Source organism: Periplaneta americana, chromosome 12 (genome assembly GCF_040183065.1).
Source record: "Periplaneta americana isolate PAMFEO1 chromosome 12, P.americana_PAMFEO1_priV1, whole genome shotgun sequence".
Classification (NCBI taxonomy): Eukaryota; Metazoa; Arthropoda; class Insecta; order Blattodea; family Blattidae; genus Periplaneta; species Periplaneta americana.
In genome coordinates, this window is record NC_091128.1 from 85,071,636 (window position 1) to 86,221,560 (window position 1,149,925).

General features: G+C 35.8%; 9 protein-coding genes and 2 non-coding genes across 19 annotated transcripts; 5 read left to right on the forward strand and 6 right to left on the reverse strand.

Moving 5' to 3' along the window:
• Positions 1-49,560: 49,560 nt before the first annotated feature.
• LOC138710642 (sialin-like) lies at positions 49,561-132,880 on the reverse strand. 4 transcript variants are annotated; one of them, XM_069841679.1, is made up of 10 exons: positions 132,728-132,880; positions 101,429-101,574; positions 87,888-88,136; positions 85,594-85,681; positions 82,851-83,068; positions 73,450-73,599; positions 72,306-72,438; positions 65,172-65,327; positions 61,882-61,967; positions 49,561-60,085 (listed from the first exon to the last, which is right to left on the reverse strand). In XM_069841679.1, the coding sequence occupies exons 1-10, from the start codon at positions 132,750-132,752 to the stop codon at positions 59,864-59,866; spliced, it is 1,473 nt and encodes a 490-aa protein (XP_069697780.1). In that variant the 5' UTR covers positions 132,753-132,880; the 3' UTR covers positions 49,561-59,863. The 4 variants fall into 4 exon arrangements, with proteins under 4 accessions (XP_069697780.1, XP_069697779.1, XP_069697781.1 ...); XM_069841678.1 differs by having other exon boundaries at positions 132,653-132,783; XM_069841680.1 differs by lacking the exon at positions 73,450-73,599 and having other exon boundaries at positions 132,653-132,819.
• On the forward strand, positions 70,566-70,638 carry TRNAY-GUA (transfer RNA tyrosine (anticodon GUA)). Its single transcript has one exon. It is a non-coding gene; the product is annotated as a tRNA-Tyr (tRNA).
• A 26,340-nt stretch (positions 132,881-159,220) lies between the features above and the next one.
• Positions 159,221-162,531, reverse strand: LOC138710054 (exportin-T-like). Its single transcript, XM_069840703.1, has one exon. It carries the CDS (start codon positions 162,438-162,440, stop codon positions 159,498-159,500), a length of 2,943 nt encoding a protein of 980 aa, XP_069696804.1. The 5' UTR covers positions 162,441-162,531; the 3' UTR covers positions 159,221-159,497.
• A 12,443-nt stretch (positions 162,532-174,974) lies between these two features.
• Positions 174,975-220,774, forward strand: Agpat1 (1-Acylglycerol-3-phosphate O-acyltransferase 1). The gene is made up of 5 exons (XM_069841682.1): positions 174,975-175,216; positions 175,422-175,555; positions 181,212-181,393; positions 190,242-190,407; positions 199,023-220,774. The coding sequence occupies exons 1-5, from the start codon at positions 175,032-175,034 to the stop codon at positions 199,184-199,186; spliced, it is 831 nt and encodes a 276-aa protein (XP_069697783.1). The 5' UTR covers positions 174,975-175,031; the 3' UTR covers positions 199,187-220,774.
• Positions 220,775-226,874: 6,100 nt separating this feature from the next.
• LOC138710645 (calcyclin-binding protein) lies at positions 226,875-234,557 on the reverse strand. Its single transcript, XM_069841683.1, has 5 exons — positions 234,335-234,557; positions 233,085-233,295; positions 228,960-229,056; positions 228,760-228,869; positions 226,875-227,392 (listed from the first exon to the last, which is right to left on the reverse strand). Exons 1-5 carry the CDS (start codon positions 234,353-234,355, stop codon positions 227,160-227,162), a joined length of 672 nt encoding a protein of 223 aa, XP_069697784.1. The 5' UTR covers positions 234,356-234,557; the 3' UTR covers positions 226,875-227,159.
• A 128-nt stretch (positions 234,558-234,685) lies between these two features.
• On the forward strand, positions 234,686-413,253 carry Atf6 (bZIP_ATF6 domain-containing protein ATf6). 2 transcript variants are annotated; one of them, XM_069841685.1, is made up of 13 exons: positions 234,686-234,922; positions 338,836-338,897; positions 363,173-363,347; positions 366,114-366,241; positions 373,193-373,331; positions 375,482-375,622; positions 389,981-390,393; positions 394,181-394,321; positions 395,755-395,900; positions 396,284-396,508; positions 400,959-401,099; positions 401,306-401,523; positions 404,382-413,253. In XM_069841685.1, exons 1-13 carry the CDS (start codon positions 234,829-234,831, stop codon positions 404,804-404,806), a joined length of 2,448 nt encoding a protein of 815 aa, XP_069697786.1. In that variant the 5' UTR covers positions 234,686-234,828; the 3' UTR covers positions 404,807-413,253. The 2 variants fall into 2 exon arrangements, with proteins under 2 accessions (XP_069697786.1, XP_069697785.1); XM_069841684.1 differs by lacking the exon at positions 234,686-234,922 and adding an exon at positions 247,720-247,886.
• A 22,715-nt stretch (positions 413,254-435,968) lies between these two features.
• On the reverse strand, positions 435,969-454,256 carry Srx (Sulfiredoxin). 3 transcript variants are annotated; one of them, XM_069841692.1, is made up of 3 exons: positions 453,984-454,256; positions 445,264-445,430; positions 435,969-443,693 (listed from the first exon to the last, which is right to left on the reverse strand). In XM_069841692.1, the coding sequence occupies exons 1-3, from the start codon at positions 454,111-454,113 to the stop codon at positions 443,484-443,486; spliced, it is 507 nt and encodes a 168-aa protein (XP_069697793.1). In that variant the 5' UTR covers positions 454,114-454,256; the 3' UTR covers positions 435,969-443,483. The 3 variants fall into 3 exon arrangements, with proteins under 3 accessions (XP_069697793.1, XP_069697794.1, XP_069697792.1); XM_069841693.1 differs by lacking the exon at positions 453,984-454,256 and adding an exon at positions 450,258-450,411; XM_069841691.1 differs by lacking the exon at positions 453,984-454,256 and adding an exon at positions 449,865-450,017.
• On the forward strand, positions 449,181-878,572 carry LOC138710650 (cilia- and flagella-associated protein 298). 3 transcript variants are annotated; one of them, XM_069841690.1, is made up of 6 exons: positions 449,181-449,409; positions 454,751-454,986; positions 456,211-456,446; positions 457,346-457,516; positions 459,784-459,999; positions 878,240-878,572. In XM_069841690.1, exons 2-6 carry the CDS (start codon positions 454,848-454,850, stop codon positions 878,348-878,350), a joined length of 873 nt encoding a protein of 290 aa, XP_069697791.1. In that variant the 5' UTR covers positions 449,181-449,409; positions 454,751-454,847; the 3' UTR covers positions 878,351-878,572. The 3 variants fall into 3 exon arrangements, with proteins under 3 accessions (XP_069697791.1, XP_069697790.1, XP_069697789.1); XM_069841689.1 differs by lacking the exon at positions 449,181-449,409 and having other exon boundaries at positions 454,382-454,986; XM_069841688.1 differs by lacking the exons at positions 449,181-449,409; positions 454,751-454,986; positions 456,211-456,446; positions 457,346-457,516; positions 459,784-459,999 and adding exons at positions 718,752-718,929; positions 762,316-763,387.
• Positions 573,965-615,471, reverse strand: Teh4 (tipE homolog 4). The gene is made up of 5 exons (XM_069841686.1): positions 614,976-615,471; positions 593,024-593,481; positions 582,059-582,353; positions 578,785-579,045; positions 573,965-574,229 (listed from the first exon to the last, which is right to left on the reverse strand). The coding sequence occupies exons 1-5, from the start codon at positions 615,327-615,329 to the stop codon at positions 574,221-574,223; spliced, it is 1,377 nt and encodes a 458-aa protein (XP_069697787.1). The 5' UTR covers positions 615,330-615,471; the 3' UTR covers positions 573,965-574,220.
• Teh3 (tipE homolog 3) lies at positions 649,153-671,425 on the reverse strand. Its single transcript, XM_069841687.1, has 2 exons — positions 669,416-671,425; positions 649,153-650,734 (listed from the first exon to the last, which is right to left on the reverse strand). Exon 1 carries the CDS (start codon positions 670,791-670,793, stop codon positions 669,426-669,428), a length of 1,368 nt encoding a protein of 455 aa, XP_069697788.1. The 5' UTR covers positions 670,794-671,425; the 3' UTR covers positions 649,153-650,734; positions 669,416-669,425.
• A 26,592-nt stretch (positions 878,573-905,164) lies between the features above and the next one.
• On the forward strand, positions 905,165-905,236 carry TRNAH-GUG (transfer RNA histidin (anticodon GUG)). Its single transcript has one exon. It is a non-coding gene; the product is annotated as a tRNA-His (tRNA).
• The last annotated feature ends 244,689 nt before the right edge of the window (positions 905,237-1,149,925 follow it).

Here is a 1,149,925-nt window from a genome sequence, read left to right on the forward strand (position 1 = left end):
GAGCATTCGTGCGCTAAGCGAAGGGTCCCGGGATCGGTACCCGGCTCCGGAACATTTTTTTCCTTGAAATTATTCATAACCTTATACAATTTCGTATGTAATGCCAAGACTTGTCTCGCTCTTCCGTAACCCTACAAAGTTATCTGTCCTGTACGTGCCTAAGTATATAAACATTATATTATACTGAACATTATATTATACTGTAAAGATCGGAGTCTGTGCTGTAGCGTGGTGGACTGCACAGACGGCAGCACTAAGACGACTGCGTAATACAATTTTCATACAATTGTCAAATGTTTACTTCCCACATCGTTCTTGTGAGGAAAAATCGAACTAATCATCAACAGGCTTCGAGACTTTGGACCCGATACAATAAGTTTACTGTGCATGCACTATAGGTTGTTGACTCGCTGCAGGTAGATAGAGATGTGTTGAGGTAACAACGTTGCTATTTAGAGTAGAGTACGGTAGTATGGGGAAACACATATGTACATTCTGAAAGTAAATATACATTACACAATGATAATGTCAAAAGAATGTGAAAAGCATTTATTCTCCTGTCTTTTATAAGCATTTGTGTTTAATTATACACAGTATTAATGGTGGAAATAAGCATGTAGCAATTTTAATTTTTTCATTTATCCTATTGGTCGTCTTTAGGAAGTGCAGTTACAGTACCGAATTGCAATGTACTACAAGGTACATTCTCAGTGTTTCAAACGTAAATATTTTTCGGTTATCTGCCAAAGTTTGTACTGTAGAAAGCTGCACTCTACGTCGCATGACGTGATAGGAGCAAAACGAAAAAAACTAACATCATTGCAGTCTCTAAGAGACAGTCCTTTATTCTCGGGTGACTCTATGTCCACTAATTTGCTGTTTATGTTATACAATGTTCCATATCCGTTACTTTTACAAAAAATTGATTTCCACTTCTGTTTTACACGTTCAGTAACCGGTGTACTTGATGTCTCATTAATTCTCTGCATCATTTTCTAAATTAATTTGAGGGCTTCCGGCATCTCTTGCTCTGACTTTTATAACCGTGTAATAGTTTCAGACACAGTTTGTATGAAAACTAAATTATTCGTCAGAACCTTCAAATCCAGAGCGTTTTCCTTTGCGTATTTGTTAGCATCCATTCTACAGTACCGGTACCCCAACCCACTGTACGCTTTACCACTATACTCAGTACGCCGTTATGCGGATTTCCCACTGAACTGCTCTATTGGGTCCGAACTCTCGAAGCCTGATCATCAACAAGACATTATGAAAATGCATTACTTTGTAGAATTCAATGCCTGTCTTCATAGCAATGGAAACTAATTGCCTGATTTCCATATTAACAGACTATACCGAACGCACATATAGAGTTCACGCGCTGCAATTAGATGACAAATTACGTTATGTATCACAGCATCGTAATACATTTCGCATCAAATGGTTGTTTACCTCAATACTTTTATTATCTGAAAATCAGTATAGAGAGAAGTAGGCCTATATCGCAGCGAAACGTGAGGGATTGAGACAGGGTCCGTAGGAACAAAGTAATATGGTCGTCAGATCTTAAGTTAATGTAAAAAAAATAAATCCATGGCGCTACTGCCCTGAAGGGCCAGCCGGCTGCTGGCCTCACGCCCACATGCCGAAGCAGAGGTGGACGATCATCCAACTAGAATGAGATATCGTGTGGTTAGCACGATGTTCCCCCAGCCGTTATAGCTGGTTTGTGAAACCAGATTTTCGCTACCTATCGTACATGTAGCTACCCGAGTGCAACACGATGCTAGGTGGGCACCGGTCCCATACACTGGCCGACATATCATGAGATAATTTCTTCCCCCATGAGGACTCGAACTAGCGCGCATTCCGTAACGCGGGTCCTAGCCAGAATGCCTTACACCGCGACACCACGGCGCGGAACCTTAAGTTAATATGGCTGACATTTTAACATGGTAATAAAACTAATACATGTATATGATGCAAGGTTTGAATGCGCCGAAATATTCAGTACGAGAGCTAGAAATTTAGTGCAAAAGTAATGATGGCCCATTCTTATCCAGAAAATATAAATAAATGATTGTCATTCCATTGACTTAAATTGATCTACTTGTTTCTTTGTACAGTATATTCTTATTGTGGGTCATCCTTTATCCAGTCAAATTATTAATAAATCATTGTAGAGTAAGGTAAAGACGCAAAGGTTACTATTTTCGACTCTCACGTGCTATTGAATCTCTTCGGAAACGTCCTATAGCTAGGCTTGCCAACCGTCCCGTATTTTCCGGGACAGTCCCGATTTCGACGCAATGTCCTGTGTCCCGAAATAATTTGCACGACGCATCAAAATGTCCCGATTTCATGGCATATTAGACATTTACAGCTGATTTTTGTTCCTATCATATTATAGGATTTAGTCTAGATCGCACAGTCTCGTACAGGCATGCTTCCAATATGTGACGAAATGTAGAAATGATTTTAGTAGTAGTTCAAGGCAGAAATGTAGGCTAATTCTCGTTGATGTGTCAACAGAGTGACAGGTGCAATGCTCATAATACACAAGTTAGAGCAGATTTTATCACAGCCTATAGGGTACTACTGAATCATCTATCCTCATCTTATGTACTTTGACTTTAGTTTTCGCTATTCAGTATTATGTCCACTTTGTTCCACTTGGTGCGCCATTCATTGGTTTCGGCGGAAAAATGGAAAAAAAAAATTACGACCACTTCTACGACAGATATAGATATCAACGAACATAACAACAAAGACCTGTAAAATACTGTAGCCCCTCAAGTGTGATAAGATCTGATAGCTTTGGTGATAAATCACTTAAACTTCTTTGCGTTTTCCGAGTGGGTGAAATCTTTTGTGTAGGTATGTTAGGTTAGTTCGGATTAGTTCTGGTTACGATAAGTTAGGTTAGTTTATATTAGGTTATTAATTGCATCAAAATGATGGATTCCTAGTTTCCAACGAGATAACATTTTTTTCATCACAAATTTATACTATTTTTCAATTTATTTTGTGATCATTTTGGTAAGTTTTTGTAATTTTTTTTACATTTGAAATGAGGTGAGTATGTATATGTATAAGTACTACTGTTGAATATGTTGATTGATAGGTGAAAATAATTACTGCAATAAAATTGTTAATAATGTTTGTGTTCCTAATTTTTACTTACGAAAGTTGGCAAGCCTACCTATAGCATAAATAAATAAATTATTCTAAAGTATAATAATTGTACTTAACACTAATGTTTCTGAGTATAAATATCTGAAAAAAATTTAGAATTAGTGAGTTTAAAAAAAAATATAGTGAGATTAAATAAAATACAGTTAATTAAAGAACTCGGGTGAGTGATGTTAATGAATGGTACATGAAGTATGAAGCAGAATTCGAATAGCGTTATAGCTACTGTTCGATTTTTGGTTCTTGCTTTTGTTTATCATCTTCTAGCTCGTTGCTGTATACATGCGGTAACTGGCTAGAAACAGCTCGATCTTTCCGACTTCACTGCTTATTTGCGCATTTGCCATCTAGTGTTCAAATTCCGAACCAGCTATAAACAGAAGAATAGCTCTTGCTAGGTTAGTCTGTAATTCGTTTTTATACGAAAAGGTTGTGTTCTAGGTAGTGAGCAGTAATGTTAAATAAAATGTTGGTGTCCTGATTGAAAACCTGAAAATCGCACAATGTGAGGTAAGCAAGAAGACTTTATAAATACATTATTATCCTTTACTTTCGGATGGAACTTAGAAGTTCGATTTATTGGAGTTAAATTACATTGGTATATCTCAATGCTGCAGCTGTAAATACACAGAAGTTTTATAAGTGTAACAGTGGATGAAAGAACTTAACTCACTAATTTTCTTTTCTAAGGAATAGAAAGAAACAATCACTAGAGCATCGAAGATAGATGGAATAGGACACTAACACAAATACGATGCTTAAATAACGTTGTATGGGCAAAAACTAAGAACTAAAGTTTGTAGTCAAAATCTTTGTCATGTAAGCACTAAAAACAAGAACTAATACAACGAAAAATAAACATGTTCTAAAAACAATAGAAATAGTCTATAAAACTACAATTCACGAAAATATTTACAATACAGAAAATGAAGGCCGATCTTCGATATCTCCTCACACCAAACACGGAACGAACATCTGATTTGCGTTTCATCATGGGTTAGATGGGTTAAATGAGGGGATAGCTAAATGACATGGCCGAGTTATGTGATAAGGCTAGTGGGTTAGTTGAGGGGATGGCTAAATGATGTGAGGCCGAGGAATGTGTAGAGGTTTCAATGATTTAAGTACGTTTCTTCTCCCTTACTTAGATATCGGAGAGATATCGGAGAGATATCGGAGTTTCACCCCAAGAAACAAAATAAAATGCGGCACAGGTAAATGGGTTACAAAAGCAAGAAAAAGACTGCACATATTTTAGGGATAGGGGAAAACAAGACTTTTGAAAATTGAAAGAAATCCTGGAAGCTTTTCAAAAAGTTGAAGCGACTTACTCTGTCTAATACAGATGATACTTTTACAAAAAGATATTTATTCTTCTGTTTATAGAACAAGAGCGACAAAGTGCAGATTACTACTCAATACCAACGGTCCTCAGACCTGTATAATTATTAAACTTTAGATGACAATACTTAAGCAGAACAATATCCGATCCGGAACTTCTGTAAAGAGCAAGATGATAAACATTAGACTTTGCTATAGTTAGGCTATTTCTTAGAATTCAACTTCACATTAGGCGGAGACTTTCATGGGGTTACCATGACACCACGATATAAAATAACAAAGTACAGTAAAGCCTGTGTAAGTTGACCACTTTTCTTTCCGGTCAAACCTATTCAACATTACAGAATTTGTCATGTTCGCAATATTCGTATAACATTGTACCTGTGAGCCTCTTTATGTTAAGTTGGCTTAACCAGGAGGGTTTAACTCTTATGAAGGAAATTGTCCTCATAGAAGTTCCTTAGTTTGCCGCATTGGGTCAGACTGTGGTAACTGTTAGAGATGAACAAATCTAACTGCCGCTCTCGCTCGCTGTGTTCATTGCACTTGTCTTTCGAGTCTCGTCTCGTAACTCTCGTGCGTTTCGAGTCTTGCTATCAGTTATCATTCTCGAAATAGGATTTGGTCGGCGTGGAAAGATTTCGTAACTTTGAATAACATATATCATTGAAATAACATTAGAGATGTTTAATTGCTACAAAAAGACAACAAAACAGTATCATAGTTATCAAAATGTTCTGGTTCTATTATCAGATATTACTTATGGTGTCATAAATACAAAAAAAAAAATTCTCAAATAAATTTGCATTTATAACAAACATAAAATAACGTTAAATAAAGCGTTAATATTTTTTTTTTTACTTGAGTTTGTACACTTGATCACAAACATACGAAAAAAAATCTAACCCTTTAATAAATGCGTAGTAATTAAACGGATTGCTATACAATGAAAGGTAGAGATAATGTTTCAAATAGGCTACTTGATTGTTTATACGTATATAACAATTGCCAAAATAGATAAAAGTTCAGTCTGGTATAAACAACTGTGGCGATTCAAGGCTGCTTGACGTTCGAGAGTTGACCACTCCTGATGTCTTGAAAGTTCGCTTGAGCAGTCAACGACGTAAGCAATACTGTCGTGCGGGTGTTCGGTTTTGCGGGGCTGTTACTCTTGCTTTGTCGATCGTTGTTCAACTCTAGTAGCTGTGTTCTGATGGAAATGGTGGGAAGAAATTGCTTATAAGTGTTGCCAATCTGACAATTTTGAACAGATATTATGAATACCCATTATTTACAGGATTTCTCAGTTTTGTAACATTGATATTATTATTGAACTATAAAATCGTCTTTTTTATAACAGATTTATAACTTCAGTCTGAGACAAAGTAACTATATTAGCCACATTTGTTTAGTACTTCAGTAATTAGAGGTTGACAAACCTGTTACGTTTGAATATTAAAGACACAGTCTGTTGCTGTCAACAGATCGGATAGCAGTTGTCAATGGTTTTCAGTCTAATGTTCAACCTTTACATTCATATCCATATGACAAACCAAAAACCATATGTGGTATGCATATTGTGGTTAAATATTTCATTTAAACTGATGAACCATTACGCTTCTTCGGGGAGTAATATGAAAAATACTAGTAACAATATTGTTTGTATAACCTGTAATACCGATTGGGCTGTGTAACATGAGATGTACTTCCGATTTTTACCACTATTGGCTTGTGTTTAATATCGTTTCAATGGTCTCTCAAAAGTATATATTAAGTTATAGGACTTTCTAAGTTATTTGTGTATGGGCTTAACCCTGTTGTGTAGAATGCTTGCGGATATGAGATGGTCACAATTCAGTGTATTTCCGTATGCTGCCATCTGGTGCGTAAGAGTAGCTTCTGACATCTTACCTCCGGTGCTACGAGATTAGTATCGTGTGGGCCAAGTGCGCAGGACGATGATTATGCAACTCGCATGTCGCTCTGTGTTCGCTTTTTATGAACAATATTTTTTAAAGTCAAAGAAATATGAAATAACTTTACAAATGAAGATATATATGAAGCGAAGTTTGTTTTGAAGATCGTCATTTCAATTTTTGTAGGTAGCAATATAGACGGAAGGTTCACTTTGTACTCGGATGCTTTGACGATCTCTCTCTCGAAGGAACTGCGTTTCTTGTGCAAGTGAGTATAGTGCCCGCCGTCAAAATATTTCTGAGTGGACAAGTCGGTGAGGAATATCATAGACGTCCAAAATGGGAGCAAAGAAGAAACACTCAATAGTTGCCTTCGAAACGACCTGATTCTCTTATCTGGGTAGTAAGTTTCACTCATTGCTGTCAGTTTCTTTCTCCACTTGGAATTCGAACTCTCAATAACCCAAGTAATTAATTGATGGGATCTACTCGTTGTCATAGCCCTTAGTGTTACCCATGAAATCCTTAGCTCAAGTAAGAAAATTCTCTTTCGTTGGGAAGACTCTGTAATAATGATTCTATGTGACTTTCGTAGCGACAGCATTTGTTAATTAGGTCTTATCCGCAATGTAAACTTAAAGGTAAACATAACGAAGAACTAAGGTTGGCAATACTGGAATGTTATTTCTAAAGCTATAGCCTATATTTCGACGAAGAATCACCTTCGGCTACGTTGTATTCAACACTATATAATTCAGTACTACCAATTAGAAGTAAAAAGCATTCATCACCTTCCACAATGCCTCCTGATCCTCCAATCTTTCCTTGAGCTGTATACCGATCATCCAAACTCAGTATATATAGGTGTCCCGTTATTGTGTACCTTGGACATGTGCATCACGTTATACATTTGAAGACAAAAGGACGTTACATGAACTAATTATCTATATGGCATTTTTACAGAGATATGATGGAGAGAATGTATCAGTTAAATATGTCGTTCCTAACCAAGTAAATATTTATTGCCGCAGTTTTTTTTGTATCGCAGATGGTGTTCAAAATGTCCACCATATCGCAGCATAGGCATGGTCGTCTCTGCCATGAACTTTTCGGTTTTGGACGAAGAGAGGAGAATTTCGAATCCTAGCACATACCTCCAAAATGATTGCACAAGTAATTTCGGGTTTGTTGCCATCCAGCATATACCAGACTCTTTAGATGACCAAATAATAAAAACCACAAGGTGTGAGATTGGCTGATCTTACCGGCTACGAAACAGGTCCATTCCTCTCAATCCATAGTCCTGAAAATGTCATGTCCAAATGTTCGGGATAATGTGCAGCGTACATACGGGCAGCAGCACATGAATTCAGTCACATCGCCCCAAAATAAGACTCATATGCAGGCTTCGAGACTTGGGACCCGATACAGTAAGTTTACTGTGCATGAACTATAGGTCGTTAACTCGCTGCAGATAGTGAAAGGTAGAGATGTGTTGAGATAACAACGTTTCTATTTAGAGTAGAGTACGGTAGTATGGGGAAACACACGCATAAGTACATTCTGAAAGTAAATATACATTACACAATGACAATGTCAAAAGAATGTGAAAAACATTTATTCTCCTGTCTTTTATAAGCATTTGTGTTTAATTATACACAGTGTTAATGGTGGAAATAAACATGTAGCAATTTTAATTTTTATTTATCCTATTGGTCGTCTTTAGGAAGTGCAGTTACAGTACTGAATTGCAATGTACTACAAGATACATTTTCAGTGTCTCAAACGTAAATCTTTTTCGGTTATCTGCCAAACACAGTTTGTACTGTGAAAAGCTGCGCTCTACGTCTCATGGCGTGATAGGAGCAAAACGAAAAAAAAAAAACCTAACTTCATTGCAGTCTCTAAGAGGCAGTCCTTTATTCTCGTGTGACTCTATGTCCACTAATCTGCTATTTATATTACACAATGTTCCATATCCGTTATTTTTACATAAAATTGATTTCCACTTCTATTTTACACTGTCAGTAACCGGTGTACTTGGTGTTTCATTAATCCTCTGTGTCATTTCCTCAACTAATTTCAGGGCTTCTGGCATCTCTTGCTCTGACTTTTCTAATCGTGTAATAGTTTCAGACACAGTTTGTATGAAAACCAAATTATTCGTCAGAACCTTCAAATCCAGAGCGTTTTCCTTTGCGTATTTGTTGGCATTCATTCTACAGTACCCCCACCCACTGTACGCTTTACCACTATACTCGGTACTCCGTTATGCGGATTTCCCACTGAACTGCTCTATCGGGTCCGAAATCTCGAAGCCTGCTCATATAATTACGTTCCCCATTAGAATTCTCGTCGTCTCCCATTGTAAGAAACTCTGCCGTTTAGACAAGCAGTTTATACGACTTTTTGTCTTTGTTTACAGGTGTATAACACGATCCTCATGTTTAAGGTACGCAGTAAAGGGATACACTGTATACAGCGCTGAAATATTCTGTAATTGTGATGTGCTGATTCCTGTTAACACACTTCATTTAGTGTTCCTTGATAGGTTCTGTCAGTAGAAAAACATTAAATGAATGTCAATATATTTTTATTGGCAGTTTGTGCCGCAAAAAGGAAGTGTTTTTCGAAACCGAAGGATTCGTGGCGCCCTCCCACAGAAACCTGCAGAGTGAAACGAGAGAATGTATAAATTGCCAAAATTTTTACCTGAACAGATGTATAAACCTGTACATACGAACTTACATTAATGTCACCACTTCTTTACACTTCCCCTGCTCCTGCTCCTGCCCCTGCCCTGTGTTTTTATTGGCAGCACAGACATGACATTTAGCAGACGAAAAGCCGCCTCAAGTCGGTAGTTAATCTTCTAACCAATCGCAGACTTCCTTATTTCTTACGTACAGTATGCATTTCTCATTTTGAGTGCTCAAATTTTCTCTCTCATGTTACTTTTTACATCATACTACTATGTCCACCTTTAAGTTTACATTGTGAATGTAACCTCATAAACGTCATTGAGTTACCAGACATTGCCTGCATCATAATATTCTGGAAAAGTGTACTGCGTACATAAAGCGTAAAGCGTGCATCCAGTTGAAATAAGCGATCATGACTTTACGCTCTTAAAAATGACGACGATTCTTCGTTTTGGAACGCCCCTTAAACAAGTGCCTACATCATACATATATATTTGTACTCCATTAAAATCTGCCTTATTACTACATGTCTGATGACGGAAAAGACAACTTTATTTACAAATTTTGTAGACTTCATTTCTTGTTTAACCGTAGAATCGTTTACCCACCCCCATTCTTACACTCTCAACAGCTTTTTTGTAGTAATCGCCAGAAACGTTTAAATGTAATTTGTTCATATTCCTCGTTATCATACTGCAACAACAGGATATGTTGGCTATTTAAAATTAATAAATGGCACATTTCTGTCAAATGTGTTTATTTTGTTTTATAAAAGATGTTTGACAGCATACTCGATGTAGAAAAAGAACACAGTACCTACCATCACATTTCCGTAGTTAACGTTTTAAGGCTTCCAAACACGGCCAGTGGGATTTCATTTCGAGCGACTGCATCTAACAATGTTCAACAATAAATTTTGTATGCAGTGTCAACCTTCCACACTCAACAAATGTTGTGCAGATCAGTGCTTTGCTTTCTGGCGGAATGCGCCAAAACGATGTTCCAGTACCTTTCTGTTGTATTTTTCATCATGGAACAGAGAAATGTATTAATAATTATGTTTTCAACGTAAATTTTTCTTTGAACTCTGTCTAGTCCTTGAAAATCTTAAAGTTGGACGAAAAGGAAGTTAAAAACGATAAAATTCTCGTGCACTGGACAGTATCTCCTCGTCCGCTATGATATATTCTATACCAGGGATGCAAAACTGTGCTACAATTGAGGCAGACGTCATAAGCTGGATCACGTAACTCATCTCTTCCCTTCAACCCTCGCGTAGGGGGAGAAGAGATATGTATTCATTGTGCTTGCCAAACGTCACAAAAACGTCATTGAAGGCTCCGGCCTTGTGGACGGGGGAACAAACTCTTTCCCCATACTTTCGCCCCTCTCTTCCCCATTTCTGCAACCCTGTTCTACACAGAGATCCACCACCTTTTTCTCCAGAAGAAAAGCACTGAGTGAGCAGACATATATCTCACAGCAATCAATACCAAAAACACTCCTTCACTGAGACACTAGCCGATTCTTCCAATAAGTATTTAAAACGATTGCATCAAGACTTGTATGGTTTGCAATAACTTGCGATAAAAGTGCTGAAAAGCACTGGAATCAAAGTTCAGCTTCTGACAAGCGTTTTTTATCTGTTTTGATAGCAGGTGTTCCTTTCAGCATATTATATTTTCATAAAATTCACGGCCACGTTCACCAGCTATGATCCAGGCAACTTGACGACTAGCAATTAAATTTTCTAACGATTATCATAAGTAATGCCAGGAGATGTTTCGATTTTACCGATAAAATATTCACGAACATTTTTTATTAGTTAATATTTAATTTCCTACCTTAATGTAAAATTATAAAACTCAGAAGATTAGAGTGGCTGGGACAGGTAACCAGGATGGAGAACAATCGCACACCCAAAGCTCTACTACAGCCGTGGCGAAAATGCAATCGTGCGCCGAGCCACTGTGTAACCTGCAACGTGCATAGCACCTATGGAGGAAGACGGACACCCGAAGGGGAAGTGAAGCAACTGTCTTACTTATTAACGGATTTTCATTTTCCTTACGTCAAGCACTTAAATATAATTTTATACAGTACAAGGCTACAAACTGATGTTTAGTACTTGTAACGAAGAAAGAAATGAACAATGAAACATAGGACACATTTTCACAACCTAAATTAACTGTCTTCAGAATGTCTCTGCGACAGAGTTTCAAAATCAGGAATGATGTCACTTACTGGCAGTCGTAGTTGATCACGAAGGTATTTGTCTGTCAGTCGTGATCTAAATTTGGGTTTTATTATTTTCATTGTTGAAAATAATTTTTCACAAACTTAAGTTGTAGCGAACATGGCTTCAAAAGAGAAAGCGAAAGAACGAAGCTTCGGATATTTATTTTTTGGCAAAGATTTGAAAAGTTCAACATTTTTCAAGTCTAGCTTTCATTTAACATCACATTGTAAATCTGTGAGTTTAAATTGAAGATCTAACCGCATTATTAGTACATCTGCTGAAAAAGGATCGACGTACGAGATAATAGTAATAGTAGTAGTAGTAATAATAATAATAATAATAATAATAATAATAATACTTAACCTTTTAATGTTTCATGGGTAACATGAAGTATAATGCTGTTTTATGTTATACAACCGTTTTCCTCATAATACTTGTGAACAAATCATACATTTAATATTCTCATCATATTGGCAGCAAAAAAAAAAAAAAAAAAAAAAATTGCATCCTCCCATCCTACTTGAAACTTTCGTTTTTGTAGATATATGTGTATTCGAGAGAGACATTGCGACGTTATGCCACTCGCAGATCAGAGACAAATACAAATGGAACGGAGTTTGACTCCAGTGAGTGAGAGGGTGGGGATTGTGGGACGTAGAAAGCAAGAAAAATGCACAGCTATCGTTGCGAGCCACAATGTGCTCGCGAGTCACATTTTCGCCACGGCTGCTCTACTAGATGCATTGCCAGTAGGAAGAAGGAAAGTCGGACGACCTAAATTGAAATGGCTGGATGATGTTCAGGCTGACCTAACAAAAAGTTGGAATTAGAAGATGGAGAACACGAGCATTAGACAGGAGTGATTGGTCGGATGTTCTAAGGGAAGCGAAGGCTAAACTACAAGGGCCGTAATGCCGATGATGATGATGATGATGAATGTAACATTTTATTGGCTGCGGTGCCTGTTATATTCTAAAATAATTAAAAATTGATTTCACATAGTTGTTTGTCTATTGTTTGTGTTAATTGGAATTGCATTTTGAATTATTTTATCATTTCCTCGCTCGGAATCTTCGAAGAATCTTTTTGGACCTACCATCATTGTGAAAGTACAGGGACATCATTTTATTTTTACTAACATTTTTAATATTAACCTGTCTATACCTTTAGAGAACCGGAAACACCGCTTGCTCCCCCCTCCAAGACTGGAGTTCGATGATAACTGGCGTAAAACACAAATCACTCTACTAGGTATAGGAAGGAAGAAAAGTAGTTCATCCATTTACGTAAACTAGGAAATATCGCGATTTTGAGTTTGATCATTTTCATTAGGTTTTTCTTTAATGAAAGTACAGTACTGTATTAAGAATAAGTGTTTTTACTCACGAAGTGAGTTATCCATGCGAACGTATTCATTATGCGGTGTATATTATACTGTCTACAGCACATTAGCGTACAATATAGAGAAAGAAGTTAAATTGAAAAATAATCATAATATGAATATTTAAACACAATTTTGAAAATGGTGGCCGTTCATTTCGATACAGGCTTCAGTTCTTTTGTACATATTATCGCACGATAGACTATTGCATCTAATTCCAATTGCCAGTTTCGTCCTTCGTACTAGTAACTCATGTTGAAATAATTCTATACCTACTCTACGTACTGTTAATTCAATCTTCACTTCTGCCCGACCCGAAAATATAAAATTACTCAGACATGCTATCTGCTGTCCGTCCAAGTGGTTATGCCGCATGATTGTAGAAAGGGAGGAAATCACGTGACAGTTAATTATTTAACGAGGCCCTTTTATTTAAGTTAAATTAAGCAGCTGTATAATATTACGTAAACGCCCAATTCCTAAGAGAAATTAATGTTTTCAGAAAAGAGCTAAGACAGCCCAGCTTTTACAGAGGGGCGAGCAGAAGCAGGTGGGGGAAATCGGGATGCGACGTAGGCAAACGGACAGTACCTGTGCGAAAATATGATTCAATATTGAAAGCTCTTTCGTCACTGGAAAACGCGAACATATTTCTGGAACGTACTATACTCAGTAACTCAGTACTGCTTACTATCTGCTGTCTTGGCTCTGTGTGGAGTTGGAACTTCATTAGTAGAAGGGGTGGGAGTGAAGTACATTCAAAAACTCAGGTACAATAAAAATTGAAGTAAAAATAAAATGATGTCCCTGTATTAATTATTATTTACTCACAATCAGTCATGGCCTTCTAAATTGTCATCGTAGAGGAAACAATTGCCAAACTGTGGCGATAAAACAAAATGGATAATTTAATGCAGTGACAGATCGGTCTTATTGGTTGCAATTCAAGGGATTCTTATGTTCCATTTTTGAATACGAACAAGAATGAAATAGTCGAGTAATAGTTATTTATGTTATAAGTGACATAAATCGACTATTATTTGCGAGTGAGATTTCTCACGAACACATAATGGATCTTTAGCCACGTGTAATACACAAAGTTTTATCTTACCCTAGTAATTATTGTAATTATGTTCCTTCTTATATAAAAGTCATATACTCGTATATTTACATAGGCTAGCCATAATGAATTGTTTAAATTTCTAGCATGATGTAAAAGTTCCTTTGTAGCTAAGTTACTGCTCACAGATGTGTCAGATGTGAATGAAAAGTTTCTTTCTAATCAATAAATTTTTTAATTGAATGAAATAATGGTATCTAAGAAACCATTATTTCACATGTGAAATAATGAGGTATTTCCGACAGTTGCTAACAGTTTGATGAACATTAAACTATGTTACCAGGATAAAATAAATTGTTTTATTCAATTAATGTTTCTGATCTCTGACATTGATCGAATATATATGACCACAATTGAAAATAGGATTTCGGTCCGTGAAAACTATATTCACTATCGTAAAATCGTTTAAAGAAATATTACGAAATTCTTCATATTGAATAATAACCTACTAGATGGAAAATTGGGGTTTTAGTTTTTTTTTCAAATGTAGGCTACGTGAAATGTGCATTCCATTTTAAGACCTGTTTGTCCTTCGTCAATAAGAAAATAGTGGATATTATTTGCTGGATAATGATAACCCATCACTACGAAACCGTCTGACAAAACATCTGTAGTACCTATATTTTGTGGACAACATTTAATGAATATATAAATCACTTGTATCTCAATATTACTGACAAGAAGGGCTCACCAAGTGATAATGGATTTTCAAAACGATTTCTCCCCCATACGTTCCATTTCAGATAAGAAATCTCCTATAAATTTATACATCCGGAGAAGGCCTAGCGTCCACACCATGTGGAGTAACGGTTAGCGCGTCTGGCCACGAAACCAGGTGGCCCGGGTCCGATTCCCGGTCGGGGCAAGTTACCTGGTTGAGGTTTTTTCCCGAGGTTTTCCCTCAACCCAATATGAACAAATGTTGTAACTTTCGGTGCTGGACCCCGGTCTCATTTCACCGGCATTATCACCTTCGATTCATTCAGACGCTAAATAATCTAAGATGTTGATAAAGCGTCATAAAATAACCTAATTAAAATAAAAAAAAGAAGGTCTAGCCTTCAAGATATGATTTTTCAAAATCGCTTGACACTTCTCCACTGCCATTGTGAAAAAGAAAATGTTTAAGGCCCAAATGTTCATGCATTGCCCTCAAAATCAGGGAGGCTTATGAAAATTCACCTCTTCAAGTTGTTTAAATAAGTGTACTTTCCATTTGTCAGTGATCATAGCATTCCTTTTGTGGACTCGTGGACCAGTTACCGAGTAGACAGGCTATAGAAAGAATCTCCAGAAGGTAAAAAGGTCAAGTGTTAACAATTCCAAAGCACGCAACTCCGATTGTTCAGCGTCTTGACGTTTATGGCCTTAGGTCTTGGAAAAAAGTCATTCGGAAGTTCTCTGATAGTGTTTTGTTACTTGGCACGAATATTAGGCCTATGTTGCATCAGAGAGATAATGTGATAAAATTGGAGTCCTTCACAGATACTCAGTTTTCGTCTCCTAGATATATGAATGTTTAAACAACTTATGACTGGCATAAAGGCGGGTACCTTGACAACGAACCTGATAAATTCGTCACTCCTGTAGAATTCGGTTTTCATATTGATGTACAGAACTGCTTTAAAGCTGATTGTAAAAAACATATTTTTCTGAAATGTTCATGGTGCTAAGTTCCACTATGTTTTGAGTATTTTTACAACGATTTCCGCTACTGTGATGAGTGATTTCAGGTATGCTTACATTTCCTTATCATTTCTTCTTAGACTATTGTATAATAAATTTCATGGGTATTATATATCTGATATGTCATTTTCATAATATATTATTGAAGTAGATTTTGACAGTACAGTATGCAGCTAGACGAGATTTGTTGCCTGATAAGTTTAGTACTTATCACTGTTTGCATTAGCTGTTATAGCTCTGGGTTGAAGAATTTGAATAATCATATCTACAAAACTAGGGCCTTTCCGGATGTATAGGGAGGTTTCTTATTTCAAATGAAATGTATGGGGAAACAGTCGTTGTGAAAATCCATTATCACTTGGTGAGCCTTCCTTGTGAGTACTGCGTTTTTGAGATAGTAGGCAGTACGTTGGTTCATTTCACATGCCTTATTTTTTCTGACATTACTCCTTGCCATGAAGTTCTATTTGATATTTTATCCATCAGTAGTTTTATTTTAAATTATTTGTCTATACCTAACATATGTCCTCTTCAGTTAATTTCGTTAATGTCTTCTCGTCGGATTTCAGATTATAACACTTATTTTATTATGTACTTTTTTCGATATTTTCACAATAATTGTATTCTTATGAAACATTACGAAGTAGTTATGCAAACAATGGCTGATAAAATTAGGACACTTCTCTATCACAATCTTTACTCTTACTAAATATAATACATGGCCTTCTTAAATGTCCTATCCGTGAACTAACTGAAACTTACCGAACATTAGTTATTATTTCACGTTCATGAAACAAAATCTGATGGATATTGGTGAAACCGACTGCTGTTTTCTCAGTTAACGAGGAGGGCCCAAATAGACTGCTGTTCTCAGCGTTATTGAGACTAGCACTGCAGCATCTCGGGCTTATTGTGCCTTACCGCTTCAATAATAATAATGATTTTAAAGTTCGAACGGTCGCTCTTTTGTAGATATTATAGATGACTCATCTGTGTGGTGCTATCCACTGCAGTGTCCTCCACCCCTCGAGAGCGTACTACGTCCTCTTCAGGCTGATGCCAACTATGCGTCAGCCATAATACGCTACTACATTGCGCTGTCTCCGTATTGGATAAATGATATTTTAATGATGATTAACTGATCAGAAAGAGAAAAAGAAATTGGTTGGGTCACCGGCTGAGAAGAAACTGTCTACTGAAGGATGCCCTGGAAGGAATGGTGAACGGGAGAAGAGTTCGGGGCAGAAGAAGATATCAGATGATAGACGACATTAAGATATGTGGATCATATGCGGAGACTAAGAGGAAGACAAAAAATAGGAAAAATTGGAGAATGCTGAGTTTGCAGTGAAAGACCTGCCCATGGGCAGAACGTGTGTGTGTGTGTGTGTGTGTGTGTGTGTGTGTGTGTGTGTGTGTGTGTGTGTGCGCGCGCGCGTGCGTGCGTGTGTAGAAATTATACGGTAGGTTTCGATAAACGCAATTTCTCCTGAAATTTTGTCTCCTAATTCATCGTAAGAATTCTCTCTTTCTACTAAGAAAACTTCATGCTCACCGTCATCCCTACCCAAGTAATTCAAATACAAAAAAATTCCGAAATCATCAGCTCTGAATCTGTCATTTTACTTTATCAGGCCTACTAATCACTGGTTATCTCCTTTAGCTACTGGAATATGTCCAGTTAGAGATTACCTTGGTTAACCTCGTGTTTAAGTCCTAAACGGTGTCGATGCACTGTAAAAATGCTTAATCAGGAGTTAGGTGGCAATTTTAACCGGTAGTTACACTAACCCAGTGGTTTCCAAACTTTCTGTAGGCGCGGCCAAATTTTGGGCGAGACATGTTTTCAACCCCCCTCTACCGTACCCGTTCTCGACTTCATTCGAAAAAAAAAAAACAAACCCTTGTAAAATTGCAAACAATTATAATTTTACTCAAAACCTAATGGATACAACCTAAAGTACGATTTTAAACAACAGTTTTTTTTAGTATTCTGGAAGAAAATCAAAACAATTACGACAATCACAGGTGGATCCTGAATCTCTTTGTTCAACTGGATTAAATTCCAAAAGAAATATTGGGGAGAAACTCGTAAATATGTACTGTACCTGCTGATGGGATGTTGAAACTAGATTTTTTGCAGAGTATAGACCAGTTTTGTATCAAAAGAATATCTCGAGCTTGCAAAAGGAGCTCTTAAATTTTTGATAATTAACATTTGTCGTCTTGTATTTGAAATAAGTTTCTCCTGGAACTTGAAAATGATATCATTGTATGTGCATCGAGTCCAGATTTGAGGAGCTTCTTTCTGAAAATGAGACACATTTATCAACAATAATCTCACTAGAGGTTTTGATTTATCTAGGGAAAATCAAAACTCGAGTGGGATTTAATTGACTGTTACACGATTAGAAGAAAGTATATAAAGATTTAGAAGAAATAAATTACTCTAATACAATAAAATATTAATTGACTTACCGTACTGAAATTCTATTCCACTAATGTTAGTTAGCTTCACCAAAACGTTTGAACGGAGCCACCATTTTCAGTTGACTGGCTATGCTGTAAACAAATGACGACCGCAAAGCATGTTTTATAGTATCGTAAAGAATTTGCAGTTTGAAATGTTGGCAAACAAAGAAACAAATGCTAGGGTAGTAATAAAAACAAACAAATGCTAGGGAAGCGATAAAATTGTGCTATCAGCAGCCATGATTGGTTGAAAAACGTCCTTTCGTACCGTTTTATTAGTCAAAAGTAGTATGACGTAGTAAAAGTGTAATAGTCACATTAATTATTTTTTACTTTATAACTACTGAAACTTTTTTTTTTTTTTTAATATTTGTACTAAACATTGCTTATGTTTATAAATACAAAATAAATGTATGTTAATAAGGCTTTCATTTTATTTTGTAAATAATCTCATGAACCCCTTCAGCTCTTTACACGACTTCTCACGGGGCGCGACCCCCCCGCTTTGGGAACCACTGCACTAACCGACGTTGAGGCATGTGCATAATCTCACTGACCGACCGTTTGTGACAATCGCATAAAAAAAAGCTAACTTTCAGAAGGACGATATTAAGTCGAAGATGGGGGGAATTGATGGAATCACGAAATGAGGAAGAGTTATTCCGCAGTGTAGCTGCAATTGGTGTTTGCCAGCTACGGAATATGTGGAGGTTGCTGTGTTCTCACGATGGCTTGTTAACTGAAATGAGCTGTTCGATTTGCAATCTGCGTATCGGATAATGAGGCGAAAAAATCCCTTTTGAACCAATTAAATGTGATTTTTCTTTCTTCACGGCGGGCTACAACTGTCTCAAAGAGACTGAGAGGGAGGAAGGAAGAAAGAGAGAGAGAGATTTAGAGAGAGGGATGAGGGTAAAGTCGTCAGGTTTCAGAAGGTGCGAGTTACAAATTCACTAGTTAAATACTGAACTTTGTTACTTTGAACGTTTCAATATTAATATGACAATATCTGTTAATGCCAACTTCCAGGGGACAATATAATGAATATGTATGGAGTCTAAAGAAACCAACACCAAACACAAATAACGGTTTTGCAAAGTTGGGATCGTAAAAGTCCATATAACACGACACGGATCAGTGTTATATTATTTCGTATTATTTATAAATCATAGAAACTTCCAGATCAAATTGCATATTGCATTTCTATGTAGTGATAATGGTGCGTATTTTCTTCAAGTGATAATAAAACTTACTAAAGGTGAAGACAAAGTGACTGAAGGATCTGAAGAAAGAACTTTCACACACTAGTTGTTAAATGTTACAATTCTTCAAGCAAGAACAAAAGAATAATCAATTTTTGCCTCTTATTCTTACAGTTTTTCATGTTAAGAGATGTGTTTTTATTTGTGCTACTACAGAGACAGATTGCTATCTTTTTTTAAAAATGGTCTTCAAAGCGCAATGCAGTTACACAAGTGCTATCAGATAACAGGGTGGAGCAGAGGTTCATTCACAGTGAAGTGCATTTTACGATTTTCTTCTGTCTCTGCGACCAGTGTTGCCAGATGTACAATAATATTGTTGTTTCCTGCTGTCTTTAAAAGTAATATATCACTTTTTATGTAATAGTGGAGTGTTTGAGTGAGAATAAGCTAATTTAAAAGTGTTATCATTTTGTTAAAATGATCATGACTGATGTGTTTCATTATAAAGTTCAGAATAACTGAGTTATCATACAAAATATTGATATACAAGGTGAGCCGTAAGTATTTTTAAGTACTTGGTGACATGTTTTTGGATAAGAAATAAGAACACGTGATCATGTAAAAGTGGGTTACAAATGCAATCACGAGGAGTATGTTTCAAATGACTTTATTTCAAAGGAATCAGGTCATAGTTTGTCTCATAAAGATGCCCAAAGTATCCTCCTCTATTCTCCACATATTTCTGAGCATAACGCATACAAGACTTGCGAATTCGCAAGTAGGGCCTACACTTCTCGCGTCATCTCTCATTCATTCTGAAAACGTTCTTACAGGATTTCTGCAGTTTAGTAGTATTTCACACACCAGAGTTTTCAAACGATTCGAAAGATGAAAGTATAGTATAATGAAGTCTGGTGATCTAGATGGTCATGACAAATCTAATCCACCGATAACGAAATGAGAGAAGTATGATTGAGCTGAATTACTCATAAACAGTATTTGTCTCCTTGGCTGGTTTGTCTTGACTTACGAGGGTTTGGATTCATGTATTTAGTCTCACAAGTACCCACTGTGTCCCCTGTTTGTGCGGTGGTTTGCTATTGGGTAGCATTAGTGATAGACAGCCCATCCCGCCTCAGCTCTTTAGGACAATGACTCATACTCAGATGAGACCTCAGATCCCGAAGCCCTAATAACCTACATAAGTATCTGGAACTCGTATCCCTATGACTTCACCATATCCTATTTTTACTACTGCAGATGATAGATGAAATGAGGAGGGGAGATAGAGAGGGTATTGGTAGAATTAAACAGGGAAATGGGAGTACACCAGCAAGTGCCCTCTTCATCTTTAACAAATTTCATTACGGTCAGGCTGGGATTGGAACCTGGGTCACTCAGGTGGAAGACCGGGGTATTAACTCTAAAGCACAATACGAGTACTTTCTTGTCGAAACATTGATAGAACATCTACATACTGTATGTTAAAAATAAATTTGCGAATAACATGAAATTGATGGTTGCTTGTACAGAGTGGGAAGGTAACCACTGCACCAAAATGAAACTGATAATAGATCATGAGGAGATGTTCGAAAAATCTAAATAAGTTTTTTTTTACATTCACCGTTTTAGAGGAAATTGTTTTGTTTTTATTAAACATTTGGCAACATCACGGCTATTGCAATAACTCTAGCAAGCCCGGCCACCTATTCTCTTACCTTCTCCTCCTCTCTTCTAATTCAGTCGGTGACACGCGACATGGTGCTACGCTGCAAAATTTATTTCATCGTTTTTCGCATTTATTCAATTTAAATTCATGGCTAAACGGTCTAATTTGCAAAAAAAAAAAAAAAAAAAAAAAAAAATCAAGATATTAACTGTTCAGATTATTTTTACCTATCTGCTTGTATAGCAATCACCCATTTATCTCCCTCCAAACATATACTATTTTTTTCTGCTTAACAGTGCTTCATCGAAGGAAAAGTGTAATAAAGGTTTTGTTACATTTACCATGAAGAATCACCTCTTAAATTTTGATGCATCGGTTCCCTTCCACCCTGTATTGTATGTTCATTGTGAAAGTCACATTTATTTGCTCTCATAAATTATGATTCTACTATAGGATCTATATAGCGCATATGCGATGAAAGCAGGATATACTCCCAATATCGAGACAGTACGGACATAGCGTCGTAGAAAGGAAAGATCTGACCTGATACTTAATATGAAGGTGTAATTACAGTAAATTATCATTTGCAACCCAAACCTCACAGCAGCAATTTTTCATACTTTTCTTCATCCAGAAACATGCTGACGAAGTTTCATACCTTAATTTGTATTATGACTCTGCGAACTTTATGAAATGAATGAAATGGTGGAAATATCTTAAGTGGGCTTCGCTCAGTGATCCACTTGATTCTGTAAATCACCTAAAATATTTTTATATTTTGAAAACAAAAAAATAACATAATGAAAAAGTAAGATAATATTATATTATGTTTACATATGTTCAACGTATTTTAACATTGTAGTTATTACATATATATTTGACTATAAACAATTGCAATTCCTCATATACAGCAGAAACTGTGCACAGAATGCAGACCAGCCTTCAAAACCAAGACACGATGTAAAAGTTAATTGTGATTAAACAATTTTGGTGTTTTTATAGGATGTAATTCCCTTACAGATCTGGCAACACTACTAGGAATTCTCGAGATGTGTCGTTCACAACATGTCGTTTTTCTTGTATTGTAATGTACTGCAATATATGTGTTTATTGAAAGTGATTTCAATCACCAATAGAATCAAGGACTATTCCAGCGGTAAAAAGCTGCAGTGGGCAAGTGTCCAGTAAAAGTTGTTCCTTGCCCACTTTTCTACCGCTCTCATTCCAAACGATCGTTGAAAGTGCAACTGAAACTTGTTTTAGAATACTTTTTTCTGTTACGGAGGAGAATTTTGAAGACTAGCACTGCAGTCCATAGTGGGCTTATTGTGCCTTTCTTCTCCAATTGTAGGAATGACACTGAAATCCGAATGGTTGCACTCTTGTAGGTATCATGATTCTCAGATTCACACTAATTATAAAACTCTATCTTGAGTTTTCAAAATGGTGGATTTGTTAATTTTATACTTAGGGAAAGGAACTGGCCACCCTACCCCATTATCTGTTGGCTTAGTTGCCTCATGAGTTATAGTTATGAGGTTCAAATCTGTCTCCGGATAGTTGACTAAACAGCAACATATCCGTATCACTGCATCGAACTGGACACTGTACGGAGTGGAAGGGGACTAAATAGGGTCCTTTTAAGAAATTAATCAAGCAATGAGTTAAACGTAAAAATAACGGGAAAGGGAAATAAGCGGGATGAGTCCACTTGTACTCATTTTGAGGAGCGATTTCAAACATAAAATATCTAATAACATTGTGTATGTTTATATTGATTCTGATTGTTTTTAGTTAAAATTGTTAGAAATGCTTCTCAAACTGACGGTCTGAATGAACGAAAAATTTCTTTAGTGAAAAATGGACTTATCCCCTTTATTTCCCTTGTCCTTCAAATGTAATAGGTATTATTGTGGTCTTTTTTGAACGAGTTTTGAGAAAGTAACATTTCTACTTGAATTCTGGAATGCGTATTCAAAGAAAACGGGAGATGATGGGTGATTCTGTAGAGCAAAGTAATATAAAAAAATGTATCTTTTATTGGTTTGTCGCGTAACATTGTCGGTTTGGCCATGATTTTATTGAAGATCGGTAACAAAGTGTTTGATAGGGAGAAGGGCAACCTGCATTCAGTGACGTTAGAAGCAAGTCGGAACCAAGACTAAAAAGGATAAAATGCACAGCCACCAATGTCCCTCTGTGACTCGTTAGAGTACTAAATCTTTCGTGCAGTAACGTGAATAATTTTGCGACTCAACCGCTACTGTCACGTGAACACATGCCATCTGTTCATTTTATTTGTATGAGTATCTTAAAATACAGCGTGAGTATAATGACTTCCCTGATTATGAAAATTATTTGTGGACAAACGATTGAACGTAGAAAAATTTTATATATAGCAGTATATGGAGAAACTCTCAAAGTTTTTAAACATACCTTATAGGTGCTCAATATGGGCTTCCCTTGTGACCCTGCAGACATCAAGCCGATAGTTCAATTCGTCCCACACATGGCTAAGTGTATCCATATCGATTGCAGCGATAGCGTTGATGATGCGGGCGCGTAGCTCTGGCAGATTTTCCAGTAGTGGAGGTACAAAAACAGAGTCTTTAACATACCACCACAGGTAGAAGTCACACTGTGTTAAGTCAGGGGAACGTGGAGGCCATATTTGCTCATATTTCTGTAGTCTGGTTGTCGCGACCATATGCGTAAGGGTTATAAGTCCCTTTGAGCCAAGTGGTTGCCGGCGACTGGTCGACAGTGCGTAATAGGCCTTATTGTATTTTGCTCGTTGTCTAATGACCAAATTCCAAATAAGAGTATTTGCCGTAGTTGACAATCAGTATTGCCAAAATCAGCGAGTTAGAAGAGAGATTATAGAGTGACCAAGTTGGCTTGTGCAGCACTCTTAGCGGTGCCGCCGCGAAATACGGCAGTAATAAAATAAGCGCCCTCCGTTGTATAATTTCGTCTGTATACGGTGATACGAGCTATGAAAAAACAAAACAAAACAAAAAGCCTCCTGTGTGTTCTGCATGTAACTGCAATAGCAGAAGAAAAAAGACAAAGGATATATTTCGGGTAAATTTTATGAAGTTAAGTCCATAGTTTTGATATTTAGCAGCATTTTTTTTCATATGTAAATGTGTAACAAAGCCCGGTGTATCCTACAATGAGTATCCTACAGTATTTTTTTTTTCTTGCAGGTTCCCTTTGAAAAATAAGGAACTGTATTTACATACTTGGCTTCTATTCGAGTCATATGTACCGTAAACAAAAGAAAAATTGAGTGTCGACAATAATTTGGACAGAAATAAGGATGAAAATTTCCTGTAAATGTGGGATCCGGCAGAGAGGTGCGACAGGAGAGATTGCTCCATTGAGGTGGAATGAGTAGGTGGCGGGGAAGGGCAGTATATCTGCGTTTCCATACTGACCACAGAAAAGGCGGGTTTTCGTAAGGTCGAATCAGTGACAGGTTAGTTTAGACTTTCGGTATGCCTTGCACATAATTACAATTGTATAGGAGTGTCACTAACCCACCCAAACCTCCCTCTCTTCCACGCTATCCAGTAGTGTTTTTGGTGGGAATCCTTGCTATTTGCCTTGCTTTGGTAGCGCTATTGTAAAGAATATGCGGAGAAAGTGATTTTTATACTCAAAGTATTTGTTACTGTAAACAAACCACGTGTTAAACACTATATGCATACAAAGTGTTTATTACTCTATGTATCTCACAGAAGTCAGTAAAACTAAAGAAAATTGTGCCTTGTTTGGTGTAGCTTTCTGGAGAAACAGCTATGAGATTTAATAGAATTAATAGTAATCAAAACTATTGGATATACAGTATATTGGTTTTCACGAAAGAAAAATAAAAGCGTGTTGTGTCATGTTTTATTCAAGTTACAAGCTTAGAGGTAAGGATTGTTTACTACAGTTAGGGCCTACTTTCATTCTGAAATATCTTATGGCAGTGATGTCAAAGCAAGCGCATTTTTCTGACCTTGACGTCGTGCGCGGGCATTAAGCGCTAGGTATGCTAGGAGGAATAAGCAGCCTGTTGGGTTAAGAAAACAGTGGTGCACAAACTTCAAACGGAACGTGAAATTTTATGTCGTTATTTTTATATGATTTATTTCTGTTTGTTATTTTCTATATTGTCTGTAAAACAAAAGTACTAACACCTATTTCTTAGCCTAATATTGCAGTTGTGTTTTAAACGTTAATAACATAATAAAGAGTAAAGAAGGAATATTCACACAAATTCCATAATAACTACAACTATACTGTACTAAGTGAATTAAACACATCATTCATAAAGAAAGTGTTATCCCAAAGAAAGACACTGAATATAACATTATAAGTTGAAATTGATATTGATGGTATCTTTAGCCTTATAAAAGTAATCAAAACAATATTATAGTACAAAGCAAAGTTGCCTAGGTATATGTTTTAACTCTAACTAATATTACATAATAAAACTCTTATCGCATTATGCTTTTAGGTGATATTAGTGCGCAACTTTCTGTTATCAGAATATTAAATTATCTCGAAATCTGCTGAAGCTATAGAGCTGACGTTTTACCAACACATAGGCACATACCTTTTGTTTGTGAAGTAACAGTATTTGCTTTGTTAATTCATTTCCTTACAAACATTTTCCATGCGAATATTTTCAAACTTTTTAATACACTATCTTCCGTAATACGTATTTACGATATATTAGATTTACGAAAAACATTGTTTTAGTACCTGTAAGGCTACTAAACAAACATATCTGAAAATTTCACTTTTCTGTAAAAAAAAAGTTGAGAAAATATTCCCTTTGAATAAAAAAGCAAACTTGTGAAAAATGAACATGAAAATTAAAAGTTACATTCTTATAATGCACTTACAGTATACTTCTCAGACAAATCTAAAAATTAACATGGATACAGTTTTAATAGTCCCGCGCCGTGGCGTCGCGGTTTAAGGCATCCCGCCTAGGACTCACGTTCCGGAATGCGCGCTGGTTCGATTCCTCATGGGGGAAGAAATTTTCTCATGAAATTTCGGCCAGTGTATGGGACCGGTGCCCACCCAGCATCGTGATGCACTTGGGGAGCTACGATAGGTAGCGAAATCCGGTTGCGAATACCAGCTATAACGGCTGGGGGGGATCATCGTGCTAACCACACGATACCTCCATTCTGGTTGGATGATCGTCCACCTCTGCTTCGGCATGTGGGCGTGAGGCCAGCAGCCGGCTGGTCGGTCTAGGCCCTTCACGGGCTGCAGCGCCACGGAAAAAAACAGTTTTAATAAGTTCTCTTCCCTTTATCCATTGAATCAGTGCTGGCTATCCCTGTATATAGCTCGACCAAGCGGCATATACTACCTCTTTCGTCTGTCTCTTTCCTTTCCGCTGTAAAGCGCTCAGGCTCTCCTGGGCTCTAAAGCGCGCGCTTGCTCCTATGGGCATCAGTTGACATCACTGTTTTACGGTATAATAAAAAGTTTTGCAACGTGTAGAGACTGGGAAAAGAATTTAATGAAGTCATCCGAATCATACTCGTTTATTTTATAGGCAGTCTTGCAGGTCGCATTCAAAAAATCTTAAGAATATTATAATTTCCTTCAGTATATTTGCTGGAAATCTTGTCGTACGTTCATGACAATTTTGCTCTGTTAGGTTATTCTTTTAAGCTTTCCTTCTAGGAATAGCTCAATGTTTTGAATTTAGCGTACATAAGTTCTGTATTTTAGATTAAGTTACTAGCATGAAAGCCAAATTTTTGACGAAACACTAGGTTTTTCCTCTTCAGTTTATGCAAACGAAATTTTGAAACTGCTAGACTCCAACCTTACTCATCGTCACGCCCACTTTGTTTGGGCGCTTATTTTAATGATGGACGCACTTTACATTTTCTTCAAACATGGTGGCACAATGGCCACTCTATAATCTTTCTAACTCGTTGGTCATTTTTTTTTTTTTTTTTTGGCTCTTGTATAGAGTTAACGGTTCTTTGACGGAAAATACAGAGTGCGACAGAGGAACGGGTGGTTATAAATAGTTGGTTATTGACCCAAGAGTTTTTTTTATTTTTAAATGACGTATGTGAGATCATAAAGTACATAGTCTGCCATTTCTTTCTTGAAAAGAAAGTTCTTTAAGTAACTACCACTGAGATGGAAATGTGCTTCGTCAGACATGCATGAAGTGCCAATGAAATCTTCATCTTCATCCATGCCATTCATCTCCAACGCCCTTCGGTTGAGATTATCGCGATGTTTTAATTGATGTACGATCTGAATTTTGTATGGACGACAATGTAAGTCATATGAGTAGATGGGACGGGATCATGGTAACATAAATTAAGATGACAAAATTCACGCATAGTAGCCACAAAGCTATGGTTGTCTCTGTAAAGTGTAAACGGTTTTAATTTCAAAAATACATTGTGCACCGCTCCACCATCCCATGATGACTAAATGATATTGTATTGACAACAAAATGTGCACGCACTTGATCGCCCCTCAACTGTTCTGTGAAAGATACAAGCACCTTAAAATCTATCATTCCTCTACCGGACTATGTGTGCAATATATTTACACTTCACTTAAAAGATTACAGAATTATTGGTTGGCAGAAATGTTGAGAACATGATGAAGTGTTATCAGATGTGCAATAATTACTGTATTTGTATCGTCATTTCAAATAATTCTTATTAAGAAACTTTCAGTTAAATGTCTTAAATTATTTCGCTCTTTTTACCTTCAAGAGTGCCCATTAAAAACAAATTATTCCAGTCACTAATTTCATAGTTTACTTTTTTTAAAGGCGTACAATTGACATATGCGTTTAGAATATGGAAACTAAGCCGTGTTTTATAACATTATAGTCTTAGCAAATATTTTCATAATTGTCAAACCTAAGAAAACGACAGCTTGAAAGCACTTGTTTTATTCTGTTGTAGAAAGTGTTACAAAAATGAAATTCGATAATGTTAAAAAAATTGCTAGCACTCTGCGCTGTGAGTGGACCTCGCTGCTGGTGAAATAACTGTTGTTGTACCTACTGACATTTAAAATGTTAAGAAGTAACAGTTCCTTGGGACTGGATGTCACGAATGGGAAATTTTTCAGTTTTGTTCTGTACACTACCTGTCGTGTGTTCGACCTTCATATAATGAAACTCATACCTATGCTACTTGGAGATAAAACCATTTTACGATTTTCCTGACATACAAAAGAGCAATGGGAAGACAAACTTAAAATGGTGCAACAAATTTACATTGAACAAATATTCCTACAATAAATATTAGAACGAATTTTCCGAACGAGATTTAGCAATAGTGAATACCATGTCTTAAAAATAAACCATCAAATATACTCTTGTATTTATTGTGTTTGTTGTCATAGTTGTATATTTCTTGCATGAAAATCACTGAGGAGATTTAATCTCCAAGTTTTCTTTGAAGTTATTCAAATGTAAATGACAATCATTTACATAAACTTAACATGACTCTCATAAAAATGGAGTGTCATTATATGAGGGAAACACAGACCAAGTCTCTCACAAGGCGGAGTTGAGAATTCAGAGTTGCAAATTTACATTACTGCACGCTATTGCTGCAGGATACTCCCAACGACAATGCCTCGAGTAGATGCCAACAAATATATACAGTGTGTTCCTAATTTAATGCTCGGGATTTGAAGGACGTATTTCTCGGCTCTGCTCGGCTCGTTTTACATCGATGCAACCTAACATTCCTATTGTCAAAGTTGAATAGTAACAAATGTGATTGTGCGACGAACGGTAGAACTTCTTACGTACATATGATTAAGCTCCATAAATATATAATAAACTACAAACCAGAGCGTACTTTTGATCAATTTAGCCTATAGAACTGTATAAGAAAAAGTTGCCACCTCGATGACATTGGGCTACAAATCTTAAGAAACTCCTTAGCTATAGTACGAGTACATAACCATTTTATGTTCTTAAAAATTAAAATGGAATAACTTCTTGAAAGCGATAGTTGTCCATTCGAAAGTTACATAAACAAAACAAAAACAGTAATTTATACTAATGCATTAAAAATTATTTTATACATAAATTAAAATATGAGACGCGTCCAAAAAGTAAGTCTCCTTGGGGCCGTTTACAGAAAGAAAACACAATTTCATGGAAAGATTTAGGCCTATTGGAAGATACAACAATTATTGAGCTATTTTTAAAATATTCCTCACCGGAATTGAGACGTGATTCATACCGTTAGATTAACTTTATCAAATTTTGTTCCCTGTGTCATAGAAGCCTGCAGCCTGAGATCGATACCAGTGTGTGACAGTCGTCTGCAACCTCTATCACTATGAAAATCCTGACCGGACAGGAATTCCTCGAGCTGTAAGAAAGGATGGTAATCGCTGGTAGCGAGATCCGGACTGTAGATGGATGTTAAAATATCTCTGCTATCTGTTGGCCGATCTCGCTCCCAGCGATTACCATATTTTATTACACTTCAAGAAATTCCTGTCCTGTCAGCATTTTTACAGTGCACCTCTGTGCAGACGGCTGTCAAACGCTGGTTCCGATCCCAGGCGGCAGACTTCTACGACACAGGGATACAAAAGTTGATCTTACGGTATAACAAATGTCTCAGTTCCGGTGGGGTATATATTGAAAAATAGATCAACAATTGCTGTATCTGTTCCAATAAATCTTTCTATGAAATTGTGTTTTCTTTCTGTAAACGGCGTCAGGGAAACTTACTTTCTGGACGGCCTTCGTATTATCTTGTTTGGATTAATCTTGGCTGTTTCGTTATGGTAACCCTTAGAAAGGGCCAGCTATAACTTCTTGTTATCTCTCTCTTTCAATAATTGAAGAATTCAAAGCATTTTGTACTAGCAGCATTGCTTCAGCTGCTCAAGAACTGTTGCTAAGAGCTCATAGATGTAGCTATGTATGAAACATTTTATCTGTGCACGCATGTAAGCTACGTCATTACTTGAGCTGTTAATGAGTGATGACTGTGATGATATTCTCTATTCGAGATGCAACTCACAGAATCCTTATAAACCACATATCTATATCCCTGTTAATAAAATTTATATATTTACAGTTAGTTTTCAGTAATACGTAGGCGCAAAATGTCCGTCTCCATTCTTTATTATTCATCATCTTACTCTAACCGTCTCCATCGGCAGAATCACAGTGTGCAGAATGTACTGATATTCAAGATGAATATTTCTAATAACTAATAGGCTAAATTAACTGAATTTAACTTTGTTTACGAGCTGCTCACATATTTAATTTGTATAGTCTACTGTTTAATTTTGTTACGAAGAGAGTACACTCTTTGAAATACTTAACGAAGGTGCTGTTGCTTTTCATGGCATAATTTTATTGTACTTGGAAGTTTGTATGCGTAGCAATGTTTCTAAGTTGTAAATAAAGATCAAAATATTATTATGGCCTTTATGGTTTAGTTAATGACAAAATAACTTCAAACTTCTATAAATATGATCTTAACAGTTTAATTTCGGATATCGGTATTTTGGATTAATTCAAGGTGGAATGAGGAACACGCTCTTCAGTTCCTAAATATTAAACCCAAAACACTCTGTATATAGCTGTAAATTATAATGTCATAAAGAAGAGAGGGATGTCGATGAAAGTAATATCTCAGTAACACCTTAAAAAAAGTCTGTCACACGCTCCAAATGCGTTATTTACATATCTGTGCTTCTAATTTCCTATGTATGAAGCTCGGGATAATTTCATAGTTCAGTTTCTGTGACTTTCCCCAGAGTGAGCGGGAACTACCATTGGAACAGATATAAAATATTTCAATTTTCCTTTTGATCGTCTACTTGTCGTAATCGTAATACCAAAGTATTAAATAAAATCGTGTTCTGTAACGTTTGAAAATATTGTAATTGCGATGAAGTTTATAGCAGGCCTTGGAACTGAAAAAAAGTTAAAATTTAGTTTATTTTACGTAAGACGAAATTAGAAAAATGTTCATTTTCACGAACTATTTAGTCCAGAGTAATTTACTGATTAAAAAGAAAACAGGGTGGTTCACGAGGATTTATAGTCCTTTACGGAGCTTATTTCCGAAGACATTCTGAGCAAAAAAATCATATAAACATGAGTCCTATTCTCAATATTTACAGAGTTATGTTTCGTTATTGAAACGCATTGCTGTGAACGCGTGATCTTGGTCAGCGTGCAGTCAGCAGCCAGCGCGAGCGCTACGGAAATCAAAGATAGCCGTATGCAGTTACGTAGAGCGACGAGTGCGGTTCACAAGCGTGCGGCCAAGTGTACTCAAGCGGACGGCGACAGTTTTTTAAAATGTGTTGCAAACTCTCAAAGACTGTAAATTAGGATGCAAAATTGAACTGCAAAGTCGGTGGAAGTGGTGTGATTGGTAATAATTGTTGTGATACGTGCGTAAGAATAATGTAATTTTCTAGTTAAAAATAGAAAAAGATGTCTGTACAAAGCAACTAAGGAGTTCACAGCACATTTTTAGCTTCATAATACTTGCCAATTAAAGAAATGATACTTCTGAATGGTTCATTCTCTATTTGTATTATACTTTTACCTTCAAACTGAAGAAAAAACATATTTTACAAACAACTTTAAATTAGTGTAACTCTGAAAATATTGAGAATAAGAACTATGTTTATACTCAAAATGTCTTCAGAAATAAGCTCCGTAAAGGACGGTAAATCCTCGTGAATTACTCTGTATATTTTACGTATAAAAACTTCTTTATTCAAATGTTTTACGATCAATAAAGAGATCAACTTAAATTAGCAGGAATGAATTGATGTAAAGTTAGCTCCTTAAAAACAAATCGAAAATGACGTAAAGTGCGCTTCTCATGTGAGTTACCTCTAGTATAATTTTGCAGTCATCACTACTCGGATAGCAGAGATACTTGACGGAGACAATAGTTCATCAGTCATCCCTCCCTTCAAATATTTGTTCCGTGATTGTTGAATAAGTAAACAATAGAACAGAATTACGTAGAATCTTGTAGCTTAGGTACTTCGGCACTCCTCTAGCCTTTGTGTATTTCGTTCACATTATTTTGAAGGAGTCCCAGATGCAACTGGTGCCCTAGAAATCTCAGGGGAATTACTCGTATTATTTGCTCTGCTTTGGTGAAGACAATGAAATTGGCAGGACCCATCAAAGTACTTGCACAAACCTTCTCCACAACATCTTCACCTTTCACAGAGATTCGAACTCCAGTTCCTTAGATAAAGAGGCTGTCAACTAAGGGCTTGCCCCTATGAAGTGAAAATGAACTTACACGGCATGTATGATAACAACACAAATCCCTGGTCGGTGAATGTATAACAAGTAAACTGATTTGTATTCTATATAACATTTTGCAGCTCTCTATTCCTGGCCTTATGAAGACTTCTTAAACTATGAAGAATACTGTATAATTGCAATAAATTATATACATATATGTGTGATATGTAATATTGAATTAATTTAAAATAGCAGTGATGTATTTTGGAGAAGGCTTTGAGAATAAAATTACGGAGACTTGGTTCAATCAACATTTACGCTTAAACGGTAGAGACAATTTACTCAGTGTTGTGCACCTCGACTACAAACAGTCCCTTTAACTGTTGTTATAATTCCTTTTTCGGATACATAAACGAAGGATTTTAGAAGGACAATGGAGACGCCCTTAGCGGGCACCACTTTCAGTGGCAGCCATATTTGTTAGCACCAGCTATCAAATTTCGCGTGGTTGCCATGTTGTTATTTTTCTTTTCTCTAAAAAGTGGTTCCTGCAAAATTTGTTCATATTTTGAATGTCTTTGTCCTTTTAAAGCTCCTTGGTATAAACTTTCAAGCCTTTAACTCCAGTTATTACTAAAATAAACTGCAAATAAAGAAAGAGGAAGTATGAAAGTAAACAATTGTACATACATAAATTATATATATGTTATTGTATTGTTATATGACTAATTCAATCATGGTAATAGGCGAACTGACTTGATATTGCAATTATGGATCAGTATGTAAAACTATCGACATGTGCCAAAACCTCAATGAGATTCATATTTTTAGCTTCGCCGCAAGCAAAATTAAGTTGTCAACGGCGGACTTCACAAATGCCATATTCCGATACAGGCACAGAAAATTGAATGAGATCACTGTTGCAGCATTTCTAGCTTGTGCAAGTTTTTAGTAGGATGAAAGGCAGTTGAGTTCACGTTTCTTATCTTTACAGTTACATCTAACTGCTCATTTTTTTCATTAATTTTTACCCAGCAGTAAAATAATTACTCCAAATAAAATTTCTCTTCGAAGTTCTGGATACCTACACTAGACTCTTACGTCATTTCAACGTAAAGCACCACTTCATAATTAGTTGGATACACTTCTCCTCCTCCCCTGCTACTGGCAACACTGGTCGCTTCTGACTGACAACTCACCGTGAAATTGACTGAAAATATGAACCTCATGTGCCAAAAGTTTTCAAGTTGTGTGATTCAATTGATTGTATAATTTAAAAATTTGCGTTTTGTCGATCACAAAGATCTGTATCATGTATATTTAATGTCCTATTCTTTTCCTGATTATAACATCCGCAGTTATCGTTTTGTTAAAAGTTCAAAATCATAATTATTTCAGTCATGTTGATAAGCTCTCTCACATTCTACAATGTAAACTCGGTAATTATTTATAATACTAAAATAAAACACAATTAGCCTACTCTTGTTGTTTCCTTATGATTTTTTACAGTGTTAGAGCAATAAATGTACGGTACTGTTAAGGTAAGTATGTATTCCTTTTGTTTAGTCTTATTTATTGTGCAATTAATTTTGCAACCTTATCAGAGACGATACAATCTAGCACGGAATATATTCAAATAGTGAGTCCCTTCACATACCTAGGTGTCATAATTGATAGTTGTATGTTACTCAGACTCCACTTTTCAGATATTTTACGTGTGCGTATCATGGGGCATTTGAACATTTAATACTTTCATGTCTTCGGCTATCCAAAGAATCTTAGATAAAAATGTACTCAGAAGTAACTACTGTAGATTCCACGTGGATTCATTTTACGTATCACACGGACTAACTGCACCGTCTCAACGGATGTTGCTGTGATTCACTGAACAACAAGAATTTTGCTCTGACTTAAAACAATGTGTCCCTTATGGTTTGGTATGCGCTGAACAGAGTCGTGCACATTTGTCCAAATCCACGGGCTTCCCCTCCGCTGACCGCAACGGGCTGAGCAATGTCGCACGGAACTAGCCCGTGCCGTCACCCTGCACCACCGCACGGGTCGCGGCGGACTGCTTGTGGAGCGGTTTAGTGCGGTGGACTTGTTTGTATCAAAGCATGAGCCCAAGCTTCCGCTATCAGTTACTTATGAATTGAATTGGTGCGGGTTTGTGCTTGTATGTACGGTTCGATCAACGATCAGCTACTGTTTCAAACATTTGATTTCTGTTTTTCAAGATGAGTTCAAATAATGGTGCATCGCAAAGAAAATACAGTCTCTGTGAGGCTGCTATTACACTATCAAAATTCTTTGACAAAGAATATTATGCTAAAATATTACATCAAAGATCTTTGATAAAAGATAGGATTTGGGGTATATTACACTACATGAAATCTTTTCAGAAGATTTGATCAAACATGACCTAAAATTAGGAACAAATCTCTCTTAACACTTGTTCCACAACAATGAACACGCGTTCCGTGGATTTGTTGATACTAATATTTACGCGTTAAGTTTACGATTTGTTTACACTGTTATTTACGCGTTAAGTTTATAACACCATGAATAAATATCTGGTCAGGGGTTAAACCATGGATTGCAAGACGTGATAAGAGAGGTATACATCTAAACTTATTGAAAGAGCTACAATGAGAGGACTTGAAAAGTTAGACAAATTATTACAAAAATATTATTTACTTACAAATGGCTTTTAACGAACCCGCAGGTTCATTTCCGCCCTACATAACCCCGCCATCGGTCCCTATCCTGTGCAAGATTAATCCAGTCTCTATCATCATATCCCACTTTCCTCAAATCCATTTTAATATTATCCTCCCATCTACGTCTCGGTCTCCCCAAAGATCTTTTTCCCTCCGGCCTCCCAACTAACACTCTATATGCATTTCCGGATTCGCCCTAATAATATTAATATTATATTATAAAAATTATTTATTTACATTTCATTTGCTTCATACTCCGATATCAGAATTTTTGTGGTAGCAACAATCTAGTTATATTTGCGTTCCGCCATATTTGTTTCAAGGTATAGAAATCTTGTATCAAAGATAACAAGCTGCACTTACATTTAATAAAAGATCTTTTATCAAAGGGAATTTTACAAAAGAAAACCCATTACACTGTCATAGATTGTATAATATATATTTTATAAAAATATCTTTGCAAAAAACTTTGATAGTGTAATAGCAGCCCGGAATTCTTCATCACAGGCACCGGCCTGAAAGCATACTTTCTAAAATACAATCTCTCTATAGAAAAAGTAGTGAAGGAGAAAATCGCTGCTAGAAAGTTTAAAAATACAAAGTCGGATGAAAATTTCAAAAAGTACCATAGGGACAGTTTTTAAATCTGTGTTCGACAGCAGTGGAAAATATTTTAATTTTGTACTGTGTCCTGTATGCTTATGCCACACGCCAAGCGCAAGCAGGAAAGGAGTAGAATGCAATCAACTGGTGTGATGACGTCACCGCACTGAGGAGTGCGGTGGGCTAAGCTGGGCTGCGTAACCCAGAGTGATGGGCTACGAAGCGGCCGCGCCAAGCAGTGTTGGTCTTGGGTGGGCTGGGCTGCTTAAGCATTAGGACTGACAGTGCTGCGCGGAGGGCCAGTCTGCAGGACTCTGGCGCTGAATCTGAAAATGCATCTCATTTCTTCGTATCACGTAAGGTTTTTAAGACATATCGGGTATTTCAAAATACATATCGGGGTTTTAAGGCTTTGTAGTATTTATTACATTTAACGTACAATTATAAATAATACACCATATGAAAGAGCAACTCAAACAGTTTTGCTACAAGTGCTCAATATGAGCACCATTCGTCACACGGCACACATCGAGTCGATAAGCGAGTTCTTCCCTAATCTTGATCAGTGTGTCTGGAGTAATTGTTGCAACAATTGCTTCAATACTCTGTCTTAAGTCTGGTAGGTCAGCTGGTAGCGGAGGTACATACACACGATACTTTATGAATTCCCAGAGGTAAAGATCGCATGGCGTAAGATCTGGTGAACGTGGAGGCCATGCGAAAGAAGTTCTGTCATTCAATTTAGGGGAATCTCGTTGCAACTGTACCATCTCGTGGGGATTTGCTGACCTCAGATTCGAACATTATGAGTGTTCACACAGCCATTTAGGTGAAATGTCGATTCATCACTGAAGACGACAAGATCCAGAAAAATCTTCATCGTCATGATGCAACATTGCAGTTGCAAAGTTGGTACGTAAACCGTAGTCTGTAGGCTATAGAGCTTGTAGCAACTGCAAAGATAAGGACGTAGTTGTAAGCGTCTCCTTAAAATTCTCCACACAGATTTCGCTGGAATTGCTAATTCACGACTATCCTTCCGAACAGATTTCTTGGGGCTACGCGTGAAAGACTCACTCGTTCAACGCGCTTTCTAACGGCAGACAGAGGAAACAGTGCATGCGCATGCGTGCGAACAAACTTGTTTTAGTTGCTCTTTCATTTCATATACTATTTATAATTGTACGTTAAATGTAATAAATACTACAAAGCCTTAAAATTCCGATATTCATTTTGAAACACCCGGTACTAAGACTTCATTTTTCGATAAGCGCTCCCCCAGGAAACATCTGGCGTGGGTTGGGGATTGTAAACTAAAACAAAATCAATGCATTTTATGAGTTTATGACTTATTTCCGGTTTCTTATGGTTGTTGGCATTTTCTTTTGTACTTCTAATAAATAAACAGGTATTGGTCCCTTCCATTCAGTAAATTTCAGAACAGTTCAAAGTGAGGTCTACGCAATGAATAAAGAAAAGTTTACCTTTTGAGTGAAGGCAAATTAAAAGAGGGCATTTCATCGGTCCACACATTCACAAAGTTATGGCTGACTCTTTGTTTGAGGAAAAACTTTCCGTTACAGAAAAAATGGCATGGAGCACATTCAAAGATATTTGCTCACATTTCTTTGGAAATTATAGGGAGACAACTTCACATAACTTGTTGTGGAAAACATGTCAAGTGCATATGAGAAAATGGGGTGTAATATGTCTCTCAAAATACACTTCTTACATTCTCATTTGGATTTCTTTCCTCCTAACCTCGGAGCGGTAAGTGAAATATCATTAAGAAATATCTGAAATGGGAAGGCGATATAAAGGTAGATCATCATCCATCATGCTTGCAGACTATTGTTGGTTCCTTGTGAAAGACAATTTCTGTCAAGTTATAAACAGAAGTCATCCAGAAAATTCTTGTAAATGTAAGTTCAAATTCCGAGATTTTTCTCATTATACGCATGAAATATTTTTATTGTTGTTGTGTTTTAAACTATATAACATCATTTTTGTATCCAGTATACATTTTTCAAGTATTATGAGGCATTCTGAATCCCTAGTGTGTTGTAATTTTACCATTAGCAGTGGGGGAAAAAAAAAAAAATCATTAAAAATTCAATTCATTTTCTCCGGAAAATGGTACGTGATGGGGAAATTTGGATTTTAAATTCAGATTTAGGGTACATATATTAGTAATATTCAGCTATTTTTATTTCGGAGCAAGACAAAACGTAAAAATTTGTTGTTCAGTGAATTATTATAGGACGTATAGCACACTCTGTTTGACTGCCATTCCCAAAACTGAGTTCCTTAGTCATAAACAGACTTCACTATTTCTTTATCAAGACGTAACTGCGAAATTGAACAGAGTTAAATTTCTATTACAGGATCGTCCAGGGAATCATCTTCATCTTGCGGTTATTTCAAGATGCCTTTTCAAACGTGATGTTTACATATTTACAGACGGATCTCGAACACAGATATAGGATGCCAAGTCTTTTAGGTTGTGCTTTTGCAACTTTTAACAACGGTACATAAATATACTGTATAGGCCTATAATTCTAAACAAAGGCCGCAAGTTCAGACATTATAAATCTTTAAAATAGACAGGAAAATAGGCATTGTAAACAACTAAAATAGGCAAAAAAAGGCAACAAAGAAAAACAAGTATTAGGCTTACATATTTTATTATTTACCTGATTAACCAATTCGCATATTTATGTTGACATTGCGGTGGAAGTTTTGTTGTAATTTTTAAGTTTAAAAATATTTCTATCTGCACTTGACAACAAAGTTTTATGAAAGTATATTGGTTTATTGCTTATACATTACAACCAAATGTTTTTTTTTTTTTAAGCTTTCTGCTGTTATGTTCTGTCTCCTGTCAGATAACACAGTTTTCATACGACAAAATAACCTCTCAACATCCATAGAGATTATGGGGGCAATTCGGATGCACAATAACATAGAAGCGTCCATTTCAACCTCAATAGAACTGTCCCTCTGTAAAAATGTTCTTTTTTTTTTAAGTTTGTACAAATCATAATTTTGAGAAAACATCACCACCATTATATCATCACCATCTTCAAAATCGCCATCATATTCAACCTCCTCATGGATTATAATAAACTCTTGCAAGTAGGTTATGTAAGGTCTCCCGCTGTATAAAATGAACTCTCATATAACGTAACACATAAGTAACAAAGTCAAGTTCACACCTGTGGAGTAACGGTTAGCGCGTCTGGCCGCGAAACCAGGTGGCCCGGGTTCGATTCCCGGTCGGGGCAAGTTACCTGGTTGAGGGTTTTCCCTCAACCCAATATAAGCAAGTGCTGGGTAACTTTCGGTGCTGAACCTCGGACTCATTTCACCTGCATTATCACCTTCATCTCATTCAGACGTTAAATAACCTAAGATGTTGATAAAGCGTCATAAAATAACCTACTAAAAGAAACAAAGTCAAATAATTCATTGTAACAGAACGTTTCACCATTTTATACTAATGTAGGTCGAATATACTGTAGAAGTTACAAGTAAGAAAAAGAGGAAGAAACAAAAAAGACTAAGACGGTGACTCTGGTACACTGCTCCGTCGATATAGGAGAAGGTCGATGTTCATCTACTTAGACATAACACGCGGACCAAGTCCCCTGCAATCGACAAGCGGTAGAGCATGCAAGTCGGGAATATTAAGGACAGGGAAACATCGATCACACGGGAATAGGTTTTTAAGAGTTGTTAATTCATTATGAAAAGTGAATCTGATACAACGTTGAAACAAATTAATTTAATTTCCTAGATTATATCTATAACTTAAATAAATGAATAAATAAATGAATAAATAAATAAATCAGTGAGTGAAAAATAAACATAAATAAGTAATCATAGAAATAAATAAATAAATAAATAATGAGTGAATAAATAAACATAAATAAGTATTCAAATAAATAATTGAGTGAATAAATAAATGAGTAAATAACTAAGTAAATAAGTAAACGAACAAACAAATAAATAAATAAATAAATAAATAAATAAATAAACAAATAAAATAAATGAAAATTAATAAATATACATATATAAATAAATGAATAAATAAGTAAATAAATAAAGGAAGAAATAAATAAACTAAGTAAAGAAAGAAATAAGGAAATAAATGAAAAAAAAAAATAAATAAATATTACATTTAAAACTCTCCAGCAATATCTTTAATATTTATGGCGTTGAAAAATATTTATGTTATCAAAAATACTTAGGCGTGAAAGTTATGTGACACGATGCCTTACCGGTATGCGGGGGCTTGGAATCTCGTCACAACAGATCACGTTGTACTGTTTTCTGCTTTCTTTAGACTCAAACGCATTCACTAAGTCGTGGAGCAGTGTATAAGGCCTTGGAAGTCCGAGGGTCCGCCCAGCGAAGTATTAAAATAAATATTAAAAGCATTGTCTTTTGTCTCACTGTGAGACTCTTTCTCCATGCTATTTTCTGTATCCGGTACTTGGTATCCATATTTAGCTTTCAGAAAAAAGGCTAGGATGAATCTCATCTTAACTATTGTCTGCTGGGCCAAGGTTGTTATTCTTGTATGATGATTTCAGTATTTATGCAAACTCTTGTCGAGACCTGTGACCCTAATGATGTGAGACTTTTTTTATGTAATTCTGAAGTAAGAAATTAGCATGGTAAAAGTAAATAAACAAATTTGTATTGTGGAAATCAAATGCCATGCAGAAATTAGCCTTGAAATTTCAGCAAATGCTGAGTGTTGAATTCTGAAGCTTTGCCAACTATGCATTGGTTTTATTACCAGACAAAGGCCAGTAAAAGCGGAGTACTTAAATTGAGGGCAACACTTGGCATTGTTTACGAACTCAGACGGGAGAATATACAGTGTGGCTGTAAGGACAAACGAAGCACGAGGTAGAAAGTCGAATAAAAGTATGATTGGGAATCGAACTATTCAATGTATTGCCTGATCAGGTCGGAAATCTAGTTTTAAATAATTTATCTTCATGTTGTAATCCAGAATATCCTGCTGTCAGAAAATGCAAATTAAATTGTGGATCGAAAGGTTGCCTTACGGTTGCGTTTGATAGCAAGTTAAGTAACTAGTTAAAATCCTCGAAACATCTATAATTTCTTCTCGTAATCTCCAGTAGAACCATTCACGCATACTTCCGAGCTAAAATGTAACATAATTATGAGAACTGTGCTCGCATTGAATAAGTAAACATGCAGTGAATTGGTCGCTAAGGGCCATATTCATAGATATTCTCAGCGCGGGCTTCCGGTGGATGATCAGCGAACTGACGTTTTTCGTATTCATAAACCAGTGTTAGCGATATGATATGATATGATATGATATGATATGATATGATATGATATGATATGAATCCTGCACAAGTAATCAGTCGATAGCCGAGGCTAGTTTAGCACGCTCGTAGCGCGGGCTAGCGAAATGTCTATGCATAGCACCCTTAGATTTTTTAAACCTAATTTGTGCTAACCTAACTTCGTCTAGTAAAATTAATATGATTGCAGCAAAATAATGTTAATTGCGTCAATATCATATATGATTAACGTAACAATACGGTACATTTTCTCACAGTTATTGTGTAAAACCTTTAAGAACAGACTGCATGTGTATGTTCAAAGATTATTCCTTCATACAACATGAAGGCGCATAGTGTGGACAGAGGTAGAGCTCTATCTTTCATGATCAGAGCTAGGAAGCTGGTACCAAATCTGTTGTGTGAGCTTGGACTATATATCTACCGAATGAAAAATAGTAACGCAGCTATCATTGTTAGGGAACCAGAACGACAAACCTGTAGTGCAGCGGGGTGATAACACTGATAACCAACCATATGCTCCAATCGTCTTAAAACAAGAGAATAATAAACGAATAACATAAAAAAAACAATAATTTGCAATTATAAACTTCGTAACACCCAATCTAAAAAAATAATTTACCCATACATATAAAAATAACATACAAAGTATACAACTATTATGATTCTAGCATAATTGAGGCGGTAGCCGGAAAAAGGGCCCATAAGCAAGAGTCATGTTTTGAGAAAACAATGATTGAAATATTTATTTGTATGTCATTGCGATTTGGATGCACTTTTATCTAGATAACAATTTTCATACTGTTACAATAATATTTGTCTACAAGTTTTTGTTAAATAATACATTCCGACTTTAATAGTGTTAATAAAATAATATATTTTATTGAAGCATTTAATAGGCCCTTTTTCCAGAGAACAAGTTTATTTTATCAAAATACTTTCAATATGATTATATTTGAGCAAAAATTTAATATCATTATTGAACGGTGCACATTACAGAGGTTTACAATTTCATAATCATTTTAGTAAGAATCAAGAATATCAATTGAGTACAGAATACAGATTACAGGTTATTTAATATTAATCTAGAATGGATTCACACAGTGCAGTTTACACTTTAGTGTACATCCTGGATGGACTCACACTCACTTTGAGAATAATCTTCATTGATGTTTTCTCCCAATCCAACTTTACTCTCTTCGATGATGTTATCAAGCCAACTATTTGAAAAATTTGATATATGTTTTGTACTTCACATTCAGCTTTTAACCCGTCTTTTCTTTGTAATAATCACAGAATAGCCCAAAGAGAATCTTGATATTTAGGTTTGGGTTAGTGGACAATAGTGGCTCTTGCTATGTGGAATAGATTGTAGGTGTGACTGCAGTAAATCCCATCATATTGTTGTTCATTTTATATGGTCTGCTTTCATGAGAACCCCTTTTTTCCTCAAATGTTTCACCTTTTAATATTTTCGCTTGTATTACTCTGTCTTTTCGCAGAAATTTTGAAGATTCCCAAAATCATTTGACGACACACCTCTTGCAGAACACCACTTCGACGCAGAGAATATGTCCATGTATTTTCACGACTTACTTTTGGATTTTAAGTTACATTTACGACTAGTAGATTTTTTGATAAGAAGCCTGCCATGTAGCATCCTGCAGTAACTTTTTTGCCCCCTGTAAAATATTTCGAAGAGATCTTCCTGTTCATCAGCAGTGAACTTGGAGAAACATTCCTTCTGGCAGCAGAGGTAATGGGTGTAAGAACTTACCTACAACAATAGCACCTTTCGAAGTTACATACGCAATATCATGTTGCTTATTCATTTTTCGGTCTTCTCGTTTTGAGTTCATTTTCATGTCCTCTCTCCTCTTGTTTCGTTTATGTTCATTTCTTTCCATTTTGAAACAATTCAGATCGCACACAGATCACAACTGCTACACACAACACAATTATACTGCTTGCAGTGCCTGCCTCAAGCTGACTGTATTGATGTTTGCTGCATTCCACAACTACGCAAGAGTGCATGGGTTCATTCAATTAGCTACCCTGCCCTCTATTTACAAGATATTGAAACGAAACTATGTAAGCAAGTAGATTTTAACATGGAGAATCGAATTAAACATTCTCCCGAAAAAGGGCCTATAGACCTATGGGCCCATTTTCCGGCTTCCGCCTCAATTATAATAAAGTCAATGAACATGTTAATTTTATCAAAAGAAATACTCCTTTTATGTTCAGAAAAGAAAAACAGTATTTGTACCCAGAAAATATTCGTTCTACGTCACAAGACGTTACTGGAGCAAATCTGAAATATAATACAGTATTTCTTACTATCAGCAGGTGAACAACTACTTCGTAAATCTAATAGTGTATCTCGGATGTGGTACATAATATTAAACCTATAATTGTTTTGAAGAAAATTTTTCATTTCTATTGTAATGACAGCTATGAACTTCGTATTGTAATTCCGATGTTGAACTTGGGCTGTAACGCAACCGAATGTATAGCAGCACGAGACAACATTTAACGAAGAATAATCCGGGAAAGTCTGATTAGTGTAATATGTAGCTAGTTAATGGAGGGGGCAAAGAATCTCGCTACCCTACCCCATTATCTCTAATAAGCGGTGCCTTCCTGGTATCACTTGTGAGGTTCAGACCTGTCTTCGGGTAGTTTACTAAACAACAACAATCCGAGAAAAAAATAAACGTGTTAAAAATTCCTGTTTGCATAATTATTGAATAACAGATGAGTTTACTTTTTTTTGGAATCATGCATAATATTAACATTATGTAAATAATATAACAACAGAATAGCTCATATTGTTCAGAACGTAAATATATTAGCCTAATATAAATTAACAATATTCTTCAAACTATTCACGACTGTACACAGCTCCACAGAATGATACTATGCGTTGTTTATGTGAACATACTATGTATCGTCTGTAGCGAGCGAGAGCAGGGCGAGGCGCGGGTGACATCTATACTCCTCGATGTATTCAACTGGAATCTACTGTTTTGGTACGAACTTCCTAACTATGTTCATGACCTAGTCATTAGAATCGGAGTTGCCCAGTTCCCTCCTAAATACTTAGCCCTATTCCCTCCAAAAAGAAGGTACAGCTGTATTTCCTCCCATCTGAAATAAAATTCACGGATGTCATGCACCAATTCCCTCCGAATTGGAATTGTTGTAAAACAATGGCAATCGGTAGCCTTGTTTCCTCCGTGCATTGGATACAACTTTTCGATCTTACTTGCAGACTGCGGACTGACATAAATTCAAACTAATGTTACAAGATTTTATGGTACATGTTCATCTTTGTACAGACCCAGAAATAAAATTTGGGCCACCTGAATTATCCAAGTTCCTGTTATAGCATTTTGTTCCTTGTTCTGTACATTACCTTCAATGTCTTTTAAGAAGTGTATTTAAAACCGTTATTTGAAATTAAATCGTTGTCCTTCTCACTTAAAACAGTCTTGGTAGGAACTGATATAGTAGGATAAATAATTTTTTGCCCAATGTCGACCTGAAGCAGCCACCGGCATAGCTCAGTCTACTGAGGCGCTTGCCTGTTGATCTCGGGTTGCGGTTCGATTCCCGCTTGGGCTGATTACCTGGTTGGGATTTTCCCCAAACCGTAAGGAGAATATCAGGTAATCTATGGCGAATCCTCGGTCTCACCTAGCCAAATACCATCTCGCTATCAGCAATCCCATAGACGCTAAATAACCGAGTAGTTGAAACAGCGTCGTTAAATAACCAAGCAAAAGTCGATCTGAAGCTGTAGGTTATACAGAGATCGATAGTACTGCACTCTTGTGACAGTTTGTTGTTTTCGGGCGGTATACTTTACATCGTCTTCCATTTACAGAGTTAGGAGGGCAACAAGAATAAATCATGTGCTTTGTATGATACTGCTTCCTTACTTTTAGTGGATGAGTATTCCAAATTAAATTTGAATTAAGAACTAAAATTTTTGTGCACTTTTAAATTGCTTTATACAGTGTAATACGGTTAATATTTCCGAATGCTAATGTGATCTTACTTGCTTATTGGAAGTAGACGGCAGGGAACATGGATCTAGAGGAGAAGGAACAGAGCTGCTTATAATTTTTAAATAAATATTACAGTGAAGAAAATGAATTATTATATTTGGACCTTATTCGGCAGGGAGGCAATGTGCCTGTGAAACCTGAATACTGGATGCAATTGACCCTTAACCTTCAGAATGTGGTATAGTCAGCACCACCCTTCGACTGCCTTTTTATTCTGGGAAAGATCCGGTATTCAGTTTTACAGGAGTCTGATTGGGCCTCAGGGACATTCTGGAAGTTTCGATCACGAGAAAATTCCCGTCACTACTCGGGATTGAACTCGAGACCTTATCATATCACATACAATATGTTTTTGTTGAATAGTTTATTTTTATAAACTTTTTTTTTTAATTTTGCACACATTTTATATACAGGGACATCACTTTATTTTTACCAACATTTTTAACATTAACCTGGCTATACTCGGAAACACTGTTACCCTCTTCCATTACAGGAGTTTGGTGTTACTAGTGGAATATGTAAACAAATCATTTTACTAGCTATAGGAGGAGAGTAAAGTAGTGTATCCACTTATGTTACAGGGAAATGCGATATTACGATTTTCAGTTTGTTTATTACTTTTACGGTATTTTATCAAAATACAGTAGAGTAGTGACAGTTTTTTTCACAAACTCAACTCTTCAGGCGGTTGTATTCATTATATAATGGCTACTTTATTCAGCATATTACCGTACTTTCGATAACTCTAATTTCACTTCTGCTCAGTGCACACAAATAAAGTTATTCAGTCATGCTACACACCGTACCTGTGAGAAATAAGCAGGGCCAGGTGTTTATGGAGATCGCGAAAATCACGACATAATAGATATATAATATATTTTTACTAATCTTTACGAATTAAGTGATTCTGATTAATAATATGCGGATAAAATAATCACGACAAATCGCGAAATAGAGTTCTAATAGCGAAATATGAACACATTCGCGAATTTCATATTCTGAGTTCTTTTTTCGGACTATTTTTTCTTTTAAATTTGTTTAATATCGAAGTAGGCTACATTACATGGTATTCCAGGTGTTGTGATTACATTAGTGAACAAAAAAGACGGAGAATTCAACATTTTACTAATAATTTGAAAATGTTAATTTGAGGGCTGCAAGTTTTTTTCGTGTTTAATATATGTGTGTTAAATACAGTCTCAATCCAACAAATATTGTCTATTGGCCATACCGCACCTTTACCAGAATCCAACGAACCTTTAATATTAATTATTTGGAAAGTAATATTCATACTGAGTTAATACTCCAATTTCAAAATAATTGTATTTTTCAAAGTTTCCATTAATACCACCCAAGAATACAAATCAATCTCCAACAATCTCCGCCGACACCAGTATTAAAAAACACAAATGATAAAGTTAATCTCCATAAATACCTGCCCCTGGAAATAAGCTTCAATAATATAGGCTCTTTCTTCTATAGAAAACCAACCATATTTCTGAAACACACTATACTCTGGACTGTTTACTTCACTGCTAGCAGACTTCGAATGTAACAGCGGCCGTGTGTGGCTGACGGGAGCAGGAACATTAGTGAAAGGGGTGGGAGTCAAGTACATTCAGAAACGCAGGTACAATAAAAATGCAAGTAAAAATAAAGTGATGTCCCTGTATGTTTCTGCAGCATAGAAAGGCCAGTATTAAGTACTTACTACAGAATTTGCCATATCGAGATTTTAATTAAAATGTCTATGTATAGTACGTAATATAGCCTATGTAGGCCAATATAAAGAATATTATAGTAAAGTATTATGATTTTAAATATATCCATTTTTCGTTCTGTTTCCCAACATTTAATGTTGGGAACAGAAAGAAATAGTCACATTCCCTATCCTGGGAAAATAACAAATCGCACAGTGAGAAAGATAAAATAATAGTATATACATTCCGAAACGCTTACAAAGTTGGGAACATTGGTTATTGTCATCTCACTTGTACCTTGTAACTGTTTGATGTGCAAGACAGACGCTTGTAACATAGCATGTATTTGTCTTGGTCATGCAGGTTCCACACTACTTCAATATTTTTTGACATAGCTTACTTTCTTAATATTACATTTTTTTTTAAATTTTGCACTCCTTTTATGTGCTTCTGCAGCATAGACAGGACAGTATTAAGTAGGGTAAACATTGGTAATTTCGTGGCAGTGGTTATTTCGTAATACTTTTTCTTTGCTCTTTCGTGAACTAACCAATGGAGTTACGAGATTCAAATTTTCCGCCAAGGGATTGCATATGTTGTCCAGTTTCCAGAAACATACAACTACGCTTTGTGTGACTATTGTAGCTGCTTCAGTGAGCTTTTATGTTTGGAGAGAGCAAGTTAACGTCGACTTCTCAGGCGTAAAAATGTTGTGGATCTTTCTAATTACATTACAGGCTTATTACTAAAGGTAAGCATATGATATTTGGTACAAAAATTTATTATATCTTAATGAAATTTTAGGAAATATTTTTTGGAATTTTAGATACAGCTGTAGTCGCCATATAGGCTTAGCTTTACTGATAGAAATCTTAGCTGTTTGAGGCGAAATTTTGTTGAGTATTAAGTGCTACGAATTTCATGTTGAAGATATACCGATAAGCTGTCACAATTTGACTATAATTATGTGTATATATTCCGCCTATGCTTATCATACAATATGAATATTGTATGATAAGCATAGGCGGAATATATACACATAATTATAGTCAAATTAAGTGCTACATTTTATACTAAGCTTATTTTAAAAATTGTATTACAATACGAATTTTAGAACTCTGAAGATAAGATGTGATAACAAAAAAGAAAAGGGGGAGGCAATGGGTTCAATGTAGCTTCTGTTTGATTTGTTATCATGCTAAGTGTCAATGATAAGTGCTAGATGACTTACTTGCAAGAATTGTGACAGAAGATGAAACATGGCTCCACCATTTTAGACCGGAGACAGAGGCAGACAATGGAGTGGCATCATGCAAATTCACCAAAGAAATAGAAATTTAAAAGTGCACCTTCGGCAGGAAAAGTTATGGCTACTGTGATTCAGAAGCACTCTCGCTTGTGGACATCATGCCACACGGAACCACTATTAATTCTGACGCATATGTGGCAACTCTCAAGAAACTTCAAGCTCGACTGAGTAGTGTTCGACGACATCGGGAGAAGCAGGATGTTTTGCTATTGCACGACAACGCACAGCCATATGTCAGTCACAAGACCACAGACCAGATCAGAAAATTCGGATAGACAACACTGAAACACCCGCCTTACAGTCCTGAACTGGCACCGTGCGATTACCATCTCTTTGGTATACTGAAGGATCCCTTCGCGGAACGAGGTTAGAAGATGACTCCCTTGTGCATGCTGCTAAAGAGTGGCTCAGACGTGTTGGTCCAGACTTTTACCGTGCTGGTCTACAGGCCCTCGTTCCTAGGTTACTAAAGGCAGTTGAAAGGGACGGGGATGATGTGGAAAAGTGACATTTTGTTCCTGAAGGATGTATCTACATTCTGTGAAAATAGCAAAGCTGTAGGATAAAAATATAATTTTTAAACAAATGATATGCATTACTTTTGAAGTTACCCTAGTAATATAGGCTATAGTGAAGTCCGTAATAAAAGTGTTCACCCTTTCAGGGCAAAGAAGATCCCTTTTCAATTTCAATTTTTGAATTTAAATACTGTTATAGTCACAATCATGCCATAGTATGAAAGAAAAATTTCACAACCTGGAACGGGAATCGAACCTGCGACTTCCTGTTCTCTGGTCAGGCGCTCTACCACTGAGCTATCGAGTTCGTCTCACGCCAAAGGCTTGGAATTATCCTTTCATACTGGCGACTCTTTCATACTATGGCATGATTGTGACTATAATAGTATTTAAATTCATTAATATATCACATCAACGGACGTGTATACGTCACCAACCAACGTAATGATGAAGTTTTCAATTTTTACTTTGATTTCATTCTTATTATATGTTGATATGTATTTCTATGTTTTCTTGCTATGAATATTAGACGAAGTTACTATGTTTCAAGTCTTGTAACAACAAATGAGAATTTCATTTGACTTTAATGAATTTTTACACAATTCTTCTACCTCTCACGAAATTATCAATGTAATATCACGAAATTACCAAGGTTATCACGAAATAACCAACCTTTTAGCTTAAGTTGTAAAAGTGGTTTTTGGCACTTGTTCAAGAACGTGTCCAATCTTTTATGTCTCTAGATTTGTACAGCAAATTATCGTCTTTTAGATGAAAAAATCGGAATAAGAATATATTTTCACATTTGCATTTTAAATTAATTTTCATGAAATTATCACGAAATTACCAATGTTTACCCTACTTATTACAGAATTTGCAATCAAGATATTTTAATTAAATTTCTTGTTTGCATAATACATTATATATAACTTAGGCCTATATAAAGAGTGTTGTAGTAAAGTATTAGGATTTTAAAAATAATCATATTCCTTTCTGTTTTCCAACATTTAACAATAATTTAAGAATTTTAATTATCGACCTTCGATGTTGGGCACAGAACGAAATGGGTCATTCCATCTTCTAGGAAAATAACAAATCGCACACTGAGTAAGAAAATACTATACGCTTTTCTCGCGACTTAGTTTATATGTCTCATCTTCTTCGTGGCTACAATATTTTGTCTGGACACATGACTAACAGCGACTGAGCATTAACATTACGCTGCTTAAGCGCAAATTTCTCGTGTCGTTCTTGGCGGCTAAAAAGCCGCGAGAGCCATCAATGTAGCTCAGACGGTAGCGCATTTGCCTGCTGGTTCGGGGTTGCGCTCGGTCGTGGGTCCGTTTCCCGCTTGGGCTGATTACCTGTTTGGTTTTTTCCGAGGTTTTCCCCAACCGTAAGGCGAATGCCAGGTAATCTATGGCGAATCCTCGGCCTCATCTCGCTATCACCAATTTCATCGACGCTAAATAACCCAGTAATTGATACAGCGTCGTTAAATAAGCAAGTTAAAAAAATCCGCGATGTCCGTGAACTAAGTCGCATGAAAAGGGGTATACAATATATTTCTAAACGCTTACAAAATTGAGAACATTCATTATTGTCATCTCACTTGTACCTTCTGTTTAATGTGCAAGGCAGATTGTTCGTAGCATAGCATATATCAGGGGTTCACAACCTGAGTAGACCAAATCGTCCTAGAATAATTTTCAGATATTGAGTTTTAAAATTCCTGGCTCACGCTTAGCAACCTTTACCTTCCATAGGAAATGCTGCCCTCTGTGGAGTAACAAATGAGTTATGGACTTTGTTTGTTATGGCAATGAATAAATCTAAGTTTCCTTCATCCGAGATTGTATTAATCCACAAACTGACCACTGGTGGACTTGGTCCATTCTGATTGTGGGCCCCTCATATATTTGTCTTGGTCATGCAGATTTCACGCTACTTTAATAATTAACATTGTACTGCAATTTAGGCCTATTTGACTTTTATTTAAAGCCCTTGAATAAGCTGGTACCAATCAATCGTTAATTAGTAGTCCTATGCTTTAATTAAAAATGACAATGGGCAAATGCAGTAAATAATTAACAAAGTTGAATAACAGTTATATACAATTTACATCATCAACAGATTGATAGTGATTACTCAGTAACAGCTTTAAAGTTGGATATTATAATGCATAATACAAAGAGAGTTTTTATACGCGGTGTGCCGTCGTTGCTGGATGCCATCCGGCAAGCAAAGACGCATCACTGCTTGGAAGAATATCGAGTGAATTCACGGTACGCTTAGCTTATCCTTCACTTGACTTACAATTATTTGTCTACACTTGCAATGCAAATTTTAACGTAAATATAGCCTAATAATCTGACACAAACAGAAAGAAGATTTAAGTACACCAAATGTAAAACATGAACAGATCTTCGTAGTATCTAAGGAAAAACCATACTTACTGGTTCTAGAATGACATTGTCGATTGATGAAATCGACTGTGAAAGGAGTCGTTTCTGTGCAATTTCGAGGCAATACATTTTGTTTGTCACCGGCATAACTCAGGGATAAGGAGCTTGCCTTCGGATCACTCGAGGCTGCTCTCGGGCGTGGGTTCGATCTCTGTTAGGCTGATTACCAGATTAGGTGATTTTTCCAATTGCAAGGCGAATGTCAAGTAATCCATGGCGAATCCTTGGTCTCATCTCGCCAAAAATACTATCTCGATATCACCAATTTCACGGGCGTTGTACAGAGTGTTTCAGCGACTTTGTTACAAACTTTTAGGGGTGATAAAAGAAGAGATCAATACGAACAATTTTCATACAGAAACTCGGAAAGGTTCTGTTTGATATTTGTTATTAATGGAGAAAAATTCGCTCCGGCGCCGCGGATCGAACCGGGGATCCCCAGTTCTAAGCACTGAGTGTTCTAACCACTGCGCTACGCCGAAGTTCAACCCACCGCACTGGATCGAATATTTCTTCTTTGGTTCTTTTCCCTTAGTGGCCTTATTTCCATGTTTGATTTATATATTGGCATATAATATATTAAGTCATCTGTCATCACACAAGAAGCGCACTTATTTGTGTGACTTGGTGGCCGGGACTCCTACAGTATATGCACTGTTAGGCTAATAATCTATGTAGAGATTAATTTCTCCATTAATAACAAATGGTAACCATCACAGATAGTTCTGTAGGACCAAAAAATTAATCTTTACATAGGTTCTGTTTGATAGTTTACAAGCTTTACTGTATATGCTCACCGGTCTTAAAATTGGACGGTCATAGTAAAATAATTCAATTAGTTTTCCTTAATGCATATCACGATGTTTCTATGGTGATGTTTGTAAACATTACAAAGTTCATGGGAATAGATTGTACGGCCTACAGAACTTTGTTCACAGCGTTCATTAAAATAGCTATCTGACATCGAATCCATGGTCAGTCCACTGAAGCTTCATCTGAACTTAGATGTAGTTGTCTTCGTGTGTGATCCTTGGCTTATTTCGACTAAGCATTATGCACAGACAATAATTTTGGTTTCTTTAGTTTCTTGTTATAACGAAAAGACTCCCATTAAGAGAACATGCTGGTACGCATTTCATTTATCGTAGAGCAAATGGAAATGAAAGAAAAGCTACAAGGCCTTAGAAGTAAAAGTATCATTTACGACGCCAACTAGCTCATAGTATATTCATGAGACTTCACCAACGTTTACAAGAACAAAGAGTTGGTACTAAACTAACAAAGATAGCTACATTGACTGCATATATCAAGACTTGTAACTAACATGTGGATATGGTTTCCTATATGAAAAATAGGGACATTTATCACGTCAACTTTCCCTAAAATTTGTAACAGTCACTGAAAGACCTTGTACAACCTCGCAGTTTATACAGCTTTGTTAGGCTTACGTAATCGAATTAGGAACTTTTTGTTTACATTCTGTGTAATAGTACCACCAGGTAACTTACGACGCGCGACGGGACGCTGGGAAATTCGGAATAATTCCTTTGAACTGGATAAGGTTGCTACCATACTTTATATTCTTTGGAAAGTATTGTAAAAGAAAACTAAACAAAAACACTTCTGTAACCTGGAGCTGAGCTTCAATGCACAATTGACTAATTATACTTGAAAATATAGATTATTATTATTATTATTATTATTATTATTATTATTATTTCATGTAAGAACCGCAATTTTCACAGAGAAGAAATCTAGAACATTCACATTTTCTACAGCAAAAGAAATTATATCGTCATCACATCAGATGACTTAAGAAGCATTAATTCACAAAAGTATTACAATTCTTAACATTATCATTTTGGGACATCAGGAGTTTCCGTAAGAAGCTGAATGTGTATTATTAAAGCGATGCAAAATATGAAACTTTGGAATTGTAGTTCAGTCAGATATTGTAAAAAGAAAGTTTAACTAAGTACGACATGGAAACGAGTTTGTTAAATAATTCGTAATATTATATTTTAAGAAGTCGAAATCGATCCTAAAATATCACACACATATCTGACAGCACAATCGATTTTCATTTACTATCAGTGCTTGATGTCCTGGAACACTTACATAATATACATTATTATTTGGAATGTTTTAAATTTGTATGTTCCTAAGCATATCAAGTTGTAATTATTTTCAAACCTGTACGATTGCCTTGAACTGTTAAGAACTTATCATTTTGTAACGTGGAACGTTCAAGTGGGTAGTTATTCTGTAAAAATGTTTATCATTTCTGTATTACTCTGTGCACATCTTGTTCCTTAACGGGAGCTCGTCGATGCAACCCGCAACATATCTTTGCTCCTTAGCGACAGCGGGCCGATGCAACCCGCAACATACCATTATTTAAAAAATAAATGAAGTTTGAATGTCATCATATATATGTATTACATTCAATGCATTACTAGTGGCTTGAGTAGCGAATGCTGCATTTGCACTGGTTTCGATATTAATTAAAGTTAAAGTTATTTGTTTTACAATTATATTCCATCAAGCGGTGAACTACGATTATTTGAAACCACCAACCACTTAAACGTTCCACGCAATTATAGGGATTATACGAATCCCCTGCCATCTTTGATTACAAATGCGAGTTTTTCATTTTACAGTATTTAATACAAGTACTACAGATTTGAGCGCAATAAATTGAACATTAGGCCTATATCGGATCGGTGTTTACTGAAAAATAGACCAGTTTGAATATAACATTTATAAAATACCACAACACACAGTTTTTACCATAAAATTGTTGTAGTTTTAAGCTCTTTTTATACTGGCGACATATCTTAGTGATAGCACAGTCTGGACTCTACTGGGTGTTCAGTTCAAAGTGTGTCATGGCTCGATGTATGCCGTCATGTGGCTAGTCGATGAGCCTAGATAATTCAATCTTCCTACACTTCCGCAGAGGTGTATTACTTATTTGCCAGAGAAGTTGCCTAGTAAGTACGGCGTTCATTCAGAAGAGTACTTACCGCTACGTACGGTAACGCCGGTAGTGGCAGGAATGTGAACTGATTCGAAACATGTTCTGAGGTGAGTTTTTTCTTACTGTCGGGATATGTGGAGAGGGTTAAGACGATTACTTACGCATTTGTTGATATTAACTTCGACGGTCAAATGTACACGGAGCATCTGATTTGTATTGTGGAATGTTGCCGTACGCAACCGATGTACGTCTTGCCCGCGCAAAACACAGTTCGAAAGAGGTTATGGTAGCACACAGATCGTACAGACCGCCATCTGTTGCTACGACGTTCAAGTTATACCGTACAAGTTCTCAAGTTCAGATTGAACGCCTTGATTAATAGGCAACTTCTCTGACACAAAAGCTGAAACTCGCTTCAAATCGCTGACTCATCAACAGTGACGTCATGACACACTTTGAAATGAACACCCAGAAGTATATACAGTCACGAAGCTTGAGTTGTTGAGGGTACTAGGAACAATAGACTGTGCCGGTACTATTTCGCATTGTCTGTGATGAGGCGATAGTAGCGATTCTAGTACTATCTATGGATGCATATTCCCTATTTATTGAGCTTCGTGACTGTATATACTAGACTGTGGTGATAGCCTATACGTAACTTAGGGCCCTCCCGGATGTGTCGGTGCAGCAGCGGTGCAACATTTGTTTGAACGATGTTGTACCGCACTGGACTCCCTCACGGTACGACATATCTGCCACATTTAACAATATACTAACTCCACAACTACTTTCTCTAAATTTGTTACATCCGTTAGAAGAATTACTATTTTTGCAAGTTTTATTCGAAGACTTTGTATGTATATATCTTGTATTATAATGATCTAAGCTGTCCCATGCTAATCACACAATAGTGCATGACCAAGGTAGACACATAATCTTCGCAAAAGCAGATACGTAGGCTGTTCTGCAAGTTCTTTGTATTCATGATTTACTGCAGACATTAGAGAGATATACTGTAAAACACTATATGATTTGTAAATCCACGAACGTACTAAAAATGAAAAGGAATTGGTTGATTCAAACTTAACGAAAACTACAAATATTTTAAGGGTTATGGATATTTTTCAGCGCAAAGAAGGGTTTAGCTTTGGAGACGATTCGATGTTGCCAAACATACACTACTACTGCTAATTCATGGATGCATTTCATGTTTAGCGGGCCCTTGCAGCGCCAGGGTAATATTTTTCAAGACTATTACAGTAGGCCCTAAAGTTTTGTATTTATAAACGATTATGTTTTATTCATATTTAAACAATTTCATAGTGAGGCCAAAAGGGGCATCTTCTGCGGACCTCAGGAAAAGAAAAAACTAAGGAAGAGACTAGTGAAGTGCTTTGTGTAGAGTGTGGCATTGTATGGACCAGAAACATGGACGTTATGACGAAGTGAAGAGAAGCGACTAGAAGCATTTAAAATGTGGATATGGAGAAGGATGGAGCGTGTGAAATAGACAGACAGAATAACAAATGAAGCTGTGTTGGAAAGAGTGGACGGAGAAAGAATGATATTGAAACTGATTAGGAAGAGGAAAAGAAATTGGCTAAGTTACTGGTTGGGAAGAAACTGCTTACTGAAGGATGCATCGGAAGGAATGGTGAAGGGGAGAAGAGTTTGGAGCAGAAGAAGATATCAGGTGATAGACGATATTAAGATATATATGGATCCTATGCGGAGAGTAAGAGGAAGACAGAAAATAAGAAAGACTTTCGATTGCTGGGTTTCCAATGAAAGACCTAACATTTGCCAGAACATAGAGTGCGTGCGTACGTGCGTGCGTGTGTATGTGTGTGTTTTTGGGAACTTTATTATCCATTACAGTTTGTAATACTACATGTTCTGATTTACATCAATAGGTTATTGCATGGAATGCATATTACTTAAGTTGAATTCCAGTTTTGTTCAGTTTATGATTGATTAGCTATACCTGATTGTTGACTAATTACAATATAAGCTAGTATTATACCGCAATTTAAATTTGTTTGGAATCTCTGTCATCCAAAGTATCTATTGGTTGGTGGGTACTCTCACGAATTAATCTATAACAATCACTATCTTCACACTCCTTGTCTTCCAGTACAAAATGACCTAGCATGTACAGTAGTTTAGCGTTTCATTCATATCCGAAGTCGTGGAGCCACCACGTTTCTTTAGAGTTGTCAGCTGTGTTATCTTCTTTATTTTGCGTGTGTGGTTTTGCGAGTGTATGTGTTTTGCGAGTGTGTGTGTTTTGCGAGTGTGTGTGTATTTGCGAGTGTGTGTTTTTGCGAGTGTGTGTATTTTTGCGAGTGTGTGTTTTAGCGAGTGTATGTATTTTTGCGAGTGTGTGTGTCTTTGCGAGTGTGTGTGTCTTTGCCAGTGTGTGTGTTTCTGCGAGTGTGTGTGTTTTTGCCAGTGTGTGTGTTTTTGTGTGTGAGTGTTTTTGCGAGTGCGTTTTTGAGTGTGTGTGTGTGTGTTTTTGTGTGTGTGTGTGTGTGTGTGTGTGTGTGTTTGTGTCTTTCCTGAGTGTTTATGTTTGTGTGTATGCGCGTCTGTGTGGTTTGTGTACCCAACAACCTCTTTATTTAGTTTCGAACACATGTAGCCTACTTTCTTTTTACATTCCATAGGTATTCCTTTGGAAATGGTGGTGGTGGTGGTGGTGGTGGTGGTGGTGGAGGACACTACTGGCGGTTCTACCGAAATCCCAGAGCCAGGACATTTTTTAAACATACCACTGACTGCGATGCCGTCAAATTAATGTCTGTGCTTAAAAATCTTTCCCAACCTCTACTCTCGAAACTTTGTCCAGATGATGACGGAAATAGAAGTAAAACTTCCTACTATCGCCCAGTTTTATCATTGTGTGTGTTTAACATGACATGAGAGTCTATTGACATAATTGACATTTCATAGTTCAGTTAAAACTGTTTTTACTGTGTGAGGCCTGATGAATGTTTGCTACTGAACACTCGAACTTAAGTTCATGTTTTTACTAAGAAACTATTGAAACTTCGGACTATTGAAACACGTTGATCTACACGTTTCTGAAGCTGTCGCCACTGATAGAGGAGCCGTGTGTGATTATGATTCAAGGTCAAGCTGGATATCTTATATTACTATGAAAACATTAGTAGGATAAACTGCGATCACTGACTGACTTTTGAAGGGCCGGACAAGGGATGGATCGATGCACTTACGTTCACGCATAATAGCCTTTTTTATATATTTTAATGCATTCTATTGTCCCCTTCATTCCGCACAGTTATATCACTTCCACTCTGTATATATAGATTTAAAAAAAGAGTATGTATATTTATTATAACTAAAGTCCGAAGCTTTAGCCCCTGACCTAGCTCTCAACGTACTGGTGGGGACAGCATTACGTTTGTTTACTGCTGCGCCATGCATCAAGTAGGTACGAGTACAATCAACTCACATCCGCACTCCTCACGCAGTAGGACCCCAAAGTTCCAGGTAACCCGATCAGTCTCAGTTATTTCTGAAACTATCACCATTTTAAATCATCGCACTTGCCAGTGACTGAAGCCCTAAAAACAAGTGGGCAGTGACTCGCACGAACCAATTGTCACAAACTTAACCATAATTTTGTTGACATGCGTACTCAAGAACAATAAAATTGTGGGTATGCAGTAATGTTGGCTATACGCAAACCTGCAGAAATATAACTTATGTGAAAGTGGTATCCCTTACTTTAAATATGCTCATATTACGTCCCTATGTTGTGGATCGCTCCTTTTCACTATACAAACGCTGTCGGAGTAAGCATTGCAGAAAGTTTTCTTTCAAATCATTGAGAGTGTACATTGTAATTCACTGCAATGCTGATTATAGTGAAAAACAGGACATTGCTAAAGTCTCGCTATTGAAAGAGGCCATGGAATAAAAGATTTTGAAAAGAATCCAGTAATGTGAAGTGTATATAATGTAAATATGTAAATAATTTTGAAGATGTAGACATTTGTAAAATGTAAATAATGTAATTACCGTAGGCTACTATGTTTGTATTCCATTTATCTCCTGCACGTATGCCCTTTGAACAAAATAATGTTTTATTTCCAAAAAAATTGTGATAATGTACAGTCCAAAAAAAAATGACCGGCCTAATTTTGCTAAGTTCCAGATACAACGCATATATTCATGTGGAGTAAACTAGATCACCTGTATATATGCTAGGCCCTACTTGTGGACAGTCGTGCGAAACGTCTGGCCTACATTACATAAGATGGACTCCCTTCAAGACTCGGGCCATTTTCTTTTTGTAGAATTGTACACATTGCTGTTCCCCTATAAATAATTTAAATATTTCACCTGTGCAACTGCCTACAGTATGAACGTTCTCTGAACGACAATATTATGTCCAATAACTTCATTACCAGTAATCATATTATTATGCACGGACAAATCCTATGAGACTGACCGGGTTGCCTGGAGCTATAGGTCCTACTACAAGAGTGTTGTGAGTTCACTGCACTTACCTGATGCGTGGCGTAGTAATAAACAAACATTTCCTCCAACACGTTGCGGACTTGTTCAGGGTTGAATCTTTGGATTTCACTGATAAGTCCCAAGGCCCGGTACCCCACGGCTATACAGGGTGGAAGTGAAATAATCCTGCGGATTGAAAGGGACGATAGGGTACACTGAAATTAATAGAAAACGTATATTACGTTTTGTGATTAAATGCACGGTTAATTATAAAATTAAGTTTGAAGTTTCAGTAGTCTGGGAACATCGCCGCTAACACACGCTTCTCGTGATACAGATGTAAGAGGTTAACGAACTCGATAACTAAGTGTGTCTTGCTAGATGGGCTTATTCTCTGGCACTGTGTTGCAACCAATTTACACCGTTCAATGGCTTGAATTTACAGGTTTATAAAATTAAATTTACACGAAAACCGTCCACAATATTGAAAACGCCAGAGGGATAAATTATTCTTTATTAGTTTTCCTGTCGATATGGTCAAAAACCACGATCTTACAGTTACCGAATAAGAGGTTGTTAAATATTTGAGGAAAACACTTTCTTCTGAAGAAAAAAATCTGTTAACTTTCCACCAATATGATGATATAGTTTTTCGTTACATACAACATGAGCTATTCGCTCTGAATATCTGCAAGGCTATTTCACTTCCACCCTGAATAACCTATGTTAGAATCGGAATCTCGTACTATTCCCAAGATTCACTCCGGTCCGTGTTTACTATTGGGGATGATAGATGAAATGAGGAGAAGGTGGAGTGTTGATGGAATGAAAGAGAGAAAACAAGTACAGCCCGAGAAAACCCACAGACTAGTAGACAGTCACGAAGCTTGAATTGTTGAGGGTACTAGTAACAATAGACTGTGCCGGTACTTGTCTGTGATGAGGCGATAGTAGCGTTCCTAATGTTTAGCAACTATCTATGGATGCATATTCCCTACGTATTGAGCTTCGTGACTGTATATACGCGACTGTGGAAAAACCTTCTGCAGTATCTACTATGTTCAACACAGATTCCATCACTAAATTAACAGCTATAGTAGTGTAACGTGTACCTTACGGCTCATCCAACAAAAGTACGTACAATAATAATTAAGAATATAAATACCCACGACGACAAGTTATCCGGAGGCAATTACTTTCTTTTTTTAAATATTGCATTTCATAAAAACAAATAAACGTTCTTTAGCACATGTCTGCAGTCCTGCGACAGGTATCCGCACAGTCATATGCTACAGAACAGTCCAAGACTAAACTGTGTTGAACTTTATGCTTCGTTCCGATCTGAAGAATCATTCTTTCTGAATGATCTCAATGCCTTCTCCCAATATACAAAATAACATACTTTTTAACACTAACAATTTGAGTTCTGGAATCTTTGGTAGAGTTATATTTGAGTTATCTAGAATTACATGTTCGTTAACCTTGCTCGGCCTTAGTTAGACCTTGAGTCACATCTCCGTCTTCAGCTTCTGATGAGACAACATTGGACATGACCAACACTGGAGCTGTCTTTGTGTCCTCGTCCACGTCATTCCAGGGCTGAACTTCAGCTTTAAAGCATATTATGTACGGAAGACTGCAGACTGTGTACATTGTAGCAGATATCCAAAATATGATGCTCCATCCGTCTGTTGTGTTCTGTAAAGCAAAATATAATTTTATTATTGGTTGTGCAAATTATCTTCTGGTCGGAAGAAGCCAACACTACCAACCCGCACGAGGGATTACGTAGCGTATGTGGAAGTCTAGGCTGAGGTCACGACTCATGTCAGTCCGACTGGAAGACAGGACAAGAAGAAAAATTCAGTATCTCCCTTTTTTAGTCTGTTAGCAAATTATATTTCAACCACTTACAATTAATATTATTTTGCATTAATAGTTTGTAGCAAATTACGTTTCAACTGCTTACAATTAATATTATTTTGCATTAATAGTTTGTAGCAAATTACGTTTCAACTGCTTACGATTAATATTATTTTGCATTAATAGTTTGTAGCAAATTACGTTTCAGCTGCTTACAATTAATATTATTTTGCATTAATAATTTGTAGCAAATTATGTTTCAACTGCTTACTTACTTACTTACAAATGGTTTTTAAGGAACCCACAGGTTCATTGCCGCCCTCACATAAGCCTGCCATCGGTCCCTATCCTTGCAAGCTTAATCCAGTCTCTATCATCATATCCCACTTCCCTAAAATCCATTTTAATATTATACTCCCATCTACGTCTCTGCATTCAACTGATTAAATTAAAATTATAATGCATTAATAGTTTGTAGCAAATTACGTTTCAACTGCTTAAAATTAATATTATTTTGCATTAATAGTTTGTAGCAAATTATGTTTCAATTGCTTACAATTAATAATGTTTTACATTAATAGTTTGTATTTATCGAATCATCGATACTGCGCTGTCTCTGTAACCAGTGCCTGAGAGCACAGCTACCAATAGCCAAAATTACCGTTTTCTGGTTGGAAGATAAATGGTTTTCCTAGTACTTACGACATATAAAAATAACTAATTAACAATACCACTCCGCAATATCTGTCTAAAACAATATGCAAGTGAAGCTTCCAAAATATTAGGTCCATATGTAATGCTCTTGTGTATGTTGAATTAAATGAGACTTTTTATCACTCTAAATCCAAAAAAAGAGGATCCTATATAGAGTGCAGATAGCAAACTATTTGATAATTAATTCAGATAATTTGCAATTATTAATCATCTCCTCGATATTTTCTTATTTTAATATTAATATTATATATAGGAGCATCTTCTGCGGATCTCTGGAGAAAGAAATAAGGAAGAGACTAGTGAAGTGCTTTGTGTGGAGTGTAGTATTGTATGGGACAGAAACACAGACTGCCTTCTGAAGGATTCACTGGAAGGAATGTGAACAGGAGAAGGGTTCGGGGCAGAAGAAGATATCAGATGGTAGACGACATTAAGATATATGGATCATATGCGGCGACTAAGAGAAAGGCAGAAAATAGGAAAAACTGGAGAATCGAACTCTGATATAAAGTCAAGAAATAACAGTTTGGACACTGAAGTAGGCCTACTATTTCCTATCGTTTACAATTACATGTATAGGTCTAATGTTGATTTCTTTGCTTTTATCAATAAATTTGCTAATTTGTTAACATTGTACTAACTTTTTATGTCTATAGTGTTTCCCTAGCCTATATTTTTAGAGGCTATTTTATGTGTTATAAAGCCTAAATGAGGCACTGAAAGAGCTTATTTCAGACACCTAAATATATTTTAGGACCTAAAAGTCCTCGGTATAATGATCAATATATCTTAATGTTGTCTATCATCTGCTCTCTTCTTCTGCTCCGAACTTTCCTACCGTTCACCATTCCTTCCAGTGCATCCTAACGTAGGTATATAAAAATCTTCAATGTACAATGCTATATATTGATACTTACATCCTTTTGTAATATCGCCCCGGCTATAGGAGTCGAGATGACACCAGTGACCGATCCCATGGCGTTCATTAGGCCAGTCAGGGAACCTGCAAGAAAAGCAAGTTATGTATATAGTTAATCCGTTTCTTCTTCCTATCCCTGTCTAGTTACATATCATTTTTAATTATGTACAGAGTGCATACAATTCTGAGCAACAACCATTGTAACTGAGTCTTAAAATGTTCTGATTTACGTTTTGTAAGTTTGAATTATTCAAGCTCCTTTTATTGGTCTACGAACAATGATAACTCTGCAACCGTTGAAACTCGTACCTATATTTAAGAAATATTCTTACATAGTGACCTGAAGCTAAGTATTGCACTTAGTCATGAATTAATCCTGTATATTCTACAGAGTTTAAATGATGTATTTGTGGAATAGTATACATAAAAATAGATAAAAAACTATTAGACCTATGGGTTTTATAACTGAGTGTTGGTTATTAGTAGGCCTGAGAAATATATGCCGTTATACTACCAGTGCGCTTCGTGCGCCTCTAACTTTGAGTACGTCTCAGAGTTGGGTGAGTTAACGCAGTGTCTTTCGTTCGTTTGAACTCATGCTTATCATCACGGTAAGTTAGTCCTCAGCATTTGAGTGGTTGAAAGCCACTTCTTTGACTTCGAAACACAACTATCTGCTAAAGAAAAAGTTAAAGACATAATTTTCTTTGTTAAAGAAAAATTGCACTATTTTAAAGACATTTTAATTTCTGTCTGTAGAAGATACACCTAATATAATATTGACAAGTATCAGCCTTATTATTTCACTATGTTAATATGATGGTGTTTTACATAATTTTTCATTTCATATATTTCTGCAGTGAACAACAAACCACATTTTCACATTTTTAAAGGAGAATGATTATCTGTTGCTAGAAAACACAGTCTTATTATATAGAAAAACTTCGTTCTACTTCTGCAGAAACAATGAGAACATATTTGAAGTATTTTACACAAGCATTATCTATCTCAAAATCTGTATCATTATTACAAATTTCCTCATTTGAAATTAAGTCACAAATTTCGTCTTCGGCATCTTGTTATTATTCTTCTTTACAAGACGTTGAATGTTGCCTGTTACGAATAGCAGTGTTCGGTCGTAATGTAACCGATCAACTGAAGTTCAGTGCTGAACGAAACACACTGAAATCCCCCACCCCAATGTAATTAGTAATTACGTACTGGTACCTGAAGTCAGAGGCGCATGAAGCGCAATGTAACGGTATACAATTCTTAGCCCTAGCCGAAAGTCTGTGCAATGTGGCAACAGCGTATCGTCGGCTCACCTACGAATATACACACGCACTCGATCTGATTAGCAGCGTCTCCACAGCATGATTGTCAGACTTTCTAATGGCAGAAAATAACGATCCGTGTTAATCTTTTTAATTAATTCGCAAGAAAACAGTCCATTTTATTGAAAAACTGTAAAGGGATTAACCTTCCCGTATCATTTTCTGTAATAAAAAGAATGAAATCAGAATCGTACGGCTAGTACTTATCGAGTAAAACAGTGTTAACATTTAGAGCAGTGGTTCCCAATCTTTTCGAAGGCGTTACCCACTTTTGGGAGAGACTTTTATTTGCGACCCCCACTACCGCACCGGTACTTAACCCCTTTCGAAAAATATGAATTCCTCCAAAATCGAAAAGTACAATTTCACTAAGAACCAATGGATACCACTCAAAGAGCGAAAAAATACAAGTATATAGTGCGACAATGATACGAAATATTACGTAAAAATCAATTCTAGTGGTAATAGTTCAATACAAATCGAAAATGATGCTTGCCCTATTACTCAACGAATTTATAAGGCCTATAGAAGCTTGACAGAAAAGAAATGATTTTGTCCAATGTATTAAAGAACAAATGCACAATTTAGCAACGTATTTTAGTTTACGACAAGTATTGATTTATTTTGCGGACATGCATTAAGTTTGCGCAATCTGAAACAAGAACTTTTTAAATATTATCACGCATCTACGTCTCGGCCTCTCCAAAGATCTTATTCCCTCCGGCCTTTCAACTAACTCTCCATATGCATTTCTGGATTCGCCTATACGTGCTATATGCCCTGCCCATCTCAAACGTCTGGATTTAATGTTCCTAATTATGTCAGGTGAAGAATAAAATACATGGAGTTCTGTGTTGTGTAACTTTCTCCAGTCTCCTGTAACTTCATCCCTCTTAGCCCCAAATATTTTCCTTAGCACCTTATTCTCAAACAACCTTAACCTATGTTCCTCTCTCAGAGTGAGAGTCCAAGTTTCACAACCAAACAGAACAATCGGTAATATAACTGTGTTATAAATTCTAACGTTAAGATTTTTTAACAGCAGACTAGATAAAAGCTTCTCAACCGAATAATGGCACGTATTTCCCATATTTATTCTGCGTTTAATTTCCTCCCGAGTGTGATTTATATTTGCTACTGTTGCTCCAAGATATTTGAATTTTTTCCACCTCTTCAAAGAATAAATTTCCAATTTTTATACTTCCATTTCGTACAATATTCTGGTCACGAGACGTTAGCATATATTTTGTCTTTTCGGGATTTACTTCCAAATCCATCTCTCTACTTGTTTCAAGTAAAATTCCCGTGTTTTCCCTAATAGTTTGTGAATTTCCTCCTAACATATTCACGTCATCCGCATAGACAAGCAGCTGATGTAACCCATTCAATTCTAAACCTCTCTGTTATCCTGGACTTTCCTAATATTCTAGAACAAAGTTAAAAAGTAAATGTGATAGTGCATCTCCTTGCTTTAGCCCTCAGTGAATTGGAAAAGCATCTGACAGAAACTGGCCTACACGGACTATATTAAAATACATGGGGAAGAAAATTAGTAGCAGGCTGGGTGGTGAAAAAGAAAGAGAAAAATGTAGAAAGAAGATGAACGAAAAAGCAAAGGTAAAGATATCCCCTTTATACGCTATGCTTGAGAGACAGGCTTACATGATCTGGGCACTAGAATGAGGTGGTGAGGTCAGCACCAAGCTCCGATAGAGGCTATTCTAGACGTTTTGGCAACGAGAAAGATCCCGTCTTGCCTATGATTGTCACGGGCACTTTCCATTCCGTAGCCAATTGCTCTACCAACTGAATACCCGAAGGTTCATTAATATGAATTAAAATATTATATGATCAATTTAAAATGTTTGCTTTTATTTATGTCAATTTATAAAAAGTTTTTGCTTTTCATTGACTATTTACAGTGTTGTATAAAGCAATTTTATGAGCTGCTTACCTGCAAAATTTGGAGCGATGTCCATAGGATTCTGATAGTAACCGCTAGAGTAAGCTCCAAGCGTTGTTACAGCTATCGTCATTATCGCCACAGCCATTGTAGTATTGTCTCCAGCCAGTGACAGCGCAAGCAGACTCATAGCAGGGAATAGATGTGCTGCGGAAAGCAATTCGTATTACTTATAGTAAAATTATTATCATATACAGAATGGAACCCTGCAGATTTTCAGAACGAATAGTTCATATTGTATGTAACAAAAAAGTGTAATAACATATTGGTGAAAGTCCACAATTTTCTCAGCAAAAATGTTTTTCACACCCTTTTATTCGGTAACTATTGCGAGTAGGATCGTGATTTTTTTCCATATCGATAGAAAATCTAATAAAGAATCATTTATCCTTCTGGCGTATTTCAGTAGCGTGGACGGTTTTCGTGTAAATTTAATTTAAAATCCACTAATTTAAGTCACTGACCGATGCGACCAGTTTGCAACATCATAGCCAGAAAGGGAGATGGGAGATAGTTCACTAAGGTAGACATATCTGAGTTCGTTGACTTCTTACATCTATATTACGAGAAGAAAGAGCAGTGTATTAGCGACAATGTTGCCAGACAGCTGAAATTTTCAACTCAATTTTCTGATTAAACGTACATTTAATCACAAAGCGTAATATAGGTTTCCTATTCATTTAAGTGTACCCTATCGTCCCTTTCAATCTGCTGTATTATTTGATTTCCACTCAGTGGTAGATTTACAATTCTGCCGCCAGCAGACGCCCAAGAATTTCTCGCCCCCTTTTTCCTTAATATGTACCCCTCCACTTTCATTCTCGATAAAAATTGGAATAAAAAGATTCTGTGCTGTGTCAGAGATATATCGGTACCTAGAATACTTCACCCAGTGAAGTAATTAAGGATGTGCGTTATATTTTCTCTTCATATGAAGCGACAAACAACATTAAGGGGACACTATACTGAATTTTTTCCAAATTCCATAGTTTTAAGGGTTCACAATAGTGAACTCAATAACTACCATACTTATGAAGCTAGATTCACAAATTTTTATCACTGGTATATCTTGTTAATAATGACCAATGTACGAGCAAAAGTTCATACGCCAATGCTAAGTGGTTTGCATTTTATTAATATTTTATTAAAATATTGAATCGCTTTATATAAAAAGTCCCTTGCGCCACAATATTTACATTATTATTAACTGACATGAACTAGCATGGATCCTTATATACATGGGATCAAAACTTACTATAGGGTTTTTCTGTAAAGTTAATCAGCAAATTACTAGAATTTTTTACTATAAAATAATAAAAAAATAAAAAAATTAATAATCATCAAAACTTTCTAGTGATTTATCTATTCACTGTACAGAAAAACCCAACAGTAATGTTTGTTACAATTTATATAGAGAATTATATGCGCTAAGTGAATATCAGTTAAAAATAATGTAAACTGTGGTGTAAGAAACTTCTTATATAAAACGATACAATATTTTATTAACATATGAATAAAATACAAACTAGATATCATAGAGGCATGATATTTTGTACATGTGTTATTATTTACCAGATATACTAGTGGTAAATATTTTATGGATTTAGCTTTAAAAATATGGAAGTTAATAATTTCAGTATTGTGTCCCCTTAAGATACATGGATCCAAGAGGAAGGCGGAAGATAGGACAGGTTGTAGAATTCTGCGTTTGCAGTAAAGATCTACCTTTAGGCACAACCCCTGTGATTGGATGGATGGATAAATTGATTAATGAATGAAAAGAATGAATGAAAGGAATGAATGAATGAATTGAATGAAAATGAATGGATGAATGAAAAGAAAGAATGAATGGATGAATGGATAGACAAATGAATAAAATGAATGAATGAATGAATCAATGAAAAGAATGAATGAATGAAATGAATGAATTAATTGAATGAAAATGAATGGATGAATGGATGGACGAATGAATGAAATGAATGAATGAAAAGAATGAATGAATGAATGAAAAGAATGAATGAATGAATGAACGACACTCCGAAATTACTTTCAGCTCAAAATAAACTCACTACGGTTCACTCAAAGTATATCGTATGTGTATATTATCACTTTAATATTGCAGAACTCGAGATTACAAATCAAACGAGTGGTCGTAAAAGTCTGTAGCTGCTCTCGATATCGAGATATTACTGAGAGTGCGCGTGACACGGCATATTTTATGCGCAAATTTAATTCCCTCATGTCCGTAACGAGGAAAAGTGGCTTCATTTCGCGCAGTCATACATGTTACATTTGTTCATGGCCTAACTTCTAATTACATTAGCATTCGGCTGTGACTCATAGTGCTGTTGCAGTAGCCTAAGCTTTGAAAATTCTGCCAATTTTTTGTTTCACCACGGATCCCGGGAGGATGCCCATACTCGGTGCGGGGAAAGACGTTTTCCACGTCAAAATCAGGTTTATGAATTCTGTAGGCCTATTTATTTTAAGGAGATAATTGGAAGTTGAAAATACGTGATACAGTTTCAACTTCCTAACAAATTTCTCCTTGTCTTCTGTTGAGCAAATTGATAATTTACTTTTGCACAAGTCCATGTTCTCCAAAATGTTGCCTTGTATGGAAGCGATAGCTACAGTGAGTTGAGTCAATCTTCAGTCATGTTTGTGAACAGATGATTTTTATCTGCGTAAAGATTAATTTTTGGTCCTACAGAATATAGGCCTATGTCAGCGGTTCCCAAACTTTTTCAGCCACGGAGCCCTTTTTGAAGCAAAAGTTTCTCGTGGAACCCCAAGAAATGTTTACTTTTAGTTTTATCTGTCTACGTCACGAAGTTAATGTGAAGAATGTGCCTGTTTCTTGCGACAGAGTTTGTCAATGTCCGGTGTCATAGAAGTCAGTTGAAGACGCATATCGTCTTCTGTGTCCAAACAAGTTCGATATTTTATTTTCGTAGCCGTGTACCTCGAAAAGGTCGTTTCACTGAGGTACACAGTATCAGAAGGCAGTGAGAGAAATTTAGCTTTTGAACTTAATATCAAAAGATCCTCCCCTAACGCCCAAAATTCGGGAGATGGGTTTCTTTTAAATTATGCCTGACAGTGGCTGTTCGAAACCATATATCTGAACCTGATATCTGAAGCAGTGAGGACTGCTGGATTTGACATCACTGGAAATGTATCTACAATCCACTCATGTTTCTTTAGAATCGATTCCTGAGTGTCTCTTGGAAAGTATGAATTCATATTTTGAAGCAAATTGTCAAGGTGTTCTTTCATTATTGCTATGAATGAGGCACTCATTGTTATGTTATTTTCTTCTATAAAGTTTGAAGTCAATGAGAAACGTAAGATCCTTATTGTCGACGCTTTCTATGTAGAACGTTATCTTTTTCTTCAGTGCGACAATTTCGTCATCAGTATCGAATATAGTCTTCCGTTTACTTTGTATGTATGTGCTGAATTCATTTTTGAAAAATGTCTGCCAAGTAACATAATTTGTACAACCATTCCTGATCATTCAAATAATCTGCTAGCAAACTGTTCTGGTAATTCAAAAGTGAAGAAACTTCTGTTCGAAGTTCATGTAATTGTGACAACACTTTACCGCGCGACAACCATCGCACTTCTGTGTGTAATATTACTAACAATGACTTGTGTATACTACCCATATCTTCACACAGGATTTTAAGTAGCCTACACTTGCGAAGGTCGTGCCTTAACAAAGTTGATAATTTTGACGGCGTTGTCTAGTACCTGCTTTAATAACGCTGGCATTTTTTTGTTGCGAGGGCGTGTTGTTATAGTACACAGTGACTACTTGTTCAGTTTTTAAAACTTTCTTGATCCTTGTAACAGCGCCAGCAACAGGACCTACTATGGCCTTTGCGCCATCTGTGCACACATCAATGCAATTGTCCCACGATATCGAGTTTTCAATGAAGAAGAAAAAATTTCAGTACCGCTTGTAGAGGATGGTAATGGCTGCAGAACAAAATATTTCATGAAAGAACCTGAAATTTCATATCGCACAAACATCATTAACATAGCTAATCCGGCAAAGACCGTGAATTTGTCAAGTTGTAACGAAAATTTCGTTTAACTGATACGGGAAATCATGATATTTTTTACGTCTTTTCATACATTCTGGATTCGACTATGCAGTGTTATTTGATATGGACACACTGGAAATCAAGTTTGCAGTTTTCTCGTCCACCATGCACTTCACTACCTTCACTAATAGTGGTTTCATAAGAGTTTCAGCAAGGGTGAGGTTTACCACCAAGAGACTGGTCATTACTAACCAAGTACGACGTTTTCAGTGCTTTCTCGTTGTTTGTTTTTTACACGAGGTAAAATTTTGTCTGAACTGCACGGAGTTAGTCACTTTTTCTTTCGAAGTAGTCTGCAGTTTTATTTGTGAATTTTTTAATTGAGAAATGCCGTCTAAGCCTGGCAGGGAACATAGAACTATTGGGAAAAACTTTGTTACGTATCATATACTGTGGACGTTGATCAGCAAACTCAGTGAATCCCATGTACAAATATAAATCACAATGAAATACATTAAAGGTGATATGTTATAGTTGTATGAGTAGTGTATTTCATAAAATCAATGAACACTTTATTATTGACCTAACATGTGTGTTTTATCATTAAATATAAATCACAATATTTTCGTTTGTTACTTTCAATACCTCTACACTAGGCACCGTAGACACTGAGACAGGATCATGTTCAAATATTCCGAACTCAATTCCCAGGAATTCGCACTATCTTCTTTGAAGTAAGGTTATAGCTGTTGTTATCTCCCTTTGACTGAGCACTGGTTGATGGCTAATGACTCTTAGGTCTTAGGGAGCCCGTCTTAAGCCATAGTTCCGGTTCAATGAAAGTTTAGCTAATGCATCTGCTATCAAATTAACATGCAGGTATACAGTATATATATTTTTTGAGGTAACGTAACAGTCAATAGATTGTAGATTCCACGTACCACGAATAACAAACGCTGCCTGCCCAGTATATAAAAAATAAAATAAATTTCGAGAATCATTGAGTACTTGGCAAGCAAGAAAGATCGAATAGTTCCAGTGACGAGTAGATCTAATATTAATGCTTCCATGTAGCAAGAAGAATGCAAACTACTTTCTCAGAAAGTATTTTTCGCTTGATGGAAGTAGTTTCCGTTTTCCCCGCTAGAGACTAGATGGAATTAGCAATTTTTGTCATCTTCATAACTTCCGCGGACGGAGCCCCTGAGAATCATTCACGGAGCCCTAAGGGCTCCGCGGAGCACACTTTGGCCTATGTTATGGTAAGAATGGTTATTAGAGGAGAAAAATTCTAGTAGAGGAGAGGGACTCGATCCGGTGCTGTGGACTGAACTTCGGCGTAGCTCAGTGGTTAGAGCACTTGGTCCGTAGAACCAAGGGCCCGGGTTCGATCCCCGGCGTCGGAACGAATTTTTCTCCTCTAATAATAACCATTGTTAGATAACTTTTAGCTATTTTTCAGCCGTTCAGTTGGACGCCGGAACATCCGAAGTGCAATGTCAGCGTTTGTCGTTTGGGTAGCTTTGCTGTAGTCATGTAGTCAATATTATTTATAAGTAAAATTGTCCTCGAGTTACATTACCTTAAAATTACCTGTAAATTCCTACCTTTCCATTTCATTTTTTGTAAATGTTTAGATGATTGAATAAGTACACTCACGTTATGAGCAGTATGGGATGAAGTTGAATTTAAACAAAATGAAAACCATGTTATCGGAAGAAAAATAAAGAAGGTAAGCTTGCGAATTCTAAATGAGGCAGTAGAGCGAGTGGACAGCTTCAAATATTTGGAGTATAGTATAAGCAGTAACATGAGCTGCTGACAGGTAAAAGAAGCTTTTAGTAGAAAAAAGAGCATCTTCTTCGGACCTCTCCAAAAAGAACTAAGGAAGAGACTAGTGAAGTGCTTTGTATGGAGTGTGAGATTGTATGGGGCAGAAACATGAACATAACGACGAAGTGAAGAGAAACGACTAGAAGACTAGAAGAAGGATGAGAAGAATGGAGCGTGTGAAATGGACAGACAGAATAAGAAATAAAACTGTGTTGGAAAGAGTGGGTGAAGAGAGAATACTGTTGAAACTGATCAGAAAGAGAAAAAGGAATTTGTTGGGTCACTGGCTAAGAAGAAACTGCCTACTGAAGGGTGCATTGGAAGGAATGTGAACGGGAGAAAAGTTCGGGGCAGAAGAAGATAACAGATGATAGACAACATTACTGTCGGTAGGCCTATATGGATCATATGCGAAGGCTAAGAGAAAGACTGAAATTAAGGGGTTAGGTACAACTTACAGCAGTAAAATGTTTGGAAATATTCAACATTTTTTCCTCCATTACTGTATCTTGTACAATAATAATAATTGGTATGTGTAAAACACTGTCCTTCTGTTGTATAAAAAATATTTTTACGATTCATAATGGTGGTAGTTCACTGTGCAGTGATGAAGCGTTTCCCTCATAACTCATAAATTTGTTAACTTTTTCATGTTCTCTCTCTTTTAGTTTATTGCTGAAACGCATGTTTACAATATTATGCTCCGTAAACTACATTCCTTTATAAATAATATTTTTTATATTGTATTAGAAGAAAATACTGATATTTGATAATTTTTAAATCAATTTATTTTTTATCAGACAATCTATCAAAGGTAGAGAAGTGATCTTGCATCATAATGTAGATATGACATGCATAAATACACACAAAAAATTTTATCACATAATGTTGAATAGTTGTTGAGTTATGTGGGGAACTCTTCATCACTGCACAGTTAAATTAATTTTGAAAAAAAAAAAAATGTGAATAATTTTTTTTAATCGTAAAAATATTTTTTCTTATAGCAGAAGGACAGTGTTTTACACATACTAATTTTAATTATTGTACAAGATACAGTAGTGGAGGAAAAAAATGTTACTGCTGTAAGCTGTACCTAACCCCTTAAGAAAGGTTGAAGAATGCTAGGTTTGCATGAAAAACAGAACACTATGTATGGATGGATGGATGGATGAAGTTAAAGGAACTGAGAAACAACCTTACTGAAAAAAATTATTGACAATAAATATGTGGAGGTACTCACAAATGATTATGGACATTCTGCGCACGCCCAAGAGTGACATTTTATTCTTCTTCAGCAAAATGTCAACGACGGTGCCGTACAAGTTAGCAAATATCCATTGGCACAAATATGGCAAACTGGTGAGCCAACTACTCTGAAACAAAGTTAAAATTTATATAACTGTAAGTCGACCATTACCCGAGTGCCTCTAGAGTTTCTTATGTGTATTTCTCGTATTAATGCAAATGTTGAAAGACTGTTCTCTTGTGTGAACGCACTGTGGACTGGTGAGGAAGACAGAAAAATCAAAGCTTACAAGCAAACATTCTCATAGGGGCAGATAAAAAAAGTTAATTTTTTTCTTCCACAATGTTAATAATGTCAAAACAAGTGCTTGTACAAATTTCCGGCACTCGAACACAATTACGGGGCCCCCCCAGAAAGTAAGTTTCCCTGAGGCCGTTTACGGAAAGATAACACAGTTTCATGGAAAGATTTATTGGAACAGAAACAACAATTGTTGAGCTATTTTTCAACATATTCCCCACCCGAATTGAGTCATTTCTCATGTCGTGGGATCTACAGAAAGGCGCAGATGGCTTTCACACACTGGTTCCGATCTCAGACGGCAGGTTTCTACGAGACAGGGATACAAAATTTGATCCCACAGTATGACAAATGTCTCATTTCCGGAGAAGAATATGTTGAAAATAGTTCAACAATATCTGTAGGCTTTCTGTTGCAATAAATATTTCCATCAAATTATGTTTTCTTTCTGTAAACGGCTCCAGGGAAACTTAATTTCTGGGGTGCCCTCGTAATTGCGCTCGAGTGGTCGAAATTTGTACAAGCGCATTATTAACATGGTGGAAGAAAAAAATGACCTTTTTTTATCTGCACGAATGAGAATGTTTGCTTGTTAGTGTGAAATCAGTTTGAGTGAGGATTGTACTGAATTTCATGACAATGCTTCAAAAGAAAACAAAATATTACAAGATATTGATTCTTCAAAAGGGTACATAGCACGAATGACTCCGATTTATAACAGTATATTCTCAGGGGAACCTATTTTGTAAGGAGTGCATCTTCAATTCACTTTGTTCAATTTATTCTTTAGCACTTTATTCTCAGTGGTAGTATATCTCGGCCAGCTATGAAGACTTACCTGTTCGACGTCGAAACCGAGTGCCCCTTTGAGGTACTTGGGTCCGAGTGTCAGAAACGTGTGGAAGCCCCAGTCGTTGCCTATGGCCGCGATCCAGCCCACAGTGAACTGCCACGATGTCAACACTGACTTCCAGGGCATTGACGGTTTCTGACACATCAAGAATATTAGTGCTAAAATTAACGTGGCCCAACTTGAACATATTGTGATGGCTAAGAAGTGATACCTCGTATCTACAAAAATGGTCATTTAAGATTAACTACCTTATTATTTAGGAAGAATAACTACATTATTATTATTATTATTATTATTATTATTATTATTATTATTATTATTGTGGCACCCGTCCGGAACGTTCTGTTCGCGTCCGGTTACCTCGGAGCGTGCGCGCGCATCCAGCGAGAGGGAAGGCGCGGGGGAAAAGGAAACACGAACCCTTGACGCTAGCCGCGTTGCGGAGTGAGGGGGAAGAAAAGCGACTGTGACTGGGCGGAAGTAAGGAAGCATCTGGAGACCGATTGTTGTGGGTTCCAGAGACTTCGCGACGCAGAACATTGTAGATGTTCTTGGTAAATAAATAACACCATGAGTTGCCGACGAAGTCAGTCGCGAGCAATCAGTGAGTCCCGAGAAAGTTAGTTTCCAGTCAGCCTTCAAGTCTTGGAGAGCAGCGAGGTGGACCTGAGTACGAGTCAGTCTTCGGAAGTCAGTCCACACGTGAGTCTTCGATCGAGCAAGGAGCCAGCCTTCGAGACCGGGGTTCGACGTGAGGAAGACCGCGACTGGGAAGACCGGAGTTCGACATGCCGTGGACCGTAGCCGGAAGACCGAGGTTCGATGTGCATTCAACTTGAGTGAGTCTGTAAGTGGGGCAGTATCCAGGCGAGTGCGAGTTATCCGGAGGCTTGGGTTCGAAGTGCAGGGAACCACCTGTGGAAGGCTTGGGTTCTATGTGTAGTGAACTGTATCTGGAAGGCTTGGGTTCGACGTACAGTGAACTTCAGTGAGTGAGCTAGAAGAACTAGCCAAGGCGAACGAACTGTGAACTAAGAACTGAGAGTTTTATTCTGCACACAGTGCTTTGCGAACATTAGTTGAAATTAGGAGTACATTGTTGTTCTTCTCAATAATACACGTGTATTGTCATTGTCGCTTTGTGGAGTGAAATAACGAGTACTGTGTTGCTGTGTTGAGTGAAATACCCATTGTTAACGGGTGTGTGGTTAAAGGTATAAATAAAAATCACATTGTTGTATAAAAGTTATTATTATTATTATTATTATTATTATTATTATTATTATTATTATTATTATTATTATTATTATCTTCACAAAATTGGACAGTTAATTAATATTTTGCCCTTGAGTAGAACATCATGCAAAGCAGAAACGTATATACATTTTTGTATTTTCGAAAAATTAATTTAATTTTTTTATTCACCTACAAAATTACAGATACCAGATATGATTTCTTAGCCATATTTGACTTCCATACAGGTTCTATCTTCAGAGCAATAATAGTCAGATATGGTGGATTGCCTTTGGAGTCTCACTTTGAGAGAGGAATAGAGGTTAAGTGTGTTCGAGAATAAGGTGAATAGGAAAATATTTGGGGTTAAGACGCATGAAGTTACAGGAGAATGGAGGAAGTTATATAACGCAGAACTGCACGCATTGTATTCAGCACCCAACATAATTATAGTGAGGTTCGGATAAAGTAGCTATATCAGGATAGGCATCTTTGGTCCGTGCGTTTTATTTACAAACATTAACTAGTTGTCGTGTGTCAATCAGACGACAGTAGTGACGACGTATATTCAATTCCTGTCGGCTGTACTGTTCATTCACTGATGCTCTTCCCATCAGGTAGAATTTTAACTAGTGTAAGGGGGTAATGTTTATTTAGTCCGAAGCAAGTCAGAGTCCTATCCTATACACGTATACAGTCTATCCTGATAGCCTACAGCTACTTTATGCGAACCTTAATAATTAGGAACACTAAATCCAGACGTTTGAGATGGACAGGGCATGTAGCACGTATGGATGAATCTAGAAATGCATATAGTGTGTTAGTTCGGAGACCTGAGAGGAAAAAGACCTTTGGTGAGGCCGAGACGTAGATGGGAGGATAATATTAAAATGGATTTGAGAGAGAGAGAGAGAGAGAGAGAGAGAGAGAGAGAGAGAGAGAGGTGGGATATGATGGTAGGGACTGGAGTAATCTTGCACAGTTAGGGATCGATGGCAGGCTTAAGTGACGGTGAATTTCAAGTAATGTATGGTGAATCATTGGCTTCATCTCGCTTCGGCAATACAGTCAACTTATCAACTAACCCAGTAGTTGATAGATCGTCGTTAAAAAAACGAGTAAAAAGTCACTAAAAACACTGGTTTGTACATACTTGAATTTGTGTACATTAATAGATATTCACTTTGATTTGGTGTGATTTATTACTAGATTTTATCCTCTATTTTCATTTATTTTTATTTTACTGGGTTATTTTACGATGCTGTATCAACATCTCAGGTTATTTAGCGTCTGAATGAAGTGAAGGTGATAATGCCGGTGTAATGAGTCCAGGGTTCAGCACCGATAGTTACCCAGCATTTGATAATAATAACAATAATGATGAATTAATTAATTTATTTATTTATTTATTTATTTGTTTATTTATTTATTTTTTATTTTTTTATTTATTTATTTCTTTATTTATTTCTTTATTTATTTATTTCTTTATTTATTTCTTTATTTATTTCTTTATTTCTTTATTTATTTCTTTATTTATTATGGCGAAGTTAAGGTCATCAGGCCTTCTCTTCCACTTAGCCAGAAACAAAAGAAGCTCATACAATTTTACAGACTACAGATTTTGATGATATTGGGTTGAGGGAAAACTCCGGAAAAAAACTCAACCAGGTAACTTGCCCCAACTGGGGTTTGAACTCAGGCCACCTGGTTTCGCGGCCAGACGCTAGCCGTTACTCCACAGATGTGGACTGTTTTAACTGATTGCAGAAAGGAGCTGGATGCATAATTAAAATTACAATCGGTGTTTTAATTGAAGTAGCGTCTTGCCAACTTTAAATGTGTATCTTGAGGTATTCTTTCCAGAGAAATTAACTACATACTTACGAACTGGCTTTTAAGGAACCCGGACGTTCATTGCCGCCCTCACATAAGCCCGCAATCAATCCCTGTCCTGTACAAGATTAATCCAGTCCCTATCATCATATCCCACCTCCCTCAAATCCATTTTAATATTATCCTCCCATCTAAGTCTCGGCCTCCCCAAAGGTCTTTTTCCCTCCGGTCTCCCAACTAACACTCTATATGCATTCCTGGATTCGCCCATACGTGCTACATGCCCTGCCCATCGCAAACGTCTGGATTTAATGTTCCTAATTATGTCAGGTGAAGAATACAATGCGTGCAGTTCTGCGTTGTCTAACTTTCTCCATTCTCCTGTAACTTCATCCCTCTTAGCCCCAAATATTTTCCTTTATTCTCAAACACCCTTTACCTATGTTCCTATCTCAGAGTGAGAGTCCAAGTTTCACAACCATACAAAACAACCGGTAATATAACTGTTTTATAAATTCTAACTTTCAGATTTTTTGACAGGAGACTAGATGACAAAAACCTGCTCAACCGAATAATAACAGACATTTCCCATATTTATTCTGTGTTTAATTTCCTCCCGAGTGTCATTTATATTTGTTACTGTTGCTCCCAGGTATTTGAATTTTTCCACCCCTTCGAAGGATAAATCTCCAATTTTTATATTTCCATTTCATACAATATTCTGGTCACGAGACGTAATCATAAACTTCGTCTTTTCGGGATTTACTTCCAAACCGGTCGCTTTACTTGCTTCAAGTAACATTTGCGTGTTTTCCCTAATCGTTAGTGGATTTTCTCCTAACATATCCACGTCATCCGCATAGACAAGAAGCTGATGTAACCCGTTCAATTCCAAACCCTGCCTGTTATCCTCAACTTTCCTAATGGCAAATTCTAAAGCGAAGTTAAAAAGTAAAGGTAATAGTGCATCTCCTTGCTTTAGCCCACAGTGAATTGGAAACGCATCAGACAGAAACTGACCCATACGGACTCTGCTGTACGTTTCACTGAGACATTTTAATTAATCGAACTAGTTTCTTGTATCTGTCGAATACAAAATATCGGATCAATAGTTGATATATTACGCCTAAAACCAACTGCTGATCCCCAATAATTTCATCTACATAGGGAGTTAATCTTCTCAAAAGAATATTGGACAAAATTTTGTACGACGTCAACAAAGCGATATTCCTCGAAAGTTTCCACAGTTAATCTTGTCCCCTTCTTAAAGATAGGTACGATTATGGACTTCTTCCATTGTTCTGGTCCAATTTCCTTTTTCCAAATAGCACGTACAAGCTTATAAATTTCGTTAGATAATGCGCTTCCATCGTCTTGTATTAATTCTGCTGGAATTTGATCGATACCTGGAGACTTATAATTTTTCAGATTTTTTATCGCAATTTCGACTACAGAAAGTGTGGGTTCGAGTACAAATGGCTCAGCAGTTTGTATTTCAATTTCGTCCCTATCATATCTATTTGGCCTATGTATATTTAGTAGTTGCCCAAAATAGTTTTTCCGTCTGTTCAGGATTGAATGAGAGTCTGCAAGCAAGTCACCATTCTCATCCTTGATCACATTTACCTTTACCTGATATCCATTCTTAAATTCCTTTATGTTCTTACATAAATCTCTAATGTTTTTATTTTTACTGTTTGTTTCTACCTCAGTCAGTTTTTCCTTCAAGTAATCTCTCTTTTTATTTTATTAACTACATACGTATTAAAATGTCGTGAAAACATTGAAATTGTTTTTCTTTTATATCCTAAAAAATTTACTGAAGTAACTGAGATCCTTTCTGCAGCCATCGATTTATTTACTTTTAAGTCTTAATTAAATCTTATCCAGAATTAGCTTGAAATGTGTCATGAAAGAATGAAACAAATTAATAATCAAATCACGATTCTTGAAGCAATATAGTCAACTTATCATTCTTTTATCATACGAGTATCACCATAAATTATAAAAACCAGTGTCTTACACTGCTCACGGTAAAATGACTTTTGTGGCAACCAGTACACTTTGTGTACACTGTATAATTCTACTTTAAAATGTTTTTCACAGTAGTAAAATCGAAAGATATATTGAAAGAAATTGTAATACTTAAAACATCAAATAAACAGCAATTAAAAGTGATTTCGTAATAATATATACATAAAATAACGTTTATAAATTAATAAGTTTCAAAGTGCATCAAAATATTTTAATTTCTACCCATTTCTTCAATAACAGACTCCCCCTAAACAACGCTCTTTTGTCGTGAAAACGTCTTTGTAATATAATGTAGTACAACTAATGAAAAAATGTAACAACAATGGGATCAACAGAGAGGTGCAGACGGCTGTCACACACTGGCGGCTGACTTCTACGACATAGGGATACAAAAGTTGATCTCACGGTATGACAAAAAATGTTTCAGTTCTAGTAGGGAATATATTGAAATATAGCTCAACAATTACAGTATCTGTTTCAATAAATCTTTCCATGAAATTGTGCTTTCTTTCTGTGCCCCAGGGAAAATCACTTTCTGGACGGCCTCGTAATTGCGGTCGACTGGCCAAAATTTGTATAACCACTTGTTTTGACGTTATTAATATGGTGGAAGAAAAAAATGACTTTTTTTTATCTGCTCCCATCGGAATGTTAGCTTGTGAGTGAGACCGCGGGGTACTCTTAATTTTAGATGCAATTTCGGCGCTCTCATATCTGTAATAAGGGAAGTTAATGTCATTGGGCGTAGTCATACAAGTTACATTTGTTTGTGACCTTAATATAGCATTCGGCTGTGATTCATAATGCTGTTACAAATAGCATTTGAAATTCGACCATATTTTGTTTGACCACTGATCTCTGAACAGATGCTCATGTTCGGTGCGGGGAAAAAAGATAATGTATAAAATACAAAATCAAGAAACAAAAGTATTAACGTAGGCTAATCTTTGGGATTCTGTGAATGCTCTGCCACGTTTTAATTCCTGATAAGTATCCTCTAAAGAGAAGTTCCAGAATTTTTAATCTATATACTAAAAATTCAAAATTTAATTTGATACATTGGCCATTGAATCCATTTTCATTCTGCGCCTGCAGATTTTTTTCTATTTATGAACTGTTTTGCTGACTTAAAATATTTAATATGAATTCAATGAGTAAAAATAGCGATTCCAATGCAGATAACTTCTGGTTTGTATCCTGTCTTGCGAATGTGTATCTTGTAATGTTGTTTTCAACGTAACAGCGTATGCCTTAAGATAGTCTGAGCACTTGTTTATAACTTTATCGTTGTTCAATATTGTTGAAAAACAATGAGAGACTGAAAAATCATCTCTACATACAGAACAAGTTCAAATAAAGCAACATTACACTTGTAGCCACGTGAATGGGTTTGTTAAATACGAAACTTGACAACCACAATACAACTGATGAAGGATATGTCGACGAGTGTAGAATTTCTAATCGCGAGAATTGTTACATAGCAAATTACATTCATTGACAAAAATCATTAGCGTCAGCACTAGATGCCAGAGTTAGTTGAAGATACTAACAACCTTGACGAATCATTAGCCTGCTAAGGAGACTGGGCCGATAAGTCTGTCGAATATTGCCGAAGCAAACCTGATTTTCAGTTCCAGCATACCACGAGTAAAGCTACGTGCTGCATGAAATAACAGCAGAAGTCTACTGGTGTCATCCAATGATTCATTATAGTCTAATCCAACGTAAAACTCACTCTTAACATGTATTACTCCGCGCACGTGTTCGACTAATCCTACCCCAACCTGTTGTGCTACAGCTGATTTATTTAAAATGTGAATAATTTCGAGGGAAAAATTGTATCGAACCCGGGACCTTTGGTTAAACGTACCAACGCTCTACCAACTGATCTACCCGGGAACTCTACCAGACACCGATCCAATTTTTCCCTCTATATCCACAGACCTCGAAGTGGACTGACAACCGTCAAGCAACCAACGTTGAGTGCACACTAGCTCTGTGTGAATTAAATTGTGCTTTTCTGTTAACGAACAGTGACGTGTATTATGCAAATGAAGCTTTCAGGTATAATTCCCTGTAAAGTTGATTTGAATAATTTCGAGGGAAAAAATTGTTACCTTGCCGGGTATCGAACCCGGGACCTTTGTTTAAACGTACCAACGCTCTACCAACTGAACTACTCGGAAATTCTACCAGATACCGATCCAAATGTATTTCAAATGTATTTTTCGCATTTATACTTGTGTGTTCGCGATATGGAATACTACAGGTGGGCACAAAGTCCCGTTACCCCCCATAAATACTTCAAATATACACACTATTTATGTAATTACGGTCATAATGCAGATATACATCCACTTTACACTAACTGTGTGTCTAAGTGTCCAAAGGGTAAGCATCCCTCCCATCATTCTCCTCACACAAAATAATGCGTCGCCAGGTTCGGTTTGACATTCGCCTCAGCATTGCTGCTGTAATCTGTTGGAAAGCGCGTCGCACGACGTCCTTGAATTCATCAATGGTGTCGTACCGTTCCTATGCAACAATGCTCTTGATGAAACCCCACAGCGCATTGTCACAGGTTGTGAGGTCAGGACTGCGTGGTGGCCAGTCGAGAGGAGCTGATAAGATGGGTGACCCACGGCCAATCCAGCGTTGTGGAAACTTGTGACAGTGCGCTATGTGGTTTCATCAAGAGCCCTTCAATTATTGTACTGTTAGCTACTATGAATATATAAAAATACATGGGTAATTCAGATTAAATTGTTGCAACTTCAAATATTTGTATAACTGTGATGTTTTATTCTCTTTTTTTCTAGAGCTATTGTGAAATATTTACCCATGAACTTTGTACTAGACGAGACGAAAGTATTTGTTTATATTCTCTGCTTTCGAGGAAAACAATAAAACACAATAGGAAACTAGACACCGTATAACGGATCATGTTACTCGCGCTGGAATTATCTAGCCGAATTCCACTCGTGCTAATAATTTAATTTCGCTTTTAAACTCATGTTTCCTACCAGGAGATAATTATTTATCGACCGGCAGATTCGAAATAATTATGATGATTAGGTTTGTAATGTTGGGGACCGATAGGGTGTGTTACAGTGGTTTCAAGTTGACTATGCGTTCCCAGTCAATACTCTAGCATGCATAAACTGTGTACCTGCTGAATACTCCGTTAGCCAGTCACTACCGTATTATACGTAAACAGTGTATCTGCTGAATAATAATGCCGAAGGTTAGAAGTTCTCAGGCGCATATTTTTGCACCGGAATTTGGTGAGTGTTTTGAAGTGAATGACGGGAACACTACATGTAAATTATGTAATACAAATATACGAGATGACAAGCTATATTATATACAGAAACATTGTAGCACAAGAAAAGAAAGGAGGAAACTCAAACCCACGGATAATTATATGATAATTCTTCTACACATAACGAAAGGTACGTAAAATATATATTTTCATCATCATCATCATCATCATCATCATCATCGAATACGACAATTTTCAAGGACTGGACTTACTGCCCATTCTATCCTCATTCTGGTGAAGCTTTTGAACCGTTGATCATGTGATCAGAAAGACATAAGATCTTCGCTTATAACACCACAGGATAACCACAAAACATTGAATGTAGACCCAGTCCCTAATCTTCATTCCATATAAGGTGACTCAGCATATCAACAAACATAACGCAAAATCCTTCCGCGTCCCGACCGCTGATTGGTTCCTATATTCCCATCTCCTGTGTCTGGGCTATGTTGTGAGTAATGACGCAGCTGCAAGTCATCTTATCACGCCTCCTTTCCAACAACAGTCCGGCCTTGTCCGCCTACAAATTACAATCTCTCTTCACAAACTTAGTAATTAGTTTTCCCATTAGGCCTACTTCATATATAGTATTTTCTTTTCGTATTTAGAAAGATATCATGTTTCCTATTGTAAGTCTTCAAAAATCAGGTTCCATTTTCATACTAGAAACTAATTAGCTCAGAGTTCTAGGCACCATAAAGAGGTCCTTTGTTCTACAGCCAAAAGGATGGGGTTCAGACATTTGTATTTGTTTACATGCGTAGTCGCCTTGTATGGAATGAAGATTATGGTATCTCAATCCACACTTCACTAAGGGAAAGCAAATTTAATGCGTTGAATCTTCAGCTATTATTTACCAGTATATAATTAATATATTAATATATAATAATTATTATGTACCCTAAATTATTTTTTATGTAGAGAGTCGCTACTTTTCGATCCTTAAAGGATTAACTCGCTCTACCTTGTCACTGTGCTGTTCTTTGAGGTTCTCCTTGAGGTACTGCCTCTCTTCACGTGAAATCCTTGGGTGCAGGTCGGGGGTGTCGAACATGAGGACGCTCCAAGCTGCCGCCCATATGAGGGCAAGCACCCCGCTGACGTAGAACACAGACTCCCAGCCCCAGGTGTTGAGCACCAGACCACATAGCGGCATCGCCACTACCGTGCCTAGCGACGCGCCTGAAAAACCCAAATTTACTACTGTGTTGTGGTCCATACCTGTATGTTGTGTATTTGATCTTCGTCGAAAGCCAAAGAAAAAATTACATTACGAACGAAAGCACGTGGGTGGTGGAAAATGGATGTAACATACAGACGAAGAGGAAGGCGGTAAAGAGGGTAGAACAGAAGTGAGGTGCACTGTTAAGACTTGCAATCATAGGTGCCGACTACGTGGGTGCTCCGGGGCTCCAGCACCCAATCGATATATTTAATGCTTAGTGCTCGGTACCCATTGGATTTTTGTGCTGAAATTAATTTCGACTTCGATTTTCACTTTCGTGTCACAATGGGATGAAAAATTTTCATGAGTCAAGTAATGTGGACTTTACCAAAAATATGTCCAATTTACATAGGTTGGATAAAAAGTTATGGCAACACTGCTGTCACGTGACGATGGTGTGTTCGAGAGCTGCCAGCTGTGTGGACATGAACAAGGACTGTTAGATAAGTTAGTGTAGCCAGCGGCAGTGTGTAGAACGTTGACTTTCATAGGGATAGTGCAAGCGCCCTAAGACCATGTTTACAAAACTGGAGCAACGTTCCTGGATCAAAATTGAAGTGACACGAGGTGGTAGTGAAAAAGAATGTTTTCAGGGACTGCGATGCCATATCGCACAATGGCACGATGGATTAAAGCGTTCCGGGAAGGCAGGGATGCCGTTCAGGACAACCTCCGTACAGAACGACCCCGCGTGGAGGACAATACAGTTCAACTCCTTGCTTCCATGTTGGATGCTGATCGCCGATGGACTGCGCGTGAGTTAGCAGCGGAAGTCTGAGTATGTCACAAAACTGTGCTCCACGTTCTGCAAGACATTCTGGGTTACCGCAGAATTGCGGGGCGTTGGATACCCCATGAAATTTCCGAGGTTTAACAATGGCACCGCTAGGCAGTCGCACAGGCTTTGTTGGACCGGTATCAAAGGAAAGATGACGACTTTCTTGGACGAATCGTCGCTATGGACGAAACCTGGGCTCGCTCATACGAACCAACCAAACTTGAAATGTCAATCAAATGAATGGAAGCATCCAGGTTCTTCTCGTCCGAAGAAAGTGCGCCCTACACAAAGTGCTGTGAAGGTGATGTTCATTGTGGCGTATGACATTGATGGGGTAATACTGCATTACGCTGTATCTCCAAGGCAGACGGTAAACGCGGACTACTTCTGCAGGTTCCTGCAGCACCACCTTCGTCCAGCCTTCAGGAGAAAACGACGACACTTGGTGGTACAGAATCCCATCATTCTTCATGATAATGCAAGGAGTCACACCGCTGCTGCTGTCAAGGATCTCTTGCGCCGCTGGGAGATTCTGGAACATTCACTGTACTCATCCGATGAGTCCATGCGATTACGATCTTTTCACAAAGTGAAAGAACCACTGCGAGGGACCCGGTACAATAACAGAGATGAACTTATCCGTGCTATAGGGCGGTCAATACGGAACATCAACAAAGATGGACGCGCTGATGGTGTACGACGCCTTCCAAACATTTGGCAAAAGGTAATAAATAAGGGGGGCGACTATATAGAAGGTACGTAAATGTTGTACCCCTGTGAACAAAGCCATGTCAAAAATATCGAACTGTTGCCATTACTTTTTATCCAACCTTAGTATACGATACAGTTAAAAAATTTTGCTATGTCTATCGATCGAATTCTATTTCACTGCAGTGTACGGTAACAGTAATTGCTATTATTAAATTATTTCAGTGCATATTTTCTTTTATACATATAAACTACAAACAGAATCTAGAATAGAAGTACAGTAGAATCCCACTAATCCTAAATTCCGGATAATCCGAAAATGTCAAAACTAGAGGAGAGGAATAAAGGGAGTACAATATGTACTGTATATTGTTATGAAACACTGCAAGGCACGGATAAATCGTAGGACTACTCACATCTGAACTAATAGATGTGTATGACACCATTAATTTGTCATGTCTGTTTTAAGGTATCGATGGACATTTTACATTCAATCGGACATGTAATTATGATGATGCTAACTTTGGTGAAAGTCGTATGATTATAGCCGATGACATTAAATTTCTTGTAATGCAGCTTTAAATTGCTGATGGAACGGTATATAATTTAGCGATCCCCTAACTTTAAAGATCCATTACCTGACGCAAGAATAACATATTTATTGGTTAGTTTTCTTGAAACCCAGCACTAGTGTGTCTAAAATGCTACTTTGACTTTGACTATTTTGTAACAGGGTTTAAAAAATATAAATCTAAAAAATAATGAAACTATAGACGAGACAGGGAAAGGTAGTTATTGACAGAAAAACAGTTCTTTGCTCAAAAAAGGGCATTTTGTTACTATGAAATGGCATCAGTTAATCACAATGCTTAATATTCAGAGACTCGCTTATGTACTATATTCTTTCAGACTATCAAAACACTATAAAATAGACATTTACGAAAAGATCAGACGTTTATTCATAAACATATTATTAATATTATTTTGAACACTTACCTTGCACAGCAAATGACATGAACCTTGCCCTTTCTGAAAGCGGCACCCAGCGAATAACGGAGGCGCTGAGAGCTGGGAACATCACACCCTGCGCCAAGAAGCGCGTTGTTATAAATTGCACGTGAAGATATTCAGTACATTCATATGGACAATTTCGAGCCAACAGATTTAATAAGTTATGGGAAAAATGTACCTAAACGTGAAAGAAAAGTATATATAGTCTTCATGAGAAATACTTTTAAAATCGTCCAATTATAGTTTCTATGCAATTCTAGCATTAAAATACGTTTGTGCGAGATCGTGCGTATTTGCTTGGTTTCCGCACAAAACCAATCCGCGGAAAGTCTAAAATTCCACATTCAGTATTCCAAACCTAACACACATCCCTCTTCTTACCGCTTAAGTGACATATTGATTTTACTGCTTTAGGCTTTTAACATATTATTTTAGAGATGTTCAATATAGTAATACAGTAATTATAAATTGGAAACTTACCACTGCAATTTCACCTAAATTGCACTGTTAATTATTGTTTTTAAATATTTGCAAAAATTAAGTAAACTCTACAACTCCACTAAAGTTACTGCATTCGTGATGCAAGTAACATTAAGGAAGCCGTGAAAAAATCAACAAGTTTCCAGATGCCGATGTTATTACTGCAATATGTTATATAAATAATATTGTTAAAATATTAAAATGAAAAATAAATCCATTTTGAATCTTGCGTACACCACTTTTAACACTTGAATATAATTAATTGATGAACTAGTGGACTTACTCGTGTTAAATATGAAATATTTGTCCGGCTTACAGCTGTTTCAGTAAGTCCACTAGTTCATCAATTAATGAAAAATAAATCATTACATGACCTTACCGTTTGTTTTAAGTTCGCATTTATGGACTGGGGGAAAAAAAGACAGACGTATAGTAAACACAGAAAACATTTTAAAGCAATAATGTTGAAGATAGATATTTTGGTTTTGCAAATTTTCCGTCTTGAACAGAAACCAAGATGGAGATTTCATTGCAACTAATTAGTAATTCCTCTTTCAGGTATGTAATAAACGATCTTCGCACAAAATAATGTACGATAAACGAGCGGTGTGTTTTCTTTCAATTCTCGGAAATTAAAAAAGCTGAACTACGTTTCGCTTTTTCAAACTTTTCCTCGAACATGAAAACTTCAACATACCGCTCTTGTAACGCATATTACTATTGTTATGACGCTGTAACTCGTGCACAATTGGCTTAATTCTGGCACTGGTGCCAGAAAATGTTACCTAGCAACTAGTATTCCTTGATGTCATCACCGCCTTCACAACACATTTTTATTCAACGTACCTGTAAGAAAAAGCTTCAAGACAACAAAATAACATTGTTTTAGAAACGGTTACATAGCAACCAAGCAATGTATTACGTCATATCCAGTATTTATATCTCTACTACGTCATAACATTATATTTTGCACATTTATAATAGTTTTTTTTTATATTTTAATGCTAGAATAGCATAAAACGTATGTAACGCGTGTATGATCTTCATTATAAACACTCCTGCTAAACACTGACTTGTGCCATAATTACCAAGATTATATACTAGTTACACAAATTACTATTATATAACAGCCCATATAAAATTTAAAATCTCTGCGGAATACACACATTCTATATACCGTGTATTTTTCTGTAGGGGTTTGATATTGCCATAAGAATCCTGTGTCCCGTGCCGTAGCGTCGTGGTCTAAGGCATTATGTGTAAGAGTCCCATTACGAAATGCTCACTACATCGAGCTCTCATGGAGGAAGAAATTTTCTCATGAAATTATGGCCAGTGTATAGCATGGACTTTTTTTTGTCCTTTGAGAAAGCGAAAAAATTCAATTCTGGGTTTCGTCCTTTATTGTTGCTGCAATTTAAAGTCTGAACAATACGGTTCCTTCGAAACCCTCATTCTTCTAACAAATCTTTCGCTTGTGTGTCATCACTATAGTACGGATTTCCGATGCTGATCTAGGGGCTTCAATTTACACAACTTACATAGTACGTATTTTTTTCTCCGTTTACTGTGATGTGTTAACTTCCAAATTCCTATATAAGCACATTCAATTTGGAAATACGTGATGTTGCTCGTTTCATCAATAAGACTACACCGCACGTAAAGTACACAATCCACTCGATAACTGCCACACTGTTCACTTAAGATACTTCAATTCTGTTATTGAAACGAGACTGTAGATCCACTCTCGACCTGACGTCATGTATCTTAACTCGCATCATGGTTATGCTGTTACACACCTGGGATAAGCCTTGCAGGGCTCGGATGACGAGCAGGAGGATCCAGTGAATCCTGGTGAAGAATGGCAGCACGAGAGACAGGATCCCGTTGATGACCACCGCACCGCCGAACACTCTCTTGGCTCCCACCACCTCAGCCACCCGGCCCCCCGGTACTTGGAACAGGAGGTAACCCCAGAAGAAGGAGCTGAGGATCACGCTCTGCTCCACCTCGTCCCACGCGAACTCTCCCTGCACAGTCGGAACGGCCTGGACAGAGAGATTGCAATTAATTTAACACGGGAAACGGGGTTCTCGATGAAATCGTAGATAGCGATAAAACATTCTTCATATGCAGTTTAAAGTTTTTCCTTCGCTTATTTGAACGCTACATTACAATTATCAACCGCCCCTTTTCTTATTTATTCATAGCACCCAAACTCCGTCTCCTTATCCAATAATTTCTTCAGTAGCCCTCGTTTCTATGGCGTAATTATTTAACTATAGCCTGCTAGAAAGTAGCATGCTGACAGGTTCACCGCTGTGGAGTAAGTTACTTGGTGGGGGTTTTTCCCGGAGTTTTCTCTCAGTCAATTGAAGCAGAATTGCTGGATAACTTTTGGCGTTGGATCTCGGACGCATTTCTCCATCATTAATTCACATATCATCATTACGGCTCGGAAGTTGAAGACCTATAAATTTTCTAAAAAGACCTTTAAAAAGACCTAAAGATATCCTAAAAGGACCAAAAGACTGAAAAAAGGAAGTTAAAAAGGTGATCCAAATTAATTAATAATTTCAGTTTCAAATTACATATTTAATGAATATAATGTTTCAGAAATGCAAAATTCTGGTTGTAGGCCTATGCAACATACCATGAATGAAATACTTCTTCTTTCAGAAAATATTTTTTAGATTAACACAATTTGAAAAAGAAATTTCGTGTTTGTTAAAAAAAAAAAAAGATACTTGGAGAATTTAGAATGAACGATTTTTGCCACCTAGAATGAATTCAGCGAACCCGCAATGGACATCCTGGAGAAAGAAATCGAAATTAGTATAACTAAAATATCTGGCTTAACCACACTAGGGTTACAGAAATTGGACTTCGGAACTTCACCTCAGTTTTCTGACAGCACGTTTCGAAACATCGAGAAACTTCTCTCCACATCAACGGATGTCATTGGTGCATACTTGAAGACAGTGAGATCTCGTGGTGAATTGTAAAAATGTAGTCGAAAGGAGCTGAAGTTTCAAAAAAAAAAAAAAAAAAAAAAAGAAAAAAAAAAGCCATTAAGACCTAAAAAAAAAGAGGCTAAAAAGGACCAATAAGCCGAAAAATGCCGAAAAAAGGCAAAAAAGGACAAATAAAATCCACCATTTTGTGGCCTACAATGACCCAAAATGAACGTATATTATGTTGGGCCTCGTCTTCGGGCACTCGAAAAAAAAATATTTTTCCTCAACTTCCGAGCCCTAATCATCATCATAATCATCATCCATCATCATCATCATCATCATCATCCATACTTAACCCGGGTTAAGTTCACGGTGCGCGTGTTGTACTTGACAAGAGCGCTGCTATTCAGCTACAAGTATCATTCACAGAGCAGGAATGGTAAGCACAATAAGCCTCAGGCTGCAGTGTAAGCCTTCGGGTCCCTCTCCGTAAAAAAGATAGAGAGAAAGAGAGAGAGAGAGCGCGTCCCTGGCAATGAATGTATTATTCGTCTCGGGAAATTGTGACATAGGACTGGGCATTTTAACGATGTTTTGCGCCAGCGTGACTTATAAAGAGTCTTCCAATAAGAGAGTCATACTTTTAAATGAAATAAATTGTATAAACGAAAGAGGTTTATTCATTTAACTAGCCGTACCCGTGAGCTCCGCTGCACCCGTTAGAAATAAATATAAAGTAATTACATAATTAAAATAGGACATTTGATCCAGGGAACATTGGTGTTTGATAGAAGGATAAATCGTTTATTATATTACTTAATTTAAATTGCATTAAAAATTAAAATGCGATCATTTTGATCCAGCGACCACTCATTTGGTCATAAAAATTATTTTAGGAAATACAGGAAATGAATGTCTATCAAGTTTTCTATCCATAAGAAGTTATTTTAATCTTACCTGTCCTCGATTCACTCAGAAGTTACTGTAATAACATTATAGCATTATGTCCATCCAGAGAAACTACACTTTCCAATGGTGAATTAATAATTAATTATACAAATCGGTTAATTTAGCTTCCGATATTACTTCATACAAACACAGAAACATTCTCTGTAAGCTACCGTATGTTTCATAGCTTTCGATTGTTGTTGTCCAAGCCCCCTTATAGACGAAGTTATTTGTTTTTTATTTCATTACACCGCCTTAGATTGCGTTGTTATTGTAATTTTGAAACTCATTTATCTCATTAAATATCAGTCCTATCAAAATTTTGCATGGAATAAAACTTATCGGAAATTATTTTTAAAGAAACTTTTGTTATGTAATATTCTTCATGAAAATTAATAATAAGGGAGATATTTCGATTTATTTAATTCAAGCCCCCTTATAACCCCTCCTTTTAAATAAAATATTTTGAATGCCATATAACTCTAAATTCTAAGTTACAACAAACTTAATTTATATTCCAATTTTCATATAAATCGGTTCAGCCATTATCGCGTGAAAAGGTAACAAACATACATACAGACAGACAGACAGACAGACAGACAGACAGACATACATACAAACAAAAATTTCAAAAAAGCGATTTTCGGTTTCAGGGCGGTTAATTATATATGTTTGGACCAATTATTTTTGGAAAATCGGAAATTACCAGAAAAATTTCGGCTACAGATTTATTATTAGTATAGATTACTTTTATTTTTAAGCATACTTAATGTCATTATGTATGGAAGAGAACGTCTGTTAAATGGCTGCCGCGGCTTCGTTGGGTTGCGCGTATACGGGTCTTCCAATTTTCAATGACAAATATAAGTCAGACTCAATTTCACGAATAACGCACGTGATATTGTTCCTTAGGTCATTAACTGTTTCTGGCTTGTTAGCGTAAACCCGTTATTGAACATAATCCCATAAGAAGACAGAAGTAATCCAGCGGCGTTAAATCACATGATCTCGGGTGCCAGTTAACATCACCACCACGCGAAATGATGAAGTCTCTGAACTTCTCCCTCAAAAGGTCCACTGTTCCGTGAGCAGTATGACACATGGCGCCATCTTGCTCTAATGAGACGTTTCTGAGATCCATACCTTCAAATTGAGGCCAAAAATAATCCCTTATCATAGCCCGGTATCTTACACACACCGTACACTTCATGTAATGCACGGAATGCTTTGCAAACGGATGACTTTCTTTAATAATAAATTTTAATTATTTATACGCGTTGTGAAATGGTGTAACGGTCCATGATTATATTTGTCAACAACAACTGTAACCATTGGAAAAATATGACTCTATAGGGTCATAAATACGACACTTGTTACCTATATGTTAAAAGTAGGACAATCTTATTGGAATAATCTTTATTTGTGTCAGTGCAGGCTCGGAAGTAAACGTTACTCACCAGGAAGGGTTTTCAGTAGGGCACTATGGATTTTGCTGAAAGTGTCACTGTAGACTGATTTGAAGTCCCTGAAAACGATGGTGAAGGTCTCTCGGTTCGGAATTGCATGTTTATGAAAATACAGCAATTTTAAAAATCTGGATTGCATGTCGTTCTTGCGCGCAGCTTGCTCATAACATACTTCCAGAGAACAATAGAGGCGAGGAAACTACTTTCGTCCATCCCTGCTACAAATCTAGAAGTGGAATATGTTCACATTTGCATTTAAGACGAAATGGATAATATTTAGCTTAAACTCACCTGTTATGTTCACACATAGTAATGCGGGTTCACAATAAATGTTCAAGACAGCATCTTTTCACAATTCAGGTATCTTATAATGGCTGCTTATTCACACTCAGCGACACAACAACACTATTTCCCACACGGAACAGTGTTTCAAGTACATGTTTTAAGGAGTTTATTTTTCTTCCTGTATTGTATCCACATTTTTGCCAAGCATATATTAACATGTCTTGTACAGGGACATAATTTTATTTTTACTTCAATTTTTATTGTACCTGAGTTTTTTTAATGTACTTCACTCCCACCTCTTCTACTAGTAAACTTCCACACGTCCTCCACACAGAACCAAGACCCCATTTGCAGTCGAAGTCGCCTTGCGGTCGCAGTAAACAGTACTGAGTTAGTGAGTATATTACGTTTCAGAAATATGTTCGCGTTTTCCAGTGATGAAAGAGCTTTCAATATTAAATCATATTTTCGCACAGGTACTGTCGACTAGTTTGCCTACGTCGCTTCCCGGTTTCTCCCACCCGCTTCTGCTCGCCCCTCTGTGAAGGCTAGTGACTGGGCTGTCTTAGCTCTTTTCAGAAAATATTAATTTCTGTTAGGAATTGGACGTATTCGTAATATTATACAACTGTTTAAAATAACTTAAATAAAAGGGCTCGTTAAGTAATTAACTGTAACGTGATTTCCCCCCTTTCTACGACCCTGCGACAAAACCACTTGGACGGACAGTAGATAGTATTTTAGAGTAGGTACAGAATTATTTCAACATGAGTTAGTTACTAGTACGAAGGACGTAACTGGTAATTGAAATTAGGTACAATAGCCTATAGTGCGACAATATGCACAAAAGAACTGAAGCCTGTATCGAAATGAACGACCACCATTTTCAAAAATGTGTTTAAATATCCATATTATGATTATTTTTCAATTTAACTTCATTCTCTATATTGTACGCTAATGTGTTGTAGACAGTATAATGTAATATACACTGCTTAATGAATACGTCCGTATGGATAGCTCATTTCGTCAGTAAAAACACTTATTGTTAATACTGTACTGTATTTTGATTAAACAAAAACGTAATGGAAATTATCAAACTCAAAATTGCGATATTTCTTAATTTACGTAAATGTATGAACTACTTTTATTCCCTCCTATACCTAGTAAAGTGATTTGTTTATATTTTACGCAGTATCATCGAACTCCAGTCGTGGAAGGGGGTAGTAAACAGTGTTTCCGGTTCTCACCCATTAATCCAAAGGTATAGACAGGTTAATATTATAAATCTTTGTAAAAATAAAATGATGACCTTGTAGAAGAAAAGAGCAGAACTGATAGTAAACAACTGAATGTAACGTTAATATAAAAATTCTGTCGTGAAAGTTAGTAACGAAATGTTTCATAATACATTTATACCTGAAACAGTCCTCCAGCCATCGAACGACTAGCTTGTAGGCCTACTGTTGGAAGAAATAGACGTCTATAGGCTGAACAAATCGTGTAGTTTTTGGCGAGATAATTTCACTCTGAAGTGTCTTACCATGAAGAGCATTTTGTACGTGCTCATTAGAAAATATGTCACGAAAAACTAAAATAAACTCCTTCAAAAATGTGCTTCAAAAACTGTTGCGTGTGGGAAATATTGTCTGTTGTGTCGATGAGTGTGAAGAAGCAGCCATTATAAGATGCCTGTATTGTGAAAAGATGCTATGACCTGAACATTTCTAGGTGAACCCGCTACATAACAGGTGAGTTTAACCTAAATATTATCCATTTCGTCTTAAATGCAAATGTGAACATACTCCACTTCTAGAAGAAATGGAAGAAAGTAATTTTCTCGCCTCTAGTGGTCTCTGCAAGTAGGTTATGAGCAAGCTGCGCGCAAGAACGACATGCAGTCCAGATTATTAAAATTGCTGTTTTATTCACAAATATGCTATTCCCAACCGAGAGATCTTCACAATCGTTTTCAGGGACCCTAAATCAGTCTACATTGACATTTTCAGCCAACCTACTGAAAACCCTCCCTTGTCAGCGTTAAAATGTAATATTTTAACTTCTTTACAACACTATTCTTCATTATTATTATAACTTATTAGTGTTATATTCGAAAGATAGACATAAAATGCTCGCTTTTTACCGCAAGAATACTAGTAAATATATTCCTAATCTTTCATTGCGATAACTACTGTTTTCATTCGTTTATATCTTTTCCAGAATTTAATGGGAAAGATATCGCATATTTATTTTATGTAACTGATTCAATTACATTCACGTATTATACGTCATTTTATGTCATTTTTCAAGAGCTGACCTTCTGTGCTTTGTGATAAGAGACGCTTGAATAGCATAGGTGTAAAAACATCTCCAGTCACCTTGACAGCAGATAACGCAACACAGGACAGCTGAGGACAGCTAATGTGAGCGTCAACAAAATAATAGTACCAGATACGTATAAACAACTCAAACCTGGTCGGACGAAGGCTCAACGGACAATGCTGAAAAAAATAAGTACATCATTATTTTGATTTCCCCTGGTTGCAGTGGCTCGCTCGAAATCAGGCCTGTCTAAGGGAGCTGCCCCGAACTGGCTCTCGGGGCACGGGGGAAGAAAGCAAGTGGACGGGTGCACGAGGATGAGTGCAGTGGTGGACTCAAGCTCAAGTCGTGTTTTGTTCAGTGGAGAGGCTTTTATTTATATTTTCAAATAAATGCTTCTCAGGTTACGATTATTGTCAGTTTAAGTGTATGTACAAGAATTGATCTAAACATTTATTTAATAGGCCTATTAGTATTATGTTTTAATAATACGTGTCCTTGCATTTACAAAAATAAATAAAATAATAAGATTAATTTAATTCAGAGATTACAGTATACTTAACATATAAAGACTATTTCTCTTGACTATAAAAATTCCATGAGATTACACTGCGTATGTGTCTGTGCTATGAGACGTGAATATCTGGACATACAGACTTACATACATACATACATACATACATACACACATAGGCTACATACATACATACATACATACATACATACATACATACATACGATCGACCTGATTGGCGAGTTGGCATAGCGCTGGCCTTCTATGCCCAAGGTTGCAGGTCGATCCCGGGCCAGGTCGATGGCATTTAAGTGTGCTTAAATGCGACAGGCTTATGTCAGGAGATTTACTGGCATGTAAAAGAACTCCTGCGGGACAAAATTCCGGCACATCCAGCGACGCTGATAACCTCTGTAGTTGCGAGCGTCGTTAAATAAAACATAACATTTAACATTTTACATACGTAGGCCTACGTACATACATACATACGTACGTTCATATGTAGTCATACGTACGTACATACGTAGGCCTGCATACGTGCTTACGGACATGTGTTCTGCCCAACGGCAGATATTTCACTGCAAACCCAGCATTCTCCAATCATTCCTATTTTCTGCCTTCCTCTTAGTCTCGGGAGTACTCCGAGAAAAATCCTCTGCAACGTCTGTTTTGGCCACCCAATTTCATTTTCATCACGACCGGAGATTGAATCCTAGCCGCCTGGATGGAAGACCAGTGTGACTCATATTATCTGACACGGGTACCTTTATTGTCACAAATTGAGCTGAAGTGTCCCTCTGGGAGTTTCCTCCTAAAACCTGTACAAAACAACATCTTTGCCCATCTCAAATTTCACTTGGACTTTACGGGATTTAAACCTGAGTTGCCGGCGTGGAAAAATCGACTCTGTACTCGTTCGGGGAAGGCTAAAGGTGCATACAAATCTATTACATAATCATTACAAATCAATGAAGACACCTCTTAATTATATTTTTTAATCCTGTCGCATAGGCGTGCATGTGAATAGTCTTGATTGGTGATATGGCGTGAAGTGACTTTGACCGTAAAAAGAAATGGGAACGTATTGTAGAGTAAATGATAAGTACCGGTATCTCAAGATAATCTGGCACACACTCACACTTCAATATATTTCATAATATTATTCTGTACAGTATTAAGCTTTGCATGTTTTTCGTAATCGACTTTTGATTGTGTTGAGATCTGAAAGACAGATAACTAGCATTAACACTAGAAATTCAGGAGGGGAGCTATCACTTTTAGCCTCTGGATGAACATTTTCTGCAGTATGTTCTCTACAGATCGTAAAATGACAAAATTCATATAGATCTTCAGAATTCTGAAGACCTGATTTAGTGAAAAAATATTCTACAATAAAAGTATACAATAGACTACTTACTTCTTCCCAGTCTGCTGTATAGCAGTGAACCAAAAGTGGGCAGCCCGAAAGTATGTAGTTGAAATAAAATGTTAGATTGTTAGAAGGAAAAGGTACAACATTAATACAAGGAACTGCGTACTGAAGGATCAAGTGGAAGGAATGGTGAATGGGAGAAAAGTTCGGGGCAGAAAAAGATATCAGATGATAGACAACATTAAGATACCATATGCTTCGTGGCCACGTATTATACCACAGACTGCAGTTGAACAACACTAGCGACATCTCGGAATATAGATCGTTGTAAAAAACAAATATTCGTAAATGCTGACAGGGGCTGAACTGCAAGGAACTGAATGTTTTGACTTATAACTACGTCTTTCTTCTCACTAGATATGGGAGGAGGGTTACTTTGCAATTGAGTCACATAAAAATGCAACCAACTCTCGCTACTACAAGGAGAAAAATAGAAAGACAGGAAGAACAAGGGAAATACAGACGAAACGAAGGGAATACAGAAAGAACAAAGGAAAGATAAGGAGAACAAGGAGAGGACAAGGAGAACATGAGGAAGACAAGGAGAACACAGAAAGAACAAAGAAAAGATGAGAACATGAGGAAGACAAGAATAATAAGGGGAATACAGAAAGAACAAAGGAAAATAAGAAGAACAAGGGGAGGACAAGGAGAACATGAGGAAGACAAGGAGAATAGGTAGAATACAGAAAGAACAAAGGAAAGATAAGGAAAACAAGGGGAGGACAAGGAGAACATGAGGAAGACAAGGAGAACAAGGGGAATACATGCAGAATATAAGGAGAATAAGAGGAGGACAAGGAGAGGAATGAAAACAAGAGTGGGACAGGGAGAACATGTAGTTCTACGTAAAGATATGCAGTAGGGTAATTCCGGGGGAGATAGCCATGCGGGTGAGACAACCAACCGCTCTTATTTTTATTCTAATCATCTGTTTCGAATTAAAATCGGTTTGCCGCCAGATGTTAATTAAACGAAGTGATTGTTGCACCTGCGAAAACGTAAGGTTATTATCAGGGAAAGGATTTATATGTAAATACATATTTACTTATAAAGCTAATATAATTTATATTTTGCATTATCTTTATGTTTCACAATGTGTAGGGTTGAAAAATCCTACTTTTATTTTCCATATTTTTCCATATTTTAGAGTTTAGTACATATTTTCGTTAATTTCCATATATTTTCCATATTTCATATAAAACAGTCCATATTATATTAGGTTTAACAATAAAACAAAACAAAATTCCATTAACTTTTAAAAATACATTTCAACAATAGAGATTTAAACACATGTTCAGTAATCCCTTTAACATCAGAGTTATTTGAAAATTAGCAGTCCTATCAACAATGGGAAAGTAAGTTACAAAACTGTATTAATTTAATTTAAAATTTTTAACAGACTTCAGTTGTGCAGCTCAACAGTTAAATGCCAGTCAGAGTACACATAGGTTCAGTTTTGTAAATCATACTATAAAGACGGTAAATATGCCAAAAGTACGTCATTCAGTCAATTTAAAATCAAAACTAACAAGTTACATTTCAGAATTTAAAGAAGATGGTTTATCAACTGACAATAAAATATTATTTTGTAATTTGTGTCAGTGTGCAGTATCATCTACACAAAAATTCCTGGTGCAACAACACATTACAACTAGTAAACATCAGGCCAACAAACAACTAAATTCCAAGCAGAGACAATTGTTTTTAACACAACCAACAACATCGAATGTAAGATCTGAGTTTAACATCGACCTGTGCCGTTCTCTCATCTCTGCTGATATTCCTCTCTACAAACTAAAGAATAAGGTCTTCAGGGAATTCCTTGAAAAATATACTCAACATACAATCCCGGATGAGTCAACACTTAGGAAGACGTATGCTCCATCCATCTACGATGAGACAATACAGAAGATAAGAGATGAAATTAAAGATAGTTCAATTTGGGTTTCCATTGATGAGACTCCCGACAAAGAAGGTAGACTTGTTGGTAATGTAGTTATCGGTTTGTTAAGTGAACAATATTCTGAACGAATTCTTTTACATTGTGATGTTCTAGAAAAGTGCAATAACAAAACTATAGTTAAACTGTTCAACGAAGCTATGGGTATCCTGTGGCCAAAGGGTATTATGTAGGATAATGTGTTATTCTTTATTAGCGATGCTGCCCCTTATATGGTCAAAGCTGGACAAGCATTATCTGTTGTATATCCTAAATTGACTCATTTTACTTGTGTGGCGCATGCATTTCATCGTGTGGCAGAAGTGGTCAGAGACAATTTCCCTAAAGTAGATTTGTTGATTTCATCAGTGAAAAAAGTATTTCTCAAAGCTCCCAGTAGAGTTAACGTGTTGAAAGAAATGTACCCTGAAATTCCATTGCCACCAAAGCCAATTTTAACTAGATGGGGTACATGGCTAGAAGCAGTTGAATATTATGCCGAACATATAGACTCTATTAACAATGTTCTCCTTGCATTGGACTCTGAAGATGCAGTCTCAATTGATACTGCGAAAACAGTTACCTGTGACATAAGTGTGAAGAATGACTTAGCTCACATTCAGCATACATTTTCATGCATCATAAAAACGCTCAAAAGTCTCCAAAATAGGCACCTTTCACTATCTGAAAGTTTTGAAATTATAAATAGTACTGTGGAACAACTGAATCGTGGTAGAGGTAAAGTTGCAGATGCAGTAAGAGCTAAGGTGGACACTGTACTTTCAAAAAACCCTGGATATGAAGAACTACAAAAGGTTGTTGCTGTGATGAGTGGTGAATCAACAGTGAAGATTAACTTGGACTTATCCCCAGCAGACATTGTGAAATTGAATTATGTACCAGTTACTTCTTGTGACGTCGAACGCTCTTTTAGTCAGTATAAATCTATCCTCAGAGACAATAGAAGAAGATTCACTTTTCAGCACTTGAAAGAAATGTTTGTAACCTATTGTTATGGTAACAGACAATAAAAATTGTGTTTTGTTGAAACTACATTGGAAGATAAGGTACGTCCATTATATTTTTTGTTTAGTTTGATTAAAATGTACCAATATTTAACGTACATAGTCATTTTTTTATAATTTTAAGTCCATATTTAATTCCATATTTTGGTAAAAATCCATATTTAATTCCATATTTTGGTAAAAATAACTACATATATATTTACATATTTCATATATTTTTAGTCCATATAAATCCGTTCCCTGGTTATTATTTCCGAGTTTTGTAGCCGTTCGTTAGTCTGTGAGCAAGCAATAATTTTTCACCTTCTGAAATAACAATAGAGAAATACTGCATTTTGTGAGGAAATTTGCTGGAAACATTATTAAAGAGGTAAGGCATCTTTAAACATTCTATCTTAACTGTATTTCTTCTCTTCACTGTTGCCAGTTTTTATTGCGCGGTATGGTCATCTCTCCCGTAAAAAAGGAGAGATGGCCAGCATTTTTCCGGGATAGATGGCCTACAATTGAGGAATATTATTATGTTAAAAGTATCGTTATTCTAGATTCCGATAAAATATAAAGCAAAGCCCGGCAGCAACCGCGTCTTTGGAATGAAGATGACTTAACACCGTGCTTTTGAAGTCATTAAATATGGCACTTCTGTACGTCAAGCCTTCATTACATTTCATATTCCAATAAAGGCCCTGGAAAGTAAAGTTAAAACAGACAATTCTACAAAGGGTGCAATGGAACCAAGTGACACATAGGCAATGACAATGGATGTAGGTTTGTTCGCCATATTAAATATGCAGGAACATGGATTTTTCCTTACAGGGACCGATGTCTATAGTCTCGCTTACATTTTTGCTGAAGAACTTGTCAATATTCTCTGACTGGCTGACAAGCAAGCATTCTGATGGGAGCAGATAAAAAAGTTATATTTTTTCACCATGTTAATAACGTCAAAAGAAGTGCTTATACAAATTTTGGCCACTTGACCGCAATTACGAGGGCCGTAAAAAAAAGTTCGCCAGGGGTCGTTAACAGAAAGAAAACACAATTTAATTCATAAAATTTATTGGCACAGAAACAGCAATTGTTGAGCTATTTTTTTCAACACATTCCACACCGGAATGAGACATTGTCATATCATGGGATCTGTAGAGAGGTGCAGGCGGCTGTCCAACTCTGGTTTCGATCCCAGGAAGCTGACTTCTACGACACAATGGTACAAAAATTGATCCCATGGTATGACAAATGTCTCAATTCCAGTGGGAGATACGTTGACAATTAGCGCAACAATTGCTGTATCTGTTTCAATAAATATTTCCATGTAATTGTGTTTTTTTTCTGTAAACGGCCCCAGGGAAAATCACTTTCTGGATGGCCTGGTAATTACGGTCGAGTGGCCAAAATTTGTACAAGCACTTCTTTTGACATTATTAATATGGCGGAAGAAAAAAAATAACTTTTTTATCTGCTCCCATCAGAATGTTTGCTTGTGAGACAACACTTCCTATCCCGAAAACCAACTGGAAAAGATACTGTTACTTTGACCTTTCAGGATTTTGTGTCATTAACATGTTCATAAGGTCCCGCGTCGTGGCCTAAGACATCCTACCTAGGACTCGCGTTACGGAATTCGCGCTGGTTCGAGTGCTCATGGGGGAAGAAATAATCTCATGAAATTTGAGCCAGTGTATGGGACCGGTGCCCACCTAGCATCGTGATGCACTTGGATAACTACGATAGGTAGCGAAATCCGGTTAAGAAAGCCTGCTGTAACGGCTGGGGGGATCAACGGGCTAATCACACGATACCGCCATTTTGTTGGATGATCGTCCACCTCTGCTTCGACATGTGGACGTGAGGCCAGCAGCCGGCTGGTCGATCATGGTCCTTCATGGGCTGTTGTGCCTCGGATTATTATTATAATGTGTTCATAAGCGTTTCAATTTATTTCTGTGTTGTTTTAAGGAAAATTCACTAAAAGAGGAAAAAAACAAAAAATAAAGTTGTTGAAAAATTTCAAACAATCATAATTATGCACTTAGACACTATATTTATGTGTCTAGTGCATATAACCTAATTGTTTTACAGAAAATTGTTATGAATTTACTTAAAAATAATGGTGGCCATCTATCCCTATATCCTATGGCCGTCTCACCCATATATGTTGGGTGAGATGGCCAGTGGCCTATTATATTTCAAACGTATTTTTTTATTACATCAGTGAATTCTATGCGCCCTGAGGCACTGTAGTGGAGAAATATAACCCAGAAGGAACGTATTTGATTTGTTTCGTATTTCTTTTCCAATCGGTTACCTTGTTCTAAATGATTTAAAAAACTATGGCCATCTAACCCGGAATTACCCTATAGTAAAGATATGCACCTGTCAATTATATTATCGGAATCTCGAAAAATATATTTGGTGCAGGATGATCCATGATTCTCTGTTTGTAACAGACCTGCTGGGTGGAGACATTAGACTGCTCGAGGCTCGTCGTGTTGACCATGCCCACGATGGCCAAGTTGATGTTGACTCGCAGCAGGAACGTCACCATCAAGCCCAGGAAGAACATGAGGCACAGCACATACCTGGCAGGGACGCGCTCTGCGGACAAACCAAAGCATGCGTCTCTCACATTTCAATGCACAGAGTAAACATAACTCACTTCATTACTTGACCAACGTTCTACCACAGTCTAGTATTTACATTCACGAAGCTTGAGTTGTGAGGGTGCTAGGAACAATAGACAGTGCAGATACTATTTCGTATTGTCTGTGATGAGGCGATAGTAGCGATCCCAGTGGTTAGCAACTATCTATGGATGCATATTTACTATGTATTGAGCTTCGTGACTGTATATACTAGACTGTGGTTCTAGTTTCGTCCCACGACTCAAATTGACAACTAGTTACAAAAGTGAAGCTTCAGTAACGAGAGCGTCAAGTTAGAACACGACCGGAGTTACTAAAGCTAGTTTTGTAACGTGTTGACTACAATATTTTATCTACATTTAACTATTTAACGAAAATTATTTTTAAATTGTATAAAATAAATTTATAATAATTTGTAGTTCATTTGAGTTTATTTTTTATTTTATTTTATTTTAAACATTTCATTCCAAAGACTGTACAATGCAGCATAGGAAAATGTCATGATTTACAAGTAAGCAATAAGTTCATAAGTTACATACAATGAAATAATTACATTATATAATATCATATGGACAATTCTCCCTAAAAGTTATACAACTATATAGAGTTAAAATACTCACCAATATTATATAATGACAAGTCTATTAATTTATTTTTAATTTCTTTCTTAAAAAGCCTCAAGCTTAAATGTCTAATATTGCCGGGTAAAACATTATATAACTTTTTCAAATCTCTACAAAGCTGCTATTAGTAGTAGTGTAGTTACATTGTCCTTTTCTTAAATCATTTTTGTGCCTTGTAGAATAGCTATGTACTGAGCTATTTGTAGTAAAATTATTAATATTTGTTTGTACATACATTAAACAACTTAAAATATACAAAGACGGTACAGTTAAAATTTCAAGTCTCCGAAATAAAGGTTTACAATGTGTACGGTTATCAACATTACAAATTATTCTTACTACCCTCTTTTGTAGTTTCAATAACTTTATTATTTTAGGATCATTACCCCAAACTATTATTCCATACGTCAGATGGCTATGGATATAAGCATAGTATACGGATTTTAGCACTTCAACACTAACATGCGTTTTTAATTTCCTTAACATAAAAATACCTTTGTTGAGTTTCTTAGATAGTATGTCAATATGACAGTCCCATTTAAAGCCTACTTGGTTGTATCCTATACAGAATCGTTTCCAAGGAACAAGATTGTGTACGTAGAGATTAGTAAATTTTGTTGGTGAAGTCGCCATTTTCAACGTGATAATTGCAATTACATATTGAAAATATGGAAGAAGAGATTGAAATAGAATAATTTGCATAGTTACATTTCAGTAACATTTCGTTAATGTTTTGTTCTTAAAAAGCTACATTTGTTTTATTGTGGTAAATACTCGCATAAAAGTGTGTTATAGAAGTATGGTATAAAATACTTTATAATACGTTGCTATGGAATCTTATATATAGAACAATAAAGTCAAAGTTTTGCAATGTAAAAGTGTCAACTGAAGTTCTTCTTTGGAACATTAGTAGATAAATGTTATTCAGTTGTGCTTTGACATGGACGCGAAACAGACGCTTGCACAATGCATGCGTAACTATAAGCAGTTAATACAGACTTGACATTATTCATATACAGATGGGTAAATAACAGTACCGGGTGTTTCAAAATGAATATCGGGGTTTTAAGGCTTTGTAGTATTTATTACATTTAACATACAATTATAAATAATACATGAAATGAAAGAACAACTCAAACAGTTTTGTACGCGCATGCACTGTTTCCTCTGTCTGTCATTAGAAAGCGCGTTGAACGAGAGAGTCTTTCACGCGCAGCCCCAAGAAATCTGTTCGGAAGGTTAGTCGTGAATTAGCAATTCCAGCGACGTCTGTGCGGAGAATTTTAAGGAGACGCATATGGAAGTACGCGATTGGTTAAACGACGTTGTACCCGACCGCTGGATTGGCCGAAAGGGGCCGAATGACAGAGCTTGTTTCGCATGGCCTCCACGTTCACCAGATCTTACGCCATGTGATTTTTACCTTTGGGGATTCATAAGGGATCGTGTGTATGTACCTCCGCTACCAGCTCACCTACCAGACTTAAGACAGAGGATTGAAGCAGTTGTTGCAACAATTACTCCAGACACACTGATCAAGGTTAGGGAAGAACTCGCTTATCGTCTCGATGTGTGCCGTGTGACGAATGGTGCTCACATTGAGCACTTGTAGCAAAACTGTTTGAGTTGCTCTTTCATATGGTGTATTATTTATAATTGTACGTTAATGTAATAAATACTACAAAGCCTTAAAACCCCGATATTCATTGTGAAATACCCGGTATTTACTGAATATTCTCATGTGTGCTTCTAAACAGTATAGGCGTACGAATTAATTGTTAATTGTCTGTGGCTAAAAACAATTCTTTACTTGTACTTTTACTTTTAATAGTAAATTGTCTTAAAGCATTATTATTATTATTATTATTATTATTATTATTATTATTATTATTATTATTATTATTATTGGAAAATTGACTGTTACCCACAGCTTATTTCATTACGTTCACTAGGGACACTTAAGTCTTACAACAAATTGTATTTATTTATCCTAATTTCATTAACCTAATTCATTTCCTAAAATTCCCTGTTTTTTTTTTCGGCGTTTCAACGTACGCCTCACGGTTACCCACACTTAACTCTCTCACACTAACGCAGATGGAAGTATCTTTGGACAGGTAGCACAAAGTACCGAATACATGACTCGTCTGTTGCGAAGATGGTTGATTACATGAGAGGTGTGGTATTAATTTTAGAATAGGGTGAACAGAAGACCCGTTTTTAACGGGATTGTCCCTTTTTTCAGCCTCTTGTCTCCTGTCCAGAGAAAAGTATGCTCGGGACGCCAAATGTCCCGTTTTTTTTTTAAATGGCGTCTCGTTTCCCTAAATTATTGTTAAAATATTTATATTTCTTTTATTTTGTTATGAAAGATAAATACATTAGTTTTACAACATAATCCAGATTGTAAGTTTTGTGTTAGGAATACCTGACACCAATGCATCATCAGAAAGTGTTTTCATTGTTGAATTCAATTTGATCTGAAGAAAGGAATCAATTTTCAGTTAAAACCATAAAGGCCATATTAATCACAAAATGTAATTTTCAAAAATGTGTCTTGCATGGACTTCTGTAGTTTCCTGAAGGAAAGGTCAACACTTCTACAGCAAATTCACTCATCAAACAAATATGATGCAAATCAGCGGTGACCAAAGCGGGTGTCGTGATTACATCGTGCAATCACAGACATTCAAACGGGTACGAGGAGTTTCCTGTACATTGCTGTGTGTTTCATTCACGTACTAAGGCAAGTAGTGGCGGTATCATGTCGCTCTACAAACTCTGTCTCTACAAGCAGTAAGAGGTGGTTTCGTAAAGAATGAGAAGGAGAACTTTTTTGTTGTTCTGTCGGACAAAATATAATATGTTTACTTTGCTCAACGGTTCAGTTAGGAGTATATAGAAACATTAATTGCCACGCTGAATAATGTATTAATAATAATAATAATATTGTTATTATTATTATTATTATTATTATTATTATTATTATTATTATTATTATTATTATTACTGACTACTAAGTATGTGTCTCTATAATTCTTCTGTACGTGCATTAATATTGATATTTTTTAGATCTTCTCCCTAGAAGGATAAAATTATTAGGTTTTATCTCAATTTTAACCTTCGTGATCTTTAGATGAGAGTAACTATTTATTAGTTATTAATTCAATAATAATATTGTAGAAAAACTGATTCAGTATTATGTGCCAACGAACTGTTAAATTCCAGGAATTGACATGTCTTAAATCATAACCAGGAAGTGAAAAATGACATAAATAAATGTAAGGAAGTCAGCTACCTAATGGAGTTTGAAATATCTCGTGCTCTAAAGCCTTTTAATAGAACAGAATTTTTGAAAAGAGTAATGATTAAAATAGCTTCAGTAACTTGTCCATAAGAAGTTTTTAATTTTGAAAAATTACAAATTTCTCGACCAAGTATCCAGAGGAGAATTTAGAAAATTCCTGATTATATTCAAGAGGAAGGTTAAAAAAGAAGCAAGCAAAATCGTATATTATTCATTGGCTCTTGACGACAACAGTGACATTACTGATACAGCAAAGCGTCTACACCTGTGGAGTAGCGGTTAGCGCGTCTGGCCGCGAAACCAGGTGGTCCGGGTTCGATTCCCGGTTGGGGCAAGTTACCTGGCTGAGGTTTTTTCCGGGGTTTTCCCTCAACCCAATATGAGCAAATGCTGGGTAACTTTCGGTGCTGGATCCCGGACTCATTTCACCGGCATTATCACCTTCATCTCATTCAGATGCTAAATAACTTAAGATGTTGATAAAGCGTCGTAAAATAACCTACTAAAATAAATTTAAAAAGATACAGCAAAGCTTGAGATTTTTATCCGCGGGATTGATCAAGATGTAAGTACAGGAACCACCACTGGTTGTAGTTTTCATGCCAAGTGCCTTTCCTCCGTCTCCTTACTTTATAGGCTGTCTGTCGCATGTTTTGGTCACCGTTGATGTAGATTGTACAGTTTATCTTCATGGAGAATGTTAAAATAGTTAAAAGTTAATATGAGGCAAAATATTTTGTTACGAAACAAGTTCAGAGTACAATGACATGACTGTGATGTAAGATCCAATTAATCTGAAGTATTTATAAGTAGATAAGTTAACCTGTTTAATCCAAACTAGTTGTAATATAAAAAAAAATCAACTATGACTCGAGCCAAGTATCCATGCTACTGTATTATGTACTTGCATAATTGTTATAGCCTAGTTATTGTAAACAGTGTAGTATTAATTACTTTAAAATAATAAAACTGGACCTTATTGCTCACTGATATTATATAAACACAAGTAGTAATGAATGTTTAGATAAAATGTTGATTCATGTCAACTTTAATAGGTGTCAACTTTAATAGGTGTGCTATTTTAGAATTGGCTACGAAGAGGATCGTGACGATTAATAATTGATACTATCCCTGCGTTTGCATGGAGAAACTTAGGGATCCATTAAAAATCGAAGTAGAGAGAGTCGGCCCTCAGGACCGAACAAAGAACCTCAAGAATACAAGGCAGGCGTGCTAACCACGACAGCGCCGTGCCCACTTCATTTTTCATTTAAAGAAATTGTGGCTGCTTGGGAATATTGACAAAGATTTTTGTAGTTAAAATAATGAACGTTAAAACTCTAAATTTACTCGTAACTTTTTCGACAAAGTATTTAAGCCTTAAACAAATACCTTACTATAAAATTACCGGACAGCTAGCAATTTTACGTGCGAACGACGCTGGTGCTGCTACCTAGGCGGCCGGTGTGATGATACTCGTGAAACAAGCTGTAATCAACTGCAATGTATATTGTTGCTGGGCTAGTTAATAGTTTCATTAATTAGTGCTGTGTTAAAATGTCAGAGTGTATATTATGTGCTGTTTATAATTGCTACAAAATTACATCATTACAAATTGCTCCAAATCGTACTTTCGATTTCCGAGGGATCATAAAACTTGAGTCAACAACATTCTTTAGTAGAATTCCTTCGTCTTTGTGTTGATAGAAAAATACAAATTAACTTTTTTATCTAGACCTAATAAATCAATAGAGTTAAAATGTATCGGAGATTTTAAGTTTTTTTTGTTGTCCACATGCCTTTACTAATTAATACAAGCATCAAATTACTATCAATTTTATCTTTGCAGTTGTCAGCAATGCGTATATAAAGCATTATTTTAAATTCATTCCTAATAATCAGAATTGACTTTGTCTCACTAAACCAATTAATTCTGTCTCTACAAGCAGTAATTAATTACGGAAAGTAATATGAAGTATGCAATATTTCTCCTAATATGCAGCTTTGATATAAGATTAGTAATATACGTTACAAGAGCGGTATGTTGACGTTTTCATGGTCGAGGAAAAGATTGAAAAAGCGAAACGTAGTTGAGCTTTTTTAATTTCCGAGAACATGAAAACAAACATACCGCTCGTGTATTGTACAGTTACCCTTAAAAGGAATGAGACGACTCTTGGTCGTCGGAAGTTAGTTCTACAGCGCGGTTCACTCGATATCGACGTAACGATACATAACATGAGAAATACAGCAAGAATTGTTACGAGGACCACAACAAGGACAAGGACCAAAATAAGAATCACAAAGAAGACAGCCATTTAAGGCCACGATTTCACAACATAGCTAGTGTCACAAACTATCATTGCTTCTCTGTACCGAATGGCAAATGCCTGCTATGGGATCTACATTCTAGACTGCTGTTGTCACTGTCTTGTCTCGGTAGCTCATATAGTAGCCGTGTCGGTTCCACTGCTTAACCGAAACGTCTCGTGTTCGATCCCAGGTGAAACTTTTTTTTATTGAGGTGTAATTAATTTCTTCAGAGTTCCTAGACTATCTAATTTGTCGAAAAATATGAATAATTTATGCCCAATTTCTGGGTCTTACAGGTGGGCTGAACCTCGTCAAAAAATAAATCTTACTTGGAAGTTAAGAGTATTCTTCCTCAAACAAAAATCACAAGAAACAAAAAGAGACCTGTCAACTTAAAATCTTGTCCACATGCCATCAGCTTCTATTAAAGCTCTAAGTCGGTCCGGCATGGATGTCACGAGATTGTGGAATTAATTCTAATCCCCGGCGAGATCTTCCCAGGTTTCAACAACTTGATCCCACAATTCGTCTCGATTTCGAGGGCGTCGGTGGGCATAGGTGGCTATCCTTCTCTTTTTCAATTTCGCCCATAAATGTTTGATGACATTCAAATCAGGTGACTTCGGAGGCCAATTAATGATTTCGATCTCGGGTCTACTTTGAAACCATCTCTGAATGCTTGCGGCATAGTGCACGGGATGGTTATCCTGTTGGAACAGCAATGTTCCTTCGGGAAAACGTTCTAGGGGCGGAAGGAAGGAATATATTTTCCAGAATGTGCTCGTAAGTTCCCGTATTAAACCGGCCATCGATGCATTCTATAACGCCAGGTCCATCGTAAGACATCCACCCCAACACGATATCACAGTCTACTATATACAGTCACGAAGCTTGAGTTTTGAGGGTGCTAGAAACAATAGACTGTGACGGTACTATTTTGCATTGCCTGTAATGAGGCGATATTAGCGATCCTAGTGGTGAGCAACAATCTAATGTTTGCATATTTACTACGTATTGAGCTTCGCGACTGTATATACTAGACTGTGACAATATGCTAAAGCGTCCCGATCTTTCACGTCGGTGCACATAGCGCTGATCATGTGGGAGACCATCCTCACGATAGACACGGACAGGACTTACGTAATCACTCGAGATGGTTGTTTCGTCGGAGAAAATTACATTTCTCCAATCGAAATCCACTCAATTGGTAACGAAGGCAAGACGGTCGACAGCTTGTGCTTCCCCCAATATTTCCATTTGCGCAGCCCTCCGGCTCCTAATACCGCGGTTCCTCAACCTGCTGATCACAGTCTGTGAAGAACCGGGAAAGTTAGATGCTGCTTTTATTTCGTTAGCAGTCCGAAAGGGGTCCTGTCGAACTTCCTCGAATAAGAGAGCATCCTCTTCCAATGAAGAAATCCGGGGACGCCCAGGAATAGGGCTATTTTCGACCTCCCCTGAATTTTGGTAACGATGAACCCACCTCTCGGCTGTACTTCCAGAAACACCGACTAAACGGCCAGCAGATCTAGCCCCATATCCAGTCTCAACTAGAGCTATAACTCGCTTTCTCATGTCACGTCGGTTCGCCATTAAGATGAGAAATGAGGGAGGATGATAATACTTTAGTGTAGACAGTGACTATTTAACGTGATATAGAATTATTGAAATAAGGGTCATCTTGCACAGTAAGAGTTAATAAATCAACTCTAACTTAAATATTTAAATAACAGGATATAACAGGAAGTCCAATTGTTGCGAAGCTAATCAAATTAAATCTAATTACATCAAGTAAACAAACCCCAAGTTATGACACCACATTGCTACAGCTAAATTGTAGGTTATTAACATAAACATTGAATAGGTCCGTGTTTATGTGTTGGACGACAAAACCAAACATCGAAAAGTTCGAATCTTGCCGAGGAATGTAACTTCTTGCTTTTTATAATGTAAATCAGACTTCTAACTACAATCATTCATATTTCTTAATATTTATTAATATTTATAGCCAACATTGAATTTGTAAAGAAAAGACTTTAGAAATCTCATACGGAATTTGTGATCTGTAGTGACATAGACATAGATTATCTTTCGGAACTTTTCCGCAAAAGTAAATTAAATTCACTCCTTGAAACTGGAAATCTTAGTCGTAGACTCATTTCCCCACCAGCATACAAGCTGAAGTAGCACAGCCATTGATAAAAGTTTTGTACACTGAATTAGACTGAATTCCTATTCGGCAGCACCTATAATATTATAATCAATGGCTTGTATGAACATGATAAACAAATCCTGTTTCCAATGTTACTGAACAATTTCAAAATATTAATTTAAAAACTAAAAAAGGGTCGTAAATGCTGTATCTAGTGATTATTTACATTTATGTCTACAAAATGAATCTTGGAAAAACGTATATGTTAATGGTACTACTGATATTAAGAGTAAATGTATTATATTTTTCACTTCATTTCAGAATCACTTTAGTGGATGTTCTCCACTCAATGTTGTGAAAAAATTCAAAAGTAAAATCATGTAGATAATGCAGGGACTTAAAAATCTCATGTATTAAAAAGAAGAATCTATATGTAATGAGCTGCAATGTAACTATCCTCATATTCTTAAATACTACAATAAGTACAGTTAATTTATCAAAATTTATGAAAGAGGGAAATAGAACACATTTGAATAGAAAAGCACAAAATCCAGATAATGCAATTAAAGCTATTCGAAATATTATTAAAGTTAAACTTGTAGATATCCTAAGAAAGAAAATATTTTTTCATTAAAATTAGTGATTATGAAGTAGAGGATCCCAAATCTATTGCAAATTCTTTTAACGTCTTATAGTATATAGTACATAAATATTATTGACAACTTAAACATTCAAGATTTTGCAAAAGGTACTGCAATTAGTTACTTAACACATGCATTTAATAGTTAGTACTAATATATGTAATTAATCAATAACTGCAACAGTGCTTATACATTCAATCATAACATGAATTAAATTGAATGCACATTAAATTAAACACGTAGATAAAATAGTTAAAATCAACTGAAGGGGTGAGAATGAAATAATCCAAAGCCACACTTTTAACAAAAATTGTTTTGTGCGAGTGCATATATTACACATATGGGAAAGCTACTAATAAAATATTGTAATAATTACTCAACAAATGACATGGCCTAAGGACTCTAAACCTTTGTAATCGTTTGTCTGTGTGGCTTAGGGATATATTTTTAATTTCATTTTAATTGTTAGTTTTTAATATAAATATATATATATATATATATATATATATATATATATATATATGCATATATGTATTTACATTGTATGTGTGTGTATAAATGCATTCATTAGATTAACGTTTATAATATTATAACTTGTAATTTTGTAATTTCTGTGATCATTAACACTTAATCTGAGGACTTTGTAAAACTCTATTTCAACGTTATTTAGAAAAAAAAAATCGTTGATATAGACTAAGAATCGAACTCGCTCTCTTCTACACAACACGCAGGGATCTTATCTTCTGAGCTATTGCAACGACACGAAAGCTTTACTCTCTGTGCGGAGTGTCGATCTAGTCATGAAGGTCCATTGTCGATTTAACTACACGATTTACGTATATATTTATCTCTTATTTACGTAATATTATCATATTTTTTGCAGTTTTTGAAGTGAATTCCGGAACGATGCTAGTAACAAACCAAATAGCTTGAATCTAAGTAACTCAATATTCGTTATCTTGTGTATCAGTGCTCTGGTCTCTGATCATGCGCAGTGTTTTACATCTGAGACTTAGGAATATTCAATCGTCTCATTCCTTTTCAGGGAAACTGTACATTATTTTGTGCGAAGATCGTTTATTACATACCTGAAAGACGAATTTCTAATTAGTTGCAATGAAATCTCCATGTTGGTTTCTGTTTAATGACGCCAACTTCGGAACACCAAAATATCTTTCTTCAACATTGTTGCTGTAAAATGTTTTCTGTGTTTACTATACTCCAGCAGGCCGTGATATAAGTCTGTCTTTTTTTTCCCCAGTCTATAAATGCGAACTTAAAACAAACGGTAAGGTTATGTAATGATTTATTTTTCATTTTAATATTTTAACAATATTATTTATATAACATAGTGCAGTAATAACACCGGCATCTGGAATCTCGTTGATTTTTTCACGGCTTCCTTAATGTTACTTGTATCAGGAATGCAATAAGTTTCGTGGAGTAGTAGACTTTACTTAATTTTTGCAAATATTTAAAAACAATAATTAACATTGCAATTTAGGTGAAATTGCAGTGGTAAGTTTCCAATTTATAATTATTACTATGTTAAACGTCTCTAAAAATATGTTAAAAGCCTAAAGCAGTAAAATTAATGTCGCGCTTAAGCGGTAAGAAGAGGGAAATTGTTATGTGTGTTACGCTGGGAATACTGAATGTGGTATTTCACACTTACCGCGTATTGGTTCTGTGCGGAAAACAAGCAAATACGCACGATCTCGCACAAAATAATTTTACATTAATCAACATTTCTTAAGTGTTTCATATATTACTCCACATTAGTAACTCACGTTTTAAACAATAGTCCGAATCCCGCTATGTTAATATTTGTATATGTAGACGTAATTCCATCCCGCTCCGCTAGATGTCAGGTCCGCGGTATTTCGCACTCACGCCAATGCTGCTAGTATACAGCTGTCCGGTATTATTATAGTAAGGTATTTGCCTTAAATTGGCAAAACTTTATTTCTCACACTAGTTTATTAAACCGTGTCGGACTGTAAAGAAAACAACTATCGCAATGTCCACGAGGATAATTAGTGAATTTAAGGGTTAAGCAACATAATTTTCACTCAGAATTTGAAGATATTTTCGCTGCTCCAAAAACTTTAGATCACCATCCAACTCTAAGATGCGTTTGTTATTAGCAGGGTTAGGATTTTTAGGTGCGCACTTTTTTTTAGGTTAAATTAGAGCAACTTGAAATAGACCAGTGTGTGAAATGTTGCCTCCAGATAAGAATGGAGGTAATAATTCTCCAGAATATTTTTCCCCCTTTTACGACCTTTATTCTTTTTCGCATCACTCCGACCATAACCCCATTTTCTCCCATTTTCCACTCTCTTTTACTGTTACTTCTTAATATTTATCACAGCATATTTTATTATTCAATTTACTTCAGAATTTCATTGTGTTGCAATTTATAACCATAAATTATGATGCGTTTCATGGTAGCCAACGCGGGACTGAAGGCAAAGCATATCTGCAACAATGGCAATTCCACTCGCTGTCAATTGTTAAGTAAGTTGCCGCCACTAGATCTATCTGTGAAGCAACAACGTGTTTGTGACGAACTCTATTTTTAATTTCACTGGAATATAGTAGCCTCCTATTTAGTGATTTGTTGCTTAAGGGGTTAGGTACAACTTACAACAGTAAAATTTTGGAAATATTAAACTTTTTTTCCTCCATTACTCTATCTTGTACAGTAATAAAAATTACTACACCATGTGTAAAACACTGTCCTTCTGCTATACGAAAAAAAATATATTTTTACGATTTAAAAAAATTATTTACGTTTTTTTTTTTTTTTTTTTTTTTTTTTTTTTTTTTTTTTTTTTTTTTTCAAAATTCAGTTCACTGTGCAGTGATGATGCGTGTCCCACGTAACTCAAAAACTATTCAACATTCTGTGATTAATTTTTTTGTGTGTAGTTATGGATGTCATATCTACAATATGATGCAAGATCACTTCTCTACCTTTGATAGATTGTCTGATAGAAAATAAATTTATTTTTAAAAATGGTCCAATATCAGTATTTTTTATTACACTAAATAAAACAAATATTTATTAAGGAATGTAGTTGAAAGAACATGATATTGTAAATAAGAGTTTCAGAAATAAAATAAAAAAGAGAGAACATGAAAAAGTTAACAAGTTTTTAAGTTATGAGGGAAATTCATCACTGCACAGTGAACTGCAAACATTTTGATAATTTTTTTTGTAAATCGTAAAAATATTTTTTTTCATATAGCAGAAGAACAGTGTTTTATACATACAAATGTCCATTATTATACAAGATACAGTAATGGAGAAAAAAAAGTTGAATATTTCCAAAAATTTTACTCTGTAAGCTGTACCTAACCCCTTAAGACAGTGGTTCTCGAACTTATTAGTAATGCGGACCCCCTTTCTATAGATCAGTATTTTCGCCGACTCTTTCAAAGTCGTCAGTGGAATGGGTAGGTTAGTTTTTGGGGTTAATATTAAGTGAATATCAGTAGTGATGTATATGAACATTTTCCAAAATTGAATCAATATTAACTATCTATTTGAATTAAACAAAACATTAATAAGATTATACTGTCCTGAAAGAAAGTAAATGGTCTTCATTAATTTGTTATAGCAGAGTTGATTCTTAAAATAGTAAAGTAAATCAGTACTCTTATTTCAACACAGTCTTTGTTTAATATTCGTATACTGAAAAAGAAGTAAAGTTCTCCTGCTTCAATGAGAATGATGGAACTCTTTTCTTTGTGCTTAAAGAATCTTTATATTTAGGATCAATGTTAATTATATTTAACCTCAAGTCTACCGCCGCATTTATTGTGTTTTTAACAGTTTTGATACAGAAAAAAGCAGAAAATGCCTGTTCACACGAGTAAGTCGTGGAAACGGAAATAAATGTTTCAAGGCTCGTTCTGAGAGTTCTTTATGTTCCGCTTAAACTTTCAGACAAAAATAAAAAAGCTGACAATATATATATATTCATATATGAGGCCTCGCCATCCTCATTGAATAATCAAGACTTCTTTCTGTAAGTAGTAAACATGTAGATACCTATTATTGGAGAAAAATTCGTTCCGGCACCTGGAATCGAACCCAGGACCTCTCAGCTATGCGCTGAAAGTTTTTTCAAACTGTGTTACACGATAACTCAACAAGCTGATCTTCCTCCTTTTCGGTGAGTTTGTAAGTATCCATGATGAAAGAGGGGACTTGAAGCCACATATTATTAGAATTAGGAGCCGGGAAATAATCTCTGAGTTCGTCTTCATCCATATTATGACGACGTTTAAGCCAACGATCCCTTACAGACAAAACTTATGAAACGTTTGTGGTTATTGCTTTTAACTTGTCTTACACTGTTCAATAACTTTAATAACACACGAAGGCTGTCAAAAACAACTGAACGAATATATAAATTGTACCAAAGGCCATACGCTTCTAACATTATTGTCTACTAAAAAAATAAAAATCCTTCATAATGAAGCAAACCATGTATTGTGGGTCCCTATCACCACGGCATGGCGCTTCCTCAGGTTGCGGATAGAGGAGACGGCCTCCAGATATGGAGGGTAGCTGCGAATATATTCAATAAGCAGTCGTGGACAGCCGATAAGGGGTGGTCCTCCAGCTTGGGGGTTGAGCGAAGGGCTAACAACCCTCACCGTAAAAACAGCTTGTTACGAATCCATACAATAAGCCTAGGAATGGGACTGATTCTCTGGTACGACCACAGCAAAGGAATAAGGTTATGAGATTTGGTATGTGGAACGTAACTAGTATTTATAGAACAGGAGGGGTAACATTAGTAGCAAAAGAATTAAATGCAGAATAAATATGGGAAATGCCTGTTATTATTCAGTTGAGAAGCTTTTGTCATTTAGTCTGCTGTTAAAAAATCTGAAAGTTACAATTTATAAAACAGTTATATTACCGGTTGTTCAGTATGGTTGTGAAACTTGGACTCTCACTTTGAGAGAGGAACAGAGATTAAGGGTGTTTGACAATAAGGTTCTTAGGAAAATATTTGGGTCTAAGAGGGATGAAGTTACACAACACAGAACTGCATGCATTGTATTCTTCACCTGACATAATTAGGAACATGAAATCCAGACGTTTGAGATGGGCAGGGCATGTAGCACGTATGGACGAATCCAGAAATGCATATAGAGTGTTAGTTGGGAGACCGGAGGGAAAAAGACTTTTGGGAAGGCCGAGACGTAGATGGGAGGATAATATTGAAATGGATTTGAGGGAGGTGGGATGTGATGATAGATATTGGATTAATCTTGCACAGGATAGAGACCGATGGCGGGCTTATGTGAGGGCGGCAATGAACCTCCGGGTTCCTTAAAAGCCATTTGTAAGTAAGTAATGAAGGAAAAAATGTCCTTTCGAGAAATTCGCGGGTTCCCAGAATAAGCTTCGGGGACCCCCGGTGATCCGTGGATCCCACTTTGAGAACCATTGGCTTAAGAAGTTTAATACAAGATTTCGTCTTGTCGAATATGTCCAAATCCCGATTTTTCACCCTGGCTCAGGAATTCAAGAGGATGTTTCCTCTGGTGAATGATACTGGTACGTAACATACTGAATATAGAATATAAGCCTATGTTATAGGCATGTATGAAGTTTTGAATAAATTCATTTCAATTAGATGAAATAGGAGAAAGAGCATTTGCCGAAATAGTTGAGTGAAACAACATCTTTTTGTCCCATTTTTATTCTTATTTTAATACATTTTCTCCTTGCTATTTCCTATGAAAATTCGATGGTGTTTGGGTAAGGGGGGTTAAGTAATGTTTTGTGCAAATGGAGTTTCAATTCCCCAGGTGAATACACAAGTTAAATTCTACAATTGGCTATGAAAAAAAAACAAGAAAAAAAATAATAATACGATCATTTTATGTGTTTTATTTGTGCACGAAATGATTTGCAATAAGGTACGAAGTTTAATTTTCACTTACCTCAAAACTCATTTTTATGACTTAGCTCTCTTTAGCCAAACTCCATCGAATTGCACTTAAAAATCGTAACTCTGATTATTACTATCAGGTATTTATTTTGGATAATTTGTATTGTGGAGCGAGAGACATCCCCATAAAATCTATTGTATACTGTACACATATACTTTCATATTTTTATTGCATATTGTGAATCAGATCCTCCTGATTTAAAGAAACTGCAATTGAGAAAACGATGACATAAGCAAAGAACTGTACTATTCCAGCTTTTGAGATAAGTCATGAACTGAGGGGGAAAATGTGAGACTAGGAAGGAATCCGTCGTTGCCTATCGTTAAACTACTGTTAATGATATTTCCCAGCAAATTTCTCTGGCAGCTGCTTGTGTGAGAAACGAATAATTTCTAATAGGAACTGATAGCCGGACACGACCTCTGCACCGCAGATAACAGTCAGGCGACCTCTACATGCTACGGGGTCGTTAATAAATCGTAAGAATTTGCTATCTCTGGTTGGAGATTTCAGGCTTACAAGGTGATTGCTTTGTAATGAATACAATTTTCAACCATGTGTTGAGACTTTATTTCTCAGATGTTTCAAAACTACTGTGCGAACAACCATTCAGCCCTATCGGAGAAATACTGAACTATGCGTCTTACATCATTCTTGACATTCACAGAGCGCATGTAACATCAGACCTGCCAGCCTACGAGGGATGAAATTCGGAAGATGGTACTTTAATACGGGATATAATAATAATAATAATAATAATAATAATAATAATAATAATAATAATAATAATAATAATATGAATGGGACGAAAACAACGTTAAATACGAAATTTATGCGATCACCTATAAATCCCGAAGATTAGCCTATCATATCAAAGCGGGAGATTGGAAGTCGTTGCGAATGACTCGCGCATAATGCATGAAAGTTGGTAGGTCTGTGATTGAAATCAGCGACCTGCTTCCAATACGGCTCGTCCCTTTGCCTACCTTTCATCTTCAGGATATTATACATTGTGATCAGTTACGCTTTCCCTCGCGGCGCGAGGTTTTTTCTATGAGCGAGCCCCCACTCGTTTGCCGCGCACTGGAGGAAGTAGCAAGCCTGCTTGCTTACAGTACTTGTTGATCTTGTTGAATTTCACAGCGCAGCTGTTCCCGGGTGAGTGTTGTGTATTTCGTTTCTTAATTCGACAGTATACATAAAGTGTATTATGCCTCGTGAGTTTACAATGGCACAGCGTGTCTTTATTTACGATTCATATGTGTTAACTCAGCTCATGAAGTTCGAAGACGGTTTCAAGAAAGATTTCCGGGTGTAGACGCTCCAGATAGTAAAACAGTCAAGGAGTCTTTGTGGATATGGAGAAGAATGGAGCGTGTGAAATGGACAGACAGAATAAGAAACGAAATTGTGTTGAAAAGAGTGAGTGAAGAAAGAATAATGCTGAAACTGATCAGAAAGAGGAAAAGGAATTGGCTGGATCACTGGTTGAGAAGAAACTGCCTACTGAAGGACGCGCTAGAAGGAATAGTGATTGGGAGAAGATTTTGGAGCAGAAGAAGATATCAAATGATAGGCGACATTAAGATGTATGCATCATATGTGGAGATTAAGAAGAAGGCAGAAAATAGGAAAGATTGGAGAAAACTGAGTTTGCAGTGAAAGACCTGGCCTTGATCAGAACACTATGAATGAATGAATGAATGAATGAATGAATGAATGAATGAATGAATGAGTTAATTAATTATTTGGCGTCTTAAAATATGCTGGGTTGCAAGAAGATAAACAATAAGTTATTGCATCGTTAGAAAGGAAATCTTTAAAGTTAATCAGCTACTGAATTATAAAGCATTGCTAAAGCAACAAGAAAATAAACCAATATATATTAAGTTTTACTATCGTTAGGTAACGAACTTTTTAAGTTGGTCGGGCATTAAGTTATAGAGCATTAATTAGTGACATAAGGATTGTTACTCCTAGTTTCACTTGTCATTTAACTAGGTGGCCCGGGTTCGATTCCCGGTCGGGACAAGTTACCTGGTTGAGGTTTTTTCCGGGGTTTTCCCTCAAACCAATAACAGCAAATGCTGGGTAACTTTCGGTGTTGGACCCCGGACTCATTTCACCGGCATTATCACCTTCATCTCATTCAGACGCTAAATAACCTAAGCTGTTGATAAAGCGTCGTAAAATAACCTACTAAAAAAACTCTTTTTCGAGGGAGTCAACGCACGGTCTCCTTTGTTACAGGGGGCCGTGGTCAACGTCAGCTGCTAAAGACACTTACATGACTCCCACGAGAGTTAGCACCATAAAATTCCTGTTGAATGGAAAATGTCCATAGACTTATTATTCAATAGTTTAAACCGCCTAAGCCAACGTAACAAATCTAAATAGTCGTACATTTCTATCAGGTTAGATGTGAGTAATTCTGCAGTTTAGTCGTCAAAAATGGCCGATAGCCTTAGACAATACATTTACCACTTTTGCAACTAAGGTCTGTACCGTCTATTGTTGATCACAGTATAGGTGTTCATACTTAAACTGAGTGTTATGGTCTGTAGTCTGTAGGGTCTAAACGATATAAACTGCCAAAAATTATATAGGCAGTAAATATCGGTCTACAGGATAAAATGTACAGTGAAATTTAATATCATCTTAAAATGTTATTTTTAATTTGTAAAATACCATGTTTTCGAAAAACGTTAAACTCACAAAACTCTTCTTTTTTCTGGCAAAACCATAACAGTTACATGAAACTAACATGTGACTTTTTTCTTTGGTTATCAACGCTCTACCACCAGCATTTTTGACAGTTTATATCCATTACATCCTCTATACTAATAAGCGAGTAAATAATCTCTATTTTTTCTGCATATAAGTATGAGAACATTTACTCTCAAGAAATCAGTTTTTTTCTTACCTAACCTTGAAACACAAGTAATCCAAACTTTACTTCTTACTTTCAGAAGCTGGTAGTTTATTTACTGTTTACTAATAAAACATTAAATTCTTAGACGGCCAAAATCTATAAGTAAAAAGGCTCCCAGACATTAACATTAGTGGATATTCTATCAACTCTGTTTTTAGTGTTTTATTTACTTGTAATGTATATTTTAGACCCACACTAATAGAAAAATTAAAGGATTCTGTAGAACGGAAATTGCACTTCAGCTGCCATGAAAATGCTCATGTGATTCCAATAAACTCAACATATGAACGAGTCCATTTCTATACAAAATGAGTGCGTATATATTGTACATAGCCTTTTTGGAAGAGTTTATTATAATCCATGGGAGGGGGGTTGCAATATATTTAAAAAATAATGATGTTCATTCGTGCTTTGACATGGAAGCGAAACATACGTAATTATAAAAAAATTAATACAAGCTTCATTCTGTTCATTAGATACAATAAATTGTATATATTTGTCCCAATTCCATTAATTTAACTCCTGTATAAACCTTGCACGCACATCATAGGAATTTCCTCAAAACCCATGCCACTTCTTAAATTTTACTAGCGTTATTTGATAATGCTATATCAATTATTAAGTTATTTAGAGTTAATATAATTGGATGATAGCGAAATAGTATTTGACGAAATGAGGCCGAGGCTTCGTCATGTGATCACCTAACATTCGCCTTACAGTTGGAAAAACCTATAAGAAAAACCCAATCGGGACCCGTTAAATGTTGAAGAAACAAATGTCCTTATAACCCTGCATTAGGATTAGAAAAATGTCTAGTGTATGAAAGGAAAACGGAAGAATAGCAAATGACTTCATTTTTGTATTTCTTTTGAATGACAGATCAAGAACATAAACAAAAATACATAAAGAGTGTTTCAGTAAAAGCGTGCAAAAATTAAAAAGGACATATTGAACATTCTGACATAGGTAACCTAGAGTCTAAGAAGCCAGGTTAAGGAGATATGGGCTTAATCATGTCTTTAACTATTACTGTTTTCCGGATTATTTACAGCTAATTTTTACAAGTACGTATTTATGTACATTTAGTTTTTACAGTATTTACAGTTATTACTGTACAGTACCATATCATTGACAAATCCAAGTTAACGTAACATTTTGTACGTCACAACAGTTGCTCAAAATTACGGCCACCAAGCTCAGGTGTGGACTGAGTGTAGAGATTTGATGCATGTAACTACATTATGGTACAAGATACACGTGACGTCATCAGTTTTTCAAATAACACTACATACTTTAATCATGTTACATTCATTACACACATTAAGACGAGTTCAAAAATGTATCACAATGTCACCTTCCCAATCAATAACAACAACAAAGTGCAAAATGAATGCCATCAGAATGTGTCGTTTGTTTTGGTGCCCCATTCATCTTGTGCATTAACTTACACAAAACGAAAGACGACTGACGTCCGTACACGTCGTGTGTTGTGTGTTTGGTGTCTTAACGTGTAAACAAACCACAACAACTGTCGACCCCACAATCCACGTATAGTGGCCTGCACGTTCTCCGAACCTGTCGGCACTCGACTTCTTCCTGTGAGGAACTGTAAAGGACAGTGTGTATCAGAACATTCTGACAACACCAGACGACATGCAGCAACGCATTCGACAGTCTTGTGTGTCCATTCAGCCAGCAACATGCCGGGCAGTCATCGGTCTTTCAGGAAACGCCTTCGAATGTGCATTAATGTGAATGATCACCATTTGGAACATCTTCTGTGACTCTCAAAGCATAACATTATCACATTGGAAGTACTTTTTGTTTCGTTTTGTTGTTATTGATTAGGAAGGTGACATTGTGATATATTTTTGAACTCGTCTTAATGTGTGTAATTAATGTAACATAATTAAAGTATGTAGTGCTATTTGAAAAATTGATGACGTCACGCGTATCTTGTACGATAATGTAGTTACATGCACCAAATCTCCACACTCATATTAGCCCCTCGTTCTAACATAACGCTCAAAAACAAAAATTCCAATAGCTATCCAAACAAATAAGTTATAATAGGTGCACAAGATAAATCGGACACCTGTATACGTCTTATCTCCATCATAGCCATTTTGAAGATCCTCGATATTTGATACGCTCAACGCACAAATGGCCCAACTGAAAAAATTATACTTCCACTTTACCTCTTTGTAACAGTGTCGAAATGCGATACACAAACAAAAATTGTGCTGAAATGTCATGGAAAAACTGAGAATTATGAATAGGCTGATTTATACTTTGAAGAGAACAATATGAGAAGCTCTTTAAAGTAATAAACTCAATATGCAAATTTTGTGGTTTGGGCCATTTGTGCGCTTAGCATCTCAAATATCGAGGATTGTTTCTAAGAAAAAAAAACATTGTGGAAATAATTTTAAGTTTGCCTCTACACGCTATTAACATTCGCGTCATGCATCTTAAAACCTGTTGTTTGTTATTTCAAATACAAATTGTATAGTGAATTCTGCAACCTCCTGTAGAAATATATTTTCAATCAGCACAAATCTGACTAACTTTTGAGAAATGTTGCGTCTTGCTTTAATAGAAAAGTGGACCTCGTTGAAGACATTCTTGAGATTATAGCATTGAATATTCTCACGTCTGTTTATCTTAGCGCTATCGAAAACACTTGGAGCAAGCTGATAGCCAGCTCTGTCTGTAAGGAAACTGCATTAATTTGTAAGATAAATAATTATGTAATAATCGTCTTTGGTTACTACACTTATGATTAGGTCCAAGGATCGTGAGATTATGAATATTTTAACGATTCAAATTTATTTAAATAGAGATATTAAAACTGTCCACCTAAACGCCATTCAAGTGCAACTCTCTTGCTCTCTTCACCTCGCCATTAGGAGGAGGTGGTCGCTCTGGTCTTCCATGATCTAGAACTCTAGAGATACTCTAGAGATAGAAGGTACTGTACCAATCATTGGATTCGAGGTCGGAGTTTCAATTCTGGCCGAGGGCCGTGGGTTTTATAAATTATAGGAGCATAACTTTATTATGCTTCATATCTTAATGTAGAAATACATGTGGGTGCCATCACACATGGGGAATATAAGGAGAATAAGGGGAATACAGGAAGAACAAGGAGATCAAGGGAATACAGGTTCAAAAAGGAAATACAAGGAGAACAAGAGGAATACAATGAGAATAAAGTAAATACCAGGCGAACAAGGTGAATACAAGGCGAACATGGGGAATACAAAGAGAGCAAGGGAAATATAAGGTGAATATGGACAATACAAGGAGAATATAAGGAGAACAAGAGAAATACAAGGAGCATAAGAGAACACAAGTACAACAATAGAACAAGGGGAACACAAGAAGAAGGGAATAGTAAGGGAACAAGGGGAATAAAAGATCAAATGGAATAGAAGGAGAACAAGGGGAATAGGAGAACAAAGGGGATAGAAGGAGAACAAGGGGAATAGGAGAACAAAGGGGATAGAAGGAGAATAAGAGGTATAGAAAGAAAACAAGGAGGATAGAAGGGGAACAAGGGGAATACTAGGAGAACAAGGTAAATATTAGGTGAACAAGGGAAATACAAGGAGGACAAGGAAAATAAGGGCAATACAGGGAAAAAGGGAGAAATAAGGAAAACAAGAGGAATATAAGGAGAACAAAAAGAAGACAGTGAGAACAATGAGATACAAGGAAAACAAAATGTATAGAAGACAATGGATAACAGACAACGGTGTCCTTTGTTACCGTCACTTTTTTTGTGTAACCACCAGAAGAAAGGGCTCTACAATTCTGAAAACTCTCCATTGTACTCTCTTGCTTTAAAAATGTAACCCGCCATTTGGCAAGCCCGCTTCAGAACTGAATTCTTCGCATTGCGAGACTTAAACAGCTGACACGACTGACCAACTAGCAAATTTTCGCACGTTTATCTTAATAGCTGTGGGTGTTATCAGCCTATAATAAGAAGCGAGACGACTGTTCGATAACCAAGTCGCAGCCGTCCGAATGCTTAAAGTGGATTTTAAATAAAGAACTGAATAACTACCATTGTTGTCATATTTTTTGAACCAAGATTCCCTCCCGAAGTGTGTAAGAAGTCCCGTCTGGCGTAAAAAAAATTTCGCTTTTCTACCATCTGTAATTAAAGGCCTTAGATTGTTTTGAATTGTCAAATCAATGCGTCTTTGAGAAACAATGCAACAATAAAACAAATAGTTATTCATATATAATTTTTCTCTTATAAAAATGGTAACAAAATAGATAACAGAAAGTATTCGTCTTTTTTACATTTTCTCGCTATTCGTTTTGAATGAAAAGTCTGCTCAAACATTGTAAGACCACCTTAAGAATTGTTATGATTTTGCAAAAAAAAGTTTACACAAAAGCTGTTGGAGATAAACTATGCAATAAGATGCCTGTGTTAAAAATAGTTACCAAGCATACAGGTTGTGACAGTGAATTTTATTTTTTTTATGGCACCCTATATTAAAATTTACATATTACGAATTTCCATAAAATTTTACGTATGAAAGTATAGAAATTTTACCCATTCACCCATTTCATGTATTTTAACTATTAAACTTGTTTCGTGAACTTCAAACTTGAACAAATAAGTATGTAAAATCATGTTGAGAAGCCATAAAACTAAACAACACACTATCACTAACCAAACTTGACAACAGGTGCTCAAAATGAGAACCGTTCCTAGCTGAACTGTGTCCCAGTCTGTCACGGAAACAGTCCATTGTCTTTCTCACAGTTACATGACTGATCTGTTCCATCTCATATCTACAAGGGATAGACTGGGACATTGTTTGGCTATGAATGATTCTCATTTTGAGCATCTGTGGTAAAGTTTCGTTAGTCATAGTGTTTTGTTTACTTTTATGGCCTACTCAACATGATTTTACATACGTATTTGTCTGAAGTTTGAAGTCCATGAAACAAGTTTAATAAACAGTTAAAATATATGAAACGGATAAATGGATAAAATTGCTACACATTCATGTACGTAAAATTTAATGGAGATTCGTAATATGTAAATTTTAATATAGAGTGCCATTAAAAAATATAAAGTTTATTGCCTGAATAACTTTTTCCGAACACTGGTATCATGTTGTATGGTTTGTATTTTTTGTTTTTTGTTTTGTAAAATCAAAATTTAAGAAGTTATTAGCAACATTCCATACTTATTGTTCACTCTGCATATACGGCCAATGGAGAAAAGTTATTGATATAAAAAGTATACTTAAATTTAAAAATCTAGAAATGAAAATTGATATTACAGTAACATTGTAACGGGCAAAATTTTAAGAAATAAATAATACATATTATAATACTGAAAATCCCGACTCGATCCTTTTTGTTGTGGGAGATTAAAATTTATTATTACATGGGATATGGCTCGTGTGTGCGTGTTGTTAATAGCGACGACATGCTGCAGACCCACATTTTGTCATAGATTCTTAACCACATAAACGTTAGTAACAATTTATTACCTTGAATTCTATTCGGTCTCAACTATAATATTCAATATACCGTACATAAAATTTTTAAAATCTAATATTGTTTGTTTATACATAATGAACAGTAAGTAATGTCATTAATATCAGGGGGGTTATTCTTTGAGACATTTCAAACAAAAATGTTAAATTCAATTTTGTTTCCTTTTCGAGATAAAAATTTGTCTTAGGGCCTATATAAAACATTTCATAACATGTTTTGGGAAAGCCATTGATTTAATTCCCAATATGCTCAGTTAATTTAAGAGAGCAGTGTATTATGGTAAAAGAATTTTGTGCGAGATCGTGCATATTTGCTTGTTTTCCGCACAGAACCAATACGCGGTAAGTGTGAAATACCACATTCAGTATTCCCAACGTAACACACATAACAATTTCCCTCTTCTTACCGCTTAAGCGCGACATTCATTTTACTGCTTTAGGCTTTTAACATATTATTTTTAGAGACGTTTAACATAGTAATAATTATGAATTGGAAACTACCACTGCAATTTCACCTACATTGCAATGTTAATTATTGTTTTTAAATATTTGCAAAAATTAAGTAAAGTCTACTACTCCACGAAACTTATTGCATTCCTGATACAAGTAACATTAAGGAAGCCGTGAAAAAATCAACGAGATTCCAGATGCCGATGTTATTACTGCAATATGTTATGTAAATAATATTGTTAAAATATTAAAATGAAAAATAAATCATTACATAACCTTACCGTTTGTTTTAAGTTCGCATTTATAGACTGGGGGGGGGGGGGAAGACAGACTTATATCACGGCCTGCTTGAGTATAGTAAACACAGAAAACATTTTACAGCAACAATGTTGAAGAAAGATATTTTGGTGTTCCGAAGTTGGCGTCATTAAACAGAAACCAACATGGAGATTTCATTGCAACTAACTAGAAATTCGTCTTTCAGGTATGTAATAAACGATCTTCGCACAAAATAATGTACGATACACGAGCGGTATGTTTGTTTTCATGTTCTCGGAAATTAAAAAAGCTCAACTACGTTTCGCTTTTTCAATTTTTTCCTCGAACATGAAAATGTCAACATATCGCTCTTGTAACGTATATTACTATTAGTTTTGTCTTTAAATGCGCAGAAATTTGATCCGAACAAATATAGCTTTCGTTCTGCAAAGGAATTTTCACATACATACATACATACATACATACATACATACATACATACATACATTTTCATTCATTCATTCATAGTGTTCTGCCCAAGGGGCAGGTCTTTCACTGCAAATCCAGCACTCTCCAGTCTTTCCTATTTTCTGCCTTCCTTTCAGCCTCCACATAGTCTCCATCTTAATGTCGTCTATTATTTGGCATCTTCTTCTCCCCCAAACTCTTCTCCCATTCACCATTACTTCCAGTGCATCCTTCAGTAGGCAGTTACTTCTCAGCCAGTAACACAACCAATTCCTTTTCCTCTTCCTGATCAGTTTCATCATCATTTTTTCTTCACCCACTCTTTCTAACACAGCTTCTTTTCTTATTCTGTCTGTCCATTTCACACGCTCCATTCTTCTCCATATTCACACCTTTTAAGTGCTTCTAGTCGCTTCTCTTCCCTTTTCGTAATGTCCATGCTTCTGCCCCATACATTGCTAACTCCACACAATATGTACATTCATACCATCTAAAATAATGTATAGCCTTAAGTGTCTAGAGATAAGCCAGGAAACAAGTGCCTAGACCTAGAGTTATGTAACATGGATAGATATTATGAAAGAGATTGTCTTACGCCTACAGTATTCCGAAATGCGAAGTCAGTTAATCACCTCTCGCATTGCTCGTGGAGCACGTGGGCGGATTGCGTATTGATTGCATCAGAGCAGTGCCAGTTATCTTTCAGGTCCGGTGTTCAATCTCCGACACCGGCTAGCTTGTGTAAGATTCTCGTGTTCCTTGTCTTGAACGACGTGAACTTTATTGTGGTCCTTGTTGTCTTGTCGTGGTCCTTATTGTTTTTTTTTTATCTTTGCCATGGTCCTTACCGTAGTTCTTGTCCAGACCAGGACAGGATAGAGCACTGTGACGTCACCTCACTCCGTTCTGCCTTCTCGCATTCGACGTCTCTGCAGGGATGTGAAATGTGGACAGCAGTTTGTTGGGAGGGAGGAGAGGGTATTAGGCGTGCAGGTAGCAGTGATGTAGGAGATAGATAAAAGTGATCTGGTGTTCATAACACAGTTTAATGCCTGGCTATTCGAATTGTAATGTTAACTATTTGAATTGCACATCTTGTGTACTGATTATAAACAATTCAATTTCTGATCTATTATGCGAAAATCCATCTATAACAAAGTCAGTCTCATATGATGGATACTTTTTTGTATCTAATAATTACGCAGTATTTCATATCAGTTAATTTGGCGAAACAAATATAGTGTAAAATAATAGAAGTTTTTATCATGCACGTTCATTTGTACGTCAAGATATCCTTTATTTATAACGACTGCAATCACACGTGTTTAAAAGATTAGAAATAATTCAACCTTTGCTGTATTTTATGATAAAATACGTACAAACTATATTTTCTTTTCACTGCAATTTGGAAGAAGGCACAGAATGAATATGTGGACATTTTCCTACATTTTCTGTTTCTTTTTTCTTTTTTCTAGTATTTCTCAATACTAGGACATGTTGACTGAGCATTATATAATCTAAGACTGCACGCTAAGGTGATAAGGTAGTTCTTGATTTAGGCTTAGCAAGTTTCATAACAGAAAAGAATTGTTCGCATACATATGTCGAACCAAACATACATAATAACTGTGCAGGAACTGCATACAATCTCGGGAATCTAGCTTGGGAGAAATCCCTGTAAAAGTCAGCCAAGTTCTTCTTGTGTTTATATTGTCCTTGACATCTACTGATTAAGGGATTGCAAAAAGTTGTAGTAGAAATTGTTTCTACATCTTGAAACCTAACTCAACTGGCGAAGAAGATCTTGTAGAATTTGCACATATTTTTTAGAGAGAGTAATGTCCGGATCTCGCACTTGAGATAACTTTGAAAAATGCACAGTGTTTCCAGCCAGCACTTGATTTACCCATAGAGCGAATGGAAATTTCAACGCTTTAATTTTGTAGTAAGTCATATATCTGTTACGATGAGATCCTTGCCATGAAGTGAGGTATTTATATCGTTTAAGTGGCCTGTTAAATCAGCATGGAAAGCCAAGTCACAAATTCAGGTTTTTTCTTGCAACTCAGGGACAGGCTGATTTAGACCAGTCATGAATAATGCTATTTCCTCTCTTAAATCAAAGAAACGCCGTTTATGTAGGCAACTTTGCATTACGATGCTCTCACCTGACGTCACACGAAATGAAGGATGTGCTCTTCCTCCACAAACGTCACACCGTCTGAAACTGTCTTCCGCTGTTCTAGTCATTGAACTTGTCATGGTCTTTATCGTGATCCTTGTCTTTGTCATGGTCCTTATCGTGGTCCTTGTCTTTGTCATGATCGTGGTCCATAGGCTGTGGTCCTTATTTCGGTCCTTGTTGTCTTTGTCGAGGTCCTTATCGTGATCCTTGTTGTCCTTGTCATGTTCCTTGTTATCGTTGGCATGGTCCTTATGTGGTTCTTGTCTTTGTGGTGATCATGGTCCATATCATGGTCCTTATCATGTTCCATATTGTGATCCTTTTCCTTATCATAATCCTTGTTGTCCTTGTCATGTTCCTTGTTATCGTTGGCATGGTCCTTATGTGGTTCTTGTCTTTGTGGATATCGTGGTCCATATCATGGTCCTTATCATGTTCCACATTGTGATCCTTTTCCTTATCATAATCCTTGTTGTCTTTGTCCTGGTCCTTATCGTGGTCCTTGTTGTCCTTATCATGATCCTTGTTGTCTCTGTCCTAATTCTTATCATGTTCTTATTGTCTTTGTTGTTACCTTTGTTGTTTTTGTTATGGTCCTTATCGTGGTTCTTGTCTTCCTCGTGATCATGGTCCATATCATAGTCCTTATCATTATCTCTGTTTTTATGGTGGTCCTTATCGTGACTCTTGGTGTCATTATCGTGGTCCTTTTTGTCTTTGTCATGGTCCTTAACGTGGCTCTTGTCTTTGTTATGATAGTTGTCCATATTATGGTCCTCATCATGATCCCTATCATAGTCCATGTTGTGATCCTTGTCCTTACCATGATTCTGGTTTTCTTTGTCATGTTCCTTATGTTGTCTTTGTCGAGGTCCTTATTGTGGTCCTTGTTATCTTTGTCATGGTCCTTATCGTAATCCTGGTTTTTTTGTCGTGGTCATTGTTGTCTTTGTTATGGTCCTTATAGTGGTTCTTATCTTTGATCGTGGTCCATATGATCTCTGTCATGGTCTATGTCGTGATCTTTGTCTTTGTTCTTATCGTATTCCTTATTGGTCCTTATTGCCGTTGTCATGGTTGTACAGGGTCATCATTTTATTTTTACTTCAATTTTTATTGTACCTGAGTTTTTGAATGTACTTCACTCCCACCCCTTCTACTAATGAAATTCAACCGTCCTCCTCAGAGATCCAAGCCTGCATATACAGTCATAGTAGCCTTACGGTCATAGTAAACTACGTTCCAAAAATATGTTCGCGTTTTGCAGTGACGAAAGAGCTTTCAATATTGCATCATTTTCCATTTGCCTACGTCGCATCCCGGTTTCCCCCACCTGCTTCTAGTCGCTTCTCTGTAAATGCTAGTGGCTGGGCTGTCTTAGTTCCCTTCTGGGAACATTAATTTCTGTTAGGAATTGGACGTCTATGTAATTTTATACCCATACAATTGTTTAAAATAACTTAAATAAAAGGGCCTCGTTAAGTAATTAACTGTCACGTGATTTCCTCCCTTTCTACGACGCTGAGACGTAACCACTTGGTCGGACAGTAGATAGCATGTCTGAGTAATTTTATCTTTTCGGATCGGGCAGAAGTGAAGATTGAATTTACAGTACGTAAGGTCTCTTTTATGGAGTAGGTACAGAATTATTTCAACATGAGTTACTGATACGAAGTATTAACCTGGTAATTGGAATTACGTACAATAATATATAGTGCGATAATATGTACATTAGAACTGAAGCCTGTATCGAAATGAACGGCCACCATTTTAAAAAATGTGTTTAAGTAAACATCCATATTATGATTATTTTTAAATTTAACTTCATTCTCTATAGTGTACGCTAATGTGCTCTAGACAGTATAGTATACACTGCATAATGAATACATCCGCATAGATAGCTCAGTTCGTGAGTAAAAACACTCACTGTTAATACTGTACTGTATTTTAATTAAACAAAAACCTAATGAAAATGATCAAACTCAAAATCGCGATATTTCCTAGTTTACGTAAATGGATGAACTACTTTTCTTCCCTCCTATACCTAGTAAAGTGATTTGTTTGTATATTACGCCAGTATCATCGAACTCCAGTCGTGGAAGGGGGTATTAAACGGTGTTTCCGCTTCTTAATCGTTGATCCAAAAGTATAGCCAGGTTAATATTAGAAATGTTAGTAAAAATAAAATGATGTCCCTGTACATTTGCCATTTCAAAATAATATTTTCCCTATTTGGCAAGTGACTTTTGTCTCACACGTTTTTCTGCTTGAGTTCACATTGCAGACCGAGATCGTTGCGCTGTTACGAATTAGCAAGCACGCCACCTGTAGTTACAAATTGGAATACGTATGGCAACATTCATAGATGATACAACTGCATTTGTCGTCATATTGACTTGTGCAATTAATAATATTCGCGCTGCGAGCATATTGATATTTTCAGCGATTTCTAATGGCAAATAAATGTTCCTTTAACCGACCGGCGTAACTGAGGCGATAGCGCGTTTGCATGCTGTTTCGGAGTTGCGTTCGGGCGTGGGTTCGATTCCCACCTGAGCTGATTATCTGGATGTTTTTTTTTTCTCGAGGTTTTCGAAAACTGTAAGGTGAATTTTAGGTAATCTACTGCGAATCATCAGCCTCATCTCGCCAAATACAATCTCACTGTCACCAATTCTATCAACACTAAAATTAGTAGTTAACACAGAGTCGTTAAATAACCAACTTAAAAAAATTTCATTATAAGGACCATATTACCGGAGACCTAAAGAAAAGTCACCACCACCTTTCCGTTATGTCTTCAATAAGAAAAAAAACTAGACAAGAACACAGCAGCAGTTTCTAAACGTCGGAAGTATTAAGGATCAATACAGGCACAATTACCATGTCATCTAAAGTCTCGAATAATAATAATAATAATAATAATAATAATAATAATAATAATAATAATAATAAGAGATGCATTGTCACCTCTACTTTTTAACTTTGCTCTAGAATATGCCATTAGGAAAGTTCAGGATAACACAGAGGGTTTGGAATTGAACGGGTTACATCAGCTTCTTGTCTATGCGGATGACGTGAATATGTTAGGAGAAAATCCACAAACGATTAGGGAAAACACGGAAATTCTACTTGAAGCAAGTAAAGCGATAGGGTTGGAAGTAAATCCCGAAAAGACGAAGTATATGATTATGTCTCGTGACCAGAATATTGTACGAAATGGAAATATAAAAATTGGAGATTTATCCTTCGAAGAGGTGGAAAAATTCAAATATCTTGGAGCAACAGTAACAAATATAAATGACACTCAGGAGGAAATTAAACGCAGAATAAATATGGGAAATGCGTGTTATTATTCGGTTGAGAAGCTTTTGTCATCTAGTCTGCTGTCAAAAAATCTGAAAGTTAGAATTTATAAAACAGTTATATTACCGGTAGTTCTATATGGTTGTGAAGCTTGGACTCTCACTTTGAGAGAGGAACAGAGATTAAGGGTGTTTGAGAATAAGGTTCTTAGGAAAATATTTGGGGCTAAGAGGGATGAAGTTACAGGAGAATGGAGAAAGTTACACAACGCAGAGCTGCACGCATTGTATTCTTCACCTGACATAATTAGGAACATTAAATCCAGACGCTTGAGATGGGCAGGGCATGTAGCACGTATGGGCGAATCCAGAAATGCATATAGAGTGTTAGTTGGGAGGCCGGCGGGAAAAAGAGCTTTGGGGAGGCCGAGACGTAGATGGGAAGATAATATTAAAATGGATTTGAGGGAGGTGGGCTATGATGGTACAGACTGGATTAATCTTGCTCAGGATAGGGATCAATGGCGGGCTTATGTGAGGGCGGCAATGAACCTCCGGGTTCCTTAAAAGCCAATAAGTAAGTAAGTAAGTAATAATAATAATAATAATAATAATAATAATAATAATAATAATAATAATAATAGCCCCATGTTCGGTTAGCTTATATTTACATTTTTTGGCACTTTCATTGAATAATTATGTAAATGCAGTAATATGAACGGCAATATTCTCACATTTACATTTCGGCGTCACACATCACTTACTTTGCGCATCGTAAGCATGCGTATTTAGTTAAGTTCAGGGATATAACTACAAGAAAATGTGTTACGTATTGTCCAATTTTTTCTAAAAAAAAGTCAGTTGTAGAAAATTCAATAACGTACGAAATACCGGATTTGAAGAATTTTTGTCAGTTGATAGCGTGCAGATCCCGTGTGAAGGCTGACACGTGAACTCACCCCTCAAGCTGCCGAGACAAGCCATGATGTCTTCCCGCCTCGCAATCACGGTGAATACTGACCGGGCGGTCCGTCGGTCACGTGCTTCTCCAGTCTAGTTCGATATGCGCCGGCCGTGGAAACCTTGCGATCGCGGACTGGCTCGTTGCCATGCCAACCTTTAAATAGAATAGATGTTCTACCGTACCGAAATATGTTATGACCACTGATTACTGGGCCGTGACACCTGACTGATAGATTCCGCTCTTTACCCACCGCTTTCATTCACAAAACGTCAGCGTCAGGAGTCACGGTTACTTTTGTAATAGTGTTATTGAGTTGCCAAATATGAGCGCTGGCTTACGACGAACGCGACCCGGGTTCAAATCCCGGCTTTAGCGGAGTTATATTTGTGGTAGACAAAGCAATGATTCTGAGGGTTTATCTGGAGGTTCTCCCGTTTCTTTCTCTTCATTCCACTAGTATTCTTCACAGTTCCCTTTTCATTAACATCTCCGTTTCGAAAAAAAAAAAAACAGTTCGTCTTTCAGTGATTGTTCGGCGTAGGACCTGCCATCCGCCGTGACAGGTGTTCCTCGTGGTTTGTCAAAAAGTTCTTAGATGGCAATTGTTGATTTTAGATAGGGTCCTTCTATAATATCTAGACAATGAAACCAAACATGGCCTACCTCAATGCATAACCCAGTAAACAATTACATTTAAAATGACTTTGCTTCTAGTAAATACAAGATAACAGGTTTTTCTTATTCTTCACTGATAAAGTAGTAGTAGTAGTAGTAGTAGTAGTTCAGTGGCGTATACTGGTTAAAGGGTTTGGGCTACCGCTGACCCTATTATTACACAAAATATATCTAACAATTACTTTAATTTTAATTACTATGGTAAAACTAATAATACAAAATTATTACATTATGTTATATTATAAACTTTTTCTTTTGTAATTTCCTTGGGCTACCGCCGGTAGCCCCGGTAGCCCGCAAAATACGCCCCTGCCTGTAGTAGTAGTAGTAGTAGTAGTAGTAATAATCCGTGGCACTACAGCCAGTGAAGGGCACAGATCGACCAGCTGGCTGCTGGGCTCACGTTCACATGCCTAAGCAGAGGTGGACGATCATCCAACCAGAATAGAGGTATCGTGTGATTAGCACGATGATCCCCTCAGCCGTTATAGCTGGCTTTCGCAAGCGGATTTTGCTACCTATCGTAGCTCCCCACGATCACGATGCTGGGTGAGCACTAGTTCCATACAATGGCCGAAATTTCATGAGAAAATGTCTTCCCTCATGAGGACTCGAACCAGCACGCATTCCGTAACGCGAGTCCTAGGCAGGATGCCTTAGACCACGACGCCACGGCGCGGGACTTACTGATAAAGTAGCTGTAAAAATAAAAATTAAATATATGTAATAAATTGCATTATACAATAATAGGTATTATAATTATATATAAAATTTGCTTAATATTTGTATTTAACGACGGCCCATTTCAGAAGGGAAACAACTCAAAATGCAAAACTTTGAGATAACTGCATTTTAAAGTTTAATGTTGCTGTGAAAATATTTAAAATTCTCTTAATGATGTTTCTTAAGTTCCAATTTAACCGAAATATGTAACAACAGACCAAGCGACATTTAAAAAAATGAGATATTCGCACAATTCTGTTGTTGGCTGGATAATTTAGCTCTGAAAAAATCAAGAATGCGATATCTGCACTCTGCTGCCATTTATAAGCAAAATTCGTTTATTGCATAAAATTAATTTCTCTATTTTACTTTGCAACATAAAATCAAACGCTTTTCTCTTACTAAAAAATCGGTTAGTCTTTTTTATTATTACTTGTGCTATTTTTTGTAATAGTATAAATGTTACAATACTCTTTGCATAAAATATTTAATAAATAGCCAAATTTTCTTCAATAGTGAATTATATCCGAACTCTTTTACAAACACAGGCGAAGTTACAGATTTTATTGGCTGCATTTTATTTAGTAATACATCTTCACAGTACCTTCACTAGATCACACTGGACTCCTGACGAAAGGTTTACTTTTTAAACAGAAAATAGGCGTGCTGTGTCGAAACAGCCTATTAGAATGCGATAAACAATACAAAACTCGCATCCATTAAACTTCGAATGAACAGAGACCTTCACACAACGTCCTTTATTTTACATACGAACCTGAATGTACATCAGTAAAGTAAATAGCTAAATGTCATCCTATAGTCAGTTTTCTTAAACCTGTGGCCGCCTTTAGGCAACGTTTTCGTGTCCCGACTTCGTTCCCTACTCCCTTTAACCGGCGCATTATTTTTACGGGGCTATCGATCTAAGTCACCACCATTCATTGCCAGTTCGTTTTCCTTCCATTCGGAGAGAACGGTCGGATTTCCCCACTAAACCCTCGCGCTACGGCCGGTCATAATGCCGGTAAGTTGTTATGCCGCGCACTGTATTTATGATATTCACTAAGGAATGCCTATTTAAAATATTGAAAGCTTAAGAGTGTACGTTTATATCTTGGAAAAAGGGTTGAGAAACAATGGTATAGAGGGAGAAAACGCTGTGGCACGCGTAAGTAAACGGCTATAACTCCGAGAACGACACATCGTTTGTTATTCCAAAACCTTGTAACGCCAGAAAATATTTTACAGTAACAACAAAAAATATTAATGAAGCGTAAGCAGGTACTTTCAGAAAATATAACTACCAAAACCTCGCTCTGACCATTTACCAGGTTCTGTGTTAAAATAAATCACCAAAAACTCGTATATTCCAACATTAACTACACGAGGTTTTATATTAACAGGTATGCTATCATTCCAATGTACTGTAAGCAGTTTTGTATTTTGTCATTTGCGGAAAATGTATTATTCATTATTCTATAAGCGTTTATAAGCCATTGAGGATCAATATTTTGCAGTCATTAAACACAAAAAGTCTGTTTCAGCGGTCATTGGACTTACGAGGTTTTGAAATAACAGTACATCGAGTAGCGTTCGTTTAGGTGCCATTCCATTCATAATTCAAGGGTTCAGAACTATAGTGGGCCAAGCGCCATTTATTAAAAAGGGAGAAAGCAAGGATTAAAGTTAAGTGAATACCATAGTTTAATGAAGATTGACATATCATTTATTTTTAATGTGTATATTTTATATTACTTGTTATTTGTTTCGATTGAATTATGGTAATAACTTCATTTTAACCCTTGTTTTCTACGGTTTTAGTAAATGGCGCTTGGCCCACTATGGCTCTGAACCCTTCGATTACATGTTCTGCTAGATTAATATCAATTTCTGAAGTTTAGAGAAACTTGAACAAAAATAATTTTGGAATAGTTGTGCTCAGGAGCTGTTTCTGTGAAATGTCGAAGCATATGCTCATGTCATTAATCTGTCTTAGCCAAAGTGAAGGCTGTCAATGATAAACAAAATCTTGTAAAAAAAAACGAACACTGTAATCTTATTCTACCTCAGCGAACCACACAGTCGCATTCTGCATGGAAACATTGCGTCAATGTACACAACCCATGAAGTTTTTGTTAACCATGAACAAATGCATCTTTTCTGCTTAAAAAGTTATTGCCATTGACACTGTCTGATCCGGCGGCATTGAGTCTGCAGGTAAGCAAGGAAACAAGTGAACCGTGAGTACGGCCTGTACTATTTGCCAGGAGTATCCCGAGTAAATGTGACAGTTTTTAGATCCCGGATCAATACGAGCAGCAATCTGTAAAGTCGACTTAAGCAACACGCGTCATAAAAGCTACATGAGGTTATCAGGATTGAACTGTTGGGCCCATTATGTCTCATCTTCATCATGTTTATAACAACATACAACACAGATTGCAGTGAACAGGGGCAAATCACATTTTAGCGCAATTTCTTGGAACATCTGTGACACTTCTGATATTTTCGAAGTGTAAATGACTTTTAACACGTTTTCAATTGATAATTGCCTTCTTGCTGTCTGTTACGTCATGGTTAAGTGTGATTTCACACAGTCTTTATTTTTCATTACATAAGAGTAACATCACATTTTAGCGATGAATCATCAATTGAGCCAGGAAGTTCATGCCCTAAAAACCTACTAAATATGCATGCAAGTATGTCTTTAAAACTCTTAAAATATGCCAATAAAATAATATGCACTAATAAGATTCTATATTTCTTCATATCACTAATAAATAATAATAATAATAATAATAATAATAATAATAATAATACTTACAAATGGCTTTTAAGGAACCCGCAGGTTCATTGCCGCCCGTTATCGGTCCCTATCCTGTGCAAGATGAATCCACTCTCTACCATCATATCCCACCTCCCTCAAATCCATTTTAATATTATCCTCCCATCTACGTCTCGGCCTCCCCAAAGATCTTTTTCCCCTTTGGTCTCCCAACTAACACTCTATATGCATTTCTGGATTCGCCCATACGTGCTATATGCCCTGCCCATCTCAAAAGTCTGGATTTAATGTTCCTAATTATGTCAGGTGACGAATAGAATGCGTGCAGTTCAGCGTTGTGTAACTTTTTCCATTCTCCTGTAACTTCATCCCTCTTAGCCCCAAATATTTTCCTAAGAAGAATCTTATAATAATAATAATAATAATAATAATAATAAGCAATAAATCAATAAATGAGATAACATTATAGGTCAAATTAGATGAGATTAAATTTACATTTTATTGTTGAGAGCGGCACACTATTGTGCCTTGAGATTCGCTAGGTGTGCAGCTATACTTTCAATACTTTTCTGGTAAAAATACGTAATTATAATAATTTCACTCAGTACCAGTTTTTAAAAATGGAATACGATGTTTTTATTTTTAAAAAAATCCAAACTATACATTTTATGCTACATAAAATCAACTTTAATGAGCTTAAACGCGAAAATAGGCCACAATAACATAAATATCATGAAATATATGAATTTGTATATAAAAATATGCAAATATATGCAACATTCCATTTTGGTTTGATAAGTTTAAATGTTGATAATGCGTGAAGATAATCAGCAATTAATTACAGCCAATGGAAATAGTAATATACGTTACAAGAGCGGTATGTTGACGTTTTCATGGTCGAGGAAAAGATTGAAAAAGCGAAACGTTGTTGAGCTTTTTTAGTTTCCGAGAACATGAAAACAAACATACCGCTCGTATATCGTACATTATTTTGTGCGAAGATCGTTTATTACATACCTGAAAGACGAATTTCTAATTAGTTGCAATGAAATCTCCATCTTGGTTTCTGTTTAATGACGGAAACTTCGGAAAACCAAAATATCTTTCTTCAACATTGTTGCTATAAAATGTTTCTGTGTTTACTATACTCCAGCAGGCCGTGATATACGTCTGTCTTTTTTTTCCCCCAGTCTATAAATGCGAACTTAAAATAAACGGTAAGGCTATGTAATGATTTATTTTTCATTTTAATATTTTAACAATATTATTTATATAACATATTGCAGTAATAACATCGGCATCTGGAATCTTGTTGATTTTTTCACGGCTTCCTTAATGTTACTTGTATCAGGAATGCAATAAGTTTCGTGGAGTAGTAGACTTTACTTAATTTTTGAAAATATTTAAAAACAATAATTAACATTGCAATTTAGGTGAAATTGCAGTGGTAAGTTTCCAATTTATAATTATTACTATGTTAAACGTCTCTAAAAATAATATGTTAAAAGCCTAAAGCAGTAAAATGAATGTCGCGCTTAAGCGGTAAGAAGAGGGAAATTGTTGTGTGTTACGTTGGGAATACTGAATGTGGTATTTCACACTTACCGCGTATTGGTTCTGTGCGGAAAACAAGCAAATACGCACGATCTCGCACAAAATATATGTAAATGAACTTCCTGGCCCTAATCATCAAGTTACCAGAATTCATGCAGGCCGTATTCACGTATATTATAGGCTACTTGTACTGCTTGTGAATCTAGCACAAATTCTCCTGCAGTAGGCTACAGAGAAACGGGCGATTTTAAGGAGCGTATATTTCTCACAGTATATGGGTAGTTGAGAGGTAATGAATTGTGTGCACATTCTGTTGCTAATATAATGTCATTTATTCATCATGGAAAGGTGGAGCGGTGCATAACGTGTCTTTGCAATTGAAAGCTTTTACAAGAACAGCAACAGTTTCGAGGCAACCAAGCGTGAATTTTCTCATTAATTTATAGCGCCATGATCCGTCCCATTTGCTCACGCGACTTACATTTTCATCCAAAGAGAATTCAGGTGGTACATCAATTAAAACATCGCGATATTCTCAAACGAAGAGCGTTTTGTGAGGAGATTTAAATCGCATGGATGAAGGTGAAGCAAATCTTCATCTTCATCCATGATACTAGTGGGCCTCTGAAGATTGAAATAATAATAAAATTGATAAATACAAAATCAACCGAAGCGAATATGAACAGGAAAACCACGTATTATGCCGAAACGATAGTAACAATCACAGTAGCCTAAATCGTTATGGCATTGGTCTATTGAATGAGTTGATAGTAGTAGCCTAAGTTTCGAATCTCCTACAACATTCTTTTTTTTAAGTTGCAAATTTGCCATCATATATGTCTCGCAAAGCTATAATTATGTGGCGATATCTCTTAGAATATACCCAAACTCTAATAAATAATAAACCTCCCTCTCTCTTCTAAGCAATACTTCTGTCTGTTAATAAAACGTTCTGTCTCGTCATTACGCTTGAAGATGGCAGAGAGACAACAACTCATTGCCCTGTTTCGCATAGGTTATTCTGCGGCCAGAGAGATTGGAGTTCCATTGTCAACTGCTAAGCGGTGGGCTAAATTGTTTATCGAGAATGGTGAAGTTGTGAATCGTCCCAATCCTGGTCGGCCGCGCATCTCTACAAGGGAAGAGGTCGTCATGTTATTGAGTGAAGTTGAAGTTTAGAACTGCCTCTCAACTCAAGATGGCGTCCAACTTTCCTAGTTTCCCACACACCGTGAGGAGACCTTTTAGAGAGCGTATATCTACTGACATGAGCCTGTCGCATTTAAGCACACTTAAATGCCATCGACCTGGCTCGGGGTCGAACCCGCAACCTTGGGCATAGAAGGCCAGCGCTATACCAACTCGCCAACCAGGTCGACTCCACGGTCAGTTTAGGGCAGAAGTCTACGAACACATTTAGGAAAATGTAATGATCCCATCCGCCCGAGAACGATATTCAGAAGGAACACTTTTCTTCCAGCAGGATAATCACCCGGTACACGCCGACAACCGGATTCAAAGATGGTTTACGAGGAGGAATGATGTCAACCCGGTCGACTGGCCTCCAGAAGCACCAGATATGAATCCGATTGACAATTTGTGGCCTAGAATCAAACGGATCCTACGCTCTAATTGGGCAGAACATCCACCCATTCGGACAGCTGACTAATTGTGGGACTGAGTTCTAGATGCATGGGAGGAGGTGACCATTAATTTAGACCTGTTCCATAATCTTGTGGACTCCATGCCGCGCAGAATGAGGGCAGTTGTTGACGCAGGTGGTTTGTGGGCGAGGTACTAGTCCCCACCACAGGCCTTTTTTGTTAATATATTAACAAGTTGTTTGTTTTGATTATTTAATTGTTTATTTATGTTTGATATGCGTCTGGTTTTCTAGGATGTGAAACAAGTATTTTTGTTTATACAGGCCAGGTCTCGCCTATTAATAGCCCAAGTGATGGGCAATAATATTTTTACAAGGCAGGCATAACGAAGTTTATTAACAAATGCCATTTTACATTTAAATTAATAAATTAATTAAAAACTAAAATTTAAAAAATAATAATAATTTTACCGTAACTGGAGGCGAACTCACAACCTCTGGAACGGATGTCAGACATCTTATCACTGGACCACACACAGCTCGGAATGTTGAGTACATTGTAGACGCTTGACTTTCAATGAAGAGAGACCACAGCAATGCCTTGATGCTCAGTACGTTTACACGAGTGAACCGCGCGATAGAACTTAGCATTTCTATCGACCAAGAGTCGGCCCATTCTTTTTGCCGTTAAGTGTACCTCGCAGTTATAGAAACCACTCACTAACTCTCGTGTAGTTCGGATTTGTGCGAGGCCAGTCCGGATTTGTGCGAGGCGGGCCTCGACCCCCGCACGTCGCATGCGTCGGTTCAGAAAAACCAAGGCTTTATTGTTATTTTAATAAGTTATACATCATTCCTGGATGAATTTACTCATGTCAGACACTGAATATATAATAAAAACGAAATCTTTTTAGTTTAGAAGAAATCTGTACACACAGACACGTGGCTTTCCGTAAACCACATTTTCGATGTCAGGGGTACTGACAGTAAATATGTTTGTGAGTTTACAGACATAGTTTTTCAGCTTTATAACAATTTTTATCTACGTCCTTCGTATAACGGGAGCAAAACATTGTAAACATTACCTGGAGAAAATCTCTCTTAGCCACTTTATTCAATATGGTATGTCTGAAGTCGTCGCATCTATGGCTACAACAAAATAAACATTGCAGAGGGATTTTCTCGGGATACTCCGTTTAACTCTTTCATTCCGTACACACTCCACTTCTCCTCATTTCATCTATAATCTGTAATAGTAAAAATAGGCTGGGATGATATCTGGACGTAGTACGGGTTTCCAAGGTTGATCTAGGTTCTAGGGGCTTCGGGCTCGTCAGTAGATGATGGGACATTTTCTTTTCAGAGGAGGTCCTTCAGCCTTAGGCTTATTGTGCATTCTCTTTATTAGAATGATTGTTGAAGTCCGTTAGGTTCGCTCTTCAAGCGCGTGATTCACCGCAGGGTGTCATCAAATCGATTCAGCCACAGCATCCAGGCCTGACTGGAGACCTGATCCTCCGCCTTCCTGTGATGTTGTTCTGTGTCTTGCTCAGATCGATGGCATCTGTTTGCAATTCATGTGCTTGAATCTGCTGAATCCTTAACCAGAAGAACATGTCGCCTCGATTCCACGACTCACCAAGGCGCTTACACTACCCCGGTCGCCAACAGTCCGCTGAAAAGCCCCTGCGACTTCGCTGGATGTGTGCAGCTCCCACAGACGATATCGCCTATAAGCAGATCCTGGAACCACATCCGCCATGTCCTCCTGGTAACCTGTAATCTATTAAGATGATTAACGAAATGATACTAATGAAGTCGAAATGAATCCGAGATCCAACGCCAAAAGTTACCCAGCAATTCTGCTTCGAGTGGTTGAGGAAAAACCTCAGGTAACTTGTTCCAATCAGGATTTGAACCCGGGCCCGCTCGTTTCACGGCTAAGAACGCTAACCGTTACTCCATAGCGGTGGAATTTGATGGGACCTTACCCCGAGGGCCGAGGAAAGATGGCCCGCCTGTCAGCGTCGGATTCAAGAATGCCACCCGAGCCATCCATCGGACTTAGACAATCATCGCATATAGGACCTAAACATGGTTTAAGTCCATGGACCCATCCCAGATCCAGCCCTCGTCGAATAAATCAACAAAGTCAATATCTGAAGTCAAATTCTGCATCCTTTGGCGTGTAGAGACGAGTAACCTGTCTTGCAATTTTATTTGTTTTGTAGGAATACTAGAGCCGCCAGTATAGTTCCATTTGACTCGCACGCTGAGAAATTAATTAACTTCATCGATCTGTTGACTGCGAGGAAATTAAAAGGGGAAACGTCTTCAAGGCGACAGAGAGAAAGCAGTCGCAACTGTGTTGCCAATTGGCGTTAAATACAGAGATGTGAAGTTGCACGAACTTCACTGTAACGCATTTCGTGCAAAAATAAATACTATAGCCCTACATAAAATTGTTGGAAATGAATTCCTCACTGTCAACTTCTCCCAAATCAGTGTTCTAAAGTTATCAACAATACTGTCCTTGCATTGTCTTCACAGCAGATGCGGATTACAACTTGCAAAGCACTTCAAAGTTTAGTCGTGATTCCGCAGAAGAAAAATGTTTGTTTCCGGCCGAGGTGTAGCTAAGCAACAGGTAAATAGTGCAGCTTTAAGACTGCAGTCGAGCCTTCGTTGGACATGACCATAGAGCTCCGTTATTCAACCTTTTTCATCATGTGGTACATTAAAGATGTAATTTAAAATCTCTAAAGCTGCAGTTCATAACCAGGGGGGAATTTTCAGGATTTTAGGAGGGAATGAGGACTATAAAAGTCAAATAAATGAGATATATATATATATATATGCATTAATATATAAAATAAAATATTTTCAATCTTATACAGTGTGTTAAAAAGTATCCAATATTTTAGGATGTGATAGTTTGCATCAAAACAAGGAAAAAAATCTAATAAACATGGGTATCTCTCGTGCTCTCTTGTATCAGAATTTCTGATTGTGTGTCGTTTTGTGACTTCTTGCAAGGATCTCAGAAATCTCATTTTTGCAAACTCCAGTCTATTGTTTTCAGAGTTCGTGTTTCACTAGAGTATATAAAGGCTGCTTTAGACACAATGTTATAGATATAAGCACTGTTTTATATCTTTACGCATAGGCTACTCTTATTAAAATTTCGTTTAATATAGACCTACTCATTTAGTTAGTTATATTTTATAATAATCAGAGCTAGAAAGTTGGTATCAAAACTGTTAAGTTGTGTGAACTTGGACTATATCTCTACCGAATGAAAAGTAATAGCGCATCTCTCAATGTCAGTGAACCAGAACGACAAACATGTACAGCCGAGTGGTAACAAAATAGGTGCTTCAATCGTCCACAACCTTTAAAAAAGAGAATAATATACGAATAATACAAAAAACAATCATTTATAATTATAAACTTCGTAAATCCTAAACTAAAATAATTTACCGATACATATAAAAATAACATACAAAGCATACTCTTATGATTCTAGCCTCATTGTAACAAATAACAATGAACATTTTCATTTTATCAAAATAAATACTCCTTTTATGTTCAGAAAAAAAAAAACAAATTTGTACTCTGAAAATATTCGTTCTACGTCAGAAGACGTTACTGGAGCAAATCTGAAATATGACATAGTATATCTTACTATCATCAGGTGAACAACTACTTTGTGAATCTAATAGTGTATCTCGTATGTGTCACATAATATTAAACCCATAATTGTTTTCAAGAAATTTTTTTCATTTCTATTGTAATGGCAGCTAGGAAGTTCGTATCGTAATTCCGACAGTTTCGATGTTGAACTTGGACTGTAACGCAACCGAATGCATAGCAGCACGAGATGTCAACATTTAACGAAGAATATTCCGGGAAGAAATAAACGTGTTACACACTCCTGTTTGCATAATTATTTAATAACAGATGAGTTTACTTTTTGGAATCATGCTTAATATTAACATTACGTAAATAATACAATAATACCGGTAACAGAAAGCTCACTTTGTTCAGAACCTAAATATTAATATAAATTAACAATATTCTTCAAACTATTCACGACTCTACATAGCTCCACAGAATGATACTATGCGTTATGTGAACATACGAGCGGGAGCAGGGCGAGGCGCGGGTGACATACATACTCTTCGCTGTACTCAACTGAAATCTACTGTCTTGGTACGAACTTCCTACCTTTTATAATATTTTTTTCTTTGTCGAAGTTATTGATATTTTTTTTTTATCCCAGATACTTAAATTCCAACATTTTTCTCAATCAGTAACTACGTATTTTAACTCTTTGCTGTTTCTTATCTCTCACTGCCATAGATTGATTTTTTACAGCAAATTTTCATATAATAATTCTTCTTAATATTATTGATGTTAGAAGCCGGTCCATGGTGGTTGAAGTATGACCACAGTCTAGTATATACAGGGATGATTTTTTGCATTTCTCGCGATAGTTGCTAGCCGCTTGGAGCGCTGTGCGTACTAGGAACAATAGACTGTTTGTGATCTGTGGTGCCACTGTCATCGTAATCTAACACAGGCCGTAAGGCAGACCATGTAACTCACTTAACCCGATCACGAAGGGCGGCGTTTCAATCATATAAATTAGTTGGAATGCATAATATTTCTCTAAAATGTAGTATAATTGCATTAATACAGTTTAAAACAATGATTATGAGATAATTCAGACATAATTCTCTTGCGAGTTAAGGTATAATATTATTTTTGGTGTAAAATTACGTTGTTCGTATGTGTAATACCTGCCTTTATTTCTATTAAATATTGCAAAATTCTTGAACATTCATTTATGCACGATTCAATAATTTTCAGTTGCACCGCACGGATATTAAGATATGTTGAAATTATAGGTTATGTTGACTGTCCCAGTTGCCCCTTTCTGTCTAATTTTAGTGGTCTCCAATGCCCTGCCATTCATATGGAAATTATAGGTTATGTTTACTATATTTAACTTATATTCCTAAATTCGCAATTATACATTATAATTAAGCATAATGTCATGTATGATACCCGCACATTCAATTTGTCTGTATTTTAATAATACAATTGAGTACTGAATTATTGTATTTATATACTACCTAAGAGACGAAGTAACACAATCGTACGTACACTAATTTCATAGAAGTGGTATGGTAAATTTTCTTCTACAATTAAGGAAGGTAGATGTGCTAAATTAAAATCACAATATAAATTATTTTTTATTAAACCTCAAAATAACTTCCATTCTAAACTTAAAATGTTGATGCGAACAGATTATGTTAACATGTAAAATTCTCTTCACATTAAAATGACACAATTTGTAATTATTTCTGCAACATATTATGCAACAAGAAGTAAACGGAACATATGGATACATTACACTAAATAAAACTTAGCAAATGATACGCAATAAAGTTACAATATAATAATTCACTGAGCTCCATACACTGAAAAAGAAAACCCGAACATACATTACGGCCTGGTCTAGATCGAAAAGGCATTGACTGTGCCATATTTCGCATTGTTGTGGAAAGTTGTGTAAACTGTGAAATGTTCGTTATCGGTTGTAATAACTGTAAATGGCTAAAATACAATCATTTGAATAATTATATGAGACAAGGAGACGTTTGTAGTACTATACAGTAGCGTGCAAATTAATCCGAACAACGTAATTACTTATGCAAAAACACTCAAACGGGATAAACAAAAAAAGGATCTAAGACATACCTCAGTAATCTATGTGGCCTCCCTTGTTCCTAATAACAGCTCTGAGACGATTTGGCATGGATTCCACTAATTTCCCACAAATATTCTTCATTTCTTCATCGCGAAACGATACGCCAATGAGGGCAGAAATCATCTTCTCCTTTGTAGAACAATCCATTTTTTGCATTCTTCTTTTGCAAATTGACCACAAGTTCTCAATGGGGTTGATGTCGGGTGAGTTGCCTGGCCAGGGGAGTACCAGAATATTCTTCTTGTTGAAGAATTCTGTAGTTTTTCGAGACGTATGGCATGGTGCCAGGTCTTGTTGGAACACACCTCTGCCATCCGGAAATGATTTTTGCAGCTGGGGTACGATTCTGGTTTCCAATAAGTGAATATATTTGTCAGAATTCATAATTCCCTTGATAGGTATTAATGTTCCAGCCCCTTCTTGTGTAAAACAACCCCAAAACTTTACTTTAGGGGGGTATTTGGATGCTTGTTGGAGATGAGCTGCTGTTACTTTTTCGGATCCTTTCCGTACGTAAGAAACACGGTGGCCGTGGACCTCGAAAGGAGACTCATCGGAAAAAGTACATTCTTCCAGTCATTCACTGTCCAGTGTTGATGTAATTTTGCCCACATTAAGCGTTTTTTGCACATAACAGGGGTTAGCAGTTGCTTCTTAATAGGCTTACGAGCCCTTCGTCCAGCTTCCAAAAGCCTACGCCGCACTGTTGTGACGTGAATATTCGCAGTGGTAGCCATTAACTCGCGGGTTAAGTCGACAGCAGTTAGTCTAGGATTTAATTTACTTTTCCTGACAATTAAACGATCATCTGCAGGTGAAGTCTTCCTTTTCCGGCCACAGTTTCCTTTTTTCTGGGGTGTGATGGATCCAGTCTCCCTGTATCGTTTTATGATCGAATTAACAGTAGCCAAACCGATGTGACATTCTGCAGCAATTTGCCTCTGTGTCATAGAAGAATGCTCTGCTAATGTTATAATTTTAGACCGTTTTTGTGGAGTTGTATCCATTTGTGAAGACGACAGAATGTACACAGGACTGCAGTATTAAGTCTTCAACACAACTGAAATGCTTATAAGTACAAAACGACAGGCAAAATGTCACATATTATAAAAAAAATAGTGACAGACCTTCAACAATGGAATTACACGTACTACAGATGTCAATTAAAGCGGTATGAGCAGCTGTGAGGCCAACAATGACAGAAAATGTAAAAATACTGTATGTCGTGTTCGGATTAATTTACACGCTACTGTAAATTGTAAGAAAAAGAGGTTAGAGTTATCCTTGTTCCAAAAGATCCAGGAAGGTGAGTTTATAAAATACAATATATACTTATGAAAATAATATATAAACCTTATATATTTCATATTTCAATAGTGGAAGGAAGGTGTTAATTTTTTCAAAAGAACACGATATCGAAAGTACGAGTATAATACATTTTATCATCTGCTAGAGAAGGGATCTGTGATTAGGCGATAGTAGCGATCCTGGTGGTTAGCAACTCTCTATGGATGCATATTTATTAAGTATTGAGTTTCGTGACTGTACTAGACTGTGGTATGACCTTGAATCCGCTGTAGAGTGTAGACCATGCGTATGCAATGCGCGGCCTGCGGGCCGCTTTCGGCCCTCGAAGTCGAAGTGATACCGTATTTGTAAGTTACACTATATTACCCTTTTTTGGAAATAAGTAGATAGATCTGTTTTGAGTAAGATGAACCGACAAAAGAACGACATTTTTTTTTTTAATATAGGTACAATAAATTGTTGCCAGCACATTAAGGCCTGTGTGCAACTTTCACCCTACTCATTCTACTGTATAAGAAAAGAAAGAAATCTCAACTGTTTTGGGAAATGCCAAGAACGTTATTTACGATACCTAATAACCGCGCATAGCTTTGAAGTCTCCTTGCATTGTTGATTGCGCCGTAATATTTCTACTTTTCAAAGGGGAGTGCGTGCCAGATGTTTTATGATTGTTAGGTTGGTAAAATGATCTGAAAGTTAGAATTTTTAAAACAGTTATATTACCGGTTGTTCTGTCTGGTTGTGAAACTTGGACTCTCACTCTGAGAGAGGAACATAGGTTAAGGGTGTTTGAGAATAAGGTGCTTAGGAAAATATTTGGGGCTAAGCGGGATGAAGTTACAGGAGAATGGAGAAAGTTACACAACGCAGAATTGCACGCATTGTATTCTTCACCTGACATAATTAGGAACATTAAATCCAGACGTTTGAGATGGGCAGGGCAAGTAGCACGTATGGGCGAATCCAGAAATGCATATAGAGTGTTAGTTGGGAGACCGGAGGGAAAAAGACCTTTGGGGAGGCCGAGACGTAGATGGGAGGATAATAACTTATTAAAATGGATTTGAGGGAGGTGGGATATGATGATGATAGAGACTGGATTAATCTTGCACAGGATAGGGACCGATGGCGGGCTTATGTGAGGGCGGCAATGAACCTTCGGGTTCCTTAAAAGCCATTTGTAAGTAAGTAAGTAAGGTTGGTAAAATGTGTAGCAATTGAAAATAACAGGTAGCTTTCAAATAACTACTGAAGCTTTCCTGGCGACGTGATCCTGAAATTTATCGTACGAAGACAGAACTATAATCTACGAACCTCACACTATGACAGCGAACAACTGCAAACTGAAAGCTACCTAATTCGAAATTTTCTAATTTCGAATTAGGTAGCTTTCAGTTTGCAGTTGTTCGCTGTCATAGTGTGAGGTTCGTAGATTATAGTTCTGTCTTCGTACGATAAATTTCAGGATCAATTTCGCAAAGACAACGTATCTGAACTTAAAAGTAAACTTTCTGGACAGCAGTTAATGTTTAAGAATATGTCCATTCAGTCCTAATCTTTGGTCAGAGCGATCTTCGCGGTATCAGTAATTATTGCAAAGAAATCTAAACCATTCTCACACGGCGAGACAAATTTTGTTAGAAACACTCTGGCGCGATGTTTGGTTGCAGATTTGATGAGTGCTTGACTTTTTTGTGTTCTGTATTATTATTTTCATGCAGTTTTGTGCAACTTTATTGTCTAAGTTGAATGAAATTCGTTGTACGTAGTTTCTAACGGTTAAGCCAGAATAATTAATAAACTTCAGAAAAAGTACTTGATTTGTTGCAGAAAAATACTGTACTTAAGGCAGAGATCGTTGCTTTGAACAATTTCTGTAACTTGTTTTTCAACTGACAGTGACAAGGGAAATAATAATTTGTTTTACTTTATTACTGTAGGCCCTATACGTAAGTACTGTACTGTACAGTAATTCCCTGAATGTTGCTTACTTCCTCCTCTAAGGAAGACGGAAAGGGAAATTTCTTTCTTTTCTCATTTATCCATTTTGTTAAGATATTTTCTATTAAACAAAATAATGGTATGCACAATTTGTATACCCTATAAGTAATGGATATGCAATAAACAAACTACATTTTTTCTTCACTCTTCTCAACAATTGCTGTCATTATTACATACATTACAAAATAACTTGAGCTGGCTTCTTAATTTTACAACACTAGTTTAAAGTTACATATCTTTAAGTTAAAAAAAAAAAAAAACTACCTAATGAATTTTGAACTTTCGACCTCATCCTCTGACAGAAACCATCTACAATGTTTACCGATTATGATACAGAGACATATCAATATTGTATGCGACACATTTCCAAATGTATCGTTATGCCACGTGCAGATTCTATCAATGGCGTGCTGACCCAAAAAATTTTTCACGCCATTACGTGCAAGTTTGAACCCGCAGACCCTTAGTTCCCCATCTTAAAATACTTATCTAGGACCCTCTACAACCCCTCAAATATCTTCGATTGAGTTCTGAAACACTCAGTATATGAAAGCTTCATTACTATTATTATTATTATTATTATTATTATTATTATTATTATTACTATTATTATTAGTAGTAGTAGTAGTAGTAGCAGCAGCAGCAGCCTAAGAACATAGTAAGTAAAATGAAATATGAATTAGAGGAGTGTAATAGGAAGTTAAATAAGATGATAGAGATAATGAAAGAGGTAAGGAGTATGGTGGGGGAGGCTAGCTGTGATAGTGAAGTATAATATGTAGAAAATTAGTGAGATCTGAAAATGAAATGTACACAAGAAACAGACATAATAACGAACATATTGGACAATGGTGTAGTATGTTTTAGTAACAAGTATTATTGAAACAATGTGTGTTCGATATAGACTAAGTGAATTGAAAATCGTGAATGGAGTGTTACAAGTGTCAATTTTGGATGAATTAGAGGAGTGCAATAGGAAGTTAAGTAAAACGATAGAGATCATGAAAATAGGTGATGAGTATGACGGGGGAGGCTAGCTAGGATAGCGAAGTATAATATGTAGAAAATTAGTGAGATCTGAAAATGAAATGTACACAAGAAACAGACATAATAACGAACATATTGGACAATGGTGTAGTATGTTTTAGTAACAAGTATTATTGAAACAATGTGTGTTCGATATAGACTAAGTGAATTGAAAATCGTGAATGGAGTGTTACAAGTGTCAATTTTGGATGAATTAGAGGAGTGCAATAGGAAGTTAAGTAAAACGATAGAGATCATGAAAATAGGTGATGAGTATGACGGGGGAGGCTAGCTAGGATAGCGAAGTATAATATGTAGAAAATTAGTGAGATCTGAAATGGAAATGTACACAAGGAACAGACATAATAACGAACATACTGGGCAATGGTGTAGTATGTTTTAGTAACAAGTATTATTAGAAACAATGTGTGTTCGATATAAGTGAACTGAAAATCAAGAACAGAGTCGTAAAAGAGTCAGTTTTGAATGATCTAAATTAAGATGTTAGTTTTTAAGGGTGGGAATACTGATCAATTTAAATGGGGTCGAAAGTTTAATAATAAGAGCGTCTACAAAAGGTATATCTGTAATGAATGTAATTGTGGAATCGGATACAAAATTGTGAGGTCCACATGGATGTAAATGTTGACATCAAATATATATCAAATATCAAATTATTATTATTATTATTATTATTATTATTATTATTATTATTATTATTATTATTATTATTATTATTATTATCGATTTCTCTGACCGGTTCCCTCTCCTAGGTTGGGGCACTAGGCAGAAGTTCGCCGCTGGTGGGAGGTTTTATAAATTCTTATGACAATAAATTATAATATTTCATTTTCGTGACAGATTTTGTAAATTCTTATGATAAGTTTGTGTTTGATTTTTCTGATAGATTTTTTAAAGTTATCATATTGTTTCTTCTCCGTTACATATTTTATAAGTTCTTATAACAGTTACGGGCCATGTATTGTGGGTCCCTATCACCACGGTATGGCCCGTCCTCAGGTTGCGGATCGAGGAGACGGCCTCCGGTTATGGAGGGTAGCTGTGAATATATTGAATAAGCAGTCGCGGACAGCCGATGAGGGGTGGTCCTCCAGCTTGAGGATTGGGCAAGGGCTAACAACCCATCACCGTAAAAAAACAGCTTGTTACGAAACCTTCAAATGAGCCAGATTATGTCTCGTGACGGGAATATTGTACGAAATGGAAATATAAAAATTGGAAATTTATCCTTTGAAGTGGTGGAAAAATTGAAATATCTGGGAGAAACAGAACAAATATAAATGACACTCGGGAGGAAATTAAACACAGAATAAATGAATCGCTTCATAAAGAAAGGGCTTCAGTCCAGTTTAGATTAGTTGTGGGAAATGAAGAAAAACTGTCCGGACCGATGCCCCTTCCTTTACAAAACGCTCACATTCCGAACACAATATCACGATGAAAGAAATGTTGGACTGGTTTCTTTTCTTGATAAAATGATGTGTTGAGCATTCAAGATGGGAAATTCAATGTTAACTCAATTTCGAAAAAAATGTGACTGATGCCCTTTCTTTATGAAGCGATTCAAATATGGGAAAAGCCTGTTATTATTCGATTGAGAAGCTTTTATCATCCAGTCTGTTGTCAAAAAATCTTAAAGTTAGAATTTATATAAAACAGTTATATTACCGGTTGTTCTATATAGTTGTGAAACTTGGACTCTCACTTTGAGAGAGGAACATAGGTTAAGGGTGTTTGAGAATAAGGTGCTTAGGAAAATATGTGGGGCTAAGAGGCATGAAGTTACAGGTGAATGGAGAAAGTTACACAACACAGAACTGCATGCATTGTATTCTTCACCTGACATAATTAGGAACATTAAATCCAGACGTTTGAGATGGGCAGGGCATGTAGCACGTATGAGCGAATCCAGAAATGCATATAGAGTGTTAGTTGGGAGGCCAGAGGGAAATAGACCTTTGGGGAGGCCGAGACGTAGATGGGAAGATAATATTAAAATGGATTTGAGGGATGTGGGATATGTTGATAGAGACTGGATTAATCTTGCACAGGATAGGGACCAATGGCGGGCTTATGTGAGGGCTGCAATGAACCTCCGGGTTCCTTAAAGGCCAGTAAGTAAGTTCTTATAACAGTTACGGTGTGTTTCATCTTCATGATAAATTTTATGTTTTTGTAATAAGTTAGTTGTGTTACATCTTCGTAACAGATTTTATAAGTTCATACGGTAATATTATATTTTAATTTTTCCGGCAAAATTTATAAGATTTATGATGATCCATCCGGCTTTAAAATGTAATTGTTGTAAGCACTTATTCATTCAAGCCCAGTAAACTGTAGGCCTATAACGTGCATTCAGCATCCGCTGCTGAGTGACACGTGCAGTAAAACATGAAGGTGACTGTGGCTTTTGAGGTAACTTGACCTTTAACAGTGCCTTTAAACCAGGATCGCGGCAGTTAATTTTGATGGTTGGTTCTACAGTCGTGGAAATTTTCCGCCAATGAAGTCGCAGTGAAATACCATTTGAGACATTAGACTTCAGTTAAAATTATGTTTGTGATCGCCTTGGTAAACTCGGCGACATTTCAACTTTTTAACAACTAATAACCGCAAATTCTAAAATTTCAATATCAAAAATATTAAGTAAGGTAGCCTAATAGGTATAAGCAGATACAAGTAAAGGAAAAGTACAGAGTAACAGAGTAATTGAAAAACTCGCAAATACTGAGTCGCGTTACAAAGAAGTGGAGAACAGAATATTCACAATACCAACTAACCAGCTTTAAATATCTGACCACACCTTGGACCACACCAACAAATTGTTTGGAACATCCGAAGATGTATCTGCGCATGCACTTACTCGTATATCCTTTATATCAAGCTAACTTAACATTAAATGGTCAGCACATCACAGTCACTTCGTAGCAACGCCATATTGTATTTCTTGGCTCAGGGGAAATATATTATGGCGTTTGCTACAAAGTGCCTGTAAAATACGAATATTTTCCTTTGACTAAAAATACAATTTGGCGGTGCTACAAAGTTGCGATGATATTCTGAACATTTACTTGAAAATGTATTATTGTACCAACTCATCATTACAAATAGTTCGCTAGATGGCAGTAGTGTGTTATGATCAGCTGTTCTCTTGTTACCAGTTGTGCTAACTATACAATGTTCATTGAACTATATGGACGATTACTAGTCAAGATGGCTTTGTTGATTCAGTTTCATTTTTATTAAAACAATTGCATTCACTTAAATTATTAATATACAGAGTGATTCACGAGGAAAGGTAAAAAATTTAGGATGTGAATTCTGAAGTCATTCTGAGTCAAAAAGTTTATATGAATATGGGTCCGTTTTCGAACGGTTACGGAGATATGGCTCTTTGATTTCACAAAAATTTCTGCGATTCCATTGCACTAACTCGCATTTAGAGACAGATAACGGACAAATTTAAAGTTTATATTCACGTATACATACATACCTAATATTCTAGACGTTGGGGTCGATGTTTTCGCACATTTTCAAAGGTATGCTTATGCTTTAATGCACTGTTGCGCTCGGGCGTGAATCGCGCTCGTCGCTCGGAAGAGTTGCTTGTGGCTATTCTTTATGCGGCGTGCAGCGTCCAAAATACGGTCGATTAGCGTCTCTCTCGTTTCCATCTTCCTTTGCTATACCAAGTCTTTCATCCAACTCCATAGACAGTAAATACTATTCAATATGGTACCCTTCTGTTCGGAAAGCGTCGTTCATATTCAGTGACGGCATGCAAGAAACTTCCATGGCACAAACCATAAACATACACAATATCGGCGTATTCCGTAGTCGAAAATTTATAAGGCATCTTGAAAAACACAACTTACACTTCCGATAACTGTAACTGTATAACTACTGTACTGTAAGTAGCTGACTGAACTGCTGTGAACTGATAAGTGATAGTGTATTTGTGTAACGCGCGGGATCTGTGTCATTACATCAGACAAGAGCAGGCGATTGGACATTTGTAATGCCCCACCACCCGGTCTGTGAGGTGAATGAACTTTTCTTATCTACATCGCTCACAATGCAGATTCCAATGTTATGTCAATCATTGCGATCGGTGACTTTGTCTCATGTCAACAGTATATGGTAACGTCTGATTCACATTGGGGCGAGACGTTTTACCAAAAAAAAAAAAAAAATGCAACTGCTCCGCCATCGTTCGAAAATGGACGTATGTTCATATGAACTTTTTTACTTAAAATGGCCTAAGTTATCGTATCCTAAATTTTTTACCTTTCCTCGTGAATCACCTTGTGCATTAAACATTCTGTAATACGTGACTATCCATAATCTCATACAGCAGAAATATACGAGTATAAACGAATTAATAAATGATAGAAAAGTTTTAATTAAGGATCATGAAATAAACATGAATCGTTTTAAAATGTACAATTATTGAAATTACAATGTTGGCAAACAAAGAAACAAATGCTAGGGAGGTGATAAAAATGGTAGGGTAAGCAGCCATGATTGGTTGAAACACGTCGTTTCGTACCGTTTTATTGGTCAAAATTAGAATGACGTAGTAAAATTGTAATAGTTTAACGTTCCGCTTTCCGAAACAACTACTACTATATAATCCCTTCTACTTTTGTTAGACGTGTCGCTACCATCACTACTGAAGAAACTTGATCGAGTGCTTCAATATTTCATTGCACTAGCCGTACCCTTGCGCTCCGCTGCACCCGTTAGAAATAAATATAAAGTAATTACATAATTAAAATAGGACATTTGATCCAGGGAACATTCGTGTTTGATAGAAGGATAAATAGTTTAATATGTTACTTAATTTAAATTGCATCCAAATAATTAAAATGCGATCATTTTGGTCCAGAGACCACTTATTGGTGCAATGACAATTCCTTTAACATGTTTCTAATTTTTATTACATGCAACCATAGTTTAATGAATATTGACATCATTTGGATTTAATGTGTACTTTATTTTACTTGTTGTAGGTTTCCATTGAATTATGGTAATAACTTAATTTTAACCCTTGTTTTCTACGTGTTCAGTAAATGGCGTTTGGCCCAGTATAGTTCTGAACCCTTCAAATAACTTAAATTATATTATATAATATTACATTACATATATTATATTATATTATAGTATATTATATTATATTATATTATATTATATTATATTATATTATATTATATTATATTATATTATATTATATCAGAAGTTACTGTAATAACATTATAGCATTATGACCATCTAGAGAAACTACACTTTCCAATAGTGAAATAATAATTAATTATACAAATCGGTTAATTTAGCTTCCGATATTACTTCATACAAACACAGAAACATCTCTGTAGGCTATCTTTCATAGCTTTCGATTGTTGCTGTCCAAGGCCCCTTATAGACGAAGTCATTTGTTTTTTAATTCATTATAGGGCCTTAAATGGCAGTTATTTTAATTTTTATAACTCATTTATCTCATTAAATATCAGTCCTATCAAAATTTTTCAAGGAATAAAACTTATCGCAAATTATTTTTAAAGAAACGTTTGTTATGTAACATTTTTCACAAAAGCAATAATAAGCGAGATATTTCGATTTATTTAATTCAGGCCCCCTTATAACCCCCCTTTTATATAATGCATTTTGAATGCCATATAGCCTAAAATCTAAGTTACAACGAACTTAATTTATATTCCAATTTTCATCGAAATCCGTTCATCCATTATCGCGTGAAAAGGTAACGAACATACAGACAGACAGACATACAAATAAAAATTTCAAAAAAGCGATTTTCGGTTTCAGGATGGTTAATTATATATGTTAGGACCAATTATTTTTGGAAAATCGAAAATTACCAGAAAAATTTCGGCTACAGATTTATTATTAGTATAGATTACACTGATTGCTCTCTGCGAATTAGAATCAAACTTTTTTTTAATATAATGGCGAGTACTGTACTTAAATTTTCGTCTTTCACCCATATGAAACTAGTTTACCGACAGAATCGTTGGGCAGAGTGCACCGTAGGAGGCTGGTCTTTGCTACACCCGCGTTGAGATGAGACGAGACGAGACGAGACGAGACGAGACGAGACGAGACGAGACGAGACGAGATGTCACAGGGGAACCGGAGCTCTCGGATAAAACCGCTATGTTAGCTGGACCACGAGCTTGCTCAACACAAGTTATAAATCGGGAGTTATCTGGAACTGAAACCGGGTCCAAAGGATCATATGTTCAGGGCTGTAGCCACTGGACCACCAGGGCGGCTATAGCGTAGTTCAAATGATACCGAATGCTACTGGCCCAGTATTCAGTATTGTCAAGACAATAATTTATTTCATTGAATTGAAATGAAAAATTATAGGAGAAATCCTTAAAATAGGAAATGGAAATATGTTGTTAATAAAGATAGGAATTTATCCACAGAGGCTACAAGGTTAAGTATGCTTAGAGTGTTCGTTGCTGAGAGAGTGGGCGTAGCTGCAATGGAGGTGCATGAGTACCCAGCGAATAAGGATTACAAAGAATGAACACTGAGCGAATTTTCCTGTGTTTTGTTTCTCTGTGCTCCGGCGTTTAGTTCCACTTTCAAGCGCTAGAGGTTAGATAAATAAATGAATATACAGTTGAGACACAGGATCCAAACATCGCCTACCTTACTGCATAATCCAATAACGCTTTGCTTCAAATAAATTCAAGTTAACAGCTTTTCCTTATTTCTCAGTGACAAACTAGTTGTAATATTTTTTTTTTATATTTTATATACAGTATAATAAATTACATTATAAAATAATATAATATAACATTATGTATCAAATTCGTTTAATATTTGTATACAATATAATATAGGTATTTGGTTTTACTTCTCATAGGAGTTTTGTTTTTCCATTTTCAGCGCTATCAAATCATTACATATTTTAATTGTTGTTAGGGTCAACGTCTCAACTCTCATTATAAAGGAACTCTAGAGTCTACACATTACAGTTAATGACAGATTTTTTATTTCATCGGTCCAATTTATTTTATTTGAGTAGGCTACATAATATACCTAGATGTATTAATTGTATGTGTTATATTTCCGCTGTGTCGACTGCTAGCTGGTGTGATGTCAGTGCCAGCTCCTGGGAGAAACTAGAATCTCACGCTCAAACTGGTTTGGAGGTCATTGAAATCAGTCCTGCTACATCAAAGGTACCGACGCGAAGTGTCTATACTGTATTATTATCTATACACTGGAGTACCTGTTAGAGAACTCTGCCGTGGTATATACAAGCAGAGTGAGGTTGCAGCTTTAGTTGGTTAGCCAATCAACGAATCGCAGTGAAATGTAAATAAACCAATTGCCGGGGCACAACGCTGAACCCTACGCACGACAAGCACATCCCCATTCAATTGCTGCGATACATAACACATTTCAGTTGTAACCTGGCCATACCTCAGGCGTCACGTTATTGATGACGTAACGACAGTCAATGCACAACTAACCTAATATCCTCATGTTGTGGTATAAATTCTTATCTTTAGCTATTAATGTGCTCAGTAGTATATTGTGTAGTTGAAAGTAGCTTACATATATTTTTGAAAATTATATTTTGAACACTACGTTTCATTGTTGTGTATGCGGTATTAGCATTGGAAGGGAAGCAATCGCAGGTTAGTTTCTAGGTTGCAGACATCACACTCCTGTACTGACTATCTGCACACTTGAGCGAGAAACAACAATGTAATAATAAATATATTTAATCAGAATCACTACTAGCAGTATTGTCCACCAGACCCCCACATACTTATTTCCTGGAATACTCCCGATGTTATGTGGGCTACACTTTCAATCTTTTTGGTAGCTTTCCATTGTTGTTCCTGCTTACCAAATCATAAATTACAGTTCAATTGTACTTCTCAGTAGTGATACGGTTCGTTTAGTGTATGGGGTGTCTGTAGACCCCATTACTATTTGTGTTTATATTGTGCTGATGTATAGTATTTGAATTTTGAATGTTTTATGAGAGATTATACAGATAATGTATTATATTATTCTCTAGTAATTGTTGTATAGTAGCGAACAATACTAGTTATTTTTTTTTCAGGCTTCTGGATATTGCAGATATAAACGGTTTGTTATCCATGCTACAAATAACTGTTTCGAAAATGGAGAGAAACGAGGACTTGGTTCAAACTGGATTCTTTCTTACAAATCTAGCTTTGAGGTAAAGCTCTCTGTGAAGCAGACTTGAATAATTTCAAGGGAAAAATTGTTCCAGGGACGGGTATCGGTCCCGGGACCTTTGGCTGAACGCACTAACGTTCTAACGACTGAGCTACCCAGGAACTTCACCCGACACCGTCTCAGTTTTTCACTTTATATCCACATAACTCGAGTGGACTGACAAGAGACACCAGAAACCCACATCGAATGCACACAAACTCTGTGTGGCTTTAAATTGAAGGGTCCAGGGAAAAAACCAGGTAAGTCACTTTTTCCATGAAACCTGTTTTCTTCGCTGAAACAGTTGACTTACCTACATCTTTTCCTGTACGCCAAAAATTTGAAGTCAAATAAACCCATGACTAATCTGTTTCTTTTCCTGTTTTATACCTCTAAACAATAGTCCTTTCCATAGATAATCTAATATCACCTCAAACTCCATCTCGACAAAAAAAGTGACTTACCTGGTTTTTTCCCTGGACCCTTCAATTGTGGTTTACCTGAAAGCTAGATTTGCATAATATAGTTATACGTTACTGTAAGTACGTTAACACAAAACCACAATTATTATGATTTTCAAAATTCTTAGCACAGCCACAAAAATACGATGTTAAAAACAATAATTACATGACGTCGGAATACAAACATATATACGCTGACTAAGCAGTAAGCCTAATCCTTTTATGAAAAACTTATTTTTAACAAAATTGCGGGACTTTATAATCTTTTATGACGTGAATAACTCTATCTACGGAGTATATTTAATACATTATCTTCAGTTATAAGATGTTATTTTTTATTCTGTTTTTTAATTTCTGAATTTCTCTATGTTATGAGACAAACCTTCACTAGCGACCACTAATATTTACTCTGAATGTCTCTGGCTTAAAATGTGTGAGAGAAGAAAAGCGTTATATTATAATATTTTGTTAACAAAGAAGTTTTTATAGCATTTAACTTAGCTCTTTACATATTTTTAAGGCCACATTTTATCTAGTAAACACAATTACAACACTTCATAAACAAATTACAATTTTTGTTAATGTTTTTTTTTAAGTCTTTGTTCAAGAATGAACTTCATTTTCATACAAAGCGGTTCTCCTTTCAATAATGAAATCTTTCATGTATACATTGAACATCCGCTCATTCTTCACCAGCAAATCAATGAATTCCTCAATTTTCTTATGACATAAATTTAAGTTAGGAAAAATTCGTGCCCTTAAGTACTTCATTAATTCATCCCCAAGCTTTGTGTATATCGCTTCTAACAATGTGATACACTGCATCAAAATTTTTTGATAATTTGGATCCCCCAACAGAAATGTCGGTTTCAGTGGCGCACTAAAACAAGCTGGAATAATTTGTTCATACAAGCAATCATAAAAACTCTTAGATTTATTAGGTTCCGTAGTAGTCCAGCCTTCTACGATCTTGGTGAGAATTAAGAAGCATTGTCGTTGCACAGATGGGTCTGGGTAATCCGTGCCACCGATCACGATGGTGCTCACCATCTGTTTGACGCACCACAAGTCTTGCACGCTCAGAACATCAATCAGCATCTCGTTGTTTATCAAAGCCATGACGAAAACTAGGTAACATCTCTGCAGCACTCGTTTATCGTATCCATCGTCAGAAGCAGATTCCCTGTATGCGTTGAAGATGCAGTTCACTATGTCGGAGAAGTCTTGCTGCAACAATGTTGTTAACTTCTTTCCGTACTTGTTCAAGATCTGTATCAGCAGAAAGGTGTTCTCTACTACGCATTCAATGCTCCGAGCTGTGCGAAGGCCTCTAGTGACGATGGGTAGATAAGGTACCAATTCTTCTTCGAGGCATACCACCAGGCGATGAATCAGCTGTCGCATGGCATTACTCACACTGGGTTCAGAGTCAGCGATGCGCAAAGAACACATGAAGACATCCAGTGCGTCCATATATATTTGGACGCAATCACATTGGCGTAACATTGCAAGATCTTTGAAAGCCTTGGCGGTACTGGAAGTTACAGTAAAGGCGTGACAAAGTCTCTGAGCAAGAGAACTTCGTATTTCTGCATCTGGTTCTGTAGCTATGAGTTCTACGATGTTGGAAAATGAATTCAGCGCTGAAGACAGAAGATCTGTTATCAGTACTCTCTTCTGGTGTGGCTCAAAGTATCCGTGGGCTATCAGGATGGCTGAAGACTCATAGAGGATGATCCGATTTGCTTGACTGAAGACGCAACAGTTTTGCTGTTGCGAAGTTTCGAGTATCGAAAAAGCATTCAATTCTTGTAGACGTTTTAATACTTCTGACGCATAGTCTGCTATATACGTCTTCAATGGTTTAATAAATTTCAAAAACAAGGCAGCACAACGATTTTTCAGTTTTGGGTTCCTGCATTTCATCCCTCTGTGATCTAAAAATGCAGCTAAAACCGGAGGGATCTTTTCCGGCTCTAGGGTAAAAAAATTTACGTATCTCACTACAGTTTCGAAGAACTGGACTGCGACTGCTGGATGAGGGTGAGCGTCCACCCTGCAGGTTACAAGAATGTGCATCATATCTCTGAAAACGGTGTATTCTGGGTTGGTGCCTGTGTTAACGAAGTGATTATCACTAGAGCTTATTGAAATCGAGTCCCCGAGGTCTCTCAGAAGCTTGATGGCACATTCCGGAACACTGAAACTTCCTACATTCCAGTTTTCGTTCATCAAAGTACGAGTAATGTACTCCCGTACGTAATGAATAAGAAACTCTTTGTCCACAGACGCAATGGCATTCAGCAATGTTCCCAGCTGTTGTCGGTAATCATTGAAGTTGATTTCTAATTCGCCTTCTTTATCAAAATTATACGTATCTTTCATTTTATATTTCTTAAATATAATTTTAAGAACTTCGCCCAAATTAGATGTAGCAATTTCACGAGTACAAGTCTTGTTTTTAAGTCTACGCAAAAAAAGTTTAATGAATTCTATTACAGTTGCAGATACATTACAGTTTTCGGATTTTAAGACATATAATGCTGGAGGAAGTTTATTTTCCAGAGCCATTTCTACAGTATGACGATCGATAGTGGGTTGCTTCTTGCATATATCTGTCTCTATTTGAATTAGATTGGCTCCAATTTTATTAACAAGCATACCAACATTAATGTTAAACGTTTCTTCGTCATCTTCGAGTATATTAAATACACCAGCCATCGATAACAGAGGTACTAAATTCTCTATTAGTTTGAACTTCTCAATAGGATCCAATCCTTTTTTGAGAAGACAGTAAAAGAAATTTATTGCCTGTAACCGAGTATGGATATTGGAACACTCTTTCAGAATTGATTGTAAAAATGAACCGTAGGTAACCAAACCCACGTCTATCCATTCTGTGTAGTCGCTGATAACTTCCAAGCATAAAGCGACAATACTCGGCTCCTGGCCTGCATACTGGTGTAAAATAAAATGCCACGAATCTGCAAGTATCCTAGTATCTGCCTCCCTCATTTTATCTTTGATGGCTTTGTTTCTTGTCAAGTCATCTTGCTGACGATGGAATCCTTGCTCCCCGATCTCCAGATTAATAGCTTTAAGCACTCGAAGATAATGATCTACTGCTCTCGAACCCATGGCCAGAGTTTTCAGAATATCGGAAAGAAAACTACTCCAACACCGTGCATATTCCCTGACAAACGCCATCGCGTATATTTGTGCTGCTTTATTTCTGATCGCAATGCAATCGGTCTTGCAAGTTGGATTATTATATCTCACTTCAATATATCGACCCAAGAAATCTTTTACAACATGAAATTCGTGATCTGACCTTAATTTAGAATATTTGCCCTCTATATAATGTTCTATCACTTTAAAGCAAAAAAATTTTACGCTGTCGTCACACTGACTTTCATTAGTTAATAAGTCCATACATACTAGATATCCTTTCTCTGAATTTTTCAAATCTTCGAAATAAGAAAGGGAACGAGCATGAGCTTCTGGGTCCCCTTGCGCTTCGATGCACTGGAACATTTCTGAATCCATTGCCGTCCTCTAAGTCACATTAACACTTTTAATTGCGTGGCGATGATTTCATTACATGTTGATTAAATAATTTCCATCTTATATAACTATGATGCTTATTGTTGACTTGACTCGTAGCCTTCTCCACAAAAGTTCTGATATTTGCTAGAAATGTTACAGAGAAAATGCAAGTAAAAAACCGAATAAACGACTTGGACTCCTATTGCACCATATGAGCATAGTCTAGTATATACAGTCACGAAGCTTGAGTTCATGAGGGTATTAGGCACAATAGACTGTGCCGGTACTGTTTTACATTGTATGTGATGAGGCGATAGTAGCGATCCTAGTGGTTAGCAACTATCTATGTATGCATATTCCCCAGCGAATAGGGATTAAAAAGAATGGACACTGAACAAATTTTCCTGTGTTTTGTTTCTCTGTGCGCCAGCGTTTAGCTCCACTTTCAAGCGCTAGAGGTTAATGTAATCGAGCATATGCTAAGATAATAATTGAGTATAGAGTTGAGACACAGGATCAAACATCGCCTACCGTATTGCATAATCCAGTAACGCTTTGCTTCAAATAAATTCAAGTTAACAGCTTTTCGTTATTTCTCAATGACAAACTAGTAGTAATAATAATTTTTTATATTTCAGATATAATAAATTATATTATAAAATTATGTATCAAATTTGTTTAATATTTGTATATAATATAATATAGGTATATGGTTTTACTTCTCATAAGAGTTTTGTTTTTCCATTTTCACTGCTATCAAATCATTACATATTTTAATTGTTGTTGGGGTCAACGCCTCAACTCTCATTATAAAGGAACTCTAGAGCCTAGACATTACAGTTAATGACGAATTTATTATTTTATGGATCCAATTTATTTTATTTGAGTACATAATGTACTTAGATGTATTAATTATGTGTTATATTTCCGCTGCTAGCTGGTGTGATGTCAGCGCCAACTCTAGGGAGAAAGGAGAATCTCACGCTCTAGCTGGCTTGAAGGTCATTGAAATCAGTCCGGCTACATCAAAGGTACCGACGCGAAGTGTCCATTCTTTATAATCCCTATTCGCTGTATTCCCTACGTATTGAGCTTCGTGACTATATACTAGACTATGATATGAAACCAATAAAACAATAAAAATACATATTTTTTTTGCAGATTAAATCGGCTGTTCATTGCTTTCATGTTATGGTATAATGCTACATTAATTGTATTTACCTAGCCGAAATGCAGTCATTGCAAGAAATCGTTTACTGGTATCATTATTTTTTGTTGCCAATACCTACTTATTCTTCATCCGTACATATTATTTCAAGAAATCTCACCATTTTTGTGAGCTGTCACTAAGGACAAAAATAACTTTTAGCACAGAAATATAATTACACGTTCATTGAACCATTAAATTTGATTTGAAAAATGAAACTGCCTCAAAATACAGAGCTCCAAATAGGCCTACATTTTAGGTCGGTAGATATATATATATATATATATATATATATATATATATATATATGTATTGTGGGTCCCTATCACCACGGAATGGTGCGTCCTCAGGCTGCGGATCGAGGAGACGGCCTCCAGATATGGAGGGTAGCTGTGAATATATTGAATAAGCAGTCGCGGACAGCCGATGAGGGGTGGTCCTCCAGCTTGGGGGTTGAGCGAAGGGCTAACAACCCATCACCGTAAAAAAACAGCTTGTTACGAAACGTCACAATAAGCCTCGGAATGGGACTGATTCTCTGGCATGACCATAGCAAAGGAATAAGGTTTTGAGATTTGGTACTTGGAATGTTACAAGTCTATATAGAACAGGAGGGGTAACATTAGTAGCAAAAGAACTAGCTAGATATAGAATAGACTTTGTGGGAGTACAGGAGGTTAGGTTAGGTGGGAACGGCATAACACTAATAAGAGATTACTTATATTATGGGGAAGGAAACGATAATCACCAATTAGGAACAGGATTCTTTATTCATAAAAGAATAAAACTAGCATAGTAGACATTCGAACCTTCTAACCATTATTTGGTAACTGAAGAATCAAGAGAAAGATTATCAGTAACCAAGCGAGTAGAGCAACAAGTTAATATTAGAAGATTCAATATTCCGAAACTAAAGGACGAGGAAACTAAGTAACATTATCAGGTCGAAATTTCAAATAGGTTTGCCGTATTAGCAAGTTCCGACGAAGTTGAGGAAGAGTTAGATGTTAATAGCGTGTGGGAAAATATCCGAGATAATATCAAAATTGCCGCTGAACAGAGCATAGGTTATTATGAAACTAAGAAAAAGAAATCGTAGTTTGATGAAGATTGTTGCATGGTAGTAGAAAGAAGGCAACAGGCAAAATTGAAATTCTTACAGGATCCAGTTGAGGCGAATAGAGATAAATATTTCAATAAAAGACGGGAAGCAAATCATACAGTTAGGAATAAAAAGAGAGATTACTTGAAGGAAAAACTGAATGAGGTAGAAACAAATAGTAAAAATAAAAACATTAGAGATTTATATAAGGGTATAAAGGAATTTAAGAATGGATATCAACCAAGGTTAAACGTGATCAAGGATGAGAATGGCGACTTGCTTGCAGACTCTCATTCAATCCTAAACAGATGGAAAAACTATTTTGGGCAACTACTAAATATACATAGGCCAAGTAGAAATGAACAGGACGAAATTGAAATACAAACTGCTGAGCCATTTATACCCGAACCCACATTTTCTGAAGTCGAAATTGCGATAGAAAATCTGAAAAATTATAAGTCTCCAGGTATCGATCAAATTCGAGCAGAATTAACACAAGAGGGTGGAAGCGCATTATCTAACGAAATTTATAAGCTTGTACTTGCTATTTGGGAAAAGGAAATTATACCAGAACAATGGAAGGAGTCCATAATCGTACCTATCTTTAAGAAGGGGGACAAGACTAACTGTAGTAACTTTCGAGGAATATCACTTTTGTTGACGTCGTACAAAATTTTGTCCAATTTTCTTTTGAGAAGATTAATTCCATATGTAGATGAAATTATTGGGGATCATCAGTGTGGTTTTAGGCGTAATAGATTAACTATTGATCAGATATGTTTTATTCGACAGAGAATGGAGAAAAAATGGGAGTATAAGGGTACAGTGCATCAGTTATTCATAGATTTCAAAAAGGCATATGACTCGGTTAAGAGAGAAGTTATATATGATATTCTTATTGAATTTGGTATTCCCAAGAAACTAGTTCCATTAATTAAAATGTGTCTCAGTGAAACATACAGCAGAGTCCGTATAGGTCAGTTTCTGTCAGATGCGTTTCCAATTCACTGTGGGCTAAAGCAAGGAGATGCACTATCATCTTTACTTTTTAACTTTGCTCTAGGGTATGCCATTAGGAAAGTTCAGGATAACAGAGAGGGTTTGGAATTGAACGGGTTACATCAGCTTCTTGTCTATGCGGATGACGTGAATATGTTAGGAGAAAATCTACAAACGATTAGGGAAAATACGGGAATTTTACTTGAAGCAAGTAAAGAAATAGGTTTGGAAGTAAATCCCGAAAAGACAAAGTATATGATTATGTCTCGTGACCAGAATATTGTATGAAATAGAAATATAAAAATTGGAAATTTAGGAAATTTATCCTTTGAAGAGGTGAAAAAATTCAAATACCTGGGAGCAACAGTAACAAATATAAATGATATTCGAGAGGAAATTAAACACAGAATTAATATGGGAAATGCCTCTTATTATTCGGTTGAGAAGCTTTTATCATCCAGTCTGTTGTCAAAAAATCTTAAAGTTAGAATTTATAAAACAGTTATATTACCGGTTGTTCTATATGGTTGTGAAACTTGGACTCTCACTTTGAGAGAGGAACATAGGTTAAGGGTGTTTGAGAACAAGGTGGTTAGGAAAATATTTGGGGCTAAGAGGGATGAAGTTACAGGAGAATGGAGAAAGTTACACAACACAGAACTGCACGCATTGTATTCTTCACCTGACATAATTACGAATATATTAAATCCAGACGTTTGAGATGGGCAGGGCATGTAGCACGTATGGACGAATCCAGAAATGCGTATAGAGTGTTAGTTGAGAGGCCGGCGGGAAAAAGACCTTTGGGGAGGCCGAGACGTAGATGGGAAGATAATATTAAAATGGATTTGAGGGAGGTGGGATATGATGATAGAGACTGAATTAATCTTGCTTAGGATAGGGACCAATGGCGGGCTTATGTGAGGGCGGCAATGAACCTCCGGATTCCTTAAAAGCCAGTAAGTAAGTAAGTAAGTAAGCAAGTAAGTAAGTAAGATATATTCAAGTGTTTTGCCGACGTATGTATAAAACCATGTAAATGTAGAAAACCATATAAAATTATTGAAAGAACCTCAAATTATATCGTGTGGTTCTTCCAACAAAATTGTGTTATATAATGCATAATATTTAGGCCTAATCATAATAGAAGGCTACGTAATAATCAATTCTTATGATTATACTATTTTCCCACTAGCCTATTTCAAATGGCTGACTAAACATAAAATTAATACTTCTGTCATTTTTTATTCTATAAAAGTTGCAGTAAAAATCAGTACCGGTACCGTAATACATACTATAATTTCAATATATCCACTTCTACCTAGCCCATCATCTGGAAGGATTTGAAAAGGATAACGAACTATATTTCCAGATCATGTGAATAGTGATTTTACGCGGATTGGCCATCAGAAAGATTAGCAACTCGGCACACAACTAGGCGAAGTTGAAATGACTAGCATCAGCAGAAATTATGAACCTAATTTTTTTAATAATTTAGGATTATTGAATTAAACATTAAGATAACCTATTGAATAATCGCTGAAAGTCATGTCTCAAATCGTGGACTCCTTTTCAGTCACGTCAATGAACAGACCGTATTAAATACATCTCCGGTCAGCGCCATCTTTGTGTTGCCGACCCAATGCTCTCTCTGCTCCGGTGAAAGTCCCGAGTACCGGCACAATCGAACGCAGCGAAGCAAAACTGAACAGATAATCAAGGTTGTCAGGTGATCTTAATGAAATTATGTTACCATGATATTGAAATTATCGTTTTCTACCGAAGATTATCATAAGACTTCACCTTAAAGAGAGTATTAAAACTAAAATAAGTCTATGGAACACAAAAGCATTATAAAATACTGTACATTAATAATAATTGACGCTAATAATATAATGGAGTACCATATATAATAAGAATAATATAATGGAACCTGAAATGTTTAAAAGTACGCCTACTCACTTGTAAATGCTCAATCTGCTGTGCCTAATGATTTGGTGCAATTGTTTTGCTGCAATCCCTAATGTTCTAGAAACTAAATGTCTCACTATATGCACTGTACACACTAGTATCCTGCAATGTTCGAATATGAGAGAGGCAACTAAGACATTGCAAACTTAGTCTTATTTCATATGAAAAACTAATCGCAAGCTCTGTGCTAAAATCCTTAGCAGTTAAGACATGAAGGAATGGGAGTGGAGGACAGCGAATATTTTTATAACAAGGTGGAACAAACACGACGGACCTCCTGCAGAGCGAAAATCGGCGATTACGGTATCGAACTTCGCCATACTCGACAACATCGCCTATAATGCACAACGCTAAATCACACACATTAGTATACAGTACAGCACCTCATCATCATCATCATCATCATCATCATCATCATCATCACACACACACGCACGCACGCACGCACACACACACACACACACACTTACTTTTCGATACATTATCAATTATGAACACACCATCAAGACAAAATGTTGTTACTTTATTAAAGCCCGGTTCAGACGGTGCAGGGTAGCCATCAACGCAGCCACCTTGGAATCCATCACGGAAACAAGCACCGTCTGAACCGGGCTTAACTGCGTTTTTCCCCTGATGACAGTGTGCCCAACTCCGCTACGGAGCTGCCAAAATTCCGCTACATTCCACTACGTTGTGGGTAAAGTAATGGGTATTAAATAAATATAGAGGAATAAAAAGTGAGTTAAGAGATTACAAATAGATTTTATTGTGTTTTCTGACAAACTGTGTATCGTTCGAAAATCTTAACTATGAAATATATCCATTTTATTTTAAATTTATTCATAAATGCTTAATCTTTAATAAAGATATATTTTGCAAGGAGAAATATAAGTAATGATATTATTTTATTAATACATATCGGTATTTATTTTATAAATACAAGTTTGAAAGAAAATTGTTTTACCTATCCTTCTCTGTAACAATAGTTTACACTATAATTTTTTTACTTACTTATTATAACATATTATAATATAATATTACTTAAAGTTTGAATATACGTAGTAAGTAATATAATGTAAATATTTCTTTACTTACAGACCCAAGAACATACAATGCAAATTAAATTCATATTTATGTTATTTGTTAGCATACGGCTTTATTGCTGAAAAATCGCTAGTGTGGTTCTGGATCTAAGTATATATATATATATATATATATATATATATATATATATTATACTTTTCATGTAGATAATATAAAAGTTAATCAGATTCCTCCCCAGGTGAATCCTGTGAAGTTGATGTGAAATTATACATTTATTGGTTGAAGTGTCTGATATATTATCACCTATTTTTTAGGTCACAGAGTGTACATTTTCATTTTGCAGATTTCATTTTATTCTCAGTAAAGCACTTAGGCCCGTTACACACTTGAAGTGATCTCGCTAGCGAGAAATGAGTTGTAAGAAAATTCAAAGATTGATAACATGGATTCAAATGGACATCCACACATTGGAAGAGATTCTCGTCCGAGGCGAAAACCTCGAGCGAGTTTCTCGCTGAAGTCGGTAGTTCAACGATTTTTCTTGACACATTTATCAAAGATGTTTGACATTTATGCTCTTTATGACGATTGAATGTAGGAAAAGGTGAAGAATTAATATCACAGGTAGCGATGAATTGTATTGGTTTTATTGACAATGAGGAAAGGTGGCTGATAATTGCAGTCAGAAACTTACCGAACTTATACGATGTCACCCGTAGACATATTTATATGATACACGAGATGAAAACTATAAAAACACGAAACTTAAAGAAGAAATCTGGAGACAAATGTCGGATGATCTGAAAATAAATAGGGCTATATTTTATTTTGATGAGATTTAATAGTATTAATTATAACATCTGAAATAATGTATCTATATGTCTTAACAGTTTACATAATTTTAATCAGAACATAGCAAAGAATCCTCTATCATATCACGAATGGCAAAAAACTGAGGTCTATTCAACCTGAAGTAACGCCTAAACGTATCAGCATCCAAATCGAAATCAGTGTTTCTAAACTCGCCCTTATCTTCGTGAGGTACAATGTGATTTCCAGATATTTCGGGCTTTAATTTTAGGCCTACTTTTTCATTAACAAAATACGTATGTTCATATAACTCCATTTCCTCATTATCTGAATATTCAGATTCAACATAGTAGCGTTCGTACATAATTTGTAAAGTACGATAATATACGTACTTACAGGTTAAATACACCGTGTTCCGCTTACTTATGTGATAATTTCAAGTGTAAATAGTGGTTTTATAACATAACTTGATATAAAAACTCTCCGAGTTTCGGAGAATGGTCAATGCAACTCGATGTGTGCGCCTCGAGTTACCCTGGAGACATCTAAACGGCATTCAACCTCCTGCCAAGTTGGCCAAGTGTTCTGTAGTATTGTGGAGCGACTAGCGCATCTGCATTTGTAATTCGTTGCCTCATTTCTTCCAAGTGTCAACTTATCACGTTGGTACACACCCTTTACAAAGCCCCAGAAAAATGTCAATGGGAGTTCAGGTCGGGTGACCAAAGCAGACACTTAACCAGGCAAGGAGAACTCATCTTCTGATGAACCTATCGGGAAAGTTTGCATCCAAGAAGTCACGCAGTGCTCCATAGTAATGGGGTGGAGCCCCATGTTGCTGAAAATCCGATCCTGGGGGGAGAGTTGGTCAACAACAAAAGTTCTGCAACATGTCCAGATACACATTCCTGTGACTGTCGTCTCGACGAAGAAGAATGGTCCAGTGATGAAATGCTCTACTCGTCTACTGAATGGCCTCAGGCTTGTTTCCGCGATAAACATTGGTGCGCATGCGCATGAACGTGTAGCTGTTTTTAAACCATTGTTGCATAATCTTGGACAGTTTCTGCATTTTCTCAGATGTAAATCGCAACAATATCTTTATCTGATTTTAAAAGATGAGCATTTATTTCTCGATCCCTCTAAGCGGGACACGGTGTATTTAAGTACGACAATATACGTAAATATATAACCTGTAATATTTCCCCCAACGAGTGATTACTATAATCAGAAAAATGCTCCCTGCATGAAGGAAGTGCATAGATCAGTGGTCATCAGAACACTACACCCTAGGGCTAGCGTCTCTTAACCGCGGACAAGACACTGCCCTAGCGTGCGTTCGTGGCTGCTGGCGGGTATGCTGTGTCTCTATCCCTTGTGCACGATGGAGCAAATTTCCTTACCCTCCATGCACTCTACCCATTTCAGCGAGTGCTGATGACCACTGGCATATATGATCATAGGGAGGTGTGACCTGAGATAGCAAGAACTCGCTAAGTGTGTAGAGGAAAGCTCTTCGCCTCTTTCTCGCAACACATTTCTCGCTAGCGAGATCTCAAGTGTGTAACGGGCCTTACAATGCAATGACGTTATAGTTACTTACCGCTACAATGGCAGATAACAGTTACGAAAGCAGTGACATTTTGATTTCTACCTGTAATTATAAGCATTAGCGCCATTTCTTGAAATATCATAATTATGCAAAAGTTACAGAAAAACGAATAACATTTATTTGGGAAATTTCTGAGATAATATACATATTTAAGTTTTCAACTTGAATTTTTTTTTTTTTTAATTCTGCTACATTTCGGGAGGATTTCGATTATCGCCGTTACGTCTCCCGAAGCCTCAAATTCCGCTGCAGTTGGGCACACTGCCTGGTGATAGGGGTTTCTCCGACGAGTTAGAAAGTTCTCTTTCTCTCGTTGGGTTTCTCGCACTACCATCGTGATCTACTGTCTTCGCGCTACGAGTTGGCGCAGGGAGTAGATAGGCGGGACGGGGGAACTTTACGCTACACTCTGACCTGAAAACTTCGTCCACTTACTTGGCTACACGGGAACGGAGTCAGACATAAAAGATTCCGCATCTTCGATGCTGTCGCTATGACTATCATTATCACATTTTTCAAAATTTCTGGAGTATGATCTGTCCATGATAATCGTCTGTTTATTTTCCAGCCGTGTATATTAATTCGAATCTCTCAACAAAGCCATTAGCCCCACCGCCCCCATCCTGATGAACAACAATGAGTTTTCTGGACACATTTACGGTAGTCAAAACTCCCGTAACATTTTTATCGTGTCAGAACTTGGGAAACGTTAAATTGGTAGGCCTATCTATCCGCATTTCGTCCAGATACAAAATCGGGTTTTCCACTTTCCTAAGCTTTCTTATTTGCTGTAGATATCTTCACGTATTCCAATTTACAGTGTTTTCCTCAATTTTTTTTTTTTTTTGCTGCACACTTCTTCCACCTGAAATCTTTTTTCTTCAGTATTCGTCTTAATGTTGTCTTTCATTTCAAATCAATTCTCTCTTGTAGCAGGGGTAAAAGCTTGTTACTACTTTTTTTTTTTAGTTGGTTATTTAACGACACTGTAATAACTATGTACTAGCTTCTTCAGTGTCGATTGAATTGATGATGGCGAGATGGTATTTGGCAAAATGAAACCAAGGATTCGCCCTAGATTACCTGACATTCGCCTTCCGCTTGGGAAAACCTCGGAAAAAACTCAACCAGGTAGTCAGCGCAAACGGGAATCGAACTCACTCCCGAGCACAACTGCAGATCAGCAGGCAAACGCGCTACCTCCTGAGCTACGCCGGTGGCCCTCTTTCTTTTTCAAATAAAAATTCTCAATTATATCTTTTTTGTCAATCTCCCGTCGAAGTCATCTACATTTGCGTTTCGGTAGTCTGGACGTTTACATTTTTTTTCTCCCTCAGGTGTCGACAGCGCACTTTCTTCTGTGCAGTCTTTCATTTCATTCCTTATTTATTTATTTTTTTATTTATTCATTTGTTGATGAACATAGCAGGCAAAGCCCAATTACAATGTTCACGACTAACAAATTAATTGATAAAACATAAACAAGGAAAAGGAAACATACACTGATTAAAAACTGAAACATAATAGAACAAAGGGAAAGAAAAAAAGAGAAATTGAAATAAGGTGTGAAAGTAGCTTCAAATTAACTAACAACAATATTCTGTAAAATATGATAACAAATAATTCTGTATCTAGATAAATTCATATTGAAAATATCAACATTCGGATGAGGATGTAATTTATTGTATAACTGTAACATTTGGAAAACTGGGGAATTTTTGTGGGATTCAGTATTTGTCCTTGGTATGTAAAACAAATTTCGAAATTTCGTTTTAAGCTTAGGTAGTAGACCAGGCCGTAATGCAGGATGTGTGACGTCACTCGATGGGGCGGGCTTTTCTATTTGAGTATACGGAGCTGAGTGAAATATATTACTTTAATGCGTGTCGGTGCTCAATTTTATTTAGTGTAATGTGTGTATAAGACACGTTCACTTCTTATTGCATAATATGTTGCAGAAATAGTTACAAAACTGTGTTATTTTAATGTGAACGGAGTTTTACATGTTAACATAACCTGTTTGCATCAACATTTTAAGTTTGGAATGGAAGATATTTTAAGATTTAATAAAGAAGAATTATTTATATTGTGATTTTAATTTAGCACATCTATCTTCCTTACTTGTAGGTAGAAAATTTACCACAGTCCCTCCTATGAAATAAGTGTAGGTACGTACGGTTGTGTGTTACTTCATCTGGTAGGTTATGTAAATAGAATTCAATACGACCCAGTATAGTAGGGAGCAAATGAATAATACAATTAAATTGTTATTCAATGCAATGTGTGCATAAGTTCCGGCTAGTTCCATTTATTTGTTGCATAATGTGGCAGGAATAATTATAAAACTGTGTTATTTTTATGTGAAGAGAATTCACCCTGTTAACATAATCTATTTGCGCCAACATTTTAAGTTGAGAACGGAAGCTATTTTGAGATTTAATAAAGAAGAATATACTTAGGATAAACTTCAGAACACGGTTATCTTCCTTACTTATAGGTAGAAAATTCACCACAGTCCCTCCTATGAAATGTACATACGGTTATATTACTTAACTAGGGTTAAACGAGCGCTGAGGTATAATTCCGGTAACTTCTGAACTGAAAACAGTTGAATTTATTTTTTGTGGAGATGCATTTCATCCTCTAAGCAAGGCATACTAAAAGCCTGAACTAACCGAACTAATTAGTATATGCAAGGTGTATGAATACGAAGGGAACTACCTCAGCGCTAGTTTAGCCTTGGTAACATATTAAACTAATCAGACTGGAGTACCGTATGAAACGAATAAATACAATTGAAGTGTAGACAAATTGCACTTACAAGTTATACGTAGCGTTATGCTTAATTATGATGCATAATTGCGAATATAGAAATAAGGCAAGTACTGATAGAGTAAACATAATCTATAATGTCAACACATCAAAATATGCGTGCGATGAAACTGAAAATTGTTGAAACGTGCTTAAATGAATGTGCAAGAATTTCGTAATGAAGCGAGCGTGCTTTATTTCAATTAATTATACAATACTAGATACTGTAACAGTAATGAAAACTATAAGGTAAGTATAATTTTTCATAATATACTATATGTATCTCGCTTTTAGTTCAAATTGTGTACATTATCAAACGTCGTATTATTTATAATGTAGATTATTCACACATAAGAAGGGCGCAATAATTTAAATTTAATAAAACAAATACGGTAAACTAACAGTAATGGATTAGACAAGAGTAACATCAGTAATGCTGCACTTAGGCCTAATCACAACTTACTTTACATGCCAGCCAATGTTTCACTTTCACGTGTTTATTATTTATTACAAATATTTACTGTTTATAACACCAAAAATTTACTTAACCACATAAGGGCGCAATATTTAATCGAAATAAAGGCAGGTATTACACATACGAACTTTGCCTGCAACAACGTAATTTTCACACCAAAAATAATATACCTTACGTTGCAAGTGAATTGTGTCTCAAGTGTCTCACAATCACTGTTTAAAATTTTACTGACGCGATTACACTGCATTTCAGAGAAATATATGTTATTTTTCATGTACTGCAACTAATTGATATGGTTGAAAGACCGCCCTTCGCGATCAGCTGTTAAGCGAGTCACGTGGTCTGCCTTACGGCCTGTGGTTTCTCGCAACGCTTTGGTTTCTCTTTCAACTGCAGTGCCATCTAGTGAATGGAAGTTCCAATCAATGGAATCAACATTTTTCGATAGTCGATACATAAAACAATACGCACAATATCGCATTTAATCGAATTACATTTATCGAACTGTCAAAGTTGAATCGTTGAGTCTTCTGGCATTGTCGTCTGCATTACAGTTTAAAATGACACCCAGTTCTTTGGAATTGGTTTTAGTTGCATTTATATTAATATTGCCATTCCTTTATGAAACTAGTAGAGCTTTTAGATACTATTTCAAGTTTTTTATTTATTATGGAATTGTAATGACAACAGCTGTGGTGGTAATTCCAATTATGATGTGCCGGCCGAAAGACGTGAAGAATCTACTGTACGTAATTGAAGTTCTGCATTTCTTGTCTTAAAATGTTTATTTGTAGCTATACTCTTTTTAATTTCATTTCGTTTTGTCACTTCATATTAAGACGTGATGAGTTTGTAGATAAACAAACATGAATGTTAATCTGTAGCTGGCTTTTACTTTAAAAAATTGCTTGGAGCTACTAATTTATAAACATGACCTGTTACGGTTACAGTCTAGCTTCAGCACTCTGCCGCCACATTTCAGGACTTGTTGGACTAAAGTGGGAGCTTCGAGGACAAGAGTACCTGGAGAAAGAACAAGCATGCATTATTGTGGCCAATCATCAGAGTTCACTGGATATTTTAGGTACTTAATCAATGGCACTAAGTTTGTATTCTAAGAAAATAAAGGTAATTCTCCAGAAAAGCTGCACCAAAGCAGACAGAATTTTCGAACTTTGCTTTACTGGCTTCTGTTAATGTTAAACACGTGGCTTCAGTTTGCAGCCACAAATATTTTCAACATAGGCTAACCGTTTGATAATTGTATATTTTAATGCACTGTTGTAACTGTAACGAGGTCCAGGACGAATTGCTGGGAAAATGAGTTTCCTTAGTATTGCTTCCTGGACCTTTCGAGTGTTATATTTGCATTAAGTATGAGCTCTACAGCAGTGCATTAGAATATACAGGTAAACATCAAACGATTTTTATGTTGAAAGTATTTATGGCCGCAAACATCTCATAGAAGTCAGTGAAACCAAAAAAGATTGTGTCTTCTTTTGTGAAGCTTTTATGGAGAATTAATGCATGTTGTTACCAAATATGTTCGAAGTTTTTGTAATTTGATTTAATCTTTAAATGTTGAGACTGGTGCAGTTAGAAGAACATTGATGTGAAATCGAGGTTATGGGCAATCTCTTAAAATGTCGGTAAACCAGAACGCGTGCAGTGTAATGACTACAATTTTCTTTTATGTTACGTCTTTCTATTTTCAGTTCAAGTAAGATGGAGGCACCATTGTGGCACTTACAACAGTAGACCTATACATAATAAGATTGCAATACAAATATTCAATTGGTGTTAATAATATTACATATCCTTAGAATAGGTCTGGAATTGAACTGGTTACATCAGGTTCTTGTCTATGCAGATGACGTGAATATGTTAGGAGAAAATCCACAAACGATTAGGGAAAACGCGGAAATTCAAGCGATAGGGTTGGAAGTAAATCCCGAAAAGACTAAGTTTATGATTGTCTCGTGACGAGAATATTGTATGAAATGGAACTATAAAAATTGGAGATTTATCCTTCGGAGAGGTGGAAAAATTCAAATATCTTGGAGCAACAGTAACAAATATAAATGACAGTCAGGAGGAAATTAAACGCAGAATAAATATGGGAAATACCTGTTATTATTCGGTTGAGAAGCTTTTGTCATCTAGTCTGCTGTCAAAAAGTCTGAAAGTTAGAATTTATAAAACAGTTATATTACCGGTTGTTCTGTATGGTTGTGAAACTTGGACTCTCACTTTGAGGGAGGAACAGAGATTAAGGGTGTTTGAGAATAAGGTTCTTAGGAAAATATTTGGGGCTAAGAGGGATGAAGTTACAGGAGAATGGAGAAAGTTACATAACGCAGAGCGGCACGCATTGTATACTTCACCTGACATAATTAGGAACATAAAATCCAGACGTTTGAGATGGGCAGTGCATGTAGTACGTATGGGCGAATCCAGAAATGCATATAGAGTGTTAGTTGAAGAGGCCGGAGGGGAAAAGACCTTTGGGGAGGCCGAAACATAGATGGTAAGATAATATTAAAATGGATTTGTGGGAGGTGACAGTCATGGACGTGTCAGGTGTTGCAGTCACCAAAGCGAAGTCTTTGATGAACATCCCTGAAATTAAACATCAGCAATACGTCACTTCGACGATTGTTTAAAGATTTAGGTGGATTCCCATACTGAATACAGGTTGGACAACGATTGACGGAGCAAGATAGGCATGTCAGAATTGAATATTGTGCAAGATTTTTGGCCATGGTGTACGAGGATCCAGATTTTGTGCTCAACGTGTGGTTCTCCGACGAAAGTCACATTCATTTGGACAGTTTTATAAGTCGCCAAACAACTAGCTTTCTTGGTTTCGAGAGGTCAGGCGTTATTGTTCAGAAACCACTACATAGTATGCATGTGATGGTTTGGTGTGCAGTGTCAGGAAACGGTGTGCTAGGTCCATTTTTCATTGAGGAACGTTATAGGAACATGGTAGTCAGGCCATCTATTCAGGATCTAAGAAAGTTTTGTTGTGCTGGAAACATTCAGATGAATAGACAGTGGTTCCAACAAGACAGGGTGACTTGCCACACCGCTCGACAGTCTCTGGCTATGCTGCAAGAAACCTTTCCAGGATGAATCATTTCCCGTGGGACTGAGTTCCCCTACCCATCACTTTCCCCCGATCTTACACCACCTGATGCTTACGTGTGGGGAATGTTAAAGGAGAACATTTTCAACTGTAATGATCCACTCACAACTGTGTCTGCATTACGTCGGAAGATCGTCTCGTTTTTCAGGACTCTGCAGCTACCTATGTTCCATAATATGTTTCAAAATCTGTGTGATCGTTATGAACACTGTCTACAGTGCAATGGAACACATTTTGAACATTTATATTATCATCCCGATAACTAACAACAAGAAATAGCAGTAACATAGTGTTCCAATACTGTGTATTTTGGCACGTAGTGTATTTAAAATGGAGCATGATTATGTCCAGATAAAGGTTTGTTTAATAATGTAATCGAGAGAAAAAGTAAAGAAACATTTGATATTATCAGAACTTCTTTATTTATGTCTGAGTTTATATTTCCTTAAATACAATTGCATAATTACCCTGGTCCAGTAAATCAGTCAGATCTGTTACACCATTCTGTTCCTATGGATACAGAGTTGAAAAAGAAATCCCACAGATGTCAGCACAAGCCAGGATGATGCACAAAGAGCCATCTTGATTGTACTGCTATGTTCACCCATTTTGATTTGTCGAGTTTGTGTGTCATACTCTTGCTTTGTGTTTTAGTCTAAGCGTGCATTTTTACTCTGTCAGATCAGTTTATGTTGTGTTTTCCACAAATAACAACATATAGAGTGTCAAGATAAAGAGGACATAATAGTACACATGTGCAGGAGTTAAGTTGCTATTTTGAAAATTTTTAAGCAAAAGAAGTTTTGGTTAGCACATGCTTATGTTTGTCATGTCTGTTACCTGTCAGATCTGTTACTCCGTGTCATGTCTGTTACATCATTCAAAACAGTGCCTTAATTTTTTCAAATTATCTATCATTAAAGAAACTAAGGCTCAAATATCTTAGGCTTAAGGGCAATCTACTAAGATAATTGTTACTGAAAGAATGGTTTTCTGTTAGTTACTGAAGAAGTTATTATCTTTGTATTAGATAACATATCTGATATTAAGATATTTAAAATATTTGTTCATTTTTGATCTGAAGTTAGTTATGTTACTATTCTAAGACCTATGCACTGTTTAAAGAATATCTGATATAAAAAATAAAGGAATTCTGTTTCTATAAAAGATCCATTGTCTTGTCCTGTAACACACCTGCCCTTTAGCTGTGCCGTCAGTGATACTTGTACAGAATGCTGTAAAGCAAGGTGAGTGTACAGTGGCTGATTACTATGGCAGAGACATTGTACTATAATAATACATGCAGAATATGCACTAAATAGTACTTTAATTTAGACGTTCTCAATCGTCCATTTGTTATGCAAATTTTGCAGATGACCCATATATAAATACATCTTTAAAGCAAAACTAGAAAGTAATATTCAATTTCAATATGAGTACTGAATTAGGCCTACATATGAATATTTTAGAGCAGTCCATAGGCATTTTACATAATCATTTATATAATATAATGTTTAATTTTTTTTTTTAACTTTCTAAATTGCATATTGTACTATGATTGCTACCTACTGTATTGATTTTTTTCTCTCTGTTCCATAATATGCATTTTTTTTAATTGTGTTCCGGACCTATATGGTCACTTGTTATGACAGGCAGATGTATAAATAAATAATATGCTCATATTCTTATAGAACCCAGGACCTCTAGATTCGTAAAAGTTAGAGAATAAAATTAAATTAGACTTAGTTTAACAGAGAAAAATAAAATAACGTACAGTTTCAGTATGATTACTGAATTATGAACACATATGTTTACATTACGTTGCAGCCAGATTCGTACCATAGAACCCTGGACTCCTAGGTAGGTGTAAGTTAGAGAATTAAATTAAATTATATAGGCTTCATTTACTAGAGGAAAAATAAAATACTTTTCAACTTCAATATCAATACTAAATTACGTTTCTACACATATGTTTACATTTTATTATCGCTAGGTTCATAGGCTGTCCCTACAAACAAATTTTACCTCATCTTTCCTCTGGAGAAATAAACAATAATAAATTCAGCATTGCTGTACAAGGAAGTCCTGAACATTTGGGTAAATTTTCTTGCCCTCAATTTTTTCTGGAGAGAATTTTCACATGTCAGATAGTGCAATACAATATGCAGCATTCTTTTTTAAAAATTAAGACATTCTTTGTCTGACATTAGCATAGTAAATTTCTTTATATGTCACTTTTTTTTCGTAAGTTAGTGACTCCAAGATCTACTGATCTGTGAAGCGAAGAAGTAATAAAATTTGGGATGAAAATTACTTCAGTAAGAGTAATTATATTTAAACATTACACACAAAGAAGGAACAGGTCTTGGTCCGCCGCTCACTGCAGCGATAGTTTCTGTCCTTATCTGTTATCTCTGTCTTCCACGTCTCGTGCACTGTGTGACAACATCGTACTGCTGCTAACATTCAATTTGCGTAGGCCATATGCCTTATTATTCTGAAACCATTATAGGATTTTTTGAAGTGATACCTAAGTTTGGACATTTGTTTCATGAACTGCATGTCATTTGCTGGCACATTCTTGCAGTGTGAATCCATGGCCTGGAATTGCAAATCAAAACTAATATTAACATTGATAGAAGCTTGAAATTAACAGTCTTCATAATATGGACAATAAGTTTTATCATAGCAACTGTTTGAAATACTGTCTGTTCTTGACATCATTTTAAGAAATTTCCATTGATCCTCCAAAACTCTTATATAGAAATCCTAGCAATTTGTGTCCATAAATTTAGTTTTTTCATACATACATGCATTCATACACATTTAATATACAAGGGTGCTTCAAAAAGTAAGGTAACAAGAGCTCTCATGGACAAACTTTATTTCACAGACAGATATACTCGTATATGGTAGGACACAGTACACATTACTTTTCAATGTAGTCACATGTGCTTGTCCAAACACTTGTCAAAACAAGGATCGATGCCAGCATAGAAGAAATATGCATAAATTTCCTGATGCCACATCATGACGGCTTAATGAACACTTACCAACCAGGTGCTTCTCCAAGATCCGAAGAGATGGAAATCACTGTATACCAAGTCAGGGCTGTAAGGAGTATCCAGTACCTCCCATTGGAAGCACTGTTTCGCATCATATACCTCAGAAAGTTGACAATGAATTTCTGCTGGTGAGGTGCCCTTCAGACGCAAAAACCACATTTGACCATGTTTCCGTGCAAGCAGCCCTCCTACAACTGATATTTCGAGGATCTGACGCAACATACGAGCCATCTCATGGCTGCCTGATAAAGCTGTGGTCTGCTGCTGCGACTCTGGCAGAAAATTCGAACAAGAGGGGGAATATGTCATCTGTGAGAGCTCTTATCAGACTCTTTTAATGACCCTTGTGTATAGGACTAGACTGTTGAAAAGTCACGAAAAATTTGTTTAGAAGTAAGTTTGTAGTAAAATAATAGTACAGTTTTGTTCAAGGAAATAATTGTTTTGTATATTGTGTAGTAGAATTGTCATAGTTGTAAATAATAAAGTTCTTAATTTTCATTTTTTTTTTTCTTTTTTTTTTTCAGGAATGTTTGACATTTGGCCTGTTATGGACAAGTGCACAGTGGTTGCAAAAAAGGAGTTGTTTTATGCATGGCCCTTCGGCTTGGCAGCTTGGCTGTGTGGACTCATATTTATAGATCGACTGAACTCTGATAAAGCCCGTGCCACTATTAACAAAGCAACAACCCTTATAAAAGAGAAGAAGGTACATGATTTTAACAAATACTTATGTGCTTGTTAATTTTAATTTGTTTTCAACATAGATAGCAGATGTCTTAAACTGTAAGTAGGTTATAATAATTAACTCTTAAAATTTATAATATGATCATGAAGATAAATAAGTTGTAGTCTGAAGAAGGAATTGCTAATTTTTCTATTCATTTCCTTAAACCAGATTAATATTTTTATCTTGTTATTGTTGATGGTGCTTTTACGTTTTTATAACCTATAAGATGAGGAAATAGACTGCATATATTTAATTTATTTGTAAAGAAAAATGACAGTTACATGTTCATTCGTTCATAGTTTTCTGCACAAGAGCAGGTCTTTCACTGCAAACCCAGCATTCTCCAATCTTTCTTATTTTCTGCCATCCTCTTTGTCTCCGCATATGATCCATATATCTTAATGTCGTCTATCAGCTGATATCTTCTTCTGCCTCGAACTCTTCTCCCGTTCACCAATCCTTCAGTATGCAATTTCTTTTCAGCCAGTGACCCAACCAATTCCTTTTTCTCTTCCTGATCAGTTTCAGCATCATTCTTTCTTCAGCCACTCTTTCCAACACAGCTTTTTTTTCTTAGTTACATGTTAACACACATTAATTTTGTTTTCCAGAGCCAAGCAGCAGAGTGAGCCATGTGTCATGGAACACTGCGGTAAATTATTTTATTATGCCTTTATTGCAGCAATGTTGGGGCTCTGGCTTACTTGATTATGTTAATTTTTTCCTCTCTGTTGGTGGTGGTCAGTTCTCATAACAAGAGGTGATGTGTCTGTGGCTTTAAGTGGGATTTGGTTACTGGTACTCCAATGCAACGCACTATTGGGACATAGGAGAAATGTGTTATATTACACAATGCTGTATACATTATCAAGTTTTGAATCTTTAAATTACATGAACACTCATTCTCGGTGATATAATAATTTCCTGATTTTCTCTGGACTCTATTAGAGTTTAAACTCTACTAGGTGGCCCTACACATAGGCAACCAGCAGTTGGTACAGTAATGCACAAACTAGAAGAACCGCCAATAATACATATCTTATTTATTGTTGATAATACGTAGAGGTGTGAAATTATAGATTTATTTTCTTTTGTATTTGTAGCAAAATGTTTTTAAAAATAGCATTTTATAGCACAGATTATTTATTATTTGAAGAAATAGCGTGTATTTGAGATGGAATAAACTGTTCTTTTTAAGAAACAGTTTCGACTGTAACTGCTTCATGAACGAAGCTGTTCCAAAATAACAGTTTCAAAGAAACTGTTTCATAAGAATATGTTTACAACGTCAGTGCCAAACTGTTCCAACTGTTTCAACTTCTCATCTGCTTCAGGAACATGTTTCAAAGCCCTTGAATCGTCTTTAAATCAGCTGTTCAGTGTGTTATGACGGCGAAAGTAATTTTTCGTAGGTTACTGTTAAAAGTACAGTAAATAATTGCAATTCAAAATGATTCAACGCATATAACCCTAAGAGAGTTTAATAACGGTAAGACGTTAGCCGATGATATTTTTCACTGTATATTAATAATTAACACTGTATTAGGGCACCATAAACATATTTTCCATCAATGGGCAGGTAATAATTAATATCTGATTTATTAGTGAATTTAATTCGTACAATTAAATTGCGCGGTCCTACATAGGCTACTATTGCACGGAGACCACGTGAAACATAGATATTATATCTACTTTCGATTGGAGGTCGATGATAGTGCTACACGTGGCCTTTGCAGACAGCAAAGAAGAGGAAAACTATTTAAAAATTGAACTGTTTATCTCTTGGAACCATGTGGAATGTTGAAGTGATCACTGGAGCAGTGTAACACTCTTTGGAACAGTTGAAACAGGTTATTTCACGAAACTGTTTCGATACTAAACAGTTTCAATTGTGAAACAGTTTGAAAAAAACTGTTCCAACTTTTTTTACTAGCGTGTATTAGCTAAAACCTGTTTCGTTATTTTATCTATTTGAAAAGGGCAAAGGAAAATAAGATGTAGATCTATAATATAAAATGGTAATGGACATAACCTGATCAAAATTTAAATAACTGCAGTTTGTTATGTAAAAAACTAAAATAAATAAATAAATAAATAAAAAACCGTGAAACTGTGGAAAAAAAAATTGCATAATTAATATTGAGGGCGACCCATTTTGCTGTAACAGTATAAACACAGAATGAACGTTCGTGTTTAAATTGAACTGCAATCGGTAATTATTGTAATTTAGAAATCAAATATCGAAATGTTACGAGCAGCTGGTGCCTCCCTTCGCACCTGCCCAGGAACAATATCTTGTCCATTTCAGAGAATATTAGAGTTATATGTTCTGGCCCATGTGCTCTCTAGCAGACGAAAGCAAAGATCAATATGATATATGCGCAGTTCACTGTGTGCCAGATTCCACAAAAAAAAAACGTAGTTCCCAGACATGTCCTGAAGAATGAAACAAAATCTGATAATTTATTCGAATTGAAATTAAAAAATGATTATACATTCTTCAAAATCGCTCGTATTTCACTGAAAATATAATTTATCACTGTAATATCCATTAAATCGCAATAATGAAACTGGCTTCAAAGGGTTGCAATTGTAATGAAATGTAAAGAAAACTTTAAAAGGAGCAAAAAGCATGCTTCTTATTTTTTATCCTGTTTATTGCAATTGCAATATGTTCGTGTCTCTAATAATATACATTAATGATTGCTTATACCGAAGAAACTCTTAAAAGGGGTTTTCATTCATTCATTCATTCATTCATTCATTCATTCATTCATTCATTCATTCATTCATTCATTCATTCATTCATTCGTCTTTGACACACCTCTGCGGACATTCTGCTTGATCATCCCAAGGCTAGTCCTGCTTGTGAAATATTTGTTGTGTAAAAATAAGACCCTGTGTTATAAATGTTATTGCCAGATTTTCTGTAACAGACCTTATTGACATACAGAAACTGTTTAAGCAAACACTTGAAATTTTCACTCCATTCCTCTAGTGCAGTGGTTCCCAAACTTTCTGAAGGCATGATCCTCTTTTGGGCGAGACTTTCTTTTGTGACCCTTCCACCCCACCTTACTGGTACTAAACTCTGTTCAGAAAATATAAATCCTTGTAAAACCGAAAATAATGATAATTTTACTCAAAATCAGTGGATATCACTCAAAGTATTACCAAACTAAATTATATATCGTGCAACAATTACACGAAATATTAGGTAAACATCATTTCTAGTACTTCAAACCATTACCACCGTGGCACTGTGGTAATAGTTCAATACAAAGTGGTAAATTCCATCAAAGAAAGGGCATTGGAAACTCGTATTTTCAGTAAGCTATGGGTTCGTTATATGAAAATACTCATCATATGGAAGATGGCTTTCTTGGGGTAACGTGTTGAAAAGAGTTTTACAGTTAAGAACAGAACTTTTAATCTACCACTTCTAATATACAAGCCGAGAAATCGGATTATATATAAACCTATTTTCCAATGAAGAATGTGATCCCAAAACTCATTCAGTCCATTTGGCCATTTTTATTATTTGTGCATAATATGATTTTTTTTTTTTTAGATTTCTATCATATTTTAAGCTTCTTTTAAGCTTCATTTCTTCCAAAACAACACCAGTCCTTGTCTAAAAGTTTGTCTTAGACCGATGAATAAAAAACTATTAGCCCAGTCCTTTCATAAAAATGGACTGAATACGTTTTGAATAATAGTTTGCAAGGCCAAGATGTTAACATTATACCAGCCAGAGATAAAATTAACGGGTTTAAACCAGAGATAAAATTAACAGGTTAAAACCAGAGATAAAATTAACGGGTTTAAAAAGAAACTTGATTTCTGGTCAATATCATTTGACAAAAATATATTTGATTCATTCCAGTGTATTAAAAAGGTCATAGAAAATTTCGCTACATATGATAGGGAAGTACTGTGTTTTTGCAAACATGCAACCAAGTTTCTACAATTTTATTCAACAACTTTTTGAGTACATTCTGGAAGAAAACTCAAAACAATTACGACTGTTACAAAGATGATGAATCTGCTTTTAGGCAGTTGCGTTCAACTGATTGAAATTCCAGAAACTATGAAGGAAAATCTCATTTAAACATATACCTAGAAATAGAATGTTTAAATTATACTTTTTTTCGCAAAGCATAAACCAATTTTGGATAAAAAAAATTCAAGAATATCTCAAGCTTGCAAAATTACGCAATTCTTAAATTTTTAAATATTTGTAACCTTGTATTTATGCAAAATGACGTGAGAATTTACCTTGAACTTTAAAATGATATTATGTATGTGTGTAAGGAATGCTGAGTCCAGATTTGAGAAGCTGCTTTCTGATTAACAGGCACATTAATCGCATTGATTATTTTTTACTTTATAACTACTGAAACATTTTTTTCTTATGTTTAATATTGTTTTATGTTTATGTTTCTAAATACAAAATAAATGTTAATAAGAAACTTTTTGACTTATTTTGTAAATCATCTCGCGACCCCTCTCATCCCTTACACAACCCATACTTTGGGAAATGCTGCTCTAGTGGTTGTACTTGAGTACAGTTTTCAAATTAGGCAAATTGATTTGTACCCCTGAAAGAAATGTAGCCTTCGAAAAGTTATAGTACTGCTTCTGGAATCTGTTGTCTATCAGATAGATGAACACTCAGGTAGCTGTTGGTCTAATTACTGTTAACTGTTTCACATGTTAACTGTGGTGGGTTCATGAATCAGACACATTTTTGTTACATTAGCCTTCTAATGTCCTTTGCACAGTAGATTTCAGTAGTCTAATCTGATACTTTTTTTATAATACATCTGATACTGGACAATTTGATGACCCTGTTTGACAGAGTGCAGTGGATAGTAATACACACTAGCACTTAAAGAACACATCCGTTTGGTAAACAATAGACAAATGGTAGTGTTAATTCTATTGTAAATAAACCTTTGCCTTTATTCACAGAAGAAATGTGATTTTGTGTGTTGTACGTGAAGTTTTTTTTTGTCACTACTAGGCTGGTTTCTGAAAAATAGACGAGCTTTCTGTGTGCATTAAACAATATGTTCAAAACCAAGCTCTCAGACTCATTACTGGTGGAATCAAAACAACGCCAATAGATTCTATGAGATTCCTCACTAATATTAACAGCATCAAAATGACAATAGAAGAAAAAGCACTGATTCAATATGAAAAACGTATCAGATTACCAGGAAACAATTGGTATTCATACAGTCCGCTCTGTAGATTGAAAACTCAAAAAAGTTTCATATCCATTGTTCAAGAATTAAAACAGAAAATCAATATCCCGAATTTAAAAGAAAACTTACAAATTAAATCAAACCCTTTAACTCTGTTAAATATAGAATATAATCTAAATTTAACAGAAGAAATACTGAAATCAGAAGTAAACACTGAAATACTGAAACAATTGTCTTTAGAGACAATTAATATTAGGTACCCTCCACAGAACTGGCTTCATTTATACACCGACGGATCCTTGATCTCCAGAGAACAAGGTGCCGGTGCAGGTGTTACGTGCTGTCTCTTCTCATTTTATAGATCTCTTGGATATGGAACAACAAGTTTTGATGGTGAAATCATTGCAATAAGTGAAAGTCTCAGGAATCTTCTATGCCACATCAATAAATTTAGGAATGCAGTTATATTGTCAGACTCCAAAGCAGCTATTCTATCAATCGTCTCTAAACACACACCTTCATCTCAAACAGCAGAAATAACTAAAATGCTCTCTCAATATCACTCAATAAAAGAATTGTATTCCAATTGATACCATCCCATTGTGGAATCCTGGGAAACGAGAATGCGGATACTTTAGCAAAGAAGGGCAGCACTGCTACTTACAGACCTGTTACTAAATCTACGTATTACTCTGTGAAGAGATTTATTAAATCTACATACTTAGACTTCAACAAACAAAATTTGATAACTCAATCCCAAGGGAAAAAATGGAACTCCCTGCATCAAAATCCACAGTTAATTCCCGATTTACCACGAAAATCGTCTGTAGCTGCATTTAGATTGGCAACAGGCCATGATTGTTTGGCCAAACACCTGCATAGAATTGGAATATATCAGTCCCCTAACTGTCCATTGTGCAACTCAAACCAAGAAATGGATTCGGAACACCTCAAAATCTGTGCTTCACTGGCTGGTCATGATAATATCTTTGAAAAATATTGGAGTGCAAGAGGTCAAATGACTTTATTGTCAAACGCTTGGCATTAGAAAACAACAACAACATTAAACAATTTTCATCAAACTTTGTGTACTGTCAAGAACTGCTAAATGCTACATGTTCAATATCTAAAAACTGAACCCAGAAAAAAATCATGAGAATAAACCCAAAACCCTTCTGTTACATTGCATGTTATTAACCAAAATTCGTATAATTTTGTATGAACGTTATTCCACAGCAGAGAAATGACATACACGAAAATGAACAGGTTTCAATCAGTTGTGAAAAAATAAAATATGTGAATTTTCTTGTGGAGGGGTACCCACTAGCGCCATTCAGTTATCAAAACCATGAATTTGCTATAATTATTTAATTTTCTTACCAGTGCACGAAATTTTTGGAAAGAGAAGGTGTCAAAAACTTTTTACATTTTAAGATAATCTGATTTTCTAAAATATGCGTTTTGTTGGTTAAATTATCGTTATAGTACATTTGTACCTCAAGGAAGAATGGCACTTAAACTTACAATATAGATAAGAGTTATTAGTGTAGTAAATCTAACCACTCCCCCCCCCCCCCCTGCAAGGTGTTTAATGCGTGCAACATGTAAAAATACGGTATTATAACATTATAATTTAAACTCTCCCAAATCTGATATTGTGTCATATTAGCGATGACCTCATCAATATGTGTTTTCACATAATCATAAACACACGGACATCACAAAACATACATAAATATTTACAATTAAAAAAGCTGCCTACTAAAATCTATTTTCACTTCATTCATAGAACTAATTAAAATCACAATTCTAATATTAGCAATTACTATACTAGTGGTGAAGATTACTATTACAAATCACATAAAAACTGTATTGAAGAACACATATGCTTTACACTACAGAATACTCGGAGTACTGCTGCATGACAAAAGACACGGAAACACATGTACTGCAGACCCATACAACACCTGTACAAGTTTCCCTAACCTTGTCCTTTCTCTTTTCAAGAAGTCTAAAGACTTCATTTGATGCTACTTCAGCCATACCCAGGTACGCGCATGCTAAGAACATTAATTCTGTACTATCTAATTTAAAAATATATTGCATTTTCATACATTTTTTGTAAAATGGTTTTAAAATTCATGAGATTAATATTAATTTGAATGCCTTAAATTTTCTATGGAGCTCGCAACTTCGCGCCATTATGACGAACCACTCCTGAAATTGATGTATGAATATATTAACATATTTGGAAACATACTTACAACTTAATTACAAATCCCTTTAAGGAACCCGCAGGTTCATTGCCGTCCTCATATAAGCCCGCCATCGGTCCCTATCCTGTGCAAGATTAATCCAGTCTCTATCATATCCCATCTCCCTCAAATCCATTTTAATATTATCCTCCTATCTACGTCTCGGTTTCCCCAAAGGTCTTTTTCCCTCCGGTCTCGCAACTAACACTCCATATACATTTCTGGATTCGCCCATACGTGCTACATGCCCTGCCCATCTCAAACATCTGGGTTTAATGTTCCTAATTATGTCAGATGAAGAATACAATGCATGCAGTTCTGTGTCGTGTAACTTTCTCCATTCTCCTGTAACTTCATTCCTCTTAGTCCCAAATATTTTCCTAAGAACCTTATTTTCAAACATCCTTAATCTGGGAGTCCAAGTTTCACAACCATTCAGAGCAACCGGTAATATAACTGTTTTACAAATTCTAACTTTCAGATTTTTTTGACATCAGATTAGATGACAAACTTCTAAACCGAATAATAACAGGCATTTCCCATACTTATTCTGCATTTAATTTCCTCCCGAGTGTCATTTATATTTGTTACTGTTGCTCTAAGATATCTTTCGTAAAAATAAATACCGGTATGTTACCCATTTTATGTCCACTGGCACATGTTTAATGCTTATTCAAAGAATATAATTACAATTCCTGTCCTCCAATGTTTGGGTACCAGTCTATGAGTCCAAATATAAACTGCTTATACTTATGTGTACAAGTTATGTGGCATTGGTGATTTCTTTAATGTGTATTTGTTATTAACTTAATATTTAATTTTCACTAATTTTCTTAGTGAACATTATAAAAACATAAAAAAAATATTGTATCATTTTTAATGAATTTAGTTGATGAACGTAAAGAAAGAGTCTGTTTATTTAATCATAGATTAAAGCATTCAGATCTATAAATTTTCAATAGTTAATATATTTTCTGTGCTATTGTATTATTTATAATAAAATTACAGTTCCTTGAAAAGTTTGTGGTTCTTCAATACATTTCCAGTGGCTCATATTTGGGACCATAAACCATTTTTTGTTGTAAAAACAAAATTGGACAGTCAATGTAATTAACGCAATTTAATGAGCTGCTTAAAGTAATTAAAAATTGTGTTTCTGAAATACATTTGCAGGAGTCTGTTTAGAATTAGTATTTAATCTAATTCTACTTGCTGTTAAAAGATTTAACTAAAAGAGACAATTTTTGATATCAGAAAGCTGTATAATTTATATTATGCATATAACAACATATGATCATAATAGTTATTCATTTTGTGTAGATATTCTTTGGTAATGTAATTTCATTTCGTGCTTGTCTATAGATAAAGATGTGGGTTTTCCCAGAAGGAACCAGGAATAACACTGGAAATATTCTACCTTTTAAGAAAGGGGCTTTCCACGTTGCTATAGCAGCTCAGGTTCCTGTCCTGCCAGTCGTGTTTTCCTCATATTACTTCCTGGATAATAACAAGAGAGAGTTCGAGTCAGGTCAGTCTACCATCTCAAGTTAATTTTTGTAATAACCAAGTAGAACAAAATAATGTAAATACATTACAAAATATACAGGGTGGAAGTGATATAACTCTACAGATTGAAAGAAGCAGTAGAATACATTAAAATAAATAAAAAGCCTACTATGCACTTTGTAATTAAGTGCATGGTTAATTAGAAAATTAGGCTGAAAGTCTGCATAGTTTGGCAACATTACCAACTCTCCTACGAATACACACGTGTCCACACCTGTGGAGTAACGGTCAGCGCGTCTGGCTGCGAAACCAGGTGGCCCGGGTTCGAATCCCGGTTGGGGCAAGTTACCTGGTTGAGGTTTTTTCCGGAGTTTTCCCTCAACCCGATACGAGCAAATGCTGGGTAACTTTCGGTGCTGGACCCCGGACTCATTTCACCGGCATTATCACCTTCATATCATTCAGACGCTAAATAACCTAGATGTTGATACAGCGTCGTAAAATAACCCAATAAAAAAAATGCACACGTGAATTCATGTCCAAATAGCCGCATTCTGTCCTTTAGTATTCAGCAGTAGGGATGCTAGACTTCCTAATGGCAGGAAATAACATTGTGTGTTAATCTTTAAATTTAGTTTGCAAGAAAACCGTTCATTTTATTGAAAAACTGCAGTGGCATAAATCATTCCTTATCAGTTTTTCTAATGATAAGACTGAAATTCAGAATTGTACGGATAGTACTTATTGAGTAAATCAGTGTTAACATTTAAGGGAAAATTGTTGTTTTCTGAGAAAAGTATTAATTTGGGACTAATATGATATTAGAATTTTTTGTTGTATTTTATCCAAGGAATAAGCTGTTAAAATCTGCACAGTTATATTACTTTCACCTTGTATGTTTTTTGTGTAAAATAAGAATGTATTTTGAATGACAGAGAAAACAAACTATGAATAAAAATATCGTTGATAACCAGTAAAGGAAGTGGGGAAAAAACCAGAGGCGGTATGCTACCCCAAGATTTTCTCCTGGTATACACCGATTAAAAAAAAGGCATACCCCTCCCTTACAACATACGTACACATACATTATGTAGCCTATACAATAAATTGTTTGGTACAGTCAGTAACGCGAATCTTTGAAGCTTACGCAACACATTAAATTTCTTAATAAAATAATTTCAAGTTATTTCAGTTATTTACTAGATTATTTTGCAATGTTCATTGAGACTTATTTAAAATAATGTTAAAGCTTCAAAGTGCCTTACTTAATTATTTACAAAAAGTGCAACAACATCAAAAATGACAGTCACTAAATTGGTAATAGTAGCCACCACAAGCTACAGACTACAGCCTTCTATGCTTGAAATACTACCATTGTAAGTCAGGGATTGACTTATCAAATAAGCATATCTAAACCAGTGACCTCAACATTATAGAACTCGATCTAAATACACGTTGAATACAGTTCCAGAAGGTTGTGGTTTAGATTTACGAAGCAAACAGATAGAGGCTAAAGGCTGGTTCACAATAAACCGGGAACAAAAACGACAACGAGAACGAGAACGAAATATTGTTAAAATAAATGCATTTAAATGTGAGTATTCACAATTAACTGTTGTGAATGCTCACATTTAAATACATTCATTTTAACATTATTTCCGTTCTCGTTTTTGTTGTCGTTTTCGTTTCCAGTTTATTGTGAACCAGCCTTTACTCTTTGCTGTGAAGAAATGTATAAACAAATTTTTACGGATCAGATATTTTTAGTGATGGTATGTCAGTTTTCACTAATGGTATGTTTTCTGGCCATAGAAACCAGTGACGGTATTCATACCAGCGCATACTGTCTCACTTCCCTCACTCGTAAAACTTACCTATTAACATAGAACATATAGGAATGTCGCTGAACGATGGAGCTCTGCTATCGTATTTACATCCATGTATACCAGCATAGGTAGTAGCAGGCAGTGAGGGGAGGAAAGAAGCATCTGTGTCAAAATGTTATGCTTTTCCCTTGTTTGAAGAAATTTCATATATTTTAAATTATTTTTCTGCTTTATGAATTTATAACTTCCACGATGAGATTTTAGGCAGAGTTTCCATGATTGAAACATCTAAGCGACATGATTTGGTTCAGAAGCAATTGATATTTCCTCCAGTGTGTACTGATGATAGCACTGTCGAAATAATAATTCGTAAACTCGACACTGGCAAAGATATATGTCCCATGTAGTGGAGAAAGTATGTGTCATCTTCATGACAGTGCAGTGGCTTCGTTTCTGTTTACTACTGTTCAGGAAATCCTCCTTCTAGAAACCTAATAGTAATTCATGAATGGAAGACCAACAACACTATAATTCATGTTTCAGAAGGAAGGAAAATAATTTCAGGGGTATATTTCATTAGCCTTGTATTTACTAGCAGAATCATTTGACTAATCAAGTATACAAGTTTATTCTTCCTGCTCATTTTACGATCAGACATGCTGTTACTCCACAGTGGTGGATCTGGCTCCCATGTTAATGAAGAATTTCCATTGTTGATCAGCAAAGAGTCTAAAGAAAAATACTCTATACTTCCTCATCTCAGCTGGCGTCGTAACTTAAACAATGTCTATCTAAACACCGCCTTAACATTGTTTAAGCAACGGAAATTCGTATGGAACTTAAACATTGTTTAGGTAAACAATGTGTAAGGCTTAAAATCGGTCATCATTTCTGGAATTGCCCCTCTGAGAAGGGACCTGATTTTATTCATTCATAGTGTTCTGCCCAAGGACAGATCTTTCACTGCAAACCCAGCATTCTCCAGTCTTTTCTATTTTCTGCCTTCCTCTTTATCTCCTCATATGATCCATATATCTTAATATCGTCTATCATCTGATATCTTCTTCTACCCCGAACTCTTCTTCTGTTCACCATTCCTTCCAGTGCATCCTTCAGAAGGCAGTTTCTTCTCAACCAGTGACCCAGCCAATTCCTTTTCTTCTTTCTGATCAGTTACAGCATCATTCTTTCACCCACTCTTTCCAACACAGCTTCGTTTCTTATTCTGTCTGTCCATTTCACACGTTCCATCCTTCTCCATATCCACATTTCAAATGCTTCTAGTCGTTTCTCTTCACTTTGTCGTAATGTCCATGTTTCTGCTCCAAACAATGCTACACTCCACACAAAGCACTTCGCTAGTCTCTTCCTTAGTTCTTTCTCCAGAGGTCCGCAGAAGATGCTCCTTTTCCTATTAAAAGCTTCCTTGGCCAGTGCTATTCTCCTTTTGACTTCTTGGCAGTAGCTCATATTACTACTTATAGTACACCCCAAATATTTGAAGCTGTCCACTTGCTCTACTGCCTCATTTAGAGATCGCAAGTTTACTTCCTTTACTTTTCTTCCTATGACCATGGTCTTCGTCTTGTTGGCATTTATCTTCATTCCATACTGCTCACAGCTGTCATTTAGCTCTAGTACCAGTAGCATATCCCTTGGTATCATCTCCTCTTCTGCTAACAACGCCTTATCATCAGAAAATCTTGTACGCTTTATTCTGCTTCCTCCTACTATCACTTCTCCCATGTTCTGAAAACAGTTCGCTAAATCCTCCAAGTAGATGTTGAACAGGGTAGGTGATGAAGGGCATCCTTGTCGAACTCCTCTCCCTATTTCACTTCTTCTGTCATTTCTTCTCCTATCCTGACTTTGACTCGTTGTTTCATATAAATGTTACTGAACAGCCTCCTCTCTTTCCAGTCCACGTCAATTTTCTTCAGGATCCCCATCAGTTTATTTCAATTGGGATTTCCCGGTCTTTGATTGGGTCAAAAACCTGATAGAACTGATATTTAATCCTTGCCTAATTAGTCAGATCCACTCTCCTTACCACCTGGGATCTTTTAAGATGCGAAAAAGAGAGTGGTGTGCGAAAAGCAACGGGAAGCTACCACATTTACCTTTCTCAAGAAAAACTACAAACATGAACCTGATTTATAGGTACTAATTATTAAAAATGACCTCAAGTGTAGCTAAGTGGATGTGATGTAGGTTATAACGTATTACCGTTTTGAGGCCTTGTTCACAACACTCAGGAATCTTAATAAAGGATAGCTGAGTCGGAGAGGATGGAGAATGAATCTGCTGAAGTGCTCTTACTAATTTGTAACTGATTGTTACATTTGCCTACATCAGCAGAAGCTGTAGACAGTTGTAATAAATGGTGCAGACTTTGTCAGATACACAGATAACATAATTCGCGCCTTTCACTACAGTTGGCTATTGCTTTCAAACCCAGTGGTATTATTTGTACCACAGTGGGAATATTGCTTGCTCGTTTGTAACTATAGCTAGTCCGAATATTAACTTTTAGTGTCTAAAAATTCAGTCCCTAATTATCACCTGAAATATAGTCATTCTGTGCAATACATCATTTGATAGTAATTACATCTATATGTATGTAGTATTTTCTTTGTACAGACTGATACAGTTACACTGTTGTGACTCAGTCACAAAATTCTCAACTGTTTCGGACTGGTCAGAATCCATGTAACGAAACAAGGCAGCTTGTTTGTTTTAAATCACTCGGACTGTACACTAGGGTGACCAACTTCTGATGAAATAAATATGGAAGACTTGGTTACAACAAATTTTAGCGAATTTTTTGAGGGTGTGAAGCCCAGGATTAATTGGTGGAATGGTTTATATTAAATAATATAAAATTATTTCATTATAATGCAAATATGAATTAATGACAATATTGAGTACAATATTATTTTAAAATATGCATCTTTCTTAGTTTTAACTTACTTATAATAATTTGTCAACAGGATGCCGTAGAAGATTGAATTTTTTATCTTGCTGAAAAAGAAAAACACTTCAGTCATATGTGCATACAGTTACACCAAAGATTACAGGATCACTGGAACAGAATTACTATATTGATTGGTACTTGCTAAATTATTGATATTAATATCAGTTTATATCTAATTATATTTAGCGATTATTATTATTATTATTATTATTATTATTATTATTATTATTATTATTATTATTATTATTATTATTATTATTATTACTGTTATTAATAGGTTATACAGAAAATTAGCAGACATTGATAAAGAAAAATACAGGATGACAGTATGGGAGCTGGGAGAATCCAAAATATAAGCTCAAATACTGAAGTTCCTGAAAAATACGGGAGAGTTGGTCACCCTATTGTGCGGAACATTAACTCACTAACCAACGTAAAATTGTATATTAATATAGTAATGAAAATAATAGTGTGTTTTAACACATTGTGCTTGAATTCATTTCAACAACTTACTCCTCCTCATTTTTCATACACTTCACTGTCTCATTTTCTTGAAACTTTTCTTCTGAACACTTGAACTAATTTATTTGGTGTTTTATTTTGAAGATTTATTATTATTTGGCTTTGTTGTGACTTTGCTTGTTTGTTCACCCTAGACTCAACCATCCTGTCTAGTACCGGTAGGAATAATATCCAGAAATTATAGACCATTTGCCACCACACATTGCCCATGATGCACCATGAAAAGTGGATATCTGTTCCACCTTGATGATAATGATTAATGGAGTAATGGTGGAATGCTGTTAGAGAAAATGGGAGTACTCTCCGAAAACCTACCACGAACATCATTTTTACTTAACACAAAGTCCATTTGTCCAGGATTTGGACCTAGGTCTCTGAGGTGATCAGTATTGAACTTATTTTGGAATGAATTTATGCGTAATTGTTACAAGTGATGTTGCAGAAGTTATCTTTCCAAAATGCACATTTAAGAGATATTTAATATTTATTTAGTCATTTTTTTTAGATTGTGTGTTAATTTCATATCCTGAATGAATACTTCAAACATAACGTTCAAGATGGAATTAATTTTGAAATGTCTTACGACACAATTCATAAATAAAAGAAGAACACATTGTAAAAATAAATTTTTTATCTGTAATACAGTAAAATGTTATGAAGAATGCTAGTATAACAAAATATTCAGTATTACGAAATTATTTTATGTCCTCTGATTTTCTCTTATAATTAAATGTTAAAATATTTCAATTTAACGAATCTTGTTTTACGAAAAAATCAGTATAACGAAATAGGGATTTTGCTCCCTTGCCAAAAAATCTACTTTTTGACTGAAAAATATTTTAAATATAATATATGGTACAATCTGTTAGCAAGTACCAAGTTGTATTAACTTATAATAATATTGCAATTGCGTAGTAGACACGTGGTCATTAAATATCTAGGTAATGTAGTAGGGCTACAGAGTGGCACAGGGAAACGGGAAATTTTGAATGCAGTATTGGCACCTCTTTAGCGCTGGCAGTTGTTCGGAACTGATGCAGTGTTATTGCGAAGGCTTTACCATTTACTAATCATGCAGCATTGGAGTGGTGTGGTATGTGCTGTTGCTGTGAGAGCTTTTTACAAGCAGGGTGATAATGTGACTGCTGCGCAAAGGGTATTTCGACAGCATTTCCAGCTAGGACGTCATGGATGTGTCCCATCGGCTCATGCGATTACAATGTGGGTGCGTCATTTTGAAGAAACTGGTTCAGCCTTGAAAAAGAAACCACCAGTTGACATTCGAATGGCACATACCCTAGAGAAGATTGAAGCTTTTCGGGTTGCCATCGAGAGGAACCCTTCCCGCTTCATTCGACAACATGCATTGACACTACAGGTTGGGCAAAGAAGTGCACAAAGAATACTGTATGAATTAAAGTTCTATCCTTACAAGTTACAGATTGTGCAGCAATTAAATCTACGAGATCCTGTGTCGCATAGAGAGTTTAGCGAACACGTGTTGGCTAAGTCACCGAGGACGCCAATTTCCTTACCAAAGTGTAGATGTAAGATGAAGTCCACTTCCAAATTAACGGATACATTAACAAATAGAATTTCCATTACTGGGCACAGGGAAATCCTTGTCAGCTTCACGAGCGTCCATTACACAGCACCAAGGTTACAGTATCGTGTGCTGTATCATGTCATCAGCCCCTACTTTTTTGAACATGAGGATGACATTGCAACAACAGTAACATCAGCTCGGTATGTTGCTATGCTTGAAACATTCCTTGTACTGAAACTGCACTGTCTTAACATCGAAAACATGTGGTTTCAGCAGGACGGAGCCACATCACATACTGCTCGATAATCGATGGAAGCCGTTCGCCAATTGTTTGGAAGGCACATCATGTCGCATAATGGTGACATTCCATGGCCTGCGAGATCCCCTGATCTCAGTATTTGCGATTTCTTCCTGTGGGGAAATCTTAAAAACAATGTGTATCACACACGTTCTGCAAACATTGCTGAACTAAAACAGAGGATTGAAGACGAAATCACTGGCATTCCTCGAGACATGATACACCAAGCATTCCAGAGTTTCCACACCAGGCTATCAGAATGTGTTCGTCGAAATGGAGCACATCTTTCCAATGTCATCTTCAAGAAGTATAAGACAAGTGACATTGTGTAATAAAGGCAACTTAAATGGCATATGATGTACATGCACTTCCATCAATAAATAATGTTTGTACTGTGTTTATTCGTGCCATTTACGTTAATTCAAAATTTCCCGTTTCCCTGTGCCATTCTGTATATCTACTATGATGAAGATGTTTCTGAATTTTGTTTTTTCTGTTCATGCAGTTGTTCCCTTGTTCTCCGCATTTAATTTCCTTCTATCAATCACAAGTCACTAGTCTCGTAACATGGTGCCTCCAATCACAGTTCACTGATCTTATAACATGGCTTTCCAAACAGCAAGGCACTTGTTGTCATAAAACTTGAATTATGTACGTTTCCTATGCCTTTCTTTAAAGATTTTCTTTCAAATGTAATGCAAGTTCAGCTTTTTATTTTATTTAAGGATATTTTCCAGACCCTTATACAAAATTGCGGACTTTACGGCATAAGTAAAGGTAAATGAACAAACATGCTTTTTTCCTTAGAAATATAATGTATTTCGATATAATGAAGTTTCACTAAAACAAAGTAATTTCAGAGGTTCCTAGAATTTTGTTATACTAATATTTTGTGTAACAGTAGATGCAGAATATTTCCGAGCCTACCCTACGTCACAGAGAAAGGCGGTTGAGATAAGGAGAGACAACTAAGTTATTCTTTAGTACAGATTGTTATGCGTGTATGTTAAAACTAAAAATATCGATTATTCGCTGTTCTATATGTTGTGTAGCTCTATTACAGTGCAGTAAATGAGTCTGACAGTGACAGTGAGCGGATGTTTTTAATTTCAGCAGTGTGAAGGATTTGTTTTCATACAGATAATGTTGCCATATCCGTCCCTTCCTCCTGCAAGTTCGCTTCCAGAAATCTAAATTAGTATTGTAACATTCATCGGAGATATTCTGTGACCACTGTACAGTGTAAACTCTTTAAATCCCAAATATACGGTATACAACAGTTCAAACTAATTTTTATTTATTTATCCATTCTTTTACTCATTCATTAATCCATTTATTCATTTATATTATTGTACTACCCAACAGCTATAAGTCAATAATGACTTAGCCCAACGATTATTATGATAATAAGGAGTCTATGATTTGGATAGTCAGGATATTTTAGTGGCAGTTGTGTTCTTCTGTCCTGCAGGAAATATAATCATCACGACATTGCCCCCAATCAAAACGGAAGGGCTCTGCAAAAGTGATGTGGAGGACCTCATGAACCGCACTAGGGCCATCATGCTGGAAGCATTCACAGCAACATCCAAGGAAGTCCAAGCAGCGGCGATATTGAAAACCCCGAGCTATTAAGTGAGAGTGTGACGTGCATTGCGACAGAGTGCAAGTAACTTGACAGTGGCAAGTTTGGCCTTTATGAAGTCAATGCTCCCACTTTATTCCTTATGGCATACTATTGGATTTTACTGTAGCAATGCAATTTTTAATAGTCATAAATTCTGGAGTAAAGTAAGGGTATAAATGCCATAGGACCCATCAGGAGAAACCTGTTGGTACACAGATAGTTAGATCTGGTGACCATTGGGGACTGTCTCAGTCTATGTCCGAGCTGCATATTCACTTCTCTCTCGCCATCTCAGTGAATTTTGTGCACAATACACACTCTTGATCGCACTGTGAAGGGACTTCCATCCTTTCTTCCATATAAAAATAGAAGAAAAGAGTATTAAAATAAGTATTGTGGTAATAAGAGAAATAGCTTTCAGGTTGTAAGAAAAACTCGTATTTATAGCATCCCTGATATGAAAAAAAAAAGAAAAAAAAAAGTCCTTTGGCAGTCCTTTGTCGTTTTCCAAGAAGGAGATTGCTCTCTCTCCTCTCGCTACTCACTCCATCCCACTCTCTTTTCTTCCTTTCTTTCCCCTCCCCCTTTTTCCTCTTCCTTCCCTTCCTCCTCAGCTCCTGCCTCTCTCTTTGCTGGCCTACCATCCAAAAACTGTATTTGAAATTCTTCAATAGAGGAGGGGAGAAAATAAACAGTTTGTCATGACTTCATACAATAGTAAACAAATGAAGGATATTTTAGAACACAGTTTCTCAAACTGGGGTTCGCAACTCCCAGGAGGACTCGTGGTGCTGTATCAAGTTGATCACGAAATAAGAACAACTTAATGTGTACTACACATTAAAAATACAATTACTAAAACACATTTATTATAGTTCAAAGTCCAATTTTTCTTTTACATAATGAATGCGTTTGTTTTTCGTTTTTCAGTACATAGATCCACATTAGAAACTTACAAAAGCAAATTGATTTCAAGTGATAACAGACAATTCATGTACTGTATTTAGTTTATAATGGTACCACAGATGAGAGGCCTTTTTCGATAGGTAAAGCGTGGTGTTAAGGGATCAGTAGGCTATTTTCAAAGCTTCTGTGAACAAATTTCTATATATTTACTTTACGTCAAGTTGAAACTATCATTCATCGATGTATATAAACATTACTATCAAGGTAGCTAAGCTTTTATTATTATTGTCATTGAGATTTTGCATATATGTTTCAAAGTAATAATTATCATCATCATAATCATACCAAAAAGCAAACACATTTAAATTTAATGGAATTATCATCCCTGTCTTACATAAGCTAACAAAGAATTTATTTTTATGCAAGAAAGTCGGTTATCCATGGAATTACGTGACCAGTTTAAAATGTATTTAAACAAAAATGTTAGTATTTACAGATATCGTGTACGAATTATATTGTAAAATTAATATAACCCTAGTCATTATAGAAATATGGCAAAATAAAGATATCATTCTCCTCTAAAAATTTACTCTCTTATAGAGGGAGTTCCACACACGCTATTATAGTCTGTGTTTACTTGTTACAAATAGTTTAAAAACCAGATATAATCATGCAGAATTGATCTTTAGTAGAGACCGTTGTGATGGCGCTTTTATATGTGCCAGTAAAGTCCATAATAATATTGTTTCACAACTTTTAAACAAGTTCACTTTCACGCTATTGTCGTTACTTGATAAGTAAGTAATTTTTACTTAGAATCCTATTTATACCACTATTACCTTTCTAATATTTCTATAAATTTTGAAACCGAGAGAATTGGTTCAGATGGTAATGTTTGAGATTAGCATCTGGGAGGTCCTGGATTCAAACCCTGTGACTGACCAATCTGACTAGGATTTTTCATTCTTTCCCTCGCTCACAAAGGCAAATACTGGATTGCAAATTTACATACGGTGATTCATCACCACCGCAATCACTAATTCATAATCATTAATCAAAATCTAAAGTCAGTTACATGAACACAAGCCATCGATAACACACAATAGAAACAGGAACTCAACAATAGTAAAAATGGCCTACTCATATACCCAAAGATCCTAACCACGCTGTATGATCACAGATGTTAAAGCGTGTATAAAATATAAATGTAACAAACATAAATTTTTAATATCTGTTACCCTAAATAGCAGTATTGTATTAGAAGCCATTATAATAATATTAATACCTATTTTATTTGAATTTCTAAAAATCGTATTATATCATTACATGCATAGACTTAAACCGTAAAATTTATAGATCAACTCAGATTGTTTTATTTTTCTGAGATTACAGTTAATATTGTTTGTGTTCAATGCAAAACAGCGAAAGTTTAACCTTTTTGTTTGGATCCCAGTAGATCATTTGAATAATACATTTAGAAAATGAATTACAAACAGAAATGCCATTTTAAATATTTTAACCAGAAGTCAAATATACCATAGCATGAAAAGACAGGATAATTCCATTCCTTTCTAGAGTTGTATTGCGGTATGTTTCTTTATAGAATTATATTGCGGTATGTTTCTTTCTAGAGTTATTTTTCTATATAACATAAGCGCAATACAGGGAACACCTTCCTTCCAAAATAATCGCACAATGGATATTGACGCACATAAATTAGTATTTCTTTGTGATACCCAGGTAGAGTTAAAAAATTGCTGAAAACATAAGCGATCCCATTTCTGTTAAAATCTGTATGAAAAGTCTGTGATAAGCAAAACATATTCCAACAATCTGAGAAGAATCAGAGACAATGATAAAGTTAAGCTTAAATAAAATACCGGTTGAAAACACCTTGGTTCCTTGGACCTATTTCAAATCACTCACGGATTCTCAGTAGTTTGCAGACCACAAGTTGGAAACTGCTGCTCTAAGTGGTGTCTGTTTGCATGCCGCTGAGCTTTTGGCAAAATTTCATGCAGGTTTTCTGATCAGTATTCTCAGTTATGATGACATGAAAAAAATGAGCTAACAAGCCTAAACTACGCAACCATAAACACTAGGTTTCTGCCAGTGACTGAGTTGGATGGTAGGTGTGCTTAGAATTCTGTTGTGCATAAAGAGGTCCAAGGTCAAGCGCCCTAAAACCTCACCTTCACATTACAAATAGTTTGGAAGTAATAAAATAAAGTCAAATACTTCTTAATCAGACTTTGTACTTGTCCATGCTCAATAATTAATTTCAGTAATCTCCTTTCTGCATACACTATCATTCAAAACATTTGGTGACTAATGCTATTTAGTAAACTGAACGGCGAATAAATTACATAATCTATGTACTCAGATACATCAAGTGCTGAAGCATTGTTTTCGGTTTCACTTAACTGTATTTTGTATTTGTATGTGTTTTTTATTATCAGGTTTTACAATGTCCTAGGACACCATCTTGTACCAATTTTCAGTATTCTATAGCCTTTCTCCATTCTCCTCTATTCTCCCATGTCCCACGGCCTTCTCTCTGCCAGCTAAAATAAATCATTATTATTATTATTATTATTATTATTATCTTCCAATTCCCTTTCTCTGATTGTTCTGATTATTGCTTATATCCATGTCAAATTTTGGTCTTCCCCCTCCTCCTTTTTCCTGTTGGAATTCGTTCATACACCTTCTTCGGCAATCTATCTTCTGTAATCTTCTTCATATGACCAAACCATCTTTATTGTTTTGTTTTGCCAGATTCTACAAGCGATTCTTGCACTTTCGTTTTTTCTCTTATAACATTATTTCTAATTTTGTCCTTCCTTGATACTCTTGCAGATCTCTGCGAGAAATCCATCTCTGTAGAATGTAGTTTCACTACTGTCCTTGACTTCAAATGCAATGCTCCTGAGGTGTATGATGTGATTTTAATAATAATAGCATTACCTGTTATTGGAGAAAAATTCGTTCTGACACCAGGAATCGAACCCAGGACCTCTCAGCTCTGCGTGCTGAGTGCTCTTTCCATCTGAGCTATACCGGGACCTGACTCATGGTGCCGGCTATACTCTCCTCCTCTGTATCTGCATTTAAGACATACAAGTCATGTATGCAGGAGTGCATATTTAAATGACTTTAGGCGATTTTCGACAACCGTTTATAAATCACTGTTAACATTGATATATATATATACTTATATTCATATATGAGGCCTCGCCGTCCTCATTGAATAATCAATGACTATGAATAGTCATACTATAGATACTGAGTTGGGTCCCGGTATAACTCAGATGGAAAGAGCGCTCAGCACACAGAGCTGAAAGGTCCTGGGTTCGATTCCCGATGTCGGAACGAATTTTTCTCCAATAATAGATATCTACAATATGACTACTTATAGTCACTGAGGATGGCGAGGCCTCATATATGAATATAAGTATATAATAGCATTATATTTGTTTTTGTTGCGATATCTTTATCCCATAGAATGCTATTTAATTTTGAAATTGCTGATCTCCCTTTGTTAATTGGTGTATTTTACGATTATTTATCAACTGCGATAGTTATCTAGCATCTGAGCAAAATGAAGGTGGTAATACAAGCAAAATGCATCCAGGGTCCAGCACCGAAAGTTACCCAGCATTTGCTCTTAATGAGTTGAGGGAAAACCCCGGAAAAACCTCAACCAGGTAACTTGTTCCAACCAGGATTTGAACCCTGGCCCGCTCGTGTCATGGTCAGGCATGCTAACCATTACTCCACAGTGGTGGGCACTTTGTATTCTTAAAAACATAGTACTTTGAATTATATTTGAAATTAATATAAAATACAAATGGGAGAAAAGAAAATTTTAGGTCAAAGTGATAAGACTGCTGGGTCATAAAACGAGACAGTCCCCTTTCAAAACTGGACATAGTCGCCCAAATTGTAACCCTTTCACTCTACTCCTAAGTTTTTACGGCAAGAGACTTTAAGACTGAACAGTCTTATGGATTTTCATTTCAATCTAAATTGGAATTTAAAATTAGGAGTAAATATTTTTGATTCCTTTAGTTATATTGGACAAATATCCATTTACAAGTTATTGGCACTCTGTAACATATGTTCAACCCATTCCATTTGAAGATGTATATTTTTAATATTACATTATGTAAAAGATGATATTTCTTAAGTTTATTGAAACAAAGTGTCGTACATTATTGCATATTATGATAAACTGGTATCTGCCATATCTTAGTTACCAGTGTATAGAGAGAAGACCCTGCAGTGTTTAGAGACAGAATATTTTCAAACTGTTAATGCCACAGTTTGAATTCTGATGATGAAAACTCATTATCGAATAAACTTTTATACTAAAAAATGGAAGATGTTTGAATATGCGAATGGGAGGAATAAGGTTATTTCCTCCTATACTCAGCTGTAAGATATTTCACACAACTTTCAAGAGAAATGATTCTTAATGGTTTCTTCTCAAACATTCTGTACAAGTAGATACTAGAATAATCCACATGTATATATATAATGTACCATAATGAATGTTGCTAAAGGGGGCAGTACCAGGACACTGGGAATTAGTCTTCTTTTATGTGTTACTTTGATTACTACCATTTTTTTTATAATACTGCCAAAATGCAGGAAAATTAATTTTACAATTGACTTACTCAGTTGGAAAATGCCATTTAAGGCAACCTTTTTCAGTTGTTTTCCTCGGTATGTTACTGGTATTTAAAAATAGTTGGTAATGCCAATTGTGGATGTTTTAAAAGGTTCTAATAGGTTATTAATCTTTAGTTACATTTAAAATAGCAAAAGAAAAACGCATTATGTTTTTCTTCTGTCACTTACGGTCGTACATTTTAAAGTGTATATTATTAGGAGATTTTCAGGAACTATAAAAACTCTATACGATTAAGTTCTATTATGATATTTTGGAAATTTTTGTCTTCATCATCATCAAGGATTAGCCACTTTCGAACTTTTGGCTTGTTCCATCTCAAAATTATTCATACCATCTTTTTAGAGGTCAACTGACACTTCTTTCACCCTGGAAGATGACCTTTCTTATTCTGGTATTGGCATTCGCTGGATATGATCTCTCCAATTAATTCTATATTTTTCAATTGTACATATTCACAATAGATTATTCTATATTTAATTGTTGTCTTATGTCATTATTTCTCTCCTGTGGTCTAATAATGTGCATCCCACTATGTATTGGAGAAATCTCATTTCTGATGATTCACTTCTTGGATATTGTTATCTAAATAATCTAAATTTATAGTATGAAATTTCCAAAGAAAAAAAAATATTTCGAAAGCGAACTTATGGACTATTGTGTATATATATATATATACATATACACACACCATACTTTGAATTAATTTCTGGCTGTAATTCGTTAAGTATTTACATTCTGTTTCATAACAGAAGTGTGTTGCAAAAGATTTATAAATTTTATTCATCATAAATTAATATCTTAAACGCTTTGCATATTGAAGATATTTATTATTTAAATTTCCGATTACAAAAAAGAAAAGAGAAATAAAGACCATTACCAGATCATCTCATGATATATGGTCGCCTTGCATCAACTATGTTCCGCTTGCATTTAAGCAATGAAAACATTTTTCTTTATTTATGTGTCATTATTTTTACATTTTCAGAATTTTTAAAACAACAAAATTTCTACCATGTTAGTTCTTACAGTAGAGTGTTACTGTTTTGCACTGTCATTTTTTTTTAAATATATTAGTTATTTTCTTGTAAAGTTGTTGATTTTCTCAAAACATTCAGGTTTTTTCGTTCAGAATACATAAAATGCAAACATTTACGCAATTTTATTTATAAAGAGTATAACAAATTTCGCGTGATTTATTGTTAATTGTGCTTCATAAAAAAGAAATTTTGTCATATATTGGGTTGAAAATCACTTTTATATTTCCTTTAAGAATTTGCACTGAACTTCATGGCTTGCTGTTATATTGTTAAGCAAGCATCCTCTCCACATTGTGAGATAGTACATTATTACAGTGTAATTTTCTTTTCTATAAAGATGTTTGAGATGGGCAAGGCATGTAGCACGTATGGGCGAATCCATAAATGGATATAGAATATTAGTTGGGAGGCCAGGGGGAAAAATACCTTTGGAGAGGCCGAGACGTAGATGGGAGGATAATATTAAAATGGATTTGAGAGAGGTGGGATATGATAATAGAGACTGGATTAATCTTGCATAGGATAGGAACTGATGGAGTGCTTATATGAAGGCAGTGAACCTCCAGGTTCCTTAAAAGCTATAAGTAAGTAATAAACATAATATTTAATTTACGGAAGAAAATCGAGAAAAAGTGAGAACATTGATGACCTGAAATGAATATGGGAAAATACAGTATTATTTATTTGGATTTGTTGTGGTTTTTAAATTACGTCCATACTGGTACATTTTAATCTTTCAGGCATGAGTGATATATTCTCAAAAAAAAAAAAAAATGGAGTCCAGACCTGTGGAGTAACGGTTAGCGTGTCTGGCCGTGAAACCAGGTGGCCTGGGTTCGAATCCTGGTTGAGGTTTTTTCCGGGGTTTTCCCTCAACCCAATACGAGCAAATGCTGGGTAACTTTCGGTGCTGGACCCTGGACTCGTTTCACTGGCATTATCACCTTCATTTCATTCAGACACTAAATAACCTGAGATGTTGATACAGCGTCGCAAAAAAAAAAAAAAAAAAAAAAGAGAAAGAATATGGAAATTTTCTCCTTTACTACCTTCTATTTCTGTTGCCAAGTTTATAAAACTTAACTCCCTTATTTTGTTAAATATAGTGCATATGTGTTTGAAAGTTTCTACATTGTTAAGATTTAGTTTCCTAAGAAACTATGAAGAAAGATGTTTATTTTTACTTCAATCACTGAGTGAAGTAAGAAAGAATATATTCTTCGTATCTTTGTACTGCCCTCTTAAAAATGAAATCGAAAAGAATGATACTTAAAATATAAGAATCATATGAATGTTTCAACTTTCATTTAAAATACTTACCGCATAATATGAAGCAGATGCTCGTTTATGCATTCTGTCATATAGGATATGATCAATGACCAGAATTTATTTACCTCTTTGCACAAGACTGCCATACGTTACAATTTTCGTGTTGATATTTATAACTGTCTTCTTATTTTAAAATCTCGAGTGAAATATAGTGCTATACCTTAAACTTAAGAAAAATAAGAATTTTCAACCAGTTACAAGTGTGAAGTATTACAGATTGCAACCAGTATTTCCCAACCTGTTAAGGAATAAAAGAGTGACAAGTGAAGGTTTGAATGACATATTTGCAAGTGTTTATTATTGACTGTGTTCCTTTTGTCATTTCCAAGATGAATGTAACATATAGTACTGGTACTTTAAAACAAAAATTATAGAGAACATTTTCAAATATACGTATAATACTTTTCTCTCACTTGTATTTATATGAATGTGTCATACATATAATGTGTTACTCGCACTGTCTTCAATTTTTGTAACTCAGAAATCTGCTCATTACATTAGAGAAAGGACAAATAATGAAACATTTTTTTTCTTCTGTATCAAGATTAGGTGGGTAATCTTTCGATACAAAGAAATTTTCCAACACATTATAGGACGTCCTATAAACGTCGCCTTAGTTCGTATTGTAGCAATTATTTTGTTGACCTAGTACAGGCATTTTCAATTGATGACTCTGTATCGTCACACATCTTTGCTCTGGTGCTCCTTGAGAGGGAAAATGTGAGTAGGAGCAAAGGGAGAGTGGCAGTGGAAGGGACGAGGATTTTTAAATAGCGGATTTAAGAACTGGTGTTCCTGATTTATTAAATTGATGGAATGGTTTTATCTTTCAAGTTATTTGCATTGATTCCAGATTAACTATATTTATTAAGGGCTGAAAATAAATCCTGCTTATCGATGTAATAAACTTCCCTTCATACTGTATGTTACATCCATTTAACAAACTGTCGGTTAACAACTTTCATTAAAATAGCATGTGAAGAATACTGTAATGTAGAAAGAATAAGGTACTTTGGTATGCAACTTGAGCAGGAATAATTGAATTGTGTCATGCCTTTTTGTTGTTGAACTGTAACAGGCACATTTAAACAAACACAGAACAAGCCTTGTCCTTATGAACGGTTGGGAATAACTGGAATGAACTGATACTTCTGATACAATATGAAGGTATAGAAGAATCGTCAACTTAATTATAAACTAATAGAGTAGTGAAATAGTATATACAATGCAAAGGTGCCAAAGCATTTGATTGGACTTTGTGATGGTTACTGACTATGCACAAGATGCAAGAGAACTAGCAGTATTTTAGCAAGTATTTCAACGCATGCAAATATGTGTAACTTGATCCAGGACTAGAATACTAGGCATTAGATGAGTTTGAAATGAAATGTGATATTCATTGTAATTTTGACACTGAATTGTAACTTTTTAATCCTGTCACTAAATAACTCAAATAAGGACAAGTTGAGAGAGATTCAGGGATGAACCCTTATACTTATTGCGTACTTAATTTTAAAAGGAGAATATTTTAATTATGTATTATATAATATAATTTCGTTTTAAAGATAATTTAGTCCAACATTGGCAGTTGTGTAAGAAGTAAGATTGATATGTTTTAATTAACCATTAGAAGAAAGTGAAAGAAAAGGGAAGGAAATAACAAACATTTTTGGCTTCCTCATAAACAGTGACAACAGATGATCAGACTGTTTCTGTGCAGCACAGCGAAGCTACTGTGATGTAGACCATGCATAGTTATTAGTTTAATACTTCAAGCTTTGCATCACAATTGGGGAAGCAACTTTACATTTTTTATTCTATTAACAAATACCGTTTATTTTATGCATTTAAATTATTAAAGTGAAAAATGTTTTGGAATATTTAAACAGTAATTTAAACTTTTTGAATGCCTTAGGTGCCCTAATTTTACTTTGGAATTCAGGAATTATGTCCCTCGCCATAGCATCGTGGCCTAAGGTGTTATGTCTGGACTCGTGTTACAGAATGACCAACTGGTTTGAGTCCTTGTGGGGAAAGAAGTTTTCTCATGAAATTCGGCCAGTGTTCACTCAACATCGTGATGAATTTGGGAGTCTACAGTAGGTAGCAAAATCTAGTTCTGCAATTCATATATAAAGACTGGAGGATCGTGCTAACCACACGATACCCTTGTACTGGTTGGATGATCATTCACCTCTGCTGAAGCATGTGGACGTGAAGTTAGCAGTTGGCTGGTCAGCTTTGACCCTTTATGGGCTGTCTCCCCCAGGATTGTTATTTATGTAATTATAGATATAATAAATTACGAAGTTCTTTCTGATGCAGATTACTTAAATATAGCTGCTTACATAATAATTTATAAACTTATCCAAGTGTTCTTTCCATTGTGCTAATGTGAATGAATCATGGTGCTTGTCTTGCAGCTGTTTTGAAATAATGCGAACTTCTGCCCCTGCAAGTAGATGGGCATTCTTGTTGCAGAAGAAACATAATTACATTGATCATTGTTGTCCTGTTCTAAGCTAACAAAGAACTGCTAATGAACTCGTGTGAAAATCTTCCCTTAAACTGCGCACATAGTTAGATTTTCACATTAGGTAGACAAAAAGAATCAGCTGTGCATACTAACTGTAGAGCTGTGAAAACTTACTGTACTTGGAATACTTGGAATGTTGCATTAAGAAACAACAGCATGTACTTCGAGAGGGTGAATCGCCACTCTCCTATTGTATGTATGTATGTATTTATTTACACTGCAAGTGGGCATGCACCCGGTGGCAGTGGTATACACAATATAAACAATACACAATAAAGAAATGATAAACAATATTTACAATACACAATACAATTATACAATACACAATAGGCCTACAATTTTATACACAATACAATAAGAATACACAATATAATTTAACACAATAATAATAAAAAATAAATAAAATACCTAATTTTACATTACAACCTACATTATTATGTACAGGCCCTACATAAGTTTCAATAGTCTTTCACTTTATTCTCATCTCACTCACTGTAGTGGCACTATGACGCATTTCACTGACACTTTAGCACACATTTCACTGACACTATAGAACACATTTCATTGACGCTATAAATTATCACTGATCGGAACTATTCACTGCACTGTAAAACCATAACTTCACTGACTCACCTCGCTTCACTGATACAACAGTTCAAATAAGTCAAATAATTACACCCTTATGCATACTGTACTTATAAACAGAACTACATTTAAACTAAACATTTCTAGTCTAAGACCCACTTACACGCTATTTTTAAATAATTTACAATTCAAACCAAGGAAGTAACTCGTCAGGCTAATTAAATACATGTCACCTTAAAAAATTAAATGTTAAATGTCGCCTTAATTTTAATTTGCACTTTATACACAACTTTTTAAATTATTCTTGAATCTCCTTAAGGAAGGACAGCCCTCAAAGACCGCTGCAGGTAGGTCATTCCAATCATTTATAGTTCTATTTAAAAATGAGAATTTACCTACATCCGTTTTCTGTTTCCTACATTTGATTTTAAAATCATGATCGTTCCTACCATAGTACGTTGGCTTTTCTAACCGAGCCGTTATGTCTACCCATGCTTTCTGACCTAGATGTGCTCTATACAATGATGTTATTCTAGTTTTCCTACGTCTGTTTTCCAAAGTTTCCCATTTAAGTTCTTTTATCGTATCGTTCCCATCTTCTCTTTTACCTTTAACAAATTCATGAGGTTCCCAACACATTGCACCAGCCGAGTACGCATTATACTACTTAATGCTGAGTTACTAAATTTTTCAATAATCTAAGGTAACTGGGGGTAATAAGGCCCACCTAAGAAATTAAATGTTCTTTCTTGAACTGGAGACGTTTAGCAATTTTTTAAATAATGGAATAGCATACTTTTATAGTTATAATATTTTATTTCAAAGAAATATTCAAACAGACACACAAATGCTGTGAGCAATGAAAATTAACATCATGTTACTGGGCCTTATATTCTGCTGTGACAGATAATAAGGCCCACAATAAAGAATATAAGTATTGAACACAACTTGGGCATACAAAGTCTCCAGTTTTTTTCTCAGTGAGACCTACACATTCATTGTGCATATCTACAACAATTCTCTTCGCAGACAGAACATATCTGCATCCCCTGGATGTTTACAAATCCTGAAGTTGATGGCTCATCCAAATCTCTTTCTGCCTTAGGAATTGTCATCTTCGTTTGCTTCATTTCTTGCAAAACAGATTTTGCTTCAGAGTTTGAATTTTATAATTCAGGGACCTCTATGAACTTGTGGGCGTTTCCACGTATTTTAGTCATGGGCCTTATTTCCTGCTCTGTTACTTCGCGCCAATGTTAAGTTATGGACTGCTCATATGCTCGTTAGCAAAAGTTTCACATTAGCTCCAATCTTCTTAATGTTTACACAATGATGTGCATTTAATATTATATTAACACACAGTAAAACGATTAAATATCAGCTTAAATTTTGCATAATGTTATAATGAAAGCAGAAATATTCACACATAATTTTTTTGCCACCAGTCAGCTACAAACAAGAACGAGAATCTAATTTCTTTATACCTTATTCGAATGCAAGAAGAAATAGGTCTTAAGAGCTGTTGCTCTCTTTTACAAAAGTGTATAACTAATGGCAAAACTAGATAGTGCGCCTTATAACATGCTGGGCCTTAATACTCCCAGGTACCTTATTTAAACTTTAATTTCAGATAATTACAGTTGGTATGGGTAGCTGATTTTGTTATATTTGTACATATACTATATATTTGCGTAGTTTGAGAGGAGGTTTCTACATGACCTCACTGAAAGTTCCCTTGTAAGATACATACTTTAGTTTCCTGTTCTCAGTTTTCACATGTTGGATTAAAGTAACGCAGTGACACAAACGTTAGCACATAGTTATTTTATTTGTGTTTATTTATATTTTTACAAACATTTTATAGACTTTTGTATTAGAATCATGAGTATATTTTTGTTTATGCTGTACGACTCATGAGATATGCCAGTATTAAAACTTCTTGATTGATAGTGGAGTGACAACCATAGAGGGTAGAGGTGTTATTCAGTTGTGACTGTGAGTAAAGCCATACCTACCAATTCGACGATCATCTAATGCTGACTGTAAAAATTCTTTATACTTTTTCTCGTACAAATTCCCTCCACGACATCATGTGATCAGCTACGTACATAACATTATTCTTCCTTCCATTACTGTCTCTCCAAAAACTGCTAGTTTCAAAGAAGTTTTATTCCTGTTGAGATTTTCTGTTGAGTTTGTTAAAGTATGTAAACGTTTACAGGGTTCAAGCATTCACTATTGTCAAAGAGAGGAGGAAATATGGACTATTTATTTATTTTATCTAACAAAGAAACTTTCGAAACACTTATTGGAGTTGCTCAATCTTAACACAGCCATTTGATAGAGGTGCAAAGATTTTATTGGCCATAGGTGACAAGTAGAGTGGAGAAAATTGGGAAAGAAAAACATAGCTAATTCCAGTTTAAAAAATCGGAAACATGGAATGTATATTTGTAGCAAACCTTATCTCAAATAAAATTAATGTTACTTCTGGATAAGTACCATTCAGATAAAACTGTATTTACTGTACAACTATCACAATATTACAAAGCTTTTATTTTTTTCAGTCTTCATGCCAGTCTGTCTGTTATTAAATTTACAAATTGCCTGTCGGAGAATAGACTGAAATAAACTTCCAACAAGAATATCGTGACTTGAACCAGGGATATTTGATTTAATTTAATTTTATTTATATAAGAGGATCATTTCAACCCAGCACTTAGACCATTCGCTGGTTCATTATTATATTACCCCAGCTAGGTGTATTTTCACACACACACCAGTCGACTGCAAAATCTCGCTGTGTATCCTTGCAAGCAGTCCTGCATATCCCTAGACCACTCCTCCTCACTTCGCCAGTGATTGGAGAATGTTATAAATATGGGAATGAAATTTAATGGAGACTGGTTTGATAGAATAAAGTGGAGAAAAGGGAAAACAATGAGAAAAACTTCAACTGGAAAATCCCAGACCTGACCAGGACTTGAACCCACACTGCCTTTTTGACAGACTGATGGTGTAGACTAGCGTTCCTCAACCAGTGATACATGTACTACAAGTGTACTTGGAGAAGGCTGAAGAGGTACATTTTTTTTTTTCCCCCGTGATATTACCAAACTAATATATAGTGTACATATTAGGGATTAAGACTTTTTTGTTGCCAGTGCATCGCTTTGACGGAACTTCTTCCCTTTGCATCTACACATTTTTTAGTCTAGTTTTTCACGTTTAACTAAGAAAAGTGAAGTGCGAAATATTTTAAAACCAGAAAATGATATTGAATTGTAAGTACAGTTAAGCCAAGAACGAATTACATTATTTCACGAATACATACTTAGGTTTCCCATTAAGTAAACTTTTTTTACCACCATGCTTGCATTTTATTAATGCCTTGATTAGTTTGTAACATTTGTAACATTGTACAGTATTTGAAGAAGGCTCTAAATTTAATTTTATAATTTTTTAATGACAGTACAATATATAATTATTGAAGCATTTTTGCTGTATTTTTTAATAAATAAAATAATTTTGTCAACTTCACATTTCACATGTTGGTATTCATTGCGTTGATATCTAAATTACTAGGAAAAGAACAAGAGTGCTTTAATTATTATATAATATCATATTGGTTACACATTAAAATTAGTTTATTATATTTATAATACAACAGGGCTACCGGTACTAAATATTAGAAGCCTAAGCAAACGAAATATCTACAAAATAGATTGAGAAACACTAGACCATGCAGTCTCTTATTATTCCTGTTTAGAGTTCTTTTTAATTTTGTTTGTTTTGGATCCATTTTAATTAAAATAACTAAATACGGTAAATAAAAATCAAATGCCATATAATTAATGATACTGAATCAATTAAAACATTGTGTGGGTAATGTCACTATTATATTCATTGTGACACTATTTTCTGTATTTTCAGTTGCTAGCATAGCTTTTGCGATTTTGCCAGAATGGTTTACTTATTCTGAAGTAACATAATATTGTAAATTGTACTTGTAATTGTACTGCAAATTGTAAATTAATTTATTCTGATACAAACATCAGTTTACAATAATTTAAATAACCACATGGATTCTGAATTTAAAAAATATATGAATATGTGGAGTTAGAACATTCCAGAGGAATATAGTAATAGGTAAAATAAAAATGTAACGAAGTGAATCAGAATAAAGTTACAACAATGCAATCAGTTAAAAAAAATATAAATGTAAGTATGTGAATTAAAATATAGAATAGCAATATAATTAATTGAAATATAGATGGTGCAGAATTTTTGGAGTCTTTTTAAAATGTTAACAGAAATATGCATTAAAATCTTTAATGTAATATTGAGCTCTCTAAGATGCCTCAAAGTTAATTTTGGCACAGCTCCTCAACTGTTTAATAGAAAACCAATGAATTATAGACCACTGTTTTAGAGGTATGGTATCATTTAGACAGGATACCGGTATATAAAGGCTCATAAATGGTCTTTTCAGCGTGAACTTCCTTTGCCTGATTTATGTCTTTCTCAAAATGAACTATAAGGTCGAGAATAAGACCTCTGAATTGTATGAAAATTCCTTTCACTTTATAGCTATGACATGCTTCTTTCATGAATTATAAATTAGTTGGTTCTTTCTCTTGTACCTGTCATTCATGACTAATCGGTCTTGCATCTCCTGTGTTCCTTTGTTGATTGAATTTTGTTTGGGCAACTCCATTGCGAGTTTGGAAAGTTCTTTTGTAGGTTATTTTGCAAATGAACAGTATTATAATATAAGTTTTATCAGTCTCAGGCACCTACATGTTTAATTTATGATTTAATTTATTGTAAAGCGTAAAAGTAAGCTGGTAATGTACTGTGTACAGCACAAAACTACAAACTTAATACATTAAATAATTTGATCACTGATAACTTGTACTGAACTTAATATGCGTATTATTGGTCACATTTCTATTTTGTTTTAAGATTTGACGGGTATAGAATAACCTATGTATGTTCATCTTACATTTGTAAATATATAAGAATTACTTATTTTTTCATATAAATACCTAATCACAGAACAGTTGTAATATTACACAAGGCTCTGTTTGCAACACAATTAGATATTAGTTTATTGCAGTACACTTGACAGGCCCACTGTGTATGTGCAGTATTTAGCTAACGGATGCAGTTTTGGAACTTGAAAAGTATTTTTTAACACAATATGATTCAGACTTCTACAGCGTTACCTTATGTTGTAAGACTTGAGAGTTTTGTGGTAGTTGGACTGAATTTAAACTGTGTGATGGAAGAACTGTCTTCAACATTTCAGAAGTCTTTACTACACGATCAGTGCTTAAATGTGTTTGACAGGAGTAGCCTACATCCACAAAATCTGGTTGATCACTGTGTTGTCAGACTTTACACAACTGGCTTCATATGGGTGAATGGCAAATAATCAAGTACCCACCATTAGTTAATAAATATATATATATATATATATATATATATATGTATATACAGCGCGTCTTTGCCATCATGCCCATGATGATTGACTGGCTGCATGCCTGGTAGGAGGCCGTGCTTCTGCCGCTGAGATGGCAAGTGCGCTTGGACAACTTAACTCGTTAAAACTTAAAGTGGCATAATATCTGGTTCACTGATTATCAATATCTGTCATTCTGTGATGCTGGGTGGCCATGTAGATGAAATCAAGTCTCATCGGGAAAAAATATGGATTGGGGATGAAGTTCATTATTTACTTTTCTAATACAATTACAAAAATTAAGTGTGCAATTATAATCTTGGGGCTGTAATTCATGACATGATGGAATTATGTATGGTTTTAGTTTTAATAATAATTAATAGTAATGGACCGTGACAGAATTTGCAAGGAGTTCTGAATAGTTGGAGACAGTTATCACAATGTGATTAAAATAAATAATAACAAAAAAGAAAACAAAATATTTTGTTCCGTGAAATGCAGGAATGAAGGCAGTTGACTGCAATGCGTCATGAAAGAAATGTGATTAGACACTTTATCTGATCTTGTAAAATATAAGCTTATTTCACATACTATTGTTCCGGGTGAGATGCAAGTTGCAATGACATTTTATAATTTTGTGCCTGATCATGCAAAATATTGTAACACATAGGAGTAGAAGAAAGATAAAAATTGTCTTGGTGTCAATGTAGAATGTCAATGAGATTTTCCTGATAAAAAAAGATTGAAATCTTCGAAGTCCTTGAAGTCTGACATGTTAAGAAATGTAATGTATGTAATGTTTGTCCTTGTAAAATTGTCCTTATGCTGCTGACTGCACCCATAACAGACATATTGACACATTGCAACTGTTCAGCTTCTCTCTGTATTTGGAAGAAACTTTCTCCACTTATCTTCATTCTTGCATTAACTCTACTGCTTGAGTTTGAACAATGAAACTGTTGACAAGAAAGTTAAAAATTCGGTATTTTATTATGCGAGTTCAGAAGTATTTACCTGGCTTCAACAAACTGAAATTTGCACTGAAATTTTGTTGTGCACATTACAGTATTGTGCTATGAACAATGCCAACGCACTTGCTTATGCACTAAAGGACTTTGGTTAATAGTTGGAAAAATTCTTACACAAAATCTCTTCTCGCAAAGTACCAATTTCTCAGTTAAATCATAATTTATCATTTTAACGAAAGTTAATCTACAGTTTTCCTTTATTTATTTGTTACAATTAAACTGCGTACCATTGTATTCATAGTACATTTATAATCCCAAGAGTTTCCTTTAACAATTTATGTAGAATTAAATTTCAAATTAATTTGAAATGAAAATTTATAATAGATTATATTAAGTGTACCATATGACAAGTGGAGAAAAATTTGTTCATGTAAAGAATTTTCAGTTCTGATCTTGAAATTCATAATGTGATATATGAGCTTGATTCATTGAGTTCATTATGATATGATTCTCTGGAATAGGTTATATTTACCTGAACCACGGTTTTCTTAACTGTGGACCTACTCATTTTCAGACACTTCAGTCATACACTTTCAATTGGTCAGCTGCATTTCACTTTTTTTTTTTTTTTTTTTCATTATACGAAGTAAAGAGTACTGAAATGCTATAAATGTCTTATGTCGAGATTTTCATGGAAATACACATTTTTTTCAAGAATTCTGAAGTTATTCCTGGTATATCACACTTATATAACTGCTTATCTTTGTATCTGTTCATATATAACCCTTTCTTTAAAAGATTAACGATTTCTGTTTCCATTAATTAAATCATTTATCAAAAATGCATGCAAAACAGAATTTTCAGGAAGAGGAGAAGGATTTGGTTGGGTCACTGGTTGAGAAGAAACTGGCACTGGAAGGAATGATGAACAGAAGAAAGAGTTCGTGGCAGAAGATATCAGATGATAAACGATGTTAAGATATATGGATCATATGTTGGAGACAGAGAGAAAGGCAGAAAATAGGAAAGACTGGAGAATGCTGGGTTTGCAGTGAAAGACCTGCCCTTGGGCAGAACACTGAATGAATACAGAATTTACTCGAAAATTATTAGTTTATATACAGTGCGAGTCTTATGCTTGTACACGCAGTTCTTGGACACCATATTCCAGCAAGTGACAGCACAAGACCCGAAACCACACCATCTCGCATGGAGAGAAAAAGCTTCATCTTCAGAAAGAGCATGCAAAAATGTGCAGCTGCAAATCCTAGTGGAATGTAGTTGTTTTGGATGCAGTTCTCTTGCCAGATGACTTATGCAATAATAGTAGGGAACTGATGGATTATTTTTGCGAGTGTTTATTATTTTGGTATAGCAAAAAGTATAACTCTTTTAACATAGGCATCATATTTTTATATTATGGGTTATGACGGTTTTATCACCTACACGTAACTCCCAAACTATTAGGAGGATCACAACTGTGATTGGTTAGCGTGTCCATATAACCCAGCTGGGAGGATTGCCATACAACTCCACAGACCATATCCCCTCTTCACCACATAGGAGACACTGATGCATGGCCGGTCAGCATGCTGAAATGACATTTTGTCCATTTTTTTATGGAACAGTTATACCACTGTGACTCAGTCCCCAGAGTCTCGTTTGTTAAAAGCAGGTTGCACCAGAGGAAGTTGAGGAGGGGATTTGAATAGGAGAGACTATGGAAAGCACTTCACTACTAGAAATAGATCAGAATCATCTTCAGTGATGTCCAGCCCGTTCTCCTCTAAACCCACTGCATGTAAGAAATATTGGAGAGGAAGAGAGTTAATGGCTATATTGCCAAGAACTCATAGTTAACAACAACATTAATTTTATATCTGAGCGAAATCTGCCTTCAGTCCTTGGCTCATGCATAGTGTTTTCGTCTAATTATTGAACAGTGTATTTTCGTGTGTTACAAGTTCTTTAAATGCGAATCTGCAAGAAGAGTTAGAAGAGTTTCGTGAACAGTTTTCCAGAGTGTGAGTTCCAACGACTTGCGGGACTCATAAACTAGTGAATAAATTAAAAATGATAGATTCGGTACTGAATAAAAACATCGAAAAAATCGTATAGTGTTAATGCGTGAAGAATTCAATTAGCAGAGAAATTGCAAGTCTTGAGGATGAATAGGAACGTCACTTCACACTACAGTGCTTGTGTCCACACTAATGGAGAACATTTCGAGCAACTGTTGTAATGTGGTAAGCCAGATCCATTTTTTTAAATACCATTTATTGATAAATAGCTGTTCTTTGTGTGCGCATTGTATAGTTAGGGCTCCACTTTGTGTGAGTGCATGGCACAGTTCTGGGTCCCATGCTATCGCTTTGTGGAAGATGTATTCATATAAAAATTGTGTTAAGATCTTGACTCTGGTTTCTAGCATATTATTAATAGTCGGTGTAATTATTGATTTAATTTTGACATTATTATTATTCAATGTGAATAACCCTATTTCACCACATTAGGTATGTTAGGGTTTTGGTTATTATACACAGAAATATTTTAATAGCACCATAATTATTATAAAATTTTAAATATTTTCGTTATGAAACTGTTGAATGACGACCTGGAACACTGTCTTTTGAATATCTCCGGAACTGGTTTGGAGAAGTTCAAATCACAAGACTTGTATTAATTACTTTTGTAAGCATACAAAAACATAATCCTCTTATTAACATTGTTTTTATGACGTTATCTTACATTATTTCAGGTCATACATTTCATAAATGGCAGATACTCGTAGATCATATTGGTCATAGGTAAATTTTATAAGGTGTTTGTATTGGAAACATTTAGGAATTTATACACTATCCAAGGGCATGGATATAAGTGTTCTGGTAGAGACAACAAAAAGAATTCTTGAAACACAGTGCATTAACATTTTCTTCCTGAATTATGTAAGAATCAATTGTCTTTTTTCCATTAACCATTCAAGAAAATTTATCTCCACTTGTGAATATGTGCAAGATATGTACGAAAAATTGCTTATGTTTTCATTGCTTTATATTTTCTACCATTTTATTCTTATGAAATGGATGCTCGTGAAGATTTTCAAATGGGCCAAATGCACAATGTTTAATGTTTACCATTTTCAAATGCTGAATGCTTTACTAAGATTTAGATAATGATTGTTCTTTAGAAAAAAATCTAGTTGAGAAAATTCAGTTTTTTTATATTTTTTATATCCATGGATGTAATATTTTTTCTTCTAAAGTCCATAGTTTTTTAAAAAGAAAATATGCATTTGATTATATTAATTTAATGAAATATATTAATGTGTTACGTTGTTTTATTTCTTTGGGTTTACTAACAGTGGGCGGCCGGGTAGCTCAGTTGGTAGAGCAGCTGGCTACGGACTGGAAGGTCCGGGGTTCGATCCCAGGTGGTGACAGGATTTTTTTCTCGTTACCAAACTTTCAGAACGGCCCCGAGGTTCACTCAGCCTCCTATAAAATTGAGTACCGGGTCTTCCCCGGGGGTAAAAGGCGGTCAGAGCGTGGTGCCGACCACACCACCTCATTATAGTGCCGAGGTCATGGAAAGCATGGGGCTCTACCTCCATGCCCCCCAAGTGCCTTCATGGCATGTTATGGGGATACCTTTACCTTTTTTACTAACAGTATCTTGAATGTCCTAACAATTTTAGTTACCGGTATAATTTTAATTGTATTACTGATTACTAATATGCATCAATAACTGAAGTTTTTTTTTTTTTTTTTTTTTTTAACCTATTGAAGAAAGAAAGCTGTACTTAATTTATAACTTTTATAACTCACAGCACGAATTAGCATAATTTTAAGCTTGTGTTTATAAATTAACTTACTGATTAATGTAGATAATTTTATTTTACACATCTGTAGTGTATTGTAATGATATTACCAGGCTGTATAGATAATTAACATTTTCTGTAGACTGTACAGATTTCATAAAAAAAAAGTGGTAATGTTTGAAATCGTCTTTTGAAAGTAAGCTATATTAAAATTGTGATATTGACATCACAAGGCAATAAAAGAAAATATGAAATGATTTTACTGACATTTGTTTCTCTTTTACATAAACTAAACTACTAAGAAATGAATATTGTTTATGTATATTGGTATATTATTTATTGATGTATTTTTTAAGAAGGACCCAGACTACAGGGCTATTTAAGCAGAAATTCTTCGCCATAACCAACATTTTCGAAATACACATAATCTTCAAGGATTAATCCTCTCATCCATTCTGCTCACAAGTAATAAAAGGCTCTTCATCGTCATTTTGGTCAACCCACATCTTTCTTCCCACCAGAGGCTTTTGAGGCTTAGCCTACCCTAAAAGTTTGAGTTATTACTAGAGCCCGGAATTTCAGGTCCTAAATATTAATATTATTCCTCACTATAGTTTATAAATATAGAAGCCATGCCCTGACTTCTTTGAGATGTTATTTTTGTCATTCAATATTTTTCCTCGGTACCATTAAAGGTCTTTAATCCTCTTAACTACCACTTACAGATTAGCACACCATTGCCCAGTCCTTGTGACTCTTTTGTTTATTATTACAATTCGGACTCTTGTGAACTAGGCTTAAAACCCTCACGGGCACTACATCTATTCATCTACTCAGTCTTGTTCTTAACTTTTAGCACCTAAAATTCTGGGCTTTAGTTATTACATCTAGTAACAGTATAAGTTCGTAATAACAATGTATCGTAATACTTGGTTTCACTCTGATCCTTCCATAGATGAAATTCACTGTTGTCATTCCAGCATGTTGAGTTCTGTGAGAAAGGCTTATCGCACCAGCCTTCTCATAGACAGTGGCACTCGCAAGCTTGTGGGAAAGCCAGGGTGGAGCTGTCAAATATATTCTGTATGTTAGTTTAATTTAAAATATGATCATTTTTATTTTTTTGTGTGTCTCTCTCTCTTTCTTCCATTTCTTTTTACTCTTTCTGTTTCTATTTGTAATTATTCTATTTTGTTTATAACATAACGCATGTAACTACTTAAATTGGAGCTTCTACTCTGCTGTTGTAGTCATATCTCTCCTTGCGTATTCCGCTGAAATTTTGTTGTATAGGCATGAATATTGTTCTACTAGTTAAACGAAAGTAATATTGTTCTTTTTTCTTCAGCCATCTCAAGCGACTGGTTGCGGCAAGGTAGTGAGGAGACTGACATTGCCGAGTCTTGCACAACTCATTGCCAGCAGGTGGCATCGTGATCTCGTATCCGTCACGCTAGTGGGAGAATGTCCATTTAAAACCACATGCAGCGACATAGCAATATCATTGTAGTAGCGTAGCATTGGTGGGAGAACAGCCTAAGCAAGACCTAATTTTCCAAGACCCTTATAGAATGGCCAGGAATGAGTCTTTGTGTCGTTTCCTGGGTATGTAAATATTATTTAAACCACTATAATCTGTATCATTCTACATAGATTTTTCACGAGAAAATAATAAACAAAGGCGCAAAAAAAGTTTACTCATTCCTACACATCTATAGCCAGTTTTATCTTCATTAACAACACAGAAGTTCCCAGTTTGGCAATCTTACCTGCAGATGTGATTCTTAAATCACTTACACTATTCTATTGCTTGAAAGTTGTGCAAAAATTACACGTTTAGGGCCTACAGTTATACAGAATGTTGTAGGTTAACTTAAAAAGCACTATAAATAAAGCTCAGCTCTTTCAAATATTTTTTGGAAGTATTACTATTAGTAGTAATAAAATATGTCATGCAGCAGAGTTATAAAACACCCAGAAAAATTGAATGTATGCACACGCGTGTCGTCAAATGCAGAACCTAAATCACATCCATTACACACGATATAAGTGATGTTCTTCCACTCAGCAGTTGCCGTTTTCATATGGCTCAACTGATACGAGATATACCATCACATTTTGCCACGCAGGTTATGTGTAATCGAAATCGCATCCCCTGCACTGGTATAAGTGACATTCTTCCACTCAGCAGCTGAACGTTGCCTCGCTCTCACATAGTCCTGCCAATGTGACATACACAGTCACATTTCTTGGGAGTAAGAACTTGCAATTTATAAATTGGCTTGGGCACGCAGCTTTGTCATGTTGTGTAATATATTTTCATTGTTGAAGCAGCGACATTTAAATTTGAATTTGATCTTCAAATAATAATAACTATTATGTGTAACAGGTATAACATGATATACACAAAATAAAGTACCGGTAAATAATGATAAAATATATTTTTTGTTCAGAAAAATTCAGGGGATGTGACGCATCACCCACATCCATGCACGCTATGCCCCTGGCCAACAGGTAATTACATTTCAAACAATCACAATTTTAACTGGATTTTGTGAGATTATGATAAGGCTGGCATCTGTTCTTTAAACTACAAAATCTTCACTTTAAAGTCTTTATTGAAAAAAAAAAAACACACATAAAAAGTTGCCAGTCTATGTAACATAAAGGCAAAATTATTTTAAAATATGTTACGATAACACATTGCATTAAATAAGACATGTTTTTAGGTTATTTTCATTTTTAATATATTATTTAATTTTCTATAAATGTTTGTTCCTTACAAGCAGTGTTTATGTTCATTAGACGACCAACATAGTTGTATAATATTAAAACTCAAAGATCCATGCCTGATTCTGAACTACAAGGTCAACACACATTCAGCAGTAAGCAATGCTCCTTTAGTTTTGATATTTCTGTCTATCTACTTCCATCTTCTGTCACAACTAAGCATAAGTGTATATTCCATGTTGCAATCAACTCATTGGTCTCCAAGATACTATGTCTGGTCATAAAATTGCATTTTGTAAATTTATAATAGTTCTTTTTACATATTTTAATGCTAGAATAGCATAAAATGTTATATGTAACACGTGCATAATCTTCATTATAAACACTCGCGAAAATTAGCACGTGAGTATAAAACATTCAGCTGTGCCATAATTATCAAGATTATACACTAGTTACATATTATCTTCGTTGTTCAAGTTCTGTGTGCTTTAAGGAAGGGGGGGGGGAAACAAACACACGTGGTGGCCCACTTAACTCTTTCACCTCTGAGGACATGTAAAATATTTCAGATATACAAAAAACGACAATTACAAGTTAAATTACATCGAAGGGGACATCTGATACATGTAGGCCCTAATGTATTTTTTGTACACCAAATAATTTGCAAGACATTAGAGTCAACTTTTGTTTTTTAAATGGGAATCAACTATGTTCTGTATTGTAAATGTTGCATTTGCTCTGTCGAATAACAACTGGTTATTTTACTGACTGTTTGAATGTTACCAGTAAGAGTAAACTTAAGCAATGTGTGACCAAGGATCGAACAGAGGGAGGACAATAATTGTGGTTACAGTTGTGAATCAATTAAGTCACAATCACAATGTACTCCACATTTTAATACTACGGAAATATTGCACATGGTGAAGTGAGACATAATAGTATTGTACAACAAAAAATACACAATTATTCTCAAAAACAAAATAGCTGGTGTGCAATCAGATTTCTCACAGCATAAAGTTTACAATTTAAGTTTGAAGAGATGGCCATTTGCATCGCAACACCTCTGTGCACGCTAAATCACTGATCAACTCACTTCTGTCAGTGTATCTGGTGTTATTACAGCACTGCAGTGTTAATACAGTCTTTCATGTTTTCCACTGTAGTTGGAACCTGCTGATACTTACCATTCTTCAAATATTCCCAGAGAAAAAATTTAACGGTCAGGCGATTGTGCTGAAAATCTCTGACCAGAACTACCTCATCCTATCAATTGATTGGAAAAGTGTTGGTTGAGTGCATTTCTTGCCAATATGGCATTCATCATGCTAATACCACATCATTTGACGCACATTCAGCAGTAGATCTCCCATCAGCACAGGTAAGGTACGTCTCAAGAACTGTATAATATACTAGTGAAATGTAGCTTAATGTACCACCACAGATGTAAACCTTCTAGAGAATCATTCTGAAACACTTTGCTGATGTCTTATCATTCAATTGTCTAGTAAAGAATTGAAGAATAGGGGTTGTATTGGGTAGCGTACAGTACTATGGGTGTGTTCGATCTTCAATTACAGGCCAGTTACTTTATGGTGACAGCTTTAGCCTGGCGACGCAGTGGTTTGGGTGAGTTCACTGTTTGTTCGAAGGGGTGTTCCTTTTAGTCTTCCCCTGGCTGTGCTAGCGTTCACATCTCAGAAGTGTTAGTGTGGGCATACAGTTGCGCTAAGGACGTACTACACCACCACTGTCTTGTATATTGCAATTTAGTGTGTTTGTTACGTACATTTCATTTAGTTACTTAAATAGTTGTAGTGCTTCTGTTTTGTATTGTTTAGTATGTAGTATTTATTGTCTAGATTCACTGCTATTTTCTGTTTGTGAAAATGCTGCCTGTTAGAAGTAAACTGAAAGGTCAGGTATTGCATTCGCAGTCGCGAGAAGTCGTGAGCAACGTGTAGCGCTTTATGAAGACAGCGTCGGAAGAAAAAACGTAACAAATGTTGGAAAACTTGTAGCAGAGTTTACCGCTGTGTCTGAGAGCTGTATTAGCCAAGTAATAAGGGTGACTAAAGACATTGATAATCGGCGCCAAAATCAACTGTGGACAACTTTAATGAAGCTGCCATAAGACGAACCAATGCACGAGTTCTATATTTCACAGAAATAGCGGCCCACACTTAAAAAAAATATATATTATTGAAATTGAAAGACTGTCGACTTTCAGGGAGGTATCTCGACTTTGAGGAAAGTTATTTTGAAATTAGGATTTCATTGAAAAAAAATAAATAAATAATCGCCAAGTTCTGGTCGAGCATCACAGCATTAGGGCCAAAAGTTTGCAGTATTTGAGGAAAATAAAGAAGTACAGAGAAGAAGGCCACTCCATCTTTTACATGGATGATGATGATGATAGGAAAGGTAACAGTGAAGCACTGATGAACATTAGCGGTATTTCCGCATGAGTATATTTCATTGTTAATTAGTGATTAACTGTTAAATATAGTGATTCGATTGCTGCTCAGTGTATTTCCACATTAGTGTTTATTAGTGATTATTGTTCCGAACTGCTGCTCATTGTATTTCCACATTGGTTTACTTCTTTATTGTTTATTATTGTTCCGAACTCCTGCTAATTGTATTTCCATTAGTTTACTACTTTAGTGTTTATTAGTGATTATTGTTCCAAACTGCTGCTCATTGTATATCCATATTAGTTTACTTCTTTAGTGTTTATTATTGTTCCGAACTCCTGCTCATTGTATTTCCATTAGTTTACTACTTTAGTGTTTATTAATGACTATTGTTCCGAACTGCTGCTCATTGTATATCCATATTAGTTTACTTCTTTAGTGTTTATTATTGTTCCGAACTCCTGCTCATTGTATTTCCATTAGTTTACTACTTTAGTGTTTATTAGTGACTATTGTTCCGAACTGCTGCTCATTGTATATCCACATTAGTTTACTTCTTTAGTGTTTATTATTGTTCCGAACTGCTGCTCATTGTATTTCCATGTTAGTTTACTTCTTTAGTGTTTATTAGTGACTATTGTTCCGGAGTATGAAGTGAACACAGTGACAGGAGCTCAAAATTATGCAGACGCTGCAATGTGAGACTTCATTTCTAATATGACTGTATTTCCCTCCCTCCATTCGCTCCGTCTCGGTTCGGTCTCCCTCTCACAGTTGAACCTTCTCCTCGTGTCGACGAGCTGTCACCATAAAGTAACTGGGCTGTACATCAACATTATGAATTAAACATAAGGAAGGGTGCATCAGACATTATTTATGTTTACTCTTACCAGTGACACTGAAACAGTCGATAAAGTAGTCAGTTGTTATTAGACACAGCTAACGCAACATTTGCAATACAAAATATAGTTCCCATATAAAAAAAAGAAAATTGACTGTAATATCTTGAAAATTATTTCATGTAGAAAAAATTCATTACATGTATCAGATGTTCCCTTCGATGTAATTTAACTTGTAATTGGCGGTTTTTGTATATCTGAAATATTTCACACACTTATTATAGGTGAAAAGAGTTAAGTGGGCCACCCTGTATATAAAAAATGCATAATCTGAATAGAATGTGATACCATGAACATAAGATCAAAAGATAATAGTCATATTCTCACACATTTTATTACAGTCATTACATGGTGACACTTCAGTTGAACTTCTTCACTCAAATTCAAATCAAAGAGCTTGAATGCAGAAATAAGATTCCACATTTAGGCAAAATCTTTTTGTTACATATGGACTTCATATGTAACAGCATGCTCTACATATGTAGAGTCATCAATATTAGTTACGGGAATGGTATGTTTACAATGATTGTTAATGATACAATTATGCAACTATTTTCGAGTCTTTTAAACTGTTCCTCACAACTGTCATCACAGCACATCTTAGAAGCTCATTTGCTTCTCACGACTTTCCGTCCATGCCTTGGCTATGGTCCTCTTCATATCATCATCCCCATCTTCGTATATTTGTCTCATCATATCCATGAGTCCCGCTGATGGATCATCACTCTGGTCAAGCTTTGGTATTCTTGGTTCATGGGCCTTCTTCTCAAACATAGTCATGTGAGACCACTTGGATCCAACTTTCTTCTTTGCCAGAAATATAACCACATTATCTGAAATGAATGAAGTACAGACATCAACATATCTTACCATAATATCTAATTAATACAGTTTGAGATTTTTTTAGAGCTTTTGCACTGTGTTGTAGGAGGTATTATCCAGATTTTCCCAGGCTGGTGCTGTCATCTGGACAGCTGCTGTTGTAGTAGCAAGGTGTAACTGTAGATGATAGTACTAGCATATCTTGGAGTCAGTGTACGAAATTTCACGCAAATGGATGTAATTGCTGATTTTTTATGTCCTTTTATTTGTAGCTGTGTGCGGCAATTTCATGATGGATTCGAGAAAGGAACAGCGAGGATGCATGAAATTTTGTACAAATTTCGGAAAAAGACCCTGGCAATAATTCGGAGAAGCACCAGATTTTGAATGGCATGTTCAGTTCAGGACCTCTCAGACATCCATTGAGGATGACAAACACACAGGGAAGCAGATCAACTGCACATTGCTCGACAATGTTGCCAAACTTCAACAGCTCGTTTGTGAGGATTGACGTCAAGCCATTCATGATCTTGCTGATGAGATCGGAATTGATTATGGAACATGCCAAAGGATCATGCCTGTTGAATTGGGCATGCACTGTGTTGTTACCGATTTGTGTTCAGGATCTTGAAATCTGATCAGAAGCAGCAGTGTGTCGACATGACTGTCATCCCCAATTCACACCTACTTACCTGAGTCGGTCTCTTGCGACTTTTCTGTGTTTCTCTGATTGAAGATGAAACTGAAAGGCCACCAGTCTAACACAATAGATGTGATAAGAGGCAGAAATGCAGGCAGTGTTCACCCTCACAGAACAAGACATCAAGGATGAATTTAAAAAAGGGCAGAAATGCTGAGGGGATTACTTCAAGGATGATGGCAGTCAGTAGTTAGTTTTTGACCAGATGGGATATTCTTGATACCACCTCGTATCTGTTGCTCTTGGTAATATATCCAACAGATAGATTACCCTTTTGTTCACTGATATTAATACAGCTCCAAAACAATGTATGTTTCTACATAGGGTTGCCAACTTTTGAAAACCCAGGAACACTTTTAGATATAACATTTTTGTCGATTCAATTTAATCTCAGACTTTGCAAAATTATATAGACAGATAGGAAATATTCATAAAATACACTCTTGAAAGGAAAAAGAGAATACAATTTTTTGATGTAAGGAGAAAATTACTTGAGGAAAATGAAATAGATATCCTAAACTTATTCTGGGATGGAGAAATTACATGAGTAAATACAGTAATCCCTTCAGAGCTGCAGTACAACATAAAAAAAAGCAGTCTGCTCGCCAATTAAAAAGCTGAAGTATCTCATTTCGGCAGGAGTCAGCTTACTCTGCAGACCATAACATGTAAGATTACCTGTTTTGACTTTCCAGTGACTCTTTTCAGCATCTATTTCCTCCAAGAGATTTTTAATGGGAAGAGAATAATTCCTGTTGTCTAAACCATTGACTTTCAGTTCAACTGACCTGGAAAGGATGAAGAATACAATCAGTATTATGCAATAAAGTTGAAAATAAAATGCACAAAATTAAATAGTATGATGATACTGTACTTACTTGGGAGCGAACACACAAAATACATCTGCAGGATCTACATTTTGTACGTTTTTTAAAGTGACGAATATTTTCACAAATTTATCAGACTGATCCCAAGCTGAAAAAGAGAAATGTGGGGAAATTAATATAATTACATTTCATGGATGTTAGTGAGAAATATTATTTTGTGAATAATGAAAATACATCTTGGAGGGTAAAGAACATGTAAATAAAAATTTCAGCATGTAAGATATTGGATCTGTGTGAAGTTTTTTACTGGCCGAAGTATGAAAGCCTTGTTTAAATTTTTCCTAGGTGCATATGTATTTTCACCATGTCAATTCATTACAGTGTTCACTGTATATATGAATTTTGATAATGGCCAAAATTTTGTTATGGGCAATTGAAACTTTACACAATTGTGTGTATTGGAGAATGAAAGCATCACATAGGCAATCATAATTGCCAAAATTTCATATTCACAAAATAAAGGATATGAAAAAATTACACACTTACATTGTTTTTTGTTAAACTCTATTCCTAATTTACAAGAGAGGGAGAAAGTTTAAATAATACACATTCCTTTGAAATTCTGTCAATCTGGCGATGGATCTTTTGTTGATTGTGCTCCAAATGTGAACTTTCTAAGAATTCACTTTTATGATCTAAATTTACCTACTATTAAAGATATAAAGTGAATGTACAATGTGACTTACAACTGTCTGTGCCAGCTGTCACCGAATTCCTGTGCTATGACTCGTGTGGCAGCAGTAAGCAAAATAATGAAATATGTATGCTTGCATCATACATCAAGAGAGTTTCGTGGGGTAATTCTAATGCATGCTGGAATTCGTAACTATTGAATAAATTAAAAACTGGATTGGACATTACAAATCTAAAACGAGTAATTTCTTGATTTGTAATATTTCCTTTTTGTAATAAGTTACAGTACAGGATTTCTTTGGCCAAGTGATTATGCTGGTAACAAAGTAATTTTAATGGTAACTGATGCAGATTCTTAGGCTGTATGTTGAAAGATGTCAAAGTGTTGCAGGCAATCTATCTTGAAATTATCCAGGCAATTGCTTAACACTTGGGTTACACCAAGTTGCTGAGGAAGATGGAAATCAGTTTTCTACTCTTAACATGCTAATTTTACAAAGCAATAAAGTGTTTATCAGAGCACTATCACGTTTTCATAAATATAAGGAGGTGTTTCCAGACACCCCTATCCTCCAACGTCAGTGATCACAAGATGGGCTTCTGGCTAATACTTTTAAGTCTGGAGGTATTTAAATATCCAGCATACACCTCTGCCTGGACTTTTAAATGCCTCTGCTAAGTCCACAGACATAGGGACATTTATTTTTTATTATTAATATTGATGAAATGAAATATAGAATGGTTAACAGTTTACATCAATGTTGCAGTTGGTTTTCTCGAAAAAAAAATCGCAAATTTGAACTTGCATGTGGGACATGGACATATTATTACTACCACCAGATTTAAAGTGTTAAATGCTACACTTTTCTATGCAAAACATCTCTAGAACATATCAAGCAATCTACTAGAAAATCTTTAAGAAAATTTGCACAGAAAACTACAATGTAGTCCTTACAAAATGACAGAAATACAAATTTTATGTCGTAAAAATTGCTGCCAGAACTGCTTATTCCGGTTGTTTCTTGAGGCAGTGCAGTGTTGACTTGAACCCCCATTTAGTATTGTTTCTGATGAGATGTGGTTTTATTTGTATGGACCAGTTAATTCACAAAATAATTTGTATTGGTCCAATGAAAACCCAGCTATTTCACTCCCTTCTAACTCTTCCCCTAGGTTCGTATTTTGTGAATATGCAGCACAAATCATCCAGCAAACATGTTAACAGAGTTATGGATCACACAGTACTTAGTATATACCCATTTCTCCAACAATCTTTTGCAATCATCCAGGTTTCTTTTTTATCCTTAGTCATGTTTACAAGGGACCGATCAATGAGCTCCTGTTGTAACCTCTCTGCAAACATTATTACATCTCCGTACGAGATACAAATACAAAAAATTAGCTGTATGTTAACTGTAAGATTGTAGAATAAAAGCTTAAAAAAAAAATAAATAAATAAGAAATAATTGAAAAATTCATGTATACCCTTACAGTTAATATGGGCAGCTGATTTTATATATATATATATTTGTGTTTGTGTTGTGGAGCTCAGTCTGTGTACGCAATTTTGAGGGAAGGTTTTGACATGAGCTCATTAACAGTTTCCAACATCATTAAAATAACTGTCTGTATAATACCTGAACTTCGAAAACATATAAAATATTACGATGAAAGAGTAATGGAACGGAGAAAAATTCTCTCCGGCGCCGGGATTTGAACCCGGGTTTTCAGCTCTACGTGCTAATGCTTTATCCACTAAGCCACATCGGATACAACCCCGACGTCAGACAGAATTGTCTCTGATTGAGTTCCAACTCTTGGGTTCCCTCTAGTGGCCGCCCTCTGCACTACGTCATAGATGTCTATGAACATAGGACCGAAGTCCACACATGTGCTGAGGTGCACTCATACAGAATATCTGCATGGAAATATCATATGTACTTCGGTACATTGAAATAATATATATAAAATATTGCTAAAAATACTGTTACATCACTGAACGAAATGTGTTGTACAGTACAACTCTGGCTCATTATTATTGGTAGGTTTACAAGCTCTGCAATCTTGTACAAGTTGGTTTGCACATGCAAATTCGCGCAAATCAATGTAACTTGGAAAATGCTCTGTTTAAGTCATGTCAATTTTCTGCTGGTAGCAAGCTAAGCAGTATTAACATTAGATATAAGACAATTAAGTAATAAAAAGATGGCCTGAATGTTGATTGTTAACAAGAGGAGAGTCGCACATAAAAGAACTGGATTGCGTTCCGATAATTTTCGCAATTAGGCCTACTTAAGTAGTTGCCAGATGTTACTCATATTCCAAAGGTTTTTGTAAGCCTTAAAATATTTCTGTGATTTGAGGGTTATCTACATTTCTTCCTCCGCAATATAATTACGTTCAACATTGTACTAGGGTCTACTAGACCTATATGCAGAGATTTATCTTTTTTAATGCTAGCTATGAAGTTTGGTCCTATTCATAGACATTGCGCTAACCTGTGTTATGAGTGTGCTAAAATAGCCCTGGCTATCGACTTGTTACTTGTACAGGATTCATATCATACTGCTAACACTGGTTTATGAATATGAAAAACGTTAGTTTGGTGATCATCCACCGGAAGCCCACACTAAGAATATCTGTGAATACGGCCCTAAGTGACCAGATGTAAGAAATACAGTAAATTAAGTTGATTTGATAAAGATAAATTACTGGTATAAGTATTTCTCAACTTCAATCAGTCATGCAGAAAATTTATCTTGGAGAATAAAAACACGAGTAATAAAACATTACCGGTACTTTAGGCTGCCAAATCATTTGTTAAATATGAGTGATGTCAGCAATGCTTCATGTTTCCCTAAGTATGGATGGCTTTATTATTACACTTATTCTGGAAATATACAGCTATATAGGCCTACCTAATCTAACATTTTATAGGTTGTATTTTATACTGTTGTGACTAAAACAGAATTAAGAACAGTAATGACCTTGCACCTTAAACAATAAACAATTAGCCTATGGTTATGATACTAAACCCCTGAGAGTTCCATACAGCTTTCTTATATTTTGTGAAAATCTTCCTTCCCCCCCCCCCCCTTCTGTAGAACAAATCTGGAAACTCTAGTGGTAGTATAAACGTCGAACATAATATTCATTGTGAATATACAGCAAGGACCAATGAAAACAAGAACGAACAACATTTTATACAATGTTCTAATGGATAGTGCGCTTCCAGGCACAATCTGAATTTGTTCAAGCCAAACTTATTTTTGCAACTCGAATCTTTCTCGGGCTTCCAGCCAGGTAAAAAGTTGGTGTATCACGTCGCTTCAGTAGTTATTTTTGCAAACTGAAATTTCACATTTACACGTGCAATTTAAGTTATTTGCACAAATTAACACGCACAAGCCAATTCCTGCAAATTGCATATGCTTATAAAATTCTTTACTCAATATCATAAAAACTAGCAAGTTCTCTTCTTACCGTAGTTGTTGAGCTTCACTTCATAACACTTTGGTTTTGATACAGGAGCCGAATTGACTGGAACATCAGAAACTGAATTTTTTTCCGACAGCTCTTTTAATGTTGTGATTTCAGTTTCAAGCTTGCGAATTTCAATTAAAAGCACATCTTTCACTCTCTGTCTCACAGCCGTATTGAGTAGCTTGTTTAATTCAGCTACATCAAGTCTAAGCTGTAAAGAAATCGAAAGTATGGTAGTAATAATTTTATTCTAATGTAACTGTAACCGATAAAGGATAAAATTCTTTATTTCTAGAGTAACTTGGAAAAAGGAATTTATGTGTACGGTTTCCTCAATGCCAACAATTTATCTTAGAAGAGCAGATGTGCCTGTGTTTGTCGAATGCATATCATCACGCTTATGAAAAGGCACTTTTCAATACTACCGATAATTTATTTTGTGTGCAAAAAAAAAAGGTAGAAGTGGAGGTAGAGGAAACAGAAGGAAATTTTAATCTTATATATAATTTATTGAAAACAGCACGTTTCCGTATTGTGCTTCATTAGTAAACGGGTCTATCAATTCAGAGGATCCGGGTTCTGTCTTCAGCGACAGAAGTCGAGATTATCTCTGTTAGAGACTGGATTGCGTTACCGAAGATAGGTGGAATGTATTTACCGTATTTACGTACTTGGCTTCTAGTCGAGTGGCGGTGATGTGGGATCGCATGTAAGCTATTTGGTAGGTACATAGGCCTAGATAGGGAGTTTGAAAAGTCAAGCGACAAGTAAGGTTTGTTAGTTCAGGCTTTTGGTATGCCTTGCATATACGCATTTTGGTCAGTAGAAGGGCGCCCTTCATTTTTTTCTTTTGTAAAATACATTTACGTGCAACAACGAAAGTACGTCACCGTGAAATTCCGGAGCTGTTCAAATGCGGAAGTATTGAAACAATAAAAAACGAATAAAAAAAAATTAAAAAAAAAAAAGAAATTGTACCGTACACAATAACTTCAAGATTACAAAAGTTTTGGCAAGAATTCCATTTAGACCTAATACATGTTTCATGTATTACAGAAGAGTTCTTTTGTGACGATATTTTGTAACTCCAAAAATAATATAAATTTAAAGATAAAGCCAAATGTCAATGCTTTGCGAGTTTCATAAACAATGTGTATAAACAGTATAAACATTGTTGGGTTAGGACAGAAAAAACATGCTTTTGCATGACAAAGATATAGCAAAATACGAGTATTATACCGATAACTTACGTCTTCCAGTTTTGTAGACATTCTCTCTCGCTTTCCTTTTGAGACACAAAAAATTATAAACTCTTTCTGTCCACGTTCTACCTTATTTTACCACCAAAACTACTGTGCTCATAAAGGTTAATACTGAATCCGCGCTCACTCTTCTCAATTTCTATTTCGCTTCTCGAATTTTCCCTATCATCTGGCCCACTATTTTGTATATTTACCACCAGGCAGGGTGTTTGTGCATCAATTATTGCTATAGTTTCTGCTAACTCTGCTAGATGGCAGAAGATTATACTTCGCGTCTTGGAACTTTTTTTATATTGACAATAATTGTATCGAGTAATCGATATCAAATAGTGACGGAAAACAAGATGGCATTTGTTATTCTGATGTAGAATATGTAAAACTCGTGTCGCCAGCGTAGAAAGTTGCCATTTCAATTCCACTTGACAGTAGTGTTGCCGACAGTTAATTTTAAAAGTGTTTTATTAACGTGATATTGAACGGAAATGCTAATAACAGAACACAATCAAGACTTGTCAATGGACATATCAGAGATGTTTCTTCCCGATTTTTCTCCTACTGATGGCACGTTTAATTTTGGTAAGTTTCCTGTATATCTACACATTTTAACATTTCGTAAAACCTTTTTCTTTCCTTATCGCTTTCGTGCAGTGTTCTTTCTTCGTGGTTTATTCAGAATTGTGAAGATTTATATTATTGTTTTAAGTATTCTTGTCTCCCCTATATAAAACAGTATAATCATGAATATTATATTAAAAGTGTAATAAAATTGAAGTTCAGTGTAACATTTTGTCGTCTTTTCTCCCAGCTCTGTATTTTTAAGTAAGATTTCGGTATCACTTAATCTAAATTATGAAGTTAAATATGCTAGATAGCTACATGTCAAGTGATTGGATTGATTGAAACACCATTATTTGTTGCCGGTGACGTATGTCAAATAATGTTTAATTTAAATAAACTAGCGCTGAGGCTGTTCCCTTCGTACTCCACTTATATACCTTGAATATATGAATATGTGACAAGTTAGGTTTGGTTAGTTTAGGTTTTTATTATGCCTTGTATATACGATCGACTGCATCTCTACAAAAAAAAAAAAGCCTTATAAATTCAACGATTTTCACATCCGATTTTCACCTATACGGCAACCAAATATACACTTTAAAGTATATTATGTGTCTTCACTGTAACAAACGTCTTAGACGAGTTTTGGCAGTGGAACTTGAAAGGTCTGTTTATGTTCATGTACTAGCTTTAATAATAAATTGGATAATTCGAATAGATGTTTTTTCCCTATTGAAATTTCTATTTAAACAAATATTAAAATTTAACACTTAATTCGATTTTTCGAAGCTTATCGTACATTTTGATATTTTCGAAGCCAAGACTTAATATTTTCAACGAAAATAGTGTCCAATCTGGAATTATAGAGAAAGTCCGATAGCTTATCGTGGTAACCCCAGTTATTAGGTAATGATTCCAAGAATACAAATTTTATTCTTAAAATTAATAGGCCTAGTGATCGAAATGTCGACAGAAATAGATCGGCTGAAACTTAGATATCCTTCCACACCACACACAGGAGAAAAATCGTGCTTAAAATAATTGAAAATAACTTCAAAATTGTAGGCCTAACACACCTCTTTATAGATCCGATGTGATCACTGCGAAAGCTATAGTAAGCACGACTTGTGGCTTATGAGCTGTTCCAAACCTAGACCTCTGCCCCTAAGAGACGGGGCCCTTATATATGCTAGCCTACTCGCTAATCGAGGACTAAATAAATACAAATAAGTTAATTATGAATAGGTATCTCAGTCAGAACAACCTCATGAAATACCAGATGAAACTATGAAATAGGTATATAGTTAAATAATTAAAATACGATCACATGGTCCAGGAAGCATTTGTCTTTGATGCAAGAATAGTTCGTTTAACATGTTTCTTGATTGCAATTGTGTTTAAATAATTAAAATACGATCATTTTGGTCCAGGGAGTATAAATTTTGGTGCAAAGATTAATCTTAATTGCTATTGCAACCAAAAAATTATAAGTTACCGGTACGATCATTTTGGTCCAGAGGGGGCATCCGTTTTTGGTGTAAGAATAATTTGTTTGTCAAGTTTCTAAATTGGAGGCCCAAATGCAAAAGTGCATAAGTTCACTGTCATAGTTTTGTGACTAAATGAGCTTTGAATATTTGCAGAGTTAACACTTTTCTTTCAAGTAAATTGAGTTTGGTTGCATGAAATACTATCCAACCAATGGCTTTGTTTGATAAATATTTTCTTAGAAATAATCTAATTTCCACCCAGATATTAAGACTTAAAGAAATGGACTTAAGTTAGGCATTTTTATTTACAATTAATGAAAACTGAAATTTTAGAGCATTTACATAATGTTTTATCGTGTTATTTCACTTTTACATAGTTTCTTATTGTAAATTACATATTTTTGCATCATAACTATATACTAACTATAAATTTAAAAGGCTATTTTGTTCAGTTTAATTTTTTGAATTTGTAATGCTCAACACTTATTGTTATTTTTTCTTAAAGGTAATATTTTTATTACGCTATAACTCGTATATTAGCATAAATTACATTGTAAGGTGTATCTACATGTTCTTTTTCTAACTATAGATATAATGTGTCACATTTTTTTTAATGATTTGATGTTTCGTTATCATGCACTCATCACGATCATTTTACTCTGTTATACATAAAGTTTGTTTAAATTCTGTAAACTTTGAACACTTGCTATGTTAAATAGGCCTATACCCGTATTTTTCATGCACTCTCAGCATCATGTTTTTTTCCTTTGTACAATTTACATATTTTAATATTCTGAACTCAAATTGGCTACATGCAATAGACTTACACCCTCTTTTTTCATTCCACATCATCTTGAATTTCCTCAGCTGGTTTTCCTGTGTTCGCCATTATAGTTTTGTAGAAATTTTCTTGTTCATATTTTGGCACGTATTGCAGGAGGTGCAATATATATCATCTACTTTTTTCGAATTTATTGGAATGTATTGCCCATCGAAATAAGGAGAGGTGTTGTTTTTCCTTTTCGGTGTCTTCCTACTTTGTATAAAGATCCAGTCATGGATTCTCCTGCTTCGGGTTTGTTTCCTTTGGAAAAGTTAACGTTTCTTCATTTGAATATTCCTGGAACATAAGCTTTTAATCCATTTTGAATCTTGCGTACACTACTTTTAACACTTGAATATGATGAAGCACCGAAACAGCTATAAGCCGAACAGACTTACATAATTAACACGAGTAAATCTGCTAGTTAATCAGTTACTTAAGTATAAGTTTTTAGATCGGCCTGAAGTTTTTATAATTAAGTACCTTTACAACTCGTTCATCAGCAGCATTTCCATCTGCCCAGTGGCTATGTTCCACGAAAACAGCTTTAAATGGATTTTTTTGTTCTGCATTTCTTCACCACATTTGTATATAGTATAGTCAGGACTGTGCACTTCGCCACTTTTTTTCCTACAGCATTCTGTGGATGCAAAATAACGATCGATGGGCATCATTGAGTGTCCAAGAATTGGGTAAGTTACTAAAATATCCTCGAAGATCCCCCTAATCAATGAGATTATCAAGATAGACAAAAAGATAGCGATTTTTATTTTGGTTGTAGCAGTTGTCCATGAATAATTTTAGCATTCTTAAATCTTTTTTTGTTGTGGTTGAGATAGTCATAGGCCTATTATCATGTAGGCATGAAATTACTTCATTTGGACCTTTATGAGCGAAGTTTTCTGAATATAAATACATACACGAAGTATCAGCATATGTATTAGGGATACCCAAATCGTGTATCCATATTTGTCGCCTGTAATATTCATCTTGAATATTAGTTACAGGAACTAGAAGATTTTTTGATAATCCATGCATAAAGTTGAGCTCTTTGGATCGTTTTTACTGTCTTTCATTTTGTTAAACAAAACCTCAGCTTGTTTGTGACGCCGCTCTTGCTTTCTTTGGTTATATTCTAAACATATCGACTTCTCTCCACTTCAGCAGCTCGTATATCAACTTTAAATTTCGTACAAACATAGCAGATATCTTTCCTAGGAATCCCAAATGAAATATTAAAGTCCTCGTTAAAATATTCTGAACATAACATAAAATATAGGATATTCTGCTCCCAAGTTTTGGAAGATCTCCTATGAACTATTTTCATTGCTGTAAATGCATATAAAACACACCCTACATTTATAAGGTTTTTACCTAATTTCGTCTTAAAACAAGGGAGAGAAAATTGTTGATTTAGAGGCATACTTCCTTGATCATTTGAATAACTATAGACAGGGCATTTCAGAATTCAACAGAAGAAATTTATCTGGTTATATAGGGGTAGTGGACAAACAATTTGAGATAGGGAACCTAGGGAGTCTGACGAAAAATATGAGTCATCAGTTGCTAAAGTTATTTATATTTTATACTCATAATCCAGTAGTATTCAAACGAAATAGGGATATGGAATGGAATGGCATGGGATGGTTTCGGACCTTATTAGGAATTGAATGAAGCTCAGCTGTTACGAACTAATCAACCGTATTTTCAAAATTTAGCTGTTACAGAATCTGTAAAATTGCCGGCAAATAATGAGACAGTACGCAACCGCCTTTTGTTTCTTCCTCATCCATTTTCGTTATTTTACCTATTTGAGAAGAGAATTATCAGTATGAAGCTGTGTTGTAGCGGATAACGCGTCAGACCTCAGGTCAAAAAATAGTATAATCCTGCTCTGAAATGGTGGCATTTACTCAGAAACCTAATTTCGTCTTCCTTAGGGACATTTCTATTTTTTTGGAGTAGAATGGGGGTTATGGGTTAGTATGAAGTTGGTTGTCATGCTGTGAGGTTGCTTCTAGTATTTTACACCCTGTCTCTAAAGTAAGTCCCACTTTCAGTAATTTATAGCTCATAGTCTGGCGGGCAATTTATGACGAATCAGGTGACATCTGCAAGAATAGTAGATCCGGTTTTGTCTCGTTTTAATTAGTTTCCCTGGTTGGTCACAAGCGGCGCTGTGTGCAACAATGTGTTTTATATCATGTCACATCGCAAACTATACGGCCCGTTTTTTTATTTTTTATTTTTTTCATGGAGGCCACAGTCACTGGCATAATCTACCTCGACATGCTCCAGTTGTGGTTAATGCCCCAATTGTATGATAATTCGAATGATTACCTGTACCAGCAGGATGACGCATCTCCCCACTATCACTGTGAAATTCGTGACTATCGCAATCTCACACTTCCCCAATGTTGGATAGGACGAATAGGATACATGGACAATGCTTACATGAAATGGTCGCCGCGATCACCTGATTTAATCCCTGATATTGTTTCTTGTGGGGTTACATAAAGGACAAAGACTACGTGTCATCTCTACCACGAGACCTGCAGGATCTACGAATCAGGATTGAAGAAGCCGCAGTGGTGACATCTGACATGTTATCCAGAGCCTGGCAGAAGTTCGAATATCGCGTCACACATGGCGCTCATATGGAATCGCTGTAATGAAACAAAAACCTGGAGATCTTGTGCATTGTATGAACCATCAAACATTGTTTAAGATTATGTAGTATTGTAATAAAGGGGGACTTACTTTAGGGGCACGGTATATTATACTACGATTTTGTAATTCTCAGTTATTTTCTTTAGCACTTATTTCATTTCATTGATGCCACACATGTGAAACGAAATAAATCTTACAATTTGAAATTATATGTCAGGTATAGAGAAGTACGTTTTCTGTCAAACTTTACAACACTCTCACCCCTTCCTGCTTCCTGATGACTGTCTTCTGCTAGGAAAAGAAGATTACCTACCCCCACCTCTAACCGTCCCTTCCTGTCAGTTTATTTGTTTCGCGAAAGCAAGTGACTTCAGTTTGGAACTGTTCTGTACGTTAGAGTCCCACTGTGGTAATTCCCAATACCTTTTATTTTAATGATGAAATCTCTGAATAAAATTCTTCTTCTCTGAACCACCGAAATACGTTTTGTATTATTTCTTTATTATCATGTATTGTGGGTCCTTATCACCACGGCATGGCGCGTCCTCAGGTTGCGGATAGAGGAGACGGCCTCCAGATATGGAGGGTAGCTGCGAATATATTGAATAAGCAGTCGTGGACAGCCGATAAGAGGTGGTCCTCCAGCTTGGGGGTTGGGCGAAGGGCTAACAACTCACCACCATAAAAAAAAAAAAAGCTTCTTACAAATCCATACAATAAGCCTGGGAATGGGACTGATTCTCTGGCACGACCACAGCAAAGGAATAAGGTTACGAGATTTGGTACTTGGAACGTAACTAGTCTTTATAGAACAGGAGCAGTAACATTAGTAGCAAAAGAACTAGCTAGATATAGAATAGAACTTGTGGGAGTACAAGAGGTTGTTAGATGGGAATGGTATATCACAAATAGATTACTTGTTGTATTATGGGGAAGGAAACAACAATCACCAATTAGGAACAGGATTCTTGGTTCATAAAAGTATAAAGTCAGCAGTAAAAAAGGTCGAATTTATCAGTGACAGGTTATCGTATTTAGTACTTAAGGGTAGATGGTGCGATATCATAGTTATAAATGCTCATGCCTCTACAGAAGAGAAAGACGACCATATAAAGGATAGCTTCTATGAGAAATTGGAACACACTTTTCATCAGTTCTCTAGATACCATATGAAAATTTTATTGGGGATTTCAACGCTAAAGTCGGACGGGAGGATATTTTTAAACCGATTATTGGTAAAGAGTTCCTACACGTAACTGGTAATGCCAGTGGAGTTAGGTTAGTCAACTTTGCGACATCAAAAAATTTAATTGTCAAAAATAAGGATATACATAAATATACTTGGACTTCTCAAGATGAATTGACACACAACCAAATAGATCACATCTTGATAGATAAACGGAGACATACTAGTATAGTAGACATTCGAACTTTCAGGGGGGCAGACTGTAATTCTGACCATTATTTGGTAATTGGAGAATTAAGAGAAAGATTATCAGTAGCCAAGCGAGTAGAGCAACAAGTTAATATTAGTAGATTCAATATTCTGAAATTAAAGGACGAGGAAACTCAGCAACATTATCAGGTCGAAATCTCAAATAGGTTTGCCACTTTAGGAAGTTCCGACGAAGTTGAGGAAGAGGTAGATGTTAATAGCGTGTGGGAAAATATCAGAGATAGTATCAAAATTGCAGTTGAGCAGAGCGTAGGTTATTATGAAACTAAGAAAAAGAAACCGTGGTTTGATGAAGATTGTTGCATGGTAGGTGAAAGAAGGGAACAGGCAAAATTGAAATTCTTACAGGATCCAGTTGAGGCGAATAGAGATAATTATTTCAATGAAAGACGGAAGCAAGTCGTACACTTAGGAACAAAAAAGAGAGATTACTTGAAGGAAAAACTGAATGAGGTAGAAACAAATAGTGAGAATAAAAACATTCGAAATTTATATAAGGGTATAAAGTAATTTAAGAACGGATATCAGGCAAGGTTAAACGTGATCCAGGATGAGAATGGTGACTTGCTTGCAGACTCTCATTCAATCCTGAACAGATGGAAGAACTATTTTGGGCAACTACTAAATGTACATAGGCCAAATAGAAATGATCGTGACGAAATTCAAATACAAACTGCCGAGCCATTTATATCCGAAACCACACTTTCTGAAGTCGAAATTGTGATAGAAAATATGAAAAAGTAAAAGTCTCTAGGTATCGATCAAATTCCACCAGAATTAATACAAGAGGATGGAAGCTCATTATCTAGCGAAATTTATAAACTTGTACTTGCTATTTGGGAAAAGAAAATTGTACCAGAACAATGGAAGGACTCCATAATTGCACCTGTTTTTAAGAAGGGGACAAGACTAACTGTAATAACTTTCGAGGAATATCACTTTTGTTGACGGCGTACAAAATTTTGAACAATAATCTTTTGAGAAGATTAAATCATAATATGTGTAGACGAAATTATTGGGGATCATCAGTGCGGTTTTAGGCGTAATAAAATCGACTATTGATCAGATTTTTTGTATTCGACAGATATTGGAGAAAAAAAATGGGAGTATAAGGGTACAGTATATCAGTTATTCATAGATTTCAAAAAGGCATGTGACTCGGTTAAGAGAGAAGTTTTATAACCTCAATATTCTTATTGAATTTTGTATTCCCAAGAAACTAGTTCGTTTAATTAAAATGTGTCTTACTGGAACTTACAGCAGAGTTCATATAGGCCAGTTCCTATCTGATACTTTTCCACTTCACTGGGGGCTAAAGCAAGGAGTTGCACTATCACTTTTACTTTTTAACTTCGCTCTAGAATATGCCATTAGGAAAGTTCAGGATAACACAGAGGGTTTGAAATTGAACGGGTTATATCAAGTTCTTGTCTCTGCGGATGACGTGAATATGTTAGGAGAAAATCCACAAACGATTAGGGAAAAAAACGGAAATTTTACTTGAAGCAAGTAAAGCGATCGGTTTGGAAGTAAATCCCGAAAAGACGAAGTATATGATTATGTCTCGTGGAAATTGCAAAATAATCTAGTAAATAACTGAAATAACTTGAAATTATTTTATTAAGAAATGTAATGTTTTGCGTAACCTTCAAAGATTTGCGTTACTGACTACACGAAACAATTTATTGTAGACATGTATGTGTTTGTTGTAAGGGAAGGGGTATGCATTTTTTTAAATCGAGGTATGCGAGGGAAAAATCTTGAAACAGCATACCGCCTCTGGTTTTTTCCCCACTTCCCTCACTGGGTATAACCCTAGATCATATATACCCAGATTGCTCTGCGTTATAGGCTTTGACGGTAACAACTTTTGTCAGGTTTACTATGCTGCCATTTAGTTGTTACATGAGTCACGTCGTAACTCCCATTTCAATTGTTTTGACAGCTGGACATGAACAATATTTGTGCATTATTATTTGAATTTACTCTAAAATACGAAAAGGCAGAAAACATATTTGTTTGGAACTTTATCAATGAATTGCTGAATGTAAAAAAAAAAAAAAAAAAACTCCCATTTCAATTGCATTAGCGACTGTACTGCCATCTCGTGTTCGTTTATGGGTGGCGATCCTGGCGGTTGTTTTCTTCAAAGTGCAACCGATTTTAACATAGGAACGAGCAATCTATATGTGATCTGGGGTATAACTGATCATGTACCGCGACCTAGGTCTGTTGTGCAACCTCTACCTTAGTTTTTTTTAACGAGCTAGCGACTAAGAGAAAGCAGTGACACGAGTATGTAAGACAAAGTCATGAAAAAATTATAGAAACCGATATTGTACAAATTAATTTTCAAAATAAAGAATCATCATTATTTTATTAAAAGTAATTGCATTTCATGTGTATCATTTGCAGGTGATTTGACTGTCGGATATTGAACAAAAAAATTGACAGCTATGCTGCATATCTTTACGTAGAAGGGTTGACGAATAGCGCGCAGAACAAGGACAGGGGGATTATGGGGAAAACAAGGGAAGTTCAAGGAGAAGATACGGAGAACAAGGAGAAGACTTGGAGAATAAGAAGAAGACGTGGAGAACAAGGGGAATGCAAAAATATATAGAGAACAAGGAAAACAAGGGGTAGACGTGAAAAACACAAGGAGAGATAAGGAAATCAAGACGTAGATAGGGAGAACAAGAGAGGACACAAGGGAAACAAGAGTGATTGCATATTTATGCGACAGTAAATTTCCAAGTTCCCCCCCCCCCCCCCTCCAATACCTAGTGGGTATAAAGGAAAGAAATTCTTTCAGTAGTTTAGGAGAAAAATTTCTGGTACACAGGCAAGCAGTCCGCTTCCCGAAGACTTCTTTTTCGGTATCAGAGATACTGGAAACCTGTATTTTCGTGAAAATTTCGAAATACATTTATTTTGAAGCGTCACAATACTGTAACTTTTTTACAAAACAGTAATAATGTAATTTTATTCTCAAAACGACAATAATCACTTCCTATAATTGAATGTAAACACTCCCGTCCACAATGGGATTTCCACTCTACACAGTAACACAGTATTCGTTATTGCACTCCACAGACGACAGTGACAATTTACTTGGATTATTGAGAACAACAATGAACTGTTAATCTGAACTAATGTTTGAGGAGGTGTACGATCATCCTCTCCTCCTCTACTTATAGTGGCTGTTATTCGCCAGATGTATGGTACATTGGATGATTGGATGTGCGCAGTGGAAGACTTTTAGAAATAAATAGTGTGAATTTGTATAACAGATATAATTAACAAATAATGGATAACAATATACATGAATGATGAAATAACATGCAGGTATGAAATTAAGTGAATGAAAATATTACAAGTTAATCTGAATAACCAGTGAACCAATGACTAAATCGTGGAGACTAACTACACTGGGCGAACATACTTACAAGTCGTAATACAATCTAATACACCGATTTCTCAATAATCGGTTGCTAACCTATTAAGCATTTAATCGTTGAAACATTGTCTCAATATATATATATATATATATATATATATATATATAGCCAACTAGATATAAACCTCAACATGAACGCCCAGTCAGTATGCCAGCTTATAACACATGCCCCATTCAATAACAGATAACACAAAATCTGATTAACCAAATTGAACGTACACATGGGCTCAGTATCACACAAAGAATTTACCCAATACAAACTGTCACACGACTGATCGCTATATAAATTACCAATTCAACATATGTCTCACATAAACTGTGCAAATAGCACTAACAATAATCTCTGTACTTTACAATCAAACAATGCCCGAGAGAGAGAGAGAGAGAGAGAGAGAGAGAGAGAGAGAGAGAGAGACGATGGATAATAAGTAACCGAAGATAATTTCAAATACAAATGATCGTTTGAATAGCAACTGAAACTCAATGCACTCGATTCCTGAATACCGGGGTGGAAACCAATAATAACCAAAATGGAGTAGCAAGTACTAGAATAGATAACGAGGCCCATACTATTCTAGTTCATTACACCGTCTAATACGATGTAAGCCAAGAGATCGTAATCACTACGCTATCACCCAAACCGTCTTGAAACTTCAATACTACCTCACATATCAAAGTTATATCTCTTCACGTAATCCCCCAATACAATACAACCTCACATATCAGAATTACATCACTTCACGTAATCGCAATTACTTAACCCAAGACGTATCAGCGAGCGATTTCCATACACGATCCACTACAATATCTCTAACACATACAACCAAAATGACAATAATATCACAACCCAATTTGCCTACTCCATTAATAACAAATCTGATACAACTTATTGCCGCACTAAATCCCAAGATATTTTTCAAACAAGGTTTCATATAATTCGTAAATTCTCAAGTGAAATATAATGATACACTATTCTCGAACAATCTAACACGATGAACTTAAGTTACAAGTGTAGAATACAATTCGAGCTCTATTTCCTGAGTGCACGTCGATTGCCTGAATGAAGTTGTCGGTACACGGCCTGGCTGCTGAGTAACGTTATCAGTACTAGCTCCGACTCCTGAGTAATGCTGTCGGTACGACCTCCGGCTCCTGAGTAATATAGCATATAACTGCGCGTAGCCAAGTAATCTCGCTTTCCCTCTCTCTTCGTCTGACGTAACCAACCGGCCAATAGGATAATTTGGATAAGAAAATGAAGGAAATCGTAGCGCTATCTATAACATCGTCTGAGCGCACTCTGTCGGGCGAAGTGACGTACTAGATGGACAACTACGATGTCGAACACGGCTCATGTTCACAAAGCACTATTTACAACACAAAACTGGCAGTTCTCAGTTCGTTTGCCTAGGCTAGTTCTTCTAGCTCAGTCACTCGAGTCCACAGTATCTCGAACCCCAGACCTTCAGAGACAGTCCACTGAACTTCGAACTCGGGTCCCCCAACTGCGGTCCACTGCACTCATAGCTGCGGACACACACAAATCGAACTCCGGTCTCGAAGCTGGCTTCACTGCTACACTGACTGGCTGACCAAAAACTGACGACTGCAACAACTGACTGACTAACTAAAGTTTACTCGCGTGTCGTATTTATAACTAAACCATAGTTTCTGGAGAGTACGATTTCGCGATCAATCGACAGATGTCCAGAAGATGGCACCTCTCGAATTCTCTGGATTTTTTCCCTCAGTCGCAGGCGCATTACTTCCCCTCTCTGCCGCTGTCGCCGTCTCTCCTCTCCTCTCCTCTCTACGCCACAGCATATGCCCCAGGAAGCAGATGCGCGCGCAACTTCATTTGCCGCGCCGAGCCACTGCCGACCTTGCCCTCCTTCTGCCGGTCGTGAGATCGTATCCCGGCTGTCACAATACTGTGTCCTTATACCTCGTGTAAAGAGGAGGTAAAAATCCCGTAATTCTTCCTACTGAATACCTAATTACTTCACTTTTAGGGTTCATAAGGAGGGTGTGAATTAAGATTTCTAATGAGGGGAGGATAGATTCCTAGATGGAGAATAACATACATAAAATCGTTATTACTCTCATTTGATACAGCTCAACGCTTGATCGCACTGAGTTGCTTGTCTTGCATCTTGATAATAATAATAATAATAATAATAATAATAATAATAATAATAATATCCATGAGCAGGCTGAAGATAAGAAGTGTAATTCCTCAGTTATTGATTGTTGTCAGTTTGCCAGTTATAATACATATTATTTTCTTTGATTAGTTTATACTTTACAAAGTACATATACTCGTATTAAAAAAATTATATTTTGTGAGAGGGGGATAGAAGTTATCCCTGGCAGGGATGTTAATATGAATTTATGAGAGGGGAATAACTTTTAAACAGGGGGGAAATCCCCCCATCCCCCCCGTTAATTCGCACTCTGTTCATAAGTAACATTCTGGGTGAAGAAAGAATGATGCTGAAACTGTTCAGAAAGAGGAAAAGGAATTGGTTGAGTAACTGGATGAGAAGAAACTGCCTACTGAAGGATGCACTAGAAGGAATGGTGAACGGGAGAAGAGTTCGGGCCAGAAGAAGATATCAGATGATAGACGACATTAAGATATAGCCTATGGATCATGTGCGAAGACTAAGAGGAAGACAGAAAATAGGAAAGATTGGAGAAAGCTGGGTTTGCAGTGAAAGACCTGCCCTTGGACAGAACACTAAATGAACGAAGTAACATTCGGTCCATCAGCTCTAGAATAGACGCAAGGTTGAATGATGTTTATAGTAGGAAGTAGTCGTGTCATATCTCGATCTTATCATCTTCGATTGGAGGAGATTTTAAAATTGCCTCGCGTTTTACTGCGTAATGTCAGGCGGTCCCGCACTGTGGCGCAGTGTTACCTGTCTGAGTGAGCGAGAAGCCACGAGCTGCGAGGAGGGTCAGTGCCATGCCGGTGACCGCACGGCGAGGCGGCCATGCCGCGCACCATTGCGTGCTCGATATCATGGACATCATGGAATCCTCCCCCTCGTCTCCAGACACCTTTTGGTCAGATATCGGTAAGTCGATTACACAGCACGACCGACAAATTTACGTGAATTTCACTTGCAGATTTATAACAGGTTTATGGAAAGCAAAGCGATTGTGGAGCAGATTTCTCCTGCCGTTACCCTCTTTTACCTCTGAAAAATAAGGTGTAATTAAATGGTGAATTATGTATAAAGTGAATGTGTTGTGCGGTGAATCGAAAAAACACAAATGTAAAGGAAAAGTGTCTGTATAGATATCGTTGAGTGCAGAAGGCATGGAGTAAAGCTTCCATGTTTTTTTTTTTTTTTGTTTTTGTTTGTTTGTTTTTTTTTTTTTAACACTATCTGGTGATGTAGTTACAGTGGCAACTCCGTTTTTAATGAGGTAGAATTCAGATTGACAGAACTGAAGGTGGACAAACTTTTTTTTGTTTATGCTCCACCAGAGACGTCATTTCAATTTTTACTTGCAGGGGGGAGGCAGGATATTTTTTTTGTAGGGAAAACCTAGGTACCGGTGAATCACGTGGCATACTCTCCCCCTGTATTTCATCTGAAATGAACTATTTTTCATTCCGTACACTGGGTAAACTTAACAATTAAAAAAACAAACCGTGAATATATTTTTGAAGTTCGTTTTTTTTTTTCAAAGCTATTATTTTTTATTAATATTATTTTGCGACGGCTGATATTAATGGACATAGTCCAGCTGTGACCGAACTGGTTATCGTGATTACATCGTGTAATACTGGTAAGGGGAGTTTCCTGTACATTGCTGTCTGTCTCGCTCACGCACTGATGGTAAGCAAAGTCGGTACCATGTCGCTTTATAAACCCTCTGTCTCTACGAGCAGGAACAGAAATAAGGTTTCGTACAGAATGGGAAAAGAAATTTATTCGCTGTTCTGTCGGAGAAAATGTAATATGTTGCTTTGCTCAGCGGTTCAATTAGTAGTAGTATATAGAAGCGACATTACAAGGTATTACGCTGAATACACAGGCATAACGGGCATTGTTGTTGTTGTTATTATTATTGTTATTATTATTATTATTATTATTATTATTATTATTATTATTATTATTTATCGCAAATGTTGCCACAGTCCTTATATACGTGCCTCAATATATAGGCCTACATCTTCCTTTGAATGATAAAATAATTACTACGCCATATCTCCATTTTAATTTCTTTTTTAATCTTTTGATGACTATTATCAGTTATTTACTAGTTATTACTTTAATAATAATAATAATAATAATAATAATAATAATAATAATAATAATATGGAGAAACTGATTGAATATTACATGATAATGTATTAATGAAACGAGCTATTAAACTCCAAGAACTGAAATCATCTTTCAATCATCGTCATGAAGAGAAAGATGATATAAATAAATGTAAGGAAGCCAGCTAACCAGTGGCGAACTAAATAGCACGTTCTCTTAAGCCTTCCAACGAAGGAGAATTTTATTAAAGCGTAATGATCAAGGTAGCTGAAGTAATTTGTCCAATGAAAGTTGTTAATTTTGAAAAACTGCGATTTTCTCGACTAAATATCCAGAAGAGAATTCAGGAAATTTCTGATTGTGTTCATGAGGATTATTTTTAAAAAGCAAGAAAATTTGTATATATTTTTTTATTGGTTCTTGATGACAATAATAACATTACTGATACAGCAAAGCTTGCGATTTTTATTCGCAGGGTTGATGAAGAACTCTGTTAGTGCACGAACCACCACTGGTTGTAGTTTTCACGCCAAGTACCTCTCCCCCGTCTCCTTACTTCTTAGACTCTCTCTCGCGTGTAATCACTGCCGTTCGAGGTTTGGTCACGCTGACATAGACCTAGTTTTAACTTATCGTACTTACACGATACATACTTTACACGTACTTGCTGTTAATGTGAAGTAGGTGCGAACAAATAAGCACACAGAATTTTATTGACAAAGAAATTTTAATTTCTAAACAAATTGTACTTTTATTTACAATGGACAACCACCTCTAATGTAGCAAAGGATAACGCCTTGATTTCATTGAGCGAGGTCGTTAACAAGCTCGTCTTTTATTTCTTAAACGTCTATAAAAGTGGAATATTTTAATATTTAAAGTACAGTTCTCATATTATTTCTTTAGTGATACTAAATTAACTTTTCTAATCTTAAACTCGGGAGGGGGAAGAAAATTGCTCCGCTGCCCCCCCCCCCCCAAATGACGCCTCTGTGCCTCACATCATTGAAATTTTTATACTCATGCTAAATAACACCAATCGTAGCTTTTTTGTTTGTTTTCACACAGTAGGAGCCTATGTCGTTAATATTACAATTGTTTTACATCACTTCACAGAATTCGTAATTGTCTAGTTTACGTTACACTTTAATTCAAATTTCTTTATAGGTACTTAACTGTATTTAGTGGTGGTCCCTTTTCCAGTTTGTTGCGGTGCTCGGAAGCCTGTACTTTTCTGGGGGTGGACATTTGAAGTTTCCTCTTCGTTTCTGATGGACGATAATGGTTGAAGTTCGGGTCTATAACCATACCACAAGCAATGTCGTAACACAGTCTCAATGCACAATATTCTTTTCCATAGTTATCCATCTTCTTTTGGATATAATCCCAAAGATAGCTTAATTGAGAGCCAATACCTTGAGAAATGTTCGGTCACATACTTCACACATCATTCTCGGCGACTGTAAATGATTTATCGGATTAACTGATATCCTTCAACCAATATTTCAAATGCACAGTATGTACACTATTACGCCACTTCCTGTGATTCTGCAAAAAAATATTCCTGTACCACCGTGCATTAGATAAGATGAATATCTGAAATTGGAGTACATGGAGCATACATTTACCGCAAAATTAACCTTACGAAAAAAAAAAATCTCTATCTAGAATACCTAAAGAAGGTAACATTTTTTGTCATTGCTTGAAAATTGTTCTCCACTTAGGTCTCCAATTAATAGAGTTTTATCAAATGTAAGAAGAAGCTGAAATTTTACTAAAGCTTAGACTAAAACATGGATATTGTAAGATAATGCACAGCGATATCTTGAAATAATTGCGAAGGAAAAGTAAGCTGTGTATAACAATCATTAAGAACGATGCACCAATTTGACTGAGACTTGTCTCTCTCTCTCTCTCTCTCTCTCGATATATATATATATATATATATATATATATATATATATATATATATATATATCTTGCGGAGGAGGGACCCGAAGGCTTGCACCTCTTATTGTGCTGTGAGTGATACTTGTAGCCGAACGGGCGCGCTCTTGTACAGATCCATGAACAAAATTTGGGCCAACTGAATTTTCCAAGTTCCAGTTATAACACAGGCTTACTGCGCATGTTCAGTGCGTTTCTGGGTCTGTACAAGTGGTCATCAGCACGCCGCACCGTGAACTACATCCGGGCTATGGTATGGATGATGATGATATGTGAATTAATGATGGCGAAATGAGTCCGGGATCCAACGCGGTTAAGGGAAAACCCCTGAAAGACTCCAACTATGATTTGAACCCGGGTCCGCTGACTCAAACTTGGTTTGAATGTCTGGTCCTTCTTTCCTAGAAGGTTTACAGTTTCGTTCCGTTTCAAGATAAAATAGGCATATCTTATAAAATTGAAATGGTGCGCGATTCTACTCGTAATAGTACAATAATTACCGGTATTGATTTAGTAGTATGTTGTACACTTTATTCTCATTCTCTTGAGTTTAACAAATCCCATTTAAACTTTATAATTACTGTAATTTGAAATCTCCATGTTTTTGCTTTTGTTGCTTTCATGGCTTGCCCGCACACAAGACTTCGTCCATTTAGATCAACGTTTTTCAACCTTTTTCAACATGTGGCACACTAAAGGTGTAATTTAAAATCTCTCGGCACACACACATGATCTAAACCAGTGGTTCACAACCATGATGGACTTTTGAAAGTTTTAGGAAGGAATGTTTTTACTGAATATTGACTTGTGCCCCGTTAGCTGAATGTTGACTCTTGTGGTCTAATTTTTTTTACTGCTTTTTTCACTTCTATTTTTCCAATTTCTGCAACGACAACCTTCACTATTTTCATTTTCTCGCGGCACACCAGCGAATCATTGTTGGTACACCGGTAGAAAATGGCTGTTTTAGAGTCTAGTTCGTTTATGATTGGCTTCCGTTACTCTGTTCCGCTGCTTAATGATGCATTTCGAGTATGATTGGCTTCCATTACTGTATTCCGCTGCATTTTATATCTTTGTAGTAAGATAGGTTTACAGCTGTACCAAGAAGCTTGTATTTTTTAAAGATAATTTTGATAGCTTTAACCTTGTAATTTCTCTGCATGGAAGTTACGTGCAGTCTTTTGAGTAATTTTGATTTGAACTTCAAATACGTGCATGATACACTTCGCGTCATTTTAAAATGTATTTCATCCGACTCCTCGATCGTTTCGCACCCACTGATTACGCCACTAAATCAAATTTTTCCTATCTGAGAAAGTTAACAGGCCTTATTTTACATAAACGGATACAAAATTTTATCTTGTTTGACGCGGCAGTGGCAACTGGCAAGAGTTGTACAGGATATAAAGACAGACGAGCAATAACATAAATCCACCACGTGAACATTTACTTCACGCTGCAAGCCTTCATCAAGTTAATGTGCGTGTGCTCACACGAAACTGTAGTTAAGTTTCCTGTAACTTTTTACGATGTATTATTTCAGGCTAACTTTTTCACGATCAAAAAGCAATCACAACTAAATTTACAACAGCAACGTCAGGAATATTGTCACACTTACCGGATTAGGCTAACCTGGATTGTTGCGGGTTCCAGACAAAATTACTTTGATCCGAAATTTGCTCAGAAGTAAGAAATTTCCTGTAGAAACTAAATTAACAACAGCAACATCAGGAATATTGTCACACTTCCGGATTAGGCTAACTTGGACTGTTTCGGGTTCCAGAAAAAAAGTTACTTTTATCCGAAATTTGCTCAGAGGTAAGAAATTTCCTGTAGAAACTAAATTTACAGCAGCAACATCAGGAATATTGTCACATTTACCGGATTAGGCTAACCTGGATTGTTTCGGGTTCCAGAAAAAAATTACTTTGATCCGAAATTTGCTCAAAAGTAAGAAATTTCCTGTAGAAACTAAATTTACAACAGTAACACCAGAAATATTGTCACACGTACCGGATTAGGCTAACGTGGATTATTTCGGGTCCAGACAAAAATTACTTTGATCCGAAATTTGTTTAGAAGTAAGAAATTCTCTGGAGAAACTCCTTATAGAACAGTAATACATATTTTGAAGTACGGAAATGATTGGCATTAATAATGTGATTGTTTCTTAGTCAGAATGACCGCTTATAACAGAGACGTATATAAAGGGGGGGGGGACCTCCCCCCGGAACATTCAACTGCTATTTGAATAGAGAATTGTGAGTAAAGTGACCACATTCTTAAATTTTTCTAAACAGAATTCTAATAAAAAGAAGATTAATATTACTGGTAGCTAGATTTGTGTTTGGTGTCTACCCATAGTGTGAGATGCTCTCTCTCTCTCTCTCTCTCAATAATGGGTATAACTTGTAAGTTGTCATAAAATTTTCACCATTATGGACTCAAAATGATGCAATAGAATAGACATTAAACATTGACATGAAGGGGCTATCTATTAGTAACAAATTCCTTTAATTGGTATCTATCTTAATCTTAAGTTAGCAATTTTATTACTTTATATTGTAGCTTGAATCGTTTTACCATTGTACTTCATAATGACGTAAGGAATTTTGTTGCTAAAGTTAGCACCCCTCCGAAAGAAAATTTTATAGACGCCCCTGGCATATAAAAACCCTTGCTTTGTAAGAATGAGTGTGTAAGTTCGAATATAGTTTGACTAAAGAAACAGTGTTCAGCTATTTCGTTTTCTTTTTGTCAGAATGACCAAGTGAGTGAAATTTAGCTGGATAACTGTTCAGCCAAATCCACCTATTTATAAAAATGACCGAATGTGTAAGGTGAATTTGGCTTGGCTAGTGAAACAGTGTTAAGTCAAATAGGCCTATATTTCTTAATGAGAATGACAGACTCTGTGAGGCGGAATTTAGCTTGATCGATCAAACAATTTTCAATCAAAAAGGGGAAGAAAGGGAGTTTTTTTTTCATATCACAGTAGAAGTTATTTAATACAGTATTTTAGTACAGTGGGTTATTTATTTTTCCAGAGAAAGTGATGACTTTCTTTTCATTTTTCCTGTCCAGTGTCAAAAAAATATTGTTACTATTCTTAAATATTGCATTATTAAATTTTCAAAATAAGAAACATATTTCCTTCGTCGTTAAATCCTGAGCGCTGGATACTCGTACATATAACTTATTCTTTATTATTTGTTTCTATTAGAAATCAATTCCTAATACTGATATTTCTATACTGGAAGTACGCATAACATGTGTGTAAACCATGTGAGAACCAGTCTGTTCTAAGTCCAACTTTTTATAAGAAAAAAAATCTGTGTTTCATTTTGTTTCAGTTCTTCTCTGCATATATAAATCGAACAAAATTGTAAATTTTTCTCTCCATAAGGTTGCTATGAAGCTATTCCAAATTGTTTCATGAAGCTTTGAATGTCAGGAGCTTAAAATAGTTCTCATGGAAAAAAAAAAGTAAAATAGACTTGGAACAGTCTGGTTCTGGGCCATCGAAATGCTAATAAATATACACGTTAAAAATCTTTTCCAAGACAATGAAGCTAGGGGATACGAAGGATGAAAGCCTCTTATATCTCCTATAAATAGCATCTTATTTTATTCTGCTATATGCGTTTTAGAAATAATGTTTCAGTTAATGGAAATGAATCCTGTCTTTACTTAGTTATTGAGCGACGTTTTATGAATTACTGTACTCTTCTTTATACAGATGAAAGCTTCCCGCCGTTAAATTTAGACGTTAGGACGAACCTTATCAATCAGACAGCAAGACACCTGACTGAATGCTCCTTGTACTCAAGAGACCGGCCTCGTGTTCTAACAACCCAAACGCTGCCTCAGATACTGAAGTTCCACATCAACACTGTCGCCGTCACAAACTTCATCAGCAACATCTTCCGCACACTTCAAGAATAGACGCTAAACAATCAAATTGTAGTCACCACTAATGTAAATATCTTGTGATATGCCTATGGCAAAACACAGGTTGTAAAATAGCATGTAAATAAAAAACGAGAGTTTGGGGATGTGCTACTTACAAGTTTCTTGTCGCGGTGCACAAACCAATATTGTTCATGTTTTGATTAATTAAATCTTCAAACATATCTTCATCTTGAATCATAGTGAATTAAAGCGTTTAAACGGTTTTCATCAAAGTCAGACGGTCTTTCGGAACGTAGAGAATCATTGATGTCAAAATGACTCTCTTTGAGACGATGAAATCATACTTTTCTCTAAGTGGCACAAATGGTTCTAGTGGTCTCCGATGCCTTTACTTCTCGGCTAAACTCAAAAGGTTATGTCGAAAGAGAATAAGTAATAGTTCATGTTATTTTCCAGAATTGGGTTGTTTCTTGAACTGTTCTTGAATAACCATTGTGGGTAGCCTACTAACGATGTATAACAAAATATGCCCTTCTGTATAAAATCTTTCTGAGTATGTGAATCGTATAACAATATCTTTGTGCACGATGGATAGGTTCACGTTTGTTAGAAGAAAGATTTTGCTATTTTGTAGCAAACAAAAACACGAATCTTAAAGTTATGACTCATCTGCATATTTATTTTATAAAAAACTTCTGAAATTCCACCTTTCAGGGTACTTTATGTGCGTGCACCTACAATTGAACGAATTTTTGGAATTACATAATTGCATCATCACTTGAACTACTAGTAACTGGGTTTCCGATCATTAAAGATTGTTTGTATATACTGTAGATATATCATAAGTTATTCCGGATGTTTCCAACATTATTACGACCTTCCCAGGTCTCGACGGCCTCTTGTTTGATTGAAAAATTACTAGTCCTAATTTACGTAATATTTGGAATGTGATTCTTTTTATTGAAGTTTCATTCCACGTGTACTACATCGTAATCAATACGGATCATAAAATTGCGAAAGTGTTGTGATTTATAAATCAGTGTTCCTCGTACTATGGTTCGCGTATCATCAGTATTCTTTAGTGAAAAGTAACTTCATTATTTAGGACAAATATAAAAGTAATATTTATGTGCTAATGAGTTGGACATAATTGTTATTTCGTTGAATAATATGGTAATTTTAAAGATATGATGGAAAGATATGATGTCATATCACTTAAATAAGCCCCTCAACTAACCCACTAACCTTGTCACATACGTTCTTTATGGGTTAGATGGGTTAAATGAGGGGATAGCTAAGTGACATTAAACCGAGGTATATGTGACGAGGTTAGTGGGTTAGTTGAGGGGATTATTTAAGTGATATGACATCATACCTTTCCCTCGTATCTTTAAAATTACCAATAAAACATTTCGTTACCTTGTTCGTTATTCTTTAATAAGTTCACTGAAGTGTGGAGATTAATATACTTAGCATTTGCCGATGCGCTAGAATGAGATAGCACCACAAAAATTGCCACCGAAAACACGTATTTTCTATAAATTCAAAATGTCTTAACCACTTGAGGTCATTTTGAGGTCATGCAACTTCACACCATTACACCACCTCCAAGTTCGACTGTGATTATCTTTTTCTGATTCCACTCAGTGTTGGACCTTCCCAAAATTAATATTCGGCCATAACTTAGACGTTAATCTTGTCTGACCACAGAATTTTGTCCTAAAAGTGGATAGTCTTGGATAACAATTTTCAATGTCAAAAGTTTTTTTACTGTATTTTCTTATTTATTTTGTTTACACTGGTTTTCTGTTTGTAACTATGGCATTATATGCAGCCATTTAGAATGCCTTCCGAACAATTCTAACGTAACTTTATCTTGCTCTTCTTGTAACTACTCTTATCTCTACTAGTCATCCTGGTATTTTTCTGCACAAGTCTCGCCACTTTCCTATTTTCTCTGTTGCCAAGTGTCTGTGTCGATGACCTTTCCAGGAACAGTTGAGCAGTGAGTTTGTCTTCTTAAATCTCTGAACAATACTGATTGTGAGCACATTTGGTACTTCATGTAGTTGCAGTCTCGATATACAGTAGGTCTTGCCTTAGCTACAAGATTTAAATAACGTTCATAAGGTCTCGCGTGATTTCTGCATTTCTATGCCCCATGTCGACTGCAATCGCCAGTAACTGAACAGTAGACAGGCATGTTTGTACGTATGTCAGAAGAAAGAAATGCTTACTTAACATCAGACCAAATTTTCATCTGGAAAATATATATTCCGGTTTGTCCTTTATGCAGGAGACTTGTCCAATTACTTTTTTCCTAGTAAAAGCAGATATAGTGAGGGTCACATGAGAACAGTTCCTAAACAGCAAATATTGCCGTCTTGTCAGTGTTGCCAACTGTTACCAGATATCACACGATCCTACGTACTAAATTACTTATTTACTTACCGTACTTTATGTTGGAAGGTTATTCTAAATAATTCAATAATTTGTAACATATTTTCGTAGGCAAACTATACGAGAAAGGGATCAACATGTAAAGTATTTTGTCTGGCAATACGAAATTCATTGGCTTGACAAAACAATTGACACACAAGATCTAACCTAAAAATGTATTTTGTTTGGCCACGTGAATTTATTAGTACTAACTCCGAAAACTTACCTGATTATAGTCTTGAATTATAACCACAGCGCAACACATAAAATAACTATTATGTGTTAATATTAATACTGATATTAATTAATTATTAGTATGTTCAAATTTTACTAGCTTCCAGTAACCGGCTGAGAAATCTAGTACAATTTCAATTTCATGGAACTCCAGTACCGACAAATATGGTCGATATTTGTCTCAGCTGCTAACATACCAGTTACAAAATCACTACTATTTGTAGTATTTATTAATATCGAAATTCGAAACGAAGTTGACAAAAGAAAATTCAATCTGCAAACTAGAAAACCACCACAATCCACTAGCATATGTAGTAATGGGGGAAAAATGGTTAGGTTTCACCCTTAGGGTGTGAAGTAAGCTGACCCGGACTATACATAAGGGATACTGGACTATAGTGTTGGTAAAATCAGGTTTTGCAGTATCCAGAAACTTGCAAGGCGTGAATGTAATTTGAATACAAAGGAATCAGAAATCTTTGTTTGTTAGATACACTGCTTTACTAAGTAACATCTGTCCGAAAATTGAAACCCGCTGCTGCTCACACGCACACAAAGGAAAATACAGATGCTATTCGATTTATGATGGATGGTTCGACTGAACGATATTTACACTTTTCGGTGCTCAAGTAATGCACTGTACTCCACCATGCAATTCTTTCTGTATATATACGTACAGGGACATCATTTTATTTTTACTAACATTTCTAATATTAACTTGGCTATACCTTTGGATTAACGGTTGAGAACCGGAAACACGGTTTGCTACCGCCTTCCACGACTGGAGTTCGATGATACTGGCGTAAAATACAAACAAATCACTTTACTAGGTATAGGAGCGAAGAAACGTAGTTCATCCATTTACATAAACTAGGAAATATCGCGATTTTGAGTTTGATAATTTTCATTAGGTTTTTGTTTAATCAAAATACAGTACTGTATTAACAATAAGTGTTTACTCACGAACTGAGCTATCCATTCGGACGTATTCATTATGCAGTGTATATTATACTGTCTACAGCACATTAGCGTACAATTTAGAGAATGAAGGTAAATTGAAAAATAATCACAGTATGGATATTTAAGCACATTTTTAAAAATGGTGGCCGTTCATTTCTTAACGAGGCCCTTTTATTTAAGTTATTTTGAACAATTGTGTAATATTACGTAGACTTCCAATTCCTAACAGAAATTAATGTTTTCAGAAAAGAGCTAAGACAGTCCAGTCACTAGCCTTTACAAGGGGGCGAGCAGAAGCGAGTGGGGGGAACCGGGATGCGACGTAGGAAAACGGACGATAGTACCTGTGCGAAAATATCATTCAGTATTGAAAGCTCTTTCGTCACTGGAGAACGCGAACATATTTCTGGAACGTACTATACTCACTAACTCAGTACTGTTTACTATGACCGTAAGGCGACTTTGACTGCATACGCGGCCATGGTTCTGTGTGGAGGACGATTAGAAGTTTACTGATAGAGGGAGTGGGAATGAAGCACATTAAAAAACTCAGGTACAATAAAAATTGAAGTAAAAATAAAATGATGTCCCTGTTCATTACATACCTATCTCGTCCTGCGTATTTCTTTTCAGACAAATGATTTAAATGTCGGACGATTTTGCAACACTGTAAATACACTCAGATGATGTCTATGCAATAGTAACAAGTAAAGTCCTGCGTTAGGTTACCTAAAGCCTCCAAGTGACCCGCAACAGTGTAGGTATGTATGGGGCTTAGATCGTCGGCACCCGACCCTACTGCACAGTTCGGGTCTGCTGTTCAGTGAAGATGCGAAAACAAAACAAAGCTGGGCACATGGAGATCAGTGCCCTAATAGAAGAATTTGGTAGCCAGCACTACATTAGGAAAGAATATGTATTTTATCAGAAAGAAGGATAATTTCTTTATTTTCTATTCATTCATCGTAATGTGTAGAGACTCGTAAAACACTCGTAATTTATTTTATGCTCGACCATGCCGAAATGTAGTAATTATGCACCTGGTAGCAGCCCTTTAATGGACCTCATTAAAGTACACCTATTCATTAAATTTCAGGTGTTCCACCAATCAGAAAATACCATTGTAGCAATATGAAAGCGCAAGTATCGATTATTCTCGGATATGCAATCAAAAGACAACTAGCGCGAGATTAGACATTATTAAACTCAGTCGAAAAAAACAACACACAAATTAACATCAATTCACCGTCATCTTCCAGCCTTTCACAAAGCACATTCCCGCAAATTCATAAAAAGTCGTATTAAACTTGACTATAATGGTAATTAAGATGCTGGTATGAAAATTATGAAACTCGCTTGCGCTCGTTTCATAAACATACTCGCGTCTTAATTACTACCATTATAGGCTCGTTGCATAATGTACTATTAAGTTTATGCTGGCATTTATGATTTTATTTGTTAATTGTAACCTTTAATTACTATCTTATTGCGTTTTATTTATTGCAAAAATCAAGGGTAGACCAATTCCGGGCAGCATGTAACCATAGCGACTAAAAATTTTTATGTGATGCCTGAATTGTTTATTGAGTTCAATTTTTTTAAGACTTTGATCTCTTTTATGTTACTACGACTAATACATAATGTTGTATCAAAAAACGGTTGTAAGAAGAAATTAGAATGTGCTGCTTAGATTAATATTGTTACATTTGTTGTGCATCTGAAGATATTGTCACTACATAGTTTCAATGGAAAGCGTAGAGCGTCTTTGAGAGCGTGCGTTTTCATTGCATAATGTTAATGTTATGTTTTATTTAACGACGCTCGCAACTGCAGAGGTTATATCAGCGTTGCCGGATATGCCGGAATTTTGTCCCGCAAGAGTTCTTTTACATGCCAGTAAATCTACTGACATGAGCCTGCCGCATTTAAGCACACATAAATGTCATCGACCTGGCCGGGATCGAACCCGCAACCTTGGGCATAGAAGGCCAGCGCTATACCAACTCGCCAACCAGGTCGACTTCATTGCATAGATATTTAATATTGTTTATTTGTTTAATATATTTCAGTAAATTTTAACTAGAATGGTGTTCTCATTGCATGTATGGGCAAAATGGGTGGATTCCGAAAATAAATGGGCTAGCACCTGAAAATTTTTAGTTTTGTCTGACCGTGATAAAAAAATAGTTATTTATGCAATAAGTGGATAATCTTGGTGATTGTGGCAGGAGTGAATTTTCACGAGTGTCATAATAAGATTATCCACGGGTTGGATACAACACTTTATGGCATCTTAGCATTACAAATTGTAGGAAATAAATTATGAAATAATTCGACTTCCATTAAATGACAGTCTTCGTATGTTCGTATCGATTAGTTGCGTCTGGCATTGGCATTGAATAAAGAAAAATGGATGACCTTGCAGGTATTACAAACTCTAGTTCCACCTTAGGTATCAAATTTTATGTTACAAATGTTCCTTCATTTTGTTAATATAGTTTCTCTGATCCATAGAACTGTTTTATGTGTTATTACAAAAGTGATACAAAATTGTTTAAAGATCGAAAATAAAAAATGATACGCTACCTTAAGCGTTTCGGTATTACGTCGTAGCAACGTAGCGAATACGTCATTTCTGTTATTGGTACGCGTGCCATCATAAGCCGATTACGCACGATATTGGTTGTAGTAACAACCTGTTTATAATGCTAGGATGGTATAAATAGTTTTTATTGTATATAAGCTGCCTTTATATAAATACTTCGTTATTATAGTTATTAAATCCAAGTGGTATTTTGTAAATGAGTACTATTCCTGTTGTGCACCGACTTAGACACACAAGTAACGAATCGGCGTAAACTCACAATACCAGAGCTTGCGGGGAGAGACCACAGCGTGAACTGTTGACTCGAATCTCCGTATCAAGAAAGCTGGTATGATCGACGTACACCTAACTTGTGTTCAAAGTAGCCAAACGCAGGACTGTAGTAATAAGTCTTAAATTCAGCTGCTTGGGCAAGAGGTTGTCATTTTGGCTTGTAAAGCAAGAGGTCGCGGGTTCAGTTGCACGTGAATACTTTTGCTAAACAGACACGAATGCAACAACAGATCTTTTCAATAATTTCATTTCATATTGTTGCAGTCATTGGATTGGTTCGACTTAAAACTAGATTTAAATTTCCTGCATTCATATCGGCATGGTTGAAATAAGACGATCTATATTTAGAAAATCGTCTCCGAGTTAGCTCTGTGATAATGTGTCTGCCTCAGACTAGCCGGCCCGGGTTCGATTCCCGGCGGGGTCAGAAATTGTCTTGTCCTCGGAACTGAGAGAGATGGTGGTGCAACAACTTTTAATCACTAAATTGTGCACCAATATGCCTGGGTTAAATCCGAAATCTCCCCGCAGTGATATATGGAGGGAAGGCATATGTCTCTATTGATAGTGATTCGTCCGTCGGATGGGGACGTTAAGCCTGGCGGCCCCCTTGGTGCTGTTCGACGGGAGTAGGCTACGTTAATGTTATGTTTTATTTAACGACGCTCGCAACTGCCGAGGTTATATCAGCGTCGCCGGTGTGTCGGAATTTTGTCCCGCAGGAGTTCTTTTACATGCCAGTAAATCTGCTGACATGAGCCTGTCGCATTTAAGCACACTTAATTGCCATCGACCTTGGTCGGGTTCGAACCCGCAATCTCGGGCACAATGGCTCCGCGATATTGACTGCGCCAACCAGGGCGACAGTAGTAGTAGGCTACGTGCCGGCATTGGATTCCCCCTTCCCCCTTCATCATCATAATCATCATCATCCTCATCCTCCTCCTCCTCCTCCTCACCCACTCCCTACACTACACTTACACGAACACTTAACATACACTTACCCTAGTACACGACTCTTCACAGATATACATCATGCATAATGTGGCCCGCCGAAGTGGTGTGCAATTTGAAAATGGACCACAGTCCTGTCATCTATCCTCAATATGCGGAATCCGAATCACGCAAAGTGATGTGGGTAGGCATTAGACACACACACATATTTACGAAATCAAATGATACGTAAAATATTGTTTTGTTATCATAATTATAATCATCATCATCATCATAAAACCAAGAAAAAGGTAATACAGTTTGCTTTAGTTCAGAATGTTGTTCAGTTTTAAATATAACGTGATCCATTTATTACCTGAAAACTTCACAAGCTGATAATAGAGACAAGTAGGCTAAGTAAAAAAAAGCCTTAGAGTTGTAATTAAAAACAAAAAATGCATTAAGTTAAGGGGATTAAAGTAGACATTTTGTTCTCTTAAACCAAAGCTCTTAACCATCCACCCAAATAGAATCTCTTGATTACCACACTCCTGGAAGGAGCATCAGAAAAGATGATTTCCGGTGTTGCCATATCCTTAGTTTTAATTCATATTTCTATGAAAAATACACGAGATTTGGAATTAGTATGAATGGAAAAGTATCTTGATTTGCCCTGAAGGACTGCGTACTCTCAATCTTTAATCACTCCGTACAATCATGTAGAATTATTGATACATTCAAAATTGCCAACATCGAAACCAGTTCTCTTTGCACCCCTTTAAACTCCTTGTATAAACTAGTACTTCCGGTTTGTTCCGATCGTACATTGCACTTCAGTACAGCTATGTCATGTAGCCAAGGGCGCCGTTAAAATTGCTCAGACAGTCTACCAGTTGGCTTGCTTTTGATCGCTTTCACTATGACAGTTACATTTATTCGGAAAATATAGTGGAAATTGTATTTTATTTATGTGATTATGTGTACTTGAACTGCACACATTGTGCTCTTCACCTAACATAATTAGGAACATTAAATCCAGACGTTTGAGATGGACAGGGCATGTAGCACATATAGGCGAATCCAGAAATGCATATAGAGTGTTAGTTGGGAGACTGGAGGAAAATAGACCTTTGGGGAGACCGAGACGTAGATGGGAGGATCATATTAAAATGGACTTGAGGGAGGTTGGATATGATGATAGAGAGTGGATTAATCTTGCACAGGCTAGGGACCAATGGCGGGCTAATGTGAGGGCGGTAATGAACCTTCGGCTTTCTTAAAAGCCATTTGTAAGTAAGTTTATGTGTAATTAGCATAAAATGACGCGTTACACGAAATCGACATAAGTGGCATTGCTTTTGTTACATTCCATTCACCAGAAGTAGAGCAACCATTGTGGGAGGTTTGGAAAGGAACCTGTAACATTCGGAAGGTGCGTGAGCACGTACGTATTTCAGGAAACCACTTGCACAGCTGTGTGCTACACGCATCGTTGTTGAAGGTCAATGCTCTGTGCGAGAAGGCGTGGCGTGTGGCGATTCCAATTCATTTAGCATTCATTTCGTAACAGTGCAGTTTCGTTTCGGTCTGTAGAACTGGAAAGACGTGTGTTCGATCCAGTGCTTGGTAGGGTTATCATGTTTTAGAATTCAAGAATTGGGGGAATTCAGAGCAAACTGCATTTATTACACCTATTTTACATAATTTCTCGCTGCCTCTAACTTTCTTCAAGAAATCCCTCTTACCTACAATGTAGTTCTGTTGGTCCATCAAAATATTTAATTAACTATTTGAATTTAATCGATTAATCGATAGATTAATCGACTTTTGATAGAGTTCAAAAAATGTTTTAATATATTGTAGTACACAATTGTTGTTAAATTTAACTTGTGTTCGGTGATAAACATGAGTATTAAATGTTGTATATCTGTATATATTACAACGTTATATTACAAAACAACTATTTTAATTACTTACTAACATATTTATTATGAGGCTTATTTTATTGTGTCAATTTCTCCGGGAATTTTTGAGACAAACATAAATAACAAAAAGTATGAAGACTCACCTAGTTAATACTGCTTCATCCATGATTTTAAACATGTGAGTGCATTCACATGCTTCGAATTAAGTGCAGCTCTACGTTTAGTAACAATGTTTCCTGCATCACTAAAAACGAAAAAAACTTTTTTTCTGTCAAGTACTTCTCCACGATCGTTCAATTTAAATCCAAACGTTTCACCGAGTTTACCTCTCAAATTATCATATGACATAATGGAGTTTACACTTTCACAAACCACAGAAAACTGATTTTTTTTCTTTATCAAACTAAACACACAACTTTCATATACAAACTCAGTAAAGAAACTGCAACTGCAAAACTATAGCGGTCGAAACAGAAGATTGGCCTCAATTGTAATCGAATTATCAGATTTTAGAAAAAGAAGGTAGTTACGCTCTCACTTGCACGCATTATAGACATGGCTATTTTAAAAGGGATTAGGGGGACGAATCCCAGAAAAGTATGTATTTCATATGCTAGGAAGATGAGCTGACAACAAGGTGGAAATTTTTCTTGGAAAACCATTAAACTTAATAAGGGTTTCGCATTGTATTTCAACTTTCAATAGAGGTGAAATAGGCCATTGTCCTCATATCTCCATCTCTTTTTGAAGTGTTTGTGCAAAGATTTTCCCTACGCTATCTGGTTTACAGTTAGAAAATAACAGTACTATTGTGCTTTTAAGTATGCAATTTCCGAGAGTGAAATATTGTCGAAATTTTTAGTACGAGTTTTCATTAACAAAATGATAATTAATATCAACTACAACCGATTAATTTTAATCGACTCGATTAATCGGTTAAATGTTCTTGGTCGATTAATCTTACAATAGAAATTAATCGATTAAATCCCACAATACTACTACAATGCCATGATAGTAGCATATTGTGGACATGTTCCATTTGTATAGATGAGAAGGCGAGACCTGGGGTGTGAGCTCTCTAAAGGGAAAGAATGAGCCGTCAGAAAGAGAGTTTCTTTCACGATTGTTAATATTAAACAAACCTACCGACACGGAAGTTCATCTCACAAGCAAACATTCTCATGGGGGGGAGGGGAGCTGATAAAAAAGTATAATTTTTTTTCTTCCACTGTGTACTGTGTTAGTAATGTCGAAACAATAATTGTACAAATTTTGGCCTCTCAACCGTAACTACGAGGGCCATAAAAATAAGTTTCCCTAGGGCCATTTCCAGAAAGAAAACACAATTGCATTGGAAAAATTTATTGGTTCAGATACAATAATTGTTGAGCTATTTTTCAATGTATTTCCTACTGGAATTGAAACATTGTCATACCACGGGATCGACAGAGAGGTGAAGACGGCTGTCACACACTGTTTCCCATCCCAGGCGGCTGACTTCTACGACACAGGGATACAAAATTTGAACCAACGGTATGCCAAATGTCTCAATTCCGATAGGAAATATGTTGAAAAAATAGCTCAACAAATGCTGTATCTATTCCAATAAATATTTCCATAAAATTGTATTTTCTTTCTGTAAACGGCCCCTGGAAAATTTATTTCTTTACTGCCCTCGTAATTTCGCTCGAGTGGCCAAAATTTGTATAAGCACTTGTTTAGACATTATTAACATGGTGGGAAGAAAAAAAAACTTTATCTGCCCCCATCAGAATGTTTGCTTCTCACACGAAAACATATCTTCCCTCTCCATACCCGTTGGTGATTATATTCACGGCAGATGATAAGGCCACAGGACAGGTCTTGCCTCTATTGTACAAAATTATTAACAAATTTACAGTTTCAACATTGAATTTATTTCGCTTATCCGTTCATGGAATATTAAATTTTACAATGAAAATATTTTCACAGCTGCATTATGTGCACGCACCCAGCAGAACAACTGCTCATACTGATACCATTCTTCTGCAACATTATGTCCTAACAAGTTGCACACTGCATCTTCATGCATGTTTCTAAGGAACTTACTTCATTACAGAGTCATCAACATAGCACACTTTTTTTTTTTTTTTTTTTTTTTTTTTTTTTTTTTTTTCCCCACTGCTTGCCATTCCGGTTCTTTTTCCAGAGTTAACCAGCGAAATAGCCAGATCACTGAATTGTGACATCCACTTGCTTACACGTATCAAAATTGTGAAAGAAACAGATGAAACTTTATTGAAAATTCTTTGTATACCTAAATAAGTCGTGTCATAAATATCTGGTATACATAAGTAAGTTACTCATTTGTCTGTTCACTAGAGACCATGTTAATCAGTGTTTTAGTTTATTGACATTGGAATTTCTTATTTTAGTGGCTGAGATAGGGTAATCAGTTTATTAGTAGTGGTAGCTTTAATAGTGTAAAACATAAAAGAACTGTTAATACAGTAGAAATGGATGTTGAACGTTGTCATTTAAGCCGCGATTAATGTTTAGGGCGATTAGTATAGCTAATATGGTAAAACACAAACTGATGCAGAGAGGGCTCTGAATACTGGAAGAGGCGTAATATCAAGAATGTGGAGTCAATATCGCGAATTTGGCAAGCCAGAAGAACGGCAGCTAGGTAAACCGAGAATTACAGTGCCACACAAGATAGATATCTGTGCCTGAGAGTCTTGAGAGAAAGGACTTCAACTGCTAACACGTTAAGAAATCTATTTCAGAACGTTGGGAATGTTGTTTTATCAACTCAGTTGTTAGGAACAGATTGTATGAAAAAGGCTTTAGTGCCTGTCGTCCATGGAGATGTCCAGCTCTTCAACATGGAAATCGAGAAGCTCGTATTTTGTGGTGTCAGCAACATGATGATTGGGCAGATGATCAATGGAATCTGGTTCTCTTTACCGATGAATCACACTTCGGTGTACAGTAGTGGCCAAAAAAAAAAAAAAAAAAAACGGACCGACGGAATAATCAAAGTCCCCGAAATGAACCACTGCACATGCCACGCCCGCATTCACAAAATAGCGAGTAATGTATTGAAATTGTTATAATTTCAATTGCTGACATCCCATTTCGAAAGCCAATAGAAAATTGGTGCAATTCATGTTCTTACTTACTTACTTACAAATGGCTTTTAAGGAACCCGAAGATTCTTTGCCGACCTCACACAAGCCCGCCATCGGTCCCTATCCTGTGAAAGATTAATCCAGTCTCTATCATCATATCCTACCTCCCTCAAATCCATTTTAATATTATCCTCCCATCTACGTCTCGGCCTCTCCAAAGGTCTTTTTCCCTCCAGTCTCCCAACTAACACTCTATATGCATTTCTGGATTCGCCCATACATGCTACATGCCCTGCCCATCTCAAACGTCTGGATTTAATGTTCCTAATTATGTCAGGTGAAGAATACAATGCGTGCAGTTCTGCGTTATGTAACTTTCTCCATTCTCCTGTAACTTCATCCCGCTTAGCCCCAAATATTTTCCTAAACACCTTGTTCTCGAACACCCTTAACCTATGTTCCTCTCTCAGAGTGAGAGTCCAAGTTTCACAACCATACAGAACAACCGGTAATATAACTGTTTTGTAAATTCTAACTTTCAGATTTTTTGACAGCAGACTAGATGATAAAAGCTTCTCAATCGAATAATAACACGCATTTCCCATATTTATTCTGCGTTTAATTTCCTCCCGAGTGTCATTTATATTTGTTACTGTTGCTCCAAGATATTTGAATTTTTCACCCCTTCGAAGGATAAATCTCCAATTTTTATGTTTCCATTTCGTACAATATTCTGGTCACGAGACATAATCATATACTTTGTCTATTCGGGATTTACTTCCAAACCGATCGCTTTACTTGCTTCAAGTAAAATTTCCGTGTTTTTCCTAATCGTTTGTAGATTTTCTCCTAACATATTCACGTCATCCGCATAGACAAGAAGCTGATGTAACCCGTTCAATTCCAAACCCTGCCTGTTATCCTGAACTTTCCTAATGGCATATTCTAAAGCGAAGTTAAAAAGTAAAGGTGATAGTGCATCTCCCTGCTTTAGCCCGCAGTGAATTGGAAAAGCATCAGATAGAAACTGACCTATACGGACTCTGCTGTATGTTTCACTGAGACACATTTTAATTAATCGAACTAGTTTCTTGGGAATACCAAATTCAATAAGAATATCATATAATACTTCCCTCTTAACCGAGTCATGTGCCTTTTTGAAATCTATGAATAACTGATGTACTGTACCCTTATACTCCCATTTTTTCTCCATTATCTGTCGAATACAAAAAAGCTGATCAATAGTCGATCTATTACGCCTAAAACCGCACTGATGACCCCCAATAATTTCATCTACGTACGGAGCCAATCTTCTCAAAAGAATATTGGACAAAATTTTGTACGACGTCAACAAAAGTGATATTCCTCGAAAGTTACCACAGTTGGTATTGTCCCCCTTCTTAAAAATAGGTACAATTATGGACTCCTTCCATTGTTCTGGTACAATTTCCTTTTCCCAAATAGCAAGTAGGGGAGACTGGGGCAAAGTGGTCACCTTAAGAGAAAATAAGCTACAGAACGTAAATTAGCTTTGTTTTCCTCTCACAATCTTTGCTACTAAAAAGACGTTTCCTTCCCCTTTTTAATACAATCATTACGAATTGTTTACTAATTCAATTTTTTATGCAATCAAGAATTTTTTGTTTGTCTGCACATTGACCACTTTACCCCAGTCCCTGGGTAATGTGGTCCCCCAAAAATAAAGATACTTCTAAATGAATGATGACAGTTATATTATGATTTTTTTCGACACAAAATGTATATTAAGCGTTTTTATCGAATAGTGCACCATTAATTCACATTGCAAAAAGACAAAAACAAAATATAGTAGTGAAAGTAGAACATAGCACAATGGAAAAAGGAACGCTGTCAACATTCATACACAAAACCTGTGTTAGTTTAAAAAAAATAACATAGCATTGAAAGTAGAATTAGGATAATAAAGAAATTATTGTAAACATTTCTAAACACAAGCTAGTCTTTGTGCGAGATAATATATTTTTTTATTTTTCAAGTTTATTTACACAAAAATCACATTTGAAATCGTCGCTGCCATCATCTTCAAACACAGCACATTCCTCGTGAGCCCATTCTAAGCATGATGAACAACGTATCCATCCTTCACCTCCGGTTGACCTGAGATAGCCTATGTGTCCTTACAGAAAATGCACTCCGCATCATCATTATCACTTCCTTCCTCGCTGCTTGTTTCTTCACGAAGAGCGACCTTCGTCGTTTTCTGTTGCTGTTTCTTAGTTTCAATGTGATTATTTTTCATAATATTTCTCCGCACTCCCTTTATTGTGGACTGTTTGTTGTTCTTAGTTTTATCTTTGGGTCCTTTGTCCTCTCTCTCTTCAGCCAATTGATTTTTATACGGACTACTGGTCAGGATTTCAGCTGAATCTGTTTTTCTCTTTTGGGAACGGGCAATAGTGGATTTGGGTGGAGAACTGATATCTTCCAGATTTGCTGTGAAGGATGAACTAGGTTGGGGAGAAATTGCTGCAGGAAGAATGATAATGGAACCATCATTAGGCATATCTGAGGATGTGGATGGAACTGGGTCAACAGGCAAGGTTTCTGAATCGTTAGAAGATTCTACATGATTGAGAGGCCTGTCAGTAGGCAACGATGGAGCGAAATCCGTATCATCAAAAACATCTTGATCAAGAGGATATAATCCACATTTTTTGAAGCCATTTATTGCATTTGTAGGTGTTGCTGCTCGTAGATAAGCCTCTCCAAAAGTTTACTGATCTAAAACTGTGTCTTGGTTCGAGTTCATTACTCTTCTCTTAAGAGTCATTCTTGGAATTCCGAATAATTTGCTGGCTTTTTTGCAGCCCATTTCACCCTTCCTAACACACCTGATAGCCTCGCGCATTTTTGTTGGACTCCAGCTCTATTGGGAAGTTTTGCGGGGTCGATTTCTAGACATTTTATCTGTATTCTGCAACAACAAAGAAATTTAACAATTTCTGGGGCAAAATGGTCCCCTAGAAAAAAATGGGGACCACGTTACCCCGACCGCTCTATTTTAAACAGTCATGGCTACGGACGGATACCATCTTGTATAGTTTCGATAAACATTGAAATATGTAGTATGGAACTGGGTCTTACTTGAGCAATAACTTTATATAGTAACTCTCCTAACTCCTAATGACAGAACGTACAGTGCTATGAAACAGGAAGCTTACCTTACATCAGATCTTCAAAAAATGGAATTTTCTCTATCTTATCATTTAACACGTCCAAACACTTCAACAGACACGTACGTAATGGCTGGATAGAGAAGGAAGTATACGGAACTCTAAACGGAGATGGCAGCTCCAACTGGAGAGATATGTAGAGGGTACCACTTTACCCCGGGGGACCACTATAGACAGGTCTCCCCTACAAGTTTATAAATTTCGCTATCCTCTTGCATTAATTCTGCTGGAATTTGATCGATACCTGGAGACTTGTACTTTTTCAGATTTTCTATCGCAATTTTGACTTCTGAAAGCGTGGGTTCGGGTATAAATGGCTCAGCAGTTTGTATTTGAATTTCGTCCCGATCATTTCTATTTGGCCTCTGTACATTTAGTTTTTGCGAAAAATAGTTTTTGCATCTCTTTAGGACTGATGGAGAGTCTGCAAGCAAGTCACCATTCTCATCCTTGATCACGTTTACCCTTGGCTGATATCCGTTCTTAAATTCCTTTTCTGGGAATAATTAAATAGTAAAATATCACTGCAATCGAAAAGTATTGGGAATACATTTGAATAAGGAACAAATATCAGTCCTATCAAAATTTTGCATAGAATAAAACTTATCGGAAATCATTTTTAAAGAAACTTTTGTCATGTAACATTTTTCACAAAAAGCAATAATAAGCGAGATATTTCGATTTATTTAATTCAGGCCCTTTTAAATAAAGTATTTTGAATGCCATATAGCCCAAAATCTAAGTTACAACGAACTTAATTTATATTTCAGTTTTCATCGAAATCCTTTCAGCCATTATCGCGTGAAAAGGTAACAAACGTTCAGATAGACAGGCATAAAAAAAAATTTCGGTCTCATGATGAATAATTATAAATATTAACACCAGTTCTTTTTGGAAAAGCGAAAATTACCAGAAAAATTTGGCTACAGATTTATTATTAGTATATAATATTATACTATATAAAAAGTGTGTTGATAACGGATGTACTCCGGTAAGTAAGTTTTTAATTTATTGGGGGGGAAGGGAACTTTTCAATCTCAGGAGGAACAAATTTAACAACAGCGCAACATAATCTGTTGGCTCATTACCCAATTTTTTTGCATTGCACTTATTGCATATATATTTTATGTATTTTAACAGGATTCAATTGGGCATAGTTAAAATTTGAATGATAAAATAATGGATTGCTAAGCTAACGTACTATTACTGCATACTAAATCAACACACTCTCGTTGTTCGTTAGTTATCTGAGATTAAAAATGAGTGTGTAGATCAACATTATTTTAAGAAATACAGGAAACGAATATACAGAATACCCTATCAAGTTTTCTGTGCATAAGAAACTATTTTAATCTTACCTGTCCTCGATTCACTCAGAGGTTACTGTAACACCATTATAGCATTATGTCCATCTAGAGAAACTACACTTTCAAATGGTGAAATAATAATTAATTATACAAATCGGTTAATTTAGCTTCCGATATTACTTCATACAAACACAGAAACATTCTCTGTAGGCTATGTTTTATAGCTTTCGATTGTTGTTGTCCAAGGCCCCTTATAGACGAAGTCATTTTGTTTTTAATTCAGTACACCGCCTTGTATTTTAATTTTAAAACTCATTTATCTCATTAAATATCAGTCTTATCAAAATTTTGCAAAGAATAAAACTTATCGGAAATCATTTTTGAAGAAATTTTTGTTATGTAACATATTTCACAAAAATCAATAATAAGCGAGATATTTCGATTTATTTAATTCAGGCCTCCTCACAACCACCCCTCTTTTAAATAAAGTATTTTGAATGTCATATAGCCTAAAATCTAAGTTACAACGAACTTAATTTATATTCCAGTTTTCATCGAAATCCGCTCAGCCATTATTGCATGAAAAGGTAACAAACATCCAGACAGACTGATAGACATACAAACAAAAATGTCAAAAAAGCGATTTTCGGTTTCAGGATGGTTAATTATACATGTTAACATCAATTATTTTTGGAAAATCGAAAATTACCAGAAAAATTTTGGCTACAGATTTATTATTAGTATAGATATAGTATCTAATCGATGTTTAGAAATAGCCTTAGAATCGTAATTTAAATGCTCTTTGACAAACTGCAGTGCTTCCATGAGTGTTAGAACCGGACGCAGAGATTATTGGGCGTCTGTATGTGGGGGAGTTCGCAAGGGCGATGGAATTCAGATTACTGCGCCGAGGAACACAGGAATGACAGCTCTGTAATCGAATACCACGTCAATAGCAGGGCGGCGTCATACCATTATCTTTGCTCGCTAGAACACTAACCTCATTCAGCTTTTGTTGTAGTTCTCTCACTGTGTAGCTAGCTATTCTTATAGAACAATGCATTACGTATAACGCATTAGCTGAATGGTTAGAGTTTGAGCGTGGGCTTTCCTGTCTGATGACTGGGTTCGTATCATGGTGAGTCCAAGTGGAGGAGTACAGTAGTCGCATTATATGGCTGCCGTCCCCTGCTGTTACTCTTCTGGAAATGTGTGGGAGTGGAGTATTGTTGACTCGTATGCACCGTTTGTAGATTCGACCCGCCAAATGGTAAAGCCCAGAAACAAAATTTGGGCCTCCTGAATTTTCCAAGTTCCAGTTATAACTAAAGTCCTGGGTTTTAATACAAGTAGGTGTACCTCGGTCATACTAGCTTCACGCTGCAATCTCTCCGCGCAAGTCCCTAGTTATTACATTCCTTAACTTAATGCATGTCTTGCTATGAGCGATACTGTGTCATCATTAGTCACATGTTAAAAATCCCCGAGCTTTCACTCTCTTAAGTAGTCACTGCTGTGTGAAAATGATGACATATCCAATTCGAAACTAGTCGCACTCTAACAGTGCGCACTGCACATACCTTTATGTACAGAGGAATTCCATGACTGTTGAGTCATTGAAGGTTCAAGTGTCATGTCCCTTGGAATAGAAACGTGCCTTTGAATGTGAATACGGAGTATAAATTAATATTATTCTTGAGGTAATATCGCTCACCGTAAGACACTATATTAAAAGAAGTTGCAGTATCTCTCGCCCTCTACCTATTATTTTAAGTAGCCTATACAAGTAAGACGTCTGTAATTAAATAAATAGATGAAACATTTTTAAAATTATAGTAAGATGACAAAAGGAAAAAAGGAATAACTAGACGAGTCTCAGAATAAAATTAGAAATCGCTATATTGCTGTTCGCCGTGGCGTCATGGTCCATCCTGCCTAGGACTTGCGTTACGGAATGCGCGCTGTTTCGAATCCTCATGGAATTCGGCCAGTGTATGGGACCAGTGACCACCCGGCTTCGTGATGTACTTAGGGAGCTACGATAGGTAGCGAAATCCTGTTACGAAAGCCAACTATAACGGCTGGGGGGGGTTCATCGTGCTAACCACACGGTTCTGGTTGGATGATCGTCCACCTCTGCATCGGCATGTGGACGTGGCCAGCAGCCGGCTGGTCGATCATGGTGCTTCATGGACTGTCGTGCCTCGGATTATTATACGAGTATTGCTGTTCTTGGCGTATACGCATTGAGCTACCACGTCTGTTTGACGGAAATGGGAGGAGGCGGTGAAGCTAGGTTCATTAACTAACTACCAATGGAAAAAAGTGTGATGTTTAACGAAGTACAGAGAAAATAAAATCTCACAACTTAAAAAGTTTGTTCTAAATCATTAACTACCTGCGGCTTTTCAAGGTAGCTATTCAGTTTAGAACATTTTTGCTGCACCTGTGATATATTTCGCAGCCAGTTCAACCTGCTGGAACCAGAAGGAAAATATGCGCTTTTGTCTGGTTTATAGTGCGCTTCTGATTTATTTAAATGTTCTCTTTTAAATCATAAAAAGGACGCGATGTATACGCTTATGATGATCACTGCATTGAAGATAATCAATAAAAAGATCAATTTTTTCTGCAAATTGTTATAGGTGTACGATACCTGTGATGTGATGTTTGATAATGGTTCTGTGTATTCTAATTCCCATTAAGAACACAGAGACAACCTTTAATAATTATAGGTACAACACAATCTTTGTCCCCCAAATTCCGTATTTGATCCCGTTATGATTTTAATCCGGGTTTTCAAGTGGCGTTGGACTAACGAGTGCAGTGGCAGTAACGTCGTGATACGGAGTCGTGGTGCCCACATCTATTATCACCGTGGCACAAACGTGACCCTAAAACAGAAATAGGTATCTTTCAACTTGTTCCGATTACGTTAAGCATTAAGCGAAACGACCCGCATTGTGGGAGAGAAGAAAATTGATTGGTGGCCTAGGGAAGTGGAAAGCACCGATTCTAAGTCAGACCAGTGTCTGATTGTCGAACAGATGTGGTGGGTTAGGTATGTCATTTAATTTATTCTCTTTATAATACGGAAACTTAGGTATATCACAGCCACAGGTGTGTACTCTATTTCTCTATCCAAAGCAAGATTTCAAATGTAACTTTTACTTGGCAAATTATAATTAGAAGTTTTTGCGGACATTATTTCGGTAACTTTTGAAAGACGCGATCGCAAGATTCTCCTTTTTAGAAAGGTTTGAGGCATCAAGCTATAACCCACGTATGAACAACCTAACTGGCATGTGTATTTTTCTTTCAGATTTGGCAAAAGTTGAATTTTATTCATATATAATTCTTCAAAATGAAATAGAAGCTAATACAGTATATTCCGCTAAATTTCAACAATAAAGTTGTATTACGTGTGGATAATATGTATTTTATTTAAGTACGAGGGCTATTCATAAAGTAACTTCCGTTTATTTTTTACAAACTTGTGAATGACGTTACAGAATTGGGTTACAATACGTTTGAAAGTATACACTCTAATTTATTTTTCCACATAGTTTCCAGTCACATTGAGACAGTTGTCGTAGCGTTTGACGAGCTTTGAAATTTCGCAATCGTAGAATTCGGCCGCCTGCGACTGAAGCCAACTTACGACGCTGGTTTTCAACTCTTCGTCATCGTCAAAGCGTTTCGAGCCAAGCCACGTCTTCAAGTGTATGAAGAGATGGTAATCGCTAGGCGCAAAATGTGATGCTTTTCTTGATCAGATTGTGACAGGAGATGAGACTTGCGTGCGGTATGTGAATGCAGAAACAAAGCTTCAATCAATGCAGTGGGGCCATACTCACTCGCCGAAAAAAAAACCCACAAAGTGTCGCCAAACACTTTCCACGACGAAACTCATGGCAACTGTCTTCTGGGACACAAAAGGAATTTTGCTAGTGGACTTCTTGGAGAGGAATGTCACAATTAACGCTGAGCGTTACTGTAACACATTAACAAACTTGAAAAGGGCCATTCAAAACAAACGTCGTGACATGTTGAACCCTGGGGTGATTTTCCTGCATGACAACGCCCGGCCGCATACAGCGCGTCGTACGGCGACCAGACTGAAAGAGTTCAACTGGAAAGTATTGGATCATCCTCCCTGTAGCCCAGATTTTGCGCCTAGCGATACCATCTCTTCATGCACATAAAGACGTGGCTTGGCTCGAAGCGCTTTGACGATGACGAAGAGTTGAAAACCAGCGTCGTAAGTTGGCTTCAGTCGCAGGCGGCCGAATTTTACGATTGCGGAATTTCAAAGCTCGTCAAACGCTACAAGTGTCTCAATGTGACTGGAAACTATGTAGAAAAATAAATTAGAGTGTATACTTTCAAACGTATTGTAACCCAATCCTGTAACGTCATTCACAGGTTTGTGAAAAATAAACGGAAGTTACTTTATGAATAGCCCTCGTATTAGTCAATAAATAACCCTATTCTATTTTCCTATTGTCTTTCATATTGTGCTCCTCTTCCAATTGCTGCAGTATGTTTGCTCCTTACGATCATGAAGAGAAGGATTGTTAATAGTAGCAATTTATGATAAATAAGCCATAATTTATCACATAATTTACGTATTATTTCTGCATTCTGCCTCTGGACACGTAATAGGGGTATTTATGCTGTTACCTAAAGTGTCAAGTAATGATTTGAATCAATTTAAGCACTTCACATTACCGCTAAATTTATAATTTTAATACTAGGCCTAACATGGTAACGTTGAGATAGTAAATCGCCCGGCACCATCCCGAACGAGTGGTAAGGTTATTCTCAGTGCTAACAATAAGAACCTCTGTGTATGATCATTATCAACAAATGTTATGTTTGTTATAACAGTTTTGAATGTTATTTATGATACAAGTTCCTAAAGGATCTCTTTTTGACACGATCATGTGTCATACAATGTTTTTCTACAATGGCACAAATTTACATTAAATAAATATTTCAGTTCAAATTGGAGAGATTATAAGATCACGATTTCACGGACGTCTAAACTTAGAACAATTAATAAGTACCACCACTTGCCATAACTATGGTCCTGGAACACAACTATGGTCCACGATAGAACCATTCAAAGAAAATTGTAGGAGTAACGTAGCCTGTTCGTAGATAGCTGCAGTGACATGCCTTCAAACTACAGTACAGCAAAAATATAGATAAACGAGGTACTAAGTCATGGAGTACAAAATTTGAATGGTTGTATCGTGGACTATAGTTGTTTCAGGACCATAGTTATGGGAAATGACGGTATCTATGGAATTACAGTCGTTTTATTCATAATCGCGATTTCATGGTCGTCTAAATCTGCCATAATCAATAAAGTGGTTAGGAAAAGTTGAATGCTGCATCATGTTGCAATTAGTACTACAGATGTAACTTAATGCCCTGTTTCATCAACGTATAATACGGGCTAAAATGTAAATATGAATGTTAAATTTGTTACTTATTTGTGATATGTATAACATTTACGTCATGAAAGATCGAGATAATGCATTAATTTCTTATTGAATGAAATTTGTGCATTGGATATTTCATTTTCTTTGGCAGTGCGTAAAGTGATTACTTACTTTTTTACGCATCACTGATAACACTTAGTACATTGCAACTTTACGCACTAGGTTGTGGTAGAAAAAACCTTTATGAACTTAAAGACTGTATTGAAATGTTCTTAGCTGAAAAAAAAATATATATATGAAAATCGAAGAGTTGTATCACAAGTCCGGGGTAACTGATTTACTTTTTGGTTGACTTCACACAGCAGCTCAATTAATTAAATTTGCTACTTCAGGGAAAGAACGAAATTATCATACAGATCTATGATCATATTCGAGCCTTTCAAACCAAGCTTAAACTGTTGGAAAATCAGATTCCTGATAATAACTTCATTCATTTCCCATCATTAAAGAGTACCGTTGAAAATTATTTATTATTTATTTAATCTGGTGGAGATAAGGCCATCAGGCCTTCTCTTCTACACCACCAGAATACAAATAGGAATACCGTCCTTGATTTTATGAAACCTCTCATGTGACAATACAGAAAATAATTTTTCAGGAGGAAGAAGAAATTAATGAAATACCAATAGGCCTACACTGATCCTCGATGTCATTTATGTTCACCATATTCACAAAAGTTTTCTATCAAATTACTTCATATTCTTATGTAGGGCCATTGATCTTTGATTAATTTTTTTCTTCCGCCTAAAAAATTATGTTATGTACTACAACATTATAAAATCAACGACGATATACAAAAAATAAATGCAGAGAGAAGAAGTAAATAAAAAAAGTAAATAAAATTACAAATTACTTATAGCTTTTAAGGGACCCCGAGGTTCATTGCCGCCCTCACATAAGCCCCGCCATCGGTCCCTATCTTGAGCAAGATTAATTCAGTCTTTACCATCATTTCCCAGCTCTCTCAAATCCACTTTAATATTATTTTTCCATCTACGTCTCGGCCTCCCCTAAGGTCTTTTTCCCTTCGGCCTTCCAACTAACACACTATACGCGTATGCATTTCTGGATTCGCCCATACGTGTTACATGTCCTGCACATCTCAAACGTCTGGATTTAATATTCCTAATTATGTTAGGTGAGGAATACAATGCGTGCATTTAATAAACTTACAAATGTAAATACAAAGAGCATAAATGCAAAAGTGTAAAAAGAGGGGAATTATGAGGATAAGTCCCATATCGGCTATTGTGTAACATTATATCAGGTCTCTGAAATTTATTTAATGAGAGATTTATGGATTTACAACATATGCCATTTATATTAAATATAACAAATTTTGTTACTGTTGTTCCAAGATATTTGAATTTCTCCACTTCTTCGGAGGATAAGTTTCCAATTTTTATACTTCCATTTCGTACTATGTTCTCGTCACGAGACATATTCAAATACTGTACTTTGTCTTTTCGGGATTTACTTCCAAACCTATCTCCTTTCTTGCTTCAAGTAAAATTCCCATGTTTTCCCTTATACTTTGTGGATTTTCTCCTAACATATTCACGTCATCCGTATAAACAAGCAGCTGATGTAACCCATTCAGTTCCAAACCCTCTCTGTTATCTTAGACTTTCCTAAAATCATATTCTAGAGCAAAGTTAAAGAGTAAAGGTGATAGTGCATCTCTTTGCTTTGGCCCGCAGTGGATTGGAAAAGCGTTAGACAGAAATTGGCCTATACGGACTCTGCTGTTTCACTGAGACACATTTTAATTAATCGAACTAGTTTCTTGGGAATACCAAATTCAATAAGAATGTTATATAAAAACCTCTCTTAACCGTGTCATATGTCTTTTTGAAATCTATGAATAACTGATCTACTGTACCCTTGTACTTCCATCTCTTTCTCTAATATCTGTTGAATACAAAAAGTCTGATCAGTAATCGATCTAGGCCTATTACACCTAAAACCACATTGATGATCCCCAATAATTTAATCTACATACGAAGTTAATCTTCTCTAAAGAATATTGGACAAATAATAATAATAATAATAATAATAATAATAATAATAATAATAATAATAATAATAATAATAAACTTTTTGTCTTTAATGTAGATTTCAACTACCATTTCGATCATCGATGGGTTCAGCTCAGCTGCGGGACACACTCGAGTATCAGTAGCCAGGCGATGATTTCTCAACCAAGATAACACGAACGGGACCGTGTCCCATTCTTTTATAAGTGTGTTAATCAGTGGCGTAGCATGAAATTTTGAGCAGAGGAAGCTAACTCAAGTTGTCTTTCATGCAATATGAGAAAACGTATTACAAAAATACAGTCTTAAAATAAATAGTAGTCAATTTCAAGTCAGCAGTCGAAGATTGATTGGAACATCGTAAGTAACACCAATAAGGCAAGACCTCAAATGGTACGTAGTAAAATATGATTTCACGGTTTACACATATCTCTTAACAAATAGACACATACGTATAACATTCGCTCACTCCCTGTCATACTTAGAGAAATCACAATATTAGTATCATTACGTAAGTATGCGTCTGTCTTTTGGTTGTGTCCTTCATTGACAGCAAGGGAGTCGGTCATTTGTTTTTTAAATCACACTTTTGTTCGTAAGTCAGTTTTGATAATACAATTGTCTTAAAAAAAATTCAAGTAAATTAGTGTCAGGAACTGTTATTTCGCTCATTATTTATTATATCGGCCACAATGCACACTAACACTTCAACTGAACACAACTGACGAAAAGGGATAACTCGGAAACTACTTATTTTAAATGTTAAAGCTAGCTTCTTTGCGTGCCTTGCGACTAGGTAGTTTAGTTAGAAAGGGATGGAAAAATCTGCGGGGTGGATTACACAGAAGAAACCGGTCTGCTTGGAAGCTGGTGTGTGCAGGCTTCTTGTTTACTGCTGCATCACAAATCATCCTGAGCTGCCGCATCACAATATTTAACGCGTAAATATAAATTCTATTAAAATTAATAAATAATTTTCTCCATAAACTGCAGGTTTATTATGAAATTATTATTAACTGGGGAAGCTAAGCTTTTTAGCTTACATTGACGCTACGCCACTGGTGTTAATAGTAATTAACTGGACAAGTGGAAGACTGTAATCTTACTTCTTTCACAAGTGGCAATGTCAATCATTACGCTAAAACCCCTTTCAGTTTTCGCCCTGCTAATGGCGATATAATTCACAATTTTTTCTTTTTTGACTTTGGTTGTAGGTAATGACAAAGGGGTGTTATTCTTTCCATGAAATCTCGGAAAAGACTGTCTCCAACAAGAAGCTCGCTAAATCCATATATTTTCAATCGATCGCTTTAGTAGAATGTAGAATAGGAGAGAGTTAAATTAGAAATATACTAAATTTATTTTATTGATTTTCCTCGCGATCTATTTCAACAAAGGGCTCGGAACAAATAAAATTACATAAGAAAAGGCTCGCGCGAGCACACCCCTGCTGGTATATAGATAATACCCATTTAGCATTCCGTGAAGGTATACCTTATTTTATTTCAATGAGTGCAGTTCGGTGTTCAAAGGAGCCACCGAACTGCACTCCATGAAATAAAATAAGGTATAAACGATTTACGTATTAAGGCTGGTTCACAATAAATTGGGAACAAAAACAACGAGAACGAGAATGGAAATATTGTTAAAATAAATGTATTTAAATGTGAGTATTCACAATTAACTATTGTGAGTGCTCACATTTAAATACATTCATTTTAACATTATTTCCATTCTAGTTTTTGTTGTCGTTTCCGTTTCCGGTTTATTGTGAACCAGCCTTTATGTGATCATGAGTCACATTATGTTCAGTGGACAAGGAAAAATATTAGCCTACTACAGAATCTGTTCTGTGTGAGAAGATCCCTGTACCTAATATAGAATCAACTGAAGCATTTGTAGTAGATAAATATTTTTGAAACACCGGTGTTCTGTTTCTAGTTTCGCGTCCCCGGTTCGGTCGCCACTATCCCATATGAAGTAGTACGTAAAAGTAAGTAGCCAGGGGAATTACTGGCGAAGTTTGTGATAGAGGTTTAATAAAGACATCATTTAAGAGGAGGACTAGGTGTTTAAAATTATGCATCTTTTTTTTTATTTTTTGTGTCGTACAGTAATCTCCGGATTATTCGGATTAATGAAGAAGCGAAGAGCACGGATATTCGAAGAACATGACATCTAATTAATATAAATTTACCCATATTCCTTAACCTGTTGCTAGTTAAACTACCGATTCTTCTGTCTCGAATTTCTCAGTCACTTCATAACTTTTTTAGCCAGGAAGAGTCGCATAAAACCGAGAAATATGTGTAGAATTGATAACTAGATTTATGGGTCTTACCCGTCACTCAGGATGACAGTTGAGTAATCGTAGGTGTCAATTTGAGAGCGGCGTAAATGGAGATAAGTACTTGTACAATACTTATAATTTTTAAACAAACATCCGGCTCAGACGGTTTCTATAACATAACTCATATCCTAATAGGTAATTAACACGTGTTTCCAAAAATGTTTCGTAAAAAACGCCGACACGCGATGACAACGCATAATAATAACTTGCTGTCATATTTCGTGTAACATCATCTGAATATTATTTTAAGTTCATTTTCAAGAGAAAAAGAAGTTTGTTAGATGGTTGACTATATGATCAAGATGTTGACATTCAGGCTACAGACGACGACATGCGGAAACAAAATATAGTGGATAGAGTCTAATTAGGCCTACATTTTCTGCATAATGAAAGGACCTATAATAATGGATTTAAAGAACAAAAGAAACGATTTAAATGAATAACTTTTAGTAGAAATGTTCATTCATCACAGTTTTGAGTGTGGTTACGAAGGAGAGGATTATCAGAATAGATAACGACTGGAGCTACGAAGTGAGAAGTAGAAGAAGAGTTTTAATCCCTTTTCTTAAAGGAGCACGAAAAAATGGACAATTCGCGAAACTTATCTAGGTCAAAATTAAGATAAACAATTTGGTTTTTAGTGTAGAGGAGTGCTTAGTAACGTTAAAGGAACCGATTGTAGGCTCAGAAGGAAAGGAAAGGAACAGAAAAATTTTGAAAGAAAAAATCAAGAATATCGTGTCTAAAGGCGATGTTAGTGACACAAGTGTGGTGAGTGTACGCGAGACAAATGCAAACGTGTCAAACTCAGCGAAAATTTCCGGAAAGCAGGCAGTGACATCAATTGAAGAAGTCGACCTGGTTGGCAAGTTTGTATAGCGCTGGCCTTCTATGCCCAAGGTTGCGGGTTTGATCCCGGGCCAAGCCGATGGCATTTAAGTGTGCTTAAATGCGACAGGCTCATGTCAGTAGATTTACTGGCATGTAAAAGAACTCCTGCGGGACAAAATTCCGCTATATCCGGCGACGCTGATATAACCTCTGCAGATGCGAGCGTCGTTAAATAAAACATAACATTTAACATTCAATTGAAGAAGAAACAGGAGTGACGCGAACTGGTATTCAGCAAGCACAGCAGACAAGACCTCAATGGAAGAGAATGGAAATAGTGGACATCAGATGGGTGCAATTCCGAAGCGGGTGAAGAAACTAAGATCTAAATCGAGGCTGACGAGAAATAGAGTAACGCAAGTAGAAGGTAGTTCAGGGAGCAGTGATGAAGGAAGAGGGAAAAGCAATACGACTTAAGGAAATGGTGTGGAGGGGAAATAAATCGTGAGAAAAGAAAACTAAGACCTAAAAAGTAGCAATGTGGAAAAGTGAGTAGTGAAAAGTGCAAATAATTAGAGATGTAGAGTGAGAGGAAATGTGTCATACAGGAGGGGGGGGGGTTATAGTATTTTTAGTATAATAATGGATTAGGAGTAAAGTAATGGAAGAAATGATGACAGACAAGAAAAGACTAGTGGAAGAATTGCAATAATAAATTAAAAATAAGTAATGTCCTAAATGACTTCTACGAGAGCCGTTGTAAAACGGTGAGATGGCGCTGTATATTAATAATGTGAAGTGCCGCCTCACCGAAAGGTATATTGCTTAAAGGCAAATATATACATTACATTACATTCATCACTGTTAATAATGGATCGATGATATTATATTAAAATAATTGAATATCTTACATTAAACATCTGAGTTTTATTTTTCCTACTTATGTTTTAGCACATTGAGATTTTTAAATGCATGATGTTTCATGTTCTACTATTGATTTCATTGCGAAAAATTTGGTACCTTAGCGAGTTAATCGCATTGTGTAACAGCTACTATAGTCTATTTATACATTTAAATGCATATATTTCCTGATTATATTATTATTGAGTCAGTCTCTCTCAAACCAATATTATCCTTCTTACTGATTGAGTTGTTGACATCAAAATAAATATGAAGAGTATCTTATCGAATTCACTGTTAATCAGGAGCATTGCATAAGAGTTTATTGAGTAATAAATCGATCTAGACGAAATGGATGAAATAATTTTCCAGAAACCACTGCACTGCTTGAAATTTGTTGAATTTGGTGTTGAACTCACGTTTTCAATACTGCACTGTGGATAGATGAAACTGACTGCAAGTTCAGGGCTGTGGAGAGAGAACTTCACGACGCATGATATTCATGGAGTTATCGGTTTAGGCCTATCTTCAACTAAACTAATTTTCTGGAGAAGCTACTAGTAACTGGAAGTATGACATTTAAAATACATCAACAGCCGCACTGACTACAGTCGGCCTACGTAATATTTATTACATGTACAGGGTGATTCAAAATCTCTGCGACAAACTGAGGAGTAATATATCTAACAATAAGGAACCCTTCTTTTTAAACAATCTATGTCTTTTGACGCGTCGTTTCGAAGTTACCATTGAAAATGTTTTTGCGCGGGCGTATGTCAATATATGCGAATGTGTGCACCCCTGTTTGTTTGTTGAGATGTTTGTAAGAGACGAGAAGGGTGGTTGTTGTTGTTGTTTGTTTACGTTTAATGTTCAATACCTTTTCCTTTGAGTTCAGTGTAATCATCAATTGAGAATGGATGTCTACACTTTTCCCGGTTAGCCTACATGGTAATGTGTTATGGGGAGGCTCGCGGAAACGGAAGAAAAGCGCTCCACATGTACGAGCAACAATTTCCAAACAGAAATCACCCTCACCACACAATGTTTGCTCGACTTTATCAGCGCCTTCGAGACGATGGGTCTCTTCGTTCGTCGAAGACTGCGTGAAACGAGGACACCTGTGTTTGAAGAAGAGATACTTGAGAGAGTCGTCAACGACCCCTCAACTAGCACAGGTGCCATTGCCCATGCCATAGGTTCAAATCAATCTTCAGTACTGCGAGTCTTGCAGGAACAAAATCTCCATGCGTACCACCTCCAGAAAGTATGACTGGGGCCCAACGACTTCGCACCTTGTGTTCGATTTGTCCAGTGTTCAGAGTATCGCGAATCCTGCCTTCCCTGCACACGTCTCGTTTGCTATGAGGCCTGCTTCACAAGAGATGGGTACTTTAACAGCAGAAACAGTCACATCTGGGACGACGAGAATCCTCATGCAATGTTCACCAGAGTTCATCAGACGAGATTTAACGGAAACATCTGGGGTGAAATTGTTGGCGATTATCTGCTGGGACCTGGCATCATTCCACCCCGTTTGAATGGGGCGGCTTATCTGGAATTCCTTCAGAACACGCTTCCGCTGCTCATGGAGGAGATATCCCTTGCGATACGGAGAAATGGATAGGGTCAGCGGGATCACCCGACCTAACACCCCAAGATTTTTTCCTTTGGGGGCATGTGAAGAGTGTCGTCTACATTACTCCAGTTAATACAAGACAAGAACTGATTGAGCGAATATTCACTGCGTTTGATCAAATTAGATACAGGCCTGACATGTTTGCCAGAGTCCGACAGGCAATGGTACGATTTAATGAGTATAATCAGGTACAGAACACACTTTGAACACTTCCTGTAATTTGTTCCAATGTATTTTTTCAGAGTGTATGCTGCTGAAATTATAATTAAAAAAATATCATGCCTTGACATGAGTTAGTTGCATTATAGTATATCTATGGCTTAAATATTAACTTTTCATACCACATTCTGGAACAACAGTAACACAACCTTAACTGTAACATGTTGTGCTGTTATGCGTACAGTTTTATTGATCATTGTTCTTAAAATATTCCTTACTGGCGAAGTCTATTTGTGCACATAGAAGTTAATATTTCACAGTCAAATGTCAACAGTGTTATTTTATATCAATGTGGAGCTTAATCCCATTGCCCAAAAAGAAAGCCTAAAGTTATCAATGAAATTGTATTCTTCCCAACAATGGATTGGACGTGTTGGATTTACTCAGATACACATTTGACACCAGTTGACGTATTGAACTTCATGAAATACAGTACGCGCGGTGTCTATGTATGTGTGTGTGTGTGTATGTGCGTGTGTGTGTGCGAAACGGCGGAACGAAATAGCTACTAAAAAGGAAAAAGAAAACTATTTGGACATAAAATAAAGTGAACAAATGAAAAATAGACGAAAATTCCACGGACATGAAAATGGAGGAAAATTAAAGGGATGAATTATACAGCAGGACAAAGTTGTAGTATTGCAGAAAATGCACATTGTATCGTCTGGGAGTTCGTCGTCCTCTGTCTCGAGCTCTCAAGTTGCCATATGGAGCCTCGTCCTACCATATGCTGCTTTGTTTACTACTAAGAAGCATTCGCAGAGTATTTCAAAGTGCGACACTATGTCTTGTTTATTTATTGCCAGCTGTTGTAATAGTATTACGGATAATTCCATCCATGTCACGTCATATATCGCTCTACATCAACAGTCGGTACTGCGACTAGCTTGGATTCTTACCTCTTAATTTGCGTGTGAGTTGACAAGCAAAATACTGTACTTTACCCTTCCCTATAGAAATGAGGTTAGCGTATGTTTTCTTTTCGCGCATGTCCTCTTTTTAAATTAGAAAAAAAAATGTTCTGGAAGATTTTTAAGAAAACTACGCAGTGTCCTCAATTTTGTGCTATGGAAAACATCCTAGTTCGTAATACAATTGCTAGTATTTTATAAAAAAAACATTTCGTTTTGTAACAGTCTCAAGTCTATTTTCATGCCGCGCTTCTGTAGTCACTGCCACGTAAGGCCCAATAATTTCAAAATCTTGCGATAACATCAACGATGTGTGCGATTGAGAGCACTAATTTTACACTATTGCAGAGGTTCTAAATTCTGAGTATTACGAATCCTTAAAGTTGTTGTTTTTTTTTTAGTGTTATCCCTCATAACACGTATTGACATTTACATAATATACAGAAATACATACAAAACTCGATAATACTACTGTCCGACCGAGTTGCTATGTCGCATCTCGGTTTCCCCCATCCGTTTCTGCTGGCCCTTCTGTAAAGGTTAGTAGCTGGGGTGTTAGGCTTTTTCCTGAAAATATTTGTTGTACGGAATTAGAATTCTACGTAATATTATAAAACTGTTTAAAATAATTTAAAGAAATGGTCCTATTGTAGTTGTCACGTGATTTTCCCCATTTCGACTACCCTGCGACATAACTACACATTGGGACAGTATAAAATGTAATACTTCATTTTGGCGGACTTCTATTAATTTTTGTATTAGCTCGGTAAACACATTCTACAACGTTGTTTAAAAAGTTCATAGCCTGACATAGAAATTAAAGTTGAATTATTTTGAAACAATCCTTATTTTTCAACATAATCCCCCCACGAGATTTCTACACTTGGTCCACCGGCGTTACAATGCTGGTATACTCTCCTTGTTCACAGATTCCTCGAGGTCTGCAAAAAAGCCTTCTGATGCTACGATAACCTCTTCATTTGACCAGGGGCGTATTTTGCGGGCTACCGGCGGTAGCCCAAGGAAATTACAAAAGAAAAAGTTTATAATATAACATAATGTAATAATTTTGTATTATTAGTTTTACCATAGTAATTAAAATTAAAGTAATTTTTAGATATATTTTGTGTAATAATAGGGTCAGCGGTAGCCCAGACCCTTTAACCAGTATACGCCACTGCATTTGACGAAAATTTTCCCAACCAAGTGAGTTTTGAACTTTGGGAAAAGAAAGAAATCTGAGGGTTCGAGATCTGGCGAGTAGGAGGAACGACAACAATTCATGTAGTTTAGCAACCAGGATTTCAGACTGTGAGCAGGTGCATTGTCGTGATGAAACAACACTTCCTTCTCGACTATACTCGGCCTCTTCTCGCGAATTTTCCCTTTAAGTTACTGTAGGGTATTTGAGTAATATTATCGAGTTTTTGTTCTCCCATTTGGTAGATAATCATGATTATCTTCTTCAAATCAATCCAAGAACACGGATGTTATGATTTTCCCAGTTGATTGGACAGCTTTTGCTTTCTTTGGAGGCGAACAACAGTGGTTTATAGGATCCAGATATCATCAGTGTTAACAAACTCTCCTAAAAGAATCGGGAGTATTTTTCTCATATCAAGCCAGACTATCCCTCGAAATTTTACATCGGACGTACTTTTGTTTCGGTGTTAACAAACTCAGAACCTACCTTGTGGAGACCATGGACATACCCAAGACGTTGACTAAAATGTGACGCACCCGTTCAATTGAGATACGCATAATCTCTATAATTTCTTGCACTGTCAGTCGACGGTCATTCAACATCATCGTGAATTGTTTCTACGATTTCTTCACTTGCTGCTGTTACTGGACATCCACTGCAGAGGTCGTCTTCCACACTCTCTCGACCATGTTTAAATAGTGCTGCTCGTTTTTTCAGTCGGAAATGCTGGTGCGGATTTCCCTAGTGTAGCATTCATGTCTACTTTAATTCCTATTGTATTCATTCCCTTTTTTACGAAATATTATGATAGCATGAAGTTCGATTGCTTAAACTATAGTAAATGGCCGCTAACAATGGCGGCATTGTTGACACGTTTTAAATTTCATCTACTATTGTGTCAAGCCAAGAACGTTATAAACGCACTTCTTATTTTTGAAATATTTGTTTAATATAAGTTGAAAAAACATATCGTCGTTGTTCCTACAATAACTCCTATATGTAAAATATAAAATTTTTCAATAGGAAGAAAAACACATGTATTCATCCTATGGCAGCCGTACATAGGAGACTGTGAATTCTTACATTTTCGAAAGAAAGAAATATAATTACATATAAGAGATTTTATTATTTGCTGTATCACTATTTAAGTTATTTAATAGAGCAAAAATCTGAAAATCGATAAATATGTCACATAGGAGTTATTGCAGGAACGACGACGATATAAGCAAAGTTATTAACTTATTACCGTATGTGTGGCTTAAGTGCTAGCGCTCTGATCTTCCATTCAGGCGGTTCGGGTTCGATTCCCGGCCAGATCGTGACGGACTTTGTGGTGGAGAAAGCAGACGTTGCAGAAGGTTTTTCTCGGGATACTCTCGTTTTTGTCTATCCTAAAAACACTATTTCGTCCTCATTTTATCATCTGCAATAGTGAAAATAGGCTGAGAGTAAAGTCTTGGGAGTAGTACGGGTTTTTTTTATGCTGATGCAAGGTTCTGGGCCCCTGGGCTTATCAAATTACTCGTCTGCGAATGAGACCTGCTCTACAAGGTTCTGTCAGCGTCGGATTCGCAAATGCTACCCAGGCCACCTGTCGGATTTGGACAGTCATATCATATATAGGATCGGATTTGGACAGAGATCTTGAAAGAACCAAGTCAAGAAGGAAAAGTTTTTTTTACGTTATATCACGTCTTTGCAGTAAAAAATAAGGCAATTTTTTTTATTTAACATAAGGTTTTTAAAGGGATGGTTGATATTGCCTTGCAGCTATTGGTTTTGCGAAATCTGCGTCACTTGTAAATCCTCTTAAGTCGCAAGTCTGGCTCAGCTGGTAATGTCAGCAGACCTAGACAAAGAATCTAAGACAGCACATCGTGTGTCTGCATTTGGAGTGGTTAAGAAAAAGGTACATCACTTATGAGATGACAACGCTCTTACGAACTTGTTTCGAGAGATAAATGCGTAGTGGAAAAACTTTTCTTTTGTTCTGTACTGGTTGGTACTACTGCAGTGCGTCAACGCAGCGAGGGTCGTGTCCATTAGTATAATTCTCCTCGTGCGATACATACAAATAAAATGTTGTGCTTTAATAGATAAAATTACACATATTAGGCTACATTTGTCTGCAAATATTATGACCATATTAAGCATGTATTTTTGTTTGATAGCTAGGATTGTCATACGTCCCCAAAAATAGGAGAATGTAGTGACTTAACAGCATAAAAAATTGTCCAGACTTCATAACCGGAAATTTAAAATTCTGGATTATTTGAAATATCGTACAAATACCTAAGAACGGTGAAATTTATGGAACAAACTGTGTGGGTTTGTTCTAGTTTCTGCTGAAGAATACCACAGTTTTATTTTATTTCAAAGATGAATTCCAAGATCTATGATTTAATAGAAAAACCCTAGACTGATTGCATGATAGACTCACAGGTACGAGAGTGTTTGCCGGAAACGCGTTCGCTGTGATAAACGCCGTCTACCACTTACTCTTATAGATCGAATGCACCTGTCGAGGAAATAGTGCGTATATTTTCCCTCGATAGCGCGTGGAAAGGTTTCGTGTTGCGTAGTAGCCTTCCTAATACAGGGTGTTAAGGAAAAAAGTATCCAATAATTTAGGAGGTGCTACTATGTATCAAAACAAGAAAAAAGTCTAATAAACATGGGTCCTACAACACTACCTACTTTCTGAGATTTGAACACTTGTTCATAGGAGATGCTCAATGTGACGTCCATTCATGGCAATGCATTCCTCTGCCCTTCGGCGTAAGAAATCACGTACTCTTTGAAATTGACCGGATTGTTCTTGATAACCAAAAGTTTAGGGAATTTAGATTTGATGAATGAGCAGACCAAGGTGTGGGGCCTCCCCAATCAATCCAGCGATCATGAATGTCAACATCAAGTGTTCACTTTCATTACGGAAAAAATGTGCTGGTGTACCATTCATCATGCATGAACCACATCTATAGTCTTTGCTGACATGGCACATACTCTAGCAAGGTAGTTAATACATTAATTAGAAAATCCTGATAACGAGCCCCAGTTAATCTCTGTGGTAGCACAAATGGCCCTTAATCTATCGCCAAGAACGCCTGCCCATACGTTGATTGACAATCGATGCTGATACCCTGTTTCTTCAAGTGCATGGGAATTTTCATCAGCCCACACGAAAATTCACAACACCATCTCTGCTTAACCCCGCTCGTATCCGCAACCAAACTTTTCTTTTCAGTATTCCTTGCCAGGGGTGTCAACTACGGTATGATTATCTGGTAGCCTGCTGTATTGTAGGGCAGAAAAATGCATTGCCATAAATGGACGTCACATTGAGCACTTCCTATGAACAAGTGTGCAGATCTCAGAAAGTATGTGTTGTAGGACCCATGTTTATTAGGCATTTTTTTTCTTGTTTTGATGCATACTATCACCTTCCAAAATATTGGATACTTTTTTTTTAACATTCTGTATGTATGAATTATTGATTACCGTATTAGCTCGTGCCATTTACGGTCCCCGCGTATTTGGCGCTCCTTAATTTTTTAACGGTTATTTAGGATTTTGTATTATATTCTCGTATTTTACTCACCAACATTAAGTAGCCGATGAGTTTTGCTTTCCATAGGTAGGTAATGACAGAGTAAAAGTTTAGCGTGCTCTTTGTACTTTGTATTCTATTTAATAATAACCGAAGTACCAAACATTGTTATAAGAGATGTATCATTTAATGTACTTAGATTTAGAAAATGTTCCTTTGAGAAGAATTTGTTTCGTGACTCAAAATAAGATGTAACATACATACATACATACATACATACATACATACATACATACATACATACATGTTCCGCCCATGGACAGATCTTTCACTGCAAACTCAGCATTCTCCAATCTTTCCTATTTTCTGCCTTTTAGTCTCCGCATAGTATGATCCACATATCTTAATGTCGTCTATCATCTGATATCTTCTTCTGCCCCGAACTCTTCTCCCGTTCACCATTCCTTCCAGTGCATCCTTCATGTTATGTATTGTCATATTTTGAGATTTTATCTAAGATAACCTATCCATTTCTTGTACGGCTGTAATTAAAATTGACGAGTGACATTTTAAAATCATATTGAAATTCCATTCAAAAACTGTGAACGGAAAAGTATATAAATTGAGGTTGTTGTAATATAAATTCTATGCAGTTTACGGTGTACTTTTGTCATTTTATGTACAGTTATATTAAATTGCATATGTTGCGAAGGTTAATATATTTATTAAAACACTGCTACAGGTACGAGCCAACGCGAACATATATAGACTTGCAACTTCGCATGTAGCCATAAGACATTTGTCATTTGTATGCCACAAAATAGAAATTTTAGTTCAACTAGAAATAAGTGAGGGCTACAGCATAGGGATCAACCCTTGTATAATAAGGTAGTTTCACATTTTTCATTCACTCTGCATTTATGAAATAGAATGGTATTTCGTGTATTTGTTATACACGTGTAATTAATAAAACATACTTAATTTAAATTCAATAAATATCGAGGGACACGTTTTCTCTTGTAATATATGAATGAGTAATTATGAAATATATGAATGATTATAAAATAAATAATGATGGAACTGTAACATTTTCTTACTACCGATTAAAGCACAGCCTGATAAACCACATGGGTAACCTGCGTCATTAAGTTGAAGATTCCGATTGTGATATCTGGAGTAATCTCTTCTTTAAACTAATCACTGTCTCTCTTCCTGAAGTGTTTTTTATTATCTGTATGAGCCAACAGGACTTTGAAAGTTACTGTCTTCTACGATGCAGTCATTTATTTTTTGAGTATACATTACAAAATAGAAAGTAGCTAATTACTAAAACCTAGCGACTGAAAAGACTTCATGTGATACGTGCGCAGAAACGTTTTAAAATGCTAAATAATGCTTTAATGTGGTCAATTGTCGTTAATTTGCTACATTTTTAATGATTTACTTAATCGAAAAACGCGTATCTGATAATTGTACAGAAAACATGAAGAGATTAAGATGAATTGTTCTTAGGATAGTAAATACACATGATCCTTACAGTAATTAATTCCTGAAAGTCCCGAAGGGAGCGGGACATTGGGATACGTGAACTGTCTTTCACGTACTCCCACAGGAAGAAATCACACGATGTTAGCGTCGGGGAACGTGATGGAGGCCACTGAACGAGAATGTTGTCTGCATTATTAGCATATCCAACCCTGCGTTGTAGAAAAACATGACCGAAGTGGGATTGTGTGTGTTAAATTCAGCGAACAATTAATTCAAGCCTTTAATATACAGGCTGTAAGTTGTGCTTATCGCAGTACGTTGTTTCGTTCGAGATAACACTGCTTTAATGTGTCTTATCTGTAAGTGCCAATTTATGTAGGAAACGAGGCGGCGTTGGACTTAAGTATGAATTGTGTCAACGCGCGTTTTTCGCATCGTAAGCAAATACAGTAAGTTATAAATTTTCAACCAGTATGCAACACCATGTTAATCCTTATTATAATTAGTCGGATTAATTGCAGATACGTTTTCTACAATTCGTCGATATTTATGTCATCATTACTGTGATCCTATGAAAAGTAGTTTTATGTTCAAAGAAATAGTTTTAAAAAATTGTGATGCAATAGAAACGTGAAATCTCTATTCTGTCACTCATGAAGCATTCTGTTTGCATTCGTGTATTCTGATAGAAATACAATAGATGTAGAGTGTACATGTTTCCAAATTTTATGCTGTTTGAAGAAAGAAATTTTGTATATCTAGATGAAGAAAGGCTATACATTTTTGGACATAGTTCTGATGCAGAGAAAGGAAAACAATTGAATCAGTCGGAGCTAAAAAGAACTAAGTCATTCTCACAACTTCTCGGGAGAGGCAAAAACATTCCACTAATAACACAAATATTATATTTTGTGTTATAGAAGACAAAAGAATATTCAAAAGTCTTAGTTCCTTCATCCACCATTCGATGCGCATGACATCCGTTGTTCAATTTGTTGCACAACCCAAAACTGCTTGTTTTGACTTAGTTCCTTTTAGCTCCGACCGATTCAATTGTATAATTTGATGGAAATATACTTTAAAGACATTTAAATGCTTTCAGCATAACCTGCCGTTTTTCGTTCGTGTAGAGCAAGCAGTCTTACTCAAACTTCTTTCACCGCGGACCCGCTTTTAGCCTATAATGTAAGCGAGGAGCCCTTCTAATCCGTTTTCTTTGTTTTGCTGCTGTTTTATTATTATTATTATTATTATTATTATTATTATTATTATTATTATTATTATTATTATTATTATTGTTGTTGTTGTTGTTGTTGTTGTTGTTGTTGTTGTGTAGTCAACAGTCCAAAGACAGATTTGAACCTAAGTGGCACCAATAAGGCATCACTCATGAGGCAGTAAGCCAGGAGATGGGATAGGGTGGGCAGTTCCTTTCCACCTCCATTTCAAACATCTCTGACCAGTACATATTACACTATAATAATGAGACTTCAGATGTATACGAACAGTTGTTCTTTCTCTGACACATCGCCGTATGAGATGTACTGCCTGATAAATGTAGCGTACATATCAGCGAGAACCTCAGTCAGAGATATATTACTATTTTTAAAATGTCACCTTATTGTACTGATGTAAACCATTAGGATGGGTTAGTGAGATACTGCGTACGCATAGTAACTGTACTATTACCCACCATCGGATTTTTCACTAGACATTGGACTTCACCTGAGTAAACGTGTTACGTTCAGTTGCGTTGTCGAGCTAATACAAAAACCCACTTCCGCAATGAATCATAATGAGTAGGACTAAGAATTGTATGCCGTTACATTGCGCTTCATGCGCCTCTGACTTTAGGTACCAGTACGTAATTTCGTTGGGGTGGAGGATTTCAGTGTGTTTCGTTCAGCATTGAACTTTAGTTGATCGGTTACATTACGACCAAATATTGCTATTCGTAACAGGCAACATTCAACGTCCTGTAAAGAAGAATAATAGCAAGATGCCGAAGACGAAATTTGTTACTTAATTTCAAATTAGGAAAATTGTAATAATGATACAGATTTTGAGATAAATAAAGCTTGTGTAAAATATTTCAAATATTCCCCCAATGTTTCTGCAGAAGTGGAAAGAAGTTTTTCTAGATATAAGGCTGTGTTTTCTAGCAACAGACAATCATTCTCCTTTGAAAATGCGATTTGTTATTCACTGCAACAATATATGAAATGAAAAATTATGTAAAATAAAAACGTAATACACTAAGGTATCATTAACATAGTGAAATAATAAGGCTGATACTAATCTTGTCAATGTCATATCAGGTGTATTTTTCTACAGATATAAAATAGCATGTAGACAATGATATTGTGACGAACCGTCTAGTTGGAACACGAAATAGGAAAAAATGTAGCAAACAAGATGAAAAAATATTGGATTAAACATTATGGATATTTTGTTCTGTGTAAAATTTGTGACTTAATTTCAAATTAGGAAATTCATAATAATGATACAGATTTGGAGATAGATAATGCTTGTATAATATATTTCAAATATATCCTCATTATTTCTGCAGAAGTGGAAAGAAGTTTTTCTAGATATAAGACTATGTTTTCTAGCAACAGACAATCATTCTCCTTTGAAAATTTGAAAATGTGGTTTGTTATTCACTGCAACAATTTATGAAATGAAAAATTATGTAAAACAAAAACGTAATACACCGTCATATTAACATAGTGAAATAATAAGGCTGATACTTGTCAGTGTTATATTAGGCTATTTTCTACAAACGGAAAATAAAATGTCTTTAAAATAGTGCAATTTTTCTTTCACAAAGAAAATCATGTCTTTAAATTTTTCTTTAGCAGATAGTTGTGTTTCGAAGTCAAAGGAGTGGCTTTCAACCACTCAAATGCTGAGGACTAACTTACCGTGATGATAAGCATGAGTTCAAACGAACGAAAGACACTGCGTTAACTCACCCCAACTCTGAGACGTACTCAAAGTTAGAGGCGTACGAAGCGCATTGGTAATATAACACCATATACTGTATTTCTCAGGCCTAATAATGAGTAAAGGACCGTAAAACGAAACAATACAATTTGTTAAACTCCACAGGAAACATGAATATTCGTTAAACATTAATAGGGTAGTGTTTTCAGGAGGAGTCATCAAGCTATCGAGCACTTCTGCTGTTTGGGACGTCTGAATTGGGGACACTAGACGCTAGAGAAGATAAGGTTAGAAAATAAATGGTACCAAGAGGGTGGAAAAGACTGTAACAGTCGGATCTGTAAGCCACAAGTGATTACTGATTAGATATGCCGATATGTTGTTTCACTCCATAGAAAAACATTTGATTTGAGAGTAGCTTTACCACCTCAGAACAATGTTAGGTGTCTGGTAAAACGCCGTTTTTAATTTTACAAGCAAACTGTTCCTTTTTGAATACTTATTTTCCACGACGATGTAAATTCTAGTCAGGTGTTAAAGCCAGCTGCTGTGAGAGTCGTTAAAGGTGATGAGCAGAGCTCGTATTTATATGTGGTACTGTACAATGAAATATGCACATAAACATGTTGGAAACGTCCTCGAAATGTCGCTATGTTGGCCTACATTTCTAATGGAAGTTACGGCTTTCCGGCATATGCATTACATTGACCGAATATGTTATTCTGAGGAAGGGGAGTTGAAAAGCGAACATAAAAAATCGGAATCTTTTTAATTTTCAGAATCAGTTATTACATATTTTTCGGTTTCGAATTAAACAATTAGAAATCTACTCAATTTGCAGTCTTTTATGTATCTACATATCGTCGCTGCGGCTCCACAATCCGTTATGTGTTATATTGCAGCAGAAATAAAAAAGCATTGTAACTTTAAAGTACCTTTATTTTAAAAGCTACTTTCCAATCATTGTATGTTAAATTATGAAATTATACCAAAAGTAGCTTTGAATATCAAGGGACTTAAAAGTGATAATGCTTCTTTCTTTCTCCTGCAAAATCTTGTTAAAAACACATAGCGGATTTTGGAGTCGCAGTGACGAAATGCAAGAATAGGTATTACCGGCACTGGTTTAACTGAAATGTAATTTTAAGTGTGATCGTCAGTAGCATTGTGGAAAAGTTAGCAGTGAAAAGTGCAAATAGTTAGGTGAAATGAGAAGAAATATGTCATATAGGAGGGGGGGGGATAAAAATTAGAAGTATAGTATTTTTGGTATAATAATGGGTTAGGAATAAAGTAGTGGAAGAATTGATGACAGACAAGTAAAGACTAGAGGAAGAATTGCAATAATAAATTAAAAATAAGTAATGTCCTAATGACTTGTACGAGAGGCGTTGTAAAACGGGGAGACGGCACTGTATACTAATAATGTGAAGTGCCGCCTCACCAAAAGGTATATTGCTTAAAGACAAATATATTCATTCGAAAGTGTGATTGTCAGCATTTATTTCTAAGTTATTTTATCCTAGGGATGCGCAACCGCAGTTGGAAGAGGAGAGGGTGGGTTTGCCTCTTTCCACCAGTTGCGACGTTTTGTTGTGATCGTGTGTTTACAAACATGGGCTATGTCTGCTGAGTTGCAGTAGTGACTTGAATGCACTATGATATTCTTTAACGAAATTTAATGCAGTTAACAAAATATGAACGCTGAACATAGTAGATTCCGTGCTGTTTGTACTTCACATTTCTCTTGGTGACTTTTCTGGCAACTCTTATTTTCAACAAGTTTATCTATATTTGGCACAAATGATGACGTACAAAGTCTTAGAAGATATATAAAGTGATCGTCGCGTATCCTGTTTCGATACTGGCTTTTAATGTAATTCATTTTAGAAAAGGTTTGCTCTCAAGTGTATGTCGTTTAATAATGCATTGAGACGTAAACTGCAAATATTTAGAACAAATGAGATACTTTACTTGATCGTTCTCTTTGACACAAAAATATTGCAATTTCCATGATTCGTGAAATAAATATCTGGATATTTTTGGTTAAGCCATTGCAAATTACAATAACTCACAAGATCGCCGCCACTGCGAATGAACTAATGTGTCATATTAAGGGACGGACAGCTGGCAAGTCCTTTCCCCTCAAGTCAAGGATGTGGGGGTGTTCAAAACTCAAATGCCACTAACATGTACGAGTTACGGTTGAACTTGGCTGTTTCGTCATATGTTTCTACTCTGTTTTCATGGAGCATTCTATATTTTTGTAATATTATTACCGAGAAACTTCACTGTCATTTGTCAAGAATGCTTCATTGCACTCACGATTTGGTGCTGCAGGTGGTTATGGGGTTAGTAGTAGAAATGGTGCCATCTGTCCATTCAGATATGTAGGCTCAAGGTCCGGTGAAGTCACGCTAGAGAGTCCTTTCAACCCCCCTTCCCAAAGCGTACTACGTCTCTTCAGACTGGTACCATCTGTAGCGTCAGAATACTACTTTCAATTGTACAATAAATTGTGGTAGACACGAAATGATGGTGAATGTTGCAATGAAGAGTGATGGTGGAACGATGGAGGGAATTGTGTTGTCAACTCGATTTTTAAGAATCCGCTATGAAATGGTGCAGAAGGCGCAAAATTGCTATACTGTCAAGTAAATTGATATTATTTTGCCGCTTTGAGTGCTTAAAATCCCAATTAAATTCCTACAGTAGTAAAATACAAATTTAATAAATTTTACCCGCTAAACTAACACTGGAAAAATGCCAGATCTATCGGGAAAACCTCTGAATTGACATCACTGGGAGGGAAACGGGAGAACTTCAAGAATATCCCTCTAGATCCTTGGCTTTGTCCATCACAAATACGACTAAACAAATATGCTGCAGGAGTCTGTCTACTGCTTATCCAATCCATCATTCATGTAATTTCATTTTTGCACAATAGTGTGTTTTCTCGTCGTTACAGTAAAGGGCCGCCACGATTGAAAGTTGATTTTACTGAATTCGGCGTTGCCAACCTAGATAAGTATGGTGAAATATTAGAAATAACTGTTGTAGAGTTGCAGTGAAAACCACTGCCTTCTATGTAACCTATGTTACAATTCTACAATGCATGTAAAATTCTTACACAAGAGGCAATTAATATACATTATACGAAACAAATCACTGCATTTGAAATGTACTGAACTTTGTTTAAACAATTCAAACTTCACTTAACAAAAAGGAATAAAAATTATTCCAATTGAACACGATATATTACAAGTAACTGAATCATTTTTACTCCTTTACATTGAAGTTGATGGTGCAATTTATACGTTGGCCAGACTGCTAGCCTTCAGTCAGCTGTTCATAATGTAAAATACGTACTGTATATCAAGATTTTTTTTAAATATAATTTTCAAAATATACTATCGTGCATGAAATACTGTACAATACACGTTTGCGAAGTGCATTACAAAATCCCGGAAATTGAAAAACTCGCTCTGCTCGTTTTTCAAACTTTTCCTCGGTTTTGTAAAAAGCACTTTCCCACCTTGTATCGTAATATACTATTGATTGGTTATTCTTCTAAAGCTTCATATTTCCTCCAGTACGACAGTGCTATAAGTTAAGTTCTGAAATATTTTTCGTAGGTAAATGAGATGGTTATTATTCGTTGTACTGAGTTCTGCAAAGTGGCTTCGATATGTCTCTACAAAATGAAAGGTTCACTGAAAAGCCCCCAGAATTTTTGACATTTCTGAATTTAATTAATTTTAATTTCTCGCACATTGTTAAAATTAATATTTGCATTCATTATGTCAGGAAGGTGCGACTTGGATATGTGGTATTGTTAACAGGGACACGGCAGGATGACTGCGCGGTTGCTTGAACTTTCCGATATGCGACTGGTTTTTCCTTATGTTGTTCACTATCTACTTTGTTAAAATTACGTCGCATGAACTGTTACTGTGTTGAAAATGGGGAAATAGGGTAGTAAGGCGAGTTAGGTTTTCTTTTCTTCTGTATTTTTATTTTGTTTTGTAAGTTCATTCGGAAAATGTACAGTAGTGGCAAAAAAACCGGACCGACCCTTGTAGCTGATTTCAGAGCCTTGTTCACTCCAGAGCACGATAGACTGGTAACTAAGACTTTCGTGGTTCGATTCCTGCCTGGGAAGGAAACTTTTTTTTTTGTTCCTTATTCAAACTTATTCCCAATACTTTTCGATAGTTGGTAAAATTCATGTTCTGAAAATAATATGTTAATAAAGTAGTAAAATATCGCTGTAATCGAAAAATATTGGGAATAAATTTGAATAACGAACAAAAAAAGTTTCCTTCCCAGGCAGGATTCCAACCACGAAAGTCTTGGTTACTAGTCTATCGTGCTCGGAGTGCACAAGGCTCTGAAATCGGCTACAAGGGTCGATCCGGTTTTTTTTGCCACTACTGTACATATGAAATAAGATTTTCACTCAAAATGGTACTTTATTCGAAGATTATCGCTAAAGCTAACACAATCACAATGTCTAATATATGATTTTCTTTTTCTTTTAATTCCAACAAGTAATGCAGAATAAACATTAATGGCCTTGTTTCGTAGTTTCGTTTTAGTTTAATTATTCTTGATCTGACAAACATTCTCATTCTCATGGATGCAGGTGAAAAAGTTATTTTTTTTTCTTCCACCGTGTTAATAATGTCATACAAAATAAGTGCATGTACAAATTTTGGCCACTCGAGTGCAATTACGAGGGCCGTAAAAATAAGTTTCCCTGGAGCCGTTTACAGAAAAAAACACAATTTCATTGGAAAAAAAATTATTGGAACAGATACCACTGTTGAGATAGTTTTCAACATATTCCCCATTGGAATTGAGACATTTGTCATACCGTGGGGTCGACAAAGAGGTATAGACGGCTGTCACACACTGGTTCCAATCCGAGCCTGCAGACTTCTACGACACAGGGATACAAAATGTTGATACCACGGTATGACACATGTCTCAATTTCGGTGGGGAGTATGTTGAAAAATAGCTCAAAAGTTGCTGTATCTATTCCAATAAATCTTTCCATGAAATTGTTTTTTCTTTCAGTAAACGACCACAGAGGAACTTATGTTTTACGGCCCTCGTAATTGCGTTCGAGTGGCCAAAATTTGTATAAGCACTTGTTTTGACATTATTAATAACGTGAAAAAAACTTTATCTGCCTCCATGTTTGCTTGTGAGCTCAGTCCTCCGGATTAGCCTGGCGTAACGATCTCAACAGAACAGGCGACCTCTCTGGTCTTACCATTTGCCCTGATGATGGAACCTGCATGTAGTTATGAAACGTTGCAAATGTCAAGTTCCAGGATACAGTGGAATACCCAAAAACCTAATTCAAATTTTTGATCTGACTTAGTTTAGTTAAAAAAAAAAAACTATTAGTAGAGGCCAAGTTTTCAGTGACAACCAGACAACTTACAGCAACAAATGAGCCACGTAACGTTACGAAAAATTAACGGAATAATTTTAAATTCCATTGATTATGTAATTACGTCTTCAATTTTTTTTTTTCAGTTTTTTTTTCTTACCTTTGTTTCTAACTCCACTACAAGTACCATTAGAAGCAGTCTGTCTATACCGACAATGTGTGAGTGGATAAACCAAGCATAAGTGAAGGAAGTTATTAAGAATAGCTTTAAAAAAATCGAAATTTCTTGTCCTGTTAATGGGGCCTAGGATGATGTATTGTGGAATAGTGAAATTGAACAAGATATGTTGTCTGAATCAGATGTGTGTGAAAAGAGTGATGATACCGATGAAAGTAGGGTAGGAAGGGGGGAGAAAACATGAAAGCTCATTGTGAGTCAGCAGTATTTTGTTCAACTGTTTTAACCCTGCATTACTCAGGTGGGGTGTGGTAAACCCCGGTGCGTATATTTCAACGAAAATCTAAGAGATGGAGCTAGTGTGTACTCTGTGCATCTGTATACTTTTCAATCACATCCAGAAGAGTTCACGTAAGAAATTGTTTAAGTGAACTAAGAATAGTATATTTAATTTGTTTTTATCTGATTTCTGAAACTTGCGGAAAAATATATTAGTTATTTAAAATGGGGTTTGTGAAACCCCACCTGAGCAATGGTGGGAGTATTTATAACATGAGTAACGCAGGGTTAAAGGACGTAGGTATGTAACATGTTTGTATTTGAAATAGGTATATATTTTAAGTTGCCGGTAGGTAATTTAATGTTTTTTTTTTTTGCCTCTACATTTATTTATGTCTTCATTATGTCTCTCTTTTCTCGCCAGATAAAAGAATCTGAGAGTTTGAGCCAACAGCCGTAATGAAATTGAATTAAATTATATTTACGTTTATGAACACATAGAGTACTTTATACACTCCTTCAGGAAACGTACTCTCATAATTTCCCTCCCCCATGTTTTTCGGTTAGAAATTTCGGGAAAAAAGAGAGGGAATTACGCGATAATATACGGTACCTATTCAACCATCCCTTGCCTGTCTGCACTCTGCAGGACCCATTCATGCACGAATTTTGTCTGGCGCATCTATCAGGGACAGGCTCTTTTACGTGCCCACAAACCTACGACATAGGACCCACAGCTTTACTTCCGTAGGAAGGCACGCTACGGATTTTCTCTCTCTTTAAAATGCTTTGCCCTCGAGTGGATTTGAACCAGATAACCTTGGAGACAAGGCCAACAGTAAAGCCACTAAGGACGACAGCTTTTACATATTGTAACCATCTGTAGCGTAATTTTATTATTTACGAAAATCGGAATTTAATATTGCCTTGTGAATGAAGGCACAGAACTATTAGGCTTCGTTCACATTGGAGAGACTCGCTTGTGCATGTAAAGTGGAAGCGCCCGCTTGCCCAAGTGTGCCTGAAGAAACAAAATTCGTGAATGTCCGTCTGAAACGACTGGTGGCGAGGTAATGTTGTTCACACTGACTGCCAATTAGAAGCGCAAACTTGTACACAGTGGTTCATTCACCACCCCTGAGCAAATAAATTTTTATTTTAGCACGCTTGCTCATTTGTATGTGCAGTGTGATTTGTTTGTAGCTTATGGAAAACGAAATTAATTTTTTTCATATTACAAATCTAGACTACATACTGTATATAGGAACTAATTTCAATTTATACATAAAATAAAAAGAAGCTTACCTCAAAGTAACCATAAGCTTCTCTTCTAGAGATACAGAAATTCGGAAGTTTGAGTGTGTTGATATTTTGGTGTTTTTTCTCAAGTATATAGTAAAATGTTTCTGGTATTATTCTAAAATAATCAACGAATAATTTTGGCTGCTTAAAAACATCGGGGAAATGCGTCTATATTCTCCATTTTTCTCTCTGTTTTTAAGATACTCGTTCACCCATTCGTCCCTTAATGGTTCCGCATCTAGCATTAAAACTTCACTACATCATCTTGTAACATAAAATGTTTTCCATTCGAAGAATTCATTTTGACAACTAGACTGGAAGTGTAAGTGGTTACTTGGCACCCAATTTGACCACACGTCAGTCAAGTTTCTTGAAGCACGCTTGGATATGTTATCGCTTCCACTTTATTTGCCCAAGCGTGCCTTCAATGTGAACAAAGCCTAAGAGCAAACTTAGAGAGAATACGAAGTGGCTATTAGGCGTACAACTTACTGTGGAAACGCCGGTATTATTCATCATATGAAGTGTATTTAGCCTAATCTGATAACAGTGCAGAATTTATCGTCTCTTAAATTTTGTATAGGGGAAGGAATTCTATTTATTTTCCAGGGGTAAAATTGTTACAGGAAAATAGTATTTTTTTTTTCCGCGTTATTTCAGCAATGGCTACTACTGTCATTTCCCATAACTATGGTTCTGGAACATAACTATAGTCCACGATACAACCATTCAAAGAACATTGTAGAAGTAACATAGACGGTTCGTAAATAGCTGCAGTGACTTGACGTCAAACTACAGTACAGCAAAAATATAGATAAACGAGGTACTACGTTATGGAGTATAAAATTTGAATGCTTGTATTGTGGAACATAGTTGCGTTCCAGGACCATAGTTATGAGAAATGACGGTACTACGTTAGTTTTACAAAGTAGGCTAATTCGCGTGGATGTCCTTCAGCTTTAAAATTGCATATAATGAAGTTTTTCAGTCGGACGTTTGGTTATTTATATGTATATTAATAATATCCCTTTTTACTATGTTTCTATAACGATTGGATTGCGTTATTTTTGCAGAGTAATTCTAGATATACCGTGTGACACACAAGTCACTTGTCACATGGAGAAAACAGTATTCTTTTGAAATACCAAATTTAGGACCATAGCAAATATAACGAGGACTACAAGCATCATGACAAGAATAAAGATAAGGATTACGACAAGGATCACGATTCATGATCCCTGTTGTCTTTGTCTTGGTCCCACATTTGTAATTTCAAAATAATGTTTTCCCCATTTAACAAGTGATTTTTATGTCATTCTTATTTAAGCACTAACTTAGTCTGGAAAAGTTTTGAGTCTGATTCATAATGGTGTAAGTAATGCTAATAATAACCAGACAGTGGATTTTAGGTCCGTACACAGCGACAAGACGTCACGTTTCCTTGGCGTACGAGGGAAGAGTAGTAATGAGTTCAATTACCTCTCTGCAACTGACGTACATCTAATGTTCAGTTCGGGACCAAAAATCCGCTGTCTGATAATAATAGTCTTGCAGGAATGTTTTTGGAGCATACTTTATATTCCGTTTCATTTAACATTTTATGTAAGAAAGATATAAATTAACTCGTTACAGCAGTTCTTGTTTTTATCGCCGTATTGTGTTTCTGTTCAAATGTAAACTCACTAATTTAATATTTTCAATAGTTTCATACACATCATTCCTAGTTTGAGTCGTAAACACAATATTAGCGAAATCTGTTCAGTAGTTTGCAAAAAAAAAAAAAAAAAACGCTACACAGACACAAGAAAATGCCGGAAACAACTGTTTGGATATAAGCATTATAAGTAAAGGTAGGAATTTACCCACAGAGACTACAAGGTTAGGTATGTATAGAGTGTTCGTTGTTGAAAAAGAGAGTGAGCGTAGCTAGCAATGCAGGTGCATGGGTACCTGTTAGGGACTCTGCCGTGGTATAAGGTGTGGTTGTAGCTTTGTGTGGTTAACCAATTAACGAATCGCAGTGCAATGTAAACAAACCAATTGCCGGAGTACAACGCTGAACTCTACGCACGAGCAACGTATCTCCATTCAATTGCTGCGATATACAACATATTTCAGTTGTAACTTGGCCATACCTCAGGCTTCACGTCATTTATGACGCAACGACAGTCTAACCTAATATCCTCATGTTGTGGTATAAATTCCTACTTTTAATATTATAAGGAATGCAGAATACGGTATATGTGTATTCCCGTGAAAACCTAGAAATCTGCTTTTTGCAGCGTCACGGTACTTACGTGTGATTTTTCTTTTTATTTCTATTATTGTATTTGTATTTCTGTTGGTGTGAAAGAGAAGGCCTGATGGCCTTAACTACACCAAAATAAATAAATAAATAAAATACGTTTTCTTGATCCTTCGTGTAATGAGAAATTAAGAAGGGAATATTTTAATACTTTGACAAAAAAAAACCCTATATCAAAGGGCCCCCCCCCCTCCAATCAAAGGAATAAAGAACATTTGGTCAACCTGCTGATTTAAAGATCGTGGCTCATTGAGGCTTTGGTTCCAGTGACTCTGCGTTGTCTAAGCTAGAATGTTAAGTGCTTGGCATTGACATTGACATTATGATTTGGTATCTCTAGGCTGTGCGACCTCGCCATTGACTCGTGTTGGGATAGCAACAGATTGTGTCATGTAGTCCAGTTTTTCCAGTTATATTTAATGTAATTCAATTACCCACTGTGAGTCGAGCAATAGCGTTTTAGCTACAAATCCAGCGAACTGTGGTTCAGTTCCTGGGAGAAAGGTAAATATTCACTTCTCATGTTCTGGGGTCAGACCCGGGTGGTGACAGGATTCTTTTCATTGCCAAACTTCCAGAACGGCCCCGAAATTCACTTAGCCTTCTATGAAATTGAGTACAGAGTCTTTCTTTCCCGGGGGTAAAAAGGCGGGCGGAGCGTGGTATATCGATCGCACCACTCATTATAGTGCCGAGATCAAGAAAGCATGGAACTCTACCTCTATATCCCCCAAGTGTCCAAGTGCCTTCATGGCGTAGTTTGTGCCATGTTTAAAAAGCCTTCGTTTACAATAAACAGCTCTATCTTTATTATATCATTATTGTTTAATTTCAAGGGAAAAACTGTTCCGGGGCTGGGTATCGATCCCGGCATCTCTGGCTGAACGCACCAGCGGTCTACGGACTGAGGTACCCAGGAATTCCACCCGATACCGTCTCAATTTTTATCCTCATCCACACACCTCGAGTGGGCTGACAAGACGCCAGAAACCCACATCGAGTGCACACAAACTCTGTGACTTGAAATTGTGGTTTTCTGTTAACGTACCTACAGTAACGTATATATTATGCAAATCTAGCTTTTAGGTAAAGCTCACTATGAAGCAGACTTGAATAATTTCAAGGGAAAAATTGTTCCAGAGCCGGTTATCGATCCCAGGACCTCTTGGCTGAACGCACCCGCGCTCTGCCGACTGAGCTACCCAGGAACTTCACCCGACACCGTCTCAGTTTTTTCACATATCCACACCTCGAGTGGGCTGTCGAGATTTGGGTAATATATACGTTAGTGTAGGTACGTTAACAGAAAACCACAATTTCAAGTCACACAGAGTTTGTGTGCACTCGATGTGGGTTTCTGGCGTCTCGTCAGCCCACTCGAGGTGTGTGGATTTAAGTGGAAAAATGGAGACGGTATCGGGTGGAGTTCCTGGGAGCTCAGTCGGTAGAGCACTGGTGCGTTCAGCCTTAGGTCCCGGGATTGATACCCGGCCCCGGAACAATGTTTCCCTTCAAATTATTCAAGTCTGCTTCACAGGGAGCTTTACCTGAAAGCTAGATATACATCATCATTGTTTGTTTGACAACGGGAGCAAAGCAGACATGTGCAATGATCTTACTCTCACATAGTTGCCACTTTTTTCTATCTTATCTTAGCCTTTGCAAAGAACATACAAGACTGACGTGAGAGTCATTCATAAGAAGTGACAACGTCTTATTACTTAAAAACGACTGATTTTAAAGACAAATCAACATTCTCATTAGGTTGGTTTCTAACAGAGTAGTTACTTCTTGCAGAAGATAGGAGCATCTTTTGGAGGTGCAAGGTTTGACTAAATCTAATGTCTTTCAATGTCAGATTTATTATTTACATCAGGCTCAGCATTTTCTCTTGTCTGAGAAGGTAAGATTTCGATTATTTCATTTCCTTCATGACTAGCATTGCATCTTCGTGTATAAGTTACTGAAAATGGTAGAAAATCTTCGTTGGTGAAGCCGTCAAGATTATATGGAAAAATTCCCGTGCTTTCAAATCCCTTAAAATAGCCTTTTCAACTGTTGTAATCCAAGAATAGGTAGCATTGATTAATAATATGTGATTCCAGCTCTTCTTTGACGTCTGGAAATAAGCTTAAAATGGCTCAGAGAAGTTTTTGCCAAAGCATGTCCAGATACGTATATGTAACGTCTATTTATGTGTGTGCTTAAGCATAATGTGTGCGTGATATATTATAAATTTAGACCACGGTTCACTGTGCGTTGCTTTTTCCTGCAAGTCCGTACTACGTGATGTTACATATTCATTTGTGTTCGGAAGGAGAACTCTGCTTAACCGGTAGCGTCCGTTTATATCTCTTTTGATGCGGCGTTCCTCCCTCTATCCAAAGGTTTTGCGTTATCTTTCTGTGTCTTTTCATTTGCGAGCAGTAGATACGAAATGGGCTTGCATTTTTATGTGACTATCAATTCCCGAGTCACTTCCATAGACCCTACTTATTGAGGAGAGAGACTTAGTTTCTACGTCAAAGCCAAACCAGGTAATCAGCTCATGCAGAATTCGAACCCACACCGGGTCAGAGATCAGCTCTTTAAATCTGAGCTAACAAGCAAACCTTCTGATGGGGGCAGATAAAAATGTTAGATTTTTTTCTTCCACCATGTTAATAATGTCAAAAGAAGAGCTTATACAAATTTTGGCCACTCGACTACAATTACGGGGGCACCCAGAAGGTAATTTTTCCGGAGGCCGTTTACAGAAAAGAAAGCACAATTGCATGGAAATATTTATTGAAACAGATACAGGAATTGTTGCGCTATTTGTCAACATATCTCCCACTGGAATTGAGACATTTGTCATACCATAGGATACATTTTTGTATCCTTGTGGCGTAGAAGTCCGCCGCCTGGGATCGGAACCAGCGTTTGACAGCCGTCTGTACCTCTCTGTCGATCCCATGATATGATAAATATCTCAATTCAATAGCTCAACAATTGTTATGTTTCTTCCAATACATTGTTCCAATTAAAATTGTGTTTTATTTCTGTTAACGGCCCATAGCAAACTTATTTTTTCCGGCCCTCGTAATTGCGGTCGAGTAACAAAAATTTGTATAAGCACTTCTTTTGACATTATTAACATGGTGAAAGAAAAAAAGAAAACTTCTTTATCTGCCCTCATCAGAATGTTTGCTTGTAAGCTAGTGGCCACTAAAGATTAATGTTGGAAATATTAACTTAGAAATACAGTATTATACTCTCGTACCATGACAATTTAAGTAGTCCGAGGCACAAATAAATAGAGCGCTTCCCACCTTGAATAAGTTCTGTTCACTCGAATGTGTCTCCAAATTAAAAATGATGGTGCCACAACTTTGTTCGGTCTTCCAAGGATTTTATTTTAATTCCTTTTTCATGAGATGTTATGCAAGGTATCGGTAAAAATCTCTGTACTCGTCGACGCACAGGAGCAGAGAGATGGAGATTTTATGCTTTCTACCGTGACATTAGGAGGAAGTGATGTGGCTGATATCACATTCATTCCGCCTTTTTCCTCCGAGAAAGACTCACTACTCAAATTTTAAAAAAGACTGATTGCATTTCGGAACTGTTTCGGAAATTACGACGAGTTGAAGTCGAATCTGGAATTCTTCAGTCTGTAGTTTGTTCGTCCTGCCGATGGAACATGCAGTGAAGTGTTTGAATAATAAACTGATTTTTCCGAACTCTTATTACTGTAATTTATAGATACAATGCTGGATATAGCAATCATGCAATGCATCTCATCACATCCTCACGTATAAGAAAAACACAACAAGCCAATTGAATATGCACGTTGGTTTGCATAGAGGCTGCTGCTTGAATTAATACTGCAGTAGTGGAAATCAGTATAAAGGTACTGCGTTTCCTACTGAAAGTAATAGGTACAATGTCTTACGCATACATGCATCTAATTTATTATGAAAGTAGTAGATATAAGACATACAAAAATCATGAGAGAATTAGTTTCTTTCATAACACGCTCTTTTTAGCTCACATGCGTCCTCAAATTGCCTTCCATTGCGATAAACAAGGTTTTCCACGGGGTTCGAATGTGGGCTACATGCAGGCCAGGGCAAGACATCGATACATCAGATAATTTTCTACTTTGCCCATATTTTCCGTTCTTTCCATATCGTGCGCCCAATCTAAAGAAATTATCAATCACTGAACTAGAACGGTTCAACTTCTTGGCGATTTGACGTTTAGAGAGTCCCATTTCCTTGTACGTACCGATTTTTGCTTTTTCATTACATAACTGTTTTCCGCGTAGCATTGTCACAATAGTGGGTTATGTACATAACAAGCACTGTTACTAATGGTGTCTGTTTACTAACTGCAGTGGAGGCAACTACGCACACCCTATAACACCACACAGAGCTGACTGCCTTTATACAGAGTTCCACCCCCTACCATCTAAATCGTCCATGTCTTGTCTGCTGGGTAACTTTCGGTGCTGGACCCCGGACTCATTTCACCGGCATTATCACCTTCATCTCATTCAGACGCTAAATAACCTAAGATGTTAATAAAGCGTCGTAAAATAACCTACTAAAAAAATGTCTTTGTCATATACTGTACTGCTGACATCAAATACGATACCATTTGAATGTATCTGTTAGTGTACTGGATCTCATACTACTGCAGATACACTTACTTACTTACTTACAGGCTTTAAACGAACCCGGAGGTTCATTGCCGCTCTCACATAAGCCCGCCATGGTCCCTATCCTGAGCAAGATTAATCCATTCCAGTGGCGGCTCGTGGGTATTGAATTCAGGGGGGCTGCATACAAAAATAAACCATGCAACTTAACTTATTTAAATATTAGTTCCATGCGCCTTGTCTTGTAGGTTGAAAACTTTTGAATCATCTTCTTATTAAAATCCGATATGTCGTTTAACAAAGTATTTACAATGGAAAACATAGCTAATGCGGTCAGTCTCTCTTCCCTCATCGTATTTCTAAGATAGGATTTTACTCTCTTCAAACACGAAAAGCAAAGTTCTGATTCGAAAATTGTCATTGGTATGGTGATAGCTATGCGTAGTAGTTTCACAACTTCTGAAAATGAGGCCTGCAAGTTCTCAGAAGAAACTGCAAGAGCTCGACTGCGTCACTGATATTTCTGAATTCTTGTCTCTGATACAACACAGCGAGTTCCGTTTTGAGATTGTCTTTATCGAACATTAGAAAAAGCTTCACACATACATTTAGGTCATTTTCAGGAAATGAGCCTTTGTAGCATTCAAATTTTTCTTGACACAGAAGAGAAGATAATATCAGATGATCTATGAACTGGAATCGGGTGTTGTTAGCCACTTCCTTGGCTGCCGCATCCCTTGTCTGAATCCCTTCGACCTTACGACGCTTTTTATGGCTTTCATTTTCACAGATCTCGCTGCTCAGCTGTGCACTGTTCCGTATTGTCTGTATGGCATTAACAAAGCTTGATATGCAGAGTCGGCTTCGGTAGCATAGTCGGTTGCGGGTTCGATCCCGGCCCAGCTCGATGGCATTTAAGTGTGTTTAAATGAAACAGGCTCATGTCAGTAGATTTACTGGCATTTAAAAGAATCCTGCGGGACAAAATTCCGGCACACCGGCGACGCTGATATAACCCCTGCAGTTGCGAGTGTCGTTAAATAAACCATTATTTAATTTTTTTTATATGCAGATTTGAACCTTAGAAATATCTAACTGGTGATGTTGTAGTTTGTTGTATAATATATATACATGATACATCAATAAATGAAAAATCTGAGCCAGACATTGAATTCAGTATCTTCAAGAGTACGCACCAGGGCGCTTGCCTCATTTATTGTGATGTTAGATGTTTCAGATTCCATTATGGTTTGAAAACATTCTAGCAATGGCTCCTTCTTCTCATGAACGACATTTACTGTTCTTGTTTTAAAACTCCATCTTGTTGCCCCAGCTGATGGAATTGTCTTTTAAACACATTAATCTAATACAGACTGTATGGAGATCGAGAGAAGAAAGCAGGGATACTGGATAAATCAGCAAAAAATATGCGAGGCTTTGTATTTTGTTTAGCGGCTCTTTCCATTATGAGATTCAACTGATGGGCACTTAATTTCACATTTCTCCTGATTTTGTTAAGGTACTGAACTGAATAGGCTGTAAATATTGTACAGAATTAAACATTGTTGCACTTGTTATACTCACAACATTAAAGAAAATGTATTTAAAACTGCGCGCTACTAGCAAGCTGCTGTAAATTTTGCAGCTCCTGGAAACACTGGATTCACGGCGAGGGGCAGCAGGGCAAAGCATCCGAGATGAGACTGGCAGCTCCAGGGGAGGAAGTGGCTTCACCCGTAGTCCTTGTCTCTGGCTTCGCTCTGGCAGCACCAGGGGAGGAAGTGACTTCACTAACGATTGCGTGCATGTCAATGAGAGCGAAATTTTAAAAAATTCGAGCCGCTAAATAGAGACTGTATAATAAATGTATTTCACAACATAAAACGAGACAAGAGCCACAAATGTCTGGGGGTGCTGCAGCTCCGCAGCCCTTCTTCGAAAGCCGCCCCTGATCCATTCTCTATCGTCATATCCCACCTCCCTCAAATCCATTTTAATATTATCTTCCCATCTACTTCTCGGCCTTCCCAAATGCCTTTTCCTCTCCGGCCTCCCACCTAACACTCTATATGCATTTCTGGATTCGCCCATACGTGCTACATGCCCTGCCCATCTCAAACGTCTGGATTTAATGTTCCTAATTATGTCAGGTGAAGAATACAATGCGTGCAGTTCTGTGTTGTGTAACTTTCGCCATTCTCCTGTAACTTCATCCCTCTTAGCCCCAAATATTTTCCTAAGCACCTTATTCTCAAACACCCTTAACCTATGTTCCTCTCTCAAAGTGAGAGTCCAGGTTTCACAACCATAAAAAAACAACCGGTAATATAACTGTTTTATAAATTCTAACTTTCAGATTTTTTGACAGCAGACTGGATGATAAAAGCTTCTCAACCGAATAATAACATGCATTTCCCATATTTATTCTGTGTTTAATTTCCTCCCGAATATCATTTATATTTGTTACTGTTGCTCCAAGATATTTGAACTTCTCCACCTCTTCAAAAGATAAATTTCCAATTTTTATATTTCCATTTCGTACAATATTCTGGTCACGAGACTTAATCATATACTTTGTCTTTTCGGGATTTACTTCCAAACCTATCTCTAAATTTGCTTCCAGTAAAATTCCCGTGTTTTCCCTAATCGTTTGTGTATTTTCTCCTAACATATTCACGTCATCCGCATAGACAAGAAGCTGATGTAACCCGTTCAATTCCAAACCCTCTCTGTTATCCTGGACTTTCCTAATGGCATATTCTAGAGCAAAGTTAAAATGTAAATGTGATAGTGCATCACCTTGCTTTAGCACACAGTGAATTGGAAACGCATCTGACAGAAACTGACCTATACGAACTCTGCTGTACGTTTCACTGAGACACATTTTAATTAATCGAACTAGTTTCTTGGGAATACCAAATTCAATAAGAATATCATATAAAACTTCTCTCTTAACCGAGTCATATGCCTTTTTGAAATCTATGAATAACTGATGCACTGTACCCTTATACTCCCATTTTTTCTCCATTATCTGTCGAATACAAAATATCTGATCAATAGTTGCTCTATTACGCCTAAAACCACACTGATGATCCCCAATAATTTCATCTACAACTGCAGATACACTGTGTAGAAATATTCCAACAGAACATGTTAATTTTCCTACAAATATCCATACCTTTATACTGACTTCCACGTCTGTATATGTATGTATCTAGTATAGTATACTTCATGTCAGCAATTAGATTCGTGTAATGTGGACTCACAATTTTTCATACGGTGCCACAGTTTTGCATACGGTGCCATAATTACATTCATTACACACTTACTTGCGGAACGCTCTATTACACCTTAATTTCATACCTACTACTTTATTCCCTCTTATTACCCTAACGTCAGATTATGTCTACCCTCCTGCCCTTGACGTATAGTTTTTATACCTAGTCACTGCTTTATACGAACCATGAACTCGCTATTCCTTCTGTCTTATTGTAATATACAAGGTGGCCCACATAAAGTGTTACAGGCTAATATGTCTTAAATAGATCAATATAACTAAACTAGTGGTCTGAAGCAACAATAGCTGCTTCAACGTCATCTCCAAAATGCTAAAATGCTGAATTTGATAAACATTTTTAAGAATTTGCCATTTTTAATGACTCATGCACTCTTGAATTATGAGTGTTTTACAGGATTATTGTCTAAAGGAAATATTGTCAAATACTTGCTGTGAGGTTTCTGTATAAAAATCAAGACAAACATGTCAACCAGAGCAAATCTAACTGGCAATTTCTCAATTAACGTCTTTGCAACAGGAAGTACGGACCAATAATACAGGGAGGAAGGAAAGTGAAAAGGAAAACGCTACTCATGGCTGATTAAGGAAGAAAAGGACAACATCCGACATGGAATTATAATTTTGCATTTCTTAACCGATTCTAATAATCTATCTTTGCCTATTGTTTTTGCTTCAAAATCTGCCTGGAAAATTTCGGTATATTGGTTGACAATGAGATTTCGATAGGTCTACCTAAAATTCGATAGGATTGGCAACACTTCCAAAGTGCTAGTGACAATTACCGTGTACTCTTGCTGCGCTTATAGCAAATTACATAAACAGCTTGAACCTTGACGGTTGCACTGCGTGAGCAACCGACTAAGCGTAGAATGACTCGCAATGAACCGTTAGGAAAGTTATAGCACCTGCCCTTTGTTGGTGCATTGTTGTTTAATCAACTGTCCGAAGACAGGTATGAACCTCACAAGTGATACCAACAAGGCACCACTTATGAGGCAACTAGGCCAGGAGATAATTGAGTAGGATGGTCAGTTCTTTTCCCCCTCCATTGCATACATCGCCGATCAGCTACATATTACACTAATCAGATTTGAGATTGTTGGTGCATGCATGAATTAAGTATATTTTGGGAACTGGCAAAGCACAAATAGTCCTATTTCTTTCTTTCTTTCTTTCTTTCTTTCTTTCTTTCTTTCTTTCTTTCTTTCTTTCTTTCTTTCTTTCTTTCTTTCTTTCTTTCTTTCTTTCTTTCTTTCTTCCAAGATGTTAACATAAGCCTACAGGATAAACCCAATTATAATGTTCACGTACACAACATTTTTTTTTTTTATTTATTCCACGATTGGGACATCCTGGCCAACATCTGTGGCTGACCACTAGGATTCAGAATACAAAGCAAAAGTTAACTTAAAAATAAAGTACAATTTGATTTGCGAAGAAACATAAAAGTACGATGAAATAATATACTTGAAACGAAGTAAATAATATTGTGTAGTTTTATACAAATAATTGTGTGAAATGGACAGATTTTTTTGTGTCCTCATTAGAAAATTTTGTACTACCCCAGTTACAAAATTAGATCACTGTTAATCTCCTGGTCTTTTAATCTCTCTATACAGGAAATAAATGCAGGAGAGCGCATGGTTTTTAAACAGACGTTATAACGATAATATTATCTATCTACTTCGCTCCAATAGATGACGCAGTAGTAAGCACATTCCTTTCACGGTTGATGTCCTGGTTGGAGAACAGTAATTTGTTACAGATATATAAGTATAACAATAGATATTCAATAAATACATTATATCAAATGGAGAATAGATGGAGACAAAGAAAAATCTAGTAGTATAAATATAAATATAAAAAAGTATAAAAAATATAGAGATCTAAATTTACCGAAGTTGAAACATCAAAATCAAGATATACTGAATATAAATTTTAATACAAAAGTTAATATTGATATAGTAATAGTGGCAGTGGTAGTCATTTTCAAAAATATATCAGAGGTACTTTTGAACTGTTCAACACTCATATTTCCTCTAAGTTATGCAATCTATTACGAAGGACTCTATAAATAGGACAATAGTAATGTGGATTTGTATTCACTTTCAGAATAAAAAATATAATGCGATTTCTAAGAAGCATTTTGTGGGACATAATAAGATATTTTATCATGCATGCTGGTATCATTTAGTTCATTATTTATTATAATAGTACATTATGCAACGAGCCTATAATGATAGTAATTAAGACGCGAGGATGTTTATAAAACGAGCGCAAGCGAGTTTCATAATTTTCATACGAGGGTCTTAATTATCATTATAGGCAAGTTTCATACGACTTTTTATGCTCGACCATATTTCTAACTTGAAATTATTCATAACTATTCACGTCATTCTTAAGTGAATGGGATGGGAACTGACCTTGTGCAATCTCGTAAATTGTGAGATGTGCGCAGACGCGAAAGTATTGATTTTTTTCCCCGAAACGAATGTCGACGACCTTGATATAATCTCGTTAAACTTGATATAACCTTGAAATTGAATTCGACATTGAAAAACGAGATGGCAAATTGAATTTATTTGAATATTATTTACAATTAACGCTAATTATTATAGTAACAGAACATAACCTTCTGCGACAGTATTGAATTTCCAGCCTGCGTGACGTTTTGCTAGTTGTCTTTCGATTGCATATCCGAGAATAATCGAAAACCTGAACTTTAATGAATAGGTGTACTTTAATGACATGCATTAAAGGACTGCTACCAGGTGTATAATTACTACATTTCGGCATGGTCGAGCATAAACTTTATTATGTGCTTATGTTCATAGTAATATTAATTACCTTCTCTAATTTTTATTTATCTGGTGGCAAAGTGTAAGCTCATTTCATTGTTTGTAACTTATGTGATAAATATTTAAGAATGCTAATTTTCCAGCCATGAGTCAGTACCGTAACAGTAAAAATATTAATAAAATATTGACATGATATACTTGTGTACATTCTCAACTAACTAATGAAAAGAGGAATTTTGTAAAACTACAGAATATAACTTCCCTATTTCAGATGCGAGCTGTCATTGGCATTTAAGACACAGAGTCGGTGTGATATACAGAACAGCGGAATCCTTTGAGTCGAAAGAAGGTCGCTGGACTCTTAACACAAGACAAGGCTTTGAGAGATTAATAAATTGTTACACAAATAAATTATATCGTAATAGATAAGATGTTATGTAATATGTTATGTTGGTCGTTGGATTTCCATTGCAGTTAGTAGTAGAAACAAACTGTTCTCCTACGTTAAGTTGAGATGGGTGAATACCAATGCGTCTTATAGACATATCAAAGCAGATCAGTGTTGGAGATATCCACTGTTAAAGTCAGACGTGCATTGTACATAAACACCGCGTCTGTGGCTCATGTGCAAGCGCGCTGGTCTTCGATCCAGGCAGCCCGAGTTTGATCCCCGCCAGGTTTGGTGGAATTTGTGGTGAATAAAACAAACGTTGCAGAGGGTTTTTTTCTCCGGTACTCCCATTTCCAGCTTTCATTTCACCAACATCCTCCACTTCCTGCTCATATTATATGTAATAATAAAAATATGCTGGGATGATATTTTGGAGTAATAGGGGTTGGATCACAGTGATTAGTAACATTTTTAAATAGTCGTTGAAATCTCTCTCCAGTGTCTTTTGGGTTATCCATTTGATTTGCCTGTATTTAATACTTGGTATTTGGTCACAGTGATCTACTAAAAGTTAATATTGTTATTCGGTATCATTTATAAACATCCAAGCCATGCCCCTTACTCCTTTCAGATTTTCTTGCTGTTAACGGTCTTCAATGCTCCTAACCGCCATTTACAAATCAGCACGCTGTTTACAAGATGCATTGTCTAGTCTTTGTGACTCATTTCTCCGTTACTGTATTTTTGCTGAGGGGACATTGAATGATGCAACTTACGCAAACTTCCTCGACAACATGTTGTACCAACCGCTCGGTAATGTTTCCCTCGTTGTAATGATAACATTATGGCTTCAAAAAGATGACTGTACAGCTCACTTTTCATTTATGGCTCGACAACCTGCTGACCAGTTATTCCCCGGATGATGGATTGGACGAGGAGAACCGATAGTTTGGCTGCTTCGATCTCCTGACATCTCCAAATGACTTCGTTTTGTGGGAGCAAATTAAAGAAATCGTCTACCAAATCTGTCCAACAACAAGAAGAAGAACCAGGACATAAGAAAGAGAGCACAGCCCTTTTTTTTAAGCACAGGTGGTGGACATTTTGAGCATTTATGAATGTATGTAAATTAGTGTTCCTAATGTCATAATAACTGCGATGCCGTATTTAGGCTACGATTTATTTTTCTGTTCTCTTTGATTTGAATAAAAAATGAATTTAGAAAAAATTAGCAAATGTACTTTCTCTTTAAAAGTCCTATCCGAAGATAACTTACACCAGTCATATCAGCATCAGCTCTTTATGAGTAAGTTGCCCGCCATGTGAATAGTGCAGCTCGCGGGCAACGATACTCTTCTTCTCTTACGCAGCAAGAGGGGTAAAATGGGTGAATAAGCATACTGTTACGAAAGGTAAGATTTCTTGCTTAACAGTACTTCTGAAAACAGTATGATGGCAAGCAAGTGGTAGTAAGAATCTGTACAGTTTTATGTGTGATTATGTTTGTTTATTTTATTTTAATAGGCCTGTGTATAGACCCCATAATAAATTTTATTGGGGTCATGAGAAGAATTAATGAGCTCTTTTTTATATTTATACATTTATTTATAGGATGCTAAGCCATATTTGTCGATTATAAGATTAAATTATCTTACGGATAACAGCGTAATTATTAATACTATAAATTGGTACAAAAATCGCACTACTAGTTCTAAAATCAGCAGTAACCATTATTCAATCTTGTCATGAAGATTAGTTATTCAAATTTTTAAGCCGCAATTACGATGAAGACGTACTCCCTACAGTATACATAATGTGTAAAAAAGAAAACATTATCTGTAAAAAATTTAATATACCCCTACAATATAGCTATGTAATTCCCAAGAATACAAGAACGTCGCACAAAATGATCTATGATTATAAAAAGCATTTGAAATGTAGGCCTAAGTAGTCCAAAATGTTACTGCGATATTGAAAATCTAACTAGAAGTTATAACGCTTTATTTTTTTTAACATTTTTAAATTAAAGTTTAACTGTAGCTATTATTTGAAGGGGTGAGAATGATGTAGTCCTAACCACACAGACAGAATTTTACAGGAGAGCGTATTGAAGGTTTAGAGTCCAATGCTAATAGGTGCAATATCATACTGACGTATACTTACCTCATTTGTTGAATAATTTTAATAATATTTTACTATTTAGTAGCTTCCTCATATGTGCAAGAAGTGAATTTGCACAAAAAAAAAACATTTGTGTTAAAAGTATGGCTTTGAACTATCTCATTCCCATCCCTTCATTTATTTGTTTAAATTCCATCTCGCTTCCCGAACTTTCTTAAGTTTGCAGCAGAACTAATGTCAATATTTGGGAGTACTTGAAGGTGCGAACAGTTTTTCACAAATGAATCTCAACAAAATTAGGCGAAGATTTCGTTTATTTAATGCATTATGATGATGCTTCCCAGCAAGACTGACATTGAAAGAATTATTTCTAGAGAACATCACAAACGTTTACAATATTGAAACTTTCACGAATAAGAGCAAACCCGGATGTTTGTATAGTCTGTGTATGTAAAAGCAAAAAAAGAGATTTGAATTAGACCCTATTTTAGTTTTATGATGAAAAAAAAAATATATATATATATATATATATATATATATATATATAAAACAATGTTTGCAAGGTGTCAGGATATACTGCGCATTTATCTATGAATGGGTAGTGCATTTAATATCTTTCAAATAATGTCAAATAATTTTGCTGTAAGAATTATTGTCAAGTATACTTACAAAGACATTTTATTTAACATGATTGTCAAAACATTAATTTTCTGAATATGTGATGCAATAAGGCTATGTATAGCCAAGTATTAACTTGTGGTAAATGTACATTACTTTACAGTGCACAACGTACACTCCTGTCCTGACTCTTACACGCCGCGACGTTCACCCACACCACAGCGCTCGCGAAGTCCAATCTGATGGACAGCAGTTCGTAATTCTGCCCTTGTCCTTGACATACCTGTCTTACACATTTCATTCTTATTTGAAAATTCAAAGTTTACTCCTGTTAGGCCTAATCCTATTTCCAGTTTATCCCGGAAAATGGGAGTACTACCAATCGATTCTTTGTATAGGTTTTGGTAATGAATTTTTTTTTCGCGAACACCCAGTGTCATATAGTTTTCGAGAAAAAAGGATGATGCTTGTGCTTTAAAGCACTATGTATAATATACAGAGTGTTAAAAAATACGGGGCATAATTTCAGGTATGTATTTCCCACATGTAGACAATCAAAATAGTTCACTACAACATGTGTCCGGAAATGCTTTATTTCCGAGTTATGGCCTTCACAACATTGAAATTCACCGGAACGTTTTTCTTTCCGCAGGTCGTTGCCGTCAAAGGAGACATTAAGAGGGCACTCTGACAGTTCATTCCGAGGCGAAGGTTACATTGAGTGTTGTGTAGGCGTTAGACTGTGCGACATGTATTCAAATCAAGAGCTGGCAGAGATACACTTCATGTACGGTAAGGCGGACGGAGGGCAATGCTGCGCTGGCTCGTCGTTTGTACCAGGAGAGGTACCCACAGCGACAATGTCCAGATCGGAAGACATTTGTACGTCTCCATTACCGTCTGTGCGAGTATGGAAAATTTAACTCTCCTGGTTTGGGAAGGGGACGACCAAGATCTACAACTCCAGAAGTACAGGAGGAGATTCTGGAAGCTGTGAACATGACTCCTTCTATCAGCACACGAAGGGTAGCGTTGCAAGTCAATGTTCCTCAAACGACTGTCTGGAGACTGTTGAAAGAGTATCAATTGTATCCTTACCCTTTGCAACGTGTACAGGCCCTGTCACCAGCAGATTACCCTGCACGAACGAGTTAGGTTCTGTCAGTGGTTCTTGCAGCAGTGTGGTGTAAATCCGAACTTTCCTGCCTTAGTATTATTTACAGATGGAGCACAGTTCACACGAGATGGCATAACAAATTTCCACAATTGGAATGTATGGGCGTATGAAAACCCACGTGCAACTGTTCCATCTCATCACCAGGTGCGGTTCTCCCTCAACATGTGGGCCGGTATCATTGGTGATCGATTAGTTGGACCCCATGTACTTGTAAACAGACTTACGGGGCAGGCGTACACAAACTTCCTGGAAAACACCATACAGTACCTCATGTTTTAGAAGACACTCCACTGATCAATCGTCAACACATTCACTTCTTGCATGATGGCGCTCCTGCACACTTCAGTCGTACGGCTCGCCGGTACTTGGATCGAAGGTTTCCTGATCGATGGATAGGTAGAGGTGGCCCAATTGCTTGGCCTCCACGCTCACCTGATCTGAACCCTCTCGATTTCTACTTGTGGGGCCATTTAAAATCATTGATTTATTCGTCTCCTGTGCCTGATTTGGAATCCCTTCGGAATCGAATTGTGGCATGTTCTGAGGACATACGCAATACTCCTGGAGTTTGAGATCGTGTTCGCAGGTCAATGAGACATCGATGTGAGGTCTGTATTCAAGCAGGAGGTGGACATTTTGAACATCTTCTGTAATGACAACGACCTGCGGAAAGAAAAACGTTCCAGTGAATTTCAATGTTGTGAAGGCCATAACTCGGAAATGAAGCATTTCCGGACACATGTTGTAATGAACTATTTTGATTGTCTACATGTGGGAAATACATACCTGAAATTATGCCCCGTATTTTTTAAACACCCTGTATATCACAGAATATGTATTAATACCTATACTGTGTGCGTACCCTCCCCTACACCGCATTGGATTTTAAGTCTGTATGGAAGAAGAAGGAGAAACAATGAATGAGAAGGGGGGAAGGAAGGAGAAAAGAAGGAAGAAAGGGAAAAAGTAGGAAGAAAGGAAGAATTTATCCATATCATTCAGATACGGATATTCTCTATAGATGGATTTTTTCTTATGCTTGGTAACAATGAAAACAGATTAAGTATTTATTAATATTATAATTCTACCTACTGGTATTCCAATACGTCGTGTCTCAGAAACCGACCTTAACTCAATCAACTTTTTTTTACGCTGATCATGTTGCGAGACATGTTCAGAACTAGATTTATAAACGACTAATTGGAACTGGGTCCCGCGCCGTAGCCACGTGGTCTAAGGCCTTGGACTAGCGCTTATTCGAGTCCTGATGGACGAAGAAATTTTCTCGTCGAATTTTCGGAGCTACAGTGAGTAACAAAATCCGTTTTCGTAAGCAAACTATAAAGGCTGATGAATTACCACGATGAACACAGTTTACCCTGTACTGATTCGTTGATCGTTCACTTCTGCAGTGGTTTGTGGATATGAGGCAGTTTGCTAGTCAGCCTTTTGTCTCCATGTGCTGTTACGTCACAGTACCAGACTTGACATAATTTTTAATAATTTATCCAATATTATCTGTGCCATAAAAATGTTATTGCATTCAAAGTTAATCAGTTGTAAATTAAATTTGTGGAATATTTGTTAAACTACATTGCGCGAAGTTTTTATGCAACGTAATTTTAGTTAAACGTTGTTTCGTATAAGTGTGATGTGATTGCATAAATAAATAAATATTTTTTGGCTGATCATATTGCTACGATAAAAAAATAATATGTTTCATTGTACAGGGTTGTTTCCGATTTCTGATAACGAATTTGAATGACATGTGCGTCAAGAGTCACATGACAGCTGAACTGTGGCGAGAGGTGACAGACCAGTAGTCAGTGATTTCGTAGTCAGAGTGCACTGCGACTCACAGCAGAAATTCCCAAGAAAATGGAGCCTTTTGGGAGGGGTACATTACGATCCTTTCCAATGCAAAATACAGTTAAGTGGAAATAAAAGAAGCCTGCAATAAACGAGGTTTCGTTATTTCCAAGAAAGACATCTTCTGTGTATTTAATAAGACTGGTAAAGCTCGAATCGAATTAATTTGTATCATCTCGTGGAGTGCGGCGACTTGTGACGGGAGGTGGATTTGCTTACTTTTTTCACTCTGGAATTAATCCCATCCGAGCTTTGCCATCTTATTAGGTACACACAAGATGCCTTTCTTGAAAATAACGAAACCACGTTTTTATTTTTTTTATTTATTTATTTTTTTATTTTTTTGCAGGTTCCTATGATTTTAACGGAACTGTACTTGGCATCGGAAAGGGTTGTTATGTACCCTTCCCAAAAAGGCTCGATTTTCTTGGGCATTGCTACTGTGATACACCGTGCACTCTGATTATGAAATCACTCACTACTGGTCTGTCACCTCTCGCCGCAATTCAGCTGTCGGTGTGATTCCTGACGCACATGATGTCATTCGAATTCGTTATCAGAGATCAGAAACAACCCTGTAATTCGCAGATGATTACATATAACAAACCTGAAATAAGGATAATACTACATCAGTCTTTTGAGATCGTCAGAATACAGTAGAACCCCCAGACTGGGACATGGAACACGAAAAAAGTTGGATAATACTCATAAGAGACACAAAGAAAACTAGACATAAAAAAGGTAAAAAAAAAAAAGTAAATATTATGGTTTAGTGCTTATCTTTTTCATACAGTTTATTGGTATTAAACTTTTTTCTCCTCGTATCCCTACAGACACTTTTCAAAGTTTGTTCCTCGAAAGTTGTTAATTCAGATTTATTATACATAACTATATCTAAACTTAATTAAACTCAACAATCTATAAATAAAATTGTTAAATCATTTAGTTTTAAACTATAAAAAAGAGAAGGAGGCTTATTAAATGAACATTTAAAGGAATAACGTCACAGATGTCATTGAAAAGAAAAATTATCTTATTAATTAAATTGGTTCTGAGCTGCTTATGAGTTGCCTGAGGTTTTCTGCACACGAGCTACACGATTGGCCGAATCTTCGTGAGTGCGAGTATTAGAGGTGATTTTGGATTCAAACGATTTCTGTATTTCGTTTTGACTGATGTCAATACAGAGAAACTCTGCTTATACAAATAAGTAGAGGGGAATGGCACAAGGTGTGAAATGACAGTCACTAAGTTCCATATACTCTTTGCGAGCATAACACCAAAAGTAGGAAATTAACAAGTTTTCGAATTTTATTTTCAACAGTAATCTCACTAGACGTTTTGATTTATCTAGAGAAAATCAAAACTCGAGTGGGATTTAATTGACTATTACACGATTAGAAGAAAGTATATAAAGATTAGAAGTAACGAAGTACTCCAATACAATAAAATATTAATTGACTTACGAAAATACAACTGTCTTCAAATGTATTATTGTACCATCTCAACATTACAAATATTACGCTAGATGCATGCTAGATGGCAGTAGTGTCTTTATACAGACACTGTAATGATTACTATTCAATAAATCTTAATATTAAACGTAGTGTCTTTATACAGACACTGTAATGATTACTATTCAATAAATCTTAATATTAAACAATCTCTGTTACGTGACTATCCATAATATCATATAGCAGAAGTTCTTTTTATCCTCTCAGAGCAGAAGCTATAACATAACCTAACTAATATACACAAGTGTTAGAAAAGTTTAATTAACAACGATGACATAAAAAATAAACATGAATAATTTTAAAAGGAATAATTATTGAATGTACAATTTTCAAGTTTGTATGTGGTTGGTGGTTCAATTGATGTCATATTGGACGTGTGCGTAATAGAAGTGGAACTCGTTGATTTAGGCCTACATAGTGTATTCAACTTATTCAGAATTTCCGAATGAATAATTTTAAAAGGAATAATTATTGAATGTATAATTTTCAAATTTGAATGTGGTTGGTGGTTCAATTGATGTTATATTGGACGTGTGCATAATAGAAGTGGAACTCGTTGATTTAGGGGCTACATGGTGTATTCAACTTATTCAGGATTTCCGAATGGTGCTCTTCATTTATTTGTAAATCGGATTTCAGAAGATGCATAGGTATGATCAGTGATTTTTATTAATTCTTGTTCTTGAATGCCAATGCGAGTCATATTTGAAACTGCTGTGCTTCGACTGGAGTGGTTTGTAATTTTATATATTTTTTTGACGTCCAGACCAGCGCAGTTTCAAATGTTGGCAAACAAAGAAACAAATGCTAGGGACGCGATAAAATTAAACAAATGCTAGGGACGCGATAAAATTGTGCGATAAGCAGCCATGATTGGTTGAAATACGTCCTTTCGTACCGCTTTATTGGTCAAAAGTAGTATGACGTAGTAAGAGTGTAATAGTCACTATAAACGAACATTTCTAGCAGACTTTCTTCCAATTTTAAGGGAAGTTCAGGGGAATTGACGGCTGTGGTGGAAAACGGATTTGTAATCCAATCATTAGCTCTGATCATTCACGAAATGTAGGCCTATATGCTCAATTTAAATTTTACGTACCCGAAAAGTTTTCGCGTATTCCCGGTTGAATACCACTGGTGTACTCTACACATTTACAATAAAAGTAAGGGACCACAAAACAATTACAGTAAAGTATTTGATCAGAAAACATCGATTTAATGCCAGTGGAAAAAGCCTGAAATATTTTTTCTGTTTTAAAAAACGAGATCCTTGTCTTCGCTGCTAATTTTCTTGACTTCTTTAGCCACAAAATATGTCCATAGGGGTTGACGTACGGCGGTAGGGATGGTCGGATATACAGAGGAGACGGATTTTCGGAGGTCGAATATGAGAGGGTCTACTATACTGTAGTTAAAAGTATTTGCAGGAAGTTTATCTCATAAATCTAGTGAAATGTAGCGACTCGGCCTGCATGGTGTGTGAGATTTTCCCTAGTTCTGTGTAGTGTATGTTTGAAGTAGTAAGGCAGTGCTGAATAGCGAATATAGAAAGATTTTGCAGGATGGAGGTCATGGCCTAATTTACGTGCATTTATTACGGATGATAAATGAAATCGAGAACAACCTGCCTGAATAGCCGGCATTGGTCATCGAACCATGCATATTCTAACTACGAGACCATTATTAACCTCGTTTGTAGTGTGCACATTACCGCTAAATGCGAGGGGATTGCACCCTACGAAATTTGTATATCATTCAGAATAATTTGTATTATTCACAACGGAATTGTAATTGCTCCTACTATGTTGAAGTATACCAAAGGAAGCGTATTTTACGTTCCCCTAACATGATAGATGAAGAGTAGTATTGGAGATGCTGCAAAATATCGAGTTCCAGGAATAGTTATTATATATAATAAGTTATATTATAAAATGGTGTATCAAATTTTATATCTCTATACAATATTATAGACCTTATGTTTTACTTCTCGTAGATTTGTTTTTACATTTTCAGTGCTATCAAATCATTACATATTTTAATTGTTGATGGGGTGAACATCTCAACTCTCATCATAAAGAAAACTCTTAGAGTCTGGACATTACAGATAATGAGGTATTTATTATTTCATCGACCCAACTTTTTTTTGAGTACATATGTGTACCTAGATTTATTAATTGTATGTTAATGGAAGTCCCGGTTAGATGCAACCAATCAGAAGGAGTATGCTCATTGTCCTCTTACATTGAATTACGAGTATTGTCGAAGGACTCTAGTCATCTACGTAACAGATACTGCTGCTGCTGCTGCTGCTAGCCAGAAAAATACAATACAAAGAAATTGTAACTGGTTTTGTACATTTTGGTTTTAAAGATATATCGAAGGCTAAAGTACTACGTTCACACATTATAATTGACTTCAGTTAATGTTCTTTGTTTAATATTTCTGCTACTTCAATATTTAGTACTTCTTGGCGTCTTCAATGCACATATTATAGTCTTAGCGTTTTTACCGTTGTAAGCCCATTTCCTTTGTGTTCCTGGTATGCATGGTTTTAACAGTGGACAGTTTTATCTTAAGCTATAAAATGTCAAAAAGAAGTGTACCTTCTGAAGTGAGCTACAAACAGAATATCCATTTCTGAAACGCTATTTATAAAGTGAAGTGTTGTAGATGTTATGTGCACTATTTGCACTGTACAGTTTTCAATTGCATTTGGGGTCTTACAGATAAAAAAATAAGCGTGTGGAAATTCTGAAACATCGCAGAGCTGCTAAAGCTTCTATTGTGAACAAAGCCGTGGATATGTTCTTTCAGAAAAAGTCTCCATAATCTGATTATTTACAGTGTGGTACTAACGAGGCAACTTAGGTTAACCATTCTATTCAGCATGTGTTTAGATTCAAATGTACTGATTGTTAATAAAAATTAATAAATGAATTGTATTATCGAAAATTTAGTTATGTAAAATAAAAAAAAAATGAGACAGTATCAGCGAATCTTAAATAGCCAGGCAACAATCAAAACATAGCGTTGTCGACACGCGCATGACTTCATTGTTCTACATGATTTAATCCCCACTCCGGTGTGACCGGTAGGAGCATTTGGTTACTGTGCACTTCGAAATGTATGTTGCCGGTCTATAGCTTCATTTGTAAATCGGAATGTTCAAATTGAACTTGAAGCTGATAACTGTGTTTTTGTAACTTTTGATACTTAGGTTACATATGAAGATAGTTCCTGTACTTTAAAGATTTTTCATCCCATCAATTAGAGTCAAAATTGGGCTTTCAGAATTTGATGAATGTTAGTCAAGAAACTGTACAAATCTTGTCGGAACATGTTATTAGAACTTTGTAAAATAATAAAATGATAGAGAAAATTGTTTCATACTATGCAGATAATACCAACACAAATTTTGGAGGCGTGGAAAGACAAGGCAAAATAAGTGTGCTCACTAAACTGCAGAACAAACTAGGAAGGAAAGCGCCAGACATAGGCTCACAATTGTGTGCAGAGTACAGTAACTCAACTACTCATCGATGTTGTAGTTATTGTCACCAAAATATACTAATTCTTCTTGTAAGGTAGCTCAGCTGAAGAACTTTTGGGAATTTACTGGAGTAGAATACAAAAAAAGTTCTCTCTTCTAGCAATACCAGAATTCTCAGCCTCCTACCAGTTGTCCACAGAATTCTGTTGATTTTGATTGTCTAAAATCCTTTCTCCTGTCCCAGTGCAGTAGTCAGTTCTGAGTTTTCATATTTGTATTGCTATTACCTCATGACAGAAAACATAAATATCTAAAGCAAGTACATTCTTCCCAGAAGTATGACATTGATTAGTGAATGACATAATTGATACTGTGTATGTTTAAATCACTTTATCAGACTAGCCTATCTGTTTATATCTATCAGAATATTAATATTATGTGACTATAATGACTTTATATTCTGTCCTCTGTGAATTTTTTATGTATTGGTACAATGTAGACGTTCTTTAATGCAAATAATATCCGTCTATACAATAGACCTATATTTGAAAACAAAAGCACACAGATTTAATTGAAATGAAATCAGATAATAAATGTACATATCAATCAGAACCTCAGAGTGTGGTGCTGGCTGATATATACATCTATTACCAGCCAGTACATGTCACTTGACGGTATGTGTCGGAGGAAAAGCAATGATTTTTGTATATGTACATCTGAAGTCTGATTAGTGTAATATGTATCTAGTCAGCGATGTATGCAATGAAGGGGAAAGGAACTGACCACCCTACTTCATTATCTCCTGTTCTGGTTGCCTCATGAGTAATGTCTTGTTGGGTCACTTGTGCGGACCAGATCTGTCTTCGGACAGTTGACTGAACAACAAATACAAATATAGTTACAAAATGCCAGCAAAATGACAGTACTCGAAGATAATGACTTAAGTAGGTAACTTAAGTACATTTATAATCTATAACTTAATAAAGGGCAAAAGACAAAGAGTACCTTCCGAATGAGCAAAGCTTGTGTTCCGGAGATATATTAGAAAGAAACATCTGTGGAACAGACGTGTAGTGTCAAAAAAGAAGGAGGAGGAAGAAGGAAGAAGAAGAGATTGTTGTATTATGTAAGAGTTTGAAAAGGCTTTATAAGCAAATTTGTTACATTGGTCCGAAAGATGAATTTTATTTTTCTCTTAAAATAATTCATATTTGCATTACTATGTAAAATGAGGGAATTTTATAGATTTTGTTACAATATTCATTGGTTTACGCTTCACATCTACGTTTCGCTGCTTGTAAACACACACAGGAAGAGTTTTGTCACAGTCTCGTTGCTGAAAGTCAAGAACCGAAATTAATTTTAACCTTGAAAGCGAACGTTGACATTGCAACAGCGTTCGACCATCTCGTGCAAAACGCTCTCACTTTTCTGACGTACGGTTTACAGAAAAACACTATTGACTTATTCTAGTCCGTGACTGGCTCCTTCGCTCACCTGTTAGCAGTTCAAGAAGTGGTCCGAGGTGGGAGGAATAGTTTTCCCTCCTCCTCAAAACTACGATTAAGTACCGGTATTTATTTTTCCTGCAGTTAGAGAAATATTACTTGTGGGAATCAAGAATGACTGTCGTTCATATTACAATAGCGAATTGGCTGAAATACAGGTACACTAACGAATTGTAAATAAAACAGCATGGGAATCTGTAAAAACGTTACGAGTCCTTCTTATTTATTCTTGCTTAGTGTTTTCCATTTAAAGCAGTCCGACTAATTTCATTTCGAACCTTCTGAGAAAATACAGTTTTTATTGAATGGTTTCCAGTCCATCGCATAACCTCCAACCTGAGGATCATGGTTTTCTGTCGGTATTGAAATCCGATTAGTATTAAAATATCCAGAAATAAAGTAATTTTCACTTTAATATACGCAGAAGGTCAAGTTATTTTAAGTGATTTTGAAGGTAACCCACACAGAGGAGCTCATAGTTTTTTTTCAAAACTAGTCAGCAGTATGACATGTTAATTTCAATAGAAAAGAACAAGATAATCGCAGTGGTATGCAAAGAGCTAGTAAAAGTTTATAAAGTCCACACCTGTGAAGTAACGGTTAGCGCGTGTGCCGCGAAACCAGGTGGCCCGGGTTCGAATGCGGGTCGGGGCAAGTTACTTGATTGAGGTTTTTTCCGGGGTTTTCCCTCAACCAAATTTGAGCAAATTGTTGGGTAACTATCTGTGTTGGACTCCGGACTCATTTCACCGGCATTATAACCTTCATTTCATTCAGACGCTAAATAACCTGAGATGTTGATACAGCGCCGTAAAATAACTCACTAAAAAAAAGAGTTAAAATTGTAATAGGAGATAAAATAATAGAATAGGTTGGACTTTTTAACTATTTGGGTAATGCCGGATCAATATTCAAGAATAATGGCATGGTAAATAAATGCAATAAAGCACATTCAGGCAATATTAAAAATATGTCTTTAAACTCCAATTTAAATTACATAATATTGAAATTTGGTTCAGAAACGTGGGTTCTAAAGAATCAGGAAGAGAAGAGACTTGAGGCTTAGTGAATTAGATTTCTAAGATCACTTATTGGTATTGCACGTAGAGATATTCCTAATGAGGTAATAAATGAGACAGGAGCTAAAAGCAAATAATATAGTGGAGGAAATGGAGTATAAACAAACATGGACGGATCATGTGCTACGAATGAGTGATCTCAGAATACGTAAGTGGGCATTACAATATACACTAGCCGGCTGTAGAGGTGTGGGAGGACCTGAAAAGCGCTGGACGGATGGAACCTGAGTCGGAACAGGTCCTGGAGACCTAATTCTTGTTAGCAAGAAGAAAAAGATGATTCCTCCTCATATGAATTCTTCTAAGAAAATTGTATATTGAAACTTTCGCTACCTTGTAAGGTGCCTGCATCCTCGCTTTATTAGACACAGTGACGTATTGAGCGACGTGATGTGAAAATAATCAGTGGCGGCTCCTGCATATTTCTTAAGAGGAGGAAAGAAGTTAACAGCATAAAATGGCACCTTCTTGAATGAAACATATTACAAATTAGCCTACATGCATGCTTGTAAGACCAGGTAGTGCTGGGGTTGGCCTTCCCTTTTGTATAACAATAATCTGTACTTGTAAACTGAGTTTCCTAAATTCTCCTAAACATAATATGTTTTCACTTCCATTCATTGTTGAATAATTGCACAAATTAACAATTACAAGGAAATTCACAGCCTCGCAGCATTTTTCGCGCACACTACAACATCACACGTGTTGGAAGAGACTAGCTACTATTATAACACGTAACCGGAATAATAGGATTCTACACAGTTCTGCATTGTAGTCAATAAATGGCAGGAGTGTTTACTTAGTCAAACAGGGAAAAGTGCATAACGTAGGGTATGTATTTGTCTAGCAACAGTAATACATGCATGCAGGTTTACATCATTGGAATTGTTAATAAACTTAACCTTCTTCATATGCAAATTTATAAGAGAATCTGGGTAAAATCAATTCTTACCTGATAAACCTTTATAATTCCATTTTCACACACTTTATACCATAGTCGCCGGCAATGTGCGCCTGGGTCAGGCGAGTCCATTAAGTTACGCCAAGGGATGTTCAGGTTAGTCTGTCGCCTGCAGTCAGAGCGATCGGATGTCACGCATGCGGTATAGCGTTGTGTTCCCAGTACAGTTAAGCTGTACTGCATTCCTTTACCGACCGCTCGCCCTTATCTCTACTCCGGAACTCTCCCCACTATTCCTATTACTTCCCCTCTTTCACGTCACAGAGCTGTCAGGACTAAATAATCGGTCTATACCTCACAAGCAACTTTTCTCGACGGAACGGCGGGAATCAACAATGCTGCCAACTATAAAAATATGACACTGCGCAGTCTTGGGTGCCTTTACCTTATCTTCCTTTTGAGACTATAGTGACTACCCTTTATGTTTAATATAGGAAACGGAAGTTCATATTTTTATGTAGGTCCACAGTAAATTGTGTATGTATTTTGAATAATAAGTCAAGCAAATAAACTAAAATCGGTAATATCATTCGCAACATGATAGGCTAAAGAAATTGAATTGTTGCGAAACATGTAAAATATGTAATGAGAAAGTATATATCATATTCGTGACACATTTATTTAAAAACACTACATGAAACGTGAATAAACGGGTATCATTAACCTTGTTCTATATCAGTATGATTAATGCTTTAACGAAACAGTTCATGGTTAGCACATACCTGAGTATTTAGTTACAAGAAAATGTTTATACCAAGCTATTGAAGTGCGAACGAGCGAGCAGTATTTGTTCTATCGTCGAATGCGTCGCTTGTTTCCGTGTTTGTGCGAGTATCGCAGATGTAACTATACATATGTAGTTCCCTTAACAATCTATGAAATAAAAACCGTTAAAAATGCACCTGCTACCAATTTTATGAAAGGTTCTGAAACCTTCCCCCTTCGTTGTCCATTTTTGACACCTCTTTAAGAAACTATTCACCACTCGCTGTATTTAAAAATGGTGGGCATCTTACTTACAAATGGCTTTTAAGGAACCCGCAGGTTCATTGCCGCCCTCACATAAGCCCGCCATCGGTCCCTATCCTGTGCAAGATTAATCCACCTTGTATCATCAAGTCCCATCTCCCTCAAATCCATTTTAATATTATCCTCCCATTTACGTCTCGGCCTCCCCAAAGGTCTTTTTTCCCTCCGATCTTCCAACTAACACTCTATATGCATTTCTGGATTCGCCTATACGTGCTACATGCCCTGCCCATCTCAAACGTTTGAATTTAATGTTCCTAATTATGTTAAGTGAAGAATACAATGCGTACAATTCTACGTTGTGTAACTTTCTCCATTCTCCTGTAACTTCATCCCTCTTAGCCCCAAATATTTTCCTAAGAACTTTATAATGGTGGACATCTGCTGATTAATATTTTCAGTTCTTTTAGGATAGGCCTATGTGGATTTGTCTTGTATGCGATGCCCTGTAATTTATCCCAGAGAGAAGTCTGAGAGGGTTAGATCCATGACCGAGGAGGTTACGAACTTCTATTAATAACACTGCGCTGTCCGATTGAACATTCTCCTTATTTCTGTCATCGAAACATTGCTGTAAAAGCTGTGGCAGAGTCCTATTTAAAAAAAATCCAAAATCATGTTCTCCGTCGGTTAACTGTCCAAAAAAGAGGGTGCAAAATCTTACTCATTTGTGTGGCAGCAGCTGATGTCTCTTAAAAAATTGGTTGTCTGCTTTCTTCACAGCTCATGGCGCACAATACATCAATTTCCTTATCGTGACATACTGTTCTCCAACCAGGAGATTAACCGTGAAAGGAATGTGCTTACTATTGCGTCATCTATTGGAGCGAAGTAGATAGATAATATTACCGTTATAACGTCAGTTTAAAAAACATGCTCTCTCCTGCATATTTTATTTCCTGTATGGAGGGATTAAAAGACCAGGAGATCAACCGTGATCTAATTTTGTAACTAGGGTAGTATAAATATGTGTGTATCAGTGTTATCGTTTATGCTTTGAGTGTTAGCCAATGGAGATGAATGTACCCACGTGTGTGACCTTATGACATCAACATTCATTCACAACATTAATCCCGCTGCGTCTCATTCCCCTGAGACTTTCTCCTGGTTGGAGTGCAGTAGGTTTTTCAGAGCACCAATAGCGATTATTTTGTGAGTTCATATATCCATTGGAAGTAAAAGCAAACCTCGTTCGAGAGAAGTATTAAATGTGAGTCCATTTCTCCGTTATGTACATTATTCAGGATCCACATTACAAAATGACAGGATCACCTGGTTGAAATTTATGTAGCACAGTTATTTTATACGGATTTAATTTTAATTATCCTGTAGCTCTTCACATAGTTCCATAAGGAAGTCCCGTTTAGTGTGAAAGGTGCCGAATGGAATTTAGGTGAATTTTCCAGAGAATGACCAGTGTCGTCTAATGTTTCTTCGGGGAGAATCCTACCCGTCTGTCTGGTTTTTTAGCCCCAAAATTTCCGTCGTTTGAAATTTACTATAAAGAGCATGGATTGTGTTATAACCTAGAACTTTTATACACGGAGTGTTTCTTCAAATCGTCTTTGAACTTGATGAGCCGATTCCGTTAACATACATGAATCATAAATAAATGCATACTGTCCATATAAAACGTATGCGCAGCATAATACACTGTAAGGTTACATACTCAACAAAAAACACTCAACGTTTAATAAATTAATCATCTCAATAGGCAGCCATTGGCTTCCTGATCCTACCTTGTTTGTACGTCCACAGGAGGGAACCAATTATTGTTCTCATAGCACAAACACCGCTCGCTGATTGTCACTTCAATAGCTCACCTTATAGAATCTGTTATTCAGAATTTATTGTATACTAGCGTGCCCGTGCGCTCCGCTGCACCCGTTAGAAATAAATATAAAGTAATTACATAATTAAAATAGAACATTTGATCCAGGGAACATTCGTGTTTGATAGAAGGATAAATCCTTTAATATGTTACTTAATTTAAATTGCATCCAAATAATTAAAATGCGACCATTTTTGTCCAGAGACGCTCATTTGGTGCAATGACAATTCCTTTAACATGTTTCTTAATTTTTATTACATGCAACCATAGTTTAATGAACATTGACATCATTTAGATTTAATGTGTATATTTTATTTTACTTGTTATAGGTTTCCATTGAATTATGGTAATAACTTAATTTTAACCCTTGTTTTCTACATATTCAGTAAATGGCGTTTGGCCCACTATAGTTCTGAACCCTTCAAATAACTTAAATTATATTATATAATATTACATTACATATATTATATTATATTATATTATATTATATTATATTATATTATATTATATTATATTATATTATATTATATTATATTATATTATATTATATCAGAAGTTACTGTAATAACATTATAGCATTATGTCCATCTAGAGAAACTACACTTTCCAATAGTGAAATAATAATTAATTATACAAATCGGTTAATTTAGCTTCCGATATTACTTCATACAAACACAGAAACATCTCTGTAGGCTATCTTTCATAGCTTTCGATTGTTGCTGTCCAAGGCCCCTTATAGACGAAGTCATTTGTTTTTTAATTCATTATAGGGCCTTAAATGGCAGTTATTTTAATTTTTATAAATTGTATATTGAAACTTTCGCTACCTTGTAAGGTGCCTGCATCCTCGCTTTATTAGGCACAGTGACGTATTGAGCGACGTGAATAAAACTTATCGCAAATTATTTTTAAAGAAACGTTTGTTATGTAACATTTTTCACAAAAGCAATAATAAGCGAGATATTTCGATTTATTTAATTCAGGCCCCCTTATAACCCCCCTTTTATATAATGCATTTTGAATACCATATAGCCTAAAATCTAAGTTACAACGAACTTAATTTATATTCCAATTTTCATCGAAATCCGTTCTGCCATTATCGCGTGAAAAGGTAACAAACATACAGACAGACAGACAGATAGACAGACAGACATAGAAACAAAAATTTCAAAAAAGCGATTTTCGGTTTCAGGGTTTATATATGTTAGGACCAATTATTTTTGGAAAATCGAAAATTACCAGAAAAATTTCGGCTACAGATTTATTATTAGTATAGATGAAATAACCATACAGTTAATTCATTCATGTAATAAATTACGCAAAATAATATATTGTTTTGTTTTATTGAGGAATTACTTGTCAATAAGTTTATCACGCACAATATATTTAACTTTATTTCAATCGGTAATTATGTATGGAATTATAGGATGGGGTAGCTTATTTAAATCCAACTTTAATCCACTTTATTTATTACAGAAGAAAATAATTAAAATATGTCTTCATAAACCTATTGATTTTCCATCTCAAAAATTGTTTTTAGAGTTTAATGTTCTTAAAATAAAACAAATTTATTATATTGTATTAATAAAATTCGTACATAAAAATCGAAATAATTTTGAATTGCATTCTCACAGTTATGAAACAAAAGGTATGAATTCCTTAAGATTGTTTGAACCAAAATGCAACACTGCTACGGTATTTAATCATAGTAGTAATTATTTAGGCCCTAGAATATACGTATAACAAATTTATATTTAAATGTCTTAATCTTGTCAATTCTAATAGTTCTGTTATTGAATTTAAAAAGTTATGTATGGATTTTATAAAAATTGAAAAATTGTAAATTTAAATGTATATATTCTTAGTAGATATAAGACAAATTGTATTATACACTTCTTAATTTCAATTCAAAATCCACCTCTGAGCACGAGCTCTACTCTTTCAGGAGCGAGCTAAAATTGTATCTGTTTATATTAAATTTTATGTTACAATTATTAGCAAAATAAATGAATAATTTTTCTGCTCAAGGGTAGGTCCTACACTGCAAATCCAGCACAATCCAATCTATTTCTCTTTTCCTCATTTCTATTTTATTTTAATTAGAGGCTCTATCACAAGCGAACCATGCAGCACTCTTTATTAATTTAGAGAAACTAAGTTTTTTAATACAGAATAGAAAAACTGTGTGCATTACATAAACTTCACACAACGTCAATTATTTTTACAGTCGTTATATACCATGCGGTGATACTTGGAATTGAAGTTGAATTACCAGACTGTAGTTCCAAGTAAAAGAGGTTGTAAATACGGAGAACAGATAAAAAATCTAATCTGTCTACGCTGCAACCATGATTCTGAGTATGCATGGAAATCGATGTTTCTAGTTTTTGAATGTTAACATAAGAGAAATGAGGGGTGCATAAGCCTCATTTATGTGCTATATCCACGAAGTAACAATTTCGAAAATCTTCAAGCTGGTATTTATTACTCTATATTTTATTAGCTTCACTTCCTTTATTAGTTGCTATATTTTATGTTTATAATTCATAGAGTACAAAGAACACGTTGAAATTACTTTCTAGTGTTACTTCACGAGAACCGGGATCTCACGAAAAAGAGGCAAAAAAGATTAAAGTAGCTCAGTTGGTAGAGCAGCTGGCTACGGACTGGAAGGTCCGGGGTTCGATCCCAGGTGGTGACAGGATTTTTTCTCGTTGCCAAACTTTCAGAACGGCCCCGAGGTTCACTCAGCCTCCTATAAAATTGAGTACCGGGTCTTTCCCGGGGGTAAAAGGCGGCCAGAGCGTGGTGCCGACCACACCACCTCATTCTAGTGTCGAGGTCATGGAAAGCATGGGGCTCTACCTCCATGCCCCCCAAGTGCCTTCATGGCATGTTACGGGGATACCTTTACCTTTACTTAGTTCTTCAAATGCTTGACTATAGAATGATTCGGTCATCCTTTATTAGTTGCTATATTTTATGTTTATAATTCATAGAGTACAAAGAACACGTTGAAATTACTTTCTAGTGTTACTTCACGAGAACCGGGATCTCACGAAAATGAGGCAAAAAAGATTAAAGTACAGTACTTAGTTCTTCAAATGCTTGACTATAGAATGATTCGGTCATTTTTATTAAAGATGGTCGAGGCAGAAGAAGATCTTAGATGATAGACTACTTTAAGATATATGGATCATATGCGGAGACAAAGAGGAAGGCAGAAAATAGGAAAGATTGGTGAATCCTGAGTTTGTAGTGAAATACTTGCCTTTGGGCAGAAAACTATGAATGAATTAAATCATGCCTCCTCACTTTTTAAAAAATGTTCAAATTTTATTCGTCTCTAGGATAGCAACTTAATCTTTTATATCCATATTTATATGGGCCTCGTGAATTGAACCTTAACGAAATTCACCTGACTTAGAATGTTTGTGCTGAAACATTTCTCTTGGCACGGACAATACAGCTCGACAAGTTAAGTCTGCGAGCCGAGCGGGGAAGTTGGAGGCAGTTCTGTAGTGAAAGAGGCGGTAACGAGAGGAGACCAGTACAGTCTCATATGACAGCAAAGTTTTCCTACTGCGCTTCAGTTCATAGAGCGGTAACAATTTAAGACGCTTTGAAATAGACTGTACTTCTATTATTTTCTGCTTGGCAGTGAGGTTTGGCGTTCTGATTGGCAAGCGTGGAGAAAGTTGCATGAGGGGGGAGGCTGGGAGACAGCGTAACTGTTGCCTTTATCTGAAGACAAGGACAACAAGTGCGTGCGCTCCGTAGTGTATTTTAAACGATGTGCACACGTTGAAATCTGAGCGTCAAGTGATCTATGTGGCAACTGTGTTTTGCCTCTACATTCCTCTACATTCCATCCCGATATCCCCACTCGCAGACTTGACTTGGGCAAGCTGTACAAGAAATGTGTTACAAACAGTGTGTGAGACATTCGTAGGACGAAGTATTATAACAATTCACTGTTCAAGAGGATTTTAGCCCCCGTCACAATTCGCCTCTATCTATCGTAACCTCAGAACAACAGTGGGATATCTTGCAAAAATCATATTTTAAATAAGGATAAAAATTGCTATTGAACATCGAGTGCAATATGTAAACAAACTTTTGATTTAATATGAAGCTAAACAACAAGAAACTGACAAGCACCACTGATCTACAAAATAAGCTAGCTTAAAACTTAGTTTATCTCGAAACCACAGTTTGTCAAGATAACCCACTGTAGTTCTGACGTAACGCAATGTCTATCTATCTGTCTGCCTGTCTGTCGGTAGATTTTTCCATTACCTGGTAATCTTCATCCTTTTTAGGTCTTCCTCCATTGTAACCACCCCTTCTTTGGCTTTCCTTATTTCCTCACTTCATTTCTTTTCAAGAATAACGTCATGACATTCTTTCTTTGGGTATTCTTTCCAGATCTTTCTTCACGGAACTTCTTCTTCCTTGACCTTCTTTGGACATGCTTTTCAGATCTTCATGTACGGATTGTAACCACCTCAATTTTGGCCTTCCGTATTTCCCCATTTCATTATTTTCATAAATACGTTAAGAACTTTATACGACATTCTTTCTTTGCCCAGCCGTGACAATCATCTGGATTTAATAAGCCTTACATTGTTACTTATTGTTGGGTTTCATAATAACTAATTGTGTAGTGCAAGATTATAGGTCTCATGCCAAACCACTAACCTGGAGGACCAACCCTCTGTACTTATATCCCACAGATGCAGAGTACCAAACTATACACCCAGACACTGGATGTCCCTTTGGTCGCCTCTTACGACCTGTAGTGCGGAAAGTGATACTATTCTACAGTGGTTAGTTGGGAACGCTCGTCCACAGCCGGCTCTGGACGAAAACTCGAGCGTCCCCAACTAACCAGAGCAGTGCAACTAACCTCACTGTACTGCCCTCTCTCCACACGGAGGGAATACCATCTCAGTGACTACTTCAAAGTTGCTAACTCGAATTTTGTAAAAATTTGTTATGGCACCGTATTTCCTCAAAGTCTTCAGTTTTATTTTATAATAGATAATATTATTTTAGTTACTCCATAAGGTGGATAATCAGTAGAGCCCGGAATTTTAGGTGCTAAAAGTTAATATTGTTACTCGGTATAGTTTATAAAATAGAAGCCATGCCCCCACTTCTTTGACACGTCATTCTGTCATTCAGGATTTTCCTTTTGGTACCGTTAAAGGTCTCTAATCCTCTTAACTACCTCTTACAAATTAGCGCACGGTTTACAAGATTCATTACCCAGTCCTTCTGACTCTGTTGTCTATTATTACATATCGGACTCCTGTGAACTAAGCTTAAAACCCTCCTCAGAGACACCGCATCTATTCATCTACACTCAGTGTCATTCTTAACTTTTAGCACTTAAAATTCCGGGCTCTAATAATCAGAAGTATTTCACATTTCCTTGTTTAATGATAATTGTGTAATATTTTAAAATATATGTAACATGTTCTACAGCATAGTTTTTATTCTTTCAGATATGGACTGTCCCTTACCTCCTGAAGATGACTTTTTACAACAGCTTTCAAACGATCTTGAGGTATTGTTCGACTTATGTAATAATCTAAGATTGCTATATGTTGCACTTCACCTGTCCGTTACGTATTTTATTTTCTTTATCAAATATTAATTTCATTTATTTTGAGGAGGTTGTTATAACCAAGCACGAAATTGTTGCTCCATTGTACAAACCCTGATCTGGACAAATCTTCACCCACACAGTCCGACTGTGCTGAGATGCATTTATGGTACATGCAGGCAATCCCACATGCCTTTAGAACAGCTTCTTCTACCTATGATCGAAGGAATGATTGTATTTATGATAATGGGATGAAGAGAGATTTACAGAATGGTGTCTGTATTAACGAAATAGGGAAACTCCGATAAAAATACCAGTTATCACATTTTCCGCTACAAGTGAATCGTAAATTGCAGAAATTCTACAAGTTACAGTTTTTCTCAAATTCAGTTTTTCATGTGTTTATAATATTTCATACATAGACCTTTTAAGTGATGCAGAAATCCCACATGTCCAGTGCTTAGTATACATTTCACAGCGGCCGTAAGTTAGTCAACTGCAGGAAATTGCAGGAACAGGACAAAATCCAGGGCATGTGAAATCAGTTTTTTTTTTTATCTTTTTATGGGATTAAAGGAATTTGAAGGATTAAATGTTATGCTGTTCACACAGTTTTGCAGTAATGTATGCTTTGTGTACTTTTTTCCAATTTCTTGGCTTAAATTTACATGTAGGCTATAGTTATTTATAAGGTAAAAAAAGTGTGTCGCCCTGGGTGGCAGAGTTGGTATAACGCTGGCCTTCTGTGCCCGAGGTTGCGGGTTCGATCCCGGCCCAGGTCGATGACATTTAAGTGTGTTTAAATGCGACAGGCTCATGTTACTAGATATAGTGGCATGTAAAAGAACTCCTGCGGGACAAAATACCGGCACACCGGCGACGCTGATATAACCTCTGCAGTTGCGAGCGTCGTTAAATAAATCATGTATTTTTTTAATTGTCCTTCTCACTCTTCTTCACATAAAAAATGTTTTAAAGAAATAAAATGATTGTTACTAGTCGTAAATTGCAGAAACCCCACATGTCCAAATAATTATTTTTTTTCAGAAACTACTACTACTACTACTACTACTACTACTACTACTACTACTACTACTACTACTACCACTGCCACCACCACCACTACTACTACTACCACCACCACTACCACTACCACCACTACTAGTGTCACAGATTTTTCAAGTTAAAAATTCCAGGCATTACTGGGACTCGAACTCGGGTCGCTGCGTGACAGGCTGATAGTCTAGACCACGCAGGGGTTTTGCCAAATATTACTTAGTAATGCGTTACCATTTTAAGCCAATACGAATGCGAATAGATATTCGAATTATAGCTCTCATTTCCACGTGGCCATAATGATTCAAATTCACACCTTGGTACAGCATGTTGTTCCATACGTCGTGCACAATATGTGGTCTACACTGAAAATGCGATTTTATAATGAAACCCATACCGGTCTTACTGGTTTTGAACAGTAAGTCTAGATATATTTTAGAACACTAATGTTGTAGGTGTGCACGCTGTCATTCTTCAAAAAGAAATATGACTTTTTAAAATGCTCCTACCATTAAGATACTTAATTAAACATTACTTACATTTTGTACAGCAATCACGTTAGTCGAGTGGTTTACATCATGGACTAATATTGATAAAATCCTAGGATCGAACCTTAATTTGAATTATTTACAGCTTTATACCATCTCAGTCGGCCTGGGTAGCGTAGTCGGTATAGCGCTGGTCTTCTATGCTCGAGGTTGCGGGTTTGATCCCGGCCCAGGTCGATGGCATTTAAGTGTGTTTAAATGCGACAGGCTCATGTCAGATTTACTGGCATGTAAAAGAACTCCTGCGGGACAAAATTCCGGCACACCGGCGACGCTGATATAACCTCTGCAGTTGCGAGCGTCGTTAAATAAACCATAATTTTTTATACCACCTTTTTATTTGTGTTCTTGGCGGCCGCATAGTTCAGTTGATAGTCCGACATTGAGGCAGCAGACCGAAGCTTTTGCTGCTAGCTTCGGTCATGATGTTGTTAAACAACACTTTTTAAGCAAAATATCTCAGTCATTTATACACGTTTACAATTACCAATTTATACGACAAACACAATTTTATTCGCCATCATATTTCTTATGCGTTGCCGTAATAAACTTTCGCCTGTCAATATTACAGATCACTTTATGGACAATTTCGCAATATGAAAGTCATTTTCGTGTATTATTTTAAGAAAACATAAGGGTATCTCACGTTTTTGCTGTAAATTGTAAATAATTCGTATGCTCAAGAAAACATTAAAAGTAAAGAACACTTTCTTCCTTTCCGTCCTGAGTACTTCGGTCAGTATTTACATCAAGAGCTGTTTTTATTTTGGATAAACTGTGATAACTTCTTTCCGAAACATAAATATTAAAATTTGTGATACCAAAAGCGTATTATTGCCTTCGTAGTCAAGAATGCTAATAATAACACCGTTTTATCATCCATTGTAGATAAGCATAGGCCTACTGTATTGAATACCCTGATCTGACATTCGGCGTAAGCTCATAACTAGATCCCTGATGTTAGACAAAATGCCTTTTTTTAAACTGAGTGTTTGTATGAAAGACCTATTAGAGATAAACACGTTTCGACGCATTTGGGAACGATAGGCCCAATTTTTATTTTGCCTTTTTTGCCTATTTTAGCTCCCGTTGCCTAATTTAAGGTTAAATGCCTTTTTTTTAGCCTTTTTACGTCGTTATTGTACATTTTCTATATTTTAATGCATTTAAAATAAACCGCACATAAATTATATAAAAAAAAATAACGGTTGTACAAATTAAAAATATATATTCACCTCACACAAATATTTGCTGAGAATCTTATTCTCCAGCAATACACGTTTCCAAGAAGTCGTAAACTTTTCTCCCCTACTGATTCCATCTTTTATGTCACTTAACAAAGATGTTTGAACAGTATAACCCTCAGTGCTCAGGTCACTTCGAGGTTTACCAGCGAGAAAAGGGGATGAGAGAAGTATTAAAAGCAAGTCTCTAGGTCCCGATACTGTTGTCGCTTGCATGCACAAGTCACGCATTCTTTGAAGTCTCTAATCCCTTCTCACACCCTTCTTTTTGAGACAATACACAGTTGGTTTTTTCTGACCTTGAAAGAAAGTAGAGACAGCCCTTCTGAAATAAGTTGTTTTAAGTTTTCTCCAATCATTTCAGTAGAAAGATCTTTTTGCACTATGAAAAATGTTCTCTATGACAAGCGGCTCACGATGACAGTTGACAACTTAAAAAAGCATCTTGCTGTGACATGTAATCAAGGAAAGTGAGTACCGTGTGGGATAGTTTATTAAGTATTTGTCTATTTTTTGTTTGTTTCCATGAATAAATGCCTATTTCACTGCCTATTTTTACTATTTTAGTGCCTATATGCCTGCCTAATTTAACCAAAATAAGTGTCTAAATATCCTGGCTCTACTCGTAACCATTTATCTGTGTTGATGTGTATTTGTTTCAGTGTTACTAATCTTCAGATTTTACTGTATTCCCTTGTTTCGTTAATGATTAAATAGTTTGTAGCCAGCCAGAGAACATAAAAGTTGCATTATTTCTTCTACTTTACTACAATCTTTCTCGTTTTGTTATTAGTGTCCCTGATTCGAATCCATACAGTAATATTGGAATGATCTTTATAAAACTCTGAAGTTGTGTCAGGTCTTATCTTTGTTATAGTTAGCTATCCCCATCATGCCTATAAGTCTTTGGCTTTTTTTACTTTATGTAACGACGCTGCATCAACAACGAGGTTGTATTTGGCGAGATGAAACCGAGAATTCGCCATTTGGTTACATGATACTGGTCTTACAAATTGAAGAGGTGGATTCCAAAGTATCCTAAATCATTTTGTTTTTAACTGAATGTAGCTTAATAATTATTGTTTCACCTTCTATCAAACATATATTCTGTATGCTAAAACTTATTCATTACATGCAGTGAAAAATATTAAATTTATTCCAAACTGTCCTAAGTATTCTGTCTGTTGCTTCCTAACTGATGTAAGTCGGCATGCGTGCGCTACATGCAGCATAGGAATAGACGCCATAGACTGTACACAAAACTAGTGCCGCTTGCACTGTTGGCTAGGACGCACATGATATTCGTAAAATATGAATTAAATTCAGTGCTTTTATTCTGGCGAAACGCGCTGAAACGGCGTTCCGGCACCATTATGTTGCATTTTTCATCACGGAACCGAAAAATATGTTAATAATTAACAAGAAGAAGTATGTTTTCAACATACAGTAATTTCCCTATGAATTTCGCTTAGGCCTTGAAATTAATATTGAAGAATGCAGTGCTGCTGTTTTGCAGTCTCGATGAAACGTGAGGGAACAAGAAATGTGCTTGACTGGTATACAAATCGCCGTAAGTATGCGAGAAATACTTCAGTTTCAGATGCAAGAGGGAAACAACATAACCTGTTCTCATAAAGAAACACATGGTTGTAATGCCAGTAATTTAACAACTGATGACGTAATTATTTTAAAAATAAATATACAGCTACAAAACAATGTTTGGAATGGCTTAGTTGTTACTGTTTGCATTAAAATATTCTTATCTATCTCCCAAGTCGGACGAAGAGACTGACTGATTTGTATAGGTATATTATGAATCAAGGTCACAGTAGAACAGAAAGAATAGGGGATAGTAGGCAAACGACAAAAGATGTGCACGTCTCAGATTTGATCATGCATTTATTTCGAAACTTAAAGGAGCAGTCCGCGATAAAATTAAGTTGGCTTTAATCAAACACGTTTTTAAATCTTAGTATAGTTCAGATCAGCTTACTTAATATCCGAAGGATGAAACCTAACCATTTTTCCCTCATTACTACATAAGCTAGTGGATTATGGTGATTTTCTAGTTTGCAGGTTAAATTTTCTTTTGCCAACTTCGTTTCGAATTTCGGTATTGAGAAATACAACTGGTAGTGATTTTATAACTGTTATGTTGGCAGCAGTGACACATGTCGGTAGTTTAAATATTCAGTTCAAATTGTTCTAGATTTCTGAATCCATTACTGGAAGCTAGTGAAATTTGAACATACTAATAATTAATATCAGTATTAATATTAATACATAATAGTTATTGTATGTGTTGCTTTGTGTTGTGATTACAATTTCAAGATTAAGAGTCAGGTAGGCTAAGTGTAAATAAATATAACATATTTCGTGTGATACATGCCCTTGGGTAATCGATAGAAATACCATTTCACATTTTAATTAATTTCTTCCGTGTTTAGACTTTAATACAATAATGGAGTAAATATTCTAAAGCATACATTTCAAAGAGGCATTCGTTTTCGAAATTCATACTAATCATTTCACGTGACAAACAAAATACATTTTTAGATTAGTCTCGTGAATCGTAAACTGTTTAATTAAAGCAATGAATTTCATGTTGTCAGACAAAATACATTTTAATATTGGATCACACACTAATCTACTAACTGCTAACATAATGTGAGAGAGGTCCAGAAAAAAAAAATACTGTTTCACAAATTATTGAATCTTTTAGAAAACACCTCCCCAACATAAAGATGAGATGTGATAAATAAGCAAGATATTGTTATTGTTAATACTATATTATTATTATTATTATTATTATTATTATTATTATTATTATTATTATTATAATAGTATATGGCCTTGTGTGATTTTATCCTCTTTTTGGTGATATCTAGTATTAGTTGGCAACACTGAAGAGACGGCCAAATTACTCTTTTAGGAATTACTCTTACGTGATCCTCAATATAGAATGTACAATAGTGGGGGGGGGGGGGAACGGACCTACCCTTGTAGCTGATTTCAGAGCCTGGTTCACTCCAGAGCACGATAGACTGATAACTAAGACTTTCGTGGTTCGAATCCTGCCTGGGATGGAAACTTTTTTTGTTCCTTATTCAAATTTATTCCCAATACTTTTCGATTGCAGCGATATTTTACTACTTAATTAACTTATTATTCCCAGAACATGAATTTTACCAGCTTATTTTCTAATGGCTTTCGAAATGAGCTACGTCAGCAGTCGAAACTACAATAATTTCAATAGATTACTCGCTATCTTGTGAATGCGAGCGTGGCCTGCACAGTGGCTCTGAAATCAGCTACAAGGGTCGGTCCGGTTTTTTTGCCACTACTGTACTTTACCGCATGTCAATGCGAGGCATGGTTCTTGAATTACTGACTACACAAATACTTGTGACGTCATAGCCACTGAACTGGCTGAGCAAAAACGGAGTGGAAGAGCCGAGCCCCTACAGGCCAGGCTGCGCAGAAGTTTAGAGTAGGGACAAATTGAAGCTTGCGTCCGCCGCCATGCTTTGGGAGAAGCACCGGCTAGCAGACGGCTGTACTATACAATGCTGAATGTTTAATATATGTTTGGTGTCTCTTATAAATCAATTTGAATGGATAAATGAAAAAAAATCTTATTAACATTTAAAGCGACCACGTTAAAGACATAATCAAGCTTAGTTACCGTTAGTTTGACATGAAACGAAAGAAAACCGTAACAATTTGATACCGTAGCTAAAGATGTTGTATAGTTATGTGACAACATATAGAGCGAACAAAAATACAAATACATATTGTAGTAATAGTTCAGATGAAAAAAAAATTATTAGTATTAACTATTATTAACAAAACACTGCCTGTGTAAGACGCTACATTAGGCCTACATTGTAAACACGTTTGATTTGATGTGGACGAGAAATGAACAATTATTATTTATTCGCTTCCATATCACATAATATAGGCCTACACCTGTAAAATAGAAACGCGTACCTAATGTTTGTTAGAAATATAAGTAGGCCTACCGTGCAATAGCTTATTATCACAGCTGTAGTATGAAATAAACGTCACATGCATGAATTAGTCATATAATAGAACTCAGGCCTAGTATACAGAACATCTTGCCTATTATTATTATTATTATTATTATTATTATTATTATTATTATTATTATTATTATTATTGTTATTGTTATTATTATTATTATTATTATTATTATTATTATTATTATTATTATTATTGACTCCGTTAAATATTGTCATACAACATTTTTATGTAAAGTCGTGTTGTACTGGTAACCTTAAGCTGTGTGTTAACATCTGCTCTTTATGTAGTACTTTCTTTTATTTGGTTATTTAATGACACTGTATCAACTACTAGACTATTTAGCATCGATGGTATTGATGATAGCGAGATGATATTTGGCGAGACGAGGCCAAGGATCCGCCATAGATTACCTGACATTCACTTTACTGTTGGGGATATAAGAAAAAACCCAACCAGGAAATCAGCGGGAATGGAACCCGCGAACGAGTGCGACTCCGGACCGACAGTCCTTAGCCCACTGAGCTACGTCAGTAGATCTTTATGTACTTTTATGGTCAGTTTAACAAATTTAAAATATGATTCTTGGGAGGAATCTGGGATCCATTTTCTAAAATATGTTCCTATAAGTGTAGAAAGATTGTACAAGTGTTATACTTGCTAGAGCACATTGTTTTCACACGTTGTAAGAGTGGGTGGTAATATGACATTGAACTGTCAACATCTGTATAATCGTTCTTTCACATAAACGGCATATTTCTATAATCTCAGATGATGGTATGACAAGACTCCCATTATTCTTTCGTTAAAAAAATAAAAGAGATTTTGTTTACTGCTGGTAGGCTACGTACCATAAATTGCGTCTTTAGATTTATTACACCATATTTTTCTTAATTATTTAACAACTAAGCCAACAATGAATACAATCACATTTTCACAATATTGTGTCATTGAGAATGATGTAAGAATGAGGGAATTGCAATCAATGTTAGCAGTAGAAGAGTCATATCGCCTCTCATTCTCAAAACACTGAGGATTATTATTACAGTGCGTTAGGTGTTTGGAAAATACCATTGGGTATATAGACTTTTTAGCGGACATCCCTCTCTTTGTAATATAATTTAAATAAATTATTTACGTATTTTGTAACGTATATAAAAACATAAATAAAAATATTCCATGTATTCTGTCATAGGAAATAGAAATAAACTAATAAGTCTATTTATGAGCAATATAAGGCGTTTATATTTAAAACAATACTTAGTTACAATATTTAGATTTACTTCTGTTATTTTATATTATACGTTAGAAAATACGTAAATAACTTTAGTTATATTATAGTGAAGGAGGAAATCCACTAAGACAACGCTTCTATACTCAATGGTATTTTCTTAACTCTGAATGCTTTATAGAAACAATCATTCGTGCTCCCAAAACATGGCGTCGCGCGAACCTGCGCGAGAGGTTTCAAATTTGTACATGACACCAGCGCCAATTGTGTGTCTAGATATAACTACAACGTCTTTGGGAAGAGCAGACGATTAGGGGAGAGCGAAGAGTGCAGTCGGCAGTGCTGTCTATTAAATAATCTTCTCGTGCCGTAGTAAACGTGAACAGAATTTCGGACTTAGTTGTGAATGTGTGGAGTCATGTTTTGGTTTTCATTTAATCGTAAAACAGCACATATCAATATTGTGGTTTTCTGTAGACTTATTTTCCTTTAGATGAACGATTTTAAACTGCACTAGACTAAACAGAAGAAATTGTATCGTAATACAGTTTAAAATGCCTTGGTGTTGTGTTTTTTCGTGTTCAGAAGGAACAGCGAAAGTAGAACATGGAGAAGGGGTATCGTTTCATATATTTCCGAACAGAGAAAAATCACCGCAAAGATTTAAAGCATGGGTGAAGAAAATCAACAGAAAAGGTTTTGTACCATCGAAAACTGCTGTTGTGTGTTCCAATCATTTTCATGAAACTGATTTCGAAGAATCGTCTCTACTAAAAAGACGTTTAATGAAAAACAATAGGACTCGTATGAAACTGAAGAAAACTGCTGTCCCTTCCCTATTTTTGAAAGGAGAATCTCCCCAAGACAGTTCTGAGACTACGCGCTCCTCTGCTTATAAACGAAAGAAGGTCGTCGAAGAAGCAATAGCAAGTTGCAGTGATGCACCTATAGCTGAAAATATTGACGTGTGTGTAGTTCTCGAAGAGGCTGAAAAAAAGTCGCATGACCTTAATATAAACAAAGCTGTGCAGTGTGAGATAGGGTGCGAGGCGCTAAGAAATGTGTGTGGTGGATCTGATGTGAGTGAGCCAGAAACTAACAGACACATCTTTTCAAATAAAAGAAGAAACTTCAAATCCTAATTCATCAGGTTCCGAGGATGCTGCACATGAAACAAAAAGTAATATAGGGATCCAAAAAGTGTTTTTTTTTTATTCTGGTTAGCGTTATAAATTTTGTTCCGCTTCTGTAATATTTGTCATTTCCCTGTTACAAAATATTTCGGTAAAAACAATGGGAACATTTCTGAAAATTAATACAGTGTGCCAGAATGCCCATAGTTTAGAGTGGGAGTCCGAACCGAGGTACAATGAAAACCTCATAGGAAGCATAGCAGTGAGTTCTGCGTTATACTTGTCCGGTATAGGGTACAAATTGTTTGAAATATTTTCAAAAACTTTACAACTATGTTTCATCGCAGCTTATTTTTACTATTTCAGATGATAGATTAGATAAGGGGGACGTGGAGAGTGTTGGTGCAATGAAAGAGAGAAACGGGAGTACCCCGAGAAAAAGTCTTATCATGTAATCTATTACGCAGAAGAGTTATATACTTTGAGGCAACTGACCAAGTACTTATAGTGTTTAGATTTTGTACTCGTACAACTTTTAGTTTGTGTTAATATCTGGATTCCCGAATTAATGTCCGCGCACTAATTTCATCTACCTGAATATAGTAGAACTACGTCCTCCGTTTGTTAAATCCTTTGTAAGCTAATTTATTGGTAAACAAAACTTTCGAGAACCCGAGAGTAAAATTACGGAACTAGTAACTTCAAGGATTGGTAACTAATTGAGTAAGGAGCCATTTGTTCCATCTTTCGAGAAACCGGCTATTAAACAGTCTATACCTGTCTACTTATTTGCCACAGAACTCTCTTCTCCCTCGTAAATAATAGTGTTGTGGGATTTAACCGATTAATCGATCAAAACTAATCGGTTGTAATTGATATTAATTATTATTTTGTTAACACAAACTCATACTAAAAATTCCGACAATATTTCTCTCTCGGAAATTGCTAACTTAAAAGCACAATAGTACTGTTATTTTTTAATTATAAACCAGGTAGCGTAGATAAATTCTTTGCACAAACACTTCAGAAAGAGATAGAGATATGAGGACAGTGACCTAGTCTACCTCCATTGAAAGTTGAAAAACAATGCGAAACTCTTAAGTTTTATGGTTTTCCAAGAAAACTTCCACCTTGTTGTCAGCTCTTCTTCCTAGCATATGAAATACATACTTTTCTGGGATTCGTCTCCCTCATCCCTTATAAAATAGCTATGTCTACACTGTGTGCAAGTGAAAGCGTAACTACCTTCTTCTGTTTCTAAAACCTGTAATTCGATTACAATAGGGGCCAGTCTTCTGTTTCGACCGCTATACAGTAGTTTTGCAGTTGCAGTTTCTGTACCGAGTTTGTATATGAAGGTTGTGTTTAGTTTGATAAAGGAAAAAAAAAAATCAGTTTTCTGTGGTTTGTGGAAAGTGTAAACTCCATTATGTCATTTATATCATATTAGAATTTGAGAGATAAACTCGGTGAAACATTTGGATTTAAATTGAACGATCGTGGAGAAATGCTTGACAAAAAAAGTTTTTTCGTGTTTAGTGATGCAGGAAACATTGTTACTAAACGTAGAGCTGCACTTAATTCGGAGCATGTGAATGCACTCACATGTTTAAAATCATGGATGAAGCAGTATTAACTAGGTGAGTCTTCATACTTTTTGTTATTTATGTTTGTCTCAAAAATTCCCGGAGAAATTGACACAATAAATTATAAGCCTCATAATAAATATGTTAGTAAGTAATTAAAATAGTTGTTTTGTAATATAATGATACAATCAATATATATATATATATATATATATATATATATATATATATATACAACATTAATTTAATACTTACGCTTATCACAGAACACAAGTTAAATTTAACAATAATTGTGTATTACAGTATATTAAAACATTTTTCATCTCGATCAGAACTCGATTAATCTATCGATTAATCAATTAAATTCAAATAGTTAATCGATTAAATATTTTGATCGATCAACAGCACTAGTTACTACATGAACACAGCTAGCTATCTACGAGTGTAACACGCTACAATAGAAACTGGAATTATTCAACAATGTAAACTGCTTACTGGTATATCGAAAGCTCCTACACACGCGATATGACCATAGATGTTAAAGCGTATGAAAATAAACTTGATGAAGAAACCTTTAACCATTGAGCGACAGGTAACTATGGTAACCGCAACTACTAAAGAGCGGAAACAGAAGAAGAAAAAAAACGGGGATTGTGTATTATGTTATGTAAAATATCGTCCTTTCGATTCTTTCATTTAGTGGCGATGTCACATTTTCATCGTATTTCAGTGCATTACATAATTATGACAGCACCATGACTTACTGACACAGTGTATATATGTAAAATAATAGTATGTACCAGTGTTGTAAATGTAAAAAAAAACATAACCTATAGTCTATAGCCTATATATTTATGAAATCTCTTGCATTGCGTGAAATGTCTTTTTTCTTAGTAATTATGTAATTTTATAGGTTAGGTAAAGATGGAAATAAATACTACTACAGGCAGGATGTGTACAGCCTATCAAAAATTAAGTAATGCAACGAAGCGAGACGGACCGCGTGGAAAGCCGCGAGGCACGAAGTTCTTCTTACACTTCTGTTCCCATGGTACCGTGAGCGACTTTAGAGTAAATATTTCATGTCAAAACGTTAGAATGTTTATCTCCATGTAGTCGAATGTAGGCGTTTTACGTCAAAAAGAAGAAAAGGAAAGGAAGTCTGTGTTGTTTTCGCAGTGGTAAATATCAAGTTTCAACATTTTGGGAGTATAAATAAGTAAAGCCCCAAAGTCGTGAAATAATAAAGGTATATTGCATTGTGAAGGGACAGCTCGAATTTTGCTGACTTGATGAGCTAGTCCAGTAATTCATTTGGTATAGGAAGGGTGTTCCGCATTTTACAAGGTGTAGAGCAGAGGTTCTCAACCTTTTTAAGATTGTGAGCACCGTCCACATATAATACTAAATGAGCGAGCACCATGAAGTCGAAGAGTTTAATATAATATGATTGCATAAATTAAATAACAAATAGTATATAAAATTTTAAAATCCTCATCAGGATGATGATGATGATGATAATAATAATAATAATAATAATAATAATAATAATAATAATTCTTTATTTATAGGCCTACTGGCAGAGTTAAGGCCATAGGGCCTTGAACATGTTTGTTATTCAAAATTTTAGTAGTCCAAAGAGAAGTCTCTTAGATGGGAATCAATTAATCATGATCGTGTTTCGTTCTTCAGGTATTTCATAAATGAGAAAGTCTTTTGTACAGCTAGGTCGTCCCGAACTAAGCTAGACATTTTGAGACAACCTGTAGAATTTGGAATCTTTTTTGTATCTTCTGCTTCCCAAAGGCTACGAATTTCTCCTTTTAAAACAAATATTTCAGCTGTAACGAGGACTGGAAATCTATCAATTCAGGTTCCTCACGAGTAGCCATATTATTATCTTGAATAATCTTGGTTTTTCTATGTCCACACTGAATTGAAAGGGGTTATGCACCATGAAATTTAAGTAGACCTATCAAGTCACTAAAATAGTCTAATGCAGTGGTCATCAGCATAGTTCACCCTCGGGCTAGCGTCTCTTACCCGCAGAAAAGACATTGCAGTAGCGTGCATTCGTGGCTGCTGGCGGGTATGCTTTCTGCCTCTCCCTTCTGCACGACGGTGCCTATTATGATACACTCCTTACCCTTTACCCATTTCAGCGAGTGCTGGCGACCACTGGTATAATGGATGGATATGAACACTATTTGTTCTGGCTTGTACAACAAAGTTTGTATTGAAAAAGGCACTCAGGAACGTTCGTGCTCGCGAGCACATTTTTACTCGCATAACGAGAGCACCAAATATAATTAAAAGAGCACCATGGTGCTCGCGAGCACCAGATTGAGAACGCCTGGTGTAGTGTAGATAAAGTTTTCTTTTGTCACTTCGCTCCATTAGATCGGATATGCATCATTTCTCGGCAAGCAAGTGCGCAGTTTCCGGTAAGGAGGTGAGTGTTCAAAGGCTAGGCTGAATTGTCAGCAAAACATCCTTTAGTACCTGATTTCATATGGATTACATTGCATGAATTGTGCCTAAGGGGAAAAAGCAGTAGACGCAACCGCTGAAGAGCGGAAACGGAAGAAGAAAAAAGGAGGGGATTGTGTATTATATGTAAAATATTGTCCTCTTTTGTTTAACGGTTATCACACTAGCCGTAACTTCAGAGATTGGGGCTGGGGCCGAGGTAAAGGGCTATAAAAGCATAGTTTCCTTCGGGAGGGAAGTAAACCCGCGAAGTCTATGTCGTAGATATACGACATATTAAAGAAACCTGTTCCTGATAGAGAACCCCAGAGGAATTTGTCAGCTACTTCTCGCCCACATAGTCGGCCTTAGTTGCGCAGTCGGTAGAGTGTGCTTAAATGCAACAGGCTCATGTCAGTAGATTCATCGGCGTGTAAAAGAATTCCTGCGGGACAAAATTCCGGCACACCGGCGACGCTGATATAACCTCGGCAGTTGCGAGCGTCGTTAAATAAAACATAATTTACAATTTTTCTCGCCCACATTGAATTTTGACGCTGAATAATCTCTGAATCAGAAGGCGTCGATAAATAAAGTAACACTACGACTGCCATTATGTATAGTAAAAGTAGGCCTAATCTTGTATTTCAGTATTTTCATGTTACTATAGGCATAGGCTATTCGAAATGATCATTCCCTTCATATTTCATGTCTAAACCTTCATGAACGTCGGATACCAGAATAGTAATGTCTTTTTTCGGTTTATTCCATTTTTTTTTTTACCTGCAATCATTGTTATCCACGTCATTATCTTGAAGTCTAACTTTTCATTCTTATACTTGGATTCTGCATTGTACTGTACGTCCATCCATCATAAGTTAAGCTAGTCTCGCCATATGCCTTCCTCATTTCCATTTCACCCGTTAAACACGTGCTTCTATATCCTTGATGTCGGTCTGTCTTCTTAAATTTGTTTTGCTAATCTTGTCACTTTACAACATCAATAAAGAAACAGGGAACTTGTCAGGAATTGTCTAAAAGGAAATAAAAGCTTTGTGGTATCAATCTCATCGAAATTAAGCATAACGCAGTACTGTCTTTTCTACGCATATATCAAAATATTTTTAATTAAGTCACAAACCTAATAATATAGTTATATGAAACTAATATAAGCAGTGTAACTTGTGTTTGTCTGGTATGGATTAGGAGTTGAGAGTGGAAAATTTAGCCACTGCTACGGGCCCATTATAATATATTCGGTTCAATGTAACATGAGATCCTAAGTTGCAAATTTAATATTTTCCCCCCTTTACTTGATTACCTGCTTAAATTTAATGATTTTGTAACTATTAGGTTCACTTCACTACCGGCACTACTTCCATAAAATGTAGCATGTTATAGATATCACAATAGTTATTTTGTAGCTGTTAGGTTGGCACATTTTGAGGTGCTTTTCAGGCACGTCAACCAAACAAATTAAATTCACCAATTCGATGTCATATTGTGTAGAAAGTGCAATGAAAAGTAAATTAATAATAATAATAATAATAATAATAATAATAATAATAATAATAATCCACATTTCGATGTGAGTGAGAAATAGCGACATAATATTTTACTGTACTTGGAGCCATTTATCAGGTACAAGGTTCTTTCACGATCCTTAAATCTACGACACAGGTCTCCCAGTTTTTTTGTCTCGGAGGAAGTTACGCTAAGGATTTTATCGGCTTTTCAAATCCATCGTCCTTGGCCAAGTTAAAATGATATACGAGTATAACACATTAGCAGTACCTACATTTCTGTATGGTTGCGAAATCTGGATTTTCAAACATCGAAAGAAATCAAGAATCACAGCAGCACAAATGAAATGTTTAAGGAAAATAGAAAAAGTACACATGGCAGGATCACAAACGTAATAAACACTTCACAATCAATTAAAAACTAAATCTATTTTGACGAAAAGAAACTAATAAATACAAAACTAACTGGATTACACAGCTCTGAAAAATAAGTAATGTGCAAATTTTGCCTATGGTGATATCGGAAACAGGTGTAATTCTACATAAAATACGTATTTGTTAATGTAGAATGCAGTGCTATTGATAGACCTACATGCAGCGGCGTCCGATTATTATTTAGCAAGACTTAATGTGTCATAATCAGAAATATATGATAAACATAGCTCACTGAAGTTCACCTTTGTCTATTGAAACGAGAGTTAGTGAAAAAACAAGTGCACCAACGGACATTTTTGTTGATTATTTGATGACGCTGTATAAACTATTAGATTATTTATCGTTGATGGAATTGGTGATAGCGAGATAGTATTTGGCAAAACGAAGCAGAGGATTCGCCATAGATTACCTGACATTCGCTTTACATTTGGAAAAACCTCGAAAAATTCAAACAGGTAATCAGCTCAAACGGGAATCGAACCCACTCCCGAGGGTACCTTCAGATTAAAAGCAAACGCGCCTGCTGATTGAGCTACGCCGGTGGCTGGAAATTATTATTATTATTATTATTATTATTATTATTATTATTATTATTATTATTGAATACGGCATATTGGTATATGATGAGTTATTAATTAGATCATCACTACCACCACCACCACCACCACCACAACAACCATCACCATCATCACCACCACAATTCTTTCATTTCTATGTGAAAAATAAGGCCGTTACAAAATTTCTCCAGTGTATGCTATTGTATTTTGAAATAAATGTTTAATCTGTCTCCATCTCCTAATTGTAATTTTCAATTCGTTTTCATTGTTCTTCTTCATGTGTTTTTTCGGACTTCCCATCTTCTGCTTCCCAGAGGATTCCATCTTCCCTATCTTCTGCTTCCCGGAGGATTCCATCTTCCCTGTCTTCTGCTTCCCGGAAGATTTATCTTCCCTGTCTTCTGCTTCCCGGAAGATTTATCTTCCCTGTCTTCTGCTTCAAGGAGGATTCCATATTCCCTGCCTTCTGTTTCCCAGAGGATTCCATCATTTTCCCCGTCTTCTGCTTTCCGGAGAATTCTGTATTCTCTGTCTTCTGCTTCCCAGAGGATTCCATCTTTTCCGCCTTCTGCTTCCCGGAGGATTCCATATTTCCTGTCTTCTACTTCCGAGAGGATTCCATCTTCCCCGTCTTCTGCTTCCCTGAGGATTCCACCATCCCCATCATCTGCTTCCTGGAGGATTCCATCTTTCTCGTCTTCTGCTTCTCTTAGGATTCCATCTTCCCCATCTTCTGCTTCCCGTAGGATCCCATCTTCCCCCATCTTCTGCTTCCCTGAGAATTCCATTCTTTGATAGAAATCTAAAATTGTTTATACATTTGAAGTAGAACCAATATTTTCAATATGATACATATATGGCCGTTGATTTACAGATATTGAGACATTAAAAAATCGAATGAAATATACTTTGTTTTGCCATTGATTAAAAGAATTAGCATTATAATGCATTCTGATTTTGTATTATTTTCATTTCCACTTTTTTTTATAATTCATCAGATAATGAATCCGTTTTTAAATTATAAAAGGAAAACATTAAAATTATAAGAGAGGATCATTTAATTGTCTCTACAGTATATTATGTTTATTAAAATTTAGTGTTTATACTAACAAATTTGAGTCAGTTTGCAACAAATTTAGACATTGGAAATATGACACAAATAAGAAGGAAAATCTTTTCGATATTAATTGTAGTTATAGTTTATATAAGGATCGTTTCAAGCATAGTAAGAATGTTTAATAATTTACTCGGCTAAAATAATGACTTTATTACGTAACAAGAAATTCTTTACGCAAATTTTTATTTAAAAATTGTTTTTATAGTGTATATGAGTTTTCGAAAACTGCTATATGTAACTCTTTGTCATTTAATTTGAGAATTTCTATTTGCTGTTATTATTCGGTTAATTTTAATGTTTATATATAATTTGATTTATGCCATATCATGTCATGAACAATGGATATAATAATAAATATTTTTTAATTATGGTAGTTGGTTATAAATGTCAAAAGAAATACGATTTTCCTTCTCAAATATATAACACAATTAGATAAATTGAAGGTTAGAAGATAACATTTTTAATTATAGCTGTTACGTCACTGAGTTTCCCTTTCCTGTATGTCATAAATACAAGCAAAGTCAGCTTTCAGTTGCATAATGATACTAAAAATTTTAAGAGCCTGCTTGTTTGATGTATGAATCATATCGGAATACTCATATATTGGCGCCAACTCCAGGTCATTTTGTGGTTGCTTGCGTTGTAGAATATTCGCCGTAGGGATCTTGGTTTGCTAGGGAAGATGATATATAGTGTAGACGTTTCTTGTTGCTACTGCCCTGATGATAAGTATGATTATGTATTATGGAGAAATGGTGGTATGTTGGCATACAACGCCTAGGAAGACCGTTTCATTACAGATTTTTCGTTCACCACAAATTCCAATCCGAATAAGTAACATGATTAATGTGCAATCATAATATCTAATGATAATTTCTCGGTTAATTGTGCCTACTACTCCCTCTCCTCTGAATGATAGTAAACAAAATAAGGAGTGTCACACACAGAGGTGATGCATACTTTCTCACGTGTTGACTGTTTCGCAACTATTCAGTTCCTTTATCATGTAATGATTGATAATGATAACACTATCTGTACCATGGTGGGAATACTACTTACATTTACTTTAATTAATTTTATTTTAAAATTCAAAACTCACGATTAACTAAAAAAAAATGGGAACATTTTGTAAATGGATTTGAAATCAGTGCGAAGATTTCTGTAAGAAGCCACAGCCACAGTTCCTTCTCTTTTATCAGATACCGTACTCCAACCACGAGAAAGTCTCTGGGGAGTGAGACGAAGCGGGGTAATGCTATGAATGAATGTTGATGTCATAACATAAGGTCACACACGTGAGTACACGTATCTGTATTGGCTAGCTCTCACAGCACAAACAATAACATTGGTACACACATGTTGATACTACCCTAGTTACAAAATTAGATCACTGTTAATCTCTTGGTCTTTTAATCTCTCCATACAGGAAATAACATATGCAGGAGAGCGCATGGTTTTTAAACTGACGTTATAACGGTAATATTATCTATCTACTTCGTTCCAATAGATGACGCAATAGTAAGCACATTCCTTTCACGGTTGATCTCCTGCTTGGTGAACAGTGAAAGGTTGAGCCTTGAGTTCTCCACCAAGCGAAAACTTTTGTTTTATTCCGTAACTCGGAAACCAGTAAAGATTTTGAATAGTGGCAGCTTTTAAAAATAATTTTCGTTCATTTTCAACATTTCTCTCACTTTGATCCCCTGTTTAAGGTTAAAAAAAATAATAAAAAGTTTGCGGGTAACCAACTTTTGAAGACGTAAATGTATATTTTGAACAGATCATTCCGAAGTTAGTATTTTTTGTAACTTTTTAAAAACGATTTTGATTTCGAATTTTTTCTATGCTTTTCTTAAACATTGACCTATCATTCATAAAAATGCCAGTGCCATTGATTCACTATCATAGGAGTTATGACAAGATGTTTAACGGAATCGTCTTGGTCGTGCTGGGATATCGCGTCTTGGATGAGAATGCAATCCAGATGACGTAAGAGAACGAGCTTTCGCATCGAAATGGATTCACCTGTAAGTCTTTCCGTCACAGTCTATACTGTGTTGCCAAGGGATGAGCCGTATCGGAAATAGCCACTAAAATTACGAAACTTCCAGCTATTTATCTTACATTTTTTATTCATACTCAATATATGTCAGTCGATTTCATTGCAATTAATGTTCGAAATACGATAATTTTACTAGAAATCAAAGAGTTACTACGATTTACTTGAAATTGGTTCTATCTGCAGTTTCAGACTTTCACGGTGATTGTGAACAGAAATAATAGACTTTTGGATATTTACCATGTCCTGGAACTTGACATTTCCAACATTTCGGAACTACATACAGGTTTTATTGTTAGAGGAAAAATGTATGACCAAAGGGTCGCCTATTCTGTTGGTCTTGTTATGTCTAACAACTCGAAACAATTACTACTTATAGGCCAGCGGTTCCCAAAGTGTGGAAGTTTTTGTGGGTTGCGAGACAACATCAGTCAGAAATCAAATAATATTAACCTACTGTGCTAAGTATGGAAACTAGCTGGTTAACAAATAATGTTCAGTCAGTTTAAACATCGATTGAAAGTAAATGTCTTACAGTATTTTTGAGAATTAACATTATAATAAAATAGTTCTTTCAACTCGTGAAGTGAAAAATATCAGCAGAAGGAAAGACGTGGTATTTGGCATTTTTGCGTTTCGGTAAGATTTCTTGAACTCATTTGGAATGACAGTTGATGCAGATGCCTCAAAATCTATCAGAGATCATCTTCAACCTTTAGTGTCCAGCCTTTGATAAACGAGACAAAACAATGAATAAAAGGTTATTTTATGAACATAACAAATTGAACCGAACATCAACAAAGGAAGATTTTCCTGCTAGAACTATCATGTCACTCCTGGCTAAAACCAGAGTTTAATGAGTCTCATTTTGATTAAAATGAAAAGTGTATATTCAGAAGCATCGAAAATTGCTTTAAGGCACTTCATGAGTTTTTTCAAGAAAATATTTTTGAGTTTGTCTTTTCAACTTTGGAGTACTTGCAAAATAAATCATTATCATCCTTATCTTCCTAACAGTCCTAAAAGGGCGACCCAGTGATCTTTTTCCTGTGGGTCTGTAATTCAAGATCTCTCGAGGTATCCTTGTTCTAGGCATATGCTTGACATGGTGAAGCCAGTTGCCTTGATATTGATGAATATACTGCAGTATAGGTTCCATTCCCAGTTCTTGTAGGATGTCTTCATTTCTTTTATGATCCTATTTAGTGTATCCTGCTGTTCGGAGCATAAACTTCACTTCACTGGCAGTAATTCTATTTTCATCGCTTTTTCGTAAGGCCCAAGCTTCGCTGCCATAACAAAGGACAGGTCTTGCTATGATCTTGTACAGACGAGTGCGAGTATATTTTTGGACTGAAGAAGGTTTCATTATACTGTTGATAATGCCTGCAGATTTATTGAATTTAAATTTTTTTGTGAGATATCTAGATGAGGTAGAAAGGAAACCTTGAAACCAAGATAATTAAATTCATTAACCCTTTCTAAAATGTTACCATTTATACAAATTTTGTTCCGTACAGATTCTTTGCCGCAGAATGCCATTATTTTGTTTTTCCGTGGATATAAACTATAGACTGATCGATGTAAATCATCTTCTGAAGTGGCTAGCAAAACCAAATCATCTATAAAAGTCAGTATGTCTGGACACAGAAACAAATTTTTATTTTTAGTAGAAAGTGATTTGAGATTGAAACTTACAGCCTTCAATCCTGATATAGACTTACTGATTGAAAGCAAAGTGTTGCAGATAACATTCATGTTAATTTCTTTTTAATATAGGGTAGACTGTGTAGTTATTGACACTGTTACAGTTATCGACACTTTTCAATTCTTGTGTACATAATAAGGTTCCTACTGCAAAGAGAAAGAAGGTACTTTCATTATCTGATGGTACATTTAAATCCTAAAACAACACTGGTGATTCGTTTTAAATAGTTGGTTGCATTGTGGAATAATTCTCAACTTTCATAGGGCGTGTAAAAATGAGTGCATATTTTAAATATTTTCTTAAGCATTTACAATTTTACATTTATTCTTTGTGTGTCTGCGTACATATTAGTATCAGGTAAGACATAATTTCAATTAGTATTATGATAATGAAACTACCTAATATATTAAAACTATTTCTACCACTTTTATTAACTATATTGTGACAATAGTGGCAATAACTGCAACCTTATATCTATTAAACTCAGTCACTGACACCCTATGTCAACAACTGTATTTTTGAGAAATGTATTTACAGCTAGAATTTTAACGGAATTTTATAGATATTGCCATAATGAAACCATAATACGGATTTTAGAAGTGCTAATTTCACTTCTTACAGTTATTGTCATTGGGTGTCAATAACTGTGTGTTATGTGTCAACAACTATCTTATTCTTATTCACGCCTAGGCAGGCCTAGGCCTAATATGAATAAACAGAAACATTGGTACTCTTCTGAAGCATTGAAGACTGCTGTAGACGCTGTAAAGAATGGGCATAAAACTCATCTCACATATCAGTTGAGTGAACTGATTGCCCTGTAACCAAATTCTACGAGAATCATACAGCCAGCAGATGTATCTGCTTTCTTTCCCCGTAAGTGTGGATGGAAGTCTGTTGTGTTAGAACGGCGAAGGGCACACCCATCACAAGCATTGACTAAGGAATTCTTTGCTGCAATCCTGGAGAAAGTGGTGAAGACACAAATAAAGGCTGAAACATTGCAGAAAGGTTTCAGAGCTTGTGGCCTATATCCTTGGGATAGCAATGCTATAGATTATTCAACATGTTTGGGTGACAGCAATAAAATAAAAGCCAATGGAAATGATTTACCTAGTAGAGATACCAATTAACAGAGAATATCCAACTCTGTTCTCACATACAACAGATTCAAGCAAATTATTGGTCAAGATTTGCTTTCAAAATTTGAGTCTGTAGACAGAAACAACAAGATCTGTACTTGGAAGAATGAAGAGTCTAAAATGTTGTTTACAATATGGATGGAGCTAGTATCTTCCCATGAAAGTCGGACTGAAATGTTGGAAACACAATTACCAGCAGAAAATGATGGAAACAAAGAAAGAAATTTGACTCAAGAGGAAGATAATGTTTCTGTACTCGAAGAGGAAAAGTACATCTCAGATGCAAATCAATCAATAGGTGAATCAAATCAATTCAGAGATGTGTAAATGATAACCCAGCTTTGGTTGATAATAATCTACCAACACAAAATAACCAGGGTAAATCACCACTGTAAGATATTCTTGTGTGACCAAATACCCCTAAGAGGAAGGGGAAAAGAAATATTGAAAGAATGCCTTTTGTACTGACTTCAGATAAATGGCAGGAGTTACACAATGAGGAAGAAAAGAAGAAGCTTACATTAGAAAAAGAGAAATTGGAAAGGAAGAGAAAAAGAGAAGAAAAGAAAGAAGAAAAAAACAAAAAGAAATAAGTAAAGCAGTCCGAAAAGAGAACAAAGGTTAACAGAAACAAAACGTAAAGAAGACTGTAACTAAAAATCGGGTGGAAGAAAGTAAAAATAATTAGCTAAAATAGAATGAAATTCTACAGAAAAAAATGAAACTGCGAATCAGATACAGGAAAAAACTAAGGTAGTCAGGAGACAACTTTTCTCTGATGAAGCTACAACGAAATTTCAGAATTTGACAAACCAAAATGATATTGTATTCAATATTTCAGAGAAAAAACAAAGACCCACTTTAGATGGACTATGTTTTAAATGTGCAGCAGATGTAAAGAATGATGGAAGAAAGTGTGACTTCTGTGAAAAATTGTTTCATGACAAATGTTTCTCAAATCTCCCTTCAACATCAAATTCCGACAGTAGTATTCACTTTTGTGACCATTGTAAAACATTTATGGATGATATTATACATGATCGTATGTAGGATTCTTTGTTCATTTCTCATAACCAGTTGTTGACCTTTATGTGGATAGACTACATAATTTATTATGTACTGTAAGTGTAATGTAGTATAAATATCCTTAATTTCATTTTGTGTAAAAGTGGACTTAAAAATAGCTAGGCTAGGTCTGGATGTAAATAAAATACTTCTGTGTCAACAACTGTATCAAAGGTGTTAATATCTATCTAATAAGTGTCAATAATTATACTTTCTTGTAATTTTTTATTTATTAATCAATTAATGACCATTAAAGTGTATTTGAAAATATCTGACTCACCCTAGATAACATAGGAGTTCTTTAGAACTAGTAACAAAATGTAAAACACCTTAGTTACTGAAAATAAAGAATTGCAGAAGAGAAATGTAAAGAAAAGTGCTTAATGTGTCAATAACTATACAGTCTATCCTATATCTTGATGTTTTATTGCGTTTTATGCAATATTCATAACACATCTCATTTGAATTCTCTGTCTTATCTTTATTATTAAAATATGAGTATTAATTTATTGATAGTGTGTTAAGGCAATAAGTAACTTCCTATTATATTAATCCTAATGTATAGGAGACAAAATAACATAAAAGAATGTTAAATTATAATAGCGAGTAATAAAGTAAAACTTATGGGTATAAAAACTTAATTATAAAGTGGGTCGCGAAAAAACTGTCGAAGATTTTGGTGGATCCCATATCATTGACGTTTGAGAACCGCTGCTCTAGACAAACAATGGCTCTGTTGTTACCCTCTTATGTTCACAATCCGTATTTACAGGAATCCTATGGATTTCTTGTCACTTTTGTTTTATTTTGGGGAGGCCTATAAATTATTTGATTTTTGTGTCTTGTAAATAAATAACAGTTCAAGGAAGTGAACTACAATTCGTAATATCGTTGACCACATCGAGGTCGTCATGCCGGAAGGGGGTATCAATAAAACTGCAAGTTTACATTAAATACCGGTACATATAAGTATGGAATTATATTTCCTAGCTTTGTCTACATAACAGGGTAGTTACTTCGATTCTTTCTCATGTCCATTAAAAATATCTCAATAACGCAAAATTTGTTGATACGCCCTTCTTCGACTTGATAAATAACTGACTAGTTGCAAATGTGTAATGAAAAAATATTTCTCATCTTCGAGACACTGATTTTTGTTATTTTTCCTGCTAAAAAGTAATAATACGTTCCTGGGAAAAATGTGGTCCACTTACATCTACTAACTTAGATTTTAATTTGGTCACTTGTCTAAAAAAAGTTTAACATTGCTCTTTGTGTTCAGGTGTTTGTTTCTTAAGAACAGTAAATTTATCCTGTTTCAGATCCCAATGTTATTGGACGATTCAAGCCAGAACATTTTAGATGATCCAACTGATGATCTCATGCATCAGGATCTGCTGGACCCTTACCCATGTCTGGATGAACTGGGAGACGTAGATCCCATGCAGTGGGGACCCGAGGCGTTTCCAAATCTTGCTCCTCTGCCAGATGAACCAGGTAAATTGTGTGTGTTATCAACTCAAAACGAATAGATATCGATAGTGAACAGTGCATCATTCTGTGTTAGTATTGATTTATTGACTGAGTGGCTAAGTGGTCAGACCTTCAGTCTGTAACGCAAGTGTTCTGGGTTTGTGTCCCGGTCTGATCTGGAATTTTTCATTGTAAAATCCATAGTGACACTTGTGGTGAACGAGGTCGCAGTTGGAGTTTTTCTCGGGATTCTCCTGTTTCCCCATATTAGGTATCTACATCATTCTTTCAACATCTTCATTTCGTCATCGTTCCATAGCGTTCCATGAATGCCGGCTGGCGACGTATGGAGAGGGCTGGCCTAGGGACGAGGGGGTTGTCTGCTTGAAACATGAGTATGCAGCGAACCTTAGTGTAGTCGGATGGTGTGGGTTTGGGAATACATTTAGCAACAGATCTTGAAAGGTCGCAGTGCTTGGTCATAGTACCCTCTCCCGAAATTCCATTCCATTTCATTGGTTTACTGGACTGAAGGTTGTAGTAACATTTAACATTAATTTACTTTTAATCTATCATTTCGCTTATTTTGTATATATTTACTTTTGTGAGCAATAACATTAAGCCTATATATAATATACATATTCAACATGATGCAAGAACACCGCTTAAAACAACAGAACAAACACTTGATCTCTATGAGAGGAAGGTGAATTTTCTTTCCGTGTCGGGAATTTAACCCAGCTCCAGTAATTTGCAGCTAATAATGTTATCTTTTGAGCCAAAACAGAGGACAATAGTTTTTTAGTTGGTTATTTAACGACGCTGTATCATTTAGCGTCGATGGAAGTGGTGATAGCGAAGTTGTATTTGGCAAGGTGAGGCTAAGGATTACCTGACATTCGCCTTACGATTGGAGTATACATCATAAGAAAAACCCTGCCAGATAATCAGCCCAAGCGGGAATCGAACCCACGCCCGAGCGCAACTACGGATCAGCAGGCAAACGCGCTACCTCCTGAGCTATGCTGGTAGATAAGACAATATTATGATGATGATGATTATTATTATTATTATTATTATTATTATTATTATTATTATTATTATTATTATTATTATTATTATTATTATTATACATCCTTATCTGTAAGTTACATAAACTAATTAAGAACTATCTCAGTGACAGACAATCCTGTGTACGACTGTTGACGAACTTCACGATTCATTTAATTTATGCTGTGTAGTGTCACAGGGCTTGACATTACGACTTTTATTTATAATTTTCACATATATCTGTACAGAGTAAGTTCTGACAGTTTATTATTCGTGCAGAAGTTAGAATAATATTTTTTGTGCAATCAATAATACTGTATTGCTGACTGCCAAATTTATTCAAAGTGACACTGACCCTATCGCAAAGTGGTCTGAATGGAATGGCTTGAAAATTAATGTTTCCTAAACTAATGTTATACCCCTTAAGAGGAAAATTACTTCTTGTAAATTCATCTATAGTTTAAATCGACACCAAATCAACTCAACAGATACGATAGTGTCAAAGTTCTTGGTGTATTCCTTGACAGTAAACTTTATTTTCATAAACATGTAAAGTGGGTTAGAATGTTTGTTGTAATAGGTCAGTAACGCTTCTCTACGCTTAATTCAATTTTGATGCTTTACTCGCATTAGTGAGATCGAAACTTGAATATGTGTCTATACTCTGGAATTCTGTTTATAGGTTTATAATAACTGACTCGGCCACATAAGAAAATCCATATCCGTAAGTTCGTACAGATTTCTGTCCGGTGACTCCAACGAGAAGTGTCACACGTTATATTCCCGACGTTTTAGTCAAGAGTTTTTAAGGTCATATACTAATTCGTGATTCTTTCATGTACAGTGTTTACTTACGTGCTTGTGTGAAAGGCGTGAAAAGTCACAATATTTTCTGCAACAGAATCCTAAATCATTTTCCCTTCCTCTCCAAATGCAATAAAACTGCCAACTTGAATTTTTTACAGTTCATAGAGTGTGATCCTGTTTGTAGGCTATTATTATTATTATTATTATTATTATTATTATTATTATTATTATGAAAGTGCAAAGTTCCGCCTTGGTAACTCAGTTGCAGAGCACTAGCTTACATGACTCCAGATCTAAGGGTACATATCACATCAATGACAGGATCATATATATGGTGCGGAAAGTCAAGATTCATGAAGGTTTTTCTCGGGTTGCTTCTGTTTCCCTCCATCATTACACCATCCCTCTCCATTTCAAAATTCATCATCATCATCATCATCATCATCATCATCATCATCATCATCATCATCATCATCATCGCAATAGTATCTACCCAAATTGGTGCAGCTAGATGTAGTATTATGACTGGGATACAGATGGCATCAGTACGAGATGGTGTAGTACACTATCGGAGGATAAAAGAGTGCTCAGCAGGACCTGGAACTTTGTGGCGCTCACCTTTGGTTCCTTAAAAATGCAGCAAAATAATGCATTCATTAGTTATTGTTACAGAGAGAAATAATTAATTTTCTTAGTAGGTGATACCCACACAAACCACAAACCAAAACATGACTGTTCTTTAATGTAAAGTTATGAAGTCCTTTTAAATATTACAAGAAAGAAGTTTCTTGGAGCATTTGTGAGTTGCAAAGTACTTCTGAGAGACTTCATTGCGTTTTCGCATTCATTCTGCAGTTTGTAAAAGACCTTATCAGAACATCATAATTTGTCAGCGGATGCCACAGAAGTTTAAATAATTTTGCTCTGTTTCAGATTGCCAAATCAAGGAAGAGATAAAGATCGAGCCAGTATCCCCGATGACTCTCTTGCCTCCCTCACCATCACCTTCAAGTTCCTCCAGTTCGGACACGTGGATAGGAGAATCGATCTCAGAAGTAAAGGTAAGGTACAAGTACTTGTTATGCTGACCATTGTCCCTTATTATTTGATCTTTCTTCCTTGAACTCAAACTCGACTATTATATGAATCATACTTACGGTCTTAGCTCTCTTAACAGCAGTATGTTTGTGTATAAACTAGTAAGGGTTGCCTGACATCTCGAATTTCAGGGACAGTTTTGTATTTAAGATAAATGTCATGTCTCTTGTAGTTCGTTTATGTGACTAATGTTGCCCCGTATTCTGAAACTTTAATTTTCCAAAATGACAACAACAATGGTAAACTGTAGAATTAAAGACAATATTACTAAATTTCTTGAAACTACTATAGAGGATGTTGAGAAATGGTTTCATTTTCTGATTAAAATCTTAAAAATGAGAATACAGTAGACATTAACCTAAGTCACAAATGTCAACATGCTTTCATAACGGTATTGTAAACAATTGAGAAGCAAACTTTCAAAACCTGACATATCCATTTTCAGAAAATATTACAAATACTGTGTGTGTCTCTGTAATAAACGAAGATTTTTCTATGGTGAAATTTTATATGAATCTACAGCAGTTTCACCACAGAAAATATTTTGTTCATTGCAGAGATGTAAGTAATTGGCATCTGAAGTGTGTTTTATGAAAATAGACTCGTCAGATTTTGAGAGTTCGCTGCTCAATTGACATTGGCACTCGAATCTAAATTGTGAATAAACTTAGGTGGTCTCTTTGACGAGTAGGCCTATATCATTGTCAAATATTATTGATAATTTTGTTAGTAATAAATGAGTTGCATTGCCAAACTGTGCAAAATTAGGAAGTTGCAGTGTAATTATATCAGTTTCAAATATTTTTCATAAAGAGTATTTACTAAAATAACATTAAATGGATAGACAATAGAGGTGTCCGCCTAAAATAATTAAGACGAAATTGTTGATTTCAATTAAATTTTATAGTTTCTTAATGTTTCCAACATCATCATCATCATCATCATCATCATCATCATCATCATCATCATCATCATCGTCACAGTCAGAACAAGTATCGGATTCTCACATCCTTGGGGCAAAGATTATGTCTGGCAGTAAAAGACAAGGTAAAATTATATTCTTTAAATGATTGTGTAAAATGGAATTACGTTCGTTAAAACATTACAAATAATATTAATTTATGCATATAACATTAAGAGATCTTTGTATTTCTGTCCCTTGTAGATACAGAAACTCTGATTTGTAGCAGAATGAAACTGACTGAAATCAAGAAGTCTTACGTAATGTGTATTTGTGTGAACTAAATACTTACTAGTAAATGATTTTCCCTCGGAAGAATGCTAATAATATTTAAGTGATTTAACTAATTTTTCACTTAAATTCCACATTTTCCAGATATATATTTCATTATATTAAATTACAGTAAAACCTTGGATTACGAGTAACTTGATTTGCGAGTGTTTTGCAAAACGAGCAAACAATGAGGAAATATTTTTGTTTTGATAAACAAGCGATGTCTTGCAATATGAGCAGCACGATTTGTACGTAACGACCGAAGAGCTGATGGATCTGCATTGCTGCAACAGCAAGAGGCAGTGGAGCAGGTCTCATCTAAGGAGGAAGAGGAGAGAAGAGCGGACGAATTCCTCGCTTCAAATTGGAATAAAGAAGTGTGTAAAAAGTTGGAAGTAGTACAGAATTTTGTTCAAATTCATCACCCTGATAAAGTTGTAGCAGTGCATGCGATCAATCTATTTAACGACAACGCAATGTCACATTTCCGCAAAATCCTCAAAACGAGGCAAAAGCAGGTGTCATTGGATAGGTTCTTAGTCAAAGCAAAATATTCCAGTCAGTCAAGCAGTCCAAAGTGATTCCGTTAGTGACAGTGAAAATATTTTCTTTAATTGTTCAAGAAATTTACTAAGCCGTAAAACAGATGAAAGGCACTCAAAAACAAAATACAGTAAAGTAATTTGTGTTGCACTATTGCATTGAATTTTACCTAAATTACACTGTATTTTATATGAATAAAAGGTTGTGAGACGAATTAATCACAGTTTGCATTGTTTTTATGGAGAAAGTCACTTTGATATGTGAGTGTTTTGGATTAAGAGCACGTTTTCGAAACGAATTAAGCTCGTAATCCAAGATTTCACTATATTCATGTCATAGGATGTTTGTGAGGTTTTTGTCTTTAGCTTAGAAATACTTTTAATCCAGTTTTATTTTGTCACATGTGAAGAGTATCATATGTTTGTTATTGCGTTCGTTTTTCTTTCTTCCTATTGATTACTAATAAACTTTTGTCATGTTGATGTCTGTGGTAACACACATAAATGTGTACCAGTATCCAATTTCTTTAAAAGCATGGATCAATAAGTCCTAATCCCAACTGGGGAGCTCTGGGTCTACATTACTGTAGTAAAAGTATATTGTCGCATGTTGTTTTTAGTGTGAAAATATAAAAGTTCAGGGTCTAACATTAACCTTTACTTATTTAGAGAATATTTTATGTGACCTGGTGAGAATTTCATAAGAGAACTCTTTCTTATCCCTGTGTAAAATTGGTGTGAGGAGTTCGTTAGAAAAAGGATGATGTGAAGAAGTTCATTAATATGGTGAAGTGCTTGAAGATTGGCAATATGCAAAAGAGTTGAGTCCATAGTAGAGTCATACTGTATACAGTATAGTCAATTTTAGTGGATGTTTTGAACATGAGAAAATTGTGGGCCTTATGTGTTCCCTGAAAGTTGACTTCAGACTAGGAGATATAGCGAAGGTGAGTTCACAATAACTTTTGACAAGAACTGAAAGACATTTTTACAATTTAGATCCTAGGCAATTTTCCACTAGGGATGAGTCGAAAATACACCACTTCGATTCTGATTGTGAGACGAGTACAATACAAGCAGTGGAAGCACCATGACTGTCCAATCTGAAATTCCGTGTTCTACGAAGGGTTGTTGAGGTTATGGCTGTTATATTTAGAAATGCAGACCAAATTTTGATTGTCTTCTTAGGCTAGCAAGCAACTACTAAATTAACTTTCTGGGATGGGCTGGAACAAATCTTGTGGTTATCGTGGATTTCTGACCATCACTTTCCTGTTGCCTGGTCTTTGATGACATTTTCATAGTCTTCTTTGAATTTCTGCGATGATATTAATTTCTCAGTCGCATCTTTTAGACTTCTTAATGGCCATGCGTAAGTGGAGAGAGAACAATTTCCTTGGGCGGGGGGGGGGGCAAAGCAAAACCATAGAATCCCGAGGTTATGGAGGACATCATTTATCTCCTCCCACCGTTATAGCTTGACCTTGGTACAGTATATCGGATTATGATCATTTAATAAAGGTCTCGTAAAATAAAGCTTTTTTTTTGTATTTTAGTAGGTTATTTTACGACGCTTTATCAACATCTTAGGTTATTTAGCATCTGAATGAGATGAAGGTGATAATGCAGGTGAAATGAGTCCAGGGTCCAGCACCGAAAGTTACCCAGCATTTGCTCATATTGAGTTGAGGGAAAACCCCGGAAAAAACCTCAACCAGGTAACTTATCCCGACCGGGGATCGAACCCGGGCCACCTGGTGTCGCTGCCAGAAGCGCTAACCGTTACTCCACAGGTGTGGACTAAAATAAAGTAAAATTGTAACAATTATACAGATAATTTTGCTTCTTTTTTTTCCTCTTGCACAGAGGAGGGACCTGAAGACTTACACTGCAGTCTGAGGCTTATTGTGCTTACCATTCCTATTCTGTGAAAGATTGGGTAGCCAAACTGACATGCTCTTGTGCAAGTACAGGACATTGTACCGTGAACTTAACCCGGGCTATTGTATGGATGATATGTGATTTAATGATGGCGAAATGAGTTAGAGATCCAACCCCGAAAATTACCCAGCAGTTCTGCTTTAATTGGTTGAGAAAAAACTCCAACCAAGTAACTTGTCCCAACCAGGATTTGAACCTGGGCTTGCTCGTTTCATGGCCAGACGTGCTAACCATTACTCCACAGCGGTGAACCAATTTTACATTTTACTTTACCTGTTTATTTAAAAAAGCAAGATGTCATATGAAATGTAAATTCTAATAATTTTATTTAATCTCGTCTTTAAGTTTACACTTTTTTTCTGCATTGTTATGCAGTATGTTATTCATATTTCTCCAAGTTGCTGCTTGAATACCTGCAGAGTTTTAACACATGAGTACAGGCTGTTACAAAAACACATTACAGTGTTTCAATTTCTCAAATGGTGTAGAAATTCTTATACATTCAGAAATTTAAAATAAATATTATAGTTCAGACACATGGTCTGAAGACATTAATTCGTCAGTTTAAGCACAGAAACTTAATCATAAGCAAGAGCAAGAAAAATCTTTTGAATTCAATATTTTCTAATTGTATTAGAAAAAAAAAAGCATTCCGCCAAGTTTGGGGGAGCACTGCCCCCATGCCCCCCCCAATCACTCCGCCTATGTGGCCAAGATTGCTTCACTGTACACCTCCATAAACTAAACCTCTTACAATCTCCATACTGGATGCTGTGTCGAGGTTACAACCCGTACATAAATGTAGACATTATTCAATTCTGCTCAGCATTAAAGGGATCAGATATATATGTGAAAAATATTAGGTGAATGGCATCATAGTCAAGTGCCAAAGCACTAGAAACCAACCAACCAAAATTAACTTTATTGAAAAATTACGTGAAACAGATAAGTAGAATAGAAATGACAATTTGTCAGAAAGTACTGTTACATCAAAACAAGGCCTTCATGTACAAGCTCCTCATGGCTGCCATTACTGAAACTGGATTAGAATTGTTGGGTCATCTCCCCATAATCATCCGACCTTGCCCATAGCAACTATTACATGTTCTCCCATTTGACAGATCATTGTAAGGAACAAGTTTTTAGAATGATAATGAAGTGATTGTAGTTGCTAGTTCGACAGTCAAGAAAAAAAAAAAAACTTATTTTTTTGTAAGGTATAGAAACGTTTCAACACTATTTGTGGAAGTGTGTACAGCTGAAGGGACATTCCATTAAAATTAATATACAGTAGAACATGGGTTACGAACTCAGTTGTACATAGTTATGGTTTGTACGTAATTATTGTGCACAGATCCTGACAAAATTATTTTAATTACATATAAATTAATTCAGAATTGTACATAATTTGCTTTTGTAGTATTTTTTTAAAATCGAGTTTGAATTGTGCGTATTTTTCTTTGCTTTGATAGAGACGAATGGTCAAGTACCCACCATTAGTTAAAAAAAAAAAAAAAAGTTGTTGTTTTCTAATGCCAGGCATTTGACAATAAAGTCATTGTATTTTCCAGTATTTTTCAAAGATATTGTCATGGTCAGTCACTGAAGCACAGATTTTGAGGTGTTCCGAGTCCATTTCTTGGTTTGAGTTGCACAATGGGCAGTTAGGGGACTGATATATTCCTATTCTATGCCAAAAAAATGTAAAGTTTCTTTTTAACTTCACATGATTTGCCTTATGACTTTGATTTCATTTTAATAATTTTTCACAATCCTCAAAGTCATACAGTGATACAGGGAACATATTATAAGCTATGTGACAGTGAAGACCACTGCTTCTTTACATCAGTGATATCAAGGTTAAAAAAAAAAAGGTATCCCCGTAACATGCCATGAAGGCACTTGGGGGGCATGGAGGTAGAGCCCCATGCTTTCCGTGACCTCGGCACTAGAATGAAGTGGTGTGGTTGGCACCACGCTCTGACCGCCTTTTACCCCCGGGAAAGACCCGGTACTCAATTTTATAGAAAGACCCGGTACTCAATTTTATAGGAGGCTGAGTGAACCTCGGGGCCGTTCTGAAAGTTTGGCAACGAGAAAAAATCCTGTCACCACCTGGGATCGAACCCCAGACCTCCCAGTCCGTAGCCAGCTACAGGACTTAAACTCAGAAAGACAGCAAACTTACACAGCCCAGGCAAATACAGAGCTGGCATCCTCCATTTTTACATGCTAGCATATCTTCTTTCTTGCAAGACGTGTTCCAAATATTTGAAAACAATTTTATTGCAGGTCACTCAATATCTGTCTAACAATATGTGACAGTAAAAGTAGAGTTACCTGCTAGAAGACAGATTTACCTATAGAAGAAGTAGAGACAAATTTCAACAAAACAAAAACTGAAATTGTTAGGGTTTGTAATAAACCTGTATAATATAAATAATAATTATTAAAATATCTTGTGAGTTCATGGTCCCATGCCATAGCGTCGTGGTCTAAGGCATCCTGCTTAGGACTTGCATCACAGAATGCGCGCAAATTTGGGTCCTCATGGGGAAGAAATTTTCTCATGAAATTTCGGTCAGTGTATGGGACCGGTGCCCACCCAGCATCGTGATGCACTTGGGGACTATGATGGGTAGCGAAATCTGGTTATGAAAGCCAGTTATAACAGCTTGGGGGATGATCATGTTAACCACATGATATATCTCCGTTCTGGTTGGATAATTGTTCACCTCTTCTTCAGCATGTGGACGTGAGACCAGCAGCTGGCAGGTTGATCTGGGCTCTTTAAGGGCTGTAGCACCATGGTTTCAACTGAGTTCATGATTTAAGAAAAAAAATGTCATAGTATGTAAATGTCTGTATGTAGTGCATTATATTGAACATTAAAATTCTAGTCACTTTATATTGATTAAAACACATTTGGACAGGTTAAAATAAAAGAATCATTAAGAGCTCTCAGCTCTCTGTGTTGTTAAACTTATTCCTAGTCATTCGAAAATTATCTTATATTCAAACCTTCTGAGTTGTGCGTGATTAAAATCATTCCACTTCAGTTACGTACAACCCAGGTTTTACTTTATTTCAGGGACCTGAGTACATCCTTTCTGTGAGATAATTAGAACTTATTGATCCATTCTCGTATTGTACCAGTGAAAATGTATAGTGTAGAACCATAATTTTATGTGTTTCAGTTCATACTGGAAACTCCTCCTATATCTCCACCACAAGTAAGTGACAGTAGTCCACCAGACTCCCCGCAGCCGAACAACAAAAATCAGGACTCAGTTGTAATGATGTCCCCAATCAAAATTGTACCTGTATCCAAAAATGGTAAGTACAGATAGAAACTTTAACTGTTGAAAAAACAGTAGCTTGTGAAGTCAACTGTGAAAATATAAGATTTTGTGAAGAGCAAGCTGGTGCTGAAATGACTGGTAGACTATATTCGGCTTTCCTGTAGGAAACCGATATCTAAATCTGTGACTTCAGATCAGAGTTTGTGGCATCTGGCATCACTCCATTTATTCATTATCACTAGAGGGCGGATTCATGTGCAACTAAAGTATCAGAATCTGCACAAACAGCATATACAGTAGTATTTTCGTGTTGTTTATACTAAACTTCATTCAAGATTATATGCATATTCAAAGATAAGCATAACAGTGCATTACTTTTTTTCAGTAACTACTCAAGTAGTGCGCATTCAGCATTTCCCATTACTACTTCAAATCAAAACATTTATTCACTACTAGTTCAGTGTCTTTTTTTTTTTTTTAAATTGATTATTTTGCGACACTTTATCAATAATTACTGTGGTTATCTAGTGTCTGATTGAGATAGGTGATAATGCCACCAAAATGAGTCCAGGATCCAATGCCGAAAGTTACCCAGCATTTGCTCTTGATGGGGTGAAGGAAAAAACCGGAAAAAACCTCAACTGGGTAACTTATCCGAACCAGGATTTGAACCCGGGCCTGCTCATTTCACAGTCAGACATGCTAACCATTACTCCACAGCGGTGGACTTCAGTGTTATTCACAAGCTATATGGGACCATATCAGCTGTCCAGTGTTCGAGAAATCTAATCGCGAAGCTCAATACGTAGTAAATGTGCAACCACTAGAATCGCTAATATCGCCTCATTACAGGCAATGCAAAATAGTACCGTCACAGTCTATTGTTTCTAGCACCCTCAAAACTCAAGCTTCGTGACTGTATATAGTAGACTGTGATAACAGCCAGAGATATAATCAATGGATTTATAAGGAAACTTGATTTTTGGTAGACATTACTGGACAAAAAGAAAATTTATTGATTTCATTGCATTAAAGAACTCGCGGAAAATTTAGTCACGTATCGTATGACATGATAAATTCTTAGTTTGTTTTTGCGGACATACCAGTTACTTTGCACAATTTTAAACAACAGCTTTCTGAATATCTTCCAGAAGAAATTCAAAATAGATACTGAATTCGTTTCTAACAGTTGCATAAGTTTGTGCACCATTAATGATGAACTGTAGGCCTACAACATATCTACTTCAACTAGTAGTCGTCAGCACTTGCTGAAATGGGTAGAGTGCATGGAGGGTAAGGAACTCTGCTCCGTCGTGCACAAGGGATAGAGGGACAGCATACCTGCCAGCAGCGACGATTGCACGCTAGGGCTGTGTCTTGTCCGCAAGTAAGAGACGCTAGCCCAATCGTGCAGTGTTTTGATGGCTGCCGACTTGAACCATACATTAGGCCTACATAAATTCACAATTTCTTACTTTTTGTGATTATAAAAAACTCATTTTGTATACAATGTAGTAAAGAAACAATCTTATTTGGGTATGCTGTAAAAGATTCAATTTACGTGTTTTTTTTTTTAATTTGCATCGTGCTCCATAGCAACCCACAACATATCATTATTATTGTTCTGTGATATCACTAATGGCATTAGCAGCAAATGCTGTATTTATTTCCAGTGTTTACGATATTCATTAAAAGTTAAAGTTTTTGTTTTATGCTTATGTCAAGATGATTCTCATCAAGCAGTGGCCTACGATTATTTCAAACTAATAAAACAAAGGTTCAGCTTTCAACGATTATTTCATCGATTATTTCATACACATCATAACCTGCAAACATCCAAACCTATACATGTACAGTCATACAACCACCAATTACTTAAAAGTTCCATACAGTTATGCGGATCTGGCATCTTTTTTTTTATACTGTACTTAATAATTCAAGAAAACATAATGTAAATTGGGATATAATTGGCAAATTCGTAACATGATAGAAGGGCTGAACTTTTGCAAAACGCATAAGATGTATTGTACGTAAGATGTGGTGGTGGTGGTGTTGGTGTTGCTGTTGGTATTGTTCCATGGATCATTCAAATATAAATATTTGAATTATGGTACTGGAAATGTAAAGTAAATCTTGTCATTATTTTATTATTTTTTCGATTTAACAAATACATCTCTTTTACAGGTATTAAAATAGGAGGAGGAACAAAAATTGTGATAGCACAACAGGCTGGGAATTCAGCAAAAAGTGTAAAGATTCAACCAAAACCTGAACCAGGACTTGGTTCAACTTTGCCTGTTGTTACAGTCCCTAAAATAAATAAAGGTGAGTTGGTCCCTAAATAAACATTACGCCTTTTGCATAAATGAATGTTGTTTGAAATGAGATACCTGCTTACTGTATTGTACATCTTAGTTATACGAGGTATTATTAAGCACTAGGATATTTGGTGTGACGCCACATAACTATAAAAAACTAATGAAATCCTTAATCTGTCGCGACTCTGATTTGCGTCCCTCATGCATAGTCGAGAACATCGAAACAAGGACCGGGGTTAGTCTAAGGAGTGGAAGTAGCGTAGTAGGAATGTTTAAATTAGGTGACAAATTGTAGGATTTCGAATTAATACCCGAGAAGATTGAAGTGGAGTTATTGGTTGGAAGTGCCAGGGTACTCTCGAAGGTTCAAGTAGACCAAAGGCTTGGTTAGGGACCGAGAGTGATGGCCCCATTGGAGAAGGGCGAGCTTATCTTCTCTTTCGAAATGTTTATTTTCTCTGGCCACAAGATGGGTCAGAGACAGAGAGAAGAACACTCCAAACTGATGGCTGGGCACTGAAACAATGAGAAGTATAGGCAAAATGGCAGCTTTTATACTCCTCCGAAGGTAGTATGAAAACTTCAAGAAGAGAGAAAAATAAAATGTGAAGATGTCGGTACATGGGGGGGGGGGGGGTAAAAAACAGATGGCGGTTAGTGTTCACGAGAGAAAAGCGAATGTGCCAAGAGGGCAGACTCGGAGTAAGAGAGTTCTTAAACGTTCATCCCTTGTCATGCGAGATGGAGGGGAAATTCTGTAATGAGCAGTTCAGTGAATCCCTAAAGCCTAAGACATAGCACAATATTACTTTTCACTTTCAGCACACAAAGCCAATATAGAGATAGTCTTACGTCTTCACAGTGAATGGACAAGAGAAATAGGTTTAGTAACAACGATTCGAACCTAATACTGTGGTTTATATTCAGAGATAAAACTGCGCTTCTGTCTTCGTGACACTACAGCCGGCAACAATTTATTATGTTACAACTCGGAATTCCAGATAAGAAAAATAACCTAATAGTTACGAGTACGTCACATTTTTATTCTTGTTCTTCTCCGTCAGTGTTACTATGTTTCACAAAATTTATTATCTCTAGCATAGTTGGATTATTGACCTAACATCTTGGCAGTCTCGACACTATGTAAAATATATCAGGCGTCGCAATTTTTTTTACTTGGTTATTTAAGGACACAGTATCAACTACTCGTTTATTTAGCGTCGATGGAATTGGTGATAACGAGATTATATTTGGCCATAGATTACCTGACTTTCGACTTACGGTTGGGAAAACCTCGGAAAAACCCAATCAGGTAATCGGCACAAATGGGGATCGAACCCAGCCCCGAGCGCAACTCCGGATCAGCAGGCAAACGCGCTTCCATCTGAGTTGCGCCGGTGGCTAAGGTTAAATTGTCAAGAAATGTAATACCGAAGAAAAAAACGATAATGATATGTGAACGTCCGTGGCTCAAGTGCTAGCGCTATATAACGTCATTGCACTTGACAGTTATTACTTGAATTGACAACCCTTCTCATGAAAAATCTGAAGAAAATTGTGCAGTAGTTTTCTGAACATCAGAACGTAGAATTTTCTATCAGCTGCTATGCGGAGCGTTGCTGTGTTGTCAGTTTGCTACATGCTGTTACTACAACGTGCGTAATTTGCAGGGGCGGCTCGCCCAAAGAGCTGCGGAGCTGCAGCACTCCCTGCTTTGACAAGAAAATGAAAATAATATTTATTTTAATTTGTAGAAGAATTTTTTCAGCTTTTGTTCCGTAAATTGCTTTATATTTCATCTGGCCGGGAATATGTACTATTATCTGATGCATAATCTTTTTGCGTATCGACTGTATTGGAATTGACATTGCGTTCAAAGTCGTCCTAGGATCTGCAGGGCGGGACAGCTCATAGAGAGTGTCTCTTGCATTGTCAGGGGCTAGAGAGGTGAAGGGAAGCAGAGGGAAACTGCCTCTGTATTTCGCTGCAGTGGTTTGCAGAGTCAAGCCACAAGGGAAGATCTTTCCTCCCCTCTCACACCGCTATTGTAATGCTACATCAAATGGATTCTTTATTCCCTTGAAACTTAATGACAAAATTTTTATTTTCTCTTCACATACTTATTGTTGTAGAATCTTATCGAGTTAATACAACGAAATTAATATCCTCTTTTGCCTCATTATTATGTATCCAGCCTCCGGCAGAACCTAGTATTTGCCTTAAGTCAAAATGATTGTGCGAGTAGAATCCTTTTGATATAGCATGTTTTTTTTTTTTTTTTTTTATCCAATGCCACCAGGTTGTCTTTCGACATTTCTGGTCTTCTCTCCTGGCCGTGGCTTAGTTGTAACCCACTTCTGAGATTGGGGTGCCTGGAAGGCGGAGTTACATTACCCCGATGATGTGATAGGATGATTATGATAATGTGATGCCAGGAGAGGTCTTAAATCTAAACTTAACCTAAATTCCAGACCATGGACGAACACAGGAATAATCCCCTTTAAGGAAAAATTCCTGTGCTCTAACCGGGAATCGAACCCGGGACCTCATGAACTATAGCCAGAAGCTCTGACCACTATACAATAATGTAAGAGTCAATTAAATATAAAATAGATTTAAAAATGCCTGTTAATAAAGTTATTACAAAATAGAAAGTTACTGTTCATACATACTGATATTAGATATGATGAAAAACAATAGTGTAATTAATATCAAATAGAAACTATTTTTCCTGAAGCATTTGAATATAAAATATTATTTCTGTTCTCTGGCTCATTTCTGAATTCTAAAATTTCTATGCGTCCCTTGACCACTGGTATTAGACACTAGAAGCCCATGTCCCCTCCACCCTGCAAACTAGGCTACCCGTTTTTCAAATGTAAATGCTGTATCGAGAATTGGTTGTACAATCATTGTTGCTACAAATCTTCCTGAACCTTTTTCTTTATTGAACTTACAAGGAATATATTGTTTATCGAACGATGACAGAAGTTATTCCAGGAACTTACATTGTAGGAAGTTTTCGATTACCTGTGAATAGCTGCTCACTTTCTTTCTCAAATTCATTGACCCACGTTCTCCTATCACACAGTTTTCACATAAGCTGGGCTATACTTGCCTTGTTATAGCTACATACATAAATATTTATGAATTCTATTCAATATATAAGCTGCGTGACATAATGGAGAGCATTGCTGATGAATTCGGTGCTGCAAATGAGTGTTAGTGGCACTGCTTAATACATTAAATTTTTGTAGAGAATTTTTTCAGTCTTCCAGTGAACATGAACATAAAAGGAGATACACTTTTGGAAACTCTGCTCATACAGAGAAAGAAGAGATTTAAAAATAGAAGACGCGTCTGGGTCCATTGATTGGTTTTGAAAGGACAGAATCGAGGACTATTTCATACTTTGATGATTTGCATCAGGATGATTAAATTTTTTAATTTTTTTTCTTCGTATTTTCGCATGTTTAATAAATCATTTCAACAGCTTCTAGCAGGAATTACCAATGAAATTCGGGGGATGGGGGGGAAGCTGTTATACTGTTTTTTTTTTTTTTGTGATCACGTGCCTGTGCTAGTCTGTGATTACATCATGGACAGAGAGGTGGAACAACGAGCCATCCTGAAATTTTACGTTAAACTTGGGAAATCGGCCACAGAGGCATTGAACATGCTTTGGCAAGCTTATTGCAATAAGTTGTATGCCGTGTTTCGAGTCGCACAGGCACTTCATCTTTTTTCAACACCTGTAGCATTGTTCATCGCGAATTTATCTCCCAGGGCCAGACTATCAACAGAGAGTTTAAGGGAGAATATTTGGCGAAAGCATGTAAAATACGAAAGAGACCTCTTTCCAGTTTTAGAAAATTGTTGACCATCAGTATATCGGAGTGTTGCTTTGGTGTGACATCTTAGTATCGTAACTTAACCAGTGCAAATGTGCAAGCATGAGTGTGTGTGAAGATTGAAGTGAAATTAAAGGGTCGTCCGTTACCCGATTTAAATCTTACTCAAGCTTCGCCTAGCCGAAATAGCACATATGTAAGAAAGTTTAACAATGAAATTTACGCTAAGCATTTGTGGTTGTGTGGATGTGAACAAAAAAATGCTGTATTTTGTTTTCCTTGCCTCCTCTTCGGTGGTGATGCTGCATGGACTAGGAGTGGTGTGACAGATTTAGGACATTTGCCCCTAAAAATTAAAAGACACGAATCTTCGCAGTCTCACCTGAAAAATGTTGTTTCATTGGCTATGTTAGGCAAAACTAATATTGCTGCGCAACTAAGTGAAGTGTACAGAACAAACATTCTCAAGCATAACGAAGAAGTGAGAAAAAATCGTGAAATTCTTTCAAACATTATTGACTGTATAAAATTCTGTGGCCAATATGAACTTCCCCTTAGGGGATATGATGAAGAAAACGATTCGAAGAACCTTGGTGTATTTCGTGGGTTGCTACAGTTCGCGAATAATCTAAATGAGCCTCTCAAAAACCATTTGGAACATGCCACTGTCTTTAAAGGTAATTCTAAAACAATTCAAAATGAACTGTTAGTTTGCATGTTGAGTGTCTGCCGATTTGAAATTCAGACTGAAATCGATGGTGCTAGTTTTTTAGCGATCATGGCAGATGATACCACAGACGTCTCCGAACAGACTCAGGAAGTTTTGGTTTTTCGGTATGAACATAACGGTATGGTGAAAGAAAGGTTTTGAGGGTTTACAAATCCGTCATCTCAACACGCTAACAGTTTATCTTCTTTCCTATTAGAACAGTTAAGACAGGTGCTTAACGGAAACAACGAGAAACTAATAGCCCAAGCATATGACGGAGCAGCCGTAATGGGTGGAGGTAAAAACGGGGTCCAAGCAATTGTAAAAGAAAATTATCCAAATTCTCACTTCGTTCATTGCTATGCCCATCAGCTCAATTTAATACTGCAGCAGGCAGCATCCCAAAACTCCCAGGTTCGGATATTTTTCAGTGATCTTTCTGGAATTTCTGCCTTTCTTTCGAGATCATCACAGCGCACTGCTGTATTTGATAAAATATGTTCTCAGAAACTTCCACAAGCCTCTACAACTAGGTGGAATTTCAACAGTAGAATTGTGAACACGGCTCCAAGTTTTCATACTTGGAGCCGCTTAAAGAATGTTTTCAAGAATTACAGAAAGTAAAAAATCGCGCAACCTATTAACCAGCAACAGGTCATTTACGGGCACTAGAAGACGAAAATTTTTTGTTTTGGCTGTCGTTTTTTCATCAAGTGATGCCTCATGTAGATGTTCTTCACGATCAGCTTCAAAATCGAAATGCTACTTCAGCCGATATCAATAGAGCTTTGCAATTTTTTTATGAGGTCATATCCAAAATCAGGAGCGATGAATCTTGTGATGAAGAACATACTTCTGCCAAAAGAAGGAAAACCGATGCTAAGACTATGGCCACAGCTGCAAAAGAAATTTGCGATAAGATTTGTGTCCAAGCCAGAGAAAGATTTTATTTCACCGCACACCCTGCAGCTGCTAAACTCTTGCAAACAAACCGTTTCGCTCTTTACTGCAAAGAATTTCCAGAGAAGAAGTTATAAAACACAGCAGCAGCATATCCATTGTTAAAGGAACGTTTGCGAACAGAATTAGTCGTATTGTATGACAGGAGAGAGTTTCATGAAGAATCTGGTGTGCTGAATCTGTATCAGATCCTCGAAAACTCCCTAAGTGAAGTGTTTTCTCTCTTCAAAATTGTACTAACAACCCCTATGACTACGGCGGAAGCTGAGAGATGCTTTTCCACACTGAAAAGAATTAAGATATTTTTACGTAGCACAATGTCCGAGGAATGTCTGTCAGCACTTGCTATGTTGACAATTGAAAGGAAACTTGTTGAGATGACAAAAGACTTCAATGAAAAAGTAATGGAGGAGTTCATAAAGCGCAAGAACAGAAGAATGGACTTCACTTACAAGAAATGAATTTTCACAGGTAATTTTTCAATTTTTTTACTGCTAATACTGCATGGAGTAAAAGTTATGCATGTAGGCTACATGTACTGCATTTATTTTTGTCCTATACTTATTATTAATGATATATCGAGGTGAAGTTTGTATATACCAAAATCTACTGCAGTTCCCCCAATCCACAAGTTCACGAGCCGCCACTGGTAATTTGTCAGTGTTATGAGGATCTCATTTTCAAAAGTCTCTTGTCCGCCTGATAACGAAAATGAGCTTCCAGTGTCCATACATTCTTCAATTATAACACTACATACAACTGTCATGATTTGGCTTCAGAACGCCATCTAAATCACAAAAATCTTGTTTTAAAAATGGCTATTGGAATCAAACTAACTCTTGTTAACAGCAGAATTTGCGACTATATTAGTTCCCGCTTTGGAATCGAAGACTCTCATGCTCCCATTTGATTCTGAATGCACCTAACCTCTTTAGTTTCATAATGTCTCTTGCCTAGCTGGTAAGAAATTTTTAAACCTAAAACCGTTTTTCGTGATTTCCCACAAAGTTATGGGAATGGACAAGGGTCGTTTTGAAAATAAGCTCCTCAATTACAAAGTTATATTTGTAGCACTGATGTGAAATGCAAAAAAGAAATCATTCTGAGAAAGACAACTCACGTAGTGGGATTCCTTTTGTGTAAAGGCGTAACGTTAAATAGTCAATGTCAGAATTGGTGTGAAGGACTCTTCAATTTTACGAGCAAGAGAAGGAATCTGTCCGTACATAGGCCTAATATAGATGGCCCTCCATTATATTTTCATTACAATGCTTATAATATGCTTGGTGATTACTGATTAGTATTAGTAATGTTAAGAAAAATGTTATAAAACTAAAGTTCATATAATTATAAAGTTCTGTAATGGTTATAATCAAAAGTTATACGATGAACATAATATAATATTATACTTACCGGTATTTACTTACAAATAGCCTTTAGAGAACCTGAAGGTTCATTGCCACCCTCACATAAGCCCGCCATTGGTCCCTATCTTGAGCGAGATTAATCCTGCCCCTAACATCTTATTATTTCAACTCTCTCAAATCCATTTTAATATTATCCTCTCAACTACGTCTCGGCCTCCCCAAAAGTCTTTTTCCCTTAGGGCTTAGGTCTTCCAACTAGCACTCTATATGCATTTCTGGATTCACCCATACGTGCCTTGCCCATCTGAAACCTCTGGATTTAATGTTCTTAATTATGTTAGGTAAAGAGTACAATGCGAGCAGTTCTGCTTTGTGTGACTTTCTCCATTCTCTTGTAACTTCATCCCTCTTAATCCCGTCCACACCTGTGGAGTAACGGTTAGCGCGTCTGGCTGCGAAACCAGGTGTCCCGGGTTCGATTCCCCGTCGGGACAAGTTACCTGGTTGAGGTTTTTCCGGGGTTTTCCCTCAACCCAATATGAGCAAATGCTGGGTAACTTTTGGTGCTGGATCCCAGACTCATTTCACCGGTATTATCACCATCTCATTCAGACGCTAAATAACCTAAGATGTTGATAAAGCGTCGTAAAATAACCTACTAAAATAAAAAAAATACTCTTGGCCCCAAATATTTTCCTAAGCACCCAAGTTACTCTCAAACACCCTTAACCTCTGTTCCTCTCTCAAAGTGAGAGTCCAAGTTTATAATCATACAGAACAACCGGTAATAAGTCTTATTCTTTTTGAAAACAGACTAGATGACAAGAGCTTCTCAACCTAATAATAGTAGGCATTTCCCATATTTATTCTGCGTTTAATTACCTCTGGAGTAATATAATATTGTCTATAATGTAAATGTAATATTTCAGTTACATAATTAATTACTACCTATTAATTATAATTAAAAGTTGCATAATAATTACAATTTAAAAAATTTTGTTGAGTAGAATCAAGGCTATCTCTAGTAGAGATAGCCTTGGTAGAATAGCAGTTAACGTAAGTCAGATATCGGTATATGGTTTGTAGTGATCATTGTGGCAGCGTCGCATCTCTCGCTGCCGATATTGCGCAAAGTTGTCAAGTTCAAGGTTACATGTAATACTCTATAGATGCCTGATAAATGGATAATGCAGGAACTTGTATAACGCTTTGCTCTGACCGTGTGACGTTCGCGTTGGGCTCCGTTTCTCTGCGACCATACCACGCGTGGTTGCCATGGCAACGATAGAGGCACTTCCCACTGTGTTCCGCGCAAAGCTGCGATGCATCGACAGGTCTGGCCTGGCATCTGACTGGGCTGACGCTAGTCTGAGCTCCGTGCTAATTCTTGAAACTAGCATCCATTTTTGTAAAGTGCGGGTGTTGAGCATTACTGCAATAGTTATTATGTAAACATATTAGATTTTTAAATGAATATTAACTTGATTATTTTGCTATATAAATCCGGAATACCTTTGTTACTAAAGCCTGTGTGATGAATCTTGTCTCACTGTGAAAAGAGAGAGAAAGATATGTCTTACCTCTTCTGTGTTGTTATTGTGATGGGGGGAGTGAAGCGATGCCAGTGGCGGAAGGGACTAGTTGATACATTCTGTAGCGCAAAATAAAGTAACAACATATCTCTCTTCGTACTGTGTAGTTCCGTCACTGAGCTTGTCTTTCAAGAAACGGAGTTACGGCAGCCTGTACAATAACAAAGTTTTGAAAGGAATCCTGAAAATTTACAACCCTCCTATAATCTCCACCGTCATTTGAAGGGACTTGGTTTTATTGCTACTGAGACAAGATAAACATTACCAGGTATATCAAATACCGGTACTGCGTTATTAACCAGGACTTTTTCAATATTGATAGACACAGTAGCCATGTTCGTTGACAGAAGTGTCGTTCATCCTGAAATAAAGTGAGCTCCGTGTTCGTGGGTAATTTGTGAGTGCTAAAGTGAATCAAAACAAGTTGTGTTATGTACGTGCTGTTAATGTGGTAAATTACGGACGAGCTGCTGACACTACCGAAATGAAAGTAATTGAATTACGACAAGTTGTGTTTAGCTCTTTGACCTTGCCACAACAAATTGAAATAAAATACAGTGGTCGCCCAGTGCCCGAACTAGATATTGTGCAAATACAACCCGCTTGCAAGAGTCGAGCTGCCTATACACGCAAATTTGATACTGCTATGTATGACAGGGTTTCTTGGTTGTGTGGCTGCGACGAGAAACGCCGTCTGTTCTGTTTCGTATGTTTACTATATGGAGGCGATGACTGCTGGACAAGGGAAGGGGTATGTGATTTGAAACACCTAAAGGAAAGAATAAGAAAGCATGAAAAATCAACATTTCATCTACACAATGTTGTCAGTTTTCAACTGCTCGGGACATGTAACATTGCCGAAGGTTTGAGTGGTGTTTATGAAGAATCTTTTCGTGTTCATAACGATTTAGTAACAAAAAATCGTTATGTTTTGTCCAGAATAATTGATGTATTGAAATTGTGTGGAGCATGCAATCTGCCTCGTCGCGGTCATGATGAATCGACTACCTCAAGTAACGAAGGCGTAGTTTTAGAGCTGATAGAATATAGCAAGAATCTCGATCCATTATTACACAGCCACTTTGAAAATGCGAAAGTTTTCAAAGACACTTCAAAAACTATACAAAATGAACTGTTGGACTGTATGTTTCAAGTTTGTCGAGAGTTTATAACAACAGAAATAAGGCAGTCTTCTTTCGTAGCCTGTATGATTGATGATATTACAGACGTGTCGACGCGCCCCCAGATAGTGATAGTGTTTCGATATGAATTGAAAGGAACAATTTCCGAGCGGTTTTGGGGATTTTTTAATGCGGAAAACCATAATGCACAAGAATTATCAGAATGCATTTTGAAAGAACTCCAAACTTTGTTACATGATGTTCCTGAGAAGTTAATCGCACAAACTTATGATGGAGCCTCAGTATTCGGAGGACATTTAGGTGTCAATGCTATAGTTCAAGATGTGTATAAAAATGCGCATTATATTTATTGCTACGCACACGAACTAAACGAAGTATTGGAAAAGGTTACTTCTCACATTTCCTCTGTAAAATGTTTTTTTGCAAACCTTAAGGGGATTTCACAATTTTTTGCAAATTCCTCTGATAGGACAGCTGCATTAGAAGAAATATGCAGCGTAAGAATGCCAAGGCCGTGCGAGACCAGATTGGATTTTTTTTCGAGATTGATACAAATGATTTTCCAAAATAAAGATTCAATTTTGGATTGTTTTCAAAATATTCAATCTGGAGTGCAAAAATCCTACAACGCGGAAACAGTGTGCCAAGCTGCTGGGTTTATAAAGTGGCTGAATGATGATATCTTCCTATTTTGGCTGAATTTCTTCAATAATGTTATGCCTCACGTAAACATACTACATGCTCAATTACAAAAGATCGAAACAGATGTTGTAAAACTACAACAAGCATTAGATTATTTTGAGGCAGCATTATTGAATGTCAAGTGCGTTTTGCCTTCGTCGTTAGAGGTAAAACGAGAACAAGAAGAAGAACCAGCTGCAAAAATATGATGTGAAAGCTCTTCACGAGATTTAAATGCTGCCGCGAGGGAGATCTGTGACACCATTCTCACCCAAGTAAAAGATCGTTTTGAATTCAAAAGTCACTTTTCTGGAGCAAAATTGTTTTTGATTGAAAACTATCAACATTATAAAAAAAGACTACCTATTGAAGAAATAGATATTTTTTGTGATGATTTTACAATGATTGATAGAGATACACTGAAGACTGAATTAGGCATTTTCTACTCTCGGCCCGAATTCTCTCGAAATGGCAACATATCTGGCTGTCTAAAGACACTTAATTTTCTTCTTTCGGTTGGACTCGACACAACTGTTTTTATAGAAACAACAAAAGCACTGAAAATATTAGTGACGATGCCGATGACTACCTGTGAAACTGAGAGATGTTTTTCAACTTCAGAAGTGATAAAATCACATATAAGAAATTCTGTGGGGGAGGATAGGCTAACAACTTTAGGGATGCTATCTATTGAGAAGAACATGGTAAAAGATATTCCAGATTTCAACAGAAAAGTGGTGGAGAAGTTTATTAGTGAAAAGCACCGGAGAATGGAGTTCCACTATAAATAATAATAATTCTAGTGCCGAGGTCATGGAAAGCATGGGGCTCTACCTCCATGCCCCCCAAGTGCCTTCATGGCATGTTACGGGGATACCTTTACCTTTACCTTTTAAGGTTAGTGACCTATTTTGTTATACAAAAATTTATAATTGTTCTTAGTATGTTTTCATTCCCGTATTTGAGTCCTCCAAAAATCAAATACTCGAGTTGCCACTGGTAGTGGTACATCAGGGCATAAACATCTTAATACTGCCGAGTTAGCTTCCTGTTATCATAGTATGATTCGTCTGTTGCACAAAATTAACATGTTAAATATATTTCAACGACAGCATCGAAATTACGTTGTGAGAAAACCAAGAAACAAAATATTAAGTTAATATTCATAATGCATTTTGGATAATGTTTGAATACACGGCACTTTATCCTCCTTGTGCATTTTAACATTTCAATGTAGTAGATTATACATTATACAATAATAATAATAATAATAATAATAATAATAATAATAATAATAATAATAATAATCAATGTACTTTTATCAAAATGTATACTTTTCACTAGAAATCGGTAATTTTATTGAATAACATAGTCTACAACCTTTTCATTTGTAACTCCTACTTAAATCTGAATTTCGAGTAATGAATAGCTACTAAATCTTGACTATAAAAACAGCGCTGAAACTTTAATATTCTCACACACCAGACACAGGAAAAAAACATATTTAAATCGTTGAAAATAAACTTAGAATTGTAACACGTCACTTTAGAGACAGAATGTGATGACTGCGAAAAGCATTAGCCCACCCAAGCCACCCCAAATACCTTCGCCTCTTATACACCCGACTGACGATTTTCTTCATGTACACAGTCACAATTATGACATAATTCATTGGCACCATCATGATATTGTATTATGCTTACGAGGGCACCCCTTTCTTCGCTATTCCTTTCTTTGCTATCGTTGATGATTAAGTCTATCTGCCTGCCTGCCCCATTCATTCGATAATGAAATAATGCAACACAAATAAAAATGTATAGGTGCTTTTCACTAGAAACCGGAAATTTTATTGAATAACATAGCCTACAAATTTTTCATTTGTAACTTACTACTTAAATCTGAATTTCGAGTAATGAATAACTACTAAATCTTGATTATAAAAACAGCGCTGAAACTTTAATATTCTCCCACACCAGACACAGGAAAAAAACATATTTAAATCGTTGAAAATAAACTTAGAATTGTAACACATCACTTTAGAGACAGAATGTGATGACTGCAAAATCCATTAGCCTACCCAACCCACCCCAAATACCTTCGTCTCTTATACACCCGACTGACGATTTTCTCCATTTACAAGCCACAATTATGACGTAATTCATTGGCACCATCATGATATTGTACTATGCTTATGAAGGCACACCTTTCTTTGCTATTGTCGAGTAAATTTTCCTTTCTTTACTATCGTTGATGTTTAAGTCTGTCTGTCTATCTGAATTTATTCCATCTCTCTCATTCATTTGATAATGAAATAATGCAACACAAATCAGACATCAGTCCTGTGTGTGGTGTGCATGTGCATGGGGTTCTTTAAAAATTTAGCGCATTTTTTTTTCTTGAGATAAATGTCACACCTTATCCTGTTTCTTATTGGTAATCTAAAACTCTGGTAATCCTACTTGTTGATATGGCTGAAACAAGAGATTGATGAACAGATTTTAAGTTTTGCACTTTTCAGTAAATATCAAATTGTTCTGTATCACTGAATCAAACAGCAATAAACTCTCAGAAGACATTCTCCATATGTTATTTAATTGATTGTAGTAGCTGTATTGAGCTAGGGGAAGCTCTATAAAATGCTCTTTACAGATTTTCTGATTATGTTGTTAAATAGGAAGGAAAAATGATATGAAATGGATAATAAATTACCTAAAATTAAATTTTTGTCCTAAATATTGTTACAAAACATTACCGGAAATAAATAATCTATAAAGTATATTTTAAGCCTCGTCTCCACTATTGAACATTTAACAACATGTTAAATATAACATATTGAATTTGACATGTATATGGAAGTCTCATTTGACTTAACATGTTGACTGAGTTTGTTGAAATTAACACTTTCAACATGTTGGCGTGTTTTCCAGCAGCAATGGAAAACATGTCGAGTCAATTCACTTGCTCGTGCAGCGTCGTTACAGTTCGGCAAAGTTCGTACAGTTTCTATAGCAACAACTAACTTCCGATTTTGTGGCGCATATTTTGATCATTTTGATACGATCCTTGTGTTGGCTGTAAGTTGTTCGGAGTAATGAAGTGGACGAAAGGAAATACGTTAGAATAAAATTGATTAATGCACTGATGGAAAGGCCTTGTGTACATAAGAATAGAGAGACAAAACAACGAAGGCCGACTGTTTTAGAGAACTAGAATTTATTATTTAACTGTTCTCGAGAATACAAAAGAGAATTTTCGCACTCTCGTCGTACGCTAAACGTTAATGCTATGTTGACATTAGTAATTGTCATATTTGGTGATGTACGAGAATGTTAACGTTCGTAACACTTAAGAAAGAATAATTATACGTGCGATATTACCCTCCTTTAACATTTATCATGTTTTAGGTCCTGTGATAATCAATCGCACTGTATTTTTTTTAATTGAGATAAAGTGGTTGTTCTTAATTGTGTGTCTTTCTTTGATGTAACAAGAAGTATTTTTTGCAGCACTATATTAAAATCTTATTCTGACATTCTCAGAAAGGTTTTGAATCCAAATCGATCTTCAACTTTAAGCTCGTTTAGAATGTCTTGTGCATTGTATCTTTTACTAAGCTATTGCCACACCCACATTCTCATTTTCTTCCTTTTCAAGGCCTTATAACAATCAAAAGAGGCAATTACAAATGCCAAATCATCATCTGAGTCCATTGTCCAAGGTTTGAAAATAAGACACTATAGTACCTACATTAAAATCTCGTGGACTGTTTATGGTGGACTACACAAAGAAAGTCAAGTTTAACCTGTTTAACAGTCTGGACCAAGTGTTAAATGAAGTTACCATTAACATGTTCAATCAACATGTTGGGATGTTAACAGTAAACAGTTTAACATTTAACATGTTGTTGTTAAATATTTGTCAGTGGAGACAAGACTTTTAGATATACAAGTAATCTAAAACAAAGGTTTGTTGAACTTCAGAATTCGAACCCTTTTATAAACTTTTTCTCTTTTGCACTTAGTAACCTTATTAATCAGGACTCAATGTGTTTCATATTTTTCAGACTCGAGAACAATAGTATTAACAGCAGAAGACTTTGCAGCTTTAACAAGACAAGTAAACACTCAGTCAAATGGCACAAACAAAACTCCAGCAACTGTGCGGATACAAGCCTTGACGACAAAACAGTCTCACCCTCAGACACCCCAAGTGCAACAACAACAACAACAACAACAACAACAACAACAACAACAGCAGCAGCAGCAGCCGCCACCGTCTCCACAGACCCAGCCAACAACTACTACTTCTGTTACTATCCCAGTACAACAGCAGGCAGTGAACAATAAAGTTCCAATATTGAAGAAGCCAATTGTCACGCCTGTAGTAAGCAGTATTCCTACAACACCAGCTGCAACTGTAACACAGTCAACTGTGAAGTGTTTGCCACAGCCGGTGCCTGCAAGACAAGAGCTGGAGGTTAGTTACATCATCAATGTTGCCAATTTAGCTGTTTTTCTTGAGGTTCAGTATAGTATGGGTAGAAGAAAATTATTCTTTTTTAGTTCATAGTTTTATTTACGTCGTTTTGCTATATATAATGTAGATAGACATAGTCAGTTGATACAGTATTCGTAAGTATGATTAAATACAATAAATACAGTCATAAAAATTCATTAAAAGTGTAATATGTCCTTTCACATAAATGAAGTTTCAGTCTCCTTTTGAACAAATTTAAATCTTTTAGATTGGCTAAATCAGAAGGAAGCTTATTAATAACAAGAATAGTTGTATACATAAGAGATTTTAAGCATTTAAGCATCTATGTTTATAAGTTTGAATATTTTTATTACCTCTTGTATCATCATTGTGAATTTCATTATTAGTGCTAAACAGATTTTTATTATTTTTGTGGAACATAAGTGCTTTATATATCAACATTCAAGTCATTGTTAAAGCCTCAAAATCCTTTTTTGTATCACAAAAACACTGGTAATGTCAAATGCTCTACCCAAAAATAGAATATTATATGAGAGAATACTATGTCAAAGGACAACATAATACTTTAATTCTGTAGTTGGTGATATGTGCGTAGTTTTTGGAGGTGACTATTCACAGATACTCGGGCCTGTTTACTCTTACGAACTGCTGCTGCAGCCTGTGACAGAGATATCAACTGACCTTGCACCAGTGAGTAACTCGTTCTGAAGTTAAAATTAACAAATCCATATGCCAAATTCGGTGGCACTCACTGTATCACCATACATTACATAGGAGGTCAAATTAAAATTGTTCCCATTACATCATATGATGTAGATGTCGCAATCCTTTTCCTCATACAGAACAATATTAACCGACATAAGGCATATTATTTTTCCAGAAAATATAGAAAAGTTTTATTGTGTTGTATTGTAACCAGTGTTGAGTCCAGCCATTGTTGTTGTTGTTGTTGTTGTTGTTATCAAATGCTTGGCTCTGGCAAGAAGCCATTAGCTCTCTCGCTCTCCAGTATCTCTCTGTGATGGATCTAGCAGGTAGTGCTTCACAGGTTTGAAGATGTTCTTCAGCCATTTCCTCTTCTTTGTTGAACAGGGGACAATTGAAGTGTTCACAACCATAGTGGGCCAAGCGCCATTTACTAAAACCGTAGAAAACAAGGCTTAAAATGAAGTTATCACCATAATTCAGTGGAAACATAGCAAGTAATATAAAGTATACACATTCAAACTAAATGATATGTCAATCTTCATTAAACTATGGTATTCACTTAACTTTAACCCTTGCTTTGTCCGGTTTTAATAAATGGTGCTTCACCCACTATGGCTCTGAACCCTTCAATTAGTCCAGCTAATGTAAGAAATTAATTTTTATTTTCTTCATTGAAAAAAGAATTGAATTATTTAGTAGTCATATAAGGGTTTGATGATGCTGAAAAACTATTTAATACTAGCCGTACCTGTGCGCTCCGCTGCACCTGTTAGAAATAAATATAAAGTAATTACGTAATTAAAATAGGACGTTTGATCCAGGGAACATTCGTGTTTGTTAGAAGGATAAATCGTTTAATATGTTACTTAATTGAAATTATATTTAAATAATTAAATTGCGATCATTTTGGTCCAGAGAGCACTCATTTGGTGCAATGACAATTCCTTTAACATGTTTCTTATTTGTTATTACACGCAACCATAGTTTAATGAAGATTGATATATCATTTAGTTTTAATGTGTAAACTTTATATTACTTGCTATATGGTTCCATTGAATTATGGTAATAACTTAATTTTAATCCTTGTTTTCTACGTCTTCAGTAAATGGCGCTTGGCCCACTATGGTTCTGAAACCTTCAAATAACTTAAATAGTGATACAGCATAAACAGTGATATGTAATTATATTTCTTTCTTTCGAAAATGTAAGAATTCACGATCTCCTATGTACCATTGCCATGGAATGAATAAATGTGTTTCTTCTTCCTACTCAAAAATTTTATATTTTGCACATGGGAATTACTGCAGGAACAACAACGCTACAGTCTGAGGCGGCGGTGAAAACGTATTGTATTATTATTTTAAAAGTCTATCAGACCTACCAAATTTTGCATAGAATAAAACTTATCGGAAATCATTTTTAAAGAAACTTTTGTTGTGTAACATTTTTCACAAAAAAACAATAATAAGCGAGATATTTCGATTTAATTCAGGCTCCGTTAAATGAAGTATTTTGAATGCCATATAGCCTAAAATCTAAATTACAACGAACTTAACTTATATTTCAATTTTCATCAAAATCCGTTCAGCCATTATCTTGTGAAAAGGTAACAAGCATCCAGACAGACAGACATACAAACAAAAATTTAAAAAAAGCGACTTTCGGTCTCAGGATGAATAATTATACATGTTAACACCAATTATTTTTGGAAAAGGGAAAATTACCAGAAAATTTTCGGCTACATATTTATTATTATATTATATTATATTTTATTATATTATATTTTATTATATTATATTTTATTATATTATATTATATTATATTATATTATATAAAAAGTGCGTTGATAACGGATGTACTCCGATAAGAAAGTTTTTAATTTGTTGTGGGGGCTCTTGAATCTCAGAAGCAACAACCTTTACAAAGCGCAACATAATCTGCTTGGCTCATTACCCAATTTTTTTTTGCATTGCATTTATTGCATATATAGTCTATTTTATGTATTTTAACACGATTCGATTGAGCATAGTTAAAATTTGAATGATAAAATAATGGATTGCTAAGCTAACGTACTATTACTGCATACTAAATCAATACACTCTCGTTGTTCATTAATTCTCTGAGATTAAAATGAGTGTGTACATAAATATTATTTTAAGAAATACAGAAAACGAATGTACAAAAAAGCCTATCAAATTTTCTGTGCATAGGAATAGTTTAATAGCTTTCGATTGTTGCTGTCCAAGGCCCCTTTTTCGATTGTTGTTGCCCAAGGCCCCTTATAGACGAAGTCATTTGTTATTTCATTGCACCGTCTTAGATGGCGTTATTTTAATTTTAAAACTCATTTATCTCATTAAATATCAGTCCTATCAAAATTTTGTAAAGAATAAAACTTATCGGAAATCATTTTTAAAGAAACTTTTGTTATGTAACATTTTTCACAAAAATCAATAATAAGCGAGATATTTCGATTTATTTAATTCAGGCCCCCTATAACCCCCCTTTTAAATAAAGTATTTTGAATGCCATATAGGCTAAAATCTAAGTTACAACGAACTTAATTTATATTCCAATTTTCATATAAATCGGTTCAGCCATTATCGCATGAAAAGGTAACAAACATACAGACAGACATACAAACAAAAATGTCAAAAATGCGATTTTCGGTTTCAGGGTGGTTAATTATATATGTTAGGACCAATTATTTTTGGAAAATCGAAAATTACCAGAAAAATTTCGGCTACAGATTTATTATTAGTATAGATACAGAGTTATTGTACTTTATTTGATAGCATATTAAACATAGACAAAATTATTAATCTCTAAAGGCTTATTTTGTAAATAATTATGTAAACCTGCTGCAAATAGTTCAGGAATGAAAGTGTTTTAGCACTGAAATATTTATTTCGTATTTTCATATTTTGGCAAAATTTTCGTCATTTTGTGCTGGTCTCTAGTGATTAGGATGCACTTAATTCTGATTCACACTTGAAAAGAATATTGTGAAGATGGATATGAATTATGATTGTATTGTTTATATTAATCTGTGTTTTAGATTAAAGCAATTAAAAGACAGCAGCGAATGATTAAAAATCGTGAATCAGCTTGCTTGTCAAGAAAGAAGAAGAAAGAGTATGTAACATCTCTTGAAACACAAATCTCCGAGCTACAACAAGAAAATGTACAGCTCAAATTGGTGAGTAGTCTCATTGCTTTTGTACCTGTAACACTTGAACAGTAGCTATAAATTTTAACTTAACATATTGTATTAAAATTAGTGTTACAAATTCAATCGTCGATATTTTCCTCATAGTAATATCGTGAGATAAAACAAAATGACTAGATTTCACAGTTTGTCAACAAGCAGAATCTTCTTACATATAAAAGTCAATGGCTATGTATGTATGTATGTATGTATGTATGTATGTATGTATGTATGTATGTATGTATGTATGTATGTATGTATGTATGTATGTATGTACTTTATACAAATCTACAGAGTTTGACTGATATTTGCCAAAGTTTGCATATTTAACCTTCATACCCAGGAGAACAACATAGGCTACATTAAAATTGGACAGATAGACGATAAATTATTGAAATCAATAAAAATTAGAAAGAAATACGAGTTGTATGGTATTAAAGTGGCCTATTCTACAATCGTCTTTTATTGACGTCATCCAATCACCTCTTCTTCTGTTGTAAAAGCGGCCATATTGTTACTGAAATATCAAATAAAATAACATTAAATTAAAATTATGTAAATGAGAGACGATCTCTTGATTGAATGTGCCATGTGTCATGAATATACAATATAGTATGGTATAAAATTCATTTTTGTTTAATATTTAAGAATTCAAAACCAAACATAATAGGCAGCAAACATGACAGCATTCATAACACGTAAATTCAAGTGCTTTACTACATAGCTCTCTGTAGCATGGTGGTAAGGTATGGGATCGACAGGGAGGTGCAGACGGCTGTCAAAAGCTGATTCCGATCCCAGGCGGCTGACTTCTACGACACAAGGATACAAAAACTGATCCCATGGTATGACAAATGTCTCAGTTCCAGTGGGGGATATGTTGACAAATAGCGCAACAATTGCTGTATCTGTTTCAATAAATCTTTCCACGCAATTGTGCCTTTTTTTCTGTAAACAGCCCGAGGGAAAATCACTGTCTGGACGGCCTCGTAACTGCGGTCAAATGGCCAAAATTTGTATAAGCACTTTTGACATTATTAACATGGTGAAAGAAAAAACATTTAACTTTTTTATCTGCCCCCATCAGAATGTTTGCATGTCAGCTAATAGGGTCAACTCTCTTCAGAACGAGGACATAGATCTCCTTGTTGAAATATTCAGATTGAAGCTTTTTACAATGAGGAACAATTGATAAATAGGTTGATTTTAAAATATTGTTGAAATACACTACTTTTATTATAATAGTTTGCATGGTATGTTTGATTTTTTTATTGCCTCTTATATTCAGTAGAATATTTTTATGTGATATCAAAAGCATGTTAAGTTTTTTTTTTTTATTAAATCTAGACATGTAGCTCCATAATTTCTATGCTGTTTGATTCGCCTTGAACTTATCTGATCAGCTTTTCTTCTTTCTCTTTCAGGAAAACATAGCACTGAAAGAAAGACTGAAACTGTATGAAGAGAACTCTACATGGAAAAGACCTGGAATCCTAACAGGGAATGTCAGGAAGACGACAGCTGTGCTAGCTGTTTTGTTAATGGTCTCACTCAATATTGGCTCCTTTGGGTAAGATAAGATAAAGTCTAGCAACAACTTTACTATTTTTGTATGAAAAATAAATAGCAATACAGTAGAAATTGCATGCATACCAGCTTTAATGTACGTATACAAAGCCATGAAGCTGTTACTTTACGACATACTGCTTTTTGGGCCAGTTATGGTAATTCTGATTGAGTTTATATCTCACAGTAGGCTTCCTAATAACAAATGGCTTCTTATTTTTATTGGAGCTGTGAAAAGTTAGAATACACTTCGTGAAACCTTGTAGACTTTCAGCACCTTGTTTTGCCAGTCTACATCAAATATCAAATCAAATATGTTTCGACTTACGAACGTGCAAATGACGAATTGATACAGACCACTTATCATATATATTTTCTTTATTTTAGGGGTCTTTTTCATCCGGGATCAGATGCATTTGGAGAATTACAGGGATCCCTTCCATCGCAAAAGTTACCTAGTTCTAGACACGGACGCACACTTTTATGGGCAGATATGGATAGGAAAGACCTGCCTTCTATAAATGATCCCTTCAGCGATATGGGCTCAATCTCAAACACGTCCAATATGCATCCAACATGCCCAATGTTCATTAATCAGACTGAATCGATAAGGTAAGCAAAGTAACTTTCTTCTCGTAGCTGTCTGAAACACATCTCGTGGCAGATAGGCATGTGGTGAACATGAACAGATATGCTGAAATGAGGGAGAAGATTATAATGCATTAAATATTGAGACTTTTGCATGAGTTGTTATACAGGGTGTAAACAATATGAACTAAACATGATGTGTAGTGAAATTTCGTTTTTTTTTTTTTTTTTTATTTTTGTTTTCAATTCTTAAAATATCATGTTTTTAGGATTGGTGGTAATCTAATATTTACTGTTCGAGTAAGTGTAAACATCATTGTCAATGACCTTCCATCCAATATACGCTAATACCACTACAATAGAGAGACCACTACAAATTTATCACCACAGTTGCAATGTACATGGTGAACCGAAGTAAATAATGATGGTCTGCTATCATTTCCAAAAACATTAGACTCTCAGATAACATTTTTTTCTAGGGAAACTACTAAATTTACTGAAAAATGTTATTCCACTTTCTTTGTTCAGTAATTTATGATGTACCACTAGTATTCTTTTGGCAGTTTATATCGTTTACACACCAGTGGCGTATACTGGTTAAAGGGTTTGGGCTACCACTGACCCTATTATTACACAAAATATATTTTTAAATCCCTATAATAAAATTCCTTACATATTTATGTGAATTCCAGACGTCTTGATTGGGACGAAAATACGTTGATGACTTCGTCATTGAAATTACAGTTGGGCCACTTGCAAAGTTTCTGTAGAAATGACTTTTCAATGGACATCAGTGCCAAGCCGGATAAACGTTCTTGTGTATGAGTTGATCTACAGTAGGATTTTATTCTCTTCAACGCAGAAAATGTTCTTTCTACCGATGGTGACGTAGCTGGTATTGTCACAATTAATGTTGCCAATTTAAGGACTTCAGGAATAACTTGGTTCAGCTGGTTTTCATATATGGCAGATAACATTTCATTGATAAGTTTATTCGAAAAATCAAAGACTTCTGCTGAATATATTACACTTAATTCATTTTTCAAACGTATTTGATCAAAGTGACTGTTATAGGACTGAAATAATTTGTTTAGTGCCTCATTCGGGAAGTTTTCTCTATAAACAGAAAATTTTTGAGAATCTAGAAGATGTGTGGACTGAAGCTTTCCATAATCAGAAAATCTGTCAGTAATTTCCATGTGCATACAATCTAGTATGCTGTAGTACAGCTGCCTGTATTTCAATTCATCATCTCATTTTCTTCGCTTTAATGGTGGTTCCATTGTATTGGCTGAAGAATTTTCATTTTTCATATTACTCCATATGGACAGAAACCCACTACGTCTGAACTCGGATATAGTATTTTTTTAACTTTGATACCTCTTGCAAGTATTGCAAGTAGTATGCTATGACTAGACTTTTTGTCTGAAGAATGTTGTAGAGCACATCTGTATGTGCGAACACTCTAGCATAGACTTCAAGAAGAAATATATTCTGAAACTGTGTGAAAAAATTCTAATATCCTTGAGCCTGCACAATTACAGCATCATCCTAGTTTTCTTCAGTCTCATTACAAATTATATTTTTAAAGAAAGCAGTCCGTTTTTCTCTGTATTCCTTTACTGTATTTACAAGCCGAGATGTAAAATTCAATCTAGTTGGTGCTACTTTTGGGAGTTTCTTGTTCATAAATTCCTTGAGTTTTCTGATCTTTTAGGAGATGATGAGAAAAATGCAGCTAAACCCGACAGTGTTTTGAAAAAAATGCGGCATTCTGGAATGGATGAAGTAGTTTGTTGCAAAACTAAATTGAGAACATGGCTGTAACAATGGACAAATAGTGCTTGAGGATATTTTTCTTGAACTTTTGTTTTCAAGCCATTAATATTTCCCGCCATAACTGAAGCACCATCGTATGTCTGTGCAATTAACTTATTGCCGACATTGTATTCTGCTGTAACACCTTCCACATGCTGAAACAAAGCAGCAGCAGTTTTGTCCGAACTGACATTTGTGAATCCTATAAACCGTTCTTGAACATTGGCAGTACTGTCGACATATCTTAAAACAGTGGACAATTGACTCTGATTAGAGCAGTAACTTGTTTCATCAACAACAATGGCCACAAAAGGTTTTATTTTCTTTAACATAACCCCACTTATAGCAAATATTAAGTCATTCTGAATTGCGGGAGAAGTACCACGAAATACTGTTGAACTCTCAAGATGATTGGCCAGTAAATGGTCAAATTCACTTAAGGAACTTAAATATTCAATATAATTTCCTCTATTGTCTGATTCCACACTCTCATTATGACTCCGAAAAGCCAATTCTTGTTTTCCTAGAAAGCAGACTGCGTTAATAAGACGCAGCAAAATCTCCCGATTTTTTTTCACAAGAGCATTGTGTTGGTTGATGTGAGAGCTTTTTGCTTATCTAGCTGTAAATCAATTCTTGTCTTTCCAAAGTTTGCAAAGTTCATGCTACTACAAATATGAGCTTTTGATTTGTCGTATTCTAGGACTGCCGTTCGAAGGGAGTTCATATTAGAAAACCCCTCTTTTGACCACACATTAGTTTCGCGGCTAAATAACAAACATGGCCAGCAAAATAGTTTAGAAGTACCACACAACCAATTCCACTTACCATATGATGTTGAAGTGAAATGGCGTGTGTACTCAAGCTGTTTTTCTTTTACGTCCATGGACAAATTTAACTCAGGAGTTGGTCTTTCCATTTTCACAATTTCAACTTTCTCGTTGTTATGTACGACGGTTAAAAGGCACTTTTAATAAACCTTTTATTACACAGTCATTTTCAACACAAACCTCTCCAGAAACTTGTTCTGCCATATTTTTCACAATATCACTTAATTGGGAAATTAAAAACTTAATAATTCACAATTAATATAACTCTTAGACACTCGAACAAATCACAGATTTAAAATAATGCACTGCAAGAACACAATCACATTCAGAGCTAGTGTACTAAGCGTATTGTTGTTTCGCGCCTGCGAAGAAACCGATCACGAGAGCGGCAACTCACGGCCTACACTGCACGATAGAAACAGTAGGGAGCAGGGGGGCCGGGCAGTTGTGCGAAGGACAGCGTGCGCGAAACTGTCACAGGCTACCTCACGTAGCAAGCGATTTCTCCAGCGATGCCGCCTTGACAACTTGTTTCTTTTCGAGAGCAGAGAGCGCATATAAATCTAACAATTACGTTAATTTTAATTACTATGGTAAAACTAATAATACAAAATGATTACATTATGTTATATTATAAACTTTTTCTTTTGTAATTTCCTTGGGCTACTGCCGGTAGCCCCGGTAGTCCGCAAAATACGCCCCTGTTACACACTGTATACAGCTGAGAACTGTGCTGTCTACAAGAAGTGATCATATAAACAGATTCAGTTTTCATTTTTATATATCTTTCAGTACCCAAATGTCAGTGTCATGTTTAAGACTCTGAAGACTTCGGATAATATTGCAACAAAAGATACTGAGGAGATCACTTCAAATATATGATTTTCAAAAAATTTTGACATGCCAATAAATTACATTGTCTAAGTTATATCCTGTATTATTTTGATATATCTAAACATTATAGTCACTTTAGAACAGCATGCTGAAATTCGTCAGAACCAATTGCTGGATTCTGTATAAGTGGTTAACTGGTACATTTATATGGATCGATGTTATCCAGGCTAAAGGGCCATGGTCTGTTGTCGCTGTTGCTACCATACGTTTCATCTGCTGTTCCGGCAGACATCGTCAGTGGTATGGCACACGGGAGTGCAAAGATCTCCTTAGCTTACTGGGAACGCCTGGGACTGTGGCTGGTTGCCTTGCAGTATGTAAGGTCATTGTCGCCGCAGTCTGCATCTGAGCGTCGTGTTGTGATGAGCTATCGTCGTGTTCGGCTGTTATATGAATGGTTTAATGCTTGTGTTTCTCAAGGCTGGGTACATGCTTGTTTGACTTTAAGGCCTTCTTCCTTCCGATTGAAGTTGTTCTTGTGTTTGTAGATTTCAATGGCCTCTCAATGTAATCTGACATAGAAGTGTGGCATCCCACTTAGGATGTCAGTGTCCTCGAACTTGATGTTGTGCTCCCCCTTTTTATATGCGTGTTTGGCTACTGCTGACTTATCTAGGTGGCCTAGACAGCAGTTTCTTCTGTGTTCAGTAAGCCAGGTCTTGAAAATACGTTGAGTCATCCCCTATGTCGCCAACAGACCACGGCCCTTTAGCCCAGATAACATCGATCCATACAACACCGGTTGTGAAAGCCTACATTCCAAGATTAACTGGTACATTGTTTGTAACTCTTTACTTTTTGAAATTCTATACATTCAAATGAATGAATGAATCATGCTTCCTCAACATTGTCTTGTGACTCATTGCATACGTAGTAGAATGGGATGCCTGCAAGAAGTTGAATGAAGCATGATAAATAATGTCTGCTCACAGATTAGACAGTGAGTTGCGCCGGTGGATTGGTGTGGATCGTGAGTTGGACAACTTGACACAGCCAGCAAATGGTGAACTGCTGCTGCCTCCTCCTGCTACGAAATCACCACCCCACAAGCTCAAGCCGAAGAGAAAACGAGTGTAAGTAACAGAACATAGCATTTATTATAAACCAGTTGGCAGAAGCGATCTTGGCAGACCATGGAAATCATGGTCAGAAACTCTGTAAGTTGGAACAGGCTTAACCATGAAGTGAACAAGATGAGGACTTTCCAAATACGTTAATTCTTCCACATGTAGAAATCTGAAGTTATTATACAAAGCACGAATTTTGTTTTAATTTGCAGTACACGCAAGCAGTCGCCTGTCAGTAATGAAGTGGAGGTGTATGGCTTGAGACCTCGGCACTATAATTATGCTGCCTTCTTTGAAGCAATTCATCGGCGGGATGACACATTCTATGTGGTGTCTTTCTCTGGAGACCATTTGTTGGTGCCGGCACTTGCTCACAACAAGACAGTTCGTCCAAAAATGTCACTAGTGCTGCCTGCATTGCCTTTTAATGGTATGATGAAGTAAACCCATGTAACAACTCTATTTTCTTGTCATTGAATACATTTAAAATGTAAGTCACTTTGTGTAGACAATATGTGTACAAAGTGTCTTAACTGTTACTCGAAAAATAGCAGTATTTGAAGCCCCTAGGAAAATGTTACGACAACATAGAGATTTATTTTTAAAAAAATCTAATTATCTGCTTATTTTTACATAGAAAATGCTGATGAATAAGTCGTTATGTTCTGTAGTATTTTTTTTTTACTCTTTGTTATAGGTATGAAGTAAAGAGAGGAAGTATTGTAATGCTTAAAAAAATCTTAAACAACGTGTTCAGTATCCCTAATTTAAAAAAACTGGTTTTTGGCATGCCATCTGTCCGTCTGTTTGTTTATAAAAAGTTCTTCCAAACTAATACATGGGTTGTATTCATATTTAGTATCTATGTGTCAGTTCAACTAGGAATGATGCACATGAAATACCTTTTACTAGAAATTGGCTCGAACGATTTTATTTATTTATTTATTTATTTACTTATTTGTTTATTTATTTATTGTTGTTTACATACTTTATTTATATTTATTTATTTAGTTTACTTATTTTATTTATATTTATTTATTTTGAAAGATGAGTGTAGCAGAGAAAAATTCTCTCCGGCACCGGGACTCGAACCTGGGTTTTGAGCTCTACGTGCTGATGCTTTATCCGTTAAGCCGCACCAGATTTCAGCTCTGATGCTGAATTGAATCCTCTCAGTTTAAGTTCCACCTCTTAGTTTCCCTTTAGTGGCCAACCCTCGTGCACTGTCAAAGATGTGTGACAGCGGCACAATGTCCAACACACTATGTGCAGAAGTGCACTCATTACGAGTGACAAAGTGGCTGGGATCCGATGGAATGAGCTCCATCTTAAATCACTAAGTGATTATTTATGCATATCATATTATTGTGATGTACTGAAGTACTATGATATTTCCGTGCAAGAATTCTGTATTACCATATGATGAAGGATGGGTGGAGCGGAGAAAAATTCTCTCCGGCACCAGGACTCGAACCTGGGTTTTCAGCTCTATGTGCTGACACTTGTCCACTAAGCCACACCAGATTCCAGTTCCGATGCCGGATTGAATCCTCTCAGTTTTAGCCCCACCTCTTAGTTTCCCTTTAGTGGCCAACCCTCATGCACTGTGTCACAGATGTTGACAGTGGCACAATGTCCAACACACTATGTGCAAGGTGTACTCATTACGACTGACTAAGTGGCTGGGATCCTACGGAATGAGCTCAGTCTTAAATCACTAAGTGATTATTTACACATATCATACATACTTCGGTACATCACAATAATAAGCAGGTTAATGTTTTCGTAGTGTGACCTGTTCCTGACTTGTATCAGTTGTATTCATTCTTTTATACAGTTGCTCATGTTACATTTATTGTTTATCAGAACTGCTAAATACTTAAATTGTGTAACATCCTCGAATTTTATGCCTCTTATACAGAAGTCAAGCAGTGCTTTTTAGTTTTTAGGATGTATTTACGAAAATGAAGTGGTAAGGAAATAATATAGACATTTTACTTCCAAACTTTTTTTGTGTAATATCTCAACTGTGAATTTTCTCAGACAAAAGCAAATGTGGTTTAAAAATATCTGTAGAGACTGCTTTGCAGTTCTATGATTCAGTGGAGATGAATTACATTTATTTTTATTATTGGATTATTTATTGAAATGTTAATATGAAATTTGATTTAGTTGTAATTTTTTTTTAAGATTGTAAAGATGATTTTGGCTCCAAAATACATACACATCACCCATTGCTTGTAATTCTAGTTTTTATGGAAATGCACGAAATTAGACTTCTGCAAAAAATAATTTACATAATTTCATCATCAATTGAAAACTCCAACAGAACAAAATTTTAGATCTGTAATACTCTACACGTATTACTTTGTGAATAAGTCTGGCCCATGGTGGAGTTGTTAGCCTGTCTGCCTTCCACTGTGATGACCTGGGTTCAGTCCCCATTTAAGTCATGAACGAATTTGTGGTGGACAAAGCGAGTGCAAGGGTTTTCTCTTGGAGTTCTCCTGTTTCTCCTCAAAAGTTATACAAATTCGTGTTTAATAGAGTTATTATTATTATTATTACTATTATTATTATTATTATTATTATTATTATTATTATTATTATTATTATTATTATTATTAATTACTTTCTGAATATGATCACTTTCAGAAATACATGGTCAGTCGATCAGTCAGACAAGCTAGGTGTTTATAACGATCCCCACAGTAGGTTTTCACCTGACGACGAAGAGAGATTCACTCTTCGAAACGTTGTGCTACAGTTTTGAAAATTAGCAATGGAAAAAGTTCAAACAGCTCAACCATTGAACAATTCACCATTGCTCTCTCCACCCCTTCATTGAGATCAATGAAAAAAAAAAAAAAAACAAACCTTTATTTTTCGGGAGACTAAGTTACTGTGGACCCATCTCCAAGAGTATTTTTGCTGCTATTGCTGCTGTTGTTGGCACCACTGCTGCTGCAAAAGTTCAGTTGCAGATATTTAAGTTGTTGAGCAAACAGATTGTTCTACATTTCAAACCTATATATGAATGTGTAATGAATCAATGGGTGAACTCTTTCATTTATTTGATGATTGTAGTGTTGATGATGTTGTGCAAATAGATCATCTTCATGTTCAAAATTAAATATAGGTGCATAATGAAGTAAACTTTCTTATTAGTCTTACGATTAGGTACAGATTTTAAGGTTGTAGTGTAAATGGATATTCAGTTTAATGTTTTATGTGAATAAATCTGTCTGTATAATGAGGTGAACGTTTTTATTGATTTGATGATTACAGAGTCGATGGCAGCTCCTCCAAATCACATCACAATGATGCAGATCGACTGTGAAGTTACAAATACACAATTGCTTCACGTAAAGAAAGGAGATATTCCAGCACACCTGAGACAGAATGATACATACTCCAACACAACTGATTCGAGAAAATCTAGCTCAAAGGATCAAACCACTGACCACTTCACAGCGAAGTCTCATCGTCCAGTTATGTCCAGATCTCAACCTTATCGGCCATATTTCGTGAATCCAAGACAGAAAAAATTTATAAACAGTGGGGAATTTGCAAGTGATTCAAAGCTCGACGTTGATTTTGCCAATTCCGACCCATACAACATTACCAATCGGAGACTAAACCTAAATAATGTGCTTTATTCTAAGGAAACGAGAAATTATATAAAACCAAAACAAGATCCTAACTTTACGTAATCTTTTGTAGTGCTCAGAAGTTAGATGTAAATAATTCTATCTTGATGGTTTAAAATAGAATTGACCTCAATTTTCCACTGTTGTTGCATTTAAAATGTTATGTGGACATTTTCATTCAAACAGAATGAACTGGTGATACACAATTAGTCAGTGTATCATGGAATAGAGAATGTGCGAGGTGTGCATAGTTACTAGGGTTGCCAACTTTTTTTTTAATAAAGGGGATTAAAGAATTGACAAACTTCCACGTAGACAGTCAGTATACTTGACATGATTTTATGTTATAGCTGTAACTACACAGTATATCATAATTTACAATATAAGGAAAACTTTCGATTGAGCATATATGTGAAAGAGTTCAAAATATAAAGTACTGGCAGTGCCTGTATTTAGATATATAAATAAAAATTGGGCCTTAAATAGAACAGAAGAAAGAAAAATAGATGGCAGAAATGCTATTCTTGAGTTATGTATCAGGCTGTATCTTGAGAGACTGCGACTGCAATGCAACTAATACGTGAAGGATTACAGGTTTTTAATTTAGAACAAAGAATTCTTGACTGTAAATTGAATTTCACAGAACATGGCCTATATGACATATGAATCCAACTACACCAATACAAGAATTTTAAAATATAAACTGTATGGTCGTTGATATGTGAAACACCCAAGAACTAAAGGAAAGAATGATATCTGAGAATGAAACAGGCTACCTTGGAGTTAAAAATATAATAGAAATTTTAATGTCTGACACAGTCTGCAATTGTGTAAACATTCGTGTCCATGATGTATAATCTGAAAGGTTTTGCATTATAATATGTCTGATTTTTCAGTCAATCAGTTTTTATCACTCTTGTTTAATAAATATATATATTTTTTAAGTCATGATTATAGAACCGGTATTCTAATAACATTATAGTTTGCAATAATATTTAATACCGAACTTCCAATAGAAAAAAATAACAGATAATATATATAATACTAATGTCTTGTAGGCTGATTACTTCCCACTATTTCAGATGGTGCAAGAACATGGAAGAGTTGGCAATTCTGATATTAGTTTATTGTATCATGGCATCAGATACAGATAGTTGTACAGTTTACAAAGTACAGTTAACACTTTATTACAAAATTAACCTTCCTTTGCATTTGATAATAATTGTGGATGATATCGCTGCTCTTAATTGTCATATTTTCTTGAATACTCTGCATTCTAAAAAACCACAACTTCATAAATAAATCAATTATTACTAAACATGAAGCGTTGAAAAGATATTGAAGAAAGTGCTACTATGTTATTACTTTTTCAGAAGGCAGTAATACTGTGTAGACTCTATAATCACTTCAATAAATTTATATTACTTGACAAATAATTGTAGCCATGTGGACACACTAGAGTGTAAAGTATTGAGGTTAGTTTTAATGCGTGCTTTCATAAGCTGTATGTTGTACTTTCTGCCATGAGCTTCTTAATTTTAAGTGTGCCTGGTATTCCTGAAAATTCTACAGAGCAATGTTGGTTTCATTCATATCAAGCAATAGATTTGAAGGTGAATTCCATAATCAGGAAAAATCGAAGGATATAGCTGAAGTTTTACGATTAATAAAATTATTTTTCTTGTGCGATCTCTTTGTTACATCACATTAGTATTTTTTGTATAATTATTTTGTTTCATGTGTGATATGGCCAAACCATTAACATAGGCAATTAATATTGTTTAAAGTAATTGCAAAGTTAGGGAAACTTGTATATTCTAAAGTAAAGTTATGCCTCAGTTTTAGTATAATACACAAGAACTGAAGGTTCCTGATGTAGTTAGTGTTTTGACATGGTAAAACATAATATTCTTACTATTTTGCGTTTAAAATCTAAATCAATTATTTCTTAATACTGAATTTTAATTTTCTCTTCTGTAATATTTCCGGTATTGGCTCGAAACCTAGTACGATGTTTTTTTTATTATATATATATATATATATTTTTTTTTATTTTTTGCATAAAAACATCCTTGTGAAAACCATGCTCGCATTATAATTGCAGCTGTAAAAGAAGTCTACTTGAAGAGTTTATTAACAACAACCTTAAGCCAATCATTCAGCCTTTGTTATGTGCTCAAAATATAACATCAGAGACAAAAAATAAAATTACATTAGAATGTTTGGTGCCTAAAATTGATGATTTTGCTTATTCGCATATCCACACAAATGAAAGTGTGCTTCATCTGACATGATCGACATGTTCTTTATGTTGTTATTGTCATTTGTCTGTTACAATACTGAAGCAAGCTTACTTTGTCTTGCTCCATAAGTGTCTGTATCATTTGAATCTTGTATGGGAAAAACTTCAAATCTTGATCCAGTACTCAACAAACACATGTCACTGAGCTGATCTTTTTGGACTTTTAAGCACAGCTTTATGTACCTGTTCCACATTTTCTGGTGTACGAGCCGAAAGTGGATGTCCTGAAGTTTGTGGTCTTTAGAGATCCTTCTTCACGACATTCTGTTACCCATAATAGCAGAGTATTGCAACTAGGTGCATTCCGTGTATGAAATTTCAATTGATAACCATGCTGGATAGCAGTAATTGACTATGTTTTAATTAACATTTCTACTGCAGGAATGCGATGTTGAATCAACAAACATTCCATTAAAAAAAAACGTTTTGGTCATGAACACTTTCAACAATCTATACAAATCTTGCAATGCTCAAAACAAAAAAAAAATGGATTGCGAGCACTGCATTGCAATTGCTGACAAAAAAAAAATTCTCCAAATGTTACAGAACACTGTGACAGTCACTCTGCCAGTATCATCTAGCAGGATGCTGGGTAACTTTCGGTGCTGGACCCCAGATTCATATAACCTGCATTATCACCTTCATCTCATTCAGATGCTAAATAACCTAAGATGTTGATAAAGCATCGTAAAATAACGTACTAAAAATCGCCTAGCAGGTGTGATATTTATTGAAGTTAAAAAATGTCTGGTGTTTTTGACGCACCCAGTACTTGTATAGAATGTCGAGCTGTTCGTTATAAACTGGAGACTAAAATAATTTCCAAACCCTCTTTTTCATAGTTTTTGTAGGAGTCATTATCGCAATAATAATAATAATAATAATAATAATAATAATAATAATAATAATAATAATAATAAATAATCATTGTATAGTGATTTGTTCCGTGATAGTGATGCATGTTAGAATTGAACCTTTATTATAATAAATTATGAAGTCATTGTAGAATAAGATATTTGTATGTGTTAAGAGTCTTAACATATGAATTTCATTTCAGAATTATAGTTACACAGTTATAATTTCGTGAGGTATTTAATTGAATCTTTCTTGAGCTTTAAATATTAAAATAGATTCGTGATTAACATTATGTGAATCGTATCTATTGACGAAATGGATATTGGTAACTTACTTTATTTGAATCTGTTAGAAATTGTGCTTTTGGTTAGTTATCAGGCATTCATATTTTTTAAAGTCTTGTAATATGGAACGAAGTTGATAAATTTCCCGAGATACTAAATTGTTTCTGTATCATTTTGAGTTGGACACTTATTTTAATGAAAATATTTGAATTTCAAAATAAAATGTTCAAAAATTGCTCTCCTGAGTTTCTTACATTGTCATTTTTATCTGTAGTGATAGATGCTGTTGTTTTCTCACATTTGATCAAATTTACCAAATACAGATTATTGTAGTGATCTCTATATTCATTTAATTCTTTTACTGTTTTATGTTATGTTGAAATATAAAATATCTTCTAACTTTACATATGAATCACAAAGAATTTCCAGTACAAATTAAATTTGAAAGGAAATTTGTTTCACTTGTCCAGTATACGTTAATTATTATCAGTGGTGATATATAAAATGTTGTACCTAATACAATCTTCCTCTTGTAATTGCTAAACAATACATTTTTATCCACTGTACAAGATTCAAGATTTTAAAAATAATCTCCACTTTTATAAATGAATTTTACAGTAAGTTGCATGTCTAAGAGTTTTATTTGAACTGTAAGGATGTACTTTGTAGTTGATATGAAAGTGAATATTTTTTAAAATTTTTATCTTAAATTGTAATGACAATTAATAATAATAAAAATTACAATACACAAATTTCTCCTTTAGGAACACAGGTTGACTCACTTTCTCTGCAGAACCCTTCAGTCTTCCAGAATTGTACAAATGTATTCGTGCAGACATCTTGTAGTTTTAAAGAAACTTCTCCCCCTCCTCGCCAACTGTTTGGATGTGGTCTGGTGCATTAATATAGTATCTGTGGAATTCTACAGGTATCATATGTACCTGGACTTATCCCACAAAAGAAAGACTTTGTCCAGAACAACAAAAATTAAATTTTAACACACTATTATTAATTACCTTATTTGAAGGAATGTAAACATAATTGTCAAAAACATGTCTTCACATGTTGTAATTAAATTTTAACTAATTACAATAAAAAAAAGTCAAATTTAAAGAAATGAACGTTAAGTCCTTTTACCTAAACACCATCGATAAGTAACGAATGTGAGTTGTATATATTTCTATCGAAAATCTTACGAAACTTGATCGATAAATAATCCTTTCTCAGCTTTATTTTATTTTTTCAAACTGGTGTCAATACTTCCTGCAATCAATTGGAAATTGCAACATGCCTCTTATATATATATATACATATATAATTTTTTTTTTTGCGACCCGAAGTAATGCAAATTGCCACAGTTTTTTCTTTATACAGTATACGTTAATTCTTTGATTTCATGCTTCACATTCCAAATTACGTTTTATTTATTTTGTTTCTTATTTAATGAATATTCTGTTACTATACCTGACTGCAAGCTAACATTAAGCACATTGTAACTTCCATTATCATGGCTGTTTTATTTTTATTGCATCTTGCTTTTTCAAAGCATTAGCTAACAAAACTTTGCAATGCCTAGATATTATATCATCTGTTCTGACTTTCTTGAATTTTGTAATTACGATGTCAAGTTTCAGTGATCTCCTTGAGTCTCAATTTGTTGATTACCAGTATCTTTTGTTTTATTCTGTCATTAATGTCTAATCATCTTCTGATTGAGGTTCTGGCTGATATGTAGATTTATTATCAGGCAGTACACTTGACGATATGTGTCAGAGGAAGAACAATTGTTTGTATGCATCTGAAGTCTGATTACTGTAATATGTAGTTAGTTGGTTTATATGCAATGGAGGGAGAAAGGAACTGGCCACCCTACCCCATTATCTCCTGGCCTAGTCGCCTCATAAGTGGTGCCTTCTTGGTATCACTTGTAAGGTTCAGATCTTGTCTTTGGACAGTTAACTAAACAACAACAATATCTACTCCATTTTTGGGAGGAGCAGGAGAAAGGAAGGGTAGGGCGATTTTAATAAAATTGCCCTTGGACTAAATTATGAGAAGTATATGCATAGTTTTTTAGTATGGTTACTCACAACTGAGACGAATTACTTTGATAGCTCCATTAAACATGGGTTCTGTGATGTCAGTTCACTTAGAGCTTTTAAATCCAGGTCACAATTTAAAAAAATAAACCTATACAAAATTCTTCAGTTACTGTATTATGCAACTAATAATAACAAATTCTATGGTAAAAATGCATAGATTTTCACAATTGTGCAACTGAAAATTTCGAAACCACCTTCATAGAGTAATGCAGCAGAAGATTCTTGTGTTAAGCGTTTTTTTTCTTTTTCTTCTTTTGAAATGAGTATAAACCAGCGTTTTTCAACCTTTTTCAATATGTGAAACACTAAAGGTTTAATTTAAAATCCTGCAGCATAGTCATATAATCTACAGCTGTGGTTTCCAAACAGAGGGGAATTTTGAGGGTTTTAGGAGGAAATCCAAATGGATGGAGTGTCATCATCATCATCATCATCATCATGTCCTTCACCTGTTGGACCCTAGTGAATCCGTTAGTCTTATGCCAGCATTTTTGTGGTGTTCCCAAATTTCTCCTGCCTCCTTTTTTTCTTTTCTTTTTTTTTTTTTTTTACGAAGACAGAAGTGAAATACGACATTTTTTAAGGCTGTACGATATTCTAACTTTACTGATCTGGCAACCCTGGCTGTGTGTCAGTCATTTTATTCTCTGCCGCTCGCACATCTAAACTGTGTTTACTGAATGTTGACTTGTGCCACGTTTGCTGAAAGTTGATCTTGTGGACTCACTTTTTTTACTATATTTTCGTTATTTTTCCAATTTTTGCTACAGTTATCTTTACTGTTTTCATTTTTTTCGCTGCACACTGGTGAAAATGGTTGCTATAAACATTCGAACATAAAAGATGATAAATTCTGTCTAGCCGAAAGTCTTCTGCTCTCTTCTCTTATTTATTTGCTGTGCTATGAGTTCATTTTCTAAATTGAAAGGTTGTAGACTTTGTTTTAGAACCACGCTCAGACTGTTAGCCATGCGATGTTTACCTCTTTGAAAGAAAGAAATCTTTCCAGAGGTTTACAACTTTCTATGTACCTCAAAATAATAACAAATTGGCTTTTGCAGGTTATGTCTGTTATTTCGTCAGCCTGCACAGCAACAAAATCTGTAGAATTAATGTCTGTCTTCAGATCTTCGATGTGTTCCTCATACATGGTACTGTCATTTTGTATAGTGTATGAAGTATATTTAAAAACAGAAGTACTGTTTAAGTGTTTATCCAATACATTATCAAGGCTAGCAAATTTCCCAATTGCCAACCCCTGATTTTCATTATGACCCTTCAGTGATACTTTGTGAGTTCCGTAAAATACTAAAGAATCAATTATTCTCCCTAGTATATACCTGTTTTTTTGTGACCTGTTCGTTGTGTTTTTGGATTCAAATTTTGACCGCAGAATCAATTTGTGCTGCGATATTTGTTGTCCCAAATATTTTAAACTTAGTCATTTTCTAGAATTAACTCACTGTGACTCACAGTACAACAAATATCTGCGACAGTTGCTTCCGTCCGTCAGGCGGGCCAGTTTGGACGGGCCCCAAACGAAGCATATACTCGTAACGGTAACTTCATAACACTTCGTGAATTTTTGTCAGTAGCAAATGCGACATTGCATACCGCGCACCATGGCAGTTGAGCGCTAAAGTGATTCAAGTTGTGGGACCTTTGACGCGAGCCCAACCTCTTAATATTTAGTGTCATACAATCTTTGACGTTTTACTGACATACATCGCGTAATGTGACGAAATTTATGGGAACAATTATGAATCCAGTACAATGTCCTTAAAAAAAAAATTACGTATTTTAAATGCGAAAAACATTTATGGGAGGCGAAATATTGGTGGGGCACGACCCCAGTGGCCCCTAAGGACCGGCCGTCCCTGGTAATCACATGGTAGATTCTTAAAATTCTTGAAGCAGCGTGGTTTGTGGGATTTACCTATTACCAATAACAATGGCAATTTCTGATAACCATCCGAATTTGCAGCAACACGTACTGTCTAGTGTCTTCACTGATACTGGAATGTGAAAGTAAAACTGGCAACCAAACAACCAGATCTCTGTACAGAGCCTTGCAGGTATAAGGACAAAATTCCATTCTATTCATTATATTAATCGATCACAAACTCCAACATGTCCTTAACATGAGAATTCCAAGCGCATTTTCTCAATACTCTTTCAAATACGATATTTTAAGAATTTTCAGATGATAAACAAAAGCATCTTAAATGGAATGTCGAGTATATTAAGTGGGGAGTTTCATATGATTTTACGTAGGGAATATCCAAGAACTGGGAGAAAAGAGCATGTAATACAGTATAGCATAATAAATGGGTGCGTATTATTAGAGTTTCACTATATTATATGAACATGGCCAGCCATGTTACCCAATGTTATAAAGCAGTTCGACTTTGGCAAGTTCCTTTTGTAAAGTAGTAATGCTGAAACAATGGAATGATTTCAGATATTTATCTTGTTAACTGATTCTCTGATTTCAAATATTGCAGGCCTAATTTCTTAATTGACTGTACAGAATCAAATGCATTTACTGTTGGAAGATAAGTTAGACATTGTAAAAATTGTTACCGGAACTAACATTCAGTGATATACTTATTGGATGTGCTTTGTGGGTAATTTCTTTGGTCCAGGATCAGTGCTATAGTTGGGCCAGTACCTGGCTGTACTGAATACAGGTAGTTTGTGAAATTTGTTGAAAGTATTGGAAGTTCCTAGCTTTGCTAAAATGTTACGATTTATTAAGCTATAAAAATAGTTTGGCCAATTAAGTAAAACAAGAAAAGGAACACAATTGAAATTTTATAAAATATTGGTGGTTCTGATATTCCTGTATGGTTCTCAATGTTGGACATTACTAAGGAAATAAGAATCAAGAATTGAAGCTGCATAAATTAAATTCCTAAGATGTGTAGCAGGCTACACAAAATTGGACAAAAAAAAAAAAAAGAGAAACGAGAACATTAGACAGGAAGGAACTAAAAATATTCAACTTACAGCACAAAATAGCAACACAGAACCAATTGGCTGGAATATATCAATAGAATGGGTGACTCCACAGAAAATCCTAACTTTTATGCTAAGAGGAAGAAGGACTATTGGTAGACCTAGAAAATGTTGCATTGAACAGTTTAACCCTTCATGAGACAGGAACAAGTCTATTGGGCTTAATCCATGTTTGGCTGATGATGAAATATTTTGGGCAATTATATGTAAGAAATACATTTTCTCTTGCCTTTTGTGCACTGGGCCAGAAAATTCTAATAGTACACTGGAAATATGATAGCACAGTGGCTAAATATGTTGAAAATAAAGTAAAAGATTTTTTCCTCTTTTATGTGCCTTTAACATGAAAGAGGATTCAGATGAAGGAGTAAAATTGTGACCCTTATTAGATGTGTTTTTTGATAGAACATATTTTGGAATTCATGTTTATTAACTTGACTGGAATGTCGCTGCATCAGCTAGATTGAATGCTGTACGTGAAATCCTGGTTATGCTCTGTAGATGATCAGCGGAGTACCAATTCCCATAAAAACAAAATAACAACAGAACTTCACCCCTCTTATGGAAAATTTTTAAAGATGAGTAACTGTTATTACAGTAGAATTCCTCTTAACCAGCACCAAAGGGACCAGACGAGTTCTGGATACGAGATTTTAGCACATAATTGAATAAATACCCTTACATACAAATTGCATCCATGTGAAGCTTATTTCTCTATCACTTGGTCATAACTGAATAAACATAAAATCTGTATGGATTTTCCTTATTAAATCACATCACACAACACAAATAATACACTAACTGTGGGTTAACTGAAAATTAAAGTTCATGCGAACTTCCTAATGTGGCAACACTGACGGCTGGAACATAACTAAACATAAAAACTGTGTGGATATTCCTTATTAAAACACATCACACAATGCAAATAATACACGAATGTTAGATTCGAATATTCACTGAAAATGGAAGTTTGTGCGAACTTCTAATGTGGCAACACTAACAGTCCGAATATAACTAAATAAATATAAGAACTGTGTGGATTTTTTTATTAAAACACATTACACAACACAAATAATACACTAATTTTAGGTTCGAATATTCACTGAAAACGAAAGTCCGTGCGAACTCTGAATGTGGCAAAACTGACGACCCAGACTGTGGCAATGTGGCAGATTTAGACATTCTTTTTTTTTTTTTTGGGCTGGCAAAAGTGCCATTGTTTTGGTATTGCTGGTTATTTGGAAGCCGATTACGAGGGATTTTACTGTTAACAAGTTGAATGACAGCTTCACAGAATGAAGCTTGTGTGCATTTATATTCAATTGAGGAATCGTCCACTAGCATATTCCTGCGCGTTTATTCTTCTTGCATTCACTTTAACACTTATTATTAAAATATAAAACTTTATAAAAACTTGAAAAGTGTTAAAATTGTTTAAAAAGGTAATAAACCTTATACAACGGACTGTATGTTTATTTTATTTGTCAAAACACGAAAAGTATGAGACAGCATTAATTGAAAGTTTGAAAAGATTTGGTATACCTTTTTGGTTTCTTTGTTTAATTTCTCTTGATCTCAGAAAGAATATACTTGAGATATACTTGCTGAAAAAATAACAGTTTTGTGAATGAGAAAATGGTGGAACGAGACTTCTATATCACATACATACCTGAGAAGACCACACGTGGTTTTCTTTATTAAATAGAGCAGGTGCAGTACTTTCGTACTTCATATCTAAAGTTTAGAAAAGAAAACCAGGTTAGAAGTTCTGAAATGTGTGTAATTTGCTTGTGTTAAGAAATGTTGAATTTATTTCGATTTACACTCTCCTCATTTATCCCACCAAAGAAACAAATTTTATAGAAAGGAGAGCTTCGAACTTGAAAATTATAGTGTATTAAGGAAAGAACGATTGTTTGTATGCATTTGAAGTCTGACTAGTGTATAATAGCTAATCGGCGATGTATGCAATGGCGAGGGAAAGGAACTGGCAATCCTACCCCATTATCTCCTGGCCTAGTTGCCTTATAAGTGGTGGCTTCTTGATATCACTTGTGAGGTTCAGATCTGTCTTCGGACAGTTGACTAAACAACAACAACAAGGAAAGAAGTTTTGGTAGGAATGCTGACTTTTTCTTTCTTGGAGATGGTGAAGAAGTTCAGTGGAATTTAGTCTTGATGATTACATTCTCAACTAATATGATTTTGTAAATGGGCACAGTTTTGAATCTACTGTACTTAGTACGATTTAACATTTAATATATTTAAATAGAGTTTTATACTTGTGTGTTACTGTTAATTCATTGAAAAAAGAAAGCATTTATTTGATTTAATATAGCCTGTGTTAGTATTATTTTAGCGTTAATTTGTTCATTTTGTAATGTTTGTATGACTATTATCAATTTTTGTTTTCATTATTATGCAAAATTGTAGAAAGTAAATTTAGTTGTAATCATCTATTGTAACTGGTAGTGTAACATTTAAATCTTGTAAATATGAAATGTACAAAGTGTTCAGGTATTTTATAAATAAAATAACAATAAAATATACAAATAGTAGAAGCCTGGTACCGGTACAATACGATCTCTTCATATGTGTGATTGTCTATTCTATCATTTGTGGTAGATTCATTTTGTCTGTTTGAAAATTTGAATATAGTATTTTCATAGCTTTCCTCTCTCTTTCTCTCTGAGGTGTAATTTGCAATATTCAAGTCTTGTATATAGGCCTTTTGAACTTGATAGATGCTGAGAGATGAGATATTTGCGATTTATTAAAACCTAAATATTGAACTTATGGTAAAAGAAAATGTTGATGTGTCACTGAATATATTAATGAATGAAGTTGTTTGTGTGCTTTATTTATTTATTTAAAGCCATACTAACACAATTTGTGATTTTAAATGTAATTTTATCCAATTTTCATATAATATGGTACTGGTATATATTTTCTCATACTTTCTCGATCTAAATTTATAACTGAAGATTTTTGTTGTGTATTATGTTTGAATTTGCATCTTGCTACAATGTTGTTCACGCAATTCATTTCATGTGAATTTTTCACATTCTGTGTAACAGACTCCTGCCTATTTCTTATCTGCTGGTGTCTTCATATTTTCTATTCAGATAATATATTTTTATTTCACAAACACATCACTCGCAGGTAAACGGAGGGGAAAAAGTATTATTGTTGTACTCTTCGTTTAATTCCTGTATTTTTTAATGATCCTGTGCCAGGCTTCCATTGTATTTATTTACTTTTTTGAATAGGAAAGATATCATTGTTTTATCTTTGCATCCATATTTACATTAGTTTCAGGTGCAGTTTGTATATTTATGTATCTTTTATATACAGTATAACAAGCTGGTTAGTTTATTATATTCGATTTAAATTTTAATTACTGTTACAAATGAAGAATCATACATGACATCCTTAAAGGTAACAGTTGTAACGATAGATGAATTACATACAAAAATCTTGCCATAGCCAATAATATAATGAGTAAAATGTGGATAATACACATTGTGCTGTCCACTCTCGTTTGATAACACTGCACATTCTTTAACCAAATTTAATTTTATTTGCTGGATTTATGATTTACAATAGCCATTTACTAGTCCTGCTTAAATGTTACATTAACAGAATATTATGTAAACATTTTTACAGTTACTAACTTAATACTTTTAAGGGAAGTTGTAAAATACTTTCGCCATTGATCAAGTCTCTTTAGGGAAAATTAAAAAAAAAAAAAATACAGGGGATTTGTTTCAGCGATGAAATAATTAATTTTTATTTTCTACAAAATCAGAGAGAGAAGAGCGTATTTCTTTCTTTCTTTTGCACAAATAAATGGGAAGAGTAAGTGATGAACAACAATAATTTTTACTACCCTTTCTTTTCAAACCGAGATGTTTTCGTTGTGTATTTTTAATCTGCCTTTAGTTCTCACTAATTTTACTGGCCTGTATAATATAGTTGTGACATTTCTCTTGGCAAGATTACTGTATATAATTCTCGTGAATTTATTAAAAAGTTGCGTTCAAAGGAGTTTGCTACATACATAAGTAAAATACGAATTTAAATATTGTAATAAATTGTGATTTAGTATGTTGTAGACGTAATACATTAGTTACTATTAATACCATTTGCAATAAGAAACATGCGGGAAGAATACATATAGATTAACCCTGCAAATCCTCTGTACTGACTTTTTGCAAAAAGTAAGTTCTTGGAATAACAGAACTGTAGTTACAAATTTGTGCTTGTCAATTTCATAGGCGTGCACAGAACATTTTGTTAGGGAATACCATCTGATGGTTATTCTTACATGATGAAAGTACAATAATTAAAAACAACTTATGTTCAACATTGTATACCAGTACTTTGAACTACAATATACATATAATTTAAGGAATGTAATGAATGATTAAATAATAATAATAATAATAATAATAATAATAATAATAATAATAATAATAATAATAATAATAATAATAGTAATGATCAATAGAATTTAATGACCATTCAATTAAAATTTATTTTCCCATCTTGAGCTTTAATTGAATTTTTAAAACCTTGAAAATCTGGAATATACCGGTACCGGTACCTAATTAAATTGCTTTGAATTCCTGATATGTATCAATAATCAAAATAGTAACATCAATAAGATGAAGTTATCAATTGTAAATTATGCTATTCCATTTGTGTCCTTAAATGAGCCGTCTTTCACTTAGTATACACTTTATCTGAAATGTCCTTCTTTTTGTAGTTTAGTATGTGCTGCAAGTTCATAATTAAGTCCTCTTTTGTGCAGAGAACACATTTGATGATGTATAAATTCCAATTGTGCTGCCAGACAGTCATGTCATGTCCAGTTACTAGTCTGAAGATAGCCACTGGTGTTCTTCTTGGAGAATAAAGGAATCAAATGTTTATTATTTATTATTTAGACTTTTGCACCTACATTTATTTTCATTAACAATTTTACTAATATTTGACATTGTCCGTTTATAATCTTTCTTTATTAATAACTTTGCTCAATAATACGAAATTTCAGACTTTGTTAGATTGTGGTTCCTTTCTTTGCGTTTTCATTTCCCTCCAGTGCACAATGAGAAGGCATCCATTGTAAAGCAACAATTTCTGTCTGTTATTGTAGAAACTTTATTTTGGTATAGATTTCTCTCACTCTCTTGTATAGAATATAAAAGAATGTTTTCGAACATTACTTTCTAAGGCATATTCAAAATTGCGCAGTTATATTCCTGAAGCAGTCTTATTTTAGCTTCTCTCTTATCATTGGAGATTGCGAACTTATTAGCAGTAGTTATAACCTCCATTTCAGTTTACAAAAGCAGTCCTGTCTAAAAGTGTCATTGACAGTAACAGTGTCATTTAAACTGAAGATATTTTGTACTTCATGTGTTAAATTATCATCTTCGATAAACAGTAGCAAAAATGGACGTTAAATAGAACATTTCAGTAAATAAGGTACTGATGAGATGCCACATAGTCAACAAAATCTTGGCTTTCAATCCAGTATAATACAGTACCAGTTTTAACCTCGGAAGCATACATTTGGATAGAATTTTCACAATCAGTTAATAGAATCGCAGTGATTTGAACTTTTCCTTCAACATTATTCATGTTTCAATTTCGTCACTCCCATGTAAAAAAAAACTCATATACACGCTTATGGCAAGTCTAGCTAAATTGATTGGACTTGTTAATTGAATTTTAACCAAAATGTTACATGCAACATCAAAGAAAGTTAGGACGATTTCCATACATAGGTAGCACCTGATGAAAACAGTCATTGACATTACAGAAGAAGTGCTGTAAGATGGAAATAATTTGCCATTTATGAAGAGTGGTTATTCCAAGAATTTACTCGACAATACTGGTTTAATAAATTAATTACCTGTACATGTGTGTTTGTTCAGACACTTGTAATGGAAGTAAATTACCGTAACCATTGAAATTATTTAAACTGACAGTCACAATACTTACTTTTCTTCTGTTTTCAGATGATTTCAAAGAGGCAAAAGAAAAACTAGAAATACAGTAGTGATTATTGCTTGGGAACTTAATGGATGTGATAGAAATTCAGTACAGTGGTGTGGGCAGTTTGAAGTGGCATTGAAATGAAAGTGAAGTTGGTATGTAAGTAATTAGCTTTCTGCTAGTCTGTCTGAAAGTCTGCAATTACTGTTGATAACAATGCATTTAATGTGTAAGATAATATTGTAGATACATAGATGGTTGTGTCTGTCACGTGTTGATAGTATTCATTTGTTGAGTGAAGCACAAGTGCAATTTTTATTATAGATGTGGCATTGGGTTTTGCCCATTCCTTAATTTTTACAATAAAACTTTCAGAAGTGAGGGTTCAGTAGAAATGTGGGATTGTTGTGGAGTATACTAACTCTTGACTGTAATTCTCAGTGTACTAAACTGGATCCTGTTCCAGATGAGTGTGATGTCATACTGAAATCAAGTAATGTAATGAGTAGAAATAACACCTTAATTTGGATATTTGAATAAAAGTGTGGTTACAGTCATTCTGTGTTTGTTTTGGGAATCGAAACATCTCGCTTATTATTGATTTTTATGAAAAACATTACATAACAAAAGTTTCTTTAAATGATTTCCGATAAGTTTTATTCTATGCAAAATTTTGATAGGTCTGATATTTAACGAGATACACGAGCCTTCAGTTCTTACAAGTATATTTGATTTCAGACGCTGACCAATTGTCTATTAGTTCTAATGTAGTTATCAGTCTTAAAAGTAGAATTGACTGAACAACTCCAAAAAATATTGCATGATAACAGTTAATTCATAGTTTTAAATGCAACTTTCAAAATGATTCAGGAGCAAACGACTTACAACATCAAAAAGCCATTATTCACTAAGTAATTACAAAACTGTATTTAGATTTAAATCAATATTTATTTCTATCAAGTGCAGTGAAGCACATGGGTATGGCTAGTATTGAAATAAATATAATTAAACACAATAATGGAACATGGAAATCACCAAGGATGAAGAATGAAACTGGCATGATGAATTTATTGAAGGAGGACTATGCCTTATGTCGATGTAGATTTTGTTACCCTGACAGTAAAGATTAACTCAAATCTAAATATGTCATTTTTTTTTAATGGGGGGGAGGTTCTAACCCTGTAACCCCCCCTGAGCAAGTCTTTCACTGCAAACTCAGCTTTCTCCAGTCTTTCCTATTTTCTGCCTTCCTCTTTGTTTCCTCATATGATCCATATATCTTAATGTCGTCTATCATCTGTTATCTTTTTCTACTCTGAACTCTTCTCCTGTTCACCATTCCTTCCAGGCATCCTTCAGTAGGCAGTTTCTTCTCAGTCAGTGACCCAATCAATTCCTTTTCCTCTTCCTGATCAGTTTCAGCATCATTCTTTCTTCACCCACTCTTTCCAACACAGCTTCATTTCTTATTCTGTCTGTCCACTTCACACGTTCCATTCTTCTCCATATCCACATTTTAAATGCTTCTATTCACTTCTCTTCACTTCGTCATAATGTTCATGTTTCTGCCCCATACAGTGCCACACTCCATACAAAGCACTTCACTAGTCTCTTCCTTAGTTCTTTTTCCAGAGGACCGGAGAAGATGCTCCTTTTTCTATTAAAAGCTTCCTTGGCCATTGCTATCCTCCTTTTCTCATGTTACTGCTTATAGTACACCCCAAGTATTTGAAGCTGTCCACATGGTCTACTGCCTCATTTAGAATTTGCAAGTTTATCTTCTGTATTTTTCTTCCTATGACCATGGTCTTCGTCTTATTTGCATTTATCTTCATCCCATACTCTTCACAGCTGGCATTTAGCTCCAATAGCATATCCTTTAGTTTCATTAAATGCAATTGTAATAATGAAAATTGTACAAGATATTATGAAACTGCGACAAAAGTGGAATAAATATTTATGTAAGTAAATTAATTTAGTTTAGTTAGGAAGTTAATGCGAACTGGCAGAAGTACCATATGTATCTTTCATTTATTGACTTCAATTAGGTAAATTCAAGCATTGTATATATAACGCACATTAAGGGGCATGCCAATCAATAATGAAGATTTGCTTGATATTATGGGTAGTATGTCTCTGAACTGAAGCTTTTCTATGTCTGTTTTTTTTTTCTTTTTCTTTTTCATAAAATGATTTGAAGTATATGTTTTGTGCTATGTTACTTTATTACTTTTAAATATTATATGTTGAAGTCATAGTTGTGGTTATAGGAATAACATAGACCGTACAAAAGGCTAATAATTGAGTTTTCTCATATTAAGTTTATCATGATGTATTCGTATGTTCGTAGGCTTGGAGTCCGGACAGTAATTATAACTTAAAATTCTATTTTCTGTACTGGTTTGGAGTACAGAAAGAAGTAAAATTAGATATTATATTATGAAACAAAATAAATTATTGGCGCTGAAAAGTGCCTTTCTGTAAGCATGATGATGGGCATTCAACAAACACAGACAAATCTGCTCTTTTTAGTATTTTAAGGTATTTGTCTGCAGTCAGGTAACCGTATAGCCTACTGAAATTTTCCCCAATTGGTCATCAGTAATATATTAGGTTGGTGGATAATTCTGTAGCTGTTTTTCATAAGTTTATTCTACACATAAGAGAGAAGTTAATCATTAACAATATATTCTCCTTCACTATTTACAGCAGTCTGCCAAGGCTGGAGTAGTTTTTCGATTTCTCGCCTGTAGAAATCGCGTGGTTTTGAGTTGAAGAAGTTGTCAAGCCATGTTTGGAGTGCATTTTCATCCAGAAAGGAAGTTCCTTGAAGGTTGTTTGATAGAGAGCAGAAAAGGTGAAAATATGAGGGTGCAAGATCAAGTGATAAGGTGGGTGCGGAATGTCTTCCAAACCCAACTCCTGAATAGTGTTTTGTGTCAGGTTAGCAGAGTGCGGGATGGCGTTATCGTGGAGTAGCATCACTTCACGCAGTCTTGTTGGTCGTTTTTCTTGGATTGCGTGTGCAAGACGTCTCAGTTGGTGGCAATAAATGTCGCACGATGGTGGAATGGTCACAGTTCATCACATTTGCCAGTTCTCGGATGTGAACATTTGAATTGATGCTCCATATCAGTCGCAACTGTATGCCATAAGATTTCATCTGGGTCTATCTAGTTCCAGCAGTGGGGTGTAGTCATAGTGGAACAAGGAGCTTCACTCTCTTCGACTACAGCAGGAAAAATTAAAACTAGAAATTGAAAGAGTAAAACTTGGAAGAGAAAATGAACTACTCAAACACGAGAAAATAAAAACTGAAATATTATTAAACAACAATCAAAATTGTTACAATGCATTGTGCTGATAATTATTATTCAATTTCATTGTTTTCAGTATAAGAAAAAACAATTTAGCCATATTGGTACATCAAAATATATGAATAAGTAATATGTAAATAGTACATTTTGTTTACAGAATTGAACCATGAAAAAAGCAAATTATTTCTTCTGTTTTGTAATATATTGAACTGAATTGAATTTAACGGAGGGGAACACTATGACCCAGCACTGTGACCTTGTTCAGAGCTATTGTCCTAGCCCTCTGGTGACGCATTCCCAAACCCATACCGGCCGACCATACTAAGGTTATCTGGTCCAGGTTTCGAGCAGGCATCCCCACTCGTCCCTCGGCCAACCCCCTCCATGTGTTGCTGGCCGGTGTTCGGGGAACGCTATGGAATGATAATGAAATAAATAAATAGTGATGGAATGATATAAATGCCTAATCTGGGGGAAAATGGGAGAACCCCAGGAAAAATCTCAACTCCGATCTTGTCCGCCACAACTGTCACTATGCATTTTTTCAAGAAAAATTCCCAGACCTGACCGGGAATCGAACCCGGGCCGCCTGTATGACAGTCTGAATGTTTGACCATTCAGTCACCGCAAGTTTTGTAATATAACAACAATGTGTAAGAAAAAATAAACAACATTTATGTAAGACTTTTTATTAATGTAAAATGCTGTGCTGCTACTGCGGTAGGAGACTTCTAAAGTAGGTATCAATTATCGTTCGTTTCACTATATTATCGCGGCGATATATAGGTTTATTTTGTTCATACAGTCTTCCATCAATCTGCCTTCTCCTAAGAGTTCAGCCCATGTGCAGGGCATGTGTAGATGTGGCTCGTCTTGAGGTAATTCTTCTCCAGCTCGACGAATATTATGCAGTACCGCTGTAGCAGTTATCACGCCAAACATATGATCTAATGTCACATTCATCCCGAAAGCGAGAACCGGAAATCTTTGTTTCCATAAGCCAAACGTTCTATTACATTTCCTGATCTGATTTGCTATTCATTATAGAGATTTTCTGCCAGTGTATGAGCTGTATGCAGAAGAAGCATTAGGTAAGATCTACAGGGGAGTCTGCATCTACTAGTAACACTGAATTCCCGTAGATTCCCTGTTCGAAGCTGGCTCGTTGTACACAGTTATTGAAAATGGTACTATCATGACTACTGCCTGGCCATCCAGCCACTAACTATATAGCTAAATTTCATATTAGCATTACATATTGCTTGTACATTTAGCGAAAAGTAAGTCTTTCTGTTTCGGAAGAATTCCGCATTATTACTTCCAAGGGATCGTATCCTAATATGGATACAGTCCATTGCTCCCTGTTGCTTTTGGAAATCTGGCTATGTTGTAAAAAGACATCTGCGTTTGAAGTACAGATTGAGGTGTTTGCGGAAGATTAATATACTGGCATCGTAAAACAGCTATGGCACTGCTGACTCTATGTACAATTCGGGAAGTTGTAGACTGACACCAGCGTAACCTGCAACGCTGAGCTGGTCACCACCAGTAGCGTAAAATCTTAGTGCTAGTAGCAGCTGATTTATGGGCGATACAGCTTGATTCCTAAAATGAGAGAAAAATAACTCCTATGTAATTTTAATTTCCTTAATTAAAAAAAAAATGTAAAGATACAAAGCCAACAACAATGCCTGTCAATACGATCGTTAGTATGCATGTTTATGCGCGTGTGTGTATTTATAGCACTACTTATATGTTTATATAATAAATAGTACACACATAGTAACGGTTAGCGCGTCTGGCCGCGAAATCAGGTGGCCCGGTTTCGATTCCCGGTCGGGGAGGTTTTTCCCGGAGTTTTCCCTCAAGCCAATATGAGCAAATGCTGGGTAACTTTCGGTGCTGGACCCTGGACTCATTTCACCGGCATTATTACCTTTACCTCATTCAGATGCTAAATTACCTAAGATGTTGATAAAGCGGCGTAAAATAACCTACTGAAATAAATAGGTACAATAAATAAATTGTGTAGCTACAGTGAGAGGCAGCGAAAAGTTACCGCACTATGCAGGGGATATCGGGGAACAGATTGTCTGCAATCCATTGCTCGACTCACCTGTAAGCTGTAGCAACGCTGGCAGGCCAGGCGTTCAGTTTTATTACGGTAGGCCTAATATTCCAAGTGGTGGGGATTCAGTGCGTGGACAGCGGGAAGCGTAGGGAATGTTTAGTTGACGAGTGGAGTGTTTATTGAGCGTATGTTAATAAATAGTGTTGCATTACTACACATGTTATTGAACATTACTTGTGTTCGATGTCAGTATGGTGACACACAGTATTGTACAAGGAATATTTCTAGTTGAGACATTTTTCCTAAAAAGAAATCGTATGACTGTAGGCCTACTGTTCGCAAATTTCTACGTCAGTTTCGTGACGCTGCAATGCCTTTGAGACAATACATAACAAAGTTATTCAGAAAATGGCGAGAAACAGGGTCTGTTTCAAACAAACAAGAGAGAACCATAGAAGAGGGTTAACAGAGGAGAAGGTTGCAGATATTCAAGGAAGAATTGAAACCAGCCCGAGGAAATCTTCACGGTGATAGAATGAAATTAGACGAATGATATCTGAAATTTCAGAGGCGGAGATACAATAGTAATAGTAATTTATTCACCATAAAGATCTTTACAAATCATGGCTTCGTCACTCTTATTTCTAAGTCTTAATCTAGTTTCTGATTATACTATGGACATATTTATGAATTTGTAGCTTTGTTATTGCAGGACATCTGCTGACATGATACAATTACACATTAGTAGGCACTTTCTGCAAGGTCTAAAGACATAAATTCCTCTACAGTATATAGCATATGATGCAGCAGCAACCTGTTGACCATGCTTTTAAACTTCTTTTGTTTACTACTTATTATGGAGCTTGGAATTTTATTATACATATTTATGCCTCTATGTAAAATACTTTCAAGACTTGTGGTTATTCTATGGGTGGACAGATGGATATGACTTGATGTTCTTGTTTGATACATGTGGTAGTCTGAATTCAATTTGAATTTTGCTTTGTTTTTATGAATGAAAGACACTGTTTCTAGAATGTATATACAAGGTACTGGCAGAATTTTGAGTTCCCTAAAAATTTCTTTACTTTGCGACCTTATAGGTGCTTGTTTCATAATTTTTATAATTTTCTTCTGTAACTTAAAAATTTCCGTAATTTTGCTTGTTGCGCCCCATAATGGTATGCCATACTGAATCTGGGAATGTACATAGACAAAATATATAGATCTGAGAACTTCATTAGAGGTTGTTTTGTTTAATATTCTGGAAGCATATACATAGCGGTTCAATTTTTCTATAGTATTCTAAACATGATAGTTCCAGGTTAAAGCAGAGTCGATCCAGATGCCTAGAAATTTTGTATTTTTAACTTCCATTATGTCTTTATCATTTATTTTGATAGGAGTAGAATTTTGATCGCTGCTTTGATGAAAGGTAAGATTTACATCAGTTTTCAACTTCATTCCTTAGGTAACTCTTAACTAATAATTTAGGCCTACTATAATGAAACTGAACGCTCGGTCCACCCGCGATGCTACAGTAATGGATTGTGTGCAATCTGTTCCCAGACGTCCCCTGCATAGTGCGGTAACTTTTCGCTGCCTCTCTCTGGTATAAACAATAGGTATTGTAGTGTATTCATCTTACCTATTTGTTGTAAATTCCAGGTTATGTTCTATCGTTGATAAGACTGATAAAGCTGAAGTTTTAGATCATCGTTTTCCAACCAGTGGTTCGCGAATCCCAGGGGGTTCGCCAAAACTTTTCCGTAATGGTGGGTTTCGAGGTAAGGCCTATTATTGTTTCCTTCATTTCCGCGGCATTGTAATAATAATAATAATAATAATAATAATATCACATTATTTCCACAATAAATTAATATTTACCGCGAATGCCTGATTTACAGTTACCGTATGTAACAATGTCAGGAATTCATTTGATTTCGCTACAATGGAAATTTAGTCTGCCATCTTCTTTGTGTTCTAACACTACTAACAACAGTACCGCGACCCGACTAAGGAACGGTTATATGGCGGTGAGGCTTTTGATTTTAGATGTTAATGTGGAATTTCAAGAAACTTATATTTAATTTTGTATTTTCAACAATAGCCTACTTCTTTCCTTGTGGCAAATGCAGTAAGTTGTCAGTTGTGTATCAGAATCGTTTCCGTTCACATTAAAATGGATAACTGGTTGAAAAGTGTAAGTTTGAAAGGGAAATCGCAAGTTAATGTTGTGTCAACAGGTCATTCAGCTTCTAGTGATGTGTGTCAATCTGACAAAAGTGAACCGTATGTAAAGAAAAGAAAGTACGATGATAATTACATTAGGTTCGGATTTTCATATATAGGTGACAAGGACTGTCCAAGACTACAGTGTTTGTTTGTGGCGAACATTCTTGCTAACAGTAGTCTGAAACCTTCTCTACTTACATGCCATTTAGAAACTAAACACCCCACCCACGTAAACAAATCTGCTGATTTTTTTACACGAAAAGCTAATGAGTGGAAAAATGATTTAATTACTTTTGTATCCTCTGCAAACAGTGGCAATGAGGATGCTCTTGAAGCGTCTTATCGCGTTAGCTACAGAATTGCTAAAACTGCAAAACCTCATTCAATAGCTGAAGATTTAGTGCAGCCATGTACAAATGATGTAGTACAGTGCATGCTTGGAGAATCTTTCACAAAAAAGTCAATATGGTACCATTGTCTGACAATACGATCAACTGCTGGATTAAAGACATGGCAAATTATGTCGAAAATGAAATTTTGGAAAGAGTTTGTGCCAGTCCTTCTTTTGCGATTCAACTTGACAACTCGACTGATTTTGCAAATTTAGCCATTTTGTTACTTTGTCTGTTATATTAATGGGGAGTCTGTAAAGAGGAGCTACTATTCTGCAAACCCTTAAAAGAGAGAACTACGGGAGGAGATATATTTAAGTTAACCGACGAACACTTTCGTGAAAATTCAATAGACTGGACTCACTGTGTAGGCATTTGTTCAGATGGTGCGAAATCTATGACAGGGTGTTATGTTGGGTTTGTTGCCAAAGTGATATCGGTAGCACTTAACACTTCTTGGACACATTGTTGCATTCATAGACAGGCTCTTGTCCCTAAATGCATGCCCGAAGGATTGAAATGTGTGCTGGATGATGTAGTGAAAATAATTAATTTTATTAAGTCTCGCCCTACAAATTCCCACATCTTTGCAGTGCTTTGTGAGGAAATGGAGAAGCATTTATAAGTGTTTATTGTCTCACACTGAAGTTAGGTGGCTATCTCGAGGCAGAACTATTTCCGGACTGTATGAGCTTAAAGACGAAGTTTACGTTTTTCTCACTAGCCATGCCTTCACCAAGCAAAGTGCATGGAAGATGAAATCTGGCTTCAGACTTTAGCTTATTTGGCAGACATTTTCTAAAAAATTAACACTTTAAACTTATCTCTCCAGGGGTCAAATATAAACATTTAAATTGTGCAAGACTGTATCGAAGCATTCATTAAAAAAACTTAATTTTTGGGAAACTTGTTTCAGTAGCAATCAAACCGAGTGCTTTGATACCCTTCACGACTTCCTGGTGGAAAATCATCTTTCTTTGGACGAAAATGTCAAGAACATGGTTAAAGAACATTTGAAGGGACTTGGAAAAACCTTCAGAGAATACTTCCCAGCTATGTCCAATAATAACAATTGGATTTGCAATCCCTTCGAAGAGTCAACAATTTTAGAATCCACATTAAGCATAGATAAAAAAGAGCAGCTTCTTGAAATTTCCACTGATTTTTAGTTCCAGAAAAGTTATAAATCTTTGTTATTAATTGGTTTTTGGTTGAGTTTAAAGAAGTTTCCATTGTTAGTGAATAAAGCTGTAACAGCTTTATTACCCTTTTCATCCACATATTTGTGCGAAAAGTCGTTTTCTTCATATGCCTATTTAAAAAATAAATACAGAAACAGACTTTGTGCTGAAAGTGATTTGAGACTTTATTTAACTTCTGTGGTTCCTGACTTCAAAGCTCTGTGCCATGGAAACCAGGCGCAACCTTCTCACTGAATTCCAAGGAAGGGGTGAGTAATTACAATGAAAACTTGTATTTATTATTGGAACTAGGCCTACACATTGTGTAACTTTTAAGCCATACAGTAACTAGAGTAACTATAGGTTTTAACTGTTGAGGGTTAAGTTAATTTAAGGTTATTAAACATTTTGCTTGGAATTAAATTTTATGCATGTCTACTGTATGTATATTTAAAAGTCAGTGGTTCACCCAACTCAAATCGTTGTGGAAGGGGTTCGTGAGTCGAAAAAGGTTAGGAACCGCTGTTTTAGATAATCTAAAATGTGTTACAAAATCTGAGTCATCATAGTCCTGAAAGTATGTGGCGCGTTCTTTTAGCCATCTAGGATGTCGTCTTTTGTACAATTGGCCATATTCCTCATCACTGTCATTTTCCCTTTCATGAATTAAATATTCCAGTCATCTACGCGCATCTTGTTATTCTGATTATCCCAGTTTTCCTTATTTTATCGGCCAACATTTCTCTGGTAAAATTTTAAACCGAGATAATATTCTTGGTGAATACAAATGTAACTATTATCTAAGTTTTTGTAGCTAAAAACCGAGATAAAATTTTTACCGACGTTGGTGAATATGGCCCTAAGTAATAAAGTGAAGACTGCACATTAGCGACTAATGAACATGTGCTTAGGGTGACCAGATCCCCCAATTTAGAAAGAGGATAGTAGGGTGAAAAAAGAGGACATTTTTGAAAATGTGTTTGCAGACAGAACCGAGAAATAAAAATTAGAGTTTGTCCGTGAAAAAGAGTAAGCTGGTCACCCTTTGTATGCTGGCTTGACTGAAGCAGGCACTCTCCCCAGTTAAATTAATCTCATAACCATAGCAAGAAAAGAACAGACTTAGTTTATTTATTTCGTCATCATACATACTGGAGAAACCAGTTACAATAATTTACTCTTGAGCTGGATCATATTCACTTAATTTATGGGTCACTTGTTTTATATGAATGTATTGCTGCTATCAATTTGGATACCCTGGTTTCCTGAGCTAGCAGTTTTAAAGATTTTCACGGAGATTGTTCGAGCCTGGCACGTATTTCATCTAATTTATCTTCGGCGAGAATGTGTAGCCTATCATATTTTCTTTTATTCAGAACTAGCCGTACCCGTGCTCTCCGCTGCACCCGTTAGAAATAAATATAAAGTAATTACATAATTAAAATAGGACATTTGATCCAGGGAACATTCGTGTTTGATAGAAGGATAAATCGTTTAATATGTTACTTAATTTAAATTGTATTTAAAATATTAAAATGCGATCATTTTGATCCAGAGACCACTCATTGGTGCAATGACAATTCCTTTAACATGTTTCTTAATTGTGATTACCAATTATTTTTGGAAAAGCGAAAATTAACAGAAAAATTTTGGCTCCAGATTTATTATTATGTTTATATTATATTATGTAAAAAGTGTGTTGATAACGGATGTACTCGAATTAGAAAGTTTTTAATTTGTTGTGAGAGCTCTTGAATCTCAGGAGGAACAACTTTTACAACAGCGCAACATAATCTGCTTGGCTCATTACCCAATTTTTTTGCATTGCATTTATTGCATATATATTTTATGTATTTTAACACGATTCAATTGAGCATAGTTAAAATTTGAATTATACAATAATGGATTGCTAAGCTAACGTACTATTACTGCATACGAAATCAATACACTCTCATTCGTTAATTCTCTGAGATAAAAATGAATATATTCATAAACATTATTTTGAGAAATACAGGAAATGAATATACAGAATAACCTATCAAGTTTTCTGTGCATAAGAAGCTATTTTAATCTTACCTGTCCTCAATTCACTCACAAGTTACTGTAATAACATTATAGCATTATGTCCATCCAGAGAAACTACATTTTCCAATGATGAAATAATAATTGATTATACAAATCGGTTAATTTATCTTTCGATATTACTTCATACTCGTACAAACACAGAAACATTATCTGTAGGCTATGTTTCATAGCTTTCGATTGTTATGTCCAAGGCCCCTTATAGACGAAGTCTTTTGTTTTTTATTTCAATACACTGCCTTAGATGGCAGTTATTTTAACTTTAAAGCTCATTTATCTCATTAAATATCAGTCCTATCAAAATTTTTCAAAGAATAAAACTTATCAGAAATCATTTTTAAAGAAACTTTTGTTATGTAACATTTTTCACAAAAATCAATAGTAAGCAAGATATTTCGATTTATTTAATTCAGACCTCCTTATAACCCCCCTTTTAAATAATGTATTTTGAATGCCATATAGCCTCTAATCTAAGTTACAACGAACTTAATTTATATTCCAATTTTTATCGAAATCGGTTCAGCCATTATCACGTGAAAAGGTAACAAACATACAGACAGACATACAAACAAAAATTTCAAAAAAGCGATTTTCGGTTTCAGGGTGGTTAATTATATATGTTAGGACCAATTATTTTTGGAAAATCGAAAATTACCAGAAAAATTTCGGCTACAGATTTATTATTAGTATAGATGAAGTCTGTTTCTTGAAACTTTTTCACTAGTGTATAGTTTGTAATTGAGGACATCACCTGAATAAGGGCGTATACAGCAAAATGTAGTTCTGATATAAACTAATTTCAATGTTTGTAAGCTGTCAGGTTCACCCTAGTTGCGTCGAAAAGTTTTTCATTACTGTTAAAATAGTTTCGAGGATATTTAAAACAAAATTATTGAAACATAACAGCAAATAGTATGTTCTGCTATTAGTAAATAAATATGGAACTATGTATACGCCCTTTTTCTGCCGACAATATGTTTTAGTAGATACTGTTTTTAATTATTTTGATGTTCTAGGTGTCTAAATGTGCATGAAAATTAATTATATACCGTATGGGAACATCTCGTACTTTATTAATAATTTTGTCTTAAAAAGTAAAATAAAATACATTCAACAAAATAAAATATATTAAATAAAAATATTGAATAATTACACAAGTAGGCCTACAAAATAACATTACACTTTTAGTTTATGGTTTTCTTGTTCTTATATGTCTTTATGCATCATCACTATTGTTGCTAGAGTCATCTTCACCATTGTGTGATGATGTCCCGGCTTTATTCAGCATTGAGTTCAGCCAACTCTGGCAAACTTCATCTGAAAACTGTAAGAGGCTACTTAAGTCCTTCGTCTTGGAGGGTTTCAAAGGCACTGGGTTCATTTTTGTTGAACTTAAAAGTTTCACTTGCGACACTTCCATTCCTATCTTCCAAATGTTGAAGGAAACAAATGATGCAGATTATGAGGTTCAAGCTGAAAATACCCCTGATGTAGTGTATTGCACTTGTTTATACTTTTGCATCATGATTGAATGAGAACGATTTAAGTGTGTACCTCTTTTGTTATTGAGGATGTCACCTGAAACCAGTTTATTCTGAACTGTTGTTAATCATTGCTCTGAAATTTGCATTAGACCCAATAGAGAGTTTTGATAAGATCAATTTTTTTACCCCCATTACAGAAAATACTATATTTCCACATTATCCCTTTTCTTGAATGACTGAAGCTTCTTAGTTTTTTGATTCACTCTTTCAAGGCAAGAAGTAATAAAATTATATTGTTCTAATTTCGAACCCATGTCTCAAAAGCGTTTAAAAATAGAGTTGATTGTTCTTTGAAATTTCACATGTAGGCCTACACATTTTCATATATCATCTTCTTACTGGTGTAAATGACTTCTTTTTTATTTCCTTGCCTGTTCAAGTTATGTATGACTTTCCACTGTTTCTATTTATTTTCCTTTCTTCGGTTTTCCATTTAGTTTTGTTCACAAGCGTCTTTTATCCCATATTTTTGGTCATGGTTCACTGCTGCAACTGACAACGTGAAGTAGGCCTAAACATCGAATATTAGTCTATTACAGAACGGCTTGCAACAGCATGTGACTGCCGCTGTAGTAGGTGCGTCCACTTGTTCAACGTAAACATGTAACATTGTGTCCTGTGTTAAGTATTGAAGCTAGACTTACGAACATTTCCTACAGTGTACTACAGTATATGCATTCAACTATCTAATCCTTAATCGTCGGAAAACGGGTGTATAAGGACTTCACCCGAATAACGTCATATAGCCTTATACGCTGTTATTCAGGTGAAGTCCTCAATTCTGGTAGGAACGTTTTCACCTGGAAACTCCTTTTGAAATAAATTACACTTTCATAATATAGAGCAGTATCTGTAATACTTATTCATGCCCACTGCTGTGGAATAACGATTAGCCTTCTTGATCGAGAAATGAGCGAGCCAAGGTTCAAATCCTGGTTGGGCTTTTTCTGAGGTTTTTCCTCAACCACTCAAAGCAGAATTGCTGGGTAACTTTCGGCATTGGACTTTGGACTCATTTTGCCTTTATTAGTATAATTTCCATTAATCATCTCAATAGTTCACATGTCGACCAGGAGGACATGGCGGACTTGGTTCTGGGATCTGCCTATAGGCGGCATCTGTCTGCAGGAGCTGCACATATCCAGCGAAGTCGCAGGGGCTTTAATAAGCGGACTGCAGTGACCTGGGGAATATAACTCCCTTGAATAGATGGTGCCTTGGTGAATTGTGGAATCGATATGTTCTTCCGGTAGATTCAGGCATATTAATTGCGAACAGATGCCATCAATCTGAGGAGGCCGCAGAATAACACCACAGGCAGGTGAAGGATCAAGTCTCCAGTCAGAACTGGATGCTGTGGCTGAATAGATACGATGGCACCATGCAGTCAATCATGCGCTTGAAAGACGCAATCTTAAGGACTTCAACAATTGTTGCAACATAAGGAGGTTGCACAATAAACTTAAGGCTTCTATGCTTGCCTGCGGGCACTCCTCTGTAAAGGTAGGGAGAAAACTTCTTCATAAGAAACAGCCTTTGCTGTACTGTACATATTCATACTTTTACAGTGTGGCAGTACAATTACATCTTGTGTAACAACCGACTGACTGCCTGCCTGCCCACAATAGCAATGTGGACTTCAAGTGATGAGACACTTCAGAGATTCTCTGAATACATATTGCAACTCCAATAATGAGATTAAACTCGTCGGACAAGACGAAAAGGCCACTAGAATAGCTCAGGGATAAGGACTTAGTCTCCTGATACAAGGCTGTTGGGCATGAGTTCGAATCCCACTTAGGAAGATTACCTAGTTAGGTTTTTTCAGAGGTTTTCTCAACTACAAGGCGAATAATTCCATGGCAAATCCTTGGACTCGCTTCTCACAATACCATTTCATTATTCCCAGTCCCAATGACAGGTACAATAAGCCTTCAAGAAAAGCATTTAAAATTATTTTTACAATATTCATTCTTGATTATGCATTTTTTAACTTTGCTGTGCTATTATTGAAACTATGTTGGTGATTTTACCTTAATAGTTTCAATATGATGTATTGTAATCTTCAGATTTCCTAATGAGGTCTTGTGCTTTCTTCCAGCTTCATCTTGGTGGAGGTGTGTTTATGATTGATGAAGTTGTGTTGAATAGAGTGTGTTCTGAAATTCAGTCGAGTGTTAAGTATGTTTTTGTATGTCTATAAATTTCTTATTTTAGTGTTTTTGAACTAGAAAGGTGGCACACACTGGTCGCCGTATTTGTAGCTGAGCACTAGCATGCTGGTTTTGCATACATGTGATGCAGGTTCGATCCCCAGTTAGGTCGTGATGGAATTTGTAATGGACAAAGCAGACACTAGTTTTTCTCGGGATACTCCCATTTTCCTCTTTCATTCCACCAATACACTCCACCTCCCCTAATTTCACGGAACTTCTACAATAGTTAAAAATATGCTTTAGTGAAGTCTTGGGATAGTACAGGTTCCTGAAGCTTATATAGGAAAGACTTGAGGCTCAGACATACATCGGGAAATGGGACCTGGCTCTGTCAGGGCTGAGGCAAGAAGACAGACCTATTAGCATCGGATTCACGAATTTTACCCAGACCACCTGTGAAAGTGAAAGTGATGTAACTGTGCAAATTGAAAAGGACAATAGAATACATTAAAATGAATAAAAAAGCCTGTTGTGAGTTTTGTAATTAAGTGCATGGTTAATTAGAAAATTAGGCTGAAAGTCTGCATAGTCAGGCAACAGCACATCACTGGCTCATCTACGAATACATACAAACTCAGACCTGAATAGCAGAAATAAATCATTCCTCATCAGTTTCTCTAATCATAAGAGTAAAAAATAGAATCGTATGTAGGCCTATAGTACTTATTGAGCAAAACAGTGTCATTGATCTCATTGTTTATCCTGTCATAAGGATAAAGATCATGTATTAGAGAAGAATTAGGTATTCTTTAGAGATGAACAAAACTAACTGCTGCTCTCGCTCGTTGTGTTCGTTGCACTTGTCTTTCCAGTCTCATCTCGTAACTCTTGTGCACTTCGAGTCTCGCTCATCATTCTCGAAATAGCATTTGGTCGATGTGGAAAGATTTCGTAACTTTGAATAACATAATCATTGAAATAAATAACATTAGAGATGTTTAATTGACACAAAAAGACAAAAGAAAGCAGTATCACAGTTATCAAAATGTTCTGGTTCTATTATCAGATATTACCTATGGTTTTAATATATATATATATATATAAAACCTAAAATAAATTTTAATTTATAAGAAACATAAAACATAGCATTAAATAAAACGTTTTGTTTTACTTGAGACTGTATACTTGATTTCAAACATACGAAAAAGAATTTCCTAGTCTTTTAATAAGGGCCTAGTAATTAAATAATTGGGAAACTGATTACTACATTGGAAGGTAGAGATGATGTTTCAAATAGCTACTTGATTGTTTATATATTTATAACAGTTGCCAAAACAGATAAAAATTCAGTCTGGTATAAACAACTGTGACGATTCAAGGCTGCTTGACGTTCGAGAGTTGATCACTTCCAAAGTGCAGTCGACAGGAAATACTGTCGTGCGAGTTTTTGGCTTTTTGGGTGCTGTTAGTCTTGCATTCTCGCTCGTTGTTCATCTCTAGTATTCTTATTTTTAGGACAGCAAATGGTTGCAACCAACCATCAAATTAATATAATTGCTGTGAACAGAGTGAATGAAGAACATTCCAACTAACGTAAGATTATTATTATTATTATTCTTATTCTTGTAGTAGACCTATTAGGATGAGGAAGAAGGTATTTTATGTGATAAAATTAACATGAAAAAACATTTAAAAATTTAATAAGTAGTTTTTCTGCTTACATGTACAATATAATAAAACAATACCAGTCTGAGATTCAAGTTATACTTTATAAAACATACATTATCTGCTCGAAACTTTTCAACGATCTCTTGTGCATGCACGACTTGATAGAATTGCTGTAGAATTACTATGTTTTGATATTCTTCAGTAGACCAACTTACGATGAGCCATAAGAGACCAAGACCTCCTAAAATGTTAGCTCATTATGTGTCTCATTTACAGAGATCACACAAGCAGTCCAGACGCAAGTATGAACTTGCACTGACCAGTTGTTTAATTCCCTTTACGTCCTCAGGAACCAAGGAGCAGTTTCCAAGGTATTTATGTCTAGTTCCAATTTAGAATTTTCATTGCTCAGTGATAAAAGTTGCTATTCTGATGTAGTATATTTTCTTACTATTTTGAATCCTAAATATGCTACATAAAGAAGTACACATCAACTAGCTGACTAATAAGAATACTTATCAGATCCTAGAAATAACATCACACCAAGGTCAGTGCAAGCCAGGAGCACCTGCAGGAATGGAAATGCAGTAGAGGTAACTAGCCTTGCTGAGAAGTCAGACTTTCTTGTTCTTGAATATATTACATGACTGCTCCGTGGTATTGATGGTCAGCATATTGACTTCCAGATCTGGAGATCCTGGGTTTGGCTTTTGAGGAGTTTTCCTTGAAGAAGAAAAGTTTTCTGGATGTCTAGAGTCTCGAACTAGTATTCTGGGTTATTAAGTATTAATTAATCAGTCTTAACACAAAATAAAATATATCAGGACTGTTGCTGAACAGAAACCTGAACACATTTTTCAACATAATGTTGTTGACAACCCATCTACAAGCTCAACCAGACAGCACTAAGAGATGCTAGAGAATTAACATTGAATTAAAAAATATATATATGTGTACACCACTTGGAGTAGTGGTTAGTATGCTTAACTATGGAACTTGTGGACCCAGTATCCCATCTTGGTTCGTTACCTAGTTGAGATTTTTTTCTGGAGTTATTCCTTAACCCTTCAAATAAATGCTGGGTAACTTTCGGCATTTGGTCCTCGGAATCACTTCGCCAGCATTATCATCATCAGATATGGAAATCAATGGGAAACTACTGTGTCTATCATCCCTTTCCCTAGAACAGTACGCTGGCTGCCAGATTGCCAAATCACATGGATTGGAAATATCGTTCTGAATCCTACAAGAACACCACTCCCAAATCTTCACTAGTAAGTCGTCTTGTTTGATGGGATAATGAAGAATGCTGTTTCTGAAGTATTGCGAAAACAACTATTGCTACAATGTAAAAAAGCTCTCCAGTTTGCGAGTCTGTCATGCATGCATATAAGACTAGTGAGAAGTTTCGTGCGAACTATAAAGCAAAATATATATAGTATGTCCAACACCATAAATCTCAAAGTATACTAACAATCAAATCAATCAGTTTGAGTCTTGCTCAGGTGCAAATAATATGATAATGAGCAAAGAATTTTATAACACTTTGCAACACTATAAAGATAATATACAGTTTAAGTAGAAATGTTTAAGTTTGCATTAAAAAAAAGCATATTTTCTTGAGAACTGAATTGGAAATTAACAAGAAAAAAGAAAAAGTCATATTAAGTAACATAAATAATGTAATATAAATGAGAGAACTCAAAATTTAGAACCTAAGGCTTACTAGTATCTATTATTGATTACGTTATAACAAAAGGAGCATTGCCAATACATTTGAAATAGTAATGATTTTATAAAATGACTTGGAACAACTCTGCATATGCAATGAGTTCAATTTAAAAGAGGACAGCACATTGAAAAGCACATAATGTAACTATGTGTATATTTTGTTTGTAGTAGAAATATAATATATTCCTGCATCTACATATACTAGTAGCAGGGTGTGATTTGAAGACCTGTGATTTTGTCTCTGTGACAGATTTGTCACAGTGAGTTTCATCTGTGACTATAGTTAAAAAATCACAGCTTCAAGAATTCGCCATCTTCGACCAATATGTGACTCATAGCAATAACAACTGATGTACGTATATATGACAGCTCCAGAGACCAGACAACATTGAAAGCCAGAAGATTAACTTGAAGGACTACATAACTGGGATATAATTATTGTCCCACTTGAAAGGTTAATATCAGCAACTCTTTGGTACAGAAGCTGCAATTTACTCACTATATTCCACGATTGATTCACTTAATATTTATAAACATTCTTGGACGAATATATGCGCCCAGAAATCGCGATAACACAGCTCAGAGTGTGTTTCTTTAGTATACTCGCCATGCTAATCACTATGGTGGATATAAGACATGGCAACAATATAGCAATTCAATTCACAGAAGAGTGAGAAACAAACATCTGTGGGCTCGTGATAGAAACATTTATAATCGCCGAGAATTATCTGAGCACAAAATCACACTGTGATAAAATCGCTATTATCTGTGTCAGCAATTTTTTGGAGCTGTCACACTTCAGCTCTAATGTAGGCCTATACGTCATAATTAGTAACTAAGAGACAATTGTTTTCTTTTGTAAATATAGCGAGGAGGTTGCAGTAGAACATCACTGTATTGTTTGTCTCTGATTATTGTGTGATTTAACCATTTGGTCGAGTTTCCTCTGCATCCTCAGAAAATTGGTGTTTGGTGTGCCATATCAAGACACGAATAATCAGATCCCTGTTCTTTGAACACTGAAACCAAGATATTGTTGAGCAGTTCATGGCCTTACTGGAAGTGGATAAATGTGAGTCCTGGATACAGCAAAATGGTGCGACCATCATGACAGTCAGGACATTTTTTGGCGATAGAATATATTTATAGGGATATGGCCTCCAAGCTCTCCAGATCTCACCAGTATAGATTAGTTTTTGTGGGAACACTTTAAACAAATTGTGGACACACCTTGGAAGGGCTGTAGATAAACTTCAGTGCTGCCATCCAGAGTACATACATCAGAGTGTTTTATAAGGTTGCTAGTAAAATGGTGAAATGTGTGGACAGATGCATTGAAACGGAGGGACAACATTTCTAACTTATTGTCGTTGTTCCTGCAATAACTCCTATGTGCAAAATATAAAATTTTTCAGTAGGAAGAAAAAAACACATTTATTCATTCTATGGCAGTGGTACATAGGACACTGTGAATTCTTACATATTCCAAAGAAAGAAATATAATTACATAGAGGAGATTTTATTATTTGCTATATCACTATTTAAGTTATTTAATAGAGCAAAAATCTGAAAATCGATAAATGTGTCACATAGGAGTTATTGCAGGAATGACAACGATATGTTGCAGCTAACTATGGTAGGTCCTCTTTTGAAATTGAACACACTATATATTCAACAAATTAAATCTTTTCTTTATAGTTTTTAAAAGAAATAAAACTTAATGAAAATAATGTCATTAATAACAGAATTTTCACTCATTTTGTGTCAATAGCAGTATAACAGCAATTAAAATTAACAATTGGCATTTTAAAGTGGGAAAAATTCCTGAGGGACATTACAGTTATAATCTCACCAGTCATACTCCATCAATCTACTGACATCGATCTATGTGTATATCTACTCACCCACACATTCACAAGCAGACATAATTTCAGTATGTCAGTCTTAGTTCAAGTATAATGCAGAATAACATTTGTAATTATTATCAAATCATTCCTTCATGGAACATGGACAAAAGATTCCATGTACCCAATTGGGATTGTATATTTGAATTATACGAGAATTGCTGTAGGCCTATAATAGAATTTATATCCTCGAATAGAACTTTTAAGGAAGGAGACAGGTGAAAATTTGATAATTCTTGGTCAAAAATCAAATTTTTTTTTTTTTTTTTTGGTAGAAAATGAAGCTGTGATGCCTATTTTACACTTCGACATATAGAACTCTATGGTGGTTATCATTAATTACGCCATCTTTGAAAAGGCTGCAATCATTAAGTTTAAAATGCACGCAAACTTTTGAAATATTTTTTTCGTACATTTTTCTCCCCCATTTCTTTGCATTCACACTGTTAAAGATTCCACAAATTTTATGCTAGAAAGCTGAAATGTTTACTGAATGTTCTTTACAGTATATGTATGAATGTTATGTTGGCATCTTTTTTAAAAAAAGACAGTAATTTTAATAAAAAATAAAATGTGTGCTTGCACTGTTTAAATTTTATAAATTTGAATATATTTATATGAAAAGGTTTACAGATAATTTTTGCAAGCTAGAACTCAGAAGTGTAAGAACATAGAAACTTTCTAAAGAGATCATTTAGGTATTGGGGGGGGGGGGGGGGACAGACATGATAATTAAAATTTGGGGGAGATGAAAAATTTCGAAAATATACTTGTTTTCTATTTAAATAACTCTTATAAACTACTGAATCTATAAACATGAAACTTAAACACATCAAGTACAAAAAATCAAGTCTCTAGCTAAGAAAAAAAAATATATAAAATAAAAATTTCACCTATAACCCCCCTTATTTGAAAACTGATGTGGCCTCACCTTAGGGGTAAATGGGTAAATGGGCAGTGTTGTCAGCAGTATTTGCCTCTGGTCGCCACATGATTATCAGATGAATGACACAGAAAGAATAAAATTCTAATGCATAAGAGTAGCAACTACAGATTTGTATTGGAGAAGCATTCTACTGCTCAATGTAATCATTCATTCCCAGACCGACAGAGATATGAGCAAAAATACAATATAACAAGAACAGTACCACCAGCATAGTTGAGGTGGTAACTGTGTTTCTTTGCCTGCTGGGCACAAGCTGTGTTACAGCATGATTTGACTTCCACATATGCTGATTACCTATAAGGTGAAGAAGAGGAATTCGTGAAATTCTTTCAAGCCAAGAGCACTCGAGGATATAATTTCTACTGTAATAGATATCATGTTACGAATAATTGTCCATAAAAAACAATCACATTGACTAAATTCTCCACTGCAGAGTAATCACAATAGGTTTTATTTTTATTATCACATTTCAAAAATAAATAAACTCGCATAATGAATATTCTGTAAATGCAAAGAATGTTCTATCACCTTAGTTCCATTTTCTCAGTTAAAATCTCGCATTTTGGTTTTGTGTAGTGTTCCCATACATCCTGTAAAATATGGGAATGTCCTTTTTTCTCGTTAATGTGTCCCACTGTCCTGAAAGAGGTCTTCGGGACATGTTTTTGTCCAAGTATTTAAAAATTTGTGACAAAAAACAAAACTAAGAATATCAACTGCTATTTATTATCAGTCTTCATCACTATTAGTGACAATGAAATTCGCTATAATGGCAACAGTGGAGGTACATTGTTTTTAAAATAGTTGATTGTATGAAGCCAACTGCTACCAGATAAAATATTATTGAGTATCACTTATTTGATGAGATCATGATTGTGAAAACTTTCTGAATTCCAAAGAAGATAGTGAACTGAAGGAAATTCATTGCCTTAGAACTGCAGCAATAATCAACTTTTGTTAAAACTGATTTCACAGGGATACACGTACCATAAATGTAGACATGTAACCACCAAAAACTCAATTTTGAAAATTTTGAAGCTCAGCAACTTTTGAAAAAATGCTCCTCAATTATTGTTGCAAGAAATTAATTCGTCAGAAAAAAATTATTGTACAAGTGATTGCGATTTATAACAGTGTATTCTCAAGTGAACCTGTTTTAAAAGGAGTGTATTTTAAATTAATTTTGTTCAATTTATTCTTTAAATACTTTATTTTCAATAATGGTATTTAATTTGATTTAAGAGTATTACAGTGAAACCTCTCCTTACGGACATATTTTTATGTTCCAACTGAAATAATATAAAAATAATAATAACTTTAACTCTCGTTTATGGACACTTTCAGACACGGACACGGACAGCTGTTTCACAGTCCTAAAGCTTGCTTTACCTCCTGACTGCGGACAGAACTTGGATTTCAAGACCTAATGTGTTACAAAAATGGAAAATTTATAGTTTTGAGAACTGTAGGCCTACAGAAATTCCTCAACAAGACAATAAGGGTCTCGTAGGCTATCACTAGCCCAGGCGGCCACCCCTTGTTAGGTGGAAGCAGGTGGATAAACAAAGTCATAAAATTTAACCTGTCTGATGGATCCAAGGTATCCGCGATCATGAAACAATACATGATAGGGTTAGTAGGATTATTCTCTTCGCTTCCATCAGTTGTTCTGTTTCGAGAGACATGGCACCTGAACGTAAAGGTTAAGTTGAAAACTGTAAATTACAGTACTGCATAACTGTAGACCTAGAATAAAATTGCATGGCATAGGACTGTATTTTCCTTTTATGATCTTATCTACTGCAGTTCAAAGTTGCAAAGAATTTACTGTAGTACAGTAGACTGTATTTAGAATTAAACTACAGTAATACATTTCATTTAAAGCGTGAAGGGATACATAATGCATATTATAAATTTACTGTTAGACTGGGGAGCCTCCCTCCCAATAAAGGACATCTCCCAGATGTGGACAGATTGTTTTGTCCCTTCGATGTCCGTAAATGAGAGATTTCACTGTATTTTAATCTATTCAAAGACAACATGGATGAGAACAATGGAAAATATACACCAAAGCTCAATTTCTTAAATAGGTGCTGAGTGTCCCGTATTTTTTCTGATGTTCCTGGAAACCCTAGTTTTGTATGGTATAAAAAGTGGAATATAAGGCACTTTGATAAACTTTTCATGAAAATTATACTTGGCACTAGTACATGTTACCAGTCATATATCATATGCAATACATTCTTATTGAAATAAACTTATCATGTCATTATTCTAAAAACAAAACAGCCACAGGCTGCTGCAAGAAATGACAGGTTGGCATTTTAGAACTTTACTAAAGCTCTAAAGAGAAAGAAAGTTGCAAAATAATCACTGTCATCATCATTAACATCATAACATATTTCTACGTATGTTTTTTTTTTTAATCCTGCTTTGTGATTAACATTCAGATGAACACTTCAGTTAAGATAAAATTTCAGTATGCATAGCAAGTGGCAGTATTAAAAGTTTTTTAATACATTGTATTTATGGGTACTCAGTTTTATTTCTATATGGGGGGAGGGGGGGGGGAAGGAATGCTATACTGGCTTATTGCCTCTAAGGGCCGTATTCATAGACATTTTTAGCTCGGGCTTCCGGTGGATGATCAGCGTTTTCTGTATTCATAAACCAGTGTTAGCGATAGGATATGATTTGAATTTTGTACAAGTAACAGTGGATAGCCGGGGCTAGCTTAGTACGCTCATAGCGCGTGCTGTGAAATGTCTATGAATACGCCCTACGTTACTGTTTCCTTAATATATAATTATTATGAATGTTATAGAAACATAAGTATATAAATTGAATGATTCAGAAATACTTCCCATCTTTATAATATTCTTGTTTGTTTTCTTAGCATTCAATCATTCATAAAGTAAAGTTGTCTCTCAAATTGCACTTCATTTTAGATTATCTCAAATCAGGTGTAGAACCTCCAAGATAAACACTTAGGTCTGTGATTGTCGATTTCACTAGTTTTGCTTTTATTGTTGCTAAACCCAAACGTTTGTGAGCAGAATATCGATGGCAGCCACCAAAAGAGTAGTAATAATCCCCTCCTTCACGACCTTTGATCCACAGAACATCAATTGGTGGAACTTCAGAACTCTTTGTTGGGTCCTTAAAAAGAGAGAATAAAATTATTGCAGTTTGTTAGAAGTCTTTTGAGCAAGATTTAAGTGACTCCATAATGCAAAATACAAAATATTGTAATTATCAATGCACAGTTTTATAAATGTATATCATTCTATTTGTAAAAAATAAATAAGTTATAACTCGGGTAAACAGGAGAAAAGATAGAAGAAACTGAAAATTCCTCTTCATATTTCATGTGGTTTGATTTGTATCAGAGAACTTTAGAAGAACTTAACAATAAATATAAGGCGTGAAACTTTTCTCACAAATCCCCAAGAAATCGTTTCTGTAAATTTGAACATTTACAGAGGTAACTTAAGCCTATCTAGCAGGTAGGGAACATTTTCAGAAACTATATAATGGGCGAGTATTATTGTTAATGTAGGCCTATTAAGTAAAATCCAATTTTGCCTGCTTTCATACCAACTTATTATGCCATATTTCCTAAGCAAAGCGACTGTGGTTTCCTAAAAGCTCACAAGTTGTTACATGACAAATACGAAAAATATTTAGCTCAGAGAAATTTCCTACAAAATTACATTTAAAATTTTGAATCTCTTTAGTTATGACTACAGTAAAACTTAATTTATATGATTTTATGAGGATCTCACGAAAAAAACGCATAGGCCTAAGTGAAAAAACGTGTAACTGAAATGGCACTTAGTAACATCTGAAATAGCATTACTTAATAACACATGATTATTTTACAAGAAAGTCAGTTATGCTAGGTGCTTGCTTCTGTTTGCTCCTAAGAACGAAACAAGCCCTCAAATTGTGATAACTATTCCATATTTGTTCAGTTATTACACCAGTATATTTTCAGTATGGAGAGGTGTTAGGGTAGTTGTATTCAATACAGTCACAGCATTGGTACCGGATCCTCATTCTTTAAATGTTCCGTTTCTTCCCTCTGTGTGTCAAGCCGTAAGATGGAAGTTTGCTCACATACTTCTCTCTCCCTGCTGAATGGATTTTGCACTTGTACATGACTGGTTTACCGAAGCTAGCATGTGCTTGCACATGCATGGCCAAGTTCGAATTTCCAAGAATTTCAAAGCAGGTCGCATCTTAACAGTGAACACATAATGTACAGTACTCACGTTCTTATATTTTTACAGAAAACTCAATTTCGAACAAGGTATAAATGTATCCTTGGGGCTCAAAATACCGGTACTAATATATAAGTGGAAAAAAAAAAAAAAAACCCGGAAAATGTATATCCGAAATAAATTAACATGGAAAGTATAGGAATTTTGGCAGGACCTTGCGTGTGGGAGGAGAAGGGAGGGGAGAAGAAAAAAAAAAGAATGCGTAAAACGTAGAAAAGAAGTTTTACTGTACTTAAGTTTGAAGACATATGCAGTACATCAATTACCAGTATTCCTATGAAATTTTTTTACTGTTAAGACATACAGCAATAGTTGATGCATCGTATATAACCAAGTAGGCCCTACCAATCACTTAATCTAGATTTTCATTCTTCCAAAGAATGATACTGGTGGTCTATATAGATATTTAACATAGCCTAAAATGTGCTCAGCGAAATGAAACTTACCTGCAGACTTTTCATGATACTCTTCACCTTATCTTCATTTACGTCTAATGGAAAAGGGCGGATGAGTACTGACATTGGAATATCATGAACTTCTTCTATTAATCCAGCATGAATACTAGTCATATCATCAGCAGGAATTTCTAATACTTTGCTTGTTGATGCCATTGCTGCAAGGAAAAGGAAAAGTAAGACAGTGTACATTCTGCAGAACAGAACTTTCAAATTAATATTTGAGGAGAAAAATTCGCTCTGGCGCCAGGGATCGAACCCGGGTCTTTGGTTCTACATACCAAGCATTCTGACCACTGAGCTACGCCGAATTCAATCTACAGCATCGGATCGAACTCTCCTCCTTAAATGTTTCCCTTTCTGGCCTGACTCCAAGTTAGGCATACTTATATGTTAGGCCCTAACGTTTATGTCCCATGTCAACTGCCATTATACCAGGGGTACACTCAGCTGAGTGACTTGTTTGACCGGGATTCTGCAGTTAAGTGCACAATAATATGTACAGACATATGCACTGCTAGCTATGAGAATATTATAGATTTATTAATCTGTCCTACAGAATAAAATCGGTAATATTGACAATTTGAGGAGAAAAATTCGCTCCGGCGCCAGGGATCGAACCCGGGTTCTTGGTTCTATGTACCAAGCGCTCTGACCACTGAGCTATGCCGAATTCAATCCACAGCACCAGATCGAACTCTCCTCCTTCACAATGATTCCCTTTGTGGCCTGACTCCAAGTTAGGCATATATGTTGACGTGTATGTCCCATGTCAACTGCCATTATACTAGGGACACACTCAGCTGAGTGACTTGTTTGGCCGGGATTCCGCAATTAAGTGCACAGTAATCTGTACAGACATATGCACTGCTAGCTATGAGAATATTATAATTTACTAATTTGTCCTACAGAATAATATCTGTAATATTGAAAATTAATATTTGAGGAGAAAAATTCGCTCTGACGCCGGGGATCGAACCTGGGTCCTTGGTTCTACGTACCAAGCGCTCTGACCACTGAGCTACGCCAAATTCAATCCTCAAATATCAAATATTAATTGTCAATATTACAGATATTATTCTGTAGGACAAATTAATAAATCTATAATAGAACTTTAAAAGTTTTCATGTCGTTGTCTTCATCTTCATCATCATCATCATCATCATCATCATCATCATCATCATCATCATCAAATCACTGCAATACACTGCCCACCCTTTTTGAAATTTCAAATGGCACCACCGTGTTTTGATAAATACAGTTGAAAGAATATTCAATTATTTTATACATCTCATTTACTTGTTCTCACATCTTTTGTTTTCTGTTGTCGCCTGGCAATCTGGATTATTGTTATTGTTGATTAGAGCTGAAGACGATAAAATTACAAAGACTATTGTTGATTGCACATTATTTCAGGTAGTAACACAAACTCATATTAAGGAATATCATAATTTTGTATTATAAACCTATTCTTTAAACATTTAAAACAGGATGAAAGTTGATAAAAGCCGAAGTTTGGATTTCTTTACGTATGTAGCCTATGGCTTTGATACTGTAGCAATGCTATGTAGAGGAAACCCGAAATAGGCTGTATACTGTCTAGCCAACAATGGAGTACATTTTGAACATTTAATTTAGTAAATTTAATTAATTGCCCAAAGTGAACTGTGTTTTCATCCTACAACCAGATGACAGTAACAACAATTCAGGTTGCCAGACGACGAAAGAAAACGAAAGATGCGAGAACAAATGAATGAGATTATACATAGAATACTGGCATCCTTAGAAATTTAAGCAGGCCTATCAAAATACAGGTGTGCCATTTTAAATTTCAAAGGGGGATTGGAAAGGTCAGGGAGTGAAACCTAAAATGCTAGTTTTAAATTTCACCCTCAATATAAATTCACGTATTTTTTTGTTTAAATTAAATTTAATTGAAATAAATAGTTATTTAAATTGCGAACTTTTGAAATGAAAGCCCGGTATAATACGGTATTTTAAATTAGGAAGAAAATTCAGACTGTATAAAAATATACTGAAACTTCGATATCCTCCCACACCACACAAGGGACTATGTCTGATTAGCATTGCGTTATTTTATGATTAAATGAAAGTGAGAGATGGAATAACTTTACAAATATACAGGCAACACATATTAAATATTAATTATTATGTATTTCTTTGTTGTACGGAGGAGGAACCTGAAGGCTTACACTGCAGCCTGAAGCTTATTGTGTTTACCACTGCTATTATTGTGAATGATTGGGTAGCCAAATGGCCGCGCTTTTGTACAAGTACAGCACACCACATCGTGAACTTAACCCGGACTATTGTATGGATGATAATGTTATGTAAATTAATGATGGCAAAACGAGTCTGAGGTCCAACGCTGAAAATTACCCAGCAATTCTGCTTCAATTGGTTGAATGAAAACCCTGGAAAAATCCCAACCAGGATTTGAACCTGGCACCTTCATTTCATAGCCAGACATGCTGACCATTACTCCACAGTGGTGGACTTATCCGTAATTACGTGCATATTTAGTTTGTAGTCTGCCAAGTTAGCTCTGTGGTACGGTAGAGCATCTGCCTCTAAACTACCTGGCCCAAGTTCGATTCCTGGCGGGGTCAGAGATTTTCGTGTAAAATTTCTACCTCAAGACTAGGAGAGATGGTGGTACACAACTTCTAGTCACTAGATTGTGCACAAACATGCGTGGGTTAAATCTAAATCTTTCTGCAGTGAATATGAAGGGAAGGTATATGTCACTACTGATAGTGATTTGTCCGTCAGATGGGAACGTTAAGCCTGGTGGTCCCCTTGGTGCTATAAGACAAGAATAGGTACAAGCTGGCACGGGGTTTCCCCTTTTCCCTTCCTCACCTTCATCATCATCCTAACCCACTCTCTACACTACAATTACACGAACACTTACACATACATTCACCCTAGTACAGACTTACTCTCCACAGACACACATAATGCAAAGCATGGCCTGCCGAAGTGGTGTGCAACTTCAAAATGGGTCAAAGTTCTACCATCTATTCGCAATATCCGAAACCAGGATCACGCAAGTGAAGTAGGTAGGCATTGGATACACACACACACTTGCATATATGTTTCCTCTATTTGTTAAAATAACGTTTATATACTATGTCAATTTAAATTTGTTTTTATTTACGTACGTGAACAATGCACAATCCACACTATATTCACACTGGTTTGGAGTAATTTATTAAAGAATGTATTAAAGACTAATTTAAAAACATGTTTTAAAAAACGAATGTTCCCTGGACCAAATGGTCGTATTTTAATTATTTAATTACTAAATAGTTTCATCTGGTATTGTATGAAGTTGTTATAAGTGATATGCCGCATGTTAGTTGTTTTTATTTATAACAGTAGACCATGACTGACCAGAGCTATAAGGACTCGTGTTCAGAGAGCAAAACATGTCGAGTTTTTGATGGCCCACAAGCCACAAGTTGTGCTAAATAGCCATTCTTTTGTAACGAATGTTACATATAGCTACACAGTTTAGAAGTTAATTTTAAAAATGTAAATAGTTTTTTATGTTCCATTCTCATCTCATCGCCTTGAGTTCTTTCTTAGACTCATGTGGATTTTTATTATTATTGCTCTGAAAATGTTAATTTTACTGTCATTTTTTGCGCTGTAACGGGTGTGGCAAGAATGTCACCCACCTGAACACTTCAGTTTATATTACTAAAAAAATCTATTAATCCTTTTTAGTAATTATATTTGGCCAATCTTCGATATCGCCTCACACAACACACGGGACTGTCTGCTTTGCGTTTCGCTATGAGTTAAATTGGGGGACAGATAAGTGACATGAGGCCTAAGTATGTGACAAGGTTAATGGGTTAGTTGAAGGGTTATTTAAGTGACGTGTGGCCCTACAATGTGAAAAAGTTTCAATTATTTAAGTTTTATTTCCCGTGTGTAGTGTCGAGAGATATAGAAGTTTCACTATTATATTTTAAAAATTATTTACTGGTATCTAAAGAAAGACATTAACTAACTGTGTTGATAGGTTCCATGATTATTTTAATTTAAAGAAGTGTTATTGTCTGATATAACGAATGTGACATGGATTTGTAACGGCTGTGACAACACGTAACACATGTTATTTCATTTTACACGGAAAATTAATGCTTCACAAATATTCTTGCAAACACATTAAGTAATGAAATATGCATTAAGTAATGCATATTAGGTAATGAAATATGCATTATTATCTTATTTTCACGCCATAGTAAATAGCTAGGCTTAATTTCATTATTTTAGTATGAAGTGTCTGAAATAAAAGAATGGCAGCAAAGATGTTACTTCGCTAATTATTCAGTTTGGAGTATTATAAAATTTCCGTAAAAAGATATATATCGTTAAGCTGTTAGAAATGGCTATGAATTTACGCAATTCAAATATACATACGTATACATCACAGCATTCCTTCTAACCAAAGCAAACTCATATTAATTTATGATAGTAAATTATAGTTTATATCTTTCGTTTCCTATAATACAGTGCATACAGCATATTACGACGTTCACAAAAACAGATTTAGTTACCACAATGCGCTCCTTTAATTCGACTTCCGAATATTATTCTCTGTAAAACATTCATAACCTCACATTCGTAAGTAAATAGTAAAAGGAAAGTGCAAGTCAGCGAGCTTAATGGTACTTGGTGGTACAGTGAGGTCATAGACGAAGCAAATGTCAACAAACGGTGCCGTATCATATGATACGGGATCACATTCTAATACTGAAATCTCTCTCGATAACGGCGAAGCCAAAAATTCGTGAAGGAATTTTGGTATTGGCTAAGTATTTTTTTTTCACACATATACCATAACACATATATTATAGGCCCTACAGGGCTTTATTTATAAATCATGTCCGCTCACTACTTTTCCGTCAAACGATGAGGGAATGGCGTCAAAATGTTATTTCAATAGGTACCTCTCTGCATACACTGCTCGTAAAAAAATCGGACCTATTATTCGTCTTGCGCTAACAGCACAACAAACTCTTAACTTTCCTACATAATTGATTCCATAAACAATGTGAATTTTCAGATCAACGGCGACTCCTCTGAGAGTTCATACGATCATTTCGGTAGAACCACGACCAAGAGGACCATATACAGAATGAATCAAAAGTCTGGAACCATATACCAGTAAATATCTTCCATATGCTTGATTTTCGATTACTATAGATGTTACCAGTATTTGTAAGACCAAATGCTCTACTAGTGACACATTCGATTCTAGCCCTCTGCTATCTCAAAAGCCGCCATTTTGGATGCAACTTGGAAATTTTAATGGAAAGGGGGTCATGTAGGTACTCAAAATCGTGTGAAATTTTCTGAAAAAAAAAAAAAAAAAAAAAAAAAACAATGGTGCAACCTGTTTTGAGATATCTCTAATTGTTTTCAAGTTATTTAAAGATAACTTTAATAATGACACAAACATTATTAAGTTACTGCATCTACAGATATTTTGTAACATGGTACAGTACTAAGGAGACTTTGGAAAAGATATTTTTATGCATTTCTGGTAATTAACTTTTCCTTCTTTACTGATTGGTTAATCTGTGACAGTTTCAATGCATTGTTGTGATTATTTGAAGCTTTCCTATAACAAATTTCTTAATTTTCGTGATGGCATTATCGAAAGAGGAAAGAATTGATATCATTCTTCATTCTGGGGGTTAAATCACAGAAATGTTGCAGCAGATTTCAATCGCCGTCACCCTGAACGTGAACCTATCAGCCACTACTGTAACAAAACTTATTAATAAATTTAAAGTCACAGGAAATGTAACTGATAAAAGGAGAAGTGGACGTCCGAAAACAGCAACAGATGAATTATCGTCGATTACGATACTAGCTGCAATGGCAAAAAGCCCTAAGAAGAGTACACACGCCTATTAAGAGAATGTGGTTCAACAAATTGAACAGAATCCGACATTTGCATCCAGATAATTTTTAGTGATGAAGCAAACTTTTATGTAAATGGGGAAGTAAACAGACACAACACACGGTATTGGTGAGACACAAACCCAAATTGGATGTATCCTGTGAAAATGCAAGGTGCTGGTAAAATAATGGTTTGGTGTGGAATTTGAGGAAATCGTATTGTTAGACCGTATTTTATTGAGGAGAACCTGAGTGCCATTTCTTTAACATGTTGCAAGAAAACATCTTTCCTGATTTACTAAACGAAAGAGGCGAATTCCCAAGTTTTTCTCAACAAGATGACGCTCCACCCCACTATAGCCTTGCTATTCGAAACTATCTGGACGAACAGTTTCCTGGACATTGGATTGGTCGGCGTGGACTAGTAGAATGGCCGGCCAGATCTCCAGATTTAACACCCCTTGATTTTTTCTTTTGGGGTTACATAAAGAGCTTGGTATATGAAGAGAAAATTGAGAATGTGGAACATTTAAAGAACCGTATCATTTAAGCCTGTGGTAAAGTCACCCCGGAAATGCTACAAAATGTTCTCTTTGACTGCAAAATCCGTCTACAAACGTGCATCGTCGAAAGTGGACGACATATTGAGCACATTTTGTAGAATTTTCTTTTTGTGTCATTGTGACAATTATCATTTAATGAATTGAAAACAGTTAGAGATATCTCAAAACAAATTGCACCATTGTTAACGCACTGAAACTGTCACAGGTTAACCAAACAGTAAAGCAGGAAAAGTTAATTACCAGAATTGCATAAAAATACATTTTTCAAAGCCTCCTTAGTACTGTACCATTTTACAAAATATCTGTAGATGCAATAACTAATGTTTGTGTCATTATTAAAGTTATCTTTAAATAACTTGAAAACGATTAGAGATATCTCAAAACAGATTGCACCATTGTTTTTTTTTTTTCCATAAAATTTCACATGATTTTGAGTGCCTACATGACCCCCTTTCCATTTAAAATTTCAAAGTTGCATCCAAAATGGCGGCTTTTGAGATAGCTGAGGGCGAGAATCGAATGTGTCACTGATATAGAGCATTTGGTCTTACAAATACTGGTAACACCTACAGTAATAGAAAGTCAAGCATATGGAAGATATTTATGTGGTTCCAGACTTTTGATTCACTTTGTATATAGCCCTCTAGATCACGACTCTTCTGAAAATAACAGATGATGTGGGTTGATTAAATATTCATTCGTGATGCAAAAAAAAAAAAAAAAAAACACTAACAGTAACGTACTCGTGCTACTGGAACGCATGCTTGTAAACAACGGCCCTTGTAAATCTGTAAGGTTTGAGTTTTAATAAGTTTCTTGCTTTATGTGCAGAAAAAACTCAACCCCCAATTATTGTTTACTATATTTCGGGAGTGATTTTGGTGGCGTATGTTCAAGATTTGCGCTAATGTCGTCAACATTTACCTCTGTTAAAATTGTACGTTTTTGCTAATGTTCTTTTTTTGTTTTGGAGTGATGTAGTAGATTCATATTTTTGCATGATAACGTAAACTGCAGTTTTGGAAGGAGGCAGTTGATCAGGAAATGTCAATACGTATTTAAAATAACGTTTGCACAGAAAGATTCGTTACTCTAGAGTCAACTGTTTAACCACCTTCGCAAATGAAAGTACTATAACTGTCGAGATGACCGTCCAGGGAACAGGTTCACACATGAATTATTGGGCAACTAGGGATGAAGACGAGTTGAGCTAGGCTATGAGTACTATGACAATGGGATGAGCAGTAGCCGAGAGTAAAACAGTGCGTGAGCGGGCAAGACGTTCTTACGAGAAATAAGGGCAATTCTTCAGAAGAAGTGAACCAAAAGGTCACAATTTAATTATTGTCTTTTGCGAGATCTACAGTTTACACACTAGTAGACCCGTGGTTTTACTTTTCGCTTGCAAATACTTTTAACATAGGTAATCAATAAATAGCCATGTTTACTTATATAATATAATTATACTTATGTTATTATGCACGGCTATAACCTAGCTGCGCCTTATTGACTGCAGAACGTAATCTCACTTCTCCCATCTCTGAACTTCACATCACAAACGCAAACATTGCTAGGCCTATTCAAACTCAGCACACGATTGCCTTAAAAGTTGAAGTCCTGGACGAATTACGGAGAATCGAACAATTTCAGTTCATATACGCTGATTAAACAATCCTAGATGACACAGGTCGTACGGCATTATTCTCACGGGACTTTTATTTTTTATTTTAGTAGATTATTTTACGGCGCTTTATCAACATCTTAGGTTATTTAGCGTCTGAATGAGATGAAGGTGATAATGCCGGTGAAATGAGTCTGGAGTCCAGCACCGATAGTTACCCAGCATTTGCTCATATTGGGTTGAGGGAAAACCCCGCATAAAAAACCTCAACCAGATAACTTAACCCGACCGGGAATCGAACCCGGGCCATCTGGTTTCGTGGCCAGACGCGCTAACAGTTACTCCACAGGTATGGACTCTCACGGGACTTTACTGACTTTCTCTTACTACCTATAATAATTTTCTTTCATTACCGGTACGTCATTGATGACGTTACTTCTTCCATTGAATTTTCCCTGGACCTCTCGAGACAACATGAGCTCCCTTTGGCCTTTCCCATCACCTAAATACTTTTTGTGTTGGGGAACGTGAGGGGGGTGGTTCAGTTTTTCTGAAGAATTACCAACAAACATACACATACATACCATTATTTGAAGATTCATTATAGTGTTCTGAACGAAAGCGCTTGAGCAAACGTCCTTCTTCAAATGGTACTTCTTCACGATTTCTTCGTAATGCTGTCGGAAAGTTATCTATTATCATACTCGTGTCCATCTCAACTTAAATTAATAACTTTAAGTGTATTTCACTACTTGTAATTTTAAACACTATTGAAACAACAGTCTTTTTTAATTTACAGGTTTTTAAACTTAAAAACTAAATTATATTTGAACGGCATAACCCGCGAGAATTCAAGCCTTCTCCAGTGTCGCCAACTGAAATGTACCGAAAGTAGCCAAACAATAACTCAAAAGTCGCTACATTCCTTATTATAAATGGAAAAAATATAATTTTTGGCATTAGTGAATGCTCAAATACCTAAATCCCTATTTGAGCAATAGGTAAGTTAAAAGAAATTGTCGCAGAAAAACAGTTAAAATTCGTCAAATTTAGATCGCTATATTGGTGACACTGGCAATCTGTAGCCGATGGAGTTTCTTCCTCTTTATCTTCTCATGAGTTTCTGCTACGGCTTAGAACAGGGCTAGAACATATTAAATATCTTTATATTCGCCCGTATTTCAAGCGCTATGCCCCAGCTTGTATAATCTTGTAAGCAACGGTCTCGGCTGTCCCTCCGTTTTATGGCTAGCAATAGGATATCCATGAGCATTATCATAGTGGGCCATGTAGAACATGTTGCTATGACAACAGAATAACATTTGTGAACTGACTGCATTCTGACATTTAGGTTATAATACCTCGATGGTCGAAATATTTCAGTGTCGAACGTACGCCAAGTACTTACTTATTTCGTACTTTAACAGTAACTGTAAAAAAGCTATAATATGGTGAAACTAGTAATTAAAAAGGGAGATCAAAATCAGTTTCTATACGAAACTACTGTCAGTACTCCAGTGGATGAAATCATTAAAGAAGTGACAACAATTTATAATGGGAGGTTGAAGATCAGTCGAATATGTGATGGTAAGTAATTATGAAATATTGTCTTAATTTTAGTTAGTATAGGTGTTTTTTTTTCTACGTGTTCATAAATGTAGGCTATTATGGGACATAGAGGCAATGAGTTATGTCTGTTTTGGATGCAATTATTTATTAAGGCGCGTATTAGATAATCTATGAAAGAAAAATACATTTGTGTGCGTATAGATTCGATCATATTTTCTATAAATTTGCAATACCGGTATTTAGACAAAATGTCTTGAGTAGGCTTACAATTATAGTGTGTCACACTAATCTCCGCTGTATGCTCAAATACTGATGACAAACAGAGAGATTATTCGGCTAAACTAGCGCAGAGGTAGTTTCGCTTATATACCTTGCATATACGAATGTGTGACAGGTTAAGTTTGGTTAGTTTAGGTTTTTATTATGCCTTGCATATTCGTTTAACTGCATCTTCACAAAAAAAAAAATCCCATATAAATTCAACGATTTTCACTTCCGACATCACCACCTCAGCACTAGTTTTACCTTCGAAAAGCCTAGAACATGGAAGAGCAGCTCCAGTGAGTTCCATGGTAAATACTGTGAACGAAATTTTTGATAAATCGGTTTAAGTACGTATTCCCGTGGCTCATTGGTGCTGTTCTCTTTAATTTTCTCTGTTTAGTAGACATACTCTTTTCGTAACGTCCAGTTAATACTTTATTACATAACTGAATATATGTGATTTGATTATATCTGTGTTTTTATTAAGTCTTTTAATTTGTCTAAAAACAGCAGTGTAATCAGGTATGAAGATTTAATGTACAAAGATAAATAATTATCAGTTTTAAGAAATAACTTAAATTATTATCAGAGCAAGAGACAATTTTCATTTAAAAATTAAGATTTCTTCTACATAAGTTCCAAAAACACTGCTGTATCATCTTCGTCATAGATAGCACCACTACTGGTACCAATTTGAGTGCAGCCTATACACGCACGCGACCTATACCCGTGGAAATATGGTATTCCCTCATTTAACCTAACCTAACATAGCCTAACCTTTGTCTCATATTTACCAAAATAAACGCTGGCAGAAGGTAAACCACAGTTCAATATGATCCCTATGATCGAACGCCACCACTAATATGTGCCAAATTCGATAAACCCATAGTGCTATTAAAGTAACTATGTTAATCCTGGGTAATTTGTATTTTGAATGCAGTAACATTGCTGTACCAATTGCCTTATTAATTGTTATAGAAATGGAAGAACTTGCTAAGCACGGGACTCTGCTACCTCCTAACATTATGGGTCTTACGGACGAGCAAGTAGAAGAACTGAAGTTGGTGGACGAATGGGGTGAGAAATGTGTTCCTAGTGGTGGTTGGACCTTCAACAAAGATCCCATTGGAAGGCGAAATGGCAAGCAACCTAATGAGAATATGCAAGATGTTATTAAGAGAACGACCGAAGAAGCAAAGAAAATGGTCTCGAAGGTATATTACTTGCAGCATTTGTGTACATATGTAGAGGAAGTTAGCTTGTAATAGTATCATTTGATAGTAACTTACGTCTTTCTTCTGCAAACCGCAGATCTCAAAAGTCATAAGTGTTGCATATTATTGCACGTCTATAAGTTACTATATGATTTTTATTAGCAGCAGTGCCTTACCTTAGATTCAGGCATGAATCTAGAAATTACTGTAATGGGGAGGCTCATTAGGCTATATTATTATCATCTGTCAGCCAAGTATCATACCAGATGATCCATTACAGTCTTATGCCATCTCTTAACAGGATGTCAAGTTGTTTTCTTTCCTCTAGGATATTCTTGTCAAGACTACAGTGCTTGTCTAGGGATCGCGAGCACTGTGATGTTACTATATGTATCTGACCTGACGTAGGAGATGATTGTGTCCAGTGCGAAGGGAAGGGTTGCACAGATCTAGGGTGACCATACGTCCTCTTTTGTCCTGACATGCCCTCCTTTTCGTAACTTATTGCCTAATATTTTGAAATTATCTGATTTGACGCCTTTTGCAAATAATTTGCCTGTTGGTGGCAGCAACATTGACGGAATACACTCTTTACCAATTGCTTACAAAGTAATATTAAATTCACATTTTGTGTGGCCTTTTTATATATGTACAGTATTTTTATAATAATTATAGTTCCCTTGGATTTCATATGTAGTTACCTATAACATAATTTTTATTAACTTATTAAGTTTTATCATAAGTATGCTGTAACAATTTTAATCTTTAAGATAATATTCATTCAGGAATCCTGGTAATCCTAATTTAGTCAGTTATTTTAGAATTTATTTAGTAAAGATGCAAATTAAAATACAGTGTTAAATAACGTGGAATTATGTGTGTGTATGTATTGTTTACAGAAACAAGTCCAGAATAATGTCTGTGTAACTTTGAGAATGGTTCAAGATGCTCTGGATATTCTGAGGGGTGCAGTGACAATTGTGTATCCTATGAATCTCCCTCCACATGATGTTATACGTCAAGAATTTGAAAATACTGAAGATCTTTCCGGGTTGCAAGCTTCTTTGGAGGTTAGATATATTATTTTTAAGCAAGGATAATGTTATGCATGTTTATGCAAGCTGTTGTGACTTTTTTTTTTTGGTTGGTGGAAAAGTAGGTAATCACTTACTGCTGTTACAACTGTTTTTGCCATCTCCATGCTTTTATGTGGAGATTGTGAACAAATTTGGACTGTTTTTATATTGTTGTCCATGTTTGGTATTGAAACCTATGAGGAATACTTTAAGCACTCATGCCACATTCCAAAAGAGTATTCATTGCTATGAATGTTATTAAACAAAATCGCGGAGTTGGTTTGAACTTTGCACGCTAAATGCAATATTGATACAACATTGTTCTTTGTGGCTTTTAGAGAAACTTATAAAGATATTTCATCCAGAAAATCAAAATTTTTCCTACTCGGCATTTAAAAGTTTATAGAACTATCTAAATCAGGCTAGATTTTTAATAAACGTAGATAAGTATATTTTTGAATGGGGTAGGTAATGTAAAAAGGGACCTGAGTCACTAAACTCTAGTTTTCAGATAATTGAAGAAAATTGTTTTCTTTTCTTTGCTATTTAGAGAAGGTAATAATAATTATTATTGTGGTAATATAATATAACTTTGAAACAATTTGTTTGCATACAATATTTTTATGTTTTGCTTCTGATTAAACTGGAAAGTGTTCTTTGGAAAATATTTGACTTGGGTACCTTTTTGCATTCTGCTAACCTGGTGGCATTGGATTAAAAAAAAACATTCTGCTAATATTATTGGTACTAGTGGTAGTTATTTTCTGAATTTTTCAGTTAAATCAAAGATGGAGTAATTTATCTTGTGACTGTATTTATTTAATTACTCAAAACTATTTCGATTACAAGAATCTAAAACCACCTATATATGATATTTTATTTCACTCTATCTTGACAGAGTTTCTATTGCGTTTCAAATGAGACTGTCGATTTTTTGTACAATCTAGTCCACCAGCTTGAGCAGTCAAAGCTGTAATCACTGTCCACCATGATCATTTTCTTGGATTACTATCGCTAGATATATTTCTTAAATCGGAGACTAGATTAGCAGCATATGGACTGATCCACATAGGCAAGTGGAAAAAGGGTCTTTGTGGTTCAGACCACACCCTCTTCAGGATGCTTTGTTGAGATGGTACATAATTATTTATTTAGTCCAGTAGAAATGATGTAAATTCATTTGCGCCTTTGTGTGCCTGTCCATGATAAATGTAGTAATAAGCAAGACAGTTTTTAAATTAAAAATACAAAATATTTTCCTTGTGATTTGCTTGCAATAGAATGTCTTGAACAGGTATTTTGGGCAGATCAGTATTCTCCATAATCAAATACTGGACCCAGCATATTCCTGTTTTGTTTTGATTTTTTGTTCGTCTCTAAATTGTGAATAAAACTTTTTAGAATACCTTGGATGAATGCACAACTCTGTAGCAGCAGCCCTCTTGGATATATCATTCAGATGAGGACTAAGCGCCCTTATTTTCCTTCCTTCGTAAAAACATCAGGTGTCAAGGGATCTCCCAAATCATATACTGAAGTTTTCAGAACTGTTTCGCAGTGTAGACAACATGAAGTGTAAAAAGGTACCTAAGTCATAGATTCAGGTCCCTTCTTACATTCAACCTGGAAAGCCATATTATATATATTTCACTGTGATAGAAAGGCTGTCAGAGGCAACTTTTATCATTAGTATATGGAACTATCCTCAGTGGATATAAAAATGCATTTAATTCCAAATGACCAATTTGATGACTTACGTCTCTTTTTAAATCGCCAATTCGTTTTAAGAATGAAGTCTGTTTTTTAGTCAGAATTCATGAGGACATTCTTTTGAAATCTTTTCTTCAAAATTGTTCCACTCAGAACAACTGTCCAGGATCTTTTCTTCAAAATTTATCTCTCCAGGATGGTGTATTAGAATCTTATGGCCAGTCACCTTTTATGCAATATTTGTATTTGCGAACTCATAAAAAATATGCAGGGAAGATGCAGCACTATAGAAGACTGTAAAATTTGTGGATGTAGTAATTTCAATCCCAGGTTACCGTAGTTATTCAATTCAGTACTGGTAATCACTGTATATTTAAATTCTAAGAATAGTTTCGAAGTGACACCGTATTATTTTGTTGTCTTAGATGTTGAATATGGTACCAGTAATAATTAAATGACTAGGCCTACTGAAATACAATAATTTCGTACAACATATTGCTTGAAGTTTTAAAATTGAAAACAGGTTTTGTAAAATAATATTTTATTTTTAGGTCATTGAAATCACCCAAGCACAGCTGTGGTTTTCTGGACGCGAAATGCTGCGTGGAAAGAAGTTATCAGACTACATCGGTAACAATGAGAAGACTAAGCTGATAGTGAAGCTCCAGAAACAGGGACAAGGAGCTCCTGCGCGGGAACCAGTTGTTAGCGAAGAAGAGCGCAAGCAGATGATGTTGCATGCTCACAGGCGCCAGGAAGAGCTCAAGGTACCACAACATCTCTACCTGTAGTGGTGTAGTTGTATCAAGTTAATGTGACCAGAATTTCTGAAGTTGAAAACGAGATACGTACTGATACCTGTGCGTGAGTCTCCGCAACATCTCGAGTTCCATCTTCTCTTCGTCTTTCTTTTTGCGACACTAGTCGCAGATGTACGGGATGCTTTCTTGGAGCTGGGGCTCGTCCTCGAGTTCGAGACACACTGCGTGGAAGAAGGTGGGGCAGGTGCCGCAGTTCACGTATTTATTCCCCGCGTCCAGGGCAATCCTGTAGGCAGCATTGGTCTCTGGTGCATGTAAATATGGTTGGGTGCCACCGAGAAAATTACTTCTCTTGGAAGAGTGTGATTAGCAGTGGGTTGAGTGTGGATCCGTCGTCAGTACCAACTGAGAAATGGTATCCCACATTGGGCGCCAATTGTCGTGCGTCGGTTTCTGTTGACGTCCCTCTGGCGTGTCGTCGACGTCTAGAGAGGGGAAACAGGAGTGACGGGATAAGAAGGTAGAAGCCTATTTTGGGGGAGGCGATGTTGCAACGATGTTATGCCCCACGTTGGGCGCCAATTGTCGTGCACCAGTCTATTGACGTCCCTCTGACATGTCGTCGATGTGTAGTGAGGAGAAACCTGTAGCTTGTGGGTGGGGTGATGATACGGGATTATGATGAAGTTAAGGTAAGACTTTAAATAATAATATTGTTTATTGAGAAATAACAAGAAAGTATTAAAATGTTTTTCCCTAGTTCTGTGGTAGGAGAAAGGGGAGGGTCGTGATAGAAATGCGGGGAGAGTTATGATGGATGAAAGTAAAGTAAGAGTTTTGTGAGATGGAGGTAGGGTAACGGGAGTGCCTGGGGAAAATCGGCTTGCTCTGATGTACGTTGTGGGTGGAGGGTATGCAGGATAACGAGAGAGATGGAATCAGGTAGACGATTAGTTCTCGCGATCGAGAGATCTAACAAGCCGTAGCTCGCGACTTAAAACGCGTCCTCGCAAAGGGTTCGGGACTGAAAAAAACTGAATATGTGAGCTCCAAGCCTGTCGGCCACTTGTCTCACTCCTGGTTACACTGCTCCACTGAAGGAGCTCTAGAAAATTTTGAAGGGGATAAGCCGAAAATGGACGTAACTTCTTAGGTACCACATACGCGAGGAGAGGAAAATGTGATCAGATTGATCACAGGACAGGACGAAGAAGAAATGGCGAAAGGTGTAAGTCTGCACATTGAAAGGAACTTTGTCATTTCGCAGTGCAGGTGAAGTCGAGAAGACTCATTCGTCTGCTGTTCGATGACTAAGGCAAGTGAAGGCCGTCAGAAGAGATGCTGCAAATTCTAAATCTGCAAACTGAAAGGTTCTCTGTTCTTTCACAATGCGACTAGAGATAAGTAACCTCGTCCATGTAAAGGGTATTTTATAGAAGCTGAACCAGGGCATTTACGTCGTTTCATCAGACATTGGGGAACTTTATAGGGAAGGGCATGTAAGATTGTGGCCCATTTCTCTTAGAGCTTATCCCGACATTTGTCTTAGCACTTTAGGAAAACCACGGAAATACCTTAGGCAGGATGAGTTGTCTCTATGTAAAAGACTAGCCAATTGGCTTTTAGATAAGGGGTCGATTGAATTATGACTTGAGTCAGACTTGAGAAAGTACTTCATTACTTAAAGAGACATGAATCGATTGTTTATTGATAAATGAACTATACAGAAACTGAAAAAAAGTACTCCATTACTTAAAGAGGCACGAATCGATTGTTTATTGATAAATGAACCTACAGAAATGGGAAGAAAGTACTCCATTACTTCAAGAAGCACGAATCGATTGTTTATTGATAAATGAACCTACAGAAACAGGAAGAAAATACTCCATTACTTCAAGAAGCACGAATCGATTGTTTATTGATAAATGAACCTACAGAAACGGGAAGAAAGTACTCCATTACTTCAAGAAGCACGAATCGATTGTTTATTGATAAATGAACCTACAGAAACGGGAAGAAAATACTCCATTACTTCAAGAAGCACGAATCGATTGTTTATTGATAAATGAATCTACAGAAACGGGAAGAAAATACTCCATTACTTCAAGAAGCACGAATCGATTGTTTATTGATAAATGAACCATACACAAATGGGAAGAAAATGCTCCATTACTTCAAGAAGCACGAATCGATTGTTTATTGATAAATGAACCTACAGAAACGGGAAGAAAATACTCCATTACTTCAAGAAGCATGAATCGATTGTTTATTGATAAATGAACCTACAGAAACGGGAAGAAAATACTCAATTACTTCAAGAAGCACGAATCGATTGTTTATTGATAAATGAACCATACACAAATGGGAAGAAAATGCTCCATTACTTCAAGAAGCACGAATCGATTGTTTATTGATAAATGAACCTACAGAAACGGGAAGAAAATACTCCATTACTTCAAGAAGCACGAATCGATTGTTTATTGATAAATGAACCTACAGAAACGGGAAGAAAATACTCAATTACTTCAAGAAGCACGAATCGATTGTTTATTGATAAATGAACCATACACAAATGGGAAGAAAATGCTCCATTACTTCAAGAAGCACGAATCGATTGTTTATTGATAAATGAACCTACAGAAACGGGAAGAAAATACTCCATTACTTCAAGAAGCACGAATCGATTGTTTATTGATAAATGAACCTACAGAAACGGGAAGAAAATACTCCATTACTTCAAGAAGCACGAATCGATTGTTTATTGATAAATGAACCATACACAAATGGGAAGAAAGTGCTCCATTACTTCAAGAAGCACGAATCGATTGTTTATTGATAAATGAACCTACAGAAACGGGAAGAAAATACTCCATTACTTCAAGAAGCACGAATCGATTGTTTATTGATAAATGTACCATACACAAATGGGAAGAAAATGCTCCATTACTTCAAGAAGCACGAATCGATTGTTTATTGATAAATGAACCTACAGAAACGGGAAGAAAATACTCCATTACTTCAAGAAGCACGAATCGATTGTTTATTGATAAATGAACCTACAGAAACGGGAAGAAAATACTCCATTACTTCAAGAAGCACGAATCGATTGTTTATTGATAAATGAACCATACAGAAATGGGAAGAAAATACTCCATTACTTGAAGAGGCACGAATCGATTGTTTAACGTAAAGGCAACATAATAAAATTACAAAATTTGAGAAAAATTAGTGGATGCAGTAATGTTGCCTGTTAATGTGTACAATTTATTTCTGAAAAGAAAGATATGATTGAGAAAACAAGACTAAGCTCATCGCCATGTAGAATTGATGCAACTTTGTGACAGCAAAAATTTCAAATTTAATAAATCTTACACAAAGTACCGGTACCAACAGTAGTCAATTTATTTTTTCATTCAATGCTAGCGTACTAACGTACAGACAGTCCATACGGGCTGTGTTTGATGTACAATGGTGTATGGACTGTCTGTACGTTAGTATGCTGCCATTGACTCCACCGCAACTTCTCTTGAGTCTGGAACACGCTGCACAAGCAGCTGTGCTAGCAGACCCTGTTCTTCGCTGATGGTGACATGTTGAGCAAGTGTAGAGCCTTGGCTGGCAGTCTTGAAATACAGAACTGAAAAAGAATCATAATTTGAGCACACATACAGTAATTTCCTGTTTGAGGGAATTACATGTTGTTCAATTTGAATTTGAAAGAAGACGACTGGCAGGACAGAAGACTTTGGAGGATGGCAGTAGGAGGCAACCCTTGAAAAGAGGACACGCCTTTAAAAGTAAAAAGTAAGTACATGTTGTTCAAGTTTACTTGGATTTCTAGTAGTATTAATAGTCTGGGAACGGACCTTCCAGAAAGCACAGACTGTCACTACTGAGTGTAATGAAAAGTAGACTATTAATTTTTCACTTAATAAAACGTCAGTTATGTTTTATGACAGAGATCCCATGAAGTTATTTTAAGGTGCAGGTATAGTATAAACATTTTATATTATTAATATATGTGCCATCATTATGTTATTCAGTATAGAACTTTATTTAAATTAAACATTTTAACATTTTGTGTCTGGATGCTACCATTAACATTTCCTTGGAAACGTTTTACTGTATGATGTCACAATGAAATACATTTCTTTGGAAACATTATATAAAGTTACATTTTGGCACCGAAAATATAAAAATTCTGCAAGAAAAGTATTAAAAAATACGTGTTTTTTGTTGTTTGACAAGAGAAGTGAAGTAACAAATACCGGAGTCGAAAGGTAAAATAGAAACTGCTGAAGTACCTGCTAATAAAAGGTAAAATAATGTTAAAATCCATCATACCTTGTAAAATTGTTCTTAAAAATTTTCCTATCAGTCCTTTAGCCTACACTAAAAGAACAATAATTAATACATTTCAGATATGATAAATTTTGCTCATAATACTAACAGTAGTTTATTATTTATTTTTTCTAAGTCATGCATTTATTATTGATTCAACATATTCATATATCTGCTTTGATACTGCATATAATTAATGACAATAGCTTGGTAGTACTTACCAAACAAGCATCTAGCTTTAATTTAACGTTCTACCATCATATTGTAATAGTGTAGTATAGTATTGTAGTAAGTGTAGTTTTAGTTGTTATGGTGGGTCCTAGTAAATAGTCTATCAGCGATTTCTTTCATTTCACCTCTAGCAAAAAAAAAAGACAAAGTGTAGTGATGATGGTAATGACACTGACTGTGACGATGCAAAACTTTATCACGAACCATTCTTTTGGGAAGAGGGCGTGACTACTGTGCAAAAGGTGATAAAACTAATACAGTCGTTAAGTGAAAGTGTCAGTTCAGTTGTAGGGGATATTTTCATTTCAGTAAACGATGGTCTGCGACAGCCATTGCTAAAACTGTATCTTAGGACTCGTTGTGGTAAGAATTTTAGAAGTTTTGAATCTGAATTGTATATTTCCTTGACTGAAATACAGTACTGAGCATGATGCAGCATTCTGTTTTACTTGTGGATTCTTTTTGAAAGAAGGTAGATCAGGTAAAAATGCATTCGTTCGTGGTTATGAGAACTGGAAGCGAGCACTGGAAAAGGATGCCAGTTTAGGAAACATGCAAATCGGCCTAGTGTAGTACATAAGACATCTATAGTTTCTTCGGGTTTGTACAGGGAAATGAAAAGAAAAGGTAGTCAGGTTTCAGCTCTTACCCAAATCAATGAAGCGTATACTGCTGAAATGGTTACCTACATAAAAACAATGTTAGCAAAATGCAAGATTGACATATAGAAGTGTGTAGCACATATATACCATTGTGCTAGTGTATCCCTGCGGTGGCAGAGTGGTAAGGTTTCAGCCTGTCACGCAGACAGTCTGGATTCGATTCCTGGTCAGGTGTGGAATTTTTCATTGAAAAATCCATAGTAACACTTGTGGTGGGTAAGATTGCAGTTGGGGTTTTTCTGGAGGTTCTCCCATTTCCCCATATTAGGCATTTACATAATTCTGTCAACATTTCTCTATTCCGTCATCATTCCATAGCTTTCTCCGAATGCTGGCGAGTAGAGTTGTTTGCTCGAAATCTGGTATGCAGCAAATCTTAGTGTACCGGTAGTCAGCTGGTGTGAGTTTGGGAATGTGCCTAGGTTGAGGGTTAGCACAATAGGTCTTGGAAGGTCGCACTGCTGAAATTCCATTCCATGGTGTCAGTGTTATAAGCTGTGTCTTTATGATGTTCAAGCTCTCTTGCAAAGCAAAGTTCCACAAGCAACTTAGTAATTGTTGATGTTTGCAAAGCTGTAAAATCTGCAGCATATTTCTTTAATTTATTACAGATATTATGTGTATTCATATCTGGATTGAAAAGACATGAAATGTTTGTTGCCGTACAGAAAAGTATGGGGCTTGAGGTATATGAACTTAGCAATAAGTGAGACTCGTTGGGCAAGCCAAATTAAAGCATGTAACTGCTATAAAAAAATCCGCCATACTTTTTGTGCTTACAAATCATGTTGAAAATAGAGGAAACATCTGCAGAAGTGCAAGGAATACTGGAACAACTACATTTTTCATATTTGTTTCATCTTGGTTTGTTTTCTGTAATTCTGAAATACTTGAAAAGTTATTTCTAATGTCCTTCAAAATGAAGACTGTGACATAGGAAATGCTTGTATTATTGTTCAGGCTAATACTGAACGATTGAATGATATGAGAAATTCACTAAGAGAGTTTCAAGTTTTATTGTTAAAGAGCAAAAGGCTTGCTCCAGAAAAATAGTGTTAACGTTAATATAAGTACTCACAAAAGAGACGACTTCCACAACATTTATACAAATATATTGTGACAGAACAACTACCCAATAGACGAGAATATCTTTGTAATGAGGATGACTTGAGAAAGGATACCGATATTTATATCCTAATAATTGAAAGGACAGTTTCAGAACCGAACAGAAGATTTACGTACCGTAAATAGCTCTAGTCTTAGTGGAATAAGCGCTTTACATCCAGAAACTCCACCTTTCTTAACATGCATGAAGTTCTAAAGTCTTTTGCCGAACATTACCTCTGTGATACAGATAGTGTTCAAGAGAACTGAAAGTTTTTCGTAAGACAACAAGTTGCTACGAATATAAAAGTGAGTGAAAAGAAATTCTTTTAATAATTTCAGTTATCTTTTCATGAAATATGCAAACTAGGTGTAATTGCATTGACAATTCCATATTCTAGTACTTAGTGTGAACGTTTATTTTTTTGTATGTGGAATATAAGAACATACCTCCTTAACCGAATGGCAGATGAGCCCTTAGGCAGCCAAGTAATTCTTTGCACTGAAAGGGAATTAATCACCTCAACATGAACACCATCTTGGACAAATTTGATGTTCTCCACAATAGACGCATCAATCTACACTATCATTCCTACTGAGGCAAGCAAGTTATAATTTTTTCATTGCTGACCTAAAATTAATAAAAATGCTAAATTGTAATCCCTTTATTTCAGGGATGCGATACTGTCGCTCCACAGACTCACGCATACTTTTCCCTTTCTTATCTTTTCCATAATGTTCAAAGGCTGCCCGTCTCAATGTAATGCAAAGACATCACAGTACATATCTAACACCGTCAGTGGTGGAGGTAGTATTATGAGTTCTTCAAACCGACGTCGCAGGTTTCATAGTGATTGGGAGGACGACTATTTTTTGCTGTTGATAATGATAAAATCAGATGTTTGATCTGCTCGGTGCAATACAATTATATTTCTCACTTTAATATTGTGAATTTTATTAGTTACAACAATGTAATTTATTCCTCACAACAATAATTACTTTCTACAATTCGCCTTAAACGCTCTCGGCAACAATTGGATCTTCACTCAACACAGTATTCGTTATAGCACTCCACCGACGACAATGACAGTTTACTTGGATTATTACGCACAACAATGAACTGTTAATCTGAACTAATATTTACAAAGCACTATTTACAAATCAGAACTACCAGTTCTCAGTTCACAGTTCTTCTATCTCAGTCACTCGAGTTCACAGTATCTCGAACCACAGACCTTCAGAGACAGTTCACTGTACTCGAACTCGGGTCCCTCCAACTGCGGTCCACTGCACTCGAACTCAGGTCCCTCCAACTGCGGTCCACTGCACTCGAACTCAGGCCTTCGGATGCTGACGCAGATGCGGACGCACACTCGAGTCGAACTCTGGCTTGCTTGCTCTGGCTTACTCACTGACGGAGTAACTGAAAACTCTGAAGACTCTGTCTAGTTCGCTGGCGCCTGCTCTTTTATAGCAAAATCATAGTTGCGAGAACCTTCTACAGGTGTGTAGAGAATTATCTCAATATCTCTACATCGACAGACGTCTGGAATAATCGGGAAGGTCGTTCCACATCCACTGCGTAGCAGCTGCGCGCGCATACTCGTCGCGTGACGTAATACACCCTCTCTCTTCTCTCCACCGCGCGACGTCAATGTTCCGTGGAGCCTGTGCGATCTGCTTTCTTGCGGGACGCTGGTCGTGAGTTCGATTCTCACGTCGCTGTCACAATATTAAAAGACATTTTATCAAATCCCATCATATAAACTATGGGAAGCACGTATTTCCAGGTACCAGTATGTATAATTGTTGTTGTACAGTGTTTGTAGCCATTGCTAGCAGCAATTTATTCATTAATATTGAGCTATTAACTTCTTTATTTACAAGTTACAGAACGGTAGAAAAAACTGGAGGAAATGAAAAGCAGCTATAAACATAGACTAAATGAAATCCCATCTGAAAAATAAATTGAGAAAATAATAAGGCACTTTTACTATCTCGAAGCACATTTCTAAAATCATTTTCGGAGGTGCAACTGTTTACCTGCCCTCTCACATTTGCTCCTTTTAAACTCCTCCTGAATTGCCATTAGCATTAATTGACTTGTAGAATAATACAGCTATCCAAAGTTCAAGGATGTCTTGTCCTGAGATTTATAAAAATCTACCAGAAGAGAAGTTTCCAAATATATGATTGTTTGATGGATGATTAATGGCAATGTTCGGCTTGACTTATGCGGCAGATTAATTGATTTTCATTTATTGTGCCAATTGAGATTATGTTCAAATATTCTGCCTGATATTGATAAACTGGTGAAAACTAAAAGGTATCAGTGTTCCTTTTCAGAATATGTCCAACATGAATAATAATAATATACGACTCTGTATTATGTTATTATAGTATTCTGTATTTCATTGTGTTGCTTAAAAACTAGCTTTCAAATACGCCACTGACGACGACATAGCCAGCAGTTTGTTTTCATGCTAGATGTCAATATACTGACGTTCACTCTACCATAGAGAGTGGAGTGGTAAAAGTTTATCTCATCCCATCTTGCTAGTTTCGCATCCCTGCTCTATGTAATATATGTTATTTTCTAATGCCAGGCGTTTGACAATAAAGTCATTTGATCTCTTGCACTCCAATATTTTTTCAAAGATATTGTCATGGTCAGCCACTGAAGCACAGATTTTGAGGTGTTCCGAATCCATTTCTTGGTTTGAGTTGCACAATGGGCAGTTAGGGGACTGATATATTCCAATTCTATGCAGGTGTGTGGCCAAACACTCGTGGTCTGTTGCCAATCTAGATGCAGCTACAGACGATTTGCGTGGTAAATCGGGAATTAACTGTGGATTATGATGCAGAGAGTTCCATTTTTTTCCCTTAAGATTGTGTTATCAAATTTTGTTTGTTGAAGTCTAAGTATGTAGATTTAATAAATCTTTTCACAGAGTAATACGTAGATTTAGTAACAGGTCTGAAAGTAGCAGTGCTGTCCTTCTTTGCTAAAGCATCCGCATTCTCGTTTCTCAGGATTCCACAATGGGATGGTATCCATTGGAATACAATTCTTTTATTGAGTGTTATTAATTGAGAGAGCATTTTAGTTATTTCTGCTGTTTGAGATGAAGGTGTTTGTCTAGAGATTATTGATAGAATAGCTGCTTTGGAGTCTGACAATATAACTGCATTTTTAAATTTATTGATGTGACATAGATGATTCCTGAGACTTTCACTTACTGCAATGATTTCTCCATCAAAACTTGTTCCATATCCAAGAGATCTATAAAGTGAGAAGAAACAGCACATAACACCTGCACCTGCACCTTGTTCCCTGGAGATCAAGGATCCGTCGTGTATAAATGAAGCCAGTTTTGTGGAGGGTACCTAATATTAATTGTCTCTAAAGACAATTGTTTCATTATTTCAGTGTTTACTTCTGATTTCATTATTTCTTATGTTAAATTTAGATTATACTCTATATTTAATAAAGGTAAAGGGTTTGAGTTCTTAATCTACAGAAAGGACTGTATGAATGCCATTGTTTCCTGGTAATCTAATAAGTTTTTCATATTGGATCAGTGCTTTTTCTTCTATTGTCATTTTGATGCTGTTAATATTAGTGAGTAATCTCATAGAATTTATTGGAGTTGTTTTGATTCCACCAGTAATTATATTATATAGATGCTGCAAAACTGTATTTGTCGAATACAGGGGGGAGAGCCATTAATCCTTCCCATTGAAGGCTTTAAGGAACCAACCTGGACAAATACCCAATGTCCCATCCCTACCTTCCTGTGGTGCATCTGTTAGTAAGCATAATTCACAAGCTGAACGAAAGGGAGGGGCTACTCATCAATTAGCACTGGTCAGCTTGATGAGTTAATGACTGAATTTGGTATAATTTTTCTCTATTCAATACCTAATTCCCTCTTTACCCTTTCCTATCCAGTCGTCTGACTGAACTTTTCGATCCCGATGGTATTAGAGCATTCGAGGCCTAGGGGTTCATTTCACTTTCCTTCCTACCCTTTCTACTTTTTGTTAAAATATAATATATATTATGAGTAAAATGGCAGTTGACTTAATATACAAAATGTCAACATACATGCCCAACATGGAGTCAGGCCACAAAGGGAAAAACACTGGAGGAGGGGAGTTCGATCCAGCGCTGTAGATTGGACTTCGGCGTAGCTCAATGGTGAGAGCACTTGGTACGTAGAACCAAGGATCCAGGTTCGATCCCCGGCACCAGAGTGAATTTTTCTCTTCTAATATTAATTGTTACCATAACAGATATATTCTGTAGGACCAAAAAATAATAATCTTTATGTAATTAAAAATATTTAGTTGTATATTTTTGTTCTTTTGATGATCTAAAAGATAATAATAATAATAATAATAATAATAATAATAATTAATGACACAAACATGTTCAGCTGTGGCAGAACAGAGAAAATAAGGTGACCTTATACTTCTCGCCTTATTTTCCCTGCTGGCCTGGAGCCATGAGTGATGCGATGTAAGGTTCCGTGTGGTCATTTCCTGCTTGTGTAAACAGTTTGTCAGCACACGGGGCGTGGCGAAGTACACCCTTACGCCATATCGATGCCATTAAAGAAACACTCTTGCAGGAGTAGGAACGGAAATGCTTTAATCGTTTTAATGACATAGTTTTATGTGAAATACGTATTATGTCTAATAATGAATCCTTCGTATAGAGTTAAGGCTAGTTATTGAACTTAGATTAAAAAAAAATGCACAGGTACATTATTCTAACTACAAATTTTTGTATGACCCTTCGCGGAGAAAGTGTAATAATGATATAGATATACATTATATACTTAAATTAAATCATATTTGTATGTGATGAAATCATGCAGTTAGCATAACTGAATTAATTAGCTGATATTCCACTAACTGGGCATTTAATATATATTTTAATTATTAAACTATCTACATTTATTATGATTAGTTTCTTTTGAGCATAGATCCATTTTAAGGGCGTTTATGGAAGAGTTTGTAGTTTTCGAACGTAATAATTTTATTGCGAATTCACTGAAATTCTTATATTTCAGTATTTTAGAGTTCATTCATTCTTAGTTTTCTGGCCAAGGGCAGCTCCTTCACTGCAAACCCAGCATTCTCCAGTCATTCCTATTTTTCGAATTCCTCTTAGTCTCTGCATACGATCTATATATCTTGATGTTGTCTATTATCTGATATCTTATTCTGCTCCGAACTTTTCTCCCGTTCACCATTCCTTCCATTGCATCCTTCAGTAGGCAATTTCTTCTTAGCCAGTTACCCAACCAATTCATTTTTCTCTTCCTGATCAGTTTAAGCATTATTTCTTCAGCCATTATTTCCAGTACAGTTTCATTTCTTATTCTTTCTGTCCATTTCTCATGCCTTCCATTCTTCTCCATATCCACATTTCAAATGCTTTTAGTTGTTTCTCTTCACTTCGTTGTAATGTCCATGTTTCTCTCCGAGCGTAAGCTTTTTATACTTCGTTATTTAACGACGCTCTATTATTGAGCGTCGATGGAATTAGTGATAGCGAGATGGTATTTGGCGAGATAAGGCCAAGGGTTCATCATAGATTACCTGACATTCGCCTTACGTTTGTTGGGGAAAATCTCGAAAAAACCCAACCAGATCAGCCCAAGCGGGAATCGAACCCATGCCCGAGCGCAACTCCGGATCAGTAGGCAAACGTGCCTGCCATCTGAGCTAAAAGAAGTAATGTTCACCACAATTACGCGCTACCGCCTGAGCTACGCCGCTGACCGTCCCAGTATAAGTTAACAAGATGTAGTTTAAATTGTTCTTTAATCGAATTTTCATAGTGATGATGAAAATTATGCTGATAATAATAATAATAATAATAATAATAATAATAATAATAATAATAATAATAATAATCTGGGATTGTTTAAACAAACAAGTTTAAATAACGAGTGTATGCGTGGACAGAAGTTTCGCTTAGTACGATGCCGCGCCGTTCGTAAGTGACATGGGCAAGTAATGCCCCACTTAGCAGTGGTTCAGGGCGTCAGCTTTCAGTAATAAAATCTCGCGGTTATGCATTAAATTACAGATGTAATTATTGGCATACATTATAATAAAGTGCTGGAACTCTCGACCATTCCCTGTAACGCACATTTCACATCTGTTGAAAATATTTCTAGGCACGCTGGATTTCGTCTCTGTCGACAGAATTGAATCTTAGGTAGATGGTCCGTTTTATTCAACTTATAAACGACTGGGTATTTAGTTCTAATAATTTCGTCTCTTTCCAAGCTGATGTTTTGGATATACCTGTGCCTGTTGGAGCTAACTTTCTTAAAGATTTCGTGAGAGACTGTCATAGCATTTAACCTATGTTAGTCATCGAGTTTTCCTTAGATAAGAATGCGATTTATGGGCGTTCTTTTTTGTTTAAAATTATACCTGGTTTTTCGCATTTTTGTCATTAAATTCTAGATTGTTGAATCAGATAATTGTTCAACGACAGGATATTTCCATAGAAATATAGCCCGACACTTTTATACTTCTTTTTTCTCATAATATACGAATCATAAAAATGAAGATTAACTTTTATAATGTGTACTTGAGTGCCACGAACTAAACTGAACTTAATTGAATAGAAGCAAAGACTTATATTAAAGTTAGTATAAAGTCTTTGATAGAAATCGGCTATATACTAATGCTCTGATCTTGACGTCCCTTCAACCTGTGTTATCTGTTCATACTACGCAGCACAAGACCTTTCCACACTCGATCCAGTGGAAATGCACATATTATTTTCTCGGCAGTCGCGTTCGATCTGTAACAGTAAAAGCCGACGAAATTAAACCTTAACGAAATAGGTTCCTTCACGAACGCTGTGTTTAATACGCGAAATAGTTTTATGAACGTATTGACACTTGGAACCAGAGTCAATGCTTCTTCTTCGTATCCATTAATAATGTTTGCTACCACTTTTAGATTTCATGTCGATTCCTTACATCTTTATACAGAATGCACAATCTAGTCCATTGTCTCATATTACGGAGCCATGAAATCTTTTTTCGTCCTTTCTCTCTTTTCATCTTCGATTCTTCCTCAGTTATCAGTTGGAAGTAGTTGGTATACTTTGTGTTGCTCCTGATGAGTCTTGGTTATGCGACTTTTCTTTTTATCATAGTCAGTACCTTCTGGTCTCTATTCATTCATAGATTACTAGAAGACGCTATATCAACCAGTAGGTTATTTAGCGTTGATAGAATTGATGATAGCGAGATGATATTTGGTGAAATTCGCTTACCTGGCATTCGTCTTAGATTTTGGGGAGAATCTCGGAAAAGATCCAACCAGGTAATCAACCCAAGCGGGAATCGAACCCACGCCCAAGCGCAGCTCCGGGTCAGCAAGCAAACGCGCCTCCCATCTGAGCTATGCGGGTGGCCAATTTTGTATTGCTACAGAAGTAATGTTCATTACGAGTATAATTTTCTGTTACAAGGTGGTGAAATATACATATCTATGCTTTGACTTGAGTAAAGGCTCATTCGCAATGAAAATTAAACATAACGTAAGCGTTAACTTAAGAATATAAACGTTACGGTAAAATCAAGAAGTCATACCATCATTCACGATGGGAGCATAAACATAACCGCAAACATACTTGGTAACCATGGAAACATAACAACGACACCATTTCCTCATATTCTGTCGTATACTTCAGCGCTCCACGATTGTGTTCTGTTTGCAAATCACGTAAACATAAGCATGAAAGTTTGGAATTTGCAAACTTTCATGTTAACGTCTTACGGTAATGTTTATGTCAGTACTTATGTGAATCATTGTGAATGATTCCATTTAGTAGCCTGGGAGCAAACTTCTGTGTTTATGTTACGGTTATGTTTAATTTTCATTGTGAATGGGCCTTAAGTTTGTTCCTAATTTATTTTAAATTAAGTTTTCACGATTTAAGGCAAAACATTGTGGTTGAATTATAGAACGCGCTAACTTATTCGAAGTAGGAGAAAGTTATCACTTGATATTTTCAGTTGTCAGTTTGGTTGATCACTGATTTTCACCTCTCCGTCTTTCATGTTAAAAGGCCTAATAACAACCGACTAATGTATTTTTATGAATGCGGTAGGCCTATAGATATTTTCACTTATGACATTCGTAAAGTGTTTTTGAAACTAGTGGTATATTTTTTTATTAAAAGAAATAGTGGTTTCCTTGTAATTCTAACACATTATGAAGTCGAAATTTCTGTACAGTAGAATTTTTCATTGTATAGAAAATATTAGACCATAAGATATTTATGTAAATTTTTATAACAGTTAAATATTTATTGCCCGTGTAATATTACAATGTACACACACCCACACACACACACACACACACACACACACACACACACACACACACACACACACACACACACACACACACACACACACACGCACGCACGCACGTTGAATCGCATATAAATGCGTGCCATTAAACATTAGTGATGGATTTAGATATGTAGTGTACAAAATACCAGAGGTACTATGGCCTTTCAAACACGTAATTAGATTCTAGATTTGGCAAATAGTTTGGAAATTATAGACGTATAATTGTACAGATAGAAACGCTTGCAGTTTATTAACAATAACAGCTTGAGTGTTGCATCATACTGTGTAGAGATAGTATCATGGCTATCTTTGAACGAATTACCTATTTAAGTAACTTAAGAACAAGAACGTATTTACATCAATAGCCTATATAACTAAAAAAGGTACGAGACATGCAATTGGACTGCTACGAACAATCGGCAAGAGATACCTAGAGAAGAATAAAGATGTGTATGTAGTATTTTTGGACTTAGAAAAGGCTTTTGACAGAGTGTATTGGAATAAACTGATGGAGATCCTAAAGGAAATTGGTATGGATTGGAAAGAGAGAAGGCTGCTTAGTAACCTTTATATGAAACGAGTCAAAGTCAGGATAGAAGAAATGTCAGGAGGTGAAATAGGGAGAGGAGTACGTCAAGAATGTCCTTTATTACCTACTCTGTACAACATGTACTTGGAAGATTTAGTGAAAAACTGTTTTCAGAACATGGGAGGAGTGATAGTAGGAGGAAAAAATAAAGTGCGTGAGATTTACTGATGATACAACGTTATTATTCTAGCAGAAGAGGAGTTGATTCTAAGGGATATACAACTGGAACTAAATGACAGCTGTGAACAGTATGTGATGAAGATAAATGAAAATAAAACGAAGACCATGGTCATAGGAAGAAAAATAAAGAACCTAAACTTGCGAATTCTAAACGAGACAGTAGAGCAAGTGGATAGCTTCAATTACTTGGGGTGTACTACAAGCAGTAGCCCTAACATGAGTTGCTGCCAGGAACTCAAAAGGAGGATAGCAATGGCAAAGGAAACTTTTAATAGAAAAAGAAGCATCTTCTGCGGACTTCTGGAGAAAGAACTAAGGAAGAGATTAGTAAAGTGTTTTGTGTGGAGGTAGCATTGCATGGGACAGAAACATGGACATTACGACATAGTGAAGAAAAGCGACTAGAAGCATTTGAAATGTGCATATGGAGAAGAATGGAACGTGTGAAGTGAACAGACAGAATAAGAAATGGAGCTGTGTTGGAAAGAGTGGTTGAAGAAAGAATTATGCTGAAACTGATCAGGAAGAGGGAAAGAAATTGGTTGGGTCACTGGCTGAGAAGAAATTGCCTACTGAAGGATGCACTGGAAGGTATGGTGAACGGGAGAAGAGTTCGGGGCACAAGAAGATATCAGATGATAGACGACATAAAGATATATCGATAATATGCGGAGACAAAGAGAAATGCAGAAAATAAGAAAGACTGGAGAATATTGGGTTTGCAGTGAAAGACCTGCCTTTGGGCAGAACACTATGAATGAATGATATAGCGAAACATTTGATTCCACTGCTACTTTTTCTTTAACTCACTCACTCACTCACTCACTCACTCACTCACTCACTCACTCACTCACTCACTCACTCACTCACTCACTCACTCACTCACTCACTCACGACATTAAGATATATGGATCATATAAAGAGACAAAGAGGAATGCAGAAAATAGGAAAGATTGGAGAATGCTGGGTTTGCAGTGAAAGACATGTCCTTGGACAGAACACTGAATGAAATGAGCATCTTTTTCAGTAAGCTTTCTTCTAGTCATACCTCTTCTGACGCCATCCATTCATTTGTTTTCTTGTTTTTCATTTTCTTCTCTTATAATAATAATAATAATAATAATAATAATAATAATAATAATAATAATAATAATAATAATAATAATAATATGCCCCAGGGCTGAAGAACGCCCTGTAGCATGATTTCCTGTGGAATATTAAATTTGAAACAGGAACAGTGTCAGCGGAATACACGGTCTTGAGCTGCTTAGCCAGCGGTATAGACAGTCTTGTCGGGCGTGTGGTAAAATCACTGCCTACAACGAAAGTATTCTTACGCTTCAGATCGTTGCTGGCCCAATCCCATTGGTCCAGTAGGATAAAGCATGCATTTTAATTGGTCAAATTATATCACGCATTGTTCGGACTCTTTTCTTGCGCGTAATCTCATTATAGTGACTTGTCACTATAATACACTAAATCAAAATTAAATGTAAGACATGATTAAGACGATATTTGTAAGTACGTGAAATAAAAAGTGTTTTAAGACCATCTCACCTGGTGGATGGCGTGGTCGGTACCCCGGGCGTGAAACGGGTACCGAAACATAAAAAGTGTTGGAGAGGAGACGTGGCGGGCAGTTGGTTAGTTGGTGGAGATTGTCAGACAACCTAGCCTACGTCGAATCTATCCTCACAGAAGATGGCGTTGGTAGAGGAGAATGATATACCCTGTAAGTAACTTTGTATATTTTGTAAATATAGAATAAATCAAGTAGAGTTACAATACCGCAATCATTTCAGACTTAGTTTAGTAGTCATGTAGTTTCCTATAGTATCCTGAGAGCTCCAGTTTTCCAGCAAAGTAGTTTTCCATTGTTGTGTACAATGGTGGTGTCAGAAATCCTGATGAGAAAGAGCAGAAGTCGAACGCATTAGCCATCCGGCTAGCAAACAGTGCGACCTAAGTGACGGTCTCACAACAACAATAATAATAATAATAATAATAATAATAATAATAATAATAATAATAATAATACTAATAATAATAGTAATCCATGTAATCCATGTATCCATGTATTGTGGGTCCCTATCACCACGGCATGGCGCGTCCTCAGGTTGCGGATCGAGGAGACGGCCTCCAGATATGGAGGGTAGCTGTGAATATATTGAATAAGCAGTCGCGGACAGCCGATGAGGGGTGGTCCTCCAGCTTGGGGGTTGGGCGAAGGGCTAACAACCCTTCACCGTAAAAACAGCTTGTTACGAATCCTTCAAATAAGCCTCGGAATGGGACTGATTCTCTCTAGAGTATGCCATTAGGAAAGTCCAGGATAACAGAGAGGGTTTGGAATTGAACGGGTTACTGGTAGCAAGTAAAGAGATAGGGTTGGAAGTAAATCCCGAAAAGACAAAGTATATGATTATGTCTCGTGACCAGAATATTATGTGAAATGGAAATATAAAAATTGGAAATTTATCTTTTGAAGAGGTGGAGAAGTTCAAATATCTGGGAGCAACAGTAACAAATATAAATGACACTCGGGAGGAAATTAAACACAGAGTTAATATGGGAAATGCCTGTTATTATTCGGTTGAGAAACTTTTATCATCCAGTCTGCTGTCGCAAAATCTGAAAGTTAGAATTTATAAAACAGTTATATTACCGGTTGTTCTGTATGGTTGTGAAACTTGGACTCTCACTTTGAGAGAGGAACAGAGATTAAGGGTGTTTGAGAATAAGGTTCTTAGGAAAATATTTGGGGCTAAGAGGGATGAAGTTACAGGAGAATGGAGAAAGTTACACAACGCAGAGCTGCACGCATTGTTTACTTCACCTGACATAATTAGGAACATAAAATCCAGACGTTTGAGATGGGCAGGGCATGTAGCACGTATGGGCGAATCCAGAAATGCATATGGAGTGTTAGTTGGGAGGCCGGAGGGAAAAAGACCTTTGGGGAGGCCGAGACGTACATGGGAAGATAATATTAAAATTGATTTGAGGGAGGTGAGATATGATGATAGAGAATGGATTAATTTTGCTCAGGATAGGGACCAATGGCTGGCTTATGTGAGGGCGGCAATGAACCTCCGGGTTCCTTAAAAGCCAGTAAGTAAGTAATAATCCATGTATTGTGGGTCCCTATCACCACGGCATGGCGCGTCCTCAGGTTGCGGATAGAGGAGACAGCCTCCAGATATGGAGGGTAGCTGCGAATATATTGAATAAGCAGTCGTGGACAGCCGATAAGGGGTGGTCCTCCAGCTTGGGGGTTGGGTGAAGGGCTAACAACTCATCACCGTAAAAAAACAGCTTGTTACGAAACCTTACAATAAACCTCGGAATGGGACTGATTCTCTGGCAAAGGAATAAGGTTATAAAAGATTTGGTACTTGGAATGTAAACTTGTCTTTATAGAACAGGAGGGATAACATTAGTAGCAAAGGAACTAGCTAGATATAGAAAGGACTTCGTGGGGATACAAGAGGTTAGGTTAGATGGGAATGGCATATCACAAATAGGAGATTACTTGTTGTACTCGTATTATTGGTGTAGCACATACATACTATTGTGCTAGTGTATCTCTGCGGTGGCAGAGTGGTCAGGTTTCAGCCTGTCACGCAGACGGTCTGGATTCGATTCCTGGTCAGGTCTGGAATTTTTCATTGGAAAATCCATAGTAACAGTTGTGGTGGGTAAGATTGCAGTTGGGGTTTTCATGGAGGTTCTCCGATTTCCCCATATTAGGCATTTACATAATTCTGTCAACATTTCTCTATTACGTCATCATTCCATAGCATTCTCCGAACGCTGGCGAGTGGAGTTGTTTGCTCGAAATCTGGTATGCAGCAAATCTTAGTGTAGTCAGCTGGTGTGAGTTTGGGAATGTGCCTAGGTTGAGGGTTAGCACAATAGGTCTTGAAAGGTCGCACTGCTGAAATTCCATTCCATGGTGTCAGTGTTATAAGCTGTGTCTTTATGATGTTCAAGCTCTCTTGCAAAGCAAAGTACCACAAGCAACTTAGTAATTATTGATGTTTGCAAAGCTGTAAAATCTGCAGCACATTTCTTTAATTTATTACAGATATTATGTGTATTTATATCTGGATTGAAAAGACATGAAATGTTTGTTGCCGTACAGAATTGTTGCCTAGTTTCTGAAGTGTGCTACAGTTAAGTCTTATTTCGTGTTTAGGGTAAAAAGATAATTGATAGTAAAATATTTGCTTCTAGTAATAATTGTATGCTTCTTAGCTTTTCCGATCAATCTCACTTGTGAGGATCTAAGGTACTCTTATTTCATTTTTCTACGGAAAATCTTTCCATAAGTGGATTTCTTTTAATACAAAGACGTTGTTTAGTGTATCACCAATTGATCTTAAGCATCTCCCACTGGGAACAGTGCGCTGAAACTGTAGATCAATTAGCCGTCATATACTGGGTGAATCAACTGATCGTGCGGATTGTGAAATTACGTAATTGTTCCGTTTAACAGATAATTACATAAACACTGCTCCATTACATCGTTAGTAGTTCGACCGATCACTCCACTTTGTTTTCTGTACCAGCATAACGAGTAATACATATTATTGCTATGAAAGAAGAGGAAATGGGAGGAGAGAAGAATTAAAAGGTACGCGATCACGCATCATTGCAAAGGACTTTGAGACTGAGAGAAAGTGTTTATGTGAGCTCCTAGCCTGTTAGCCACTTGTCTCAATTTGTTTTACACCTTTTCGCTGAAGAAGAGAATTTAGAAGGAAAAAAGTCGAAAATGGACATAAACTAATACAGTAGCTAGATTCTGCTAGGGTCGAAATATAATTGAAAGTTGACTGAATGTTGTTATTTTTTATTTAACGACGCTCGCGCTGCCGGTGTGCCGGAATTTTGTCCCGCAGGAGTTCTTTTACATGCCAGTAAATCTACTGACATGAGTCTGTCACATTTAATCACACTTAAATGCCATCGACGTGGTCCGGGATCGAACTCGAAACCTCGGGCATAGAAGGCCAACGCTATACCAACTGCGCCAACCAAGTCGACGAAAGTTGACTGAAACTTAATTAAATATTCGTACGATCTATCGGGAAATGTCTTTAGCTGCTGACACAAGTGACACAATTCATCAAGTCTGGTGTGTTTCTTACAACCCATATATGAATGTTTATTACGTTGTGTTCACTGAAAGGAACTAACTGGCTGATTGCATTTTTCCCACCATATTAACCGGCGAGAAGCGTGGCGAGGTGAACTGCTTCACTATGTTCTATGTTCTGCTGAGGCGAGATGCACGGCGAGGTGCGCTGCTCGGAGAGGCGAGATGAATAACTCCAACATATTTTTATCCGAGTCGATGTGTAGGCCTATTTTAAGTGCAGATTTTTTTCTGGAGTGGCTCAGAAGGAATCGTATAATCTTTAAAACTAGTTTTCGAGGTAGCAGCATCATCAACTATAGCATTGGGGTTGTCTTCCATCAAATCCCGCGTTGTTCTTTCACTTCAGATACATTGTGTTGTTTACGACTTTTCTGGCATAACTAAGAGGCGCATCCAGAAAGTAAGTTTCCCGATTTTTTCCCCTTGAAAGTAAACGTAATTAGCCGTGTCAATTGCGCATGCGTAACAGATCTATGACGTATCAATCATATGCCAGCCGGACAGGTCCCGCCTGGTGCCAGTAGCGTGGCAGCAGTTGGCCGAAATGGAAACTCTTATTTCTTCTCCCGCCGCCTGCGAGGTTCGGTCGGTGATAAAGTTCTTTAATGCACAAAGCATTGCGCCAATTGAAAGTCATCGGCAGCTCTGTCAGGTCTATGGGCCGAACATCATGAGTAAGCAGATGGTGCGTCGCTGGTGTAGGCAGTTTTCCAAAGGTCGTCAAAGTGTCCATGATGAAGAGCGCAGTGGGCGACCGTCCCTCATCAATGATCGTGTTGAGCTGGTGCGGCAGTGCATCATGGAGAACCGTCCCTTCACGATTACGGAGCTGAGCAGCCATTTTCCGCAGATATCGCGATCCTTGTTGCATGAGATTGTCACTAAGCACCTGCTGTTCAAAAAAATGTGTGCCAGGTGGGTGCCGAAAAACCTGACACCCGAACACAAAATGCAACGTTTAGGAGCAGCACTGACATTTCTGCAACGGTATCACGATGACGGCGACGAGTTCCTCGACAGGATCGTCACGGACGATGAGACTTGGATTTCGCACTTCACCCCGGAAACCAAGCAGCAGTCAATGCATTGGCGGCATAATGGATCTCCGGTCAGGACGAAATTCAAACAGACGCTGTCGGTACGGAAAGTGATGTGCACGGAGTTCTGGGACAGGAAGGGCATTTTGCTCGTTGACTTCCTTCCAAGAGGTGAAACAGTGAACGCTGACCGTTACTGTGAAACACTTCGAAAATTGCGACGTACCAATCAAAACAAGAGGCGTGGAATGCTTACTGCAGGTGTTGTGCTCCTCCATGCCAATGCTCGTCCACATACGGCTCGGCGCACAGCAGCTGTTTTGACGGAATTTGGCTGGGAGTTGATTGATCATTCACCCTACAGTCCTGATCCTGCTTCCAGCGATTTTCACGTTTTCTTGCACCTCAAGAAATTCCTGTTCTCCGGTGAGCGTTTTGGCAACGACGAAGAGCTGAAGACGTCTGTCACACGCTGGTTCCATTCACAGGCGGTAGAGTTCTACGACAGAGGGATACAAAAGTTGATCCCACGATACGACAAGTGTCTCAATTCTGATGATGGCTATGTTGAAAAATAGCTGAAACATCGCTGTACCTGTTGCCAATAAATGTTTTCCTGAAAGTGTGTTCTTTTTTTTTTAATAGGGAAACTCATTTTCTGGATGATCTTGTACAATTTTTCTTGGAAAACTTCATAGCAATTTTAGATCTTTTGAGTACTAGGGCACGCCTCCGTCACTAAATGTATAGTTGTAATGAGTTCTTGGGGACCTTTGGATCTTACAATCGACTGCCGCAAACTAGCAGACGGGAAGTAAATCCAAGCCTGACTGGCACTGCTTGGGACTAGCGAAACGTTTTGTATTGATAGCTTGAGTTGACAGCTGAATAAAGCGAGCTTCAAAACAGTCTGCAGCGGAAGTTTTTTTTTTTATCGTAAGCTTTAGTGTATGAATTACTATCGGTTGAAGGAATGCGATGCTCGAATTTTCTTTTGTCACGAGAGACGTATTTTCTTGTACTTGTCGATAATGGAAAAAGACGAACATAATCCTTTTCTCGTAAGTCACCAATAAATGTTAGAATATAAAATTAATATTAAGTACCGGTACGATAAAATATAAAACGATTATACAGTCAAATTATCTCTGTTTTCAGAAGTCTATTTTATGTTTCCATTTCGTACAAAGTTTTAACTCTTTCTGTAACACGTACATTTTATTTTATGCCTTTGATCTGTGCTGCAGTATTGTTAAAGTCTTCGCTGCATACTGAAGCAATTTCGCCAAAATGAGCAAAGCTGCATGTGCGTTTCTGTGTAGAGAGTGATTCAAAACATTGTGCTGAAACCGGAAGGAACTTACGAGGGGGGGGGTTGAATATGACAATTTCACAAGAGGAGCTCTTGGTCTAGGCTAGGAGGAAATCATGGGTCAATATAGATCTGCGAATGTAAGAAACTGCATCATGTACAACATACCAATGAAGTAATAGTCATTTTTACAAAAATTTAAGTAGACAAAGATTACATGAACGTCTCCCCCTTGGTGCTATTCGACAGGAGTAGGCTACGTGCCGGCACCGGGTTTCCTCTTCTCCCTTCCTCACCTTCATCATCCTCACCCATTCCCTACACTACACTTACACATACACTCACCCTAGTACACGACATAACTCTTCACAGATACACACCATGCATAACGTAGCCCGCCGAAGTGGTGTGCAACTTGGATATGGGTCACAGTCCTGCCATCTATCCAGAGTATGCGGAACCCGAATCGCGCAAAGTGAAGTGGGTAGGCATTAGATACATATTTGATATTTATTTATACTGAGTTACATAAATGAATGAATGAATGAATGAACGAAAACGAACGAATGAACGAACGGGCGAACAACCGAGCAAGTGAACGAAATAAATAAATAAATAGTCTGAATAATATAAAATATTAATTATTCTAAAAATTTCAAAATTCAGTATTTATAAAAAAATTATCATATTAACAGATTCTGGTGTATTTTCTAGATATAATTTTTAAGATTGCATTGGAATAGGAATCATAAATATAAATTGAGAAAATTAGAAATGATGTAGTAAAAGCTTTCCCATTGCATTTCCCTTAGACGCCGTTTTGAATATTTAATTACTGCTAACTATAAATAATTTTTAACATCCGAATATTATTTCTTAGAGTAGAGGTAGTGAATATTTTCATACAAATTCTGAGTTTAATACATTATCTGGTTTTTGAGAATAAAATATTTAATTTTGTTCTTACTTATAGTGCCCAAAGGTACTCCCTTTCAGTGATCTTGAAGAGTTTTCTGACTTTCAGATATAGTGTTGGTGAGTTGATGGCATCAACTTGATGCATAGTTTCATAACCACTCTGTATATGTGACGAGCCATTGTGGCTGAATGTAAATTAAGAGAGGGAGTATGTGTTCCGAATAATTGGATGCAGTTCATTAAGTGTGTGTCGTTTGTAATTGGTTATGACAGGAATAAATTGAGGATTTAGTTTTGTGCAGTGCATTTAAGACGAAGTAAAGCGACGCCAGGCGTCCACTCGACGCCTCGACGGCTCCCACGCTGGAATAGCTTTCCACAACAAGTCATCCAACTCATCCGTCGCCAGGACACGCACTGAACCTCAGAAATAGGTCAGCTGGTCGCATCGTCTTTTGGTGCTATCGATCTGGTAAACTGTCTCTCGCGATTTGATTGATCTGGGGTCTATAGGTTAATAAACACAATTGGGCCTTTGTGTACATTAGATATAGTACCATCTACAACATTCCTTAAAATGGAATGGATATTGATCAATTCTGTAAACAACTTATTGTATGAGGAAGCCTACGTTTTGCTTACACATAATGTAATACACAGATTATTCTAAATGAAATACGTATAAGTTAAATTAACATTCCTAAGGTCTGTTTAAATCTTAGCGAACAATGCCCGATTTCAGAGCGTTTGACTAATTAAGTTTCATAGGCCAAGCACAGAATGTTCAAGAACACTCCGTATTCAGAAATTAAGAATTTATTTCGCGGTACTTATTCCAGGTTTGCATTTAGAAACAATGTGCGTACTTATACGTACTTGGGGCTGTTTCGTAAAAGTACAGCAACAAACTCTAGTAGCTTCCTATAGTAAATTTACATTTCTACCTAATTTTTACTACCTTAGTAAAATTTTTACTTTAGTAGACCATAGCCTATTTGACAATACTTATGAATAGACCATCTAATACAGTGGTCGCCAGCACTCCCTGAAATGGGTAAATGGTAAACGGAGCGACATGATTTGCCCCGTCGTGCAGCAGGAAGAAGTAGAGAGCATACCCGCCAGCAGCCACGAATGCATGCTGGTGCTGAAAGATATCTGCGGGTAAGAGACGCTAGCCCGAGAGTGCACTGAGTTGACGACCGTTGATCTAGTAGGATGACATGTAAATATAATAGGATGCCATGGTTATTGTTCACGCTGAAGATGGTTTCCAAAAGCATTAAACATCTAAAGCAGATAAGTTTTTGCAAACATTGTTGGAAAACAAAGATATATTAATGTCTTTGAAAAGTACTCTGCTTCACTAATCAGAATTACAAAAGATGAGAAGTGGGCAGAGATAAGAGATTTTTCTGTCTCAGCTGGAATTATAATAAATGATAAGCCATTTAGTTTCGTGAGAGATGTCACTTGCGAAAATAAAAGAAAAGGACAAACTTTAACCTGAAACGCTCATTGAATTCATAAGTATTTTCAAACATATTAAACTCTGTCCTGGGCCTATATCTTCTTTGTCTTGTATATTCTACAATAACTTCATCACTGTCACTTGATTCTGTAGACTTTTTTGATAATTTTGTTCTTTTCACTTGCTTATTGTGCACTAGTAACTAATTTTGTTCGGCTGTGGAGTTGAGTAAAAAGAAAAAAAACTTAGCATTTGACTAAAGTAAAATTACCATAGTAAAAAACTGAAGTAAAAGAGAGTTTCTCTTAGTAGTTGCTGTAGTAATTATTTTGCTTTCAGGAATGTTTGTCCAAACATTTCTGTCCAATACAGCATTTCGTCCATATTTCTATGACCAACATATTTGAGTCCAGTGGAATAAGTCCAAAGCATTTTCGTCCAAGAATAAATTTTGTCCAGAAATTTTTTAGTCCACAAATATTTAGTCCAATATACATATTGTCCAATCGTGATTGATTTTGGATATTCAGATACTAGAAGCACATTTTAAACGACAACAATAGAATACGAAATAATGGAGAACTCAAAAATGGACAGGTGTTGCTAGGGAAATGCATACATTAGTTTTACTTAAAATTATCAGGTATGGATCCCAAAGTAATTGCTTCAAAAAGGAACAAACCACTGCTCATACAAGACGGCTACTGTTATCAACACCACTCTTATAATAAGGATCGAACCAGGATATATTGGCGATGTGAGAATCGATCAACCTGTAATGAAATTATAAAGCAACCCGCAGAACCCCAAAGATCGAAATTAAAAAAGGAAATTACACTTTCTAAGAAACAGCTGCAATGAATGCATGCATGAATCTCGTGTTTTATTTCAGTGATTCTTTGTACGGAAATTTCAAGTAAATAAATTTGGACTAAATCAGGTAAGGACAAAATAATTTATATATAGGACGAAATTTCACATAATACTAAAATGACATGGACGAAAGATTTGTGGACAAAATTTCATGCAGGACAAACATAGAACTGGACAAACGTAAAATTAGGACCAAATTACGAATGGACGAAAACGTAAGGGACTAACATTCTGCTAACCATTATTTTTACCCTGGTAGTTACATGATACACAGTTTAGTTTTAGTAACTGCCATTAGTAGGATGAAATTTACTGTAATAATTATTTATCTAACACTAGTAGTTATATGAAACACAATCCAGAAAACTAGTCTAGTAATGACAAAGATTTACTAGTATATACTATAGTAAGCGTTTATAAGGCAGGCCCTTAGAAAGCAGATGCAAGTGACACATTACTGGAAATGGCTTTCATTCTCTTCCAAACACATATTTATACTCTTGCACATGTTTTGCGCCACCTTGTTCAGCATTCTGAAATGGGTTGTGTCTGCGTAACTGATTGCTTTGATTTGTCAATGCAAACAAAATCAATAGTTAAATCAGGGGATGGCTGCGGCCAAAGACTTTGGAGATGAAGCGATTTTCAAAATACCTTTCGAACTTGCGCATCGTTTCATTCAAAATGTGACACATTGCACCATTTTGCTGCAACCATCTGTCACGTTGGAGTTATAAAAAATGCCAAAAAACAGTTGAATAATATCTTTAGCCTACATCTGTAGCACCTTCTGCTGTAGTTTCGGAAAGTAGAGTTCTCACCATTCTTATACGTAATATAGCAGGCCGAAATCTCATCTTTGGTGGAATGAAGCGATAACTTGTTAAGGTTTTCTGCAGCCCAAATTAGTGTCTCTTGAGAGTTGATGTACGGCATCCACTTAAATGTATAACCATACCTCATCTGTGAAAACGTTTTGTACCAAGATGGTCACTTTGTTACGATCAGAATTGCGAAACAATTAACAGTAATTTACACGGATCCCAGCATTTAGCCACTTTAGTTCTTGAACAACCTTCTTTTGGTTAACACATAACTTAAAACATTTCACAACTTTATATAGGTCTACTGCTAATATTAATAAGTTACGATTAAATTTGCTTTGACATAGTATAGATTTCCATAAACATCTTGACATTTGCTATCGGACATTCTCATTGAAGTTTGGAATGAATAATTTGGACATATATTTCGCGGGCTATCTTCTACAGACCCGGTTTCACGATATCGACATACTAGATGGTGTAATACATCTTGGTGTGGTATCGGAATATCAGGGTAATTAAGCGATATCTCAACGTATCGGTACCTCTGATATGGTTTACATCAGAGATGGGCATTTCCTCCCTCGATGCGTGAATTCTACCCCTCATATTAATCTTTAACTAACTGAACACAGGTGCTTCTCCTTCAGTTGTTGGTAAGCAGTTGAATAGTGGAATGCAAGCCGCGCCGGTATGAGTTTGTAGTTACCAGTAGCGTTATAAGTGTTTAAAAATGTGCACAACGTTATTTCAATAGTTATGATAGAAATATTTTTTGTATTAAGTGAAGGGAAGCACAATGCTTAATATGTCTAACCCAGATTGGATTTACAGTATTCTAGGGCCTACATTTTGTATTAAGAAGACATTTTTAAAATGCATATCTAGAAGGTTATGGTGAACATAAACTTTTGAGAAAAATGCATTATGTATCCAATCTGGGTTAGGTATATTAAGCATTGTGCCTTCCATTCACTAATGCAAAAAGATTTGCGCATATTTTCAAATATATTGTACGCCACTGGTAACTACACACTAGGGAACGAAGTCGAGACACCAAAACATTGCCTAGGGGCGGCTGCAGATTTAAGGAACACTGGCTATAGAATGACGTTAGCTGTTTATTTCACTGATGTACCTTCAAGTTCGTATGCAAAAATGAAAGACACCGCATGATGGAAGCTCTGTTCATTCGAAGTTTAATTAGTGCGAGTTTTATATTGTTTACTGCATTCTAATAGGTTGTTTCAGCACAGCCAGCCTATTTTTTTGTTTAAAAAGTAAACCTTTCGTTAGAAGTTCAGTTGTGATCTCGTGAAGGCACTGCTAAGGTGTTTTAAAATGCCACCAATAAAATCTGTAACTTAGCTTGTGCTTATAAAAGAGTCCGTAGATGGCTAAATTTTCAGCCAAGGACGAGAATATATTATGGTGTGAAATGTGTAAGTTAGATATGAAAGTTAAAAAAAAATCCATGATTTACAAAAACATTGCGATGCTAAAAGACACATTGAACATCTGAAACCCACCGGCATAGCCCTGTCGCTAAGGCGCTTGCCTGCAATCCGGAGTTGCGTTCGGGCGCGGGTTCGATTCCCGCTTTGGCTGATTACCTGGTTGGATTTTCTCCGAGGTTTTCCCCAACCGTAAGGCAAAATCAGGTAATCTATGGCGAATCTTCGGCCTCATCTCGCCAAATACCATCTCGCGATCACCAATCCCTTCGACGCTAAATAACCTCGTAGTTGATACAGCGTCGTTAAATAGCCAAGTAAAAAAAATATCTGAAATTGTTTAGTGATTCGATTTCGGATCAGTCCACTTTTTATTATGACTTGTGTCTGATGCCGATATATGCGAATATCCGTTCTATAAAATTGAGAATGCACATTGTGAACACTTCATTGAAAATGAAGAGTCCACTGCAAGAATTATGGATATTACTTTCTTGTCGAAAATGAACCAAGACTGTCAATGCATAGCTTAAGATATATAGAATTTACATACAGAGTTATGTGGCATTAACACTGATAGTCATTGTCCAGTAATGATCGGAAAATCACAGTTAAGCTTTGAGCGCTAAGCATTTCAAAATTTTAATTGCTTCTCCTGAAAAATGTATTCCAAATGACATCCATCATTCTTGCAGTGGACTCTTCAAATAATACTTCTAGCAAGTTGCATACTCCAATAACTATGCGTAGACATTACTTACCCTCATGTTATGAAAGAACTTTAAATTCTATACGGTCACCTGTTGGTAACAATAAAAGGGTTAAACTAAAACTGAAGAGTGTTCTTGAAGAAAAAATTCTGCATATTCGAAACTTTGTAAAGTGCAATATGAATTAAATAGTGAATAGACACAAAATAATACACAACATTACAATGAACATAAACTTTTTCAAATTTGCACCAATAACATCGTGTGATGTCGAAAGAACATTATCTTAATACAAACATTGTTTGAGTGACAATCGAAACAGGTTTATATTTGACAATGTATATATTTGTTTAAAGTCTATCACCATTTTCTACAAAGAAGAGAATGAGGTACAGTAAGTCGCTTTGTTTCAGTCACCTGACTATACCCAACTATGTTTTGATTCAAGCATGGCAGTACTCTGTGCAAGTTCCTGTACTGTCCTGAGTTGATGTAAACAACACGACTTTTATAATACGCGACGTAGTTAACTTCAAAGATCCGGTGTCCGAACTTCCATCCCTACTACATACACACAGCGAAAATTCGTATTGGCGCGTCTTCCTGCCACCACTAAACTGCTCATCAGCAAGACTGAAGAAGCATCTATGTTCATTTAGTTAAGGGGTAGAGTTCTCACATCGAGAGAGGAAATGTCCATTCCTGGTTTGCACGCAAAGTACTGTTATCCTCTAGCAAAGAAAATCCTTCGAATATATGCGGAAAGCTCATTTTAACTGACGACTGTGCCACTAATATTCGTAATTTATTATTGGGTTATGTAGTTCTTCCACAGATACGATTATTGTTCACAGATCTTAACTGTCTAATCGTAATAGAATGTTAAAGTTGGAGTACAGAGATTTTTTGGACACACTGTATAATGAATGTTACAATGTTTGCATATCAGACGGAGTTAAGTAATTGAAGTTAAAGGATCGACGAACTCGGTTAATTTTACCCACAGGTTTCTAATGCGAAGTGATTGCTTTTTCTTCTCGACGTTCCGCGATTGTATTCGTACTTTGTCGACATCGATACTGTACCAGCCTTTAGTCTCCATTCAGTTAATTTGTTTAGAAATTTTTCTGCTTCATTTCGTTTGAAATTGTGTCTTCATGTCACAACTTTTACAAGAGATAGTTCAGCATTGGCTTAGAAATTGACCCTTGTCGTATGATTTATAGAGAACATGGAAAATAAATTGTACGAGTATGTACCTAAAATTATGTAGATGGAAGTTTCAATATTTGCTATTTCCTCGTTTGTGAAGTAGACCTATAAAGAACAAATTTTTGTTAGCTACTATAAAATGAAAGAAGAGATATTTACGGCAAAGTAGAAGGTTGGTTTTACAGTGATTATTTAATTCATGCCTCCTTATTCCTTATAGAGACAAATTAATAATATAGGTCAATATTTCTCTTTGCTATATTCTTATATATTGAGATCTTAAATTTCAGACAATTTTTACAAAATGATATTTTTATAAATGGTAGAAAATATGATTTGTACATTTTGAGACTCGAAAAACTTCCCAAAATGGAAGAATAAATAGATGATGGCATTAAAAGAATGGGACTTACCGGCACAAATTTTATAAATGGAAAACAATTTTTGAAAACATGTTCAAAATAAATTTTTTTGTTCCGATAAGTTTTGTTAATTTAATAATATTTTCTTTAAGTCAGTCACAAACTTATCTTATATTACAATGTGATGTTTTTATTTCATTTTAATAGATGGACGTTTTCGGTTTTATAAACAATCTTCGGATCACTGTTACCTCTATTGAACTCTTGTGTTGATATGCAATGGGTTACATTACCATATTGTATTAAAAAGTAAAATATAAATATGAGATAAAACATTAATGAATACACATAATTAAAATGATGACATATTAAATTAAATTAATCTAAGTTGAAGGTTTTGCACATATACAGTCCTTTCAGATGCGAAACAATTATATTCTTATGACCTTATACACAGTGACTATCATGAGACTGCATTTACAAGTAGTTGTTTCATAATTATAAATCATTGAATTCGTTGGACGGACTTAAAGAAAATATTGTTAAATGTTCAAAATATGCCTTTTTTCACTCTCTTTAGTTTTTGTTTATAGTGTTTCTTCATAAGATTAGGGAAGCTACAAGCCATGTTTCATACTACAGTATTTACTCACATCGTATAATGATTTTTAATAAAAGATCAATGTGCATTTATTTGAAAAAAAAAATAACGCAAATGGTAGTTTATTCAAAATTGGCTGTAATAATTTTATTCTTGAATATATTTCTTATTTCGAAAGAGAAACAAATGAAATGGCCTAAAATATTGTTTTAGAGAAAGTAATTAACTACAGTATTATATTATTTGGAATATTCTTTAGTTAAATATTTAGGGCCATATTCATAGACATTCTTAGCGCGGGCTTCCTGTGGATGATCAGCGAACTAACGTTTTTCGTATTCATAAACCAGTGTTAGCGATATGATATGATATGATATGATATGATATGATATGATATGATATGATATGATATGATATGATATGATATGATATGAATCCTGTACAAGTAATCAGTCGATAGCCGGGGCTAGTTTAGCACGCCCGTAGCGCGGGCAAGCGAAATGTCTATGCATAGTGCCCCTATAGACTGCCACGGTGGCTCAGTGCTATCACGCTGGGCTTATAAGCCAGAGTTCCGAGTTAAAATCCCGGTCGATCCACCCTGAATTTGTAACTTGTGTTGAGTAAGCCCTTGGTCCAGGCAACACAGGGATTTTCTCCGGGTACTCCGGTTCCCTGTAACATCCCAACAATGCATCATCATCATCATCATCATCATCATCATCATCATCAATTGCGAATGTAATGTAGATCCACCGTCTTTGCAACGATTGATTTGGTAATGGAAGAAGTGCAGGATTAGCTGCTCAGCCAACCAAAGATGTTTTTTCACGAAAGAATAAAGGCCTCTTGATGGTACAGAAGCTTATCGTTAAGTTGAGGGACATTTTAAAAAAGTAATCAGGGCTTGAATTTTTGTTCACAAATTTATAAGCCCGGATCAAACTATAATCCACTAAATAGTAGGAATACACATTTAAGTTTATGCTCTGAATTAGTTTACCATACATTCATTACAATCACTCCATTTTTTGTCAAACATTGAAAGTACTTCTATTTTATTTCAACATCCTAACTCATTACGTTCATACTCCGATCTTATCCACATGGACTATTATTTCACTCAACGTCGGGGGCTCGAACCCTGTTTCGCTCAACATTAGTCTAATCAGCGCGCTATAGCATTGAACTACCAGAGGATCTCGTAAGTTGTTACATTACCGCCGAAATGGGTTTTCCTGCATTAAAGTTATACTGAGTTTGTGTGAATGTTCCCTAAAATTGGACAGAAGTTGCGTAACGATCTGTCATTTAACGTTTTATACACTCGTAAATTTAAATTCCATCCTGTCTACGCAAATTATTTGTGGATTTTATTATTCGTTCCCTCCCGAGACATTACGACTTTTCGATAGAAAAACTTATAATATTTATCTCTTACACAGACATCGGAGTTAGCTGGCAGGTTTACACCAAGAGAATTGGGTCTCTATTTGTTAATAATCTCTGAGAATTGTAATGGAAAAAGAGATTGTGAATGAGCATTTTTCCAAGTTCTTGTTTGTCTCCTGTCATTCTTATTTACTTTCATATTATCTTGTCTGAAAAACATATTTAGATCTTACCCGCTGCATAAAAAATTGACAGTGCAAATATTTCGCGAGTTGCTATTACCAGTCTCGTATTTATTTTGTTTTACTTCCAACTGGCTTGCAGTGGGTTTGGTTCGTTTTTAATCGCACTCTGCTACAATTTTAACTGTTCATGTTACGTATTCATTGGGATAAGTATATCGTTATTCAGTGTGGAAGGTATTCAATGGCAGTCCTTTTAAGGGACGAATCTTGAGAATATGGAGCTTAGATTTCCCAGAAATAATTATTTTACGTAACAGTTTTTTATTTCCTTATCTTTTAAACACATTTAGAAATACACATTTTATAAACGAATTTACATTAGAGTACTCTGTTCCAGGAAATAATGTTGCGAAATATTTGTCACTTTTACGATTTAAGAGTATTTTAGTACTTTAATGATTAATAAATCACTTTAAATAATGGATCTTTGGCAACGCTGTTATCGAAATGCAGACGCGTGCTTCACTGTAAAGCCTGAGCACCACGGGGCGCAGTGTTTTGTAAAGCGAAGCGTGCAGCAAGCAATGTTTGTTTATATCTTTCATCCTCACTGTTGTGTAAACGGAATGTTTCCATGCGTTGCCAAGTGCTACTGAATTTACTGCGATGTTGCAATTATTTCTAGAAATCAAGTCGGTTTCCCACTAAATAAAAAGAAATAATGCAAAATGGCAAATGAAATTCTGTTCCTTTCATTTTAAGGATATACCGTAACATTACTGTAACGGAATATTTTGCACCCTGCATTATTATTATTATTATTATTGTTATTATTATTATTATTATTATTATTATTATTATTATTATTATTATTATTATTATTATTATTATTTTGTTCATCCCTCAAACATATACAATTGCATTTGGAATACTATTTAAACGGTACAATGTCTTAATGATAACAATAATAATAATACCTACCTATCTATGACTTTTAAGGAACCCGAAGGTTCATTGCCGCCCTCACATAAGCCCGCCATCAGTCCCTATCCTGTGCAAGATCAATCCACTCTCTATCATCATATCCCATCTCCCTCAAATGCATTTTAATATTATTCTCCAATCTACGTCTCGGACTCCCCAAAGGTCTTTTTCTCTCCGGCCTCCCAACTAACACACTATATGCATTTCTGGATTCGGCCATACGTGCTACATGCCCTGCCCATCTCAAACGTCTGGATTTAATGTTCCTAGGTATGTCAGGTGAAGAATGCAATGCGTGTAGTTCTGCGTTGTGTAACTTTCTCCATTCTCCTGTAACTTCATCCCTCTTAGCCTCAAATATTTTCCTAAGAACCTTATTCTCAAACACTCTTAATCTCTGTTCCTCTCTCAAAGTGAGAGTCCAAATTTCACAACCATATAGAATTACAGAACAACCGGTAATATAACTGTTTTATAAATTCTAACTTTCAGATTTTTTGAGAGCAAACTAGATGACAAAAGCTTCTCAACCGAATAATAACAGGCATTTCCCATATTTATTCTGTGTTTAATTCCCCCCCCCCCCGAGTATCATTTATATTTGTTACTGTTACTCCAAGATATTTTAATTTTTCCACCTCTTCGAAGGATAAATTTCCAATTTTCATAATTACATTTCGTACAATATTCGAGTCACGAAACATTTTTTTTCTCTCTATGATGTTGGGAGGGGAACATCCCTATGTACCGCGACCTGAGGTCTATCGTGCGCCCTTGGGATGAGTTGTAGCCCAACGACCGCACCCACGCCGAACCGACTTAGCCCCCAACACCCTAACGACCAGTCCCGTCATCCCTCTAAGTCCGTGTACCATTCCATCCCAACAGCTCCCCACATTCCCCCCTCAAACGGTCTGAGGTGTACGCCACCCCTCACGTCTGGCCAACGGTTTGAGGTGTAGGCCACCTTTCCCGTCGGGAAGGGAGTGGGTTCCTTTGCTGGGTCACCAACTACCATGCGGTCACGAGACATAATGATAGACTTTGTATTTTCGGGATTTACTTCCAAACCTATCCCTTTACTTGCTTCAAGCAAATGATAATAATAATAATAATAATAATAATAATAATAATAATAATAATAATAATAATAATAATAATAATAATAATAATAATAATAATAATAATAATGCGGAAATTCATGCAATTGCATACTTTTTCCTAGAGAGTATATTATGCTTGAGATATACATTATCTATACGAATTGTCAATTTTGGAGTTTATTGAACATGGTTTTATTTTGCATTATTTTCTTCATTTTTATAAAAGTATAATATTTTCAATACTTTAAGACTTATAAGGCATATTTATCAGATTTGTAAGAATTTTTCCTCGTGAATGCAGAAAGCAAGGAACTGCGTGGGAGATCTGCACCTCTCTGTCACTGTGAAATTAGTTGGTGATGTTTTGGATGTCGATGGAACATATATTGAAAATGAACTCATATGATTACCTTTTCACCAAGTCTAATGATCACAAACACAAGAAATATCATAGGTATGTACTTTTAAAATAAAACAATGAAAACTGAAGCATGTTTTGGAAATGGAGAAGAATGAAGTCAAAATTTCTACATTAGTTAAGCCGTAGCCAATTTAGAGTTTTGGAAGGATGGGATAATATGGTCAGCGCGACGGACATCGCGGGCGAAGCGAACACAAGAATATGAACACGTTGTACAGCTCATACATTTTGTCAAGACACTCGCGATGTGCAGTACGGGAACAACGGTTCTGTGAAGGGGGTAGGAGTAGAAGGGAAGGTCGGGCGTGTGTCTACAGAGTTCAAGGCAAAAGCTAACCCATTCCCCTATAATTCGTAAGTAGACTCATCCGATTTCGTGCGCAGCTCTGTAGGAAGAGTGGGGGAGTGTCTTGACAAAATGCATGCGCTGTAATCTTTGCGACTGGGCGACATTGAGGTCGGTCAGTAGAAAATCACAATACTAAAAATGGGGCATTACACTAGTAAATCGTAGTTTTAATTATGAAAGCCATTTGAATTGATTGCTATTTTTGTGCTACAAATAGTTAAAGATTTTCGGTGAAGTGAGACGAAACTTAAAACAAAAAAACAAAAAACCTAGTCTTTATTAGAAGTATATTTTGATAACGTATCTTTGGCGTTCAGAGGCTGGACAATCAGAAAGTATTAACTCCCTATGAAAATTCTTTGGTTAAATACGTGTTCATGTTTGATGTAGACAATTTAAGCGTTGAAGTAAGAACTAAAGCTACGTGACCGAACACAAAGAACTATGTAGTCTTGCCGAAATATACCTCTATTAAGAATGAATTCTTTACAAATTGAATTGTAAGTTGAAGATTACCAAATCTCATAACCTTATTCCTTTGGTGTGGTCGTGCCATAGAATCAGTCCCTGTCCGAGGCTTATTGTGTGGTTTCGTAACAAGCTGTTTTTTTTTTACGGTGATGGGTTGTTAGCCCTTGACCCAACCCCAAGCTGGAGGACTACCCCTTATCGGCTGTCCGTGATTGCTTATTCAATATATTCGCAGCTACTCTTCATATCTGGAGACCGTTCCTCTATCCGCAACCTGAGGACGCGCCATTTCGTTGTGATAGGGACCCACAATACATAGGCCTAGTTAATTTCTTCATAGCAATAAAAAAATATTCATGCATTAATCGATGGATAGATGGCACAGACGAGAGTTTGAGTGATGAAGTGGACCCACACTCGTGCCAGTAGAGCAGCAGTAATCAGCATACTGCACTCTCGGGCTAGCGTCTCTTACCCGCATGTCAGCACCAGCGTGCATCCTTGGCTGCTGGCGGGTATGCTTCTGCACGACGGAGCATATTTTGTTGCACTCCTTGCACTCCACCCATTTCAGCGAGTGCTGACGACCACTGCAGTAGAGTAATGTCGCCACGACCAATATTCTCCAGGTGCTCCTAAGATTAGTCATATACCAGGTGTCTAGTCCAACGGAAGAAGATCGATTCATGGCATGGCGTAAAGTGGGCCATATACGTATGGTCTGATGCATTAGCCGGAACAAGTGACATGCAGGTCATTCCCTGGCGTCATCTTCGTTCGTTCTTCTTTAAAGGGAATCTATTGAAGCACATTTTATTTAATAGTAATGGCAATAATAATAATAATAATAATAATAATAATAATAATAATAATAATAATAATAACAACAACATAATTTTGAATATTGTCCTTCAGTCTACTTGATAACAGAGAAATTTAGGTTTCAAAAGGTTAGTCCTCAGTAGTTGCACGTTATCTGTACTCGTTTAAAAAGTACAAATCTGACCTCTTATGTAAAACATAACTCTAAACTAGCGTTATTATGCCAACGTAAAATGGAATAAAACTATTACACATAACATTAAAAGACATGATCAAAAACGAAGAAATAATAAGTGGGTTAGATAATGTTGCAAAAGAGCTCAAAAAATCAAATTTAATGGTATTGGGGAAGAACCGGCGAAGATTCTCTTGCGAATAGAGAATCGACGTTTATATTCTAAGATGGAAGAACACTTAGAAGAAGAGCAGTTTGGCTTCAGGAAGAGAAAAGGTACGAGAGATGCATTTGGACTGCTACGAACAATCGGCGAAGGATAGCCTACCTAGAGAAGAATAAAGAAGTTTATGTAGTATTTGTGGACATAGAAAAAGCGTTTGACAGAGTGGATTGGAATAAACTGATGAGGATCCTAAAGGAAATAGGTGTGGATTGGAAAGAAAGAAGGCTGTTCAGTAATCTTTATATAAAACAACGAGTCAAAGTCAGATGGGAGAGGAAATGTCAAAAGGAAGTGAAATAGGAAGAAGAGTACGTCACTTACCCTGTTCAACATCTACTTGGCGGAATTAGTAAAGAACTATTTTCAGAACATGGGATCGTACATAGAGCTCTGTGTTTACAAAATGCTTGTGTGCACGCGCGAATAGTTACAGTGGTGACTGCTTGTACAGTCCGCTCCGTATGAATGAATGAATAATTGTTTATTGTTAGTAAAATAACATATTAAAAAATACAGACTTAATTCTTCCCTGAAGGAGTAAAAACTCAATTTACATTTACAGGATTACTCATGTTTCAAATTAATTAACTGGAACAAATATTAAATTTACAAAAAATATCATATTACGAATTAAGTCAAACACAATTTCCCCATGTTCTGAATCCAGTCCTCTTTATTATCTGTTCTTTGTTGGATTTTTGTTTCGGCATTCTGATACAACCTCACGTCACTCATGCAGGTCTACTATTGAGGAGAGTCGGATGGTCACTCTCTGCTCCATACAGAGAATAGAGACACCCGACAACGCGACGCATTTTGTAAACAATGTATATAAAAGGTGCGGCAAAATATCCTCCCTACTTTAAAGTTTAAATAAAAACAGATGGATCAAAATAAGGAAACTTTATTAATATGAATGCTATCTTAACAGTGGGAATTTTTCATTTTTTGAATAATGTGTCTCTCAAGTGGTGTCCTTTACTATCAATGCATTGTTGAATGCGAATTCGGAAATTCTGCATCACTCTAACTAGCATTTCTTGAGGAATAAGACCAATTTCTTCCTGCATTGCATTTCTTAGGTCTGGCAAAGCCCTCAGCCGATGTTTGAACACCTCAGCCTTAAGCTGCCCCCATTGAAAAAAATCGCAGGGTGTAAGGTCTGGTGATCGTGCTGGACAGGGGACGTCGCCACGTGAAGAAATTAAGCGTCCGGGAAACATCTGTCTCAGGACTTGTAGAGAAATCTGAGCTGTATGAGAGGTGGCTCCATCCTGCTGAAACCATAACTGGTCAATCTGCAGCGCATTGAGTCTTGGTGTCAAAAAATTGTTGATCATGTGTACCGCTGAGAGTTTACTGTCACAGTAGCACCATCCTCTTAAAAAAAGTAAGGACCAAGTATCCCGACTCTTGCAACCGCGCACCATACAGTAACACGGTCGTTATGTAGAGGTTTTTCATGAAGTTCTCCAGGGTTCTGTCCACTCCAATATCGGAAATTTTGATGATTCACGCATCCCGTTAAATGAAAATGTACTTCATCACTAAAAAGAACCACAGCATCTTCAGGCACATTTTGAAGGATGTTTGCACATGACCTCACACGATTTTCATAATCACGTTCAAATAATTCTTGAATAACGACCATTTTGTAGGGATTAAATCGCAAGTCATGGTGCAAAATTCGACGCACACTCCGCTCTGATAACTGAAGGGCTCTAGCGTGTTTTCGAGCAGATCTCTTTGGAGACTGCTGAAATGAACGCCTTACTGCATTAATGTTTTCTGGAGTTCGAAAGCTGCGTGGCCTTCCTCCTCCCTTTTTAATCGTGTCACCACTTGCTCTAAAGTTTGATACCCACAAGTTAATGCTTTTCCGATCTGGAACTGCCCCACGAGGAGGAATCTGGAAGCGTCTCCGAAAAGCACGCTGGGCAGCGACAACGGAATTACCACTTACCAGAAACGATACCACAGCGTAAGCACGTTCTTCACCCGTCCACAGCATAGTTGGAATTCGTTACAGATTACAATTTGCACTAATTGAATGTCAATTCCGTGCATTCAGTGTCCTATTCAATTCTTGTTGTTTTGCGCATGTCATTTGATATCGCTATGGCAACGCATGTAAACCTAAATTTCCCACTGTTTCGATACCTTTCATATTAATATAGTTTTCTTATTTTGAGCCATCTGTTTTTATTTAAACTTTAAATTAGGGAGGATGTTTTGCCTCATCCTTTAGAAATTATTTACTACCCTGATATCAATACTTATCTACAGCTCTGTCTCACTCCTTTATTGGTATAGATGCTATTTGAGATAATTAAGTAAGATTTTTAATTAGAAAAAGCGTAAATGACAGTTAAGTGAAACATAAATATGGTGCCATAATAACAATATTCTGGTAGGGTATTAGCAACGGTATAGTGGGAATTGTATAGGAAATGGGGATACTCTGTTAAAACTTGCTCCACAGTGGCTAGCCCACTACAAGTTTCATAGGACCCACCGGATAACCTCACAACTGGGCTTATTTTGAGGCAAAGTAGGTTGTGAATCGTACTCCAGGCTCGGATTGTGTTTGTAGGAAGAGAACTTGGTAGAAGACCGAATGTGCAACAGTGGAAGCTCAGCTTCATGTGTCTGTTGGGAGTTATAGTTTGCGAGTTGCGTGCGCGGAATTCCACGGTGCTTGGTACATATGGGCGTAGCTGGAAACAGCGTACTCCGTTTCATTATACAGAGTGCAGGGGGTAACCCCACCCTCCCTCGTCTCCTGATGAAATGGACGATTTGATTTGTCCATTTGAACGATGCGCAGATTGTCGCTTTGAAATGGAACCCGAGGCGCTGCAAGTAGCGAAATTGAAAGTCTCATACTTCATACTCAACAGAGTATCGTCGGTGCTATAAAAATATGCACACGACTTTCTATACTTAGTTTAACGTTGTTTGTTTCTACTTTGCTTTAAAGCAAATAGTACTCTATTAAATTCCTTAACTTGTGCATACAACCAAAAATAATGTTTGCAGAAAAACCTCATCTTCGACATAATACAAGAACATATTATCTAGTAATGTTACAAGACCTTTTGCGATATGTATCAGGATTATTTCGTGATTGAAATAAAAATGTAAATAATATATCCCTAAAATTCGCTTACAAACTATTAATAATAATCGAGGACGTAGCTGCAATAAGTGTCCATAGCCCCATGGGCCCTTTTTTCCGGAGAATGCATAAATCGATTCTCCATAGTTTGTTATACCCGCAAAGTTTCGTTGAGAAATTTTGTACAACAATGCTAGTAAAGCTGTTTACTTTAATATATGTTATAGGCTCTTTATCTGTAGAACATGTTCATACATGAAAAACTGCCCTCCAAGACTGGATCTTCAATCAGTTCCCCTGAAGAAAAGTAAAGTTAAGGGTGTCAGAGACTTATTTCCATATTATGTAAAAGAGGAAAGCCGCTCATTTTATGAGTCCCTTTTCCAATTTTCTGAGACTATGGAAGATGAAAAGGAGAGTGAAAGTAATGAGGGAAATCGTGTGGAAAATATGGATGTGGAACGAACAAAAATAGTTTGAAAAACATTTTTTACTATTCAACAAGTTAATGATGTGTTACCTTGTTTGATAAACTTCTATGTCGTATGGACTTTTGCCCATTGGGCGCTTTACATATTATTATTATTATTATTATTATTATTATTATTATTATTATTATTATTATTATTATTAAGTTCTATTCCTAATTTTGTTTAGAAAACATTTTTAACTTTTCAAGATGTTCGTGATTTGTTATTTTGTGTGGAAAAAATGTCATAAAGTCTAAATATTCATGATTCGTTATTTTGTTTTGAAAACATTTCTAACTTTTCGAAATATTCGTTATTAGCTATGTTATGTGAAAAGTATCTCAAGTTCTAAAGATGTTAATGAATATTATTAATAATATTGATGTATTTTATATAAAAATATAAATAATAATACATTTTTATAAAGACTACACACAGCTTATATTTATTTTTTTATTGAAAGTAGGCCTACGTTCTCCAGAAAAGGGCCCCATAACATGCATTACTTTTATACATTATTCTTTAAATATATACAACATTGGATTAAAATGCTTTTAGCATTTCTGTTATATTATGTAAAAAAACTTATCTAGCAGTTTCATACTCATTGGTTATTGCATTTAGTGTACTGCTTTAAAAATTTCAACTCAATATTATATATCTCAGAACAGCATTTTGGAGTATGGGCCCTTATTGCAGCTACGCCCTCAATATTGTATATTTGTGAATGCTTACCTATTCAAACATTGTGAAGTTGAAATAGATGAATATCGATTACTGCAATAAAGAAATTGGATGTTATTCAGTAATGCCAATTGAGAAAAGCGAAATACAAGTTAAACAATATTAATTACGTGTACTGCGCTTTTCTCTTGTTAGGCCTATTATAACAGAAATACATTTTCATTATCTACTGAAATCATAATTTAATTTAAACATTTCATAATATAATTAATTACAAATAACCTAATTAAGACATCAATTAAATGGACGTTGAAAACGCAGTTACAAAATTTGAATGAAGGAATGTAATTTCCTTTAGATACAATGGACATGGAATTAGAAGATGAAGATGTAGATGGGGAAGTACGACTTCGCACTTTATTTAGTACTTCATAGTTACATTAATGGATTCATGCTCATCGATTTACGGGGAAACAGCGACATTGACTAAACAAAAGAACGACTATGCGATAAATTGCTTATGATAAATCGAGTTGCAAAAATTATCGCCATGTGTGACTGTGATTGGTTGGAATTCAAAATTTAATTACATTTCATTGGTCGAAAATGGTATGACGTCTTATAAACGAAATAGTCTACTCAAAAAGTTTTACAGTTTCTTACTTTCTCATTTGAGAGAATATTGTGATTCGGCAAAAAAAAACGTATTTCGAGATTTTGTCAGAAATTCACGTTTTGAGCAGCCCTGGTGTAGGCCTATAATACATTTCAAAATTAAACCGACATAGTACTTATGCCACTTATGGGGTTAAAAGTAGTCGGGCGAAAAGAATCCCAACAACTGCTTCTGTTTGTTTTGTGTGAGAGTTCAGTCTGCGTGCATAAGGAAAATATAGGTTTCTAATTGGTTGAAGTACAAAATATACAGTATTCTGTAGGTTGAATAAGGAACGACTGCTTCACCCTCCTTAATCCATTAAAGCACAAATTATTTCTATTTTTTTAAATTAAAAAAAGTCCATTTTATAAATATAGTTCATAATATGCCAAATATATGTTTTGTTCCTTCCACCGTGCACTAAGTAGCTACAAATCAGTTGATCTGCAAGTAGACCGCTGGGCACTTAAGTTATCTGCGTATTAACAATAAAGTAAATATATATTATTTGCGTATTTAATTTATTATAATCAGAAACGTTTACACCAATGTCAGTAAATTTATTTGACAGTTTTAATCTTTAATGCAACAATACAATGCTACAATAATAATGAAACACATTGATTTTAGGAATGTCTGCCTTTTTCGAGTGTGGTAAAACTCAAAACATCTTTGACAGAGGGTTATATCACACTTCTAGCAGAATATTACTGGTCAGCCTTTACACTCTTCTATCTGGCAGTATCTCTGAGAGGGCCGTTTTGCCATGAATGCCTAGGTTGTGACGTATCATAAACCAAAAGAACAATCTACAAAATAAGGTAAATAAATTCTAACTTATATGCTACGACATAAGAGAACACTTACGAATAAAACAAGGAGAGATTTCCTAAAGTAATGCCAATGCCAATATTAACGTATGGGTGCGAAATCCGAGCCTGGAACAAAGGAAAAATTGAAACAGCGGAAACGAGATTTCTGAGGAGAAAAGGTGGGTATATGCTGCGGCTGCGAGATGATAAAAGAAATGAATATACCAGAAATGAACTGAAAATATTTGATATGAATGAAAGGATGTATAACAATGGAACACCTCTTACCAATGGACCTCGACGGCTGGCCCAAAAATCATGAACTACACTCCTAGAAGGCGCCCAAGAAGAAGATGGAAAGATGTATTGTAAATGTCTCCTAAATTCATATCGGCCTACCATGAAGATAATGATAATGAATTTTTGAAATAAGTTTGCTGAGAACAAGGTTAATCTATAGGTAAGTTGCTGATAAAACACTATGATATTAAAATTGGTAACATTAAGACAAATACTCCACAGAGACTTACTTTCTTCGGAAGGAAAATAAAGCTGGTAGATGCTAAATTAATCTGTACAATAGATTGCGCCATTAAATAAAATATTGATACTGTGCTACTGCTAGTGCTATTGCTGTGCTACTTTGACCAGAGATTCTCTAAAGAAATTAGGATATTACAATAAAGAGATATTATTAGTAGGTAAAGGCTAATTGAGATTTCTCGGTCTCTTGTAAATAAAAAACTCTGATAGAACTGATATTTAACCCTTGTGATAAATTTAGGTGAAGTCCGGAGGACCTAATTAGTGAAATCCACTCTCCTCACTTTCACGCTGGGGTTTCCTGGGAATGGTGTGTGAAAAGCAAAGAGAAGCTACCGCATTTATCCTTCATAATAAAAACTGCAAAAAAATGGCATGATGTGTCTTTCCCAAATTGTAATTGTTTAACTCTTAGAATTACTTGTAACTTAACACATTTACATTTTGCTGTAACTATTATTATTATTATTATTATTATTATTATTATTATTATTATTATTATTATTATTATTCTACTGTTTTCAGTTTTACTGTTATTTATATTTGCTATGTATTTTTATACTGGTTGAGTGGAAGAGAAGATCTTACGGCCTTAACTCTGCCAATAAAAATTTATTAATTTATTTTTGGATATACAGATGACGTATAAAATTAGTACACATCGAAGAAGCAAAAGCTCGTGCTCGGGTAAATTAATTGGAATAATAATAATAATAATAATAATAATAATAATAATAATAATAATAATAATAATAATAATAATCCGTGGCGTTACAGCCCATGAAGGGCCCAGACCGACCAGCCGGCTGCTGGCCTCACGTCCACATGCCGAAGCAGAGGTGGACGATCATCCAACCAGAATGGAGGTATCGTGTGGTTAGCATGGTGATCCCCCCAGCGGTTATAGCTGGCTTTCGCAACCGGATTTCGCTACCTATCGTAGCTCCCCAAGTGCATCACGATGCTGGGTGGGCACCGGTCCCATACACTGGCCGAAATTTCATGAGAAAATTTCTTCTCCCATGAGGACCCGAACCAGCGCGCATTCCGTAACGCAAGTCTTAGGCAGGATGCCTTAGACCACGACGCATCGGCACGGGACTTTATTGGAATAGTGTATATTTTATTTTTCATCCCATTTAACCATGGAGACTTGTCAATAATTACTTTTATATGAACACATTGATATACATGCTTTCCTATTTCATTATAGGTAAGTGTAGGAGAATGTGAATTCCGTAAATAATTTAAATTGTAGGAAAAGTTATCGTGGTACCAGTCTTTATCACTAATGCATTGTAAAGAATTTGCAAGGTATAGTTTTAAATCATGAATAGAACGTCAATTGAAGGGTTCAGAACCATAGTGGACCAAGCGCCATTTATTAAAACCGTAGAAAACAAGGGTTAAAATGAAGTTATTATCATAATTCAATGGAAACATATAGCAAGTAATATAAAGTATACACATTAAAACTACAGTAAATGATATGCCAATCTTCATCAAACTACGGTATTCATTTAACTTTAACCCTTGCTTTCTCCGTTTTTAATAAATGGCGCTTAGCCCACTATGGTTCTGAACCCTTCAATTGTAGTACAATATAGTCTATGAACAACTAACCTTATTGCCGTACGCCCTGGGCCAGAATACGGTTCCTAATTATGAGTAAGGGTATGGCCAGATCTCAGTGGCGGTTCGTGGTATAATTTATATTTTTTATTTTAGTAGGTTATTTTACGACGCTTTATCAACATCTTAGGTTATTTAGTATCTGAATGAGATGAAGATGATAATGCCGGTGAAATGAATCCGGGGTCCAGCACCGAAAGTTACTCAGCATTTGCTTATATTGGGTTGAGGGAAAACCCCGGAAAAAACCTCAACCAGGTAACTTGCCCCGATTGGGAATCGAACCCGGGCCACCTGGTTTCACGGCTAGACGCGCGCTAACCGTTACTCCACAGGTGTGGACTATAATTTATAGATGGTTGCAGTTAACATATCTACAAATTTTACTTACTTACTTACAAATTACTTTTAGAGAACCAGGAGATTCATTGCCGCCTCACATAAGCCCGCCATCGATCCCAATTCTGAGCAAGATTAATCCAATCCCTAGCATTATATCCCACCTTACTCAAGTCCATTTTAATATTATCTTCCCATCTACATCTCGGCCCCCCCCCCAAGGCCTTTTTCCCCTCAGGTCTTCCAACTAACACTATCTGTGGTCGCTTCAAAGAATCTGTCCCATTCCGAGGCTTAAGTTGGTGTTTCGTAACAAGCTCTTTTTGCGGTGACGGGGTGTTAGCCCTTAGCCCAACCCGCAAGCTGGAGGACCGCCCTTTATCCGCTGTCCGGACTGCTTCAATATATTCGCAGGTACACTCTATTACTGGAGGCCGTCTCCTCTACCCGCAACCTGAGGACGGCCCATTCCGTGGTGATAGGGACCCACAATACATGGCTACAAATTTTACTACCCTTCGCAATACACAACTCAACGGCTTATTTGTGAAATCGATACTATCTCGCTATCACCAATTCCATCGACATTAGATAGCTTCGTAATTCATTAAAAAGGTGACGGTATTAATCGAACCCCAATAATTGCGTGAAACGTTTATACTATTCGTGATTGTTGTGAGGGATTTTAAATAAAATTTTGATATTTCAGGGGTTCGGGAGTAAAACATGGTGTGACGTTTTAGTGTTTTGAAGTTAGTAGGTAGGTAAACATTTATACATGCATGAGTTTGTATAGTTACTAGGAAAGTAAAATCTGTATACTTATGCCATCTGTTGAGATATTGGAAAACTAGCTACTGCAATAGACGGAGAATGTAAGATACCATATTATACGCTACATATATCATTTTTGACGAAAATATCAGTTACTTAGTTTTACGCCCGAGCCCCTCATTTCTTTTCATTTTTATCTTTATATTCTTCTCATTTAAATGTAATAGATTGACACTTTGATGCCAGTGAATTGTTTGAAGTTATAATTAATAATAATAATAATAATAATAATAATAATAATAATAATACCATTAAGAAAGATTGGTTTCTTTGAAAATTAATGCCACAGTTAAGTACTTCAGAATTAGACCATGTTAAATGGACTATTTCTGTCTTTATACTCGATACATTTATTAATACTGCTATTTGGGTGAACGAGTAATAATGAATTCATTATGACGTCACATTCATTACTGTTTCCCTTGGCTGGTTTTGAAACTACTTTGTTTTAAACACGTAATAATTTCATTCTTCCGAGGTCTGCTATGTTAACTGAAAGTGTAACCAGATTTCTCTAATGTCAATAACTTAAATGTTTCATGTTAAAATAAAAAATAAAATAATTCAAAGACAAGACATGATCCTTCTAATACCAGGTAAATGTTATACAGAATACCCATTTAGAAACGGGCCTTCCGGCCTCGTAACTCAGTTTTCTTTCTAGTTTATCCTTCTATTATATATGGAAGTTGAATATTTTGTAACATTTTTGAGGGAATTAAATTCATTCTACTCAATTTCGCTGTATATCTTATAAGCATTCTTAACGAGAGTTCAAGTTGAAAGGCATCCATCTATTTTTTCTGCGGTTACTGAGTAAAATGTTTTGGTGCATTATGTTACAAATGATTGTGTAATTCCTACATCATTATTCATTACGGCCCACGTGAGGGTATATTTAGTCACTTTGACCGCTATGTAACATTTTCTGAAAATAAGTACAGTACATAGCAAGTTGACTGTATCACGAATACGCCTCTCTCTGAATGATAGATTGACGTGGCAAATGCGATTCCTTTTGACTGCCTTCGGCTGATCGATACCATCAGGGTTTCTATATCGGCTGCATGGAAAAACAACACATTACAGTAATGACACTACTTATAAAACAAGAGCAATTTCCTAGTGGGGTTCCCACTGGTAATCTGAAACGACCTGTTTCTTCGAACGCTCTTAATGCAGCTCTTGAGAACTTCTTTCGTTTTCTGTTGTGTTTTGTTTTATTGAAGAATTATTATGACTCACCACTGCAATCATTGCTAATTATTATGCTACCCTCACCCGGTGTTCTGAGAAAGCTCTAATTATACTCTTTTGAGGTTCCAGTAGTGCCAGATTTAATGTATCAAAAGCGCCATTTTAGATATATCAAAAGCTCCGGTGTTGAGAATTGCACAGTATTCCTTTCTCATCTTTTTCCAGACTAAGGATTGGCTGTACGTGAGCTATAGGTGCGGTTAAAAATATTGTGCATTAATTTTTATATATAGGAAAATGTCTTCTGTACACCAAATATCACTTTTAACAGGTTCACAGGTAAATATTGGGAGTGCCAAACACAAAAAACTTTTAAGAAGTCCCTGTCTTGGGCTCACTGTTCATTACTGGTACATATATATTCTTCTTGACCTACGAGGGTGCTTCAAAAAGTAAGGTAACAAGAGCTCTCTAGGACAAACTTTCACAGGCAGATATATTGATACACAGTAGTAGGAAACTGGTACCTAGGTACGCATTACTTTTCAACATAGTCACCATGCTTGTTCAAACACTTGTTGCAAGGTTAGACCAATACATCGATGCCGGCATAGAAAAAATCTGCGTCTAGTCCCCGAAGTCAAGTTATAACAGCCGTATCGGAGTTGAATCGCTTACATACAGGTGCTTCTTCAACTGTCCGAAGAGATTGAAATTACTGGGTGCCAAGTCGGGGCTGTAGGGATGATGGTCCAGTACTTGCCACCGGAAGCGCCGTAACAGTTCACGCGTGTGATCTGACGTCGTGCAACAATAGACGCTTGTTGAGACAAGTCCAAGTTGTTTTCTGAGAATTGCCTCCGCAAACTCCCCAGTGTGTGACAGTAACTTGCAGCATTCACTGTCGCTCCCATATGAGGAAATTAATCATAGGCACACCCTTTTGGTCCCTAAAGACCGTCGCCATAACTTACTTCGCGAATAGAGCTATTCGGATTTTTTTGTGAGATGAGGATGATGCGTGTTTCCATAACATGGATGCTTGCTTCGTCTCCGGTGTCGCATTATGCACCCACGTTTCATCCCTTGTAACGTTGCGGTGCAGGAAGGCCACTCCTTCCTCATGAAGCCACATCAAGTTCATGAGAGACAGTCCTATCCGAGTGGCTTTGTGATCTTCTGTGAAGACCACAGTGAACACGTCTTTCAGTATCCCAGTGCTCATGAACTATAGTGTGCACACTGCCCACTGAGATGTTAAGTTCCTTAGAAATGTCGCTAAGTTACGGCGCTTCCGATGGGAGGTACTGGACCAACTTATTTACAGCTCCGACCTGGAATCCAGTGATTTCCATCTCTTCGGACTGTTGAAGAAGCACCTGGGTGGCTAAGCGATTCAAAAACGATACGGCTGTTCAGCAAGCCGTCATGACATGACTTCAGGGACCTGACGCAGATTGTCCACACCTGTGGAGTAACGGTTAGCGCGTCTAGCCGCGAAACTAGGTGGCCCGGGTTCGATTCCCGGTCGGGGCAAGTTACTTGGTTGAGGTTTTTTCCGGAGTTTTCCCTCAACCCAATATGAGCAAATGTTGGGTAACTTTCGGTGGTGGACCCCGGACTCATTTCACCAGCATTATCACCTTCATCTCATCCAGACGCTAAATAACCTGAGATGCTGATAAAGCGTCGTAAAATAATCTACTAAAATAAAATAAATTGACGCAGATTTCTTCTATGCCGGCATCGGTGCGTTAGTCTACCGTTGGAACAGATGTTTGGACAAGCATGGTTACTATGTTGAAAAGTAATGCGTACCTAGGCGTAGCTCTGTCGGCTAAGGCGCTTGCCTGCCGATTCGGAGTTGCGCGGGTTCGATTTCCCGCTTGGGCTGATTACCTGGTTGGGTTTTTTCTGAGGTTTTTCCCAACCGTAACGCAAATGTCAGGTAATCTATGGCGAATCCTCGGCCTCATCTCGCCAAATACAATCTCGCTATCATCAATCCCATCAACGCTAAATAACCTCGTAGTTGATACAGCGTCGTTAAATAACCACGTAAAAAAGAAAACCTAGGTAACAGTGTCCTACTACTGTGTATCAATCTGTCTGTGAAATTTGTCGGCGATATGCATTATCAGTACCTGTGTGTATGTGTCTGTCTACTGGCGATTTCTCTTAAATTATTGGATATACTTCCTTCATAAGTAGTATAGAAGATGAGTAAAAATGGACCACTGATTGTAATTTTTTTTTGTTTTTAATTTTATGAAGAAGCTCTATAGTATTATAGTCCACAGAAATTATAGGAAGTGAAAAAATTCAATTTTGAACATGTTTTGGAAAACTATGTTTCTTATGTATATATAAGCTGTACCAAGAGACTGTTTTTTTTTTAATGGCACCATATACAGATACGGCATTAAAATTTGGAGCGAATCTTGATGGGAGTCCACCTGTATGTACGCAAAAATTTCACACGACTGTCCTCAAGTAGCATATATACAGGGGTTTTTGTTTACTGCACATACGCAGTGGGTTGTAAGCGAAATTTATACAATAAGACAGCTCCAAATTTTATTTCCTTTCTGTACTTATTTCTCCATTTTTGTATTCTTCAGGCCGCGGCGTAGCTCAGTCAGTAGCGCAATTACCTGCCAGGCTGCGCTCGGGCGTGGATTCAATTCCCATTTGATCTGATAACCTTGTTGGATTTTTCCCGAGGTTTTTCCAACAGTAAGGCAAGTGTTTGATAATACACGGCGAATCCTCGGCCTCATCTCACCAAATACCATTTCATTATCGCCGATTCCATCGACGCTAAATAGCTTAGAATTGCTACAGCGGCATTAAATAACAATAAAAAATTGCATTGGACACTTTCTAATTCAGCCGAATCGGCTGTAAGAAAATTATCTCACAGTACGGATGTACGTGTATATCACTAATAGTAATAATAATAATAATAATAATAATAATAATAATAATAATAATATATTAATAATAATAATATATTATTATTATTATTATTATTATTATTATAAAATTAATATCAGTATTCTGATTAGATCTAGGCCTACTTGAATTCCAGTTACAGTAGTTACAATAAAAATACATGTACAGGGACATCATTTTATTTTTACCAACATTTTTAATATTAACCTGGCTATACCTTTGGATCAACACCGTTTGCTATTCCCTTCCATGACCGGAGTTCGATGATACTGGCGTAATATACAAACAAATCACTTTGCTAGGTATAGGGGGGAAGAAAAGTAGTTCTCCATTTACGTAAACTAGGAAATATCGCGATTTGGAGTTTGATCATTTTCATCAGGTTTTTGTTTAATCAAAATACAATATAGTATTAACAATAAGTTTTACTCACGAACTGAGCTGTCCATGTGGACGTATTCATTATGCATTGTATATTATACTGTCTACAGCACATTAGCGTACAATATAGAGAATGAAGTTAAATTGAAAAATAATCATAATATGGGTATTTAAACACATTTTTGAAAATGGTGGCCGTTCATTTCGATACAGGATTCAGTTCTAATGTGCATATTATCGCACTATATACTATTGTACCTATCCCAATTACCAGTTTCGTCCTTGTAACTAGTAACTCATGTTGAAATAATTCTGTACCTATTCTATAAAAGAGTACCTTACGTACTGTAAATTCAATCTTCACTTCTGCCCGATCTGAAAAGATAAAATTACTCATACTACCTACTGTCCGTCAAAGTGGTTATGTCGTAGGGTCGTAGAAAGGGAGGAAATCACGTGACAGTTAATTACTTAACGAGGCCCTTTTATTTAAGTTATTTTAAACAGTTATATAATATCACGTAGACGTCCAATTCCTAACAGAAATTAATGTTCTCACAAAAGAGCTAAGACGACAGCCCAGCCACTAGCTGGCGAATAAAATCAGGTGGGGGAAACCGGGACACGACGTAGGCAAATGGACTACAGTATCTGTGCGAAAATGATTCAATATTGAAAGCTCTTTCATCACTGGAAAACGCGAACATATTTTTGGAACGTAGTGTTTACTACGACCGTAAGGCTACTATGACTGTCTTGGATCTGAGTGCAGGACGGTTGAACTTTATTAGTAGAAGGGGTGGGAGTGAAGTACATTCAAAAACTCAGGTACAATAAAATTTGAAGTAAAAATAAAATGATGTCCCTGTATTATGCTAGAAAGTTTTAAATATCTACCGTATAATTATGTTTTGGCCCAAATACAGTATAGAAATTAATGCATCCATATTCGAGAAACCGAAGTTTGAAGTACTCGTTCGATGTATCAGACTGTCATTTGTGAATAAAAATTAGATGTACGCTGTAATAGTTTTTTTGTTTTTGTTTTTTTTCCCCCGAGTTGCGTGCGTGCCAGCTACGTAGCACATAGAGTGTGAATTACTGTTGTTGGTAGAACAAAAAATTGATGTCGATGCGTCGATAGTTCGTTGGACAGCGCATTTATGTTGACATCCTTAAAAATATTCACTTCCACTTGCATAGTTTAACTACAAAATTAGCCTGCACAAACAAATACAGGCTTACATGCAAGCACGCACGCACGCTCACTCGTTCGCCCGCCCGCCTCACTCACAATACTGTTGGGAGGTTACGAGACAGTTTCTGCGTGGTGTATTTTAATTAGGTGCGGTGCAGGGAAGTATTGATGAATGGAGCACCGCTCTTCCTAGAATTGACCAGAGATAAGATAAGTTGTTAGGAGTATGACCCTTATGACCCTAAACAGATGACATCACTGTCAGCACATGATGTTTAATTATACTGTGGCTGAAAATATCAGATAGTTTGACTTTGAGACTAGCTCTGTGTGGGTGTGTTGTATAAGTTGAAACTGTCAGTTTATATTTTAAAAGTTGATCGAATATTTTCACATTGGTTAGTTACTGTAATGTAGTTATAGAGGATTTTATTTTAAGAAGATAGCATTGAACATATTATGGAGGCTATTCCATCAACTATTTATAAATATTTTTCTTGAGAACTGGAAATTAATTAGTTTCGTTTAATTCATAGAACATAATTTCATTGAGAACTAGAGCGATTACATGTGCTAAAATTGTGTTACACCTCTAAAATTACCATATATTTAATTTATGAATAACAGGGTAACAGCTAAATTGATGGAATATTCTTCCGCTCTCTTGCCGAACCTGTCCGCTGAAAAACTTAACAGACAAGTACGGATGGTACAGTTGAGGCTAAGATTTCATACTGTTAAAACACGTACATTGCGCTTATTTGAAGAAGTACACAAAATTTAACTGTCAGCAAAACAACAAAGACATTAGGTATGTATCTTAAGTTCTTGTTTGGTTATAGTGTAAAGTTAATAACGGAAAAAATTGTGTTGTACATAATCGTAAATTTTTATTATTGTAACATTTTTAACGGAGAACGAGTGCTGCACATAATCTTAATTTTGTATCATAAGCGCTCCGTAACATTTAATAACGGAAAACGTGTGCTGCAAATAATCTTAAATTTGTAATATAAGCGCTTCTTAACATTTAATAACGGTAAACATGTGCTACACATAATCTTAAGTCTGAATTATAAACGCTTCTTAACCCAATAAAATAACAATTTTATTATTATTATTATTATTATTATTATTATTATTATTATTATTATTATTATTATTATTATTCAAATACTTGGGGTGTACTAGAAGCAATAACATGAGCTGCTGTCAAGAAGTCAAAAGGAGAATAGCAATGACAAAGGAAGCTTTTAAAGAAAAAGGGACCTCTGGAAGAGAACTAAGGAAGAGACTAGTGAAGTGCTTTGTGTGGAGTGTAGCATTGTATGGGCAGAAACATGGACATTATGACGAAAGTGAAGAGAAGCGAATAGAAACATTTGAAATGTTGATACGGAGAAGAATGGAGCGGGTGAAATCGACAGAGTAAGAAGCTAAGGTGTGTTGGGAAAAGTGGATGAAGAAAAATTGATCCTCAAACTGGTCAGAAAGAGAAAAGAAATTGGCTGGGTCACTGGTTGAGAAGAAACTGCTTTCTGAAGGATGCACTGGAAGGAACGGGAGAAGAGTGCGGGGCAGAAGAAGATATCAGGTGATAGACGACATTAAGATAGGCCTATATGGATCTTATGCGGATACATAGAGGAAGGCAGAATATAGGAAAGACTGGAGAATGCTGGATTTGCAGTGAAATACTTGCCCTTGAGCAGAACACTATGAATGAATTATTATTATTATTATTATTATTATTATTATTATTATTATTAGTAGTAGTAGTAGTAGTAGTAGTAGTAGTAGTAGAAGTAGTGTCCCTAAAACTGTATTTTAATGTCTTCTTTCGATCATTATGGAGCCTAGTTGAGGTGTCTAAAAGTTGGTTAATGACCTACATATTCGAAGTCTAGTTAAAATATACTCGTAATGTTGTATGTTCTTGCAGGCATCATTATGCCATTAATAGGTTTTTCTATCAATTCAACGGACTCAATGTACCTATCTTGTGTGATAAACTTGCTAGAACGTTAAGAGACTGAGATAGAGATACTATACCTCACTCGTTCTATTAACGGAGGCATCTTGCGGCAACAGTGTACTAGCCAAGACTCCTAAGACCAATACTTCTTTCTTAAGGTGGAATACTCTATAGTAGGGTTCGTCAGCGCAGAACATCCTGGGGCTAGCATCTCTTACCCGCAGAGAACACAGTGTACCATGGTGCAGTCATAGTTGCTAGCGGGTGCACGACGGTGCACACAGGACGGCACCGCTTACGCACATTTCAGCGAGTGCTGACGACCACTGCTCTATAGTAATGTGTCATTATGTCCTTTTCTGCGAGCAAGAGTGGCGTTACGCTGGCTGTTGCCTGTAGAATTGGCATAACTCTACATTCCTACCAAGGCTGATCTCGTGAGCTCCCCATAGTACAAGAAAAGTAGGCCTATTCAGTGTGATATGTTTTAAAAATTTCACTATAGAACTAGGCCTATATACAGTGGAAATAACATTCAGGTACCAACACGTGACCATTCTTCAGAAAAATGCGATACCGGTATCTAATTTTATAAAGAAAATCTTTAAAATAGCCTATATAAGAAGAAGGTTGTTAAACTTTATGTTCTCGTTTAGTTTTGGAGGTTCTTGAACTTGACTCCTGCATTTTTAAAAGATCGTCACATTTGTTAAATGGATTCGTGACTTGAGGTGATCGAGGTTGTCATATTGATTTCTTCCGAGAGCTTGGAAACTCTCTCCTTGCTTAATATATTGTTTATTTGTGTGACAGTTTCTTTAGCTTGAGTTTCCTTGAACTTTGCTTTATTACACTACATCAGTAGGCAAGACAAGTATTGATCAGGTTTCTTTCATTGTAATTTCAACAGTTACGCATGCACTCAGTTATGTCAAAATGATATTCGTCATTCGCCAGTTCTGTACTGGATGGGACTCGTGTTTGTGACCACACTACACTCTGCCGAAAGACAATACATTACTATCACGCAAGAAGAAGAGATTTTACTTTATTAGGTAGGCCTGCATGTTAACAGATTTATGTTTGATATTTATAAAGTCGGTCGTATATATGTTTTCCATCTGTATCTCTTAATTTTGTTCATGTTTGATTTATATTGAGAGGTGCTTGGTGTCTTACGTGTTTGAAAATTACCATGGATTTTTTTTTACTTCTGATAGCTCTAATTGTAAACTTCCACGAACGTGCCTGCAGTCTTTGATATATTCGAAATACCATCTGAAACATAGAGGTGGAAATATAGAGGTGCTTATGGGGCGGGATATGAAGCACCCTTAAGCACTTCAGTCAAATGGGCTTTATGTACACCCGTGATGGAATGAGTTGCGTGCCGACTGTGCTACCCGGCTAAGCTGGTCCCACTGTCGGCCACATTACGCATTCCTCTCGAGCCATCAAATTCGTATACCATACCTCTGAAGGTATTTTAATTATCTTGGGACATCAATAATAACAGACAGGCCAATATAAGTAATTTAATTAAGAAAATACACTAATATGCAAATAGGTTTTATTATTTGAATAATTTCAAGAGAAAAATTGTTTCGGGTATCGATCCCGGGACCCTTCGCTTAGCGCACGAATGCTCTACCAACTGAGCTATCCCAGGAACCATACACGACACCGTCACAATTCCTCCCTTTATATCCACACAACTCAAATGGGCTAACAAGACGCCAAAACCGAACTCTGAGTGCACACAATTCTGTGTGACTTAAATTGTGGCTTTCTGTTAACGATTTAAGTCACACAGAAGTGTGCACTCAAAGTTGGGTTCTGGCGTCTTGTCAGCCCATTTGAATTGTGTGGATATAAAGGGAGGAATTGTGACGGTGTCGTGTATGGTTCCTGGGATAGCTCAGTCGGTAGAGCATTCGTGCGCTAAGCAAAGGGTCCCGGGATCGATACCCGGTCCCAACAATTTTTTCCCTTGAAATTATTCAAGTCTGCTTGACAGGGAGCTTCTACCTGAGAGCCACCAGATTTGCATAGGGTTTATTATTCTTTATTAAACATACTGAAAAGAACAAGGGTTTCAAGGAAATCCAAATTGCACATACACACAAGAGCATCATCTTTCCTTCCCTTACAGATACTGTACATCTGAGATTCGGGCTTCAACGAAACGTGAGAATCTAAATTGAAAATAATTGAAAAAAAATACGTAGAGGAAAATATTTGGACCAATCTAATATATATACGCGTATGTATCGGTTCATGCTCAATATAATAGTAGCTGGGTTCTTACCATATAGTTCGTTGCACAAAACAGTGGTGAGCATAGTATGTGTTCACTAAACTTGTAATTTAATGTGACCAAACACTGGGCTCTACTCGTAAGTAGTGCTGAAGATAAGTATTGGTATCAGGGTAGTAAATAATTTCTATATAGCCTACATTGTTTACAAAATGCGTCTCGTTGCAGGGTGTCTCTACTGTCTGTAAGGAGCAGCAGGTATATGCAGCCAAGATCAGGGTCATCACTAAGGGTGCCATGCATAGACATTTCGCTAGCCCGCGCTACGAGCGTGCTAAACTAGCCCCGGCTATCGACTGATTACTTGTACAGGATTCATATCATATATCATATCATATCATATCATATCATATCATATCATATCATATCATATCATATCATATCATATCATATCATATCATATCGCTAACACTGGTTTATGAATACGAAAAACGTTAGTTCGCTGATCATCCACCGGAAGCCCGCGCTAAGAAAGCCTATGAATATAGCCCTTAGATTCCTTCATTGGCTCAATGCAAAAACTCCTTACTCACCTAACTTCAAAGATTAGAGGCAAAGATTTCGGTCCCTGTTTATGAAACATTATTCTGCATTTGCTCTACAATAGGATATTCACTGATGATGCAATACAATAATGGTCAGTTGTTTTGGCACAGGTGAGGAGAATGATTGTTAGTTCTAGATAGGCTATATTGTGAAATGACGGCAGGGAAATGCGAAAATTTTACCTCCGTTCATCATAAATTCCACTTGAATTCGAACATTGTTCTCCAGAGTGGAAAGACAAGCTAATGCCTTTATAGGCCCTTCATATTGCGTCAATTGGATGGAAAATATATCAAGGATATGTGAAGTGCTGCTGATACATGTTTCAATTCTGGGCGTTGCGTGCAGGCGGTCAAAAGCCTTATGAAGGACAAAGAGCTTATCAATATATCCTTGCTTAAACCGGTTTTACCTTATAAATAATTTCTCATTGCTACGTGATGGGAAGAGCGGAGTATAACCAGTCTAGTATATACAGTCACGAAGCTTGAGTTGTGAGGGTGCTAGGAACAATAGACTGTGCCGGTACTATTTCACATTGTCTGTAATGAGGCGATATTAGCGATCCTAGTGGTCAGCAACTATCTATGGATGCATATTTATTACATATTGAGCTTCGTGACTGTACTAGACTGTGGTATAACCTACATTATAAAGGCTCCGATGTCTTTGTTCCTTGGTTAAACTCAAAAGGATATATAGGAAATATTTTTTTTTCTACTTTGACACTCCTTACTTTGTTAAAAAATAAAAAAATTGAAGACAGACATATTCAGTAACACAGTACTATGACATTGAATTAACAAATGACAGATCCCCAACAAATTCCTTACAAAGGCCCTATTGCCATGGGAAACAAAAAAGTTACGAACTTATGCATCAACCGGTTAGTGGTAGATATCGAAAAGCATACAATCATGTAATTATATTTAATTATTTCTGTGAAATTTCTAGCCCACATTTGCCCAGACAGAAGAACATTTTTATGAAGATAAAGTGACACGGTACGGATACTTTCAATGCTCACTGTAGCCTATATTCTCTAGGATGTGGCTAGCTGTTCCTCTCCAATGTTACGTTTCTTCATATCTTTCGAATAATGTGTGTTGGAATTTAATTAGCAAAAGTAGTTTCAATGTTTATAGGAATCTGTTTTGCACTTTCTTTAATTATAAATACGAAAAGCCTTATGAAGGATAGAGAGGCTAAAATTGCATCAATTGGCATTCATTTGCGACTCTTCAAATCGGGACGTCAGTGAAATGTCACTCGATTTTACCCTGATATTTTGATACAATGGAATCGCGCCACCATCACTTTCACATACATTTTCTTCTCGGTGTTTTGGAACAAAGGAGGCACGAATTAGTCTATTGTAGCGTGTCAGGATTTCAACCTTTATCTTATAATTTGTATAGCAGACTGAAGCTATACTCAGTGCCACGAATGTGCTGTTCGTATTATAGACTCGGGAAGACAGGCAGGCGCCTTTGAGTACAGATGAAAGAACAGTACCGTAATACAAATCAGAACGACTTGTATGCAAAGGCACTGTCGCTCAACCCACGTACGAATCTCGTAGGACTAATTTCTGAATGATAGTAATCGTCGCCGTTTCTCTAAATACAATAAAACCTGGATTGGACGTAATGAAGGGGACTTGTTTAAATTATGCACAACTTAGAACTATATATAAATAAGCTTTAAATATAACATAATTTTCGAATGACTAAGAATCAGTTTAATAGAACATGAACTGGGAGCACTAAAGATTGTTTTAACTTGTCCAAATGTGTTTTGCTCAATATAAAGCGACTAGCATTTCAGTGTTTAATATAAATGCAATATATACTGTACATTTACTATGAAATTATTTCTTCAATCAATACCTCAGATTGTAATATACGGTATCTCAATTATTATTTTTTTATATTATACATGTTTATTACAAACTTCTTGTAATTTCAGTTTTTGTTTTGTTGAGATGCGGGATGCAGGGAAAATTCCAATTTGGCTTCTGCAGTAATCCTATTTTCGAACTGGCCTTCATCTTCTTTCGTTAATGAAGCTGTGGAACCCATTTTTCTCTCCAATGGTATTTTTAAATGTAATTTATTTATTTAAGTAGCTTTTAGAATTGTTATATTCCTTGCTAGTCATATTAACACTCATTTGATTTCTACGTATTGCTTCTACAGCTGCATAGAGATTTCCTTTGCTATATTGAAAACGTCCGTATGTTTTCTTCTTTTTATTTCCTTCATGCGCCATTTTGACTGATTTGCAGAAGAATAATTTAAAGGATTTCAATTATTGTTAATTTCAACTCATTTGAATATGAACCAGTAAATGTCTCTAGCTTCCAGTGAATGACCACTCAACTTTGGACTATGGTCATTTACTGGTACAAGTTCGTTTTTCGGTCATTCACTGGTACATACATATGAAACAACAGCCACAGATTTTTAATTTCACGCTCAGAATTCAAAATAACGCATATGACGATATCACCAATAAATGACCAAAATAGTCATTCATTGGGGAAGCCCCTTTATTCATATCCAGTGAATAACCACCCATGTTATTTATGCAGCTTTGATGTTAGAATTAACTTTTGTTTACTGAAATCATGATTTAAATACCTATATATTTAATTCCTTGCTTAATATCTACAAGTAATTGCATTAGAAGGCTGCTATATGAATCATCATTAGTATTACCTTATTAGGAGTGCAAATAGGATTGCATATATGGTGCACACCTGAAGAAAACTGCCATATTTTATATACAGTTACGTGATTCTGAGTGACCACTGAGAGAGAATATTTCAAAACATAGTTGGTCTTCTGTAATTCGGAGTTTCAGATTTTGCAGCGCTGACTCCTATTTTAAACAGATATTTTACAAGACGGTCATTTACTGGATCCGGTCATTCACTGGTGCAACCACCCTATCTGCATTATTGTAGGAGTTATGTTAAAAATGTTCGGTCCATTCACTTAATGAAGTAGGCTACAATATTAGTTTCAGTCAGATGATTATGTTTCCGATAATATAGAGGGTGAAAGTAATATAACTGTGTAGATTGAAGGAGGAAGTAGAATACATTAAAATAAATAAAGTAACTATTATGCGTTTTGTAATTAAGTGCATGGTTAATTAGAAAATTAGGCTGAAAGCCTGCGTAGATTGGCAACAGCGCGTCGCCGGCTCACGTTCGAAAGCACATACGTACTCGATCTGAACTGCTGAGTTCCAGTCCTTAGTCACGCCAGTTGAGTTGGCAGACTTCATAATAGCAGGAAATAACGATACGTGTTAATGTTTGCATTTAATATGCAAGAAAACAGTCCATTTTATTGAAAAACTGTAAAGGCATTAATCATTTCTTATCACTTTCTCAGTTTAGAGTAAAAATCAGAATCGTACGGATAGTAATTATCGAGTAAAACAGCGTTAACATTTAGAGGAAAATTATTTTTTTTTTCTGAGAAAAGTATTCATTTGGGACTAATATGGAATTAGAATGTTTTATTGTACTTTATTCAAGGAATAAGCTGTTAAAATCTGCACACTTATATACCGTGTCCCGCTTAGAGGGATCGAGAAATAAGTGCCAATTTAAAGTAGAAATAATGGTTTTATAACATAACTTTTTGTATAACTTGATGTAAAAGCTCTCCGAGTTTCGGAGAATGGTCAGTGCAACTCGATGTGTGCGCCTCGAGCTACCCTGAAGACATCTAAAAGGTACTCAACCTTCTGGTAAGTATTCCATAACATTTGTGGGGTGACTAGCGCAGCTGCATTATTTATAATGCGTTGTCTCAGTTTTTCCATAGTGTCAACTGTATCACGTTGGTACACAATACTTGTCACAAAGCCCCGGTGGAAGGTCAATGGGCGTCAAGTCGGTTGACCTAGGTGGCCAAGCAAGGGTTCTCTTCTTCCGGTCAACCTATTGGGAAAGCTTGCATTCAAGAAGTCACCCACTGCTCCTTAGTAATGGGGTGGAGCCCCATGTTGCTGAAAAATCGATTCTGGGAGGAGTTGATCAACAAAGAAGTTCTACAACATGTCCAGATACACATTCCCTGTGACTGTCGCCTCGATGAAGGAGAATGGTCCAATGACGGAATGTTCTACTGAATGGCGCCAGGCTTGTTCCCACGATAAATGTTAGTGCGCATGCGCATAAATCATTGGTCCATAAACTTGGACAGGTTCTGCATCTTGTCAGATGTAAATCGCAACGATATCTTCATCTGATTTTAAATGGTGAGCATTTATTTCTCGATCCCTCTAAGCGGGACACGGTGTATTACTTCCACTCTATATACTACAGTATAATGAAAATGTGTTCATTATGTCTCCTCTATAGTTCTACAGAATACATAAAACTAATTTATTTACATGCTATAATAATAAAGGTTATGCCAGTCTTTCTGGTGTACTTTCTGTCCGCCTGAACACAAAATCGAGCCATTTCATTACGGGCGGTTTACCGCGTTACGCACCGATTGCTTCGCAAAGTAGTGTGACACTTTTTTTTCTTATTGTGGGGGTGAATCTGCTGCTCTCACATGGATGCCTGCTATGTTCGCATATTACGCTTACCCCAAGCTAGGCTTATCTCACACCGATCGACTTTCTCTGAAGGTCCTCGATGTACCATGCAGGCAACTCCACGGTCACTGGACCTGCATTCCCACATCGCAGACCGATGATAGGAGAAATGCTGATGAAATTGTTGTGGATGGAGAAATGTTGAGGGAATGATATTAGTGTATGTATTGCGAAAACGGTAAAAACTCTAGAAAAGCCTCAAGCTACAAGTGTCACTGTACTAAAAAATCCCGTGTCTGACCGTGATTCGAACCCGGATTACCAGCGCAGAGAAAGTACGACGCTTATGTACTTTAGGATTAAAATGAAGTGCACTTACCCTTATAAATAAATAGACAGGTGCATAGCTTTGTTACTCTGCATGTCTTTACCTAGAACTTTGTGTGGGTGCGATCACCTGTCGACACGTGCATAGAGATGGCATGCTATATATCTTTACGTAGAACTATGTATGTGTGCAATTAACTGACAAGTGCATAGCTTTACTATGTTGCATAGGCCTATATTTACGTAGAACTCCATGTAGGTGATATCATCTGTCGACAGGTGCACAGCTTTACTATGCTGAATATCTTTACTTGCAAGTACGTGTCGATGCGACCACCCGCTGACAGATACACAGCTTTAATTTCGCAGCACATCTATACGGAGAAGTCGGTCTGGGTAGCGCAGTCGGTAGAGTGCTGCTCTTCTGTGCCAGAGGTTGCAGGTTCGATCCCGGCCTAGATTGATGGCATTTAAGTGTGCTTAAATGCGACAGGCTCATGTCAGTAGATTTACTGGCACGTAAAAGAATTCCTGCGGGACAAAATTCCGGCACACCGGCGACGCTGATATAACCTCGGCAGTTGCGAACGTCGTTAAATAAAACATAATTTAAAATTCTATACGGAGAAGGCGTTGTTGACAAACGGCGTGCGAAATGTGTCGCCATCGCAGCTTGTAATACGAGTAAATACAAGGAGAGCAATGAGAAAAGAAAGAGAACAAGGGGAATACAAGCTGAACAAGGGAGGACAAGGGGAGTATAAAGAGAATAGGAAGAAAAATTGAAAGACGAGGAGAACAAGGGGAATGGAAGAAAAACAAGGGTAATACAAGGAGAACAAGAGAAAGGGAAGGAAATCAATGGAAATACAAGGAGAATAACGGAAATGCAAGGAGAAAAAGGGGAATATAAAGAGAACAAGAGGAAGGAAGAACAAGAAAAAGAGAAGGAAATTAACGGGAATACAAGGATAATAACGGAAATGCAAGGAGCACAAGGGGAATATAATGAGAACAAGAGAAAGGGAAGGAAATCAACGGGCATACAAGGATAATAACGGAAATGGAAGGAGAACAAGGGGAATATGATGAGAGCAAGAGGAAGGAAGAACAACAGGAAGATAATAGGAATAAGGATAAGGTAAAGAGAAAAAGGAAATAGAAGGAGAAGAAGGGATTACAAGGGGATACAAGGAGAACAAGAGAAATACAAGGTAAACAGGGGGAATACAGGAAGAACAAGGAAAAGACAAGGAGAACAAGGGGGGAGACGAGGAGAACAAGTGAAATACCAAATAATGTTCTGTTTATTAGAATGACCTACTGTGATACATTTTTGGGCAGGTCTTGACGAGTTTAATTGATTATTATTATTTTTAGGTTATTTTACGATGCTTTATCAAAATCTTAGGTTAATTAGCGTCTGAATGAGATGAAGCTGATAATGCCGGTGAAATGAGTCCGGGTCCAGCACCGAAAGTTACCAAGCATTTGCTCGTATTGGGTTGAGAGAAAACCCCGGAAAAAAACCTCATCCAGGTAACTTGCTCCGACCGGGAATCGAACCCGGGTCACCTGGTTTCGCAGCCAGACTTGCTAACCGTTACTCCACAGGTATGGACAGCTTAATTGAAATACCGAATAATAAATACTTAGTGCCATTTAAGAAAAACAATGTTAGTACTCGTAACCTCATTAATGTATAATGCTACAAGGTTGCCTCGCCATTGGTATTATTTACCCCATTCAGTTGTACACCTTTTATATGAAACAGTTTTTCATTTGTTTCTAGAGTACAAAAGTTATTTTGGGTGAGACACCCAGTATATTGACAAGAACATAATTGAACTTTTCTTAGTTTGAGTATTTTCACTGTCCGACTATCAGCACGCAAAACTTGCAATAGTGAAAGTGTTCCGCGACTTTTCCTCTTATTGCTTCCTCCTTCTACCTTCCCCGTTGCTGTGTTTTGCGGGCTATATTTCACATGGCATCATCTTTGTCCACACTGATATAAATCGATGTTTAAATTTAAAATAATGGAGATAATTATTTTAAATCTTAACTTAGAAACACTGTTGTATTTCGACCTTCTAAGTATTTAATAAATCGATGTGTTTTTTTGTTTAAATTAAATTAAATTAAAATAAATAGTTATTTGGACTGAAATGTTTTGAAATGAAAGCCTTGTATATGAGGATCGTTGGGACCTAGCACTTAGACTGTTGCTGATCCATTGTTCTGACTCTCGGCTATTGTCAGTGCATTTCGAATTGACGCATCAAGGTCACGTACAAACCACGCACGAGTCACTGAACTCGGCACTGGTAATCCCGGCTGTCCCAACTGACTTTAATTGAGGAGAATGGTCCAGGAATGGGGTAAGCACGCATGGCAAATGCAGTCCATTGCTTGACCTTGATCCGCTAGTTCGAAATGCACTGACTATAGTTGCATTCCTACCTATATTGGTAGATTCTGCTAAGGTTTGCTGTGTTTCCAGGGTGCATTTAGGCATTTGGATAAACCTCCGCTCGTTGCCAACTGGTGATTAAAGAAGTATGGATACTTAAGTGAAAACTTCCGTCGCCACAGGGACTCGAACACATCCCGCGCCTCCATTGAAGGCTGAAGGTATAGGTCGGTCACGCAACTACCACAAAGGCAACCTACAGTTTTAGTTCTATGTTGTAGAACTAATATTAAAACGTTTTCTCCACTTTTGCGTGTCTTTTACAATTCTGAAGAATCTGTTTGAATGAATGGAGGAAAAAGAATCGCTTCAAACTTATAACAATGTGGCAGTTGTCACAGAGTAGGCTAATCGAGCACAGCTACAAAATGTCTCTACTGTTTTGTTTCCGAATTGAACTTATTTAATGAAAGTAAATTGGAATTTGAAATACAGAGTGTCCACCATGAAACTTAAACATTTTAAACACAATATAGTTAAAGGAACAAATTGCATACAAATAATACTATGCATGGAAATCATTGTAAAACAGGAAAAGTACTTAAATACGGGCGCCTCTTGTAGCAGGAAGAATGTCCAGTCTGTACTCGACTTCACGCCATGTGGCTTGGATCATATTTACTGTGACAGAGTATATGGCAATTCTTACGCGCTCTTTCAAATCTTTTATGGTGTTTACTCTTGTAGCGTGCACTTTATCTTTGATGTATCCCCGCAAGAAGAAATCTAATGAGATAATATAGGGAGAACGCGGAGGCTAAGGATAGGAACATCACGCCCTATCCAACGATTTGGGAATGTCTCAGTTAGGTAATCTCGGAAGTCACAAATCCAGTGTGGCGAGGCACCATTTTGCTGGAAAATTATTTATTATGATGTACCGAAGTACATATGATATTTCCGTACAGATATTCTGCGTCATCATATGATGAAAGATGAGTGGAACGGAGAAAAATTCTCTCCGCACCGGGATTTCAACCCGGGTTTTCAGCTCTACGTGCTGATGCTCTATCCACTAAGCCACACCGGATTCCCATCTCGATGTCGGATCGAATCCTCTCAGTTTAAGTTCCACCTCTTGGGCTCCCTCTAGTGGCCTACCCTCATGCACTGCGTCATAGATGTATGCCAGTGGGACCATTTCCACGCATGTGCAGAGGTGCACTCGTTATGAGTGACTAAGTGGCCGGGATCCGACGGAATATGCGCCGTCTTAAGTCACTAAGTAAGAAATATGTTTAAAAATAGCTCAACAATTGCTGTGTCTGTGCCAATAAATTTTTCCAATGAAATTGAGTTTTCTTTCCGTTAACGGCTCTGGCAAACTTATTTTTTTACGGTCCTCGTAACTGCAGTCGAGTGGCCAAAATTTGTACTGTGCTCCAACCACGAGAAAGTCTCTGCCGGATGAGACGAAGGGGGATAATGCTGCGAATGAATATTGATGTCATAAGGTCACACATGTGGGTACTCTTATCTCTATTGGCTAGCTCTCACAGCACAAACCATAACATTGATACAGACATATTGATACTACACTAGTTACAAAATTAGATCACAGTTAATCTCCTGGTCTTTTAATCTCTTCATACAGGAAATAACATATGCAGGAGAGCGCATGGTTTTTAAACTGGCATTATAACGGTAATATTATTTATCTACTTCGTTCCAATAGACGAGGCAATAGTAAGCACATTCCTTCCACGGTTGATCTCCTGGTTGGAGAACAGTATAAGCACTTCTTTTGACTTTATTAACACGGTGAAAGAAAAAAAAAAAACATTTTTTATCTGCCCCCATCAGAATGTTTGCTTGTCAGCATACCACCAAACAATGGGCACGCACACTAGGATTCATTTTATAAATGATTAATTGTTACAGCGTTACTATGGCTCTGGCGTGTACTGCGAAATTGCTACATAAACTTTTAGAGTCTGCTATTATTTTCCGACGAGAATCACAGCTATACATCCTGATATTAAATTAAAAATAAACTTTAAAATGTTGGAGGTTCACGGTAGACACGCTGCATGTTGTGATAATCATATTTTTAGTCCATTATTTAACGACCATGAACTGCACGGTTACCTAGTGCAATTGGTGATAGCGAAATATTTGGAGAGATGAATCACAGAGTTCCTGCGTAGAAGACCAGCGCACTAGCTAAGCCACAGACACGTCAGATAGAGTCTGTAGGAAGTTCTTCACAAGTGTTCGAATAGTAGAGCCCGAACCCGTCGAAGTGTGACTTTGTTACAGCGTAAAGTGAAACTTAGCGGTAAGTAGGAAGGTTATTCAAGTGCTAGTAGAATGATACTCTACATTTTACGCTACCTTTCAAACCAATTTGTTCGTGTCGTACAGTCTGTATTGGTAGCTAGTTTTTTGTAGGTCACTTTTCGGTCCGCAGCACGAAGAGTCCATGAAAGACTAAGACCTACCTACCGGCTGTTGGTCTCACGTTTACATGCGTCGGCAGAGGTGAACGATCATATAATCAGAACGGAAGTATCATGTGATCAATACGATGATCCTCCTAGTCGTTATAGTTGTTTTCGAAACCGGATTTCGCTACCTATTGGAGCTCCCCAAATTCATCACGATGCTGGTTGGGCTCCGATTCCATGCACTGGGCGAAATTTCAGGAAGAAATTTCTTCCGAAGGCATAGCAATAACAATCGCACTTATCATGTGATACAATTTTTGCAATTTTGCATAATGAATTCAAACAACCGTATTTTTCTTGTATTACTGTGTGATGTAGAAAGGAAATTGATAATATGAAATATTTTAAATATGCGCCCTTGTTTCAGCCGATGTTGAACGCAGTTTTTAGGCATACAAAGTCATACTATCAGACACTCGGCGGTCATTTTCATTTGAAACTTTGAAAATGAATATTGTTATTTATTGCAACAGGAACCGAAACTAAGCGAACAACATGCAAGAAAAATAAGGTACGAAATTCATGCAATAAGTAAATTAATGTAACAGTTAAATATAGAAAAAGCAAAATTGTACGCCTTATAGGATACGTTTTCGACATTATAAAACTGTAATGCAGAACTTAAAAAAAAAAAAAAATCTTTTCAAACTTGTGTTTTACCACATTTGTGTTCACACCGGTGGAGTAACGGCTAGCGCGTCTGACCACGAAACCAGGTGGCTCGGGTTCGATTCCCGGTCGGGGAAAGTTACCTGGTTGAGGTTTTTCCGGGGGTTTCCCTCAACCTAATATAAGCAAATGCTGGTTAACTTTTGGTGCTGGACTCCGGACTCATTTCACCGGCATTATCACGTTCATCTCATTCAAACGCTAAATAACCAGAGATGTCGATAAAGCGTCGTAATATAACCTAATTAAAAACACATTTGTGACAATTTAAGTATAATTTCCAACAATTATTCTCAACCTCACCAGAATTTTAGACCCTTATTACACAATAATTGTATTTTCTTGATTTTATAATACGCAATAATCGAATACAAAACACGGAACGTGCTTGCTCCGGAGTGTGTCAAATTCGCTTCCGCTGCCTGCACTTGAAACACGTCGACTACATTCTGTACGGGGCGTCGTATGTTCCTTTCAGACTAATACAAATATACCGACGTCACGGCCCTATTAATAACATGCCAGCTTTATTAATACAACGTTCAAAAGACTTGCTTGTTCCTGGACGATCTTTCATTTTGTTAAATTTATTTATACACACTTTAACGTTTATGATCATTTCGCGTGAGTAGGATTTTTGGGTATATCAGTAGACCGTTTTTAATATTGTTTTTAATAACCACTGATCCTCCTGCCCATCCTGAATTTCGAAAACAGTGGGACGTTATCTTTTCCCAAAAAGTTTTAGATAAACTCCTTTCTTCTTTCAAATCCGAACAAGACATTGCACGTCTCCTAGCTCTTCAAGAGAGTGAGTCTGGAGCTTGGTTACACGTATTACCTTCTCCTCACATCGGCACCCTAATAGATAGTACATCCTTTAAAATCGCAGTGGCTTTACGCCTTGGTTGTAAACTCTGCCAGCCACACCAATGTATTTGCGGAGGAATTGCTGATATTTACGGCCATCATGCACTTAGCTGTGCGAGGAGCAAGGGTCGCATTCCCAGACATACATCACTCAATGATATCATTAAAAGATCTCTGACTTCTTGTGGCATCCCGTCTCTTTTGGAACCACCAGGTATTAGTCGCGCAGATGGTAAACGGCCCGATGATCTCACCTTAATTCCATGGTCTAGAGGAAAATCTTTAATTTGGGACTCCACTTGCGTTGACACTCTAGCTCCATCTCACTTACCGAATATCTCCAGACGCGCAGCATCTGCTGCTGAATTAGCCGTGAAGAAGAAAGTCAATAAATATGCTCATCTTTTAGACAATTATATCTTTGTCTCATTTGCTGTGGAGACCTTCGGTCCTTGGAGTCATGACGCTAAAGTTTTGGTATCTCAAATCGGCCAAATTTTGATCTCCATTACTGGTGATCGCCGTTGCACTACTTATTTGCGTCAACGCTTAAGTATTGCTATTCATCGCGAAAATGCAATGAGCGTTTTGGGTACTCTTCCAGAGTCCAGCCCTTTGGACGAACTTTTTCTCCTGTAAAATTTATTATCTCTATGTAAATGTTTATATTTAGTTTTTATATATGTTTTAATATTGCTGAGTTTCTGTTTCAATTGGCGTGTGTTATAGATGGCTTGTGTTCATCTGATTTTATATTTTGATTCATATTTACGAATGTTTATGATTGTGATTGAAGCGGCAATGAATCATGGTATGTAAATTTCGAATCCGACATTTGCCTTTGTGACTGAGGGAAACCATGAAAAATCTGTGAGATTGACCGGTTACGGGGTTTGAACCTGGGACCTCCAGAATGAGAGTCTCAAACGTTACAGTCTGATCCAGCTTGCTTGGTAAGATATATCTTTAACTTGCGAGGTTATTACAATATAAAAATCTATTTCATCTGTTACAAAGGATCTATTACTCTTCCTTTCTTTGAAACGGTCCCTCTTCTTGGGTGGCAGTAGTTTTAAAATTTTCCATATTAAAGATAAAAGCCAAATGATGCAGAAGGTGCATTTTAGAGTGAAGTTAAACAGCCCACTCCCATCGAACAATGGACTCGAACATGGCATTAGTCTCTGTCACATTCAACCTCGGAGAGAACTGCATGTAGCCTACCCAGTTAGGCTCCTCTTGGCTTGCCTATTTTAAAATGCTCGCATACTCGGTTTTGTGTACAGTAAGCCAAATCGGGTTGTAGTGCTAAGAATGTGCCTCTCCCACTCTATAGCTTCATAAGTCGTAAGGTCATACTGTGAAAGTAACCTAGAATAATCGAAGAAACGATTGAAATATTAGTGTGACTAAATACTTTGACCAATCTTATACTAGCAATACAAGGAAATTCTCTTGTTAATACATTACAGGCGTGACATTCAGTGAGGTGAAGGACGTCGAACTGTCGATAACCTGCATAATGTATAACTTAAGCCTATTAAGGAATAAAAATGGATGCCGGATCGATACTAGGTCAGTGTTAACACCAACTACTATGCATTTCTGGAGGTCTTGACAGCTTCCTTCCGTCAGGTTATGTTCCTGTGACCTGTACATGCTATTCTTTGTCTTCGTCGTCACCTTCGCTTATCTGAAAGACTGAGACCGGCTCGTTCAGTCCCCACGCTAACATAGATCATATGGTTGACATGACATAGAAAACAGAACAAATGTCGGGCAAGGAACTTTATCGATGTAGACCAGAAGTGAATCCATTTTAAAGTAGACTAATTATGAATTATATTATTTATTAAGTATTATATCAGATTCCTTTTTTCATCAGACTCTTATGGCTAGAGTATGAGATTCCTTTTTATTACAGTGTTATTATTGGAATATGTTATCCCTCTTTATCAGACTGTTATTACTGGAATATGGAATATACTTTTATCACAATATTATTACTGAAATATGTGTTCCCTTTTTATAAGAATAAAATTACGGAATATAAGATTACTTTTTATAAGAATGTTATTACTAGAGTGTGGGCGCGAAGTAACTAAGTATTATGAAATGGCTGTGGAATTTTTAATATCGATTGAATCATAATGGAAATATTATTCACATATATGTCAGTAAATATGATTTAAACTTTCGCGCGTAGATAGTGAGAGGAAGTACACGCAACAATAGCAAAGATGGCCGATCACCTGTCTGTCTGCGAACGAGCGCAAATTGCTGCACGTTATGAAGTGTATAATTCCATTCTTGTACAGAGACGGTGGCGTACGGTGAAGGGAAGGAATGCCACAATCCGTCCAGAGACGATAAAGAATTGTCAGAGGAAGCTAATGACCACAATTTCGGTGGAATTCTCGGAAATCATGGCAGCACACTGATATAAACATAACATACAAATACATTCAATGTTCAGTTCAGTTACTTTTTTTTACAATACCGTACGTTTGTAAATTCTACAGCAAATCGGCTTGATCCATGTTTTGCATTCTATCTTAGATTAGAAGAGGTCAGTCAGTGTAATTTTTAGTTTCTGAAAATTACCGTAAATGGCACTTATATTTTCGCGTAAGTATTGTAGAATCACTGTAGTTATTAGGTTCAATAAAATATTTTATTGTACAAGCTTTGGCATAATAATCAATTATATTATATTTAACTATTAGAAAATTGATAATTGAATAATTACATTATAATATCTCAAAAAGAATGGATCATCTTCCCATAAGTTAATGTAAAAATATGAAAAATAGTTAATCAATTCTTCCCATTTTCTGATCCTGAGGGTGACCGGTAACAAATAAAGCTTACAGAAATCGATATGGTTACTTAGCCCTACCATTTACAGTACTCGTACTTACCATAAATTCCTAATATTCAAGCATTTTGGAATTTATTTCCCTTGAAGTATAATTTTAATATTTTCTTTAACTACGTTTTTAACTGCAAAGGTTACTCAGCTTTCAAATTTAACGTTGCTAAGAGAGACAAATTTTTTCTACAGCTCTGTAGTAGAGACAAAGTTCTATTATGTGCCACAAATCTACGAGACAGACCTTCCACCTTTATTTCCCTCTCGAAGGAACTCGTGCGAAGAATTTTATCTCCCTTTAAAATGTATCATTCTAAGTCGGATTCGAACTCCGAACTTCGGATCAAATTGGTAATCGCAAAACCTTTGAGAGCGTTGTGTGAATTATAGTTAGTATGGACTTACTTTCTAGGCTGTGGAAAGATGTTATGAAAATGTACTTAAAAGTGGATTGCCAAGGACAATTCTAGATCAACAAAGCTTTCCATACTCTATTTAAGGGGTGGAGTCTATGATTGAATTCCAAGATTCAGTTACATTTAACCCATTTGATCCCAAGACACTTTCAATGATTGGAATATAAATATTTCAGAATTGCCCAAATTATTTATGCCCAAATTATTTTTTATTAAAAAGTTGGTGTTTCTTATATATTCCTACTTATTGACACATAAGAAACAAAATAAGATGATTATTGGTCCTCTCAAATCATTTACGCCGTAAATAATGCATGTTCCCATTTGGGAACAGTGGGAGTAAATGGGTTAAGTTAGTATAATATTTGAATCGTGAGTTGCAGAAACCCTACAAGTCACATTATTTCTCAAATTCAGTTTTAATATGGCTGTAATATTCATGTACTTAGGCCTTTCAAATGGTACAGAAACCCTACTCGTTCAGTGCTCAGTGTACATTTCACTGCGGTCATAAGTTACATCTAATTGCAGGAAAGCCACAAATCCAGGACAAATGGAATTTCATAGAAAGCAAAACATTTTTCTGTTTGTTTTCTTTTGTTTTTTTAATAGGTTTAAAAGAATTTTGGGGAGTTAAATATGCTATTCAGATAATTTTGCATTTTTGTTTTTCGTGATTTTTTTTTTCCAATTTCTTGACGTAAATACTTATACATTTAAAGTTATTTAGAATATAGATGCAAATGTCCCTTTCCATCGTCTTCGCCCTAAAATTGTTTTAAATAAAACGATTCTTACGAATCATGAATTGCAGAATCCCTACATGTCCAGGCAATTTTGATTTTTTTTTCTTTTCAGAAAATACTAAAGAAGTTCATGTTCATGTAAGTCAAACATTGGATCTTATTATATTATGGATTAATAAAAAATTAGTCATTTCAAAATTCCAAACGTTTTTGAAGATAATAATTAGTCTTTTTTGCCTCTTGAAAAGTTTAGTGAAATGAACATGTGACGTTTCTGCAATTCACGACTCATTATTGTTAGTTATAAAGGTTTAAAGACGTTCACAATAAATTAAAAACTGAACCCATTTTGCCAAAAAGTAAATAAATACAAAACTAACTAGATCCAACATACTCGGAGAATGAACAAGGACAGAATTCCACAATTCTCAAATACAGACCACAGAGCAGAAGGAATGAAGGGTGTTCTCTGGAGAGACATCTGAATGACCGAGACCGGAACGGGTCATACGGCCCAATTCCGTGATAGTTTGATAATGGTCATGAGTAAGGTTTATGCTAACCGCTTAATTTTATTTAAATTTGAAGTTGTGTATGTGCCTGCACCTTATATTAACTCATATGTGCCGGAATATTTTACTGATTGCAAATTTTATGCGCAGAGGGAAGAATAATGACATAACTCCGCAATGAATTGACTGATTATCATAAAACAAGTTCTGGGTATATTATCGTAATGTAAATTATAATAATAAATGCGTATAATTCATAATAAATGAGTATAATAATAATGTGTTTACAAAATTACCAAAACAGGTCCCACACTGCTGTGCATTTATCTGTCCCGTCAACATCCAGACTTGCCATATCATCGTTTATTTTACCTGGGCCCTCCCTGTCCAGACTCACGGGCGTAAGTGCACCGCATTGTATACGAATGTGGTTTCACTACTTAATAAAGTTTAATTGTTGTGTTATAACATGAAATCAAATGACTACATGTAAGAGATCTAGAATAATGAGTTGCAAAATATGTTGTCAGAGCGAGTAGTTAAATTCATCTCAGAGCAGAATGCGAAAGGTTTTAATTTTCATTTCGAGTAATATTAAATGATGAAATTTCAGCATTGGATCCGAATGTTAAAATATAAGTTAATTAATATCCTTGCGAACTGCAATTGAGTACGTTTCGTGTTGCTGAAATCTAATTTTCTTCACGGAGATGCCGTGTTGACGACAATTTAGACAGATGTCTATTTACGCTACGCTGCATTTCTGGGTTGTGAAAAAAATTACAGTGACGTATACAAGACGTATACTGCTTATTTGTATCGGATAATATTCTGCAAGAGATCTCAGTTATGAAATTTTATAACTCTTAGGTGTCTTGTAATATATAATCTGTATACCAACTTTGGTCAAAATAAGGTATTGCATAATGGAATTAAGGAAAAAATACGCATACAAATTGCCTTTCAAGTCTCATTTCGTTTTTTCGAAACCGGCTACGATATACGTACACATTCCATTATGCAAGAACTGTAGAAGTACCGGTACTCGTAAATTGGAATTTGTTTCATAAGTTATTTTCGCTAAACTGGAGAATTTGCTACGGTAGCTTTAAACCGTGCCGTTACGGTTACGACTGTCACTTATTGTATAATAGTGACTGTCATAACTATAACCTACTTCGACATGCTCCAATCGTGGTTAATGCCTCAACTGAATGAAGATTCGAATGGTTACCTGTACCAGCAGGATGACGCACCTCCCCACTATCACTGTGAAGTTCGTGACTATCTCAATATCACACTTCCCCAACGAGTAAAATACATGGACAACGGTTACATGAAATGACCGCCTCGATCTCCTGATTTAATCTCCTGCGATTATTTCTTGAGGGGTTACATAAAGAACAGTGTCTGTGTGTCACCACTACTACGAGACCGCAGCCACTGTGACACCTGTATTAATTATTGTCCTGAGTCTGGCAGGAGTTGGAATATCGCGTCGATATTTGTCGCGTTATACATGGCGCTCATATCACATCACTATAATGAAACAAAACATGAGAATCATGCGCACCCAATGAGCCATCAAACATTGCCTAAGATTAAGTAATGTTTGAATAAAAACAATGTTAAAGTGGGACTTATTTTAGAGACACGGTGTATAATAGTTACTATCAAGTAAATAGCGATTAAAGTTAATATAAAATGTTCAACTATAACAGTACATCAACATCGTGATGCTAGTACGAGTTTCTTCCGACGTTGTCTGGTATGCTTTAGGGGAGAGTTGGGTAGTAACGGACATCGGGTAATATCGGACAGTGCGTTTCTTTCATCTACCACCAGATGGCAGTACCTGAATAACATGTTTACGTTTATTTATACGACATCACAGAAACGTAACCATGTCATTCAGGTACTATCATCTAGTGGTAGATGAAAGAAACTCACTGTCCTATATTACCCCATGTCCGATACTACCCAACTATTCCCTAAATCTGTGTCGATTAGTAAGCCCCTACCATTTCTATAGTTTAACTATTTAATTATTTACTTACTTTCAGGTAAGAATTTTGAGATGACATCTTCAGGTTTCGTGCTCTTGTGGCAGTTGGGTGAGTACGGATTTTTATTTGTGTAATTTTACATACGCTTCATATATTGTCTTGGTAATCATTCGATTATTTCTGTTTATTTCGTCTTTAATTTCTGTAAATAACGATTCGTTCTAAAATAACATTGGAGACTTATGAAAAGAAGTCAGTTCATAATACGAACAGTCATATTTTGAATTATTTATAATAAAATTATAATAATTCGCTCGCAAACGATTGCGTACATAGCGCCTCTCATACTGACGGTATAAAATATTTAATATACCCTTTTGAATTATGCTGCCATTAATGAAGCTTTTACGGCGAATTATTTATGTAAAGAAAATATATGCAGAAGATATTGGCTAATTCGACTTTGGATAATTCGAGTAAATTGTTTTTTCCGTTTGAAATTTCTATTTAAACCAATGTTAAAAATTCATATTTAATTCGAATTCTCTAAGCTTGTATTTGGATAATACGAAGCCAGAATTTCATTGATTTCAACGAAAATATCGTCGAATCCGGAAGTCTGGAAAAAGTCCGAACACTTTTCATGAAGGCCTCAGTTATAAATTATTCAAAGAATTCAAATGGTATACTATAAAACTTCATAGTGATCGACAAATAGTGGAACAGAAGTTTTGTTGCTACTGTTACTACGTATATTTCGCATCGTTACCCAATGACTGACCGCAGGTAAGACTATTAACTTCGAAGAGGGTTAATTTATGAAAATCATCGTTACTGTAGGCCTACCTACAGAAGTTAGTGTGTTCTGCATTCATAGTGTCGAAACCTGAAGCATACACGAATTCAACGTTCGCAAAGAAATTTGAAGTGTTTTCTTCTAATGGAGTGGATATATTGTATAAAATACGCCAGCATTTACTTAAAGTGAAATAAACTTACTGATTTTCAGAGCGAATAGCTCATGTTGTTTGTAACAAAAAAGAGTAATACCATATTGGTGAGAAGTCCGTAGTTTTCTCCGAAAAAAAAAATGTTTTTTTCCCCCCAAATTTTAACATCCTCTCATTCGGTAACTATTGCGAGTAGGATCGCGATTTTTGTCCATATCGATAGAACATCTAATAAAGGAACATTTATCCCTCTGGCGTATTTCAGCGTGGACAGTTTTCTTGTAAATTTAATTTCAAAGGTACTAATTTAAAGCCACTGATCGATGCGACCATCTTGCAACATTGTAGCCAGAAAGGGAGATGAGTGGTAGTTCGCTAAGGCAAACAGACATGAGTTCGTTCACCTCTTTATCTGTATTACGAGAAGAAAGTGCAGTGTGTTAGCGGCGATGTTGCCAGACTGCTGAAACTTTGAACTCAATTTTCTAATTAACCGCGCATTTAATCATAAAACGTAATGGAGATTTCTATTCAGTTAAGTGTATCCTATCAGTCCCTTTTAATTTGAAAGATTATTTTACTTCCACTCTGCGAGCATGAATGAAGGGGTGGGGAATGCGATCATTGAATTAGTAAAGCAAACACAAGCATATGCATCAGTGACGGGCCCCAATTGATGCAGCTTCATTATTTGCAAAGAGAATTTTAAGAAGTGTATCGTCGTTGTTCCTGCAATAACCCCTATGTACAAAATATAAAATTGTTCAGTAGGAAGAAAAACATATTTATTCATTCTATGGCAGTAGTACATAGGAGACTGTGAATTCTTAAATTTTCGAAAGAAAGAAATATAATTACATATAAGAGATTTTATTATTTGCTGTATCACTATTTAAGTTATTTAATAGACCAAAAATCTGAAAATCGATAAATATGTCACATAGGAGTTATTGCAGGAGCAACGATGGTATGTCTCTCACTGCACAGTTGAAGGGCGATAAACTGCAAACACATAATGTTGCCAATGCAATGCCTGTCATCATGGAAAGGTAGAATGGCGTGTCCAGATAATTTATCCCACGTAATTCATATTACGACAACCCATGCCAAGATATAAATTTGTCTCGCTACAACTCGTTCCATAATTAAATCTGTCCCGCGACAACTCGTACCAGAATTAAATTGGTCCCGTGACAGTTTGTACCAGACAATAATTAAATTACTGCATTAACTTCTCTTATGTTATTATGTCAACAAAGGCGCTGTTGCCTGGTTACATCCCAGATTAATATACAAAGGCTTTCTGTACACTAGACATCGTGCTGGATACAGAAAACAGAATGGCAATGTGATCGAAAAAATGAATGTTCGGTGCAAGTCACTCTCACCTTTGACACGCAGGAGATGCTCATATTCAACAATCATACCATGGTCCCAATTAGGGTAAGTGTAATGCCACTGAGGTAATTGACATGGGCATTGTTGGCTTTATTTTAACATGTTCAGAATTATTTCATTTCGCAACTAATTTTGCGGAGGTTAAACTAAACCTAATCTCAAAATAGGAGTAGAACGATCCGGGGTGGAATGGACCAGGGTTCCGTTCTACCCCAGCATTACAATTGAAGGGCTTAGTGGAAGTATGTTTTTGAGATATTTAGCATTTTGTTAGATTCTCTGTAACTTAAGGAAAATAATAAGAATCACAAAGCCTTTGGGTAATGTGTTAGATAGGTATTGAACTAACTTTCTGCAAATGTAGAGCATAATATCTTGATTATTATTGTTATTGTAGGAAAATTTCACTTATGATATACTATATTTTACAACAAAGAAAGAAACAAACTTTGAAAGGTATTAATCAAAAGACACTTAAATAAGATTCATTTGTTTGTCTGTTGAATAAACTGTCCGAAGACAGGTCTGAACCTCATAAGTGATACCAACAAAGCACCACTTATGAGGCAACTAGACCAGGAGGTAATGGGTTATGATCATTGTTTTCTACTTCACATCCATTATCTGATTTCAAATTTAAATAAAAGTTGTGATGAATTGGAGGTATGAACTTTAATATGGACAGTACGTCAGGACGCTAAGCAGCTTTGATGAGCATTCTATCGGGGTTCTTTGGTTTCATAACTGTGCTTGCTATACAGGGTGTTAAAAATATCCAATATTTTAGGAGGTGCAAGTATGCATCAAAACAAGAAAATAATGTCTAATAAACATCGGTCCTATAACACATACTTTCTGAACACTTCTTCATAGGAGGTGCCTAATCTAATGTCTACTCATCGCAATGCATTTCTCTGCCCTTTGGAGTAAGGAATCACGCACTCTTTAAATTGACCTGATTCCTTTATGTGTCCCCATAACAAAAGTCTAGGAGATTTAGATTTGGGGAACGAGCAGGCCAAGGTGTGGGGCTTTCCCGACCATTGCAGTGGTGTGCGTCATCGTGTATGAACCACATCTGTGTCCCCGTAACCAAAAGTCTAGGCGATTTAGGTTTGGGGAACGAGCAGGCCAAGGTGTGGGGCTTCCCCGACCATTGCAGTGGTCTTGAAATGTCAACATCAGGTGTTCACGCACATTGTGGTGAAAATGTGCTGGTGCGCCATCGTGTATGAACCACATCTGTAGTCCTGCTGACATGACACATTCTCCAGCAAGGCGGGCAATACGTTAATAAGAAAGTCCTAAAAGTCTCTGTGGTAGCACATATGGCCCTATTAATCTTTCACAAAGAATGCCTGCCCATACGTTGATTGAGAATGGGTGCTGATGCCTCGTTTCTTCAACTGCATGGGAATTTTCATCAGCCCACACATGCTGATTACGAAAATTCACAACACCATCTCTGCTGAACCCTGCTCATATCTGCAACCAGACTTTTGTTTTCAGTATTCCTTGCGACGTATCATTATTACATGCCAAAGGTGTCAACTACGGTATGATTTTCTGGTAGTCTGCTGTATTGTAGGGCAGAGAAATGCATTGCCATGAATGGACGTCACATTGAGCACCTCTTATGAACAAGTGTGTGTTGTAGGACCCATGTTTATTAGACATTATTTTCTTATTTTGATGCATACTATCACCTCATAAAATAGTGGATACTTTTTAACATCCTGTATTTGGTGGCTTTTCTTTTCCTGTATGTTAGTGAACAGTTTAGCAGACATTACTTTGTCTGTGCGTGTAATATATTCTTGTCCACTGTTTCGTGCCTTCTGTCTGCTGTTGTCTTTCCATTTTATGGATTTCTTTTTCTCTTTTTGCTATTATTTGTCTTATTTTCACCATTTCGTCACTTACAAAAACATTAGTACGGTCAACATCCGCCATGTTGCTTGGAAACTTATTGTATCAAAGCAGTATTCTCCCAGTGATCAGTTAGGTAAACAGCTGGCCAATCAGAACCAAGGTTTCAAGGAACTGTGGGATACCTCCTTATTCCATTCAGAATTTTGGTACAACTTACAAAGCCTTTTCATATGTTCATATTTACTTTAAAATGGGACTATCCCTTACTTAAATAGCACATTAAACTAACAGTAGATGGACTCAGCTTTCATCATATGGACTTAGTTCATTTTTTACCAAAATGTGGGATACCCCCTTATTCCACTAACCCCTTCAATTGTTTGCTAGGTTTGTTATGCCTTAGGACTTAAGAACGCCCTGTAGCATGATTTCCTGTGGGATGTTAAATCTGAAACAGTCCAGGAACAGTGTCAGTGGAATACATGGTCTTTAGCAGAAATGTAATACAATTCCAATTTGTGAAGTAAATAGATGATTAGCCAGCGTTAAAGAGTTATGTCGCGCGTGCGGTAAATCACTGGCTACGATAAAAGTATTCTTACGCCACGAACCACTGCTGGACTAATCGCATTGGTCCAATGGAATAAAGCATGTATTTTAATTGGTTAAATTAAATCATGCATTGTTCGAACTCTTTTCTTACGCGTAGTCTCATTAAAGCTACTTATCATTGTATTGCACTGAATCGAATTAATTGTAACATGTTTGATTAAGACGACATCTTTAAGCACGTATAATTAAAATGGGTTTAAAGCCCATCTCACTTGGTGGATAGCGTGGGTGGTACCGGCCGGGAAACAGATGAGAGAATATAAAAAGTGATGGTGAGAAGATTGGCGGCAAACAGTGATACAGTGAGTCATAATCAAAGCTTTTGGTAAAGAATAAGTGGAAGACAGGACATTGGGATGGCGTCAGAGATACCATGTAAGTAACTCGTGTATATATTTTGTATATATTTAATAAATCAAGTATAGTTTTCATTCACAACTAATTCAGTCTAGAACCTAAGTACAGTAACCATGTAGTTTTCCTATATTATCCTGAGAGCCCCAGCTCCTTCAGTAAAATCGTTTCTTTTCCTTTATTAAATATAATGGTGGTGTCAGAAATCCTGATAAGTGTGAGGAGGAGTCGAACGCAGTAGTCATCCGTTCAGCAAGTCATCCGACCTAAGTTGACGGTCGCACAACAGGTTTAATACCTTCCTTCTTCTTGTATATATTATCTCCCGACTCTTTTATATTTATTTAATAATCTTATCTATTGAGATAGTAAATGAGAAAATAACAATTTTAAAAGGAATGTAGGCATAAATAAATAAATAATTAAACAAATAAATAAATAAGTAAATAAATAAATTTGATAATATTGTTAGTGTTGCCCGTTTTTGCCATCAGCACAACAGATAGTGCTCTTGAAAAAAATTCAACAAACACTGCAAGTTCGTCTGCACCAACTGATGATCCTGCCTTGACTACAGCCTCAGCTCAGAATACCCAAGAAGGTACGGTTGAGTTAATTTCTGTGAAAGATGTGGACCTATGTTCTCCATCAACTTCAACTAAATTTCCGCAGGTTTCTCCACAACAAGTCTCCGTCGTTCCAAAGGTCAACACACGAGCGATGACAAGAAAGAGAAAGAAAGATTGTGCTGTGATATTGACATCATCACCTTACAAAAATGAACTCGAAGAAGGTTTTGAAAGATCTGAAACAAGGAAGAACGAGCTAGAAAAAGGCCCAAATTCTTCCGTGGGATAATGAAAGTAAAGTACAATGCAAAACGTAATAAGGCAGAAGAATGCAATTTAAGAGGAAGATGACAGTGAAGATGATGAGAGTGATGCAGAATGCCTGTACTGCAATAACTTATATTCAGAAGGATGGGTAACTTGTATCTCCTGCCATAACTGGGCACATAATTCTTGTGCAGCAATCGGTAGCAAAGATGTTGAAGCGCAACACATCTGTGCAAAATGTGTTGATCATGATTGAATTCTTTTTTTTTTTAATTTTATAATATTTTGATGTACCCTTATTGCTATTGATTTGAATGGATTATATTTGTATTAGCCTGCTTTAATTAAGCTTTGGATACGCTGCCCAGAGGTGGGGCAGAACGGACCGCTTTCATATTATTTTTTTTTTTTGTTATTGGTTGCTCCTGTAGCTTTTTATGTGTAACCTTTGTGCTTCATAGTGAAGAGGACATATTAAAGAATGTGTGTACAAAATTTCTGCTTCTTATCGATAATACATAACATTTTATATCCATTTTCATATTAAAGGTTCCATTCTACCCCTGGTTCCCCTATATTATTACCAGGCTTCTGCCTAAGGACACAGATTAACCAGTATGAGATTTAGAGTACACGGAGTATAAATGACGTCATGACCCGTGTGCAGTCACCCGACTGCAACAGCACAGGTGTGTCCGTAATGTGCATTACCGTTGTGTGTAGGCCTATTGCTGCTTGGCTGCGGTACGTGTAACAGGCTTCGGCGTAGGGACACCTGATTGAAGGTTACAACTCACGTTAATACTTTAATGGTAGACATTTATTTTCCACACTAGGAATGTACTGTATATACTGCATCTGAACAGGGTGAACTATATTTTGTGCCATACTATGACGGAATGTTTACATGTTGAGAGACGAAGTAACGGGTGTGTAACCTGTGGAGTAACGGTCAGCGCGTCTGGCCGCGAAACCAGGTAGCCCGGGTTCGAATCCCGATCGGGGCAAGTTACCTGGTTGAGGTTTTTTCCGGGGTTTTCCCTCAACCCAATACGAACAAATGCTGGGTAACTTTCGATGCCGGACCCCGGACTCATTTCACTGGCTTTATCACCTTCATTTCATTCAGATCTAAATAACCTGAGTTGTTGATACAGCGTTGTAAAATAACCAAAAAAAAAACGAAGTAACGGCGCTCCATCTCCCACTCCACTCGACCAACACAACACTATCGACCGTGCGTTCTGAACTTCATGCGTTTCTGTGCCCAGGCCCGAAGCCTGATTATCACCAAACACTGCAATTCAGTTTAACTCAACTCTAGAAATTACGAAGACTAAACCTGGAGTACATATCCACTTCCAAAAATGAGCAAAATAATTTGTATACGCATACAAAACAAATCCACGTCGCATAACGACGGTCTCTACCGGTCTTAGGTAGTGTTTTACAATTTACACATCAAAATGGCTTGTAGATCTAGAAGGCTGTGGCTGGTTGATCCATAGAAATATCCCAAAACTATTGCGGAAATTGTAGAGTAAAGAGAAATTGAGGACTGTTTTTGCAAAACTTGCTAACTGCAAAATTTGCAAAATTGATATTTTGATGGATTCGTTAACATAAGGCAGGCCTGTACATTATGTTCAAAGCGTCTTAGTAAAATTGGCTTATTTCTCTTCAATGTAGTGTGTCAAAGTGTGATCGTTTTTTCAGAACTTGCTTTCTGCTATAAGTGAGACTTAAGCTTGCAGCAAAACTTGCTTACTATAGTGTTTTGTCGTCCTGTAAAATTTAGTTTTTTTAGTTAGCAAGTTTTGCAAAAACGGTCCTCATTTATTCCTTCCCTGCGAATATACTTAGACTATATAAGCCTACTGTACGTTTACATTCACGTAAACTGACAACATTTATATGAGTTTTAAATTACTTGTTCAGACAACTGCGTGATTTGGATGCGATGTCCTGTAATCGAAATCATGTTAACCCAGTTCACGAAATTTCGTGCAGCATGCAACTTACGTGCACGTTTTTATCTCGCGACTAAGAGATGCACATATTCAATTCCAGTAGACACGCGACGAAACTGGATTGTACAGGACTTTGCCGGAACGGGTTGGTTGTTGCGTTTCATTACCGTCTACTCTTAATTGGCTCTTTAAAAATTCTACTTTAAATGTAATCTGCATTGTGTCGAGGGTTTTCATACTTCTGTCACGGTATAACGCGACCTAATATTGGAGTTCTTTCGACCTGACGCTAATTCGCACACATGCTGTCTTCCGTGTATGGAACTAACATGATATGGGACTCTCACCTAACAAGAAGATTCGTTTTTGAGGTCACCAGTTTTAAGTACACTATGGAGAAAAGACAAATTACGCAAACTTAAAAGTTTCCTAGTTATTGACAATGGAAGTTGCTATTTTCCGTCATTTTAGTCAATGTTTGGAAGTGGAGAGTGTCGGTGGGATGAGAGAGGGAAACTGGAATACCTCCAGAAAACCCTCTGTAATGTCTGGTTTGTCCATCACAAATTCCACCCTGAGCCGCCTCAATAGAAGGCCAGCGCGCAGCACTATATCACAGACGCGGTACATAAGGGACGTTATGACAGATAAGAAAATATAGCTTTCACCATATGAAACAACAAATGTACAGCTTAATTCAGGGATTTTGGCCCCTGCAAAAAGTAAGTAGACTAAGAGCGAGGTACTCATCACTACTGATGGGTTGGGTCACACAGGTCAGACCGCGCAGTCATAACACCTAATACTTTCTTCTTCATGTCGCGGTACACTCCGTCTTAAAAACAAAATATTCTTGCATACGTCCCGTTACTATAGGCACCCAACAAGGAAAACTCAGTGCGCAGAAACCAACGGGCGTGACTGTCTCGCGCAGATGACGTATACTCCAGTTTCCAGCATGCTCTCACGCCTACTGCAGGGGAGTAAGAGGGGTATAGCATGCTCGCCGAGAGGAGTCCGAGCTGAGTTTTGCTTGTAGGATACCTATAAGCACTACGTCTGTTAACTAAACAATGTCATGATGACTTATATTTTCTTGACATGAGTGTCCTCAACTTCGAGCATAGATATTATTTTCATTCTTCCTCTTTCCTCTTCTCCTCTTATGCACATTTGTGATTGTTGCCACCTAATAGTATGACGATTTTGCTATCTAATATTCCAGATTTTCAGTTGTATAAACTATAAGGGTGCTATGCATAGGCATTTCGTTAGCCCGCGCTACGAGCGTGCTAAACTAGCCCCGGCTATCGACTGATTACTTGTAGAGGATTCATATTATATCATATCGCTAACACTGGTTTATGAATACGAAAAAGTTAGTTCGCTGATCATCCACCGGAAGCCCGCGTTAAGAATGTCTATGAATATGGCCCTTAAGTCTTTGCTTTGTACCAGTAATTTCTTGGAGGTTAAGAACTTAGTCCAGATATAAGCATTCCTTAATAAAGAGAAGGAGAAATATTTTATTTGAAGTACTAAGATTGTTCATAGTTATTCCTTTCAACATGATCGCAGAGTTTAATGTACTGTAACTTCATTTTTATGTTATTTAGAGTTATTATTCTGCATAGTTTTCCTGTTGTATAATTTTCTTGTAACTTTTTTGTTACAACAGTATCCTGTTGTATGTGTAGAATTATTTGGTGTATCAAACATTTACTGAAAACGTCGTTTATAATTGTACACAATTTATTGTGTCAACTGAATGTATTTTTTTTTGTATCTGCATATAATTATGATACGCAAGACAAACCAAAGTAGCTAGACGCATCGTTCCCTTTATTCCATAGAATTGAGCATATAGTCACTGCTTACCTAACTTGTGTTAAATGTGACCGAACACTGGACTTTACATACTGTTAACGAAACTTGGAGGAAACTTACAGTCAGCTACTTCCACTGTCAATAACTTGACAATCTTTGAGCGTCGTATAATTTGGTTTTGGTATACTAAGCTTGACATCCTTAGCTGCCATCCGAAATCGTTGAACCTTGAGGCGCTTGTTCTCCTTGTAAGACAACTCAGAACATTAATTGCCAAAATTTGACTTCTTTGGCAGATTTCATTACGTGGTGCATAGAGCAAGAATAATGTTTGAACTCTATGCTCTCCGTGCTTGCGTGATTCTTGATGTTCTTATCTTTCTTATCACATTTACACCGTCCGCGATAACTCACTGGACGCCAGTGTACATAAATCCCCTCTGGTGTATCTCGCCGTCGTCCATTTAGCTTTAGTTTTTTAGTGGATGATTTTTACAAAATATATCTTTAATCAATAAATGAATCACCGTCCTACTCTAGGCCTGGTTAACAATGGTTAGTAATCTGGAGTAGCCTACACCTTTGACTTTTCAGACAGGTCGTGACCCGTTCAGCTAACGTCTTATTTTAATGTCTGGTCTTGGGCGGTTCTTATCGCGTGTTGGCTGACTATCTCACTGAAGTCTTTTGAGGCTGTCATCAGTTCTCTAGAAATTTCGGAATAATGACACTTTCATAGTCAAGATGGACTCTATGCAGTTGTTTTTCCCTTTATTAGTGAATGAATAAGGAAATGTGTAATTTAATCAACACTGATTAATTGCAATCCAACAGTATACATTAGTCAAAGTATCGATTTTTTTTTTTTTGAAAAATGAAAGTGGCTAGTGCGGAAAAGTTGCGACTTGTGGCAGAAAGAACGTAGAAAAAAAGAAAAAGGTAATTCGACAATATCCTGTGTCTCCGCATCAGCTCTAAAGTTTCGCGGGCCTAATGCTCTATGTCTGTTTTCAGTTTTTTTTTTCTGTAGTGCAGCTCTTCGCTTATTTCTTTAAATTTACACTCAGAAATAACCCTGGACTCACTACGAGGAGGCGGTTACACTTCCAGCCCCATCCCTCCACCCATCCTTAGTAATATGCCCCCGGTGTCAAATGTTAGTTTACACTGCATAGTCATGGTATTTCTTAGCTATGCACACTGAATTATGTGAAGGATTTCTACAGCTCACATACAAGCGGAGAATCCTACAAGCAGTTGTAAGTCATCGAGATTGAACAACTGGCCCTGGTTTCTTCCTTTCAAGCTCTATCGGACAGTGACCAGAATGAACGGCTTGGGAGATCCCCAGAAGATACTCCTGATCAGTAGGCCTACTAAGATCGGAGATCTGTTCCTCGTTAATTTTGTTGATCCAGGGTACTTCAATGACTTTGAAATTCGCCACTGATTTTGCCTCACAATGGAGTAACTCTGTCAGAACTGTGCCTGGACCTTTAGTGATACCAGCGAAATGTTTCATGAGATAGTGGAGTGGAAGCTCATTTCCATGGAGAAGACAAATTAATCGTTTGAGTGATCTGCTAATTTCCTTTTCGATTTCCAATCTGGTCTCCATGTTCAGAGGAAGGGGAAGGGGAAGGGGAAGGGGAATATAGTTCTTCTAATAAAGTTATAATTATGCTTCTCTTCTTTCTCTCGGCGATATAATCGGCTGTCCTTTTTCTCCTGTGTTTGTGCCTTGTCCTTTCGACCAACAAAATGTACCGCTCGAATGAACTTATTATTAGGTGTTTCTTATTTCTGAATTTTATCTCCAATCTTCATTTCTCTCATGATCATCTATTATAAGACCCTTATTCCTAATAGATATTATTCTCGCGTCTTGTAACCGCTATCGCAATTAGAGCCACATCTCTCCTCGAGGCGCCAGTCCTGAAGGCTGCTGAAGATAATTTTGGTACAGACAAGCGAGCCTGAGCGGCAGAGGCTTAGATTCGAAGTCAGAATCCGCACTGCTTCATTGCTGTTCCAAGCGGTGCGAAGGCGAAGACTCAGAGCTTGTAACTGATGTCTGTTATCTCTTCCTTGGAATCCAAGTCTCACTTCTTCAGATCGATGTCGAATGGGCCTCTTCGCTTTTCTCTCTTCACTCTTAAATAGTTTCTTGGTCGTCACAATGTCGATATTATCAATAATCATATTTCGTTAATTCCTCTGGCTATTAGAAAGGATAGTTCTATCGATGCAACTTTTCTACTTAACTCACATTCACAGAGACTTTCCGGGTCCGGGCACTTACAAGTGCATATATCAAACAATTTTCAACCTTTATTAATAAAACCTGCTCATGCGCCCTTGAGATTGGCCCACTTCGTTAATGCGACTTCAGAATATTCTGATATTTACTATGATACAATTTCATCTTTTCCACTACTCTACGTTTCCTGATGGTAGGAAGGCTTGCTGTTTTTCAAACCTCGATAAGTTTTTCGATACTAACATGAGCGATATCTTATATTGAAAGGTGTTTTCCACCTAGTTCGCTTGTCTTTAACTCTCTGATCCAAAGAAAAAGTGTTATCACATCCTTATAGGTTGGAAGTCGCGACTCTCTTATCGGTCCTGGTGTACCGAACAAAGGACTGTCAGCAGTACGGCGAGTACTGAATTATTTTTTTCATCATGACAACACGATACATAAGAACTATTGCATGTACCACTAAACCACTGATATGGTACACTATTTCACCAGAAACAACAGCGTTACAAATATGGCCAGCGTAGCTTACCAAATACGACTGCTGGGCAGACGCTACCCTGACTGCCAGCATCCCTCTCTTCTCTCACCCCACAGAAGATACTGGTGCCAGATGCTTTTCTTCTTCTTGTACTATCTTCGCTAACTTTTAAAAGATCTGAATGATGGGGGGTTGCTGTATAGGTATGCAGACTGTCGTTATAATAATTTTTTACATGTATGCGTTATAAATTCGAATTTTCAGTATGGATGAGACACAAGATATTGATTAAATTTAATTTTCTTTCTCCTGCAGTCTTTCCGCCACTAGTCGCAACTTTTCCGCACTAGCCACCTTCATTTAAAAAAAAAAAAATTTCTATGCACCCTAGTAGTTATAATTTTCTTCCTGTAATGAGCATGTTATAGTCAGTCTCAGTGGTTGCCCACCACTATTGCATTCAAGTAAATATATCCTTCAAAATTAAACTGAGGTCTTCAGTTTCAAATAATTTTTGCAAGCATAAAAATAAGGAATACCTCTATCTGTTGTGACGTACTCTTCTAGCACACTAAAGACGTCATTGTTGAGCAATCCTATCATAAGTGCTATTCTAGATCTCTGTGGAGGCTAGGTGGTCAGACCTTCGTCCTGTCTTGTGGACGGTTCGGGTTCGTTTTAATCCTGAACTGGTCTGGGATTTTTCATGTGAAAAATTCTTTTGTTCTGGCTGAGTGGAAAAGAATGCTTGATGGTCTTAACTCCGCCAAGTAAATAAATATGTCATTAAATAAATAAATAAATAAATAAATAATACATAAATAAGTATACATTTTGATTATACAACTTTTAACATTGTATCACTTCGGAATATGTATTATATGACTTTCTTGTGTTAAATTCTATCGCGCCTCGTTTACATGTTTCGACCTATTATGGGTCTACATATGCAGAACAATCACAAATGCTAACCACGCCTACAGAGACACCAACACAGACATGGAAATACTACATATCCAACTAAAAAGCCAGAAACTAAACACACTAGAACAATATGAAATATACAGATACACGAAAACACTCTCCAATGAAATTCTCAACACACAATTCTATTTCAGAACACACACACTCTTTGACTCCACATTACATCGCACAAACACACCCTTACAGGAAACAAAACAAGAGGCGCTAAGACCAACAACGACCAGTTCTGAGGATAGGTCGAAACATGTAAACCAGGTTCGATAGAATTTAACACAAGGAAGTCATATAATACATATTCCGAAATAAATAACTAAATAGATAAATAAACGGACAGGCAGTGAGAGACGGAGAGACAGACTGACTGACAGACGGACAGGCGAGCGAGCAGACAGGGAGACAGATGGATGAGTAGCGACAGGTCGCTAGATCTGGCGGTTTTGAGGGGGCGTCTAACGACAAAAATTACGAAATAGCGGCCAACGACTTTTCTGGAGTCTTTGTTAATCATTTGGCAACAAATTTTGCGATTTTTACGTTTTATTATTTTAACTATTTTTAATAAGATGTATTTGGAAACATACGATTTCGTATTTAATTTGACTATTACACTTTTACTACGTCTTACTACTTTTGACTAATAAAACTGTACGAAAGGATGTCTTTCAATCAATCAGGGCTGCTTATCGCACAATTTTATCACTTCCCTAGCATTTATTTAATTTTATCGCTTCCATAGCATTTGTTTGTTTTTATCACTACCCTAGCATTTCAAACTGCAATTTTTTACGGTACTATAAAACATGCTTTGCGATCGAATTTGTTTCCCGCATAGATAGTCGACTGAAAATGGCGGCTCCGTTCAAACATTTTTGTAAAGGTATCATTAGTGAAATATAATTTAATAAGTAAATTAATATATATTTTATTGTATTAGAGTACTTTATTTTTTCTAATCTGTATATACTTTCTTCTGTTTTTATCACCTCCCTATCATTTATTTGCCAACATTTCAAACTGGAAATTCTTTATGGTACTATAAAACATGCTTTGCGATTGTCATTTGTTTACAGCATAGACAGTCAACTGAAAATGGCGGCTCCGTTCAAACGTTTTGGTGAAACATTAGTGAAATAGAATTTTAGCAAGTCAATTAATATTTTATTATATTAGAGTTCTTTATTTCTTCTAATCTTTATATACTTTCTCCTAATCGTGTAATTGTAATTGTATTCTTAATATAATAGTTGTAATCCCCTGATGGCCTTATCTCTACCAGGTTAAATAAATAAAATAATAGCCAATTAAATCCCACTCGAGTTTTGATTTTGTCTAGATAAATCAGAACCTCTAGTGTCATTACTGTTGACAGTATTTTGATATGTTTATATTATTATAGAGAAAATATTTTCCTTCGTACAATTTCAAACTTTACAAGAACAACACTGCACAACGTATTATGACATGTTGGGTAATCCCTGAATTATCTTTCTTTTGGCGAAATCTTGGCGCTGTTAAATGGTGCAATATACATTTTTGGTTTGAGGTGTATCAGTACAAATATTCTGTCGGGGCTATCTCTAATAATTTTCTGTTTGCTATAGTCGTGCTTCCTCTTTTCTATTCGAATGCTAAGGTAGAACACCTGTTCAGCCAGTCTGACTTAGCGAAACTAAAACTACGCAACATAATTCATATCAGAACAGCTATTGCTATACCTCACGCCAGGAACACCTTGAGGATTTCGAGAAAAACGGGTTACAAATACAAAATATCTTGAAAGTGTTCTGCGGAACATTGGAAATACTGATGCGTATTTACGTTCCACTTCCGGCCTTGTCTCCCACGTCAGCATCTAGCTTACAGTAAAAGAGGAGGAGGAGAATATGGATGATTTACAGTTACGATAAAAGTTGCGATACTGTTTTTCTATTGTTAATCTTACCCGTTTCTTTAGATACGCCTTTTTTTACTTGTAAATTTAATTTAGTGACGTTTTAGCGACATTGGACATCTTATTTGGCGACTTTGAGGTGACGATTTTTGTCAACACTGGATGAGTAGGCAGGCAGATGGATTGGTAGGCGGTCGAGTGGTGCATGGAGAAACTTGTGGCTTACGATGTAGCGGTTGGTGTTTTTCTCGGGGTTCTCACGTTGTTTCATATTAGGCATCTACATCATTCAGTCCGATCTCAATCGGTCATCATTCCATAACGTTTTTTCCTAAACGCCGATTGGCGTCTTACAGAGGGGACTGATCTGGGGACGAATGGAATTGCCTGCTGAAAACATGGATACGCAGCAAACCTTAGTGTAGTCAGCCGATGTGGATTGGAAATTCGCCTAGCTTGCGGCTTTTAACGCAATAGATCTTCTAGGTCGCAGTACTGAGTCGTAGTGCCCTCCCTCCGAAATTCAATTCAAGTAACTCTCACAGAAGTCCACCACTGTGGAGTAACGGTTAGCACGCCTGACCGTGAAACGAGCGAGTCCGGGTTCAAATCCTGATTGGGAAAAGTTACGTGATTAGGTTTTTCCGGGGTTTTTCCTGAACCATTTGAAGCAGAATTGATAGATATCATCATCCATACCATAGCCCGGGTTAAGTTCATGGTGCTGTGTGCTGTAGCCATGCACACTTTTTTCAGTTCACTTCAAATGTTTCAATTATTGCGTTCAAACAGAAATTATCCATAAATATTACCAAGCAGAAATTATTATACGAAATTAACAGTGTATTCGACTGTATTTTTACCTAGTATAAGTTAACAAATTATTAATGTTCAACATTTTTATAAACAATTAAATTTGTTTCGAAATTTAAAAGTAACCGTTATCAGCATGCAGTTTCAGTGATTGTTTTTTGTGATGATTGTCGTCGCGGGTCTGGGCTTGTTAAGCGGTCAGCGATTGCGATGTAACTATTATTATTGTTAATGGACAATTTCTTAGTAAAGAAAACTGTCCGAAATAAAACTGCAATGAACGAAAACAGAATAATAAACTTGGTTGTAGTAGTGACAGTAAAACTAATAGCTCATGTTTATCATTGCTATAAGGATTAACGAAGAATGAGTAAAGCAGTGAAAAGAAAAAGATAGTGCATAAGGGACGTAGTTTTCAACCATCTCGGGTTAAACAATTTGCAAAGATGTGTATGAAAAATGAGACGTTATTATTTTATGAAAAATACATAATTAAATTTTGGAGAAATAGCAATTTAAAGTTTTCTCAGACTGTTTTAAATTTATTTATTTTACGACGCTTTATCAACTGCAATGGTTATCTAGCGTCTGGATGAAATGAAGATGATAATGTCAGTGAAATGAGCCCAGGGTTCAACGCCGAAAAATTACCCAGCTCTTTATGGTCTGAGAAAAAACCCCGAAAAACCTCAGCCAGATAACTTGTCCCAACCAGGATTTGAACCCAGCCCGCTCGTTTCATGATCAGACTCCACAGCGGTGGACTCTCAGACTTTTGTGTATTTCAAAAAAGTCGGCGCCTATGGTGGGGTTGTCTGTATGGAAGGAGATTATACAGTTCATCCCAAATAAGGAGACTAGTGGAAACAGACAACACGGCATGCCACAAGGTTGTTAATGTTAACCTTTTCCGTGAACACGGTTCGTCCCGAAGTTGATAATGTTCAGCTTTTCCATGTTTTAATTGATGTGCGTCTCAAAGTATGGGTCATAGTTAGCCAGCGTGGCTGAATCGTTTTTTCTTCGTTTAAAAATTTTAAATTAAATGAATATCGCAATTTTTGAGTGGTCAAAGTGGCGGTATATGTGACAGGAAGTGTGGAATATGTATATTTAAAACACAATGGGTGAGTTTTCTTCTTGGATTATTTCTTGTGTTGAATTCTTGATATCAACTTGGTGTCTAAGACTCGTGCATTTGAAGGGTACAGGGGAAAAACCTATTGACACGTTTTATTGTTTTTACAGGAGGGGAAAGTTAAAAGTTTTAAGACCAATTATTTATATTCTATTGTCTTTGGGTTATCATTCTGCAAGTTTCTTTGGACTAATGAGGTTGTATTCTGTAGAGTTAAACTACACATATCTACACTAGTAGAGCCATTATATGGCATCTAAATAGAAAATCGATAATTTTGGACTTACAATTTTCCCCTGTGCTCTTCATTTGTTATGTTGTAGACGAGTTTGATGTTGCGATAAAACAGACAGCAACGACCGTCACAGTGACGAGGTTTGTAACGATCGAGAACGACAAAAAATAAATGCTGCTGCCATACGGAAAGCACAGAAAATATCAATTTACAGCCACTGACAATTATTTGGTTGTGTGTTGATGGAACTTCGGAACTCCGGAACTGCGTTTGAACAATGTAAAAAACTTCAGGAAATGTATGTATGACGTGAGTAGGAAGGTTATGTCAAAACTTCCGACAAGCTCAGTGTTGCCAACTCTTGTCAGATAGGGTCCGGCAAACTAGCTCCTACAATCTGGTAAATTAGTGAGAAAATTTGCCAGAAAAATATTTTATATATAATTTTGTATTTCTGTTTACTGTAAATAATTAATTTTTTGAATCAATATTATATACAGGATGAACCCTAAGTAATGCCATTAATTTCAGGAGTTGTTCTTTGAGATATTAAAAAAAAAGTTTAGTACAGTTTTGCTCGTTTTTGCTTCCTTTTCGAGATAAAAATTGTTTTATATGAAACATTTCATAACGTGTTTTGGGAAAACCATTGATTGAATTCGCAATATGCTTATCAATTTCAGAGGGTGGGCCATCCTGTCTCAGCCCCTTATAGAGCCCGGTCCCGCTTCGTGGACGAGTAGCCTGATGAGTCCCAGGGGCCCAGAGCCTCAGCCCTTCCTATATCAGCATCGGAAATCCGTACTATTCCAAGACTTCACCATAGCCTATTTTTACTATTGCGGATGATAGATGAAATGAGGGGAAGGTGAGAGTGTTGATGGAATAATGAAGGAAAACGGGAGTGCCCTGAGAAAATCTCTCTGCAAGTTCTGCCTTGTCCACCACAAATTTCATCACGATCCAGCCAGGGATCGAACCCGGGTCGCCTGGATGGAAGGCCAGCGCCTAGCACTGTAGCCACAGACGCGGCAATAGACCTCCCTACCGATCCAGCAAATATAATAAAGAAAGTGTTTTTCATGAAAATTGGTTGTCTTTATATAGGCCTACGAGTGCAAAATGTTCCCGCCTTCAATTTATCGAGACAATGTCAGGATACTTTCAAGATAAGAGAATGTGACATTTCCTTTAATTTTACATTGCCGACAAATTTGTCTGCTACTTTACACTTTCGTTAATAAATTCTGTGTTGTAGAGACCCAGAAACAAAATTTGGACTGAGTATGCGCAGTATGTTACAACTGGAACTTGAAAAATTCAGGTGGCCCAAATTTTATTTCTGAGTCTATACATACACTCGAGTGCAGCCCTGGACACAAAGGGGAAGTGAAAGGGGACAGAAACTCCCGCCAATGTCCTTTTCGCTTACACCGTCTTACAAACAAATGCATCGCAAGGAACTGTGTCTACATCAGTGATGGATTTCAGAGCCGAAATTTCGTAAGAGCTATGATAATATCATGCAGTCGCAATGATATACTTAATAATAAATATTTCCGTATCTGTTTTGTACTTTGTATCAGCAATAAAACATCAGTATAGCTTGAAAGATATTTCCTTCATCTTATTAATTTTTAGCATAGTCTCTCTCTTGAACAACAAGCCGAGAAGGGAAGTAAGTTTCTTCTTTTTTTTACGACGAAAAGTAACTTACTGTCACGTAATCGTAGTTGGATCAGTGGCGGAATTGATATCTTCAATAAATCACAATTTATGTTCATATTTCATGGAAGACAACAGTGACTACAAAATAAGAGGTTTTCAAGTTTTTTTAACAAGGAGAACTCCATTCTGTTTTAACAAAATAAAAAGTTGCTCTCTTAAACTAGAGATGACAACTTGGGGGAATTGAAACTGAAAATACTTACTTGTTCAGCACTATTTAGATTCAATACAAGCTCACAAGAAAATGGGCGGCATTTTTTGCTTGTTAATATAATTTTTGTGTTTGATTCACAAGATGTCAGTGAAAATCTGAGAAGACACAATAGATGAAAATCTGTCAGGCTTAAATGAATATCCTCCAATAAGTACGATTAATTGTGAAGTGTTGCTAACGTCAGTGCTTTCATCTAAGGCAAACAATAACCACAAATACTTACTTACTGGCTTTTAAGGAACCCGGAGGTTCATTGCCGCCCTCACATAACTCTGAATAACCACAAATATAATTATTATTTTAATTTCTGACTTTCAATATCAAAACCTATCTCTTCTATTCTTCTTGTCACTATTATGTCGAGAAATACTTAACATTTAAGTAGATTGAGTTTCTCAGGGCGTATTTCGTCGACTGCTACAATGGAGCACTTTTTAACATAATTAACTTGCATGTTGTTTAGTCCAGTGGTTCCCAACCTTTTTTGACTGACGACACACTTTACTGAACACCTATGATACCGCTACACACTTATTTGTTTTTATTAATAATAATAATAATAATAATAATAATAATAATAATAATAATAATAACCAATGCTTTTCTTCTCGAAAAGAAAATGGTGGAACTTAGTGTAGAATATTAAATAGCGGACGGGGGATTACTGTTCACTGCACGGGAATTTTGTCGTTTTTAATCTTCTCCTCGTCCAACTGAGTCTTTGAAAGTCTAAGCGGAATTCAAAGAAAAAGTAGGCTATATTAAAAACATAATTATTCACACATATTTCGGTTACATCACAAAAAATGCCACAAAAAGGTGCCGGAACGCCGTTCCAGCGCGTTCCGCCAGTAAAAAAAACACTGCTAATTTCTTTAAAATATCGGACATCTAGTGTTGTAGATAGGTCGATGTTAACACGCAATCGAAAATTCTAAGAAACAAGCAGAAACTTGAGTGGCATTAGGAAAAACAAAGGTATGTGTCAAAAATTCCAACCTACTATCTATATTAGATGTCCAATAAAAGATTTTATTGTCGTTTTTTAAAACTCGTCTATTTAAATTAATGTGAAATCTGAGCTTGGTGGGTTACACAAAGTTTCTCTGTACGTGGCGTGGCCTTATGGTTGACAGGTCAACACGTAAATAATCTTCAAGATGCAGCAGTCTATTCCTTTGTTTAGACTACTATTTTCATGGTAGAAAATGATGATTCACACAAGTATGACATTGAAAACGGCAGTTTTAAATGTCTTTTTAGTTTATTCGGCACCATCGACGGATTTGACAAAACGTTTCCGCATATAAGACACTTTTGTTTATATTCATCACCACGCCACAATAAACCATATTGCAAGTATTCATCACTATATTTACGAAACGCAGTACGTTTTTGTGAACCGTGAAGGGAATTTTCGCTCACGTTATTTGAATTAGCACTGCTGTCATCTAACCCAGAACTTGATTCTGATTGTCTTTTCGGTTTAAAAATTTGTCCACGATAAAATATAAATAAACCACTTTTGATAAAGATAGTCGCACTATCACCCGGTCATAAGTGTATAGGCCCTACTGAAACTGATCAATATATTCTGACGATTCTAATGTATGTTTATTACTAAAAGGGAGCAGTAAATGAATTACTAAGCATTGTTGCAGGTATTCACTTTCATTCGAATTATCACCACGAAGGAAAATTAAACTGATCATTGTTGCAGATGTTCACGTTTCATTGGTAAAGTTTGTCTCAAAATAAAATGTACCATATCAAAGACTTCTTGTGGATGAATGAATGAATGAATGAATGAATGAATGAATGAATGAATGAATGAATGAAGCCACTATGTCCCATGAAGAGCTAGGGCCTCCTACAGGAGGGGAAGCTCGGTTGGTGTGGTTCACATGATGAGCTATTTCACGTGAACAATATTTACATTCACATTCACTATGTGAGATACACTAGAGTTTGTCAAATTTTAGTTCTACATCTGCCTGCACTCGTTCCTGTTGCGGGCTATGGTTGACCAGTTCCCTCCCAGCTGCTGCTTGAATGTATCTGCCCATCTTCTTCTTGGCCTGCCTTGTGTTCTCCTTCCTATGTACGGGTTCCACATGGTGGTTTCTCGCGCCCATCTGCCTTGTTGCTGCCTTGCTACATGGCCACCCCACTTCCACTTCGTTATGAGGGCTTTTTGTGTGATGTTCTCAGAAGCTGTAATTTTCTGCAGTGCCGTGTTGGAGACCTTGTCTTTCAGTGAAACGCCAACTATCTTCCTCTCCATTTTCCTTTGCATATTTCGATGTTCGTCTTTTGCCTCTCTGTGAGGGCCCAGGTTTGGCAACCGTATGTTAGCACCGGGAATACACAGGAGTTAAGAGCCTCTAGTCTGAGTTTGCGGTTTATGAACCTGTCGAGGAGTATAAACTTTAGCGCCCAGAAGGCTTTCCATGATTGTGTTATTCTCCTTTGTATTTCTTTCTCCATCCCTTGGTTAAGTGAGGAAGTCTGCCCTAGGTAGATGTAATCGTCCACATGTTCTATCTCTGTTCCTAGTACTGAGATTGGTATTGGCGTTCTATTTGACATTATTTTTGTTTTACTGTAATTGATTGAGAGCCCAACACAGTTGCTGAGCTCGTTCAGTTCGATAATCATTTGCTGTAGTTCGTTTGGCGACCTGGCAAACAGTACAACATCATCCGCGAATCTTAGGTTGGTTAATCTTCTGCCAGACTTCTTGTAAATAAAAAAAATACGTCGCAAAGAGACTTTCTGGATAGCATAAAATTTATTTTTCAATTCCAAAATTTTGCGACACACACTGCGGGGCTGCGCGACACACTGGTTGTCAACCGCTGGTTTAGTCAACTGTCCGAAGACAGGTTGAACCTCACAAATGATACCAAGAAGGCACCACTTATGAAGCAACTAGGCCAGGTGATAATGGGGTAGGGTTGCCAGTTCCTTTCCCCCTCCAGGGCATACATCGCCGATTAGCTACATATTCCACTAATCAGACTTCAGATGCATACAATGTTCTTCCTCTGACACATATTGTCAAGTGAGCTATCATCATCATCATCATCATCCTCCTCCTCCTCCTCCTCCTCCTCCTCCTCCTCCTCCTATAGCTCTATGGCTTTTTGAGTTTAGCCTCGGCTTCCTTTGTGATAGATGTCCATATGTCTCGATCCAAAGCTTTGTTTCTCCACCTTCTTACTCCCAGCTGTCTCAAGCCTGATAATAATAGATGTACATTTCAGCCAGAACCTCAATCAGAGCATACATAACTACATTAGTTACTTATTGCTTTATGCAAAAGCAAATTATCGAACATAGTATTTTTAATCAAAATATGGATCCTTGGAATTATTTAATTATTGAGATAAATATAGTATTTTGTGGTTTAATTTCTTTCTGCAGAATGCAGTCCAATTATAATGATTTTCTTTAGGAAGACACAAATAACGAAGATAGAAGAGCCGAAAAAAGTAAATGATGATAAACTTTCCAACGTAAATATTGTAAACATTGTAAGAGTTAATTATCGAATTTCACAGCAAATTCTAACTAAGCTCTCATGTGAGCGATGATGCATCAACAGTTCAAACCTCTAGTATTATCCTGAAATACATAGGCTTATATAATGATATTTTAATTTCATTTATTTTTCCAATAATGATATATTGTGGGTTGCTTAGGCTCGCTGCGTCTAAGAAATAATGATATACGGGTTGTATCAGCGTGCTCCCGCTAAGAAGCAAGATGCGCGCAGAGTATTACAGAAATAAAAATAGTAGCGGACATTATTCCCCCCCCCCCCATTAGGTTCCTACTTAAACATTCCACGTTAAAATAATTCAACAGCAATAGTAACAACCGAGCGAGTTGGATGAGACGGTAGCATGTGAGAGTCATATTCGGGAGGTCCCGGGTTCAAACCCCATGACCGACCAAACTGATTGGTGTTTTTCATGGTTTCCCTCAATCACAAAGACAAATGACGGATTGGAAATTTACGTACCATGATTCATCACCGCCTCAATCAACAGTATCATAAATATTAATTAAAATCTGTAATCAGTCACTTGAACACAAAGTCATTTATAACACACAATAGAAACAGAAACTCAACAATAATGAAAATGCGTATGGTATACCCACAGATTCTAAACACGCGATATGACCACAGATGTTAAAGCGTGTATAAATAAATTTAACGAAAAAAACAATAGTAACAATAATAAATGAAACGTCACTTTCTACTTTTTATTTAATAAATTACCATCGTACGAGCGAAATAAATAAGATTCCCTAAAATATAATACAAATTATTTTTGAATATAAGTAATGATGTAATTTAACTAGGAATTTGAGTGGAAAATAAACAGCAGAGGATGCGGACTAAACATGTTTAATATAGGCATTTCTTTCGTTTCTTTACCGAAGTTCACATGGGACCATAAAGATTTACTGGAATTTCTAATGAACGTCAGTGTACACGGATTTTTTGCCTTAGGTATGTGAATTTTATCAGGCTAATACGCGAAATTCGTTGCTACTCCTTGGAATATATAAATGTGAAACCATCATTCGCTTTGGTAAGAGGGGAACAGTTAGGCTATTACAGCTCATGTTGCTGGGATATTGTCAGGATAACAGGAGAATTTTTCAGATAAATCTTTGCCAATGCTGCTATTACTGTCGAGTGTGTTAGTAATGTAGAAGAGGCAATCGATATTTCACAGAAATTTAGCAAATTCATTAGGATTATTCCATCGCCTCGTCTGGTATAGTCGTCGTCGTTGATCATTAGCGGATTGGCTGAAACACGCTTGGCACTTGCCTATTGAAATCTGCAACAACAGTCTTTGCCATCAGCTCTTGTAAAAGGAAAATTGGGTTGTATAAAGGGACATTGTCAGGTTATCAAATCCTGGATCTTCGTATTGGTCTTTGTATACGTTGTGAGGCGAACTCCTTATTGAGTTCAATAACAGCATAATTATGTAGGCCATACTTTCGTAAACGTAACATTGACGTGCAGGCGCCTAGACCAGCCTGATGGCAGGTGTGCAGGCCAAGTGGCCGAGTGATGGAGGCGTTAGATTGCCTCTTCTCACGCTATTTGTTGACATGACATGAAAACCGTATCGTAGCATCAGGCTTGTTAAATAAACTCGCATTCTACGTTGAATGTTAATAGTTGTGTGCACGTGAAATTGTGTAAAAGTGTCTATACGAATATTTTAATTACGGCAAATTGTAATCCAGTCTGATTTAGACTGATATTCCAACTTCAAATTGTATGAAGATAATTGTATTTACATTATTGCATTTTATGACTTGAAACAGAACAGATATTTATATGGATAATGTTGTTTTTATAGTCAACTGTCCGAAGACAGGTCTGAACCTCACAAGTGATAGGCTACCAAGAAGGTACCACTTATGAGGCAACTAGGCCAGGAAATAATGGGGTAGGTTGGCCAGTTCCTTTCCCTCCCCATTGCATATATCGCCAACTAGCTACTTATTACACTAGTCTCTTCCAGTGCTGTAGTTGGAAACAACTTTTAGAGGGTATGTTAAAATGTCCTTGATCAGACGAGACTGTATGGACTCGTACTGCACTTCTTTTCCAAAGTTACTTCTTCGTCATGCAGTCGGCTCTGCAGACTCCCTTCCAGATCGCAGCCACAATAATTGCACATAAGGCAGGAAATTAAACACGGACATTGATGACTCAATACTTTTCAGGAACAAAAGTCTAGGAACCCTTTTATACTGGAAAAGTAGGCCTATTCCTTTTCTTAGTGCAGATATCTTTCATTACATTAATGCTCATTCACATTCTTTAGTTGATATTGGAATAGAATCTATAACATGTAACTGGACTCAAGATTTATGAACGCACGAAAATTCCCTCCTCCAGCAATCTGCTAGCATTACGCCTGAGCGAGATTTAAAATTAGCGAATCAGTGCAGGAGAATTCTTGAGGCGCTACATTATAAAATTAGTGTTATGCGAAGGCATCTACGCAAGTTTTGAAATTAGCGAATCAGTGTAGCAGATTTCTTGAGGCGCCATGGCATAAAGTTAGTGTTAATTACTTATAGAAACACCACGGCGGTATGCAAGCTTGAAATTAACAATCACAACTACTCTTGAAGTGCCAGACCATGGTTTTCGATAAAACAATGAATGGACAAGCGTTTAAGCAAAAAATATGAGATGCCAGCCGCTAAATTTATGCCAGATTTCAAAATCAAAATGTTTTTCAAATAGCTAACATCCTCCATTTCAAAATATATTAAAGACTATTTATACATAATTAAATATTTTCGAGTACGGTAACAGCGAGTTTTTATTTTAGACGGTATGGCGTACCGTACCGGCCCAACTACAGCACTGAAATTACAGTTTACTGTACAAGCTGAAGCGAAGTATTAAACATGAATAAACTCTAAATTAAGTCTGAAACTTACTTGTGTACGTATGTACAAATAATCCCCCCCCCCCCAAAGGCAGGGTTTTCAACTTGCCGTTATTCCCCACGACTCTACGAGCAGGCTCATAGATATCGCTATTGTCGAGAAGCGTAGATTATTTAGTTCGTTAGAGACTATCCATAGTGTACCACAGCGGTTGATCTACATTATATTTACATTACACTCGTAATGAATGATGATGATGATAATGATGGAGAATTGTTGGGATGTCAACGGAAATCGGAGTACCCGGAGAAAACCTCTGTGTTTCCTGGACCACGGGCTTGCCCAACACAAGTTATAAATTCAAGGTGGAGCGGGATTTGAATTGGGGGCCCTTTGCTTGTAAGCCCACTGTGTCCTGTGGCGGTGTAGTGTAAAGCAGCCCTGCGTATGAAGGGGAAGAAACCTCTTTAGAAACGAACACATAGTAATACACTGTGCATCAGTGGTGGATTTTAGGCTACCAGCGAGAGCCGAAAGCTATGATGCATGCCTTATACGATACGTCATCCAGCAATGTTTGCCTACAGGTGTACTCGTATCGGTCCGATACATTACTGTCTCTGCCGGGAAATGTCGAGTGAGGAGTTGCGGGGTAGTCTGCAGTACCTCAATTATTGAGGTATTAACGCCCAAGCCTGGTGTAAAATATAATATAATAGATAGAATTTAAGTATATTTCGATGAATAAGTTCTTATAGTAAATAATCTGGTTATGAAGCGAAATTTGTGTTCATATGCATGTTAATTAGACATTACAAATTTGCCCAACACTTTATTTGTGAGCAAATTAGCCTACATAACGCTTAAAAATTCAACTCTTGATTATTTTCAAAATGGTATCACACAATATCAATACACTTCTGCCTTCGATAGGGGGCCTTTTTTTATCCCTCTTGAAAGAACATCTTTGGTTGGGTCGGACTGGGTGGCGCAGTCGGTAGAGTGCTGCTGACCTTCAGTTGAGTGTTACATCCCGGCCTAGCTCGATGGAATTTCGTCGCCCTTGGTAGCGTAGTTGGTATAGCGCTGACTTTCTATGCTCGAGGTTGCAGGTTCGATCCCGGCCGAGGTCGATGGCATTTAAGTGTCTTTAAATGCGACAGGCTTATGTCAGTAGATTTACTGGCATGTAAAAGAACTTCTGCGGGACAAAATTCCGGCGCACCGGCGACGCTGATATAACTTCTGCAATTGCGAGCGTCGTTAAGTAAACCATAATTAAAAAATTTTCGGTGGCGTTTATGTGTGCTTAAATGCTACAGGCTTATGTTAATGCATTTACTGGCGTGTAAAAGAACTCCAGCGGAACAAAATTCCGGCACACTGGTGACGCTTATATAACCTCGGTAGCTGCGAGCGTCGCTAAATAAAACATAATTTACAATTTTCTTTAGTTGGTTGTGCAGCTTTTTCCGTACTTCTTTCATTACCGGGTCATTTGTTGCAAATTCACTTCGTAAGATTTTCTTCAACAGTCCAAACAGATGACAGTATATCAACGAACACAATCCGGATTCTCGTTGACCTATTTTTCTCCATATATGTTTTGATTTTTTTAAGTTTGACTGGTGGCCTGGGTAGCATTCATGAATCCGATGTTGACAGACTGGCCATCCTGTCTTAGTCCTAATAGAGCAGAGCAGATACCATCCCCAGGCAAGTATTTAATGAACCCCAGGATCCGGAGCTCCAAGTTCTTAAGTCTTATACCATGTCGGACACCCGTATTAACCCCCTCCCTCAAGATTTTCACTTGAGCCTATTTCTAATTATTGCAGATGATAAATAAAATGAGAGCAGGGTGAAGACTGTTGGAGGAATGGAAGAAAGAAGAGGGAGTATCTCAGAGAAAAACCCTCTGTTCAACACAAATTGCATCACGGCCATAACGAGGGTGGAACCCTGACCGCCAGTGCTAGTAGTGGGCGAAGTTTCAGGGTTTATTTGAAGAAATTCGTGTAAAGCTTGTCGTTAAATTTTTTATTGTGTTATTTTACGACTCTGTATCAGCATCTAGGTTATTTAGCGTCTGAATGAACTGAAGGTGATAATGTCGGTGAAATGAGTCCGGGCTCCAGCACCGAAAGTTACCCAGTATTTGCTCGTATTGGGGAAAGCTCCGGAAAAAACCTCAACCAGGTAACTTGCCCCGACCGGGATTCGAACCCGGGCCACCTGGATTCGCGGCCAGATGCGCTGAGCGTTACTCCACAGGTGTGGACTTGTCGTTAAAGAGACAGAGGAAGAATAGAGTAAGTGCTGAAGTGTAGCTACTATCATTCCCACTTCACTAATATGAAACACAGTTTGAAACTATTTTCCATTCATTGTAGATTGTTAGCCACAAAGACTAATTTTATGGTAGGTAAATAATATTTGGTTGGTTCAAATGAATGTCAGCCGAATCTTACTCTGTGCAGCAGGAAAAATCGGCAGAATTCGCTTTAGGGATATTGTTAAGAACGGTTATAAGCCTTTTATTGGAAGGTGTGGTTGGCATACCAATCATTGTTTCTCCAAACTGAAAAAGAAAAGCGTATGATGCAAGTTGGAAGCGTCCAAAAGTGAACGGCATGCTGTAATTCGTTTTTTGACTGTGAAAGAGCGTACACCTGCTGCAGTCTATCGCAGAATAGTTGCAGTATAGGAAGAGACATGCTAGGAAAAGAAACTGTGAAGGATTGATGTGCATGGTTTCATTTCGACTGAACATCTCTAGAGGACACTCCAAAACCAAGGCAAGCGCTCAAGGTTATCATGCCAAATTCAGTTAAAAATGTTGATGCTCTTGTTGGAGAGAATTGGAGAATAACAATAAGTGAACTTAGTTTATTATTGATTCTCAGCGAGATAACTATCGATAATTTCGATTACCGAAGTCCATTGCTAGTGAAATTTCCATAAACACCTGCAGTATCGCTAAGTTTGCACGCAGTAAATGTCACACTCTTTAACTGCTGAGCAGAAAGTCGAAAGTGTGAAAATCTGCGAATAGAACCTCAGACAATATCAAAAAGAAGGTGATCAGTTCTTGCATTGAGGCAATTGACGAGTATGGTGTGGCACCAGACCATTTTGAGTCACACTCGCGTCGATCTAGCGTGCAATAGAAGCACACCGGATCTCCTTGGCCAAAGAAGCTCAAGTTTCAGAGAGAGTCATGTCATCGTTTTTTTTTTTTTTTTTCGATTACCGAGGTCCATTGCTAGTGAAATTTCTGGAACGTGGGCAAATGATCATTATTGAATAGTGTTACCTTTCGAAAAGGGATGTTTGTTGAGTCTTCGGATAGTATCTATGAAATCATTATGCTGCATTGGTACTGTCTGCTGGACTTCCTGTTCGTGTTCAAGGTTCGTAGCTGTGTGCAATTTGTGACCGTTGTCATAGGAAGAAAAGACGATGATATGACTTTCTCTGCAACTTGAGGTTCTTTGACCAAGGAGATCCAGTGAAACGTTTGCAGTTCGTCCCGTGTTGATCCAGCAATGTGAACTCAAGCATTGTAATGGAGTAAAATGACTCTTCTTGTCTAAGGGCCTGGATGTTTATTCTTGAACAAACAATGTATTGAAATTATAGATTTGTTTATTTAGCAACAGTATCGTATTATATTTATCTACAAATATGAAGTCAAGGCATTTATATTACACTTAATGCCGGTTGCACACGATTACACACAAAAGCTGTTTACACTTGAACTTCACGAAACGCTCACAAATGGGAGTGAGAAGGCACATTTAGAAATGAAAATCACATCGACTTCTGCGTACATTTACAGTGAAACTTTGTACATTTAAATGTAGGCCACATAATAGTAACTTCAATTAATAAAATGTTCACATTAACATACATAACTGGTGTTTACAAGGAGATTATTGATTCTTGTCAGGCATTTTTGTTTTATATCCATACATCATGCTATATAAGGTTAGTATTTTTATAAATTCAAGCGGCTCATAAAAACTTCATTATTTTTCGGTCCCGTTATATAACAACGTAGTCAATATTCATAGTGGAAAAATTTTCTGCAGTTGTCTAATCAACTCTGATTTGAATATGTCTATCGTACTAGCAGTTGCTGCTGTGAAAATACTGTCCATTTAGGTTGGAATATATAAATTTTCTGTGCTTTTATGACTACTTTTTACCACTTTCTTTATGTTTATCATTAGTTTTTGAACAAAATATCATTCTTACGATACCGTCTTTCGATTATCTTAAAGTTCTGCTAAGAAATGTAAGTTTACAAAATGTTTTCAAGCACCAAATTTGTTAAAATCGTAAATGGATCAATGGCTTGGATACATATCTGAGAACTTAGCATTTTTGTTTTATTTACTGTAGTTCTACACAATATGTTTGTATGTAGATATATTACTTATTTCTTTACTTTCTCTGTATTTTATTTATTGAAAATAATCTTTCTTAAACGCAGACAACTATAGTTTGCGGAATACTGATTCAAAAGAATGCGCTTATATCTTTAACCATGTAGAAAATATTGAAGGAGGTGGTGTCCCGAAGCCCTTCCCCACCATTCCTCGGACAGCAGGGACTGTTCTACAGATGGAGTACACAAGGATTACGATTGAGGGGCCCTCAGTCATGGTTTTATAAGGAATTTACATACTTTGGCTTACAAGACAAGTAAGATTTTTTTGCGTAGTAAGGGATACTGAAGGAAAACTTTACCTCCCTTAAATTTCGAGTACGTACAGTGTAATAGTAATATACGTTACAAGAGCGGTATGTTGACGTTTTCATGGTCGTGGAAAAAATTTAAAAAGCGAAACGTAGTTGAGCTTTTTTAATTTCCGAGAACATGAAAACAAACATACCGCTTGTGTATCGTACATTATTTTGTGCGAAGATCGTTTATTACATACCTGAAAGACCAATTTCTAATTAGTTGCAATGTTGGTTTCTGTTTAATGACGGCAACTTCGGAAAACCAAAATATCTTTCTTCAACATTGTTGCTATAAAATGTTTTCTGTGTTTACTATACTCCAGCAGGCCGTGATATACGTCTGTCTTTTTCCCCCCAGTCTATAAATGCGAACTTAAAACAAACGGTAAGGTTATGTAATGATTTATTTTTCATTTTAATATTTTAACAATATTATTTATATAACATATTGCAGTAATAACATCCGCATCTGGAATCTTGTTGATTTTTTCACGGCTTCCTTAATGTTACTTGTATCAGGAATGCAATAAGTTTCGTGGAGTAGTAGACTTTACTTAATTTTTGCAAATATTTAAAAACAATAATTAACATTGCAATTTAGGTGAAATTGCAGTGGTAAGTTTCGAATTTGTAATTATTACTATGTTAAACGTCTCTAAAAATAATATGTTAAAAGCCTAAAGCAGTAAAATGAATGTCGCGCTTAAGCGGTAAGAAGAGGGAAATTGTTATGTGTGTTACGTTGGGAATACTAAATGTGGTATTTCACACTTACCGCGTATTGGTTCTGTGCGGAAAACAAGCAAATACGCACGATCTCGCACAAATATTTTTACACATCGGTACGATTTTGTACTTTGTTTTCGTTCGTTAGTAATTAACAACATTTGATTGTTTACGATCTTATGTTGCACAAGAATTTTGTCTCGCTGGTTAAATTTTATAGCAAAGAAGTTATGTTTTATGCCTACTAAGAGAGAGAGAGAAATTATAATTAAGCAATTTATTGATTTCTGACCTCTATTGTAGAACTATTTTGAAAACACATAATCAGTTTAGTAAGTGTATTGAATTTTGTGAAATTTGCTTACTTCGTCATTAACACGATTATTTTTGTGTAATTTCTACTTCACCTGCAAAAATTTATTACGTTTCATGTTTTTTTTTTTCGGTTGTATAGGATATTAAAAAATCTACTCTTTATGTCTCGTATGAAACCAGCTGTTATTGGAAATATTATATGTATGGTCATTAGAACATGAATAAGACCATGTTGGGTCATGACATGGCATTCTATGTATAACCTTATCTGTTTAAACATATCTTACAAAAATAGCGAGGTAATACTTAAGATATATTTCATGTCAAACTTTACAAAATAAGAAAAATTGGCGATTGACATGATATACGCCGCATAAAAAATAAATATTTAAATTTCTGCATTTTTAACTTACGGAAAATTTCAGATAATTACCAAATTAATTGTAATTTTATGACTTCATATTATTAATATGTTATTCAAACGGAACTCATAATATTGAAATTAAGTTGCAGAATAATTTTTGTTATCAAATATAGTATAAATACATTTTGTACGTTATCTGTGGTCTATTATGTTCCTGATGTCTTAAATATTATGTAACCCATTTTACTTATTAATGCACCAGCTTATCACGAAGTATGCATTTGAAAGTATGTATCACATAGAAAAGGCTTTGTATGGGAATGTCATCCCCGTGAACTCGTCTGGTCTGATGATGGCTTTAAGACTGCAGTTTCTTGCGTACTCTACATTAGTGTTTCCCAAACATCTTTTTTATTATAAAATACCCTCTTTCAAAAATTTCTTTAAGTACATCTAATGTTACACGAATACTAAAATTAAAAAATTACCAAACTGTAAAAGTTGTGATAGAGAAATTTGTCAAATTGACCCACTTTAGATGTTAAAAGACTAATAAAATTAAAAATTTACGAAATACTGTAAAAGTTTTAATACAAAAATATGCCAAATAATTGGACAAATTATGAAAGTATCTATATTACAGTAATTAAACAATTTCTTTCTCATAAAAATTTGAGTTGATGTTCTCGTTACATTTTCTCGCATATCTGTAACGACTGACAGTTTGAGAAACACTATACCCAATTCTACCATTAGGCATATATTACTATTACACTTAACATAGAATATATATGTTACAATCTCAGATGTAATATATATGATATTATATCGTATCCATTGGAATCACAAGAATTTATAGAATTTCATAGTAACAGAAGTGTTACGTTTGTGACTGTTACCTTTGCAAGAACTGGGTTTTATTTCATGTAATCAAGAACTCAGGTGTTCAGAACTAATGAACATGACGTAACATCTCGATAAACTAATAGCAATGAATAACTGACGAAACATGTTTAATATTTCAGGTGTGTTAGCAATAATTGTCTATAACCATTCAAGATTCGAATGTGATTGGAATACTGGAATACAGTTTGGGAAACATAAAACCACAAAATTTGAAGTAGCGACCTACATTTTTTAGTGAGACGTCTGAAGCTACAGTATCACCGCTAGATGGCAGTATTATCCCATGTCAAGACGAAACAAAGAAGCAGCATTTGCAAAATGGCGGCACATCTGCACGAGTGTACCATTGTCGACCAGCGCTCCTTTATGCGATTTGCTGGGCAAAAGGTCTGGCAGCAAAAGATATTCATAAAGAAATGCTGCCCATATATATTGAGCAATTGTCTGTAGAGTCAAGCTGCCTGAAATTGGGTGCAGAAATTCTCTGAAAGGCGGACAAGTATCGAACACCGAGTCGGTCGGTCAGTAGAGATTGTTACGGAGGCAAATATGCAACTCTTGACGACTTGATTCGAGGAAATAGGATGAAGGGAACAATATTATAGTCCGGATAGTTACATGTGATGGGCCTTGAGCGTATCATTACCAGCCCGAGACAAGCGTGCATAAACGCTCGTCTCAAGTTGCCAGTGGTACGGTCGTGCAGAGGTACCGTCATCTTGCAATTGGTGCTTCTTTGTTTCTCTTGTTCGCATATTGATAAGCGGTGATACGCTTCATGCTCCTTATTAAAATTTTTGGTCGCTACTTCAATTTGTAACTTACTGATTCTGATTTGTTTTGTAATTCTTTTTTCTTATTAGCTATGTGATTATGAAAAATTACAATTTCTTGCATGACTGTTTCTCATGTTACAGAATTTTGACGAACACAGTGTTTTATATAGTAATGGAAGGAAGGCCTTCTTTCTTGGTTAGGATTTCTTCAGTTTGTGCTTAAATGTATTTCCTGAGAAGTTATGTGATTCCAAGTGGAAGGATTACAATGTATAATGAAAATGCATACACTCATAAAATTAGTGAATTTGATTTCATAAGCTGAAGCACACTTGAAACTTGCTTTTAAATATTCAACTTTTTTTCTTTATAAGCATTAAAAAAATCGAACGTCTCGGCATGACGTTTGGTGTAGAAGTATTTGCACTCTTGTTTTCTGCTCGCTAATATTGGATGCTCGACATTTCGTAATATCTGATAGTCACATTCAAAATCACCATAACATATCACGTCGATGTTTTCTTGATCATTCAGTTTTGAATTTTGTCACAGTACAACGTTGTTGATTTTCAGTGAATGTATAAATCGCACGAAAACTTGATCTAATATTGTATTTCATGTTTGCAACTATGAAAAATATCGCACTGTTGGTTATATGTATCACATTTCCTTTCTAATGAAGGGAGAATTTGAAATATTTTTTAAAGGTCACTCATCCGTTCTGGTTCAATTATCACTTAATTTAGCACACAATTCTGACCATCTCGGCTATGAGATTTTGTAACTTTCTTACTAGTAACATTCCTTGCTGCAAATTCAACGCCGAGTCTGAATAAGTACACTTGTTGTAACGTATGTTCTGTTCATACACCGCAAATTTCGTAGTACATTCGTGCACATAATCTTGCATACATAGCAGTTAAAGTAGTAATAGATTTGTATCACATTGCATATTTTTACCACATAAGCGTCGAATATAGTTTTCATAGATACCAAAGATTAAAGTGGACCATTGATATCAAGTAGCGATACATGACATACATTCAAGTTTTATACATTTGTAGAAAATGTAGGAAAAACATAAACATAATGAAAATAATTTAAAACAGAAGACAAAAAATGAATCTGATACAGAGTGTAACAAAATTGGTGTAATTTCTTTCATGCTCATATTTTGCGGCAAAGATGAACTAGAATGTTTTATGGTTTCTTATTACACATAAGCTTACGGAAATAAACACATTTTCAGTCATAAACAGCAGAAGCATTGACTTTTTTGTACACTGACCTTCAAAGTTACCTGACCTCACTAATCAATAGTATTTGATAATTTGCTCTTGTAAGTGTTGCTTCTTTAGTTATTCTGTGGATAGATAGCAAAGGTAACAGCCAGTGTCGCCAATAGCGTATAATGATTGTGAAAAAATACTAGACTTACAAGCAAACATTTTCATGAGGCCAGATACAAAAGTTATTTTTTTCTTCTTCCACTATGGTTAATAATGTCAAAACAAGTGCTTATACAAATTTTGGCCACTCGAGCGCCATTACGAGGGCCGTAAAAATAACTTTCCCTGAGGCCGTTTACAGAAAAAAACACAATTTAATGGAAAGATTTATTGGAAAAGATACAGCAATTGTTGAGCTATTTTCCAGCATAGTCCCCACCGGAATTTAGATCTTTGTCATACCGTGGTATCAACTTTTGTATCCCTGTGTTGTAGAAATCTGTCGCCTGGTATCGGAATCAGTGTGTGACGGACGTCTGCACCTCTCTGTCGATCCCATGATATGACAAATCTGTTCCAATAAATCTTTCCATGAAATTGTGTTTTTTCTGTAAACGGCTGCAGGGAAACTTGTTTTTTACGACCCTCGTAGTTGCTCTCGAGTGGCCAAAATTTGTATAAACACTTGTTTTGACATTATTAACATGGTGGAAGAAAAAAAAATAACTTTTTTAACTGCCCCCATGAGAATGTTTGCTTGTTAGCGGGAAACCGCTGATACTGTCAATTATGAGAATAATTTATACTTGATCTACATAAACATTTTCACAAATCCTTTTTTACTCGTCCCAATAATATGGTCACCTATTGAGAACTAGCGGAACTATTTCAGTCTTTGGTTCGGACTTTTCCCGTGGCTAGAAAGTTCGCTTACACGATCAGAAAATTTGAGGTCAGATATCTTTAAACGCCAATGTACCTGATAAGGGCGTAAGATTGTAAGAAATGTTTTCTGATCCGTTCAGAAATCTCTTTTCGCTTAGATTTTCGTATCCTAGCGTTGAACTTCTACTGTTAAAAAATCGGCGGTTTATTTTCATACCTTGGTGTGCAGTAGACCCTCACACAATAAGATCAAGTTGCCTTGTTCGAATATATTGCTATATTACAATAATATGCTTTTCTTGGCAGTCTGCATTTTCAAGATAATTTCTCATTCGTAAAAGATATTTACATAACTGTGGGATTCTCTGGAAAACGGATAAACATATTAGCTCCTAAAGAGAAATACACCAATTATCCTCCACTCTGTATATTTAGTAATTATTGACACCAATGCGGAAAATTTTCAGCGAGAATGACAACAGCGGCAGTGTCGGATGCTGCAGTCACATAAAATGATACAGACGGGACAAAACTCTTAATATCGATGACCTCGCTTAGTCCGCGTTACGTTTGAATACCTAAAATAAGCGAAAGGCACCAGAATGTGTCAGTTGTACACGGATAGTGTAAAAAGCCGGTAAATTTTGATAATATGAATGGTCCCAGCTATATTAAGGCATGGTACATACTGTGTGTTAAATGTATTAAACACATCGAGAGCGTATGTTGTTTACTAAAATAAGGAGATTCTCGAGTCAATGTTAGTCCAAAAATAAATATATATGTTATATGTGTTCAGATTTTTAACTTTCTGGTTTCTCTCGGAGCTGTCAACAATATTCGTCTCTAAATTATTCGAAGTCATGTTTTGGAGTTGAATACATCGACAACTAATTAGAAAAACACACACGCAGCAAATGTCTTAGATACATCTTGATTACACGATTTTAACACTTGTATCACTAATGGCTTGTTAAATTTGTTAAACAACTTTTCAACTTTTCTGTGCTAATATTGAAATTTTACCTTAATTAGTGACTAGTTTTGGTTTGTTTCCGTCATATTCAGGTTTCTATTGAGGTCTTTTGCTTGTTTCCGATTTCTTATTGTTGTGGGAGTATTTTTATAATTGGTAATGTTGTGTCAAGAAGAGTGTCTTGAGGATGTATTGTGCATATATTTTTGTACGTCTGTATATTTCGTATTGTTTTAGTGTGTTTAGTTTCAGGCTTTTCGGTTCAATGTGTATTATTTCAATATCTGTTTCTTATTTTGCTTTAGTTGTGGTTGGTCTTGATAGTATGATCTGAGTAAGTGGAAGTATTGTGTGATTTGATTGTTGCTGTAATGTATTACTTGTGTCGTGTTTGAAGAGATCTCCCAGTTTATCCAATTAATCAACATACTTATGAACCAATAAAACTACAATGAAGAAATACACATTATTATATACATAGTACAAGAGAATGGATACGTACCCAACACAACAGACAGGATGAAAAAGACAAAACGTAATCACAAGAAACAAAGAAACACAACCACAACCAGAAGAGCACAATAAAAATGCCACGCTAACATATGGAAATGAAAACGCTCTGGAAATTAAAATTCAGATACAGAACACAAAACACGCTACAAAAACATCTCAACACACAAACTGATACTTCCTAACAGGACTTTACAAATTAACATTTTTTTTATAACGACTCCTATATCGGACACACTGGGAGATCTTTTCAAACACGATACAAGGAACACATCATAGCAGTAATGAACTCACACAACATTTCCACCCACGCAGAACACATGACCAACTCCAACCAAGCAATTTAGAATCAGATATGGAAATTCTACATATTGAACAAAAAAAAAAAAAAAAAGAGAGAAACAAACACACTAGAACAATACGAAATATACAGGCACACAAGAACACATACACACCACATCCTCAATACTCGATTAAATTTCAGAACGCGCACCCTTCTTGACAAAACACTAACCATCATAAACACATACTCACCAAGATAACAGCAAGAACTCGCTAGAAATTTGAAGACGGCGGAACCAAGTCAATAATAATAAAATTAAGGTAACGTTTCAATATTAATACGGAAAAATAAGTTGTTTGCTTAACAAATTTAAGAAATCATTGAATGTTGTGGAGATAACAAAATTACTTTTTGAACTTGAATTGAAGAGGACTTCAATATTATCGATATTTTTCGCCCCTGAAAGTCTGTAGCCCACTGCATAACTGCAGGATGTAGTTTTCGCTATGTTTGTACTGTACTATTAACCACAACAAAGTTGTTCAGAATCGGAAGTTCATTGACCTACACTTGTACTGCGTGTAGTCTCAAGAATTCATTGTCGCATTTGTGCTGGAGCTACGTCACTTACAACACTTCAATAACACGCACATCGTGTCGCTGGGAAGTACTAGAAAAGTTTCATATTGTGACAAATTCATCAGAAAATCATTAACTGTCGGGTTTGCTGAACTAATCAGTTCAACACATTAATATGCGCACACGATTTCGGCTCCACCAGCTGACTCGATGTATTGCTGCCACAATATGTATATTATTTGCAACATCGGATTTTAATGTGTTCTAAATTGTTGTCAACCTGTTCTGCATTTCAACATAAAATTTATCGTTTCCAGTGGAAATTGATGACATCTCTGTAGTAACTTAGTGCATTAACGGCTAATTTAGAAACATCCATGCATAATGGAATGGATTAGGTACTATAAAAGGCTGAATTACATTATTAAATAGTCTGTCACAGATTGAGATATCATTAAAATACGGTAATATAAAATGTTAAATTCACCAAATATTGGAATGTCTTTGACCCTAATCACACAGAATACATTTTAATTGTGAACATATATATATATATATATATATATCATTTTATCGCGAGTTTTCGTTTAACTTAAAACAGAATCTTGTATAATTCTGTTGCTTGCAAAAACACCTTTCTTTCCGATATTGAAGCACTTTTTTCCGTTTTTTCAAAACCAAGAACGGGAGAGATACGATGTGTTCTTGAGACAGCAGTTGGTGGTGGTACGTTCTGTCGGTGAGCGATGTCTGCGTTAAGTTTCTGTTGTACTCCTTGTTTTTATCAGGTGGCCTAGAAAGAAAGAAATACGGAATTACAATACTTTCCCGAATTTATGCATTCTTGGTTGAGTTGTTGTGTCTTACAGTATAATTCCGAGGTATATTCAAACTCGTGAGGGTTAGTGTACATGGCAACATGTACAGGTATGCTATTTTTACCTTCAAGCAAGAACGCGGGAAAGTTTGACGAGGCGCATATACTGTACGAGTAAATTATTTCCGTCCCGGAAAGCGGAAACTTAGGTTATCAGCAGAGGCGCTCTCACACGCTGGTTACGGAGACAGCGCAGTATCGGTGATTCAACAAACCACAAACTATGTAAATGTTATTAAAATTTATTTATTATTTATTTAATCTGACAGGATTAAGGCCATAAGGCCTTCTCTTCCATCCTACCAGATAGCACATACAAATACAAAAAAGAAATACAAACACTGATGAAAATAATACAAATTAAGTTAAAGCCCTATAGAGGGTCAACAGAGTCAAAAAGAACACTATAGAGCTCTCATCGAGCTAATACAAGAAAAAAAGAAAGAAAACAGAGATAGCAATGATGATAGTAATAACTGATAACTGAAAATCAGCAGTTTAAACGCCTATTCGCCCGAATTAAAAAAGGAGGGTTCGAAACTTTTCTGTTCTAATTATTTATGGCACCTCAGAAATTGAGACGATGTTTTTTTCGGATCTTATTTTTCAGACTTTTCTAGTTATGTATGTTATTTTTATACAATTTACCTTTTAAAGTTTCCCGGAAGTAAAAGTCACTAATAGATTGGAGGATCGAATAGCCACACATTCCTACTAGTCTACTGATTCTATCCTGGAACACTATGAAGTTTGTCATTTTTTAAGAAGGTGCCAAAAATGTTTGGAACAAGGAAGCACATATTTCCAACATCTTCTTTAGTTATTATTTGTTTGTGAAATCACCGATATTGCACTGTCTCCGTAACCGGTGTGTTGGACTGCGCCCACCGGTACCAAAGTTTTTTACGAGCGGCAGATAAATTACCCAGTAGCTTAGAGTTGTATGTAACTACATAAGTACAAGTGCGGTAAAGAACGTAGGATGTTTTTATGTAATGTGCATAGAGGTAATGTTCAGTGTATGATGTGTGGAAGAACATTAGGTATTTTGAAGAAAGACAGTTTTGAACGACATTTTCATGTGTTGCACTAGGAAAACTATAAAAGTTATGAAGGTGCTAATTTGTTTAAACTTACGGCTCAGTTAACTGGAAACGTAAATTAAAAAATTTACTGAATTTATAAAAAAATGATAAAACAATTTAGTAAACAAAAATGGAAAACCAATTCTATAGTATTTCCACATTTGTCAATTTCAAGAAACGAAGATTTGTATTAAATTTTGTACTCACTTTAAGAATTTGTCAATAATATTATTAGTGATGATAATGATAATAATAACGATACTACTCGTACTACTACTACTACTACTACTACTACTACTACTACTACTACTACTACTAATAATAATAATAATAATACTAATAATAATAATAATAATAATAATAATAATCATCATCATCATCATTATCATCATTCTGGGTGAGACGATCAATGACCAAGGCCGACTAGCTGACTGCTGCCCTTACGTCCACTTGGCTCAGCGGAGGTGAACGATTATCCAACCAGTACGGGGTATCGTGTGGTTGGCATGATGATCCCCTCCCAGCCGTTATAGCTGATTTGCGGAACCGGATTTCGCTATCTATCGAAGCTCCCAAAATTCATCACTACTAATTTTATTTATCTAAACCATTTTAGCGTATCACAGCACGTCAATATGTCAACAGAGGTGTAACTTTATAGGATTGAAGGAAATTCACACCATCCTTTTCTAATTCGATTATTAATACCGTCAGTGATATTATAGTACATCTTTCATAACCAATTAAAGAATCAACACTTACACTCCAAAGAAAGGAATCTGATGTCTATATTTCTGATCGTAACAGAGATAGTTAATCCAAACAAGCACTTCATTTGTAATTATTTCTTAAATAAATTTTGAGCCTTTTTAGTCTAATTTAATTTCAAGATTCCAACTGAATTATTTATTTTCGTTAATGAAATTCAAAGGCTGAATGTGATACATAATAAGATAAACCTTACCAATGGGAAAAAATGTTGCACAATGCGCGGAATCATAGTTGCCGGAAGTGAAGAACTGACGAGAATAGAATGGAAGGCGATAACCATCTTGTTCTATGCAAATATGTGGCTTCCGGTCACTGTGATCGTGAAATTATTCGAAAAAAAAATACAAATTCTAACACATTCGAAGCTGGCAGAGCGTTGTAATGAGAAACCTACCTTTGTTATCTAATTGCTGGCATATTAATATTTAACCGTAATAGACTACCTTTGCTAGTTTTCATATCGTATGTATGTGGCATGTGATGCTTGGTAAATAAAATTTTGCTAAGTATAACCTTAAGAGTGCATTCTCGATTACTCTTCTTGAAGCTTATAGCGCGTGAAAATCCTACTACTACTACTACTACTACTACTACTACTACTACTACTACTACTACTACTACTACTACTACTGCTGCTACTACTGTTGATGTTGATACTGCTGCTACTACTACAAGTACTGCTGCTACTATTACAAGTACTACTGCTACTACTACTACTACTACTACTACTACTACTATTGTTGCTGTTACTATTACATGTGGGTCTGTGCAAAAAAGCTACTAAATTATTTCAAACAGTATAAAATAACTGTGACACATGCTCTTCAGCCAGCTGACCCCGTACGTGGGCGCACATTTTGTGAGTGAATTCTGGGAAATGTGTACAATGGACAAATAGATCCACATTTAATATTCTTCTCGGACGATGCCTGTTTCCATCTGCATGATTGTGTGTGTGTACTCAAAACAGTCGTTACTGGAGTACTGATAAACCTGACTTCGTACATGAAGTGCCCCTCCATTACGACAAAACCGGTGTATAGTGCGGCATCGTGGGTGAAAGAATCATAGTACCATTTTTTTTTTAGAATACAGTTGATTCTGTTACTTATGTGCATAGCATACTAACCTTTTTTTTTCAGAGAATTAACCGACAGGGAGCGTGATCATGCATTTTTTAAAAGGACTCTGCTACTGCTCACACTGCGAATATTTGCGTAAGAGAAATTCACAATGTGTTTCCACAAGAGAGAGTTATTAGTAGGAATTTGTGGTCTCCTCAGTCTCCTGATCTAACAGCCTGCGATTATTATCTCTGGGGTAAATTAAAAACTGCCGTGTACAAGATGAACCCGCACGTTTGGGTATTGTTGTATGGTTGGATTGTTTTATTGTTTAACCCCCCGGCTAATCACCGAGACCCAGCTTAGGCCCGTAACACACTTGCAGAGTTTTCGCCAGCGAGAAATGTATTGCGATAAAATTAAAAAATTGATAACATGGATTAAAATGGACGTCCACACACTGGAAGAGATTCTCGCTCAAGGCGAAAACCTCGCGCGAGTTTCTCGCTGGAATCGGTAGCTCAACGAATTTTCTTGACACATTTATCAAAGATATTTGACATTTATACTCTTTATGACGATTGAATGTAAAAAATATACCACAGATGGCGATGAATTGTATTGTTTTTATTTGAAAATGAGGAAAGATGGCTGATAATTGCAGTCAGAAACTTATCGAACTTGTACGATGTCACCCGTAGGCCTATTTATATGATACACGGGATGAAAACTATAAAAACACGAAACTTAAAGAAGAAATCTGGAGACAAATATCAGATTATCTGAAAATAAATAGGGTTATATTTTATTTTGATGAGATTTAATAGTATTGATTAAACATTTGAAATAATGTATCTATATGTCGTAACAGTTTACGTAATTTTAATCAGAATATAGCAAAGAATTCTCTATCATATCATGAATGACAAAAAAAAATTGTGGTCCATTGAACCTGAAATAACGCCTAAACGTAAAATCATTCAAATCGAGACCAGTGTCCAAAACTCGCCCTTATTTTCGTAAGATACAATGTGATTTTCAGATATTTCTGGTTTTAATTTTAGGCGTACTTCTTCTTTTCATGGACAAAATATGTTCATGTAACTCCATTTCCTCATCATCTGAATACTCAGATTCAACATAGCGTTCGTACGTAATTTGTAAAGTACGACAATGTACTTATAGGTAATATATTTCAGTACGACAATATACGTAAATACATAACCTATAATATTTCCCCCAACGAGTCATTACTAATAATCAGATAAATGCTTTCTGCATGAAGGCAGTGCATAGATGATCATAGCGAGGTGTGATATGTGATAGCGAGAACTCGCCAAGTATGTGGAGGAAGGCTCTTCGCCTCTTTCTCGCAAAACATTTCTCGCTAGCGAAAACTCTTCAAGTGTGTTACGGGCCTAAGGAGCGACGCGCTCGCACATAGGCAAAACACTCCGCCGGAAAGCAAAACTGATCGCATTGCATAAAGAAAAGCTAAATTATGAAAATCCTAGCCCTAGTAATGAGGGTTGAGCAAGAGTGCTTGCTTACACTGTCAGGCAGCAGGCACTCGTTGGTGTTGTTGCGTGTGGCACCGCGGCTGAGCGCCATGTCCTCTTCGTCGTCGCCGTTGCCGCTCCCGCAGTACTTGCAGCGCATCTTGGCGTCGTCTCCCACGTTGACGGAGCGCGTGATGATGCACAGCGTGGCCGACGAGATGAGGAACATGACGGTGGGCAGCACCACTGCTATCACCAGCTCCCGCCACGTCTTCTGCAGATCGAAGCGCGCCACCACAAACGCGCCATCGTTCTACAACATCAACCAGTTAGCTGACATCAGAGGTCTTATATTACGAATGTTAAATTAATGATCTTCAACTACCTTTATCGTCCACGCCTGTGGAGTAACGGTCAGCGCGTCTGGCTGCGAAACCAGGTGGCCCGGGTTCGAATCCCGGTCGGGACAAGTTACCTGGTTGAGGTTTTTTCCGGGGTTTTCCCTCAACCCAATACGAGCAAATGCTGGGTAACTTTCGGTGCTAGACCTCGGACTCATTTCACCAGCATTATCACCTTCATATCATTCAGACGCTAAATAACCTAGATGTTGATACAGCGTCGTAAAATAACCCAATTAAAAAACTACCTTTATTTGTTATCGTAACTGCGATGAGTTGTTGTTTAGAAGCTGTACTTTATGAAAATAATAAGTTGTGATTTCCTTTATAACCTACAATTTTTTAAGGAAAAAAAATTAAATTACAGTAATATTCATGCACAAAAAGTTTTTTTCACAAATGGCCTAAAACTATAGCTAAAGTATCAATTTAATAATATAGATAAACTGTAAACTTATCTTTTTTTTTAATTTGTTATTTTGCGGCATTGTATCAACTGTTATTGTTATCTAGCGTTTGAGTGAGATGATAGTGATAATTCTTGCTCTTAATGGGTTGAGAGAAAACCCCGGAAAAATCTCAACCCTGTAATTGTGCCAACCAGGATTTGAACCCGGGTACGCTCTTTCCACGGTCAGCCATGCTAATCGGTACTCCACAGCGGTGGACATATTTTCATTCTCATAGCTGTCTTAGTTTATGAGAAGAAGGTTAGATATATATTTTAATATGTTGAGAATTTTTAACTTCTGAGAAAATAAGCGACAATGGAAACATAAGCGAAATTTACATTTTCAAGAACATATAACGCTAAATTTGTTTTGAAAATTCACAAACAAAGTCTGCCATTAAATTCATAAACAAGACCATCAACTTATAGAAACAAACATTCAGCTACAAAACACGGTAAACCACAGCATTTTATACCATAGTTTCATAGATATTTATATTTTATGCAATAGTGCAAGATGAGGAGAAAAACAATTGATATATAAAACGTATTAAGTAATTAGAAACACTCTCAAATTAGAATTTTTGAATAAATTAGACTATATAACAAATTACGCAGAGATTTGAATTTTTCAAAATTTGACCTCTGATTTCACCTTAACACGTGTTCCACGTTTCTATTATGCGAGGTGCTAAGGAATATTTCATAATATCCTTTTTTAAACACGAATGTGTACCAATTTCAGTAATTTTTTATTTGTTTTGGAGGTGTAGCTCGAACCCCACAGAGTGATTGTAGAGTGTTGGTGGAATGATAATGATAATGGTGAGAGAAGACGGGAGAACCCCGAAGAAAACTCCTTACGTTCTACAACAAATTCCTTCATGATCCAGACGGGGATCGAGCCCGGGTCATCACATGGAAGGCAGAGAGAGTAATCACTCGACCACGGGCGAGTGATTGTACTAAGGGATATTGATAGGCCTGTGTAGTTAGCTGTGGACTTTCGTTGATATAAACAAAAACGAAAATGGTTAGTCTACCATGGAAAAGAGTATGTTGTTTGATAGCACGAGTAGTTACTCCATGCTTGGTTATAAGAAGTTTAGTCGGTTCTATATTGAAGATTTTAAAGAAATTAAAGTTAGATAAAGAATTCAGTTTAAATGAAATTGATTTATCGGTCGGTGTTAAAGTATCTCTTTTCCAAAGGATTGTACGACAGAGATAAAATATAAAAGTGTAGAAAAATAACTTTAAAATGTCAATTTTCCATCACGAAAACCTGTTTGTAATTGTGAAGTATAACTAGAGCATACATTTTGAGAACGATTATGTTGATACAATTTGGCACAAATATAAATGAAAACTCACTGTTTATCTTTATCTTTTTTCTCGAAGAATGGCCAAAGTTTTACCCACTTCCTCCCTTAAGGGGTTAGGTACAGCTTACATCAGTAAAATTTTTGGAAATATTAAACATTTTTTCCTCCATTACTGTATCTTATACAATAATGAAAATTGGTATGTGTAAAACACTGTCCTTCTCTATATGAAAAAAGAAATGATTTAAAGAAAATTATATATATACATTTTTTTTTCAAAATTAAAAATGGTGGCAGTTCACTGTGCAGTGATGAAATGTTTCCCTCATAATTCAAACGTGTTAATATTTCATTCTCTCTCTCTTTTATTTTATTGCTGGAACTCATTTTCACAATATCATGCTTTTTCAACTACATTCCTTAATAAATAATATTGTTTTTATTTTGTGTTAGAAGAAAATACAGATATTTTACCATTTTTTCAAATGAATTAATTTTTTTATAATCTATCAAAGGCAGAGAAGTGATCTTGCATCATATTGTAGATATGATATGCATACATACAACACATTTAATCAGAGCATGTTGGATAGTTTTTGAGTTATGTGGGAAACGCTTCATCACTGCACAGTGTAAATATTTTTTTTAAATAGTAAAATATTTTTTCGTATAGCAGAAGGAAGTTTTTACACATGCTAATTTTCATTATTGTACAATATACAGTAATGGAGGAAAAAAATGTTGAATATTTTCAAAATTTTACTGCTGTAAGCTGTACCTAACCCCTTACGTTAGGACAGTTAGGGTATAGTTAACGAAATGTGCATGTTGGCATTTTAAAACTGTTAAACATAATATCTGGCTGATTGGATTTTATATGAACATGTACCCGTCTTGAAGACACAGCTACGCAGCGCGTCTGACTAAGAAATTAGTTGCCTCTTTTCAAATGTAAAAAATAACGCAAGTTGTCTTCGTAAAGATTAATAACTATTGCAAGTTGTCTTGAAGTTTTAGGCGTTTTCCTCGACCAAAATGATCAAGGAAAATTGTCTGGAAACTATAGGAAATTATTTATTGCGTTCATTTCACCGTCATTGTGACCTTTTCATTCAGATCAAAGGAACATGTGGGTGGTTAGTACGCTACCTTGTCGTAGTAGCAGGGGAAGCGTGACTGCGCCGATTTGTTTCTGCCGTCTCTGCCGTGAGTCGCCTCGAACTCCTTGCATTCGCCTTTGAGCGTATTGACGCAGGCGTCCAGGTTGATGTAGAGGCGAGTCGAGTTATAAATGGTGAGCTCGGACTGCATGGGCAGGAAGCGCTTGGTGATGTCTACCAGCTCCGTCGTTTTGGCGTATAACTCCCAAAGCGTCGTAAAATTCATGGACGGCGTCGGAATTATCTCCTCGTCCATTAGCGTTCCATTCAGACAGTCCGTCGCCCTGTGCCGTAAACGAGAAGGCAATTATTAGTTAACAATACAGTGAGAAAATTACGGAGACTGGACTTGTTGAGTAAATAACACAAGAAAACTAATTATGTCACTGACAAAGACAAAAATGATGAGCGAGTAGCAAGAATTACGCTCTTGTTTCGCGTTGTTACTTACTTTAAACTAGTGCTGTTTCCTCGTATAACGGCGAACTACAAGACATTGATAGAATTTGGCCGGCGTTTGTTACTTTCAATTATTACTTTAAACTGGTAGTGTTCCCTCTCAACCTTTGGGGAGGCCGAGACGTAGGTGGGAAGATAATATTAAAATGGATTTGAGGGAGGTTGGGTATGATGGTATAAACTGGATTAATCTTGCTCAGGATAGGGACCAATGGCGGGCTTATGTGAGGGCGGCAATGAACCTCCGGGTTCCTTAAAAGCCAGTAAGTAAGTAAGTGTTCCCTCTTATGACAGAACTGGCAGGACGTGAAAGAATTTTGTTGGCGTTGTTTCTTCTGATACCGTTCACTATTTTGATGGCGAACTAACAGCACATGATAAGCACTTAGTTAATAATCAGCGTATTCCGAATCTCACCGGACCGGTGGACAACGATGACATCACGCTGCAGCGAAATAGGAACAAAACTGCTGGAAGGATCGATGGCTGTCATGGCGACTGTATAAGTTGTCTGTGCTACGCTAGCAAAATTTTGCGAAATTTCCGTACTGCCATCTCGTTCAAAGAAAAGCGAGCATAAACAATTTATTTCTTGAACCGGTAGTAATAACTGGTCCGTTGACATGTTCGCTCATAAACCATTAATATATTGTTTTTACGTTGTGCTCATTACAAACAATACAGCAGAACTAAAGCAGAACACACCGCCATGACACAACAGTGCACGATGTCATTCGTCTGCTAATTCCCGCCCTATACAAGAACCAATCAGATTCACTGATGGCGGCTGATGGAGATGCCACCACCTCTGCAAGCTGATGGCACCGGTGCGACACCGGTGGAGCATCAGTGACGCCATCGGTGAAATTCGGAGCACCGTGATGCCATCAGATTGCTCAGCACTGAGATTCGGAATGCGCTCAATGTTACTTTCTCCAAACTGGTGCCGTTCCGTACCATGATGGAGGCTTGAAAGGTTGTGATGATCATTTCCTTAGTTTTGTTACTTACTTCAAATTGGTACCGTTCCTTCTCATGATGGCGATCTGACGGCTTAATTAGCACTTTGTTAGGAGCCTGTTGTTACTTATTTAAACTGTGCCATTTCCTGTCATTGTGTGATCTGGGGCCCGTTTTACAATCCTAACAAATTTACAAATAACAAGTAAAAGATTACAAATGCTTGTAAACTGTGTTTCACAGTGCTAGCTTATTAATTTGTAAAGTTTGACGAACTTTACAAAATCAGCTAAAGAAATTTACAAATAAGCATTATTGGTTATACAATACCGCCAACTACAGTTTACAAAAATCGCTAAGGAGCAGAGCTAAAGTCGCTGTATTTTGTACTAAAATAGATAATTCTAAGCTTGCTGATTCATATTTCACCAACATAAAATATAAAGTATTGTTAAAAAAATAAAAATATTTAGATTTTTATATATTGGCGACAATGGAGTTTCATGTAATGTGATTAGTCGAATATACCAATACGTCTATTACTTAAATGACCAAAGTTAGCGCCAAATTCAGTAAAATAAGTAAATAACAGATTTGGTCCACGTACAAATATGCAATTGATAAAATAATTACAATGTCTGCCACAAAATCAGGTTCATTTCGTGTGTTGATCGATCACTATTTATTAATGTTGCATCCATAACCTCACAAACATTAGTAATCTCTGCAGCAGCATAAAAATTCTGTGCTATAGTAAATAACTTTTGGTGATCAAAAGCCTGCCTCGAATTTAACTCTTTTAACAACATCAACTACCCTGTGGGCACTTTTGCACACTGATATCTTAGAAATTCCGTGCTTATCTGCTAACGCACGGAATTGACAGCTAGTATACAACCAATGCAAAAAAATACATTTCTCGCTTTGAAGTTAGGGTACCACTTTTCCATTTTGAATGTGATGTCCCATATCTTGTAGGAGGGATTCCAGCGAAACGGGACTCGAAACGACTTCAGAATACCGCGCAAGTAGTGTCGTTATTGCATTATTGAATTATTTATTTTTGGTGCAGGGAACTTCTTTTTTAAGTGCGAGAATTTATTAAATACAGTCTTCATATATACTGTAAATACTTACGCAGTATTCTGAAATATAGCGCAGGACTCATTCGAAACCTTTCATTAAATTCATACAATGATAAGAACATATTATTAATTCTTGGCCGGAAAATTTTACGTATACGTTTTTGTTTGATTAGGCCTAAATTCAATACCTTCGTCTGAGTCATTAGAACTACTTAATGACAACAAAACTGCTTCAGTTTAATTCTTAATGTTACCCAGTTACTCAAAAATTAATTTAATAAATATATATTTATTGTATTTATTCAGAATTTGTTGAAATATCAAACTTTACACATCTAAGAGCTATTGTAGAAAATGTGCTAACTTCACAAGATAGTATATTTACACATGTGTAAAATTACCCGTCATTGTGAAATAGAATACTTGTAAAGTGCGCAAAATTTAATTTGTAAAGATTTGATTTCCTTTGTAAAGTTCAACATTACAAACAAAGATTGTAAACATTGTGAAACAGGTCCCTGGTAGGACGTGATAATCACTTTGTTAGTATTATTACTTCAGATTGTTGCCGTTCGTTCTCATGATGGCGACTAACACGACGTCATGAGCACTTTATTAGCATTGTTACTTATTCAAACTGATGCCATTCCCTGTCATTATAATGATCTGATAGCACTTGATGAGCAATTTTTTAGTATTGTTACTTTCAAAATGTTACAATTCCGTGTCATGGTAGAGGTCTGACAGAACGTAATTGAGCATTTGGTAGTATTGTTACTTATTATAACTGGTGCCTTTCCTTGCCATTATGATCAACTGATAGCACGTGATGAACACTGTGTTAGTATTTTTTTTTCAAAATGGCACAATTCTATGTCTTGATAGAGGTCTGACAGAACGTGATTGAGCAGTTAGTATTGTTACTTATTTCGAATTGATGCCATGAGCTCCTAGTCAGTATTATTTACTTCAACGTAGTACCATGAGTAGGTACTGTACCTTGTTAGTATTGTTACTTACACCAATTTGGTGCCATGAACACATTGTTAGAATTGTTACCTACTTCAAATTGGTGCCTTTCCTCTCATGATGTCTGACACTTATTCAAACTGGTGTCATTTCTCTGTCATTATGATAATCTGATGGAACGTGATGGTCACTTTATTAATATTGTTACATACTGGAACTGGTGCCTTTACCTGTCACGATACAAATTCGACAGGACGTGATTGGACTCTTTGTTAGTATTGGTGCCATTCCTCGTCATTATGATTTGGTAGAACGTGATGAGCATTTTGTTAGTGTTGTTACATACTTCAAACTGGTACCGTTCTCTGTCGTGACGGCGCACAGTGGTTCCAAACTCAAATCTGACTGGACAAAAGGTATAAATGTTTGAGCTTCAAATCAATATAAATACTGCAGTTCTATAATCCTAAGTAGTCGTGTATCTACGATTCGTATTCAGTTTTCCATAAAAATAATTGTGGTCTGCGCAGGAGCAGGTAGAAATCAAGTGTTCAGCACACACATACTCTTCTCGTTAGCATCGCCCGGCAAGTTTCCTTCGGAACATCGATGTGTGAAGATATAATATATTGCCAATCCCCTTCGAATTTCGATGAATAAAACTACAGGTATTTCCCTACATGTTTAGTGCATTTTCGAACTTTATCATTGTGTTATTTAGTTATAATACTCAATAATACACAGAGAAGTGTTTCATGAAAATTTTTAAAATTGTATTTGCTGTAGCAGGCCCGCAAAAGCAAAGGCCACAAAAGGCCATTGTCAAAGCAGGTTCAGCATTTACATTAGTCATTTAGGTATGTAATTATAAAGGTTTTATAACCAACTTCAACCACCTTCTCCTTTTATTTATATTTTAGTGATGGTGGACGGAATTCTAAGAAGAGAACTAGTTGACATTTCGTGAAAAGAAATTAATATTTTAAGAAGATTAGCCTGTGTGTTTGAGTATGTATTAATTAAAAATAATGGTTTAGGAGATTCTGAGGGACATGATCGTAAATTAGTGCAGAAAAAAGTGCTGAATTCTGAATGGAACTTAAAGAGCAATGAACTAATTGCCTCTATGTATTATAAAATTTTCTTAAGGAAATACAAGGATTAGTTAAGTGTTAAAATGACTTTTTTAAAAAATAGACTGTGTCTAGCAACGAAAAAACAAAGATCGTCCACAAAAGCCGTTTCATGAATGTGCTGAGAAAAGTCAGAAGAGGAAGCTGAAGCCTTTGGTGGAAACACACTTGGTTGATGAGATTGCTCTTGTCGCAGAAATGGATTTGAGATCAACATACAGGCCTGATGCAGCAGAAATGGTAAAGCAAGTGTTAAGTTTTCACTCAGAAAGGGCCACGAAAATGAATGAAAGAAAAGAAAACAAGATCGATTACGTAAAGAAATGGGACTTCTTGTCGACATTTCCAAAGCAGAATTTGGTACGACTAATGACGGGATTAGCGCGCGGAGGTTCTTCAGGTGTGGCATCAGAAACTACTGGCGTAGATGAAGGCTTAATTCGGTGATTTGGAACCATCTTTAAAACCAGTGGTCGTAATTTCGTAACTCGCGAATCAACCCCTTAATATACAAGCAGGGCGGAGGGGTAAGGCATGATTTCCCTCCCCTTAGCCAACACTTGTTCATTCAACGTTAAGCAATATGGATATCCTCTGTGTTTTGCGGGCTGCATTTTATATGACGTAATCTTTGCCGACCACTGCTTAAAACAATCACCAGTGAGTACAGCATTAATATTGGAGAGTTTGAAAAAATACTGTTTGGGCACTGTAGAATTATACATCCAGAAATATAAGTGGTATTATATGCCGCAAAGTGTGCATAAAATACTTATCCATGTTGCGCAGTTGATAAAGGAAGCCGTACTTCTGTTGGGATGATATCCGAGGAACCCCAAGAAGTCCGATATAAAGATTACAAGAATTTCAGGAAATAAGCTTATCACGCGCGCAAGTTTCGTAGAGCCGATACGACGATGGATTTGATGGAAGTTCCTCTGGCCCGATGGTAAGCAGTCTTCGTATCTAACGCCAAAAGAGTAGAAAAAGTATATCTTTTGTTGTAGACCTACTGAAAATGCTCCAGGATCACGATGGTGATGATGATGATTATGTTTGAAAATGAATAGAGTTACAACTCTCTAAAATATCTGTAAATATTTCAAATGTAGGTTTATTTAACCAGAGTTAGCGGTTTTGTTGAAATTGTATTAATATGTAGGCTATTTTATTAACAAATTAAATGATATTTGACTCAATATGCAAGATTGTTGTGTATTTTTTTAGCATCTTTCACACATTAAAATTAAATAGAAGTATATAATGTATTTATGCTTTCTTTCCAATCCCTGCGAAAATCAGTTTTGTAAAATTATTATAATTCTTTCAAATCCAACCCCTGTGAAAGGGTGGTTTATTTTATCCAATCGTAATCAGAGTTTACATGCAAATGCAAAATGCCATTTGTAACCTGTATACAAAATTTTATGAAAATCTGTTAGAAACGAGGAGAGTTATTAATTTTGTCCTGCTAGATTTGTATTTGGAACCACTGTGCGGCTGATTGACAGGACGTAATGACCATTTTGTTGGTACTTTTACCCCTACTTCCAACTTGTGCTGTTTCCTGTTCTTGACAGCGGATTGACAAGACGTAACGACCAATTTGTTGGTGTTGTTACCTACTGCAAAATGGTACCGTTGTCTGTCCTGATGGCGGATTGACAGGACGTAATGACCATTTCGTTGGTGTTTTTACCTACTTCAAACTTGTGCTGTTTCCTGTCTTGACAGCGGATTGACAAGATGTAACGACCAATTTGTTGGTTTTGTTACCTACTGCAAAATGGTACTGTTCTCTGTCTTGTCTGTGGACAGACAAGTCCCGATGAGCATTTTGCTAACATTGCTACTTATTTTAACCCTTAAATTCACAAAGTATCCTATAGGATACAACAGGTTAATATATGCTATAATTTTAATAGAACAAATTGGCAGGAAAATTAAATAACCAAAATTACACAATACTATAATACTACTAAGATTTATTTAAAATCATCCGTCCTCAAGTGAGGTTGACCACTGGGATCCGGAATTAACAAACATAAAAAGATAAAGGGAAATGAAACGAGTAAAATAATTATTCGATTTGTACATTGTATAACATATAAAATTTGGACATTGCGATAGTTTGACTATAATTATGTGTGTGTGTTCCGCCTTTGCTTATCACACAATTAAATGAAGAAACTAGTAACTAGAATATGACTTACTAGTTTCTTCATTTAATTGTATGATAAGCAAAGGCGGAACACACACACATAATTATAGTCAAATTGTGATAGCTTATCGGTATACCTTCAATATGAAATTCATTGCGATAGTTGTTTTCTTTACAGTCAGACACTGTTTAATAAACTAGTGTGAGAAATGAATTTTTGCCAATTTAAGGGTTTAATTCCAATTAAAGGTAGCCTATAATAATAATAATAATAATAATAATAATAATAATAATAATAATAATAATAATAATAATAATAATAAATTTAGCTTCCCTTATGAAAAGGTTGCCAGATTTGACAAAGCGTATTGTAAATTGGAAACACACCTAAAAGGTAAAATGATATACATTTGAAACGGTTAGGGAATCGAATATGCAAAATGTCAGAAAAATTTACACCTAAGTAGCGTTTGTGTTCATTTACAGTTAAGAAAGGGGGGGATATCATCAGATAGGTTAGAATGATTTGAATGCCATAAACAGCGAGAAAAATAATAGTACGGATTGATTGGCATTGATATCTAAACCAATCAACAGCCATCGGTTAAGATAACTTGAAATTTCCATTATCACTCCCATATAAATAATTTCTCAATATCTGAACCGATCCTTTGAGGGCACTATTTCCTTCACAATGCTGTGTGTTAAGATCTAAACCTAGCTCATCAGGTTGATCAGGAAAAGAGAGCCATTTATGAACCTTGTATTCCCTACCTTAGTGCCAAGTATAACATCCCTCTCTTAAATTGGTCAGTGACAGGTTTATTTTTTGGTGCTCAGAGTTCTTTACCAAAATTTACATATACTTTTTTAAAAAATTATCAATATCATCTTTTGAAATTCAAAAAATCATCTCGCAAATTCTTAAAGATTCCCTGCAGATTATACAGTTTCATTTATACCACTCAGAAGGCCTTAATTAAGGATATGCTAATTTTAAATAAAATCTTTTATTTTTAAGTATAATTTTATAGTCTCTCTTAAGATTTTATTTTATAATTGATAATAAATGGTGCTTAATTATTACATTTTATTTTTATAACAATATTCATATTTAAATTATATTTATTTGCTATTAATTTCCGGTTCCTCGTGGTCATCCTTAATTAAGGCCGGACGAGTTACTTCTGTCTCTCTCTCTCTCTCTCTCTCTCTCTCTCTATATATATATATATATATATATATATATTATGTACACATTTTACTAAGTACTCAATAAGTACTAATAATGGGACTTCAAGATATAGCGATTAATGTTTTAAGACATTCCTTGTTAATTGTAAGTAACCATGTGTACAGTTCTATATATGAAAAATACATTATTCATGTCGAGGAGAGCTGCCCCCAAAAAATAATTTAAATAAAATAAAATTTAAATTTAAAATAGAATATTGTTGATCTACAATGAATTTAGGTGCTGTTACCGCTCGGTACCCCTTTTTTCAAGGGCAGCTATCCTTTTTTGGATTCTTCTCTCAGTCAACATATTGCCTAATACTAGTATAAATCATATTAATTAACTGATTACATAAATTTTCAGGGTTAACCTGATGTCGTTCTCTGTATTGATGGCAGACTGAGAGGATTCGGTGAATATTTTGTTAAAATTTCTAATTAATCTTACCTGAAACTGCTGCTGTTACCTGTCTTGATGGCGCACTGACAGAATGCGCCGAGCATTTTGTTAACATTGCTACTTACTTTAAACTGTACGAATCCCTGTCTTGATGGCGGACTGACAGAATGCGCCGAACATTTTGTTAACATTGCTACTTTAAACTGGTACCGATCTCTGTGTTGATGATGGACTGACAGGACGCAATGGACATTTCGTTAACATTGCTACTTACTTTGAACTGGCGTCGTTCCCTGTCTTTATGAAGAACTGGTAGGATATGATGAGTTATTTGTTGGTGTTACGAGTATTATTACTTATAGGTAGTGCCGTTCCCTGCCTTGATAGCAAACTCAGGTCACGATGAGCATGACAATAGACTGACAGGTTGCTGTGAACATCTTGTTAACGTTTTTATTTTCAACAGATGTCGTTTCATGTCCTGACGGACTTGCACGAAATGATGTATATTTTGTTGGTGTTATTACCTACTTCAAAATAGTACCCTTCCCTGTCTTGGCGGCAATCTGACGTATTGCGATTAGCATTTTAACATTGTTACTTTAAATTGGCGTCGTTGCCTGTCTTTACGGAAAACTGACAGGATATGATGAATTGATGAGCACTTGTTGGTCTGCTTTTATTTGATTATTTAACGACGTTGTATCAACTACTAAGTTATTTAGCGTTGATAGCGAGATGGTATTTGTTGTGATGAGGCCGAGGATTCGCCATTGATTACCTGGCATTTGCCTTATGGTTGGGGAAAACATCGAAAAAACCCAACCAGGTAATCAGGCCAAGCGGGAACTGAGTGCAACTCGCGATCGGCAGGCAATCGCCTTAGCAGACTGATCTACGCCGGTGGCTTTCTTGGCCTTATTACTTACTTCAAAGTAGTAATGTTTCCTGTCTTGACGACAAAGTAATAGGTCGCGATGAGATTTTTGTTAAAATTTTTACTTGAAACTGATATCTTTTCCCTGTATTGACGGGTTGCTATGTGCATTTTAACATTGCTACTTAGCCTATTTTAAACAGATGTTTCATAAGAAAACGGAGGATTTGAGAGATATGAGTCGGTTAGAGTCATAAACCACGTGCAACAAAAAATAAACAATTGAGATATCATTATATTCCCATGCTGTTATCTGCGTAGAACATGATTCCGAGGTTAATTTTTCACATTTATTACATGTTGCTTGTGTAAATAGGCGACAAACTTCTCGGTTTCTGTCAAAAGTCTCATGATCCACTGGATCTTGTGAGTTCTGTTGCTTAGCGCTTCTCGACCAATCATCGATCAGTATTTTCCTCCCGCTTCTCCACTTCTTGTTGTGCAGAATAGGGTTGTGGATGAGTATCTTGCATGTGTCTTGTTATTTTTATAAATATCAGTGAATTTAGCGGCCGTAATTGAGCATTTTGTAAGCGTAATATTACGGAAGTGCACGTATTACCAGTTGGAGCGAGAAAGAGGACGAACACGGAAATGTATAACAGCTCCAGAAATAACGAAAAGAAACCAGGCCAAATTAGCAAGGTTAATATTCTTTTCTGATTCTGCTTGGCTCCTACTGATGTATTGGTAAATTAAGCAGGATCGAGTGTTTTATCACAATTATAATATATTCAAGTTCTCCATGTACATATGTCATTGACAGTGCCGTGAATAATAATCAATTGGACAATACTGAATATATGTGCGAATTGATGGAAGCAGATATTAATTTTGTGATATAAAGGAACGTAGTAACGAAAATTTCAGTTTTGATAAAATTTATAATCAGTATTTCTTTTGTAGGTTGTAAATTGAGGGTTCGACTCAAATAAGGGAAGAATCCGCTTTTCTAAGAAAATTTAGTTTTTTTTTTTCTCGTCTCTAGAATGTTGTGTCATAATTGAAATAACTTTGGCAATAGCTTAGCCCACTGGAATTTAAATTTCCACCATAAATTGTCAGACTGTTCTGAGAATACCTAATTTCCCTATTCCAAGATTTGTGACTTATTCTTCTCTCTGACTGGACCCCTCAATTTATACTGTACTATATTATTTTGTAAAATGTACTCATATGAAGAATTTAATAATTAGAAACCTATTCTTTTACATTGAATTTAAAAATATCCTTGAGGTAATGTTTTTGTGTAATATTTTAATTTGTTACTGTCAAATCCCACATGATCCCAACTGGTCACTTTCTAAACTGACATGTTTCAAACGGAGCACTGTCAGAACACTCATGATCCAAAGGTCATTGTCAAAACTCGTATGATCCATAATTTAAAGCTAAATAACTTTTACTCCTGTATAAATAAATACGGTTACAAATCTGAATAGCAGTTTTAAATCATTGCTCTTTCATTTAATTAACCTTTACTGTGAAGAAAATGGGCTCCAAGTATTACAAATATGTTTTCCCTCATTTGTGAAAATTTTCATTTTTGGAACAAGTGAGTTATGACTCTAACCGACTCATATTATGAACACTTTGTTGAGATTATTTACTTACTTCAGAGTGGTACCGTTCCCTGTTTTGACGGCGGACTGACAAGATGTGATGAGCACTTTATTGGTGTTGTTCCATATCTCGAAGGGCTCGATCGCGTATCCCGGATCGGTGCCGTTAGCACTGTTCAGGGCCACTACACTCCCACAGTCGCCACTGTACACGAAGTCATCGTAGAGGACGAATACGTTGGCGTTGGCCGTGGCGATGTTGCTGCAGAAGCGGTCGCAGCGCGGTTGTGTCTTGATGGCCGTGCAGCGCGACTTGTTGCATTCGAAGAAGCCCGTCATCTTCATGTTGTCTTTCTCGCTGTCCAGCGTGTTACCGTCGGCTTTGTACTCGCACTGGAAGGCGTCGCTCCAGTTGGCGCAGTGCCCTAGCGAGCAGTTGAACAGACCCGTCAGGGAGCCGCACTCGGAGCCGTTGTTGCAGTTGAACTTCTTTAGAGCTCCTGACTCCACCTGTCAGCAAAAAAAGGTCCAGATAATTCTTGCAACTGAGAGAGTGCAATATACAGGGTAATTCTAATTGATTGGTACAAAAAGAAGACATTAATATGACTGCTGTAATGAATTTATTTCATAAAATAAATATAACATGAAAGGTTAACTCTTCAAGTTCCGATTGACAACAGTGAAAACATTGAAAACTTGCCACTCGAGGCGCTGTTAATAAAATGGCGGCGTCAGCGATAGAAAAAGCTTATTGTGTCCTAGAATAAGCAAAAATGTCATGGATTAATCGTTGTTCAGAGACATTTCCGGACAAAGTTTGCTAAAGAAGCACCTCACCGCCATACCATCATAAGGTGGTAAAATAGTTTGAGGAGATGGACTGTTTATGCAGGAAGCCATCCGTCAACAACGAAGTGGTGCAAAACATTCGTGCGACCTACATACGAAGCCGCAGAAAATCAACGGTATCGTACCAATAGAGAACTTGGCATAACCTCGCACGCAATCACCTCGCCCAGCATCTTCCAGAACGTTGGATTGGATGATGTGTCATTGATGTTGTGGCTCCCTAACTCACCAGACCTAACGCTTTATGATTTTTTCTTTTGGGGGTTATGTGAAGAACAAGGTGTTCGTACTCCCATTTACATAGGACTTACAACAGTTAAGACAACGGACAGGCGACACGATTGACTCAATTGATCACTGCTGGCACGGGTGTGGCATGAAATGGAGTATTCTGCCGTGTCACAAATGGCGCCCGCATCGAAAATCTTTGAATATCAATGGAAACTTAGAGAAGTAACCTTTCATGTTGTATTTGTATTTGTGAAGTGAATTCATTACTGCAGTCATAGAAATATTTTATTTTTGCACCAATCATTTAGAAATTACCCCGTAAAGTTAAGTTGTGCTATATAAGTTTCCTCACAGTGTTAGCAATTTTGAGTCACCTTACAACGAACTCAACACAAAGAGCTACCCTTTCTGAATTGGCTTACAACAGTGAATGTTATGCACGTGTTGCACTTCACCTAACTATGATTCCAGTTATGAGAAGTTGCAGACAATTTCATTTAAATGTATGGTTTAAATTCCTCACAAGTAGCCTACATCACAGTACTTTACAAATTATTATATTGAACAATAATAATGATTTTTAACGCCGTTTTAGTTCTTAGTTCCTTGATAGATAATTAATATTAGATTATATTATATAATTTCATTGTATGTTATTTTAATTTTAGCTTCTATTTTATTTTATTTTCTATATTCCTCTTATATTAATAATATATTATATTATATAATTTCATTGTAGCTCTAATTTTAATTTTAGTTCCTATTTTATTTTATTTTCTATATTCCTCTTATGTTAATAATACATTATATAATTTAATTGTAGCTGTCATTTTAATTTCAGTTCCTATTTTATATCATTTTCTGTATTCCTCTTATTACTTACTTACAAATGGCTTTTAAGGAACCCGGAGGTTCATTGCCGCCCTCACATAAGTCCGCCATCGGTCCCTACCCTGTGCAAGATTAATCCAGTCTCTAGCATCATATTCCTCTTATACCTATTAATAATATATCTGAACTGCTACCAAACACGAGCGCTGCTCATTCGCTCCTCGAATTTTGTGAATATTATTGTATCCCCTTTTTATATAGATTGTATTATTATTTTATTTCTTTTTCTTTTGTTGTAATTTAGTCTGATGTATTATTCTGTATTATATATTCTGTTCTGAATTATTATATAAATTTGTATTTGACAATGTTATAGCATCTTCCAGTGCATTTGAAAATTGAAATAAACATTTGAATTCCAGATTAGCCAAGGGATTAGACTAACAGTATTAGAACTGGCACACACTGCTACAAACAAAAGCCGCAAAACTGTTCGTAATTAATGAAATTGTTTTTGCTGTTATTCAGTATTAAACATTAACTTGATTAATACATGAACTGTTTGACGTTATTTATGACCACTTTATCCCCGATAGTTTGTCATTTCTTATTTCGCCTACCTCGATATTTTGTCTCCGACTTTTGTGAAAAAAGTGAGAAAATTACGCGGGTAATTATAGTGTAAGTGTATCTGAAGTAGTCTGAGAATGATATTCTCCTTTTCTATCGTATCAGCTTTTAAATTCAAGGAAACTTGCCCACTCCGACTTTATATTTCCATGTAATTCGTTCGGAATCGTTCACTTTTACTTCTTTACAACTTATAGCGCATTGCTGCTTTAATGTCTGTATCTCCTTCAATTCTTGATAGACGAACAATTCATTCTTGTCAGTAATTCAATATGTTCTTGCTTAATGATTGTGTATTTAGTTCAGTCATAATCCTATCTATTCTTAGGAAACCTCCCATACTCCCAAAGAATTTTATTCGTACCGATTGTGTTCAACTCAATTTAGTGTGAGTATTCGACTCGGGAGGAAATTAAACGCAGAATAAATATGGGAAATACCTGTTATTATTCGGTTGAGAAGCTTTTATCATCCAGTCTGCCGTCAAAAAATCTGAAAGTTAGAATTTATAAAATAGTTATATTACCGGTTGTTCTGTATGGTTGTGGAACTTGGACTCTCACTTTGAGAGAGGAACAGATATTAAGGGTGTTTGAGAATAAGGTTCTTAGGAAAATATTTGGGGCTAAGAGGGATGAAGTTATAGGAGAATGGAGAAAGTTACACAACACAGAACTGCACGCATTGTATTCTTCACCTGACATAATTAGGAACATTAAATCCAGATGTTTGAGATGGGCAGGGCATGTAGCACGTATGGGCGAATCCAGAAATGCATATAGAGTGTTCGTTGGGAGGCCGGAGGGAACAAGACCTTTTGGGAGACCGAGACGTAGATGGGAAGATAATATTAAAATGGATTTGAGGAAGGTGGGATATAATGGTAAAGACTGGATTAATTTTGCTCAGGATAGGGACCAGTGGCGGGCTTATGTGAGGGCGGCAATGAACCTCCGGGTTTCTTAAAAGCCAGTAAGTAAGTAAGTAAGTAAGTAAGTAAGTAAGTAAGTAAGTAAGTAAGTAAGTAAGTAAGTATTCGTCTTTACTTCTCAAGTCTCCAAAGCATAAAATGAACGTGTTGTGAGGCTGCAAAATAATATCGATTTACACAATTTCGAATACATATTCTTTTTCAGCATCCATTGTATCAAGAAATTCATTTCCTTCAGTCAGTCTTATCCTCTGATTGAGGTTCTGGCTGATATGTACATCTATCAGACAGTACTGTACGTCTCACTTGACGACATGTATCAGAGGAAGAGAAGTCTAACTAGTGTAATATGAAGGTAATCGACGATGTATGCAGTGGAAGAGGAAAGGAACTGGCCACCCTACCCCATTATCTCCTGGCCTAGTTGCCTCATAAGTGATGCCTTCTTGATATCATTTTTGAGGTTCAGACCTGTCTTCGGACAGTTGACTAAACAACAACAACAACAAGCAGTCTGTTTTTCTGTAGCTACTGTGCTACACAATTTGCGTAAAATGCATGGAACACTGCTTGTAGTTCTCCTGTTTTTAATTTTATGAATGAAACCTTAAGTTACAGGAGGTTAAAGAAGGAATATTTTGAACATCTTAAAAAAACAAAACAAAAATAAAGTTTTTCATTGATAAAACTGTGACAGGGACTCTGTTTTTAAATGACACTGTGTGCTTATTTTTCCATTTTAGGTTTCTGCCGTTCTCAAAACGTTCAAAGTCATATAAGTATGTAAATATTACCTCAAATCTATGATTCAAAGGCATTCATAACAAAGAGAAATGCTTCAGTATATCAATTAATCACTATGGAGAATAAGGGAACCATGAATTAAATAAACATAGACAAAAGCTAATTAAAAACAATAATTTTCCAGGACGATGGATATGCAGAAGAGGAAGTATTGAATGTTCCTCAAGATCCCCTGATCCGAACCCATTACATTTTTTTTTCTTTCGGGGCTATTTGAAGTGGAGGGTCTTCCAGGAACGACCACGAGACCTCGAGGAGTTAAAACGATGAATTAGAGATGAGATACAACGTATCAATCGAACGGTGTTGCTGAAAACATTAAACAATTTCCAAGACAGACTTACGCATTCTTTGGCAATGAATGAGAACCATTTTGAACACTTTATATATACTGATGTCAACACTTGACACAATTAGGACACTATTAAATTGTTCTTAATTGTTCTTCTTTCTTTAAATTCCATGTCTTATATTACTATTATAGTTAAATATCCATTTTCTAAGTCGGCAATGCCTTTTTTTATATATATTTTTTGTATTTTGTACATTTTAAGTCCTGAAGAATTCAAACATGAAAAAAATAATGACCTGCACTATATACCAGATGTCTTTGGAGCAGACCATAACAAAGACCTCGATGCATCTCATGTTATCGCTGCGCTCCCATTGGTTGGGGAGTCATTACTTAGCTGAGAGCGTTGTAGACACTAGCGCGTGCATATTCTGGTTACGAGACGCGTCCACTACTATAGTTCTATTGCGTCTAGCATCTGTGCGGTGTATAAGCAGACGACAGCAGTACAGCTAGTGACTGATGCAAGAAGGTATGTTCAAAGACACATTACTTTAATTTTCACCTTTCGTTATATGAACGTAGATGGTCACTTAATTCATACACAGACATTTAGTATCGTGTGAACCGCGCTCTCGTGCATTCCGTTCCGTTGTTTATATTTGCTCCAAAGACATCTGGTATAGAGTGTAGTGTCTTTAAAAAAATAAAACCTCCTTGATACACCACTTATTGATGGAAAACATTTTTTGAAAGTGTGCTCAAAATATATTCATTTTTAACTTTTGCACATAGACTTTCTTCACAAAATTAAAAATAGAAATGCTACAAGCAGTCTTTCATACTTTTTACTCAACTTGTAGCCTGGTAGTACTTATTTTGTATTATTTAATGCAACAATGTGTATCCAGGGCAACTGAATTTGTAAGCAAATTTTAACGTTACAGTATCGGTATTTATTTTACGTCCTTGTAACAGCAGGAAGGCAATTAGGATAGCCATTCCAATTAACGACCCCCGACAGTGTTGAAAATATTACAGTGGAAAATTTCCGACTGCTATAAAGACGCTTAACGGCAGAAAGATAATTAATCAGCTGTCAAATGAAGGTCAAAGTATTAAGGGTGTTGCATATCATGTAGGAGTACTTACTTACTTACTGGCTTTTAAGGAACCCGGAGGTTCATTGCCGCCCTCACATAAGCCCGCCATTGGTCCCTATCCTGAACAAGATTAATCCATTCTCTATCATCATATCCCACCTTCCTCAAATCCATTTTAATATTATCCTCCCACCTACGTCTCGGTCTCCCTAAAGGTCTTTTTCCCTCCGGCCTCCCAACTAACACTCTATATGCATTTCTGGATTCGCCCATACGTGCTATCTTGTAGGAGTATCTAAACTTAAAGATCCTTTTGCTAAAAATTGAGATTTAGCCTTCTACACAATATATTATACTTGGAAGTACTTGTGCAGGTCTAATGCGAGTCTACATATACGAGTCTACGTGTTTAAGTAAAATATTTCATTCTTACATTGGCAAATTCATGACTATGTTTGGAGGACAACTGTCGCATACAGTTTTCGAAATTTCAAACCACAGCACCGGATCGAATCCCCCGGTGCTGTGGATTGAACTTCGGCGTAGCTCAGTGGTTAGAGCGCTTGGTACGTAGAAACAAAGACTCGGGTTCGATCTTCGGCGCCGGAGCGAATTTTTTTCTTCTAATCCATTGTTACCATAACAGATAAATTCTGTAGGACCAACAAAATTAATCTTTACGTAGTCACTTACCATGTTTTACTCCCGAACCCTCATTTGTATTTCATAGAAAAGTTAAAAAGATGCATGGGTACCGTAATAACAAAAATGAGCGTGAGAGCATTAGCATTTGAACTTGTTATTGGTGACGAAAAATGACGCCGTGCCTTTACATCAACATGAATAATAGAAAGGAATGTCCATTCACGTGAGCTAATTTTGTATATCTGGTGGATCAAAGAATGCTTAATCTACTATGAATTACTTACAAGGAATGTAACTATGAGTGCTGCGATTTATTGCCAACATTGAGACAGCAATATAAGAAAACCGACAGGGAACACTGTATCAAGTGATTTTTCAACATCATTATGTTCGTCCGCATACTGTTAACATTAGAGAAACTGTTATCCAACAGTTTAGTTGGGAGGTTATATCACATCCACCATATTCTCCTGATTGTGCTCCATCGGATTTTCATCGTTTTCACTTCCGTCCAGCAATCGCCGGGAAATTTTCAACAACGAGCTACTCTTTAAAATTGGGTTGACGATTTCTTCAACTCCATACCACCGAATATCTTCTGGCGTGGAATCGAAGAACTGCCAGAACATTGGGGTTCAGTAATAGACATTGCGGAAGAATAGATTATTGACTACACCTTTTCCAGTTGTATTTCAGAAAATATCAATTTAATTTCAGAACTTACCAAAGGTATTTCAGATTAGTTAATTTAATTTCAGATATTATCAATTTTATTTCATATTTGTCAATTCAATTTGAGATAGTATCAATTGCATTTAAGATTAGTCAATTGTATTTCAGACGATATCAAATGCATTTCAGATTTGTCAATTGTATTTCAGATGGTATCAAATGTATTTCAGATTTGTATCTTAAATTTTTTGTTTTATTTTTATTCTTATAAATTATATTGGGTTTCATATAAGGATTTTCACGTAAAAATGTACTGTACTGTAATGACTTCCAAAGTTATTTATCGAATTATTACATACATACATACGAACAGTATAATTTGACAGATGTATTTTGTACAGTACAGTACAGTACTGTACATAGTCAATTTAATTTAAAAAAATAAGCAATGCATTTAAGATTACATATAGGTAGTCACTTTTATTTCACAAAATACCAAATATAGGCCTACTTGAGATTTTAACATATATTTAAAAAAATGGAAAATGGGTTAAAAAATTCTCAACTTTATTGCATTTTAGCGTCCGACAGACATATTCTCCATAGCTATAAAGTTGCAGCATGATGAATTGTACTGTGTTGTACTGCACAAGCGCAATAATCGCCAACTTCCGAAATACAAATGATAGTTTCTGAATACAATTGACAAATCTGAAATACATTTGATGTTTTCTGAAATACAATTGATACTGTTTGAAATTGAATTGGCTAATCTGAAATATAAATGATACTATCTGAAATTAAATTGACAAATTGAAATACAATTGACTAATCTGAAATATAAATGATACTATCTGAAATTAAATTGACAAATCTGAAATACAATTCATAATTTCTGAAATTAAATTGCCATTTTCTGAAATACAACTGGAAAAGGTGCAGTTTATTTTTTATTTAAAATAAATAATAGTGGATATATTCTAAAAACGGTACTAATCTATGCAGCTACATAATATTTTAAGTATGCCTCTCTTGAAGTATTTTAATTATTATAACAGCGGTTCAGTGTCTTGCGTGATGAATTCTGTTGAAGTGTATCTGGATTCGATCGCAGATAAGTGCTGTACAATTTGTAGTGCTTAATAGGGCAGTAGGGCAGATTTCCATAACGATTCTTGCAAGTCTCCTGGTTTTTAAGTGTTTAAATAAGGAGTTACCTGCTGAATTTTGTACGTGTAGCAGCGAAATTAGTTGTGTAATCCGAGCTGAATAGTGTATGCTTGTGAGTGGCTATTGATTGCATTTGCAATGTAGTGGAGAAATGCGTAAGACCTCGACGTGAAGCGGCGAGCGCACACGCGACGTAGTACCGGGATCAATTATTCAGAGGTAAGGGAGCCAGAAAAGTAAACGAATTACCTCGTGTTTTGCGCTCCATAACGGTCAAAGGTTTCACGCTCAATTTTCCGTGAGGAAAATAAGCTTGCGAGTTTCTACTCTTATGCTCGTAATAGCGGTGCATCAGTTTGAGTAAACAACCATGGCATACAATGTCTAAATTGTGGTACTCACTATACACTGGTGGCCATAATTCTGGAAACTTTTTGTTTTTGTAATGAATTATTATAACATATCAAAGCAACGGAAATGAAATTTTTCAGGAGAACAGCAGGATATACTCTTTTAGACCGAAAAAGGAATGAAGAAATTTTAGAACAATTAGAAGTACAGTAGAGTCAGTAGAAGAAAAAATCACCAGATACAAATTCAATTGGCTAGATCATGTAAGAAGAATGGAAAATTCAAGAATCCCAAAAATTGTGATGCAATATAAACCTAGAGGACATCGTCGACCAGGAAGACCGTTAAGAAGACTGCTAGATGGGGCCGAAACAGGTCTACAGAGGCCTAATTCGTGAAGGATGATGATGATGATGATTATTATTATTATAACATCTGTATTTATTCTCAGATTTATACATTTTAAAATATTACTCATGACAGATTCGTCAATTATGTAGTTTTAATAAAGGTATTTTATTAAATTATTAATATTTTAACAATAAATAGTCATTTTGTGGGGAATTATGTTCTTATCGTAAATATTAATTTCAGATTTCATTATAATTTCTCATTATTTACTGTAATAAAAATTGGTCCACTGTTGATTTTAAGATTATTTTTGTTCATTAGGAGCATTGTTGAGCACTGTTAGCATAAAATATGGACATTATTAGTGTATTTCTATCATTAGTCTGACAAACGTTCGTGTGGATATCACCTGATTGCTTTACCACAAACTTTATTGATAATAATTTTATCACAATGGCTCCACGAAAGGATTGAACACCTTCTAATCGAAGTAGGGCAGTCACACTTCGAGAAGAAGGCTACACAATCAAGGAAATTGCAAGGAAGCTTGGTAATGGTGCTACAGTGTCTGGCGTCCAGAAAGTATGACAGAGGTTGAAATCCACAAAATCTTGTAAAACAGCACCTAGGACTGGTATAAAACCTAAAGTAAGTCCATGATATGTGAGGCAGATTTGTCGATTGGCATTGGAAGATGGAAATAAATATTCTAAATAGGTACAGGAAGTTCTACACAGCAGTGGATGTAATATTTCTTTGAGAATCCTTCGAAGGAAATTATTCCACAATGAACTGAAAGCAAGAGCACTCAGAAAAAAGCCATTTCTCAACAAAAGACAACGATAAAATCGTGTAAAATGGTGCAAAATCATCAATCATGGACCAGTGATGACTGTGCGAAAGTGATATGGAGCGATGAAACAAGGATTTCTATATTTGGAAGTGAAGGAACCAAATACATTCGTCGACGAAATGGAGAAGCTTTGAATCCTGAGTGCCTCATCGCAACCATGTAACATCCTGTTGCTGTCATGATCTGGGGATGCATGTCCAGGAATGGAGTAGGAAGACTTCAGATTTTTCAAGGGAACTTGAAACAGGAAAAATGCAGAAAAGATATGCTGGAAATGAAATTGATATTATCCATTGCTGTCCTACACCCAAATTGTGATGACTTTGTATTTCAACAAGATGGTGATCCATGTCATACTGCCAAGAGTGTTATGCAATGGTTTCAACAGAAAAACATCAAGGTGATAAAGTGGCCTGGGAATAGTCCTTACCTTAATCCAATTGAAAACTTGTGGTCAAGGTTAAAAAATTTGGTGTCTAAAAAATTCTAGCAGCAAAACTCAATTCATTGAAGCCACTATCCACAGCTGGTTTCGGATCATCAGCAAGGAAGAACTGAAACGTCTTGTGGACTCAATGTCCCGCAGAATTGTTGCTGTCACTAAAAATAAAGGTTATCCCACAAAGTACCAACTGTTTACAGATTGAATGAAAAAATAACACGAAAGTGTTTCTAAATGTTAATGTATAAATATATGTTTTCTCATACATATTATGATATAAAGTCACGTATTTTCTATAAAAATAGATTAGACAGTGTTTGTTTGATGCTTTCAGTCATGAGTAACATTTTAAATTATATTAATGTGTGAATAAAAACAGATGTAATAACAATTCAATACTAACACAAAAAGTTTCCAGAATTATGGCCACCAGTGTAAATGAAGGAGAGCCAAAAGTGAGAAATAGTAATTTGCCGAGAGCCACAATGCAATTCACAGTATTGAAGCTTAACAGAATGCATAGATTTTTAATATTGAATAATAATAATAATAATAATAATAATAATAATAATAATAATAATAATAATAATAATTACTTATATCAGAATATCAATAATATATTATAAATGTTAGTTCTATTACTTTATATTGAAATAATAGTAATAATAATAATAACTTATAATAATAATAATAATAATAATAATAATAATAATAATAATAATAATAATAATAATTATTATTATTATTATTATTATTATTATTATTATTATTATTATTTCAATATAAAGTAACAGAACTAACATTTATAATATATTACTGATATTCTGAAGTTTAAGGGCGGACTCCGCTATTCTTCTGTAAAATCATATTAACAAGAGAAGGTTGATTTGTTATTTTATTTCACCTACTCATGTATTACGTTTGGTTTATTTCCCTATAGTTGAATCTGTTATCCAATATAGTATAACTGGACGGGGAGGGATTACAAAAACTGCTCTTCTTCCTCTAATTATGTTACAAAAACGTATAATCAAAATTTGTTTGAAAAGGCGATTGGATTAACCAACAAATTTGATCCATTCCGAATTGAATGTTTTTAGAATTGACCAAATTTATAAATACCCTTTAATGAAATTTTATCATAAAAATAGAATGAAATGTGTAGCTCTGCTACATGATCATAATACAAGACGAAAATAAATTCTTAATTTAGTTGAACTTAAATGCTTGACATCTGCTGCTTTACTACATAGTACAAATTATGGTCCACGTCTGTATAATTCGATAATAAAATTTCATCCAGAATTAAACAATTTATATGACAGACTCTCCTGTTTTATATGTACCATGTATTCTAAACAAGTTTATTTCTATCCTAAGCATATTTTTTCTATCTTATCTTTTGTTACTATATCAACATGACCTGTACTAATTATACTACTAATATACTACTATACTACTATGTTAACCCATCACCAATCACATCATCGTCTCTTTTTCACTCATTTATTACTAGTATTATTATTGTTAACTTTATTATTATCATCTTTATAAGACCTTTTTCTTAAGTATTTTGTCTACAAAGTATGTGTATTTATGTATGTTTCTATCTACTCTTCTTAAGAATGTGATCTTAGTGCAAGAATTTTAAATTTTATTTTAGAAACAGTAGACATTTCTATTTTTGTGAATTACCGGTATGTATAATCAGAATCTTAAATTTTAATTCAGAAAAAAATAGGTATGTTTGGTGAACAATGTAAAATTGTATGTCTTTTTCAAGTCTTTCTATCAAAACGGAACTGTCCCCGAACACGAGCTTTGCTCTTTCGGGGTACTTTCATGTAGCGTTTTATATATATATATATATATATATATATATATATATATATATATATATATGTTATTATTAAATAAATCTAAATCTAAATCTATACTCTCTCTTGAATTCCGAAATTGATCAAATAAAGTGTCACACAGAGCTAGATGGCACTCCTTTACAATCTCCTCCTCTGTAAATGGCTCAATTTCTCCTACGTGGTACGATGCTTTGTTGTCAGTTCGTTTCTATGTCCAGTTGAACACATAACTTTCTACTCAGATATTACGGACATTTTTAACATTTTCAGTTTGTCTGTCCTTATTGAGAATGTTTTGGATACCTGTTATCGAAACTTGAATGCACAGTATTGTGATGTCTTACCTCTTTTTTTTTTTAAAGAAAACAAAGACGTGTCGTTGTTGAACACCTTCACTGCCAGTAATGATGCAGAGTAACCAAACTATTCTCCAGTTCCACATTATTACAGAAATTTAAAAAAAAAATATATATATATATATATATATATATATTTCGCAGAAAAAGAATAGTAATAACCGTAAGTTGAAGAGTCACAATAAATATCTTTGAGAGCAGCATGTGACCCGCGAGCTACGTAATGAATACCACTGGTCTAAATACTTAGACGCAGGCCTCGAAATTGACGTTTTCACGAACTGAAGCGCTCTATTATTTTCGTAGACACGGTGATGTTCATGACGAAGGATTTAATGACGTATGAAATGACGCCAAGTATTACCATGAAACATTTGGGCTAGAATAGGCATTAATTAACATAACAATTTCGGAGACACAGCTTTGGAAATTTTCATTCCTTTATCACATTAACACAGACGGAAACCATGAAGATAATCACTAGAGATGAACAACGATCGAGAAAGCAAGACTAAAAGCGCCCGCAAAGCCGAAAATCCGCACTACAATATTCTATACATCGCATCAATGACGTAAAGACTGCTTGTGAGTGTTTCGAGACGTCGAGATTGATCACTCCCGAAGTCCCGAACGTCAAGCAGCCATGAATCGCCACAATTGTTTAAACCTGACTGAACTTTTATCTACTTTGGCAACTGTTATATATATATACATACAATCACCCCTATCTTCCAATATTTATTTCATTACTAGGCCCTTATTAAAAGGGTAGAAAATTTCTTTTCTTATGTTTGAGATCAAGTGTGCAATCTCAAGTAAAGAGATATTAACGTTATGTTTTGTGTTTCTTAGAAATGCAAGTTTATTTGAGAATTTTTTTTTCTATTTATATAACCATACGTAATATCATATAATAGAGCCAGAACATTTTGATAACTAAGATACTGTTGTGTTTTGTCTTTTTGTCTCGTTTAAACAATTATAATGCTATTTGTTTCAATGATGTATGTTATTCAAAGCTATGAAATCTTTCCACGCCGACCAAATGCTATTTCGAGAACGATGAGCGAGACTCGAAGCGCACGAGAATGACGAGACGAGACTCTAGAGACAAATACAACGAACACAGCGAACGAGAGCGGCAGTTAGTTTTGTTCATCTCTAATAATCACTTTATTCAGCCGAAAAAATATATATTGAATAAAATGGACACATTCTTTAATAACAATTCACTTTGACGCGTAATTATTACTAGCGAAAGAGAATGATTTCCGGCCCTATATTTATGACTGGAAGTTTTATTTCTAAAGGTCTTTTAAAATGAGTACTCAAGTCGCAGTTTAAACAGTAAGAAATTCGACTCGCTGCCTAGAAGCGGCCTATGACATCTGATAATTAGCTCGATATGGAGTGATAAAGTGTTGCTGAATTTCGACCTTTTTAATTTCTTTAACTTCGAGTTATTATTCAGAACTTCGACAATACTCAATGCAGAATCAAACATATCAAAGGTATGCCGCAAGGGTATCAGTAATTTACCAATGTGGAACTTATGTAGCGCCTATACATATGTACTCGTAGATTATAATGGAAAATTAAGTTCACTTATTGATTAGGTTACTATTTTAAGTATTATTATTAATTTTAATTATTGTGTATTGTATGTGTATTAATTGTAATTATTGTGTGTAACTAAGTTACCACTGCCACCTGGTGTTTACCCACTTGCAGTGCAAATAAATACAAACATACAAACAACTGGAACAATACGTGGGAGAACAGCAACAACTTACTGTTAACTCACAAGAGAACTTTATTTATAAACAGTCCTTAACTGCATATTAAACATTTTATACTAACGCACTTTTCAACCGAGTATGGCAAATTAAAATGTTATTTTGAGAGATGTACAGATTCGCCCAACGGCTAATGCCGTGTGCGTGTGTGTGTATGTGTGTGTAAAAGAATCCAGAGAGACAGTGAAACATCTACTGTTAGAGTGTTCTTTATATTACCGGAAAAGATATGCTTTTACATCTCATCTCATTCACTGTAACATGAACTACATGCATTCAATGTAATGTCCAATAGACATTGATGCATAACAGAATTCCCGCGGTTCATGGACACCATATTTAAACTATTGTGAAGAACTACAGAGTGAGTCTGTCAGGGCTAGACCGGCGTCAGCGGAAAGTCGTATACGTAGTAATTACTGCGCCATCGCAGTGTTCAGACCTCTTGCTCGCGTACGTTTCGTGTTTAGTTACGTAAACACATTCACACAGTGAGGATGCAGCTGTATACCGTACATTTAGAGAGCAGTAGGCCTATAGTCTTGAACGAGTGTTTATTTACAACAATGTTGTGAAATACGAATCTTGGAGAACAGTTGTAACAAACTTTTGCCAGTCATTCCCTGATTCGCCAGAGTTTTCTGAAGCAAGATTTACAATTTAATGAAGAAATTTCGTACAACTGGATCAGTATTGGATAAGAAACGAACATGTGTAAAGCGTGTTCTCACTGAGGAGATGTTAGATGAAATTGGCCACTGACTAAAGAGAAGTGCTACCATATCATCCCACCGTGTACCTCAGCAGGTAGGAGTGTCAGAGCCTTCAGTGATAACAGATACGAAACAATTAAAATGAAAACCTTACAAAATTCGTGTAGCTCGGAGGTTAACGAAACCCGATTATCATCAGAGCAGACTTAGGTTTTGCATGTGGTTCCAACAGCCAGTGCATGATGGACTACTTGACCCCACCTTAATTTTTTTATAGTGACGAAGCATGGTTCCACCTCAGTGGTTACGTGAACACTCAAAACAATCATTACTGGGACAGTGAAAATCCACACCGTTTTCACGAAGAACCGCTGCATGACAAAAATAGGGGTATAGTGTGCCAGACATCACAAGGAGTCATTTCGAACAAGAATTGTGAATTCGGTAAGTACATCATTACGCACCACTAACCGCAAAAGCGCGGAACGAATCCTCCGCATTATGGTAGCGTCATTACGTATGAATAAGCCGCCGTGAGTGCGGTTAGGAGTCTAGCCCTGGCTGATTCAGTCTCTACTTATAGAACGGAACAATGAAGCGCACTTAATGTCATTATACGTACATTATTAAGAAATAACAATAGCACTCCGCCAACAATTGAAAAAAAACACACAATAAAGATGCGTATTCCATTGAAGAACATGTGCTTATTGCGCGTTTTTATTAGGCCATAGAGTCTTTCCTTAAAACCAAACGACAGTTCAGGACGAAACTTGGAGGGCGGCAATGTGAAATACACGAATCCCAATTAACATAGTGAAAGTGGGAGTATAGTGTGCCATATCTGGTTTAAGGATTGTCTGGCCAATTTTTCTCCGGGATATAGTTTACACTAATGCATATAAGAAGATATTCACCGAGTTTGTGGAGGAACTTGATGACGTGGAAGTAACGCAACGATATTTCCAGTAAGACCGGGCAACCTGCCATACATTAAAAACTCATTTTGATAACCGAATCATCTCTCCGCTGGTCTGTGACCACCACGTTCGCCGGATCTTACCAGCCCTGATTTTTTCTTATAGGGCTACAATACAGGTAGGGTTTTCCATAACAGACCCCAAACCCTAGAACAGCTGGAGGACAGCATCTCTAGAGAAATCAGAAACATTGATGGTGTGATGTTGCACGCGTAAAAGATAACATGAAGTGCTATGTCGAAATGTGCCTAGCGGTAGGGTGCGAATTAAGATTTCTGATGAGGGGGGGATAGAATCCTAGACAGAGAATACCATACGTAAAATGATTATTATCCTCATTCGATACGGCTCAACGCTTCGTCGCACAGAGTTGCTTGTCTTGCATCTTGATAATAATAATAATAATAATAATAATAATAATAATAATAATAATAATAATAATAATAATAATAATAATAATAATAATAATTATTATTATTATTATTATATCCATGAGCATGCTTAAGATAAGATGTGTAATTCCTAAGTTATTGATTGTTGTCAGCTTGCCGGTGATGATAATACATCAATATTATTTTTTTTGCTTACTTTATACTGTACTTTATAAAGTATACTTGTATTAAAACAGTTATACTTTGTGAGAGGGGATAGAAGTTATCCCTGGCAGGGATGTTAATATGAATTGATGAGAGGGGGATAACGTTCCAACAGGTGGGAAATTCCCCCCCCCCCTTTAATTCGCACCCTGCCTAGCGGAGAACGACGGTCACTTGCAGCTTCTGATCTAATGTGAATGTATTTAATTTGGACAAGGGAAGACTCCTGCGAATTTTACCATTTTGCCAAATTTTTTTTTGTGAATTGGAAGGAAGACATTGAATTTGGTTTGATAAAAATCATTCTATATGTTGTTAACACTGTGTGTCATGTTATAATCCTAGCATACTCTATGTAAAGTAGAATCAATAATAATCTGTTACAGCCACTCCACAAGGATGCGACTGACCCGTCGACCTACATTACAACATTCTCCTTCATGGTATATTAGGGGATTTGTTTGGCCAGCTACTTAAGCTAAATAGAGATCAAGAGAAAATGAAATACTTATGCTGGAAGGTGTTAAGTGACAGTAATTTTAAGGAATATCCTTAGATAGAGTGAATGAAAAAGTCCTGTACCATTTTGTTCCTTTGCGCTTAGATTTCCCAGAAATAATTACTTTATATGATAAACTATGGTCACATTATCTTCTAAACGCATTTAGAAATACTCATTTTATAAACGTCTGTACATTAGAGTTTTCAGTTTCAACATATATTTTGCATGATGTTTCTGTCATCTTTATGGTTTAAAAGTATTTTAATATTTTAATTATTAATGAATTACTGTACGTAATGGGTGTTTGGCAACGCTGTTATCGAAATGTAGACGCGTGCTTTATCAAGGTCTCAGTATCACAGGACGTAGGTCGTCAAGCGTCTTGCAGAGCGGAGCGTGCAGCGGACAGTGTTCGTTACGACTTTTTCCCTCATTTATGCGGAGATGGGGTGCAACTGATACTGAATTGACTGCCATATTGAATTTTTTTCTATAGAAAAATCGATTTCCCACTAAATGAAAAGAAATTACTCAATATGGCAAAGGAAAAATTATTGCGAACTTTCAGGGTTACTAGCGGGCCAAACGTTTTAGAAATGGCTAGTTATTAATTTACAGAGCCTTTAAATCACCGCGGTAATTTGATTGCATAAAAATAAGAGTAAATAAAGATACCAATTCGTCTAATGTTCTATGGGAAAGTCCGTACTCAAGGCCTTTTCTTCCTAACAAATAGGTTCGTAACGTTTACTGTTCCTTTAAAGTGGTGTCATTCATTGACTGAGCAGCGGATGAGGAAGTTTACAAAATAATTTTGTTTTTATTGTTTTGCTATGGAACAAAGAAGCTTGTCGTTCTTGTGTTTTATTGTGTTTTAATTTTTATGGACAATTTTATGTCAACATTGAAAATTCAGTCTGATAAGATTCAATTTCCACGCGCAACGTCAGTATTTAAATAAGCAGAAAATCATGTGTGTAGAACGTGGATAATAATATGGAATTATACTTCATGTAATCACAGCAGGTTGAGATGGGCAGGGCATGTAGCACGTATGGGCGAATCCAGAAATGCATATAGAGTGTTAGTTGGGAGGCCGGAGGGAAAAAGACCTTTAGGAAGGCCGAGACGTAGATGGGAAGATAATATTAAAATGGATTTGAGGGAGGTGGGATATGATGATAGAGAATGGATTAATCTTGCCCAGGATAGGGACCAATGGCGGGCTTATGTGAGGGCGGCAATGAACCTCCGGGTTCCTTAAAAGCCAGTAAGTAAGTAAATAAGTAAGTAAGTAAGTAATCACAGTAGGAGAGATGTAGGCTACTGCCCACGAATTTACCTTATCTGCTATCTGTAATGAAAATCGCTTTGAAACTTTGTGCGGCGAAACTTTTCCGTCTGTCATTAAGCTTTTTATATAGTATAATTAAGAAAAACGTAATTGTAGCACGCGTGTCAGAGCCTCTTGTATTGTCACTTTTTCATCGGACAGTCTTTTTTTACTTACGTCACAGTATCTTTTTTTAAACTAATGCCTTTGTAGCTTTATCGAACGCCATTTTAGCCGCACTAAGAGTTTCTATAGACAGTGACAGTGAGATAGTGACATATATTACGTAATATTGAGGTGAATGTTGCAAAGAATTATTTTGGGCTTCCAGTTTCATAATAATGAGATGTAGTTACAGATGTTTATGTTTAGTCTTGGAATGAAATATTTGGTAAAACGCATTTTGTAAAATATTTCAATGCATGCCGCATCTTTAGAGTTGAAGAGATCTATTTTCACTTCATTAAGATGCTTTGCGTAATATGACGCTGCTTGTAACTATGAATATCAACCGGTCGAAATTGGTTGAAGTAGAAGTGGCATATGTGAAGGTAATTTTCGAAATTTTAGATTTTGTAGCTGTCATTTCACAAAAGTTTTCTTCAGAGCCAATACATAGGGCAAACTCGGCTAATTTCGTGACACGGATAATTTCGTGATAATTCTTTTTAAATTTTCCATGAAATTATAGCAGCGACAAATGTAATTCTGATGGTATAAGGTACACGTACCAAATAACGCCACCTTAACATTTCAGTCACTTTTGCTCTGGAAATAAGTTATGTACAAACACGAAAATTATGGAATAGAAACTGTAATCTTATCTTTACAAAATAGCACAATGAAAATGGATATATTATATACCGAACAAGAATTAGAACTCAAATAGGAAAACTTTGTAAACTGGCGTTATTAGGAACAGGTTGTGCAATTAACGCCACCTATTTTCTAGTAACCTATACACTTATAATTGCTAATGAATTATTTTTCCTAAGCAACACAAATTGAACTAAGCGACTAAATTTGAGTTTCTGTTAATAAAAGATACAAAATCAGTCAATACTAATGAAAGATTCTTGATCTGAAACTGAAACATCAGATGGATTAGGAAAATATGTTTTCCAGTGACTCCTTACTTTAAAAAAAGAGACAATGTGACACAGTAGAAAGTTATTAAACACAAAAGCATTTACCTTAGTTTAATATGAATGTTTTCCAGTAAGTAAAACAAAAAAATTAAGTTACGTAAAATAAAAAAAAATAAGAGTTCGATAAGCAATTGAACCAATATCATCACTGCACATTCTGAACATTTGTAAGTTGAAAGCTTAGTGATTTTCCTGATGTTTTCACACTGATGCTGTACTGTCAGCCTTAGTACTAACATAACCTAAAATTTTGTCTGTAGACCTTTAACGCCACATGGCGTTAAAGCGCTACTGAGTACTTGATAACATGACATGCCTGTTTCTCTAACATTTTCAAATTTTATAGATAGCAAATACTTTCTATACATAGAAGAATGTTTAAGGATCACGAAAATATATAGTTTAATATAGTTATTATTTGCTCAACACACAAAATAAAATATTCCCTTTTACCTTGACATAAGAACAGCCATTCACTATCAACGCACAACAGGAAAATGATGGAATATAATGTCACTTGTAAATGTCAGCGGACAGCTAGTAACTCATTTCATCACTAGATTGCAAGCGAATGCAGGCTACAGTAGTGCACTACCGAAAACTTGTGTCGTTAACAAATTTTAATAGGATGGCGTTACAGGTATACATGGCGTTATTTGGCTCCTCAGGGATCTTAGTATAAATGGCAGAATATGTACTATAACATAGATTTTGTTCATTGCGCTCCTGCAATGACGCGAGCGGAATTTTTGGAAATAGCTTTGAATTTGTGAATGAATACACCATCCGATTTCCTTTGTTAAATGAAGAGTTTTTTGCTGTGTTTTGTGGTCCAAATTGTTTTCAATGTTCAGTACTGACATTGTATACTTCTTGGTGAAAAATATATGCTTAAGAATGCACTGATTATGCAGCACAGTCTTATCTTGAGTGGTTATTTTCTCAGCGTTTCCTCATTCCACGAGGCCATTTTTTCCCTTTTAATTTTCTGTGTGCTATAATAACACTCTATAGTGGAAGAAATAACAAATGCATGAAACGTACAATATATGTGTGTGTATTAATAGCATCTGTGATATATTGTGCATGTCGTGCATGTTGCAGATAATCAGGGTCAAATGTGGGAAGAAATAGAATATAAAATATAAATGGTATGAAAGAAACTTTGTGTCTTAAAGGAAAACTGCTGCAGAGAAACCTCGTCTTTTTCTTGGTAAGTTTGACGAGGACCTTACGGGACCAAAGCATCAGTCAAGGAGAATGATATTTCTAATCTTTCAAGTGAGTTAAAAAAGGTAGACAACGAAACAGCATCATCGTCAGGGCCCTAACAAAAACGATCTGTGCTTAAAGAAAAGCCAAATGACAAGCCTAATCATTTGTTGCGATCTTGCTCAGAAAATTTCGAGGACGACAATCATGATGAAAGTTGGATTTAGTGCGTCCTAGGTCTAGGTCCTATGAAAATATTTGAGAATAATTTTCATTTTTTAGAGTCCTGATGTGCTTGAAAAGTAAATTTGCTTTGAATACTGCTTTTATTCTTAATCTTAAACCTTCTTTATGTCGCGCTATATTTATGTTCTATGTTACTGTGAACTTTTTCTTAACGAGGTACTTATTCTTTTCATACGTCTTACAGAACAGTAAATTATCATTTTCAGAAAGCATCAATTCCTGACATATTTGAAATTTTTGTAAAAGTGTATAACTTAACGGTGAAGTTTGTAAGAGCATGTAAATGAACACTTTTACAAGTCCTTCAGAAAGTAATTTACGGGAAAGTGGCCAGTATTTTTGCCATAATATACTGTATTATTGAAATTTAAAATGACACCTTTATTGTCGTCAGCTAAAAAATTGCAAATCGTAATACGCTACCGGGTCCTTAGGGCATGTTGAGCTTTGTGTAATGTAATGCAATTTTTTATCATCATCATCATCATCATCATCATCGTCATCATCATCATCATCCTTAAGTATCCTAGACCAAGTGGTCCGTTTCCAAACCAAAATGAAAGAAATTGCCCGTCTGACTTTTTGAAGGTTTTCATAGTCTCATTTTTCCTCCGGGTCAGTAATTAAAAATTTATAAAGTGATTCTTTTGTGTCCAATTCCTATTATATGTTTTATATACTGTAGTTTTCCTTGTAATTTCTGATTCTCTCTAAAATATATACATATAATTTCTAATTCTTGTAAATTTCTTTATTTCATTTATGGCCTAATAAAGTATATCTAGCTGTTTTCCTTAAAAATTTCAAATCTGTAGTATTTAATCTAGTTAAATCTTCTCTCCTAAGTATTCGAATTTCACTATCGTACAGCAATGCTGTAACTACTGAGGTGGTTTATATATTAGGTCCTGTTCATTTTTTTAACTTAAGTATAAATTACAAAAATTATTACAATTTTTTTCTAATGGATCTATCATAAAACTAGCACTTTCCCGACATACATCAGGAACATTCATGAAGAGCTTACTTCACAGTAGTAAGATTTCATCTCATGCTCTAAGAATGACATGTGAATAGAGAAACTACAACTGAAATGATGCCTTACCAGTGGACAGGCGAAGCTCTGGAGCCTGGAGCAGTTTTCAACCTGTATGTCAGTCCCGTTGCGCCGCGCCGTCACCATGATCTGCGGACAGAATCCGGATGTCTTTGTGAGACACCACTCGCCGCACGACGCCCACTGACAGTTCTTGGGTTTGTCGTTCCTGACGGTCTGGCAGGTGATGGGCACCGGTTCTATGCCGGACTTGAAGGCCTTGTGCGACGGGATGTAGATGGCCACCGTCAAGTACACGAGGGCCACGCAGCTCGTAACCACTGTTAGCTGACAGAAACAGATACTGCCACAAATGCGGCGATCTTGCTCAGGGATGATTCGCGGCTTGTATTTCTGCCCCATTTTATATATACGTCATATCGCACCATACATGAAGTAGTTAGCTGTCATAAAATTGCGTAGGTTGCACTCAACAGTCTGCCGTTGTTCGTGAAGATTAATTTGAGTTTTAATAATGTGTAATCAGACGTTCCAGATATCGTAAAGAGGTTTGAAGTTTCATGCATTAATTTTAAATATGTAATCTTCTTAAATGGTCAATTCTATGATCAGAAAACTCATTGGGACGCTGATCAAAGCACGTACAAGTTTAACTGTGTAATTTTCCTTGAAGTTCAGGGTCTTGTTACTGCTGGTTTTAATGTTGAAACATCTGGAAGTGTTTGGCTTCATCAATGGAAGATAGTTACTTTTGAAGAACTAGTTATACTTTGTCATTTTGACAATTTTTAGTGTGTCCATACTTTGAGACAGATAAAAAAAAAACAGTTACTACTGAGTAAAGTATTCCGTCAACAATTATTTGAACTTGTACGATTTTAATATTTATCACTCTTTGAAAATAACCTCAATGCAGCGTTGATCGTTTCTTTGCCAGTGAAAGAAGTCTTAAGGCTCAGTTTCAGTTGCAGGGCAACATTTGTATTTTATAGTCGGTTTGGTAACAGATTTATAGACAGTTTTTATGTAAACTAGTGGAATAAAGATATAGTTACATGGTAAACTGTTCAGTAATTGTTGTTTTCTTGAGAAAGGGAAAGATCAATCCCTACTGATTAAATAATTTCGTCAACAATTTTATGAACTTGTACGCTGTTCAAATTTCTCACACTTTGAAAATAACCACAATGAGTCATTGATCGTTTCTGTGCCAGTGAATTTCAATGTTAAGGCTCAGTTTTCACTTACAGTACATTTATATTTTGTAGTCTGTTTGGTAACAGATTGATAGTTTTTATATGAACTAGTAGAACCCAGCGAAAGTTTTATATTACGAGGTAAACTATTCGTAGTTGTTTTTGACAGTTTCCATCCACTCCACTGAAGCGTGATGCCGTTTGCATGCGAAGCCGTATTGGAGCTATACTTGTTGCTCCACCAATTACTGTTCGCGCGAACACGAGGCACAGGTGTTTACTATACACTTAGAAAATTACATGTTACGATCAGCCCAGTATTTATGTTAGTATAGAAAATACACTGCTTACTATGCTGGGTATCATATTAGAAAACTTTTGAAAAAATATACTGAAGTTTTGACATATTCTTCAAGTGGTGTTAGAATTCTTGAGCGCAGATGTCTTCCAAGGCACGCCGTGGGTAGCAGGAACCACCTACGATTAAAGAAAGAAAATATGCTTCAGAATAATTTTAAATTTCCAGACTATTGCCTAAGTTATTCAGAATATGTAATATAATCGTGCAATAAATTAAACAATGAAATTACATAAATAAGAGTCTAATTCCAATTCTATTACCATCGTGTTTGAGGTGGAATTTTTAAGTAAAACTAAACACATTAGAGAACTAAACAAATTAACTTTCTAATAGAGAAGTGATGAAACAAAAGTGGAAGGAGTGCCTGTCAAGTTACAAATCTGACCCACATCGACTTTGATCATTATAAATTTCAGACGATTAGGTATGACTTGCCCGTTCACTTGGATGAGAAATCACTACTCGACAAAGTAGCGTGCGTACATTTAAGTATGCTTGCGTATCGTGACTATGCGATATATTAAGAGTAGTTTTTCATTTAATTCTGCACTGGAATTGCAGATAATAATAACTAATTAGTGATAAAGATTCAATTGAAAACTTTTTATAGTAATGATGGTGCGTAGGTTTGGATAAAAAAGAAAGAAAAAAAAAGAAACTGAACATTAAGTCGAAGAGAGAAATCGAGATGTGGGCTATATATTTTTTTCTCTGTTCTACTCATCCTTCATCATATGATAACGCTGAATTCCTGCACGGAAATATCATATGTACTTCGGTACATCATAATAATATATGATTTGCGAAAAATAATCACTTAGTGATTTAAGATGGCGCTTACTCCGTCGGATCCCGGCCACTTAGTCACTCATAACGAGTGCACCTCTGCACATGTATGGACATTGTGCCACTGTCATACATCTATGACACAGTGCATGAGGGTAGGCCACTAGAGGGAACCCAACTGAGAGGATTCAATCCGACATCGGGATAGGAATCCGGTGTGGCTTAGTGGATAGAGCGTCAGTACGTAGAGCTGAATACCCGGGTTGAAATCCCGGTGCCGGGGAGAATTTTTCTCTGTTCCACTCATCCTTCACTATATTTTTAGATTAAAATACGTTAAGATATGTGAATAGAATTAATTGGATATATCTTGGACAACTAAATATAGTACCAAAAGTAAAAACTCTTGGATTATATCCCTAGAAGCTAAAGGAGCAGAGAATTGAAAACGTTTAACATCCTCATTAGAAGCATTTTTCTAATATATAATCAAATATACATTAATGGGCGCACGAGCTAGAGACCTTCCAGCACTACCAAGAAACGTTTATAGTTAGTATGGAATGCCATCGTCGTCTATTATATACGCAGTATTGTATCGGTCAATTTTGACGTTTTATATGAAATTCATTCTCAGAAACTTGCGGACTTTCGTCTCTTATATGTATGCTTTATTACAATTCTTGATGTAACTGTTTCTTTAAATGTTAATGACAGCGACAAACAAAAATTTTGACAATCAATGAAGTGTTTGATCAAAGAAGAGCTTTACGAATTATTTTAATGTGATTATTTTTACTTCGACAGTGTTTCCGAAACGATTCTGCAAAAAAATTGTTTTGGACTTCATGTTGAAATTTATTTTCTTCACTTAAGTGTAAACAGTGTCCCCCAGAATTTGACCTGCATTTCATTACTGTCTGTATTAAACGTAATAGAAATAATAAAAATAAACTAAAAAAAAGATTAGTACGCACACATATTAGTATGCTAACAGACTTCCGACAATAATACTAAATTATGAACCCAAAAGATACCGAAATATCGGACGCATTGTGACATGAATTCTCTTGAAATTGAGACTAACAGGCCTAAACCTACGAAGTGGATGATGGTGGTGGTCGTCATGAAAATGTGACTAAGTAAGAAAACATGGTTCTTGCATACTATAAATTCATAGTTGTTATTTCTGGGATTTCAGTGAAGTGAGAAGAAAGTTCATAGTTAATTTGACCGACGAAGTAAATAAGGAATGTACGTAAAGATACTAAATGTTTGCCAATGGACAGTAGAGAAGATGACATAGCAATGATGGTGCAAGGGAAAAGAAATCTCAATAATAATAATAATAATAATAATAATAATAATAATAATAATGATGATGATGATGATGATAATGACAATGATAATGATAATGATAATGATAATGATAATGTTAATGATAATGATAATATTAAAGATGGAGGTTAATCCCTAGCTAAACATCCGTCATAGTAAACGATTACGCTAATCGCCAGATAGGCATATTCTCACTTACACCAGTGGACTGTGATAAAGTTCGCTTCGTATTAAAGTGTCATGCAGACATTCTCTCTGTACCTAGACAAGATCGTCCGCACGTCGTGGACCTGTGATAGGAGAATATAGTAATGGATTGGAGTTCGGTGGGAATTATGTTAAGCGGTTGTATACGCTTTCGAGAGTAATTTTTTAATATAGGCCCTAATTTTTCTTATATTAATTTGATGAGAAATCTTAGCTTTATATCTGCGAAGTAAAATTTAAAGATGTCCGTAAAATTGACCAAGTTATGCGTTAAAATATCCTGTCATGCAAACTGAATACCAGTGAACAATCTATATCGCTCATTTCTCAAACATACACCTTCGAGTGTAATTATTTTTTAAATTTTTCTTGAAGTAATTTAATGTGAACTTTAGCTTTATTTATATGAAATAAATTTCAACATTATCTTCAAAATTGTCCACGTTATGCATTAAAATGTCCTGCCATGCAAACACAATACCACTCAGCAATATATAATTAGTTCTATCGCTCATTTTCTCAGAAATAAATTTTTAAAAACTGTTTAAATCGTATTTTCTATAATTTTTCTTTTATATAATTGCATGAAATTTTGCATTACCTTTTTTCTTAGTAAGATCAACAGACTGTAGCTCAATCTTTAATAGAAATTTAAAAAAAAATCAATGAAAATGTAAAATTGTAAAAATATTAATAAAAATTTTGTCCTCTTTTGCAATGCAGTTGTTCTAATCACTGAGCTAGTGGTTTTAATATGCATGCTGCCTTTGAGGTGAAACAAATCAGTAAAAATATTGGAATTAATTTTATAAGTAACGGTTTGGAACAAATCGCAAAATCAAAATTTTGAAAATTTACAATTCCAAAAACTTTTTATGTAGACATTTTTTTATTTTAGGTCAAAGATAAATTTTGAGACAAAATTTCAACAAAATAATAGTAGGCCTAGTACTAGTAGCAGTAGCAGCAGCAACGTATTTTAGCTGGCATAGTTAAATCCGTAAGACCTTCTCTTCCACTCAATCAGCAAACGTATTCATATATGTAAATAAAGATTATAGGTATACAAGTTACATGGATTAGAGCAAATTGAGCTCGATAAAAGTTACGTGTAGAGCCTACACGAGTTATGAACTAAACAATAAAATATCATGAGTTATGAATTAAACAATGAAATTGTACAAACTGTGTAGCAAATTTGAACTAATATCCTACATAAAGTGTTAAAGTGGAGGAATGCCATTTTTGAAACATACAAATTGTTGAGGGTGGAAAGTGTGTGTAATCCCTTAAGCCTATCATGGGGAGATGTGAGAACCCCGAGAAAAACTCCCATTGCAACTTTGTCCGCCAAAAATGTCTCAATCCTAGGGACTCGAATTCGGTGGCAGGTTAATGTTCTAGACCACGCAGATAATCCAGGGTTTATCTCGGTAGTTAGGGAGATATTTTGCTGGATACCCAGCACCTAAATGACGTGTTGCAACATGTACTCGACCCTCGGACAAGTAGGAAATGTTATATTCTTCAGAATTCATGGCACCACCTGCCTGGGCTAGATTGTAGCGAGCGGGATTCAAATGTCGCTTAAGCTGATTTAGTGGTTGGTAGAGATGAACAATGATCGACAGCGCCCGCAAAGCCGAAAACCCGCACGACAATTTTCTATACGTTGCGTCGCGTTGTTGACGTAAAGACTGCTTGTGAGTGTTTCGAGACCCCGAGATTGATCACTCCCGAAATCCTGAACGTCAAGCAGCCTTGAATCGCCACAGTTGTTTGTACCTGACTGAACTTTTATCTACTTCGACAACTGTTATATATGTATAAACAATGAAATAGCCTATTTTAGTGTATAATAATCCGTTTCGCAATCTTTATTTAATTACTAAGCCCTTATTAAAAGGCTAGGAATTTTCTTTTCATATGTTTGAGATCAAGTGTGCAATCTCAAGTAAAAAGGTATTAACGTTATGTTTTATGTGTCTTAGAAATGCAAATTTATTTGAGAATTGTTTCTTTTTTCTATTTATATAACCATAGGTAATATACGAGTACAATAGAACCAGAACATTTTGATAACTAAGATAGTGTTCTGTTTTGTTTTTTTGTCTCATTTACATATTTATAATGCTATTTATTTCAATGATGTATGTTATTCAAAGTTACGAAATCTTTCCACGCCGATCAAATGCTATATCGAGAATGATGAGCGAGACTCGAAGCGCACGAGAATAACGAGACGAGACTCGAAAGACAAATGCAGCGAACACAGCGAGCGAGAGCGGCAGTTAGTTTTGTTCATCTCTAGTGGTTGGGGTTTTCCCCTATAATATGAATATCAGATAGTATCACAGCCAATCTTCTGATTATTTTCGCTATTACCAATTTCTCCGTTGCAGCTAGAAAACTGCCTAGTTGATACAGCGCCATTGAACCAATTAAAAAAATTAGGTAGTTAATGTAAACACTCTGTGGCAAATATCACACAGGACAAGCGATTCTGCGATGTGTGGCCATTTATTCGAAATGTTCAGAGTAACTGTCCTTCATTATCGGACACGCCGTAGTTCCATGAACGGTATTTCAGGGACGAAGAAGTAATTTTGGAGTGTGAAATGGTAAACGAGAATACTTGGGAAATGAGTGCCCGTGTTAGCGCAAATGCTTGTTTCATCACCTCCCGTTTCCTAAAGCTAATTTATTCTTTCTAATTTCTCCGGAAAGGTTGTCCTTGTTGAAACGGGTTACTCGCTTAAGTAGAAATTTACGCAATTGCTTGAGGGAAAATGTATAAGATTGAAAACAGGCGATCTATTTATGCTTTTGATGCGTATATTGACGTGTTCGCAGGCGACATTTAATATTCACCCTTTAATACATTTCTGCGCGTCTTACATTTGTAAAGTACCAAACATATTGTTTAAAGAATCATAGACTAAATAATAATTTTAGTTGTCGCTGCGTCCCAAAGTGAGTCGTTTACAATCGTTTCTTGAAGTTAGAGAGAAATACTTCTAGTATTTTTCATTGCGCTGTACGTATTCAGTGAGTATTTTTCTGTTATTTCAGATTTGATATTCCAAAGATACTTTAAAGGATAGTGAGGATTGTAACGGAGGTTGGGCTAGTACAAAGGAGACAGTTAAATCTTTCTTCTAATTTTCAGAGCATTATTTATGTATTAAAGTATATTTTTCAGTTGCTTCGTAAGTAACATTTTAAAATATATTTTAGAGGAAAATAAAAGATATAACGAGGTTTGATTTTAGTGTTATGTTGCGTTGTCTGTATTGAAACGTATTTTTTTTCTCAAAAACATTACTTTCTCAAACTTTTCCCACTCAGGAACATATCTACTTTTATGGCTGAAAATTGTAGCCTCATTTATGCTTCTGCATGGAGTTTGTTTCGGCATTTTATTTAATAATAATAATAATAATAATAATAATAATAATAATAATAATAATAATAATACTAATGATAGTAATAATAATAATAATAATGATAGTAATAATAATAATAATAATAATAATGACACAGGATCGCAGTATTAAACGTAAAATGCATTGAAAAAAATATTTTTCAATCTGGAGTGACAATAAAGTTAATGAACTTAAATTCAAAATTGCATAGGTAAAAAACTTCATTTCTTTTCATTTATTTCAGCATATAGGATTCTGATCAATATACTCTCAAAATAAATACAAAGAACATCAAATTAATTCTAACTCCATATGAAGAAGCTCTTTTTTCTGTGTATGTGTATATATTTTCAGTTGCCTGTAAACTCTCAACCCTTCTTTTACTTCATATTCCCTCTCACTCCTTTTCCGTACGTCGGCCGAGCGTTTTAAGCAATCTATTCCGCTCGCGAGTCTGCTCAGTGAGTACAAATCATGTACAGTCCTGCTGTAGAGGATACTGAAAAGTATAGTGAAAGTTGGGATAGCGCGAAGATCAATTATAATCAGCGGATGTTCCTTCTCCTAAGTTCAACACTTTTCTGTATATATCGTCTATTTTTCTTAAATCAACATTTTAAGTTCTTTTGAGGCCATAATTTGTAACAATGTCGATTTTGCCCATTCGCTGTTTTCTCTTTTGTGCTTATGACTTATCCGTTCTTATTGCGAAAATACAAAAAGAAAGTTATTTTTGGGGGGTTCTTTGTAAGATTTTTGGCATATTAATAATTGGAATATTCTACTAGTTACTTCATATTTCGGTATAACTTGACTTTTTTTAACGGATGTTATGAATTTTAAAAGTATTTTTGTTGCGCTAATTACATAATTAACGGTGTTACCGAGGTTTGCTTTTCTTGGGGAAATACTTTCAATTTTAATTTTGAACTTTCAGTTTTGGTATTGTTACCACATACAGGGAAATTCTGGCTTGACTCGTCTCTGATCGTATAATATTTGTGGTAAAATATTAGCAGTAATTTCGTCCATTTCGTATATCCAGTGCGTGAACTGTACTCACCTTGTTCGCTCCTTGCTCTCGTGAACTGCGACATCTCTCGCCCTAACACCTTGGCTCTCTTTTGTTGGCTGAGCAGCAAACTGAATAGAGCGGTGTCTCGTGGGTCGGGAAAATTGAAAGAAAATACTGCGCATGTCAACCCCTGAGTTAACACACCACCGGTAGAGTCCGCCACTTACTGACACGGGGGCTCCCTTAGCGCCACGTTGTGTAAGTTTTCTCTCCTAGGAAGTCATTCCCCGTTTTTACGATCAATACATCCCGAGGCAATAAATATACTACCGGGTTACAAGCTCTATTCAATATAAAACCACCCCTTTCATCTTAGAATTGCTGTCAGAGTTAGCTAAAACGACGACTAACCACTCCGAAGACTTTGGGTTAAAATCTGAGGAGTATCAACAGAATTTGTATTGGAAAAGGACTATATTTGAAGTAGGTTTTAGCGAGGCAATCCAGTTTCCCCTTCCAGAAATAAACCATTTATTTTTTAATTCTCATTTTTATGGAATAAAGGATTCAATTTCCCCGTCGCCTTAGTTAGTTTAAGTGTATTAGAGAGTTCCAGAACCGGGCTTAGAACCGGTTTATATTCGACCGGTCAAACAACATCCGTCAAGGTCGCTTAGGGCTTTGCAGGGTGGACAGAACACCATGCACACTTCGTAATACACGAACACTAACATTTTCTGAGTACACAACAGAGTAACAGTTCGAGAAAATTTACTTTGTCTAATGAAAAGTAATCTTTGAAATACGCATGTAATAAAATTATTGACTGAACAATTTAATACATTTATCTTTTTTATTATTTTAAACTTGTAGTAATTTCATAAATATTACATAAATGAATAATTTTAAAAATTCGTTGTTAACTGTTTAGCTTCTCTTAGTGCTTTCTGGTTGGGCTCACAGATGGGTTACTTTGTCAACAATGTGACATTAAAACATGTGTTTAGGTTTCTGCTCGGCGACATTCCTAATATTGTTTAGTCAGCTGTCCGAAGACAGGTCTGAACCTCACAAGTGATACAACATTGCACCACTTATGAGGCAACTGAACGAGGAGATAATGGGATAGGGTGGCTAGTTCCTTTCCCCCTCCTCTATTGCATACATCGCCGATTTGGTACATAATCAGACTTCAGATGTATACAAACAATAATCTCTGACACTTATCCTCAAGTGAGATGTACTGCCTGATAATAGATGTACACATCGGCCAGAACTTCAATCAGAGGCAAGTATAGGCACCGTGCATGTGTCACAAAATCGTACTGGTGGCGCCGCGCAGTGTCTCAATTCCTAATTAACTACAGGCTCGCAGTCATTCACTAGTCATGTGTGATATAGAAATTACATGCGGCTTTCTGCCGATAAAAAGTTGTAATATTAGTAAGAATGGGTTTATTGATTCATAGTGTTCTGCCCAATGGCAGATCTTTCACTGCAAACCCAGCAATCACCAATCTTTAATTATTTTATAGACTTAGTGGAAAGTTCAGTACTGCTAGAGGAGTGTAAAAATGTAACTACAAAATTCCTGAAATATCAGTGAAGTTGTTTGGCATTTAAATCAGATTTCAGACCATTGAATGAGGGCGAACAGTCATATTACGAAAACATTGATATACTTATATTTGATATCATGACGTACGTAATATTTGTGTGTATACTGTCTCTATAAATTACGTATTTTAATGTGATTTAATTCTAAAAGTAGTCTTAATTACACTTCCTGAATAATGGGCGACTGCAAATTCTCTAAAACACAACACATAATGAGCAATATCATCAACATACTACCTTTGATTGAGGTTCTGGCTGATATGTACATCTGTTATCAGGCTGTACATCTCACTTGACGATATGTGTCAGAGGAAGAACAATTGTTTGTATGCATATGAAGTCTGACTAGTGTAATTTGTAGCTAGTCGCGATATATGCAATGAAAAGGAAAAGGAACTGGCCACTCTACCCCATGATATTCTGGCCTAGTTGCCTCATAAGTGGTGCCTTGTTGGTATCACTTGTGAGGTTCAGACTTCTCTTTGGACAGTTGAATAAATAACAAGATCAACATGCGGAAGCAGTTCAATTGATAGTTTGTGTAAAATGTTATACTGTATATTTTAATTCGCTTGAATGCACCTTTCAACATGAATTCGAACACTGGCAACGCTGTAAGTAGTTTAGACTTCTTCAGCTGTTAATTTACCATCGTGCAGATACGGTGGAGTAACAACAATGATCCCTTTATCGGAGAGGTTTGTTATTATTCCGGGAAAACCTGACTTCATCACCACCTTCTAATAAAGTCAATAATCCGCAATCAGTTGTTATGAATGTGTAACTCGATTAGCCTCGGTAGCATTTAGATTTGAAGGCCACCATCTGATCCACATTGGGTGGCTGTTCCACTTCTGAACAATTAATTGTCACTCTACATTTTTCAATATTGCAGGCATTGTTTCCTGAATACTTTCTCTGCTAGGCCTAAACCCAAAATTACAGTAACCATTTTGGATGTCAACAACATTAAAGTGGCGATAAAATACATCATAATTATAATTGTACGATTAACTCCGAACATCACCCTCATAGCAGAATACGACAATCCAGTTTTCCTTTTAATTGCAAAATATGACTAGATGATTTTCTTTACTAATCTTACTCTTGGACACAATTTTTCGAAAGCTTTCGATGTGAAATTCACTAATAAAAATGGCAAAAATAATATGTGTGGTCTAGATGTTGGGGCGTTTCGACTATCTATGGAAGTCTATTTTTGGGTTTAATGATAGAATTGGAAATATTTCTTATTATGATTCTACGGGTATGATTCTGTTTCAATTGGCAGCAATTTTAACAATATATTCGAAACTACAAATGTCACTCCCATTAAGTCTGGTAGTTCTGTCTCATATTTTATTGCAGAATAATCTCGGAAACCTTGCATTTCATTAAACATATCATCTGTTCCTGAACGCTTGTCATAACATTTCTTATGTGACTTCAGTTCGGCATGTAATGGAATAGACACTTGAGTAGACAATTCACACAATTCAATTGTGAAAGAAAATACAAAATCACTAAGAATAGTTTCATTTACTTCTGCCTGTATGGCTACTTCATTTTTCGAAATAACACTTGTTGAGCATTCGCCTTCCATAAAACTTAAATTTTCATCTTTTCTTCTTCTTTATGCGTCTCTTTCGTACCTTTCCGGAACTAGTTGAGATGAGGCAGTCTTTTTCTAGTAATCTTTAATAAAAATACTGGGAACGGTATGCTAGTTTTGGGGGTGTTCTGATCTCGTTCCCAATAAAATGAATACCGCAAATTCTTGCTGCGGGTGTTGGTTTCCAAGGTGAACCATCAGCACTTGAAATCAAGAATTAAATATCGATACTAATACATTTAAAAATAAGTATATTATTTTTTATTGTTGCTAATATTATACATAATATATATGTAAAGAACTCAGTAATTATGTACTTTTTGAAATTTAAATGATAAATTCCTGTCGTTGTTAACTTAATGGTTATTTATAAACATAATACTATATATATATATATATATATATATATATATATATATATATATATATATTCTATTTTTTATATCAGGCCTAGTATGTAATAATGCTATGATTACAAGCAGTGTAGCCTTATTTACTTTCGTCTGCGTACTGCTTGGATCCACAATTAGCGTCGTTGCGCCTGAGTTTTCTGTTTTGGGAATGAATAAAAACAATACCGGTTGGTGTGTTCCTATAAGCATTACTACACTCAAGAACACAGCAATTTGCATTACCTTTCCGCTTTTTAGGATCATCCATATTTCTAATCATTTAACCTGAGATGTTAAGTATATTCATACGCTTCAAGCACAACTCTATCGCTGCTGTCCCGCAGTTTAATAACAACAATCGCCACCAGAGGAGCTTGCACGGTGCCTATATTGTATTTTATTTGAAGACTGGTTAATTAATAACCCCGCACACTCTCAATCACTCGAATTCATAGAAATTTACAGAATCTAGACACCAAGAAACGTTTCTTAAATGAACAAATGGACATCGATAATAACAAAGGACATAAGCATAATGCATAATGTGAAAATATATGTGAGAAAATGCAAAAACAGAATTAAAATTAATTACAAAACAAAAGAGCAAATAACATAAATTTATTGTAACGTTTATACTTTAAACTCAAAACGTAGCCTATAGCCTACCTCAAAAATTGCAGTTCATAATCCTTTAAATTCGTGAAATCCACTCTTCACGCCCTCAGCTTGACTTGTGAAGATGTAATAGTAATATACGTTACAAGAGCGGTATGTTGACGTTTTCATGTTCGAGGAAAAGATTGAAAAAGCGAAACGTAGTTGAGCTTTTTTAATTTCCGAGAACATGAAAACAAACATACCGCTCGTGTATCGTACATTATTTTGTGCGAAGATCGTTTATTACATACCTGAAAGACGAATTTCTAATTAGTTGCAATGAAATCTCCATGTTGGTTTCTGTTTAATGACGGCAACTTCGGAAAACCAAAATATCTTTCTTCAACATTGTTGCTATAAAATGTTTTCTGTGTTTACTATACTCCAGCAGGCCGTGATATACGTCTGTCTTTTTTTTCCCCAGTCTGTAAATGCGAACTTAAAACAAACGTTAAGGTTATGTAATGATTTATTTTTCATTTTAATATTTTAACAATATTATTTATATAACACATTGCAGTAATAACATCGGCATCTGGAATCTTGTTAATTTTTTCACGGCTTCCTTAATGTTACTTGTATCAGGAATGCAATAAGTTTCGTGGTGTAGTAGACTTTACTTAATTTTTGCAAATATTTAAAAACAATAATTAACATTGAAATTTAGGTGAAATTGTAGTGGTAAGTTTCCAATTTATAATTATTACTATGTTAAACGTCTCTAAAAATAATATGTTAAAAGCCTAAAGCAGTAAAATGAATATCGCGCTTAAGCGGTAAGAAGAGGGAAATTGTTATGTGTGTTACGTTGGGAATACTGAATGTGGTATTTCACACTTACCGCGTATTGGTTCTGTGCGGAAAACAAGCAAATACGCACGATCTCGCACAAAAATAATTTGTGTGATGATGCTGAAGGATTCGTTATCCATTTTGCCCAATCAATTATGTAGGACCTACATTACTTTCACATATTATAATTATCTAGGCAGTATATTGTTATTTCGTTTCCTGCAATAAATTGTTTATTGTAAACTTTTATGTGCTTATTACGTATCCTGGATCCTTGGGGTCAGCCGAAGGTATTTGTCAGATGTTCCTCGTTTTGGAAATTTGTTGTAATTATAATTATTTTTAATTATTCTAAGCAGATATCTAAGAAATTATTTTTACAAAGATGTAATGTTATTTTTCCACAAAAAAGTACTTTCAGGCTCCTGTTGGTTGTAGTTTTACGCTGCATGTTGTTGCTCTTGACGATACCCTATTGTAATATCTGGATGGTTGAATGTGATCTGCCTTTCATATCTCAGAGCCGTCCACTCACAAAGATAGCGAAAGAAATCGAACCTTCGTTGAAACGAATACTGAGACAAGAGCTTTGCATACTGTCTAATGCGCGATGCGTTCATTAGTCCATTAAATCGTTTCTATTTTCCCTAGAAGTCTCTAATATAGGCCTAGATGAGCAGAGAAGGCACTGGAGAGTCATAGTAGGTATTGGCAGTTTGAATTGTTCGCATACTTGGAAAATTGGTGCAACAATAATGTGCGTTTGGTTGATCAATAAAATTTTTGTTGGCAAAATATGTAGCAGTTGTAAATTACAGAGTAGAGGCAGTGGCGTAGCCAGCAGGTGGGCCAGGTGGGTCCAGGCCCATCCAAAAAAATATGCGAATTTTTGCGTTTTTTATGGAAAATACTAAACATTAAAAGTAAACCATTGTTTCAGAGCAATAGTTACAATCGGTAGCATTAAGGTAAGAAGTAAAAAATGCGTTCATTTCTTCAAGAGCCAATTTAACTGTGTTGGATTGGACTTAAAAAATTGTCTGGCAGCGATAAAAAGAAAGAAGCATTGGAGGCTACTGAATTGTTACATCAGCTAGAAAAAATTGACACCTTATTTTATTTGGTATGTTTAGACGATATTCTTGCTTTTGCAAATTCATTATCGAAAGCACCTCAGTCTCCAAAAATGGATATTAGTAAATGTTCGTCCTTCATTAAGGTAATGATATAAAACTTTTCAAAGGTCTGAAACGAAGAAAAATTCGACAATCACGTCAAGCACAAGGCTTTGTAAACTAGCAATTTATCCATCGAAAGGGAGAAAAGTTGGGATTTGTTGAAGGACCCATCATCAGCGATCGATAGATTCATTGCTAGGAAATCTCGAAAACTCCAGTTCACCTTATGAAGCGTTTGTATAGGTATGCCTTGCATGATTGTTTATTATAATTTTGCATGTTATTAAATAAGACTTCCGAGAATGAGTTTCAAGAGAGTTGACGGCAGCGGCATTGTCAGGAGATGGGTCAGGTACTTAATAAACCCTGCATATGTGGCCCACCCAAAACAATTAGTCTGGCTACGCCACTGAGTAGAGGTTAATGGCCTGGATATTGAGTGTTTGTAACATGTAGAACACCAACAATAACATATCAATACTCAAATTATATAGCATTTTCCATAGAACAAGGACCTCGCTCTGAGTAATTTCCATTGTTGCTCACTAAAGAAAATGCTGGTAGGAACACGATTTGTGTTGATTTGGAAACATTAACTTTGTGGCGCCATGTGCGTTATTATTGGAGCCAGATTTAGTACTATAACTGAACTGCATACGAGTACGAGCTTTGTTTCTTCGGGTGTACTAATTTCATACGTCATCTGTATCAAAACGAATTAAATTATTATTATTATTATTATTATTATTATTATTATTATTATTATTATTATTATTATTATTATATTTAGTAACGATATGAATAAATCATTAGGCCTACTACAATATACTAAAAGAAGTAGCCCTATGGATGATGTTATTTGTATCAGAAAGTTTTATTTTTGGCTTTATACGATCTTGATAATAATCGGAACGTTGTGAAATTATCTTGGAAATGGATTGAAATGCGAGCGTTTCTATCGTACGCCACTCAGGAGAGAAATTTGAGCAGGTTTACTGAAGCCAAGACTTCCAATCTCTTACACTTAGCGTCCTGTTTTTCACCTTATCTATAGCCAAATTGCGTCCAAGAATAGTACTTTCCTCTTTTGGAGCATTCCGGATTGTGTACAAGATATAATAGTCAGTCAGAATGTCTCTATCTTTATTAAATGTTATGTTTTTCGTTTATTAATTGTGTATGTTAAAATCGAAAGCTAGGTTGCAATAAATCACTTGCAGTGTTTGTGGACTTCGAAAATAACTACAGTAGAACTCCAATTATTCGGATTAATAGTGATCCGGATATTCAGGAATCCGGATAATTGGGTCGGAAATTAAAATAATCTAGAAACAACAGTAGTAAGCTACTGCATATATTAAAAGTGCAAAATGACTATTGGCCTACAGTTTATAATGAACAAAGTTACCCATATTCAAACAAAATAACTCAAAGGAGAGCCTTCGATAAGTTTTATGGCCGGAAATATTAACTGTAGACAATTCTTCAACCTATATTCACTTTGCTCTATATCTGCCGTTAGTTACGAAGGTGACTAGATTTAGACCGCTTTTCTGCATGCACAATCACGTGATGTCACAATCACATCTGCTTTGGTCAACTGCAAGACGGTGAAATATCTATGTCAATAGTAATTTGCGCTGTCACTCGGACTTGTGTGTGAAGAACGCCAGATTGGATTCACTTGAAAGAGGTAATTGTATTATATAATTAGAACTTCTGTTTACTTAACTAGTACTTAACTCAATAGCTAAACAGAATGCAGGAAATTTGACCATTGCTCTTGTCATCAACTGAATAAATATGATTGGTTTACGAAGTCACATGATTGTGTATGCGCAGAAGCGCCGCTTGTATATCTGACGGCTCTATAGTGTCAATTAGTCTTCCTAATATTGTGTGTTAATTTGGCGTTGCATGTCGTGCATAACATTGGCGGTGCCAACCAATGTTGATAAAATGCTTAGTGTGTAATTTCTTAAGGTAATTGGGTCAGAGGATCCTTCGCTGTAGCTTAGTGAATACTAATTCATTCGATCCGCAATTGATTCCTGACATGCAAAACTTACATTTCTTCCTAAATGCTGCGTATTCTAACGAGCTATCCAGAAATAGGCCTACAATGATAGGTACTCTAAAGGAAAGCTTAATTAGAGAATAATTATCTGCCGATACGAACAATACGACAGACAAAACACCTTAAAATAGGGTAAAACCTGCTTTTGAGTATAGCCCTTCTGCCAGGCTTCTGAAGCACGCATGCTTGATGTGGCTATTCATGGACCTTCCTTTCTCATCAGATACTGAAGAAAAACATCCCGTCTTCCACTTTCTTTATCGTACTGGATTACTATTGGCAGATAGTACACTCAGTTCATAGTAGACTTTGGTTTTGTCAAATGATGATTGATTGTCTTGCTTTCGAGGGCCGAACCAGTGACAAATGCATGGGCTTACATTGACCCATTGTGCGCCCTATACAGAGTAAATCGTAAGTAATGCAATTAATTTCAAGGGGTTATTCTTTGAGATATTTCAAACAAAAATTATAGGCCTAATACAATTTTGCACGTTTTTACTTCCTTTTCGAGAGAAAAAAATTATATGAAACATTTCATAGCATATTTTCGGAAAACTATTGAATTAATTCCCTATATGTTCAGTCAATTCAAGAGACCAGTTTATTATGATGATAAATTTTTGAAAGAATTTTAGTTTTGTCTTTCAAATGTGCAGAAATTTGATCCCAACAAATGTAACTTTTCGTTCTGCAAAGGAATTTCAAAACTTGATGCATTTTGACAAATTAATTGGATTTATGGGTCAAGTAAAGGACATATTTTTTCTTAGTTTTCTCAAAACTGGGTCCGATTGACTGAGACCCTTTTAGCATATGCTGATTCATATATCTTTGGTAGTTAATTATACTTACTAATGTTGGTAGGCCTATATTTTGGATAACATGCGTATCATGTCAGGTTGTAAAACTTGTTTTGTTGACGTATTAATCTTTACTGATTTCGCACTTTCATTCAAACATTGATAATGCTTTAAAATTGTAGAGCATTTAGTGTTGAAATTGTTTAATTATTTGTAACAATTTACCTTCAGTTTACTTTGATGTCTTACGAATCATCTATTGAACTGGTTAGTTTAGTAACATAATATTCTGTTAGTTAGTGTGTGAGATGATGAGTTTTGATCGTTGTAAAATTTGGCTTTACTCGATTTAGAAATAATTTTATTTGCTATTTAATATAGAAATACCTCCTTGACGAAGTCGTTGGCTTACCTGAGTATGAACCAGGAAGTTCCTGGTTTGATTCCCAGCTATATCCAAGGAGTGTTTGAAGTTTTTCTCTTGACCGAGATCCACCCAGTCTTGTGATCGACAAAAAATTGGAGAGCACGATAGTTGGCGAACTCCGCTTAAAGAAAAGTTGATTAGTAGTCTCACACTCGTATCTGTGGACAGTCGCAGCACTGACCATGCAGAATCTCTATCCGATCTAGTAGTTACGCATTTGGTAACTAGATGGCAGGTGCTCGACTCGGTTCTAACTCAGGGCCATGGAGAGGAGAATTTGATATAATGTCGAAAAGTTAAATTGTATTATGATGGTTAGACAATTTTGACCGATTTTAGCTAACACTAGATTTGAAAACATTACTAGACTTCACGGTTTTCAAATTTTCATTTCAACATTAATATATACTTTTGAAAGGGCATTAAGATTGGAAAATATTTAGTGCTGATAATGTTTCATTTTATGTACGAGTAAGAACTTACCTCCATTTTCCTTAGAGATCTCATGAACCGTGTATTGAACGAATTAGTTTTAGTGATTTTAAAAATAGACTGTTACAATTCAAATTGCTTTCATATGGTCGGTTTCTCGAAGCACGAGATAATGACTCATTAGAGTTCACCGTGATTTTACGTCTCGGTTTCTCAAAAGCTTTGTCGTTTTACTAATGGAGTGTTAACTGATAAAGGATTTAACCAATGAGGACGGAGCCTACTAGATTCACGTAGATGGAACTACTATTGCATGATATTACCACAGTCAAGTATATACAGTCACGAAGCTCAATACGTAGGGAATATGCATCCATAGATGCTAACCACTAGGATCGCTACTATCGCCTCATTACAGGCAAGGCGAAATAGTACCGGCACAGTCTATTGTTCCTAGTACCCTCACAACTCAAGCTTCGTGACTGTGATATTACTCGTAATTCAGGAATCTAGGTATTAACACAATCTTATTCGCGAAATAAATGATGAATAAAATCGAAAAACTGTTAGTATTTAGTGAGCTGTCCCAAATGATAACATTTTTTTTTTGTGTGTAATACATGATAAGCTAGTTATTGCATCTTTGTTACCAAATCAGTAACTGCTACTTTATTCAGGCGTAAATTAATGTTCCTAAAACTCTTCTTCACTATATTTGGTAAAGAAATGAGCCCGGTTTCTCTACACTTTTGATCTATTAATGTTGGATAAAATATCAAATATTTCATCATCTGAAGACGATAAACTTATTTTGAATACTTATAATTTTGATATGCTGCAATAATAATAATCATAGTCGCCGTCTCTAATAAAGTAAATATTTGCAATATGTTTGGTGGCTTTGTTATTTCAATTAAAACAGGTGGAAACTGAATATCAATGCGTTCTTTCGATAGATCAGCCCGTGTAAGAACAGTTACGGATTCCGTATTTCACCAACCTCGAGAAGTTAAGTTAGTGAGTTAACGTAAGAGGATGGTTAAATATGGTGAGAAATTAGTAAATGTTCAATTGTTTTCCTTTAAAATACTGTCGGCTGTTGTGACTCCATTTTTAAAGTTCTGATGCACAAGGTTTTAAATTACACTGGACTTTGATTGCAACTTACTGTAACTTAAAATTTTTTAAAATACCGGTAGTTTTCCTATAAAAAGCTCTTTGACGTGTAAAAAATACATTATATAAAAATTAATGCGCATTTATGGCCTTGTCAGATGCTTTGACGCCATTTTTTAAGTTCTGGCGCACATGCACTAAACTTTGAATGCAATTTCCCGCAACTTTATTTATTTATTTATTTATTTATTTATTTATTTTTGTGTTTTATTCCGTACAGGAAGTTATAAGATCTTCGAAACTATTAATGCTACATGCATAGTATTTGACACTCATATTCTTTAGGCTGTTAGAAAACTTTTCTCTGTAATAGAAATATATTATTTTGTTGTATTTGAAAAATATATCTCCATATTTCTATAAAAGTACTTTTAAAATTCATTCTTAAAATGTAATTGGTTATATTATAAATTTGAAAGGCAATACCTGTTTCGCAATATTGTGCTACAGCCATTTTAAAGAACGTGCTTTTAGGAGTAAAATGTTATTTTTTATCAGAAACTAATTTCATATTTTAGTTGTTGCAGCAGTGATATTTCTACATGAAAATGAAAATTTTGATTTAATTAGAAAAATAAATTCCAATTTAACCATCCCCTCCCCTTAACGAATAATTAGGCCTGCTCATCGTTCGACAGACTCATTAATAATACTTACATACTTACTTAGTTTCTTACTTACAAATTATTTTAGAGAATCCGGAGGTTCATTGCCGCCCTCACATAATCTCGCCATCGGTCCCTATCCTGAGCAAGATTAATGCAGTCCCTAGCATCATAACCCACCTCCCTCAAATCCATTTTAATATTATCCTACCATCTACGTTTCGGCCTCCCCAAAAGTCTTTTTCCTTCAGGTCTCCCAACTAACACTCTATACGCATTTCTAGATTCACCCATTCGTGCTACATGCCCTGCCCATCTGGATTTAATGTTCCTAATAATTATGTCAGGTGAAGAATACAATGCATGCAGTTCTGCGTTGTGTAACTTCATTCTCCTGTAACTTCATTCTTCCTAGCCCCAGATATTTTCCTAAGCACCTTATTCTCAAACACCCTTAGCCTCTGTTCCTCTTTCAAAGTGAGGGTCCAAGTTAATACTTACATACTCATTATTTTTAATGAATACCTGAATATTTTTCGAGAAACTGGCTTTAATGTTTCAAGTACGTATCCAATATCAGTCTACAATTCTTTCTTTATAATAAGAGGCTGATAATGAGAAAATTTGTCCACCAGCATGTACAAGAGACCGATCCCTAATTATTTTTTTTGTAAGAAACAGTCGGGTGGCTAAGCTACAATATCCGATAAAGATGATCTAGGCGAAGTAGTCAATTGGTGAAACAGCACTGTAATCAGAGGGAACAATGGAAACACATTGAATAAACGTTTTGTCTTTTAACAATTTTATTTGTAAAATATATGCCAAGTTTAATGCAGATCAGGACTGAATCAAGAAACAATGAGCAATATGTAATAACCTCACGCCATCTCAAGCAAGCTGTACCAGGTAATGTACTAAATAGAAAATAACCATGCTGCACAATGTATTGTCTTTACACACAATATTCAAGGTATTGCTGTTTGTTATAATAAAACAATGGTATATTATTAATACTGTGTCAACTGATACCGCTCTGAGTTCATGATGCAAATCCCAGTCCAGGATATTTGCTAGTATTATTCAGTAACAATTATTGAAGCAACTCCAAACTTCAAAAACGTGAGAGAAACGAATTTCAAACTCTGTATGCTTGTAGATTAACTGTAGATTTTAAATTCAGCCCCAAAAAGCTTTTGAATCTCTTATCGAATCTACATAAAGTCATTGCAGTTAAATTATTTACATAGTTGAAAGATATTAGTCTACAATTCTGAAAAATTTGAAAATGCACTATCAAAACAGATTTCTGAAATGCTTCATTTGATTCCAAGACACGTTGTCCACAGACACAACGTCCAGTCATATTTATATGTTCACACATTATTTTGGCCATTGTAGTTAATGTACACTTTTTTTTTAAAGTCCACTCACTTAAGTTAATTTCTGTTTTGGTCCACAGCTTTCATGTCCTTTAATGTGATGTCCACATTGTGCAATGTTCGCTTATATAATGTCTTGCTGAGTTCCCTACTGCATCAATGAAATGGCTTTTCTTCCATTTCTGCCAGTCTATCTTGTTTGTTTTTTTTTTTAGTCTAAAAACTGGTAATAGCAATCGGGAAGACCCATAGATGAAAAATGATGTTGGAAAACTAATGACCATCTCATTCGTGCCAGTGAATAATGTATTATTTGATACAATATTGAACTCATTGTAATCTGTTTTGCATAAATGATAAGAACCTATGTGAGGGGGAACACAATCCGGGGAAAAAGAAGAGCCACCTAGATTCGGACCTGAAATATGGATTGTTCATGATCAAATTTTGACAAGTCAACATCGTATTAGAAACATCGAAAGTTGGGATAATAGATTTCAGCGTCGAATTATCACATACCGAGAATATATTTCGAAATTTATTAAGTTCATTAGCAAATTTCAAAAGGATAACGAAATTACCATTACGCAGTTGGTCAGCTATCACTAAAATGTTAGACATTCCATTAAAACGTCAAACGTTCTGAATTTACGACAAGTAGGCTAGAGTTGAGTTCTATATTATTATGCAAAGAAAGGTGTACCGTAAAATGGGGAAAACTTTGGCAAGCAGTGGTAACATTGGCATACATCGAGGAAACTTTGGCAATAATGTTTCTGGGCTTATTACATTCAATGGTTTTAGATATAATCCCTGTTACCAAAAGATGAAGGAGAAATTAGGTGACTTGAAAGTGTGTTGTAGAGGAAAACGAGGGAAGAAAATGTAGGTAATTCAAAGACAGAATTTGAATGTTAATCATTCTGAAAGCGAAGATGAGCCTGAGAAACCTTCAGGTTTATTAGCGTGTGAATTTTATTTTTGGAACACTTTTATGTTTACAATAGACGTTTACAATATTTATATTGGTTATGTCGGCTATATGTATATTGCACCTCAATAATTATTGTGAAAAAAGACTTAAATAGTAGGTAGCGCAATGATTCATATTTTAAAAAGTGTTTATTCATATGCCAGAGTTCCTCCTACTGAGTACATGATTGATCAAACTTAAAAATGAAGCTGCTAAATGAAAAAAATGAAAAAGATATATAATAATAGAAATAGAAGAAAAATAATAATTAGTGATGAATAAGAAGTAAAGTTTAAATGTTACAAGCAATTTATTTCAAAACCAAATATTTTTGTGTGCACTTAACAAACTTGGAAAATAAGACAAAAAACTTGCCAAAGTTCCCCCATTTTCCTGTAACAAATTACCTGAAGAACAGTAGCTATCATCTCAAACTTTATGAAGGTATGGAAATGGAAGATGGTGAGCTTCAAAACTATTTTTTTTACTTGACGCAAAATTGCATTTATATATAATTTATTTTCGGCAAATCATCTGTCCAGACATTGTGGGTTGCCAGAAACAGAGAATAATAATACACATACAATAATAATAATAATAATAATAATAATAATAATAATAATAATAATAATAATAATAATAATAATAATGGATGGAAATTACAGTAAGTAACTGAGTCAGGTTTACACGAACAAGAATGTAGAGTTCAGACGAATTATAGACGTTTATATTATACAAACACAGACTAAAATAAGGAGGGAGGCTATACTGTTTATTATAAATGGTTTTTGAAAATTGCCACATATCTTCTAATGGTTGAAGTCACTATATTTGGGATGATGTCATGAATTCCAAAGTGTTTTAATATTGTAACAGTTAATTTGGGATGATACCCCTCGTTTCGATCATTGAACTATTCACTTCCCAGACGCCTTCCATCTGATGTTTCCTTGAAAGTATGGACTAGTGGATTCATAATTCTTTTGTTTTTCTTTGTTCACCTGGGATGTTTGGGTCTGGCTTATCTCAATGGTCTTACTAAAAATGGATATTATTCAGGGTGATTCACGAGAATCTACCATCCTTTACGGAGCTTATTTCTGAAGACATTTTGAACAAAAAAGTCATATAAACATAACTCCTATTCTCAATATTTTCAGAGTTACACTAATTTAAAGTTGTTTGTAAAATACGTTTCTTCTTTAGTTTGAAGGTAAAAGAATAATACCAATAGAGAATGAACCATTCAGAAGTATCATTTCCTTAATTGACAAGTATTATGAAGCTAAAAATGTGCTGTGAACTCCTTAGTTGCTTCGTACAGACATCTTTTTCTTTTATTCTTACGCACTTATTACAACAGTTATTACAAATTACAGCACTTCCACCGACTTAATTATTTGCAGTTCAATTTTGCATCCTAATTCACAGTCTTGGAGAGTTTACAACACATTTTTAAAAATGTCTCCGTCCGCTTGAGTACACATGGCCGCACGCTTGTGAACCGCACTCGTCGCACTACGTAACTGCATACGGCTATCTTTGATTTCCGCAGCGCTCGCGCTGGCTGTTGACTGCACGCTGACCAAGATCACGCGTTCACAGCAATGCGTTCCAATAAAGAAACGTAACTATGTAAATATTGAGAATAGGACCCATGTTTATATGACATTTTTTGCTCAGAATGTCTTCGGAAATAAGCTCCATAGAGGACTGTAAATCCTCGTGAATCAGCCTGTATTTACTGGACATTCTACAATTACAAATTTATTTTGTGGACTTGAGGAATTACGGAAATCCTATTATTTGGACTTCTTTGTCGTGAGCTTCATTTTGTGGACATTAAAGTAATGGACATAAAATACTGGACATAATAATTTATGAACGTTACGAAGTGGATATCGTGTCTGTGTTTCGCTTGATTTATGCCATTACGTGTTTTGAAATGAGTATTGAAAGAGCTCTATGGCGAGTAATGGTTTTTGCGAACTTTGTATACAGGCCATATTAGTGTGAGTTTATAAATGTCTCACATGGATACGAGAATCTAAGATTAATGTTCGATAGTTATGTGAAGACGTTCCATTTTTAACAATAATACTATTTAACTATAGTGGGAGGAAAGCTCCCACGTTTTCCGTTTCATTTTATGCATTTGATATGATCACGCATGTTATTTCTGATCACCTATAGAACTATTTTCATATCGTATAATATATATGTACATTCGTGAAAGCTGAATAGCATAAACATGAGTTTTATGTTATGGATCAGATTTCGAAAAAGTGCGGTTTGTTACATTGTGAGTGATGTAAGCGACGACAATCGTAAATTTACAAGTGTAATTATATGAAGAGAATTCTGCACCTGCCTTCATGCTTTCATACTCAAGACTTCCACATTTATGTCATGCACACTGAACCCTAATCAAATAGAGAACAATTATTATATAGTTAAAATCTTGTACTTCTATTACAAATTGATAAATATTCACAGTCTTTTCTTCTATGACAGTTTTAAACTGTTCAGTTTTTAAAGAATTGCGAGATGCGAGTATAATATCATATGGAAATCTGAAATAGTTATTGTTAATTTTGATTTTGGGTTTGAAAGTACATTAATATAATTACAGAAAACGGAAGCAGAACAAAACCTATGCTACTTGCTTTGTTTTAGCAGACTGGTAATCTATGCTCATCCGTGGTTGCATTTGTAAGTCGTTCTCATACTGGTTGTATGAGTCAAGCAAAAAATATATGTTTTATATATATAATCTCATTTATCTAGGCTATACGTCTCGACATGTAAAACTATGTGCATGAACTCCTGTCTGCTGAAAATGATCCCATCGTAAACTATATATATCTTATACATTTGCAAATATCATGTGAAGTAAGCCCGAAAAATATATGATGGAAGCAACATAATAATCTCTTTACAATCACAAGGCAGGAGTTACTTAAATTAAAAAAATCATGAATAAATGTAACTCCGATGCTAAAATGTTAACTACTTCATAGCTAATATTTTACAACAGATAAAATCATCTGTGGAATAGAGTATAAAGTTTTCTTGGCGTGGTATATTACTCCTTTATAAAAGGATCACATTAATATATACACTTTTGCCATATTTTCACAACCATTCTAGATGATAACTGTGAACATAGTAATTATGTTCCTTTTGTGAATGAAAACTAATAATATAATAACAAGGGTAGTGGAAGTTACGTACATTGTCTTATTTACATGGAAATGGAGCTATGTAGTCGTGGAAATAATGCTTCAAGGAGGGAGGGCCTACTATACATATGGTATAGTGTCACAAGCAGCGGGATTCCATACATTTGGTGTTGTGATAGGAGGGGCATAATTGTTAAGGATTCACATCCTAGTAATTTATTTTGGAATAACGATATCTTTCCTCTTAACTACTTTGAATTGGAGATTAAAATTGTGACGCATTTGTACATTAGTTTGTGGATGTAAGACAGTCCATATACTACTATACAATAAGGTTGGCACGGTAACACGCACTCTTTTCATTTTTTTTTTTTTTGAGCTCTTAGTTTCATATCTTCTATTCTCGAATCTAAAGCTGTGGCACGATGCCGAAGGCAGTTACATTCATGTCGAGTCTCTGGTAACACATCAGTGGACCCACCTTTCACTTTCTTATTATTCGGAAGGTGTTTTACATGTACTGTGTCCGTTGTGTAAATAAAACAAAAATTGTTGCCGTGACTGGAATCTGCGAACCTGAGGGTTGAAGAAAGTTCGGGATGGATACATACACTCTACTGGATGAGATACGCAAGTGTGAATTTTATGGTCTGCCACCCAGATTTGTACAGTACTACCGAAGGAATTTGTTGTAAGTGATTTTCTTCGTTATTTTACACTTACTAGCATCACTGGTGAGTGAAATGTTTTAATTATTAGTGATAGAGTAGCAAAAACTCCTCCTTTTACCTATAACAACAATGGTGTGGGTGAGTTTACAGCGTCACCATCCTAGATTCTTTTCAGGGTTCGCAGATATCAATCACAGAAAATATATAAATTTCTCGTCAGGCGATCAGACCTCTACTGACGTGTCGAAATTGTTAGTGTAAAATTAAGTAGTATATTTGTAATTGTACTAAACTAGCATTATTTAATAAAACTATCAAGCTAAATATGTTTAATGATTTGACATCACTGGAACACTTTATTATTCAGACAGATAACAATGAGGCACACGAGTAAACATAAATGACTGTGACCTAAGTCAGTTTATTTTGCCAATTTCTGTTCTTCACATATTCCATTGATGTTATTATTTTTAAAATCTCATATATAATTTTAAATTATTTGTATTCTATAAATGTAGCGTAAATAAATCTTTATTTTGTGTATGCTTCTAAACATGTTTAAGGTTAATGGAATTTTTTAGGGTGTGGAAAAAACGCGATCTTTCATGTCACAAGGGACTCCTTACAGAAAAGCTGCAAAGATATAGCAGAATGGTAATGTAATAAAAACAGTGCAAGTATCTCAGTAATAGTATGCTGAAGTGAATGAAGGCATTGATCAAGTTCAGAATGCTATACACAAAATACTGATGTCTACTAAAGTTTTGTAATTGTTATTTTTTTTTCAATGTGACATAAATATTTTACGCTAACAATTTGGGCACGTCTCTAAATATATCTTCAGGCATATTTACAGGAATGATAGTACTCTTAAGAAAATTCCTTCCGAATTATAAGTAACCACTACTCTTCCCATGAAATCTATTCCTTTCATACAATTTACGGGGCAACTTGCTAAAATCTTCAGTAATGTCCAACAAAGAAAACAAATTGTGATAAAGTTTACAGAATTGAAAAATATATTAAAATTAGTGCCTTTGCAAAACACAATTTCGTAATTGAATTAACTCGGTCTCTAATGTGTATTGTTATTGGAAATTACATAAAAAACTATCGGAATTATTATTGCGTTGCCCCGTAGAAAACTACAGTTTAAAACATGTACACAAAAATACACAGTCTATCGATATCCTTCCTGGAACCATCAACTGCTCTCGTTCCGACTTGAGATGACTATCAGGCACGGTTATTCTTCAGTGTTCAGTACTCTTCCTCTTCGTAATAATCATCATCGTCCTCATTTTCACTGTATAACAGAAGTTAATCCAACATATTAGTGACAACGGAATAGGCTGTGGGTGCATCTTAGAAAGAAGGAAGAATTTGTTTACCTGTTAGAAATGTCTTATGTTCATATTAGCATTGCAATTTATTGGACATATTAACTACCGTGAAAGCTAGCACTGAGCGACCGTGGTAGTCATTTATAAAGTAGGCGTTAAAAAAGGTAATTTTGTTTTTAGTTTTCTAACAGTCATTTTCTTACTGACAACGGAACCTTCTACATCACGTCGAAATATCCTTGGAATCTTTGGATTTGTAATAGCTATAGTGCAGAATGTTACCGTTGTATTAGTGCTTGAGCTTCGTCTTTAGTTATCGTTAACAAAGATGAGTCCCATATGCCATACGTCACACTACAGTGGAGACAGATTAATAACTTAGTAATTTAATTGCCAATGTGTGCTGTAAACTGTGTTAAACTGTCACCTGAATACTTGCGAGAGATTTCATACTCTTTCTTGCAGTAATAATCGAGTACTATAAAGAAGGATTATATTTAGTTTACAAATCTAGCTAATTAGTAAGACGACTATGTAGAATACAAAACGTTGGTAAACAAATTAAAGATCTTTCGTATTAAAGATGAGACGTTAGGTAGTTTACATATTACTTATCAAATAGAAAACAAAATATGGAAATAAATGTACGAAATAATCACAAACTTACTAAAAAATTTAGAGATTTTAAACATGAAGTTCATCAGAGATCAATTTTAGGTCCATTATTGTTTCTAGTTTATATTAATGAATTAGTCTCAATCATAAATAATTATCCCAGGTAATCTTATTTGCAGGTGATGCGTCTGAGTATCTCACGTAAACAATACGATCACTTTATAGGATGTTTCAGAAATACTTTCACAAACCTTGGGGGCATATTCCTCACACCAAAACAAGAAAAAAGTTCATATAAACATATGTCCGAAAATCCTTAGTTTTCTAGTTATTAATGAAAGAACATAATGAAACATGTGTTAGATATTGTCAGCTTGGCAGCAAGTATTGCAACTTTAATCAATTCAGAAACTCATAACAAATGTTCAAAATGTTCTCCTTTTGCTTTCACTTTCATTGTTATGAGTTTCTGAATTGATTAAAGTTGCAACACTTGCTACCAAGCTGACAATATCTAACAGATGTTTCCTTGTGCTCTTTCATTAATAACTAAAAAACTAAGGATTCTCGGACATAAATTTATATGACCTTTTTCTTGTTTTGGTGCGAGGAACATGCCCCCAAGGTTTGTCAAAGTATTTCTGAAACACCCTGCATATACACTTCTAATATTGTGTTATACTAAGAACTGAATGATTTAGAGCAAATATAGTAGCATTTAATGTTGATAAACCAGTGGAATCAAATCTGGTACCTACACGTAATAGTGATCAGTTTTCCTACAATTTGAGATTAAGTAGAAGTGACCTCAAATAATATATAAACACAAAGTTTCTTGGTTAGGAATTGGATAATCACTTGAGCTGGAACACATATATAGAATATATTTATTATTCCTAAATTGAGCTTTGTCTGTTATGCATTAAAATCTTTATCTTTTGTTGACGATATAAGCACGCTTAAAATGCCATACTTTGCATAATTTCATTATATAATGAAATATGGTTTGATATTCTGGGACAACTCTTCTGAAGTTGCATACAGTATTTTTGTTTTACAAAAGAAAGCTGTAAGGGTAATTATAGATGTGCATAAAAGGACATCATGTGAAATAATTGTGCATAAAACGACATTATGCAAAAACATTTTCCAAAATTTAGAAATGTTGATGTTATCTTTTGAGTACATTCTTTCCCTGATGACGTTTAGTATTAAAAAGATACTTTTACTACTAATGAAAACATTCTTGATTTTAATACAAGACATACATAAAATTTCCATCTACCCAGTGTAATTCTCAGCTGTTATAAAAGAATAGTCCACTATTAGTGTATTATCGTTTTGAATGCAATGCCTCATTATCTTAAATCTTTGAAGGGCCAAGAAGAAAAAAGTTCAGAACATGATTAAAACCTCTGCATCCTGATACCTACTACTGAACTGATGAATTGTCTATGTTTTCAAATTAAATTAATATATTTTTTCTATGTATTGTCTATTTTGAATAACTTTTGAGCTGTTCCACATCTCAAAACCAGAATGCTGGTGTGAGACGTTTGGAATATAATACATGAAGCGAAAATAAAAAAGAAGTGAAGTCACTGAGATCCGTATCAGGCCCATGTATTCCAACAGTCTGGGTAGAAGACTATCCCTGCTATTGTTGGAAGCTGGTTTCGGTACTTTACAATTCGTATTGGCAGATTTTTATCTTCTCCTAGTTATCTGGGACTTTTGAAGCGTTTTTGACCTTGATGATTTTGAAAGGTTCCCTTGTCAAGCAGCTGTTTTTGGGATTACCACAATTTATATAAATGCCGATAACTGCAAGAGGACGTTTCGTTTAACTGAAATTGGGATAAGCGGGGTTCTACTGTACTTGAACTGCATATCCTTCTTAAAAATGACCTTGGTTACAGTCTACGTTTTCACCCAACCGCCAGGTAAACAATTCTCCCAAAGAATCTCGAAATAAAAATATAGGACATTCTGCTAACAATTGGTTCATACATTTGATGACTAATTCTCTTGTCATTAGCCGACTGATAGTTTATCGGCAGATTATTACTATCCGGTAGCAGCGGAGCCAATTGTCAACGAAATCCTATGAAAGCAACTAAGTTCTGTTTGTATGCCACTTTTCATTCGAGGTGAGGTGTTTGTTAAACATTCTCAACAAATATTCAGTCTTTGTAAAATCTTATATTGAATTGCGTTATATTTGCAATGTTTCAATACACACAGTGGTGTTCAGAGGGCCACTGAAAGTTGATTATTTCCATAACAACTTGCCAGTCGGATCAGATAGTAGAATTTATATATTATACCTTTTTAATCTCAATTTATGGAAATGTTTAATTATATTCGGTAAAAGTGTATACAGCTTCGAAGAAAGTAATTTCAGTTACGGAAATAGTAAATATAAATTTTGGAAGCTGTAACTTAATTTCATAAAAAAGAAATTCAATTTCGGAAAAGATAAATCTAATTTGGAAAGCTTTACTATTGTTTGAATTATTTTTTATTTTGAATAATATTGTATTAAAGTACATGTATTTGCACTAAATTGATATAAATTATGGTGATAGCAACAATTCTTGTTGCATGTATACGAATAATGTCAATAAACTTTGTTGATTTCTGTTCTGATGAGAGATTATGAGAATAAATTTTGTTTTAACAAGTATATCATAAAATTATGATATCTAATATAGTGTTACTGCCTATATAGCTAAAAAATGAGAAAAATCTAAATTGGCTTCATTATTTTCTGAGTTTGGTATCATTTACAATGTTGAATTTACATTTTCCGAAATTCAGGTTAGCTTTTCGACAATTAAGTTTATTTTATAATATGAACTAACCATTTTCGAAATTGAGGTTAGCTTTTCCAAAATCAAAATTAGCTTTTTCGAAATTGAGATTAACTTTTCCGAAATTGATGTTGAAAATGTATAGTGGACGCACAGGGGATAATGCCATACATGACCTGTGCATTATTTAAACTCAGCGTTGCTATGGAAATAATCCATCTTCATGAAAGCAAGCTTTTATGATACACCAGTATTCGTTATAATAAAAAGAAATGCATAATTTTGAGTCAAATTATGAATAACAATAATATTTATTTCAGAAGTATTACAAGTTTGTGCTAATGCAAAATTGTCACAATGCAAATTATTAATATAAAATTGCGACGGTCAGTGGAGAGAAATATTACACATTCAGCAATTTATATAAAGTTATTCGTGACAATATCATGAATCGGCCATTTAAAGCACTCTGTACATATGGAAATTACTATAAAAACCTCTGAATGAATGAATAAATACAAATATTTCAATCTCATAACTGGAAGCAGGAAGTCAGGATTTAGTGCACTGCACTACTTAACATACTAGTAGTTGTGCACATGTGTTTTTCAAAACGGCTCTATGATGTGAGAAAGTGTATACACGAAATTTATGACGTTGTGTGGGGATACTCTGTTAAACGTTCCTTCCTTTGGGACATTCATGGTTTACCGGATGACACTTCTTATGAAAGACACACTTCTTATGAAAGAACATGTATGTACAATATAAATTTACACGTAATATGTAATCGAATTTAACTTGAAACTTACATGATAATTGCTATGCAATTTGAGCGGTATATTCTTTTGGTGTATAATAATAAATTGTGTGACGCTACGCTATATAAGCTCTACCAGGGCAGTGATTTGCAGCAAAACAATGCAAGTGAAGTGTATACCCTCCTTACTCATTATTATAAAGCAGAAGATAAAAGTGCTGTTGCTGTGTGAAATTCCCCCGTAATGAAGTATACGAGAATGTGAGATAGCAGACTAAATTACCAGTGACTATCTAATGAAATGAAAACAATCACACTGTACGGACCACGCTCGCTTTCTCCCCACTCACCATTATTTATCATCCTCATCGCTACATAACTTCAGAAGTTGAAACAGCGTCATTAAAGAACCTAAGAAACAAACAAACAGAATGCTACAAAGATGTCATGCAGCAGTGAATGGCCGCACACGAGTGTACCACGCACACATAAGAAAGGACTTAGTGTCATTGTTTTAACCATTAGGCTATTTGCTGACGTTTTACTTTAAACTGTACCTTTATTCATGCGTTAAGATTCTGATACAGTGCTTGGAATCATCTCGAATTGAGCATCTCAATTTTGTTTTTTATTTTTCATTCTTTTTTAACCGGTATGGGGTTGAAATACCTGTGGTCGGATATAATATCTTTCTATGTGCTCGGGGATATATCATACACACTGACCATGCTGACATTTCCTCGTGAAACAGTTATAATTATAATATACTGAAGAAATTGTGAAATGGCAGTGGGGAAAGCAGGAATATTCCGACAAAACACGTGTTTTACTACCATGAGTTCCAACTTAAACTCGCCTCATCCTCATCCTCATCCTCATGTACGATAGAATACCAGCACTGGTATCTTCATTGTTTCTAACAGGGCGATTAAAAATTTAATTCAGAATTAATTTACTTGACTGTCGTGTCTATAATTCAACATGCACAAAACTGGATCTATCTTCGTCATCAAACAAGAAGGAAGGGGAATTGGCCAGTCATTTATAACAGTTGTAAGCATCCTCATCTAATGAAAAAATGTATGTTCGTCTTTGGCGCTTTGACAGAAATATTTACTATAGTGAAATAGTCCGAAAGAACTCCTAGATGATTATCTAGAGTTACATTATTCCTTTTAAACTGTAGAGGATTTAAGACATGTGGAGGGAAGTCACTAAAATTTCGGAATTAGTTATAGGTTCCTTCTTCAGGGAAATATAGATAACTGGAATACATTACATAATTATTTGAAGTCTCGGTTGGAATTTTTATACCAAACAGGTCCTGACAGCTGGAAAATCGTAATAGCATGGCTTTACTTCACGACCGTACCATTGTATGTGGCGCAATATGAGTAGAGTGCATATTTTGTCATCCAATGGCGCATCGTAAAAGTGATTGTTTTTTCTAGAATTCAGAAAGTTTTGTTATTCAGAAACAGAGTATCTTAAACTTCCCAATTGCTAGTGAATTGTATGAAAACTCACAGTTTTTCTAAGGAAGGATTCACATTCATCTTCAGGTGAACAAAAAGTTGAGAAAGGTATCCTACTTGTAGGGGTTGTTACAAGTGGCTATATCGACGTGACCAGTCCTAAAGTACCAATTCAAACGTTTTACCAGATACTTCGTATATAATGATTCTAAATAAGACTGCTGTAGTATCCTAGGACCACCATGCAATGCTCTTATCAGAAAAATTTCAACAAGGGGGAAAGCAGTTCACATCAACTTCAACAGCTAACCTAGAATTGATCAGTCACGTTGATGAGTAGAATACTCTTTTTATCATTTTGTTGTCAATAAGATTAAGGTAGATGAAACCTTCGAAACGTTGATTTTTTCGTATACTTTACTGATAATAAAAAATAACAGGTTAAACTTTTTCTGAATAATCTACCATTGCTGTCTCTCAAAATTAGAATGGTTCCTAGTTAAATACAATCCATGCTAAATTATTAGGATGTTCTAATAATGTGAAGTGACATCAATAACGGCATTTATGTGTACACATTCTGTAGCTAAAAGGATATATTAAATATTTTCAATAGTAAAAATTGACAAAATATGGAAATATTGAAAATAAATGCACCATGTCATTGATTTTTTATTTCATATTGTATTTTCATTCATTGGTTGTTTCAAGAATTACTGCTAAACTTTTACATTAATTTTCATAATTACGAGTATTATGCCAGGACTATGGTCGTTCTTTCTAAAATCAGCAAGACGTAGTTTAAGTACATTTTTCCTAAGTTGCAACTTTTATGGAGTTTACACTAAAACTCATCCATTATGAAACTAAAATTTGTTAGGCGAGTTTGAGAGTAAAGGGGGTGTACATACTTACTCTTCCTTGGTGGGGTATTTGTCAACGTACGTCTTCTTGTTGCACGCTCGGTTGCAACTGGGACAGTACCAGTAGCTGAGAACTCCGATAGACACTCCGAAGAGCACATTGGGCACGATGAGAGAGAGCACCAGATGCTTGAGGTTGTCCTCCCAGCTGTACCTCGCCACCACCATCTCTGGGTATGTTCGACTGTAATAGCAGGGAAAGGGCTTCATCAAGTTCTTGAGGCCGTACTGCTTGGCAAACACGGAGCAGTTAACCCTAGGAGGATACCCGCAGCCCTCAGTGTTGATGAAGAACTTGGTATCTCCCACGTCCCAGACAACAGAGTCAATGGTACGGTTACCCCACTCGCTGAAGGGCACACGGGTGTAGTTGACGAGGATTAGGTGACATCGAAGAGCCGCCGTGGTGCAGCCCTCTCTACACGAAGACCAAGAGCAGTTACGGAGCCCTTCGGCATAAGTGTAGCTGACGGCAATGCAGGTGACAGGGTTGGGGTCATAGTCGGACATAATAGTCGAGATGGCGGGATCCACCACAAAGGGAATGAGAAACAGAAAAGCGAACACAGATATGATCGCCGTCGTTCCCAGGCACAGTGAGGTGTAGAATTTGGCCTTCTCCATGAGGGTGATCACCTCTACCGAGGTGATGCCCCCTCCGCCCCCCTCGGCACCCATGATGATGGTTGACTCGTCGGGATCAATGGTGGCGGCTTGGTTGAACTCCAGCCCAAGGTGGGACACACTGTGCCTCTCCGGTCAATTCGGATTTCCGGTCTCAGTTGTGATTGATCAAGTCCAGGATACACTGTGCGTTTCCTGACAACTTGTAACTTCAGTCTTGGCTGTATTTGGCCAAGCCCAGATGAACTGTTCTGGAGAACGTGGATTTCCAGTCTCGTTCTTGATCGGCCAAAGCCAGTCCGTGCCTCTTGAAACAATTTAGAATTTTTCGACTCTAAAACCAACTGTTGCAGTGAAGCGCTCTATGGTACTTGTGAAAGGTGTATGGACTGTCTTCAGGGTTATCTATAGTTGTTACGGAATCTATTATTAACAAGCGGTTATGCTGCAGATCTCGGCTAAAATTGATAACGGCGTAAAATTTATAATATATCTAACTTACATTTTCTCACTTATAACCTCTCGAAATTCAATATATATATTTTTTATTCAAGAACCCCCTTTTTGGTGCTTTGCTGCTGTTCCTTTGATCGTTGCTTTACAAATGTCTATACTATGTATTACCCCAAAAGTACTACTAATGTAATAGTTATTTAGAAAGTCTTTTGACACTTTAGTCGATTTTGAATTCTTTCTTTATTCCCGCGTTCCCCTCCTGGATGTGTGACAGATGGCTTCTGACGGCCTGGCTCCGTGTATTGTGTGGAAGTATCCGCCCCGCACCGCGTGTTAAGTGCCCATCATGCAGAAAACAGTTGTTGTGTGCAACAAGAGAATACAGAGTGGTGCGTTGTCGTGCGGAGTTGTTTGATGTCTTCTTATTCTTCAGTGATCCTGAAGCGGGAACACGTGCTGGTGATGGACCGGGCTCTCGAGCAGGAGGGGAATGCCTGTCAACACCAAAACACATTATTGTAGCGTCTGAAAGAACCAAGCATTGGGGCTAGAAACGTGATAAAGAACAGAATAGGTGCACCGTCCCATGAAACTCACAAAAGCTGAATGGAAGTTACTTTTGAAGAAGATTTTGGGTTTTACTCTGACTAAGATTTAAGTTTTTGACGTTCCACAATTTTCAGCAAGTTCCATTTTCAGGATTATTATTATTGTTATTGTTATTATTATTATTATTATTATTATTATTATTATTATTTTCAGCATCATCATTATCATCATCATCATCATCGATAAAGGAAGCCTATTCCGTCCTCTAAGTTTTCCTTGCCAAATTGCAAAATTCAATATTTTCACAACCAGATCGTCATTAAAGATTACAATATCATGTAATTAACTTCTTGGAGAAAATTCTTATTTACTATTGCCAGAGTGAAGACTTAGTGACTTTTTCGCGTAAAACGGTAAGTAATATCTAAATGAGATTAACTAGTATTTAGTGAGGATTATTATGAAACAATGAGTTTCAATAATTGCATAATGACCACTGACGTGTTCTGTAAGTTAGCAACAGGGGACTGATATGTAATGCACGTGACTTCGAATATACTGCTTGGGATAGTTTTCTGGTTGAGTTGTTTTCATCTTCACAGTTGTATTCCTACAAGAAATCAAATATATATATATATATATATATATATATATATATATATATATATATATATATATATATATATATATTTTCCCCAGTAAGTGCGTCCAGTGTGCAGACGATGCTTACTATTGTTGACCATTGAGGGCACTTGTGTATCATACCCATACTCTATGGTTTTACGAAAGACGGGTGTCCTTAAAATATTCCATCTATACATAGGTCCTAACTAGTTGTATTTCTACAAGAAAACAAATATGTTTGCAGACAATCCTTACTATGGTTCACCATTGAGGGCACTTGTTTATCATACTCTATGGTTTTACAAAAGACGCGTGTCCTTAAAATATTCCATCAATACATAGGTCCTAACTAGTTGTATTTCTACAAGAAAACAAATATGTTTCCAGACGATCCTTACTATGGTTGGCCATTGAGGGCGCTTGTGTGGTCATACTCTATGTTTTTACGAAAGACGCGTATCCTTAAAATATTCCATCAATACATTGGTCCTAACTATTTGTATTTCTACAAGAAAACAAATATGTTTGCAGACAATCCTTACTATGGTTCACCATTGAGGGCACTTGTTTATCATACTCTATGGTTTTACAAAAGACACGTGTCCTTAAAATATTCCATCAATACATAGGTCCTAACTAGTTGTATTTCTACAAGAAAACAAATATGTTTCCAGACGATCCTTACTATGGTTGGCCATTGAGGGCGCTTGTGTGGTCATACTCTATGTTTTTACGAAAGACGCGTATCCTTAAAATATTCCATCAATACATTGGTCCTAACTATTTGTATTTCTACAAGAAAACAAATATGTTTGCAGACAATCCTTACTATGTTGACCATTGAGGGCACTTATATATCATAATAATAATGATTTATTTTAGCTGGCAGAGTTAAGGCCGTAAGGCCTTCTCTTCCACTCAACCAGCAAAAAGTGTATATACATATGCATGAACTTACAAAGAATTCAACAATTTGATTTAGATGAGAGTTACATGTATACAAGAGTTATTTACGAATTAAACAACAAAATACTATGAACTATTAATTAAACACTGAAATAAACTGTGTAGCAGAATTAAACTAAAATACATAGAATGTTAATATATTTCAAATAATATTAGATAATAGAAAGAGATTATTATGAGACAATTTTGAAAATACAGCACAATCAGGATGATGTCTAAAGAAAAAAGTAACAATGTAGTCAGTGATAGTTTAAATCAGTATGATTGGAGTGAAATGCTAATAAAGTTATCTTTTAAGCTGTTCTTAAAGGTGTTTGTTGTCTTGCAGCCCCTAATACTTTGTGACAAGGAATTCCATTGACGCGAGGTGGATATTGTAAAAGATGATGAATAACAAGATGTTCTATGAAGAGGTATACTTAGCGTGCCACAGATAAGTGATCTGGTATTTATGTCGTGGTTAGAGTATAGATAAGAGAAACGAGACGAAAGGTAATTTGGTGTTAAGGTGTGCAGAATTCGAAAGAGTAAAGACAAAGAGTGTAAAGTTCTGCATTCTTTAAGTCGGAGCCACGAGAGACTTGCGAAGGACGGTGATATGTGATCATATCGTCGGATGTTGCACACGTATCTGACGCACATATTCTGAGCTCGCTGTAACTTGACTGACAGTTCAGAACTTAGGTCACTTAACAAAACATCACAATAATTACTAAGGTTTGTACTAGGTACGTTTTAGTTGCTGGGGCAAGAAGTTTCTCAAGCGACTCAAACAGTGAATGGAGGAACAGATTTTTTTTTTATCGTTTCTTTAACTTGAAAATTCCAACTTAGATTATTATCAAAAAAGAAGCCAAGATACGCTATGGTTTTACGAAAGACGGGTGTCCTTAAAATATTCCATCTATACATAGGTCCTAACTAGTTGTATTTCTACAAGAAAAGAAATATGCTTGCAAGCGATCCTTGCTATGGTTAACCATTGTTTATCATACTCTATGGTTTTACGAAAGATGAGTTCCATCTTAAAATATTCCATCTATACATAGGTACTAAGGTATCGTCAAACTGACGGATCGCTAATTGTTAGTTGACTGATATTGATGAAACGCTTCTTATCCTAACGAGAACTTAGAAAACTGAAAGTTTTTAATTTCACGTTTAGTAAAAAAATCTGACGAATGCTGGTGAAGCCGGTCATTTATATTTCATTATTAGAGAATCAAGTACATATATGTTTATATAGTTATGTCTAATGCTTATATAGGCTATCACGCAAGTGTGCATGTTAGGATATAGTAAAACCACACACACCCTAATGAGCGTTCTAGTTGCGACTTGCGACAACTAATAGACTGTAGTGCTCAGGACAAATGCGTAGTAACTACAAAGGGAGGGTAGAAGTATTCTGACGTGTATATGTGTCACACCCAGTTTTGTATGTCAGCATGGGCGTTAAATGTCATTTCGAATAATACAGTAGTATGCGGGGACAAATCGATATCAAGATAGTAAAGAACTTAATGTATTTTGAACTATGATTTTAGTGGACTTTTCTGTGAGTTTATGACCACGACGACTGTAGCAGTGATTTTAAAATATGCAGTAATCGGGATTTATATTAAACTAGAACACATTTAAAAACAGTATATCGTCCATCTGCCGTATCAATACACTGCCTTCCAATGTGCTGAGTTCGTTAAATTTGAAAGAGAACGTAATGCCGATTTTGATGTACTTATTATATAATATCAATAACACATTTTGTTGACATTGCTTTCCCACTCATTCTATTGAAATTATTGATGTTACCTTAACGTATTTCATTTTTGAAACTGCATTACCAGTGATTAAATTGGAGATATATCCTTCGAAGAGGTTGAAAAATTCGAATATCTTGGAGCAACAGTAACAAATATAAACGATACTCAGGAGTAAATTAAACACAGAATAAATATGGGAAATGCCTGTTATTATTCGGTTGAGAAGGTTTTGTCATCTAGTCTGCTCTCAAAATATCTGAAAGTTAGGATTTATAAAACAGTTATATTACCGGTTGTTCTGTATGGTTGTGAAACTTGGACTCTCACTTTGAGAGATGAACAGAGATTAGGGGTGTTTGAGGATAAGGTTCTTAGGAAAATATTTGGGGCTAAGAGGGATGAAGTTACAGGAGAATGGAGAAAGTTACACAACGCAGAACTACACGCATTGTTTTCTTCACCTGACATAATTACGAACATTAAATCCAAACGTTTGAGATGGGCAGGGCATATAGCACGTATGGGCGAATCCAGAAATGCATATAGAATGTTAGTTGGGAGACCGAAGGGAAAAAGACCTTTTGGGAGACCGAGACGTAGATGGGAGGATAATATTAAAATGGATTTGAAGGAGGTGGGATATGATGATAGAGACTGGATTAATCTTGCTTAAGATAGGGACCGATGGCGGGCTTATGTGAGGGCGGCAATGAACCTTCGGGTTCCTTAAAAGCCATTTGTAAGTAAGTAAGTATTACCAGTGATTAGATAAATACTATACAAAGTCCCAGTCCTGGATGGGACTCGAACCCAGACCAAATACATGACACATGACATGTCGATAGTCTAGACCACCCAATCACTGCAGGGATTGGAAATTGAATGGAATTTCTGGAGAGAGGGGCACTACGACCCAGCACTGCCACATTTTAAGGCCTATTGCTCTAACATTCAAGTTAGGCGCATTCCCAAACCCACACCGACTGACTAGACTAAGGTTCGTTGCGTACCCAGGTTTCTAGCAGGCAACCCCACTCGTCCCTAGACCAGTCCACTACGTGCGTCGCCAGCCGGCGTTTGAAAGGATGCTATGGAAGGATGACGAAATGGAGAAATGTTGACGAAATGATGTAGATGCCTAATATGGGAAACGGGAGAACACCGAGAAAAAACCCCAAAAAATGAAAAAAGTGTTTTTCATCGCTAGTTGGGCTCTTTTTTTTTTTTTGAGTAGCTAGCCGCTTCAATAAGAGATGCCATATCAAGAATCACACAAGGTATGCTTGAGAAAATTTCTGAATTAAATTCTCATCATATAATATGTTAATCTTACAAAACAAATAAAATAAAATAAAAATAATATATGTTCATTGTTTGAAAAGTTACTGCCTGTCAGAAAGACTGGCCGGTAGTGTAATAATTTGTAAATACATAGCAGTATAATGACAACGCTAAATAGTGGAAAAGGGAAAGGGCAGTAGACTGAAGCATAACGTGGTGTGATTTCGTCGATTCCCTGCAGTGGCCTGTTTGTATTTGTAAACAGTGTAGTTGCCAGGACACGCGGCGGCATGTGCAACGAGGGCGTCGCGACGCCTCACGCCACACTGCGGCAAACCGGGCCGTATCGATCAGCGGCTCCACATTCATATCCCACTGCGAACACAGTTTCTGTCTCTTTTCTTCGAGACTGGCAGACTCTACCGGTAGAGAAATGTGAAAAGTTCCCGAAAATAAGAATAATTGCCAGAAATATGGCATATAATAACAAACATAATTCAACAATTAGTACTTAATTATATTAATTTTTTTCTTTTGAAAATTATCAGTAATTTTAGTGTTACGAGCGCTACGCAGGGTAGGTTTGGTGGTGGGGCTGCTACTTCTCTGGTTCTAAATGTGAAGGAAATTTGTTTGGGTTATCTGCTCGAATACAATTTAAACTCTATCTTAATTGCAGGCGTCCAAGATATTTTTGTTTATATCAAAATCTCCAGATAACTGCTTATTACGAAGAAAAACTGTAAAAATAGTCTTAAAATATTGCATGACCTATAAAATAATAATGTGATTCCGAAGAAAGATTAATCTGATATCAGTTACAGAATTGTAAAAATAATAAACCAGTTGAGAAGGTCACAAATTTTAAAGACTATACGATAGAAACAAGACTTAATTAGTAGGCCTATTAAAAATGAATCCCAGAAAATATGTGTAACGATAAGAACGAGGCATTGAAAAGCACACATCTGAAATTATGTGGAGTAAGTAAGTGATCGATGTAAGACTGTGAAAATTAGACATAAAAGCAATGAAGCAGATTAAGATAGAAGCAACAGAGGTAAGATTTCTCCGATCATTATAATGGATGGAAAAAGAAATGCACAGATCAGGAATAAGCTACAAGTATTAAGTCTGAGGAAGGGGGGGATCCAGGAAGGACTGTCCAACATTTATATCTAATACTAGAAAGTTGGTTTCCAACAATAGTATTAAAGCATGGGTGTAAACGAAGAGGATTCAGATCTAGGGGTCGTCCCATAGCAATATCGCTAGATTAACTTCTGAATTCGAAACAGATCATATGGTCTAAGGCATAGATGTCCAATTGTAACTCGTACGAGGTACCCCTGGCGTAAGCAACCTGCAGCGAAAATACAAGGTGGCCATGAAATCTGGACATATGACGAAGATATGAGTGAAAGGAAGAGAAAATGAGAAGGAAGGGGAGCTAAGGGAGAAGAGATGAACAGAAAGAGGAAAATAGGAGCAAAACATGGAAATAGAAGAGATAAAAAGGAAAGATAGGAAAGGAAAGAGAAAAAGAGGAAGAAGATGAGGAAAATTAACAAAATGGGAGAGAGGAACATGAGGGAAAAAGAGAAGATGATATAAGGCGAAGAAGGATGAAAAGAGAAGAAAATGAGCAGAAGGATGGAAAAAGAGGGGAATAAGATGAGAAAAGGAAATGAAAGGAGAAGGAAATCTGTGGAATTAGTCAGTGTAAGAAAGTCAGGGGTGACAAAAGTGAGAGAATAAAAGTAGAGAAGAAAATGTCAAATGTCAGTAGAAAGTGTGAAGAGTGTAAGTGAAAGAGAGAGTAATGAGTAGTAAAATTAAATGAATGGGATAATTAATGTGAATCATTGTTGTGGGTTGTGTATAGTATCAGGGGTACTATATCTGTAGGAGTATTATACATATAAATATAAGGGAAGAGGCATTCAAGGAGGGAATTTGAGAGTAGGAGTGAAGAGAAAGGGATGAAGTACGTAAATAAATTGAGGAGAGAACAGTAGAGAAATAGTAAGTGATGTACGTGTTATTAAATAGAGAAAATGGAAAGGTAGACAAATAATTTGGGAGAAAATAGCTGGGAAAAAATAAATAAGAGTAAGTGGATGTGAAAAAATGAATAACAAATAATACAAATAATGAAGAAAAGGAATATAGGATAAAGGTTGGTAATATTGTGAAATGAGTAATATTGTGATAGTTCTTTTTGAGAATTGATTACAATTTTACTGAGCGAGAGGAAGATCGGGTTTTTTGCGTCAACGTATTAAGGGAATGTTCGTGGACAAGTTTCTGCACAAAACTGGCCCTTTTCTCGCTCAGTAAAATTGTAGTAAATTCTCCAAAAAAAAAAAAACTATCACAATATTACTCGTGTCACAATATTACCAACCTTTACCATACAATATCTAATAGGGAGGCGGAAAATCCAAAGGAGACAGTCTAGGTAAAGCAGAAAATAGAAGAGGATAAGAGAGAGAGAGAGAGAGAGAGAGAGAGAGACTGAGACTTAGGTAGCAATTAAGCTAAAACTAAAGAATAAGAAATAAACAGAAAATACATGGCAAAAGAATATCAACACAAAAGCGTGATATGTATATTGAAGTGATGGCGGGTCGAAAAGAAGAACTGTTAAGGTCCACCATAACTATGAATAATTGTATAGTTGGCTATCAAATAAATATCATATCAAAGGACAAGGAAATGAACAGCAACAAGGTGGAATAAGAAGAGAAAAAGAAGAAATGAAGGGTGAAAGAAGATGGAAATAAAAGGAAAAAGAAGAGAATGGGATAAGAAAAGCAAAGGTGAAAGGAGAAGAAAAAAGCAGAAAAGGATGAAAAAGAAGAGAAGAAGATGACAAGAAAGGTGAAAGGAGAAGAAAGTATAAGGAAAAGGATAAGAAAAGAAGGGACGTTGAGATAAAGGACGAAAGAGAAGAAAATAGCAGGAAAAGAATAGAAAAAGGAATAGAAGAAGATGAGGATAAAAAGAGGGAAAAAGAAAGTGGTAAAGAGGAAGAGAAGGGAAAATGAATGGATGCCTTTTCCTATGTTTTGTCCAGACTTTTTGTCCATTCTAGTCTGCAGAATAATTACTGAAAAGTCAGAACATTACGAGTATTTAAATCACTAGAACTTTGTCAAAAATAAAGTTCACGCCTACATTAAGATAGGTGATCCATTCTATTGACAGGATGATAGGTATAAGCATATACTGTTTTTATTTTTTTACATTAGGTGATTGGCAGCAGTTATCTCTTAAATTTCACAAATCAAAGCTATTAAAATTATTATTGCAGTGTATATTTCAATACGTTTCTGTGAAAGGCTAGTCTCATTTTTAAAGGGGTAGAAAGAGGAAAGAGAGTTAATAAGCAAGGAGAGACAAAGGAAAAAAGTAACCGCTTAACATTTATAATGTAAAACTTATAATTGTACAACAGTTTAGTTATGAAGATAATGAAGTTCAATATTTGACTAAAATAACTTTAGAGCTATTTTCTTCATTGCTGTTACTGGCAAAATAGAGGTATGAATTCGTTATGAAGGTAGAGTTTGGTAGTGAAAAAATGGATGGACTGCGTATTGATCGGTTCTACGAAAATACACGAAGTCATCTGAGTTCAATACGCATACAGTCACAGCACCGGCGTCGGGTCACGAAATCGAGCCGCCAGAGTATTAATCAGACACGTCACTTGAATGCTGCAAAGCAAGATGTTTGAAGTGTTCAGCTGCAGTTGTTACCTTTTGGAAAATACACTCAGGGACAAAAAAAAAAAACCGGACACTTTAATATTTGCTGGTATTTTGCAAAACATTATCTTCTCATACAATATTATGGTAGCCATCTGTTGTTCTGGAGACGTGTATACATTGTTGATTGTTTTTTGTTTTATAAACAAGCCATTGCAACCAAATATTCCAATTTTGCTTTCGGAGTCTCAGCTATAACAATTTTGTCTCAACCATTTTGTGCTTCATTATCGTTATCATTCGTTATTTCTTTATTTTTACATTTTCTGAGTTTAAGTGGGGTTGTAACATTTGTCTTAAAACAAGATGCGACCTGAAGATGCGGCTCGAGCTGTAGCCCTTTACGATGAAGGACGCTAGAAGCACAACCCATGATGCCATAAAACGGTATAGAGAGACCCTAGAATATATCAGAAGACCAGGTTCGGGTCGTCCAAGAGCTACAAATCCAAATGAAGACAGGTATATGGTGTTGAGAGTTCTTAGGGAGCGCTAGCTGCCAGTTACTAGTGTAGCCCAGCAATTTGTTAACATGCATGGACGCCCAATTTCGGCCAAAACAGTTAGAAGGAGGTTGAAAGCAAGTGGACTGATATCAAGTAGACCTGCAACTGGTCCCAGACTTCTCAGGATGCATCGAGTTGAACAACTGCGTTTTGCAAATGATCACAGGGATTGGAGAAATGGACAGTGGAGCTGTGTTCTGTTCACCGATGAGTCCCGTTTCAATCTGTGCTCACCTGATGGACGTGAAATAGTTTGGAGAAGGAGGGAAGAACGATTTTCACAGTGTTGCATTTCCGAAAATGTGCCGTATGGATGTGGTGGAGTCATGGTTTGGGCAGGAGTGTGTACGGATGCTCGTACAGAGTTGGTTTTTGTTGAAAATGGAAGACTAACAGCTGATAGGTATATAAATGAATGTTTGGATGATCATGTTGTGCCATTTGGCAAATTTGTAGGCGATAATTTTGTTTTAATGCATGATAATGCACGGCCGCATATTGCCCATGCGGTCGGAGATTATCTCCAAGAAGTGGGAATCCATGCTCTTCCATGGCCAGCAAGGAGTCCAGATATGAACCTAATTGAACACGTGTGGAATATGCTGGGACGGCGTGTTAAGAATAGACGACCGAGACCAGAATCGTTACAAGAGTTGAGGCGAGCACTTGGCGAAGAATGGGAACTTATTCCTCAAGAAGACATTGCTAACCAAATTGAGAGCATGCCAAGACGTATGGATGCAGTTATTCAAGCCAGAGAGGGTAATACCCGTTACTAAAAAGAGTTTTTAATGTTTAAGGCACCATAAAATGAAAAAACAGTTAGACCAAACGATGCCATAGTTATACGCCCTTTGTAAATTTTATCATCAGAGATTTTTTTTCAAATGTTGTCGTATATGGTGCTAAATGAAACATTATTTTGTTTAAATGGGTTTTGTTTCATTTCGAAATAATTGGCAACAAAATACAAGCAAATATAGAAGTGTCCGGTTTTTTTGTCCCTGAGTGTATATTTAATTCTTTATTGTTTCATATAGTCTATACTAATAATAAATCTGTACCCGAAATTTTTCTGGTAATTTTCGATTTTCCAAAAATAATTGGTCCTAACATATATAATTAACCACCCTGAAACCGAAAATCGCTTTTTTGAAAATTTTGTTTGTACTATGTCTGTCTGTATGTTTGTTACCTTTTCACGCGATAATGGCTGAACGGATTTCGATGAAAATTGGAGTATAAATTAAGTTCGTTGTAACTTAGATTTTAGGCTATATGGCATTCAAAATGCATTATTTAAAAGGGGGGTTATAAGGGAGCCTGAATTAAATAAATCGAAATATCTCGCTTATTATTGATTTTTGTAAAAAATGTTACATAACAAAAGTTTCTTTAAAAATCATTTTCGATAAGTTTTATTCCTTCAAAAATTTTGATAGGATTGATATTTAATGAGATAAATGAGTTTTAAAATTAAAATAACTGCCATCTAAGGCCGTGTAATGAATTAAAAAACAAATGACTTCGTCTATAAGGGGCCTTGGACAGCAACAATCGAAAGCTATGAAAGATAGCCTACAGAGGATGTTTCTGTGTTTGTATGAAGTAATATCTGAAGCTAAATTAACCGATTTGTATAATTAATTATTATTTCACCATTGGAAAGTGTAGTTTCTCTAGATGGACATAATGCTATAATGTTATTACAGTAACTTCTGATATAATATAATATAATATAATATAATATAATATAATATAATATAATATAATATAATATAATATAATATAATATAATATAATTATAATATATAATATAATATAATATAATATAATATAATATAATATAATATAATATAATATAATATAATATAATATAATATAATATAATATAATATAATATAATATAATATAATATAATATAATATATTATAATATAATATTATTTATTTGAAGGGTTCACAACCATAGTGGGCGAAGCGCCATTTACTGAATACATAGAAAACAAGGGTTAAAATTAAGTTATTACCATAATTCAATGGAAACCTATAACAAGTAAAATAAAATATATACATTAAATCTAAATGATGTCAATCTTCATTAAACTATGGTTGCATGTAATAAAAATTAAGAAACAGGTTAAAGGAATTGTCATTGCACCAGATGAGTGTCTCTGGACCAAAATGATCGCATTTTAATTATTTGGATGCAATTTAAATTAAGTAACATATGAAACGATTTATCCTTCTATCAAACACGAATGTTCCCTGGATCAAATGTCCTATTTTAATTATGTAATTACTTTATATTTATTTCTAACGGGTGCAGCGGAGCGCACGGGTACGGCTAGTTATTAATAAAATCGTTGTTGAAGCGATTTATTTCATTTGTGTACGTTTCTTAACCAAGAGCAGGCATTTCTAAAAGTAGACGTGATGGGAAATAATGACAATCGGCGCAGAAGGTTTAAAGTCATTGTTAAAAATATTTTTCGCACTAGTGTTAAAAGTAATTTTTGCACGCTTGCCTAGCGGTAAAATATTAGGAATGACTATCTAAAATTATATTTGTCATCTCTTATCACGCATTTTTTCTTTCATTAATTGTTTTCTGCCCAAGGGCAGATCTTTCACTGCAAACCAAGCATTCTTCAATCTTTCCTATTTTCTGCCTTGTTCTTAGTTTCCGCATATATATATACATGTGTCTTAATGTAGTCTATCATCTGATATATCTTCTTCTTCCCCGAACTTTTCTCCCGTTTACCATATCTTCCACTGCATCCTTCAGTAGGCAATTTCTTTTCAGCCAGTGACCCAACCAATTCCTTTTTCTCTTCCTGGTCAGTTTCAGCATTGTGGTTTATGTGGGTACGCAGACTTCACAATCATATGAACTTTCGTGAAAATATCAAATCACATGAGTGTAACCGCAGATGACAAAATGTTACCATGTGAACTATTCTTACAGAGTTAACAGAATCGGTGTGGTGCATAGGTAGCCTAATACAGTGTAAATATATTAAGGAGCTAAATTCTAGTTAGTAAGAAGATATCATTGACTTCATTAATACTTTGACTGTTCCTACTCGTTTATAATCACCATGAGCTGTTGCGGTTGTTTCTCATAATGGGGATGATTATGATAATAATGATGATGGAATACAGTGGTATCGTGTCACAAACGTCACTGGTTCAGTGGAAAAAAAAAGAATTATTTTGAAATGACAATTTTATTGTAGGACCGAACACAATAAGAACTTCGGTAAAAACCATGAAAAGGTAACAAACCCACGACAAAGACAACAAGGACTACCGTAAGGCTATGACAAAATCAACAAGGACCACGATAAGAACCATGATAAGGACACAATAAAGACCGCGTCAAGATCAGTAACATTGACCACGACAGCTATCACGACAAGGATCACGATGAGGACCAAAATAAGTATCACGACAAGGATTACGATAGGACCAAGACATGGACCATGACAAGGATCACGACGTAGACAATGGTGCTTGTCGTGGTCCTTGTCTTTGTCGTGATTCTCATCTTCTTTATCGTAGTCCTTATCGTGATTGTTGGTCGTGGTCCTTGTCTGGTACTTGTTGTCTTAGTTATAGTCCTACATGTGTTTCAAGATAATATTGTTTTCCCCAGTGTTGGTAGTGACTTTCGTGTCACACGATATTATGATGAGGTTACTGTCTTCTCCACACGTGATGATGATGATGATGATGACGACGATAATAATAATAATAATATAATAATAATAATAATAATAATAATAATAATAATGCTTTATTTTTTCTGGCGCAGTTAAGGCCGTAAAGCCTTTCCTTCCACTCAACCAGAGAATGAAAAGGAAATATGTAATGATATGTTAACACAAAAGAAAATTATATGCCTAAGAAAAAAAATCGAAGCTGGAAAGTATGCATAAGCTAGACGAATCGAATTTAAATACTTATATTAGGTGAGAAATTGATTTATATGATTACTTAATAAACTAGTTACAATTGTGAATTATAACCATGCAGCACATTTTCGTACCCAAACGTACACCGGATCGAGTAGTTCCTTCTGGTAGCTACATCTATTACGTCACGTGGATGCGTAAGCAAGGTCGAATTGCAAGCAGGTACGCATGAGTCATTAACTAATAATGATGTAATGTAATATAAATATTCCCCTGTAACATCATATGACGTAGAAAGAACAATCTCTTAGTTTAAACAAATTTTATGTGATGTTCATAAAAGATTTGGATTTCATAATTTCAGAATATATGTTTTCGTTCACTCAACGGGATAGGTTTTGATAAACGAATTATTTTTATATATTATTTAAAATTTAAATATTGATAATTTGTATGTTGATTTTTGTTATTATTATTTTATCTGTTTAACGTCACGTTACGTAGGAAGAACATTTTCTTAGCTTAAACAAATGTTTACTGGCAGCTATAGTAAAAGATATGAATTTCATAATCTCAGAGTATTATGTTTTTGTTCACCGTAACGGAGTTGAATTAATTGAAATATTATATATGGAGTATATACAGTTAATATGTATCATGTTTATTATTATATTCTATAATATTATATTGTATACTATTATATAGCCTACACTTTATACACACACACGCACACACACACACGCACACACGTCTTTAGTGCAATGTCTTGATAAAGAAATTTCTTGGTGACAAATGTGATTGTGAATAATAATTAATGAGACACCGGCGTAGCTGAGGCGGTGCAGCGTTTCTTGCTGATCCGGAACATCGGTCGGACGTGGGTTCGATTCCCGCTTTAGCTGATTACCTACTTTGGTTTATTCCATGGTTTTCTCCAATCTTAAAGGCGAATGTTACAAAATCTATTGCGAATCGTCGGCCTCATCTCGTGAAATTCGTATAGCTATCATAAATTTCTATCAACGCTAAATAACCTAGTAGTTGATACAGCAACTTTAAGTAACAGACTATAATTTAACTGTAGATGAAAAGATTAAAAATAATTGATTCATGTTAGATAAAAGTGATTAAAAGTATTTATTAACTTCTGAATTGGGACTAGAAAAATAAAACGATAAAATGTATCCTACTCTGAAGTTTCTCAATTCTACAAAGGAACTTACTACGTAAGATTGATACCAAATTTTGTCATCTTGTGCATTGTCCTGGTTTACCATCTTTTTTTTTTTTTACTTCTGCCAATACAAGATCTATCTATCCCTTTTTAGTTTCAATTTGGGAAAATGCTCAGTTATAATCGGAAAAAGTGTTTACAATTTCTAAGAAAGTAATTTGAGCTTCGGAAATAATAATATCAAGTTGGGAAGATGTAAAGTTAATTTCAGGAAAAGGAAATTCAGTTTCAGAAAAGATAAATCTAACTACGGAAAGCTTTAATATCATTTATATTATTCTATTTTATACTTATTTTGAGCAATATTTATATTAAATTAGATGTAGTTGAAGTAAAATAATAAAAATTATGATGATTACAACAATTCTTGTTGCGATGTAAATGACTATTGTTCACAAACTTTGTTCATTGAATGTCCGTGTAACTATAATATTTCTGTTCTCTTGAGAGAAAGTGAAGAATCAATTTTTTTTTACATTTATATAAAACAATTATACACAAACATATATAGTGTTAATATATCTATAGGAAGTGTTACTGTATATTATAAAAAAGAGAAAATCTTCAAATCCTAAATTTACTTTCTTTTCTGAGTTTGATATCATTACCGATATTGAATTTATATTTTGCGAAATTCAGATTAGCTTCTCCGAAATAAATACATCTTTTAATGTGAATAATTAACCATTTCTTAAATTGAGGTTAGCTTTCCCGAAATTAAAATGAGATTTTCAGAAATTGAAGTTGAAAAGGTACAGACTTCAAGCGTCTTTTTCTGTTACGCGAACGTAAGGATTTTTAGTTTAACGAACAGAGTTTTGAACTGTTTAATTAGTTAAACCTAAGAAAATAGAACAAAACACAAAGTGATTGATTGTATTGAAATCCACAGAAGACACACAAATTTACTTTAAACATTTGAAAAACTACTGAGACTCCGAAATCAATAATCAGCTGTTTCTTGTCCGCCATGTTTGAACTCGACATCTGCAGGCGGATAATGAAACTTAAGTTTTGTCGCTAGTGTAATAGTCCTGTTTATTCAGTCCCTTATTTGCTAGGAAGTAAAACGAGACCCATTTACAGTCTTTGTAAAAATTGACCGTACATAATATAAAATCATAATTTTGAATGAAACTTGTAATATAATGGCACTAGGAGAAGTAGGCCTATACGGCCGAAAGAGAAATCCTTATTACAATATTACAACTTCGAAATAAAATATTGTCAGGTAAGCCCCGATGTAACAAAGCAAGGCGTATGAGATTCATGCCTGTATTTTGATGTAGGCTGTATGAAGTTGAAGACGAATGTGCAAGTCGTTTTATTTATGACTATTAGCAGAGTCCGAAATTAAGTTACTAACATTTGCCGGAAACCATATGACCACAAGACTGGGGTGTGTAATTTTTTTGGTTACATTACGGTAATGTTGTAGCTTATTTACATGCATTGCTTAAATAATAACAGTATTTATTCTTCTCTAATTTATTGAAATGACTTTTGAAGCTGTTAAGTACATAAAAATCTCCTAAGTTAAAATATTTCATCAGATAACTTAACGAAAATGTATTTAAATATATTGTAATATTATCAATTTATTTATATGACTATTCTGATCCTTATAGCACAGAATGACATACCTTCTCCTCTTTATAAGAAACAAGGTGTTATACAGTGGATCAAATCTTAATTTTGTTATAGTACAAGACTGTATTATTTTTTATTTCAAAGATTTCCTGATTTGTAAACTAACTATGAATACATTTAAGAAAGGAGGAATAGATTTTATGGAATGTGCTTCTGAATTAGTTTTAATTTTTATTATTTATTAATTATAATAATAGTTAGGCCAACTAAATAGTTACACTTTTTTACTGCATTTTGTTTCTTTATTTTTTTAGGGAAATTAATTGATTCTTGTATCCTTAATAAATATTAGCATGTATTAAATTGAGCCCAGAACACGAGAAACACAATTTGGGAATCAATTACGTTTTGATGTCTGTATTTTCATTTGAATAAATTGTTATAATAATCATTATTTAAACACAGTTTTACACAAAATCAGTGTCTAGTCAGAAAATAAAAACCCTCTCCCCATTACGATCGGTAAGCTACTCGCTGTTTTCGTACTCTTCATATTGGAAATTAGAAAGTGTCTTTATGCGTTTATTTTTGTCAAATTAATCTACAATCCGTCATAATATTGCAGTTTCACCTGTATTAATTAGTACGAAGATTTGAATACATAAATTGTTCCTTGTTGCGTTTAGCAGAAGCATCATATATGATCAACTACTTGAGATAAATACGTGTTATCGAAGTTCCAAGTACAGACCTGGATTGTTTAGGCCAGTGCGAAGTATTTCCCTTGATGTCAGTGTGTTTTAAAGATACTAGAATGAGCGCATGGGAGATTCATTCATGCGACAGGAATCAATGAGAGCAAGACGATGGACATCACCGTGGCATTTTCAGGGAGGTCGTTATCGCCATGGGTAAGCGCATCTCTGACGTCATTCGGTTTCCATGACAACGGCAATGCTGTGGAACACTGCGGCAATTTGTTTCTCTGCGAATAAGATTCTAAAAATCAAATTGTAGTTTGCATTTAAAGGACTAAAATGACAAATTTGGCCATAGCATCTCCCCATAGTGATCTCCGATATATTATTCGAAGTTTTAGTAGAACAGAAGCGTTCGTAAGGCTGATTTATTTCGTTTGGGAGTCTCCTATTTCCTATATTCTGATAACGAAGATAGTGTTGTGTTTTTACACATTATGCCATTCACATACGAAAATAGAAACAAAATTGCTTTTTTCTTCAAAGTGTTCACGGTCACTAAATTTGATAGAGACGAGAAAGAATTCTCATTCTCTTTCTGATTTTAGCAATGATAACCTCTGACCTTAGACTGAAATTGTGTTTGCCACAAGCAAAAGCTTATCTTTCCCAAGGTTGTAGTATTTATAGAAGTGTTGTGTTTCCCAGGCTTCGTACAGGATGTTTATGTGAATGGAAATTTTTTCAGCGATGTGCATCCAATCATAACATCTGGTCAGCATCATTCCGTTCCAAAACTAAAAGCCTGTTTGTAATCCGTGCACTCTTATAATGCAATTGATCGTGTATTGCATAGTGTAAAATTATTTTATTAAACACATTTACGTAAAACTTGTTCAACTTTTCAGCAATTTTGTATATTTGTTTTGGAGGTCTTGCTCGAGACCTCGCACAGTGAATAGTTATTGTGGAGTATTGGTGAAATTATGGTAAGGGTGAAGGGAAACAGGAGAAACTTGAGAAACCTCTAATTACACGCTTTGTCCATTACAAGTTATGCCCTGATCCACATGGGGATTGAAACCGGATCGCCACTGTGGTAAGGTAAGAAACCAATCAGAATCGCTCGGTCACAAATATTTATGTAAAGACCTTTCTAAATTCCTACATCAATCGGACACAGAACAGAATAAGGTCTATAGACTTTTATTACAGAAATACCCCAAACGCCTATCTTTAGAACCACCAGAAATCTGCCGGGGATCGACTTTTACTCCCTCTGTAAAGGAAACATTAACTGACTCAGCTGCGACGGGGTCTAACAGCGATTATCTCAGTAAGTTGCTTCATTCTCAACTGCATTAATAAAACGCAAGTTGGAGAAATTATGTACGAAACGTACACGTATTTTCACTTCTCTGTGCCAGTGCCTTAGAAGTGAACTAATTGTGAGATGTTCGCCCACAAAATCTTGGAATTATGGGTATGTCATTAATGAATTGTAATTGAAATAACTTATGTTTATGCCAGAAAGTTGGGGTTGTTGAGATCTGTGAAAATATTGAGTTTTACCTTGCATTGAGGTTGAACTGTAAGTAATGTCATTAATTTGAGGGGGTTATTCTTTGCGATATTTGAGACAAAAATATCATACAGTTTTGCTCGTTTTTGCTTGCCTTTCGAGATAATAATTGTTTTACATGAAAAATTTCATAGCGTGTTTCGGGAAAACCATTGAATGAATTCCCAATGTGCTTAGTCAATTTAAGAGAGCAATGTATTATGATAATAAATGATTGAAAGAATTTTAGTTTTGTCCTTTAAATGTGCAGAAATTTGATCCGAACAAATGTCCCTTTTCATTCTGCAAAGAAATTTTACAATGTTACATTTATTCGGATCAAATGTTTGCACATTTAAAGAACAAAACTAAAATTCTTTCAACCATTTATTATTTTAATAAAGTGACTGAGCATATTGAGAATTCAATCAATGGATTTTCCAAAACACGCTATGAATTGTTCCATATAAAACAATTTTTATCTTGAAAAGGGAGCAAAACCGAACATTAAACTTTTCTGTTTGCAATATCTCAAAGAATAATTAATGTACTTACGGTTCATTCTGTATATTGTAATTAGTGAAGCAATGGATTGAGATGTTGAAGAGATTTGCAGTATCGGGTAGTAAAGTGAAGTCATATGACATTAATTCAGACTAATATAAAAGGATAAATAAAGTGGTAGTTTTGGGTTTGTTTGATGGTTCTTACGTGACGGATCTCAGAGCGCCATAACCGAGTCTCCCCCGCCACCGTCACCGAGGTTGTTGGCACAGACGCTATTGTCTCCAGGAGCGATGATGAGGTCGGAGTTTGCACAGCCCTTGAAGCGCATCTTGGCGTCGTCGCCCACCTCGACTGTCTTCTGACAGAACACGAGCATGAAGCACGATATCACGAACAGTGTGGAGGGCAGGATGCTTGCTACTAAGAATTGTTTGTAAGTCCCCTCTAGGTCAAAGTGTGCTACCACTTTGTTGGGGTCCGCCTCAGCATAGAAACAGGGGAATCTCGCCCTGGCATTGTGGTCGGAACCGTCTTTACCATATTCGCGGAAGAAATCCCTGCACTCGTCGCGGAGTGTGTTGACACAGCCCTCCATATTGATGTGCAAGCGACTCTCGTTGGCAATCAGCAGGTCCACTTCCGGGGGTGCCACGACTCGGGTGGGGTCCAAAAGTTCGGTGTTCGTAACGCTCAGGTAATTCAGATAGGTGAAGTTGGCCAGGTCGCTAAGAGTATCCTTCGACAGAAGAGACCCGTTGATGCAGTCATTAGCTATCACTCCTAGAGTTGTGTTCTCCACAGTGTAACAAGACGTTATCAGGATGTTTTCCTGATCCTCTGTCCATACTTCTTTCTGCGGTTCATCGTCCATAGTAGCTAGAGCTCTTTGACACAGAGATAAAAACACTTTATCACCACTGAGGACTATCACGTTTTTATTTCTAGTGGGAATATCGACGCAACGTCTATCACAGTTGTAAGGTGTCCGAATTTTCTCACAAGTCCCTCGCACACAACTCTGCAGACCATCTAAATCTATGCACGTTATCTTACCTCTCCGACCGGAGCACTTCAGGGGCGGGTCCGTATCTTTGAACACGCACTCAAAAGCATCTGTGATGTTGATGCAGTTACCGGCGGTACAGTTGAAAGTGCCCGTGAGGTTTTTGCACTCGTCGGCGATGCAACGGCTGGTCTTGGCGTTCTCTTGATCGATACCGTAACAAGTCTTATTGGCACTGTTGGTACAGTTCTCGAAAATGAGCTCCGAACCGTTGCGTCGCAGGTTGACATATATTTGCTCGCACGCTCCCGAGCTCTTACTCAGGCACCACTCACCGCATGTGCCCCACTCGCAGTCGTCCTTCTTCCACAGTCGCGTGGTTGTACACATCGCAGGCACCTCGGATATGCCTGACTGGAAAGCCCTCAAGGTGGGCATGTACACGGCCACCGTGAGGTACACCAGTGCCACGCTACTCAAGACCGCCGTCATCTGACACATGCAAATCGTGCCACAGATCCGGTTGTCTTGCGGCGGGATTATCAAGTCTTCAGGGGGGATCGGCTTTTGTTTGGGCATTTTGTGTAGTCGAACTTACATACACTTATTATAAATATAATCTGGCATCACAAGGGGACAGAAACCCGCAACCGATATAAATGGGTGACAGATGCAGTTTTATTCTATCCACGACGGAGGTTTTAAATCGACTATATTCTCATGTTGCAAGCACTGCAAGCGATGGTGTTACTATAGATGGCGTTGAGGTGCCGGCCGTATTTTCCACGATCTCACTGATTAGTGAAATAGTTCTGCGGCGACCCTTGCGTGCCTGGCTGCTTTTACGAGATCGACGAGTGTAGAATCTGCGTAAAGTTAATTGAAAAGGTGAAATCGGAACGAAATACACGCACTACCGCATTAAAATGATGCGAGATTCACATAGTAGCACACAAAAGTTGCGCAATATTTTTCGCGTACAAATCTGATCACAGTGTTTCTAAATCGATTTGCTAAGTAATCCCGACACTCTGGGCGTACAAACAAGCCACGAGAATACTGAACTTGTGTAAATGCAGAACGCAGTCCCGTCGTGCGGCAGACTGAATACACGCGCAGGCAGCCCTGTGCTGGTGCTGCCACCCGATCAATACTGACAAGTCGGCCTGGTGGCGGCGCGGCGTTCCAGTAGCGGTCCGTGTCGTCGAGTCCAGTTCCTCAGAAACTCGTCACAATTAGTACTCCGACAATGAGATCATCCTCCGTGAATATATTGTTTAGTTCGCGGCCCTTTCCAACTATGTAGCAACGTCCTCGTTAATATTCTAGGACACTTAATAACCTCCTGCTTGTGTTTTAACATTTTTTCCTCGTACCGTTTAAGTCAAATTAGTTCTAACTACGACGAGAAGTGATGTAAGGCAAATTTTGTTTTCTTTTGCTTTGTAATAACTGGATGTGTTATGTCTGCTGAATACATTACCCACACTCACACAAACTTATAGGAAGAAATATTTCAGGTTCCAAATTTGTTTGAGGGAGAAATAAGAGATATCAGAAACTTGTATAAATAATTTAAAACGCTATTTGGCTGTCTATCCATACGTACGGCGCTCCGCTAACCGAAAAGGTTAGCGTCGAAATGCTGGGTCCCTATTCTGGCCCATCCAAATGAATTTATTTTTTCTTTTTCGGTGGAAAATATCTGTTTGGGGCAGAATTTCTAGAGGTACTGCCTTTCTCCTAAGGAATTGCAGTTTCTCTATTAATAATCATCATAACACCAGGGCAATAACAGAAGCTATTAATAGGAGTTGGTTTTTAGACCATGAGAACGTTGTGAAAATATAACTACCGGTATATTTTATTGTGTCGTAGCTTACGTTCTAATACCCACAACTACATGATTTCTACTCTTTAAACATAACTAGAATTTCTAATACATCGCTTTACTTGTTGAAAAAATAGCATAAGTAAGTTTTCAGGAGAAACTTGAGAAACCTCTAAGTACACGCTTTGTCCATTACAAGTTATACCCTGACCCAGATGGGGATTGAACCCAGATTGCCACTGTAGTAGGGTAAGAAATCAATAAGAATCGCTCGGTCACAAATATTTATGTAAAGACCTTTCTAAATTCCTGCATCAATCGGGACAGAACAGAATAAGGTCTATAGACTTTTGTTACAGAAATACCCCAAACGCCTGTCTTCAGAGCCACCAGAAATCTGCCGGAGAACGACTTTTACTCTCTCTGTAAAGGAACATTAACTGATTCAGCTGCGACCGTCTAACAGCGATTATCTCAGTAAGTTCTCGCCAAGCTTAGACGACCTCACTCACACTACTCTGTTGACTCGTGCCTTACCAGAGCCTTTAGTTACAAGCCGGGGCATGGGTAGGTTTGGCAACGCAGAGTGGAGGCGGGAGATTTTAGAGTGATACTGTGTTTGCTCATTGCTTTCGTTATACGTAACGCGTATTTTTTCAATATTACTTCATGCACAAAGGTAAGATCAAGATTCAAAGTAGTGATGTAAATTATTACGGATTCGAAAATAGTGTTTTATTGTAATCAATTAGCTATACTTCAGAATACGGCGTAAGTAGGCTACTTACATACAAAGGCTGCCACTTAAAACAATTACAAAAAAAAACATGTTTTTATTGATAGTACGATGGTAAATAAATATATAAGATATTCCTTGCACAGAAAATAATAAAATCAATAATGCAATAAAGATGTAAGTTCCTACGCAGTATAGGTATTTGCAAAGAAACTCAGCTGAGCGACTTTATTGATACACAGCAGGCGAGATCCTACAACTCTCCCTTGAACAACATTTCTGCCGGACTACAAACCACAAGTAAGACTATAAAAATGCAGTTTATAAAATATTTAATGTCTACAGGAATGGTCAATCACTTTCTGTCATTATTAATAACAGTAAAAATTGTCAAAGATTGCACCCATATTATTTTCATTTACTGTCTTGTTTTTATCGCCAGCCACTTATAATTAAAAAAAATAAATACATAAAAACATACTTATTTTTTTATTGATGGTACAAGGGAAAATAAATAAATACTTAAAGAAATGTTACTTGTACCAAAAATAAATAAAATAATGACGTACTTTCGCAATACCCTATTCCAGTCAATTAACCACTATGTGGCTAGTAAATTGACAATGTTTTGCCGCTTAATGTTGTTTCACCTCTGACATGAAAGGTGCAGCATATCATATGCACTTTAATTTCATGTGATGTCGTGCTTTTCTATAAATATTTCAGATGTCCAGGAAGCCAGTTTTAGTTTGAACCTGGCCAGTCACCATAACAATACTGTTATCCTAAATTATTTGTTGTAAACTTTTAAAAATATAATTTTAAATAAATATAACTACAGAAAACAAGCTAAGAATGTGAATTATGCAAATAGGCCTAAAATAAAATGCAAACAGAAGAAACTATTGACATTCCTATTATAATAAAAGTATGAGGATGTAAATACAGTTAAGCCAAGTAAAACAATCTATGAAAAAATGAAAACACAACCCTTCAACATAATACGTAACAAAACTGCAACATTTATGGGATCACAAACAGCTGTTTACAATGACTTTGAAAACCAACGGCGTAACTTTATTGATATAGCTGGCGAGACTAGAATTCTGATACACACAAACCACAAATAAGAATATAAAAATGTGGTTATACAATATTTAATATTTAATAGAATAGTCAATTACTTTGTCATCCATAACCATAAAAATTCCCAAAGACTGCAACCATTTTATTTTCATTTATTGTCTTCTTTTTTATCACCAACACGCATTTAGTTTATAATACATCAACAATTAACGTTTGGTACGACCGTAAACCTAATTCCATCGACACACACTTATATTGTAACATTAATTTACATTGAAAATCGGCATTAGCACAAACGCGTGTACTGTATGGTCAGCCTCCGGGTGACAGTTAAATACAGTGTTGCCGACGTATGGCCCCGGCTTGTAACTAAAGAAGGCTCTGGCCTTACCCAAAACATAACAAATTCATACCGTGCATGCCTGTTAGTTATGCAGTGTTGTCACATTATGAGTCTGAATTAGCAAAGCCGCTGGGCTGAGGCAAGTATAATGTTTTTTTTTTTTTTTTTAACAGAGAAGTTAGTAGTTGTCTCTTGCGGCAAGATAAGCTGACCTCTCTACTCGGGCTGAGGCCGTCTATGTTTGGCAACGCTGTTATAAAGCAATTCTGTTATCGGACGGGCTAAATGCATAACATAAACATCGAGATCATGTTGACGTGTCTTCTTTGACTCCTTTCCTCTGAGCTGGGATCGTCTAAGTTTAGCGAGTACAATACATTTAAATACATTGGTATAATTTTCTCTTTTCCTACATTTCAGATTTCAAAGAAATTTTTATCACACACACTTAGAAGTGGTAGAAGGAGAAGGAATAGGGTTCCTTTAAATATTATGGCATTGGGGCATATTTGAATTCTTTAATAATTTCAAAATGTGTTTTTGTCATAAAATGAAATGTATGTCAGAATAAATTTAATATTTTTCAATGAATCTGACAGGATAGTAATATTATTCAACTGGTAAAATATTAAAATAGCCTGAAATTTCATAAGTCTATCTGAAACAGTTTCTCTACAAAGTGTAATTTATTTATACATCCGCCTGTCATAACAGATGACCATATAGGTCAGGAAAAAAATTAAAAAAATGCATATTTGGAATATAGAGAAAAATCAACTTGGAAAAATACGTGTTTCGAAAACAACGTTTGAAGTTAAATGAGTATGAGTCATTATGGCGCCACGATTTTAGTAAGCGCATTTATTGAATAAAATTTTCTCCGAATACATAATTTCTATATAAAATCCTTCAGAAAAAATACTCTTTAATAAAAGCAAATACAAAATAATGCAAGTTTCGATTTTGTTAACGACCAACTTCCCTTAAATAATCCACAAGTTTCGCGCCTTGTTCCCACACCGAACCTTGAGATTTATTGATGATAAACTACCTGCATACCATTACATTAAAATCCACATGAAATAAATGTTTAATATTTTTACGAGATAATTTAAACAGCTGAAAACATTACTTCCTATGATTAATTCAAAATGAACAAAGGATTAGTTTGAAAATTCAGAACGACGGAAACAAAACATAGGCCTATCCATACATAACCGAATATGGAGATTATGCATGTTACATAATATATGAAATTAATAGACTACTTACAACAAAATTTTGAATTACGGAAAAATAAGTAAGTCTCGCAGAACAGTGCATGTAACGAATGCAGGTACCACTATCAATGCCGTGTTCCACAGACGATGAGATAGAATCATAAGCATATGTATCATACTATAGTTAATCATAACCGTATTGTGTCTGGTTTACCGAAACTGAAAATGTTATGGAAACTGAAATCAATAAAATTTTTTTCGGAAAAAAATGCGAAATGCTTTACATAATTATGAAAGAAGATAGACATGCCCTTTATATCACCTGAAGAAGTACTTTTTATATTCACATGGAGACCATAACTCAAGAGCGTCAATTTCTGACTTGCGTCCTTTTTACCGCGCACCATAGATATATGAGATTAAATGATTGATCTAAAGATTGGTATCTTTTATTGCAGATATAATCTATGCAGATACAATTCTATCTGTAAATATCTCGTGCTGTCAAAATTCATATCTGGAATTTGATAACAGTAGCCTATATAGAATGTAATTCAAAAGCCACTTCAATTAGAACTTTAAAGCATCATAAATATGTAATATTTGAAGTAAAAATATCACTGTGTTGAATAAAGTATGGGGTTTTTCATTTTTGTTACTTTTTGCATTGTCATAGTTAACCATTTTGTTGATTAATACATGAATGATTTTATTAGTATTGCTACCAGCATTTCTGAATTTCAATCCATGGTTCTATCATTAAATTTACTGTTAGGATGCAGCCGGTTCAATACTATTATGAAAGCAATAGTAGTCTTTCTCAAGAGATGACAGAATGTACAACGCTTAACAGTTTAACAGAAAGCCCATGCGCCATTTGTAATTACGAGGATTTCAGGAAGCTAGTTCTGTTGCTGAGAAGGAAAAATTTGGAAGACCAAAGGTAATCAATGATGTCATTGCTGTTAAGGTGCTTGAGACAAGTATTGAAATAAACATAAATATTAATTATTATGGATTAGTAGAGATAGTCATGCGCCCATGCTTAGTTATAGCACACTTTGTGGAATTCTAACAAAACAGTTTAGATTATACCCATGTAAACTAAAACCAGTGTTCATACTCAAAGAAAATGTCAAGCAGAAAATATATGATTTTGATTTATTTATGCTAGCAGATTCAACTTAATAATCATTGACTGAATAAAGTTTTCTGGACAGACGAAGCACACTTCAGTGGAGTTAATACACGTAATTGCAGAATTTCATATAAAATGACAACCAGGATTTAATTCAACAATGTCCTCATGATTTGAAACTCATTGTATGGCGTGATTTCACTTCGCAATTCATCATTGGTCATATTTCTTGAAGGAAACAACAATGGAAAACTGGGAGCGCTCGTTCATTATGCTGTTGAACTTCCGAACGTGGACGGACGTACAGTAGAACCTGATTATGTTTGTTACTCAGTTACACGCAGTTCTAATTGGTAAATACTTTTGCAAAGGTTGTTGCAAAATTACATTTAATTGCATATAAATTAATTATGAATTGTATAATTGATTTGTATATAATTACCTCTTGTAAGCAATATATATATTTTTTAAATCGAGTTTGAATTAGTTTGAAATATACGTATTTTAGTTCCTTTCATACGTAATAATATTTCAACTTCACACTATTTGCCTTATGACTTTGAATACCTTCTAATCATTTCTCACAATCCTTAAGGTCATTTACGGAATACGGGGAACATGTGGGCTACGTGACAGTGTAGACAGTGTCTTTCTATATCAGTGATCAACTGATCACTGCTCTTCAAAATATATATTTATTCCTGAAAAAAAAAATTCGCGTTGAATAGATCTAAAGTAAATTGGCACAATAGTTAGATCCGTTCGAGCGCTTTACAAGGATATAGAACATGAATGTGTTACGTCAATCGGACGCCGAGTTAATTTCAGTGGAATGCTCCATTTTCGAGTGTCGCTCGGAGAAGAAAGGGCGACTGCTTTGCGTGTTGCCGCTACGGGATTCCTTTTTTTAAAATCCTATTGTAGTGTCATCGTTGTAAGTCCACTACTTTAAAAATTATAGCGGCTTTCACTATACTATTACTTACGTTTATCGCATAGCCCGAAGTGCACCCGAGTACATAGAAGTAGTTCTACGTCAAGAAGTTTGAATTCCATAGTAGATGATTACAAAATGAATATATATCTATAGTAAGTGTAAGTGTGAAGTGTGTTGCGTCAGTGAAGTGTGTTGTGTAAGTGAAGTGTGTTTCTGTCAATGAAGTTTTATAGTTAGCGGCAGTGCAAAGTATTTGAACAGTGAAATGTTTTTGAAGTGTTAGTGAAATCAGGATACAATCAATGAAATGTGTCGTAGTGCCAGTGCAGTGAGTGAGTTGTCAGCGAAATGAGTGTAGTGCTGAAAGTACTTGTGAATGTATGAACATATGATACTCGTGGGTTTTAGTTCGAACTTAGGGTTAAGACACAAATTAGATTTACGTTAAATGTTCTTTTAAATAGATAGATGGATTTATTGAGTAATATTATACATACAGATTTTATATTATCATAATTTTCTCTAAAATCCAATGCAAAAAATGTTCTTTTAAGTGATCGTGCTTCATTTAATGTATGATGCTCCCTGTTGTTGTTGTTGTTATTATTACTTACTTACTTACTGGCTTTTAAGGAACCCGGAGGTTCAGTACCGCCCTCACATAAGCCCGCCATTGGTCCCCATCCTGAGCAAGATTAATCCAGTCTCTATCATCATATCCCACCTCCCTCAAATACATTTTAATATTATCTTCCCATCTACGTTTCGGCCTTCCCTAAGGTCTTTTTCCCTCCGGTCTCCCAACTATGCTCCCATTTTTTCTCCATTATCTGTCGAATACAAAATATCTGATCTATAGTTGATCTATTACGCCTAAAATCACACTGATGATCCCCAATAATTTCATCTACATATAGAGTTAATCTTCTCAAATGATATTCGACAAAATTTTATACGACGTCAACAAAAGTGATATTCCTCGAAAGTTACTACTATTTGTCTTGTCCCCCTTCTTAAAGATAGGTACGATTATGGACTCCATCCATTTTTCTGGTACAATTTCCTTTTCCCAAATAGGAAGTACAAGCTTATAAATTTCGCTAGATAATGCGCTTCCACCCTCTTGTATTAATTCTGCTGGAATTTGATCGATACCTGGAGGCTTATAATTTTTCAGATTTTCTATCGCAATTTCGACTTCTGAAAGTGTGGGTTCGGGTATAAATGGCTCAGCAGTTTGTATTTGAATTTCGTCCCGATCATTTCTATTTGGCCTATGTATATTTAGTAGTTGCCCAAAGTAGTTTTTCAATCTGTTCAGGATTGAATGAGAGTCTGCAAGCAAGTCACCATTCTCATGCTTGATCACGTTTACCCGTACCTGATATCCATTCTTAAATTCCTTTATGCCCTTATGTAAATCTCTAATGTTTTCATTTTTACTATTTGTTTCTACCTCATTCAGTTTTTCCTTCAAGTAATCTCTCTTTTTATTCCTAAGTGTATGATTTGCTTCCCGTCTTTCTTTGAAATAAGTATCTTTATTCGCCTCAACTGGATCCTGTAAGAATTTCAATTTTGCCTGTTTCCTCCTTTCTAATACCATGCAGCAATCTTCATTGAACCACGGTTTCTTTTTATTAGTTTCACAATAACCTATGCTCTGTTCAGCTGCAATTTTGATATTATCTCGGATATTTTCCCACACGCTATTAACATCTAACTCTTCCTCAACTTCGGAACTTGCTAATATGGCAAACCTATTTGAAATTTCGACCTGATAATGTTACTTAGTTTTCTCGTCCTTTAATTTCGAAATATTGAATCTTCTAATATTAACTTGTTGCTCCATTCGCTTGGCTACTGATAGTCTTTCTCTTAGTTCTCCAATTACCAAATAATTGTCAGAATTACAGTCTGCCCCCCTGAAGGTTCGAATGTCTACTATACTAGTATGTCTTCTTTTATCTATCAAGATGTGATCTATCTGGTTATGTGTCAATCCATCTGGATATTATTATTATTATTATTATTATTATTATTATTATTATTATTATTGATTGTATTTTTTATTAAATGTGTTTATTATTGTCATTATTGAGTGCAATTAGTTACCATTGCCACCGGGTGTATACTCATTTGCAATGTTAATACATGCATAATATTTGTTTACATCCGTAAATTACTTATCTTTTATTATAAACCATCAAGCCATTAAATTATGACAAGGAAGCTTCCAAAGGAAGCTGTAACACAACACAGAACTCAAGCATGTCTCGGTAAGTCGTGTCAATCTCTTTAGGTTTGGCAAAGAAGAAGGGACCTATCACACGGTATTTCATTAAGCTACACCAGACATTAATTTTGGGCGAATCATGTTCGTGTTCAAACAAAACAGGCGGATTGTCGCTTTCCGAGAGACTGCTGTTGTGTCTGTTGACATTTCCTGATATGTGGGAAGTTGACTCGTCAGAGAAACACATATGATTTAAGTACAAATTGTGTTCGTCAGTTTTCTCCAAAACATAAGACAGACTTTTGTCTTTATCGTCGAGCATGGTCCGCTGTGTTATTTGAATTTTGTATGCTATTGTGCAAACATTGTGAACCGTACTGCCATGAAGCTGAAGTTAGAACCAGCTTTTCTGATCGATTTTCTTGCGCTTTTTGTAAAGCAGGTTCGAATACGTTCAATGTTATATTCAGAAATTTTGTTTCTTAGAATGCTTACCAGTTTTCGGCAACAAGCTTCCTGTTTGCTTGAACTTTGTATCCTAAGCTATTATTCTCATATAGTTAAGAATGAAATGTGTCTTTGAAGATAGTTTTTTTTTTTTTGACGAAATCGGCATTGTGTATGCTTCACAGTCTTTGTTTCTGCTAACCAAAGAACACGAAATTTTGTCCTCAAACGTCCACAGTTTGTTGTTATTTATTCATTTCTCAATCTGCTTGACAACCATTGTTAGAGTCACCTGCGTGTCTCAGTCGGTTAAGGCGCTTGCCTGCCGGCCTGAAGTTGCGCTCGGGCGCGTGTTCGATCCCAGCTTGGGCTGATTACATGGTTGGGTTTTTTCCTTCGTTTTTCCCAACCGTAAGATGAATGCCAGGTGATCTATGGCGAATTCTCGGCCTTATCTCGCTAAATACCATCTCACTATCACCAATCTCATTGACGCTAAATAACCTGATAGTTGATACAGCGTCATTGCATAACCAACTAAAAAAACATTGTTAGATAAATTGCAAGATCTGCACTAATAAACCTAGGTAGATTTATTTCTGTTTGGCGTAAATATTTTAAGTTATAGCCAATTATTTTATTGATGTTTCAAGCAGGTTTCGGTGCATATGTTGCAGGAGCGCATTGATGTTCTGAATTCCAGTTGTAGGATGCAGCAAGCCCACACGAACTCAATTACGTTACTTCAGAATTTTCATATAGGCGAGAAATGACCGAAGAATTTTGACTTGAGCGTCTCATTCATAAACAGTGTTGTTTTATGTGCCGCACATAGATGGTAGGTGCCTTTCAGGTTTACTTCCTTCCGAAGGAAGCCACGCTGAGGATTTTTATCACCTTTAAAATTCAATTTCCTACATCCGGGTCTGAACGTCTGAACCCATGAACCTGGGATATAATAGCGAACGTAATAACCGACAAGCATAGCAGTCAATAGACTATAGAGGACTGCGTTGCAAATGTGTACGACATACTTGAATCACTTAGTCTTAGACGTCACGTCGAAATATTCTGTGGATCTCGGGAATTTTGAAACTTAGCGAGGTGATATACAATTGATATGGCCCCTCAACTTGTGCCATTCGTCGTGTAATTTTGGTTTTCTGCAGAATGATGTCTTGTAGGGTATTTTTGAACGCATGTGAACTCGCCCTTCGCTTGACCCAGTGGCCCGCTGCACGTGTGATTTATATAGCCAGGCGTCCTGACGTCTGCTGGCGTGGATCGATTCTCTTGTGACGTCAGGCGCCAAGTCATTTCTTTGTCTGTTTTTATATTCATTGTTTCACGTAATGATTTTAGAACTGAAAGCCGATTCGAAATTCTTGAGGTGAAGTAAAGAATATGTAAAGCAACTATCGCAATATTTTTCACATAATACACCAGCCCTTTTGTGAAGGAATCTTTGAACTTGAACTGATTCCACAAGGATCAAAGAAAGTGTAACAGTTATATGAAGAAGACTGTGAGTTTTTCAATCGAGTTTTGAGATTTAATATCTTTGCATACTTACAGGTTCATTATCAGGTCGTATTATTCAAGATCTTGAAATGTTACCTACTCTCTTTGTGTCCTATTTTGCTGGCTAAATTCAGAAGCACATTCCTGATTATAGGTCCTATAATAGTTATGAAATGCTTGAGATATTAAGTCTGTATCTGTGTTGCTGACTTGCGACTTCCATACCTTGCCACCAAAGAAGTTAAAATCTGATTAGGGCTTGCATTATTTTCTACAATTATTGTACTCCATTAAAATAAAAAAGAAATCAACGTACATAACAGACTGTAATCGTTGTGAATGATATTACTGCTTATGTATGTATTTAATTCGTCTTGCCGATACCTCAAAATAGATGCCCCTGACGAAGGTTTCAGTGCCTTACAAGGAGATTAGTTACGCTTATAGTCTCATACATCACTTAATGTGCAAATAAGGTATTACTAGGAAGTGAGAGAGGAGAAATTTGGTCCAGGGGCTCTAATTTAGGCTTGGAGATCTTAAACGCGTCAGAAAACTCCGATACGACACGTAGGGCTTAAAGACTCTTCCATAGAACTAATTTTACGAATTTTTGCGTCCTGAAAAATCCATCGACCCAGGCGGATTTAAACCCGCAACCCTAGGGTCTAGAAGAGAGTTATTAATTTTTATAAACATACATAAATTAAATCATTTATTATGTACCAAATAAGAAGGTGAACTTTAGTTTTGTGGATTGAAGATAAAAAGGCTTTCTTTATAATCACCAGTGAGATATACAATTATCGTTTCATTTATATATATATATATATATATATATATATATATATATATATATATATACATATATTGTATGCTTTAAGTTTATATGTTTAATTTTTGCTAGTTGTACGTATATTGTAATAGATTATTATTATATTTTTTTTTACGGAAATTGATTCGAATAGATTGACTCGCAGATATAGAATATATATATAAAAAATGCTCAGTAATTTATAAGAAATTGCTGTACACTGGCAGACACGAATGCAGTACAATCAAAACCACTTTTTTGATGTCCGAACTTTCACGAAATTCATAAATTTGCATTGCTCAGTTCATATTTTTTGCAGTTCTTATTATTAGCTAGTTTTCGTTCCAGTTTTCGTTGGCTACAGTGTTCTCAATTGACGGATGAAAACCCAAATTATTCTTTAACACTGAATCTTAGTGAGAACTTATAAATCTCATATAAGGATGTTAATTATTCTGTAATGTGTTGAATTTTGATATATTTTGTATATTTTAGTGTATTATATGGGATTATCATTGCATTTATACCTATACTGTAATTTAGCCTATGTTTCTAATATTCCAATGATATAAAATAATGATGATGGTGATGATGATGATGATGATGATAATAATAATAATAGTAGTAGTAGTAGTAATAATAATAATAATAATAATAATAATAATAATAATAACAATAATCGTCTGTGGACTCATGTTGGCAGAAATTATGTGGTTACTCCAGGAAGCCTTCGCCATATGAATGAATCGTATAGTGTCTTTTCTGTTGTGGGAATGTGGCAATTACAGATGAACAAAACTAACTGCCGCTCTCGCTCGCTGTGTTCGTTGCATTTGTCTCTCGAGTCTCGTCATTCTCGTGCGCTTCGAGTTTCGCTCGTCATTTTCGAAATAGCACTTGGTCGGTGTGGAAAGATTTCATAACTTTGAATAACATACATCATTGAAATAAATACTCGTAACATTATAAATGTTTAAATAAGACAAAAAGACAAAACAAAACAGTATCTTAGTTATCAAAATGTTCTGATTCTATTATTTGATATGACCTATGTTTATGTAAATAGAAAAAAAAACAATTCTCAAATAAATTTGTATTTCTAAGAAACTTAAAATATAATGTTAATATGTTTTTACTTGAGGTTGCACACTTGATCTGAATAATATGAAAATAAAATTCCTAGCCTTTTAATAAGGGCCTAGTAATTAAATAAAGATTGAGGAGCGGCTTATTATACACTGAAAGGTAGAGATGTTTCAAATAGGCTGCTTGGTTGTTCATACAAATATAACAGTTGCCAAAGTAGATAGAAGTTCAGTCAGGTATAAACAACTGTGGCGATTCAAGGCTGCTTGACGTTCGAGACTTCGAGAGTGATCAATCTCGGCGTCTAGAAACACTCACAAGCAGTCTTTACGTCAACGACTCGACGTATAGAACATTGCCGTGCGGGTTTTCGGCTTTGCGGGCGCTGCTAGTCTTGCTTTCCCGATCGTTGTTCATCTCCAATGGCAATATACTCGTAGTAGTTTCCCATCACTTTATACACCGGCGATAGTATGTTTATGAACTATGGAGAGTGAGAACCAAAATTGATTCGTGTGTGAAAATTCACCTGCGTTGTCATCCTGCTGCATCTAAACATAAGCTCGACTAAAACAAGGTTGAACAGACTGTGAAGATTCTAAGCTGAAATGTTACATAAATAAAATGGAGTTGAAAAAGCTGTCTGCACAAACTTTCTAGGGTAATAGGAGGGATAAAATAAGCATTTTGTTACGTAAACATTGATCGGAATCGCTCACTTACTAAGTTGTGTATTTTACTCTGACTTTCAAGGTCACCGGGCCTGACACCGTTGGATTTCTTCTTACGAGTGTAGGGCTTACATATGAAACGTATTTAATGATATTTGTGTGGTGCAAGAGATGTATTTTATTGCGTCATTGCGTAAGCTGGAACAATCATCAGAAAATGTTAGCAATTCCGAATGCATTTATAAGGCAATTCCTGTCGCGTCGGTCACAGCATTTGTATTAAAGTTGTGACCATACTCTGGAATATCTCCTCCGGTATGCTATAAAAGAATAAGTGGTTATTGCATGGGTGTCCAAACGCCTATAGAACCAGGAGATATTACACGTCAAGCATGCTCTGCTAAGGTCAATAACTTTCCGTATAAAATAGGAAAAAAAGGACCTTAAAGAATATGCGCTGCGCGTTGCTTACGCCAGGGGTTACCTCGTACGAGTTACAATTGGACGTCTATGGGTTATTGGTACTGTTTCGGTTGTTATTCGTTATGATAAAATACAAAAGTACAATCGCTTTATCGATCTATAGGCCTATTATCATAAGGAAGTAGTTTTGAACCGAACTGTCACCTGAAATATTTATCCAAATATTTTTTTTCTTCTTACATAACCTCATTTTTTAGAAGATAACGAATGATATAAATGAAGATGTTCCTAGTACAAATTGCGAATATTGTGAAGGAGGCTGTTAAATCAATAACACATTCATATTTCTTTAGAGGCTGGCATAAGAATTCATTTCATAACTTTATGTTGTTCTAGATACAACTTTTATCGAGGAAGTTGGTGTAGATCATAATCCATATGTGTGGTATACAGAAATTGTTAGAAAAATTATACCTAACACATAATACCATTTTTGCTATTTGTTTCAGACAGCTGTTTAAAATTTAATTGTTGTAATGTTTGTAGAGTTCTGTTAACCTCTACTGTACGGTGGCTCAGTGCTAGCGAGCTGGGCTTATAAGCCAGGGGGCCCGGGCTCAAATCCCGCTTCACCTTGAATTTACAACTTGCGTTGGGCAAGCTCGGGGTTCGGGCAACACAGGGATTTTCTCCGGTTACTCCGTGGCATTCCAACAATTTCTACACTACCACCACCACCACCACCAACAACAACAACAACAACAACAACAACAACAACAACAACAACAACAACAACAACACCACCACCGCCACCATCACATCATGATTGGAGCGCAACGTTTGGTCGCCGACCCATTGGAAACAGATTAGCAATATGCAGAGTAATTATAGCTTAACAGCACGCTGCAGGTTTAATATATTCAGTTTCTCATTACTGCAGTGAAGTATGAGAGTATCTTGATAGCCGAGTGGACTCTCAGAGCATTTCGTTTATTATGCTAACGCTAAACTATTCTTAGGCTGATCGAAGCTGTCGACTTCTATAACAAATTTAATCGTACGATTACGTCATAAACAACTCTCCACCCATCCCACTTCACAATCAAATTCGGATTGCGTATCAGGGAATAACGTAGTGACTATTCAGAAAGAAAGGAATCCTAAGCATTTGAAAGTTAACTTTCTGGTGGGAGAATTTGAAGTGAATGCTTTAGTTCGAAAGGATTAATTAATTGTGCCATTTTCAAAACAGAACAGACAAAGAATGTTGCATACAGAAACACTGAAACAGCAAAATACACAGTAGAAATGTACTTCTCAAGAAAATGCAAAACAGATCTTCTTTCCTTAAAAAATATTGTTGGTACTGCTCGGTCACTGTTACGACTTGTACAACATCATGTTTTTAGTTAATATATTTTTTATGTCGAAAACTTCACTTTAAGGCAGTTGTCGTCAGCAATGGCTGAATTAGGTAAAGGATAAGCGGTGCCATCCCATGTTCCCCGTCGTGCAGCAGAAAGGGATAGAGAGCATACCTGCTAACAGCTACCAATGCACCATAGGGCAGTATGTTCTCCGCGGGCAAGAGACGCTAGCCCCAGGGTGCTTTGTGCTGATGACCGCTACTTTAAGGCATTCATAGAAAAAACCCCAAAAGAAAATTTTCTTGTACAATAACACTGTGTAAAATTATTTTTCGCCCTCCTGTGACAATGATTTAACTTATATAACGGATGCTTTGGCAGACATAAAAATATAGGTTTTGCTAGATGAGACAACAGATGTAATTGGGAGACTCATAAGTCATGTTACCGCGGTTACATTGCCATCTAATGTTATGACGATTTAGACATCTCTAGTATTCCGCATTTTCTGTTTGTACCAGTTACTTTTTGGAGGTTGAATGCAGTTTTTCTAGATATAAGCACTGTCTAGTAAAGAGAAGGAGAAATGTGTCATTTTAGATATTAAGATTATACATATGCCTAGTTATTTATTGCAATGCCTTTTAACATGATCGCTAAGTGTGATATATAATTTTGTTCTTTTTGCAATTTACAATTCTTCAGAGTTTCCTGTTTGATTTAAATTTACTTTTAAGTTTTAGATTTCTTATATTATTTTCTTGGAGCATTTTCCTTACAGTAATACCCCATTTTGTAGCCTATATGATTGTTTTACAGTCGTATATAACTTTTTGTGTCAACCGACTGTACCTGCATATATATGATAAACAAGAGAAAAGAAACTACTTACACGCACCTTCCGCTCCTTTTCACACCCTTCGGCATGTAGTCACTACTTACCTAACTTGTGTTAAATGTGATCAAATACCTGGCTTTAATCATGATCATTATTCATTACTGTGCGATGTAATCCACTGACTGTGGTGCACTCTGGATAGTCTCTGACGAACTACGTGCTCTAGCTTCTCGGCATTAGCGATATCTATGATCCCGCTTGTAAGGTGTGGATGAATAATGGCAAGTTAATAATCCTGCCATTGAACAAAAATCTTTTCTTTCTGTAGAAGTATAATTTATCACAGATGAATTGATTAGTAAGCATTGAATGTAGACAATATCCGTCCTATCAGGAAGAATATTGCAGACAGACAGACAGGCAGGCATACAGAAAATTATTTAAAACTATGAGATAGGCCTATTTCGATAAAAAAACATATTTATGTGGAAATTTCGGTCTAGTTTTCAACATTGTTTGCGTATACTAATCATAATGAACGAAATGAAACGAGGCTGTGGTAGTCGTGCTTGGTGATGAATCACATCGACAGCCAAGTGCTTATGAAGTGTAGGTGAGAACACAGACAAGGACTAAATATGTCACCTGTTCGTCGGCGATCTCAGCTGAACTTTTTGTACTTTGAAGTTGCACCCATTGTGACGGATGTCCCTGGAATAAAATCATTCTCTTATGATTCAGGAAGTTAACAGTCCTATTTCCAAACTTCGATGACGTCAGTATTTCCATCTTTGCTGCGTTAATGTTAACTAGCGCCTACTTTGTGCGAAAGGAGACTATATACCTGACTTTCGTTTTAAAACTTCCTACTCTAAATAACTACTCGTATTTATTTAAATTAAATTTAATTTAATTTAAACAAAAACACTTCAATTTAGATACTGAAAGGGAAGTTTAAAACTAGTGTTAATTGCATTTTAGGTTTCATCTCCTCACCATCCAACTCCCATTGAAATTTCAAATGACCTGTACATTATGATGCTTAAACCTGAAAGAGTATTCAAATTGTTTATACAGCTCATTCATTTGTTTTATATCTTTTTTTTTATATTGTAGCCTGGCAACCTGGATTGTATTTATTGTGGATAGTAACACAAATTAAAAAAATATAAATATTTAAAGAAAAAAATCTGCCCTCAATGAGGATGACCATAAAGATCCAGAATAAAAGCATTACAGAATAATTTAGAAAGACAGGAATTGTTTAGTAAAAAATTCAGAGAAATGCAAACCCAACAGAATCATCAATGGCCAAAATATAAATGGTAATGTAATATTTGGATTGAATCCGTAAGGATATTCAACAAAATGCTGGGTAACTTTCGGTGCTGGACCCCGGACTCATTTCACCGGCATTATCACATTCATCTCATTCAGACGCTAAATAATCTAAGCTGTTGATAAAGCGTCGTAAAATAACCTAAAAAAACAAATTAATATTAAAGAATATTATGGCCGTGTATTATAAACCTATTTCTTAAAAATTTAAAACAGGGTGGAGGATAATAAAAGCTGAAGTTTGGATTTACGTTATTTATTAATGATTTTGAATATGTAGTATTATTAATATTACAGTCTAGTACAGTCACGAAGCTTGAGGTGTTTTTTTTTTTTTTTTTTTTTTTTGTATTTTTCGCGATACAATGCTCCAAGCAGTTAGCAACTGAGAGTACTAGGAACAATAGACTGTGCGATAATAGCGATCCTAGTGGCTAGCAACTAAAATTCAACTGTCATTGGATGCATATTCCCTACGTATTGAGCTTCGTGACTGTATATACTAGACTGTGATATTACTGTCTAGCCAACAGTGGAGCACATTTTGAACATTTAATTTAGTAAATTTAATGTAGGCTAATTAATTAAATTTAGGAAATTGCCCAAAATAAACTGTGTTTTCATCCTACAACCAACTGACAATAACAACATTCCAGGTTGTCAGGCGCCGATAGAAAACAAAATATGTGAAACAAATGAGATGTATAAACAATAATTGAATACTCTTTCTAATTTAAGTATCATAATCATATGCGGAGACAAAGAAGGAGGCAGAAAATAGGAAGATTGGAGAATGCTAGGTTTGCAATGCTTGCCCTTGGACAGAAAACAATGAATGAATGAATGAATGAATGAATATAGGAGTGCCATTTGAAATGTCAAAAGGGGTTAGGGTGTGAGGCTGAACCTAAAATGCAATTACAGTAACATTGGTTTAAACTTTCACTTAATTTCTAAATTGATATGTTTTTTGTTTAAATTAAATTCAATTGAAATAAATAGATTGGAAGTTTCGAAATGAAAGCCCTGTATAATTGACGTGATTCAATCGTACCTTAGTCAGTCGATGGTTTATCATAGAGAATGATGGTTCGACTCCCTATAGGTTCTGTGATATTTGTGGGGGACAGAGTTTCACCGAATTCCTCGGTTTTCCCGTCTTACGATAGTTAGCCTATTCTGAAATGATTATAATATTATCTCATCGACTGTCAGTAGTTCGTCATTTTACAGTAACTTATTTATCTGTTATTGTTAGTATGTTGTTATAAAAATTAATTAAATAGAGTTCATATGGTTATATAGTAACAAGTGAACTATTAATAGCTATTCGCTTTCATTCTAATTTATATAAATGTGATATTTTTTGTTGCATTATAAATTGTACTCTTAATAATCTTTGATGCAATATGGTAAGAAATATAATAAGATTGCACATTGAAGAATGAACTCTCAAGAGTCGCTGACTTGTTTTTTTTTTTTTTTGTAATTCCAATAAATTTAAATTTTTTTTATTGGATTATAAATGTGTACACTTCACATTATATTTCGAAGTGTAAGAAATGTAACAAAACGAAAAGTGCAGTTGTATTCCTTGTATTACCTTACGGATATAACGTTCGTAATGGACTTGTAAAATCCTAAAAGTTGCGTGTGTGGGTTAAATCACTCTCAGAATTAGATTAATGTTACAATTAGTTGGCATGTTAATGGTGGTGTGGTGTTTGTTATCGTATCCCAGCACAAACACATTGTTTACATTAAGAGGCATGCTGGGTACTAGTATCGTAAATGCTTTTTTATAGTCCATTTTGCATGGAAAATCCTGACATTTTGTCAAATGTATTAGAGCAACTCTAAATGGTAAGAAGAAATGATACTGCAGTCGAAGTAAATAATACATTGCACGAATTAATCAGTATCAAAAGAATTATTGCAGGAATAAAAGATTAATGCTGCAAAACAATGTATCATATCTAATACTAAATTAATTATAAATCTTGTGGTTCATGAAGGGTCAGTTGAAGAAGGCCAATCTTAAATTGAAACGGGAGTTATTGCCAAAAAATTTGTATCATAAGAAAGACTTTTTATTTCATCTGTTTTCGTACAGAAACTTAAATTAAATTTCTGTCGCTTTTTCCCTTTAGATCTGGAAATCATTAAGAAAGTTCCTAAGGAGACATATCAAGCGTGATAGTTGATCTGCGATGTCAGTCAGATCTTAAATAAAGAGCTGATATTTGAAGAGCATGCATGCGCACAGTGATTCAGAACACGTTTAAGTATAAAGATTAACAATTGTGTTGAATTGCATGCATTAAATGAAACGGATAAAGGTAGTTAAGTCATTGGCTACATTAAAGTTTTTGCATTCCGTTATCATTAATCTGTCACTGGCTTCTTCCCATTTCGGAGCATTGCACCACTGATTCTGATTCTGCGAAACGCGACACTCATTTGTTTATATCCCGCTGCGCCGCGCTATATACTCTCAAGTTTGTACTTACGCCATGATGCTGAAGCGACGATCTTGTATGTCAATAAGAGAATTCATTCGGTGCGCTTACCTTGTGACAGAATGGTGCAAATTGTGGAAATATTCACATTTCAGTGGCCGTGAAACAAATGTCTGCAAAATACAACATGGCCACCTGGCGCGACTTGCCTACCATCTAGCGAGTGCTGACGTTCGTTTGGCCGCGGGATCAATAGTTGACTGCTGCAGCAACGCGGGGGCTGCGGAGCCCGGCTGTTGCGATTGGCTCACTGAGCTGCGGGCACGGATCTTCACTATTTTGTCTTGCAACTTCTGGAATGTTTCGCGAGACGAAACAACTGGAATCTTGCGCAGCTCAAGTGCAGTCCGTGGATCGCGAGCCATAGACAGTCGAACATTATCTTATTTTAGATTCGAAAGCTTTGATCTCCTCAGAATTTTTCATTTAATTCCTCAGTGATGCGATGGAGTCTTGTGGGTAAGGTAATTTGGACTAGAGAGCTGCAGAACAGGGCTTAGAACCGGTTTACATTCGACCGGTCATAGAACATCCGTCAAGGTCGAGCATCCGATCAAATGTTCGAACTTCAAGCGGTTAACCTTTATGTTTTGCAGGCTAGGCAGAACACCAGGCGCACGTCTTCATGCACGAACACTCACATTTTCAGAGTTCATAAACGGAGTAACAGTTAACAGAAATTTACTTTGTCTAATTAAAGAAGATGTGTTTGCTTAAAATAGGCCTATATTTGATTGGAAATTTTAATACATTATCTTATTTATTATTTTGAGCTTTCAGTAATTTCGTAACTATTTCATTTAATGAACATATGGGCACTCGTAATAGCAAATAAAATAATCATAATGCATAATGTGAAAATATATGTAAATAAAATGAAAAAAGAAAATAGAATTACAATTAATTACAAAACAGAATACCATGCATTCCATTGTAACGTTTATATTTTAAACTCAAAATGTATACCTCTAAAAATAGTTGTTCATATAATAATGCTTTTTAATTACTAAGGAGATCCATTATTATTGCATTAAATAATTTTTAAGAAGATATAAGCTTAATGTTATTTTTGACAAAAAAATACTTTATGCTCCTGTTGGTTGTAGTTTCATGCTGCATATTGTTGCTTTTGATGATAACCAATTGTAATACCTGGATGGCTTATTGTGACTTGCCTTTTATACGCCATAGGCGTCCACCTACAAAGAAAGGGAAACAAATCGAACATTCGTTGAACAGAATAATACTGAGGCAGTCCTCAAGACGGAAGAGCTTCGCATATTGCCTACTCGCCAGGCGTTCAGTAGCACTATATTACAGCATCTCTTTTGTTCCTAATCATTTGTGCGGGACTCTTAATTTGGACGATTATTAGCCGGAGTTCTTCTAATTTTAATTTCAGACGTCATCATCAGTTTTTGATAGCTCAGTTTGCATCGCGGTAGGTCTATAGTAACTTACTGTGCCAAAAATCTCCTTTACACACCATTTACAATAGCCTAGGCCATAATTTCCTAAAAGCATATCGCATTCTGCTTCAGCTTTCGTCAAATATTCTTACCTGTCTTCATCTGCACAGCCATTGAATGTTCTTTCTTGTTGAATATCCCCTTGTGGAACATCTTGAATTCGTGCGAATTTTATAATAGTTTTGGTATGTAAAATTGTTATATCATACTATAGCTCAGTTTTCGTGAATTGTTTCGTCTCTTTTCTTTTGCCTACAGTAATATTCTGTTTATAATATGCGTAGTTCTGGTCTGTACGAAATTATGTTTCACTCAGTATTTTTATGTGTAATGATATGCACGCTACACATTTTTCATATTCTGTTTCCTTGTGCTGTATATCTACGTCTAGAAAAAACGGAAACCCGTGCGAATTTGGTCACAGATTTTTGCTTGTAAAATTTGTTGTATAGTATCAGTTTTCGTCGAGTATTTTTGTTTCTCTTCTTCATTCTGCCTGCATTTAATATTTTCTGTTTCTCCGAATATCTCCGTTGCGAAACATGTTGAACTTAAGCGAATTTTAATTCAAATTTTAATTGATGTAAAATAGTTTTCTCATATTCAGTTCGTTTTTCGTCGAATACTCTTTGTATCATCTCCATGTCGAACTCTCGCGAATATAAACATAGATTTTGGTATCTTAATGTATGTAGTACTAGTGCGAACCGCAGTGTTTGTGATAATACTCTCGAATTGTGCTTCATTGCTATTTCAGCTGAGGAAATCCTATCTGTTTTTAAAACACACTAATTCCTACATTTATATCCATTAAAGCCAGAATTTCCACCAATTATCACGTTTTCGTTTTTTTTCTTTAGATATCTTGTTTCGGGACATACCGAACTCGTTCAGCTTACTGCAGTGAATGCGATAATAAATTGAAAGTAATGTGTGTCCGTTTGGTCATGCCGCATCCCATTTTCCTTCACTCGTTTCTGCTGGAAAAGGCTAGAGGCTGAACTCTTAGGTCAGTCTTTCTAAAGAATTTGCTGTTCGAAATTGGACGTCTACGTAATATTAGGAAATATGAAAAGTCTGAAATCCCATAAGGGCAACGGCCTCCTACAGGAGTGTAGGGTGAGCTGAAGGTCTGCTACACTTGGGGAGCCAGTCCAAGAGAGCTTACGCTATGCTCACAAACTACACACATATACAAACTAAACACGAAAGACTATAGAGACTAAACACATAAATTATACAAACTCAACACCCACAATAAACTATACAAACTGAACACATAAATTATACAGTCTGAACACACAACTATCCACACTAAACACAAAAAAATTATACAAACTGAACACATTAATTATACATTCTTAACAGACACACACAAATTAAACACAACAACTTATACAAATTGTACACATAGATTAAAGTCTTAACACACAAAATCTATACAAACTGCATACATAATTTATACAGTCTAAACACACAAGTAAACTATCCAAACTACAGTAAACACACAAAAACCATACAATTAAACACAAAAATTATACCAACTAAATACATGAACTGTATCAACTGAACACTAAATATTATACAATTTGTTTAAAATAATGTAAAGAAAAGAGCCCCGTTAAGTAACAGTCACGTGATTTCCCCCCTGCGACATAACTACTCGGACGGACAGTATCATTCATTTCGATTTCAGTAGCGTATATCCTATCTGCTTTCATAAATTAGTAGTATAACTTTATAGCCTATAGAGCTAAAAAAATTACAAAGCCAAAATTTTTACCAGTTAATATGTTGTTCTGCTTTAGATATCTTCTTTCGGGACATCTAGAACTCGTTCAATTTTGAACACACAACTTACCTTGCAAAATCGATTCTTTCAACCATTTACCGCAGTGTTTGCGTTGATAAACTCAAATTATGTTTCCTTGCCATTTCACCTACGGGAAACCTATCTTATTTCAAAACTTCAGAGTTGCTATATTTATTTCCAGTCAAAAACTATTACAGCTACAGTTTTCGCGATGTAACACGTTCCTTTTCTTTGAATATCTTCTTTCAGGACATCTCGAACTCTTTGAATTTACCGCAGTGTTTGCGTTGATAAACTCAAATTATATTTCATTATATTCAGCTGCTTGAATCCTATCAGCTTTCCCAACTCAGTAGTATCTACAGTTATCATCATTATTATCATTATCATCATGAACCAGATTAATAGGACCTTCGTCCGTCCTGTTTCTTATAAGTCACAAATAATGTGTTCTTGCCATATTTTTCTTGGTCTTCCCAAATCTCGCTTGCCTCTGGATCGAAACTGAAAAGCCAAGATGGGAGGCGATCTGGATCCATTCAGTTGATGTGTTCTCTCCAATACTTACTTACTTACTGGCTTTTAAGGAACTCAGAGATTCATTACCGCTCTCACATAAGCTCGTCATTGGTCCCTATCCTGAGGAAGATTAATCCAGTCTCTACCATCATATCCCACCTCCCTCAAATCCATTTTAATATTATCTTCCCATCTACGTCTCGACGTCCCCAAAGATCTTTCTCCCTCCAGCCTCGCAACTAACACTCTATATGCATTTCTGGATTCGCCCATACGTGCTACATGCCCTATCCATCTCAAACGTCTGGATTTAATGCTCCTAATTATATCAGGTGAAGAATACAATGAGTGCAGTTCTGTGTTGTGTAACTTTCTCCATTCTCCTTTAACTTCATCCCTCTTAGCCCCAAATATTTTCCTAAGCACCTTATTCTCAAACATCCTTAACCTATGTTGTTTTCTCTCCAATATAACAGAAAATTGCAGATGTTATCAACAATGTTTCTAATATCTAATTACTCCCTAGTAGTATGTTTCTCAGACTATCTAATCTTGTTAAACCCAATAAAGGTCTCAAGAATCTCATGTGAGCAGCTTCTAACTTACTTTTATCTTTCTTACTTAAGAACCAACTCTCACAGCCATATAAAACTTCTAATTTACTTTTATCTTTCTTACTTAAGACCAAACTCCCACAACCATATGAATCTTCTAATTTTCTTTTATGTTTCTTACTTAAGACCCAACTCTCACAGCCATATAAAGCTTCTAATTTACTTTTATGTTTCTTACTTAAGACCCAACTCTCACAGCCATATGAAGCTTCTAATTTACTTTAATGTTTCTTACTTAAGACCCAACTCTCACAGCCATATGAAGCTTCTAATTTACTTTTATGTTATGTTGGATAACGCCGACAAATTAATGAAAAGTGCACTGAAAGAGGTACTGAATCTGCCTACAGACATTCCTGATGCAATGGTCTATAGTCCTAGGAAGTACAAAGGACTAGGAATTTTTCGAACAAAATGGGAAGCACTATTGCAACAAATTAATGCCCTTCGATGTTTACACAAATCTCAAAACCCATACATCATACAAACACGCCAGGTTCATGAGGAGAGCATTAGATGTGCCCAATCTCTGAACATTGTTCCAGAAGATGCCTTATTTCATAAGAATGAACATTTCTTAAATGCTACAAAGATTCGTAACCTTCTGAGGAACAGAGAATTTGATATTTGGTGTCATCATCCACAGAAAGGGAAAGGCGTAGTTTTATTTAAACAATATCCTAGTGCCAACAAATGGATTTGTGAACACGAAGGAATCTCCAACAGCGAATGGCGCGATGGCATTAAAATGATTGGAAATGTTGCTGCAGTACGTGCTGTGCCGGGAAGATCTCAGGACAACCGTTGTAGGCATTGCCACAACGAGGTTGAAACTCTTGCAACGTCCTGGGATCCTATCCGCACGGGGAAGGTCTACGATCAATTATAGCCACGACCTTAAAGATGCCGATTACAAAACCTTTGAAAAAGTACATGGTCTCTCCGTCACTGGCAGTGCACGGCGCATAGATATAATACCTTTCAAGGAGGCTAGGAATACCTACATCTATTATTCCTATTGTAACTTTAGCTGCATTGAAAGGATCAATTGCTCTCCTGAAGCATCACCTATATTCGAAATGAAACCAAGTTCATTAGCATTCTTTACTTTTTTGTAACACTTGCCTCTCTAAAACTAGGTATATTTCCATCAATCACAAAACGTATTTGCAGCTATGTACTTGTATGAGTTTCATTGTCAAAACAAAATTAATGGTTCACTGAACTTGTAAACATTTATATGGTTAAGTACTTTTAGTCCCTTGTGGCAGCTCACGAATAGTGAGAAGATTTCTAAATTAATAATTTAATAAGACCCAACTCTCACAGCCATATAAAACTTATAATTTACTTTTATCTTTCTTACTTAAGACCAAACTCCCACAGCCATATAAAATTTCTAATTTACTTTTATGTTTCTTACTTAAGACCCATCTCACAGCCATATGAAGCTTCTAATTTACTTTTATCTTTTTTACTTAAGATCCAACTCCCACAGCCATATAAAACTTCTAATTTACTTTTATCTTTCTCACTTAAGACCCAACTCCCACAGCCATATAAAACTTCTAATTTACTTTTATCTTTCTTACTTAAGACCAAACTCCCACAGCCATATAAAACTTCTAATTCACTTTTATGTTTCTTACTTAAGATCCAACTCCCACAGCCATATAAAACTTCTAATTTACTTTTATGTTGTTACTTAAGACCCATCTCACAACCATATTGAAGCTTCTAATTTACTTTTATCTTTCTTAAGACCCAACTCCCACAGCCATATAAAACTTCTAATTTACTTTTATGTTTCTTACTTAAGATCCATTTCACAGCCATATGAAGCTTCTAATTTACTTTTGTCTTTCTTACTTAAGACCCAACTCCCACAGCCATATGAAGCTTCTAATTTACTTTTATCTTTCTTACTTAAGACCCAACTCCCACAGCCATATGAAGCTTCTAATTTACTTTTATCTTCTTACTTAAGACCCAGCTCTCACAGCCATATAAAACTTCTAATTTACTTTTATGTTTCTTATTTAAGATCCAACTCCCAGAGCCATATAAAACTTTTAATTTACTTTTATGTTTCTTACTTAAGACCCTTGTCACAACCATATGAAGCTTCTAATTTACTTTTATCTTTCTTACTTAAGACCCAACTCTCACAGTCATATAAAGGGGCAAGTTTTGATACTATGTTAAGCAATCTCAATTTCGTAGTCTCTGACATTTGTTTAACAAAATTTCTTTTAATGACAACATGTAACTGGTTGTACTTGTGATTCTTACAAGTAATACAAATTTCACTTGGACTGGTTACGAGCTAGTCGCAAGTATGCCAGTGGTGGGGCTGCCACCTTATATCCTATTGGTCAGGCTTTCATTTACATGGCACTTTTGCCATAAATGGTGAAATTGTTATATCACCGTAACTCGGTCCCCAGAGTCTGTTTATTCATAAACAACTTGCACCGCGGGAGGTAGGAATGGGATTGTTGGTAGGAGAAGTCATAGATGGAATGTACTTCACTACCCTTCTGCAACACACCTACTATCTAGATCAAAATCATTCAAGCCACAATTTTTATTAGTTAGGACGTCCTTTTTCTTCAAATATCTTCTTTCGAAACATTTCGAACTCGTTGATATTTTAACATACAATTTACCGTCCAAGTCGATGATGTCACCATGCTTCTTTAAATGCAGAAAACCTTTGTGCTCATAGAATTCATTAGTACCTACATGTGCTTGCAATTACTAACCAACTTCTGTTGTTCCAAAACAAAAGGTGATATGTAAATGTTTGACGAAAATGAGATTTTGCGATATGTTGTGCATCCTGATGTTATCTTTCTTATGGAAAAATATGACATACATGTCTATTTTATATTTCTCTCTAACCCGTTGTTATGAAACATGATTACTATGATTTATTATATACAGTCATTCAAACTTTAAATGATCGCTCCTGGAATGCTGTAAAAAATGACATCACATTTTGCTTTCTAGCTACAGAATTTTGACCTCTGAAGAGGTTCTGTCTTCCAATATCTCCCTTCAATAACAACTCGAACTCGTAAAGAATTTAACACTGACTTTGTCGTGTAAAGCCATTGTTATGCACCACACTGTTTATGATGCCAATCAAATTATCTTTCATTGCTACTTTAAATGCGCGAAACATTTCTGGTTTTAGAACTCATTAATACTTCATATATTTCCTGTTGGAAACCGTTAAAGTCACCGGTATAGATCAGAAGGTAGCGAGTTGAAACATGATCCGAATCTGCCCTCGGGCGTGTGTTCGAATCCCATTTGAGGCTGATTGTTTGGGATATTTCCTAAGTTTTCCTCACCTACATGGCTGATGCCGTCCAGATCTGTGGAGTAACGGTTAGCGCGTCTGGCCGCGAAACCAGGTGGCCCGGGTTCGAATCCCGGTAGGGGTAAGTTACCTGGTTGAAGTTTTTTCCGGAGTTTCCCTCAACCCAATTTCAGCAAATGCGGGGTAACTTTCGGTGCTGGACCCCGGACTTATTTCACCGGCATTATCACCTTCATCTCATTCAGACACTAAATAACCTAAGGTGTTGATAGAGCACCGTAAAATAACCTACTTAAAATGGCTGATGCATGGCGAATCTATGGACTCATCTGGCTACATCAGTTTCTCCTACGATACGTAAACCTTTTGATACTCGCTAAATAACTGATTAAATATAAAAAGAAATCGCTAGAACCTCCCGTTTCTCTCAGCTAACACATTTAGTTCCTTTAAATATCTTCTCCACACAACAACTTGAACTCATGCAAATTTAAACTGAAAACTTAGTGTTCACAATATTTTAGTCCTAGCTGGCTGACTGGCTTTACGAGGGCTGTAGCCGAGACGGGTCCGTAAACTTAGGCATGCTTCGACCCATTGTGCGCCCTGTGTACGATGATTGTCCAAGTACGACAGGTGGTCTGGGTGGCATTCTTGAATACGAGGCCTCCTGTCTCAGCCCCTGATAGGTCCCTTTTCGCGCACAGTTAGCTTGATAAGTCCCAGGAGCCCGGAACCTCAAGCCGTTCGTGATCATCCGACGCTGTCAAGTGGGCCATCGTGCCTTAGGCCGTTTCGCATACGTGTAACCTAATAAACTCCAGGGGCCCGGAGCCCCAAGCCTTTCCTATATCAGCATCGGAAACATCCCAGCCTATTTTTACTATTGCAGATGATTGATGAAATGATGGCGAGATGAAGAGTGTTGCTGGAATGATAGAGGGAAAATGGAGTACCCCGAGAAAACCCTCTGCAATGTCTGCTTTGTCAACCAAAAATTCCATAACGACCTGGCCGAGGATCGAACCCTCTAAACGGTTCATCTCGTTTCATTCTCTAATTATTTGATGTGGTGTATTTGCAGCATTGCAGTTCTATATATGACAGTTAAACATCAAAAAACATATCTGGGAATTTTTTTACTTAAATACTGCTATTTCTGTGGGTCATTATGCCTAAAAATAATAAAGTAATTTCAATAAAATGTAATGTCAGTGGAAGATGTATTTACGTCAAATTCTTCGGAAGCAAGGTTTCACTGTCAATTTCTTCTTCTTCTTCTTCTTCTTCTTCTTCTTCTTCTTCTTCTAATGAGCTGTCTTTGTCAGGAAGTTAGCTGTCATTATGACAATTCATATTTCAGAAGCTTCTGTCGTGAACAGTTGGATAGATATTTGACCTCACCTATCCTTTAAGTTTTCAGCCAAGTTATTCTTAGGTGTCTTCTTGTCCTTGCGCCGTGAAATTTTTCTTGCATAATTAATCGTAATATGGAGTATCGATCGCAGCGCATAATGAGTTCAAAATACTGCAGCTTTCTTTTTTTGGATGATATTTTTGTATTCACTACAGAACTTCATTTGTTATTCGGCACACCTAAGAAATTCGCAAAATATGATACTAAATTTGCATTTCAAAGGACTCGAGCTTTTTATGTTATGTTTATTTAAAGTCTGGTACAGGGTCGAAAACACAGGAGCACCATTCGAATCTTAAACTCCACGTCGAGTTTCGAATTTTTGAAAAAGGTTTTCCTATTTTCACAAGAAATAGCTTTGGCAATTTAAATTCTTTATTTATTTCTGTCATCCTGTCACTGTCACCTTCCTGGCATGCACCCAAATACTGATACTTTTTTCTCCTTTCGATCTTCATATATCCAATCATTGTACTCGTAGTTGGTATGTTGATGTCATAGGTCTTACTAATAACAATAACTATATGCTTTGTTTTATTCAAATTCATACTCAGACATATGCTTTACTAATTACAGTATATTAATATATTCAAGCATATTTAGAAGATCCTGTTGTAACTGTATTTTGAGCATATTAATGGTTCAGCTATTGATTCTTACACTACCTGTACTGTCATCAATGACTTCTTTGAAGATGCTTTCGCAATACATATTAAACATCATAGGTGAAAAGATGTACCCTTTTGTGACGCTTCTTTGTGAGTAAATAGTATTGATCACTGCTCTGTACCTTTCCTATTTTTAATATTATGAAAAAAACTCTAGGTACAAAAGTTATAAAAAAATGAACATGTTTCCAAAAACTGTTTTTTTTTTTCATATTTTATGAAGAGTGAAGTATTCTTTCTTTTAATGGCACCAAGTACTTATTTTTCCATTGTATATTTCTCCAATCTCCAAACGTATAAAACTATTCATAAATTATCATTTTGTAAAAATTATCTCGAAGTTTATGATCCTGATATATACACTATGTGTATCATCTTCGAGAAAAAAATGACCGGCTGCCATACGATAAATCCCCTTCGGAAGACTTCAGTTGTTTTCGTGAGAGGTTAGGTTTACACGTGAACGAATTTCTTATGCAGCGGTAGATTTCCAATAATTTGTTGTCAATGTTTCAAATGATACCGTTGCCTCGAACCCATGTGTAGGGGTAACGTGACTGCATAGTAAACGAGAGATTACGACTTCAAGACTCCGCTCTGTTTTTATTTTTTCTTTGTTTATTTTGTTTTCTGTTTGCTTATAGATCAAGTATTATAAATAATTTATTATTATTATTATTATTATTATTATTATTATTATTATTATTATTATTATTATTATTTATAAGCAGTGGTTTAGACTTTGTAGGCTATTCACCTTGTATATTTTTTTCACACAATGTCCATTTACTGAAAATAAATTTTATTTTTGACAAAATAACCTGCCCTCAATGAGGGTGACCGTAAAGATCCGGAATAAAAGCACTACAGAATAATTTAGAAAGACAAAAAGATTAAATACAGAAATTGTTTAGTAAAAAATTCAGGGAAATGCAAACCCAATAGAATCATCAGTGGCCAAAATATAAATGGTAATGTAATATTTGGATTGAATCCTTAAGAATATTCAATAAAATGATGATATGTAGTTGTTAATAAGCGAATGTTATCGTAAATAAGATTATTTTATTTCATAATTTTCAGTAAATATTTAGATTTATGCCTTCTTACAATCAGTCCGATTTTATCTGTCATACTTAAATGTATTTTCTGTTGAAAACCGATTAAGCTGATAATTTTCAGTAGGTAACATATTTTGGTTTTGTAATATCTCCATTGCATAACAAACTCAAACGTGTGCGAAATTGAACCTAGGTATTGGCATGTAACATTTATGCACTAGCATGCACCGCAGTGTTTGTAATTATGGAATCACACTATACGTCTTTGCTTCTTCAAATGCAGAAAACCTTTCTGGTTTTAGAGCTCATTAGAACCTACACGTATTACCAGTTGAAAACTGATTAAACTAGTTATTTCCATTGGTTAAACGTAATTGATTCTAAACCCTATTACAAGCACAGATATGTAGTAAATTTTGCAGAAATAGGTGAAGAGTGCGAACGGATGAAATAGAATGAATGTGGTGGCCGTGACCTATTTGTAGTGGGAATAACCGCGTGTCTGATCTAGATAAGAGAACACGAACCACAGGATGGAAGTCAATGCGATGCCAATGTCTGATAGTACAAGTCCTGACACATTATGAGGTCGCGACACAGACTGTGCTGAAAAATTAAACGGAATCTACTTAGCTCGCTACTGTGTGATATGGATACCTGCTCGTTGTTGCTATTGGAACGGTCATTCCGACTGATAGACTGTGTCATAAATATCCTCAAGTTTACCAACGGTGTATGATTATATATGCACAGCGATATTTGGAAAAGAGAGATTGCTGTGAGCATGTATTCGCGTGATGCTTCAATTTCTCTTGTTCTTTCTTTTATTCAACCTCACCTCCATTATTATCTCTTCTCAGAATAGCTACTCTACTTGAAGGAACACATGCGGTTATATTACACTACGTTTATGTTAAATATATCCAAGAACTGTGGAAACCCCTGTCTCACAAGGAGATCTTCAGCATCAGATGGTACTTTCCTTGAAAGTTTTCGTATCAGTAAATACTGCAAAAAATAATGTACAGAAATGTAGCTGCCGACACAAATTATAAGACACAGTTACTTGAAAATGATGTCCAAAAATATAGTGCCGATACAAATTCTAAGATAGGATTGTTTGAAAAGTGATGCACAAAAATGTATCTGCCGATACAAATTATAACACATAATTACTTCAAAAGTAATATAGAAAAATCTGCCTAGCTGTCGATACAAATAAAATTATAAGACGCAATTAAGTATTTGAAAAGTGATGTACAAAAATAGAGCTTCAGATATAAATTGTAAAACACAATAGTTTAAACTTTATATACAGAAATATAACCGCCAGTAAAATCAAATTGTAAAATACAGTCGCTTGAAAATTAAGTACAAAAAGGTATCTGTAGATACAGATTATGAGACAGTTGTTTGAAAAACGTTGTACGAGGTTTGTTAGAAAAGTTTATAACCTGACATAGAAATTAAACTAGAATTATTCTGAAACAATCTTTATTAATCAACATAATCCCCCTCTGAGATTCACACACTTGGTCGACTGGCGCTGCAATACTACTATATCCTCCTTGTACACAGATTCTTCAAGGTCTGCTAATAAGACTTCTGTTTCTGCGATACCCTCTTCATTTGACGAAAATTTCTTCCCAGCAAAGTGAGTTTTGAGCTTAGGGAAAAGAGAGAAATCTGAGGGTGCGACATCTGGTGAGTATGGGGATGCGGCAACAATTCGAACCCTAATTCGTGTAATTTACTAACCACGTTTGTAGACGTATGAGCAGGTGCACTGTCGTGATGAAACAACACTTTCTTCTTGGCCATACCGCCCTCTTCTCGCGAATATTCCCTTTCAGCTGTTGCAGGAAATTTGAATAATATTCTCCGGTTCCCTTTGCTAGACAGTCAATCAAATTTATCCCATTTGTCCTCTTATAATCCCATGCCATAACATTCCCAGCCGTTTGAACATTTTTTTTCTTTGGAAGCGGATAATCTCCCTGCTCCCATTGTTTCAACTGCTGTTTTGTCTCTGATGTAGTGGTGGATCCAGGTTTCAACAGTGTTCACAAACCACCTCAAAAATCGGACATTTGCTTGGAACACTGTGTGTTTTAACATTGTATTAAAATCCACTTCTGCGTGTTTGTTGTTATGATGATAATGATGATGATGATGATGATGATGATGATGATTATTATTATTATTATTATTATTATTATTATTATTATTATTATTATTATTATTATTATTTTATGACATGAAACAAGAATTCAACTAAAATAAGTGTGAAAGAATAGAGACTTCAGAAATACGTCTGTTAGGGCCTTTGACAGGCTACTCGTTAAGATTTCTTGACATAAATATACAAATTAGAATCTAGTTAACACATGTACAGGACATTTGCCGGAAAACAGGTTTCGTTTAGATAAATGCCATCGGACGTTTACTGTTACAGATCGAACGCAACTGCCGAGAAAATTGTATGTACATTTGCCCTCGAATAAGCATGGGAAAGCTTTGTATTGCTTAGTATGGACAAATAACACAGGTTCAAGGGTTAAATAGGTAAATTGCTATATTGTCTGTAGCAGTCTCCTACGAAATGGTTAAGGAAGCTAATTTAACAGGCAGACAATAACTGGGAAAGCTACGGAAATGTTAAAACTGAAACCTTATCAAGACAACAGTCTTTCATAGATTGAATGAAACGGACTATGTAGGCCTACCTAAAGTTTAATTCTATCAATATAGACGAAATCCAGCGTGTGTCTAGAAATCTTTTCAAAAGATGTGAAATATTCATCAGAGAGGGTGGTCAGTAGTTCCAGCACTTATTATAAGCTAAGTTCATTAAATTACATCTGTAATGTAATGTAATGTAATGTAATGTATAAGTTGCGAGATTTTATTGTCGAAAGCTGACGAACTGAGTTACTGCTAATCGGGCTGTTACTTGCCCATGTCACTTTTCTAACGGCGTGCCGCGGCATCCTATTAAGCGAAACCTGGTTTCCAGGCGTGTTATCGTTGTTACAGGAGTAATAAGGAAGTATGAAGAAGAGTGATACGATCAGCTAGTGAGATTTCATACTGATAGAATAGCAATGAAATTGTGGAACTACAGACCCGAGGGCTTAAAGAGACGTTGATCATTCTAAGGTTGGGCTTTAATATGTAGAACAACAAACTTATTTCCTAATTTGTGCTATTTTGATGATGATTATGATGTGATGATGGTTGGTTTAGAAGTAACAGATTTTCAAGAGCACAAGGGAAGTAGGCCTAATGATAACGCCAGAATTACACATTTCTTCCTTTAGTATTAATTCTGCTGACACCCAGAGCTAGTGACCCATCTTATTGAAATTAATTGGATCTAAATACCTTTGAGAATGTCCTTTTTTCTTCCTCTTCTTCCTAATCGAGGTACTGGTCAGAAAGTCGTTCAAAGAAATATCATGAATTTCATTTCTATAAAACTACTGCTGTTGAAATTGAAGAGCAAACATTCAAAACCTGACATGTCAATTTTCAAAAAATACACTTCAGATGCCAAAAACTTATATCTGAGCAATAAACAAAATATTTTCTGTGGTGAAATATTAAAGATTTTTTTGTTATGGATTCATATAAATTTTCACCATAGAAAGAAAATCTTCGTTTATTATAAAGATACATAAACTATTTGTAGCATTCTGTTAAAATGGACATGTCAGGTTTTGAGAGTTTGCTCTTCATGTGTACTATTATTGGTTATTCCGTCATTTCTGTTTTCGTTCCAAGTATTGTTTGGTAGTTGGGTTATAAAACAATGTCTGCCTTGGAAACATAGACAAGTAACGAAAGTAACTAAAAGAGAACTAATATAAGCAATTGGTAACGAAATGTAACGAGTTTAAAAGACTGTAACAATGGGTCGTTGTTGGTCTTGACGCCACTTCTTCTGTTTCCTGTGAGGGTGTGTTCCTGTGGTATAGTGGAGTCAGTGTGTGTGTGTTTTGAAGTTGAGTTGTGTGTTGAGAATTTCGTTGGGATGTGTTTTTGTGTGTCTGTATATTTCATATTGTTCTATTGTGGTTTAGTTTCTGGCTTTTTTTTACATTTGAAGGGTTCAAGAGAATAACGATCAAAGTCACACTTTCTTCAAAAAATGTTATTCAATGTTGAATCTTAAAAAATCCATTTACACAGTAGCTAAGAAACACTGAAATTTAGTATTGATTAAAAATACATTTAGGATATTATAATTCATATTATGAAACTGTTTGAATGTTAGCTATATACTGATTTTCACAGGAATGAACATTGAAAATATTGTAACTACACTGTCTGGTATGGAAAAACGATCAATGTTTGTAGTGATTTGATATAAATAAATGCGGTAAAAATTAAAGTTTTCAGAGTTTTCATCTTACATCTCAATTTGGTGGTGGTAATGCTTCATCATCATCATCATCATCATCATCATCATCATCATCATCATCATCATCATCATCATCATCATCATCATCATCATATCATCATCATCATCATCCACTGCAGAAGATTGTGGTAAAGCATTGTAGTACTCCTATGCAGCTTCACAGCAGAATCGTTTTAGTACTTGCAGGTCTTGAAAGTTGCCCTTTATTAAACACTAACAAGAATGGTAACAAAATTAATTGAACACCAGTACAGTCTTGTCAACCTATCAACATATTACCACAGTCTAGTATATACAGTCACGAAGCTCTATATGTAATAAATATGTATCCATAGATAGTTGCTAACCACTAGGATCACTACTATCGCCTCATTACAGACAATGCGAAATAGTACCTGCACAGTCTCTTGTTCCTAGCAACTTCACAACTCAAACTTCGTGATTGTATATACTAGACTGTGATATTACTAACAACATATTAGGTCCTTTCAGACATGCCAATGAACCATGTTCTTATTTTGTCTTACAAAAATTAAAGGACTCTAATCATTCTTGCATACAATTCAAGGACTTTGATCATTCTTCCATATGGATTTAAATTTCAACTCCTCATATTCAGGACTCTGATTACTTTTCTTCAATGAAATGACATTTAGAAGATAGTACTTGATTTCCTCTAACAGATGAAACCATTAGCTCATTAAAAAAATGAAACTATTAGCTCATTTAAAAAAATGGACTTAGATCGTTATTCACTTGGACCCGTCATTTTATGTAGAGATCCTGATAGGCCTACAACATACCATTCTTAAAATGTGGGTTCTCCACTGTTCTTGACACTTCGTTATTCCTTACACCAATTTTATTTTCGCCCAGTTGTTTTGTAATATCCTTATTTATAGCTGTAAATTTTATTTGTTGCACCTAGTGAAGATCTAAAATTGTTTATCATTCAGGCGTTTATTTACGACCACAGTATTGCAGACTTTATTTATATACTGTCAAATTATTGGTTTATATAAGAAGTATGCAGTATTTTCCTATTTACCTGGTCTCGTATTTATTTAAAAAATTACCATTAAGGACAGAGGGTTACGAATGCATACAAAAATTATGGCAAAACATGCAATAACACTTTTGAAAGTATCTACTACAAGATTTATGATAGCCATACATAAATTTTACCACCGAATCTTGAAAGAACGCTGAATTGAATGGCTTATTGTTCATTTTATTTAAATTATTAAGTTTTCCTTTACAATTTGTTTAATTGTTGCAACAAATCGGAAATATACTTAAACATAAGATCACATAGGTACATTTTCTAGGTAAACTAATTATGCCATTGATCCAAAACTTTTACCAGATCTTACATATTGCGTTGTGATAGCGGAACTCAGTTTTTATTTTTATACCGGTAACTTGAAAACTGAGTTCGTTTCATATTTTATACATGCTGTGAATATTTTCTTTTTTCAAATTGTGATGTTTTAAAATATCACAAAACCGAAAGATCTTTCTCAAATTAAGTAAAACGTGAGTTTCTTATAGCTGTATGTATACGTAATACCTGTTAAAAATTTAGGATCAATGGCGTCATTAGTTTACCAGGAATTTGTACTTACGTGGTCTTATGTTTCAGTGTATTTTCGATTTGTTGCAGCAATTAAACACATTGTAAAGGACAAATTAATAATATACATTAAGTGAACCATATGTCCTTCAAATCAACTTTCTTTCGAGATTTGGTGATGAAATTTATGTTTGACTATCTTAAATGTCGTGGTAGATATTGTCAAAAATATCAGTGCATGTTTTGCCATAGATTTTGTATGCGTTCATAGCCCGCTGCCCTTAAGAGCAAATGGTGGGTAACTTTCGGAGTTGGACTCTGGGCTCATTTCGCTTGCATTATCACCATCTCATTCAAACGCTAGATAACCACAACAGTTGATAAAGTGTCGTAAAATAACCAATTAAAATTTAAAAAAGTGATCACATTATAAACCATTATTATTATTATTATTATTATTATTATTATTATTATTATTATTATTATTATTATTATTATTACTACTACTACTACTACTACTACTACTACTACTACTACTACTACTACTAATGTTGGTATCCAGCTTTGTTTTCAAACAATTTCTCTCCGTTCACAGTAAATTATTTGGAAAGTAGGCTAACTAACTTACAAGATTGAAGATATACAGGGAAGGAAATTGTAAGTGAAAAGATGAAAACCAAACAGTAAAACATATCCTATTTGAGTTCATCTCATCGACTACCATTGTAATTATCACACAGTTTAATAATGAGATATTGTACACTGAACCTGAAGATGCCTGAATGGGCGAAAACGTTCGTAACTTATTTTGTACAAAACTCAATGACTACATGTTATGAAATATAAGTCATTGTTTTAATAATTGATTTGTCATAAGACTGAATAAAACAAATATTATATTGTATTATCTATTTGAATTTCCCTGGCGGCAAAGTTAAAGGCCAAATTGAAGTCATCTAAATTATCGTGATTACATATTCTCAATCCCCTTATAAAAATTATTTTACAATGAACAGTTATTTAATTACTTTCTTATTTTTATTATTAGGTTGGTGCATAATTCCGTAGCGATTTTTCATAAGTTTATTAAGCTTGGGTGCATATAATGTTATATAATAAAATAAACTAATACAGTCCAACTTATTGTTAATGATTTTATAAAGAAAGTTTAAAGTATGACAGTTGCGTCTAATTGCAAACTAGTAATGTAAATGTTGAAACGTTGTATCTTAACTCTCATAAGTAGAATAAATATTATAAAGTTTATGATATAACCATTAAAGAAATTTATTTTGAAAATTTTCTAGTCACAGAATATATTTGTTAGCAACTGGTTTCCATGTAACCGCAGCATACTCCAATTCAGATCGAACAATCGAATGATACAAAATTGTTATGGTTCTGACATTGAATTTACAAGAATTTCTCATAATAAAACCTCAACTTTTATAGGTCAAATTTACAATATTAATAATATGACTCTGAAATATAGAATTACTACTAAATAATATACTTAAATATTTATGTCCATTTTCTGCTGGAAAAACATTTGCCTCTATTTTATATGTAAATATAATTATATTTTTCAATCTAGAAAAGGTCATATGCATACTCTTATTAATATTAAATAATAATTTATTCTGATTACTTAAAATATGTAAGTTTGGAGTATCTTTTTGGGGTGGCTTACAATCTGATATAGTTTTAATTTCTTCCAACAATTTAACATCATCGGCAAATAATAAAATTTTAGAATGTTTTACACAGTTATTCGTAATATCATTAACAAACAATAAAAACAATAATGGGCCAAGATTAGAACTTTGTGACAAACCATAATTTATTGTAAAGTGTTTAGAAATATGCCCATGAAAATTCACAACTTTTACTCTTCCTATTAATAAGATTTCATTAATGATAATATCCTATACCTTTGTATCATGTCCTATAATGTGGTATTGTAACCTGTCCTGCCATATCATGTCCTATACTTCTGTTTTATCATGTCCTATCGTAACATTGTCCTATCATATTGTGTCCTATTCCATCTCATCGTATTCTATCCCATCGAATCATATTCTATTTTATTGTGCCTTGTTCTATCGCATCATACCCTATCATATTGTGTCCTGTCCAATCGTATCGTAATTTGTCCTACTATTTCATATCCAATCGTATTGTGCCTTATCCTATTGTACCAGCCTATCGTATTGTGCCTTGTCTTGTTGTGTCATATTCTGTCGTAATTTGCCTTGTCATATTGTATCATATCCTATCGTAGGATACATTGTTTCATTGTATCATATTCTATCATACTGTGCCTTATAATATTGTATCCAATTCTAACGTATTATGCCTCATGTCATTGTATGATACTCTGTCGTATTTAATCTTGTCCTGTTGTATCATATTTTATCTTAGAATGCTGTGTCTTATTGTATGATATCCTATCGTATTGTGCCTTGTCCTATTGTATCCTGCCCTATCGTATTGTGCTGTGTCCTACCGTATCATATATTAGCGTATAATATTTCCCATTGTATCGTTTTCTGTCCTATCTTATATCCCACCGTTTTGCCTTGTTCTATCGTATCATATTCTGTCGTATTGTGTCTTGTCCTTTAGTGTCCTATCATATCCCATCGTATCGTTTTCTACCCTTCGTATGGTGTCTTGTCTTTGTTATCGTATTGTGGTCTGTCCTATCATATCATATCATATCCTATCATATTGTGTATTGTCCTTTCGCATCATATTCTAGCATACTGTGTCCTGTTCTGTCGTGTCATATTTTATCGTATTGTGTTCTGTCGTGTCCTATCTTAATTCAACGTTATTCATATCCTATCTTTATATCTATTAGGGCCTATATCCTGCCCTAACCCTACTCCTTTCCCGATACCTATTTTACCCATATACTATCCATGTTCTACTCTACCCAAGTCTACTTACATTCTCTCCTATTTCCACTCTATACATATTCTACTTCCACAACAAATATAAATGACAATCGAGAGGAAATTAAACGCAGAATAAATATAGGAAATGCCCACTATTATTCGGCTGAGAAGCTTTTGTCATTCAGTTAAAAATACTGAAAGTTAGAATTTATAAATAGTTATATTACCGGTTGTTATGTTTGGTTGTGAAACTTGGATTCTCACTTTGAGAGAGAAATAGAGATTAAGGATGTTAGAGAATAAGGTGCTTAGGAAAATATTTGAGGCTAAGAGGAGAATGGAAGAAGTTACAGAACGCAGAACTGCACTCATCGCATTCTTCACCCAACATAATTATGAACATTTAATGCAGATGTTTGAGATGGACAGGGCATGTAGCACGTTTGGGCGAATATAATATTAAAATGGATTTGAGGGAGGTGGGATACGACGCTAGGGACTGGATTAATCTTGCTCAAGATAGGGACCGATGGTGGGTCTACATGATGGCGGCAGTGAACCTTCGGGTTTCTTAAAAGCCATTTGTAAGTAAGTAAGTATATCTTTTGTATTTAGATCCTTATCTCCATTCCATTTCCGTCCCTGTTTTATATTGCCCTTTCCATCCTACCCCTTTCTATCCAAATAATAACTGTTAGACGCTTTATTACTGTGACATCCACGTAGTCATCTTATCGAACCACTCACGTATATGTGTTATAGAATTAGCCCTGACAAGATTTGTGATCGCCATATTATATGTGGCATATATCAGTTAATTTATCTTGTAATGTAAATGCTGTAAATTTTCGCAGTGTTTCAAAATTTGATCATAATTGAACTGACTGTTTCAAACAAAAGAGTCCTGTGTTCGATTTCGGACGTATCCTGTAAGCAATACTTTTCTATATATACAAATTTCCTTTTGTCTTTTACATTCCACCATTATACCACGATATCCATATCACCAACTCTTCCACTCTAAACAGCTCCTATAAAATTACCGTGCTTTGAGACGAAACTCTGGGGTCAAGATCAGTTGAGACTGGGGTTACACATCCGATTAGAACTTCCATAGCAGATCTTGGATCCACTCAGCCTGCTATGAAATTGAGTAACGGCTAGAGATAACAGGTGGGGCGAGAAGCTGACCACAAACCGGAAGAATATGCCGATGTCAAGAGAGCGTCGAAGCTCTACTTTCCTGTCTCCATACATCCTCAGTGATGTGAAGGTAGCCATAGTTATCTTTTACATTGTAGAATTTATGTGCTGTATCTCACATCACATCCTTCTCGAAGCGAGTTCAAGGAAGCATTGTAGCTTTACTACATGCTTTTGTACTCCTCGAAGATCTGTACCTTATTATTCTTTCATTTTTTCTGTCCAAGTGCAGGTCACTCACTGTAAACCCAGCATTCTCCAATCCTTCCTATTTTTCGCCTTCCTCTTAGTCTTCGCCCGCGATCCATATAGTTATCTTAATGTTGTCCATAATTTGATATCTTCTTCTGTTCGGAACTTTTCTTCCGTTCACCATTCCTTCCAGTGCATCCTTTAGTAGGCAGTTTCTTCTTAGCCAGTTACCAGCCAATTTATTTTTATCTTCCTGATCCATTTCAGCATTATTCTCTCTTCATCCACTCTCTCTAGAACAGCTTAATTATCGGATTGGGTAGCGTAGTCGGTATAGCGCTGGCCTTCTGTGCTCGAGGTTGCGGGTTCGATCCTGGACCAGGTCGATGGCATTTAAGTGTGCTTAAATGCGATAGGCTCATGCCAGTAGATTTACTGGCATGTAGAAGAACTCCTGCGGGACAAAATTTCGGTACACCGGCGACGCTGATATAACCTCGGCAGTTGTCAGCGTCGTTAAATAAATAAAAAAGCAGCTTAATTTGTTATTCTGTCTGTTTCACACTCTCCATTATTCTCCATATCAACATTTTAAATGCTTGTAGTCGTTTCTCTTCGTTTCGTCGTAACGTCCATGTTTCTGCTCTGTACAGTGCCACATTCCATACAAAGCACTTCACTAGACTCTTCCTTAGTCCTTTTTTCAGAGGTCAGCAGAAAATGCTCTTTTATTCTATTAAAAGCTTTCTTTGCCATTAGGCCTACTATCCTCCTTTTGACTTCTTGGCAGCAGCTCATGTTACTATTTACCCTACATCCCAAGTATTTGAAGCTGTCCACTTGCTACCTTATTGTATTATTATTATTATTATTATTATTATTATTGTTATTATTATTATTATTATTATTATTATTATTATTATTATTATTATTATTACGGATAATTTGAATGCTGTCTCTCACATCAGGTCCTCCTAGTGTCGAGTTCTAGAAAGCAGTTTTACGTGCTTGCCTTCTGTATGGTATGTAAATGTACATCTTTAAGCTACCTATTACAAGTACATTCGGGTTCTTATTTAGGGGGTGGTAAATTGGGCACTTGCTCAGGGCGGCAGTTTTAGAAAGCGGAGAATATCCGGAAAATTGTACAAAACTAGGGTGAAATTGAGTGTATCTTTGGTGTAAAGTATACATTTTAAAATGTAAATGTCCCCTTGCGGATATTTTATGTCATTAACTTGTGTTGGAGCCACCGGTGTAGCTCGGTCGGTTAAGACGCTTGCCAGCCGATCCGGAGTTGCGCTCGGGCGCGGGTTCGATTCCCGCTTGGGCTGATTACCTAGTTGGGTTTTTTCCGATTTTTTCCCCAACCGTAAGGCAAATGTCAGGTAATCTATGGCGAATCCTCCGCCTCATCTCGCTATCACTAGTTCCATCGACGCTAAATAACCTCGTAGTTGATACAGCGTCGTTAAATAACGAAGTGAAAAAACTTGTGTTGTAACACTGGTCAAATTATTTTGTTTTGTAGGAAGTTTGTTTTGGTTCTGGTTTTATATTAATATTCTTTGTAGAATTAATAATTTTAAGTGGTGTTTCTTTGTCCGTATAAAGTAATTAAACTTATTTTTCGTGAAAAGTGACTTACTTATTGTAATTTTTTTAATTTGGTTATTTAACGACGCTGTATCAACTACTAGGTTATTTAGCGTCGATGAGATTGGTAATAGCGAGATGATATTTGGCGAGATGACGCCGAGGATTCGCCATAGATTACCTGGCATTCACCTTACGGTTGAGGAAAACCTCGGAAAAAACCCAACCAGCGGGGATCGAACCCGCGCCCGAGCGCAACTTCAGACCGGGAGGCAAGCGCCTTAACCGACTGAGCCGCGCTGGTGGCTGTTACTGTAATTCTGATCTCATTTATTTAATCTTTTTATTACCATAATTATTTTTGTATGACTTTGTTGCAATAACTTGGCCTAAGTTTGCACTTTGTTTTATTCCTTTAGTAGTTTTACACCTTGGTTCTTTTAACGTTAGGCCTATTGTGTCATTCCGTCTAGCGCAATAATTGCGAGAACATATTACAAGATTTTCCTTGTTTTTGTGAAAATACGTTAACAACATTAAATAATACTGGGCTTAATTATTTTATTTATAAGACTTTAAATTATGCAAAGATGAAATTGATTGGATAAATTGAAGATTTATTTAAATAAACTTTTATAATTCGTTTCTGAAAAAAATTTAATGGAATGGGAGTCCTACCTCCCTGTGTCTGTACTCCAAAGATCTGTACGCGAACACTTTTATCTTTTAAATTATACTAATTTTAGTGGTATGCCTTTCTTCACCTCCGGCTAGTGCCGAAGTACAGAAACTCCCATGTTCTACTTCCCTGCCTCTTGAACGATGTGTAAATGGCCACCTTTAGGCATCGTGTTATATGGGTACTTTGCATAATTTAAGTGTTGTGGCGAAGTCAAGAAGGCGTGGGTGTTCGACGTTCCTTTCTCTTCAGTGGTGTGTGAACGGACACCTTTACCTTTTGCATTATACTAATTTAACTACTGTCTCTCATCACTTTCCTTCTTATGCGAAGATAAAGCATGGAGGATCTACCTCCCTGCCTCCCGTGATTCTCAATTGTTTGCACAGGGCTCTTTTAATCCTCTTACATTATACTGGAGTTTTCAGTAGTTACGTATAATTGCAATTAAAATTGAATGAGTGAATTTGGGACAAATTGCTCAAATACATCAAAACTTGTATTTGGAAAGGAATATTTTTATGAGAACCAAATATTTTATCGACTATTGTTGTGCAAATTATGACTTCATTTAGAACATTTTAAAATGACATCCTAGAGTTTTTAATATCATCTGAGAGTGTCTCCACAGTCTAGTATATACAGTCACGAAGCTCGATACGTAGGGAATATGCATCCATAGATAGTTGCTAACCACTAGGATCGCTACTATCGCCTCATTTACAGACAATGCGAAATGGTACCGGCACAGTTGCTAACCACTAGGATCGCTACTATCGCCTCATTTACAGACAATGCGAAATGGTACCGGCACAGTCTATTGTTTCTAGCACCCTCAACAATTCAAGCTTCGTGACTGTATATACTAGGATGTAGTGTGTGTGTATTTTTTTGTATCGTTATGCAATACTTCATTAAACAAGTAGGCCTACTATGGTAAATATAAAATTTAATTGATACATTTTGTTAGTCCTTGTACAGAGTGATTTATATAGAACTGACACATTTCTTTCTTTCTTTATTTCAAAACGATTGATGCTAGCCACAATTTGTTATACCTCAAATGTAGAGTATCTTTGGGAGATTACTAACCTCTATAGCAAATGAAAATTCTTTGTTTATTCGGCTGGAAATTCACTTAATGGCCAGTTTTTAAGCAAATTAAGCAGGAGTTTTGATTCCCTGTCACGAGATGTGCAGATGTTTATTCTTTATTCTGTGTATTTATTGTCATTATTATTATTATTATTTTAGAGATCCAGTCGTTTCCAATTTGTTTACCAGTCCCAGTATTGTGTTTCTTTGGAGGGATTACGAACACCAAATTCTCTCTGGCTTGCCCTTAGAGTAGCTGTAATTGAATTCGTAATCCAGTATTGCTTCACAAGGAAGAGCCGTTGATTTAATGTGTACTGCATTTTCAGTGACTAAAACAAAATGTCGAAAACAGATGCCAACAATAAGGAATAAAGAATAAACATCTGCGCATCTCGTGACAGGGAATCAAAACTCCTGCTTAATTTGACGTTAAAAATGGTCATTAAGTGAATTTCCAGCCGAATAAATAAAGAATTTTCAACATTTGCTATAGAGGTTAGTAATCTCCCAAAGATACTCTACATTTGAGGTATAACAAATTGTGGCTAGCATCAATCGTTTTGAAATAAAGAAAGAAAGAAATATGTTAGTTCTATATAAATCACTCTGTATTATGGGAGCAGTTTTATTGATGGAATAAATATAAAAAGGGTCTTCTTAACAAAATATAATCTTATTATCTGTGACATGTAACGTTCTCTGAATTTCTCTTCTATTCTCTATCACAGTTGACTGAGAAATAGGTGGCCTATTTGGACGCGTTTCGTCTTCTGTCGCCAAATCCCATCATTATCAGAATCTCATTTCTCTCAAGAACATCTTGTTCTATGCTTTCATAACACAAGGACTAACAAAATGTATCAATAGTTAAATTTTGCCATAGTAACCATAACCACAGTGCTTTTGTGTAAAATAAATTAAGTATTGCATAGCGTTAAAAAAATTATATTATGCTCTTTTGTATGATATTTAAAGGCTGTATGATGTAGCCTATTTAAAAATGTTCTCGATGACGTCATAATTTGCACAATCAAGGGCGCCCGCCGGATCCAATCTCGGTAGTAGCAAGATGGTTAGAAAATTAGAGGAAACGGATGGACGAGAATAGAGAAAATTGAACATGAAAAATAGTCGGTTCTGAAATCTAAATTACCCTGCGCACGCATTCATATTTAAAGCACTCACTTTTGTTGAATTGTTTACTGAGGGTTTGAGAAAACATGTATCGAACTCATAAAGAAAAAAAAACTCGTGAAAAGTAAAAATCTCAGTGGTAATAATTGCTGCCATTGGCTACCCTCTGCGGGCGCCCTTGTGCACAATAGTCACAAAAAATTTAGTCTTCATAAAAATATTCCTTTCTGAATACAAGGCTTGTAATTGTGCGTTACTTTCGAAAAGAAAACTGTATAATTTAAGTACTGTGTCCCACATCACCTTCTTCTACAGTGGATTCGGAGTTTAGAAAATACCATTGGGTATGTAAGCGTCTTGTTAGCGGATATAGCGGACATCCCCTTTTTTGTAATATAATCAAAATAAGTTATTTAAGTATTTTCTAACGTATATAAAATAACCGAAGTAAATCTACGTAAATACTGTAACTAAACAATGCTTCAAATATAATCGCCTTGTAACTTACTGCTTATAAATATGGCCAGGAAGTTCATGCCCTAAAAACCTACTAAACATGCATGCAAGTATTCCTTAAAACATTCAAATATGCCAACAAATATGCACTGATAAAATTCTATATCATTTTATTGATATCACTAATAAATAAATAAGTAATAATAATAATAATAATCATAATAATAATAAACTAATAAATGAAACAACATTATAGGTCAAACTAGATGAGATTAAACTTACATTTTATTGTTGAGAGCGGCACATTACAGTGCCTTGAGAGTCGCTAGGTGTGCCGCAAAACTTTCAATACTTTTCTGGCAAAAATAATTATAATAATTTCACTCAGTACCAGTTCTTAAAACTAGAATATGATGATTTCATTTTAAAAATCCAAATACTCATTTTATGCAACATAAAATTAGCTTTAATGATCTTAAACGCTAAAATATGCCACAATAATACATCATTAAATATTATGCATTTATAAAATACGCCAAAATATGCAATATATGCAACATAAAATTTGGTTTCATAAGCTTAAATGTTGATGATTCATGAAAATGATTAATCAGCAATTAATTACAGCCAATGGAAAAATATATGCAAATGCATGAACTTCCTGGCCATACTGATAAACTCATTTATATAGTAGTTTATGTAGTATTTTCAATAACCGAATAAATTGAATAGATTTACTTCTAATATTATTATAATATAATAATATTACAAAGAGAGAGGATGTCCGGTAAGAAGACGTCCATATACCCAATGGTATTTTCTAAACTACGAACGCTCTTACAGTACCGAGGTCAAGAAAACACGGGAACTATACCTCTCTCCGTGCTCCGTGCTCCTTCTAATGTCGAGTCAAGAAACATAGGGGCTCTACCTCCCTGCCTTCGTTCTCCTCAGTAGTATGTACAGCTGGATTCAACGCTCTTGGCCCTTGTCCTTGCTTGTTTGGCTAGTGAGCGAGCTGTGTGTTGCGTCATAAGAAATAAATTTAATCGCAAACGTGCATAGGAGGGAAAGAGCGAAGAGGAAGAATGAGAGGGACACTCCATGTCAAGAAAATATGTCATCATGACATTGTTTAGTCAACAGACGTAGTGGTTAGTAACGGGATGTGTGAAAGAATATATATTGTGTTTTTAAGACGGAGTGTATCGCGACATGATAAGAAGAAAGTGTTAGGTGTTATGACTGTGCGTCCTTACCTGTGCGACCCTGGCCGCCAGGTGATAACTCGCTCTTAGTCTATCTACTTAATTTTTTGCAGGGGCCAAAATCCTTGAATCAAGCTGTACACGGATAGTTTTATCTTTTACATTATAAAATTTAAGTGTATGGCTCACATCACTTCCTTCTAGTGTCGAGGTCAAGAAAGCATTGGGACTCTACCTCCCTGTCCCCCGTGTCCTCAGTGGTGTGTACGCAACAATATTTTCTCTGTAAAATTGTAGAATTTAAGTTCTGTTTCTCATTTCTCTTAGTGCCGAGGTCAGGAAAGAACGGGAGCTCTACCTCTCTGCTTTCTGTGCCCCTCAATCCTTTACCTTCCACAGCAGAGTTCAACCACCTGGAATCCCCAGTGTCACAAGACATACGGTTGCTGGATGTGTTTCTGAAATCGATTTTTAGAATCGATTTGTTACTCGTACCGTAATAATACTGTAATTATGTTCAATTTAGCAGAGCTTGCGAGTTAGTCCGCACCGGCGTCGTGGCGCTGCTGCCGCTCGGCACAGCGACGCCTGGCGCTATCTCGCCGCGTCCGAGCGCCAGTGGTTCGAAGGGCTCAGTCATCATGGGGGCTGTAGTGACGTAGCGTTGAAACCGAACCCGTCCATCCCAAAGCACAACAGCAACATCTCACGGGTACATCGGCATTGCTGTGTGTTATGTGCGTGTGTCTCCGGTAGCTGGTAGTGATCTGTGAATATATGTTATCCAATCATTTGTTTATCCATAACTTTGAGGTAAGGGACGTCTGTAAGGAAGGTCATTGAAGAATTTTCGAATTCCCATTTACCAACTCTGGTTGGTCGTTCTTCATTCTTGATGTTCTCGTGGAAGTATTTTAGTAATTTGGTTTATTTTGTATTGTTTTCAATATTATTATCGCATATTACAAGTCCTACTGAAGAAGAGTTTTCGCATGCAATTTATTTTTATTAATTATTGATTATGGTACAAATAAATGTTGCTTTTAGTAATTAAACAAACCAAAATTTGCGCTAATAATAATATTAATGCTGATGTAATCTTACAATAAATATTTTAGGTATGAGATATTAGATTTTCACTATGAAGAATAATTTTAGATTGTTAACTGTTTCTTGAGATTTTCTATTGCCGACGTTTCGGAACCATTTAAAGGTACGCTCCTAATGAATGAACGTTAAATAGTTCCAAAGCTTCGGAAATTTGAAACTTGAAGATTTGAGTGACAATCACAAAATGGTTTAAATATTTGAAATGAAGACAAATGTATGCAAGATAAAGTCTCGGTAAATGGCACAAAAATAAATTGGATGGAGTTACGCAATAAGAAATCAACTAACAAAAACCTGCTGTCGAGGTGTTAACTATTGATGTAAATCTGTTTTTTTATTAAACATATCATTCAAGAAGTATTGTGACATACCATCACAAAAAAGTATAAATAATAAGAAAATGGTAACTGATTTTTAGTAACAACCAGCAGTTGATTTAACATTGAAAAAACAAAATTATTTTTATGCAATGAACAATTTTACTAGAAATGACAGCAGAGTGCAGATATCGCGTTATTAATTTTTTTCTGAGTTAAGTAATCCAGCCAACACATTTGTGTAAATATATCGACTTTTCTTAAATTGTCGCTTGATCGCTTGTTGTCTAATACTGTCCGATTAATCGATCGTTTTTATGTTTTCCCGCTTTAAAATAACATGCAACTCAAACAGATATAAAACGTTAGGTTTATTTACTGGTATGAAAGTGGGTTATGTATTTAATTAGCCTCGTTTTCAAATAAGGACTGCTGAATTACTCAATTGCATTGTTATGCACGAGAAGTACATGTGAAAATTAGTATATAATTACTTTTATGAGACTTCGACAACTTGTCTTGAAGCAGGAAAGAAATTCTCAAATTTAGGATTGGTTTGATAAATTTTTAACTTTCATTTTATGTTCTGTCAGTTGTGACGCGTAAAACTCCTAGCGCGCCGCTATGGGGAACGCATTGCAGATATGTCTGTCGGTCTGCTGTGCTCAGCACAGTCCTTGGCTCATGCATATATCACGATCTTCGTCCTCCATAAAGTCGTACATCAGCGCCTGGTGTAGCATCTTCGTCTTCTTTTTTTCTGTACGTCATTTTCGTCTTGTGCATGTATCTATTCTCTACTTACCCGCCCACGTTGTGTTACTTCCAACACGCTGCGTCTTTCATTCCGTTGTTTATTGATACAGCATTTATCATTGTGACATGTTCATTTGCAATGTTGGCGTTGCTTTCTTCTAAGCACATAGAGAAAACTGTTCCATATGTTTCCGACAGTCAAAAGGCAAACGACCAAATTGCTTCGATATGACTTTGATGTTACTTTCTCCCTCGCTTATGGAATTCTTGAGCTATGAACGCAGTGAAAGTAGTTACTGGAGATACTGCGTTCGTCTTTAAACAGATTCGTAGACTTTTAATACAATACTGTGACGTCAGTATTGTGTTAAGTTATTATATTTTTATATTGATTTCGAGTCCATGTTTTCCTTTATGGTTTTATGTTTAATACCACAGAAGATAGGTTGAATAAATTCTGTTAATCTAAAAATAGTTGAAATGGACAAAAAACAATAAAAACGAAGTATTCACTTGTACGTGAGGACTACTTTATAAAATTTAATGTAAATAATACAAAATGCATGTATATTTTCTTTCCATTTTTTTTATTAATATACACTAAGTAATTTCAGGAATGAAATCCTCTCCAGCGCCAAATATATATTTTAATATCTCGACGATCTTTTTTGGGGCCTTATCTAATTATGAACTTATCTGGGCATATTAAATCATGAAATGTATTTTATATTTCAATTAGTTTTACCATATTGCCACTGACGTTTCTTATTTATAAATTTCTCTTGGCATAATAAATCATGAAATGTATTTGGTATTTGAATACATTAGTTTAACCATATTGCCACTGATTTTTCTAATTTATAAATTCTCTGGGCATAGTAAATCATGAAATGTATTTTATATTTGAATTAGTTTGACCATATTGCCACTGACGTTTCTAATTTATAAACTTAATTGATGATAAATCATGAAATGTATTTTATATTTGAATTGGTTTAACCATATTGCCACTGACTTGATATAGAGTAACGTGGATATGCTCTCGCATGAGATGGAATGCCGTTAACCTCAAATGTATGGGAATGTCAGGTAATAGATGGCGACTATTTGGATTCGTCTCATCAAAATATGATTTGAATATCCCCATTTCCGTTGGCACTACATAACCGTGCAGTTTTTTTAAGTGTTGCTTAACGACGCTGTATGAACTACTAGGTTATATAGCGTCAATTAAATTTACAATAGCGAGATGATATTTGACGGGATAAGGCCAGAGATTACCTGATATTCGCCTTACAGTTGTGGTAAATCTCTGAGAAGACCCAATCAGGTAATCAGCCCAAAGAGGAATCGAACCCGTGCCAGAGCACAACTTGGAATCAGTAGCAAAACGCGCTACCGCTTGAGCTAGACCGGTGGCTCCCGTACAGTTTAGTGTCGTTAAGTAGACTATGTAAAAAAAAGTAATTTTGCACATAGTTTTGAGAAAATTTAATGTTACAACATTTTTACTAGGTTCTTATTAAACAGCAGGTACGTAGTGCCCTGTTAGCGAACTTTCCCCGCTTTCTAAAATGTTCTGAATTACAATTTATCCCTTTATCCTCAGAAAGGTAACAGATCTATCATATTATTTAGTCGAATAAAAATAATCAAATATCTTTTTAACATTAGGTATGTGTGGATATGGGTTACGCTTTTAATCAAAATACTATCTTAGATGTTATGTAACTGGACTCGTATTTTTTTTTATTTGGTGGGAAAAGGCGGGAATGATTGATAAATTATATTCCAATACTGTCATGTTATTTATTATTAAAAATGATATGGAGATTTTGGATGTTTGCACTACTTCGTAGACGTAGTAGAAACATCCAGAATCTGTGTTTTGGATACGTTGCCAAGAGCTACACTCCCAGAAAGATGGCATTTCCTTGCCTATCTGATGATGCAGACGAAATGTTAGTCCGAAACGTTGGATGTTTCTATATCTATGGTACATTACAAGAAGTGACGGTGAATCACTATGATTGCGTGAAACGTTTAAGTTGTTCCGAGACTGCTACTGTGAGATTTATTGATTCATTGATAAAACAGTCGTGGTATCGTAATTGATTTATAGACAATTACTCATTAATAGCCAATATACATGATCATGAAATTAGAAATAGTGAACAAATTAATATTCCATACTGTAGATTACATAAAACTAGTACAAATTTTTCTGTCATGGGGATGAAATTATATAATAAGCTTCCCAGTCAATATTACAAGTTACCAACCAATAGTTTCAAAACTAGATTTTATAATTGGCTTTCAATTAATCCTTTCTATTCGTAGATGAGTTTCTTAACATAAATTCATACGAAATTGTTTTTTAATAAATAAAGTTATTTACATTTAGTTACAAATATTTAAACTTTACTGTTTTCAATTATATGTGTATTTTCAAATATATGTTTTTTTTTTCCTCCCTTCTGTATTGTGACGAAGCCTATCACTGTATGTTTAATGGCTTAATAAATTGAATTGAATTGAATTGAAAATTGAATTGATTTGATAAAAACAGTCGTGGTATCGCAGATACATAGATGAAGTCAAAAGAAAAACAAAATAAACAAACTAAAATACTATATCAACAATAGTTTTCATAAATTGATTTATATCATAAAAAGGTTTTTGATTTGCCAATACGTGCGCTATAAGCAAGTTTATTAAACATAGACAATGCAATTGATGTAAACCATTGTTTAGACTTGGTTAATCTAACCCTAGGGGTCACAAGGTGGTAATTATGTCTTGTACCATAATGATGAATCTCGTTATGTGGATAATAGCTGCTTAAATTTGACTTAATTTTAATCACACAATGGAAAATATACAAATTCACAACAGTTAAAATTCTTTCAGAATAAACAAAAATCTGCAATGAGCATTAAAATCAGAATCAGTCAAAATGCGTATTGCCTTTTTTTTTTTTCAAAAGAAGTACTTGATCAATTTTCTGACAGTTTCCCCACAAATGAATTCCATAAGTAATAATACTATTTAAAAAAAAGCAAAATTTGACTGTGAGCATAGTTGGGATTAGAAGGATGTTTGGGGTTGGAAATAAAGTTAGATATACAGTATTTTTCTTTGTATTTAGGCCTACAGCATTTATATTTAAAAAAAAAGGAGCCCTCTCGTTAATTATTTCGTGATTGCTTCCTTATTCCATGAGGCCTAGCCTCGAGGCAACAATGCAATTATTGATAGTCGAAACGATTAACATATCACTATGACGCCAATGAGTTCTTTGACATTTTTAATAACTTGTCTAGGCTATACAGAGAATTGGATTAATTTGGAAATTAATACCACAGTTGAGTATTTAAAAAAAGACTATATTAAATTAACTATTTCTGTTGTCATATGAATACCCCGCATTTATTAATTATCCGTCGTTTATATACGAATAATTTGTTCTGAAATTAAAATTTAGTTAAATATTTTGTTAAGCTTTTATATTTACGTTAAAAATTAATACATTATGCTGTCTCATTTGTTTCCCTTCTATGTTTTACCGCGGCTGGCTGGATTCAAAGCTAGTTTGTTTTAAACACATAATTTTAGTCGTCCAAGGCCTACTGTAATTCATGAAATCACCGTTTTAATACAAGATAAGAGCAAACTTTCAAGACCTGACGTGTCCCTTTCAGAAAATTCTACAAAATTTGTCCTTGTATTCATCAAATTTTTTTCTATGGTAAATTTTTTTAAGAATTCATAGCAAAAAAAAATATCTTTAATATTTCACCTCAGAAAATATTTTGTTCATTGCAAGTTTTTGGCATCTGAAGTGTATTTTCTGAAAATTGGCATGTCAAGTTTTGTAACTTTGTTCCTCAAGTGTGACCAGAGTCCTCGTATGCGAAGCTCATATACGTTTTGCAGTAAAACACAAAACCTCAGCACCGTTGGAGTGAGCGTGAGTGTCGATCTTATCCGCAATATTCGTTTTATTTTTTCTTGAAGCTACATTTAAGATATCGTACGTTATTACTTTTTCTACAGTCTTTTTCTTTATTTTCTGTTCCTTTCATAAATTTAACAACCAATAATAAAATTCCTTAAAGAACAAAAACTTAAAGAAAGCTCTATTTCTACCCTTACGCTTGATTGGTTTGTAAGCCGACTCCCTTATGGGAAAAATCGATACATTTGCCATACATCTACGATTTGGAGGGAACTTCCTTTGGACTATTTACACTGCTGTAAATTAGTTATCAAGGCGCTTGAGTAGCATGGAAATAGAACGCCATGCTTTCTTGACTTTGGCGCTAAAATGAGGTAGTGTGGTCGAAACCATGCTCCGACAGCCTTTTACTCCCTGAAGAGCTCGGTGCTCAATTTGATACGAGGCTGACAGAACGTTGGGGCCCGCCACCATCCGAAATTAAACCCAGGACCTTTCAGTTCTTGGATAGTTGCTCTACTAATGAAGCTACTCTGCCGCCACACTGTTGCGCATGCCCGAAAAAAAAAAGTCACTTCCGACTGCTACAGTCCTTTCGGCAGTAGGTAGTATGCACAAGATTTTCAATTTTACGTTGTGACCACAACTCTTTGTTCTAGTGCGAGGTCATTAAAGAATTGGCTATAGCCAGGAACGTCATTTCGCTTTTTGCTTGGGGGCAAAATATTTTTGAGGAAAACCTTATAGGGTGTATATCGCTTGGCGTATTCTTATCACTGTTTCCTCTGAAATGAACTGTTTTCCATACTGTAAACATTGTTCAACCCCTGATCACATATAACTGATTGATCAGCCTAATGGGCTTTTAAGACAACCCCTTTTATCAACTTCACTATGCTGTCATGTAGCGACTGTAAAATTAACTCACGTTATAACCCTTACGGAATTGCTTGGAGTAATAGCACAGTCTAGTATATACAGTCAGGAAGCTTGAGTTGTTGAGGGTACTAGAAACAATAGACTGTCCCGGTACTATTTCGCATTGTGTGTGATGAGGCGATAGTAGCGATCCTAGTGGTTACCAACTATCTATGTATGCATATTCCCTACATATTGAACTTCGTGATTGTATATACTAGACTGTGGTAATAGCTTGCAACTGTACTTCCACCTAGCGGTCGTTACCAAAAATGTCTTTTCGACAGCGGAGGCTCTGGTGGTTGTTCTCTTTTTATGTTGCCATTTCATAACATGGAAATTATCAATCTGATATGTATGTGATCAGGGTTTGAACTTAACCGCTAGTGATGGGCGAAGTTGTTCTTTTCCCGGAACAGTTCCGACGGTTCCGGTTCCGAAAAAATACTATGTTCCAAATAACAGTTCCGAAATAACAGTCACCAGTGGTGATGAGTTGGAGTCGTTGAGTCGTTCAAACGAACGGTACAGTACCCTCCCTCTTCACCATAGACAAATAACACCATGCAGCTCACACTGGAGCACTCATAGGCATGACATAGTACACATTCTTATCTATAGATGGCACTGCAATGCACATTCGAATCGATTTTGGAAAATTGCTGTGCATGCGGACAGAACTCAAAAGCTTAATGTTAGTAATTACACAGCTGTTGACTACAAGGACAGAATACAACACTTTGTTTTCGTACATAAAGTTATAAAGACATGGTAGCCAACTAAAAAAATAACATAACATTTAAAACATATGGTATGTAATTTCTGTTCTCTCTCTTACATAATAAAAAAAAAAAAACAAATCATTAATTTTTATTTTTACTTTTCTTAATGCACAGTTATAATAATAATAATAATAATAATAATAATAATAATAATAATAATAATAATAATAATAATAATAAATATTACAATTTCATAAATAAAAAAGATATATATTGGCAGTACAGAAACCTGGAAACCCCGCAGTGGGTTAGTAAAATGTTGGAATCGCATCTTTACCAAAGTGTAATTTAAACTTCGCATTAAACATCGCTCTCCAAATCAGTACTTATATGGGTAGTTTCCAACAAATAATGCTACAACATTTTTGTCGTTCTTTGATAACAGAGAAGATAGCACAAAAACTTGTGCTTGTCAGACTTAACCTCAACAAACGACATACAGACATTGTAACTAAACCACTCATTACCATTTACGACTTTAACCTTTGTATAGAATCAGCTGATCAATGAATTAATAATAGTATGCGTACTTTATGACTTTGTAGAATGTTTATAAAACAGAATTAGTCAACTAATGGTGAAATAAACCATAAAGCGGGAATGAATATTGCAGATTATTAAATACTTACTATAACAAGACAGATGATTGGCCAGTCTTACAAATGTTGATATTAAAGTTCGCGCCACCGCAAGGATTTCAATTTCCATGCGCCCCCCTCCAACCACGTGAGAGTTTCAAATACCAACTTCATCCAACGAAGTTCCAAGTACAACATAAAGAACAACGAGAACAGTGTAACTGCTGCTGTCGTTGGTTCATCGGAACAAGCTCCGACGTTCCGACTGTTATCTCGGAGTCGGAACATACCTTGTGCAACGCGGTACTGCGAGCCCGCAACAGCTGGGCAAGTGAGCAGCTCGGAGTCGGAACACTGTTATTTCGGAACAGGAGGTTCCGACCTACTGTTCATTTTTGCAACAGTTCGAGGGAGTCGGAACATACCTTGTGCAACGCGGTACTGCGAGCTCGCAACAGCTGGGCAAGTGAGCAGCTCGGAGTCGGAACACTGTTATTTCGGAACAGGAGGTTCCGACCTACTGTCCATTTTTGCAACAGTTCCGAGACCGGAACAGTTCCAAAATAACTGTTGTGTTATTTTTTACCCATCTCTATTAACCGCTGAGGTTAATTTGATCATAAAGAAAAGGATTTAAACCTAATGGCATTGTTGCTTTAAGACATGAATCTTCGTTCTTGTGCTTAGCTATGTAACTAAATTATGACAAATTAATATGTTTAAATTTTATGATTTTACTCAAATTCTATTATAGACGGACCGTAAATATTTTTTTCTCACTTCTGACAATATGTAGAAAAATTTCAATTTCAGAAATTTAGAAATTGATGCAGGAACACCGCCTGTAAAATTCACTCTTAAATTAATTCAACACGTTCTGCACTTATACGTATATTCTTAAGTGTTTGCAGTAGTAGCTCAGACATACTGTGTCCAAAATCTTTAAACAGGTCGTCGGTTATTACGGTTGGCTAGGGGGAGCCAAGCCAGAGCTGAACACATGCTCTAACATCTGTAAGTGTAAAGGAGTAATGTATCGAATTCCACAAGTCGTGACACGGATTTGATTGCACATACAGTCTACTCCAAATAATATAAAAAAAAAGTCGATTCCCATCTAAGACTGACTAGGGTATAGTCGTCATAAATTTATTTTTATGCGCTGAAAACATCAACATTACATTAAATGCAGTGATTTGAACACCAGATTTTCTTGTGTATAGTGCATTTCTAACGGGACAAGGCATTGCCGGATGATATACCAATGTTACAAACCATTTCCTGAATTAGTGCCAACAAATCTTATCTTTTATTTCATAAGAGTTTATAGAAGTGAAATGTTTTATTATTAATGGTACAGTTCTAACATTTTTTTCTTTAGTAGTAGGCCCTAGTGCGTAAATATGTTAGGAAAAAAATCCACAAAATATTAGAGGGAACTTGGGAATTTCACTTGAAACAAATAAGGATATAGGTATGGAAATAAATCGCGAAAATACAAAGTATGTGATTATGTCTCGTGATCAGAACATAGTACGAAATGGAAATACAAGAATTGGAGAATTATCCTTTGAAGAGGTGGAAAAATTCAAATATCTTGGAGCAACAGTAACAAAATGGCACTCAAGAGGAAATTAAACGCAGAATAAATATTGGAAATGCCTGTTATTATGTTGAGAAACTTTTGTCATCTGGTCTGCTTTCTAAAAGTCTGAAAGTTAGAATTTATAAAACAGTTACATTACCGGTTCTGTATGGTTGTGAAACTTGGACTCTCACTTTGAGAGAGGAGCAAAGGCTAAGGGTGTTTGAGAATAAGGTAGTGAGAAAAGTATTTGGGGCTCAGGGGAATGAAGTTACAGGAGAATGGAGAAAGTTACAAAACACCGCAGAACTGCATGCATAGTATTCTTCACGTAAAATAATTAGAAACATTAAATCCAGACGGTTGAGATGGGCAGGGCATGTGGCACGTATGAGTGAATCCAAAAATGCGTATAGTGTGTTAGTTGGGAGACCTGAAGAAAAAAAACCTTTCCGGAGGCCGAGACGTAGATGGGACGATAATATGAAATGGATTTGAGGGGGTTGGGATATGATGGTAGGGACTGAATTAATCTTCGTCAGTTTAGGAATCTGTGGCGGGCTTATGTGAAGGCGGCAATGAGTCTCCGTATTATCTAAAAGACATTTGTAAGTAAGTAGTACTACTCAATTATTAATATTTTATCTTAGAAAGTGGGGGGAGGGGAACTAATGCTCCTAAATGACGTCTCTGACTCTACCTTTCTTATGGATCTATATGGATTTTGTTTACTTCCTAGATTTTACATAATTTAGATTCGTCATGATGTAGAATTCAGTAGGCTATTGACTGTGCGTGTAAACATGTAAACAGTGTCATGGTTTAAATCTCGCGTACCCTACAGTATAAGTACTTACATGTGAATATGATGATCTTTGTTGTATTCCAACATTTGTCAGATCCATGCTAGCTTAATTTCAGGTTAAAAACATTGAACCGAGCACGGTAGTGTAATAGTTATCATTCCCATGTTCATTCCAGAGATCTGGGGTTTGATTCTGAGGACACGCTAGCCTGACGTCGACTTTTTGTGGATTTTCCCAAGTCCCTCCAGGTGAATACTGGGATAGTACCAATTTAAAGGGCTATGACCCTACGCCTTCCCAATCATTACCCCCGTCACTTCTCATCTGTCATGCTATCTCCTATCCGCGATAGACCTGCCACCTTTCCGACAGAGTAGCGCACTCGACAAAGCTGTGTCCGTTGAATACAACGGTAGACCACAGCCATGTAGTAAATTGCCGAAAGAAATAATAAAAAAAGTAATCCGCATTATCAAAATTTTTCAGTTTATATTATTTTATTTGGTTTTGGATGTTCTTTGATAATTGGGGCGCTCTCTGGAACGAGAGTTCAACTACAAAATCTTAGATTTGAGATTCGGAGTATCAAATATTTTAGATCTGGAACAACGGCATTACCCAGGACGACACTGAAATGTTTCTAGAGGGTGTTGTGTCTGTTGGAGGGGAATTATATATTTTGTCAGGAGGGATATGATATATTGGTTAAGAATTCAATGTATGCTATAAACGAAGAAAAGGACTTAACGTACATTAAGTTATTATACCACGGAACGCCCCAATTTAATTATTTGTATCATTAAATTGTCAAATCCATAAAATGGTGTGGATTTATCTCCGGATACTTATTAGGACGTTTATAACAGTATTATTGTGTTTACTTTCTCACATGGCATTTGTTGCTTTGTAGCTGTAGTTATTTTCGTATTCTATGTTTATGAGCCTCATTATCTGAAATTACAATAAATACCCAAGTGCCGGTAATTAAAGTTTAAAACCCCTTTGTTGATCGTATGACGTCAAAGGAAACGGTGCCGTGTAAAAAACTGTACTTACGTTCGAACATAACTTTGAAAGATATTACGTTTTAACAGATCTGATATCAGAAGAAAGTATTCTTCTTTTTATAAGGCAATTACAGCTCCGAGTTAGCTCTAACCCCCCCCCCCCATAATTCTCCTTCTTTCGCTTTTACCTACCAACTGACAATCTTCATCCTTTTCAAGTTCACAGGCAGACATTATCTACATACAGTATTTGAAATGAATGATAACTGAACTACAGTTTCTCGGATGTTCCTCTCACTACAGGGTGTTAAAAAGTATCCAATATTTTAGGAGGCGCTAGTATCCATCAAAACAAGAAATTAATGTCTAATAAACATGGGTCCTATAACACATACTTTCTGAGATCTGAACACTTGTTCTTATTGAGGTCTTAATGTGACGTCCATTCATGGCAATGCATTCCTCTGCCCTTCAACGTGAAGAATCATGCACTCTTTGAAATTGACCTGGTTGTTCTTGTATGTGCTGACATGTTTTGAAGACGCGAACCTGGAGTGTCTGCACATTATTGGAGTGGCGTAGACCAATTTCTTCATGTGTCCCCATAATCAAAAATCTAGGGGATTTAGGTTTGGGGAACGAGCGGGCCAAGTGTGGGGCGTCCCCGACCAATCCAGCGGTAATACGTTAATAAGAAAATCCTGATAACGAGTCCCAATTAAACTCTGTGGTAGCACGTATGGTCCTATTCATTTATCACCAAAAACACCTGCCCATACGTTGATTGAGAATCGGTGCTAATGCCATGTTTCTTCAACTGCATGGGGATTTTCACCAGCCCACACATGTTGATTACGAAAATTCACAACACCATCTCTGCTGAACCCCGCTCATATCCCCAACCAGACTTTTGTTTTCAGTATTCCTTGCGACGTATCATTATTCCATGCCAGGGATGTCAACTACGGTATGGTTATCTGGTAGTCTGCTGTACTGTAGGGCAGAGAAATGCATTGCCATATGTGGACATCACATTGAGTACCTCCTATGAACAAGTATTTATATCTCAGAAAGTATGTGTTCTAGGACCCATGTTTATTAGACATTATTTTCTTGTTTTGTTGCATACTATCGCCTCCTAAAATATTGAAACTTTTTAACACCCTGTATAATGATAAATTTCACACACACACACACACACACACACACACACTGTACAAATCACCCATGGTCTGTGTTAATTGCCTATGTAACGAGAAAGTATGGGCGACGTAGTGGCGATGTTTCAGTGAAAGTTGTGTAGTAATACGAGCTATCGAATTTACATTATAAGCCTCAATGAGATGCTTAGCGGTGTCAATGGAAACAAAGGCCCTTCATTGTGACATTGATTATGCTTGTGGTCGTTGATTTACGCTTGTACGTACAGCTCATAACGCCGTAATATAAAATGAAAGCGGGAAATAATTATTATGAGGCGAAAAAGAAACAAAAATACATTTTTGGTGTAATGTATATACTGTATGATGTTAGCCACGTATGGAATATCACTCCTAACTTTTTATAGCTAGACCTACTAATATATTCATTTCACGAAGAAATGTTACGTATGGATATAAACGTTATTTCAAATAACCCGCTTAATGTTACGACAATATTCGTACAAAAATATTGATTCACATGTACAATATGTGACGAAAACACTTCACCTTTAATTTATATCCTATACTAGTTTTTAATATTTGGAATCCCCATTCAATATTACATACAGCTGCATTAAAATTTCACTCATATTATTGAAAGTGAAACTGTAGAAATCCTAATGCGTGATTATGGCAACAGAAAGAGAAATAAACAAGAGAGATGACAATGTATTTAATGAGATACATCCTTTCGCTTTCAGTAAGCATCGCCATGATGGACGATTTTCAGCTCTAGAATGAAAGAGACATTGTTGATTTGTCAGTGTTTTGTTAGTTTCATGACCACGCTTATACACAAACTTGTTTATATTACGCAATCAAGGCTTTCGAAAGTTAAATGATATTTACAAGAAAATAGTCAATGGAGTGAATGAAATTGTTATGCATGTATATGTAAAGTTCAATGGAGGTATTAAATATGTAAAAATTAATAGTCTATATGGCGCCAAGTAAGATTTTTTGCCACATTCTATATACCTGAAACAATATTTTTGTAAGAACATTATTGTAATATATACAGGGTGTTTCAGAAATACTTTGACAAACCTTGGGGGCATGTTCGTCACACCAATACAAAAAAAAAGAAGTACATATAAACATAAGTTCGAAAATCCTTAGTTTTTTAGTTATTAATGAAAGAACATAATGAAACATCTGTTAGATATTGTCAGCTTGGTAGCAAGTGTTGCAACGTTAATCAATTCAGAAACTCGTAACAAATGTTCAAAATGTTCTCTTGCTTTCACACACTCATGCACTCGTCGGATCATGGACTCCTTGGCAACACATAGCCATCTAGGATACAATGGGTGCATAAGCAGACTTGTATCGATAACGTCATTCGATTATCTAGCAAAATGAATATTATTATCGGTTACAAACTCTAGTTGTTGGATTGTACTTCGAAGCATGTTGAACGTAAACTTTCATTGTTATGAGTTTCTGAATTGATTAAAGTTGCAACACTTGCTACCAAGCTGACAGTATCTAACAGATATTTCATTATGTTCTTTCATTAAAAAAAAAAAAACCCTAAGGATTTTCAGACATATGTTTATATGAACTTTTTTTCTTGTTTTGGTGTGAGGAACATGGCCCTAAGATTTGTCAAATTATTTCTGAAACATCTTTATAAAAATTAGTTTCATTGGGGCACCTGTTGCAGACCCAGTGTGTTATCCCTGGTGTTGAATTTTGTTGAATTTTGACGATGAATGACCGAACCTATCATTTAATCGCCCTCGGCTGGGTTTGACGTTTTAACTCTATACCCTCCGCTGCAACGAGATACATTGTAGCAGCTAGATCGCCTTAGGACATCACCCACGGTTATTTTTATTCTTACTAATGTAACTTCAAACATCCCATTGTGATGGCAGCACACGGAAACTGAAGATCGCTTTACTCTCGTCGATATTACTCGTGATGCGCTGTGGGAGGCGAATTACGTTTCAGCAGTATTATTATGATTAATGGAGAAGTGGTGAATGGCGGCAGGGGAAACGGGAGTGACTTACCCCAAACAGTACGGACTATTTACGCATCATTATTCCGCTTGGAATTTGCCGGGCTTTGAACGTGTCTCTCCGGCGTGAAAAAATGATGTAATTCTTTATATTATTGTAATTTTATGTATTTATTAGACCTGCTTGACGTTCATGGAGTCAGTTGTTACAAATGAATATTAATTGTATCATTGTCAGTCTATCCTAGTGACTAGTGAACTATGTTACTAGTCAGAAATGTGTGCAATGTAGGAGGAGAAGAACTGGCCGCCATACACCATTATTTCCTGGCTTAATTGTCTCTTGAGGAATGTCTTATTGGTGTCAATTATGAGGATGCAGACAGTCTTCACAGTGCTGACTAACATACACGTACGTTGTCCATGTCTTCGTATTCATATACGAGTATGTCTTCAACAGTGAGTTCTTTGGCACTTCTTATTCCCTTGAGCATAATACACTGATGCAATTAACTATAACCCTAAGCATTCCTACATAGCAAGACGCCTTGGTCATGTGATTAGCATTGTACTGGATTAATCCCTGTTCGACAGCTTGGCGTAGGTATTGACACCTGTATCGATTGCTAATAATACGAGATAAAGCGTTGTTGCTCCCCATGTCAACAGCAAATCTGTAATTTTATGACGACATTTGTAACGCGATGTAATAATAAGGTATATCTTTTTAATACATTTTTAAAAGTTGGAGGAAATTTTGCTAAAATTTCAATGTAATACGATGTAAATGTATGTATTTATACCGGGTGGAAGGGGATTAAGTAGGGTTGTTTCGAGAGATGATTCAGGGAGGGGAGTTAAATATAAAAATCTATTACAAACCATTTTCTCAAAATATGATTTGAGATCGTGAACTTGAACATTTCTTACAATCACTGAATGAAATAAATTTAAATCCATTTCAGTGACAAACAGATTTTAGTGAAAATTGTGGCTTAGAGAGCTTTAGAACTCACTGTTTCATACGTACAGCTTGATTCAGGGATTTTGGCCTCTGCAAAAAGTAGATAGACTAAGATCGTGTTAATCACTACTGGTGGGCTGGGTCACACAGGTCAGGCCGCGCAGTCATAACACCTAACATTTCCTTCTTATCATGTCACGTTACACTCCGTCTTCAAACACAATATTTTCTACACGTCCCATTACTAACCACTACATCTGTTGACTAAACAATGTCATGATGACTTATAGCCTAGATCAGGCCTGCACAAACAGCGCTCAACGAGCGCGCGCGCTCCTTCGGAGCGGGAGAGCCGATTTTACCGCTCGCCGAAACGGAGAGGAAGATACGTCAGAATGACATAGACTTGCTATAGGTAGAGGAGAGGGAAACGACCACTCAGTTATCTAGTGGAGTTCAGTGTGTAGGCCTATTCTTAGTAACTGTTTCACGTTGCTTAGCTACTGCTACAGTACAATATGGAGGAATCTAAAAGACGGAATGTAACATTTAACATTTAACGATTTACAGCTCGAACTTATTGATCTTCAGTGTGACCTAAGGGCTAAAGACCGTTTGAATAATACTACTAGCCTGGTTTAGTTTTACAAGACTAAACATTAGCAATAATATCCACGACTACACAGGCTGACTGTGAAAGTGATTGCTATGTTTGGCTCAACATTTATGTTTGTGAGGAACTGTTTTCTATAATCAACTTTAATAAAGGCAGACATCGAACATCTGTAACTGATGTTTCATTACGATCGGTAGGCTACTGTTCCTTTCAGCTGCCAACAGCATAAAACCTCGTTTTGATGTACTGATAAATAAAAATATAACAAAATGATATTGTACATTTAAGTAGCTATAGAATTTCTATTATTTCTGTAAAATAAATATTTCTTTATTAATTAATAATAGTCCAAGATATTTTTGCAAACATTGAACTGTAATTCATTTTATAAGCACTCGTACTAGTACTTCCTTTTGCGTATATTTTGTACGAGATCCACCCCTTCTCCCAGTCCACCCTTATACAGAGCGCAGCTAATATCTGCATTCCGCTCATGCGATGTGAGCCGGCTCGGAGAGCGCAAACCTTGTGCAGGCCTGGCCTAGATCATATATGTAACAGGTTATCGCTATGTTAAAATCGTTTGCACTTTGAAGAGAACAACCGCCAGGATCGCCGTAAACGAACACGAGATGGCAGTACAGTCGCTAATGCAATTAAAATAGAAATTATGACGTGACTCCTTATGTAACAACTAAATGGCAGCGTAGTAAACCTGACAAAAGTTGTTAACTTCAAAACCTATAAGGCCTATCTATATATGATCTAGGCTTATAGCTACTGTTTTCCAACCAGGAGATTAACCGTGAAAGGAATGTGCCTACTATTGCGTCATCTATTGGAGCGAAGTAGATAATATTACCGTTATAACGTCAGTTTAAAAAACATGCGCTCTCCTGCATAAGTTACTTCCTGTATAGAGGGATTAAAAGACCAGGAAATTAACCGTGATCTAATTTTGTAACTAGGGTAGTATAAATATGTGTGTATTAGTGTTATCGTTTGTGCTTTGAGAGTTAGCCAATGGAGGTTTGTGTACCCACGTGTATGACCGTATGACATCAACATTCATTCATAGCATCACCCCTCTGCGTCTCATTCCCCTGAGACTTTCTCTTGGTTGGAGTACAGTATTTTCTTGACATGAGTGTCCCTCAGCTTCGAGCATAGATATTATTTTCATTCTTTCTCTTTTCTCTTCCCCTCCTATGCACATTTGTGATTAAATTTCTTTCTTATGACGCAACACACAGCTGCTCACTAGCCAAACAGCCAAGGACAGGGGCCTTTAACACTGAATCGAGCTTAATTTTTGCAGGAATTGAAATGGCCCATATTTGTGCGTTTATGACGAAAACTGCTTCAATACCTATCTAGAAATAACTCAGATTAATGAAAATTCACTTCAGAATGCGATTGTCCATATCGATGACTTACAATTTACATGGAATGTGCACATAGGCCCTACTTCCTGCTTTATTCGTAAATAACTTTCCGCTTTCATCATTAATAAAGAAACACCGTTCTATAAATAAGTGTGCATTTTTGTGAACTACTTGTTGTAAGAGGTCATTGGTGTAGTACCATCTTTACCTTAATTGCCCACGTTAACCATTGTAAGAACTTTGCCATGCTCATCAGATTTAAGCCCTTCAATTCTGAAATTTGCTCTCAGAAACCTGACAGTTGCCAGTCGTTTTGAAATTCCATTTTAAGCTGTCTCTGCGCATTAGCATTGATCGTCTCGCCCACGAACTTAAGGCTCTTCATACGCAGGTCGCATGCGTTTGCTAAATTCTGAGGAGTTATTCATGGTACATTACCGGATATTGAAAGTTTTCTCTTCGTAAGAAACCCATTTTTAACGGTAAGAGGCGAATGGAGGCGGGAGTTACTTTTCAGCATCACGTTCTTACTGCAAGGATTAGGCCCTATCTAGCATCGGTAGGCCTACTATCACTTAGTATATGAACTTTGGAAAATAGTAATATAATATAAACTTAACATTTCCTTTGAACATTTCAAATTAACAAGTTTCAAAAATGCACAATCTTAGAAACAAATATTTTGTCAGGAAATCAAATCTTACAAAAAAAAACTGTTAATCATCTCAAACTGTGCGCTTGATTCATTGTGAGCCCTATACAGGGTGATTCATGAGGATTTACTGTCCATTACGAAGCTTATTTCCGAAGAAATTCTGAGCAAAAAAATATACATATATGGGTCCTATTCACAATATTTACAGAGTTACGTTTCGTTATTGGAACGCATTGCTGTGAACGCGTGATCTTGGTCAGCGTGCAGTCAGCAGCCAGCGCGAACGCTACCGAAATCAAAGATAGCCGTATGCAGTTACGTAGAGCGACGAGTGCCGTTCACAAGCGTGCGGCCAAGTGTACTCAAGCGGACGCGACATTTTTAAAAATGTGTTGTAAACTCTCAAAGACTAAACTAGGATGCAAAATTGAAGTGCAAATTATTAAGTCGGTGGAAGTGGTGTGATTTGTAATAATTATGATACGTGCGTAAGAATAATGTAATTTTCTAGTAAAAATATAAAAAGACGTCTGTACGAAGCAAATAAGGACTTCACAGCACATTTTTAGCTTCATAATACTTGCCAATTAAAGAAATTCCATCCTTAAACGAATAACTCGATAAGCCCCAGGGCACGGAGCCTTAAACCCTCCCATCAGCATCAGGAGCTCGTACTGCCTCCAAGACTTCACACCAGCCTATTTTTAACGATTGCAGATGATAGATGAAATTAGGGAAAAGTGGAGTACCCCAAGGAAAACCTTCTGCAACATATGCTTTGTCCGCCATAAATTCTATCCTGACCTGGCTGGGGATCTGACGCTGGTCGCCTGGATGGAAGACCAGCGCGGTAGAACTTCAGCCATAGACGCTGCAACTGTGTGCTTAGTTAGATCTCTATAATGGATAAAATTATATCTAGCCATAATTAACTGTAAAGGTGTGGAAATTTAATTGGAATTTTGTATTAAGAAGCAACGGCGCACACTTGGAACAGAGCAGTAGAGTTGCCACCCTCCTTGATTCCTTACTCTGTAACGTGACTTGTAAAGCAATGGAATTCTCCCATTTCTCCACATTATGTATTAACTTAATGCCATCCGACTTCTATTTCATTGTCATTCCATAGCATGCCTTGGCTGGCGACGCACGGAGGGGGCTGGTCTAGGGATCAGTGGATTGCATGCCCGAAACCTGGATACTCAGTTAACCTTAACGAAGTCGGGTAGTTTGGGTTGGGAATGCGCCTAATTAGAGGGTACGCACAATATAGCTACAAGGTTGAAAGCTTGTAGTAGTGACTCCTCCCCTTTTAGTAAAGTATAAAACAAAGTAAAGTAAATGTAAAGTAAGATATAAATTAAAGTATGAAGTAAACCAAGTATAAAGTATAAAGCAAAGTAAAGTAAGTGTAAAGTAAAATATAAATTAAAGTGTACGGTAAAGTAACTGTGAAGTGTAGTATAAAGTAAAGCAAAGTATAAAGTAAAGTATACAGTAAAGTAAAGTAAAGCAAAGTATAAAGTAAAGTATACAGTAAAGCAAAGTATAAAGTAAAGTAAGTGTAAAGTAAAATGTAAATTAAAGTATAAAGTAAAGTAAAGTATAAAATAAAATATACAGTAAAGTAAGTGTAAAGTAAAACATAAATTAAACTATAAGGTGAAGTAAGTATAAAGTAAAATATAAGTTAAAGCGTAAAGTAAAGTATAAAGTAACGCAAAATATGAAGTAAATTAAAGTATAAAGTAAAGTAAAATATAAAGTAAATCATCTCTGTTAACGTTGTTCTCAGGATAGATTCACGTTCTGCACAATCAAATCACGTCTATAGAATTCTATGTAAGCTAACTTCAAAACTGAAACACTTATTCTGACATCAACAAATAATGAGGACTAGGAGTGGATCTATTTATTTCAGCTGAAGTTTTCAGTGTACGGAATATGCTAGCATGTGCTTTTGCTTTCTGACGTACAACCTCATTCCAAGAAGTATAAATGGAATGAATTTAGTTCTTTCTTAGAGCTTCGTCTCGAGAAACGCATCAGAGTACACTCAGGTAGTTTAACTCACGGATATTACAGGCATTCATATGTGTTGACGGATCTCGCCCCTAGGCGCCCCCTGATGGCACCCTAATCATACCTTGTATATAATATTAGCGATTCTCGATAACAGGGCGTCCATGGACAAGCACCAGGAACCCTTGTAAGCTGGTAAATCTGGGAACCTGAAAGTCTCCTAAAGGCTCACTTTCAGTAATCTCAAAAAAGTGTGTGTGTGTGTGTGTGTGTGTGTGTGTGTGTGTCTCTAATGCCTACCCACTTCACTTGCGTGATTCGGGTTCCGCATATTGCGGATAGATGGAGGACTGTGACCCATTTTCCAGTTGCACACTACTTCGGCGGGCCACGCTATGCATGATGTGTAACTGTGGATAGTTATGTCGTGTACTAGGCGAGTGTATGTGTAAATGTAGTGTAGGGAATGGGTGAGGATGATGAAGATGAAGGAAGAAGGGGAAATCCGGTGCCGGCACGTAGCCTACTCCTCCTGTCCACTAACACCAAGGGGTCCGCCAGGCTTAACGTCCCTGTCCGACGGACGAATCACTATCAACAGTTACATATGTCTTCTCTTCATATGCACTGAGGAGAGATTTGAGACTTAACGCAGGCATATTGATGCACAATTTAGTGATTAGAAGTTGTACACCACCATCTCTCTTAGTCTTGAGGTAGAAATTTACATGAAAATTTCTGACCCCGCCGGGAACCGAACCCGGCCGTGCCAGTCTGGCGGCGGACGCGTAATCCCAAAAAGTAAGATATTTGACTACAATTATAACTTTTCCGGTTTAAATGGATGAATATACTTCGTTGTGTGTAAGATTACATAATATACCCGTTCTGTGTTGCAATTACTTGTAATAGGTGTTTTATTTTGCTATTTGTTAAGATAGTATTAAAATTGATGCATAAATTCTTTCATAATGGCATTCTAAAACAACTTTTACTTGCTAAGTAACTCACACTTTCAAGAAAGTGAATCCTTGCAAAGGACGTTTGTGAAACAAATCCTATTCTGCAGATAACCCTTCACGTAGGCGTATGGTTTTTATACCTTAACCGTATTTTAGCAGTTGCCTGACGGACTCCGGGAAAGTTAACCTCTTGCAGTGACTAGCCCCTCAAGTACATACATGGTTTTTTAAATTATTTATAACTATAGGCCTAAATGATTCTGAGAGTACATTTTTTACTTCGTCTACAGAAATTCTTCATTATTTCAATAGCGACTGGAGGAGAGTTGATTTCATATGGTACTTCCTGTATGTATAGATATTTTAGAAAACTAATGCTAATAATTCAGTTTTTTAATAAAATTATGGAATTTAGTAAGGTTTACTGCAATTTAAAACACTGGGATATGTTCGGCATTCTTATCCTCTGTTATTGGTAGCCCCTTTTCTAGAGAATGAATAACATTCATGAAATAATCTGGAACATTCTCTCTTAATATAAACCTAACTATTCTTCATCATTCAATGACCTTTCAGAAAGAAATGCCAATTATCTCATCTGTAGAAGCAAAGCCATACTTTTCTGATATGAATTTCTGAAAACATATACACTAACTCAATCAAGTAAAGCTTGCAATGTTGTTTCTATACTACATTTGCCATAGCAAGAATAGTCAAACAATTTAATACAAGTTTGTGTGAAAATAGAATAATTTTTCTTGACTTTTGAATAGACGTAATATACTGAGTATTAAGTTGGTAAATTAAATATCTTGCATAATAATATTTATATGTGTTACCATCTTAATTTTATTAATTATTATTATACTCGCATAAGAGGCCTATCACACAAGGTTTTTTTTTAAGGACATGAAATTGTGTAACACGGAACGAAGATAAAAGTAAGGTGAAGTGGTTAATGTTGGTCAAATGAAATAAGTAGTATTAATGGAAACAGGAGAATCGCTGGAGAAATCCTCAACCTCAAAATGTCACTCTCTAGAATTCCAGGAATCGAACCCTTATACGTGAATTGATAAGCCCGAGATATGACATTCAACTATAATAAGGTCACACCTGTCGTTAGTAGTGAGATTCGTGGTCACATGACTGTGGCAGAGCGAACTGACCTGTCCATCGTGAACAGAAATCGATAGCATACGAAACAGAAGTACCCTCAAAGCACTAACATTGATCGTTACAAATTTGATTGGGTTTGAACTCAGTTCACCGTGGTGCTGGCTTAGGCAGCGGTATAGCACAGTCCTGCAAAAATACCGCAGTCACGATCGCATGACTGGCTCGGAAATCGATCCGCTGGCCTCAGAATGCCGGCGTCGGATGCACGCGATTCCATATATCACGCGCACTCTTTCAAAATTGAATAAAACATCGACAGTGCGTCCATCGCAAGACTTTATTCCACGCAACAGTTCAATCTCTTCTGTAATGGGTCCGTAAGTTGGGCTCTACTTAGCCTAACAAAATTAAGACATGTAGATATTGCATAAATTGATAAATTTAACTCCTACACTGATTTTGATGCTCTTCTGTATCATCATCCTTTCTTCTCCTCTTCTTCTTGAAGGTTTGGCCATTTGGACCGTTCCATTCTCACTCTTCTAAGCATTATAAATCAACTTTAAATATCCACAAGTACTGTAGTAGGACTCGGTCATCTTGTTTTCATGTCGACAAAACAAAGAAAAATCTTTCTCATTATACCGTATACACGTTTCCAACCATTTAGTTCTTTCAATTATCTTGCGAATGATTTACTGGCTTATAGTTTATTTTCTTTAACTAGAATATTCAAAATACAAACAAGGGGTAATCAGTATGTTTCCGGACTGGCCTGAATGTAGGCAACATACAGAATATAGAAAACGGGAAGTTATCTAGAACCGGAGGAACGCCTGGAATCTATACTAAATGCATCACTTAAAATATAGATAAGGAAACTACCTATAAGGCGTACATGAAGAAATTCCAGGAAAAATTGCAATAGGTCCTTGACATGTGCAGAAAATCACGTGTAGAAGCTGAGTTCTTAAAAACAATTTGACGCTGTTTGATAGATTGACTCAACAGGCTTGGAAGTAATATCTTCAGTGACATGCGCATGTATGTTTAATGGTACAATAAATACAAGTGCAGTTCGGAAATATATTAATTGCACATTATACGTATATGGGGAAGTTATAAATGAGGAGCAAACTTTCAAAACCTGACAAGTTTCTTTTCACAAAATGCTACAAATACGGGTATGTCTCTGTAATAATTTTTTTATGGTAAAATTTTATAAGACTTTATAGCAAAAAAATTCTTTAATATTTCACGTCAGAATATGTTTCGTTCATTGCAGAAATGCAACTTTTTGGCATCTGGAATGTGTCAAGTTTTGAAAGTTTTTTTCCTCAATTAAAGTTTGTCTACTTAACTAATTCTAGACAAAAACTCTTGACCGTAGGAGTACCAAATTTCGTATAAGAAAGGATCAGAATACGGGGTTCATAATTCTTGTGATTACATTGCGCAGAAGTTAAAACCACGTGAGACACAGCAACGTGTCGACTTCGTCTTTCTATTCTTTGCAAGAATAGAACTTGATACTCCCGTCCTTGGATTATCCTTGAGCCATTCGAAGCATCATGAATTCCTTAATTCGTTACCAGCAATCCGCTATTGATTAAGTTTTTCTAGACCAACACAGTACTATCTTTTCTATTTTGCATAACAAAAGGATATGGAGTTGGTCAATTTCAGGGCTCAGCTTGCCTTTATGAGGGCTGACTTGGAAAGGGTCCTTGCAATTAGGCTTACTTTGACTCGTGACCCCTAGAGTTAGATTAGCCAAGTCTAAACAATGGTTTACATCAATTGCATTGTCTATGTTTAATAAACTTGCTTATAGTACATATATTGTTAATTGTAATAGATTTAGGTGTGTTATTCGTGACTGGCCAATCAAAAATCCTCTTTATGATATAAATGAATTTATGGAAACTAGTGCTGATGTAGTATTTTAGTTTATGTTGTTTTTATTTTGACTTTGTCTATGTATCTGTGATACCACGACTGTTTTTATCAATAAATAAATAAATCATGATGCGATGATTGTCCAAATCCAACAGGTGGTCTGGGTGGCATTCGTGGATTCTATACTGACAGGTGGGCCATCCTGCCTCAGTCTTGATCATCTAGAAGTCGACTGATATAGGAAGGCCTTGGGGCTCCGGGCTTCTGGGTCTTATCAGGTTTCTCGTCTGAGAATGGTATCTGACTCTATTCTCTGAGAAAGGCGGTTTTGACGCTGCGAAGATGCGATGCTTCATTCTTCGGCATCGGAAATCCGTTCTGCCCTAGCCTATTTTTAACTAGATATTGAAGATGATAGATGAAATGAGGGTGAGGTGGAGGGTGTTTTTAGTTGATTATTTAACGACGCTGTATTAACTAGTAGGTACTTAGCGTCGATGGGATTGGTGATAGCGGGATATTTGGCGATATGTGGCGGAAGATTCGTCATAGATTACCTGACATTCGCCTTACGATTGGGGAAAACCTCTGAAAAACCCAATCGGGTAATCAACACAAGCAGGAATTGAACCTAACGCCCGAGCACAACTTCAGATCGGCAGGCAAGCGCCTCAACCGACTGAGCCACGCCGTTGGCTTGGAGCAGCGATGTCAGACAGGGACTAAACGGAGCGGAGCGCTCCACTAGACTGGTTGCGTGCTCCGGTGTTTCCACAGACATAAGCAAGTTCAAGCTCCGATCTAGCTCCACAACCGGTATTGGAGCTTACAACTCTGACACTACTGGCTTGGAGGGTGAATGATAGAAGCAAATGGGAGTACCCCGATAAAACCCTTTGAACTTTGAAACGTCCGTTTTGTCCACCACAAACTCCATCACGACTTGGCCAGATGTTGAACCCTGGCCGTCTGCATGGAAGATTAATGCCCTAGCTCTTAAGCCACAGACAGACGATGGTCATTTTCAGTGGGGGGGGGGGGAGAGGATAAATTTTCACTTCTTATCGAGGATTGAACTGAATCCGCTGAATTTTTGACGTGAAATTGCTACAGCTTGAGTTACAGACGAGAACAGAAGATCCGAGTACACGTATTCAGACAAAATCACATAGGGTATGTCCGCTTGCTGAAACTGACAGCAAATGAGTGAATCTTCTCATGGCAGCTCTCGACTTTGTGTTTTTAGTCCTTTGATGTTACCTGCTTGTTGTACACAGTGCCTCCTATGCTCAAGGGTTCTCAAGAGGTTCACTCGAGACACCCGATGCTTTTATCACGTCTCATCCTGGCATGTTTCCAAATTCATCCGAAATTAAAGCGCTGAATTGCCTCTGTTTATCACTTGCCCATTACCTGAGTTTAGTGGAACCTGTGGCCGTCTTGTTTATCTGAATTAATTCCATTTTTTCGAAAGTAAGAAAATAATATTAGAAGTACGGTAATTAAGAACAGGTAGATCAAATTCCCCTTATTCCAGTAAACTAAATTTTACAGGAGAGAGAAAAACTGATTATCTCTCCCATTTATTTTAAATATTATCCATTTATCTATTCATATTGTGTAAAATTACATTCTTCAAAACTTAAATATTTATATTATCTAATCGTAAGATTTAAATTAAACACCAATGGAGTTGGAAATTTGTTCCTTTCAAGCTGTACAAACCTAAATATACCGGGTTTTTATTTCAAAACTTCCCAGTCTAAATAACTGTTTATTTCAGTTGAATGCAATTTAATATGGTCTCCAGACACACACCTTCATCTGAAACAGCTGAAATAACTAAAATGCTCACTCAATAACACTCAATAAAATAATTATTGTATTCCAATGGCTACCATCCCACTGTGGAATCCTGGGAAACGAGAATGAGGATGCTTTAGAAAAGAACGGCAGCACTGCTACTTACAGACCTGTTACTAAATCTAGGTATTACTCTGTGAAAAGATTTATTAAATCTACATACTTAGACTTCAACAAACAAAATTTGATAACACAATCTCAAGGGAAAAAATGGAACTCTCTGCGTCATAATCCACAGTTAATTCCCGATTTACCACGAAAATCGTCTGTAGCTGCATTTAGATTGGCAACAGGCCATGACTGTTTGGCCAAACACTTGCATAGAATTGTAATATATCAGTCCCCTAACTGCCCATTGTGCAACTCAAACCAAGAAATGGATTCGGAACACCTCAAAATCTATGCTTCAGTGGCTGACCATGATAATATCTTTGAAAAATATTGGATTGCAAGAGGTCAAATGACTCTGTCAAACGCCTGACATTAGAAAATAACAATTTAAACAAGAAACACGTCAATTTAGATATTGAGAGATTACGTTTAAAACTATTTATTCATTTGTCTAATGGCTAGTACATGATATTTACAATCATTGACTGAGGGGAAACAAGAAAGTGATGAACAAAACTACGAATTAAGTAATCAAGAACATTTGGGCTCTGGCTTCCCGTAGCGGTCGACTTCCTGGAGGATTTCAGAGCAGGGCATGCGACATAGACCCACCTCCACGTGGTGCACCCTGGAAAACGCTTTGCGGCAGAATGGTCTATAATAAGACAAAGAAAATGAGTTTAAAACTATTGTTAATTGCATTTTAGGTTTCATCCCTTCACCTCCACCCCCTTTGAAATTTCAAATGACACCCCTATATTATGATACTGAAATTTAAAAAAGTATTCAATTGTTTACATTTCTAATTCACATGTTTTCACATCTATTGTGTTCTGTTCTCGGCTGGGAACCTGAATTTTTGTTATTGACGGTGTAGGATTAAAACAGTTGATTTTGGGTAATTTTCTAAATTTACTAAATTAAATGCCCAGAATGTGCTCCAATGTTGGCTAGTTAGTAATGCGACCTATTTCGGAATTCCTCTACATTGTAATGACATTGTATCAAAACGATACATGAATAATATAAATCCAAACTTCGGTTTTTATAATTTTCTATCATGTTTTAACTTTTTAGAGTAGTTTTATAATACACAACCATAACATTTCTTAATATTAGTTTGTGTTATTACCTGTAGTAACCTGTAATCAACAATAGTTTTTGTAGCTTTATTTTCTTCAGTTCTAATCAACAATAACAACAATCCAGGTTGCCAGGCGACGTCGTAGAAAATAAAATACGTGAGAACAAATGAATGAGATGTATAAACAATTGAATACTGTTTCAGATTTAAGTAACATAATATAGGTTTGTCGTTTGATACTTCAACGAGGGGTTGGGGTGATTGGATAAAACTTAAAATGCAATTAACACTAGTATTAAACTTTCCGCTCAGTATCTAAATTGACGTGTTTTTAGTTTTAATTTAATTTAATTCAGTTGAAATAAATAATTATACTAAAAACTTTTGAAATGAGACCCCTGTGTGTGGGCTATACAGGCTATGATTTTTTGTGCCCTTTGATGCTATATCCATTTTATGTTTTTTTGGTACGTTTAGATTTTTTTGTTGGCACATATTAATATCTACGTGTTCACGCTTTAAATAAACGAATAATAAGTAAATAAATAGTAATAAATGAATGAATGGTTAAATAAATGAATGAATGGTTAAATAAATGAATGAATGGTTAAATAAATGAATGAATGGTTAAATAAATGAATGAATGGTTAAATAAATGAATGAATGGTTAAATAAATGAATGAATGGTTAAATGAATGAATGGTTAAATGAATGAATGAATGGTTAAATGAATGAATGAATGGTTAAATGAATGAATGAATGGTTAAATGAATGAATGAATGGTTAAATGAATGAATGAATGGTTAAATGAATGAATGAATGGTTAAATGAATGAATGGTTAAATGAATGAATGAATGGTTAAATGAATGAATGAATGGTTAAATGAATGAATGAATGGTTAAATGAATGAATGAATGGTTGAATGAATTATTTAATGAATGAATGGTTGAATGAATTATTTAATGATTGAATGGTTGAATGAATGAATACATAAATAAAGGAAGAAATTAATGCATAAATAAACTAATTATACTAATTAATGAATAAATGAACTAATTATTGAATGAATTAATACACTAATTATGAATAAATGAATTAACGTACTAGCTGATGAATCGCTGAATAAAAGAATGAATGAATTGAGTGAAAGAAGAATTAATAATTAATAAATGATACGTAGTAAGTTAATATAAGATAATAAACAAATACAGATAAATGGCACAGTTCACATATTGCAACTACCGGTAATTCTCTGTGGTTGTTAGTTGGAGGGTGTGCCTTCCTTTTTCGCCTCTCTCTCGCGTATCGATCAGTCACTAACTGCCAACTTCCAGACCAGACGACCTGCACGGATATCTTAACATCGTTAAATTAGTCTATCGAAGTTTATGCGGCCGCATATTTACCTGATGCATCTAATAAAAAATAGGATGAAGCGAGGAAATTTCGACGATAAATGTTATTATCTAAAACATGAAAACCAGTATATAGGAAACTACCGGAATTGAACACTCATTCTTAACGTACGGATAAAATTTTCTCTGAAAATGCAAGAGGAAATACTGTAATGAGTCGTCATAAATTGAGCGATTCGGTCAGATGGGTAGCCAAGCGACATTGTCTGTGAAAAAGAGAAAAGTTGTAAATATGCTTTTACTTGATAAAATAGCCCATTAAATTTGTGGGTGCGCGGACAAAAGGGGATAAGTCACCAAACCTAAGTTCTGAGATAACATAATTTTTTAATTCCAAATGCACAATTCTCTTTCATCTTTAATTTCAAAGTTGTGAATTGGCGCATGCTATACAATGTTCTTCTCACATTTCTCTGTCGAAATGTTTCTCACATTTCTCTATCGGGATGTTGACTTAAGTCAATTTTGGCCGAAAGATGACTGACTCGCGTATCCACGAATTGTACCGGTCAGTAATTGATTATTCACTGAGACATTATAGTAAAATCATAAAGATTTTTCCTTTGTGATTGTTGCTTTACTAATAACAGAAATATACGTACCATATCCTTTCTGAAATTAAAATATATGGAAAATGCTCTCTTTACGGATGGAATTAAAATCTGCCTTGACGGAAGAATTTTTATCATATATTCCGCTGTTTTGGAAATAAAGTCTGTCATTTTGACGATGACTTTGTATGTAAAACACAGTTTTCATTTTTGATAAGTTTTATAAAAGTGAAAGAAAACTTTCAATGCGTGCTTTTCACAAAGAAGTGGTTTTTCTTTGTCACTGTATGAAATCAAATATCAATCACCTTTGGAAATCCCTAATTAGAGATTCCAATTCAACTTATTGTTAGTGTTGTATAAGTCCAGGAAATACATGTCGGTACATGTGAGAAATGTAGGGCATCATTTTCATGAAGTCACGAAGCTTCAGTTAGGTGATTTTTTTTTTTTTAGCTTCTTGGAAATATAGTGGAAGCAGATATTCCAGAATCGCGTTCTAAAAGTTAAGATAACTTGATTGGAATTTTTCTTCTTACGCGTTCTTTCACATATATTTTGTGAAATGCATGCCTTTCTTTATTCAGTCTTAGAGTGCAGTAAGGTACTGTACTTGAATTGTTTGTATTCCGAGTCGCTCGTTACTACCTTGAGAGCTGAGGGTCTTCGTAATTTGACTTTTATATTTGACATACTTCAATATTATTTTATAGGAGTATAAATTATGTCTATTTTTTTTTCTAATCCACTGTTTTTCTCTCTCTTTTTTTAAAATACACTTCGGTTATTCCTCGCTTACACAGTTTTATTTATTTTTTCTTTAATTTAACTTTCATATACAGATAACACGTCGTCAATGTTCGTTGCAGTAGTTGCTGTGTGTTGATCTGTCGTTACTAACCCGAACTACTGAATGAAGGAAAGTTATTCCTGTTTGGCCATAGCAGGCTTGCAGAACTGGGCGACAATTGTGGCGTTACGTCCTTCATAGGAATACGTCACTCACCCCTTCCTTCCACCCCCGTGTCATTGACTTGGTAGGGGAGGGATTTGTATTCATTGTCTGTCTTGTGTGATTGCGTACGAGCCACATATACGTCATTCAACGCCAGTGGACTGTGGACGGGAACCAACGCTTTCCCCATGCTTTCCACCTCTCTCTTGCCAGTTCTGTATTCCTGGGCTATAGTGAACAATTGGTATTCGTTCTTGGCTGTAGCGTGAATAAATTGTATTTATCTTTAGTTTTGGTGTTTAGAAATGATAATCTTTCTTCACTGATATACGAAGAAATAATATTCCTCTTTTGCTTCTGGCGTGAAGTAATGATGTTGCTCTTTAACTCTAGCAACAAGGAATGATCTTCTTTAGTTTGGAGTGAAGGAGTGATATTCTTCTTTAGCTGTGATATACTCGTAAGGAATGATATTATTTTATTGTGATTTTAGAAAAGGTATTCCTCTTTAGCTTGAAATAAATGAATGAATGATATTCTTCTTTGTTCCTTACGTAAAAATAATCTTGTTAATTTGTGGAGTGATATTCTTCTTTGGCTATTTCATGAAGAAAATTATATTACTCTTTAGCTGATGAGAGCAAAAAAAAAAATTCTCCTTTGTGATAGGAAGAAATGTTATTTTTCTTTATCTGTGCAAGTGTGAAGTGAAGGAATGATACTTTTGTTTGATTGTAATATAAAGTGAAAAAATGATATTCTTCCTAGACTGTGCCATGAAGGAATGACACATCTCTTTGGCTATAGTGTGAAGGAATGATATTCTCCTTTACCTGTAGCGTGAGGAAATGATTGCGATACGAAGAAATTATATTCCTTTTGACTTTGAAGGAATTAGCCTATATTTTTTATTGTGGCATAAAAATGATACGTTAGGTTGAATCTGCTATGAAGGAATAATATTCATTTTAGACTGCCAGGTCTGACTGTTCGGCTATAGTGTGAAGGTATATTTCTTTTTTTTTTTCTTTTTTTTTTGCTCTGGTATAAAAGAATGTCATTCTTCTTCGATTTTTAAATGACGAAATTATATATTTTTTGACTTTGATAATATCCTTCTTTGACTGTGGAATGAAGGAATGATATTCCTCTTTGGATATGGCGTTAAGAAACGATATCTGTTGTCTATGGTGTGAAGGAATGATATTCCTCTTTGGTTGTTGCTGAAGAAATTATATTTCTTTTGACTTTGATAATATCCTTATTGGCTGTGGAGTAACGTCTTAGATATGGCGTTAAGAAACGATAATATCTGTTGGCTATGGTGTGAAGGGATGATATTCCTCTTTGGTTGTTGCTGAAGAAATTATATTTCTTTTGACTTTGATAATATCCTTATTGGCTGTGGAGTAACGTCTTAGATATGACGTTAAGAAATGATAACGTCTGTTGGCTATGGTGTGAAGGAATGATATTCCTCTTTGGTTGTTGCTGAAGAAATTATATTTCTTTTGACTGATAATATTCGTTTTGGCTGTGGAGTAACGTCTTAGATATGACGTTAAGAAACGATAACACCTGTTGGCTATGGTGTGAAGGAATGATATTCCTCTTTAGTTGTTGCTGAAGAAATTATATTTATTTTGACTTTGATAATATTCGTTTTGGCTGTGGAGTAACGTCTTAGATATGACGTTAAGAAACGATAACGTCTTTTGGCTACGGTATGAAGGAATGATATTGCTCTTTGGTTGTTGCTGAAGAAATTATATTTCTTTTGACTTTGATAATATACTTTTTGGCTGTGGAGTAACGTCTTAGATATGACGTTAAGAAACGATAACGTCTGTTGGCTATGGTGTGAAGGAATGATATTCCTCTTTGGTTGTTGCGTGAAGAAATGTTATTTGCCGTGATCGTGACATGAAGAAAAAGACATTCTTCTTTGGCTATGACATGAAATTTATCCCTCTTTGCTTGTGACATGACGAAATTATTTTTTCTGTTTGGCAGTGAATTGACGCACTGTTTCACTGATACAATTAAACCACGTTGTTACCTCTATGTTATCGCTAGACGACAGACCAATCCTTATAAGCGAAAATACCTATATTCGTTTTTCATGTGGGTTAGTCCCGTCTCTCACTCACTGACTGCTTAAATTATTGTAAAATCTAAAAGAAGAGAGTAGCATATTCGAAGCAGCTCCACACATAGCACAGAAGAGGGTGCGCAGTCATTCGCATGGCTGCCCCTCATTCCCACGTACACAGATTTTCTGCTTTAATACTCTGACGCTGTGTGTGTCGTATAAGCAAGCTCAGAGGCATTGTTCATGCTGTGGGATCTTAAGAAATATCATCTGCCCTTGGATACCGCACGTATTGTCTCCTACGACGCAGAACATTTTTTTTACGTAACTCCATTTGTAAGATAACGTCATACAAGAAAGTTTGATGTATGGCGTATACTCGCCGGCGTTATTATGGACATTAAATTCTTTTCTTTGGCAGCTGACCATGTTTAATTAAGCGCTCTGACGCTCCGTGCGTACAACAGGAAGCGGTGAGCTCATCGCGTAAAACGTTTTAAGGATTTAATTACAGCGGTAGAGCCCAGTGGTCAACGAAACTATTTTTATTTAAAGAAAATATAAGCAATTCCACAGTGTAACCATTACAAGGCTCTTTCAATAAGATCTGATCACTGAGTCAACGTAGTTGTGGTCTTTAAAAATTCTGTTAGTGAACTGGACTGTGGTTCTCCGTTGTGACCGCTAGAGGGCATGTTTACCGAGAGCGATGCTTTCATGGATAGGTGGCAGGTATATCGCTGAAGATAGCGGAATGAGAAGTGTCAGTGAAAGGTTATTTAGGATTAGGAAGGAGGCGTTCCGTGGCGCCTGTAATTGGTACAATCTACTTCATTAATGCAGCCACGTTTTGAAGTTCAGTTTACTGTTCAGTACTTTATTCCTCTTCCCACTGATATGCTAGTAAGTATGTACACAGATACAGAGATAGCCATTCCTATTCCTATGAACAGTGACGTGCCGCTGTACCTCTTAAATGTTGGCATACATCTCAAACGAGTTCTAATTTGTGATTACTAGGCCTGAGAAATACTGGGTGTTCATTTCAAAGTGTGTCATGACGTCACTGTTGGTGAGTCAGCGATTTGAAGCGAGTTTCAGCTTTTATGTCAGAGAAATTGCCTATTAATCAAGGCGTTCAATCTGAACTTAAGAACGTGTACGGTATAACTTGAACGTCGTAGCAACAGATGGCGGTCTGTACGGTCTGTGTGCTACCATAACCTCTTTCGAACTGTGTTTTGCGCGGGCAAGTCGTACCCAGGGTATTTGTTATCATCGGTTGCGTACGGCAACATTCCACAATACAAATCAAATGCTCCATGTCCATGTTGACCGTCGAAGTTATGTCAACAAATGCTGTACGTAAGTAATCGTCTTAACCCTCTCCCCATATCCCGACAGTAAGAAAAAAACTCACCTCAGTACGTGTTTCCAAACAGTTCACATTCCTGCCACTACAGGCGTTACCGTACGTATCGGTAAGTACTCTTCAGAATGAAAGCCATACTTGGTAGGCAACTTCTCTTGCATATAGGTAATATGCCTTTGCGGAGATGTAGGAAGATTGAATTCTCTAGGCTCATCGGCTAGCTACATGACGACATACAGCGAGTCATGACATACTTTGAACTGAACACCGAGTATATGCCGTTATACTACCAGTGCTCTTCGTGCGCCTCTGACTTCGAGTATATCTCAGAGTTAGGGTGAGTTAACGCAGTGTCTTTTGTTCGTTTGAACTCATGCTTATCACGATAAGTTAGTCCTCAACATTTGGTTGGTTGAAAGTCATTCCTTTGACTTCGAAACACAACTGTCTGTTAAAGAAGAATTTAAAGACGTAATTTTCTTTGTTAAAGAACATTTGCATTATTTTAAAGACATTTTATTTTCTGTCTGTAGAAAATACACCTAATATAACATTGACAAGTATCAGCCTTTTTATTTCACTATGTTAAAATGATGACACGTATGGGCGAATCCAGAAATGCATATAGAGTGTTAGTTGGGAGACCGGAGGGAAAAAGACCTTTAGGGAGGCCGAGACGTAGATGGGAGGATAATATTAAAATGGATTTGAGGGAGGTGGGGTATGATGATAGAGGCTGGATTAATCTTGCACAGGATAGGAACCAATGGCGGGCTTATGTGAGGGCGGCAATGAACCTTCGGGTTCCCTAAAACCCATTTGTAAGTAAGTAAGTATGTTAAAATGATGGTGTATTACGTTTTTGTTTTACATAACTTTTCATTTCATATATTGTTGCAGTGAATAACAAACTACATTTTCAAATTTTCAAAGGAGAATGATTACCTGGTGCTAGAAAACAGTCTTATATCCAGAAAAACTTCGTTCCACTTCTGCAGAAACAATGGGGGCACATTTGAAATATTTTATACAAGCATTATCTACCTCAAAATCTGCACCATTATTAATAAATTTCTTCATTTGAAATTGTCACAAATTTTACATAGAGCTAAATATCCATAATGTTTATCCAGTATTTTTTTTTCATCTTGTTTGCTATATTTTTTCCTAGTTCATGTTCCAAGTATTCAGTTTCGTCACAATATCATTGACTACATGCTATTTTATGTCTGTAGAAAATACACCTAATATAACATTGACTAATATCAGCCTTATTATTTCACCATGTTAATCTGATAGTGTATTTACCTTTTTTGTTTTATATAATTTTTTATTTCATATATTGTTGCAGTGAATAACAAACCACATTTTCAAATTTTCAAAGGAAAATGATTACCTGTAGCTAGAAAACACAGCCTTATATCTAGAGAAACTTCGTTCTTCTTCTGCAGAAACAATGGGGGGAATATTTGAAATATTTTACATAAGCATTATTTATCTCAATGTGTATCATTATTACAAATTTCCTCATTTGAAATTAAGTCACAAATTTCGTTCTCGGCATCTTGCTGTTATTCTTCTTTACAGGACGTTGAATGTTGCCTGTTACGAATAGCAGTATTCGGTCGTAATGTAACCGATCAACTAAAGTTCACTGCTGAACGAAACACACTGAAATCCTCCACCCCAATGCAATTACGTACTGGTACCTAAAGTCAGAGGCGCATGAAGCGCAATGTAACGGCATACAATTCTTAGCCCTAGTGATGACGGAGTCTCTATTATTCTATCATGAACACCACTGCAAACCGCAATACACAATACAGGCGAGTCAAGCCTCACGTGCACGGCAGGGATGGGAGTAAAAGACATAGTTTTGTTGTCAACACGACTAAAGAACGAGACGGCATTAATGGAATCCATTGTACCATCGCAACATTTTGCCTTCTATTATTATTACTATATCCAGTAAGTAATGCCCCACATTTTCTCAGTAAATTTCTAATCCAGAAAAATGAAAATTAAACATATTATAAAATAATATTTTTTTCTAACCACCCGATTTTTTCACCTAATCTCCACCTTCCGTGGCCTTACGCCATCCAGAAAGAAGAACATGTATACCTCGTCTGTTCCAGTCCTTGCTTTGGTTACGCAGCCAAGTTCTCGTTTCCGACTCAAAGTTTTGGACCCTGGTTTCACCACCTGTTACGATTTGTGACAAAAAGACCTTCCATTCAGCTTTAAAACGTGCCAACAATTCAGAAGAAATTACTTTTCTTCGAGATTTTTGTTCGACTGTGAGACTTCGCGCAACCCATCTCCCACACACTTTTGAATGTCTGAGAGCTTAGATAATTATTGCATCCCTAGGTGTTTCCTGCTTCAAATTATTAAACGAATTGGAAATGAAATGCTTGTTCGAAGTAAGTTACTCTTATCGCGGATGACTGGCAGAAGAATTGATAATAGAAATCATTGGAAATGTTGATAGAAATGAGCTTTCAGCAGTCCTTATAACGAAAATTTTAACAGTAGCTCAACAATTCTAAGATATTAGTCAGGTTTTGTTGATATTTTACTTATATACGAGATGGTTTATTATTTCTTTCTCGGAAATTAAAATATTTCATTTTGTTCATTAGAAGTAGAACAAAATAATTTGTTTTCTAGAAATCGTCTGAAACGATTTTTGTCTGGATTGTTCCACGAGAAACAGTAGAGAACTAAAGCGTGGGTCGTACAGCTTCTAGAATTAGACAAAGAATACCGCATTTGTCTTCTCTACTTTGTTAGAGTAGCTTTCATAATTATATAAGATGAGAAAATGTTGTAAATAAAATTTATTTTTTTTTCTAAAACTAAATTCGATTTAATTGACACAGTTCTTGTAACTCTATAAATATGTTTGTGACATCATTTTTAAGTGGCGTAATTTTTATAGAATATTATATTTGATCTCTTCAAGAAATGTTAAAAATTGTCATAAGGTCTATTAATGTAATGATATTTATTTGAACCCTAAGAAACAAAGCTGTGCAAGCAAACTGCCTGTGGTACAGCAATGCACTACAAAATAATTAAGTACAATGAATAAATGATACATTGGCTTGAAATGGTGACCATTGGCAGATTGAACAAATCCAACTGCTGGGTGAATAAAAGCCTCTATTGTTCTAATGCTGCCTGCTGAATGGACGCAAACTCATCAATAATGCATGGCTGCATGTTTTCTAGTGTTGCCGGAATACCCTCATACATACGTAACATTCTTTACAATTCCCCATAGAAAATAGGTCTAATGGTCTCACTATACCGCAGTGATCAATCCACCGATTAGAGTATTCTCCATTCAGGACACCATGTGCACACATGCTATAATGTAGCTGATAATCATTGTGTCGGTTGCACTGTACATAAATATACCTTACTGAGAGAGCAGGGAAAATTTCTTTCCAAGAATCTTGCTTATTTATACTTTGCCATTGATGTTATCATTAATAAAGTTAGGTTCAAAATTATATTTGCAAGTCTCCCACAACAAACGTATTGGTTTTGAAGCTTCCTAATCGATTTATTAACGACGTTTTTGGCGATAAGAGTCAGAGTATTTGTCCCGGATAGAGCTCTGTTTTTCTTAATCCTACTTGCTACTGTTATAGGCCAGCCAAGTTCCGATTACCGACGGCAGGAGTCCGAACTACAGAGCTCGTTGCATGTTTCCTGTTTGTAGCGACAGCGGCTACCTCATCTCCAATCGGTAATAAGAAGTTGGTGGGGCTATAACTGTACAGCATATGTATTTGAACTTGAAAGAAATACAAACGGTGCACATTCGCAATCAGTTTCTGAGACACTGCTCTCTTCCCTACAGGTACAGTCAGGGGAAGAACCTTGTAAGGCAGTGAAACATTTTCCTTTTGTAATAAATTTAACTTTAGATTGCACATGTAGAACTTAACAGACAAAACTTAATGTATTAAAATGATAAATAAGTACATAAATTAAAACATTTCTATGTGAAACAAAACTAGTCATTTATTCATTTACTTAAAAATACAGCATTACAAAATAAATAAATTAGATACATTTCTTTATATAACAAAACTAGCCATTGGTTCAAATAGTTAAAACAATTACAAAATAAATGTATTAATTATATACTTGTGTATACAGGGCTGCCCACTTAACTCTTTCACCTCCGATAGCGTGTGAAATATTTCAGATATACACAAACCGACAATATGAAGTTAAATTACATCGAAGGGGACATCTGATACACGTATTGTTTTTTTTTTTTTGTACATGATATAATTTTCGAGATATTAGAGTCAACTTTATTTTTTTAAATGGGAACCAACTAAGTTTCGTATTGCAAATATTGCGTTAGCTCTGTCTAATAACAACTAACTACTTTATTCACTGTTTGAGTATCACCGGTAAGAGTAAACATAAACTATGTCTGACGTACCCTTCTTTATAATGTTGACTTAATTGAAGATCGAACACGCCTATAGTACTCTACACTACCCAATGCAACCCTTATGTCTTCAGTTCTATACTGGACAATTGAGCGATAAGACATACGCGAAAAATCTGATTGCACACAGGAGATTTTGTGTTCTGTTTTATGAGAATGTGTTTATTTTTTATTTTACACAGCTTTTATGTCTTACTTAACCATGAGCAACATTTCCACAGTATCAAAATGCACAACACATTGTGACTGTGATTTAATTGACGCATAACTCTAACCAGAATTTTCTCCTTCTGTTCGATCCTTGGTCAGACATTGCTTATGTTTACTCTTACCGGTGACATTCAGACAATTATTAAAGTAGCCAGTTGCTATTAGAGCTAACACATCATTTGCAGTACGAAACATAATTGGTTTCCATTTAAAAAAAGAAAGTGGACTATAATGTCTTTAAAATTATTTATTGTACAAAAAATGCATTACGTGTATCAGACGTCTCTTTCGATGTAATTTAACTTGTAATTGTCGTTTTGTTCACATCTGAAATATTTCACACGCTATTGGAGGCCCACTCTGTATATTTATTTCGCCCCTGAAAGAGTAGAACTCGTGCTCAAGGGCGGATTCCTGAATTGAAATTAAGATGTATATAATACAAATTGTCTTATGTCTACTACGCAATAAGAATATATAAATTTAAATTTACAGTTTTTCAATTTTTATAAAATCCATACATAACTTTTTAAATTGAATACTAGGACTATTAGAATTGACAAGATTAGGATATTTAAATATAAATTTGTTATGTATTCTTGGGCCTAAGTTACTACAATGATTAAATACTGTAGCAGTGTGGCATTTTGGTTCGAACAATCTTAAAGAATTCATACCTTTTGTTTCATAACTATGAGAGTACAATACAAAATTATTTCGATTTTTATGTATGAATTTTATTAATACAATATAATAAATTTGTCTTATTTTAAGAACATTAAAGTCTAAAAACAATTTTGAGATGGAAAATCATTAGGTTTATGAAGATATATTTTAATTATTTTCTTCTGTAATAAATAAAGTGGATTAAAATTGGTTTTAAATAAGCTACCCCCATCCTATAATTCCATACGTAATTACCGATTGAAATAAAGTTAAGTATATTGTATAAGTATATAGGGCTATATGTAAAAAAACTAGTAATTGGTTCACCGACTTTTAAAAAATACAAAAATTAAATACACATCTGTATTTAACAAAACTATTCACTGTTCACGTATCTCTGTTACAATAAATAACAGTATACATTGATTAAATCAAACGGGAAGCTCTTGCGACGCTCACTCAAACAAGCAGGACGACTGTTGCTTTGATATCCCAGTTGGGAGTGTCCGCTCAGAGCTCATTACATCAAACTTCAGCTATATTCTATATATTTCTAACCTCTTTCCAATATTTTGCTGAATGAAATCCGAGCTCTAGTAATGGGATTACCCGATTATTTTACAGTTGGAAATCTGACAAAATGCAACTCTGTAATTGACTCAAGTAGGATTGGAACCTGCGCCCCTAGCGTAGTCTCGCGTCATGAATCTTAATCCGCTACAGTCCAAGTGGTGATGTTCTACATGTCGATGCTGTCGAGTTGTTTAAGGACCTGTATTTAATATTCCGGTATTAAATTGTCCCTAGCTTTTGAATTAAGCGTCACTGGTTCAATGAAATTTGGGGAAATTAGGGCTTTAACTGAGTTTCTATATCCAGTGATAAAAGTCTGTAACATTGTGTAAATCAATACAAAATAGTTTTTGATGTATGCGCTTACGGAAAGGCTTAAACTTGTAAAGTGGAAGAATTTGTGTACTTCTTTGTTTATAAAACACATTGATATAGTAGGGAGACCAGCAACTTCAACTTATCTTTGCAAGTTTTACGGCGATTTATTGTCTGTATATCAAAACTTGGTTTTACGGGTATTACAAGCAGATGAGAAACGTTAATAAGAAATATGAAATCTTTGCATCCTGTACATTTTTCTACCTATACATGGTGAGAAACCTGCATATGACCTTCCATTGCTTCACGGCTCCTGCTAATCAGAGGAGTGCAGTCAAAGAGTATCGCTGCTCAGAGATAGTTTATTCTGAAGTCCATTAGATTGTCAGGTTTAAAGAGAATGCATTTGTAAGTACATCCGAAAAAAGAACGTAATTTTAGCTCATTGTTTCTTCTGTACACTTATTTAAACTCGCAGGTTGTAGAGCAGTGTTCGAGCGGCAACGCAACAGGGAACTGTTTTCCATCCCTCTCTTTGTCTAACTCTACCTCCATTTCTCCCTCGTATGGGACAGCGATATACGTTGTAGCGATCTTCTATTGGTTCTAACCATATGCAGGAAACTTGCATTTCAATATAGTAGTAGATCTGTCAACATTCTCTATAGTGGAGGACCATAAATTCTCTTAGATTAAATTTAAACTTTTAGAAAATGTGAGAGACAGTTAAATTTTTACTAAAATAAAAATTATTGAAATAGAAAATACATTTTTGGGCACATTTTTGAACATAAAAATTTGATAAGTTACGCACACGTAGATTATTTTAGCAATATCTACAGTATCTGATGTAAAATTCTGAAGAACATACAATGAAAACTGTAGTAGCGCGTCGACTTAATCCACACTTCAAGATGAGCTGTAATAACTGAATTATTTTGCTGCTTTTATTCTCGCCTACATATCCTTGACTTTTACGTGTAGGCTATTGAAATAGCTCATCAATGTTCTAAGTGAATACTTCATATCCTTCAGAAATAAACTTTTGGGATATTCCACATTGTCTTGGAATTGAACGTTTTCAGTGTTTCGGAGCTACATGTAGGTTCCATCATCAGGTCAGATAGGTATGGTCAGAGGGGCTGCCTGGGGTAGCCAGACGTAAGGATTCCTACAGAGTAGACGACCCTTCTGGTTATATTTACTTGTCCTAATGATGGAACTTGTATGCAATTCCGAAACGTTGGAAATGTAAAATTCCAAGACACTGAGGATTACCAAAAGTTTATTTCTGATAACTTTCACCGTGAAAGCGTAAAAATGCATTCGTCATACGCTACTCCTCAGTTTCCATTTTAACTTGTATTTCTTAATCTCTTATTGATAGAGATGTGATTTATTTTGTGTTAACGATGTACGCGAAATGTGTTAAAAACTTATTTTTTTTTTGCATGGAGAATGCAAATCACTTAATGAAAAGCAAAATTAAGCGAAATATATCCGCGAATTTTTGCGAAATTGATTGAAATCCACGAAATTACTTCATAATCACGACAATCAACAAAAAACAGAATTTACACGAAAAGTGACTTTCTTCTTCGAAATAAAAGTGAAAATTTTATTCGTTATAACATATACTAGAACATTTTTACTCATTTCATCGTTCAACGTTACATGCATGTGGCAACGATGTACACATAGTTTCAGGAACTACTTCCAAGGAGCATTGCAAGCAGACAATGGTTATTTCTCTTTCCCACAACAATGCCGTAAACCCCTCAGTTGAAATTGAATTATGAATTGAATTAATGACTGAAATCATTTTCTGTTAGTTTGAAAGGGATTGTTTCAATAAGAATTTAAAAATTTTATTTTTTAAGTTTTTTTTGGGATGCGAAATAAGTGCGAAATTACTGTTTTTTTTAAGAAATATTCACCGAAATTAAATCATTTTAATCACCGAAATCAGGATAAAGTAGTCACTATATTTATTTAGGCCTATAACCATGATAGTACCTTATGGAAATTTTCTGCACACACTTTGAAGTGCCGAATTGTAATATTCAATAAAGAAATGCGTAATACTTTGTAAGAAAACAATGACATTACGGATATACATTATTAATTAATAGTGTTACAAGATCTCTGTTTATGAAGCATATTTTTTCCTTCTAGGGAAGTAAACGTTTATTTGAAATATCTTTATTGCATATAAAATATGCTGGTTAATTAGCGACATTGTAGCTATGGAACGATTTAAGCATGCTATAAGAAAGAGGTCGATGAGAATAGGACCCGTGCATGAAACGTGTCACACAGTTTTATATAACTGCTTAAGAATATTTAGTGGCCAATTTTTATCAGAAATTATGTTGAAATTTTTATATTGAAGTCCATCTCAAAATGTGAATAATTTGCAAAATGTTATGCAGTATATTAAATTGAGTCAATGAACTTCAGTTTGTTGCTGACTAGAGGAAGCCGATGTCTGTCGGTACTGCAGTGACGAGTGGACGAATATGTGATTCATGGGGAGAAGTGGCAAACATGTGCGAGTGACAGCACCACAACTACACTTTCATTTCAGTTTTGAGTGACCACCATATTGGTTCGTGGATTAGTCGTTCACAATTTGAATATTTTTCACCACATAGAAATACGGATACTGTATTGGTTTGCATTGGCGCATCGTTTACCAGTTCGCTGGTTTAATTTTGCTAATGTACCGGTAAGCGTTGAAATAGTCTCCTGGGTACGGCGATGCTTTCCAATTTCGTTGTTAGTTACATGCAAGTTTCGGTCATAACATACGTTCCTCGATGGTGTAGCAATTGGTAGGTGAAAATCAGTGTGTTCCTTCATTGCGTGAGGAAGTAAAGTGTTGTCTACATGTGATATTCCTACTGCTTGAAGAAAATGTAACTTACTATTTGTTTCTGGGTAATGATAAATCCATGGCGCGACAGTCCGTGAAGGGCCAAGACTGACCAGTCTACTGCTGACTTCACATCCACATGTCTCAGCAGAGGTGAACGACCATTCAACCAGTACAGGGGTAACGTGTGTTCAGCGCGATGATCCTACAGCCGTTATAGCTAGTTTTCGTAACCGGATTTCATTGTCTATTGCAGCTCCCTCCGAATTCATCACGATGCTCACGGAGTATCTGTCTCATATACTGACCAAAATATCATAAGAAAGTTCATTCCCCATGAGGACTCGAACCAGCGTTCATTCCGTAACATGAGTTAAGGCATGTTGCCTTAATGGATGAGGCTACGGCGCAGATGGGTCAAAATTATGTGATAAGTCCCGTAATTGCTTTATATCAACTCTTGATAGAGCTCTGATTGAGAGAGTGGAAACTGTCGATTCATAATTATCTCACCCGTCCAGAATCATTTGACTCATTAGTTCGAAGTGCTGAGACTGAAAATTGAATATTCAAGATTAGTTTAGAAAAGCCAATGACATAGTCTTCGAGAATTCGGCATTAGCAAACTACCCAACCAACATAACATTGCAAGTGATAGCTGTCGGCTGAGGGTTCTTATTAAGACTCAAAAGTCGCCAAATTTTGTGAAACAGTGCGAAAGCCTGTCTCCATTGTATTTAAAACAATTAAGCCATATTAGCAGGACTGATTGTGAACATCTTGCCCTTGGAAGGACTCGTAGCGCCACATTTTAGTGCTACGAAGTAGCAATAGAAATTGACATAGAATCTTAATTTTCGTGTGGTGAAAACCTTAAATCTTTAAAGAGTTTCACAGGAATTACATATAAACGAAAATCACATGGCGGCCACTCGAAGCTTGCAGAACTGTAGTAGTATTATGGTAGTTGCCACTTTTCCCCATATCCTTGGTGTGTGTTGTGACGCGAAGACTTGGGTCTTGCAGGGTGCATTCAAAGCACGATGACTTATAGATGGAGGTAGGGTGCGATGCGGGCGGTCTAACGCGCGTGCGCCATGGATGAGCCGGAGATTGAGCAGACTTTGGCGCAGAAACTGTTGTTCTACACCACCGCTTTCTTCATCCTCCTTGGCACTTTCAGCCTCTTCGCCTTCCTCTTCCTGGTGCCTTTCGTCATCGATCCGGCCTTCACGACCATCTTCATGCAGTTCGACCCTGTGGCCGCCCTTTGCCAGACGGTACATACCGAAACGAGGCATGGCGCGTCCAATTGCACGTGGAGCTCCTGTAGAGAGGGCTGCACCAAGGAGGTGTACGAGTGCACGCAGATTCGGGTCAACTACAAAATTCTGCCGCCAGTTAAGCAGGAGGAAGGCGAGGAAGGGAATGCTGGGGAGGACGAGGGGACGGATGAGGACATCGTGGCGGAGCTCCACGAATATCTGCGGTCCAAGAGAGCTATCCGCGACTACGACTACTCGAGCGAGGACGAGGAGATCGCCCTGCAGGAGCCAGAGCCCACGGGACTCATGGGGAACGACTCGGAGTGGTATTATACCCAGGCGAAGCTGTTCCCCAACGTGAAGGGTTGCGGCTACCCGCCCATGCTCAACTGCAGCATCTTCGTCAAGATGTACAGTGAACCGGGGACCAACTTCTCGTGCTACTACAGCAAGGTGGATCCGGGGCTGGTGATGAGCGAGCTGGACATGTGGCAAGTGTATATGAATCTCGTATACGCGATGGCCATCCCCATCCCGTCCTTCATCATCTCCGTCATCTACCTGACCTTCGCCTACTTCAAGATCTACAACGACGACGACGAGGAGGCCCTCGTGAATGCGGCCGGGGAGACGGTGGAGGGAGACGCCGCCGAGAACGGCGTGACGCCGGTGCCGCCTCTCACGAGCGGCGCCATCACGCCGGGCAGCGAGATCTTCAGGGAGGATCTCGCGAGCTTCGGGCACCAGCTCAAAGTGGCGATGGCAGACGAGATGAGCAGAGAGAGTGTAGCGGATGCCGTCCCCGTCATCGCCAACTCAAACTCCATACCTGGGTGAGTGCAGGTCTCTTGTTCGCTCACTACTGCACGCAGATCTAAGTAAATGTCTCTATGGAATTATTAGTTGTAGACCATATTCAGAAAATAGAACTAGGGCTTCTTTGAATCCAGCACAGAAAGTTCCATTTGCCTTCATTTGAAACATTTGCCATTAAATTCAGTATTGTATCTCAAAACTTCTCACTGTTAAACGAGGTTGTGGGTTTTCTCCATAAAGTCCAATCAGTAACAGGGTTCCACTAATCAAACTGTATTGTCACATTGGATCACTTCAGTAGACTTTTCATTGTTGTTGTCTTTTCTCGTAAGAGTAATAAATTGAGGCACATTCTGTATTAGTATGTTACCGGTACATAGAACAATATTCCATTGATCTACTTCTGCTAGAAAACAATAGGTATGAATTGAACAGAGTTACATAATTTTTGTCGTGTCGACATATTCCAGTGATTTCCAACTGAATAATGTATGACATAAGTCGTTTCTCTCGTTGTCACTGACATACATTCTGATGGGGGGAGGCAGATAAAAAAGTTATCTTTTTTTCTTCCACCATGTTAATGTCAGAAGTGCTTATATAAATTTTGGCCGCTCGGCCGCAATTACGAGGCCGTCCAGAAAGTCATTTTCCCTGGAGCCGTTCACATAAAAATAGCACAATTGCATGGAAAGATTTATTGAAACAGATACAGCAATTATTCCGCTATTTGTCAACATATCCCCCACTGGAATTGCGACATTTTTGTCATGGGATCAATTTTTGTATCCTTGTACGAGGAAGGTAGCCGCCTGGGATTGGAACCACCGTTTGACAGCCGTCTGCACCTCTCTGTCGATCCCATGATATGACGAATATCTCAATTAAATAAAAGTCTAGAATCTAAGTTCATTTGCTTCAATATTTTAAATTTGTTTCTTCTACAGTAAATTATTTTTTATTTCTGTTATATTTAACATCGAATTTCATGGGGTCGTGGCAGAAATAACATAAAATTAAATGTAGTTCGAGAATATAATTTAATCATTAATATTCTGCAATGTTTTGTTTTTATTGGATATTCTTTTCCTTTAGTAATATTTTCATGAAATTTATGCGACGCATTTTTATTCGCTTATCTGATTTAAGTATCATTGTAACACAGTCCATGTAACAGTGTGAAAGTCGATGTTAAATACAACATAAAGAACAGTTGACTGTAGAAGAAACAAATGTAAAATTTTGCATATCGATGGTGTTGATCAGTAACCTCGTATGTCAAAATATTCAATTTTACAGGAGATCGAAAAAAAACATTTTAATATCTTGATAACGAACAAATATATGACATAAGAGAGTATTTAAATATCTTCTTGTAAAGTTTGTATCCATGTCTTGACGTAAGATATGTTTGCAGAAATTTCGGAAAGACTTTTTTATGAAGATAAAGTTAAATCTCATTTTGTTCATTCTTTTGACATACGAGGTTGCTGTTCAACACCATCGATATAGCAAATGAAGTAACATTTTAGAATTTCATTTAATTAATTGCTGTGAACCTACTGAGAAAATAAAATAGTAGCTGGTGCTTTTGATGAAATGTAATCCTTTAACGTTTTTCGTGCCTCTGATTGAGGTTCTCGATGATATATACAGTTCCCCAAGAAAGGAATGGGACGACTCTTGGTGATCCGAAAGTCTAAGTTCTATAGCGCGTTTCGCACGATATCGACGTAACCATGCAGGGAAACCTCTAGCAATGCATGCGTATTTTCACCATATTCCAAAATACACATCAGTCAAAATGTCTATTTCTGGTACAGGTCTCTGATTACGTCCCATGATCTTTTATCTCTTATGAAAATATGAAAGTAACCGTGTGGCAAAAAGTCACCTCATCGTAGGGAGAAAAATGTTTTTAATGAAATGATAAATGTAGAGCAGTGACAAATATCACAAAGATCTCGAGAAAGATAACAAGGACAAAGATAAGGACCACGATAAGTATTAACTAGGACCATGATATGGACTGTGAGAAAGAGAACAAGAACCACGATAAGGATAATGGCAAAGACAACAGCAACTACTATTATAAGGACTACGACAAGGAAAAAGACAGACAAGGACGACGACAAGAATCACGACATGGGCCACGACAAGCGCCACAATAAAGATCACAATAAGGACCACCATAAGGATCACGACATAGACTGTAAGGATCACTATAAGGACCATGATATGGATCACAAGGGCCACAAAAGAACCGCGATAAGAACCAAGACCCCACAATAAGGACTAAGACTATGATAAGGACCATGACAAAGACAAGAAAGACAGCGTTTCAAAAAGTACCATGATAAGGACCACAATATGGACAACAAAAATCGCGTTAAGAACCATGACAAAGACAAGGACAACGATTAAGATCATGACAAAGACATCAAGAATAAACGTAAGGACCACAACAGACAACAAGGACCACAGTAAGCACCACGATGAGCTGAACGAAAAAATCGATAAGGCTCAAACACGAATCACGACAATGACCAAGACATGACGTAAGACAGGGATCACGACATTGACCATGACAAGTACCTTGCGTTGTCCTGATCTTTATCGTGGTCCTTGTTGTACTTGTCGTGGTCACTTTCATGATTGCTGTCTTGGTCCTTGTCGTGATATAGTATTGTTTTTCAGTATTTTGGATCGGCACCTGCCGGCGGTGAGACCAAACGGCTGGATAAACATTTGTGTCGCCACTCGTCCCGGTGGCTCATACGGTTAGTATTCAAATAGAATTATTATTGATACTTCTTAATGCTTGTTAAAACATCCTAAATTTCATTGTTATTATTTAAAAAAATTATTCTATTTGTAATGACATCTAATAATTATGTTTTGTTAAAATATGTCGCAGTCACGCCTTTTTAATATATATTTTTAGAAATTAACGCATTCATTAATTTTTTAATATAATTTTTAATTTTGTATTATCTGTGACCATTAACACTTATCGAAGACCGCGATCAGCCGCTTAATCCCATTGTAAAACTCATTTTTAACGTTATTAAGGAAATTAAAAAAAGCGAACTCGCGTGTATAGGGTTCGAACCTGCTCCCTTCCGCATGACACGAAGCTTTAGGCGACTGAGCTATTGAATCGAGACGACAGGTCTCTCTTCTGTGAGGCATGTCAATCTCGCCATGATGGCCCAAATTTCAATGTTACTGCACGATTTTTATATATATATTTATCTATTTTTACAACACATATACATTTTGTGCAGTTTTGCATGCAAGTTTCGGAACACGTTCCAACAACAAACAAAACAGATTGAATTTAAATAACTGAATTACGCGTTATCTTGTGTATATGGGCTCCGAGCCTTCGATCATGCGCAGCGTCTTGTATCTGGGACTTGGAATATTCCGTTGCCTCATTCTTTTTTTTTGGGGGAACTGTACATCTATTATCAGGCAGTACATCTCACTTGACGATATGTGTCAGAGAAAGAACAATTGTTTGTATGCATTTGAAGTCTGATTAGTGTAATATGTAGCTAGACAGCGATGTATGTAATGGAGAAGGAAAGAAACTGGCCAGTCTACCCTATTATCTCCTGGCCTAGTAGCCCCATAAGTGGTGTCTTGTTGATATCACTTATGAGGTTCAGACCTGTCTTCGGACAGTTGACTAAACAACAACAACGTTTCCGTTATCGTATTAAACATATAAGGAAGATAGATTTACAAGTAATTGATTTACCATGCTAAGAGACGGAAATCTCTGAACATAAATCCGGGGAGAGGACTTTCGTAAGCAGAGGTGAAAGGAATCGTCGAAGGCAGTGTTGATTAAATCAGCTGCTCTTAGGAAGCACTGTGTTCACTCTCAAGCATTGAATGGCATTGCAAGCATTGGGATGATGTGCTCCCACATATTGCTCATGACCAGCGAAGATTGCTCTTGCAGAAAGAAAACGAGTGGGTCACCACTGATCTAAGGGAAGGAGGAAACTTCTGGTCTTTCAGGTTGAAGGTTGCTTGGAAGGCTGATAATGCACCAAAATAAAAGTATAATAATATATAAAATCTTCACACGACTGATAGTCCGATTTCAGTTGCAATAATTAATAATTTCTTATGTAAAATTATGGAAAATTAAGCCAGAATGTTAATGACGTTCATTACTGGCCTTATAATGAAAATGTTGCAAACTCCCTTGAAATTGAATACTAATACAGCTTTGTACGTTGTTGTTATTATTATTATTATTATTATTGTTGTTGTTGTTTTTATTATTATTATTATTATTATTATTATTATTATTATTATTATTATTATTATATGCAATAGTTTGCTTTATATTAATCTGACATTTCACGAACACTTTTTGTTCGATCTTGGAGAGCGACAGTGTTACTTTCCTTGATGCGCTCGGATTTTGTTTTGTGCCACAGTTTCTTGAAGGGAAAGTGCTCGAAAGTCACAAGTCAGCGAGTTGGAAATCACTGGTATAATCGCATCAAAAGGTTTTCAATCAGTTCACTAACGAACCGTTTTACCTTCATAACATTTTAATATCGTTCGTTCAGTGACGTGGGAAGTGTTTGAAAATGAAATCGTCCATAGTCCGTTCTTTCGTTGCGATGTTTTTCAAATATTCCTTTTCATAATTCTACATTTCATGTGAACGTGTAACATTCAAACCTCAGAAACCATATAATGGTCTGAGATCAGAATTTATAGTGACCGATTGTGCATACTGTGGTTTTTACATGCATTTTATTAAATTTGAATAAATATTATGTTATTTGACTACGTTGGTGATAATTGGAGAGGTTATTGAATGTATTTGAAACGATGCGTTGTCTATAAATTGACAGATAGGCTAAAAATGAATTTGAAAGGTGATGTCCAAGGCTCATTTTTAAGGCTGGTCCACAATAAACCGGGAACGGAAACGGTAACGAGAACGAGAACGGAAATATTGTTAAAGTAAATGTATTTAAATGTGAGCATTCACAATTGAGAAGCTTACCGGAGCCCGAAAAGGGGAACGTGAAAATTGTGAATGCTCACATTTAAATACATTTATTTTAAAAATATTTCCGTTCTCGTTTCCGTTCCCGATTTATTGTGGACCAGTCTTTACTAGAAAAACTACAGGAATTCGCAATAACAGTAACCACTGTCGAGAGTGGAATAGGAAGACTGCGACTAGCATGATTGGTATTTAATGTTGAAGACCCGATTATAAAGTGAAGTTTTATGTTATGAATGAAGGGAACTGTCTGTGCTGGTGCACGGCTGTGACGTCAATGTGTCTGTGTCGTGGGCATGTTTGTTGTTGTCTCTCGTAGTACAAACTCTGAAGGTGCCCTGAGTTACCTCCAGCCAGGCTATTTACCACCCCGCAGCGGGAGAGATCGCCTGCCTCCAATTGCCTGAACGATGACGCAGTGGTATGATCTCCAAATCAACGAATTTGCCTCGCCTCCGCAAATTATGACGCGCCTCCAATCATCAATGCAGAAGCGACTCTTATAATTGTAAATAGTGCGGCTTGTCACAGGAAGCTCATTCGTGATTGTGAGGTCATGCAAATTTATTTCATACGACTTGTTTAGATTTCTAATTTGCTGTTGGTATTATTCGCACGGCTTCGTGAATCCATATACAGTACACTGCGGTTCGCAGTAATGCGGCCGTGTAGAGAGATAGTTATATTTTTATGTGTGGCAAGAGGCTGAAGTGAGAGACTTTACATTGACCCAAATTACATAATGCCTGAAGTAAACAATCTCTCTACGCATAGTTTATTACTCAGAAGAGGTATTGCTTGGATTTATTCTATTGCTGATGACTAGGGAACGGTTGCTGATGACTATAACCTCTTTCACTGCACTCTCCGCCAATGTTTTTCGTTAACTTCCGTTAAAGACATTGAGTTCCTAAGTTGTTCACCACTTCTTGCTGTTACAATTGGAGGTTTTTTATTTCCAATAACACATGCAGTACGACTGACTTAGCTAGAGCTAGACCCATTAGAGTTGCTTTGTCCGATTGAGCGTCCTATATTATGTGACATTCCATTGAAATCGGACAGCAAAAAACCTTACAACAGTGTAATTCCTCGAAAAAATATGTATAGAGGGGTAGGAGATACTTTGTTGTGTGAAGTCTGTTCTCGTTCAAGTCTATTAGTTTTCTTGTTTTAATGCATTAAATTTATCGCAATTCCGTAAAAATCTGCAGTTTCAAAGAGCATGAACTTGAAACGACTTATGATAGGCATTCAAACAAAAGTTCATATTATAACTGAGAGTACGATTTTCATAACTATACATATAGCATATTTCATGTTAATATTTAACAGGGACATAAGTAGATATATTGATATTTGATAGATTTTCCCACGGAAAACAGTTACATAAAAATATCAACTGGTTCCTCTTTCTGAAGAAATTACATCAATTTTAATTTCGGTGTTGCATAAAGAAGTGCTCGGTTAAATTTTATTAGCTACGCCTAAGTCCCGAGTCGGGCGACATAGAGTTCTATTCTAACACACTCCTTACACACCCCTCAACAAAAGAATGAAGGAGGATAGACAGAACAACAGAAAATATTTTTAAGAGGACAATACCAAATGAAAAGTGAAATGTTGAACATGAAAACAAAGTAAATTTAAAGACGGTGCGTGCTCTGTTCGCTCTGTACGCATGACGTCATCAAGAATGTTCCTGTACTGCTGGCAGAACGGCAGATGAGTTTGTCAAGTGAGTGTGTGCTGTACTTAAGGGCTAGTCCATGTGAAATCGGACGGAAAATTAGGAAAATTTACCTAACAATTTGTAATTGTCATATTTGTTATACAATTAGAATAAAGAGAAATGAATATTTTTTGCGAAATATGACATCCCTAGGTGTAATAAAAAATTTGTCAAATGTATTGTAAATGATGAAAATTACGTTCTTTATGCAGTCATAGCTTCCGAAAGCTTTAAAATTGAAATTTCACCAAAATATATTTTAAAACATCTTAAAGGGACATAGAATCCTAGCTAAGCTTCCTCTGGGATGGAAATAAAACTGTGTGCCAATGTGCTAGATTTGCGGGATGTGAAATAAAACTGTCCGAGATAGAGCACAACTTATCGGCCATTCTCACCCATATTCAATTTCGACTCTACATAACCTTTACGGTTGAAAGCGTCGTTGAATGAAATATTAAGTACCCATTTACTAGCTACTTACTTCCGTGACGATAGCCCAAGAGGAATGTAGAGCCAAGCACGGGTATTTACGCAGGAGGGGAGAATAGTTTATTTTTTTGTTTAATTCTGGAGTGAATGGTATGGTACAGCTGAATAGTTAGATATGAGCCAAACATTGGTATGCGCAATAGATAATAATGCCATCTCTGTAGTGGCCGGTAGAAGGGAGAAAGTGACTTCCCCTTGTGCGTGTTTGGCTCAGGTGTAATCTTTCAAGCTGTACACATCTTTAAATAAAATAAATGCAAGCAAAGTAATAAAGTCAATATTTAAAAAATAACCCAAAATAAATAATCTAACACTGAGAAAATGATCGTGGTGCAGATTTCTCGCGTAATATTTCGAACTGTATTACGGATTATGTCACTCCGCAGGACTGATAGGCATGTGAGAATGATAAAACATGTAGTAGGCTGTTGGAAAAGAGGTGACATTGTTTCAGACTTAATGGCCAACATGAATTTTGATGATGTTAGCGGAGAGAGCTGAAGTTCTGAAACTTAGAACAATTTTAAATAAGTAAGGAGACATCTGTTTATAAAATTATTACTATCTCCAAGAAGGATACTGAGACAGTTGTACCGAAGTCTTCATCTTCTTCTCTATACTATACGAGCCAGAAACGCAGAACTAAGAACCAAGGAGCAGAACTTTCCTTTTAGACGTCAAATGCTGATATTGAAGTTCTTTTTGTGACAGTGTTATTCTAGAATCTGTGTTTGGTTCATGAAAATTTTGAGTATGATTTATGGTTTTCGCGGTATTCAGTGTGGTGAAAAAGCTTTTGTGTTCTCACTATGTGTAATTGATGTAACTATTTCCTAAGTTCATGAGCTGCATATCATTCCCATCATCACTGGAGGCAAAGGAGGGGAACCTCTGCTCGTCCGTTAACAAAAGCTGCTATCCCGGAGTGTAGCTTAGAGAAGCCAATAATGGGGGGGGGGGGGGTCGATCTGTTGAATCTGTTGCCAAAATCTGCAGTCTTGGAAAAATTTTACAGAAGGAAATGAAAGAGGACCTATCTGTGGATGCGTTATGGATCCTAATTTCATTCCTAGAGGCTAACTTAAATATAGTAAGAAGAGGGGATCCGTTACGAAGAGCTATTCTCCAAGACAGTATCTTTGATGTTTCTTCATGTATGACTCTGCGCAACCTCCGCAAAAATTCTTGCACAACAATAAAATTGAAATGTTTCGTGTGCATGCTTCCGCGATGAATTGTCTCATAAATATTGGATTTGAGAAAAGCCGTAAATAATTTAGCAGGAGAGGTTCTATAGTCCCTAGATGCGCAGACAAAGAGCATGCCACGAACAATTTGTTCAGTATCCGAAGTGATCAAAGATGCTACTCACAATACCTTCTATTCAAAGGTGAAAGCGAAACATTTCTTGTGAGACGAAGCCAAGAGAATTGTTATATTCTTCACAGAAGATTAGTTCTGTTTGTGGTATAATTTGATCCAGAACCGCTTGGTACTTCTGATAAGTAATCAGTTGATTAATGTAAAAAATACAAATCAGATTACTCACAATCAATATTAAATGTATCACCTTTAAGACTGGTTCTAAATTCTAAATCATTATCTGCCTATAAATGATACTGGTTAGCCGATATTAAGAAAAAAGGAATGTTGGTTTGGACAATTATTTTTCGTAGTAATGCAGTATTAGGTCCTCTCATCTCAATTTTTATGATTAGAAATTTAATAAAGCAATATCATTTTGCTTTATTTTAGGCAGTATTAGTTTCTATGGTTGTATATTTCGTCCACTTGCGTTGACACTCTAGCTCCATCTCACTTGCCGAATACCTCCAGACTCGCAGCATGTGCTGCTGAATTAGCGGTGAAGAAAACAGTCTATAAATATCCTCTTCTTTTAGACAATTATATCTTTGTCCCCTTTGCTGTGGAGACCTTCGGTCCTTAGAGTCATAACGCTAAAGTTTTGGTATCTTAAATCGGCCAAATTTTGATCTCCATTCCTGGTGATCGCCTTTGCACTACTTATTTGCGTGAATGCTGAAGTATTGTTATTCAACGCGGAAATGCAATGCGCGTTTTAGGTACTCTTCCCGAATCCAGCCATTTGGACGAACTCTTTCTTCTGTAAAATTAATTATGTATTCTGTGTGTAAATAATAATGAACGATTCGTGGATTTTACACTTCAAATAATAGAAGCAAAATTAGTGGTCTTAGAACTATACCCCATGAATTGACACCAGTGGCATCTGGCTGAAATATACCTAGACCTATGGATGATAGATTTATTAAGTGAAGTATTAAAATGTGATTAATATTGAGGATTTCTTAATTTTAACGTTTGATTAGATTCCGGACAGTCTGCTAAGACAATGCTAAAAATGAGTTTCATGGTGAAGTAAATGCTGTATGTGTAGTGGATTTCTAGGAACGAATACATTATGAACTGGATCCAAATTGGCGCTCTGTTAATGGTCAGCTTTATTGCAAACAACACGATCGAGCTTGTTCAGTATTGTCCAAAATATCTGGCAGTAGTTAATCGAAAGGGGAGTTTCTTCAACAGGACAATGCGCAACCTCATACTGCTCAAACTACAATTAATAAAATCCAATCATATTATAAACTTCTTCTATCCGTAGTCCATTTTGTTCGCAGACAAAATTTCCGAATTATTTTGCTACTCAAATCGTGGATCAGCGAAATCTTTTATCAGAGATGAGAATTATTAGCGAGGCGAAAGCAGGGCATTAGGTGAACTAGGGTTTAAAGAAAAGGATTATAATGGTATGATTTAATGTTTGTTAGGACATAAACATATTATAAAGTACAGCCTGTAGTAAAGCATTGAGATCACAACCCCGAATAGCTACTTACTAAATACTGAAATAATGGGATTCAATAAAAATGAAAGGTATTCTTCTACGATTGTGTAATGGTTACTATGCTAGCCGTTGTATAAGAGGTTTTAAAAGGCGATTAAATCTTTAGCATGACTTCCTTTGGGATGGAAATAACTCTGGGAGACTCGTCGTAGATTTTCGGCACGTTACAGAACCCTATCCTAATATAGGGCTTCAGGTAAAATTTGCTGACCATTTTTCGTCTACGCTGAATCTCTACGCTGAACCACCTCTGCAGTTGACTCACTAAAGGAAATATTACAAATTGCTCCATCCCTCTATCAGAAGATCAAGGCTCTGAAAATACTGTATAGAAAAGCATTTAATACAAGTTGTTCAAAAATTTCCTAAACAATAATGCAGAATCTAGTAACTGTTCTAACAGCTGCACACGGACAGGAGTGCCCTATGTCGTCTACCTTATATAATTTGTTCATTGATGATGTCATAAGATAATGGTAAACAAATCTTAAAACGAATTTTATTCAAGCAATAACCTTGAAATATTATGCTTTTGCGGACGATCAAGTCATTCTGCCCAACTCAGAAGATATCTTACAATACGCTATGTTTACTTTCAACATATTCAAAGATTATGCATTTAGAATATCAACAATAAAAACTAAAGTTTTAGAATTCAGAAGAAAAAGTTATATTAGGAAATAATATTTTAGAACAGGTACATAATTTTAATTACTTGAGATGAATTATTGCTTACGACAGATCTAATGATCAAGAAATAAAAAAATGGCTAAATTCTTACAGATGAATAAAGTAATGGAAGGTAATACCAATTTCAGTATTGCCTTATGGAGCAGAAAATTGGGTTCTATCCACCAGCTAACGGAAAGAAATCGATGCGGCTGAAGTGAAATTGTTGAGGCCACTCGGCGGAATACACTAGGTTAAATTATAAGAGACTCGAAGGTATACAAACAGAACTAAAATTTTCCAGTATACTATATATATATATATATATATATATATATATATATATATATATTAGTAGGGTACAAAGTTGACATGACCGTCTCTTGAGAACAGACTCCTCTCGTCGTATGGGTTTAAAGATTATATACAACTACAAAGGAGTCAGGGGAAGAAACATAGGAAGATCAAGAAAAAGATAGAGAGATCAGCTGTAAGAATAAATTGGAGACGGAACAGGCCAAACGGCCTAATTTTAATAATTATTTTACATCTAGGCCCTCTCGCCTATCTCGTCCTAATTGAGTCACCATTGAGCCAATTGACTGGTCTCTATATTGAGACGATTCAACAGACTCAAGTCATAATTCAATCGCCCCTTACCTAAGAGTCAATTGGCTAGTCTTTTATATTGAGATAACTCATCCTGCCTAAGATATTTCCGTGGCTTTCCTAAGGCGCTAAGAGAAATGTCGGGATGAGCCCTAAGAGAAATGGGTGACGGACCTATATGCCATTCCCTATAAAGTTCCCCAATTTCTGGTAAAACGACTTAAATGCCCTGGTTCAGCTTCTATAAAATACCAGTTACATGGGCGAGGTTACTCGTCTCCAATCGCATTGCGAAGGGACAGAGAATCTTTCAATTTGCAGATTAGAATTAGTGGCGTCTCTTCCGACGGCCTTCACTTGCCTTAGTCATCGAACAGCAGACGAATGAGTTTTCTCGACTCCACTTGCACTGCGAAATGACAGAGCTCCTTTAAATGTGCACGCTTACACCCCCAATTGAACAGCAAACAAATGAGTGTTCTCGACTCCACCTGCACTGCGAAATGACGAAGTTGCTTTCAATGTGGAGACTTACACCTTCCGCCATTTCTTCTTCTTCTTCTTCCTGTCCTGTGATCAATTTGATCACATTTCCCTCCCCTCGCGTATGTGGTACCTAAGAGGTTACGTCAATTTTCGGCTTTTCCCCCTTCAAAATTTTCTAAATCTCCTTCAGTGGAACAGCGTAACCAGGAGTGAGACAAATGGCCAACAGACTTGGAGCTCACATATTCAGTTTCTTTCAGCCACGAACCCTTTTCGAGGACACGTTTTGCGTACCTTCTAAATTTCTCCTTCCACCTCTCTTCTTTCAATTCAATTCAATTGGCCTAATCCTAGCAGAATATGATGATGATACGTAATAAAAAAATAATTAAGATTTTACACCGTGAATGATGTCAAAAATTCTCTGCGATAACTTCTGGTTTAAGAAACCATGAGAGTTTACATGGAATTTTTTAATGTTTCAGGATAGATGCCGAGATTAATTTAATTAATTTATTAGGAATTTAACAGTAACGACGAAACAGTATTCCAAGTGAAGTTTCTTCAAAACACAGCAAAAATATTCTGAATCTCTTGCAACATTATTGATGTGTTCGCATGAACTGAATCAGCTATTTTAGAAATTACTTTGCAAATGCAAACAGACCTGCCTTCTTTCAGTGGCATTTACCATTCATCTTGAACAATATTACATAATATATCTGTAGTAGTAATGAATTTCCTTCTATTTCATTTACAAGTAGTGAACATATAAAATATACTATTGAAAATTATAGTTACTCTTGTAATTAATTTCCTTGCCTTTATTAGGCACGGCTTTCGACTAAGTACGGGTCATGCAAATCTGGCTTTCAGGTAAAGCTCTCTGTGAAGCAGATTTGAATCATTTCGAGGGAAAAATTGTTCCGGGGCCGGGTATCGATCCCGAGACCCTTCGCTTACCGCACGAATGCTCTACCGACTGTACAGTGACGTATACATTATGCAAATCTGGCTTTCAGGTAAAGCTCCCTGTGAAGCAGACTTGAATATTTTCAAGGAAAAAATTTTTTCGGGGCTGGTATCGATCCCGAGATCCTTCGCTTAGCCTACGAATGCTCTACCGATTGAGCTACCTAGGAACTACACTCGACACCGTCCCAATTATTTAAGTACGAGTCATTTCGCGTTATGTCACGCCTCCTAACCACATTTGTCAATACCTGAGCAGCAAACTCTACAAATGCAATGTAGTATAGTGGTGTCGATGTAAGAATGACTATGATAAACTTTTTGAGAGAAATTGACTGACCTCTACCGTTACAAAGTTTCGATTCCCGTGGGATCATGGATTTTCTGCATTAATCTAATCCCTCCAGCTGCATTATAACCCTGGAGTTCATTCAGTCTCTAACACAGTGGTCGGCATTTCTTGACTCGCGAGTCAACCCCTCAATACACAAGCAGGGTAGAGGGTTAAGACATGATCTCCCTCCCCTTACCCATCACGTGTTCATTCAACGTTAAGCAGTTTGGATATCCTCCCTTTCCTGTCTTCCTTTTTGCTGTGTATTGCATTTTATGACGTAATCTTAGCCGACCACTGCTGTCTAACACACAGTACCGGGATGTTTTCTTTGAAGTAAAGGCTGCAAGCTGGTAGGACTGATATCCCTCCTTCTAATAATGCCGATTATCTTCAAAGGTGGGAGCCTTAACCTTCCTTTAACCCGTAGGCTTACGAGATTTGTAATGGGATAAATTTACCTTTTTCGCCTGTTGATCTTATTTTAACATAAAAAAGTTCAAGTTAAATGAAAATAACGTTACCGCGAAACTTTCACAGAACGTAACAGTATTTCCTTAGTCTTAATACAGTAGTTCATTACACATTTGTGGGTTTCAATACTCTGCGATTCCTGAGAGAAATTTAGTTTTTGGACGATTGTACATACCGATTATTTAGTCCTGACAGATCAGCGACAAGAAAGAGGGGGTAAGTAATAGGAGTAGAGATAAGGACGATCGGTTGGTAAAGGAATGAAGTACAGCTTAACTGTACTGGAAACACAACGCTATACCGCATGCGTGACATCCGATCGCTCTGACTGCAGGCGATAGACTAACCTGAACATCCATTGGCGTAACTTAATGGACTTGTCTGACCTAGGCGCACATTGCCGGCTACTTTCAGGACTAAATAATCGTACTGTACTTTTTACTGTACTTGCCGAAGTTGTTTACATACCTCGTAATTTCATAATGCCATACGCTGCCCGAGTGATATGGAAACAAAAGAAAAAAGTGTTGGATTGATTAGTTACCGCACAATTAAAATGATTACAAAGGGAATCTAGTCTCAGAATTTTTCGGTATTAAATCTGCATAACAGATTCTCCATGCCTTTTCAATCTATACATCCTCTGATGCGTCAACTAATACTTGTGCTATCATCAAATTATCTTAAAGCTATTCAATCAAATATACGTTATTTTCAAGCATCCAAATTTAACTGCCTGAATATTGAATCAACTATTTAAGCCGAAACAAAGGCGGCTACATAATGTCGTAGCAACGATATACAATAAGTTTATTATGTATTGCACGAGTCAATGTTTAGGAAACGAGTTTTCTAATTTTGACGAGTGCATTAACTGTATAACATTATAAACGTATTTCTTACGTTATTTTTTGTACGACAGCATTATAATAATAATAAAGAAATAACATCAGATTTTTAATGATGGGTAGTTTGATATCATGGTTTCTGAAGAAAGAGGTTGCTATGAAAACAGTGATGAATTTAATATTATTGTACAGCAAATCGTTTTATATTAACTTTGACACAAATTATGTCGTCGTAATAGAAGTCATGCCGTTTGAGTTGTCATGGTAATATTTTATGGTACTTGTACAATAATGTTGAATACTATGCACGATTTTCATTAACGATAAAGATTGTGTATAATGTTGGAGTAAAAAAATGGTTTCTTATATCAGTAACTTTGACTTGCGAAAAAAATTGACCTGTAATATTTTAATTAATTAAAATGACGGTAGTCCAGCAAATAGTATGGAATGGACATTAAGTGCACTAATGGAATCTTGGAAATAGAAAGAACTCGTTTTTTTCAAACTTTTCCTTCATTCTGTAGTAACACACTTACTAAACTTGTATCGCAATATACTATAGTATGTTTTTTATGCAGAGGGAATCGTCCCGCCAAGAGTTTTAAACCGCTCGGATTAGCAGGCCAATGACATTTAGGGGTTGCAGGTAGTAGGAGGAAGGACACAAGAAGCCCTTACAGTCATTGACTTGCTAATACAAACTGTTTGAAACTCTTAGCGGGACGATTCCTTCTGTTTAAAAAACATACTAGACTGCGTTATGACACATGTGACTAAATCTAATCCTGAACTACCGCCAACCCCTGAAATGGATCGAAACCCTTAGCTGAATAAATTGGCGAGCAGATTTGCACCAAAGAGCCCGGGATTTGATCTCTTTAGGATCTTTTTAAGTTTCCGTTGTACTTTTTTGAGCAGAAGTATTAAGTTAAATGCTTAATTCTCACCATTTTCATTTCAGTATCGCTGTATTTTCATCTGATCATGTCCATAAGAGATTTAGTGACTTTATCCTAGCTTCCTGTGTCGTGTCTGCATTGATGATTCGGACATACTTGATGGCTACATGGTTGTTCTGTTGGAATCTTTGGAACGGACGAATTGTTCTGCTTTCCACTACCAGGAGTGTTACGTGAATATGTTTGAGTTTCAGAATTTTGGTATAGATACCTGTTGTAAGTTTACTCGGCAAGACGATTCTGAAATGGATGGACCTCGGTTCCTGCTGCTGCAGGAACAGAGGATTCCAGGATCCATATTCAAAGCGTATTTGCTCTGTTCGCTTCTGATTTTATAAGAATGCATAAAAAATCGATTGATGTTTACCGCAATGATCTCAAGGTTACCACGGTAGCAGTTGGATTCGATGTTTCAAAATCAAACCCGGGCGAGAGTGTTGGCTTTTTTTAATAGGTGATAAAATCCTTATAATGGCTTCTTTCGCAAGGAAAGTAAAGCTATAGGTTCCGTGTCGTAGATTTATAGTACGTATAGTTCGTGGTGGAACACTCAAGACAAAATTTGTCGATAATTTTTCGCTCAATTGAATTTCGACGCTGAATAACTTGTACAGATGAAAGCGTTGTTAAATAAATACTGTTACTGTTCACTCATTGTCTTGTAGAATTCCCTTATAGTAATACGTCGTACAAAATTGTTGTTAGCCACCAGCGTGGCTCAGTCGGTTAAGGCGCTTGCCTGCCGGTCTGAAGTTGCGCTCGGGCGCGAGTTCGATCCCCGGTTGGGCTGATCACCTGGTTTGGTTTTTTCCGAGGTTTTCCTCAACCGTAAAGTGAATGCCAGGTAATCTGTGGCGAATCCTCGGCCTCATTTCGCCAAATACCATCTCGCTATCACCAATCTCATCGACTCTAAATAACCTAGTAGTTGATACAGGTCGTTAAATAACCAACTAAAAAAAAAAGTTATTCAACTGCGGCCTTTTTAAATGGGAGAGGTATTTTTTCTTGTTGCAGAAATTATTATATTTCTATCTTCATTTGTTACGAATGCAATGCCTTGAGACTCATTTCCACCAAGTTTGAACTTTTTTTCTTACGGTGTAAGTTGCGCAAATACTCTAAACAAAATCACAGTCAAAGAGAATGTAATAAATATCTGATGATGATGGTCATAAAAGACAAGATACTAGAGTAAACTGTTGCTGTCTCTCCATACACACAATATTTAGAGAGGACGAAAATAAAGCAAAGTAGACGATGTGCTTGTAGTCATGGAATTTTATGAACCTGTTTTGAATGGAAGTTAATGATGTGAATCGAAGTATAGCAAAGTCTAACGCAACAATTTTCAAAGGTTACAGTACCTCTTTGGTGGTATTGAAAGTTGACGTCTGGCACTTTTCTAGGCAATGTACTTATCTTCCTCCTTTAGTCAGATTTTCTGACTTTATATCTAAGGGTGAAACCTAACCATTTATTACATAGGCTAATGCTAATGAATTATAGTAATTTTCTAGTTGTCAGGTTGAATTTCCTTTTACCAACTTTTTACTAATTTCAGTACTGATAGATTCTTCAAAGGCAACCGGCACAGCTCAGGCCGTAGCGAGTTTGCCTGCTGATCCGGATTTGCGCTCGGGCGTGGGTTCTATTCCCGATTGGGCCGATTACCTGGTTGCCTTTTTTCCATGGTTTTTCCCAATTGTAATGCTAAGTCGGGTAATCTTTGGCGAATCCTCGGCCTCATCTCGCTAAATACTATCTCGCTATCACCAATTCCATACAGCGTCGTTAAATAACCAAGCAAAAACGTTTCTGCAACTGGCAGTGTTTTTCTAACTGTTATGTTGACAGCGTCATTTACCCATGAAGAAGCTGCCAACTTTCATCAAACGAAAGTTACTGGCGAGTGTTTTCTGAAATTTGAACGTAATTAAATTAATGATCATAATATTAATACATAATAATATAATAATTATTATTAATAAATGAACTTTATACATTTTAAAGTGGTTTTCGGAGTTCTTTCTAATCATTACATTGGTTAAACAAATTACATTTTAAGGTTAGGTCTCATTAATTGTAAACTGTTCAGTCAATGCATTTCATATTGCCGGACGAAGTATTTAGATATTAGATCAATCAGTCATAAATTAATAAATGAATAATATTGTTATTGTTTCAGTACACAGCATTGCGATTTTACCTGCTTTGGTGATGTATAGTAACCAGTGGCGTACACAGAATTTTGTCAAGAGAGGGTCATTATTAATTATTAATATTGTTTAGAATTTAAAGTATCGGTATTTTAAATTTTGTGTATAATTATAATTATAATTATAATTATAATAATAATAATAATAATTATTATTATTATTATTATTATTATTATTATTACTTACAAATGACTTTTAAGGAACCCTGATATTCATTGCCGCCCTTACATAAGCCCATCATCGGTCCCTATCCTGAGCAAGATCAATCCTATTATTATTATTATTATTATTATTATTATTATTATTATTATTATTATTATTATTATTATTATTATGTTACAGTATATTTACTAATATTATATCTTTGAAACGTAATTTTTCCACAGCCATCCAATTTTTAACAAACAACAAGTTAAGTTTAATATTGTGTCGGCTTCATTTTATTACAAGGTCGGTACTACGCGGTAGGTCTCTGTATAATAAAGGTAGCATTGTTATACAGTAATTCGAATGTGCCGCAGCACCAAGCAGAAGAATTATATTGAAGGACGGGTAGGAGGCTGTGCCTTATGTCGATGTGGATTTTGTTACTCTGACAGTGAAAAATTAGAGAAGGGAAAACCATTATTAATTAAATCTAAAATAATCTCAAATCTAAATATGTCATTTTTTAAGTTCAAGGGAGGGGGGGGGGTTGAAACTCAGTAACATCCCCTTTCCGTACTTCGCTGTTAGTAAGAGTTCGCAACATTGAAGAGACTGTCATATTAGCTTCTTAGGAAATAATCTTGCGTGAATCTCATACTTCAGGTTGCAGCGGTAGCTGAGACTATAGACGTGATATCCCCACTTGAGTGTCTTATTTTATCGTTTTCATTACTTGCTTGTTATGTTGCAACAACACCCATTGTCATCCGAGAATTATACACACGTGTCATTAACAAGAAACTTGGAACCTTATAACATTCCACAAGATTATAGCTATAGCAAGGATAAAATGGTTGCTACTTCCAATAACGTGATTATACAGTAGATACATTTTTAGACCTGGCATTCCATCGACGCGGAATAGCAAAACGGTATTGAAGGGTTAAATAGTAGTGTGAAATCCACACTGCAATACAGTGGACGAGAAGAGAGGACAATCTTATTCAAGAAATGTGAGCTATCCACTAAAATTCATAGTGTTAATAGCTAATTGTCTGTATAATGGCGATCAGTTACATCCTTTTTTTTTTTCTTTTTTACTCAAACACAGATAGAATATATGCAAACATGAACAGCTTATTAAAATAGAAAGTAAAGCTCTCAAAACATTTGAACTATATAGTACTGAGAACTGTGCAACTGCAATGCATGTGTGATGTCTAATTGTTCATAAGGCAAACACAAGACTAACCATAACGTCTCTAACGAATTGACTCAAGTCTACGGGGCATTTTGCGGAAAGTTGGATATAGAAATGTCACTTCTATAAGTTGGTTTATATTAACATCTTCATATGTAATATATCATGTAACCAGTTAATATGTAAATTGAACTAACATAATGTAACAAATATGACAAATTATAATAATGCATCCAGAACTAAATACAGGGTGAACAGTATAGAGCAGAACAGGTTTCACAGCTGGCCGGCCGGCTATGCGCGCGGAGGTGGGGACTCAAGGCCGCGCGTGGCGAATGGAGGCGAAACAAATATAGTGGATTGGAGAATAGAGAATAGCCTATTAGTGATAATGGCCAAAAATAGCAATCTCTAGGGGGGAAGGTATGGAAGCAGGATGGAATTGGAGATCTCTAAAGCGAGGAAAATAGATACATTGCATTGTTATTCTGCGTTTCTTATTACCGTTTAAGTTTACTTATGGACATATTTCTATTTGTTTAAATAATAGATTAAAATAATCTTGTAACTTTTCTTAATGTTCTTCCTTGCTACCACTGATGCTAATAAGACATTTAAAAGGAGAAGTTAAATGTGTCTCGAACTTGGAAATTCCATATTATATCTCTCACGTCTGCATACTAAGTTATCACTGCAACCTGATGAAAATAGGAGGAAGGTAATTACGTACATTAACCAAGAAGTCGAAGATTTCAACTTTTATTGACAGCAATCCGGATAATTTTTAGCTTTGTATAATTTTGCTTTGCTATAATTTCGTATTATGAATTTCCAATAAAAAATGCGATAAAAATCGGAGGTTGCAAAAGCATATCCTTTGCTTAGGAGCATTTTGCTTCAACCGCAGTTCACATTGTGGCGTTAATGTGTTAACATTTGTCACTGAGTCACACTGCACGGATAGACTAAATCGTAGAGATTACGTGCCAGAATTAGATGTAATAATTTTATGATAAGCAAGTTGATATATTAGTTTGGCGACCATTTGAAACCCAGATCGCTCATAAGAAAGCATCTTGAAGGTCCCTGTTTACTGTGAAACTTACAGCATCATGTGTACTGCGCTCTGCGTCTCTTAGCGATATGAAAGTGAGCATTTATATCCGATCGGCTGGAATTTATTTTAACTCGCTCTAAACATCCTTTGAATAAACTGTAAGATTCGTTGCAACAGCTGCAATTTGTTGCGCTTTCAATAGAACTGTAGCTTCCACTTCGAGCAGAGCCTCTAGGTACTTGATGTAAGGATGCTGAGAGTAGAATACAATGGGCTGAAAAAGTGCTCCAAGCGCAATGAAGAACGAGCATTTTTTTTTCGTTTTGTTTGTAATGTTGCCAACACTATTGAACGAAGACTACCAGAAACATTTTATAGCTAGTTTGTATTTCATGGAAACTCCATACTCCTCCATACGCGTTATTACGATATGCACTCAAATTTAATCTTGTAATGGGTGACAGGGTATTCGAAGACGAGTATTTGTAGCAATTTCTTTTAACAAATGTCTTTATATTTTAAAAGTAATTGAATGTATCGTTCTGTTTCTTCATTTTTTGAGTTCATCTGTTTCTTCATGTTTCAATAAAATTTGGATCTTTTCAAATGTAAATTTCTGCTAATTTTACATATGGAACAATTTATTGCGCCCAGTTTATGAGACGTCAGAATATGAACGCTTGGATTAAATGTAATACCAGTATTCTTATATAGCCCCATCGAAGTTCTATCTTGTATTGCTTTCTTTCGAAAGGTGTGCAATAAGGGTTTTCTTGTCGGGAGATTGTTATGTTTTTAAATTTAATTACCAGTCTGATTTCAAGTTGTTAGACATGAACATAAAATTTTTAATAACGAATTGAGAACAATAAACACATCATGCCTCAAAATAAGACATTATTTTCAATGATAGGCTTCAATATTTTTCCCAGCAATATAAATGACACTTGGGAGGAACGCAGAATGAATATGGGAAATACCTGTTACTATTCGGTTGAGAAGCTTTTTTGTCATCCAGTCTGCTTTCAAAAAAGCTAAAAGTTGTTATTTATAAAACAGTTATATTACCGGTTGTTATGTATGGTTGTGAAACTTGAGAGAGGAATAGAGGTTAAGGGTGTAGGCCTATATTAATATCAACATTTACAGTGCATTGAATTATCCATTACAAAATAAAATTCATTACTATATACATGTGGTTATATTGCATGGAGGGGACATTTCAACAGCAATATTAATTTATTTTTAAATATGTAAATTATTTAGTACCTATTCATGTATTCTAAAATCTGGCATGTTCTATGCACTATGTGTTTTCACTATAAAAATGGTCCTTATTTTTAATTATTAGGGAAAAAAAGTACTTGTTACTGAAAATGTACGTTTTTTTTTTATAATGACCCATATGTACACTCACAAGAGCTAAATTTACGTAAATAGTTCACCCTTGTCTCTTACGTGAGAAATAAATAGAGAACTACTTTCGTAATAATTTGTTGCATTTTTGTGTGGCATTAATTTTGCTGTTCCGCTCACCATAATATGTTTATCGAATTTGAAATTGTATTTAGATTTCCTATTAAGAATTAACTAGCTCTTAGACTATTCACCGAAAACGCTCTCATAACAAGATTATTTACATAACTTTTCACTTACCTGCTGTTGCGCTTAAAACAGATGAATTTCTCCTCCATTACTATTTATTTTCCTTTAAATCCGTATTGATCTCAAATTATTGGTCAGGTATGAAGTATCGGGAGAGGTCCTATTGAACTGGAAAATAGTGAAACTACCTCCCACAAAATATAGGCCAATACAGCATCGTATACCATAAATTCAGTTTTGCCGTTTTTAGCTTTATAAATCTGCGAGAGACATGCATTGTTCGGCCCATTTTTAAAACCATTCAACTATGCACGTAGTTCTCTGTGACAACTGCATGTGCAACGAGTGCACGCCTGTGTTCGCTTGTAATGCACAGAATGTGCACATAGATGCCTTGAAATAAACCTGCACTTCGCATGAAGGGCGATGTTTTCTAATACTCACTTTGTCAGCAGTTTTACGATCGGAAGCTCACACACAATAGAAGACATTGAAATGTAGCATTTCCTTCATTTAGATTGTCACTTCTGTATAACTTTGTCTCATCTCACGCGTTCTGTTTTCATCCGTTGAACAGATTAAAGCAATGAAATACAGACGAAAGTATTGCTGCTAAATGGCTTACATGATAATTATTATAGAGATATCCTAACTTCTCAGCACTAAAGATAAATAGAAATTTTAATCCTTATTTAGAATTTCAACTGTCATATGGAAATTAAATTTGGCATTTTGCTTCGTGTCTGTAGGATATCGGAGTTGGTTATTACTTGACCAAGGGACAGTGGGACTAGTGCGATAACAGCAAGGTGATGTCGCCACTGACAGCTGTCAGAAGTGTTGTTAGTAACTCTGTAGTTCATCCATTTTGTTATTACTATGCAAGGATCTGTTTTCCAGGTACTGCGGTGTGCAAAGGTCGTTTTATAAACATTGTCTTTAAAATCCGAATTTAGGAAGACACGGAGAATTTCCATGGCCACAAATTGCTACGTACCATCTGTCATGAATCTGAGAGTGCAACTCATAGGGTCAAGTAAAGCTAATGTGATACAGGGGAAAAAAAAAAAAAAAAAAAAAAAAAAAAAACAATCGGGCTAATTATTATTACAGACTTTAAAATGCTGTTATAGGAGTACATTTTATGCTTAAGAGCAATATTGAACAAAGTTTAAAAAAATCATTATCAGCTTCATAAATGTACAAGGTGCGATAGAGGAATCGGACGATTTTTAAATGGAAATAACTCAGTAGTTATGTCTATTAAAACAAATCTGTTACTGCCAAAAAGCTATGTATGCCATTTTGTTGACATGCGTTTAGATTGTCTTGAAAATTATGTCCTTCAAATGTCCGTCTTTCTCTATGCACTCTTCAAGTATTTCCCTGAAGTTGCATACGGTATCGCTCTTTCCAACATTTCGCCATTAATATTGGCGATTTCCTGAGCAGTGACAATCTTCAGGTTATCAGATGTTTGGGATCTGTTTATGTACACTTTGGACTTCAGATAACCGTAGTAGTCGTAGATGGTAAGGTCAGGCGAGCGGGGAGACCAGGGAATGTCGCCACACTGAGAAATGATGTGCCCTGGAAACATGTGGCGCAGAACTGTCATTGAATTTTCATCCATATGAGCCGTGGCACTATCTTGATGAAACCATACAATTTGTCTATCAATCCCACGTAGACGCCTAAGCACTTCTGGTTGAAGATGTCCTTAGCATTTCGACTTAGCGTTCACTATTCACTGTTACAGTGTTTCCGTTCTCAAAAAAAATACGGGCGTATGAAGCAGTATCTAGACACAGCACACCAAACTGTAACCTTTGCACCTTGAAGCGCACGCTCGTGTAGTTAGGATTTTCGTGGGCCCAGTATCGAAAGTTCTGCTTATTAACATAACCACTTAAATGGAAATGTGCCTCGTCACTCATGAACATAACTTCGTCAGCCAAAATTTACTCCATTCACTCGGCGAATGTCCCGCGTTGGACATAGTCTCCCCCATTCAATTGCTGAACAATCATAAGTTTATATGGATGAAACTTAAGATCTGAATGCAATATTCAGCGCACAGAACGTTCTGAAAGTCGCAGTGCTATAGCCTGTCGTCTAGCTGATCGATGTGGACTCCTCGTAACAGTCATTCTTACTCGCTCAATGTTGTCTGGCGTTCGTACACTTCAAACGTGTCCTGGGGGTTTCTTCTTGCAAGCTGATGCTGATAATCGAAAGTTTTGTACCCATGTCAATATGGTATCGCGAGCAGGAACGGTTCCATGGCGGCCAACATTAAATTGGAGACGATGAATCACAATTCTTGAAAAAATATCTCGATAGCGAAAGGACGATGGTATTAGCTCCATACTTCCACGATTACACAAAGTGGGATAAAAAATGCTAACAAACGACGGTCGATCGATATCCATAACCCCTCATGTTGTTCAGTAAACGTCCTTCTAAAACCGTCCGATTCCTTTGCCGCACCTTGTATTAAATGAAAAGGCAGTTCTGTTTCTTAAAAGACTTTGATGTGACACTCGGTTACTTTTGTTATTGCTCTTGAATGAATAAAAATAGGATAATTTTTAAATTTTCCTTTTAATCAAAATAGTAACAGCTTCATTTGTCTCTGACGAAAAGCTATGAATTTTGAGCAATCTAGCAGTAACTGGTATTTGAATAAGAAAGGCTATGATAATGCATGCTTTAGGACTTTTATGATATGCTAGAAGGGCTACTAAAATGTTATGTCTACAATTAAAGAAATTGGCCAAATTGATCAATTTTCTAACTTATTTATTACCTCTTGAGGGGTATTTTATAATTTCTCAGCTCTTCAGGGATGTTGAACAATTGAGATGTTGAAACCTAAACTACAGTAGAAGTTTAAAAAAAAAAATCACATATAGATTTATTTTTACTTGCCTATTTATCTAAACAATTTTACTTAACTGTCTTTCTTCTTACTGCTGAAATGTAACACAACTTTAGAAAAAATATTCATCGTTATTTAAAAACGTAATATTTATTTTAGCATCAAAAACTGCATAATAATCTTCTCATTCTATTACCTTACACAAAAATATATAGGTCTATATTTGGACATACAAGAATATTCTAACATTGACAGTAAGGTGTTAAAGTTTCCGTAAATTGTTTAACGGTTAATTTTTATGGGAAAATGACGTCATTATAAAAGTTGCCAAATCTTAGTCAACTTTGAAAGTGATTTCAACTAAACTTTTACAAGAGATACATTAAGCATCTGTGTGTATCACAATAGCCGTACTTCATTACTCTGTATAATATGGCCAGAATTATAGCAGTGTATCAAAATAGCCCTCTAGGTGTATCACAATAGACCAGAATGATACACTAGCTTTGTTGTAATTTTATCCATTATTACAAATACAAATACACATAACCCCAAATCCTTCATTTATGTCTAAAGTAGGACATATCTTAATTTTTTTTTCAAATTTATACAGTGTGTTAAAAAGTATTCAGTATTTTAGGAGGTGATAGTATGCATCAAAACAAAAAAAAAGGTCTAATAAACATTGGATCCTACAACATATACTTTCTGAGATCTGAACATTTGTTCATAGGAGGTGCTCAATGTGACGTCCATTTATGGGAATGCATTTTTCTGCCCTACAATACAGGAGACTACCAGATAATCATACCGTAGTTGACACCCCTGGCATGGAATAATGATACGTCGCAAAGAATACTGAAAACAAAAGTCTGGTTGTGGATATTAACAGCGTTCAGCAGAGATGTTGTGAATTTTCGTAAATAGCATGTGTAGGCTGATGAAAATTCCCATGAAATTGAAGAAACAAGGCATCGGCACCGATTCTCAATCAACTTATGGGCAGGCGTTCTTGGTGATAGATTAATAGGGCCATACGTGCTACCACAGAAATTAACTAGGGATCGTTATCAGGACTTTCTTATTAGTGTATTAAAACAAATTTCAAAGAGTGCGTGATTCCTTACGCCGCGGGGCAGAGGAATGCATTGCAATGAATGGACGTCACATTGAGCACCTCCTATGAACAAGTGTTCAGATCTCAGAAAGTATGTGTTGTAGGATCCATGTTTATTACACATTATTTTCTTGCTTTGACGCATACTAGCACAATCTTAAGTATTGGATACTTTTTTAACACTCTGTATATGGTTTGATAGAAAATTTACAGCAAAAGATTGATTTTTTGTATCATAATAGCCGTATTTGACCCTGCATGGAATAGCTGACAGTATGTATGATTGCATTGTCCGTTCAGATTAACTATTGAAATTTTCTTAAACTCTCGTTACTTAAACAATATCCTGAGATTGTTTGATAAGGGTTTCTGTCCTTATTTTTCATAGAAACATTGAACACACACTTCATTTAGTATTGCAAGAAACAGAATCAAATGGCGAAAGTTGGAAGAAGTTCTATGCTGTTCATATGAACCAATGTCTATGCAGCGCTAATATTGCACCGAATTTCATACTTCATTAGTAGGCCTATAGCAACTAGCAATAACTTGTGAATTAAACAAATGTTCTCTGTACTTTATCATCTGTTGCTTTGGGAGTTTATGTATTCGCTAAGGAGAAGACAAGCTTCTATGTTAAAAACGTAACAAAGTAAAAAAAAAAAAAACGAGTTGAAAACTACTTTTGTCTTCATTATCATTCTATTGTGGGAGAAATTTGGCTACCCTTCAGACTTCGGAACACCATCTTGCTATGTTAACAATGGTAAATATTTATGGTGTGGATTTTCGTGAGATGTTCCAGTATCATAAAATCTTTCTTCTGCTACAACACGAATATTTCTTGTCTTCATCTTGTTAAAGGGACTCTCCATTTATCACACTCTTGCGAGTTCTGAATTGTATTCCTGTGAAGCAAAGATACACTAGGGAAATTTCTTTTGATTGTAATCCCACACTTTATAAATTATTTCGTCTTTATGTATGCGTCATATCTAAAAAAAAAATACAGCTCTTCTTGAAAGGAGGAAGTGTTCATATACGACCCTGGTATTAACAATCTACCGTGGAGAATACTAGCGAAATAAACGTTAACCAATGATATTGCTAGGTTAGTCTGTTATTATATAATTGATTTAATTTCAAATATAAATATATTATTTAAATACAATTATCTTATTATTTATGTATTTAATTTTAACAATTCCATTATTCAGTTATTTAAACTTTCCTCATATTTCATGATTATAATGAAAATATTTTTCATGGTTATATCCTTTTTTTTTTAATACATTTTGTATTTTCTTGTATGTGAGCTGTCTAGTCTTTATCTACGCGTAATTCAATTTAAGTTTAGAAGATCAAAATCGTCTCACTCCGATCCCAGATATTCACAGTGCTGCCCTTAGCACATTCCCATAGTGTCCCTTATTAAGTAATGCTTTCCGAAGTAGAGGATCGGAAGGATGTATGTTTAAATGCAATATTTCAAATGAAAAACAAAATGCAGACCTTGTATCGTCATAGGTGCATCGTATTTGTTTTATTTTCAGCACACTAATATCAAATTTTCCGCCTGTTAAAAGCCAATATATACCAGCAATGTAAAATAATGTAAAAGAAAAAAGATTTTAAAATTACTTTTGTGAGGCCACGAATAGATGAATTAGGCCTACTACATGAATTTCGTTAGTCTTAAGATTTATTTATAAATCTGTGTAAAAATGAACGAAGTTAATGTGTGGTTACCTCACATCCTGAACGCCTATAACTCGTAAAACAACTGCGTATTGATTTTATGAGATACCGAGCGGACTCCTAATGTTGGAGATGTTGTAAAGAAATGAAAAATTCTCCATATTACAAATTCAGTATGCCACTTCTTAACAGTCTACATATTTGTGTTTGATGAATTGTGGTTAAATATGTAAGTTATTGATTAGTGGCCTTTAACTGTGTTGCATTAATTCCTACATAGATGACTGATAGTCCGAAGTTTTTATAACGGGAAGCATTTATATGGGTACCTGTTCCGAAAAAAAATGTTCGTTAGAGATGTCGCCATGTACGAGTAATTCGTCCGCGACGCAGAAACTAATTACTGGTCAGTCACTCCTCCTTAAGATCTCGTGACGGGAGTCTTCCCCTTTCTACATTTCTCTCCCGGATACTGCTCCCAGCCGCTCACATGCGGCTGGCGCTGTATCGGCACAATAGCCACCTCATACTGATCCCGTTCTTGTATTCTCGAGTGAATGTAAATAAATGAGAGGCGCTGTATTCTCGCAAACTGATCAGACTGTAAGCTCCACCCTCCCGTCGCCATCTGCGCACCTCGTGGACAATTTATATGGAGACATCTCTACCATCTCTGTAACATACTACGCGCACCTTACTCCACCGATGCAACACTCGACATATTTCCCATTTAACGATTGTGGGCCGATGCAACCCTCAACATAACATAAAGGATAAAAGTAAAGTACAGTAACTCTCAATAATCCAGTCTACATAATATTTGATTTATTTCATACATATCATAATCTATAAATATTAAACCCAACAATCACTAACCAATTAAACATTATTTCACGCAATTATAGGAATTTTACGAATAGCCAATACTGCTGTCTTTTTAGTAGGTTATTTAAAGACGCTGTATCAAATACTAGATTGTTTGGTGTCGACGGAATTGGAGATAGCGAGATGGTACTTGGCGAGAAGAGGTTGGGGATTCGCCTTAAGTTTAGAAAAACTCAACCAGGTTATCAAGCGGATATCGAACCCACGTCCGAGTGCAGCTGTTATCTGCAGGTAAACGCGCTGCCGTCCGAGCTACACTGATGGCCAGTCCGAAGTTAATAGATTGCAAGACAGATAGGAAGAAGTTTATTCACGAAAGAAACGCGTACATGTGTGAATTATCAATAAATCGTTATACTGACATTTTTTCCAACTTATACTTTTTGGTTTTCTTGTAACACTGGAATTCAGAATTCAAAATGTAGTAATCTACAAAATTACAAAGCGAAATATTCGTTTATAACGACTTCAAGACATCATTGGTCCGTTTTGGATTATGGTTCTGTGTGAACGAAGTATGAACATCCCATGTAGCCAGAAATAGTTTCTCGTGTCATCACCGGCTTGCTTATTTCACACTGATGGAATATTAAACATTTATTTATAAATAATCTATGTTTTTTAATATATACTTTTGTCTTAAATATATGAGCTGGCATTACCTACTGAATTGTAATTTTTCAGTTTATCATGGTCGATAAATGTATTTTAAAAGAAGATAATGAAAATATGATTTTTTGGGCCATACGTACATAATGCTAGACACCAGAACTCGCAGTTAGTTACGTCAATAATCGTAATTGCAATTGACTGAATGTATTAAGGACTTCTGTGCAGTGCATTGTATTACGAGCTGGTCGCTGGTTGTTTTCTTCGTTTACTGCATTTCTGATTTTGATGAAATTTGTACACATTTAGGTGTGTTTCATATTCTTATCTTACTACCCAAGTTTGATATAATACGATGCTGTACGTGAACTTTTGTAATTTTAAGTTGCGGTGATACTACAGCATTCCTTGAGCACTCTTCAATGGCTGAAACATGGTACTATCTGAAAATAATCTATCGTTAGTTTACAATCTGACATTCTGATCACTCATTAGTGTAGGAATTGACAACGTTGTTACTAAAAATTCTGATACAAACATTATTGTTTGACAGTTGACCCGTAAATGAACTCATCGTTTGGGTTAAGAGTTCACAACTACCGTATTGTGGTATGGTCTTATTTTTATTAACAAGAAAATTTGTTGAGATTCAAATTTAATAGTAGGCAGTTGTTAATATATCCAAATTCTTATGCGATAAAAAGTGTTAAAAGTGTGTAATCAAGATGTATAGTTTAAAATACTGCAATTGATACGCACATAAAGCATCTCTCTGACTACCCATTGTCTTTCACACAGGACTTTGAATGTTTTCATAAGAATTATTGATTGAATATCTTGGAATATTAACATTAAGTTACATATTCCTGCAATAATTTAAGTAGTTCACACAAGACCCGAATTAATGACGAGCGTCTTCTTTGTGAAAAAAACTCTTGTTCCAGTCGACAAATATGCCTATCTGTATTCGTCTTTGAAACTAATTATTCTGTTAGAATTTAAAGCAAATTCCCATAATATTCCTTACAGTTACAATATTCTGATCTTCAATTTCCAAAAAATACCAAATTTCACGATTAAATTCAATAGCTACGATGAAGTTTTTGGAAGTTTAATTTTAGTGCAAGACTTGAAAGTTACGAAAAAAGGATTCATTTCAAGAAACTGATTATTTCTGGACACGTATGTAATGCTGCAACAGATAATCAGAGAACCACTATTTCATATATTTGCACCTATATTTCATTTCATTTCATTTCATTTCATTTATTGTATTCCATAGATCTAACATTAACATTGAAGCTTTAAGTTGTGAAACAAGTCAAAATTTAACAAGATCACAATTACAATTTTTTGGCGTTTGTCGTTTAGTATTGACCAAAATGAATTCAGCATAATAGGCTTAATGCCAGCCTCATCTAAAACAAGCAGTGATGTGACATCACAGCAGGATTGTATTCCTCTTTTAAGTATTCAATTATTATTAAAAATAATTAAACATCTTAAATAGCAACCATGCACATTCTTCTAGACGTGGCTTCATTTTATGTTTCTTTGCTAAGTTTATAGTACATAATGCTTTAACTTGCACGCTACAGAATTTCGTGTGTGACACAATGGCACTTTGTGTTTAAATGAATTTCTAGATATAAGATGTTATTGACTTCTGTTAACATGTCAATGGAAGGGAAAGAAATACATTTTCATCATACTATGTAATTTATCACTGTAGCAAATTTTACTCAATGTAAATATTAGAAATAATGTTAGTGTGTCAATAGATTTGTATTCATTTGTCATGGCAATCATTTGTGAATGATCCTCCCGAAATATTACTTCCTTTTCAGACTGCGTTTTAAGAATAAGTAGAAGATTTTTTTTTTAACTTCGAATAGGAAAGCTTACGAAAAGTTTAGATCTAACAATTTTGAATAGTAATTATTCAGATCCCGTAAGAGTGTGACCAAACAGTCCCATGCAGAAATGAAAGGGTAAATAAAGATCTTTATGCTCGACCATTCTGAAATGTACTATTTATACATCAGGTAGCAGTCCTTTAATGCATGTCATTAAAGTACACCTACTCATTAAAGTACAGGTCTTCAGCCAATGATAACTCAGCTTACATGTGTTCAGCCAATGACAAGTCAGGTTTGTACCGTTATAAAACCGCAAGTATCGATTATTCTCGGATATGCAATCGAAAGAGAATTAGCGAAAAGTCACGGAGGCTGGAAATCCAATACTGTCGCAGAAGGTTATGTTCTGTTACTATAATAATTAGCGTTAATTGTAAATAATATTCAAATAAATTCAATTTGTGATCTCGTTTTTCAATGTCGAATTCAATAATCAAGGTTATAATATTATAATATTATCAAGTTTAACGGGACTACGTCAAGGTCAATGACATTATTGTTCCTCGGAAAAAATCAATACTTTCGCGTGTGCGCACATCTCACAATTCACGACCTAGAACAAGGTCACTTCCGATCTTGTCAGTTACAAATAAAATGTATACATATGAATACCGGTAATTTCAAGTTAGAAATATGGTCGAGCATAAAAAGTCGTATGAAACTCGCCTATAATGGTAATTAAGAAGCTCGTATGAAAATTATGAAACTCGCTTACGCTCGTTTCATAAATATCCATACTCGATTCTTAATTACTATCATTATAGGCTCGTTGCATAATGTACTATTCTATGTATGCTATTTGTTTTATTGTATCATAATCATTATTCTTAATATCTTCATTATATATTTACAAATATATGTAACAATTTTCAACACTTTCAACATCTTTAGGAGCCTGCTGTTTATAAACTATGAGAGATGGATCTACATATTGCAAGTAAAATGCGTAATAAAGCACGGACTTTAAGAATCTGCAATTATATTTCAGTTCCCTGTAATAGTTGTCGATCTTTCGGCCCTAGAATTTGTAACAACCTCGAAGCGGTATTAAATGTGGCGTCATATTCACATTCTTTTTCCATATTTTTTATTCTTACACTTAGTCATACGTATTACGGGTGAACACGTCAGTAACCTGTGTTCACATTTTAAGATCTTCCAAAAATTATAGTACAGAATAAAACATTTACTTCATTAACCCTTCAGTGCTCGCGCCATAATTTGTGACACAAGTACTCGCGCGGATTACATTTGTAATTCATCTCTTCTTTTTAATAATCAATTATTTTTCACATATGAATGTGTAATTTTACAACATATATATAATAGTAATAATATTTTATTGATTCTATTAAACTATTTATAATATGACAGTGTAACTATATTTGAAATTTGATATTTAAATCAGTGATGTCAATATAATATAATGAGCGGTATTATAATGCAAAAGAATGCAATTAAAATCTATGTTGTTATTATTATATATACTTAATTGTTAGTTGTAATAAACTACACTCTAGAGTTATCTCTTACTCCTAAAATTTAAGTCACTATTGGGTTCAAGTACATGTCTGTTTCATATGAGAAGTCATTGTTCTGTATTATCAAAATAAATATTTCCACACAATCATTTATATTGCAGGATAAAATGACCACTGCAACAATAAAAAATACGTGTAAAATGTCTTATGAACGGTTAATAGAAATATATCAAATTACAAACAAAGAAATTGAAAAATTCTCTTCTATCCTCTACTGTTAAAAACACTGGCGTTAACACTCGGGTGGATAACGTAATCCACTCTTAAAACATATACAATATATTGCGATATAGAAAAAAAAGTCACAATTACATCCATACACTTTAGACATCAGAGCTAAACTGTAACAGGAAGGTACAGAAAATTTCACGCTATCAGCATTGAAAACGGAGATGTGATGACGTAATGAACAGCAGTGGATTACAAATGTATGCTGCGCGACTACTGGAGGGTTAATATGTCCTTTACCTTAAAACTAATCTTCGATATTGGCAAATCATTTTTTGTTGGTATTACATAAACGAGGGTAGTTCCGAAAATAAGTTTCGCGTATTTATATCTTCGGAAGTAATGTACAGACCGATTATTTAGTTGTGACAGCTCGACGACGCGAAAGAGGGGAAGTAATAGGAGTAGGTAATGGGGAGAGCTCCGGAGTAGAGATAAGAGCGAGCGGTCAGTAAAGAAATGCAGTACAGCTTAACTGTACTGGAAACACAGTGCTCTGTAGCACACGTGACATCCGATCGCTCTGAATGCAAGCGACTGACTAACACTAACATCCCTTGGCGTAACTTAATGGACTCGCCTGACCCAGGCGCACATTGTTGGTGACTGTCAGGACTAAATAATCGTACTGTACGCAGGAGTAAATTGTACTGTCTACAGTTCAGGGACATTCGTGTGTGTCACTGAGTGTCATGTGGTCGCAAGCGTCCGTATCGCTCATGCACAGGAGGAGATTGAAGCAAGGAAGGGACTTCTGCGGAGTGTGTGCCCACACCATTAGAGCTTGCGTCACAATGGCTGAGAGACGTGCGTTACAGAACTGTTCGCCAGAGGAGGTTAGGGCGGTTGTCCGCTATGAATGGGCACGTGACAGGAGTGATACGGAAATCCATGTGCGACTTGTTGAGGTGTATGGTCCGGACGTGATGTCGGAGCAAATGGTTCGGCGATGGTGTCAGAAGTTCCGTGATGGACGTGAGAGTGTGACAGACGAACAGCGGCCTGGATGTCCAGGGACATCGACTACAGAGATGAACGTCGAACAGAAATGCGGTAACAACGCGTTCCACTTCGTTGTTGCTGCTGTAATGGTGTCCAGATAGCTCACCCTTCAAGGCTGGGAACAAGTGGAAGTCACTGGGTGCGATATCGGGTCTGTAGGAGGGATGATCCATGCTTTCCAAACCGAATCTCTCCAGAAGAGCTGCTGTTGCTTCCGCCGTGTGGGGTCTTGCGTTGTCATGAAGAAGCACAACACCCGACGACAGCATTTCCGGTCTCTTTCGTCGAATAGCAGCTTTCAACCTGCTCAGTGTATTCGCAATATCGTTGGACATTCATATTCTATGGAATGGAAGCATCCAAAATCCCTGTCAAGAAGAGGTTCAAAATGACCCCGTCTGCCGGCAAGGTCATGTTGACTGTCCTTTGGGACGCAGAGAGAGTTATTTTGTTTGACTTCCTTCGTGAAGAGACGGTGAATTCCAGTGGACTAACAACGTCGGTTATTGTAACCACCGGTAGAAATTGCCACCTAACCCCTGGTTAAGCATTTTTACGGTATATCGACATCGGTTAGGATAAAAAGAAGTTAACCACGATTATCTCTAACCAGTCATAATCGAGCGGTTAAAGGAAATACCCGATGATTAGTAGGCCTAGTAAAACAAAATGGTGGCCAGATCCACAGCTGATTATTTCGAAGACGATTATTATTGTACTTTGATAGGAATGATGGTGAGCATGAAGTGTAATTAGTGGGAAGAGAGAATTATTACGAGGAATTAGGTGACAGAAAATTTCAGGAAGGATTTAGTTTATCAAAATGTACCTTGTAATTTCTATTGCAATAAATGAATCACATGGAATGACCCAGAAATAGTAATTTTTCTCTTAAGAATCGGCTGGTTACATTAGGATTCTAACTGATATTTTCAATATTTTAAGATGAAAGATACGAGTATCCCTCTTCCTACGTCGCAGACTAAACGAAGAGAGGTTATGGATGGATATTAGTTCCATGGTGTTATTGGGGCTCTGGATTATACACTTATTCTTACTAATATTCTTTATCCTTTTCATTTATGGTTATTGCATCTTTTTTAATATAGCATATTTAAATCTAGTACTGTAATTGTCTATCCACACTTCAGATTGACATTTGGACATACAGGGTGATCCGTTTGGGTATGGATAAAATAAAAACACCGTAAAACATTTACTACTGAACTTTATTTGTTGAAACTTTGTGCATACAACACTGAAAGGTAGGATTTTCCTCAGAGCTCAACATGACCCCCATTGCGCACCCTGCACAACTTATAACGGTGATGCAATTCAGCCCATGTCCGTTGTAACATAAAAGGGGTGATTTGTTGAAAAGCTTGAGTAATTTTTACTCTCATATCATCAATGTTTCTGGCTTTCTGTGACTAGACAATGTCTTTAACAAAACCCTACACGAAGAAGTCAGGAGGGGTTAGATCTGGGGAGTTTGGGGACCAAGCCAAGAGATAGCTGCTTCTTGTACTGGGTTTCGCGTGCGACCTCCTGCATGTGTTTTTTTTAACACAACCTTTTCTACAAATGTTCGATACAACAACATTATGGAATCGTATTTATATACATTACGCACACCATACGTCATAATTCCCTTTGAACTCTTTTAACACACTCAAATTTAGCATACCGAAGAACACATTGTGTCCGCTGTTGATTTCTAGTGGCCATTTTAATCATCTACGATTTTCATTCGTCCTTTCATATTATGCACTATTGATTGTCATATGGAAGCTTCCATATTTTAATCATAATATAACCAGCAAGAAATTTTTCCTACTATCATAATATCTTTATAATAATAAACTAATGTTATCCATACCCAAACGGATCAGACTGTAATCATTTCCGCTTTTTATTTTCCATTTTGTAAGATTTTTACCTAACAGCACTCAAAAAAAAAAAAAAATGTGACCCGTAAACATAACACCGCCCAAAGGCAAACAAATGCAATGCGAAAATATAGGATAGATTTGTTTCGAGATAGAACGGAGTAAGCGCAGGCGCAATCGTATTTAGACGTTGACTATTATCTTTGCAGACGTATGGGTGCTTTTCTTTCGTCATTTTGTTGACACAGTGTACCATCAGAGACTTTACGCTGGATAAATGACTTGTTAGTAACCGGTGGTTATGAATGGTGCAAAGAAATTAAATTTTAACAACGATTACTTTTTAACCGTGGTTTCGTAACCCATGGTTACTACGTCATATTTAACAGAGGTTGATGCACTTCGCCACTAATGGATGATAATTGGAGGATTCTTGGAATTTCACAAGGCAACTGGAATACGGTACCCGGAGAAAACCCTTATGTTGCCTAGACCAGGGGGCTTGTCAAACATAAGTTAAAAATTCAGGATGGATCAACAAGGATTTGAAACCTAGTCTCCTTGTTTATAAGCCTAGCGCGTTAGGACTGATTCACCGTAGCGCTTGTATAACTGTTTGTTGAGATATGATTTCTTCAATGTTTGTAACTACTTAAGTATCCGTCACGAGGCATATGACAGGCGTAATATATGGTAACGAGTGGACCACTTTTGCGTTACCAACCTTTGTTCACTGCTACGTGCCTAATTCGACTAGGGTACTGAACAATGTACCGTTTCAAAAGTAAGAAATACGAGTAGGCTATACACTTAAAAAAATCTTCGAAAAATGTTGAAAACTGTTAAAATGAAGGTCATGACAAAATCGCCTATGAATTTCACATTCACACAATATAAAACATTTAATATCTCATGAACCACTCAAGGAATACGCTAACGAACAAATATTCTTTAGAATACCCTTTGCCTAACAACATTAAGAAATAAAATTGGAAAAACTTAATTAAAAATATATTTCTTAAAGTTATATCTTACAGCTTCACAATGTCGAGAGTAACTGCTGCACAAAAGCAAGAAAATTATCGAAAACTGAAGGAGGCGGAGGAGGGTTCACAGAGGCCGAAAACGAAAATCAACAGCATTCAGCTTGTCGGTGTGACATTTTATGAAAAATTTGCGGTTCTGTCCTAGTTTGAATTACGGAGATTTTTTATTGCAATTTCCCAACTGTATTGCGAATGTGAGGTGTGCCATGTTGAATACTTGGCCACATTTCGCCAAAATAATATTACACTATAACCAATCCCATCGACGTTATATAACCTCGTAGTTGATACAGCATCGTTAAATACCCTATTACAAATTCATCAGGGAAGGTCTTTGGTAATACGATCCTGATATTGGGCACTGAAGTAGTTCTGAAATGTATGAGAGATCCTATCTCAACACGTGGTTGAATAAACCAAAATGTTCCTAGACACTCATGCTCTTAATTTATTGGCCCAGCTGAAGAGACCCGGAAATGTAACCGTTCCAGTCCGGGCTGTGAGCTCGGACCCGGACTTGAAGCCGGTGTCTCTTGGCGTAGTCACTGCGCAGTTGTGTTAAGGCGGGTGGGCTGAATCGATATCCACAGTTGACCCTCACTGTTGAATGCATTTATATTTTTTTAATGTGTAAGGCAACAGTCAGCCGAGTGTCCTTGCTTATCGATCCTTCTCGTCCTCCAAGTCTGTCACCAGTGTTGCTGCAGACAGTTGTGGTGTTTTATAATGGATATTAAATTACATTTCTGTTTGTTATTAGGAACGCGTTCCATATGAAATCTGAATGTTATATTAAACCAAGAAAAATAACTCCCAACAAAATGTACTCTAGATAAAGTAGGGTGGGTTGGGCTAATTTGGGTCCAAAAAAACAGACTCTCTTAAACAAATCTGGCTTTCAGGTAGCAGCTCCCTGTAAAGCAGGTGTGAATAATTTCAAACCTGCTTTACAGGGAGCTACTACCTGAAAGTCAGATTTGTATAATACATTCGTTACTGGAGGTACGTTAACAGAAAGCCACAATTTAAGTCACGCAAGTATTTGTGTGCACTCATTGTTGAGTTCTGGCGTCTTGTCAGCTCATTTGAGTCGTGTGGATACAAAGGAAAAATTGTGACGGTGTCGTGTATAGTTCCCGGGGTAGCTCAGTCGGAAGAGCGTTCGCGCGCTAAGCGAAGGTTCCCGGGATCGATATCCGGCCCCGGAACAATTTTTCCTTGAAATTATTCAGACTCTCTTAAGTTTAGAGACCCGTAGCCTGTTACTATGATAGAACTTTCCAGTCAGTTTTTTACATGTTAGCACTCTGACCTTCTAGAATGATTCTATTGCATTTTTAGTATGTTGGCCTCTTCTTCTTCTTCTTCTTCTTCTTCTTCTTCTTCTTCTTCTTCTTCTTCTCATAATAACAATAATGATAATACTACTACTAATAATAATACATACCGGTACATACATAAATGTTCTGCCCATGGACTGATTTTTCACTGCAAACTCCTAGCGCAGGACTAATCGTGCGGGTATGTCGCTGAACTAGAGATGGTTTCATAATTCTATTTATGATGCCCATTGATTTATTATACTGTAAAATTTTGTTATGAATGTCTAAATCTGCTAATAAAGATAATTTGTAGTCAAGATATTTAAGTTCTTTAACTCTTTTTTTTTACTTGATTATTTAACGACGCTGTATCAACTACGAGGTTATATTTAGCGTCGATGGAATTGGTGATAGCGAGATGATATTTGACGAAATGAGGCCGAGGATTCGCTAGAGATTACCTGGTATTTGCCTTAGGGTTGGGGAAAACCTCGGAAAAACTCAACCAGGTAACCAGACCAAGAGGGAATCGAACCCGCGCCCGAGCGCAGCTCCGGATCGGCAGGTAAGCGCCTTAACCGACCGAGCTACGCCGTGGCTTTTTTTAACTGTTTCCAGAATACTTCCTTTAATATAAATCTTGCTAGGAACGGGGTCTTTGCCACAAAAAGCCCTAATTTTAGTTTTGTACGGTAGAAATTTCCATAGAATATTTATGTGCTATGAATTTCAAATTGTATATGGGCTTTTGTGATTCGTTCTCTGAGCAGGCTAGCAAAGCTAAATCATCTGCAAATACGAGTAACAATATGTCCAAATCTAAATTGCGATTTATTGGTATGTGACCATGTCTTGTTTTCCTAAATTCACGTATAATGGCATAAATAAGAAATGAAAACAGTAGTTGGGTGGGATATGAAAATAATAAACTATTTTACGCTCCTGTATGATTTTCTCCAACGCAGTTACGAAGTTTTAGAGTTTTAGAAATAAGTAAACGATAGTTCTTCATAGCGGAGCTCTCGTCATATGACCTATCCATCTAAACTGAGTTGCGTTTATTTTTTTTTTAATTAAATCTGGATGCTTACATAAATAAAATTGTAAATGTCTTCATTTTTCCTGATCTCCATTCTCGACTAATATAATCTTGAAGTGGTCCAAATAGGCCTAATATTAATCATAGCAACCGAAATGAAACTGTTGATAAAAACGAATATCGTGACGCTGAATCGATGATGATGATGATGATGATGATGATGATGATGATGATGATGATACAGTGCTAACATATGCACGATATATTATAAACTATGTTTTCTAAGGAATTTGTGAAATCCTAAACGAAATAAAAACATATATTATACCGCATCCTGAAAATTGACTAATTTCAGCCTGTTCTGTATATGATTCTATTGGCACAGGAGTCATCAACTTGTCATTATCGAGTTGTGCGGTGTTGAAGTTTGTGTGGGTCACTCGATCACAGTGCAGTTGGCTTAATTGATACACATCGTTTGCTGATGTTGCTAAGTTGTGGATATGACAATTATCCCGTGGATTTGCTCCCCTGTTAATGAGTTTGTTGTCGGTTCCGCACTACTAGCCTATTTTTTGTTATAAGAGGACAATACGGCTCAACACGATGAATCGTTTCGTTTTCTTGCTGCTTCTGAGTTCTTCTGTTGTATATTATGATTATTGTATGACAGTTAATTATAGAGCATTATAATTTTGGAAACTTAGATCCCTGCATATTCTTTCTAAATATTGTAACTGTTGATATAAAGAACGAACCGTAACTAATGTCATTAATTTCAAGGAGTTATTGAGAAATTTCAAGCAAAAGAGTTTTAATGCAATTGTCCTCCTTTTTGCTTCCTTTTCGAGATAAAAATTGTTTTATATGAAGCATTTCATAGCGTGGTTTGGGAAAGCCATTGATTTAATTTCGAATTTGCTCAGTCAGTGTAAGAGAGCACTGTATTATGAGAATAAATGGCCCACCGTTGTAGCTGAGGGGTTAGCGAGTCTCGGGTTCAATTCCCGGTCAGGGCAACTTGCTTGGGTGAGGTTCTATCAGGCGATTGGAACCCCACTCACCTTCGCCACTTCCTTTCCTCCCCCATCATCCTTTCCTCATCATCCCGTTTCTGGTTTTTCAGATCACTCTACCGGCGGCCTCCCGAAGCTGCTGACACACTCTCGACCGGTCTCCGTGGAATGTAGTTCAGCGATGTTGGATGACGTCTGCAATGGCACCCGAGGCGGACCTACTCGGGGGAGGAGTTTCGCCTCGGACCGACAGGGGGGCCTTGGGGGAATTTGCCGAAGCAGGAATGGTATATGGATTCTGTCGGCTGTAGGGACCGGTCGTTAAGGGAGTCATGTGGTTAGGGCGGTGCGCGTAGGGGATCTGTGGCATGCAACTCATTCCATATCGAGGGTTAGCGCAATAGATCTCAATAGATCGCAGTGCTGGGCCATTCGTGTCCCCTCCTCAGTTAAATTCCATTCCATTCCATGACAATGAATGAAAGAATTTTAGTTTTGTTCTTTAAATATACAGAAATTTCATCCGAACAAATGTAACTTTTCGTTCTGCAAAGCAATTTTATAAAGTTACATTGTTCGGGACAAATTTCTGCACATTTAAAGGACAAAACAATTTTTTAAAAATCATTTATCATAATACACTGCTCTCTTAAATTGACTGAGCATAGTGGGAATTAAATTGATGGCTTTCCTAAGACACGATAAGAAATGTTTCATATGAAACCCTTTTTATTCCGAAAAGGAAGCAAAAACGAGCAAAATTGCATTCAACCTTTTTTGTTTCAAATATCTCGGAGAATAATCCCCTGAAATGAATTACATTACTTTCGTTTCAATCTGTATTGTGTATACGAACTATCAATCTTTCAGCTTAGTTTTCAGAAGACGACGTCTGTATATTACTTCATTTTTTATTATATAAGAGCGCTGTATTAATCACTAGGTTATTTAATGTCGATAGAATTGGTGTTAGCGAGATATTTGGTGAGATGACGCCGAGGATTCGCTATGTGATTAATTTTCTGACATTCGCCTAACAGTTGGGGAAGACTTTATGAAAAAGTCGACAAGTGCGTAACTTTATTATGCTGCATATCCTTATGTAGAACTGCATGTGGGTGTTGTCATCTCTCTAGGCGTACATTGCTTTACTCTGTTGCATTGCTCTACGCAGAACCACGTGTGGAAGCAATCACCTATCGACAGATACATAATTTACTTTGCTGATATATTTATGTAGAATTACGTGTTGGTGATACGAAAAATGAAGCAAGGAGAATAAAAGGATAACATGACAAGGAGAACAAAGGGAAGACAAGAGGAAGACGAGGGGAACGGGAGGGAAGACGAGAACAGGGAGAGGGTTGCATTTGTACACTTCCCGCCTGGGATCTGCAAGCATGAGGGACGTCAAGCGGTGGGTAGAAGCAGTATTATAGTACGTATATGCTCGCGCATGCGCACTCTCTGTTTTACAGTCAATGTTAACGGTTGCTGTGCTTTCAGATTCCAGGCGACTAGTGTACGTGACTGTTATTTCCGGAGTTTCTTACATACAGCATACAGTTTTCAGCTTCGAAATAATATAGCAAGCCCGCAGGGTCATCTACTCTATTGGGGGTGTTACGCCTGGCTACTCCAAACAACACAATCATCGTGACATCTCACAGGAACCTATACTGTTTTCCGTGAAGTCTGGCGGGCGACGTGAACATTGCCGGCAGAGGAAAGGAGGATAACTGCTAATCAACGAGTGAGAGAGGCCACATTCCAGGCTTATCTTGAAGTTGGGCGGAGATAGAACGCTTCAGACCACCCAACTTCAAGATAAGCTTGGAATGCAACTTCTGCCATTAGTGGAATAACAGTTTTATTATCCTTCTCCCTTCCTCTGCCGGTAATGTCGCCTGTCAGACAATATGGAACGCAGTGTAGTTTAATATTCCATATTTTTGCGTTTGTCATAAGTGTACCACATTTTCATTGGTTTAATGTCTGTACTGTATATTAAAACTAGAAGATTTTTTACAACATAATTAATATTTATCTCCCTTCACCGTAACTTGAATACAACATGCAAGCAGCTGAATACGAGGATGGATCATGCGAGTCCCTTGATGATCATGAATCTGGAGCTCGAACATCATGCAATGTTGACGCGGGAATTCGTCATTATTTTCCTCGTTGACGTAATCGTTAATGTTCCCCGAAGTAACTGGTTGTTTTAAAGAAATCGACATACCAACAGATGTGAGGAATTTGAGACTCTTCGGGATGGACAATTTTGTTAATACGAGAAGAATTCTTTCTCTGTGGAAAGATTTATCACTTAGATACGATCGAGTGACAGTCTGTTGTGGACAAAAACTTTTAATGGTATTTAATTTACGTCATTCACTCAAGCGTGCCTTTCTATGAGCTATGCGCCGAAACTGTAGTTCTTTCTACCGTTGTAGATTTTGGCCTCGATACACCACGGGAGGCGAACTACATTGTACAGCATTATGTTGATTTATTGGGTAACAACTCGATCGGTCAATTGGTCTACATAAGTGTCTTCATATAGGTGAATGACGAACAGTCAAGTGCCCGTCATTAGACGAAAATAACAACAATAACGATGTCTTGCTTTTTACTTACTTACTACGTCTCATCTCTATGTTGGGAGGTGTTTTGTAAATGGTTCAATAATTTGTGAAATAATAGGTCTATATTTTCCTCCTGGACCTCTCGCACATCATGTTGGTAATTAGTAGATTAATATGATCTAATATTAAAATGTATTTTACCTGACAACATGAAATTCATTGCTTTGACTGAACAGTTTACGATTCACAACACTAAACCTAAAAATGTATTTTTTTTTTGATCGCTTGAAATGATTAGTACAAAGTCTGAAAAACGAATGGCACTTTGAAATGTTGCATAAGAATACTTACTTTCTCACTCCTAATAATTTTATTATTGCAGTTATAATAGCTGTCTCCGTGCGCATGTTCTATCGACCACCGAAGTGCATTTATCACACCATATGTTATATTTATTTGCACTTATGAGTACAATCTTGAATTGTAACTACAACGCAACACATAAAATAACTATTATGTATTAATATAATACTGATATTAATTAATTATTAGCATGTTCCATTTTGACTAGTTTCCAGTAATCAGCTCAGATAATCTAGAAGAAATTGAATTTTCACAATTTGCACTGGCGACAACAGCTGTTTCTGCTGCCAACATAAAAGTTAGAAAATCACTACCAGTTGTATTTCTCAGTATCGAAATTCGAAACGAAGTTGGCAAAAGAAAAGTCAACTTCAAACTAGAAAATCACCATAATCCACTAGCATATGTAGTAATGGGGGGGGGGGGGAATGGTTAGGTTTCACCCTTAGCGTATTAAGTAGAGATGGACAAAACTAACTGCCGCTCTCGCTCCTATGTTCATTGCATTTGTCTTTCGAGTCTCGTCTCATCATTCTCGTGCGCTTCGAGACTTGCTCATCATTCTCGAAATAGCATTTGGTCGGCGTGGAAAGATTTCGTAACTTTGAATAACATACATAATTGAAATAAGTAACATTATAAATGTTCAAATGAGACAAAGAGACAAAACAAATCAGTATCTTGGCTATCAAAATGTTCTGGTTCTATTATATATTACCTATGGTTATAAACATAGGAAAAAAACAATTCTCAAATAAATTTGCATTTCTAAGAAACATAAAACATAACGTTAATATCTTCTTACTTGAGATTGCACACTTGATCTCAAACATATGAAAAGAAAATTCCTAGACTTTTAATAAGGGCCTAGTAATTAAATAAAGATTGGGGAATGGATTATTACACACTGAAAAGTAGAGATGATGTTTCAAATAGGCTGCTTGATTGTTAATAAATATGTAATAGTTGCCAAAGTACATAAAAGTTCAATTGGGTATAAACAACTGTGGCGACTCAAGGCTGCTTGACGTTCGGGACTTTGGGAGTGATCAGTCTCACAAGCAGTCTTTATGTCAACGACGCGACGTATAGAACATTGTCGTGCGGGTTTTCGGCTTTACGGGCGCTGTTAGTTTTGGTTTCTCGATCGTTGCTCATCTCTAGTATTAAGTAAGCTGATCCGGACTATAGAATTGACCGCCTTCGGAACGTTGTTGCCAATACCCGGCGTACAGCAACTTTAAGCTTGACACGCTGACCGTGATTACGACCGTACATTCATAGTCTTCGCCCGCTCGCAACTATTCTGGATGCCCGCGTGCAGGAATGCCCGTTGTGTAGGAGACTGCTTTAATTAATTATAAGCATAAATTATTACTCGAAATATGTTTCGTGTATGTTACATAGAGAAGGCAGACTTGTTGGTATGACATTTGTACGAGAGAATACGACCCGAGTTGCAAATGATTCTCAGTCTGTGTAGGGGCGTCATTGTAGTAGAAAGGCCTCAACCACACCCACATATAATTACAAAATGGCAGTCTAAAAGAATCGATCCACATGGTGAGACTGCTGTGCAGAGGCGTCCACCTACGCACGAATTTAATTTGAGATCTAATATACAAATTGGTTTAACATATTATTTTCACCATGTGCGACATCTACAGAGAAGGATATTGGATGTCATGAAGATGGCACAAATTTTCATATAATTTTATGCGTTTTGTAACAGTTTTCTTTATCATGGTTTTGTATTTGATTTTCTTAATTTTTGGTTGGCTATGTAACGACGCCGTATTAACTACTAGGTTATTTACCGTCGATGGAGTTGGTGGTAGCGAAATGGTATTTGGCGAGATGAGGCCGAGGATTCACCAGAGATTGCCTGACATTCGTCTTACAGTTGGGGAAAGTCTCGTAAAAAACCCAATCAGGTAATCAGCCCAAACGGGAATCGAACCCGCGCCCGAACGCAACTCCGGTTCGGCAGGCAAGCTCCTTAGCCGGTGGCTCATTTATTATATAGCGAATGATATTCCCTATAATTATTATTTATTTTTCGAACAATCTTTCAAAATGAATTTGTAAATAAAATTATTCATGCTGTAGGCAAGTAAGATGTGAATATGTTACGAGAAAATCCACAAACTATTAGGGAAAACACGGAGATTCTACTTGAAGCAAGTAAAGCGATAGGTTTGGAAGTAAATCCCGAAAAGTTAAAGTATATGATTATGTTTCGTGACCAGAATATTGTACGAAATGTAACTATAAAAATTGGAGATTTATCCTTCGAAGAGATAGAAAAATTCAAATATCTTGGAACAACGTAACATATATAAATGACACTCGGGAGGAAATTAAACGCAGAATAAATATGGGAAATGCCTGTTATTATTCGGTTGAGAAGCTTCTGTCATCTAGTCTGCTGTCAAAAAATCTGAAAGTTAGAATTTATAAAACAGCTATATTACCGGTTGTTGTGTATGGTTGTGAAACTTGGACTCTCACTTTGAGAGAGAAACTGAGATTAAGGGTGTTTGAGAATAAGTTTCTTAGGAAAATATTTAGGGTTAAGAGCAATGAAGTTACAGAAGAATGAAGAAAGTTACATAACTTAGAACTGCACGCATTGTATTCTTCTCCCGACATAATTTTAGGAACAGTAAATCCAGACGTTTGAGATGGACAGGACATGTAGCACGTATGAGCGAATCCAGAAATGCATATAGAGTGTTAGTTGGGAGACCGGAGGGAATAAGAACTCTGGGGATGCAGAGACGTAGATGGGAGGATAATATTAAAATGGATTAGTGGGAGGTGGGATATGATGGTAGGGACTGGATTAAGCTTTCTCAGGGTAGGGACCGATGGCGGGCTTATTTGAGGACGGCATTGAACTTCCGGGTCCCTTAAAAGCCATAAGTAAATAAGTAGGAAAGTAAGATAAAGTTCTGTTACATGGATTGCACGTAAATGCTGGGTGATTCAAAGGGTTATGCTCAAGCTGAAGGAGCTTATAGAGGGATCGAAATATAACTTTTTTAAATAGGAACTTGTGGTCTTCGAAGTAATCCTTGGTCAGTACAAGGCAGTAATATTGCGGATATAATCATACTTTACACCTTAATCATACCTCCTACCATCACGTTTGAAAGATGTTACAGCGTTGTCAGAATAGTCTACATGTTACTTATCGTGTGTCAGCGGATATGGATGAAACAGTACTGAGCACGAACACAACTTATTCATGCTGTACGAGACTAAATCTCTCATATCCCGGGCGTTGGATCGACGGAGAAGTCCTGATTGAATAGCCAGTCCGCTTCCCCGATTTGATGTCTCTTGATTGCATATCAAAAGTCTTGTGTACGTGATACCAATGTAAGACTGAGAAATACTTTCAGTCGGGATACTTGCAGCATCTAATGTGTTTCTGGAGGTTCCTGGAATATTTGGAGGAGTGCGTCAGAATTTCCTTCGACGATGCAATGCATGCACTGTATGTGATGGTCGCCATTCGAACTATTTTTGGTGTAACACAGAATTAATTAAGTAACCTTTTCCTAATTAAATTAATGAAAAAATTACTATTACTTCATAGGCACGTTGTCGGTCATGTAGTTCCTGACATTGATATATGTATACTGACTAAAGATTACTTCCTACAGTATGAGTTCACGAATTTCTCCCCCGGTTTATAGAGGTGATTTCTGAGGTTATTTGGAACAAAAATTGTAAATAAATTAATGGAATCCTATTGATAATTATGGAGTTACAACACATTTTCGAAACGCGTCATAGTGAATGAAGCGGTAGGCATGTTTGTTGCCATAACACACTTAGATTTCTGTATTTGGGGGTGGGTGAAAGACATAGTGTATCAGGTTAAGGTACAAACACGCGAAAAGTTGTTTCAGCGCATTCTGGATGCCGCGGCGACAATAAGGAACGAACGTGAAGCTGAGAAATGCTACAAGTGCGGTTCACACCCATGCTGACCGTTGCCTTGAGATTCATGGAGGCATTTTCGAAAATGTGACTTAAATGCACTCTGAACGATTAAGACTGATGCATAAATAACCAATTGTTTGTACTTTAATTATTGTTTGCATTTTTGTTACTGAAATCCTGAAATATTTTTTTTCTACTATTTCAAATTACCGTAACTCCGTTATTATGAATGTGATCCTATTAATTTACATACATTTCTTGTTCCAAATAACCTCGGGAATCTCCTCCATAAACCGGGGGCAGAACTTCGTGAATCATCCTGTATTTGAACCCCTCTGTAAGCTCCTTCAGTTTGAACACAAACTTTTGAATCACCCAGTTTTTTTTTCAAAATGAAGGCATTTCACTTTATTAAAAAAATACAGTTAAAATAGATTTGTAATTTTGTACAAATTGACCTAATAATCATTCGTGGATTATGTTAGTCTTCTGTTGAATAAAATTGGATTTCTGTAATGGTATAATTTTATATAAAATTCCTTACATCCAACTTTGACAGAAGGGGGGTACTCGCACACGCACTATGAATTACAGTCAATTGAAAGGTTGGCAGCTTTGCATATTGGGCAAGCTAAAAATTAAATCCGTGTAAGACAAATTGGCGGCGTAAGGAAGAAATGGTTACAGCACCTGATAAGTATGGGCAGCATAAGAATTCCAAATCACATGCTAAATAAATCGTCGACCTCAAAGGAGAAGACGACGTGGAAGATCTCTCAAGAGAATTTTGGATAGGGCTAAGATGCCTTCGAGACTGAACTGACAAACGTCTGGCCTAGACTCGTGACTGGCTTACGAGGACGGATTTTTGACGGTTCTGAATAATAAAACAGCCATTACATTGTCACGGATGTTACATTTTTACTGTTTTCAAACTCCATATATTGAAAATGAAGTGATTTTTTATTAGCATCATATTTAAGAGATTAGTATCATTTTACAAACAAAAAGTTGTTCAATAAAATGGATAATTGTTTCAGAAAATAAAGAAAAAGTTCCGTCACGAATGTTACAAGATTTGTGAACTCACTTCACACTTCAAAGACTGTAAAACACAGGTCTATGCGACAAGCAAAAAGAGATTCATCCTCATTGTGTCCATATGAAAGCTATGCAAGCTCATGGCATCCAATTAGTTCACAAAAACATAATCAGTAAATATTTTCTAGCTGTTTCTTCAATGTTACTGATGTTACAGATGAGTTAATGTCCTTCATTTTCCAGTTTCAAAACAACTGTCAAGTTTCAAGTCAAAATGTTCACTTGAAGTGTAAGATTAATTGTTATGAATCAAAACTACTGAAAATAAATGGTAGCAAGAATATAGTGGAGTAAAACGTTCCTTGATCCTGGAGCTCTGGAATTAACAGTGCAGTTTCTCAAAATATTTCTTCAACAATAGCACCTTGAAAATATAATATATTAACAGCTGATCTATCTATGAGTAAGTAGGCCTACTGCAAACTTTAGGGTAACAAAAATACAAATACAGTACAGACAATGAGAATAAAAGCTATTACTAGCCAAGACCACTAAGATTCAATGCCCATAAAACTTGTAATTTTTTTTTTAATAAAACTTCATTTTTCTGTATAGACTTTTAACACTTAAATATCACTGATTAAATTTACAATTTCTTATTGCGTTAATATTTAGGATTTACCTTCGCTGACTAGTTTAGAAGTCTTGTTGTTCATTGTCCAAAGCCTAGTGGAGATCCCGCGCTATCTTTTGGTTTCCTGTTGTGGTGGGGTGTGTTCATGATTGTGTCGAAAACACTCAACTCAATTTCAAAACATACACAATTTTCGACACAATCATGAACACACCTCACCATAACGGGAAACCAGAAGATAGCGCGAGATTTCCACTAGGCTTTGGACAATGAAGCACATGACTTCGAAACTAGTCAGCCAAGGTAAATCCTAAATATTAACACAGTAAAGAAGTTGGAAATGTAATCAGTGAAAATAAAATATTCAATATTTAAATTAAAAGTCATAATCTATCTACGTCTTACACCAGGGGTCGTCAGCACAGAGCACGCTGGGGATGGCTTCTCTTACCCGCTGAAAACGCAGTGCACTATAGTGCTCTCGTAGCTGCTAGCGGGTATGCTCTCTATCTCTCCCTGTTGCACGACCGTGCGAGTGCTGACGACCACTGTCTTACACTAATAATAAACAAATATTTCTTGAAATAACTTTTTCATTGGAATTCCCAAGTTTCCCGGAATGGCTGAGCACTGAAATTCTTTATAGGCCTATTTGATGCGCAGAATTATGTTGCAAATATTTCCCAATTCCGTGAACGTAATGACAGCTAGGAAGTTCGTATCGTAATTCCGATGTTGAACTTGGACTGTAACGCAACCGAATGTATAGCAGCACGAGACGTCAACATTTAACGAAGAATAATCCGGGAAAAAAATTAACGTGTTACACACTTTTGTTTGCATAATTTTATTATTTAATAACAGAGCAATTTACTTTTTCGGAATCGTACATATTAACATTACGTAAATAATACAATAATAACAGAATAGCTCACTTTGTTCAGAACCTAAAATATTAGTATAAATCAACAATATTCTTCACGACTCTACACAGCTTCACAGAATGATACTATGCGTTGTTTTTGTGAACTGCGTAATCGTCTGTAGCGACGAGAGCAGGGGGAGGCGCGGGTGACATCTATACTCCTCGCTGTACTCAACTGAAATCTTCTGTTTTGGTACGAACTTCCTACCTATGTTTGTCAGTACACCAAATGGCTACTCGAAATATCTAAGCTGCCACAAACAAGTGACTTTCATATTTATAAATTTAGGTTCCTAGAGAAATAACTAAGCATTTCACACCCTTATTTTCTTATAATCCATCATTCCTCAAGGTTTTTAAACTCGTTTTTTTTTTCCGAACCTGGTGTATGGAAGATGATACGAAATCCTGCATTGTGACCAATCGATCAATTGTAAGATACGACCCATAAGAGAAAGGAAGACAATAATTAGTCCTAAAGGGTAACAACTTTTAACAGACAATATTCGCGACGGATATTAGTGATTCTTCCTCGAATCACTAGTGGCGATCAATGATCGTGAGTATTGCACACTGAAGTTGTTCACTCACAGACATGAAATATCTATGTCGACGTTATGACTCTAGTAACATGGCCTTCGATGTCTGTATGTCTGTTCTGTGACCTACTTACACAATGTCCATGCTGAAACAGAAAACACGCAACGGCTGTGTTACTTCATGTTTTATTTGCAATGATACCAGTAATTTAATATTTTTCTCTGCTAGCTGTAAACTGAAATTAGGTCTACTTGAAGTTATTTTATTTTTAGTGGGTTATTTTATTAGGCTTTATCAACATCTTAGGGTCCACACCTGTGGAGTAACGGCTAGCGCGTCTGGTCGCGAAACCAGGTGGCCCAGGTTCGATTCTCGGTCGGGGCAAGTACCTGGTTGAGGTTTTTTTTCCAGGATTTTCTCTCAACCCAATATGAGCAAATGCTGGGTAACTTTAGGTGCTGGATCCCGAACTCATTTCACTGGCATTATGACCTTATCTCATTCAGACGCTAAATAACCTAAGATGTTGATAAAGCGTCGTAAAATAACATACTAAAAATCAACATCTTAGGTTATTTAGCGTCTGAATGAGATGAAGGTGATAATCCCGGTGAAATGAGTCCGGGGTCCAGCACCGAAAGTTACCCCGCATTTGCTCATATTGGGTCGAGGAAAAACCTGGGAAAAAGAACTCAACCAGATAACTTGCCCCGACAGGGAATCGAACCCGGGTCACCTGGTTTCGCGGCCACACGCACTAACCGTTACTCCACAGGTGTAGACTTGAAGTTATTTTAACTCTTCCTAATGTTACTGTTGTGTTTATGCTTTTTCGACATGAATATTATATTATCTTTTCTACACAGTCCGGCAAATAAATAATGATACTGTATAGGTCTTCATTGTATGTGTGCTATTGGATCCTGAATTGGTGAATTCGGATCTGGCCGAGAGCACTTGTAAAGATTATATCGTACGGTATATATTCATATTAATTATCATACGGCTTTCAGGTAATGGTTTCCCTCACATTTCTTCATACGGTCCACCACTACACTTGATTACATCAATCACATATCCTATTATATTTCACCTATCATCTAAGGAAAGAAAAAGGAGAAAAGGAAGGGAAGATGAGGAAAAGGGAGGAAAGTAATTGAAGTAGAGTGAGAAGATCAGAAAGAAAATAATTGAAAAAAGGGAAAATGAGAAGATGATAGGAAAGAAGTGAAATAGATGGAGAAGAAGACTACAAGAAAAAGGAAACGATAAGGAAAGGATGAGAAGGAAACGAAGGAAAAAAGGAAGAGAAGAAGAAAAGAAACGGAAATAATTGAAATAGAGGGAGACGATCGAAAAGAAAATAAGTGAAAAGAAAGGGATGAGGACGAAATAAAGGAAAAAAAGAAAGCGAAGAAGAGGGAAGAAGAAATGAATGCATTTTTGTGTCTAAACTTTATGGCTACTCTTCATTGATCAATGTTGCTTTTATTCTTTATTATTGAACAACTAATATTAGCTATGTTAACTGTTATCCATAGAATAAACTTGGAGTAGAGAACAAACTCTAAATTCTACGGAAAGATAGGAACAAATACATCGGACTCAATGATATTGATGCAGCAAGTCCATGGTGACAAATGTTTATCTTATGCACAAATTTCCATTTTGAGTCTGAAACGAATTAATTAGAACACAGAGTGAAAGAATGCGATTGAACGTTGTGTGACTTAGAGAATGTGGCTAGATAGTTTCGATGTGGACAATGTTCTGTGCAGAGGAATAGAGAGAAAGTACATGTTCCGGGTTCGAGGTAGTGAAAGGTAAACAAAACGAGATGCTAGGTAAGAGGGTGTGGAGGTGTGAATGATTTTAAATAGTAATAAGAGGGAGTTGAAGGATCTTGTTTAAGTGGATTCCAAGACAACAATTCTAGTGACGGTGTTACATGATCGAATTTTCTAATTTACAAACGAAACGAACTCAGATATTGTGAACACGCTGTAGTCCCTGGACAAGATCAGTATTTAGATTCGTGAATAGAAAATCGCAATAATCGAAGTGGGGGATCACTGAAGTTTGGATCAGATTCTTTTTAAGGCTGAGAGATAAAACGTTAGTTAAGTATCTGAGGGAATTAATTATGGAAAAAGTTTTCTTACATATGTAGTTAACTTGACTTTGAAAATTTAAATTTGAATCTAAATATACTCCTAAATTTTTTACTGTCTTACTAAAAATAATTGTAGTATTTTTTATTTTTGTATTTAATACAGTGGCTAGATCTATTTTGTTTAATGCTCGTTGGAGGCTCATTACTATGGCTTGTGATTTGTCTGGATTTAGTCTGAGTCCAAATTTTTGCGCCCATTGAGCTACAGATGCTAGATCGTCATTAATTCTGATCACAGAGTCATTGATTGTACAAGTTCGGGAATGAGGCACTGAAACAAAAAGTAAAGAATTTTTTTGTCTTATTTATTGCATCTAGGAACATTATTCATAACAGTAACCAGTAATCAGAAATATAGTGAATTATCCATAAATAAATCACAAATAATTATATTCCCGATTACTAGTACTATCATGAAGAATGTTCCTAGATGCAAAAAATAAGCCGAAAAATCTTTCTTAATATTTTTGTTTTATTAGGAAGCAGGCTATTGTACTCATAAACGTGAGTTACTGTGGAATGCCCCGACAGTTCATAAGGCCAATGACTTGGCTGTTAAATGCTCGTCTCTAGAAATATATCAGTAATTATATACCTTAGACATTAAAATTCAGTGCTTGAGACCTGTACCTCAAAGTGACACTTAGTGCGGCGATTGTACCTGTGACGTTTGCTATTGATTGCGGAATGCATGAATAAATAACCGTGACGCGTCGCGGCAGTGTTTTGTTCGTCGCCTTGGCAACGCGCGCCGCATAACGCCGCGACGTTGTGGCGCGTGTTTTCGTGTGCGATAAGCGTTCAGTGACATGCTCCCTAAGTGGTCATAGAAAGGCACCGAGAATTTCCATAGTTCAACAAAAAAGATGACGCCCCTCACGTAATACCAACTCTCCCAGGGAGAAGAATCAGAATTTTTTATTTATTTATTTTTTCGTTGAAACTTGTATTTTATAAATTCATTATGGCTGAAAACTTGCGACTGCTTCTTCTTTGATTTTCCGCTCGTTTTGTTATTTTGATTTCTAAGTCAGAACAACTGTAGAGGTTATACCATTTTCCATTCAATCTACATGTTGCTATCATTTTCCCCTGTGGGCCTATATATTAATATCTTCATCAAGTTTTTTGATATTCACTTCTTTTCGTATTTCAATACTTCTTTTCTGCATTTTAAAGGTCTGCATTCCAATAAATTAATAAATCAATAAAATAAAATACAATTTTAACAAACTATGTTGTTTATAAGAATATAAATATATGCAGCACTAAAAAAACTATGTTAGTCTTTATCCTCTAGTTCAGTGGTTCCCAAACGTTTTGAAGGCGCGATCCATTTTTGGACGAGATTTCCGTTCGCACCATTGAATGTTCATTGATGATTTTATTTAGCTTCCACATTTTCGTTCTTTCGTATTCAAACATTGTTTATTGTCAAGTGTTGTGCATGTAGCCTGAGATTTAAGAAGTTTCGGTGACTTGTATTTTGGAAGTATGCCTTGGAATCTAAGAATAATGGATGTACTGAACTTCAGTATTGTTTCTTTTGTAGCTTACTTTCCTTTTTGACCATAAAAACCATGTTTTCTTTTTTTTTCGCTAATTTTTATCAACTATTGTATGTGTTATTATATTTTTATATTTGTTATTTTTATATAATCTTCTTAACTAGTTAAGGTTTAATCCAGTTTCTATCTGATGCTTTTTCAATTCACTGCGGGCTAAAGCAAGGAGATGCACTATCACCTGTGCTTTTTAACTTCGCTCTAGAATATGCCATTAAGAAAGTTCAGGATAACAGACAGGGTTTGGATTTGAACGGGTTAAATCAGCTTCTTGTCTATGCGGATGACGTGAATATATTAGGAGAAAATTCACAAACGATTAGGGAAAACACGGAAATTCTACTTGAAGCAAGTAAAGCGATAGGTTTAGAAGCAAATCCCGAAAAGACAAAGTATATGATTGTCTCGTGACCAGAATATTGTACGAAATAGAAATATAAAAATGGGAGATTTATCTTTCGAAGAGGTGGAAAAATTCAAATACCTTGGAGCAACAGTAACAAATATAAATGACACTCGGGAGGAAATTAAACGCAAAATAAATATGGGAAATGCCTGTTATTATTCGGTTGAGAAGCTTTTGTCATCTAGTCTGTTGTCAAAAAATCTGAAAGTTAGAATTTATAAAACAGTTATATTACCGGTTGGTGTGTATGGTTGTGAAACTTGGACTCTCACTTTGAGAGAGAAACAGAGATTAAGGGTGTTTGAGAAAAGATTCTTCGGAAAATATTTGGGGCTAAGAGGGATGAAGTTACAGGAGAATGGAGGAAGTTACACAACACAGAACTGCACGCATTGTATTTTCATCTGGCATAATTAGGAACATTAAATCCAGACTTTTGAGATGGGCAGGGCGTGTAGCACGTATTGGCGAATCCATAAATGCATAGAGTGTTAGTTGGGAGGCCACAGGGAGTAAGACCTTTGGGGAGGCCGAGACGTAGATGGGAGGATAATATTAAAATGGATTTGAGGGAGGTGGGATGTGATGGTAGGGACTAGATTAATCTTGCTCAGGATAGGGACCGATGGTGGCGGGCTTATGTGAGGGCGGCATTGAACCTACGGGTTATTTAAAAACCATAAGTTATTATTATTATTATTATTATTATTATTATTATTATTATTATTATTATTATTGGAACTAATAATAAATTACCGTTAAGTTTTAATCACGGTTCCTGTTGTGCACTTTAACGGTGCTACTGTAATTAACATTCTCGACTGTCGAAATATTAGCATGTTGGGTAACTAATTAGTAAAAACATAGTCTAAGGACAATAATTTCAACAATCATGTTCTGAAACTCCACAAGCTCTTTATTTTGGATGCAATAATGTGATGGATTCTTGATAAGAATCTGGTATAGGCATAATATCTAGTTTGCAGAGTGGCCTGAAGCTTGCTGGCATGTTAGTTAACCAAATTCAGTTTTAAGGTAGTTAATTAGCTGGTGTGGAGAAAGTTGCTGCTATTAGTGGTAACGAGCCAAGTGCCAGCTCGGGAGTCATAAAGGTTGAAGGTGTGTCATTACGGGCGGCGATTAAGGCGATCTGGTCTACAACATAACCATCCTCGTCAACTTCCTGTGTTTGGCCGAATCCACGAACGAGACAAAATGGAAATAAATTTACATGTCTCAATATTATTTTAAAAATAATTGTGTTAATCTCATTATATTTCTTCTTACACTTGTAGAATAATATTCACCCTATTAAGCTGATCAGTACAGTAACGATGCATTATCATTAAGTATTAATTTCTGCCCTCACAATTTGCAAGATACTCTGCAGTAAGTATTATTATTATTATTATTATTATTATTATTATTATTATTATTATTATAGGGTTGCAACAAAATAAATAAGCACTTTCAATGTTGTGAAAAAGAAACTAAAACTGTATGTGATATCGATATGCATTTTGCGCTGTTCCGTTGAGAAACTGTTGAATTTTCGATAAAAGGTACTGTTGGCACTACTGCTCTGATTGGTACGCTAGCGAAAGCATAATACCGTTAGCTAAGATATAACTATCTGTGATTTCGATATGCATTTTGAGTTGTTTGAGGAACTGCCTCAACTGCATGAGATCTACATGGGTTTACATTTCTACATATCGTTTACAGCAGGTGTTCGAAGTGTTCACTCTGAACCGCATTGCATTCATGACCCCATCACGAACTCTGTCTAACATTTAGGGTCTCTGGTGGAGTTGATCGAGGGTAGTGTGTATCTGCACAGTTAAAAGTAGTTGCTCTCTGGTGTCAACTGGGATGGTGTACAGCACACTCTTCATATATCTCCATAGAAAAAATCAAGGGATCGCGCTGACCTTGCAACAAGGTCCTCTCCTTAGCTACCGCTTTCCGTAGTTATTTGAACAGAGTAATTTATCTTCAGCTGCTTCAGAACACAATGTCACTGCTCTTGGAGAAGGTACCTCTCACGATGCGAAGGGACATGTACAGTAGTTCCAGCATGGTGAAGTCTAGCCGTACTTCACTGTTGCTTTGCGAGCACATTTCAACAACACCTGCGGGGAGCGGTGGATAAGTAGATGGGGACCCATTGCGTGGCCAGCGCGATCGCCCGACTTAACATCTCTTCAATTTGGGACATCTGAAGAATGTTGTGTCAACCAGTTGACATCATAGAAGAACTGCTTATGGGAGTACACGCTGCCTTAAACTTCACAAGAGACCTCACATGTTGAAGAGAGTTGACAGTCAATGTTACGGCGGTGTCATGAATGCAATGCGGTTCAAAGTGAACACTTCGAAAACCTGCTGTAAACTCTTTGTAGAATTGTAAATTGTACATTAACACCTGCTGTAAACTGTATGACATTAAACTGTATGAAAATAAATTAATTCATTGTGTCATAACCAGGGACGGGAACTTTGGCAGAATACTTTTTTAAATGTGTTAAATCTATCTTAACTTTGAAAGTAAATCTGTACGAATTGTACCTTTGTGATTGAAACGTCACAGTTTTATGTTGCCATTTTCTGCTTTTTTAAATATAAATGCCTAATTTACAAAATAAAAAAAAAATGTTTTTTTTGCCCTTTTTGATTATGTATCTATTATTTATTAATATATTAAAAATTTCCTACCTGTATATTTTAATTTATTTCTATAACCGCTACAATGAAAGTGATTTCACCGAATGTATATTATTGTCTTTCAGTCAGTTCATATTCTCTTTGCAACAATGAGTGCTGCCGTGCAAAAATGTATAACAATAAGCGTTTTAATTATCGCTTGTGTTTATTTGACAAGGCAACAACGTTATTTTTAACGGTTATTTTTCTTTCAGTTTTCATTGCGACATTGTTGTAGCTAGCAGCAAGATGCGGAAATTCAGTGTTCCTTTACGCAGTAAATTGCAAAGTTACGTTAATACTTGTGGATCCGACGTATTTTGTACTGACGGTAAAGTACTTACATGCAAAATATGTGAGCAGTCAGTGAACTACGAAAAGACATATTTCATATCGCAACATATCAGTACAACCAAACACAAAAATGCACTTCCAAGGCTACTGGGAAGAAGATTTCTTTGCTTCCAACAGTAATTGCAACATCGAGTCGAAAATCTCAATTTGCATTTGACTTATTAAAGCTTTTCTTGCTGCTGAAATCCCTTTGTGGAAATTACAGAATCCTACATTAAGACAATTTTTGGAGAAGTATACGAACGAATATATGCCCAGCGAGTCATGTTTGCGAAAATGTTACTTAGGCGAATGTTACGATGACACAATGAAAATCATTAAAGGTAAAATTAAAAATAAGAAGATCTGGATTTCTATCGACGAGTCACCTGATCCTACGGATCGTTTCATTGCCAGTGTCATTGTTGGGCCATTAGATCCTTCAGAAGATGAATCAGTCAAACCATTCCTGCTTACAACAGTGTGTCTGGAGAAAGTTAACAATTCAACTAGCGCGCAGTTATTCACCAATTCATTACAGTTACTGTGGCCTGAAGAAATTCAATACGACAACGTGTTACTTTTCATTAGTGACGCTGCACCATACATGAAAAAGGCTGGAATAATTTCAAAAGTGCTGTTTCCAAACATGCTTCACTTGATCTGCGTAGCACACGGCTTTCACAGAGTGTCAGAAGAGATACGATGCTTCTTTCCGGATGTCGATAATTTGATTTCCAGTATTAAGAAGATTTTTCTGAAAGCCCCATCAAGAATTCTGACATTTAAATCAATTGCACCAAATATACCTCTGCCCCCCAATCCTATCATAACGAGATGGGGGATATGGGTCCCAGCGGCACTTTACTACGCTTTAAATTTCCTGACTGTAACTGAGGTGATGAACGCTCTGGAGGATGAAGAATCTTCAATTGTAGCAGCCAAGAAACTTCTCAATTCTTCGAAAGTGAAAAATGATTTAATTTTCATTGCTTCCCTGCCACAAGAGATCTTCCAGCTTCAAGTAAGAGGACAGCCTTTGACGAAGTCAGTGAAAATTGTGGATGATGCAGTGCAAAGAATGGACAGTGTACCAGGGAAACGGGGTTCATTAGTTAGGGAAAAGTGTAAAAATGTGTTTTCTAATAGTACATTATGCAACGAGCCTATAATGATAGTAATTAAGACGCGAGTATGTTTGTTTATGAAACGAGCGCAAGCGAGTTTCATAATTTTCATACGAGCGTCCTAATTACCAATATAGGCAAATTTCATACTACTTTTTATGCTCGACCATATTTCTAACTTGAAATTATTCAGAAGTATTCATTTTATTTGTATCTAACTGAAGATCGGAAGTGACCTTGAGCATAGCTCGTAAATTGTGAGATGTGCGCAGACGCGAAAGTATTGGTTTTTTCCAAGGAACAATAATGTCATTGACCTTGAAATAATCTAGAGAATAACATGAACTAATTTTGATATAACCTGGAAATTAATTTAGAATTGAAAAACGAGATGATAAGTTGAATTTATTTGAATATTATTTACAATTAACGCTAATTTTATGGTAACAGAACATAACCTTCTGCAACAGTATTGGATTTCCAGCCTCCGTGACGTTTCCCTCGTTGTATTTCGATTGCATATCCGAGAATAATCGAAAACCTGAACTTTAATGAATAGGTACTTTAATGACATGCATTAAAGGACTGCTATCAGGTGTATAATTACTACATTTCGGTATGGTCGAGCATAAAAACATTAAAAACATTCTGCAAGATGACAATTCTATTGCAGCTGAAATGGATCCGACAATGATGCTATGATTTAAAATTTGTTCCAATAACCTCTGTCGAAGTTGAGAGGTCATTTTCTCATATGAAATATGTTATCTGACAGGAGACTCAACATGACCCCAGAGAACTTAAAAAAAAAAAAAAAAAAATTGGTTGTCGAGTGCAACGAATAAGGTATTGCAATACATAGGCCTTTTAAAAAACTTTCCTTTTTGGGTCAAATACAACTCTAGCATATTGTTTAAAACTTTAAAGTTCTTTAAAATATGACAATCGAGTTATTGAATAGTGTAATCTAGTAAATAAATGGGTCTAGTGTAAGGTTTTTGTAATTTCCTTTTATTGCGTATTTTAGCTATTTATAATGCCTTTTTGCCTGCCTATTTTAGCTATTTAAGATGTCTTTTTGCCTGTCTATTTTAATGATTCATAATGCCTAAACTTCCGGTATCTGGTCATAACCTAAGATCACCTAGTTCCTAAATGATGTGTTGGACAAAATAGGATGTCTGACAAAAAAATATTCCCCTATTCAAGACCTGTCATCCCTCAGAGTTTGGTGCAGAGGTACTGAATCACTCAGTAGTGAATTATAAATTTATATATTTTTATTGAGTTATAGTTCAATTAAAAAGTACAAATAAGATTGTCATAAGTAATACGATAAAGCACTGATTAATTGTGATATGCGTAAGACAAATGATACAACACTGCCTTTCACGTCTGTTTGTGAACCTATAAATTGGATGGAAATGAAACGTTAGCAGCATAACGTAAAAGTGGGATTCAACACGGGATAGCTCAGAAACCATGCAAGAGAGTCTTCGAGTTATGTACTTAACCCAACCCTTTAAGTACTCGCCTGGTAGAAAGTTACATAAACACTCGCGTCGGGTCAATTTGACCCATTGACACAAACTAAGATGTGGACGTGGACTTACGGCAAAATTATGGGGGTAAATAAAATGTTTAAACTGAAGTAAATGAAATATTTTTATTCTGAACTGAGCATTATTTATATTGAACATAAACAAATACAATGAAATTTGTAAATCTCAACTCTAAAAAAGTGAAAACTATCTAAATACAATGAAATTTGTAAATACATTCATATTCATTCATTTCTTTTATTCCATAAATCTTACATGAGCAATGAAGCTTTAAGATGTGGAACAAGTCAAAATTTTACAATATTACAATTACAATTTTTACAAATTTTTATAGTTTTACAATTTAGTAATTTTCTACAATTTTTACAATTTTGTGCAAATATCAACTAAAGAAAAGTGAAAACATGATTTTGAAATCTTATAACCATACTGTTTCTTTACGAGGTGTGATTGAAACATTTTAAGGTTAGGTTCATAATAATGGTACCTAAAGACTACTACAGTCCTCTTCTGGAGGAATACACAAACTCCTGCTATTATCCTAGATTTGAAACATTCTTGAAAAATGTTGACTGGGTTTGTAATAAAAAATCACTGTACCTAAAGGCTACTACAGTGAATGCCCTTCAAAGGGGTTCATTCTAAATTGTTAGATCGATTCCTAAGATGTCACCGCAAATCAATAAGCACTGCTGGCTTCAGTCTTAAAACTTTTCAATCAGACATTGTAAAACAAAACAGTGCTTCATTTCTTGGCTTATTATCCACATATTGTGCAAACAACGTTGCAGTGAATTTTGCATACGTGTCCCAAACAAGCAGCACATTGTGTTGAATGCTTATTATCATTTGTGCTAAGCAGATATGATATCTCTTCCTTTTCTGAGATGCTGGTCCACTTCTTGTTTCTTGATTTTGTTGTTCTTTCGGTGGCATTTCAACGTCTCTCTCCGTTAGGAATATTTTTATTCTTGCCCTGAGACTGCGTGATACGTGAGGATTACTCATTCTCCTGACGTTTTCCATAAGAAGTTCTTTAGCCAGGTTCTTCAGAAATATTCTTCTTTGTATCTTCTCTCTGGTATTCATCGTATAATAAACAACATATGAGTTGAGTGCTGAAACATTTATGAAATGGAAGAACACTGCCAGTGGCCACCTTCTTGTTCTACGTCCAACACTATAGTTGGTACACAATTGGTCGCATGAATCAACTTCACCCTTGGTACAGTTATAAAACGTCACAATTTCTGGCTTTTTGGAGCAACATGTCTTCATCTATGACATCGTCAAGCTCAGAAAGTTTCCCCACAGATTCACCATCGTCATTATCATTAGTGCATTACTGAGAATCGTATTCAACTCCCTTGCAATTTCTTCGTCTGTTACTAGTAATTCCCTCGATTTCGACTTCTCTGCAATTTCTTCGTCTGTTACTACTTTCTTTGACATCCTTTGAAATAATAATAAAAAGAGCTGCATTTACAGCTGAAATGAACGCGGAAAATGTGAAGAATATAATATAAAGCTTACATCAAATAATACTTACGCATAAATAAAGAAATCTCCTCAGTTATTCACAAAATCTTCCTGTCTTTTAGAAGAACGCACACACTCGCGTCGGGTCAAATCACATATAAACAGCTGTTGGGGCTAAATGATAAACTCAACAATGACTACAGCCAGACCTTTTCAAAGATTTCAACAATAGAAGAATTTACACACCACCGGCACTCTTCATATTACCTTCCAACAAAGAAAACAGAGGAAAGAAAAAAACACTCGGGTCATATAGACCCGACGCGAGTACTTAAGGGTTAAATTGGCAAAGCTTCATTTCTCTCACTAGTTTATTAAACCTTGTCGGACCGTAAAGAAAACAACTATCGCAATGTCCATGTTTTACATATTGTACAGTATTATAGTATTATGAATTCCTACCAATTTTTTTCTATTCTATTAAAATTATAGCATATAGCCTATTAACCTCTTATATACTATAGGAGACTTTGTCAATTTAAGGGTTAAGTAATAGAAAGAGTAAATATAGGACTTTAATTTAATATGTTTTATTGTAAATAAAATATTTTGGTACATTGTAACTTGCCAAACAGAAGCATGCAAAAATGTACTATTGTTTAAAATTTTAATCACTTGCCAAATCTAAATAGGAGACAGATCTGCTCTATGATGTAATAAAATGTTTTCATTAATGTTATAAATATTTTTACTTTGAGCCATACTTTAGATATTATTCGACATACATTAAGAAACCAAGATTACCCTGTCAGTTTCCTAACATGGAACGTTTATGTGGACACTTATTCAGGAAAAATGTCGATTACCACTTGTGTAATACGTACTTTACGCGCATCTTGTTCCTTAGCGGGAACGCGGCGATGCAACCGGCAACATATATTCCTCCTTAGCGGCAGCTGCCGATGGAACCCGCAACAAAATATAAAGGATGTAATTAAAATAATTCATAATTAGACAGTGGATGCGGGATGACTTATCGTTGATTGTAGGTGCACATTTACTATATGTTACATTTTTTCATTCAGACCATTGGGTGAACAGGTTTTAAACGTAAACAGACGACGTTAACATGCTACTGTATCTCCGTACAGTCAGAAGGAAAAGAAAAATAACGTACATACCTTGCAAGGTTCAGTCCTCGTCATCATTGATGCAATTACCAGCGTTGCAGTAAACCAAGATATAGGCTATTCTCGTAAGTTGTCGAAGCTGAATCGTCTTCGCCTATTGCTTAAACAGTTTTTGTATCGAGAGAATTTCTGAAGAAAACTTCTAAAATGGGGATCACTCAATTTCTTTAAAGGAATATTTGTACTCAGCATCATGTTGCACGTGTCGTTAGACCCGCACAACTAAATAATGATGATGATGATGATGATAATGATGTAGATAGTTCCTCAGATTTCATTTCAACGCATTTCCTGTGCGATGTACTGTTGCAGTGTTTCTCTATAGCCTGAGTTGTTCTGGTTTTTATTTCAATTTTACATACCGTATTTGCTCGCGTAATTTGCGCACTTTTTAATTAACTTTGGCCACTGAAAAATTGGGACGCGTAAAATATGGGGATTTTTCAAATAAGAGGTCCTGTTCTGAAATACAAGTATTTACGGTAGGGCTAAATTTCTATGCCGGTAACTTGTCTCTACCAAGGACAAGCATTGTTAAAGTAGCGGGACTTTGGGGTTTCTTTCTGAAGCAGGTACTTCAGTTGCTGGTGAATGACCTACGATGGACTGTAGGGAAGGAAAATCCCTACTACACTGAAAAAATATGTACGTAATCCCTACTACACTGAAAAAAATATGTACGTAAAATGTGTGCGCAAAATACACGGAGCAAAAATAAAGTTCAAAATAATCCCTTAAAAATTAGGGTGCGCAAAATACGCGGGGGCGCAAATTACGCGAGCAAATACGGTACATTACACACGATATTGTCTCCGATAATACATAAAATGTCACTCTCATACTTCTTAATTGCATTTCGTATCTCTGAGCGAATTTAACGTTTTGCCATTATGAATGGATCAGCACAACATATTCAACGCGTACTAAATACTTGAGTAGGATAACACAACTGCACACATTGCGTTGCAATGTTACTATGAACAGATCGGGGTTCATTCGTTTTGTACGCTGCTGTACTCGAAGGAACACAAAAGACGGACGGCGCGGCACGTGCCATATACTCTGATACGAAACAACTTCGCTTTTCCTCAAGTCATCCCGCATCCACTGTCTACTCATAATGATGGAACCTGCATAATTATCTTTAGTTGATTTCATACACCATAACCTACAAACATCCAAATCCATTCAATCACACAACCACCAACCACTTAAACCAGGGGTTCTTAACCTATGGGTCACGACCCAAACACGTGGCTTTCGGGATGGGTTACCATACCTTCCCGAAAAAATAGTCAGATACTTAAACGGATTCCTTATATCCTTCCAGTTACATCTAGAACAGGGCTGGACACCGGGAGCGAATCCAAACTCTAAACGGGACCGCTTAAAATTCATCCGGCACGGCATCAGCGCTACGCGGTGTTTGGCGGGGAAGAAAGGGTTGAAGACTAGTCATATGGCTCCCCATGGGCGAGTAGAATCTGTTGTTGGTGATCAGCCCCGATGTAGAAGAAAGTTATTTAATATCCCAAGATCGGGAAACATATTTCATATTATAAACTCAACATTAATTAAAATGTTGAGCAACGTCATTGAATTGATCTATTTTCCGGTACAGAAATATTATTTAGAAATCAAATTAATGAAAAATGAGCCTTGTCTTTCCTCTCGTAGCACATTCAGCTTTATTTATTTCTGAAATAACTCAGTTTTTCCGTTGATTTGGTTTTATAAAAAAATAAGTTATCCCACAATTGATTATAGATTTATTAAATTTCTAATTTTTTTATCAACTTTGATTCATTTATGAGCCACACTCTCTTTTATGTTTTCATGTTATCTTCATTGTTCATGCGTTGCATATTTTTAATTTATAACTGCACCTCATGTACATCATTATCAATAAGATAGTATAAGTAAAATTGTTCGTTTATATTTATGTGAAGAAGGTGCTTTGATGGGCTTCTAGCTGTCTACTTTCCTGTAGTCATAAATAAATGAATTCTACAAATCCCCTTTCATCTTTTCCCTAGTCAGATGTCTTGGAAATAGGCAGTGGTTAAATAAAGAGGGCAGGTGAAGGGAGACGAAGGTGTTATAGGAGGCTTTATAGAACCACATTATATACATCTATAACTATGCCGAACACGAACGCTAGGCCCTAGTCTTTCCTTTGGTCAGCGTTTGTTTTCGGTACCTTGTAGTGACTTGAATCCCCTCTTTGTAATTATTTTTGTAGCCTTTGTGAGACGGCAACTTCTCCGTCAGATCTGTGTGACGCGAAGCATAACCGTAATGCAGCAGGCGTTGACGTACTGCAGGTACGGCGCTGCCTAGCGTGAGTGCTCCAATTCGACGGGTCCATTAATAGAATCGTGTGCGGCAATTCCAAGAGCGTCACAGTGACTTCGTTAAGTCTGTGGACCGCGTACCCATTAGCCTTTCTAGTTTTTAAGTAGTAACTTTGATCGATAGAAGGCAGGCGCGAATTTAGACATTTCTGATGGATCAATTTCATAATAATTCTTCGGACAGTTGACTCAGTAATAATAATAATAATAATAATAATAATAATAATAATAATAATAATAATAATAATAATGATAATGATAATGATAATGATAATACAATTTTTCCAATGCTACCAAGTTGTCTTGCGACATTTCTGATCTTCTCTCGTGACAGTGGCTTATTTTGTGTACCCCATTTCTGAGATTGGGGCGCCTGGAAGGCGAAGGTATGTTGCCTCAATGATGTGATAGGATGACTGTATGAATTTGTGGCGCCAGGAGAGGTCTTAAATCTAAACGTAACCTGATTTCCAGACTATGGACGAACACGGAACAATTGAAGTGTGTGACCCCAAAATGTGTTAGTCCATTTTATGGAATGACTGGGCTAGTTTCTTTTTATCCAGCGGTCCTACTACAAAAAAGAGTAATTAGAATAATAGTAGGTGCCAAATCTAGGGAATCGTGTAGGACTATTTTCAAAAAACTACAAATAATGCCCGTGATTGTCAGTATATTTTTACATTAATAATCTTCCTCGTATGTAATCGTGAAAACTTTGTAACTAATTCAACAGTTCATAGCATAAATACAAGTCAAAAAATGACTTTCATACTCCATCGGAAAGCCTATCGTGCTATCAAAAAGGAGTGCGTTATATGGTAGTAAATTTTTTTAATAGCCTCCCTATCGATATAAAAAAATGAAAATCAAAACATAAGATTATTTAGGGCCAAATTAAAGAATTATCTAATTTCTCACGCCTTCTATTCTGTAGGTGAATTCATGACATTCAACATCGCTTCATGAAATTGATACTAAAACTTTGTATTGCACTAGTAGACTATATTGTAAACCTTGTCTGTATATATTTCATCCAGACTGTGACTATAAATTAAAACTTTATAATAGTATTAAGTTTTTGACTTGTTCCATATTCTAGCTGTGAAGCAATGTATGAATACCGTGGAATGTTAATAAATGAAGAGTCCACTGCAAGAATGATGGATGTCATTTGGAATACATTTTGCAGGAGAAGCAATTGAAAGTTTGAAATGCTTAGCGCTCAAAGCTTAACTGTGATTTTCCGATCATTACTGGACAATGACTATCAATGTCAATGCCATATAACTCTCTATGTACATTCTATATGTCTTGAGCTATGCATTGACAGTCTTGGTTCATTTTCGACAAGAAAGTGACATCCATCATTCTTGCAGTGGACTCTTCAAATACTTTACCGGTACTACTATACTGTACTACGGACTGAGAAGTTTTCAAGTGACCTGCACAATAAAACAAATTTTTAGACAAGGTGTGGTGTTGTTTTTGAAGAAAAGAACCTTAAGTATAAATCATAAAAATGGTCAAATGGGATGAGCGAGTTTTGGGATCACACTCTTCAATTCTCTTTGAAGAAAAATTTCTGTGCTCTAATCGAAAATCGAACATGAGACCTCATGACCTGTAGCCAGAAGCTCTGACCACTAGACCATAAGGCTGGTAATAATAATAATAATAATAATAATAATGACATAATTATTATAATTTTAATGTTATCACTGGAAAAAAAGATAACACCTGGATTAGCAAAGAAAGGTCTATCTTGTGGCCAATGGACCGAAGCCATTAAAATGAGCACCTTCCTCCCGGTAGAAGCTTTAGCCATATCCATTGCAGAAGATGCAGTGAGCATGAAACTTTACCCCACGTGCTAGGCTTCTGCCCTCAGGGTGAATTTCTGCGAATTGACAAACATAACACAGTCCGCTCAATAATTGCTAACAGATTAAGGGAACATGGTGAATACGAAGTACTATATGAGGAAGTTCAATGTCTTTCTACGGAAGGATCTACATGGCGTGCTGACATCATAATAATTTACCGAAATAAAAAAACTGGTCTCATTTTTGACCCAACAGTAAGGTTTGAAATTAATGAAGATCAACCAAAGAAAATGCATGAATAGAAGCGCGCTATTTACCTTCGATGCTGTGATGATCTCAGTCATAAATATAATATTGAAGATTGGAATGTCATTGGACTTACGTTCGGTGCGCGAGGAACAACTCCCAAATTTACATTGGAGATTCTCAGAAAATTAAAGGTTCCTGAAAAGACTCTTCAGACAATTGCTTCAACCATTTTAAAATCTTCATTGAACATCATCAATCACTATCTCTATTCACCTTTATAATGTATCACTGTATATTATTCATTTTTCAATAAATTCTTATCGTATCGATAGTTACCGTATCTTGTTGCAGATCATTCAATTTTGTTAAATTTTATGTTGCATATTTCTAACATTAATTTACATTTTCTTTCTTTTCTTCGTTTGAATTGATTAGGATGCCGATATTTTAAATCCAAGATTTGAACAGCTATCAATATGATGATACTTCTAACATTATTGTTATTAGTCTACATTATTATGTTATATGGTTATACTGTATATAATAATACTTATTATAGAATATATAATAATACTTATTATATAATAAAATTATATTAGGTTAACTTTCGAATTCTAAATGAGACAGTAGAGCAAGTGTACAGCGTCATATATTTAGGATGTATATAAGCAGTAACATGAGCTGCAACCAGGAAGTCAAAAGGAGGATAGCAATGGCAAAGGAAGCTTTTAATAGAAAAGTAGTATCTTCTGCGAACCTCTGGAAAAGTAACTAAGGAAGAGACTAGTGAATTGTGTGGAGTGTGGCATTGTATGGGGCAGAAACATGGACATTACGACGAAATGAAGAGAATCGAATAAAAGCATTTTAAATACAGATATAGAGAAGAATGGAGCGTGTGAAGTGGACAGACAATAAGAAATAAAGCTGTGTTGGAACTAGCGGGTGAAGAAAGGATGATGCTGAAACTGATCAGAAAGCGAAAAAGGAATCGGCTGGGTCACTGGCCGAGAAGAAACTGCCTACTGAAGGATGCACTGGAAGGAATGGTGAACGGGAGAAGAGTTCGGGGCAGAAGAAATCAGGTGATAGATGATATTAAGATATGTGGATCATATGCGGAATGCTGGCTTTGCAGTGAAAGAACTGCCCATAGACAGAACATTTATGTATGTATGTATGTATGTATGTATGTATGTGAAGAAATACATTGTAATATAATAAGCATAATTAATGTAATACAGAAAAATAGTATATCACATTAAGGCCACAAACTAATTATAAAATACATTTAGTATTAGAATATTGTCACTCTTTGAAGTCGTAATTATGAATAGTCTGAAATAAGTTTCTATTCTTTGTAGGAAAGAAGGGGCTGGAACTTAATTGCAAGTGAAAATCTATTAGGTATCTGTATTTTTAACCTCAGTTTAATTAAATTGAAGCTGCTTGCACTTGAGCTTGAATAAATTGAACCTACTCTTCATATGTGCTTGTTATGTTCGCTACAACCTAACGGATGTGCGTCTGGAAAGAGGTTTCGATTAGTACGACACCATTCGAAAAGTAACATGGGGAAAAACAGTCCGCGTTTCAGTAATTGTGCGTCAGCTGGCGACTCGTGCATTACATCACGGATGTAATTTATTGATTTATCTTATGAAAGTTGCTGGAACTGTCGACCGGTGGACATATAGCATGGCACTTTCTGTACAATTTCTTCTAATATAGTGTTATAAATGAAGATTCGCTCTTATAACGTGTACTACATTGCCACGAACTAAACTGAACTGCACTGAATGGAAGTCAGCTGTATACTAATTCTCTAACCTTGACATTCTTGCAGCCTGCGTTATCTCCCGAAACTACGCAACGCAAAATCTTCCCATGCTCGATGAAGTGCAAATGTACGAGTACACACTATTTCCTCAGCTATCGCTTTCGATGTATAACAGTTGGAGGCTGAATGAATTAATCTGAGCCTAACCTCTTTTCCTACTGCAGAAGCAAAGTTGGAAACGGCTCGTATGGAGAAGTGAGATACTCCTATAAAAGAGAAATAAGAAAAATTTCGGGCTGTCTACAACACCAAAAAGAAAGGAAAAAAGACAAAAATCCTTTGTCCCGTGACTAAATATTTTGTGTAAAATTTGCGTGAAATTGGGGGAGGGAATGGGACGATGGGGGATATACCATCCCCTATGTCTTTCCACTTACATCCGCGCTTGTCGTTATGAAACACCAATCGTAGAGGAACGAATCACTGGTTTCTAAAATTGTCCTTGATAGTGACAAATGTTTTGAAATATAATTTTCTTGTTAGCTCTCCTTCCATAGCAGAGACTGGTATTCGCTCTATAACTCTCACTGTAACGTTAGTTGTTTCATTTATCGACTCGTGTGGTGTTTAACGAACCATTTTAACTGCTTTTCTCGTAATGTATAGTAGTCTTTTGTCCGCTAACAAATTTATATTAGATTTTGATGATAAAAAGTATATGAACAAATTGGAACCCAAAAAAAGATTTTACAATTTAATGCCTTTTCTTTTTAGCATGTACTTTTACAACTTCAAAGAAAAAATAATTCAGCGGGATGAAAAGAAATTCTAAATTTACTCCTTAACATTTGTTATCAGGCAGTACATCTCACTTGACGATAAGTGTCGGAGGAAGAACAATTTGTTTGTATACATCTGAAGTCTGATTAGTGAAATTTGTTACTTGTCAGCGATGTGAATTTGAGGGGAAAGCAACTGGCCACTCTACCTCATTATCTCCTAGCTTAGTTGCCTCATGAGTGATGCCTTATTGGTGCCACGAGACTTCAATCTGCCTTCGGAAAATTCACTAAACTTCGGGAAGAACACAACGAGGTAATCAACCCAAGCGGATATCGAACCTACGCCCGAGCGCATCTCTGAATCAGCAGAAAAACGCTCCTACTGCCTGAGCTATGCCGATGGTTATTTAATAGAGCCCTGATTTGTATGTGCTACAAAGTTAACATTCTTATTCGGTAAATTTATGAACATACAAGTCATTCCCCCCCACTCCTTTTAGATGTAATTCCTGACATTCTGTATTTACCTGTGACACCCATGAAATTCTGTAATCTTACCAGCCGCCACTTACAGATGAGCGCGCGGTTTATAAGATGCAGTGCCCAATCCTTGTGACTAAGTTCTCTGTTGTTACTTTTCGAAGTCTTGTGAACGAGGCTCAAGAACCCTCTTATCCAACACTACATCCATGCAACTTTATTACTTAGATCCGGGATTTTTAGACTCGAATACGATAGGTTGCAACAATTTATTGTAAAAATCCATAAATGTATGCAAAACGAGAAACTCTCGAGCGATGATATTGCTTAAAACTAGGTGAATTGAGGAATGTATGTTTCAGCCTACGCTAAACGAAACTAAAAATCCTAGGTCTATAATTATTATTAGAGAGCAGAATTTAGGCAAAAACCTATTTTTTTCCTTGATACATACAGGCATGAGATTTAATATTTACATTTTTCATAGAAATATAGGTTTAAATAAAGGGGTTTTTATAGTGCCTAAAATACCTATTTCGACGTTAGTGCCTATTTTTAAGTTTTTTTTTTTAAATTTTTTGCATCATTTTTCGTATCTGTCTACTGTTTTCCTTAAGATTCTGTACCGTTTACATTCCAAGACGGATAACAACTCCTCCTTCCCAGCAGTGAACAACACAATAGAGAAGTACCTCCAGGCCACCCCTTCTCGTTCCTACAATCTTTCAATCCTAAAATTCCAACTTTCAGTCGGCCTGGGTAGCGTAGTCGGTATAGCGCTGTCCTTCTGTGCTCGAGGTTGCGGGTTCGATACCTGTCCAGATTAATGGTATTTAAGTGTGTTTAAATGCGACAGGCTTATGTCAGTAGATTTACTGGCTTGTAAAAGAACTCCTGAGGGACTAATAATAATAATAATAATAATAATAATAATAATAATAATAATAATAATAATAATACTTACTTACAAATGGCTTTTAAGGAACCCGAAGGTTCATTGCCGCCCTCACATAAGCCCGCCATCGGTCCCTATCCTGTGCAAGATTAAGCCAGTCTCTATCATCATATCCCACCTCCCTCAAATCCATTTTAATATTATCCTCCCATCTACGTCTCGGCCTCCCTAAAGGTCTTTTTCCCTCCGGTCTCCCAACTAACACTCTATATGCATTTCTGGATTCGCCCATACGTGCTACATGCCCTGCCCATCTCAAACGTCTGGATTTCAAGTTCCTAATTATGTCAGGTGAAGAATACAATGCGTGCAGTTCTGTGTTGTGTAACTTTCTCCATTCTCCTGTAACTTCATCCCGCTTAGCCCCAAATATTTTCCTAAGCAGCTTATTCTCAAACACCCTTAACCTATGTTCCTCTCTCAGAGTGAGAGTCCAAGTTTCACAGCCATATAGAAGAACCGGTAAATAATAATAATAATAATAATAATAATAATAATAATAATAATAATAATAATAATAATAATAATAATAATAATAATATCTTCCTCTGTCTGTCAGCAATTTAACACAAATTTGCTGGGTTATACCCGAATAAGCATTCTCTTACATTTCAAGACAGATAACAACCCCTTCCTTTTTTTTCTCACCATTTGAAAGTACAGCAGTGAGCGACACAATAGCCACAATAGATACCGATCATCTACTGTGGAGTAAACTATGGGAATGTGTTTGGTGAATGAAAAACACTAACTTAAAGACAGAATGTCTTTATTTTGTGTATGAATGTGTACCCTTATAAAATGTGAAATGTGTGGAAGTTTCTTTTAATCCTAGAATTTTGCGTTAAATAAATGTTGAATCTTATATTAGTGACATTCTTTAACAAAAAATACCTATTTTTTATTTTATAGAGCCTAAATCAAGGTTTGAGTCTATTTTAGGCGCCTAAAATGCCACTTTTTAGGGCATAAAATCCCGCTCTCTAATTATTATATATGTATCAACTTTTAGTACATATAAATCTGGGCCATACTAATTAACATTGGAAGTCATGCCATGTAATGGATTTAACTTGTATTAGTTGCATGCATAACAAGATAATTACGGATAAAGTACAATCATTACCAAGACCAGTGAACGAAAATATCACCGATAACACTGAACTCACTGCGGAAACGAGGCTTCTCCTTCGCGAAATTAAGGATGTGAGAAATTCTGTATACATCCTCAGATCAGAATTGAAACACCAGCATGCGGACCATCTGCTGAGGTTGGTTCCGGAGTTTTGGTTTTATCGACCCGTTGGAAAGAGAGTCTGACCAGAATAAACGAGCAGCTTGCTCCTTGAAGGACGAGGCGATGGCGCAAAAAGCAATGGCGATGTGCGACGATGAATTTCTTCAGGCTTTGTATTCTGCGATGAACCATATCTGGGCCGATATCTTGCAACTCCCGTTGAAAATTCAGGTTTAATTGAAAGTATGGAGGACCATATCATCATAGTCACCACCACCACCACCACCACCACCATCTTGATAAGTAACAACATTGCTTAAGCTTTTGTTCCGTTTTCAAGTTTGTTACTGTTGTATTATTTTAGCATCTTCGTTTTTCACACCTCATCAAATGTTAATGAATGTGGGATATATGACCAAAATTGCATGAAATAAACAACATTTTATTTAATGGTATAACTCGACACTTGCAATGGTCAAAAAGAGTCAGTTTTGTCATTATTTAAATTCGATATCATTTTGTACTCTAGTTCTTTAGGTTTAAGATGGCGTTTGTTCCATGTAAATATGATAAATATTTTTCGAGGAATAAACATTTTAGTGCAAGGCTGCAGGTTTAAAGAGCCCAGGTAGACACAAACTTCATCCCTTATTTACTGAGCATTGATTTTACAATACATTGCTATGTTAAACAGTTATAGCGTTAAAACTAAATTACTAAAAATGAATGGAGATATTGCATTAAAAAACAAATCATCATTTGTCATTTATTCTTAACTATAGTGATCCAATAGACTAAGTTGAATTTTTCTATAATATTTCGTAGGGTATTCTTAAGTAATGCCACCAGACAGGAAAAAAAGCGTTAGAGACGAGAATAAAAATTAATTTAATTACACAAAGAAGAAGATTGACAAGTTCTTTGATTTTTTTTTTTGTAACATTAGTGCTGAGTTCTCCTCAAACATTTACAACTGCTTGACACCTCTCTGGCAGGCTTTGGATGAAATTATCAATTTGTCTTGTGGTGTTTCTCTGTTTTTATACTATACTACATTGATTGATTACGTATTTTAGTTCACTCTTGCACTGCAATCGTTGTTTGTGGGTCACTGACTTTAGTGAAACAAAGTAAAGAGGGCGTAGATGTTAAACAATCTTCAGAACAAAATCTACACGTGGAAGCATTGAAGGCACACGTTGCAAATGAACAGGAACGCCCATCTCTGGGAGAACAGAGTGGTATTGTCGACATATTCTCAAAAGGCTTCTGAAGCAATATCTGTGGCGCGAAAGCCCATGAAAGGCCAAGGCCGCTCAGCCGACTGCTTGCCTCACGTCCACATACGTCAGTAGAGGTGAACAATCATTGAAGCAGTCGGGGGGGGGGGCCAACGTTTGGCCAGAACAATAGCACCATCCCGGCTGTTGTAGTTGGTTATCAAAACCGGATTTCGATATCTAGTGTAATTTCCCAAATTCATTACGATGCACTGGTGTCATACACTGGTCGAAATTTCATGAGAAATTACCTCGAGAAAACCTCTTATCGAATGAGAACGATACTTACATCTTCATCGTAAAATAAGTGTGCATGATAACTCTTAGTTGAGTGTTAGAGAAGGTCTTAACTCTGCTAGGTTAAATAAACCATTATTATTATTATTATTATTATTATTATTATTATTATTATTATTATTATTTTCATTGAACAGATATATGTTTACATTGAAATATTTTGATTATTATGCTATGAAGAAGAATTTTCAATTCCAGTAAAAACTTTGAACTAAAAAAATAAATACTGAAATGACTTTGATTTCACTGTTAAAATTTGTTCTATTTTCGCCAGCAGATTTATAATGATCAAAAAGTGATTAATATAGGCCTACTTCTGCACCTGCTCTTGTCTTCGTCACGGACCCATCTGTAAGTAAAGAGGTCTGCACGGACCGAAATTATTAGGCCCGCCCCGACCCGGTCCGAGCTTAACCAGACCCGAACCCGACCCGAAACCCGAGATAAGTTTATAATTATCTACCCGAGCCCGACTCGAAACCCGAAGACTAGCAGATAAAGCAGAGGCCAGAGGCCACAGAGATCAGGAACAGCTGCGAGAAAGATCACTTCAGTAGGAACATGAGAAAGAGTAATCTATTATACAAGTCTGCCAGGCAAAACAAATAAATAGTGCTCTGTGTTGAAGACAGAGTAGAGACGAAACGAATACCTGTTACGAAATACGAAGTCGAACTAAAAAAACTTACAATACTGGTAGTCTATAGTTCTGGATGGGTAGCAGGTGGACATCTAATCGTGCATGCATTGAAATCTTCGCATTAATTTGTAATCATTATATGTAATTCGCGAAAAAAAAGGATTTCGTTTCTTTAAGGCCCGAGTCTGGCCCGAACTCGCATAAGTGAATTTCAACCCGAACCCGGCCCTAGGCCCGCGGGCTTGACCCGAGCCCGTGCAGACATATATACACACCGTATATATAGTGCAGTAATCTTAGTTGAATCGATACTAGCAAGACAGGGAATAACCTAAAATTAAATGCCTACAAATACAGTAATATCGGTATTATGAAAACAAATTAAATAACTGAATAGTTTAGGAAAAGAAATAGTGTTTCAGTGAGTGTCTTTCCACATGGAAGTGGAAGGCAGATCTCTTAGACAAAAGTGGAACTAAACTTATCCAATGTAAAACCCTCATTAATACTGAATGAATCAAGAAGATAGTATAAATAAGTATAAAAGGAAACATTCCTTAAGGAATTCCTGTTTATAGTATTAAAAAACATGCAGACAACATGGGATGCTAATAAAAACAAACCAATAAAAGAGTCTACAGCTGTCTTGCAACCCATTTCTACAAATAACTAGACAGTGTGTCCCAAAACTCCGGTTTAATAGATGGAACGTATTTATTGTAATGTGAAGTCTCGTGCAAAGGGAGACCATGGGCCTTGATCATACGAATAAGCAAACGTATTGTACATTACGGTAACATTTCTAGTATGATAGCTCGGTATACAACACGAATGTTTTGTTTCAGAACAGCAATTGAACACAGACATATATTGTTCATTTCTCTCATCCACAATACAGTAGAATTTCGTCTATGTGAAACAGAGGATTATTTTATTACCTATGATACCGTACTTTTGAGGCACACAGTATATAACTCCAAACGATGCATTATTTGCAACGAAGAGAATTCGGTGATGAATAAGAATCACCTTATGAAATGCAGAAGCCTAAACCATGTGCAACGCCAAGTTTGTACACATTATACCGGGAAGCCAGAAGACTGATGATTATAAACCATTCAGCCTGCCTTTAGACAGCAACAAAATTTTGCAACTGATATCATCGGAAATTATTAGTTAGAAATATAATCCTTGATTGGTGCACAAACACATGTGAATCAAGACGTGCAGCACCTTAGAAAGACCAATGTTTAGTATTGCAGTGCAGCTAATCCATATGAAATTGGGGAAGAAAAAGTAATCATGGCTAGCGAAATGAAGTTTTAAGGAAAACTGGGTTAACGACTGTCGATAAAAATAAATAGTAATCTGTAGTTGCAACTTCTGGGTTTAAAGAGGAAGCGATAAAATCTCATTGCCTACCAGTGCTTCAACCTTGACTTATGTCAAACGTGATCGATGGACTTAAGCGTTATCGAACTTTAGAGAACTCTATAATTGACTAAGATGGATAGTGGTTGTTTAAAATCTCATAGACTAGATCTAGATGGTCTATTTATTGAGAATACAGTTTGGCACCGGCGACCCAACCATCTGGAACAAGTACCAAATGGAGCATATCTTAAAAATTTCAACATAATTTTGTAAAATCACGGAATGCTCTTGGTTACAATATTTAGTATGGTAGAGATTAGAGTGGAGAGTGGAACAAGCCCATGCCCATGTGTACCACTGACATCGATGCATACTCTTACCTCCAAATTTCAACATGAACAGAAATAATCGACAAATGTTTTGTGGAATCCTGCAGAAGGGGCAAGGATTTCTGCGTGCTGTAAATCTAGGACCTAATCTCCCAGGTTTACGTACTTTCCGAAGGAAGTCATACTTACAATCCTATTGTCCTTAAGACATCGTACTTGGCAGGCTCTGAACTCTCGAACTTCAATTCAGTGGCTAATATGACGATCACAAGACCGTCGGTGATGACTTGTTACTGTGCACCTACTGTTTTCTTTCGCAGTACACTCTCGTTTAACCGTGAGCAGTAGGGTGGAGTGAATTTATACATGAAATTGTTTTTATCTGTTTTCCAAATGTAATAGTTGCAAAAATTTGTCTTTTCACTTAACTTAGGAATGTAAAAAATATGGAGTTCTTGTATTTAATTTTTGAGGTGCCACAAGGCTTTCAAGTTTCTTAAAATTATATATTTTTGTTCTATTATTTTGTTTTTCATTATATAGCTAGTGAATTGCTGTAAAATCACATATTTAAACTTTATTTGAACAACTCTAAATTGGGGGTTGCAGTATACAGTATATTTCTGTATTGATCATGGTAAGCATGAATCAGTTGTAATATTCTTGTATGAGTGACTGTCGAAATAGATGCCTTTACCCAGATTTCCTTAGTTTTGATAGCATCTCTTTCTGAAATCTCTCCAACAGTAGGTTCTTTTGATTTGAAGTCAGGTTTTAATTCATTTTGACTTATAGATAATATTTCATTACGTCATGATAGGTAGGTAATTGTGATGGGTTCAGCCCCTCGGAATTCCGAATACAGGGCACAAGCTGAGATTTCTTATCTCAATTAGAGTCATTGTCCCGATTTAAATACCTCGCAACATAAGAAGAATAAATTTCCATTAATTATATCATACATAAGAGTTTTGTGATTATGCCCAATTTACTTATAAATTGAGGTTTCTGTGACACTTCAAGATGAAATAACAGGGGACCAAAAATATGCAGTGTCTTTTAACATGTGTATTTTAAACATTTTCCTGGTATCCTGTTCAGATTAAACCACTGGAGAATGATTTCTCGCTAAAAGATTAAACCCCCAGTTTAGCATTTGGTGCATATCTAAATATTAAGGTAGATAAAAAATATTTTGCATTGTTCTTTATGATATCACCCCACAACTTTTCCCTGGTATTACATTTTGATTCCATAAACTTCATATTTTCACTCCACCGTAGTGAGCCGGTTATCCGGTTTTCAAAATATCCGTGCATGGCTTACGATCGAAAATAATTTATTATTTATTTATATAAAGTGACAAGAAATCATGAAAAAATTATATTGGACTTCAAATTAAAACTGTACCTAGGTTGTGAAGGAGTAACAGATTATGAATGTATTCCTCATACTGAGGCTTTGCGATGTTTTGATACTTTGTTGGATTATTTGGGACAACGGGGTTGTTTCCGACAGCCTAACAGAGGTTTCTCGGCAAAATTTGTGGACAATTTCTAGTCATGTTTCATTTAAACGCTGAATAACCTGTGGAATTAAAGCGTTGTTAAATACAGTAAACTATGACTACTAACACTAACGGGTGTCCACCAGTGAGGTTGATCCGACAGTGATTTACTGCCGGCAAAGTTTTCGTCCCTCGGATATTAGCTATTGTTTTAATAACTTGCCTTACTAAATTTATATTATTTCGTCTAAATAATTATATTTAATTCTTACCATGTTACTCAGCTGCCAAGGGACGCACCATGTTGGAAGCAGGTCTCTGTTGTAGGTTTGTTGTCATCAGTTTGTGTTTAAATTACAGACTTACCAACTTCCATGCATCATGCGCGAGTCACTCGCTATTAGCTCACGAATTCAAATTTCCCGCAATGACATGATAATCTCCGGAATTTAGAGGTGATCACATCAGTTTCGTGTCTGTTATATTTTTGCCCTATTATTATTATTATTATTATTATTATTATTATTATTATTATTATTATTATTATTATTATATCCCATACTAAAATCCCATTTGTCGCATTTCATCTCTTGTAAGCTGCCAGTCTGATGTTACATGCTCTGTCCGATTGTCAAGAATGAAGTAAAGATACGGTCATACGTCGCCACTTTTGATGCGCAACTTTGTGCTGTAGCTGCAAAAGTTGCGTGCTGTGTTCACATGTAAGGCCAAAGTAGCGCGTTACACGCTATTTTTCGTGCTGCGCAGCCCAAGCGCTGCAAAAGTTGCGACTGGAGGTTAAGAGTTTTCATCAAGCGCTACTTTTGCAGCCGCAGTTTAGCTGCAGTTTTGCATCTCCGTGTTGATTCTTCAATACATTTTGTGATTATGTTCGCATTATCGATGAAAAAAAAAATGAATGAAATATAGAACAGTTTGAAGTTAGGATATCCGAGAATTGCAATGAAGGGGATGAATATGCCGTAATTTTACGCTATAGGCGTTTTTTTTTCGAGTAATAAGATTACTATTTTTTTTAATTCTGCTTTATTATATTGGCTCCAAATACAGTGCATTTTTTTTAACATCGTCTTCGGAAGACTAGCATTGCACTAGCAATTTCTGCTAAAGATTTTTACTTTTGATTGTGGGAATCCGCATTTTCATATTCCATAAGCACGCTCTTGGTTCAAAAATGTCTATTATTTATTTTTCCGTCCTAATTAGTATTCAGAAATTGACATTGTTTTTATTAAAAAGGTATAATTTAGAAAAACATCTATATACTTCTTAAACAATGTTGGCAACCCTTGTGTTTGAAACTATGCTACGGAAAAAGAATTATATCATCAACAAATAACTCTGACTGCGTTGTACATTTAGTAACAGTTACGAATAATTTATTTTAATCACATCAAATATTAAAATATATCCAAACAATACAAGGTGCCATTAGCACGTTTGGGTGGTAACACTGTTGGTACCACTGCAAAAGTTTAAATAAAACCAATATCAAAAATGCTGAGGCTGCAACCCTGAGAACCCTGTTCACACATCGCTACTTTTAAGCTGTGCGCAGTATGAAAAAGTAGCGAGCAGCTGGTTCGGCAGCCGCTACTTTTCGGGTTGCACCGTTATTCATATGTCGCAGTACGAGAGTTGCACAATATTTTGTACTGCAGCGCTACAAAAGTAGCGACGTGTGACCGTACCTCGAGACGTTTAGTTCAATATAGCGTTTGGTCGCACTATGCGTAGTATTATTCAATCGAACACACAGTATGCGTGTCAAACAGGCACGATATAACAACCCAACTACGCAAAAAACTGGTTATCAGCTAGCATGACTCGCGTCGACCAACCTTGAAGACACCGGGAACACAGTTCAATTTGATGGGGCTGTTTCCGATCGATCTAACCGTCTGACACCCGATATTACTGCTACTAGTACTTTTTATTCTACTACTAGTACTATTACTATTATTTCTTCTACTACTACTTCTAATACTACTACTCTTTTTACTATTATTACTGATACGACTACTACTACTACGCCTACTACTACTACTACTAATACTACTACTACTTCTACTACTATTACTGCTAGTACGTATGCTATTTCTACTACTACTACTACTACTACTACTACTACTACTACTACTACTTCTTCTAATACTTCTACTACTATTACTGCTAGTACGTATGCTATTTCTACTACTACTACTACTACTACTACTACTACTACTACTACTTCTACTACTATTACTGCTAGTACGTATGCTATTTCTACTACTACTACTGCTGCTGCTACTACTACTACTACTACTACTACTACTACTACTACTACTACTACTACTACTACTACTACTACGGCTCTGTTGTAGCAGCTACTACAACAGAGACTGTCGGAATTTAGCAGTGTTCAAAAACAAACTTACTAAGCATTTTCTTACTGCGTAGAGTAGGTTTCATTTTTACTTAATTAATAAAAAAATTTCTTTCTTCTGAACTTCTACAATAAACTGTCTACTCTTTATTAATCAGTTAATCTTTTAGTACTTTGATTTTCATTGTATTTGTAAATTTAATATTAATTGTAAATATAATTGTAAATGTATTCTTAATATTGTAGTTGTAATTCCCTAGTAGAGGGGAAGAGAAGGCCTGATGGCCTTATCTCTACCAGGTTAAATAAATAAATAAAATGTAAAAATAAAAAATAAATAAAATGCTATTACTAATACTAATACTTCTACTACTACTATTACTACAACTACTACTACTACTTCTAATACTTCCAGTACTATTATTACTGCTACTAGGACTAGCCTCCTACTACTACTACTACTACTACTACTACTACTACTACTACTACTACTACTACTACTACTACTACTACTACTACTACTACGACTACTACTATTATTGCTACTACTAAGATTACTACTATTTCTACACCACTACTATTACTATTTCTACTTCTACTACCACTACCACTGCCACCTTCTATTTCTACTACCAGTACTACTATTACTACTACTACTACTACTTCTGTACCACTACTATTACTATTTCTACTTCTGCTATTACAACCACTACCTACTACCACCTATTTCTACTACCAGTACTACTACTCCTACTACTATTACTACTACTTCTACACCACTATTACTATTTCTACTTCTGCTACCACTACCTACTACCACCTTCTATTTCTACTACCAGTACTACTACTCCTACTATTGTTATTACTACTACTTCTACACCACTACTATTACTATTTCTACTTCTACTACCACAACCACTACCTACTACCACCTTCTATTTCTACTACCAGTACTACTACCTACTACCACCTTCTATTTCTACTACCAGTACTACTACTCCTACTACTATTACTACTACTACTACGCCACTGCTATTACTATTTCTACTTCTACTACCACTACCACTACCTACTACCACCTTCTATTTCTACTACCAGTACTACTCCTACTACTACTATTACTACTACTACTTCTACACCACTAATATTTCTACTTCTGCTACCACAACCTTCTACGAGCACTACTACTAGTAGTACTACTACTTGTATTACTATTACTTCTACACCACTACTATTACTATTTCTAGTTCTACTACCACAATCTACTACCACCTTCTATTTCTACCACCAGGAATAATATTACTACTACACTACTACACTACCTACCTATTACCACCTTCTACTTCTACTTCTACTACTACTACTACTACTACTACTGTTTCTTTTACTTCTACTATTACTACTACCACTTCTAATACTTCTGCTACTACTACTACAACTAGTACTACTTCTAATACTTTTATTACTGCTACTACGAGTAGCCTACTACTTCTATTACTTACACTACTATTGCTGCTACTACGACTACTAGTACTACTTCTACACCACTACTATTATTACTTTCGCTTCTTTTACTACTAGTACTACTACTACTACTACTACTACTACTACTACTACTACTACCTCTACTATTACTACTACTACTGTTTCTTTTACTTCTACTATTACTACTACCACTTCTAATACTTCTGCTACTACTACTACAACTAGTACTACTTCTAATACTTCTAGTACTATTATTACTGCTACTACGAGTAGCCTACTACTTCTATTACTTATACTACTGTTATTGCTGCTACTACGACTACTATTACTACTACTTCTACACCACTACTATTATTACTTTCGCTTCTTTTACTACTAGTACTACTACTACTACTACTGCTACTAGTACTACTATTACTACTACTACTACTACTACTGTTTCCTTTACTTCTACTATTACTACTACCACTGCTAATACTTCTGCTACTACTACTACTACAACTAGTACTACTTCTAATACTTCTAGTACTATTATTACTGCTACTACGAGTAGCCTACTACTTCTATTACTTATACTACTATTATTGCTGCTACTACGACTACTATCACTACTACTTCTACACCACTACTATTATTACTTTCGCTTCTTTTACTACTACTACTACTACTACTACTACTACTACTACTACTACTGCTGCTGCTGCTACTAATCACAGACCGTGTTTTGATCTCCATGAAATCTTGTAAGACATAATGGTGAACAACACAGGTCTACGACAGGTTACCTAAAAGTACTTCTGATGTCCTTTACCAGTCTAATTTCACAGGGTTTTGTGTAGTTATTATTGATCATAATTTCTGTGGTTTCTGGTCGTCCTGGGTGATGCGCGCTGTAAATGGAACACTAATGTGACGTTCCTTTCGTGCAGGGCTTCTCGACTTGCGTCCCGAGGGAAACTCAGCACACGCAGAGGGCTCAAGGGATGCCCTAGAAAAAACGTTTACCACGTAAGCTTGAAGAGTTGGGCTAAGCACCAATCTCATTCTTTCACTTCTGTAGTCGACTCTTATATGTGAACGTAGGAGGCGTCTGTGTGTCTTGTGTGTCTGTGTGTCATCATACTTTCATGTGTAAGCGTGTACTTTTGAGCACGTTGAGAACTTTCCTGGCACTTTGCTTTCATTCTGTCTGTTACTACTGTACATAGCGTAATGCCGGAATAACAGAAGAAAATTATATCGTATAATATTGAAGTATTCCTTTAAGAGGTAGTAGATCAATTCAGGGGATCAATGTAAAAGTAATAGAGTTTAAATGTATTCTGTATTTTTTACTGTGGAAAAATTCTGAATTACAAAAATTCCGTCTCCTCCTGTGCAGCGTTTTCATGTAAAGAATTAGGCAGATTTATTTATTATCGGTGCCAAATGTTTTACATGTCAGTTTATATAGAAAACCTAGAAAACTAATTATTAAAACTGCCGGATAATAACATAATACTGCGGTGTACTTGAAGTCTGTTCTCTCCTGTCCTTTCCTGTCTCTTCAGTGGACGTTAATTTCCAACAAGTTAGAGCCGAGAAGTGTTTAATGTGTTTACTTCAAAATAAAAGATCACATCTACATTATCTAGTTACATTGTTTAGGTTTTTCCCTAATTTATATCAAAGTCTTCTTCTGAAAAATTATGCTTGAAATTATTTCTCAACGCAGAATTTTCATTGTCTGCCAGAAAGTGTATTTTTAAATTACTGGGCCAAGACGAAAGACAAAAGTAATGTAACTGTAAGTTGCTGACTGTGTTGACATAATAATCTTACTACCGAAAATGTTGGGCTAATAGAGACAGATTCGAATAAGATTGTTCAAAAGTAGTGACTCTTCATGGAGCTTAATAATAATGGGGCCAAAGTAGGTCTATGGTAAATCATTATTCCTTGTGAAAATTTCAGAATTTGTTTAATATTTTACCATACTTATACCAAAGTCGCCTTTGGAAATATAATGATACTTGAAATTATGTCGTGCATAGTTTTCACCGTCCGCTACAAAATTCTTTTTTCCCCACTGAAACAGTTGTGCTAGTTCAGAAGATACAGACATATCTGAAATAAGTGGCTGCTTATAAAGATTAGTAGAGCAGAGGTCCAATTATGATAAAGCAGTATGTCGTGTTGTGAAAACGTCTGAATTTGTTTCAGGTATTAACTTTTTTTTTTTTACCAAAGTTGCCTTTTAAAAAAATATTGTTTGAAATTATATCTCGCGCACAGTTTTCATCGTCAGTTTACAAATGGATTTTTGCTAGTGAAACTGTCGTGTAATTAGAGACTGTATTATTTGCTTTTGAAATATATAAATTACAATATATTTGAGTTTTGGTCTACCTTTATCTTCACATTAAATATTCAGGAAAGTTGGGTCCGTTGTACTTCATCCACTGACCGTTGATAACAGGAGGTGAAGTAACAAATGCATGTAAAAGAAAACTGAAAAGATTCTTGGTACCTATGAAAGAGAAGTATAATAGCACAGATATATATTAAAATAGAAGTGAATCAGACTACAGGAATATCAAAATACAAAGACATGATGAACTAATTGATGCGAAATGTCAAACAGCAAATTTTGTGGATAATTATTTATACTACCAGAAATTCGGGAAGATTTTGGAAAAGAAGAAGCCCAAAGAATTCACGAAAATTTAAACGGGATGGAATTATACCAAGTGTTAATGCTTTACAACTTACTTACAAATGGCTTTTAAGGAACCCGCAGGTTCATTGTCGCTCTCACATAAGTCCGCCAACGGTCCCTATCCTGTGCAAGATTAATCCAGTCTATATCGTCATATCCACCTCCCTCAGATCGATTTTAATATTACTCTCCCATTTACGTCTCGGCCTCCCCAAAGGTCTTTTTCCCTCTGGCCTCCTAACTAACACTCTATATGCATTTCTGGATTCACCCATACGTGCTACATGCCCTGCCCATCTCAAACGTCTGGATTTAATGTTCCTAATTATGTCAGATGCAGAATACAATGCATGCAGTTCTGCGTTGTGTAACTTCCTCCATTCTCCTGTAACTTCATCCCTTTTAGCCCCAAATATTTTCCTAAGAACCTTATTCTCAGACAGCCTTAATCTCTGTTCCTCTCTCTAAGTGAGAGTCCAAGCTTCACAACCATACAGAACAACCGGTAATATAACTGTTTTATAAATTCTAACTTTTAGATTTTTTGACTGCAGACTATCGCTTTACTTGCTTCAAGTAAAATTTCCGTGTTTTCCCTAATCGTTTATGGATTTTCTCGTAACGTATTCACGTCATCCGCATAGACAAGAAGCTGATGTAAGCCGTTCAATTCCAAACCCTCTGTGTTATCCTGAACTAGTAAAAGAAACCGTACAAATAACTGCAAGGAGTGTAGTTTCGAAATAAAATAGAGACATAAAGTATTTTGCAGGTATTCAGCAATAGAGAAAGAATTTGGCAATGGGTTACGGAGTTATTCAACCCCGTGACGTTTCGTCTGAAGCGTTTAGCAAATGGTAACTATCTTTTGGAAGAAAAAATAGATCATTAGGGCAGCTTACTTCTAGGCGAAAATAGGCTGAAACTTCAAATTGTGATATATTTATTTCATTAGAAGTAAAAAAGTTTTATCCAGGCTCTCCTTCAGTACTCTATAATATTCTCTATTTTAATCTATTTTAAGGACACTGTCTCAACTGCGAGGTCACCTTGTGTCGCTGAAATTGGTAATAATGGGATGGTATTTGATTAGATAAATCTGAGGATTTCACGTCGCATTCGCCTTTACTACACTTTAATTTTACTTTATTTTGTTTACTTCAGTTCAAACTACTTAACTTCACTGTACTTCATTTTAAGTCACTTTGCTTTGCGCTACTTTATTTCACTGTATTACACTACTTCGGTTCACTTGAATTATAGTTACTTCACTTGAGTTTTATTTACTTTCTTTTACTTTATATCACTCTACTTTAATGAACTGTATTTACTTCACCTTATTTTACTCCATTTCATTGTAAATTTACTTCACTTTATTTCGCTCTACTCCACTTCTCTGCACTTCACTATAATTCACATTATTTTTTTACTTCACTCCACTTTACTTCACTTTACTCCACTATATTTTACTTTAACTCCACTCCGATCCAATTCACTTCAATTTATGTACTTCCCTGTACTTAATTTTATCCTACTTCACTATATTTACTTCACAAGTCTTTAGATCTTTCTACTTTACTTCCGTCTACTTTTCCATTTTACTTTATTTGACTCCACTTTACTTCACTTACTTTATTTACTAAACTATAATTTACTTCACTGTATTCTACTTCACTCTACTTCACTTAACTTTATTTTAATCTACTTCATTTTACATGACTTCTTTGTAATTGGCTTCACTATAATTCACTCTCCTTTACTTCACTTTATTATACTTTACTTCCCTCTAATTTACTTCATTTCGCTTGATTCTAATTCATCATACTATACTTAACCCTACTTAACTACTTTACTCTGCTTCTGCCTACTTCACTCCACTTTACTGCACCCTGCTTTACTGCACTCCACTTCACTCTACTTCATTGTAATTTACTCCACTCTGTATACGTCATTATACTTTACTTCACTCCACTTCAATTCTCTATACTTTACTTCACTCCACTTCACTTTAATTTACTTTTCTTCACTTTACTTTACCTAACTGTACTTTCCCTAACTCTACTTTACTTAACTCTACCCTACTTTACCTAACTGTAACTCCATTTAACCTTGCTCTTCTTTACTTCACTCCATTCCACTTTACGTTACTATACTACTCTGCGTCACTGTTTTTTAATTGACTGTACTTCACTCTACTCTACTTCACTATACTCAACTCTACTTATTTCACTCTACCTCGGCCTTTGTGGCGCAGTCGATAAAGTTCTGGCCTTCTGTGCCCGAGGTTGTGGGTTCGATCCCGACCCAGGCCGATGTCATTTAAGTGTGCTTAAATGCGACAGGCTCATGTCGGTAGATTTACTGGCATGTAAAAGAAACTCCTGCGGGAAAAAAAAATTCCGGCACACCGACGACGCTAATACAACCTCGACAGTTGTGAGCGTCCTTAAATAAAACACAATTTACAAGTTTCACTCTACCTCACTTTGCTTTACTCAACTTCACTTTATTCTACTTCTAGTTAACCGTCCACACCTGTGGAGTAACGGTGAGCGCGTCTGGCCGAGAAACCAGGTGGCCCGGGTTCGATTCCCGGTCGGGGCAAGTTACCTGGTTGAGGTTTTTTCTGGGGTTTTCCCTCAACCCAACATGGGCAAATGCTGGGTAACTTTCGGTGTTGGATCCCGGATTCATTTCACCGGCATTATCACCTTCATCTCAGTCAGACGTTAAATAACCTAGATGTTGATAAACCGTGGTAAAATAACCTACTAAAATTAAAAAAAAATCTAGTTAACCCCTTACCGCATGGGACAGTTTTATATTCAAATAACTTAAGTAGTTCTTTCTTTCTCAACTGATGTCACATATGGTCAAATTCAATTCTTGGCAGTGTGCCATATCTGTCTCAGTATGCGGAAAGGGGTTAACTATACATTACTGTATAGTAAGAAAACTTCGGAAAGTAATTTGTCCAGGTGGGTTCGAACCCTCACCCGGCGAGTTCACTCGCTAGCCCCTAGCTATCCGGGTGACTTTCTCCATTTGAAAATGATGATTTGTATGTTATTCAGTTTGTGTGCCAGCCTATGTAATAATTTCTTTATGCTGAAATCTGTTTTCGTTACTGAAAAATGTGTGATTTTTTCCCGGGGTTTGCATTGCGTGGTGGAATTCGAGATAGAATTTGGTGATACGAATCCGAGAGTTCGTCATGGGATTACGTGACATTCGCCTTGAGGTAAAATGCCCAACCAGGTATTTAACCCATGTGGAGCACTATCAGATGGACAATTTAAATATGAGACGAGTCAAAAAGAGCCAGTGACTTAGTTCTGGCCATCATATCGGACTGCCAGTGTACCACCAGGGAAATGCAATAGGCTATCTGCAAATGAATTTCATTGAAATACGTCAAGAATTTTAATACGAATTGTTTTCATTCCTTACTAGTTCCATTACTACGCTCTCCTCTTCCTTTTCGAGAAGTTTCATATCCTCGCCAGAATTTACTCAGTGCCCACATTTTGCTCTATTCGACCTGACATCAGAGTAACATGCAGTGGGACTCCCATGGCGTGAGACAAATACGGCACCGGGTCTTTTCCTATGTTTGTGATGTTAAGCTCATCTACTAATGGCTCGTTTCCCCTCTCAAAGCTTTGGTACAGAGGCGAAGACGGAAGGAGGAGTGTCTACGGAATGTGAAATTAATGTAAATCAAATTAGAATATTCTGTACAATAACAATAATGACAGATTTGTGCTAATGTTCTACAGGGACATCATTTTATTTTTACTTGCATTTTTATTGTACCTGCGTTTCTGAATGTACTTGACTCCCACCCCTTTCACTAATGTTCTTGCTCCCGTCAGCCACACGAACTTACGGCCGCTGTTGCATTCGAAGTCTGCTAGCAATGAAGTAAACACTACAAAGTATAGTGTGTTTCAGAAATGTGTGCGTTTTCCTTAGAAGGAAGAGCCTATATTACTGAAGCTTATTTCCAGGGGAAGGTATTTATGGAGATTAATTTTATCATTTGTGTTTTTTAATATTAGTGTCGGCGGAGGTTGTTGGAGATTGATTTGTACTCTTGGCGGAGATTAATGGAAATTTTGGAAAATACAATTATTTTGAAATTGGAGTATTAACACGGTATGAATATTACTTTCCAAATAATTAACATTAAAGGTTCATTGGATTCTGGTAAAGGTGCGGTATGGCCGATAGACAATATTTGTTAGATTGAGACTGTATTTAACACACATTCATTAAAAACGAAAAAAAAAAAAAAAAAACTTGCAGCCCTCAAATTAATACTTTCAAATTATTAGTGAAATGTTGAATTCTCCGTCTTTTGAGTTCACTGATGTAATCAGAACACCTGGAATACCATGTAATATAGCCTACTTGAATGTGCAACAAATTCAAATGAAAAAAATGTCTGAAAAAAGAACTCAGAATATGAAATTCGCTATAAAACGACACAATAATAATAATTCGCGAATGTGTTCATATTTCGCTATTAGAACTTTATTTCGCGATTTGTTGTGATTGTTTTATACGCATATTATTAATCAGAATCACTTAATTAGTGAAGATTAGTAAAAATATATTGTCTATCTGTTATGTCGTAATTTTCGCGATCTCCGTAAATACCCGCCCCTGCTTATTTCGCACACGTACGGTGTGTAGCATGACTGAATAACTTTATCTGTGTGGATTGAGCAGAAGTGAAGATTAGAGTTACCCGAAAGTACGGTAATATTCTGAATAAAGTAGCCATTATATATTGATTAAAACCGCCTGAAGAGTTGAGTTTGTGAAAAAAAATGTTACTACTCTACTGTATTTTGATAAAATACCGTAAAAGTAGCCTAATGATCAAACTGAAAATCCTAATATCGTATTTCCCTGTAACATAAAAGGATATGCTACTTTTCTCTCCTCCTGTAGCTAGTAAAATAATTTGTTTACATGTTGCACTAGCAACACCAAACTCCTGTAATGGAAGTGGGATAACAGTGTTTCAGAGTATAGCCAGGTTAATGTCAAAAACGTTGGTAAAAATAAAGTGATGTCCCTGTATTTTGAGGAAGAGTGTAGTTTTGGACAGAATCGAATGTTTTCAAGAACCGAATACTCTGTAATCGAATACATTTATGAATCGACACTTTCACTCGAATACGAGAAATCCATTAATACTCGAGTAATGATCTCTTGTCTGTATTCGAATTATTGGTATTCAGTAACTGCATTCGGATCGATGTGCTTGTCTTATGTACTGAACGATGTTTTCTTTCACGTGATACACCAAATTAAGAAGGCTATTGTTTGATTGCACTAATTAAAATAAATCTTGTCAAACTTTCACCGTTATACAATTAACAAACAAGAACAAAGAACACGAATAAGATTAAATAATATCAAAGTTCAAAGTAAATTTTAAAACATTTTTTTTTCACATTTACTGTTTCTTTAACGGAATAAACATGTACACTTTAAAAACATTACATAAGATAAGCCTGTGTTTACAATCTGTTTACTACAGCATAGGTAGGCCTGTACATCATAAGCCTCATTGTTATGAATCACATTGGATTTAAGCATAAACTCTTGAGTATAGAAATAGTTACTGTGAAAATTTCTCTAATTATTTTGCATTAGAAAAGAGATCTATAAATTTTAATGCGGAACTTTTTGTAGCATAATTGGAATTAAGAAATAATGCGATATTCGATAAGAAAATTAGAATAAGCAATGAAGGAATAACATGATACTCGATAAGAAAATACTATGTAATTAAGAAATACTACGATAGGCCTATTCGATAAGAAAATTATAATATAAAATTGAAAAATAATACACTTAATATTTTATGTAATTACCAGAGCTTCCTCAAATCAAAGGCTGCCATTAGACAAAGCATACAAAACAAAAAAGAACAAACAAACAAACAATGAAAAATAACAGAGTAAGAAAAATTACAAACAATGGAAGTTAACACAATAGGAAACTGTAATATGGAATTAAGGAATAATAGATACTCAATAAGAAGATTAGATTAAGGAATTAAAAAATAATGCGATACTCAATAAGACGATTAGATTAAGGAATTAAGAAATAATGCGATACTCAATCAGAAGATTAGATTATGGAATTAAGGAATAATACGATACTCAATAAGAAGATTAGATTAAGGAATTAAGAAATAATGCGATACTCAATAAGAAGATTAGATTAAGGAATTAAGAAATAATGCGATACTCAATAAGAAGATTAGATTAAGGAATTAAGAAATAATGCGATACTCAATAAGAAGATTAGATTAAGGAATTAAGAAATAATGCGATACTCAATAAGAAGATTAGATTAAGGAATTAAGAAATAATGCGATACTTAATAAGAAGATTAGATTAAAGAATTAAGAAATAATGCGATACTCAATAAGAAGATTAGATTAAGGAATTAAGAAATAATGCGATACTCAATAAGAAGATTAGATTAAGGAATTAAGAAATAATGCGATACTCAATAAGAAGATTAGATTAAGGAATTAAGAAATAATGCGATACTCAATCAGAAGATTAGATTATGGAATTAAGGAATAATACGATACTCAATAAGAAGATTAGATTAAGGAATTAAGAAATAATGCGATACTCAATAAGAAGATTAGATTAAGGAATTAAAAAATAATGCGATACTCAATAAGAAGATTAGATTAAGGAATTAAGAAATAATGCGATACTCAATAAGAAGATTAGATTAAGGAATTAAGAAATAATGCGATACTCAATAAGAAGATTAGATTAAGGAATTAAGAAATAATGCGATACTCAATAAGAAGATTAGATTAAGGAATTAAGAAATAATGCGATACTCAATAAGAAGATTAGATTAAGGAATTAAGAAATAATGCGATACTCAATAAGAAGATTAGATTAAGGAATTAAGAAATAATGCGATACTCAATAAGAAGATTAGATTAAGGAATTAAGAAATAATGCGATACTCAATAAGAAGATTAGATTAAGGAATTAAGAAATAATGCGATACTCAATAAGATTAGATTAAGGAATTAAGGAATAATACGATACTCAATAAGAAGATTAGATTAAGGAATTAAGGAATAATACGATACTCAATAAGAAGATTAGATTAAGGAATTAAGAAATAATGCGATACTCAATAAGAAAATTAGAATAAGGAATTAAGAAATAATACGATACTCAATAAGAAAATTATGATAAGGAATTAAAAAATAATACGATACTCGATAAGAAATTTGTTAGCACAAAATTGAAAAATAATACGATTCTCAACAAGCAAATTGTAAGACGGAATTAAGAAATAATACGATACTCAATAAGAAAATTATAATATGAAATTGAAAACTAATACACTCAATAAGAAAATAGTGATACGGAATTAAGAAATAATACCCAATAAGAAGATTAGCCTCTAATACGGGATTAAGAAATATTGCGATACTGAATAAGATCAACTTATATAATATGATTAGCATCGATGATTGATCATATTTCACAGTATTTAAAAGTATTACCAACTATAACAATAGTTAATTAAATTTAAACTTAATCTTGTAGAATTCCATAATTAAATGTTGACTATAGTCACCGCATGCGCAATAACGTATGAAAACCGAGAGCATGGAACTCCGCTATGGTATTCTAATAGTTTTGACTGTCATTCGAGATCTCGAGAACTCATAACAATCGAATTGTTTGACTTTTGTACTCGAATACTCCCATCACTAGGTGCAAGTAATATTTTCATTTATAGACAAGCATTGAACTGCATTAATTTTTTGCCTTTATTTATTATGACAACTGGAAAAAAATTATTACTATCTGTAACTACATTATTATATGTTGAATGTGTCTCAGTGAATACTGAAGTTATTTAGATCTGATTTATATCTTACAGTCACATGATGTTGAAGTATATACAAGATATAGTTAAGTCAGAACGGAGTCGTTGTTCAGTCTAGTATCAGTAGGAACTTCAGTTTATATAACATCACACATTGACGACAAAAAATCAGTAATGTCCTATTCTGGAATTGAAACCACAACTGTGAAGCTACGTATGTCGTGTCTCACTTACTATCGATTCAATATTGTTTAGTGATGTGTTTCTGTAGTTATATTTGTTAATCAGTACAGAACGTCCTCTCACTCATGACAGTGACTTGAATACATTCGGAGAAATAGGTACCGTATACATATAGGTATTCAATTGGACCCAGATTTGGTTTGTTCATCTTCTCCATCACGGTACAATATAATGCACGGAAGTGGTCTGCTGACGTGAGATAGGACGCAGCTTGTGAGTTAACGGAAACCACGTCGCTTATATCCATTTTAGAGTCCAACTTCTGATGAGTTGTAACTGTATTGAATAGAACTCTGCAGCATTGGCCACCTTGTTCACCACACTTAATATAGTAAAAATGCTTTCAATGCGCCATCGCCGCATTCATTTTTATTTTACTCCATCTGGTTAATAATGCAGAGATAGTACTCGTAACTTCGTTCTAGAATGATGTGTGATTGTACGTTGTCATGGTTTCACGTCCCGTACATGTTATCTGAAAACTTACTAATAGCAAATTCACGACTGGACATAGCTGAAATGATACGATACAGCCTATCCTGGTTATTTTCGACTGTTGAAATCGTATTCAGCATATGTAACTTTATCATGAAAAGTTACTCCTGTGTTCAAAATGTGCACAATTATGTTAGAAATCCTTGCTGAAGGACGTGTAGGAAGTGTAACAATTGAATTTGTGAAATGAGAAATTCCATCAAACAGTTTGACATGCCAGTAGTATGACTGAATTGTATAATTCCCAGTTAAATATGGTATGGTATTAAATTAATCGTGGAGAGTTAGACAAACCCACTTGCGTTTAGGGAACTATTATGGACGTCATGTTATCTCCAAATTTCAATGAGGGCGAGATTATGGCCAACAAATTTTTTCGTAAAGCTCTCTGTCAGAGTCAAGGCTCTCATTGTCCTAATCATCATCACCATCATCATATTCTATTCAACTGTAAGTATTGTGGCTTATTATGGTCTCATTGCTGAATTTTCAGTATCTCTTCTTTGGACGGCCCGAAGATCTCAGCGATGATGAAGTATAGCTTTCGGAGTCCTACAGAGTAATTCTTATAGAACCGATCACAATGTCTTGCCTGCAATTCACAAACAAAGACAAAGTGGTAAAATTTGCAGGAGACTTACCTTGATCATATGAAACATGTGCAAGTCACATAAGGTGCTAGAAGTGACAACTAAGCCCATTTCGACGTGACGCTTCATGTTTTCTTTTACGTGTGCCAACATAACACCATCAAAGTTCCTGATTTTTCTAGTTGTTCTAAGATTTGAGCCTATCATTGAAAAAATAAGAGCTTGTAAGATCGGGCGAACGTGGTGGCCACATACCAGTAGATATAATTCAGTTTAACAAAATAACTTAATGTTGTTTTAATTGACTCTTCTGGATGTGTGACAGGTCGCCTCATCTTTTTGAAAATATCCTTGCGTTCCACTTCATCAAATTGTTCCACAAAGCCTGTGAATATCTGCTTCAGCCACCGGCGTAGCTCAGGTAGCAGGTGCGTTTGTCTGAGATTCGGGATGAATTGTTACAATTCCCGCTTGGACTTATACCTGGTTTTTTCCGAGGTTGTCCTCAATCATAAGGCAAATGTCAGGTAATCTATGGCAAATCCTCGGCCTCATGTCTCCAAGTATTATCTCGCTATCACAAATTCTATCAATGATATTATCTGTTGATAATGTAGGCATAATGACATTAAGTGCGCTTGATTTTAAAATTGGTTTGAAATTAATCCATTTTGTAACTGATTGGTCGAATTCCGTTCTATTTTAATTATCATGCATGAGTGGATGTATACGTTATTACATGCTTCTTAGACGATCTTTTTTTGTACTTTTTGCTGTTGTTGGATTTAGAACACCCGGTTTGGTTGCTAGGGACATGTCAGAACCATCGTTTTGAGTTATCTTAGCTGCTGTAATGTATCTGATGCATTTTACCAATCGCTTTAGCAAAATACATAATACTTCTTTAAACGTGTGACATAGGTACAGTACCTCCCTAACAGAGGTTTAAATATCTACAAGAAATTTAGTTATACTTATTTGCCGACAGGTGGCGGATGAACAAGTGGTAAGCTCGTCGCTTCAAAAGCCACCTAATATAAAACTAATGTACGAGAGAGGATAAATTTAGTCCAGAGCCCATAGTTTAGGATTTGAGGTTTTTAACATGTCGGGAATCACATGGCTTAAAGTCCGTCCCTGAGGACTTGCGCTCAGGATTTTTGCGTCCTGAAAAATCCATCGAACGTATCCGGGTTTGAACCCGCAACCCTTGAGTCTAGAGGAGAGCGTTTTAGCCCTAGAACACTGAGGATGACGTGTAATAGTTGCATTAACTAAAATCACAATGCTTTAACAAACTCTGTTCTTGGGTTTACATCCATTTCAACGGCTTCAAAGTTTTGGAAATCCTTTCCATGCAAGAAATGGGCCATGGATCGAAACAGATATTAATTTGAAGGTGCAAGATCAGCGCTATATTCCGGGTATGGTAACAGTTCGATTCTTCCCAATTCCTGAATTTTTTTATGATTGTTCCAGGGGTGTTGGGTCTTGCGTTGTCCTGTTACAAGATAATTCTATTTCAGTTACTAATGCCGGGTACTTATCTCTCGAAACTTCATGAAGTCGTTCTAGCTGTTGAGAATAAATATCAACATGGACTCCACGTCCATTCCTAATGAATCACTGCTTTAAAATTCCACCAGACACATAAAATTACTTTGGGACTCAAACCAATTCTGTTTAACAACGACTTCGGCACTATAACGGGGATCGAGCCACTGTTTTGAGATGTTAGGTTGCAATAATATACCCATTTTTCATCACATATGTCAATTCTCCTGATAAATCTATCATGCAATGGGATTAGCGATAAGCTGACGACAGATATCCATTCTGCGTTGAGCCTGGTCAGGTGTTAATTCATGATGTACAGATCTACAACTTCTGTAATTTTCAGTGCGTCTCACTGTAACGATGTATTGTATACTTTGAAGAAACAAGTTGTTCTGACAACCTACAAGTAGTATTTTTGTGGATTTCTTCTAAAATTCTGGGTGTATTTTCAATATGCCATATCTTAGGTCTTCCAGGACGTTGTAAACCTTTAATGCCTTCTTCTCCATTATTGAAAAGCTGGAAACATCGTTGTGTTACGCGCTCACTAACGACACCCTCGCCATCGACTACACATATTCTTCGATCCACATATTCTTCTTTCCAGTAGTGCTTTAGGGCTCTAATCTCAAACTTTATCACCTTCATTTTGTATTTTATATTAACAATTGACGACTGTTACATGCTCACAACATACAATAATAACATAGAATCTTGAAAATTGCATTGTCGTACTACAGAAAATCATTAAAATGTTACAAAACACCAAGCTTAAAAAAACCGACATTACTTTTGAGACGATTTAAGACTTGAGAGGCATTAATTTTGTGTCCAAAGTATGTTTTTCGTTCTCTTTTGTTGGTTTCTAATGCCGAGGAATAGACAGCTAGATCATAGACTGGTTGGCATGCATTTTCAATTTGTACACCTCGTACTCGTACGTGGGCGGGATCAATACACTGCTGGCTCTGTGAATCGACGTGTTCCTACCGTCTCTATCAAAGACCTCCCCAATCGTGTCAGAGTGACATCTGCTAAACACAGTGGAGATTGGAGTAATGGTGTGTCTGAACATAGTATTTTTCCTTTATTCATTCTTGTTCGCGAATAAAAGGGATCAGCCACCGATGTGGTTCAAAAACGAGGAGCTGGTCCTCTTACATAATGCTGCATTCGGGTGTAAGCGCTTAAGGGTTCTTGATGTGCAGGAGTTTTCAAAACTAACGCATAATTACAATTAAAATTGAATGACAGGATTTAGGACAAAAACTTCATTCACGTAAAACTTTGTGTTTAGGAAGGAATATTTTCACAGAAACGAAATATTTTGCGTCTAGTGTAGTGTGAGTTATGACTTGATCAAGAACATTTTTATATGGTACTCTATAGTTTTTTTAATCTTGGACTTCCTTTCTGTATACAAATGTATCACCTTCGGCCAGAATCTAACCTCGTAAGTACTTTGGCTTAAGAGGTAGAGACGGTAGCCACCACATGATCGAGAACAACTTGTCCTCCATTGTTATGGGCCGAGTCGATTGTAACTAGGTTTCGTATTCCAGCTACCTATAAACTGCACTGGAGTTGCCTGATTCGAAGTATATGTGGCCTCACAGTGCAGGTACATGTACGTTCGTATACAAAATAGTTACGCATCCTCTCCCTCTTCCTCTAGAAAATCAAAATCGGGACGCAATCATAGTGAGTAGTCTTATCGATTACTGCTCTTACTAGTCGTATTATTTAAATAACGACATCTTTGTGGCTGATTGAAAGTTCATTGCAGATGTAAAATCCCTTAGGTAAGACGCTCAAGTGTGTAATATTGCAGGGCATAATTGAGGATATTTGAACTAATATTTTCACTGCCAATATAAACAGTACATATAAATTGTGTAAAATAAGCGTAAAAATGACAAAAACAGTGTACTGAAAGACACTGCAATACCAAAAGGCACAGAAAATTTGTCGAACGTAATCCAATAGAACCAGTACCGTCGAAATCTGAAAATTATGAAGATACGAAGTCGACGTTTAGCATGGATTTGTGTAGCCTACCATGATGCTCAGTGCCAGTATACCAATTAATAAATTAAATAATCTACATTTTAGGAAATTTCTAGAAAAGTACAAACAAAATCAGAGGGTTTTTAGTGATGAGCGACATGCAATATCCTAATGAAACACGAACAAAAAATCAGACAATAGACATTATGCACCAATAACGTCATGTGCTATTGAAATAATTTCTTGCAATATAAAATAATTTCAAGCGATATCCGCCTATGTTCAAGTTCCGTTGTTTTCGAATGCACGTTAGGCCTATTATTCACTGCAAAGATCACGATGAAAATGAACGTCACAGCTCAAGCATGTGTTTACTAGTATAACTTCAGATTGTCGGGAGTTGACTGTACTCCACGAACACGCAGCGACGACGTGTTTATTTATATCCTTATCCGTTGCATTATGTGTGTTCGGCGTACTATATACCCAGTGTGTCTGTAACTTCAGTCTTTAGGTAGCTGGAATACGGAGCCTAATTATAACATTCTTCCATCCTGTGTTTCGTCCGTGTTTGTCCAAAAGTCAGAAAGAATACATATATTTTTTTACAATACCTTACGATACACCTATGTTGAAACAAACTTGGTTCTGTTTTCTGAATATGGTCTGAATCTGTTGCTCTTCCGTTGATATATGCCTATGCTGGCATATTACGCCAACTCTGAGCTAAGAGCATTCTTACCACCACAGGCCATCTGTGCTAAGGCATACTATGTATCGACCCCACATGTTTTTGGACCACCCCCCTTTGTCACGTCGCCGACCGATGATCGGAGAAAAGCTAATGAAATTCATAAATGTTCACGGAATGTTGTTGACTGGAGAAACAGGAGAACCCCGAGAAGAAAACAAACTGTAATCTTATACGCTACAAGTGCTAGAATGGATTTTTTAGAATCGACCGGGACTCGAATCCGGGTCGTTTGTATGAGAGGTTGATCTAGGCCACTTAGCCACCGCAGTGGTTGGCACTGCTTTAAATTAGAATTACAATGCATCGTCCTGCTTGTTATAATATATCGTGATTCTTCTTGCTTGTAAAAAGATTACAGTTTAAATTCCTTTATCCAAACTGGTATTGCGATGAAGAACTTCGTTGTGTTATACACTTTTTGGAATACATTCTTTTTAAATTCTACTGATTGAGGTTCTGGCTCGTATGTGCGTGTAGGTCTATTATCAGGCAGTACATCTCACTTGACGATATGTGTCAGAGGAAGAACAATTGTTTGTATGCATCTGAAGTCAGTTTAGTGTAATATGTTACTAGTCAGCGATGTATACAATGTAGGGAGAAAGGAACTGGCACCATACCCCATTATCTCCTGGCTTAGTTGCCTCATGAGTGATGCCTTATTAGTATCACTTGTGAGTTTCAGTTGGCAGTTGACTTGAGTAACAACAAACAGCTCTTCTTATAAAATTCTGTTAGCGCTCTAGTCTGATGAAATGATAATATTATGTCGGTTAATAATACAGTGTCCAGAAATATCCTACGTGAATATAAACAGACATGGCGTCACTCTTAGTGGTTATACATATATGACATAAAATTAGTGTCATCTGAAAGACAAAAACACACACACACACACACAAACTGAATGTGCGGCTCTCGTGTCACGCGACAGATATCAAGGCGATAGGCTATTTCCACTCATGTTACACGCGCTCCAGAATATCCACCCATATAGACTCGATGGCAGCAGTGATACATAATCGCAACAGTTGCGGATTCTGGGGAAATAAGTTTTACAAAAACGACATTTTTGGTTGGGTGGCCTCGGTGGTCACTGCAGAAAACGTTGTCGTCGGCTCCTGCAAGTCCAATCCATCTCCCTGGAAGTAATGCATTCAGATTTTTTCGAACGTAGCGATGCCAGTAGGACGGTGCTCCTTATTGCTTGAAGAGGAATTCGTTGCTCTCATCCTTTTCCAATTGTGGAAACAACCTCTGAGTCAGTTTATCCAGATCATTGAAAACAGTAACGGTGTTCTCCAAGAAATAGAATAGGACGTACATTTCCCACTTCAATGTGGCTCAAAACATATTGATCTTCGGGGAGTCGCCTTCAGTCTGCATAACGACTTTTGAATTTTCACGTTCCCTTATCTTCATAATGTGCTTGTTCACTTTTCCACTGATGCAGAAAGTTGCCTCGCCGCTAAATATGATTCGTGACAGAAGTTATTTTTCATTCTCCATTAATCCCAGTAAATGTTCGCAGAAAACGAGTCGTTTTGGAACGTCGTTTGAGTGGAATTTATGTACAATTTGTAAGGGTGAAGCTTCACTCCAGTGCGTAGGTACTTAGAGAAGGTGCATTTAGTACCTGTAGCCAGTTAACTTTGCACACGGACTTCTTAGAACTGCTTACAAAATGATTCTCGTACATTTTTACACAACTTCCCCATTAGCAGACTGTCTTCCCAAATGTCCTTTCCTATATGCACTTTATTCTTCTTCTTCTTCTTATTACCACTTCCACAATGTTCTGAAAACGGTTCTTCATTAAATCCTCCAGTTGACGTTGAACAGTGTAAGTGATAAAGGGCATCCTTGTCGTACTCCTCACCTGATTTCATTTCCCTGTGGCATTTCCCCTCCTATCTTCACTTTGACTCGTTGTTTCATATAAAGATTAACAGCCTCCTTTCTTTCCAACCCACACCAATATTCTTCAGAATCTTCAGAAGTTTCTTCCAATTTACTCTGTCAAATCCTTCTCCAGGTCCACAAATATTATATACACTTTTTCATTCTTCTCTAGATATCTTTCGCCAGTTGTTCGCAGCAGCCCAATTGCATCTCTCGTAACTTTTCCCTTTCTCAAGCCAAACTGTTCTTTTTCCAACTGTCCTTCCATCTTAGAATATAAACGGCGATGAAGTATTCCCATGAGAATTTTCGTCGAGTGTGATATCAGAAGCTTTTATTATTATCCCTTAAAATATACAATGATTTTAAAATAGAGCTCTACAATAATTGATAAGAATGAATTCAAAACTACTTATGATTTTTTTTATTTTACTAGGTTATTTTGCGACGCTTTATCAACAGCTTAGGTTATTTAGCGTCCGAATGAGATGAAGGTGATATTGCCTGTGAAATGATTCCGGGGTCCAGCACCGAAAATTACTCAGCATTTGCTCATATTGGGTTGAGGGAAAACCCCGGAAAAAACCTCAACCAGGTAACTTGCCCCGACCGGAAATCGAACCCGGGCCAGACGCGCTAACCGTTACTCCACAGGTGTGGACAACTACTTATGAATATTAGAGTGGACGAAATAATTATGAGCATTGAAGAAAATGGTCATATTTAAAAGAGGTATAAGAAAACATTACGATCATAGAAATTTGTTCGAAACATTTATGGACAAGTAAATAGTGGAAATAATATTACCATTGTCGAAGAAAATTGAAGTAAACGTTCTGGAAGATCGTATTGGATGGATATAAACTAATTTTCAAACCTTGTAGAAACGATAAATTTAAAAAATATCTTAAAGATCTGTGAAGAATAAATCAGTTCGAACCCAATGAAGCTCCTGTATTTATTGAAACCAGACTCACGATTCATCCTGTGGAAAAGTAATGTTGATATCAGATAAGAATACATAATAGAGGGATGGGATGAAATTAAATGTAGAATGATTGAGTAAAATGGATACGAAATATTCTAATATAGGCCCTATACACTTCTGCAGACATTAATTCAATAATAATTTATCCAAACATACAAAAAAATATTTGTGAGTAAGAGGAATCCTGATTGTAGAAGAAGACATGAACGGAAACTAGGGAAAGCTGGGGAATTTATCAGGGTGGGAATCTTGTACTTTAGATTCTTATTCAACATAACGTTCTTTAAAAGATTTATATATTGCCCATACTGTGCTTTATGAAAATATTACGAGAGTTTGTGATTTGTTCTGCATTACTAAAAAATGCACGGCAAGGTAAAATAGTGCTGACAAATGAAATTTTATTAGACTAACATCAACATTTTTTAGTTAAGTCCTCATCAACATTTAAACATTAGATATTGCATTCTTCTATTACTGTTAGACGATGCAATGACAATATTTTGACAATGATGCAATGTTTGATTCGAATGGTAGAAAAAAACAGAATTAATAAGTTGTGCTTGGCATATTCTCTTAGGTTTGTACAGAAACTGAAATAAAATTTGGAGCTTCCTTATTGTATAAGTTTCGCTTGCAACACACTGCGCATGTGCAGTAAACAGGAGCCCCTGTAGGAAGAGGTGGAAATATGGGCTACCATTTTGTTTTCCTCATAATAATGGAAAATGGTGTGACATATTTCTTGGAAATCTTTATTGACATACAAAGTAATTATTAATATACAATTTTGCCAGTCTTAAAGGTCAATAGTTGCGATAGATATTTACACATAATTATTTTTTGAAAGAAAGACGAACTAGTCCTCTACAGGTAGTGGGTTCTAAATATGGGGTACCACAAAAATTTGAAAATAAAAAAAATAAAAAAAAAGAAATTTAAGTAGGAAACTTGTGTAACATCAATGGCCATATTCTGTAACAAATAATGCAAATCACGGTAGTGAAAATACAGGAAGTGTTAACGTGCTGGTAATATGGGCTAGCTATCCCATATTTGACACATTGGGGTAGCCCATATTAGCAGCATCGACTCATGAAGGTTTCTAAGATTATGTATGGCAATTGTTGTTCTAAATAAATATTACTCTTATGCCATGTGATAGAGCTATTCTTAATCAGTGCAACACATCAAGCGTGATTTCTAAACACTAAATGTATTTATTTCAATAAAATTGAGACTACATACCTGCAAAAACTTTAAGATTGATGAACACAAAGAACACACCACATCCACACCACAAAGGCAACTGGTTTGTCTCTCTGTGCACGCAGGCTGATAGACACGAGATGTACTTTTAGAGCTTTTTCGCTAGTTAACAACACCATATATAATAAGAAACAAGGTAGCCCATTTTACCACTCTTAGCCCATATTTCCACCTTCTCTATATATGCTACTTGTGGACAGTTGTGTGAAATTGTTGCCGACTTATAGGTGTAGCCTACTCCCATCAAGACTCGCTCCAAATTTTAATTCCGTATCTGTACATAGGCACTCCTGATTCTCTTTGTAATATCATCTATCTTGACGCAATATCAGTAGTAAAGTAATGGATACAATAATTTTTAGTTTAGTCAGGAAGTTATGTAGTAACAGACGCAACAAATACACAGTAGTATAGTATTGTATGGATTGGCGGTGAAAGATGAAAGAGATTAAACTCACTTAGGTCATTATTGTGCTGCCTTCAAATTTCGACATGGTCAGAAACGAGAGACAAATATAGTTTGAAGCCCTATAACACTTATGGCCGGTTTCACCAACCTTCGTTATCATTATAACGTCTCGTTAAATAATTTAATGACACGTTAGTCAGTTTTTGCGTTTCACCAAGTACCATTATTGCTAACGCATCTTTAAATTCATCGTTAATTTATTAGGATCTATTCGTCGCGTTAAAACAGTAACGATGCGTTAAGAAGTCAACAACATGGCGGACGTAATTATTCGATGATGAAGTTCTTTATTTAGAACTTCAACATAACGACGAACTTATATGTTGTAATAACACTCGAAATAATCATTTTGAAGATTTAAGTGATAAAGAATTCCACGAAAGCTACACATTAAGGAAATAAGTAGTAAGAATGATTCTAGAAGAAACTGAATACCGGTATACTGTATAGGTTAGAATACGACAGATAGAAATCACCCACTTAACGCCTCTTCAACAGATTCTTCTCGTTTTAAAATAACGTTGTGGGAAGTTTTGAAATAGTAATTGATGATATGAACGGGGTATCAAAAGCTGTATTGTCTAGATATGTGAATAAATTATCAGACGTACTATCAACATTACAATAGTCATTATTTCTATAGGCCTAATAAGCTTATAGCTAAATTTTATGTTGCCATAGACAACATTGATTGTGTACATGTTCCAATCGTATATCCTGGCAGTAATATAGCCAAAAGATTCTGCAATAGAAGATCCTATTTTACCTTCAATATTCAAACAATTTCATAGGCCTATGTAAAGCTCCGCATAGAAAAATTGTGGCTAAACTAGCGCTGAGGTAGTTTCCTTCGTACTCTGCTTATACACCTTGCACATACGAATCTGTGACAGGTTACGTTTGATTAGTTTAGGCTTTTATTATGCCTTGCATATACGATCAACTGCATTACCACAAAAAAATCCCTTATAAGTTCAACGATTTTCACTTCTACCTCAGAACTACCTCAGCGCTAGTTTATTGAAATTGTAATAGGTTAGAATACGACAGATAGGAATCACCCACTTAACGCCTCTCCAACAGATTCTTCTCGGTTTAAGATAATGTTACGGTCTACACGGATAGCACAACTTTCCAAAGGAGGATGCCTTTTAAATGAAAAGGGTGCAAAGAGATTTTCTTTTAGGAGACAATGGATACCCCTTAAAATCCAATTTAATGACACCTCTCCTGAATCCTGCCACACAAGCATGGCAAAATTGTTACAGGGTACTAATAAATCTGCATGAAATACAGTGGAAAAGTAGTATGCAATTTATGGAAGAGGCGATTTCCCGTCCTAAATTTAGGCCTAATATAACTGCTTAGAATGCTTTGTATAGAATTAATGTTGCATCAATTTTGAAGCTGTCGACCTTGTAGTCCGCTAAATTTTCTCAGATTTCCTTTAGAAGCTACAATTTAACTGCTCTACATTCCTATTATTTACATTTGGAAGCAGCTGTCTTTTTTTTATTTTAATTGCGGTATGACAACATACTGTATTTAGGAAGATGTTCTTAAAATTACTACCTCTTACCCGTTTGCCTATGATTGTTTCCTCATGCCAAACAAAGTCAGCTATGATCATATGTAACCAATTAAATTCGCGATTTCGAAGCCATGGTCGTATGAAAAACAAAACATGCAAGATACAAGTACAAAATCCCCTCGTTAGTAAACGCCTGTTAATTTTAAAGATACGAGGCTTGGTGAAACAGTCAACTTTTAAAGATTCCGTTAAAATTAAACGATCCATTTGCTGACAAGTCGTTTGTGCTGATTTAAAGAAGCTTGGTGAAACCGGCCATTAGTATATAGTATACCAATACTTTCACGCAGTTCCGGTGTACAGGGCACTCTGTGTCGTAGGCCTATAACACGTGGTAAATTACTGCACTAAGTTCCTAATTACCAAGCAAGATGTAACACACAAGCTATAGTATTATTCGACCAAGGCGAGTGGAGCTGCGGGCGTAATGTGAACTATCGCGATGGGGTATTACGAACGTAGAAGCAGTAGCGCCACGGCTCCGGGCTGCAGGACTCCACTGGCCTTGGTCGAGTAATAATATAAAGTGACCAAAATTTCACTATTCGAGTATCACTACGTGACAATTCTTCTATTGGCATGCATTATTTTTTTTATTCAGCACACACTGTTGCCATGTGTATTAGTTGTAGCAGCGCCTACCTTTACGAGTGCGCCAGATACCGCATGACAGTATAACGAAGCTTTTCTCACTCTCTACCTACATTCAGGAAGTTTTAGTACAAGGCACCATGTAATTTGTACTTATTCATAGCAGTACTTTCGAAAAGTTTCTCACACTAGACACTTCGTAAGACACTATTCTTGGTAATGCTTCCATTCATTTAATTCTTCAAGGCCAAGGAATATAAAACACACAATCCACAGTATTAGCACAGTCTAGTATATACAGTCGCGAAGCTCAATACGTAGTAATATGCAAACATTAGATAGTTGCTCACCACTAGGATCGCTAATATCGCCTCATTACAGGCAATGCAAAATAGAACGGTCATATATAGTAGACTGTGGTATTAGTGCTTTAAAATTCCTCAGCACCACCCACAATGTAATGCAAAATTCCTTAGTATCAAGCTTTACGTGACGTAATATGTAACAAATAATTCATAGTAATGCTTTCACAAAGTTTCGTAGTACTAGGCACTATGTAACATATATGTAATACATAAATTATAGTAACACTTTTACAAAGTTCCATACTACCAACCAATTTGTAACACAAATATTCATAGTGATACATAGGCCTACTATTATAAAGTTTCGAAGTACCATGAACTGTGTCACGCATAATCCATAGTAATAATGTTATAAAATGCTTATGTAGAGATAGCTCTTTCGAACGGCTCCGACCCATTTCTACATCAGTACGTCTATTTTATATATATATATATATATATATATATATATATATATATATATATATATATATGTGTGTGTGTGGTAACTTAAATAATGTATCAAAAGAATGTTTCGAAATCGAAGCACAGACAAATCATATGAAACTGCCACTATCATTCCAACTTAGGCTCTATGAACTCTCAAAGAAGTTAAAGATGGCGGACGAGAAACACTGATACAGCTGTGCTAATAAGTATAGAAAATCATGCACATTGTGCGCAATTCATAATATTATAATGTTCTAAAGTTCCTCAGTACCAGGCACTATGTGACACTTCAAAGCAGTTATTCTTCTATAAAGTTTCGTGGCAGAAGGCACTAATTTATGTGATACAATCTTATCCATAATAATATTTTCACAAAGTTCATAGTACAGGATTATGTAACATATAATTCTTCGTAATACTTTCATAAAGTTTCATAGTAGACGCTCATACGTAAAGTGCCTTGATACCAATCCCGTGAAGTGTTTATATTTTCCGATCTATTATGATATTTAACAATTGAAGACTGTGGTTCCAAAACGCGTGTCCATTTTTATGAAAGGACTTGGCTGGGACTTTTTATCCACTGGTCTACGCATTGAGCAAGTATTCAAGTGAAATACACAATAACACAAACATTGTACAATTCCTTTGCAGAACGAAAAGTTACATTAAATTTCTTCGGATCAAATTTATGTAGATTTAAAGGACAAAACTGAAATTCTTTCAATAATTTGCTATCATAATACACTTCTCTCTTAAATTGACAGAGCATATTGGGAATTAAATCAATGGCTTTTCTCCAAAACACGCTATGAAATGTTTCATATGAAACAGTCCTTATCTCGAAAAGGAAGCAAAAAACGAGCAAAATTATATTACACATTTTTGTTTGAAATATCTCAAATCCCTGAAATTAATGACACCATTTACGGTTCACTCTGTATGTATAAATAATAATAATAATAATAATAATAATAATAATAATAATATAATAGTAATAATAATAATAATAATGGACTGAGCGAGTTTTGGGATTGCACTATTCAATTGAGCGGTTTATTTGTTTACATGAGGACGGTGTAAGATCGCTGAATTTTAGCTACGATTTATTTTTAAATAGTATTGCATTATGAGAAAATTTATGATAGACGTATTTCTGCATGAAACCTTGTGAACATTTAACTCAATACTCTCTCAGCCGGCTCTTAGTAACTGCATCTTAATTTTGTTGATGTACGACAGGAAAAGGTTCTCATAATTTGTACGGCCACGTCCTCAATTCAGCACAATTATTCACAAACTTGAGAGAGAACTGTTACAATAATTGTAGAAGGAAATTCAGCGTCCTGCAGATAACTGCTTGTCACAGTCGCCGTAACCCGCGGCGTTTTGCTTTAAACTCCAGAGTACGAACAGGCTTCACTTCGCTTCCCAAGCTGTGTTACTGATACAAATAGGTAAAAGCATAGTATATTTAAATATTGTTTATTATAAATGCAAAAAGTAAAATTTAACAAATCTGCAGTGAAATGATGTAAGATTTCAACTTTTACCACTACAATTAACTCGTGGTATTGTATAAGAGTTTAGTTCAAAGAGGAACTGGAAATAGATGAACATAGAGGGTGGAAAGTAAAGTAGTACATTAAATTGTAGGATGTTATTCCTTGAAATATAAAGAACAAAAATGTATAATACCATTTTGTTTGTTTTTGCGAAGTTTTTTAATAATTTTATGCCGACATTTTGATCGCGAATTTTACGAATACTGTTTAAAATACGGTTTAATTTCTTGTATAACAACGAAGAGAACGTTTATAATGTTCACGTTCCAGCAGTATTTTAATTAGAAAATTCACAGATTTCGAATTAATCGATTGAAGAAGCATTGGAAACATTGAGTGTCGGGTCACGTACACAATCTGGCATCGCTGTCCGGACGGCATACAGTTCGCCTAGTACTCGCAACTGATCAGCTGTTATGATATTTACATTCCATTGGTATGCAGTTGGACGTACAGCGATACAGTTTACTTTATTTCAAAACTATGAGATGCCAAAGTTCACAAATCGTGAGTACTTAGACATGATCCAGGCCGTGGAAGAAATTCGGACCAGTGAAGAACTACTGGCCAGAGTTCGTCATAATTGGGTTAGAAGATGTGAAAGCTGCACGCACGCTGATGGTGGACATTTTGAACAGTACCTGTAAGATGTGAATGGAATGTGGTTTATAGAGGTTATTACTCTTTATTTCATTATTAACTCCCGGAATTAGTGATTCGTAAAACAACAAACTGTGATGTTAATTACATCTTGCTCACAAAGTTACATCAGTTTTATTTTTTCATTAATTGTAACTGAAACTTCAATCTTAAGTGTTTTCACTAATTTGGACATAATTTCCTGATTTTCACGTTATTTCTTGTTATTGCTGTACGTATTCCTTGCTTACATTAAAATTATTACTCCATACTTAGTATTGAATTGTTAGTGTATTACATTGTAAGTTGATAATTCTGCAGTCATTGTTGAACTGCGTCCGAACACGAGCTATTTTATTCATTCGAGTTATTAATTTACATTTTCTGACATTAAATTACACAAACTAAACAAATAACATATACGTCCCTATCCGGAGTTTACGTAGATCATTTTTGTGCGAAGATTTATCCCCAGATTAGCTCGCGAAGTATTGCACCGAAGCTCAGTAAGAAGTGGTGTAAGTTAAGAATGGGTAATGAGGGTTGAAGTAAACATTCTGTAAAATACAGCGCAAAGTAGCAGTTAATATTCAATTTATTTAAACTGCTAATAGTCAGTGGATAGCACGAAGGACTTATTAATTGCTACTGTGCTCTATTTTACAGAATTTTTACTTTAAACCTCATTACCAAATTTTGACTTACACCACTTCTGCTCTGAACGGCTCATTTATTGCTGCCGTCCTCCCCTCACCTGCTGCAAGATACACGGTGAAAGGTAGTTGAACTTAACCCACCCCCTTCAAGTCGCTGACCGCTTGGGGTGTGGGGTGCTACTTATGCAGCGTTAGACATCTTGCAATTGTCGTCAGCGCTTTCGAAACACTTGTAATTATCTCACTATCCGTAACTCCTATAATTTTTTTATTTTACAAAACTTACTCTAAATAATGAGTTCTATGGCTCCTGTCAATTAATGTACTACCTTACCTTCCAGCCTGTATGTTCTTTAGCATATCCGCATATTTGGAGAAGAAAGTTAGCACGATACACTAAACCCGCAGAGACAATACAGGACAGTACACAACAAGGAATTATCATCCATTTTGTTGTGTATAGCTATTTCTGCTAAATTATTCACTCTGCGGATCGAACTACGGACCGCTTTGATGGGGAGTGCTTTATTTCTCAACTAAACCAAAGCGGCGAATAAATGGGTTATTAGATTCGACGGAAGAGCTCGGCTAAGATAAATTAATTATAATATGCAGATTTATTTTCACTTTTAACTACAAATTTTCCAAGTTTGTATAATGAGAAATTTAATTACTGTTGCCTCCACTGGAAAAATATTACATCCTTGTCTAATACTGTGATTGATATCATTTCATGTGAACATATTCATTGATTTTATAATACAAATTTAATCTCGTCTCTTTTGTGTTTCGGATTATGCAGGATTTCGCAAAATATTTTGCGCCGTGGTTTGTCATATTTCATGTTTTTAAGGAATATTTGAGCAATACTAACAGTCAAAATAAAACTTCCATTATTTTCTTTGTTTAAAATTGTATTCCTCTTTCAGCAGTCAATGAGGGAATTTGTAGGTCTTCTAGACCAAACAACACAATCAGGGGAGCTAATACGAAAGAAGACCCGTAATGCTAATATATCAGGATCGACGCACTTTTTATTATAAGCCTGTTTGCGGGTTAAACTGGAAGCCACTCAAACAATACCACCGTACTCTCTTTTCCTCTTGTACAAAAATCTACATAGAATCCTTTCGAAATTTGAACGAAAATAAACCTGTGTTATGATCCTTGACAATGGCGCAACGATGTGAGGATAAGGGGGTGAGACTTATCCCTCTAAAAATTTAGACATAACAGACAAGTAACATTTTGCAATATTTTTATGACAGTAAGGACCGATTTCACGAACATGTTACTAAGCCACAATTAACTAATTGTAATTTAACTTAAATACGGAAGCTAAATCGTATTTAATTCACTTGCATTTCACCAAACTAATACGGATTTAAAATAAAGTCAATTAATTTAATTCCCAATTAAGTCATCATGTCTTTGGAATCATACTAAAATCGTAATTTCGAAGGCTGTGTCCCTTGCTAATGTAAGCTGTGACCTGTATAGCGAGTTCCTTTGTTATATTACGACAATAAAATGTCGTCATAAACAGAGGTAACCTCAAAACATATCAAAATCATAGAAAGTAGACTTTACAAAGAAAGAAAAAAAAAAGAGATTTCAATGCCAGAAAACCTCATCCCAATGTCTTCAGAAATATTGAAAACGAAACGGAATAATATGAAAGCAGATACAAGGAAATATCATGCACCAAGCAAAATGGAAAGACTTTATGAATTTGCACTATTCCATTGCTTTCAAATGTAATATTAGGCCTATATGATAAATATGTTACTATATTCATATTACTTTTGTTGCCGTATTGTATTCAACCGAAGAGTGATTAGATGTTTCTTCAGTAAATGTATCATTTAAATAATATTATGAATTACTTAATTATCAATTATAAATTATAAATCAACTTCTGTACTGCTCAAAATATACAATGCTTATGTCTTGCTTAGCCTAAACCGTACTTTAAAATCTTTTTCGTGCATTGTATTAAAATAACTTTCTCTATCGGAAATTATACTCGTCCATCTTGGTAAGAAATCATTTCCAAATATCAAGTCCATCTTTGTCCTAACCATTATGAAAGTTATTGCCGTTAATGCAGAATTAATTATTTAAATTACTAAATATTGGCCAGTTAACTTAAATGTAGTTTAATGAGAACTTAAAATCCAATTTGTGTTGGTGAAATGCATAGTCCCTTTAAGTGTCAATTAAAAAGACTTTAAATGACAGGTAAGTTAAAGCTTGATGAAATAGGCCCTAAATGTACACTTCTGTCTGTTTTAAGGGATTTTATTTAAAATAATTCAGCAAATTCTGTTTCTGAACTCTTGTACAGAGGAGCGGACGAATTCCATGCACTAGTAGTCTGAGCATAAAGTTCATTAAGCGTACATTCCCGAGAGATAGAGATGGGATGAGTTATTGACCTTTCGGGCAGTTTTTTACCCCGAGATACCGCGAAGACGACAGCGGTCATCAGGCAATATAAACCGGTCCCTGAAATCAGCAGACTGCTCCGGCAGGCATGATTGTTCCAATGGTAATAGCGACTACAAGAATAACACATAACCTTCTTTTCTCGGAATTTCCCAATTAGCACGTCATATGTATGTTACAAACTTATTTACCTATTTTGGTTAATATTATTTACTATCGAAGTCTGCAACTCTTTTTTTTTTTTCATGTTCGAGGGTGAAATGGATAAAACGTTACGCAAATTTCAACATCTGACGTCAGTTCCTTAGCAATGGCAATGAGATACTTATGACTATTTTGACGTCACTTACTTAGCAACGGATCAGTTTTTTGCATTAATATTGTTTTCTAGAGGGATCACTTACACTCTTGCTTGAATTATTATATTTTCTATTTGTTTTATCATAGACCACATTAACGGATCTTCAACCAACCAATTCAGATGAAATGCAATAATTCCATTGTAAACACTTGTACAGGTATATGGTAGCCTATATATTCAATAAAGAAAGAAAAAATGATCGTCATTAATACAACACATTCATTCGTTTAGTGTTCTGTCCAAGGACAGGTCTTTCACTGCAAACCCAGCTTTCTCCAAACTTTCCTATTTTCTGCCTTCCTCTTCGTTTTCTCATGTGGGCCATATATCTTAATATCGTCTATCATCTGATATCTTCTTCTACCCCGAACTCTTTTCCCGTTCACCATTCCTTCCAGTGCATCCTTCAATAGGCAGTTTCTTAACCAGTGACCCAACCAATTCCTTTTCCTCTTCCTGATCAGTTTCAGCATCATTCTTTCTTTACCCACTCTTTCCAACACAGCTTCATTTCTTATTCTGTCTGTCCACTTCACACGTTCTATTCTTCTCCATATCCACATTTAAAATGCTTCTAGTCGTTTCTCTTCACTTCGTCGTAATGTCCATGTTTCTGCCTCACACAATTCCACACTCCATACAAAGCACTTCACTAATCTCTTCTTTAGTATATGTATTAAATTTATTTCACTCTCAATTATATTCACAGTCCTTATAAATCTAAATAATATCACAATAACACCCAACCGAAAGCACAAACACTTCTCGCAATTACAAAGATCCTACGGATCCCCTGTCACTTTTTTTTTTTTTAATATTCTGTATATATAAGTTGAAATGACAAGAAATTAGGAAATAGTGTAGGTAAAACGGTGTTAGAAATTGTGCAGGGTAAAGAGAATGGTAACTCCTGAGGAGAACTAATCTTTCGACCTCCTTCATCACTGACGTCAGGGACGGAATCCTTTGTCTGCGAAATGATAAACCGGCGGTTTAGCAATGAATTAACGAGTGAGACCAAATTTTGTTTGTCCGCCATAAATTTTACTCACACTTGCAAGGACTTTGAACCTTGATCTCCGGCGCTGAAAAAATACTTTCGAGTCATTCGATTAAAGCCTTGGTTTTTATAAACCGACGCATGCGAGATGCGAGGTGCGAGGCGGGCGTCGGTTCAGAAAAATCAAGGCTTAAGTGTGCGTCTTCGCAGGACGTAGGCCTATAGACTCTCGTTGAGCTTGCACTGTCGGACTGCTGACTTCGCCAACGGCTGCTCTAATCGCTCGTCTGTCAAGCCTGCCAGTGTTGGGATAGTAGAGCTAGAATTTGTATTTAATATCCATGTGTAAAATATGTGTGTTTTCTTCTGTGTACTTCTTCACCACGTCATAGTCTAGACTTGCAGCATGTTCCGTCTTATCCCAGCCATTTTTTCCTAGTACATCCTCTGATGTCTCATCTGCCATTTTTTGTTTTATATTTGAGGACTTATTTTACGATCGTTTCGTCTTCCATTCTTTCTGTATGATCAATCCATTTATCTTTGTCGTCTCGTCTTTAATCGTTATGTAAAATATATAATTATTTTCTTATGATTTCATTTGAAATTTAACCTTGTAAAGTGCAACTTCTACATGCAGTATATACATGTATTTATGTACTAATATTATAGTTGATGGAAAATATGTAAGTGTGCAATATCATGAAATATAAAACTTTCTGAAAATTAAAACGTTAAAAGTGTTCAAAAATTGTTAAAAAAAAAAAAAAAGAAAAAGCAATATACTTCAATGACAGACGGGCCCGTTTCGGCACCGGTTTAGTGTCATCATCAGTGTGTCCCGAACTGCTGCGGCTCCATCTCGTCTTGATTTTCGGCGATTGCTGTCGTCAGTGGTGGGTTGTGGTGCTTTTATGGCGGTGGGGATTTGTTTGTATGCTGTTTTTAACACTTTTGACGCTTAAATTTTAAAAAAGTTTTATATACCTTACCTAAAATCACATTTTTTATAACCTCAAATCCAAAAATCGTACATATTACACTAAACTCATTTTTGATAATATGTAATACAAATAGTGTACACTTTACCCTAAGACCATGTTTTTGTTAACATTAAATCCAAATAAAATACATTAAAATTGAACAAAATATATTACAGTTGTATGAACACTGTGTCTTTGGAGCTTCTTTGTTTATGATGGATGTTTCGGGGATTACATCCCCATCATCAGTGATGTCAAGACAGAGTTGTTGCGGATGTTTGGTCTGTACTTCCGCATGACAAGATGTGAATTGTGAAACATATTGTATGATAAATAAAGCAGCTCCGCAGACATAGTGCTCATACAACTGTAATGTATTTTTTTCAATTTTAATGAACACTGTTATAAAATTGACCAAAAACTTGTATTTCATCATTAAATCCAAAGTTCGTACAGTTGATCATAAAATCATAACTTAATTCTCTTGAAGACCGTATATTTTACCCCAAAAACATATCTTGTGGATAAGAAATTGAATGATCGTGTGTATTACCCTATCCATATTTTGCGATGACACAAAATCCAGTGATTGTACACCTTATCCTAAAAACATTTTTGTGGCATAACTTAAAATCCAGATATTTTACACCATGCATGAGACCATTTTAAGACACGAAATGATGAGAAGAACGGTATTTAATGGAATATATTGAAGTAATAAAATTTTCAATGCTCAGGAAAACAAGAGAACTCAGAGAAAATCATCATCCGATTTTGTCCACCACAGCTGCCAATCTAGTGCACGCAGAGAAATGAACACAAGTTTTCAGAATGATAAACTCACTTTCTAACATTGAGCTACCAGAGGATTTTATTAACATATATGCTCCAGGTTTAAAATGGATAACACAACTTAAAGACCGGAATATATCAATTTATATAGAACAGATTGATGATGTGTAGTGTAATATAAAGAAAATATATACATATATACAGGATGTTTAAATAATATTGTAAACAATTTCATGAGATGGTAGGGCAAAACATTTGGAACCGTTTGAGATGAAGAATGCATGTCCGAAGTCTCCTTCCAGAGTTACCTCAATGTAAAAATTCTAACCTATGCAGGTAGATAAGTTTGTATCTGTGCAGAAAACAAGAAGCAAGCACTACTGTAGGTGAAAATTAGATACATTTGGATTGTTGTTGTAGACAACTCCTCTACCCGTGCGTCTCTTACCATGAGTTGTAGACTGTATTGACAGTGCACATTAAACGCATCATCATTGCTAGTTCCTCCTTCAGGCTAATAAGTAGTGGAAGGGTGACAAGGGAAGAGCGCAACTCAATGAGTTGTTTACGTTTTATTTATTACGAACTGAGACACTTCAAGTGTGTTTCAAATTGGAAATATTGCTTTATAACACAAACACTGTACAGTATTTTATGCACAAAAATGTTCAGAGCGACCCTTTTGTTTGTTTTGAGGCTCACATTTTACGACCGTGCTATTCTACTCTCTTCTCACCATTCCACTGTGGTAATACCAAACTTAGACTGCGTCTCTGCTTGTTGGCAGTGCACAGTGAACGCATCCAACAACATTAAATGATACACGTGGCAGGAATTCATCGACATGCTTCGGAGTACATGCATTCCCTATCTGAAACGGTTCCAAATGTCCTGCCCAACAACCAGAAAAGGATTTATTTTTTTTAACACCCTGTATAGAATTAAATTTTTATATATGAATGTTAATGCTCTAGTTCACAAACATGTCTGGTTTGTAGGTCGGTGTGTATGCACAAAAGTAAATATGTATTTACTAAGAGTCAGGGCTGTAATGATATTTAGATCGTGTGTGAACAGTGTATAATTTATTGTTTTGTTCGACAGAAACTTGAGCAAGACGATGACGACCAGTATCTCAACGCCGCCTGGGCCGATAGCGGAAGTCTGAAGAAGTCCTTCCATGGCCTGTCCAACATCTCCTGGAGACCCAAGTAACCAGCTGTGAGTCTCGGATCGGACAATTTGAAACATAACATAGCAATACCAGGAACTTGTAGGTGTACATAATCGCTTGATTTCATTCACTATCGGATGTCAACATTTGTGTTTTGCTTTTTATTGCACATATGTACAGGAGAGAGAATGTGAGAGCTTGTGTATGCAGAAGAATTAGCCACTTGAATTTGTTCAAGAATGATATATACATATATATTTATAATACGCAATATTAATACCCTAAACTGTACTTGCAAACACACCACACTCTGAAAATATCTGCCACAGGCTTTAACCTTGTGTGGCATTGCGTTTGTTTTCTTCAACTTATATTTTTCAGGAAACTTTGAAGTAAACTTTTCTCTCTACACTAAGTTGTTTATTGTTAGGGAATTTGAATAAATCTGAAGACCATAAGAAATAAGTATTTTGTAAGTTTCGAAATTCGTGTGGCTTAATAATGACTCTATCTTGTTTAAAATTTTGAAAACAAATATAATCAAGAATGGAATTTTCATCTTCTGAAGTATTGTATGATAACAAAATATAAAGCTTAACGGCTTGTATTGCAGAAAAGACAATTGAGCTCTTTATCTTCGACGCTCTTGTCACTGTTTATGAACTTAATTTCATACAGAGACACGAATCTCTCAAAGTGAAAAACAAAAGAGAAATAAAGTGAAGCCCGTATTTGGATTGGACACACGCAAAGCGTTGAGCCAGCCAGCTAGCTAACACGCAGCTCTAATGGAGTCCATCGATTTTCGAGAATATAATAATGCACGAGAAACAAAAAAGTGATATAATTACGTCTTCACGTTTGGAAATTCAGGGATTCGTGTTTCATTGCTACAGTGCGTTCAGTCCAGAAGGAAGTCCTTCCAAATTTAGCAATATATAACGATATTGTGTCGAAGGCCTACCTCCTGGATTAAACGCATTCTATTTTCATACTCTAATGTCTATTTGCTGTACTAACTCGTTATGGTGTACGTCTTCACACGCTGTGTAATAATTGTACCTTCCAGTTTGTGCGTGGCTGAGCTGTTCTTTGGAACTAATTATTTTTTATAATTGGCAAGACTGATGTTAGGACTCATGTCCATTTAATGCTTTGAAGAAGCAAGCAAACCATTCCAGTGTCAACTTATATCAAGCCTATTTAATTGCAGTTGTAAGCCTAAATATATATTGAAAATTTACTGTAATGTGAATATTGATCAGTGATAACGCACAAACCAATTTCTTGGTTTAATTTTGTCCATGGTTCTGTCTTGATTGCTATAACATTGTGTGTCGATCTACGAAGTTCAAAATTAGACATGTGGAAGTGGCTGATGTAAAATTTGAAATATTGTAGAAGGCCGGGAGAAAGCGAGGTACTTATTTTAGAAGAAGAATAATTTCGCTTGAAACTGTACATTTTCTTCTAATTTAAGTCTAAATCCATTTAGAAAATTTGTACATAGGTAAATACTTCAGAGAAGAAGTATCAGGTAACCTACAAAAATGTAGCCGTCAATGCAAACTAAAGATAAAGTTTGCAATAGAGCATACAATATTCCGTTCTATTGGATCGCCAATAACCTACCTATTTGTCGTTAGCGAAGAGAAGCCAAATGTATCACACTTTGCACTGTCGCTTGGAGGTATACATTTTCTTCTGCATCGTGTCCAAACCTCTTTGGAAATAATTTGTACATGGATAAATATTTCAAAGAAGAACTAACTTACAATAATGCAACTGTCAGTACAAACTAAACACAAAGTTTGTAATAGCGCGTAAAATTTTCCGGTCTATTGGGTCTCCAATTACCTTCCTAATCGTCTTTAGCGAAAACAAATCAGAAGCATCACATATTGTACTAAACTATAGATAGATGGGTAGCTTACAAATCACAATTTTACTAGATCGGTATCCACTATAAACTATGTGTTGTGTTATTATTGCTTGAGGAAAGGGGTTAGGTCATGTGTCATGCATTTGTGCTTTAACAATCTGGCAAAAATGCGGGGTTTAAGGTCTTTCTGAAGATATACGTATTACATTATCTTACAGTCCAGATTGACAGCTTTTTTTTATTTAGACTTTTATTTACACTACTTATCCATGTACTATTTTACAATTGAAGTTTCCAACTGATGATTTCGCAAAGTTACCCTGTTAGACCTGTATGCAAGATGGTCATTTGCCTTTTACAGTGACTCTTTGCAACAACAGCCATTTTGTGCTAGTTTAGCGGTTATGGAAATGTGGTCTTCCTTTCATCTACAACTATATATAAATTGAATGTAATGAATAGAGAAGTTTTGAAACTGAAACGTGGGATTTGTCCACAACAATAGTACAATATATTTTATGGAAGCCATCTATTTGACAAAAGTACTACCGAAATCTCTAATATCTGTACTTAGAGTTAACCTTCTATCTGAGAGCAAGGTATATCTCCCGGCCTTCTATGATAAAGAACACAGTGCTTTCTACACAAACTCCAGTCTACATTGACTTATTACTACCAGCATTATCAAATTCAGTGCGTACTGTTTGTTACAGTCTTTGTCTTTTACATCACTATAAATAATGTGGTTATACCATTTTTTTTTTTGGAATGCTGTGTGTTTAAATGTTGGATTCTACTTGATTAATTTGTCACATCTTTATTTTACAGTTACAGAATCTGAAGATAATATATGGAATCAGAGAAATAATAATATTTATTCATACACTAAATGAATTAGAAATGGTTTGTAAGATAAGCTTTGAACTGTATAAATGTAAACTTGAGTAATAATCCCTGATATCGGTATAATGTATACAACCACTTTTTTGGATTGTTACAGAATTTTTGTGGCTTGCAGGTGTTGCTGTTGATCCTTTCTGAAGAAGAAATAATCTACTCAATTTAATTGTGGCCGTAGTGTTAGTATCGAGCTGCAGGAGGCATCCAATCCTAACAACACGCAATAATAACAGCCATCCAAGTTTATTGACGTGGAGCATAATGTCTTCTGTTCTTGCATTCCATTTCGGTATTTCCGTTTTTGAAAGTTAATCCAATGTCGTCTGAATTTCAATTGTCGGATGAGTAGAAATGAAAAAAAAAATCTTTTTTTTTTTTTTTGCAATCTTCATATTGAATTTCGTTTTACTTCCCTACTGTTAAACCTACAGCCATTTAGCAAGATCTACCGTGTATGTTTCTTGAAGCAGGATTTTCCCGAAAGCTACCGTATGCAGATTCCTTCCTGACTCTTGCAAAGAAGTATAATTCTCACGATATATATAGCCATTTGCATGTGTTTTTATTCAAGGAACCATTGATTGAAAGATCACAATAGAAAGTGAGAAGGTTCGACCCCGGGAAGAAAGGCACCGGATGTATAACACGGGTGAATATGCCAGAGCGTGATGTCACTTCTTCACTGCTTCAATTTGCCCATATTTGTTTCAAGATAATGAATTTGAAATGTCACTTTCATTTGACAGGTTTGTTATCTGATATGTGAATGTTTCTTTACAATTTAATTTATTTGTGGATAAAATTCTCTACTTACATGAGTTAAAATCCACTTTCTCCAGTTTCGGAAATACTGCACTGCAATTTGGAGATGAAAATAATGCTTCCAGTTACTTCAAAACGCATAACAATGACAGGGCAAAATGTAACGTCCGTCCGAAGCCCGAATGATTCGCACTGCGTGATGGACATTTTTCGAAGTTTAAGTGTAATTATTGTCATCTTGTGCGAGAGTTATGACGAGATCTGTGCCGAATATGGTCAGAAGAGACGAAGGTTGTGGCTCCAGCACAAATATCGATACAAAGTTCCGTGCTGTTTTTGTTGAAAAGTGTAGTGTGTTGCAAGCTTACTGCACAGTCTTAAAAAACGACACAACGTGGAACATTTAATTTTAAATTATTCTTATAGAATACAAACAATACAAAGTTTAAGAAGGCTTAAAAACCAGTTGCATTCTAAAATAAGGCATACCAACTTCCAGAATCATTGAGGGAGTAAAGAAACGAAAAACTGAAGAATATATGAGTGTAAGGGTTGTTGGGGCTCATATTAACATTTATATGAGCTCCTAGCTTAAATGTCATTTGTCTCAATTCGATCATACCGTCTCAGATAAGGGATTTGAGAGAATTTTTTCGGAAGAAATGGCCGAAATATAACTGTGAGAATAACAGATATTGAAAGGAGTGGGAGCCTAAGCAAGTCATTCCCAATAACACACACTGCGAACCACCAGAGCATTCGACTGATCAATGAGGGCAGAAAAGAAACACCGCCAAAGCAAAGTCTCCAGTGCCATCTTCAGCCTGGTATCATATGAAGGGACCTGGAAATTCGATATTTTAATGAAAGCAACCACTAATATAATAAGATCTGAAGTGTAGACTTCTACACACCTTAGTTACAAGCATAGAAAGGCAGCCATTTTAACTTACTTTTCGAAAATGGTGCTATTGCCGTATTCAACAGTAACCATATTAAATAATAAAGAGAAGATATACAATATATATAACTGCAAGTAAAGAGATTCTTACGTATAGAACGTTACCTACTCGGCTAAGATCGGGTGTTGGCACAGAAACTACGAACCGGTATGCGGCGAAGAAATGTAACAGCAGTAACGTTTTAAAAGTGTTTTTGTTTAAAGATATCTGCCCGTCTATGTCTGTAACCTAGGCGTGGTTTTCAGACTCTACGAAATTGGCACGGATTTAATTTAAATTTCACCCATCCATATCGCTAACTCCTCTTGTTGGTTCAAATCATTAGTTAGATATGATGCCTCCGTAATAGATTGCTGACTGGCAAGGTCTGATTGTGACGATAGGATAATAATAGGAAGGAATATGGCTGTACTCCCATCACGTTTATAGCGTCATAAATTCCATTCGGACATGATGAGCGCACCGCTGAATCGCGATCTGCCTCTCTTACGTAGAGATTCGTGATTGTGGGAGAGAGGAACGAACCAGTTGCCAATTTCCTTTGAACTCTTCCTGTTGATACATTTCGAAGATGGACCTATACTTCGTCTAAGCTCAGTTTAATCCCGTTGTAATCAAATGCACGCGATGATTGACACAGCGTCAGCGACTGTCGTTTCACTCCACTCGCGACGAATCCTTTCACTTTACTAAAGCTCGAAAGTGAGTGGATGAAACTACCAGTCACGTGGTATCGGTGATCACTTACACTTGTTTACGTCAAGAGTGAACTAAGCACGGACGAATGTTACGTTCTCTGTGTTCACTGATATTCTAATTAGTGTGAAGGGATAGTATATGTCCAGGTTGGAGTCAGTAAAGCGTATCGGTAGACGACAGGTAGGAGAAACCAAACGCTGTTGCAACACGTTAGGCCTACTGGAAGAGGCTATGTAGTATTTTTTGCTTACGAGCTAAAACTAATGATTTGTTTGTTGAAATTAGTTAAATTGTAGGTGAACTTTTTATCGTGTGACTTTTTGGAAGTCCGTCTCTCAAAATATTGATTTTGGTGATGAAAATAAACTTTGTGTGTAACGAATTGGACGCGGTAAACTCGTACATACACAGTCAACTAAAATCATTAAAAATGTATGTAAATATTTTAAAGAGGGAGGAGGATAATGCCATGACCCACTTGCAAAAACCATGCTGTAGCTGCGACAGGAGTACTCTTACCAATATGGGTTCAGTGGTTCTGTGGCATGGAAACTAGTACCGTACTCACAATCCATTGTTTTAATGCAGAGAGCGCTAAGAATTTAAGTCTAGAATCTGGGCAGTTTGATTTCCATAAAATTTACACTGTTGTTCGAATTCTGTCAAGACTGAATCCGTCGATTCTACACAACTCTGTTTACTTGTTTTGAGCACTTTTTTTTTTTTTTTTTGTTGAAATCGAGTATTTTGTCATGTAACGTTGAGTGCAATAAAAGTTAATTTACTGTACATAATCGCTCTCAGTATTTCGAGTCACAGATTCCCAAGAACGCCATGTCATAACAACTAATCTAACAGCACTTGCTTTCTTTCTTCTAACTGTCGTGTACGTTACTTACTGCAAGTCCGAAGTAAAATGACACTTTGTATCACTTTGGTACTCCTACTAAAAGAGAACATGTGCATGTCCTGCTCAAAACGGTGGAATTAATGCATGATTCCAATATTTGGATGAATGACGCTCTAGATCGTTCCTAGTGTTCCTAGTGTGGATGTACAAAATCAATAATATGTTACTGAATGTCCTCAAATGTGGTTGAACCATTTCGATAGACAGCGTCCTTGATCGCTGTAAAAAGAAAATAGTCTACTGCCGAAAGGTCAGGAGAACGAGCAGGCCAACTAACTTGCCCAACAGTCACCACTTTGAGCAGGACATGTAAATATTCTGTTTTAATATAGTAACAAAGTGCTATAAATAGCCATTTTACTTCAGACTTGCAGTAAGTATGCATACTATGAGTTTCATGATCTTTTTCACCTCTGTATGTTTTTTTTATTACAGCGGTACATTGTGATATATTTTTAACAAGTTTTGAAGAGGTTAAATGGTTCATTGAATAAAATTTACATGGTGCCATTTAAAGACAGAAGTAATTACTCGCATCTCCTTAATGAACAAGATTACATGAAAGATATACCCATAGTATTATTTTCCCATTGTATTTAAAACAGCTATTTTGGAATGGAATGGAATGGAATTTAAGTGAGAGGGGCACGGATGGCCCAACACTGCGACCTGTTAAGATCTATTGCGCTAACCCTCGATATGGAATGAGTTGCGTGCCATAGATCCTCTACGCGCACCAACCCAACCACATGACTCCCTGACGACCGGTCCCTACAGCGAACATAAATCCATATACCTACCATTCCTGCTTCGGCAACTTCCCCCAAGGCCTCCATGTCGGTCCGAGGCGAAATTCCTCCCCCGAGTAGATCCGCCTCGGGTGCTCGTTGCAGAAGCCATCCAACGTCGTTTAGCTACAATCCACGGAGGCCGGTCGGGAGAGCCAGTAGTTCCGGGAGGCCGCCTGTAGAGTGATCTGAAAGACCAGAAACGGGATGATGGGAGAGGAAAGGAAGTGGCGAAGATGAGTGGGTTCCAGTCGCCTGATCAAGTTACCTGATATTCATCCATAGGAGAGAGGGGAAAACCCCGAAAAAAACCTCACCCAGGCAACTCGTCCTGACTATTTTAAACAATTTTTTATTTGGCATTTAATAAAATAATTTTTGGGTGAGCAGGATAAATATGCACATAAATTAATTAGAATGAAACGTCATGTAAACGTCCGACGAAATTCTCTGACAAGGTAACTTGCAACTGCAGACATATGCTAACAGGTGTAGCAAGCTTCAGATATGTACAGCAGGCCCAAGCTTGATAACCAGGAAGGGAATTGAAAAATGTTCTGGTTGCGTGTTTGTCCTCTTTATATCAAGCGATATTTCTGCACCATGCTGACTATATGGCCATGTGTTAATCTAAAAGCCTCTACTGAGGTACCCACCGGCACGTGAAGAACTCTATTACCCGGTATCTAAAATGTAATGTGATGGAAAGGAGAAACGGACTTCAGATGCAAATGTATATAAAGAGGCAGCCTTGATAACGGCACTCGCTTCAGACGATAACATATGTTTTTCTGCTGCTCTCCGTTGTCTACTTGGAAACATTACATTTTTCCGTCCCTAACACGGAAAGTCCTTTTACTTTCTGATCAGTACCAACGATTCACTGCTAAAGGATGCTTTTTATAACTAAGTATAAGTTAAATCGAAGTATTTTTATTCATTTGTCATATTTTTGCACGACAAGACAATGTATTATTCACTGTTCGTAATTTAAGCTGTGTTTTAAATTGATATAGATTGTTACACACTATCAGATAAACGTGACACATGTCACGGTACAAGAATAACAAGGTATTTGAAATTAAGTTTGTATTTGATAAGTGTAACTCAAAAGAATTACAATGTGTGAATATAAAATTTAATAAATGTATGTTACTATCTGCTGTTTGTTGACGACTCATGTGTAACTGCATATGACAAATTTTGTTATTATTGTAAGGACTGAATTCTTGAGCTAAACAACACTTCAGACAACTACAGAGTGTCCATAAAGTCACTCTACATTTCACAGATGTAGATCCAGTGAAGACATGTCCAAATATTATCCACTGTTGAACGGTTCACAGTGGTGGAATGCCATGTAGGTGACTAAAGCTATGATGAGCTCCAAACCATGTCAGCATGCCTCTCTTACGTGACACGGCGACACTTGATAAAGCCCCATGCTAAAAAGTCAAGGAATACCAGATCAGGGGACCGGGAAGCTCATATGCGATTCGAACCTCTTCCGATCCACCAGCCAGGAAAGATCTGATCCAGGGTAGTCTCGCACAATAGTGGGGTGGTGCCCTATATTGTTGAAAGACCACCGAGTAGACGAAACCATCCTACTGCAACTGTGGCTCTAGGTAAGGCTGCCTTTGGACTTTGGTGATGATATTACTTACGCTGTGTATGTGTTGTGAACTAACCGGACGTCGTCCACGGCGGTGTTCATCGGCTGAAGATCCTGTACGTCTAATCTTGTTCATTAACTTGTAAACAGCAAGTCTCGTTTGTGTTAATGCCTCTGAAAGAGCCTCTGGAATTCAGTATAGCTTTTGCACGGTATTTTACCACTGCGATTCGTTCAGCATTGGTTAACATTTTGGGCATTTCTTCACTGGACTCACAAAAGAAATGAGCCACAGTTATGTTTCCCATGTAATGTATAATGACTTTATGGGTACACCACATATTCGACCATGTTCTAAATTTGTAATTCTGGTAAAATGAAGCTTTTCTAGGTGAGAAATATGAAAAGTATATTGGAATTTTTCCTGTGTAATACGCATGGCTGCTGTTTTTAAATACATTTTATCGAGTTTTCTAAACCGTGTTGGTCAGCTTTTTCTTCAAATATCAAGTTGTACATGAGGAAATTCGCACCACCGCTAATGGATTGTGAATCGGAGGATTCAGTTAAGGTAATAAATGTTTTAAACATAGTATTTACGTTTCAGGTACATCTCTCAATTGAATACGTTTTCTCAACGTTAATCGAAATGGAAGTTGTAATGTGAGATAATTGTGTAAATACATGTTACGTTCATGTTCTGAGTAGGCAGTGCAGCTGAAGTGGTCATCGGATTCAAAAACTGTGTGAATCCACAGCATATAATGTTATTACTAATTGTTGAAACCGGAGTGATAATTCTCTGATTTCAATGAATATGCAATTGAACAGTTTTCCAGTATATTGACCAGAGATCGCACACTTATGATTTAATTGTCGGCCAAATTTCCATTCGTCAGTATTGGTGCTCAAGGTCTGTTACTTCACAATCTACATTCGACTAATACGGAAGAACGCAACTTTGCAAAGCTATGCTATAAACTCATAAAGCAAAGAAAAGCAAAATACGACCTTTTTTTGTTTTGTAAGGAATTAAAGATTAAAAGCATTATTATTATTATTATTATTATTATTATTATTATTATTATTAATCTATAAAATTGAATTACTTTAACTACGCAATGAATACTATTAATAACATCTTCAAACCTTCTCTTGTCTAAAATCATAAAGAATTAAAGCCTATAAAAATTGGAGAGACCTGTTCTCATGTATGGAAGTGAAGCTTAGACCATACGTAAATGTGATGAACACCGAATCACTGCCAATGAAATGAAGTTTTTAAGAACCACTGGCTGTACTAGATTTGACAAGAAGAAAAATTCGGGTATTTTGAAAGAAATATTGACCCAATTTTATAGAAAATTCAAAATTATAAATGGAAAAGGAAATCTCGTATACTCAGGATGCCTAGAACAAGGATACCACGCCAAGCATTAAATTACTCTCTTTAGGAACAAGATCTTTGGGCCATCCGCTGAAACGATGGAGTAACACCGTAACTGGCCACCAGGCTTAATATGTGATAGGAAGATGATGATGATTATTATTATTATTATTATTATTATTATTATTATTATTATTATTATTATTATTATTATTATTGTTCAGTCAACTGTCCAAAGATAGCTTATGGAAAGATACTGTATTTTCTCAGCTGTGAGATCACGTTCGTTTGTGTTTTAAAAATTTAGCTGTAATGTTTCAGGGAGCCTGTATGTTAAAATTTACCAAAATATCGTTTTTCAGATTTTCATAAAATAAGATTTACCCATAAATTCTGAACGGTTTTGTAATATGTAGGTTATGTATGTTCTGAAGTTTTCAAATGTCATTGGTTGTCTTTAAATGGCAGCGTGCCAGAGAACTCTAAATTCCATGCCAGCTTATAAATAGCATGTTTTCTAAATTACATTTTTTTCGAATTTAGGTACATTTAAGTTAATTGAGAAAGTATTAAGTTTATCATTGTGAAATATATCACAGCGATTAACTAGTAATTGGAGAAGAATTTAATGCATGGTAATTATATTTGCATGGATAATTATGGTACTATGTTTTAATATTGAAACAAAATTTTATGCAAATTGGCCTATCTGAAAGAAAATTAATAACAATTAGATTTTTGTTGACTAGAAACTTTAAATTTTATTAAGATATGTGTTGTTTTATTTACGGATCCAGAAGTTTCAATCTCGTTGCTTTATTATTTTTAGAGACATTGGTTCCTAATATATTAATTGTGCATATGTAATTGATAATTTACTCGATTATTATTATGAAACAAATCAAGATATTCAAATATAACTTTAAACACAGCTGCTATTATCCTTGAGGACTTTTAATTTTCAATCTTGTAATTATGACAATATTTGGCTGAGATACATTCATATTTATCAATCCCGAATATTCAGTAATTTTAACAAACGTGCCCTTCAGATTTAGTGTGTAAATTTATTTCCAACAGTCTCTTATTAAACAATGAATTAAACGAGAAATTAACGTTTTTTTTTTTTTTTTTTTCCTCCGAGAAAGATCAGGGAGAATCACAAGCAATGGTGGACCAATCTGTTATTTTTCTGGAATATTTATGTATGTTACAGTTTTAGTAGTGGAACGATTCGAAAATGACTTCACTGTTGTAACGAAAGCCACATTATAATACATAAACATAATTAAGCATGTAACTATGTAATCAGAGTAGCGTCAGTCAATCCCATTGGAACTGCTGCATAATAAAAATAGAACAATGTAATTTACTATGCACTTTCTATTAGATTATTACTATTATCATTGGTGATATCACAAGAAGTTATCTTATCAATGACTCTAGTGGTTTTAATCAATGGAAATGAACATTTTTCCTGATAATTAAGAAGACTCTTTCGCAAATCGAAAAATAGGTAGATATTTATAGTTATTAATGACACTAGTGAATCAAAACATGTAAAAGTCTGGATTCACTTGCGCCATGTACAGTATTGTTTCCATTAATGATTAGAATAATAATTTTATTCCTCCTTATCGTTAAAACGTTGTTTTAATAACGAGATTTCAGGAATTAAATTATTATATTATTATTATTATTATTTATTTTTTATTTATTTATTTAATCTGACAGGATTAAGGCCATAAGGTCTTCTCTTCCTTCCTACCAAATAGCACATACAAATACAAAAAAAAATAAACACTGACAAGCAAGTGTTGGAAAAACAAAGTGAAAGTAATAACGTTACTATTATTGGGCAATATATTTTGATTTACGTACATCGTACTGTATCGTATTTAATTCGCTGCCACTCTCTAAATCTGCAAAAGATTTTAATTCTTCAAAATAACTTCGATGGCACCCCTCAGTAAAGGCCGCGACGTCCCAGGTAGACGGGATGCACAGTTTGAAAACCGCTGCTCTAAGGAATGATATATGCACCAGAAACGTATTTGTCAATGCTTGTATTTGTTGACCGTGTTCAGCTCAGATGTCTATTAGGTGAAACAAGTTATTCCACGGCTACCTAAATTACGTCTTTAACACAGCCAGGGGCCTGTTTCTCAAAAATACTAGTTTAGTAGTTCACCAGTTACTAGTTACCAGAGTATATTTCACCAGCTCTAGTAGATTCTGTTTCTCAAACTATTTTACCAGTCTAGTAACTTGTGACAATTTTTCACTAGTCACATGATCTCTTTCACTAGTCACATGTTCTCTTTCACTAGTCAGCTGATTGAGTTCATTTGTTTATAGTCATTGGCAGGTATTGTTGAGGTTAGACAGCTCAGTTTTTTGTGTTTTGGTTTTGCTTTCTCTTTTCGGTTAAAATTCCATCAATTGAAAGCAAATTAACTATACTCAATATGATTAATGAATCAAAGGATATAGGCTACTATTCGGTGCTTTTTCAAACACAATAAGAAAAAATTATAAAGTAAACGAATGGACAAAAAATATTGTAATGTGTGAGGCTGTGGAACTGATACCTCAGAACAAAGATTATGCATGCGTTAGGGACATTTACTGGCCCAACTTTAAGAAAGTAACTTTGATCAGTACCAATTCAAGTTCGCAGTATCATCACAGTCTAGTATATACAGTCACGAAGCTTGAGTTGTGAGGGTGCTATGAACAATAGACTGACCCGGTACTATTTCGCATTGTATGTAATGAGGCGATATTAGCGATCCTAGTGGTTAGCAACTATCTATGGATGCATATTTACTATGTATTGAGCTTCGTGACTGTATATACTAGACTGTGGTATCATAATATAAACATATTATGTAGTTACTGGGTTTACTGCCGACATGAATGCCCCTTATAACTTAATGAAAAATTCGCTAATATTTTTTTTTTTCAGTTTTACATTTGATCTATTCATAAATTAGTGTCGTTTTATATTTAATTTGTAGGCTAAAGTTGACAATGTGAGAAGAACTGGCAATGGAGGAGGGAAACCAGAAAAATTCAATGCAGTTGATGAATTGGTATTAGATTATTAGGAAAACATTCTGCATGTGTTGCTGGTCTAGGACAGAAAGACCTGATGACATTGGAAAATAATCAACATCCCAATTTTTAGAGTATTTGAAGCTTTACTGATAATGCACGACTTCTATTATATGCCTTGTTATGGCAGGTTCCACTATATTTAAAAACTCTCCAAGCTTTTCAAAACTCAAATTATGTTTATTTAACGATCCTCGCAACTGCAGAGGTTATATCAGTATCGCCGGTGTGCCGGAATTTTGTCCCGCAGAAGTTCTTTTACATGCCAGTAAATCTACTGACATGAGCCTGTCGCATTTAAACACACTTAAATGCCATCGACCTAGCTCGGGATCGAACCCACAACCTCGAGTATAGAAGGCCAGCCCTATACCAAGTATGCTACCGAGGTTGTCTCCAAGCTTTTCAGCACTTTACCTAAACTGTTCATTATATTTAAATAAATGCTCCCATAAAGGAATAATAATTGCTCTTTCTCGATATAGTTTTAGCTCTTCTCACAAAACTTCATCACTTCAGTCGGAACCACTAAACCACATGTATTAAAAAAATAAATACAATATTTTGTTTTGATTATCTGAAAAGGGTTGTCACTGGTAACTGATAATATAGAAATCATCAGTCTTTAGAGTCTTGTAGGAATATTCCTGTTGAATACTAGTATAATCAACTATATTAGCATTTTGAGAAACAGAATCACTTATGAACTGGTGAAATCTACCAATATTACTAGTCTATAAACTGGTAACTAGTACTTTACCCTTGTAGTTTCTAGAAACACAGACTTGTAAAATAAACTAATATTACTACTGTACAGACTAGTATTACTAGTTCATGAGTTTTGAGAAACAGGCCCCAGGAAGTCAAAATATGTTTTGCGCAGTATGACAGAGAAATATGTAGCAAGTGTCAAATATGAAAAATTTGTACTGTTAAATTGTGATGTATGCTTTTTAGATTCTGCAGATGAGAATGAGTAGGGCGTGTAATTACATACAAATCCAGGCTCTAGTAATTAGTAACGCACTCCACAGTGAAGCTATAATTTGTAATTAATTCCCTGTTACGAAATTACCTAGTCCGCATCACGAAGTTGTCTGTGCTACTGGTGCACTTGAAAGCGATGTGTGCTCTTGTGGTTGATATAGTGGTGTGCCGTTTTTTGTTGTACACATTTTTCTCCCCTGAAAGTTAAAGTGTACTGACATACGACGATTATCTTACTTAACGTTACTTTACGTAATATTTTGTTTACTGTGAATAAGTATAAATTAATAATAAAAGTTACTTGACGTTGTGCTTAGAATATGTATGACCACTTCACCTGCACTTGGTTTCTCAAGAAATTCAATACTGTGTACATTACAAATCTTAGGCTACGAGGAAACGATCTATGTACTAAGTAGAAATGCTTGATACATTGTAATTACCAGTTATGACTCCATTCTTCTGATTGATGAAGATCGATTCAATTTCTCACTCATCTTCACAGCAATGGAAATTATCCAAAGTAAGTCTTCTTCGAATGGAAAGACAGTATTGCATCCTCCCTTTAAATTTGAATTTAAACATGTATGTTTTATGTTCATTTTGAATTCTTGTTGGTTTTATTAAAACATATGACACCTTAGCCGACCAGAGTATGTCCCATGGCAGTTACCAGTGAAGCATCGGTTTGGCTGCACTGGCAAAAACACTTCATGGAAACTCGTGCAGTATTTTTGGAAATTTGACAAAATAAGTTCTCGTGGTAATCTAAATCAATACATTTCGGGGAATAGTTTCAGAAATGAGGCCAGTCCTCTTTCCCATTACTCCTGTTCAATTGGAGGAGGAGTTTTTGTTACGTGCTTGCCGGCATCATAAAACTGTCAAACGCATGCTCTGACCGGCTGGTCTTCATGGTTATCTGAATCGACATGCCGTCGCTTATACAACAAATCTAACCAAGTTTCATGTATTGGAGTGTAGATCATTACAATGTACAATGTAAGACATAGCCGAGAACAAGATGGAAAACGATCATTAAAAACTCTCGTTGATTTTTTTTTATTGTTCACGTTTGATATTAAACGAGTTGTGATTTCTACACATTACTGGTTTCACTTTTATAGTCGGAGAATGGATGCAAACAACTACTTGTGTTTAAACACCGAAGTAGAGAGAAATATGACATAAATCTGTACTAATTGAGTGTTTTGGAACAAATGATGGTAATTTATGTCTGATTATCGTTTGACAATCGCTAATTAATGCCCTCTTTTGAACTAAGCATACGAGAATATTTGATTCCAGGTGTTATGACGTTGTTTTACTTATTGAATTAAGCAAATTGTCTGTGATCTACAATAAACTACCTATTCATTGTTATTATAGTGTCAACAAGAGTGTCGGATGTGGCAACTGTCTCACACATGCCGCCCACCCGTCTACGCTGACTTGGGACTGAAGAGCTGCGACATGTGATGTGAGTCGGGGGTTCTCTTCCTGGCCGAAGCGTCTTTAATTTTTTGTTTTTACTTATTGTGCTGTTCTGTTCGACGACACTTTGAACAGGAGCGGTTATTTAGCGTCGGTGGGAATATAACATTTATGACGTGGCACTGTGGTGGTTCGTCTGTAAGGACTGCAGGGTCTTAGTCCTTAGGTTAACCTAAAAGGTTTTAAATAAGAAATATGCACATTCTGTAAATTTAAACTAAACGCGGATCTTATAAACAGTAACTCGAGTGGGTGTGTCCTACTTGAGTGTGGTGGGAGAGACTGCAGACAAAATAATGACCAACTGCAAGAGACTCTATACTTTAACAATAGCGAATTTTATGCGACCGCTTGCATTTCTTTAAAGTTGCTAATAGTAGCATTTTAACACCCTTCAAGGAAACCGTATCTAAATTGTTTTGATGTTTAATCTAAAATTGGTTAAAAGTAGATAACATAAAATAAAACAAAAAGCTCCATGAGCCTTCACTCATGTCTTAATTAGATAACGGTCATGACTCATTGTAAGATGTCTGAGAATTCTTCTAAACAAACTGAGCGAACCATTGAAAACAGCCAGCCATAAGTATACAGGGCGGAAAGTGTTCACTGAAAATAATATTACAAAGTAAATCCGTAAGATAAAAGGAACAGAATTTTCCTATGTCATTTTGTTATTTTTTTTATTTAGTAGGAAATCGACTTCTACTTCTCCTAGCAATGAGGGGAAAAGATATAAACAATCTCTGCCTGCTGCGCGCTCCGATCTGCATAATTATACGTACCGCGTTACTCAAGCTTTGGGATGAAACACACGTCTACAGTACGATTATTTAGTCCTGACAGTCGCCAGAGATGTGCGCCTGAGTCAGGCGAGTCCATTTAGTTACGCGAAGGGTTGTTTGGATTAGTCACTCGCTTGCCTTCAGAGCGATCGGATGTCATGCGTGCGGTAGAGCGATATGTTTCTAGTACAGTTAAGCTGTACTGCATTCCTTTACCGACCGCTCGCCCTTATCTCACTCCGGAGCTCTCTCCACTACTCCTATTACGTCCCCTCTTTCGCGTCGCTGAGCTGTCAGGACTAAATAATCGGTCTGTACATTTCGGTAACGTCCCGCGCCGTGGCGTCGCGGTCTAAGGTATCCTGCCTAGGACTCGCGTTTCAGAATGCGCGCTGGTTCGAGTCCTCATGGGAGAAGAAATTTTCTCATGAAATTTCAGCCAGTGTATGGGACCGGTGCCCACCCAGCATCGTGATGCACTTGGGGAGCTACGATAGGTAGCGAAATCCGGTTGCGAATGCCAGCTATAACGGCTGGGGGGGATTATCGTGCTAACCACACGATACCTCATTCTGGTTGGATGATCGTTCACCTCTGCTTCGGCATGTGAGCGCGAGGCCAGCAGCCGGCTGGTCGGTCTAGGCCCTTAATGGGCTGTAGCGCCACGGATTTACATTTCGGTAACAGTGTTGCCAAACATATTTCGCTTAAAGTGATTTATTAATAATTTTATTAAAGTATTAGAAGACGTTGAAATCGTAAACTTGACAGAAATATTAAGCAACGCATTTGAAACTGAAAACTCTAATGTAAAGACGTTTATAAAATATATATTTATAAATGTATTCAAAGGATAATGAGATGAAAAATTATCTCGAAAAATAATTATTTCTGGGAAGTCTAAGCGCATAGTAACAAAATGCTAGAGAACTTTTTCATCCATACTATAAGAAAACTATCATTGAACTACCTTCCACTCTGTAGAATTCATGTTGCTGGCCACTAGTTCAGGCATACTGCCAATGCGACCGCGGGTTGTTTCCCGGAATATTTTGTGGAATGCATAGTAGACAAAGCTATTGCTGGGCAGGTTTTCTCTGAGAACGTCTCAGCCCGCATTTACTTAGAAAAGCATATGTGATTCATAGACATTAACAATTCTTCTGCACACGATGCTTATACAATTCTGATTAGTAAGTCATATTACAGTAGATTATTTTTCTCTCTCACTATTTAACATGTGTAAGAATTTTCTACGGTACAACAATTTATTAACGGGCTTCTAATTTAAAAATAAAAGCCAGAGTCTTTTGGAGTCAAAGCCAATTTTACTTTAGTCTAAAACACGGACCTTGAAGACTAAGATTTTCTTGAATATAAAATTTATTAATAACTATCATAGATTATCAGATCGCGGGTACTCATAACAACAATATTGTTTTGTTAAGATATTTAATTTTATTGTATTAAATATGAGAACGGTGGAATGATAGGAGTAACAAAACCAGCCCCAATACCGCTTTTGCTCAAAACGAATTTTTTTCACTTGCATTCGTCGCATGTTCTAGTCGTTAATCGACGATATAACATGATCTTAATGAATAATCGCGTTGCAGGTGTGAGACACTTCTGAACCGATGCTTATACCCCAAATGTTAGCAAAATTTTAACGCACTCTAAATAATTGAGCCAATTAAACACATGTATATTTTTCAAAGCTTTTAGTAATTGAAATGTGAAATTGCGTGTTAAAGAGGCATAATTTTAAGATGTTCGGTAAAAACTATCTGGAAATATAACATAGAAAACTTCCAAAATATATTTTGTACGATTTTACATGTCACAAATTTTTCTGAATAATAACTGTTGCTGAGTCCAACCATTTGGGACTTGACAGTGCTAAACAGTTCTCCTGAAAAAAAAAAATGTTCGTATGCACGAAATGAACCTGACAGACCAATAGAAATGTCAAGCGTTCCTTTGTTTTACGCCAGCTCGTATTTTGTATAACCTTAAATTTAACTCATCATTAGAATATTTATTGATATTCGCAAACGAATCATTTAATGAAGCCTTGAACCGTCAAAGTTCCAAACATTTACCAGACGTAAAATGTTTCAAATAATCCGATCTGTTGATTCACGCAATATATCCTCCGTTTGCAATGGGAAAATAAATAACATGGGAAAACCAACTTTATTCTTCAGAATGCATTTTATTCCGAAGTTTTACCTACTGGCAATATTGCTGCAATGTCTCTGTTGAATACACTCAATGTTTCAATGTTTTCTACAGTAAGTTTTAAGTGGTCTCTCTAGAGCTAAGCCATTTGTTATGCCATCAGGTAATTTAGCTTATCATTATGGAGAATGTTTGGCTGTGAAATACATATATTTTATACTTTTCATTGAGCTTTCATATTTATAAGAGTGTTTGTGATGTATGGTAAAATTAAACTTTACTTGTTTTCTTCGATCATAATTACGTCAGTATAAATGTAATATACTTTAAAATCATTCCTGCCTGTCTCGACGAGCTCAAATCATTCTTTATGCGATGTATCTAAATTATAAAATTGTCCGGTTATTGCTGGGAAGATTTGTTCCGAGTCAAACACGCACAGAGGGGAAGACATTTCCGCCAGCAGCTAGACAGGAGATGATATTATCACAGCCTACTGCGCGTACCATGTTTGGCTCAGGTCTTACTAAACACACGCAGGAAGGAAGACATTTACTCCTTTCCGACAATTCCTATAAAGGAGATATCACCATAGTCTACTGCGCATACGAATGTTTGGCTCATGTCTTACCTTCCTAGCTATACATTATTTCACCGTAATAATTATTGCTAGATATAATATAAATACAGTTTCTTAAATATTTGCATAACTAAATTTTTAATTACATTGTAAAAATAAATATTTTCAGGGTAAATTTGTTCATACAGATTTAAATTATAGGGAAACTACATATCTTTATTTTCAGAAAATGAAAGCCATCTCAAATTTTTTCTTAAAGAACAAGAGGTTTCCATATTGGAAATATTTGTTTTCGTAAATTCACACTTAAACAATATTTTTTATTAAAATTCCGTCCGATTTTGATGTCACAGCAAAAAAAAAAAAAGTTATAATTGCTTGTATATAAGCTATTAAAGTAAAATCTGTTTCATCAAGTGTTTCATGCTCAAAAATGTTCGTTAATAGGGTTATAAAAATTGGACGTAGGATTTTTAAGTACGTACACTGATTTACTAATCGTTTTAGGGGAATATGGTCATTTATGGATAATAATAATATTTCAATGTTATCATAGCATGATTTTCAATTGGAAGAATACGTGAGAATTATTCTCTCTGTCACTCGTGTATAAATAAGGTTTCATTTAATTTCTTGTCGTGTCATTCTTATCACTCAGCACTCTGCAGTCCCAAGCAACGAAGACTTGTACATGAACTGAATGCACGTAGCAGATGATGTCAAACGGAACTTCGAATGCTGATTCCTTTATTTTACTGTGTAATAGAGTAACATAAATGTCTGTAAGCTAGAAATAGTTTCAGTAAATAGCAGAGAGTGTCTTGTTCACAGTCATGCACACTTCATAAAGATTACTATAAAAGTGATTGGTATATTTATATGATTTCCATCCATCATATAGTTGTGGTGCCTAGCGGTGTTATTACGGCCACCGCAATAAAGCAGAATCAATGTTGGCGGTAAGATTATACCAAGAAGAAGAACTGGAAGGAACTCATCACAAATAAAAAAAACTGTAATAGAGAAGATGACTTTAATCATAATAAAACGGTACGTAGAATTTAAACTGTTGTGAATTAAAATTCTGCTGTGTGTAAATTATAATCTGAAAGTGAAACTTCGCATTACATTATTTTTCTTCTATTTGTTTTCAATGGATGTGCTAGACGCCATAAAATAATTTATGAAACTCCTGCAGTATTGGCGTGGCTGTAAAGGTACCGCCAGGTACCGACAAATACGTCATAATCCCTCATGGTTCATGACTCTGGCATCGTGACTTCGCTATAGCAGGAATAAGGTTGTAAATAAAGATAAATATGTTATTTTCCAACAGAAGTAAATGAAACATTTTTACATTTTAAAACCGAATATATATATTTTTTGTATGTTACACAAGGAGAGATATTTCTACGTATTTTGGAAGAAAAATTTAGATATCTGATCATTAAATGGTCTTATTTCAACATCTTTCTTTCGCAGTTTAAAATATCGGTTAAAACATGCATCTTACTCATATTATTAAATTTTAAATGAGCTTTTATTGGTTACATTTTTCCTGGCTTTATGAAATTTCTCTTATTCTGGAGCCACGAACAGTTTAAACATTGTGAATGACTAGGAGAGACAAGGGTAGGTAGGCCTACATTAACCTTTCCTTCTTGGTTCTCAATTCAGGAGTTGCAGGTGATCTAGATAAATACTGCAATACAGACATAAACACAAAAGAAATTGGTGCCATACTTCATAAAGCACTAATGTTATATTATTAAGATCATGGGATAAAAGTCAGAAGTTAAATAGAACTGAAAACCGATCTGAATATCGCAACATAACGTCTTTATTGGACAAATTATTTCTCTAAATAAACATGCAAGTGATATTATTCGCAATATACATGGCTTTGAAGTGCGGCCACATATTAGTAATTTAACTTAAACTATCCTTTTTCGTTAGGTCGCCAGAATTGTATTTCTATGGCGACCACATACCGTCATACAGAGCAAAAGGTTAGTTACAGAAACGTCCGTCAGCACAAATATATCAGCTGAGTATTAATTCTATGCCTGCCTCTTTATCATTGTTTCAACGTAATTCAATTCGTGTTGTCATGACTGAAAACATAAGTAACTTCAGAAAATGCTTTCGGCGAAAGAGAGTTGGTGATGTTAGTGATCTAAAAGAAGCGGTAATATGAGAGTGCTCAGAGTGATTAAGCACCGCATCATGACTATCTTACTCTCTCCGTATTACAGGTGTCTGTTAATATCTGCTGACACCCATCAACACGCTGGCGAAGAATTTCAGTGTTCTCTATAGGTCTGTAGGACATAAGTAGTTGGGTGAAAATTAAATTGAATCATGCTGGGTTCTGGGCGAAAAAGCAAATTGGGCGAAATGTCTCGAGGTGTAACATCTGGGACCGCTTCATTATACAATTGCTCTTTTGAACGTCCACTACCCCTTGTTTTCAGTTGACAAGTGTTATGGCAATGATGAGTAGATTTTTTTTTTTTTGACAATTCCTTCTGATTCAATAAACATGCTCGCTAACATAAGAACTAAACCATATGAAATAAAAAGTACTCTTAATTAAAAACAGAAATGAACTATATTGCATTAACTTTTTTACTTGCTTTTTAAATCCTATATCTATTATCTAAAAGCTTTCCATTGCTAGTTCACACGCTGTATTTCCCCAAATATATGAATTGAGGGGTTGAGAAGCAAAGGGGTACAAGTGACATTTCTAAGATCATGAGTTAAGTGCATCCAGAGCAATCTAAAGCATCTAAAATTTTAGTGGCATCTTTTAACCACATCACACACTAAAATTGAAATAAAAAATTTCACGGAATTTACGTAAGCTTAAGTATTTTCAACCACATTTTCTCACAATTAACTTAAGTGCACTTATACCCCTTTTCTTCTGACTCCTCAATTGTTATTGTTTGTGATCATTGAGCTAATTTACAGAAGTGTATTTTATGGTTGCAGTTGGTTACATGCAGTCTGGTAACTGTCTTTTATTACTGCTACAGTAGTACATGTATTCTGCGTACGGCAGACTTTCGACACACTCACTATTTAACACTTATATTTCAACTTGTCGATCTGGGTGGCGCAGTTGGTAAAGTCCTGGCCTTCTGTGCCCGAGGTTGCGGGTTCGATCCCGGGCTAGGTCGAAGGCATTTAAGTGTGCTTAAATGCGACAAGCGGAACAAAATTCCGACACACCGGCGACGCTAATATAACCTCGGCAGTTGCGAGCGTCGTTAAATAAAACATGATTAAAAAATTATTTATTTCAACTTTTGTTGTCCGAGAATACAATAGTCGAATGTAATCGTACTTAAACACGGATTATCCCTAAAAATCAAATAAACTGTCGAGTATTGGCTTGAAAAAAGAAATAGACAATTATAGTCTCATACAAAAAAGGAGCAAAATTTCCTGAGAGACCTTTAAATGCGGCGAGATTCTTCTTTTTGGAAATCTTTTCTCTGTAGTCGTTTCAGATAATAACGAGAAAATAATTATTGTCTGCTATCGTGTGGAGGACACTGTTGTAAATTTAAGCTTTCATTGAGAAGGAACAAAAACTGAAATTAACGTGAGCTGTAATCTACTTACTTATACATCGTCTGTCTTTTAGATTGTAAAATGCTACTCCATATGTTGGTGTTAATGGAAAGCACTGCAGTGTCCTTTAAAGAGAGTTTTAATTGCGTGTATTGGTGATTAAGGAATTGCTTTGTAACAACCGGAATATAAATAAAGCAGGAGTTTAATGTGATCTGCTTAGGCAAGGTTTGTAACGTGAATACAGATCTCTCATCGAACGAGGAGCCATTAGTCTTAATTAATTGTACATTTTCACTCATGATTTATGAGTACATCGATTTCAAATGAACCAGATAAGTAGACTATATGATTTAAACCTCAATTATTCTTCCACCAATCCATACAGGATCATTTTTTGTTTTCTGATGATTTTTTTCTCTATTTAGACCCCGGGAATATTTTTATTTCACTATATGAATATGAATATGAAATGCCTGAAATCCCATAAGGGCAACGGAGGTGAACTGAAGGTCTACTACACGTGGGGAGCCAGTCCAAGACAGCTTACACTATACTTACAAACTAAACACATAAACAAACTATACAAACCAAGTACGAAAAACTATACAGACTAAAGACACAAATTAGCCTATATAAACTAAACACCTACAAGAACTATACAACTGAACACATAAATTATACAGTCTGAACACACAACTATCTACACTAAAAACACAGAAAATTGTACAAACTGAAAATATTAATTATACAATCTTAACACAAACTAAACACGCAAAAACCTATACAAATTGAACACACAAATTATAGTCAACACACAAAAGCTATACAAACTGCACACACAAATTATACAGTCTAAACACACAAACTATCTAAACTAAACACACAAAAACTATTACAGTTAAACACAAAAATTATGCAAACTATATACATGAACTACATCCACTAAACACGGACTCAAACTATCCAACTAATACACACAGATTAACTATGTAAACAATACACAACTATACACAGTTTACATAGTGTTCGTAATTTCTTCCAGTCTTTTCCATGCCTGCCTGTCCCTCGCTGTTCTCGTCTACTGCGCTCCAGTCTCTCTCCGGAAAGCGTCCTACACTTTCTCCTTGGACGTCTCGTCTTCTGCTTCTTTTCCCAATGCGTGGGTCCCACATGGTCTAGGCATAGGTCTACCTGCTGCAGTCCATCCTACTCACGTGTCCGCCTCATTTCCATTTGAGACGTTGCGCCAGCATCACTGCATCCTGCATACCCCTTCTTATTCGGATGTCGGTGTTTCTTATCCTGTCTTGCAGTCTCGGCTGTAGGACTTTTCTTTCCATTTTCCTCTGGTACACACGAAGCAGGTTTTTCTGTTGCTCTGTCAGAGACCAAACTTGACATCCGTACAACATTATTGGGATTACGCAGGTTTCCAGAACATCAGATCTCAGTTTGGTGCTGATGTTTTGTTTGCAGGATGAATTTCAAAATCCAAAATTTTTTCCATGCCAAGGATATTCTTCTTCGTATCTATCTCTCTCCTACAGTAGTTATTTCACTACGGACCACTAAAAGAGATATGTCAAGATGACAGTATTGAAAACTCGAAAAAACTACAGACTGCATTTAACTATGGCAAAACATGATATACAGTACAATTGATAATACAGATCTTAAACTGATACTGTCTTTTTTGCAATGGCAACAGAAATTACGCATCATATTATGCTTGCTTAAACTGATATCTTAACGATCGGTAAGATATAATAATATATTATATCCGAGACATTTTTGCCTGTTCCATGAGGGACTCTAGCACGATTAGAAGATAATGTTTCGTTTTGGTGATGGAGAATGTGTGTATTAGAAATTATAAGTATCTAATATAGAGAGAGTTAGTGTGTAGTAATATTTTAAAAGTTAATTGTCACTTTTTAAGTTCCGTGTTTTGTCTCCTACCATGGCCAGTAGTAATAATAATAATAATAATAATAATAATAATAATAATAATAATAATCCATCATAATCATAACAATCATAATAACTATAATAATAATAATAATCTACCATAACCATAATCATAATCATAATAATAGGCCTAATCATAATAATAATCGTCATCATAATGGTAATAATATTATTATTTTTATTATATCTCTATTTCTTAACGGACCAGAATTAATCTTTTCGTAAAATGAAGTTTCTCAATCCCAGCTACCCTTTGTATCAGTACTCGTCGCCTTTTCAGCTTTAAAGAGAAAGCACTCCTCGTATTCACAAAACGAAAAAGTTTTTCCTTTTGTGAGAAATGTGTTACTTTGTTTAATTTAATATACAGGAAGTTTCTTATAGTTATATTTACCACTAACCGACTTCAACTTATTATAGCTAGCATATGAAAAACATTAAGCTGAATCTCTTACTTTAATGGCTTTTTGAAGTAAATACAAACAAAAATCACACAACTACAGCAGGTGGATGATGATAATGATGTTGATGATGTGGAAATAATGAGAAACATATAGATATATACTTTAACATTAATTTATCTGAGTAATGCGTATATTAATAAAGTTAAAAATTTTAACTGCCTTTTACAACAACCCAGTTCGTTCGAATACGTGTTAAGTTCTAAAGTTATAGCGAGAGATTTATATTAAACCCGATAAATGGAAGTCAGTGCAAGTGTAAAGAAGTGCTACAAACGGAAAAAAACATTTATTATTCGAATTTACAATCTACACCAGTAGAATATTTGTGCTAACAAATCACATGAAAAGTGCAATAAAATGTATAATGTAACCGATTATAAGCTCAGACTATTTAGAAAGAAATATTGTACTCAAGAATTTAAAATGTTCATTGATTGGGTGTTTAAAACACTTCAATTTGAGTTATGGCTATGCCCACTATTTTATATGAAACCGAAACATGGGTGTTTAACAGAAAAAGGCGTAAGTCACATACAAACTATGAGTGAGAACTTTAAAATATGTAAAAAGATGCACAAGAAATGACAGGATTAGAAGTTACACAATAAGATTGGAATTCGATTAATGATGAGATGGAAGAATAGGGGACGAATTAGAAAGATGTAAGTAGAATGAAGATATAAAGACTTTCTAAACAAGCATTACGTTACAGAACTAAAGGGAAAAGTTAGATAGGAATATGATTTTATAATGGAAACTGAAACATGTAATACCACCTAATCCTGGAATGAATAAGAAAAAGAACTTTATACAAATTTGTGGGATGTAAACTACAACTCTGGAATATTGTAAAATAGGATGATATGAAATTCTGAAACACAAGAGAATGTGATAATAAAGGTTTTGTCATTCAATGGAAATTAATCATTTCTTAAAAAAAACAGAACAATTTGCATTTAAAATATGTTTGAACTATTTTAATCACTGTAATGAATGATTAGTTCAACATTTCATATAGTTCTCCTCTGCTAAGTACTAACCCTTTTTCTTCTGAGAAACTTGAAGTTTTTTCATCGACACTGGCAACCTAAATTAAGGACAGGTTGGCAGCGCTGTGAACTGATGAGGGTATTATAACTGGACGTATTTTATGCATGCATTTCCGTTTGTTTGCAACTCACTTGTTTCCGTTTGAGATTGTCTGTCCACTCTCACACATATAATCGCAAGCCAAGCTTTAGAACATGGCTCCGAGATACCAGAGATCCTGTATTTTAGATTGTAATAACATTTTTTAAGAGACAAGTAATATGTCGATGTACTGCTCATTGTGGCTCATTCTAATGTATATAAATAGCAACTCGTACCATGTTCGCTTTGTACAGACTTACAAGTGATGTGCGGATTAGTTGCAATAATAATGACTACTATGTTATTACTGTGTTTAAAATACTAACAGCCTTTTCTTCCCCATCTCCATCATTATGCTCCTCCTTTGTCGAATAAAATATAAGGTCATTCAAAACTTACTTCATATTTTAAAATTTTGTAAATAATAGGCTACCAGTATAATATTTGAGGCATCAAAACAAACATCACTGTGTTGGGTAAATAATCAAGGTTTTCATTACATACATTTTGCATTTTCATAGTTACTATTGTGTTGATTAAAATTAGTGATTTACATAGGTTTCAGTAGGATATCCCACTTTTTAAATATTGTTTGATGAAAGAGTACGATGAAAGAGTAATGGAACGGAGAAAAATTCTCTCCGACGCCGGGGTAGAATCCGGTGTGGCTTAGTGGATAAAGCGTCAGCACGTGGAGCTGAAAACCCGGGTTCAAATCCCGGCGCCGGAGAGAATTTTTCTCCGTTCCATTACTCTTTCATCGTATGATGACGCAGAATATCTGCATGGAAATATCATATGCACTTCGGTACATTATAATAAAATAAAATAAAATATTGTTTGACTAAATAAAAATCAACGTAAATAAGTGTAAATAAGAAGTTATCTCTAGGAAAATAACTTACAGTTACAATATGTGCTGGCAGTATCCCCACTCCTCCTGGAGATACATTCTTGCCCGTTTCACCATGTCAGATGCTACCGTCAATATGTCTACGTCGATGTTGTTTATTTCGGCTGTGATGTTTGTCCAGAGATTCTAGTCGGTTCGTGATTTGTTTCTTTACACTCTTTCTTTGAGATAACCCCACATAAAATAATCCGCTGACGTCAAGTCTGGTGACCTTGGAGGCCACAAACCTTGAGAGTTGACACGGCCTTCGAAAAAGCTTCTAATGCGTGCCGTGGATTCATTAGATATGTGGCATGTGGCGGCATCCTATTAAAAATATCCCTGCGTAAGTTCGAGTCATCTAGCTGCTGCACGAAGTCCGGAGAAAGTTCCTACACACATCTGTATTTATAGTTTCTTCAAAGAAAATTGATTCAATTATTCTATGACCGGATATTGCATACTACACTTCAACTTTTTCTGGATGAAGTGATGTCTCATGGTGCACATGAGGACTTCCTGACGCCCATATCCTTGTGTTTTGAGAATTTACATAGCCTGAGAGATGAATGTTTACGTGACAACAGTGAACATTATGATGGTGTATCTAAGGCAATCTGCCATTTGCCGGTATCCGCTGAAATTGCCGATTTCATGCATCGTTTCTATATACTTACAATTTAAAACTCATCTATGGATGCAGAGTTATAGCTAATTAAAAGGTGGGACATCCCAATGAAACACTCTGTATTAGTATTGCCACAAGAATTTTGAAGTTTCAAGCCGTGGTTCTATCTTGAATTAATGTTAGGATACGGCTCTTTCAATGCTATTATGAAAGCAGTAGTTCTTCTCAAGGTCTGAGAAAACTTAAAACACTTAACAATTTAAGAGAAGGCCTATTTTCCATTCGTAATTACGGGCATTCAATCAGGAGGTTTGTGGAAACTGGTTCTGTTGCTCATAAGAAGTCTGGAAGACCTGGAATACATAATCTTCATTCAAGACGGCGTACCGCTCCATATATAACTCCTGAAAAACAATTAATTATACAGATTTTCTGAGATTGTGTTATCAATAGGCACTTTTCAATAATGTGGCCTCCACGATCTCCAGATCTCAACCCAGCCGACTTTTAGTTGTGGGGTTACATTAAATAATGAGTTTCGTAACACACCCACAATCCTATAGCAACTGAAAGAGATAATTCGGAAAAAATTGGGATTATTCCAAGACACTGTCTGCAAAATGTTGTGTATCTTGTCCTAGAAAGACTGGTGCATGTTGAAAAGAGAACGGCTGACATATTCCCAATGTTTTGTGAAAATTAAACTCCGTAGTATGCTCAACACAGTGCTGTTTTTCTACCTAAAACATATATTTATAACGCCTTAAAGTTGTGACTTTTGAATGACCACATATTTATCAGACTACAGTGCCGTTATCAACTTGAAACCAACATCTAATCACTTGATGGGAAAAAAGATAAAGGAAAGTTACTTATCCTTGTCAAAATGATTGAGCACTTTCTTAAGAGTTGAAATATTGCTAAGTCCATTCGATGTCGATCTCGAGTTACTAAGTAATGAATTTAGTAATTCAGTTGTTTTAGAAATATTGTTTTCTCACAAGCAGATAATTGAAATTGAAGTCCAACGAACTAGCTACTTTGTGGTATACGAGAAACATGTCTAACATGCTATTTTAGGGAGCGGAAATTTAGTCTGTAAATCGTGAACTTCAGTGTATATCGATTATTACAGGAAATAACTGGGAAATGTCCTGACACAGCATGCAAACAAACCATGTAGGATCGTCGGGTTCGAAACCAGATGAATCTTACTGCAGTAAGTACTTGAAAAGTGTGTGCGATTATTTGAAGAGAGTAATGAAATTTACTTAATATGTAGAAGAGCTTAATTTACAATTTATATGCAGCATATTTACTCTGTTGTACATAGTACCTTACGCGTATTCTGTTCTCTGCTCGTGTTTCATGGGTACAATGAAAAACATTGTATATCCTTAATGTATGTGAAGTTAATTGCATAATATTTGCACGTATAGACAGAACATACATAGTGAAGGATTTCTTTCGCATTCACATGATGTAGGCGAGAATAGAAAATACCCGAGAGGATATCGAACTTGTCAATACTGTGTGTGCATTTCTGGGTGAGTAAGAACACATCCCGGATGCTACATATTTCTGCATATCCATTATTTTTCTCTAACATACATACTAGCTGGATCCTCTTGTGCTTCATTTATTGACTGAGACACTCATTCTAATGATTTCAGGACGTCATGTATTTTAGTTTTCACGGTTCTTAATATGTTATTGTTTTGGCTTGAGCCATGAAGTTGTTCTGAATGTATAAACTATTTATAATAGTTGTGATAATGATGAAATTAAGCCTTTTACTGCCTTTGCGGAGGAATTCTCTTCCTCATTAAACACTTTTGTTAAAAATTGAAGTGCTCAGAGCCATAGTGGACCAAGCGCCATTTATTAAAAACGGAGAAAGCAAGGGTTAAAGATAAGTCAATACCATAGTTTAATGAAGATTGGTAGGCTATATAATTGAGTTTTAATGTGTATACTTTATATTACTTGCTATATGTTTCATTGAATTATGGTATTCACTTAATTTTAACCCTTGTTTTCTCCGTTTTTAATATATGGCGCTTGGCCCACTATAGCTCTGAACACTTCAATTGCCATGATTAATTCACAACACCTTCTAACCGCGTCTCTAACGGGTTATTGATGTCCCCTCATGTAAATTGTAACTTAACCGTTACACACATTAACTGAACTATATTGTACCCTGTAAATAATTACACATGAGGCCTACCTTTGAATTTACATCTTATAAATACTGATTTCAATCAAGTTCAATTATCTTTTAAACCGTCGATAATTAAGAATGTAGTTTGCTTACATGCTAAACATGTGTCCGGACTCTTCGAGTTTCCTATACCGGTATTCGATGTGAATTGAATTTTACGCTTTACAGTCTGAACGTACATCCCCCAGATATGTGTGTCATTTCTGTCGGAGGCAAAGTATATTTAGAACATTTACAGGGCTCATTTATTTCTTGACACGCTACATATTACACAAACATAAGTAAATCTAGAACATTTATAGTGCTCATTTATTTCTTGACACACTACATATTACACAAACATAAGTATATTTAGAACATTTACAGGGCTCATTTATTTCTTGACACACTACATATTACACAAACATAAGTATATTTAGAATATTTACAGGGCTCATTTATTTCTTGACACACTACGTATTACACAAACGTAAGTATATTTAGAACATTTACAGGGCTCATTTATTTCTTGACACACTACATATTACACAAACATAAGTATACTTAGGATTTTTACAGGGCTCATTTATTTCTTGACACACTACGTATTACACAAACGTAAGTATATTTAGAACATTTACAGGGCTCATTTATTTCTTGACACACTACATATTACACAAACATAAGTATATTTAGAACATTTACAGGGCTCATTTATTTCTTGACACACTACATATTACACAAACATAAGTATATTTAGAACATTTACAGGGCTCATTTATTTCTTGACACACTACATATTACACAAACATAAGTATATTTAGAACATTTACAGGGCTCATTTATTTCTTGACACACTACATATTACACAAACATAAGTATATTTAGAACATTTACAGTGCTCATTTATTTCTTGACACACTACGTATTACACAAACGTAAGTATATTTAGAACATTTACAGGGCTCATTTATTTCTTGACACACTACATATTACACAAACATAAGTATATTTAGAACATTTACAGTGCTCATTTATTTCTTGACACACTACATATTGCACAAACATAAGTATATTTAGAACATTTACAGGGCTCATTTATTTCTTGACACACTACATATTACACAAACATAAGTATGTTTAGAAGATTTACAGTGCTCATTTATTTCTTGACACACTACATATTACACAAACATAAGTATGTTTAGAACATTTACAGTGCTCATTTATTTTTTGACACAACATATTACACAAACTTAGTCAAGAAACTGCAGTAATTGCGAGAAGCAATTTGAATTTCTTTTGAGATATTCGGGAGGAGGCAATTGAAAGAAATAAGCCAACAACATTTCTTTACCTAGATTGGACGTGAGTCTTGATGGTCATATTATATGAATAATATATAATTGTAAGTTACTGAAGACGGACCTAAGCTAACCAGTCATACTTCAGTCTACCCTACTTTACTCTCAACTGAAACTTATCCTATCTTATCCTTCCCCACCCTACATATCCTAACCTGTCCGTCCTATTCTATTCAATTCTGACATATTTTACCCTAAACTTACCTAATTGTTTTAAGTGAATATTTTCATTGTAATATTATTATACAGATGGATGTAATAAATATAACAGCTTATTCGTAGGGTAGAGTACAACAAAAAATTCTAATACCAAATTAGTCCCAAATTAATATTTTTCTCAGAAAAAGTAATTTTCCCCTGAATATTAACACTGTTTTACTCGATAAGTACTATCCGTACGATTCTGATTGTTACTCTTATCATTACAGAAACTAATAAGGAATTATTTATCTCTTTGCAGTTTTTCAATAAAATGGACGGTTTTCTTGTAAATTAAATAAAAATATTAATGCGTATCGTTATTTCCTGTCACTGGGAATTCTGGCAACTCTTTATAGTGATTAAGGGATGGAACGCTGCTATCCAGACCGAGTTCATGTGTGTTTTCGTAGGTGAGCCGGCAACGCGCTGTTGCCAAACTGTGCAGACTTTGTCTAATTTTCTAATTAACCATGCACTTAATTATAAAATGCATAAGAGGTTTTTCATGCTATATTTTGATTGTATTATATTGCCTCCTTCAATCTGCATAGTTACATCACTTCCACTCTGTGTGTATACATACATTTCAATACACATTATTTTATTTTACAATATTAGACGTTGAATTATAGATTCGCAGGTTCAAAGCCGGCAGAGGCCGACGGATATTAAAAGACGATAAAATCTTTAACATGGATTCTTTTGAGACGGAAGCAAAGCTGTGGGTCTGGAATAGTAAATTTATGACAAGTAAAATAATTCTGTCCCTTATAGGGGGCTCCGGGAAAAATTTGTAGGATACATATCGACATTAAATTTACATAATGAATAGCGCCTGCTGTTGAAAGCATGGTTGAATAAAATATTACTTGTGCTACAATACTGAATGATTTGATGAAAAAATCTCCGTCACTGATTTTTCGTATGGATAGTAAACGTTAAATTTTTTTTCCAGTCGAGAAAGACTCAGTGTCAAGGGAGTAAAAGAAAAGATATTTCGAAATAAGTTTACGAAAATGAAATGTACTTCACTTAATCTCTCCTCTTCTTTCAATTTGCCTTCCTGCATCCCCATCACATGAATTGGATGTTGGTAGTGTACAGTTACAGTATCATCTGATCTTCAGTATGGAGAAAAGTTACGTTTTCGTGTTACTCTAGCTGACAACAATGCCACATGTTGCAGTTTAAGCCATCCTACTGCTGCGAAGATCGTCCACTGCTAGCACCAGTCTTCAGCTCCAGGTTAGTCCTGCTTCCATACTCTTGATACTTGAGAGTGTGTTGTGGGCAATATAACTACAGTAAAGTCCACATCTCCTGACGTTTGGGACGTGTTTACTTATATGACAATAGCCAGTAGCAACAGTGCCGGTTGACGCGTACGGACATCCTTTTACGCCACTTGTAAAAATAATACATGCACTCGGATAAGTTCTTCGTGACAGAGTCTCTACATGTGATTAGGTTAAACTACATTATTTTTCTGAATATATAGAAACAAGACTCTTATTTCTGCGCCAAGCGGTTCGCAATTTATGCTTCTTAATCACGTTCCAGCTGATTCATGGTTTTCCACGAGTGATGTTTATACGGCTGCACGTCGATAGAAAGCCTCTGAAAACACAAAAACTATTAACTTAAACGGTATCCATTCAGCTACATAAACATAAGCTAATAACTATGAAGCGAAAGCCGAGAATGCCAGTTTGGTTTCTATTTGCGTTGTGCATAGACATTCGACGTGCTTTGTGTCTGCCAGTGAAACCAATAATTTCTTTGTAATAATCATTTTCTGTGTGTTCTTATTAGTTTATTACTTTCTTTGTTTATTACAAGCGAGGGGTTCGGGAGTAAAACATGGTAAGTGACGTTTTAGTGTTTTGAAGTTATTATGTAGGTAAACATTTATACATGCAACAGTTTGTATAGTTACCAGGAAAGTAAAATCTGTATACTTCTGCCATCTGTTAAGATGTTAGAAAATAACTACTGCATTAGACACAGAATGTAAGATACCATATTATACGCTATATATCTCATTTTTGATCAAAATGTCAGTTACCATGCTTTACGCCCTAATTCCTCAAGTATATAATTCAATTTGGTATGTCATTCAGCAAGGCCAGTAATAGTGAAAGTAACAGATCTAATAGATATACTAGCAAAGTTCAGAAAATCATATTTAAGTCTACAATTTCTTTAGAAAATATTCATCCGAAGTAAACCGTAAAAATCTTATCTTTTCTAAGCGTCAAGAACTGCCGAGGAGTGTTCAATAAATGTATCAACGTGTCACGTGTCTACAGAGAAGTGCAAAAAGCAGAAACAAAGGGTGCTAAGAAATTGTTCATCTCGTGTACGAAACATATTAATATACCGTACCCAAAAGAGTGACGAATTTTAATGGCTTCGAAAACACACCATTGGCTTTTACCCTGGAACTGCAAACATCACTTTAAAAGTATGATTTTTAATACATTATTTATTATTGTATTACACTGTTTTGGTATTGAGAACGGAATCTGTTTTCAACACCGGCCGCCCATCCCTCCCACCAGACAAATTCGGTGGAGCACCCATCACCCGCTCTGTAGGTTTGACAACGTCGCGCTTGCACGTTATTGGCTCCGGCGAAACGTCAGGAGATTTGGTATCCACTATAGCTCAGTAATTCATATACTCCATCTTGCACGTTTTATTAGATATCATAACGAAAATTGGATCAATCAATCAGACAAGAGAGAGAACAAAGGAAGATAAGGTAAATGTGCGCGTTCTTGCAAGGATTCTGGGACTTGTCTTAATATTATGTGAGCCCCTAGCCTACAGTCCACCTTTCTCACTCCGATCAGACTGTCCAGCTTAAGCGAATTTTATTTTATGTGTAGAGATGTTTGCGAAACGAGGCCTTAGGCAAACCTACGAGCAAAATAACATCACTTTTAATATGTGTGCTGTACACTATCTTTAAACAGCCGTTCTTACGTGCTGGTATAGAGACAATTTCCCCTAATCCACTACTGTATTTCTCCTAGCGGTAGAGGATTCGCTGCTGTTTTGGGGGTTCCCGGTTCAAACTAAGTGCCCCCTAAGTTTTATTACATTTATTTCTTAATTTTATCCATTCATATTCAATTCAATTTATTAGGCCATTAAACATACAAGTAATAGACCGTCACATAGGCCTATGATACATTTGAACAACTTAGCTATTATGAAAACTAACAAAATGTAAATAAAATTATTAATTAAAAGAATTTCACACATGATACATTAAAACAAACAAAATATAACTAATTTTATTAACAAAACAGTTTAATTCAAATTTATATTTAAAAAAATCCATCGACTGAGGATTTAAAAGTTTGATAGATAAATTGTAATAATCACTGAGAAGCTTATTATATCATTTCATCCCCATAATAGAAATGTTTAAGCTCGTCTTTTGTAATCCAGAATATGAATATTGCTTTTTTGTCTATTTCTAATTTCATGATCATAACTATTGTCAACTAATGACTAGTAATTATTGCCGATATGACGTGTGTAAAGGACTAGATCGTATACGTACCTACAAATTTACTCGTATAACCGACTGTTACACTTTTAATACGTCATACTACTTTTGACCAATAAAACGGTACGAAAGGATGTGTTGCAATCAATCATGACTGTTTATCGCTACAATTTTATCACTTCCCTAGCATTTGTTTATTTTTATCACTTCCCTAGCATTTGCTTGTTTTTATCACTTCTCTAGCATTTGTTTCTTTGTTTTCCAGCATTCCAAACTGCAAATTCTTTACGGTACTATAAAACATGCCTTGCGATCGTCATTTGTTTCCCGCATACATATTCAACTGAAAATGGCAGGTCCGTTCAAACGTTTTGGTTAAGCTAACATTAGTGAAATATAACTTTAGTAAGTCAATTAATACCTATTTTATTGTATTAGAGTACTTTATTTCTTCTAATCTTTATATACATTCTTCTATTTTTATCACCTCCCTACCATTTGTTTCTTTGTTTGCCAACATTTCAAACTGCAAATTCTTTACAGTACTATAAAACATGCTTTGCGATCGCCGTTTGTTTACCGCATAGATAGTCAACTGAAAATGACGGCTCCGTTGAAACACCAACGCTAACATTAGTCAAATAGAATTTTAGTAAGTCAATTAATATTTAATTGTATTAGAGTACTTTATTTCTTCTAATCTTTATATACTTTCTTCTAATCGTGTAATAGTCAATTAAATCCCACTCGAGGTTAGATTTTCTCTAGATAAATCAAAATCTCTATTGAGATTACTGTTGATAATATCTGTAAAAAATTGAATTGAATGAAATATAAAAATATTCATTTAGAATTGATTAGGAGGCCGAGTATTAAACCCAGTTATCAAGTATATATGAAAAGTGATCGACAATGTTCAATAGAGTTTGATTTAGATAAAATTCTAATGATTTTCTTTTGCAAAATCAATATATTCTAAATTTTAGTATTATTTCCCCCAGAAATTAAGGCATATAGATAGATATATGATTTATACTGTAATTATCAATAAAATGGTTATTGAACCAATTTATTAAATTTTTTATTCATTTCATAACCAAAAGCAGTTTTTTTTTTAATAATCGGCCAAAATATTTAAAAGTCAGTTGTCAAAATACTTTTCGCACGCTACCATATAATAGTCAATTTTTAACACGCTTGCCTAGCGTTAGAAGATATACGTTAGGGATTGCTGTCTAACAAAATCCTCTTGCAACGCCTTCTTTGTCCACCACAAAATCCATCACTATTTGGGCTGGGATGAATCCGATCTGCATGGATGGAAGACCAGCGCATTAATTCTTCAGCCACGGTTGTGGTTTTGATTCGTCTGAAAACCACCACTTTTGTTGTCTATTACAACATTTGCAAATTATACGCTTTATCTATATTGTTAATGTTCTGTAGGTTAATCAATTTACAGAAAGCACAAATTTGAAATTGTCCGAGAGCAAAATTGGAATTATTATACTTGCTCATTCTTTTGTGCAAAGTAAAATGTAGGCCTAAGTATAGCAATTGGTTCAAAGTTCTCTTATTCTTATATTCTTGTGAATGCAATTTTGGTCCTGGACTTGTAGTTTATTTAGATTACTAATACTACGAAAGGGATCAATTTACAACAATTTCAATCTTTGGTGACAAAAAATTAGAAACGTAACAAAATATATACGATATTCAACTTGATTATCACGACCGCGGAACGCAGTATCCCCAGGAGTATATTTTTAGGGCGGTATGTGCAAATATGTTTTTTTTTCCGCTATTTTAGGAGCAGGTGTTGTATGAGTACTCACTCCGGTATCTCATGCCATCATGATCTCATCGTCTCACAGACAGCGAACAGAAACAGCTTTCCTACCTACAGGTGGACTGTCTGCTGCACAAGACAGTGGCGGGCCCTGGAAGCTGGACTGCTGCTGTCTATTGATCCAGGGCGGTCCAGGGACTCGCGGCCGTGGGAGGCGCGGGGGTGTGACCTATTTCCAAGATCAACAACCCACCACTTCCCTTCAAATAATCGAGCAGTTTTTGTCCACACATTATAGAACAAGATTGTATTGCTACCAAGTGATGCAGTATCATGGTTTAAGTGGGAGGGTAGGCTATAAAATTAAAAAAAAAATACCTGCTCTAACTTGCAAGATATTCGTTTGTTTGCTTATTTCGTTTTTCATTTAATAATAATAATCATAATAATAATCATCATCATCAAAATATAATAATAATCAAAATATAATAATAATAATAATAATAATAATATAATAATAATAATTGCATATAGAGTGTTAGTTGGGAGACCGGAGGGAAAAAGGCCTTTAGGGAGGCCGAGACGTAAATGGGAGGATAATATTAAAATGGATTTGAGGGATGTGGGATATGATGATAGAGACTGGATTAATCTTGCACAAGATAGGGACCGATGGCGGGCTTATGTGAGGGCGGCAATGAACCTGCGGGTTCCTTAAAAATCATTTGTAAGTAAATAAATAAATAAATAAATAAATAATAATACATTTATTTATTCTTGTGGTGTTAAGGCCATCAGACCTTCTCTTCCACGCCGTCAGAAATATTTATACATACAGCGAAAAAACAACTTAATAACGTTCATTGAAACAAAAAAAAAAACGTTTACAATGACAGTAATACAAAACAAAATAGCATATGACTTGGCTGCTGTTTGGATTGCTAGTGATTAGGAATTTAATCTACTAGTAGACAACGTGTTGAAAAGTCAAGTTTGATAGTGATTTTGTAGTAGTGGTTATTTGAGTAAAAATATTGTTAAGAATTTGTTACATTGGTGTCGAAAAAGCTGCAGATATTGCTTGTGCATCGCTTTTACACGAAATATCCAAGCAAGATATGAAATTAGGTCATAATCTTTTTCGAAAGTAATACGGAGCTAAAACGTGGATATTCATATGAGTCACAGTTCGTGATTTGTAATATACCAATATATAGATATTATATATTGTTATTTGCTTAAAGTTCACATTGCATTATAGTCCTACTGCCATAAAAATAATTAATTAATTGTAAGTTACATACTCTAACAAAAATTTTTGTTAATATTGATAAACTTGCATTGAAGGCATTGCAAGCGAATAACTACTTCCTTACGTCCTTAATTTAAGTGGGCAATTAGTTAAAAATTCTAATAATAACAATAATGCGATTGATATTAACTTTCTGTATTGTTGTATTATGGCAATTTACCATTGTTTCTAGTGTTATAAGTATGTATATATATATCATTTGTAAATAATAATTCATTAATATGTTTATATGTATGCAAATGACGACATTAAGATATATGGATCATATGAGGAGACAAAGAGGAAGGCAGGAAATAGGAGACTGGAGAATGCTGGGTTTGCAGTGAAAGACCTGCCCTTTGGCAGAACACTATGAATGAATGATGAAAGTTCGAATATGTAATAATTAATTGTATACTGTTAAAATGCATTCCTATTTAAAGAGAGGCGTACAGGTTGTCCTGGAAGAGACGTTGGTTAAAATTCAAATAGCTTTTTTTTTTTTTTTTTTTTTTTTTTGCGAGAGTAAAATCTCGTTTAATTTAGTAATATGACCATGCAACAAAATCCATACTTAAAAACATTCTCAAACAATTCATGATATGTTTGTTTCACATAATATACAGGAAGTTTGAGAGAAATTTGTTTATTAACAACAAAAGCCGCCCTAAATAAGGGTTCATAGATCGGTATACTAATCCATTCACAAAGCACAGTGATTAAATACAATTATGTATGTCACAAAATAAAAATAGAACAATAATTAAAAAAAAAAACATTATAAAATAAATAATGAGAAAACATAGGAAATCATTTACAATAAAAGTTTCTTGAATATAAATGATTACTAATTATAGCTAAGGATGATTTTAACACATGAGATCCTATGGCATTAATCGTTGCATCAGAAATTTTGAATGTTTAAGTTGATTTTAAGTTATTTTGTTAATACTACTGTATCTTCTTTTCATATTGCTTGTATTATTTTATTTGTATTTCTCTTTGTTTGTTTTGTAATTATATTTCTTTATTCTGTATATTTGAAATAAATAAATAAATAAATAAACAGTACATAGGTCCTAAAAAAAAAAAAAAAAATTTAAAGTTTCTAGAGAGATCGTGCTACGGGCGCCGAACATGAGCCCAAAAACTATCCAATGTATGATGTGGTATTGTGCTCCGAGATGGTGAAAGCAAGGCTCATATATGACTTGTTTTTCACGACACACCTCTTGTGGCTGTTGCTCATGCATCTCGAAACGGACTGTGGGATCAGGAATGACACCCTTAACAAGTAAACTACTCTTGATAGTTTTTATACAGAATGAACAGTATTCTTTGAGATATTTCAAACGATATAGTTCGATATAATTTTGCTCGTTTTTGCGTCCTTATCGGGAGAAAAATAGTTTTATATTAAATATTTCATAGCGTATTTTGGGAAAGCCGTCGATTGTATTCTCAGTATGCTCAGTCCGTTTAAGAGTGTATTATGAGAATAAACGATTGAAAGAATTTTAGTTCTATCCTTTAAATGTGCAGAAATTTGACCCGAACAAATGTAACTTTGAAAAATTCCTTTGCAGAACGAAAAGTTACATTTGTTCGGATCAAATTTCTGCAAATTTAAAGGATAAAACTAAAATTATTTCAATCATTATTATCATAATACACTGCTCTCTTAAATTGGTTGAGCATTGGGAATTTAATCAATAGGTTTCCCAAAACACGCTAAAAAAAGATTCATATAAAATAATGTTTAACTCGAAAAGGAAGCATATACGAGCAAAATCGTACTAAATTTTTATCGTTTTAAATATCTCAAAGAATAGCCTCTTAAAATAATAATATTATTTAAGGTTAACTCAGTATATATTCCCTACATGTGCTCGTCAGTTCAACTCATAATCTACTCGTAAAGACATTCCTAATAATTTAATATTTTCGTTGGTTAAACTTTCAGAATTTGTTTAGGACTGAAAACAATTTTGTTTTAAATTTGATTTATATACAGGGTGGAAGGTAACCTTTTACAATCCTCCTAGGATATGATATCTCTGATTGTGACAAACAAGAAAGTCTAATAATATTTTGTTCCCAGTGGCGGTTTTCGAAAAAAATTATCTTTTGTAACTTGAAATTACGATCAAGTTTTTCATTAAATTTCTCAAGATTGGATTTTATCTCATATAGGATGATAGAGTAAGCTATGTATGGCCATGTTACAGTAGTATTTGCATGGAAAAAAACACAGATTTCGAATAAATCGCGTGAATAGTCGTGTACACATTGCATGGGAACAGGGCTGTGACACGCTGGCAACACTGTTTCTGACGTACGCAAACCGTGTGGCCGAGCTAGGTGTACGGAGCGGACGATATGCTTACATTCACTTCGTCATTATTTGCAGGCTACGTGCAGTTGAAACACAACGAGATGCCGCAGTTTTCTAATCGTGAGTATCTGGATATGTTATAATTTTTCATTCTGCTGTATTATTGATGAAATTGCCTTAAAATGTAACTGAAACTACGTGTTTATTCGTACTAAATTTAGTTCTGAAATGATACAATAACGAACGTTTCATCATAGATAACGAATAACATAGTTAATGTAATTAACATGTTAGGATTACATAAATTTTGATTTGATTGCATTCTCAACAAATGTTTTTGTTCATTCATTCATTCATTCATTCATTCATTCATTCATTCATTCATTCATTCATTCATTCATTCATTCATTCATTCATTCATTCATTCATTCATTCATTCATTCATTCATTCATTCATTTTATTCCATAGATCTTACATGAGCAGTGAAGCTTTAAGATGTGGAACAAGTCAAAATTTTACAATATTACAATTACAATTTTTACAAATTTTTATAGTTTTACAATTTAGAAATTTTCTACAATTTTTACAATTTTGTGCAATTTTTTACAATATTTTGGCGAGATGTAGTGAGATGAGGTGAGGTCCGAGATTCGCCAAAATATTACCCGGCATTTTGCCTTTTGGTTGGGGAAAACCTCGGAAAAACCCAACCAGGTAATCAACTCAAAGGAAGGTAATCAAATCAAAGGGGTTGATGCCAAGGACTCGCCATAGACTTGCCATAGACCATCCGGCTTCAGTCGCACGGCTGTGGAAAACCTCGGAAGAAACCAAAGACCAAAGGGGGATCCAACCCAAGCCCGAACGCAGCTCCGGATGAGCAGTCCAGCGAGTCTGCCGACTGAGCTACATCGGTGGCTCTATTAAAAGTATACAATACATAACCAATCAGATTATTAAATTTACAAATTCACAAAATGGAATGTGTCTACATCCTATCAAAATCCCTGTCAAATAGATGATTGCAGTGGCATTCAATATGCAGGGATGCATTGATCTCGCGAAGTAAACACAGCTACTGTCTACAACGTTGCAACAATACAACATTCGTTTTCTCGAAATATTACAAAACTATTGGTCTATGAAAAAAATATTATTTGACAAAACGTTCCCAAATGACATGATCTGTTATGTATTGTAATCCATTCCATTCCTGGCTGGGCGGAAGAGAAAGCCTGTTGACCTTAGCTCTGCCAGATTAAATAAATAAATTATTACTTCACTCCTAAATCACCGCTACCCGTTCGTCCCCTCTATTTTCTCCCTATCAACTACTGTCTACATTTCACAAACTCTTCTGTTCAAAACAGGTACAGCGGGTTGAGGTGCTGTCATATTGCCTCTTCTGTCCACGTCTTGTTCGTATCAACGATCTGAAAAAAAAAGAACTATTCTCAGTGAACTATGTAACCGTAGACATCTGCCAACATTGTAAAATGTAAAAATGCTGGATTCGGCAATTGCATAGTGTTAGATTTAATAAAATCCACTGAAATCATCCCATTTCCCATACTGCAGCGCCACCTCGTATAGAAACTCCAAGTTCTGTACAGGTAATCGTTTCGTCGTTGCACCAGGTCAACGCTCGCTCGTAATAAACACACAACCGACTGATTCGTTTAGTGCTCTAACACACGTGATGTTACCGTAGCAAGCACAGTAATAAAAGGGTCGTTGGATCAAAGTGTTGCATATCTAACAAACGTTTATCAGGTACAACCTGCCAACGCACTGAACGCTGCCCACTAGCGCCATATAATTTCCACTTGTATACATCCTTTTATCGCATTTAAAATTTATGCACATAATGTTGAATTACGTAGGCCTATTCTGTATACTTACTACATTCACTTAAGCTTTTATGTATCACTTCTAAAAGTTTGTGAACCAAATTTTGAACTACTCTTTGTAGATCTGGGCGATCCAATTAAAAGCAAGCCAAGGTCATATGCTATATGCACATAGAACCGCATTTTGTCTTAAACGTTATGTATGCATACATCATTATTATTAACACAATATGCACTGTTGTTTTGATGAGTAATAGAAAAGAAATAATAGTATATTATGAAACGAATTATTAATGCTATACGAATCAATTTCCATGGAACCTGCGAAGCAAGTTTCCAAATTTTGACGAGTGCAATAAGTGTATGACATTATAAACGTGTTTCATACGTTATTTTTTGTACGACAGCATTATAAAACAGTTAATAAAGAAATAACATCAGACTTGTAATGATGGATAGTTTGACATCATAGTCTAAGAAGAAAGAGGTTGCTATGACAACAATGATGTATTAAAATATTATAGCATAGCAAATCGTTTCATACTGTTAACTTTATGGCACAAGTTATGCCGTCATAATAGAAGTCTTGACGTTTTAGTTGGCATGGTAATATCACAGTCTAGTATATACAGTCACGAAGCTTGAGTTGTTGAGGGTACTAAGAACAATAAACTGTGCCGGTAGTATTTCGCATTGTCTGTAATGAGGCGATAGTAGCGATCTTAGTAGTTAGCAACTATCTATGGATGCATATTCCCTACGTATTGAGCTTCGTGACTGTATATACTAGACTGTGGTAATATTTTACGACTCTGGTACAATAATGTAACGTTAAAGTAATCTTAAAGACTGTTTATACCTCTGGAGTACAAAAAAAGGATTGTGTGGAATGGAAATTCGCTTCTCTTGCCATGGAAATGCTGACGACATATTTCATCAAATGAACATTGAATGAGTCTATTGCTATACACAAGGGTAATCCACACATATACCTAATCTACTTTGAAGAGTTTATTATAATCCATGAGAAAATTACAATTATATTAAAAAATAATGTTATTTAGTTGTGGATTATGGACTCGAAACGAAAGTGTTTACAATACATGCCTAACCGTAGAGAGCACGAGGAAGAAGAAAGTGAAAATGACGAAATTGTACAAACAAAGCGGTGATAAATTATGCAATAGGTCTACATATCTGGAAGACTAAACATTGCTCAATAAGAGGGAGCTTTTTTGGTCGGTTATTTTACGACTGCTCTGGTTATCTAGGGTCTGAGTGAGATGAAGGCGATAATACTAGCGAGATGAATCCAACGCCGAACGTTACCTAGCACTTGCTCTTAATGGGTTGAGAGAAGATCCCGGAAACAACCTCAACCAGGTAGCTAGTCCCAACCAGGATTTGAATCCCGGTCCGCTTGTTCCACGGTCAGGCAGGCTAACAGTACTCCACGGAGGTGACCAAGGGGGAGATGAGAGTTCAAAAATTTATATTACGATACGTAATTTCTAAAGATTGTAATACTAAGTCAAAATTATCTAGATTAAAATGAATCAAAGAATCATAAGTTCTGCAGCTATTTCGCTGCTGTTTTGAAGTTCTCCATGTTGTCTGGGTAACTATAGCCGCTATATTTCTTCATAGTCGTTAATCGATTTTTTTTCCAGTTGTAAACGTTCCCCTTAGACTTATATTATTAGTGGATTATTAGTTCGTAGAAATTAAACGGCATATTTAGCTAGTCCATGAATCTTTGTATATTTCATGTAAATGAATTTACCCAAAGTTGAGGAACAGCTAAATTGCATTCTCTCACGCAAAAACAGTACGTTTACGCCATTTCTTCAAAATTCTTAGATCCGTTTTCAAGATAAATTTAAAACAATACAAGAATTACTAGTTTAATAGTATTTGATGACTGTATAAAGAGAAGTGATTATTCAGCAGATGGAGCCCATTACTTTCAACGAATTTTTATCCAGGATGAGATATTTTTTAGTTATTTCACACCTTATCATAAGTAAATTAAAAAAAAAATATTCAACATTTTGAGGTTACATATCCGCATCATCATCATCATCATCATCATCATCATCATCTTTATCATATCATCATCATCATCATCATCACTTTACAATTAATATACTCGCGACACAAATGAAGTACATACATCACGTTTCATAAAATTTATTTCCAGAATTCCATTCAAGAAACATTTTACATTTCACTTTAAATTGTGCGTTAGATATCTCACCCTCAGGCATCAAAAAATTTAATAATGACTATATCCGGCAGGTGACTGTAGGAATGATTATTATAGTGCTGCCAATATCTAGAAAAATAAATAAGCCAGTTTTCGTAAGGTTGAAGATCAGTGACAGGTTAGGTTTGGTTTGTTCAGGCTTTTCATATGCCTTGATGTACGCCTTTAGATAGGTTAATAGAAAGCGAATTTTTATAAGGTCTAAGATAAATTTGGTTTGTTAAATTTTTTTTTGGTATGGGTATGTGTTGGATATACTCTTTTTGGTTATTTAATAACCAATGGTAACCATAACAGATCATTTTGTAGAACCAAATAATTAATCTTTATACTCTTTTTGGTAGATAGTTTTGCCTTGGACCAAAGAAAGGAGCGCTTCTCGCGTAGTGCAACATCATGGTAGTATCACTGGGTTACGCGTGAATCTGTGGAAGAAAATCATTGGTCAGTTATGTAAGAAACAAAGATATTTATGGCTGGTTTAATAGATGTATAGCTTCAGCTGTAATCATATCGTGTCTCTAAAGTGGTGTGCTACAATTTTGAGGTTATTTTCAATGACTTAATGACGATTTATTCTTACGTTTGTGGTGTGTAGCGGGATCGAAGTTTCACGAAAATAGTAATCTACAAATATCCGCGGGACACAAAATTATCTCTGAATGACCGCATGAGGTTCGCGGGCCGTTAGTTGAGCGTCCTATTATAAATTGTCAAAGCGCTTTAACTTCTGTGCACCTTTTGACTGTTTTCCTTTATTATTCTTCCATCTGATATTTCACGATAGCTGTGTTCAGTCTATGCAAAGCGCCTAGTTTTAATTGGGGCTTTGTTGCCATGATAAAGTGAGAAAACATCATCTCTAATTATTGCAGTCCCCAAATTGGGCACAATTAAGCTGGCTTGTGGAAACATAAGTTTCGCCGTAGCGTCGTGTTCCCGACGCTTGTTTTATTGATCAGCATTGATCCTTCTCCCACACGCCGTGTGTGAACCCTGCTGCATGTGATCCCGACTTCACCTTCCTTACTTCTATAATTATAAGCAATAACATTTCCGGATTTTCTTGTATCATAGTAGGCTACTCGACTTCAGCAAAAGGAGAAACTTGCTGGAAGCCGCTTAGGCCTACACGACCAATGACAGAGTCTTAAAATATCTTAAGTTCAATACGAGATCCATAAATATCATATTTCTTATTGTAGGAAACTTGCGTTTCTAAGTAATTTTTATATAAAAAAGAATAATAAATTGTTGAACACAATGCCATAAAAAATTTCATTTCTGTTTAAAGAAACTAGTGTATTTCTTTTTAATTGTTGAGAAAAGAAACTTCCCAATGTTAACTATTAGTTCCAGACTCTGTACAGGTCACGACTTATTGGGGAAACATGTGTCAAATTGGTATATTAGAGAGGCCAATCTGTACTTTGTGTAAACCTTTAGACATGGACTCTGAACATTTAATGTCCCTGCCCAGTACTGCAAAAATTAACAATTTGGGAGAGACATTGGGAAGTCAGGAAACTAATGCATTGGGTATGGTAGTTTCGTTGTGGTTTTCTTATTTTTGTACTTTTGTTTCATAGTTTGTTTTTATTTTTGGTAGGAAATATAGGCTTCATTATTTAGTACGATTTCCATAAAAAAGCGTGCACTCCATTACAAGGAATACGCATTTTAACTTATTTCTTTTAACCTTTTTGTAAAATAATGCAATCATTAATGATCCGTAAAAAATATTATCTCTGTAAGGAAACTGCATTTCTCATTTTAATTCTTCATAAAAATGGGCATTATTGAACACAAATTCCATAAAATTCATGTTTTTTATAAGGAACCTACGTGTTTTTCTTTTTAATGTTTTCATAAAAATAAGCATACATATAGGCTACATAAAAATTTGTATTTTCTGTTATAAGGGATCTGCGATTTTTCGTTTTAATTTTCGTAAAGGTAGGCACTATTGAACCCAAGGCTTAAACAAAGTCGTATTCTGTTCTACGAGTATAATGTAAGGGATCATTTTTTTATTTTAATTTTTCTTAAAAATAGCCATTATTTATTACTTATTTAATGCAGGACTGTAGAGTTTATCTTTAGCCGTGATAATGGCAACATGCAATATTCATAGTTTAGTGTGAAACAAGTAAACAAATATACAAATAAACAAACAAACAGTGAGAAGAGTACATAAATAGATATATAACATGAAAGGAAGATTAACAAATTTTATATTTGGAGGGCCATCATCTTCTCCCTTGCTTCCCAATACTTCTCTACCAGTGTTGTGGAGGACAGATTGGGACAATCCATTAGATGGTCTGAGTCCATTACGATGTTCTGGTTGCAGAGTGGGCAGTTAGGATTCTGGAGTAAACCAATGCGGCATAGATGTTTACCCAACCAATCATGTCTAGTTGCTAATCGGAGTTTGGCAACTGCTTCTCTCCTTGGCCAATCTGGTACCGAAGTTACATTGTCTTTCCATTCAGAGGTGCTTATGTTATCTTGCAGAGATTTTTTATAAGTATTCTTTACCTTCTGTCGTATGATGGTTAATGCTCGACTGTAGGGTACTTCACAAACATAGGGCAGGATTTTAGTGCCTTTTTTTGCAAGAGAATCAGCTATTTCATTCCCGGGGATACCACAATGGGATGATATCCACTGCAGGGCCACTTTTTTGTTTTGCTCAGTAAGGTTCCTAATTATTTTTCTGCATTCGTGTGTATCAGGACAAGGTGGATGGTTAGAGTTGTTGGTGATGGCGGATATTGCAGCTTGAGAGTCACACAGAATTACAGCATTTGAAAATGTTGATAACCGAGGCAATAATTGTTGGAGAGCAGTTTTTATGACTCTCACTTCTCCATCAAATGCAATGTGGTCCCTGCCCAGAGATAGATATGGAGGACTAACACAAAGTAAAAGAACAGAGTTTCTTAAAATACTCGATACCAACAAGGTTGATGTCTTTATCCTGATAGAAAATAGCAATTATTGAATACAATATTCATAAGTTTCGTATTATCTGTTACAAGAAACCTGCGTTTTTTATTTTTCATTATTTGACACAAAGTACATAAAAAAACCGTGTTTTATATTATGAGGAACCTGCGTTTTCAATTTTGATTTTTCGTAAAAATAAACATTATTGAATACAATGAGGAAATCCACTGATTTGCAGTTAAAGAAGTAATTGTCAAGCAAGAAGTTTGTAAAGCATCTTTATTATGAAAGGAGTTCCCTCGAAGATTGTTGAATATAGAACGAAAAAGATGGAATCACGTCCCAACCCCAGGTGGCCCGGGTTCGAATCCCGGTCGGGGCAAGTTACCTGGTTGAGGTTTTTTCCGGGGTTTTCCCTCAACCCAATACGAGCAAATGCTGGGTAACTTTCGGTGCTGGACCCTGGACTCATTTCACCGGCATTATCACCTTCATATCATTCAGACGCTAAATAACCTAGATGTTGATACAGCGTCATAAAATAACACATTTAAAAAAAAACCTCCCAACCAAGGTCCTCAATAACTGCTTTCGTCATGTTAGGGGAGTGAGGGCGTACATTATCGTGTTGCACCAGCACTTCATGCAGTCTTCCCGGTCGTATATCTTCAATTGCGGCCATGAGGCGTCTGAGTTGTTGTCAGTAAAATTTCAGTAGTTATGGTTATATTCCTGGGAAGCATTTCGTAGTAGGTACACGACATTTTAGGCTATATATCCCACCAGACGCATAACATAACTTTAATAAGTGTTGTGTGTTGAAACGACAGAACCATTTTCTTCGTGATGACAAAGAAAAACGCTACGAACTTATGCATCAACTTAATATAATATCAATGTACTTATGTAAGTAAATAATGCTCAACATACTTCCACGTTCGAGGCTTCCTATGTTCCGTATGATCTATATTCTTTCACAAATACTCTGTCAGCTTATAATTATATTAACATTGGTGTTTCACCTACGAATTTAAATAATACTTGCTCACTTATGTCGAAGTTGCATCTTGAATCGCGAGTGACCTGGACTAAATGTCATGTTCAGTAAGTCTATATTCATTTGCCACCTCAGAACAGAGAACGTTTCAAAGACTGGAATAGTAACAGATGCTCTGACGTGCGGCTCACAACAGGAAGAACTTGGCAGTGAGGTAAAAAAAATTGCGCATGCGTGGATTTGATTAATAAAACCTAAACTAACCAAACCTAACCTGTCACAGTTTCGTACATGCAAGGTGTATAATCGGATCGCGGAGAGAATTTCTTAATTTGATCTTCAATGTTCACGCGAAAATAAACCAGCTCAGGATCACGCTGGCAGTTCATGAACAGTCCAGGCATGCGCACTTGTGATCGCACAGCAAGTTCTTCCTGTCGTGAGACACTCGAATCCTCTGTAGCAGATTAAAATATAAAGATATTATTATCACAAGTTGCAAGACGTATCTTGTGTACCCAGCATTGTTTTAGTAAAGCTGGTGTGTTATTAAATTTATGTGCTGTATCAGGAAGACACCGGCACTTTGAATAGTTCACCCAATTTTTGGAATGACGCTACAGATTGTGTTGGTTTGAATGTTTTATTTTTTGCTAAACTGGAGAATTTCCTACTGTAGCTTTGAACCGTGCCATTACGGTTACGACCAAATTTAACTAAATACACAATATCGCCAACATAAGGACATGATGTTGGCCTGTGGCGCCGTTAGAAGAAGAAATTTGTTCTTTTTTTATTCTCTCTACCTCCTTCCTTCTGAACATTACTGAGAGATAACACCACTGTTAGCGACAAGATTGTCTTTTGTTTGACACGGCTCGGTACGACCCGGTGACTAGCGGCCAGCGAGCAACGTCGACTACGGACATTGGTTTACCGTGCGTATTATCCAATTGTTCCTTAGTTTTATTTCGGTTTAAAAATGGAGAGCAGTTGTTCCTTATTTTTATTTCGTTTTAAAATGGAGAGTAAGGGTCTATGATAAGAGAACTACAGTAATTAATGAAGGACATGTGACATTCCGTAATTAAAGATAGTTCACAAATGCTTCATTATAGTTGACTCAAAGTATATCATGTGTGTCAATTATCATTCTTATATTGCAGAAAGCGCGATTAGAAATCAAACGAACGGTCGCACAGGCCTGTAGTTGCTCTTCTTGCCGAGATATTACTGAGAGAGTCCGTGAGGCACGGCGCAACTTCTGCGCCCTCATGCCCTTAGAGAGGAGAGGTGGCATCGTTGGGAGTAGCCATACAGGTTACATTGGTTCATGGCGTAACTATTAATAACATTAGTTCGGCTGTGGCTCATAGTCCTGTTACAGTAAGCATATATATATTTTTTAATTCTGCCATTTTTTACTTCACCACGGATCCCTGAACGGCGAGGCGGTGCGGGGAAAGACGTATTCTACGTCGAAATCTGCCGCAGTCCGCTAGGTCTAGACTGCGTTAGCAATCTACTAATGATCACCAGTAACTACACAAATCTTATTAGTTTCTAACCAATTAACAGCTCTGATCATGTTTCAAGATATTCGTTATAAAAGGAAGGTATTCCCATCATCGAGTGTTTTGTTAAATTCAATAATAATCCAAGTTATTAGAACATTAACACTACCATCTTTTTATGTCTTCGTTAGAAGTGTATAGGAAGCCAGTATAGTTACGTATTGATAAATTAAAATACTGTTATTTGACTTTTCCAACAAAGGTTATAAAGCAAGTAAGAATTTAAATGTAAGAACATTTCTAATTAACATTTCCTATTAATCAGCAAAAAGGAGGAGAATATACTGGGATGCAATTATCCTGAAAATTAAGGTTACAAATGCATTATATATCGATGAATATTCAAATGACGAAATAAATAATTGTACAACATTTGCAAAATCCATTTCTTTTCGGAACAGTTTCCCAATTCGTCTACCAAGGCCTTGCTTAGGTTCTGGATAAGAGAAATAATGTTACAGCAGACGCTGCTTAAACAGGGCAAGACTGCACACACTGCATGATCGGTCTCATCGAATAAAAGGGTTCGAAATTAAGTTAGTGGGGGTAGCCAATCTTGACCGAGTACAACTTTTGATCTAGTACTCACATCAAGTCTTTTTTATGTCAGTGTTAGGTGGAAGAGGTACGGTGTGCTGTGTGTGAACTGAGTAATGAGAAGATATGACATTTTCATTCTACTTTATGAAGTGATGTGGACGTTTCAAAGTATCGTTTGCCTAGATGAGCATAGATTGTGGTATAAGTGCAACTTAACATAAACTTTTCAATAGTTTTCGGAAGACGGCTTGGAAGGATTTCTGTTTCCAGCATTTGGTAAGGTAAGTGATGAGCTATTGAATTTTCAGTGTTCTGTGACTTCCACAAAGTTTGGGTTCCTACCAGTGAAGAATGATGTCCGTCTTGATCTCCATTCGAAGAAAACAATTTTCATTTTCGTTTATGAAAATAGATACGCATTTTTTGTAAACTGTTCTCTCCTGGCTTTCTCTACCATGAACCTAGCAACAGCATTGTGCTTCCTGTGATCCAGCGTGGCAGAGCGTGGGATAGCTTATAGTTCATATTTTATCCGCTACGTGTTCTTGCATTTCATCCGTTACACGAACGTACAAAAATGATTATAAAAAATAGGATGCGACTATCTGCAATTCGCAGAATTTATTGGATTCATATAATCTGTTATGAAGATTATTATATATACAGTATCTATATATTTAGTTGTGTTATTAAATACTGTCAGAATTAATATTTGAAGTTTTTACTTAGACTGTCTTTTATAGCAGGTGCTTATAAATAATACTTGAAGTATGTTATTGAATTCACAATTAACATTAAACTTGCATACATTTTTATCAAAAGCAGGGTTGGAATTAAATGAAGATAAAATAGTTTTCTAAGTATTTATTTTAGCGAGACCGTATCCACTATTTCTCTAATTCTTCATGTGTGATTTCCATTCAGCTATGCTTTAGACTACCCCTCACTCTCGGGAAGTGAAGTTCAGTTGGTTAAGGTTATGTTTTTACGACGTTTTATCAACATCTATGGTTATCTGGCGTTGAATGATATGAAAGTTATAATGTCAACGAAATGAGCCCAGGGTCCAGCGCCGAAAATTACCCAGCATTTGTTCTTAATGGGTTAAAGGAAAACCTCAGAAAAACTTTAAATAGATAACTCGGGCCTGCTCGTTTTACGGTTAGGCATACTAACCGTTACTCCACTTACATTATATTCGTCCTGAAACCTTCTAACCACACTTTCTCGACTAGCTTTTGGGCGGTGTATGTTTGCCGCAATTAAAAACAAAACTGTATCCATTTACAATACTTTCAGTGACCGTTCACAACATCCACATAGATACTGTACCCCGTTGTTTATTATGTCGTTCACCACTTATTCAGTTACTTCCATAAACAAGAGACAAGTACGGTATCGCAAAAGTAAATAATTACCGATATTTTGTACTTAATTTTTAGGGCAGAACTTAGACACCAGAGAAAAAAATAATTATATATCTTTGCAGACATAGAAGTTACGGTGTTACGTAATTCTGAATTATTCATTAAAATAATTTGCGACAGTTGAGGATTTAGCAGAGATATTTGATATGTGTAGAAAAAAAGTGGGGTTGTGATCAAAAAGTGCAAGTAAAGTGAAACTGGAAAAGATCGAGAAGTATTGGGGGAGAGAGAAAGTGTATAAGCAGATGAGTAAAATAAAATATAAGTATTTATAGGAAGTGAGAATAGTGACAATGGATTAGGTGTAAGCAGAATAGTGAGAAAGTGAAAGTGAGCGCAAATAGGAATGAGTGAAAATAGTGAGAAAGGGTTTAGAGAAATGAACAAGTGACAGCAAAAAATTAGTACTAACATTTGAATGTTGGAACAGTAATTGAATAAAAGGTCAAAAAACAAATAGGCAAATAATTCAATATGATAATTTATAGAGAAAAATTGAAATTGAGATTTTAGTGAATAGTAGTTAGAGGATAAGGGGGGGGGGGTGTGAAAGTAGTATATAATAGTAGATATATTAGGATTAATGAACAAATAGAGAATAGCAAATGAAATGTAGGGAAATACTGAAGGGGAGATTGACCAAGTAACAAAAAAAGGTACATAGCGTAATTGGGAGTATGTGTGTAGACGTGTACTGCAAATAATGTGTTATTGTAATAATATGTTAATGGTGGCACCGGATACAGGAATTTGAGGTACACCATTACATATAAAGAAGTACTGTGAAGAAATATATATCATATCATATTCATTAAAATACAGCTAAGTTATATTTTTAACTAATAAACGTTTCTCTATCCTTACAAAATATAATTATTAAAAATGCTTCTAATAAGAAAACTTTTATTTCTGGAAGGTCGTGTGTACCTTAAATTATAAGGCCCAATAAACATGGCTTATATTCCAATGAATGCGAGAATTGAAATCTTTCAGTTGATCATGTCTTGTGTGTAAGAGAACTTTTATTTACATTGAATTTCCAATACGGATATATGGGAGAATAATGTTTATAAAACGTCTAATTACCGTTATACAAGATGATGATTGTTCTTTTAGATTTGGTTAGAATATAAAGACTAGCCGAGACTACATGCGGTTTCATTACGAGTACTACACTAAGTTCTCCTCATTGAGCTGGTAACTTAAATATAGGGTTTTTGTTGGTGGCATAGATAATAACACATTTATATCAGTCTCATAACTAGTGAGTATTACATTTTGAATCTCCATTGTACTATTTTAGAAAATGGTAAACTACTGAAGTTAATATTATGTAAGATTTGCTACAGTCCATGAAGTGTATCATAGTATCGAGTTAGAAAAGGAAATGACATACTTCGCATGCATTCATTCTGTAATTAATTATGGATTAGACATAATATTTTGGGAAATTCATCTGAAACTGATCATATTTTTGTTTTACAAAAGAAAGTCCTAAGCTAAATGACATGAGGCCGAGGTATGCGACAAGGTTAGTGGGTTAGTGAACGAAATTATTAATATGACTTCTGAAATTAAACGTTCTGTTGAAAATTCCTAGATATACTGTAACAAAATCGACTTGTGCTTCTACGTTTTTCATCTTTCATGATTAGTAACGTTATTCTTGTAAGTGAATTTAACCAGCTTCAATTTTATAGGATTCATTCCCTACTTGTAGCACCATTCGTCAACTCGGTTGATTAAAAGTTATACTTCTCTATATTTAAGATTCACTGTATGTTTATATATATGAGAAAGGCTTATTAATAGACCACGTGACTTGGGGCTTTAATACGGAGATGCAAGTCACCTCTGGAGATGTCAGAATGACGTAAGCCCTCCCCTCTCCTCCTAATAGAGTACTGAGCATCGGACGCAAGACATTTAAGAGTGAATTGCCTTATATTACGCAGAACATTGCAACGAAGTCACACCAGTCGTTCATGCATTAAGTGTTGAAGATTCAGCTGCTATTACAACTGCAAAATCCCTGATTTCAGAAAATATGTATGACAATCTGCAATTCATAAAGACCAATTTATGGAAACTTGCTAAAAGTTATAATGCAATTGGAAACTTCTGGTCTATAAATGTCCGAAGGAATTAAAATAGTTGAGAACTTACCGGAAACAATTATGAAGGCACCGCAAGGACCATATCGATGGCTAAGAAGTGATACCTTGTATCTAAAAAAATGATCATTTAGTGTAATTACATTATTATTATTATTATTATTATTATTATTATTATTATTATTATTATTATTATTATTATTATGTTCTACAAAATTGAGTAGTTAACTAATATTTTGCACTCGAGTAGAAGATTTTCTAAGCAGAAAAATATATAAAAATATTTTGTCTATTTTGAGAAAAATTAATTTTTGGAACAGTAGTTTAATTAAACTGCAAATTTACAGATAGTGGTATTATTTCTTAGCCATCGATATACTGATAAGGTGCAAAACAAATTCCGTTCCACAGTGTTAAAAATATTTCCTATGGAGTGTTGTGCATTTTAGTGAAAGAGAAGAACAAAACCGCCAACGGCAATGTGGAACTTTTTACTTACGCTCCATTCATCTCGTGCGATGTCGAAAAGAAGCTTCTCTCAGTATAAAAATTGTCTAACTGATAAACGCACAAGTTTTTCTTTTGACAATCTACAACCAACATAGTTGTACAAGGACATCATTTTATTTTTACTAACATCTCTAATATTAACCTGGTTATACGTTTGGATTAACGGTTGAGAACCGGAAACACCGTTTGCTACACCCTTCCACGACTGGAGTTCGATGATACTGGCGCAAAATACAAACAAATCACTTTACTAGGTAGGCTGTAGGAGAGAAGAAAAGTAATTCATCCATTTACGTAAACTAGGAAATATCGCGATTTTGAGTTTGATAATTTTCATTGAGTTTTTGTTTAATCAAAATACAGTACTGTATTAACAATAACTGTTTTTACTCAAGAACTGAGCTATCCATGCGGACATATTCATTATGCAGTGTATATTATACTATCTACAGCACATTAGCGTATAATATAGAGAATGAAATTAAATTGAAAAATTATCATAATATGGATATTTGAACACATTTTTGAAAATGGTGGCCGTTCATTTCGATACAGACTTCAGTTCATTTATACATATTATCGCACTATAGACTATTATACCTAATTGCAATTACCAGTTTTGTCCTTTGTACTAGTACCTCATGTTGAAATAATTCTGTACCTACTCTCTAAAAGAGTACCTTACGTACTGTAAATTCAATCTTCCCTTCTGCTCGATACGAAAAGATAAAATTACTTATAGATGTTATCTACTGTCCGTCCAAGTGGTTCTGTCGCAGGGTCGTAGAAAGGGGGAAATCACGTGACAGTTAATTACTTAACGAGGCCCTTTTATTTAAGTTATTTTAAACAGTTGTATAATATTACGTAGGCGTCCAATTCCTAACAGAAACTGTTTTCAGAAAAGAGCTAAGACAGCCCAGCCACTAGCCTTTACAGAGGGGCGAGCAGAAGCGGATGGGGGAAACCGGGATGCGACGTAGGCAAACGAACGACAGTACCTGTGCGAAAACATGATTCGATATTGAAAGCTCTTTCGTCACTGGAAAACGCGAACATACTAACTCAGTAATGCTTACTATGACCGCATAAGCGGCCTTGGTTCTGTGTGGAGAACGGTTGGAAGTTTACTAGTAGAGGGGGTGGGAGTGAAGTACATTAAAAAACTCAGGTACAATAAAAATTGAAGTAAAAGTAAAATGATGTCCCTATACATTGTAATTTATTATGAAGAAGATGACATTGACACCACTAAGAAATCGAGGATCGTATGAACTAGGTACGTAAGTACGAAATGTATGGTTTATTGTATCGATGCATTTCTTATATTCACACTGTACAGTACATCTGTCTTGTTTACCTCGGTGTTCAATATACTTGCCACGGAACACTTCAGTCATACTTAACTTAGAAGATAAGGGCCCGGAGCCACGCGATCTACTCGAACACCACTCGGTTAACTCGCGTCTATAACGCACAGAAAGATAAAACGGTGACAAATAGAAAGTCCTAGATCCTATAATATAAATATAAATATGGAAAGAGGGATATGGTCTTTCCTTCAATCATTGTACTACATGACGATGTGGATATCAATAGAATCGTCATTTTGAATCGATAATGTGGAGAGGAAACTTCGTATGAATGACAATAGAGTGAGCATATACACAACATATACCTTCTAGAAAATTAAAAGTTGGACACTCAAAGGGACTTGTAGATGAAGGCAAGAAAAATATCATAATAAATTTGTTACTATTTAAACTGTAAATACACAGAAAGGTGCAATCATAATTTGATGTAGTTTTTACCGAGTTATAATGGGTCATTTAGGAATATTTTAAAATATCAGATATAATTGTTAGGTGTGTAACTTATTTGTTCGCTATTACATAGTGTGTGAAAAATATTTATAAATTTGGAATAGTGCAAATACAGTATATCAGAGAACTGAAGTTCAGAATCTACTTTTGTGATTTTGTATAGATCTTCAGAACTTCAGTACATTAAAAGTAGATTATTATGTGATACAGATGTAAAAATTTTAAGTATTTTTACACAAATTGAAGAATTATAAAGAGTGTTTTTTTATAATAAAACAACATTTCTTTAACATAACGTTCCGACCCACGGTTATTTAACAAAAATTATTTGCTTTGGTCTCTTCCATCATTCCTAGAATTGTGGCATAGAATGTTTAAACACTCTGTACATCCAAAACAAAGTCTGCTGCTAGGATATTAATTTTTTATATTTTATTGGGTTATTTTACGACGCTGTATCAACATCTAGGTTATTTAGCATCTGAATGAAATGAAGGTGATAATGCCGGTGAAATGAGTCCGGGGTCCAGCACCGAAAGTTATCCAGAATTTGCTCGTATTGGGTTGAGGGAGAACCCCGGAAAAGACCTCAACCAGGTAACTTGCCCGACCGGAATTCGAACCCGGGCCACCTGGTTTCGCGGCCAGACGCGCTGACCGTTACTCCACAGGTGTGGACGCTAGGGTATTAATTGAACGATTTTACTATATCTCGCTCCGGCTAATTGCATCACCACGGGCTCAAATGCTGACGGAGATAATACATTCAATTGAAGGGTGTGTGCAGTAGGGTCCCTTATCGTAAATTTATAGCACGTAACACTGTTCCGTATTATCTCAAGTACAGACTTAAAGGAAAAGTCGTCGGTCATTTCTCACTCACGCTAAATTTCTACGTTGAATAACCTCTGCTGTTGAAAGCGTCATTAAATAAAATACTACCACTAATTTTAATCTGTGCCGTTTTAACACATGGGCGAACTCGGCAGCCGCTGGGAGTCTTGCGTTATATGGGGGATTCAAAATGATGACAATAATAATAAAAATAATTAGTAGAGCGGTGCAGAAGGAGCACATGACAGACAGAATGGCATCATAGGAAAGGTTCCAACGTTAACACGGCGTGTTCCCTATGTACAAGCGACGGTGGTGTACACGATGTGTTGACGTACAGACGACACAATAAAAATGACACAGTTTCCTAACTTTTCTGCAATTAATTTTCTACAGATCCTTTAATATGATTACAAATTTACAAAGGTAATTAAACATTTCATCCTAAACAAATTATATACAGATACCTATTAATTTGAGAAAAATTCGTACATGTTGACTACTAACATAAAATAATAGTCTTAGTTATTCAATTAGGATGGCGAAACCTCATATATGAATATAATTATATATATAAAAATTATATATACCTTACATGTATGATTTCATATAGTACGCAAACAAAACCACTGTTTATATAATGGCTTCATGTTATTCTATTCCCAAAAGCACTTGAACAATTACTTTTTGTCTTTCCTTTTCTTTACAATCTTTTTCACAGCCCCAATAAGTTCATCAACACCAGGAAACTGACGTCTAATTTACTTCTGCGGTACGATGACAGGCATGGGTGAGACACGTTACATGAATCATATTGGGGAAATTGAGCTTCACATATTTACCAGCTTTTATCATGTACGGCGCTGCATCTGTCACAAAAATAAGAAAACGTTCTCACTCTCAACACCTCAAGACCACAGTAACTTCATATCATTTTCAAATAAGTACATAATTCACTACATCTACTGTTTCATATATAAGAAGATATGGTCCATTAGGTCCTCTTACATCCATTGCACCTACAACAACACTAACCGCATGACGATCAACCGAATCTGTTGTCTCATCAACTGACACCCAAATTGTATTGTCTTTCAATGTATTTCTTATGTTACATATACACTTGCCGTAACTTCTCCGTATATATGTCCTGCGCAATGTTGATGGATGTGGAATTGATCTGCCAGTATATTTCTCCAAAAAAATTGCACAAGGTTTTGTTGTTAAGTTTATCAAGAGGAAAATCTGCTGCTAAAAACGCATCACACATTTCTTCATAGAACACGGATGAAGAACTATGACCCTGCTCACATTTTCCGTCTTCCTCTTTCAATTTCATGACCACGTTTGTGTACATCCCTATTTACATGTCTTCGAACATTATTTGCTCTATTTACTGAAACTGGTATTTTACACAATTTGCAGAAGTTTATCTTCGTTGCGACAAAAAATATCATTTTCGGAAATAAGTCCCTTAAACTTTGCAGAATGAATTTGTTCCTCCTTAGGCATCGCAACACTAGAACCGAACTGTTCTTATGTTTCTTCAGTACTGACGTTTGCTTTACCAAGCTGTACCTACTGCTTGCAGCTATCCTGTGTACCTCAGAGTCAGACCTCTGCGGGTACACATGGTGAATTTACAACCCTTGTCCTGTTGCCGGTGTGTCGAACAACTGCTCCCTTTGCACTGCTCTAATAATTAGAGACCGTACTTTGTCCCAGAAGGATACAAGATTAAGTACTACTGGGGTTTTTAAGTGAACTATGTGCTTGCGTCTAGCAAGTGAAGTACTTGACTGGTGGCTCACGCTACTCCTGTTTCGTCAAGTGGGTCAGAACAAAACATGGATCTCTTTAACAATTACATTAATATTTATAATTTAAATTATTTTAACTATGTACACTAAAATAAGTTATTTTTATTATTTACACTATATTAAATAATTTAGGGCTACATTGAACAAACATTATTTACAATATTAAGCTTATGTACAATGTTGTGTATTGCAAGACATTTTATTTCATAACTATAGCCTACTTATTTTGTAAATTGTGTACAGTAATGTAAATAATGTTTGATCAATGTAAGCCAAGCCTTCATTCTTTGTGATAGTATAATAGTGAAAATAGCGAAAATAGCATATTTTAGTGTATAAAGGATTGTCAGACATTTACTACTTTCAAAAGCCGATTGTCAGAAACACTGCTTTTCGTCTCTAGAATATGATCATACTTCAAATATTACTTTTGTAGCATACTTTACTTTAATATATCAATTTTCTTTCAATATGTTGATAATTTTTTCGTTCCAAATTGTCTTATTTAACACGTAATTGCAATTGTTTAACTCTTTAGAATTATATGTAACTAAACACATCTACATTTTGCTATTATTATTATTATTATTATTATTATTATTATTATTATTATTATTATTATTATTATTATTATCATTATCATTATATTGTTTTCTCTATTGATTCTATTTATATTTGACATGTACAGGGGCATCATTTTATTTTTACTTCAATTTTTATTGTACCTGAGTTTTTGAATGTACTTCACTCCCACCCTCTCTACTAGTAAACTTCCAACCGTCTTTCACACAGAACCGAGGGCGCGTATGCAGTCAAAGTAACCTTACGGTCATAGTAAACTGTACTGAGTTAGTGAGTACAGTACGTTTCAGAAATATGTTCGCGTTTTCCAGTGATGAAAGAGCTTTTAATATTGAATCATATTTTCGCACAGATACTGTCGTCCGTTTGCTTACGTCGCATTCCGCTTTCCCCCACCCGCTTCTACTCGCGCCTCTGTAAAGGCTAGTGGCTGAGCTGTCTTAGCTCTTTTCTGAAAACATTCTGTTAAGATTTGGACGTCTACGTAATATTATACAACTATTTAAAATAACTTAAATAAAAGGACCTCGTTAAGTAATTAACTATCACGTGATTTCCCCCCTTTCTACAACCATGCGACAAAACCACTTGGACGGACAGTAGATAACATCTATAAGTAATTTTGTCTTTTCGGATCGGGCAGAAGTGAAGACTGAATTTACAGTACGTAAGGTACTCTTTCATAGAGTAGGTACAGAATTATTTCAACATGAGTTACTAGTACGAAGGACGAAACTGGTAATTGGAATTAGGTACAATAGTCTATATTGCGATAATATGCACAAATTCGAAATGAACGGCCACCATTTTCAAAAATGTGTTCAAATATCCATATTATGATAATTTTTCAATTTAATTTCATTCTCTATATTATACGCTAATGTGCTGTAGACAGTATAATATACACTGCATAATGAATACGTCCTCATGGATAGCTCAGTTCGTGAGTAAAAACAGTTATTGTTAATACTGTACTATATTTTGATTAAACAAAAACCTAATGAAAATTATCAAACTCAAAATCGCGATATTTCATAGTTTACATAAATGTATGAATTACTTTTCTTCCCTCCTATAGCCTACCTAGTAAAATGATTTGTTTGTATTTTGCGCCAGTATCATCGAACTCCAGTCGTGGAAGGGGGCAGGAAACGGTGTTTCCGGTTCTCAACCGTTAATCCAAAGGTATAGCCAGGTTAATATTAGAAATGTTAGTAAAAATAAAATTATGTCCCTGTATTTTTACACTGGTTGCTTGGAAGAGAAAGCTCTATGGCTTCAACTTTGCCATTACCAGTAAAAATAAATGAAATAAATAGATGAACAAATAATTTAAATTGTAGGATAGTCATCGTAATATCAATCTTTGTCATTAGAATGCATTTTCAACATTCTCCAAGGTGAAATTTTGAATCATTAATACGAATAGAACGTCAACTGCAGAACAACCAAGTTCTGTCAGAGTACCTGTGCCACGCGCCAACATAATGTCACACCAATATAGTCCATGAGCAACGAACTTCATCTCCGAACGCCCTGGGACAATACGGTCCATAATAATAATAATAATAATAATAATAATAATAATAATAATAATAATAATAATAATAATAATAATAATAATAATAATAATAATATAATAATAATAATAGTAATAACAACAAACATACGTGTTCTGCCCATGGGCAGGTCTTTCACTGCAAATCCAGAATTCTTCAATCTTTTCTATTTTTTACCTTCCTCTTAGCTCCTCATATGATCCACATATCTTAATGTCGTATATAATCTGATAGGCTATCTTCTTCTGTCCCGAACTCTCCTCCCGTTCACCATTCCTTCCACTGCATTCTTCAGTAGGCAGTTTCTTCTCAGTCAGAGACCAACGAATTCCTTTTTGTCTTCCTGATCAGTTTCAGCATCATTCTTTCTTCACCCACTCTTTCCAACATAACTTCATTTCTTATTATGTCTGTCCACTTCACACGCTCCATTCTTCTCCATATCCACATTACAAATGTTTCTATTCCTTTCTCTTCATTTCGTCGTAATGTCCATGATTCTGCCCCCATACAATTCAACACTCCACACAAAGCACTTCACCAGTCTCTTCCTTACTTCTTTTTCCAGAGGTCCGTAGAAGATGCTCCTTTTTCTATTAAAGGCTTTAATAACAACAATAATAAATGTAGTTCAACAACTGTATTAGCCATCGGCGTAATTCAGTTGGCTAAGGCGATTGCCTGCCGAACCGCAGTTTCGCTCGGGCGCGGGTTCGATTTCCGCTTAGGTTGATTGTCTAGTTGTTTTTTTTTTTTTTCCGAGATTGCACCCAACCGCAAGGCGAATGCCATGTAATCTATGACGAATTCTCGGCCTCATCTCGCCAAATACAATCTACCTATCACCAATCCCATCGACTCTAAATAACCTGGTAGGTGATACAGCGTCGTTAAATAACAAACTAAAAATAAAAATATAACTATTATCGTACTGCCATTCTCGAGCACAAGATGCTTACATTCACATTAATTGCAAATGGTCAACGTAGTAATGAGAAGCTTGGGGGAAGATAAAAGCTCAGAATAGAGTCGCATTGTCTGTAATGAGGCGATAGTAGCGATCCTAGTGGTTAGCAACTATCTATGGTTGCATATTTACTACGTATTAAACTTCGTGACTGTGTATACTGGACTGTGTTTCTACCTTAAAACTCCGAAGTGAAGATACGTAGATATTTCTGAGAGAGTTTTTTTTAATCTGTATGTTTGGGATAGCTAGAAATTTCGAAAATCTCGCAAGTTTTCGCAACAGATATCTTATTTCTGCGGAGCTGATATTTGAATGTTACCAATTCGCTGCGTACCTGAAATTGAATATGAAATCTTTGCAAGAAAATATTGAACATAATCAAGACTGCAAGGATCTTAAGATTCATAATCTATACAGTTACATGAGAAATGACAATAATGTTCTGTTTTCACCAACATTGAAATTGCTATGAGAATTTTTCTGACTTCGTTTGTGACCACTTCTTCTAGAGAACGTTCATTTTTCATGCTAAAATGAATAAAAGATGACTTGAGAATCGCATGGCATAACTACGCTTAAATAATTCAAGTATGTTGAATATTGAACCTGACATTTTGCCGGAGATTGATTTTCAAGACACACTTCCTTCAACATCGTTGCTGTTGTTGTTGTTGTTGTTATTATTATTATTATTATTAATATTATTATTATTACAACAACTACTACTACTACTACTACTACTACTACTACTACTACTACTACTACTACTACTACTACTACTACTATTACTACAAATGGCTTTTAAGGAACCCGGAGTTTATTGCCGCCCTCACATAAGCCCGCCATCGGTCCCTATCCTGTGCAAGATTAATCCGGTCACCTCCCTCAAATCCATTTTAATATTATCCTCCCATCTACGTCTCGGCCTCCCCAAAGGTCTTTTTCCCTCTGGTTTCCCAACTAACACTCTTTATGCATTTCTGGATTCGTCCATACGTGATACATACCCTGCCCGTCTCAAACGTCTGGATTTAATGTAAGGTGAAGAATACAAAGCGTGTAGTTCTGTGTTGTGCAACTTTCTCCATTCTCTTGTAACTTATTCCCTCTTAGCCCCAAATAGTTTCCTAAGAATCTTATTCTCAAACACTCTTAATCTCTGTTCCTCTCTCAAAGTGAGAGTTCAAGTTTCACAACCATACAGAACAACCGGTAACATAACTGTTTTATAAATTCTAACTTTCAGATTTTTTTGACAGTAGACTAGATGACAAAAGCTTCTCAGCCGAATGATAAGACATTTCCCATATTTATTCTGCGTTTAATTTCCTTCCGAGTGTTACTTATATTTGTTACTGTTGCTCCAAGATACTTGAATTTTTCTACCTCTTCGAAGGATTTCGTACAATATTCTGGTCACGAGACATAATCATATATTTCGTCTTTTCGGGATTTACCTATCGCTTTACTTGCTTCAAGTAATATTTTCGTGTTTTCCCTAATCGTTTGTAGATTTTCTCGTAACATGTTCACGTCATCCGCATAGACAAGAAGCTGATGTAATCCGTTCAATCCCAGACCCTCTCTGTTATCCTGAACCTTCCTTATGACATATTCTAGAGCGAAGTTAAAAAGTAAAAGTGATAGTGCATCTCCTTGCTTCAGCCCGCAGTAAATTGGGAAAGCATCAGATAGAAACTGGCCTATACGGACTCTGCTGTAAGTTTGACTGAGACACATTTTAATTAATCGAACTAGTTTCTTCTTCTTCTTCTTCTTCTTCTTCTTCTTATTATTATTATTATTATTATTATTATTATTATTATTATTATTATTACTATTATTATTACACAAGGGGCCCATACGGTTCTTGATTCCTTCCTGATTTTAATCTGTACTGATAGCAGAGTCTTTCTTAAGCCTGTCCCCGAGTCGATGCTGCGCTCTGCCGACTGGCTCATTCGGTTCTATTCTTACTTTTCTGATAATACAGCTCCCGATGACCGCAGAGCCAGGGTCATTGCACTGGCGAGCTGCACCACAATGTAGACGACCGGAGCTGAATATTTTAAAGGCGATGACTTCTGCCTCCAGTTCGTAGCCTGGGTAAAGATTAAAATTTAACAACGTTTGAAATTCCTGGAAAATGTACGTGTGACGCTTGTATATGAGCAACTTCAACGCAAGGCGATTTACTGATTCATGTCGCTGTGAGGATGGAAATGTTTTTATTGAATTGCTTGTAACTAGCTGAACATCGGTATGATGAAGACGTCATAGTTTTTGTTATCATAAGTTTACGTGTTGCGGAACCATTCAGTTACTTTATTACGTTGCGAATGCTGTTATTGTTTACGTTTTATTTTTAGCTGCTATTCGAAAGACTTACATTAAATCAGAATGCAGTCCTATAAGGAAACTTTCGTTTTCTGAACTACACAAAAGGAAACAGTTCCTGGAATCGATTAGGTCTTATAGGTGTATAAAATGTGAACATAGCCTAATTCGTGTTAGTTTAGGAGAATTCGCTCTACACAGACGATATGTTGTGGACATTTTGTTTAATTAAAATACAAAGATAAACATATTTTGTAGCATTGGATAATCGTACATATTTTTAAAAGTGAAACGTTACGCTCGAGTGCCAAATGAATAAAATATTGAAATATCAGCTTCTGACGTCAGCTGTGTGAGTTTCTTTACGTTATTTTGTTGTCACTTGCTTAGCAACCGATAATTCAGATGAAATATAGCAATTCCATTGTAAATACTTCGACATGTATATAGTATATATTCAATAAAGAAATGAAAATTAATAATTAATAACACAGTATATAAATTGGGGATGGCCAATCTGTTGTTATGTGTGATCTGGGACGAAACTTATACAATAAGGGAGCTCTAGATTTTATTTCCGTGTTTTACATACCTACAAACGTACTGTACATACGTGCATGCATGCACATTCATGCATGCATACATGCGTACATACATACATACATACTCGTACATACAGTCGGCCTCGGTAGCGTAGTCGGTTTAGCGCTGGCCTTCTGTGCTCGAGGTTGCGGGTTCGATCCTGGCCCAGGTCGCTGGCATTTAAATGTATTGAAATGCGACAGGCTCATGTCAGCACATTTGCTGCCATGCAAAAGAACTCTTGCGGGACAAAATTCCGGCACACCGGCGACACTGATATAACCTCCGCAGTTGCGAGCGTCGTTAAATAAACTATAATTCTCTTACGTGCGCGCGCGCGCGCGCACACACACACACACACACACACACACACACTATGTTTTGATATGCGGTTACTGTGGGTGGTTGACCTAGATGTAATCTGCGCTAGATGTAAACTGAGTCTTTAGAATTTTCCATTGTCTTTCTAGCATTTTGCATTCGTGGATGAGATTGTGTCTAGTTTACGATCCATTGTGCCCCTACAACCTAGGAGAGCATATATCTATGTTTTGCTAAAACATACAAATGCTTTCTCAAAATTCATTAAATCGATAGACTTTGACTAATTGCAGTAATACTGCAAGTCAGTTCAGATGCAAATGTAACAACTATTACTCACAATTATCAAATAAAACAAATTCTAATAAATGTAACTCCTAAGTAGGATATTGTAAATATTATATATTTTTACTTGAAGTCTGCAGAATTAGCAGTTCAATGTAAAAAAAAAATACCCAAAATCACACTTGTATACAAATATTGTATGGCATATGTGTATATCAAATGGTAACTGATGTAAACATGTCATAGTTTTACTTTTACTTTATGGAATTATATATAAAAGTAACAATTTATTAATTAAATAAGAGATAGAATTTAAAAAATCAGACACCATCAACATGAAATAAATAAATTACCGCCAAACTCGAAAGTGAATGAACCTTAACCACTTCTGGTAAGTTAGAACATACAGCTAAAAGAAAACTAAAACATCTAGTATTACCTTGTAATGGGACATGTTGTGAAGAAAAAAAATAAATAAAATAAAAGACACACACACCGTACGTACATACGTACATACATACATACATACATACATACATACATACATACATACATACATACATACATACATACATACATATCTATAATAATTATATCGTTCTGTAGTCAAGTATGTCCGTAACATCGTGCTTCATAGATAAATGTACGTACATGGTTAGTGTACAGTACTATATTAGCGATATCATTTATAAAGAAATGATGTGTCATTCTTGTTACGTCGGAAATTAAAAGCGGTGAACAATATTTCACAACTATACTGACAGCGTGTCTTGTTTTGTATTTTAATGGTCGGCAGCAGTAAACAGTCCAATTAAAAAACAGAATAAATATTTAATGCGTATGTTTCACGTATGTCTGTGGAATATCGTGGAAACAGTTTGTATTCAGAAAGAACAACGAAGAGTTATTTAAATTAAAAGGGACAGGACATTATATTTTATATATTGGCTCCGTTAATGAAAAGTCCATACGAAGTCCTAAGTATTGCAGTGGCAATAGAGGTTCGTTTATTGTATCATATAACGAAACTATTGGAGGTATTACGAGAGACCTTGACGTTGTGGGCACGACAGTCTTATGGTAATGCACCGAAAGTCTTGAAGGTACGAATTTAATAGTGTAACACACCAACAAATTCTGGTTAGAATAGGATAAACTTAATTGAACTTGAATACTAAACACACTACTAATATACCAAAATTTATATAAATAAAAATGTCAATAAAGTCCACAGAAATTATTCAAAATTGAGCGTTATAGCTGTACAGAGCCTGGCACTGCGCCGTGTGTCCTGTCGTGTGGAGGAGCCTCACGCGAGACGCTGGCAGTATGGCGGTCACCGCATGGCTGCATTGCGGCGAAATGTCATAATACACTGCCTAATCTCATACATTACTATCCAACGATGAACTTCAGTTATCGCCCATTTATTATCACTATGCGTTAGTAAATGTTTTTAATTTCGAAATTTGTTTAGTATTTTCTGGACGATAGTACATATTACTTAACTTAATCTAATAACATTTCAAAGATCATCATTATCATCATCATGGCAGGCTTTTTGTCATTAAGGATAAACTCGAAATGTGACTGAGAAATGCACTAAGAAGTATGCATATTTTATCATAAATATGACTTATTTATGGCAATAAATTTATTGCAAATTTTCGCGAAAATGGGCTGTTTCTGCGAAAACTTCATTTCTGCGATGGTAAAGAAAAAGGATATTTTTATTACCGCAAAGAAATATATTAAAAAAATATGGAAATAAATAATTTGGGCAGGTACGTTAACGTGGAATTCTGTTACTCCTTTAAATGGCCTACACCTGCACGACCATTAATAACTGCGTTCTTCTATTCCTTTTAAACATTTAATTTATTAATAAGCGTTTTAATTTTGAAGTTAGCTGTAAGAGTCAGTAGAACAAGTGAACAGCTTCAGATACTTGGAGTGTGCTATAAGTAGTAACATGAAATGCTGTCAGGAAGTCAAAAGAAGGATAGCAAATGGCAAAGGAAGCTTTTACTAGAAAAAGGAGCATCTTTTGCGGACCTCTGGAAAAATAGGTTAACTAGGGAAGTAACTAGTGAAGTGCTTTGTGTAGTGTGTGACACTTTATAGCGGCAGAAACATGGACATTACGGCGAAGTGAAGAAAAACGACTAGAATCATTTGAAATGTGAATATGGAAAAGAATAAAGCGTGGGAAACGAATAGACAGAATTAGAAACGAAGCTGTTCTGGAAAGAGTGGGTGAAGAAAGAATAACGCTGAAGCTGATCAAGAAGAAAACAAGAAACTGGCTGGCACTGACTGAGAAGGAACTGCCTACTGAAGGATGCACTGAAAGGAATGGTGAACGGGAGGAGAGGTCGGTGTAGAAGAAGATATCAGATGATAGATAATATTAAGTTATGTGGACCGTATGTGGAAACTAAGAGGAAGACGGAAAACAGGAAATGTTGGAGAATGTTGGATTTGCAATGAATGATTTATCTTTGGGCGGAACACGATGGATGGATGAATTAATGAGTATTGTAAGGTACAGAATTCTTTTATTCTCTTCAGTGTTTTTTTTTATTTTAGTTGGTTATTTTACGACGCTTTATCAACAGCTTAGGTTATTTAGCGTCTGAATGAGATGAAGGCGATAATGCTGGTGAAATGAGTCCGGAGTCCAACACCGAAAGTTACCCAGCATTTGCTCATATTGGGTTGAGGGAAAACCCCGGAAAAAACTTCAACCAGGTAACTTGCCCCGACCGGGAATCGAACCCGGGCCACCTGGTTTCGCGGCTAGACGCGCTAACCGTTACTCCACAGGTGTGGACTCAGTGGTTTACCCTATCATTCATGGCTAGGGTTTCCTAATCCTTCTGCAAGTAAGGTGTCCCGAAGATTAGCAGCCGGCAACCGTTAACACTATTTAGATGGGTTGGGGTGTAATAAAGTAAATGTACAGGCGATATTACATTTGAGATTGATTTTGTACAGGTTTCCTCGCCTCATGTAGTACTAGTGAAAAATAAGATCTTTTGATCTTGTGAATTTGATGTCCGTGCGTTTCCGCCTTCTTTTGTCACGAAATTTTATGACCATATTAACTCTAAGTTTTATATACGTGTTTAAGGGTCGTATTCTTAGACTGAGACGTTGGACCAAGGTTGACTTTGGAAAGTACAAAGTCACCATTTTCCTATTCACAGTCGACACTTTGACGAAAGTAAACTTCGATCGTGACTTTACTTCGAAGTCGCTGAAAATCTAGACTTCGACTTTCGTTCTTGGACATAAGGAAAATGGCTAATATTTGGAAAATTGTTGAATTTGCCAAGAATATTGAGAGCATCCAGGAGATTATTAAATCTGCTCATGTTCCTCAGCGTATTATTAGATATAGATAATAAATTCAAATCAAGGTACAGATTTGATGAAGAGACCAGCATTAGATATCTTCGTCATGTTTCAACATTCATTGATGAATATTAATCAAAGAGGATTCCACCATAATAAACTTTCTTGCTTCATCGCGATTTTACGCTACAGGTAAGGATTGGCGGCTTAATATTGATTTTGACTATTTAATTCTATAGAGGACAAGTTATGCAGTTGGATATACAGTTAATTTACGAGTATAATCCAGCGGTCGTCATAAAAATGTTTTCCGAATATTGATTTCAATTAATTTTTAAGTAATTTCTGCAGACATGCAGGGAACACTTCTGCCAACTATCAGCAGAATAGTTTGTCATTGGTGGCATCTTCTTAGCTTCCATATCTTCAGAATAAAATTATTTTGTAATGAAATAACTCGAGGGCTTAATGTGAAACTAACGTAACTACAATCTATGTTTTATTTACAAGAAAATTCTTAACAGGCAATACTATTTCAGATGAACTATACTATCATGTTTTGTAGTTACGAATTGTGTGTTATACAAAACTGTTCGGAACTGAGTTACAATTTTTTGTGACCAAGTACAAGAACAAATTATTGTCGATTGGTGTAAAGATCTAAAAACGTCAATTTTTGTACTTACGTTAATTTCACACTAACAAGCAAACATTCTCATAGGGGCAGATAAAAAAGTTATTTTTTTTCTTCCACCATGTTAATAATGTCAAAAAAGTGCTTATACAAAATTTGGCCACTCCACAGTAATTACGAGGCCGTCCAGAAAGTGATTTTCTCTGGGACAGTTTACAGAAAAAAAGCACAATTTCATGGAAAGATTTATTGGAACAGATAAAGCAATTGCGCTATTTTTCAACATATCACCCTCTGGAATTGAAACATTTGTCATACCATGGAATCAATTTTTGCATCCTTGTGCCGTAGAAGTCTGCTGCCTGGGATCCGAACCAGAATGACAAATGTCTCATTAATTTAATTCGTTTAGAAGGCTGACTGTGATTATCAACAGAACAAGATCGTCAAATCACGACTTACCAAAGTCAAAGTCAAATTCTCAGAAGTACTGTCTATGAATAGGACTTTCAACAAAGTTAAACTTTGCTATGAAAGTAGACTTTGGGAAGTCTTTATCTACAGTCTCGTCTATTCAACTACAAAGGCCTTATTAATTTCTGCAAGAAGGAACCATGATAAAGCCATAAATTTCTGGGCATGTTAATTTTAGTGTTAATGAACTGAATGTCCATTCACTTCATTCGTTCTTCTTCTGCTTCTTTCCCTCCTCCGTTCCTATTTTCGTCATTGCCTTTCTTTCTTGCTTTGTCTATCTCGTATCCTTTCTTCGTTTAACTCATCACTACTTGGTTTTCTTCTGTTTTCATTTCTTCGATCTATATTTTCCCATTTTTTCTTCTTTTTAATTTTCCTTCTTCTGTCTGTATTCTTACATCTTTCTGCTTCAATTTCTTATCCGCTACATATTATATTTTTCTAAGTTATCTCATTTTCGTTCTTGTTTCCCACTTCCGTTGTTTTACCGATTTCTTATTTTCTTTTTATTTCTAGAATTTTCGTCTTTTTTCTCATTTCTTGTTTCATTTTTACCGTTCACTTTCTTTTTTCTTCATTCCTTCCTCTACTTCCTCCTCGTTTTATACATTTTACTATTCTCTTCCCATTTTCATTTTTCTTCCTCTCACTCTTTGATTTCTTGATTTTTACTTTATTTTACTTGTATTTACTTTCCTCTTTCGTATTCCTTACTTCCATTTACTCTCTCTATTAACTTCTGTTAGATGTTTATATTTTCTCTCATTTCCCTGTGTCTGCTTTCTTCCATTTCCCAATTTATGTTTCTCCACTTAGAATCATCTTTTTTCTTCCATTTTCCAGCGTCTATTTCCTTCCAATTCGCTGTTTATATTTACTATTTATATCCTCTTCCATTTCTCTATTTCTATTTTCTTTCACTTATCTGTTTCTATTTCCTTCCATTTCTCTATTTCTGTTTTCTTCCACTTATCTGTTTCTATTTTCTTGCATTTAGCTATTTACATTTTCTTCCTTTTCGCTGTATGAATTTTCTTCCATTTTACTGTGCTTGTTTCTTTCCATTCCGCTGGTCCTCTTTTCTTCCATTTCGCTGTAATTATTTTGTTCAGTTTCACCGTCTTCACTTTCTTCCGTTTTGCAGCCTTCGCTTTCTTCCTTCTCGCCGGCTCCGCTTTCTTCCGTCTCGCCGACTCCGCTTCCTTCCATCTCGCAGTCTCCAATTTCTTCCGTCTCGCAGTCTCCGCTTTCTTCAGTCTCGCAGTCTCCGCTTCCTTCCGTCTCGTATCGCCGTCTCATTTCGTCTCGTCTCGTCTCGCTGACTCTGCTTCCTTCAGTCTCGTCTCGCCGTCTCCGCTTTCTTCCGTCTCGTCTCGCCGTCTCCGCTTCCTTCTGTCTCGTCTCGTCTCGCCGTCTCCGCTTCCTTCCGTCTCGTCTCGCCGTCTGCGCTTCCTTCCGTCTCGTCTCGCCGTCTCCGCTTCCTTCCGTCTCGTCTCGCCGTCTCCGCTTCCTTCCGTCTCGTCTCGCCGTCTCCGCTTCCTTCCGTCTCGTCTCGCCGTCTCCGCTTCCTTCCGTCTCGTCTCGCCGTCTCCGCTTCCTTCCGTCTCGTCTCGCCGTCTCCGCTTCCTTCCGTCTCGTCTCGCCGTCTCCGCTTCCTTCCGTCTCGTCTCGCCGTCTCCGCTTCCTTCCGTCTCGTCTCGCCGTCTCCGCTTCCTTCCGTCTCGTCTCGCCGTCTCCGCTTCCTTCCGTCTCGTCTCGCCGTCTCGCTTCCTTCCGTCTCGTCTCGCCGTCTCGCTTCCTTCCGTCTCGTCTCGCCGTCTCCGCTTCCTTCCGTCTCGTATCGCCGTTTCATTTTGTCTCGTCTCGCTGACTCCGCTTCCTTCAGTCTCATCTCGCCGTCTCCGCTTCCTTCCGTCTCGTCTCGTCTCGTCGCCTCGCTTTCTTCCTTCTCGCCTTTATATTTTCTTCCATTTCGCTCTATATGGTCTTCCACTTGTTCTGTTTGTTACAATTATTTCTTTTTATTCACTCTATTTATTTCTGTTCACGTCTTCTGTGATCTTCCCTTCCATCTTCTGTTATCTTCATTACCAGTTTTATATTTGCATTGTTATCTCTTCCAATTCCTCTATTAGATTATTTTAATTTTTTTCTCTATATCCAGGGACCGGATTTTTATGTAATATCAAGGTGTGAAATATGTACATATTTATGTAAGAAAAATAAGCTGAATATGTACCAAAATATGTAAAATCATGAAAATTTTAATATCAATATCTGGCAGGTATAGGATAGATAAGACTCTCCAGTTGTGATTTCATAGAGCACCCGACTTTTTTACCGCAAACTTGACACATTACTATTTTTCCATCTGTAGTGAAAGCTTCGTGCATCGCAATCCATGATTTTGTTTTTGTTGTTAGGGTTGAAGATACAGGGGCCATTTTAGTTAGTTAAAAGTAGTAGGCCTAGATAAACTCACTTGCATTTTATACTGTAAGTACTAAAACTAGAGAACTGAGTGAAGTGAATGACACAACAGTATTGCAAACACTGTTTCGCTTTACTGGATTAGGAGAAAATAAGAGGAGATGTGGGACACATGCATTTTAGCTGCTCCCTGCAAGAAACAAGGTACCTACTAAAACCTCAAACTATAGGCATTTGCAAACTGTTGTTTGAAAAGTGACACTCCTGTCTCATTCAGAAGGGTAGGATTATTCCAGCCGAGAACCATACTTTCTGATTGCTCGGAAAATCCCATTTCCGTATAGGTCTACTAAATTTAAAGTAAAGAGGTAAAGCAATAATCTGAAAAGCTATTTATTTTAATTTTTCAACAACTTTCCAGTTTGTTTCTTTACAGCTTTTTTTCAAAAGTCGGCTACTTTATTGTGGCTCATGTCAGACTTGACACAGGTTTTCCCTGGAAGGATTAGAAAGAGGGTGGGTAAGGTTGCAAATTGCATGGGAAAGCTTTGGGGGTAAATATGTAAAAATATGTAGTATAAAATTTTAATACTGTATATTAATGGTAATTACAAGATTCGCGAAGATTTGTTATTTATATACGGTTAGGTTGAAAGGAATATAATATGTAATTACATAAAAATCCGGTCCCTATCTATATCCCTTTACTTTTTTCCTTCTCTTTCCCGTTCGGTACTTGATTTCTCTTCCTGTTTTTATTTCTCTCTTTTTATTTTGTCCCTTTTCCGTGTTCGTTTCCTTTCCTCTTAACTGCGTTCTGTTGTCATTTCCCATTCTGGTTCTCTGTATTTTTTTCCTGTCATTCACCTTTGACCTAACTGGCATTGCTAGACTATTGAATATTTTAATTTTTCTTATGTGGAAATGGAAATAATGTTCATGGAACTTAATTGCCTGTCCATTCTTACTGCGATATGGTCAGACAGGCACCAGGTTACTTGTTACATAACTGTATGAGACTGTCAATATCAATGCATCATTAAATTGTGACTTAGCAGTTGCGTAACTCTGCATTGATCCCATGAAAGTCGTGCTGTGTGTTGTGTTGAGCTGTCTTAAACTATGTCTATTTAGAGTAGATTGAATATTAATGTTGTAATATGGAATAAGACTGACAGGCGAGACCTGTGACCTCGAGGGATAGATATGTGCATCATAATCACTCTCTATACCACAAATCTCACGGGTTTTGCTAGATTTCGGATCACTGCCTTTGAGAGAAACACTGGCCAACTAAACCACGAGTGGGCTGCTGACCCGTAAATACGAAACAGTCTGCAGGTCAAGATGTTACCACAGTCTACTGTATACAGTCGCGAAGCTCAATACGTAGTAAATATGCAAACATTAGATAGTTGCTCACCACTAGGATCGCTAATATCGCCTCATTACAGGCAATGCAAAATAGTACCGTCACAGTCTATTGTTTCTAGCACCCTCAAAACTCAAGCTTCGTGACTGTATATAGTAGACTGTGATGTTACAGTGCAGTCACGCAACGAGGAGACAGAAAGAAAATGGATTAGCTCTTCTGAACAGGCAAAGATGTGTCTTATGTTGGTAATTAAAATTATACTCTAAAAGTGCTTACTGTATTTCTTGAATTAATCACTATAGCCTACTGAAGCTAAAAAAACTCGGTGTTTCACAGGTATTTATAGGAGATTTCGTAACATGCGCTAATATTGTATGCATTTATTTACGCTGCAAATTGGCAAACACCCGTTGACAGTGGTAACTTAATTACATACAGTAATTGCAATTAATTAAAATAGTTAAAATAATCTAAGTGAACCCAATTTCCCATTACAACCTACATTGTATACAGGATGATTCACGAGGAGTTATCGCTATTTACGGAGCTTATTTCTGAAGACATTCTGAACAAAAACTGTCATATAAACATTTGTTCTGTTCTCAATATTTTCAGAGTTATACCAATTTATAACGCCATCTTTTGAAGTTCTTTCTTGGATCCGCCTAAAGGAACGTAGAATGACACATTCTTTATCTGTTCTGTTTAGAATATTGTTCACTTCTACACCTAAATATCTGAGAACTCGTTTTGAATATCTTACAACGTTACGGAATTAACATCAGGCCTTATTATCCATTCCTCGTCACCGCATCTCTTTCTATTCATCCTCTTTCACCGTGTCAGTTTGTCGCCTATGGAACTCCTTACCTCGTCATGTCAGGGATTGCCGAACAGTTACTCAATTTAAATTAAGAATTAAGAATTACATACTTTTACGTGAAATTGAATTGCGAGTGTTAGCCGATTTTTATAGGTTATTCTGTGTGTATATAAATGGTCATTTAGGCCCATCATAAAGACATAAAGTAGCATTAGGATATGAATTATAAATAACTTAATTATGTACGAGGCGCATCCAGAAAGTAAGTTTCCCTATTAAAAAAAAAAAAGAACACACACTTTCAGGAAAACATTTATTGGCAACAGGTACAGCAATGTTTCAGCTATTTTTCAACATAGCCACCATCAGAATTGAGACACTTGTCGTATCGTGGGATCAACTTTTGTATCCCTCTGTCGTAGAACTCTGCCGCCTGTGAATGGAACCAGCGTGTGACAGACGTCTTCAGCTCTTCGTCGTTGCCAAAACGCTCACCGGAGGACAGGAATTTCTTGAGGTGCAAGAAAACGTGAAAATCGCTGGGAGCAAGATCAGGACTGTAGAGTGGATGATCAAACAACTCCCAGTCAAATTCCGTCAAAACAGCTGCTGTTCGCCGAGCCGTATGTGGACGAGCATTGTCATGGAGGAGCACAACACCTGCAGTAAGCATTCCACGCCTCTTGTTTTGAATGGCACGTCGCAATTTTCGCAGTTTTTCACAGTAACGGTCAGCGTTCACTGTTTCACCTCTTGGAAGGAAGTCAATGAGCAGAATGCCCTTCCTGTCCAAGAACACCGTGCACATCACTTTCCGTACCGACAGCGTCTGTTTGAATTTCGTCCTGACCGGAGAACCACTATGCCGCCAATGCATTGACTGCTGCTTGGTTTCCGGGGTGAAGTGCGAAATCCAAGTCTCATCGCCCGTGACGATCCTGTTGAGGAACTCGTCGCCGTCATCGTGATACCATTGCAGAAATGTCAGTGCTGCTCCTAAACGTTGCATTTTGTGTTCGGGTGTCAGGTTTTTCGGCACCCACCTGGCACACACTTTTTTGAACAGCAGGTGCTTAGTGACAATCTCCTGCAACAAGGATCGCGATATCTGCGGAAAATGGCTGCTCAGCTCCGTAATCGTGAAGCGACGGTTCTCCATTATGCACTGCCACACCAGGTCAACACGATCATCATTGTTGAGTGACGGTCGCCCACTGCGCTCTTCATCATGGACACTTTGACGACCTTCGGAAAACTGCCTACACCAGCGACGCACCATCTGCTTACTCATGAAGTTCGGCCCATAGACCTGACTGAGCTGCCGATGAATTTCAATTGGCGCAATGCTTTGTGCATTAAAGAACTTTATCACCGACCGAACCTCGCAGGCGGCGGGAGAAGGAATAAGAACTTCCGTTTCGGACCACTGCTGCCACGCTACTGGCACCAGGCGGGACCTGTCCGGCTGGCATATGATTGATACGTCATAGATCTGTTACTCATGCGCAATTGACACGACTAATTACGTTTACTTTCAAGGGGAAAAATCGGGAAACTTACTTTCTGGATGCGCCTCGTATCATGTTTAGTTAATATTTCATTATAGCCCATGTAAGCTTGTTAATGTGCATGAAAATTATTTTTATATTTAAGTATGACTTTCCTATTTTTGTCATTGTTTCATTATGTATTTTACTTCTGGTAGTGTGGAAGAAAAGGCCTCATGGCCTTAACTCTACCAGAATAAATAAAATAAAAATAAAATTTGAAGTTGTTAAAAATACCTTCTTTATTTAGTTTTAAGGATAAAAGAATGTTACAAAATAGAGAATGAACTATTCAGAAGTATACTTACTTTATTTGACTAGTATTCTGAAGCTAAAAATGTGTTCTTAATTCCATAGTTGTTTTGTATAGATTTTTTTAAAATTGTTTAACTAAAAATTATACTGTATTATTCTTACACCCTTATCACAATATGTTTGATAGCACAGCAAGTCTGTGATGGTTTGAGAACTGTTTCCAAACTGTCCCAACTTCACCTAATGCACATGATCAGTTTGAAAATCAATTTCAAACCGTCCGTGATTTCAGCTGTACGAACGCGTTTTCAAACTGGTTGTTCTAGATAAGTGTTTGATCTTACGACAGCAGAATCAATTAATTAAAATATTATGATAGAAAAAGAGATTCTCTGCTGCATGGCGAGTTACACGGAAATAATAAATTCATGTTATTGTACCTAGGGATAATATGTAGAAAATAAGTTTAATTTTTAGGCTTATCTCTTTCCTCAAATAATTCCAGCAAGTCTAACTCATCTCCACTGGATATTTATTCCATATCGTTATCACTAGAATTGTTTGAATCAGATCTGAAACAACAATTACAGGCATAAATTAGCCTAACTCTTGAAGAGCTACGATAGGTAGCGAAAATGCGGTTTCGCAAGCCAGCTATAACGGCTGGGGGTATCATCGTGCTAACCACACGATACTTCCATTCTGGTTGGATGATCGTCCACCTCTGCTTCGGCATGTGGACGTGAGGCCAGCAGCCGGGTGATCGGCCTTGGCCCTTCATGGGCTGGATAAGTGTATAGTATTGCTTCTAGAATTATTGACGTTATGAAAAACGTCGAAAAATCGGAGTATATGCGTTCCATGTCCCAGTTTCAGTAGTTATTTGAGTTTGGTATAATCAGATTGCCATTGTTACTTTTTCATAGGAAGTATTGTTTCCTCGCTGTCATTCCACTGCGTCTCTCTTTCCACACTCTCTCGCTCCCTCGAAACCTATAATTACAAATTCTAATTTAGAAACATCCCGTTTATTAGTACATCATACAATAGCGAAGAAAGACATGCTATGTTATATGAATTTAAATTTAAATTGTAGCTCGAAAAGCAGAACCTTTCATCGAGTAATACGGGCCTATGTGTACTATAGAAACTACAACATACAGTAGGCCTATGTGTAAAAACTGAATAATTTCATAAAAAAAACTAATATAAGTATCGATACATCTCTGATCCGTTGTTAATCCGGAGACTAAGGTAAAGTACATCCAACCTATCAGACTTTGGATTTCTTAGTCTACATATTACAGTTCAAAACCATAAAAAAGCAGAAGTCATATCTCTTCTGAATAATCCACCATTGTTTTCTCATTTATTCATAGCGAGAGTCAACGCTGTTGAAATGGATCGTTCGTTCGTTCCTCCGCCCGTCCCATTCATTCCATTCTATTCATTCATTCATTCCATTCTATTCGTTCATTCATTCCATTCCATTTTATTCATTCCACTCCATTTTATTCATTCCATTCCATTTTATTCATTGATTCTATTCTATTTATTCATTCCATTCCATTTTATTCATACCATTCCATTTTATTCATTCATTCCGTTCTATTTACTCATTCCATTCCATTTTATTCATTCATTCATTCCATTCCATTCCATTTTATTCATTCATTCCATTCTATTTATTCATTCCATTTCATTTTATTCATTCCATTCCATTTTATTCATTGATTCCATTCTATTCATTAATTCCATTTTATCAATTCCATTCCATTTATTCCATTCCATTCTATTCATTCATTTATTCATTCCATTCATTCAATTTATTTATTCCATCCATTTCATCCATTACATTTATTAATTCCATTTATTCATTTCAACCATTCATTCATTCATTCAGTCATTCATTCATTCATTCATTCCATTCCATTCCATTCTGTTCATTCAATTTATTCATTCCATCAATTCCATTTATCCATTCCATCAATTCCATTTATTCATTCCATTCATTACATTTATTAATTTCATTCATTCATTCATTACATTTCATTTCATTCATAGTTTTCTGCCTGAGGTCTTTCACTACAAACCCAGAATTCTCTAATCTTACTGTTTTTCGTCTTCCTCTTAGTCTCCGCATATGGTCGATGTATCTTAATATATCTGATATCTTCTTCTGCCCCGAACTCTTCTCCCGTTCATCTTTCCTTCCAGTGCATTCTTCAGTTGGCAGTTTCTTCTTAGCCAGTGACTCGTGCAATTTTTTTGTCTTTCTGAGCAGTTTCAGCATTATTCCTTTTTGGGAGGGGTTTATAAACTGCTGTGGTTATCTAGCTTCTGAATGATATGAAGGTGATAATGCCAGCGATACCTTTGATTGAGGACCTGGCTGTTATTTACACTGACGTTCAAAGATACCTGATCCAACTAATCGATAATGTTCGATAATTTGCTCGTTTAAGTGTCGCTTCTTTAGTTATTACTTCTATGAATAGATGGCGAAGGTGACAGTCAGTGTCGCCAATAGTACATAAATAAATACACACGCATTACAAAATTAAAAATTTCATTCCTCTCTAATGATTGTGAAAAAAAAAAATACTAGCTTTAGCATGAAACCGCTGATATTATGAATAATGAGAATAATTTAGACTTAATTTACATTAACATTTTCCAAAATACTTTTTTATCCTTCCCAATAATAATGTCACCTATTGAGAACTGGCGGAACTATTTCAAAGTTTGTCAATTTGTTATATCTTTGGGTCCGACTTATCCCGCGGTTAGAAAGTTCGCTTACACGAACATAAAATCGTAGATCAGATATCTTTGAACGCCAGTGTACATATATTATCAGGCAGTACATCTCACTTGACGATATGTGTCAGAGGAAGAACAATTGTTTGTATGCATCTGAAGTGTGATTAGTATAATATGTTACTAGTCAGCGATGTATGCAATGGAGTACTCTATGCCACTCTACCCAATTATCTCCTGGCTTAGTTACCTCATGAATGGTGCCTTGTTGATATCACTTATGAGATTCAGACCTGTCTTCGGACAGTTGACTAAGCAAGACAGCGAAGTGAGTCCAGGATTCAGCGCCGGAAGTTACCCAGAATTTGCTCTTAATGGGTTGAGGGAAAATCCCGGAAAAACCTCAATCAGGTAACTTGTCCCAACCAAGCTTTGAATCCGAGCCCTCTCGTTTCACGCTCAGGCAGGCTAACCATTACTTCACAGCGATGGACTTGTTTTTTTTTTCATCCACTCTTTGTAATGGACCTTAATTTCTTATTTTGTCTGTCCAACGTTCCATTCTTCTCCACATCCACATTTCCTTCTAATGCTTCCAGTCGTTTCTCTTCACTTCGTCTATCATCTGATATCTTCTTTGCCCTGAACTCTTCTTCCATTCACCATTCCTTCCAGTGCATCCTTCAGTAGGCAGTTTCTTCTCAGCCAGTGACCCAACCAATTCCTTTTTCTCTTTCTAATCATTTTCAACATCATTCTTTCTTCACCCACTCTTTCCAATATAATTTAATTTCTTATTCTATCTGTCCGCTTCACAAGTCCATTCTTCTCCATATCCACATTTCAAATGCTTCTATTCGTTTCTCTTCATTTCGTTGTAATGTCCATGTTTCTGCCCCATATAATATCATACTCCACATGAAGCACTTCATTAGTCTCTTCCTTAAATCTTTTACGAGAGCCGCAGAAGATGCTCCTTTGTCTATTAAAAGCTTCTTTAGCAATTGGAATTCTTTTTTACTTCCTGGCAGCAGCTCATGTTACTCATGGCACACTGCATATATTTGATTCTGTTCACTTGCTCTACTGCCTCATTTCGAATTCGAATGTTTGCCTTCTTTATTTCTTTCGGTAACAATGGTCTTAGTCTTGTTTGCATTTGTCTTCATCCCATACTACTCACAGCTGCCATTTAGTTCGAGTAGCAAATCCCTTAGTATAGTGTCCTCTTTTGCTAACATTACCATATCATCAGCAAATCGTATGCACTTTGTTCTTCTTTCTCCTACTATCACCCTCCTATGTTCTGAAAAGAATTTACAACAATAAGATAATATTTTGAAGTATTGAGAACATATTCACAAAATAATTTCTGAGAAAATACAGTTTGTGGGTGGAATAAGCTGTGTTTGTGCAGAGATGAATATGCTTTTGGAAGTAGGACTGGGAAGGATATTCTACAAATTACACCTTGAGTGTAGTTACCCTTTACTTATAAAATTAACCTGAAAGGAAAGATGGCATACACTAGCCGTGGCGAAAATGCAACTCACGAGCACATTGTGGCTCGCAATGATTGCTGTGCATTTCTCTTGCTTTCTGCCTCTCACAACCCCCACCCTCTCACTCACTGGAGTCAAACTCCGTTCCATTTGTATTTGTCTCTGATCTGCGAGTGGCATATCTTCGGAATGTCGCTCTCGAATGTATGTACATCTACAAAAACGAAAGTTTCAAGTAGGATGGGAGGACGCATTTTTTTGCTGCCAATATGAATGAGAATATTAAATGTATGATTTGTTCGTAAGTAATACGAGGAAAACGGTTGTATAACATAAAACGGCATTATACTACATGTTCCTGATGAAACATTAAAAGTTTAAGTGTTGCTGTTGTCGTCGTCGTCGTCGTCGTTGTTGTTACTATCTCTGTACGTCGATCCTTTTTCATCAGATGTACGAATAATGCGGTTAGATCTTCAATTTAAACTCACAGATTTACAATGTGATGTTAAATGAAAGCTAGATGTAAGGACTTGACAAATATTGAACTTTTCAAATCTTTGCCAAAAAATAAATATCCGAAGCTTCGTTCTTTCGCTTTCTCTTTTGAAGCCATGTTCGCTACAACTTACGTTTGTGAAAAAAAAATCAACAATTAAAATAGTAAAAACCAAATTTAGATCACGACTGACAGACAAATACCCTCGTGATCAACTACGACTGGCAGTAAGTGACATAATTCCTGATTTTGAAACTCTGTCGCAGACATTCTGAAGACAGTTAATTTTAGATTGTGATAATGTGTCCTTCTTCAGTTCTTTCTTCGTTACACATACTAAACATTAGTTTGTAGCCTTGAACTGTATAAAATTGTATTTAAGTGCTTGACGTAAGGAAAATGAAAATCCGTTAATAAGTCAGACGGTTGCTTCACTTCCCCTTCGGGTGTCCGCCCCCCTCCATAGGTGCTATGCACGTTGCAGGTTACACAGTAGCTCGGTGTACGATGACATTTTCGCCACGGCTGGCATACACAATTCATGTAATACAAATTTCTGAGGGATACCGGTCTAATTAGTTCTTGCGTAATATTATAGTGTCCCAAGATATACAGTATATTATAATTCACAATTGTAACTAGTTTATCAATATTCATGTAATTTATTTTCTCATGCAATTTAAGTATTTAAATTCGGTATTATTTTAGCTTACACATATTTTATAGCTTCGATTTTATCTTAGGTATATGATTTTCTTTTGTGTTAACATTATGTTATTATGTATTTCCTTTTCACCTTCTGGTTGAGTGGAAGAAAAGACCTTAAGACCTTAACTCTGCCACAGTAAATAAAGTATTATTATTATTATTATTATTATTATTATTATTATTATTATTATTATTATTATTATTATTATTATTATTATGAGGAAGTATGAAAAGTTTTATGTCGTCTTGTCTTTTATTGATTTTTATTTGTATGGTATGAATATTATTTTGCCGGAAGGAAATAGTTCACACAATATTGGAAGTAAGGAAATAACTTGAATTCCAATGCCTATGACAAGATTAACAAATCATTTTTATAATTTTCATGCCAAATACACTTGTAACTCAGACCAATTTAGAAATAGAAGTTAACTTAAATGCATAGGATTAACGCAGAGTTGTTACAGGGTTGTCGTTTGTCTTAAAGAGCTGATTTATTTCTATAGAGTATTATCCATATAAGCCATTGAGAAGTGAAAAGAAAACGATAAGTTGTTTTCCTATCACTGAAAATAAATTAGCGAAATAGTTATATGACGTACTTTGTAAGAAATGCGTGTTATTATTCGGTTGAGAAGCTTTTATCATCCAGTCTGCTGTCAAAAAATCTGAAAGTTAGAATTTATAAAACAGTTATATTACCGGTTTTCTGTATGGTTGTGAAACTTGGACTCTCACTCTGAGAGAGGAACATAGGTTAAGGGTGTTTGAGAATAAGGTGCTTAGGAAAATATTTGGGGCTAAGCGGGATGAAGTTACAGGAGAATGGAGAAAGTTACACAACGCAGAACTGCACGCATTGTACTCTTCACCTGACATAATTAGGAACATTAAATCCAGACGTTTGAGATGGGCAGGGCATGTAGCACGTATGGGTGAATCCAGAAATGCATATAGAGTGTTAGTTGGGAGACCGGAGGAAAAAGACCTTTAGGGAGGCCGAGACGTAGATGGGAGGATAATATTAAAATGGATTTGAGGGAGGTGGGATATAATGATAGAGACTGGATTAATCTTGCTGAGGATAGGGACCGATGGCGGGCTTATGTGAGGGCGGCAATGAACCTTCGGGTTCCTTAAAAGCCATTTGTAAGTAAGTAAGTAACTTTGTAAGAATGTGTATATCTGAAACAGTAAGGCTGTTCTACATTTGAAAGTACACTTGTGCGAGATCGTGCGTATTTGCTTGGTTTCCGCACAAAACCAATCCGCGGAAAGTCTAAAATTCCACATTCAGTATTCCCAACCTAACACACATAACAATTTCCCTCTTCTTACTGCTTAAGTGACATATTGATTTTACTGCTTTAGGCTTTTAACATATTATTTTTAGAGACGTTCAATACAGTAATAATTATAAATTGGAAACTTACCACTGCCATTTCACCTAAATTGCACTGTTAATTATTGTTCTTAAACATTTGCAAAAATTAAGTAAACTCTACAACTCCACTAAAGTTACTGCATTCGTGATGCAAGTAACATTAAGGAAGCCGTGAAAAAATCAACAAGATTCCAGACTCATCATGGCGGCATTTATAGACTGGGGGAAAAAAAAAGACAGACGTATATCACGGCCTGCTGGAGTATAGTAAACACAGAAAACATTTTAAAGCAACAATGTTGAAGATAGATATTTTTGTTTTGCAAATTTGCCGTCATTGAACAGAAACCAAGATGGAGATTTCATTGCAACTAATTAGAAATTCCTCTTTCAGGTATGTAACAAACGATCTTCGCACAAAATAATGTACGATACACGAGCGGTATGTTTTCTTTCAATTCTCGGAAATTAAAAAAGCTCAACTACGTTTCGCTTTTTCAAACTTTTCCTCGAACATGAAAACTTCAACATACCGCTCTTGTAACGCATATTACTATTGTATTTCCCTTGTTGCCAATTAGGAACTCACGCACTTAAAGCCGCAATGTCTTATATGTCCTTTATTAATATTATTTTTTTTCCCCCTTTACCTTTCTAATAAGTATTGAAATGATATGATATAGGCTAGATAATTTACATTACATAAGAATCTAGTTATTATTTTTAACTTTCTGCTGTTGAAATAAAAACTATGAACTTAGAACTCTACGGATGATTGACACGAAGTGGAAACTAGTCAACTAGGTAATTTACCACAGCTTTCATTTTAATACGAGAAAGTCATTATAACTAAATTCGTAAGTGATACAAAATGTTAAATGTGTGTAATGGAGATGAATACTTTAACTTATATTAGTTTTCTATACCTCTGCTGTATTTCTTCCAGTGGAAAGGAATTCGCAAGGATTGTGATGATTGGAGAATTTGGGAAGTATTTGAGTATATTTAACAGATTAGTATAAGGGCTATTGTTTATTGTTGCAGACAACAGTGGATATGTTCGTGATGAAAGTGTGACAAAATTGGTTCGTAGAATCTTTATGTAATCAGTTACTTTTTGAATTTAATTATAAAACTTTAAAATCTCGACGATTAATAAATAGTCAAATTTTACCCTATAAGACTGTTAACGGTATATTGAATAACTGTGATTTTCTTAAATTCCTTCAGTTCAATGTAAAAAAAAACAGAATAAGGTCATAGGCAACCTTTTGTTATTCCCATTCCTAGAACTGTTTTCTTCAAGAACTCTCCATTGTTTTTTATGTGTAATACTTACAACTCTCTGTCTTTAAACTGTGATTCTCAATTAGATTTCAGTTTGGCAGTTGAAAAATTTCATAAAATATTAAAAAGAATTGTATTTTCTTAGATATTTAAATTATGAAGAAGTGTATTATAATGTTTTTACTCTAGATTTTAAATAATTTTGCATCATTATATTGACATTTGCAATATTATATTGTATTTTCTTTCTTTCGTTTGTGTTGTTTGTTTTGTTTTGTTTTTTTTTCTTATTATGTATTTTGTGTATGTATCTGTGTAAGCCACCTGTAATTGGAAGCCAGCTTCTGTTGGTGGTGGATTTAAATAAATAAATAAATAAATATAGAATATTAAGTTTGTATTATAATAGGCTATTATTTATTACATACGTAATACTAATTTACAAAAAGGAACTGGCCACCCTACCCTATTATATATATCCTGGCCATAAGTGGTGCCTTGTGAGGTTCATGCCTGTCTTCGGACCATAGACAAATAACAGAGCTTCGGACCAAACAACAACCAGTAAGAAAATTGTTCTACATACGGCGCGTTGAATGCCATCTAGGGGTTAGAGATGAGGGGCGAGCCCATTCATGACTTGTTTGAAAGTAGGGAATCGAAGACGCTAGGCGTCCCTCGTCTCTGACATTTCTCTCTCAGTCCATAGATGGCATGAGGGTTTATAATTCAGAGTGAACAATCGATTTGCTGATCTTCGGTCAATGGAGACATCTACAGACAGTGTAGCAAACTATCTAGTGAAAGCTATGAAGTTGTTCCATTAATTTAATTTATCCACGATAATGCCTATTAATCCACATTTATTGCAACCATGATAACGACAGTGCTTACCGCAGTGAGTGCAGTAATCAACTCACTACCGCACACAGTGTGGTAATCAACTCTAAATTTATGGGGGGAAAAAATCACATATTAACATAATACAGAATCCGGCAGAATGATTTCCCCGATTAGAAACATAAATAACAAGAGCAACATAGATCCTATTCAAAATTTTATTTTACCATCTTACAGAAGAATGTTTGCCATTTTGACATCACTTCGTCTTAAAGACACTATCATTGCTATCACGAGCTATATAATCCTCTCTTCCTGAAAAAAACCATAGCTCTATTATTCCAGATTGTGCAACAGGACACCAAACGGTAAAGGCTGGTTCACAATAAACCGGGAACGGAAACGAGAACGAGGACGGAAATAATGTTAAAATAAATATATTTAAATGTAAGCATTAACAATAGTGAATTGTGAATGTTGACATCCAAATACATATATTTTAACAATATTTCAGTTCTCGTCGTTTCCGTTCCCGCTTTATTGTGAACCAGCCTTAACACGCTAATTGTGGAGGGGTCGCTGATGCATTTCTCGAGGGTTTTCCGAGGACCAATATGAAATGTTTTGTTTGCTGACGCAGCCCGACAAATGAAAATGAGCTTAGACTAGGGTTGCCAACTAGCCGGAAATTTTGGCGGATCTCAACATAAGACCAGTGGCCGTTATGAACCCCTTACCGGCCCTACTTGTGCCCGGTAATTTTATTAAACGAGTTTGAGAACTTGTGATAGCAGCTTTTATCATATATGCTAAAAGGGATTTTTCTCTACTTCGTGGGACATTTGAAACTTTAATTCAGAGCAACGGAAGATAATATGGGAATTTTTAACTATTCTTAGACTAAATATTTGATGGTTGTATACCAAAATGGAAGAAATTTTAAGTATCAGATCAAAACTAAGGCTGCAACTAGATGAAGATTTACTGTATGATGAACTGTGCTTTTTAAATGTCGCGGATTCTTCCTTTGTGAAAAATGCACATTTGACAAGTTGTATAAAATAGTGTAAATATTTTCAGGATAGGGAGAAATCTCCACAAATAAGAATGATAGTTCAACACGTGTTTCCTATGCCTGCAGGCAATTCTTTTGCGGAGTGTGCATTTAGTATCATGAATATCTTGTGGAATAATGGGAGGAATCGTTTACTTATGGATATAGTAACAATTGAACTTTGTACTACGGAAAATATTAAATTTAGTTGCGTAGAATTTTATTGCTTTATAGGAAAAGAAAAATAAGTTCTTAAGGTTTTGGTATTAAGCTCCAAATACAAAATTATAAAGTGCATTTTTGTATTGTATTGTATTGCATTGTATTTATTAACATTCTATGGTATGGCTGGGCGGAAGAGAAGGCCTACTGGCCTTAGCTCTGCCAGATTAAATAAATAAACTATTATTATTATTATTATTATTATTATTATTATTATTATTATTATTATTATTACATTGCTTCACAGCTACAATATGAAATAAGTCAAACGAAAAAAAAAAATCTTAATAGTACTATAAAGTCTTAATTTATAGTTACAGTCTAGTTGAAATATATGCAGAAGAGGTTTACAATATAGGGTAAACATTGGTAATTTCGTGATGGTTTCATGAAAACTAATTTAAAATGCAAATGTGTAAATATATCCTTATTCCGATTTTTTCATCTAAAAGACGATAACTTGCTGTACAAATCTGGAGATATAAAAGATTGGATACGTTCTTGAATATGTGCCAAAAACCACTTTTACAACTTAAGCTGAAAGGTTGGTTATTTCGTGATAACCTTGGTAATTTCGTGATATTGCATTGATAATTTCGTGAGAGGTAGAAGAATTGTGAAAAAATTCATTAAAGTCAAATGAAATTCTCATTTATTGTTACAAGATTTCAAACATAGTAATTCCGTCTAATATTCATACCAAGAAAACATAGAAATACATATCAACACATAATAAGAATGAAATCAAAGTAAAAATTGAAACTGAAAAGGGATCTTCTTTGCCCTGAAAGGGTGAACACTTTTATTACGGACTTTACTATAGCCTATATTACTAGGGTAACTTCAAAAGTAATGCATAACGTTTGTTTAAAAATTATATTTTTATTCTACAGCTTTGCTATTTTCACAGAATGTAGATGCATCCTTAAGGAACAAAATGTCACTTTTCCACATAATCCCTGTCCCTTTCAACTGCCTTACGTAACCTAGGAACGAGGGCCTGTAGACCAGCACGGTAAAAGTCTGGACCAACACGTCTGAGCCACTTTTTAGCAGCGTGCACAAGGGAGTCATCTTCTAACCTCGTTCCGCGAAGGGATCCTTCAGTTTACCAAAGAGATGGTAATCGCACGGTGCCAGTTCAGGACTGTAAGGCGGATGTTTCAGTGTTGTCTATCCGAATTTTCTGATCTGGTCTGTGGTCTTGTGACTGACATATGGCTGTGCGTTGTCGTGCAATAGCAGAACATCCTGCTCCTCCCGATGTCGTCGAACACGACTCAGTCGAACTTGAAGTTTCTTGAGAGTTGCAACATACCCGTCAGATGTCCACAAGCAAGAGGCCTTCTGAATCGAAAAACACAGTAGTCATAACTTTTCCTGCCGAAGGTGTACTTTTGAATTTCTATTTCTTTGGTGAATTTGCATGATGCCACTCCATTGTCTGCTTCTGTCTCCGGTCCAAAATGGTGGAGTCATGTTCCATCTTCTGTCACAATTCTTGCAAGTAAGTCATCTAGCACTTATCATTGACACTTAGCATGATAACAAATCAAACAGAAGCTACACTGAACCCATTGCGTCTCCGTTTTCTTTTTTGTTATCACATCTTGTACTTCAGATTTCTAAAATTCCTGTTGTAATACATTGTATTCTGTTTTAAAAATTGTAACACTTAATGCTCAACAAAATTTCGCCTCAAACAGCTAAGATTTCTATCAGTAAAGCTAAGCCTATATGGCGACTACAGATGTATCTAAAATTCCAAAAACATTTCCTAAAATTTCATGAAGATACAATAAATCTTTGTACCAAATATCATATGCTTACCTTTAGTAATAAGCCTGTAATGTAGTTACAAACATCCACAAAATTTGTACGCCTGAGAAGTCGACGCAAACTTGCTCTCTCCAAACATAAAAGCTCGCTGAAGCAACTACAATAGTCACACAAAGCTTAGCTGTATGTTTCTGGAAACTGGACAACATATGCAATATCTTGGCGGAAATTTGGATCTCGTAAGACCATTGGTTAGTTCACAAAAGAGCAAAGAAAAAGTATCACGAAATAAGCACTGCCACGAAATTACCAATGTTTAACCTAATTTACTAGTACAACACAAAGTTTTAGTATCAATTTTATGAAGCAGTGTTGAATGTCATGAATTCACCTACAGAATGGAAGGTGTGAGAAATTAGGTACTTCTTTAATTTGGCCTTATTTAATCTTATGTTTTGAGTTTTGAGATTTGTTGGGCCAGTTATGTGGTGAGAACGGAAGACCATCATATCCCAAAAAAGAAGGGAGAAAGAAAGCTGGTAGGAAGACCACGAAACAGATGGTAGGATAGTATTAAGAAGAGTGGAGTTTCTCTCCTACTTATAAGGAACTGGAAAACAGCAGCTTTAGACAGGACGTATTAATATTAGAGGAAGAAATTTCGGCGGGAGCCATAGCTCGAAAATGAGCCTAAGCGTCATGGAAAGGAAAGTAGACTGATGGTAAATTTCTAAAGCCACATTTCTAATCGTTTCACTTCACTTCGCCGTAATATCCGAGTTTCTGCCTCATAAAAACCACATCCCACACAAAGTATTTTACTAGTCTCTTAGAGTGCTATTCATAGACATTTCGCTAGCCCGGGCTACGAGCGTGCTAAACAGGATTCATATCATATCATATCGCTGACACTGGTTTATGAATACGAAAAACGTTAGTGCGCTGATCATCCACCGAAAGCTCGCGCTAAGAATGTCTATGAATACGGCCCCTAGTTCTTTTCCAGAGATCCGCAGAAGATGCTTCTTTCTCTATTAAAAGCTTCCTTTGCCATTGCTATTCTCCTTTTGACTTCCTGGCAGCAGCTCATGTTACTGCTTATAGCAGGGGTTCCCAACCGGTGTTTCGCGAAATTTAGGCATTGAAAAATAAATTTTATGCCATCCAGAAAGTCTTTTTGCAACGCATTTTTTATTTACAACGAAATCTTTGATATGGTAAATTTTATTTTGAGACAGACTTTATCAATGAAACGTAATTTTATTTTGAGACAGACTTTATCAATGAAACGTGAATACTTGCAACATTGCTTAGTAATTCGTTTATGGTTCCCACTTGGTAATAAATAGGCTCCAGAGTTTAGATCGTCAGAACATAATGCTCAGTTTTTGTATGAGCGGTTGATAGTGCGACTATTTTATTAAAAGTGCTTTATTTAGATTTTATCATGGACAAATTTTTAATTCGAAATCAAGCTCTGGGTTAGAATTAGATAACAGCAGTGCTGTCAACACTTGTGGAGTAGCGGCTAGCGCGTCTGGCCGCGAAACCAGGTGGCCCGGGTTCGATTTCCGGTCGGGGCAAGTTATCTGGTTGAGGTTTTTTCCGGGGTTTTCCCTCAACCCAATGTGAGCAAATGCTGGGTAACTTTCGATGCTGGACCCCGGACTCATTTCACAGTCATTATCACCTTCATATCATTCAGACGCTAAATAACCTAAATGTTGATACAACGTCGTAAAATAACCTACTAAAAAAAACAGTAGTGCTAATTCAAATAATGTGCGCGAAATTTCCCATAAGGATTCATAAAAACTTATTGCACTTCGTAAATATAGTGATGACGTGATGAATACTTGCAATATGGTTTTACGTGGCGTGAATATGAATATATATATAATCAAAATCCCGAGTGTCTTATATGCGGAAATATTTTGTCAAATCAGTCGATGGTGCCGAATAAACTAGAAAGACATTTAGAACTATCATTTTCAACGTCATACTTGTGTGAATCAGCATTTTCTATCATGAAAATAGTGAACTCTAAATAAAGTAACAGACTGCTGCATTTTGAAGATGATTTACGTGTCCTGTGAACCTTAACACCAGGTATAGAGAAATACTGTGCAAGCCACCATGTGCAGACTTCACATTAATTTAAATAGGTGCGTTTTCAAAAACGATAATAAAAATCTTTTATCGTACGTCCACCATGGGTAGGTTGGGAATTTTGACACTTTACTATGTTTGTGTTTTTCTAATTCCATTCAAGTTGCTGCTTGTTTTTTTGTAGAATTTTCGATTGCGTGTTAACATCGACCTATCTACAACAGTGGATGTCGGACATTATATAGAAGTTATAAGTGTTTTCTTCTGGTGGAGCGCGCTGGAACTGCGTTCCGGCACTTTTTTTTTTTGCATTTTTCATCACGCAAGCGAAATATGTGTGAATAACTATATTTTTAATTTAATTTCTCTTTGAATTCCGCTTAGACCTTGAAAGTCTTATTTGGACGAAAAGGAGGATAAAAACGACAAAATTCCCGTGCAGTGAACAGTAAATTATGTTCCCGTACGGTATAAAATATTCTACACAGAGTTTCACCACCTTTTTCCTCCACAAGAAAATCACTGAGTGTTGTTATTACTGTACCGGTGTATTGTTGTTAATAAAAACAAATAAGCATGTCGCGATATCGTAGGCGTTCAGTAAAGTATGTCGTCAGTCAAGAAAGGTTGGAAACCACTGGCTTATACAGGAACATCATTTTATTTTTACTTCAATTTTTATTGTACCTGAGTTTTTGAATGTACTTCACTCCCACCCCTTCTACTAATGAAGTTCAAGGGTCCTCCAAACAGAAGCAAGGCCGCATATACAGTCATAGTAGCGTTACGTCGTAGTAAACTATACGTTCCAAAAATATGTTCGCGTTTTCCAGTGACGAAAGAGCTTTCAATATTTAATCATTTTCGTACAGGTACTGTCGTCCGTTTACCTACGTCGTATCCCGGTTTCCCCCACCAGCTTTTATTCGCCAGCTAGTGGCTTGGCTGTCTTAGCTCTTTTCTGAGAACATTAATTTCTGTTAGGAATTGGACGTCTACGTAATATTATACAACTATTTAAAATAACTTAAATAAAATGGCCACGTTAAGTAATCAACTGTCACGTGATTTCCTCCCTTTCTACGACCCTACGACATAACCATTTGGACGGACAGTGTAGATAGTAGAGGGTCTATGTCTGAGTAATTTTATCTTTTCGGATCGGGCAGAAGTAAAGATTGAATTTAGAGTACGTAAGGTACTCTTTTATAGAGTAGGTACAGAATTATTTCAACATGAGTTACTAGTACGAAGAACGAAATTGGTAATTGGTATTAGGTACAATAGTCTATAGTGAGATAATATGCACATTAGAACTGAAATCTGTATCGAAATGAACGCCCACCATTTTAAAAAATGTGTTTAAATATCCATATTATGATTATTTTTCAATTTAACTTCATTCTCTATAGTGTACGCTAATGTGCTGTAGACAGTATAATATACACTGCATAATGAATACGTCCACATGGACAGCTCAGTTCGTGAGTAAAAACACTCATTGTTAATACTGTACTGTATTTTGATTAAACAAAAACCTAATGAAAATTATCAAACTCAAAAGCGCAATATTTCCTAGTTTACTAAATGGATGAACTACTTTTCTTCCCTCCTATACCTAGTAAAGTGATTTGTTTGTATATTACGTTAGTATCAGCGAACTCCAGTCGTGGAAGGGGTAGCAAACGGCGTTGATCCAGAGGTATAGGCAAGTTAATATTAAAAATGTTAGTAAAAATAAAATGATGTCCCTGTAGTACACTCCAAGTGTTTGAAGCTGTCCACTTGCTCTCAAATTTGAACGTTTACCTTCTTCACTTTTCTTTCAGTAACCTTGGTCTTCGTCTTTTTGCATTAATGTTCATTCCACACTGCTCTCAGCTGTCGTGTAGCTCCAGTACTCTTGCTATCGTCTCCTCTTCTGCTAACAACGCCATAATATCATCAGTAACCATTTTATTTCGTCATATTCATTTAAAGCTACGGTTTCATTCTCAAGAGTCTCGCTACCTGACCACGATAGCATGTTCTGCTTTCCATTTCAGTCATGTTATCATCTCTTCGCAGTTTGCAAGGATAATCTTTTTTGCCCCTATTAACGACAGACCTGTATAATGCAACGTATTTTGTAATCAGAGCTCAATGCGGCTCTAGCTTATGTAGAGATCCACGTGGAACAAACAAGTTATTTCCGGAATAGTTTTAAATATTAAACGAGCCAGTCCCCTTCTTTGTAAGTGAATGACGCAAGTAGAATTGAATTAAAATCATCCCAGTTCTAACAATAGCTTAATGGCGCTCTCCTTTAATGGTGCTTCTTCACGTCATTTTCGTGGAGACTCAAGCTTGAAATACAGATAACAAGACAGAACGTTGCTTCATATAGCGCTGAGTGAGGAGATATGATTAGCTAAATTTGTGTGTGGTTAAGGAACTTGAATATTCCACTAGCCTGTAATTTATTTTTGAATACTTGTCTGTAGTTACTGTAGTGATTCAGTGGTATTAGATTTCCATGCCTTCATTTTCAGTTATTTCGAAACAATGTTGAAATTGGAACCGTGTGATTATGTTACACTGGATCGTGGGTCAGGTGTAACTTGAAGCTTGTTCAGTTGTGTAGTGTATCTCGCACTTTATATATTATTTTCCTATTCATTTATTGTCAAATTTTTGTAAGATGATGACCATATTCGTCATGAAATCTAGCTGTGACTTTTCATTATGTAGCAATAATTTACCAATGGAGTGTAAGAAACCTTTGAATTTCAACGAATCAGAGTCCTCTGTTTCTGAAATATTGTCGATTTCATGCTGTCATTTTTGTTTTATCCCTGATGATTCGCATTTGTTTCCGCAAATTAATGTGCAACACCATAACCTAATTATCAGTAAATTCAGAAATAATTAACCAACATAAATTTCCTCAGCATCAAGTAGGCTATACCTAATACATTTTTTTACGGAATGTTACTTCCATAATTGTACATTTAATTGCATTTCCACCTTCTTAAACTTCACTGTGTTTACAGTCAAAGTTATAGTTACACTATTACCACAGTCTAGTATAAAGTCACGAAGCTCAATATGTACGGAATATGCATCCATAGATAGTTACTAACCACTAGGATCGCTACTATCGCCTCATTACAGACAATGCGAAATAGTACCTGCACAGTCTATTGTTCCTAGTACCCTCAAAAATCAAGCTTCGTGACTGTATATACTATACTGTGCTATTACGCTGTTTGTCATTCATTTGTAGTTAAAGTAGTTACGACTAGGTGACTCTAGTTGTATTAGTAAGTAAAAACCCTATTTACTCGCATATTAAGACCCCTATTTTCCTTTTTTTTTTTTTTTTCTTTTTTTATGCTAAAAAGTGTGAAAGGCCTTATATGCGCGTATGACGTAAAAAGCAGTAATGAAATAAAGTTTTTAAAACTAGGCAACAGTAGGCCTGACTACGGAAATTAGTTAAAAAAATTCTAATACATTTTCTATGCGAAATTAATCAAATCTAATTTAAATAACACAGAATAACTCACTCACTTGTTACTAGTTTTCGCATTCACACCTGACACTGATCTGTTTCTCTTGAATGTCTTACTTTGGAAGTACGATATGCGAAAACCGGTATCATCAGTAGAAGAAGAAAGGAACTTTGTTATCTTTGCTGTGACAATGGAAGAACTAACGGGGCAGAGTCTCCGGTACGTGGAGGATAAACAGACAATGAGAGATGGTGTTCCTCTTTTTAGCGCGGAGATAATTGAAGTAACGTGACAGAGGACTGTTTCAGAAGCGATACTTTTCAATCTTTCCATAAGCATTTGTGATTGATAATATTTATTTATTTTATTTATTGATGCATAATAAATTATACAAACTCATGTACACAAGATTCTTCTCACGAGTCCGTACGGCCATTCGTGCTATAACTATGCACAGTTTGAATCTTCAAAACGAAAATAATACCTACTAATAATAAAATAGTAAAACAACAGTTATTATTATTACTACCGTTATCATTAATTATCACAATTAAAACTAATCTAATTTCAAACCAAATTTCACAAAAATAATGAAAATAAAATAAATGTAAGATATGAAAAGAGAGAGAGAGAAAAAAACACAGTGAAACATACTATATATATACATATATATATATATAAACAATTCAATTCCTTATTGAAACTGCACGAAATAATCCAACTAATAAATATAAAGGCAATACATAAAAAACCATACACACGCAATAAATTTAAAAAAAGACACAATTAAAACAAAAAACATTATCCCCTAATTATTTTTTCGCTCAATGTTAATATTACTCATTACAACACTAATTAATAACTCTTTCCCTTGATTGATAATATACACTACTGTGCAAAAGTCTTAGGCATGGATTCAAAACCTATAGCCTTGTATTGTACATGTATTGGAGGGGTCAAATATGCTGATATACCAGGTGAACCGTAAGTAATGTTATTAAGGTATTTAAAACAAAATAGTTTAATACAATTTTGTTTGTTTTTGCTTTCTTTTCGAGATAAATAATTGTTCTATATGAAATATTTCATAGCGTGTTTTGGAAAAGCCATTTAATTCCCAGTACGCTCAGTCACTTTAAGAGAGCAATGTATTATGATTGTAAACTATTAAAAGAATTTTAGTTTTGTCCTTTAAATACCCAGAAAGTTCGATGCGGAATAAATGTAACTTTTCAATCTGAAAGAATTTAGAAATGTAACTTTGTGACAAGGAATTACATAGATGTGAGGTGAGACTGTAAAATATGAATAATAGCATGTTCTATGAAGGGGTATATTTGGCGTACCATTGATAAGTGATCTGGTATTTAAATCGTGCCTAGAGTACAGTTAAGAGAAACGAGATGATAGATAATTTCGTGATGTGTGCAAAATTCGAAAGAGTAAAGACAAAGATTGTATTATTCTATGTTTCTTGAGTCGGAGCCACGAAAGACTTGAGAAGGACGGTAAAATGTGATCATATCGCCGGATATTGCATACGTATCTGATGCACATAGTCTGAACACGCTGTAACTTGTCCGACAGTTCAGAACTTAGGTCACTTAACAGAAGATCGCAATAATCGATGTGCGTCGTTACTAGGGTTTGCACGAGAGTAAGTTTTAGTTCCGTAGGCGACTCAGACATTGAATGGAAGAACAGATTTTTGTTTTCGTTTCTTTAATTTGAAAATTCCAATTTAGATTGTTATCGAAATAGCAATCAAGATTTTTTACAACAAATGAAAAGCGGATTGGTGTGTTGTTAAGTATAACGTCTCGTTGAAAAGTGTAGGTACTGTGTATGTTTCAATGTATTGCCTGAAATTTTTATGAAACGACAGTTCATAATGATACAATTTCTGAATATAATCTTAAGTTATTACAAACTCTCATAGCAATTTAAATATATTTTGCATTAGTATTAAGTTGGACAAAGCAAACATAAAACTGTTTCGGTACCGCCAATGGAAATGGGAAATTTTCTAGAACTCGTGAAAGATAACACAGAACTAAAGTTCGAGGAATACGTAACATTTCATGCGAATGTGGTGGAGTATACATTGGTCAAACGGGCCTAGTATTGTCGCGATAAATTAGGTTGCACTAACCGGATAAGCCAGTTATAGAGGAACACAATGTCAATCGTGAACACCGGACTTTGTTTGATCGAACTAATGTTTTAGCTAGAAAGTCACGCTATTGGCAACTCACAATTACAGAGGCCATTGAAAATTAATGTGTTTCCCAGAACAATCAACATGGTGAAGGGTTTCATTTTGAGCAATATATGGAAACTGATTTTGTATGCTATTAAGAAATATAGAGAGGAAAGGAAAGATATTAAAGCCAAACAATAACTTGCACGTTTAACTTACAGCTATAATTTCAATTATTCACAACGCGCTTTGTTTAACGCAACCTTCATTAATGTAAATTCATTTTACACCATATTATAACTTTACGTATTATCCTTCGCATAGGCGGAGTTATGGGGGTGGGCACTGCTCCCCCAAATTGTCTGAACTCTTTTTTTTTCTATTAATGTTAGAAAATATTGAATTCAAAAGATCTTTTTTGCTTTTGTTTTGGGGTTAAGTTTCTCTTAAAATAATGAATTAATGTCTTCAGATCATGTTTTTGGACTATAATAGGCCTATTTATTTTCAATTTATGAATGTATAAGAATTTCTATACCTCATTTGAGGAATGGAAGCAGTGTAATGTTTCTTTTGTAACAGCCTGTACTCATGTATTAGAAGTCTGCAGGTGTTCAGGCCGCCACTTGGAGAAAATACATATGTATATGAATAAGATACTGCACAACAATGCAGATAAAAGAAAAATGATCCCAATATAATGTGTAAACTTAAAGACAAAATTAAATAAAATAATTAGAGTTTATATTTCATATGATAACTTCAGGAAGGTAAACTTCATATAGCACTGTTACGTAGTTTTATTGATGTATTCATGTGTTCCTGTACGAGAGAGAAAAAAGAGGGAGATTGTTTTAAGTTATGTCCTATTATAATTTGTAGCAGACCTACAGTTCAAGTCCTATACAACTCGGTCCGAAACATTGCGGATGTGGATGTAACACTGTAAGAAACATGCTCTCGAAAATATAGTAACCATATTCCGATATACTGTACCACAATCAAGCTATGATATAAATGATGTCCCCCGTAACCCCGTTATATGGGGATTCTACAGTTTTACTTTGTCCCCCCAAGGAAACGGTTCTCTCTCCGCCTATGATCCTTTGTATTCAGTTGCATCATGGGTATTGAATTACTGTTTATATAGTTGTCATTCATGCACTAATACTGCGATTTAAATATTTGGATTTTTCTTCACTACATTGTGCAGCAACAAATTATTTGGGAAACGTTTGGTTGGATAGAAATTTTTTTAACGTCAACGCTACAGTTACATATAAAAATGAATGGTTCCCTAAACGCTAGCAATTAGAATAAATTAGGAAAATTCCTCTTTACAGTTAAAATTAGGTGGAGAGAGAAGGTAAAAGCTCTGATGAAGTGTGATTTAGATGTTAAGTATTCTGCATCAGATATAAGCTACAGTGGATACAAAAAGTATTTGTATACCCTTGTTTTTTAATGTTCAAAGAAATAATAACGATGATTTTCTGAATACAAGTTTAGTAAGTAGCAGTATGGAAAGAACAACTTATATAATCAATAAAAATTGCATATAGTTACAAAATAAAATTACAAAACTAAAAGCTGCATTTTTAGATGTCAAAAAAGTATTTGCACAGCCAGTAAATTAAATAATAAACTCAAGCAACTAGAGAAGTCTCTCTCACTACTTTGTGTGCAATGCGTTGGCTTCAATCACAGCTTCTAGTCTTCGTGGCATGGAGTGCACTAACTTTCTTTTTGTATCGGGAGGAATTTTAGTCCAGTCTTCCATAAGAGCATTATGAAGATCTGTCTTGTTTGATATGCGGTGTTTTCTGATTTCTTTGCCCAATAAGTGCCATTAATTCTCAATTATATTCAAATCAGGTGATTGAGGTGGGGTCACAAGCCTTCTGGGTGTGTTATACAACAACCACATCTTTGTTATTTGAGCAGTGTGGTTGGGGTCGTTGTCTTATTGGAAATAATAATTTTTAATTTTTCTGCGCTAAGTAAATTATGGCGCAACAGCTCGATATACATTCTGTAATTCATTATTCCATGAATTATTGCTAAATTTGCCACACCAGAGGATTCCGTGCAACCCCAAACCAAGATATGACCGTCACCGTGTTTTACTGTGACATTAAGATTTTCCTTTTTCAGTCCCTGATTAGGTCTCCGCCTCACTGGCTTTCTTTCATCAGAACCAAATAGATTGTACTTGCCCTCGTCGGAAAAAATAAACTTTTCTCAAAATTCCAGGGGTTTATCTTTGTATTCTTTAGATCAATCCAGCCATTTCTTCCTATTAGTTTCACTAAAGTAGGGTTTTTTTTTCTCGGAGTTCGGCCATGGAATTTAGTACTATGCAAAACATTCCTGGTAGTCTGAAGACTAATCTGTTTGACCGACGTTGTAGAAATGTCAGCAGCTAACGTTACAGCGCTTCGGAATGGATCTTTGATGACAGTGTGAATTATTTGACGTCTCTCCCTAAGTGTAAGAATTTTTGGTCTTCCTGTTCGCGGTTTATTGACTGTTGTTCCAGTCTCTTAGTACTTCTTGCACAAATAACACACAGTAGAAAAAGGCAGGGACAGATCTTTTCCAATTTTACGGTAATTCTGGCCTTGCCAAAGTTGAAAAACAGTTCTACCCCGCATGAACTCTGGTAGCTCTTATGCTTTCGGACTCATGTCGCTTATTGGTGTTCTATCCTTCAATGCACATACTAATCCCCACTATAACATCAAATATTTCATTTGATGTGATTTAGCAATAAAATAGGACTTATGCATTTAGAGTTTTAATGTACAAATACTTTTTTTACTACAAGAAATTAAAGCTTTCTGATCCTTATTTCAATTTGTAGCTGTACGCAATTCTTATCAAGTACATAGCTCTTAATATTATTGCTGTTACCTGTTACAATTGTATTTATAAAATTTTCCTTGATATTTGTTTCAATATTAAGAAAAACGAGGGTATGCAAATACTTTTTGTATCCACTGTATGAAGAATATAGGCCCACAATAAAATATATAAAGATATCATTTCGAAAAACAAAATTTTTATCTTATTATTGAAGCGGGGTGTTTACTATAGGAAAAGACTAATTTAATGTAGTTTGGACAGTAATAGGAAGAGTATAAGTAATTGAATGAACTCCAGAAAAAAAGAAATGTTAATAATTTAAGTATAGGTTTTCACTAATTTTATTATGTGGTGATGGAGAGTTGTATGCTCAGGCATACCTATACCATGAATATGGTAGATAGATTAGTTAGGAAAATAATATTATTAAAATATTAAATTAAAAATTGATAATATTGCATTTTATTCTAAAAATGTTATATTTGTTCTTCAGGGTTGCAGAACTGGGGAAGAAAGGAGTGGAAGCATGGGGAAAGAGTTCATTTCCCCATGTGACATTTGGCTCCTCTTCTCTTCTCTTCTCTTCTCTCCTCTTCTCTTCTCTTCTCTTCTCTTCTCTTCTCTTCTCTTCTCTTCTCTTCTCTTCTCTTCTCTTCTCTTCTCTTCTCTTCTCTTCTCTTCTCTTCTCTTCTCTTCTCTTCTCTTCTCTTTCCTCTCCTCTTCTCTTTCCTCTCCTCTTCTCTTTCCTCTCCTCTTCTCTTTCCTCTCCTCTTCTCTTTCCTCTCCTCTTCTCTTCCCTCTCCTCTTCTCTTCCCTCTCCTCTCCTCTCCTCTCCTCTCCTCTCCTCTCCTCTCCTCTCCTCTCCTCTCCTCTCCTCTCCTCTCCATACAATGACGCGAGGGTTGAAGGGAAGGGATAAGTTACATGTTCGGCTTATGACGTATTCTTCAATTGCAGCACAGTTTTGCATCCCTGTGTTCTTAATTTCTAATAGTTATGCATTGTGTTTCATAATTATAGGTACAAAGTCACGGGTGAGTAGAGGACAATTATACAAGACAAAAAGTCGTAATAAACATAGGTAGGCCTACAGAAACCAATCGTTTCCGATATATGATGTCATCACTGTGGCCACCAACCGAATACACCTGGTATATTTGCAGTCTCATTTCTTACCTGGCAAACTTAATGGTCGTGTTTTTCCAACATGAGCCACGCGATATTTGGGTGATGTGCCTCTTTGGGAAAGGCACATGCTGTGATACATGCATGACGGAGCACCGGCTCACTTTTCTTTGAACGTTTGCGAGTTCTTATGCCCAAGCTACCACAACAAGCGTATCGACCATAGCTTACCAACACCACCCCGACTTCAATTCTCTGCTCTAGATTTTTTTGTTTGTGGATATTTGAAATGTTTTGTGTATACCAGCCCTGTTGTTAACCGACTCTGGGAATGCATATCAATGGTTGTCAACCGCATTAGAGACACGTCAGGAATATTCGAACGTGTACGATTGTCGAAGAGGAAACGCGCTGATGCCTGCCTTATCATGAAAGTTGACCGTATTGAGCACATATTACAACTCTCTTACTCCAGTGCATATCGAATTGCATTTTAATCCAGGGCACCTGTACTTACGAGATATAATAAAATCGCATAGTTTTCTGAAAGCGATGATTTGCAGTCCTATTTTTATTAGGACATTTTGCCTTGTTTCATTGCCCTCTAAAAGGGAATAAGTCACCTTCAGTTAGTTTTGAGAAAAACACAAATAACTTCTGAACACAACGAAATATAAACAAATTGCATCAAAAATTGTTCTATGACCCAATCATGACTACACAAGATATTTATGTAGAAAATATGTGTATTTCTCATATTTATATGCGGACGATTTTGCTATAACAATTACTGGATATGATAGATTAAAAATTATTAATGATCTTGATGCAATCAACCGAAAAATAGAAGATTGGTGTTCAGCTAATTCTCTTTGCTTAAATAAAGAGAAGATACAGAACTTTTCCTTATATTTTTCCTTAAACAATAGAATCAATTGTAAAGAATTTGTCAAATTTTTAGGAGTGCATATACAATCTACACGTAAATGGGATTGTCACATTGACATACTATCTAAGAAACTCATTTTTATGTTAAGGAAATTAAAAACAAGTGTTAGTGTTGAAGTGCTAAAATCCATATACTATGCCATCCATAGCCATCTGACGTATGGAATAATAGTTTGGGGTAATGATTCTAAAATAATAAAGTTATTAAAACTACAAAAGAGGTCAGTAAGAATAATTTGTAATGTTGATAACCGTACTCATTGTAAACCTTTATTTCGGAGACTTGAAATTTTAACTGTACCATCCTTGTATACTTTAAGTTGTTTAATGTATGTACAAACAAATATTAATAATTTGATTACAAATAGCTCAGTGCATAACTATTCAACTAGGCATAAAAATGATTTAAGAAAAGAACAATGTAACTACACTACTACTAATAGCAGCTTTGTAGAGATTTGTAAAAAGTTAGCCTATATAATGTTTACCAGATAATATTAGAACCTTTTTAAGAAAGAAATTAAAAATAAATTAATAGACTTATCATTATATAATATTGAAGAGTATTTTAATTCTATGTAGCTGTGTACCTTTTAAGGAGAATTGTCTATATAATATATTTCCTTGTATGTTACTTATGAATCTTATGTATCTTATTGCCTACTTGTAAATCTATCTTTTTTAACACTAGTATTTAAATGTTTTTTTTTTTTAACATGGCATTTTCCTATGCCGCATTGTACAGTCTTTGGAATGAAATAAATAATAATAATAATAATAATAATAATAATAATAATAATAATATAGAAACAATTTTTGTGTGTGGACTTGTTCTCCTTTCATATCTAACGAATTAAATTGTAAAAAGTATTAAACAAAATGTATCGCTAACTCTGTTATTCAAATCAAAAGCTTTATTGTATACCAATTTATGAACAATGTAGAGAGTAGCACATAGAAACATTCAAAATTGTTGGTTGTGAAATAAACCGAACAATATACAGTATTTTGAATTTTCTTATTAATATTCTGTGTTGTTATCAGTTCTGGGCCACTGTATGATCTCATTCCAGAATTCTTTCACTTCCCCAATTTCTTCACCAATTTCTTGATGTCCTCAATTTTGAGTTTATTTCTTCTAGATAGGAGGAACAACAAACTTGAATTTATTATGAGAAGGGAACAAGTCGTGGACTAAGCTGTTTTTCAAAGTAAACATGAAAACTAAAGTGTTGAAATCTGACTAAGGAGATGCGGGATCTGTTCCCTTTCCATGTAGAATTAAAGAGCATATTGAAATTAGTATGACTATAGTTTTAACTAATTTTTTCCGAAACTGGGACTTATTCCCTTTTCATATTTAGTGATTCAATTATGAAACGCTCTGCATAGTGGGTGATAGCGGGTTACGAACCGGACTGCATCTAGTCGACATGGCAGTTCTTCCAGAATGATGAATCAAACAAACAATCGAACGAAAAAGAAACAAAAAGATATTTGTATTTTTCATCACCGACAACAAATATTACAAACAGTCTACAATAAAATTATCTCTTGTAAGTTATGTTGTTCTATAGGGTATTTGAAAAGTCAGTACAAACATTAAACCGGTATAAATATTATAATATTTCAGATAGGGGAAAAAACAAAAACATCATAGTGTCGGGAAAACAACGGGGTTTACAAAACATTGGGGAGATGTCCGCCGTTCAAGAGAACGTACAGTATTCTGTCTGCGACACCATGCACAGCATTTTGCAGATAATGTTTTGGAATATTAGCAATTTCTTGCGAGATGGAATCTTTCAGTTGCAATAGGGTTGTTGGATGTGTCAGGAAAACTCGTTCTTTAAGGTAACCCCACAACCAAAAGTCCGCCGGACTGAAATCTGGAGATCGCGGAGGCCACATTGTTGGAAAGTGCCTACTGACGACACGATCGCCAAACATCTGCGTAATTAATTGTCTTGCAGGGATAAAGATGTTGGGTGGAGCGCCATCTTGCATGAAGATTATGTTTCCCACATTGTGATTCTTCAGTCTATGGATGACGAAGTTCTGTAACATACTATAGTAGCGCTCCCCGTTTACAGTAACAGTCTGTCTTATCCCATTATTGTTCACACCTATGGAGTAACAGTTAACGCGTCTGGCCGGGAAACCAGGTGGCACGTGTTCGATTCCCGGTCGGGGCAAGTTACCCGGTTGAGGTTTTTTTTCGGGATTTTCCCTCAACCCAATATGAGTAAATGCTGGGTAACTTTAGGTGCTGGACCTTGGACTTATTTCACCGGTATTATCACCTTCATCTCATTCAGACGATAAATAACCTAAGATGTCGATAAAACGTCGTAAAATAACTTACTAAAAAAATTAATGGTGGAGTTAACACGCGTAATTGAGGCTCTTTAAATAGCGATGTTTGAAATATGTTAGATTACATAGCACCAATAATAAAATGTATCTTTATCGCTGTTTTTTTCAGAAACCGCAAATCCAATTTGATTAAAATTTTTCAGAAATACTTATTGTACTGTATTATACCAAATAGCGGTCAATTATATTGATACGTCTTGAAACTCATTAATAATGCATGTTAAATATTTTGAAAACTTATTGGAAATGTTGAACATGACGAATATTTTTCTTACACAGTACTCAAAGGAATGGTTTCATATTCCTTTATTGAAAAATTATGAAGAGATGCAAATTTATTTTATGCTAAAAATATTGCTTATGTCTTCAAAAGTTTACAATAAGCTAATATGGAACAACTTTTTAGTAAAAAAATATATATCGCATATTTCATAGATTTGCAATAAAATAATATACATAAATGTCTTTGAGCAATGTATGATAGTAATGCAGATGTGACATTCTCTATTCATCATATTGTAATTAATATCTTGCTCCTAACATGTATGAAAAATATTCAGATTTCTGCCTACTACAGTTTTGAGAAAAGGTACATTAATACTTAATGTTTTGTGTTACCGAAAAAAAAACGTAATTTCAAAGAAGTCATCAGTATAGCTAAACATTCATCCAATCGGAATAAAACTCATGTGGCATATGCAAAACATGTAGGTTCAGATTTCTGGAAAACTTGGTCATTTTTGGTTGAGTAGTTTCTAAGATAAAATAATTTAAATGGTAACCTGTCAGTTTTGGTCATTTCAGTTTTCAACCTCACCTTAAAGTTTTTGCTTCTTTTCACCATATTTATTATTTAGCAGTTTAAAAGTGGACATCTATATCCCTTCCACCCCATATATAACTCCGTGAAGTTGGAAGACTCATCTAAGGCACGAAAAAAAAAATTCCACAAGTTTAAAACCTAAATGAATAGGAATTGTTCTCTGCCTTCCTACAGTTTGAAGTTGTCTTCCATGGTAATGAGGAGAGTGGAAAAATGGATTTTAATAAGGACCTTCAAGTTTACTAGACAGTTGAGTTGAAAGGGCAGAGTCTTTTACTATTTATAGTTTATTTATTGTAAAAGGTAAAAAATGCATAAACTTGGTCAAAAAGTGTACATATATTAAAATATAAAAAGGTGTGAATGAAATATTATTTTATTATTTAATATTCGAATGGCCCACGGTTGTGTCCTATAAACTGTAAGGACACAATTATTATATTAATATCTTCTTGATGTATTTCCTAAAATTAATAATGTTACTTGTATCTTTTACATCAGGTGGTAAACTATTATATTTTATATCGTGCATAAGGTAAACCATCTGGATTATTTTTCTGATATTGCCTTTTTAAATAATATTTTACTGAAGGATATTGGGGCCGTTTGCGTTCAGTCATTGATTGTTTAAGTAAATTACAATATTTTCCAACAGTTTGAACAAAAGTGACGTTATCAGGAATGACTAATCAAGCGAAAGTGTTGAATTTATAGTTTTGAAGAACCGAATACATTAGAACAAGTAGTTGCTTTAATTATTTATACTATATTGTGACGTATTCAAAATATAAAGATGTTCATTTTAAAATTTAAATATTAACTATTAGTGGACCGATTAAAAGTCATATGAAAACAGCGATCAACAAACTAAATATAGGTTCTATCAAGTTATAGCAGTTCATTTGTTAATTTTATTTATGAACCAGAAAAGTAGACTCCGTCAAAGAACCAACTGAAAAAAATAGAAGCATCTGAAATGAGATTTATGCGCGGTATGGCAGAATATTCCAGTCTTGATATGAGAAGAAATACAGACATACGAGAAGTACTGCAAATATTTAGTGTTGTTGAAAAGATAGAAGAATATAGCAACAAATGGCTGTAAACTCTGTACCGAATGGAGTGTAACCGAATAACCAAGCAACTCTTATAACCAGAAAGGACATAGAAACATTGGAAGGTCGAGGAAACGTTGGATAGATCAGTTTTAACCTGCTTATCGTCGTTTTTATGAAACCTCCTATGTGGCAGTACACAAAATGTTTCAGGAGGAAGAAAAAAATAATTCAAAATCAATGAGCGTACGCAAGAATATTTATTTATTTACTTATTTATTTAACATGGGGATTACAAACTACAATATTAAGAATACAATTACAATTATAATTACAATTAATATTAAATTTAAAAATAGAATAAAAATCAAAGTACTAACAGATTAACTGATTAATAAAGGCTAGACAGTTTATTGTGGAAGTTAAGAAGAAATAAACATTTTTATTAAATAGGTAAAAATTAAACCTACTCTACGCAGTAAGAAAATTCTTAATAAGTTTGTTTTTGAACACTGCTAAATTCAGACAGTCTCTGATGTCACTGGGTAGGGTATTCCACAAGCGCGATAGCGAGATTGTGTATGATGATGAATACAATGGTGTCTTATGTGTTGGTATGGCTAGTATGCGGCTATTTTGCGTGCGTGTGAAGAGATTATGATATGATGACAGGTAACTGAAACGGGAGGCAAGATATGTAGGTGTAGAGGTGTGAAGGACTTGGAAAAGGAGAACAAGGGAGTGAAAATTTCTACTTTCGTTAAGCCGTAGCCAGTTTAGAGTTCGGAAAGGATGGGGTGATGTGGTCAGCGCGACGGACATCGCAGACGAAACGAACACAAGAATTATGAACACTTTGTAATCTTTGCGACTGGTTGACATTGAGATCAGTCGGTAGAAAATCACAATAATCAAAATGGGGCATTACTTGTGTTTCCAGTAGTATTTTTTTAGTGATAGCGGGAAAAATTTTCGAATGCCGTTTAAGGAATGTAGTATGGAAAACACTTTTTTGAAAATATGAGTTACTTGGTTATTCCAGTTTCAATACGTATCGAAGTACATTCTAAGGTTTTTAACTCAGGAAGCAAAAGGGATTATTGTGTCGTTTAATTTGACTGGAAGAGCATGGGTAATGTTGCATAATAGACGTTTATGTCCCACTAGGATTGCTTGTGAGTTTCTTACATCGAGAGTCAAACCAAACTTTCTGGCTCATGCAGATATAGATTCAAGGTCCTCGTTAAGATTGTGTATTGCGTCATTGAGTGAGTCAGGGGTTGTATGGATATATGTAGATTTGTAAATCGTATGCGTAAAGGTAATGCTTACAGTGCTGTAGAGTCTAAGGGATGTCATTTACGTAAATAGTGAATAGTAGTGGTGATAGAACAGATCCCTGTAATATGAAGTAATTCGGTAGAAAACGTTGGTGAATATGATGAATGTAAGTTACATCATCGAGGATCAATATAGGCCTTTTGGTATTTAGTTAATTTTTTCTTCCTCCTCAAAAATTATTTTCTGTACTGCCACATGAAAACAACGACGGTATGAATCTGAACAAACCACTCGCTTTAATCCATGAGTGTTGATGATGATGATTATGATGATATGACAATGACGAACTAAGAAAAGTAAGAGGGGAAAAATTTGGAGGGTAGGGATTACGTCCGTAGTCCATTTCTTTCAGGTCTTTTCTAGACATTTATCTTAGCGCCCGAGGGATGAAACGGAAAAACCATGAGCAGGATGAGTTGTCGTCCTGACAAGCCAATTGGCTTACTGTGAGAGTCTAATGAGATCCGGAGTTTCTTGGCGCTTGAGTCATGCGAGGAATTGAAATATAGAGATGAGGCTCCTCTTTCGACTTTAGGAACTTCATCCTAAAATAAAAATGTGACAAATGTTCCCAAATTGTGTGTGAAACATAGACATTTTTAAGTTAAAATGTACGTTGCGGGGGAATGAACCACTGCAGCAATATCTTAATGATTTGGAATGTAGTAAAAAGGGAAGGATTTGTTCAGAGCATCATGATAAACCATTAATACGCTTTTAACATTTATATGAACAGAGGATTTAGAAAACATCATCATATACGTAAAACTATTACATATAAAATTAACATTAAATGTATATGTCTAAACCGTACAATATATGAACTTGAATGTTTTGTTTTTGCGATTGGAAAGCATGTCTGTAGTACGCACAACGGAAAATAAAATTTCATCTCTTTGAATTTGTATTAATTTATTTCATTTATGTGTCTTGGATAGGCCTAATAATTAGAAATAAATAAACTACAACTTGCGAAGTAAAGGAATTGAACTGTTACCAAACTCTTAAAAAGTAGTCTACAAGAAAATACGTGTTATATTAGTGATATTTATTTTTAATTCCTTTTTAGCCACCTGAAACAAATAGCTACACTATTTATATTGCCTTAACATTCAATATCCGATAGATAAATGTATTATCTCATAAATAATTGAATAAATTAAAAAAATGCATATTATGTTACTAGAAACAACGTGAAAGTTATAACATTTGTCAAAGATATTTTTTAATTATCATAGAAACAAAACTCATCCAGATTTTTATATTGACTATTACACTCTTACTGTCCCGCGCCGTGGCGTCGCGGTCTAAGGCATCCCGCCTAGGACTCGCGTTACGGAATGCGCGCTGGTTCGAGTCTTCATGGGGGAATAAATTTTCTCATGAAATTTCGGCCAGCGTATGGGACCGGTGCTCACCCAGCATCGTGATGCACTTGGGGAGCTACGATAGGTAGCGAAATCCGGTTGCGAATACCAGCTATAACGGCTGGGAGGATCATCGTGCTAACCACACGATACCTCCATTCTGGTTGGATGATCGTCCACCTCTGCTCCGGCATGTGGGCGTGAGGCCAGCAGCCGGCTGGTCGGTCTAGGCCCTTCATGGGCTGTAGCGCCACGGATTATTATTATATTATTACACTCTTACTACGTTATAGTACTTTCAACCAATAAAACGGTACGGAACAACGTGTTTCAACCAATCATGGCTGCTTATCCTACAAATTTTATCACGTCCCTAGGATATGGTTTTTATCACCTCCCCAGAATTTTGTTTGTTTTTATCACCCCCCTAGCATTTGTTTCTTTGTTTGCCAGGATTGTATTTTCAATAATTGTATTTTTTAAAATTATTCATATTTATTTCATTATCCTTAATTAAAACTTTTCTATTGTTTATCTTGTTTATATTATTTAGGTTATGTTATAACTTCTGCTGTATGAGATTATGGATAGTCACATATCAGAGTTTGTTTAATATAAAATATTGATTTGAAGTGGAATGCAACTGTTTTAATAAAAATGAAACTGAATCAACAAAGCCTTCTTGACTAGTAATCGTCTATAGAGTTCATTGAAGATTGTATAGTTGGCACAACTAATAATAAAAGAACAGTTAATCATAACACACTACTGCCATCTAGCGGAATATTTGTAATGTTGAGATGATGCAATAATACATTTTCAAGACAGTTAAGTATTTCAGTAAGTCAAATAGTATTTTATTGTATTAGAGTACTTTATTTCTTTTAATCTTTATATTCCGTGACTTTCTTCTAACGGTGTAATAGTAAATTAAATTCCACTCGGGTTTTGATTTTCTCTAGATAAATCAAAACCTTTAGTGAGATTAATGTTGATAATTAGACAGATTTACCTATATGTAAAATAGTAGGAGGTATTGTAACAATTGCTGATATGCTAAGTTCATGAACTGTACGTAGACTGTGTAAAAAATTATTGCTGTACTGCATAGTATACTAGGTCGATTAAGTAAAATAAAATTAGATTTTTAATTAAACGGCCTCGTGAAACGTATGAACAATATTTAGAAATATGTAGCAAAACTCATACATTAATATCCGTTAATATTCCAGAAAAATTGAGAACTTGAACAATTTTCACTTAGTATGTTCTGGAACTCATTTCACACATATCAGCATATCAAATCGCAGATAACTGTCGTTCAGGAGTTAAATGGAGGTACAGAAGAATCGCCTAAATTCTCAGTCACCAAATTATCTGGAGCTGTTAACTACCTAGAACATTTTCATCTGCAACTGATGATTAGTACCATAAAGGAAAGGTTGATTAACAACTAAAATAGGAAGTTACATTACAGAACTTTCAAGAACAATTCTTCGATTGCTGATCTACTTATCTCAACCACTGTACAAACTTGGAACGATGAACACTTCCAACTAATCGTAAAGGTATTGCAACACTATATTTTGTTTTTGGTGCTTGATGGTTGTTTAGAGCTTCGAAAGTTACATTTATTACTTACAGCACTTCTTGAATGACACAATGAACTTTTTACTTCTATGCCAGCAAAAAATACTCACCTCCCACTCAGAATGAAAGTGATATGTCTTCTGTTTCTTACTCTAGCTCATCTTCCCTTACTGAAACTCCAACAAAAACAACGAAAACAACAGTGACACGACAACTCCGCGGCCAACAAGATGAAGATTACAGCAGTACAGCAGTGCTCTCATTAGCTGATGAAAAACGCGGTGTTGCCAGCTCACTCGAATGAAACTTATTTCAGTAAGCAGTCTTGTTTTTACTCACAGGTGACTCACCGATAACTGAAACTAACTTTATTCATTATTTCTGGTAAAGAGCGAAATTTAACGAGCATGGAAAGTGAAATATAATACTGACGTGTGATCTTAGTTGTGATATACGTCTTGATTTACCGATTAATCGCGATCGATGGGTTGGCAACCACAGTTGAGGACCGTGTTTGCAAAACTTGCTAACCATAAAAACTAAATTTTATAGGAAACACAAACAACTGAAATAACTGCAAGTTTTACTATAGCTCTCACATAACAGAACGCAAGTTTTGAAAAAACGAGCACACTTTGACACACTACTATGAAGGAAATAATAATATTTTCCTAAGAAGCCTTTAGCATCATGTAGAGGCCAGTCTTATGTTAACTAATCCACCAAAATATTAATTTTGAAAATTTTGCAGTTAGCAAGTTTTGCAAAAACGGTCCTCAATTGTATCCAAAACGAAAAGTATAAGGTTATTCTAAAGTAAGTTCCCAGTTTGAAATGGCTATATCTTCTCTACATATTAACAGTTTGATTCCATATAGATACCATTATGTTTTAGACCAGGGATGGGCATAATGTGCCCACTTACACTGTAAGCAGTGTCCGCGCGGGACATTACGCTCATCTGTGCTTTAGACTTTTAGCATTTCGTTGCTATGGTAACTATGTACATATTAACAGTTGGTTTCATATAGATACCATTACGCTTTAGACCGCCCAATTTCAAGACAAGCTTGGAATTGAGACCTCTGCCATTGGTTGAATAGCAATTATACTTCTCTCCTCCTCCGCCGGAAATGTTTATATCTCCTGTCAGACATTATGGGACGAAGTATAGGTAGTCACGATTAGTAAATTTTGGCATTGTCCTTAATTGGTTTCAGCTTTAGAATTCTACGAAAAACTGGCATAAGAATTGCTACTGCTGAGGTACAACGTAAGAACGCAGAGGGTGTACAATTGCCGAGCAACCCTTAAGTGCAGCGTTGCCAGATTTCCCTGAAGATTCCATCACACTGCAAATGCGTTTTTAATCTGTTAATTTTAATTGTGTACGTTATTACACAAATGAAGTATTTTTCGAAGAAATGACAAAGGAATATTTTTTCGGCTTGTCCTTTGCGTTGATATCCTACCACTCATACGTCTCGATACCTAATAATTTTACCATAAATTGGATTTAAACTTCAGACACAAATTATATTTCTTTAGCTAAACTGTTATTCAAATATCAAAATGACATGTGACTTTTTGGTTACTTACAACCTAAAGGTTCTGTTCTTAAAATTAATGCACTCTCTATAATATTGCAGTGGTGACCAACTCAACTGCTCTTACGAAGCAGTGTGTGCACTCGCAAGAAGAAAACAGCAACGTTAACTTTGCAAGCAAGCCGTGTGCAGAAATCCAATAACAGAAGTGGTAATTATGTGGGCGATAAGAGTCCAAAATAGTTCGAACACGTAGCTCGAGTTTCATCTTTGTCGCAGCAACACGCGGGAGGAGAAATGTACAGTTTCACTGGAAAAGGATGAGACGATTGAATATTCCTAAGTCTCAGATGTAAGACACTGCGCATGATCGGAGACCAGAGCACTGATACACAAGATAACGAATATTGAGTTACTTAAATTCAGGCTATTTGGTTTGCTAGTAGCATCGTTCCGAAATTCACTTCAAAAACTGCAAAAAATATGATAATATTACGTAAATAAAAGATAAATATATACATATATCGTGTAGTTAAATCGACGATGGACCTTCATGACTAGATCGACACTCCGCACAGAAAGGAAAGCTTTCATGTCGTTTCCATAGCTCACACGGTAAGACTTCTGCGTGTTGTGTAGAAGAGTGCGAGTTCGATTCTTAATCTACACAACAATTTTTTTTGTCTAAATAACGTTGAAATAGCTAAGTCACGTTGAAATAGAGTTTTACAAAGTCCTGAGATTAAGTGTTAATGATCGCAAACAATACAGAATTACAAGTTATAATATTATAAACGTTAATCTAATGAATGTATTTATACACACACATATATACAATGTAAATGTATATATATTAAAAACTAACAATTAAAATGAAATTTAAAAAAAATATATAATAATAGACAAACTTTTACAAAGGTTTAGAGTCCTTAGGCTATGTCATTTGTTGAGTAATTATTACAATAATTTATTAATAGCTTTCCCATATGTGTAAGAAATGCACTCGCACAAAACAATTTTTGTTAAAAGTATGGCTTTGGATTATTTCATTCTCACCCCTGCAGTTAATTTTAACTATTTTATCTACGTGTTTGCATTCAATTTTATTCATGTTATGATTGAATGAAAAAGCACTGTTGCAGTTATTGACTAATTACATATATTAATACTAATTATTAAATACATCTTTTAAGTAACCAATTGCAGTATCTTTTGCAAAATCTTGAATGTTTAAGTTGTCAATAATATTTCTGTACTATATACTATAATACGTTAAAAGAATTTGCAATAGATTTGGGATCCTCTACTTTATAATCATTGGTTTTAATGAAAAAATATTTTCTTTCTTAGGATATCTACAAGTTTAAATTTAATAATATTCCGAATAGGTTTAATTGCATTATCTGAATTTTGTACTTTTCTACTCAAATATATTCTATTTCCCTCTTTCATAATTTTTGTTAAATTACACTGTACTTCTTGCAGTATTTAAGAACATGAGGATCATTACGTTGCAACTCATTACATATAGATTCTTCTTTTTAATACATGAGATTTTGAAGTCCCTGCGTTATCTACATGTTTTAACTTTTGAATTTTTTCACAACATTGAGTGGAGAACATCCACTGAAGTGATTATGAAATTAAGTGAAAAATTCAATATATTCACTCTTAATGTCAGTAGTACCAGTATCATATATGTTTTTCCAAGATTCATTTTGTAGACATAAATGTAAATAATCACTAGATACAGCATTTTCGATCCTTTCTTAGTTTTTAAATTAATATTCTGAAATTGTTCAGTGACATTGGAAACACTTAGGATTTGTTTATCATGGTCAGACAAGCCATTGATTATAGGTTCTGTCGAATAGGAATTCAGTCTAATTCTGTATACAAAACATTTATCAATGGCTGTGTTATTTCAGCTTGTATGCTGTGGGAAAATGACCCTACGAATAAGGTTTCCAGTTTCAAGGAGTGAATTTAATTTACTTTTACGGAAAAATTCCGAGAGATAATCTATGTTTATGTCACTACAGATCATAAATTCCATATGAGATTTGTAAAGTCTTTTCTTTAAAAATTCAATGTTGGCTATAAATATTAATAAATAATGTAAGAAATATGAATGATTGTAGTTATAAGTCTGATTTGCATTATAAAAAGCAAGAAGTTACATTCCTCGGCAAGATTCGAACTTTCGATGTTTGGTTTTGTCGTCCAACGCACATCCACGGACCTATTCAATGCTTATGTTAATAACCTACAATTTAGCTGTAGCAATGTGGTGTCATAACTTGGGGTTTGTTTAATTAATGTAATTAGATTTAATTTGATTAGTTTCGCAACAATTGGACTTCCTGTTATATCCTGTTATTTAGATATTTAATTTAGGGTTGATTTATTAACTCTTACTATGCAAGATGCCTCTTATTTCAATAATTCTATATCACGTTAAATAGTCATTGTCTACACTAAAGTATTATCGTCATCTCTCATTTCTCATAATGGCGAACCGACGTGACATGAAACAGCGAGTTATAGCTCTAGTTGAGGCTGGATATGGGGCTAGATCTGCTGGCCGTTTGGTCGGTGTTCCTGGAAGTACAGCCGCGAGATGGGTTCATCGTTACCAAAATTTTGGGGAGGTCGAAAATCGCCCTATTCCTGGGCGTCCGCGGATTTCTTCATTGGAAGAGGATGCTCTTTTATTCGAGACAGTTCGACAGGACCCCTTTCTGACTGCTAACGAAATAAGAGCAGCATCTAACTTTCCCGGCTCTTCACAGACTGTGATCAGCAGGTTGAGGAACCGCGGTATTAGGAGCCGGAGGGCTGCGCAAATGGAAATATTGGGGGAAGCACAAGCTGTCGACCGTCTTGCCTTCGCTACCAATCGAGTGGATTTCGATTGGAGAAATGTAATTTTCTCCGACGAAACAACCATCTCGAGTGATTACGAAGGTCCTGTCCGTGTCTATCGTGAGGATGGTCTCCGACATGATCAGCGCTATGTGTACCGACGTGAAAGATCGGGGCGCTTTAGCATATCGTGTTGGGGGTGGATGTCATACGATGGACCTGGCGTTATAGAACGCATCGATGTCCGGTTTAATGCGGGAACTTACGAGCACATTCTGGGAAATATATTCCTTCCCTCCGCCCGAGAACGTTTTCCCGAAGGAACATTGCTGTTCCAGCAGGATAACCATCCCGTGCACTATGCTGCAAGCATTCAAAGATGGTTTCAAAGGAGACCCGAGATCGAAATCATTAATTGGCCTCCGAAGTCACTTGATTTGAATGTCATCGAAAATTTATGGGCGGAATTGAAAAAGAGAAGGATAGCCACCTATGCCCACCGACGCCCTCGAAATCGAGACGAATTGTGGGATCAAGTTGTTGACACCTGGGAAGATCTCGCCGGGGATCAGAACTTATTCCACAATCTCGTGACATTCATGCCGGATCGACTTAGAGCTGTAATAGAAGCTGATGGCATGTGGACAAGATTTTAAGTTAACAGGTCTCTTCTTGTTTCTTATGATTTTTGTTTGAGGAAGAATACTTTTAACTTCCAAGTAAGATTTATTTTTTTGACGAGGTTCAGCCCACTTGTAAGACCCAGAAATTGGGCATAAATTATTCCATATTTTTCTACAAATTAGACACTCGAGGAACTCTGAACAAATTAATTACACCTCAATAATAAAAAAAGTTTTACCTGGGATGGAACACGAAACGTTTCGGTTATACAGTGGAACCGGCACGCTACTATATGAGCTACCGAGACAAGACAGTGATAGCAGTAGTCCATAATGTAGATCCCTTAGCAGGAATTTGCCATTCGGTACAGTGAAGCAATGATATTTTGGGACTCGAGCTATGTTGTGAAATCCTGGCCTTAAATGGCAGTGTTATTCGTGATCCTTATTCTGGTCCTTGTCCTTGTTGTGGTCCTTGTAACAATTCTTGTACTATTTGTCATGATATGTATCGTTACGTCGATATCAAGTGAACCGCGCTGTAGAACTTTAACTTCCGACGAACAAGAATCGTCTCATTCTTTTTAAGGGTAACTGTACATAAATATGCATACATAATAATAAATTTACACATGCTGATTTGCACGACGAATAATAAACATACGAGTATTAAAAACGCTGTGAGTGGTGTAAGTTCGAGTATGAAAGAGTTGCGGACGTTAACCGCTTGAGTGGGAGTCTGGCATACTGCAAACCATACTGCGCATGTGCAGCGAAAGGTGTTCTTGCACAAAGAGCATGAGTTGGTCATCACTGATCTAGAGTAAACCGTACTGCACAGGAGCAGATGCGCACTATTCTATAGACTCAAGGCAAATGACTTACCTTCCACACCAGTTTGACTGGTTGCTGCGCACTTTCAAACGTAGGCTCTATGTTGCCCGGCTGTATACTGAGGATCACGTAAGAGTAGTTCCTAAAAGGCTAATTTGGCCGTCTCTTCAGTGTTGCCAACTAATACGAGATATCACCAAAAGAAGATAAAATCACACAATACCATGTAATAATAATAATAATAATAATAATAATAATAATAATCTATTAACAATAACGGTGTCTTACTTATTTACCACATCTCCTCTTTATGTTGGAGAGGTGTTTTCTGAAAGGTTCAACAATTTGTGAAAGAGTATATTTTTCTCTTCACCTGACATAATTAGGAACATTAAATCCAGACGTTTGAGATGGGCAGGGCGTGTAGCACGTATGGGCGAACCCAGAAAGGCATATAGTGTGTTAGTTGGGAGGCCGGAGAGAATAAGACCTTTGGGGAGGCCGAGACGTAGATGAGAGGATAATATTAAAATGGATTTGAGGGAGGTGGGATATGATGATAGAGACTGGATTAATCTTGCTCAGGATAGGGACCGATGGCGGGCTTATGTGAGGGCGGCAGTGAACCTCCGGGTTCCTGAAAAGCCGTAAGTAAGTAAGTATATTTTTCTTTTTGACCTCTCGCACATTGTTAGTAGTTAGTAGATTACTGTATGATCTAATATTAAAATGTATTTTGTCTGACAACATGAAATTCATTGCTTTGATTAAACAGTTTGCGATTCACGAGACCTAGCTTAAAAATGTATTTTATTTGATCACGTGAAATGATTAGTACGAATTTCGAAAACGAATGCCTCTTTGAAATGTATGCTTTAGAATATTTACTCCATTATTGTAATAAAAGTCTAAACACGAAAGAAATTAATTAAAATGTGAAATGCCCAAGGGAATATATCACACGAAATATGTTATATTTATTTACACTTAGCCTACCTGACTCTAATTTTGAAATTGTAACCACAACACACACAACATATACAATACACTTCTTTAGCTACTCAAAAGCATAAATCTCAGATATTATGTATAACTGAACATCATATGAAGCAACAGGAAATACTACAACTGTCTTTACATGGATATGTATTAGGTTCTCATTTCTGTAGAGATGTCTTCCAAAAAGGGGGTGCCTGTATTTTTATCAGAGAGGATCTATTATTTAGTAAAATTGATATATCTGATTTTTGCCTTGAACAAGATATTGAAATCTGTGGAATACAAATTGGTTATGAGATATCAAATTTAATTATCTTATGTGTTTATAGGGCGCCAATGGGAGATTATAAGAAATTTACAACTAACTTAGATTCATTATTGAAAAGACTTTATAAACCACATACCGAATTTGTAATCTGTGGTGACATAAACATAGATTATCTATCAGAAAGCTCACGTAAAAGAAAATTGAACTCACTTCTTGAAACTTATAATCTTAGTCACACAGTAAGTTTTCCAACCAGAACACAAGCTGGAAGTAGTACTGCCATTGATAATATATTTATAGATAAAAGTAGATTGAATTCCTATTCAACAGTACCATTAGTCAATGGCCTGTCTGATCACGATGCACAAATTCTAAGTGTTTTCAATATGAGTGAAAAATTCCAAAGTGTTAATCTAAAAATAAAAAAAAGGATTATAAATGCTGAATCTCTTCATCATTTAAATACATGTCTACAAAATGAATCTTGGGAAAATGTATATAGTACCGATACCATTGATATTAATACTAAATTTAATGCATTTTTCACTACATTTACGAATTATTTCAATGAATGTTTTCCAGTCAAGGTGGTGAAAAAATGTAAAAGTAAAAACATGTGGATAACTCAGGGAATTAAAATATCATGTGCTAGAAAAAGGAATCTATATTTAATGAGTAGGAATAGTGATGATCCTCATGTTCTTAATTACTACAAGAATTACTGTAAAACTTTGACAAAAGTTATAAAAGATGCAAAGAAAATGTATCTGAATGAAAAAATACAAAATTCAGATAATAAGATTAAAACTATTTGGGATATTATTAAAAATGAAACTAATCGATATTCAAAGAGTGAAAATATTACTTGCATTAAAATCAATGATAGTAAAATAGATAACCCAAAATCAATTGCAAATCATTTTAACGACTTCTATATAAATATTATTCAGAACTTAAACATTCAAGAGTGTCCAGAAGATGATGCACTTGGTTACCTAACTGATGCATTTAACACTGAGTTTTTAGGTCTCAAATTTATTCCCACTACCGCAGCAGAAATCATGCATGTGATAAAACAACTAAAAACAAAATGATATGATGAAATTCCAAGTAAAGTTCTGAAAGCTTGTTCTGAAATATTATCCCATCCGTTAAGCTATCTATGCAATTTGTCAATGCAATGTGGTATTTTTCCAGAAAGACTCAAATATTCAATAGTAAAACCAATATACAAAAAGGGAGATAAATGTACTATTGCTAATTACAGACCCATATCATTATTAACAACATTTTCAAAAGTGTTTGAGAAAGTTATGTATAATAGATTATATCATTACCTGGAGTCCAACAATATATTAGTTTTAGAACAGTTTGGATTTAGAAAACAAAAATCGACAGAGAATGCTGCTTTTAGTTTGGTGGATGAAATACTAAATTCATTAAATTCGAAACTACATGTAGGTGGGATTTTTTGTGACTTGGCTAAAGCATTTGATTGTGTAGACCATAGTATATTAGTAAAAAAATTGAAGTTTTATGGTATTAAAGATGAGATGTTGGGTTGGTTTACATCGTACTTATCAAATAGAAAACAAAAAGTAGAAATAAATGTACCAAATAGTCATAAAGTTACTTATTCAGAATTTAGAAATATTAAACATGGTGTTCCGCAGGGGTCAATTTTAGGTCCATTGTTGTTTCTAGTTTATATTAATGATTTAGCCTTGACCATAAACAATTCATCCCATGTAATTTTATTTGCAGATGATACAAGTGTAATTATTTCAAGCAAACAATACGATAATTTTATAAACACTTCTAATACAGTGCTGAATCTAATGAATGAATGGTTCCATGCAAATAAACTAGCACTTAATGTTGATAAAACCAGTGCAGTCAAATTTAGTACACACAATAGTGCTCAGGTTTCCTACAGTATTCGATTAAATGGAACTCATCTCAAAGAATCTATAAGCACAAAGTTTCTTGGTTTAGAATTGGATAATCACTTGAACTGGAAAACGCATATAGAATGTATTACTCGTAAATTGAGCTCTGCCTGTTATGCATTAAGATCCTTATCTACTATTGGTGATATAAACTTACTTAAAATGTCATACTTTGCATATTTTCACTCTGTAATGAAATATGGATTAATATTCTGGGGTAACTCGTGTGAAGCTAAACACGTTTTTGTTTTACAAAAGAAAGCTATAAGAATAATGACCGGTGTGCATAAAAGGACCTCATGTAAAAATATTTTCCGAAACTTAGAAATCTTGACTTTACCTTGTGAATACATTCTTTCCCTAATGATGCTGTATATTAAGAACCAAGATAAATTCGGTACTAATCAAGACATTCATCATTTTAATACAAGACATAAATCAGATCTTCATCTACCCTCTGTTAGTCTAAGCTGTTTTAAAAAAGGAGTTCGCTATTCATGTATAACAGTCTTCAATGCACTGCCTAATTATCTTAAAGATTTGAAGAACAACGAGAAAAGGTTCAGAAAAGAATTAACCAAATTTCTACATACTCATACCTTCTACACATTTGATGAATTGTTTATGCTTGTGAATTGAATTATTCTACTTAAATGACATGTACAATTTTATATAGCTCAACTAAAATATGTTTTTATATTGACTTAATCTGTTTACTATGTATTGTATTTTTTGTTTAGCATAACTGATGAATTGTATGTACTGTAAATTGAATAGTATACTGTTTAGGTCAACTGATGAATTGTTTAAGCTTATAAATTGAATTAATCTACTTCATATGAATTGTATAGCTTAACGAAAATAAGTTTGTAAATTGAACTAATTTGATTGTATATGTTTGTATAGTTTGGCTGATGAATTGTATATGTTCTTAAAATGATTACTAGTCTGTGTAGCTCTACTGAGGAATTGTATATAGACCTACTGTAAATTGAATGGTAATATGTATAGCTCAACTGATGAATTGTTTATGATTATAAATTGAATTAATCTACTTGATATTAATTGCACAAATTTGTATAGCTTAATGAAAGTATGCTACTTTGTATTGTATATATTTGTATAGTTTTGGCCGATGAATTGTATATGCTTTAAATTGAATAGTAATCTATATAGCTCTACTGATAAATTGTTTGTGTTTGTAATTTTAAGTAGTTTGCATGATATGTATTATCAATTTCTGTATATCACAACTGGTTGAATTGTTTATGCTTTAAATTTAATTAAATTGTTTTGTATTATAATATAGCTCAACTTATGAATGATCGTTTGCGTTTGTAAATTTAATAATCTGATTGGCTATGTATTGTATACTTTTAGTAGAGCCATCGATGTAGCTCAGTCGGCAGACTCGCTGGGCTGCTGTTCCGGAGCTGCGTTCGGGCTTGGGTTGGATCCCCCTTTGGACTTTGGTTTCTTCCGAGGTTTTCCACAGCCGTGGGACTGAAGCCGGATGGTCTATGGCGAGTCCTTGGCATCAACACCTTTGATTTGATTACCTGGTTGGGTTTTTCCGAGGTTTCCCCCACCGAAAAGGCAAATGCCGGGTAATATTTTGGCGAATCCTCGGACCTCATCTCATCTCACTACATCTCGCCAAAAAAAAAAAAAAAAAAAAAAAAAAAAAAAAAAAAAAAAAAAAAATGTAAAAAAAATTGTACAACATTGTAAAAATTGTAGAAAATTACTAAATTGTAAAACTATAAAAATTTGTAAAAATTGTAATTGTAATATTGTAAAATGTTGACATGTTCCACATCTTAAAGCTTCATTGCTCATGTAAGATCTATGGAATAGAATGAATGAATGAATGAATAACTATTATGTATTAATATTAATACTGATATTAATTAATTATTAGTATGTTCAAACTTGTGTCACTGCTGCCATCATAAGTTATAAAATCACTACCAGTTATAATATTTCTCAGCACCGAAATTCGAAACGAAGTTGTCAAAAGAAAGTTCAACCTGCAAACTAAAAAATCACCATAATCCACTAGCTTATGTAGTAATGGGGGAAAAATGATTAGGTTTCACCCTTAGGTTACCTATTAGTAAGCTGACCCGGACTATACACAACGTTATTATAATCCTCTGTAGGTCTTGGTAACAAACTTAATAAAAATTCTATATATGCTTTACATAGACACAACTTCTTTAACCCACATTAGTTTCCATACCAAAAAGTTGAACGTGGCACACCTCAAGTTATCTTCGGTCCTCTGATAAAAGACTTCGTTCCAAGAACGTTCGGGGCCAGTGTGTAATCTTTCAAAACAGCGATAAAAGGCAATAAAGTGGAACATATTTTACTTGGACTATATATTTTGTTGTAGTAGCCTCTTCCCGCCACTCCCCTTATTTTTAAACGATCAAGGCCAACATCGCGTTTTTATAGTCTCCCTCGATTCTGTCACTGGAAGGACAAACATGCCACAACTCTTATCTTCGCAAGAGGGGTGTACAAATTTATTTCCTGCACAAAAGGTCATTTTTTGAACATTTTTACCGTTTATTCAATGCCGTCGAGCTGCTATTAGCTAAAAAAATTAGTTGCTTAAAGGTTTCGGTTGGCTTGCAATATATTGTTTTCAATTATTGAAGTAATGTCTATGAGCAATTTGAAACTTTTCCGCTTTTAAAAGTGATAAGATTTGCTTTCTTACGCCATCATCATAATCAAGCTTTCAACGAGCTATAATAATAATAATAATAATAATAATAATAATAATAATAATAATAATAATAGTAATAATAATAATAATAATAATAATAATAATTTCTTTTAGCTGGCAAAGTTAACGCTGTAAGGTCTTCACTTCCAATCAACCAGATAAAAGTATACACATATGAAAAAACTTAAGTTACAAAAGTATAGTTCGATAAAAATTACTTTTGCATGCGTTACGAATTAGAAAATATAATACTGTGTTTCATGAATTACACGCTGAAATACAATATATATTTATATATATGTACATATATATATATATATATATATATATATAATAGATCCTTGCTGGATAATTTTATTGTTAATTACTATTTTGCTTTCCTTCGGGAGTTTAACTTCGAAATGCTGTTAATTAGATTTTGCTGTTGCAGCTATTAAACTGTAGCCTTTTATAATTCTGTTTAATCTGTAACTTGCAATCTGTAAATTGTCTTCTGAATCTGATATTGTGAGCTATTTTTTATTACTTTTTTAGGGAGGTTATTTTACGACGCTGTATAAACATCTCAGATTATTTAGCACCTGAATGGAATGAAGGTGATAATGCCGGTGAAGTGAGTCCGGGGTCCAGCACCGATAGTTAACCAACATTTGCTCTTATTGGGTTGAGGGGAAAACCCCGGAAAAATCTCAATCAGATAACGTGCCCCGACCGGGTTTTCGAACTCGGGTCACCTGGTTTCGCGGCCAGAGGCACTAATCGTAACTCCACACGCGTGGATATGAGCTGTTCATCTGCAGATAGCGTTGTTGTAATATTATTTCTATCGGTCTAGTAGGCCTAATTTGAATTTCTCTATTGTTCAGAGTTCTGAGTGATTAATATACTGTAAACTTAGAGTTTAGAACCCGAAATTTCTCAATGAGCGTAGTCTGCTTATTCATGTTACGATAAAAATGTTAGATTTTCTCATCAGTTTTACTTGGAACAAAGATGTATCCAAGTAAAATCTTACAACATGACAGCACTGGCTTTTAAAAAATTCTGCGCTGTGTCAGGGATAAACCAGCACATATAATAATTCACCCTGTCTCGGAAATGAATCTAAAGTTGTCTCGATTTGAATGTTTTATTTCTTCGGTTTGCAAATGGAAAGTGGGTCTATGATAAGAGCTATAATAGGTAATTAATTAAGGATGTGTTATATAATATTTTCTTCTCATATGAAGCGACATTCCTAAATGAGTCCCAGTTTACAAAGTGTATCGCATATTATTACTTTAATATTGCAGAACTCGCGATTAAGAATGAAACGAGTGGTCGCACAGGTAGCTGTTCTCGATGCTGAGATATTACTGAGCGAGTTTTCTTCGCACAGGTAATTTTATACGCAAATTCGGCGTCCTCATGCCCGTAGCGAGAGAAGGTGACGTCATTGAACGCGGTCACTCAAGTTACATTGTTTAATAGCCTAACATTAGTATTTGGCTATGATTTATAGTCCTGTTACTGTAAGCATTTGACATTTTCCCCATATTTTATTTCACCACGGATGGGGAGGACATAATCGGTGCTGGGGAAAACGTGTTCTACATCTGAAACGTATGATTATACAAGTAATATTATACACACCTTTTTGCAAAATTTTTGTTACATGAATTTAACAACTGCCATGCTAAATGGTGTGATAATTTTGCACTTTATTTACCATTACATAAAGCTGCAAAACTTTATATCAAGAATTTGACAAAAAAAGAAACCTTTTCAGAGTATATGAGCTTTGTTCTCTATTTTTTTTTAAATGAGCTTTTGCTAGCCTGTATGTTGTGCATCCTGATGGTATCTTTATTATCGCAAAGGATGACATGCATATCTATGTTATTTTTCTATCTAACCCGTTGTTATCAAACATGATTACTATGATTCGTCGTTCAAACTTTAAATGAACTCTTCTCAAAAAATGGCAGAACTGGGGCCACAGAACTGTGTATCCTGTATAGAATTCTATTGGGGTTTATTCCTTCTGTGTGATTACAAAGTTTTAGAAGTATAAATTTATTTTGTTACAATATTTTTCACATTTAATTCTTACCTTATTTCCTCAATAGTTTTCCGGTCATATTTTCAAATATTTATCATTTCATTGAAGTTCTTAAACAAATGCAAAGCGACACAGAGCGCTTACAAGTCTGAGCAAAAGGAATAATTCCGTTTTGTGCAAATAATTATTTTCACAAAATAAAGTACTTGCACTTCAGCAAAAACGATTACTCGACTTGAGTTTGTAAGGGCTGTCTGTTTTAAATTTCTGCATGTTTAAAGAATTCGGTATTTAATGTTTAAACACATTTTAAGTTTTATGACGAAGTTCATCTAACTGAAACTGACCAATACTTTAACAATATTTAAACACACATTTAACCGTAGTAGTAATTTCTAAGAATTATGCACGTAAGCTCATATTAATGACAGTCCTAAGTCTGAATATGAGAAGGAAAATGTTGATTAGTTGACTACAGTGGTGTATTTACAAACTGGAAGCACGTGCGCTCTCACAGGTAAAGAGGAAGCAATTTATGTGCTGTAGCTCATGCAAGCAGAAGGTAATTTACGTGATTTATTTTATCTGGAGAGGCAATTTACCGTCTCCGAAAGATAAGACAGTAAAAATCTCTAAATTTATTAAGGATATTAGTGCAATTAATCAGCTTCAAAATCCTTCTCAAATGCAGCGACATTCTAGAGTCTGAAATTCTTGCTAGACCAGTTTTTGGGTATGGAAGTGAAGTTTGAATAATCAGGAAGATAGATGAGAGGAGACTGATATGATATTCATGAAGAGAATTGCTACATACTCTTTACTTGATCATCAGAGAAAGGGAAGATATCATTCAGGAATTACAAAGGACTCCACTTGTCCAGCACATAGCCTGCAATATTACAAATTGAAGTGGAAAGAACCACCAAGTCTGATACATGCAAGGGAATTATGATTGTGAAATCAGGGAGAGCCGAGGTGAAATTTGATTTTTCTAAACCAATAAAGATATAAACTTCAAATTTGAGACACTAGTGTATCTTAGCATGTTATATACAAGGTGATTCACGATTATTTACCGTCCTTTACGGAGCTTATTTCCGAAGACATTCTGAGCAAAAAATGTCATGTAAATATTTGTTCTAATCTCAATATTTTCAGAGTTACACTAATTTGAAATTGTTTGTAAAATACCATTATTTTTGTGTTTTAAGGTTATAAGAATATTACATATAAATAATGAACTATTCAGGAGTATCAATTCTTTAATTAGCTAATATTCTGAAGCTAAAAATGTGTTGTGAATTCCATAGTTGCTTTGTACAGATTTTTTTTTCTGTTTTTAAGTACAAAATTACATTTATCATAACAATTGTTACAAATCACGCCACTCTTGTAAATTCTTTAAGACTGTACATGAGGATGCATAATTAAACTGTAAAGCATCAAGTTCCTATAGCCGTATGATTTGTAACAATTTTTGTGATAAGTGCGCAAGAATGATGTAATTTTTATTTAAAAATTAAAAAACAAAATCTCTACAAAGCAATTAACAACATGGTTTTAGCTTCAGAACACCAGCCAATTAAAGAAATAACACTTCTGAATAGTTTATTCTCTATTTGTAATATTTTTTACCTTTAAAACTAAAGAAAAGAGATATTTAACTAACAACTCCAAATTAGTGTAACTCTGAAAATATTGAGATTAGGATAAATGTTTGTATGACATTTTTTGCTCAGAATATCTCTGGAAATAAGCTCCGTATGTGACGGTAAATCCTGGTGAATCATCCTGTTTACATACCAATTTTGAAAGCAATCAATATAAAACTGTAAAATTGAAATATTTCCTGAAAATGTATTTTCTCTTTGAAAATTGTAGTTTCTGCATTGAATTTTTTGTCATACATTTCCGCGGGTTCAATTAACACCCAGAGAGATGTCTGCATACATTAAAAAAGACTTAAGTTTGAAAAGAGTGCGGTTTTTTAAATTGCAATTATTACAGTTTTACAAAGTACTCTATAAAAAAATCTTAATTTTTAGTGGTAACCATAGCTTACTTATCATACACATAAATGGTTGTTCTAGGACAATATTTATGCAACAAAATAAATTTAAAAAAACCCGAACAATTAGCAATAAATTGAAGCCGAGAAAATAAAGTTTACAGTTTTGAAAGCTACGCCATTTGAATTATGCAAACATTTGAAAATGGCTACCAAAACAGGTGACTGTGGGGGCGAAAGTGACTGAAATTTCGTGCATATATTAAGTAGACATTAGGAATTGGTATAAAGGAAAAACTGAAATCGAAATTTTTTATGAATGTGAAAAATTTTCACTATATTCCTCTCAAAGATGTCTATATTTTAAGCGACTTTACGTTTCTATTTCATTTTCTCATATGTATAATCTTGGTTTCAGTAAACCTAATGTGTGCAACAAGTTGCCACAGAATTAATTATTGCAATATGGAAGGAGAGATCAAAGAGAGGGACTCTCGAACAATTATTTTAGTGTGAAATATGCTGAAGTTGTCTATAAGGCAAGAGTTGCTGCAGGAGAAAACATTTGACCGTTAATTTAATGAGTGCTGTACATCCCTATGTTTTTGTCACGGCATCACAAGATAAAGTAGGAAGATCTTTTGTCTCCCTCGTTTTCATGAATGAAGAGTGCAAGGTCGCGGTATAACATGGGTATTGATCTGGACGCTGGAACCAATGAGCAGGAAGACTGGCTCCTCCTCCGTTCAGTACGCGGATCCATAATTGTATTCTCCATGCACTGGCCATGCTTTCATCGTACTCGGTCCATATTGTATACACCAGAAATGTGTTACTGGAGCAAACCTAGCATGGACGGGGACTAACACTGAGCTAATTACGTCTTGATCGTTCTTATGCTCCATCCAATCATCCGTTATATTTTCTCATTTTCTTTATTTCCTTTCCTTAACTCTTTTTCAATTTTCATTTTTACTTATTTTTTTCTTCTCCTACTTTTATATTTCATTCTCGTTTATTGCTTTTATTCTTCTTCTTGCATCTTTCTTAAGCTGCATCTACACGGTTCAATTTTCCATAAGCATTCCATTTTTGGCAAATATTAAAAGAATAAGTTGAAAATACACGTTCAATTAAGATGCATACCGATATCGTGTCTACATGGTGTGCCGTATACACCGTGTCCCACTTAGAGAGATGGAAAAATAAATGCTCACCACTTAAAAGCAGATAAAGATGTCGTTGAGATTTACATCTGACAAGATAGAGAAACTGTCCAAGTTTACGCAACAAAGTCTGAAAACAGTTGCATGCGTAACTTTCGTTTGTTTGTCGCTAAAACAAGCCTGGCGCTATTTTGTAGGAGAACACGCCATGGTCAACGTGTGGACACCACAACAGAAAGTTCAGTGTGTGCTATGACAGCAGAAGATAAATATTTTACGCGGATACAACGCCGTGTTCGTCGTACATGGATAGGTGGATCGGAAGACTAGGACCCATTGCGTGGTCAATCAGGTCACCTGATCTGACCCACTTGGACTTTTTTCTGAGGTTTTGTGAAGGATGCTGTGTACCAAAGAGGCAGAGCTAACACTTTGGAGGAACTGAGACAACACATCACAAATGCAGCTGCGCTAGTGACTCCACAAATGCCACAGAACAATTGACGGGAGGTTGAATACCGTTTAGATGTCTGCAGGGCAACTCAAGGAGCATATATCGAGTTGCATTCAGCATTTTCCGAAAATCGGAGAGTTTTTACATCAAGTTATGTAAAAAGTTAGGTTAATAAACCATTATTTACACTTGAAATTGTTACATATTTTTCGATCCCTCTAAGCAGAACACGGTGTACTTTACTTAATATTAAATATCAATCCAATACTTAGCCTGCTTGTTTTTCAAAATTGTGATTAAAAACCCCATAAGCACTCGTATTTGCTATAATCTTCAATAAAACTAATCGTACTCCCCACTATTTTCAGCTTAAAAGGTCCATCATCACCAAACATAGCAACTTTTCAGTTTAATCACAGCCACCTAGAACAATGAACTGCTCGCTACCTGCCGCTGTTGAACGAAATAACCCACCGGCAATAGATAGCTTTCAATGGCTGAGTGAGTTCTCATTTTTAGTGGAAAAAGGAATGCACAATTGAATGCGTTTCGTTCAGTCTTGCATGCATTGCTTGAATGTGTAAATTAGAAAGAAAAGTTGAGCCGCATAGATGCACCTTTACTCTTACTTTCATTCTTCCTTCCTCTTTTATAGACCTACTATTTTATTTCTTTCTTTGTAATCACAGTTTCTCTTTCACTCCCATTTATTATCTTTTTGTATTTTCTGCACTACTGTCATATCACTCTTTCACGCATTTTCTCCTCTTCCTTCTTTTCTTGCTTTCTTTAAAATCTTCACGTCTCTCCTACATACATTTATTTCAAATTTCTCTCCTTCCCTGTCGACTTTTCCCTTTTACTCTGCTTTAATTCTTACTCAACTTTTTCTCTTGATTTTTTTCCTATCTGTTTCAACCTATCTATATGTCCCTCTTCATCTCGTTTTATTTTGCTTCCTTCGTCTGTTTCAATTTCCTCTCGTTTCTTCTAACTTCTTTCCCATTAATTGCAACATTTTTGTTTCTTTTCCATTCTTCCTACGTCAATATTTCCTTCTTTAATTCATATCACTTTCCTCTGTTTATTTCATTTCTCGTCTCTTTTCAATGCCTATCCTATATTTTTCTTCCCTTATTTATTTATTTTCTTATTAATTCTCACTAACTCCCCTCTCTCCTCACTACTTTCTCCTTTTGCATTTCTTCCTCATCCCTCTCGCCCAACAATCTCTCTTTCTTATCTCCCCTTATTATCTCTCTACTTTTCTTTTTTTCCCTCGTCCCACCCTCTTTTCCTCTTTTCTCTCTCCTTTCTCCTTCCATTCTTTCCTCTATCTTTCCCTCCCTTTATATTTTGTTCCCTCTTTCTTTCCTTTCTCCCCTCCCTTTCCTTACTCCCCTCCCTTTCCTTTCTCCACACTTTCTGTTCTTCCGCTCCACTCTTTACATTATTTTCTCTCTCTTTCTTTCCTCCCATCATTCTCTCTTTCCTTTCTCCAATCCTTCTGTCTTTCCTTTCTCCCATCCTTCTCTCTTACCATTCTCCTCTCTTTCTTTTTCCATTCTCCTCCCCCTTCTCTCTCTCCTTTTTTTCATTCTTCCCTCTCTCTCTCTCGCCATTCTTCCCTCTCCCTGTCCTTCCAACCTTCCATCTCTCCTTCTGTTCTTCCCTCTCTCTTTTTTCATTCTTCTCTCTCTCTCTCTCTCTCTCTTGCCATACTTACCTCTCTTTGCATTCTTCCTTCTAACTTCGCAATTGTCTCTCTTTCCATTCTCCCCTGTCTTTTTCATTCTTCCTTCCTTTCATTCGTCCCTCTCTCTCTCTCTCCATTCTTCCCTCTGTCCCCCTCTCTCTCTATTCTTCCCTCTCTATGTCCTTCCATCCTTCAATCTGTCTCTCATTCTGTTCTACCCTCTCTCTCCATTTTTCCCTTTCTCTTTTTCCATTCTTCCCTCTCACTCTCCATTGTTCTCTCTGTCCATCTCTCTCCATTCTTCCCTCTCTCTGTCCCTTCATCCTTCCATCTCTCTCTCCTTCTGTTCTCCCCTCTGTCTCAGTTTTTCCCTCTCCGTTTTTCCCTTTCCCTTTCTCTTTTTCATTCTTTCCTCTCTCTGTCCCTCCATCCTTCCATCTCTCTCTCTCCCTTTGTTCTCCCTCTCTCTCCATTTTCGCCTTTCTCGTTTTCCATTCTTCCCTCTCTTTGTCCCTCCATCCTTTCATCTCTCTCTCCTTCTGTTCTCCCCTCTCTATTTTTCCCCATTCTCTTTTTTTCATTCTTTCCTCTCTCTGTCCCTCCATCCTTCAATCTCTCTCTCCTTCTGTTCTCCCCTCTGTCTCAGTTTTTCCCTCTCCGTTTTTCCCTTTCCCTTTCTCTTTTTTATTCTTTCCTCTCTGTCCCTCCATCCTTCCATCTCTCTCTCCCTTTGTTCTCCCCTCTCTCTCCATTTTCGCCTTTCTCGTTTTCCATTCTTGCCTCTCTCTGTCCCTCTATCCTTTCATCTCTCTCTCCTTCTGTTCTCCCCTCTCTCTCCATTTTTACCTTTCTCTTTTCCATTCTTCCCTCTTTCTGTCCCTCCATCATTCCATCTCTCTCTCCATTATCCCTTTCTCTTTTTCCATTCTCCCTCTCTCTGTCCCTCCATCCTTCATCTCTCTCTCTCCTTCTGTTCTCCCCTCTCGCTCCATTTTTTCCTTTTTTTATTCTTCCCTCTCTCTGACCTTTATCCTTTCATCTCTCTCTCCTTCTGTTCTTTCCTCTCTCTTCTTCCAGCCTTCAATCTCTCTCTCCATTCTTCCCTCCCTCTCCTTCCGTTCTTCTCTCTCTCTCTCTCTTTTCATTCTTCTCCCTCTCTCTTGTTCCATGCTTACCTCTCTTTACATTCTTTCTTCTAACTTTGCAATTGTCTCTTTCCTTTCTTCTCTTTCACCCTGTCTCTTCCCTCGTCTCTCTTTTACTTTGTTGTGTACCTTTTCTGTCTGTGTTGGAGCTCTGAACTAAGCAGTCTATAATATTGAGAGGTAGCCTACATAATGATCCAATTTTTTAGCGACTGCTACAACAACTTGACCCAGTTTCTCGGTGTATTTGTTTCACTTTCAGATACCCGCACTCAATAAGACGCAGGAAACAACAGCGATCTATCGTGATTCTCTTGTCAGCAGGGCGTGACCTGCTCGACAACTTCCACGCCTAATTACGTGGGGTGTAGCGAAGAAGCTGCTCATGCCTGAAATTGGCGATATTAAATTTTGATAACGGGTAGCAGCCTGCCTCACTACAGCAATTCACACCCGAATTAGCATTAAGATACATGAAATTCTAAATCTAATCATAATTGATGCATTCTTGTACTTCTTCTTTAATTTTTTTCCAATAACCATGGTCTTCGTCTTGTTAGCATTTATCTTCATTCCATACTGCTCAGAACTGTCATTTAGCTCCAGTATCATATCCCTTAGTATCGTCTCCTCTTCAGCTAACGCCAAATCTTATGCAATTTATTCTTCTTCCTCATTCTATCACCCCTCCCATGTTCTGAAACCAGTTCTTCACCAAATCCTCCAAGTAGATACTGAACAGGGTGTGTGGCCTGCAAGAATATATCATACTTAATCTTGAGGTCAGTTCACAGATGGCTTTAATCCTGTTTCCTATAATAGAGTTTAAAAAAGATTGCAGCAGATTCGTGGGATCCACATAATTGCGTGGAACTTTTAAGTGGTTGGTGGTTGTGTGGTTGTATGGGTTTGGATATTTATAGGTTATGATGTGTAGGAAATAAATTAAAGATCATTACGCAAGTTGCATAATTCAAAACCTTCCCGGAGAAAAGTTGTAACATATATTTTTTTTCAAATATGTGATATAGATGGAATACGTAATTTTGAAGTATTTATTCATAAAAATAAATTATCGAACTTAATGGCTGAATACACTTGTATCCTTGTTCAGTCAAATGGTTGTGATAGTAAATATAGGTCTGATGAAATATGCCTCTGAAATTATTTCCCTTTCTCCTGAAACATGAATTACAATTTTGTTGGTTACATCCTTATCCTGGGGAGGTTTTCAATTATTGAAAGTTACTTTGTTTGTATGGTTTAAGTTGCGGGTTGTATCGACCCACTGCCGTTAAGGAGCAATACTATGTTGCGACTTGTATCGGCACGGCCCCGCTAAATAGAAAGTTGAGCGTAGAATATTACAGAAATTGTAGCTGCAAAATTTCTCGAATTGGTGTAAACGCTCCAAGTGTAAAAATATAAGTTCGTGTTATTTTTCTGTTTGAATTAATTTTATAGTTACATATAACTTACTGTAGTTGTAAATTTACTGTCATGTAAAAGATCTCCTGCGGGACAATATTCCGGTACATCAGCGACGCTGATATAACTTCGGAAGTTGCGAGTGTTGTTAAATGAAACATAATTTACAAAATATGTTATATTTAAAGTAAGCAGAGACTTTTAGGTCCAAGTATTCAGAATTGATTAGCCATTGCAGGGCCAGGTATTCTAAAATTATTGCAGCGGTAATTACCTGAAAATTTCGTGATATTTTCGCCATGTAATGTTATATACTCGTAGAGAATCTTAATAAAATTAAGAACCATCTTATACACGACATTGTATTTGCAATATTCGTAGCGAAATAAAGCTGTTCTTATTATTGTTATTATTATTATTATTATTTATTATAGTAATAATAGTAGTAATAATAATAATAGTAATCAGCCTTATTGTTGCTTAATTCATTGTTGTAAAAGAAACGCAGTCGCCAATGGTCCTCTAGAATCTAGACCATTAAGGTCTAGCTTAGGTACAGCTTACAGCAGTAAAATTGTTGAAAAAATTCAACATTTTTTTTTTCATTACTGTATCGTGTACAATAATGAAAATTGGTATGTGTAAAACACTGTCCTTCTGCTATGTGAATATATATATATATATATATATATATATATATATATATATATATATATATATATTTACGATTAAAAAATATTTATATATATTTTGTTTTTCAAAACTCAAAATTGTGGCAGTTTACTATGCAGTGATGAAGCGTTTCCCTCATAGCTCATTAACTTGTTAACTTTTTCATGTTCTCTCTCTTTTATTTTACTGCTGAAACTCATGTTTACAATATCATGCTCTTTCAACTACATTCCTTAATAAATAATATTTTTTTATTTTGTGTTGGAAGAAGCCCGGGTGGCGTGGGTCGTGTAAATGAACCTACAAGGGAGAGGTTAAACTAAGGGAAAGAAGAAGAAGTGTTAGAAGAAAATACTGATATTTGACCATTTTAATAAGAATTTATTTTTTGTCAGACAATCTGTCAAAGGTGCAGAAGTGATCTTACATCATATTGTAGATATGACATGCATAAATACACACAAAAATTTCATCACAGAATGTTGGATAGTTTTTGAGTTATGTGGGAAACGCTTCATCACTGCACAGTGAATTGAATTTTGAAAAAAGAATGTAAATATTTTTTTTGAATCGTAAAAGTATTTATTGCATATAGCAGGACAGTGTTTTACACATACTAATTTTCATTATTGTACAAGATACAGTAATGGAGAAAAAATGTTGAATATTTCCAAAATTTTACTACTGCAAGCTGTACCTAATCCCTTAAAGAAGATAATATAATTCCAATTATTTCATCTCCCTAATCTTTTGTACCTAACATCTTTAGAAGTGGATGGATGGATGGAATGGAATGGAATGAATGAATGAATGAATCCAGTGTGTCCCATAAAGGTCTAGAATCTCCTAAGAAAGGGAAAGCTCGCTTATAGTTCAAGTGGTGAGCTATGCCACCTAGGCCCTAAGTTGGGTGATTGTACATGCTACTTGAGTCTAACTACAGTGTTCGCTCAGCCAGTTTCAAAGTTTATTGTAAGTACCATACTGTATTTGTTTTAAAAATGTTCTTTTTGCGCTTTTATAACAAAAATGAATATTTTACGCAGAAACAGCCAATTTTCTAAAAAATTCGCGACAAATTGACTGTCATAAATTGGTCACATATGATTTAAACCTGCATGTACAACTTGCTACATCTGTTTACCACATTTCGTGTTTGTCGCTAAAACCAAATAAACCTAGCTTTTAACATTTGATTTATGAGGACTCTTGAGTTCCTCCATGACAGAACTTGAGAAACATAATCATCAACTGGCACTACAACCCTGGGTGGGTTTTGGCCGCTCGTACAACAGTCCTCCATTCTGTCCTATCTTCAGTCTTCTTTCTCCAACTCCTCACTCCCATTATTTCTAAGTCCCTGATGACCCCATCCAGGAACTTGAGAAACAGTCATTGAAAACAAAACTAATCTTCCTGACGTCAGTTCAAACTCAAAAATAGTATAGGGCGTAAAAGATTTTTTGAGTCGATCACACCTAACCTATTGGAATTCTACAAATTAAATCTTGTTTCTTTATTGAGATCGCGAAGAAATTATGTACGTTATAGAAACTCTGCTGTTAATGTAGTGAACGCAAGCCAGTTTGTAGGCTCAGCAATTACACATACGAGAATTTTAGAATTTATTGTGTCAGTAGTCTGAGTCAGCTTTAGAGAAAGTCTTGGTTTGGTTGTATTGTCGCTTTCCACAGACGTCGTTTATGTTCTGACAACAGCCATGGAGTTGCTAAAATACTGGCTAAATGGCGCAATTTCCAGCTGTCGGATGAAACAGCGTCTTTGACCCAGAGGCAGGCCGTCCAATATACAAGAAGAATCTTGACAAGCTGGAATGTCTGATATTGAATTCACAAAGCTCCAGTTCGCCACAGAGTCAAGTCCATGACCCATTTCTGCCTCCCGGCGTCTGCTAAATTGTTCATGGATTCATTTGAAGTTTCAGCTTCTTCATAGTAACGACAGTGGAATTAGATTAAGATATTACACTATTTCGCCATTTGTTCGCTTCTTTGTGTACTTGTAGAACAGTTGAATGGTTCAATACCGATAATAATATCTCTCTAAATCAGAGAGATGAAGCAAAAATGGATTATTTAGAAGATGTACAGCTTGGAATATTTCAGTTTATTGGTGAAAAATCTACAATACACAGAAATTTAAACGTTTCTAACTTTTGAAATGTCGAGTTTTTGTGTGGGCTTATTATCAGACAATGAAAACGTTCACACTAAAATTATAATGATAATGATAATAATAATTATTATAATAGTAATAACGACAATAAAAACGTTAACAATAACAGAAGTAACTATAATAATAATAATAATAATAATAATAATAATAATAATAATAATACTCGCAATAATAAAGGATGAGCAGCTATATCAAAATTAAACGGTATTGTGTGGAATCGGCCAGTGATTTCTGAAACAAAGACTCCTATTTGTCGTTGTCCGACCCGTGACCTCAGACTATGCTGTCTACATATTCGGCGGAAGTGGCCATCATCATCATCATCATCATCAATATAATTGTCAACTAAATAAGAATAAACTTATACTACAGAGTCAGTTTCAGGTTGTATGGGAATCAGATCATGCACAAACGCATCTCCTACTTTATCCGGCTGTAAGTAAAGCAGCTCAAATACATAGTATAACTGTCCAGTGATAGAATGCTTGTTTTTATATTCACACGCCAGAACTAATCCCTGGATTTTTTTACACCAGGAATTGGTTAAATGAAACCTGCACAGAAAATTTTCAGTATTTTCCCACACGTTTTTCACTGCAACGTGAATAGCTATTTCGAGATCTGAAATTACTGTAGCAGGCTTAAATTTCTTATTAAAGTTCTCCTCACATTTACTACAAATTGCAAATTCAAGCAAGGCGATGTATCGATTGTCGAGAGTGTACAGACCGGGCAAAATTGTTCGGCAAAACATAATAAAATGAGAAGAAGCGCAATTTACAAAATGCAGTGCAATTTAACACATGCAAAATCAGTGCAGTTTACATACAGGAAGGTTGAATTCCAGTGCAATTTGCCACCGCCCGATACTTCACCCCTGATCTGTATGAAACGAACCGGTGGCGGTAAACTGCACATACGTTTCAGGTATACGACCTAAAAGAAGGTAATTTACACACATGTAATTTGCACACACCAATTTTGGATATGTAATCTGCACACTCAAACAACCCAGGTAATAAGAACAGGATGTAAATTGCACACAGAGCTATAATGGCATGTATTTCCTTTGTACATACTCCTACTACAATAGTAACATATTAACCAATAATTTATATTGGTAGGTGGTATTTTGTTCGCCTAATGAATTCCAATCGGGATAAATGCTTCTCAGTAAAAGCTTTTACATTTCTCTCCATAGACTCCTTCTTCTTTAAGGAGCGTTATTTTTAATTTTTGCTGCAGTAGATATCCCCTGCATTTTCACGTATATGTATATTTGAAATTCAATTAACCTGTTTGTAAAAGTATAAATATCAGGATGAGCAGAGTAAAATGTCTTGTTGAATCTACTATGAAAATACTCACAGACATTAATTAGTTGTACGCTGCAAGCTTTCTGTTGTAGCTGCCCAAATTGAAGGAGGAAAGGTAGGTGTCTACTAAAATAAATAGTCACTAAAGTTATCTAGCTTTTCATCTTGTGGCTTAATGGCCTCTAAATCAGATACAAAACAGTCGCCATTCTCATGTAGCTCTAAAAATGGTAGAGCGAATACAAATTTTATGCTCGACCATGCCGAAATGTAGTAATTATACACCTGGTAGCAGACCTTTAATGCATGTCATTAAAGTACACCTACTCATTAAAGGTCAGGTCTTTCAGCCAATGACAGGTCAGCTTTCTACCGTTATAAAACCGCAAGTATCGATTATTCTCGGATATGCAATCGAAAGAGAATTAGCGAAAAGTCACGGAGGCTGGAAATCCAATACTGTCGCAGAAGGTTATGTTCTGTTACTATAATAATTAGCGTTAATTGTAAATAATATTCAAATAAATACGATTTGTCATCTCGTTTTTCAATGTCTAATTTTATTTCAATGTTATCTCTGTAGGTTCTTATGGCCTAGCAAGGTCAATGTGGACATCTGTTCCTCGGAAAAAATCAATACTTTCGCGTCTGCGCACATGTCACAACATACGGGACATTGCTCCAGGTCAGATACAATAAAATTAATAATATCAAGTTAGAAATATGATCGAGCATAAAAAGTCGTATGAAACTCGCCTATAATGGTAATTAAGAAGTGAGTATGGATATTTATGAAACGAGCGCTTGCGCTCGTTTCATAATTTTCATACGAGCTTTTTAATTACCATTATAGGCGAGTTTCATACGACTTTTTATGCAAAATAATTAATTAAAAAGCTCGTATGAAAATTATGAAACTCGCTTGCGCTCGTTTCATAAATATCCATACTCACTTCTTAATTACCTTCATTATAGGCTCGTTGCATAATGTACTATTAATCACCTGCCGATTTCAGAATCACTTTTATACTTGATTATTAAACCATATTTTTTTTAATCTGACGAAGCCAAGATCGACCTAGATGGAATGTACATCCAATGACATTGGCTTCACTCCATACGACACTTATTGCAGTATAGATAGCACTTATAAACAACTGTATTCAAGGGCCAATACTTTATGTTGAACTGCCATGTAACTGTCCATCTGAGTCAGTCTAATTCATACAGTGACTCTCTCCTTTTATTACAATTGTCATTTGTGTTTATCGCTTGTAACATTGGTTGACATTGCGTTCGATTTATAATAATATATATCATTTATTAAAAAAAATACGAGTTATGCTGTGTGTGCACTTTACATACGACCCTTACTACCTAGGTTTTGTTGTGTGTGCAGATTACATGTCACAAATGTACAGCAAAGGTATGGGAAAAAATATACCTGAAAAGTGTGTGTAGTTTACCTCCGCCCAAAAGAACAGTCTACTCTCCTCCTCCCCTTCACCTCTACCTTTGAGAAGGATAGCAGTCCTTCCTGCAAGGCAACAAACCTATTTTCACTTGTCTGTATGGGTAAAACGCTCATACGGGAAACCAATTGCCAGCCCTGATCTAAGGAATTGTTCGTCATTATAGATGAACTTCGGTTGAAGAAAAGCCTATTAATAATGTGTATATGGGACGAACAATGCAGCACACCTTTCCCGTCTGGTAATTACGCGATTGACTTCTAAATGGCAGGTTCACGGCTCAACCTTGGATCCTCGTGCTGTAGAACCACACATTTTTAGTTCATAAAACACAAATTGAGGAATCAGATAGATTTACAAGGAAAGATTGAAAAAAAAACTGATTGCTGCTATTAGAAGATCTTTACAAGCGATGACATTACAAAACTGATAATCCAGTGCTTAGAACGAGACTCAGGAAGAGCCAAAACATTTAGAGAAAATAAAATCTGTCTTACAATGTCCCTCATGTCCACACCTGTGGAGTAACGGTCAGCACGTCTGGTCGCGAAACCAGGTTCGAATCCCGGTCGGGGCAAGTTACCTGGTTGAGGTTTTTTCCGGGGTTTTCCCTCAACCCAATACGAGCAAATGCTGGGTAACTTTCGGTGCTGGACCCCGGACTCATTTCACCGGCATTATCACCTTCATTTCATTCAGACGCTAAATAACCTGAGATGTTGATACAGCGTCGTAAAATAACCCAATAAAATAAAATAAATAAAAAATGCCTCTCCTTTCTGACTTGTTGGCGAGGGGTCGTCAATCGATTGAATTACTCATACAGCCGAGTTTTCGTTCAGAGTAGTATAGGCAAAACCACACGTAGTGCACTTTTGTACGTACTACTACGACCAAAGTACTATGGGCATAATCATTAACGGACATAAATGACAAGTTTGATTCTCTGCGCGTTCAATGGTTGTTTACAGAAGTTCCTTGCAATTAGAGTGATCGCGATTATTTTCAGTGCGCTAAAAGTACTAAACATGGTTTATATTGGATGATTAGGGAAATGTCTATTTTATGTGAATTGCTACATGTAAACAGATGATCCACTTTGTGTGGAAATGAGTTTTAAAGTCAAAATAAATGGGTAACGCCATCATTCTACACAAAAAGCGAACATTTTTCATAAAATTATTGTGAAAGAGTACAAATAGGAAATATACTAACGTGCATAGAAACTTTTAATCTAGTTTCTAATCAGTTCTGATCTGTTCTCTAATCTATGTTTGATTTTTAACATCATTCGATCCAATCTCTAAGCCTTTAAAGCAGAGATGCCGAACTGAGGCTCCCGGCAGAGCCGCTTAGTGTTGTATATAGTTTCTGTCAAGGACGTAGCCGCGTTGAACGAAGGTAGCCGAATGGTTCTCACCAGTGCGAGTGTATTGAAAGACTAGTCAGCTCTGTATCAACAAGCGCTTTTTTTTGTTAAGGAATGAATTTATGTGAGAGAAATGCAATGAGTGTTTTCCGTTAAAGAGTAAAATGCTTATTGGAATAAAAAACGTACTTCTTTGCGTCAAATAGATTTATTACATCTCACATTTTGGAGGAATAAACTGCTTTCGTAAAAAACTAACTACGCGTTCTCTTCACAACAAATTCATGATTGTTTGCATTAATTTTCTTAACCATCATTAACCGAAGATAATTAGACATTTTGTTACGAATATGAGACTTTGTTAATTTCATTAATAAAAATGCAGCTTCACAAATATAAGTCGTCGCGAACAATGAAAATACATTTGCAACAAAAGCACCTAACGTAGGAAATCGTCCTTGCCTGAAAACTGCGTCCTGCCTCTTTGTTCGCCTTGCCTCTTTTACGCGGAGGATGATCGTATTAGGGTCTACGTTCATCACTCATACTTTATTACATTTCAAATGTTAAACATAAAGAATAAACTATTAATCGCAGTTCAACTTAATGCTTAATGACATCCATCTAAAATGTACACAAGAGTAGTAACATACAATAAGCACAGTATGGTTATATCAGCTCTACTCCCTTGAACACAATGAATACGCTTTGTTATATTTCTCTGCTTATGTATTGTATTCTAAGGCAATAGAGGGGGTTGCGTTTAGTTTGTAATCTCCACCATTAATTTTCCTACCCATGAGTCACATTCTTTCGCGTAATTTTCTGTCCGAACCCCGTAGCTTGTTTATAGATTCATCTCCACACAGCAGCGCTTCTCGCATTTACATCGTAGCCCGCTACCTACACCGAAGACACTTCACCTTTAAGTACGCCAGACCATTCTAACACAGCGTTTGAGGGCTAGGGAGCCCGGACCCTGCCCTGTGTCTGCCCAGGGCGGACCTCCGCTCCTCTCTGTCGCTGAGGCTGTGGTGATGTACGAATGCATGAAGAGAAGTGCGTCGACAGTCGGTTCAGGATTTAACCCCTCTTGGGAGGGCTTGTATATTTTCTAATCTGACAACAATGTTCAATATTTAATATGTCCTATCAATGTACGGGTAGAAACGTACAACATTAAGCATCACTTTGAAGTTAAACATTCTGATACCCACGCTCATATTATCGGCGAAGAGAGGAAGGCATTAATAACGAAACTAAAGACCAAAATGGAGTCTTCTTATGTGGTAAATATCATTTCAACTAATTAAGTACTCATGAAGGCAATACAATTAAATTAATGGTTATAGTAAGTTTATTTTGTACTTACAGTTGTCAACAATGTGTGAGAATTTATTATAAAAACGTTTGCTAAACTGTTAAAGGATTTTCTGTCCGTTTAACTATGTACTGTACAGTATTTTTGTATAGTGACAATGTCATTAAAAATTCATTTTTCCTTTTTTTTCGCAACACATTGAGCAAAGTTCCGAAAGAGCTGTCCATGCAAGCTATATTGTTGCCCTAAATATCGCCAAAAATAGTCGGCCTTTTACGAATGGAATGTTTGTTAAGGATGCAAGATTTCAACTTCAGAGATATTGTGTACTTCTCTGCTGACCTTATTCGAGTTATTAGTCTCTCTCCACAAACAATCTCTCGCCGCGTGTAGGAACTTGAATATTTTTATGACGCCCTTTTCTGTAAACGCTGAGCAGACTTCAGTCAAATTCCGAAGAGGACTGATAAGGCTTCAATGTCACACAATTTTGAAAGATAGATATTACAATATTCCAGGCGGCCTCGTTGCATTTTATAAGAACTTCGAAACAAAAAAGAGCTCCCATGTATCACGCACTGACATGCAAGTTAATTGCTGTGTTTGGCTCTACATACCTTTGCGAACACATATTCTCAGTCATGAACCTCAATAAGAGTAAAACTAGGTCATGTTTGTCCGACATTGCGTTGGAAGCAGTGTTACGCATTCATTCTGCTCAAACAATTTTCCCTGATATAGCAAACTTGATGAAATCAAAGAAATGTCATTTGTCTTCCTAACTACAGAAAAAAGGACAATTTTATTTTGTTGTATTATTTTGTAAAGGCCAATTGTTGTAATTGTTGAATTATTTCTGTGTCGTAAAATGTTCCATTCATGCAACTCACTGGCTCACTCCACCCCATGCACGCGTAGCTCCCTCTCAGCGATCGGTATTCCGTCTCTTTCCCACTCACTCGCTGTTTCTCTCCGGGGCTCGGCACGGCTCCTACGAACCCAGGACTGCCGCGCGACATCCCGATGGCTGCCCACTTGGAATGGTCTGAGGTACACGGCTCCCGAGAGAGCCTCGAATCAGATTGTCGGAACCTCGAGCACCGAAATCGCCTTAGTCCGGCACCCCTGCTCTAAAGTAATATAATATGACTTCCCATGTACTTTAATATGATTTATGCTCGACCATGCCGAAATGTAGGAATTATACACCTGCTAGCAATCCTTTAATGCATGTCATTAAAGTACACCTACTCATTAAAGTACAGGTGTTTTCAGCCAATGACAACTCAGCTTACAGGTGTTCAGCCAATGACAAGTCAGCTTTTGTACCGTTATAAAACCGCAAGTATCGATTATTCTCGGATATGTAATCGAAAGAGAATTAGCGAAAAGTCACGGAGGCTGGAAATCCAATACTGCCGCAGAAGGTTATGTTCTGTTACTGTAATAATTAGCATTAATTGTAAATAATATTCAAATAAATTCAATTTGGCATCTCGTTTTTCAATGTCGAATTCAATAATCAAGGTTATATCAAGTTTAACGGGATTAAATCAAGGTCAATGACATTATTACTCCTCGAAAAAATCAATACTTTCGCGTCTGCGCACATCTCAGAATTCACGACCTAGAACAAGGCCACTTCCGATCTTGTCAGATACAAATAAAATGTATACATCTGAATAATTTCAAGTTAGAAATATGGTCGGGCATAAAAAGTCGTATGGAACTTGCCTATAATGGTAATTAAGACGCTCGTATGAATATTATGAAACTCGCTTGCGCTCGTTTCATAAACATCCATACTTGCTTCTTAATTACTATCATTATAGGCTCGTTGCATAATGTACTATTCTAGTCTTAATTTAAACTGGCCTCCAGTCTAATTTAATCAGGACTGTAGTTTAAATTCATCGGGCCTCTATTGTAATTTAGTCTGACCTCTATTCTAATTTAATCTGATCTCCAGTCTAATTTAATTTCACCTCCTTATTACAAATGACCTTTAAGATATCCGGAGGTTCATTGCCACTCTCACATAAGTCCGCTATCGGTCCCTTTCCCGAGCAAGATTAATTCAGTCCCTAGTATCATATCCCACTTACCTCAAGTCCTTTTTAATATTATCCATCCATCTACGTCTCGGCCTCCCTAAAGGTCATTTTCCCCTCAGGTCTTCCAAGTAATACTCATATGTATTACTTGGATTCGCCCGTACGTGCTACGTGCCCTGCCCATCTCAAACGTCTCAATTTAATGTTCCTAATTACGTCAGGTGAAGAATACAAGGCGTGGAGTTCTACGTTGTGTAACTTTTTCCAGTCTGCTGTAACTTCATCCCTCTTAGCCCCAAATATTTTCCTAAGGACCTTATTGTCAAATACCCTTAGCCTCTATTTCTCTCTCAAAGTGAGAGTCCAAGTTTCACAACCATACAGAACAACCGATAATATAACTGTTTTATAAATTCTAACTTTCAGCTTTTTTGACAGCAGACTAGATTATAGAAGCTTTTCAAACGAATAATAAGACATATTTCCGATATTTATTCTGCGTTTAATTTCCTCCCGAGGATCATTTATATTTGTTACTGTTGCTCCAAAATATTTGAATTTTTCCACCTTTTCAAAGGAGAAATGTCCAATTTTTATATTTCCATTTCGTACTATGTTTTGGTCACGAGACATCATATAATTTGTATTTCCGGGGTTTACTTTCAAACCTATCTCGTTACTTGCTTCAAGTAAATATTCCATGTTTTTCCTAATCGTTTGTGGATTTTCTTCTGACATATTCACGTCATCCGTATAAACAAGCAGATGATGTAACCCTTCCAATTTCAAACCCTGTCTGTTATCCTGAACTTCCCTAATAGCATATTCTAGAGCAAAGTTAAAAGTAAAGGTGATAGTGCATCTCCTTGCTTTAGCCCGAAGTGAATTGGAAAAGTCTGACACAAACTGGCCTATACGGACTCTGCTGTACGTTTCACTGAGACACATTTTAATTAGTCGAACTAGGTTCTTGGTACTACCAAATTCAATAAAATACCATGTAAAACTTATTTCTTAATCGAATCATATGCTTTTTGAAATATATGAATAAATGATGTACTATGCTCTTTTACTTTTTCTTTCTCGAATATAAAGAACTCTGATCAATAGTCGATGTATTACGCCTAAAACCATACTGATGATCCCCAATAATTTCACCTACATATGGAGTTAATATTTTCAAAAGAATACTGGACGAAAGTTTGTAACGTCAACAAAAGTGATATTCCTGGAAAGTTACTATATTTAGTCTTTTTCCCCTTCTTAAAGATAGATACAATTATGGACTCCTTCCATTGTTCTGGTAAAATTTCCTTTTGCCAAATAGCAGACATAAATTTCACTATATAATGGGCTTCCACCTTGTTGTATTAATTCTGCCGGAATTTGATCGATACTTGGAGACTTGTACTATTTCAGCTTTTCTATCACTTTTCGACTTCAGAAAGTGTTGGTTCGGATATAAATGGCTGAGTTCAGCTGTACCTTCGTGACTGAAAATTCACCCATAGATTTTTCTCATCCCTCTCCACTGAGAGTGGTCAGGAAATGTAATAAACGTAGCCCGGAATGAAGCAATCTCATTGTTTACAATACCCAATGGCTAATGAAATCAATGGTTTAGTTAAGATGCGTCAAATTAACTGTCCACTTTCCCCCGACCTCCTTATCCCATTCAGTCAATTTCGCAACCCTCCCGAACTAGAAACTAATTTCTCCACGCTACAAACAAGTAGTAATTTGGCTGCCCTTTCAAACAGTCTTAACCAGAGAACAACTTGTACAAATTGAAAGCTACCACTAAAGTGTAAGAATGATGGACATGGACGGTTGTTGCAGCCGCGAGTTCAATTAAGCTAATGTGGTCCTAATGGTTTGGTGCGCCCGAAGTGCCATGTACGTAGTTCAATAACATTGCCTAAAACGAGGACTAAATTAAACATGGACATCGACTGTGGCCATGGTGATAAAGCGCTCGCTGCTTCGCATTTGTCTTCCTACAGTCACACTAATCTCAAGAGTCTGTGTTGCGGTTCACACCGGGTTGAAAGTCAGTTATCAGGAATATCATAGTTTATTGTAAGTTACTGACATATAGTTTTTCTTAAAATAAAAATATAGCCTATCAAATTCTTGAACTTCCAATTTTTAATTCTACGATGAAGAGACGTGGATTAAAATGAGCAAAAATTATCTTTCTCGGAACAAGTATCAGATTATGCATAAAATCTAAGGAAAATAAACTTGTCAGAAATAGAGAGAATTGCGTATAATTTATGACTAGGACAAATTTATTTTCAGCTACTTGCTAAGTTATCAGCCAAAATTTAAAAGCTCATTTCATTTTAGAAAGAAAATTAGAATTAAAATATCAGATGGTTATAATTAATTTATTAAAGTTCACGTTAACACTTTGTATGTTAAAAACATAAAATTACTCATCAAGATACACTGATGAAGACGTAACATCACGTCGAAACGGGCCGTCTGTCGAAGGTATATACTTTTTAAAAATGTTAACACTTTTTAACGTGTGACTAAGTAGCCTAATTTTATGTTATAATTAAACTGACGGTGTTCAGCGTGGCACAGCACGGATTGTAATGATCGGAGTGTGAAACCTCGTAGATATCTTAAAATAGGCTGACCAGACGTCCTCTTTTGTCCGGACAAGTCCTCCTTTCTAGGCCTTTGTCCGGGGTCCTGATTTGACGTCTTTTTCAAGTAATTTGGATGTAGGTGGCAGCAACATCAACAGAATATACTCTTTGTAAATGATCATAACTCGCTTTGCTCCTCCTTGTTATGGTCGTTGCTCACAGGTAGCTAGTAAATCGAGAGATCGATGTGCGAATATAGGTATGTATTTTGATAATAATTATAGTTCCCTTGGCTTTCATATTTAGGTACCTGTAAAATAATTATTTTTATCATATTATTTTGTAATAAAATAGATATTTACATACTTTTAAATATGATATAGGCCTAAGCCTTTATGTGCACTGTAAATACTTTGTAATAAAATAGATATTGACGTAATTTATAGTATAATATATTCCTAAGCCTAAATTTAAGTACATATTTTCTGTTCTCTTTCTTCGAACAATGTCCTCCTTTCTGAAGCTTTGTGTCCTCTTTTCATCGATGTGAATCTGGTCACCCTAGCCTAATAAAATTAAGCAATGCGCTCGAGAATTATGCCAAAAATAGTTAGTTCCAAGTCTTGCCATCAAGTGAAAATATGGCGCTGTAAGCAGTCAGAACGTGCAATTGTCTATAACTCTAACGTCAGTATGTTCTTCCGGTGACATATTTCTCTGGACGGCACAGTGAATACATAAAACTGTCGCGTATGGGGTTTCACATGTTGTGCAGGAACAACCATTACACTCGGCTTACATTACTTTTGGTGTGATTTTACAAGCTTCTTCATTCTTGGTCCGTTTTTCTTTGAGGAGATGACACCTCGCGTACCTGTTAGGTGTACAGTGACATCTGCATGTTATAGGGACCTGCTTGTGCAACACATGATTCCAGCTTTGCAAGAAAGCAACTGACCAGAACATTATTTTCATGCAAGATGAGGTAACACCACATGTCGCTCGCTAGGTGAAAGATTTGCTGCGAGAAACTTTCAGTAAGGACCGCATCATCTCTACGCAATTTCCAGATGCGTGGCCTTCAAGATCCCCCGACCTAAATCCATGTGACTTTTGGTTGTGGGGATAGATCGTGTCTATCAGGGGTATATTCGGTCTCTACCTGATATAAAGGCTAGCATACAATTACAACGTCATGTCGCTCTGATTTCACTAGATATGCTGCGAGCAATTGTCGACCATGCCGTGTTACGGATGCAACATGTTGCTGAGGTGGAAGGCCATGTTGAACAGTGTTTGTAACCACAGTTCCTAACAAACGTGCCAGAACCACCCTTATCATGTGTTTGACCTTTCCTACTTTTTTCCTGCTCTCATACCACGTTATGACTGCTTACAGCTCCATATTTTCACCTGATGGAAAGATTTGGAACTAATTATTGTTTTGGCATAATACCCAAGCGAATTGCTCAATTAGCATATCCAAGAGGTTTCACATGGCTACGATCATTACAGTCCGTGCTGTGCCACGCTGATTACCGTCAGTTAAATTATAACCTCTGGAATAAATTTGGAGAAGAAATTTAAAAAAATTCTGAGTACAAATAAATGTTCTTATATGATTCATTCATTTAGTGTTCTGTCCAAGGGCAGGTCTTTCACTGCAAACCCAGCTTTCTCCAATCTTTCCTATTTTGTGCCTTCCTCTTTCTTTTTCCTCATATGATCCATACATCTTAATGTCGTCTATGACCTGATATTTTCTTCTACCCCGAACTCCTCTCCCGTTCACTATTCCTTCCAGTGCATTCTTCAGTAGGCAGTTTCTTCTCAGTGACTGTAATCTTCTTATAAGTATATTAATAATTGTTTTAATTATTGTGTGTGAAATTGAACCGGTTCTTAAATATTTGTTTGGTTTTAACCATTGTACAAGTAAATTAATTGAATAATGCAATAATTAACGCAAATACCATTTTATTTTAATTTTCATGTATTGTTTTAATATATTTGTTTTTAGATTTTCAATTATCTATTTAATGAATATTCTAATACCGGTAAAATTTTTCAATGTACCACATGACATATTTGAATTTATGGCTGAAGATGCGAAAATTTGCGAAAGCGTTAGCAACATATTAACTGCAATGAATTATTTATATGTTTAAGTATATTTTTTTTAATATTGATGTCATTTTGACGGAAACGTATTCAATAAGCATTTTTATATTATATTTGACTTATCTCAATACCACTACAACGTTTTTAAGACAATTAAATTACCCACATTTTAGAAGAAAATTTTAAATTCAATTTGATTATCTATATTTTGAGAACAAAATTATAAAATCATTTCCATTATCTATATTTTTGGAACACAACTTTGAGATCTGTTCGGTTACCTATATTTTGATATTTTGAAATGAAAATTGTAAGATCAATTCGATTACCTATTTTTTTGTGGATAAAATGTTAGGATAATTTCTATTAGCTATATCTTATAATAAAAATTTAAGATCAACTCGCTATCTTGTATTTAAGCTCATCATTAGTTTATCTACCTACAGTTCAGGACAACAGATTATAAATTTTCGGTAATAAGACGTCAGGACAATATATAAAAATCTGGAAGTGCTTGATTCGTCCGTAGTCGCAGACTGCATATTTAGGTCACATATTAATAAATGAAAACTTACTGTAGTGCATCAAGATTTCTTGAGAAATGCGGGTGAACGAAGACCATTAATAAAAACCTCGATTTCCTTGGAGAGATCAAGTGTCCAGAACCTCAGCAAGCCAATAAAATAGGTTGTAAAAAACATTCCTGGATAAGATAATTTTGTAATTGACTGTGGGCCAGACCAAGGAACTATCGGATTTCGAGTGGCCATAATTGAAACATTTGAATTCAAACGGACAAACGTCTGGCCTCTAATTTGTAACTAAAAATAGTGATAGGTGTTATAATTTTACGTCAAATGATTTAATAGCGTTGAAATTTGTACAGACGTCATGATTTTCTTGAAAATTAGGCTTTTAAATTGTCAAAAAGGTCGAAAACATTAAAACCTCTATTATAGTTAGTAATGAAGGGGAAGAAGTGAGCGGTTAATAAAAAAATTGAATAATCCGTACCATAAAAGGTTTCCATAAATTCATTGCATAATAATTATACCAACAGTTTCGAAATTTCCTCCGTGGTCTTTTGTTTAAACACACTAGGTAGTGGGTCAAAAGTCCACTAATTTAAGTGTCGTTTTCAACGACGGGTTTTTAATGACCAAGAAAACTTTTTATGGCGGCTGTATGTGGACAGATAGGAATAGCAGAGGTGTCATATTGTAGTATTTACATACTTTATACCAGGCCTGCACAAGGTTTGCGCTCTCCGAGCCGGCTCACAGCTCATGAGCGGAATGCAGATATTAGCTGCGCTCTGTATAAGGGTGGACTGGAAGAAGGGGTGATCTCGTACAAAATATACACAAAAGGAAGTACTATTACGAGTGTTTATGAAATGAATTACCGTTCAGTATTTGCAAAACTATCTTGGACTAATATTAATTAATAAATAAATATTTATTTTACAGAAGTAATAGAAATTCTATAGCTACTTAAATGTTCAATATCATTTTGTTATATTTTTATTTATCAGTACATCAAAACGAGGTTTTATGTTGTTGGCAGCTGAAAGGAACAGTAGCCTACTGATCGTAATGAAACATCAGTTACAGATGTTCGATATCTGCCTTTATTAAAGTTGATTATGGAAAACAGTTGCTCACAAATATAAATGTTGAGCCAAACATAGCAATCATTTTCACAGCCAGCCTGTGTAGTCGTGGATATTATTGCTAATGTTTAGTCTAGTAAAACTCAACCAGGTTAGTAGTATTATTCAAACGATCTTTAGCTCTTAGGTCACATTGAAGATCAATAAGTTCTAGCTGTAAATCGTTAAATGTTATGTTCCGTCTTTTAGATTCCTCCATACTGTACTGTAGCAGTAGGTAAGCCATGTGAAATAGTTACTGAGAATAGGCCTACACACTGCACTCCACTAGACAACTGAGTGGTCGTTTCCCTCTCCTCTACCTATAGCAAGTCTGTCATTCTGACGTATCTTCCTCTCCGTTTGGGCGAGCGGTAAACACCGCTCTCCCGCTCCGAAGGAGCGCGCGCGCTCGTTGAGCGCTGTTTGTGCAGGCCTGCTTTATACACTTTATACGTAGGCATACTTTCTTTTACCAAATCGGGCAAAGTTGTAATTCCAATCTCGTATTCTCATACGAAATGAACCATAATTTCTCTCTTCCCAAACATATCAATTGTTTGCATTTTTTTCTGTTGCACAACGCCTTTTTTAAACTTGTGGAAGACATTTTGCATAGATGTTAGACAGTAAGGCCATTCGAAGAGTAGACCATACTATGTAAGGGTAAAGATTTGTAAAAAAGAATTGTAGAAAAAATTCGTACTAATGTAATGTACAGTACTTCATATTTTTTCTGCAGGAAAAAAGTGAAATTAGGACAGTGGGATAATCCACCTGTCGGTTAATAGGATGACGGAAAGTCGAGGTTTTATGGTGATTGATCAAAACAACTCAACAGAGAATAGTAGCTGTGTTCAGCGAATTATTTTGAGAAAAAAAACGGAATTAGAAATTTCAAATGCTTGTATTTTGTTCAAGGAAAGCAAAAGTGATATAATGAAAATACAGAAAACACTCGACATTTCAAAATAGATTTAATCCAGTCTCCCGCTCTTTCTGAGCTCATGCGACCTTTCAAAGTTATTTTTGTGTTCCATTTGAATATGTAACATAATGGAATTTTTGGTTCATTAACTAAGAAAACAGAAAAATAGTAATATTTAGTAATTTACACGCTTTTTATTATTATTCTAGTACTTAATACATTTCACACTTGTTCAAGATTCATTCTACGAAGACTATTTTAGTCGCTTTCGTTTGCTTGATTGTAATCTAACGCTTTGTCTGCAAAAACTTACACCAATAGCATAAAAGTTTACATGAAGCTTATATTAGCACGAAGCTTTTACGCTGAAAAGTCGATAATTTCGATGAATAATTATATTTTAAACACAGATGATTGTTACGGAATGTATGCACATCTACCTTCAAGGTAACTCTTACAGCTCAATGCACTTATACCAGCTTTTGTATAATTTCTGGGAAACAAACATGAAGAGAGCCTTGCGAAATAAACTGAAAAGCTTGTGTTAAATCTTAGATAACTTCCTGTGCTGAAATAAACTTATCGTGAAACTTTTCTGCCACATATAAACTCCATTATGGTAGGTCTATGTGGCTTCTTGATCGTATATTTGTTGAAACATTATTATAGTTCTGGTTACTGTTTTTCCCCCCAGACCTATAAATGGTGAGCCTTATAAACAAACTAATCTTAAAATTCCAGTGTTTACCAGCAAATATAAAAAGAACAGCAGTGGTAATCTGGTGGGCGGATGTAGAAGAGAGAAGTATGAAAAAAAGAAGACAGTGATTAGATATGAAGATGATAATATGAGAAATTTGAAGGAAAATGCAGTCGGTTTATTCACAAGGAAACGGTTGTCGCAAAGATCACTATGCCTCAGATGTCATTCGAAAGTATGCAAGAAACAGTGTAGAATTACAAAGTTTTAGATGCAATGGATGGGAAATAAAAAATTAAAAAAATTCAAATAGAAAATTATGCATACACATTGCACCTGTTTATACACGACAAAAAAATATGCAGATCTGTAAGTAAGTAATGGTTCAAACATAAGCAGCGTTCACAGTGAACACATTTCATGAATGCAAGTTCCTCGCAATCGTCTCTACAACATTCCTGAAGGAGACTCGATTCAAAGAAATATTGGAGAGACGTTTGGAAGTATCCAGGATGAGTAATCACATAACCACATCGAAAGAATGCAAACCGAATGAGGTTGTGAAATCGAGGTGCTGAAAATTTTGGTAATAAACTAATAACTGTGGATGGAGAAAGTGGTCTCTGTGCCAAAAGTTAATGTGTGATGTCATCACCACAGTGTCCGTTACGAATTTTTTACCATATTCTCAAAGGGACGAAATAACTACACATCTGCCGACTGCACGAGTCCAGTACATTTTGACGGTACCAACATTTTCAGGCGTCGACCCCGTTAGGAACAGTAGAGGTGTAGAGGTCATCCCTGTTCGCTAGTCCACTAATAGGAGCACATATTTGCTTCCTGCGAGGTCTAGCCATAACACGTCTTTCAAAAAGACCTGACGATCTTGTTTGAACATGTTTGCTGGCTTGGCAAGATAGGCTTTGGTGTTCGGTAGATTAAGAGTCATGTTTGCAGGAAACTTCCCCGTTGCTTCAGACACTAAAACATTCATGTGCGGTAGATGAATTTCAGCCATTGTGATCACTGGCATTATCATGTAAGAATGTGTTCTTGCAGAAATAGGACCTGTGGATCCAAAGATGCGCTTCATTCCTTACATAGCAAGGGTTCTCCCTGAATGTAGTACCTTCTCGAAGCGCGACTGGTCGGCGTTAAGCACATCTTCATCGCATATCTATATAAACGTTGCTATAAACGTTCACACATTACCGACAAAGTCTTTCTCCTCCACCTCCAACATCGTGAATTCCTGGCAAAATGGTTTGCCAATTTTGTGAGTTAGTTTCCTGGAAAATATCTTGTTATGCCTCTTGAACTTTATTTTTCAGGAATCGGACGCCTTAAACTGCTATTGACTGTGGATATCAATGCGCTTCTTTATTTGCATATTCCAGAGCTTAATTGTCCGGTCATGGGTAATAGCATGCTGTGCACGCATCAGATATGTTTTAGTTACAGCGGCGGGAGTCTTCAGACCTTGTTCAAACTATTGAAGGACTGTTTTGTTCTTTATTTTTCACTTTAGGATCATAACGGTCTTGAAGCAGACTAATGGCGGGTTGCTTCAATCTCGGTTACGACTTTACCGCCGTAAAATTGGCAACTTACCATGGTTAAGTAGAATTTCTGTTACACCAAGTTCGTTTAAGGGTTTTTGGATATTTAACCGGGTTTAAAAGTTTACCGGTCGTTGGCGAGCGTTTAAGAAGCTAACAGCAGCATTGAAAAGCCTTTTAAATACAGTTATCAGCCGACCTCTTAATTTTTGTGTATGCAGACTGCGAGATAGATATATATAACACGTCCTCCTAAATACCTACATTGCTGATTGCATGCATTTGCATCCAGAAGCCGTGATTAGAATAATCGTCGATATGAATTTAGCACCTCATCTTGTGTATTTGCAATATCTGGAAAACGAAGATGGAAGAGTGAGAGACAGGGGCGATCCATTTCAAGATTTAGCTGATTCAGCATTTTAAAAAGAAATTCTATTACGAAAAGATACAGGTGCCATTAGAAAAAAAACAGCTCAAGGAATTTCAGGAAATGCGTAATTGATCATTGTTGACCGAAACAGCAGATGGTAGCACAAAAAGAAAGAAAAAAACGACGTTTCCACTATTTCGTTGTCTTAGCAAGTCTACATAGTAATTTCAGTATACGGATACCTCACTGACAGCAAATGAAGCAATGATTATCTGTGTTTCTCGAATGCACATCATCATACTTACGAAAAGGCACTTTTCAGTGCCAATAATTTATTTTGTGTGCACAACGTTGGAATTTTGGAGTAAAGGGAAAGGAAGGTATCCGTCAGGGGCGTAATTGCGGGCTACCGGGGCTACCGGCGGTAGCCCAAGGAAATTACAAAAGAAAAAGTTTATAATATAACATAATGTAATAATTTTGTATTATTAGTTTTACCATAGTAATTAAAATTAAAGTAATTGTTAGATATATTTTGTGTAATAATAGGGTCAGCGGGAGCCCAAACCCTTTAACCAGTATACGCCCCTGGCCGTGTTCTGAAATTATCCAAATCCAGCACCTAAATACATAACTAAAAAGTAGGTACGCCTATAGCTGTGATTTCGACTACTTGTAGGCCTACAATATTCATTATACTAATCGTACCTGTGTAGTGTACCTGTAAAGTTATAACATCAATTCTACAATCCTACAGCAAAATAAATACATAGTTACATACAAATAAATATAAGTTAATAGGAACATAACCGAATTCTTCTGCAATTTTTCGCCAAGTTGCGTTCTTTTCTTTTAGTGGAACGCCGTCCGTCTTATTTTCTGTTAAATCTGTATATTTCTCTACAAGCTCGATGAGCATTTCCACTTCATATTTACTGAAGTTCGGTGCTCTTATTTGATTTCCTTCCATAATAGGGACTAAATTTAACGAAATTGTAAGCAAACGGAAGAGCTGAGGCTTAAGATCCATTCACAATAAAAATTAAACATAACCGTAACATAAACACATAAGTTTCCGGCCAGGTTATCAAATGGGATCATTCACAATGATTCACATAAACACGCATTAACATTGCGAACTCCAAACTTTCATGCTTATGCAAACAGTACACAATCGTGGAGCGCTAAAGTATACGACAGAATATGAGGAAATAGCGTCGTTGTTATGTTTCCATGGTTACAAAGTATCTTTGAGGTTATGTTTATGTCCCCATCATGAATGATATGATTTTATCACAGATATCTATGGGTTTTACCGTAACATTTACATTCTTATGTTAATGCTTAGGTTATGTTTAATTTTCATTGTGAATGGGCCTTTACTGTTCACACAAATTCGGCAGACAAAAGAATAAAACCTTCAATCGCTGCCACCAGAATATTACGTTTTAATTGCTGCGAATACGAATAACAGCAAGATAACCACCCGCCAAGTAACTACGGTAAAGAAACCTAGATAAGTAATGATGCAACAGATTTTCTCCTTAAACGTGATAACGATATTACCACGGTTAGCTATTAAAGCATTTTAAACAAGATTGAAGCAACCGGGCATAAGGAGACAACTCAATGACCAAGCCTGAAAGGCACAGTTGGGGAGAGTCGACATTGTCATATTTCGCCGTTGGTTGATTTTTTTGTCCAAACTTTGTACGTATCTTCCAAGTATCCACCTGGAAATTTGATTTGCGCCCTCTTTGGCGATGGTGTGAATGAGGAAGTGTTGTTTTCGTGACGCCTGGCGATTGTTACTCGGCGATGCCTATTTCAGCGTCTTCCAAGTATTGAAAATTTCTTCCAAAATGGGCCAGGCATCAAACAGGTGGTAATCTGAATGCGTACGATCAGGGCATATAACCGGATATGATAGAACTTCGCTTCCTCCCAATTCCGAGTTGTTTGAATATTTTATAAAAAATGCGTGCACAGCATGCTATTATCTAATTCTTCGCATCAAAAGCAAAAAGCGATACTGTCACGAGGTAACAAATCTCGCTGAAAGGTGGCTGAAGTCATAGAATCTAATGACCTTTACTTTGAAGATTAGATTAATTTCTTGTCAGAACACACAGCATCTAAAATTTTGCTCCAAAACCGACATTACTTATGAGACATTTGGACGAGTGCATCATTCTCGGTTAGAATGTGTGGTTAGATACCCATGGTTAACTAATAAGAATATAAACCATTAACTTCGCTTGGACCTTAGGTCAGCGCGACTGGCTGCGAAACCAGGTGGCCCGCGTTCAAATCCCGGTCGGGGCAAGTTACCTGGTTGAGGTTTTTTTTCCGTGGTTTTCCCTCAACCCAATACGAGCAAATGCTGGGCAACTTTCGGTGCTGGACCCCGGACTCATTTCACCGGCATTATCACCTTCATTTCATTCAGACGCTAAATAACCTAGATGTTGATACAGCGTCGTAAAATAACCCAATAAAAAAAAACTTTGCTTGGTTACGAAATCGCGGTTAGTTGCCGACTGTTTATTTCGCCATTATTTCTCTTCGTGCAATTCATTATACATATATTCAGGAGACAGTGGCTAGTTGATTTTTCCAAGCGGTATAATAAAATCTATACATTTAATTTGAACTGTGGTGGAAATTTTACAAAAAACTATACGTCTTGTGAGTTTGTGTGATGTCTCAATCGAAATCGAAATCGAAAGCTAATAATATTAATATTGCGGGAAAATCTAAATAGTTTGTAGCGAAGATTATAAAAAGCTTTAAATTGAAAAAAAAATATGCGTCCGTCGCAGCAAAGCGTGTACCATAGGGCATCTTGCATTTCATTTTGTAGTGTTGTGCAGAGGGCCGTGGTTCACGTACAGTACGATTATTTAGCCCTGACAGTCGCCGATAATGTGCGACTGGGTCAGACGAGTCCATTAAGTTACGCCAAGGGATGTTCAGGTTAGTCTGTCGCCTGCAGTCCGAGCGATCGTATGTCACGCATGCGGTATAGCGTTGTGTTTCCAGTACATTTAAGCTGTACTGCATTCCTTTACCTACCTCTCGCCCTTATCTCTACTCCAGAACTGCCCCACTACTTCTATTACTTCCCCTCTTTCGCGTCGCTGAGCTGTCAGGACTAAATAATCCCTCTGTACTGGTTTTAAATGTACTTTATCTCCATTTGAGTTGTTAATACAGCTGTTTTAAGATTTTTGAAGGTCATGAATGGTGTCAGTAATGTGGGCTTTGTGTATTGGAAAGGTTATGGTTCAAATAATGAAATTTCAAACAATAAAACATCGAGTTTCCTTAAAACGACCAGAAATGGAGTTATCGAAGCCTTCTGTATTAATACATGCGAGATGTTGACGTCACAATATCGTGCTTTTCGAGGCCTAGATAATAATTCTTTGTTCATCTTTCAACTGTTACGTATTTTTTTTCGTGTTTCAATATAGAACGCGTGTTTTTGGTGTTACTAAGAAAGTAATAATGTTGTTACGTTGTGAATTTAGTTACTCTTTATTAGATCATCATTATCAGCGTAGTTGGTCGACCAAGAAAACGTGGTAGAACTTTTAGAAATGCAACTGCATCAAGAACTCATAAACGACTCTGTAGAAACGTTATTTGTAACTCGGAGAAGCTAGAGACTGTTGTAACTTCCTATTCAAGGTACATGCGTTTTTATTACCATTATTATTATCATCGTCATCATAAGTAGCAGCATTTTATTCTGGCTTTCAATCTCTATCAAGCAGCAGTTGCTGCTACAAGCCACTAGTACTGTATAAGTAGTTACCATTTGTACGTATTCGTGTACATACAAACGTAGGCCTCTTTTATATTTATGATTCCTTGAAATAAGTAGTTATGGAAAGGAAATAAATGAAAAGATAGAGAACACCAAATTTCAGCCCATGCGGAAATTCATTCTTACTCGATCTTGTTGAGAAATGCTGTAGTATAAAGAGATAACAGAAATAGTAATTTATGTGACAAGAGTCGTAAGTAAGATTTTATTCACGAATGAAAAGTTTATCTCAGGAGATAATTTCCACGAGTGAATAAAATCTCTTAAGTCTCGTGTTGCATACTATATTTTTTCCACTACTAATATGTAAAATAATATTTTTGCGAAAATAATTTTTAATTGAAATTAAATATTAGGCTCATTTGTTATTGTTTGATTCAAAGTCAACTGCTGTCAGTGATTAGTTCAACTAAATATTATGTAGGCCTGCAGTTGGCAATGATTTGAAGAATAGTAATGAAGACGACAATGTCAGACGCGTTGGACACAGAATAAATAAATTTAAGGGGTTAGGTACAGTTTACAGCAGTAAAATTTTGGAAATATTCAACTTTTTTTTTCCTCCATTACTGTATCTTGTACAAAAATTAAAATTAATATATGTAAAACACTGTCCTCCTGCTGTGTAAAAAAAATGTTTTCACGATTTAAAAAAATTATTTACATTTTTTTTTTTCGTTATTCAGCTCACTGTGCAGTGATGAAACGTTTCCCACATAACTCAAAAACTGTACAATATTCTGTGATGAAAATATTTGTAGGTATTTATGCATGTCATATCTACAATATGATTTAAGATCAATCTCTACCTTTGATAGATTGTCTGATAAAAAATAAATTCATTTTAAAAAATGGTCAAATATCAGTATTTTCTTCTAACACAAAATAAAAAAGTATTATTTATTAAAAAATATTGTTGAAAGAGCATGATTTTTTAAGCATGAGTGTCAGCAACAAAATAAAAGAGAGAGAACATGAAAAAGTTAACAAGTTTATGAGTTATGAGGGAAAAACTTCATCACTGCACAGTGAACTGCCATCATTTTGAATTTTGAAAAAGTTGAATATTTCCAAAAACGTTACTGCTGTAAGCTGTACTTAACACCTTAAAATATTTGTTCTTCGGAAGCAAAATGTAGTGTTAATAAGAAATTTTCTTACCTGATGAAGTCCTCAAATGTCGCCAAAGCGGCTGTGTCCACGTTAGATCAGCAGAAATCTTTATCCATTTATCAGAAAGAATATAAGTTATTTTTGTGAGTGGCGAGAAAGTAGGAACGTGAAAGGCGTTAAAGAAGAAATCTTATTTCTAGGAGTGAATAAAACAAATTGTATTCACTCTTGCATTAAAGTAATTGTTTACGTAGCTATGAGCGACTAAACAAAGCCCTCTTTACATATAAGTAGTGGAAAAATAAACAAACTGACGGCGTGACAATGAAACAAAAAGAAGTCTGCCGGAAGGAAACGTCGCTTGAATTTTTTGATGTGCCGAGCAAGTTAATTAAAAGTGCGTATAATTTTGTAGTGTGCTTTATAAATTATACTGATGTAGCAACATTTTTTATCCTATTATTTGTACCTGCTTATTTCTCAGGTGTTAAGTACAGAAAAAAAACTACAATAATTTAAAAACGGGCTATTAATGTTTAAAGAGTAATTGTTCGGAAAGTCGCCAAACTGTTGTTCAAAAGTTGCTAGATTTCATATTATCAATGGATAAAGGTTTATTTTTGTCGCTAGATGATCCTGAAAAATCGCTAAGTCACAATTTAAGCAATAGAAAAACAATTAAAAGTCGCTAAATTGGCAACGCTAACTATAAGCATAGGTGTAAGTTAGATTTCGTGTAAACATAACCTTAAATATTATTGGTCGACATTCTTCATCACTTAATTGATTTAAATCAAATCTAGGCTTCGCCAAGCCTCGTTCCTGAATAATCCTTTTTCTTTCAACATTATTTAATGTCATATTCTCGAATAAATCATCTCTCACGCCTCCATATGCTATGATATGATGCTATTATTTACACTCTCTCGTACTACATATTGTTATTATAGTCACCGCATTCTCACGTGGCATTAGAGTAAACTGTGTCAAGGAACACGTTATTGCAAAAACTCTCTATCATGATATTCCATTTGGATTCACTGCCACGGTAACCTACTTACCCGCTCGCACTCGACCGGTTAGTAAATTCTCATGATTAGCGCGGTTTAACTGGTAACCGAGTTTGGTGCCACAGAAAAACAACAATGCGTGGTTAACTAATAGCTATTACTTAAACGTTCCTAACCGAGATTGGTGCACTCGGGTTTCTATTTTCTCACTACTGTAGTATAAAATAGAAAGGTTGTGATACTGAAAAAATCGATTTCGAAATTTTCACGAAAATAAAAGTTTTCTACATTCCTGATGCAGAAGATGTGGTTTCAGACATTACCACCGACTCTTCTGCGAGGAGCGATCTCCTAAGCTATTGGCCGGATTTTGTTCATATTTGAGTATCCATGAATTAATTTAATTTATCTGTGAGTGATGCTCATAAAATATAATTATAATGAGAAATGGCTGTCTTTCTTTGAAATGAAAAACACACTAGACACCCACTTGAGGCGATTATCATGCTGATTTTATTTATTATATTTATTTACTTAGCTTATTTATACATGCATTTATGCATTTGCTTATGTATTTATGTATATATATACATATATTTATTTACTTACATGTTTACTTGTTTACTTGTTTGTTTGGTTGTTTACTTGTTTATTTGTTTATTCATTTATTTATTCATTCACTTATTCATTCATTCATTCATTCATTCATTTATTCATTTATTTTATTCAGTTATTTAATTACTCATTTATTTATTTATTTTATTCATTTATTTATTTACTTATTTATTTGTTTATTTATTTATTTAATTAATTTATTTATTTATTCTGGTGCAGTTAAAACCATCAGACCTTTTATGTACTACGTAAAATAAACTGACAAATGAGAATGTGAACTCTTTATTTTTTAACGCAGGCCCGTCTACTCTGTTCCGGACGTACCGCAGTAAAGGCTTATTGTACTTCTCTGAATTATTCAGTGCCAGCCCATCAACCGCGTGTCCTTGGCTAAGAAGTACATTCCTGTTAATGGATCCTCTGGTGCTAAACTTAATTTCGCAAACATGCACCTTCTGCGTGATGGGCTGTTTCAGTCCGCTTCCCGCAGAATCTGCAGTTCAGGTTTAACTTAACAAGACCCATAAGCGGTGATGCCTTATAACAAGACTAATCTAAAAATTCCAGTTTTTATAAACTGAAGTGGAAAGACGAACAGCGGAAATGAAATAAATAAAATGGTAGTGGTAATGTGGTTGACGTTCTAATGCAAAACTGTGGCCGGCTGTATAACAAAAAGGTATTAAAAGGCAGACAAAATCAAGAGGAATGAAGGTGATAAGGAGAGTGACGGAGGAAAAATGCAAGAGGACCACCATCGCACTTCCGACCACCAATCTTCCTCGGCCGGAGATGATGAATTTAGTATCGACGAAAAGATATTTTGTGAAAAAAAATAATAATAACAATAATTATTGTATATATAAAAATTATTGTGACTTCTAATTGTAAATTCAGAATTGGTTTTTAAAGTCTTCGTCTAGAAAAACGTATTCAAAAGCGCCTTATTCTTGAAGGATTACCTGTTCCTTGTCGTAATCGCATAAATATTGTATCATGTAAGTGAATCACAAAGGCCAGGCCTGACATATTGTAATGGTCATACCATTTTAAAGTTCTATTATATCAGTGGAGAAATATTATATATGACTACAGTATTTATGCATAGATATAGCTATTTTATGTTTTTAATTACATTAGGATTATCGTTTATTTCGCCTCAACCGAATAGATTCGCAAACATCCGAATTGATACCCAGTTATCGAAGTTATTCCGTATGGTTGATGTCCGAGTTAATTCCCAGTTATCGAAGTTATCCCTTATGGTTGATGTCCGAGTTGATACCCAGTTATCGAAGTTATCGCGTTTGGTTGGTGTCCGAGTTGATACCCAGTTATCGAGGTTATCGCGTATGGTTGCTGTCCGAGTTAATTCCCACTTATTGAAGTTATCCCGTATGGTTGCTGTCAAGAGTTAATTCCCAGTTATCGAAGTTATCGCGTATGGTTGCTGTCCTAGTTAATTCCCAGTTATCGAAGTTATCGCGTATGGTTGCTGTCCGAGTTAATTCCCAGTTATCGAAGTTATCGCGTATGGTTGATGTCCGAGTTGATACCCATTTACCGACGTTATCGCGAATGGTTGATGTCCGAATTGATACCCAGTTATTGCGTATGGTTGATGTCCGAGTTGATTTCCAGTTTTTGAAACGAGCCTGCATACATTTTATCAGAGTTAGTTCCCACATTTTCTTTCCCATTTAATAGAGACTTAGAACTGTCTATTTACAAGGAATAAACTACTACTACACGCAGTTTCCTTTTAAACAGGTATGGTTTAAAATGTGTCACATAATCAAAACGGCTAATTGCTCCGTTGTGTCAGATTTATGAATAAAATTAACTAAACGTCTAAAAATAATTACTTAAAGTTGGAGAGAAACTTTCAACACTTAGCCTAAGCTTTAAATAATCAAAACGTCTTATTGCTCCGCTACTGTAATTAATTTCCTGTTGAATATATTGCTTTTTCTCTTGTTTCTTTTCTTTTCTGAGTGTTCTCATGACTTAAAAGCTTCACGTAAGTTTACATTGAATTTCTTTTAGAACCTCAATGACGTGAAAAATGTTCGGATGAGGTGAATAGAATTTATTATGCTTTCAACTTAGTGTGAAACGCTTCACAACAATTTGTAGTGCTTTACGTGTTTGAACTAAATGCTGCCCACATTACAGGTGGAAATTCGCAATTCTCTTCGATGAAAGTATCCAGTAACGTAAATGTGTGCAGCGTAATGGCTATTGTGCTGAATTCTAAGTGCGCGAAAATATTGTCAAAATACAATGTTTAAAAAAATCTGAATTAACACTTCTGGTTTGACCCTAGTAATTTAAAACCACGTTCAGGGTATTTTTTTTCTTATTATTCGAAATAATTTTCACATGAAGTTTCGGTCGGGACCAGTACTACCCAATATCCTAATGAGTTTGAAGAGCTACTATAGTTAGCGAAATCCGATTAAGAAAACCAACTATAACGACTGATGGGATGAGCGTGCTGCCCACACTATACCTCCGTTCTAGTTATTGGATTATCGTAGATCTCTGCTAAGGCATGTGGAAGTGAGGACAGCAATCAGCTGGTCGGCCTTTGTCCTTATCAGCTGGTCGGCCTTTGTCCTTCATGGACTATCACGCCACGGATTAAAAAATTATACGAAATATGAAGAGAAAGAATATGATACTACAACAATCCAATTTTGAAATATTTACAGAAATTCCAAGTTTTCAACATTCCTGAAAACGAGAAAGAGATTTTATTCATGTCATTTAGTTTCATGTCTGTCCATCTGTACAGCGATTTCTCAGATATTATTGGCTGGATTTTGTTGGTATCAGTATACAGGGTGTATAGAAACAACACAAACAACGCTTAGTATGTTGGGCGTAATGGTGAACTGATCATTTTTTCAATAGGAACTCATGTCCGAAAATTCATGGTTTGGGCGCCGAAGTTTCATTGAATTGTTTTTGGTGTCCTAATTACGTAGTTATGCAACCCATTAGCCATCAGCGTAAGGTGAATGGACGAACTGTGCCTTAACTTTTCAGCGCTTGCGCTAAATCGGTAGAGGGAGGCCTGTGCCATGGCCACCACGGTGACCTGATTTTACAGCTCTTAACTATTTTCTTTGGGTTACTGTGAAGACTATGGTGTAACATCGCACGAATCCACGCTGCGACTGAAATACTGAGTACAAAGCCATTATTTGACCATGTGGGTAAATCTCTACACCGTAGATGTACGATATGCAATCAAGTAGGAGGATTTTGAACATCTTATGTAATTTACTGTACGGTGTGGTGCTCTTGTTGGGTTTCTTAACGAAATGTGGAATGCACATATCCGAACCGTTCTCAAACTACGACGCCCCATAGCGCCCAAATCATGAATTTCCGGACATGGGTTCTCTATTGAAAAATGATCAATTTACCGTCCCGCCCAACATACTAATCGTTGTCCGTGTTCTTTCTATACATTCTGTGTAAGAGTCAATTTATCACGGAATGATAGATATATTGTACACGTAACAACTTATTTTCACGTAAAGAGATATAAAAAATTCAGACATTGACTAAAATAATTAGCGAGTTTCTTTTGTGCCATTTGAGTACAAATTTATTTCGGAACAACACAGAAGATTAATGTATTCCTAATCCGGATAAACCGGAATTCCAGACTAACGAAGGATGAATAAACGGCTGCGTCCGGATTGTTTCCCAAATCCTTATGAGTGACGTCCTAGTTGATTCCCGATTTGATTTCTACTTATGTTTACCTTACGTCCGAGTTGATTCCCTTTACTTGTATAGAGTCAGCGAGAGGGTGATGTTTACATAATGTCTGTGTTGATAACTTCTGCCTGTAGAGGGCCAGCGAGAGGATGATGTCTGCCTGTCGTATGCTGAGGACTTTAGTGCTGTAGTAATCTGTCACGTATTTAGGAGTTTTAGTATGCCATCACGGAAGAACACACGGTCTTGAGAACACACCCGTCGATGAACTATTGTCTTCGGGTCATCGTTCTTGTTCTTGTTCGTTGTCGTGCACCCAGGATTCGCCACCGGGTGAGTATCTATGAGAAAACATTTCCCCCTGTTCCTAGTTGCACTGCAGAAGTTCTTGATAGATGTGTATCCTGCTAGTCTTGTGAAGTTTTAAGACACCCATTGTACACAAATTCTCGGATCAGCAATAATCTTAATAGAATAGTGCCCAATACAACAAAATGACTCAAGTGATCTTTTGTGATTCGCCAGTTCTTGACTATCAAATCATTAACTCTCTGTTCGTCATTTCCATTACTGCAGTTGCGAAGTGACCATTTCGCGGTTTACCAATACAGTATAATTGTAATTATTCGAACGAACCGCCAATTATCGGGATTGATGTTCAGGAAATTTAGAAATCATTTATTCAGTGACAGAAAATACTTCTGTTTAGTCCAACAGACTCGCAATATGTTGGAGAATGGATTCACTCCTGTTCGGTTGTTTTGTGCGGTTGCAAGGTGCAGATCAATGACCTTGGCGCTTCCCTTCGCCAACCATGATTCTTGTCAGAACAGTGTGTTATGGACTCACGGCTCAGTCACTGCTGTATTGTGCAGGTGTTTAGTAGTGAAAGTCCACCATTCGCCATAAGATTCAGCTGTTGTGGGTTTTGATTTAGGTCAACAAAACGCAAACGCTGGTAGACTCATTTTCATTTCTGACCCAGTTATCCGGATTTCTGCATATCCAGATCATACCAGTCCCTAATTAGTTCGAATAATTGGCATTCCGCTGTACCAACTATTTACCTACCTCCTGACAGTCTTCACACTAACAGTTTCTTCTCCGCACACATTTCTAAGACGACTGTTAATCACGTGAGCCTCACAACCTTAGCTGTGAGAAATTCAACCACAACACTTTTTTGTGGCTTGGATTCAATGCAGCAGGCATTTCAAAATTAATTCAACGAAGCAACTGGTGTCAGATGGCTGAAACATTTTTGAAGTGTATAGTAATAATTATTTTATAGTTTCCGTGTAAAGCTTATCAATTAATATAGAAACAATATTCTGTCATTTCTGTTATTTCACATTACACGGTTATGATTCCACTAATATTTTTTATTTAAAAATAATAATCTTCAGGTGGAGAGACATAAATTGACAAATTAAGTATAGGTGAAATACAAAAAGAAACTTATGTGCTTATTATGTACTAAGTTAAAAACATGTATAAAACCAATTTAAAATTATGTAAGATGTGGTTCTAAGTTATTTTTAACATTTGATAAACATTTGTAAAATTTTTAAACTAACGGTCTTTTAAAGGTGACCACACTATTTGAATCTGTTGATGTTACATAACCAGTTTCAGTCATAAAGATTATTATGCACGTAATGACAATAAAAAGTTTAAAATTTAATTTAACTTAAACACATTAGTGATACCATGTTCAGAAGAGAAGTCTTTAAAAAGAATGCAAGTATTGGCATTCTGTTTGTCCATCAGTTACTCGCATCGATGAGGTGTATTTGACATGATGTTTAGAGAAGTATGTAGAATCAGACGTCGGAACCATCTCATCGAAGCGTTACATTGTACATTGTATTTTAAAGTGGCCGGAAAATTAAGAAATTCTTGCTTGCGACTTTCATAGCAATGTTTTATACGGTACCATTAATTTTTACTTGCTTATTTAACGACGCTATATCAACTACTGGGTTATTTAGCATCGACGGAATTGGTGATAACAAGATGGTATTTGGCGACATGGGGCCGAGAATTCTCCATAGATTACCTGACATTCGCCTTACTACTGGGGAAAGCCTCGGAAAAACCCAACCAGGTAATCAGCCTAAGCGAAACTCGAATCCACGCCAGAATGCAACTCCGAATCATTAGACAAACGCGCTACCGCCTGAGCTACGCCTGTGGCTGTATACTATTAATGAGAAAAAAGATCAGTCAAAACTTTTGGAGGTGACGTAATTATGATCCAATCCGGTTCAAACTTAGCGCTGACCTACACATCGGATTCTCAATGACGGTATACTCGGATCTGAAAAGGGCTCATGGAGAGTATATTAAAATATTTCGTAGGTTTCTACAAGAAAACCGTTTTGATCTTTGCAATGATTATATATTGTTATGACATTTAAAATCACGTACAGTACGATTTAGTCCTGACAGTCGCCGACAATGTACGCCTGGGTCAGGCGAGTCCATTAAGTTACTCCAAGGGATGTTCGGGTTAGTCAGTCGCTTGCATTCAAAGCGATCGGATGTCACGCCATGCGATAGAGCGGTGTGTTTGCAGTACAGTTAAGCTGTACTACATTTCTTTACTGACCGCTCGCCCTTATCTCTACTCCGGAGTTCTCCCCACTACTCCTATTACTTCTTCTCTTTCGAGTTGCTGAGCTGTCAGGTCTAAGTAATCGGTCTGTAACACGTATATTAAGTTTTGTAAATAATTTGTTTGTAATTTATCATTAACACTCCCACTACGCTTTTCTTAGGTTATAAGTTCACTTTACTTACAGAAACTATATTAATATTAATTTCATAATAGGATACCAAAAATCATAGAACATATTAATAAACAAGAAAATGAAAGTGATACGTATATTATGTATCTGTTTGTAATTCATTGCTAATTTCTCTTTATCGCTTTCACTGCGTTATTTTAAGTTCAAAGATTACTTTCATTCTGTAGCTGCAGCAGATATCTTTGTTAAACGATCAAAGCAGTTGATATCAAGCAGCTCCAAATTAGTGGCAAATATGTCTGTTCTGTCAGTTTGCACTGTGCGCAGTTGAGTGTATCAAACGTTACCATTACCTAAAGGCAGTCGATATTCAACTACAGGCGACAGACTCACATCAAAGTTCTGATTGTGAGCATGGTTGAGTTGCCTGCAAGATTTTAAGCTCTTCACTGTTATGGACGTTAAATTTACGCATCTGGCAATTCATACAATAATATAAATATTTTGTGGTATACATGGATTATTCGAAAATTAGTGGCAAGAGTTTAATTAAGAACAAATAACTATTTATTCACAATTTACATACTTTCAGTTCTTAAAAGTGATCTTCAGCATCACGTATCCGTCGCCACACCTCTGTAAGGTGATGGTTGCCATCCAAAGCATCATTTTTGGCTAAGCTTCTAATTAACTGCTCTATAGCTGTTATAATGGCCTGTCTATTTCTAAATCACATCCTCTCAGTGGTTCTTTCATCTAACAAGCAGACATTCAGATGGGGACAGATAAAAAAGTTTTTTTTTCTATCACCCTGTTAATAATGTCAAAGTTTTGGCCCCCGACCGCAATTACGAGGGCTGTAAAAAAATAAGTTCGCCAGGGGCCGTTAACAGAAAGAAAACACTGTTTTATTGGAAAAAGTTTATTGGCACAGACACAGCAATTGTTGAGCTATTTTTCAACAGAGAAAATCAAAACTCGAGTGGGATTTAATTTACTATTACACGATTAGAAGAAAGTATATAAAGATTAGAAGTAACGAAGTACTCCAATACAATAAAATATTAATTGACTTACGAAAATACAACTGTCTTCAAATGTATTATTGTACCATCTCAACATTACAAATATTACGCTAGATGCATGCTAGATGGCAGTAGTGAGCAATGCCTTCTCGTCGAGAAGTTCTCGACCTATTATACACGATGGCAATGTTACTAGTCAAGAAGGCTTTGTTGATTCAGTTTCATTTTTATTATTAAAACAGTTGCATTCTACTTCAATTATCCGAATCTCAGTAATCAACGTCACTTGACAGATGATTTTTAATAAATCTTAATATTAAACAATCTCTGATACGTGACTATCCATAATATCATATAGCAGAAGCTATAACATAACCTAACTAATATACACAAGTGTTAGAAAAGTTTTAATTAACGACGATGACATAAAAAATAAACATGAATAATTTTAAATTAATAATTATTGAATGTACAATTTTCAAATTTGAATGTGGTTGGTGGTTCAATTGATGTTATATTGGACGTGTGCGTAATAGAAGTGGAACTCGTTGATTTAGGCCTACATGGTGTATTCAACTTATTCAGAATTTCCGAATGAATAATTTTAAGAGGAGTAATTATTGAATGTACAATTTTCAAATTTGAATACGGTTGGTGGTTCAATTGATGTTATATTGGACGTGTGCGTAATAGAAGTGGAACTCGTTGATTTAGGCCTACATGGTGTATTCAACTTATTCAGGATTTCCGAATGGTGCTCTTCATTTATTTGTAAATCGGATTTCAGAAGATGCATAGGTATGATCAGTGATTTTTATTAATTCGTTCTTGAATGTCAGTGCGAGTCATATTTGAAACTGCTGTGCATCGACTGGAGTGGTTTGTAATTTTATATATATATATTTTTTTTTCTTTTTTTTTGACGTCCAGACCAGCGCAGTTTCAAATGTTGGCAAACAAAGAAACAAATGCTAGGGACGCGATAAAATTGTGCGATAAGCAGCCATGATTGGTTGAAATACGTCCTTTCGTACCGTTTTATTGGTCAAAAGTAGTATGACGTAGTAAGAGTGTAATAGTCAACATAATCCCCACCGGAATTGAGATATTTGTCATATAATAGGATCGACAGAGGTGTGCAGACGGCTGTCAAACGCTGGTTCCGATCTTAGGCTGCTGACTTCTACGACACAAGGATACAGAAATTGATCTCATGGTATGAAAAATGTCTCAATTCCAGTGAGGGATATGTTGATAAATAGCGACGCAACAATTGCCGTATCTGTTTCAATAAATCTTTCCATGCAATTGTGCTTTTTTTCTATAAACGGCCCCATGGAAGATCACTTTCTGGACTGCCTCATAATTGCGGTCGAATGGGCAAAATTTGTATAAGCACTTCTTTTGACATTATTAATATGGTGGAAGAAAAAAATTAACTTTTTTATCTGCCCCCATCAGAATGTTTGCTTGTTAGGGAAAAGGTCATACTCGCAGGGACTCATATCCGAAGAATACGGGGATTCCCCAGGATTTCCGAGTTCCACCTATAAAGTAAATTAACCACTTGAGCAGCCACGTGACGAGCACCATTGTGAAGCACAATGGAATGGATATTCAAGAGATTTTGAAGCTTCCGGAGCTGGCTGTAAATGGTGTTCCAAACAGTGACTGTAATATGCAGCATTCACTAGCTTTCAATTTGAACAGAATCAGTGAGTAATACATTACCATCGTAGTGATAAACAACAATAAAATAACTACGAGTGAGACTTGCTTTCGTCTACACTTTTTGGCCTTAGGGCGTTGCAGATAAGATGTCTTATTACTGCAGTGATTGCATGTAGAGTATGAATCACAATACTGTCTTATAATTTAACAAATACGAGGGTCATTTCATAAGTCATGGCAACTATTATAATCTTCCGAATAACCAAAAATGTGGTTAGTTCAGTATGTACATTTGAAAACCTGTTGTATACTGTACGGGATGCCACCGCCAGATTGCGTCTGTGTGTATTGGTGGCTAGTTGACAGCACACACAAAACTTAGTATGCTAGAAGGTGTGCTCCAAGGTGGATGTAAGTAAAGTTGAACAGCGATCATACGTGAAAATTGCAGTTATTTGTGGCAGAAATGTTACTCGCTTGATCGCAGTTCATGCGACTTTCACCTCATTCCGAAATTGAAGAAGCCGCTGCGTGGGAAGCGGTTTGCAAACCGGGAGGACATCTTAACAGCGTTTCGACGAGAAGTGGCAAAATCGCACACAGCCGATGATATTCAATACCATTAGCGTTGCAAAGATGTGTGGAAGCTTTGGGAGACTATTTTGAAGGGTGTTAGCTGTGACTAACGTACTTTATTTCCTTTTGTGCATAATCTATTTACGAATCTTTCAATTTCCCTTACCCATTGCCTCCTGTACCCGGAGAAGGCATTAGGATTCGAACTGGGGTTGCCTGGATGACAACTCAGCATCCAACCATAGGAGCTACGCTGTTACATAGTCTAATACTTCCCTATTAGGCACCTAACGGAAGTATGTCACAAACACTGGCCAATATTTCCAAAACGAGAGGTCATTGGCCACACATACTAGGTATGACTTTAAACAGTACTTCTTGTACTTTCATCTCACACAATCTTATTTAATTCGGTGATATACAGAGCGTGTCCTCTCCTTGTAAGTTGAAAGGAAAGCGTCTTGCTACGGCAATATGTGAAATTAAAACCTTTTGCTAAAAGTTATTCGTTAAAAACTAATTTACGCTAAAATGTGCACTTTCGAAACCTTGCTAAATGGCCAACTGTGCGCTTATGATTTATATCCCACGGGACTCTTTGTTTCTTGAAGAAAATCCTCTAAGCAGTTTAGAGAAAATAATAATTACTCCTTCAAATATACGAGTAGATTATTTGTTATCAATTTCTGGTTATCTAAAGTATTTCATAAATCTCAACGTACGGTAGGAAGACGAAAAATCTTGGAAACAATTTACCGTAAAATATATCATCACGAAAGCTGCCTTCTAGCAGTCCATCTGATTTGTTTCAATTACACAGTTACAGCAATGGATAATGGTGAATATGCTTGTTACATCTTCCCACTCTTTATTGCTCGATACGTCTGTTACCGAGTGCGAATGGTAATTTGTTACGTCAGTGTCTACATATATTTTGTCCAGGAATGGACGTGACTTCGACTGAAGCCACGCTGACATTTGCTACACGGTTGAAGATATCGAAAATCAATGAATACGCCATTATTCAGAATTAGTGACTGACGACCCCGTGAATTGTATTGCTGAATACCTTGGAAATGCGTCAGCAGTGAAGGATTGATCACTAATTTTACTAGTTTTTGTATCGTCTTGTTTGTAGAACATGTAGATCTATACAAATTTAAGTAATTTTTGTTCTATACAACTAAATTAAGCGTAGTAGATGAAGTTCATAATTATCTTTCTCTTAAATGATGATGATGATTATTATTATTATTATTATTATTATTATTATTATTATTATTATTATTATTATTATTATTATTATTATTATTATAATATATCGATGGCTGAGAACCAGACTGTTCTAAGCCCAACTTTTTATAAGAAAGAAATCTGTGTTTCATTGTGTTTCAATGCTTGTGTGCTTATTGAATCGAACAAAATCTATACTAATAATAAATCTATAGCCGAAATTTTTCTGGTAATTTTTGATATTCCAAAAATAATTGGTCCTAACATGTATAATTAACCACCCTGAAACCGAAAATCGCATTTTTGAAATTTTTGTTTGTATGTCTGTCTGTATGTTTGTTACCTTTTCACGCGATAATGTCTGAACCGATTTATATGAAAATTGGAATCTAAATTAAGTTCGTTGTAACTTAGATTTTAGGCTATATGGAATTCAAAATACTTTATTTAAAAGAGGGTTATAAGGGGGCCTGAATTAAATAAATCGAAATATCTCGCTTATTATTGATTTTTGTGAAAAATGTTACATAACAAAAGTTTCTTTAAAAATGATTTCCGATAAGTGTTATTCTCTACAAAATTTTGATAGGACTGATATTTAATGAGATAAATGAGTTTTAAAATTAAAATAACGCCAAGACGGTGCAATGAATTAAGAACAAATGACTTCGTCTATAAGGGGCCTTGAACAACAACAATCGAAACAGGGGCCTTGGACATCAACAATCGAAAGCTATTAAACATAGCCTACAGAGAATGTTTCTGTGTTTGTATGAAGTTATATCAGAAGCTAAATTAACCGATTTGTATAATTAATTATTATTTCACCATTGGAAAGTGTAGTTTCTCTAGATGGACATAATGCTATAATGTTATTACAGTAACGTCTGAGTAAATCGAGGACAGGTAAGATTAAAATAGATTCTTATGCACAGAAAATTTGATAGGCTATTTTGTACATTCGTTTTCTGTATTTCTTAGAATAATATTTATGTACACTCATTTTAATCTCAGAGAATTAACGAACAACGAGAGTGTATTGATTTAGTATGCAGTAATAGTAAGTTAGCTTAGCAATCCATTATTTTATAATTCAAATTTTAACTATGCTCAATTGAATCGTGTTAAAATACATAAAATATATATGCAATAAATGCAATGCAAAAAAAAATTGGGTAATGAGCGAAGCAGATTATCTAGCGCTGTTGAAAAAGTTGTTCTCTGGATCAAGCGTTCTATTTTAATTATGTAATTACTTTATATTTATTTCTAACAGGTGCAGCGGAGCGCACGGGTACGGCTAGTTAGAAATATTCCTCTTCATAAGATTGCTATGAAGCTATTCCAAATTGTTTCATGAAGTTTTGAACGTCAGGAGCTTAAAATAGCTCTTCTGAAAAAAAAAAATAAAATGGACTTGGAACAGTCTGGTTCTGGGCCATCGATTTACGTATTATTATTATTATTATTATTATTATTATTATTATTATTATTATTATTATTGAATAATTCTAAGGGAAAAATCGTTCCGGGGCCGCGTATCAAATCCGGGACCTTTGGCTAAGCGCACCAACTCTCTACCGACTGAGCTATCCAGGAACTCTACCAGACCCCTACTTGGTTTTTTCCTTTATATCCACATAACTCAAAGTGGGATGACAAACCATCAAATATTCAACATCGAGTGTACAAACACTGTGTGACTTAAATTGTGGTTTTTTGAAATAGTATATCATTAATAGCAGTTTTTAATAAAAGGTAATTTTTTTACTGCTAAATTGTATTAGACTTAACTACGAAGGTGAATTTGTTGGAGCTCAAAGAAAGGAATAAATCTGTGAGAAATTATTTTGCTGTACGAAAAATAGCTGAAACTCAAGACATTGATTAAGTAATGTTCAAACTGATGAAGTTGCTTGACAATTTTGTCAGAAGTTGTCATGATCATGGGCAAGACATCAAAACATTGAAAACTTTGTCGTGCATACTGCCATATCTCGTTGTATTTTGACGTGAAATATCTTATATTGACTTACAAGGAGAAAGAAATTGTAATGTTCTGACATGAAAGATTCAATCTGACGTCACTTGTGGTACCACGGAAACAAAAGTGTGAGATGAACATATGGTGGTTTTCCACGCGGTCAGTCGCACTCCATTCTGATTCTGTATTTAATGTGCTGCAAGGCTTTTCACACAGTTATGTTACCTTTGCGTTAAGGATGAGGCAATATTTAACAGATTTGAGTGAAAATATATTCTAGAGTCACTGTTCGTATTTCCAAGATTACGTAAGAATCAATAAGTATATGAATCTTTTAAATTATATTCACTCAAAACTTTGTAAAACCACACATTTGTCAAATTCTGTACTCATTTATTATTCATTTGTCGATGAGTTTTGAAGCTTGAGATTTTCCGTACAATAGTATTGAAAAAAACATGCACATAAACAATTGGTTCTTTTATTGGAGTTCATTGCTTTCACAAACTTCCCCAGTGCCAGGTGTGCCGCGATACTTTCTTTATTTGGGCTAAGTCCAGGAAGCAGTTAGTCGGAACGCAGCAAGTGATGAAGATTCGATTAGAGAAGTTGAAGCAGACACAATTAGTGACGGCCCCTCCTGTTGCACTCAGCTCTATTTACAGAGTGTTTTGTTGGTCCTTGTGTTGCCATCGCTTCACAATCCTATGCAATGAGTTGCATGTTGTACGTTCCTAATCCTCTCCAATACGATTTAATTTAAGGAACAGAATATTAAGAGTGTTACAATGCTGCGTTCTTATTTCAACTAATGGGGCGAAGTGATGAGATACTAATGAGTCAGTGAACAAATTACAAGAGAAGTTGGCCTAGAAAGGATGCCCTCATTGTGTGCCGGCTTATTGAAAAGTATGAAGCCATCATAATAATCAAAATCTTTGATGCCATCATCTACATCATCACATCATCCATATCACAGTCACATTATCATCCATACCATAATCGCATTATCCATATCATAAGCACATTATTATCCGCATCACAGTAACATTATCATCCATATCACCGTCACATTATCATCCATATCATAATCGCATCATCCATATCATAAGCACATTATTATCCGTATCACAGTAACATTATCATCCATACCATAATCGCATTATCCATATCATAAGCACATTATTATCCGCATCACAGTAACATTATCATCCATATCACCGTCACATTATCATCCATATAATAATCGCATCATCCATATCATAAGCACATTATTATCCGTATCACAGTAACATTATCATCCATATCACCGTCACATTATCATCCATATCATAATCGCATCATCCATATCATAAGCACATTATTATCCGTATCACAGTAACATTATCATCCATATCACCGTCACATTATCATCCATAACATAATCGCATCATCCATATCATAAGCACATTATCATCCGTATCACAGTAACATTATCATCCATATCACCGTCACATTATCATCCATAACATAATCGCATCATCCATATCATAAGCACATTATTATCCGTATCACAGTAACATTATCATCCATATCACCGTCACATTATCATCCATATCATAATCGCATCATCCATATCATAAGCACATTATTATCCGTATCACAGTAACATTATCATCCATATCACCGTCACATTATCATCCATATCATAATCGCATCATCCATATCATAATCGCATCATCCATATCATAATCGCATCATCCATATCATAAGCACATTATTATCCGTATCACAGTAACATTATCATCCATATCACCGTCACATTGTCATCCATATCATAATCGCATCATCCATATCATAAGCACATTATCATCCGTATCACAGTAACATTATCATCCATATCACCGTCACATTATCATCCATAACATAATCGCATCATCCATATCATAAGCACATTATTATCCGTATCACAGTAACATTATCATCCATATCACCGTCACATTATCATCCATATCATAATCGCATCATCCATATCATAAGCACATTATTATCCGTATCACAGTAACATTATCATTCATATCACCGTCACATTATCATCCATATAATAATCGCATCATCCATATCATAAGCACATTATTATCCGTATCACAGTAACATTATCATCCATATCACCGTCACATTATCATCCATATCATAATCGCATCATCCATATCATAAGCACATTATCATCCGTATCACAGTAACATTATCATCCGTATCACAATCACATTATCATCCGTATCACAATCACATCATCCTTATAACAATTACATCATCATTCGTATCACAGTCACATCATTCATATCACAGTCACATCATCCATATTAGTCACATAATCATCCATATTATAATCGCATCATCCATATTATAATCGCATCATCCATATTATAATCGCATCATCCATATTATAATCGCATCATCCATATTATAATCGTATCATACATATCATAATCGCATCATCCGTATCACATTCGCATCATCCGTATCACATTCGCATCATCCGTATCACAATCAAATTATCATCCTATCACAATCACATTATCATCCTATCACAATCGCATATTTATCTATATCACAATTACACCATCATATATCACCATCACATTATCATTCATATTATAATCGCATCTATATTATAATCGCATCATCCATATTATCATCGCATCATACAGATCATAATCACATCATACATATCATAATCACATCATCAATATCACAATCAAATTATCATCCTTATCACAGTCACACTAGCGTCCGTATCACAATCATATTATCGTCCGTATCACAGTCATATTATCATCCTATCACAATCACATAATTACCCATATCACAATCACATCATCACCATTCGTATCACAGCCATCATCATCACTATCACAGTCATATCACCATCCGTATCACAGTCACATCACCATTCGTATCACAGTCACATCACTATTCGTATCACAGCCATCATCATCAGTATCGCAGTCATATCACCATCCGTATCACAGTCACATTACCATCCATATCACAATCACATGACCATCCATGCCACAATCATATCATCCATATAACAATAATATAATCCAACAATCATATTATCCATATCACAGTCACATCACCATCCATTTCATAATCACATCATTCATATCACAATCACATCATCATCCGTATAAAGTCACACCATCACACGTATCAAAATCACATCATTACCGCTCATATCATAATCACATTACCATCATCAGTAAGTATCATAATAATATAATCATCCGAATCATATCATTCGTATCACCGACATAACCTACATAAACAACTTCAAGGATTAACCGTATTTATTTATTTACTTATTTACTTTTTCACTTGTTAATTTTTTACTTGTTTATTTATATATTTGTACGTTTATTCCTAATATTCATAATATTATTACGAATTACAAATTAACTTACAGATACAAACATATTGTTATAAGAACACAAGAATTATACAAGAACTTAAACATAGATAAATGAAATAACTTAAATGAATTTATAACTTACAACTTATCTAGCTGAATAATAAAACTTAATAATAAAAGCAGAGAAGACCTTCCGAATGATCAGAGTTCGTGTTCAGAGATGCAATGGAAAGAAAAAAGACAATTTTAGAAGATACTTGTAGAATAAAAAAAAGAAGAAACAAAAAAGAGTAGAATAGAATTGATGTACTCTACTATTCAAGACGTAAAAAGACGTTAGAAACAAATTTTTGTTGGATTGTTCTGAAAGATGAATTCAACTTTTCTCTTAAAACAATTAATATTAGCATTACAATGTGAGTGAATTATTATATGACTTTATTGTAATGAATTGTATTTAATATTGTTTAATTGACTATAAAATTGATTTTAATTTTATCTTACAATTTTTTTAATTATTTCATCCAGCTATACCAAAAAATGTTGGTGAAAGTGGACATACTTCGCTTCTACGAATATTTAATTTTTTTCTTTAATTTTTTTTTAATTTCGCTTTCAACTCCATTACTAGTAAGTCTAAATGTGGCTATGTTAAAGCTTTAAACTGCTTTGATTAACGTAACTAATTTATGAAGCCCATTTTTTTCCATTATATCCCAGAGTTGATTCCTTACTACACAATCAGAAACTTTTTCAAAGAGAATGAGAAATGCAAGGGGAAATAGATTGGAAACCGTAGTTTGAGAAACATTACACAACAGTATATTACCGCGTATTTTGTTTTGAAGAATTCAGCGTTCAGCGGTTGGGTCTGAAAGTGACCATAACATTGAGTTAAAATTCTTCTGTCATGTGTAGAAAAAACTTTACAGTGGGAAAAATGAAGTGAGTGAAGGAAGGAAAAATAAACTGAAGTCCCGCACATTCTTTGTAACGTTGACTAACTTGTTTATTTTTGGCTCTACTGGTTGTGACAGTTAATTTTTCTCCAGCGTACGGACTTTAATCTTTTATTGTAGTTTCTAGAAGAACCTTAATTATTTTGCCATGTTTATTGTGGAATTTGTGAGTACTAATTACTTCCAATGGAAGCGGGCTCTTGACTTAAGGCTATTCCATCGGGCAATATTGGTGCACTTATAGATAACACCTTCTTTAAAATTTCAGTAGACTTACGACTTTGGTGCAAAATCTGGCAGTTTCATAAATGCCTATATGGTGTCGTTACCGATGTTGACGGCCATTATGCTATAAGTCAGACCATTCCAAGTGGGCAGCCACCGTGTTGCCGCGTGGCAGCCCTGGGTTCATAGCAGTCGTGCCGAAGCCAGCGAGCCCAAGAGTTACACAGGGAGTGAATGGGAAAGAGACGGAATACCGATCGCTGAGAGAGAGGCACGCGTGGAAGGAGTGGAGTAAACCAGTGAGGAGTGTATATGGCACATTTTAGAATTCAAGAATTACAACAGTCAGCCTTTGCAAAATAATACAACAAAATAAAATTGTCCTTTTTTTCTGTAGTTAGGAAGGACAAATGACATTTCTTTGATTCACCAACTTAGCTATATCAGGGAAAATTGTTTGAGCAGAATGAATGGGTAACACTGCTTCCAACGCAACATCGGACAAACATCACCTAGTTTTACTCTTAATCAAGTTCATGACTCAGAATACGTGTTCGCGAAGGTATGTAGAGCCAAACATAGCAATTAACTTGGATACTTTATTTAAACGGGGGGATGTAAGGGAGTCTTAATTAAATAAATCGACATACCTCGCTTATAATTGATTTTCATTTAAAGTCTTACATAACAAAAGTTTCTTTAAAAACGGTTTCCGGTAATTTTTATTCTATAGAAAATTTTGATACACGAGTTTTACAATAACAATACGTTTTATGAGCGCCGCCTCAGATTAATAAGCTATAATGAAATGAAAACGAATGACTCCGTCTATTTAAGGCGGCCTTGCACAACAAGCGGAGAAATAATTATTATTCATTTAACAGTATTTGTATACTGATATAATTGTATTCTATGATAGGAATATATAAGTGTATAAATGTTTATCAATATTAATATAGGCCTGCAGAGAATGTTTGTGTGTTTGTATGAAATAATCTTAGAAGCTACCTAACCGACTTGGATAATTCCTTCACTATTTGAAGGTGTAGTTTCTCTAGAGTCTAGATGGACTTATTACTATATGCCATTTTATGAGTGAATGAAGGACTGAGATAAGATTAAACTAGATCCTTACGCACACAAAACTTGATATTCTATCGTAGTGTTGCATTACGTGATTATTTAAACTTGATCTGGTCAACATAAAATTCTCTAATTTTATACACTTCAGTTTCTTTTTGTCCACAGAACATAATAGTATTCTTAAAAGTTTTGACGTAAAGATGAGTATTTTTACTGGACTAAGAATACAGCAATTATTATGGAGTAAAAATTAGTATTTTACCTTTGAACTCACTAGAGCTCAATTATTTTACAAAGTGTCACGAAATGGCATTCCGGAGCTCATAATTTACCATATTCATTTCCTGTGTTTCTTAAAATAATATTTATGTACCACATTTATTTTCATTTTGTTATTTACATAAACAGTGATGCACAACCGAGCGAGTTGGCTCAGATGGTAGAGTTTTAGACTCGCATTTGGGAGATCACGTGTTCAAACTATGTGGCCGATCAATCTGACTGGGGTATTTCATGGTTTTGCCTTAGTCATAAAGACAAATCTCAGATTGGAAAATTACATGCCATGATTCATCACCGTCTCAATTACCAATACGATAAACATTCATCAAAATCTATAATCAGTTACATGAACACAAGCCATCTACAATACACAATAGAAACAGGAACTCAACAAGAGTAAACACGCGACTTCACCACAGATGTTAAATCGTGTATAGAAATAAACTTAACAAAGAAAAACAATATGCGCAGTGAGACCAACAGAAAAGACTATCTTCGTACACAATACACTCTATATTGACATTAATTTGGAGTGATTTATTAAAAGATGCATTAAACACTAATTTAGAAAAATGTTAAGCGAATTTTCCTTGCACCTAAAAAGGATGTTCCTAAACCAAATGATCCTATTTTGATTATATGCATATAATAACTAAGAAACATGTTGATGGAATTATCCTTATACCAAATGAATGCTCTCTGGACCAAACTGATCTATTTTAATTATTTAAATATAATTTCAATTAAGTGACATATTAAACGATTTATCCTATCAAACACGGATGTTCCCTGGACCAAATATCCTATTTTAATTATGTAATTACTTTATATGCATTTCTAGGAAGAGCAGCGAACCGCACGGGTATGGGTAGTAACAAAATAATCATAATTTCTTCAAGAAAGCAGGACTATCCCTCTGGTACAGGGATGTCGAACAGCGCTCTCGAGCTGTGAACTGCAGAGACTTCACTCCTCCCTTACCGTGCAACGGTTGAACACAGGCAGCAGGCAGTCCGGCCGAATGATTGTAAACAAAAGCGAAACTGCGGCGTCTGGTACTTGGATAACTTTTATACATCTTACCAATTGATTAGGAATTCAGTTTAGATTTACATTTGATGAACTCTGATAAAGAAAGAATCTAACCTACATGAGGATGAATTATGATGATGATATAATAATAATAATAATAATAATAATAATAATAATAATAATAATAATAATAATGTTTTATCTACTGGGTCATTCCATGAATGTTGTTTGTTAGTGATGGGAATAAATCATAATAATAATGTTGTTAATATCATGTTTAAAATATCAACTTTGTGTGTATGTGTTGTAGCAGTGCACATAATACCAATGTAAGAGTCTGATTCGTTGCTAAGCAAGTGACATCAGAATAGTCTGACATAACGTATTGTTGCTAAGCAAGTGACGTCAAATGTTGATCCGTAACGATTTATTAGTTGACAACAGTGGCGTGCGGAGCAATTTTATGTAAGGGAAGCAATAATACAAATTTTTATAAATCTATAATAGAAAACTGATAGCAGCCAACTCACCTAAGTATATTTGAAGTCCAAAGGAATTCTCCTCTCTTCAACAGCAAAATCATCGAACGGAAATAAATGAATCCATATCGGCCAGTACAGGCGCCTCAAGCCAAGAATATGGATAGCGAATCCGTCTCGATCTGGACAGGCGCTCAGAGAAAGATTTTGTAACATTTTAAGATTAGAGAATTCATAGTTCTCACGATTAAAATATAATTTCTGCAACAAATGTCTTATTTTTTCGCTTTATGAACAGGGGAATCAATGCTTCCCCTGCCTTCCATATACGGCACGCCACTGGTTGACACTCGAAAAAAAAAAAACGAAGAAAATATCTAAATATAAAATAATATATGAGAACTGTTGTGAAGCCAGGTAACACATTTTGTCACGTTCTATTAGAAACAAATCCAAAGCGGAACATCTAAGATACTGGAGATAACATTTCAAAAGTGAGTGTAAATGTGGTCTGATATAAAGTTGCGATAAGCTGACCGTTCTTAATAATAAAAGTGGAGTAATGTAATTAAGATACAAAATAATCTGTTTTACAAATAAAATATTATACAACACATGGTACACAAGAGAAACTAGCAAGATATCTCCATCGTGCAACATTGAATAAAAATGAAAAAAGTTGCACGCAAAGTTCACTTGGATGACCCCCATTAATCAACCAATCTAATGATGTTTGTACCAGAATAAAGGAAGACATATTACAAGACATCTGACAAAGGGGAAAAGCCAAATAAATAATAGAGGTGAAACAGGCTTAAGGGGTTAGGTACAGCTTACAGCAATAAAATTTTGGAAATATTCAACATTGTTTTCCTCCATTACTGTATCTTGTACAATAATGAAAATTAGTATGTGTAAAACACAGCCCTTCTGCTATATGAAAAAAAATATTTCTACGATAAAAAAATTATTTACAATTTTTTTTTTTTTTTTCAAAATTCAGTTCACTAGGCAGTGATGAAGCGTTTACCACATAACTCAAAAACTATCCAACATTCTGTGATAAAAGTTTTTGTATACATTTACGCATGTCATATCCAGAATATGATACTAGATCACTTCTCTTTCTTTGACAGATTGTCTGATAAAAAATAAATACATTTTTAAAAATTGTCAAATGTCAGTATTTTCTTCTAATACAAAATAAAAAAAACATTATTTATTAAGGAATATAGTTGAAAGAGCATGATGTTGTAAACATGAGTTTCAGCAATAAAATAAAAGAGAGAGAACATGAAAAAATTAACAATTTTATGAGTTATGAGGGAAAAGCTTCATTACTGCACAGTAAACTGCGACCATTTTGAATTTTGAAGAAAGAAATATAAATAATTCTTTTAATCGTAATTTTTTTCATTTAGAAGAAGGATAGTGTTTTACATATACCAATTTTCATGATTGTACAAGATACAGTAATGGAGGAAAAAAATGTTGGATACTTTCAAAAATTTTACTGCTGTAAGTTGTACCTAATCCCTTAAGAAGCCGAAACGTAAATGATGGTGATAGGCGATGTTACATGTTGTTGGACTACGTTGCCTGAGATCTACAGTTACAATTAACGTATTCTGTGTGTTACTTTATAGTATAATGGTAGCGTTTCGGCCTAGTATTAATGAGGTCTTGCGTTCGAACACAACCTAGTACTTTTTATGTTCTTTTTTGTTTTGTTTTTAAGATAGAAACAGAGTCCATCTTGATTAGTATAGAAGCTTGAAAAGGCCTGATGACGCTTGCTCTGACTTGTGACAAGCACACTTTTATCGAATAAATCCCACTGCCTTAGCCTAGAAGTCAAAATTTCAGCATTGGAATTGGTAAGAGCAAGGTCTCTTACCAAATCATTATGGTCTTTCTGGTTGAGGTAATACGGATTGCTCTCTTCAGCTCCTATTCCCACACTGTATTGAGGATCTCCAACTTCTTGTTCACTGTCTGAAGTGGTGTTCTTTTATGGAGATGACTGCAGACTTTTTGGAGGAGTAGGTACTGGAAGGTCAGGCACATGTGGGCCCGGGGCAATAGATGAAGGAATGTCCGAGTATATCACATCTTGCGCATTCTTACCAGATCGACGTTTGGAAGGATCCACCATACAAAAGTAGCAATTGGTTCATTGGTCATTAGGTTCCCACCAAATTCTCGGAATGCCGAATTTCATTGCTCTTTTTTCTCCTCTGGACCATTCTGTATAAAAATGAAAGTATTATAAGTAGGGACCGGATTTTTATGTAATATCAAGGTGTGAAATATATACGTATTTATGTAAGAAAAATAAGTTGAATATATACTAAAATATGTAAAAAAATCATGAAAATATTTAATATCAATATCTGGAAGGTATAGGATAGGTAAGACTTTCCAGTTGTGATTTCATGGGACACCCGACTTTTTTACCGCACACTTGACACATTACTATTTTTCCATCTTTACTGAAAGCTTCTTCCATCGCAATCCATTATTTTATTTTTGTCGTTAGAGTTCAAGATACAGGGGCTATTTTAGTTTTTAAAAGCAGTAGATAAACTCACTTGCATTTTATACTAGAACTGCAATCACTGTTTCACTTTACTGGATTAGGAGAAAATAAGAAGAGATGTGGGACACATGTATTTTAGCTGCTGCCTGTAAGAAACAAAGTACTAAAACCTCAAACTATAGGCATTTACAAACTGTTGTTTGAAAAGTGATTCCTATCTCATTCAGAAAGGTAGGATTATTCCAGCCGAGAACCATACTTTCTAATTGCTCGGAAAATCTCATTTCCGTATAGGTCTACTAAATATAAAGTAAAGATATCAAGCAATAACCAGAAAACCTATTTATTTTAATCTTTCAACGTCTTTCCAGTTTCTTCCTTTACTCCAGCTTCTTTTCAAAATTCGGCTACTTTATTGCGGCTCATGTTAGACTTCACACGGGTTTTCCCTGGAAGGATTAGAAAGAGGGTGGATAAGGTTGAAAATTGCATGGGAACAGTTTGTTAAGACGTGTGCAGAACAATTATAATTCCAGACAAATCATGTCGTCCTCGTACCACTCCACCGCATGAAAACAACGCTAGTTTCTGAGTGATTTTTACAATACAAGGTAGTTGTATGAGAAAGGTTGCCTTTTGTTCACAGTGGGCGGTATGGGGTGAGTGCCTCTATTACTTCCTGGAACTAAGGACGTTATGTTTCGTCCCGAAATATATAATTTCTTGGGTAGGTAAGAAGACTTTTTTAATCTGTGTATTTCAAATTGTAAATACCCCAGCTGAAGTTTTTTGTTCCTTTTAGAGAAGTAAAAATTAATAAAACCCCTAAAAATGTAGATTTATGTAATACCAAGCCATAATATGTAATGTGGGGTAAATATGTAAAAATATGTAGTATCAAATTTTAATATATTAATGGTAATTACAAGATTCGCAAAGATTTGTTATTTATATACGGTTCAGCTGAAAGGAATATAATACGTAATTACGTAAAAATCCGGTCCCTAATTGTAAGCTATACACATATAAAAATTTTAAAACTTAAGGTCAGGTTATTTCAATACTATAAAAAATGACAATTTTTCTTACCTTCCAGAGTTCGTCTACAGTATTCGCAACTGACTTTAGGCGCCCAATTCTGATCAAAATCTCCAAGAGACATGCCGAAATATGATTTATAGGCATCACACAGAACACCACAGGATTTTAGGTGGTATTTTTTTGCCCTTGTCGTGATAAATTCTCCACATATATAACAGAATGCATCTGCCAAATACTTGCAGTGTCTTGAAGCTATGGCTGACTGTGCTGAAGACCACACTGCATTTACTGTATACAGGTTAGAGGATAGTTCTAGAAGGTTTTATTTTGTAAAATTCACTGATTACATCCACTCGGACCTAGAAAGTAAGATATTTTATATTTCAATATTTCTCTCTCAGGAGAGTTATAAATATCAAAATCCTGGACATGCAAACAAAGTTAATTTATGAAGTAGTAAGACATAAAGAATGTGAAAATAACAGCTATTACCCAAGGACAAGAAAAAAAAAATAATTTTGTTACATAGTGTAATCCTATATACAGAAGTAACACATTGTCAGCTAGACATTTATTACTAACTACGCTACTACTCTGTTTAATTATTCGTTATGTTACAAAACAATAATAAAACAATTATCACTTTCAGCTGTATAGAATATATACGAATCAGTTATGGCGTAACTTGCAAATTTATCAAACAGAAAACAACGTAGAGTATTTGTAATACTGAGTAAGACTTCTGGTTTTACTATTTTGCGGCACAGAAATACATAGTTTCGTACTTTGCAAGAACTTGTGAATTATATAGGCCTAAATTATTATTCCACATTTCTAAGTACAGGATCCAAATAACTTACACGTGCAGACATTTAATGATTGGCGCATATAATTTCTAACATGTCACATAAACGTCCCGCGACTTCTGTCAACGAACGTAAGATTCAACGCGTTGGAGAACTTATTCAGGAAAACAGACGGCGAGTAAGCAAGAAAGGAAATATAAATTGTCAAAGAAAGGAAATATCAATTGTAGTAACGCTCAGTAAATTAACCATTATAAAGCAAAGTTGTCAAAAGCAATATTGTTGTCCTGGAAACTGATTGAAGAAAATAAAGCAAGAGAAATTATGTTCCGCTACAACGAAGAGGGCCCAACGCTGTGGAGTAACGGTTAGCATGTCTGACCTTGAAATGAACGGGCCCGAGTTCAAATCCCGGTTGAAACAAGTTACCTGGTTGAGGTTTTTTCGGGGTTTTCTCTCAACCCATTAAGAGCAAATGCTGGGTAACTTTCGGCGCTGGACTCATTTCTCTGATATTATCACCTTCATCTCATTCAGACGCTAGATAACCTTAGAAGTTGATAATGCGTCGTAAAATAACTAATTAAAACAACGAAGAGAATAATGAGTTCCTAAATAATTGTTACAACTGATGAAGCTCGGGTATGCTAAACTTCTAAAAGTAGGATGGCTAGCAAGATTTGGAAATATTCAGATTCACCACAACCACAAAAGGTTAAAATAAAATCTTCTAAAAAAAGTTAATACCTGCGATTTTTTTGGGGGGATATGGAAGGGCTGATATTAATCAATTTTCGTCCACACCTGTGGAGTAACGATTAGCGCGTCTGGCCGGGAAACCAGGTGGCTCGGGTTCGATTTCCGGTCAGGGCAAGTTACCTGGTTAAGGTTTTTCCGAGATTTTCGCTCAACCCAATATGAGCAAATGCTGGGTAACTTTCGGTGCTGGACGCCGGACACATTTCACTGGCATTATTACCTTATTTTCATTCAGACGCTAAATAACCTAAGATGTTGACAACGCGTCTAAAATAACCTACTAAAATAAAATAAAATAAATCAATTTTCTCTTAGACCGACAACAACGGATACAATGGTATTTCGAAACCTAAATTGAAAGAGGCCATAAGGTTCAGAAAACGTGTAAGTTTAGAATAATGTGAAGGCATCATCTTCATGACAACGGCCATCCTCCCTGAGAAAAAATCGTACAAAATACTCCTACTGAATGTACCAGGGCAGTGCTGCTACGTTCTTCATATAGCCAGGATTTATCTTTGAGATATCACATGTGTCTAATGCTGAAGAAAAACTTAAAGACAAATCATTGCCAAAGAATTACCTGGTGATGAGTGAAGTAAAGAAGTGTTCTTTCAAGAAGGAATAAGGAAGCTCTCTGATCGGTTACCAGACATAAAGTCCAGGATTATAAATTCCATAATTCAAAATGTCCATGCAATAATGTCCACGTTGAAAATGTCCATGTTAAATCGTCCAGAGTCAGAATGTCCATAGTCCTATAATGTCCACTTCACTCTGATGTCCAGAGTCATAATGTCTATAGCTCTATAATGTACACTATATCTATTGTTCATGGTAGTTATAGTAACCTATGTAAAAATTTCAAAATGCAGAACTAACCACGAGTGAATTTTTTAAAGATGGAATGAAATCCTCAGTTATTGCCAACACAAAAGGATAAGCCACTTCTTTCTTTTCGTGGATACCTGTACTAACATCATGACTTTAATAGAGATAGGACAAAAATATATTGGCGATGCAGGAACATGAACCTCCCAAGCCTCAAAGGCATGCAGCGCACAAACAACGCGGTAGAAGGCTGGAACAATCATCTTCAACGTGTGTTGGCTGTACAACATTCATCCATTTGGCGATTTATACAGTGCCTAAAGCGCGAAGAAAATTAAACTTGGACACAAATATTGCAAGCAAAAGGGGGGAGGGGGGCATACACAAATTGAAGAGCCGGTGAATAGAACGTATTTGACAAGCAAAGACAAATTCTCCAGATGTGAGAAAGTAAAACAGGTAGACAGAAAATGGAGAAATTCTCATATACCTTTACAGTATTGCAGTATTGGTTACCATCTTAAAAGTGGGGCTCCGGTTCCTGATGATTAATAACTTATTTGTACGCGTTATGGAATAAAATTTATTGTGTTCTACTGAAGCAGAATTTTCCTTTGAACTTTGACATTATGGACATTTTGAACTTACGGACGTTTTAAAATATGGACTTTCTGTCGTGTGGACATTTAGTACATGGACATTTTCACCGTAAAGACATTTTAACCTTATGGATGTTTTATTATATAGACGTTCTGTAGTATGGACTACATACGGTGGAAGCCTCTGATCGCTGGCAGACGTCTGTCGATAAGCTAGAGGACTATATAAAAATAATCAAGATTTGAATGTTCACAAAAAGTCCGAATCAAAATTGAATCCTCTGTTATATTGGAAATACCACAATTCCGCTTACACTCTGAATACTTCACATTGTTTGTAAACTTTAGGAGATGTAAAAATACGACACAAAAAATTATTCTTCATTTTTGTAACATCTTAAAAAGTGCAAGTAAATGTAGGAATACTGAAAATTCACGCATATCTTGGATAATTTGTAATTATTTGCAATTATTGTAAGAATTTTAAGCAAATTTGAAAATACTGGACATTCACATACATACTGGATAATTTATCATCAGTCGTAAATTTACTAAGAATTGCTAAGTCGCAAAATATTATATATTTACATAAATTTTATATAATTGTTCGTAATTTTAATATATTTTAGAACTACGAGTGAATTACGAAATATTAGAAATTCACATGCAAATTTCCTAAAAATTTATATGAGAGAAGCTGGGTAGAGACAAAATATATACAGTAGGCCTACATACAAAAGACTACATAGGCCTACTTTATACTAAAAGACTTGCAAGCGATGGTGAAAGAGAATAAAAGGATAGTCGGGCTACCGGAACCCACCTTGTTGTGTCAAGGTAATTAAGTCTGGTATTTCGAATCGATACTTGAACAACATTCAGTGTAACTTCCCTGAGTTTCAGACAGAGAAGCGAATCGTGCACTAGATAGAATTTTAATACAGATGTTAGATTACGATGAGATTAAAGGAAAAGAACTGTTTTAAAGTACTAACCACACAGTTTCGTGTGGGAATCGAAGAAAAGAATTAAACTTTCCCTTCGGAATTTATTTCCTTAGGGATCAAACTTTGTACTTTCAAACGCCGTGAAGGCAAAGTTCTGACAAGTCCACCACCAATACTACAAACAAAATAAACATGATCATCTATTATCATTATGGCCATCATTATCATCATTATTACCGAAAGCATGTCTTGCTTCTATGCAAGAAATAAAATATGGGCCACCTGAATTTTCCGAGTTCCAGTTATAACATACTGCTAATGCTCATTATAATAGTTTCACTGTCACAGTAGAAAACCATTTATCATCACACCTGTAGGCGTCATTGCCGTCATTTCTTTGCTGATGGCAGTATTTGTCGTTTCACTGCCGTCGTCGCAGACTTTGCCGTCTCATTGCAGTCGTCGTAGTCTTTGCCCGTCTCATTGTCGTTGTCGCAGTCTATACCCGTCTCATTGCCGTTGTCGCAGTCTTTTCCCGTCTCATTGCCGTTGTCGCAGTCTTTGCCCGTCTCATTGCCGTTGTCGCAGTCTTTGCCCGTCTCATTGTCGTTGTCGCAGTCTTTGCCCGTCTCATTGCCGTTGTCGCAGTCTTTGCCCGTCTCATTGCCGTTGTCGCAATCTTTGCCCGTCTCATTGCCGTTGTCATCTTACTGCCGTCGTCATAGTCGCCCCATAGCCGCCGTAGGAATAGTCACTTTCGTTTCACTACAGTCGTCGGAATAATCATTATCGTGTCATTTTAGATGTCGGAGCCATCGCTGTCGTGTCATTTCAGTGGCCGGACTAGTCGCTGTGGTCTCATTGCCGTTATTTTCAATATTAATAGCATTATTATTATTATTATTATTATTATTATTATTATTATTATTTGTACTGTAATTATTACTTTATTTATTATTATTGTTATTATTATATTAGATCTAATTACTCTAATTATTACTTTATTAATTATTATTATTATTATTATTATTATTATTATTATTATATTAGAACTAGGCCTAATGTTAGTTTTATGGAAATCATTTCCCTAATACCATTTTAATCATCCGTATCACCATTACCCCTTCATAAAAATTCCAACGGTCAAAGAGCACAGCCTAAATTATAAGTGAACGCAAATCTGTTATTCTGGCTGATGACACGGTTGAGATACTACAAGGTGCGGCAAAGGAATTGGACGGTTTTAGAAGGCCATTTATTGAGCAACATGAGGGGTTATGGATATCGATCGACCGTCGTTTCTTAGCATTTTTGATGCCATTTTGTGTAATCACGGAAGTATGGAGCTCGGAGCATAGTGCTTTTGCTATCGAGACATTTTTCAAGAATGGTGATTCAGCTGTGAAAACCCAACGTGCCTTTCGTCTCCAATTTAATGTTGGCCGCCACAGAGCCGCTCCTGCTCGCAATACCATATTGGCATGGGTACAAAACTTTCGATTATCAGCATCAGCTTGCAAGAAGAAACCACCAGGACACGTTCGAAGTGTACGAACGTCAGATAACATTGAGCGAGTAAGAGTGGCTGTTACGAAGAGTCCACATCAATCAGCTAGACGGCAGGCTATAGCACTGCAACTTTCAGAACGTTCTGTGCGCCGAATAATGATAGACAAATTGTTTGGTTTCAGCAAGATGGTGACACGGCTCATAGGCAGAAAATTCAATGACAGTTCTGCGCCGCATGTTTCAAGGGCACATCATTTTTCGGCGTGGCGACATTTCCTGGCCTCCACGCTCGCCTGACCTTACCGTCTGCGACTTCTTTCTGTGGGGTACCTGTAGTCCAAAGTGTACGTAAACAGGCCCCAAACAACTGATGCCCAGGAAATCGCCAACATTGATGGCGAAATGTTGGAAAGAGCGACACGTAACTTCAGGGAAATACTTGAGTGCATAAAGAGAGACGTAAACCATTTGAAGACATAATTTTCAAGACAATCTAAATGTATGTCAACAAAATGGTATACATAGCCAGCTTTTTTGGCAGTAATAGATTTGTTCTAATAGACATAACTACTGAGTTATTTCCATTTGAAAATCGTGCGATTCCTCAGGCGCACATTGTACTACTACTGCTACTGCCACTACTGTTCATGCTAATAATAATAATAATAATAATAATAATAATAATAATAATAAATTTCAGGGATTAGGCCTTTCGACCTATTCCGTCCTCTCGAAGAAACTGGTCCATCGTCTCTCCATAGGTCTTCCTCTCTCTTCTCCCTTTAGGCTAATATTGTAAGATCTTTTTGGGAATGCGGGAATCTGGCATCAGTGACAGATAATTATTTTCTTGATATTCTTTTATTTTATTATTTAAATTAAATATGTTCAATTCTTCTCTTATTGCCTCACTATATTGTTCATCTGACCTATATCCAGCGACTGACCTCAAGAATCTCATTTCTGTTACTTCTATTTTATGTTTTTGACTTTTTGTGAGAGCCCAGCATTCCGAGCCATAAAGGAGAGTTGGAACCGCCAAGACTTTATACAATTTTAAAATAGTATCTTTTCATGTTTTGTTTAAAAGTGCCCTAATTGTTCCGCATATTTGATTAAAACTCTGTAATTTCTTTTGTAGGTCTAGTTCTCTGTGTTGCCGATTTCACATCCTAAATATTTTGAAATTTGTAACTTGTTCTATTGTACTATTATTGATTAAAATTTTACATCGTAGTTGAGTTTTACCCTGGAAAGCTAAAACTTTTGTTTTTGTTGGAGATATAGTTAGATTATAACTTGAGACTATGTTTTGTAGTTCATATACTAATTTCTGGAAACTGTCTTCTGATTCAGCTAATACTATTTGATCGTCGACGAATAAGAGAGTTGTTAAATCAGTTTTATAAGCTTTCCTAATAGAATCTAGCCATTCAATAATGAATTGGTCAATGTATAAATTAAACAATATGGGTGAAAATGGACACCCTTGTCGTACACCTAAGTTAATTAAAATATTTTCCTTGCTTCTTTTTTCACCGCTTTCTATTAATATTTTAGTTTCTGTGTAAAGATTTACAATTAATATTGGAGGAGAAAAATTCTCTCCGGCGCCGGGGATCGAACCCAGTTCCTTGGTTCTACGTACCAAGCCCTCTAACCATTGAGCTACGGCGAAGTCCAATCCACAGCACCGGATCGAACTCTCCTCCTCCAGTGTTTTTCCCTTTGTGGCCTGACTCCAAGTTGGGCATGTATGTTGACATTTTATTAAGTCAGCTGTCATTATACAAGGAACGCACTCAGTTGAGTGACTTGATGGCCGGGATTCCACAGTAATATGCACAGTAATCTGTAAAGAAATATACACTGTTGCTAGTATGGGTTCGATCCCCTGCGCCGAAGCGAATTTTTCTCCTCCAATATTAATTGTTACTATAACAGATATATTGTGTAGCACCAATAAAATAATAATATTCAGAAAATTCTGTGTAAAGGCTCTGAATGGCTCTAATGAGATGTAGTGGAAATCCTTTGTCCTTCATTATATCCCATTAATAAGTTTCTTCGTACAATATCAAAAGCTTTTACATAGTCTATAAAAGCAATGTACAGAGGAAGATGATGATGATGATGATGATGATGATGATGATGATGATGATAATCATAAACGTCGATCTGGTTGGCGAGTTGGTGTAGCGCTGGCCTTCTATGCCCAAAGTTGCGGGTTCGATCCCGGGCAAGGACGATGGCATTTAAGTGTGCTTAAATGTGACAGGCTCATGTCAGTAGATTCACTGGCATGTAAAAGAACTCCTGCGGGACAAAATTCCGTCACATCCGACGACGCTAATATAACCTCTGCAGTTGCGAGCATCATTACATAAAACATAACATTTTTAACATAATAATAATAATAATAATAATAATAATAATAATAATAATAATATAATAATACAATGAAAAATGAAAATATTAATATAATCATAATATGTTCACTAGTGAGAAGTAGGAAGCTGCTCGTGAGTACAATACGCTACTCTGTATCGCATCCACGTCTGAAGCCCGCCGACTTCAGTTCTAATTAGGGCACAGGAATTATTGCGGAGTATGAATTCAAAGCATTCCAGTGGCTTTTGTGCGCTGAAAGCCGTTCATTAAAATTTCCGACAGACATCAAGGACGAACTATTCGAGCGCAACGCAGAAACAAAACTTAAAATTAGACCCGAACACACATATGCACATAGGACGAGGAATTTTGTCTGGTATTAGTTGACCATGATGAGAGAAAACCCCCTGCTAATCTTTTCCCGATATTAGCCTGTCGGCTGGCAACAAACTCACACCTCCCACTCCTGTCTCTTTCATTTTAGCATCAGAGAAAGGAGGAGTTTGCAGGCTCTGCATTTTGTAGGAGGAATTTCCGAAAGTATTTTTCCAGTTTTTGATGTTCGACTTACATTACATTTCATTACAAGGAATCATCTAGGTCAAACACGAGATAAAAGGGAGAGAAATGAATGTTTCTAATGCTGCGATATCTGTTATACAACCGAAATAGCAAGTAGCTCAAAATATTTAACCTCGGGGTTACTCTATTAATCAACATTTTTGCCTTAGGAACGTGCCTGAATTTGTTTCTAATTTAATATCGCTGATGAATGGACATTGGAATCGTCGTCATCAAAGTCAAATTATCAGGTAATCGGGGCTTCTTCCTGTGGAAGGTCGCGTGATGTAAGGCTGACGGAACCTGTTCGCGTCCCTGACCCTGATGCGGCGCGGATCTACGTTAAGAAATCAATATTGACGTCGTGGAGTCCTACAGCACAAATGTCAGGGCTCTGCAATGAGATGTGTGAGAGATATGCTGACCTTCTTGCGTCTCTATTTTCCACCTGGGATTAATTCCAATTACATTTTACAGGTAAATTAGATTATCAGGGCTGAATTAATTAGAATCGTTTCATAGAATTGAAGTTATGCCCACTTCAATGAAGATGAACAATTTCAGATTGCGAACAAAACATTTTTTCTTTTATTCTTTCTTTTTACTACATAATATATTATGCAATGTGCCTGTTCTGCCCATATTGCTTTTGCAGTACTTTTTTCTTAATCTACAAACACAATTCTCTTACTGGCTTAGAATTCCTAAATTTATTCTTCAATCATAACTTCTGACATCATTTGTAGAAGTTTTTGTCAGTTTTACTTATAATTTATTTTAAAGTTTATTTCGTACAAGCATAATTAATTTCTTAAATTGTTGTCTCGTAATTTGGTCCCTTGTAGGCCTATAGTCTTATCTTCTTCATTCTTTATCTTGTATAAGAAATCGTGATTACGAGGCATTCATTTTGATTTCTTGTCCTGTAAGTGTCCACATTTAGATTTGTTTGCCGAGCTTAACCGAAGGCAGATGATTTTAACAGCGTATAGATAATTACACAGTATGGACACTTCGCGTCATTACCTTTGATGTAGCAGGACTGATTTCAATAACCTTTAAACCAGTTTGAGCGTGAGATTCTGCTTTCTTCCTGGAGTTGGCACTGACATCACATCGGCTAGCAGTCGACACTGCGAAAATATAACACATTTAATACATCCAGGTACACTATGTATCCAAATGAAAAAAAAATGGACCGATGAAATAATAAATTCGTCATTATCTGTAATGTCTAGACTCTAGAGTTTCTTTATAATGAGAGTTGAGACGTTGACTCCATCAACAATTAAAATATGTAATGATTTTATAGCGCTGAGAATGGAAAAACAAAACTCCTATGAGAAGTAAAACCATATACCTATATTATATTGTATACAACTATTAAGCTAATTTGATGCAAAATTTTATAATTTATTATACTATTTTATAGTATAATTTATTATATATAAATCATAGAAAAATATTATTAGATGTCCACACCTGTGGAGTAACGGTCAGCGCGTCTGGCCGCGAAACCAGGTGGCCCGGGTTCGAATCTCGGTAGGGGCAAATTACCTGGTTGAGACTTTTTCCGGGGCTTTCCCTCAACCCTATACGAGTAAATGCTGGGTAACTTTCGGTGCTGGACCCCGGACTCACTTCACCGGCATTAACACCTTCATTTCATTCAGACGCTAAATAACCTAAATGTTGATACAGCGTCGTAAAATAACCCAATAAAATAAAATATTATTAGAACTAGTTTGTCACTGAGAAATAAGGAAAAACCTGTTAACTTGAATTTAATTGAAGCAAGACGTTACTGGATTATGCAATAAGGTAGGCGATGTTTGGATCCTCTGTCTCAACTCTTACACTCAATTATTATCTTAGCGTGTGCTCGATTACACTAATCTCTAGCGCTCGAAAGTGGAACTAAACGCCGGCGCAAAGAGAAACAAAACAGGAAATTTCGCTCAGTGTCAATTCTTATAATCCCTATTCGCTGATTTTACTGATTTAATAATGTATGATGCTTTCGAATGTCTTATGTTCCTCACTTCAGTATTTCAATTTTTAAAAATCATATTAGTTTTCAAAAACGTGAGCAAGAAAACGTTCAATTTACCTGTTAACAATTTCTGAGAAGGTTTCGTCGAGGAATTGCTGGAATTGTAGCCCAACGGCCAGAAATTCATTCACATGATGGAGAGTATCATAACGATATTGCTGTCCAACTAAAACTCCTGTCCGGAATTGAGTTTCAAGAATAAATGTGTAATAATCTGTTGTAACATTCTTTTCGTCCTTGAATGAAATAATAAATTGTAATAATTGGATAGCATTAATCTTTGTTTTAATCAATGCCTGCTGGATCACATCCTTTAACTCCATAGAATGTGATGCAACAGGCAATGGTTTTAATATACCGCTGTATTCATTTGTTGACAAAACAAAAGAACAATGCCCAATGAGAATAAGACATGGCCTACATTGTTTACCTACTTCTTGAGGATTAAACTTCCTCTGTGATGATGGCCTCATTGATATACAGGGTGATTCACGAAGAGTTACCGCCACTTGCGGAGCATATTTTCAAAGACATTTTGAGCAAAAAATGTCATAGACTATAAACGTGGATTCTATTCTCAATATTTTCAGACTTACACTAATTTGAAGTTGTTTGTAAAATACCATTATTCTTCAGTTTTAAGGGTAAAAGAATATTACAGATAAAGAATAAACTATTCAGGACATTCTGTACATTTCCTGAACAAGCAATTTATATGAGGATTGCACACCATAGTAGCCAAGAAATGTTGGTAAGTTGGAAGGTATAAAGAAAAATGTTCTAGAAATCCACATAGAACAAAAACTTTAATAAATTGCTTCCGGCATGAGTTTTACATTCTGATGAGGACACAAACACAGACAGTATAGTCCCACTAACTCCAGCTAGAATACAATTTCTTGGTCTAAGAGCTGAAAATTTGGAGAATATTACCTTCATTTTAGAGTTAGAATTTTTAAACGCTGCATATAATTCATCTCTGCTCATGATTTACTCCCTGATTTTTTAATCATAACAAATATTTCTTACCAGGCATCATTCTGCTTATCTCGTCAGAACAACAGAATTCTTTAACTTTACCGGCAAAAGCCGCAGGCAAGGGTTTTCCAGGTTTCGGATTTGGTGAACACAAAATTCTCTTTTCCTTTGCCAGGACTTTGGCTTTCCGAATGATGTATTCGGAAGCTGAAAGAAACTTTTTATACATATTATTTACGCCCCAGCTTTTAGGTAGTAGTGTTAAAATGGTGATTTTCTCACTTTTACCTGAGTTTTGAAAATTTTCCTGCAATTGAGACAAAATTTCAGAATCAGGACTTGATGAAGGTCCTGGTTCTTCAGCGTCTTTAATATCGAAGACTTGATCTTTTAAGACTTTTTCAATATTTTCAAATTTCTGTCTCTTATATTTCTCTTGTTGTAGCATTTTTTGTTTAATAAGGAACACACCTTGGTCAAAAAGACTTGTATTTAATGAACTTACATTTGCTGTAGAATCGACCTATTCTTCATTTCTAGAGTCATTCTGAGGATTCTGCGTAATATCATCATATTATATTTTTTTATTTCTTTGCGACAAATAGCGCACACCTTTTGTTCCTGTTTTAATTCAGGAAATACATTAAGCATACACGATATAACACTTCTTAAATATTTCCTCTGATTACATAGCCCTATAACTTAAAACGCGACTCCATTACATCGCACAAAACTAGCACATCCATAAAAACTAACGTCACTGCACTTGAAATAGATCGCACGTTTTGTATAAATTGAAGACTGTATAAACTATAACTCATGACGGTCTGACAGATCGACGACGCAGATAGTGAGACAAGTACGAACTTGCATGCATGCATTGTTGGTGTAAGATGGGTTTAAGTGCTACAAACCAAGACATTGATATATTTTTTTTACTCATATTCTTGAAACGTTACCAAAATGAAACTTACACCAAGGGGAGAATGCTGTTACCTCTATAACATATATTTTTCGCGAAATAATTTGTGCCCCGCATTTTTAGATATTCAATGTTAAAATATGATTCACGTGACCATTCAATGAAGAATTCTATACTTTGATGCAAACCTATTTTTATTGAAAAGTATGATTCGTTAGCTTTAAAATAAGCCCAAGTTTAAGATTCTACCTCAATTAGAAAAGAAGTTATGAATTATTTGTATTGACATAGTATGCAACATTTTTACATTTTTTCTCATATTGACAGAATTGCTGTATGGATATCGTGCATTATTGAGGGCCAAAATTTTACATAATTAATTAACTTAAGGTTCTTTACCATCTCACCAAATTTAATGAAAATCTGAGGTGGTCGGGTTCAAAAAGTCCACTTTTTTGTGTTGATTTGACATGGAATGGCCCAATAGTTAATTTTCTATTTGTAATATTTTTTACTCTTAAAACTGAAGAAGAAAGGTATTTTACTAGCAACTTCAAATTAGTGTAACTCTAAAAATATTGAGATTAGGACAAATGTTTACATGATATTTTTTGTTCAGAATGTCTTCAGAAATAACCTCCGTTAGTGGCGGTAAATCTTCGTGAATCATCCTGTATATTATAGAAACAAATGCCGGAAGCTCCCATTTAGACTAGAACATGATGTATAGCACAAGAGCAACACTAAAACAAACCTACAGGATAACTTTGAAGATACACGAAAATTTCAAATCTGTACGATGTACGAAACCATATTGTACAACAATGATGAACTACATAGGGTTCTTATAGTCAGTAACATAGTTAAAATTATTATAATTGAAAAAAGAGCAATCAAGATTAACTAAGCGGTTGTGGAACTTGTGAAGGACATGCTGAAACAAATGCTTCCATTGTTCTGATGCAAAAATTAAGTTATAAATAATAAACAGATTTTGTTAGCTATACTGTTTGCTTTTACACAACGCAGAACTGCACGGATTGTATTCTTCACCTGACATAATTAGGAACATTAAATCCAGACGTTTGAGATGGGAAGGTCATGTAGCACGTATGGACGAATCCAGAAATACATATACAGTAGAGTGTTAGTTGGGAGACCGGAGGGAAAAAGACCTTTGGGGAGGCCGAGACGTAGGATAGGGACCGATGGCGGGCTTATGTGAGGACGGCAATGAACCTGCGGGTTTCTTAAAATCCATTTGAAAAGTCCACTGCAAGAATGATGGATGTCACTTTCTTGTCGAAAATGAACCAAGACTGTCAATGCATAGCTTAAGACATAGAATGTACATAGAGAGTTATATGGCATTAACACCGATAGTCATTGTCCAGTAATGAACGGAAAATCACAGTTTATTTATTTGAATATACATTTTCTTGAACCCTATTTTACCCGAAAGTACATTAGGGTTATAGTTATAGCCTGAGTTTATATTATTATAATGAAAATTCATTTGACGTGGATAACCCAGTCTTGCTACTTAAAATTAACACATATCTACTACAATAATTTGAATTATTTACAGGTTCTTAAATTAATTACATATAAAATTACATTGACGTGGGTAACCCAGTCTTGCTACTTAAAATTAACACATATATACTACAATAATTTGAATTGTTTACAAGTTCTTATATATATTACATATAGACTTACATTGACGTGGGTTACCCAGTCTTGCTATTTACAATTAACAATTATATATACTACAATAATTTGAATTATTTACAAGCTCTTAAATATATTACATATAAAATTACAAAACTCTTTATAGCAGTACGTTTTTGTGAACAAATTGAATAGTGGTTTGTCATATATTATATTACAAAAATGTAAATGTCCGACCAAAATAAATCTTTTGTTTTCGAACACTGGACAATGAAACAGAAGGTGATCCACAGTCTGCTATTCCTCACAGATACATGAATAGCCATTGTCCTTATGCAATTTAAATCGTTCTAGGTAAGCCCCAAATTTCCCATGACCCGATAAAAATTGTGTTAATATAAAATCTGGTATAATTTGGTTTCTATTTAAGCGGGTGTCGACGCTGGGAAAGAAGATTTCTCTCGTAACTGAACCCTTTGTACTGCACAGCCACTGATTGTTCCACCTATTTATTATGTGCTCATTTATTTTTCTATTTGCATATGAATAAGGACATAGACTATAGCTCAAATTTAAGTTCGAAACTGCAGCACTCTTTGCCAGTTCATCAGCCCTTTCATTTCCTTCTGTTCCACTGTGTCCTCGCACCCATGAGAAACAAATGTGTTTGCCGCAATGTATTACATTTCTTCTGATTTCCACTGCCAGAGGATTTAAGTTAAACTTATTATCTATTGATTTGAGGGCTGTTTGTGAATCGCTGTAGATGCAACAATTGTAATTATTAAGTTTAGTCCATATCAGTGCCTCATTAATAGCCAATAATTCAGTTTGCACAATGGAGCATCTAGGTGAAAGTTTGTTCCTCTGTGTGTACACTTCTTGGCCGTTGCAATATGCAACAAAAGCGCATCCAACCTGATCAGTAGCACCTTCTTTAGATATTTTTGATCCATCTGTAAAGATCTGTACATTGTGGTTGCTCATGCATCTGGTGTATTTGACGAAGTCGTGAAAATAAGCTGGATGTTCGGATGTTAAGAAATGGGCCGGTTTCTCAACCTCAATCTTTAAAAGTGTATCCTCGTATGTATGCTCCTTTCGAAGTAATGTAAGTTCTGCTTTAGCTGTTCCAGTCAAGTATAAGGGCTCGATACCTGCAATCACTAACGCTGCCTCCGTAGATATGGTTCTATATGCTTTTATGATGCGCAAAACGAAACCCCGTTGGATTTGTATTAATTTATTCTGGGCCCAACGCATACTGAAGCATTTTCGAAAAGCTAAAGCGCAATATAGCACTAAAGGTTCCACTGCTCCTCTATATATAATTCTTAACACACTTGAGTTTAGTCCCCACGTTGGTCGTGATGCAAAGGCCAGCCTGTTAAGTAGTGTATTGGATTTAGCAGCTAGATATTCAAGATGGGGTCTGAATGTCAAGTGCTTATCATGGATTATACCTAAGTAAGACATCTGATCAACTAATTTTATATTTTCTTGATTCATTTTTATTAATGGCAGCATGATTTTGCGTTTCCTTGTGACCATCATATTAAGCTTTGAGGAATAAGAATTTCAAACTTTCAATTGCTTCTCCTGAAAAATGTATTCCAAATGACATCCATCATTCTTGCAGTGGACTCTTCATTTGTAAGTAAGTAAGTATACTGTTTGCTTACTACACACATTTTCCAAATTTGTGAAAGTTATTTTAAATCTTCAAACAAGAATTTGGTTTGGCGTAATGTGTTGTTGATGTTGTAGAAACTTCACTGCCCGATGAATTTTTCAGACAAAAATGCATCTGAGAGACTGCCCTTGTGCCATAGTTTTCTAAACGTTCATTAAGAAGTATGAATCGTTCACTGCATGAAAACATAAATCGTAAAAACCAAGAATTAGTTGTATTCACTTTGTAGAGGTACTTCATGAGAGCCAAACCATAAGCTAGAGAATATCCGTTATCAATCAGCAGTGCTGATGCGTTTAAGAATGTCATATTGCAACACTGGAAAATTTTACGCAAATAACTGGAAATGTATCCTTATAAATTGCAAATTAGGTTGGAAATGAAGCGGCTTTTAATGACGTGTGTTAGCTGAGATGAAAATTTCCTTTGAATACCGTGTTATAGTGATGTACCGAAGTATATATGATATTTCCATGCAGGAATTCTGCGTTATCATGTGATGAAGGATCGGTGGAGCGGAGAAAAATTCCCTCCGGCACCGGGATTCGAACCCAGGTTTTCAGGTCTATGTGCTGACGCTCTATCCACTAAGCCACACCGGATTCCAATTCCGATGGCGGATTGAATCCTCACAGTTTAAGTTCCACCTCTTAGTTTCACTTTAATAGCCAACCCTCATGCACTGTGTCACAGATGTGTGACAGTGGCACAATGTCCAACACACTATGTGCAGAGGTGCACTCATTACGAGTAACTAAGTGGCCGGGATCCGATGGAATGAGCGCCGTCTTAAATCACTAAATGATTATAATATACTCATATCATATTATAGAGATATAGCGAAGTACATATGATATTTCCATGCGGAAATTCTGCGTTATCGTATGATGAAGGATCGGTGAAGCGGAGAAAAATTCTCTCCGGCACCGGGATCGTTCATCATTTAATGCTGTGGACAAATGACGCCCACTTTACTCTCAGTAGTGAAGTTGATACAATTGTCCAATATGGACAACAGATAATCCACGTACAGTATACAGACTAAAACCCACAATCAGTATATTGTATAACCACTTAGTTCATCTTGATTGTTCAATTTGTTTGACAGTTATTATTAACTTCAATTATGTTAATTAATAACAAATATATACTATATAATATGTTAGTTATTTTACAATAACACTATATTTCCATTAACACGCTTATAGGCTATTATTCACAAAATACAGTAGCGTACCAAATATAATATTGACTGTAAGTAGTTGGGAAACGTTGAAGGAATTAAATTTTTGCGCACAGTAGAAAAGCGTGAAAATTTTTTTGTGATTATAGTTGATTTTCTAAACCTTAAAAAAGTAAAACAAGCCATTGAAGACATTACAAGTCTGGATTCTTATCTGAATTGGATGACCTAATAAGACGCCTTCATACTTGATCTTAATGTATTCAGTTCTTAATGGCACAGTGTTAGGAATACGTGACCTGATTTTTCGTCGTAATATTACCGAGCGTTTTGTTCTTTTTTTTGTTGTCCCACCATGCATCATACATTATTTTTCCATAACTATTTATAATGCACTCAAGTTTATTTATAAATAACATGGTTATTAATCCGACCAGAGTATTTACCGTCGCTTTCTATTTGACAAAGAGAACTAACTGGACGCTTTTATAAGTCTATAGATAAAAAAATAGTACTCACTCCTTTTTAAGCAGATGATTATATTATCATCATAGATAATAAAGATAGCTTTAAAAAAGCAATACTTTAAATGAAAAAGTGAAAACGTTATGATAGAAAAATTTCCACTTGTGGATAATGGTGTAAAATAAAATTATTGAACGGTTGAATTGCTTCAGTTATTTGGCTGCAAGACAGAGGGACTTCGATGTTAACCGGAAAATATAAAAATGTTGACGGTTTGTGGAACGGTAAAACGCACATTAAAAGGGAAATTTTAGAGAAAAACAAAGCTGAAGTCCTATGAGATGGCGATCGTAACGATTCTTTTGTATGGAACGCTGGACGTTAGCTAAAGAGCAAGAGGAGTGTGGAGGTTTCAGAAATGCGGGGTTTTTAGAGTAGTACTTAGCGAGTTATAAATTTACAAACCATAAACTAAATATCTGTGTTACAAAGGAAATAGGGCTTTCAGGGATAAAGGCACTAATTCAGATGTATAGAGAAAAATGGTTTGATCACATAACTGAGAACGGTACTAATAAGATATCCTAAACGAATTTTAAACTAGAGACCAAAAAAGAAAAACCTCTTAAATGTAGGAGATATCAATTGGAAATAATCTCACAAATGGAACAATCTAAGAAAGCCTAATCCATGAAGCTGAAGAAGAATATAGTTATGAATCATAGCTTATGATACAATTTTAAAAAATTCCAAAATAAAAGTAAAACTACACAGAATTTATACATGCAATCCTAAATTTAAAGGTGCCTGATTGTTATGTTTTTTTCTTTAATTTCTCGAATTTGTGTTAAAATTTTATATGTGAGATATTTCATATGTGCTTCTTTTGAAGTGATGTAACCCTAAAAATGTAATTTATATACTGGTGTACTTAGTTTTCGCAAACCTCGGGTTCACAAAATACGGGTTTTAGCTGAAAAAATACGAAATTTTATGACTAAAACCCTTCTAGATGAACATATCGTAAGTTTTTAAACTAGCGAAATAACGTGAAAAATGTTGTATCAGCGAAATTTTTGTGTTTAGCATGAAATTATTACCAGACATTTTCATTTTTTTTAATAAATTTTAACTTCAAGTGCCCTGAAGGTATACTTACGGGAAGTCGTGTGTGTGTGTGTGTGTGTGTGTGTGTGTGTGTGTGTGTGTGTGTGTGTGTGTGTGTGTGTGTGTGTGTGTGTGTGTGTGTGTGTGTGTGTGTGTGTGTGTGTGTGTGTGTGTGTGTGTGTGTGTGTGTGTGTGTGTGTGTGTGTGTGTGTGTGTGTGTGTGTGTGTGTGTGTGTGTGTGTGTGTGTGTGTGTGTGTGTGTGTGTGTGTGTGTGTGTGTGTGTGTGTGTGTGTGTGTGTGTGTGTGTGTGTGTGTGTGTGTGTGTGTGTGTGTGTGTGTGTGTGTGTGTGTGTGTGTGTGTGTGTGTGTGTGTGTGTGTGTGTGTGTGTGTGTGTGTGTGTGTGTGTGTGTGTGTGTGTGTGTGTGTGTGTGTGTGTGTGTGTGTGTGTGTGTGTGTGTGTGTGTGTGTGTGTGTGTGTGTGTGTGTGTGTGTGTGTGTGTGTGTGTGTGTGTGTGTGTGTGTGTGTGTGTGTGTGTGTGTGTGTGTGTGTGTGTGTGTGTGTGTGTGTGTGTGTGTGTGTGTGTGTGTGTGTGTGTGTGTGTGTGTGTGTGTGTGTGTGTGTGTGTGTGTGTGTGTGTGTGTGTGTGTGTGTGTGTGTGTGTGTGTGTGTGTGTGTGTGTGTGTGTGTGTGTGTGTGTGTGTGTGTGTGTGTGTGTGTGTGTGTGTGTGTGTGTGTGTGTGTGTGTGTGTGTGTGTGTGTGTGTGTGTGTGTGTGTGTGTGTGTGTGTGTGTGTGTGTGTGTGTGTGTGTGTGTGTGTGTGTGTGTGTGTGTGTGTGTGTGTGTGTGTGTGTGTGTGTGTGTGTGTGTGTGTGTGTGTGTGTGTGTGTGTGTGTGTGTGTGTGTGTGTGTGTGTGTGTGTGTGTGTGTGTGTGTGTGTGTGTGTGTGTGTGTGTGTGTGTGTGTGTGTGTGTGTGTGTGTGTGTGTGTGTGTGTGTGTGTGTGTGTGTGTGTGTGTGTGTGTGTGTGTGTGTGTGTGTGTGTGTGTGTGTGTGTGTGTGTGTGTGTGTGTGTGTGTGTGTGTGTGTGTGTGTGTGTGTGTGTGTGTGTGTGTGTGTGTGTGTGTGTGTGTGTGTGTGTGTGTGTGTGTGTGTGTGTGTGTGTGTGTGTGTGTGTGTGTGTGTGTGTGTGTGTGTGTGTGTGTGTGTGTGTGTGTGTGTGTGTGTGTGTGTGTGTGTGTGTGTGTGTGTGTGTGTGTGTGTGTGTGTGTGTGTGTGTGTGTGTGTGTGTGTGTGTGTGTGTGTGTGTGTGTGTGTGTGTGTGTGTGTGTGTGTGTGTGTGTGTGTGTGTGTGTGTGTGTGTGTGTGTGTGTGTGTGTGTGTGTGTGTGTGTGTGTGTGTGTGTGTGTGTGTGTGTGTGTGTGTGTGTGTGTGTGTGTGTGTGTGTGTGTGTGTGTGTGTGTGTGTGTGTGTGTGTGTGTGTGTGTGTGTGTGTGTGTGTGTGTGTGTGTGTGTGTGTGTGTGTGTGTGTGTGTGTGTGTGTGTGTGTGTGTGTGTGTGTGTGTGTGTGTGTGTGTGTGTGTGTGTGTGTGTGTGTGTGTGTGTGTGTGTGTGTGTGTGTGTGTGTGTGTGTGTGTGTGTGTGTGTGTGTGTGTGTGTGTGTGTGTGTGTGTGTGTGTGTGTGTGTGTGTGTGTGTGTGTGTGTGTGTGTGTGTGTGTGTGTGTGTGTGTGTGTGTGTGTGTGTGTGTGTGTGTGTGTGTGTGTGTGTGTGTGTGTGTGTGTGTGTGTGTGTGTGTGTGTGTGTGTGTGTGTGTGTGTGTGTGTGTGTGTGTGTGTGTGTGTGTGTGTGTGTGTGTGTGTGAATTAATACAATCAGCTTTGGTGAAGCTAACTTTTTGCCCGCTCTACTGTTGGCAAGCATATCAGTCATTGAAGTTTGCTTGATTTAAACTGTTGTTTTAATTACGTAGCGGAATTTTCTTAAAAGTGTAAAGGATTAAAATATAATCTGTTGAACAGCTATCAAAAGAAAAAGTGGCCTCTCTCTAGAAACTAAGTTTCCTTCGGATATCTCCGCTACAATTCGGAAACAGGCAATATTACATGTTGTTGGACCACTTTGCCTCATATGTACAGTTATAATTGAAGTGTTCTGCATGTTACAGTTGTAACGTAATGGTAGCCTTTCGGGCTGGTATTCGTGAGGTCGTGCGTTCAAACACGACCTAGTGCTTTTTTTTGTTTCTTTGTTTTTAAGAAAGCGAGAATTATTAAGTCTATATTAATAATTAATAATATAGAACTTATAATTCATGAAAACATTTATAATAAACAAAATGAAATCCATGAATTCATTAACAAAATTATATAATCAACCAACAAATTTAATTACTATTATACTTGCTTCTTATTTATTCTTAACATTAATTGTAGTAGTAAAAATCACGAATATTTTAAAAGGACCTCTACGCCAAATAAATTAATGAAAGAGAAAATATAATTGCTCCTATCTCTTTTTTGACCGTTTTAATAATTAACTCAGATTCATGAATGTATTATGCCATGACTTTATCATTATTTATTATAACATTATGGCTGCAAATGGAAAGAAAGAAACATTATATTCTCAACAAATACATTTTTCGTGGCATAAACAAAACAAACTTACTGGCGTCTGCCTTAGAAAATTCAAACAAATAAAAGTAAAAAAAAAAACAAAACAAAAATCCACGATTCAATATTTAGTCCATCTTCCTCCCATCTTGATCACATCTTGCAGTCGACTAGTTGTCTCAATTCTCTGCCACGGCATTCCAGGCATCCTGGACGAGCTTCCGCAAATCATCAGGGCATCTTGGAGAGGGATTGGGCCAATTTTTCCGCATATGCTTCTTTACTTGTTCTCCCGTAGGTCAGTAGGAAAAAGTCTGAATTTAGATGTCAACGTCTCAGGTTCAAATCCTCGTAACTCCTTTTCATTTTATTGTGTTACAGGATAATGTAATGTAATAATATAAGAAGAAAAAACTAACACTAGTGTTATAGTACTTATATCGCTAAAGAACGATAACAATATAAATTATAATTTGAATATTATTTATATCGCTAAAGAAAGATAACAGAACACAAATGATAACTTGAATATTATTTATATCGCTAACAAACGATAACAGAATAAAATTATAACTTATATATTATTTATAACACTAAAGAACGATAACAGGATATAAATGATAACTTGAATATTATTTATATCGTTAAAGAAGGATACCAAAATAAAATGATAACTTGAACAATGCTCGAACTCACAACATTCGAATCATTAAGCGAACACTACCGCTGCTCTACGAGAGACAGATGTGAATGATTTCGTTTAAACATCTTAGTTCCGAAACTGCTTCTATAAGCGCATGCATCATATAACATCACCGTTATCCGAGGTGGACTTAGAAAATATTCGTATTTACGAGTGCTGCCACTTTTTCTTGACAGCTGTACATTGATATTTATGTATAACATTTTGAATTTAATATTCAAATCCGATTTCGATAAGTTACATAATTTTGAATCTAATATTCAAACCAGAATTCGCGTGATTTTTTGTTTTACTAGAAATAGCTGAATGTTTTGTGATACCATTATTATTTGCGGTATATTGTTCACACACAGGATGGGAAGCAATTATACACAATTATCTACACTACACTTACGAGCAGTGAAAGATTGTAAGTACTGTTAAAATGTGCGAAAGTCCTTAATATCCCGTCGATAGTAGGCCTCTAGTCTTCATAAGAATAATCAGTATTGAGTTTTATAGGACGAAAGTTGAAAAGTTGTATTTTTTAAATGTGAAATAACACCGAATTTATGTTTGTTTTGCGCGAAATAACACCGAAATTAACCAAATTTTTATATCGAAATTTAAGATTTTTATTCACAGTAAAATAGTATACGTAGTAATATTATGTAATTAAAATTCGTTGGAAATCTTATATTTGAGCACAATTTATTCTACTCCTAACAACACTAGGACCTCGTGATTTAATTAAAGTTTGAATTTTTGCAAAAATGGAAATAAATTTAGGAGAGTTAATAAATTTTGTTAATATACTTCCTGTTTACTATATCGTGTTTTAACATTCCGTGATGCCGGCATTAGATTAAATGCTGGGGAGGTCACGACATCAAATAGAACGCACATTTGCATAAATATGCCGCATCTCGCTGCATCTCCAACATCGAGAACGCCGGCCTAGGTCGGCAACTTCTCTGACACAGTAGTGCTCCGGGTCTTTCTAGACAGCTGGCGCTATCTCCATCCTTTTCAGGGAGTCCAGAGACCAAGCTGGAACAAGACTGGGGTTCGAGATATGCATGCCTTATCTTAATGTTTCGCTCTTATTTCCGTAAGAGAACAAAGTGAAATATATTGTATGTGTGTTCAACGTGTGAGTTCTGTGCTTAAACACAATGAAAGCGAATGGAGGCAGAGAGGCGATCTCAATTTCTTATACTGAGTATTGCAGCTAAACCACATAAAAATAAATTTGTGACATAAGATATTGTTTCGTTCTTATGTTGTTACTATTATGAATCATATTGCTATTTATGGTTCATTTTCATGAACTGCCATTCAGAAACATAGGCCTACATTGAACGAGGCGGCTCAGTACTAAAGCAGTAGATTCTCGTTCGGAAGGATCCGGGTTCGAAATGTAAACCAGTCAATCTGATTGTGGTTTTTAAGTTTTCCTCAGTCATAAGTAAATGAGCACCACCACCACCACCACCATCATCATCATAATCATCATCAAACACTTTTGGCCTGTTCCGTCTCGAAATTGTTTGTGTCATCTTTATAGTGGTCGACCCACACTTCTTTCATCTTTAAGGTTTTACTGGAAGACGATCTACTTTTCTTACGATATACTTAATTGACCGTTGTATAGTTCCACAGAAATATCTAAAATTTAATTTCTACACCTTCTGCTTTTCTTTATCGAAAATGATGATAACCCAAATACTTAAACTCGTTTATCTGTTCTATAATTTTTCCATTTATGGTGATCTGGAAGAAGGGGTGATCTCGTACAAAACGTACACAAAAGTACTAGTACGAGTGTTCATGCAATGAACTCCCGTTCAGTGTTTACAAAACTATCTTAGATTATTATTAATTAATAAAGAAATATATATTTGACAGAAATAATAGAAACTCTATAGCTACTTAAATATGCAATATCATTTTGTTATATTTTTATTTATCAGTACATCAAAATGGGGTTTTATGCTGTTGGCAGCTGAAAGTAACAGTACTCATCGTAATGAAACATCAGTTACAGATATTCGATGTCTGCCTTTATTAAAGTTGATAATAGAAAACAGTTGCTTACAAATATAAATGTTGAGCCAAACATAGTAATAATTTTCACAGCCAGCTTGTATAGTCGTGGGTATTATTGCTGAGGTTTAGTCTTATAAAACTCAACGAGACTAGTAGTATTATTCAAACGGTCTTTAGCTCTTAGGCCATATTGTAGATCAATAAGTTCGAGGTGTAAATCGTATGACACTGTTTCAGCTGGTGTTGAAGGAATTTATTATGATAACTTTATTTTTTTTCCAATTAAGACAAGATCTTGGAACCTAGAATTAAATTCATTTTGAATTTCAATTAATATTTGCACATAATCGTTTAACATGGCTTCATCACGAACAGTTTCTATCGTTGGAAGGTGAGCCATATTACCTTCCCGAAACTGACTTACGAAAAGTGTAAGTTTACGACTGAAATTCCGTAATTTATTCAACATATCAACAATGAGCTGGCCTTTTCCCTGAAGAGATATATTTAAATTGTTGAAGATTAATAAATTCTAACGTACCCTACCTCATGTAATAATGTAACTTTCAACTCCTGAATCTTTTTACTGCGATCTTCACCAACAAAACAATCGTATCTCTATGTGTGGACTAGTAATGACGCATTATATTATGTTTTCCTCTTTCTTTCAAACGCTTGTGGCAGATAAGTATTGACTCCAGGTGCTGTGAAAAAATAAGCATTTTCCCATGCAATATTGAAAGAATTTGGCTGATGTTCACTTTTCCGTCTTTTAGATTCCTCCATTATGTAGCAGTAGATAGGCAAAGTCAAAATAGCTACTGATAATACACATTACACCAGATAGCTGCGTGCACTATCCTATACCAATAGCAGGCCTACGTCATTCCGACGTACCTTTCCTGCGAGCTGTTAGACGGCGCTTCCGCTCCGAAGAAGCAGGCTTGCATTAACAGGTATACTAACACCAAATCTTGTAAACGGTCAATTCGAGCTTTTCTTAAACTTTATATTTTCTGAGAACACCTATTTATCTTCATTAAAATTTTTGTTCTTATGAAAAATATTTTCTGGGATTAAGAAGTTTTGGAATAATAGTAGTAATATGATGCATGATTATGATGATAATGGTGGTGATGATGATGATGTTTGTGTCCTGAGGTTCTGCAGGAATCTATCTCTTACAAACACTCGGTCACGGTGTATTACACAGTACTATATTCAATAGAATGTGACATTCGCCTCGTCTCATCTACGTGCTCCCAATTAATTGGGTCGCTGGGGTTACATATCCAAATCCCTTCGACGAGATAGACAGGACAGCTGCCTCTCTTGCCCTGTTTCTCTACGCGCAGCAACAACGTGGACATGTACGATAGCGAATGGGAGTAGAGAGTGCGATTAATCGGTTAGTATATATAATCCACCGCAGAATTGAAAGCGGTGGTAACTCAACATGATTCTTGTCGTGGACAATACAATGCTAAGCAATACAGTGCTTTGCTTTGTATTTTATTTTATGTAATGTTTTGTTATTTTTTCTGTTCTTATGTACGTATTATACAATTTATAATTTAAAAGACTGTGTATACATACATATACATATGTATATTGTGTGTTTGGTTTGTGTCTGTGTATATGGGATCCGGTGTATTCGTAACCGGTGCTTTCGCCAACGTTATGTTTCGTCACGGCCATTCCGTCACAGATTGAATTTCTTCATATGTACCTTTGCGCCACAGTGGATATGTTTCGTGGCGATATTGAATGCACTACACACTGTTACTTCCACTGTTGTTTATTGAATAATCATCCATTTTTATTACACATTTTACCCGAAGTTAGTGCATATATTCAAAATAAGTAATTTAACCAAAGTATCCAGCGACACCATGCCCAATTGCTCTAAGGCAGTGGTCGTCAGCACTCGCTGAAATGTGCAATGGGTACGCGGGGCCGCCCCGTGTGCACTGTCGTGCAACAGAGAGAGATAGAGAGCATACCCGTTAGTATACCTTATTTTATTTCAAGGAGTGAAGTTCGGTGCTGAAATAAGCCACCGAACTGCACTCCTTGAAATAAAATAAGGTATAGCTACGAGAGCATTATAGTGCACTGCGTTTTCCGCGGGTAAGAGAGGCTAGCCCCAGCGTGCTCTGTGCTGACGACCCCTGCTCTAAGGTAACCTAGGACATTCTCATCGGATTTATATTCCTCATATCTTTCTCAGTTCGTGATAATCTTGTATCGAGATCTGTATATTTTTTCTTTTTACCTGGTGGCGACTGTCCTCCTTCCAATTTTTCAATATCATTGTGAATTTTTGCAGTTTCAGCCTGCAGCGACTCGAGAACATGGTAAAATGATGGATGAATACGATGTTCTCTAGGATTCTCTACGATGGACTGTCTGTCTTCCGATATCGATATGTAAACGAACAGTCATATCTCCATACACCACTATTCTTTTGCACTCTGTGCAATGCATACAGAAATCCTCCATGAATTAATTTCTCCTTCCCACGTTTAGTTTTCCCGAAACGTATGTTATCAGACATAACTGGAAAAATTTTGATTATCACCTAAAAATTTATTCCATAACCTTGGTAACGTATAACAATATATCCTAATTAATTACTAATTGTTGCAATTATACTTCAAGTAAAGAAACTTATAATGAAGTGTGTCAGAATCTAATGTGTGACATCGTAGGCCTGTGACAAAAAACGATGTGACGAAACGTACCTATGTCAAAAAATGTGACAAAACACTTAAACCCGTATGTATGTGTGTGTACACATATGGTGGAATTTTTTAACTATTACTTTGAGATGTTGTAATATATGTATATGTACAATAGACGTAATCATTGTAATAATCGGTCACAAAACGATAACATGCTAGAAATTCCATTTCACACATCATCTCTGTATTCCTCATCTTTCACTGTTGCTACTTCTCGTCACTGGAATTCTCTGCCTCCTGAAGTCGAGGGCTGCCGAAGTTCGATTTCTTTTAAATATAACTTAAGGAGAATATCTTATGATGAGTTGCCAAAGCTAGCGCGTTGAAAATATTTAATGCAATGTATTACGCTTTGTTTATTTCTATTTTTTGGTTCTTATTTTTATTGTTTATACTTAATTCAATTGTCTTTATAATGTTATTATTTAAATAGTATTTTCTTTTAATTTAATGTTCATATGTTTACCGCAATGTTCATTTTTGTGTACTATTTATTCAAATGTCTGTTTAAGACTTTGTTATGTAAATCGTGTTTATTTATCACTTAACACAAATATGTATTCCACTAAGTTTGTTTTTTCATTATTTTTAATGTGCACATTTTATTCAGTTGTCGGTTTCTGGCTTAATTATGTAAATCCTACTTGCTTGTAGTTTAATACTAATATGTTTTCCAATATGTTTTTTTTTTTTCTGTACATTTTATTGAATTATCGTCTTCTGATTTTATGTGACTCGTATTTGATTCCAACAACATTAATATGTGTTCCACTGTGTTTACTTTTACTTTATTAGGTAAATTTTTATTGATCTCATTATGTAAATCATATCTGTTGGTATTTACTGAAATCCGATTCAGTTGTATATTCAACTATGTAAACAAATTTTTAGTCCTTGTTGAGTGTAAGAGAAGGCCCTACGACCTTAACTCTGCCATGTTAAATAAAGCCATTATTATTATTATTATTATTATTATTATTATTATTATTGTTATTGTTATTGTTATTATTATTATTGTTATTATTATTATTCTTTCCTTCTTGCCACTTGTAACGCTTGTTATGCGTAACAATTAAGTAGCTTTATCTCCATAGCCATTGAACTTTGACACATGTTTATATGAACTATTTTACTTAGAATAGTCCATACTACCACTCCTAAAATATTAACTATTTTTAATCACCCTGTATATACACACGGGGGGACAAATGTAGTATTATAAGTATTATAGTTCGTATTGATAAAGAGATGCAAGTTATGATTATTACAACACCTATTAACTCAACAGAATGTCACAATGGCACATGGCACTCACATATAACCTCTTAACTTCTCAAATTCTCAGCCTTCGTTATTTACACATTATTGTAGTTTATTTGTTACACTTCAGTATTTCTTGATACAGAGTTCTTTGTCAACAGTGTATTTCTTAACATGCTTCTCTTATGCAACGAATCATATCATTCATAGTTCGTGATTTTCGTCAAAAGAATTTATCTTTGACAGCACCCAAAAAGGATAATTTCATCGGGAGGAGGTATGGTGACCGTAGTGACCATTCTACTGACTCTAGTCGATTTGTCTTCCTATCCTCCAGTTGTGTAAATGTTCATCAAAAACGCATGCACGTCGCATATTGTGGAGGAGCTCCGTCTTGTTGGAAGAAGTCATAATTACCACGCTGTCTCTGTAATTGTGATGAAAAGTGTCCCTCAGTATGTTAAGATACAGGTCGTGTGTAACAGTAGTATGGGAAAAAAAGAAGATTAAGTACCTTTCTAGACGAAAGACCGGCCAAAATTGTAATTCTCGTCTGACTCAATCGCCTTCTATCGTTACATGTGTATTTTCTGTTAAAAGTAAACACGGTTATGCCCATTTACAGCATATGAAAGTTTAAAATGAGCTTCGACAGAACACATAATTTTATCAGTGATGAATTGTCTCCTCTTCCATCTTTCAGAACCACTTTGCAGGCTTGTAAACGGCGATCCGATCAACCTCGAAATAACAAGTAAAGCAAACTTTTACGATAAATTTTAAAACCTAAAATTTGCATTAGACGATTAAAAAAAAAACTACGGAAAATGCATTACTCAATAAAAGCTCTTTTTTTTTATTTATTTTTGTGGGGGCAGGGCTCTGCATAAATGTCTAACTCTCTAACATTTCACTTCTCTGATTACTGTTTAGCATTACAGATCTAACCAGTTTTATCATATTTATCACGTATCCTGTAAATTGTTTGTCTACTTGGTGGAAGTGTGTCAAACGCTTCAGCCCAATTCTGTCGAACATTTTCGGCATTCTTTGTTTAAGTATCCACTTAAGTTTGGTAGTTGTTTAAATTACCAGCCAGCATTGCCTAAAGAAAAAAATTATAGGTAATGATGCGAAATCATAACATTAACTATAGTAATAAGACAAATACGACAAGTAATGCAAATAAATAATACAATAATTAATATTGACGGAATTTACAGTGCATAAATTTTACCTTTCCACACTTTAAACTTCGTTATTGAAAAGACGAGCATTTCTTTAGCTCTTTCATAAGTTTTAAATTTAAAAAGCTTTCCGTTCCGGTTTCTCTAGCGTGTTCTTTATCTATAACAGGACGCTCACTATTGGCCGTTTATAGGCAGCTGCAGTGTGCACTGTCGCTTTCACTCTACTTCCGCGAGCGTGGACAGATAAAATGTACTAGGTGATCATTTTGCATGTGGAACGTGTGCTGCAGTTGTGTGTTGTGACTGTGAGAGAGAGAGAGAAAAAGGTACAGTCTGGCGCAGTCTCCGTTAGATAACACGATTCTGGACAGTGGACACGTTCCCCTCCGTGGACAGCAGTGAGTGGGCAAAGAAGGGGAAGGTTACGTTGTGACTTTTAAGTCTCCGCATATGATCCATATAGAGTAGATCGTCTAGTTTAGGCACAGTCAAAACGTAAACAAAAAGCAGGTAGCGTGTGGGGAAGGACGAGCCGTACGATAAACACGAGGGATGCACAAGGTTTTAGTTACAACATTTATGACGGAGCATTAATTGAAATTATATTTTCCAAAAAAACACAAAACAAAAGAACACAAATTGCATAACGTCATCATATACACATTTTAACATACAATCAATTGTAACGTTGAAATAATTCAATATAACAAATCAAATTTTGCTACTCATGATGATATTGCTTTCAAGCAGCATTTTTACGGTCATGAATTTCATTCTCGGTATGACTAATACAGTATAATATCACCGTCTTCTGTGCCCGAATTAACAAAACTACAGTATATTGGTCTGAAGTGATAACACTATTCCCTGAACATAATTATCCCTTCTCAAAGTTCAATTTATTTAGGCAGTATAAGTACCTGAATAAATTTAACTTTGAGAAAGGATAATTATGTTCAGGAAATAGTGTTGTCACTTCAGATCAATATACTGTAGTTTTGTTAATTCGGCCACAGAAGACGGTGATATTATACTGTATTAGTCATACCGAGAATGAAATTCATGACCGTAAAAAATGATGCTTGAAAGCATCTTTATATGGATAGCAAAATTTGATTTGTTATATTGACTTATTTGAACGTTACAATTGCTTGTGTGTTAAAATGTGTTTATCATAACGTTATGCAATTTGTGTTTTTCTTTTTTGTTTGGTGTTTTTGAAAAATATAATTTTAATTAAGCCTAATGCTCCGCCATAAATGTTGTAACTAAAACCTTGTGCATCCCTCGTGTTTATCGTACGGTTCGTCCTCACCCCACACGTTTACTGCACTTTATTTCGTTTTCACTGTGCCTAAACGAGACGTTCTACTGTATTTTGATATCAGATAATAAACAACATTTTTTCCGGCCCGAACTTTTCTCCCATTCACCATTCTTTCCAGTGCATCTTTCAATAGGCAGTTTCTTCTCAGCCAGTGACCCACCAAATTCATTTTTCTCTTCCTAATCAGTTTAAGGATCATTCTTCCTTCACCCACTCTTTCCAACACAGCTTCATTTCTTATTCTGTCTGTCCATTCCACAAGCTCTATTTTCCTCCATATCCACATTTAAAGTGCTTCTAGTCGCTCCTCTTCATTTCGTTGTAATGTTCATGTTTTTGCCACATAAGATGTTACACTCCACTCAAAGCACTTCACTAGTCTCTTCCTTAGTTATTTTACAGAGGTCCGCAGACGATAATATTTTTCTATTAAAAGCTTCCTTTGCCATTGCTATCCTCCTTTTGACTTCCTGACAGCAACGATAAATCAATAACTCGTATATACATATTTACATATAGTACAATCACAGTCTACTATATACAGTCGCGAAGCTTGAGGTGATTTTTTGCAAATCTCGTGATAAAGTGCTCCAAACGGTTAGAAACTAGAAACAATAGACTGTCCACGGTCGACTTTGGACTGTGTCGTATTTACATCGAGTGCTATCTCGTTGCGTATTTCACATCGATGCTTGTGAAATGTTCGTTGTTGGTTGTAATGAAAATGTTAATGGCTAAAATACAATAATTGGAATAATAATATTTTACTAGGGACGTAGAAAAATTAAGTTTATTTTAATGAAATTTATTGATCACGTTTTATTTTTAATTCTGGTGGGATTATTATTGCTTAGGCCTACTTTTTTTTTCAAAGGATATGTTTTTAATTATAGCTGTTAATTTTGTTGTTATTTTCATTTGTTACTTTACTAGAGACGTAGAAAAAGTCTGTTACAATAAAATTTATTGATCACGTTTTATTTCCAATTCTGGTGTGATTATTATTGCTTAACCTCATCCCACTTTGTTAACTACGTAAGCCTACACTACAAGTACCGGTACACGTAAGTTACCCATTAATTCATATTTCCATTATTATTGTTGTAAAAGGAAATGAAAATTAATATTTATTGGTTTTATAGTTAGCCTAATTATCGCTATAATCTTGAATGAGTGAAGCGATTATAGTAAATTTCAGTTCGTTTTGCACAAACAAAAATAATATTAACCTATTTCTTGCAGGTATCTTCGAGTTTATGGTGGAATTTAATATACTTCATTAAAATAATAAATTAACTTTATGCATTTAATATTTCAATAATGGAAGGAAGGTGTTAATAGAACACAACGAAAGTGTAACATATTTTGTCGTCTACTATTATAGGAGAGAGATCTGCGATGATGAGGCGATAGTAGCGATCCTAGTGGTGGGCAACTACCCATGTTTGCATTTTTACTACATATTGAGCTTCGCGACTGTATATAGTAGACTGTGGTACAATATTATTTAATGAATAGGAACTAAGAATATATTTACATTTTTTAATTCCCTGCACACAGTAATAATGTAGCAAAATCTCTGAATAATGAATAACAATGTCATTATTTTTTCCCTGGTCCTGTTCACATGCTTTGTCAAGTGTATCAGCTGTTGACTTTCGAATCGTACAGCAATCGTCACACCGCTATTTCGTTACCTCGCTGCAGCGCCAACTTATTCAGTGTTAATAGCGCGGCAGTCGAGTGACGTGATGACAATTTATTCTTCTCTTGGATGTACCTGAAGTTCTATCTCGCGTCAGACGCTGTGGGGCATTGTTGTACATACACGTGAGTGACAGCGTTGAGTTCTGTCTCGTAGATATTTATGTAAAAATCTGACGTTTATTTATGAAGTTGAAAATGTTTGTTTAGTTTGTACATTTTATTTCTCTGTAAAAACGTTTTCTAAATTTTCTCTGGAACATACAGCATTCCTGATGTCAAGACAGTGTAGTTTCCGACATTACACCCGTTCTTCAACAACGATTTCTTTCAAACTTTATTGAAGGAATTGCTTTCATATGCAATATATTCAACCGCGAATGATACATATAAAATATCATCACTAGGGCTGAAAAAAGTATTGGTTATAGGCTAAGCTGCATCGTAAGTAAAGCTCTTGCTTATGGCTTTTAAGGAACCCGGAGGTTCATTGTCGCCCTAACATAAGCCCGCCATCGGTCCCTATCCTGTGCAAGATTAATCTAGTCTCCATCATCATATCCCACCTCCCTCATATCTATTTTATTATTATCCTCTCATCTACGTCTCGGCCTCCCCAAAAGCGTTTTTCCCTCCGGCCTCCCAACTAACACTCTATATGCATTTCTGGATTCGCCCATACGTGCTACATGCCCTGCCCATCTCAAACGTCTGCATTTAATATTCCTAACTTTCTCCATTCTCCTGTAAATTATCCCTCTTAGCCCCAAATATTTTCCTAAGATCCTTATTCTCAAACACCCTTAATCTGTGTTTCTCTCTCAAAGTGAGAGTCCAAGTTTCACAACCATACAGAACAACCGGTAATACTCGTATAACTGTTTCATAAATTTTAACGTTCAGATTTTTTGACAGCAGACTAGATGACTAAAGCTTCTCAGCCGAATAATAACACGCATTTCCCATATTTATACTGCGTTTAATTTCATCCTGAGTATCATTTATATTTGTTACTGTTGCTCCAAGATATTTGAATTTTTTCACCCTTTCGAAGGATAAACGTCCAATTTTTATATTTCTATTTCGTACAATATTCTGGTCATGAGACATAATCATATACTCTGTCTTTCCGGGATTTACTTTCAAACTTATCGCTTTACTTGCTTCAAGTAAAATTTCTGTGTTTTCCCTAATAGTTTGTGGATTTTCTCCTAACGTATTCACGTCATCCGCATAGACAAGCAGCTGATGTAATCCGTTCAATTCCAAATCTCTCTGTTATCCTGAACTTTCCTAATGACATATTCTAGAGAAAAGTTATAGTTGGGAGACCGGAGAGAAAAAGACCTTCGGGGTGTCCGAGACGTAGATGGGAGGGTAATATTAAAATGGATTTGAAGGTGATGGAATATGATTGTAGAGACTGAATTAATCTCGTTCAGACTAGGGACTGATGACTGGCTTATGTGAAAGCGGCAAAGAACCTCCGAGTTTTTAAAAGCCATAAGTAAGTGATACCAGCTGTGATCTCAACCAGAAAGCATTAAGAGATGCTGAAGAGTTAACAATGAATTAAAGAAAAGTGACTTCTTATTATAACGAATGTAAATGAATTTTTTTCATTAATCGAATTATGAAAAAAATCCCGTTGCCTCTCTTCCCAGAGGAATTGTAAAATCTATTACAATGGCAAAATTTTAATTAAATAATAATTAAATAAATAATAATTGGAAGTGAAATAATTGTGAATTAGTGATACTCTTATTTAGTGAAATTTGAAAGCGGATAAAACATAGAAGATGCGTATCGTAGTATCATATTACTGTAGGTATTCGATGGGTTACTAACGCAGTCTTCGACCTCGTTTGACAATTTCCCATCTCGTGCCATAGTATGATATGTTACGATATTCATATCGTAAATAACTATTTCTATACCAGAAAATGTGAAAATCTGTGTTTCCGCAAAAAAATTATAGATAACTATTTTTTTCGTGTAACATTACGATGTCATAGAACAGCAGGGATATTGTATACGTCACTTCAAAAGGGTTTTATTAAAAAAACCTGTTGTGAAATTAATTCTTTTTGTAACAACACACGAATAGCTCCATGGTTTAATGCATTTTTTTGTAATTTTCGATGTAATTATAAGTCAGAAATAACAAGAGTCTCTGTGCTTTAATTATCAGCTTCAAAAAATCCAACGATCAATGAGCTTTGAAATGGAGCGTTGGGAATTCTAGTTACATCACGAGTTGAATAGCTGGGCATGCGTAACGTTGGGCACTTTGTCCACCGGCAGTGGAGGCAAATCCAGGAATCAATGAAGTCGTTCACAACTATAGAGCAATCACGGAGAAATCGACTACAATGGCTTCGAGTTTCACTAATTAAAAACTCCTCGTAATTCGGTAACGAAGGCACTTTCTGCATTCTCCTTACTGAATTTCGAAACATTTAAAATGCCGTTATTTGTTTAAACGACTTCTTTTGTCCGTCAATCCTCTTTCGGTGATATAAAGAGCCCCATACTCACAAAGACTTACCTTGTACAAACCTAAGTCCACAGGCAAATCTCCTCGTGTATGGACGAAAGGATCAAGACTTTGGCCTTGAGGCAAGTCTCCAGAATTCAGCAGGTGCTCGATATTTTCCAACACGCGCTGCAAATTAAGCTGGAGAAACAAACTATACTACGAGTATGTGATCGAGACTTCGTCATTGTTTCATTTTAAGCAATTTTATATAGCATTTATAAGTTAACAGCAAAACTGAAGAAATTGTATTCAAGAATGGAGCTAAGGAATAGCAAGCAATTGAATGCAGAACCGTAAAGAAACAGTGTTCCCCGAGTGACCGAATTTCTCTACGGGAAATAATATAATTGATTTTAATGACCTTTTACAACTTCTAGGTGAAGTATAAGTCCAGGAAGTAAGTCTGAGCGTGTATGGGCAGTCATTCAATTGAGACATACCTCCTTGAGGTAAATCCATCTATGTAAGTCCCCGATAAGTCTTTGCGTGTATGGGGCTCTTTAGTTATGTCCTCAGGTAAAAATGTATCTTAAATTTCTTCTTGTTTATCTAAGAAATAATACGTAATTTGCGTCCTGTTTATCTAAAAATTCCTATATCGTCGTTGTTCCTGCAATAACTCCTATGTGCAAAATATAAAATTTTTCAGTAGGAAGAAAAAGCATTTATTCATCCATGGCAGCCGTACATGCAAATCACAGAAACCTGCAGAAAAGTATATTCTATTATCCATGTGCTAAAAAGGATAAATGTTCATCTTCCCTCTTGCTTAAAAAAAGTCCCTTGTGCAGACGCTTGTGTTTCCCTATTTTGACTATGCTGACATTTTACTGACTGACCTTTCCAGCGACAACAAAACGAAACTTCAACGTGCTCATAACTTGTGTGTACATTTTGTAAGCAATTTCGTAAATATGATCATATTGTGACAGCTGCAACGGAGTTTGAACACGCGTCCGACAGGGCGCGCGGCAGACGAAACGCTGGTACGGGGAGCATCTGCATGCTGAAGGGCAGAGGGGGTGTATTACGTTAACGCGACGAGGGGAGATTGCGTGCGCAACTGCTACGTGCAGAGTGAAGGGGGGACGGACCCTCCCGACTCTTCGAGAAGTACGTCGAAGTGGAAAAATCGGGAATTCGAACTTTCCAGGCTACGTCGCTGTGGTTATAAGAGAAGAAACGCCAGCGAACTCGGGCAGTTTTCAGTTGATTAGTCAGCCAGTCAGTGAGTAAGCCAGAGCAAGCAAGCCAGTCTTGTGTACCGGAGTTCGACTCGAGTGTGCGTCCGCAACTGTGTCAGCATCCGAAGGCCTGAGTTCCAGTGCAGTGGACCGCAGTTGGAGGGACCTGAGTTCGAGTGCAGTGGACCGCAGTTGGAGGGACCTGAGTTCGAGTACAGTGAACTGTCTCTGAAGGTCTGTGGTTCGAGATGCTGTGAACTCGAGTGACTGAGCTAGAAGAACTGTGAACTGAGAACTGATAGTTCTGATTTATAAATAATGCTTCGTAAATATTAGTTAAGATTAACAGTTCATTGTTGTTCGTAATAGTCCAAGTAAATTGTCATTGCCGTCAATGGAGTGCTATAACGAATACTGTGTTGAGTGAAAATCCTATTGTTGACGAGAGCGTTTAAGGTGAATTGTAGAAAGGAATTATTGTTGGAAGAATAAAAATCCTATTGTTGAGTTGAAATAAATTCACAATATTATCCCATCCCTGGAAACAATAGGTTGGCTTAAACTAGATAAGAAAAGAAATTTACATTCACTTTTCCTTCTCTTCGAAATCTTGAACTCTTCTATTCCTTCGTACCTGTCGTCTCGCTTCACTTACCTTTCTTCCCACCAAAATCTGAACACACGCTCTCGCCATGAAACAATACTAACAATATCAACCCATCACACCTCCTCATACTCATCCTCTTTCACAATAGCCCTGCCAAGACTCTGGAATTCGTTACCTGGTAGCATCAGGGATTGTCGAAATAAAATTGAATTCAAACGCAAACTTACTAGGCAGTTGGTCAGTAATTGAGACTCGTTCAGACATGGTTTCTTGTAAATAGTTCTCTTAATCTATCACAAAATATTTCAATATCCGGTAATTTCATCACTATAGATTTTTGTTATTGTAGGTTTAATTTGTAATTCAGTAAATACAAAAATATTCTTTGTTCTTAACTTCTGTGATAAAATGTCTAGCTTTCATTAATCAGGTAATCTTGTCGTACTTTAATTATTATTGTAATTGTAATTGTAAATTTAATATTAATTGTAATTTTATTGTTCATATTATAGTTGTAATCCCCTGGTAGAGGGGCAGAGAAGGCCTGACGGCCTTATCTCTACCAGGTTAAATAAATACATACTAATGCTAATACTAATACTAATACTAATGCATAGGAGACCGTTAATCCTTACATTTTCGAAACAAAGAAATATAATTACATATAAGAGATTTTATTATTTGCTGTATCACTATTTATGTTATTTAATAGAGCAAAAATCTGAAAATTGATAAATATGTCACATAGGAGTTATTGCAAGAACAACGACGATATACTGTTGTATAATTTCGAGGGAAAAATTGTTCCGGGGCCGGGTATCGAACCCGGGAACTCCCGGGTAGCTCAGTTGGGAGAGTGTTGGTACGTTTAACCAAAGGTCCCGGGTTCGATACCCGGCCCCGGAACAATTTTTCTCTCGAAATTATTCAAATTAACTTTACAGGGAGTTATACCTGAAAGCTTGATTTGCATGATATACTGTTGTGTTTAGATAGCTTGGCCGGTGTTATGCGCGAACATTTGAGTAGGGGTAATGTGGAGTGAGTCAGTTTCTCAGCAGATTCAGTGGTCAGCAGGGGGAAAGATGAGAACTACCTGCATGCTGATATGTTACATGTTGAAAAACATTTGTCACGTACCTGCACTCTATTGATGATCAGTTTTTCCACCCACTGCTATCCAAACACTCGTATTTAACAGAGTACATGTAGGGTTCTGAAATCACAACTGGTTTATGGTTGTGTTAATTATACAACAGAGTGGGCTATGAAAGTTTCTCTATGGCAACTAGTTGTTGTTACTTTATGTGTACAATTCTTACGAGGAATAAAACTATTCCTATTTTTAAGATCCAGTTAATAAAACCATTTGTTGAAGTGCTTTCAATTACGATAGGTATAAACCTGTGCTTGAACAATTATCAGAACAATATTTTTATTAATCTACTGGTTTATATCACGAATGAAACCCGTTATAATTATAGAATTTTTTTTGTTTGTTGTAATTATTTTAGGAATTATACCTTATTGTACTTTCAAGTTTGATTGTTTATTATATTGTATTCTTCGTTGTTCTAGCAATAACTCCTATGTGACATATTTATCGATTTTCAGATATTTGCTCTATTAAATAACTTATATAATGATACAGCAAATAATAAAATCTCCTATATTTAATTATATTTCTTTGTTTAGAAAAATGTAAGAATTCACAGTCTCCTATGTACGGCTGCCATAGGATGAATAAATGTGTTTTTTCTTCCTACAGAAAATTTTTATATTGTGCATATAGAACTTATTGCAGAAACAACGACGATTTGCTCTACAATAGTCTTCTCTTTTCACGTTTCCACTCACAATAAAATTAACCGTAATGTCTTTATTGGTTCCATTACGATACCAATTTTTTTGCAGTAGTTATTATACTACGAACTTGCACGAAGAAAAGAAGTGAACTCTACAGGCGCGCACAGTGACTAACCCATACAACCCTTTCTTTCTTTGTCAGTAATAAATAGACTTGCTTGGTTTACTGCGCATAATGTTATGACCGGCCAAGTTATCTGAACAAAATAGTAAGCTGCGTTCTGTAAGTTTACGTAAGATGGATTATCTACCGCTAGTTGTTAATGGTTTAAGAGACATTTGTATCCATCCTCCCCGTCATGTTTCAGTAATTGCCAACTGCCCTCTAAAAATATGGGCCGAATTTTCCTAATCAACAAAATAGACAACAAATAGTTGTGAATCTTTTCATGGAAAACTGAACAGTCTCTTTTAACACCAGTAATCACAATATTTTTCTTATAATTGAAGTATTGAAAAACGTGCAATGCGATATATATAGGGTATCACTAGGAAGCCAATAAAAGAGGAAGAAGGGTATTTTGTTGAAAAAATTTTTAAAACGCTTGTTTGGCTTTCAAGAGAAGAGATTGATTGACTCTGCTAAATTTTATTTAAGGCTATTTTGTTTACAATCCTACGAGAGTGAAGATTCTTAATCTATTTGGTAACATTTGTGTATGCCTGTTGTTAAAACCAACGTTTTCCACCACAACATTAATACACGTGTGTAGATACGATGCTAATGAAAGTTTTAAAATAAGACGAAAAACTGTAAGTATGCTTATAAGATGTTAAGATAAAAGTCTCATACTTTAAGAGGTGGTAGTATTCACAGAAACAAGGAAAAGAAGTCTAATGAACAGGGATCCCAAAATTTATATCTTTGAAGAAACAATGACTGTGAAAACGTATTACAGCATGTCTCCTAATGTGAACTCTTTGCTCGTTCTTTAAGCGTAAGCAGGCAGATGTAGCACCCATAAAGAAACGAGTAAGAATCTCACATTAAAAATACGCTGTTGTTTAGTACCTTTGTCGTAGTAGTTGTTTCTTCAAAGATATTAGTTTTAGGACTCGTGTTTATTAGACTTCTTCTTGTTTTTATGGATGGTACATCCTCTCAAAATATTATATCCTTTTTCCCTAACATCCAATATAATACGTTTGTTATGTCTCAAATTAATTAATTCATAGTTTTCTGTACAAAGACAGATCTTTCACTCCAAACCCAGCATTCTACAATATTTCCTCTTTTCTGCCTTTCTCTTCGCATATGATCCATACCATCTGATATCGTCTTCTGCTCTGAATTATTCTTCCATTAACCATTTCTTCCAGTGCATCTTTCAGCAGACAGTATCTCCTCAGTCAGTAACATAACCAATTCATTTTTATCTTCTTGGTTAATTTCAGCATCATTATTTCTTCATCCATTCTTTTCAACACAGCATCATTTCTTACTTTGTCCATTTCAAACGCTCTATTCTTCTCCATAACCACATTTCAAATATTTTTAGTCGCTTCTCTTCACTTCGTTGTAATGTCCATGTTTCTGCCCCATTCAATGCCACAATTCACACAAAGCACTTCACTAGTATCTTCCTTACTTCTTCTTCCAAGGTCTATCTCGAATTATGAATAATTATTAATGAATTCATCGCCCTCGTTGCTCTATGGTTGCCGATACAGAAGTTTTAATATTACAATTATAAATATTTAATTTACCGATCCTATTCACAATAGTCCTAACACATTATTTATTGTCATTGCAATATACCAGGTTTTTCTCAAATTGTTCTGGTGTGAAACTTTGCTTTTTCTTAGATAACCATTTTATAAGCGGAAAAAGATCTTTCCAGTGATACCTACGTAATAGGTGCATATTTAAATCCAGCAGATTTTTTTTAGAGAGAGTGCATCCCCCCCATCTACCCAAGAAAGTATCAATAAAGGGCTTGCTTATATTCCATTCCAGAACTTGACGCTTAATGTGTGTAATTTTTTTTACAGTTATTCATATGCTGTTATCTCGACTTGTCATTCGAAAAAACTGAAAATATTTTTGATACAACATTTTAGAAGAATGTGATTGAAATTCTGTGTAGTTTTTTTTTTTTAATTTTGTCCGTGTTACTATTTATAGCAGTTTTTGAATCTGTGTTTCCATGTTTTCTGTTCCTGATACAGTATATTTTCATTGTTTAACACGTGTACTGGTATGGTGCAATGTAACACCAGCAGTGGCAAACATTGCACCACCCCTCTTAAAACGCTGGCGGTGCAAAGTAACCCCCAACTATGGGTAATTTTGCACCAATTTTTGGCAGATTATAAATTTCAAAAGACATTTACGTATTTTCGAAGATATGACTGGCTAAATACATTTCCGCATATCCCTGAAACGTATAAAATAAATGCCCATCTCAAAATTAGACATTTAAAGACTACATACAGACTGAAAACAAATTTTAAACTAGAAAATGGTGCAAAATTACCCCATTTTACGGTACTGGGTTTGTGCAAAAGTAGCCTACGTTCCAAAGAATGTTCTGCGCGGGCGATTACTTCTGAACCGCTTAGTAACCTGCAAGTACTGAAAGGGCCAGCCGCAGAGAGAGTGGCTACAACTTCAAACATGAATACGAATTATCGTGCAGGATTATCACACCTATGCAGCCGATAACAGACACCTCGATTACCTGAGGACACTTGGACATTAGTTCACTTTGTAAAAATAAATTTTAATTAATTAGGCCTACACCATAATTATTAAATACATTTATGTGGTAATATACACTACTGTATTATCGGCAAATGGAAATCAAAGAAATCGGTAATGTGGATTCGAGAATTGTATTCGGGAAAAATGGAAATCAGGTAAACCGGGGAAATGTCTGTCGGGAATGTAGATTCTGGAATTTTGTATTCGAGAAAAATGGAAATCAAATAAAACGGGGAAATGTCTGTCGGGAATGTGGATTCGGGAATTTTGTATTCGGGAAAAATGCTACACGGGAAAATGGATGTTCGGGAATGCGGATTCGGGAAAATGTCCGGAAATCGTATTTTATATAAAACGTGAAGATATTTAACTAGTTTTCGGTTTAGTTTATCTCTATGAAAGAAAAATATGCATTTAACCTAAAATTCGAGGTCTAGTCATAACCTAGATACACGATCACAACACTCCTCAATATTATCCATTCCCTCCCACCGAACATCCTCATATTCATCTTCTTTCACTGTGGCTGTTACTCGACTTTGGAATTCCCTACCGAGTAATGTCAGGGACTGTCAGACATCAAATCAATTTAAGAATAGGCTAACGAGATATTTTTCTAACAATTATTGTCAACAATAATAGCTATTTCAGGTTTCTCAATGTTTAATGGTTATATATATCACAGATAAATATCTAAATTATCTCATTATTATTATTATTATTATTATTATTATTATTATTATTATTATTATTATTATTATTATTACTATTATTATTATTACTATTATTATTATTATTACCCTGCTATTATTATTATTATTATTATTATTATTATTATTATTATTATTATTATTATTATATAACTATTTCTTACCAGTGTTTATTATTGTCACACTAACATTAGTTATCCAATTTTCATTATTTACTTTCATGTTGTTTTATGATCTAGATATTAATGTAATAACTATGTAGAATTAGAGTCTGGCTGGGCGGAAGAGAAGGCCTACTGGCCTTAGCTCTGCCAGATTAAATAAATAAATAATTATTATTATTAGTAATTAGCTACATAAAATCCGGTCTCGAAACATCACGCTAACAACAACAAACATGTATGGTCAAGGCGGGATGCGAACGCATGACTGTAGCTTTCACGAAACTTTAAAAGCTTCGTCCTTCAATCGTCGCTTACATTGCGGTCTGAAATTCAGAACTTTATAGGTGAATTAATATTGTTAGAGGTTGTTTAGAATTCTGTACACAAAATTCAATTTAAAGGATAGTTAACTTTAGATGCACTTCAGAAAGTTCTTCGGATGGTATTACGTTTAACTGTCGGCAATCAGTCTTGCAAATCTCGAGATGACATAAATATGACAAGTCGGCGCATGCGTCTTCTCCTTGATTTCCAACTTGATATTTCGCTCAAGCAGTTATCATGGAAATGAGAAATGGGATTTGGTAATGCGTCCTTCAGCCACAGTCGCTTTCTGTGTCTACCTTTCCAAAACTTGGGAATTTGCACAAGACATGCAATTTATTTAACGTATAGTTATGGAACTCATAATTGTCTATAAATTATGACTAAATAAATTTATAAATCTATCAGTAAATAAGACTTTTAAAATAGAGAACTTAAGGATAACCAAATAATGGTAATCCGAAAGTTTTTGATATTGTAACTTACGGAACACTTAGGTGTATAAATACACCCAACTGTAGGCCTATTGCAGTATTAATTGGGGTATAAATATAATTGTAAAATAAGTTAGGGTGTAGAACATATTAATACTTTAATCCGTAATTTATAATTTACAGATATTATAATGACGTAATCTTAATGCAGGTCTCTTGGAAAATTGATAGGGTACTTATGAATGTTTAAATTGCGTGAAACGTCTTTATTCTTGGTATGTAATTACCAGGGAAAGGATTTATATGTAAATACATATTTACTTATAAAGCTAATATAATTTATATTTTGCATTATCTTTATGTTTCACAATGTGTAGGGTTGAAAAATCCTACTTTTATTTTCCATATTTTTCCATATTTTAGAGTTTAGTACATATTTTCGTTAATTTCCATATATTTTCCATATTTCATATAAAACAGTCCATATCATATTAGGTTTAACAATAAAACAAAACAAAATTCCATTAACTTTTAAAAATACATTTCAACAATAGAGATTTAAACACATGTTCAGTAATCCCTTTAACATCAGAGTTATTTGAAAATTAGCAGTCCTATCAACAATGGGAAAGTAAGTTACAAAACTGTATTAATTTAATTTAAAATTTTTAACAGACTTCAGTTGTGCAGCTCAACAGTTAAATGCCAGTCAGAGTACACATAGGTTCAGTTTTGTAAATCATACTATAAAGACGGTAAATATGCCAAAAGTACGTCATTCAGTCAATTTAAAATCAAAACTAACAAGTTACATTTCAGAATTTAAAGAAGATGGTTTATCAACTGACAATAAAATATTATTTTGTAATTTGTGTCAGTGTGCAGTATCATCTACACAAAAGTTCCTGGTGCAACAACACATTACAACTAGTAAACATCAGGCCAACAAACAACTAAATTCCAAGCAGAGACAATTGTTTTTAACACAACCAACAACATCGAATGTAAGATCTGAGTTTAACATCGACCTGTGCCGTTCTCTCATCTCTGCTGATATTCCTCTCTACAAACTAAAGAATAAGGTCTTCAGGGAATTCCTTGAAAAATATACTCAACATACAATCCCGGATGAGTCAACACTTAGGAAGACGTATGCTCCATCCATCTACGATGAGACAATACAGAAGATAAGAGATGAAATTAAAGATAGTTCAATTTGGGTTTCCATTGATGAGACTCCCGACAAAGAAGGTAGACTTGTTGGTAATGTAGTTATCGGTTTGTTAAGTGAACAATATTCTGAACGAATTCTTTTACATTGTGATGTTCTAGAAAAGTGCAATAACAAAACTATAGTTAAACTGTTCAACGAAGCTATGGGTATCCTGTGGCCAAAGGGTATTATGTACGATAATGTGTTATTCTTTATTAGCGATGCTGCCCCTTATATGGTCAAAGCTGGACAAGCATTATCTGTTGTATATCCTAAATTGACTCATTTTACTTGTGTGGCGCATGCATTTCATCGTGTGGCAGAAGTGGTCAGAGACAATTTCCCTAAAGTAGATTTGTTGATTTCATCAGTGAAAAAAGTATTTCTCAAAGCTCCCAGTAGAGTTAACGTGTTGAAAGAAATGTACCCTGAAATTCCATTGCCACCAAAGCCAATTTTAACTAGATGGGGTACATGGCTAGAAGCAGTTGAATATTATGCCGAACATATAGACTCTATTAACAATGTTCTCCTTGCATTGGACTCTGAAGATGCAGTCTCAATTGATACTGCGAAAACAGTTACCTGTGACATAAGTGTGAAGAATGACTTAGCTCACATTCAGCATACATTTTCATGCATCATAAAAACGCTCAAAAGTCTCCAAAATAGGCACCTTTCACTATCTGAAAGTTTTGAAATTATAAATAGTACTGTGGAACAATTGAATCGTGGTAGAGGTAAAGTTGCAGATGCAGTAAGAGCTAAGGTGGACACTGTACTTTCAAAAAACCCTGGATATGAAGAACTACAAAAGGTTGTTGCTGTGATGAGTGGTGAATCAACAGTGAAGATTAACTTGGACTTATCCCCAGCAGACATTGTGAAATTGAATTATGTACCAGTTACTTCTTGTGACGTCGAACGCTCTTTTAGTCAGTATAAATCTATCCTCAGAGACAATAGAAGAAGATTCACTTTTCAGCACTTGAAAGAAATGTTTGTAACCTATTGTTATGGTAACAGACAATAAAAATTGTGTTTTGTTGAAACTACATTGGAAGATAAGGTACGTCCATTATATTTTTTGTTTAGTTTGATTAAAATGTACCAATATTTAACGTACATAGTCATTTTTTTATAATTTTAAGTCCATATTTAATTCCATATTTTGGTAAAAATCCATATTTAATTCCATATTTTGGTAAAAATAACTACATATATATTTACATATTTCATATATTTTTAGTCCATATAAATCCGTTCCCTGGTAATTACATTCTTCTCAACTGCTTCTGAACTATACGCTACTACACTTTAAACTAAATATAATAATAATAATAATAATAATAATAATAATAGTAGTAATAATAGTAGTAGTAATAATATATATATATAATAATAATAATAATAATAATAATAATATTTCTTCTACTTGGGGTATGTTAGAAGTAGCAACATGAGCTGCTGCCAGGAAGTCAAAAGGAGGATAGTAATGGCAAAGGAAACTTTTAATAGAAAAAGGAGCAGACCTCTGGAAAAAGAACAAACGAAGAGACTAGTGAAGTGCTTTGTATGGAGTATAGAGCATGGAGTAGAAACATGGACATTACGACGAAGTGAAGAGAGCGACTAGCAGCATTTGAAATATGGATATTGAGAAGAATGGAGCGTGTGAAATGGACAGACAGAATAAGAAACGAAGGTGTGTTGGAAAGAGTGGGTGAAGAAAGAATGATGCTGAAACTGATTAGGAAGAAAAAAATTGACTCGGTCACTAGTCAAAGAGAATCTGCCTACTGAAGTATGCACTGGAAAGAATGGTGAATGGAAGGAAAGTTCAGGATAGAAGGAAATATCAGATGATGGACAACGTTAAGATACATGGATCATATGCGGAGAGTAAGAGCAAGGCGAAAAATAGGAAAGATTGAAGAATGCTGGGTTTACAGTGAAAAACCTGCCCTTGGGATGAATCTGTGAATGAATTACTTGTTATAAACCAATTAGTTGAGGATTCAAGACTACTTTAAATTTAATCCAGATTCATTAAAAGTAGCCTATAGATATTTTTAAAAAATCACAACGAAATATAGAAGTTATTTTGTATCTAATAATTTTTACCTCATCTTAAGGTTCTAGAGACATACCGGAATCATTTTACCTCATCTCAAGGTTCTAGAGACATATCGGAATTGCTTGTACCTCATATCAAGGTTCTAGGGACATACCGGAATCATTTTACCTCATTTTAAGGTTCTAGGGACATACCGGAATCAGTTTTACCTTATTTCAAGGTTCTATGGACATACCGGAATCAATTTCACCTCATCTTAAGGTCCTAGAGACATACCGGAATAATTTTACCTCATCTCAAAGTTCTACAGACATACTGGAATCATTTTACCTCATCTCAAGGTTCTATAGACATACTGGAATCATTTTACCTCATCTCAAGGTTCTAGGGACATACCGGAATCATTTTACCTCATCTTAATGTTCTAGGGACATACCCGAATCGTTTCACCTCATCTCAAGGTTCTGGAGACATACCGGAATCAATTTTATCTCATCTTAAGGTTCTAGTGACATACCGGAATTATTTTTACCTCATCTCGGGGTTCTAGGGACAAACAGGGCAACTCATTTCACTTATCTCTTGATGTACAGACCGATTATTTAGTCCTCACAGCTCAGCGACGCGAAAGAGAGGAAGTAATAGGAGTAGTGGGGAGAGTTCCGGAGTAGAGATAAGGGCGAATGGTCGGTAAAGGAATGCAGTACAGCTTAAATTGTTCTAGAAACATACTGCTCCGAAGTCAAGCGAGTGACTAACCCAAACACTCCTTGGCATAACTAAATGGACTCGCCTGACCCAGGCGCACATCTCCGGCGACTGTCAGGACTAAATAATCATACTGTAATACAAAAACTTGAAAACATAATCGTCACAATCTGTTCAGAGTTTGTCATTTCGTATTTTTTTTTTTTAATTTTAAATAAAGACTTATTTATTTTGTACTATAAATATTACGATTCTATGCATCAATCCACGATAAATTGAGTAGTAGATGCTGAACGGAATTCGCTCAATAGGTAAGGCGAAATCGCTGCACAGAGATAAACAAATAGAATAGATGCTATGCCAAAAACCACATGTTCGATACCAATGTTGATGCTAATATGTATTTCAGCAAACATTTCTAAATATATTTTTGCAATACATGACAATACTACTACTACTACTACTACTACTGCTGCTGCTGCTGCTGCTACAGTAATAAGAAAATTAAGTGCAACTTTTCCTGATAACGCAACAAATAACTCTTAAATCGCAGAGTTCTTGCTATGAGACAGATTGTTGATTATAGAATAAAAGTTACATTATTATGTTGAGTGCCACCATAGACGTAACCTGTTTTAGTTGTTAAAAAATTACAAAATAACTGTAGATTTACCTCAAATTCGGCAGAGAAAATACATTTTGTTATACCTTTATGATTTCTTGAATCCGAACGTAATTCATATTTTAATGGATACGGTTCAAATTATTTTCTGAGAATTTGACATATTATGTAGCTGCAGGCTTCTGTAAAAGAACTCAAACTGCATGAATCAACGATTAAAACCGTTACGTGTAGAAAGTCTTGGAAAGGTTGTTCAAAAAATCTCTGCTCACGCCCCTAATATTATTGAATTAAACCAACACGAGTGTTCAGAAATAAAATCAGTGCTGCTTCTTTTTATGACGTTTCGCAACGGTACGTCGCATCGGCATCTTTTTATGGCCAGAAATAAAAAATTTAATTGGAACGTTCCCTGAAGATGCGGGATGCACATGACCCAATCCCAACGAACACAATAAAATTAAGCCTAGTGCATGGAGTAAATTATTTCAGAACGATGAAATTAATAATAGAAATGTACGAGCTCCACAGTTTATAGAAAGAATTCACATTGTTGAACAATTTCTAATCAGCAGCAGAAATTGACAGAGCGTCGTTAAATTCATATTAAACTCAACTACTTTCAACAGTATTTTCTATAACAAATGGCAGCTTATATCAAAGACTTCTTTCCTACTGTAAAGAGACAGTTACAGGGTTTTCCAGATTATATACGCATAAGCGAAAATATCAGAAATTTAAATTTCCTCTCACTTTCGAAAGTCTCGTCCTAAAATCGTCTCTAGTGCATTATGTCAAAAAGGAACATATTTTTTCGCGCTTTGAACGTAATGAAATATTGGCATGCCTAAATTAACAATAATTTATAGTGGAAAAGCTAAGATAACTAATGGCAAAAATTAAAAGGTTATATTTTGCCAACTAAGTTACGTGCCAAATTAATACGTGTTTGTTGAATGTACCTCTAAAATAACATTTTTATACTTAGCTCCATTAGCTTTTCCTCTCTAAAATTATAGTTTCCTACAGGAATTAACGCAAAATGGAAAAGAAAAAAGCAATAAATCGTTTCACCAGTCCTTTTGTTTAAACAAACAATATCAAGGTCTGACCAAAATTCAGCTGTTTTCACAAACCCGTTCGTCCATGCAAACAATGTCGGATAAAACTCAACTTGTTCACCAATCCGTTAGTGCATACAAACAATATTGATGTGCGAAGGAGCTGAATTCTTTCACCAATCCTTTCATGCATATAAAATATGTCGATAAACTTACGAAGGTGAACTTTTCCACCAATCTCTTCGTGCATACAAACAATACCAATACCCAAACGGGGAGCCAAAATTGTTTCACCAATCCATTCGCACATAAAAATAATATCGATAAGCACACTATTTCTACTAAGAACATCAATACGCGAATGGAACTAAATTGTTTCACCAATCGTTCGTGTATACCAGCTCTGGGCATAAGAGGAGAAGTGAAAAGGACGGAGAAACTCCACCTGTGTCCTTCTTGCTTATACCACCTTATAAACAAACGCGTAGTAAGGCTCTGTGCATCAGTGGTGGATTTTAGGCTACCAGCGAGAGTCGAAAATTCGTAAAAGCTATGATGTCCGCATTATACAATCCGTCACTGACCTTCCTGTCTGCTAGTACATTACTGTCTCAGCCGGGGAAGGTGGAGTGGGAAGTTAAGAGATGGTCTGCAGTGGCTCAATTGAATTATTTACGCACAGGCATGGAGTATACCAACAATATCGATACGCAATTGGAGATGTTTCACCAATCCTTTCGTGCATACAAATTATCGATATGCGAAAGGAGCTGAAGTTTTTCATCAATCATTTCGTGCATGTAAATAATGTCGATACGCGAATGGAGCTGAACTGTTTTCACTACTAATCCATTCGTGTAAGCAAACAAAATTGAAACGCGAATGGAGCTGAAACTAATCCATTCGTGTTGGCAATGAATGTAGATACGCGAAGGAAGGTAAACTATTTCACTAATCAATTCGTTTAAGCAAACAAAATTGAAACGCGAGTGGAGTGTAGACAAGGAATATACGCGAAAGGAGGTAAAACTGTCTCATTAATCTATTCATGTAGACAATGGGTATAGATATGCAAAGGGAAGTAAACTGTTTCACTAATCCCTTTGGGTAAGGAAACAAAATTGAAACACGAATGGACCTAAACTGTTTCACTAATCCATTCATGTATACAATGAATATAGATACGCGAAGGGAGGTAAACTGTTTCATTACTCTATTTTTGTAGACAATGAATATATATACGCGAAGGGAGGTAAACTATTTCATTAATCCATTCGTGTAGAAATGAATATAGATACGCAATGGGATGTAAATTGTTTCACTAATTCATTCTTGTAGACAATGAATATAGATACGCGAAGGGAGGTAAACTATTTCATTAATACATTCGTGTAGAAATGAATATAGATACGCAATGGGAGGTAAATTGTTTCACTAATTCATTCGTGTAGACTTTGAATAGATACGCGAAGGGAAGTAAACACTTTCATTAATCTATTCTTGTATACAATGAATATAAGATACGAAAAGGTAGGTAAACTTTTTCACTAATTCATTCGTGTAGACGTTGAATAAAGATACGCGAAGGGAGGTAAACTCTTTCATTAATCCATTCGTGCATACAATGAATATAGATACGCAATGGGACGTAAACTGTTTCACTAATTCATTCGTGTATACAATGAATATAGATACGCGAAGGGAGGTAAACTGTTTCACTAATCCATTCGTGTATACAATGAATATAGATACGCGAAGGGAGGTAAACTGTTTCACTAATTCATTCGTGTAGACATTGAATAAAGATACGCGAAGGGAGGTAAACTGTTTCACTAATCCATTCGTGTATACAATGAATATAGATACGCGAAGGGAGGTAAACTGTTTCACTAATTCATTCGTGTAGACATTGAATAAAGATACGCGAAGGGAGGTAAACTGTTTCACTAATCCATTCGTGTATACAATGAATATAGATACGCGAAGGGAGGTAAACTGTTTCACTAATTCATTCGTGTAGACATTGAATAAAGATACGCGAAGGGAGGTAAACTGTTTCACTAATCCATTCGTGTATACAATGAATATAGATACGCGAAGGGAGGTAAACTGTTTCACTAATTCATTCGTGTAGACATTGAATAAAGATACGCGAAGGGAGGTAAACTGTTTCACTAATCCATTCGTGTATACAATGAATATAGATACGCGAAGGGAGGTAAACTGTTTCACTAATTCATTCGTGTAGACATTGAATAAAGATACGCGAAGGGAGGTAAACTGTTTCACTAATCCATTCGTGTATACAATGAATATAGATACGCGAAGGGAGGTAAACTGTTTCACTAATTCATTCATGTAGACATTGAATAAAGATACGCGAAGGGAGGCAAACTCTTTCATTAATCCTTTCGTGTGTACAATGAATATAGATACGAAAAGGTAGGTAAACGGTTTCACTAATTCATTCGTGTAGACATTGAATAAAGATACGTGAAGGGAGATAAATTCTTTCATTAATCCATTCGCGTAGATGAGTGGTCGTCAGCACTCGCTGAAATGGGTAAAGTGTATTCGGAGCAACATCATATGCCCCGTCGTGTAGCAGGCAGAGAGGGAGAGAGCATATCCGCCAACAGCTACGGATGCACATAGTGCAGTGTCTTATCCGCGGGTAAGAGATGCTAGCCCGAGGGTGCTCTGTGCTGATAACCGCTGGTGTAGACAATGAATAGATACGAGCAGGGAGGTAAACTGTTTCACTAATCCATTCCAGTAACCAAACAAAATTGAAACGTGAATGGAGCTGAACTGTTTCACTAATCCATTCGTGTATGCAAACAAATTTAAACTGGAATGTAGCTGATCTGTTTCGCAATCCGTTTGTGCACAGAAACAATATCGATAGCCGAAAGCAATTGAACTACTTTGCCAATATGATCGTGCATACAAACAACATGGAAACGTGAACGCAACTCAACTGTTCCATCAAACCGTTCGGCGTTTGAGCTGATGAGTAGAGAACAGTAATATAATCAGGCAAAGTTATAGGTTGAAGCACATGACCATATACGGTCTAAAAGTGGTGCGTTTTGAATTCAGTAGAATACAAATGACATTGAACTGATGCCTGTGCATTGTGCGTGTCTGCAGAATAACGAGTTTTATGAGCAGCGACTCGTCACGGAGAAGGATCAAAGTAACTCCGACCAGACACTGCAAAAAATATAGATTTTGTTGCGGATGCACGTTTTTAGCATCCCTGATACAGAAAATGAACAGAAATAGTGACACTACAAAGGGAGACTATCAAGTGGAAGCGGGGTATTTTAATTAAACACAAACTAAATTCTCGGATTCATATACCTGGTTATAGTAGTGGACAGCCAGCCATTTATCTAAATATGGCTTTTTAAAACGATGCCAAGTCTGAAAATTGCCTATCACTTTGCCTGCACTTGCCTATTGTGTATTGTTTATATTGTATATACCATTGCCACCGGGTGCGTGCCCACATGTAGTGTAAATAAATACTGTACTTGCATCTCATTCATAAGAAGTAAGCGTAGTCTACCGGAGACGAAAATCGGTTTATATCTTCGTACTTTATGTTTTTTAATCATACTTGACTATTTAATCATTGTTTACGATATGATTATATTGAGTCCAAGACATTTCATAACCGGAAATTCCGTCACCATTATAGTTTTTCGTCATTAGTTTTTTGGTCATCAAATACATTTTGTCATCATGTTTTTTGCCACAGGGGAGATTTTGTCACCGAAAATAGGACTTGCATGCAAATAGCATAAATTCCATTCCCTTCCATTTTCGTGATAACAGCTGGATATAACTGGCTTTTCCAAGGTACACAAAGTTTCCAACAGCCAATGATTGGGAATTTTAATTTCAGTTGTCTGACATGGCCTGCAAACAGTCAAAACGGAATAAAATTTAGCGCTAGGGATTACTTTGGCCTGGGCCAATGTAGCCCCTATGCAATTGAATATGTGCTATTTATTTCAGATAGAAAATACTGTCAAGGAGTTTTACCATAATCAAACATTGTTTAAATATCTTGTATGCCGATACTTAGAGTTTACAAATAATACACTTACTTGATTTTTTCAATTACCGGTATCGGCTGCAAAGAAGGAATTTTACCCAATATTAATTTACTACTTCTACAACAACAAACGCCAGGAACATCACAGATGTCGAACAAAGGCTGTTATAAACAATCCTGATAGCGGGAGTTATTCTTAAAATATCTGACTATCGTATGGCGCGTAGAAATGAATGATGTGGATGAAACTCGCAGTGCAAAACATTTCTTAAATTTTTTATCGTGTGTAGGCCACTGGACCAATCTAACTCCGGTTTACGATACACTTGTACCAAAAGTGGCAACACTGATAACTACTCGAAACAGTTCTCTAAATAAGCAGTGTCCTTAAGTGAATCTCACTGAGGACTAGAGTCCTGTATTTGGTTACTTTGAATATAAGTTACGTGTACCTCGATCATATTAGCTTCACGCTGCGGTCTCTACCCGTACGCTCCGGAACTGTGTATTTGCTAGAGATGAACAACGAGCGAGAAAGCGAGACTAACAGCGCCCGCAAAGCCGAAAACCCGCACGACAATGTTGTATTACGTCGCGTCCTTGACGTAAAGACTGGTTGTGAGTGTTCCGAGACTCGATATTGATGAGTCCCGAAGTCAAGCAGCCTTGAATCGCCACAGTCGTTTATAGCTGACTGAACTTTTATCTATTTTGACAACTGTTATATATGTATAAACGATCAAGTAGCCTATTTGAAACATCATCTCTACCTTTCAGTGTATAATAATCCGTTCGCCAGTTTTTATTTAATTACTAGGTCCTTATTAACAGGCTAGGAATTTTCTTTTCATATGTTTAAGAGTAAGTGTGCAAACTCAAGTAAAAAGAAGTTAATGTTATGTTTTATGTTTCTTAGAAATGCAAATTCATTTGACAATTTTTTTTCTATTTATATAACCATAGGCAATATAATATAATAGAACCAGACAATTTTTATAACTAAGATACTGTTCTGTTTTGTCTTTCTGTCTCATTTAAACATTTATAATGTTATTTATATCAATGATGTATTTTATTCAAAGTTACGAAATCTTTCCACGCCGACCAAATGCTACTTCGAGAATGATGAGCGAGACTCGAAGCGCACGAGAATGACGAGTCGAGACTCGAAAGACAAATGCAACGAGCACAGCGAGTGTTTATAAGTCAGGGTAGAACAGGAATAATTTTTCTTACCATAGACAAAACTAAAAATTTTCAGGAGCCATCCCCTTTATTTTCGTAAGCCACCACACATGTATTGAGAAGACCATTTGAGCTAAGGTGAAACATTTACTGAAATAAATATCTATGCAATGCAAACTCACTATCATAGACGCTCTTTGCTCTCCACTGAAGCTATGTCGTGTTTTATTTAACAACGCTCGTAACTGCCGAGGTTATATCAGCGTCGCCAGTGTGCCGGAATTTTGTCCCGCAGGAATTATTTTAAATATCAGTAAATCTACTGACATGAGCCTGCCGCATTTAAGCATACTTAAATGGCATCGACATGGCCCGGGATCGAACCCGCAACCTCGGACATAGAAGGCCAGAGCTATACCAACTGCGCCAACCAGGCCGACATGTTGTGGCGAGGTCGACCTGGTTGGCAAGTTGGTATAGCGCTGGCCTTCTATTCCCAAGGTTGCGGGTTCGATCCCGGGCCAGGTCGATGGCATTTAAGTGTGCTTAAATGCGACAGGCTCATGTCAGTAGATTTACTGGCATGTAAAAGAACTCCTGCGGGACAAAATTCCGGCACATCCTGCGACGCTGATATAACATCTGCAGTTGCGAGCGTCGTTAAATAAAACATAACATTTTAACATGTTGTGGCGATATATTGAGATGCGCAGCAAATGTAACAATATTAATCTAAGGAGCACATTCGAATTTCTTCCTACAGCCGCTTTTGTTAACATTATGTAGGCCTATTATTAGTAGTGATATAAGATAAATCCGAAGTCTTACAAAACTTTGAACTCAATAAACAATTCAGGGAGTACATAATAATAATTTTAATCGCCAAGGCTACATGCTGTCCGGAATTTGTCTGCCTCTGGTTTTTACAATAAGTAAAACACATTAAGATACTTCAGATTTGATTAAAGGTTGGAATTAACAAATGAAAGAGATAAATGTCAGCACAAACTTAAAATAAAACAAATTATGAATGCGTGCTTTACGAGTCTCTACACATTATGATGAATGACTGGAAACATTTTAAGTGTTTCCTTCTTTGTGATAAAATGCATGTTCTTCTTTTCTAATAAAGTACTCGCTACCAAAGTCTCCCATTAGGCACTGATCTAAAAGCGCCCAGCTTTGTTTTGTTTTCGCATGTTCGCTGAAGAGTAGCTCAGAACTGTGTAGTAGTAGGTTCGGGTGACGCCGATCTCTACTCCATACATACCTGCACTATTGCGGGTCGCTTTTGGTAACCAAACGCAGGATTCTACTGATGACGTATCAGATATTTTCCGCACAGTGCGGTACATATTATCATAGTCTAGTATATACAGTCACGAAGCTTTAGTTGTGAGGGTGCTAGGAACAATAGACTGTGACGGTACTATTTCGCATTGTCTGTAATGAGGCAATAGTAGCGATCCTAATGGTTAGAAACTATCTATGGATGCATATTTACTACGTATTGAGCTTCGTGACTGTATATACTAGACTGTGATATTATCATGTTGGCTACTGGGCTGTCAAATTTGAAGATCGCATCACTCTAAAAATTGATGAGAATTGACACGACTGACACATGGTTATGGAATTCGATTCCCGATGTCCGCTAGGATAACGCTGTACACCAGGTTGCTCGACACGCTGCGACTGTCTAGCTGTGCTCTCTGTCCAGCAACAGATTGGCCCTCTCATTTGTTCTAGTGGCTTACGTCGTAATTCCAGATTTTCCGTCCAAAATTTCGTGCGTCCCTTCAGTGGAATGTGTACTCCGGAGTTAGATATGTAGCCAGTAGGCATGGATGCATACCGACAGCCCCGAGATTCTTTGCAAGGACAGACGACCGAGCGTCATGTTTCAGTTTATTTTCTTATTTTCAATTTCCCTCTATGTTATGGAGGAGCTTTCATGTCGTTGTAGGCTATGTTGTTTCTATTACCAGGCGTATGTAGGCTTTACCCTTTAGGGTAGCAAATCCTATCTTCATCTAAGACTAGCATTAGGTTAGTAAATAAAGTACATATAGGTGTGACAGGCAGTCTAGAAGTGATCATAGCATCTTTAATTCTACAAATATCACTGGAATCTGGAATAATTCAATACAAAATCTGCCATATAGAAATCCGTGCACTATTTTATTCACTGAATCTATATTTCGCTGTGATGAAAGCTCTTAACGTATTTACTTATGTTCAAACGATTTCGCTTTTTTTTAATAAACTACATTCAAAAGAGAAAAGTCCATCCCTGTAGGGTAACGGTTAGCATGTCTGGCCGTGAAGCGAGCGGCCCGAATTCAAATCCTGGCTGGGACAAGTTACTTGACTGAGGGTTTTGATTATTATAAACATCACTCAGATAATCTTCTCAGTAGTGAGTAAGGTGGAGTGAATCTATACATGAAATTGTTTATCAGTTTCCTAAATTTAATAATTGCAGAAATCTATATTTTCACTTAACTTAGGAATGTGAAAAATATGGAGTTGTTATATTTAATTTTTGAGGTGCCCCAAGGGCTTTGAAGTTTCTTAAATTTATAATTTTTTTTGCTTCTTTTTATATTTATTCCCTTATTTTGTTTTTTATTATATAGCTAATGAATTGCTGTAAAATCACATATTTGAACTTTATTTGAAAGAATCTAAATTGGGGTTGCAGTATTCAGTATTTTTGAGGGGATTCAATGGGACAAAATATATAGTACCTTACATAAAATATCACGAAAATTCCATTTCAACCCATTTACTTTTTTTAGTTGGAATTTATTCTTGTTTTCTTTTTAATTTCTTTCTCAGTGGTAACTAAATCAACAGCTCCAATAAATTATCATCCTTCTGTTCTTTGCTCTAGTAAAACATTCTTGTTTTGGAACACAATTAGGCCTACAATATTATTTTTTTTTGCATTTGCAACTGCATATATCAAATTAGGTTTTTTTATTCTTTTAATTTTGCAATGTTGTCATTTTAGTTGTCGTCACTATGTCGTTTCTTGCAAGGCTTCATTAAGTTTGTGTATTGATTATGGTAAGCACGAATCAGTTGTAATATTCTTATATGACTGACTTTCGGAATTTATGCCTTTACCTGGATTTCCTTAGTTTTGATAGCAACTCTTTCTGAAATCTCTTTTGATTTGAAGTCAGATTTTAATTCATTTTTGACTCATGGATAATATTACATTACGTCATGATAGATAGGTAACTGTTATGGGTTCAGCCCCTCTGGCATTGAGAATACAGGAAATAAGGTTAGATTTCTTGTGTTAATATTAGAGATATTCTGATTTAAATACCTGCAACATAAGAAGAATGAATTTCCATTAATTTTATTATACTAACTATATCATACCTAAGAGTTTTGTGATTATTCCCTGTTTTCTTATAAATTGAGATTTCTGTGACATTTCAAAATGAAACAACAGGGGACCAAAAATATGCAGAGTCTTCTAACGTGTATTTTTTTCAACATTTTCCTAGCATCGTATTCAGATTAAATCACTGGAGAATGCTCTCTCGCTAAAAAAATCTGAACCCCAAAATTTTGTGAAAATGTCAAAATATGATGCTCTTGGGACACCTCTAAATATTAATCTAGAGAAAATTTATTTTGCATTGTTCTTTATGATATCACCCCACAACTTTCCCCTGGTATTACATTTTGATTCCATAAACTTCGTATTTTCACTCCACCCCAGTAGTCAGGTTTTTATTCATGACGTAAACATTAGTAAAACATTAGTAACAATTTTCTTATGGAAATTAAAGGATACCAATTATTGTAATAAAGTAACTATTAATAATTGCCTCCTCTAGTACGAATTTAATTAATAAGCTTCATAATTCAGCTACCTATAAGCTGGAATGAAGTTGCCTGATTCGAAGTAATATGTGATGTCACAGTACAGGAATAGGTACGTTCATATACTCATCCTCTGCCTTCTACTAAGTCGAAGCCACGACGCAGTCATAGTGAATACTGTTATCAATCAGTGCTGGTCTATTACTAGTCGTATTATTTAAATAACTACAGTTTTGTGGTTGATTGAAGGTCCATTGCACAGGTAAAATGCCTTGAGTACGACGCTCAAGCGTGTAATGTTGAACTGATATTTTCACTGTTAACAACAACAACAGCAACAATAATAATAATAATAATAATAATAATAATAATAATAATAATAATAGTAATAATAGCAATAATAATAATAATAATAATAATAATAATAATAATAATAATAATAAAGAAGTATAAGGGTCTAGGCTTGTTACGGTCTGTGAGTCATTCTCGGTCCGCCTTTTCTTGGACGGCCCAAAGATCTCTCCCCTAGGGACAGTATTGAAGCATGGCGTTTGGAAGTCTCTTAAGATTCATTCGTTGGACATGGTTTTTCCACTGTAGTTGATATTTGTTTCTTCACTGTTAATATAGACAAAATTACATATAAATTATGTAAATAAATGTAAAAGTGGCAAAAACAATTCAATGAGAGGCACTGCAGTACCAAAAGTACAGAAAATGTGTTGAACGTAATCTAAAAGGAACAATGTCATCAAATATATAATAGTAAATATAAATATTTAATGTGTGTGTCGAGGTTTACCATACGGTTCTTCTCTTTCATCTACTTATTGAATTGGGTATATTCTCCTGCATTAATTCATTAATAGTGTCCTGTCCAAGGGCAGGTCTGTCATTGCAAACCCAGCATTCTCCAGTCATTCCTATTTTCTGCCTTCCTCTTTGTCTCAGTATATGATCCATATATCTTAATGTCGTCTATCATCTGATATCTTCTTCTGCCCCGAACTCTTCTCCCATTCACCATTCCTTCCTGTGCATCCTTCAGTAGACAGTTTCTTCTCAACCAGCGACCCAGCTAATTCCTTTTCATCTTTCTGATCAGTTTCAGCATCGTTATTTTTTCATCCACTCTTTCCAACACAGCTTCTTTTCTTACTCTGTCTGCCCATTTCACACGCTCCATTCTTCTCCATATCCACATTTAAAATGCTTCTACTCGCTTCTCTTCACTTCGTCGTGATGTCCATGTTTCTGCCCCATACAATGCTACACTCCACACAAAGCACTTCACTAGTCTCTTCCTTAATTCTGTCTCCAGAGGTCCACAGAAGATGCCCCTTTTTCTATTAAAAGCTTCCTTTGCAATTGCTACTGATCGTGCATGTGGTAATAAAATTTAGTTCTTAAATTCACCCTTACCTAGTAAAAAAAAATACATAGTCTACCGAATAAAAACGTTCCCCACAATGCAAGGGATTTCATAAAATGTCCTGTCGATTTTTGGAGAATTTTCACCGCTGAAAGGCGAATGTCAGATAATCGAAGAATGAATCCTCGAGACTCATCTGACAGAAAAATCTTCTCCTTTGTTACCAGTTCCACCGACTGTAATGACCGCATAATTGATGCAGCAACTTTAAGGGAACCCGAATACTTTCATCTTAGCTTATGTTAAATTAAAATTATTTTTTTTCTCAAACTATCAGGAGTACAGTAGTGGAATTGTTAGAGATTATTTCTGCAGCTTATAGCGTTAATTCACAGGGTTTTTTGAAAAATAATTAAGTTTCTAAGTTATGAGTTTTTCATGTAATGTAAGTGTGAATATTATTTTTGTTACAGTCCACACCTTTGGAGTAACGGTTAACGCGTCCGGCCGTGAAACCAGGTGGCCCGGTTTCGATTCCCAGTTTGGGCAAGTTACTTGGTTGAGGTTTTTTTCGGGGATTTTCCCTCAACCCAATATGAGCAAATGCTGGATAACTTTCGGTGTTGGACTCTGGACTCATTTCACCGGCATTATCACCTTCATTTCATTCAGGCGCTAAATAACCTAAGATGTTGATAAATCGTCGGAAAATAACCTACTAAAATTATTGTTACAGTTTTAGGGTTAACTCCTTTGCGAATTTAAATTTAATGAAATTCCTGTGTTAAATCATACAGTAAGCTATAATAAATGCTTCCTATAAGATTGAAGTAATTTTTGTGGGTAAAATTAAGAGAATGTACATTTTGTACAGAAAATATGAACTTACGGAATGTGGTTAATATTTTTTAGTACATCCTAGCTAAATGTGGCGGATTTTTTCAAAAAAATAGCTCTTTACAAGTAAGTAGTGTCATGTTTCATATACCGTCGGAAAGAGGACGTTCCAGAGAATATAACGCATTAAAAACTAAAAATGAAAATTTCACTGTTTTACAAGGTGCGGGTTCCCTTAAATAGGCGATAAGAGAACGTCATACAGGTGTTCGAGTCAAAATTAAGAGATGAAATTCTTTGAATTTTCTGCCGTGGTTTACAGTTGTGCACTGTTTAAAAATAGCATCAAAATGAAACTTTTAAGTTAACTCTACCACCTGCAGTAGTTATATTTATCTCCACAGAAATGCATGCAGTAAAAAATATTCCGAGCTTGAATGATGTACGGTATTATGTATGCACCTACGTCACACGACGCCCACCCTTTCAAGTGGGTGATGCGTGGCATGATGCATCTGTATGTTTCAAAGGTTATTGGTTAATCCTGATGTGATTTTAGGCTTCCATGGCGTCTGTTGGGGTGAGGGAAAATGTGTGCGACGTCTCGGTGTGGTTTAATGGAGCAGTATTTATGGAAGTAGAGCAAGCTGAACCGTGTAACATGTATTGCAGCGGCTACTTAATTTAAGTAGCATTTTATCAAAACTAGAGCTGAGCCGAGACAGGAAGTCTTAGCAGAAGCAATTGATGGCGCAGCCGCTACCCGATGCCATATCGATCGCGAGGCGCGGCTTCAAAAACTTTGTAGAGCGTCGCCCTCACACCGATGTGGAACTACCGGTATCATCGGGGAAAACTATACACAAATTTAATGTGTGTATATGTGTATGTACTTCACTACATGTTACATTGCATGGATAATGCTACATGTTGTGTGGTTTACAATAATATGTATGTACATTACTGTGCATTGTTATTGAAAGATAATTTTTGAGTAACAATACATTTTCAAGGTTACTAAGATAGTAACATTTCTTCATTAAAATACAAGGTGTTAAAAAGTATCCAATATTTTAGGAGGCAATAGTATGTATCAAAACAAGAAAATAATTTTTAATAAACATGGGTCTTACAACACATACTTTCTGAGATCTCAACACTTGTCAGGCTCATGTCAGCAGATTTACTGGCATGTAAAATAACTCCTGCGGGACAAAATTTCGGCACATCCGGCGACGCTGATATAACCTCTGCAGTTGCGAGCATCGTTAAATAAAACATAACATTAAACATCAACACTTGTTCGCAAGAGGTGCTCAAAGTGATGTCCAATTATGGCAATGCATTTTTCTGCCCTACAATACAGCAGACTACCAGATAATCATACCGTATTTGACACCCCTGGCATGGAATACTGATACGTCGCAAGGAATACTGAAAACAAAAGTTTGGTTGCGGATATGAGCGGGGTTCAGCAGAGATGATGATGTGAATTTTCGTAATCAGCATGTGTGGGCTGATGAAAATTCCCATGCAGTTGAAGAACGTTCTTGGCGATAGATTAATAGGGTCATACGTGCTACCACAGAGATTAATTGGGGCTCGTTATCAGGACTTTCTTATTAATGTATTGCCTACCTAGCTGGAGTATGTGCCATATCAGCAAAGGATACAGATGTGGTTCATGCACTATGGCACACCAGCACTTTTTCTCTGCAATGTGCGTGAACACCTACGCTGACATTTAAGGACCGCTGGATTGGTCGGGGAGGCTCCACACCTTGGCCTGCTCGTTCCCCAAACCTAAATCTCTTATACTTTTCGTTATAGTAAATTTAAAAGAGTGATTCCTTACGCGGAAGGGCAGAAGACTGCATAGCCATGAATGGACGTTACATTGAGCACCTTCTATAAACAAGTGTTCAGATCTCAGAAAGTATGTGTTGTAGGACCGATGTTTACTAGACATTATTTTCTTGTTTTGATGCATACGAGCACCTCCTAAAATATTGGATAATTTTTTAACACCCTCTATAAATGTAATTATATCGGAAGATATGTTACACAATAGGTAAATAGTCGGTTATACAGAGTGAATACTAACTAAATACCTTCTTTGAAGACCGCAGCGTGAAAAAGGATATTGTGGCGATGAAATTCGAGATAAGAACTGTCACGGTAGGTTGATTAGTTATGGAGATATTACAGGCAATACCCGGAAGTCAAATGAGGTAATAGTTACTTTTGATCCATAGCGCGAAGTATAGTAATTAGAGTTAAAAGTCAAGAATAGAAAAACGATGCGATGTGTGCGACATGTACCTGTCCCTGAAATGGTCGGATTTCGAAGGGAATGGACCTCGGACCAATTGGTCAGGAAGCCCTCGCGCTATTCATATAACCACAACGGCGGACTAAATTTTGTTCAATGAAACATTTAACCTCCTTCAGGGCCTGTTCAAAATGTTTCACAATGTATATTTAAAAAAAAAAAAAAAAAACTTTGAGAGGTACAAAATGACATGGAACTCATAGTGTATGTATTTACTGCAACTTCGAATTAAAATGACACTTTGTAGCATTGGATAACTAGGGCTTGGAAGTTGAAGGCCTATAAATTGCCTAAAGCCCCTTTAAAAAGACATAGAATATCCTAAAAGAACCTAAAGACTAGAAAAAGGGCGTAAAAAGTTGTTCCAAATTAATTAATAATTTCAGTTTTAATTACATATTTAATAAATATAATGTTTTAAAAATACAAAATTCTGGTGGTATGCAACAAACAGTGCAAAAAAGCTATATGAATGAAATGCTTCTTCTTTCAGAAATTATATACTTTTTAGATTAACATAATTTGAAGAAGGAATTTCGGGTTTGTTAAAAAAGAGTACCTGTAGAATTTAAAATGAACGATTTTTGCCACCTAGAATGAATTCAGTGAACCCGCAATGGACATCCTGGAGAAAGAAATTGAAATTAGTATCATATTTGGCTTAACCACACTTAGGTTACAGAAATTTGACTTAGGAAACTTTATCTCAGTTAGCATTGCAGTATATCACAGTAGTCATCTCCAGGTTCTTAGGTGTAAAAGATTGTCGGTTTTCTGACAGCAAGTTGCGAAACATCGAGAAACTTCTCTCCATATCAACAGATGTCATTGGTGCATATTTGAAGCAAATGAGATTTCGTGGTGGATTCTTGAATTGTAAAAATGGCAGTAAAAATGTAGTCGAAAGAAGCTGAAGTTGCCAAAAAATAGCCATTAAGACCTAAAAAAAAAAGGCTAAATAGGACCAATAAGTCAAGAAACGCCGAAAAAGGTAAAAAGGGACAAAAAAACCCACCATTTTCTGGCCTACAATGACCCAAAATGAACATACATTATGTTGGGCCTTGTCTTTGGACACTCTAAACAAAAAGTATGTTTCCTCAACTTCCGAGCCCTAGCGATAACGTTATTGGACCTTATTCTATGAATGGTGCCTTAAGTGGCAGATGATGTGCCAAATTCTTAAGAGCCTTTCATCCTGCTTTTGAGGCAGTACCTTTGAGAAACAGAATGATTAAGTGGTGCAAGCATAACATAACGCCTTAAGTGGCCATTGCATTCTGAGCCGAAAATATTCTGGTAGTTGGATTCAGCGTGAAGGATCAGTTACTAGGCCTGTTCGTTCTGCTAACATCACGCCACTAGACGTTTTTCTTTTGGGAGCGGTCAAGGACGCTGCCTATCAGAATGTTTCAATGCCACCAGAGAACATGTAGCAACGTATAATTGATGCTTGTACCTAGGATATATCCATTCAGCAGGCAACACTGTAACGATGTAGAGCGCCATTCATCCAAAAACTGCAATTATGCATGAATTCAATTGACATCACTTTGAGCAGGATATGTAAATGTTCTATTTTAGTAGGAATACCAGAGTTGTACAAAGTGTCATTTTACTTCGGACTTGCATTAAATATGTCCAGTAGGCCTACATTAAGAGGTCCATTTTTTTTACCCATCAATGTTTAAACACTGTAGACATATCCTATTTGCTGACGACTTACAAATATATATCTCTGCACCTACATTGGCACTAAATTACGCAATAAATGAAGTAAACAATGACTTAAATAAATTATTTCATGGACGAACAAATTTGGAATAAAATTGAGTTCGAAGAAATCACAGGCAATTATAATGGGACATCAACGACATTTAAGTAAATTAAACACAGGTGACTTAACTCCTGTTAAAATGAATGAAACTATTATCCCTTACAGTGATAGAGTAAAAAATCTAGGAATTTATATGGACAAAAACTTAAGTTGGAATACTCAAATCACACACACATGTAAAATAATTTTTATGAAAATTCACACACTAAAAAGAATCCGAAATTTCCTTCAATTGATTCCCAAGAAGAATTTAGTGCAATCGCTCTTGATGCCTCATTTTGATTACTGTGACACACTCTACACTGACCTTAACATGAGACTGACAGACTACAGCGTGTTCATAATGCATGTGTTTGATTTATTTGCAACGTCCGTAGATCTGACCGTATCACACCTTCACTAAATATTCTGTCCTGGGTCCGTCTCAAAGAGCGAAGAACTATTCACTCTCTCACTTTACTCTTCAATATTCTTCAAAACTCTAACCCTAGATACTTGGTTTCTCGTTTTCAACATTTGTCCTCATATCACGAAATAAATACTCGCTCACAACACCATATCACACTCTCCATTCCTAAACACAGAACATCCTTCTACAATCCATCTTTCACTTCTCTGCAGCCCATCTCTGGAACTCTCTACCACAATATGTTAGAGACTGTCGGACATTGTATAGTTTCAGAAATAAACTAAAATTGCATTTTTTCAATTCATATTCCTTTCAGTTATAAAGCCCTTTTCTCTGCGATAGTTTTGTAAAATTATATATATTTCTTTTCCTTCCTTTTCCCTTTTTTGTTCTCTTGATCACTAGATAAATTTATTATCATGCCCTTTTTATTGTGAACTTTATTTAATTTTCGTATTCCTTTTCTTTTTTATTATTATTTTATTACATTCCATTTTGTTACAGTCTTCCTTACGTTTTCCATATTAACTATTTGTAGTAAATGAGTTGCTTTTACTATATTCCAATGTATTTTTTTTTCTATTATGGTATTATTTTCATGTTGTTCAGCGTCGATTTTATTACGCTATTATTATTTTTTTTCGTAATATGTTAGTATTCCGTTCTTTAACTTTTTGTTAAATTTTCAGTGCTTCTATACTTTGTGATCTGGTAGAGTGTAAGGGAAGGCCCTACGGCCTTAACTCTGCTAGTATAAATAAAGAATTATTATTATGATTATTATTATTATTGTTGTTATTATTATTATTGTTATTATTATGTTTTGTTTATTAGATTGGTACATTGTGGTACATTTTTGAACAGACTTTGAAAACGTTAAATCACTAATTAAATATAAAGTGCATGGCGTGATTAAAAATTTGAAGTCAATACTCTTATTCCTTTATAAACAAGTTTCCAAGAAAGACACCCATTGTATTAGGGGCTGTTCTGAATAAAGAAGTTCATATAAACATGTGTCCAATTATCAGTGAGTGTGGAGACACAGCTCTTTGAATGTTACACATACCAAGTCTTACAAATGATATGAAGGAACGACAGATTACTACGTTCTATTGACTACGTACAAAGGAACAGTACTGTACAAGTTGCTCTTCTGAGATCATTTGAGGGTAGGACAGTTCATAATGGGTATAGAGAAACAACTATTTGTAGTTTCCTTGGCTACAAGGATGACATCTTTTTCCAACATGACAGAGCCCTTGCACATTTTAGTCGTCAGGTAACACGTCACCTAAATCTCATATTCCCCGGACGATGGATCGGCCGCAGTGGTCACATATATTGGCCACCAAGGTCCCCAGATCTTGCTCTTGTCGATTTTTGCCTTTGGGGAGTGGATGAAAGGCGAAGTGTAAAAAAACAAATTATACACAAGGGACGAATTGGTCTGTCACATTATGAATAGTACTGACGACCTCAGAAAAGCAACTCTTGTCAACGGAACGAAAAATTATATTGAACTGTATTGATTTCATGTAAATGAGCAATAAATATAATCGCAAAATCATTTGTCTTTCGTTCCTGCCACGTATAAAGCTCGTTATGTGTAACGTTCAAACAGATGTATTTCCATACACATTAAAAATTGGACACACATTTAATATGAACTCTCTTACTCAGAATAGTCCATACTATCACTCCCTAAATTATTTACTGTTCCTCCTGAATGTATCTGTATATCTAATAGTATATAACTTACAGAATGTGATATATTTTAATATTTCGCATCACAATTATAGTGGCTACATAATTCAAGTTCCCTGGTACATATACTGTACTAGACAAATCTATAAAATACTTTCCAAATTCATTATATGTCTTTTGTTTATTCTTCAAGATTGTTTTTTTAAGAACATTTATATAAAAGTTCCGTAGTTACGTGCACACAGATACACAAGACTGAAGAAATCATAATGATTTACTATAAAATCATGTCAGCCACCGGCATAGCTCAGGCGGTAGCGCGTTTGCCTACTGATCCAGAGTTGCGCTCGGGCGTGGATTCGATTCCCGCTTGAGCTGATTACCTGGCTGGTTTTTTCCGAGCTTTACCCCAACCGTAAGGCGAATGTCAGGTAATCTATGGCGAATACTCGGTCTTATCTCTTCGAATACTATCTCGCTATTATCAATCTCATCGACGCTAAATAACCCAGTGGATGATACAGCGTCGTTAAATAATCATGTAAAAAAATTAATGTCCAACTTTATGCGACACACGCGGAGCCTGTGAGGTTGAATTGTGCGAGCGTCACGCGATGTGTTGCTGTGGGATGGCAGCCCTGTTCATCTCTCGCTATTCATATGTTACGCTTCTCGTCTTGTAATGCATTTACATATTCAAATCGCGCACAACGCTTTCTGCTTTCTATGGAACAATTACATAATTCAAGTAGTCTCTCTGTTTTCCATGAAAAGAGACTTTTAGGGTCGCACCGAAACCAGCAGAATCGCGCAGCAGCTGCCATGTGCGCTTGTTAATGACCTATCCATCACGAGCCTTGCATGATGTCCAAACAATGTAACGGTAGCAACAATACACGAATACTAATAACAATACAGCCTGACTGAAGCAAGTGTGCATGAGATTTGCAACCTTCAGTAGAACTCTCGAGTCCATTCTAAAAAATGCACTTACTTCTTGACTTCGAGATATCAGTTTCACATGTGCTGTGTGTTTCATGCAATTCATGTTATTTTTCTTTCAAGTTCTTCACTGCAGAATAATTTTTCTTTCGTGTCTTGCGTGCTAGAAATAAACTACGAAGACCTGTAATATTTCATTATTCTCGTAAAAATAAAGATAATTATAACAATGAAAATGATAATAATAATAATAAAAATAATAATAATAAAAATAATAATGAAATCCCCAGGAATATAGCAAAATTCTTAGTGAACCTTCTTAATGCATTACTGTTGTAAAGTTTTTCAAATTAACTAGATTATTTGAAAAAAAAATATGTAGGCCTGATGTCTACTGGAATGAATTAACTTGTTAAGTGTTACGTTATCGAAATAAGTTTGTAATATAAAGAATGTCGCGATGTGACTTTTGTTATAATTTCAAGCGGCAATAAATAATTCAATAAAAATAATAATGAAGTGATGATAATGATGATGATTTTTTATTTGATTATTTGCCGAAGCTTTATGAACTACGAGGTTATTTAGCGTCGATGGAATTGGTGATAGCAGATGATATTTGGCGAGATGAGATCGAGGATTCCCCATAGATTACCCGACATTTGCCTTACGGTTGGGGAAAACCTCGAAAAAGACCCAACCAGGTAAACAGTCCTCGTGCTTTTTGCATTAGTTGTGAAATACGTTTCTTTAATATTATGTTTTAAATAATAATGGGTTGGAAACCGTTGTTAAATCGTGCACTGTAAGTAACTTCAAGAGTCGGACCATTTCTTTTGTTTTTGGGACTGTAGTACATTAGTAGATAGAGCAATTTAACAATATTTATATAAAACTGCCGGCATTCTTTTCATTCATTCGCACAAAAGTAGGGTTATAGTTTGTATGTATTCTTTATAGTGGATTTGTAATGTGAGGTATAATTGAAATATAAACTTTTTTTTATCGAAAATGATAATAACTGAACGATTATTTTTGTTTAGCTTTCAATTTAAATTGTACTATAGTGGGAAATAAGGAAATAAAAAGAAGTAGAAATTTTAGCCAATAGGAGACAGATGAGTATATATTATTACTCCTGCTGGTGGAAGAAATGTAAAACATTATTGAATGCAAGAAAACAATCATGCTTCTATTAAAGATAAAGAAGTAGTCTGAAATGATGTGGGAGGAAGGAAAGTACAATGAGATGAGTGGTGTTGTAATTAGAGGCTGGAAGACTTCTTTGTTATAATTATTTACTGAAATTTAAGTTTAAAATTAAATAATTATCTGGACTCTATTGTACAATTACTAATTTCCTGCTTGTTTTAGTCTTACTGATTGCCTAACGAACTTCTGAAATATTCATATGTTAGCTCATTTCTGTTGCAAACAATATTCTGGAGTAACTGGTGGATCATTCTTTTCTTGAGGAATCTCATTCAATTGGTTTTCATTACAGGGGAAACACCTTCATTTTAGTTGCAAGTAATGTTATGTAAGACAGCTGTTGCTACTATTTTTTTTTTCTTGTTAGGAGGGAGGAAGTGAACATCCCACGCACCTGAGGTCTATTGTACACCCCCCTATATGGGATGAGTTATGTGCCCACCGATCCTCTACGCGCACCAACTTAACCACTTGACCCCCTTAACGACCGGTCTCTACAGCCAACAGAGTCCATGTACCACTCCTGCTTCGACAACCCCCCCCCAAGGCTCCCTTAACTGTCCGAGGCGGAAGTCCTCCCCCTTGAAAGTCTGCCCCGGGTTCCGTTGCAGAAACTATATATTATCACTTGAATACAAACCACGGAGGCCGGTCGAGAGAGCCAGCAGCTTCGGAGGGCCGCCTGTAGAGCGATCTGAAAACCAGAAGAAGTAAGGGGGTGATGAATGAAAGGGTGATAGGAGAGAAAGGAAGTGGCGAAGATGAGTGGAGTTCCAATTGTTGCTACTATTACTCTTTCAACTCTTTTAAGTTTGTCTTATTCCAATAGCCAAAATGGGAAATTTCCGTTTCCAAGCCCCATAGCGTCTTTCTATTGGATTTATTGTTCTTACTAATGATTGTTGAAAAGTCGTTCTTCTGCTTTTTGTGGATATGCTAATAATGTAATCAAATAATTTTGTACAGCATATCCATTGTCAACTATTAGAACAACTGTGCCAAATTCTCCACCTTCAAATTTCCTCTTGAGATTTGAGGAATTCAAGATGTGTGAATCATTTGTGCAGAACCAGGTCACCTAGCTACTATATATATTTTTTTTTACCAAAGAAAAATCATATACAGCTTGAACATTAATTGAGAAAATGCCCTTGCGTTTTCTGATCATTTCTACATTTTTACAATTTTAATTTTGAATTTTAACATTCGTACGCTTCACAAAAACCATGCTTAACTAGGGCAATATCTTCTAGAGGGTGTTGGAATTGTGATAACGTGCAGGAGCTCTTCACACTTAGTAAGATAATTATCTGCAACAAGAATATAGACTACTCGCAATATCGCATGATTTCGTGTTATCTTGAATTTCATCTCATTTTCAGTATTACATAAAACTATTTGTGCTGTGTGTTTGTGAACTCTAAACCTATTAAATAAAACTTTTAATCCTATTTTTGAATGCATCTTGATTTCCTTGGCCTCACTGTAATAATATCATAGTCATCTTCATCAATTTCATTTAATATTTTATTGGTGTTATTGTTATTAGATTAATTTATTACCATTTATGAATTGCTTTTCCTCTTTTCTGCAAAGCTGTTTTACAGTTCTGTGAATAGTTCTACTTACATAACCTCAATTAGAAGAGTAGCATTGCAACTGACATAACATCTCTTGCAAGAATAGCACTGCTACTGTTATTGTTTATATTAAGTAGGGGTTTAAACATGCCAACTTGAAGGTTTACCTATTTTTCAAGATTAAACAAAGTCTAGAGGTTAAATTTCATTCGATAATGCTAATTGTAGCTTAAACAATGGATTAAACTATTATACTGTAAATTAAAACTTAATTCGAACTTAGTTGGATAAAATGGGTCTTAAGTATTGTTAGAGTGTACCTCGAAACGTATTGAATGTCATTCTTCAATAATAACTCATAAACCAGACATTGTTTTGTTCCAATATTTTTGTTAGACTTTGTGTATGTTCTTTGAATAACAACTAAACAAATTGAACCATCATTAACTCAAAAAAAAAAAAACACAGAACTGTTGTAGAACTGATTAAATGTACGAGGAAATAATGAGTTAGCAAATTATCTCCCTGCTTGAAAACTGCAACAATGAGTAGCATATATTTTTAATTTAGATGAGTAAATGCTAACTGCGTTGTTTTCGTAACCGCAGTATACGTTGCCGTTTTCTCGTCGGAAGATAAATTGATCACCCAGTAGATTCTGTATGCCAAAATTCTTAATGTCCATATTCTTCACCTAAGCAGCCCTTCTTTACAGGAAAATTATATCTTATTTTTTACATTCCAGTATACTTAAATATATACAATGTTAATTTGGAAGTGGCATAATATGAACAGATACTATATTTTTATATAGTCTGTGAAAAAAGATTGCCAATCTCTCTGTTGAACAGTTCATATACGCCCAGTAACATTGTGTGACCAGGTTGGTAGACAGCACACGCAATTTCTCAATTCAAAATCCCAGCCAATTGCTGGTCTGTACTGTAATTCACTGCTGATTTTGAACAACGGAGCAATTTCTACTTCAACTCCTAAGAAAAAATGTGGGCCTACTAGTACTCTGCATTTCAACGGAAAGATAATATTTTTGATTTATTAACACATATTTTTAAAAATATTTTAAAACTGCTGTCATAATTTAATGCGCGTTGGGTAGGTTTATAGGACATGAACTTCAGGACTGTCTGCCTATATGTACTTTGTATGTATGTATGTATGTATGTATGTATGTATGTATGTATGTATGTATGTATGTATGTATGTATGTATGTATGTATGTATGTATGTATGTATATTTATGTATGTATGGCGCATTTATGAAATGAATATGTAACGAACAACTGGTACGAATATACTACTGGATACAGAAATGATTCGCCACGTCTGACTGGTAAACTGTTATTTCATCTACGACGGCACATTTGTAAAATATTCTATAGTTGAGTCACGTAGTTTTTTCGATTAAAAAAAATATATTTTCTTTCCTCAACTGTATTGTTCGTGTATTCGAAAAATATATTTTTTTATCGTTCTTCGGGTTATTATCCACGGCCAGAGTTTTCTTCTTAATGATGTGATGAAAAAACACAGCTTGGCAAGGAAAAGCGCTTCTTAAAATCTCAGCTATGGATTCTGCACGCTTACTTCCTTTCAATATCTTGTCTGTGGATGACTCAGAGTGGACTAAATTAATCTTCTTTAATATACAGGGTCATTCGCGAGAAGTTAACGCCACTTACGGACCATTTTCCCGAGGAAATTTTGAGCAAAAAAGTCATATAAACATGTGTCCTATTATCAATATTCTCAGAGTTACACTAATTTGAAGTTCTTAAAAAAATACCTTTATTGTTTAGTTTTAAAGCTAAAAGAATATTACAATTAGAGAATGAACTATTCAGAAGTATAATTTCTTTAATTGGCTAGTATTATAAGGTAAAAATGTGTTGTTGATTCCATAGTTTCTGCTTACAGAATTTATTTTTCCAATTTTTAACTACAAAATTACATTTTTCTTACGCATTTATCATAACAATAATTGAAGGGTTCAGAACCATAGTGGGCCAAGCGTCATTTACTAAAACCGTAGAAAACAAGGATTAAAATGAAGTTATTACTATAATTAAATGGAAGCATATAGCAAGTAATGTAAAGTTTACACATTAAAACTAAACAATATGTCAATCTTCATTAAACTATGGTATTCACTTAACTTTAACCCTTGGTTTCTCCGTTTTTAATAAATGGCGCTTGGCCCACTATGGCCCTGAAACCCTTCAATTGTTACAAATCACGACATTCTTGTAACCTCTTTCAAACTGTTTATTAGGATGCAAAATTGAACTGTAAAGAATCAAGTTGCTAGAAGTCGTGTGGTCTGTAACAATTGTGATAAGTGTGTAAGCATAATGTAATTTTTAGTTAAAAATTGCAAAAAAAAATTCTGTACAGAGTAACTAAAGGATTAACAACACATTTTTGGGTTCAGAAAACTAGCCAATTAAAGACATTAACTTCTCAATAGTTCATTCTCTATTTGTAACATTCTCTTGTCCTTAAAACTAAAGAATAAAGGTATTTTACAAATAACTTTAAATTAGTGTAAATGAAAATATTGAGAATAGGACACATATTTATATGACAGTTTTTTCTCAGAATGTCTTCAGAAATAAGTTCCGTACATGGGGATAACTCCTCGTGAATCACTCTGTATAACCAAACTTTATTAACAAATTATATTAAAACTCTTAGTCAGAAATGAAAACGAAAATCTGAATACAGAAGATATGAAAAGCTCGTGTTCAGTTACGTATTTCATTCGTAATATATAATATATATAGATCCAACTCTTGTTGCTTTGGGCATGATAAGCTATTGAAAATGTTCAGTGAGCGAAAATTGTTACAAGTTGTGAGTAATTATCAGAGGCCAGCGTTTGGTCACCGAGTGAAGAAAAGAGGTTAACTGTGCTATGGATTATAGATGATGGCACGCGCACACGACACTTTCGGTATGGTCAGCACAGAAGATAATAGTAAAAAACAACCGATGATAATATTGTTTTATGTCGATTTTATTAGTCCGATTGAAACTATTTTTTTGCCAACATGTATAGTAAATTTAAACATATAACCACATCAATATACACACAACCCAACACACCTCACCTGATTCGATTACAATTAGCAAAGATTTGCATGTCTTTTTTGACGAGGGTCATGGCAATACACACATCGATGTATCACAATTTATGTAAAATTGAAAGAAGTTTCTTGATGTACAATCGTTACTTGTTCGAAGGAAGGAGAATATTTTCGTTTGAAAATTTTAAAATAGTCAATCATTGTAGGTCCAATGGATTTAAAGAGGTCTGCAGAATATCACAATCGTAAAATTTAACGTTTCTTAATATTTGAACGAAAGGTATAGTATTTTTTTTATTATTTTGGGAGTTTTACAAAGTTTTGTTTATTACAATTTTAATTTATTATATACGCCTATTTCTTTTTTAAAGTTATAAATAATCATGTATGCTTTCTTATAATGTAAACCATAATCATTTTCTAAAACAGTGCTTTACAGATGAATACGCTAATCCCCTTCGTGAGCTGACTGTACAAGTTTATACAGGGATATCATTTTATTTTTACTTCAATTTTTATTTTACTTGAGTTTTTTAATGTACTTCACTCCCACCCCTCTACTAGTAAACTTCCAACCGTCCTCCACACAGAACCAAGGCTGCGTATGCAGTCAAAGTCGCCTTACGGTCATAGTAAACAGTACTGAGTTAGTGATTATAGTAAGTTCCAGGAATATGTTCGCGTTTTCCAGTGACGAAAGAGCTTTCAATATTGAATCATATTTTCGCACAGGTATTATCGTCCGTTTGCCTACGTCGCATCCCGGTTTCCCACACCCGCTTCTGCTCGCCCCTCTGTAAAGGCTAGTGGCTGAGCTATCATAGCTCTTTTCTGAAAACATTAAATTCTGTTAGGAATTGGACGTCTACGTAATATTATACAACTATTTAAAATAACTTAACTAGAAGGGCCTCGTTAAGTAATTAACTGTCACGTGATTTCCCCCCTTTCTACTACCCTGCGACAAAACCATTTGGACGGACAGTAGATAGCATGTCTAAGTAATTTTATCTTTTCGGATCGGGCAGAAGTGAAGATTGAATTTACAGTACGTAAGGTACTTTTTTATAGAGTAGGTACAGAATTATTTCAACATGAGTTACTAATACGTAGGACGAAACTGGTAATTGGAATTAGGGACAATAGTCTATAGTGCAGTAATATGCACAAAAGAACTGAAGCCGGTATCGAAATGAACGGCCACAATTTTCAAAAATGTGTTTAAATATCCATATTATGATTATTTTTAATTTAACTTCATTGTGTATATTGTACGCTAATGTGTTGTAGACAGTATAATATACACTTCATAATGAATACGTCCGAATGGATAGCTCAGTTCGTGAGTAAAAACACTTATTGTTAATACAGTACTGAATTTTGATTAAAGAAAAATCTAATGAAAATTATCAAACTCAAAATCACGATATTTCCTAGTTTACGTAAATGGATGAACCACTTTTCTTTTCTCCTATACCTAGTAAAGTGATTTGTTTGTATTTTACGCCTGTATCATCGAACTCCAGTTGTGGAAGGGGGTAGCAAACGGTGTTTTCGGTTCTCAACCGTTAATCCAAAGGTATAGTTAGGTTAATGTTAGAAAAGTTAGTAAAAATAAAATGATGTCCTTGTATATGCCCAGTATCGGAAGTTTGGTCCTTGCCGTATCGTTCGTTGTATAAAACAGTGCAGAGTATAGGTATGAGTTCACTAAACTTGTAGGTCAATGTGACCAGACACTGGACTCTAATGCTTATATAAGAATGTGTATAATATTCTTTATGAAATAAAATAAATTATTACATAGAAAGCTTTTTATAATTCTCTTTAATTTACGTACGGGTTTGTGTTTATTTCTTACAGGTACTGAGTTATTGACATGTAGTGATGTTATCCGCCAGCGTGACTCACATTTTGTGTTTAGCTGGCTTAGCGCAAGCTCGTAGATAAATATTGTTTAACGTCGAAGAAAGATTGACAAATGAAACTCGGGATATAGAGTGAAAAGTAGCACAGTTAAATTCAACATTACACTTCTTGCGTGCTAACGACTGTTTCTTTGAATAGAATCGAGGTGTTACAGTGATTACTATGAACCGTACTTTGTCCCAGGAGGCTTAAAGATTAAGTATTACTGGAGTTTGTAAGTAGATTATGAGCATGCATCAAGAAAGCGAAGTACTTGACACACGATTTACGTGAATCTTGTTTCGTCAAGTGGGGCAGAATAATAACATGAACCATTTAACAACGACACTATAATATTTACAATTTAAATTATTTACACTATGTACACTACAATACGCTATTTTTACTATTTAAACCAGTGGCCGGCAGAAGCTTCAGTTATGACGTAAGAGCCAGTCAGACCTAAAGAGCTTGGAAGAGCGAGCAGTTGAGTCGTATTACTATTAACACGCACCAGCGCAGTGGCGTCAGTGCAGCAATGATACGACAGATTTTGGAGACAAATTGATGGAATCACATTCCTGTATTTTGCTAGGGAATAATCACTCTGCGGTCATGATGGCAACATTCTTGGCAAATTCCCCGTCATTAAAAGAACGCATGTTCTTTGCAATGGCTAGTGAAATCCTATATCTTAAGCCTTAAGCTTACCATTGATTCACTGACAATGTGTTCCCTAGCTTCACTTAACAATTTATCTTTCAATTGCTGCACTAGTATTTGTCGATATTCTCCCCCATATTTGTCATAATCATTTGTGTGGCGTACAGAATAATGGCATTGTATATTGAATTTCTTTGCATGCTGAAACAGCTTGCTACAAATCAAATACTTCGCCATTCCTCCATACTCCATAACACAGCTTGATCTCGACAAAGCATTTAGCTTGGGCACGATACTAACACAAAGTGATGGTGTGTTTCAAAAGTTGAAATATATTTTGCATACTACTCACCAAGTTAGGGCCTAGATAGTTCAATCTGTATATTGTGTAGGAAAATGTCTGTTAAAAACACTTCAACTGTTTTCAAGTTTCCGAGTAGACAAAGTGTTGTAGTACTACTTATTTATTTCTATATTTGTATATTTATAGCAGTTTCGGAGCCTCATTTACATAATGCGAACACTTCTGCAGCTGGCTGTATTATGAATTTCATATTATTATAAGTATATTAAATTTGATTACAAACCAAAATATTTTGTTACATTGATTTATCACGGATGTACAGTTTTGTTTTCGTACAAATGTATTGTAATTGTGCTGTTCCCATACTACCTCAGACGAATGGATCGCGCTCTGTCATTGCATAGGCGCCGTACCACCACTGTTCAGTTGAACCTTCTCTCCTCGCTGTGCTCAGTATGCAGAGATTGCCGAGCAAAGAGCGTGGCGGATCCGTGGTATGACGTCACAGAGCACGGAACATGCCGCTCACTGATTTAAACTGTCATAAAGAATATAGTCCTATTTCTTTAATACATTGATCGAGCATCACTTACAATATTTAGTTTATGTACAATGTTGTGTATTGTAATGCAAAGTAATTCATTTCATAATACTAAAGCATATTGATTTTGTAAATTCTGTTCAATACGGTGGCTAATGTTTGAACAATGTAAGCATACATACTTTATGATAGTGTAATAGTGAAAATAGCGTAGTTTAGTGTGCATAATGTAAAGATTGTCAGATATTCACTACTTTTGAAAGTCGATTGTCAAAAGACTACTTTTCATGTGTAGAATATGATCTTTCTGCAAATATTATTTTTGTAGAAAATTTATTTTTAATATCAATTTTCCTTCATTACGTTAATCATTCCTTCGATCCAAATTGTATTATTTAACATTAAATAGTAATTGTTTAACTCTTACAATTCATGTAACTAAACACATCTATATGTTGCCCTTATTATTATTATTATTATTATTATTATTATTATTATTAGTATTATTATTATTATTAGTATTATTATTATTATTAGTATTAGTATTATTATTATTATTATTAGTCCATTGTTTTCTGTATTGATTTTTATTTGCATTCGTTATGTATTTTTATTCGGATTGTTGAGTGGAAGAGAAGGTCTTATGACCTTAATTCTGCCAGTACAAATAAATAAATGAACGTAATCGTAGTAACAATCTTTATCACTAGAATGAATTTTTAACAGTCTCAGAGGTCAAGTTTTAAATCATTAATAGAACGACAACTGCAGCACTAATGGAGACGTGGCGTCAATATAGTCTATGAACAACTGACTTTATCTCCGTACTCCCTGGGACAGGATATGGTCCCTAGAGATTGATTACTATGATAGCAGCTGGATCCGATATTAATACCCGGCAAGTGGGATGAAATTTAACAACAAAACCCTTACCGTGGCTTCTTCTTGGAAGGCTACAGAAGATGGGGGTGGCTACAGAAGTTTTCCAGTTTGGGTTGAATCACTTCCACTTAGCGTCCCTGAATAATAATTTTATTAATTATGCAGTGTTTTCCACATATTAAGACCAGTTCCTTGTTCTATACAACGCTACTCTAATAATTGACTTATGCACGGACAACTTTGCACCGTTATTCCCCTATAGGTGCGTTCTGCTAGGGGAAGAGAAGTATCGCGCGCGCAGAGCAATCTGCAGGTAGCGCGTGCTAGCCCGTACGGGCTTGAATATGCACCTACTGTTTTGTGTCGGCGACAGTAGACATCTGATAGGCCTAGTAGCTATACAGCGTTTTTGGCGTGTGTCCTAGAATATTCTACCCAGTTTGTGAGTATGTTGCTAGTGCAGCTGATAATAGTATCACTTCCTATACACGTCACATCAGCCATTTGCCAAACACATTGTCAGACTGACTACGGTAAAGGTAAGACACTAGCACTTAACGTTACCATTACTTATTTCACACGCCAAAAACGGTGACGCGGACTGTACCAATATAAAACCGGCTTTATCTGTGATTCAGAAACATACGCTGTCGGTTTGGTCTTGTCGGCAGTGTGTGTGTCGAAACGGAATAGGCTTACCATTGCCATAATTTTTACTCTGAACTCTGACCTTTGTTTAAATTATTTTATTAACTATTGATCAAGAGACTAGTTGATAAAGGAGATTAATGAAATATCTTGTAATTTTTTTGTACAGTGTCCTTTTGAGGTAGACTTCTCTCGACTCCTCGCCTTCTCTTTGTTTCCGATCCTACACTCTTTGTAAACTCCTCATAGTTCCCCTCTTGCAAAGTGACACTAATTGATAGTAAGCTAATTTCACCATGATGTATTATTTAATCAACCTGCATACATCTCTCTGCATAAATAAGAGAGATGCGGGCTCTCTTCAGGGGACTGTATTATTGCAGCGTTCTGATCAAATATTTATACATTTTTATCAGTCACGCAACACGAAACTACGTATAAATAATTGAGTGTTTAACAAGTTGTCAGATAATTACAAACACACAGCAGATATGACGTACCGAGTACCTGATACGTGAATTTTTGAATCGTGTTTTTTTTATTATCCCACGTTGGCAAACATAATTTTACAATTCATTTTCGATATGGTCAGCTAAGCCCAATACTAATGTAATACTAATAATAAACCTGTAGCCGAAATTTTTCTGGTAATTTTCGATTTTCGAAAAATAATTGGTCCTAACATATATAATTAACCACCCTGAAACCGAAAATCGCTTTTTTGAAATTTTTGTTTGTATGTCTGTCTGTCTGTCTGTCTGTCTGTCTGTCTGTCTGTTACCTTTTCACGCGATAATGGCTGAACGGATTTCGATGAAAATTGGAATATAAATTAAGTTCGTTGTAACTTAGATTTTAGGCTATATGGCACTCAAAATACATTATTTAAAAGGGGGGTTATAAGGGGGCCTGAATTAAATAAATCGACATATCTCTCTTATTATTGATTTTTGTGAAAAATGCTACATACCAAAGTTTCTTTAAAAATAATTTGCGATAAGTTTTATTCCTTGAAAAATTTTGATAGGACTGATATTTAATGAGATAAATGAGTTTTAAAATTAAAATAACTGTCATCTAAGGCCGTATAATGAAATAAAAAACAAATGACTTCGTATATAAGGGGCCTTGGACAGCAACAATCGAAAGCTATGAAAGATAGCCTACAGAGAATGTTTCTTCTGTGTTTGTATGAAGTAATGTCGGAAGCTAAATTAACAGATTTGTATGATTAATTATTATTTCACCATTGGAAAGTGTAGTTTCTCTAGATGGACATAATGCTATAATGTTATTACTGATATAATGTAATGTAATGTAATGCAATATAATATAATATATGTAATGTAAAATTATATAATATAATTTAAGTTATTTGAAGGGTTCAGAACCATAGTGGGCCAAACGCCATTTACTGAATACGTAGGAAACAAGGCTTAAAATTAAGTTATTACCATAATTGAATGGAAATCTATAACAAGTAAAATAAAGTATACACATTAAATCTAAATGATGTCAATGTTCATTAAACTATGGTTGCATGTAACAAAAATTAGAAACATGTTAAAGGAATTGTCATTTCACCAATGAGTGGTCTCTGGACCAAAATGATCTTATTTTAATTATTTGGATGCAATTTAAATTAAGTAACATATTAAACGATTTATCCTTCTATTAAACACGAATGTTCCCTGGATCAAATGTCCTATTTTAATTATGTAATTACTTTATATTTATTTCTAACGGGTGCAGCGGAGCGCACGGGTACGGCTAGTAATATAATATAATATAATATAATATAATATAATATGTTATATAATATAATTTAAGTTATTTGAAGGGTTCAGAACCATAGTGGGCCAAACGCTATTTACTGAATACGTAGAAAAGAAGGGTTAAAATTAAGTTGTTACCATAATTCAATTGAAACATATAGGAAGTAAAATAAAGTATAGACATTAAATCTAAATGATGTCAATGTTCATTAAACTATGGTTGCATGTAATAACAATTAAGAAACATATTAAAGGAATTGTCATTGCACCAAATGAGTGCTCTCTGGACCTAAATGATCGCATTTTAATTATTTAAACACAATTTAAATTAAGTAACAAATTAAACGACTTCTCCTTCTATCAAACACGAATGTTCCCTGGATCAAATGTCCTATTTGAATTATGTAATTACTTTATATTTATTTCTAACGGGTGCAGCGGAGCGCATGGGTACGGCTAGTATATCAATTTAATAAAATTTCTCAATCTTATGGCTTACCCCAATCGGTACAATGATTACAGCATTTGACTTCAGTTTTCAACTCAACATTTAGTGATCACTTGCATCGTGACAAACTACAGATAGTTACAGCTTACTTCTGAATGTTAATATATAAAGTTGAGCATACGATGGCTATTACATGAACATTGTAAACATCTTACTTGCCCCATCAGCACACCAACTACAACATTTGACTTCAGTTGATTTTTTACGACTCAGCATTTAGTGATACGTCTGCATTATATTAAACTATATAACAAACTTTTATTGTTCAATGTATAATGACATATAAATGAATACGCTAATACATAAAATAAGTCCTCTAAGTACAAAATGTTAGTAACGAAAGATTATTTGCTTTAAGCACAATATGTTTATAAAATGATATAGTTAACAGATCTCTACGATAGCGTATTAATGTTACATTATGATTCAACTTTTATATATCATGTTTTAACGCTAGAGTATACATATATTATAACAAAACATACTATACTATGAACATAACACAAAATTAATAGCCATTAAGGCCTGAGAATTTGGTATAATTTGACCAAGATTATGCCATTTATATTTTGTTTAATTGTGCTCTATGTTTGATATTCTACACACATTATACTGTTGCTCTATTATGATGCCCTCTTATGAACATGTGGTCATATTCTTTTATAATTTATTTTACGCATTTGTTATTGTAAATAATATTGTACCTGATGATACCCCTCGGAGGGTGAAAACGTTAGTAAAATGATACAACGAATGTAAATATATAAAACACTGAGCAATTTGGTTTATATTTTGCGTTAAGCCATAAAATTGAGAAATTTTAATATATTGATATATAGCAACAAACATAATTTTGTTTCGTAATATGATACGTAATGCCAGTGAGGTTACGTTTTTAATTAGACTTCTGTATTGGGTGATAATAAGAGAAAAAAATATTTCTGCACGAACATTTCTTTCTTTTTCATGTTGGAAATGCCACCTTCGACAACACACTGTGTTCACCTAAGATTCTTCTTTATTTCCAGGTACGTGATGGAGCTTAATAAAATTAGGAACGGATTCTATAGAAGGTAGGTGGTCAAACAATAATCATCTTCTGCCTGTAAATTTCTAGTAATTTCTATCTCGCTTTATTTTACTTCTGGGCAACAATTTTGTTTCCTTTAATTTCAGACACTAATTGTATTACATCGTACTATGTTTTAAGTCTGATGGATTGAGCGAGGGATTGATATTTCCAACAATGACCATAGTCACATTCACCACGATTTTATTCTGTTATCATCCTCATTATAGTTTATAGTTTAAGCAACCATTAAATAATACAAAATTACAATAGCCTTAGTCAAAATGGAAACTAATTACAAGATAGTAATTAAATTTACAATCTATATATTCTGTACTGTGTAAAAGTTTTTGCTAAAGATCATACCTTTAAATTAGTTTTGAAAACTCTAATATCATTAATGTTTCTAATGTTAAGAGGCATTTTATTAAAATACTTCACGTCCACAACAAAATGGCTGTTAATAGTCTTCCCGATTCACTCTATCGTTATATCAATAATTAGCACTTTCTCCTCATTTCATCTATCATCTGCAATAGTTGAAAAAAATTTGGTTGTGAAGTCTTAAAGGAGTACGGGTTTATGATAATGATATACAGGAAAGGATTATGACTCCGGGCCCTGGAGCTTATCAGATATACTCGTCTGAGAATGCGACCTGCTTCTATTAGAGCTGAGGCAGGATGGCCCATCTGTCGGCATGGGATTTACGAATGCCACCCAGATTATTTGTTGGAATTTGACAATCGTTGCGTATAGTTAATTATATAGGGTGCACCATGGGCCAATGCGTGCCAAAGTGCAAAGATCCGTCACAGGCCAAGCCCTTGAGGAGGCAAGCCAAGCAACCTGTTGCACAGTGACCCCAAATGCGAATCTAGCGGGACAAAATTATTTGAAAGTTGAAATGATAGGTCTTGTGGCATAAAGAAGAAAATTTCCAACATGGTGAAACTGCACATTTACTCTTTTATTTAAGATTGTTAGTTATGACATAAAAATACTGTAATGTAATGTAATATAAAACATGCAGCAAACTGAATTCTTTTGACCAGAGACTGTGATAATCTGCGCCTTGGTTTTACGTTTGTTTAAAGATGACGAGCTTCGTATTTCTACATTTGATGTAGGCTGGGTAGCTATCCTCCGTGACATTTCGTGGAAGTAATAATATCTCAACACTTTTCGGAGATTTTAATTCGGAATTTAATCATTTTCGGTATTTAAGTACAAAACTACCATGTTTAAACCACTTTTTTTTTTCAAAATATACGTACGTCAGACTTAATAAATCTCACAATTTGAAATTTCTGTATAGTACAACCAGTACAGTCACGCAATTCTAATTTTTCCTTTACATAATTACATTTATGTTGTAAACCTTTTCTACAGAAGTAATTCAAGTAATTGAATATGGTCACTATCCGTAGTTCTCTTACTGTTTGCAATATTCTAGTTTTTACTAAAAAAAAAAAAGGTTGTACAGAATGTTTAATAAGTAATAAGAGTTTTAAAAATCCAAGTTGTTAACCTACGGACTTATTATGATGAATTTCTCTTTCATTCAAAAATTTACACTATGATATGAGCACATTAAGTCATAAAAATTAAATTAAATTCTATTGCATATACTTAAATATGCCTTTGAGTAAATAATTCTTTACTTTAAGGGGACAGGATCCGGATGCTATAATTTGAATTTTTTTTTTCCTAAGAATGTATATTTTTCATTTTTTTTTTTTGTTGCTACCAATTAAATTCGAGGTTAGTTTTGAAGAAATACTCTGGCCCAACGAGTATTGGTTGTCCAGAATTGCAAATGGAACAAAAAGAAGCAGTGTGAAAGAAAAATGCAAATTTGAAAAACCGTCCCCAAATATCCAATGGCGGCTAAAACAGCTGATTGAGTCCACACCTGTGGAGTAACGGTTAGCATGTCTGGCCGCGAAACCAGGTGGCCCGGGTTCGAATCCCGGTCGGGGCAAGTTATCTGGTTGAAGTTTTTCCGGGGTTTTCTCTCAAACCAATTTGGGAAAATGCTGGGTAAATTTCGGTGCTGGACCGGCATTATCACTTTCATTTAATTCAGACGCTAAATAACCTGAGATGTTGATACAGCGTCGTAAAATAACCTACTTAAAAACAGCGGATTGAATGGGGCTAGGCTTACAAAACTTACTTACAAATGGCTTTTAAGGAACCCGAAGGTTCATTGCCGCCCTCACATAAGCCCGCCAGCGGTCCCTATCCTGTGCAAGATTAATCCAGTCTCTATCATCATACCCCACCTCCCTCAAATCCATTTTAATATTATCCTCCCATCTACGTCTCGGCCTCCCTAAAGGTCTTTTTCCCTCCAGTCTCCCAACTAACACTCTATATGCATTTCTGGATTCGCCCATACGTGCTACATGCCCTGCCCTTCTCAAACGTCTGGATTTAATGTTCCTAATTATGTCAGGTGAAGAATACAATGCGTGAAGTTCTGTGTTGTGTAACTTTCTCCATTCTCCTGTAACTTCATCCCGCTTAGCCCCAAATATTTTCCTAAGCACCTTATTCTCAAACACCCTGAACCTATGTTCCTCTCTGAGTGAGAGTCCAAGTTTCACAACCATACAGAACAACCGGTAATATAACTGTTTTATAAATTCTAACTTTCAGATTTTTGGACAGCAGAATGGATGATAAGAGCTTCTCAACCGAATAATAACACGCATTTCCCATATTTATTCTGCGTTTAATTTCCTCCCGAGTGTCATTTATATTTGTTACTGTTGCTCCAAGATATTTGAATTTTTCCACCTCTTCGAAGGATAAATCTCCAATTTTTATATTTCCATTTCGTACAATATTCTGGTCACGAGACATAATCATATACTTTGTCTTTTCGGCATTTACTTCCAAACCGATCGCTCTACTTGCTTCAAGTAAAATTTCCGTGTTTTCCCTAATTGTTTGTGTATTTTCTCCTAACATATTCACGTCATCCGCATAGACAAGAAGCTGATGTAACCCGTTCAATTCCAAACCCTGCCTGTTATCCTGAACTTTCCTAATGGCATATTCTAAAGCGAAGTTAAAAAGTAAAGGTGATAGTGCATCTCCCTGCTTTAGCCCACAGTGAATTGGAAAAGCATCTGATAGAAACTGACCTATACGGACTCTGCTGTATGTTTCACTGAGACACATTTTAATTAATCGAACTAATTTCTTGGGAATACCAAATTCAATAAGAATATCATATAATACTTCCCTCTTAACCGAGTCATATGCCTTTTTGAAATCTATGAATAACTGATGTACTGTACCCTTATACTCCCATTTTTTCTCCATTATCTGTCGAATACAAAAAATCTGATCAATAGTCGATCTATTACGCCGAAAACCGCACTGATGATCCCCAATAATTTCATCTACATACGGAGTTAATCTTCTCAAAAGAATATTGGACAAAATTTTGTACGACGTCAACAAAAGTGATATTCCTCGAAAGTTACCACAGTTGGTTTTGTCCCCCTTCTTAAAAATAGGTACAATTATGGACTCCTTCCATTGTTCTGGTACAATTTCCTTTTCCCAAATAGCAAGTACAAGTTTATAAATTTCGCTATATAATGCACTTCCACCCTCTTGTATTAATTCTGCTGGAATTTGATCGATACCTGGAGACTTGTACTTTTTCAGATCTTCTATAGCAATTTCGACTTCTGAAAGCGTGGGTTCGGGTATAAATGGCTCAGCAGTTTGTATTTCAATTTCGTCCCGATCATTTCTATTTGGCCTATGTACATTTAGTAGTTTCGCAAAATAGTTTTTCCATCTGTTTAGGATTGATGGAGAGTCTGCAAGCAAGTCACCATTCTCATCCTTGATCACGTTTACCCTTGGCTGATATCTGTTCTTAAATTCCTTTATACCCTTATATAAATCTCGAATATTTTTATTCTTACTATTTGTTTCTACCTCATTCAGTTTTTCCTTCAAGTAACCTCTCTTTTTATTCCTAAGTGTACGACTTGCTTCCCGTCTTTCATTGAAATAATTATCTCTCTTCTCCTCAACTGGATCCTGTAAGAATTTCAATTTTGCCTGTTTCCGTCTTTCTACTACCATGCAACAATCTTCATCAAACCACGGTTTCTTTTTCTTAGTTTCACAATAACCTATGCTCTGCTCAGCTGCAATTTTGATACTATCTCTGATATTTTCCCACACGCTATTAACATCTAATTCTTTTTCAACTTCGTCGGAACTTTCTAAAGTGGCACACCTATTCGAAATTTCGACCTGATAATTTTGCTTAGCTTCCTCGTCCTTTAATTTCAAAATATTGAATTTAGTAATATTAACTTGTTGCTCTACTCGCTTGGCTACTGATAATCTTTCTCTTAATTCCCCAATCACCAAATAATGGTCAGAATTACAGTCTGCACCCCTGAAAGTTCGAATATCTACTATACTAGTATGTCTCCGTTTATCTATCAAGATGTGATCTATTTGGTTGTGTGTCAATCCATCTAGAGAAGTCCAAGTATATTTATGTATATCCTTATGGGGAATGTTGTACTTTTGACAATTAAATTTTTCGATGTGGCAAAGTTGACTAATCTAACTCCATTGTCACTACTAATTGCGTGTAGGCTCTCTTTTCCAATAGTTGGTCTAAAAATATCCTCCCGTCCTACTTTAGCATTGAAGTCCCCCAATAAAATTTTCATGTGATATCTAGGGAACTGATCAAAAGTATGTTCCAATTCCTCATAGAAGCTATTCTTTATATGGTCGTCTTTCTCTTCTGTAGGGGTGTGAGCATTTATAACTATGATGTCGCACCATCTACCCTTAAGTACTAAATATGATAACCTGTCACTGATAAATTCGACCTTTTTTACTGCTGATTTTATTCTTTTATGAACAAAGAATCCTGTTCCTAATTGGTGATTATTGTTTCCTTCCCCATAATACAACAAGTAATCTCCTATTTGTGATATGCCATTCCCATCTAACCTAACCTCTTGTACTCCTACGAAGTCTATTCTATATCTAGCTAGTTCTTTTGCTACTAATGTTACCCCTCCTGTTCTATAAAGACTAGTTACGTTCCAAGTGCCAAATCTCAAAACCTTATTCCTTTGCTGTGGTCGTGCCAGAGAATCAGTCCTATTCCGAGGCTTATTATAGGGATACGTAACAAGCTGTTTTTTACGGTGATGGGTTGTTAGCCCTTCGCCCAACCCCCAAGCTGGAGGACCACCCCTTATCGGCTGTCCACAACTGCTTATTCAATATATTCGCAGCTACCCTCCATATCTGGAGGCCGTCTCCTCTATCCGCAACCTGAGGACGCGCCATGCCGTGGTGATAGGGACCCACAATACATGGATGGGGCTAGGCTATCTGCATAAAATTTTATGGAGAATTTCTTTGAGTCGTATACAATTTTTTAGATGTTAAAAGCAGAAAATCGAATTTTTTTAATAAGATTTACAAAATAAATTTCACCTTAGTGTATCTTGTCATATATTTGGACTTGTATTGTATCAACGCTAATATAAATCGAAATATGAGAATGTTGTGAAGCGCGTAAATGAATGATGAAAAAATATCTAATCTCCGTGACACTTCCTGGTATATTACAGATGCTGAAAACACAGTTCTGTGAAATAACTCGAAATATACTTTTTTCACTATCCTTGTAGGCCTACTCCTGTTTTATGTTTTGTATGATGAAACAGTAGAAAAGATAACTGCAATGTAAGAGAAATTCAGTACTGGTATGATGAAAACATGCAGAGGGTAATTCCTTTGAAATGCATTAAGCGGAGTTCGCGAAAATGTGCATGAACTTAATGCTGGACGTATGTACTGAAATGGCATTTCCGCGAAGCGTCGCCACTCGCCCGTGCATGTAGTGGTCTGAATCATGTAAATCCCACGTACATTTTCGTAGTGGATGTTAGGCAGTAATTCTACAGAAATTTGTGTCAAGTGAATTGTATGAACGTTGCTTCGTGGACGCCTGTGGAGCTGCAGGACAGCTGTAAAAGACTCTTAACATCTTTATGCAACACTCCCGACTCATTTCATTTATGCGATTCAAAAGTTTATATAGGCTACGTATGTGTGGAAGATACATACCGGGTGTTTCAGAATTCAATGAGTCTGCAAGTTTAGACTTGCACGTAGGCCTAATGGCGTGAAATATTTTTTGGGCTAGCACGTCATTGATCGAACCTGAACGTGTCATTTTCACGAAAATGGCACTTGGACCTTTACGTATTTCAAATCTTTATTATTATGAATCTGTGTGTAAAATATTAATTATGGAAGAAAGTAAATATGATAATAATAATAATAATAATAATAATAATACTAATAATTTTATTTTAACGATAATAGTGGTACACTTTTGGTTGGCACTCACGATGAAGCAAAAGCTTATGGCCGGGAGTGGATTTTACATTAAATAATTAAAAAGTAATATTACAAGTTTAAGCCTAGATTAAAATTATTTTTTAATTTAAGTAATAAAATATATGTAATCAAAAGTAAAGTGACGAATATCAAAATAATAATACGAGAAATAATGATATAAGAAATACAATGAAATTATACCAGGTAAAACACAGAAGAGTTGGTTAATTAGAAAGTACAAGGGGCGATGGCCCCTTTAAACAGTAATAAAATAAAATGAAAAAGTATTAAATAATACAATTGTAAAATAAATAAAAAATATTATGTAATAATATAATGGAATAATATATTATACATAGGTGATATTTTAGTTCTGTCTGATTTATTGAATATTGAAAGATTCATAAATAAAATACATACATTTTTTTTATTTTATGTAAGAGAGAAATATAAAAAAATTTAAAATATCGAAAATGAAAAAAAAAAGTGTGTGTGTGTCTATATATATACAGGGTGTTTAAAAATAGAGGGCATAATTTCAAGTATGTATTCCCCATATGTAGACAGTACGAAAAGTTCATTACAACAGGTGTCCGGAAATGCTTGGTTTCCGAGTTATGGCCTTCAAAACAGTAATATTCACCGGAACGTTTTTCTTCCCGCAGGTAGTTGTCTTTACAACAGATGTTCAAAATGTCCACCTCCTGCTAAAATGTCCACCTCCTGATTGAATACAGGCCTCACATCGATGTCTCATGGCCCTGCGGACACGATCCCAAATTCCAGGAGTATTGCGTATTTCCACACAACCTGCCACAATTCGATTCCGAAGGCACCGGAGACGAATACAATAATGATTTTAAATGGCCCCACAACTAGAAATAAATAGGGTTGAAATCAGGTGAGCGTGGAGGCCAAGCAATTGGGTCACCTCTACCTATCCATCGATTAGGGCACCTCTCCTGGTACAAACGACGAGCCAGCGCAGCATTGCCGTCCGCCTTACCGTACATGAAGTGCACTTCTGCCAGCTCCTGATTTCAGTACATGTCGCAAGTACAACGCCAAACACAACACTCAGTGTACTCTTCGCCTCGGAATCAACTGTTAGAGTGTCCTCTGTTAATATCATCTGTCACGGCACCTATCTGCGGGAAGAAAAACGTTCCGGTGAATATCACTGTTTTGAGGGCCATAACTCGGAAAGCAAGGATTTTCGGACACATGTTGTAATGAACTTTTTGTATTGTCTACATGTGAGGAATACATATCTGAAATTATGCCCTCTATTTTTAAACACCCTGTATATATATATATATATATATATATATATATATATATATATATATTACTAGAATACTAATAAGTATTTAAAATCAGTTGAAGTGATTGTTTTTTAAATAATGCGTTATTGGAAGGTACATAAAGGTCTATTTTCTTTATTGTTTTACAGGTGCTGGGTTTTGACGTTTAACAATGTTACGTCAGTGTGTCTTAAATTTTGTATCTAGCGCAAGATCATAGATAAACTTTATTCGGTGTTAGATATGAT

Coding starts and splice junctions, on each gene's coding strand:
- Teh3 (XM_069841687.1), bottom strand. CDS start 670,793: ATGCCCAAACAAAAGCCGATCCCCCCTGAAGACTTGATAATCCCGCCG.
- Teh4 (XM_069841686.1), bottom strand. CDS start 615,329: ATGGGGCAGAAATACAAGCCGCGAATCATCCCTGAGCAAGATCGCCGC. Junction 593,482..614,975: donor AGAGCTTCGCCTGTCCACTG/GTAAGGCATCAT, acceptor TTTTGCTGACAG/GTGGAGTCAGGAGCTCTAAA. Junction 579,046..582,058: donor TCCCCTGCTACTACGACAAG/GTAGCGTACTAA, acceptor TTGATGTTGTAG/AACGATGGCGCGTTTGTGGT.
- LOC138710650 (XM_069841688.1), top strand. CDS start 762,387: ATGGATGAGCCGGAGATTGAGCAGACTTTGGCGCAGAAACTGTTGTTC. Junction 763,388..878,239: donor AACTCAAACTCCATACCTGG/GTGAGTGCAGGT, acceptor TTTGTTCGACAG/AAACTTGAGCAAGACGATGA.
- LOC138710054 (XM_069840703.1), bottom strand. CDS start 162,440: ATGGATTCAGAAATGTTCCAGTGCATCGAAGCGCAAGGGGACCCAGAA.
- Srx (XM_069841691.1), bottom strand. CDS start 450,000: ATGACCTCACTGTACCACCAAGTACCATTAAGCTCGCTGACTTGCACT. Junction 445,431..449,864: donor AATTAAAGGAGCGCATTGTG/GTAACTAAATCT, acceptor TTTTCCTTGCAG/CAATGGCATCAACAAGCAAA. Junction 443,694..445,263: donor GTATCATGAAAAGTCTGCAG/GTAAGTTTCATT, acceptor TCTCTTTTTAAG/GACCCAACAAAGAGTTCTGA.
- Atf6 (XM_069841684.1), top strand. CDS start 247,775: ATGCCGGTGACCGCACGGCGAGGCGGCCATGCCGCGCACCATTGCGTG. Junction 338,898..363,172: donor AGCTTTCAAACGATCTTGAG/GTATTGTTCGAC, acceptor ATCCTGTTTCAG/ATCCCAATGTTATTGGACGA. Junction 394,322..395,754: donor AAAATGTACAGCTCAAATTG/GTGAGTAGTCTC, acceptor TTTCTCTTTCAG/GAAAACATAGCACTGAAAGA.
- LOC138710645 (XM_069841683.1), bottom strand. CDS start 234,355: ATGTCTACAAAACTGGAAGAC. Junction 233,296..234,334: donor TGTCTACAAAACTGGAAGAC/GTAAGTTATCGG, acceptor ATTTCTTTACAG/CTTAGACTTGATGTAGCTGA. Junction 228,870..228,959: donor TTTTGTGTGTTCGCTCCCAA/GTAAGTACAGTA, acceptor CATCCTTTCCAG/GTCAGTTGAACTGAAAGTCA.
- LOC138710642 (XM_069841678.1), bottom strand. CDS start 132,752: ATGGCTTGTCTCGGCAGCTTGAGGGGTGAGTTCACGTGTCAGCCTTCA. Junction 83,069..85,593: donor CATGTCATTTGCTGTGCAAG/GTAAGTGTTCAA, acceptor TGGGTTTTTCAG/GCGCGTCGCTAGGCACGGTA. Junction 72,439..73,449: donor TCGGTTTCGACGTCGAACAG/GTAAGTCTTCAT, acceptor ACTTTGTTTCAG/AGTAGTTGGCTCACCAGTTT.
- Agpat1 (XM_069841682.1), top strand. CDS start 175,032: ATGACACCCAGTTCTTTGGAATTGGTTTTAGTTGCATTTATATTAATA. Junction 175,217..175,421: donor AAAGACGTGAAGAATCTACT/GTACGTAATTGA, acceptor TTACGGTTACAG/TCTAGCTTCAGCACTCTGCC. Junction 175,556..181,211: donor GAGTTCACTGGATATTTTAG/GTACTTAATCAA, acceptor TTTTTTTTTCAG/GAATGTTTGACATTTGGCCT.